A 1,111,629-nucleotide genomic window follows, 5' to 3' on the forward strand; every position below is an offset into this window, starting at 1 on the left:
GTGCTTATGACACGCTTTAACATTAGCTGTTTAAGGTCCATACACACTTACAAAACAACTTGTTTTCTATTTAGGTTTGTCGATTATAAACATGTAAATGTACAGAGCGGTTGCAGATGTAATAGATTGTTAATTATAGTGAACAACATGACCCGAGTGAATGACTATTATTGTTTCATTGTCGTACAATCACAACTGAGGCAATGAAAACTTTACTTTGAAGTGAAAGGCCATTAGAAACTCCATATGGGGCATTCAGTGTTGTGGGATTAATTTTTTTTTTGTTTGCAGTTTTTATTTTAATCACTGAGTGTCGATGCATTAATGTTCTCCTCACAACCCACTACCAGAGCATTCCAAACATCATTTGAAAGTCAGTAGTCCTTTCAGGTGGAGAGTTAGGAAGAAATTGCATTAATAAAGCATCTTTCCTGATCTAAAGATGTCCCATATTGTGTTACAGGCCACAAAATGCTGTTTAAAGTGTAGCCACTGTCGGCAATGTAGGAAACACTGCAGTCAATTTGAGCACAGCACAATCCCATATCTAATCATCGTATGGTCTAGGTGAGAAAATAGCTTAGGATCCTGGAATTGTAAGACTTACCTTCTGGTTCTTCCTCATAGTATCTGTGACAAAATCTTGTTTATAATGAGGTTATTCATCAGCCAAACAAAGAATCTCTACCCTGAATGCTAACCAAGCTTTTCTGCCTTTGGATGTTCACAAGAGTACTTTGCATTTCCAGCTTTTTCTGTTTTCTTTCCTGTGTTGTCTGATCACAGGGACACCCGTTTCTGCTCTGCTCTGTGTGGAACACAATCTCAACTGTCGCACACTTTGAAAAGAGGTTCGATGGTTTCATTAGGCTAACATCAGGAATTTGCTGCGAATATGCAACATGATGATCATTTATTTGGATTCCTCTGTTGCAATATTTCGAGGAAAATATATTGATTTATCCCATTCCCTACCCCATAAGCTTTTTGGAATATTGCACTCTTTCAAGAGATTCTCAGCATGTAGGTTGAGTTGCTCATTATTATGGTTTCACCCTATTGTTAAAGTCAATGGCAAAAGTGCAGCACTCCCTGAGTACTGGCATTGAGAACATCACCACAGCTAATGACTTGGACTATTACTGAAGTGTTCTAGAAGGCTCAGAATCAAGATTTAATCACTTAGCATTTTGCTAATTTGCTCCATGAACAGAATTGAAATCTTAAACTTCAATTGTTTAATGATGTTAATGTTTGACATCCAGGCAAATGCTGCTTTTCCCTTGGCCAACACTATTTTTATATCAATATTTACTGAATCCAAGCATAGAATAAAATCAAGGATGACTTGCAATTGGACAGAGTTTGGGAGATAACTATATGGGTCCCTTCTTAATCCCCAGTAATGTATTCATATTTATTCATACCAACTCATCAATCATGTCAACTGCTTATCCAGTCCTCCAACTTTGGAAACTTGAAGGAACCAGCATCTTTTAATTCTAAGCAATCATGAGAGCTCCAATTACTGGTCATGGATCAATAATTAATACACTATTGAAGACAAGGAATTTAAACAATGCATTTGCTTGCAAGAATGATTAGTAGAATGCATTCTGACATTTGGATAAAATGTTAATTCCTACAGGCACATTCCTTAAAGTGTGTTCTAGTGTTTCAAAGGATCGAGTAGCAAGTAACCATAACAACAAACTAAACTTGGTTCAGAGACATCAGTCTTAAAGAATATGTAGGTTTGATCTAGCTTTCTCTTCCATCATTACAGGCTTCCATGGCTTCAGGTGATGGTGCATTCTGAAATGGTTAACTCTGTGCCAAGCATTGTCTCATGGAGCTTGGAATGGCAGTCTCTGCTACATTTGCTCATTGGGATGGCAATGAGCTGTAAAGGTGCAACATTTGCCAGTCTCTATTTGATCAGCTGAGCATCCTATTTCTGTTCAGCCCTTCCAGTGTCAGTCTCCAGTGTTTTTGTATGTCGGTGTCAATGTCAATGCCCACCATCTTTATATCTTGTTTGCAGGTGTCCTTGTGGTCCATGTTTAACCACCCAGGGAATAGTAATCTAATGGCTAGTTCTGTGCACAAAAGGTCTTTGGGTATTCAAACATCAACCAGCCAACTCGATATCATTGGTTTAGCAATACAAGTACTTTAATGGAATTAATGGAATCTTAGATCTGTGTTCATGACCTTATTCTGCCAAAGACACCACCTACATGCCAAGGATAAATCTGAATAAATACATCTGTGTTATTCTCTTCAACCACTCCATTTGGTAGTGAATTTGACACTCTCTGAGTAAGGACATTCCTCCTGAATTCTCTACTGCACTCGTTTTGTTTTTAAATTTATAGCCCCTGGATCTGATCTTGCCCATTGTTGAAAACATTGCCACTAAATTTATCTCATCACAATCTTTTCATAATCCCAAAGATATCCCTCAAGCCACCCCTCCCTATTCTCTTCCCTGGAGAAAGGAGTCCCAGCCCGTCAATTATTCTAGTTGCTGAAAGTGTCAAACTTCGCAAAGAAGCAATTTTGCAACTCTAGGGAGACAAGCAAGAGATGTAAAGCTGAAAGCAAGATAGCAAGATCAGGTGGTCAATACACAACAATTGAGGCCAGCTAAGCCATTTCTGAAGAAGGGTCTAGGTCTGAAACACCAGCTTTGCTGCTCCTCTGATGCTGCTTGGCCTGCTGTGTTCATCCAGCTCTACACCTTGTTACCTCATAAACGTGAGTTTATGTGGAATGTTCAGGTATTAGAACTGCTCTGTGATTCTCCTCAAGGATTCACGAATATTTGCAAAATTAAACCAAGTTAGATAGAAATGAAGAGGGAGTTCCTCTCTTATGATGGTCAATCAATGGAAGTCTTTATCACAGAGGCTGTAGAGATTAGGTATTTATCTATATTCAAGGCTGAAATAGACTGTTTTTTTATCAGTCAGGGAATCAAGAGTTTTAGGGATATGGCAGGAAGGTGGAGTCGAGGATTATTAGATCAGCCATGATCTCATTGAATGGTGGCACAGCTTAAGTGGGCCAAATGACCTTCTTCTTTTCCTACGTCTTACTGTCTTATGGTCTCAGGTTCTGGAATTTGAGAATGTTTACCTAGAATTTTCCAGAACAAAAGCAAGCCAATTGCTCTAGTCTTTATACTTCCCAGGTGAGGTTGCATGGTTTAAGAGGAGAATCCCCGAGTTGATGGTCAGGCCGACCAAGAGTCAAAACTAATCACAACTCACAAATATTGTATTTGAATTTTTGGAATGTTCTTTAATTTGCTGTTTTAACGTATAACCCACTTAAAATCTACCAACTGTGATTATTTACAAGGGCGCACAACTTTTTCAACACAGTCAGTTGGCAACAATTAAAGAATGGGGCCTAATCACGGTTATGAATAAAGTCAATGTAGCAATATAAAAACAGTGCAGTGAGGCTAGCCAAGATTTTTGCAATACTTGGAGCAAGAACAATGAGGTATATTGTGAAGTGTTGACAGATGATATCAGATTGCACATTGAATCAACAGATAAGTACATAAAAACATTGGCTGCAAATATACTGAGATACCCTGGTTAGCTTGTGGTGGTAAGGGAGAAGGCTACTTATTCTATATTGTCATTAGCTCAACACTTTGGAATGTGTTTTGTTTGTGACTTCACACAGAGTAGGAAGAGTTACTTTTAAAACAGTGAAATCCCAAAAGAAAATGCTTGTGCTGTGGGATTTTTCATGTCCACTGAAGAAGATGATCAGGGCCTTGGTTTGGTGTTTTATCTGGAAGATGGCACCTCCAATCGTACCATGGTCTTTCAGTACTGGGATATCAGGCTGGATTTGGTGGTCATTGCATTGCTGGAATAAACAGTGATCCTTCTTAATTCCCCATTTCCACTCTGCAATGTTCAACATTACAATAATTCCTACCCGTCTATCAATATACTGAATCTTCACAATGAGAAGGTGTAGATATTACAATTAGAACCAGGCCTTTTGGGATTTCAGTTTTGATGAGGCCATGTTTCTTGAAAGTGTTAACTTTGGAGACTGAAATAAACTCCAACCAATTTGATGATGTCACACCGCCTTGGATGGGAAAATTGTAAAAATAGTTCTTGATTTTGAAAGGGACAGTTGTTATTTATATCTTCTAATAATCCTAGTAACAATGTCTAACTGGTTAATATATCAAGTGCCTCATTGCTATCATGCATTACATTACATCTTGTTAACACAAGAGCATCTGCTTTTTTAAAACTCACTACTTGCTTTGTTTTATGCTTCTGTGTGATTTAGGTGTCGCTGGCAATGTTGCTAGTTGTTGTCCAACCACAATTGTACTTGGCTGTAATCGGTTCAGAGGGCAGTTAGCCACATTGCTGTGGGTCTGAGGTCACATGTAAACCAGACCAGACAAAGGTGGCAGATTTCCTTTCCTAAAGGACATTAGTGAACCAGTTGGATTATACAACAGTTGGCAATTCTTACAGGGTCAGCATTAGGCTAAATTATTTTTGAATTCTAGATTTAATTAAATTCTAATGTCACCAGCTGTCATGGACATTTACCTGGGCCCCTGGCTTATCAGCTCCAAAAACTTCACTGCTTTGCCACTAAACTAAAAAGGCCCTTAGACCCAATCAAGAAGCATCCTTCAACCTACAAATGCAATTATCAGGAGACTGCTTCATACAAAGGAGAGTGAGTGAAAATATGGATCTCTCTGAAAAAAAAATTGAGGCGGTCAATTCAAACTAAAATTGTTAGCTTTTTGTCACACAATGGTATTTATGGTCATAAAGTCATGATGAAACTTTAAGATACCGTTACTCTACCTGAATGGGAGGGCAGTTTAAAAAGCTGATTATTTCTGTGTCCCTATCACATGACTGTCATAGACCTCCGAGTGTGCCAGTTCTAATGACTCCATACCTTAAGTATCTGTCTTTCTGGCCTACTTTATCAAATATAAACCCCACTGCAATTCCATTCTAAACCCATGGTCTCACATTTCAGAGGTATTCAAATTTCTAGGTTAAAAGGCATTCTAAACCATACTGATATTATCATGCATAGATGGCCAAGTTATTGCTGCCAGCACACACTAATGGGTGTAATCTGACATTGATAGGCATGCAGGTATCCGACACAGATCAAAAAGTTTCGTTCCAGTTACCCAATATAAGCAGATTTGTCTCTCATAAGTTGCTGATGACACAGGTGAGGCAATGGAACACTACTTTGGCCACAAGGACCACTTTTAGTGGAAAAACACGTCACATACTGTCCATGTAAAGTATTTCACAGAAACATATTTATTGACGTAACATTGATTCATATACAGTAATCAAATCAGGAGAGCATTCACAGTATCAAAAAGAACTCTGGTGGCAACAGATGAGGCAGTATTCAGGCTCCTCACCCTGGGGCTTGTCCATTCTTTCTTCTTTTTTCTTTTCTTGTTCGTCTATCCTTAAAGTTTTTTTTGTTTAAACAAACTTACTTTGGCGCGGCAGTGACATCATTGGAGCAGCTGAGGGCCAGAGCAGAGCAGGTTGGAGGCCCACGCGGTGTGGGGAAATCAATGTGTCCTGTGTGGAGCGAGACGGTGAGTGTGCTCCTTATGGACCAGGGACAGTCAGTGTGCCCCTTGTGGAGCAGGGACAGTCAGTGTGCCCCTTGTGGAGTGAGACGGTCAGTGTGACCCTTGTGGAGCAGGGATGGTAAGTGTGCCCCGTATGGACCGGTGACGGTGAGTGGCTGGAGGCCTGGATTGGGGCCAGTGTTGGACTGAGGAAGAGTGCGGGTGGTCAGCAATTTGCCAACCCAATCAAACCACATGTGGAAGCCCCCTGCATTAATCAACTGCAGATCCTTTATAGAAATACTGTAATGTTTATCTTTTCAACTTATTTCTTATTTTTCTAACTATAACTATGAATAACTATCAGGAAATGTAACGTTTTTTCTTTATCTCTCTATTTTGTATCTAAGATATGTACCTAGGTACTTTGTACCCAAGATGGTGCCAAATGGGGCAACATTGTGAACTTTTCACTGTGCTCCTGTACTTCTGTACTTGAGTACTTATGAAAATAAACCTAACTTCTAATCCTAAGAAACTCAACATAGCTTTTTAGCAACATTCTCTCAAAGATTAACATTTATTTGCACGCACTACCCAAGTATGAGAGTTGAGATCATATGCTGAATGATGATGACCATTAATCAGAAATGCAATTTTGTACATATGGATTCCAAATTCACCACATGTTAACATGGTTAACCCAATGGGCAATGCATGGTCAATCAACTGCTTACAGGGTTCCAATATTAACACAGGCATATTGAATATAATGAAACAATTGGATGTTACTGATGCTATCATGTATGTTGGACACTGTCAGAAGGCTAAACGGTGTGATGGTACTATGGCTCCTGGATTTTTTTTTAATGAAGAGAAGTTGTGACAGAAGTAAAGAGTGGTCTGTTCGCAGCCAATGAAGTAAACAGCTTGCGAGGCCTTGGGTTTCTTATTTTAAAAATTTGGAACAATAGAAGCCACCTGAATGGGTGAAGTTGGACTTCCACAGAACCAGGTTTTAGCTGACCTTTCAGTTGGGTTTTGAAGCTGCCATACAGCCAAAAATTTGAGATTGCTGCCTCTGCCAGAATTTTCTCTGGATGTCCTTTCATTCTGGACTGGAGAAACATTTCATATGAGACAATCTGTTTTACTGAATTTGCCTTTGCCAAGGGTTTTTTTTTATGGGATGTTGCTACGTCGAACCAGTTAATGCTTAAGAGTTAAATGATTTATTGAAAAATTTAACAGAATAGTAGATAACAAAGTGTGGAGCTGGATGAACACAGCAGGCCCAGCAGCATTTCAGGAGCACAACAGCTGCCGTTTCGGGCCTAGACCCTTCATCAGAGAGGGGGATGGGGAGAGGGAACTGGAGTAAATAGGGAGAGAGGGGGAGGCGGACCGAAGATGGAGAGAAAAGAAGATAGGTGGAGACGAGAGTATAGGTGGGGAGGTAGGGAGGGGATAGGTCAGTCCGGGGAGGACGGACAGGTCAAGGAGGCGGCATGAGGTTAGTAGGTGGGAAATGGATGTGCGGCTTGAGGTGGGAGGAGAGGATGGGTGAGAGGAAGAACAGGTTAGGGAGGTGGGGACGAGCTGGGCTGGTTTAGGGATGCAGTAGGGGAAGGGGAGATTTTGAAACTGGTGAAGTCCACATTGATACCATTAGGCTGCAGGGTTCCCAAGCGGAATATGAGTTGCTGTTCCTGCAACCTTCAGGTGGCATCATTGTGGCACTGCAGGAGGCCCATGATGGACATGTCGTCTGAGGAATGCAAGGGAGAGTTAAAATGGTTCACGACTGGGAGGTGCAGTTGTTTAATGCGAACTGAGCAGAGGTGTTCTGCAAAGCAGTCCACAAACCTGGTTACCCCAATGTAGAGGAAGCCACAATGGGTACAGTGGATACAGTATACCACATTGGCAGATGTGCAGGTGAACATCTGCTTAATATGGAAGTCATTTTGGGGCCTGGGATGGGGGTGAGGGAGGAGGTGTGGGGGCAAGTGTAGCACTTCCTGTGGTTGCAGGGGAAGGTGCCGGGTGTGCTGGGGTTGGAGGGGAGTGTGGAGCGGACAAGGGAGTCCCAGAGAGAGTGGTCTCTCCGGAAGGCAGACAAGAGTGGGGATGGAAAAATGTCTTGGGTGATAGGGTTGGATTGCAGATGGCAGAAGTGTCGGAGGATGATGTGTTGTATCCGGAGGTTGGTGGGGTGGCATGTGAGAACAAGGGGGATTCTCTTAGGGTGGTTATTCAGGGGGCGGGGTATGAGGGATGTGTTGCGGGAAATGCGGGAGACATGGTCAAGGGCGTTCTCAACCGCTGCGCGGGGAAAGTTGCGTTCCTTGAAGAACACGGCCATCTTGGATGTGTGGGAGTGGTATGCCTCATCCTGGGAGCAGATGTGGCGGAGGCGAAGGAATTGGGAATAGGGGATAGAATTTTTGCAGGAGGGTGGGTGGGAGGAGGTGTATTCTAGGTAGCTGTGGGAGTCGTTGGGTTTGAAATGGACATCAGTTTCTAGCTGGTTGCCTGAGATGGAGACAGAGAGGTCCAGGAAGGTGAGGGATGTGTTAGAGATGGCACAGGTGAACTTGAGGTTGGGGTGGAAAGTGTTGGTGAAGTGGATGAACTGTTCGAGCTCTTCTTGGGAGCAAAAGGCTGCGCTGATACAGTCATCAATGTGACGGAGGAAGAGGTAGGGTTTGGGGCCAGTGTAGTTGCGGAGGACGGACCTGCATGGGCCCAAGCTATGCCTGCCTCTTTGTAGGTCACGTGGAACAGTCCGTCTTCTGCTCCCAGGATGAGGCATTCCACTCCCGCACATCCCAGATGGCCGCGTTCTTCAAGAACCACAACATCCCCCGCGCAGTGGCCGAGAACACCCTTGACTGTGTCTCCCACATTTCCCGCAACACGTCCCTCATACTCTGCCCCTGCAATAACCGCCCAAAGAGAATATCCCTCGTCCTCACATACCACCCCACCAACCTCCGGATATAACGCATCATCCTCTGACACTTCCGCCATCTACAATCCAACCCCACCACCCAAAACATTTTTCCATCCCCACCCTTGTCTGCCTTCCGGAGAGGCCACTCTCTCCGGGACTCCCTTGTCCACTCCACACTCCCCTCCAACCCCACCACACCCGGCACCTTCCCCTGCAACCACAGGAAGTGCTACACTTGCCCCCACACCTCCTGCCTCACCCCCATCCCAGGCCCCAAGACGAATTTCCACATTAAGCAGATGTTCACCTGCACATCTGCCAATGTAGTATCCTGTATCCACTGTACCCGGTGTGGCTTCCTCTACTTTGGGGAAACCAAGCAGAGGCTTGGGGACCGCTTTGCAGAACACCTCCGCTCGGTTCGCCATAAACAACTGCACCTCCCAGTCGCATACCATTTCCACTCCCCCTCCCATTCTTTAGATGACATGTCCATCATGGGCCTCCTGCAGTGCCACAATGATGCCACCCGAAGGTTGCAGGAACAGCAACTCATATTCCGCTTGGGAACCCTGCAGCCCCATGGTATCAATGTGGACTTCACAAGCTTCAAAATCTCCCCCTCCCCCACTGCATCCCAAAACCAGCCCAGCTCGTCCCCACCTCCGTAATCTGTTCTTCCTCTAACCTATCCCCTCCTCCCACCTCAAGCCGCACCTCCATTTCTCACCTAGTAACCTCATCCCGCCTCCTTGACCTGTCCGTCCTCCCCAGACTGACCTATCCCCTCCCCACCTTCCCACCTATACTCTCCTCTCCACCTATCTTCTCCTCTATCCATCTTCGGTCCGCCTCCCCCTCTCTCCCTATTTATTTCAGAACCCTCTCCCCATCCCCCTCTCTGATGGCGGGTCTAGGCCCAAAACGTCAGCTTTTGTGCTCCTGAGATGCTGCTTGGCCTGCTGTGTTCATCCAGCTCCACACTTTGTTATCTTGAATTCTCCAGCATCTGCAGTTCCCATTATCTCTTAACAGAATAGTAGTTAAGTTTTTCCAATTCTTGTTTCGTGTTTTTTTAACTGCAGAGTAAGAATAAAGTATGTTATGCTTAAAGCCATGTAGTATAACTAAATGAATTAAATCTGGAACACAGCAACTTATATTTCCTTCTTTATAAGGTAAAATTTAGCGTCTAATCTATCTCCTAGATATATTTGCTGGGTGTTAACTCTGGCCCATTACACCTGATTCCATGTCTTAGGTTTGCTTCTCATATACATTCCTTCAAAGCAGTAAGGATTGATGGAGATTTATCCGTCAGCCTGACAAGTTATTCTAAAGGCTGTTTCCACAATAAGTCAATGCATCTCAAAGATTCATGAAATACATACTTTGTGCAAGTGTATGATAATGTAGCCTTCTAAATAATTACTGTTGTAAAGTAATTCATGACATCTGTCTGAAAGGAACCCAGGACCTTCTGATATATATCATATACGAGCTAAAATATAGATCGGCCCTCAAACCAAATCATTCTGGCACTGGTGTTTGACATAAAAGCCCATGTCACAGTGGCATGACATGCTGGCAGCAAATGGGCATTGCAGGCCTTCAAAAGCTCGCAGTGAAGCTTGTTAGTGATTGTTGCTACAAACAGATGATAGCACCATGTCCAGGGAATCGTCACAGTCTGATCATTGAATCAGAGAGTCGTACAGCATGGAAACAAATCCTTCGGTCCACCTAGTCCATGCCAACCACATTCCCAAACTAAAACAATTCCTGCGCTTGGCCCATATTCCTCCAAACCTTTGTGTTCATGAACTTATCCAAATATCTTCTAAATGTTGTAACTGTACCTGCATCCATCACTTCTTCTAACAGTTCATTCCACACACAGACCACTCGCTGTGTACAAAAAAATGCTTCTCATGCCCCTTTTAAAACCTTCTCTCATCTTAAAAATATGCCATCTAGTTTTGATGACCCCCACCCTAGGCAAGAGACCCTCGTCATTCACCTTATCTATGCCCTTCATGACCTTATAAACCTCTATAAGGTCACTCCTCAACTTCCTACACTCCAGTGGAAAAAGTCCTAGTCTTTCCAATTTATCTTTTTTTATCTCAAACCCTCCATTCTCGGCAAGATCCTGGTAAATATCTTTTCCTGAACCCTCTCCAGTTTCATAATATCCTTGATATAAAAAGGCATCCAGAACTGCTCACAACACTCTAAAAGAGGCCTCAGCAACATTCTGTACAATCTCAACATGACACCCCAACTCCTACACTCAATAGCCTTGTACTCACCCTGTCTACCTGTGGTGCAAATTTCAAAGAATTATCTACCTGAACCCCCTAGGTGTCTCTTTCCTACAACTCTACCCAGGGCCCTACCATTAATTGTACACATCCTGTCTTTGTTTGTATTACCAAAATGCAATATCTCACATTTATTCAAATTCCCTTCTCTGAGACAAGCCAAAGATACCATTAGTGCAGAAGTTTTCGACACTTTGTCTCCAATACTCAGCATGTTCAGTGTACATCAACAAATTATGTCTGACAATAATCAACAGAATATTAGTGTATCCTTCCTCGCCATATAGAGGCAACAGGGTGTTCATTGTATTACTTCCTCTCCTCACTGCCCTCAATCAAACCCTCAACTGAACTGACTGTACTATAAAATCCACGATAGTCAAATGTAAGGGCTGATAGCCAAAATTTTTAGGTAGTTGTGCCAAATTTACCCTCTTATGGAGTCATAGAGCCACTCTGCATGGAAACACACTCTTTGGTCCAACCAGTCGATGTTGACCAAAATCCCAAAATAAGCTCTGAGGAAGGGTCACCGGACCCGAAACATTAACTCTGTTTTCTCCTTCACAGATACTGCTAGACCTTCTGAGCTTTTCCAGCAATTTCTATTGTTGTAAACTAACCCACCTGCCTGCTCCTGGCCCATGTCCTTTCAAACCTTTCCTATTCATGGACTTATGCAAATATATTTTAAAGGTTGTAATTATACCCACATCCACCACTTCCTCTGTATAAACGAATTGCGCCTCGTGACTTTTTAAAATCTCTCTCCTCACCTTAAAATTTTAACCCCCCAGTCTTGAAATCACCCATCAGAGGGAAAAATATTCAATTATCATTAATGCTATCTATACCCCTTGTTATTTTATAAACTTCAATAAGGTCACATCTCAACCTCCTACACTCCAGTAAAAAAAGCTCCCGCCCATCCAGCCTTTCTTTATCCTCTGTGCAAAGATTTATCTCCAATGTCAGCTCTCACACTGGGAAAACAGAACCACACAATTCTTCCTTCCTTTTCATGTTTTCACTACAACCAAACGTGCACCTCACAGTGTTGGAAAGAAGGAATAAAACAAAAGCCATCATGAGTATCAATGAGCATGCAATTATCCCAACGTAAACCAGGTTAGAGTATAGAGAACACATGAATTTGTGGCAAAATATTACATAAGTGTGTCCAGCCTAAATCATATGTCATTGTAATGAGCAATTAAGTGCTGTGAAGAAATCGATAACATATTCAACGCGCACATAATCTATCACGTAGCCTGAAGACGCAAATACTGATGATATCATGCTGGACCGATCATATCTACTACAAATAATACACATCCATCCATGATGACAAACCGCACGCCACAGAGTGAAGCTACACAGCCAACTCATGATAACAGTATAAGGACTAGATCTGGTTGTGTCATATGTCTATCAATATGTTATCTAAATGTGTACAGATAATGGATATGTCATTATAAATGTTAATGGAATAGGGTTCCCATTGTTTACAGGGCAAAGGTGCAATTTTGTATTATTTTGAAGAAACCCAGGAAGGCGTGGTACCTTTTCAAGGCAGTTACATGACACTACAATGTGTAATGCAGTCATTCACTCTCAGTTTATTGAAGTCACTGCTTAGTCACTCAGATGCATATATATGATGATCAGTAAACATAGAACCCAAAACAGTGTGGAAGTCTGTGATATTGTAGCCTTGTAAACATTATGTGTTGTAAGTAAACTTCAAGACAAGTGTGTCACAAGAACCCAAGTCTGTGTGTAATAAATGTTACATGAGGTAGCACTATGTGCAGGACTCAGATCATATCATTCTGGCAGTAGTGTTAGACCCATGAGTTCATATCAGGATAACGCATTAATTCTCTATCTTGTTCTCAAATCTCTCTAAACTTGTGCCCCTTCTTACCACTGTAACCTCCTGCAGCTCCAAATCTAGTCTTTTATGTATCCCCAATATTAGCCACTGTAGCATTGTCAAAGTACCTTAAGTTTCCAGGGCTCTAAGTTCTGAAGTAGTAGGAGCTGCCGATGCTGGAGTCTGAGATAACAAGGCGTAGAGCTGGATGAACACAGTAGGCCAGGCAGCATCAGAGGAGCAAGAAAGCTGATGTTACAGAAATGGAGCAGGGGAAGGGGACCCTGAAATAAATAGAGAAAGGAGGAGGTGATGCTGGAAGGTGGATAGTGGAGCAGATAGGTGGAGAGAAGACAGACAGGTCAAGGAGGCGGGATGAAGCCAGTGAAGGTTTGTAGGTAGGGAGTTGGGACGGGGGGTAGTCAATGAGGAGGGAGAGGTGGGTAGGTGGGTCGGAACATGGACGGGTCAAGGAGGTGGGGATGAGGCTAGTAGAGGTGAGGTGAGTTAGGTAGGAAAACAGGGTGGGGGTTGGTCAGTGAGGTGGGAGGAGCGGATGTGTGGGAGAAAACATGGACAGGTCAAGGAGGTGGAGACAAGGGGGTGCTGGTCTTGGGATGAAGAGATTTTGAAGCTTGTAAAATCCACATGGAGACCATTGGGCTGCAGGGTTATCAAGTGGTAGCAAGATTGAAGGTGCTGTTCTTCCAGTCTTCGGGTGGCATCGTTGTGACACTGGAGGAGGCCCAGGATGGACATTTCATCCAAGGAGTGGGCGTGGGGAGTTGAAGTGGTTTGCAACTGGGAGGTGTTGTCATTTGTCACAAACCAAGTGTAGATGTTCCACAAAGCGGTCTCTAAGCCTCTGCTTAGTTTCCCCAATGTAGAGGAGGCCAAATCAGGAACAGTGGATACAATATATGTCATTAACAGATGTGCAGGTGAACATCTGTTTAATGCAGGTTTTTTTTGGGGCCTGGGATGGAGGTGGGGAGGGAGGTGTTGGGCAGGTGTAACAGGTGCGGTGACAGGGAAAGGTGCCAGAGCTGGTGGGGCTAGTGGGGAGTGTGTTGCGGATGAGGGAGTTGCAGAGGGAGTGTTCCCTCTGGAAGGCAAATAAGGGTGGGGAGGGATAAATATCCTTAGTAATGGGGTTGGATTGCAGGTGGCGGAAGTGGCGGGGAATGATGCGTTGAATCTGAAGGTTGATGGGGTGATATATGAGGACAAAGGGGATTCTGTCTTTGTTGTTATTGCAGGGAGGGGGTATGAGGGCTGCAGTGCGGGAAACACAGGAGATGCGGTCGACAGTGTTTTCAAACACTGCAGAGGGGAAATTGCGGTCCTTGAAAAACAAGGACATCTGGGATGTCTGGGAGTGGAACACGTCATCTTGGGAGCAGATGTGGCAGAGGTGAAGGAGTTGGGAATAGGGGATGGCATTCTTGCAGGAAGGTGGGCGAGAGGAGGTATATTCTAGGTAGCTGTGGGAGTTGTTGGGCTTGAAATAGATGTTAGTTTCCAGGTGGTTACCAGAGATGGAGACAGAGAGGTCCAGGAAGAAGAGAAAGGAATCAAAGATGGTCCAGATGAACTTAAGGTTGGGGTGGATGGTGTTAGTAAAGTGGATGAACTGTTCGAGCTTCTTGTGGGAGCATGAGGCGACATCGATGTAACAGAGGAAGATGTGGGAAATAGTACCTGTTTAGCAGCAGAAGAGGAACTGTTCCATGTTCCCTACCAAGAGGCATGCACAGCTTGGGCCCATGCGGGTACCAATGGCCACTCCTTTCGTCTGTAGGATGTGGGAGGAGTTGAAGGATAAGTTGTTAAGCGTAAGGATGAGTTCGGTTAGATGAGTAAGGGTGTCAGTGGAGGGGATTCTCGTCAGGCCTGCAGGACAGGAAGAAGCAGAGGGCCTTTAGGCCATCTGTATGGGGAATGCAAGTGTATATAGACTGGACATCAATGGTAAAGATGAGGTGTTGGGGGCCAGGGAATTGGAAGATTTGGAGGATGTGGGGGACATGGGTGGTGTCTCGGATGTAGGTAGGCAGTTCCTGGATCGGGGGGAGAAAATGGAGCCAAGATAAGTGGAGATAAGTTCAGTGGGCCAGGAGCAGGCAAAGACAATGTGTCAACCAGGGCAATCGGGTTTATGGATTTTGGGAAGGAGATAGAAGCGGGCGGTGCGGGTTTGGGGAACAATGAGGTTGGAGGCTGTGGGTGGGAGGTCACGTGAGGCTATGGATGGTCTCGGAGATGATGTTTTGGTGGTCAGGGGTGGGGTCATGATCAAGGGAGCGGTAGGAGGTGGTGTCATCCCTGCCTCCTTGACCTGTCTGTCTTCTCTCCACTTATCCGCTCCACTATCCACCTTCTATCTTTGCCTTCCCCTCTCTCTATTTATTTCAGAGGCCCCTTCCCCTCCCCCATTTCTGTAGAAGGGCCCAGACCCAAATCGTCAGCGTTCCTGCTCCTCTGATGCTGCCCAGCCTACTGTGTTCATCCAGCTCCACACTGTGTCATCTAAGTTCTGAAGTTCCTTTCCTACACTCTATTGGCTCTCTATCTCATTACCTTCCTTTATGATGCTCCTAAAAGCCTATCACCTGTGACCAAGGTTTTGGTTATCCAGCTTAAATCTCACTAAATGGCAAGTTTTACTTCATAATTCTTATTATCAAGTATCTTAGGAATCTATGTTGTGTTAAAGATGCTATATAAATGTAAGTTGTTGCTTCTGGTCAAAATCTAAGAAGGGTAAGAGAAAAATTCAAGGACACAGTTTAACAGTAATCTCTTTACTAGCTGAACGGAAGTTTAGGCTCCAGCCCTTGGTATTCAAAGTGTTACAGTAAAAACACAAATGTAAAATTAAAATGAGCACAGTTACTCCAGTTTTCCAGTGTTTTCCAGTTAAAAGTTTGTTGCAAGGATGAAATAACCAATTATTTCAAACTGACAACAGCTTTCCAATGTTTGTGCAATACAGTCAAAATGGCAATTTGCTTGATAAATAATTAGCATCTGGAGTGAAACAGGCTTTGAGCAAATATCCAGTTCTTTCTTACAGTGTGATCTAATTCTGAAATCTAAGCCATGTGCATTGGCTTCCCTTTACATTCTAGACTAGGATGTTGGTTTAATAAGAGAGTAATCCATTGCTTTAGTCAAACATTCACGAGCCATATTGATAGCGTCTTGGTGCTTTACATTATTTTCCAATTTGCTAATGACTGTCAAGATTTCCAGCATTTCACTCTCAATGAGCTTTTTGGCAATTTCCTTGTCTGCCTCCATCAAGTTGAAAACAATTACCAGGCCTCGGTGCTGAATTTCCACGTTGTCATGCATGCAGATTCGTTGCAGGATTTCAAGCCACTGAACAGTCTGTGCACAAAGACAAAACAAAATCCAATCAAGTTTCCTTCAAAAGTCCCACTCCAATCTTTTAATTGCAAACCCTTGAGAGCACTGCAGCTAAAGAAATAAAACAGGTGCATGGACAAACAAGGCCAATAGAGTTACCAGTGACTGACTTTGGAATGGATTGTCATTAGTGATTTGAGCATGAGAGATAGGGAGGGATGTCACAATGACAGTATTTGAAAACACGGATGGGAATTTTAAGTCTGAGGCAATGCTCATAACTGGGAGCAAGTGTAGAACACCACAATGGTGTTGGGAAAATGGAGTGTGGTACAAATAAGTGTTTGGGCGGCTGAGTTTTAAACTGGCTCAAGATCACAGGGGGGTGGAAGTTGGAAGGCCATTGAAATGGTCCGCTCCAGTTCATCATGAATATTCATCAGACTGTTTCCAGGGACAAGAGGCTGAACAAATTGGATCAATGCTTTCTCAGTTAAGAACAATGAGAGGTGAGGTCATTGTAACATATAAGATTCTGAAAGGGCTTCACAGTTTAGGCAATGAAACATTAATGCCCCTAACTGGAGAGTCTAAAGCTTTGGGGGGAATAGAGCTTTTAGGACAAAGATGTCAATCATTTAGGACCGAGATGAAGAGAACTTTCAGTTCTCTATATCAGAGGATCATGGAGGCTCTTTTTGTTAAGTATCTCTAGGGAAGAAATTCATAGATTAAGGGATAATAGTGGCTGGGCAGAAAAGTAGAGTTGAAATAGAAGATCCTGCCTGAATCATATTGAATAATGGAACAGGCTTGAAGTTAAGTGATATACACGTTTTCCTATTTCTTTTGACTGCATGCACAAGTAGAAGTTACGATGTTGCCAAGCAGACCATAAATAGGAGGAGAACAAAAATGGATTATGTGGCACCCTAGTGGTGATGTTTCTGGAGTGGGAAGGAAGCCTTTTCAGGTGATTCTCTGTTTGGATAAGAGGATCCAGGTGAGGAGAAGGCCCAGCCGGCAGTGTAATGGTGACAATGCGATGGAAGGGATGATGCAATCAAAGATTTCAGAAAGGTCAAGAAGGATGAATAGCAATGGTTTACCAAGAGTACACTGGTTTAGTGCTTTTTACTGATGGCACACCCAACGGCATTATCATGTGAAGAATGAATGACTTGCATTTCAATAGAACTTTTCACAAATCCAGGACATTCTAAGCTAATATAATACACATGAAATGCTGCCCCCGTTGTAATTTACAAAACGAAACAGCCAATTTATTTACAGCAAGATCCAGGATAATTTATCTTATAGATGTAGTGAGGCATGGGGTGGCTCAGTGGTTAGCAATGCTGCCTCCCAGTGCCAGGGACCCGGGTTTGATTCCAGCCTCAGGAGACTCTGAGTGGAGTTTGCATATTTTTCCTGTGTCTGTGCGGGTTTCCTTCCACAGTCCAAAGATGTGCAGGTTAGATGGATTGTCTAGGGTGGGAAATGCAGGAGGTGTGGTTGGTGGTGGGTTTGGGTGGTATGTTCTTCAGAGGGTCAGTTGATGGGTCAAATGGCCTGCTTCCACACTGTAAGGATTCTATGTTCATCAGGGAATAAATATCAGCCAGGTCACTTCACCCATTCTTTGTTGATACTTTATGACCATTTGAGAGGGTTGATTAGGCCTACTCAGTGTAATGCTGCATTTCCCTGTATTCAAACAATGCTGACGATGCTTAAGAAGTACTTCATTGGTTGTAAGGCATTAGGGGTCTGATGCATTTGTTGATTGCTGTATAAATGCAAGCCCTTTCGTTCTTGGGGATTACAGGATCGTACTAGTCCTGCGGTTGTCAGCTGGTGACACTCACCACTCTTGTCAACTTGTGGCATAGTTCCTTCCGGCTAGCAGTAAGCATGGCAACAGCTCCTGCAGCTGCCAGCTGAACCTTTTCATCATCTTCACCGCAGAGTAGCACCAGTAGTTTCATTCGGTCATTTCCTTCAGCCACAAAACGTTCTTGAACCTTAATAATGACAGAAGGAATTCAGGCTCTAACTGCTGCTATGGATGTACTTGCCTCAATCGCAACAGAGTCCATTTGTTTTATGCTATTAACATTCATTGACTCAATAAAACTTCGGGTCAGATATTGTTGGGACACTATTGGCACTTTAGACACAGGCTGTTATTAATGAACAAATCACCAAGTGAGTTCAGGGGACAAAGAAAAGATACAACATAATTTGTGAATCTTCAGAACATGCCAGTTGATTTGCTCAACTTCTCCGGTTTGTTTCATGCAAACAGCATCTCATCCCGAGCCTCCTTGCTATTTCCAATAATTAATAGATTTGTACAATAAATTGTCCATAAACTCATTGCAGGAAATTACATCTGGTAATTAGCAATGCAAGTCTTTTAGACTTATGATAATTTAAGCAACGGCAACCAACTTCTCCAACAATTTGCACTGCTAAGTTTCATTCATGCATGTAGTGCATTATTGTTGGAAGTTTTGTTAATCTCTTTCAAATTATTTTCCCTTTCTGTGCCTTTATTTTTCCCTCTGTTACCTTCAGTCTTTCTTTCTCTTTCTTTATTTAGTTTTCAGGACATCTCTCAAAAATAATTCACATTGTGTCCTTCTCCATTGCTCTTCTGTTTCATTTGTAATCCATGAATCTCATTCATTAAAGAGACAGACTGTTCTGTTGTTCACTGAGGTTCTATTTGTCCCTGCTGCACCATTGGCAATTCACACCCACCAACTTATTATGTTGCAAAACATTTGAAGAGAAAAGATGCAGGAAAGTATATAAGTAACATGACAAGCAGTGCCAGGCCTCACTGGAGGAAGATCTGGGCCAACACCAGAACAGATTGAGTTGTGGCTGAGAGATAATTGGACAACGTTCATTTTAACTTGTATATTGGATTAGTTTCTATAGGATAGAGGAGGTTTTAAGTACATCCCTTTCCCATACTACTACTTCTAAAAATGTTTACAATCGACATACAATATCCACTTACTACCCTTAACTTCTGAATAATAGCTGCATTAATTCTTAGCGTTGATCTTCACTTACATCCTTGCAGACAACCATATTGCACATACATTCAGTGGCTGCTTGTCGAATTTGATCATGTTCTTCAAACATGTAACATTCAATCTCAGGCAATGCCTTCTCCTTGATTATTTTTTGCCTAAAAAGAAAAAAGGAAGGCTTACATTTATAGAGCATGTTTCACAACTATTGGACACTCCAAAGTGCTTCTGAAGTGCAGACACTGTTGTATTGAGGGAGATACAACAGCCAATTTGAATACAAGAGGTTCCCATAAACCACAATGCCATAAGTGCCCAGATAATCTGTTCTTTTTTGGTGGGGTAAGTGACTTTTGTTTTGGCTGAGAGATAAGTGTTGACCAGACCACTGTAGAGACTGCTCTTCAAAATAATGTTGCGGGATTGATTACACTTACTTAATTGGGCAGACAGACCTTCAGCTTAACAGGTCATGCAAAAGATGGCTCCTCTGATAATGCAGCAGTTGTTCAATACCACACTGAATGCGTCAGGCCGGATTTAGATCAAGGTTCTGCAGTGGGACCCAAACTCTCACTTTGCTGATTCAAAGAGGGTAGAATATTACCCTCTGAACCACGGCTGATGTAAAAATGCTAGAAAGTGGGACAAGGTAATTAATTAAGAGTACAGAAAGCTACAATGTGGTATTATGGGTGGGGGATCCTCTATCTAGATATGGGCACTGGGACAGTTCGCATCAGGTTCTCCATTATTGGAATCTTCTCTGCCTTGTCAGGTTTGGTATGCTTTATTCCTCCTCTATGGGTGGGCTAAATGAACTCCTAGTGGGAATTCCATGCCTCATTGGGAAGATGGCCCACCCTCAAGTGTCCCACAGGTGCATGCTAGAGGGCAAACAAGAATCATAGCCAGGCCCACATTGGATTGCCCTTGGACCGCAATCCAAGCATGTCCAAGGGCTTTAGGCTGGGGTTTGTTTTCTCAATTCAGTGGTAAGAGGGTAATGAAAGGTCAGGTGGTGGGATTTAAAGAGGCTGAGGATTGGAAGGAAGGGAGGGTGCTATCTTCTTGAGGGTATTCCCCGGGTAGGCAAGGGGCACTCTCCAATGTTAGCACCCTGCTTCCTTCCTGCCATTATAAGCACTTAAAAAAAACGCTGAAGAAGGGTCTAGGCCCGAAACATCAGCCTTCCTGCTCCTCTGACGCTGCTTGGCCTGCTGTGTTCATCCAGCTCTACACCTTGAATCCTACACCTGCCTGACTTCTGACACTGGCCAGATTGTAGTATAGGTGGTGCAATATAAATGTCAATTTAACAAGCTCAGCCATCCCTTTTTATTTATATATGGTGGGTGGGCACCAGGTTTGTTTGGGCTTCCAGCCAAGCATCTATGTTGGCTACTAAATTTCTCCTATGCACCCCACCATCTGTGATTTCCCTCCCAGTGTTACTTTCTCCATAGATGCTGTCAGACCTGCCCAGTATTTTCAGCATTCGGCTTTAATTGTCTTGTGATATAATCAGGCGGTAAATCTGACAAAAGGCAGCCTGCTGTCCCTGAAGTTCGACCTTTGCTAGAACAGAACTTTCTGCAGCTGTGTACATTATTTCTTCATTTTTGTCTCTATCGACCCATTGATGCAAAATATCAACTTAATCAATGCCTAGAAAAATGCCCTTAGTATGCTGAAGCACTAATGCTCACCCATTTATCATGCTTTATTTTGCCAATTTCAGTGTGCGCAAATACACTTGATATTTGCAAGCCACTTTACTCCATCGCATTAAAAAAACACCCTTACTTATTAAAAATGTCTTTATGAATCACTCCATTAGCTATCATTTATTAGAATAAAATCCTCTCAAGATTTGAAACAGTGAGTAATTCTGGTCCTGAGATTATGAAAGAATTTGGAGTCACTGAGTAAGATGCAACTGTTATTTAACAAATAGGAGTTTGGAGTAGGTCACTCAACCCTTTAAGCATTCCTCATTTAATGAGAACAAGGCTGATACAATATTTTCCTGCACTATTCCCATTTCCCTCAATGTTTTTAATCCATAGAAATCTAGCAATCTCTGTCTTGAATACATCTACCAACTGAACCTCCACAGCCCTCTGGAGAAGAGAACTGCAAAAATTCATCATCCTCTGAGTGAAGAAACTCCCCCTCATCTCAGTCCTAAATGTCCTGCCACTCATTTTGAGACTGTGCCACCTAGTTCCTAGAATAACAGGGGAAAAACTCTCCTTGCATCTACACTGCTGTTCCCCGAACTGACCCTACTGGAACTAACAACCTTCTACCCAATTTCACTGGACACGACACCCAACACCTGATCCTGGCCTGGCACACACACACATACACCCAACCCAACAACTCCTCCCTATACCTGATCCCATTTGGAACTGACACCCCTCCCTGGACCACATGGATTGGGGCATGAGTTTTGAAGGGTAGAGGACATTTAGGGAAACTAGGAAAAGGTGAATGGTGGGTTTGTAATTTAACTATTTTATTAGCAAAATGTAGAGGATGATCTAAATTAAGAAAACAAGGATTGGGAAACAGTTTGTTACAAATAGAAATTGGTAAATGCATGAATTCACCTGTGGGAATTTTCTACAGGTTCTCTAACAGCAGCCACATCACACAGTGGAGCAGAAGGGAAAAAATCATGGGATCTTGTGAGAAATCATGGTAACATTCATGGGAGATTGTAATTTACATATTGACTAAAAAAGTTGAATGGATAAAGGCAATGAAGATGAGAAGCTTACAGAATACTTTTGGGATAATTTCTTAGAACAGCCAACCAGAGTGCAGGGTATACAAGACCTGCAATTGTATAAGATAGGATCTCAGTGTGATGGTGTCCCTAGGTAACAGTGACCATAACATGATTGTATTTTACATTCATTTTGAGGTAGAGAGGAGTGGGTCCAAGGTTATTTTAAAATTTGAACAAGGGAAATTATGAAGGCATGAAAGCATTGCTGGCTAAAGTGACTTGACTTTCGAATTAGGTTAAAGGATGTCAATAAAGATGCAATGACGTACATTTAAGACGTTTCAAAATAGACAGAATCTGTACTTTCCAAAGAGTAAGAGAAAAGTCTGGGGAATTGTCGCATACCATCCATGGCTAACAAGAAATGTTAAAGGTAGTCTCAAATATAAAGAGAAAATATATAATTATGCAAAGGTATGTGGAAGGTCAGAAGATTGGGCAGAATGTAAAAATAAAAAGCAAAGAATAATCGGAAAATTAATATAAATGGAAAAATTAGACCATGGGGGAATACTAACCTGAAATATAAAAACAAATAGGAAGATTTTCTATCGATATTTAAAGAGGAAAAGAGTTAACAAAGTGAGCTTTAGTCCTACAGAATGTGAGGCTGGAGAATTAATAATAGAAACTAAGGAAATGGCAGGTGAACTGAACAGGTACTTTTCATCAATTTTCTCGACAGAGGATACGAGTAACATCCCAGGAGCAGAGTTAAATCGGGAAGTAGAAGGAGGGAGGATTGCTGGAAAATTGCAATCACCAAGTAAGTGGTACTGAGTAAATTGCTAGAGCTGTGGGCCAACACATGCTCTGATCCTAATGGAAAGTGAACTAGAGAGGCAATTGAGCCAATGATTTTTTTAAGGTAGCAAGTAATTGTGACGTGGAATGCACTGCCTAAAACAGTGATGGAAGCAGATGCAACAATAACTTTTAAAAATTAATTAGATAAACACTTTAAAATATAACTAAGGTAAAATGAAATGGGGCTATGGAGAAAAAGCAGAGGAATGGGACTAACTGGAAAGTACTTTCGAAGATACAGCACAGGAATGATGGGCCCAACAGTATCCACTTGTGTTGTCAGACTCTGCAATATGCAAAGCCCTTAAAATCTTTCGAAACCGCAATTTGCAATACACTTGTTTGTATAACTTAATAAAATCAGTAGTGAACTTACCTGAGTTTCTCACTTTTTGCAGAAATGTTTGTAAGACCCATTAGGGCTTCATAGTTTTGTATACCATCTCGCTCTGTGTTCAACAAACTGACAAGAGGCCTCACAACTTCATAGATCTGAAAGTTCCAAAAAAAAACTTTCTAGGATTAATTTTTTTATGCAGTGGGATGGATTTATTATATATGATGAAGTACATGTTTTCTTTTAAAACACTTATTCATGCTTCTGGAGATGAAACAAGTTTATGGAATTCTGCTGTCACATCAAAATAACTTACTGAGAATGACTCCTATTCGAAACATTCTACTTTCTGGGATTATCAAGTTGAATTCTACTCTCAGTGGCAATAAATAATGCGATCATAATCATTACACTTGTACTTACCTGTGGACTGCCCGTGGGCCTTTGCACTGGGTATTACTGCCATTCTCTAACCCTCTATAGGGTCTCACAAGCCAACATTAACAGTACAGGCAACATTGTTATGGGGGAGACAATCCGATTCAAAAATCATTCATAAGCAGCATAGAAACTAAACAGGAATGGCAATTACTTGCTGACTTACTCAATTACTTAGTTCAATTGAATCAGGTACAGAAAGAAAAATAAAGAGAGAGAGAAATGAAGATGGCATTTAAGGGAATGGTCAGAACAAAAAGTAAAAAAAGAAACACACTTGTTTCTTTTAACGTGCAATAATAATTTTAAAAATGAGATCCTACATTTATTAACTTTAATTTTCAGGGAGAGACCCACGAGGCTGCCTCTGTGTGGAACCACAGGAGATGGGAGAGATACTAAATGAATATATCGCATCACTATTGATGCATAAAGACATGGAAACTAGGGAACTCGGGGAAATAAACAGTGATGTCTTGAAAACAGTCCATGATACAGAAGATGAATTGCTAGAGGTCTTAAAAACATAAAGGAAGATAAGTTTGTGGGATTTAATCAAGTGTATCCTAGGAAATCATGGGAAGCTAGGGAAGAAATTACAGGGTCCCAGGCAGAGATATTGTATCATCAACAGCCATGGGTGAGGTGCTGGAAGAATGGATGGTAGCTAACGTTGTGCCTTCAAGAAAAGCTGCAAAGATAAGCTTGGAAACTATAAAGCGAGGAGTCTGACATCACTTCTGGGTAAGATGTTGGTGGGGATTCTGAGAGACAGAATTTATATGCATTTGGAGATGTAAGGTCTGATTAGGGATCGTCAGTCTGCCTTTGTGCGTGGGAAATCCCGTCTTACAAAATTTATTTAATATTTTTTGAGGACATGCTCGAGAAGAAAGATGAGGACAGAATGGTAGAAATTATCTACATGGTTTTTTGCAAGGCCTTTGATCAGGCTTGCATGGTAGATCAGTTAGTAAAATTGGGTCCCATTGTGTCAAGGGAGAGCTAGCCAAATGGATAAAAAAATTGGCTTGATGGTGGGAGACAGAGGTTGGTGGTAGAAGGATTTTTTCAGCAGTGTTCTGCAGGCCCACTGTTTGCCATTTATGTAAACAATTTGGATGACAGTATTGAAGAATGATTAGTCAGCTTGTAGATAGCACAAAATTTGATGGTACAGTGGACAGTGAAGAAGATTATTTCAGGGTACAATGGGATCTTGATCAACTGGGCCAATGGGCCAAGAAGTAGCAGATGGAGTTTGATTAAGGTAAATGCGAGGTATTGGTAAAACAATCAAGGGCAAGTTTAAGGTGAGAGGGGAATAATTTAAAAGGGACTTTCATGCAAAGGGTGATGTAAATGGAATGAACTGCCAGAGGAAATGGCAGATGCAAGTACAGTTACAACATTTAAAAGACATTTGGACGGCTACATGAACAGGAAAAGTTGAGAAAGATATAAGACAAATGCAACCAAGTGGGACTAATTTAGTTTGGGGAACTTGGTTGGCATGGATGAGTTGTACCAAAGGGTCTGTTTCCATACTGTATGAGTCTACAACTCTATGTAATATGGAAGCTAATATATCATTAACTAAAAAAAGTTCTTTTCCATTAGTGGAGAACTTTGACATTCCAAAGATAGAAAACTAGTTCTTCCAGGTCAGTGAGGTTGTTCAGAACCAATTATGAACCTAATATGTCAGGAAAAATTTTGTTACACCTCGTTCATTGGCGTGTAACCTTTTTCGAAGGTTTGCGCAACAAAGTTAATAGCAATACAAGTGGAGTTTCTCATCAGTGTAGTGATTACTAGATGATTTCTAGATACTTTGTGAATCCCAATAATAAGTGACATGCAGAAACTCAGAATCACTAAGAGCTACTTCTGAATTTCCACATTGAACTGTGCATCTGAGGACTCCTAGCAGTTTCAGAGGAGTCATATCAGAATAACAACACAAGCAAAAACAATCTAGACGACTCTGCTCATCTCAATACCATACAATCACCCCATTAATCAATGGTGTTTATGCAGAAATGAAAAAAATATAATCAAGGTATTATAACATTTCCTGGTATAAAGTATCTGAGCTGTAATGTGCCACTTGTCAAGTCATTTTGAAATAATTCCCCTATGTATTATTGTCTTCACTTTCAAATCAGACAGGTTACCTGACAGACTAATAACAAAAATGTATATTTACTCAGTGATAATGGGAACTGCAGATGCTGGAGAATCCAAGATAATGAAATGAGAGGCTGGATGAACACAGCAGGCCCAGCAGCATCTCAGGTGCTCCTGAGATGCTGCTGGGCCTGCTGTGTTCATCCAGCCTCACATTTCATTATCCTGTATATTTACTCAGTGCCTTAAATGCAGTCAAATATCCCATGGTACTGTAAAACAATAAGCACAAAATTATGAAATAATTGAAACTACAGATTGAAAATTAAATCTGCAGGGCCTCATCATATTTGACTGGGCCATAAATTATTCTGTGCTCCTTTGAAGTGGGCCCTGATTCTGTTTCTCAAGAAATCAGAATCAAATCATTGATCCCTGCCCATCACCCACGTTCGCTTTGCTTAGTTACATAAAGTAGATTTCCACTCACCCTTTCACCAGGGAAGGCTATTTCTGGGTCAGAGATGGCAGCAATCTTAGCAAGAGCATGGGATGCCTTGATCTTACCAACGTCTGTGCCATGTAGGGCAAGAGGCAGTAAGGTCTGAAAAAGAATGAACCAGCAAGACAATGAAGAGAGAGAATATGCCGTGTGGAGAGAGATGATAGAATCCTACATTTTAACTGTACGGTTGGAAGGCACTGAACTCTATATGCCAATACTCTCTCTTTGAAAGAACCATTTACCTAAGCCTATTTTCCAACAGCTTTTATAAATCTTTTGAATATTTTTAAAATTAATTTCAAAGTGATAAAGTGGCTTCTTTTAGTTTGATTGTTACCCTTAGTTTTCTAATACAACCTTCATAACCAAAGGCATGTATTTATGCAATTGCAGAACAGATCAATGGATATTGAGTAAGTTCACATGTTTTTCTTCACATTTTTTGAAAAAGATTCTTCTTTATGAGCTTTTCATTGTATTTTAAGTCAACAATGCTTACACCTTCTGCTATCTCATTTTGTCAGGTAGCTAATAGACTGGGAAAGTCTATTCCATAATTTTCACAAGATAATGGAATAGCTTTGAAAGAAAAATACTTTCCCTTCCCACTTGCATCAGATTAAAGAACAATCTGATTCAATAAAGTAGTGATGGGAAATAGCCCCTCTCCCAAACATAGATCACCTGATAATTAATGAATACCACATTGTGGATCAAAAGTGTTAACACAATTCTTGCATTAATTGTGAACTGAAATATTAAGGAGGAGATGGACAGAAATGGGTTGAAGGGCTGTAATAAACTGGCAGAAAAATGGAGTTGAGGCCAAGATAAGATCAGCCATGATTGTATCAAATGGCACAGCAGACTCAAAGAGCTGAATGGCCTTCTGCTGCTCCTGGTTATTATTAGGCTGTTATGTGCATTGATTATTAAAGCTAGGTTGAAAATGTATGATTAGTTGTGCTTAGCTTTGGAGCGCTAGGCCAAGACTTTAACCACATGAAATGTAATCATCAATTAATTATTGATAATTAATTATTCACCATTTCTCTAACTAATTATTCATTACCATCCCTATGCACATATGACTCAATCTGGTTACACCCAACCCCCGGTCATCACTGTGAACACATACAGCTCCCATTGTTATACCTACTCTCAATCCTCATTCTACGCAGTTTTAATCATGTTCAAAGATTTACACCACATTTAACAATGGATTCAGAAATGAGTGTTTATACTTCACAGGAAAGGTTAAAAAAGCTGGGATTACTTTTACCTCAGAAAGTAATAGTCTAATGTGTTATCAGATAAAAGTCTGTAAGATAACACACAGATTCAACGGAATGGTCATGGAGAATAGGCTTCTACTGATGGAGGAGACCAAAACTAGAATAATATCAGATAGTAACTAACAACTTCAGTAGAAATTTCTTAACCCAGAAAGTGATGGCACTATGGAAGCCATCACTACACTGAATGGTTGAGCTGAAATATTTAAGGAGAAACTGAAAAGTCATACGATGGGGAAAGGAATTGAGAACTTGCTGATAGGATGAAATAAAGGCAAGTGAGGGCCCAGGATAGAACAGTGGGTCAAACGGCCTGTTTCTCTGCTGGAAGTTTGATGCCAACTCATGTAATTACCTTTCCACCACCTTGTGCCACAACTTTGCCACGATCTCTAACATCTTCAACCAATGCAAGGAACACCCTAAAGAACCAAACTTGAATTAGATTCAGTTTAGAGAAAGGTACATTGCTGAGGTAATCTTTTAAAGTTTTTTTTTGTAAAGTGAAAATAGAATTCAGTTATATAACAATGGTAGTGCATTACACAGGATACAGTGTGGCTGGTTGCATACCTTTGAAACGCCATCAATAGTTCTGTATGCAGCGCCGTCACCTGAGTCAGGAAGTCCCAATGCAGAGATTTGAGCTAAAATCCAGTGGGCAGTACTGAGGGAGTGCTGCATTGTCAGTGGTACTGGTTCGCAGATAAGCCAAACTAAAATTCTGTCTGCACTGTCAAGTGGACGTGAATAATCCCAGGACCACTATTTTGAAGAAAAGCCTTGGATTTATCTATAGTCTCCTGGTTAATATGCATCCCTCAAAAAAATCACAAAGGAGCTTTGACATGTCCTGAGATTGTAACAGGCGCTACAAAAGTACAAGATAACAAAGTGTGGGGCTGGATGAACACAGCAGGCCAAGCAGCATCACAGGAGCACAAAAGCTGATGTTTCGGGCCTAGACCCTTCATCAGAGAGGGGGATGGGGAGAGGGAACTGGAATAAATAGGGAGAGAGGGGGAGGCGGGCCGAAGATGGAGAGAAAAGAAGATAGGTAGAGAGGAGAGTATAGGTGAGGAGGTAGGGAGGGGTAGGTCAGTCCGGGGAAGACGGACAGGTCAAGGAGGCGGGATGAGGTGGTAGGTCGGAAATGGAGGTGCGGCTTGAGGTGGGAGGAGAGGATGGGTGAGAGGAAGAACAGGTTAGGGAAGCGGAGTCAGGCTGGGCTGGTTTTGGGATCACTGCTACATAAATACAACCCTTTCTTTAATAGAATGTCCATGGGAGCTGGCAATGGAAACAGGTAACTGTAACTGGTTGTACGCTATATTGCTTCATAGTACTGATGTGCCGGCCTGGTTCAGTGATGGCACACCTAGACTCTGAGTTAAAATGCCAAGTGTTCACACCTCACTGCAGTGTGAAGGTAAATAAACCAGCCTGACGCTTCGGTGCAATACAGAGGGAGTGCTATGCAATCGGAGATTTTATCATTCAGGACATGCTTTAAATTGAGGCTCAATCCGCCTATTCAGGTTTAACTGTGTTTCCTCCCTTTAAATCTTTGGCCAAACTGAAACATACACCTTACCTAGCCATAAGCTCCTTGGTCTGGTCTGTTAGAATGGCACTGTCTGCCTTCAGCATGACAGCAAGGGCAGACACAATGCCAACTTTGATCAAACGCTTGACACGCATCATCACAAAGTCTTTTTTATCCTGTAACAACATCAGCGGTCATCAATACACATGTAAAAATTTTTTACAACTTTTTTTCTCTCCTTCAACCCATTATGAATTAGGCCCTGGTTTTCGCTATGACAGAGAGGTCTTTGTGTGGTGAAAATGCCAGAAGATATAGGGAATGCCAAACTTACAAACACAGCTTTTCTCATATTCATGGGGGGTGGGGTTGGGAAGTCCAGGCTAACGATCAAGCCTTCACAGTTCCTGGGGGAAATGATTAACCTACTTCCATCAAGATCGCCGATTACCTCAGTGGCAGGGTTGGGGGGGTTTGTTGGTGGTGGTTCAAATCTAGCAGGCATATTTTTAAGGTGAGATGAGAAAGTTTTAAAAAGAACATGAGGGACAATGTTTTGTACACAGAGAGTGGTTTGTCTGCGGAATGACCTGCTGGACGAAGTGGTAGATGCAGGCACAGTTACAACATTTAAAAGACATTTGGATAAGCACATGAACAGGAAGGTTTAGAAGGGTATGGGCCAAATGCCAGCAAATGGGTCTAGTTTAATTTGAGGATGTGATCAACATGGATTAGTTGGACTGAAGGGTCTGTTTCCATAGCATATGATTAGGCCAGGTAAAAAGAAATCTATTGCTTTTGGATTGCCAGGGTCCTGGAGATCTGGGGTTCCTCTCTAAAAATGGTCCCACAATACTGGTTCAGGATTTTTTTTGTGAGAGGGTCAGGGATATTTGGGGTGTAGGAGGTTCATGTGTTCTTTGGGATTGTTATATGTGGAGAGGATTGAGTGTAAAAGGCCCATAAACCCTTCGGAAATGTGCAACATGACAAAATCTGTCAAGAAGTATGTAGAAGTGTCATCGATTCAATAAGTGTCAAATGTGTTTTCATGAATGAGATTGCTTTACTCCACAGAATATTAATTGCAATATGGAATTTGATATAAAATAACTATTCTCTTGTGCTTGAAAAAATACATTAATCAAAACTTTTTATCTTGCACTCAATAAGACACGTCACAGGGCTATTAATGCGAGGGAAAGAGCAATATTTAAACAGCAGATTACTGATTGGTTGTCAATGGGACTCTGATCGGTACAGCTGTTGCCATGGTGAATGTACCCATTAATGCTGACTGACAGCAGCCAGGCTTTGTTTAAATTTTAAAGACAGCTTGACTGTAAGCAGGGCATTGACGTCAGAGTAGTACATGGTTGTCACCTACTTTGTTGAGTGGATATAGGCACAGCATGATCTTTCTGTCTGTGTATTAATAAATGTACTTGCGGGCATACATCAGTGACTGATTAACCATCCTAAATTTGCTGTCAGTGTAAGCTGTCACACATGCAGAATTATTCACTAAAACTTGCCCAATTATGGAATTCCATCTAATGTTAAGCACTGTGTTATGAGTTATGGAAGTGTGAGCTGGTAAGGTATAGTACCTTGGGTGGCAAACAAATGAAGGGATATGCTAATCTGTATGATCCACAGTCTTTTGATGTGTCGTCTACTAACATGAAAACACACTGACACTGAAATTCATATACCACATTATTCATCTGTGTGATAGACAGAAATCTTTTTGGCTTGATGGCAAGATCCTGTTAGTGGCAAACACCATCTGTGTGGTTATTGCCTAGATACAACGTGAAATGGGTTAGCTTCAACATTTGTTCAAACTTTTGAGCTACCTTTCCCTTCCAGGGTAATCTGAGGTATACTGGTCACTTTTCAGTCCAAACGTTGCCTTAGGGCCCTTCTTGAGCATGTGTGATGTAAAGCTTGAAATGATCTGCTAAAGATAGCCATTATCTTGCAAGATGGTTTCGATGTGGCGTATTTTAACATCGGGTTAGCACAGTGAACTAGTATGGGTCCTATCTATGAGTTTGCTAATAAGGCCAATCTTTTAAGCACATGGAACTATAGGAATCCAAAGGTATATGCTGACCAGTGAAGATGGGATTGAGGTAGGCAAACGCAAATCCCTTGGTTGAAATTTAAACCAAGTCATTGAGGAAAGGGGATCTGATTTAACTGATTCATTTCCACATTTTGTTTCCTATAAGCAATAATACTCGTGGACATTCAATAGTAGTGTTGGTGAAGGACAGTGTACCACCAAATTAATTTTCCAACTGTGTGGTCCTCTGAAGTTTGGGAGCAGCAGCGGCTTTTAGAACTAGAAGTCAATGCTGCATACCAATCGCTAAGCACAGAACTTAGGAGTGTGCACAGCCACAAAGCTTGGAGACAATGTGGGTGAAGGGGGTATGCATGGCAGGTGGATGTAGGGAGTAAGGAGCCATTGGGATGGATAGAGGGGCGGATTGTGACAGGGGGAGAGTATGGTGTGGGGATGTGAACAGTGAGGGCTGAAGGAACGTTTCATAATTCTCACAGTTTGAAGAGAAAGGGCGCCACTTTTGAACCTGGTCCCAGGATGCCTCGAGTGGAGGTAAAGGGATTGTGAAAAAGGCATGCTTGTGTGAAAAGAATGCATGAACTCACTGGGGCTGGCGAAGTTGACAAGGAGCTGGCTCCAGCAAAACTGGTTGAGAATTACAAAACTTGGTACTAGGTATCTAAGCCAGTCTATCACATAAAACCATTACAGTATTTGTGCTGCTGTCTAATATCCCAAATTGGCATTTCATAAAGGATGCCTAATGATGTATAGCTCCAAGTGGGTTATTTATTGATATAAATGATTAAGAACAAGAGTAAAGTAATTGTTTACATACATCATTGCGAGCTTAAAATAAAATGCCTCTTTTCATAAGGCATCAATTAAAGATGTAATAGACTGATACCTTAAGAAGCATTCTGACAGAAGTTAGTTATCTCTGTGCTGGATAATTGGTGAGTTGACATGGAGAGGGAAAAGGAAAGGATGTTGAGTGGGAAATAGCAGTTTGCACTGAATTGGCGTACAGACCTTAAAGGGTCTTGGAAGTGTTTGGACACAAGTCGGATATGAGGGAACATGGGAGATACATAGATTGGCATGGAGACATAAGGGGGTGGATACAGGGGGATAGATTGGCATGGATTGGACATGAAAATTGAGGGATGTGTGTGGGAGGTAAGATTGGAAAGGATGTTTTATAATTTAATGTTTTGACTGTGTGCTCCCAAACAGTGAATGATAATCAGTGTCAAATTGTACCTGACTATAAGATCATGCAATCAAAGACAGATACGTACTAGGATTCAGAAGGTTATACTTACACCTCCAGATCAAAGCTCTCAAGTCCCAGTCTAGAGACTGGAGCAGAAAATCAAGGCTACGCTCCTAGTCCAGTACTCCAGGAGTGCTGCACTGTCAGAGATGCCATCTTTCAAATGAAATGATTAACTGAAGGCTCACTTGCCACCTCAGGTGAACTCAAAAGATCCCATGGGTCTAATATTTATCTCAAACAATATCAGTAAAAGAAAGTTTGTCCAATGCTGCTTTTGGGAATTTGCTGGGTACAAATTGGTTGTAAAGTGCTTTGTGATAGTTAAGGTCAAGAAAGGTACTATACAAGTGTAAATCTTGCTTTGTTTTACCTTTGGATGGTCTTCAGGTACATGCTGTTTTGACAACTTTGCCAACTCGACCAGCTCTGGGATTTTCTCCTTGACATCATAACTGTTTGTGCAGTTCACCAGGATCGAAGATACAGCATAAAGGATTGTCTTGTCAGCTGACTGTTGGGATGGAGGAAGAGATGAGATTAAGAAGAGATTTGATTGCGGTATTGAAAATCACAAGGGATCTGGACTCAGTAAATAGGGAGAAGCTGTTCCTCACTTGCAGAAGGTCGAGAATCAAAGATCACTGATCCAAAGTAATAAGCAAAAAAAGCAATTGCGATATGAGAGGGAAAATAATGTCTACGCAGCAAGTGATTAGAATCCAACATTCACTGCCTGAGTGTGTGGTGGGAGTTGATTCAGTTACAGTTTTAAAAGAGAATTGGATAATTACCTGAAGAGAAAATAATTGCAGAACCACAGTGAAAAAACAAGGATGTTGGACGAGAGGAATTATTTGTGTAGACAGCAGGCACAGACAAGAGGACTGAATGATCTCCTTCAGTCTTGTTGTATGATACCATGATAAAAAATAAAATGCTCTGTAAACAATTACCCCACTTAAAATTCAACAATTCATACTTTTAAGAAAATCATTACCAAAATAAGTAAGATAACACAGTGTGAAGCTGGATGAACACAGCAGGCCAAGCAGCATCAGAGGAGCAAGAAGTTGACGTCTCGGGTCGAGACCCTTCTTCAGAAAGAATCCTCTGATGCTGCTTGGCCTGCTGTGTTCATCCAGCTTCACATCTTGTTATCTCAGATTTTCCAACATCGGCAGTTCCTACTATCTCTGCACCAAAATAAGTAACTTGCTTGTGCAGGAAATCCTGTAAAAATATGAACAAACTCCATCTCATGATTTGTTCACTGGGGTCACTGATGGTTTGTTTGAATTCCATTTGAAAATTACTAACGGATAAGGTGGTAATGAAGGCGTATGGCATATTTGCCTTTGTTAGTCAAGACATTGAATAAAAAAACATTGGTAAGTCAGGCTGCAGCTGAATAAAACTTGTAGTTCGGCCACATTTGGAATACTGCATGTAGTTCTGGTCCCTACACCATAGGAAGCATGTGGAGACTTTGGTGTGCCTGTAAAAGAGATTTACCAGGATGTTGCCTGGATCAGTGTGTACTAGTGATAAGGAGATGGTGAACAAACTTGGATTGTTTTTGCTAGGGCATTAAATCAGAGCTGAGAAGGCAACCCAATTAAAATATTTTGAGTTGAGATGCATGGATAAGGTGGATAGTCGGAGTCTTTTTCCCAGCATGGAAATGTCAAATACAAAATGGCTTTTGGTTTAAGGTGAGAGGAATAAAGTTTAATGGATATGTGTGAAAAAAGTCTTTTTTTTAAAACAGTGTGGTAGTTGCCTGCAACATGCTAGTAGCAGACGTGGCAAAAGCAGGTATGATAGCAAGGTTTAAGAGGTATTTAGGCAGATGCATGAATACGCAGGGATTAGAGGCATACAGACCATGTGCAGGCAGATGATGTTCATTTAGAATGGCATCACAGTTGGCACAGATATGGTGGGCCAAAGGACGTGTGCCATACTGTTCTGTGTTCTATCACGTATTGATCTAGCCTGGACAGACCAAATTGGCAATTCAGTTGGCTTTACTCTCTTTATAATCATCTTTCAACAATGAATGTGTAAAATCCAGTTTGAGATGATAGTTTCACCAAGGATTCCTTTTCCATGCACCAGAGGGAAAACCAGGTCTGCCAACTGAATAAAAATCACAATAATTGGAGCCCGAGAATTCATCAGAAGGAAATAAAATGATAACAAGAGGACACAGATTTAAATATGCAAAAGAAGCAAATATTACATGAGAACATTTTCACATAGTGACTAGTTACGATATGGAATACACAGTGTCTGGATACGTTTTGGAGGGAGGTTGAATTGATGCTTTCAAGAGGGCACTGGCTGGAAATTCGAATAAAAACATTATGCAGACTTCAGAGAAAAAGCAGGAGAATGGCATTAAGTCATAATCTCATTTAGAGAGTTGATGCAGGCATAATGGGTCAAATATTCTTCTTTCTGTGATTCCATGCAAAAGAGAGATTTGTGACAGAAGTGAATATTTTAAACTCCATTTATTCAGTTCAATTTCATGAAGTTTTATCCAGTGACTATGATTTGCCTGCACAATTTAATAGAATCAAATCTTAACAGGGTCTCTTCTCCTTGCAACATTGAAATTGTTCCAACTGACCATTCAGGTCAATCTTTCTCTAACATTCATTTAATGCAATCTCGTAATGGCATTTGGTTGTTGCAGGGTACGTACTGTAATCAGAACTTCAAATATATACAAAACTAAAATATGCATTTAAATAGCACCTCTAGTATCATAAAACATCTCAAGTTTCTTCATAGAAGTATTATGAAGGAAAATTTTACACCAAATCACATCAGGAGATATTAGTAATTGTAGCTAAAACCTTGGACAGAGGTCACTTTTAAATAGGTTCTTAAATGAGGAAACAGCCATTTGAGGAAATTCCGGAGATGAGGGCCCACACAGCTAATACATAGCCACTAACAGTGGAATGGTTAAAATTGGGAAGCTCGAAAGTTTAAGAATAGAGGAGAACAAACATCTCCAGGTTTATGTGGTTAGAGAAAATTGGGAAGAAAATGAAAGGTGGGACTTGAGGGATTTAAAAAGAAGGATGAGAATTTTCAGATCAAAGTGTTGCTTAATTGGAAGCCTATGTAGGGTTAGTGAGCACAGGTTTGATGGGTCAACAGTATTTGATATGAGCTAGGACACAGATGGCAGAGACTAGGGAGACCTCAATTTTGGAGATGGGGAAGAAAGGAGATCAGCCAGCAGTACATTGGAATAGCCATGTCTAGAGTTAACAAAGGCATGGATGAAGGTCACAGCAGCCTACACAAGGATGGAGATTGACAAAGTTACGGAAGTGGAAATCAACAGACATTGTGATGGCAGAAATATGCATTTGGAACCTCATCTTGAAGTCACTTAAGACACAAAGGTTGTGAAAAGTGTTTAGAGATAGTAGGAACTGCAGAATTGGAGATAACAAGATGTAAAGCTGGATGAACATAGCAGGCCAAGCAGCATCAGAGCTTCCTGCTCCTCTGATAAAAAGCCTTCCTGCTCCTCTGATGCTGCTTGGCCTGCTGTATTCATCCAGCTCTACACCTTGTTATCTATGGTTGTGAAAAGTTTGTTTCAGCCCCATACAGTTGCTGGGAGAGGAATGGACTCAGCTGAGGAATACAGTTTGTGACGTGGAATGAAGCCAATAGCTTCTGTAATCACAAAAGCTGAAAAGATGATATCCTCATAATAATGTAATAGAATAAAAAGCCATAAAATATTAATTTCTGCTCTTCTCATGCAAAAAGTTAAAGTAGTAATAATACCATATTCCTCATTCATTGGTCTTTACGGCAAAGGTGGGAGTGATACAATACAATACACTGAAATGAAACTAATAGAGAGCATCTACCTTTGACAACTCAAACATTGCCTGCATTGCCGGCTCGTCCTCTACAAAATCATCTTTCACATCTGCATCCAGTGTCAGGTAAGCCATGCCTTCAATCGCCCACTTCCTCGTACGAATGTCAATATTTTGATTGCATAGCCACCTATAAATGGAATTTAATTCATTTAGAGATAAAAATATTCATTCAAAACATATCCTGACATTCAAATCAGGAACTATAAAGTCATGTGCTGATGTTAGTTGAATGATCTGCTCATGAAGTTATCCAGTTTACAGGCAGACATGAGAAACGTCAGGATGTTTTAACTTCTTAAATCAGGTTTTTTTTCCTGTGTCTCCCCAATTTAACTTGTCACTCAAGACCACGATGTTATTAGCAGTCAATTAGCACACAGCAAATTCACACAAAAGCTGATGTGATAGTAACAGAGAAATCAAGCGTGTTTTTATGGTTTTTATTGAGGGATAAATATCAGCCAGGACACTGGGGAGAACTATTTTTCAAGAAGAGTGATATGGGATCTTTTAACATCCACTTGAGAGTGCAGCTACAGACTTAGTTTTCATTTCCACAAGTAGTCTGTATCTCTCACATTACAGCATTCCCTCTATTTCACTGGGAGCATCGGCCATGATTGTCCACTCAAGTAATTTTTTTCCTTTATTCATTCATGGGATATAGCATCACTACTCAGGCCAGCATTTATTACTCATTCTATCTGCCCAGAGGACAGTTAAGAGTTAACCATACTACTGTGGGTCTGGAGTCACATGTGGGCCATTCCAGTTGAGAATGGCTGTTTCCTTTCCCAAAGGCTATAAGTGAACCAGATGAGTTCTTCCAATAATCAACAATGCTTCATGTTTGGCATCAAACTCTTTTCTGAATCTATTCAGATTCAACCATCTGCCATGGTCTCCGGAACAATACTGGGGTACGTAGATTAACAGTCTTGCCATACTGACATGAGGCCATCACCTCCTCAGTATGTCTCCCAACCTTTCAATTTAGAGGCATATATGCTACCCACAATACCATGGCTGACACACACATTGCAGATTGGATATACCAGTTTGTACATATAAAATGCAGCAAACATTTTATTAACCAGCACCTATGGGACATGGAGTGTTGATCAAGAGATCCCCATAGTCAATGCAAAAACACACACAAAGTAATAGAACTATACTCCAAATAGTATACAGATCACTGATTTCCGACATAATACTTTGCCTTAATTAAAAATTACAGCAGTGAGCGTTCTCACTTGCACCCTCAACTGACTAATCAGTCATTGCAGACCTCAGTACTTGAGGAGAAATTGATTTGAAATTGAATCATCAGTTGATATTTCAAATGGGCATTCGATTGAACAAGTATATTTACATTGAGGTAAATAAATTAAGTAACCATCATAATTGGATGGAATAGCACAGTAAATGTTACATATTTGAGGTATATAATTTTTGCCAGTTTAACAAGAGTGTTCATACATAAGGTGCCCGTCAAAACAGAGTTTGAAATACCTTTATTTATCTCACCCTCCACAGTGAAGCCAAACAATTCTTTCTGTCAAAAAATCATACAGCATAGAAACAGGCCCTTTGACCCGCCATGTCTATGCCAACCTACAAACACGAAACTATACTAATTCCATTTACCTGCACTTGGTCCATAGTGTACTGTGCCCCAGCATTTCAAGTACTCAGCCAGATGATTCTGAAATGTTGCAACAGTACCTGCCTCCAACACCCTTTCAGGCAGCATGCTCTATATATCCACCACCTTCTGTATGAAAAAAATGTTCAGGGATTTCCTCTAAACCACTTGTTGCTCACCTTAAAATTATGCCCTCTGGCCTTAGACACAGAATCCCTACAGTGTGGGAGTGGGCTGTTCAGCCCATTGAGTCCATACTGCCCCTCTGAAGAGCATCCCACTAGATTTACCTCCCTTCCCTATCCCCGTAACCCTGCATTTCCCATGGCGAATCCAGTTAGCCTGCACATTGCTGGCCACAATGTCCAATTTAGCATGGCTAGTCCTCCTAATCTTCGCATTTTTGGACAATGGGAGGAAACCAGAGCAGCTGAAGGAAACCCACAAAGACACAGGGAGAACGTGCAAACCCCACACAGAAAGTCGCCCAAGGCTGGAATTAAGCCCAGGTCCCTGGTGCTATGAGGCAGCAGTGCTAACCTCTGAGCCGCCATGTCACATCTACCAAGGAGAAGTAATTTTTATGATCTACTCTGTATATCCCTCATAATTTTGTCATACCTTAATCAGGCACAAAGTAAACAAACCCAGCTTATCCAATCTCTCCTCAGTACTGAGACTTTTCATCCTTGACAATATCCAGGTGAATCTCTTCTGTACCCTCTCCAGTACAATCATGTCCTTCCGATAGGAGTGGCAACCAGACCTGCACACAGTATTCCATCTGTGACCTAACTAACTTATTGTAAAGTTGTCACAAAACGTCCTTGCTTCCACATTCCATGTCCCAGGTAATGACGGTACGGATCCCGCATACCTTCTTCACTACCGTATCTACTTGTACTGACTCCTTCATGGATCTATGGACTTGTACACCAAGGTTCCACCAAGATTAGTTGTGGAATGTAATTTAAAAATAACCTGCATCTCCACACAAACTCATTTTACAATATCACACAAATTACATAAAATCTTCAATTTCTTATATCACCACACAAAGTTTTGTTAAAGGTTCGGTTAGTGCAATCAATAAAACCTTGATAAAATTAGTTTAAAAATGAGCAAGAGAGATACACTTTCATCAAAATATCATAGACCCATTTACAACAAAGTTCTTTCAGATCATCATCACCATGTAATCTGCAAAAGTTGGAGTTAACATAAAACAAATTTCTGATGTTCCACTGGAGAAAGGTGGAATATGCAAGACTTCTCACCAACCTATACTGACTCTTGGCCTGGCAGTACCTCAATTTTAACATTCTCTTCCTTCAGTCCAAATCCTTCCATCATCATTCCCATGCCAATCTCTCTAATTGCCTGTGGAACTACAGGTCTGCAAGATATTTACATTTCTCAAATTCTGGATTCTTGAACACATAATTTTTATCGCACTAACATTGTGCATTCAGCTGCCCAGAGCCTAATCTGTGGAATTCCCTGCCTAAACCTTCTCAATCTCTCTTCCCCAATGTCTAACACTCCCTAAAACCAACTTGTTTGACCAAGCTCATCTGTCCTAATATATCATTATGTGGCTTGTTGTTAAATTCAGTCTAATTGAGCTCCTGTGAAGCACTCTGAGCTTGTTTCCAACATCAAAGGTGCCATATGAATGCAAGTTGCTGTTGTCATACCGTACTTGTGATACTTACTTTCTGCATTGTTTTGCAAGTTTTTCAGTGGATCCCTCAGAAAACTGCCTCAGACTGTAGTCGGTACCCCCTGCTGATCCAAGCTTGCACAGACCCTATCAGGAATACACGCAAATCAGTAAATGTATTTAAATAACAACTCTTCAAACAAGTAACCTGCCAAGTCCTAAAAATTATGACCAACACTTTCATTGACAGAAAGGTGATTTTAAGAGATGAAATATATTGAGAAAATCTGCTCACTTTGCTTAGTTACCACAAGTGAATGATGTTTAAAGAGAGCTTTACATGGAAAATAAGCCAGTTAAAATATTCCTTCATTTGTGAAAATATGGGAATAAAAACCAGTAATAGTATGTGCAAATTGACATTGCTAACATTAGATTGTTAATCAGCATTGTCCATGGTGATGGTAGAATATGACCCACAAGAAGTCAGGAGAGTTAACCACCACAGTGGCTGAAGTAATCTGAAGCTGAATAAGCTGAAGGCCACAAAAAGGCAGTTACAAAGTCTTAAATAAAGCAAAGAGTTGTGGATGCTGGGGGTTTGAATTGCTGGAGAAACTTAGCAGGTCTGGCAGTATCTGTGGGAAGAAAGCAGAGATAACGCTTTGAGCCAGTTCTGATGAAGACTCACTGGACTCAAAACGTCAACTCTCCTTTCTTCCCACATATGCTGCCAAACCTGCTGAGTTTTGCTAGCAATTTCTGTTTCAGTTACCTGTTACCCAGTGCTTAAGTCAATGTTCATTACAAAATTGTCCATTTATGAATGTAGAATGCTACAACTGCCTGGCTGTCAACTTGAGAATTTTGGAAAAGGTACCTGGAGAGTATACCGTTGGACAGAAATGGTAGTTAACACAAATTATTGTGGAACTGCAGCAAGCCAGTTGAGATCCATACAATTCAGAAGCACAAGGATGTCCAAAGAAAATTCAGAGGGCATCGTTGTCCAAGGAGCCCCAGCAGATGTGAAGGTTGACTCAGAGGCACCAGTCAGACAATTGAGTTGCTGCACCGCCAAAAGTCGAGGCAGCATCAGTTGGAGAAATCACGCATAGAATTAAGAAGTTATGGAGGAGAGAAAATCCCCATAATGGGAAGGGTGACTGTTCCAGTCAGCAACAAGGAACAATGGCAAAATTACCCATTATCACCAAAAGCTCAACCTTGGTCAGAAGGAATTAGTTAATAATACGGAAATAAAACAACTACAAGAATTTTCACACAGAAACTAAATTCATGAAACAGGACCACATATTCTTCAGTGTTTAGTGAAACTGGCCACCCAATTCAAGGATATTAGGTCCGCATACATGCCAAGAAGAATGCCAGACCAGTTTACAGTAACTTTGTCCAGTACCATAAGCTATAAGAGAGAAGATACAACAAGGGCTGGAAGACTAGAGTTGGAAGACATTATTGCAGAAGTTGAACAGAGTAGGTGGACTACTCCCAAAATGATCACAACAAAGATAAATGAAATTGTAAGATTAAATGGGGATTATAAATCAGGGACCAGAATCTATTCCATTTGATAATTGGTCAAAAGTTGAGAGTTTGCTCATGTTTTGTACAAAGATTGGACTTCTTTTCAAAACTAGGTTTGACATACACAAATTTGAATGAGGTAATGAGTCAAAGTCTCATTTGACTATTAGTAACTAGGTGGATGGATTTTAAAGTGGTGGTTTGTTAGCCTGTGGAATTTTTCAGGGAATAATGAAGCAAATTTTGTAAGAAATTCAGTGAGTGGTATGTTAGTTGGACGATATTCTCATTTCAGCTCCAAATAGGCAGATCCACGATGACAACCTGAAGAAGGTGCTCCAGTGTTTGGAATTGAATGTCAGCAAAAGCAGTCAAATGTGAAATGGTTAAATTCTGGAGAGTATTTGGGTCATAGTGCAGTCAAATATAACTTACTTTTGACCCAAAGCAAAGTTCAATCAATAAGAAATGTGCTACACCTTCAGAATATTTCTGTGCTCAGACTTTTTTTTGGGTCCAGTGAATGGCTATGATTAGATTAGATTCCCTACGGTGTGGGAACAGGCCCTTTGGCCCAGCAAGTCCACACCGCCCCTTGAAGCATCCCACCCAGACCCACCCCCCTATAACCCACACACCCCTGAACACTACGGGCAATTTAGCATGGCCGATTCACCTTGCCTGCACATCTTTGAACTGTGGGAGGAAACCGGAGCACCCGGAGGAAACCCACACTGACACAGGGAGAATGTGCAAGCTCCACACAGACAGTTGCCCCAGGTTGGAATGGAACCCGGGTCCCTGGTGCTGTGAGGCTGCAGTGCTAACCACTGAGCCACCATGCCGCCCTAAATTATGGTAAATTCATATCAAACTTGGTGACCTAATCACATCGGTGAACTGAACTCTTGGTTTTGGCAAAGGAGTGTGACAAAACATTAAAGTTGTATGAGAGTAAATTGAAAGATGATACAATTCCTGCCAATTACAGAATATCAAGAAGGATTAAGCTTTGATGCCTCTCTGAACTGAATCAATGCTGTGATATCCCACACATTGAATAATGGCGAAGAGGAACCAATTCCATTTGCCTCAGGTACATGCAGTGTCAGTGAGTAAATTTACGCTCAAATAGAATGAAACATTGTCTTTGATTTTCAGAATGCAAAGCGTTCTGATTACTTCTATAATTATTGATCCACCATCAAAATCAATCATAGCAATTAATAGTTATTTGGATCAAAAAGCTCTAATACCCAGTTTGGCTATAGCCTGAAGACAGAGATGGGTTTTCTTCTGTTTATTACTATAACAATAAGTAAAAACGAAAATTGCGTGGTCCTAATAGACCATGGGGCTGATCTCTCATCAGAGAGAGAGAGACAACTGGTTGTGGTTTAACTTGTGAGTCACAGATAGGTAGATAAACAGATATACAGGCAGAGACCACAAAATCTTTCCAGGCAGAGAGAGACATGGGCATTGGTGACAAAGTTGGGAGAATCACGCAAGATTGGCAGTAAGGAGCTTCCCAACCTCGAAAGCAAAACAGCCCATTTTGCAGCCAAGTGTTGAACAGTGAGAGAAGATACTCACCGGTGAGCAGCACAATGCCTATTTTTATCCATTGTCGTTCTTATCAGTACATTATCACACCTCATTAATATGCAGTTTCCAATTCTCCCAGCCACCAGATAGAAACTAGGCGGCGACAAGTTCCAAAATTAAATTCAATGCAATAACCTTGTTTCTCCAGCTCACCTTTAGACCTCCAACAGTCACTAGCATCTCAGGGCATGCTCCATGAACAATGACTGTATAAACACTCTACCCATTGCCCCACTCCACTCCTGCCTCCCCCATATGGGTGAGGGGCACATATCATGTGGTGAGTTTGGGGAGACTGTGACAACTTGCTTATGAAGTGCAATCTTCATTGAAACTTCCATAAATATCCCCATCCTCAATGATGGAAGAGCCCAGCACATCAGTGCATGAGATGAGACTGAAGCAACCACAGAAATCTTCTGTTAGAAGTGCCGAGTGAATGCTCCATCTTGGCTTCCTACAGTGGCCCCCAGCATCACAGATGGAAGTCTCCAGGCAATTCATTCACTTCATATTATATTAAGAAAGTGAAGCATTGGATACTACAAAGGCTATTGGCCCTGACAACATGAAGGCATGGCTCAAGAACTTGCGCTCCCCTAGGCAAGCTGTTCCAGCTCAGCAACAACACTTATCTACCCAACAATGGAAAATTGCCCAGGTATGTCCTGTACACAAAAAGCAGAAAAATCCAACTTGGCCAATTACTGCCCCATCAGCCCACTCTCGATCGAGAGTAAAGTGATGAAAGGTGTCATCAACAGTGCTATCAAGCAGCGCCTGCTCAGCAATAACCTGGTCAGTGACGCCCAGTTTGGGTTCTGCTGGGGCCACTCAGCTCCTGACCTCTTTACAGTCTTGGGTCAAACCTAGACAAAAGTATTGATTTCCAAAGCTGAGGTGCAAATAGATAGCCCTTGACATTAAGGCTGCTTTGTACCATGTGTGGCATTAAGAAGCCCAGCAAAACTGGAATCAATGTGAATTTGGGGCAAAATCTCTACTGATTGGAGTCATACCTGGCACAATTGAAGATGGTTGTAGTTGTTGGGCATCAGTTATTTTAGCACCAGCATATAATACGGGAGTTCTGCAGGGTAGAGTCCTTGGCAAAAACATTTGTAGATACTTCATCAATGATCTTCCTTCCATCATAAGCTCAGAAATGGGGATGTTTGCTAATGATAACCCAATATTGAGCACCATTTGTGAGACTTCAGACACTGAAGCAGCCCACGTTCAAAGACAAGGTCTGGTCAATATCCAGACTTAGCCGAACAGTAGCAAGCAACATTCACCAGTAACAAGTGCCAGGCACTGACCATTTACAATTAGAGACAATCTAGCCACCGGCCCTTGACATTCAGTGTTAGCACCACTGAACCCCCTGCTATCAACATTATAGGACTTATCATTGACTAAAAATCCAACTGGACTCGTAAATTAACAGAGTGGCTATGGAAGCAGAGGTTCGGAATACTGTGGTGAGTAACTTACCTCCTGACTCTCCAGAGCCTAACCACCATCTACAAGGCACAAGTCGGGAGTGTGATGGAATACTCCCCACTCAAAAAACTTGATGCTTGCCAGGATAAAGCAACCTGCTTGATTTGCACCACTTGCACAAGCTTCCATTCCATTCACTACAGATACTCATTAGCTGTAGTGTGTACCTCCCACAAGATGCTCTGCAGAAATTCACCAAAGCTCCTAGACAGCACCTTCCAAACCAACAAACAAAGCACCTCCCAAACTCACGTCCATCTAGAAGGACAAGGTCATATGGGAATACAACCATATGCAAGTTCTCCTCCAAGCAAGTCACCATCCTGCCATGTAAAGCATTAGAAGTTTTTGCATGGTTTGATTGCTGCCCAGAAGAATTTTGTCTGACAATTGATATCAGTTTTCTTCAAATGAGTTTTCAAATTTTAGTGAGAATGACAGGGTAAAATGCATTAGTGTTCTACCTTATCATCCTGCTTCAAATGGAGCAGCAGCACACACAGTACATGTTGTCAACATCCTCTTGTTCAACAACTGTGAGTTAGAAACTAGAAGAATTGACAGATTTCATTGAATCACAAACTGGTGATATTTTTGTTTATTTATTGTACCACAATCTCCAACAGGTAGAAAGCCAGCTGAATTGTTTCTTAGAAAACAGCCTTGAACAAGGATTTCATTGCTGAAGTTCAGACAGTGGAATAAAAACAATTGAAGGAGAAAGAGAGTCATGAACGGAGTTGAGTGAAGAGAAAGAGCATCTGAAGTTGAAGCAGAAGGTAAAAGAATGTCTTCGTAGGTGGATCCCACAGAGAGTTGTACAAATGTCTGGTTTTTGCAAAGACTTGGCCAAAATGTTTGATAGTGGAAAGGTTAGCCTTAACTTGCAGGTCATGTTTTATCTTCAGAAGTTCATGGAAAGGAAGGGAGTTGGGAAGAATAAAATGGAACTGATGAATTGGATAATTAGAATATAAGGAGGGTACAAATTGTTACTCCAACAAAAGTTAGAAACCAGTTTAGATCTGAGTCAGTGCCAGACACACATGTTTGATTAAGGGGAAATTCAATTGAAGGTTGACAGAGAAAACTTCCCCTCAATATCAGGCTAAGACAGGTCAAGGTCCTTCCTCATGTTCTACAGGTTTGAGTCAGGAAAGACGGCAACCTCTTAGGAATTGAAAACCTGTGGTTGGGTTAGACTCGTAAATAAATGGAAAACAAGAGATGTGATAATTGAATGGAATTTTGGACATAATGTAATATATTTAATAAGGAGCAAAGAGTGTAATAGCATCTTGTGGCCATTTGTTTATGTGTACCTACTCAAATAAACAAGTTTAGTTTGGGGTCATTTTCCATGTGTTGCACATTGTTGTGGTCTGCCCTATAATATCTCATAAGGTTGGGCATTCTTACTTAAAAGAGAAAAATCAATAATGGCCTGATAGAGATCACTAAAATTATAAAGTGGTTTTCTAGGTTACATATAGAGATGTTTCCATTTAAGAGAAAGACCAGAAATGGGGTCTATGAATATAGGACAGTTACTAATAAAACAAATAGGAAATTCAGGAGAAACTTCTTTCCCCAGAAATTGACATGATTGTTGAAGTCACGTCTGCAGGGAGCCGAATTGTTTCAGAGATAGTAGGAACTGCAGCTGCTGGAGAATCTGAGATAACAAGGTATAGAGCTGGATGAACACAGCAGGCCAAGCAGCATCAGAGGAGCAGGAAGACTGACATCACGGGCCTAGACTCTTCTTCAGAAACCTTTCTGAAGAAGTGTCTAGGCCCGAAACATCAGCCTTCCTGCTCCTCAGATGCTGCTTGGCCTGCTGCGTTCATCCAGCTCTATACTTTGTTATCTCAGATTCTCCAGCATCTGCAGTTCCTACCATATCAGATAAATATGTTGATGGGTTAAGATGAAGAAGGGTGGGAGGACACCCATGTCAAATCAAGTACCTGCATAGAATAGGTGAGCAAGATGATCTGTTTCTGTGTTGCAAGTTCCAGTCAATTTGAAAATTAAAGTTTAGTAAAATAGAGTGTTTCAAAACACATATAATGTCATACAGAGCTTCAAACATGATTTTGAAACAATTTCTCTCTCTGAACCACACAATGCAACCATCATCTCCATGACTCCTTGCATGATTTGAAGATATTGCAGTAATGTTGGCAGATATTTAAGGGACCAATTTGCAAAAAAAAAATCAAAATACAGATTAATTACATCTTCAATTTTCATGACTTTGTGTGAACATTTCCCACCTTGGTGGTACCAGAAAGAATCATAGAATGTGAACAGCACATTGTTATATATTTCATTTTAAAAGGCATGATCAGAATATAAAGTAATCACCTTCTACAGACTTAATGTCAAGGGACAAACCAGTTGGCCATTTCTACTTGCAATGTGGCTCAGGGCCAACTTGAGAAGTATTTTACAACCATTTTTCCATGTAATATCTGAAATGTACAAAAAGTAAAAGAAAGGCAATAAAACAAAGGAGGGTCTCTACCTTACATTTCACCAACTTGAGGCTGACATAGGCTGAAAATCACTGCAACTGAGTAACAAGAAAATGACACAATATCCAGCAGTATTGTTCAATGAGACTTACCACCAATGCTCTAATTTTGATTTTATCATTAGTTGATTTCTTATACATGTCCTTCAGTAAGGCAATTCCATTAGAAATGATGAAATTCGCTCTGCTGGCTTTGCTTGCTGCATGGTTGATGGCCTCTATTGCCACCATCTGGTCAATTTCTCTCTCTGAACCACACAATGCAACCATCATCTCCATGACTCCTTGCATGACCAGAATGCTGTTTCCAACGTCAAAGGGTCCCTGAAGGAGTGCAGACACACACTGGATTGCGTGCAAATTTTTTTCCATGTTCTGAGGGTCAAACTTGCTCCTGCAATGTCATCAACAGATATTAAAAAATTAACATTTCTTATCTTCTGATCATTCCTTCCAGCCCTACGTTGAAATCAGTAAAAAAAACTCTTGCTGTTCCTGTCCTAACTTGTATCAATTTCTGTTAACCCATCACCCCCTGTACCTCTGGCTGTTTTTGCTTTTCTTTCCAGAAGAAAACTCAATCTTAAAATTCTCATGGCCTTACTATTCACTTTCTCTGTAGCCTCATCTAACCCTACAACCCTCCAAGATACCTTCGGTCACCAACTCTTGAGCAACCTCAACTCCCTTCATTTCAACATTGGTGGTCATGCCTTCAGTGGCCTTGCCCCCACCCTCCATAAACTGCCTCACTTCTCAACCTCTCATCCATTCTTGAAGGCCTTCCTTGACCAAACGTTTGGTCATCAGCTTCAATGATTTTATGCGACTCATTGTTAAATTCTCTCTGATGCTTGGCACATTTTACCACGTTAAGGAGATGTTATATTAATGCAAGTTATTGTTTCAATGTGTGTCTTAATATCTAACGTGGATCTTTCATAGCTGTCAGCTTCTGTCACGCAAAGTAATTTTAAAAGGGTTAATTCCTGTGTTCAGTATTTGTTCTTTGAAGGAGTTGTGCCCAGCTCTTCCTTCTCTACAAGTAGCCCATCAATAACATATGACTCAGCAAGGTAGATACAACAAGATATGGTTGAAATAGATTAGGCCCACATATATTTCCATAAATTATGATGTTCTGAACACTGTTAAAGCAGAATTTTATCTTTTAATTAAAATCTTACTTAAACTTTGCTCAGTAAAATGTTAATTGCAGATTTTTCAGAGGTATGATCAAATCACTGATTTTATTATCAGTAAACAAGCTGTTTCTCAATCAACCAGTACCTACCACGCAGTCATTTGCCAATAAGGAATTTCTGATGTAAAATTGATGTAATTTGGACATGGCAATTATACTTCCTGAAATAAATCACATGGAAAAAAAGTCGATCTGAATATGATAAAGTTTCACGGTAGAGGTAGTTAAATAGGTCACTGTTTGTTCAATTTGGCTGTTGCTCCTAATTGTTTAAGCTCAAAGTATGCTGTTGGCTGAAAGAACAATTCTGCATTTTTCTCCACTGAAATATGAGCAATACAACTTAACATTGCTGCTAGTGCGATGACACCTACATTTTGGGAAAAAGCCTGTATTTTCTTTTTATGATGGTTAAATCCAACGTGAAATAGGATGCTGAAAGTGGTATGTCGCACACATCTCAGTTCCGAGAATACATTTGTGATCAGGTTGCTATGGACCTGAAAGTCAACTAAAGCAAAGATATTTTCAGGCCCACTGATGTGTTGAATTATAGTTTTTAGCATCTTTCACAGAAACTCAGGGCTAAATCTCAGTGAAATCTGGTAGGGAAAATTGTTTCTGTTACAGGAAAGGAAGAGGAGTCTAATCTCTTTGGAGCAGATAGAACAAACTCTCCACAGAGGGCAATTTTACTGAAATGAACTCAACTGTTTAGTGCATTTATTCAAAGGTTCAAACAAAGGAATCTCTGGAAACTGAAGCTGCTGAAACTGAGCACCTGACCAGACAGAGAAATGGTTCTTTCTCCGCCTTGGTCGTGATAATTATCTTTAGAAAGCTTCGATGAATTGTATAAATTATTAAAGACTTTTGGAAGATTTGACCTGTGAGAAACTGTGGGTCTCATTACATTTACAACACTATTGTGGCATGAGCTTAAAGTGAAATTGTTTGAAATCATTGCTTGTTAATTTTATGCCAACTTTGGTTTGCTGTTACTATTTTGTTTGTGATTTCCTTTCATTGGTGAGAGGGGTGGGAGGATTAATTTCTTTCAAAAGGTTATCAGTTTCTACAGTCATCAGCGAAAAACAGCTTCCACAGCCATGAAAATTCCAATCTTTGAATCTGTCAGATTGTAAAATTCTGCCTCTCATTATCTTTTCTTCAATTAGTATATATTTCCCTCTATATCCCACATTAGACAAACAATAAAAAATAATCTGTGCAATTTGGTGCAGCGTTTCTTCCGTTACAACAGTGATAACAGTGCAAACATATTCCATTGAACGTAACTTGCCTCGGAATATCCTGATCTTCTGAAAGGCTCTGTATAAATAAACGCCTATTGTTCATTCTCTCCACAAAAGAGAAATATTTAGGAGAGTGAAGTTATTTCAGATCAGCACTCTGAAATAGATTCACCACGATAGCCTGACCCTGATTGTTCCATAGATGTTTGCAGAATAATCACTTAAGGGGGGTTTCAGTGAGTGGAGGCTGTCCCTTGTTTCACTGCGCACTCAACAGGGCCCTACCTCAACCCGAGATCTGCAGGAGGTTTTTGTTGATGGACTTGCAAAGTGCCTTCAAGAGGCATCTTATCAGGAATGGATATGTTGAGGTCTCAAGGATCTTAACTGCCGAAGGACAGGTCAGGTGCCAAACTGACAGCAGTGATGGGAAGGTAATGGGCACCATACTCCTTTCCTTTCACTCATTTTAAACCCTGTGCAGCCTGTCACAAGAGGAAACATCTTCTCAATATCATCCCTGCTAAATCCCTTCACAATTTTGAATACTTCTGTCCGGCCAAAAAGAAAAGGAAGACTTGCATTTATATAGCATTTGTTCACAACCTAAAGGCATCCCAAAGCCCTTCACTGGAAATGAGTACTTTTTGAAATGCAATTGCTGTTGAAATGCAGGGAATACAGTTAACTACCATATACATAACAAGATTCTACAAACGCAATGAAAAAACTTCCAGAAAAATCTGATCGATAGAGGGATAAATATTGTCCAGCAAGAGAGAACACCATTGCTGTTCTTCAATGTGGTGCCATGGTCTCTCTGATATCCATCTGAGAGTGCAATCAGGCTTCGCCTTAATATCTTACATGAAAGTTGATACCTCTTGAGAATAAGGAATGTCAACCTAGATTATATGTTATAAAATAACAAGGTGTAGAGCTGGGTGAACACAGCAGGTCAAGCAGCAACAGAGGACTAAGAAAGTTGACGTTTCGGGTCTGGGCCCTTCTTCCGGCTGTGTTCATCCAGCTCCACACCTTGTTATCTCAGGTTCTCCAGCATTGGCAGTTCCGACTATCTCTGACCAGATGAAATGTTCACATTTCTGAAGTGGGTCAAGAAATCAGAAAGGCAACAAGGGCCAGAGCCACAGCCCTCATTATCCAGTCTGCAGTAAGAGCATATAAATCAGGAAGACCCAGGACTAATCTCTGGTGTCTGTCAATCTTCAGGTATTATTAATTGTTGCTGCTTCTTGCCATGGTCCTGCTGGCCCCAGGAAGATGTAAGCCAGCCAAGATCCTGAGATTTAAAGAATGTTCTCAGAGAGTAAGATCCAATGAGGGCCCCCTCATGTAGCCTGCTGATGCTCACGACCTTGCAAAATCTTCCTTGGGTAAGTAGTTAGTAGGTTCCTGTTTACATTCCTTCACAGTATAAGAGTCATTAGCAATTAGCTGCCCAATCCTAATTGTCCTCAGTGTTCTTGAACACAACTGAACAGTTTTCCAGGTCATTAGAGGGGGTAGTTAAGAGTCAAACTATATTGGCTATAAATCTGGAGTCACCTGTGCTGGGTAAGGCTGGAGATCTTGTCCACATTAGTGAACCAAATGGTTTTATTGATGATTTGGTGCCTTCAGGATCACTATCCTTGAGTCTAACCTACTAACATAGAACATAGAACATTACAGCACAGTATAGCCCCTTCGGCCCACTATGTTGTGCTGAACTTTTACCCTAACCTAAGTTCTATCTAACCTCCACCACTACCTTATACTATCATCCATACGCCTATCTCATAGCCGCTTAAATGCCCCTAAAGAGGCCGACTCCACTACCCTTTCCAGCAATGCTTTCTACACCCCAAACACTGAGTAAAGAACATACCTCTGACGTCTACCCCGATATCTACCTCCTTTCACTTTAAAACTATGTCTCCTCGTAAAAACTACCTCCACCCTAGGAAAAAGTCTCTGGCTGTCTACTCTATCCTCACTCACTCAACCACATCTTCCCTGCTGTTAGGGAGAAACATATCGAGCACCTGCAGTATGCATTCCTTAAACAATCCCCACATTTCTGTGGTGATCTTCCATGGCAGCATCTGTTCCCAATTGATGTTACCTAGTTCTTGCCTAACTGAATTGTAATTACTCTTCCCCCAATTATAAACTTTACCCTGCCATATGTACCTCTCCTTATCCATGACTATCATGAAAGATACAGAGTTATGATCGCTATTGCCAAAATGCTCTCCTAACAACAGGTCCAGCACTTGGCCTGGTTCGTTGCCAAGCACCAAATCCAAAGTGGCCTCTCCTCGTGTTGGTCTATCCATATGGTGTCAGGAATCCTTCCTGAATGCACTGGACAAAATCTGCTCCATATAAACCACTACACTAAAACATTTCCAATCAATATTTGGAAAGTTGAAGTCACCCGTGATTACAACCCTGTGACTTCTGCACCTTTCCAGTATCTGCTTCCCCACACACTCCTCTATTTCTCTGCAGCTATTAGGGGGTCTGTAAAAAAAACCCAACAAAGTGACTGCTCCTTTCTCATTCCTGACCTCAGCCTAAACTGACTTTTAGTCATATCATTATTGAACTGCCTTTCAGTAGCTGCTATACTCTCTCTGACTAGCAATGCCACTCCCCCACCTTTTTTGCCACCCTCCCTATTTCTTTTAAAGCATCTAAATCCTGGAACATCCAACAACCATTTCTCTCCTTGAATTACCCAAGTTTGTGTAATGGCTACAACATCATAGTTCCAAGTACCGACCCATGCTCTACGTTCATCCGCCTTATTTCTGATAATTCTAGCATTGAAGTATACACACCTCAAACTATCTTGGCGTCCGCAATTATGCTCTATCGACCGCATTTCTTTATAAACCACCTCAGTCCCTGTTGTGTCTGTTGGAAGGCCGAATACCTCATCCTCTGAATTATAAATCCAGTTCCCCACCCCCTGCCAATTTAGTTTAAACCATCCCATATAGCTCAAGTAAACCTCTCTCTCAGGATATTTGTACCCTTCTGGATCAGGTGCAACCTGTCCTTACTGTACAGGTCCCACCTCCCCTGGAATGTGCTCCAATTATCCACATAATGGAAGCTCTCCCTCCTACACCAGCCCTGTAGCCACGTGTTTAGCTGCGCACTCTCCCTATTTTTTACCTCGTTATCACGTGGCAGTGATCCAGAGATAACTACACTGTTTGTCCTGGACTTCAGCTTCCAACCTAACTTCCTGAGCTTGTTTTTCACATTCTGAGCCCTTTTTCTACCTATGTCGTTGGTACCGATATGTACCATGACTGCTGGTTGCTCACCCTCCCCCGTAAGGATCTCGAAGACACAGTCCGAGTCATCATGCACCCTGATACCCAGGAGGCAACGTACCATCCGTTTATCTCGTTTGCATCCACAGAACCACTGTCTGTGTGTCTTACTATTGAATCTCTCACTACAATTACTCTCCTTTTCTCCCCCCTTCCCTTCTGTGCCACAGGGCCAGGCTCAGTGCCAAACACCTGTCTGCTATGGCCTTCCCCTGATAGGTCTCCCCCATCCCCCCAACAGTATCCAAAACAGTATACTTATTATTGAGGGGAACAGCCACAGGGGATTCCTGTTCTGTCTGCCTATTCCCTTTCCCCTACCTGACAGTCACACAGCTACCTTTTTCCTGTACCTTGGGTGTGACCACCTCCTTTTAACTCCTCTCTATCACCCCCTCAGCCTCCCGAATGATCTGGATTTCATCCAGCTCCAGCTCCAGTTCCCTAACGTAGTTTGCGAGCAGCTGGAGTTGGGCGCACGCCTCGCAGATGAAGTCAGAGGGGATACCAGCAGTGACCCTTATCTCGCACATCCTGCAAGACGAGCATGCAACCTCCCTAGCTTCCATTCCCTCTACTCTGGATTTCCAGAAGAATAAGAAAAATTAAAAAATAAGGCCTTACTTTACCGACCCTCCACACAGTTTTTTTTGGTTAGAGGATGGGTGGGAGACACTATACATGTAGTGCTTTGGGTTTAGCCAATGCCTGAATTTATCTGTTTCTTCCTGGCTCGCGTTCCCTCGACATACCCACCACTGAAAACAAGAGGGCCGCTTGTTGCACAAGGTAAGTTTATATACAGGGAGAAACAAAACCGCCTTACCTTCCGATCGGCACTCTGGCTCACGCTGCTGCCGCTGAAAACGGAAGTTATTAATTCCACAAATATTCAATTAACTGAATATAAGTCCACACCAGCTGCGGTCTGGTTTGAATTCATGCTTCCATATCAATAATCCAGGCCTCTCGGTTACTAGTCCCAATGATGGAGGGCTTGCTTCTCACTGTGCCATTGTCAATCCATCACCCAGGTAATTTCCAGGTCCTGAAACCACACCACAACTGGGGCGCTCACATGTTGTTGCCATCAAATGGAAACATAACGTGGGGTTCAATTTGTGGAGCTAGTTGTCACCAGGTGGCAGGAGCTGTCTGTGGAGAAGGAGTGGCAAAAGCAGGCAGCAGCCATGATGGGGCCTGCCACTAAGTAGGGAGCAGGCAACACCTGAGAAGACCAGCAGCGTCAACAAAGTAGCCAAATGGCTAACTGATGATTTACAAATCAAAAATTGTCTTCTTGAACCCCCCTCCCCAATCTGTTAATAAGCTCAACAAGGACGCCCTTCCTCTACCCTCACTTTAAAAATTGCAGCACATTCCAGAAATGCTGGGATATTGATATTGCCTGTTATCTTGGAGGGCAGGGTGGGGGTAGGCACTACATTTGACATTGCCTCTGCTTCTACTCCAGCTCCCTCAGGCAATTCATGTTCCTGTCCATAACCACCATGTTTTTGGGTACCACACCCTACCTAAGACTGACCTAGCCACTCAAATGGTGATGATGCAATGTAGAGTCAGAGAGATGTACAGCAAGGAAACAGACCCTTCTGTCCAAGTCATCCATGGGATCAGATATCCTGAATTAATCTGGTCCCATTTGCCAGCATTCAGCCCATATCCCTCGAAACCCTTCCTATTCATGTACCCATCCAGATGCCTCTTAAATGTTGTAATTGTACCTGCCTCTACCACTTTGTTTGGCAGCTCATTCCATACAGCCCCAGCCTATTGAACCTCTCCCTACAGCTAAAGTCCTCCAACAGTGGCAACATCCTTATTGTTAATACTTTTTCTGAATCCTTTCAGGTTTTACTACATCTTTCCTACACCAGGGAGACTAGAATTGAATGCAGTGTTCTAAAAGTGGCCTAACCAATGTTCAGTACCACCACAACATGACCTTCCAACTCCTATACTCAATGCACTGGCCAATAAAGGCGAATTATCTTAAATAAACATGTCAAACTGAATAGCTAATCTGATTCCTCACACAACCTACGTTATATACTCTTCACAGATTTTTCGAAAAGTCGCTCTCTCCTCATCACAGCGAAGATCATCATAGAGCTTGTTGAGTAAGATAGAAGCAGTGAGGCAGGTATTCTCAGTCAGGGGGAGACAGTCAGGCAGTTCGGGGAATTGCCCTCCAACTTTCAAGATCTTCTTCAAGCCTGAAATGGAAAATTACATTCATGAATTGGATATGGATAGATTTTGGAAGCTCTGGATTCACAAAACTGCCTTTATGATGTGCCAATAAATCCAGTTGAAATGATAATTTAAGTGATATAAGGACACATCATTTTGACAACCCATCACACATGCTAAAGTCCGCAGATGCCAAAAACGTGAAATAAGGAACAGAAAATGTTAAAAGTACTCAGCAGGTCTGTTAGCACAATGGGCAAGACATAGAGTTAATGTGACAGTGAGACCTGACCTGGGGCAGTAGAAGCAGGGCACATAATCTCAAAATGCAGATGTGATATCAAGGAGCACACGTTCACTCTAAGGGAGGTAGAAATGTGGAGCCCTCCCCCCTACAAAGGTTAATTCAAAGAATAGCCGGATGTCTGTTTTAGATTAACATAGCTCCTGTGGAAGCTATTGTGCTAAACCCTTAGTATTGGCCCAAGGAGAAAAATGCTCTTCCACAGTACCTTGGGATACTGAAACTCCGCAAGGTAAAGTTGTCCAAGTTATTTGGGCAGGGAAAATCAGAAATTCAAAAGAATGAAGAGTACACATACCAAAATCGATTGCATCCAAGCTTTTGGTGTTGTCTCTAATTCCCAGGTCCTTTCGAGGCACATTTCTGATCAGCAGATTAAGTGCTTGATCCCGTCCATGTCCTGAGACATTTTTGTGAGTCAGCATTTCCAGAAGGTGTCTAATGATTATCTTGATATCCTTAGAGGTGTCTGTGAGGAAGAAAACAAAAACAGATTTGCAATACCTTTGGTATCATCAACAACCTCGCATCATCACATGTAGAGTCAAAAATGTACACCTTTAGAGATGAAATAAAAAAGACTTAGTAAAATTGTACCAGGGACAAAGAACTTGAAATAGGTATTTGAGAAATTGACACTGTTCATCTTGGAGCTGAAAAGGTGAGGGGACGGTTTAATGAAGATGTTCAAAACCATGAAGAATATTAATGAGAAAATGTTCTCAGTGGCCGAAGGGTCAGAAATCAGTGCAACTAATGTAACATTATTGTTTAGAAACAATGGAATGGAGATGAGAATTTTTACGAAATTGCTGAGTTGTTATGTCTTTGAATACATGGTTTGAAAGGCGGGTGGAAACAGACTCAAGGGCTGAATCTTACTTGCATTGAGGCTTTGGGAGCGCTTCTTGCCATGAGACCTGATGGATTTTCTCACCATACCTTACCAAACTCTCTTCATTAACTATTTACCCTGTCCCTGTAGGGGCTGTCACATTCAATTCCAGCACCCACTACACCTCCCACCACATACCACCACTGTCCCACCGCACCGCCCCCCCCCCCCCCAACGCCCCCACCACGCCATAAGACACACCATTCCTGGCATGCCTTTGTGCCCACACAGTCTTTGAAAACCTGATGTGTACCTGATCAAGCTCTGACAATGCGGAGCTGTCTTGTATGGCTCCTGATGTTTCCCTGGAGTTGGCAGACAAGGGGAAACCAGTGCCCTACATCGTGGGCAGGTTCTGGAAGTCTGGTTGGACAGGGTGGTGCAGACCAGGAATTTCCACTCCCCTAGGACCAGCTGTGGTGGCTTTGATACCAGACCATGCCAGCCTGGTTAGAGGTTGCCACCCAGGTCAGTGCAGTCTCAACTGTCGAGGAATGCCTACAGCAAGAAGGCCAATGACATTCTACACTCTGCCAGCATAAGGATCCCTATCTTCTTCCTATTCTTACGTTGCCAGGACTCCCAGGGAGGCCCAACCTCCTTGGCTTGACTGCTAACAATCGGAATGAGATTCCTTCCTTTGTGTTAGCACCAAACACCAAAGCAAGTTAGCTGTGATATATGCCAATATTTTCAGTTGAGGGGGCAAAGTGCAAAGAGGCAAGGCAAGGCATTACAAGGCAGAGATGTTGTGAGCATCCTGGTAGGTTCAGATGATTGTGTACTAGGGCGGTGAGTGGGTCCCTGAGTGCACAACGTCCTTGCTGCAGCATCGAAATGCAGGAGCATCCTCTAAGGGTTTCGGAGATGTGCCATGAGAGTCTTATAGACTGACACACATCAGGTCCCAGTGGCTGTGAACTTGGTTTCTCATGGCCGGCGTCTATTGAGCATGTCCTGAAATATTGGTGTCCAACATAAAGGTTTATTTAGACCAAGCTAAATAAAGCTCAATCCACCAGCTGCTTGCACTGGTTTCCATGTCGAGTTTTTTCAACATCTGGTTTATTGGGCGAGTTTAGTAAGATCAGAAACCGAATACTAATGAAGTTAGTTGGGCTGTCAACAAGGCAGTCAATCACCCTGAACCAACAACACATTGCTGCCAGCAAGACTCTCACCACTACTCTTGACTCTGAGATGGGGCTAAATGGACTTCTTCACCAACTGCACTACGCATCCTGCTATTCCCCGCATGGCTCAGAACACTAAAAGATTCTGTTGAATATATATAATAACCTTCAAGAGCAAAATTGGATAAAAAAGAGAGAAACATCCTGATTTATGAGGACAGACCAAAAAAATAGAAGCAATTAGGTAGATCTTCCAAAGAGCTAGCATGAACACATGGACTGAATGGCCTCCTTCTTGTTGTATTGTCTCATGATTCTATGGTATTTCACTCCCTCACTCAAGAGTTCAGAAAACCCAAATTTTAAAGGAAGTAACTGAATATTATTTAGCATGTTAGAAAGATACAGGAAGACAAGAGTGCGGCAGAGATTTTTTTACTCATTCATGATGTTATGGCTAAGTTAGGAGGGGTGAACTATTTTCATTCCCTGTTCCCCTACCATCACTCACAACAATATAGTGTCACAAAAATACAGCCTTTTATCTTGTAGCTACAGCTACAATGACACTTACCCATCCAGCTGATGATGAACTTTGTTGCACCTTCAACAAAGTATCACTTGTGCCACCTGCTGAGTGCGCCTTCCCAGAGGCTGAGGGTGGCAGACAGGATGGAGGTGGAATGTCCTGGCACCATGGTTGCTGCTGACACTGCTTTGTGAGGAAGGGGGACCTGTAGTAAGGTCAAGGTAACTCGACCCCCTGTCAGTTTGGCATTGGTACTGAACACAAATGGTTAGATGATAGAGTGCAGATCTGTGCTGTATCCAGCAGACACTAAACACTGGATCTGTCAGGACCAACCTGTCCAAGGTAGGTACATGCCAGAAGCAGCCTGGTGCAAACAGTGTTGCTGGTGTCCTCCAACCCTTGAGTCAGTTTGCCAAGTGCCTCCAACAAACTTGACTATTGCTCCAATGTCTGTGCATTTTGGTGAAGTCATGAATGGCCAACATCATGGTGCTCTCTCCTGCCTGGTGCTGAGCAGGTATCTTATCTCTGGCAGTGCCAGCAACCCAGAGCATTTCTCCATGATGCCTGTGGAGATGTGGCAGTGATGTGCTCACCAGCATGTGATCCTAACTCTAATCCAGTCAACGTATCCACTGAGGAATCAATCTCTGAGCTACTAGAGGCAGCCCTGGTGATGTAACTTCTAAGAGATGTGTGACTGTTCCTCGGAGGTGAAAGAGGTGATTTGGGGGCTGCTTTCATGATGAGGGAGACTGTGCAGATTCCATTGGTGCATGCAGAAGACAAGAGAAAGTGTGTCAATAAAAAGGGGTAGACATTCTTAGCATATTCCCATTGATGGTGAAGAGAGAACGCCACAGCAAGGACTGTGATTCACATGTGGTTGCTGAAACATGGGGCTTTCGGCATTGCCATATATCAGCTGCAGTCTTCAGTGGCAAGAACATGGCCCCATTGCCACTCATCCTCGGGTTCAAATCCCGCCAATGTAGTTGAATTCAAATAAGAAGTCTCGAATTAAGAATTCGTTGATGACCATGAAATCATTGCCGATTATCAGAAAAACCTTTCTGGCTCAGTAATGTCCTTCAGGGAAGAAATCTGCCATCTTTACCTGATCTGATCTACATATGACTCAAGACTCACAGCAATGTGGTTGACTCTCGACTGCCCTCTGAAATGGCCCAGCAAGCCACTCAGTTGTGTCAACTGTGACAGTCTCAACTAAGAAATGGAACTGAATGGACCATTTAGCATCAACACAGGGACCAGAAACGACAGCATCAGAAACTGTCGCATCTCTCCTACAAATTCCTCCTTATTAATATATGGGGGCTAGTGCCAAAATTGGAAGAACTGTGTCAAAGTCTAGTCAAGCAACAGCCTGACATAGTCATACTCACAGAATCGTACCCTCACTGACAATGTACCCCAGATACCACCGTCACCCAATGTCCTGTTCCCCCCAACAGGACAGACCCAGCTGAGGTGGAGGCTCAGTGGGATACAGTCAGGGGGGAGTTGCCCTGGGAGTCCTTAACATTGACTCCGGACCTCATGAAGTCTCATAGCTTCAGGTTAAACAGGGACAAGGAAGCTTCTTGCTGGTGACCACATACTGCGTCCCATGGCTGAGGTACTCCTCCATATTGAACAATACTTGGTGAAAGCCCCAAAGGTGGAAACGGTGCTAAATGTACTCTGGGTGGGGAATTTCAATGCCTACCACCAAGAGTGGCTCAGCAGCAGCTGAGGTTGGATCCTAAAGCCTTAGCTGCTAGACTGGGTCTGCAGCAGGTGGTGAAGGAACCAACAAGACAGGAAAAACATACTTGACCTCATCCTTACCAATCTGCCACCTGCAGTTGCATCTGCCCATGACAGCATCAATAAGAGTGACCACTGTACAGTCCTTGTGAAAATGAAGTCCTGCCTTCTCATTCAGAATACCCTCCACCTGTGGCACTATCACCATGCTAATTGGGAAAGGCTTAAAAAAGATCTAGCAACTCAAGACTGGGTATCCACATGGCATTGTAGGCCATCAACAGCAGCAAAATTATACTTCTGCAACCTCATGGCCCAGCATATCCCCCACTCAACCAATACCATCAAGCCAGGGAATCAACCCTGGTTCAATGGAGAGTGCAGGAGGGTATGCCGGGAGCAGCACCAGAAATACTAAAAATGAAGTGTCAACCTGGTGAAGCCACCAAACAGGACTACTCACATGCCAAACAGCATAAACAGCAAGTAATAGATCGGTCAACAGAACGGATCAGATCTGAGCTCTGCAGTCCTGCCACATCTAGTCATGAATAGTGGTGAACAATTAAACAGCTCGCACGAGGAGGACGCTTCACAAATATCCCCATCCTCAATTATGGAGGAGCCCAACACATCATTGCAAAAGATAAGCCTGAAGGATTCACAGCAATCTTCAGCCAGAAGTGCGAAGTGGCTGATCTCATCTCAGCCTCCTGAAGTGATCTCCAGCATCACAGATACCAGTCTCCGGTGAGAAAGTTCAAACAAAGTTTGCCAGATAAGTCAAGGGTATCATTAGACCAAAATATGTGACTTTGTAGAGTTACAAAGAAATGTAGCAAGCCTGAGATCTGAGAGCTTAAGGAACAAGCAAAGGACTACCAAACTCTTCATTAAAAGGGAAAATGAAGAATGAGACTAAACTAGTCAAGAATATGAAAACAAATTGTAGGAACTTTTAGAAGTATATAGAAAGGAGAATAGTTAAAATAAATGTTGGTTGTTTAGAAGCAGAGAAAGGGGATGTTATCATGGGGAAAGGAGAAATAGTAGAATCATTGTACAAATATTTTACATTTATCTTCATTGTAGGAGACAACAATTATATAATAGAACATAAGAGTAACCAAGAGTGAGGGATTTAATGCAATTAAAATCATGATAGATATAGTAAGGGAGTAATTTAAGGCACTAAAAACTAATAATTCTCCGCATCTGATAGCATAAGTCCTGGGTTTCTGAAAAAGTAGCTGCAGAAACATCTTGAAAAATGTCCATATTACAGAAGAGGAGGTGCTAGACAGCTTAAAATGCATATAGGCGATAAATCCCTGGGGCCTTATCTGTTTACCCTAGAACTCGGTGGGGAGCAAGGGAAGTGGCTGCTGGGCCTCTTACTTGTATCATCGTTAGCCACAAGTGAGCTACTGGAAGACTGGAAATTGTCTTACGTGGTGCCACTATTGAAGAAATAGGGTAAGGAAAAGCCAGGCAACTATAGACCGGTGAGTCTGACATTGCTGGTGAGCACATTTTGGAAAGAATCCTGACAGATAGCATTTACATGTATTTGGAAAGGCAAAGGGATCGTCAACATAACTTTGTGTGTGGGAGGTTGTGTCTCACTAACTTAATTGAGTTTTTTGAAGGAGTAACAAAGAGGATTGATAAACTTCAGTAAGACGATCAACCAGGTTCCTCATGGTAGACTGATTAGTGATGTTAAATCACATGGAATTCAGGGAGACCTAGCCATTTGGGTACAGAACTGGCTCAAACATGGAAGACAGATTGTGGTCATGGAGGGCTGTTTTTCAGACTGGAGGCCTGTGACCAATGGTGCGCCTCAAGGATCAGTGCTGGGTCCACTGTTTTTTGTCATTTATATAAATGGTTTGGATGTGAACATAGGAGGAATGGTCACTAAGTTTGCAGACGACACTGAAATTGGAGGTGTAGAGGAGAGCCAAGAAGGTTACCTCAGAGTACTGAGGGATCTTGCTTGGCTGGGCCGATGGGCCAAGGAGTGGCAGATGGAGTTTAATTTAGATAACTGTGAGGTGCTGCAGTTTGGAAAGGAATGTCAGGGCAGGGGAGCTGATGAACAGAGACCTTGGAATGCAGGTTCATAGCTCCTTGAAAGTGGAGTCCTGGGTAGATAGGATAGTGAAGGCGGTATTTGGTACGGTTGCCTTTGTTGGTCAGTGCATTAAGTATAGGAGTTGGGAGGTCGTGTTGCGGCTGTACAGGACATTGGTTAGACTACTTTTGGAATACTGCACGCATTTCTGGTCTCCCTACTAAAGGAAAAAAGATGTTGTTAAACTTGGAAGGGCTCAGAGAAGATTTACAAGGATCCTGCCAGGGTTGGAGGGTTTAAGCCGTAAGGAGAGGTTAAATAGGCTGGGGCTATTTTCCCTTGAGAGTCAGAGGCTGAGGGGTCACCTTGCAGAGGTTTATAAAATCAGGAGAGGCATGGATATGGTAAACAGACAAAGCCTTTTTCCCAGGGTGAGGGTGTCCAAAACTAGAGGGCATAGGTTTAAATGGAGAAGGGAAAGATTTAAAAGGGACTTAAGAGGCAACTTTTTCATGCAGAGGGTGGTGCATGTATGGAATGAGCTGCCAGAAGAAGTGGTGGAGGTGGGTACAATTACAACATTTAAAAGGCATTTGGAAGGGTGCATGAATAGGAGAAAAGAAGGAAATGGACCAAATGCTGTCAAATAGGATTAGAGTTATTTAGGATATTTGGCCAGCATGGACAAGTTAGACCAAAGGATCTGTTTCCATGCTGTACTTCTCTATGACTCTAAATAGTGGATGTGGTTACAATTTTCCAAAATTTCATGCATTCTGCAATGTTCTTAGCAGACTGGAAGTCAGGAAATGTTATACAGTATTCAAGAAAGAAGGAAATGTGAAAATAGGGGACTACAGGCCAGTTAACATGACAGTCATTGAGAAACTGTCAGATACCAACATTAAAAAAAACTCTTCACAAAATACCTTGAAATCATAGTATGACCAGGTAAAGTCAATATTTTATGGGAAGGAAATTGTGTTTTAAAATTTTTAGAATATTTGATGATAGAATTATATGGGAGATAAAGTGTAACTAGTCCATATTGTACGCATGGATTTCCAAAAAGCATTAAAGGTTTAAGATACTATACTTAAGTTAAGAGTAATGTATGAGACAAGGGTTAATGGAGTTGGAGTGATATTGTAGCAAAGCTAGGGAATAGCTTAATGACCAGGAAGCAAAGCGTAGGGACATACAGGGCAGATTCAATTTGGCAGGCTGTAATTGTTAGATTCAGTCAGCTATTTTGAAATTATATTAATTACTTTGACAAACACCTACAGTAATGTACTCATGTTCACCAAAGGCATAATTTTCTATGGGAAAAAAAGCTGAAGGGGGACACAAAGTTGTTAAAAAGAAATATAAACAGGTTAAGTGAGTGGGAACAAGATGATCAATATAGTACAATGTGGGGAAGGTCAGTAATTTTGGTAAGAAGAATCAGGAAGCAGAATATTGTTTAAAAGGCAGGAAAGAATTGGATGTATTCATAAGAAAATTTTCTTGCATGTATAGTAAGCATTTAGGAAGGCAAAAAGAACAAGGAAGTCTTGCAACAATTGTACAGGGCTATGATGTCATGAAATGCTGTGCTCCATTTTGTTACAGTATACATATTTAAGGAAGGATTAACTTGCTGAGGAGGCATGACATTGATTCCTGGAATGTGTGGGTTGTCCTTGGATGGGAGGCTGTGTAAGTTAGGTTAATATTTTTACAGAACCATGGAATCACCTACAGTGTGGAAACAGGCCCTTCGGCCGAAAAAGTCCATGCCGACCCTCAGAGCTTCCCGCCCTGACCCATACCCCTCTAACCCACTTAATCTACACATTCCTGAAGGCTAGGGCTAATTTAGCCTAGCCAATCCACCCAGCCTGCACATCTTTGGACTGTGGGAGGAAACCAAAACATCTGGAAGAAACCCTCACAGACATGGGGAGAATGTGCAAACACCGCACAGACATTCAGCCAAGGATCGCCTGATTTTCTGGAAGTGACAAGAGTGAAAACTGCTCAGATTGAAATAAACTAAGATTCTGAAGGGGTTTGACAAGGTAGGCATCAAGAGGTTACCTAGAACTGGTTGTGGCATCCAGAACATGGGGTTATGTCTCAGACCATTTAGGAGCAGGAACAGAAGTCCCGTCTTCATGCATAAGATTGTGAATCTTTGTAATTCTCTACCCTATGGGGATCACTAATCTTGCAGCATTTAGTGAATTCAAGGCTGCAGTAGACAATTTTTTGGTTTCTAAGAGGATCAAAGGAAATGAGGAATGGATAGCTAAACGGATCTCAAGCAAGTGATTAGCTTTAATTGTAACGAATGGAGGAACAGATCCATGGGGGCTGTACGGCCTTTCCCCACACCTATTTCATATATTCTTGTGAAATTCTCTATGGACACCCTCACCGACCCTGAAACCCCATTCTGAGAACTGCTGGATATCAGATATACAACCAGAAAATAAATGACAGTGTAGATCATAGCCGCATAATGCATGTAATAATAAAATTGTAACAGAGTTATGTGTGATATGATAGCCTTTAAGCCGATTATCTAACATACTATGATGTGTGAAATCTTTGGTTGTGTCTATAAGCAGATCTGTGACCATGATTTTACATACCCAGCACCAGAGCTTCATCCTTCCCACGATGTTCTTTACTATCTACTCCTTCAAAGTTATCTAGGATTGTTTGGAAGAGACTTGAGATCGCCAATGCAATCTCTTCATTGTCCAGGGCCATAAGACTGCAAAGCTTGTCCAAGCCCACAAAATGCAACACGGCAATTGCCTGCAAATATAAAATTACGATCGCGTTAGTATCCAACTTTCTCAATAACACCACAGACCATATACAGACCCTGATTGAACTTAGGAACAAGACAAGGTTTTCAGGTCCCTCCAACCGTTCTGCTGATCAATGACTTCTGGCTAAAAACATAAGATCTTAAGACACAGGAGCAGAGTTGGCCATTCAGCCCATCAAATCTGCTCTGCTATTCAACGAGATCGTGGCTGACCTGTAACCCTCAATCCAACTTTCCCGTCATCTGCCCATCACTCTTGATTCACTTACTGATGTTTGAATCACATACTGATTAAAAATCTGTCTATCTCAACTTTAACAAGCTTACTGTCTCAGCGTCAACTGCCATCATCGGCAAAGAATTCCACAGATTCACTATATTTTGAAAGAAGTTCTTCCTCAGTTCTGTCTTATATGAGCAATCTCTTCCTCTGAAATAATACTCTCTGGTCCTCAACTCCGCTACAAAGGGAAACAACCTCTCCATATTTACCCAATCAAGCCCCCTAATAATCTTGCATGTTTCTGTAAGGTCGCCGCTCATTCATCTAAACTTCAAGGAGTGCTCCTAATGACTCAACATCACCTCATTATATAATGCCACCATAATCAGAATAAACTTAGTGACCTTCTCTGGACTGCCTCCAATACAATATACCTCTCCATACGAAAGGGGACTAAAGCTTCTTACTATCTAAGAATGAGTTATAACCTCATGGTACTCCAGGTGTGATCTGGTGCATCGCAAAGTTTTAGCAAGACCTCCCTAGTTTTATGCTCCATTCCCTTTGGAATAAAGGCCAACAATCCATTTGCCTCCCCTATTACCTGATGAACTTGCATGCTAATTTTTTATGACTCAGCGATAAGGACTTCCAAATTCCTCTGTGCTGCAGCTCTTTGCTTTTTTCTCTGTTTACATAATATTCAGCTCCTCTATACTTCCTGCCAAAGTGCATAATTGCATGTTTTCCCACATTATACACCATCTAAGCCATCTGCCAAGTTTTTGCCCACTTGCTTATCCTCTGTGGACTGTTTGTCTGTGTCAATCTCATTAATTATCTTCCCACCTACTTTTGTGTCATTCAAAATCTGGCTATGGTATAAGATCTTTCCTCATCCAAGTCATTAGTACATATTGCAATCTGATCACCATGGTATTCCATTACTTACAAGCTGCCATCCTGAAAATAACCTCCTTATTGGAACTCCCTGTCTTCTATTAGTTTGCTAATTTTCTATCCACGCGAATAAACTACCCATGATACCATAAGCTTTTATAAAGTAGCCGAATATGTAATACTTTCTCAAACATCTTCTGAAAATCTAAATATATTATGTCTGCTGCATTCCCTTCGACTATTCTGTTTATCTCCTCTCAGAATTCTAATAATTTGTTCGACATGATTACCCCTTTGCAAAGTCATGCAGGCTCTGTCTGGTTGTATTATATAATTCTAACTGCTGCTAGTACATCTTTTATAGTAGAATATAACATTTAGCCAGTAACAGATATTAAAAAACCAGGAATATTGTTACATTTTTGATTCCTTACATTTTTGAGTAAAAGTGTTACATTGGCAGTTTTTCACTCCTTCAGCACTTTTTCTTTGGGAGTTTACACCTAGTGCATCCATTAGCTCTGTAGTCACTTCCCTTAATATCCTTCGAAGCATTCCATCAACCGAGGGCACTTATTGGTCTTTAGCCACATTAATCTTTTCTAGTACTTTTTTTCTGTGTAATGATAATTGTTGTATGTATTTCCACTCCTCCTTTTGCCCCTTGATTATTTAGTAATTTTATAACACTACTAACATCTTCTACTGTGAAGCAGAGTATTTATTCAACTCCTTTTCCATTTGCTGGTTCACCATCGTTATTTTTCCAGGCTTGTTCTCTAAGGGGTCTATGTTCACTTTAGCCTCTGTCTTCCTTTTTCTATAGATAAAGAAGTTTTTACTGTCTATCCTAAAGTTACTATGCTAGCAAGATTATGCTCATAGCTTATTTTCTCTTTTTTTAAAAACTTTCACAATCCTTTGGTTTGTTACTTATCTTTGCACATCAGGCTTTTTTTAAAAATTTCAATTTGATGCTTTCCTTCAATTCACTGGTTAACAGTGGTTGACTTATTTACTTCCTAGAATTTTTCTTCCTCTCTGGACTATCTTTGCTGTAAACCATGAACTAGTTTCTTTTGAATGTCTTCCATTATTCCTCAACTATTTTTGCTGCTAAACTCCTTTCCCAGTTCACTACAGCCAGCTCTGGTCTCATTGCTTTTGTAATTACCTTTATTTAAATTTACCATAGCTGTTTCCAAGCCAAGTTTCTTCCTCTCAAAAGGAATGCTAAGTTCTTCCATGATATGTTCATTGTTCTCTAGGAGAATTTTTACTTACAGACCATATTATTAACCTTACCTCATTTCACATAACCAGGTTCAATATAGCCTGATCCCTGCTTGGATCCACAATTTATTAAGCTGTCCTGAATACACTCTATGAACTGTTCTTCATGACTATCCCTGCCAATTTGACTTCAACAATCTACATGAAGATTAAGTCAGACATGATTAATGCACTGGCTTTTTCACTTGTCCACTTTATCTCCTGTTTTATTCTTTGACCATGTGTCAGGAGGCTTCATCAATATTGTCTTCCCCTTATTATTTCTCACCTGTATCCATATTAATTCTTATATCTTCTGATCCAATATCATTTCTTGCTATCATATTTATCCCATCCCATACAAACAAAACTAAACCACTACTCTTTCCTTCCTGCCTGTCTTTTAAAAAGTCACATACTCCTGAATATTTAGTTCCCAGCTTTGATCCCCTTTTATCCATGTCTCTGTAATGGCTATACCATCATATCCATTGACTTCTCTTTGAGATGTTAGTTTATTTATTTTGTTCTGAAATAGTATATGCATTCAACAACAGAGCATTACTTTTGCCTTATTACTATTTCCCTCGTTTGGCCTTGTGTTTTTTCATGTTTATACAGTCTGTCCCTTCCTGTCCCACTCTGAATGTTGTAATGCAAATAACTGCCCTATAATGCTGCAATGTCCTTTTGCTTTGTAAGTCTACATTTCCCCTCTCCCAAACCCTCCTCCCCTTAACTAGTTTAAATCTCTCTGCTCGCTGGCTGATCTTCTCCACTATTCCAATTTCATTCCTTGCCTTTCATTGCTCACACCATTGAGTATAGGAATTGGGACATCATGCTAAGGTTGTACAGGACGTCAGTGAGGCCACTTTTGGAATACTGTGTATAGTTCTGGTCATCCTGATGTAGGAAGGACATTATTAAATTGGAGTGACTTTAGGAAATATTTAGAAGGATGTTGCTGGGACTGGAGGATTTGAGTTATAGGGCAAGGCAAGATGGCCGAGGTGGTCGAGAGGTGACTCAATAAAGATTTATAAAATCATGAGAGGCATAGATAAGGAGAATAGCAAAGGTCTTATCCCTAGGTTGGGGGAATTGAAAACTAGACAGCATATTTTTAAAGTGAGAGGAGAAAGATCTAAAAGGGACTCGAGGGCAACTTTTTTTACACAGAGAATTGTTTGCATGTGGAATGAAGTGCTGGGGGAAGGAATAGATATAGGCTACAACATTAAAAGAAATATGAATAGGAAATGTTTAGAGGGATATGGACCAAACGTAGGCAAGGGGAACTGGTTTGGATAGAGAAACTTCTTAGAATCTTAAGAGTCCCTACAGTGTGGAAACGGGCCATTTGTCCCCACCAACGCTCTGAACAGCATCCTATCATGACCCATCCCCTACGTTTCCCATGGTTAACACACCTAACCTACACATCCCTGAACACTATGGGTAATTTAGCATGGTCAATCCACCCAACTTGCACAATCTTGGACTGAGGGAGAAAACCAGAGCACCAGCAGAAAACCATGCTGAGAATGCACAAATTCCACACAGACAGTTGCCCAAGGGTGGAACTGAACCAGGTGCCTGGTGTTATGAGGCAGCAGTTCTAACCACTGAGCCACTGTGTTGCCCCATATCAGCGTGGATGAGTTGGAAGAAGGGACTTTTTCCATGCTGTTTGATGCTTAATATTCTTGCCGAGTGGAAAAAAAACACTTATAATCTCATCTTGAAAACTGTTAATTGAGCTAGAATCTACAGCTTTTAGTAAGAGAGCTCCACACTTAACTCACACTTTGAGTGAATGAGTGTTTCCTAGTCTCTTGCTCTAATGTTCTAGACCTGAATTTAATGTTATGCTTCCACATACTATCTATCCCAGGGGTTGCCAAAGCGGGGGTCGGGACCCCAAATGGGATCACAATTTTAAAACTTGGAGTCATAAGATCTAAGGCACTAATGGCTACTGAGGATTTCAGAACAAGTTACAGCAGTCTCGTTTCTGCTCTAACAGGCTCTCGCTCTCAGTCTTCACTCAGGGCTTGCAACAATTTTCAAGCCACCAAATGATACTGGAACACTGTGGGAAAAATATTTGGGAAAAAGTGGTCGAACTAATTAATTCTTTCCAAAATACTGAATCCCTCAAACAAATCACCCACTAGCCGTCTATTTGCCAGATAATACCACCCTAGTTTAAGCAATTTCTCCTCATAATGTAACCCTGGTAACATGCTTTTGGTACTGCAATGCGTTCCTTTCGAAATTTATCTCTCCTCTCCAAGTTGCAATGCCCAGAACGATATACAGTCCACCAGATGTGTTCTGCTCAGAACTTCTCTTAGCTGTACAAAACCTTTCACCTTTATTTCTAATTGTCTGAATATGGTTTAATATTCCATTAATCTTTATGATTAGTTTTTAGTCCCTGACCACAGCATTTCCACAATTTATGTATATGAACCTCTAATTCTCTTTGATCCTCCACACCTCCCAGCTTTTCACCAAATAAATAACACTCAGATCTTATACAAAAGTAAATGACCTCACACCGACTTGGATTGAAATTCACCTGCCTCACCTTTGCCAATTCACTCAATCAATCAATGTCAGTTTGTAATTTTATGCTCCAGTCTACTCTTTGTACTTTCAATCTTTACTATTAGCAGCAAAAATTAATATTTGGCTCTCCATTGTATTATCAAGTCATTTATAAATATTGTGATAGTTAAGCACCAGCACTGCCATGTTTTTAAGTTTGATAACATTCTAAATATTCTAAGATTTTGGTGTAGATCTGTAGCTTGGGTGGTGGGCGTTGAGGTTGGCTGATTCATCAAGTTGGTTTGTTGTTCCACAGACATTTCATTACCGTGCTTGGTAACATCATCAGTGCAGCCTCTGATGAAGAATCAGTGTGTTTTCCCACCTGGTTTCTAAACTCTGGGGTCTGTTACGATGGATTGCCTCACTTCCGGGTTTCCTCCGTAGTGGAATGTATATGGGGTCGAGTTCAAAGCGTTTATTAATAGCCTGCTTCGTGGAGTGCCATGCTTCCAGGAATTCTTGTACTTGTCTCTGCCTTAGCCTGTCCCAGGATCTAGGTGTTGTCCCAGTCGAGGTTGTGGCTCTCCTTGTCCATACGTATTGAGATGAGTGAGTGTCGGTCATGAACACCAACTGGCTACAAAAAGACACGATACCACTAAAGGATGTTATCAAGCACAGTATCAAAACGTCTGCAGATCAACAAACCAGCTCAGCGAGCCAACCGACCTCAATTCTATATATTCCTACTCTGGTTTTCTGCCCGCTAATCAATTTTCTAAACAGATCAATAATCAAATTCCAAGCACTTTAATGGTCAGTTTTGTGAATCATAATGAATTTGAAGCTTGGAGTGATGATGGTTGTCTTCTGAAAAGTGATGATTAAGCAGAGATATAATAAAAACATTCAAAACTATGAAGTGTTTTAACAGAGCTGATAGAGTGCAGCTGTTTCCAGGGGCAGGAAGGTTGGTAAGTAAAGCATACAAATTGTAGATAAAGAAGCAGGGGTAGTATGAGGAAACATGTTTTACTTGGAATGTGCTACCTGAAAAGGCAGTGGAGCAGATTCATTGGTAATGTTCAAAAAAGTGGATAAATGCTTGAAGCAAAAGTTTTAAAGAGCTATAGGTAACGACAGGAGTCTTGAAGATGTTTGAAAGGCAACATGCACAGATGTCTCCACTTGTGAGGCTGTCACAAAAAAATTCCAACGGTGAAATTCAAGACAAGCATCCTTACCCAGAGTGGTGAAAATAAGGAACTGGCTACCACAGGGAATAGGTTATATGGACAATGTAAATGTAGTTAAGGGAAGGCTGGATAAACATGAGGGAAAAAAGAACTGGGGAGCACGCCAATATGGAGCATTAACACCAGCAAGGAGCAGATGGGTTGAGTGGTCTGTTTGTATACTGTACATTCAATCTAATCCAATGTAAACTGATATCTCACCCGTGACTTGTGGCGACTGCACATTCCTGAAAGTGTCCTTATTGCAGCAAGCATTAGCTCTGTTTTTTTGGTACCAATAAGCTGCATCAACAGATTAAGGCCATTGTTTCTGAAAATCCGTTCAGCTCCTGCATCTTCTCTCGCCAGTACTATCAAGTTATTGGCAGCCTGGAAAAATCAATAAGATTGAAGGGAGATAGTTTTGCAAAACTTTTCAAACTAGTTATCTCAACACACTGATGCTTTAAGGTTGACAACAGGCATAACATGGTTTGATGATTGTTTAAAAATTCCCTTTGCTGAACAATCAAAAAATAGTAAACACCATTGTGCCTTAGAGTCCCGTGCTTCATTTTAAGCTGGAAAGTACTGGAAGGATTAAAAGTAGAAAAGACAAAGCGAGAGAAACAAAGAAAAAAAAAGGAAAACAATAAAGATGCCTTGCATTTATACAGCACAATTTATGACGATGACACTTTACAAATAATGAAGTACACTTGAAATGTAGACACTGTTGAGCTGGCAATGTGACTGGGAGGAGTGTGCAGTAGGTTAGCATCACAGAGAAGCAGACTGGGAGGAATTTGCAGCGCCTAAGCATCACAGTGATGCAGACTGGGAGCAAGAACCTGTGAAAGAAGGGCAGCAACATCAGGACATTAAAAAAACATCAGCAGAGAGTCCCTTCAACCTATTGTATCTCTCAGAACTTAAATGTGATAGCACAGGTAGGTGATTGGTGAGAGCTGCTTCTGTCTTTTTTGATTTGACAAATGGTTTAAATCGGCAGATATGGGCTGATGCTGCACAATGCTAATCGGTGCAATAGATAGTGATGTGGACTCAGTCGGGGTGCAATTGAGGAATCAAGGTATAAATCACCTATAGGCTTCCATAGAGTTGGCTCGCTGTAGGACAAGGTATAAATTGGCAGTAACAGAGGTGGGAACAAAGGGGACTAACAATTGCCATAGGTGAGTTTAATCTGCATATTGACTGGGCAAATCAGATTGGCAATGTTAGCATGGAAGATGAATTTAAGTGCATCATATTTTGTTTCTCAGACAGTATCTTGCCTACCTACTCAGGAGGAGGCTATTTTGTAATTAAGTGCTCTGTTAACTTTTTCCTTATACTTAAGCAAGGATAAATTGGCATTAGTTAAAGGTAAATTTGCCACAATCCAGGTGTAACACAGGACTGCTCTGTCATTAGAGAAGACTGGGGATGAGTCTAATCTGTGGGTCACCATGCACACACAAGGGGTGACATTGAGAAAGTAGGACTTTTACAGCAACCTCAGCAAGTATGGAAACTGAACCTACACTAATGGCATCTATCTGCATCACAAACCAGACATCCAGCCCACTGAGCCAACTGATCCCATATGAATGCTCATTGGACGCAGTTCTGAATAGATTCATTGAGCTCACTTCTGTGGTGAAGGAGCTGATTTATCAAGAGCAACTTAACAGGTTCGATCTTTATTTAGAGTTTAGAAGAATTGGGGCGATCTTTATGAAACAAATAAAAATGATCAGAAAATGTTTTCACAAGTGGTAAAGTCTCGAACTAGAGGACGCTGTCACAGAGCAAGTGGACACTCATTCAGAAAGGAGCTGTAAAGTAATGTCATCTCCCAGAGAGGGATGAATATCTGGAAGTCTCCACCTCAGGGAGTTTTGGAGGCTAGATCACTAAAAGTATTTAAAAAGAGGAGATAGATTTTTGAAATATCAAAGTGTTGTAGGATATGAGGGGCTGAAGTGAGAAATGAATCTGGGGTAGATCCGTCGTGGTCTTACCAAACGGCAGAGCAGGTTTGAGGGGCCTGTTTCTGCTTCTCTTTATTATGTTCTTGATTTGTGCACAGTAGGAGACATCGATACTAGAAGATCATATAGAGTCATACAGCAAGGAAACAGACCACTTGTTCCTGTTTTAGTGAGGCTGATTTGGAGGTTTAAATATTGGCCAAATATTGGGGTGAACTCTCTCGCCTTCTTCCAAACATCAGGCATGATATAACCAACATCCTTCTGAGTGGCCAGAAGGCAACAATTCAGAAGCCATGTCTTCAGCAGTGCAGAGCTCCCTCAGAACGACACTGAGTCCTACACCTACACTTTGTTCTCAAGTATCTGGAATGGGATTTGAAAAAAAACAAAAGTCTGAGTTGTGAGTCCTGTCGGCTGAGACATGTCAGACAGCCTTGGAGATAAGCCGAACTGACTGTGACACCAAAGCAGATGTCCGGAGTCATTTAGAAAAAGGAAATCAGGCTATTTGGCAGTAATTCAGTGACAATTTTTAACCAAGTGAGCATTGATTTTCTTGAATGAAAACAGATTATTCTGGAAAAGCTTAGTGGGTCAGACAGTATCTGTGAAAAGAGATGCAGATTAAACATTTCTTGCACTCAGAAAATTAACTCTTGCTTTGTCCAACTCTTATTTTGCCGAGGACTTTGAGTTTCTCCTGTGCTTTCTGCTTATATTTCAGACGTCAACAGTTGCACTATTTTACTCTTTTTGATTTTCGTTCTTTTACATTTTAGCATTAGTAAAGTTGTGGGCTGCATTTTGTTTGTGTATTTTGTAACTTAATTCGCATTAGCACATTAACATTTGAATTCAGATGATTGTATGAAATCTGTCACAACGAGCAGAATCTTATGGGCTGTAAAAAATGTGGGACATGGTGAGAATCTGGAAGATTCACATGAGAAATCTAATGAGGCCTTTCTCAACATCAGGAGCAACTTGTTGCATTTTCCAAAAGTGTTCCAGACATTGAGAAGTGATTCCCATTCGGGAGCCTAATAAGGAGATTATTGCTTGTTAGCAACCTCATTAACTGCAGATCTTACCTCATTACCATTGGGTCGGATGTTGCCGCAATGGTTAGCACTCCTGCCTTGCAGTGTCAGGGATTTGGATTTGATTCCAGCCTTTGGATGACTGCCGATATGGAGTTTGCATATTCTCCCCATGTCTGCTTAGGTTCTCTCTGGGTGCTCTGGTTTCCTCCCACAGTCCAAAGATGTGGAGGTTAGGTGAATTAACCACGATAAAGCGTCTGTGGCGACGAGGGACATGCAGACCTGGTGGATTAGCCATGGTAAATGCAGGATTACATGGACAGTAACCCATGTAATTTGGAGGGTTACTATAGACTTTATGGGCCAAATGGCCTCTTTCTGCACTGTAGGGGATTCTATGATTGCTCATGTGCAGCCTATTATCTTACTACCAGCTGCGTCAAAACTGGACATTGAGGAATTCTTGACATAGAAGACTAGGCAGGGACCAGTCTCTTGCTCACACCTGAGGACCTTCATCTTGGATAGCCGGCACACTCCATATGCAGTGGCCACCCTCACACATGTCGCAGAGGCTGGCATTCAACGTTTGCCGGACTCTCTGCATCGCCATGGCACATCTCAAATCTGTTTGAAAGATAGTATATCTTAGGATGCACCAGCCACCATCATTGTAATGCTGCTGCAAGGTCGCGCTACATGTAGAGGCAGAAACACTGCTCTTGGACTGGACAAGACTGCATCTCTGCACTCACCACCTTGAACCTACTTGGATGCCCGCAGCATCCCCATCTTGCCTCACCTTTTTCCATTTCACCCACACCCCCGCACCCAGAGCTACCAGTCTCTCATTACAACATTCTTGTCATGCCATTGTAGTGCAGACACAGACAAGTAGCTTGTTAGGGTTGTCAACAGTCCTCAATCAAGTTAAAGGAGAAACCTTTGAATCAGGGTATTCTGGCACAGTAAGTCAAGGGGAGCCTCCATTACTAGTGCAGGAGCTTGGTCAGGATCATCTCTGCATGAGGAGGTGAGGAGCTTAATGTTAGGCACCTCATCACCCATCTCAGCTCTTTCTGCTGGCTTTTGGGCTGATTTTTCCTGGAATTGGATAAAGGGAGGTAATAGGAGAGATTAAAGTGTATCACACAACTCTTAGTGCTGGTGCAGGTGGGATAAAAGGTGGATAGGTGGCTCGAGTGAGTCTGTGAGGGCATGCAGGTTCAGTAATATGAAGGTTGAGTGAGTGATGATGATTCGTGTGAAAGTGAGTGTGCTGGAATTTAAGTCTAGGTGCAACATGGGTGCAGAAGCAAACATAGAGTGAATGTGAGGCATTAGAGACAAGGCAGTGGCACTTGGTGAAATAGACAAAGTGCTGGACATTGCACTAGATAGCGGAGACTGCACTGAGCTGTCTGGCAGGGTTGAGTATCATGGTAGCCACTGCTAGTCATGGGGGAGCAGGGTGTCTCTCCTCTGCACAAGCCCCAGGACCTTCAGGTGCCTGTCTGCAAAGTGGGGTACCAAACTCCCCTTATCTGCCACACCCAGGACAATGAACCATGCAGTGCAGCTCTGGGCTTATCTGGGTGCACAACCATCTTTTAAAGATGGCAATGGTGCTAGTCATGCCGTGGCATTTCAGGATATCAGGCGGAAGCAAGTTCTTTTGGCTGTGGCAAGTGGGAGAATTGAGCTAATGTCAGATGAGAGGGATACCATAGGAATACGGTAGATAATGAAGCGGGTTTGGGTTGACAGAGAGAAAAGAACTTGCCAGAGGCATGGCAAGAAGCTCTCCACAAAACCTGATACATTTGACTCTTTCCAAACAGCAAGGAATCACCACAATACCCTGTAATGCCAGGTAATTTGTGCTCAATCTTTGGTGTTTTTGAAATGGATTCTGCAGATTCCTGGCTACTTCATGTTATGTTTCCTTATTGTTTAGAAGCCAATTGCATTGAAAATATGAGGTGTTCTAAGTTTACAAGTAAACATTTAATTAATGGAAAAGTTAGTGGCCATGTTGTGCATTGCAGTGAGACTGGCTTGATAGAGCAGTGAAGTCCCTGTAACCTCCACCAAACCTGCCACGATCAACCCTCCCAGACAAAATGACAAAGCTAAGCAGACCCACTATTCCACGTCTCATCTATAAGCGACATAATGGAATAAGTTGCTTTAAGGCAAGTCTTCCACCCTACTCTCAGTAGAAAGTCCTGCCTTAGATGGAGAGTAGCAGCTTTTGCTGTAACTACAGAGGGTTCTACTATGTTGCAGAGCACCACTAAACCCTGAATCAGGGTCTTGCAAGGACCTGACAGTTTGGACCCAGGAATTTGGTGCTGAGCGAGTTGGTGGCTAGATTCAAGAGGATGGGAGAAGGAGGGCTGTGGCAGGAGCTGGCCTAGGGCAGATGGCTCATATGGACCCAAATGGCCACCAAGAAGATTTCCCTCCTTTCCTGGCAGTAGCAAACACAGCTAAAGCTTTTGGGCTTCCCAAATGTTCTCTCCACTTGTTACCACTTAAAGGTCACAATCGGGCAGGCTGCGTCCCTCACTTCCTTAAAATTTCAGACAGGTTGTGAACAGGGGAGCTGATGGTGGGAAAGCCAGGCGCTGATTTCATTTTGTCCTCCTAGCCCCCTCACCATCAAGCCTGCTGGTAGGAGAATATAAAATGCAGCCCCTACATTCCAACATCCTTCTATCATAGATCATCCATGCATTATAAAATTGCACCTTTGATTTGCAAGTCGACATCAATCAAGGATGTTATGGAGAAATCTATTTGGAGTAGATTTTTACTCAAATTGTACCAGAGAAAAGGACATCAGTTCTAAGGAAAGTGTGAGGCTTTCTTTCTTAGAACAAAAAAGGAGTGGGGGAGATTGGACAGAGGTGTTCAAAATCTTACAGGGTTTTGATAATAAGAAGGAATTGTTTGTTATAACAATCCCAATTGTCCAGTTTTTTGCACAAAGCTAAATTCCTTTATTCCTGATGTGGAGGTGCTGTTGTAGGACTGGGGTGGACAAGGTCAGAAGTCACACGACACCAGGTTCTAGGCTGACATGTTTATTTGAAATCACAAGCTTTTGAAGCCTCAGCCCTTTTTCAGGTGTTAGTGAGTGAGATAGTATGAGACATAGACTTTATAAGTAAAAGATCAAAGATTCACATCACTGATGAGGGTGTATTAAACAAACCTAAGATGCTGTTAAATCTTTAATCAATTAGAAGGTTTCATTTGATTACTACGTATATGTAAATCCCTAAATTCCTTTCAAGCCATGGTCCTGAGGGAACTAAAGGTTTTATTAGTGTAAAGAAAAGGTGACATTTTCACATATACATATTAATCAATTAAAACCTTCTAATTGATTAAAGATTTAACTGCATCTTAAGTTTGTTTAATACCTCTCTTACTAACACCCAAAGAAGGACTGAGGCTCCAAAAGCTTGAGCTTTCAAATAAGTAAACTTATTGGACTATAACCTGGTGTGGTGTGATTTCTGATCTTGTCTTTTATCCAGGTAGCATTTCAGCAAATGATCTTTGCATCTGCTCCAAAGGCTTTGGCAGCTGTGTAGTGCACAGAATACACCAGCTGAAACTGTACAATCAATAATTTATAAATATTTAGCATATCTTTTTATATATTAGGCCTCTGCTTTATTAACATCCTTTCAACATTCTCTACTGGTGTCAAAGATATTCCATGTGCTTTAATCTCGAGGTCTCTCTGTTCTTGCATCCTTTTTAAAATTGAACCATTCAGTTTCTGCGCAGGGATGCAGAAAGACCAAGAAAAAAAGAGGAGGTGAACACCTTGAAAAGAGCAAATCCCACTCTCTGCCAGTACAAAAAATGTTTGAGAACTGGACAAACCTTTTCCTTCCTGTCTTTGTCAATGTTCTCATCTAGCAAGATCTCAAACATCCGCTCTACCCTGGAATCTGTGGAGAACTGAATCTTTAGCTGTTCGAGGGAAAACATTGTAATGTTATTATTTCAAACATAGTGAGTTAAATGTAAAAAATGTAAATGTAAGAAGTAAAACGTTTTATTTGATAAATTAGATTTTAAAAATGTATAGACATCAGACCATATGAATGACCCATCTCCCAAGATCCAAAAACTTGTAACAGGATCTGTTTAAGTATTGGAGCCTCCCTCATTCAATGGGTTGTCTCAGATTTTACGCACAGCTATGAACTGTTGCATCAATGTATGACAAATTACATAATCCTTTTCAGCACAGAAACAAGCTTTTCTGTCCACTGTCCATTCTGGTGTTTATGCTCCACTCGAGCTCTCCACTATATCTCCTCATCTCATCCTATCAACACCATACTTTTTCTGAAGAAGGGTCTAGACCTGAAACGTCAGCCTTCCTGCTCCTCTGATGCTGCTTGGCCTGCTGTGTTCATCCAGCTCTACACCTTGTTATCTCAACACCATGCTCTATTCTTTTCTCCCTCATGGGTTTGCTGAGTCTCCGTTTAATACGCCATCACATTCAGCTCAGTTACTCTGCATTGTAGACGGTCCAACACTCTTCACATAACAATGTTCTTTTGAATTCTTTATTGAATTTATTGGTGATTATCCTGTATTCAAAGATTCATTTTGATTTATCCCCCAAAAATCAAAACATCATCTCTCTATCCATCTACTATATCAAGCTCTTTGATAATTTTAAAAGCTTCTAACAGATCAGCATTTAAGCTTTGCCTTTGTAGAGCAAAGAGATCCAAGCCATTGAATCTTTCTGAATAGAACTAATCCCTCAGTTCTGGTTTTAGACTGTTGTATCTTCTCCAGTATCACCATATCCTTCATATAGAGTTACAGAGATGTAGAGCATGGAAAGAGACCCTTTGGTACAACTCATCCATGCTGTCCAGATATTCTAAATTAATCTCGTCCCATCTGCCAGCATTTGGCCTGTATCCCTCTAAATTCTTCCTATTCACATACCCATTCAGATGCCTTTTAAATGTTGTAATTGTACCAGCCCTCAACATTTCTTCTGGCAGTTCATTCCATACATGTACCACCCACTGCATGAAAAAGCTGCCCCTTGGGTCCATTTTAAATCTTTTCCCCTCTCACCTTCACCCTATATCTTCTAGTTTTGGACTCTTCTATCCTGGGGAAAAGATCTTGACTCTTCACCCTAACTATGTACCTCATGATTTTATAAACTTTTAATAAGGTTACCCCTCAGCCTCCAACAATCCAGGGATAATAGCCCCAGCCTATTCAGCTTCTCCCTAGAGCTCAAACCCTCCAACCCTAGCAACATCCTTGTAAATCTTTTCTGAACCCTTTCAAGATTAACAACATCTTTCCTTTAATAAGAAGACCAACAATGAATTTGTAACATAGAAATCAGAACTGTACACATTACTTCAAGAGTGGTTCCAGTTTCGGATAATTCCTGTTTTCTGAATTTAAATGATTATCATTTGAATGTAGGAAAAGGAGTTGGACAAATAAAAATGGCATGGGAGGGCATAGCTCCACTCACATTATTTAGTAACAAATGTTCAAAGTTGCAAAACATTTTGCATTGTAATGACGCAGAATTTTCAAAACTTTCAAGGATATTTTGAGAGGCTTGTTTACATTTTACTTTAAAAAGAAGAATCTATTAGAATCTGAAAGCTCTAAAATGGTCAGATAACCTTACGAAAAGAATTTCAATATGTTTTGTAGAGGTTATGGGTGGACACCAAACCAATAAAAAAAATTGCCCTTGAATTATTATTTCAAGTTCATTTCTCTGGATGTAGCAATAAAGCTACACTGTTTAAAACACAACTAATTTTTCAAATCTCACCTTCTCTTGAATGTCATGATTCAGACGTCGCAAGGTTTCTTGAAATGTTTTGTTATTGGGCTCCATCGTGGCACACCTCTGAACGTCTTTGAAAGCTTGATCCAGCTTCCCTAACTTCTCCAGTGCCTGGCTACGCCTGTAAAGTGCTTTGATGTCTGATGCGTCCACATCAATAGCTGACAAGTGAAGCAACATGTTATTTTTTACGATAAATGCAAGTAGGCCGCCCTTCGTTGCAGCCAGCTACAATTTGTTTATTTTATTTACATAGTGCCTTTCATATAGTGTAACATCCCACAATTTTACTGGAGTATTTGACATAGTGGGGTGGAAAGTGATATTGAGATAGGTGACCAAAGGTTTGTTCAAAGAGTTAGGTTTTTAAGGACCAAATTAAAGAGGGAGAGTAACAGCAACGGGGATATTGATACAATTCCAAAGCTTAGGGCCCAGGCAGCAGAAAATATGCCTGGCACTATTGGAATGATGGAAATTAGGAATCCATCAGACGCCAACATTGACAGAGTGCAGATAACTAGAAGGGCTGTGAGACTAGAAGCAATTATGGGTTATGGGGGCACGAGCCGTACAGGAATTTAAAATCAAGAATGACAATTTTAAATTGAAGGCTTGTCAGTTTGAAAAATAAGAAGTTGCTCTACCTTTTGAGGCATCCGAGGCAGCAGGAACATAACTTTCCTTTAAGGAAGAAGGAAGAACGAGTTTTTAATATGACTAGTGGATTTTATGATATTTCTGAGCCATTTTTCACACAGTTCACTGCAATACATTAAAAACATTGGCCAAATCAATTGCGTACAGTTGATGACCCTCCTGCCAGTGCAAACAGCTCCTCCTTACTTGCTATATCCGAGCTCTTCATAATTTTGAACCCTTTGTCAAATATTCTCTAATCATTCTCTGCTGTAAGGACAACAATGCCAACTTCTCTAGCCTCCTGACACAATAGAAAGTCTTTTGTTTTGTTTGTACTCCAGGAGAGTAACAGTGTTGTGGGTCAGTTCAATGGATGCATGACATTGATGAAAGAAAAGATTAATATTTTTGAGATTATTCCTGCAAGTTTATTGAATGACAATCTCATACTTATCGCTGGCAAGTATAATGGAGGTGCACCATGAGCAGCTACTTTATACAGGTGTAAATATATTATCCTCGCTTGTTGTATGAAATTGTTAATGGGTATACAAGGACGATAACAGTGATTTCACTACAAATTCTCCACAAAGTTCCACCTGCCCATCCTGCAATACTTATACTCCAGGAAACTAAGGTTCAGCTGCAAGATTGATATATATGACCTTCAATTTCAGACTAAATGCCACCATTTTACTTGTAAGTAAATTAGACCACCCACATTATGTTATTTACACTCACTCAGGGATATCAATATGTATGTATCGCTTTAATTGCACCAAAATACCAGAACACAGAATGAATAAGCATTTGCCAATAATAACGCTAGTTGTTTCAGGGGGAGAAAAAAGTTGAGACCAGACCTTTTTCAAATGACAAGCTGCTCTGTTTCTATAAAGTACAGCCAGGACTTTCTTGTCCTTTGTCAGTTGAATAGCTTTTGTGTAGCATTCAATTGCTTTGTCATAGTCTTTGTTCTGAAAGCATTCATTGCCATTCTCCTTTAATTGAAGTGGATCTTCCATCTGAAAGCAATGTAAAGCAGAAAGGTTACAGGAAAAAGATAACCAACTGTTATAAGAGAAAGAAGTTCTGAAATGTAGTCCAAGGGCAGCCATTCAATTCTTCTGTCTGTTTTGCTGCTTGCTGCGTACTGAATGTAAAAGTGTCACTGTAAGGAGGGAACTACATGGGCCTGTATAGGATTAAAACATTCACACTCCATACAAGTTCAGTTTTGCAGCTCCCTGAATAAAGAACGGGAATTTCTCTTTTAACCCTTAATCCAAGCATTGAATTCCCACACTAGTGTGGGCGTTAACTGCATTATTCATAAATTCACAGAATGATGCAGCACAGGAGGAGGCCATTTGGCCCATTTTGTCAGTGTCAGCTCTTCGAAAGAACTCTCCAATTAGTGTTGTCTTCTTTCTCCAACACTCTGTGAACTTCTCCGCATTCAAACATGTACAAAAATTTCCCTTTTGGAAGTTCCTATTGAACTTGTTTCCATCACCTTTTCATGCAGTGCATTCTAGGTCATATCAACTTGCTGCACAAAAGAGAAATTCCTCCTGTTTATTCCTCTCTTTGTTCTGTATTAAAACATGGAGAATCAGAGGATGTAGGTTTGTAGTAAATCTGCATCCTCTAATTCCCCATATTTACTTTATTAAAAAATTCATAATTAAGAATACCTCTATCTTATACACCCTGTTCTAAGGAGAAAACATCGGCTTCAACTCAACTCCTGAGAAAACGTTTTTCCCTGTCCTATTCCAGTCAGTCAATCTCTTCCACACATTTTCTTAAGCTTTGCCATCCTTCCTAATGACAATAAAACAGATGGGAAGGCAAGTGCATTGCACCTGCAGAGAGTTGTATACAAGTTAAATAAGTGAGCAAAAACTGAGTAGATGGAATATAATGTGGGGAAATGTGAAGTTATGCACTTTCCAAAAGAATAGAGGAGTTAAACATTACTTAAGTGGACAAAGTATGCAGTACGCTACAGAACAGAGGGATTTGGGAGTTCTTCTCCATGAAACACCTAGTTTGATGTGTAACCAGGAAGGCAAATGGAATGTCCATTTCAAATGGAATGAAATATAAGACTAAAGAGGTCTTGCTAAAACTATACAAGTCACTAGTCAGACCACAGCTGGAGTACTGTAAAGAATTTTTGGTCTCTTATCTCAGGAAAGTTATTGGAGGCAGTCCAAAAAAGTTTGATTAGGTTTATACCAGGTATGGAGGGACTGTCTTTTGACTGATCCTCATAAGATTGGGCATGCACACATCGCAATTTAGGAAAATAGAGGTGACCTTATTGAAACATACGAGATTCTTAGAGGTTTTGACAAGGTGGATGAGGAAAGGTTTTTTTAACCCCTTATGGGAGAATCTAGGACCTCATAATAATCTCAGAATAAGAGGTCATACATTTAAATTAGAGATGAGGAGGATTTTTTTTTCTTTCATAGGGTAGTGAATCTGTGGACTTCTTTACGTAGAGGGATGTAGAGGTTGTGCTGTTAAGTACATTTAAGGCTGAGGGAGACAAATGTTCAACCTGTAAGAGAATTAAGGGCTATAGGGTAAAGGCAGGCAAGTGAAGTTGAGGATTATCAAATCAGCCGTGATCTCATTGAATGGTGGCGCAGACCGAATGAGCTGAACTGCCTACTTCTGCATCCACGTCTTATGATAAAGCATTTTGCCGGAATTAGTCACAGACTGTGTCTATGAATTGAGGAACTGAAGCAGCTATTTTCAGATGCTGCATAGCTACAACTTTAATGCCTCATTCCATCAGTTAGTGGGATGCTGCCGTGCAACACTGGGGTGTTGGGATTTCTCTAAACATCTGCTGTTGGACTGCATGCTTACGACATGCAATGAACTACCTCCCACAATCTGGTGCTGTACCAAACCTTGGGTGTAAAGGATGGCTAAGGTGTATATCCTCATACAATTGAGAAGGAACTTGCTGTGTGCTACGCCTCCAACTGTTACCTCTGTGATGCATGTCATTTTTCAGCAAATCATCTTCCTGCAAATGACTATCTACTTGAGGCCTTGTGTAGCTCTGTCTTTGTCTGATGGTATGTTGACTTAGCAAGCTTTTCTCTACCCTCCACTTCCCCCACCCAATTCTCCAATAATTAAGAAGTATTTTCATTGAATGTGTAATTTGTTAACCTGTAGCTTACATGTTATTTCTAAATGACTACTTGCAATAAATCACAGCTAATGCAGTAAAATCTCCCAAGGCAATCAGGCAGAAATTTCACAACATGCTATATTGAGAGACATTAGAACAGGGGATCAAAAGCTTGGCAATTAGATTTTGTATAAGCTTAAAGTGCAGGGAAATGCCATCATAACTTACTCTAACCGAATTGTGGCAAACCATTTGGCAAATCATATCGAAGGCGGGGTGAGGGTGCTTAAAAAAAAATCTATGGGACACATTTGTAAAGTAATTGCTTGATTCCAAAGACAATCAAATACACTTCATGAAGCCATGGTGCAGAGCCTATCATGTTTAATATCCTCAGTCATCAGTTCCAATAAGTTCCAGAAACAGAGAAAAGAAAGATTTGCTCCTTCAGACAGCGATGTGATAGTAGTCGTATAGATAATTTTAGTGAGCCAGTTGAGGGCTAAATATTGATCAGGACCTGAAGGAGAAATTCCCTGATAGTCTTCAAAATATGCCACAGGATCATTCATACCTACCTGAAGGGCAGCTTAACAATTTAACAGATTTCCTCAGTTAAACTTCAGTTCAACAATTTCATTTTAAAAAGTCAGCGTCTCCCATTACTGCACTGCAAACACTAGCCTAGACACTACACTGAAGTGAGACTTGAACACACAACCTTCTGAAAACACAGCCCAATAAGCAATAGCTCTGACATATCATAGGCTGGCATTCTTCTTAACAAAATCACATTTTCAAGACCCTTGTCATTTAAAATTACAGAGCAAAACAAATTGGAAACTCCCCTATTTATTTTTCAGTTGTGGAAACAATGAAGCCCTAAGAGGAAAACCATGAAGCAGTGCTTTTCAAATTTATTTATAACATTATTTGGATATTCACATTGAAGTTTGCCCCTGACAACTATTATGTATTGTATTTCACTTTGTTTTGTAACGTTCTGCTCCTTAAAAGGGAAGATGATTTATCCATTCATTGCTGTCTCATGAATTCTGTGATATTCAAATAGCCACGTTCACTCCTTTCCAAGCCCAAAGTCTCTTTGTCAATTAACCTTTCTCTCCAAAACATATTTAGGAATGATTTTATCCAAGGGCTTATCAAATGAGTCACAGCTTCAGGCTCATGTATATCACCAAAACTAAAGAATCACATTTGTAACAATGTCGCTCCTACTATTCATTTAATTCCATTTAATTCAAGGGAAACTTCACTTGAATTAACCAAAGTTGATCAGAAAAAGACATCTGCCTACTAACTTTATACCCATGTATGTGAATCATTATTTTACTTCCAGGAAAACTAAATTTAACATACACGTGTTCACTGTTTATTTAGTTTTGTTGGAGTTGTTTTGGTAGGTTAGTTACATGATTATATTCCCATTAGATTGCCTTACAAACATCAAATGTTCTCCGCAGTTTGGATCCTTTTGAAGTTATTATTTGTGTCACAGCAGACTTTCATCGGAAAATGAAACAAAAACATTTCTCAAACTCTTGTCACCGAAGGTCAGAGAGCTGAGCGTTTAGTCTGCAGGCAGGAATGCTGCTATCACAAGTCCTTTTAAATTCTAATCACAGTCTGTATCAAACAAAACATTTCAAGAAAACCAGAGGAGCTAACATTTCATCATTGCCAATATAAATACAACAAAAGCAACCAAAATAAAATGGTTTCAACCATCTTTATCCAGATTACCAGTTTGAAACTGTGAACAGCAGAAGAGCACCAAAGAAAGGCCTCACTTATAGAATTCACAAAACCACATGGTTAATGCTTATCTTGCTAGCTTCAGTGCCTCATAATCTACCATATTTGGGCAATAATTGCTGAGAGTGTGCCTTCCCTAACAATTGTCTAAAAACTATTTTATTGTTAGTTCAGTTGCCTACATTAAAGCCTCAATGTATTTTTGTTATTTTGTGCGATTCAAAGTCAAAAGAGCTTGAAGCCAAGGACATCAGATTGTATTTAAGGACATTAATGATAGAGGTGGAGATCCTGCACTAGAACTGAGAGACAATCCATTTACATTTAGTAAGAACCTTGCTGTCCACCTGATCGCCCTGTTTTTAATGTTTTTTAACTTCAGGATTTTATTCTTTTTACATATTTTTTTCAAACATTTGTCAATTAACTGATTGAAAGAAGTAAAAAACATTGCATACAAAGTTCCAAAAAAGTTTCTTACGCCTGCAGGAGACTTGCTGAAGATGTAGCACCAATTTGATCCGGATATTGTGTGCAGTGTCGCACTTCTTTTAACCTGACCTGTTCAGTTCATATATATCTCACTGAAATGGACCAAGGCCATAGTAACGATAAAGGCACTAGCGGGGGCATTTTTCGCTCCCAGAAAACCTATACATTACCAACTACTTTGCAGTCATCAGTGGATGATATTAATAGATACAATCTGAAAACAATAACACCAGATGAAACTAATCACAAGGCCATTTGGGTTTAATTGTCTCAGAATAGTTTATATGTAATATTTACCAGACCCCTTTGAAATGAAGTTAGCACTGTCCATTTCTATTTTGAGAACAGCAAGACAGCTGAGGATTAGGAACAAATGGTGTGACTGATAGACAGACAACTGTTAGCAGCTGCCCTTCCAGTGAATTCTGGTAATTTCCAGAAAGGTAATTTTTTTTTTCAATACATTCACTGATGTACTTCACAAAGATTGATACACATCTTCATGACTTCTCTTCAATTTTCTGAAGGAAGTGAAACTCAATACGCACACAGCTAGTGGTACTGAACTAAGTTGTCGCTGTTGGAGGGTGAGACAGGTTTAAACAGCAGGCAATGGCCTTGTGGTATTATCACAGGCCTATTAATCCAGAAATTCAGCTAATGTTCTGGGATTCAGGTTCAAATTCCATGACGGCAGTTGGTGGAATTTGAATTCAATTTACAGAATCTGAAATCTTAGATTCATCAACCAATGATAACCATGAAACCATTGTTGATTGTTGGGAAAACTCATCTGGTTCACTAATGACATTTAGGGAAGGAATTCTGCCAGTGTTACCTGGCCTGGCCTATATATGAATACAAACCCACGGCTATGTGGTTGACTCTCAACCACTGTCTGGGAAATTCTGAATGGGCAATCAATGCTGGCCTAGGCAGAGAAGCCCACATCCCACAAGTGAATTAAAAAAACAAAATACGGTTAAATCTCACCTGACAATGAATCATATGGGTAGACTTTCTGACTGGTAACCACTGATTATTGGGCATAGCGAGGGCATGATTGGAAACTTGAGCACAGATATGTCATTAAACATTGCCAAACCTCTAGGAGTTCCCTGGGATCTCCAGGGACTAAACATTAATTTCTTCGAAATGACTACAAGCAACTCAGGGTGAAGATGGATCTTTAATTATTTGAACACTTCCATTAGCTACGAAACTGCTTCACATGAGTGGTGGGATTGGGGATGAGATAAATGCAACTAGTCCCCAGGTCTCTAAGTAATACAGAGCCTAAAGTTCCCTGCTGCTTTCTTCATGGTAACATCTCAGTCAACTGTGGTAAAAACTGAAAGAACTGCAGATGATGTAAATCAGGAACAAAAACAAAGTTGCTGGAATAGTTCAGCAAGCCTGGTAGCATCGGTCACCCGACCCAAAATGTTAACTCTGTTTTCTCCTTCACAAATGCTACCAGACCTGCTGAGCTTTTCCAACAACTTTGTTTTTGTTCATGAATTGTTGTGATCCTGTCAAATTTGGCGTTCTTGCATTTGTCCTGCTAAGTACAAACCAAGAAGCTGAAAGAACATGTCTTTTTCTTCAGCCGTAAAATGATGTTCTTTTGATACGTACACAACTTCTTGATACTGTTGTGCTCACTACGCTAAGTGAGGCAACTTTTCATGCACCAAGGTTTATCAGGGCTCCAATGTCATTCCAATGTTTCTTTATTGAGCAAAGCAAGTTTTTTATTTGTAACATTTTATGCCGCTCCTTTAGTTGTCTCCTTAGTAGATTTTTTTGCAATATTGAAGTTTTTGGTAATTTATGGTAATTTTACTGCACATTCTCCTGCAGCAACTCCAAAGGTAGTCACAATGATTTCTCCAGTGGAATGCTTCTATATATCTGCTTTCTATGCAAAATAAATAGAAAAAAGAAAGAGCTTCTATTTCTATAGCACCTTTCAGAACAGCAGAAAGATAACTAAATGCTTTACAGCCAGTGATTGCCCTTGCCATCAAGACTGCAGTTGTGGCATCAAGGAGACCTGGCAAAACCAATGGGAATCCGGGGAAACCCTCTGTTGCTTGGAGTCAGAGCTGGCACAAAGGAAGATGGCTGCGGTTTTTGGAGGTCAATCATCTCAGTTCCAGGACATTCTCTGCAGGAGTGTGTCAGAGTACTGTAGGCCCAAACATTTTAAGTTACTTCATCAATGATCTGCACTCCATCACAAGATCAGATGTGGGGATGTTAGCTGCTGATTGCATAGTGTTCAGAATATTCACATTTCGTCAGACCCGGCCTTAGGTTGAAAGGTGGCAAGGTACATTCACAGCACACAAGTCTGGGTGGCACAGTGACTCAGCGCTTTACATTGCTGCCTCACAGCACCAGGTACCTGAGTTCAATTCCAGCCTCTGGCGACTGTCTGTGTGGAGTTTGCACATTCTCCCTGTGTCTGCATGGGGTTCCTCTGGGTGCTCTGGTTTCCTCCCACACTGTAGGAATTCTATGATTCAATGCAGTGCCAGGCAATGACCAACACCAACACGATAGAATTTAACCATTGCCTCGATATTCAATTGTGTTAATATCACTGAATTCTCCAGTCCCAACATTTTGGGGGTCACCATCGACTGGAAACTTAACTGAATTACCATATAAATACAGCGGCTACAAGAGCGCATCAGAGAATGGGAATGCTCCTCATGACTCCCCAAAACCTATCTATTGTCTAAAAGGCCCATGCCAGGAGGGTGGTGGAACATTACTCACTTGCCTGGATGAGTGCAGTTTCAACAACACTCAAGAAGTTCGACTCCATCCAGAACAAAGCAGCTTGTTTGATTCACAAAGCCACAAGCACCCACTCCCTCCACCATTGATGCTCTATAACTGTATGTGTACCGCCTACAATATACACTGCAGAAATTTACCAAGGCTCCTTCGGTAGCACCTTCTAAACCCACCGCCACTCACAACCATTAGAACAACTGCAACTGATACACAGGAACACCACTGCTGGCAAATTCCCTTCCAAACCACTCACCATCCTGACTTGGAAGGATCTGTCAATCCTTTAGTGTTGTGAGTCAAAATCTTGGAAATCACTCGCTAACTGTATTGTGGGTCTGCTTACAGCACATGGACTACAGTAGTTCGAGAAAGCAGCTCACTGCCACGTTCCCAAGAGCAGCTAAGAACAGGCAATAAGTTCTGGCCCAGCCAATAACACCCATGTTCCATGAGTGAATTTAAAAAAAACTCTTGAAATGTAACCACTTGTTGCATGTAGGAAACAGAGCAGCCAACTTGCACACAGCGAGTCCCACAAACAGTAAAATATATCAGTAACAATGACCAGATATTCTAGTTGTGAGATAAATATTGGCCAGGTTGCTGGGGAGAGCCCCCAGGCTCTTCTTTGAAACTGTGATAATGGGTTCACTTATGTCCACCTAATTGGGCAGAGCTCAATGTCTCAACTGAGGCACTTCTTCAGTGAAGCCCTCCCTCAGTCCTGCAATGGGAGTGTAGCAATGCTTCAAAATAACTCAGAGGCATACTGTCCATAGTGAGAAAGCATAATATGTGGTGAGTTGAGGGGATTGATTAAGTCAAAAGGGTAGAGAAAGAGACTTGAATTAAGAAGTTCACTTTAGAGTAGAAGCAACCAAATTCATTGCACTTTTTATATAATTATCATAATTGACTATCATAGAGAAGAGTCATACCAGACTCAAAACTTTAATTTTGTTTCTCGCTCGATAGAAACTGCTGGACCTGAGTTTCTCCACTATTCTATGTTTTTATTGAAATTTTCAGCATCCAAAGCATTTTGGTTTTATTTAGTATAGAGTGCTGTTTTCAGTATCAATTTTCCTTGTTTGTCTTATACAGGATAACCCTTTGTTTTTAAACAATGAATCCTGAAGCTTCACACTATCAGCAAATACATGGGTTTTCAGATTTCACCCCTCACCACCACCAAAAAAATACTCTTGATCTCAAGATAATAACACAATACAGCCAGAGAGGAGTCGATAGGGCTAAAGAATAGCTACCTCCATTAATTTGGGTGGCTAACACAGGTTGGACGTTTTCTGGATAATGTTGTACGTTCTCCTACCTTCAACTGTACCTCCCACACATTCTTGCTGTTGTGATCCCAGCCAAGTTGAGAGCAGGAAAGAGTGAGGTGGCTCCAGTCCCCAAAGCTCAGGTGTTCACTATATTTCAGGCTGAACCCCACCCAGGAACTGCACGGCACACCAACTTGGTGAGAATTTTTACTGCTCTCACCCTCCCCCCAGCTCACCAAGAGAGCAAGTTAGTCAGAAAGCTGGGAGCTGGGAGTCTGATGTATTTTGCATCTCTGACTTCTATGGAGGGATAACAGTGTTTTCATGGCCAAGATTCCACTTTGATGCTAAATAATGGCATGTTAGAAGTCATTGCTTCTGCCATAGCCTGGGGATAGATGAATTGTCTCACACAGTCACACACTTCACAGCTTAGTATACAGTGAAGCGAGTTGCTATGAGAGCTAATCATATGAGCAGCAGGCAGGAGTTTCTTGCCTTTGGCAGGACCTTCAGGAGTCAAAGGTTCAGATTCTATATATAAAAGCCACCCAGACAGCACTTTCCCATTCACTGCATGCCAGGAGCTTGCATATTCTACAGGGAGCAAAAGCTCACCAAACAATTCAGTCTTATTTCTGTGATCGATTCTATGTCAGGCTGATCAGGAAAGACAAAAGAAGACTCCAACCCTACTGAATGGCGCTAGAGCATCCTCCTATTCACAGTTGGATGATTGCTGCAAGGGCATTGCCAGGGGCCCACAGGTGAGCAACATGGAGAAAACAGAATGAAAGATCTCCTGCATTCATTGTGTAATAGAGTCATACAACACAGAAACAGATCCTTCAGTCCAACCAGTCCATGGAGACTATGTTTCCAAACTAAACTGGCTCCACCTGCCTGCGCTTGGCCCATATCCCTCCAAACATTTCTTATGCACGTACTTATCCATATGCCTTAAATGTAACTGTATCCGCATCCATCGCTTTCTCATTCCACACACGAACCACTCTGTGTAGAAAGGTTGCCTCTCATCATTTTTAAATTTTTTGCCTCTCACCATAAAAATGTTCACCTTATCTATGCCCTTCATGATTTTTTAAAGCTCTGTAGGGTCACTCCTCAACTTCCTACACTCCAGTGAAAAGTCACAGCCTATCCAGCTTATTTTTAGAACTCAAACCCTCCATTCCAGGCAACATCCTGGTAAATCTTTTCTGAACTGTCTCCAGTTTAACAGCATCCTTTCTATAACAGGACAACCGGAACTACACACTGTACTCCAGTGGAGGCCTCACCAATGCCCCGTACAACCTCCACATGACGTCCCAATTCCTATACTCAAGGATCTGAGCAATGAAGGTAAGTGTGCCAAATGCCATTTTAACCACCCTGCCTACCTGTGATGCAAATGACAAAGAATTGTGTACCTGAACCCCTTGGTCTTGCTTCTCTATAACACTGGACATCTCCAGCTTAAAAACATCCTTCCAATACACTACATGGGAAAGTGCACCATCTTCTCACTGCCAGCTCACACTCACAGCGGGGTACAACCCATTGTAATTGTGACACTGCACAGACATGGTGAAGATGGGAATTGACAGCGAACCTCAACATCGCAAGAATGAAATGCCCCTTGCCTTTAAATGTTCTGATCCCTCTTTGACACAATGATTCCTTCTCACTTACCAGGAAGGATTCACCCTCTAGTATCAGAGATAATGGGAACTGCAGATGCTGGAGAATCCAAGATAATAAAATGTGAGGCTGGATGAACACAGCAGGCCAAGCAGCATCTCAGGAGCACAAAAGCTGACATTTCGGGCTTAGACCCTTCATCAGAGAGGGGAATGGGGTGAGGGTTCTGGAATAAATAGGGAGAGAGGGGGAGGCGGATCGAAGATGGAGAGAGAAGATAGGTGGAGAGAGTATAGGTGGGGAGGTAGGGAGGGGATAGGTCAGTCCAGGGAAGACGGACAGGTCAAGGAGGTGGGATGAGGTTAGTAGGTAGATGGGGGTGCGGCTTGGGGTGGGAGGAAGGGATGGGTGAGAGGAAGAACAGGTTAGGGAGGCAGAGACAGGCTGGACTGGTTTTGGGATGCAGTGGGTGGAGGGGAAGAGCTGGGCTGGTTGTGTGGTGCAGTGGGGGGAGGGGATGAACTGGGCTGGTTTAGGGATGCAGTTGGGGAAGGGGAGATTTTGAAACTGGTGAAGTCCACATTGATACCATTAGGCTGCAGGGTTCCCAGGCGGAATATGAGTTGCTGTTCCTGCTACCTACGGGTGGCATCATTGTGGCACTGCAGGAGGCCCATGATGGACATGTCATCTAAAGAATGGGAGGGGGAGTGGAAATGGTTTGCGACTGGGAGGTGCAGTTGTTTGTTGCGAACCGAGCGGAGGTGTTCTGCAAAGCGGTCTCCAAGCCTCCGCTTGGTTTCCCCAATGTAGAGGAAGCCACACCGGGTACAGTGGATGCAGTATACCACATTGGCAGATGTGCAGGTGAACCTCTGCTTAATGTGGAATGTTATCTTGGGGCCTGGGATTTGGGTGAGGGAGGAGGTGTGGGGGCAAGTGTAGCATTTCCTGCGGTTGCAGGGGAAAGTGCCGGGTGTGGTGGGGTTGGAGGGCAGTGTGGAGCGAACAAGGGAGTCACGGAGAGAGTGGTCTCTCCGAAAAGCAGACTGGGGTGGGGATGGAAAAATGTCTTGGGTGGTGGGGTCGGATTGTAGATGGCGGAAGTGTCGGAGGATGATGCGTTATATCCGGAGGTTGGTGGGGTGGTGTGTGAGAACGAGGGGGATCCTCTTTGGGTGGTTGTGGCGGGGGCGGGGTGTGAGGGATGTGTTGCGGGAAATGCGGGAGACGCGGTCAAGGGCATTCTCGATCACTGTGGGGGGAAAGTTGCGGTCCTTGAAGAACTTGGACATCTGGGATGTGCGGGAGTGGAATGTCTTATCATGGGAGCAGATGCAAACAACTGCACCTCCCAGTCACAAACCATTTCCACTCCCCCTCCCATTCTTTAGATGACATGTCCATCATGGGCCTCCTGCAGTGCCACAATGATGCCACCCGTAGGTTGCAGGAACAGCAACTCATATTCCGCCTGGGAACCCTGCAGCCTAATGGTATCAATGTGGACTTCACCAGTTTCAAAATCTCCCCTTCCCCAACTGCATCCCTAAACCAGCCCAGTTCGTCCCCTCCCCCCACTGCACCACACAACCAGCCCAGCTCTTCCCCTCCACCCACTGCATCCCAAAACCAGTCCAACCTGTCTCTGCCTCCCTAACCTGTTCTTCCTCTCACCATCCCTTCCTCCCACCCCAAGCCGCACCCCCATCTACCTACTAACCTCATCCCACCTCCTTGACCTGTCCGTCTTCCCTGGACTGACCTATCCCCTCCCTACCTCCCCACCTATACTCTCTCCACCTATCTTCTTTTCTCTCCATCTTCGGTCCGCCTCCCCCTCTCTCCCTATTTATTCCAGAACCCTCACCCCATCCCCCTCTCTGATGAAGGGTCTAGGCCCGAAACGTCAGCTTTTGTGCTCCTGAGATGCTGCTTGGCCTGCTGTGTTCATCCAGCCTCACATTTTATTATCTAGGATTCACCCTCTGCCTGGTTCATTTATATTCATAAAGTGCTTCTGTACAAATTGCTAGCAGACTTGGTCCTTTCTCTTTCTTCCACTGCAGGACAATTTTGCCCACAACTACAGTACAAAAGTGGCAGGAGAATTGCTGGATACAAGACTCCATATGTACTTTAAGGAACAGGTAGGAGGAAGACTGGGATCTCTCCTTTGGAAATGGGAAAACAGGAACATGTCAGGAGCTGGTTAGGAGCACTGTAGTCCTGCTGTACTCAAAGTCTCACACATTCATCGATGTCAGGGACTGTGCATCTTTACCGACCAATTATTTCCGTTCCCTTCTGCAGCTACTAGCAGATAGACCTGCAAAAGAGATCACAGCCTCTCCCCGGCAGCGCTAGTGCCACTGAGGATGATGGCTCGGACATCTCAGGGAAGAAAATGTTCATCTGTGCCCTCCACCATCGCACAGGCAGTCACTTTGGTGGCTATATTATCTCAATTAATCTCAGGGGCCCCGTATGGAGAGCACATCGCTGGCACCTAACTGTGGAGCAGCGGGCAATGACTGAGGTCTCTGACATTTGGAAGATGATAAGAGACTGGGCCCCATGCAGTGGATGCCCTTCTGTACTCAGCAATAATGTGATCTGCTCAACCTGCAGAGAGAGAGAGAGAGAGAGAGAGAGAGAGAGAGAGAGATGGCAGCACACATCTATAAGGGACCCGAACTCGGCTGGGCCGAAAGCTCAAGGAGTCTGCAAACCCCTGACGCCCGCTCCTTCTGAGTCATGCAGTGTCTCCAGCGTGCAAGAGCTTGGCTGTCTCCATGGAAACAAGCTGGAAGGCCACTTTGTCCAGAAGAACACACCATCACTGTCACTATGGATATACAGCCTCAATGGCAAGGTGAGAGGGAAATGAGGTATCTTAACCTCATTCCTGGTGCCACTTTCATCTTAAAGAGTCATCAGGCATCCACAAGCAGATGGAATAACTCACAAATACCCTGGCAGTTTTGATTTTTTGATTTTGATTGTCATGTGTATTTTACATAGAACATAGAGCAGTACAGCACAGGAATGGACACTTCAGCCCACAATGTTGCACCAAACATGATGCCAAATTAAACTAATCCCTTCTGCCTGCCCTTTTTCCATTTCCTTCCATTCCTTACTTGTCTATAGGTCTCTTATACTCCAGAATTGTATCTGCTTCCACCACCAACCCTGGCAGTATGTTCCACCCGCCTGCCCCACTCTTGCATAAAAAACTTGCCCCTCACATCTCCTTTGAACTTCTCCCCACCCCCTCACTTTAAATGCATGCCCCCTAGTTTTAGACATTTCAACTTTGGGAAAGAGATTCTGACCATCAATACTATCTATACGTCTCATAGTTTTATAGACTTCCATCAAGTCTCCCATCAGCCTCTGCCACTCCAGACAAAACACCCCAAGATTTTCTAGCCTCTGTTTTCCAGTAAGAATACAATAAAATGTGGTGAAAAGCTTTCATTTGTCACCTAGAAATGGCACAATTTTGAATAATTTAAAAATAAGGAAAAAAAGAAGAAAAGGATATAGTTTGAAGTCTTGATATCAGTCCTGATCAACCTCATCAACATTTCATCAACATCAACAATACTTGCACCATGATCCCTCCACCACCACTTTGCCACCGTCTAAGCCAGACCCAGCCAACATCAAAGTCGCTGATCCTCAGACACAATCTTTGCTGCTGGGTTGATACACCTCCGCTGTCGCCTCATTGCCACCTGAGCCAGATCTACCAGCAGCCAAGTCATTTCTCTCTCCACTGGGCCTACCTCATTGATGTTGCTGTGATGCCCTTTCGCGTTTACTTAGGACACTCCAGAGGTGTCCTCCTGCTCCTCCAACCTCCTTCTGCTAGTGACCCGTCAGACTGAAGAGAACATACTCACAGTTGTGCAGGAAAGCCAAGACCTTGAGGTCCCTCAGCCCCAAAGGATGCCAGCCAAAGCCTTACAAGTCATTGAGATATACAGCTCGGTAACAGGCTCTTCGGCCTATGCTGACCAGCTATCCTGAGTAAATCTAGTCCCATTTACCAGCATTTGGCAGATATCCCTCTAAACCCTTCCTACTGATATACTAGTCACCAGGGCATACCCAGCAGCAAGCTCCTGCCCCTTCAGCTGTGGGTGTTGTAGGAGGCAGAAGGGAAAAATAAACTTGGCACATTGGTGGCATCATTGTTTAAGGAATGTAGATGTTCTGCAATAAAATAAAGAATTGTGGTGCTGGAAATCTGAAACAAAAACAGAAATTGCTGAAGAAACTCAGCAGGTCTGGCAGCATCACTGCAGAGAAAGCTGAGTTAACATTTCAGGTCCAGTGACTCTTCTTCAGAACTGATGGTAGCTAGGAAGAGGTTGATACATATGCTGAAGACTGTGGCTGGGGTTGGGGTAAAGGGGTTAATGATAGGTGGAGGTTGAGCCCTGAGGGAGAGAAAGGCAGTTACGCAGGCAATGGGATGGATATTGTAAGCCATAGTGGAAAAGAAGAGATTGGAGACCATAAGTCGGTGAAAAAGTACACGGGAGAAGGCGCTCAGGTTCTAAAATTGTTGAACTCGCTATTGAGTCTAAAGGCTGCAAGATCCCCAAGTGGACAATGAGATTCTATTCTTCCAGCTTGCACTGAGGCTCACTGGAACACTGCAGCAATCCTGAGACATAGTTGTTTACCAGGGAACATGGTGGAGTGCTGAAGTGTCAGGCAATCAGAAGCTCAGAGCTATTTTTGTGGAGAGAATATAGGTGCTCGACAAAATGGTCAGCCAGTCTGTGTTTTATTTTCCTAAAGTAGAGGAGAGCACATTGCGAGCAAAGAATGCAATGAACTACATTGAGAGACATGCAGGTATATCGCTGCTTCATCTGGAAGGTGTGTTTGCGGCTGGGGCCTTGGATAGTGAGGAGGGAGGAGGTAAATGGACAGGCTTTACATCTTCTGTGATTGCATGGGAAAGTGCCTTGAGAGTGTGGAGAGGTGTTGGGAGTGGAGGGGGAGTGGACCAGGGTGTGCCAGAGGGGGTAGACCCTGCATAATGCTGACAAGGGAGAGAAGGGAAATATGTGCCTGATGGTGACATTGGGCTGGAGGTTTTGTTTTAATTTATTCACAGAATGAGAGTGTCACTGACTAGGCCATCATTTATTTATTGCCCATCGGGCAGCTAAGAGTCAACCACATTGCTGTGGGTCTGGAGTCACATGTAGATCAGACCAGGTAAGAATAGCAGTTTCCTTCCCTAATGGATATTAGTGAACAAGTTGAGTTTTTCCTGACATTCAACAATGGATTCACGATCATTGTTAGACTCTTATTTCCAGATTTTTTTTATTGAATTCAAATTCCACCGTCTGCCATGTCCCCAGAACATTATGGCTTAGTCATAGGGGACAGCAGGTAGCGCTGTAAGGATGCTTTTCAGAATGGAGGGCTGTGATAGTTATGTTCCACAGAGATCAGCACTGGAAGCTCTACTGTTTGTGATTTACAAAAGTGATTTGGAGGAAAACCTCTGCAATTTGAGAGGAAGAAGATAGAATCAGAAGTAACAGTATTACAGCTGAATAAATGCGACTACAGAGGTATGAGGGTGGAGCTGGGCAGAATTGACTGAAAGAAGAGCCTAGCAGAAGACAGTGGAATAGCAATAGCAGGAATTTCTAGGAGTAATTCAGGAGACACAGCAAAAATTCATCCCTAGGAAAAAGAAGCATGGTACAAGGAGGATGAGGCAACCATGGCTGACTGAGGAAGTAAGGGTAGCATAAAAGCAAAAGAGAAAGTATGCAATGTGGTGAAGGGCAGTGGGAAACCAGAGAGTTAGGAAGCTTACAAAAACCAACAGAGGGCTAAACAAAAAAAGAAACAAGGAGTGAGAGGAATAAAAATGAGGGTAAGCTAGCCAGTAACATAAATGAAGATTAAAAGAGTTTCTTTGATATATAAAGGGAAAAATTGAGGAAAAAGTGGACATTGGATCACTGGAAACGGTACAGAGATAGCAGTGGGGAACAAGGAAATGGCTGAGGAACTGATTAATTACTTCACGTCAGTCTTCACAGTGGAAGACATGAGTAATCCCCCAAAACTTCAAGAAAGTCAGGAGGCAGAGCTGAGTATGGTGACCATCACCAAGGGAAAGGTGCCAGTGAACCTGAAGGTGAATAAGTAACCTGAACCAGATGGACTACTCCCCAGTTTTCGAAAGGAGATAACTGAAGAGTTAGTGGAAGTGTTAGTGGTGATCTTTCAGGAATCACTAGAGTCAGGGAGTTTCCCAGAGAACTGGAAAATCGCTAACATGGCACCCCTGTTTAAAAAGAGAGTAAGGCAAAAGATGGAAAATTACGGGCCAATTAGGCTAACCTTGGGCGTGGGTAAGATTTTGGAGTCCATTGTAAAGGATGAGATTTCTGAATATTTGGAAGTGTATGGTAAAGTAGGGCTAAGTCAGCACGGTTTCATCAAGGTGAGGTCAGTTCTGACAAATCTGCTAGAATTCTTTGAGGAAGTAATGAACAAGGTAGACCAAGGTTAGCTAATGGAAATTATTTACCTGGTATTCAAGAAGGCCTTTGATAAGGTGCCACACAGGAGGCTGCTGAGTAAGATAAGGGCCCACAGTGTTAGAGGCAAGGTGCTAACATGGAAAGAAGATTGGCTATCTGACAGAAAGCAGAGAGTGGGAATAAAGGGATCTTTCTCAGGATGGCAACCAGTGACAAATGGTGTTCCCCAAGGGTCAGTGTTGGGACCACAACTTTTCACTTTGTACGTTAATGATTTAGATGAAGGAACTGTGGGCATTCTGGCTAGGTTTACAGATGATACAAAGATAGGTAGAGGGACAGGTAACAATGAGGAGATGGGGAGGCTACAGGAGGATTTGGACAGGTTAGGAGAGTGGGCAAAGAAGTGGCAGATGGAGTACAACGTGGGTAAGTGTGAAGTCATGTACTTTGTTAAGAAGAACAAAAGCATGGGCTATGTTCTAAATGGGGAGAAAATTCAGAAGTCTGAAGTGCAAAGAGACTTGGGAGTTCTAGTCCAAGATTCTCTCAAGGTAAATTTGCAAGTTGAGTCAGTGGTCAGGGAGGCAAATGCAATGTTGGCATTTATTTTGAGAGGGCATGAATATAAAAGCAGGGATGTACTACTGAGGCTTTATAAGGCTCTGGTCAGGCCACATTTGGAATATTACATGCAGCTTTGGGCCCCATATCTCAGTCAGGATGTAATGGCCCTGGAATGGGTTCAGAGGAGGCTACAAGAATGGTCCCAGGAATGAAAAGCTTAACATGTGAGGAACGTTTGAGGACTCTGGGACTATACTCATTGGAGTTTAGAAAGTTGAGGATCTAATTGAGGGTGTAAATCAGAAGGATTTACTTGAAACTTATAGAATACTGAATGGCCTGGATAGAATGGATGTTGGGAAGATGTTTTCATTTGTAGGAGAGACTAGGAAACTTCTTCTGCCAGAGAGTGGTGAATCTATGGAGTTCACTGCCACAGAAGGTAGTCGAGGCCAGGTTATTGAGTACATTTAAGACTGATATAGATAGGTTCTTGATTATCGAGGGGATCAAGGGTTACAGGGTGAAAGTGGAGGATGCCGTTAAAGGAGTTTATCAGCCATGATTGAATTGCAGAAAAGACTTGATGGGCTGAATGGCCTAATTTCTGCTCCCCTGTCTTATGGTCTTGTGGTAGCCGATCTAATTAGTAAGTTTGCGGATGATACAAAGATTGGTGGAGTCGTGGAAATTGAAGAGGATTATCAGAAGATACAGCAACATATAGTTCAGTTGGAGGCATGGGCAGGAAAAACGGCAGATGGAGTTTAAACTGGACAAATGTCAGGTGATGTATTTTGGAAGGTCAAGTACAGGTGGGAGTCATACAGCAAATGGCAGAACCCTTTTGCTGTATTGATATGCAGAGGGATCTGGGTGTGCAGCTCCACAGATCACTGAAGGTAGCAGCACAGGTAGATAATTTAGTAAGAAAGGCCTATAGCACATTTGCCTTCATTGGAAAGGGCATTGAGTGTAAGGATAATAGACAAATTTAGCTGCAGCTTTATAGAACTTTAGTTAGGCCATACGTGGAATATTGGGTACAGTTCTGGCCACCACACAACCAGAAGTATGAGGATACTTCGGAGAGGGTACATAAAAGGTTCACCAGGAAGTCGCCTGCTACGGGAGGATTTTAACTGTGAGGGAAGGTTGGATAGACTGGATTTGTTTTCACTAGGACACAGGAGGTTAAGGGGTGATCCGATAGACATATATGAGATTGTGAATAGAGTGGAAAGCCTGAGGCTTTTTCCCAGGGTGGAGGGGTCAATTACTAGGGGGCACAGATTCAAGTAGCAAGGGTGGAGTTTAAAAGAGATGTGCAAGGCAAGTTTTTCCACACAAAAGGTGGTGAGTGCCTGGAACGTGTGCCAGAGGAGAATGTGGAAGTGACACAATAGCAGCTTTCAAGAAGCACCTGTACGAGTACATGAATAGGAAGGGAGTAGTGGGATACGTATCCTGTAAGAGAAGACAGCTTTAACGTGGCAGGGTAAAAATTGTTGGCGTATGCTTGGAGGGCCAAAAGGCCAGTCCTGTGCTGTATTGTTCTTTGTTCTAGTAGCTGGATCTCTGGATTAACAGTCCAGTGATAATCCCATTTTAATATAATTTGATTTATTTTTGTCACACGCACCGAGATACAATGAAAAGTAGTATTTTGCATGTTATCCAGACAAAGCATATCTTACATAAGTACATCAGGGCAATAGAACAGAATGCAGAATGTAGTGTTACAGCTCCGACGAAGGTGCAGAGAAAGGTCAAATCTAATGTATGAGAGGTCCATTCAAAAATCTGATAACAGTGGGGAAGAAGCTGTTCTTAGATCTATTGGTATGTGTTTTCAAACTGTTTTATCTTCTGCCTCATGGGAGGGGGTGGAAGAGATTATGTTGTCTGCTTTCCTGAAGCTGTGGGAAGTACAGTTGGAGTCAATAGATGGGATGCTAGTTTGTGTGGTGGGCTGGGCTACATTCACAACCCCCTGTAATTTCTTACGATCTAAGTGGCGGAAAGTACAGTTTCAGATGTGGATACTTATGCGGTAGAAGTTGAGGACAGGGGGACCATATCTGTGTCGTGGGAGGAAAGAGAAGGGGTGAGGACAGAAATTTAGAAAATGGATCAAACAGTTCTGAGGGCCCTGTCAAGTAATAGCAAGGATACCTTGGTGAAGGAAAATGGTGGACATTTCTGAGGACCCCCTGTGTAAGGTGGCATCATCATGACAGTCAGAGTCAGAGAAGCTGTGAGAACGGAAGCAGGGTGCGAGGATGCACCATCAAGGTAACTGTAGAAATCAGTGAATTTGCAATGGGTAACAGTGGCCATACCATCTTCAGAAATAGAAACAGAGATGTTGAGGAAGAGACGGGAGGAGTCAGAGATCGACCAGGTGAAGATGAGAGTGGGATGGAAATTAGAAGCAAAATTGACAAATCTTTCAAATTCTGGATGAGAGGAAAGCAGCACCGATGATGCCATTGATACACCGGAGAAAGAGTTTGGCTAGGCGGAGCGGGACGGTTGTAGATGGGGACAGCTCAGGCCTTTACTCCAGCAAGTAGCAGAGAGCCTGAGACCATTGTCATGGGGGACAGACATGTAAAGTGATTGTACATCCATGATAAAGTGGAGTTGCCTGGAGCCTGAAAACTGGAAATTTTAAAAGCTGTTGTAAATCATCAGAGAAATCACAGATGTAAGTGAGAAGGGACTGGACAAGGGGAGGAAAAACTGAGTCAAATTAGAAAGAGATGAACTCTATTGGGCAGGAGCAGACAGAAACAATAAGCCTGCCCAGCCCTGTTTATGGATTTTGGGAAGAAGATAGAAGAGGGCTGCAGGGAGTTGTGGGACTATGAGCAGGGAGACTGTGAGCAGGGAGATTCACAGATGAGATGAAATTAGCGATGGTCATGAATACAAGAATCTGCTATTCGATGGTGGGATTGTGTTCCGGGGGAAATAGGAGGAGGTGTCCGAGAGCTGGCTCTCTGTACCTGCAATGGGGAGGTCGGTACGCCAGATGACAGCAGCACCTCCTTGTCGGCAGACTTGATGACAAAGTCAGTGTTCAATCTGGGAGTTGGGAGTGCAGTCAGTTCAGAGGGAAATAGTTTGGAATAGGTTAGGGGTGTGGGGGTGTTGGTGGTAGTACACAGAGAAACGGAGGCGACCAATATCACATTGACAGTTTTCAATGAACAGGTTGAGTGGAGGTAAAAAGGTGAGAGGGTGGGGTCCAGGTGGAGGGAGAGTGTTGGTAGATGAAGTCGTTTGTGGAATGGGGAAAGGACTGTCGTCCAAAGAAATGGACACAGAGAAAAAGGCAATGTAAAAACAATTTATGCCTTGCCTGAGATTCATTGAAGTGAGGGGTAAAACTAAGACCTTTACTGAGTACAGAATGTTCAGCATCAGAAAGTCGAAGTCAGAAGGAATAACAAATTACAGCAAGCAGTAGGCTAATGAGAAGGGATGGAGACAGGGCGAAGGATAGAGGAGAAAGACTCCAGAGGAGTGTGGGTGCATCTGAGGTGTTGTAGCTTGCATTCTTGAAAGGAAGAGAAATAAAGTTTCTTGTTTGAATATTCTGCATTTTTGTAAATACGTAATAACCGTTCTAACATTTGCTCAAGATTTATTTCCCAAGAGACACTTGTCTGAAGTGAAAACTGTGGAGAATCTTGCCCCATCACAAAGAGATGCTGTCTTCCATTGGTAAACATTTGTTAGCATTACATCATCAGCATTGACTAGGGGCAACTAAAAATCTCCTCATCCTTCAGCGAATCGAAGACCTGTCAGAGATTTGCAGGCAAGATTCCTGAGATTTCAGTCGGGGACACCATTGGATTCTGTTAAGGGAAGGACTAAGCCTGGCATAGCCAGAAATGCTCAGATGCACCTTATCAAAGAGATGCAGGAAAGTGTCTGGTATTTATAAGGCCTGCCGGTGGAACCTATAGCATTGGAAAATACTTTAGGGAATGACTTTGTCAGTGTCATCCCAAGTATAGATCCCTGCATTTTTAGGGTGAATTGAACGAGAAAGATTGAATGTTTTAGTCCATAGTAATGGAATTATTGTCTGTGATGGTCAGGTTTTGCAAGGGTACTGTGAGGACTGGTTATTTTTTAAACAGCACTGCAGGGATAGTAAGTACCCAAAGTGAACAGCCATAAGAGGTGTGCAAACTGGGTACCATCTCCAGGGTTCTGACTTTCTCATCTGCCTTATCTTTCTTTGATGTATGACCCATGATTGTAGAACCCTGAAGCCTGTGTTTACAAGAAAGACAATACATTTCAGCTGCAGTTTTATGCACTTAGTGCCAAGGCAAGGTTTGCACACAGCCCACAGAATCACATGACTTTAATGAAAAAAAGGAGGCCATTTGACCCATCCACTCTGTATACATCCACTCTCCAAATGGGCAACATGACTTAATGCCATTCTCCTGCCCTTTTCCCACACCCTTGCACATTTTTTAAAAATGCCCACCTGCTACACATAATTTCTTCCAATGATTGTAAACTTTCCCTCAGCTACTGAAACATCTAGACCAATCCCCAGACTTGAGCTACCCACAATCTGAGTGATGTCCTGGACAGACACCACCCCCAAACCACAGGATTTCAATGGCCCCACAGTACCAGGATTGATTGTGGACCATCACTCAGAATGAATTGGCTCGAGTTTTAGGACTGCTTGTTGATCAGTGCCTGAACTGGAAGAGGACCAAACACAAAATTTGAAAGGATCTGACCACCTGCCTGATTGTGGATAACCTTTCAGACTAGAAATGGCCGAGCCTGTGGACTGATGGTGTCAGTACCCGCTGACTGACTGAAGTCCATCCTTACTCCACTAACTATTCCTCCCCTTTCCCAATCCACCATTTGGGATTTCCTCCTATACTCCATGAAGCTTTACTTTCAGAGCATGTTTGTGACCTCAGTGTGCAGTTTGTCATCTAGAGTCCCAACACATGGAACAGCTGGTCTTTCAGTCAAGCAAGAAACCTGTCAATGGTAACTTCATACAGGAAATGGCGAGCATTAAATTTAAAAAGGGGAGCAATCAGAGTGAGGAGGTTGCATCTTTTGGTTGGGTGTTGGGCAGCAGTGCAGGGGATCAGAAGCCTCGGGAAAGGAATGGAAGATTGAGGCTTGGCTTCAGGCAGGGCTATATGTCAGAGACCTTATCCTCAGTGAGACTGTTAGACCAGAACATAGATGTGAGGACTCAGCTGCTGAATCCAGTAAATTGTCACTTTCGGGAAACTGATTTCTCCAACACTGAAGAATTCCAGCCAAGAGGTGTCTAAAGTTCAAAACCTGACACTTGGGGCCTCATTGCCACATTCAGAGCCACAACTCATCTCCTTGAGTCACATTGGCCATTCAACTTAAATAGGTGCCTTGAAAATGGGTTCAGATCAGGAAACAGGCCTGCCCGTTGCTGAACTTAAATGCACTCTTTATTTTCCAATCTAAATTCAGCCTCTGGTTATCCAATTGACTGTCACACACACAGGATGTCCATTTTTTACACGGAATCCAGTATGTTTAAAAACAGTGATGATAGAGAATTGACTTTCAAAATAGTACTCCATCAACGTATTGCCTGGGTAGTTCCAAGCGGTGTCTTTGAGATTAACCTTTAGCTCCTTGAATGTCCTGGGTAATCCTGGAAAGTTGGCAACCTCTCATTGCCATTAGGGAACTAGACAACTGCTTATTGAAAAACCTGAAGATTGGCTACGTATAATACACAGTGTGGATCTGGAGGAGGATAGGGGCCAGGCAAAGTCACAGGAACAGGAAAGTCAACTTTTCAGGTCAGGACCCAAAACATCAACTTCCCTGTTCCTCTGATGCTGCCTGGCCCCTGTCCTCCTCCAGCTCCACACTGTGTTAGACTGACTCCAATGTCTGCTGTTCTTGCTATCTCTGAAGATTGACTAGACTGTGATTGGATGTTGTGCTGCCTGAATCCACCTGCCATAAATATAAGAAATTGGAGCATCCTTGAGGCTGCTCTGCCCAACTATTACAACTGAGATGGCAAGAGTGCACTGTTTTTCCCTAGTCCCACTAATCCGTGGAGCACAACATAAATTTGGTTATTTTACCTGTTTCCCGATGTAGCCAATTGTCTACTTTCTCTAATAACACACACACACACACACAAACTGACACAAGTTTTTAATGGGTAAACAAAGCAGACTTTGTTACAGAAATTTACTTTGGAATAAAGAACATCTTTGGCCAATAAGTTCTAGTTCTTGAAGGGTAAAAAGGATAAGATTTGAGATGCTCTAATGCCTGTCAATCTGACATTCTGGCATCCACAGATAAGTCTCACCAAACATAGGCAGTGGTCTCTGAAATCTTGGCAGATCCAGCTTGTTCAGGAAACACAGGATCGAAAAGTTTTCCAGTTGGTCTTTAAGGGAACAATGGGGATTCACAATAAGGGACATTTTCTGGAGCAGGAGAGCTGAGCTGGGATCTTTCACTTTGATGCCAACTGGTCAAACAATATCTATGACACACACTTCAACCCGACAATAGTGTGCCTGGGTGGAGGTACATTAGTAACCATATCATAAGACAACTGACTGCCAACAAATGCCTTGTTAAACAACAAGTTCACCTATCCTTTCCTTGAATTCTTTGAATAAAGAGGCAGGTGTTCACAATCCCTCAGATTTATGTTCATTAAAAAAAAATGAAGCCATCATAACACCTCCACCCTTAAAAAAACATGTTTTCGATGGATTTCATTATAAATTGTAGACAAGATTGTAAATATAAAAATATTAAGACATGTTCTCACTCAGTCTCAATTATGTTTTTTTCTTATAATGTATGCAGTTACTTCAGATACCTCTTGTTACTCAGATAATTCAAGCAAGGTTACATTCTTGATTAAGCATCAGAAGTTACACTGTTTTCTCCCTTCAATGTGAGCCATCCTTAAATGATGAGGCTGTAAATGCAATCACTAGCAAAACAACTTTACATTTTGGTTTTTCAATTTTGCCAGAAAGTTCAAGGAATTATGATTTCTGTAAACTCATGTTGCAGATGGACATAAACCTCAAAATGTTTCAAAGCAGAGGCTTTTTCTTCACTGCAGTGTCTCTTTTGATGTTGATTTAGCTTTTCGGAAAATGTCACACTGTCTTCCATAAGCCTGGTACAGCTTCTAACAACAGGGTTACATCTACTCGCAAGTCATAGCATTGATAGCTACTTAAAAGGGTAGGGTGGAAAGAACAGATTTCTCTCTGCAGAGCTTAACCTGTGGGAAAAATAAAACACTTTTGGCCAGTAGGTCTTAGTTCTTGAAGGCAAAAGTAAAAGATTTGAAACGCTGAATTACCTGTCAGTCTGATGTTCTGGCACAGCACGCAGATGTCACCATAGGCAGTTGTCTCGAGGATTGCGGCAGATTCAGCTTCAGGAAACATAGTAGCTAAAAATTTAGGATTCTCACGAGATTTCTCTCAGAAACAAGAGTGTTGAACTGGGCAATTCCTTAACTCTAGCAGGCTACTCACCAACTATTAGGAACAATATCCATTGGAAAAAACTGTAGCCTGATAATTGAAAAACCAGACAGTGGGTGACCAACAAACAAAGTTATCATAAGACCTATGACTACCATGAGATGCCTTGTTAATAAACTTTCTCTATCCTTTCTTCTGACCTCTTAAAAGCAATAGAGATATCCACAACCCTTCAACTCAAGTCCATTAAAAATAATATAATGTCTTGAAAGACTCAATGCCAGAGAAACTCCGGAAGGGAGAATTTCAAAACTTAATATCCTTCTGACAGAAGAAACATTTCCTTATCTCAGTTGTAAATAGGTGACCCCTTATGTTGAGATGGTGATACCCAGTTCTAATCTCTCCAGTTGGAGGAAACATCCTCCCAGTATTTGCCCTGTCATACCCTCTGCAATTATAAAAGGTACCAGACAAATTCAAATTGTCCTCTTTGTTTTGGAAGTACCATTGAATTTTTCAAGATAATAAAATGTGAGGCTGGAACACAGCAGGCCAAGCAGCATCTCAGGAGCACAAAAGCTGACATTTCGGGCCTAGACCCTTCATCAGAGACTCCAGGCTCCTGAGATGCTGCTTGGCCTGCTGTGTTCATCCAGCCTCACATTTTATTATCTTGGAATTCTCCAGCATCTGCAGTTCCCATTATCATTGGATTTTTCAAGTTGTTCATTTAAATATCTGTGGAAGTCAAGATGTGACTGCAAGATGCACTCAGTTTTGTTCTTAATTTTCAAGTGTCTCAATGCACAATGGCACAATGGATGATGATGATTAGCACCCAATTTACAAATCAGCATGAGAATAATAGGTCAGAAAACCAGATCAATCCTTCTCTGTGATGGCATTTTTAATTGCTTGGCATTGATGTTAGCTCCTTAATTCCACCCTTCAATAGGAAGGAAATAAGTGTTCAGGTCCTTCTTTGAAAATGCAAATATGAAAAGCTATCTGTTGAATATGCAGGGAGAACACCAATCATTCTTTACTCTTGCCAGAAAGCATTGTGTCATCAAACACATTTTGTTTTGGCGTGGTGAGAGGATTAAAAAGATTAAATACATTAAGATCAACCTCTAATGACGGTGTCATTTTTCACAAAACAAACCTCTCGCTTCATTTTTAATCATCATGAAATATTTGTAAACTATCAACAGATCTTTTAGACTATTCCTCACATTGGGGCAAACTGGTGCATTTTAACCTGATGCACCAGCTTGTGACCCCAAGGGATTGATGAGTGCAGGATGGGGAATTTACACCTACCCACGTCAGTGCTGAGTGCGATCGAAAGTTAAACCAACATTGTTCCCAATCTCTCACCTTCCTTGACCTCTCGGTCTCCATCTCAGGTAACCAGCTACAAACTGATGTCCATTTCAAGCCCACTGACTCCCACAGCTACTGAGAATACTCCTCCTCCCACCCACCCTCCTGCAAAAATTCCATCCCCTATTCCCAAATCCTCCGCCTCTGCTGCATCTGCTCCCAGGATGAGGCAGCCCACTCCCGCACATCCCAGATGTCCACGTTCTTCAAGGACCGCAACTTTTCCCCCGCAGTGGTCGAGAACGCCCTTGACCGCGTCTCCCGCATTTCCCACAACACATCCCTCACACCCCCCCACCACAACCGCCCCAAGAGGATCCCCCTCGTTCTCACACACCAACCCACCAACGTCCGGGTACAACACATCATCCTCTGACACTTCCACCATCTACAATCCAACCCCACCAGCCAAGACAATTTTCCATCCCCACCCCTGTCTGCTTTCCGGAGAGACCACTCTCTCCATGACTCCCTTGTCCACTCCACACTCCCCTCCAACCCCACCACACCCGGCACCTTCCCCTGCAACCGCAGGAAGTGCTACACTTGCCCCCACACCTCCTCCCTCACCCCCATCCCAGGCCCCAAAATGACCTTCCATATTATGCAGATGTTCACCTGCACATCTGCCAACGTGGTATACTGTATCCATTGTACCCGGTGTGGCTTCCTCTATTGGGGAAACCAAGCGGAGGCCTGGGGACCACTTTGCAGAACACCTCTGCTCGGTTCGCAATAAACAACTGCACCTCCCAGTCGCAAACCATTTCCACTCCCCCTCCCATTCCTCAGACGACATGTCCATCATGGGCCTCCTGCAGTGCAACAATGATGCCACCTGAAGATTGCAAGAACAGCAACTCATATTCCGCTTGGGAACCCTGCAGCCCAATGGTATCAATGTGGACTTCACAAGCTTCAAAATCTCCCCTTCCCCCACTGCATCCCAAAACCAGCCCAGCCTGTCTCCGCTTCCCTAACCTGTTCTTCCTCTCACCCATCCCTTCCTCCCACCTCAAGCTGCACCTCCATCTCCTACCTACTACCTCATCCCGCCTCCTTGTCCTGTCCGTCTTCCATAGACTGACCTATCCCCTCCCTACCTCCCACCTATACTCTCCTCTCCACCTATCTTTTTTCTCCATCTTCGGTCCGCCTCCCCCTCTCTCCCTATTTATTCCAGAACCCTCTCCCCATCCCCCTCTCTGATGAAGGGTCTAGGCCCGAAACATCAGCTTTTGTGCTCCTGAGATGCTGCTTGGCCTGCTGTGTTCATCCAGCTTCACACTTTGTTATCACTGTTCCCAATTTCTTCGGTTTCCCCACTGGCAGAGAGGAGCACAGTGCAAAGATTATTGGAAAATGACGTAAGACTGTGAAAGGGTTAATGCTGTGGAGCATATTAAACACTTCCCACTATAATAATGTCTCATGTACATGACCTGGGGAACAACAAATAGCTCTGTATTTCAAAGGTTTAATAGCTGACATTGAGATTTGCCTTATAGCCTCAGTAACAATATATGTCATGCAAAAAGCTACAGTTTTCAGACAAATGGTTCTTCATGTTAGATTGCCAAAAGACTTTCCTCTACATTACTACATAACCAGTCTCTATAAATTCCTACCAGCAAAAAGGACGGTGGCTACAGATCTTTGGGCAAACAGGATACTGAGATTGCAAATAATCTCATTCAGCCTCGGACAATGTCCATGACAAAGCAAGTAGCAAAGCAAATACCAAGCACAGCCAACAGCTCAGTGAGCTGAAACAACAGAGAACCATGACCATGAAGTGAGGCTGTCTGTCAGAACAAACAGAAGCAGCAATCTGTGCAATGACTCCCAAAGCAATAAACCTCAATGAAGAGAGTAGTCCTCAAGTGGTCCTAAAATGACTGGCAATGAGATCTGGTGATCAATTGTATTAACTTAGGGCTTGAATCTGGGATTTTCTCAGCCTCCAGTTGAGAACCACATGAACAATTAATGGAGTTTAGTAAATGTTTTAAAACCCAGTGTTGAGAGTCAGCTATAAACAGCTGAAACAGATTTTTAAAAAATATTCACTCATAGGGTGAGGGCTGGCCAGCATTTACTGCCAGTCCAAAGTTGTCCTTGAGAAGGCAGTGGAGAGCTACCTCTTGGATTGTCGCAGTCCGTGTGCTGTCGGCAGACCCACAGTGCCCATAGGAAGGGAATTCCAAGTTTTTGACCCAGCGACAGTGAAGGAACAGCAATATATATTCAGGTCAGAATGGTCAGTCACTTGCAGGAGAATTTGCAGGTGATGGAGTTCCCATGTAGCTGCTGCCCTTGTTCTCCAAATGGAGGTGATTGTGGGTGTGGAAGATGCTGTCTAAGGATCTTTGGTGAATATCTGCAGGACATCATGTAGCTAGAATAGACTGTTGCTACTGAGAACCAGCTGTGGGGGTAGTACATACTTGTGGATGTGGTGCCAATCAAGGAGACATCAATGGTGCTGAATATTGTGCAATCATCAGCAAATATCCCCACTTCTGACCTTACAATGGACGGAAGGTCATTGATGAAGCAGTTGAAAATGGTTGGGCCTGAGGAATTCTGGCAGTGATGTCCTGCGGCTGAGGTGACTGACTCCAACAACCACAATCATCTTCCTATGTGCCAAGTATGACTTCAGTCAGCAGAGAGTTTGTCCCGTGGTTCCTTTTGAATACAATTTTGCTAGGACTCCTGATGCCACATTCAGTCAAATGTGACCTTGATATCAAGGGCTGTCACTCTCACCACACTCAGCTCTTTTGTCCTGGTTTGAACCAAGGTTGTAATGAGGTCAGGAGCTGAGTGGCCCTGTCAGAACCCAAACTGGGTGTCACTGAGCAGGTTATTTCAGAGCAGGTGCTGCTTGACAGCCCTGTTGGATGACACCGTCCATCACTTTATTCATGATGTTGAGAAAACTGATGGGACAGTAATTGGCTGGGTTGGGTTTATCCTGCTTTTTTATATACTGGATATACCTGGGCAATTTTCCACATTGTTGAGTAGATGCCAGCATTACAACTGTACTGGAACAGCTTGATCTGAATGACAAGTTCCGGAGTACAGGTCTTCAGCACTATTGCAAAAATGTTGTTAGGGCACATTTGCAGTATCCAGCACCTCCAAACAATTCTTGAAATCATGGTGGAGTGAATCAAATTGGTGGAAGACTGCTATCTGTGATGCTGGGGGCAAGTGGACAACTGGAGCCAAGATGGATCATCCACTTGGCACTTCTGGCTGAAGCTTGCTGCAAATGCTTTGGCATTATCTTTTGCACGAATGTATTGGGACCTTCCAGTACTGACGACATGAATACTTGTGGAGCCTCTTCCTTGAGTCAGTTGTTTAATTGTCCACCATCATTCACGACTAGGTATGACAGGATTGCAGAGTTTAGATCTGACCGATTGGCTGTGGGATCACTTAGCTCTAGAACATAGAACATAGAACAGTACAGCACAGAACAGGCCCTTCAGCCCACAATGTTGTGCCGACCATTGATCCTCATGGATGCACCCTCAAATTTCTGTGACCATATGCATGTCCAGCAGTCTCTTAAATGACCCCAATGACCTTGCTTCCACAACTGCTGCTGGCAACGCATTCCATGCTCTCACAACTCTCTGCGTAAAGAACCTGCCTCTGACATCCCCTCTATACTTTCCACCAACCAGCTTAAAACTATGACCCCTCGTGCTAGCCATTTCTGCCCTGGGAAATAGTCTCTGGCTATCGACTCTATCTATGCCTCTCATTATCTTGTATACCTCAATTAGGTCCCCTCTCCTCCTCCTTTTCTCCAATGAAAAGAGACCGAGCTCAGTCAACCTCTCTTCATAAGATAAGCCCTCCAGTCCAGGCAGCATCCTGGTAAACCTCCTCTGAACCCTCTCCAAAGCATCCACATCTTTCCTATAATATGGCGCCCAGAACTGGACGCAGTATTCCAAGTGCGGTCTAACCAAAGTTTTATAGAGCTGCAACAAGATCTCACGACTCTTAAACTCAATCCCCCTGTTAATGAAAGCCAAAACACCATATGCTTTCTTAACAACCCTGTCCACTTGGGTGGCCATTTTAAGGGATCTATGTATCTGCACACCAAGATCCCTCTGTTCCTCCACGCTGCCAAGAATCCTATCCTTAATCCTGTACTCAGCTTTCAAATTCGACCTTCCAAAATGCATCACCTCGCATTTATCCAGGTTGAACTCCATCTGCCACCTCTCAGCCCATCTCTGCATCCTGTCAATGTCCCGCTGCAGCCTACAACAGCCCTCTACACTGTCAACGACACCTCCGACCTTTGTGTCGTCTGCAAACTTGCTGACCCATCCTTCAATTCCCTCGTCCAAGTCATTAATAAAAATTACAAACAGTAGAGGCCCAAGGACAGAGCCCTGTGGAACCCCACTCACCACTGACTTCCAGGCAGAATATTTTCCTTCTACTACCACTCGCTGTCTTCTGTTGGCCAGCTCTGTTTTATCATTCGCTGTTTATGCCCTTTGGTGTGCAAGTAGTCCTGTTTGATAGCTTTACTAGGTTAACATGGTATAACTCTTATCCTCATCACTAATTTAAAACAATCGTGACATGCAAGTGTAATGGAAAAGGTGATAGGACCACTTACAAGTATTTTATGAAAACTATTAAGGGATAAGGGACAAAGAGAGATATCTGGTGTTAGCTCACAGTTCAGCCATGATCTCCTGGCATGATGACACAGCTTTGACACGCTAACTAGTCTGCTCATATTCCTCTGTTAGTATACCAAGAACTTTGAGTTTAAAACAACAGGAAAGACTGAATAGGCTGGTGTTCTTACATCTAGGACAGAAGGCTGAGATAGAGAAATGATTGAAGTATTTGACGTTATTTTTTAGAAAAGGATTCAATAGAGTCGATGTAGAGCAGATATTTCCACTATGGGAGAGACCAGAATTTGTGGGTCATAAGTATAAGCTGGCCGATAATGAATCCAATAAGGAAATTCAGGACAAACTCATCAGTAAGAGAGCAGTGAGGATGCAGAAATTGCTAGTTCAGAAATTTGTTAAGGTAAGCAGCATTGCTGCAGTTCAGGGAAAGTTAGATAAACAACATGAAGGAGAAAGGAATAGAAGAATCTGGTAATAGGTTGAAATGTAAACCACAGAGAGAATTAAGGCTGGTGTGGGGTGCAAATACTAGCAGAACCCAGCTGGGATAAATGGCCTGTATCTATTCCACAAACTTTATTTCATAAATCTGTATAATTTATCATGAGTCTTCCTTATTATAGGGCAATAATTCATTATAGCTGCCTGAGCGTAATCTTTGAATTATTATCTTATGTGAAATGTAATACTACTAATGGAAAATTTCATCTCCAAAACATTGATCACCAGATTATAACACTATCAAGTTTGTTGCTTTAATTGAAAAATCACTTTACTAGTCAGCTTCACTTGATTAAAATCATGGGTCATTGATGTATCCTAAGAATTTCTGCAAAAAATGCAAATAAAAATAATATGTTTGTGCATAGGGCTTGGGCTTTATTTCTTTTCAGACTCATTGACTTTAATATTTAATGCCTAAAGCTGTAGTAAAAATGGCTATTTATCATTTTATGTCATTCTCAGTAATATGTCATTTCAGCTTAAACAGCTTTTTAACAGCAGAAACATTGACATAAAACAATCCTTTGATTTCACTGCTTTTCCAAAACCACTCTCAGCATCTTGAGAAGAGGAAAGCAATACAAAGATTGACCTTAATGTAAGTAACAAAGAGCATGTTTTTACTCCATGATTCTATTTTATCAGGGAACCACCATAGAATCACATAAATATGCAGCATGAAAATTGGTAATATGCTGATGCTTATGCTCTGCACAAGCCTTCTCTCATCCTGCTTCACCTCACGTGATCAATAGTGTTTTCTATTCTTTTCTCCTTCTGTAGTTCTCCAATTTTTCCTTAAATGCATCTATGTTATTTGCCTCAACCACTCTGTGATAGTGAGTTGCACATTCTCTCCACTCTCGGGATAAGGAGATTTCTCCTGAACGCTCCATTGCATTTGGTAACCACTGTCATATATTTTTGGCTTTAGTCCTTGTCTCCCTAACAACAGGGAACAGCTCAGCTACATCTATCCTACTGAAACCCCTTCATCATTTTAAGGACCCGTATCAGCTCAACATCCTCTTTACATTTGTTGTAATCACTCAGTTCTGGCATCACCCTTATAAAGGTTTTCTGCACATTCTGCAGACCTCCTATTCCTTTTGAAATATTTAGATGTATAAAGAGCATCAATGCAAGTTAATCTTAGTTTTGGGAATGTCTTGGCTATTTTGGAAAATTAAAAAGTACAGTTTTAAAACTAATCTTTTTCCTACATGGAGCATTTCTATAGTCAATCTCAGTATTGGTGCAGAATGCAGACCCCACCACTTCAAACCACAACACATCCTGGAAGATGTTAAAGTCCCAGTAACAGTAACTTATGACGGACCATGCTAGTTCTTGTTTTTCCTTTTCCATCATGGCATGATGTACCTTGAGGAAGCAAGCTAAGAAGTAGCCATGGCAACATCTAATAACACTTCTTGCAACTGGGTTTGTGAAAAGGAGCTTTCACACTTTGTTCATATCATTATTGGGTTGGTATGCCAATATTATGCAGCCTCAGGCCTCCTCTTATCTCTAAACCTTGGCTATAATAATCTGAAGTTTAGAACTGAGAAATTCATTCAAAAATGTTTGAATTTTTCAATTGTTTATCCACACAATTATCAGCTAAATGTGTGGGGGAGGGAGTTGTGAAAACACTGAAGGGGACTAAGTTTCTGCTTGTTCCCAGTCATTATATCACCATAATTAGGTGACCAGGAACAAATAAGATCACAAAATTTTAAAATGTATATGAGTTTCAAAACCACTCTGCACACTCTTCTGAAAGACACAGGAACGAGGAACTTACTAGGTCATTTGGCTCTGGAAATCTATTTTACCATTCAATAAGATCAGGGTTTATTTACTACCTACATTTTTACTTTCTTGCACTATTATTTCCTTGACCTCCCAAATGTTCTGAACTCCAGAGAATAGAATTTCACAAATTCACAACCTACTGAGCGAAGACATTTTCCTTCATTTCAGTCCTGACCCTTTATTCACAGTTTGTGACCTACATTCCCCAATCAATTTACATCACAAGACTGTGACAATTACATCGGTTCAAGAAAGATCATTAAATTGTGCTTTAGATCAGACACCAGGTTGTTTCTAGCAAACGTCTATTTGGAGCAAAAAAAAATTCAATCTACCATGAAGCTGACTAATGGATGCTAGATTAGTTGTTAATTTTAAATCTGAAATAGATTTTTTTTTAAGTAATGTTAATAAGAGATATGGGCCAAAGGCAAGTCTATGGAACTAGGCCATAGATCAGCCAAGATCTAATTGAATGGTGGAACAGGTTCCAGGGGCTGAATGGCCTACACCTATTCCTATGTTCCCAGTATACCCACTAATCTACTAAATAATTCAGTATAGTCTGTTAAATCACTTTAGAGATTTTAAGTCACTCACATTTGGAAAGCTATACACCCTTGTTATAACAGATGATTTTTGGTGATGAACTTATTTTCTTTCTCTTTCCGTCTACAAGCTTTAGTGAAAGTTGACTTGTTGCATTGATCAACTTTGCATGTAACTTCAATAATTTTAGTTTAAAATAGAGCATTAATGCCTTAGGACTGTTATTTTTTCTGATAGATCCTTATTGAACCCAGTATATTTGGACCACACTGTCTAATTAATCAAAATTGTTTTTGAATAATTCTCCTTTGCATATCATTATCATCTTTATTTATTTACACAGCCAGATACCTAACAAATACATTATAATAAATTATACTTTTTACAATAAATGTCCCAAGTACTACGGCAATAGCTGATACATAAAATTCTTGGAATTCAATGTCAAAGTCTATCCATTCATTTATCTCCAGAGTTCAAATACAGAATATGAGGGCACATCTGGAGTGCAGTACCGAGGGTTTGCCACACTGTCAGCGAAAGCATTAAACCTAGGTGTTGGCTGCTCTTTCAGGTGGACATAAGTGAGCTCACAGCCACTATTTGGATAATCGACGAGGAAATTCCCCATGGTGCCCTGGCCAGCATCACTGCATCAGGTTATCTGAACATTAATATGCTGCTGTTTGTGGAAGCTCAAGTTGTGTGAATAGGCTCGAGTATTTTCCACATGATAACAATGACTACTTTTCAGAAGTACTTCATTGGCTATGAAGTGCTTTGGAATGGCTTGTTAAAAAGTTCTCCATTACTGCAGGTTTATCTGTCTATCCATCTGTCGCCTCTACGTGCAAGTTGAAAGCTTGTTCAGAGAAAATGGTGAGATACAATCCAATCTCACATGTGACCCCCATTATCAGCCTGGAACGTAATAATGCTCAATAGTGCAACAGAAATGTGAGCTCGAGTTTCCATAATTGAATACATTATAATTGCTTCTGAGCAAATGATGGCTTACATTGCGCTGAAAAATCTCCTGCGCTGTACTGCAGCAATGTAATGTTTTCTTTAGTTCATTGATCATATTTACATAAACTGTTCAGCTGCAGAAATTAAGACTATTTCCTTTTATACTTCCATCTCCAAATGCTGCAGTCATCACTCATACAAATAGTTGACACTTCAGATTCAGCAAGGTTTTTACGTATTATTGATGGCTGCTGGTTCACCATTTTAATTAGCAATACAGTGGTTGTTTTTTTTTGTAAGCATAATAACAGTTAACTGACCAATGCACTGTTGTTTTAATCAACAATGCAGTAGCTGTTCTTTCTTAAGACTGTAATAAAAGAAAAATTACAAATATATTGTTTAAAACATTTGGTCAAAAGCAATCGCTTAACACTGACTATACCAGTGAACCAAATGTCCAGACATTTATACAATGGGATGAAAATTCTGTTATGATTATAACACCTCCTAATAGGCTCAGCAGCACTATCTAATATGGAGAAGGAACGAGTTACATTTTGAGATAATAAAGTGTGAAGCTGGATGAACACAGCAGGCCAAGCAGCATCTCAGGAGCACAAAAGCTGACGTTTCGGGCATAGACCCTCTCTGATGAAGGGTCTAGGCCCAAAACGTCAGCTTTTGTGCTCCTGAGATGCTGCTTGGCCTGCTGTGTTCATCCAGCTTCACACTTTATTATCTTGGATTCTCCAGCATCTGCAGTTCCCATTATCACAGAGTTACATTTTGAGTTGGCTTTTCATAACTTCAGAATACCCCAAAAGACTTTGCAGCCTATTAAGCACTTTATGAACTGTTGCAATTGAATTGTTGTAATGTAGGAAACTCAGCAGCCAATTTGTGCACAGCATGCTCCCTGCTGTCAGCAGCATAATATATTTGATAAAGCAAAATGGGGGGGGGGGAGATGCAGTGTTAAGGGTTAACACTTAAATGTGTCAACAGTAAACTATGCCAATAGTGATGTAAGAGCTCACATGATGGCAAGACTCTGAAGGGAAATTTCATAGTGCAGTCCTGAAACTAAGTGTAAAAGTGCAAATAGTTCATGTTTACTAAAGAGTAATCTTAAAAAGACCTTTGACTTCAACGTTGAGCATCTTACCTATTTCAAAACTCATGACCCTAATAGAATAATGATTATAAAATCTATTTATTAATGGACTATAAATCTATTCAATTAACCTATATTGTTGAAGGGATAAATATTGACCATGGTGAAACTCCTTTGGTCTTACCTAGAGAATGATGGGAGACTGGGCGTCACTGCCTGAAATGTTCTTAGGTGCTGAAACTCTCATTGCATTTATAAAGTACACTTGGATATGCACCTACAAGGCTAGAAACAGAGCCTAGAATATGGAATTGGACTGGAAGTTTTTTTTGTCAGCATAATGAGCTGAAAGATTTCCTTCTGTGCCATTTTTTAAAAATCTTTCTGATGCCATGGGTATATTCTTTTAAAACAAATCAACATTAAACAACATTCCTGATTTTACATTAATAGTTTGAGATCAATGTGTTGAAGAAGTAGGTGGGAGTAGGGTGACTTTCTGGTTCTGCTAGGTCGCCATTTCTTTAAAAAAAGTCTGTTTCACTGCCAGGAGTTTTGAAACTTGATAAAGGGATAAAGGAAAGTAACATGATCTGAAGGAGAGAACAGAGTCTTCTTTAGAGAAGGCATATTAGAGGAGTCGTCATCTTAGGAGTATGGGAGCAAGACAGCAGAAAAATGTTGGCATGAGAGAACTGATAAGCAAATACAGCAGTGACAGCAAGTGAGATACAAACTTAAGTTGAAAGGTTCGCAAAACTCCATAATCTCTACAGCACTTCTGTAAGTACAATTGTTGGTTTTGGTAAGCAAGTTTTCTGCCTGATTCATAGAATCACATTAGCATTCACACATTTGCAACAGCATTGATACTGAAAAGTTTTTACAACCTTAATCTAGGCGTTGAGATTGTCATGCTAGTTGTTGCTCCAAGATTTGTTTTCTTCTGCAGTTTGATTGGCTAGGAACACCTTTTTTTGCATAACCAGAGAAAATTACAAAGGGGAACAGTATTAAGCCCTAACTAATGAGGAAGAAAATTGATAGCTGAGCCAGAAGCAAAATGCATCACACATTGGTAGTATTCAGGAGCTAACATTTTTAAAAAGTGTATTGCTCCCAACTTTAGCCCCTCCTTTGTTTTTGGTCTGCTTCAATGCAGCAAAAGGAAGAAATTGTTTCTAGTGGAAGGAGGTTCAGTCACCAAAGGACATAATTTACAATAATTGGCAAAAAAAAACAGAAGCAGAAGTAACGTTTTTACACAGTGAGGTCCAATGATTTGAAGTGCCAGTGGGGGAAGATTTGAAAATAACTTTCCAAAGGAACTTAGGTATGTAATAAAGGGCAAACAGACATTTGTATAGCATCTTTCAAAATCTCCAGGGCATCCCAAAGTGCTCTACAACCAGTAAAGTACTTTTTGAAGTAAAAGAGAGAAATCATAGAACATTACAGGCCCCTTCGGCCCATAAGGTAGTGCCAATCTATTATCCTACTCCAAGATAAAAACAACCTGCATATCCTTCGATTTACTATCATCCATGTGCCTATCCAACAGTCACTTAAATGTCCCTAATGTATCTGACTCAATTACCACCACTGGCAATGCAGCGCGCACACACACACACACACACACACACACTTTGTATAAAGAGTGCGCCGTGTCTGTATATCCATTTTTACTACCCCACCCCCAACAAATGCTAGCCATTTCCAACCTAGGAGAAAGTCTCTGGCAATCCGCTCCATCGCTGCCTCGCAGAGGCATGAAATCACTTTAAATGCTCAGCTGAACTCCATTCTGATTAAACTGAAACGTTAAAGAGGCTGTCTAAACTGTTGAGTATTTCCAGCATTTTCTGCCTTTTTACTTCACATTTCCAGTGTTTTGTCCAGATCCTTCAGAAGTGCAGCCAAGGATATCCTACAGAAGGAATAAAATGCAAAGCTATGGGGAAACAGGGGAGGAAATGATTGGGCAGCTCTTTCAACATTGGGTTGAATGATGTCCTTTGGAGCCGTTTGATTCTCCGATTCGCCGACAGAAGCGAATTGCAGCTGGGGCTTTGACACTATGGATCCAGCCAGTAGGGGGTGCACGTTTCACTGCTGCGTTGCAGCCAGGATCTACATAAGCATTGTGTAGCAACTGAATGGAAAACGGGAACTTAGTTGTGAGGGGAATCGCTGCAAAGTGAGTTTTCGACCTGGGAAGGAAAACAACATTCCGGAGCTGTAAACACATCTCTCAGCAAGGAGCATGCTGACACTCTCCCTGGTTTCAAAATGTGACCTATTTTAAGGCAAGGTATTTTAAAAGCAAAATAGGTACAGCTCAAATGGCATTGCAAAATTTTGTGTCGTGCTTACTGATCATAAATCTCGGCATCCTCTCTCCCCGGGTCTATATCTAGACAAGGGGCTGTGGGAAGGGAGCATCATGCCTGTGAAAATCTAAATACAATCAGGAATGTAACTTGTTAGAAATCAGGATTTATTGCATGGATGAAGAAATGAGAATGAAATTATTATATTGCATTGCTGAATCTGAAAAGATTCTGGCGGATATTAACCTCCCATTAATGAAGGGCTGTTGCTGCAGTTCTTTGGGGGTTGGACGGAGAGAGGTAGAAACCTCCACTACCATTTCAGTGGTCTTAGATTCCCTGGGGTAAGCGAATGAGGAGGTGCAAATAAATAAACAAACAAGATCAACTCCCTTCCTGGTGAAGATCTCCAGCAGCAACTATCCCGATTTATGCTTAGGCTTTTTAGTTGTTGTTCATTTGTTCATAGCACTGCAGCCTTTCTGGGCTCTTTCTGTGTACCGGAGTGGGGACATTGGACCAAACAATAGCTGAGCGTGTGCAGGGGGAAGGAGCGGGGGCGTGCAAACGCTGCAAGGCGCGTCTCCGCGTTCCGGTAGCTTGAGCTAAACAGGCAGAAAGAGAGAAAGGAGTGAGTGAGCTGCTCCAGCTCCGGGCCCTGGGAGAAGCCACGCACATTCACACCTGTAACACAGAGAGGCAGCTTTGCAGGTAAATAAACAGCCGGAGACTGGGGGGAGTAAGGGGGCAAGGAAATAGAGAACAGCAGCAGGGCGAGAAAAAAAAATGCACTGTTCGTGAAAAGAAAAGATGCTCAGTATATTTGCACCTTTTTGTCACGAGAGTGGAGATGTGATATGCTATTTAAATACCTTGTTGGTCCGTGACTAAGGTTCTAATTTGTCTTGCAGGTGCATTGAACAAAGATGTGCTTCTTTTTAAAAAAAAAACTTATGTTAGAAAAGGTCCAGTTCTTGTGGTTACAGCCAGACATGGATTCTTGTGAATACTAATGTCTGGATAAGAGGCAGTGTTCAAAGCTAGATGCGTCAGGTTTTTTTAAAAGTGAAGTTGTTTTTGGAGTGAATTAATTAGAGTCTCATTTTATATTCGGTTATCAGGGACGTTGAAGGAGGTTTTGGGGAAAATAAACCTAACTATCCAATTTTGCCAGTGACTAACGTGTGTCCTTTTAGAAAAGAGACTGTTGGCGTTGTTTATACTTCTTAATATTAGCCAAATGTTTCTTTCTGGCATTAAAAATTTTATTACATTACAAAATAAAATTGCCTTGTCAGAGTTTTGCTGTAAATGCCACTATTGAAAAAGACCCTGTCTGATTTGTTTTGGCCATAAGTGTATTAAACAAAATGCTACTGTAAACAATGTCAATTTTGCTCAAGTCTGTTGGTATTAAAGTGTAACTGAAGGAGAATCATTCTATTCAAGGGAAATTTTTAAAATGTTTCAATGCAGATTTGTTTTTAAACATTCCTTCCCAACTACTGAAGCTTCCACCATTCCTTCGAAATGGCTGTACGGTTTGTTTATGTGTTAGACGTGGTGATTTTCTTCCCTGTTTCTGGTGAGGTTAGCCACCCCCGTAACTACTTCTAATCACCCTGTTCAGGGTTGTTATTACACACATCTAGAGCAGATGGAATTTGAACCATGGTCTCCTGCCTCAAAGTTAGGGACACTACCACAGCACCACAAGAGCCCTCAGGTTAGCTGTAGTTAGAGAATGGGTTCAATTATTTTATCTTTTAAGGAAATTGTTTAATTGGTGTCTTTAAATGGAGTTGGGTTTGACTTAAAGAGCGCTTAACTGTTTTGTTGTATTATAGTTCTAGGAGGCACATTTGATCCTAAATTGATCTTTTGTTTCCTTTAAATGTCATTTTAAAATGAAATGTCACTGGATGATTGAGTTTTTTTAAGCTTTTTTTAATATACTTTGACAAGGCAGGAATATTTATCTTATCAATAGAGGTGTGTAAATGTTATGAAACAGTCCTGGAGGTGACTTCCAAATTCTCATTCCGTACTCCTTATAGAGTTTGCCGCGTTAGTAAAGATACATTGTGAGCTTTTGCCTTGCAAATTGCACAGGTAATTGAACTCCTGTGTTTCAGGCAGGAGTGGATGTGCAAATCTGTTTCTAAATGTGCATAGCTGTTTCTAAACTAGCCAATCTTTTTAAGACTTTCAGAAGTGCTGATGTCTTTTTTAAGCTTACACTTTGCATGTTTGAATGCAGTCAGCTTCTGTTGGCATACAGGATTAGTTCAGGCAGCTCTTTTTATGCTGGCTCCATAGCTGAATTAGCTTATGTTAATGAATTCTGTTTCATAATTAATGGGTTTTATTTAAAGTGTTGGGTAACCAGAATGATTTGATCTATCTCTTGTAATTGAAAAATCATCAGAGGGTTAATGTAGTGTAGAGAACTGGTCTCCAAAAGTAGCAATGTCATTTAATGCCCTCAACAAAACAATAACTTGGACTTAGGATTTTTAATCATATTAAAACTGCTAAGATGCTTCACAGAAATATCAGACAAAATTTGACTCTGAAGTGCAAGATGGAATATTAGGAAAGGTGGCAAAAACCAAAGAGTTAACTTTGAAGAGCCTCTTTATAGAAATAGAGAGAGAGCTGAAGAGGCTTCAGATCTAGGTGACTGACAGCACAGCACCGAATGGTGGATGATTTAAAATCAGGGATGCCCAAGAGGACGGAGTTGGACGATTGCAGAGATTTAAGGTTTGCAGGGCTGGAAGGCAGTTATGGCAATAGGGATGGATGAGGATGGAGAAATTTGAAGATGTGCCAGTGCAGATTAGGAGTGAATCTTGCTAACATTTGACTGGATAATTGATTAGAAAGAAAAACTACCAGAAGTACAAAATGCTGCCCTGTAGTGATACATTCGCGGGTGGTTTGTGGAGTAGTACTGTGAAACAAGCAGGTGATGGTGAGGGAGGGAAATTGTTGAAGGTGATCTTCACAGATGTGGAATAGGTATTATCTAACAAAGTACATAATTTGCGCTGATGGCAAATATAGGTTAATGTTCACATGCTTTGCCTGTTCTATTGTGCTTTCTAACCCTGTCACCTTGAGGTAGACTTATAGCGAGTTAAAGTCAGAGACAGCCTGTGGACAAATTGTAAAATTGCTTACATTGGGGTAAGCATCACTCCATGTGTATAGTGCAGCCAAATCATTTAGAGATTTCTAATATATACATTTTTGATACCTACACTTGAATTTGTAAGGTATTTGCTGCAATTTGCTGATTGACTGAACTTATAACCTAAAATGCATCATCTGGTGTAGATGTCATACCTGATACCTTTTTGTAGGTCTAGCTGAACAACAAATTTAAACAAATAACCACAAGGCTGTGTGTGTGTAATAGTCAGATTTGAATATATATTTAAATAACACTTAATAGTTTGGGAACATCACATGACCTTTTAACTCCTGTGGTGCTGGAGAGAGATTGCATTTGATTATTTGAACCTCTCCCCTCAATTTGGTTTATATTGTAGAAGTGTAAATTCATAGCACTGCAATAATGTGCCTTCATGTATGTAGCTAAACTCTTATAAGAAAGGGAGACACTTCAGTAGGAAGTGCAGGGGGTTGAGGGAGAAGTCCGGCTTCCTACATGATTTTTAAATGTTTATGACTGTTAGCATTTTATTCGAGCTTGTCAGATGTGCATTCCGGTTTATGCATTTTATTTTGTGCTGGTATCTATTTTTCTCCTGGATTCAGATCAGCAGTTAGAAAGAAGTATGCAGGTCACTCAAACCCACATGTCTCAAGTCTAATTTTATTACTAGATAACATTCACATGAGCATTAGTTTACTCCATGCAGGAAATATAACTTGCAAACTAATAGTCCCAGTTGTACTATTAAAGGCTAATATAGTTGGTACTACATTTTCCTTGAGTTCCAATTTAATATTCTAAATTACTTTTAAATTGAGTTAATAGAAACACAAGTAATTGTCTGTTGCTTAAATCACTCCCACTGAAGTTCTTGGACTGAGTATAATGAGTAAGCTGCTGTGATAGTGTAGTGGAAAGTTAAAACTAAGATATTGCTAACCGCTTACTTCAAATTGTTTGACAGCTAAAGAAAACAGATGAGAGTCTCTGGCCTTTCAGAACCAGCTCACCCTCTGTGTGGAATATGATTGGATCATGTCCTACATGACTTGAAAGCAGAAGTAAGATTAATGTTTTCTCCCCTTGCACCCCCCTCCCAATTTGAGCACAGTTTTAAAATAAAATCCTTTATTCATTCACAGAATGAGGGCATTGCTGGCCAGGCAGCCTATCCCTAATTGCCCAGAGGGCAGTTAAGAGTCAACAATCATTGTTGTGGATAATAAAGTGTGAAGCTGGATGAACACATCAGATGAAGAGTCTAGGCGTGAAACGTCAGCTTTTGTGCTCCTGAGATGCTGCTTGGCCTGCTGTGTTCATCCAGCTCCACACTTTATTCTCTTGGATTCTCCAGCATCTGCAGTTCCCATTATCTCTGATACAATCATTGTTGTGAGTCTGGAGTCACATCTAGGCCAGACAGGGTAAGGCAGCAGATTTCTTTCCCTAAAAGACATTAATGAACCAGATGTGTTTTTCTGACAACCCACAATGGATTTGTAGTCATCGTTAGACTCTTAGGTACAGATATTTATTGAATTCAAATTCCACCATCTGCCGGGGTGGGATTCAAACCTGGGTTCCCAGAACATTACCCAGTCTCTGGGTTGAAAGTCTAGTGACAATACCACTCGGCCATTACCTCCCTTGATACGGGGAATAATCAGTACCTGGCATTTCAGGTTACTCTTCTGAAACAGTGTATGTTATTCTACTGGCTTATGAGATTTTAAATCATGTTTTTGGGTATCCTAGAATTAGTTTGTGAAGTTGCTAAAATTTCACAGGCGTATTTATTTGTGTTCTGCCTGTGTGCACCTTGGGATTTTGCATGTGTCCCCTGAAGAGGAGATTTTAGGAGAAATAAAATAAGTTAATCATGAAAATAAGTGACGAGGCCTTGAACAGCAGCTTGCATTTATATGGCACCTCCAAGGTTATGAAAGTGCCCAAGGCTCTGGTGACCTCATTTTAATCAGAAAAATTGGTGAGTGAAAAGGAATGTGGGGAAACCCTGAATGTTGTAGCTGACCTTTTTCTGTATTGTGCAGTACAGATTGTGTATGTTACTCTTTGCCATTGCTGTAGCATATTTGAAGTGTTGGGTCTCAGCACACTCTCAAGGTTGCCAGGCAACAGTATGTGTGCAATGTTTTGTTTCATTCTCAATGGGGACATCAGCTGACTTTAATCGGTTGGGATGAGGAGTATGGGGTCCCTGACCCTCATGCCGGTTAACTGGGATTCCAAACACAAAGGACATCATGCAGAATGTTAGTCCCTTAATTCTTTCTGCAAGAAATAAACTGCAAAGTCGTTAGCAAGTGCAACACTATTCAAAATTACTTGTGGTGCTTGAAAGTCCAAACCATAATAATGCACTGATTTGACATGTATAATGTGGTTGTTAATAGTATATTTCATGACCTCAGGATGTCCCAAAGCACTTGCAGCCAATTTTGGAGTGCATCTCTGTTATAATGTACAAATGTGCTGCAAATTCCCACCAACCACAACTAGATAATGATCAAATAATCTGTGCTGCAAATGTTGTTTGGGAATTAAATACTGACCAGAAAACAGCCTCTAGTGCCATGACATCCTTTTATATTAATCTGGGGGGGTTTTGGCTTAAGATTTCTTCTGAAAGGAAGATTTGCTCTTACGATCAGCGACTTCATAAGCAGTGGGATGCTGCCTGGTGTTTGATGGCACTCTTATGATACGCCTTGGGATGCTATAATCCTGTTCAGTATGCTAGGTTGTTGCATTTCTAATGCAGAGCTCCAGTGTCCGAATAAGGTAGGGTATGCCCAGTTTATCATTTGCTGGAGCAAATGAAGTCTGGCTTACATGCCTGTAAGCCATTCGTGTGAACTGTAAAATCTTCTGTTCCAGATTGTTAACTACTTGCGAGTTAGCAACAAAATGAGAGATTCTTTTCATGTCCCCATGAAGTAGCCCAAGAATATGGCTAAACAATGATAATGAACACAGCTTGCTGTATATGCCTAGTTCAGAGTATCAGTTGCTGCTTTAAAAAGCCTGAGCTCCTTACATTGTGGGAGTTGCATGCAGACATGATCAGCCATGCAAAAGGCTGACGTGATGGAGACAGATCTTGTTCATGTGATTCGGAAAAATTCAAATGATATTAGAGTTTGCATGTGGCAATTTGCATAACAGTAGCACACCCTTTTTTTGGCATTTAATTTGCTCAATTTATCTTCCGCAATGCAGAAGGACATAATTTGATTCTGGCCTATAAATTAATTTGAGAATAAAACTAATTCTTGTGCTTGGATAAAGTAGGGAAAGTAGGTGGCACGGTGGCTCAGTGGTTAGCACTGCTGCCTCAGCGCCAGGGACCCGGGTTCGATTGCACTCTCTCGGGCGACCACCTGCGTGGAGTTTGCACATTCTCCTCCTGTCTGTTTTGGTTTCCTCCGGGTACTCCGTTTCCTCCCATAGCTCAAAGATGTGCAAGCCAGGTGGATTGGCCATGCTAAATTGCCCGTAGTGTTCAGAGATGTGTAGATTAGGAGGCTTGTGGGGTAGACGGGTCTGGGTGTGATGTTGAGGGTTGGTGTGGACTTGTTGGGCCGAACGGCCTGTTTTCACAGTGTAAGGATTCTATGATTCTAAGGGGTTCTAGAATAATGAAATACGAAAATGTACACATCTACATATTTCCATAGTACAGCATGTAGCCTCGGAGTCTTAAAATTAAACCTGTTTCTCCTCAAACTACTTTGGATTGAATATTGCAGGAGCTTAAATGACTAATTAGGGAAAATATTTGGAGATTGCTTTGTTTGACACCTTGCTACATGATATCATTTTGGTTTCAACAAGACACCTGAAACTCCTCAAACCTGGTGTGGTTGACAGATGTCAAGTGTTTTTCTGTTATGATGGTAGTATCCCTACTTCCAAACTCAGGCCAGGGTTCACCCTGCTCCAGAAGTGTGCAGTAACATTTCTGAGAAGGTTGATTGATTGGAGAGAAAAGAAAGATTATAGGTGAGTGTTCACAGGTTGCCGGATTTTTGTAAAGAGGGGAAGAACTTAGTGAAGGAAGAACGTGCGTATAAATCTTTTGCAATCTTGGGTCATTCTATGTTGCTGGACAGCTAATGGAGCTTTTGTTTAAAGATGTCGTTGTTGACATGGAAGAAATGTGGTTGCTAACTTGTGCAGGGCAAGCTCACGCAAACAATGTGCCAATCAGTTCTAGTGATTTGAATAATAAATACTGGATAGGATGCTAAAGAGAGTTCCCTTTCTCATGGGACCATTTAACTCCAAGAGATGAAAGCTTTGGTTTAATGTCTCATCAGAAAGTGACACCTCTGACAGTGCAGTTTCCCTTCGGTACTGTGTATCACTGCAGACATTGATCGTGAATTCTTCTGGGACTTGAACACTCAACCTTATGAACGTTGGCTTCACGACAAGGAAGATTTTGCATTGATTCAAGTAACTAAGTGATGAGGGAAGTTAGATTATGGGGAAAGGTTTCCTCTATCATTGAAACTTACAACAAGTGGCTATTTGGTCTACACTCAAACAGACAAGTCACTCATAGCCCATCCATACCTGGTCGGTTTAGCTTAGTTGGCTGGATGGTTGGTTTTACGAAGCAGCATAATGCCAACAGCATGGGTTTAGTCCATATCACTAGCAGAGGTTACTGTGTAGACTGTCCTTCTTAACCCGTCTCCTCGCCTGAGGCACAATGTGACTCAGGGTGAATCACCACCGGTTGACTTTCTGATGAGAGAGCAGCCATGTGTTCTGCTAAGACGAAGGTAATTCTCACATCACAAATGTGCTTTTTACCCAACTCAAGAAAAGTCTGTATGTCCTAGGAAAGGCAAAAAACCCTCCTTAAAAAATGAAAGATAACGAGGTGTGGAGCTGGACGAACGTAGCAGGCCAAGCAGCATGTTAGGAGCAGGAAAGCTGACATTTCGGGCCTAGACCATCCTATCATCTCTTTTAAAAATAAAATGAATTCAGTTATGATTTCTGGATGGAGAATTTTAATTTTTGTTGGGGGAAAATGGTTAAACCAATTTTTAATAAATGGTGCATGCCCCAATGGTTTACATTAGGGTTAAGTTAAATGCAAACTATTTCTCAGTTTTTCAATTTTATTCATTTGTAACCAACTATAATTTTTCCTTCACTGTATGCTGTTGTGTTTTCACAACATTTAAGAAATGAAATAGCAAATTTGCCATTTAAATCTCACATTTTAATAGATGTGGAGTAAGTTTATGATTTTCCTTGTTTTGATGAAACTAATGTTTTTGTAAAATCATTAAATGAATCATAGAATGGTTACAACATCGAAGACCATCATCTGGCCTATTAAGCCCATGTTAGCTTTCTGCAAGAGCAGCTGAGCAAATCCCACTCCCCTGTCTCTTGCAATCATGATGCTAACATTCTCTTCAAGTGTTTCTTACTGAGTGCTACAATTGAATTGGCCTCTGTTGCCTTCTGAGGCAGAGCATTCCAGATAAGAATTGCTTGTTAAGTTGAACAGATTTTTCCTCATGTCACCATTTCTTCTGTTGTTTTAACTTCAAGTGACATTGTCAAGTTCCCAAGGTGAGTGAAGAGCGATTTTTTTTTTTTAAAAAAGACATGGAGGGCAGGGGGGGCAAAGATTTTATGCAGGGTGGTTTGAGTATGCAATGAACTTCCTGAAGAGTTGGTGGATATGGCACAATTTACATCATTTAAAAGATACTGGGGTAAGTACATGAGTAGTAAAGGTTTGGAGGGAAATGGGCCAAGAGCAGGCAGGTGGGACTAGTTTAGTTTGGGATTATGTTCAGCATGGACTGGTTAGACCAAAGACCGTCTCAGACCCTATGACTCAATCCTTCGGCAAATGGGAACAATTTCCCCCTTTCTGTTCCAATCAGAATGTGACTTGTTTAGGACACCGTAATTAAATTTTCTTTGAAGCTTCCGAAAGCTTCTCCGTCCATCCACATATCAGAACTCCCTCGTCACTGTAACCATTGTTGTAAATCTTTTCTGCCCTGCCCCTAAAACCTCCATATCCTTTTTAAAATACGGTCCCCAGAATTGGGGACACAACTTTAGTTGTAATTCGGAAAATCTCGATGACATTCTTTTTCTCTTCTGTGAAGCCAGCCGGTTCTGACTCTTACCAGTTCTCTTAACTGTCCCTTTCAGTATTGTAGAAATTGTCATTGCACAGTATTATACAATCCCCCACAATGCAGATACAGGCCATTCAGCCCATCGAGTCTGCACCGACCCTCCAAGGAACTTCCCTCCCACCCACCCCCACATATACTACGGTTGGTCCAACTAGCCTACACGTCCCTGGATACTATGGGACAATTTGCCATGGCCAGTTGACCTAACCTGCACATTTTTGGACTCTGCCAGAGCAGGTGGTGGAAACCCATTAGACATAGGAAAAACGCGGAAACCTCGCACTGAGGTTATAATCGAACCTGGGTCCCTAGCACTGGGAGGCACCAGTAGTAACTACTGTGTAGCTTTTCATATTCTTCAGCTGAAGAATCTACTTTTTCTTCCCTCCTTTCCTGTGCCTGAGATAAGGTGACTTTACTGTTTGTTCCTTTATCATTTATAAAAAAAGTTATCTCCTAGGATAATTTTTCATCGCACAGACTTTTTTTAATTGGAAGCTCACCAGTCCAGAAAGCATTACTAAAGCTCCAGTGGCTGGTATCTGTTTATTGTGCCATTGTGCTTTCTACTGACCAACGATTTTAGCAAGTCGGGTGTGTAGCGGTGAATTTAATTGTTCAGTTCTGATCACCGTTTTTGTTACATGATGTAATGAACTTCCTGCTAAGGATGTAAGAGACCTTTGGCTCTAGTCTGGAGAACACCTGGGAACTCTCTTGTGTCTTGATTAGATATTTATCCTTCAACCTGTGTCAGAGAAACAAACTATTTGGTTGTTATCACACTGCTATTTGTGGAAGTTTGCTGTTTGCAAATTAGCTGTTTTATTTCCTACATTGCAACTATGTTTTAAAGTTACTTCACTGGCTGCTAGTCTTTGCATTTCACTAACTAAGAAAATACGGCAACAGTCCAGTGCAAGTCTTTCAAATCCACAAGGAGCTCAGAAAAATCCAAGTTCAAAAAAAACTTGTAATTTCAACCTCAACTCCAAGTGTTTAGTTGGTCTTTGTTTCTCTTCCACTGTTCCTCCTGCAGAAACAATGCTGGACTCAACTCTTTTAGCCATTAAGTTTGATGTTAGTTCATGTTGATAATGGTACTAGATAAGTAATGCTGAATATGAAATATGCCCAGTTTACTTCGATCAACTTGCAGCAAGCACACACATTACAAATTCTGACAAAGGCTATGAAATGCTGCTCCATTACCAGATGATGTTGGTTAAATAGCTTAAAAATGTATATTGTATTTTAATTTTTAAAAATATTTTGTGCATTTTCTTTTAAGAAAAGATTAAACCAAACTGACTTGTTTATCAGAAATGGGAGCTTTCTGTTACCCAGGAAACCTGGTATTAATTTCCATAGAGAGTCATTTTTAAAAAAAATTTTCTTGGCCATGATACAAAACTGCAATCGTCATCTAATTAGGATGAAAATGCAGCTTAGTAAATGGCCATTATAAGGTAAATCTAGTATCATGTTGAAGAGGAATTTAGAGCAAGCTGGGGATTACTTCTAGCTATCTTAATGCATGTAAGTTTGGCACACAGAGTGCCTCATGTTTGAACGTTCATCTGTATTCCTTGTTGTGATTACGGCCCATGTTAAATACTATAGCGGCATGAAAGAAAATGTTCCCTTCATTTTCATTGACCCCCTTCTGGTTATTAATTCTTTAAAAGGGAATTTGAAGGGGGTGAGTGATGGGTGGAAGATTAACAGATAATTCTCAACTGTCAGTCAAAAAGCCCTACTGGCTGTAGGAAAATGAGAATGGACATGCAAATTGACCAGTAGCAGGATTGTGAAGGCAGAATAGTTAGACAGAACGTACCAGGTAGTGGAAACTCCAGAAGTATGTTCACTTGGAGTTGATAACCGTAAATATGCATTTTTGAGATGTTGTATAATCTGGTAATGTTTTTATTGAGTTGGCTGAAAATGTCTGTGGCAATTAATCATCTTTTGTACATGTAATCTTGCACAGAAAATGTCTTGCTTGAAAACTTTTTTTTAGTTTTACAGTTTAGTAAGTGATTATTGGTTTTTTGCACTTCCTTCAGTTCTTCATGACGAAGGGACTTTTCTACACGTTTTCCTATGTCTAATAAGTCCCTTCATCATGAAGAACTGAAGGAAGTGCAAAAAACCAATAATCACTTACTAAACTGTAAAAGTGCAGCAGTAGTGTCCCCTACCCCTGGATGAGGAGGCCTGGGTTCAAGTCCCACCTGCTCCAGAGCTGTGTAATAACATCTCTCAACAGGTTGATTAATAAAAGACAAGTTTTTTTTGTTTAAAATTGGTGACAGGAGGGTGGGGAGGGATTTTGTCACCAGAAGGGTTGGGCTTAAGATAGTTGGGGAATAATGTCAGAAGGCATGAAATGTTTTTAATGGAGTGAGTTGTTAACATTGTAGAATACGCTGGGTGTTAAGCAGATTTAGTAGTAACTTAATGTATACTTAAATGATAAATTGATGCGCACTTCAAAAAGGATTGAATGAATGAAGCAAGGTAGTGGAGTTAATTGGAAAGCCCATTCAAAGAGGGACATTCAATGAGTTTGTCTTTTTAGATTACCTACACTGTGGCCCAACAAGTCCACACTGCTTGTTGGAACATCCCACCCAGACCCGTTTTCCTCCTCCTCCTCCTCTCCTCTCCTCTTCCCCCCCCCATAACACTATGGGTAATTTAGCATAGCTGATCCACCTAGCCTGCACATCTTTGGACTGTGGGAGGAAACCGTAGCACCCAGAGGAAACCCATGCAGACACGGAGAGAATGTGCAAACTCCACACAGACGGTTATCTGAGGCTGGAATCGAACCCAGGTCCCTGGCGCTGTGAGGCTGCAGTGCTAACCACTGAGCCACCGTGCCGCCTAGTGAAGGGTTACTAGTGAAGTCATTGGTCAAGAATCCAGCATCCCATGGGGATATGCGTTTGAATCATGCCATAGCAAATGGTGAAATTTGAATTGAATACAAATCTAGAATATAAAGCTATTGGTGAACATGCAATGATTGATCAGTTTTAATAAGGGTAGATGTTTATGACTATGTCCTTCATGGAAGGAAATCATTCTTGCATGTGACTCCAGACCTCAATTATGTTTTTGACTTATCTGCCCTCTGGGCAATAAATGCTGGTTAGGCAGCAATACCTACATCCCGTGAATAAAATATTTTAAAAAAGCACAGCGTGCGGCATGATTCTGTTTTTTTCCCTGATGCTCTGTACAATAAATCTTCTGCTTTGCGTGGGAGAGTTGATGCAGTGACACCTTGCCATTTTTTTAAAATAACCTCTTTAACATAGCAAAACGCCCTGTGAACTGCCTCAGGTTATTATCAGACAAAGTATGAAACTGAAACAAAAACAAAAGTTGCTGGAAAAGCTCAGAAGGTCTAGCAGCATCTGTGAAGAAAAAAATATCAGTTTTCGTTTCAGATCAAGTGACCCTTCCTCAGAACTGGACCCAAAATGTTCCTTCACTCATGCTGCCAGATCTGCTGAGTTTTTCCAGCAACTGCTGTTTTTGTTCCTGATTTACATCATCAGCAGCTCTTTTGGTTTTTATGAAGTATGAAACTGGGCCGCATGAGAGATTGGGGCAGATGACTAACAGCCTGGTCAAAGGAGGAGGATTTAGAGTATTTTAAAACAGGAAAGAGGAGTTGAGACATGGAGGAATTTAGGATCTAGCCGGTGGAAGGAAGTACCACCAGTGGTGGAACAACTAAATTCAGATCAGCACAGAACAAAAAGTGTTGGCGGTATGCGAATATCTAAGGTTTCTATTGCTGGAGGAGATTGAGGGGAACAGAAACTATGGAGGGCTTTGAAAACAGTTGATATCAAATGCTAGGTGCTGCTTAACTGTTTTAAAAAAAGTTAATACAAAATCAAAAGAGTTGTGTTGAATCTTTATAAAACACTGGTTAGGTCTCAACGGAATATTATGTCCAATTCTGTCCACATTTCAGACAACATGTGACGATATTAAGAAAGGAGACAGATTTGTGAACATGGCATGGTGGCTCAGTGATTAGCACTTCTGCCTTACAGCTCCAGGGACCCAGGTTTGATTCCACCCTTGGGTGATTGTCTAAGTGGAGTTTGCACGTTATCCCTGTGTCTGCATGAGTTTCCTCCCACCGTTCAAAGATGTGTAAGTTAGGTGGATTGGCCAAGCTAAATTGCTCAGTATCCAGGAATGGGTAGTTTAGGTGGACTAGCCACGGGAAATGCACGGTTATGGGGATAGGGTAGGATGCTCTTCAGAGCATCGGTGTGGACTTGTTGGGCCGAATGGCCTGTTTCCACACTGTGGGTTTTGTATGATTCAATGGCTCCAAGAATGAGGAACCTCTCTTTTATGGTAGTTTGGGGGGGTGGGGGGGGTGTGGGGGTTGGTGGTTTGCAGCTGCGGCACTTAGAGGTTAGGGAAGTGATTCAGAGGGAATGCCTGTAATCACAAGCACTATGGCCAGAGTAGATTGACTGTTTCCATTGCTGGAACAGTGAAGGAGACACTGGCAAAAGAAGCAATGACAACATGTGGGAAAACCTTCCTTGCATCAGTAGTGGTTAGGATCTGGAACAAACTGTGGTGGAGGCAGAATCAATTGTGGTTTTCAAAGCATAGTCTGATAATTATCAGGTTGGGGGGAGCAGTTGGAAACTGCTGGAAAATGTGGGGAAATAGAAAGAGATGCTTTTCAAAAGAGCAGATATCAGTACCATGGGCTGAATGGCCTCCAGCAAAGCTGTGAATATTCTGTGATTTTGTAATCCATACCCATGGAATTGGGTTCCAAACTAATATTACTAACACAAACATCCTACAGGCCATCTATTTACCTCCTGTGACTCCATTTGTCTGGTACTCGTCATGTATAGATGCAGATTGGGTCTAATTTGCATCTTTTGCTCATGTGTTTTTCTTTTGAACTGAGCATCTATCCTCTAATTTGGGGGAGAAAAAGTAGTTCCTGCTTTGAGTTTGTGGAAACTATGGGTCCTGTTTGCAGCGATCATAATCGATTACATAAATGGGCATAATGATTACAAATTAGGATGTTAAATAAAAGCCCTACGCTGCACCCACCTACACTTGGTTCAAGACAAACTACGACGTGTCCCAGTCGCAAACCACTTCATCTCCCCCCCCCCCGCCCCCCCCCCGACTCCCCGGGCGACATGTCCATCCTGGGCCTCCTCCAGTGTCACAACGATGCCACCCGGAAACTGGAGGAACAGCACCTCATATTCTGCCTTGGAAGCCTACAACCCAATGGTCTCAATGTGGACTTTTCCAGCTTCAAAATCTCCCCACCTCCGACCTCTTCCTAAGATCAGCCCCCTTGACCTGTCCGTCTGCTCTCCCACCTATCCGCTCCTCCCACCTAACTGACCAATCATCACCACTACCTATCTACACTCTCGCCTTTTACGAGCTCCATTCCCACCTCCTTGACCTGTCTGTCTTGTCTCCCACCCCATCTGCTCCACTATCCACCAGCTATCAATGTTCCGCCCCCATTTATTTCAGAGCCCCCTTCCCCTCCCCCAGTTCTGAAGAAGGGTCCCGACCCAAAACGTCAGCTTTCCTGCTGCCTGGCCGACTGTTCCTCCAGCTCCACGCTGTGTGTTATAACCTCTCATTGCTGTCTAATGATATTGAGTGGTGTCTTGCACTGTCATTGTATGAAAGCTGTAGTACTAAAGTCACTGTTGAACAGGTATTACCCTTGGGTCCTGCTGTTGCAGCTGTACAGGACATTGGTTAGACTACTTTTGTAATACTGTGCAATTCTGATCTCCCTGCTATAAAGAAGGATGTTATGAAACTTGAAAGGTTCAGAAAAAAGATTTACAAGGATTTTGGATGGTTTGAGCTATAGGGAGAGGCTGAATAGGCTCTGGCTGTTTTCTCTGGAACGTCAGAGGCTGAGGGGTGACCTTATATAAGTTTATAAAATTGCAAGGGGCGTGGATAGGGTGAATAGACAAGGTCTTTCCCTGGGGTGGGGGAGTCGAAATTTAGAGGGAAAAGGTTTAAGGTGAGAGGGCCAAGATTTAAAAGGGACTTAAGAGGCAACTTTTTCACGCAGAAGTGTGTGGAATGACCTGCCTGAGGAAATAGCGGAGGCTGGTACATAAAGCAGCCCAAATACTTGGGCAATTGGAAGAAGTATTGCATTGGGCAGCCTACTAGCAGAACTCCTGGGTTGAGCTGCTTGAGCCCATGCAAAGCCCAATTTCAAGCCTGAGTTTGGCTGATCATAACCAACACCTGGATAAAGACACCCATGTGCACCTTGCTCTTCTGTCAATGGAGGATTAGAAAATCAGAAGTTACGTTTGTTAAAATTGATTGGAGTAGGAGTTCTTTCCTGTAGGAAAGGGGAAGATTTACTTACAATCTCCATTCACCACTGGTTACACTATTGGCATGTCTGCGACTATATCTGTACATGGAAAATTGACGATAGTACCTTTTTTCTCGATGGACTTTGTAAATGTCAAAAGTAAAATGCGCAACTAGTTTGTGTGGTCATGAACTGTTGGACTAATCTTGCTTAAAAATTATTTTCTGTTCATTGCCTTGGCACCACTTTTTCCACTCTTGAACTAAGATAAATTGATGTAAAATTTGTATGCTTGTGTTTATTTTGCTCCGCAGTCTCCCTTTCTCTATCTCTGACCTTTTCCAATGTAGGAGGCCTCTCCTCTGTATGCTGTTAGCCTGGCCCCTTGTCTGTCCTCAATCCTGTGTGTGTACTCCCAGCCTCACTGTTTGGAATTCCTTTCTCCATCACTGCTACACATCCATCTTCTCCTTTTAAGAACAAACTTCAGTTACTCCTCCAAATATCTGCTTTGGCTCAAAAGAATCCAGTTTTTGTCTCCATTTAAGGTCTATTGATACACTGTGCTGCATCAAAGGCACCACGTAAATGGCAGTTACTCTAATGATTCACCTTATCAGTTTGCAAATGCATTGCAGCTGGTGACTATTTCAGGACGTTAAATTATTTTTGAGGTTAATGAGCACTACTCAATCCATTTGACTGGATAAGTTTTATTATAGGATGTCACAATTGGTGAATAAAAACCCATGATAGAAATTGGGTGAAAAAAGGCAATACGTTTTGATGGAAGGGAAGAGCAAAAAGGTGGGGGAATGCAGAGAGATGGGGAGAATCTTCTAAAAGCAGGAAGGAAGAGGAACTGCGAAATAATCAAGGACAATTTTATTAAATGCTAAATTCACAGATATGTCAATTATGTTTGATTGGGAACAGGATCAATAAAGGATAAAATCATAGGTAGTGTGGCAGAAGTAGGAAATAATTATTTTGCTTCACTATTTAACAGAGCAAATCAGTGGATATGGGGGGTGTGCACGATTGAAAATGAGAATACCATTTAAAATAAAGAAGTATTATAAAATAAACTGACAAATCTCAAACAGGATGAAACTTCTGATTTGAATAGATTGCATCTATGTTTTAAAAATTCTCTGGGAAAGAGAAAGGTACACACTTAATAGTTTGTTCAAAAGATTTATTTTGGAATTAGATAGTGCCAATCAAAAGTGCACTAACTGAATGGGCTGAAGGGCCTTTTCCAGTGCTGTAAGCTTCAATGACTCGGAACAGTGGTGAATATCTGGTATTTCTAGAACATGCATATAATTCTTGACAAGTCAATTTAATACAACATCCAAAACCAAATTGGAACCCTACTAATGGAGAAAATAAACTGAAAACAATCCAAATTGTAATAGTCAAAATGGATTTCAGAGGATCACAAAATTAATCGACTTATTCCGTTAAAAATAGGAGTAAGACATTCAGCCCCTTGAACCTGATTGAATATTCAAATGGCTGATTCAGTATTCCTCATGTCCCATTCCTGCATTTTCCCCATAACCTTGACTCCCTTACTGATCATGAATCTATCTCGGCTTTAAATATATACAAGCACTCTGCCTCCACAGCTCTGTGTGGCAGATAGTTCCAGAGACCCTCAACTGCCTGAGACAAGATGTTCCTCCTCCTCTCTGTCTTAAATTGGTGCTCCTTAATTCTGATATTGTCCTTTGATCCTAGACCTTCCGATGAAGGGAGCATCCTCTCCGCATTTATCCTGTCAAACTTTTTGAGAATGCTGTATGTTTCAATGAGTTCACTTTTTAATTCTTCTAAACTCCAGTAAGTAGAGTCCCAGCCTGTTAAGCCTTTACTCGTATGACAAACCCTCCATAACTGGGATCGTCCTAATGAACCTTTCCTTAACTGCCTCCAATAAAATAATATTTTTCCTTAAATAAGAGGACCAAAACTGCTCACAGCACTCCCGATGTGGTCTGACCAGCACCTTGTCCAGTTGCTTTAATCCTTCCCTACTCTTACACTTCAATCCCTTTGAAATAAGAGCGAACATTCTATTAGCCTTCCTGATTACCTGCTGCCCCTGTGTGTTAGCTTTGTTTGTGCTCAAGTTCCCTTCAGCCCCTTTGTTGTAGCTTTCTGCAGTTTTTCTCCGTTTAAATAATATTCTTTTGTTCTTCATTCCAAAATGAGTGACTTTGCATTTCCTCACATCATATCCCATTTGACAACTTTTTTTTCCCACTTAACCCAGCAAAATATCTCCTGTAATAACAAAGTTTAGAGCTGGATGAATACAGCAGGCCAAGCAGCATCAGAGGAGCAGGAAGGCTAACATTTCGGGCCTAGACCCTTCTTCAGAGGAAAAAAAAATCTCTCCTATAAGTTACTTCTATCCCACTCACCACCTGCCTTTCCAAATTTCTTTTTGTCTACAAATTTAGCTACAGTACATTAACTTCCTTCCTTCCAAGGCATTAATACATATCGTAAGCAGTTGTGTTCCCAACACTAATCCCTATGGAACCTCACAGGTCACAGGTCACCAACCTCAAAAAAAGCCCCTTTTCCCCACTCAATTTCCTGCCCGTTAGCCAGTTCTGTGTCCATGCTGCTGTACTGCCTCCAATACTGAATGCTGTTGTTTTAAGACTTAGGTTTTTATGCAGTACCTTGTCAAACGTCATCTGGAAGGCCAAATACAACACATGCACTGGTTGCCCTCTATCCACTTTGGTTGAGACTTCCTCAAAACTATTAGCCAGTCACAGTTTCTGTTTCACAAAGTCATCCTGCCTCTTTTTTTTTGATTTTTTCCAAATATTCTGCTGTTACTCCCTTAATTGATTCAAATGTTTTTCCAACAATAAACTTGAGTTAAGCAGCATTTAGTTACCTTTTCTTTTGGCTTCCCTCCCTGTTTGAATAGGGGTTTCTCGTGGGAATTTTCCAGAATCCAACAAATTTTAGAAAATTACAACCAATGCATCCGGTATCTCTCTAGCTGAGATAACAAGGTTAGAGCTGGATGAACACAGCAGGCCAAGCAGCATCAGAGGAGCAGGAAGCTGATGTTTCGGGCCTAGACCCTTCTTCAGAAAATTTGATCTAGGCCTGAAACATCAGCTTTCCTGCTCCTCTGATGCTGCTTGTCCTGCGGTGTTCATCCAGCTCTACACCTTATTATCTCAGATTCTCCAGCATCTGCAGTTCCTGCTATCTCTACACCTGCTTCTTTTATGATCCGAGGATGCAAGCCATCGGGGCCAGGAGACTTGACTACCTTTAGCCCCATTAGTTTGCCTAAGACTACTTTTCTAGTGATCGTGATAGTACTTAACCAGATCCCATATTCTTCACTATTAATGGCAACGTCCAAGTATCTTTGACTGTAAATACTAATGTGAAATATTTAATGTTGCAATTACCTTGTTCCCCACAACCATTTCTCCAGCTGTGCTTTGTAAGGGCCTATGTTCCCTTTTATTTCTCTTCCTTCTTTATGTTTAAATAAGTTCTTGTCAGCTTTTATATTCGTTACTAGTTTGCACTTGTAGGTCATTTTCTATGTCTTTAATGTTCTTAGTGTTCCTTTGCCAGACTCTGCAATTATCCCAGTCTTCAGGGCTGTCACTGCTTTTGGTCTTCTTGTATGCTTTTTCTTTAAACTTAATACTCTTAACTCCCTTGATGAGTCATGGTAGATTTATCCCTCCAAGATAATCTTCCATCCTTACTGGGAAGTTTTTATTTTGCTGAAAGTCATGAATTCTACCTTTAATTGTCTTTCACTGCTTGGATACTGTCAATCCTGCTAATCTATCCATCCACTTCACTTTAGCTGACTCTATCCTCATTTCATTGTAATTTTCTTTCTTTAAGTTAAATGCGGTTGTTTCCAACCCAGGTTTCTCACTCATGAACTGAATGTTAAATTCTGTCACGTTCTTCCTATGGGATCTTTTTACTTGGAGGTCATTTATTAGACTTCCCTCATTACCCACTACCAGACCCAAGATAGCCTGTGAGAGAGATAGTAGGAACTGCTGATGCTGGAGAATCTGAGATAACAAGGTGTAGAGCTGGATGCACATAGCAAGCCAGCAGCATCAGAGGAGCAGGAAACGTTTCGGGTCTACGCCCTTCTTCTGAAATGGAAGAGGATTCTGAAGTAAATAGGGAGAAAGGACGAAGGCGGATAGAACATGGACAAAGGAGAAGATAGGTGGAGAGGAGACAGACAGGTCAATGAGGCAGGGTTGGAGCAAGTAAAGGTGAGTGTAGGTGGGGATATGTTGGTCCAAGGAGGACGGACAGGTCAAGGAGGTGCGATGACGCTAGTAGGTAGAAGAAGGGGGTGTGGCTTGAGGTGGAAGGACAAGTTAGGGAGGCGGGTACGTTTTGGGATGTGGTCGGGTGAGGGGAGATGTTGAACTTTGTGAAGTCCACATTGATACCACTGGGCTTCAGGGTTCCCAAGCGGAATATGAAGTACTGTTCCTGCAACCTTCGGGTAGCATCGTTGTGGCACTGCAGGAGGCCCAGGATGGACATGTTGTCCAAGAAATGGGAGGGGTAGTTGAAATGGTTTGTGACCAGGAGAGGCAGCTGTTTGTTGTGAACTGAGCGTAGGTGTTCCACAAAGCGGTCCCCAAGCCTCCGCTTGGTTTCCACATATAAAGGAGGCCACAATGGGAACAGCGGATGCAGTATACCACGTTAGTAGATTTGCAGGTGAACAGCTGTTTTTGTGCAAGGTCTTCTTAGGGCCTGAGGTGAGGGGAGAGATGTAGGGGCAGGTGTAGCACCCCCTGCGGTTTCAGGGAAAAGTGGTGGGGCTGATGGGAGTGTGGAGCCAACAAGGGAGAAGGTGGTCTTTCCAGAAAGTGGATGAGGGTGGGGATGGAAAAATTGCAGATGGCGGAAGTGTCGGAGGATGATGCGTTGGATCTGGAGGTTGGTGGGGTGATATGTGAGGGCAAGGGGGATTCTGTTTTGATTTTTATTGTGGGGAGGGAGTGTGAGGGATGAGTTGGGCGAAATGCGAGAGACACGGTCGAGGGCAATTTCAACCACTGGAGGGGAAGTTGCGTTCCTTGAAAACCGAGAACATCTGGGATGACTGGGAGTGGAATGCTTCATTTCGGGAGCCAATGCAGCAGAGGCGAAGGAATTGGGAATAGTGGGTGGCCTTTTTGCAGGAAGGTGGGTGAGAGGATCTGTATTCTAGGTAGCTGTGGGAGTCGGTAGAAATGGATATCGGTTGCCAGAGATGGAAACAGAGGTCCAGGAAGGAGAGAGAGGTAGTGGAGATGGTCCAGGTGAACTTAAGGTTGGGGTGGAAGGTGTTAATAAAATGAACGAATTGTTCGATACTGAAGCAATCCATGTCCAAGTGCAGTAAAATTTGGGCAATATCCAGGCTTGAGCTGCCAGTTGGCAATTAACAAGCACACCACAAGGGCCAGGCAATGACCATTGCTCCTTGACATTCATTGCCTTTGCTATTACAATCACCATCATTAAATTCCCCCACTATCAACACCTACCACTGGAAGGACGAGGGTAGCAGATATATGGGAACATCACTCCCTGCAAGTTCCCCTCCAAGCTAGTCACTGTCCTAATTCTGGTATATATAACTGCTGTTCCTTTAATGTTGTTGCGACAAAATCCTGGTGTTATCTCCCTAATGGCATTTTGGGTCCACATCAAGTGGTTTGCATTTAGTTTAGGAAGGTGACACGTGACCACTTCCTAAGGACAGCTAGGAATTGGCAATAAACACCGGTCTAGCAAGTAACACACGTACTGTGTGATTTTTGTCAAGGAGCAATGATCGTTGCCTAACCCTTGTGGTGTGCTTGTTAATAAAAACAAATCACATCAGACAGTAGAATGGATTATCTTGCAGCGAGCCAGCAATGCATAGTTTCCTCCTAAAGGGTAGCTATTCCAATGATGGGGACGTGGGGTTCATCAGTTGGAGCCACGGGGAATATAATTAAATCCATAACAAGTGGTGACTTTGGTTAATGAGATCATATGGGAGTCAACCATGTTGCTGTGGGTCTGGAGTCACGTCCAGACCAGGTCCCTTCCCTGAATGAACCAGATTTTCTTTTAAACAACATTTGCCATTTGTTACAAGATTGCTGATAATATTGCTAATTCCAAACTGTTGAGTTCAAAATATCATTATCTGCCATGGTGGGACTCGCACCCATGTTCTGATTTACTAACCCAGTGAGATTACTGGTCCACCACTGTGTACCAGTTCTGGTTGCCAACTTAAAGAAAGGGTATAACTTCGTAGTGCTGGTATCATCCTCGTGCCCTCTCAGTGCCACTATATCTCATCAGTAGAGGGATGAACGGGCTTTGTCTTGCTTTTCTTGAAAACTAATGTCGTGATAGAGGTATTGAAAGTTTCTCCAATTTTAAATAAAGTAGATATGGATACAAGTTAGTCATCAATAAAATCAAATAGGGCACTCATGAGGAGCTTTTTTGTCCAGAGAGTTGTGAGAATGTGGAACTTATTACTTCAGGAATTAGTGAAATGAATAGCATGGATTCATTTAAGAGGGACGTAGATATTGAAGGAGGGGAGAAAAAAAAGGGTCATAATGATGGGGTTTGAGGAAGGATGGTAGGAAGCTTGAATAGTGCATAAATGCTGACACAGATTGGTTGATTTGAATAGCTTGTTTCTTTGCTCTAAATTCTGATACAAGTTCAATATTTTAAGCAAGTCTGAAATGCAATCTTGATAAAAATAAAAGTTCTCCTGAGATAATTGAGACTATTAATTTATTTTGAAAGGTATTAGATGGTAACCTTAACCATGCCAGATGAATCACAAAGGTTTTATAATGTGGCTGTATCTTGATCTCAATCGTTCATAATGAGATACACGCTACATAATTTATTTCCCATTATGTGGAGCATTGTGCAGTTGTAATTATAGCAGTCACGTTATTAAACTTGCACATTATTATATCTGGCTTGAATAAGTGGCATTTGGAATGAAGAATTGTCAAATGTAACGTCCGTCTCTCTTGAATGAAATCGTGCCTAGGTTTTTGTTTTAAGTTTTTTTTTACTTGGCATTTATAGTTCTGGCACTTAAACCCACTTATAAATTATGGTCAAAGATTAAATGGATAACTTGATGTTCTGTTCATTCTGAAGAACTGTCATCCTTGATTTCAGATCCCTTCATAACCTTGCTGACTCCCTATTTTGCCTCTTTCACTGCTCTCCACGCTCCCCCACCACCCTCCAAAAAAAACCTTTTGAAATTTTTACCCTCCGTTCATTTTGGCACCTCTCGCTTCCCTGATTTTTGTTACTCCACTATTAGTCACTTGCTGTGCTGACTAGGTTCTCAGCTCCGCAATTCTTCCTCTAAACCCATCGTCCTGACGGTCTCATTTGCAAGATACTCCTTAAAAGCTGCCTGTTTGATCAAATGTAATTAGCTGTCGCAGTATCATCATATGTAGCCTAATGTCAAATGTTGCTTGATTGTCATTGCTCAGAGGTACCTTGGAATGTTTTACTGCAGAGAAAACAGCTGTATAAATGCGGGTAATTCTCAGTGATTCCCTTGAATTTATTAACTGTCAAAATTGTAAAATATATTTTTTTTCTGATTTAGAGAGAGGAAACCGCATTACATTTACCTTTTTAGATGTATATTTATGATCATTCTTGAAATCAGTCTCACTTCTTTTGTTCTTTGAGCAAAGCTCTCCAGTTCTTTCCTTTTATCCAGTCGTAGTCATAGAGCCACATTGTGCAGAAACAGACACTTCGGTTGAACTCGTCCATGCTGACCAAGTTTTGCCAAACTAAATTAGTCTTATTTACCTGTGTTTGGCCCATCTCCCTCTAAGCCTTTCCTATTCACGTACCTGTTCAAATGTCTTTTAAATGTTGTAACTGTGCCTTCGTCAACCACTTCTTCTGCCAGCTTGTTCTATATATGCAGCACCCTCTGTGTGGAAAAGTTGCCCCTCAGCTCCCTTTTAAATATTTCCCCTCTCACCTGAAACCTGTGCCCTTTTGTTTTATCATCTTTTGAAAGTTAATAGTAGATCTGTTTCCCCTGCTCTTTCAGGCAGTGCATTCCAGATCTTAACTTAGTGTGATTTTTAAAAATCAATTCTCCTGATTGAACCCCTCATTCCAACACCCACCCCCCCCACCCAAAATGACCCTAAATCTGGGTACTCTGCCTGTTACTAGAAACAGAAACATGATAAACGTTCTCGGAAATTTATCACTGTTTAGGTAGTTGAGTCCAAAACACCAGCTGAACTTTCACCTCTTTAGCTTTCTTTCCTTCACAACTTGACTTTAGTTCAGTTGTATTGCTATGTAGTGAACGTTTGTCAAAGGAGCCATTACTCACTCTGAGTATTGTGGAGTATGTATTATACAGATGAACTAGTGCTTAATTATTATAAAAGCATGCAGCTTTTGGTTGGAATAACCTTAGCAACAAATGGCTTTATTATTTTGAAGTACTTGGACCTGTAGCCATGACGCTTGCTTGTTGCAGAACCTGATGGCAGCCTGCTGTGCGCTGACAAATATTATTTGATCTTGGTATTAGTTCAGTCTGTTGACATGAACAGATACTAGAAGCAAGAGAGTGGAATGACCACATTTCTTCTTAGGGTGTGGAGTAAGCTTGCTTTCTGTGGTGACAAGTCAGTTGCTCAATCTCTAAGTTGTACTTGTTCTCCACACAACGTACAACTGTTTGTATTTTACTGTTCTACTATTTGGATATTGGGAGGGGTTGTAGTTATAGTTTAACTTCTGTAATTTGATTTTGCACCTGACTGATTCTGGAGTTGGAAATTTTGTTTTAAAGAGTTTCCTGCTCAGTGACCCAAAACTAAGTTGGCAAGAATGGGAGTTTACACAATTAATATAAAATGAAAACCTTAACATGTACATGAGTATTTGAAGCAATTTGAGAGAATTTAGACTGTAAAACCTGTTTTACCATTCAGTCAATTCATGGCTCAAGGTCTTCCTCCATCATGTGTTTCTAGCTTCCCCTTTGATGTATCTACTTTACTTTTTATAGATGATAATAGTTCTGATAATAGCTGAAGTTGCATTAGCTACACCAACTTGATGATATAGTTAGTGTTTGGATGGAGAAAGTTTTCCATGAGGTCCCGATGGATACACATGAAATACTAAGCTCCTTCGTAGATTCGTAAGAAACCGACAGTGTGGAAGCAGGGCCCTTCAGCCCAACAAGTCCACACCCACCCTCAGAGCATCCCTCCCAAGATCCATCCCCTTATAAACCACCTAATCTATACACCCCCGAACACCAGGGGTAATTTAGCATGGCCAGTCCACCTAACCTGCACATCTCTGGACTGTGGGAGGAAACCCAAGCAGACACGGGGAGAATGTGCAAACTGTAGTCACCTGAGGCTGTAATTGAACCTGGGTCCGTGGCGCAGTGAGGCAGCAGTGTTAACTAATGAGCCTGTATCACAGGTGATTTGGTGATGGGAGAAAATATTCAGTTATATGTGAAAGGATGTAAAATTGAACCAGAAAATGCAATAAACTACACTTTCTAAAGCGAGACAAGTGCTTCTTCCTGCTAAGACTCTCCAGAGGTCGGTGCTCTACCACTCATAATTAGACAGCACAAAAAAGTCTTTAAGGGACTATTGCACTGCACAGTGATGCACTGCACTTAACAATGGCACCTAACGTTTTGTGAGTTTACTTTTGCCCTTTTGAATTTCTATTACAGGGACTATAAAAACGTATTCAATATTTACTTAAAAGAGAAGGGATTGTTGGCAGCAAACACACAATGGTCAGCACCCAGAGCTCAATGTGACGTTACTACTACTTCTTTCTATGGCACTGTTCTATATTCTCTCAGCTTTCTGGGCAAATAAACTTCTTCTGAATTCTGAAATAAGAGCTAGAGTCATAAATGGTCTGTATATTCTGAAACCGTAGCGTCTTGTTCGAGACTGTCCCCTCCCCCCTGCATTGGGGAAAATCCCGTCCACATCCAGTCCTTCCAGCCCTGCCAGAATTGTATGCCTATCACTAACAGTCAGCACCATCAAACTACATCATAAGTTTAAGTATATCAAAAACAGGTGAGTCTTGTATTTTGGTAGAAACAAAAGATGCTTCATTTGCTCAATGCCCAGATCCGTACATTCTGTCAGTTCTGGTGATGTGGTCATGGTAAAGTGTGCACCATCTTAATTTTTCGAGTTTGGAATGTTGCTGCCACTGTCTAGATCCACATTTATTTCTCAACCCTGATTTGTCCTTGAGAAAGTTGTAGGAGCACTTGCCTTGGGCTGCTGCAGTCCATATTGTATAGGCACACTCACAGTTAGGAAGGATGTGTCAGAATTCTAACCCAACAAAAATGAAAGAATGGCACTAAAGTTCCAAGTTGGTTGGTAGGAAGTTGGAAGGTAACTTGTAGGTGGTAGTGCTCCCGTGCATCTCCTAGCCTCTGGGTGGCAGAGGTTGCAGATTTGAAAGATTTTTTTTTTGACGGACACTTGGTGAGATGCTACTGTGCATTTTGTAGATGATGCACACTGCTGCCATTGTGTATTGGTGGTGAATGGAATGAATGTGAAGGTGGTGAATGGGTTCCAATCAAAAGGGCTGCTTTGTCCTTGATGGTGTCCAGCTTCTTGAGCTGCAGTACCCAGGCAAGTATGCTATCATGCTCCTGCCTTGTAGATGGATTGGCTCTAGGAAATCAAATGGTGAGTTACTCACTGCAGAATTCTTAACCTCTGACATACTCTTGTAACCAAAGTATTTTTATGCTAATCTAGTTCGGTTTCTGGTTACTGATAAACCTAGGGATGTTGATTGTAGTTCTCTTGAAATACTGTATGTAATTCCACCCTTTCTAAGTAAATTGATGTTGCTTTTTTTTTGAATACTAAAATTTGCTATCTGAAGGTGCAAGATATTTTCACATTAAAAACTGATGGCCAACTGCAATATTTGAGAATTTTGGAGCATGGAGAAATTAAACTAGGCATTTCTAACTTTTGTTTAAATGTGAAGGTGCCAAAAAGTAGAGCGCTGATACAAAACAGTATGAACATAACCAATGTAGATTGCAAAGTTACTTTATGTAGTGGCTATAATTGTAGACTTTGGCAAACTGATCTGAATTCTGCTCAGCTGATTTGATAAAGTGTTTTATACAATATTATAAGCATTTTGTTTTGTAGATGAAACATTTAAACAGCTTTTGAAGGTTAAACAATTATCTAGATTATAAACTGCATCCTCTGCTTGGCTGCAAGTATTCAGTAATCATGGTTGAATCAGTCGTGTTGTCAGTATTTTCTAATCGACCTGTTCAGAGATGTTGTTACACACCTCTGAAGGAGATGGCACTTTAACCTCGGCCTTCTAGCTCAGAGATATGGACACTATCACTACACCACACGAGGCCCAATGGCACATTGTAGAATTACTTATTTACTAATAAAACAAAGTACAAAAGAGAAGTACGGCACAGGAACAGCTCGGCCCTCCAGGCCTGTGTTGATCATCATGCCCTAACTAATCTAAAAAAAAACTTTCTGCCCTTATTCGGTCCATTTCCCTCTATTCCCTCTATTCATGTAACCATCCAGATACCTGTTAAATGTCAACAACGTATCCACTTCCATCACCTCTTCTGGTAGTGCATTCCAGGCTCCTACCACTTCTTGTGAAAAATGTCCTTCACCTCCCCCACCCCCACCCCCACCCCTCACCTCGAACCTGTGACCCCTTGTAATTGAAACTTCAGCCCTGGGGAAAAAGCCTCTGATTATCCACCCTATCTGTGCATTTCCCCAATTTTGTAGATCTCTATCAGGTCACCTCTCAGCTGCTGTCTTTCCAATGAAAACAATTCTAGTCTTTTTAACTTTTCCTCGTAGCCAGTGCGCTTGAGACCAGGCAACATCCCAGTGAACTTCACTGCACTCTTTCCAAAGCTTCCATGTTCTTCTGGTAGTGCAGTGACCAAAAGTGCACACATTACTCCAAATATGGCCTAACAGGTACTTTTAGACCAAATGATAATTCCACAATGGGATCACCCTGGATTATTTCCTGTAGAAAGTGGTGTTTTGGATACATGTTAGTCATAGTCATAGAGTCATACAGCATGGAAACAGGCCCTTCCGTCCAACTAGTCCATGTCAAACATAATCCCAAACTAAACTAGTCCCAATTGCCCGCTCCTTGCCTATATCACTCCAAACCATTCCTCCTAATCATGTACTTATCCAAATGTTTCTTCAACATTATAATTATTGAAAGGACTGTTTCATCCAGCTAAGGCATTAAAGTTTACATCACTCTTGTGATTTTCTTTGTAGTCTAATGTGGAAAGATATGTTCAGTTGGTGTTATTCCCCTCTGTCAAAATGTTATGGTTTCAAATCCCACTGCAGGACATGAGCAGTGATCAAGTCTGATATTCCAGTGCAGTGCAAAAGGAGTGCTGTACAACTCATTGAGATCCATTTCTGCCCTCCACTCTGTCAGATAAAAGTTCCCATTGCAGTACATCCAGGAAAAGCAAGGAGAGTTCTGTACTAAAAGCACTGACCTCTAACACTGCAACACCCCTACCCCCAGCCTAATGTCCCTATCCCTGTATCAACATCACAGCCTTATTGGGCTCTGAATACACCATGATAGGGTCCTTACCTCTCAGCCAGAAGATCCAGCTTCAAGGCCCCCCCCAAACCACATGTCCAAACAAAGATAATAGGAACTGCAGGTGCTGGAGAACCTGAGATAACCAGGTGAAGAACTCGACGAAAATAGCAGGCCGAGCAGGAAAGCTGACATTCTGAGGAAGGATCTAGGCCTAGGCCTGAAACGTCAGCTTTCCTGCTCCTCTGATGCTACTTGGCCTGCTGTGTTCATCCAGCTCTATACCTCGTTACCTCACATGTCCAAACAGGTTGATTTGAATAATTATCAGATTTTTCAGGTCATTACCATATTGCTTTGTGTATAAATCGGATGCCATGGTTGTCAAAGCTGTAATACAGTTACTGACCAGAAATGCTTCATTGGCTGGAGGAAAGTGCATAGCGGAAAGTCTAGACTATTAAGCTCCTTGCGACTGCTCTGCCATTCAGTAAGAACACTGATCTAGGGGATGTTTTCATCATTAACTATCTCTGCAACTTTACATTTAGGCTCATCACTGTTCAGCTGGTTTAGAATAAGGCTGACAATTTCCTAACTGCAATTTTAACAGCAGAGATTCAGCCACTTCCTATCACTGTGAAATTTAAAGTACAGACAACAAAGATGCAAATAAACTTAGTTTTCTATTTGTTCTTATTAAAGATTTTGTTTTTCTTCTCTCCAATATTCTGTATCAGTATATACATTTTTTATCTCTAATGTCTCAATTATTCTTCCTTTGAATCTGGGACATGAAGTCTAGTCCTCTGAAAGGTAATTCTTCAAATGACTTTGGTTTGACGCAAGTTGACTTTCAACCATGTTCTTCTCTTTTCCCCCCGCACCACGATTTCCCCCCCCCATCCTGATCAAACTCTTCCCACTGAGTAACACAAAAAAATACTGTATTCCATGAAGAGTTAATCAAGGGAAAATAATAATTAATCTCTCCAGGGAACCTGACTCTCTCTAAATATGTGAGGCTGGATGAACACAGCAGGCCAAGCAGCATCTCAGGAGCACAAAAGCTGACGTTTCGGGCCTAGACCCTTCATCAGAGAGGGCCTCTCTGATGAAGGGTCTAGGCCCGAAACGTCAGCTTTTGTGCTCCTGAGATGCTGCTTGGCCTGCTGTGTTCATCCAGCCTCACATTTTATTATCTTGGAATTCTCCAGCATCTGCAGTTCCCATTTCTCTCTCTGAATATGTGCTATTTTTCACCTAGTCTAAGGCTCATGCAAGAGAAGATTTTTTTTCCACCCTTGTAACTGTGTAGGCTCAAATTTGTATCACTGTTATCACTCTCCAAAATATCCATGTTTTATTTGCGTCAAAATGCCTAAGGTGATTTTTCTGCAAGATAACAGAAGAAATGTGTCAACTTTTAAACTTGGGCTCCACATGCATCACATTGTTCGTTTCTAACACTCCCTTTCCTTGATCTCTCTGTCTCCATTTCTGGGAATAAACTGTCCGTTTCTAACCCGTACAAAGTCACTGGCTCCCATAGCTACCTTCACTACAGCTTGTCACACCCCACATCCTTCAAGAACTCCATCCCATTCTCCCAGTTCCTTCACCTACATTGCATCTGTTTGGATGATGCCACCTTTATAACAGCCAGACTTTATAAAAGACCTTAAAGTAGGGGAACACTTAGGAGGCAGCAATCATAATATGGTAGAGTTCAATCTGCAGCTTGAAAGAGAGAAGGCAAAATCGGATGTAATGGTGTTACAGTTAAATAAAGGCAATTACAGGGGCATAAGAGAGGAATTGACGAAAATTGACTGGAAGCAGAGACTAGCGGGGAAGACAGTAGAGCAACAATGGCAGGAGTTTCTGGGTGTAATTGAGGACACAGTGCAGAGGTTCATCCCAAAGAAAAGAAAGATTATCCGGGGTGGGATGAGACAGCCATGGCTGACAATGGAAGTCAGGAAATGTATCAAAGAAAAAGAGACAGCCTGTAAAGTGGCCAAGAGCACTGGGAAATCAGAAGATTGGGATGGCTACAAAAACAAACAGAGCTAAACAAAGAGAGCAATAAGGAAGGAGAGGATCAAATATGAAGGTAGGCTCGTTAGTAATATTAGAAATGATAGTAAAAGCTTCTTTCAATACATAAGAAACAAACGAGAGGTAAAAGTAGATATTGGGCCGCTCCAAGTTGATGCTGGAAGGCTAGTGATGGGAGATAAGGAAAGAGCTGAAGAACTTAATAAGTACTTTGTGTTAGTCTTCACAGTGGAAGACATAAGTAGTATGCCAACAGTTAGGGAGAGCCAGGGGGCAGAGTTGAGTCCGGTAGGCATTACAAAAGAGAAAGTGCTAGAAAAGCTAAAGGGTCTAAAAATTGATAAATCTCTTGGCCCCGATGGACTACATCCTAGAGTTCTGAGGGAGACGGCTGAGGAAATAGCGGAGGCTTTGGTCGTGATCTTTCAAAAGTCACTGGAGTCAGGGGATGTCCCAGATGATTGGAAAATTGCTGTTGTAACACCCGTCTTTAAGAAAGGATCAAGGCAAAAGATGGAAAATTATAGGCCGATTAGCCTAACCTCGGTAGTTGGTAAAATTCTAGAATCCATTGTCAAGGATGAGATTTCTAAATTCCTGGAAGTGCAGGGTCAGATTAAAACAAGTCAGCATGGATTTAGTAAGGGGAGGTCGTGCCTGACAAACCTGTTAGAATTCTTTGAAGAGGTAACAAATATGTTAGACCATGGAAACCCAGTAGATGTTATCTATCTAGACTTCCAAAAGGCCTGAAAATACAGTGCCTCACGGGAGGCTGCTGAGCAAGGTGAGGGCCCATGGTGTTCGAGGTGAGCTACTGGCTTTGATTGAGGATTGGCTGTCTGACCGAAGGCAAAGAGTTGGGATAAAAGGCTCTTTCTCGGAATGGCAACCGGTGACAAGTGGTGTCCCACAGGGTTCAGTGTTGGGGCCACAGCTGTTCACCTTATATATTAATGATCTGGATGAAGGGACTGGGGGCATTCTGGCGAGGTTTGCCAATGATACGAAGATAGGTGGACAGGCAGGTAGTACTGAGGAGGTGGGGAAGCTGCAGAAAGATTTAGACAGTTTAGGAGAGTGGTCCAGGAAATGGCTGATGAAATTCAATGTGAGTAAGTGTGAGGTTTTGCACTTTGGAAAAAAGAATACAGGCATGGACTATTTTCTAAACAGCGAGAAAATTCGCAAATCAGAAGTGCAAAAGGATCTGGGAGTGTTGGTCCAGGATTCTCTGAAGGTTAACTTGCAGGTAGAGTCTGTAAATAAGAAAGCGAATGTAATGTTGTTTATCTCGAGGGTTGGAATATAAAAGCAGCGATGTGCTTCTGAGGCTTTATAAGGCTCTAGTTAGGCCCCATTTAGAATACTGTGTCCAATTTTGGGCCCCTCACCTCAGGAAGGACATACTAGCCCTGGAGCACGGCCAGCGGAGATTCACACGGATGATCCCTGGAATGGAGGTTTAGCGTAGGATGAACGGCTAAGGATCCTGGGATTGTACTCATTAGAGTTTCGAAGGTTGAGGGGAGATCTAATAGAAACTTACAAGATAATGTATGGTTTAGAAGGGGTGGATGCTAGGAAGTTGTTTCCGTTAGGCGGGGAGACTAGGACCCGTGGGCACAGCCATAAAATTAGAGGGGGTAAATTTAAAACTGAAATGAGACGACATTTCTTCAGCCAGAGAGTGGTGGGCTTGTGGAATTCATTGCCGCAGACTGCAGTGGAGGCCGGGACGTTGGATGCCTTCAAGGCAGAGATCGACAAATTCTTGATCTCAAAAGGAATCAAGGGCTATGGGGAGAGTGCAGGGAAGTGGAGTTGAAATGCCCACCAGCCATGATTTAAATGGTGGAGTGGACTTGATGGGCCAAATGGCCTTACTTCCACTCCTATGTCTTATGGCCTTATGGTCTTCCAAAGCAGCGTTGCTGACATGGCTTCCTTCCTCCCTTACTGTGGTTTCCCGTCCACTGGGGTTGACAGGGTCCTTAACTGCAATCGACCTATCACCCATGCTTCTGCCCTTTGCCCCTTCCCAACACTCACAATGTGATCAGGACCCCATTGTCCTCAGTTTTCATCCCATCACCCTCCACATTCAAAGGTTCTTTCTCTGCCATTTCTCACAACTCCGGCAGAACGCCACCATCAAACACCTCTTCCCTTCACTTCCCCCATCTGTATTTTGCTGGGATCATTTCCTCCGGGACACCCTGGTCCATTCCACAACCACCAATACCAACCCTCCCTTCCCACGGCACCATCCCATCTGACTGCAGAAGGTGCAACACCTCCCTCCCCCTTCACCACCTCCCTGCTCAGCATCCAAGGACCTAACCAGTCTTTCCAGGTGAAACTGTGTTTCATCCGTACCACCTCCAGTCCTGTGTATTTTATTCACTGCATCCAATGTGACCCACTCTGCATTGGAGAAACCAAATGCAGACTGGGTTACTGCTTTGTGAAACACATCTGGTGTGTGCATAAGCAGGACCCCCACCTTCCTGTAGCCGGTCATTTTAACAGCATCCTACCCACGTAGGCATGCATCTACTCTGTATGTTGCCATGTTCCAGTGAATCACGATGCAAACTGGAGAAACAATATTCCCTTTTCAGACTAGCACTTTACGGTCTTCTGAACTTAATTTGAAGATGTTGAACTCACTAAAAGGGAAGAAGTGGTTCCCAATATTTTGTTGCATTCTGTTATTCCTTCCCCCATCCCAGTGGGACTGTCTGTACTTTCAAGTCTGGCAGGAGACACGCCATTGTTCTGCTATTCTCACATTCTGATTGCTTAGTCCCAGCTATCAACATCTTTCCTTCCCCAGCACCCTACGCCCACCTACCCCCTCCCCCAAACTATAGCATAAATGCTGTCCGCTCCACACTTCACTTCAGCTCTGATGAAGTCATCTGGAACCAAAACACTGGCTTGCGCTCTCTCCGTGGATGCTGCCTGACCCACTGTGATCACCAACATTTATTCTTTTCAGTTGTTTTTCTCCTGTCATTCTAGAGAAATATCAATTTGAAGGAGTAGGCAGTTAACATTTTTCTAAATGGCAGGGATCAGTAAGCAATTATTATGTACATAAAATGCATTCAGAATACAAACACAGCTTGTTGCATTGGGTGGTGCTACTGTTATTGCATTTTTTTTGGATGTGCAGAAGTTGGTCACTGCAACATGTTTGACGTTTAACTCAGTATACATTTTGTGTTAAGACAATACAGTATTGAAGTTCTGAGCACATTTTATTTCTAGTCTTGTGTTATGAGTGATTCTTAGGAGTGAAAACTTCTTTGCCTGAGGCACCCAGCTGCTCTTGTCTTTTGAAAACTAATCTGTGACTCATCTCACATGATGAACTCGGCATCACAGAATTGTTGCAGCGCAGCGGGGAGACCAGTTGACACCTTGTGTCTGTGTCAGCTCTGAGTGAACAAGGTACCTCATGCCACTCACATCCCCATTAACCCGCCTTCACCCTGTAATCTTGCACTTTCATTCCTTTTCAGCTATGCGTCCAATTCCCTCTGGAATGCCACAAGTGTGATCCTATGACTCTTTAAAAATATTGCACGTGCTTCCACTCATGCATTCCAGATCTTAAACACTCGTTGTGTGAAAAAGTTGATCCTTCTTTCCCAATCACCTTAAATATGCCTTCTCATTCTTGATCTTGACATCAGTGCACCAAATTGTCCCTTTCAATCCCATTCAGACCCCTCATGGTTATGAATACTTCAATCAAATAACCTGCTGTCCTCCAAGGAGAACTTCCTAATCTGTTGGCATAAATGAAGTTCCTGACCCTTGGAATCATTCTTGTGAATCCAGTCATGCCTACAACTGGAATGAAAAATAGATTCGGGATTATTTTGTTGACTTGACAAATTGTATTTAAGTTCCACTATTCCCACAAAGATTCAGTCAGGGTTCGTTCTTTATTTGGATCAGCAACAGTGTTGTGGTCTCTTGCTGTCAGGCTCTGCTTAAGCAATTAAGTCTGAAACTTGTGCAGAATTAACTTGCATGGAATTAATATTCCATGGGCATAATTAATTTTGAAAAGGATCATAATATTTTATTGTGGCTCTTGCATGAAACACACTGTTCCTGTTTTTTAAAATTAAAACTGCTGTCATAAGAGCTCATACCTGCCTTGTCATGCCATGTTTTAGCAATATACCTAATTTGTAAGGTTCTGGCACTGTTGAGCTGAACCTCTCAGTATAATGCAGATTCAAATTGACACAAAAACTAAAATGCCCAAATTCACATTAAATTAAAATACGAACATTAGAAGCAGCCAGCCCTAACTTTTTTTTAAAAAGGCAGTTTGCAATTGGCCAAGCCTTCTTATGCCGTTAGATACAGATGGACTTTGAGAAACTGTAGGAGAATACTGGAGAGGATTGACGCATGGAATTGCCATAGTGACTGTTGCACTTTCTCAGATCATCTGTGAATTAACAAGTAATCACAACAATACTACAAACAAGTCAGTTTAAAACAAAATACAGTACTAAAAATCTTGTTTTAAGCTACATTTATAATTAGCAATTGAACATGTGGGGACTGGGGCTGCTTAGAAGGGTCCTGAGTAAGGATGGTGGGTTGTACAGATTCCTGGCTCCACAGACCTATCTTGAAAGACAGTGCTCAGGACGGTTAGATTTTTGGTCCAGGTAGTGGATATGGATATTCATAGTTTGTCAGTTGCTTTCCCCTTCCATGAGAATGTGTTTGGAGGCAGTCATGGAAGTTGCTTGAGGCTGTAATACTTAGCTTTTTGAAGTAACTGGAACTGTAACACAAACAAATAGCCTTGCCCCTCAAAGCCCAGATCTTTAACACCAGCTCCCTCCACCAGAGTATATATCCATGCCTTGCCAAGGCAACGAGGCCACATCACACCCCTCCACATCCCCGCACTCATCTCCACGGCCTTTCATTCCTGCCATGCCAGCCTATGCCCCTCTATCCAGCCCCATTGACCTTCATAGCTTCTGTGCAATCTTAGTGCCACATCTTGTTACTTGGCCATTACCTTTTGCCCTTACACCCTGCTTACAGGCTCACCTAGGGCATATTTCAAGTTGTATGCTGAGCTGGTATGATTCAGATGTCTATTAATCAATGATGAACTGTTTTGTTTAAAAAAAGGTCTTTGATTAAAGCTCATTCTCTAAATTTAACTGCCTTCAACTGATCAACCCTTACAAGAAAACTATTTGTATTTGTGGTCTCAGTCAAAGACATTATAAGCATTTGGAGCTGACAATCAAACTGTGAACTGATAGTCACCCCACTGTGATAATAGGCTGTAAAATTAGTCATGCAGCACAAATTTAATAACTATCCAGCTTATATGAACAGACAGTAAAATAGCGAGCACATTTTTTGTTTACTTCTTTCTCAAACTGTAAATAGGACATTGAAAGCTCCCTTGACAGTCCTCTTCACAATTCCAAATGAGTTGAACAGTTGTAAAGCATGTATTGAATTTTTTTAATGCATGTTTGCATTTTTTTTAACAATGCCAAAGGCTAACTTATCTCTCCCAAAGATGTTCCTGCACCTATCCAAGAGGGTACCTGACTACTCCAGAGAGTCCTGTAACCTTTGGGCCTTCTCCTGATTAGGTTTAAAATGCATAAGTTGTGTATTGGACATCGCACTAGAGAAAACTGCATCTAATTGAAGGCAGCTGTAGCCTTCAGTAGCCCCTCTGAACCATGGAGCATAATCTGGCTCTGTTTTGTCCCCTGGCAAAAGTGAACACACCTCCGCTCGGTTCGCAACAAACAACCGCACCGCCCAGCCGCGAACCATTTTAACTCCGCCTCCCATTCCTCAGATGACATGTCCATCATGGGCCTCCTGCAGTGACACATTGATGCCACCCAAAGGTTGCAAGAACAGCAACTCATTTTCCGCTTGGGAACCCTGCAGCCCAATGGTATCAATGTGGACTTCACAAGCTACAAAATCTCCCCTTTCCCCACTGCATCCCAAAACCAGCCCAGTTCTTCCCCTCCCCCCACTGCATCACAAAACCAGTCCAGCCTGTCTCTGCCTCCCTAACCTGTTCTTCCTCTCACCCATCCCTTCCTCCCACCTCAAGCCGCACCTCCATTTCCTACCTACCATCTCATCCCGCCTCCTTGACCTGTCCGTCTTCCCTGGACTGGCCTGTCCCCTCCCTACCTCCCCACCTATACTGTCCTGTCTACCTATCTTCTTTTCTCTCCGTCTTCGGTCTGCCTCCCCCTCTCTCCCTATTTATTCCAGAACCCTCTCCCCATCCCCCTCTCTGATGAAGGGTCTAGGCCCGAAACGTCAGCTTTTGTGCTCCTGAGATGCTGCTTGGCCTGCTGTGTTCATCCAGGTCCACACTTTATCTTACACTGGCTTTGTTGGGACTTCTGGATTCAGCCCTCTAGTGCCACTTTAGTTATGCTGGATCACCTCTATTGCAACAGGAATTCAGGCTTTGGATGACTTAACATTTCTTTTTTCTTTTTCATGGGATGTGTAAAGCCAGTATTCATTACCTGTCTCCAGTTGCCCTTGAGCTGAGTGGTCTCCTCGGCAGATAACAGTGAACCATGTTGGTGGGATCTGAAGTTGCATAAATGGCAGACCAGGTAAAGTTGACAGATTTATTTCCCAAATTGAGCTAGATGAATTTCTCCAGCAGTTGGTTAGCCTTTATATTCTGAAAGTATTAATTTATATTTTACAGCTTCTGCGGTGAGATTTGAGCTCTTGCCCTGGAGCGTTAGCATGGCCTCCAGATTTCTAGTCCAGTGACATTGCCACAATGTCACCATCCTCCCCCCTCAGTCAGATCAGGCGATTAAATTAAATAACTTGTTCACTTTTTGATGTATTGTGGGAAGGCTGGACGTTTTCAGTGCCCAGTAATGTGGGGGTTGGGACAGTCAGAGTTGAAACCTCCAGAAGTATGTTCTGATTTGATAGTATTGTGGATTATAACAAGGCTGTTTGTTGGAAAGCCCATCAGAGGAGCAAGCAGTGCAGTCACTACTGGTAGTCTTTTTATCGTATTTAGATATCTGTAATGATGACCCACAGTATTGTGCCAGGGCTATTCCTCACTGTATAGCTAACCCTTCTGCGCATCAAGCGATTAAGATTTGGAATGCACTGCTTGAAAGAATAGTGGAGGAAGATTCAGTTGCAGTTTTCACAAGGGAAATGGATAAACACTTCAAGGGAAAGCATTTGCAGGGTTTGAGGGAAAGGCCTACAGAATGAAACTAACTGGGTCTTTTTGGTGAAAATAATTACTCATTGGGACTGTACTGTACTGTAACATTTCGTGATTTTAATGATTCACACCTATAGTGGTATCAAACACCGGGGCACGACTGAAAATAGACTGCACTGTGAATAAGTTGAAGCTGAAGTTGGGATTTATTGATACAAATGCCGGCTTGGACCACTAATGTAGCAGGTTGAATTCCATTTCGGTGGGTCTTTATTTTTAAAGTGATGGCCATAGTTTAAATGAGCAACTGCTGGCCAAGGTGGGGAGTCGGAAATATGTGTTCCTCACCACCCAACACATAGGACTGGCGAGCTACCTTCTTTAAACAATGTATATTTGTACCAAATGGACTGTATGTTAGTGAGTTCCAGTCTTTTGACCTTTTTTTTTGCCAAGTCACCATGTTATATGGTTTAAAGGAGAACTTGCAGGTGGTATTCTGCCCTTGTTCTAAGTAGTTGAGTTTCTGGGTCTGGAAGATGCATTAAAGCAGTCATGGTGGTTTCTGTAGAGCAACGCATGTGTGGTACACGCTGTGCATTAGTGGGGACCGTTTAAGGTGATTGATTAATTTAAGAGAAGAGTAGGAGGCCGTATATGTACTGCTTTCCCAGAATGGTCATATCCACTTGGTAATCTCAGCCCCCACAAGATAAAGGAGGGGCAATTTTGCTCAAAGTATAACATGCAAACAGAACACGTGGAGAGTATACCCCAACATAAGTAGCAATCCCACATATATACTCTGCTCCCTCTTCTTTCAGCCATTCTGGGGTTTTCTGTTATGAAGTGCTGAAATGGGGCCAAATTGCCATGTGTACTGCACAGTCTAATGATCCTCTCTTTCTTCTACTTTTCTACTTGCCCAGATCCAATTTTAAATCCATTTTAAACTACTCAATCACTGGAAATAGTCAGTTTTAACCTACTCCATTTCTATTCGGTCATGCTTAATAGTTTTCAGATTGTTGGGAGAAACACTTCTTGGATGGCTGTGTGAAGGAGAAATTTATCCTCTTACCAATAGTAGACGTTTATCATAGAACCCTTATAGTGTAGAAACAGGCCCTTTGGCCCAACAAGTCCACACCAACCATCAGAACATCACACCCAGACCCATCCCCTAGGAGCCTCCTAATCTACACATCCTGAACCACTACAGGTAATTTAGCATGGCCAATCCACCTACCCTGCACATTTGGCCCTGATTTTCTTGGACACGTTTAATGTTAGCTTGGAACTTCCTTGCTTTTGCATTTAGAAGCTTCAAACCTATTTTTCCTCAAAAGACTTAAATCCCGTTTCATGACCACCAGATACCTCCAAAGCACTCTTTCAACTGCTATAAAGTGCATTTTGAGGTGTAGTCATTTCGTTTTGTAATGTTGGAGGCAATTTTTGCACGGCAAGCTCCCACAAGGACGTTTTTTGTTTTGTGATGAAAATCGGAAGAAACACACAGTAAGAAATTCTGGCTAACTCGGACTTGATTATATTCAGAGTCCCAACCTCCACTGCTTAATGTGGGATGGAATTTCAAAGATTAGTGACACTTGTCACTGTCCTAAATGGGAGGCCTCCTGTTTTGAAACAAAGCCACCAGGTTCTAGATTCCCATGTGAAAGGAAACATCTGCTGTCGGATCAAGCCTGTCAAGCTATTTCAGAATGTTCGATGACACAGAATTTGTTTTCACAACGTTAGGGAAGAACTCACTTGTTCTTCTTTAAAGCACTGCTAAAGAAAAACAAATGAGAGGTCTTTCTTTTCTGCATGTCAGTGCAGAGACTCTAGCATCCTGAAGGGCATTACGGAATGTCATGTTCTGTAATGCAGTGGATTAATTCAGCGTTGCAGTGGCCTCAGTTGCAGTAAATAGAGTGTTATGTTCAGCCATCCTGCCTTTTGTTTGCTGATGTTAATTGGGGTCTGTTCCACAGCTCAGTGAGCATTTCCTTGGTTCTTCCTGTGCAGAACCGCAAGGTCTTCGATAAGGTTCCCCACACTAGGCTATTGTACAAAGTGCGGAGGAATGGGATTGTGGGAGATATAGCAGTTTCGATCGAAAATTGCTTGCTGAAAGAAGACAGAGGGTGGTAGTTGATGGGAAATGTTCATCCTGGAGACCAGTTACTAGTGGTGTACCGCAAGAGTCGGTGTTGGGTCCACTGCTGTTTGTCATTTTTATAAATGATCTGGATGAGGGCGTCGAAGGATGGGTTAGTAAATTTGCAGATGACACCAAGGTCGGTGGAGTTGTGGATAGTGACGAAGGATGCTGTAGGTTACAGAGAGACATAGATAAGCTGCAGAGCTGGGCTGAGAGGTGGCAAATGGAGGTTAATGCGGACAAGTGTGAGGTGATGCACTTTGGTAGGAGTAACTGGAAGGCAAAGTACTGGGCCAATGGTAAGATTCTTAGTAGTGTAGATGAGCAGAGAGATCTCGGTATCCATGTACACAGATCCCTGAAAGTTGCCACCCAAGTTGGCAGGGCTGTTAAGAAGGCATACAGTGTTTTAGCTTTTATTAATAGAGGGATTGAGTTCCAAAACCAAGAGGTTATGCTGCAGCTGTACAAAACTCTGGTGCGGCCGTACTTGGAGTATTGCATACAGTTCTGGTCACCGCAATATAAGAAGGATGTGGAAGCTTTGGAAAGGGTGCGGGGAGATTTGCTAGGATGTTGCCTGGTATGGAGGGAAGGTCTTACGAGGAAAGGCTGAGGGACTTGAGGCTGTTTTCATTAGAGAGAAGAAGGTTGAGAGGTGACTTAATTGAGGCATATAAAATAATCAGAGGGTTAGATAGGGTGGCTAGGGAGAGCCTTTTTCCTAGGATGGTGACGGCGAGCACGACGGGGCATAGCTTTAAATTTGAGGGGTGAAAGATATAGGACAGTTGTCAGAGGTAGTTTCTTCACTCGGAGAGTAGTAATGGAATGGAACGCTTTGCCTGCAACGGTAGTAGATTTGCCAACTTAGGTACATTTAAGTCGTCATTGGACAAGCATATGGACGTACATGGAATAGTGTAGGTTGGATGGGCTTCAGATTGGTATGACAGGTCGGCACAACATCGAAGGCTGAAGGGCGTGTACTGTGCTGTATTGTTCTATGTAGAACCGTTTGATGGCAAACTCCACAGGATATGCAGAGTTTAAAACTATTTGGCTTGCAGTTGACATCCTACTTGGGATTTGAACTTGAACACTAAGCTTCAAGTCTGGTTGCTTCTTTGAGGATAAATTCCATTGATTTAAGGCTGGCGCTCTGCTCATGTTTAAACACACAGGTGTTATGAGCTTTTACATGTCGCATGGTCTTGTGATTTGTTTGACTTTACTTCAGTTTGTTTTGTAATTCTTTTGCTTGAGTTGTAACTGTCATACTTTCTGTCAACTCTTTCTTGGCATGAGTAAAGGAAAGCAGAGGCTTGTAGCTGTCCCAACAGCTTTATAGACTATTACATTTACCAGCTTGGGTCTGATATTACAGCAACTCGTCAAAGGTTTGGCTCTAATCATTAGACTATGTCCCTAGTCCCAAATGTGGCTCCAATCAGAAAAATAGCCTCTCCCCTTTACATCTTGAAAGTTTGATCAAGTCACTGTAAACCCTTTTAAATTCTAGGGAATACAACACTGGTTTGTATAATCTCCCATATTAAGCTCTCTCGGAGTCCAGATCTCATTGCGGTATATCTGTGCTCTGCTCCCTCTAGGAACCAAGGTCTTAATTCCCAAAAAAAGTCCCCAGGACCTCAGTCGGTCATTCCAGTGTATCATAGACAGAGCTTTGTATAGCTGAAGCTGGACCTTTCCCGTTTATATTCCATTTCCCTGGATGGAATGCAGTTGGCTGTATCTACTCCAGCACTCGGAGCACCTAACAAATTTGGTCAATAATTCATAACTATCAAACCGCCTTCTCCATCCCTTTCAACTAAACTCAACTAACAAATATAACTGTTTAAACAATAAGTTACATATTCATGAATTTTACTCCTTGGGTGTTGTGGGGGAGGACATGAAGTTTTAATATTTCAAAAGTGCCAGACAATCCTGAAGCAATGGCAACCTAACGAGAGTGCTTTGGTGAAAAGTATATTTTAGTTCAATTGCACAGTATAGCGACCCATTTAAAAGGGGCTATAAATAGGTAAAGCTAACCACCTCACTGCTCACCAGAAAGAAATCTTTAAGAATAAAAATGACACGTTCAAATTAACCACAAAAGGCAATTCAATAATTTCCATCACATCACAGAGCTATTCAGTGCAGAATGGGGCTGGCAGGGGGGCATGTCTCATCTGGTTTGTGGCAGCTCTTTCAAAGAGCGGTGTTGAGCTGAAGGAACACAGCAGGTCAGGGGAGCAGGAAAGTCGACGTTTTGGTTGGGACCCTTCAGGAATTCTGACCCTGCTGTGTTACTCCAGCTCTACACCATGTTGACTCTGACTCCAGCATTTGCAGTTCTTGTTACCTCCCACATCTGCATAATTCAATCCCCGTAGACCTGCAGAGGTGTCCCCTCACATGTATCCAATTTCCAAAAAAAGCTAATGTTGAACCAGTTAAAATTGTGATCAGAGATAATGGGAACTGCAGATGCTGGAGAATCCGAGATAACAAAGTGTGGAGCTGGATGAACACAGCAGGCCAAGCAGCATCTTAGGAGCCTAGACAGCCTAGGCCCGAAATGTCAGCTTTTGTACTCCTAAGATGCTGCTTGGCCTGCTGTGTTCATCCAGCTCCACACTTTGCTATCTATGTTGAACGGGTGTCTATCACTATATTTGGCAGGGCATTCCCAACTCTTGTGTATATAAAAAGAAACGTTTTCCTTTATCTGTGCCTCCGGTTCTTTTGCCTATTATATTGTATGTTCTCTGGCCTTCTAGTAGCAAAAGATCACTGGCCAGAGCCAGTCCTCTTTTTTTTTAAACAAAACGGGATTAGTTCGTTTAATTTAGTTGAAAGGGATGGGGAAGGCTGTTTGATAGTTGAGTTATTGAACAGGGTAACAAATTTGTTAGGTGCTCATTCAGAGAGCTGGTGTAGGCCAACTGCATTCCATCTGGGAGAATGGAAAACAAGAGGGAAAGTCCAGCTTCGGCTATACAAAGATCCAGCTAGGATACACTGGAGTGACTGAGAGGTTCTGAGGACTATATTTTGGGAATGAAAACGTTGATTCCCAGAGGGAGCAGAGCACAGATATATCGGAATGAGATCTGGACTCCGAGAGAGCTTACTATGGGAGATTATACAAATCAGAGTGGTATTCTGTGGAATTTAAAGTTTTTACACTGACTTGATCACCCTTTCAGGATGTAAAGGGGAGAGATGTTTTTCTGATTGGAGACGCATTTAGAACTAGAGGACATTGTGTAATGATTAGAGCCAGACCTTTTGGGAGTAAAATTTAAGAAATTTGTCTTCACAATACAGCAAGAAGTTTAGAACTCTCCTTTTCGAATAACAATTGGTGTTTCTAATTTTTAAACTGAGGTTGTCTATCAAAATTCTGTCCAGGAGGCAAAGTGGGTCACAGATCAGCCACAATGTTAATAGACAATAGGTGCTGGAGTAGGCCATTCGGCCCTTCGAGCCAGCACCACCATTCATTATGATCATGGCTGATCATCCACAATCAGTATCCTGTTCCTGCCTTATCCCCATAACCCTTGATTCCACTATCTTTAAGAGCTCTATCCATCTCTTTCTTGAAAGTATCCAGAGAGTTGGCCTCCACTGCCTTCTGGGGCAGAGCATTACATATATCCACCACTACAAATCTTCTCAAAACTCGCTATATCCACCACTCTCTGGGTGAACAAGTTTTTCCTCAACTCTGTTCTAAATGGCCTACCCCTTATTTTTAAACTGTGTCCTCTGGTTCTAGACTCACCCATCAGCGGAAACCTGCTTCCTGCCTCCAGTGTGCCCAATCCCTTAATAATCTTATACGCCTCAATCAGAACCCCTCTCATCCTCCTAAACTCAAGTGTATACAAGCCCATTCGCTCCAATCTTTCAACATATGATAGTCCCGCCATTCTGGGAATTGACCTCGTGAACCTACGCTGCACTCCCTCAATAGCAAGAATGCCCTTCCTCAAATTTGGAGACCAAAACTGCACACAATACTCCAGGTGCGGTCTCACCAAGGCCCTGCACAGCTGCAGAAGGACCTCTTTGCTCCTATACTCAATTCCTCTTGTTATGAAGGCCAGCATGCTATTAGCTTACATCATGCTGTACCTGCATGCTTGCTTTCATTGACTGACGTACAAGAACACCTAGATCTCGTTGTACTTCCCCTTTACCTAACTTGACTCCATTGAGATAGTAATCTGCCTTCCTGTTCTTGCCACCAAAGTGTATAACCACACATTTATCCACATTAAACTGCATGTGCCATGCATCCGTCCACTCACCTATCCTGTCCAAGTCACTCTGTATTCTCATAACATCCTCCTCACATTTCACACTCCGCCCAACTTTGTGTCATCAGCAAATTTGTTAATATTACTTTTAATGCCTTAGTCTGTGTCATTAATATATATCGTAAACAGCTGCAGTCCCAGCACCGAACCTTGTGGTACCCCACTGGTCACCGCCTGCCATTCCGAAAGGGACCCGTTTATCACTACTCTTTGCTTCCTGTCAGCCAGCCAATTTTCAATCCAAGTCAGTATTTTGCCCCCAGTACCATGTGCCCTAAGTTTGCTCACCAATCTCCTATGCGGGACTTTATCAAAGGCTTTCTGAAAGTCCAGGTACACTACATCCACTGGTTTTCCCCTATCCATCTTCATAGATACATCCTCAAAAAATTCCAGAAGATTAGTCAAGCACGATTTCCCCTTCGTAAATCCATGCTGACTCTGACCTATCCTGTTACTGCTATCCAAATGAGTCGTAATTTCATCTTTTATAATTGACTCCAGCATCTTTCCCAACACTGACGTCAGGCTAGCCGGTCTATAATTTCCTGTTTTCTCTCTCCCTCCTTTCTTGAAAAGTGGGACAACATTAGCCACCCTCCAGTCTGCAGGAACTGATCCTGAATCTATAGAACCTTGGAAAATCATTACCAACGCGTCCACAATTTCTAGATCCACCTCCTTAAGTACCCTGGGATGCAGACCATCAGGTCTGGGGATTTATCGGCCTTCAGACCTAACAGCCTATCCAACACCGTTTCCTGCCTAATATAAATCCCCTTCAGTTCGTCCATTACCCTAGGTCCTTCAGCCACTATTGCATCTGGGAGATTGCTTGTGTCTTCCCTAGTGAAGACAGATCCAAAGTACCTATTCAGCTCTTCTGCCATTTCCTTGTTCCCCATAATCAATTCACCCGTTTCTGACTTCAAGGGTCCAATTTTAGTCTTAACCATTTTTTTTCTTTTCACATGCCTAAAAAAGCTTTTACTATCCTCCTTTATATTTTTGGCCAGTTTTCCTTCATAGCTCGTTTTTTCTGTGTATTGCCTTTTTAGTTATCCGCTGTCGCTCTTCAAAAGCTTCCCAGTCCTCCGGCTTCCCACTCATCTTTGCCATGTTATACTTCTCTTTTATCTTTATACAGTCCTTAACTTACCTCGTCAGCCACAGCCGCCCCTGCCTCCCCTTAAGATCTTTCTTCCTCTTTGGAATGAACTGATCCTGCACCTTCTGCATTATATCCAGAAATACCTGCTATTGTCGTTTGACTGCCATCATTGTTAGGGTATCGTACCATTGAACTTTGGCCGGCTGCCCCCTCATAGCTCTATAATTCCCTTTATTCAACTGCAATACTGACACTTCCGATTCTCCCTTCTCCCTCTCAAATTGCAGATTAAAACTGATCATATTATGGTCACTACCTCCTAATAGCTCCTTTACTTTGAGGTCCCTGATCAAATCCGGTTCGTTGCACAACACCAGATCCAGAATTGCCTTCACCCTGGTAGGCTCCAGTACAAGCTGTTCTATGAATCCATCTCGGAGGCACTCCACAAACTCCCTTTCTCAGGGTTCAGTTCCATCCTGACTCTCCCAGTCTACCCGCATGTTGAAATCTCCCATAACAGCTGTAGTGATACCTTTGTGACAGGCCAATTTCAATTCTTGATTCAATTTGCACCCTACCTCCTGACTACTGTTTGGGGGCCTGTAGATAACTCCCATTTGGGTCTTTCTACCCTTAGAATTTCTCAGCTCTATCCATGCTGACTCTACATCTCCTGATTCTATGTCCCCCCCCCCTCGCAAGGGACTGAATATCATTCCTCACCAACAGGGCCACCCCACCCCCTCTGCCCATCAGTCTGTCCTTTCGATAGCACGTATAGCCTTGAATATTCATTTCCCAGGCCCTGTCCACTTGAAGCCACATCTCAGTTATCCCCACAACATCATACTTGCCAACTTCAACTGAGTCTCAAGTTCATCCACCTTATTTCTTATGCTTCGTGCATTCATATATAATATTTTTAATTTGTTTCTCCCCTCACCCTTCCTATCAATCCCTATTTCATTTGGCCATACACATCGATCCCTCCTTGAGTTTTCAGCTCTGTTGATTCTGTTGTCTTTCTTAACTTCTCTTATTCTCACTTTCCCTTTAACTTGATTCTTAAATTTCCATTTTGGGGCCCCCCCCCCACACAATTACTTAGTTTAAACACACCTGTGTTGCAGTGGCAAACCTGCCTGTCAGAATGCTGGTCCCCCACCAATTAAGATGCAAACCATCCCTCTTGTACAATTTATCCTTACCCCAAAACATACCCCAGTGATCCAAGAATTTAAATCCTTGCTTCAGGCACCAGTCCCTCAGCCACACGTTCAAGTCCATTATCTCTGTTCCTGCCCTCTGCAGCCTGAGGAACCGGAGATAACCACCCTAGAAGTCCTGCTTTTCAGCCTTCTTCTGAGTTCTCTGAAGTCCCGCTGTAGAATGCCCCTCCTTTTCTTCCCGACGTCATTCGTGCCGACATGCACCACCACCTCTGGCTCTTCACCTTCGCCCTTGAGCATTCCCTGCACTCTCTTAGTGATGTCCTGGATCCTGGCACCAGGAAGGCAACACACCATCCTCAAATCTCGCCTGTTGCCGCAGAAACCCATCAGTCCCTCTCACTATGGAGTCCCCTATTACCACAGCTCTCCGTGACGTTTGACTCCTCGGCTCCACCTCTGCACCAATTTTTGACTCGCCACCCTGTCCCCCTCTTGGACTGGCAGTGTCGTCTGTCTCGACAGTTTCCAAGACAGTCACCCTGTTTACAATAGGTGCTTCCCCTGGGGTCTCTTGTACTTCATTCATGTCTTCCTTCGTCATCGACATTCCCCTTCTCTTTTCAGGTATCCTTGGTGTAATGACTTCGCTGAAGGTCCTGTCCAGAAAATTCTCGTTCTCTCGAATGAGCCTGAGGTCATCTAGTTCTTTCTTCAGGGCTGCAACAACCTCCTTCAGAAGCTGAATGTGTACACACTTTCCACAGCTGTCGGAGCCAGAAACATCATCAGTATTCCTGACCTCCCACATCATGCACGCAGCACACTGAATCAGCTTGGCAGTCATGTCTTCACCCTCTTTAACAGTGGCGTAATCTCCTCAATGAGCCTCTTCATTGTCATTGAATGACAGAAAAAGTTCCAAGGAACAAATGACTCTCTCCCTGCTCTTATAACTTGGAGAGTTTTTCATGACAGTTGACTGTGGTTTCGTTACTATTTACTGACAAGGTCAGAAGCCACACCAGTCATAACCTAGTGTCATGTGACCTCTGGTTTTATTACCCAAAGGATGATGGACATTTGTAACTTGTGTGAAATGGCTGAGGTGAATAGTACAGGTGTGTTTAAGGAGCAAGTTAGTTAAAGGACATGAGGGAGAAAAGGAGTAGAGAGAGTATGCTGACAGAATTGAATGAAGATAAGTGGAAGGAGGCTCTTCTGGAGCATCAACACCTCTGTTGGCCAGTTGTCTCAAGTTGCCTTTTGCTTTTGTTCCAATGGAGATGGGAGAAGTGCCCTGTTCCCCTGTAATCCCACTGCTTCATGATTCGCAGCATACTATTAGTTGTTTTACTTTGATTCCTGATTTGGATAGTCACATGCTTTCTCTGTATTTTACTTATTATAAAATGAGCCATTAACTAAATATCTTCTAATAATTTTTTCAATATTAAATTAATAATTTTATTTCGAGAATACAGAATTGGTTAGCTTACAGTTTGTAATATAAATATACATTACAATATAATGGTTACATGTAAACAAATGAAGTTTTCATAACACAATTTTATAAATGAAATTATAGATTTAGAAGTTGTATTGTTGGATAGCACTTTCAAAGGGGTAAGTGATTTGTCATAGAAGTTTATTGAGAAGATTTGGAGTTGTTTACTGGGAGTAAGTTTGTGCCTCAAGAATGAGTGAAGGTGCAAAATGAAGGCAGCAAGACTCGGGCAGGTACAAAACTGTAGGGATTATGGGGAGTTGGAGATAATGAGGTCTATTAATCTATTGTCATGTCATGGCAACCAAAGTACACTACTCAGTATAGTTAGGCCTCAGGAAAATAAGCTGCTGTCCATTGCTTAATTGCACTTGCAAAAGCAACGTTGCCCTTTGTTTTCTGATCACCTCGATGTAAACTGTTGGTTTTGTTCTTGGCTACCATGTACTTTGCAGAAACCTTGTATTAAGTTGTATTATATTGACTGCCAGTAAGGTACAGAGCTGATACTATGTCAGCTCAAATGTCCTTTCTTCTTTGTCTGGTTTTACTAGGTATGAAAAACAGATCTTCAAATACTTTGTCGTCAATGGATCCAATTATATCAAGTGTAAAATATGCCGTTTTGTAATAGAATGGACAGGAGCCTCTGAGAACATAGTTATAACTGTATTGAATTCCAGTTTCCCTCACAGCCAAACCCCATCCCAATCTCTGAATAGGGTTTCATTGTTAATATCATGTAAAATTTTTGGGTTTGAACTCTGTGCTAGAAGGCTGTTCAAATCTATGCAGTCTTTTACATGTGACTCTGAACAGCTGATTAAGTAAACTTGTATTCTTGGCTTGGCTTTGAGTCAAGTTTCCTAGGGGAGAATTGAATAACTTAGAATCTGCAGTAAATGAACAGACAATTCAACCTGACTCATCCATGACCAGTGTTTATGCTCCACACGCATTTACTACCATTCTCATCCTCAAATTGTCAAATTCTCATCCTACTAACATATCCTTTTATCCTTTCTAGCTAGCGTGATTACCTAGTTTTTTCCTAAATGTCGCTGAACTATTCACTTCTGGCTATGGTTTTTCTCCCAAGTGGAAATAACTACTCTACCTTTACCCTGTTAATGTTGTCACAATTTTAAGGCTCTGTGACAGGTCATTCCCTAGACTGTTTGCTAGAGAATAATGCCCCAGCTTCTGAGAGATTACCAGAACCTTCTGTAAAGTTTTCAAGAGACAATACTAGTTAGTGCCTGTAGGGCAAGAGGTCACAGTTTCTTGGTTTTGTGCTTTTTGAATTTGCTTCAAGTTTGGTAGGTAAATGGACCCATGTTAATGAGTGTAACGATGCTGGAGGTTGTATTAAGGGCAAATCTGCTGAAATCTCTCAATGCATATGGTAGAAACTAATAGAGTGAAAATCTATCACAAGATATCCAATTTAAGTTTCAAATGGTGTTGTTAATTAATGTATTAAAATGTAGCACAGTGAAACAGCACAACCAGTGCACGTTCAGAATCTTTCATTTGGACTAGATCATGAATTATTTACATTTGTTTGAGGCATGCATGACCAGAGTCTATTCCTCCCTGGTTCAATATAGATAATGCATGGGAATTGCTAATTGGAAGGAGAAAAGAAAGCGTTGCATTTATGTAGTATCTTTATGATGACTGGATGGCCAAAAGATTTTACAGTTGAAGTACTTTGAAACCTAGTAACTGTTATAATGTTGGATCTTGCATTAGTCAGGACTCCACACACAGCAATGTAATACTGACCAGGCAAGTTTCTGCAAGTTTTTGAGGGATCGGTGTTAGCCTGACTCTGGGGAAAACTTCCAACTCCTTTTCAGACAATGCCAGGTGTTATCATGTCTGAGGCATCCTTGCCCAGCACCAAATGGAAATGAGAGCAAGGTGGTGATTTGAAAGAAAAAAATACATGGAAAACAAATTGAAACACAACATCCGTCACTCTTCAACACAAAACATTTGTCCCGCTGACTGAGCTAACCAGCCCCCAGTCATGTGTATACACAGTGACTGCAGTAGCAAGTCAGAGGTCAAATCTGGCACTGAGTAGCTCCCATCCTGACATTCTAAAGCCTGTCAGCCATCTGAGGCACAAGTCGGGAGGTCAGTCGAATAATGCACACTTCCACGGAAGAGTACACTCCTCAACACTCAAAAAGCTTGACACCAATGAGGCCGAAACTAACCCACTTAATTTGGCAGCACAAGTGCAAACCTTCCCTCCCTCCACCACTGACGCTCGGTAGAATCAACGTTGTAGTACAGTATTCATGGGCTGCACTGCAAAAAATTACCGAGGATCCACAGACAGCACTTTCTAAACCCATGACCAGTTGTGTTAGGCAATAAATGCTAGTTCAGTCACCGATATCCGCATCCCAGGAATGAGTGAAAAGCTTAAACAGCAAGTAAATCCAGGCCAAACTTTAAGCAAAAGCAGCAAGCTGACTTGTACAGTGGCCTGAGGATGAAGCCATAGCCATGGATGTGGCAAAAATAGGCTCTCAACCATGTGGAAGTCATTTTTTATGAGGCAGCAGGAGTGGTCCCACAGATTTTCACAAAATCTAGATCACATCTAGCTTCACAATCTCAGAATCTGACCTTTAGTTGTTACTATTCTGCTGTGAGCCACGACACTTCTACGTGCACCCATTTCTGGTAAAATCACTGCATGTGAGAAAGTTGGTCACAACTAAGTAACATGCAGAAGTAGAAATAAGGGCAGGTTCTAGATTACAGTTTGCACTTCAAATGCACATATGATTGACATGGGAACAGAGGATGATGTAATTGAGGTTTGAGTAAAAGGGCTGGTGATATAATTATGTTACTTAAATTTGAAAATGGACGTCAGAAATTCAGCTGCAGCTGTCTGTTATCTAGTAAGGAGAGTGCAATAAATCCTGTATCTCATAACCTTGTCAGTTTCACAATACTTTTGTACACGTTACTGGAGTAACAGTATCCCAGTACTCTAGGTCAAGTTAATATTTGAGTGAAATATGATGTGTTCCTTGAAGGAAAAAAAACAGTTAACATTTCAGGTCCAGTGATCTATCCTCAGAAGTCACTGGACCCAAAATGTTAACTGTTTTTTTTCTTCACAGATGCTGCCAGACCTGCTGAGCTTTTGCAGCAACTTCTGTTTATGTTCCTGATTTACAGCATTCGCAGTTCTATTGGTTTTTGTGATTGTGTTCCTTATTACTTACTGTGGGTGATAGCGAAAGGTACAAAGTCTGTCTGAAGGGAAGGAAACTGGATTCAGAAAATATTGTTAAACTGAGCAGAGCTATGATCAGCAATCGAATATCTGACATTGAGAACTTGCTAAAAGACCCCAAAGTGAACTTCAAGCAAGGAGGGCCAATTGATAAAATAAACATTGTAAAGGACAATGTGCAGACAAAACCTTACAAGGCTTGACCATTACCAGAGGTGCAATTAGAAGCATTAAGTAAAGAACTTGGGAAAAATAGTGGTGTCTCATAGAGTGAGAAATGGTAGAACTAAGATTAATTTCCCTTTGTGGTCAATTCCAAGAAAATCACGGGAGCAAGTGCATGTTGAAACAGTTTTGGCCGATGGTTACAACAAGAGAATAAAATGCCTCTGTGTCTAATGTGGTTGAGTATTTTTGAAGGTAGTTCATAATTCATGGGTTACCAGAGGTATTAGTGTCAGATAATGTTCCATGCTCTGTATCAGGAGAGTTTGAAAGATTTGAAATGGAGCCAGTCACTCAGATTTAAAAGGAAGTAAACAGTATGGAAAGAGATCTGTGCCCAGGTATTTGCTGGTAACAATTTTGGCTATAAGTCCCATATTTCTCTTCAATATAAGCAAGACAATTTTCTGTTCCCTTGCAGAATGCGGGAGTATTCTGCAGAAGTTGGTTCCCTTGTGAGTTGGCATTTAAATTTTCACTTTGGACAACATTTAGCTGTTTAAATTTTGTCAGCAGTAAAGGAAGAGAAAATAGCACAGATTAAAAGTGAGTCATGATATACTGAAGCATGATGCATAAAACTGTTGTAAAGATACTAGGTGTATTCACACGTTTAATGAAGGTTGGAGAGAGACTGCTTCAGTGTCATGCAGATTATTGAGCGAAAGTGGAAATCTGACGATGCAGTTGAGAAACCTCCAATAGTCCGAATCTTCCAACAGGAAGAAGGTGCAAATCGTGAAGATTGAACATTGGCAGTCTCACTGATAGAGTGAGTGTTTGATTAAGACGAATTGATCACTATCACAGTCACAATCGTTAAATGGACTTGGTAGTTAAAGTCAAATTTCAGATTTGACACAGTTGAGGGAGCAAAGTCAAGCTAGTATAAATAAAAGGAGATGCCATAGTAGAAAGGGAAGGAAGCCAAATAGGATAATTGAACATATGTACGAAGGTAGAAGAAAATGTGAATCATTTTGTTTTTTTTTGTCAGTTATGTTTTTGACAAATACACAAGCGTTAAGGAAAAGTATTTATTTACATGTGAATTAGTGATGATTTAAGTCGTATATTTTATGCGGTTATAGTATAAACAAATATGTAAGCCACCCCATTAAATTTCAAGAATTTGCTTTATGTTTAGTCGTATGTATTCTGGGAAATTATATACGTGTGTCATTTACATCTTTGCACAGTTTTTAAATAGGGAAGGAAGGTGTAGAGGTGCGTCAAGCTGACCTGTGGTGTAGCTAAAGTTAATTCATTCATTGCTGCTTGCTGTGTGTCTACGTGTTAACCTTTTCAATACAGCACACAATGGAGCTGATGACTAAATGCCCGGTCAGGTGGGTAGGTTTCAGGTGATATCCTGAAAAGCAAAAGTAGAGGCATTTGAGGAAGGAATTCCTGAGTTTCAGGCCCAGGTTACTAAAGCACAACTGCCATTAATGAAGCAATTAAAATCAGGAATGCTCCACATGTCAGAATGCAGGGACGTTAGGCTGAAGTGGTTGGAGATGGGGATGAGTGAGGACATAAGCAATTTTAACATTGAGGCATTTTCTCCTGCGTGGGAAAATGTGGACCAGTGAGTACAGGGTTGTTGGATAAACGGGTCTAGTCACGTGATTGCCTCAGGTCTGTAGGGGCTGAGATACAAGCCGACAGTGTTAGAATAATCAAGTCTTGAGATAACATTGGCACGCTGCTACAATCTACTGTTGCTGTCGCTGTCCTCTCTAGCTGTATGCAACTAGATCTGTTTGGTTCTAAAGTGGTGGAGGAAAATCGCTTCACACGCCATGTAGATAAGTTTTTCTTGTAGGTGGCAAGGTATAGTTTATTGCATATTCCATAATTATTTATGGATGATGTTGTTGTTAAAAGAGACTTTGACCAGATGTTGGGGTGTCAAAAGAGTCAGACCTACGCTGCTGTGCCTACCAGTCCACATGACCTCTACCTAGTCAGTATGCTTTATAGCATCCCTCAGTACTAACCTTTTCAAACCCTTGTGCAACAGATGAAGGTTTTCACAGCAGATGAGCTGAGGCAGGACGGAGTCAGGCAGTATTGTGGAGATGGAAGGGTCTTAGTGATGGTATGGATATGCGTTTGCAAGCTCACATTGGAACCTAATACAGTACTAATATTTCAAACAGCCTGATAAAAATAAATAGGTTAGTTTAGATGACCATCATGAAATGCTTCACAATAAATGATTGGAATTTGGGATAAGCTTCCAGATAAGGCTAAATGAAGGCAGAAATCCCAGAAAAGTTACAGCAAGGGTTTTTTGTACATCTCTCTGGATGTATACATTTTAAATGACCTGGATGACCACATTGTGTCATTATCTTGTGAAGTGCCCCATCGAGTTTTCCTGACTCACCTTTTAAAAGTTTGTGTTTGTTTCTCAATGACATCACCTTACTCAGCACTGCCCATTTAAAACTGTCAAAAAGTCTCAGCAGTCAGGGCAAAATAATAATCTTTTGTGCTTTGAACTTCCTTGGTGTTTGTGAATAAAAATGGCAACCTGAGAGATTTTTTTTTCCTCCTCAGGATGTTGTTCCTGAAGAATGATGTTCATATTAATTCCTCAAACTTGGCAGCTGCTTAATGCCCATGCTGCATTCCTTGGTTGTAATTTGATTCCTATCTGTGGCCTGTTCAGACTGGCAGGAACTGTTTCTCTAGTATTCTGTGTTGTTCCAGAGTTTGTTTGCATTTTCAAAAGCCGGGCAGGGTTGGGGGAGAAATAGCAAGGCCAATTTCTTTCTGCTTTGAATTCACAAGTATGATGTGAGGCAAAAGGTAATTTGTTCATGCACAAGCATCACCTTAAATTTGATCCGTGTAAAGTGCCTTCAGGTTCTCTGATTTTAGTTTTGTAACCAAACTGGTTGCTCAATTTATAGCAGCAGTTGGCTCAATTTGATAGTACTCCCGTGGCTGAACAAAAGTTCTGTACAGCTCCGACATAACCTTCCTGCTCTTCTAATCCATGCCTCACTGATAAAGGCAAGTGTCCTCTATGCCACCTTTAACCAGCCTGTTAACCTGTCCTGTCACCTTCAAGGACCTGTGGACAAGCACCAAAAGATCTCTCTTCCTCTGAGCTTTGTAGTGTTCTGCTGTTAATTTTGTGCTCCCTTGTCTAGTTACTGCTTCCAAAGTGCATCACTTCATATGGTTGAGTGCAATATCAAGCCTGAGGCATGTTTAACTTTGGAGTTCTAATTAGACAAGAACATTACACTTGTGCTTAGCAAATTTTTTACTGGAAACATATCAGCGCATTTTGGGTTTAAACAATCTGCATAGCTTGCAATTTTTTAAAATTGATTTCAAGGCCAGTGTTTATTGTCCACCTCTGAAGAAGGTATTTGCAATTCAACGGCCGTCATCCATGTGCCAAAGGTAAACTCACTGCTCTTAGAAATGGAGTTCCAGGATTTTGACAGAGCAATAAAAAATCTTGCTGCGCCTTTACGTTAGGATGGCATGTGACTTGAAGGTCACCTTGCAGCACGACTGGCAAAACTGAAGTTGAAAGTGAGGCCTCTAGGGATGAGTCATCCACAAGATGGGGGAAGAACAGCTTTGACCCAGACAACGGGTTATGACAGCCCCAGCTCAGCACCTCTGTAATACTGGGACCTCTCTTTCCACAGACTTGGAGCTCCAGCTTCAGATCACATCCCGTTCTTGAACAGAAATGCAAGGGAGGGAAGTAGCGAGCGTGGGCCAGACATTGGGAGATGCTGCAAGTCAGAGGGTCGGACAGCAGGAAGCGTGGGTCTGAAATGGAGCCCAATTATGTCACAAAAGAAATAGTGTTAATAGAGCAAAGTTAAATGGGACAGTATTGAACAGGAGCATGATGGATTGCACGGAGGGGTATTGGGGTGGTAGGTGTCAGTCAGCACCAGGTTGCTTCGCTCATGTTTGACCTGATGCTAATAGACTGCATTGTATCCAGGATCCATGTTAGGGACTTCCAAGGCAACTCTTTTTCCAACAGTGTGCCACTGTGCTGCCATCTCGGGGACCGTCCTGCTGGAACAGAGCAAGCTCTGGGAATGTGGTGGAAGTGTCTGGGACCTTGACAGTAAATTGGAGAGCATAACTACATTAAACTTTTGCAGTTCCTACTATCTGTTAAGCTGTTGTTTGATGAGAATGTAGAAGTGTTCTCCCAATTTGGTACAAGTCCCAAATATTAGAAGGGAAAGCTTTTTTGTAAAGGTGTTTTAGGCGGTACAGACGTTTGCTATATGCAGTGGCTTGGTCATGCCAGCTGGCTTTATTTTTGATCAACTTTATTGTAGTGGTTTGATACAACTGAGTCCATTGCTGGGCCATTTCAGAGGCCAGTTAAGGGTCAGCAATATGGTTGTTATTTTTAGAGCTAGATCGAGCCAGATTGGGTAAAGACAATAGATTACCCTCTCTAAAGGAAATTTATGAACCACGTGTTTATAGCAATCTACTAGTTTCCTGGTCATCATTACTGCTATTTGCCCTTTATTCTAGAAATTCTGATGTATCTAAGATAAAACACATGACTGGGATGCCAGAGCTATAGATCAAAACAGAATATCCTTGAAAGTTTCCACCCAGGGTGACAGGGCTGTTAAGAAGGCATACAGTGTTTTAGCTTTTATTAATAGAGGGATCGAGTTCCAGAACCAAGAGGTTATGCTGCAGCTGTACAAACCTCTGGTGTGGCCGCACTTGGAGTATTGCGTACAGTTTTGGTCACCGCATTATAAGAAGGATGAGGAAGCTTTGGAAAGGGTGCAGAGGAGATTTACTAGGATGTTGCCTGGTATGAAGGGAAGGTCTTACGAGGAAAGGCTGAGGGACTTGAGGCTGTTTCATTAGAGAGAAGAAGGTTCAGAAGTGACTTAATTGAGACGTATAAAATAATCAGAGGGTTAGATGGGGTGGATAGGCAGAGCCTTTTTCCTAGGATGGTGACGGCGAGCAGGAGGGGGCATAGCTTTAAATTGAGGGGTGAAAGATATAGGACAGATGTCAGAGGTACGTTCTTTACTCAGAGTAGTAAGGGAATGGAGATAACACAGTGTGGAGCTGGATGAACACAGCAGGCCAAGCAGCATCTTAGGAGCACAAAAGCTATTTTTTTGGAAGCCATGAGACCCAGCAGTGCGTACAGATTTGTACTATGTTGATCCACCTTTATATTGGACTTGCACAGTATTTACCCAATTTTCATTTTGAAGTGTACATTGAATCTGTTTGAATGGCCCTGTTAAGGCAATATATCTCAGATCACCACAAGTCACTTTTTAAAACTTTTGACAGACATTTGTTATAAAAATATCTAAAAATCAGTAAACCTCAATATTTCTGTTGTAGACACAAAAATAGTCTACAATTAGATTTATAGGTCAGGTAAGGATACAGTTTACACTGAGAAACCTCCAATGGTTTCACATACTTTGAGGCTGCCTGGCAGTCTGTTACTTGGCACACTCTTGAAACTACTTGTTTGCCAATCTCGGTGAGCATTGAACTTTGTACTTTGATGTATTAGCCCTGAACCAAAATACAAAACGGTGAACTGCTGTGTATGCTTGTTAAGGCTGTTTTAACTTGAAGAATTAAACACTCCAGTATAAAATTGGCATTTTGGATACCAATCCTGTCTAGTTTTCTGCTAATGTCAACTGTTACAGTTTTGCCTACTTTCAGAATAATTCTAAATAATTAGCCATTCTTATAATAGACCATTTGACATGTTTCAGAATCACATGACGACTTATTCAGCCTAGCCCAATGAGATTTGATACATTGACAGTGCTAGTCTCTTTACATACTATATATACTGTAATACTATAATTACAAGGAGCAGTCTGTGGATTTCAGTTTTGTAATGAAGTCAACATTTCTGATGTGTAAAGTGGGTACTTGAGTAGCTGGAATGTAATTTCGGTCCAATGTTTTATTTCTCAGTCTCAGCTATGGCTAGGTGGGAAAGACAGTGTCAATGCAAGACTAGTTTGTGGGCACATAATCTCAGTTGACACTTCAGTACAGTGCTTTGGGAATGATGCACTGTTGCAGGTATCATCTTTCAGATGAGACGTTAAACCGGGAGGACACCTACTCTCTCAAGTAGTTGTAAAAATTCTACTGTTACTATTTCGGCGATTGGGAGGGGATCTCTGGTTTGATGCTCATCTCTGGATCCACTTCATTGAGAAAGAGAGATCGTCTGGTCGTTATTTCATTGTTTTTGGGATCTTGCTTTGTTTAATTCGCTGCTGCATTTCCCACATTTCAACAGCAACTGTACTTGAAGAAATTCTCCTTTTTGAATGTAAAGCACTCAAGGACACTCCAGGATTATGAAAGTCTCGTTTTCTTTGTTCCTTCGGATCTTTCTATGAAGGAAATTAGTAAACGTTTGAAACAGTTGAACTCTGTTTGAGATTCTGGCATGCAATGGGCCACACCTGCAACAGGCTTCACCAATAAACACAAACTATTTGCTACATTATGTCCCTGTCTAATATTGCAAGTAATTTAGGTTTATTGGAGAAGCCAATTGTGGGTGTGGCCCATGGCATGACAGAATCTCAAACAGAGTTCAACTGTGCTGAGTTCAAATGTTTGAGTATTTGGTTATCAAATGCTCATTGTATAGCAGGAAGCTGTTCCATTTTGGTAGATTCCAAATTGGAACAAAAGTGAGAAAACATGTCACTTAATCTTTTACTGGATTATCAACTGAGATTATATGCCCGCAAAGTACTGATGCACGGAGAGTGTGTTTCCCACTTAGCCATAGCTGAGACAGAGAAATAAAACATTAGACTAAATTAAGTTTAATTTAATTTCTTGAAGCACTGAATGGTTGTAGTCGGATGAATTGTAGGGTAACTGAAGAACAATACAGCACAGGAATGGGCCCTTTGGTCCTCCAACCCTGTGTCGCTACATTTTTCCCGTCCATACTAAAACTGTCTTCACCTTAAAGAATCCGTATCCCTCTAATCTCTTCCTAACCACGTATTCGTCCAGATGCTGCATCAATGCTGCCGTTGTTCCTGCTTCCATCACCACCATCTCTGGCAGCAAGTTCCAGGCCCTTGCTGCCCTTTTTGTGTGACAAACCTGCCTCTCCCATCTCGCTTAACTAACCCCCTCCTCCCCAGACCCCTTCGTACCTTGAATCTGTGTCTCCTAGTAATTGACCCTTGCACCCTGGGGGAGAAACAGCCTCATACTTTCCGCTCTATCTATGCCATTCACAATGTATCAGGTCGCCCCCTCAACCTCTTGCATTTCAGCGAAAACAAACCCAATGTATCCAACCTTTCCTCAAAACTGAAATCCCCCCCCATACTAGGCCACATCCTGGTAAACCTTTTCTGTACTCTCTCCAAAGCATCCACATCCTCCTTGTGGTGAGGTGACCTGAACTCTGCAGTGTTAGTTAGTGGCCTAACTAAAGTTCTATAAAGCTGCAGCATTATTTGTCTATCCCTATACTCCGTGCCCCTGCCAATGAAGGCAAGCATGCTATATAGGCCCTTTATTACTACCTTATCTACCTGTGTTGCCACCTTCAATGATCTGTGGACCTGTACACCCAGATCCCTCTGCATATCAATATCTGAAAGGTTCTGGTATTCACTGTATAATTCCCACCTGTACTTGACCTTCCAAAATGCATCACATTCCTTTTGTCCAGTTTAAACTCCATCTGCCATTTTTTCTGTCCATGTTTCCAACTGATCTATACCCTGTTGTATCCTCTGACAGTCCTCCTCACTATCTACAACTCCACCAATCTTTGTATCATGTACAAACATGCTAATTAGACCAGCCAGGTTTTCCTCCAAAACATTAATGCAGACCACGAACAGCAGAGGTCCCAGCACGGATCCCTGTGGATCACCAGTAGTCACAACCTTCCATTCCAAAAAGCATGCTTCCACTGCCACCCCCTGTCTCCTGTGACTAACCCAGTTCTGTATCCATCTTGCCAGCTTACCTCAATACCATGTGACTTCACCTTTTTGTACCAGTCTGTCATTGAGGACCTTGTCAAAGGCTTTACTAAAGTCCATGTAAACAATATCAGCTGCTTTTCCCTCATCAATCACCGTATTCACCACCTCAAAAAAGCTCAATCAAGTTAGTGAGGCATGGTCTCTCCTGCACAAAACCATGCTGTCTATTGCTAATAAGACCATTTTCTACTAAATACATATAGATCTTGACTCTGAGAATCTTACAATAATTTCCCTACCATCAACGTGAGACTCTCAGGCCTGTGATTTCCAGGATTATCCCTGCTACCGTTATTAAAGAATGAAACAACATTGGCCATTCTCCAAACCTCCAGAACCTCATCTGTGGTCAAAGAGAATACAAAGATGTTTCTGTCAGTGCTCCAATAATTATTTTCTTGCTTCTGGGATAGATCCCTTCAGGACCCAGGAACTTATCTAACTAAATTTTTTTTTAAGATGGACAAGACCTCTTCCTTTTCTGTAGCAACTTGTCTTAGAAATGTGACACAGCCTTCCCAGAGATCATCCTCCACCAATTCTTTCCTTTCAGTGAATACCGACACAGTATTCGTCTTGACTTCACTTACCTCTTCTGGGTCCACAAACAGATTCCCACCTTTGCCGTTGAGTGGGCCAACCTCTTCCTTGGCTACAGGTCTTTCCCACTTCAGGTTTAACTTGCTGTACGTTTTGAAACCAGTGTTTTGTGCGTGTGTATGTGTACGGTGTCAGGAATCAACCTGTATAGTGAAAACATCAGTCTTTGAATGTTATTTTGCCCTCTCCTCAGAGCATTTTTGGGTCTTTGAAGCAGTGTTGACTCCCCTTGTAGCAAGGTGCAGCCTTCCTATTCTCAGTAATAAATATTTTGAAGGGGTGAAGTGTTCAGGGCTATGGAGAAAAGGCAATGGAATTAATCTGAAAGTTCTTTCTATCTAAGATCCAGAATAGATATTATGGACCAAAAGGCATCCTCCTGGGCAGTGCCATTCTGTAAACAACAGGAGATATCCTGGGATAATGGGAACTGCAGATGCTGGAGAATTCCAAGATAATAAAATGTGAGGCTGGATGAACACAGCAGGCCAAGCAGCATCTCAGGAGCACAAAAGCTGACGTTTCGGGCCTAGACCCTTCATCAGAGAGGGGGATGGGGAGAGGGAACTGGAATAAATAGGGAGAGAGGGGGAGGCAGACCGAAGGAGATATCCTGGGACTGATTAGTCCCACACTGTTTGCTTTTGACAGTGGTAGAACACAAATGTCAAAGTATTTTTCTTTTCAAAGAACCAAGGGATAGATTAGATCAAAAGTGTGAAAAAATTTTAAGCAAATTTATTATTTGACTTGGTAACCACTGCTGTGAAAGAGTGTCAAATGCTTCTGAAATAATTAATGAGCAGGCTTTTAGTTTGTTTTAACCACTTCAAATTTATTAAGAACAGGCTTTAGTAGGTGGATTGAATAGACTTCAACTGGGACAAACAGCATAAAGTATACTAGCTCATTTAAGTGTTTTTGATGTGGACTGAAAATATGCAGGGTTTTAAAGATTAGCATTCTGATCAACCTAAACCGCACACTTTGTATTAAAGTTTTGAAGGAAAGCTTAACACATCGAATTACTTGAGAAGTTGTTAGAAATTGTAATAATCCCCTGCTTTCCTGCTTTTGTGTTTATAAGTTACAGTTCTCATTACCACTTAAGTGTTGTTTGAAAATAGCACAGAGGGCAGTCCAAGTCTTGGCTTCTGTTTATTTGTGGACATTCCAAAAACCTCAGGGTTCTGAGGGCTAGAGGATTAGCGTGTCTGTATGGATGTATCTTTATGACTCCACAAATTGATCTGGAAACAATTATGCAAATATTAAATGTTTGTCTCTATGATGTTCTCCCTGTTCTGCAGGCATTAGGTCCTGAAGCTTGATAACCCTCTAAAATTTTAAGAAATCCCATCTGCCTTATGGAAAAAGTAACTTGACAAGCATTTCTTAACCTTTAACACTGAATTGCCCAAAATACTTGAGAGGAGGAATGGGTAGCAAACAGTGGCAGCTATCGGCAAACAATGTGCTTGGAGAGAGGATTTGAGACATGTTATTTCAACAGCTGCAGTCTCTATTTTTGAAATTAATTTCTCAGCTGTGATGTTTCCAACAACAGCACTGTATAGACCTGGAACATATTGAAGTCTCTAAACACAGAAAACTGCCTCTAACTGCAGTACGAGGTGATAGAACTGCAACAATGTAGGTGGTGATTTGACCCATTGCAGCCAGATCTTTGCAAGAGCAAGTACCACGGTCCCTGCTTTTCCCCAGTAGCCCTATATCCTTTTCTTAGATAATTATCTCATTTTCTTTTGAATGGAGCTGTTCTGTCACAAAATCTGATCTTAACCACTCGCTGCCAAAAATAGAGGTTTTCCCTCATGTTACTGTTGGTTTATTTAACTATTCAAGTCCTTGATTCATTTCACCATTGGGAAATGTTTGTCACCATCTATTTTGACCAGACCCCCTCATGGTTTTAACGTTCCTATCAAATCTCTTCTCGACCTTCTTTTGGGAGAGCAGTTCCAGCTACTGCTGTCACTCCATGTTTCTCTGCTTTGTGAATTTTTGGAAGTGGCATAGTTGGTGTGAAGTAGATCAGCTGGATGCAAGAACAAGAGCAATCCCACAGAGGAACAAGCTTCCAATAGATGTAATCACACCCCCATCACGTGAAATGTTCAAGAGCTCCTTCAGATTATTTCCATTGAAGCTTTCATCATCGGGGCTTCTACCTAAGCAGATAATACCTGGTTTAACTAGCACAGCCCATGTCAATGTTGTAAGATGTGGTGCTGATGCCACTAAAGCAGAATTTCTTAACTCGAGGGCAGTCCTGGAGAGTTGACAACTCGTAAGTGGAGCTGACACAGAGTGAATATAACATTAGTCTTGAAAATTAATGAACAGAATGACAGAACTATAACTGGACAAGAAACAATTTTTTTTTTCAATTCTGCTTGTTTTCTACAGATCAGTTAAGGAATTTTTTAAAAATACTTGAGTGGTTCAATTCTACTTCATTGTCTTACTGCCTGATCTGCTCTCTGTTTTTTTTTAATCTTTAGTAAACACATTCCTATGAAGCTGAAAATCAAAAACCTTGGGGCCTCTTTAATTAATATAACTAGTTTGCAGGTTGAGCACCTGAATACACAATTAATGGTCATGATGAAGCTTTTGAGTTTTCAGCTCTCCTAAGGTCGGCCTGGAGTCTGTGTAGGAATTGACGTTTAATCTTCAGGGCACTGTTGAGAATAGCGGGGGAGTGGGGGGGGAACCTGAAGAGCAATTTGTGGGGAGTCGGGGGGTGGGGACAGGAGGCAGTGTTTGATTTATTTATTTGCTTTTCTTTCACACTTTTTCACGTATTAGTTATAATAAAGGAAAGATTCCTATTTCGGCTAACAGTCAAGATGAATCCGATCAGGTACAATAAAAAGATCAACTCCCTTTCTGGTTAACGGTGGGAAAGCAGAGTACCCAGTTAATTGATCGCTGGTGGGAGCATAGGCATGGAATAGTTGTGATAATCTCCATTTAGACACCTAGAAAGAGTTGGCAACCTCGAGCTTCTCGTCAGTCATTGGAAGAAACGCTCTCCAACAATTATCTCCTACTTCTACCTAATAATGAAGTAAAATGGCCCAACGCAGGAATATTATGGTGCGCAAGTCAAACGGAGTTAAATAGTGACGTGGCAGCACAGGTGTCAGTAGGGAAGCTTTCAAGGAAAACATTGAAAAGGTGAAAACAGCCAGTGAGGCTGGGGCGAGACTTTGAGAAATGCAGCCTTGGCAGCTGAAGGCAGGGCTACCAGTAAACAGTTGTTGCCTGCATTGATGAGTACACTGCTCCGTGTCTAGTTTCCATATTAGGTTCCATGCTCTCACCCGTATCCCTGTCAACTGAGAAACATCATGTTGGGTCAAAGGCCATAGGGCATTGTTGGAAAAGGTGAGACCCAAGTAAAGTCAAGTCACAATTAATCTTTCTGAAAATTCACTCTTGAGATGCAGTTGTCACTGACAGGACTAGCATTTATTGCCTGTCCCTAGTTGCCCTTAAGAAGGTGGTAGTGAGCTATCTCCTTGAATTGCTGCAATCCATGTGCTGTAGGTAGACCCACAATGCTATCAGGGTGCAAATTCCAGCACCTTGACCCACTGACACTGAAGGAATGGCAATACGTTTTTGCAGTCTGGATGGTGAGTGCCATGGAGGGAAACTTTCAGGATTGGCCTGTCTTCTGTCTGCTGCCCTTGTTCTTCTGGAAGGAAATGGTTGCGGATTTGGAAGATGCTATATATGGATATTTAAAGAATTTCTGCAGCACGTTTTTGTAGGTGATGCATGTTGCTGCTGGGTCAGTGGTGAAGGGAGTGAATGTTTGTGGAGATGGTGCCCATCACAAGAAGCTTGACACCATCCAGGATGAAGTAGCCCTGAGTGTTGGAGCTGCATTCATTCAGGCATTTGGGGAGTATTCTGTCATAGAACATTACAGCACAGTACAGGCCCTTCGGCCCTCGATGTTGTGCTGACCTGTGGTACCGATCTCAAGCCCATCTAACCTACACTATTCCATGTACGTCCATATGCTTGTCCAATGACGACTTAAATGTACCTAAAGTTGGTGAATCTACTACCGTTGCAGGCAAAGCGTTCCATTCCCTTACTACTCTCTGAGTAAAGAAACTACCTCTGACATCTGTCCTATATCTTTCACCCCTCAATTTAAAGCTATGCCCCCTCCTGCTCGCTGTCACCATCCTAGGAAAAAGGCTCTCCCTATCCACCCTATCTAACCCTCTGATTATTTTATATGTTTCAATTAAGTCACCTCTCGACCTTCTTCTCTCTAATGAAAACAGCCTCAAGTCCCACAACCTTTCCTCGTAAGACCTTCCCTCCATACCAGGCAACATCCTAGTAAATCTCCCCTGCACCCTTTCCAAAGCTTCCACATCCTTCTTATAATGCGGTGATCAGAACTGTACACAATACTCCAAGTGCGGCCGCACCAGAGGTTTGTACAGCTGCAGCATAACCTCTTGGTTCCGGAACTCGATCCCTCTATTAATAAAAGCTAAAACACTGTATGCCTTCTTAACAGCCCTGTCAACCTGGGTGGCAACTTTCAGGGATCTGTGAACACGGACACTGAGATCTCTCTGCTCATCTACACTGCTAAGAATCTTACCATTAGCCCAGTACTTTGCCTTCCGGTTACTCCTACCAAAGTGCATCACCTTACACTTGTCCGCATTAAACTCCATTTGCCACCTCTCAGCCCAGCTCTGCAGCTTATCTATGTCTCTCTGCAACCTACAGCATCCTTCGTCACTATCCACAACTCCACCGACCTTCGTGTCGTCTGGAAATTTACTAACCCATCCTTCTACGCTCTCATCCAGGTCATTTATAAAAATGACAAACAGCAGTGGACCCAACACCGACCCTTGCGGTACACCACTAGTAGCTGGTCTCCAGGATGAACATTTCCCATCAACTACCACCCTCTGTCTTCTTTCAGCAAGCCTGTCCTGGCTTATGTCATTCGCTTATCCAGTTTAGTTTCTGGTCAATGGTAACCTTCCCCAGGATGTTTATAGTGGAGGATTTAGTGATGGATGGATTCAAGAAGAGGTGATTAGATTGTCTCTTCTTAGAGACAGCCATTGCCTGCCATTTGAATTGTATGATGATTATTTACCACTTTTCAACCCAATCAACAACTGTCTTTTGAGTTTCAAATTTTGATTTGAAAATTTAAAAATACATTCCCCATTCCTTAACAAAAACTACACTCTTGCAGATGGGTTGAGATCAGTGAACACTCATCCCAGTATTTTACTGAAGTCACATTAATTCTCCCTTCTTATAGATTTGAACATCTTGTTTGAGATGACAGCAACACTAGGACTGTTTCTGTTTGCAAAAACCCAGGATATTAGAACATTTCTTGCAAGGTGACAGCAGGGTTGTTATTTTTACATCATTGTGACAATATTCTATTTTAATTATACCTTTTCCACCAATCAATAAGTTGCTTTCATCTCTGAGGGCTGCACTGGTTTCCCACAGGGGCCTCTCTTAATCCCCATTCTTCCCTCACCATCGGGAATAATCCTGGAAGCTTCCTACCATTTTCTGAAAACATTTTATTTATATTGGTTGTGTTCCACTAATGTGTACTTTCTTGTACCCAAGGTGGTAAGGTTTAAATTTCCATAATTTTTCCAGGAACCTGATGTGGCCAGAGGTTAACACCAAATCAATAAAATGTATGGGATTCCTAGCTTTATAAGTGAAGGCATCAAGTACAAAAACAACAAAGAATTTATAGACCAGTAAATGCATCATAAATCAGTAATTAGACCATAGTACTCACCATTTCCAGGCGATGGGAATGTTAATCTTCTGACTCTCTAGTTTCGCTGTCTCTGCATTCCGAACCCCCCCACACTCCTCTTACCCTACCCCCACTCCACCACCCCCGCACCTTCCCAATCACATCTCCCATTCACTTGCTGCCTCTTTCACTAACCTCTATTGTAAGGCATTATTATAGATTCTCTAGATGTTTCTATAGCCTATTGTGTCCATGCTGGTCAACGGTGTTCTGACTACACTCATCCCATTTTCCAGCACTTGGACTGTAGCCCTGGAGGCTACTCAAGGCAAGTGAATATCTAAATACGGGTTAAAAGCTTCAAAAGCCTCCGAATCCACTACTGTTTTGTGCTGAGTTCCAGACTCCCGCCACATTCTTGGTGAAAATATTTCTCTTCAACTCTCCCCTTTGCCTTCTACCTCTATACCAAGCAACCAAAGAAAACAACCCTAGCCTATCCAATCATTCCTCATAGATCACACCATTCAACCCATGCAGCACCCTGGTCTGCATCCTATCTATTGCAATCACATCCTTCCTTTAACGTAACCAGAACTGCACTCAGTACTCCAGTTATGGGCTCACCAGCATTTCCTATAGTTCCAGAGTAACCTCTCTGCTTTTGTTCTGTGCCTCAGCTCATTGAAGCAAGTGTCCCATGTTCTTTCCTACCCACCTTATCTACCTGTCGTCTGACCTTCAGGTATTTGTGGCTATGCGCACAAGTTCCCTCTCATGCTCAGTACTTTCCAAGGTGCTTCTATTTATGGTGTAATATGAACTCTTATTTTCTGCAGCAGCTTCAGTGATTTACACAAATTAAGTCTACTGCAACAGACTGATGTCTACATACCTTATCCCCAGATGTTTTGTACATGAGAACACATCTCACTTGGTAGGATGTTTTTGCAGGATGAGGAATTTTTTTCAGGTGAGGTGAGGAGAATTGTAACAAGGCATCAAGGATTTGAGGTTTTTGGAAAAAGAGCAAGTGAGGAGTTGAGAATTTATTGTGTATGATGAGTTTTACAATCTAGAATATGCTGCTTGAGACATTTACTTCAAATCTGTTTGAATCCACTTTTAATTAGCAATGGATATATAGTTTGAGTGGTAACATTTGTGGGATATGAGATAAGAACAGAGAAGTGAGACTAATTGCGTGGCTGTTTCAAAGAGACAACAGTGACACGATGACTGGCCTCTTACTGTTCATTATCATTCCAGTAACTGCCTTTACCATTCTGTGATGTTGCTATGATGATCAGTAAAATCTGGATAAATTCTTACAGCGTACGTCAGATTGTTCACCTTTGTTACAACTGCAAGTGTGTGGTTGATGACCAAAGTCGATTTCTGTAGTAAATCATTAATAATCATTAATAATGCTTAATGATCTGAAAATTATACGATGGATTTTTAAAATAAATTCTAATGTACATAGTTGATCCCCAGCCTGGCACAATTGTTGGCACTCTTGCCTCTGAGTCAGAAGGTTGTTGGTCCAAGTTCAATTCCAGCACTTCACCATAACAATCAAGGCTGATCCTCTGTAATATTGACTGAGTGCTGCACAGTCAGAGGTGCGTCTTTCGGTAGTATATTAAACCAAGGCCCTGCCTTCTCTTCCAGTGGACGTAAAGGATCTCATGGCTGTGTTTTTAAAAAATAGTGGCATTTACCTTGGTTTCCTGTCTGAATACTTAACCCTTAATTAGCATCACAAAGACAGATCAACAGGTTGTTCATCACAGTAGTCTTTTTGCGAGCGAGCTACGTTCAGTTTCTTTCACCACAATAGTGACCACATCTTAAAAGACCATTGGTTGTAAGAAATAACAAGATGTAGAGCTGGATGAACACAGCAGGCCAAGCAGCATCAGAGGAGCAGGAAGGCAGTTCCCAATATCTCTGAAACAGTCATTGGTTGCAAGGTACTTTGAGATGTCATTGAATCTTGAAATGCACTAGAACTGGACTGTCAAATTTTCTCTTTCAAGTGTGGGTGGCACAGTGGCTCAGTGGTTAGCACTGCTGCCTCACAGCACCAGGGACCTGGGTTCGATTCCACCGTCGGGTGACTGTCTATGTGGAGTTTGCACATTCTCCCCATGTCTGCGTGGATTTCTTCCGGGTGCTCTGGTTTCCTCCCACAGTCCAAAGATGTGCAGTGGTTTGGTCATGCTAAATTGCCCGTAGAGTTTAGGGATGTGTCGCTTAGGTGGGTTATAGGAGAATGGATCTGGGTGGGATAGCCAAGGATCGGTGTGGATTTGTTGGGCTGAAGAGCCTGTTTCCACACTCTGGAGATGCTATGATTGTATGAAGTGTGTTTTACCTTGTCAGAGTTGCAATGCATCTCTTTCCCCACTTTCTTTGTCTTAGATGAGTTTGGCTATGTTAAGACTCTACATTGAGAGTGTGGTATTTGAAACAGTTCCTAGATCCATTTTACAAATAAAACAATTCATTTCATTACAAAAAGTGCAATCTGACAGTACATTTTGTTTTCTGCGAGAAAAGCTTAAATAGTGTATCATTCTTAAACAAAAAATTTAGATCTGATTTGGAGTTATAACTCCATGACCCAAAGACACGTGTGTCATTGCACTTAAATTTGTTACTATAGCATCTGAATCCATAAAATGCCATTAAATCATTTGCAGTAAGAGGAGAAAGTGAGAATTTTAACAAATTGTAATGATCTGAAATGTGCTGCCTGAAAGGGAATTTGAATACTTCCAAAAAGGATTTATATATGTAAATTGTTGAATGAATTCCACAAGGTTTAAGACATTTGGATAAGTACTTAAAGGTTTGGAGGATATGGCCCAGGCGCAGGCAGGTGGGATTATTGTTGCCATGGACTGGTTGGATGGAAGGGTCTGTTTCTGTGCTGTATGACTCTATGAAGTGGAGGGAGGAGCAGATGAGTGGGCTATTGGGAACGCTGTTTCAGAGCCCCCATACAATGGGCTGAAAGGCAACTCCTGTACCTTGGGATTCTGCAATAAACTGAAAGAGTTTTATTCCTTTACAGAAGCCCAAGCCCCCATCCAGTGAAATTTGAAACCTGTGAGGTGCCTGTAAGTGTCATCCTGCCTATTAATATTCCACATGCCTGGTTCAACACAAGTCCCACATAACCAAAGGAGTTGACTAGAGACATTCAAGGTTACAATGACAGTCACATGACCCATATATGATACGACGCAGAATATTCAGTAAAGGTTCACAGTTACTCTTTGAAGCACTGTCATAGTTGTATTGTAGAACTTATGAAGAGCAATTAAACACCCACAAACAACAATGAGTGATAAAGAGCAAATCATGCATTTTATTATCTGTTTGAGTGACGTTGATGGGTACATTGGAGAACACCACTGGTTGTGTATGTTTGTGCCCACAGGATCTTTGTCCACTTAAGCTAGATGACCCTTGATTTAATTTTTCATCTGAAGGATGGCACCTCTAATACTGCAGCGCTTCCTCAAGACTGACAGTGGAGTGTTAGTCCAGATACTGTATGCAAGTTCCTGGAGTGGGAAGTGGTTAATTTTCTGATTCAGAGACAGATTACTTACCAAGTTGAACCACAATGACATCTCCCAGGTTTTTTTTGCAATCCTGCATTTATACAAATTGTTTCAAATAATTTTATGATAACAGGCACCACTGGACAGTTATTACGTGGCAGCAGCTTTCCCTTTGACAGGTTTCTTGCATTTTGGTCACTAAAACCATCCTGTGGAATACTTCACTGGGTTTAAGGCACTATACAACTGCAACTGTTGTAAACAGGAGAGATGAGACAGTGGGCAAAAGCTGTATTGTGTTGCTTTAATGTCAGCCATCTTGCTCAGAGGAAGGAAAGAAGTGTAAATATTTGATTTACACTCGAACACTAACAAAAGCTTGTTAGTATCAATGATGACAATTAATTTGTGTATTTGCATGGTATTCAGTCAAATGTCATTTCTTTTTGCTTCAAAATGATTTGTTTTCCTTATTAAAAAGAAAGGTAATTTGTTACAGGAAGGAACACTGCAGACCCCAGTATCCCATCCCAAACTCGCTGTTTATTTACATATGCATCGTACTTGATGCTGGTCCGGCTTCATCAGAGTCAGTTCTGAGTGAATGGAATCTCTGATTCTCCTGTTTACATCTGTCAGCCAGGGGTCCTTGCTTGGACCAGATTAACAGCCCCAATTGGGGAACTTATTCTATGAGATCCACCTGGCTAAACTTGTTTCAGTCACTGAACTACATTTCCTGACTATGGTTTAAAAGCTCTTAATGTTTCTCAAGAATTTCAGATTTGCCATGACACAAAACCAAACAAGCTAGTGCTCTTCTCTCTAGAAGGTGTAAAAGTTGATCAAGGTCTTAATTTTAAAAAAGATAGACATAGACAATAGGTTAGTGAATTCCGGAGATATGTCTTCTAGGGAGAATTGAGAATGTGGAACTCACTATCACAGGGAGTGCTGGGGGTGAAAACTGTAGTGTGTGGTATATGGTATACATTTATGGGCAATCTGGCTAAGGACACAAAGAAGGAAATAATAGAAGGTAAAGCCAGTATCACGAGGTAAAGTTGGATGAGAAAATATTTCCATGAATATAAACACCAGCATAGACTGGTTGGCTGATCGGCCTATTTTTACACCCTAGCTTCTGTGTCAGCTTTCATTTCACATGCAAACACAACATGCACGAATTTTCACCTGAAAGCAATTTGCACAAATGTTTGATGAATGTTTTTATTGTTATAAGATCTATAAATTGCCTTTTGAATTTCAAAGATTGTTTTCTGTTTAATCTGTTTTTGTGAAGTTTTTAAACCAGTCCTAAATTGTTACCCATCATAGAGGAGGATTTCAAAGAGGAGAGTTTTTGAGAACTTGAAAGATAACCACCAATTCAAATGTCAGTTAAACAGTTTGAATGTGCTGAGAGAGCTCTGGGACTCCAATGTTCTGTTTGTGTTCATGCTCCCATAGTTCTGCTACCCAAGTAGAATTTGCTCGCCCATCTTGGTTCTTACAATGGTTCCCTGTATGACAAACCTCTCTATTAAAAGTCAAATTCTTTTCTACAAGTCCCTCCATGACTCACCTCTTGTTATTTCTGTAACCTTGTACAAACCTCTGAAATTGTACACACTCGTACAATTGTTCATCCCAACTCATCTCATCAGTGGTGTCTTATCTCCTAGCTACCTGGGTCCTAAGATCAGGAGCTCCCTTCCTAAACCACTCTTCTTATCTCTCTCTGTTTGTGCCTTTCCAAATGACACTTGCTCATGCAGATTAATACAAGGCTGAGTTTTATAGTTTATTCAAGCAAATGGATATTACAAGCACTTGCACTTAGATTGTGTTCTGTACCAATTCTGTTAAGATGCAAGTTGATCGGTTTTTCCTTCGGGGTTTCTGATTTGTCATGGATCTGTGACTCAGCTCATTTTCAGAGAGCTAGGTTCTCATCATCAACTTCTTGTTTTTTGGTCAGGGGTGAAATCCTATTTCCAAGATCCTCTCCTGATACTTGCTCATCGTCAGCTGGTTTGTTCCAACTCTGTTCATTCTGCAGTTTCCTCATGCTGCAGTTTCAGTACATTCCATTCTTAGGCCAGTTTCTGCATCTTCCAGGCTCAGCATGGGTTGACCATTTTACTTGTAGTTCTTTATATTTGGTCAAGTTGTTCGAGTCCATGAGTCTACATTCTATCTCTGCCTCACCACATTTAAGTACGCTACTGATAAATCCTACCTCTGGGCCACACTTTCAGACATTTACTCTAATACCGACTTGTGTGATGTGGCGCAACATTGTGACTGATGCTCCTATAGAATGCCTTGGGGAATGATTACAGTAGATAAAGGCGAACTGTTATTTTTAAACACTTGTAGTAATAGAAAATGTTGGAGGTCCTCTGACCTGCCTGCATCCGTGGAGAGGCAGAAGCAAACTTTCGGTGATCGTGTATCAAACCTCAGCCTGAAACATTTACTCTGCTTCTCTCTCCACACATGCTGCTGGACCTGCTACTTATTTCCAACATTCTCAGTTTATGCCTAGAAATTCCAGCATCCACTGTATTTTTCTTTTTGTTTTGCAATATTAACTTCTGCTAAACCTTTTCTGTGGGGTACTCCTATTTGCCAGTTTCACGTACAAATTTTCACTCCTTACCAAAAGTACAACATAGCAGATGATCAACAGTAATCAAATGGTACTTGTACAGCATATCCCACCAAAGCAATATGTAGTATTAAGCTTTCTAATTCACTTTGGTAAATATTCATACATTTTTAACATTAATAATCTAGTAAAATAACTTACAGTTGCAGCTGATGGGTTGAAAACATCAGTGTTTTTTTCCCTTACACATTGTCACATGGATCTGTTTCCTTGAGTGGGCTGCACTGTAAGAGCAAGGAACTAGTCATATTGGCGCAGTTGCTGTGTAATTCCAGGGGCTGGATTGAAAGACGTGGGACTATTTGCCTTAACACTTTCTACATAAATACGTGCCTTCAAAACAAACCAATCATGGTTTCCTCTGAGGGGTGGAGGAAAGAGAGATTGTCAGTAGCAAATCTTTTTGGTATTAGTTGAAATACTTCCTCCAGTAATGATCATGAAATATCAGTGGTGCTGGATATCATGATTTATAATGAAATCGTAAATACTGGAAACAAGAGACTGATGTTTGTGAGCCAGTTACATTGGGATTTGAATGGTAAGTGTTTGGCTTAAGGATTTTTGTTTAAGGAACTGAGACAACGTATGATATGTTGGTTAGCATGCAAAAAAGCAGCTGAGCAGAAAACAGTGGCATCTATCATTACCTAGTATGAGTCATGGATACAGCTGTAGGTGTATTTGGTGGTGCACTTCACAAAATCATCATGTGATTGATCTTCCTCTTCAGATGCGATGTGCTGAAATGGCTTCACCTTTTGGTCTATTTTCTCAAAGACTTGAGAAATCTGCATGATAGCACAAGGCATTTCTCTACTGATATTCATCTGGGTTGTGGTGTGTATCATTTAGATTACAGTCCACACATGCATATTGTAAGAGTTGTTCAGATCTGAATAACCAGAACGCCGTAAATTCAGCCCAGTCGATGTTGTAACAGTGACGACACTCCTAACAGTATTGTTTACTGTGAATCATTTTGCAATACTGTGAGTTCAAACAATTCCATTTTTTTCCTAGTAACTATTCCAACAACTCTCCCATTTGTTTATTTCTGTATAATTCACATCAGACTATTGCACTGAGAAATACAAAGGAGAGTTTGTAATATATTTCTGTGGAAATTAATATTTTCTCGCACGTGCGGAATCCCTACAGTGTGGAAAGAGGTCCTTTGGCCCAACAAGTCCACACCGACCCTTGGAGTATCCCACACAGACCCATCCCCCTATAATCCACCTAATCTATGCGTCCCTGAACACTACAGGCAATTCAGCATGGCCAATCCACCTGCCCATATTTGTTAACTTGACTTTGATAAAAGGCCATTTCCATTCCAAAACAATTATCTATAACCACCTGATGAATGATTAAGTGACTGTGTTTTGAATGCAGCTTGGCTCTCCTGGTCTTGAGATTGATTTAGAAATATCATTTCTGAGTGAGGCTCTACATTTTCATGGAGGCTCTGACGCACAATCACAGTCTAGAAATGAATGTTTGGTCTTTTAGGACAGAGATAAAAGAAACGTCTTCCCTTGAAAGGTTGTGAATTGTCAGAATTGTCTGCACCAGAAGCCTGCAGATGCTGAATTGAAGATGTTCAAGACACATTGGTAGATTTGAAGGGATTTGAAGGACATGGGATATATGGGAAGATGAAATTCAGGTAGGAGATCATGATTTTTGTGGATGGTAGGACAGGATCAAAGAGCTGAATAGTCAACTCAGTCCTGTGTTGTTTTTTGTATTCTAACAACATCACCTCCCATTCCTTGTTCATAATTTTTCTTTTGAAAATTTGAATGCACTTGATGCAGAGACTCAGAAGATATATGCAAGCCTTCGGCAGGACCTGTAAATGTTAAGATTGGGTTGACAAGTGGCAGAGAACAGCAATTCTCATCAGGGTGATTCTCAACCTTCTGGAGTGTACCATTCACCCGAAACTTAATTGGACCAGCTGTACCAACAATGTGGCTGCAAGAGCAGTTCAGGAGTTGGATATTTAAATGAATGCCTAACATTCCTAACCCCTAAATTCCTCTTTTGCATTCACAAGTCGAGATGTTGCTGGAAAACACAACTGGTCACAGCAATGAAGAAGCTTGCCACTCTCCAAGGCAAAACAGCTTATTTGACCAGCACTCTGCATTGAGCCCTACATCCACCACTAATAAACCATGTCCACAGTGTGGTCTGCTGGCTGCAGTGCAGTAACTTTACCATCTCCCAGCCTCATGAACACTACTGCTGAGGAGGACAAGAGCATCATTGTCCAAGGGGTAAAGTCACCTCCCAAAGGCACACCCCGTGTCACATTATCATCCTAACTTGGACACAAGCTTCCATTTCCTTCATTGCCACTGGATCAAAATTCCTGAAAGCAGTTGTCTCTTGCCACTGATGGAGAATGGTAAGGTCAAGAAATTTAATAGGAAATTACAGCCCTTTCTAAAGCCAATTCAGTTCAACTGGGCTGGATGGAAGGAAAAATATATTGTGTAGCCCAAGTGTTGTGGGTTCCTATTGCAGAAAGCATCACTTTATGGTTATCCTGGACAGAGAATTTACTGAAGTAATTATTTATGTTATTCATCAAGCACGGAAAGAGCCAATCCAGCAAGAAAACCTTGTCATTACTTTGTCCTTATCTGAAATCAACAGACAAAATATTTGCAGTTGGAGTGTAAAAAGACAGTTTTAAGAACTAAGAAGGACTGAAGAACTTGTTCAAGTGATTTTGTTTTTCTTCAGCGCACACCAAATTTAAACTGTTCCTTATGCAGTTGCCTTTCAGTTCGTGTTGCTTATTTGGAAACTTGTTAATGATTTCTGAGAGTATTTCAAGGCACCTTTGTACTTCTTTTTGCCACATATTGTTTGAAGAACTTTGGCATCTTAATCAAAAAGTACCTCTTATATTGCCTGAGAACTGTAAATCGTACAATTTGTTACCCATAGTTCAATGTGATGAGTATTTGAGAAAAGGTGTTTAGAGTGGTTGGGAAGTTGTTTTAATGCTCGATGAAACTTTGTAGAATGCAACAATGTACAGTACAACTGAATGCTCAAAAAAAAATTTGTGTTGAACTCTTGAAACTGGATTGCAACTTCGTTTTGGTGAACAGTGCGGGTAATTTAACTATTTAAAGTGGTGTCATAATCTGATTTTGAAGTCAGGTTTTCTTCAGATACTCTACTAAACAGGACAATCAGTTCTTAAATTTCAGGCACTTCTTTCTTTCAGATACTTTGTTGTCAAGTGTGTAACTTTTTTCTGTGCCATAATTAGGATGTTCCCGATGACCGACTGGGGAGTCCAGACCAGGGGTCATGGTCTAAAGATACGGGGCTGGCTATTTAGGACCCGGTTATGAGGAATTCCTTCACCTAGACTGTGGAGAGCCTGCAAAATTCTGTCACAGAACATAGTTGAGTCCAAAAGATTGAAAGCTTTCTAGTAGGAATTAGGTATTTTTTTTAAAAGGTTGTAGGGGCTGTCCAAAGGGTATGGGGAGAAAGCAGGGTCAAGGTACTGGATGATCACCTTGATCATTTGAATGACAGAGCAGGCTCTGAGGCCCATATGGCCTCCTACTCCTCTTCCTGTAATTCAAAGAATGCAAGTTTTATCAAAATGATGCACACTTGAAGTGGATTGTATAAGAAATCTGTAGCGCAACATTATAACAAATCTGTAGTCCTGCGTTTGTTCACGTTCTCCTTTTTGTTGGAGAACGGTGATGTCACATTTTAATCCCTGAAGATCGTGATTTTAATCCCTGTTAGAGCTTGGTAACTTGTCTTCATTTGCTGAAGAATCTAAGATTTATTGAATTAGCACTTTACAATCCAATGGCCTTTCATTTCATTTTAAAGGTAAGGCATGCATTTCCTCTCAATGAAAGCATAACTTATTCACGCTCCCTTTGTTCTGCCTGATGTCCTGATACAGTTTAATTGCTTCAACAAATATGATTTGTGTTCTCCTGAAAATTTAATCTTTACTCCCAGAGAATTAATAATGAGATAAAATGTATAATAATGTATATGGGGGTGATATGTTAACCAAGAAACCCTGGTTGCTGTAATTAAACAACAGAGTTTAAATGAACCTCTTGTGTTCCAGATTCTAGTCTTTAGATAGCAAAGGAGTGAAGACAGTTTCACTCTCGGGGTCTCAAAGGGACAAGTAAACTGTTGTTAGTAAGCAGTAACAAAATTGGCAATACGCGTTTCATTTAGCAGTTTGTTACAGTCATTTTAGAAATGACTTTTTAAAAACATGCTTTCATAATCTGTAATATTATTTGGAATGATTTTGAATATCGGTCATGATGTTTTAAGCTATCCGTATGCATTGCGCTGGAAACATGCTGCCTTATTTTTGCAGTTAAGGTTTTTCTGTGTGGAAGACATATATCTATTGCTGGTCAGAATGCAATGATAGCTTCTTGAATCCTCACCAAGGACGTTGATTTCACTGGAGAGCAACCCTTCTGGGTAGGGTGAATTTATAGGTCTGTCAGTACACAGGAGGAGTCCATTGGCTTAATGTACCTGAACTAGCTCTGTGAAAGAGCCATCCAATTAGTCTGACATCCCTCCCCCCTCCAACTCTGTCCCTATGTGGAACTTTACAATTGTCCCTGAGCATTTACTCAAGCCTTCATTTCTCTCTCTCTCTCTCTCTCTCTCTCTCTCTCTCTCTCTCTCTCTCTCCACCCCACCACTCCCTTTTCAGGCAGTACATTTTACAGGCAAGTTGGCAGAACCATTGCGTAATAAAAACATTCTCCTCAAAGGTCATTGACGTAATGTGACAACACATTTTTCAGAGAACCAAGCTTTTACAGTAATGTACATGACCAGGCAAAATCTCAAATAAAAATAGAGATAATTTAATATTTCCAATGAAAAATTACTGACAATTCTAGCTTTAGACATTATATACCTTACAAGTATTAAGCAATTTTTGCTTTGTCATTTACTGATAGCTACTTATTGTATTTTGATGCAATTATTTTTAAATGTTGCCTTTTAAAAAAAAATTCATTGCTTTAACAATAATATGAGACTTGGAACCAAATAAAAATTATCTTTATATAGATGATTATTCATTTGTCTTCCTACTTGGACTGTAGGAAATGTCGTGCAATATCATATCATGTTGAAATATTGGAAACCCTTCAGAGGAGCAGCATGCTGTGACCCAACTTTTGATATTGACTGTTGACATTTCATTGCCTTTCAACCACCTGCTTTTCAACCATTTCCCTTTCAAATTTATTTCAAAGTTCACTTCTTAACATTTTCAGATGTGACCCAAGTTCCCTCGCAATTCTGTCACTTTTTAGCAAAAATGCTGAGGAGGAGGCAGTCATAAATGTTAGAGATAATGGGAACTGCAGATGCTGGAGAATTCCAAGATAATAAAATGTGAGGCTGGATGAACACAGCAGGCCAAGCAGCATCTCAGGAGCACAAAAGCTGACGTTTCGGGCCTAGACCCTTCCAAATGCTAGTGAAAATAAATTTCTTCCTGCAGGAGCGTTCTATTGAGTGATAACTACTTGCTGTGTAGAAACAATGCCTTTGTTACCTCCAGATTCATCTTTTCCAATTCCACTGTTGTTCTGACTGACCACCCATCATCTTCTGACCTTCACAAAGTTGAACTTATTCAAAACACTTACCTGCGTCCCAACACTCACCAAGTTCTGCTCATCTTCCATTGGTTCTGTTCTATAGTTGATATTAATGGCTTCATCCCTCTTGATTGCTGTAACATCCTTCCCATAATTCTGTAATACCCTGAGATTTCTGCATTCTTCCAGTTCTGGCCTTCTGTGCGGTCCCCCTCACAATTGTCACTTGTGCCTTCAGCTGTCTGGACTGTGAAATTTCCTTTCTAATTCTCTCCATCTCTTTCTTTTCTGTTAAATCCTACATCTTTGACCAACCTTTCAGTCACCTATCCTAATATTTCCTTGTTTAAGTCAATACCAAATCTATGATTTGTTCCTGTGATGTGCCTTAGAATATTTTACTGCATTGAAAATACTGTAGAAATGTACATAACTGTTGTACAGATCTTGTAACAATTCTCACACATGCCTCATTTTCATCAGCATGTGCCGGAACTACATACCCTGTCAGTGAAGGAGCCCATCATGAACAGCTTCAGATGACTTGTAACCCCTTTGTCAACAAAGGTAACAAAAGAATGGCATTTCTCTTCTGGGGTCTGGAGCTAAGCAAATATGTATTTGGAAAGAAATTAAAAAGTTTAATATCTGCATGCATTTCCTACGAACTTTTCTTTCCCATGAGAAATATCAATTTAAACATTTCTGTTAGATGAGACTCTTGGAAAGTTGCCACATCAATAGTGACAGAAAGGTCAGTGCTTTCCAGGGGACTGTTTGGCAAAAACTTGCCCAATCAAAAACACAACATGAAGATCTAGAATCTCTTTACAATAAGAATTAGATTTTATTGCCCCATGTACTGAAGTACAGGGATACAATAAAATTGTACAAAGTCCTCATTCCTGGTACCATCTTGGATACAAAATAGAAAAAAAATTAGAAGTTCAGCATTACCGTCCTTCTTTAGCCTTGGGCCAACAGACACTCCAAATTGGGCTCTCCCCATGAGGGCCTGCTGTCCCCACTGCGGATTGATCTCTTTTCCCTGCCTCAGTACTTCAGTGTGTTACTGAGAGAATGCTGTATTGTTGGTGCTATTAGTAGGATGTTAAACATCAGGTCTCCACTAACCCCAGCACCACCTTGAATAGCTATAAAAGGTCCCAAAATGCACTCTTTGAAGAAGGGCATTAGTGGTTCTTCCTGATGGTCCGGACTATATTTATCCTTCAATTAATAGATAATCTGGATGTTATCTCATGAGGATCAAAGTGCCTGGTAAAAATTGATCTCCTCATCAGGACTCTGGAGCAACGTCCAAGCCCGAACTCTACATTTGTTAATGTTTTGATCACTTGGGTTGTTTGGTCCCTGCTACAAGTGATTCATGGAGTTCCCGAGAAGTTGTGACTATAGAATGTGTTCAATGATGACCAGTTTCTCTTCTCATCTTTTCAAGTGGAATAATGTTTTAAATATGTCCCTTCCTTTGGTCTGCCTGGCTGTTTGAAGCTGTAAGTTCAATCAGTCAGTCAGTCAGTCTTGAAATGGATGACTGACTGACTGTTTTCCAAGTTTTTTTTTCTGGCTTGGGTGAGAAGATTAGATCACAAATATTGCCCTCTTCCTAAAGAGGTTCAAACCGACCACTGCCAGCACACTATTTAATTCTGCCCCCTTTTAGTGATTTTTTTGTCAGATAGGGCCCCTGTTGTGTTTCTAACTCTCTGGAAGGAAAGCAGGGGAGGGCCTGGTAAGAACTGCCTTCCTGCCAACCTCCTCACCCCCACCAACACCACTGCTGCTTGCCCCTTCACCATCCACCCCAGCCCAATTGTGGTGCTGCTGGTGAGCAATGAAGAGCTGCTGCTGGCCTCTGCCAGCTGTTGGTGGCAGGACCTGCATCCCTGGGGGCCTTGATCTCTGAGATGGACCGCTACTACTCAGTTTTAACACAGCGGGCCTTTCTGAAAAGAGACAAAGTTGGGCCCCTGTCAACTCTTCGGGCATCAGTTCAGATCCCCATCACCTTAATTAAATATAGTCCTAAGTCTCTACTCTTCAGGAATCTAGTTTTGGGAATAATAGCTTGGAATCTCTGCCCTCAAAGCCTATGGCTTTCCAAGGGAAACAGTATGCCAACTGTGTACTTTTTATATACCAATGAATAAAACTTTACAGTGACTGCTGGTACATTATTTATTTTTCAGAAAATATAATTTAAAGTAAATTAAATGTTAAGTGTTTTTTAGATGACTTCCACGACTGAAACCAGAAACACTGCAGTTCGGCAAAACGGGCACAGTGGTGAAGGCAACTCTCGGGAAAAGATTTACAAAAAGGTAAAACTGTCATTGCCGACCCTATGTACATAATCACTCTCTCCTTGCACTTGTGTCAAGTATGGAAATTTAATTTCAGCCATTCAGACTTATGACTTGTCATGTCCCCTCCAAAGGACAAGACTAATTATTTGTTATCACATAAAGATGGATGGTATTCTTCCATTGAGTTGGAAGCAGGCTTCTTCACTGTATTAAATAGAATATTTTCAAGGAGGTGGCTAAGTCTCTTTCAATGAGGTTTGTGGATATAATGCATTTAATGTTGTGGCTAGCTCTATCAAGTGGAGATGCATTTGCATCCTTTATAAATTAACACCACCCTGAACCTCTTGTATAAGAGGTTTTTCTTCTAATTTATAACCCCTGTCAAAAAAAAAACCATAGTATGAAAATATTGAGGTCCTTGTCTGCTTTCCGGAGAGACCACTCTCTCCGTGACTCCCTTGTTCGCTCCACACTGCCCTCCAACCCCACCACACCCGGCACCTTCCCCTGCAACTGCAGGAAATGCCACACTTGCCCCCACACCACCTCCCTCAGCCCCATCCCAGGCCCCAAGATGACTTTCCATATTAAGCAGAGGTTCACCTGCACATCTGCCAATGTGGTATACTGTATCCATTGTACCCGGTGTGGCAGCCTCTACATTGGGGAAACCGAGCGGAGGCTTGGGGACCGCTTTGCAGAACACCTCCGCTCGGTTCGCAATAAACAACTGCACCTCCCAGTCGCAAACCATTTCCACTCCCCCTCCCATTCTCTAGATGACATGTCCATCATGGGCCTCCTGCAGTGCCACAATGATGCCACCTGAAGGTTGCAGGAACAGCAACTCATATTCCCCTTGGGAACCCTGCAGCCCAATGGTATCAATGTGGACTTCACCAGCTTCAAAATCTTCCCTTCCCCCACCGCATCCCAAAACCAGTCCAGTTCGTCCCCTCCCCCTACTGCACCACACAACCAGCCCAGCTCTTCCCCTCCCCCCACTGCATCCCAAAACCAGTCCAACATGTCTCTGCCTCCCTAACCTGTTCTTCTCACCCATCCCTTCCTCCCACCCCAAGCCGCACCTCCATCTCCTACCTACTAACCTCATCCCACCTCCTTGACCTGTCTGTCTTCCCTGGACTGACCTATCCCTTCCCTACCTCCCCACCTATACTCTCCTCTCCACCTATCATCTTTTCTCTCCATCTTCGGTCCGCCTCCCCCTCTCTCCCTATTTATTCCAGAACCCTCTCCCCATCCCCCTCTCTGATGAAGGGTCTAGGCCCAAAACGTCAGCTTTTGTGCTCCTGAGATGCTGCTCGGCCTGCTGTGTTCATCCAGCTTCACATTTTATTATCTATGAAAATATTGACTTCAGCTCTGTTCTTCACCATTTGACTTACAGGGGTGGAGCATTTAGTTGTTTTGTATGTTCTTTTGTTCTTCAAGGTTGGAATTTGAAGGGGTCTGGTCAGGTAGTTTAAACTTCTTAATTCATGAGTAGAATGTTCAAGATCAATGCATCATTGCTATGGCAATGGTGCACACTCTGTCACAGTTATATGACTAGAATGTTCTGCATTTTCTGTTCTTTCAGTGATTTTGTCACGATTACAAATTATTTAGCTTTTCGACCGCCTTGTTTGATGCACAGGGAAGGTTACACAGAAACCATGAGTTGTTGTATTGTTATTTTTGATGCAGACACCATCATCTGCACTTCAAGGCTCCATTCAACTTGGAATAGGATATGCTGTTGGGAACCTCACATCAAAACCAGGCAGGGATGTGCTTATGCAGGATTTCTACGTTGTGGAGAGTGTCTTTCTACCAAGGTTGGCCTTTAGATTCTTGAAATCTTTCTATCTTGAAACATTTCTACATTTATCTCTGAAATTTGATAATATGTTACATTGGAGATATCTTGTATGTATGATGGCTGTACAACAAGAAACTTTGAGATTATTAATGACACATGTTCTTTGTTTGATTTTGCAAGTGGAGTTACTAATTTTGTTGTACAGGGAATACATCCTGCCTATAACCTGGAGGTCGTTTGTATATTTGGAAAATGTCATTCACAAATTGTTGTGTTAAATTTGCTTATCAAAAGACAGACTTGGGAACAGTTGGTTCATTTTGCATCACATGAAAATTCCAACTGGAAGTAAGCCATTTAGTTCAGTCAGTCCATGTTAATGAGTATCTTCCATGTGGTCCGTGGTCCATGGCCCAATCCTAGTACTTTTTGCCACTCTAACCTAACCCTAATACGGTAAACACAATGATAAAGTATTTTGATTAAACTGAAAAAAAAAAATTCTGCAGAAGATTTACAAGTAACATCCCATCAGCTTACTGTCAAACACACACTGTCCTTTTCAATTATGCAAAGCTTTAAACATTTTCCAGTAGTAGGAATTGGAAATACCACTCTAATCACAACACACGTCAATACCAGATCTGCTTTCACAACTGGAGGTAATGTCCTTGTTTAAAGGTGAAGAGCGGCAGCAGAAAGCTCCACAAATTGACATGGAACCAGCCAGATTCCCTGAATATTGCCTTTTGAGCATAGGGGCCCTGTTGAAATGAAAGGAAGGTTGTGTTGCAAAAATGTCATGAGGCACCCATCTTGTAAAGCTTTTTTGTTTCATTAAGATTGCATTTATCTCGCACTTTTTGTGACATCAGGCATGCTTCCAGGGTGTTTGAGAGCCAATGTGTTGCGTTTGAAGTATAGTCATTGGCTGCAACAATTATTGCAGAGCAAGATCCCACAAACAATATAACATTCATTACAGAAAATGTGACATTCGCTGAGAGAGAAATGTTGACCAAGACATTGAAGAAGACTCTCGACTTTGAATTAGTGACCACTGGAGCTGTTGTGCTGACTAGAAAGGACAGGGGATCCTCTGAATGTTCCATCTAAACAGCAGCAGCAGCTTCGACAACTTGGCAGTCCTTCGATATTGCAGTGGATTGTGACGCTTTAATATAATGCAGTTTGACTGACAGGAGTTTCTAAAACATCTGGAATGAATAAATTTACCATTTCTTTCAGGGAAAATGAACTTCAATCAATCACTACTGTCACCCTGGAATGGGTGTGCTTTTGTTTCTACAAAATACCTTCCAGTTCTGGTGCACTGCTTGTTTGGGAGGATGTTGATTAATGTTTTATATTGAGAGGACTGGCCACTTATTCCAAGCAGGCAGAGACTGAAGAACATGGAGAAGGATAAGCTTCAGGGGAACTGGAAGCAGAGGAGGAAAGGATATTTCTGGCTCATTTAAAATTAGAGAGGGGAATTAATGGGAAGAGGGAATATGCAAATTGGTAATTGTTTAGGTATCCTACTTTGTCTCAAAATTCACTTGAGGGTCAAATGAGGCTGTATGGATTGAACTCAAATAAGCAGCCACACTACTAGATGTAAAAAAAAAAGAAGGAACTGCAGATGCTGCAAATCAGGAACAAAAACAAAATTTCTGGAAAAGCTCAACAGGTCTGGCAGCAGCTGTGAAGGTAAAAAACAGAGTTAATGTTTCGGGTCCGGTGACCCTTTCTCAGAACACTACTAGATGTGTATGATAGACCTTTAAATACGGGAAGAGTGTTCGAGAAACAAATATGTCTCCACATTTCTGATTGCAAAAACAATTGGGTAATAGTAGTTGGAGACTTCAACTATGAAAATTTCAACTGAGATACAAACTGTGAAAGGCAGAGAGGACACAAAATTCATGAGCTGCATTCAAGAGAACCTTTTTTAGGCAATTTGTAACAAGCCAAATGAGACAGCGCAGGTCTAGATGTAAACTTAGGAAATCAGGCTGGGTCAGAGGATGAAATAGAAATGGGTGACTGTTTGCAGCTAGAAAAATAGTGTTAGAGTTAATGTCATTATGGAAAGGGGCAAAGATGGAACAGAAATAAAAGTTCCAAATTGGGACAAGGCAAAATTGGTGAAGCTGAGAGACAATGTAGCAAAAATGGACTGGTCACAGCCTGTTAAAGGAAAATCAGTAGCAGGCAATGAAAAATGAGATTCCATCAGCTCAGTGGATAGTTGTCCACAAAGAAAGCAGGTGATGCTGTCAAATTTAGAATCACACAGTTATCCGGTGCCACAAAGCAGAACAATAGTGAGGGATGATTACAAAAGTGAAGTAATACTTGGGTAGCTCAGAGTGTAGAAAGACCAGGGAGAAGCTTAAAAAAAAAGCAAAAGTAGGACCTGAAAGTAACGTTGGCTGGTAAAATTAAGGAACGTCTAAAGATGGCTTATCAGTACATTTAAGAGCAAGAGGATAATGAAGGAAAGGATGGGGGGCTGTCAGATTTGCATGGCTGCTGATGGTGTCTGCAGGATTTGTGATGAGTAGTTTTGAGTCCCTTCCTTTAAAAAGGAGAGGGATTATACACTCTTCCTAGTTTATGAGGAAGAGAATGGAACATCAGATAAAAAGAAGCATAATGAGATGGAAAGTACCTGGGGACTGACCACCTTAAAGGTAGATAAATCCTTAACTCCAGGTGAATTGTTCCTTAGGCTTTTAAAGGAATCCAGGAAGGAAATGACATACTCTGAGAATCATTTTCAAATCCTCTCTTTATACAGGCAAGGTATTAGAGGATTAAAGATCTCTGAACATCATACACTTAATCAAAAATGGTGCAAGAGGTAGACCAAATAAGTGTAGGCCAGTCAGTCTGATCTTAGTGGTTGAACAAATTACTAGAATCTATATTGAGAGGCAGAATTACTCTTTTCTAAGAAAAGCACAGATTAATCAAGTATGGTCAGCATGGTTTTATTAAGGGGAGGTCATATTTTACTAAATTGAATTTGTCAAGGAAGTAACAAGTTGGGTAATTGACATTGTGTCTGCATGAAATTCTGTAAGGCATTTGAGAAGTTGACACGTGGCAAATTGATCAGAGAAACTAAAGCTCTTAAGATGCAGACAGGGAAACAAGGTGATATGGGTCAAAAATTAGTTTAGTGACAGGGGGAAAGAAAGGGGTGATAATGGGAACTGCAGATGCTGGAGAATTCAAGGTAATAAAATGTGAGGTTGGATGAACACAGCAGGCCCAGCAGCATCTCAGGAGCACAAAAGCTGATGTTTCGGGCCTAGACCCTTCATCAGAGGAAAGAAAGGGGAATGTTTTTAACAATAGAACGAGTTGATGATATGAAGGGAATAGCTCGTTGTATTAATTTGGTTGAGTAGATGGAAAAGTGCCAAATGGTATTCAATGTAGAGAAGTGAAGTTATGTATTGGGGACAGCAAACAAACCAAGGGAATATACAGTAAACAGGAGGGCAGTGAGAGGGGTCGAGGAAGCGTGGCTTTAGAGTTTAGGGGGTCTTTAATTATGCACTTTTAGCAAGGGATAATGATAGTGTGAGGAGTAGTGAAGGACAAGTCTTCCAAAATAATGTTGAGGAGAATTTCACATAGCATTATGTGTCCAGCCCAACAAAAAAGGCGCTGCTAGACCTAGTTCTGAAAAAGGGTCACTGGACTTGAAACAGTAACTCTGTTTTCTCTCCACCAATGGTGCAAGACCTGCTGTTATTCTGCAGAAATTTCCGCTTTTGTTCCTGTTTCTTGGGAATGTAGTGGGCCAAGTAGAGCAAGGGTCAATGGGGGAACATTTTAGGGTTCAGTGACCATTGTACATTCAGGTTTAGAATGATGGAGGAAAATGACATTTGTCAATACAGGGTAAAAAATCATCAACTGGCAGAGACCTGATTTCAATGGGGCAAGAACAGAGCCATGCTGGACAGACTGGAACCAATAGTTGGCAGGCAAAACAATAACTGAACAATGGGCTACCTTTCAAAGTGAAGATACTTCATGTATAGTGAAGGTATATAACTGAACAAGGTAGGACAAACAAATCCAGAGTTTCCTGGATGATTTAGGAGATGGAAAGTAAGTTAGAGAAGAAAACGTGTGCTTATGACAGTGGTGTTTTGTATTCAGCTTGGTTTTTCTAAAAGGTTTAGAACAGATGAAATAGAAAATAGGGGAAGCAACATGTGATTATGAAAAGGGATTGGCAGCTAACTTGTAAAGGAAAATCCCAAAGCCATCACTACTAAAAGAATAGTAGGAGGAGGAGTAGGGTTAATGAGGAGAAGAAAGGGAATTTACACAGGCAAGAGACATGGCTGAGGCGTTATATTACTTTGCATCCATCTTTAGCTATGAAGCAGATGTGCTTCGGCCACAGTGACAGAGGGAAACTCATCACAAGCGGGGTTCATAACTGATAAAGAGGAATTGGATAAGTTGCTGCTAATTAAAGTTGGTAACGCAACAGATGCATCCAAGTGCATTGAGGAAGTGACAGTGGAAATTACAGAGGCGCTGGCAATGCACCTTCAATCTTCCCTGAATTCAGGGGTACCACCTGAGGACTGGAGAATTGTAAATTTTACACTCCTTTCAAAAAGAATGTAGAGTGGTACCCACAATTGCAGGCCATTCAGCTTAGTTTTGGTGATGGGGAAACTTCTGAAAATAATTACTTGTGAGAGAATTAATAGTCCCGTGGTAAAATATGGGTGGATTTGGGTGAGACAACATAGGTTTGTTAAGGGAAAGTTGCATCTAACTTGCTGGAATTTGTTGAAGGGATAGTGAAAAGGCTGATGAGGGCAAGGCTGTTGATCTGGTGTATGTGTTCTTGCAAAAGGCATTTAATATTTTGAATGCTCTAATTTTAAAAATAAATTCTGATAGCAATTTATTAGGTTACTAGCAATCATTAAGTTATCTCTTCATGATGATTTTCAGTGAAGGAAGTAATCTCACGCCCGCACATCGCTACCCAGACTTCAGATTCAAGACGTATGCTCCGTTAGCATTCCGCTATTTCCGAGAACTCTTTCATATAAAGCCAGATGATTATTTGGTGAGTTTCCTTTTGTAATGCTGCAATTCTGCCTTCTTTTAAAAAAGAGAAATGTTAGTTTGTTGCTTGCTGTACAAGGCATTGTTCCAATGCACTCGGTGTTACTGTATGCTGGATTACTGCAACCTGGCCAATTAATCATAGGATATTATTGCCAAGGAAGGCTAGAAAGTTGAGCCTACAGTAACTTGCGTAGAAACTATTTTTGTAGTGAAACATTTGAAGGTGTCTTAAAGAACAATTTATCAAATAGGATTTGACCCTGGGCCACGTGAGATGATAGGCGATCAAACGTTTAGTTGGACATAGATTTTAAAGAGGAAAGAGTTAAATAGGTGGAGGGGTTTTAACAAGAGACTTCTAGAGCTTGCATCCAAGGTTGAAGGTACAAACATCAAGGATAGAATGATTAAAATTGACAGCACAGAAGAAATCAGAATTAAGGGAGCACAGATATCACGATGAGTTGAAGGGCAGAAGGAGGTAACGGAGAAGGGGTGCAGGTCATGGAGAGATTTTGGAAACAAGGTTAAGAATTTCAATATTATGGTACATATTAAATTATTTTTAAAAATAGGATTAATGCTGGATTAAAATACTAGCTTATTTAAGGAAAAAAAACTCTTATGAATGGAATTGATCATTCTGATTTGGCTAAATTGTTCAGACATGCATCCAAATTTCACCAAAAAGTATCATAGAGACATGAATGTATTTCCAGGGTAGACTAATGAAAGAGTACATAGATTCACAAGATTGTTGGATTCCTTTCAGGTAAAAGGAGGAAATAAGTTATGGTGAAAAGCTGAGTAGGTGAGTTACTACACATAAGAGATTAACCTTTTGGGACTTGTTAATGTTATACTGGTCCCAAGAATGAAAGTTTTGGATATCTCAGATTGGAATGAATACGCATACAGGTTTTTTCACATTTGCCCCTGAAAGTGGAACTTGTCATAATACAAAAGGTAAGTGGCATGCAATGTCCAGTGTTATTAAACAACTGCTTCCTCTTGTATGCAGTTATTCCATCCTCACCAAGGGTTGAGCAAAAAACAGAAAGAACTGCAGATGTTGGAAATTGAATAAAAACAAACTGCTGTGAAAACTCTGCAGATCTAGCAGAAATAAGTGTGTGGAGCTGGATGAACACAACAGGCCAAGCAGCATCTTAAGAGCACAAAAGCTGATGTTTTGGGCCCGGACCCTTCATCAGAAAAGGATGGAAGATCAGAAAAGATCTAGCAGAATCTGTGGAGAGAAAACAGAACTTTTGAAGGGTCACTAGACTCAACACTTAACTCTGCTTTCTCTGCACAGATCCTGTCAGACCTGCTGAATTTTCCCAGCAATTTGTTTTTCAATTTATATTTTCACAAGTGGGAACGAAAGGAATATAATTGCTTCTTGCAGACAAGCCCAGACAAAATAATGATGTTTAATGCAGAAATCATCAAACAGCTTATGGTAAGGAAGCGTGATCTTTTGAATGGTGCCAAACCACAAGCTCTGGATGATGAGTGTCTCTCCTTTCCTCTCCCCTCCCCACCAACACCACCATTCCACCCCACATCCCCCATTATTAACCTCCCACTAGCGCCACCTCCCTCTGTGTCAGAGTTACTTTTAAGAGCTGAATACTAAATAAAGACCGATGCTGTAAATCAGGAACAAAAACAAAGTTGCTGGAAGAGCTGAGCTCTAAGAGCTCTTTGGATTTCTGCATTTAACGTAGCTCTCAATGAGAAAATTAATGCTCCTGCTTTGTGCTTGATTTGACTCTGGTTCACTCGATTTTCTTCTCTGTCCTTTTAGTCCTTAAATCTTAGTAATTCGTAAGATTTGATGGTGGATCAGTATCATTTTCTAAAGTCCCAGAAAAAAACTTTTATTCTCACCACACTGTTATTGGCTGTTAATCCCAACAAGTCGTAGTGAAACATGCTCTGGTCAAAAGTTGAGAGGAAAATGTCTAACTGTGCACTCCAGGGGATGCCCCACTCAGAGGTCAGGGCTCTGCTGAATACCTTGAAATTACTACGACAGAACAGGGAGCAGTCACTGTCCAAGTCTGAATGCGGTTTTATCTTTCTGTCCCACCAGCTTGCATGGAATAAAAAGATCTCCTTTCAAAAACTACGTATCATAGGAAATTGATCACTATTAGCTTAGCTATTTTAAAAGCTCTCTTTTTCTAATACTCAAGTGTGGAATTGTTTATCAACTCTCTTGTTTTGAGCTTGCGCGCACATTGCGGATTAATCTCTTCTGAAATGGGTTAGGATCGCATATAATTTAAATTTTTTTTGAAGAAAAGTTAATGTATACCATAAATGTCTGTGTAAACAGACTTGTTACTTTTTGCTCAATTATGAGGGAAACAGCTGAGTACTGAGATGAAGTGTACTACCCTTAGACCTAGCACAGGCTTTATGGGCCAAATGGCCTCCCTCTGTTGCAATCTGTGTAGACAACAACTTTTAATTTTGGATTTTTTTTAAAATCCTCCATACTTCCTGAAAAAAGCCTGTGATTTTTAACAAGCCTTATGGCATTATTGTACATTAATTCTAATTAGGTTGTCTCAGATCACTTTAAATTAAAAATAATTATACTAGTTTTCTTTTTAAATTCTGTGCTTTTGTTAAGTCATAGCTGTGTGTTTTATCTGTCAATAGCATCACAGCCTTGTGAAGAAAAATTTAATTTCCGTTAGCAAAATGACATTGTAAGTACTTTAGGAAAATAAGCACATTAATTATTCTTTCAAAATCTTCCTTTCCCACCAGTATTCTTTATGCAATGAGCCGCTGATCGAACTTTCTAATCCTGGTGCTAGCGGGTCTTTATTTTATGTCACGAGTGATGATGAATTCATCATAAAGACTGTGCAGCATAAAGAAGCAGAATTCTTACAGAAGCTGTTACCAGGTTATTACATGGTAAGACTTTAAATATTTCAGGAATCCTAAATTTTGAACCATGAATGTGTTGGAGGCTACATTAACAGGCCATTTAAAATTGTTCAATTGCATTAAAAATAGTGGATTGAAAGCTAAAGAAGTTCAGTCAAGCAAAGAGTCTTCTAACACAAAAATATCACCCTATCAATGTTATGAACTTGACATTTGCAATGTCTGAAGAGACAGTGGAAAGAGATTTGATACTAGCTTTCAAAAAGGAATTGGGCAAGTACTTGAAGGAGAAATGATTGCAGGGTTAAGGAAACAAAGGTTGGCGAATGGGATCAAGCAGGTAAACTTTCAAAAGAGATAGCCTGGACCTGAGCGGTTGAAGGGCCTCCCTATGTGCTGCACTATCCAATGAATAGACAGATTAATGTCATGAAACAGTCACGAGGTGGTTCGCGTTAATGGGACAACTTTTGGACATAAGGTTATGTAACAAATAGTTGAGTCAATAGGGAGGTTTTAAGGTCAACCTTAAAGGAGAGAGAAGTAATCTGACACAAGGTGGAATTTTTGGCTTGTGTTAGAAATGAGGCAGAATCACGAGGGAAGTTCAGCAAGGTTGATCTTGATGTCAGGAACAACTTGCCACCTCTGTGACTGTCACGTCTTTTCTTTTAACTGCTGCCTATCGAGGTAAGTTCTCTATTAGAGAGAATTATTGCTTATAATGAACTTACCTGTAGATCTGGCTGCTTCGTATACAGCTTTCTATTGAACTATTTACTGGAAGCAAACTAGGTGGTAAGAATTCTTGCTCTAGAAGTCAGAACAGTGCTTGGCAGCTTCAGATCACTGTACCAAAGGACGTTCATGTTGGTACACTGCATGGTCACCAGCCACCGCAGCCCTCATGCAAGGACATGGGTATCTGGTATGTACCAGCCTCTAAGAACCCCTGTGGCACATCTATGCTTCACTTACAGAGTGCTTTCACACTTCAGTGTTGCATCTTCAGGAGCAATGACTATCATTATAATGCTGCAGCAAAGACACTTTGTGATCAGGGACATGCACACAGCTAAGGATGGACAAAGCTGCATCTCAAAGACATTCACCTGCTCTCTTTGTACTCACTCACTTTGAGCCTGCCTGGATGTTCACTGCATCCTTGTCCTCACTTTCCTTTTTGCACCTTGTCCCTTAGCCGGAGGTTTCAGGGTAAGAATACTGTTGCATTGCTCTGCTGTTTCATTTAGATGCAAAGCCAGAAAGCTTACCTTGGTTCTCAGCACTCCTTGGTCAAGTCAAGTGCAGCCTCCAGTACCAGTCCAGAGGCATGGACAGAGTCAGTCAGCCACTTGGTGAGATCAGAGTCAATATCCCCTCTTTGTAAGAGGTGAGGAGCTGAACGTCAGGCAGCCCGCCACCTGTATTAACTCCTGCCTTGTGGGTTATTTTTCTCTTGCCTCCCTCTCTCTCTCACTCCAGATGTTAAGAGAAAGGAGTGTGGTTGCAGGTGCTGGTGCAGGTGGGTAAGTGTCTCAAGCGAGTGAGTTGGCAGCACAGAGGGCATGCAGGATTGGGATTGGTAAAAGCGAGTGGGAGAAGATGTTACAGGTATTAGTAAGAATGGTAGAGTAGTGGCCTTGTAGGCACAGTAGCAGTGATACTGAGCGCAGCAGAGATAGAACATAGAACATAGAACATAGAACAGTACAGCACAGAACAGGCCCTTCAGCCCACAATGTTGTGCCGACCATTGATCCTCATGGATGCACCCTCAAATTTCTGTGACCATATGCATGTCCAGCAGTCTCTTAAATGACCCCAATGACCTTGCTTCCACAACTGCTGCTGGCAACGCATTCCATGCTCTCTCAACTCTCTGCGTAAAGAACCTGCCTCTGACATCCCCTCTATACTTTCCACCAACCAGCTTAAAACTATGACCCCTCGTGCTAGCCATTTCTGCCCTGGGAAATAGTCTCTGGCTATCAACTCTATCTATGCCTCTCATTATCTTGTATACCTCAATTAGGTCCCCTCTCCTCCTCCTTTTCTCCAATGAAAAGAGACCGAGCTCAGTCAACCTCTCTTCATAAGATAAGCCCTCCAGTCCAGGCAGCATCCTGGTAAACCTCCTCTGAACCCTCTCCAAAGCATCCACATCTTTCCTATAATAGGGCGCCCAGAACTGGACGCAGTATTCCAAGTGCGGTCTAACCAAAGTTTTATAGAGCTGCAACAAGATCTCACGACTCTTAAACTCAATCCCCCTGTTAATGAAAGCCAAAACACCATATGCTTTCTTAACAACCCTGTCCACTTGGGTGGCCATTTTAAGGGATCTATGTATCTGCACACCAAGATCCCTCTGTTCCTCCACGCTGCCAAGAATCCTATCCTTAATCCTGTACTCAGCTTTCAAATTCGACCTTCCAAAATGCATCACCTCGCATTTATCCAGGTTGAACTCCATCTGCCACCTCTCAGCCCATCTCTGCATCCTGTCAATGTCCCGCTGCAGCCTACAACAGCCCTCTACACTGTCAACGACACCTCCGACCTTTGTGTCGTCTGCAAACTTGCTGACCCATCCTTCAATTCCCTCGTCCAAGTCATTAATAAAAATTACAAACAGTAGAGGCCCAAGGACAGAGCCCTGTGGAACCCCACTCACCACTGACTTCCAGGCAGAATATTTTCCTTCTACTACCACTCGCTGTCTTCTGTTGGCCAGCCAATTCTGTATCCAAGCAGCTAAGTTCCCCTGTATCCCATTCCTCCTGACCTTCTGAATGAGCCTTCCATGGGGAACCTTATCAAATGCCTTACTGAAGTCCATATACACCACATCCACAGCTTGACCCTCATCAACCTTACTAGTCACATCCTCAAAAAACTCTATAAGGTTTGTAAGGCATGACCTACCCCTCACAAAGCCGTGTTGACTGTATTTGATCAAGCCATGCTCTTCCAGATGGTCATAAATCTTATCCCTCAGAATCCTTTCTAACACCTTGCAGACGACAGACGTGAGACTTACCGGTCTATAATTGCCGGGGATTTCCCTATTTCCTTTCTTGAAGAGAGGAATTACATTTGCCTCTCTCCAGTCCTCAGGTACGACTCCAGTGGAGAGCGAGGATGCAAAGATCTTCGCAAGTGGCGAAGCAATTGCATTTCTCGCTTCCCAAAGCAGCCGAGGACAAATCTGATCCGGGCCTGGCGACTTGTCAATCTTAATGTTTGACAAAATTTTCAGTACATCAGCTTCCTCTATCTCTATCCATTCCAGCATGCACACCTGCTCTTCAAAGGTTTCATTCACTACACAGGTCGTTTCTTTCGTAAAGACAGAAGCAAAAAAACTCATTTAGGGCTTCCCCTACCTCCTCAGGCTCCACACACAAGTTCCCTATGCTATCCCTGATCGGCCCTACTCTTTCTTTGACCATTCTCTTATTCCTCACGTAAGTGTAAAATGCCTTTGTGTTTTCCCGGATTCCTTCTGCCAAGCCTTTCTCGTGCCCCCTCCTGGCTCTCCTCAGACCATTTTTGAGCTCCTTCCTTGCCTGCATGTAATCCTCTCTAGCTGAACTTGACCCTAGCTTCCTCCACCTTATGTAAGCTACCTTCTTCCTTTTCACTAGAAGCTCCACCGCTCTCGTCATCCAAGGTTCCTTTATCTTACCCCGTCTTGCCTGTCTCAGAGGGACATATTTACTCATCACTCCCAACAACTGTTCCTTAAACAATCTCCACATGTCTATAGTTCCCTTACCATGGAACAACTGCTCCCAGTCCATGCTTCCTAACTCGTGTCTAATCGCATCATAGTTTCCTCTTCCCCAATTAAATATCCTCCCATTCTGCCTAATCCTCTCCTTCTCCATAGCTATGTAGAATGAGAGAGTGTTATGGTCACTATCACCAAAATGCTCTCCCACCACAAGATCTGATACCTGCCCCGGCTCGTTTCCGAGCACCAAGTCTAGAATGGCCTCTCCCCTCGTCGGCCTGTCAACGTACTGCGTTAGGAAACCCTCCTGAACACACCTTACAAAAACAGCTCCATTCAAATCTTCTGCTCGAAGGAGGTTCCAATCAATATTAGGAAAGTTAAAGTCACCCATTACAACAACCCTACTGCGTCCACACTTTTCCAAAATCTGTCGACCTATGCTTTCTACAATCTCCCTGCTGCTATTGGGGGGCCTGTAGTAAACCCCTAACGAGGTGACTACTCCCTTGCTGCTCCTAATTTCCACCCATACTGACTCAGTAGGCAGATCTTCCTCGACAATGGAAGCTTCTGTAGCTGTGATACCCTCTCTGATTAGTAGTGCTACACCCCCTCCTCTTTTTCCCCCCTCCCTATTCTTTTTAAATGTTCTAAACCCTGGAATATCCAGCAACCATTCCAGCCCATGAGAAACCCATGTCTCTGTTATGGCCACAACATCATAGATGATGGTGCCATGTACACTGGCGCAGTGGAGGATGTTGCTGACCCTCTTCCTATGTTGCTGTGCATTCCTTCATACAGCTGAGATTGACCCAGGTAACAACTTCCAACCAGCTGGCACAGTCTGGTGTTGTGGCCTCCGCTGACAGCTCTGGGAGGAGGAAGTCCCTCCTCTGCATCACGCCATCCCATCCTCCAGAACCTCCAGGCCCCTGCACAGAAAGCGAGACACAATATTTCTTATCTGTACCATGTTCCGGACAAGCGTCGAGCACCATGCAGGGCACCTACGAGCGACTGTGCCTGTCTAGGTGCACAGTGGGCTTTTTAAAATGGCCAGAGAGATCTCGGCAGTGAATTGTAGTAGAAGGGGCTAGAATCAGACAGGACAGGTGTCATAATGCAGGGAGAAACCTTCTGAAACGCTATGAAACTGACAGCTAAAAAATACATAAGATTTAAGGAGCTGACATTTTGTATAGGATATTGCACCAAAAGATGCTTGTTTGCAAAACTGTTTTGCAAACAGAACATTGTGTTGAATGGTACCTTTTACAAAAATTCTAAAACTTGTTATTATACATGTACTGTATTCTGAATAGTGCCTGTTGACTGTCACGTGGTGTTTCTTTTGCTTGGAGAAGGGACAGATGCAAAAATAAGTAAAAGTTTTTTACAAAGATAAATTGTGGTTATTGTCTATATTATATTGTGGAGTATATTGAGCTACTGACTTTAAGTACAGTACTACAACTCAGTTCGAGCACAGTTCACACATGGCTGTGAGCCTTGCTAGCAAGCGTTATGAAAACACATGGCATTACATCCATAATGACTCTTGCATTTCATTTTATGGATTGTGTTTATGTGCATTATCAGCACAAGAACTGGTCATTCATCTCCTCATACCTGTCCTGTCAATTTAAAAGAGCTGTCCATTTGGTTCTCTCCTCTTCACAATCCTTTCCTCATTGGCCTCCGAACTTTCCATTTCAAGAATCTATCCAATCCTCTGTTGAAAGTTAGTTGAATCTGATTCTAACAGCTCTTTGTCTAGTGCAATCCAGATGATCATAGTTCAATTAGAATAAAAATTGTCTCCTCATCTCTGGTTTTTCTGCCAATTATCTTCATTGTATCCTGTAGTTACTGAGCCTCCTGATTATGGAAAGTTTCTCTTCATTTATTCTGTTGTAATCCCTCATTGAGCATCTTGATCAAATCTCCTCGTAACATTCTCCTGCTCTAAGGTGACAATTCCTGGTTTCAGTAGTCTCTCCACATAAGGTCAGTTTCACCTCACACCTGAGGGTAGTAGCTATCCACAGTTCTAGAACATTCAGGACCACTTCCTTTTTCCTATCCTTTGAGAAACGAAATGGACAGGACAATATTGAATGGATTAAATTTCATGCCTAATATTAAACTCAAACAAAAACTTCATTAAACCTAATTTTCCTTCTCAATAAGGACCTCTGTCCTGTTGAGGTGACTCCACAGCTGTGGATAATTAAGAAACATGCTGTGTATTTCCTTTTACAATACGCATTTTTCACCTGGGATTATCTGTGCATTCACATTTTAAGATTACGTAATTGGGACATTCGTTTTGATATCGTAAATCTAACATTCTTTCTTTTCCCTACAAGTTTTCTGCTTTGCCCTTGCTCTTGTGGGAAATATCCATAAAGTGTCATGATCCAGTCCTTTGCCAAAAGTCCAAAGCTACATTTTTAGTGGTTCAGATTATCACTGGTACCACAAGGCTTTGGTCACTTTCCCACTCCTAATGTAAGTGCCATCCATCAGTTCAGAATGAGGATTCAGCCTGAAATGTTTAGATCTTTGTGTCTGAGTTTGCTGTTTGTTTTAAATCCATTGGCATTTTCCTCTCAGAAGAATTGTATTTCTGTGTCCCTGATTAACTGGTCATTCATGCTTAACTCTGCACACACTGGTTGACAGGTTTATCCCATAGAAATGTTACAACACTTCAACGAAGCATGTCATTGCATTTGACTCGTTTGAGGATTTTTGCGAGCCACGTGTTACGTTACAAGTCTGTCTTTCTGGCTGAGACGGGGAATAGGTTTCAATCCTTGTTACTCAATTAATAATTTACAGATAAAGAGACAAAAGATCTTTGAATCTGGCCATGTTGAGTGAAATGTTAGAGGAAATGCATTCAACAGTAGTGTGCAATTACTAAAGCTAAATTCAATTCCAGACAAAATCCAGAGAAAAGCTTGAAAGGGATTTGGAGAAGACTGATGTGATACTTAACAATATGGTTAACATGTAATCCGTACAACTGTACATTTGCTAAGAGGCTCAATCTGAATTATTTTCCTGCAGGTCAGGAATCCAGTTTTAATGAGTAAACAAGACAGCTTCAAAGCTAATGTACCTTCCTTGTTCTTGGGATTATATTTAGGCCTAATCTGTAATAAACTTTGTCAAGTTCCATGTCTGTACTTAATTAAAATCAACTGTATCCGTTTCATTGCCTGCTATATTGCCATTGATCACTGTGCATAATTAGGATTGTGATATACGAAAACAAGTGCAGGAGCATAGTTCTTATAAAAGAAAATCTTTAAGCAATGTGCTTTTTCTTTGCAGAATTTAAACCAGAATCCTCGGACACTTCTGCCCAAATTTTATGGCTTGTACTGCATGCAGTCAGGAGGTACTAACATAAGAATTGTGGTTATGAACAATGTGTTGCCACGCTCTGTCCGGATGCATCACAAGTACGATTTGAAGGGCTCAACTTATAAACGGAGAGCATCCAGAAAAGAGAGAGAAAAAGATATACCCACATTTAAAGACTTGGACTTTATACAGGATACACCAGATGGCCTATTTTTTGATGCTGAGACTTATAATGCATTGATTAAAACACTTCAGAGGGATTGTCGGGTATGTATGGCGCAAAAATTAGTGTTTTTCTTTTATTGTTGAAGTTTTGTGCTTGGGACAAGCATGAATTGGATAGAAATATGAAGAGATTTTATCATTCACATTCTGAACAATGCTTGAGCTTAATTAGATATGTTGGCCCTGTATTTGGGATCAGCCATTGCGGGGGTGGGGTGGGCAAAAAATGTTGTTCACAAGTATCTAGTGATCTGGGGTGCATTTAACTTTTTCCCAACATAGGTTGAATACAGCAGCAAGTAAAGGGGATCTGTAAGTGTTTGGTTGCAATGACGCCATAGAGGAAAGTAAAGTCATCAAGTACAGTAAGCTGCCAATCACAGTGACTGCCTCTGAAAATACTTCAAATCAGGAAGTAAAAGCTACTGGCATTTGCTCTTAGAGCAAAATTAATGATTGGGACATACGTATCGATGGAAACTGAAATATCGAACTTTTGCAAGCAAACTTCTTAAGATTTCAAATTTTTTCCATTGTAAGAAATTTTGCTTTAACAAACAAAATTCTCAGAATCGATGAGAATGTTTAGTAGCAGTATATGTGTGGCTAAAAACAGGCTACTCCTCATCATGGGAGGCACTCATTTCTCAAGGAGTTTTACAGTGAAACTTAAGAGTGGAAGTATTTCAGTCTATTCAGTGACTTTTTTAAACTTGAAATTTTGGCAACCTCGACTGATAAACAAACAGCTTGATTTCCATTTTTCTGCGGAGTTCTGAGGCAGGGTCACCGGACCCGAAATGTTAACTCTGCTTTTTGCCTTCATAGATGCTGCCAGACCTGCAGAGCTTTTCCAGCAACTTTGTTTTTGTTCCTGATTTACAGCATCCGCAATTCTTTTGGTTTTTATTTAGCTTGATTTCCTGTTTTATGCATATGAGCACACCAGAAATTCTTGACACTTCCATTGGATTAATGACGGCAAATGCTGACTGTGTCGCCATTTGATTTTGCTGTGAAAGAACTTGCACTTCCACTAGGCACCATCCACTTTGATGCTGTGAATATCTGGACAATATGAGGTAGAAGTCGCTGGTGGACAGATGCCATGCCAATATATTGGTAACATCCCCTACAATAACGTATATCATATTCTGTGATCTGTAGTTCGTTGGAGTAATGCAATAAACTTCTTATTACTTCATAAGAATAGAGCAGCAGGAGCTGGCCATTCAAACTCTTGCACTTGCTTCCCCGTTCCAAATTGTGATTGATCGCCTATGTCAACGTCGTAGTCCTGTGCAATCCCCATATCATCTTGCCATTACTAACAAGAAATATTTTAATCTGTTTTGAACGTGCTCGATGCTTTTCCACAGCCCCCGACAAAGTAATCCAAAGATTCACCATTTTCTGAGTGCAGAAGTTTCTCCACAGCTCAGTCATAAATAGCTTGCCTTCTATTTTAAAACTGTTTATTTATGGTTCTACAATGTACAGCCGGGGCAAGTATCTTTTCTTGCATTTACTTTGACTACCCCTTTAAGAATTTTAGAAGTTTCTGAAAGATCACCTCTCATTCTTTCAAACTGTCATGAATATGCAAACAGTCTCCTCAATTCCCCGCCCCACCCAGGAAAGTCTCACTATCCCAAGAATCAATCTGGTGAACCTCCTGTGCACTCCCTCTGTCACCATTTATCCTTACTTAAGCAAGGATTACCAGATCTGCGCGCACAACAATCCAGGTGTCATCTCACCAGTGCTCTACACAATTGGAGCGAGACTTCTTTGCTCCTCTACTTGAATCCTTTTGCAATGAAAGCCAAAATACTGCTTGCCTTCTGAATTACTGCAAGATTCTTCTAATTAGACTAAGAATGTATCCATTCCTCTCCAGATTTCCAAATTAAAAGGAACCACCCTCACTCAATCTAAAAATAATGTTTTTAAAATATAGACAAGAGAGGAAGAAAGGATAGCATTATCTAACTTTGAGAGTAGTTGATTGCAAATGGTATGTTTGTGCTATACAATCTTAAAAAACATCTCCAGAGAGGATATCTCAGTTTTTCAGTGTCTCCTATGTACTCAAGGGGCTGGTTTTAACTCTGTCCCATTGGCAAGGAAGGGAAACTAAGCATGGTATAATAACATAGTAGGAATTGCACATGCTGGAGACTACCTCAAGTCCCACCCCCATCTCCTACTACTAACTTCATCCTGCCCCCTTGACCTGTCCGTCCTCCCTGGACTGACCTATCCCCTCTCTTACTTCCCACCAACACTCACCTTTACTGGTTCCACTGGCTCCTCTCCACCTATCTTCTCCTTTTATCCATCTTCTATCTGCCTCCCCCTCTCTCCCTGTTTATCTCAGAATCCCCTTCCCCTCCCCCGTTTCTGAAGAAGGGTCTAGGCCCGAAACGTAAGCTTTCCTGCTCCTCTGCTGCTTGGCCTGTTGTGTTTATCCAGCTTGACACCTTGTTATCTCATGGTATAATAACAGCCAGCTTGAGACTCATTGACACCCAAACGAGTGTGGTAAAAGTCATTACAATCAACTCCCATCTCCTTAACCCTTCAGTTGAAATTGCAATCTGCATTTGTAGACGCTGCATTCCAATTGGATATAGTCCCAGAGGTTTGTCACATGAGCTTCCTTCACACTCCTCCCATTGCCCAGTCAAGGAGCCTATTCTCTCTCATAAGGAAAGGGAACATGTTTATGATTCAGCAGGGTGATCCTTGATGTTGAACAGTCTTCTTCTACCCAGCGCGTGTGTTTTCTGAACTAAGAGATAAAAGTATGGAAAGAAATATAATCAATATTTTAAAAAGAACACATTCAGGAGATTTTGGGAGATTAAGCTTGAATTTTTGGCTCCGGCAAGCCTGGAAGGTTGGCAAACTCTCTTTAAGGAGCTCAACACAAATGTGTTTTAGAGAAACCCTGCACGCAATAGAGATTTTATTTGACTGTAAAGCCCTTTAACCATCTGGGTGTTGTGAAGTGTGCTATACAATGCAAGTGGTTGTTTCTCTCATGCCAAATGGGAGGAGAATGCAAAACTTCTCTATGCCATTCATCGCACTTAAGCACCCTGAATGCCTGATGTATTTAAAAATTTGTACATTTGAATAGAAATCGTGTAAGTGTTGGTACATAAGTTTGTGCATAGTATATTCTTAGTGATCTTTCTGAATGATGGATTTTGTTACAGAATTTGCCTGCAAAATGAACTGAAATTAAAAGGAGTGGGGCGCGATGGGAGTAGAAGAGTATTTTAAGTTCATGTTTTTCCGAAAATCATTGCTTGCTTGTTCAAATGTGACTTGCAAGAATGTTCAAAGAACAATCAATCAAGTTTCGGCCGCACTTGGAGTTTTGTGTATAGTTCTGGCCACCGCATTATAAGAAGGATGTGGAAGCTTTGGAAAGGGTGCAGAGGAGATTTACTAGGATGTTGCCTGGTATGGAGGGAAGGTCTTATGAGGAAAGGCTGAGGGACTTGAGGCTGTTTTCATTAGAGAGAAGAAGGTTGAGAGGTGACTTAACTGAAACATATAAAATAATCAGAGAGTTAGATAGGGTGGATAGGGGGAGCCTTTTTCCTAGGATGGTGATGGCGAGCATGAGGGGGCATAGCTTTAAATTGAGGGGTGAAAGATGTAGGACAGATGTCAGAGGTAGTTTTTTTACTCAGAGAGTAGTAAGGGAATGGAACGCTTTGCCTGCAACGGTAGTAGATTTGCCAACTTTAGGTACATTTAAGTCATCATTGGACACGCATATGGACATACATGGAAGAGTGTAGGTTAGATGGGCTTGAGTTTGGTATGACAGGTCGGCACAACATTGAGGGCCGAAGGGCCTGTACTGTGCTGTAATGTTCTATGTTCTATGTTCTAAGAACACTCCAAACTTGAAAAGTTGTATAACATGACAGCAAACCCACTCATTGTCCTTCCATCGTAGCTGCTTTTCATTTTTCCATCTTTCTGCTCCTTTTACCCTGGCCCTACACTCGCTCCTTAACCCCATTCCTGTTATAAAATAAAAAAAGTTATATAATATCTTTGACATCCTCAGTGTCACAGTGCTTTATAACCAGTGAAATACTTTTGAGAATTTATGTTCACAGTTGTAATGTATCATTGCTTTTACTGTCAGTAATTTCTGATTGCTTCTGTTTAGCTTCTTGTTGCCTTCTGATTTCTCTACTACCTATCCATGTCTGGGAGACAGCAAAAGAGCCCAGGCTTTGGGAGGTCACCAAACCTCTCAAGGCCATTTAGCCCATCAAGTGGGTTCGGCCATTCCGTCAGATCATGGATGATCTATGACACAAGTCTACCTGCTCACCTTTGCCCTGCCAATCTATTTTGACATTTTAAACACCTTGGTCAGATCACCCCTTAAACTTGTATATTCAAGGGAATATAAATTAATTAACTTGGGCTGTGTTTATACTGCATCTGTGGCCTGCACTCCATTCTGAGTAATGCATGTCAGAGACAACGCGTGAATATTGGCGATTGTGACCCCAATTCTGCTGATCAATACCAGGGCTTAGAGCATTCACCTAGGATAGACTGAGAAGTCTGGCATGTTATTGCCAGCATCCGTGAGAGGAAGTGCATCCCAACAGTAAACACTATATTGGGATGAAAAACTAAGTTTAACAATCTCAACTCTGGGAATGGAGAAGATGCTATTCCGTTGGGGAGAATGTGCTCCAAACAAAACAGTTGGACAAAGCTGAAAAGTGAAATGGGTTACGGAATATGAGAGATACCAAGATGTAGAGCTGGATGAACACAGCAGGCCAAGCAGCATCATAGGAGCAGGAAGGCTGATGTTTGGGGCCTAGACCCTTCTTCAGAATATGTGACTTTTGTGGCTGTTTTTGAAAAAGAAATTGAGGTTTAATGGTGCAGGTGACTTACAGTGCTACTTACAGTGATGAAACAATACTGGCAATATTTTCACAGCAGAAATTGGATTTTTCTTTGTAAAGGGATTTTTAAAAAGATTTTTGTTTATTTGCAAAATGACAATATTTAACAAAGAAGCGTTAAGGACACTTTGTCCATGGTAGTCATTTTTATCCTGAGAACATATAATTGTCGGCTGCCCTTCCATAGGTGAGGTCCAGAACCCATTATGGATGAATAAAATTAATTAGATATTCCCTTCATCTGACTGTGAAGGATTGTCGATTTGCCAGCTGCCAACATTTAAGTTGAATTTATTGAAATATTTCAAAAGGGCCATAGCCCATATTGAAAATAAGTAACAATAAAATTCCAGCAAAATTTAACACATTTGGGAGAGGTGACCAGAAAGTTAGCTTGAGGAGAGAGGATTTAATAAATATCCTAAAGGTGATACGTTGTGTTCCTATGTTGTCACTTTCGCTTTTGGATCCAAATATATATGATTCAATTCCGATCTAAATGCCACTAACCCAGTGATCGCAAACTGTGTGACTCAAATAATTTTCCTAAATGTGAAATTGCTATTGATTCTTTCTACAGCTTAATCATAACTGGGCATTTTTATGCTGTCAGGTATTGGAAAGTTTCAAAATCATGGACTATAGTCTGCTGTTGGGAATTCATAATTTGGACCTGGCCATTAAGGAGAGAGAAAAAGAAGCAGAAAACCTCCAGACTGCCTCAGATGGGAAACGCCTGGGTGGGCAGAAGGTCTTGTATTCCACAGCCTTAGAATCTATACAAGGTGCAACCAAATCGGGAGAATCTGTTGGAACAGATGACATGTAAGTGCCCTCAATATCCTCTTCTATACTTGGCTAAAGTTCTCCTTGGTGAAACTGTTTACTGTGTTAGCAATGGAGTCCCAGGCTTCTACTTTAACCATGTTGCTTTGTGTTGGAATACAGGCATTGGGGGTTTAATGGCTATGCTACTGAGCTCGTCATTACCTACTAGTTCTCTATTCAAATCCCACCTTGACGATTTCAGAATTTGATATTTTGTAATCAGGAAATAGTTTTTAATTTATAATAGTAACCATGAAGCTGTCGAATTATTAATGGAACACCCAGGACATTGATAATGAGGGATTAGTATTGGTAATGCATTGAATGTCAAGCGGTGGTGGTGAGATTGCCTCTGTCTCTTGTTGAACATGTCATTGCTTGGCGTTTATGTGGCATGTGTGTTACTTGCCAAGTTTCCAGATCTGCCTGGTTGCTTTTGAAATCACAGTTTGCCAATAGGAGCTCTGTTTCGGTGATTGGAATGTTTTGTGAAACCATCTTTTGTAGGTTTACCTTCTGCTTTATGGTAACAAAAGTCTTTAACCCAGGCCTGTAGGTCTCTTCGAGCACCTTATGTACTTAGATTACATTAAAATCTCCAAATTGGAATATTCAAGTGACATCATCCTATCACTGCAATTAGTTGGTATGATGATTTCAGATCAGTCCTCTACAGGAGCAACATAGAATTGTGAAATTTGTTTTTTGTGAGTAAGTAACTGCGTCATATTTACAGCTCAGAAACTGCACTCGTTCTGTACAAGCTGCTTCCAACTTTTTTTTTGGGTCTCACTCTCTATCAGGCATATCATTCTGTCTTTCTCCCTCATGTAATTTATCTACTTCCTTTTCAGTGCATCAATGTAGTTAACCACTGCATGTGTTCCACTTACCACCGCTTGGCATAATTTCTCCAGAATTCTTGGATTTATTCACGACTATCTTCTAATTCTGGCCCTCACTTTTGGACTCCCGCATAAGTGGGAACATTTTCTTCTAGTTTTTCTGTCAAATCTGCTATTTTTTTTCAGAGGGAAAAGAAAATCCCAGCTTGTTTCGTCCTTCATGATCATTGTAACTCTCAGTTCTGGTATCACTCTTGCAAATTGTGCTTTAGTACGTTTTTTCAGTTCCTGTATTTCCGTTCTATTACTTGAAGGTTGGAGTCACGCACAGTGCTTAATCTGTAAGAACTTGTGCCTTTGCCTCAGTATCTTCATCTTTAATATTTTGTTCTATGAACAGAGTTAACATGTTCCATGCTCTGCTGATAGCACTCTGCAGTTTTTGTTACTGTGATAGGGCAGTCATAGAACAACATTTTTTAAGAAAGATATCGCAAAATTCATAGCAGGGGAAAGCACGATACTGAATTATTACCAGCTCCATGAATTTTCCTTATCACTTTATTTGTGGAACAGTGTCTTTCTAACAGATAAAGCCAAGGACAGCTCCCAATCAAAGCAGTTGTTTGTTTTTGTACCTAAACTGCCTGCCCGTTTCTCTATAAATTGTATCATCATACTCATTATTGTTCAGTTGATGAAGGGCCCAACTGTTTCCAAATCAATCAGCACAATAAGTAGCTGCTTGTGTTGAATTTTTTCTGGAAGGCAAACATAAATAATTCCTATCTCAAAATGATGAACTGTCAGAACAATGAGAGAGCCAAGGATATACAGTCTGAAAAGAAGCAAGTTCAAATGGAGACCTGACCAGGTGCAGCAAGGATTAAATGGTACAGATGAATTGAATCTAAGATTTTTTTTAAAATGATAAATCAAACAAGAGTTATAAGCAAATAAAATATAAAAGTTCAGACACTGGTGATAAACAGTTGATTTTATTTTATTTTTTATTTCTAAACACGTTGGAGACATTAAGAAAGGAGTTAAATGGTAGGTCCATTGTTGATTTGGAAGAATAGATGGGATGCATTAACTTTTATTCATTAACTTCTGCATGGATGCTTGTTGGTGCTACCAGCTATTATTCAAAGATTTCCTCCTAATTTCTTGTCAAAACAGTTCCATAGAAGAGTTGACTTGGTTTTCACAAATGTCTTGATTAAAATAATGCTAGATGTAAGAGTTTTCAGTTAGAGTTCACAGCAATCTGAATTGTGCGTTATGTTTGATTGAATTGTATCTAGAAATTAAGTGAATAGATTAAAATGCAGCTATTTTATTCGGTATATTCTTTCTCCTTTCTCTGTTTAATTTCACTGACATAATGAATCAGTCCCCAAAAAATGCTGCAATGAGAAAGTGCAGAGGAATCCTCCAAGACCAGGGACGTTAAACATCTATTGGGCTTAATGGCATGATCACATGTTGTTTTTCCCCATTTCCACTAGGCAGAGTGACAGGCTGGCTGGAATGCCAGTAGTAGAGGCCAGGAGGGCTTCAGCCTGGGAACTCTTGGTGTCAATCCCTGAGAGGAGGTCGGGAATAAGAGATCAGGGCTAGTGGATATGCAGGTCATCATGACAGGGGAGGGTACTGTCTGTGTTCAGGAGGCTAGAGATCCCTCTGGGGAGAAGGATTCCCTGGTGTGGGAGCCTCGTGGATTTGGAGAGATGAGAGGAGAGGTGGTTTAAATGGCCACGGGAGGGGAGAGAAATGGATTGGAACTCTGTCATTCCCTGTGAGTCACAAATAGTCCTCTAAAAGGCACTTGCCTCTGGAACAGTAACCAACTATTCCAGAGCCCCTACATGTTTTCTTTTCCAGTGATAGCTATATATCCAATCCTTTTTGAAAGTATGAATCTGTGTTTGGGAGGCGAGTTTGTATATTTGTACATTTTGATTTAAGTGTTTTTAAAGAATTAAGAACAAAGCACTGATAATGGGCAAGTTAAATTTGTGTGGAGCTCGTGGTTATAGCATCATGAAGTGGGGACTTCTTCCTGATATGGTAAATGGGGAGCCCTACTCATAATCCACTGTCATCAGACAGGTGCTTCCTGTGACATGTCTCCAACTGATAGAGAAAAACTACCAAGATTGAAGTAATGTCGGTATAGGCAATAGATAAACTGATTAAGAATATAGTTATTTCTGTTTTTTGATAATGTTTCAAATGATCTTGAGTGCAGCAGAATATACCACCTCAAAGTTGCCTTATAAGGGAGGGTATGGCCCATGTTACTTTGATAGATACAGGTGTGATAAAAATCTCCTCTTTGTTTAAAGGGATTTTACAGTTTCACTGTATCAGCCTTATCAGTAATGGATCTAGTGATAATATAAAGTTGTCCTTTATCAGTTTCTCAAGTTCCATCCATACGCAGGTTTTAACTTTGTCAGATTGCTAGCCCGATAATTCTCCATGTCATCAGTTACATTCTCTGGTTTCTACCTCATGTTGTTTAATTCAAAGTCCTTACCTTTTTAACTCTGCAATATTCTTCACTCCTGCTGTCTTCTAACACTCATACCTGTGTATTTCCGTTGCCTGTCTCATGTACCTCCCTCGCTGTAACAACAATGAGCAAACTTTAGTCCCTTAGCCGTTCTCTAAAACTTCATTCTTAAACCCTTCCACCTTGCTGCTACTCTGCCAATTAAAACCTTCTTCAAAATCTGGGTATGCCACTGTCTTCTATTACTATTGGGTATCTATTTCCTCCTAAGCATGTTTGCTTTGGGCATTTATTACTTTAAAAGCGCTGTATAACAGAATCCATTTGGGAATGTTGCATGCTGACACTGGGCTCACAAAAAAAAGAGGAAGCCATTCAGCCCCTCATGCCTGTTCTGTCCATTCAGATCATGGCTGATTTTTAAAAGGTGTTCCATCCGAGACTGGCCTTTCATACCAGTGGAAGTGAAGTTTGTGTATGTTATAATCACAAGTTGGCTATTTCTGCCTTGAAGTCTTCACTTGGCAAATGGATGGATATTGGATTAAAACATGCTTCTGACCTCAAACGTTGCCACCACATGGGGTCATTAGTGGGACATTGAATGCTGACCCAGGCAGCAATGCCATCGCCAGCCCCTAGTTGCCCCTGAGAAGGTGTTGGTGAGCTGCTGCCTTTGAACGACCGCAGTCCATGCGCTGCGGGTTGACTCTCCAATGCTGTTCGAGAGGAAATTCCAGGATTTCGATCCAGCAACACTGAAGGGAAGCCGTTAATTTTTGTACTGTTTATATGGACAAGCTCTGAAAATGTGGCGCATCGCTCCACAAGCGGTGATGAATGGTAGAATCTGGTAGCTTACTCTGGCCTGACACACAACTGTTCAAGAAACGTTCAGTAGGCTTTGCATTTAGCTTCTGGCAGTAATGAAGAAAACCACAACAGGTGTCAGCTGTAACCCAACAGGCTCCAAGAATCTGCTTGTGTGAATATAGGAGACACAACTTGACTGGCCTTTACAGCCCATGCACTAAAATATCAGTGATTGCTAGAGCTGTGTTGTGTAATTTTGTGTTAAATCCAGAGTTCAGCGCTTCCCAATATATTAATTATACATTTGATGATTCCTAGAGAGTAATTCTAACTATGAATGGTCATGACCTGAGGTTGAGTCAGACACCCATTGCCTGTTATTTTTGGCTGTTATTTGTTTTATATTACTAATTGTTCTTGTCTATTCCAGAATGGGAGGTATACCAGCCAAAAATAGTAAAGGCGAGAGACTGCTACTTTACATGGCCATTATTGACATTCTACAGTCTTACAGGTATTGACTGCATGTTTCAAATCAGTTTCCTTCTGAGAGAATTGATGTCTTCACTGTTGCAGACAGGCCTTTTATACCATTGTAAGTGAGGATTATGAATAGTCATAAATTAGCTACTTCTGTCTTGAAGGCTTCATTTGGAAAATGGCCAGATACTAGATTTGAGTTGACTTCAAACGTTTGATTCAAATTCCTCATATAAAATACTTCTCTTCCCAAAGCACTACTATCCCCTAATCTGGGTCAATGTTTTAGATCGCTCCCCACTCAGTTCAGTTCTGGCTTAACTGGTTATTTCCACCTCAGAAACCCATGCGTGCCCAATAGAAAATGACTTCAAAGGGCTACATTAGGGCAGGGAGGTGTTCCTCAGAATTAGAAGTATGTTGCTGGAGCCAGGGAAATTAAGTTTCTCATATGTAGCTGTTGTTTAATCATAAACTGGAAGTTTGAAACAGACCATAGTTTGAAATTGGTTGTTCCATTCGTTAGTGTTCTTCATTTCTCACCTGGTGCATAAAAAAAATCAGTTTTGCAAATGTCATTTAGCAGAGATGTAACACACTGTCAATTTACAGATTCAAAACAAACTGTAATCGCAATTAATTTCTGCTTTCAAATACGTAACTAATTTATTTCTCCCCATAAGGTTCATTAAGAAGCTGGAACACTCCTGGAAAGCACTCGTCTATGATGGAGTATGTTTACATTTAATTTACTTCTATGACTAAAATAACATTAAATGAAAAGATGTAATTATTTAACAGCAGCAGCCAAAGGAATGTGGCCCTCAAGGGAATGGAAATGTTGAAGAAAATACTCATCATATTTTCTTTCTGTAATTTAGTACAATAAAGTGAGAAGATGAAAACAAGAATTTGATAAACATCTGTAAATGTGCTACATTTCTTCTTGCATTACCTAGAATGTAAAGCACATTTCGGCTCATTTGATCTATACTGCATACGATGCTCCTCTCACCTATTTCATGTCTCCCTAAGAACATATCCTCCTACTTCCTTCCTCATGTTTATCCAACTTCCTCTTTAAAATATCTACAGCAGTCACCTCAACCACTCCCTGTTGTAATGAGTTCCACACTGTTGTTACTTGCTGGGTTTAAAAAAAAGTTTTTGAATTTACAATTGCATTTATTAGTAACTCAATACATTTATAATCTTTTAGCACTACCCTGCCTTCTTTGGGAGGGACATGTTGTGAGGTGAAATATAATAATGCACTCTCTCTGCTTTTACTTCATGTAAGCTTAATGTACTCAAAACACATTCTGACCTGCATTGTTTGTTTTCCAATTTAAAATAAACTTATTGTCTATCAATGTTAAAAGTAGCCAATTTTCAGAAGTTGTACAAATGTTGAACATTGCATTCTGGTGTCCCAAGTAGATACCTACGACTTTAGTGAAGGTTGTGCATCTTTTTAAAAATTGAATATGGATTGCTTACTTTTTTTGGTATCACTAAGATTGTAACCTATTAAATTGTATCTAAAATTTTGAACTATCTCCATGATTCAACTAATGCAAATCGAGATTCAGAAACAGAAGATGGACTAGTTCTAAATGGTACCCATGATAATGCTGTAAGGAGAAATTATTTTCCTGAGTTTGACAGATTGAGATTGGTAGACAACTGGCGCTGTAATATCTGATAGCCAGTGCATAAAATTGACTAATTAAAGTAATCTGTTTCAGAATATTATCAAAGCAATTCATAATGCCACGTCATTCAGCTATGCATTACTTGGTACTGTTCTGGCATTAAAGTTGAACAATTTAGATGTGAAGATTCATTGCCATGATCTACTGAAACACACAATACCATAGAGGATGAGGGCAAGGATTCAGTTTATCCCATCCTGTTCTGGGTTTCTAGCATGGTGGCATCTTGTGAAATGTGAGAGAAAGTGGACAGGACAGTTCTGCCTTAGCCGTACAACTTGCATTTTTAGCCATCAACTGACAATTTCACTTGGCTTTATCAGAAGGCTGATACATTCCCGGAAGTATGGCACCATGCAGACTGTGTAATAAATTAGAAACCAAAAGAACTGTGGATGCTCTAAGTCAGAAATCACGTAGTAAATTACTCATTCTGAGGAAAAGAAAGGAAAATTGCTCATTGAGGCAAGATGTCCCTTCATGGGACTGAGTGTTTGCAAACATCGTTGCCGAGAAAAATGGTGCTGACCTAAAATCTACTGGCGCACAGTGCAGTCAGGTTCTTTGAAAGCTTTGGCAGGGGCAGTTCTACAATATTTTGGAGAAATGGGTCATATAGAATTCCCTTTTATGTTTCCATAGGACTCAGTTTCAGTCCACAGACCAGGATTCTACGCTGACCGCTTTTTAAAGTTCATGAGTAGTCGAGTAGTTAAGAAGACCCTGTGTGAGTACCAATGAATATTTGATGGCTCATTGAAATCTGTCTTGTTTAAATATGTTGATAGCTACTGACTTTATTTGCGTGCGTTTTAAGAGTATCTTGCAAGACATAGGCCATTCGGCCCATCATGCCTGTACTGGCTGTTCAAATGAGCATCATTACCTAGTACCAATCGCCTGCTTTTAACCCCAACTCTAACGTATCATTTTAATCCAAATAATCATCCAGTGGCCTCTTGAATGTCTCAGTTGAAACTTCCATCACCAGACTTGCAGGCCGTGTGTTCTATATACTAACTACCTGCTGAATTTTGTTCCCCCCCCCCCGCTATAATCAACCTTGCTTCTTCTTTTATTTTTGCAAATCACTTACTCAGTGCCCACTCATTTCTTTTTTTCTTTTTCATTTTTACAAGCAGGAGCAGTTTCTCCCTCACTACTCTAACCTCCTAATAGATCTTCACTTGGCCTTTACCTGTGCAAGGAAATCAGTTCCAGCTTCTTCAATCTGTCCTATCTATTAATCTAACGAGAACAGTGAGAGATCACTTGTGGATATAGGTTTCAGAATAGGTGTATACTAGAATAAATAAATGGGATGTGAGAGAAAAGTTTATAAATCTAGGTGAAATTTGTGGAATTCTGATTTGATTTTCCGGGTTAACTTTGTCAATTCGTAGGGTGTATTCAAGATAACTTTTTAGAGTGATGTTTTCTTGAGCCGCCTAGGGAGCAGACTATTTTAGACTAGGTGTTGCTCTGTAAGGCAGGATTAATCAGTAACCTCCATAATAAGGGGCCAGTAGGCAACCTCAACAGTAATTTGCTCGAATTACACATTCATTTTGAACATGATTGTCTAAGATTAGTGCTTTAAACAAAAATAATGGTAATTATAAGGGTATGAATGTTGAGTTGACTAAAGTGAACTGACAATCTAGGTTAAAAGGTAAGATAGTTGGCGTTCAGCAGCAGACTTGTAAGGAGATGTTAAATAACACTTGGAAAGATTTGTCCCAGAAAGGTGCTAAGCAGGTTGCATCACCCATGGTTAAATAGGAAAGTTAAGGATAGCATCAAATTGAAAGAAGTACTGTGCTACTCTCTGAAGGGAATGGTAAGTCCAAAAAATTAGACAGATTGTGAAAAGGTTAAAAACAGATTCAAAAATATTGGGAGAGGAATTAGAATATGAAAGAGAGCTATCTAGAAATATAATTTTCTGAATAGCAACTTCTTCCTGAGACACGCTGCTTTGATTTGACCCTACCATTTTTCTCGATATGCCATTCTGCTATTGGTGAGGTACTCTTCATGCCAATGCTATCTTTCCTCGCCATTGTATATAACACTGGTTGTGGTGACCACTGGGCCCTACCATGATTCTCCTACTTCTGTGAATTGCACAGAGTCAGTCACTTTTTGCCAAGAAGTCTCCAGGTCACATTCAGTTGCTTTATGGTTCTACTTTATAAACTGTCCTTGCCTTGTCAACTGAACAATTCCTGTCATACAAATGTGGAGAGTTCCTACAAATCATTAAACTGAAAAGGCAAACTAAGGTTAGCTTAGTTGGCTGGATGGCTGGTTTGCAATGCAGTGTGATGCCAACAGTGTGTGTTCAATTCCTGCAATTGCAGAGGTTACCATGAAGGACAGTCATTTTTGACCTTGCTCCTCACCTCATAGCTGTGATAACCCTCAATTTAAATCATCAATCCATTGTCACTCTGTAGTGAGACAGCAGCCCTATAGTCCAATACGAGCAAGCCAACTTTACCTTTGCCATTCTCAACCAGTGACAGCAGTGAAAACTGCTGTCTGTCCTTCAAGAATGTAATGTATTCAATGCTGTCTTACTAAGTGGAATTAATTATGTATTTCAGGTTGCCTTTTAAACGAGATGTTGATTTTTATTTTTGTTCGCTGATGCAGCGTTGCGGCCATCTCCTTCAAAGAAGGCTCGTAATTCCATTCCAGCTATAAAATACATAGGACAGGAAATTTCATCCTCTGGAACAATGCAGGATACAACCGAGGGAAAGAACGAGCTGCTGTCCGGAACCAGGAGCTATTTTAGTCTTGATGGAGAAGGTAGTGCATCAAACTTTGCTTGTCTTTAGATAGACATTAATTGTTACAGAGAGCTTAATTGATCTAGAGTTAACGCAGCTTCTCTTGCTCCCCATCTTACTCCCCACCATCCCCATACGACATGCAAGCGTTAATTGTTTAATCATCCTTGAAGTAAGAATTTAGAACCTGAAAATGTTCTTGTGGGCCTGTTGAAAGCTTAGTCTTAAAAATATTCTGTTATTTGATCAAAGTTTTCTTTGTTAGTTTAGTCATTGTATATCATTGGATTTGTCCCACTTCCTACAGTCCTGTATGAAATAGTTGCACATGAGTGATTTTAATACCCATTTTGGATTTTCAGGCAACTGTTTTCTTTCATTGAAAGAGAGGCATTCAAGCACATGTCACGTTTTAAACTCTGTAAACGTTTTCTGTTTGAACATCAGCTTGTAATTGAACTGCTTATCAAAGATTTCCATGTGTGGGTGAGATTAAATGCTGTACACGTGTATGGGTGTGCATCTATTGACTTTGGACTTGAATTGGTTGGGATGTTGGTTTGCAAAAATGAATCCAGTTTTCCAAGAAGCTTGATTGAACAGTAGATTTAAAAACAAGTCTGTCCTGTGTTGTTTCATATTGAACCTGTACAATTAGAGAGAAAATGTAACCCTTTAATTCTGATTAGTCCCACTCTTCCCCAAAAACGCTCAATTTTTCCTTCATGTTTTTACCTAATTCGCTTTAGAAAGTTATTTAAAAATACATTCCCCTCCCTTTCAGTCATCACATTCCACATCTCAACTGCCTGCAGAATTCCTGCCTAATGATGCCCCTTAAACTCTTGCTTATTTGCTTTCGATCCATGTACGTTGGTTACTCACCTTGATACAACAGGAAACAATTTTTCTGTCTGTTTAGCTAAAATAAGGGCGGCTCAGTGATTAGCACTGTTACTTCACTGTTGCCTGTGACCCTGATTCCATCTTTGGGCGACTGTCTAGAGTTTGCACGTTCTCCCTGTGTTGTCTCAATCTGCATTGTAGGGGTTCTAAGCTTTTATAGAATCAATCATGATTTTGAACTAGTTCCCTTCTCCCAGAAACTGTTCTCTCAGATCTTTCTCTCGGTTGTCCTTCCTGAAGAGTGACTCCCAGAATTAGAGGCAGTACTCCAGTTGAGACTTATCCAGTGTTAGTTTGACCATTTTTCACATAATCAACACACAATCCCAACAGTATAGAAGCAGGCCATTGGCCCATCAAGTCCACACCAACTGTCTGAAGAGCGTCTCCACCTAGACTCACCCCCTACCCTATCCTTGAATTCCTGCATTTCCCATGGCTAATCCACCTAGTCCACATATCCCTGGTTACTATATGGGCAATTTAGTGTAGCCAATCCACCTAACCTGCACATCTTTGGACCCACACAGACTCCACGGGGAGAATGTACAGACAGCCACACAGTCATCTCAGAGTGGAATCAATCCCGAATCCCTGGCACAGTGAGGCAGCAGTGCTAACTACTGAGCCACTATGCTCCTATTCACTTGACTATGTATGAAGTGACACCTTTTTAAAGGGGTGCAGGAACTGCAAGACTTTGGGTATACAAACCTTTGGTGTCAGGTTGAGAAGATTGTTAAAAAGCACGTGGGATCTTGGGCTTTTAAGATAAAGGCATTGATTCCAAAAGTGAAGTGGTTGTTCGTAAGCTTGATTAAACACTTATTAGGTTCCATGTGGAGCATTGTGTTTAGTTCTGGACTATGCACTTTAAAGATGACGTCAAGTCATTAGAGCGGTGGCTGGGAAGATTTATTATATTATTGAACCCAGGCCTACATAGTGACATCAGTTTTTAACGGAGTCACTAAAGAGTTGGAGATTTTTTACATTACAGCAGAGAAGGATGAAAGGAAATTTGATTTGAGATTTTCAGAATCAAAAGAAGTTTGGAGAGAGTGAATGTAGTGAAACTGTGCCCATTAATGCAAAGGTTGAGAGCCAAAGGACAGGATTTGAAAATAATGCTGCAAAAGAACCAATGGTAACATGAGAAAAAAATGATTTAATTGGTTAGTATGTGAATACACTACTGAGATTGTTACAGAGGTGAATCTGATCATCATTTTCAAAAAAGGATTGAATAAGCATTTGCAGGGCAACAGGGATATCAAAGGAAGTGGAATTAGTTGAGTTGTAGAGTGCCATTGTGCTCTTCTAGAGAAGACTTGAAGTGAATTTAATAGAGGTGCTCAAAATCATGAGGGCTTTGGGCAGTGTACATAGAGAGAATGTGGTTGCAGTGTTGGAAAGTGCAAGAAGAAAGCAAATAACCAGAGGCGACATGGAGAAAAACCTTTTTACATAGCCTGTGGTTAGGATAGGAAATGCACTGCCTGCATGTGCTAAAGGCACATTCAGTCATAGTTTTAGTTTTCAAAAGAAAATTGATCTATAAAGAGAAACACTCAGGCTATGGAGAAAAGGCAGGAGAGTGTGACTAGTTGACGTACCCTTGCCAGCAGAGACACTAATATCTTCTGCCTGTGTGGTAGCCACTTTAATTGTATGTCTCTTCACATTCTTCCTACCAAGATAGATCACTTCACACCTCAGTGCTATATTTCATCGACCATACATCTGCCTATTTCCCTGGTCTCAGTCCTCCTGATCTCTTACAATCCTGTATCTTTATGACTTTTCCAAAATTAATGGCATAGTCCAACTTTGAAGTTATTTGAGCTCAGATAGTTAACAAATATTAAATATGCCAACTCAGTGGGCCAAATGGCCCCTTTCTGCACTGCAGTGATTCTGTGAAGAGCCGTGGTGCTAATGTTCACATTTGGAGTTGTTCGCCAACTCTGTTCATTTCCCTCCAGTCTGAAAAGGGACTGTTTGCCATTATTCTATGCTTTCTATCATGCAGTGACTTGTTCCCCTTCGTTCGCGTAGGCTTCAAATTTGCTCACACAGTATTATAATAGTTGTACAATGGCCCAGATCTTGCATAAAGCAGCAATGACGAGCAGATTGCTGGAAAATTTTCCACCAATTGTGCTGCTGTTTCATATTTCTTCCAGAATCTTCCAATACCACATCCTTAGGAGTTTCTAGGAGTGCAGTAGAGTTCAGTAGGAAAGGAAAGAGATTTAGCCCCTTTTTAGATACTTCTATATATTAGGTACTTAATATGATATTCTGAAGGTAGACTTTAACTGTTGTAATTGGTTTTGGGGAAGGTGCAGCTTAGGTAGGAAGGTGGATGGGTGTTATGGTTGGGTCAGGGGTTGTAGTCAGGTGGACAGGGGATGCTGGGTTGGGAGGTACAGTGGTCAGTCAGGTAGTGGTCATTTTGGGTGGGCAGCTTGAGTGATTTGGGCTGTGGTAGGTCAGGGGAAACTAGTTGAATGGTGAGTTGGTGGTGAAATGTGGTTGGTGAGTTTGTAAATACAGGGGGATGATAGGTCAGGATGTGGTCACTTTGTGGGCAGTCAGTGGTCAGGTACGGATTAGGTCAGGCTGGGGTAATGGGTTGAGACGTGGTCATGCCAGGGCTATCATAAAGAAGGAGAGGGTGAGGCCCAGAGCTTGAGATCTTAATGACTAAATGTGGAGTTAAGGAAATTGGATGTGCACAAGCACTCACACTCAGGATCACGGAGATATTGAAGGATTGTATAAGTTGGAAAAGGCTGAAGAGGTAGGGGCCACTCAGAGGAAACTTAGGATGTCTGGGTGGGTCAGAAGGATCCTTAATATGGACTTCTATTTTCCTCTTTGTAGCAATAGGATATCGGAGACGACCGGACCTGCTTCCCAGCACCACATCTTTATGTGAAGCGGCCTCCTTAGCAACAACCCTTTCCTCGACATCATTATTTCTGAATGAACAGACACCGTCTGAAGGAACTGCAAACTCTTCACACAAGTATGAGTCCTGTTACTTTGTAGAGTATGCTTGCTGTTGAATATTGCATTCTGATTTGGTATATTACAATCTGTTGAATTTCCTGATATTGCAATGATATCAACCCTTGAATGTCAGGTTTAAAAAAGTTTCCAACAGCATCCCTGTGCAAATCTTAGACAATTTTATGTAAGCTGTGATACTGCAGCAGACATTCAATATTTGATACGGTTTGAAGCACCAAATTGATCTGAAATGTTATACAGATAGCAAGAACTGCAGATGCTGGAGAATCAGAGATAACAAGATGTAGAGCTGGATGAACACAGCAGGCCGAGCAGGAAGGCTGGCGTTTCGAGCCTAGACAGAATTTTTCTGAAGTAGGGTCTAGGCCGGAAACGCCAGCCTTCCTGCTGCTCTGATGCTGCTTGGCCTGCTGTGTTCATCCAGCTCTACACCTTTTGTTATCTGAAATGTTATAGTATTTGTAACTGATATTTTGATATTCTTGCCCCTTGCTGATTAGGGAATAGAAACAGATCATTACATTTTGGTGCATAATTGGTTTCCAATGCTATTCCTCATCACTCTTGAGACTGAGTCTGATGGTAGCAGTGAAATTTAAACACTGTTTCGCTGTTGTGGAAATTTGACTTATTGGTGTTGTGCGATATTGTTGCACTTCAGTAAGAAATTGAAAATAATTTCAGACATTAACTAGGACTCTGCAAGATTTACTTTCTGGATTAACAATGCTGTTTTTCTCCTCCTCTCACTAAAATAGCAGGTTCACTTTGGCAACAATCTGTGTTATGTGCCTTGTAGCTTTTTTTCTTTATAACTTAATTTGGTACATTGGCAAATATTAACAGAATGACGCACAAAATGCCGCACGATGTTGTGAACAATACTGGAACTGCTGGGGTATTTATGATTTTTGTCAGGTCACTTGTCGATGGAGTGCACAATTATAATTTCACAATCTCATGTTTTGGGTTAGCTTGTCAAAGTTTCCCTTTTTTCAAGAAAGGGTATAACTAGCGCCCCTACTATCCACTAACCAGCTCCTGCATGTTTATTACAGGGAGCATGATACATAAGTTAAAATAGATCTCTTTGATATCAACTTTGATATCAAGCACTAAAGAACTCTGGGTGATCTAACTCCCTATTCCTCATTTCTGAAATTTAGTTTTGAATATTAGCAACAGAATTGCAGCACCATCAATCATGGTTATCTGAAGCGTAACCACTGCAAAAGAGTGTCCTTAATTCAGAATGTAATTACACTCACTTTGAGAGATGTTACAGTAACCTTTGGTTTGGGGTAATAAAATCACAGAGGTATAATCAGTATTGTTCATCTCAGTCAATCGGATAACACAAAGGAGGTCCCTGGTGATTTATGTGAGGTTGTGAGTATTTAAATTGGCATGGAGTTGACAGAGGCCTGGGCACTAATCAGAGTAATAAACAAACATGCTTACAACTCAAAGAATTGAGCACACGTTGTCATAAGTAACAGTGATGGAGAAAGACAAGGAGAAAGCAAAGGCTAGCCTACTCTCAAATACTTACACCCTACAATCTGAAATCAACTCCAATCCTGGTATAAGTGGGTTCTCCAAGTCTTAAACATGAATACGGAGAAGACTTGGATAAGCTGAGAACTCACTGGTGTAAAAAATGATCAAGGCAAAAAGCTGGGATGAAGAAAGTCATCAGCGAAAATCCATACAGCAGATGGAACAAGATATCCTCCAAATGTTTCTTTACTTCCCTTTTAAAGGACCTGGAGTTGTCTGAACTCAATGTGAACCTACCCTGTTGAGCATCGTTGTCCTGGATCTGTAATTAGTGGTTTCTGTGGGAAAACCTATAGCACTAAACGTACAATTAGAGACATTGTTTAACAAATGTAATCAATGTGCAGAGGCATAGTTGCTGCTTTGGTGACTGTAAATGTTGTCTATTTTCAATTCACTTTACTCTCACCAAGACCCAGGTACTTGAATTTGTTAAACGGTATGAAGAAGAAAATCCGCAGATCACCAAAGGATTAATTTTTGACAAAAGGTTGAAGAGAAAACTATAAAGACCTAAATATGATGGAAGATTAAAAATTTTGCTGACTGACAATTAACACATATTTACCAACAATAAAGCTTTCTGTTCTGACTCCATCAGGGTTTTATGTCCACTTGGTTTCGAAGGTTTGATTCCCTATGGTATCATATGAACAGACTGAGGAAAATGATATCAAGGCAGCTGGAGGGTTCTAGTCCCAGTACTACACTTATACATCAATGTCTGGTCAGCATCAAAGTTAAAAGAAAATCATGTCCAAGCAACTTGCTTTTCCAAAGGGGAAATCCATTACACGTCTCATTATGTTAAAGCTTTCTGATTCTCCCCTTCACTCCAGAACTAATCCAGATGATTAAACAGTCCAGTAATAAGTATAAGAGTGCAGTTTATATTTTGGGGTGATAAACTAATGGCTTTTCTTTCTGAAGGTTGTGCTCAAAACTGGCTTTCAGCAATACTGGTAAATTTCAAACACTTGAATATTCAATTTAAGAAGTGACCAAAATACATTAAGTTCACCAAAGCAGTTGGAGGCAGCTTATGAACAAACTGATAAGTACTGTAGTGTTTTTAAAGAGAATCTTGAGTGCTAGTAAACCTCAAATATATTATCTATGTTCGTGACTGTTTTGCAGACGTTATGTTTGAAAACTAAAGTTCTGTTCTGTTCTGAATTCTTAGTAACTATTTGTTTTATGATAAAGTATTCTTTTAAAATTTTTTATGTTGTTCTCCAGGACTATTTTTAATACCCATTTTCACCATTGGCCCTAAACTTGGGGTGGGGGGAGGGTCATTCCTGTTCTCAATTAAAGTCACAATTAGAAATTTGCAATTACAGTCACAATGGGCAGAAAACCGTCCTCATTACTCTAATTGTCTGATCAGCAATACACCTTTTTATGCTCATAGTTTGGTTGTTCTTGAAAGTACCAGTGTTGCATTAAAAGACACATAAATTTGATCCAAGGCTTTTGTACAACTGGTGTATGTTGTAGTTTAAGAAAGTTTAATACAAAATTGTTTTGCTTATCTTGGCGGGGAGGAGGAAGAAGCTCAGTGTCTAGATTCTGTCAATAAGACTGACTCCTGAACTACTATTTCAGTTCGTGCTGATCAGGAGAATTTTGCAAATGCAGTTAATGGATAGATTTTTGGGTTTAAGGTCAGCAGTGAAGCTGTTGATGCTCAACATTAGCTAGGGGTAAATGGAAAGCAAATTCTAACATCCATTATGCGCAGTTAAATGCAGAATAAAGGAAATTGTAATCTGAGCCCTGCTAACTCTCCAATAGACTCAGTATTTATATGGATGTGACAGGGTGAAGTTCAGGTACTTGCTGGTTACCAGGTAAATAAATTGGGGCAAGTTAGAGTAGGAGCAGGAAGAGACTACTATACCCCTTGAGCCTGTTTCACCAGTCACTGAGATTATTGTTGATTTGTAGCCTAACTCAAGATGTCCACTTCTGGCCTGTATCTTTGATAATGTTAATTAACAAAAATCCACAGGTTTTGATATTAAAGTTAATAATTGATCTCATCAGTTGTAATTTGGAAAAGTGATTCCCAAAACTCTAACTTTGTGTGCAGTGGTTTAGCATCAGTTTCCTCTTGATGGATTCAGCTGCCACTTTCAGATATCCATCTTAAATTCCTCCCTAAAAATAGAGATAGTAAGATCTGCTGATGCTGGACCCCGAGATAGTAGTGTGGAGCTGGAGGAACACGGCAGGTCAGGCAGCATCAGAGGAGCAGGAAAGTTGACATTTCAGGTTGGCATCCTTCTTCGGAATTGAGAAGGGTCCAGCCCGAAATGTCAACGTTCCTGCACCTCTGATGCTGCCTGACCTGCTGTGCTTCTCCAGCTCCACACTGTGTTATCCCCAAAAGATCGAAATAGTTTCTCTTTATTTACGTTATGTGTTGCTCCTGGTATCTTGAAACAAAGCATGGTGGCTCAGCAGTTAGGACTGTTGTCTCAGTGCCAGGGACCCAATTTGATTCCAGCCTTGGGTGACTGTATGGAGTTTGCATGTTCTTTCATGTTTGCGTACAGAGATGTGCATGATGGGTGAATTAGCTGTGCTGAATTGGCCTTCAGTGTCCAAGGATGTACAGACTAAGTGGTTTAGCTATGGTAAATGTGGAGTTAAGGGATGGGGTGGTTCTGGGTGGGATACTCTTCAAAGAGTCGGTGTAGACTCGATGGGCCAAATGGCCTCTCTCTACACTGTAGGGATTCTATGATTCCAACAAACAGTACACTTTTTAATGACTGGTCTTTAATTACTTATTTTGTTACAGTCTATAAATAATCAAATGGGTGAATACTTCAACTTAGGTCTCAAAGAAGTGATTTTCTTTGCTCAGTATGGTGCAAAATGCATTTACAACTCAAACAAAGGAGTATTTATTTCTTGTAATCTTTCAGTGGATTTTAAAGCATTTTGTTCATATTGCAACACTGGTACTTTCAAGATCAACCAAACTATGAGCATAAAATTGTGCATTGCGGATCAGACAATCAGAGTCATGAGGACGGTTCTCTGCCCATTGTGACTGTAATTGCAAATTTCTAATTGTGACTTTAATTGGGGACAGGAATGAACCCCCCCCCCCCCCCCCGCCCCCAACCAAGTTTAGAGCCAATGGTGAAAATGGATATTTAATTGATTCAAGATGCCAGTGATCCAGCTCTATAATACTATTTTAACATTGCACTGTTTGCTTTGTATAGATGGATACAGGAAGCTTTCAGAATTGCTAGGTAGTGATAATATTCCCAATGAAGAAATGTCCATGACAAAATGCCACACTTAATACAGTTCCTGAATCTTTTTCCTGTTGTCAGTAAGGCTTTTCTAGCCAAATCTGTGGTATCTTGTCTGCTTTATCCTCTCCTGTTGTGCTTGTGTCAAGGTGGCTTTTTAACTGTAAATTCCTCCTACAGCTCGTGTGATTTTTTTTTTAAGGTGAAAAAGACTTGCATTATATAGCACCTTTTACTGAGCAGGACTTTTGTTTATTATTGACCAAGATAGTTTCCTCATTCCCTGCTTAGCAACTCTTCAGACTTGCCAATATCTGGGTAGCACTTCTTATACAGGCTGAGCGTTCTCAGTTCTGCAATGGAGCAATAGTATTTGTCAGAATACTTAGTCAGAATACTCAAGTCAGATCATTTAAGTAAAAACGTGAGTGTCCCAGTGCCACAATGGTGGTATCGGCCAGCTGGTAAGCTTGGGTGATGAGCAACTAAAGCATGAATGTGGATATTGCTGGCAAGGCCAGTATCTATTACCATTGCTAATAAAAATAGAGGTGCTTGCAAGCCATTACAAGAATGCAGTTAGGAGTCAACCTCACTGCCTCAGCTCTGGAGTCACATAGGCCAAACAGGACCTTGATCAGAGTTAACCTGCCTGGTTTAAAATTCAAACAGATCTTGGCAGTTAAATGTCAGTTATCGTGTAACTGGTATACTCTTCGTGACAGTCCCTCGACAAATCATTGTCCACTTTCCAACCAACCAGTATGCTCATACAGTACAATTGATTTTTTTCACTTTGGTATCTCTCATGACTCACCTTGATGAGTAAGATGAAAAGCTTTGACAAAAAATCTTTTCAAAATAATTTTTATTTGTTGATAAAGTGCTTTCATACCTAAATCTTCTAAATAGGTGGTCGTTCCTCAAAGTACAAATGTTGCAATATGTGCTTAAACTAGTTCTGTCAACCTATAGATTTTGCTTGCTGTGGCTTATTTGAGGGAATATTGGACATTATTTTCAGGAGGTTCATGCCCTTGTGAATTCAAGCATGTTCTCAAACTCTGAGCTGTGTTTGTTTAAAAGATCAGCTCGGAAATATGGTATCTGAGTAAATTGACAACCTGTTACAAATTCATGCACTGGCGTGTTGCTGTAGAATATGTAGCCTTTCTTTCAAAAAAAGCTCAATTTATCTTTTACATATGAGTACACAAACTTCTTTACGTGATTTAATCCTCAAACAGCTTCAATCATTCCCCCGCCAGCGATTTTCCACTCACTGTTATATTTACTAGCTCACAGTAATTCCTTTTCCAATTTGCAGTGTAATTCCTTATTGTTTCCATTTGCTCATGACTTTCAATTACGCATTCAAGTTGGCATTAGTTTGGTATTGACACCAAAGAGAAATTCCCAATGTTTGTTTCGAAGGCAGCTGCTGCAGTGATACAAAGGATCAACTGTTGGGTTTCAGCATTCTCTACTTGGAGAGAGTAATTAAGAATAGCGTTTAGAACTCCTCCATTCAGTTTTGAGATAAAGAAGACTAGGTTAGAACAAAATCTTGTGTTCCCAAGCTATTCATGGCTTTTCAAAAACGGCCAGAGGCTTCCCAAAATGATTAAGTGACGTAATTTTGGTTTTGTGATCGTTTTGAATTGAAAGGGTGTGCAATCCTTGTGTTGGTCATACAGAAGTCGAAGGGAATGTTCATTGATATGAAAGTCCCTAGTGAGATGACGTTGGTGGGGAGAGTGTGGTGAAGAAAGCCATCCTCATTGAATTAATTTCTACAGTCACTCATGATACAACTTCTGGAACACCAGCTTCCATCGCAACACATCCAATGTTTTTTTAAAAAGCAGGCAACTACACAGTTTACAACAAATACCTCCATCTAGTGTTAACAAATCTATGTGAAATTAGCAGGACGTACAATGGTTGGGCAAAAAATTGGACTTTCTTTTCAGTGCAATTGTTAGGGATCAGTCATGATGTAGATACTGTAAAAGGTTAATGTGAATATGGGTGATTTATATCATTGAGAAGTCTTGTAAGTTCATCTGATTATTTGGAATAGCTTTTTCAACTAAAAAGTGTGGACACCATTGTCCTACTGCAGCACATGGGGGTGCTGTCATGAGAGTGGGACAATGGTTGGCAGTTTAACCTGAAGGTCACCATGCCAAATGCAGTGGGAGACATTGAGGAGGAGGGTCCTTCATGGTAACCTCAGCCAGTAAAGGAATTGAACTTGTGCTGTTGGTGTCACACTGTATCGCAAGCCAGCCAGCCATTCAACCAATTAAGATAGAGACAAAGTCTTGACTAAGATAGAGTTGGCATTGACTGTATTCCAATATAAGTTAATGTCATAGACATCAAAATGCTCCAGTATTGAGGAAGCCTTCTTCTGGACCCAATTATGACAGAATAGAGGAGTAGGCTTTTTAAATAATACCCTTACACCTTGATACAGTTTTGGTGAAAGTCCTGTTTATTCATCTAAATTATTGGATTTCAGCCTGTGTGCAACAACAGCATGGGAGGGATTATGAGAGACAGCTACAAGGAGGTAATATCATTGGATGAGTAATCCAGAAGGCCAGGTTACTGCAGTGGAGTAAAGGTCCACTGCGGAAGCTGACAGAATTTGAACTCCATTAAGTGGAGAAATGAAAAATAATTGCCGTGATGGTAACCATGAAATTACTACTGACTGTCATTCAAACCCATTAGTTTCATTATTGCCCTTCAAGGCAAGAAATCTGCCATCTTTCTCCATTCTGGCCTACATATAGCTCCAGACCCACAGTTACGGTTGATTCTTAACTACCCTCTAAAATAGCCCAGCAAGCCATTGAGTTTTAGTGACAATTAGGGATGGGCAATAAATGTGGCCTCACTCTTGATACCAAAGAATAAAAGTATTAAATGCATTTCCTCCCTGTTGCAAACTAACATAGATAATCTTTCAATGTCAAGGTTGGCTACCTTTATTGATTATGGAAAAAATTCTTTGTGCGATATTGAGTTCCAAACTGCACTTCATCATTTTATCTGTTATGAGCAAACTACCTTTCAATTGTTTGTTAAAATTGTAATTTCAGGGAGGGAAACCCAACTAGTTCCACTGTTACTTTGGAAGACAGTGCAATCTGTTTAACATTGGAGCAGAGTACACTAGAAATAGAAAATGATGATGATTCCGAGTTTGACATTCACTTGGTAAGTACATATTCACAGGTATGTCCTGTACACTAGGAATAGGGGCTTCTTTACTGTTGCAAATGCTCTATTACAATCACTTAAATCTCAATGCCAGCAATTATTAAAGAATTACTTTATCATTTATAACTCATTTTGATAAATGGCATGTTTACAAATCCAGTCTTTATGGAATTCATCACTTATGTGATATTTATTGACAAAATAGTGATGTAAATGGCATGTGTAATTTTTATTTCCCTCCATACTGAACGTGAATAACTTGACTATAAAAAATATCTGGATTAGTTTGAGAAGTTTTCTTTGTTCATAAATTTGTTTTAATTCACTGCTGAGTTGACCATTTTGGATTTATGCCAATGTTGGCACTCAACACTCTTATTCTGCCCCAGTGCATCCTGACCCACTTTGCCAGGCAGGTGGTAAATTAGAATAAACCACTTAGAAAACATTGGAACATAAATGAATTGCTTTAGCTTAATTTGACTCCCGTGAGCAAATAGATTAAAGGCATAGTATGCTCAGTGATGGAGAAGTGATTTTTCACGGTAATGGGGGAATAAAGAAAGTCACTTCTAGTTAGATACAATGTCAAAAGATTTTTTTTTAAAAATGCACAATTATGAAAAATGAGGATGAATTTGTTATATGTAAGGGAGAATTTTATAGCAGATCTGGATTTCTGTTTTCATTTAATTTTGTTTTGGAAGTTTTGTACCATTTAACGGGAGTGACTGTTTGAAGGCTCAGCAGTTTTCAATGATCTTTGCTTTACAATGTGTTACTTTACTTTGCAAACATTACTTTTTATTCAGAATATTGCAGAATGCAGCATCAAATACCAAGTTAACACTAGGAGGAAAACAACTGCTTGTCATTGTCCTGTGAAGAAACCGAGCAGTCATATTAATTACCAATCCAATGAAAAGAAAACTACATATGACTACAAACAGAAGGAACTTGAGTTTTTACATAGCCTCTTTCACAAACTCTGAATATTCCAAAGAGCTCTGAAATATAATGGTTGTTCCAGAAAGAACTCCAAAGGAATCAGATAATGACCATATAGTCTGTTTCAGTGATGTTTGTTGGAGAACTGGAAAATTGTCAGAATTCCGGGGAGAATTCCCACGTGTCAGCTGTAAATAATGCCACAGAACCTTTTCACATCCACCTGGAGGGAAAACTCAGTTTAACATCGCATCTAAAATCAGCACCTCCCCATAATGTTATCCATTATTAGACTACATGGAAGTCAGTATTATCTAATTTAACAAACTGGAGTTGGTCTTTTTAGCATAATTCTGACAATGCTAAAAGTATATGTGGAATGTTGATGCAAAAGTATTTCAAATATTTTAGGGTATGGCTTTTATTAAAAAAAAGTTCATTGAGAATAAAAATGTTCTTCATTTCATTGTCTGATGTAGGAGTGTGCACAATTGATATACACAATTCTGTACCCACTATACATGTCTTTAAATGGCACTCTCCAATCAGAATGGAAGGGACAGGCTATGCTATTGACACTCCAACATGAACTCCAACACCAGTAACACACCATGTTTCATAAATGAATAAGAACTTTCTACTTTCTGGTGATTTGGATAACCAAAGATAACTCAGAACCAAATCCAAGTTTTAACCCAACCTGGAACTTGAACAGATGAGAGTTTTTTAAATGATTGAGAGGTCTTGTGCAGATGGATAAAATTCTTTTCCACACCACAGTTACCATTTAGTCAAAGTTTCAAGATCTTAAGGTGAATGGCTGGAAGTAATAAACTTGCACTGTTTGGGACTGAAAATTAGTCAGACTTTCAGAACTGAAATTACAAATTAGTCCTATATACAAAGGTCAGTGAGAATCAGAACTCCCATTCACAAATAGCCATGAATCTGGATTAATCGCAAACTAAGGATCGTTCGTGTCTTTGGCTTGCAAAAATCTTGAGGGTAGAGAGTTTATGTGGTTAGATCTCATGTCAGCATTTATCTCACAGTGGCCAAATAGGCTTCTCTTGTTGAGGTCGCCTGTATGCTAACGTCAATCAAATTGGCTTATGCCTTTAAATTCTGTGGTGTATCTGTCGCTCTCATTTCTGGCTGTAACATATGATGTGTCACGCTATCTCCTTGGGGAGGTGTGACCATGACACGCTATCAGATGTGTCAATGTGAGTTGACATTTTGTGCAGTTGTTGTCTTTCTCTTTTCACTTGGGATCTCACATGGTGTCTGCATTAAACGTGGTGAGTGGCCACAATTAGAAGTACTTTTCATTCAAGATATGCATTTTGTTGAAAGGTAATAGAAGTGAGGATGACATGAAAAAATATTCAAATCTTTTCTCCTTTTCTGCATGAAAAAAATCTATGCAATTGAAAGAAATCTGATCTAAAATTGCATGAATATAAGCCCTGCGCAACCTCTTGATTTCTTTTAAATCTAGGAGAAAATAGTCACATTGAATTAGATTTTTGTGTTGAATTCTAAATTAATTGCAAGCATGTAAATTTTGATGATTAAATGCTGCATAAAAGCATGCATCAATATCTTGTCTATAAGTAGTGACTTCATGCAGTTTTTTATGCCCTGTAAATATAGGGGGACAATTCAAACATGCATATGACTCCCTTGGAATCTTTTACTGAAATTTCGGCCCTAAAGTAAGGGACTGACTTGTAAATTGGTGAGAGTTAGAATTTCGATTTTATGATTTACCCATACTGTTTTATATTTGCTATTTCAGCTTGTGTCACAGAATTGAATTATTAATTTTGTACCTTCCATAACACGGGGAGAATAATGAGCTGTCATTTTGCAACTAGAAAGAAAGGGTTGAGTTGCCTCTATATAGTTTTTAGGAAATGCGCAAGTCAGTTTGCACAAAGCAAATGCCTACAAACAGCAGTGCGATAATGACAGTTCATATCCTTTAGCAACATCAGTTGAAGAGGTAAAAATTTGCAGGGGCTTCCTTACTCTTAATAAAGGCAGTGATTCTAATCCTACCCATGGGAGTTTTACATCCAGCCAAGAGGACAGATTGGGCTTCTGGTTAATGCCACCAACCAAAAGACAGCTCTCGCAACAGTACCACTTAATGTGGGGGACTTAAACCAGCTGCTAAAGCAGGAATGCTACCAACTGAGCCACAGTTTTTGGTTTTCAACCTTAATTTATGCAAGAGATCCCCTTCAAATATTGGTACAGTCCTAGCAACCATTTATCCTAATTTTATGAAAGACCATTTCAACAACCCAAAGAAAAACCACGCAGTTAAAGAATTTTTTTTATTATTACTAGAATACATGCTAGCATAATAGTAAAACAAAATCAGCAAAATGATGAAAAGCTGTTGCTGGTGAAGATCCAGGGACATGGCTTTGAACACCTACAATGGAGAAAAGTGACAAAAATTGTAAAATTCAGACTGTTCATATGCCAGAGATTGTTTTAGCAGGTGTGGCAGTTTAAACATGCCATCTCTTTATTATGATACCAGGATATGCCACAGCTGTTGACAAATTGAAACTTGGTATTGTAAACAGTCATCCTGAAGTTTGCAGAATATTAAAGTTAGAAAGCGTGGCATATTCATGCAAAATTCTACTCTCCCTGTTGTTTTAAATGGAGTAGAAAATCTCAGTCTCTTATCTATAACGTCACTTGTTATAGAATCATGAGATGTAGAGCACAGAAACAAACCCTGTGGTCCAACTCGTCCAGGCCAAGCAGGTATCCTAAATTAATCTAGTCTCATTTGCCAGCATTTGGCCCATATCCCTTTTAAACCGTCCCTATTCATGTATCTATCCAGATGCCTTTTTTAAATGTTGTAATTGTACCAGCCTCCTCCATTTCCTGTGGCAGCTCATTCCATACATGCACCCTCTGCATGAAAGAGTTGCCAGTTAGGTCCTTTTTTCAAATCTTTCCCCTCTGGCCTTAACCCTATGCCCTCTAGTTATAGACTCCCTACCCTTGGTAAGAGGCCTTGGCTATTTGCCCTATACGTGCCTGTCATGATTTTATAAAGCTTTATAAGGTCACACCTGGGCCTCCTACGCTCCAGCCTATTCATCCTTTCTCTATAGTTCAAACCCTACTAATCTGGTAACATCTTTAAATCTTTTCTGCATCCTTTCAAGTTTAACAACATCTTTCCTATAGTAGGGAGAATGGAATTGAACATAGAATGGTTAGGCCACTTTTGGCACTGTCCTGTACAGCTGTACAACTTCTATACTGAATGCACTGGCCGATAAAGGCAAGTGTACCAAAGGCTGCCTTTACTACCCTGTCTACCTCTGACTCTACCTTCACGGAACTATGAACCTGCATCCCAAAGTCTCTTTGTTCAGCAACACTCCCCAGGACCTTACTGATAAGTTTATAAGTGGCTCAGTGGTTAGCACTGCTGCCTCTCAGTGCCATGGACCTGGGTTCAAGCCCACCCTTGGGCAACTATCTGTGGGGAGTTTTCACATTTTCCGTGCATGAGTGGCTGTGCTCTGGTTTCCTCCCACAGTCCACAGGTATACAGGCTTGTTTGATTAGCCACGGGAAATGTAGGGTTACAGGGAAAGGGTGGTGTCTGTGTGGAATGCTGTTCAGAGGGTTAGTGTGCACTCTATAGGCCAAATGGTCTGCTTTCACACTGTAGGGATTCCATGAACTTCACTTCTAGAAGGCAGCACAATGGCTCAGTGGTTAGCACTGCTGCCTCACAGCGCCAGGAACCCGGGTTCAATTCCACTGTCAGGTGACTGTGTGGATTTTGCACATTCTCCCTGGGTTGCCTCCAGGTGCTCTGGTTTCCATTCATTGTCCAAAGATGTGCAAGTTAGGTGGATTGGCCATTCTAAATTGCTCAACGTACTCGGGGATGTGTAGCTTAGGTGGGTTATAAGGGGATGAGTCAGTGTGGACTTGATGGGCTGGAGGGCCTGTTTCCACACTGTAGGGATTCTATGATTTCCCTTGCCAAAATGCAATACCTCTCATTTATCTAAATTAAGCTCCATCTGCCACTTCAAGATCTGTTATATTCTGAGATTACCGTTACTGTTCACTATATCATCAATTTTGATGTCATCTGCAAACGTACAAACCGTTTCTCCTTTTCACATCCAAATCGTTTGTATAAATAACTAACAAAATTGGACCCAGCACCAATCCTCACGACACACTGCTGGTCACAGGCCTCCCATACAAAAAAAACCATCCATCTCCTACCTGCATGCCAATTTTGTATCCAAATGGCTAGCCCTCCCTGGATTCCAATTGAGTTAACCTGGTTAGCCTTGTCAAATGCCTAGCTGAGGTCCATTTAGACAACATCCACTACTCTGCCTTTGTCAATCATCTTCATCACCTCTTCAAAAAAACTCAGTCAAGTTAGTAAGACCCGATTTCCTACGCACAGCCATGTTGAGTATCCCTGATTAGTCCTTGCCTTTCCAAATAGACGTCCTGTCCCTCAGAATCCCCTGAGGTGTCAGGCTTGCCAATCTGTAGTTCCCTTTGCTTTTCTTTACCACCTTTTTAAAATAATGGTACCACATTAAGCACCCTCCAGTCTTCTGGCATCTTACCTGTGGCTATTGATGATGCAAATATCTCAACAAGGAGCCAGCAATCGCTTCCCTAGCTTCCCACAAAGTTCTGGGATACACCAGATCAGGTCCTAGGGATTTATCCGCCTTTTAAGTTTTAAGACGCCCACTGCGACCTCCCTTTTTATATGGACACTTTTCAAGATACAACTGGTTTTCTCTCAAGTTCTTATCTTCCATATCCATCTGCGCAGTAAATACTGATGCGAAATACTCATTTGGTGTCTCACCCATTTCCTGCCGTTCCATACATTGGACTTGTTGATCTTTAAGAGGCCCCTATTCTCTCCCTAGTTACTCATTTGCCCTTAATGTATTTGTAGAATTTCATGGATTCTCCTTAACCCTATTGGCCAAAGCTATCTGTCTCATTTTTGCCCTCCTGATTTCCCTCTTAAGTGTACTCTTACTCCCCTTAGACACCATGAGATTCACTTGATCCCAGTTGTCTATACCTGCCTTGTGCCTCCTTTCTCTTGATCAGAGCTTCAATTTCTCCAGTCATCCAGCATTCCCTACACCCACCAGTCTTGCCCTTCACACTGATAGAACATACTGCCTCTGGACTTACGTTATCTCATTTTTTGAAGGCCTCCCACTTCCCAATTGCCCCTTTACCTGCAAACAGACTCTTCCAGTCAACTTCTGAAAATTCTTGCCTAAACCGAAATTTAACTGAACTGTTCAAAATGCTGATCACTTTTCAGAGGGCTGATAGGGACAAGCTATCTCAACTAGTTGGTGGTTCCATAACTAGAAAACAAGCCAAGGGGGAAAGTCAAACTTTTCTGCAAGTTGAAACATTACAATCTCAAATAAGAGGTTTTTTTTTTCAAAAAAAATGTATTCATAGGATGTGGGCGTTGTTGGCTGCCCAGCATTTATTACCTGATCCTAGTTGCCCCTGAAGGTGACGGTGTGCTGCCTTCTTGAGCCACTGCCATGTTGTGCTGAAGGTAGAACCACAATGCCCTTAGGGAGGGCATTCCAGGATTTTGGCCCAGTGAAAGTGAAGGAATAGCGATCTATATTTCCAAGTCAGTATGGTGAGTGGTTTGGAGGGGAACTTGCAGGTAACTGTGTGCCCATGTCATAGGGTCATACAGCATGGAAACAGACCCTTCGGTCCAAGCCAAACTAAACTAGTCCCACCTGCCTGCACTTAGCCCCAAATCCCTCCAAACCTTTCCTACTCATGAACTTATCCAAATGTCTTTTAAATGTTGTGACTGTGCCTGCATTCTCTGGAAGTTTATTCCACACAGACACAACTTTAAAAAAAAATGTTTCTAGTTGGAAGTGGTCATGGGTTAGGGAGGTGCTATCCAAAGATCTTTGGTGATTTTCTGTAGTGTATCTTGTAAATGGTACACACCGATACTACTCAGCATCGGTGTTGGAGGGATATTTGAATGTGGTGCCATTCAAGTAAACTGCTTTGTCAAACATCTTGAATGTGGTTGGAGCTGCACACATTCAAGCAAATGGGTGCTATTCCATCCCAGTCCTGCCTTGTGCCTTATAGATGATGGACAGGCTTTGGGGAGTTGGGAGGCCGGTATTCCTAGCCTCTGACATGCTGTTGTAGCCGCTGTATTTATGTAGTGAGTCCAGTTGAGTTTCTGGGGTCAATTGTAACCCATTGATGGCCATTGATAATGGGGGAATTAAGTGATGGTAACACCATTGAATGTCAAGGGGCAGTGGTTAGATTTGTCTGTCTCTTATTGGAGATGGTCATTGTCTGACATTTGTGTGGCATGAATGTTATTTGTCACTTCTCAGCCCAGGCCTGATATTGTCCAGATCTTGTTGCATTTAAGCTGCTTCAGTATCTGAGAAGTTGCAAATGGTGCGGAGCATTGTGCAAACATGAGAGAATATCTCCACTTCTGACCTTATGGCAGGAAGATTATTAATGTAGTATGTGAATATGGTTGGGGCTAGAACACTACCCTGACAAACTCCTGCAGAGATGTCATCTCAGCTCCAGGACTAATCTTCTACAACCACAACCATCTTCCTTTGTGTCAGGTATGTCTCCAACCAGTGGAAGAGTTTTCCCCCTTGGTTCTCATTGACACCAATTTTGCTAGGGCTCCTTGATGCCACACTCAAGTCAAATACAGCCTTAATGTCAGGGGCTGTCACTCTCGCCTCACCTATGGAATTGAGCTCTTCTGTCCATGTTTGAACCAGGCTGCAATGAGATCAGGAGCTGAGTGGCCATGGAGAAAGCCATGGCACCACTAAGCAGGGTACTATTGATATCACCTTCCATCACTTCACTGATGATGGAGAGTAGCCTGGGACAGTATTTATTTGGGTTGGGTTTGTCCTGCTTTTTGTTTATGGGATGTACCTGGGTAATTTTCTATATTGTTGGATTGATGCCAGCTTTGTAACTGTACTCCAAACAGCTTGACTAGTATGGCACGCTCTGGAGCACAAGTCTTCAGTGTTATTGCCAGAATGTTGTCAGGATCTGTAAGCTTTGCAGTGTCCAGTGCCTCCAACTGTTTCTTGATATCATGCGGAATGAATAGTTGGCTAAAGACTAGAATATACAATGCTGGGAACCATTGGAGGAGGCTTAGATGGATTGTCTTTTGCATTGATGATTTGGTCTCTTGCATCATTGAGGACGGGGATATTTGTGGAGTTGCCTCCTCCTCCAATGAGATGTTGAATTGTCCACCACCATTCACAACTGGATGTGGCTGGACTGCAGAGTTTAGATCTGATCCATTTGTTGTGGGATCACTTAGCTGTGTCTACCACTTGCTGCTTATGTAAACATTCTTGTTTTGTAGCTTCACCAGGTTGACACCACATTTCTAGGTATGCCTGGTACTGCTCCTGCCATGTTATCTATTGCACTTTCCTTTGAACCAGGAATGATCTCCTGGCTTGATGATGATGAGTGGGTGGGGGATATGCCAGGCCATGAGATTATAGATTGTGCTGGAGTACAATGCTGCTGTTGATGGCCCACAACACCACCTGATGCCCAACCTTGAGATGCTAGATCTATTCAAAGTCTCGCCTATTTTTAGCACGATGCAAAATGTGTGTTAATTACCACAACTACCTTTAAATTGGCTGCTTATTAAGATATCTCACAGACCATCAAATACTGAAACAATTACTTAAACTTTATCTCAAGTAGCAACCGAAATAAGTCCCGTCAAGTAAGCCTCATGACTCAACTTAGCTAAATTCCTCCATTAATTGGGTGGTATGTACAATTCTCACCAACAGCATCTGCCTCTGGATATATCCAGTTTTTGATCATTGTGCCATATTGTTCTCCAAAGTTCCACGACTGAAGAATCCTGATGTTGAATTCTTATAGGATTTTCTTTCTTGTAAAGTTTCTGGTGTGACATTTATTCATGGTTCTTCAGATCTGTTCATGCCTAACATTCATTATGCTCCTGGAGTCAGTGTCTGTCGCTCATCATCTTTATCAGGAGTAGCTTCCTTGTTCCTTGTTAAATTAGGCATTAACCATCCATTCAAAGCACAGCATTCCGACAAATAACCCTTTTACCTCCAGACATTCCTTCTGCAGGCAATCTTAATTGCCCATTTGTCACGGGGCACCAGGTTATCAAGCAGGGTAACTTCCTCTCTCCCCCCAGGAAATAGATTATGTTGCTTTGACTTCTTCCCAGGGATGAGTCATAAGCAAATTTCTTTTATAAGATAATAAAATGTGAGGCTGGATGAACACAGCAGGCCCAGCAGCATCTCAGGAGCACAAAAGCTGACGTTTCAGGCCTAGACCCTTCATCAGAGAGGGGGATGGGGTGAGGATTCTGGAATAAATAGGGAGAGAGGGGGAGGCGGACTGAAGATGGAGAGGAGAGTATAGGTAGGGAGGGGATAGGTCAGTCCAGGGAAGACGGACAGGCCAAGGAGGTGGGATGAGGTTAGTAGGTAGGAGATGGAGGTGCAGCTTGGGTGGGAGGAAGGGATGGGTGAAAGGAAGAACAGGTTAGGGAGGCAGAGACAGGTTGGACTGGTTTTGGGATGCTGGGTGGAGGGGAAGAGCTGGGCTGGTTGTGTGGTGCAGTGGGGGGAGAGAATGAACTGGGCTGGTTTTGGGATGCGGTGGGGGAAGGGGAGATTTTGAAGCTGGTGAAGTCCACATTGATACCATTTGGGCTGCAGGGTTCCCAAGCGGAATATGAGTTGCTGTTCCTGCAACCTTCGGGTGGCATCATTGTGGCACTGCAGGAGGCCCATGATGGACATGTCATCTGAAGAATGGGAGGGGGAGTGGAAATGGTTTGCGACTGGGAGGTGCAGTTGTTTATTGCGAACCGAGCGGAGGTGTTCTGCAAAGCGGTCCCCAAGCCTCCGCTTGGTTTCCCCAGTGTAGAGGTAGCCACACCGGGTACAGTGGATGCAGTATACCGCATTGGCAGATGTGCAGGTGAACCTCTGCTTAATATGGAAAGTGATCTTGGGGCCTGGGATATGGGTGAGGGAGGAGGTGTGCGGGCAAGTGTAGCATTTCCTGCGGCTGCAGGGGAAGGTGCCGGGTGTGGTGGGGTTGGAGGGCAGTGTGGAGCGAACAAGGGAGTCACAGAGAGAGTGGTTTCTCCGGAAAGCAGACAGGGGTGGGGATGGAAAAATGTCTTGGGTGGTGGGGTCGGATTGTAGATGGCGGAAGTGTCGAAGGATGATGCGTTGTATCCGGAGGTTGGTGGGATAGTGTGTGAGAACGAGAGGGATCCTCTTTGGGCGGTTGTGGCGAGGGCGGGGTGTGAGGGATGTGTTGCAGGAAATGCGGGCGACGCGGTCAAGGGCATTTTCGACCACTGTGGGGGGAAAGTTGCGGTCCTTGAAGAACTTGGACATCTGGGATGTGCGGGAGTGGAATGCCTCATCGTGGGGGCGGAGGCGGAGGCGGAGGAATTGGGAATAGGGGATGGAATTTTTGCAGGAGGTGGGTGGAGGTGTACTCTAGGTAGCTGTGGGAGTCAGTGGGCTTGAAATGGACATCAGTTACAAGCTGGTTGCCTAAGATGGAGACTGAGAGGTCCAGGAAGGTGAGTGATGTGCTGGAGATGGCCCAGGTGAACTGAAGGTTGGGGTGGAAAGTGTTGGTGAAGTGGATGAACTGTTCGAGCTCCTCTGTGGGGCAAGAGGCGGCGCCGATACAGTCATCAATGTAACAGAGGAAGAGGTGGGGTTTGGGGCCTGTGTAGGTGCGGAAGAGGGACTGTTCCACGTAACCTACAAAGAAGCAGGCATAGCTGGGGCCCATGCGGGTGCCCACGGCCACCCCCTTAGTCTGTAGGAAGTGGGAGGAATCGAAAGAGAAGTTGTTGAGGGTGAGGACGAGTTCGGCTAGGCGGATGAGGGTGTCGGTGGAGGGGGACTGGTCGGGCCTGCGGGACAGGAAGAAGCGGAGGGCCTTGAGGCTGTCTGCATGCGGAATACAGGTGTAAATTACAGCAAATTTCTTTTAATTCCTTTGTAACTACTTCTCTTCTGATTTCATCTCATGAAATGGTTTATTCTAGAAAGAGTTATTGCTGATTCTTTCACTACCGGAACAGTTGTTACAATTTTGAAGTTTACAGCACCTCACAGGTTTACAGTAGATGGTGCAAAAACAGGCATCTCTTGCAAATATTGGAAAACCGTCACATCAGTAACGGCCAGATGGCACTCACTGCATAATGTGCTGGCTCCCAACCCATACCATAGAATAAATTAGCACTGAGCGCACACGGGTAGATCCTACACCTGCTTCTGGTTGCCAAATTGACAAAAAATTTGAGATGGTGTCAAGTGGTTTTGGGAAAGAACAAGTAGAATAAATTCTCTCAGAAACCAGGAAACACATGTTCAAAATGTTCGAATTAGCTTTACCAAGAGGCTGTCAATAAAAGAACATAAAAGTTTATTTCAGAAGAAAAACATGAAATGTATTATATTAAGGGAAAATTTATTTAGAATGATCTCATTACAAAAAAAGTAAAGTTGATTAATTTCTTTTCATCTCAGTAATGTCCTTACAGTACTCAAACATCATTGACAAGTCACTTCTGTCTCCATGTCAAAGCTACTTGCTCAGCCAACGGTAATTGGTTTCCTACTTCCCTCTCTCCCCTTCTCTTTCTTCCTACCTCCTCTCATCTGTCTGTTCCTGCCTCCTCCCAATTTCTATTAGGTTTCCATTTTAGGGGATTGTGATTGTCTAGTGGTATTATCACAAGACTGTTAATCCAGAGATTTGAGGTAGTGTTCTGGGAGCCAGAATTTGAATCCTGCCATGGTAGGCAGTGGAATTTGAATTCAATAAAAATTTGGAAATAATAGTTTAATGGTCATGAAATCATTTCCAAATTCTCCTCCTTCATTAATGTCCTTTTAGGGAAGGAAATCTACTATATTTACCTAGCATGGCCTACATGTGACTCCAGATTCACAGCAATATGGTTGCCTCTTATCTGCCCTCTGGGAAATCCGAGACCAGCAATAAATGCTGGCCCAGCCAGAGATGCCCACATCCCGTGAATGAATTTAGGAAAAAACTATATTTGTTTTGTTGCCCTGGTTACTTAGTATGGTATGACTTTAACCCCCTCCTCCTGTCTGTTCAGATCTCACATGCATGTCATTATTACCGGATCCCTCCCCACCTTACCAGATTAAACTTGTTGCAAAGGAATGGCAATTCCATTTGTATAAGAACTGATGTGCAGGAACTTAATTACCTAGATAATTTATGGAGTGAATGTACATTGTGTGGATCCATACCTCTGGCTAGATGCAATACAACCTGGCTTTGAGTCCACCTCTTTAGGTACTTTTGTTGATGCCCATTTGTGGTGTGAGCTGCCAGAGATCTGACTGTCTAAATCTGTTGTATGACATTTAAATTTTGCTGCAGTAAAGTGAATTCTGCTAACACACTGACAGTCAGGAGCCCAGTAGAGCTATTAATATGAAACAGAGCAGTGCTCACAGGTGGCTCTTCTCTGGATTTTTTTTTGAGAAAACTAAATTATTTTAAAATGCTGTGGTACACCATTTGGGCAATTGGATTTATGAGGCAAAGTTGTAGGCTTGCACGAAGCCACTTCCTTATTGAGATTTGGAATAGTATTCCAGTGTTTTGCTGCAGGGATTGGCTGATGAAAATTAATATTGCTCAAAATATTGAAATCTGTGGTATTTCAGCTTCTACTGTTGCAAAATATTGGCAAGAAAATGTTGATACTTTATTTCCTAATGTATCTTGCATGCCTCTTGCACCTTGCATGATTTCAGGGTATCCCATGCACCCCTCCACCACTCTGCTCTCTTGTGATGTAAGCAAAATGGCAGCAAAACAAGATCCTGCAAACAGTGATTAGATCATTCTTGCCTCAATCATCTTAAGTGATTTTAGGAATAAATATTGGCCAGGTCACTGGGAAGGTGGCCCCTGCTGCTCTTTGAAATACAGCTCAGTTCCACATGAAAGGGCCGACTGCCTTGGTTTAGCATCTCATCTGAAAGATGGCATTTGCAACAGTGCAGCATTCCTTCAGTACTGCACTCTTTTAGCATACTACGTTCAATTCTATTCTCCCTACTATAGGAAAGATGATGTTAAACTTGAAAGGGAGCAGAAAAGATTTAAAGGTGTAATCAGATTTGTAGGGTTTGAACTACGGAGAGAGGCCGAATAGGCTGGGGCTATTTTCACTGGAGCATAGGAGGCTGAGGGGTGACCTTATAAAGCTTTATAAAATCATGAGGGGCGTGTATAGAGTGAATAGTCATGGCCTCTTACCAAGGGTAGGGGAGTCCAAAACTAGATGATATACGGTTAAGGTGAGAGGGGAAAGGTATAAAAGGGACGTAAGGGGCAACTTTTCCATGCAGAAAGTGGTGCGTGTATGGGATAAGCCACCAGAGAAGGATAGTGGATGCTAATACTTTTACAACATGGAAATGGCATGTGGATGGACAGAGGAATAGGGAGAGGTTAGAGGGATATGGGCCAAATGCTGGCAAATGGGACTAGATTAATTTAGGGTACCTGCTCGGCATGGACGAGTTGGACTGAAATGTCGGTATCCATGCTGTACAGCTCTATGACTCCATATGTTGATCTCGATTCTGTCTTCAAGTCTCCCTCAAGTGAGACTGAAATACATGGCCTGGTATAGATGTTCCAAAAGTACTGACTCCGACACTTCCGCCATCTACAATCCGACCCCACCACCCAAGACATTTTTCCACCCCCACCCTTGTCTGCTTTCCGGAGAGACCACTCTCTCCGTGATTCCCTTGTTCGCTCCACACTGCCCTCCAACCCCACCACACCCGGCACCTTCCCCTACAACCGCAGGAAATGCTACACTTGCCCCCACACCTCCTCCCTCACCCCTATCCCAGGCCCCAAGATCACTTTCCATATTAAGCAGAGGTTCACCTGCACATCTGCCAATGTGGTATACTGCATCCACTGTACCCGGTGTGGCTTCCTCTACATTGGGGAAACCAAGCGGAGGCTTGGGGACCGCTTTGCAGAACACCTCCGCTCGGTTCGCAATAAACAACTGCACCTTCCAGTCGCAAACCATTTCCACTCCCCCTCCCATTCTTCAGATGACATGTCCATCATGGGCCTCCTGCAGTGCCACAATGATGCCACCCGACGGTTGCAGGAACAGCAACTCATATTCCGCTTGGGAACCCTGCAGCCCAATGGTATCAATGTGGACTTCACCAGTTTCCAAATCTTCCCTTCCCCCACCGCATCCCTAAACCAGCCCAGTTCGTCCCCTCCCCCCACTGCACCACACAACCAGCCCAGCTCTTCCCCCCCCTCCACCCAGCATCCCAAAACCAGTCCAACCTGTCTCTGCCTCCCTAACCTGTTCTTCCTCTCACCCATCCCTTCCTCCCACCCCAAGCCGCACCTTCACCTCCTACCTACTAACCTCATCCCACCTCCTTGACCTGTCCGTCTTCCCTGGACTGACCTATCCCCTCCCTACCTCCCCGACCTATACTCTCCTCTCCACCTATCTTCTTTTCTCTCCATCTTCAGTATGCCTCCCCCTCTCTCCCTATTTATTCCAGAACCCTCACCCCATCCCCCTCTCTGATGAAGGGTCTAGGCCCGAAATGTCAGCTTTTGTGCTCCTGAGATGCTACTAGGCCTGCTGTGTTCATCCAGCCTCACATTTTATTATCTTGGATTCTCCAGCATCTGCAGTTCCCATTATTACTGATTTTATTTTCCTTTTTCATTACTAATCTTTAGTGCTCACCCTTTGGAGAAATGATAAAGGAAGAAAATAGAATTACATTTGCCATTGTGCAACTGCTAGTTCAAGAGAGGAAAGTAAATTAAAACCCCAACCTACGACTGTCACAAAATACTGAAAATAGCCCTTGTCCAGTGTACATGTTGCAACAACATGAAATGCTTTAAAGTTTTGGTTTAGACATTGCAAGTGTCTGAATATGTTCACAAATTGAACACAGTGAAAAGTTAAAACTTAGGACTGTACCAGGAATCTGAGAAGAGGAGTCCAGAGTGTGATGGGCAAATCATGTTGACGTTTATTGAATCAGGATGATTTTGTGAATTATTGCATCATTTTTTTCAATGATATAATGAGTCACCATCAACTTATTTTGTACTTTTACTCAAACCAAAAAGGCAGCTGCTTTTGGAGATGAGATAATGGGAACTGCAGATGCTGGAGAATCCGAGATAACAAAGTGTGGAGCTGGATGAACACAGCAGGCCTAGCAGCATCTTAAAAGCACAAAAGCTGACGTTTCGGGCCTAGACCCTTCATCAGAAAAATGGCCCGAAATGTCAGCTTTTGTGCTTCTAAGATGCTGCTAGGCCTGCTGTGTTTATCCAGCTCCACACTTTGTTATCTCTTGCCTTTGGAGATGGCTGGTTGTACTAATTTCATAACACAAGGGAGTTCATACATCTTGTGTGTGCTTAATATTTCCCAAACAATGAAGATGGACAGCTTCTGAAGAGTCATATTGGACTCAAAACACTAACTCTTTCTATCTCCACAGGATGTTGCCAGGCCCGCTGGGTTTCTCCAGCATTCTGTGTTTGTTTAAGATGTAGAGCATGCTTAGTCAGAATGGCTGACAACATAGTTCTCCTAACACAACAGGTGAAAGTATAGACTGCTGTTAACTGTCTAAGAGTTACCTTCTGATACTGGTGCATTTGACTAAAGTCCCTGTGGAAAGGCAAATGACATTTAGGGGCGTGTTTTGTTTTGATAGTCACCACAATATTATTTTTGTTATGTAGTGAAAAATGTCTGACATACTGTCATAAGTTTTTCCCTCCTTTTAAACCTGTTAGGGTCATAAAACATTTTAAGTAAGCATTAACTGTGTACTTTTTAAAACTACATTTGTATCCCAATTTAATACCTTCATATCTCAGTGGTCAGGAGTTGTGTAAATTGGGAAAGTGATAAAGCAAGAGTTTTGACAAAAACAACAAACACCAACCTTTTGAAAGTTAGGTAATGCAATGTGTGATGAAGCATGAAGTGATTTGCCACAGTTATTTCCAAGAATAATCTGGTTAGATTACAAATATCAGACTTGTACAAGAGGATGAGATGTGAGGAGGATGCAGAAATGTTTTAGTGCCATTAGGACAAGCTGAGTGAGTGGGCTAATGCAATATATAATTTGAATAACCAGGAGGTCATCCACTTTGGCAGCAAGAAAAGGAAAGCAAATTATTATCTGAATGCACATTCCTCTCTCACAGCCAATGAGACTTGGTTGTCCTGTTCACCAGTCACCAAAGTTAAGCATGCAGGTACAGCCAAGGGTACGTTGGCCTACAAAGCAAGAGGATTTGAATACAGGAGCAGGGGAGGTCTTGCTACAATTGTACAGAGCTTTGGTGAGACTACCCCAGAATATTATGTGCAATTTTGGTCTCCTTAACTGAGGAAGAATCTCTTGTTGTAGAGAGAGTGCAATGAAGGTTTACCAGACTGATTGATTGGCTTGACGAGCTTCGCATGTGAGGTACAGGTTGAATCATATTCGCTGAAGTTCAGAAGAATGAGAGGATTCTTACAGAAACCGATAAAAATCTAAAAAGACGAGATAGGATAGATGCAAGAAAGATGTTCATGATGGTGGGAGAGTCTAGAACAAGGGGTCACAGTCCAAGATTATGGGGTAAACCATTTAGGACTGTGATGAGGAGAAGTTTCTTCAGCTAGAATGTGGTGAGACTGGAATTCACTACCACACAAGCAGTCCAGGCCAAAATATTGTATGATTTCAAGGAAGAGGTAGATATAGCATTTGGGGCTAAAGGAATCTTGAGGGGAAAGTGGGAACAGATAAGATGGTCATAATGGCAAAGCAGGTTTGAAGGGCTGAGTGGCCTACTCCTCTTTTATTTTCTGGGTATTTAGGACAGTGACTCTTGCAATATCTTACAGCACCATCATGAAACTCCATAGAACAGCACTATAGCCTTCAATCCAGATTCTCTGATCTCTGTTGTGTTCTTCCAAAAAGAAATATACCAAAAGCCAAGCAGCTTTGGAAGGAAGGAAGCAACGATTGTGTTACTTTCACTTATCAACCTAGCAAGTATATCTCAATGGAAGTGGCAGAACCCAGAATGGTTCCAGAATTGAGGGATTTTCAAAAGGTTAGATTGGAGAGATAGGTTTGTTCTCCTTGAAACAAAGAATTAGACAAGATTTGATAGCGGTTATGACAAGGTTAGATTTAGGTGATAGTCCAAAGATTAGCTGACAGAGACCAAAGGCTTTTGGCAAAAGTTATAGGGAGTATAGTAGGAAGAATATTTTTGCACAGCAAATGGCAATGTTGTAGAATTTTGTTTCATAAGAATGATGAAAGCAAAAGTGAATTCTTCAAAACAAAACCTTACAGGCATTTGAAGGAAATAAATGCGTAGAGCTACAGGTATAAAGCAGGAGTACATGATTGACTGGTTTGCTTGAAAGAGATCCAGCAGTGACTCAGTGGAGAGAATGGCATTCTTCTGTACTGTAATTATTTTACGACCCAACCAGCAAAGCTCCCTCTCTGTCCACGACACTGCACACTGTTCAGAGATGGAGGAGATTTTTTCAGGATAGCAACAACTATCCTCCCATGCCAAACAACATTTAGAAGTGACTGCAAAAGTTCTTGATATTCGTCACTGTTGTTGTACAGTGTTCATCATCTTCCAGAATGCATTGAATGCCAACACAATGATATTTTAAGCTGACAGTTTGAAATGGATAAGTGAAATTGTTATATTAGAGTTGGATCCTTCCAGAATTGCTGCATTTCAACAATATTGTATCAGGAAGCTCATTTATTGAATTGAAGAACAAGACATCTCATCTATTCAGCTTGTGATCTTTACCATGAAACCAGTGCCTCTTCAGAAAAATTGTAAAGAAAATGGATCACTATGCAGACTGTGATTCAAACCTGGAAGCTTAAACAAAAGCTAACTACACTGTCATTATGTAGTATTTGTATTCAATTACGTTAAGTAATTTATCGTAAATGAATATTTTTATATTAATATTGAATGGTCCTTCTAATAACGGAACCATAAGCAGCTTCTGACCTGTACAAACTGCATATTAGTTAGAGAGTCATTAAAATTCCTCCATTGGTGGTTTTCTGCCAAGTAGATTTTTTAAAAAGTGTGTTTTACATTGATAGTAGGAAGAGAAGCATATTTGTGCTGGACTTTTCCAGCTAGCTGTAGGTTCACTTCAGACACCACTCACTGTATTTGAGATAAGAGTGTTCCAAAAATGGGATCCAAAATGATTTATTACAATCTTTAATGCAGCTACTTTGCCTTACAAAATTTCTTCTTTTTAATCTAGTAAACCACATGAAGAATGAATTGAACATCTGGCAGGAGAGGAATAATGTAAATCCAAGCTGACCATTCTTTTACTTAGAAAAGAAGGATACTTCATAAACTCCGACTCATGAAGAATTCAGATGGAAATCTTGTTTGGTGAACAAGATTGCATGACCTCCGGCACATGCCATAGACTTTCGTGAACAGACATTTAATGGCACAGGATTCACAAGGAACATTTCATACCTAAGCATTAAGTCTGTATTGCTGCTATATGAATGCAGTTTTATTCCCCGTTTTTGTGATCTCACCTGGCCAACTGAAGAGAGTTTGTCATTTCTACTGGTTCTGAAATTCTACCAGATTTATATTTTGTTACTTCAATAGTTTGCATACATTTCAGTGTCTGGCGGTACAAAAAATGTTTTTTTTCTCAGATGCCAAAAACATTTATGCCTAAAGCGTAACTGTTAACTCTTCTATTTTGCTGAATTTCCAAGAAGCAGTCTTTTAATCAGCCTCTGGATAAAATTGCCTACTTTGTACTTACATTGAATTGCAATGTTTGCACATTGACTACATTAACAGTTACGCTAGAATCCCTAGTTTTGCTTACCTGTCAGTTGAAACAGAAAAATGTTTACAGAAATGTGTGTACTTCATCTCAATATCTATTTTAAAAGAAAATGACAAAAGGTCTATTTTAATGAAGTCTTTTGGGGTGGTCTTAAAAGTCGCTGTAAATATCTTTAAAATTGTGAAGGAGTTTGCTTGAGAAATGCTTCCTATAACTTAATGTCCACTTAATGAAGTATTGTACAGAATTATTTGACAAAACTATCTTCCAAATTGTATAGTATAAACACATGAATGGCCTGCTAAAATTTATGCTGCATATTATGTATGTAGGTGGTATAGGACTTGTGTTTTGCTGCCATTCTGAAGTAGAATCACGTTTTTAAAAAATCATTCAGATTATTTAAATGTTACACATTATTGAGCCTTTACGTTTATTTAAATTATGTCTTGCTGTAACTTCTCTATAATGAGACAATATATGAAAAGGGGAAATGTTTGGCATCCCCCAGTGGACATTGTTCAGCACTACAGCATCCTGAATTTTGGTTTTGTTGATCAGTTCTGAATCAAATAGAAAGCACTTGGAAAGAAATGACCAGCAAAGAATTAATAAAAGCAAGTTGAACATAATTCTAGAAAATTATTGGCTGACTTTCAACCTGTGGCGTACACCTTATTGATATGTCAATTTGGCACTTACCTTTCGCCCACTTTTTAAAAATTGATTTTCAGGGGATGCTGGCTTCACTGGCAGGGTCAGCATTTTTTGCCCACCTCTATCACCTTCTCAAGGATAACTGAAGAGCTGCTATCCTAAACTGCTGCAGAACATTTTGATGTAGGTAGACCCACAACGTTTTTAGGGAGGGAATTCTGGAATTGTGACCCAGCAACACTTCAGAAGTGGCAATTTGTATCAGAATAGTATGCAGATTGGAAAGAGAACTCTCAGGTGGTGGTGTTTCCATGTATCTGGGGTGACCTTTCTTTTGGAAGGTGCTGTTTAAGGAACCTCACTGCTACTGAGCATTGGTGATGGAGAGAATGAGTGCTTGTTTTATTCTGGGTGATACTGAGCTTCTTTGGTGTTGATATTGGAACTGCACTCATCCAGGTAAGTGAAGAGTATTCCATCAGACTTCTGACATGTGCCTGCAGATGTCAGTAAGAAGTGAGTAACTTGCTGCAGATTCCTAGCCTCTGAGTGTTCATGTAACTTATTTATTTGGCTAGTCCAGTTCACTGTGGAGTCATGATGTCTGAGAGCCGATACCGTACTCAGTGCCAAGAAGAATCCAGTACACTGGAGTTTAGAGGCTTGTTAGATGACTGCCCTCTGACCTTTGCTCATGTAAAATAAGGCTTGACAAAATAAGGTCAAAAAAGATCCTATTCGGTCATTACTGCCCAATTGCTTTTTTCTTATTGTTGCTCAATTAGTTTGATTCTCACTTTTTATAATCACGGCTGTTTTTGAGCCAGTTGAATAGGTTACTGTAGCAGCTCTACACTGCTACAGATTCTTTGACTGAGGAAGGGTCATCGGACCCGAAATGTTAACTCTGATTATTTTCTTCACAGATGTTGCCAGACCTGAGCTTTTCTAGTAACTTCCACTTCTGTTCATAATTTCCAATGCCTCCATTTCCTTGTTTTAACCAGCAGTCTGGAGGCGTCTATAGTTCTGTAAATGGGGTCTAATTCAGTTTGTACAATAGTCAAACAAAGCTTCTCTGGTTTTTGATTATATTTCTCCAGAAATGAAATCAAATGCCTTGTTTTTGTATTATAAGTGTATTATTTATCCTTGTTATCCTGTTACTACAATGTCCTGTAGAGTGCTTCAGAAGCCCATTATGTATCAACCACAGTGATATAGAACTGAAGTCACCTATAGACCAGGCAGATTTCCATCCCAGTAAACAGGTTGCCCTTATGCCAATGAGTTTCACCTTCACTGCTACTGGTATTGGCCTACTGTTTTCAAATTTCTTTAAATTGTATTTCAGACTTTTGAGTGTGATGATGGGGTCTGAATCCATGTTCTTTGGGTTACAGAGCTGGGCTTCTGGATTACTAGTTCAGCAACAGTTCTGGGCATCCCTGCAGAATTTCCTTTCAATGTGTGCTTTTGTTAAAACAAGATATTGCATAATATCTCAGAAATAAGGGGAACAGCATGTGTGCTGAATTCCTGGTACTGAACTGTACTCAACAGAACATCCCCACCCTATAACAACCTGGGTGGACTGCAGATCTTCAGGACTTGAATTTAATATTTGTTATCACACTCCTCCAGATGCAGGGTTAACCACCCTAAACTTAATTATCCTGGTCACAAGCTTGATTGCTTACTTGTTTCATCACTTGATAGGCCATCTCAAAGAAGCAGATTGATCATGTCTTTGTTTTAAACACAATCTCTATATCCTTCTTTAGGAAATATGACAAGTGCAGTACTCGCTCAACTGACTTTCAGGGATACTTAGTGTCATAATTTATAAGAGTGACTGAGGAAAACTCTGAATTGGTTTGCAATTCATGCAAATTTATACGACACTCAACCAGTATCACTGAAATGTTCATGATAAGTAATAGACAACAAATTCAAATGTTTAATTTAAAGAGTTCAGATTACTTTCTGAAAGCATCCATTGTCTACATTTTAAATCAAAATTTCACTAATTCATTATAAACCTTATATCTGTCGCCTATCTTCAACTAAATCATCCTCCTTTAATCCTTCCTAAAGTGTAATGAGTGATCTGGTACTGACGTTCAATTATTTACATGCTTCAAATAACAACGTGGTAACTGGGTTCTGAGGTTATAGGTCAGTTCTAACGTCAAGCGAGCTATCTAGAGGATACAAAAATGCTTGCTCTGTTTAGGATCTGCCTTATATTATTTTCTGTTTTTAAAAAAAAATCTTGAGGGCACGATTTGAAGAAAAGTCTTCTTTGTGTCCTCAGACAGCATTACAAGAAGTCGATCTAGTCACTGTCTTTTGCCGACGCTTCTTGTGTTTGTTACGTTCCCATCACAGCCAACTAAGTAGGAATGGGTCATTCATCCTTTCAAGACTGATCTAGCTGTGATCTTAACCTCCTTATCCTGTCAATCAAGAATCTATTCAACACTCTCTTGAAATAGTCAGTAATCCACCCTCTACTGGAATTTCCTTTTCGAGGAGAACAAAGACTTACAACCTTCTAAAAGTAGAAAAGAAATCATTGTAAAAACAAAACTTTATTCTGGAAAGGACAGACGTTATTTCTCGTTTCCCACAGAATGGGTGGGAGAGAGACAGCATAATCCTCCCAGTATCCACCCTTCCGATCTGCTCAAGATTAATGACCTTGGACATCGCGAGAGATTTTGGGATGTCCAGATGTTGTGGAAGGTGCCACATAAATGCAATCTGTCGGTACGAAATAAAAACCCGAAAGAATTGCGGATGGCGTTTGTCAGACCCAAAAATAAAAGCTTTTTCCAGCAGCTTCTGTTTTTGTCGGTACATAATCATGAATTAGTTTCTTAAAAGCAGAATTCTGGGGGAACGAGAAACACTCGGATTTTCTCTACCTTCCTAGCCTGGTAAAATTTCTGAAATCAGTCCACCTACCCAACCTGACCGGCTCCACACTTCCAGGTTTGGACCTCGAATTTCTTTGGGGGCGGACCATGTCCACCCAAGCCCCGCCCCCTGTGTTGGTGATGCAACCACGTCCCTATTCAATTCCCGCCCATTCAGTTTACGGTGGCGTAGGCCCGCCTCCATTGTGTCATATCGCCCTGCGTGCACGCACAATCCTTGCTACTGGCTCCTCACAAAAGGGACTGTGAGTCGAGGGCCGATGTGATCGTTGGTCTTCACACGCCACCCCCGGTGGCAAATGGCGGGTTTTCTAAACCGGGGCTTACGCCCCTCAATCCTCAGGTTTACAAGGCACCTTACAGCAACGACAGTCCCCGAAATTCATCACGTAACCATCCCCTCACTCAACACTTTATCCGCGGTGAGTAACAGCAGTGAAGGTCCTTAATTGGATGTATGCGTGTAGCACATTACTGACATTTATTTAAAGTCAGTTTGAGGCCGGGACCTCCGCGCGCCCCCACCCCCCCGCAAGTTCTCGCGCTGTGTTGCTATTGGTCTTTCCGGAGATCATGTGGTCTCCATCCTCGGAGGCTAGTCCATGCGACCTCAATTAAGGTTCCGCCCCTCTCCTCCCTGAGCGAAGCCGATTGGTTACTGCTCACATAGCGGCTCTCGCGGTGGAACGGCTTGACGACCTGAGGCCCGGCGTCATGGGCTGGAATCTGTGGCGATGAGTTCGTGTCAAATTCTGTTGTGTAACATAATACGGCGAGAGGCTGTTCGGCCCGTTGTGCTTGGACCAGCTGTTTACTAAGGCAACATTCAAATCACATTTTCTGAAGAAGGGTCTAGGCCTGAAACGTCAGTTTTCCTGCGCCTCTGACGCTGCTTGGCCTGCTGGGTTCATCCAGCTCTACACCTTGTTGTCTCACATAGCCCTCCCTGTACCTTCCATTGTACCTGCAGATAGAGATTCTGAAAACGTATGCTGGTGCATTCCAGATCCGAAACACTCGCCGCATGAAAAACGTCCTGCGGTACTTTTTGTCGATTAGCTTTAATCTCTATCTTCTGATTCTGGATCCTTACACCAACAGGAGCCTTTTTGCCCCTATCCACTTTCATCAAGCTCTTCGAGGTTTTGAGACTCCTCTGGCAGGTCTCCTCGTGGCCGCCTCTTGATTGATGAAAATTGTTCTCGTGGCTACACATTGTCCTGCATCATAAGTCCACCGAAACAAGTACAGTCATAATGCACGGAAACAGACCCTTCGAACCAACTCGTCCGTGCCCACCAGATAGCTGGTATAAATCCAGTCTCGTTTATCAGCATTTAGCCAATATCCCTGTAAATCCTTCCTATTCATGTACTCATCCAGATGGCTTTTAAATGTTGTAGTTGTACTAGCCTTCACCATTTCCTCCAGCACCTCATTCCGTGCAGGCATCACCCTCTGTGTGAATAAGTTGCCCCTTAGGTCCCTTTTAAATCTTTCCACTCTAACCTTAAACCTATGCCCAATGGTTTTGGCTATCCCATCCCGGGAAAATGACATTGTTTATTTTCCCTATCCATCCCCCTCATGATTTCATAAATCTCTGTGAGGTCACCCCTCAATAGTGAAAGCAAAAAAAGAACCCATTACATGGGCCAAATGGCTAATCCATGTGCTGTATGACTCTTTTAAAAATAAGTTAGGATTCCGTATCATTTGTTTTTAAGCAGCCTATGTAGGTGTTAATGAAAAATTCTGTAATGCCAATGTGGTGTATAAATGTTTTACAGCCAATGCAGCACTTTGCTGAGGGTCGTGGAAACAGATGCACAGAGCAAATTCTCATGAGCAGCCATGAGATAGATGATCAAATAATTGTTTTAGTGATGTTTATTGAAGGATGAATATTGACCATAATGCTGATGATAACTTTCATGTCCTTCAATAGACTGACCATGATCTTTCACCTAAGATGCAGACAAGTCACAGTTTAATATAATAAAATGTGAGGCTGGATGAACACAGCAGGCCAAGCAGCATCTCAGGAGCACAAAAGCTGATGTTTCGGGCCAAGACCCTTCATCAGAGAGGTGGATGGGGTGAGGGTTCTGGAATAAATAGGGAGGGAGGGGGAGGCGGACCAAAGCTGGAGAGAAAAGAAGATAGGTGGAGAGCGTATAGGTAGGGAGGGGATAGGTCAGTCCGGGGAAGACGGACAGGTCAAGGAGGTGGGATGAGGTTAGTACGTAGATGGGGGTGTGGCTTGGGGTGGGAGGAAGGGATGGGTGAGAGGAAGAACAGGTTAGGGAGGCAGAGACAGGTTGGGCTGGTTTTGGGATGCAGTGGGTGGGGGGAAAGAGCTGGGCTGGTTGTGTGGTGCAGTGGGGGGAGGGGACGAACTGGGCTGGTTTAGGGATGCGGTGGGGGAAGTGGAGATTTTGAAACTGGTGAAGTCCACATTGATACCATTAGGCTGCAGGGTTCCCAGGCGGAATATGAGTTGCTGTTCCTGCAACCTTCGGGTGGCATCATTGTGGCACTGCAGGAGGCCCATGATGGACATGTCATCTAAAGAATGGGAGGGGGAGTGGAAATGGTTTGTGACTGGGAGGTGCAGTTGTTTGCTGCGAACTGAGCGGAGGTGTTCTGCAAAGCGGTCCCCAAGCCTCCGCTTGGTTTCCCAAATGTAGAGGAAGCCACACCGGGTACAGTGGATGCAGTATACCACATTGGCAGATGTGCAGGTGAACCTCTGCTTAATGTGGAATGTCATCTTGGGGCCTGGGATAGGGGTGAGGGAGGAGGTGTGGGGGCAAGTGTAGCATTTCCTGCGGTTGTAGGGGAAGGTGCCGGGTGTGGTGGGGTTGGAGGGCAGTGTGGGCGAACAAGGGAGTCACGGAAAGAGTGGTCTCTCCGGAAAACAGACAGGGGTGGGGATGGAAAAATGTCTTGGGTGGTGGGGTCGGATTGTAGATGGCGGAAGTGTCGGAGGATGATGCATTGTATCCGGAGGTTGATGGGGTGGTGTGTGAGAACGAGGGGGATCCTCTTTGGGCGGTTGTGGCGGGGGTGGGGTGTGAGGGATGTGTTGCGGGAAATACGGGAGACACGGTCAAGGGCGTTCTCGATCACTGTGGGGGGAAAGTTGCGGTCCTTGAAGAACTTGGACATCTGGGATGTGCGGGAGTGGAATGTCTTATCGTGGGAGCAGATGCGGTGGAGGCGGAGGAATTGGGAATAGGGGATGGAATTTTTGCAGGAGGGTGGGTGGGAGGAGGTGTATTCTAGGTAGCTGTGGGAGTCGGTGGGCTTGAAATGGACATCAGTCACAAGCTGGTTGCCTGAGATGGAGACTGAGAGGTCCAGGAAGGTGAGGGATGTGCTGGAGATGGCCCAGGTGAACTGAAGGTTGGGGTGGAAGGTGTTGGTGAAGTGGATGAACTGTTGGAGCTCCTCTGGGGAGCAAGAGGCGGCGCCGATACAGTCATCAATGTACCGGAGGAAGAGGTGGGGTTTGGGGCCTGTGTAGGTGCGGAAGAGGGACTGTTCCACGTAATCTACAAAGAGGCAGGCATAGCTGGGGCCCATGCGGGTGCCCATGGCCACCCCCTTAGTCTGTAGGAAGTGGGAGGAGTCAAAAGAGAAGTTGTTGAGGGTGAGGACGAGTTCAGTACACCACCCATGCCCTCCACCTCCTCCAGGACTTCCAATTCCCTGGACCCCAACACCTCATCTTCACCATGGACGTCCAGTCCCTATACACCTGCATTCCGCATGCAGATGGCCTCAAGGCCCTCCGCTTCTTCCTGTCCCGCTGGCCCGACCAGTTCCCCTCCACCGACACCCTCATCCCGCCTAGCCGAACCCGTCCTCACCCTCAACAACTCTTTTGACTCCTCCCACTTCCTACAGACTAAGGGGGTGGCCATGGGCACCCGCATGGGCCCCAGCTATGCCTGCCTCTTTGTAGGTTACTTGGAACAGTCAGTCTTCCGCACCTACACAGGCCCCAAACCCCACCTCTTCCTCCGGTACATTGATGACTGTATCGGCGCCGCCTCTTGCTCCCCACAGGAGCTCCAACGGTTCATCCACTTCACCAACAATTTCCATCCAAACCTTCAGTTCACCTGGGCCATCTCCAGCACATCCCTCACCTTCCTGGACCTCTCAGTCTCCATCTCAGGCAACCAGCTTGTAACTGATGTCCATTTCAAGCCCACCGACTCCCACAGCTACCTAGAATACACCTCCTCCCACCCACCCTCCTGCAAAAATTTCATCCCCTATTCCCAATTCCTCCGCCTCCGCCACATCTGCTCCCAAGATAAGACATTCCACTCCCGCACATCCCAGATGTCCAAGTTCTTCAAGGACCGCAACTTTCCCCCCACAGTGATCGAGAACGCCCTTGACCGCGTCTCCCATATTTCCCGCAACGCATCCCTCACACCCCGCCCCCGCCACAGCCGCCCAAAGAGGATCCCCCTCGTTCTCACACACCACCCCACCAACCTCCGGATACAATGCATCATCCTCCGACACTTCCGCCATCTACAATCCGACCCCACCACCCAAGACATTTTTCCATCCCCACCCCTGTCTGCTTTCCGGAGAGACCACTCACTCCGTGACTCCCTTGTTCGCTCCACACTGCCCTCCAACCCCACCACACCCGGCACCTTCCCCTACAACCGCAGGAAATGCTACACTTGCCCCCACACCTCCTCCCTCACCCCTATCCCAGGCCCCAAGATGACATTCCACATTAAGCAGAGGTTCACCTGCACATCTGCCAATGTGGTATACTGCATCCACTGTACCCAGCGTGGCTTCCTCTACATTTGGGAAACCAAGCGGAGGCTTGGGGACCGCTTTGCAGAACACCTCCGCTCAGTTCTCAACAAACAACTGCACCTCCCAGTCGCAAACCATTTCCACTCCCCCTCCCATTCTTTAGATGACATGTCCATCATGGGCCTCCTGCAGTGCCACAATGATGCCACCCGAAGGTTGCAGGAACAGCAACTCATATTCCGCCTGGGAGCTCTGCAGCCTAGTGGTATCAATGTGGACTTCACCAGTTTCAAAATCTCCCCTTCCCCCGCCGCATCCCTAAACCAGCCCAGTTCGTCCCCTCCCCCCACTGCACCACACAACCAGCCCAGCTCTTCCCCCCCCCCACCCACTGCATCCCAAAACCAGTCCAACCTGTCTCTGCCTCCCTAACCGGTTCTTCCTCTCACCCATCCCTTCCTCCCACCCCAAGCCGCACCTTCATCTCCTACCTACTAACCTCATCCCACCTCCTTGACCTGTCCGTCTTCCCTGGACTGACCAATCCCCTCCCTACCTCTCCACCTATACTCTCTCCACCTATCTTCTTTTCTCTCCATCTTAGGTCAGCCTTACCTTCTCTCTCTATTTATTCCAGAACCCTCACCCCATCCCCCTCTCTGATGAAGGGTCTAGGCCCGAAACATCAGCTTTTGTGCTCCTGAGATGCTGCTTGGCCTGCTGTGTTCATCCAGCCTCAAATTTTATTATCTTGGATTCTCCAGCATCTGCAGTTCCCATTATCTCTGACACTGTTTAATATCTTGGTCGAAGGATAGCACCTTTTTTATTCACTTTTGGTTTGTGGCTGCAGCTGGCAATACAGCATTTGTCAACCACCTTAATTTCTCTTGCGATCAACCACTTGAAATACCCTGATCCATTTAATGTTGAAACATCCAGAATGTTGTTAAGCAGTGAGTTCCAGGATTTTGACCCAGAGATGGAGAACGTATGGCAATATTGTTCCAAGTGAAGATGGTGTATGACTTTGAGAGGAACTTGCAGGCAATGGCATTCTATGCATCTATTACACTTATGTTTCAAGATGATACATGTTACAGGATTGAAAGGTCCTGTGAAAAGGAAGCTTGGAAAGTTACTGAAGTGTATTTTGTGTATTTTCTGCAGCCATTGTAAGCTGGCAATGGAGAGAGTTAAATGTTGGAGTTGATGGATACCGTATCACTCAAGCTGCTTTGTCCTGGTTGATGAGATAATGGGAACTGCAGATGCTGGAGAATTCCAAGATAATAAAATGTGAGGCTGGATGAACACAGCAGGCCAAGCAGCATCTCAGGAGCACAAAAGCTGACGTTTCGGGCCTAGACCCTCTCTGATGAAGGGTCTAGGCCCGAAACGTCAGCTTTTGTGCTCCTGAGATGCTGCTTGGCCTGCTGTGTTCATCCAGCCTCACATTTTATTATCTTGTCCTGGTTGATGCCAGGTTTCCGTGTATCATTGGAGCTGCATGGATGGAGTTACCTTAGAATTCTCAGCCTCTGACCCGCTCTTGTCACCACAGTACCTATATGGCTAGCTCACTGTAGCTTCTGGCCAATAGTAACACCCAGATGTTGCTAATGGAAGGCTCAGCGATTATGAGGTTATTTAATGTCTATGGAAGATGATGAGATTCTCTCCTGTTGGAGACAGCCATTGTCTGACATTTGTGTTGTGTGAATATTACATCCCACTTATCAGCCAAAACCCCACTGTTGTCCAGGTCTTGCTGGACTCTTCCAGGATTTGAAAAATTGCTAGTGGCTACGGACACTTTGCAGCAATCATCAGCAACCTTGCCATCTCTGAATGAAGGCATTTGATGAAGCAGCTTAAGACAGTTGGGCCGAGGCATTATACTAAAGAATCCTTGCACAGATGTTCTGGTGTAAGTATGATTGAACTCTAAGAACCACATGATCTTCTATTGTGCTAAAATGTTTCCACCAGTGCATGGTTTCCAATGATTCCTTTCAACTCTGTTTTTAATCAGGCTTCTTTATTCCACACTCAGTCGCACTTGACATTGAGGGTAGTCACTATCACCACATCTTCACTGCAGCATGAGAAATGTAATTCTGAATTATCTGTTCAAATTCCTGGAATGCATCTTGATTCAGTAACCTTCTGATTTCAAAGAGGGACTGCAATGGCTGAATCAGAGCTAATACCTCTACTCTGCACAAACCTCACACTGCCAGTGCAGTACTGGTCAAGTACTGCATTGCCAGAAATGTAACCTTCCAGATGAGATGTTAAACCTTGAGGCCATGAGTTCCTGCTCGCTTTTTTAAATGCCTTTATTGACTGCAAAATGACTAAAGCTTAACTGCCAGTAAAGTGCTTTTGAAGTAGTGTAGAAGTGCTGACATAATGAAGGAATCACAGCAATCAATTTAGTCACAATTTTTTTTTAAACAAATGTAGAAATTTCTGAAGAAACTCAGCAAATCTTGCAGCATCTTTGGGAAGAAAGTAGAATTAATGTTTTGAGTCATTTGACTCTTCATCAGAACTGTTAGCAGCTAAGAAACATAGATATTTATGCTGAAGCCAAATTTGTGGTTGGGGCATGGTGGTGGAAGGGGAGAGGTAAGCAAATAGGTGGAGATGGAGCCCATATAGAGATATGAAAGGGGAGGCAAACAAAGAGTTTTCAGACAACAGGCCAGAATAGAAAAAGAAAACTGAATAAGTGATAATAAGAACTAAGGGTAGGAGTAAATGGGTAAGCTGTTCTGAATGCTGCCCATATGATGTAATAATGGGCCTGCGAGTACAGGAGATTGTTGACTATGCTAAAAGCAACCCATGTCAGAACAGGACCAGGTATGGGGTGGGTCAAAAACATTGAATGATGGTATCGTGCTGTAAAGTAATTGAACGTGATGTTAAACCCTAGAGGCTACAGGGTTCCCAAGTGAAAATGTTGTTCAAGCTTGTGTTGAGGCTTGCTGGAACACTGTAGCAGGCCTACAAAGAGATGTAAGGAATCACGCTGGTGTGTTGAAATGGAAACTGGAAGCTTGGGGTCATTTTTGCAGGTGTCTTGCTAAGCACTCCCCAGGGCTGGGTTTCTTCTCAGTGTGAACAATGTGACCTTGTGGACAGCAATATAGTAGACTAGATTGAATGAAGTATTGGTAAATCACTGCTACACCTGGATGATATGTCTGGGGCTTCGGATGATAACGAGAGAGGAGGTAAACTGGTAGGTATTGCACCTTCTGCGATTGCACAAAAAGGTGGCATGGGGCTTTAGGAAAATGTTGGGAATGGAGGAGGAATGGACCAGAGTAAATAAATAAAGTTAAAGAGATTGAGAACAAGTCTTCAGCTCTTCATTGAAATAGTAACTGTGAGATCTTTTCATTCAGCTAAGAGGGTAGCTGGAATCTCTCCTTAAACTGTTGTATGAAAAATGATATCTCCAACAGTGCAGCACTCCCTACGTATTGCACTGGAGTATCAACCTTGAATTTTGGGCTAAAGTCCAAGAGTGAGTGGTGTTCAGCAGAAATCATTACCCAATAATTCAACATGGTCATTATCTATAAGTTACATTGTTTGCTGTGATTCTGTGGATTGATGTTCATAATTGCTGAATTGTTTGAAAGCTGTGGTTACATTTTGTATCAGGTTTTAAAGAATTAATGGCGTGAGGGGAAAAAACAATTTTGCCCATCTCAATTTTCTGTTGAAAAGCCAACGTTAGTAATTTGACCCCTCTGTGTCTCAGTAATCCTCCCATGTCACACACAGCCTTCCCAGCCTTGCAATCCTCAAAAATCTCTGTCATCCATATTTGGACACTTGAGCATTTGTTTTCTGTTGCTTCACCCCCACTGAGAATTGTGCCACCAGCTGCCTTGGCCCTGAGCTAAGGAAATTCTTCCCTAAATCTTATTGTTTCTGTATTTTTCTGTCTTTTGAAGATTTTCCTTAAAACATTATGTTTTGGTCCAATAGTTGGCCATCTGTCCTGGAAATCTTGGGGATAATGGGAGCTGCAGATTCTGGAGAATCCAAGATAACATAGTGTGGAGCTGGATGAACACTGCAGGCCAAGCAGCACCTTTCAAGGTCTAGGCCCGAAACGTCAGCTTTTGTGGTCCTAAGATGCTGCTTGGCCTGCTGTGTTCATCCAGCTTCACACTTTTGTTATCTTGTCCTGGAAATCTTTATGGCTTTATGCAGAATTTTGTTTGATAATTCTTTTTGTGCCTGTGTTGAAAATGCCACATAAACACAAATAACTGATGTAACTCTGAACATTTCAGAGCTGCAATTGAAATCATTTCAATAATTGTGACATTATTTACAGAGATATGGTCCGCTTCCGCAGTTACATGAGTGGTACTTAGTCTTATCTATTTTAGTGCTGTCAGGACCAGCTGTCACCCTCCACCCACTGTAAATTTCAATTCACCTGGAACACTGCTGCTAGCATTCTGTCACACACCAGGCTCTGCGTACTCATCATCCCTAGCCTTGCTAACTTGCATTAGCTCCCAGTCTTTAATGCCTCCAATTTAAAATTCTTATCTTTTGGTTAAATCCCAGTTTATTCTACTTTTACAACCTCCTTCAGTTCCATAACACAAAGTGGTAAGAATATGGAACTTGTTGCCATAAGAAGCAGTTGAAACAAATAGTATAGATACATGCAAAAGGAAGCTAGACAAATATATGATGGAGAAAAGAATCATGGATTATAATGTTAGATATAGTTGAGAAAAGATGGGAGGAAGCTTTAGTGTGGCATAAATACCAGTAGGAACTAATTGGACAAAATGCCAGTTTCTGTGCCATTGATATCCTATATAATCACATGTAACCATCCAATATCTCAGCATTCCTCCAATTCTGGTCATTAAGCATTCAGTAGAATTGAAAGCTTTGTCATTTAGCTTCCACATTCTGAATCCTAACATGATCTCCATCTTCTATTTTAAAGAAAGATTTACATTTTCACAACAACTTCCACCACCTCGACATCCCAAAGTACTTTACAGCCAATGAAGTTTGTTCATTTTTATGATAAGAAAATGCATCACCAATTTGTAGACCGCATCTCCTGCAAATACCAATATGACAATGACCAAATAATCTATTTGTGAGGTTGGTTGATGAATATGTATTGAAAAGGACATTGAAGAGTACTCACCTGCTCTTCTTTAAAATAATGACATCCATCTGAGACGTCATTACAATTGAAAGATGGCACTTCCTGATAATGAAGTCTTCTCTCAGCACTGGAAGCATTTGTGTCGCTTTTGTGGTCAGATCTCTGGAGAAGTACTCAAACCCATAATTGTCTAACTAAAAGGCAAAAAAAAGTGCTATTGACTGAGCCACATTGCACAGTTTTATCATCTTACTTTGACCATCTCTTTGACAATGCTTTTGGATTCCCTCCTAAATCTCTTGCTTTGGGTTGTCATCCATTTTGGGCAGATTATGCTTCTATTAAAAACCCAATCAAGATTTTTATTTTGTGTTAAAGGGATGTATTGGTACAGTTGAACTGTGCTTCATTAGTCTTTTGATTGTAACATCAATGAAGCGCAAAATAAAATGTGATTCTGTACTGATTTGTCTGAATTTACTGTGCTTATATGTACTCTGATCCTACCCTGAATCAGATCTTAAGTACAACAGCACACAAAACTATCTCGTATTTTTAAAATGGTGACTTCCAAAGGCCCTTGAAATAACACCTCAGAGGCCAGTATCCTGTCACTGCTCATCTTTACTTACAGGTGGAGAGTCCTTCACATTGGTCCTTCTCCCTTAGAGCCAGCTCTCAGACTGAACAGAACTTCTGACACTCCTGTTTATATCTGTCAGCCAGGGCTCCCTGTTTGGACCAGATTAGCAGCCCCAAGCAGAGAGCTCATATGCTGTGAGGTCCATCTGGCTGACCTCATTACAACCACTACAGTCCTCTTCTCAGGAAAACCATGACATTCCACTCGAGGGAGTCACGCAAATGACAGCAATCAAGTTGTTATCCTCAGCATAAATAGAAGAAATAGGAGCAGAAGTAAACCATTCAGCCTCCTCAAGCCTACCCCACCAATCTGTAAGATCACAGTTGATCTGCACCAGGCCTCAACTCTTCTTCCGTGTTGTTCATCATAACTGCCTATTTCTCAATATTTTCAAAGACCTGCCTATTTCTTTAAATATTTTCAGTGATCTAGACTCCATGACTGTCTGGGGTAGAGAATTCCAGGCATTTACTACTCTGAGAAAAGAAATTCCCGCACATATAAATTTTAAATTAGTGTCCTTTTATTCTGTAATTTTATGTCCCAGTTCAAGATTCCACACCCAGTGGAAGCATCTTCTCAACATTACTCTGTCATGCACCGTCACAATATTGCATGTTTCAATATGATTACCCTCATTCTCCTCTAACAAATAAATACCAATCCTGTTTTGCTGTTCTCGTAAATCAGCCCATTCATCCCAGAATCAGCCTTGTGAATCTCTTTTAAATTGCCTCCAATGCCAGTATATTCCTATTGAGTGCAGGACACAGAACTGTACATTGTACTTCAGGTGCAGCCTTGCCCTGTCGTAACAAGCTTTCCTCCTAACAATAATGGCCAAAATTTCATTTGCCTTCTTAATTACTTGCTATATCTATATGCCAATGTTTTGTGTTTCATGGACAAGAACACCAGGTTTCCTCAGTGCTGCACCTTTTGTCATCTCTTTCAATGTAAATAATAGCCTGCCTTTGATTCTTCTTACCAAAGTACACAACTTCACACTTTTCTGCACTAAACTTTATCTGCCAATTTTTTTTTGTCCACTCAGTAAATCTGACTATTCTTTTACAGATTTATATATTCTTCACAAAATGCCCAACCATTTATTTTTGTATCATAAGCAAATTTGAATAAATTACATTCTGCCCCCTCATCCATCTCAGTATTAATTAATTGAGGGACTACAGTTAATTCTTGTGACACTGCACTAGTTACATCTTTCCAAACTGAAAATGACTCATTAATTTTGACTGTCCAGTTTCTGTGGGTTACCCAATATATTACCTGTAACATTGCAAACTCCAATCTTGTGCAATGATCTTTTATATGACACCTTATCAAATGCCTCTGGAAATCATAAACCTCCTTCCATCATAAAACAATAGAAAGACACTTATTGCTGTCAAATATTTTCAGTTTCACTGAGAAAGACTTGTTGTCAGCCAACAATTGGTCAACAAGTAAGGAAAGTCAAGTCTTATGTTTTTGAGCCTCCAATAGGAATTAATAAATCTATAGATAATGGCAAGTACTTGACACTGGTTCTGTGGAACGAAGGAGGCCATTTGGCCCATTGTGCAAATGCTGGCTTTTTAAGAGGGCACTGCAATTACTTTCAGTTCCTGCTTGCTCTTTTGCCTATTTCCTTGTGAATTTTTCTCATTCAATTAATTATTTAATGTCATTTTTGAAAGTTACTGCTTTTCAGGTGGTGCATTCCAGATCATTATAACTTGTTAATTTTATTCATATTGCCTCTCGTTCTTTCATTGATTACCCCAAATCTATGTGACTGTTACTAGCTTCCTGGAAGTGCTTCTCATCACTTATTTCCTATTCCACCAGGTGGAGCTTCACACATAATTTTACTATACCCTGCCAGAGACAGCAGCGCAACAGCTATGAATTCTACCATTCTTCCTTTATGGAACTACTGCAATCAAAATGAGTGTAGTGCAGTATTAATCTACGCCCATCACAAAACAATGTAAAGCCAAAAGATACTTTTAGCTATTAAGTATCATGCTTGCATAGGACTGAACATGCCATATTTTGCCCCATGCTGCATCTATACATGTTTTCTTTAAACTGAATACATTAAGCACAAAGGATTGAAATGCTTCATATTGTTTTTGGATTGCATGCACTGTGCTTACAAACAAAAAATTTAATTTGTGGTAATATTTATAACTTCAATACAATAGGGCCTATTTAAGTAAAATTGCCTGGATTGCTTCAAAGGACCAGAAATTTGATTGCAATACTGTCTTATCATTATTTTGCTACAACTATGCAGCCACACACCAAACTCTGCTATATTCTAAATACCTGTAATACAGAACTCTGATAACTGCCCAGGCAGCACACATTTCTGCACTTACCCTGACGTGCAACAACAAAATAGTAAAACAAAATCAAAATACGGCAGAAGCCATGTATCTAAAGTATAGGCAGAAGATGCTGGAAAATTTTCAGCAGGTCACAAGTCTCCAAAGTGTTTATGCTAATGAGAGGAAACCGTTGCAAGAAATTAAAGTCATTCATTTCTTACATCAGCACACTCAGTTGTATAGAATTGAAAGCAGACATTAGGATACTGAACAGTGGTGAAAGAGATGAGAATATAGATGCCTTTGGGAGATAAAAGGGAAGTTGAAATTAAGGGCATTCATCAAAGAGGATAACGGTGGCTATTTTAAGAAGGGGTAAAAACATTGCTTTTGAAGGCAGAGTCATTTAAACATCAGGGAACAATTATCTAAGGTGAGGTAGCTAAGTGATTCACTCCTTTATACCTAACTGCAGAAGGGTGTCAAATGGTATTCGGTAAATAATTAAAATGTGTTGTCTAGTGACTATAGCTGCTTTATTCAGCTGTTTCATGCTGCAATTCACAAAACAGCCTTTGGTTGGCAAGCTTTGAATGTTTAACTTTTAATCTAAGCTTTTGATTCTCTGTTGTTTCCTGGAAGTATCATAGTACAGTTTTGTCAGCACCTTAATAACCATCCTTAACAGGCCTAAAAATTGTGATTGTTACCATACAACAGTATTTAGCCAAGAGGGAATCACAAATACCTTGCAATGAGGGCTCCTAAACAGCAGTTGTAAACAGGGATCTTAAGTTTATTTGCTTTTTCTCCACCTCCTTGGGTCATAGATGTTCCTGCTAATATTCCAACTGAGATTAGTACACTCAGCATTACTGTCCCAACTGAGATCCACGAATGCAATTCAAATCAGATATCACTTCTCCGTACAACATTTACCTATTAGCCCCTCAAGGGTTTATTTTATTATTGTTGATCTGTAATAATGAATCTATTTAGCTTTACAAATTGCAATTCACAAAGGATGGGGGATTTAACCTGAATTATCTTTATATTTAATGTTAAAAAGACCAATTAGTATGCAAGGAAGGGAATTCCTCTCATGCTGGCATCTTTAAAAAAAATTGACATTAAATCTTTTTTTACACCTGCCTGGAATATATTTTTATTCATCACACTTACAATTCAATTTTTTTTAAAAATCTTTTGTAGGGTTTTCAGCATTCACGTTGGTTACGATGCTTACAGTTGCAGAGGAAGGAAATCCATTCAACAACTTTGAGAAGAATGGAAAATGCGAGGTATCCTGAAGTGGCAAAAGGCTTTACATGCAAGTGTGTGCGCGTGCACACAATTTTTGGGTGCATAATTAACCTGGCTCTGTTTCAGTGACAAAGCTACAATGTTGGCGTTTGCTGATCCTGTTTGTAAAACTAACTGAACATTTCATTTGTGTTTAAGTCTTGAAAGCTGGACATTTGGTGCAGCCTCAATAAATCTAGTGATCTGAGTGCCTTGAAATCTTCTTGATTTACCTATCAGGACACACATTATCTGTGATGACATAACACTGTTTTGAGTCAATGTGTATGTCGAAGAAGTTAACATTTCAAATCTCTATTCATTTTTGTTTGTACATCCCATCCCTAGTTGACTGTTGATCCATCCGACAACTTTTGCCACCTTTCATATTAAATGATATTACAAATGGTTTCCAGTGTTCTATTAGTGTCTATTGCCGAATCACAAGTGTGGTCGTGAAATTCACCATTGACCCTTCTCCTTCCAAGCTACTGCTTTATTTCCAGTCTCTAGATCTTCTTCCAAGCCCTTGAACATGTCCATGCTCATCTTACCCACAGTTTTCTATTGGAATCTCTCTAATCAGATTAGTACCCCTACCACAACAACTAAATGGACCAAATCATCACATTTCTGGACCTTTACCCTTGGCATGTACAGCCTTTGATCTGTTTGGCCAGACCAGCCTCTCTCAGCATCTGTCTTCTGCGGTCCAGCTGACTAGGACTCATGTTGCTTCATATGTCTTTACAGCCAGAGAATACATTTGAAATGTGGTCACTGTTGTAATGTAAGAAACAGAGCCAGTTTACAAACAGCAACCTCTCTCATGCATAATTTGATAATGATCAGAAACACTTCTTTATTTTGGTGTTGTTGATTATGGGATATATATTAACCAGGATATTGGAGAGAATTCCCCTCCACTTAGAGAGTCATAAAGTAATACAGCACGGAAACAGAGCCTTCGTCCAACCAGCCCATGCCAACCATAATCCCAAACTAACCTAGTCCCACCTGCCTGCTCCTAGCCCAGATCCCTCCAAATCTTTCCTATGCATGTACTTTTCCATATGTCTTTTAATTACATTGTAATTGTACCCACATCGACCATTTTCTCTAGAAGTTCATTCCCCACATGAATGACACTCTATATTAAAATGAATTGTCCCCTTGTGTTTTTTTTTAATCTGTCTTCTCACCTTAAAAACTCCAGTCGCGAACCATTTTAACTCCCCTCCCATCCCCAGGGAGACATGTCCATTTTGGGCCCCCTCCAGTTTCACAATGATGCCACTAGCAAACTGGAGGAGCAGCACCTTGTATTCCGCCCTGGGATCCTACAGCCCGATGGCCTAAATGTGGATTTTACCAGTTGCAAAATCTCCCCACCCGCAGCCTCATCCCTGCCTCTTTGATCTAACACAACTTGTCCATCTTCTGTCCCACCTATCTGCACCTCTCACCTCACAGACCAATCTTCACCACTTCCTACCTGTACTCACCTACCACTGTCCCATCTATCTTCGGCAGCCCCACCCCTCCTTTTCTCTATTTATTTCTGACTTCCCTTCTCCATTTCTGATTAAGCGTCCCAACCCGAAACGTTTCCTGCTCCTCTGATGCTGCCTGACCTGCTGTGTTCCTCCAGCTCTACACTGTGTTATCTCAGACTCCAGCATCTGCGGTTCTTACTATCTCTATCTATACCCTCATTATTTTACAAACTTCCATACGATCACCTGTCAACCTCCTAAGCTCCAGTGAAAGAAGTCCCAGCCTATTGAGCCTTTCTTAATAACTGAAACTTACCATACCCAGCAACATCCTGGTAAATCTATTCTGAACCTCTCCGGCTAAGTAATAACCTTTCTACAACTTCTTCAAAATAGTGTGCTGGGATCCAGCTGAGAGGATACTTAGGCTTTAACACCTTTGCAGAATGGCATCTCCTACAGCGCAGCACCCCTCAATGCTCCAAAGAGAGTAGTCAGTCTTAAATTGAATTTGAACTTGCAACATCCTGATTCAGAGGCAATCATATTGCCCACTGTGTCAGAATTGCCACCTCAACTATTGAAATCTAGTGGTGGACACCATCTCTGTTCATGATGCCCATCACACAAAAAGATTTTGTACAAAAAAAGTGTCCAGTTTACTGAAAGGTCTATAGAACTAACAAGTAACCAACAGAGATGTAAGATACATTTCCAAATAAGCAGACTACTTGGTCTCTAGCATGTGGAATTTTTGAAGAAAGCCTTTCATATAAAATAAAAGCATCTAATTCTCAAGGAGGGGAGTGTCCTTTTGATTTTGAACTTGGCTTGTGGTTACGTGAATCTATAAAAGGGCTGAGAAAGTTTCTGATCAAATTCTGCAGGTTCCTCTAAATTGTCTACTTAGCAGATTTAATTAGTTTGAAGAAGGTGGTTTCATCTACTCAAATGCGTAACAGCATTTATGACAAGTACTAATGGTAATCTTTTCCTTCTTTCAATGAGATGGTGGTAATAAGCTGCCTGCAGGAGAGAAAGGAAAGGAAAAGAAATATTTTTTGGTATACCGTGACATTCTGTTTACAAGAAAGGTGCTTTATTCAGGTATTTGGAAGATGTTGAATTTAAATCATTACTCTTCTTCGTTGCAGTTTACTGGATGAAGCCACATATGAGAGACTTGCAGAAGAAACATTGGATCTTTTAGCTGATTTCTTTGAAGACCTCGGAGATCGACCATTTGTTCCAAAAGACTATGATGTATCATTTACGGTAAAACTCAACTGACTGCATTTGGTTGGCATGTAAATAGAGCAGGCTGTTGCAATTGATTTTCTGTCAATGCAGCCAGCTATGAGGAAGCAAATGATAATATCTTAAAAGAAATTGCTCAGTGAAGGCCAAATGTTTGTCTATCACACCAAAGACCACTATTGTTCCCAATTTATACTTAATATATTGACTGCTCAATACTTGTAATCATATTGAAACACAGACAGTAGGATAATGTCACTAATTAACATAATATACCCTAGTAATAAATATAGCGGCAGTTTGGATTTATATAGTTCCTTTAACGTAACAAAACAGCTCAGGGTATGTCACATGAACAGTTAACAAAACAAAATGACATCTAAGCCAAATAAGAGTTGTAATCAAATGCTTCATAAAGAACATATGTTTTAAGTCAAGCTTTAAAGATTGAAAAGCTGACAGGCTTAAGCATGATTTTCAAGTGTTTATGGTCAAAGAAGCTCTGGCATGACTACCAGTGGAGCAGTTAAAATTAAGAGTGCTCAAGTGAGCAGAATTTGAAGTAGTAACAAGAAAGAACTGTGGATGCTGGAAATCTGAAACAAGCAAAGTACAAGAGAAACTGAGCAGGTTTAGCGGCAACTGTAGACAGAAAAACAGAGTTAATATTTTGAGTTCAATGACCTTTTGTGAGAACTGAAAATAGTATAAAGGCATTTATACTGATGATGGTGTGGAGAGAGGTTTGAAAACAAATGCAATAATTTAATGTGCGCACTTTCTTTAGACATAACTACCAATGTTAACCAAATGTTATTTAAAGAAAATAAATCATAATCACGAACAAAAATAGGTTGAAATAAATGAAAAAGTTATTTAAACATCTTTCAGAGAGAAAGGATTTATGTGGGATAAACTGATGTAGAAAAACAAATGGAAGTAAACCGAGTACTGCTTTATGTTCCACATCAATTACATAATTCAGACCAATCAGAAAGAACTCGTGGAAACTTATTTTCTTGATATTATTTTACAAAATATTGAATTCAATGTAAAGTATTTGCACTTGGGTTTAGCTCATCATAGCAAAGAAACTTTTTTTTATATAATGTATTATTTGTGTTTAAGTAACTGTAATTACTCCCTGCCCTTGAATCCACCTTCTCCTGAAGCCTCCGCTTGGTCCACTGGAGGGCAACTAGCACTTGAAAAATATTCTTCTGACTAACAATTTCTTTATTTTCTTTCAGAATGGCGTGTTAACAATAAATATGGGAGAAGCCTTGGGGACGTACGTAATTAATAAACAGACTCCAAACAGACAAATCTGGTTATCATCTCCCATCAGGTATTTGCAGAATGCAGATCAAAAATTTTTGTTTAAATTTGCAGAGTGGCAAGTTGCATGCTAAAAAATATTATATAGCTCATAGGAAAGTTGATCGATTTTATATTTCTTTCTCTTATGCTAAACTCCCTGTGACAGCTTCTCCTTTCAGCGCCAGCTTCTGTCTCTCTGAAGTCACATTAAGTATTTGAAAATAATGTTTTTGTTCAAACTGGCCACAGGTGGAGATTGCAGCATTCACATATTCTAGAAATCAGTTAGAAAAAATATTTCTCTAGCCTGGTTATTTCTACCATATACCTGCTCCAGTCACTACAAATTTTGAGTGGGATGATTCATAATTGCAAGTTATCATCGTAGTTTTGTTCGTTACCTTACTCTGGGGGCAATGTACCCATGAACACCGCTCACTAGCTATGACGTGAGTAGAGTCATAAAGTCAGATGTTGCACTCTCTCATCTGAGAGTGTGTATGTGTGCATGCTCAGGAAGGCACTGTCTGGTGGAGCCCCAGGGTGAGCGGGTATTAGTGTGATCACACAAAGACAGGCTCACTGTAAAGCAGTTTGGGGCCTGAAGTTGGAGAGAGAGAGATTTGGAACATTAAATAAGAAGATGGGATGGACTACCATGATTGTCATGTCAGGAGAGCAGATTGAAGCTAAACAAACTGGCGCTCGAAGAGAACATAGAACAGGACAGCACAGAACAGGCCCTTCAGCCCACGATGTTGTGCCGACCATTGATCCTCATGTATGCACCCTCAAATTTCTGTGACCATATGCATGTCCAGCGTCTCTTAAATGTCCCCAATGACCTTGCATCCACAACTGCTGCTGGCAACGCATTCCATGCTCTCACAACTCTCTGTGTAAAGAACCCGCCTCTGACATCCCCTCTATACTTTCCTCCAACCAGCTTAAAACTATAACCCCTCGTGTTAGCCATTTCTGCCCTGGGAAATAGCCTCTGGCTATCAACTCTATCTATGCCTCTCATTATCTTGTGTACCTCAATTAGGTCCCCTCTCCTCCTCCTTTTCTCCAGTGAAAAAAGTCCGAGCTCAGTCAACCTCTCTTCATAAGATAAGCCCTCCAGTCCAGGCAGCAGCCTGGTAAACCTCCTCTGAACCCTCTCCAAAGCATCCACATCTTTCCTATAATAGAGCGACCAGAACTGGACGCAGTATTCCAAGTGTGGTCTAACCAAAGTTTTATAGAGCTGCAACAAGGTCTCACAACTCTTAAACTCAATCCCCCTGCTAATGAAAGCCAAAACACCATATGCTTTCTTAACAACCCTGTCCACTTGGGTGGCCATTTTAAGGGATCTATGTATCTGCACACCAAGATCCCTCTGTTCCTCCACGCTGCCAAGAATCCTATCCTTAATCCTGTACTCAGCTTTCAAATTCGACCTTCCAAAATGCATCACCTCGCATTTATCCAGGTTGAACTCCATCTGCCACCTCTCAGCCCATCTCTGCATCCTGTCAATGTCCCGCTGCAGCCTACAACAGCCCTCTATACTGTCAACAACACCTCCAACCTTTGTGTCGTCTGCAAACTTGCTGACCCATCCTTCAATCCCCTCATCCAAGTCATTACTAAAAATTATAAACAGTAGAGGCCCAAGGACAGAGCCCTGTGGAACACCACTCACCACTGACTTCCAGGCAGAATATTTTCCTTCTACTACCACTTGCTGTCTTCTGTTGGCCAGCCAATTCTGTATCCAGACAGCTAAGTTCCCCTGTATCCCATTCCTCCTGATCTTCTGAATGAGCCTACCATGGGGAACCTTATCAAATGCCTTGCTGAAGTCCATATACACCACATCCACAGCTCGACCCTCATCAACTTTTCTAGTCACATCCTCAAAGAACTCGATAAGGTTTGTGAGGCATGACGTGCCCCTCACAAAGCCGTGTTGACTGCATTTAATCAGGCCATGCTCTTCCAGATAGTCATAAATCCTATCCCTCAGAATCCTTTCTAACACCTTGCAGACGACAGACGTGAGACTTACTGGTCTGTAATTGCCGGGGATTTCCCTATTTCCTTTCTTGAAGAGAGGAATTACATTTGCCTCTCTCCAGTCCTCAGGTACGACTCCAGTGGAGAGCAAGGATGCAAAGATCTTCGCAAGTGGCGAAGCAATTGCATTTCTCTCTTCCCAAAGCAGCCGAGGACAAATCTGGTCCGGGCCTGGCGACTTGTCAATCTTAACGTTTGACAAAATTTTCAGCACATCAGCTTCCTCTATCTCTATCCATTCCAGCATGCACACCTGCTCTTCAAAGGTTTCATTCACTACAAAGTTCATTTCTTTCGTAAAGACAGAAGCAAAAAACTCATTTAGGGCTTCCCCTACCTCCTCAGACTCCACACAGAAGTTCCCTATGCTATCCCTGATTGGCCCTACTCTTTCTTTGACCATTCTCTTATTCCACACATAAGTGTAAAATACCTTTGTGTTCTCCCTAATCCGTTCTGCCAAGCCTTTCTCGTGCCCCCTCCTGGCTCTCCTCAGTACATTTTTGAGCTCCTTCCTCGCCTGCCTGTAATCCTCTAGAGATGAGCTTCACCCTAGCTTCCTCCACCTTATGTAAGCTGCCTTCTTCCTTTTGACGAGAAGCTCCACCGCTCTCGTCATCCAAGGTTCCTTTATCTTACCCCTTCTTGCCTGTCTCAGAGGGACATATTTATTCATCACTCGCAACAACTGTTCCTTAAACAGTTTCCACATGTCTGTAGTGCCTTTACCATGGAACAATTGCTCCCAGTCCATGCTTCTTAACTCATGTCTAATTGCATCATAGTTTCCTCTTCCCCAATTAAATATCCTCCCATTTTGCCTAATCCTCTCCTTCTCCATAGCTATGTAGAATGTGAGGCAGTTATGGTCACTATCACCAAAATTCTCTCCCACCACAAGATCTGATACCTGCCCCGGCTCGTTTCCGAGCACCAAGTCTAGAATGGCCTCTCCCCTCGTCGGCCTGTCAACGTACTGAGTTAGGAAACCCTCCTGAACACACCTTACAAAAACAGTTCCATTCAAATCTTCTGCTCGAAGGAGGTTCCAATCAATATTAGGAAAGTTAAAGTCACCCATTACAACAACCTGACTACGTCCACACTTTTCCAAAATCTGCCGACCTATGTTTTCTTCAATCTCCCTGCTGCTATTGGGGAGGCTTGTAGTAAACCCCTAACGAGGTGACTGCTCCCTTGCTGTTCCTAATTTCCACCCACACTGACTCGGTAGGCAGATCTTCCTCGACAATGGAAGCTTCTGTAGCTGTGATACGCTCTCTGATTAGTAGTGCTACACCCCCTCCTCTTTTTCCTCCCTCCCTATTCTTTTTAAATGCTCTAAACCCTGGCAAATCCAGCAACCGTTCCTGCCCCTGAGAAACCCATGTCTCTGTTATGGCCACAACATCGTAGCACCAGGTACTGATCCATGCTCTAAGTTCATCACTTTTATTCCTGATCCTCCTTGCATTAAAGCAAACACACTTTAACCGATCCCTTGGTTCCTTCCCACTAGCTGGTCTACCTCTTGCTACTGCCTCACCTGCATCAACTCTCACCTCCGGTATACAGCTCAGGTTCCCACCCCCCTGCCATACTAGTTTAAACCCTCTCAAACTACTCAAGCAAACCTGCCACCCAGAACAATGGTCCCCTTCCAGTTCAGATGCAACCCGTCCTTCTTGTACAGCTCCCTGTTCCTCGCCTCACTATCTCGTGGCACCAGTAGTAAACTAGAGAACACTACTCTGTTCGTCCTGCTTTGCAGCTTCCATCCTAACTCCCTGAAATCACTTTTTATATCCTCAATCCTTTTTCTGGCTATATCATTAGTGCCAATATGTAACACGTTTTCTGGCAGTTCGCCCTCCCCTTTTAGAACCTTATACACCCGATTGGAGACGTCCCGGACCCTGGCATCAGGGAAGGCAACATACCTTCCGGGAATCCCGATCCTGACCACAAAATCTCCTGTCGATTTCCCCTAACTATCGAGTCGCCTACCACGAGTACTTTTTTATTCTGCCCCCTTCCCTTCTTTGCCACAATGTCAGGCTCAGTGCCAGAGAACTGACTACTGTGGCTTTCCTCTGGTAGGTCATCCCCCCCAGCAGTATCCAAAACGGTATACTTATTGCTGAGGGGAATGCCCACAGGGGATTCTGCACTGTCTGCCTGTCCCCTTTCCTCCCCCTAACTGTAACCCATCTATCCTTGTCCTGAGCCTTAGGAGTGACCAACTCCCGGTAACTCCTCTCAATTACCCCCTCTGCCTCCCGAATGATCCGTAGTTCATCCAGCTCCAGCTCCATTTCCCTAACACAGTTTTCAAGGAGCTGTAGTTGGGTGCACTTCCCGCAGATGTAGCCAGCGGAGACGTTCGCCATGTCTCCCAACTGCCACATTCTGCAGGAGGAGCAAGCAACTGCCCTAGCATCCATACCCCACTTATCTGAACACCCACTCAGTACTAAAGTAGAAAGCTTACGTCAAGTAATAATAACAAATTAATAACAAACTTATATTCAATAGAGAAAGTTTAGAATGTACCTTGCCTTATTAACTAGGTTAGAGGAGGAGGGCGGTTGGGAGACACCACAGTGTCCTGGGAAGGAACCGAGGGATCAGTTAAAATAGTTTTTGAGGCGGATTAAAAATAAGAAAACTTCAATCTGTTGCATTCCTACAGTCAAAGTAATGAGGAAGGCAGAGTCCAAATTAACAATCAAAAGTAGCATCATTTTGACACTATCACCTTCATGATGTGATCCTTACCACACCCCAGTCTTGCAGAGCCTGCAGCCTGACTGCAGAACCACAGCAGAAGAAGCCCAGTAAGCCAAAAGAAATCAGGGAGTATATGAAGGCTTTTCCTTTGTTATAACTCCCTATGGGCACGAGGAAGAATCTAGTTGCCTTCCTACAATCTAATCAGAATGCCACTAAATTTCCATTCCTGCTCTCCAGGCAGCTAGTGAATTCATTTTGCTGAGACAGCCCTCCGCCCTCTGAAGCAACCACTGTAACATAAGGATTAAAATGTACCTGGATTTTCATCAGACTGTTCTCTGTACATTTTTCCTTAGTGGGCCTAAACGATACGATTGGACCGGGAAGAAATGGATCTATTCTCACGATGGAATTTGTTTACATGGTTTGCTCACGAAGGAGTTCTCTACAACATTCAAGACTCAAGTAGATGTACTTTCAGTAGCAGATGTCAGTAATATGTGACCTAGCAAAAAATCTAAGAACTGTTTCCAAAAGCTGTTTTGTAAATGATAAACCCTTTTGGAATTATTATGTGCGAATCTCTTGTTCTTGTGACAGTTTCTGGCATGCTGTAAAGACCGCAATCAATTTATATTGTCCCAAAGTAAACTTCCCTGTTGGAGCTCTCCTTTTTAGTGGAGTCTTTTATTGCCAAAGGACTTGCGATTTTTTGATTGCAGGAACTTTGTAAAAGGATGTATTTTGTTTTGTACATTGAAGTTAATAAGGTTTTTTCTTGTGCCTGAAGTAATTGTGAATACTATTAAGTGCCTACTGATGTTCCTCGATAATGTGTTAGTTTTTGTCTAAAATTATATATATCAAGCAATAATAATGCTGGTTATTTGGCTCACCTACTTTCTGTCAGTTTTGACAGTCTCTTCAAAACTTGTAGTTTTGCAGGCATACAATTCAAATTTCCTTTCCAGTCTTTTTTAAATTGAGGTTTGATTATATTTTATGATATTATTGAAAAGGACCAACTACATAAATTCAGCACATCCATATCTACAGTGAAGATTGAGTAGAGAAATAGCGCTACAGCTGTAACTCTAGGTTTCTGGTATAAGTCCACAATGGTCAATTTACCCAAATGAAAAAAAAAGCATATGATGTCCATGGGAACAACTTTAACATTTTCTTTTATTTTCTTGTATTCATTGTTCATACTTATTCATTAAGTCAGACATCTGTACTCCACAGTGGGATTCAGCAGGAAAGTGTGCTAGTCTTGTTTCCACAATAAGTGAAATTGCCCTTTTCATCCAAAATGACAGGGCACTTTGTCATCTATCACTCCTGGGAAATCTATCTGCCATTTGAAAGTAGGGTAAGCTCTAGTTCATTTTCATTCACCAAAAGTAATTTCTTCACCAGAAGCCACAGTGCAGGATCTGGTTCGGCAGGTAAACAATCCAAAATAAACAAGTGCAGTATTACAAAATAATTAGAGATGAGACAAAGGAGTAAACTTTGTAGGTGTGATTAGACATTTAGCCTTCCTAATCTAAACTCAAACTGAATCTTCACTTGGTGATGTTGGCCTGAAATATTAATTCTTGTTTCCTTCATCACAGATGTTCACAGGCTTACTGGACATTTCCAGATTTTTTCATTTTACCTTAGTTGTGCAATTTCTGAGCCCCATCTCTGTACTCTTCATGATTTGCTATCTGTGATTGGCCTTTGTTGCCAAGAAATCACAGAAAGCCAAACTGAGTTAGCTTTGTTTGCCACCCACTACTAACAAAAACAAAGTACTCTCATTCCTGCTGAGTTCTGGTGAATGTTTACCAATGACTTTTAATAGATATTTCTAACCAACCTGTTCAGAGATTTAATTGCACACCTCTGGGACAGGTTGGACTTGAAGCTGGGCTTCATGGCTCATTACCACTGCACCACAGGAGACCTTATGAGTTTCAATAACCTATTTTTTTAATCAACCAGTTCAGAGATGTTATGTACACACCTCTGGAGCAGGTGGGACTTGTACCAGACTTCTCAGGCTAGGAGTCGGGACATTATGATAGCACTATAGGAGACCTCATGAGTTCCAGTAATAGTTAACTTGCAACTATCTCCACCTGCAGCAACTGGCTGCAAATCAGGTATTCCTACCACCCAGTACCATTCTGAATAGTAACACTTGGTGAGCCACTGGTTGATTAGATTTTGGAGTCTGGCTGTGAGAAGGTGCATGACCTGATCAATGTACATTTAGAGCTGCAATTATGTAAATTTCAGGAAGTAATTTGCAATAAAATGGAAATCGGGCCATGGACCCAAAAAGAAAATATTTATTCATAAGAATCTGTTCTTCAATAAAAACCCAGAAATGAATGAGAATTAGAAAAACATGAATTGTTTCATTATATTTGAGACGTAGTGTTATTGTTTATAACCTGTACATGTAACCATAATGTGAACTTCCTTTTGCTTTTAATATAACATCCACCGGGCTGAATTGATTTGGTGACTGTTGAGAAAGATGAAGATACCATCAAGATTCATCTAAAAATTTCCTAATGTGCTCCCTCTGATTCCACAAGGAAAGATGCTACAATGGCCAGGATTCTATGCTTGTGTGAGCTGAGGAGTCTAATTTTGGTCACACTCCATCCATTCAGGTTCTTTCCACCCGATTATGGGCTTTCTTCTCCTGAAATGAAATAAAAAGAAGCATTGAGCGTTAAAAGTGGTTGGTACTGCTGTGACTGCAGGTGATTGAAAGGTAGTGAGGTGTTCCAAATGAGTGAGAAGGCCTCACAGAGGTTATACAGGATTAATGCTTGGGGAGTTGGGTGTTGCTGAGCACATGAAGGGAGAAATTACAGGCAACAGTGATGAAAGTGGCAGGGCATGAGCCTTGGTTGGGAGGTGGGTGCAGTAGCAGAGATGGAGTGAGTGTACGGTAACAGAAGTGTAGCACTTACACTGGTAGAGCAGAAAAAGGTTGGTTTTCTTATGGCAATGCTGGCCATTCCACAACGCGGTTGAGACATAACTAAACTGCGATAACTACAGAGATAGTAGGAACTGCAGATGTTGTTGAATCTGAGATAACAAGGTGTAGAGCTGGAGGAACACAGCCGGCCAAGCAGCATCAGAGGAGCAGATAATTACAGACTAGAATGCCAGACTCTGGTGTCATAGCCTCCACTGCCAATCCTCCAGGAAGAGGACACCCCTGTTTTGTACCACATCTACCACCAACGACTTTGGGTCCCTAAAAGAATCGTAGTGTCATCTTCCCCTTTTTTGACATTTTCAGAATCTGTCTATCAATGAGCAGGGCAGCTTTGGAATGCCAACGCAAGTCTGGGTGTATAGTAGCTTTTCAAATATGGCAGATGTGCCGGGTCTTCCAAGAAATATCCAGAATGGCAGGTTGTTCCAGGAACAACATTGGGTAAGATGGAGCTAAAGTTAGACAAGGGACACCATCGCATCGGGTTAGGTAAATAAGGAGGTGAATTTGATAAGATACAGCAAGAAATTTTCCTCGGCCTTATCACAGGAAACTTTTTTTAAAAAGAAAAATCTGAAGCAATTTGAAATTAGCCAAAATAGTTTATACTTGAGAAGGAAGGATGACTTCCATTGATCTCCTGAGTTTATTGGTTCAGACTGGTTCACATCTTTCATCTCAACTGAAATGCAGTTACTGACTTGAGGAAGACAACTGTAGACAATAACTTGGTGCCAACTTCTATCTATTTTTTTTAAAATCACTGAAGGGCAAATTGCTGGAGCAGGGCACCTTCTGGTGAGTGCCATGAAGTGTGACATTATCCCTCATCCTCCAGGTCACACCATTTTTGTGCACAAATTCCTCCAAATATAAATCAGTAACAATCAACAGGAAATTTGGGACCCCTTAAATGCCAAATTGAATGATCAATTTCCTTAACTGATGAAATTTAACATACAAAAAGAAACAATGGAAGGATAGAGAAGTAAGTAGGGTCAAATCAAGTCCAGAAACAAAGTAAAAAGAAATAAAGTAATATTTTGTTTTGAAAAAAAATATTTACCATCTGAAGAAAAGAGACTCCACAATCATAATGATTCACTTTTTGGGGCTTCAATGTCGAGTTTTTAGTCAGGGCTGTCAATTGCATTGTTAGCAACATTTTGATAGTTTCACAAGACCAGGAATGGAGCACCGTAAACATTCAGTCTTTACCTCCATTAGCCAGAAAAAGGCCGGCAGATTTATAGGAACACTGCCACCTGCAGTTGTTATGACACAAGGACAGTTAGCCAAACCAAATGAGCCCCGCGTTACTTGTACCAGATTCCCAACAGTGAGATTAGAACATTCAATTGTTCCCAACCAGACTTTACAAATAACAGATGTTTGAAACCAAGTTTATAAGTAAACAAAATGTAACAATTTTTTATTAAGGGTAACTTTAGTGAAACACATGAATAATGAGGTGACCTAATTAATATCTACAACCTAAGCCTAGTTTTCTTTGATCACAAGCCCTTATACATAACTACTGATGGACAGACCAAGAGACACAGGTAAGGGATACATTTTTAAAAGAAAAATAATAAAAGCCTGATATTCATCTTTGAAATAGTTATCAAACTTGCAATTTATGAAATCTGATGGGTTGTATTGCAAGCATGTAGGACTGTGTCTTGATTGAATTCTGAAGTCACCAATCAATGTAAGCAGCTTCCCCAGACCTCTGGGGAGATTTCCTTGCTCTTACACAAAAACAGAAATTACAGGAAAAGCTCAGCAGGTCTGGCAGCATCTGTGGAAAGAAATCAGAGTGACCCCTCCTCAGAACTGGGGTCAGTTCTGAGGAAGGGTCGCCAGACCTGAAAGGTTAACTCTGATTTCTCTTCACAGATGTTGTCAGATCTGCTAAGCATTTCTAGCAATTCCTGTTTTTGTTTCTGATTAACAGACTGGCATTCTTCTCTCTGGATTTTTGACAATTCTGTATCTGGAGAATAACTAGCAGGAGTAAAACCAAAAGAAACACAGTCTGGCAGCTATTAGTCAAAAGCAGTACTGCCTCCCGTCCAAAAACCTAGTCAGAGCCAGTTAGGTCTTTGCTTTTTTCTTTCTTTTTCAACATTCTCTGCGGTTGGCTGGCTAGCACAGCCCTCCCTTGATCAACCAATTCAACATCACATTGTTTGCCAGTCCCTGAGTATCACAACATCTCATTGCTGAGTTTTCTTAGGAAAGTAATTAACCTGTATTATCTCTCCAGACCAGTTCCCAATGGCAAATATCAACATTTGTTTTCTTAAATAAGAAGCTGCTGTTCAAAGTGCAATTCTCATAAGATACACACAAGAAGAAATGAGAAAAATAAAAGAAAGATAACGATTGTCTCAACATAGGCCAAACAGCATTCTGATTTGGATCTATATTATCGCTTCTTCATTGTTGCCAGATCAGAATCCTGGAACTCACTTCATGACAAGTTCTAAGCCACATAGACTACAGTGATTGAAGAAGGTTCAATATCACCATCTCGAGGGCAAGTAGACATGAGCAGCAAATGCTGACTTGGCCAGGAATGCTTATATCCTTTGAAAGAATTTTAAAAAGCAATTCACAGTATAACCATTCCATACCATGACCTTCAGAGTTTATTACGCACTAAAAATGAGTGCAAATAAATTTGGCATTATTTTAGGAATGTCTGAGTCACTGTTTAGATTAACACTATTTTTACAATGTACACTACACCACAGAAATATAACTGGAAATAACATAATGATGACATAGCAAAAAAATCATTCATGTGTAATCTTAGTGATTTTTTTTCTGTAACAAAGAGTTTACAGGCATCTTGATGGATGTAATTCAATAGTTACTGCAGGAATGTGTCATGTGCCCATTGGAAAATCCACAGTTGCAGCTACCCTATCAGCAACAGTTGATCATCAATGGCCTCAACCTGCAAAATGTTTCTGAAAATTGGGGCAATCTACCTGGTGACTGCATGATCTAATGAACACCTTGTGGTGATTGATAGAGGAAGTTGTTGTGAGTCATATCATTCCAGTTTCGGTGCCGAACAGGAAGAGGACTATTTCTGATCACGGGTAGGCACACAACCACAAAAAATTATCCTGGAGTTAAATCAGAAACTGAGAGAGACCAGCTCCTGGTATTACTTCCTCGACTTACAGCAGTTAAGTAAGTGCAGCATTAATTTCTTTATTATCACAAACATTACGTGTCAGATTGAGAATGTGATTTCGAGGTAGATGGGTGTGTTCAGTAAGTAAATCAAGTGTATGAATGAAGAAATATTATTCAATTTGTCTTATAAAGGCAAACTGTTTTATTTGTGGTGAAAAATAATAAGTAACATTGGACAATTGGGAAAAAGTAGTCAAATTTGTCATCTAGAGAAATGCTGACTGTGTTGGTGTAAAGGCCTTTCTAAGCAGCACCTTGTGCTTGCTTTGGTTGATCAAAAATAAGATTTTAATGTTTTCATTTATTATTGTGCACTGAATACCTGTACAAATTACCACACTATTGTCAGGGTCAATTTTTGAAAAGCAGAATTTCAGCAAGATATTTGTTGAGTTCTTTATACTGCGCCATGTAATTTGATACCACTAATTATAAAGCAGAAATGGCAGGAGCCATGAACCATGAAAGCTCTCCTTACAATTTTACCTGGTTCTGCATTTTACAATCTGTTCCTTCTGCTTATAACCAGTAAACTGGTTTTGCTCAATATTCAGGTTGTATAATGGGCGGGAAAATTGCTAAAGGCGGGTGAAACATTTAGACTTGAATCTGTCATATTCATTTAACAGAAATATTCATACATCCAGTCACAAGGGGGACCTTTGTCAATATTATGTTTGTTCTGTCAAGAAAGTTCCTTTTTAATTCTGACATTTTACAGTGAAATATATATTCTTGAAGCGATTACGTATTGTGATTACCGAGCGCACTGACACATCAAACTTCATTAGCATTGTTTGCACTGGGATTAACACAGGTTCAAAGGTTGGACTAGTTCTGTCTGCTCATTAAGCCGGTGGTTCAGTTACATCCTGTTTAAAGATATTTGTTCTCCTTTTCTTGCTTCCTAATTTCACCATAATGGAGCAGAGACAGGTAATTTTCACATAGGCATTTACCAATATTGCCTTGAGCCAGTTGCAAATGTGAGGTTTTGCACTTTGGAAAAAAGAATACATGCATGGACTATTTTCTAAACGGTGAGAAAATTCGTAAAGCAAATGTACAAAGGGATCTGGGAGTGTTGGTCCAGGATTCTCTAAAGGTTAACTTGCAGGTAGAGTCCACGATTAAGAAAGCAAATGTAATGTTGTCGTTTATCTCAAGGGGGTTGGAATATAAAAGCAGTGATGTGTTTCTGACACTTTATAAAGCTCTAGTTAGGCCCCATTTAGAATGCTGTGTCCAATTTTGAGCCCCACACCTCAGGAAGGACATACTATCCCTGGAGCGTGTCCAGGGAGATTCTCACAGATGATCCCTGGAATGGTAGGTTTAACGTACAATGAACGGCTGAGGATCCTGGGACTGTTTTCGTTAGAGTTTACAAGGTTGAGGGGAGATCTAATAGAAATTTATAAGATAATGTATGGCTTAGAAAGGGAGGATGCTAGGAAGTTGTTTCCGTTAGGCGGGGAGACTAGGGCCCATGGGCACAGCCTTAGAATTAGAGGGGGTAAATTTTAAAACTGAAATGAGGAGACATTTCTTCAGCCAGAGAGTGGTGGGCCTGTGGAATTTATTGCCACGGAGTGCAGTGGCGGCCGGGACGTTAGATGCCTTCAAGGCAGAGACTGATAAATTCTTGATCTTGCAAGGAATCAAGGGCTACAGGGAGAGTGCAGGGAAGTGGAGTTGAAATGCCCATCAGCCATGATTAAATGGCAGAGTGGACTCAATGGGCCGAATGGCCTTACTTCCACTCCTATGTCTTATGGTCTTCTAACAGTACTTGTATTTATATTATTCCTTCGATGAAGTAGAAATTATTCAAAGTATTTCACAATTGCTTTAACAGGCCATATATGAAAACATACACCTCCCTGACACAGTAACCTCCTCTAGTCCCACAACCCTCTGAGATGTTTGCCCTTCTCCAATTCTGACCTCTTATCTGTTTCTAATTTTCACCCCACCACCATTGGCAGCCCTAGCCTTTAGAATTTGCTCCCTAAAATCTCTCCATGTCCCACTAAGACACTGCTTAAAACCAATCTCTTCAATAAAGCTTTTGGCTATTGTTCTGACATCTCCTTTTGAGGCTCAGTATCAAAGTTTGTTTGTTTTTTTTTCGTTTGTGCAATGCATTGGAGTATTTTTGCTACTTTAAAGAGCCTACATCAATGCATGTTGTTGTTGTTGTTTATACTATTAAGTATTAGTTCAGAATCAACATGACTGTTTTCTTTATCCCACATTGAGGACTTTCGAGATCTGTGCACTGTAATAGCTTCAAAAATTGGAAGTTAGTGCATGGTGCTCTGATTAGCATGTGAGGAACATTTGAGCAGCTTTGTGAGGTCATAGGTTAGAATTTTTTTAAAAATTGAACCATAATTATCACTTAATCTTCATGTCATTTGACCTGAATATGTAGAATGTGTTACTGTTATTGTTATGTCAGTGATGCCACCTGTAAACTGGAGGAGCAGCACCTCATATTCTGCCTTGGGAGCCTATGGCACCAATGGCCTAAATGTGGATTTTACTAGTTTCAAAATTTCTCCACCCCCAGCCTCATCCCATGACCAACCCTCCCCCTATCCCTACTTCCTTAACCTGACACAACCTGTCCATCTTCGCTTCCACCTATCCACTCCTCCCGTCTCACTGGCCACCTGCACTTACCTATCGCCATCCTACCTACCTTTCCCAGCCCCACCCTTTCTCTATCTATTCACTTCCAAGCTCCCTTCCCCCTCCCCATTTCTAAAGAAGGGTCCCGACCCAAAACGTCAACTTTCCTGCTCCTCTGATGCTGCCTGGACCACTGTGTTATCTCATAATATTTTCAAGATAGGTCAAATTGCAGAGCTCTTGCCCATTAATTCTCATTAAGTGTGTCTTTGAGATAGTCAAAGGAACCCCAATGTAACCTGATTTATCTACAAACACACTTACAATGGTTTGACCTTGTACATTAAAAGGCATTTGTAAAAAAAAAAATGGGAGTTAATCTGGAAGAGCCAAGAATCGTTTTCTGCTTAATATGCTGTCTTTAGGCAAGAGCACCTCATTGCCAATACAGCCAAACATGCTTTCCATGTTTTTGTGCTGCCGTGTCACATCGCAGAGCGTCCCTATGCAGCTTCAGCCAGAAAAACATAGACTGAGCAGGCATTCAGTTATCAGATTCTTCAGGCCAATCAGGGCGATAATTTTTTTTTTTCATTATTACACTTCATCCACTTTCCTAATGCATACCTCAAAAGTTTTGGAGGTCTTTCAGGCAGTTTTATTAGCCTCATGCTGTTTGGTTAGTGCCCTAGTATTCACAAAGCAATATTGCATCTTGGACTTTCACAAGAAGTGGCAGCTTTTCAGTGCCATCCATATTGACACAGACCATAGCAGTGACACATTCCTTGCTTCACTTCCCACTATTACCCCTTTCATCTTTAAATATTAAAGAACAATCTGGTAAAAGTAGGTTTTAAAAAAAGATCCGTGCATCCAGGTTAAACTGCTCCTGAGCACGTACTCGTTCCGGATGTGGGAAAGACCATTTCTCAGCCATTGCTGGATATTTGTTCATGATTCTATGCTCTAACATAACATCTTCATCACTATCAGAAATTAGGGTCATCCAAATTCCTCTAATTGCATTTTCAATGTACTGTGAATGCCTTAATGAAAATCTGAATGGGAAATCTGAAATAACAACAATCAAATAATGCTGGAAATACTTAACTAGTCTGGCCATCGCTATGAAAAAAAACAGAGTTAATGTTTCAGTTAAGATGGTTGGGTTCTGATGAAAGGGCATCTCAAACAGTAACTGTTCCTCTCTACAAACGCTGCCTAACCTGAGTATTTTGAACATAAACTGTTTTTACTCTTTATGTACATCTTGTGGTCCCTGCTTGCAGTGTACAAACCTTTGTTTGATTAACTTGCCTGATTTTGTTTTTTTTATTCATGAGTTGCACTCCACCTTCAACATTAACATGAAATGTGTTAAAAAGTTGGTTACAGATTAACAGCCAATGACGGCCACTTTATTAAGACCCATTGTATAACTAAACTCACAACTTTCTTTAAAGTTTGGAGGTTTTTTTTCCTTTTTAATAAAAAAGATGATAATTACCCTAGCTTGCCCTGTAACTTGGGCATTGATCATGGTGGGGAGACTTCAAGTTGCCCTCATCGTCTGTCCTGACTTAGCTGAACTCAGCTGGATGCCAATAGGAGGGCTAAAGTCCCTCAGTGCAGCTGGACTGGTGAAATGAACACACAAATTAGGAACAAGAGTAGGAGATAACAAAGTGTGGAACTGGATGAACACAGCAGGCCAAGCAGCATCTTAGGAGCACAAAAACTGACGTTTCAGGCCTAGACCCTTCATCAGAAAAAGAATAGGACACTTGGCCCTTTCAGCCAGCTCTGCTATTCAGCAAGATCATGGCTGATCCAATTTTAACTTCAACTCTACATTCCCCGCATATCCCCAGTAATCTTTCATCCTCTTGTTAATCAAGAATCTATCTAGCTCTCTTTAAAAATATTTAGAGACTCTGCACCCACTATTGTTGAAGTCAATTCCAAAGACACTCGACCCTCTGAGAGATAAAAATGTTTCCTCATCTTTGTTTTATATGGACAACTCTTTATTTTTAGTCTATGACCCATAGTTCTAGATTCTCCCACAAGGGGAAACATTCTTTCTACATCAACCTGGTCAAGTCCCATCAGGATCTTTTATGTTAAGATTAAGTCAACTCTAACTTATCTAGATGATACAGGCCTAGCCTGTCCAGCCTTTCCTCATGAAACAATCCACCCATTCCAGTTATTATTCTAGCAGATCTTCACTGAACTGCTTCCAATACACTAAATTCTTCCAAAAATACAGTGACTAGTATTCTACACAATACTGCTGATAAGTTCTCATCAATGCCCTGTATAACTAAAGCATAACCTCCCTGCTCTTGCATTCATTTCCCCTCACAACAAACCACAAAATTCTATTAGTTTGGTTGATTATCAAAATACCTGTGATACATACAGAAAGATCTGGGTGTCCTACTGTATCTGAGAGATCTGCAATCTCTCACTGTTTGTATAATATGCTTATTTTTTATTCTTTCTGTCAACATGGACAATTACATATTTTTTTCCCATTGTACTTCATTTACCAGATCTTTGCTATAACCTATCTATGCCCCTTTGTAGGCTGCTTATGTCCTCCTCACAACTCACTTTCTAATCTATCATCTGCAAATTTAGCTACCATACCTTTAGTTACTTCATCCAAATGATTTATACAAATTGTAAAGATTTGTGATCACAGCACTGACCTCGGTGGCACACCACTCATGAAATTCTGCCAGCCTGAAAAAGACCCACTTTTTCCTACTCTCTGGTTTCTGCTAGCAGAAACCAATCTCCTATCTGTGCTAATAGGTTACCCCCTATATCATGAGCTGTTACTTTCCACAAAAGCCTTTGCAATGACACCTTAACCAATGCCTCTGTAAATCTAAGTGTGTTCCATTCACTGTTTCCCCTTCATCTACAGCATAAGTTACTTCTTCAAAGAACTCCAATAAATTAGTTAAACATGATTTCCTCTTGACAAAATCATGTTGGTTTTTTTCTGATTACCTTGAACTTAGCCAAGTGTGCAACTATAACTTCTTTATAACAGACATTTAAACCTTCCAGTTTCTGCTCACTATGTACTAGAAAAGCCTGTCTGCAATTTACATGAAATTACGTACAAAATGCTAGTGCGGCCTCATTTGGAATATTGCGTGCAGTTCTGGTCGCCCCATTACAGGAAGGATGTGGAAGCATTGGAAAAGATGCAGAGGAGATTTACCAGGATGTGGCCTGGTCTGGAGCGCAGGCCCTATGAAGAAAGTCTGAGGGATTTGGGTCTGCTCTCATTGGAGAGAAGGAGGCTAAAAGGGGATTTAATAGAGACATACAAGATGATCAGAGGATTAGATAGGGTGGACAGTGAGAGTCTTTTTCCAAGGATGATGACTTCAGCTTGTACAAGAGGGCATAGCTACAAATTGAGGGGTGATAGATTTAAGACAGATGTGAGAGGCAGGTTCTTTACTCAGAGTGGTAAGGGCGTGGAATGCCCTGCCTGTCAATGTAGTTAACTCAGCCAAATTAGGGGCATTTAAACAGTCCTTGGATAAACTTATGGATAATGATGGGATAGTGTAGGGGGAGGGACATAGATTAGTTCACAGGTTGGTGCAACATAGAGGGCCGAAGGGCCTGTTCTGTGCTGTACTGTTCTATGTGAGTTGTTGTTGTTGAAGTTACTTTTCTTCCTTCTAAAAGTTTTATCAGTGCTGCTGGTTATGTTTCAGAGTGTGAGGGCTACAACATTCTAATCACCATCCTGACTCCTATCCAACTTCCTCACAAAGATCCCTGAGCAGTGACTGCCAGCAATAATCCTGGAAGTGTTTTCCTTCTCAAATCCAACAGTGTCAATCTAAGACTTAACAGCTGCCAAATACTTAACACCCCATTAAATGTCCATGTCTTCCCCAATTCATTGCTACCCATTTCCCATTCCCTAGCCCATCTTGCTTCCCTGAGGGTCTACCATTGTTCCTTCCTCAGCCCAATCATTAATGGCGGTGATTCAGGCTCCATGTACTGCAAGCAGGAAGTCCTATCTGAATGAGACCTCCTTAATGTTCCACCAGCAGCACCAAAAAAAGTTGCCATAATCCCAGAGCTATGTCATTAGGCCTGAGTCTAATTACACATCAGATGATGGTGAGAAGGTGGGACCTTTACAGTGATCTCAGGTGATACAGAAATTGAACTACACGACTAGTATCACTCTGCATCCAAATCTGCTAAGTGAGTTAACTGATCGCCCATCACCCAACCCCAACCCAGCAACCAGCATCCCTTCCATTCATAATCGGAAGGAACATTTGAGACCAAAGACTGAACAGTCTTGGTCAAGAGAAGACTGAAGAGTTGACCCTGATAAACATCTAAAAGCACAAAAGAGTCTTGAAGAATAGACGGAAAATGTGCGTATTTTGTGAGACCAAAACTAGAGTCCACAAATATAAGATAGTCATGAATAAATCCAATAGGGAATATAGGAAAAACGTTTTCATTCAGAAAGTGGTGAGTATGTGAAATAAAAACGCAAAGTGCAGGAAAACTCAAGTTCTGGCAGTTTGTGTCAAGAAGAAACATTTGATGTTGTGAATTGAATATGAACCTGTTTCAAAACTAAAGATGAGGAATTTGTTACCACAGGGAATGTTTAAAGGTGAATAGAAAGCTGAAGGGAAGCTTGAAATATATATAAAGGAAAAAACAAATGATGAGGCTCGATGATGCAAGCAGAGAGGGACAGGATTTGTATGAAGTATAAATGATGACACAGACCACACGGGCTGAATAGCATTTAAATCCTATTGTAAGCTGTAGCCAGTTACATGACACCAACTTTCACTACTTTTTTATCATCAACTAATTAAAGCATGGAGCTGAGATTTATTTTATACAGGACTATTGAAGGAAGTTTTCAATGCCAGTTTCAAAATATTGGTTTTTGACTGTAAAAAGCATTAGCATAAAATGACAATTGATTGTAATTCTTAGAAACAATAATTGAAAGTGATTCAAGAATCACTGTCAGAAATAATCTATCCCAAAGTTATTTCACCTGGGCTATCACTGGGGCCTGGACTTGGCTTGGGCAGTAATTTGGGAGTGGTTAGAGAAGACCCAACAGGTATGGGAATGCCCGTCCATACCAGGGCTCCAGCCTGAAGAGAGAACAAATGGAAATCAAACTGTGATAGGTGGTGGCCATGTTGCCAACTCTTCAGGATTCCCCTGGAATTTCCAGGAATTGGAACTTATATCTTGGACATCTCCATGAGGAAATCACTGGAGATAAATCATAGAACCATTTAATGAAAATAAGGAAATGGGGAAGCAATTGTACTGTTTTAAAAGGGATGAAAGAAATGAGAGACCAGGAAGGAGGGGTGTTTGTGCACAATCTTTGGAAGTAGCAGGATAGGTTAACAAAAGAATCATTGCCTTGTCTGTAATGTTAATGAAAATGATGTTTACTAATCAGTTGCTTGTCAGGATTGACTAATTCTGTAGATTAGTTCATTTAAAACAAAGTAACAAGTATGTTGTGAAGGAACCATTATAGTAAACCAACTTAATTCTGTGTGCAGCTTGCAAACCTGTGTGCAGGCTAACTAGCAGACACAGTCACAATATTGTATACAGGCCTTTAAAAAAATGCCTTTCTTTAAGGCAAGGTACACATACAATTATGCATAGCAACTGTACTTCAATATTACCGCATTTTCTGTAAAATGCTTTGTGACATCTTGATGACATGAAAAACATTATATAGATGCATTTCTTTCTTATTGCTGGGCCAAGATTTGTTTTGTAACCTGGAGTTAAACTGGGCTTGTATTTATGGAGATCTCCAAAGACTGATGGGTCTATTTATTGCAAGTGTACAAATCCTAATTCAGTCTGAAACTTGGTACATCAAGAAGGGTATTCAGGTTTACCTAAATGTGCAGAAGGAATCAAAAGGGGAAGTGGAAAACACTACTCTAAAGGAAAGGGTATCAGTGAAATTAGTTTGTGTGGAGCCTCAGCACAATCAAGGATTTTGATATTAATAGCATTTGCTCAGCATGCATTGTATAAACCCTGAACAGAATATTTTAGAGTTCATTTCTGAGGAGATCTGCACCAAAGAAATCCCAGATGTCCCTCTGGTATGTGTCTTCAAAGAAAAGTGGTGCAAATTGCTCAATCTGGACAGGAAAAGACACAAAACCATCCCCGTGGAGGAAAGGTTGAAAACCTTTAAGGTATTTCACATGTGAAATCAGAGATGCCTAGAGGGGAAAAAAAAATATTTTTAATGAATGAGTGGTTGCAATTTAGAATGCAGTGCATAACTATGTGGTGGAGGCAGTTTCAAAAATGGTCTTCAAATGGAAGTTGAGTAATTATTTGAATAGAAAAACTTGCAGGGCTATGGGGAAAAGGCAGGGCTGTGGAACTCGATTAGTTTTTTTTAATTCCTTCATTGGACCTAAGCATTGCTGCTGGGTCAGCATTTATTGCCCATCCTCAGTTGTCCTTAAGCAGATGGTGGTGAGTGGTTTTCTTGGAACACTGCAGCCCACATGCTGTAGGTAGACCCTTTGGAAGGGAGGTCCAGGATTTTGACCCAGTGACACTAAAGGAACAGCAATACATTTCCAAGTCAGGAAAGTGAGTGACTTGGAGAGAAAATTACAGTAGGTGGTGTTCCCATGTAACAGCTGCCATTGCCCTCCTAGATGGCAGTCATCATGGGTTTAGAAGGTTTTAGTACAACTGAAAATTTAGCTTGGGTTTCCAAATGAAACCAATTAGATAGTTTTCTGGCACTCATTGGTAACTTTCATGATGCGTTTAATCAAACCAAACTTTGTTCAGGAAAGTTCACTGCCCAAATATGAATAAAGTACACATTTGCAATGCTATGAAGTCATTTAAAGACCTCAGCATGTTTCCTCTTTCTATAGTCATTGTGACTGAACAGATGGGTTTTTTTTTGTCTTTCCAGTTCCCAAGAATAAAAGGCATCCATGCATTTTTATTACAAAGACAGATTTTTGTTTTTCAAATTGGACTGCAAAATGTACAAAATGAATTTGCAAACTGCTTTCAAGCCTGTTTAGACAGCACCTTCCAAAACCACAAATGTTATTACCTGATGAGGACAAAGGCAGCAGATGCACAGGACCACCACCATCTGCAGATTCAACTCAAAATCACATGCCATTCTGTCTTGGACCTATATTACTGTGCATTCATTTTCACTGAGTTATGCTGGTTGTAATCAGATGGATAAAGCCGAGTTTGCTGGCTGGCCTCCTGGGATTAGATTATATTCTCTACAGTGTGTAAACAGGCCCTTTGGCCCAACAAGTCCACACTGACCCTTGGACCATCCCACCCAGAACCATCCCCCTATAACCCACACACCCCTGAACACACTACGGACAATTTAGCATGGCTGATCCACCCTAATCTGCACATCTTTGGACTGTGGGAGGAAACCCACACAGACACAGGAGAATGTGCAAACTCCACACAGTCGCCTGAGGCTGGAATTGAACCCGGGTCCCTGGCGCTGTGAGGCTGCAGTGCTAACCACTGAGCCACCGTGCTGCTCCTAGCATGTATCCTGCCCTCTACTAGTATTAAATTGATAGCAGTGTGGTAAGACACTTAAATGGCTACTTAAGAATCTCAACTAGCCTCAGGTGGGAAGTCCACTCTAGAGTTTTCCTTCCCAAAACTTGATCAAAGTTATTTGCAAAGGTCCCAATTCCAACCTTCCAGTTGATCAAATAGTGCAATTGCCTTCAAATTTGCCTCAAAGGTGTATTATTTTCTGGCAAAAAGGAGAGGTTCTTGCGAGAGAACTCCACCCCAATCTGTTCTTGTAGTCTCCATATTTATATATCTGGTCCATATCAATAATAAGAACTCTGGGAAGAAACAATCTGTCCTTTCAATAAAGAAAGAGCATGAAGATGATGGGGACACAAAATTAAAAAGGAAAGTCAATAAAAATATATATGGATAAATGGACATTATAATATTCTGCAGAATGGGAGCATTACCATTACTTAAACTGATAACCTGGAGCAATGGACAAATGATCATGTCTGCTAGAAAAGTTGACTTCAGATGTTTAAATAACTCCAGAATATAAAACTATCATCAATCATTGTGATTATGAAGCTACTGGATTGTGATTTTAAAAAATAATCTGGTTCACAAATGACCTTCAGGGTAGGAAACTAGCCATTCTTACATGGTCTGAACTATATATGGCTTCAGACCCACAATTACGTGGTTGACTGTTAAATGTCCTCTGAAATGTCTTAGCAATTTGTACAGAATCACTACAACAAAGTAGCATTCATCACACAGACTGCAGTGGTTCAAGAAGATGGCTTACCATCACCTTTTCACAAGCACTTCAGGATGGACAATAAATGCTGGCTTTGTCATGTATGCTCCCAGCTCCTGAATGACTGAAGAAACTGCCAAAAAGACACTGTAGGTAAGCCGAGATAACAAAGTGTGGAGCTGAATGAACACAGCAGGCCAAGCAGCATCTCGGGAGCACAAAAGCTGACATTTTGGGCCTAGACCCTTCATCAGAAAAGGGGAATGAGGAGAGGATTCTGAAATAAATAGGGAGAGAGGGGGAGGCAGACCAAAGATGGATAGAGGAGAACATAGGTGGAGAGGAGAGTATAGGTAGGGAAGGAATAGGTCAGTCCGGGGAGGACGGACAGGTCAAGGGGGCGGGATGAAGTTAGTAGGTAGGAAATGGAGATGTGGCTTGAGGTGGGAGGAGGGGATAGGAGAGAGGAAGAACAGGGTAGGGAGGCGGGACGAGCTGGGCTGGTTTTGAGATGCGGTAGGGGAGGGGAGATTTTGAAGTTGGTGAAATCCACATTGATACCATTGGGCCGCAGGGTTCCCAAGCGGAATGTGGGTTGCTGTTCCTGCAACCTACGGGTGGCATCATTGTAGCACTGCAGGAGGCCCACGATGGACATGTCGTCTAAGGAACGGGAGGGGGAGTCAAAATGGTTCGCGACTGGGAGGTGCAGTCGTTTATTGCAAACCGAGCGTAGGTGTTTGGTAAGCCTATTCTCAAGAGAAAAACTGGCATCAGCAGAATTCATGTTCTATTTTACAATGTTATTGACTTGGCTTTTGCATGATGAATTATATTGAAAGTGGCTGTTTTACGTTTTTAGAATATTTGCCATTTTAAATTTCAGGTTATGGTAAAAACATCCAGTGCTTAGCAAGTGATTAAGTTGGATGACAGCCTGTCAGAAAATAACATTTCATTGTATACATATAGATGATTTAGTGACTAGTAATCTACTTTCACATCATTGATTGGCGCAACTGAATACATTACAGGATGGTTTCCTCCTATTGTTTCTCTTACATGGCTCCCACTTCAACAATGCCTCAACTTTAAAATTCTCATCATTGTGTTTAATGCAGTCTCTGTCCTCCATCACTGTAATATGCAGACCTCTGAGATCTCCAGTGTTTACCTTCAGCTCATTTTCATTGAGTCTGTGCTTTCAGTTGCCTGGACATGAAACTTTGAAATTCCCTCCCAGAAACACTCTACCTTTTTCTCTCCTTTTAAGACATTCCTTAGACCCTACCACTTTGATCAAGCTTATTGTCACCTGCCCTAACATCTGCCCATATGGGCTCGGTGTCAAATTTTGTTTATTAATGCTGCAGTGAAATATTTTGGAATATTTACTGGGCTAAAAGTACTGTGTGAAGATGAGTTGTTGTTCTTTATTTTGTTCCAAACGTATTAACTCAAAAGGCAAAATAACCATGTAATCCAATTTCTATATAATAAAAGAATCAAGTACTCAACCAAGTAGGCCTAGATAATCCACTTCACTAGCAAATTTTGCTATGAGTATATCATACACTTATTGAAGGGAGATAGTGAACTGCAATATATTTGTATTTTAAGAAGGCTCTTGACAAGATATCACATTTAAAGCTACTTAATAAGAACGCAGGGTGTTGAAGATACAATATTAGCAGGGATGGAGGATTGGCTAACTAATAGAAGACAGAGAGTTGGGATGAAGGAGAATTTTCAGGATGGCAACCTGTAACCTTTCGAGAGCTACAGATATTGGTACTGGTGCCACAATTATGTACAATATATATTAATGACTTGGATGAAGAAAGTAACTTGAGATGACCCAAAATAGGTGGGAAGGAAAATGGTTTGGATGGCACAAGGAGTCTGACAGGTTAGACAGGTTAAGTGAATAGGCCAAAGACCTTGCAAATAATTTGGGAAAATCGGAGGTTATGCACTTTGGCAGCAAGAATAAAGCAACTGAATATTATTTCAATGGAACAAGATAGCACAAAAGCTACAGAACAGAGTGATTGTTGAATCCTCGTCCATAAATCATAAAAAGCTTGCATACAGGTTCAGCAAATATTAGAGATGGCAAATGGATTGTTGGCCCTTATTTCAATTGGAATGGAGTATAAAAATAGGAATGGCTTACTAAAACTGTACGAGGCACTAGACAGACCACAGCTGGAATACTGTCAACAGTTTTGGGCCACTTATCTAAGGAAAGATATGCTGGCATTAGAGACATTCTGGAGAATGTACACTAGGCTGACACTGGGTATGGAGGGACTGTCGTACAAGCAGAAGTTGAGTCGGCTGGGACAGAACTCATTGGAGTTCAAAAAATTGACTGGTAACTTTATTGAAACGTACAAGATTCTGAGGACAGAATAGATGTGGAAATGATGTTTCTCCTTGTAAGACAGTCTAGAACTGGAGGGCATAATCTCAGAGAAAGGGTCACCAAATTAGGAAAGAAGTGAGGAGGAACTCCTTCTCTCAGAAGGCAGTGAATTTTGCAATTCTTTACCACAGAAGATTGGTGTGGCTGAGTTGTTAAGTAGTATTCAAGGCTGAGGCGGTCAGATTTCTAATCTGCAAGGGAATCAAATTTATGGCTAAAAGGCAGGAAAGTGGAGGTTGAAGATTATTAGATCAGCCATGATTGCACCGCATGGCACAACATATTTGATGGGCTGAGTGGCGTACTTCTTCTCCAATGTCTTATGGTCTTACTGTCCTTTTGACTAAACTCTGCATTTTATTTTTAAAGAGATACGCACATTACCTTCACAACCTCAGGATATCCCAAAGCATTTTACATTGAGATTCATAAAGTATAATTACTGTACTGTAAATGTAGCAGCCAGATTTCACACAGCAAGCTCTTACAAATAACTATTTGTCTTCAGTAATGCTGCTTCAGTGATAAATATTTCAGCAGGACACGAGGAAGAAAATACTTCCCTGCTGTTTCTCAAAATAGTGCCTCGAATGTCCTGTGAGGCTGCAGGCATGGTCTCAGTTTGACATTGCATTAAAAGACAGCACTTCCCACAGGGCAGCATTTTTTTCAATGCAGCAATAGAAATATCAGCTCAGGTTGTGCACTTAAGTCTCTGAAATGGGACTGAAAACCATACGTTTCTGAGTCAGAGGCAAGGTACGACCCTGTGAGCCACAGTTGCATCTGAGTGCTTCACAACCACACGTCGGACATTTCGATTGCTCCTAATTTTAAAAAAAGTAGAAGCTGTCATTCAACCGCAGGAGCCAATGCTTAAATTAAATGCATTGATTTGTCCAATGGTCTTGTCAGCTATTTTGCAGTGCAGTGTCTGGCTGTGACCTAGAACAATAACCTCTGGGCATTGCTGCATTTCAAATCTACAGTAACCTCAATCTCAATCAGCACAATTATATTCAATGTATCTGAGTTTCATTAACCTAGCTATCCTTAACATCAGTGTTTAAATGAATGGAGACACTCCCCTCCCTGCTGTTTATATTTTTTAAATAGTTATAGCTGAAAGCAAGCTCCTATCACCCTCTGCACTTTTTAATCTACATTGGCTTGTGGCCTTCCAGCACTTCAATATTAAAATTAACATCCTTGTTTTAAAACCCCTCCATGATCTATATCTCTGTCAGCTCTTCCAACTTTGCAATCTTCTTAAGTATATCCAAAACTGGCCTCTTGAGCATGTCCAGTTTTAATCTCTCCATTATGAGCCAAACTGCCTTCAGCTGCCCTAAATTCTGAAACTCTCTCTTTAAACTTCTCCACTTCCATGTCCTCATTTACCTCACTGTAAATCTACCTTTTTGACAAAGCTTTAGGTCATTTCTCTTAATACCTCCTCATGTGGCTTGGACTCATATTTTGGTAGAAGCAACACATGAGAAGGTTTTACTGCATTGAGGACAAACAACATCAAATTGTATTTGTATTATCAGGTACATGGCCGTCTCGAGGAAAGCTCCTATCTGATGCAACAAGATCAGGTAGCATGAACACATTTTTGCCAGATTGGAGCCAAGCCTTGGGGTCTCAAGGAACTGAAGATTTATTTCGGACACTGAAGGGAACAGCACTTGAGAGTAAAATGATGAAGACTTTTTATTTGTTGTAAAAATATTAGGGAGGGGTTTATTAAAAGCTGTTGTATTGTCACTCTAACATCATGTAAGTCACACAATAGGGAGCTTTTACATAGGAAACAATGGAAGACCGTCAGCCCCCTCAGGCTGTTCCACTATTCATAGAACATAGAACATTACAGCACAGTACAGGCCCTTTGGCCTTCGATGTTGTGCCGACCTGTCATACCAACCTGAAGCCCATCTAACCTACACTATTCCATGTACATCCATATGCTTGTCCAATGATGACTTCAATATACTTAAAGCCTGTGGGGAGAAAGCAGAGTTAATGATATCAGTCCAGTGACTGTGTTCTGAAGCATTCTGGATCAAAACACTGGCTCTGTTTCCCGCTCCACAGCTGCTACCAGACCTGCTGAGTTTCTCCATCACTTTCTGTTTCTGTTACACTTTAAAACATTGTCATTGAAATAGCTGCATCACCACAGGAAGCAGAATTGAAATGTGATCACAGCTGATTTTGATGAAATTCCGTATGACCACCTCCCCCATATCCTTTTAATATCTTTGGTTAACAAAACATTTGTCAATCCCAGTATTAAAATCAGCAATTGATCTAGTGCCAGTTATCATTTGTGAATTTATTATTATCATTTGACTGTATAAATGTTTCTTTGCTCCAGTCCCAGAAAGCCTGTCACTTATTTTTTTGACAAGCCCTCTGGCCCTAGGCATTCCAGCAAAAGTTTCTCTCTACCCACCCTTTCTGTTCCCCTTAACAACTGTAAAACTTCAATCAAATCACTCCGCAATCTTCTAAATTTAAGGCAATCAAGCCTTAGATTGTGTAATCTCTCCTCAATTAACACTTAGAGTTCAGGAGTTAATTCTAATAAGTCGATGCTGCATTGCCTCCATTGAAAATATATAATTCCTGAGGTGTGATGCTGAGTACTGTCCCAGATGTTTTATACATTGGGCTTTATATATCTCTCAATCATTACATCTATCTACTTGCATATAGTCCTCTGGATATATAACCCAGTATTGCATTAATCCTTTTCCTTATTTTATGTACCAGTTCATGCTATTTTAATGATATGTACTTAGATTTTCAAGTCTATTTAGATCTCCACTGTTCTAGCTTTTAACCATCTAAAAGTTAGCCTGTTTTGTCTCTCTTAAGTCCAAAATGGATGACATCATATCAACCTACATTGAAATCAACTTGCCATAGTTTTAGACTTGCACTTTGACTTCTACTATCACTTTGTCAAGAGTAAATTCGGAAGTGTAGGGCTACTATGTTATCAAGTAATTTGAAAGAAAGTTACAGATCCATACTTGACAGTCAGCTGAGTTATTAAAATTCATAAACAAATTGAGGTTTTTAACAGGGCAGGGAAGTTTAAATGTATGGGATTATAAAAGGGGTCCCATGACAAAACCTCTAGAAACAAATGTATCCAAAATTGGTGACACAGCAGGACCAGTTTTAGTGTAGATATAACTCAAAATCTTAGTGTTTTTGAAACATTTTCTTCTGTAGTTAATAATTCACATTTTTGAGCAGGCAGTCAGCATCAATTTATTCCACTTGAACAGAATCTGAACAACTTGTCAAAAAGTCAAGGCTAAAGACTCCATGATGACCAGGTGTAGAGTTGGATGAACACAGCAGGCCAAGTAGCATCTTAGGAGCAGGAAAGCCGATGTTTCAGGCTGAGACCCTTCATCAGGTCTGTCCGTCCTCCCCACCTACACTCACCTTTACTGGCTCTATCCCTGCCCCTTTTTAACATGTCTGTCTTCTCTCCACCTATCTTCTCCTCTGTCCATCTTTGATCCACCTCCCCTCTTTATTTCAGAACCCTCTTCCCTTCCCCCATTTCTGATGAAGGGTCTAGGCCCGAAACATCAGTTTTCCTGCTCCTAAGATGCTGCTTGGTCTGCTGTGTTCATCCAGCTCCACACCTTGTTATCTCAGATTCTCCAGCATCAGCAGGTCCTATTATCACTAAAGACCCCATGTTGTTTTCAGAGCAAGCAGGGTACAGCTAGTCTCAATAGTCAGGTGTTCTTACATATTTACACAACATTTCTACCAAAACTGCATATTGCAAGGTTTCACATGACTTATTTTCAAAAAGCAAAATATATTTTCAATTTTAGTTTTCTTTCACTTAGAAAATAATAATTATTAATTTTGTCAAATTAGTTTTCCCAACTGGATTCAGGCCTAACATTTTAGGGTGGGCTGAGCAGTCTGCTCCTGTGACATTTCTGAGGATGTTTTACTTCATATAAATGTATGTTCTTCTTATTTAGATTCCATGGATTTGTGAGCATTGCTGGCAAAACCAGCATTTATTTCTCATTTCCAATTGATCCTTACAGCAGTGGTGAGTTTCCTTCTTGAACCACTGCAGCCTTCATGATTTAGACATACAGATTGTGCTGTTAGGGAGAGATTTCCAGGGTTTTGACTCAGTAATAGTGAAAGAATGGCAATGTAGTAGGCATGCAGGCAACACAGTTCTGAGGAAGGGTCACCAGGCCCAAAACGTTAACTCTGTTTTTTCTTTCATAGATGTTGCCAGACCTGCTGGGCTTTTCCAACAATTTTGTTTTTGTTCCTAATTTACAGCATCCTCAGTTTTTTTATGTAGTTGGTGCATAAGACCATAAGACGATAAGACATGGGAGCAGAAATTAGGCCATTAATCCATTGAGTCCGGTCCACCATTCAATCGTGGTTGATAAGTTCCTCAATCCCATTCTCCTGCTTTCTTCCCTTGATAATCAAGAGCCTATCTATCTCAGTCTTAAATGTACTCAATGATCTGGCCTCCACAATCTTCTGTGGCAGTGAATTCCATAGATTCACCACTCTCTGGCTGAAGCCATTTCTCCTTAACTCCATTCTAAAAGGTCTTCCCTTTACTCTAAGGCTATGCACTCGGTCCTAGTCTCTCCTACCAATGGAAACATCTTCCCAACATCCACTCTGTGCAGGCCATGCCGTGTGACTTGGAGGGAAAGGCACAGGTGCATATACTGCCCTTGTCCTTCAAGCTGGCAGGGGTTATGGATTTGAAAGATGCTGTTGAAGAAAACTTGATGAGTTCTTGCTGTGCATCCTAAGATGGACCACACTGTTGCCATCATGAATCAGTGGTGAAGAGCGTGAATATTGAAGGTAGTGGTTGGGGTGTCAATCAAATAAATTGTATTGCCTTGGATGATGCTCAACCTCTTGAGTATTTGCAGAGTTGAATTTATCCTGGAAAATGGAAAGTATTCAACCACGCAACAAAAACAGAAGTTGCTGGAAAAGCTCAGCAGGTTGGGCAGCATTTGTGAAGAAAAAAATCAGTTAACATTTCAGGTCCGGTGACCCTTCTTCAGAGCTGATGGTAGCCTGGAACATGTTGGTTTATATGCAGAAAAACGGAGGGGGAAGGAGTAAATGATAGGATAGAGGCAGAAGAGAGAGAAGAGCGATTGTATAGACAAAGGAGTTGATAATGATCTGGTTAGGAGAGTGAACAGCTGTTAATGGGGACTGTTAGTATCTAACAATAGGTAGTGTGTAGTGGCAGGCTATGTCCTAACAGGGCCTGATGTCTGGGGTAGGGGGCTAGGACATGGGAGAGTTTAGGCTGGAAAATTATTGAGCCTAGATTTTAGAGCATCTGCAGTCCTCCCGGTTTTTATTTGGGATTCAGTCACATTCCTGCATTATGCTTTGTATATAGTAGCTGGTCTTTGAGGTATTAGGAGGTGAAAAACTTGCTGCCGAGATTTCAGCCTCTGACTTGCCACTTGCCCGTTGTATTTTACGTGGCTGGTTCTGTTAAATTTCTGGTCAATGTCATAAGGATGTTCACAGTGGAGAGTTCAGCTATGGACCATTATGGTGAGATGCTTCGATACTATCTTGTTCTTGTGGCATGAGATTTATTTGCCTCTGATCTGTTCCCAAGCCCGGATATTGTCCATAATGCCGTCATAAATTGGTTCAACAGTGCCTTTTGGTATATAACTTGCATCGTGTGCCTTTTTATATACATACACACATTAGGGGCCTTCCTTGGAGGCATGTGTAAGTTTGAAGTTTTTTCGCAGATAAGGGGAACTTTAACGTAATGTTTAGGGATTTGTGGGAACAGATAGGCTACCCCCTTTCCCTACGATCCCTATGCTCCCCTGTCTCATTTTCACCACCCCCCCCCCCCATTTGAACTTTCTGCACCGAGGTGACTACGAAGCCTACGATGCCTGTTGGCACACTCGAGGCTTTTGCTGTTTAGTGGGTACTACCAAGACTGTTACAGTAATATCATAATTTGGATTTATAAACTTCATTGTGGGCGTCGAAACAACTTGCACATCTGTAGCATCACGTAAAACCCCCGACACCCTAAAGGCCACGAAGTACTGTCAACACTGCAGTGTTGGAACACAACAGGCTCCCATAACTGCAGACTGCATCCACTGTACCCGGTGTGGCTTCCTCTACATTGGGGAAACCAAGCGGAGGCTTGGAGACCGCTTTGCAGAACACCTCCGCTCAGTTCGCAACAAACAACTGCACCTCCCAGTCGCAAACCATTTCCACTCCCCCTCCCAGTCTCGAGATGACATGTCCATCATGGGCCTCCTGCACTGCCACAATGATGCCACCCGAAGGTTGCAGGAACAGCAACTCATATTCCGCCTGGGAACCCTGCAGCCTAATGGTATCAATGTGGACTTAACCAGTTTCAAAATCTCCCCTTCCCCTACTGCATCCCTAAACCAGCCCAGTTCATCCCCTCCCCGCACTGCACCACACAACCAGCCCAGCTCTTCCCCCCCCCCCCCCCCACCCACTGCATCCCAAAACCAGTCCAACCTGTCTCTGCCTCCCTAACCGGTTCTTCCTCTCACCCATCCCTTCCTCCCACCCCAAGCCGCACCCCCATCTACCTACTAACCTCATCCCACCTCCTTGACCTGTCCGTCTTCCCTGGACTGACCTACCCCTCCCTACCTCCCCACCTATACTCTCTCCACCTATCTTCTTTACTCTCCATCTTCGGTCCGCCTCCCCCTCTCTCCCTATTTATTCCAGTTCCCTCTCCCTATCCCCCTCTCTGATGAAGGGTCTAGGCCCGAAACGTCAGCTTTTGTGCTCCTGAGATGCTGCTCGGCCCGCTGTGTTCATCCAGCCTCACATTTTATTATCTTGGAATTCTCCAGCATCTGCAGTTCCCATTATCTCTCCACATATCAGGACTTCATTTTCTCCCCCTTGGTCCAGGAACTCCCCACCTACATCCATGACACCATACACGCCCTCCACCTCCTCCAGAACTTCCAATTCCCTGATCCCCAACACCTCATTTTCACCACGGACATCCAGTCCCTATACACCTGCATTCCCCATGCAGATGGCCTCAAGGCCCTCCGCTTCTTCCTGTCCCACAGGCCTGACCAGTCCCCCTCCACCAACACCCTCATCCGCCTAGCCGAACTCGTCCTCACCCTCAATAACTTCTCTTTCGATTCCTCCCACTTCCTACAGACTATGGGGGTTGCCATGGGTAACCACATGGACCCAAGCTATGCCTGCCTCTTTGTAGGTTATGTGGAACAGTCCCTCTTTCGCACCTACACAGGCCCCAAACCCCACCTCTTCCTCCGTTACATTGACTGCATTGGTGCCGCCCCATGCTCCCAAGTGGAGCTTGAACAGTTTATCCATTTCACCAACACTTTCCAGCCCAACCTCAAGTTCACCTGGACCATCTCCAACACATCCCTTACCTTCCTGGACCTTTCTGTCTCCATCTCAGGCAACCAGCTAGAAACTGATGTCCATTTCAAGCCTACCGACTCCCACAGCTACCTGGAATACACCTCCTCACACCCACCTTCCTGCCAAAATGTCATGCCCTATTGCCGATTCCTTCGCCTCTGCTGCATCTGCTCCCAGGATGAGGCATTTGACTCCCGTTCATCCCAGATGTCCTCGTTCTTCAAGGGCCGCAACTTCAGACCCCCCTGCAGTGGTCAAGAACACCCTCGACCATATCTCCCGCATTTATGGCACCTAACCCCTCACACCCTATCCTCTCAATAACCGCCCAAAGAGAATCCCCCTAGTCCTCACATACCACCCCACCAACCTCCGGATACAACGCATCGTCCTCCGACACTTCTGCCATCTACAATCCGACTCCGCCACCAAAAACATTTTTCCATCTCAACCCTTGTCTGCCTTCTGGAGAGACCAGTCTGTCTGCGACTCCCTTGTCTGCTCCACAGTCCCCTCCAACCCCACCACACCCTGCACTTTACCCTGCAGCCGCAGGAAGTGTTACACCTGCCCCCACACCACCTCCCTCACCCCCATCCCAGGCCCCAAAGATGACTTTCCACATCAAGCAGATGTTCACCTGCACATCCGCCAATGTGGTATACTGCATCTGCTGTACATGGTGTGACTTCCTCTACATTGGGGAAACCAAGTGGAGGCTTAGGGACTGTTTTGCAGAACAACTCCGCTCGGTTCGCAGTAAACAACTGCGCCTCCCATTCGCGAGCCATTTCAACTCCCCCTCCCATTCCTCAGACAACATGTCCATCCTGCTCTCTGATGAAGGGTCTAGGCCCGAAACGTCAGCTTTTGTGCTCCTGAGATGCTGCTTGGCCTGCTGTGTTCATCCAGCCTCACATTTTATTATCTTGGAAGGCTCCCGTAGCTAGCATCTGTTTCCTTGATATTGGTTGAGGGATATGAACTAACTAAGACATCTTCACTGCTATTCATCTTTTTTTTCCCTCAGAAAGCCAATGATTATCTCATCCGAAACAGCACCTGTCCTTTATTATTATTACTAGGGCGTTAGTCTGGGTTTTGTGCGAGAAGGATTTAAAACTTCAATCCCGAAACTCAAAGGACACAAAGATTACTCATTGAACGTTTTGCTAGTATCCTGTATGAAATTTATTTTCCGGTTAAATCCTGCGCTACTTCCAAACGCGAGTTCTGTCGCTGAATCCTCGGAATGACGTGGTCCCAGATTTCCGAATTTATACTGGGCGTTCCCACCCTTTGCTACACATAGAGCAGCACACGGTTGTGGGGTAGGTACAACAGGGCGAAGGGGGTCGCACACCCACCGGTTTTGAAACGTTCCACGACACATTTATTCAGTGAATGAGAGAAAAGTGTACTTTCCAGCCAATGTAATGAAGAAGGTTCAGAACGCTTCGATCGAGGTTGAAGTGGTCCTGCATCAGCCTCCCCCCTCGGCTGCAGTGGAAGCTCCCGAATCTTGAATAAGAATGTGGAGAGCAGCTGATCTGGGAGTTTCACGGAAACCTCCGCAGTTTTAGGGGCGGGGAAAGGTAGAGCAACTTTATTTTAATCTGCAACTAAGTTCATTGTGAGGAAGGAGAGGTTATCTGAATACGGATTCAAACCAGTTCTGATGTGAAGGATAGCTGGGAACAAACCTAGCCCGTCGCTTCATCAGGAAATGCCCGTCAGGCGAAGCGAGGTGAATTAATTAGCATCTTTTTGACCAATTGCTGCCGTCCTTTGTGTTTCGCTTAAACAATGCAATTTAACCTGGTAAATCGTTCACTTCTTTTTTGGGAAGGAAAAACGCTTAATTAAATTTTAGTTTTAAACATAATGCATACATTCCTCCCTTTTCGAGGGAAAATTGTATTCCCACGTACGTGGCTTATACTTAATTCTAGAATTAAATAAAGTTGGCTAGTATTAAATTGTGCGTACGCTTGGTAATTGCAAGGTCTTGTGTGAAAAGAATGGGACCTATTCTTTCAAAGAGCTGGCAATGTTATGATGGATTAAATCGCCCTGTATTGTAAGCTTGTGATTAGTAGGAAGATTGAATTTGTTTTTTTTAAACGAGGTCAAGTATAATTTTCAATCTTTGCTACCGCAGCGCACAAAAAACGAACATCACACCTTGTTTGAATTACTTATCTGCTAGAGCAGTGCGCTGATTTAAGGTGGAAGTGAATGAAAGAATTTGGTGACTGGAGGCTTAGTCGTTTCGACTGATGAAGTGACATGCTTTCCCTCTTCATTTTAAATACACTTGATTGTTTGTTTGTTCTGAAGCAACGCCCCCTGTAGTGGGAGTGATCACTTCAACAAGCTCTAATTTTTGTGTTGAAATGTTGGGAATGAGTGACCAGCAGTTGGCTTAGAAAGGCAAGTTGCCCAGGGACTGAACTGATGAGATTATTTTCACCTTTTATCTGTAAACCTTTCTGTCGTCTCGTTTTAATGTTTGAAAAATAGAATGCCTTTTTTAACCATCTGTATTAATTTCACAATTAAGTGTGGGATTTTTTTTGGTTAAAAAAAATAAATGAGCTAGGTCCACAAACTTCTAGCCCTGCAGCAAATATGCATGTAGTTACATATGCAAAAGTAAAATGTTGAATGTAAGTACAAAGGAGGATGAAGCATTGTTATTGAATATCAGTGCAGTACATTTTTGGGCTCAATTTATGTTAAATATTAAGTCAAGATAGGAAGTGACATTGAATTAGCTAAGTTGCAGTCAAGTATGGTGTGCAGCATGGTCTTTCCATTTAGAATGTGTGGTAGTTGTGTTTAAAGGTACAGTGCAGATTCATTGAAATGATGCCTTGAGTGAAGGATCATAAGTTTTTATGATGCAAGTTTAAAGAGAGTAATCTTTACAGATGAGTGAAAGCTTTTCAAAATTCTTAATGGCTTGTGAGAAGGTAAACTAAGCAAAATTGTCACTCAGTTGTAATTGGAGCATAGATTTGGGATTAGTGTGAAGAAAGGAGTGTGGATTGCTTATATCAGAGATAGTAAGAACTGCTGATTCTGGAGTCAGAGATAACAAAACAGGTGTGGAGCTGGAGGAACGCAGCAGGCCAGGCGTTAGGAGCAGGAAAGCTGACGTTTTGGGTCCGGACCCTTCTTCAGAAAAATGAAAAAAGTTTTTCTGAAGAAGGGTCCTGATCCGGAACATCAGCTTTCCTGCTTCTGATGCTGTGTGGTCTGCTGTATTCCTCCAGCTCCACACTGTTATCTCTGGATTGTTTATATGAAATGGATATGAAATGTTTTTTGTCATAATGGAGGTTAACATTTGTCATTTTGAAAGTCCAAGGAAATAACAACACCTTGAACTTAAAAAAAATACATAAAGGTGAAGTGGAATGGATCCCAATGCTTTGGGATGACAGTGCAGCCAGAAGCTCTGTCTTTTGAGATGGACTCTGGCAAATGAAAGCATTATTGACATCACCAAAATAAATCCTTCTGTTATGTGTCGATTGTGGAGTGAGAGATATTCCTGGTTATACATGTGAGACTAACAACATTGAAACCTTGATCAGTGCTATTTGTAGACACAGAGGACATATGCATTTAAAAGTTCTTGTTGCCACTGCAACTCCGATCTCTCTAATGAACTAAAGCACACAACCACAATGTTCTGGGACAGATACAGTGTGCTTTAATTTCTGTGGTTCAATGCCTACTGGATCAATGTAATCCTTTTAAAATCATTGAGCTGTACAGCATGGAAACAGAACCTTTGGTCCAACTCGTCCATGCTGACCAGATGTCCTAATATATGAATAAAACAGTCACTAAACTTGTGAAACAATGCACAACCATTGCAAGGATCTACGTGGCTCTTAACTCTGGCATTCCCACTGTAAACCTTGCTATATCTCCTCCATAAAGCCTCGGTTTTCCTCTCCAATCTTTTTGATTTCACTCCGGTGACTCTCGATTCCTTGAGAGGAATTTTTTTTTTCCCTGCTGTAGCCTTGCTTGTAATCTGCTATGGAGCATATGCAGCCCTCTCTGGTATGAAGTGTTTAGAGGAATCGTAGCCCTTTGAGTCAGGGGACTTCTCCTTCTCCTTTTGGTCCTGATAATTGGCCCCTTGTCCTAAGACACAGCCACCTTTTAGCTTTCTTCTGTCAACTGTTTTTCCACTGCTCAGTCTTATGGAATATTATTGAGAAACCTCCTAAGATTCTAAGGTTTTGACAGGGCAATACCGAGAGATGTTTCTCCTCTTGGGGAATTTGGAGCTGGAGACCACAGATTAAAATTGTCAGGCTCGGGGGAAGAGTTGCACATTTGAGACAAAGGTAAGAGGGCAGTCTCTACTTTCTGTGAGAACACCAAAGCAACTCTTTGAGTGCAGTGACATCTGCATCATTTAATGTGTTTGAGGCAGGTTTATAGACTTTTGATCAATAGATTTTTGTTTAATTATGTTCATGTTTTTACAGTGCTTTAGAAGATGCTAAATACATAACAATTGTTGCAATACTGGATTCAATAAGAAAAAATGGTGACGATATATCTCACTAATAGGCATCTTGGTTTGGCATCTGTAGTAGGGGGAAAAAAAAACTATGATATGTATTATAAGGAAATTGTGAGAAATCTCTTGACATGCAGTCATTGAAAGCCAATTATAGTCTTGTACAAGCGTGGCATGAAGACTTCAGATCCTGCCTTGTGGCAAGGAAATTGCAGGAGATTTTCTAGAGGTTTAACGGTTATGATTGGCTTCAATAATGTAGACAAGGAAAATCTAGTCTTTTGTCATCTCTGGAAATAGTTGACCCATGTTTAAAGCTTTTGGCAAGAATTACTTGGGCATGTGAGGAATCAGTATTAGCTATATTGTCATGTGCACTTGCATGAATACAGTGAAAAGTTTACAAGCCAACAATTACAGTGCCATCTTGAGTATATTTGTCCCTATGTACAGACTCTAAAGTACAAATTCTTAGGGAAAAATAAAAGCAAATGTCCAGCGTTGCAGACCGTTGTTATCTTGGGTACAGAAGCACAATCTCATAGGAATAAATTAGAAAAGCATGGAAGTAAAAAGTTAAGAATAACACTCTCCTTCCAAACCAGGCCACGCCAACACCTTGCCTCCAGACTGCAAAGGGCTTCACCTGGAGGCCAGGAGTCAGCACCAACTTCACCTCAAAGCTCTTGAGGCTGAGGGAGAACTTATACACAGCAAATGGTAATAATTTGGAACTTGCTGTTCATGAGGGTGGTGGAAGCAAAATTAGTCAATGATTTTGAAAGGAATGATGGCACTTAAAGGAAATGATTAAGTGGGGCTTTGGGGACTTAATGTTGAAGCGGTGCTGGCTGGATTTCTCTGTGGGGACCTGCCATTATGGGCTTAATGACCATCTTCTGTGCCATAAATGACACTCTCTTTCTCCTCTTCCTCCGCTTACTCAGCATTTTTCAGGGGAAACTACAGGTATTATGTAGAAATTTACAGCACAGAAACTGGTACAGTATTTGTCTGCTCTCCTATTTTGCCCCAGTCTTCACCGTTCTGTTTTCTCCATCTTGCTTTCGCTGTGTCCTTCTGTTTACAGATTCTCAAGTGTTACTTCCTTGAAGGAGGCTCATTTGTATCTGCAGCGGCTGTTAGGATCATTGTGATTTGATGCTTTTCTGTTAGCTTTTCCCCAAAAACCTGCACATAATCATCTAATGCCCCCTCGAATGTCTCTTGCAACTGCTACTTTTTCTTTTTAAGTGCATCTATCATTAAATGGGGAGTTGCTTCATGGAGATTATAGAAACTGCCCACAACTTGTTGGTGGAACCTTCTATGCTCTACCTATCCCTAACCTGTCACCTCTCCATCTTTCCTATTTGAAGAGCACTAACCTAATCAGAATGTCTTGATTTTTAGTTGCCCTCGCCCTCGCCCTCGCCCTCGCCCTCGCCCTCGCCCTCGCCCTCGCCCTCGCCCTCGCCCTCGCCCTCGCCCTCGCCCTCGCCCTCGCCCTCGCCCTCGCCCTCGCCCTCGCCCTCGCCCTCGCCCTCGCCCCCCCCTCTTCTTTTCTCTCTCCCCCCCTCTTCTTTTCTCTCTCCCCCCCCTCTTCTTTTCTCTCTCTCCCCCCCCCTCTTCTTTTCTCTCTCTCCCCCCCCTCTTCTTTTCTCTCTCTCCCCCCCCTCTTCTTTTCTCTCTCTCCCCCCCCTCTTCTTTTCTCTCTCTCCCCCCCCTCTTCTTTTCTCTCTCTCCCCCCCCTCTTCTTTTCTCTCTCTCCCCCCCCTCTTCTTTTCTCTCTCTCCCCCCCCTCTTCTTTTCTCTCTCTCCCCCCCCTCTTCTTTTCTCTCTCTCCCCCCCTCTTCTTTTCTCTCTCTCCCCCCCCTCTTCTTTTCTCTCTCTCCCCCCCCTCTTCTTTTCTCTCTCTCCCCCCCCTCTTCTTTTCTCTCTCTCCCCCCCCTCTTCTTTTCTCTCTCTCCCCCCCCTCTTCTTTTCTCTCTCTCCCCCCCCTCTTCTTTTCTCTCTCTCCCCCCCCTCTTCTTTTCTCTCTCTCCCCCCCCTCTTCTTTTCTCTCTCTCCCCCCCCTCTTCTTTTCTCTCTCTCCCCCCCCCTCTTCTTTTCTCTCTCTCCCCCCCTCTTCTTTTCTCTCTCTCCCCCCCCTCTTCTTTTCTCTCTCTCCCCCCCCCTCTTCTTTTCTCTCTCTCCCCCCCCTCTTCTTTTTTTTCTCTCCCCCCCCCTCTTCTTTTCTCTCTCTTTCCCCCCCCCCCCCCCCGCCTTTACACTCTGAGCACCTTTCACCCTTGACAATACAACTGGGGCTACTAGCTTCTCAATCCATCTCTTAACCACACAGTGATACCCACTGATTTGAACTTGTATGTCAGCCATGTTTATGCAGAACTTTAGCAAGAGCTTTCTGGAAGTTTGCGTTCATTATGTCATAGAGCAGCCTATTGTGAAACTTATTGCAAAAGGTCAAGGGTGGCTGCTGGCAGAACTCTGACTGTAGATGATTAATCAACTTACACAGGTAATCTTCAATTCTTTATTGTTCCTATTATTTTTCCAGTTTTGTTGATGCAATGTTGGTAGATCTCTGGTCACCCAAATTTGCTATACTACTTGTGTATTCTTCAAACCAGTTTTCATTGGTCATTACCAGCTGAACGATGATGGCATCATTCTCATTTCAAGCCTACCCATGGCCTTGCCCCTCCCTATCTCCAGCCTCTGTGATCTTCTGCAGCCACACAACTCACCAACAAACAATATCTGGGCTCTTGTTCTTCCCTGGATTTTATCATTGCCCTGTCAGGGGTCATGTTGCCACTGTCTTAATGTCTGTCTGTGCGCGTCTCTCCATGTGCAGGCATGTCCTAAAAGCTACCTTGCCTTTTAGGTTTCCTGTGCTCGTGACTCTTTTATGTGGCAAAATGGCAAGTTTAATTTGATAAATAGTTCCGTGAAATGCTTTGTGCTTTACATTAAAGGGGTTTCAAATACAAATTACTGTTACTGATGGAAAGTCATATTTTCAGTTGAATACTTTTTGAGAAGTAACTATTTAATGCAAGCCCACCACTTTTCAACCTTCCCCTTTTGGCTCAGTGCTTGAATATTTAAGGGATATCCTTTTTTTCCACCTAATTAAGCTATTGTTTCTAATATTGGAATGTTTCTCCATTGCATTTGGTCCCTCATTTTGAGGGGATGGTGTGGTGGTAGTGGTAATGGATAAGACCCGGTCTAATATTCTTGGACCATTGGTTCAAGTGTGGCCAAGGCAGCTTGTGGGGCTTAAATCTGGAATTATTAATTTGATTTGAAAGCAAGCCCCAGTGACAGTGCCATGAAACCGGAATCAATTTTTGTAAAAATCCATCCTTCAAGGAAGGAAAATCTGCTCTCCTAATGTGGTCTGACCTGCATGTGAGTTCAAACCCAGTAATTTGGATGAATCTGAACCACATTCTGAAATGGGTTCAGAGATAGTAGGAACTGCAGATATTGGAGAATCTGCGATAACAAGGCGTGGAGCTGGATCAACTCAGCAGGAAGGCTGACATTTTGGCCGAAATGTCAGCTTTCCTGCTCCTCTGCTGCTTGGCCTGCTGTGTTGATCCAGCTCCACACCTTGTTATCCTATATTCTGAAATGGCCGAGCAGGTCACTCAGTTTAAGGAAAGTTGGGGATGGTCAAGGGATGCTCCTGTCAGTGGTGACCACATTCCCATTAAAGAATAACAGTTGGTTGGTGAGTTGGGGGGGGTTGGTGGTGAAGGAAACTGGCTGTCTTAACTGTGTTGAAAATTGTTGTATTTTGCATTGGTTTTCTGAAGATCTCTTCCAAGAGGTTTTATACAACTTTCTTTAGCTTGGCTTGATTCAAATTATAGTGTTTGTTTAGTCCCCCTTTTTATATTGTATCCATACAAATGCATTGGGTTAACTTCTGCTCATCCTCACTTTCATGAAGTTTGTTTTTTTTTTGGCTTTTAAAAAAAGCAAGTTGTATATTTGGGTGTTAATTTTGTTCTTGCTATAACCCAGGTTGTAACATGTTCAATCATGTGGTGATTGTTGTATGCTAGGTAATTCTGTCTGGGAGTAGCTAACTGATTCATCATGTGGTCCCTCTGATTCACTGGGATTAACAAGCTTCTGAATTCCCATCTGTTACATACGCCAAGAGAAAGAGGAGTTTTACAGTTTATTCTTAATGTTGGTGGCAAGGCCAGTTTTTATTTTTGTTTCATGGCTCTTGAGTCAGCTTGACTGCTGCAGTCTGTGGTGCAGAAACACCCAAATGTCTGTAAGGAAGGAAATTCCATGATTGCCATTCCTTCACTGTTATTGAATCAATATAGTTCCATTTCAACACTGCGGCTGAGAGGGAGAGTTGAAGGTGATGGTGTTCCCTTGTGTCTGCTGCCCTTGTCCCCCTCAGCTGTAGAGAAATTTGGCTCAGGCGGTGAAGTTGAAGGGGATTTGATGCATCTCGTAGATGGTCCACAGAGCTGCAGCTGTCTGCTGTTGGTGGTGGGATGAATGGTTAAGGTGGTAGATTAAATGCTGATCAAGTAGGCTGCTTGTATTGAATGGCATTGAGCTTCTCGAATGCTGTTGAAGGTGCCTTCATCCTGACGGGAGGAATGTTTTTCTTCGTACTCCTGACTTGTGCCTTGAAGGTGGCAGACAGGCATTGAAGAGTCAAGATGGTTGAATGAAAGTGAAGTGATTCAATAAGACCTCAATACTAGAATAAAATATGAATCAATTTTTGCATAACATGGAAGTCCATTGGCTTAAGTACCTGCTGTGGCACAGTTGGCAGTATTCTTTTCCAAGTCCAAGTTGTCGGATCATATACCTCTCCAGAATGTGAACACAAATCTAGAGTGGAACAAAATGACACTGTATTTCCCAAATTACAAAAGGGATTGCACATAGATATTTCTTAAGGTGTTTTATCCCTTGAGTGAGATACGAATGGTGCTCTATAAATGCAAGTTCATCTTTCTTATAATATACTATCTGTTGGGTTACAGATGGTCGATCTTTCTTTCCATAGTGTGTCTTAGATTGTCAAAATATCACATTTACTATTTAGTACATTTGCATTGATTGTGCAATCTTCAGAGTTTTTTTTGTCAGTTACAGTAAGCGTGTTCCAATGTACAAGTTCTATTGTCCTCAACTATTTGGACTTTGTGGTTGACTCCCTAAATTTGTTACCTTGCATGTGTTTAGACAAAAATGTTTCAACACCGACACTTAAAGTGCTATATCTGTGTGGTTCAACATTACTCTGGGATGTTGCAGTATTGGAGATTCTTTCAAATGAAATGTTAAACTTGGGCCCTGATTATTCTCTTGGGGTAAAACTCTCTGGAAATATCTTCAAAGAAGAACTAGGGAATATTTATCTTTCAGTCAGCACCACTGAAAGAGAGGCTCATTATCAGCCCAAGAGGCTGTTGGGTTTGGAAGTTTAATCCTTACTACAGCTTGCATTGTTTGAGCTGTCTGACAGAATCACTACCACTGTCCTCTTTCCAAGTGGGGCTTTCTTGGTCTAATGTGTTAAAGGAAAACCATTTGGTAGTCCAAAGAGAAGAGGCTCTTGTCTTAAACAGGATGTAGTTTCGTCCATGATGGCAACTAGGTACAGATTACATTAATATAATAAGCAATAGTTTTGTTGCAGAGATTGAAGAAGACCCCAATGGTAGGTCCTACACCCTCAAGATCCTAGGCTGTTCTTTCCAAGTCCATATGATGACATTATATTGGGTGGTGCTGAAGGCACCCCTCAACTGTAACTCTTTCAGATCCTCACTTATACAACATTGTCTGGTCCTTAATCACATTGCTGCATGTGGCAGTCTGCTGTGCAGCGATAGGCTGCCATGTTTGCTAAATAGCAAGAATTTCATTTCGAACAGAACCTAATTGGCTGTAAATACTTCAGAATGCTGTCCAATCATGTAAGGTACTAAAGAAATCCATGTGTTTTTTTAAAAATTGTGTGCTTTGAAGCTTCTTTTTGTAGGATTTTTGATCAGATGGCGGAATCACAGATAAAGTCAACATTTGCTGCTTGTTCCTAATTGGCCTTGAACTGAGTGGTTCATCAGGCCATTTCAGAGGGCACTTCAGAATCATCCACATTGTGGTCTGGAATCGCACGGAGGCTAGGCCAGTTTAAAACAGCAGATGTCCTTCTCTAAAGGACATCAATGAATCAGCTGAGTTTTTACTTTTGCAACAGTTGATGAAAATGGTCTTGTCGCTATTACTGAGACTTGCTTACAACTGAGGATTTTATTAATGAAGTTTTAAGTGCCATCAACAGCCATGGTGGGGGTTTTTAACCGATGTCCCAGAACATAGCCCAGGCATTTGGGTTACTAGTCCTGTGATATTACCGTTACTCTACTTCTGCCCTTTGAATTGTGAAGTACAATTCATTGTATTTTGGGTTCCATGAGTTTCTTTTTCTAGGAAACATGAGAAACAAAATAATTCAATTTTCCCAGGGATGTCCAGTAGAATTTTCTTGCAGCTCTCTCTGGGATTTGGATCTTGTAGTTTAATTGTTGCCACATGTCAAAGCATTATAAGACATTCATGGAGTGCCCAAACATTCAGACATTTGAATAGAGACTTTTTTTATTCTGCAAATGTGTAGTGAGTTTTTAAGGGACAACTGGAAATAACAGAATTGTTGATACAAAGGGAAATTTGAATCAAGTAGCAAGTTATCTCTGCTCAATACTGATTTTTTTTTTGAGGCTGTATTTTTCTGACTAGCTTTTACACTGGCTATCAAATCAATAGACCAGTCAGCTTCTGCAATATTCAATTTTTGCAAGTTCAAACAGTTTTTAAACAAGAAAAATGTAAGAATCACTCCTACAAAGTGCTTTGGGATATTTCGCTAGGTTGAAGTTTCTGCCTAAACCCTCGGCTGTCGCTGAACTCTGCTAAACCTGCATTTCTTTTTCTTGAATTTTCTTTCTTTTTGTCCTTCATGCCTGCTAATTCAGTTGTATGTTTTGTCAGATGTCGATGCTGATGAAAGAGGAAGAATGAGAGGGATCAGATTTGAGGAAATTGGCAAAAGAAAAGTGACATGAGAACTTTTTTTCCGTCAACCCGCAAGTGGTTGGTAACTATCACTGCCTGAAGTTATGGTGAAGTAGAATTTTTAGTTCAGGCTTTAAAGACGGAATTGGATTGTTATACAAGGAAGAGGACATGTAGGGTGACAGGCAAGGGTTGGGGAATGGCATGCGGTGAAGAGCCAGCATGTTATGACTAGCTTTATGCTTTTTTTTAAGAGGAGTGATTTTCTTTTCCTTTTTTTTTAAGATTAATGTCTATAATGCAGCTCAAGAAGGTATTTGGTTCATCAAGTCTATGCTGCTTGCTTTTGGAAGGGCAATTCGGTCACAATCATTGGCTCTTGTACCCCTTTATAAGCTTTTCTGATGAACGTCAGCTTTTGTGCTCATAAGATGCTGCTTGGCCTGCTGTGTTCATCCAGCCCCACACTTCGTTATCTTAGAATAGTTAGGTGCATGATTTTGACACAGACTCCATTTTTCTATAGCACTCGGTCCTATCCACTCGCCTGTTGGCTTTCTCCAATTAGAAGAACAATCCCAGCTTCTCCATGCAGTCCACATATCTGAAATGGAATAATTTTCACACATCTCTGTTTTCCTGTCCAAAGACCAACGTCCTCCATAGTGTCATATACAGGTTAAGTACAAAGAATTAGTTTTGTGTGGCTCAGGATTCAATGCACTGAGTTTTGAATGACTACGGAAGTAATGTCAATGTTTTCATGCTGGGTGATTCAAACCATGACCTCTGTAGCTGATAGTGATAACATTCTGCAAATTCCAGTTTGGGTTGCAGTGTACTTCTGTTAAGCGTACAGATAAATAAACCTTTTTAGATTATCTAGCAATCACATTTTTGACATTACCAGGAGTGCATTGTTTGAAAGGAATTTGTATTTTGGTAAAACACCCAAATCTAGAGAAATAGAATGGGTGTTTGCCATGATAAACCAATCTGTCCTTTTACCTATGGTGACAAACTATTTGTCTTTTCTTTTAGTTTGTTTGAAAAATCTATTTTCCAAAAAATTAGGTTTGAATTCTCCTCCCCAGATGTGATTGGTGTAAGATCCCTAATAATATTTAAATTTCCTTTTTTTTACCTTTTGGAGACTGAATTTATTTTCAAACGTGTTATGTTGTTACTTCTGTTCCTATGAGTAGAATACTTCAATTTTTATCTTATTGAAATGCAGAAAATGACACTACAATAATGACGACTCAATTATGACTTGTTTAAGCTCCAGGCTTGACTCTGAGTGACTTTATCCTTGCCCACTCTCTCCCACCAACACCACCCCCACCCCACACTTGTGTAATTGGGTTCAATTTTCAAGTCTAAATCTTGAGCTGGATTTTACATGGCCCTGAGGACTGTCAGAGAGGATAACACAGATGTGTGAAAATTATTCCATTTAAGATACGTGGACTGCATGGAGAAGCTGGGACTGTTCTTCTAATTGGAGAAAGCCAACAGGCGAGTGGATAGGACTGAGTGCTATAGAAAAATGGAGTCTGCGTAAAGGCTATTGTGTAAACTAGGTGGGTGCCTAGCTCATCCTGATTGGTTTTTCTGAAACCAATGTTTTGGAATAGGGGTGAGTGAAATCTGCAGCCCATCTGCTATATCTAAACTAAGGGTCAATGGAGCATTGTTTGAAAAACTTAATTGACTCCATATTACGTTGCCCATGCTGTAATATGGTTGGTTTCCCAAACCTGATATGATGTTTGCCTTTACCTGATGCAGTTATGTGTATGTTATCCTTTGTAACAGAAACTGGGTATGAATATCATGGTATCCAAGATAACAACAGCCCTTTATTGCAGCTGTAATGCACAAATGTTTGAGGTTACCTGACACTTGCAGTAGTGTCATGCTTCAAATGTTCCTGGGGTAGGCTGGAGCATGAAACTATTAAGCTCCCAAGTCACATGTTATGATACAGTGATGATAACATGAACATGTCTCTTAAAAGTGTTACTGACTGAGGCATAACACAAGAGCTGATTTTTTTAAAAAAAAGTTTTTAGAAAGAGTGAGAAGGAAGGGTATTATCTTTTTGAGAAGTGTCTTTCACAAAGTACCTCCTCAGGCCCCTCTTCATTCCTTCTCATCATTCTTGCAGCCTCTGCATTGCAGGAACTCCATCTCTCATTGCCTACAGCCCCCTTGCCCCCACACCCTACATTTGCCTCACTCTGCTGACCAATGGGGTGCTCTTCAGGAGCCTGCTTGCAATCCTGATTGTGTGCTTCCTACAGAGCAGCCCACTGAGTCTACAAGAGCAAGCACTCTAAAGAGTGGGACCTCTCCTCCTCCTATCTGCAATGGTAGTCCAGTTCTACCTTTTTTCAGTAATGCTGGCTGTAGAATTATCTTAGAAATTATATTGGTGGTGGATGTGTTTTTTTTTTCAGTAGGTTTATAACCAAATTTACAAGAGTTTGTCTTGGAGGGGAGGAGGACAGATGTATAGGCAAAAATAGCCCCTCGTCTAGTACTGTCAAAGTACACTCCTCTGGTTAAAATAAATCGCATAGAATATATTTGATGAACGTAAAGACTACTGCATTTGATTGCAGTTTTCAAATGGAAATATTTGTAATGTTTTTGATTGCACACTTTTAAGATAAAGTATTCTCGTCTCTTTTTAAAAGAAAAGACAATCAAGATGCCATCAGGTACGTCTGAAAGACATGACACTATTTCTAAGAAGAGGTGATGCTTTCTCCGTGCTGTCTTGAAGCCAATGTTACATCTTTACCAATATCACAAAAAAATTGCATTTAGTCCTTTTTGGGATCTTCAGTGGGGAAAAACTGGTTGCTATTTTCTACATGTTTAAAGTGGCTTTTCCACTTTTTTTTTTCTTCCTGTATCTTAGTAGCATTACCTTTTTGGATTATGCTGAGGTTGTGAAAGGTGCAAGTTGAAGATGATCCATAATTTTGCAGATGATGTAATGTTTAGTGCAAGTTTAGAACTTTAGAAGAAAGTAACTTCTGGGGGATATTTACTGACAGAAATGAAGATTAAAAAAGTAAAAGTTGAACCATCTACTTGTAATACAAATTCAATGTTTTTAAAACAGTAAAAGTGTAGATGCAACACTTTTTAAAAAAAAATTCCTTTTAACTTTATTTAAAAAAAGCTTCTGTTTAGTAACCAAAACACATCGACTAAGACCAGTCACACACTCTAGCATCTCGGTAAGTCTAAGTCACTTGTAACTTCGTCTTTTGGGTTGGAACTGCAGATAGTTCTTCCTGGAGTTATCTCACACCTGCTTAAATGCACTCTGCTTTAAGTAACTTTTTTTTTCAGGGTTTTAGTCCCAAACCAGAATTGTTGGGATATCAAGTTTTTACTGTAAGGTAACCTGCTTAACGATACATCCTTCCATTGTCAGGAGCACAGCTCTGTATCTCGCTATCCAATTCTGAGGACTTCACAGAACTGACCTAAATTTGAGGTCAAAACAAAACTGTGACTGACTTGTTTATCTTGTTCTGTCGTAAAACTCTGCTAATATATACATTCACTCCCTTTTTATTTTCCAACCCCCACCCTCTGCCGAGCCCTACCTCCGGTCCACAGCCTTTTAAGAGACCTAAGCAATCTTCCAATTCTGCCCTCTGGAGCATTCCCAGTGTTTAATTCTGTACCATTAGTGAGTGTGTCTTCACCTGTCGAGGTTGGTTGGCTTGCCAAGCTGCTTTGTTGTTCCACAGATATTTCATTACCATGCTTGGTAACACCCTCAGTGCCGCCTCTGTTGGTGTGCTTTCTCACCTGGTTTTTAAATTTTTGGGTCCGTTGTGATGGATTGCCTCACTTCCAGGTTTCCTCTGTAGTGGAATGTATATGGGGTAGAGTCCAATGTGTTTGTTAATGCCATGCTTCGTGGAGTGCCATGCTTCCAGGAATTCTCATGCTTGTCCCAGGACCTTGGTGTTGTCCCAGTCAAAGTTGTGGCTCTCCTTGTCCACGTGGATTGAGATGAGTGAGTACTGGTCATGAACATCAACTGGCTACAAAAAGACACAACCAGTACTCACTCGTTTCAATCCACATGGACAAGGAGAACCACCACTTCAACTGGGACAGGCTAAGGCAGAGACAAGCACAAGAATTCCTGGAAGTCCGGCACTCCGCGAAGCAGGCTTTTAATAAACACGTTTAACTCGAACTCATATACGTTCCACTATGGAGGAAACCCAGAAGTGAGGCAATCCATCGCAACGTACCCCAGAGTTTTAAAAACCAGGTGGGAAAACACAAGGACGCTTCATCAGAGGCTGCACTGAGGATGTTACCAAGCACGGTAATGAAATGTCTGTGAAACAACAAACTAGCTCGGCGAGCTAACCAACCTCCACACCTACAGCCTGAGCTACAGATCTACTCCAAAACCTGTTTTCACCCTCTTTAGCTTTAATTTCCTCATCCAAAATTACTGCCTCCCTTTTCTCTTCTTTTTCTTTTAAAAGATGCCATTTTAAAACCTTTCCCTTTTTAAGCAAGCTTTTAATCACCTAATATTTCAAGATGTGATTTGGTGTAATAGAAGCGTTTTGGGATGTTTTTATGTGGGGGGGAAACTGCCTGACTGTGTCAGTGATAACTTTTTTTTTCGCAGGAAGTTGTTGCACATTAGAAGTCATGGCCAACATGGGCTCTTGAACTACAGTACTTGATTGCCAGGCATGTGGTGGGTGAGCCAGTAAAGAATAACTTAAGGTTTTGTGGATCCTGGTGGACAGTCCCTGAATTATGATGCATTAGACCTTACCAATGGCTAGGAAAGGCTAGATAAACTGAGCTGCTTGGGATCTTAATATACTTCTGGTGTTAATGATTTCTCTGCATCTGCATAGCTAGTCAAGAAAAGTACCTGAAATGTTAACGGAGATTCCCTCAGTCCTGCACTGGGTGTGTCGTCCTCCTGGATATTTGTGTTTGTAATGTCTAGATTGGTCTTGAGAGCTCAGTCTTCATGACCTGGGTGAGCATGTTATCCACTGAGCCGCAACTCTCTCCTCAATATATGCCATTCTACTTTCCAGTGAGCAGCTTTGGATAACAGCAAAATTCTATTTGATTCAAGCACGATGCTTAATGCAAATCAGTCTATCTCTTTGTTACAAAACAGCCAGAATATGACAGTTTGTATATCATTAGAAGCTGATGGAGCTAGATGTGATAATTCATCTGTCTGTTATTGTGTGCAAACATGTGATTTTCTTTTGAACTTGATTTCCTGACTTAAGTTTACTTTTCTGTGCAATATGACCCTGCAGTGAAACCTGAGGAAAGACTTGATGTTTATGTAACCAAAACGTGTACAAATTGATCTTTAAAACAAGTTGGCACGCTTGCCTAACACTGTGTTTCAGTACTTGCTGTACATTCAGGACAGAGAAACAGCATTGTGCTAGGAATAAAAGACTTACTTTTCAAAAAAAAAGTTGATTTTCTTCAGTGTTTTGGTTTCCTTGAAAACCTGGCAACGCTTTTACTGAAGAATTTTTATAACCAGCCTCTGCCGTGCTTTTGATGGGAATAAAACTGAAAAAAAAAACAATGACAAAGGGGAGAGGCGAGTTCTTTGTGGACTATGTCTTTTCTCAGCCTGTACTTCTCACAGAATTCTGTACAAAATAATTTGTGTTGAAATGTGTTCAGAGATGGAAAATGTGTTTGTGTGTAGCTTGGAAAAGGAGAAGTAGCATTTTTGAGTATATTTCCACTTCTTTTGAAGAAAAAAAAATTAAAGTAGCATAATTAAGTAGCAATATATCAAACTGCTTTATTTTTAACTGATAATATTTAACTGTACTTGGGTGGATAGGATAGTTGCCTAAATCGGTGAAGAATAGATACAAGGCTTATATTAATTCTGCTAAATCTTTTTTTCACTGCAATAATGCTCAAATAGGGCATTGAGCCAAAAGAGACCATCAGTTTGCAATAGTTACAAACGAATCCAATAGAAAACTCGGGAGAAAATTCTTCTTCATCCAGACCTCAGTGAAATTGTGGAGCTCGCTACTACATGGAGTGAATTGAGGTGAATAGTTTGGGTATTTAAGGGGAAGCTAGATAAACATATGACTGAGGAATAGAAGGATATGCTGCAGGATAAAGAAAATTGGGAATATTCTTTGAATCCCGACAGTGTGGAAGCAGGGCCATTCAACCCAAGAGTCCATGCGGACCCTCCAAACAGCATTCCACCCCTTATCTTATCCCTGCAATCCTGCATATCCCACGGCTAATCCACTTAGCCTGCACGTCTTTACATAACCTGGGTAAGTTAACATGGCCTATCCACTGTAACCCGCACATCTTTGGCCCGTGGGCGGAAACTGGAGCACCTGGAAGAAGCCCATGCAGACATGTGGAGAATGTGCAGACTCTACACAGTCACCAAAGGGTGGCATTGAACCTGAGTCCCTCATGTTGAGACAGCAGTGCTAGGCACTGTACCACTGTTCTTGTGGTGCATAAAATGCCAACCTGGGCAAGATGAACTGAATTGTCTCATTCTTTTTGTTCTACATTTAGATATTATTATTTTTGTACACTTGACTAAAATCTCAAGAAATTGACTTTTTGTAAGCTTCCAAATAGCTGCCATCACCCAACATTTTAAGACACTTGAAATAATCATTTGAGACAACCTTTAAAGCAAGCTACCTGAGTTGTTGTCATATCAAAATGTAACACTTTTCATGCACTGTGACTGGAACAGGCCAATGCTTCCACCTCTGCTGTAGATGGAGCAATAATGGGGTGGTTCTATCCCTTTTGTCATTCATATTACAGTGTGCTGTGTTGACCAGTGCCCAGAATTGATCACAATGCTATAATTGACACATGGTCTGTGCATTCTACCTTTTTTAATGAAACCAAGGAACCTGCATCCATTTTTGACAGCCTTCTCAAATGATCCTGTCTGCTTTCTGTAGATTGATGCGTGTGAACTCTCGGGATTCTGTTTCTATACACTGAGCTTTTACAACAGCACTGTTTTAGTGCATTCCAATGCTGTCTCCTGGCTGGCGTCTCATTTTGCACCCTCTGTAAACTTGAGCTTTTCCAAAACTCTGCTGTCTTTAGCGTAATGCACCCATGTCTTTCACTGAACTGCACTGGACCCCAGTAGGAATGTGTCTTTTAATACTTTTTTTAAAAAATCTATTTTTTTTTTCCCCCTTGCATCACCCTTTCTCCATCACTCTAGTCATTTCCAGCCCAACACCCTCTGAAGCCTCTTTCTCTGTAGTTCTGGCCTCTTGCACATCCCTCATTTTCATTTTTATTCTTCACTGCTAACCATTTCCTCAGCTGCCTTTTGACTTAAAGGGTTAAATTCTCCACAGCAATCTACCCTTTCTCCTTGAGGGGAACAGATTTTGACCTCATGGTAATGTCACTGGTCTAGAACTGTAGAAGTTCAGGCTATGTACTGGGCACGCAGGTTTAAATAATACAAATGCAGCTATTGCAACTTAAATTCATTTAAATCTGAAATATAAAGTCAGTCTCCATTTCGGGGTCACCATTACAATCAATGATAGATTGTGATATTAAAATAGAAATCTGCTTTCACTGAATGTCCATTTAATGGAGAAAATCTACCATTTTTACCTGGTCTTGCCTGGCTGGCATGTGACTCCAGACCCACATTAGTGTGGCTCATAACTGCCCACTGAAATGTCCCAGCAATGTTCGCATCCCATGAATTTTTCTTAAGAAAAATTCTCCTTTTAAAGACTGCTTATTTGACAATTTTTGGTTAGCTGTTGTAATACCTGTTTGTTTGGATTGGTGTTGAATAATGTTAATGGTCCTGTGAGAGGCTTTGGAATGTGAAAGGTACTGTAGAAATAAAAGCTTTATATTACTTTTTTATCATTTGTCCTCCCAAAGGAAAATATCACTTGAAATCCTTATTTTGGCCAGTTACTAACTTAAAGCTTGTGATGTGACCAGGATCTGTATCTTCTAAATGTACTGGTGAGTTCTCTTCCCTGTCCACAATTTTTTGTTTGAAAATTTATATTTGAGCAATGTTTTGTAGGGTTTGGTACAGAAAACACCAAATTAGTTGGCATTATTAGGTTTGTGCAGAATTCTATTGTCATGGGCACCAGTTGCAATCCATTTCTTTAATTTCATTAGTTGAATGTCAGTGAATTAATCCAGTCTTAACAATTAGATGATTGGATGTATTTGAAAAATCATTCAATTGGATTAGTGATTTTAGTATTGAACAATGGCTGTAATGAATCTGACTTGTTTGGTTTGTTAAAGTGGTCTCAAATACTTGTTTTCAATAGGTGCTTTGTAAAAACCTTTTTAGGATGGGACTGTTAATTATGTTGGTGCTTTCCACTGTAGCATTCAAGTTTACACTCGTGTAGTAAATGCCACAAAAAAGTTAGGATTTTACGTAGGCCCACAAATCTGTGTTTTTGCTGAAAGTCCATTCCTATTTATTAAAAGAAATGATAGGTATGTCAGAACTTTTTTTTTGAGGGGGTTTTGCCAGGTGAATAAATTTATTTCTGCAAGTGGAAGGTTTGATAAGCAGGAGATAGTTTTAAGATAACTAGTTGTAGTGACCTAGAAGTGAAATCAACAGTTTCCTTCCAAAGGAAGGCGGTGTATATTTAAGAAGCAAGAGAATTGCAAGGCTGCAAGAGAGAATCTTGCTACTTTTGCTGGAGTAGGATAGTTCTTTCAAAGAGCTGGCACAGGCAAGACTGTCTGTATCTCGGCCCTGCAATGGCCTGAATGGCTTTCTTTACTTTGACAGCTTGCTTTAACATGCAAGCCTTGTCAAGGTTATTAACACCAAGAACAAGACTCAACTGTTGGAAGATTAATGGTCTTTTCAGATGGAACAATTTTGGAAGGAAACGTCACACTTGTCTAAACTATACCCATTGTACTTCCCCTTTACTGACCTGCATTGTAAGTATACGTGCTACAAAGATTTAGCACGTTCCTGGAGCATCTAATTGTCAGGTTATCAACTCTGGATGCAGTCCTGGAAGTAAATCGCCTAATCTTCCACCTGTCTGTCTCATCCAGTCTAATAGTCTGTTTTCCCATCTACTATACTCTTTACATTAATGAGTTCATAATTTACATGAGCATTTTTTGCAATGTTTTTATTTGGGGGAGGGGTACTTGTGGAAGGTTAAAAATATATTTTGCTGTTTGGCTGTAGCTTCCAGCAGCGTCCAGGACTCCAGAGTAATTCTGTTGGGTTGGCAACTCCTCTCTTTCTCTCCGGTTTGAACGAGATCAATAATGTAAAGCAAAATTGAACTGAAACCGGATCCAAGTCAACAAGGATTGACATTCTCTCTCTTTCTCTCTCTCTGTCTCTCTCATAATTGAAGCAAATTTTCAAGTGAATTCGCCCCAAATAAGTGAGTTTAAAACAAACTTTTTTTCAGAAAACTCTATTGGTTCCTATCGATTGCAAGTTCGGAAATATAGGGTCGGGCGGGCGCATGTTTTTTTCAGCTAATCTAGTCGTTCCGGGCAGATGAAAGCGGTGTTAACTTTTTTTAAAAAAAGAGTTGAATCTTCAGATGTTGGGTTGAGGAGATATGCTTTTTTTTGTTCAGTTTGTCCCGTGTGCGTTTGGAACTGAGCTAAGTCAAGGTGTGGATTCATTGCTTCTGTAATGTGGAGGGGGGAAGCCAAGGTATTGCTGAGTACCAGTAACTAACAAAAAGGTAACATGGAAAAGGCAAACGCCATGAAATGTTTGTCGTCTTTCTGTTGTTTTTTTTTCTAGTTACCAGAGGTGAAGCCTATTTCAAACTTAAGGGAAAGCTTTTTTCAAATATTTTAAACTTCAATATTTGTGTTTTTTTTTGGAAGAGTTGAGCCTCCAGGTGTTGGGGGGGGGCGGAACCCAGGTGTCTCCTTCATAGTTCCTGTAGTTTTTTTTTAAAAACCTGTCTGTTGATCTCTTTTTAAAATGGCTGTCAGGTTCCAGGACCAGGCAAGTGTTGTGTGGAAATAATGCATGATTTTTAAAAATCTTTTTTTTTCAAACTTTTTTTTGTCCAAAGTTTATACCTCCAGCTTCAATTTGTCAGACACTCCCAGTTTAGATGAGTGTTTGTCTTCTGTGTTAGGGCTGTACTGGTTGTACATTGCTAAATCTGAAAAGGTGTGTTCAGCTGGCTAGGGTTTTAACGTTTGTGTCTCTTCCTATTTGTGCTGTGTACAAATGAAGGCAGAAGCTGGAATCTATCATAGTTTTGTGCCTGTTTCTTTCTATTTAATCCATCAATGTCTCTCTAAATCAATAGTGTAACGCGTGATACTACTAATTTTACTCAAATAACATGACTAATCTGCTGCCAAGAACAGTTATTGAACAGGTACTTATTCCTTTTACTTTGCTGCAATATTTTGAACAAAGGATACCTTGGGCAGTTTTTTAACCACAGTAACTATATTTTTCATAAATAATTAAAACCTCAAATGTGGCTGACCTGAGTAACATGCTGTCTCCTTGGGTGGTTGTGGGTCAAAGGCTTTGCTCAGAGGCTGTATAAAATTGGAGAGCACAGAAGAAAGCTACTTAGCCTATTGTACTTGTGCAGACTCTTCCTTCTGAATGAATGAACAGCTCAATTAATCCCCATCCTCTTACCCCAACATGCTGCTTTGACCCTCTAAACTCTTCTACTGGAGCAGAACAGTACTGAAGGAGTGCTGAACTGTGGCAGGTGCTGTCTCTTGGATGAGGCACTAAACTGGGGGGTAAAAAACCAAAAGAACTGCAGGCGCTGTAAATTGGGAACAAAAACAAAGTTGTTGGAAAAGCTCAGCAGGTCTGGCAGCATCTGTGGAGGAAAAAACACTTAACGTTTCAGGTCTGGTGACCCTTCCTCAGAACCGACTAAACTGGGGACCTGTCTGTCCTATTTTTTATTTTGGTTTGTGGTAAAATGATCCAAGAATTACTTCAAAGAGGAACTTTGGGAGTGTTATCCTCAGTGACTTGGCCAATATTCATCCCTCTAAAATGGATGAACTGGATATTTAGTTAGTTATGGATTGTGGGATCTTGCTGAACTCAATTGATTGTAAGTTTCCCTAAATTACAACAGTGGCTACCCTTCAAAAAGTACTCCGCTTAGCTGTAAAGAGCTGTAGGTCATTCTGAGACTGTGAAAGATGCTATAAATATGGTGCATGCCTGTTTCTTTAGATTGCACTTGAACAGGAATGGTAATGAAAGCAAACATAACTCGCTGCTGGTTTTACTGAAAGGCGAAAAACTAATAATGAAGCAGCAATCTGTGCTGATTCTTTTACTTTCCACATGTTAAAAATTCTCAACTTTGCAATGTGTTTACCTGAGTACTACAATATATCCTTTTCATTAATGTGCCCTTTAAAATTTAAAAAAAAAATTGCTGAGATTAGAGAAACAGGAGTTAGGAAGATGGAGTGTTGTTTTATAGGAGGGAAATCTGTATATTTTATGTAGTTTAAAAGTTTTAGTGGAGCTGTGATCCAATAATGCCACAGTAAGGCAATAGGTATCTGGAATGAACAGAACCAAACAGCCATCTCCCTACCCAATGAAAAACAAGGGTTGCAAAAGAAACAGGGACAACCAAGAATGAAACTGCTAAATTGCAGTCAACCCAGGAACAGAAGGCATAGTGACTAGAGAGAGATGGCATATAACAACAATATTTAAGCCTTTTTTTTGGTTTTAAAGTTTTAAGAACAATTTGCTACTTGTAGAAATGAGAGCCCACCCTCATTTTCTGGCAAGAAGGGCTAAGCAGCCTGGCGGGAAAAATAAATTTCTTCATTTTCACAACCTTTATACTGCTAAGTAACAGCTCTGAAAGCATGAGAGCTGGTAGTCTAGTAGTTTATGGCATAGTAATACAAATCGCCAAGGAACTTTTGGCAATTTCTTAACTTTGTTTTTAAATCCATTCATGGGATGTGGGCATTGCCGGCTGGGCCAGCATTTAATACCCATCGCTAATTGTCCATGAGGATACTGGTGAGTTACCTTCTCGAACTACTACAGTTCATATGCTAGAGGAAGACCCACAATGCAATCAGCAAGGAAATTAGTGTTTTTACTGAAACAGTGAAGGAACAGCAATGTATTTCCAAATCAGGATGGTGAATGGCTTGGATAGGAAATTGCAGGTGATGGTTTTCCCAGGTACCTGCTGCCCCTGGCCTTCTCAATTGTGCTGTGTAAGGAGCCTTGATGAATTTCTGCGGTGCATCCTGTAGATGGTACACACTGCTGTTGAATGGTGTCAGTCAGACTGGCTGCATTGTCCTGGATGGTGTTAATCTTCTTGAGTACTGTTGGAGCTACGCCCATCAGGCAAGTAGGGAGTATTCCATCACACACCTGACATGTGCCTTGTAGATTGTGAACATGTAGCTCTTGAAGAATCCTCTAGATTCGAACTATTAGCTTGTGCTGTCTGCATGGATCCTGCCTGACCTGCTGTGATCTCCAGCATTTTGATTTCAAATGGTGGACAGGCTTTGGGGAGTCAGGAGAAGAGTTATTCCATGATAGGTTCTTGTACCATAGTATCTAGATGGCTGGTCTACTTCATTTCCTGATCAGGTGGTAACCCGCAGGGCATTGTGAATGGAGGAATTCAATGCTAGTAATTCTGTTGAATGTCAAGGGGTGACTGTTAATCTTCTCTTGAAGATGGTCACTCCCTGGCATTTGTTTGGCACAGTTATTACTGGCCACTCCTCAACCCAAACCTCTACATTGTCCAGGTCTTGCAGCATTTCAATATGGACTGCGTCAGTATCTGAGGAGTCATGACGGTGCTGAACATTTTGTGCAATCATCAGCACACATCCCCAATTATGAATTTTTTTTTTTGTAATGGAGGGAAGGTTATTTGATGAAGCAACAGATGATGATTGGGTCTAGGACACTACTGAGAGGAATTCTTGGAGAATCTCATCTCCTAGCAAGTTGTTGGATAGCATGCGTTAATAACAGTGAAAATGCTATTTTAGCAACAAAACTGGGTTTTAAATTTTTAAAGTAATTGTTTTAATATTGACATTTCAATATGTAAATATGTCACTCTTCCTGTTTTGGATCTCCTATATCCTAGTGCACCCTAATGAAACCACAGAAGAACATAATTGTGAAAACTTCCACTGGCAGGCAGAGTTCATATTTTGTGATGTGCCAGTAAAGAAATGCACAGAAAGACATTGGCAGATGTTGACATGTTTAACATGTCTGTTGCATTGCTGTTGTCTCATGTCAGGACTTGTGTTGAATTGCCATATCAGCAACAGTATAATGAAGTGGTTTAATAGGATAGACATAGAGAAGATGTTTACACTATTGGCCAACCAAAGCTTGACATTAGTCACTGATAAATCTCATCTGGAATTCGGGCGAGACTGGTTACCTTGAAAGTGGGAGGAATGTGAAATTACTACCACGTGGAATGGTCAAAACAAATAGCAGAGAAGCATTTAGGGGGAACACTAAATACATGAGGGAGAAGGACATACTGAGGGTGGGAGAAAGCTTATCTGGATCATTTAAAAACCAGTATGGGACAATTGGGCAAAATGCCCTGTTTTAGTACTATACATTCTAGGTAACTAACTAACGTGTCAAGGTGTTTTAATGGAAATTTAAACAATAAATTTGTGTTATACATTAATGATTTGGACAAAGGAGCTAAGGGTATTGTTGCTAAGTTTGCAGATGACACAAAGGTGGGTGCAGAGACTGATAGTGTTGAGGAAGTGGGAGGCTGCAGAAGGACTTTGCCCACTCTGCTGGCCTGTCTAAGAAGTGGCAGATGGAATTCAACATGGGGAAAGTGTGAGGTTCTGCACTTTGCTAGGAAGAACAGAGGAGCCGACTATTCTCTAAATGGAAAAAGGTTTTGGAAATCCTGAAGCGCACAGGAACTTCAGAGTCCTAGTTCGCGATTTTCTTAATGTTAACATGCAGGTTCATTTGACAGTTAGGAGGGCAAGTGGAATATTTAACATTCATTCGAGAGGTCTAGAATGGAAAAAGCAGAGATATACAGTCTGAGCAATACAAGGCTGTAGTCAGACCACGCTTGGAATATTATAAATGGTTTTGTATTCCTTTTTTTATTTGAGGAAGGTTATGCTGGCCTCTGAGGGAGCCTGGAGGACGTTTGCAAGAATGATCTTGTGGAGAAGGGTTTGTCATATGAAGAGTGGTTGAGGACTCTGAATCTGTATTCTGAGTTTAGTAGGATGGGTGGGGGAGATGTGGGGGAAATCTTATGGAAAATTGCAGACCACTAGTAGGCCTGCATAGGAATTTCTACAGCCAGAAGATGACGAATCTGTGGAACGGAGTGCCGTAGAATGCTGAGCATGTAGTTAAGACAGAGATAAGTCCTTGATTAGTAAGGGGATCAAAGATTACATGGAGAAGGCAGGAAAGTGGGGTTGAGAAACTGATCCAACTGCCTAATTCTGCTCCTATTTTATGGCACTCCACAGTGGAGATTGGGAGAGGTAATTGAAAACTTACTAAGATGAAAGACTCCTTAAATTCTAAGAGGATTCCTTGAGTAACTAGGGAGTTCCACAGAGGATGAAGGTCATCAAAGGCAAAGGGTAAGTGTTAGAAATCCAGAGTCTGAAAATTTGAAGGATGTGACGAAGAAGCAGATTGGAAAGTTAGGGAGGTAGTGCAAAGCAGATGGTGGGGGCGGGGCGGGGGGGTAGGTGTGGAAAATGAGGTTTGAAGTTTTTTTGTGCTGGCTGATTGAGAGTACATGTGAGCGAGTGGCCCTTAGTGCATGACAGGATAATGGGTGACAGAATGTTTTGAATGGAATGGGATTTGGGGAGGTCTCAGAATGTATGCACAATCTTTGTGATGACTGTAGAAGGAGAAACAAAGTAAAAGCCAGTAATGTTTAGGGGTGAATATGATGTGGCATTTGAAAATCCCAGGCCAAGGATATTAGATCTGGGTTTTTTTTTGTCTGATTTTTAAGAACAAAGAACAATACAGCATAGGAATAAGCCCTTTGGCCCTCCAAGCCTGCATCACCACATTTTTGCCCTTCTATACTAAAACTGTCTTTGCTTATATGATCCATATCCCTCTGTTCTGTTACTTTTCACCAATTCATCAAGGTGCTTCTTGAATGCTGCTGTTGTCTGCTTCCACCACCACCTCTGGCAGTGCTTTCCACGTACTCACTACCCTTTTTGTGGGAAAACCGTGCCTCTCACATGTCTCTTAAACTTTTCCACCTTGCAGCTTGAACCTGTAGCACCCAATAATTGACCCCTCCACCTCCAGGCGGTTGGGGGGGAGGGGGTGGGAAGCCTCATTCTTTCTAATCTATGCCATTCACAATCTTTTAAACTTCTATTATGTTGTCTTTCAACCTCTTGTATTCCAATGAAAACAAACCCAGTCTGTCCAACCTTTCTTCATTCCTGAAATCTCCCATAACACGCAATATCCTGGTGAATATTTTTCTGTACAATCTCCAAAGCATCCATATCTTTCTGGTAGTGTGGTGACCAGAACTGAACGCAATATTCCATGTGTGGCCTGACTACAGTTGTGTAATGCTGCAGCATAATTAGTCTATCTCTATACTCAATGCCCCTGCCTATGAAAGCATGCATGCCCTAACCCTTTTTTTTTGTAAACCACCTTGTCTATTTCTGCTGCCACCTTCAGTGTTCTGTGAACCTGCATATCAATACTGTACGGTTCTGCCATTCACTGTATAATTTCCGCCTGGTACTTGACCTTCCCAAGTGCATCCCCTCACATGGAGTCCCTAGTGGTGGTAGCATGTTATCATTCACCTTGTAATTTAAGTAGCTGGGGCGATATGCACTTCCTAGAATCATGGAATCCCTAGTCTGGAAGGAGGCTTTTTGACCCATTGAGTCCACACTGATCCTCTGAGCATCCCACCCAAAGCACCTCCCCTCCTCCGATTTTATAACACTGCAATTTCCATGGCTAATCCACCTTGCCTCTGCTTCCCTGGACATTTTATTGGCAATTTTAGCATGGCCAATCACATGCATATCCTTGAGAGGAAACCAGAGCCCCCACGCAGACACTGAGAACATGCAAACTCTACACAGACCACCCACGCATAGAATCTACCTGGTTCCCTATTGCTGTGAGACAGCACTGATCACCATGCTGCTGTTGTTGCAGTTTTATTTGCAGCTGTGGATTGTGATATGGGATCCATCACATGACTGATAAATCTCTTGCTTTTGCCTCCTGCTGGGGGGGTGTGTGTGTTGTTTTTCTGGAAAATTTTGGTTGATACTTTGGTTGTGTTCTGAATGCACTATCCAAGTCCTGGAGTAGGAGGCTGGAGCTACAGGCTCAGCATTGGAGATGTTGCCCAACTGCACTACAACTAATGTCCTTTAGGGAAGGAAGCTGCTGTCTGTCTGGCCTATCTGTGACTCCAGACCCACAACAATGTGGTTGACTCATAACTGCCCTCTAGGCAATAAATGCTGCCTGGCCAATGACGCCTTCATCTTGTGAATGCGTAAAGAAAGGCGGGGTAGGGGGGGCAATCCCCTCAAAACTCAATTGTAGAGAAGAAAGGAGTTGTTTATTTCAAGGAAGCTTTACTTGTACATGAAGTCAATCTGATGACTTGTATGCTGCCAAACACAATTAATATGCCTGCTATCTTTCATGTATTGATAAGGGTTTGCAAGGGGTGATGAAATTATTGGTTTAAAAGGATCTGCCTGTCTGGCAACATTTACTTTTCATGTGTTTGTGCTCATGGGTTTTTATTTTTTTGTCACTTTTTTGTTGCCGTAGTATTTCCAGTTGAATGTGGCAATCTGGAGAACAGGGAAAATTAGTTCTAATGCTACAGTTAAATACCAAGCCTCCAGGAGGTCCAAGTTCAAGTTCCACTTGTTCCAGAGGTGTGTAATAACACCTTTTTGATCAGTGCTACAAATACTTTCTTTTTCCAGATCTCCTCCACTTTTCTCCCTTCCCCAACCCCTCCATTCCAGTTTTATCAGATTCACCGCTCCTCTCCATTTGTGACACAGCTCTTAATGCCAAGTTTCTGACTCATGTTTACCCCGCAACCGACGTTACTTTTTAAAATTATCTGGTAATTACCACATTGTTCCACGAAAAGCAATGGTATACCCAAATTGGTGGCTACGTTTCCTGCCCTGCAATAGCTACTGCTCACACTTTTTTTAGAAGTGCTTCTATTGGCTCCAGTTAAACAACTGAAGGTGGCAAAAAAATGCTGTCTAAATTTAAAATCCTTTCAAATTATCAATGTGAACTGAATAGCATTGCTGATTACATCTGGTGCGAGCATCTTGAAATCCTGTTAACTAGGTTACTCTACATGTGGAATAATGCACTAAAGCTTCCCTGGATGTGATCCATTTTTGGGTAATGTACAGTACTAGAGATTTTTAAATTCTGACAACAAATTTCTTTCCCCTACAATCGGGGAGGGGGGACTTCAAGACTAGGTGGCTTATTTTTAAAGGTGAGAGAAGGATTTGAAATGAGGAGCGTTTTTTTTACACACTTGTTTTGTGTGTGGAATGAGCTTCGAGGAAATGTTGGATGTGGGTATGGTTGCAATGTTTTAAAAGACATTTTGAATAAGTAGGTGAACAAGAACAGTATGGAGAGCCAAGCACAAGCAGGTGGGATTGGTTTAGTTTAGGATTATGGTTGGTCTGAAGGGTCTGTTTCTGTGCTGTGTGACTATCACACTACAACAGTAAGGTTTGCATATTCTTTCTTTCCTCTAGAATTCTAATTGCTGACTCTGCTCTAAGTACAATAGGTCCACGTTGTATCAAATATAAAATTAACTAACTTTTCAAAATATGGTACTACAAATGAGCATTGAATTGAATGGTAATCTGGGCCACTTTGGCTAGCTGCCTCAGATTCTCTAACAAACATTGGCCTTCAGAAACTGAGGTGCTTTGTCCAACTGATGACTCATTTTGTGCAGCCTCACTTTTATGTTTGAGAACGAGAGTCACTTTCTTGTCTTTGTACACTGCATAATAACAGGACCTCTTTGCATTTAGTTTTAATGGACATGCGTAGCTTTTTCTAAGACTGAGGGTGAAGTAATGTGGGCAGGGACTGTGAGTGTGTTTTTTTTCAGAAAGATAGCAGCAAGATTGCATCAACTTTATAAGCTTAACTCCTCTCTTCAAATTATCATTGTTTGTTTGCTTTAAAACTCCTGGGTGGAGTAAATGACAGGAATGTTTCAACATGTTTCCAGTGGATTGTTTGTTGCAGCAGTTTTGTTTTGCATTAGTGAATGCTTCTAAGGCCACAAAAAATGGCAGGTGGTCTGCAAAAAATCCTAGCTATTGGCGAGAACTGTAGTCTTTATCTGATTACTGTGTGGAAAATGAATAATTTTGTTTTAAATTTCTCTTTGATGGAATTGATGACGAAACAGAAGGAAAGCCACTCAATCCATTTTGAGCCTGTGCTGGCTCTTTCATAGAACTATCAAATTTGATTACTAACTCTGATCTCTTTGTTTGGAAGTTTAATTTTGATTCAAAATATCCTCAGTCAGTGCATTCCTAATCACTGTTTGCCACACTAACTAAATATTTACTCCTCTTAAAGTTAACCTTTCAAATCTCTGCTCTCTGGTTACTGATCATCTTGCCATTGAAAGGAGTTTCTTTTTTAGTTACACTATAAGCACGTCTATCACATCTCCCCATAGCCTCCTGTTTGCAAGATAATAAAATGTGAGGCTGGACGAACACAGCAGGCCAAGCAGCATCTCAGGAGCACAAAAGCTGACGTTTCGGGCCTAGACCCTTCATCAGAGAGCTCTAGGGTCTAGGCCCGAAACGTCAGCTTTTGTGCTCCTGAGATGCTGCTTGGCCTGCTGTGTTTGTCCAGCCTCACATTTTATTATCTTGGAATCTCCAGCATCTGCAGTTCCCATTATCTCTGATACTATTTTAGCCTCCTGTTTGCAATCTGCTTTACTGAGGTCGTTTGCCTTTGGATGAGTTAGGCTGAATGGCCTGTTTATATGTTGTAAAGTTGACACCAGGTTCCTCTCCATTCTCCTTCTCCCTGAAGTCTTCACATCCTTCCTAATAGTTTTATGTGCAGAATTGGATGCAGTTCCCTAGCTGAAACCTAATGATTGTTTTCAAACCGTGTTCTTGCTAACCTCCCTGACAGTCAATTTCCAAGACTCCACAGCATAAAGCTGAAAACAAAATTTATTTGAATAAAACCAAACTCCACGCTGTGCGGTTCACCACCAACTGTGCTTGCTATTGCTTCTTTATTTTTGGCTATCAATTCATCAGACAGTTGGAAGATTATTCCTGTTTTCTTTGGAAATGGTGACATTTTCAGTTCACATTTGAGTTCAACAGTTGAGGTGAAACTTTGTGCTTTTGTTATCAACAGATATGTTTATTCATAGCTGGAAAAATAGTTTCATCTTTGGTCCAGAAATACACCCAACTGCAGTGAGTTTTTTTTAAAAAATGGGTTCCAAATGTGTTTTGGATTAGAAGATTAGTGTCATTACAAGTTCATCCAAGTTTTGGATGATCTCGTTCAAAAAAAGGTCCTTTTTTGGTTGTGCCTTTTTAAATATGGATTATGCTACAAAGTATTAGTATGACGTGTGTTCCCTACCAAAATGCTTGATTTTTGGCTTGTATTCTATTTCTGTAGTGAGAACCGCTTGTTATGATGTTAGTGGATTTGGGAGATGGAGCTTTTGATACTGTCACTAAAGAAATAGCATTTACTAGCAGACTGCCTGATCTTTGTATGCCCACTCCTTTTTTTTTTACAAAAACCTGTTTGAGCGTAGGGTTCAATTTTGTGTTCATAGAACATAGAACAATATAGCGCAGAACAGGCCCTTCAATCCTCTGTTGCGCCGACCTGTGAAGTAATCTAAGCCCATTCCCCTACACTATCCCATCATCCATCTGCTTATCCAAGGACTGTTTAAATGCCCCTAATGTGGCTGAGTTTAGCTATATTGGCAGGCAGGGTGTTCCACATCCTTGGCACTGAGTAAAGAACCTGCCTCTGATATCTGTCTTAAATCTATCACCCCTCAATTTGTAGCTATGCCCTCTTGTACAAGCTGAAGTCGTCATCCTCGGAAAAAGACTGTCACGGTCCACCCTATCTAATCCTCTGATCATCTTGTATGTCTCTATTAAATCCCCTCTTAGCCTCCTTCTCTCAAATGAGAACAGACCCAAGTCCCTCAGCCTTTCTTCATGGGGCCTGTGCTCCAGACCAGGCAACATCCTGGTAAATCTCCTCTGCACTTTTTCCAGTGCTTTCACATCCTCCCTGTAATGGGGCGACCAGAACTGCATGCAGTATTCCAAATGAGGCCGCACCAGCGTTTTGTACAGTTGCAGCATGACACCACAGCTCCGGAACTCAATCCCTCTACCAATAAAACCGAACACTCCATAAGCGTTCTTAACAGCACTATCAACCTGGGTGGCAACTTTCAGGGATCTATGTACATGGACACCAAGATCCCTCTACACACTCACTCACTACCAAGCATCTCTAGGTATTTTAATTGTGTCTGCATGCCATGGTTCCGAGTTGAAATGCAGATCAACCATGATCTTAGTTAAATAGTGGAACCGGCTTGAGAGGACAGAATAGCCACCCCCTGTTCCTCGTGCATAAATGAAATAGGCTGGGCAAGGCTCTACTTCCAAATCCATTGGAAACTCACAAATTTCTGCAAGCTTTCTATCAGCCACACATATAATAAAGATCATTTTAATGAAATATTGTCCTAAAACAGCTCCAACCTGTTTTTTTTTCCCTCCTTTTTGTGGTACAATTTTAAAAGTACAACTAAGGAAAGCCATGCATTATTCTGTTGTCAGTTCTCCCAGTTTAACAAAATCACTGAGCTACCTGTTTTGTTTAAATTTTGGTAGCCTTCTGCTTTCCAGAGTGTTTAATGAAGTCTGGCCAACTTGGGACCAAGGCAGCATATTAATGTGTAAATTGTGCAGAAATACAATTGTTTGTAGCAGTAGCTTATAAAGTAAGGTGCTGAAAGATGTGGAAGCTGGTGAGGAACCTAATCAAACATGGCCTAGCAGTAGCACTTCCTTCTGAGGAAGGGTCACCAAGCCTGAAACATTTAACTCTTTGGTTTTTCCTTCACAGATGCTGCCAGACCTGCTGGGCTTTACCAGCAACTTTTTGTTTTTGTTCCTGATTTACAGCATCCACGGTTATTTTGGTTTTAATGGCTTAGCAGTTGCTATATAAGTAGGAAAAGGAGGGGGCTAATCAGACCTCTTTGGGCCTAACATTCAGCAAGATCACGGTTTATCTGTATCGTAACACCATCCACTTGCCCTGTTCTGCACCTCCTTGATAACCTTCTCTTGAAATCTCTGCTTTTGAAATTTTTGATTGATCCACTTTTTGGCCCACTTTGGGGTGGGGGCACGCAGTGGGGGGGAAAGAGGGATTCCACCTTTTTGTATACACCACATCGGGTGACCACAAACCAAACCAAACCAAACCACTACCGCCGCAAGAGTTGAGGTTGATACTCCTTAACCTGTAACCAGCTTTCTTCTGATTTGTCAAGGTATCTTGTTTTTGAACTGAGCCTGAAGTGAAATTTTACAGGCTAAGTTTCAGGTGTCTAATAGAAAGTTTGTTTATTTTTGTTTCTGGAAATTCTTTCTGAGCTGAAAGCAAACTGGATTTGTTTGCAAGCCTGAATCAACCAAGTGGACAATGAATGGTTAATGTGGAGCCCTGTCTCATTCCTCCAGTTCGCAGGCTTAATCCCACTTGTTGTAACACTGAGTGTTTGTTTCTTTTTCATAACAGTGGATGTAAGAAAAAAACAACTTCCTTTTTGAAGTTAATGGCTAGTAGAAAACACATACATACTTTTCAAAATTGGATGAGATTAGCATTACTCTTCCATTCTTGTGCAGTATCGCCCTACTTAGTATGTACAATGTAAAATGTGCTAAATTCAGTGTGGCGGCCAAGGTTCTGATTGTGACTGACTTGTGTCCTGAATGGGCTGTTTTGCCTTCCCAGCACAATTGTAACAGGCAGGATTTGCGCTACATGTAGGGCAGCGATGTATTAAGCTTGCATAATCTAGCTTGATGGTTTCTGGAAATGGATGATTCTCGGTGCGAGGACTGACTAGTTGTAGGCGATTGCAACCGTGTAGTGTTGCATCTCAGTATGAAGTCTATCCAAACGCTGCAGCGAAAATGGGCCAATTTAGTGCATTCGTTCAAGCTCTACAGTGGTCTTGTGAGTCTTTCTAAGCTACTGTCACTGTTTTTCATTAATGCTTGATGGTCAGTCCCCGTAGTTTGTTTCTTTTCAATCTTGTAATTGTTCACAGTTCGCTTCTCCTGGTAGTTGGAAAATTCAGACTAACAATTGCATGCTGTTGTAGTTTAGTTTAAATTAATGTAATGATCTCGAAGAGATTAATTGTTGGGATGGCAACTAATTTTTTTCAACACCAGCTGTATGTATCATGTAAAGCTTTTAGTCAAATAATTCTTAATCTGTGTTAATATTTTCAGCTATTTTCTGGAAACTGTCCAGTGTGCATGTTTGAATTGTGAACCCCTTGTACCTGTTGAGCTGTGGTATTGTTTTGGGAATGACAAAACACGAGGCAACCATTTGGTTTGTTGTGCCTACGTTTACCCAGGGCCATGAAGAACTCTTCCCTTTTTTTTTCTGAAAGTTACTATTGAATCTGAACAATGCTTTGGAGACCCAAAGCAAAACCAATCTCCTCTTGCTATTTTTCCGTTTTATCTTAAAACAAATCTGCTTAATGAACCTCCTACTGGAAACAGAGTTGAGGCTTTCTAATATCATCTTGGCACATAAGATTCATCTAAAAGCAAACTAAATCTTAAAGTAATTATTTTATTTCTCATCCCTTATCCCTTATTTTGTCCATTCTACTCGGCTGCAGTGCTTCTCAAAACTATGCACGGTAAAAGAGTGGTATTTTATGAAAATGCTTTGTTGCTGCATAATTGTTCATCAGGGAGGCCACATTTCTGGGCCTTTCAGCTCCTTTTTCGTTCGAAAATTGTCCTTCCTTAAAAAGGAAAGGCACATAACCAAGAACTAAGGACTATAAAATGTGAAAATTACAAGTAGGTCAGCGAACATCTGAAAGTGGAATTCTAACCTCCAGTAAGTGGTTGACATAACTACCGTGAATGCATTTAAAGGGAAACTAAATATACAAGTGAACTGAGAAAGAAATAGAAGGATATATTGATGAGTTGGGAGAAGCATGATCACTAGCATACAATCAGTTCAGCTAAATGGCCTAAATTTGTGCTACACCATTCTCTATAACAGAAGGACTGTGATATCAGTGACTTCTGTTCACCTTTTCCCTCTCTCTTCCCTTCTTTCTTTAAATTGAAGCACAGTTTCTGTGTTTTGGTGATTTTCTTGAAATGTTTGAAAGTACACTTTGCAGTTGTATGGCTCTCATCTGAGGTAGAAAATGTTATACCTTCCACCTGTAGTCTCCTCTTTGGAACTCTGGTACTAAATATTAATTAAGTAATAGATCTATTAGGGAATTTGAGGAAAAGCTTTGTTACCCTAAGAATGTGTGTTCGGGTATAGTGAGGTGTATACTACAAGCTACTGAAACAACACCAGAGGAGGAAGGGAATAGATGAGTATGCTGATAGTGAGCTGAGACTCGTATGGAGCATAAAGCATTTATTTGGAACACTTTAGATTGAATGGCCTGTTTCAGTACTGGAAAACTTTTGAAGTAATTCTGAAGAGCACTTGCCCAAAAGGTTCCCCCATTTTTTCCTTCTCAACTGATTGAAATGCTCGTCCTATAAAAATGCTACACTTGCGAACAGTGGATTTTAACTAAGCAGGTGAGATTTATGTGACTTGAGGGAGCATGGTCATGAGAACTGAGTTTAGTGAGCAAGTCTTTGTTTATTTTTATATTTTTCTTGTATTTTCTCCCCCATCCTTTTTTTGTTTTGTTTTTAAACAATGATATAAATGCAAGCTGTGAAACACCATTATTTCCCCCCTCCCCCACCATGGGAATCCTAGAACTCTTACTACAGGAGCTATTTATTGACCATCTTCATAGACTCCCTAGAGTCTGGAAGAGACCGTTCAGCCCATCAAGTTCACAGCAAACCTCCAAAGAGTGTCTGTCTGACACCACCCTCAAATCTATCCTTGGAACTTTATTTGCCATGACTAATCCACCTAGCCCGCACATCCCTGGACACTATATGGGCCAATTTTTTGCATGGCTAATCCACGTAACCTACACATCTTTAGACTGAGAGGAAAACGGATCATGGGTGGTGGTGGGGGTGGGGGGGTGGGGGGTGGGGGGGGATGTGGGGAGCGGTGGGAAGAGGTGGGCAGCAAGCGTGCAGACATGGGGAGAATGTGTGTGGAGTTTGCACAGTTGCTCAGGGCTAGAATCCTAGTTCCTTGACACTGAGGCAGTGGTGCTTACTACTGAACCACCATGCTGCTGGTGTTTTGATTCTATTTACTGTCCTATGTACTGAAACACAGTGAAAAGTTTTGTTTCAGTGGTACAGGCAGATCATAGTAAGCAAACAATGTACAGATCAAAAATACTTAGACAGATACCTTCAGGTTATATTGCACAGGGTGTGTACTAGGTGAGATCAACATTTAGAGTTGATCACTCTTGTTTAGTAAGATCAGTGTTATTTGAGGTTAGAGTGTCCATTCATCTAGTAATAGCCAGGCAGAAACTGTTCCTAAACCTGCTGGTGTGTGTGTTCAGGCTTCTGTATCTTCCTGACAGAAGAGGTTGTAGGAGATCATTGCTAGGGTGCCGTGGGTCTTTGTTGGCAGCCTTTGTGCAGCAGTGAGCCATGTAAATGAAGTCTGTAGATGCAAGCTTGGTTTCTGTGATGGTCTGGGCTGTGCACACCACCTTCTGTGGTTTCTTATTGTCCTGGGCAGAGCAGTTCCAATACCAGACCATTATGCACTTGGACAGTATGCTTTCAATGGTGCATTGGTAGAAGTTGGTGAGGGACCTTTTATGGACATGCTAAATTTCCTCATGCAACTCAGGGGGGGAAAAAAAAAGAGGCATTGTTGTGCCTCCTTGACCATCTATATGGGAAGTCCAGGACAGGTTGTCAGTTATGGCCACTCCAAGGAACATGATGTCTCGCTCTCGCTCTCGCTCGCCGACATTGAGAGAGATTGTTTTCATTTGCACCGTGTCACCAAGCCCTCTTTCTGCCTTCTGTAGTTTGACCCATCATTGTTAGATATCCGTCCCACTATGATGGCGTCATCAACGAATTTGTATGGTGTTCTGTTACTTCAGGTTTAAAGGGTATGAGATCTGATACAGCTCAGGTGTGATCAAGTTGAATGGTGGCTTAGATGTGATATGCTGTATGGCCATTTCGTGTTCCTATGAGTAACCTCGTGCAGGAGACGGAACAGTCAGTTTGCACACAGCAAGATCCCAGAAAACAGCATTGTGATGATGACTAGATGAGCTTGCTTTTTTTTTGTGGTGTGTGTTTGAAGTATAAATACTGGTCCGGAGGTCTGGAAGATATTTGCTGAATAAATTGCTGTGCACTCGAGGGAAAATTAGCACTTCAACTTAGCAGCACTTTAAGTAGTATTGAAGGAATATTGCATTCCTCTGCGAGTATCAGCCTGGAATTTGTGCCTGGGTTTGTGGAGTGGAATTCTTTTCAAAAAAAGTAGTACTTTTTTTTGGGATTTGACCAGTCTGTTGGGTTGGTGTTTTCACTGATTTTTTTTTTTGTAAAAGCAGTTTTGAGGCAGCAGCTGTACCTTGCATTAGGTGGAAACTTTTTTTTTCCTCTGTTATAGATATCTCCTTTTTTGTTTTGGCCGATATTCACTTACAATGTGTTGCTGCCCTCAAAGGTGCAGGCAAGTTTTATCCCTTTAAATTTCTATGCCAGCCGCTGTCACCAAGCATCAAACTGGTCCAATCAAAAAGAAATCCACCCACTTACCATCTGAGATGGCTATGCCCTTGCAACACAGTTTGTTTTCTAAAATCAGCTAACATACAGAAAGTGACTGAATCACTGTCCATTGATGTTCTGTCAAGCTGGTTACATTTGGACAGTTATCAATTGTTACACAAAGCTTTTGCATAGATATCATGTGAAGCAATAAGTTTTGGTATATCACACTTAATTGGAAAATAAATATCAAAATGAGTAGAGGGCACCCTAGGGATACGCCCCTTCCTAGTGGTGATGCCAGCAAATAAAGTTCTTTTGCTTGAACAAATCACTAGGGCTTATTTCTGTAGCAGTTGAAGTTTTTAAAAAAAAAAAACGAAAGTCATAATAAACTTGTACAGACGTTTTTTTCTTTTAGACCACACTTGGGAAAACAGCACATAGTTTGGTCCCATAAGCGCATAAATGCACCAGGGAAAGGTGCAAATAAGAACAGAAGGGTTATATTTACTGAAAGGCTGAACAAGTTGGGCTATTTTTTGTTTGAAAAATAAAAGGCTGAACAGTGATACAATGGTACACCATAAGATTATGGAGAGTTTTGATGAAACTAAATGTAGAGCAACTCGTTCCATTTCCTGCTAAGACCAGAATTGGGCATCTTCAAAATGAGATTGTCCAAATAAATTCTGTAGAGAATACAGGAGGAACTCTTCTTGCAGAGAATGGTGAGAGAGTGGTTGAGTTGAACAGTACAGTTGCATTTAAAGGGAATTTGGAGAAACACGTGACGAACAGAGGAACACGCTCATGGGGTGTGATGAAATAATGTAGGAGAACACTTGCATGGACTGTAACTATTGACGTGGACCAGTTGGGTTGAATGGCTTGTTTAATATTTTGTGAATACTTGCATAATATTCAAAGTGTTTTTGTTTTTTTCCCTAGGCCACAGCCATGGAGGAGGTGATATGGGAGCAGTTTACTGTGACGTTACAAAAGGTAAGTATTTCTCTGGTTCCTTCAGGTTTATAAGGTAGATTAATAAGGTACGAGATCTTATACCTGATCTGTATCTTCATATTCAATGGTGGCTTTGATTCAAAGTGCTGAATGGGTACCTCCCTATTCTTGAGCACTCCTTTTATTTTTAAATGTTTACTGTGACTAGACCAATGATGGGGTATTATAAACTATTTTAAGCAATATTTAAAACCAGTTTGTAATTTATTCTGTAGCTTGCTTGGAATTTAATACACATAGAATCATTACTGTCATTTCTTTGCTGTGCTTCTTGTTGGGTGGATTTCTTTTTTGTGCCATGGAGTTTGAGTCTCATTTTCCAGCAAAGAGCTTTTTCTTCTTGCAAGTTCTGTTTTATCTAAGCGTTATCTAACATCTCGTTCACTTAACCACATTGCCATTAACAGGTTAACTCTTTGTCCCTAGCCTACATAATGGCCTCAAGTCACTCAGTGGTATTTAGGAAGGCAGCTTCCCAAAGGCAGTTAAGAATCATTGTAAACACTAACTGTCCAGTCGTGCCCATGTCCTGCAAATGAATTTTTAAAAACCGTTGATACTACAATCCTGTGTGTCTCCTATTTTGAAATCAAAAGGAATAAAAGCTCTTCTTTGTCAAAGCTCTTCTTTCTTATTTTTGCCTTTCAAAACTTCTTTGTATTTGTATTAATTATAGGTTTGGTTTTTCCACATAAATCACCTGTTTTGCAAAATTTCATAGTTTTTGTTTTCTCTCCCCTTACCTTCCCAATTGTTTAGGACTCTAAGAGGGGATTTGGTATAGCGGTGTCTGGAGGAAGAGACAACCCCAACTTTGAGAATGGTGAAACTTCTATTATTATCTCTGATGTTTTGGAAGGCGGCCCCGCAGACGGACTACTGCAGTAAGTAAAGCTTGGAGAAGTTTAGTGGTTAGCGATTAATCTGCATTTTAAGTGCAGAGTCAGTGATCGTAACAGAGTTCAAATAAATATTTAGTGAGAGATTTATAAAAGATTACTGATGATTCAGTGAGACTCCTCGTAAAGCCCTCTAAGCTCTTTCATCTTGGAGTAAGAAAGTTTAAAGATTCAAGTCTCAGTCCATGGATTGAAGCAGAATCTGCATGAGTGCAGCACTGTTGGAGATGCTAGCTGTCAGCTGTGATGTTAAATCAAAGCTTGGACTACCTTTGAGTGTGCATAAAACAGTTTTACAGGAGAAATCTCCAGTGTCTTTATTGAAATATATCCTTCAAATAACACTTAACAATGATCTGTCTTCCTTCTTCCCATCTTTGTAGACTACGATGGGCTGTTGGTGCAGACTGCAGTTACTTTTAGGCTTAATCTTTTGTGATAAGGATTCAGTTTTTCTTTTTTGTCGTAGCTTGTACATCTTTCAAAGGTTTACTAATGCTAGTAGCTAAAACTGTGAAAAGAACTTTTCTTGGTGATGCAATGTAATTAAATCTGTAACATGAAATTATAAACTATAATATTAAACTCACTACAAGCCAACAAGAAGTATTTAACTAAAGTTTCAATCAAATTCTAAACCTCCCATTTGTGATAATCCACAAATTGCTGAAGCAATAGTGTCATGCTGGATAGTCAGCACAAACAAAAAACTGGCATATTCAGCAGGTCTGGCAGTATCTGTGGAAGGAGAAAGAGGTAATGATTCAGGTTGGTCATGTTCTGACAAAAGATGTTAATTCTGTTTCTTTTCCCCCACAGATGTTGCCAGACCTGTTGAGTACTTCCAATATCTGCAGTTTTTGGCTGTGGATTAGATGAATCTGGTGTATCAACCTGCTACTGAATTGTATGTTGCATTTTCCCCATTTTAAGGCCAAATCTTTTCAAAATACATTGCTAAATGAGTTCAATGAATTATACACTCTCCAGTTCTGCCAACACAATATCCAGAGGTGGGGATGGAAAAGTTTGCTTTTTGCACCATTTGTATGATTTTACCTATGCTGCTAGAAAGGGTGATGGAAGAAGATTCAGTAGTAACTATTAAGAGTAAGAGCTGGAAATTGGGATAAGTTGGATAGCTCCTTCAAAGACCTAAGAGACATAATGGGCCGAATGGTCTCTTTCAAATGGTGCTAATATCTCCTATATTCTAAACATCATCTTTTGTCCATTGTTTTAAAGTTGTAGGCTGGAAAGTTTTCACCTCTGAACAATATGGACAGCAGTGAAGAAGATGGGAATTTGAGAATGAGAAAAATTTAGGTCCTCTCCATTGAGGAGGGGAAGAAAAGTAGGTGTTTTGTTTTTTTTTTTGCTTAAGGTTTTAAAGGCTAGCTTAGAATCTTGCTTATGAGCAGTGAGGAGCTCTTGGCTTCATTCAGGACTTTTGGCTTACCTTCCATGTCTGAAAGTCAAGGGGGAGGCTATGGTTAGTCAGGAGGCAGCACCCTTCTCAGTCCAGAAAGGTGCTGCAGTATCTCGAGCGAGTGAGCAGGATTTACAGAGACCAAGAAGGCTTAGCAGTTTGGAGGAAATAGGGTGGATTAGAGTGACGAAGGAAGATGCTGCGTGCAATTGAGTGATGAATCATGGGCCTTTTAAAGGCGAAGAGGTACAGTGGGAGAGTTGGCATGCTTGGGGTACCACAGAAGATAGTGACTTGCCTACGTGGAGCAGGGAAGGCCATTGATACATTGGACTTGGTTAAATGTGTTCTATCAAGCATATGTTATGAGTGCAGAACTTCCCGTCAGTATCATCCTGGAACAATTCACCAACATTCCTCCAATAGCAGATTCCAAACATGTAAACCCTCTACCTAAAAGCACAAGACCACCACCTGCAAGTTATCCTCTCTATTCCAGATCATACTGACTGGGAACTATAATTACCATTCCTTCACTGTTGCTAGGTCAATATCCTGAAACTGACTCCCTAAAAACTCGTGACCATCTTCTGTAGGGCAGTTAAGGATGGGCAATAAATGCTGACCCAGCCAGCAGCGCTGCAGAATGGAAACATTTGTGACCGTAAATTTTGTCGTATTGTTTAGTAAGGTGTGTATTAAAATGGGGAGGGAAAGGAAGAAGTCAAAAGTCACGTGGCACCAGGTCATAGTTCAACAGGTTTGTTTGGAATCCCACAAGCTTTTGGAGTGCAGCCTCTTTGTCAGGCGCAGTGAGAGAACACATGGCCACAGAATTTATAGGTAGGGAGATAGAGGGCAGGTCGATCAAAAGATCATACAACTGGTGTGAATGGAGTATCAGATGATAAGTCTCTTCAGTCAGTCAGTGTGGCATCTTTATAAATTCCAGATTTCAGAATAAAACCAGGCTGATTCCAGGTTAAAATCTTGAGACTGATTCTGAACAAACCCTCATATCTATAATTCAGTTTCTGACCTGAGATGTCTCCTTTTGTATATTCCTATGGCTCTGCATGACTGTGCTGTGCTGACATAGATTAGATTCGATTCCCTACAGTGTGGAAACAGGCCCTTCGGTCCAGCAAGTCGACACCGCCCCTTGAAGCATCCCACCCAGACCCATCCCCCTATAACCCACACACCCCTGAACACTATGGGCAATTTAGCACGGCCAATCCACCTAGCCTGCACTTCTTTGGACTGTGGGAGGAAACAGGAGCACCTGGAGGAAACCCACACAGACATGGAGAATGTGCAAACTCCGCACAGACAGTCGCCCGAGGCTGGAATCGAACCCGGGTCCCTGGTGCTTTGAGGCTGCAGTGCTAACCACTGAGCCACCGTGCCCCTGGATCAACTCTAATAGTGGAAGTCTGTTCATAAATCTGGTACGTTTTCAAACTGCTGTATCTTCTGCCTGATGGAAGAGGATTCCCCACTCTCGGCATCCAGAAGTTTTGAAGCAGACTAATCACAACACAAACTGGTTACATTAGTAGAAGTCTATTTTGTAGTCTTATCTTCAAATGTTAATTGGCTATGTAGACACATCTGACCTGTACGACTGAAGCTGTATCCTGTCTGTAGTTATGGGGCACTAATCGCATCTGATATAGTGGGTAGTGACTGTCAGCAACGTATGTATGTCACACATCACAGGCTCAGCTTATTTCATTCCTGCATTTTGGCAGGGGTTTGAGAATTACAAATTGTTTAGCAATCGATCTGTAACAGATCTAACCAGAAGGGGAATTGCCTGTAGATTGGAGAACTTTGCACGCTGTGAGCCCAAAATCACCCGAGATCTATTAAAAGGTCATATCTGAATTTTGACAAAGGAGAATAACCTGGAGTTACAAGAGCATTGGAAAACTTTTAACTCATTAACAGCTGGAAACGGAAATGAATAGATGGGAGGCTGAAAGAATGAAGAAAAATGTGTTACACATTTTAATTATAATGTGATGGTTCAGCATTGTTGTAAGGCTCCCTAGAGCTTCTGCATGAAGTTGGGTTGTAAAGCAGGCTGCACAGGGAATTTGCTGCTTGCTCTTGCCAAAGGTATATTGTCATTTTAATCACAACTTGCCCCCGCAGTGGACGAGAACGCCCTTGACCGCATTTGCCGCAACACATCCCTCACCCTGCCCCTGCAACAACCGCCCCCAGAGGATACCCCTCGTTCTCACATTACCACCCCACCAACCTCCCGGATACAACGTATCATCCTCCGACACTTCTGCAATCTACAATCTGACCCCACCACCCAAGCTATTTTTCCATCCCCATCCTTCTCTGCCTTCCGGAGAGACCACTCTCTCTCCGCGACTCCTCCCTTGTCCACTCCACACTGCCCTCCAACCCCACCACACCTGGCACCTTCCCCTGCAACCGCAGGAAGTGCTACACTTGCCCCCACACCACCTCCCTCACCCCTATCCCAGGCCCCAAGAAGACCTTCCATTTCAAGCAGATGTTCACCTGCACATCTGCCAATGTGGTATATTGTATCCATTGCACCCGGTGTGGCTCCATCTACGTTGGGGAAACCAAGCGGAGGTTTGGGGACCGCTTTGCAGAACACCTCCGCTCAGTTTGCAACAAACAACTGCACTTCCCAGTTGCGAACCATTTCAACTCCCCCCTCCCAATCCTCAGATGACATGCCCATCATGGGCCTCCTGCAGTGCCACAATGATGCCACCCGAAGGTTGCAGAAACAGCAACTCACATTCCGCTTGGGAACTCTGCAGCCCAATGCTATCAATGTGGACTTCACCAGCTTCAAAAATCTCCCCTCCCCCCACTGCATCATTAAAACCAGCCCAGCTCGTCTCTCCCCCCCCCACCCCCCCCCCCCCCACCACTGCATCCCAAAACCAGCCCAGCCTGTCTCTGCTTTCCTAACCTGTTCTTCCTCTCACCCATCCCTTCCTCCCACCTCAAGCCACACCTCCATTTCCTACCTACCACCTCATCCCGCCTCCTTGACCTGTCCGTCTTCCCTGGACTGACGTATCCCCTCCCTACCTCCTCACCTATACTCACCTCTCTACCTCTCTTCTTTTCTCTCCATCTTCGGTCTGCCTCCCCCTCTCTCCCTATTTATTCCAGTTCCCTCTCCCCATCCCCCTCTCTGATGAAGGGTCTAGGCCCGAAACGTCAGCTTTTGTGCTCCTAAGATGCTGCTTGGCCTGCTGTGTTCATCCAGCTCCACACTTTGTTATCTTGGATTCTTCAGCATCTGCCGTTCCCATTATCTCTTGTCATTTTAATCTGCTCAGCATGCTCTGAGGCTGCTGTAACTAATGAGAAACCAATGGAGGACCACATTTAATTGTTATTCACGTGGGTATAGTAGTTAACAGTTAACCCAACACATTATAATAAAACAAATGTAAATTTGACTTTTTATCTTTGAATTCTGTTGGGGCACTTGTATGTAAGAATTTGTTTTCCCATTGTCCTTTTTTTTGGCAGAAAGTTTGTATTTCAAGGGGAATATTATAAATAGAGCTTGTTCAACACATTAGTGAATTATTTCCCACTGGTAATATTTCAGTCTTAATTCCAGTCAGAAGATTCTGCCTGCCAGCCAACTAGCCATTTATTTACTTTTTACAGATATATCTGCCGTGCTGATTTCCTTACACAGGCTGTCGCCACCACTGGCCCCATCCCGACATAAACACGCACCCACATTCTTTTCTGTGCGTCTCTCTGTGCCTGCTTCTCATTTTGTTTTGTGTTCATGGGACAAATGTCAGTGTGTAAAGGGCCCAATATGTATTATAGGAGATAAGCGTTGGGTTTTTTCGCGTAATTAAAATTGGCCAAAGACTTCTCTTCTTTTGAACAGTCTTATCTGTATATGCTTGAGTAAACTTCAACATTCTACACATCTCCACCTCCTGGAGTAGTGCTTCAAATCCCCACAACAATTTTAAGTAAACTTGTGAAGATGCTCCTACTTGTAGTCATGTCTGGTGCTTTCCCCATTTTAAACTCTAGTTAAAATTCAACAACGTTGCTCAAATAAGAAATTTGTTTTTCTTAAGGCTGGCTTTTGCAAATACTCTCCTCCAGTGAATGCTTCTCCCTTTCTTACGAATGCTCATTTATGCTGTTTGATCAGTTCCTTTATCTGTTCCCTGGCCCTGACTTGCATTATTTTTGTCACTGTCTCGCTCATGAATTCTCACCCTGGAACACTCCACTGTTCCCACCACCAATCCCCAAGAAAACAGCACTGTGGGTGGTATGTACATAACATGGATTGCAGTGATTTTAAGAAGGCAGCTCATTGCCAAAAGGGGATGCCAAGATCAGCCATTTACTGTGCAATGATGCTCCCATCCCTTGAAAGCAGTTTAAAAAAGCAAGATGAACAGTTGACACTGTGTGTAGGCAAAAATCAAATCCAAAATTTGGTGCTTTTTAAAAAAATCAAAAAGCATTTTACTCTACCATTTTTTGTTGTTCCTTTTTTTTGGAAAGAGTAAAGTTAATGGTAATTGATGAAGCTTTAATTGGTCTTTAGATTGACATGTAACTGAAGAGGTGGATAACTTCTGATTTGGGGACTTAACACAAAACCCCGTTGGCAGTCAGATGGTTATTGGGTGATTTTTAAGGCTTTTGTCCTAATATTTGCTCCCTGACGTTTTTGTGTCCTTCGTATCAGTCATACAAATGAAAATGTCAGATAACCTGAGATATTTTGATGTTTCAGTTCAATAATATCTAAGAGATTGTCATTTCTGTGGCATCTTTCTTGACCTCAAGACATCCCAAAGTACTTCACGCATCGTGGTGTGTAGCCATGTAGGAAATGGAACAGATAAGTTGTTCACAACAAGCTCCCATAGTCAGCAATGTGACAATGAACTTTTTTTTATTAGTGTTGGTTGAAAGATAAATATTGGCCAGGACAGCAGGAGGCAGTTTCCCTGGTTTCTTGGTGCTGCACTGTAAGTCCTGCACAGTTTCAGAGATCTGCTCACACCACTCTGTCTGCGACTTGACTAAACATAACTATGTCCCATCACTCATCCCATCTCCAGAATGGGGTGATTTTCAATTCATCTGTTTCAGCTGCATTTTAACCCAACTCTAATGACCATACAGCCCAGCAGGTCTGTGCTGGGTCTTTGAAAAGCTGATGCTCTGTAGTGGCAGTATGTACCATCTATAAGATACACATTCACCAAAAATTTTGGAACAGCATCTTCCAAAATCTCAACCATTTTAAAATCTAGAAGGACAAGGGCAGCGGGTACATGGGAACACCACTCCCTGCAATTTTATCTCCAAGCCACTCACCATCCTGATTTCGGAAATCAATCTCCATTCCTTCAGTGTCATTGGGTCAAAATCCTTGAATTCCCTCCCTGATGGCATTGTGGGTCTACAGCACATAACTGCAGTAGTTTAAGGAAGCTCAGCTCCACCTTTTTTATCAAGGGGCAACTAGGGATGGGTGATAAACATAGGCACAGTCAATAACTCCCTCATCCCGTGAATATAAGAAGTGCATTTGATCCCATTCCCCTCTTCCTTTTTTTTAAGATCCTTGAGACAGTTTTTTCTTTTCATGGATTTATTTCATTGGCTCTTGAAAGTATTGCCATGAGATCATGGATGCCCACTTGAATTGGCAAACAGGGACTCTACCTAGCAGATGATCCAAAAGGTGGTATCTCTGACTGGGCAGTATTTCCTTAAGACTGTGCTCAATGTCAGTCTGATTTCTGCATGCCTTTATAGAGGGACTTGAGCATTTTGACTAAGGTGCAAATCATATCCTATGCCTCACAGCTGACAAGTATGATTCAAGAATCAAGTATGAGAGGTAGTTGGAATTGTATAACTAAAGCACCTGGTATTTCAAATGAAGAGAATTCTTTCTTGCATTTCACATGAGTAATGTTTATAATGAATGTTTCTAACCATATTTCCAGATTTTTCAACTCAAAGAATTTAGAACATTTGATGGTTATTTATGAATGTTGTGCTTACCAGAAATGCAAGTTTCTTAATTGTTGATGTTGTCTTTCTCTTAATAGAGAAAATGACCGGGTCATAAATGTTAATGGATTTCCGATGGAAAATGTTCCTCATTCCGTTGCAGTACAACAGTTGAGAAAATGTGGGAAGGTAGCTCAAATAGTAAGTGATGCTGACTCAATTTTAAAATCTCTCAACCCAGTAAATTATGTTTATTGTGGAAACTCCATGATTCCATGTTTGCCACTAAAATTTGGCAGTAAAGCCAAGAATGGTGAAACTGACTCTGATTTAATCCCATTGCAACCAGAAAGTGTTTGTTTTTTTGGCAGAAAGTTGTTGTAATCTGGAGTGTGTTGCCTGAAAGCAGGTTTGATAGTAACTTGTGAATAGGAATTTAATTAAAGGGGGAAATTATAGGGGAAAAGGAGGCACAAGTTGCCGAATCAACTAAATGGATACTCTGCCTTTGGAAGTACGAGCATCTGTACTGTGGGCTGAATGGCTGCCTGTGTTTAGTCATAAATTGATCTTAAAGTAGATCTTGCCGCAGAGTAGCAGTAGTGACAGTGACAGTCTATGCAATGCACTGCAGCAACTCTCCAAGGTTTTTAAATAACACCTATTAGAATGATAGGACAAAAGGCCGGCAGTTGCATAGAAACACCATTGCTTGAAGTTTTCTGTCTTTGCTGTCCTGACTTGGAAATATGTTGTTCCTTTTTATTGTCACTGGATCAAAATCTTGGAACTTCCTTTCTCATTCCACCAAATGGGCTACATTTCAAGAAGGCAGCTCGCCACTATCTTCAAGGGCAAACTATCCACATCCCTTAATGACCTAGCCAATGAATTTCACCAGTCTTTCTTCCCCAAGAGTTCTTGTTTTCCTTTTGAACATTTCCCTTTGTTTTCAAAAGTTACTACTGAATCTGATTTCACTGTCTTGTATCATAACTTTTGCTAAAGAAGAAAAGATTTCCTTATAAGAAGGGTCCCGACCCGAATTGCTAAGCTTTCCTGCTCCTCTGATGCTGCTTGGCCCACTGTGTTCATCCAGCTTCACGCCATGTTATCTCAGATTCTCCAGCATCGGCAGTTCCTACTATCTCTGTTTCCTTATGTCTCCTTTGTTTTCAACAATTAGCTACCTCGCAGTGGAAACAGTTACTAATTATTTACTGTAGCTGAACACCACCTCCATGATTTTGACCTCTCTAATAAACCACCACTTCTTGTTTTTGCTCTAAAGAGAAAATTCCCAGTTTCTCCAATGTGTGTCTCTCAATATTAATAGGACTGTGGAAACTAGCGATCCATAAGTGATGCTCTTCCTGAATATCAATGCTAATATTGAAAGAACAAAAACAAAAGTTGCTGGAAAAGCTCTGCGTCTGTGGAGGAAAAAACGGTTAACGTTTTGGGTCTGGTGACCCTTTTGATTTTTACCTAATGGTGAAAGACATTGATATCCTTTGTAGCAATTTTAAGATGCTATTATCCATGATCTTTAAACTGCACTGGCTTTGTGACCGTGTCACAATAACTTGTATATGATTCATTTTATTTAAATCACCCATTGCTGTTTGAACATTGGCTGAAATGTATAATCTCAAGTAAGATCTCCTTATGACTATGACGAGGCTTGGATAAAAATACGCATTTGAAAACCAAAAATTGATTTTTTTTTTCCCCAGAGACTCTGGTGCAATTATCAGAATCCATTCATTGCACAGATTAAATTTTCAGCAGTAGATTTTAAATTGAATGATGCCTAGCCTGAAATAACTGAGGAAGAAAACGTTTTCATTTCCTCTTGGCACCAGCTTATGCTTTACTTTTTATTTTGGTCACTAATTTTCCTCACCCCTCCCATTTTTCTTATACTTTGAAGAGGTAGATAAATTGAATCTGTGTAAATAGTTAGTAAATATTCATCAGAAAAATGGTAGAGTAGGACTTCATAGAACCTTGTTCAGTAGGGTCCCAGGTGCATATGATCTGACATCAGCAGTATAATCCGATTTATTAGTAGCAACTATTACTCCCGCATACTAGAGCTGCTAATGGTGGAATGAAGGAAAATGGGGATGCTGATGAGGACCGAGATATATGTTCTGATTTAATGACTTGAGATAACCACTTTCTCCTTTTACCCTCTGAGTTAATATTTATTGTATGAAATTCTCCCATTCACTCCCCCCCACCCTTGTCTATTTCAAAGTTGTTTGCAGACCACTTTGATTTTTCTTTACAAACTGTAAAAAAATTTTTTTTTATATTTAAACAGTCAAAACCCACAAATATACTGGCTGGCAATCATTTAATATGTTGCATGTTTCTTTACTGGGATTGCTGTGACTTTTGCCTGATAATTCATTAGAAGTATGGGTTCAGAGATGATTCAGCTCTTGAATTGATTCTACCAATGTGACTGATTTGAATCTTAATTCAATCGACCTGCCTCCATTCTGTAATGCTTTTGTGACCTAATCTAATGTATACCTCTCTGGATTGGTTTCGGGTTGGTCCTGTAAGCTGTTCCCTCTGGGCCAGTTGTGGATATGCATAAAGTAAATGATTGCATGCCTCTTCCCCTTTTTTTCCTTAATTGAGAGAACTTTGGCACATACTTGTTTCTACTTAAATCTAAAGCACCTCCTATATACCTTCATTTTCTAACCTGGCAGATGTTATGTGAAGTGTAGGATACCAGTCTTTGGGGAAGCGAATTTACACAGCTTTCATTTTTGAAATAGTGCTACCTTGCATGACAAGGTCAGTGTTGAACCAAGTGTAGTATTTGCTCGAGATACTTGTAAAACACTACTTTTTTGCTTTCCCTACCTTTTTCAGAAAAGTTATTTGTAGCAATTTTTTTAAACCATCTGATAATTATGTTGAATTATAAAATTCTTGTCTGGGCTGATTGGGCAGATGCTGGAAAAAATATTTCCTACAACATGGTGACCATCTCCAAATTAATGGATTGACCATTTTGAACAGAAAAGAAAAGCTTCTTTTGGAATTCGCTTCCTCTGAGCTGTTGATGCTCTGGTGTTCAGGCCATTTGAGGCTGAAGACAACACATTTTGGGGAATTGAGCGTTACAGTCATGGTCCAGCAAGTCAGTAATAAAGTAGAAGATGAGTCTTACTGAGAATCAAAACAGTCCAATTTCTCACCTATTTATAATACAGATCAGATTTCCAGAGGGTAGTCCGGTCTTTCTGTATGTTTGTTTGGCTAATTCCGATTAAACTTAGCAATTGTCATTCCCTCTCCCAACAGGTAGTGAAACGGGGTCGGAAAGTTCCAGCTCGGCAGCCTCTCAGTGAGCCCGAAAGTAACTTATTCGATATAGCAGATGATTATGACCGCAGAAGTGAGCACAGCGTTCAGAGTGAGAGGAGTGATGGGGGGCCCAGAAGCCGCAGCTACAGCCGCAATTGGAGTCCGGACAGAGGCTACGACCGGGATGCAGAGCGTGGCAGGAGCTACGAACGAGCCCACAGCAGGGATCGTAGCTACAGCAGGGATCACAGCCGGGGGAGAATAATTGATGAGGACCGTGGCTACGAGCATGCTGATCGAGCCCGGGGACGGGCATATGATGATCGGGGATACGAGAGAAGTTACGAGCACGGAGATCGAGGCCGGGGGAGAGTATACGACGATAGAGGTTATGAGAGAGGTTACGAGCATGGCAACCGCGGACGTAGCCGGACATACGACGATGATCGAGGTTATGATCGAGCCTACGAGCATTACCGAGAGCCAGCGAGAGCTCCAAGCCGAGATCGACTTAAATCCAGGAGCCCGTCGCCTGAATCTTCATCCTATTCTTATGACCGTGGGTTGCCCAAACCATACAAAGTCATGCTTGTAAAAAGCAAACCTAATGAAGGTGAGGATGAGCGTGTTTTTGTTTTGTCTATGTTCTCTACATATCTTGGTCTCTCAAATGGTCAGCTCAACAAAACATTTGGGGAAGAATTTTGAAGCAACGTTTGTTCTCCTGGACTTGATTGCAAGGTGGTCCCATAGAATTGGCATTAGTTTGCAGTGGACCAGTAGCATGGAATTTTTAAAAAAAAAACCTCTAAATTGCGAGTAATTTGGAGATTTGCAAGCTTTGCTAAAGGTGTTTAAACAGTACCTTCCAAACCCACAACCATTTCCATCACAAGGACCAAGGCAGCAGACAAGTTGGAACACTACCACATACAAGTTTCCCTCCAAGCCACTTACCAGCCTCACATGGAAATTTTTATATTTTCATTTACTGGGTCAAAAATCATGGGACTGTCGCCTGACAGCATTTCAGGTCTGCCTACAGCACGTGGACTGTGGCAGTTCATGAAGAGAGCTCGCTGCCAACTTCAAGTTGAGATGGGCAATAAATGAGAACTTGGAAAAAAAAACCACAATGCTTGAGATTGCTCTTGGGCAATCAATATTGAGGATTTTCAAACCACTCTGGCTGGCTGAAGTGAAGGTGGAGATCAGCAGTGACCTTATTGAGGCAGACTGGCCTCTTGCTGTGTTTCGTATTCAGGGAACTCCAGGGATTTTGACCAGTACCCATGCAGGAATGGCAATACCATTCCAAGTCAGGATAGTGTGTGATTTGGAGGGGAACTTGAAGTCAAGTGTTTTCTTGTGCATCAGCTGTGCTCTTCCTTCTGGATAGTAGACGTCACCAGTTTAGAAGTTGCTGTACATCTTGTTGAAGTTGCACTCTGCTAATATGCTCATTGGTGAAGGGAGTGAATGTTGAAGGTGGTGGCTGGGGTGCCAGTCAAGAGTGTTGTTTTGTCCTGGATAGTGTCAGGTTTTTCGTTTTATTGGAGCTGCATCATCCAAACAAGAGGGATGTATTTCATCAGACTCCTGACCTGCAAGTTGTAGATGGTAGGCAGCCTTTGGGGTGATGGGAGGTGAGTTACTTCCCACAGGCATCCCAGCTTCTGACCAGCTTGTGCTCCGGCTGTGTTTATAATGTCTGTGTTTATAATGTCCAGTCAAGTTCAGTTTCTGATCAATGGCAAACAGTGATGAATAGGATCCAACTTTTAAAAATCAGAGCAGTTAATTACTGATTCTTCAACCAACAGATCAGATCAAAGCTTAGCACAGCTGCTACACCAAATTGTGAATGGCTGCTTTAGTAGTGTTGGAAACCCCTTTGGTTAATTTGCTAACGGTTGAAAGCATATTCTTTTGGGGAGATCATTGACTGCATTGGAATTGTCCTGCTTTTTGTGGACTAAACGTGCCTGGATAATTCTTCATATTGCCCTGTAGAGCCTGTATTGTAGCTTGGCGATGGGAACGATTAGCTTTGGAGCACAATTCTTCAGTATAATGGCGAGAATCTTTTCAGACCCCATAGCCTTCACTGTCAAATGCCTCCAGCCCTTTCTCTATCAATGAACTGAAGTGCCTGAAGTCTGGAAAATGAGATGCTGAGGACCTCCAGAGGAGGCTGAAATTGACCTGGGACTGCTTGGTTAAAGCTGGTTATAAATGCTTGAGCCTTATCTTTTGCACTAATGTGCTGGGCTCTTCCATCATTGAGTTGGGAAGTATATGTAGTGTGTCTCATCCTGATTGTCTACCACCTTTCATGAATTGAAGTAGCAGGACTTTGAGCATAGATCTGAACCTTTTTTGCTGTGGAATGATTTAATTCTGTCCAATGGCATGTTAAACAGCAACAACTTGCAAGTAGCTTCTGTGCTGTGTAGCTTCATGTGATTGAACCTCCTCATCTTTTGGTGTGTCTCCCATGCTGTCTGAACCAGGATTGATTCATCAAGTTAACTAAAAGCAAATTACAACAGAAATCTTAACTAAAGGCAGAAAATGGTGAAAAATCTCAGCAGGTCTGGAAACATGTGAGAAGTTAACATTTCAAATGGAGTTAAAAATGTCAATTTCAATGTCTCTCTTTTAGAAGGTACTGCTTCGCAGATGCTGCCAGATCTGTTGGGTTTTTCAACACTTTTTTTTTGTCTTCATCCTCTGGCTTGATAGTAATGGAAGATATGCAGACCATGAAGTTAGTGATTGTGTTTGTGTTTGAATATAATTTGCTGATGGCCTACAGCACCTCCCATGGATGCACAGTTTTGAGTGGCTAGATCTGTACCAATTAGCGCAACATGGATAGGAAGTATCCTCAATGAGAAGATGGGACGTTTCCACAATAGCTGTCCTTTCCAATCAGTACTGTTGTGGACAGATGCATTTGCTGCACACAGATTTCAGAGAATGTAACGTCGTTTATCTCAAAAGGGTTGGAATATAAAAGCAGTGATGTGCTTCTGAGACTTTATAAAGCTCTAGGTAGGCCCCATCTAGAATACTGTCCAATTTTGGGCCCCACGCCTCAAGAAGGACATGCTGGAGCGTGTCCAGCGGAGATTCACACGGATGATCCCTGGAATGGTAGGTTTAACGTACGATGAATGGCTAAAGGATTGTGGGATTGTACTCATTTAGAGTTTAGAAGGTTGAGGGGAGATCTAATAGAAACTTGCAAGATAATGTATGGCTTAGAAAGGGTGAACGCTAGGAAGTTGTTTCCCTTGGGAGGGGGGGACTAGGACCTGTGGGCACAGCCTTAGAATTAGAGGGGGTGAATTTAAAATGGAAATGAGACATTTCTTCAGCCAGAGAGTGGTGGGCCTGTGGAATTCATTGCCACGGAGCGCAGTGGAGGCCGGAACGTTAAATGTCTTCAAGGCGGAGATTGATAAATTCTTGATCTCACAAGGAATCAAGGGCTACAGGGAGAGTGCAGGGAAGTGGAGTTGAAATGCCTAGCCATGATTAAATGGCGGAATGGACTTGATGGGCCGAACGGCCTTACTTCCGCTCCTATGTCTTATGGCCTTTATGGTCTAACAAATTCAAGTATGTCATGTCATCTTGGTTCCCTCCCCTCCACTTGCTGTAGGCCCAGTCTACCAACATTTAGGGACTCGAACAACTGAGTCAGTACTGGTGTTAGTGACTGGCACTGCAGGTTTTTTCCGACCAGACCCCATACTGTGTCCTTGCTATCTTCTAAGTGGCGCTCAAGATGGCGTACTGATCCATCATGGAGCCAAAACACACAGAAACAGACTCTTCGGTCCAACTTCTCTGTGCTGACTAAATAGCCTAAACTGATCTGGTTCCATTTGACAGCATTTGGCTCCGATTCCTTTTAAGTCCTTCCTATTCATATACCCATCTAGATGCCTTCTAAACGTTGTAATTGTACCAGCCTCCACTGCTTCTTCTGGAAACTCATTCACTATGCGCACCACTCTGTATGAAAATTTGCCCCTCCAATCCCTTAAATCTTTCCCCTCTCACCTTTAAAACCTATGCCTTCTAGTTCTGGACTCCCCTATTGTGGGGGTAAAAAGACCTTGGCTTTGCACCCTCACCATGCACCTCCATGATTTTATAAACTTCAGTAAAGCCACCCCTCAGCCTCTGAAGCTCCGGGGAGGAGGGGGGAAAAAGAAAGCCCTAGGCTAGAGATAATGGGAACTGCAGATGCTAGAGAATCCAAGATAACAAAGTGTGGAGCTGGATGAACACAGGCCAAGCAGCATCTCAGGAGCACAAAAGCTGATGTTTCGGGCCTAGACCCTTCATCAGAGAACGCCTAGGCTATTTGACCACTCCCTGGAGCTCAAGACCTCCAATCCTGGCAATAGCTTTGTAAATCTCAGTTGAGAGGTCATGGCTGGGTGATTAGAATCAGGTGCAAGGTTGAGGCCTGAAACATCAGCTTTTGTGCTCCTGACATGCTGCTTGGCCTGCTGTGTTCATCCAGCTTCGCACTTTGTTATCTTGGTTTCATTATCCATATTGACCTGACACTCTGTTGGGTTCCAGAGTGTGTGTGTGCAAACCACTATTGTTTTTCCTATTGGGCCAGTCTTGCTGATGTGGCAGGATGTAGCCAGCAGTACTATCTGAGATACAGTCATATAGAATCACACCACATAGACCGTGACTGAGTCTGTGGGATAGCTGTGCTGGTTTTTGTTTTGCACCAATCCCCAGGGAAGATGTTGTGATGGAAACAGTGGTCTGCCTTGTCTTTAATCCTCTTAGGTTCCATAGCTAGCCCATTTCAAAGGGTGGTGTTGAGGATTGTGTAGGCCAGAATAGGTAAGGACTACAGGTCTGTACCTGAAAAGATATTAGCAAACTGAACAGGTTTGTTTATGATCTGAAATGGTTTCATGGATGCCATTAAGCCAGTTTTAAGTTCAAGATTTTATTGATTTGAATTTAAATTCCAGCTGGCTGTGGGATATGTACCTGTGTCCCCAGACTCTTAGACATTACTACTATACCACAGCCACCCTTAAATATATCTGAGAATATACAATGTTTCCTTGTGCCCAGCAACTAGGAGATGTGTGACAATTATATAGGGTTGTGCTGAGTCTCAGACATAACACTTGCACTGAGTTTGTGTTTAAATCCTTCACGGCAGGTGTATGTAGCTAGCAGTCTCCTATTGGCCCTTGGAAGATGGTGCCTTCTTGTACCAACAGACTCTAGCAGTTTAGTGCAATTGAATTTTTCAGTGAGAATGAAAGTACATACAGGCTAGACTGAGTAAAAACAGTTGATGCTCTTTCCTGTGAGGACACTTTGTAAAACTCCTAACAGGTTTACTATTCAGTAGCTTCTGTTGGCTGTTATTAGTAACCATTGTTTTTATTGACTTAAAGAATTTAACTTCCCTAGTTGCCTCGATGGGATGGTAGCCTGTAACTCTAAATCATTAATGCAAAACGCTAGCATGATTTATCATTTAAAACCAAAAGAACTGTGGCTGCTGTATATCAGGAACAAAAACAGTTGCTTCTGTTCTGAGGAAGGGTCACCAGACCCAAAATGTTAACTCTGTTTTTTCCTTCACGGATGCTGTCAGGCCTGCTGAGCTTTTCCAGCATCTTTGTTTTTGTTCATTATTTATCTTTTCGTTTTGAAATGCTACTTTACCCTATTTTACCTTTTTTGAGTGCAATCCAAACATGTTAATATTGGACAATTTTTGGACAAGTTTTACATTTGTTGCCCCCACTCTCATTTGGGCAGTTGTGCTATCTTTTAAATAATCCCTTAATTGTTTTGTTACACTGATATAAAAGTCTGGAGGCTTTTAGAAAAAATCTGCATCAATCTTGATTTTCTGCTTTTTATCTCCCCCTTTTAAAAGCCTTCACAATGGAATAAAACCTAGAGGTTGGCTTAGCTCAGCTGGTTGGATGGTTGATTTGCAAAGCAGCATGACTTCAATCCCCATACTGGCTGAGGTTACCATAAAGGACACTCCTTCTCAACCTCCTTCCCCTTGCCTGAGGTACGATGGCCCAGCGGGCTAAACGACTACCAGTTGCCTCTCTCTAATGAGAGGAGCAGCCTTATGGTCTGGTGATGTAATAATAGAATGAACAATCTAAACTTAGCTTGGCAGAGCCTAGAGTTTAATTCTTCCTCTTCCCATGGTTATCAAAAGCAGCTTATCATACTTGAGGAAGGGTGTTGCATAGCAAGTGAATGCACTGGCTGAAAGAGAGCAGTGTGTGCAAATTCAATAGTAAATCTCCCCAAAGAAAATTTGAATAACTACTTGAAGGGCTGTGGCAATAACACAGGGGAGGGGGAATAAGTTTGTAGCTCTAAGAGCTGGCAAACGCATGATGGGCCAAAATAACCTTGTTCTGTATCATTCCAAGATCCTGGTTCCCTTGCGTCCACTTGCTACATGCCCAGTCTAGCAGCTATTTCATTTCAGACTCCAACCAGCTGAATCAGTAGTGGTATTTACTGATTAGTCACTCCTGGTGATGGGTATTGCTCCCCAGCAGCCCATATGGGGCTTAATTTGTGAAGCGTTTCAAGGATAATAATAGTGAGAAAACAGTTACTACTGAATGTGAGTTTGCTCGCTGAGGTGGAAGGTTCATTTTCAGACGTCTCGGTCCCTTTTCATTGGAGAAAAGGAGGAGGAGAGGGGACCTCATTGAGGTATACAAGATAATGAGAGGCATAGATAGAGTTGATAGCCAGAGACTATTTCCCAGGGCAGAAATGGCTAGCATGAGGGGTCATAGTTTTAAGCTGGTTGGTGGAAAGTATAGAGAGGATGTCAGAGGCCGGTTCTTTACACAGTTGTGAGAGCATGGAATGCGTTGCCAGCAGCAGTTGTGGATGCAAGGTCATTGGGGTCATTTAAGAGACTGCTGGACATGCATATGGTCACAGAAATTTGAGGGTGCATACATGAGGATTAATGGTCGGCACAACATTGTGGGCTGAAGGGCCTGTTCTGTGCTGTACTGTTCTATGTTCTATGTTTCATCACCATTCTAGGTAACATCGTCAGTGACCCTCCGATGAAGTGCTGGTGTTATGTCCCGCTTTCTATTTATCTGTTTAGGTTTCCTTGGGTTGGTGATGTCATTTCCTGCTCTTTTTCTCAGAGCGTGGTAGATGGGCTCCAAATCAATGTGTTTGTTGATGGAGTTCCGGTTGGATTGCCATGCTTTTAGGAATTCTCGTGCGTGTCTCTGTTTGGCTTGTCCTAGGACGGATGTGTTGTCCCAACCAAAGTGGTGTCCTTCCTCATCTGTATGTAAGGATACGAGTGATAGTGGGTCATGTCGTTTTTTTCCCCCACTATCACTAGTATGTCTGATCATGGTGATGTGCCTGCTTGATCCAGTGAAGAAGTGAGGAGTGAATGTGTTCTTGTCATTGCAGTCAGAAATGGTGCAGGCAAATTATGAATATCCTCTTTTTGTTTTTGCAATTCTAGTGTGTGTTCATGTTTGAACAGGCGAGGATGCTGGCAGTGTGTCTTCCAATGACGTCCTTCCATGTGTTAACCTTTGGGTGGCTCAGTGGATTGTTCAACAGTGCAAAGTGAAAATGGCTCAACTGGTCCATTGCACTCCCTGTTATCAGCAAATTCTGACACTTTTTTCAGAGGTTACGCTCTAAAGAGGGAAGATTGTTACAAATTTAACCGCTTGCCCAATTGAGATTTGCTTAATCTATCACTTTCCTGCAGATTTTCCCTGCAGATTTTCTAACTGTTATCATTTGTAAATTGCTATTTGATCAATAACATACTGTTTAGGCTTAGTTCTTTCAGTTACTTTAACTAACACTACTTGTAACGCGGAGATGTAAGGTTTTTTTGGTCACTTTTTGGTAGTACAGAATTTTTAAATATAACTGAAAGTGACTTTACTGCAAGACAAATGCTTTGACAAAAAGTAATCAACAATTTGCAATAAGTATCAAAAGTAAAGGGTGAACAATATTTATATTGTTTGAAAGGAAATGTGGATTGCTTTGGAAGTAGACTCTGATCCAGGCATTGCCATGGTGAATGCAGTGGTCAATGATGACTGACAGTTAATTTGTTTAACTGTAAACCAAGGAAGATAGACTGAGACGAGGCATTGGCTTGAGAAATGAGCCAGCGAACAACTGCCACTTCTTTTATTTTGAGTTATGCAGACAACTTTGTGCAGGTTCCCCTGCAAAAAAACAGGGGCCATGTATTTGAATATGTAGTTTCAAGTACATAGGCTTGTAGCATGGTGTGACAATCCAACATTGGTCATCAGCATAGTTTTTTGCATACTCTAGACAATATTTGCTAAATAATCCAATCATCCCAATTACTTCTAATGTTGAACCATGTTTTGTTTTTAAAAGCAGACATTTGGATTTAATTGGTACCTTGCTTGTTGTAAACAGCTGAAGAGGTGCACTATTTGATGTGATCCAGAAGTTTGGCCTACGTGCCTAACTTCTCACTAACACTGAAATTTCATATCACACGTCGGTGACTTGTTTGATAGGCAGGACTCCTCCATGAGATTTGAGCAACAAGTTCAGCTAGCTGTTTCACGCTGCTGTTGTCAATAGTAGTAACATGCAGTGTTTACCACTGACGGGGTGCTGCCATCAATCCAAAGAGTCATGAGGGGATATTTGGATAGTTACAAGAACCTTGGCCAAAGAGATTATTAACTAGTGTCTTAAAGTAGGAAGGAAAGTTTCAGGAAGAATTCCAGAGCTTGGAAGGCCCAGCTGCTCATGGTGGAGAAATATTAAACCTGGGTGAGGGAAGCAAATACTTTTTTTTTCTAAAAAAGTTATTTTGTAGTCCAGTTAAGTGTGATCAGGCTCTTATCTAAAGTGGGTGACTTCTTCGTCTTCGTCTTCCAAAATGTTTTCATCCTTCTGTTTTGGTTTGTGATCTTATGTGCCCTAACTTCACAATGAAATAGGGCAGGTTCTTTTTGACTGAAAAAGGAAATTGCACAGCTGAATTTCAAAGCTAAGGCGAGAGTGACCAGCTGTTGATCAAGACCACGTTTGACCAACTATGGCATCATGAAACTCTAGTAAAACTGGCATCAGTGGGAATCGGGATAGGGGGCAAACTCTGAGCTAGTTGGAGTCAGACCTGGCACGAAGGAAGATGGTTGTGATTTGATGGCCATCAGTCATCTCGGGTCCAGGACATCTCTGCAAGAACCTTCAGGGTAGTGTCCTATCTGTTTCATTAATGACCTTCCCTTCATGAGAAGGCCAGAACTGTGCCACCATCAGCGAACATCCACAATGTTCTTTGACAACTGCTCAGATACTGATGGAATCCCTGTTCAAACACAACCAGATCTGGACAATAACTAGGTTTGGGCTGACAAGGGACAAGTAACATTTGCACCACAGAAATGCCAGGTAATGACGATTTCCAGTAAGAGAATCTAACTACTGTCCTTTTGACATTCCATGGTGTTTCCGTCACCTGAATATTCCCCCTAAAAACGTCATGGGAGTTACTGTTGACCAGAAACTCAGTTCATGGTCACTGTATTTATATGGCCAGTCAAGAGCAGGCCAAAGGCCCGGAATACTTCGGTGAGTAACTTTGACAGCAACTTCCAAGCCCAGGACTACTATTAACTAGAAGAAAGAGGTCAACAGATGCAAATGCCACCCGCAAGTTCTCCCTCCGAGCCACACTCCATCTTGACTTGGGAATATATTTGATTTGATATATTGTAATCGCATGTCCTAAGTACAGTGAGAAGCTTTGTTTTATGAACAGTACAGGCAGATCATAGGGCACTTTGACAGAGCAAGGCATGCAAGGTGACCACTGCACCAGAGGTGTGCACAGCAAGATCAGCATTGTTTGAAGTTAGTCTATTCAGCAGTCTGATAACGGCAGTAAAGAAGCAGTTCTTGAATCTGTTGGTGCGTGTGTTCAAGCTTCTGCATCTTTAACGCAAGAGGTTGGAAGATAGCATTACCGGGGTAGGAAGGGTCTTTAGCAGCCTTTCTGCAGCAACAAGCTGTGTAAATGGAGCCCATTGGATGGCAGGTTGGCTTTCGTGGTCTGGACTGTGCACACAACTTTTCTGTGGTTGCTCTATGGTCCTGAACAGCGCAGTTGCCATACCAGGCCTCCTTCCTCCCTTCACAGTCACTGAGTCAAAATCCTAAAATTCCCTCCCTAAGTGGATTGTGTCTCCCTAGAACACGTGGACTGCAGAGGTTCAAGAAGGCAGCTCACCAGCGCCTTCTTGAGGGCCTCTAGGGATGGGCAATAAATGTGGGCCAGCATGTGACCCTGACTTCTATTAGTGAATAACAACAGGAAAAATTGAAAGGAAGGTGTTTATATGCAGGTGTGTTCTAAAGTTTCTAATAGAAAAGATAGAGTGGGTTTGAGTACAAAGACTTCGGAAGGATGTAGCAATCTGGAACAAGTTGATAGGTGGTTGAAGCAGGTTAGAATGATTTTATAATGAATGTTCTCCATAAATGGATCTCTTGATCTCTGTCTGCTTTATTGTTTGTTTTGAACCAAAAGTGCACTTGGATACCATAACATCGATGTAACGGTCAATTGCAATGTATTCCAATGGAAATTGCTGGCAAAATTCTGGCTTTCTTCCAGCAGATCTTGCCAGACCTGCTGGATTTTGGCAGCAATTTCTGTTTTTGTTTCAGATCTCCAGTATCTACAGACTCTGTTTTTCTATAATGCCATATAGTCTGAACCTTCCACACATTTATCCAATAGAATATGGTCTTCGATTGGGCAGCCAAATCTTCATTAAAGAGATGGCTGGAAGTGGCTTGGCAGCAAAGGATGGAAACTTAGAAGAGGGTGACATTGTTCTCAAGGTAAGCTTTAAGCTTTTTTCAAATTTGTTTTCTAATTCAGTAGTGTTGCAGAAAATGGGATTTGCTTTTGAATTGTATGGAACTTTACAATACATACAGGCCATTCGGCTCAGCTGATCTGTACAGGGTTTTTTCTGAGAATATTTATTCTACGCTGACCCTCTGCTTCTTGATCCTATCCTATCTACTTGTCTTTTACCTAACTTCGATGCACTTATCACAATGCTAGTTGCCTTGATTTATGTTCTGTGGGGAAATTCTCACCACATGTTTTGGGTGACAGGTTTCTATTTTCTCATGTGTGACCAATTGGATTTATGGGTAACTGTTGTATACTTATTGCTGCTCTCGCATGCGTGCACTTTCCTTCCGCTGCCCTCCACAAAACACAACAAAAACAACATCTTCTGAGATAACGGTGTAGAGCTGGATGAGCACAGCAGGCCAAGCAGCATCTCAGGAGTAGGAAAGCCTGACGTTTCGGGCCTAGACCCTTCATCGGAAATGGGGGAGGGGGTAGGGGGTTCTGAAACAAATAGGGAGAGGAGGAGCTGGATCGAAAGTGGAGAGAAGACAAACATGTTAAAGAGGCGGGGATGGAGTCAGTAGAGGTGAGTGTAAGTGGGGAGGTAGGGAGGAGATAGGTCAGTCTGGGGAGGATGGACCAGGTCAAGGGGGTGGGATGAGGTTAGTAGGAAGGAAATGGGGGTGTGACTGGAGGTAGGAGGAGGGAATAGGTGAGAGGATGAACAGGTTAGTGAGGTGGGGAGGAGCTGGGCTGGTTTTGGGTTGTGGTAGGGGGAGGGGACACTTTGAAGCTTGTGAAGTCCACATTGATACCATTGGGCTGCAGGGTTCCCAAGCAGAATATGAATTGCAGTTCCTGCAACCTTTGGGTGGCATCATTGTGGCACTGCAGGAGGCCCATGATGGACATGTCGTCTAAAGAATGGGAGGGGGAGTTGAAATGGTTCGAGACTGGGCAACGCAGTTGTTCATTGCCAACCGAGCGTAGGTGTTCTGCAAAGCGGTCCCCAAGCCTCTGCTTGGTTTCCCCAAGTGCAGTTGAGCAATTTTTAAAATATTTGTCTTTCTGGTCTGGAGAAATTTGATTTTTTGCACTGAGGTAAAATTTTATTATATCACCTTAAGTAGGCGTTTAGTGATCTCCTCACATTCTATTGTGAGTTTAATGGATAATTATTGTGCAAATCCAGGAATCCTAACTTGTGAAATGAATGAGTTATTCCATCAATATCTAATATCGGGAGATGTTGTAAAGGTCAGCTTCATTTTGTTTTGTTTCTTACAGATCAATGGAACAGTGACTGAAAACATGTCACTGGCAGATGCCCGAAAATTGATTGAAAGATCACGGGGGAAGCTGCAGCTTGTTGTCCAAAGAGACAGTAAACAGACATTGATCAGTATCCCGGCCATGGATGATAGTGATTCTGATCCTGAAGGTGAGACTGTTATTTCAATACGACTCATTCACTTGCGACCATCCTGTGCACTGACTCCTCCTGCTTCAGCAATGTTTTAAGGTTCTCTTCCTTGTGTTCAGATCCCTCCTTTCTTCTCTCCGTGCCCCTACAATCCTCTGATTTATCTCTCCTTCAAGTTTCTGTATCTCAGACATTTGATTGGCTGCCTGGTGCTTCAGAGGTCCCTAGATGCTCCTGTAATTCTACCTCTTTGGCTGCCTGTCCCGCCCTCTTCTCATGGCTCAGTGTGAGGTTTTTGTGGAATACATTGCTCCTGTGAAGTACCTTTTTTAGAAATGTTCTAACAATGTTAAAGGTGCCTTAGATACAACTCATGAGGGTAGCCCGCTGGAAATTAACCCCTTTCAATCTTGGTGTTGTACCAAATGTAAAAAGTTGCTTTTTTTTTAAAAAGGTATGCATGATGCACTACTTTACCTGACTTTCTGCCAAGGTTGAGAGAAAGCATGGACCGGGTTACTGGGTATTACCAATAACCAGAGTATAGGTACAGTAAAAGAGTGTAAACCACTGTCATGGGTTTTTATTTGTGTGAGTAGAGAAATCAGGAAGTTCAGTGGCTTCTGCTTCCCATTTTCCAATGTTGAGATGATCTCCCCTCGGCTAGCCCGACCCCTTGTTCAGATATGGCTTTCTTGAAACTTCCACTTGTTTGTAAGAACTACAGAGTGAGTAATTCATTTGGAAAATGTCTCTTACTCATCAGTTCAAAACTCACCACTCCCTGCAATTGCTGCCGGGAAAGGTAACAGGATCTCTTCAGGTTTACACTGAAGTTTTGGTTGCAGAAAACAGGCAGCCTCTGGGCTGGGAGGACATCTGCCCACTTGATTTTGTTTTGGCTCGCTTGCGCTCTCTGCCTCTGTAACATTGTATCCAGCTCCAGGTTGCTCAGCTGCTGAGGAAATGGTCACTGTGATTGGCTAGCAAAAAGTCTCTGCCATTGGTTGTTGGATGAGTGACAATTACCAATCAGCTTCTGGTAACCAATAAGTAGACATTCTTGGCTCCAGATCACGTGCAATCTGAATTTCAGTTCTTGCTAGTTTAGTCAGATGCTTATAATGCCAGCCATTGGTATCTACTTGCTTTTATACCTATAGACACGTTTCCCTCAAATACTAGTTTATCATAAAGCTCTTTCTCACTTCAGTCCACAGTTTGTGTATTTTTTTAAACGGAAGTAAAAGATCCAGTCCTTGCATGTATAAATGCAATTTGCTGAAGATCTGAAGAATAGACTGGATGCTTTTAAAATACTGTATTAAAAATGAAACTTGTTTTTTCCATTTCTTGTTTCAGATTTCAATAAGGATGATACTAATATTTGTTTTAAGCAGCATCTTTTAAAAGTCAACCCTCTCAACACGACTGTACTTGCATAAGCATGAGTTATTTGTTCCCATTCCCTTTCATTTTGATTGTTCAGCTTTTTGAAGAGCTCTTGTGGAACCTGTTTGTGCTAATTTACCATGTATCTTTTTCTTTATATAAGGAATACACATTTCTGCAAACTCTCTTGTTTCTTCTTCATAGTCAATTTATCTTTTAATTGTAAGTTAATGAGAGGAATTGATTTACTCTGAAAACCAGTTATAATATTAACATCATCTTGGATCACCAAATTGTGTACTAATGAAGAAACTCCTGTATACCTCTAGCCCAGGCAATACCTTCAAGTGCTTTGCATGTTTCTTCTAAACAAAAACCTGCTTTTTCAACTTGTACTGGTCATCGGCTCATGTTGTGAAGAGATGATACCAAGATTTGTCAGTGCTTTGAAAATGTCTATTCTTATTCCTCGCTGCCTGCTTTAAGTTTGTTACTTTCTAGCTTGACAAGTAACATACAGGACATAGATGAGTTAACAGACGCACCCAATGAAACCTCGAACAGTTGAATACTGCAGTGTCCGTTGCAATGTCTCTGGTTTTTTTGCACAATTTTGTACCACTCCTGAAAAATACATTTGGAATGTTCAATTTTGTTAAAAATACTGAAATGGGTATGAGGTGATGGTGTAGGTTGAGATGTAATGGTCATTCTTTGTTCGTGTTAATCCTTAGCTTCATCTTTTTTAATCTTGCAGGCATTCTTCTTTAAAGTAGTCTAACTGTGGTTAAAGTGCAATTGCATCTTACTTATCTATCTTAAAAAAAAACTATTTTGTGTTGTATTTGTCTATATTTTGAAACCCTTCCCTTTCAGTTCTTTCCTTAGTTCTGAGAATTATGGTTATCATTTTCCCCCTCCTGCCATATCTACTTCCTCACTATTTCATGCAGATCTGAACCTCAGAAATAAAATTCTAACTCTCAAACTAAAAATGTACTGATCTGGAAAACAGCCTTGAAGGCATAGCCAATATCTTTCTCCTTTGTCATCTAGTTACCTTTTTAATTATCTGTAGCTAGGGGCAGGCAAGAGACCACTATTCTTATAGCTCTAGGAAATTTTATCCTGTTAAATCATTTTCCAACTCTCAAAAGTAAAGCAAGTGTTTTTCCTTCCCAATTCTCTGTAGACTAATAGCAAAGATTCCTTTCCATTATTAGCTAAACAATTGTTTTAGCTTCACACTGCAGGAAATAATGTTCCAGAAATTGATTTTAGTTGTTTTGAAACATTTTGGTTCCTGCATAATATTATTTTCCTTAAGTGTACCATTATGTTGGTTACTGATTTGTGGACCTGGAAAGGCCATTTTCTCAAATGTATTTTTGATTAACATTGTTGATGTCATGCCTTCTTGCAAGTTTGGCATTTTTGGTAATGTAGGGAAGAAAGAATTGTTTACAGTTGCTTTTTAGTAATTCTTTTTTTGTTTCACAATTGTGTTTAAAATATAGGCATTTATGAAATGTAGTATTGATGAAATAACCAGTTTAAATGCTTTCCACACCCAATAAGAATAGAGGGCTGAGAAACATTTTTTAATATTTGTATCTGATGTATTTGACCATTACCTTGTTCTGGTCAAACCCAGCTGTTGAATTTACTTTAAATGATGCAATTATTTTCTTACCTAATTGGGTTGAAATTTCTATTGCCGCAGAGAATGTACAACACAAAATGGTTCATGCTGGTATTGTACGTCACACTAGCTTCTGTCTCACCATAGCATATCCTCCCTATTGTTTATTCAGGATATACTATTTGCCTCAGTCACCCCATTCTCAACACACTTTGGGTAAAGAGGTTTCTCCTACATTCTCTATTGGATTTAATAATGATGGTTTGGTTTGGTTTGGTTTTTCATGGTCTGTAGTTCTGGTCTCCCCAAGAAGTGTATCAATCCCATCAAACCATTGATAATTTCTAAAAAACCTCCATCAGATCCTCCCTCTACACCCCGCGCCCCCCCCTCCACCACTCCATCCCCCAGCTTCCTCTTCCAGTTTAGTATTGCCATTTTTCCTAACTGACAAGAATGGGTGCGTTTCAAACTGACTCTCTGCCAAACGTGTTTCAGCTTTCAGAGGTTAGGATATGTGGAGTCTGAACACAATTTAGTTTGACTTTTGCCTTTTTTTTTTGCATTTTCACTGTTCTCATGTGAATAGGAAAGGTTTAGAGGGTTATGGACCAAATGATGGCAAATGGGACTAGATTAATTTAGGACATCTGGTTGGCATGGACGAGTTGAACCGAAGCACTGTGACTCTCCAACCTCCGCTAAATGCAAGCACTACAGTTGGAGAGATAGTAGGAACTGCAGATGCTGGAGAATCTGAGATAACAAGGTTAGAGCTGGATGAACACAGCAGGCCGAGCAGGAAGAAGGGTCTAGGCCGGAAACATCAGCCTTCCTGCTTCTGACGCTGCTTGGCCTGCTGTGCTCATCCAGCTCCACACCTTGTTATCTCACTACAGTTGGAATTGTTTTCATTACCAGGCTCTACTCCTATTGTTTTTATCACACAATGGAGTGCTTTTCAAGTTAAACTTTGTGTTGGTGCAGTATTGGTGACCATAGTGTCACTTGTGATTTATTGTGTTGACCTCACAGTATCTGTATAATTGGGATACGCTGATCAAAAATTTAAAAGGTCAGTTACTGGAGATAATCAATTCCTCATCTATATCTCCCTCTCTCCCACCCTGCCAAGCTCACTTATTGTTCAAATGGGGAAATGATGGTGTAGCGGTATGCTTAATGAGCTAGCATTCTGGGCGCCCTTTTTGAAATGTAAATTTTTTTACTGTTACTCAGCGTGTTGCAGAGGCTTTTCATCTTGCTCTCATCATGGCAAATACAAGAATGGCAAATCCCCTTGATCGCAACAGTGTCTAGTGGTAGAAATTGTTACGATCATTTGAAATTTGGTATTCCTGCATTTCTCCTGATGTATGCAAGATGACACACTAATCATTTCAGGGCAGCATGATACCTCGATGTTTAGCACTGTGGCCTGGCAGCACCAGGGACCCAGGTTCAGTGCCACCTTCCAGGGGGCTCGGTTTGGAGTCTGTGTTCCTTCCACAGTCCAAAGATGTGCAGCTGAGGTGGCTTGGCTGTGCTAAATTGCGTAGTGTCCAGGGATATGCAGGCTGGGTGAGTTAGCCATGGGAAATGTGGGGCTACGAGCATGGGGTGGGTCTAGTTATAATGCTCTTCTGAGGCTTGGTGTGGACTCGGGTGGGTCAAATGGTCTGCTTCCACACTGCAGGGAGCCACTGATTCTAAGATAATTGTGTAAACACGATCCAACTAGCCACCTATTGAGTTTATCATTGTGCATGTTGTGTTCCAGGAAGTGCACTGTACAGTTCCCTAAAAAAATTCTATCTGTTTTGGTTTAGATATTTCTGAAATTGAATCGAATCCGTCCTATTCACCACCCCCAGAGGAAAGAAGATCACCACCGTCTGATGTTTCTTCACATTCTTCAGGAAGAATTGTTGACAAGAAAAGGTACCTGGGGTTTTTCTTTATTTGACCTTTATTCCTTTCCCTTCCATAAAAATAAAAATCTATTTTTGGCTATTACAACAGAGACATGTTGTTGAAGCTTTTTGTCTTGCACATCAAGGTAATTGCAAGACTACAAAACCTCAAATGATAACGACAATCTCACATGGTCTTGATTTGTGTTCAAGATGAAAAGCTTCAGCAATATGTTTTTGAATATTGCTGAAAAGCAAGATATATGTTTTAGCATGTCTAGACTGGGCCCTAAATAAACAGGTGATTGTTGTCGTTTTTAATTGAGAGCAGTCCCAATTGCTATGAAACTGCTACAGAGGAAAAACGTGACTGGGGATCATAGATGACAAGAAGCAAGACCTGAAAATGCATGATTGTTTTTGGAATTGATTTTATTCTTTACTTGCATCATTAGTCTGTCTTAATGTTAGTTTTACTTGTGACAAGTTGCTTTCTGTGTTGTAAATGCTATTTGCTGGTCTTTGTACTCCACACAAGCTTCCTCCCACCATAACTTCCTCCTGGTTCTATCGCGATTCCCTTGAATTGGTTTACTCCTGTGCTTAAAATAGTATCAGAGATAATGGGAACTGCAGATGCTGGAGAATTCCAAGATAATAAAATGTGAGGCTGGATGAACACAGCAGGCCAAACAGCATCTCAGGAGCACAAAAGCTGACGTTTAGGGCCTAGACCCTTCATCAGCCTTTCCCAACCAACTTGTGCCTACCTCTGATGAAGGGTCTAGGCCCGAAACGTCAGCTTTTGTGCTCCTGAGATGCTGCTTGGCCTGCTGTGTTCATCCAGCCTCCCATTTTATTATCTTGGAATACTCCTGTGCTTATTTGGTTTGCTCCTGATTATTACTAGCTGTATTCACCTTGCAACAAGGCAGATGGAATTTTTGTAACTCCAGTTCACCGTTTACGGTCTTCTGTATCCTCCCTCATGTCTAAGCATGTCATCAACAAATGCCACCTGATTTACTGAGTCTTTTCTGTTTGTAGCAGTGCTTTTCTTTTATTTCTCTCCCCTCTCCTTATTTGTTGTGTCAATTGAGTTCCTCTGACTTTGGAATTTTTTTTGTGATTGGTTATTTTTAAATGTTTTTGTTTGCAAAGTTCTAGAGAGGAGCCTTCCCATAGATTGGCACGAATGGGAGCTATGCCCACACCTTTTGCAACAAAGAGTGATTTGCCTGCTGCAGTTGACTCTGAGAAGGAGGAACTGGATGACCCTGATTACAGAGGTAGGCACAAGTTGGTTGGGAAAGGCTGAAGAAGGGTCTAGGCCCGAAACGTCAGCCTTCCTGCTCCTCTGATGCTGCTTGGCCAGGTGTGTTCATCCAGCTCTACACCATGTTATCTGGGAAGGGCTGTGTGTGTCTGTATTGTTTAAATGCAGATCAGTTAGCTCAATCAGCTGGTTCTTGATACTGATGTTAACAGTCTAGATTCCGTGAGCTTGCTGTATAGTTTGTCCCTTCTCAACCTTGCTTGAAACATGTGATGTGCTGGGTAGACACTCCACTGTTCACTTTTTGCGTGCTCTCTTTCGCTCCTCAGAGCAGCTTATGAACATTTGGGATTATAGCAACTTTTGCTTCCTCATTGTTGAAATGAGGACTCGCCACTACATAAAGCCAGATCGACCCAAACACCTGGTTCCAATTGATTAAGTCAATTAATAGGTAATAAGGGCAAATTCTCTGGAGACATACCTAACGTATAAGATGATGGTCATGGTTGTAGAAGGTGAGTCATCTCCGCTCCAGGACATCTCTGCAGTAGTTTCTTCACCTAACCATCTTCAGCTACTTCATGAATGACCTTCCTTCTAAGAAGGTCAGAAGTGGGAATGTTCATACATGTTTGCACAATGTTCAGTGCCATTCACGGCGACTCTGATACTGAAGTAGTCCATGTTCAAATGCAACAAGCTCTGGACAATATCCAGGCTTGGACTGACAAGTGGCAAGTGATGTTAGCGCCACACAAATGCCAGGCTATGACCATCACCAATAAGAGACAATCTGACCATTGCCCCTTGACATTCAATGGTGTAACTATCATTGAATTCCCCACTAAAAACATTTGGGAGTTATCATTGACCAGAAACCCAACTGGACCCCCCACATAAACACAGTGGCTCCAAGAAAAGGGCAGAAGCTAGAAATACTGTGGTGAGTAATTCGCCTCCTCAAAGCTGGTCTACCGTCTACAAGGTGCAAGTCATGAGTGTGATGGAATACTCCCCACTTGCCTGGATGAATGCAGCGCCAACAGCACTCAAGAAGCTTGACACCATCTGCAATAAAGCAGCCCGCTTGATTGGCCCTATATCGACAAACGTTCACTTCCTCCACCACCAAACCTCAGTAGCAGCAACAGGATGCATTGCAGAAATTCACCAAAGATCCTCAGACAGCACCTTTCAAACCCACGACCACTTCCATCCAGAAGGACAAGGGCAGCAGATGTATGGGAATGCCACTATCTCCAAGCCACTCACCATCCTGATTTGGAAATTCCTTCACTGTCGTTGGGTCAGAAACCTGGAATTCACTCCTGAATAGAATTGTGGGTCAACCCACAGCAGGTTCAAGAAGGCAGCTCATCATCACCTTCCCAAGGGCAGCTAGGGATGGGCAAGAAATGCCTGGCCAGCCAGCGATGCCCTCATCCCACAAATGAATAGGGGAGAAAAAATCTTCAGTTATATTTCTGATGTATGAGGAGGCCGGTCAGCTCATTGCATGGGTCACATTTACCACCAGCAGTATTTGACTCCCGTTCAAAGTGAGACCGAAGACCTGCCTCCTTGAGTTGAAGGTAAAGGCAAGATACCAGTGTTCTTAAAATGACAAAGATGATGACTCGGGGTGAAGTATCATCAGACAATGAGCCAAGGACCTGCCTTTGGGCATAGTGTTTTTGAATGGTCTATGAAACATTGCCTTTTTTTGTTTTTTTGCTCACAGATGAAAAATCTCTTTAGAGCAGTTTAAGCCTTCAAATTGTCTCCTTACTACAGCTGTTTTTATGGCCAAACTCTTGCCTTGAGCAAGACAGTCAAACTGTTTTTGGCTCAGTTAAGATGTTATGATCTGCAATGTGAAAGTTTGGAGGCAAATTTCAATATTAACCTTCCAAAGGAAATTTGTTAAGTAGTTGAGAGAAAATGTGGTTGCAGAGCTATAAGGAAGAGCATGCAGGTCATACCATTTGCACTGTTTCCTAAGAATTGATGCACATATGATAGCTGACTGTCAGCCTCCAGTGCTGTATCATTGTACCACCTCCTGCTTTTCAGTTATTCAAATTGGGAACATTGAACCAAATTGCTAAATGAGGTGCTTTTAGGTTCCTGTGCATGTGTCATCATCTAATCTCAACTTGGCACTTTACACTCAACCTTTCAGAAGAAGCTGTGAGAGCCTTTTTATTTTATAATGCAATATATTTTTTTTGTATTTTTAAACAGTCCCTAAAGTAGAAGAACCAGTGGTGAGGGCTCCTAAGAAATTTCTACACCCTAGTCCAGAGGATGAAGAAATATATGGGTAAGTAAAGAGAAGGTCTCAATGTTATTTAGTAAATCTAGGACCAGGGTCACAGGCTAAAAATTAGAGCCAGACCTTTCAGTGACATTAGCAAACACATCCACACACAGAATGGTTGAAGTTTCCACAAATAATAATTGGTTTGTCAGTTTTAAATCTGGGATTGATAAGAGTATTGTTAGCTAAAGGTATCTTGTGATATCGAGCATGTCAGGATAGTGAAGTTATGTTTCCTCCTGGTCCTTTGCAACCTGTCTGCAGTATTTGGCAGAGTCAATCCTGTTCCAACACCACTCCACTGTTCAGAGATGTTATTATGCACCTCCTGGAGCCGATGGGACTTGAACCTGGCTCTCTCGGTCCAGAGAGAGGCTCACTACCACTGCACCACAAAAATCCCAAAAAAGAAGCCATTCCACTGTTATCCAGCAGAATGGGACTGCTCTAACCTGCCTGCTGTCATTCTTTAGCCAGTTAATCACAACCGGGGAATCTCCTACGAATGGCTTTGTTTCCTACCCCAACTTCATTAGCTCTGGTGAGCACCAAGTATCTATTCTTGGCCTTCTGCTATTTCCCATGCACACGCTGACTCTTGGAGACATCATCTGAAAATGCAACATTAGTTTTCACATCTAGTCTGATAACAACGAGCTGTTCAGCAATAGCTAAGAATCTGACTGCTTATGAAATATCCACCAGAGGGTAGGTAGTCATTCCATTTTAATTTAAGTATTAGGCAGGATGAAGCTATTGTTCTTTTTGGTCTCTCTTCCAGACTTCAGGTTGAAAACACAAATGCTGTCCTCTGTTTTGGCACAATCTGAGATTAAGCCAGTTTGCTTGCAGTCTTGGAGTTATTTCATTGGGATGAGCTCCTGATTTTGTACTTATTACATCACTAAGACAGTCCATTTCTACCCGTAACCTTGCCCACCTTAACACATCTGCTGAAACCCTCATTAATCCTTGTCACCTCTGAATACTGAAGTCAGCAGTACACTAGAAATAATTATCTCCCCTGAGACAATTCTATCCTCTGTTAAGTTGAGGTCATTTAAAACTACTGCAGCTAGTCCTGCTATAACTCATTAACGTGAATGGGCTGTAACGCGATTGAACAGTGAAATGCCATTTCTGAAGAAGCGTCTAGGCCCGAATCTTCAGCCTTCCTGCTCCTCTGCTGCTTGGCCTGCTGCTGTGTTCATCCAGCTCTACACCTTGTTATCTCAGATACTCCAGCATCTTCAGTTTCTACTACCTCCAAATATTCCCTAACTTGGTTTTTTCCATCACTATTTAGTTATGCTTGCTGCATGCACACTTTAATACTTGCTTATATGGCTGGCTATCAGACTTGTTTTATAGTACTCCTGGTTAACATCCTGAGGCACTTAGCTACCTCAGGCACTGTACAAATGTATGTTGTTGGTGTAGAGAACCTCATCAACTTTAAGGTGTAGGTCTCCATGCGAGGTGACAGAGTTGGCTGAGCAAGTTGAATATTGTTTGTTTCCACTTGTAGAATTCAGACCTAGTACGCATAAGTATGACAGTACTTAACAATTCCATTAGGGAATTGCTGAGAAATATGTGTAGGTATAGTTCTACATAAGGATGGTTAAGGTGAATGACCCAAACATTTAACCCTTTTAACTGGATAAATATCTGAGGAGAAATGAACAGAAAGATCTCCTGATCGGGTAGGCTAACTCTCATCTGGCATATGGAACTATCAGACTGTATAGATTTTGCAAAAAAAAAAGCTATCTTTTAACGTTTGACACTTTAGTAACATCCAACGTTGGTGGACTAGCCTTGTGTGCATCTGTTATTTAATTCTGTGACTGAATCTGTGTAGAGTTCATCACTTTACAATCGTTATTTGTCCTAATCACATTGCATTCGAAGGAGGAAGATAAACTTGAAGTAGCTGCCTGAGTAATAGTAATGTCAGGCCACCTTAACAGTGAAATGCTTAGCCCTGACGATTCTTTCTGCTGCCTCCATTATTTCTTCCATCTCCACCTCTCAAAACCCATTCTACTCCAGCCTGTGAATTAGAAGATACAATGCAACACATTGTTGCACAGTTATCAGCTAACGCTGCCTATTTCCGATTTGTTTTTCTAACATATCTAATCATTATCAAATGCACACTGGGTCTCTGCTTCTGACACAAAGTTATATGTTTTGTTGCTGGAACAGATAGGTTGTCTGGTGGGTCCTAAGCATTTTCCAGCATGTATACTTGTCTCCTTTTGGAATGACTATCATGGGCAGTTGTCACATGTTCAACATCAAACTTGCATTTGCATTGACACGAATGTGAGTCCCTCTTTAAGATGCAAACAAAATAGGCAGTTGCTGGTATTCGTACAATGTAACAGTGCAGGAGGAGACTGTGTTCAGCCTGTCAAGTCTGTTCTCTCCCTTTTTTGGATAAAGGGAGAACGAGTTCCTTCCTTTTAATCAACATCTTAATTCCAGTGGTTTAGCAATAATTGTATAAGGAAGTAACAAACTCAATATTTTAGTTTCTCCAGAAAGATCTGAAGTTGTGGCTGAGAACTGGATTGTGGAAGTCCTTGTTTTCGTTGAAAGGGATGCTTTTAATAGTAAATTGCTTTCTGAAGAAAAACAGGGAAGACAACAGCGTGTGTTTAAAAACTCATTTTAAATTGCTTCCCCTGTTTTCAGAGTGTAAACGCACTTTATACTGAGTGTAAACTGTGCACTCAAGCTGCTGGAATCCTAACATGTAGGTATTGAGAAATATGTAATGGTCTGAATCCAGTCTTTGTTTTTTATTGAAATGCTTTCCTACATCTTGATGTGCGCTGCCTCATGTTTTGCTGGGGTACATCTATTTTTACTCTGACTTTAACAAATGATGCTGCTGTCAAGGTCAGTTTATATCCTGGACAATTTGTGGCCAATCTGTTTATTTTCTGGAAGGGCTCAATTTACTAATTCTGGACCTATCCCTGGAGGTTCCATCATGTGGCTTCTTGACTCTAACTGCTTCATAGGTGACCACATGTGTCCTTTATCAAAATATAACCCTGCCTTCAAATGACAAAGTAGACTCTCAATTACTAGACTGGCTGTGCAGAATGCACCAGTCAGCATTTCAGTGTTCAATGTTTTTTATAACAAATAAAGAAACTGTGACAGTTGTTAGGAAAAGCCTATCTGGTTCACCAATGTCCTTCAGGAAAGGAAATCTGCCATCCTTACCCTGTCTGGTCTGTGACTGTAGACCTACAGTAATGTGATTGACTCTCAGCTGCCCTCAGGGCAATTAGGGATTGGCAATAAATGCTGCCTGGCGAGTGAATCCGCATCCTGTGAATGAATTAAATTGTGTGTGGGCGTGGGGGTGTGAAAACAAAGTGCTCAAAGGTTGGGAGTGTGGTGTCTAGCAACTTCCTGGTTTGTGCAAATCCAACTTAAGTGCAGATGGCCCAAAATGTTGGATTTTCACTCTGGCCTGATGGGGTTCCCTGTGAGTTGTGCCAGATTGACCCTGCAGAACGTGCATAGATGCTGATGCGTCATTTGGTTGAAAAGCCTGTATCAGTAACTTGACACTGAAGTTTCTTTTTTGTCTGTTTGTTGAAGAAAAATGATTGAAACACCCAACAGTCCTCAAGCCTTAAACGCCCCAAGCCTTCTCTCTCCAACTGTCTAAGTCTTGCTCACCCCTCAAAATGAATGTTGCTAGGTCCCAGGGTGGGCCTGGGAAGGTTAAGCCCCGTTAGCATTTTGACCCAAGCAGAGAGACTCTCAGTGCATGTTTTAGTGCTTTTCTAATTGTGTATTTTTGCTTTTTCTGCTGAATGCTGTTTAGTGACTTGGTGTTTTTTTTTGTCCTGAACTTTGAAAAAATTAAGAGAACTGTTGGAGGAGGGTGTATTTTTATATTCACTTATTCTTTCAGCTGCACAACTGTCACAAGATCTGTGCTGTGTGCTCCTCCAGCTCTGGCTTCTTGCACATCCCTAATTTCCATTGCTATTGCACAGATTACTGAGCCCTAAACTCTGGAATTCCTTCCTCCAACCTTTCTGCGCCTCAGTCCTTTCAATTTACAATATTCTTTTAAAAGCTGCTGCTTTTTGATCAACATTTGGGAACATGTCTCCATGTGTGACTCTGTACCATTTTGATTTTATCTGATATGCATATCAGACAGACAAATCAGCTCGGATCTTTGCAGTTGAGTTCTCAAGAAGGCCTTTATCTACCTTGTACTGAAAGACATAAGAGCAGAAATTAGGCCATCTGGCCCATCGAGTCTGCTCTGCCATTCAGTCATGGCTGATTAAATTTCTCGACCCCCCCCCCCCCCCCTCCATACTTCTGCTTTCTCCATGTAACCTTTGATCCCCTTACTAATCAAGAAGCTCTCGCTCCATGACCTGGCCTCCTCAGCCTTCTGTGGCAATGTGAATTCCACTGATTCACCACACTCTGACTGAAGTTTCTTCTTGTCTCCATCCTAAAGGGTCTTCCGTTTACCATAAGGCTGTGCCCTCAGGTCCTAGTCTCTCCTGCTAATGGAAACATTTTTCCAATGTCCACTCTGTCCAGGCTATTCCTAATCTCCCCCTCTCTGTATATCCTTCTATTCCTGTCTCCTTCATATGTGCTTCCCTTTATGCTATTCACTTCATCTATGCTATTCACTACAAATATTCTCTGTAATAACCAGTTCCAAATTGTAGCCACCAACTGAGCGAAGCGGTTTCTCCTGAGTTCCCCATCTGATCAGTGAGTGACACCTCTCTGCAATCCTTCATTTTGGTCCTTCCACAAGTGGGAATGCCTCTGCTTTTATGCACTGTCCTTCCATATCTTTGCACATGAAGCATGTCATGATATCAATGAACTACTTCTGAAATGCAGCCATTGTAACAGAGGTAAGTGTAGCAGTTAATTTAGACAGAGCATAGCCCCTCAATTTGTAAATGAGCCTTAATGACCTGTGGCTTCTGGTGACAGTGGTCATTACTGATTTCTCAGAAAGGTGCCCACAAAATTCTAACCAACTTTGGTGGTGTGGAATTCTGTTTTCTGGATGCCAGATTTGAATTTGGCACCAAATCTGAGGGATTGCCTGACATCCAGCGACAGTGGTGTTATCAATGAAGACGTCATCAATCACATCAGAATTTTTTTCTCTGACAGCAAAGGAGGAAATAAAATTCTTCAAATATTTTAAAATGTTAGTGAAATAAGTGACTTGGAATTTTTACGTTCTTCTGTGGGAAATGAGAATTGCTGGCTGTTTGCCTTGTGGAGAGCTGTAGTCCAAGAGGTGTGGCTATACCCACAGTGCTGCTGGGGTGGGAGTGCCAGGATTAAACATTACAAATGAGATGAAGCTAGACAGTCAAACCACGTGTGTATTTTTTTAAAAGAAGTTTTCATTTCTGTAACAGAGCAAGTTGATATTATGACAAATATAGGATATGGTTTTCCAGAGTCAGCAGCTGTTTAGAAATAGCTATTCTGGAATTCTCACCCTGTCCTGAATCACCTTAACATTCTCTCTCACGTGTGCAAACTCTTGATACCATGGTGTTTAAATTCACATACTATTCCCTGACAGTTTGGACAGTTGAACTCCAGCTCACTGATGTCTTTGTGATGAGCGTTTTATTAACTTTATCTTCTTTCTCTCTTTTCCACCCCCCCCCCCCCCAACACACACCAAGCCCTGGTACAAAAATGGTGCAGTTCAGGAAAGGTGATAGTGTTGGGCTGCGGTTAGCTGGTGGTAATGATGTCGGCATCTTTGTGGCTGGTGTGCAAGACGGGAGTCCTGCTGAGAATGAAGGGCTCGAGGAAGGAGATCAACTACTTAAGGTAAAGGTAACAACTGGGGATGAGCAGTTTTTAAAAAAAAGTCCACATCATTGGGCTGGTAAAATCAGAAGTTAGAGCTGTGAAATGAACCAAGGTAGAATTGAGAATAATAAATGGCTCTTTAAATTTAAATGGGAAACCATGCAACATGTGGGAGCAATGAATGAGTGATTTGGGCAAACTGGTCCAAGATTAGAATATCTGTTTGTTTCCAGCTGGAAAGTTCGTGTGTTCCATTTGGTTCCTAAGTTGGTTGAGTGTGATAGATAGGGGTATTAATGTTAATACTATCAAAAATCGGAACAGCTTGTGTACAGATCTGTCATTTGATTTTTAAACTCTACTGGCTATGATAATCTTTAAACATGATTTAAAAAAAGAAGGTTATTTAGGCTCCAATGCATCACTGGTAGAAACCAAGCCATTAGAAGTTCCATAAAGCAAATTCACATCTATTCTGCCTGCACATTGCAAGAATCAATTGAGCCGTGAATTGCTTCGGACTTTTTGAAGAACTCTTGGACAGTCTGTTTCAACTGTAGATTTAGAATTGCGTTAAATAATAACCATCCTAGGTTGATTATATTTGTGAAAGCTTTTAAAGTCTCAGATTTGTATCAGTAGTGCAATCTAACTTCCCCCTTTTTGCTCTCTGTAAATCTTGTTGCAACTTAAATGTTAAACATTAATCTTAATTGAATTTTAATAGAAGAATGAATTGCGAGGGATTGACTAGTATTGGAGCAGTATGCCCCTGTTGCAGAGTGGTACAGGGAAGAGAGTCATGGGCTAAAGTAGCCGCTACGTGATACAAAGAGCGTTTGGGAATAAGAAAATACAAATAGTTTTTGGTAGTTGGTTGTTTTTTTTTTCAATAAAGCAAATGTTGCAGGTTTAATAACCAAAACTCCAGAAGGCACAAAAGAACTTACTTCGCCCAGTAAGTTTTTTTTTATGACCTGAAAGGGCAGTGGAAGCGGATCCATAGTAACTTCCAAAAACAAAATTTGGAAAATGCTTGAGAAAACAGTTTTGAAAGAGTGGGGAAGACAAAGTGGGATTAATTGATAACTTGCTTTTTAAAAAGGATGTACACTAAGCTAAACAACACTGTTCTGTGGTATGTGATTCTATGAATAATGGAGTAAAAGGAGAATTCAGCCCGGAGCATCGTTGATCATATTGGCCTTTGTTGCTTATTTTCTCTGCAGTGAGTAAGTCTATGAATTTTACAGATGGGTAATAATGTTATCATTTCTGTATTTAATCTGTGTATTTCAACTAGATCAATTCTATGGATTTCCGTAGTATTGTGCGTGAGGAAGCTGTCCTCTACCTTTTAGAAATCCCCAAGGGTGATGATGTGATCATTCTTGCTCAGAGCAAATACGATGGTAAGTAACTTGCCAAAAGCTGTTTCCTTCAGTAAAAGGAGACTGGACAGTAAAACTTTGTTTACACAGATGAATTCATTCAGGGCTTTTTGTTGCAGGCTCACACCGGTATTTTGCTTCGGCACTTCTTACTTTCAATAACCCTTTTATTACAAAAATGAAATTTTCATGCTGTTGACTACTTAGACACTGCTCAAAGTTCTGCAGGATTCCAGCTGCCTGACATCCATCTCTTTTACAATAAAACTTCTAAGTGCTGGTACTGAAACTGGCCATAATATATAATCGTAAAACGCCTCCAAACCTGGGACATTAATAATGTATCAAATATTTGTGGTTTTATATTAAAATGCGCTTTTGTATTTTCCAATGCCCTCAATCAGTCCCTGTATATTTTACTTCAGCTTCAAACATCCTATCTTAATTTTTATACTGCTTACGTTCATACTTTTTTTTAAGCTATCTACTGTGGAAGTTGACTTTCTGGCTGAGAAATTGCATCCAATTGAAAATTTGATTTGTGGGTTGATTTTTTATTTTAAAAAGAAAAAAATGTATTCCCAACACCAAGATAAGGTACTGCCTTTAAAGGTGGCTACTGTGATCTATCTGCACAGATTCACTACAATACAGTATCAATACCAGTTGCCAGGAACATTTTTGACAGGCATTTTGGTGAAGCAGTGATGTTGCAGGAATGCCACTGGAGTAGTAATCCAGAGCCCTAGGCTAATGTTGTGGAGATGTGGCAATGAATCCCATCGTGGGGGATGTGAAATCTGAATTTGATGACTTTTTTTTTTAAAATCTGGAATTTAAAGGTCACCATGCAGATGGCAGACTCCCTTTCCTTGCCTGGTCTGGCCTACAAGTGCCTGCAGATCCACAAGTTTGGTTGATTCTTAACTGACCTCTGATACTCCCCTAGCAAGCCACTCAGATCAAGGGCAATTAGTGTTGGGCAAAACATGCTGGCACAGAGGCATCCACAATCCTGTGATCAGATTTCCTTTTTGTTTTAAACTTTGCAAAACTGCACTTATAATCTTTGTTTGCTATGCCTTACAGAATTCATTTGTTTTTTATTTTTGAAATTCAATGGAGCTGTGTTTGGATGCCATAACCTTTTACACTTGGTGCCAGTTCTACCTATTGGTAAATAGCCAGTGTAGCTAATGCAGAATAGACTTCCATTTTCCTAGTGGATGGAGCAATCGTTCCTGTTGACTAGATTCCCTTTTCCTGCGGGAAGGCATTGTAGTTATTTGCAAGTTAAACCTGAAGCAACGTTCCAATTTTATGCCTCAGTACAGGTTGCTCCCCTTGGTGGTGCTGTTGCCAATTAAATGCAGCCTTTTTAAAAAAAAAATTCACTGTGGCCCCTGCTATGGACTGCAAAGAGTAATTACCAAAGTGACCAAGTGAAGGGGTGGAATTAGATCTTGGTGGAATATATTGGACAATTACTAGCCGTCATCAGTGATTTTTGTTTTTACTTGATTCAGCCTCCATTTTAAGGAAGCGATCATCTCAAAAGAAGAGACAGTAGAAAACACTTTTTAAAAAGTTAATTCATGGAATGTGTGTCATGTGAATCTAGTCAACAGGAATGCTAGCTCACTCCCAATAAAATCCATTAGGAAAAAAGTCTATTCTGCATTAGCTACACTGGCTATTTACCAATAGGTGGAACTGGCACCAAGTGCAAAAGGTTATGGCATCCAAACACAGCTCCATTGAATTTCAAAAATAAAAAACAAATGAATTCTGTAAGGCATAGCAAACAAAGATATAAGTGCAGCTTTGCAAAGTTTAAAACAAAAAGGAAATTTGATCACAGGATTGTGGATGCCTCTGTGCCAGCATGTTTTGCCCAACACTAATTGCCCTTGATCTGAGTGGCTTGCTAGGGGAGTATCAGAGGTCAGTTAAGAATGAACCACACTTGTGGATCTGCAGGCAGTTGTAGGCCAGACCAGGCAAGGAAAGGGGGTCTGCCATCTGCATGGTGACCTTTGAATTCCAGATTTTAAAAAAAAATCAAATTCAGATTTCACATCCCCCACGTTGGCATTTAATGCGCATTCCTAAGTTGAGGCATTAGGCATTGAAGAGGATATGGCTAATTATCTGGATAGAAATAATGTGCAGGAGTTCAGTAGGGGTGGGGAGAGGACATGTTGAACAGGAGGTTGACAGCAGGTTACTGTGCTTGTTTGAAGAGGTGGTGTGAACATGATGGGCTGAAATGGCACAAAGTGACCGAAAACATCTGCGATGTTCCCTGGGGAATATGTTACTGAAGTACCACCTCGAACCACTAGTTCACATGGTATAGGGATGCCTTTGAGAGGGAGGGGTAGTCACTAAGCTGGAGCAACGGATTAGTGGTATCTTTTCAAGTCAAGACGTGGCGTGGAAGGAACCTTTTGGATGGAGGATTTTCCATTTGTCTGCTGCCCCTGGTCCTTCCATGTGGTGGAGTTTATAGATTTAGCAGATGTTGCCAAAGCAGCCTTGGTGTTTTGCTGCTGTGCTTTGTGTAGATGGTTCTCACTACAATTGCAACAGTTGCCGACAGTGCACCAGATGGCAGAGGATTGGTTTTGAGTAGTGATCAAGTGAGGCGCTTTATCCTGGATGTTGTTGTTTGTTGAGTTTTGTAGTTGCATCCATGTTAACGCACTTCTGATTTGTCCCTTGTAAACAGTGGACAAAATTTTGGGTGAGTTGGCTACTGCAGAATTCCTGCCCTGTCCTGGTAGTGACTGTGCATTTATTTGACTGAACCAGTTAAAATGATCCTGACTTTCCAGATTCTTTTAAACTCCCTCATTTTAGACAATGGAAACTCTAAGATGAAGCCAAGCTGTGAATGAAGGGATTGTCCAGTATCTTCTAAATATGTTGACACCTGTAACTGGTCATTATTTTACTGGGCAATTATCTCTGCTTTTTTTATTGTGTTTCCAGCATACATAAAGTTGGCAACTGAGGATGATAAAAGCAAAATTGTTCACTTCAGTTGGTGACCTACACCTACTTCATTTTCCTCTTTTCTGCTAGTGTACAAAGAGATTATCAGCTCTGGCCGCGGTGACTCGTTCTACATTAGGACCCACTTCGAATATGAAAAGGAGAGTCCACAAAGTTTGAATTTCAGCCGCGGGGACGTGTTCAAGGTTTTAGATACTCTATACAACGGCAAGCTGGGGAATTGGTTAGCGGTAAGGATTGGTTCCGACAACATCAAACAACTGGAGAAAGGAATCATTCCAAACAAAAGCAGGTAAATTTTGAAGAATTACATGAGGAGTCGGTACCATTTTCATTCCTTTTCCAAAAAAGAATGAGCGATACCAAAAATTTTGGTCTTTTTAAGAAACAAAATCTGCTCAGGCATTCAATGGGATTCTGGCTGATCTTCTACCTCCCACTTTTCCTTCCCAATCTGACCTTTTTGGGGATAATTTGACTTTCCTCAACATCCAGAAACCTATTTCCAGCGGCTCTGAAATGTGGATTTGTTGGTGACGTTGTTGTCCCTGATTTGTGAATGCTTGGTTTAAAGATGTGACATTGAGGTCGGGGAGCTGACGACCAGGAGACATTATTTTAAAGGTGAGAGGAGAAAGATTTAAAGGGGAAATTTTAAAAAAGTGGTTCGTATGCGGAATGAGCTGCCAGAGAAAGTGGTGGATGCAGGTACACATGTCCAAAGGACTTGTACACATGTCCAAAGGACTTGTACACATGTCCAAAGGACTTGTACACATGTCCAAAGGACTTGTACACATGTCCAAAGGACTTGTACACATGTCCAAAGGACTTGTACACATGTCCAAAGGACTTGTACACATGTCCAAAGGACTTGTACACATGTCCAAAGGACTTGTACACATGTCCAAAGGACTTGTACACATGTCCAAAGGACTTGTACACATGTCCAAAGGACTTGTACACATGTCCAAAGGACTTGTACACATGTCCAAAGGACTTGTACACATGTCCAAAGGACTTGTACACATGTCCAAAGGACTTGTACACATGTCCAAAGGACTTGTACACATGTCCAAAGGACTTGTACACATGTCCAAAGGACTTGTACACATGTCCAAAGGACTTGTACACATGTCCAAAGGACTTGTACACATGTCCAAAGGACTTGTACACATGTCCAAAGGACTTGTACACATGTCCAAAGGACTTGTACACATGTCCAAAGGACTTGTACACATGTCCAAAGGACTTGTACACATGTCCAAAGGACTTGTACACATGTCCAAAGGACTTGTACACATGTCCAAAGGACTTGTACACATGTCCAAAGGACTTGTACACATGTCCAAAGGACTTGTACACATGTCCAAAGGACTTGTACACATGTCCAAAGGACTTGTACACATGTCCAAAGGACTTGTACACATGTCCAAAGGACTTGTACACATGTCCAAAGGACTTGTACACATGTCCAAAGGACTTGTACACATGTCCAAAGGACTTGTACACATGTCCAAAGGACTTGTACACATGTCCAAAGGACTTGTACACATGTCCAAAGGACTTGTACACATGTCCAAAGGACTTGTACACATGTCCAAAGGACTTGTACACATGTCCAAAGGACTTGTACACATGTCCAAAGGACTTGTACACATGCCCAAAGGACTTGTACACATGCCCAAAGGACTTGTACACATGCCCAAAGGACCTGTACACATGCCCAAAGGACCTGTACACATGCCCAAAGGACCTGTACACATGCCCAAAGGACCTGTACACATGCCCAAAGGACCTGTACACATGCCCAAAGGACCTGTACACATGCCCAAAGGACCTGTACACATGCCCAAAGGACCTGTACACATGCCCAAAGGACCTGTACACATGCCCAAAGGACCTGTACACATGCCCAAAGGACCTGTACACATGCCCAAAGGACCTGTACACATGCCCAAAGGACCTGTACACAAGTTCATGAACTTGAAAGGGTTGGAAGGATATGGACCAAAGGCAAGTGGGACAAGTTGAGTTTGGGAATATAAGTATGTACTAGTTGGACCAAAGGGTCTGTTTCCAGGAGAGACCGCATCTACGTTCACTGGAGTTCAGAAGAATGAGGGATCTCATGGAAACCTATAAAATTGTAACCAAACTAGACAGGATAAGCATAGGGAGGCTGTTCCTGATGACTAGGGACTCCAGAACCAGGGGTCCTCCTAAGGAAATTGGGTAGGCCTTTGAGGACTGTGATAAGGAGACATTTCTTTACATAGCGATTGGTAAGTTTGTGGAATTTTCTGCAGAATTCAGGGCAAATCATTGAATGTTTTCAAAAAGCAGTTAGATATCATTCTTAGCGTTCAGTCCCTTCAGTCCTATGGGGAGAAAGCAGGAATGGGTACAGATTTGGATGATCAGCCATTATGTTGGAGTAGGCTTGCTGGGGGTGCGGTAGTGGGGAGCAAATGGCCTATTCCTGCTCCAATTTCTATGTTAACAATGCTCTATTGTTTTAAGCAAAAAGGTGGGAATATTTTTGAGATAAATGATGGATTTTCTTTGTCTGAATGACTTCAGTTTTTCTGTGTTTAAACTGAGATGTGGTGACTATCACGGTTGATTTTCACAGCACTCGGTTCAGTTTGTGAACTGTACCTGCGTAATAACTGTACATCTCTCCTGCCAGAGCCGAGCAGATGGCCAATGTGCAGAATGTCCAGAAAGCGAGTACGAGTGACCGCGGAGATTTTTGGAGGTCGCGAGGCCAGAGAGCAGCAATGAAGAAAAATCTTCGGAAGAGTCGTGAGGACCTTACAGCCATACCAGTCGGCACTAAGTTCCCAGCTTACGAGAGAGTTGTTCTTCGTGAGGGTACGAGAAGTTGGTCTCTTAGTTGCGTGCATCTTGTGACAATTGTTTTGTCTTTTGTTTTTCCCTCAGAAGTAATTAGATTTTCCGGTTTTACTCCCCTAGGAAATGAGCTGTGAACCAATATGTACGTTGTAAATCCAAAAGAAGACCATTTTGATTTTAATTCGAAATAGATTGAAGGGTGAAAGTAGAGAAGCCTCAGTTTGTATAAATATTACAGCACTGACTATTTGTGTATACCATGATCTTCAACCTACTATAAAATGTAGCATAGAGTGATGCCAGCAGTAAGGGGTCAGTTCCTACACCAGCTGAGGTTACCGTGAAAGAATCTCCTTCGCAACTTCTCCCCTTAGCCCTGGTGTGATGACCCTTGGGTTAAATTACCACCGGCACGCGCACACGCACCCCCCCCCCCCCCCCCCCCCCCCGCCCAAAAATGAGAGGAGCCCTTGTCGATTTGTCTGAAAACCCCATCTGGTTCACTAATGCCCTTTTAGGGAAGGAAACTGCCATCCTTACCTGGTCTGGCCTACATGTGACTCCAGACGCACAGCAATATGGTTGACTCTCAACTGCCCTCTGGACAATTAGGGATGGGCTATAAACACTGCCTGGCCAGCGATGCCCTCATCCCATGAGGGCAGTTTTTTAAAATTCTATTTGGTCAATCCCACCCAGGAGACTTCAGCACATTGTTTAGACTGGTACTTCTGTGCCTCTGAGAGAAAATGCTGAATTTCTAGAGGTGCAGTCTTCCAGATGAGATGTTCATCCCATGTGTTCCCTATGGCAGATACAAAGTGGTCACAAGATCTTTTTATAAGTACAGGTGTTATTCTCAGTGACCTGGTAATTATTTATCCCCTCCAGTCGACATCTGCAAAATGTAATTCCACAGGACAAAGAAAAGATCTGTATTTTAAATCTGAACCCTTTTAACAATGTATGTTTCTGTTTATGTGCCCTTTGTAAATTTAGCTGGCTTTAGGAGGCCTGTGGTGCTCTTTGGGCCCATCGCTGACATTGCAACAGAGAAACTGGCTGCAGAATTACCTGATGACTACAAAACTGCCAGTAAGTAAACTGTTGACTCAAATGTAATTGACGCTAGTCAATGCATGTCCACACTGTGTGTCTACATAAGAGCATTAACTGGATGGTAAATTTTAATATCTTAGAAACTGAACCGAGGGACGCAGGCTCTGAGAAGTCAACAGGTGTAGTTCGATTAAACACAGTCAGACAGATCATTGAAGAGGTAAGAATAATTGGGCATTGACTTGAATTTTACTGTACCTTTTGGCAATAATAAAATCCAGACAGGAAAAGCATGGCAGCTAGTGAGTGATGTGACTAAAAAAAAATCTAGGATACTTGGGGCAGAATTGGAGGAATACATTTTTTCTTAGGAATAGAGGAATTGCAAAGTTGACTGTATATTACACAGAATCTGTTAATTTATAAAATTGTTAAATCTGGGTGGGTTTAAAAAACTGGACAAGTGCACAGACTTCTGAAATGTGAAATTTTTGTTTTCTTTGGCCTGGCCAAATTTTTTTTTATCGCCCATCCCGGTTTCCCATGAACATGGTAGCAAACTCCCTTGAATCACTAGTCCATGAGGCGTAAGTGCAATTATAGTGCTGTCAGGAAGGGACTTTCAGGAAACTGGCCCAGTACATTCAAGGAAAGATTAAATAATTCCAAGTCAGGCTGGCACATGACTGAGGGGAATTTGCAGGAAGCTGTGTTCTTGTATTTCAGCTGCCTCTGTCCTGCTAGGTGGTAGACCCTGACAATTTAGAAAGTCAGAGGAAGATTGGTAGCTGCTGCTCTGCATTTTCGTATTTGATATACAGCCTGCTATTTTGCACCGTGGACAAGATTTAGATCAAGTGGACTGTTTTGGACCTTGGTGTCAACAATCTTGTTACTTTCTGTGTGGGGTTGAAAAGAAAATTAAGATATTCCGTGATTGTATTCGTTGACCTCCAGTCATTGGATTGTATTGATATTGATGCAGAAGCTACTAAGCAAATTGCCTACCTAGCCTTCTGGTAGTGTTATTGATTTTTTTCTCTTTGTTCGATGCAAGGATCATGTTTCAATTGTTCAAGGAAGGAAATCCCTTTGCCTGTGAAAAGTGATCTTTGTAGTACGTGGGGAGGGAGTGGGAAGTATGGAGCAACGTGTTACTTGGCTTGAAGAAACTGGAAACTTGCAATTAGCAGCTTCTGATAACTTTGATTTCAATGCTAATTAGAATATGTAGGAAGGCCTGACATGCATGTTTTCAATATCCTTCATGGAGCTGAATAATCCCGCTTAACACTAATAAATATGATTCCATCCTGTAATCTACACTTGAAACCGGAGCAGAGCATTCAGCATTTAATCATTATTTTAAAAATGCAGTAGGATTCCTTTTTTCTACCAAACAGATGCATTTGTAAATCAGCGCAGCAGGAGAAAAGGCACATTTATATACACAGCCTACGGATACCCGAAAACACTTTACTACAAATGTTTTTATTGTTGTATTCACTGCTATAATGTAGACAGCACAGCAACTAATTCTCACACACTTCCTGCAAACAGCCATGTAACCGAATCATCCATTCCACGGTTTTTCCAGGATAAATATTGACTATCGAGATCAGGTGAGAATATCTGTGCTTCAAGAAATAATGCCACTTGAGAGGGTAGATGAGAGTTCAGATTAACCTCCCTGCTTGCTATTGTTTGGTACAATTGCAGCATTCTGTCAATGTAACAATGAAATCTCACCTGGATTGTATTGCTGTGAAGACTTGGGAGCAAGCCTTCAAGTAATGATTTCTGGGCTCTGAGCGAAAAGGACTGCCGTTTGAGTCACTGACCAGGTTTTTGGAAAGTGTTTACATTTGGCTTTAATTAGAAATTTGTGGAAAATCAATTTTATGTTCTTGTTCAGTTGGGGGTTCCCAACATCTCACTCAATTAGTGAGGCCCTTGCAGCTATCTGAAAGCTGGCTGTAAATAATAACATACAACTACCTTGATAGAAAGGAAATCCAAGGCTTCTGTGTTTGGAAGCCTTGGACTTGAACTGGCTTATGAAATAAATTGGAGGATTGAGAAAGAGCAGGAAACTGAGCATTGCCCTCTGATACACAATGCCTAACACTGAGAGCAGCTCAAAGGAGAATCTAAAGTGCCAGGAACCTTTTCCAAACCTGTATAGGTTGAGGAACAGCATGATAAATGATTGCTCTTGTTTATGACTATCCTGCACAATGGAAGTATCACGACCTGTGCCTTGTCTGAGTCTCCCAAAAATCCGGGAGAAGTTCTGTTTTTAAAACTGAGTGTATGGCGTAGGCTGGGTTGTACTTGCTGAGAGCCAGCCCAGATACGATGGGCTGAATGGCCCCTACTATGAGCAGTAACCATGCTCTTTGCACCCCACCTTGAATTGCAAGATTTTAGATTCTTAAGAACTTCAAAAAAAGTAAATCTCTTTTATTTTGGCATCTGTAGGAGAAAGGTAGTTGTATACACGGATGGTGGAAAGGTGGAACTCTGCCACAAAGCGGAGAGACGCTGTGCCAGTTAGAAATGCCAAAGCTGAGACCAGTGGAACTTTTCTGTTGGTGTAAAGAATACAAGGCAGATAGATGGATAGATCAGCTATAATCTATTCGAGTGGAAGAAAGTGCTTGGGATTGAATGGTTTGTCCCATTCTCCTTAACCCTTTTTCTCCCAAGAGACATGCATGCTTAATTTGTCCATCATGTATTTCATAGTGTTGACATTGCCCACCTTGTGTGAACAGGACAAGCATGCCTTGCTGGATGTAACACCCAAGGCCGTGGATCTGCTGAACTATACACAGTGGTACCCCATCGTCATCTTTTTCAATCCAGACAGCAAGCAAGGTGTTAAAACCATGAGACAGAGACTGAATCCAGGCTCTACCAAGAGTTCCAAGAAACTCTATGATCAGGCAGTCAAGCTAAGAAAGAGCTGTTCTTATCTTTTTACAGGTAAGGAATCTTATTCAATGCACTATTGTTTGGTACAATTGAATTAAACTAGCCATATAAATACTGGCTGAGAGATTGTCAGAGGCTAGGAATCCTACAGTAAGTAACTCTTCCTGATTTCCCCAAAGTCTGTCAACCAACTAGAAGGCACAAGTCAGGACTGTAATGGAAAACTCCCCGTTCTCCTGGATGGTGCACCTCCAATTTTTGCTCAAGCAGCTTGACGCCATCCATGACGAAGCAGCCCACTTGATTGGCACTACATCTGCACACGTTCACTCCTTCCATCACCACCGGTGTTCAGTAGCATACCATCTAAATGACTCTGCAGAAATTCAGGCCTCTGTACACAGCCCCTTCCAAACCCACATTCAGAAGGACAGGGCAGCAGATACATAGACATCATCACCTGCAAGTTCCCTCCAGACCATTCACCGTCCTATCTTGAAAATATGCTGTTGTTGCTGAGCCAAAATCCTGGAAGTCCCTCCCTTTCCTTTTATGGCATTCACTTAATTAGGGCGGTACTGCCGACTTGAGAGTAACTAAGGATGGGCAATAAATGCTGGACCCATAAATTGAATATTTAAATCAAAATAACCAAGTAAAGTACAAAGATGACATCTGGTCAATTCTGTCTGTATTGGCTCTTTGAAGCAATTTTCAATTCATCATGTGACAGCACCTTCCAAACTCTCGATCACTTCCACCTAGAAGGGCAGGGGGTAGCAGATACATGAAAATACCACCGTCTGCAAATTCCCCTCCAACCACTCACCATCCTGACTTGTTAATATGTTGCTGTTCCGTCAGTTTAATTCTAATAACTGTCTATTTTTGTGTGTACCTACATCCTATGGCAGCAACACAAGAAGGCAGTTCACCAGTGCCACCTTTTAAAGGAATTGGGTGCAGGTGATGAAATACTGACCTAGCCATTGATACCTATGTTCCCTGAACAAATTGGTGGGAGACATATTCAAAAGCCCATTGGCTGAAAAATTAAAGTGGGAGAAACTGTTTGAGTGGAGGCCCCGCTTTCCTCGCTTCTCATCCAGCCTGAATATCCAGGGGAGAGAAAAAAATGTTGAGACTCCGATTATGCAATAGATAGGTTTGAAACCGAGGATTTATTCAATCCTGATATTGATTTGCTGTTATATAGATGGGAGAAAGTCTGAGTGGAGTATAAATGTTCGTCCAAACCATTTGGGCAGAATGGCCTGTTTGTGGCATAAAGTCTGTGTAATTGCTCTTGTATTGGCTTGAAGATTGTCCTAAACTGCTAATCACAGATGTATCTCAGTTTGTTCTCTAGTGCATCGTAGTGTCATTCCAAATTTTCTTTTTCCTCTTAATGCACTTGCTTCCAAATTCTTGTGTGGCTGAAGGAGAATTTCTTGTTTGTTTTTAAAATATTAGAGACAATTGATTTGAATTCCTCACACGATGGTTGGTATGGATTACTAAAGGATCTGATAAGAGATCACCAGGCTTCAGCGGTTTGGGTTTCAGAAGGCAAGGTATGTGTTGAATGAGTCTCGCATTGCCTGGCTTGCTGAACCACTATTTCTTCCCTAGGTTAATGATAACTGTTTCAGGATAGCAATGGTTACACACAGTGTTTACTAGTCATAATATACATTAGAGTCAGTCATACATTCCCATACCAGCTGAGGTTACCACGAAGAACTGTCCTTCTAAACCTCTCGAGGCTTGGTGACCCTCTGGTTAAACCATCACCAGTCGTCTCTCCTGCTGTCATTCTTTTGTGAGAGATCACCCCTATTGTCGAGGAAGGCTATTGTAACACTACCTTCACTTTTTTTCTGTTACTCGTAGTGTAGCTCACAAGAAAATCATAATGTCAACTGCAGTTTCATCAAACAGGTTGTTTAATTAATGCAGTATTTCATTATCAATGGAGCCAAAACGTTTCTTGGTTCCTTCTATAAAATTTATTAACTAACTTGAGCTGTGCTAGTCAGTAATTAACACGTTTGTGTTGCAAAAGAATGACCGCATTTAAGAAGATGTACAGGCTGCTCCTCTTAAGAGAAAATTGGATAAGAGTAAGTGTTCTGTGTATGGTATGTGTTCTCGTTCCCCCACCATCTACCCGACCATTCATTTTAGATTAACTACATTTCAATTAAGTGCAAGTTTTGTTCAGTTTTCTTCTACCACCACTACCCTCCCACAACACACACCAGTGACCATAACTGAACTTGCACTTCTTCCCTGTAGACTCTGTCATTAATTAACCTTAGTCATAATTTAAATATGCCTCCTGCAAAGTAATAATAGTGCATAGTTTAAAAAGTGTGTCATTGTTTAGGATTTTCCCAATGGGCTATCCAAGTTGTCTTATTAACTGCACCGTATTTTATGGTATGTTCTAGGTAACTGCAATTAGGTACTTTCCAACCTGAAACTGGAAGAGTTGATAGGCCATTGAAGCATATTAACCCCAGTTAACTGTTATATAGTCTTGTATTGTTACTATTCCCAAATCATATGAATTCTTTGAACAATTAGCACAGCCATTTGCAATTGCAGGTAATACTGGAACACAACTTGTGTTCTGGAATAGAGACCAGGATTTTGAGCTCTAATACATGTGATTTAGCAACATACTTGAAAAACTTTTGGTGCTGTAACGTACTGATTTGACAAAAGTGACCAGATCAAATTTTGATCAACAGTTTAGTTTTGTTGGGAAAATCCTACTTGCTGTTAAGAGGAACTGAGCATATTTTAGTATTTCCCCATATAGAATATGATTCACGTGGTTGCTTTTCTCCTGTTGGAGAAAACCAAAGATATTCTGAAGCTGTAGGGGGAATAATTGGAGGAATCCAGCATCCTCTTAAGAGGAAGTATGATTGTGTAAATATTCCTTTCCTGTTCTCCCCACTGCTTTCCCCACAAAGAGAAGCCAACATTGTTGATCTGTATTCACCTTTTGGGGATGGGAAATAGAAGTGTCTCACATATGGATGGGAATGTAATTGTTCTTTCAAGATGACGCTCTACCTTGTCCTACCTTCTAAATTAGGCTGATGGATTAGGAGATGAAGACCTTGAGATGCATGATGACCGTATGTCCTATCTCTCCGCCATGGGAGCTGACTACCTCAGCTGCGACAGTCGACTCATGAGTGACTATGATGATACGGACACAGAGGGTGGAGCCTATACAGATAATGAGCTGGATGAACCAGTCAATGAGCCTCCTGTGTCTTCTGTGGCTAGATCATCAGAACCAATAAATATCGACGAGGTGAGAGCAACACAACCAAGATGTGTACCTGGGAGCAAACATTTAACTTCAAATGTGAAGGGCGTCTATACATTAAATAATTATACTGAGCTTTTACGGCACAGAAGCAGGCCATTTGACCCAACCAGTTTTCATGTTGCATGTGAGTCTCCTCCCACTTTATCCACTTTTATTCCTTTCTCCCTCCTGTCAATCCAACTTCCCCTTTTAAATATAGCAGTTCTCTTCATTTCGTTTTCGCCAACAATTGCACATTCTCTCCATCGTTCTGAGTGAAATCACAACTGGGTGTTTGAAGGACCATCTTGTACTTATGAGCCCAAGCTTTAGATTCTTCAAATCTACCCTACAAACATTTAAATGCAACTGGACCTGCCTGGTGCAACAAGGCTTCTTGGCACAAAAGCCAAAAGAACTGTGAATGCTGGAAATCAAACAGAAACAGAAATTGCTGGGAAAAACTCAGCAGTCTGGCAGCCTCTTTGGAGAGAAATCGGCGCTAATGTTTTGGGACAGTGACCCTCCTTCCGAACTGATTTCTTAGTACTTTATCCTTATCAGTAAATACCTTTATTATCTTCATTTTGCACTTGTACAAGATTGCATAGCTCTAAAGTGACAACATGGCTACAGTGACCAATTCTGTTGAGATTGGGCCCCTGGAAATTGTTGAGTTGAATTATAAATGTTGCATTTTTATAGTCTTTAGGGGAATTACTAATTTACATGCAGCTTGTGACCATTCTGTACCTTTTCACCATAACATTCTGACTTTCTTTTCAGCGGAAACAGAGTCCAGAACCAGCTGTAGCAAGAGGACAAATGAGGAGAGCTGGTAGCAGGGAAGTCTTGAGAGATCCAAGCCCCCCTCCAGATTTTAAACCTGAACCTCCAAAGGTAATGAGCATCGTTAATTACTTGATTTTTGCACAAAATCTGCTGTTGCTTTTGTTACACTGAAATAATTTTTAAGCGGAACACATCAGTCCTATTGCACTTGCTGACCTATTGGTTTGACAACACCCCAGATTTAAAATTATTACTCCTACCTCTTAAATCCCTCCCATGGCCTGTTTGCTCCCTATTCATTGAACCATGTACGGTATTGTCATCCTTCCAGATCTCTGCACTCTTCCATCTCTGGCCTCTTGCACATCTCAGATTTTAATCACTTGACCATTTGGTATCTTTATCAGCTACATGGGCCGTAATTCCGGCATTCCCTCCTAGAACCACTGCACTTTTCTCTTTCCTCCTGATGAAAGTGCCTCTTAAAACCTGCCTCTTTGACCAGGCTTTTGGTTACCTACTCCCATACATCCTTATGCAGTTTGTTATCACATTTCCTGGGATGCTTTATTACATTAACCGCAATGTATAAATGCAAGTTGAAATAAAATATCTAAAGATGTTTCACAGTAATATGTATAAAGTAAAGTTTGACTGCAAAAAGTAATATTAGGAGAAGTAACCAACGGCTTGAGTAACAGGTAGGAATTACGCAGCATTTTAGAATATAGAGGTGTTTACTATGACCTTTGGAGCTCAACTGTATGGCTGGTAGTGAAGTGCAGTGGAAGGCGGAAGAGATTAATTTTAATCCCATTTGCCTTCCACACTGTCCCTTTTTTTTTCAGAGCTCCTGAGGGAGGATTTGAACCCATGACTTCTGGCCCAGAAACACAACCACTGCACCTTTTTGTTTCTTTACCGTTTTCCCAACTCTGATAGAAGAGCATCAACGTGGTACACTTGAAGTTAGCATTGCTCTGCACGGAACTGCTGAGTATTTTCAGCATTTACTTATTCCCCCCCCTTAAAAACCAGATCTTGTCATGATCACTTTTTTGCTTTTTTTTGGGGGGGGTGGTGTTTAGGATCTTGCTATGCCCAAACTGTGATGTGATATTAAAGCTGGAGACTGTGTCAGTTGAAGATCATAGCAATTGTATCTGATTTTTAACACTCTCTCTTTCTTTTTTTTTCTTTTTCTCTCTCTCTCTCCCATTTTTAAGGCAAAAGTTGAAGTACACTCGTATCCAAAAGAGCCGCAAAGGCAGTATCCCGATTCCAATCGCGGACATGATTCTCGATATAGCAGCCCAAGTCCTGGGAGCAGCGAGCACCCCCGTGGTCAGGACACCCCACCCTCCAAGCCTCAGCCCCCTCCCGTGGCTTCAAAACCCTCTTTTGGGGTTCGGACGGCGCTGAAACCTGCTGTTCCAGTCGTGCAGCCCTCGGGTGAAGAGGAAGGCGACGAGAGCGAGGAGCTGGGTGAAGGCAATGAACAGCAGTCCGTGCTGGGCAAGGTGAAAATATTTGAGAAACTGGACCACAAAGCTCGAGTACAGAGGATGCAAGAACTTCAGGAAGCGCAGAATGCAAGAGTAAGGCATTCCGACCACCATTTAAAGGTTTCCTAAGAACATAACAATGAAGATAGCCCCTTGAACCTACAACAGCTTTCAATGAGATCGTTGGCTGTTGCCTTGATTCTATTTTCTCACCTATCCCCAGTAATCCTAGACCACCCTTGTAGAGCGACCATTTGTCTGACTTGTTTGAATATATTCAATGGCTTAAACGTCCCTGCACTCTGGACCAGAGAATTCAGAGACTAACCACTTTCTGGGAGAACTTTTTTTTTGTTTTAATGGAAAAGCCCTTATTTTTAAGAGTCACATAGTTGTAAATTCCCCTGTGGTGTTGGCAGCAGCAGGATGCATAGGTGGTGGTCCCTACAACATCAAAGACTTGGGATATATACTCTGATTCAACGTTACTGCACCTTACTGTGGGAATTCCAGCAGCAGTTGCTTTTTTGTTGTGCGTTTCCTTTTCTTTCTTTCTTTTTTCTTTCTCTCTTTTTCTCTTTCTCTCTCTCTCTCTCTCTCTCTCTCTCTCTCTCTTTCTCTCCCCCCTCATCTTCAGACCATCCCTAAAATCTATTCAATTATCCAATATCAGGTTCTGGCTGGGTAATTGTTCATAAGATGTCTTAATGCCTTCCTACATTCAAGATGCTATTTGAATGCGTTGTCGTGCTACCTGCCTGGCTTCCCTTTTTTTGATCTCGATGGAGTGAAAATCCAGTGGGTTCCCTCAGCATGGTGACTCATTCCACCCGGAGAGGAGCTGGTGAACACTTGGTATTGCTTACTTAATAGAATATTCATTCAGCCATTTGATTAGTGGTTTCCAAGAATGTGAGAAAGTGGTATTGTTGACTGTCAAAACCTTTAAAAACACATCTGTGAAAACTGGAACCCACCTTTATGTGCAAGAGAACTGACAATTATTCATGAAGCTCTTGCTATTAATGATGACTTGCCATTGAAGTGTATGATTTGACTTCACTTGATCTAACGTTGCCTTATCTGTTATAACACCATTCTAACTCACTGGTGCCAAAATAACCATGCTTTATGTTCAGGTTCTGCTCAACTTAATAGCATGTTGGGCAGTAATGCACGGACCCTTGCTTGTGATTTTACTCCTTCTGTGAAGATTCTGCCTTTGCAGTCATTCTTTAGCCAAGTTCAGAGAATTTATTACAACTAGTTTTGGAAGTTGCTCGGAGGCTTTAATTATTCCGCCTGAACCCCCCCCCCGAATGGATCTGAGCTTAAAGTGTGGTCATGGAATAAAAAACTGATAATCAGCCTGGTTGACCTCACTCAATGGATTTTTCATTCACTCAGCATCAGTAGTTTGAAAGCAGTCTAGGTGTGTTGACTTGCTCAGTGTGTTTTAGAGGTTCCTTATTTAACTGTTTTGATTATCTGCACTCTTCTTAAGTTTGGTTCAGTGAAGATCATTAGCAGGTGAAATGCAAATTAGGTGAGGCTTGTTTGCTGAAACACAAGTTGTTCTGATTTTGTGTGTCACCAATGGAAGCAGGTTTGACCGTAATCTTCAGAAGGAAATTGGATAAATTATTTGAGGGAGGGAAAGAACTGAAGGATCATTGTGGGAAAAAAGCAGATGAGTGAGAATAATGAAATAATTCTTTCAAAGAGCCAGGACTGGCACATTGGATCAAACAGCCTGTTTTACACCATGAGGTCCAATAGGATTGGGAACAAAATTTCAAGGTTTCACTTGGAAATATCCCATGGAAATTGGGAACGGCTTTAAGACAAATGCTTAAGAATTTAGACTTTTTTTTGTTGCACTTGAGTGGCTTGGATCTTCCATTCAGCAGCAAGGCTGTGTGTGCAATTTCAGCTACCTGTGCAATTCCTACATAGGTCCGCATGTCAGGGCTTCCATGGAATCCTTACACAGATCTTCCCTCTTACAGCTGGCTTTCAAATTAAGCCAGAAGTTAAGATTTTGTCCAAGTTTTTTTTTGGTGAAATATGTAAATATACAGCACATAACAAAATCTGTATACCAACTGAGCACTCCTTTTTACTGTGCCTGTTGCTGTGTCCTCCACCTTTTTCAAACAGATACATTTAGTCAGCATTGTGAATTGGACGCAGACGTCCTAGTATCTAAGTTGAAAATAATAAACTCTCTCTTTGTATTTACAGCTGGAGTTAGCACAGAGAAATGCAGATATTTATGCAGTTCCTATAAAACTACCTAAAGCTGAACAGCCCCATCTCCAAAGGTAAGACCAAATAATACTTCATCTCTGAGAAGGTGGAATGAGAGGAGGCCATTCAGCCCCTTTTGAATCTGTTACTCCACTTAAATCTAGGTTGATCAATACTTGCTCTGTAACATTTTCCTGTTTTTTATTTTGTTTTGCACACTCTCTTAACCCAACAAAAATATCTATTAATCTTAATTTTTATAATACTAATTGATCCCTGATCAAGGTTTTTTTGTTGGAGTGGTAGAGGAGGCAAAGATTCACAAGAAGGTGAAATATATAAATGTACAACAAGTAATAAAATCCATCTATCAACTGAGTGCTCCTTTTTACTGTGCCTCTCGCTCTGTCCTCCACCTTTTTCCAACAGTACATTTTAGTCAGCATTGTGAATTGGATGCAGACATCCACTTTTTATTGTGATTTAAAGAAGTTGATAGGCTATTTAGAGAGAAACACGTTTTTTCCCCTGCAGGAGCTGCGCAGGATAAGGGGGACAGAATCTTCAAAAATTAGATCTGTTCTTCAGAGTTTAGACAAAAAAAAAATCACAACTTCATGTAGTGGATGGTAAAGAAAGCCACTCTTTTTTTTTTCCTCCTTTCTGCCAAAAGCCGGAGAGTGTTTGGGGTCAGTTAAAGTTTTTGAAACTGCAGTTATAGTTCTGCAAGGGTATTCAGTAACCCAGTTAAAATGTGTGTAAATGAGGTTGAGGTACAGATCTGCCTTGATCTACCTCTTTTTGCTGTGTCCCTTGAGTTTTGATTTTTCATTCACTCAGCATCAGTAGTTTGAAAGCAGTCTAGGTGTGTTGACTTGCTCAGTGTGTTTTAGAGGTTCCTTATTTAACTGTTTTGATTATCTGCAGATTGGGTCACATTATACCATGGTTGTTTACTTTATGGTAGTTTGATTGCAAGTTCCTTTCGATTTGTATTCTTGTTGCTGTTCACTTTTTATATATTGGTAAGAATTATTTTTAAAAAAATCTCCAGTGCTTTGGGCTCTTCCTGTTCTGCTATTTTCCTGGATGGGAATGGGACGGGTTGTTGAGGTTAATGTTCTGTGTTGGCTGACACTGGTTTCTCCACGGCTGTGTTTCTCTCTCGGGTCCCTAAACTGGAGAGTCGAACCTTTTGAAAGGCACTCCATCTAGTGGTTTCAACTGAAAGTCAGTACACTGTGAAAATGGATAAACTTTCCTTCGTGAGCCAAGCTGCATCTCGGGAGCACAAAAGCTGACGTTTCGGGCCTAGACCCTTCATCAGAGACGTCTCTGAAGGGTCTAGGCCCGAAACGTCAGCTTTTGTGCTCCTGGGATGCCGCTTGGCCTGCTGTGTTCATCCAGCTTCACACTTTGTTATCTTGGATTCTCCAGCATCTGCAGATCCCATTATCACTCAAACATTCCCTAGTGGTTGCATTTGGATTCAAACCTGATGAACTTTTTTTAAGGGTTGAATTAGGTCTGTTTACTTCCTCCGTCCTCCCTATCCAAGGGCCCAAACATACCTTTCAGGTGAAGCAGCATTTCATACAGTCTAGTCTATTGCATTCGCTGCTAACAATGTGGTCACCTCTATATTGGGGAAATGAAGCGTAGACTGGCTGACCACTTTGCAGAATGTCTATGTTCTGCCCACAAAAAAACACCCTGAACTGCCTGCCACTTTAACAACCACACACCACCCTGCTCCCCGGCCAACATCTCTGTCCCTGACTTGCTGCAGTGTTCCAGCTAATGTCAGCGCAAGCTGGAAGAACAACACCTCCATTTTCCGCTTGGGGACCCTGCACTCTCTGGATTCCGCATTGGGTTCAATAATTTTAGGGCCTGAACTGTCCCATGGCCTAGCCCCCTACTCCGCACACCAGGGCCTTGTCACAAAGCCTGCCGTTATACGCCACCTACTGTTACCCATCAACAGTCTCCATTTTAACAGCTAATCACACTCCAAGCCAGATTGTTAGCAACTCATTTGTCTGTCCAACTGCTCTCTGTTTTTAGGCTCTGTCCCCACCTATTGTTTACTCCTTAGCCCCCCTGTCTTCTGTGGATAAACTGACATTTTCCTAGCTACCATCAGTTCTGGAGAAGTGTCACTGGACCCAAAACATTAACGGATGGGTTTTTTTTTGCCTTCACAGATGCTGCCAGACTCTCTCTCTCTGCTGAAGTGATTACGCTTATATTTTTCCTACATATCAATATTTTTCTTCACTCATCTTAGCCTAGCTACATCCCTTTTGTAAAGTCCTGTCACGTTCAACTTGCTTTCTTACCCATCTTAGTATCACCAGCAATTTAGCAACCGTACATTCAATTATTTCATCAAAATCATTGAAATAATTTGTATTTAGTTGAGGTGCCAGCAGTGATCCTTGTGGCACTTTACTCGTCACATCTCATTAGCTCAAAAATTACTCCTTTTATGCCTACTGCTTGCTGTTAACTAATTAATCATTCATCAGTACTAATGTATTACTCACACCACTGTGGGCTCTTATTTTGCTTATAGCACTTCCATCAAATATTTCTTTTGATATCTAATATATATATATACAATAGTATATCCTCTGGTTCCTCTTTTATCTATATTTTGTTACTTTCCTCATTCTAATGAATTAGCCAAATGTGATTTTTTTTTTTTTCCTTTCGTAAAACCAATGTTAACTTGTCTGATTTATATTGGAATTTTCTACGTGCCCTACTCTAACTTTCTTTTAATAATAGATTCCAGCGTTTTCTCCTTCAGTTTTAATCTGAATCCCAGCTGGTTAGAAAGATTACCTTGCATGGTGATGTGAATGTTTTATTGTTTAAATTCTCAATATCTTTATCTTGTCTTGGATAAATTTTTGGTGTTATTGTGTCGTCATGCTGGAGAAAATCTAAAGATAATTTGGAAGTTCTAAATTAAAGCGTTCCAAGTTTTCTTTCCCATGAGCTAGTCATAAACTTGCATCAGCCAAGGTATAGGGAATAAATGCATGAATGAACTTGCATTTTTATATCACACTTTCTTCACCATCTGCAGATATGCCACAGCTTTCAGTCAATGGAAGTATTTTTTTCTGTGGTATAATTCCTGAGTTAAGATAGTTGGCGGAGAAATTTTTTGAGTAGATGTAAGTTCACAAAAATGGAAGGGAAAGGGGGAAGCGTGAGAAGTGAAATCCATTCCCAAAGAGAAAGGAAGCTAAACACTTTTTAAATTTGGTAGTTGTTTATCTTGTGCCACATAAATGATGCTGTCCATTCGGAATTTTGAAGAAATAGCTTTGAGTTCAACTTTACCTTTTGTCTCCACAGATGCTGTCAGTTTCTGCAGCATTTTGCCTTTTTATTTCAGCATCTGTTTGTTGCTTTCCACTGTTACAAATCCTGAAAAGTAGAACGTTTGACCATTTAACTTTTAATGACTGGATATTTGTTCTTTCCTAAAAATCCAGGCCTCCTGAACCACAGAAGCCCCCATCACAATCCTATCGTGACCCCAGTGGAGCCATTTACAGTGATGAGGATGAGGAGGAGCAGTATCGAAGGCAATTAGCTGACCATTCAAAGCGTGGTTACTATGGACAACATGTAGTGCAACCAACCAAATACAGGGACACTGAATTGTAGAAAGCAATATTTTGTTACCCAAATTTTTTTGAAAACATAAATTTACATACGCAAAAAAAATGCCTGAAATGGACAGCAGGTCCGTTGGTGCCTGAAATTTCAGCTGCTGATTGACTCGCTATGTGTTTGTGGCAGTGTTTTTATTTTGATAGGTCTTTATGGAGTAACCTACTTTATACCTTTTACAAAATGCTATTCTAATTGCCTTTACTGTTTTTTGTTTTCCTTTTCACCATTTTGATTTGAAGTTTGTTACAATTCAAGACAAAGAGCAAATTACAATAAAATGTACGAACTGGCCAGAGACTCTTAAGCAGTTAAAGTTCTGAACAGTAACACAAGTGCCTTTCTCCATACCCCCTTTTCTCTTTTGAACAAAAAGATATAATTGGTGATGGTAATGACACTGGATATTGGTTTGATTTTGAGTGGTTTATTTTACTAACTGATCAACCATTGTGGTATAAAGCTGTTGTAGGGACCAGAGAGAGAATATCTAATTTTGTATTGCCATTTGTAATTGGTGTGTGTCTGTGTTTTGCACAGTTTTTTTTTGTCTTCTAACCTATTGAAAAGGATATTGTTTTTAAACTGATCAAATAAAATAAATTGTATTTTATGTGTCACTTGTTACCCTTTTTTGTTTAAACTACCAAGGCCCTGGGATACAGATGAAGTTTGAAAAACCCCAGTTTGGAAGATTCCATGCATTTCTTTACCTCCCCTATTTTAAAATTTTCTATCATACGTAATAGATTTTGTCTTTTTCGTCACACTTATTGTTAGGATAACAGTAGACGTCAGTCAGGCTTTTTTAGCTTGCAACTATGAAAACCCAGATATTTACTTCGAATGAAGCCACAAAGTTCATGTTTAAGTCACAAGAATTTTATTACACCAATACCTGAATATCAATAATAACACCAACTGGCTGTTTAGCATAAAATCTATTTAAAAGGTCATTGAACACTGACTTAATTTGGTTGTTTTTCACTTAGTTATCATTCTACACCCATCTGATTATGCCCTCAAAGTCAAAAAGTCTGAATTCTTCAGCATTGGATAATTTGATCCCAGTATACTCAAAATTTAATAGAAGCGTTGAAATTTCTTGAGATTTTGACTGATTTCCAGTAACCTTGTCCCTTCAGATTTCTTCTAAACATCCCATCGTTGTAAACTCTCCATTCAGAAGTACATTCAGATGCATTCTTAAATGTAACCATTCTGCATCAGAATTGTTCTGAAACAACTATTCCTCAACTCTGGAGCCTTATCTAAAACACACTTTCTTTCCTTCTGTTCTCAGTTTGACAAGCTTCGAGTTTGAACTCACTATTAGGTGTCCTTCAGGAGTTTATACTCTTAATCAGCATTCAGAATTTCAAATCCTACAATCCTTGCAATGCAGATTAGAGGCCATTTGGCCTCTACCAATTCTCCGCATCCTTCCAAAATCCGGTCTCCCACCCTAACCCATAGCCCTGCATTAACCATGGCTAATCCACCCAGCCCACACATCTCTGGATGTTATAGTGCAAATTATCATGGCCAATCCACCTAATCAGAACATCTTTTGCAGAAGGAAACCAAAGCGTCTGGAGGAAACTCATGCGTGTACGGGGAGAATATGCAAACTCCTCAGACAGTTGGCTGAGGCTAGGATCAAACTTGCATCCCTGGTGCTCCGAGGCAGCAGTGTTAACCATGAACTCTGTAAAGGAACTTTGCTGAAAACAGACGCTTCTTCTTGTCAGCTCAATCTAAAACTCTAAACTGAAAATGGGGATCTACTATCGTTTAGCTCCTAGCAGCTTGGTCATATGATCAATTAGTGGAAGTCAACTGCTTTTCACATGAATTCAAGGGCCAACAGCAACTAGTGGTGGTTTTTCTCCTCCCCTAAAGCACATTAAAATGGTGGACCATTGCATTCTCAGGATGTGCCAAAACACTTGTGGATGTAGGAAAAGTGGGAATGTAGGAAACCTGTCAGTCAGTATATACATGCACATATTTGTGATTTATTGGAACTATCACTTAATAAAATCTGAGATGGATCAGAATTGGGTGTTGGAGGGTTTTAAAACATGCTTACCATGTGGAGTCAGTTGGTTAAAACCATCCCCTGTTCAAATGCTCAAGTTAAATTCTTATGGCAAGTGAAAGTATTCTTCCCAACTTGTGCACAAGTTGTCAATTTTTTTTTTGAAATAAGTTTCTATTTGCAGAGTAGTTGAATATGTAAAACTTTGACATTCAAACTTGATACCCTTGAACGGACATTCTGAAATCTTTCCATCTCCTGCTAAACCTGCTTATGGACTAACTGCGTACCTGGTTGCATTAGTTTCCAAGACTATACATCCTCACAACCTGCTTCCCAAAGGACTCCATTCCATTCTCCCAGTTTCTCCATCTCTGTCGTGTGTTCTGATGATGTCACCATCTGCGAGTGCCTCAAACATCCACCTACTTCCTCAACGGAGGATTCTCAGTGCCTCTGGTTGACTATGTGGAGGTGTCAGACTGGCGTGGACAAAGTGACAAGTCACATGATATCAGTTATAGTCCAACAGGTTTATTTGAAATCACAAACTTTTGAAGTGCTGCTCCTCTGTCGCCCGATGAAGGAACAGTAATCTTGAAGGCTTGTGATTTGAAATAAACCTGTTGGACTATAACCTGATATCATGTGACTTCTGACTGTGGTTGACAGCTTTGTCCAACCTATTTTCTGCACTTATGCTCTCATCCCCTTTTCCCCTCCCACAACAGTCCCCTTGGTTCTCACTTTCTACCACCAGAAACTGCATCCCAAGGATCACAAGCTAACGTTTCTACCACCTCCAACAGGATACCACCACCAGGCACATTCCTGTCCCTTTCCTCGTTAACATTTCATAGGCACTTTACCTCCCAGGATGCCCTGGTCAACTCCTCTGCTCCCAGCACCTCCCCACCTTACCATGTAATCATAGAAGGTCCAAAACTTGCCCATTTGCCTCCTTACCCCATTCATTATCCAAGACCCCAGACACACCTTCCAGGGAAAGCAACTATTTATTGTTACTTCACTCTGTGAATTCCTCTACTTTTGGGGAGATGAAATGCAGACTGGGTAGCCACTTTGTAGAAAGCTCATTCTTTCTATAAGAATGACCCTGAGCTTCCAGTTGCCTGCTGCTTAAACCCACCACTGTGTTCCATGGCCAACATTTCTGTCTCAGGTTTGTTGCAGGACTCCAGCATGGCTCAGCACTAGCTAGAAGGACAGCAGCTAATTTTCTGCACGGGGAACCCTGGAGCCTTCAGGACTCCATATCAAATGATTTTAGAGTCTGAATGCCACTTTCATATCTCCTGACCCACACCCACACCCAGATCCTGTTATGACATGGGCTGCTTTCAGCATAGCCAACCCATTTTCACCTCTCTGATCAGCATTTCTTCCTCTTTGGCTTGGTATCATATGTCCCTTTGTCTCACTCTGTGCTCCATCTGCACCTAGCTGCTCACCGCCCTCTTGCAGCCCACCTGAAGCAGGACTTTGAGACAAGTAAATAACTCTGGTAAATCCAGTTAACAGGAGTATGGATGAGTAGGATGTTGGTGAATTGATTCTGTTTGATAGTATTATTGGCGTTCTTCATTTCACACAATGCTTAGGAGGATGCTGATGGAGGTTGGAGGACTGGGGTGTAAATTGTTCAATTCTTCTATTTATAGGGCTTATTTGAGTAATCTTCCATATCTGTCTGGATGACCTGTTAATACAGCAGCAGAGCTGCACTTTTGAAAAAACCTTACCTAGAGATACTCGTTCTGGTACACAATTCTTCAGCACTACAACTGGCAGGCAGTGAGTGCCCATACTCTGTCCTGTGTTGCCAGCATTAATGATCCGGAACAGAACAGCTTGCTAGGCTACTTCAGAAGGCAGTTGACAGTTGTCCATATTACTGTAGATCTGGATGGTAGATCTCTGAAGGATAAGTGAATCGTACCAGTTTTTACAAGAGTAATGATAAGTGTAAATTTCATGATTTAACTTGATGTTGGAGATTTATTAATTGAAATTTAATTTCCCTAGCTGCCATGGTGGGATTCGAACCCACGTCACCAGAGCACTTAGATTAGTCCAGTGGCATCATTGTCATTTTACCCCCTACTATCTGTGAATTAAAAATATTGGCTTCTTCTGTTTGAAAGGAAAGCTTTTCGCTTTCTCATACACCAGCAGGATGTAATAGCAACCATTGTTTTACAGCACATTTGTCTAATAGGATTAGCCAATGCCATTTTGGGCATTACACTATTAGTCATCATTAAATTAATCTTCTGATTATTTTTAAACTTCAGGAGCTCCATTTCTACCAAAAGTATAAGCTTACACTGGATTTTGTTTTCAGCCAGAGTTACAGTGCTCCTAGTTGAGTTTGAACTCCGCATTCTGAGAGTGTGCATTTACATTCAGCCAAGTGGTATATTCTCCTTTAGTCTCTGGCAGTTTTGAGCTGTTATTTGTCAAAATTTATGAGCTGAGTGGACAACTTTTGAAAGCTTTAATCAGTAAAGTTCCTTGCATGTTTAAAAACGAAGTTATGCAGGGTGCTATGGCGGGGGGGTGTGGGAGTGAATGTGATTACATTTCTGTTGTAGCTTCTGTTTTGTAAACCTCAAACTGCGTTAAGCTGAAAGAATTTTTTCTGCTGCTAAATTTTGTTTAAAATGTTGAATTTTGAACATTTCCCATCTCACCAGTGTTTGTTTTTACATTTAGCAACTGGAATAATTACATTTTCTAACATCTAAGAGACGGAAGGACAATACCTAATCAAAGTTCCCTGCAGTGTGGAAGTAGGCCGTTCAGCCCACTGAGTCAACAACTGCCCTCCAAGGAGCATCCCATGCAGACTTAACCCCCTACCCTATCCCTGTAACCCTGCATTTTCCATGGCTAATCTACCTATCTTACACATCCCTAGACACCACGGGCAATTTCCCAACACCATATCACGTAACCTGCACATCTTTTGGACTTTAGGAGGAAACCCGTGCAGATATGGGGAGAACATGCAAACCATTGAGCCACTGTGCCACCGCAAACTTCTACTTTGATTTTTTTTCAAAACGAAACATAGGCAAATGAATCCAATTTTGAAAACACACATTTTAGGAAAATGAATGTGATGGAAGATGAAGGAAATAAATTATGGTTAAGGGCACTTCTGGACCCACCACTCATACTTGCAGAGTGTCGGGGCTGGATGAAGCATTAAAGATGTGGTGAAGGGCTGGAGACAGGAGTTGATTAGATTCTGCACAGAAGCAGCAGTGGAAGGATAGAAAATACCAGAAAGAGTTAGGCCTGGATCAAGATGGAAGGGAAGTAGGAATACTCTAAGGAAAAGGATGTCATTGACAGTCAGATTCTCATGCTCATTGCCAGTGATCCCATTAACATTTCATAGGCACTTTACCTCCCAGGATGCCCTGGTCAACTCCTCTGCTCCCAGCACCTCCCCACCTTACCATGTAATCTTAATCCCTTCTCATACCAACCAATATCTCTCATCTCAATGTTCAGATTAAAATTAGTGTGGGACAGATAAAGAAACAAATAGAACTGCCTACTGAGAAAAATACCGTATTACTGAAGCTATGTCTTGGACTCAACAGGTCAAATGTAGGAACGACAATTTCAAACTGTCAAACAACTTACAGTATAAATAAAAGGAATTGGAATAAGGAGTGATTTAAAAAAAAGGAAGAAACGGCAATATGGAGTTAACTGGTAAGATCTGACGTCAAAGGAATCGTTAGGGACCCATCTTGGAACCTCAACACCAATTCAAATTTCAACTTAGTTCATAAAGGTGACTGCATACAAGTCAAAAGTTTTATTTATTTGGCTTTAAAAGACTGGAGATTGATGCAGATAATTTGAGCATACATTAAATTGTAAGTGTTTTCATTCTGCAATAGTCTTGATATTAAATTAACATACGTATCCTTGTTCCAATCTTGTACTCTCTTTCCCAATTCTTCAATTTATTTGTTTGGAACAGTTGCCTGTTCATTCAAAGTCCCAAAGTTTGACTTCCCCTGCTGCTCTATTCTCAGACTGTACCTTCAGCAAGTGGTCATGCTAAACATTTCATAAGATAAATGTGCAAGGTTCATGCCTAACAAATTGCAGCCATCATTAGGTGCTCTGCTACAGTAAAAACTGGGTGCTTATACCTTTACTTAAAGAGTAGAACCTGTTATCATGTGGAGTGGTTGTAATAAATAGCACAGATGCATTTAAGGGGAAACTAGAGAAACACAAAGAATAGAAGAACATGCTGATTGGGTGAGATTAAATAAGAAAGGAGCAGGCTCATGTGGAGCATAAATATTGGCCAGATGGGCAAAACAGATTGTTTCTGTGCTATAACATTCTCTGTAATTAATCTTCATTTTAGCACTTTATGCCTTCTGTACTTCTGTTATGTCTTGCTATCTAGAAAGATTCCATGATGTGTTTATCCATTGTTAAATGCAAGACAGCATGAAATTTTCCAACAATTGCTGAAATCACTCCCGAATCATACACTTTTACATTGTGAGTTTCCTCTTTTGCTGCTATTGAAAACTATGGTAACCACGCTGTAATAATTTCTAGCTTAGACTATTCCAACACTGTCCTGGCCAGTCTCACATCTCACACCCTCTACAAACTGTTGCTCATCCAGTAACACTAAGTCTTGTTCAATCAGTGGCTCCCAGGTCCAGTGACACCTTGATTGTAAAATTCACATTCTACATTGTTCAAATCTTTCCAATGCCTTAATCATGTGAATTGCTATGGCAGCCTCCAGCCCTACAAATCTCTGGGTTCTTCGCACTCTGTCAGTTCTGGCTTTTTGGAATTGCACCAAGTTTATTTTTGCCACCAGTGCCCGTTGTAGCTCCAGTTGGCCTGCAAACTCTGGAAAGCCCCCCCCCCGAGTCAGCTCTTTAAAGCCTACTTTGGCCAAGTTCTCCAGTTATCTGACGTATGAGACCACATGAAACAGGAACAGGAGTAGGCCATTCGATCTCTCAAGCCACCTCTGCCAGTCAATAAGATCGTCGCTGATCCAACATTCCTCATTTCCCTGCACTTCTTTCCCCCCAGCCCCCATTACTCTTGTTCCCCTACTGATTACGGATCTATCTTAGCCATAAATACACAACACGACTCTACCCCCACAGCTAACAAAGTGTGGAGCTGGATGAACACAGCAGGCCAAGCAGCATCTCAGGAGCACAAAAGCTGACGTTTCGGGAAGGGTCTAGGCCGGAAATGTCAGCTTTTGTGCTCCTGAGATGCTGCTTGGCCTGCTGTGTTCATCCAGCTCCACACTTTGTCATCTTGGATTCTCCAGCATCTGCAGTTCCCATTATCACTGTTACAATTCTACCCCCACAGCTCTCTGGCAAGGGGTTCCAAAAGACTCATAACCCACAGAAGAAATTCCTCCTCACCTCAGCCTGAAATTGGTGTCCCCTTAATTCTGAGACTATGCACTCCGGTCTTAGACACCCCCCACGAGGGGAAAACACACTCCCAGCTTTTACTAGCCCTTTTAGAGTCCGACGTGTTTCACTGAGATCACCTCTCATTCTTCTAAACTCCAATGAGTCCCCAGCATTGTTCTGTCTTCTGCGGCTGGGACTTTGACGGTACTCTCGTGAGGATCGTCGGATGTTTTATGTTAATCGTACTGTCGATTAAAAACGTTATTATTTTACAGCCAACAAACCTGTCTGTCCCTTTCAGGCTTCAATCAAGATCGTAGTCAAAACTAGACACCTTGCTAGGGCTGCATTTTTGAAATCGAACAAAAGAAATTTTATGTCAATAATACTGACATGCTCGGTATTTTCCACTGGTTGTAATTTTCCCCCCGATCGGTACGGCTGCAAGGCGACTGGGACTAGTAATTCACGATAAACGAGGTCGATAAACAGGTAAATACATAGTGGAACACATGGAGCCCGCAAAAGAATTAAATACAAGTTTTTTAAAAAAATGTTCAGTTAGGTCAAACTAAAAACCTCAAGATTGGTTTTGAAAATCTAAAAATTAGGTTTCCTAGTCTTGTTTTAAACCCACAGCTTGTGGCTGCCGCGGGGGGGGTCAAAGTCTCCCTTGTAAAGTGACTGGCTTCTGTGTGTGTGCCAGATCTAGTAATGCAATCCCAAACTCGCCTGGAGTTATTTTAAAACTAGTCAACTCAGCCACTTTGGAAAACAAGGGGAGGGTTAAAAAAAATGTTGGGAAAGTGGGACGTACCGCGACTTGGGAGAGCGATGCATTTCCTAAAAGGCATTTCCGAGCAAATGGCTTTTGAGTGAATTGAGGGATTGAAGGGGTTTACCAAAGTAAACGCAGTGATTTTCACTGTTGGGGTGTGACTGTGGGTTACCAAGTCCCGCAGTCAACCTTTTACTGTCTGTCTGTCTCTCTCTCTCTTTTCTTGCCGGATGTCACTGCCAGTGCTGTTGCCCACTTCTTGCTGCCCAGTGCAAGCCACCACACCGAGCGGGGAGGCACCGCTTCGGAACCGGGCTCGGTGTGTGTCATGGCCCGGAGCGCTACACTCCAGCAGCAGCAGCAGCAGCAATACGAGCCCGGCACGCCAGCCGCTGCACTGCCCGCTCTACGGCCGCTCCCTCTTCGCTCTGGGACTACTCCAGATCGCTCTGGGTTTCTCCATCGTGTCTCTCAGTTTCGGGGCTCTGTCCCTCACCGAGTCCCCCAACGTCAGGAACTCTTGTCCCTTCTGGGCCGGCTCCTCGGTGAGTTTAGCAACAAAACTTTCTCCATAAGTATGACACTGAATTAACTCGACTATGCCCAAGCAGTTCCCAGGTTGTTGTACTCAGACTATTGCATTTACCAAATCGGTTGATTTTTTTGGGGGGGGGGGGGGGGGTGGGGCGGAGTCCGGTTCGAAGAGCCGCAGGTTTGCATTTATATAGCGCTTTTCGTGGTCTCAGACCACTCCAAAGTTGCTTCTGAAGAGTCGTCAATGTGGCAATGTAAAACAGCCAATTGGAGCCCTATTCCCTCAAACACCAACGTGATAATGACCAGTTATTTTACTTTTTTTTGTGATGGTAACTTTTATAGAGTTTTTTTAAAATACAGATGGGCCGAACGACCTGTTTTGTGTTGTGAATTCCACGCAACTGTTGAGTTCTGACCTCACGTCCCTTTTGCTGTCCGGCCTTCTTTCTCAGTTTCTTTGACTCGTTCTCTTCTAAATTTGAATCTTACAACACAGAAGGAGGCTATTTGGCCCTTAGTGTCTGTGCTGGATCTTTAAAGGTGTTATCCAATTAGGCGCATTCTCATTATTCTCTCCCTGGAGCCCTGCAATTTATTATATCATTTGTTTTATTTTGCTTCTCATTCCTTTGGTTTTAAACAATATTCTATGCAGACATTATCCTCACCTAACAATTTACATTTACATGTGCAAATTAAAGTTATGCAGTTTTAATGCAATTGTGATGTATCTTTCTGAAGTTGCTGCTCCTGTAACATTTTAGCAGTTGCTACTTAGAGTGTTCATCTGTGAAATTCGTGATGGATCTTTTTAAAAACAGACATGGTGAACCAGCAGTTTTAACATTTCTAAATTTTAAAATCCCACTGAAGTTGTGAAGTATTGGATAGCATTGTGGGGATCTTGTACTCGTGACACCGTGTGTCTTATAGAAGAGGATGCATGTAATATTCACGCATTGTCAAAGAATAAAGAATAGCAGGAACTTGTGTGGGATGATAGCAGAATTTCTGGAAATGTATGGCATATTGCTCAGCATCTAAAAGAATGAGCTGTGCCTCACAAGGTAGCATTCCTGCCTCTGAGTCAGAAGGTTGTCCGTTTGAGGCCCACTATGTAAACAATTAAAAAATACAAGCTGACACTTGGAATACAATGCTAAGGGAGGGCTGCACTGTCAACTGTGCTGTTTTCCGTCCCAGGTGGATCTGAGATCCCCGGGACTAATTTTGAAGAACTAAAGAACTTTCCTTAGAATCATGACAAACATGATGTCCTTCAGTCACAGATTAATTGTCATGCTGTCTGTGGAAGTTAGGTAGAAGTGACTATGGAATGCTTTGAGTTGTCTCAAGGTTGTGAACGGTGCACGATAAATGCAAGATTTTTTTCTCTCTTTTTCTCTTCAACAACTTTCCACAATTCCACAAAGGAATATTTACAGCCAAGGCAATCCTGTTTGAAGTGTAGTCACTGTTGTAATGTCAGAAACACTACAGCCAATTTGAGCACAGTGAAAATGCATGAAGGGCAAAGTGATAACTACTAGATGAATTGCTTTGGTAATGTTGATTTGAAGGATAACTATTAGATACCAGGAAGAAATTCCCTGCCCTTTTGAAATAGTGCCATGCAGTCTTTTACACTGAATGAAGAGGATTCACAGGGTGACAGTTTAACATCTCATTCGGTGGAAGGTGTAATCATTTAGGTAGTGCACCCTTAGTAGTTTTTTTAAATTCACTTGTGGGACACGGGCATCACTGGCCAACCAGAATTTTATTGCCCATCCTTAGTTGCTCTTCAGAAAGTGGTGGTGCGCTGCCTTCTTGAACCTCTGCAGTCCACGTGATGTGGGTTGACCCACAATGCTATCAAGGAGGGAACTCCAGGATGTTGACCCAGCGACAGTGAAGGAACAGAGATGTATTTCCAAGTCAGGATGGTGAGTGGCTTAGAGGGGAACATGCATTTGGTGGTTTCCCGTGTATCTGTTGCCCTTGTGATTCTGGATGGAAATGGTTATGGATTTGGAAAGTTCTGTTTGAGGATCTTTGTGAATTTTTACAATGCGTCATGTGGATAGTACAGACTGCTGCTACTGAGCATTGGTGGTAGAGGAAAAAGATACTTGTGGATGTGATGCCGGTGAAGTGGGCAGCTTTGTCCTGGATGGTGTCAAGCTTTTTTTTAAATTGATGTTGGAGCTGCACGCATCCAGGCAAGTGAAGCAGTGTTTCATCGTACTCCTGTGCTTTGTGGATAGCAGCCAGGCTTTGGGGGGAGGTTGGGAATTGAGTTACTTGTTGTAGTGCTCCTAGCCTCAGACGTTCTCTTGTAGCCACTGTGTTTATGTAATGAGTTCAATTGAGTCCCTAGTCAATGGTAACTTCCAGGATGCTGATAGCGAGGGAGTGACACCATTAAATGTCAAGGGGAGTGATTAGATTGTTTGTTTCTTAGTGGAAATTGTCATTGCCTGGCATTTGTATGGCGCAAATTTTACTTGCCATTTGTCAGCCTAAGTCTGGACATTGTCGAAATCTTGCTGCACTTGAACGTGGACTGCTTCAGTATCCTAGGAGCAGCAAATGGTGTTGAGCATTATGTAATCATTGGCAAACTTCTCCACTTCTAACCTTATAATAGAGGGAAGGTCATTGATGAAGCAGCTGAAGATGGTTGGGCCTAAGACATTACCCTGAAGAACTCCTTCTGAGATGTTCTGGAGGTAACGTGACTGACCTTCAACAGCGACTGCACTGGGAACATCAGTCTAGATATTGTTCTCGGTTGACCAAAGTGGGACTTGAATCTACAACAGTTTGGCTGTGTTCAGAGCCACAGATAATGCACTGGGTAAAAAGACTCCTTAGCAGACCTGGAAAGGGAAAGAGAGTATCATCCCATCACAGGATATAAAAAAATGATAGTGGCAGGGGGCAATAAATGGCAGGTTTAAAACAAATGGGGAAGGGGTGACAAATCTGCAAAGGTTATCTCAGTCAGAAATTAAGAAGACATTAGAAAAGACAGATAAAGAAAACTGATTGAGGAATGTATTCAAGATCCTGAGCATATTTTCAGCGCACACTGGCAGTTCAAAAAGCCACTCACCATCACCACCTTAAGGGAAACCAGGGATGGGCACTACATGCTGGCGTGCGGACACCCACATTCCAAGTACTAATTTTGTTTAAAAATATAATGTGAAATGATTAACTGGAATCAGCTGGGGCAGTAGCTACAATCAGAAATTGCTAAAGTAATTAATGATACAAAATTGTACTTGACATTTGCATTGTTTGGAATATAGTGGAGGGCATCTGCAAACTGCTTGTACTGATGAATGGGGTTGGGGTTAGTTGGAATAGCATGACTGAGGAGACAATATCAAAGGAATACGTAGGACATGTGACACAGAAACAGGGAATTGACTCCAACCAGCCCAGGCTGGTGTATATGCTCCTGTTGAGCCTTCTCCCATCTTTTCTCATCTAAACAGTTTATTGTAACCCATCTCCTTCAAATATTAGCCTAATTTCCCTTAAACATATCTGTACCACAGATAGAGTACCTCAAATCTAACAATCTGGAAACTAAACAACAAAAAAAATGCAGAAGCTGGAAATCAGAAACAACAGCAGAAATTGCTGGGAAAATGCTGAAGAAGGGTCACTGGACCCAAAACGTTAACTAAGCTTTCTCTCCATGTATGCTGCCAGACCTGCTGAGTTTTTCCATTAATTTCTGTAGTTGTACCTGGAAACTAAGTGCCCAATAACCAAATGTAAAATAATGTGGGAAAATGTGAGGTTATGCATTTTGGCCAGGAAGAATAAAAGAGTACTATTTAAATAGAGAAAGACTGCTGAAAGCTGCAGACCAGAGGTATTTGAGTGTCCTCCTGCACAGATCAATAAAACCTATAATCCACAGTCATGAGTAATAGGGAAGTCAAGTGGAATGCTAGCCTGCATTTCAAAACAATAGAGTATAAAAGTAGAAAAGTTTTGCTAAAATTATAGAAAACAATAAATAGTCAGACCACAGCTGAAAAGCTGTGAACAGTTTTGGGCCCTTATCTAAGGATGGTTATACAGGCATTAGAAGCAGTCAAGAGAAAGCTCACTAGATTGATTCCAGGAATGGAGGGACTATCTTTTGAGGAGAGGTCGAGTAGACTGGGCCTGTGTTCTTTGGAGTATAGAAGCATATTAGAGGTTACCTAATTGAAATTTACAAGACTCTTCGAGGACTTGTCAGGGTAGATGTGGAATGTTTGTCTAACCTTTGGGGTGGCGCGGTGGCTCAGTGGTTAGCACTGCAGCCTCACAGCGCTGGGGACCCGGGTTCAATTCCAGCCTTGGGCGACTGTCTGTGCGGAGTTTGTGTATTCTCCCCATGTCTGCGTGGGTTTCCTCCAGGTGCTCCAGTTTCCTCCCACAGTCCAAAGATGTGCTGGGTAGGTGGATCGGCCATGCTAAATTGCTCGTAGTGTTCAGGGATGTGTCGGTTATAGGGGGATGGTCTGGGTGGGATGCTTCAAGGGGCGGTGTGGACTTGTTGGGCTGAAGGGCCTGTTTCCAAACTGTAGGGAATCGTATCTAGTCTAGGATGAGAGGGCATAAATTTCAGAATAAAGACACAGATGAGGAGGAATTTCTTCTGAGTGTTGTGAATCTGTGGAATTCTTTAATGGAGAGGGTTGTTGAGGCTGGGTCATTAAGTGCATTCAAGGCTGAGATGTACAGATTGTTAGAGATAGTAGGAACTGCAGATACTGGAGAATCTGAGATAACAAGGTGTGGAGCTGGATGAACAAAGCAGGCCAAGCAGCATCTTAGGAGCAGGAAAGCTGATATTTTGGGCCTAGACCCTTCTGAAGCTTGAGCTTTCCTGCTCCTAAGATTTTTAATTAGTAAGTGAATTGAGGAAACGGTAAGAAATTGGAGTTGAGAATTATCAGATCGTGACCATGATCTTACTGAATGGCAGATCAGACTCAATGGGTTAAATACTTCTGCTCTTATGTCTTATGAGTGCATAGTTTTTATAAGCTGCCATGTGTTAATTTTAATTAAGTACAATTTAAGAAAACTTACCTAGACAATTCAGCTAAGACCAGAGGGGCTCGGGACCAGTTACTAGCTTTACTGCTTTGCCCTGCATGCCAATCAAACCTCAAGCCCACCTGACACGGCTTGACCTGAAATATTGTAAATTCAGAATCCAGTGTAGCCTTGATCTCAAGGGTACGGTATTTGAGATATTGCACCTGTGTAACCATTTCTTGTGGTAACAATTTCCTCATTTGCACCACTCTTTGATTAAATAGATTTCTCGTGAATTCCCTATTGGATTACCTACCTTATATTAATACTTGCTTCATTACAAGAGGAAACTCTGTCTTTGCATCCACTTTATCAACATCTTAGAAACTTTTAAAGACTTCTAATAAGCCACTCTTCAGCTGCCTTTTTATCCCCTGAAGAACAGTGAGCCAACTTAGCTAGCCTTTCTTGATGTGTGTATCCATGGATTTCTGGTACTATTCTTTGTAAGTTTTATCTTCACCCTCTCTAGTTCCTCTGTATTTCTTCAAAAGACAAAGTTCATTTAAATAATACATGTAACATTAGAAAAAAACAAACTGGGACACTTCATACAAGTGAACACTGTGCCCATAATCATTGTGGTTAATGCACAGAAAGAGGTTCTTTGATCCATTGAGTACATGCCAGCTTTATATAAAACAAACCAGCCAATCCCATTTCTCCCACCCAGTCCCTGTGCCAGTGCAAATTTTTTTTCTCCCAAGTGCCTATCTAATTTCCTTTTGAAACCATTTATTGCCTCTGCTACCAGCCTCATGGGGAGAGAGCGCCAGGTCATTACAGCTTGTTGCATAAAAATGTTCTTCCTCATGTTTCACAATCCCTCCCCCATTTTCATGGTATTTGTTGCCCAAAACATTATCTCTCTGTCCCTGAGTGTTGGAAAGCAGGTTTTCTTTGATTACTTGTCAAAACCTGACATAGTCTTATACACCTCTGTCAAACCTCCCCTCTATCTCCTTGCATTCACAAACAGCCCTAATTTCTCCAACCTAACCTTGTAGCTAAAGCTCATCGCAAGAAGTATTCTGGTAAACCTCATCTGCGCCTTCTTGAGGGTTCACATCCTTCCTAATATGGAGGCAATCAGAACTGCATGCACTGCTCTGGTCATAGCCTAACCAGAGCTTTGTAAAGATTCAAATGAACTTCCCTGATGTTGTACCCACTATCCTTTTCTAATAAAATCTAAGATCCCATGTTCTTTATTAATTGTTCTCTCAACATATCTGCTACCTTTTCGAATCTATGCATGTGAGCCCTCCGGGTGCCTCTGCCCCTGACCACTCTTTAAAACTGTGCCATTCAGTTAATAGTACCTTCTCCTATTGCTGCTGCCAAAATGCATGACCTAACGCTTTCGTGTATTAAATTCCATCTGCCATTTGTCCGCCCATTTGTCAACCCTGTTGATGCATTTGATTGACGTTATCTTGCCACACTTGCCACCCGTCCAAGCTTGGGACAAGCAGCACTTTTTGAAATTTTACTCTGTTAACTCTGGATTTTGAAATACATTCTTAGGTCTCTATTCTGTGTACTTAAGAACAGTTATCGAGGCTAAATGTCGTGAATTGTTTGGTAATTGCATAACTTGTTTGCTTGTGTGCACACATTTGTGGTATAACTCCTTTGGCCTTGATGTCATGTTGCTTTGAAGTGGGATTGTTGAACTTTTGGGATGGTGTTTTCCCTCATCTGCCTATTCATAATAACATGGGTTTTCTGGGACAACTCTTCACTTAGCAGCTAGTGCTGTGTTTTCAGATTACAAATAGTTTAAAACATGTGCAATTGGGGAGCACACTTCTCTGCGACTTGCAGAATTGCTGAAATGTGTTACAAGATAAGGCATGAACAGCTTGTATTTAGGACTGTGATGTTAACTTTGAACTTAATTTCTTTATTTTTCTACCTATACTAAGAACTTAAACTAATGCTTTACCTTTAGCTTTGTTTCTCTAAAATGGCACCATGTGTAGTGACGTTCACTGCACTCTTGTACTTGTGTACTTGAGTATATGTGACAATAAAGCTTAAATCAAATCAAATGTATGAGTAAAATGTTACAAAGCAGTTCACATAAAACATGTCGGGCAAAATTTGACACACAGAGGTCCAGCAGCATCTGTGAAGGGGAAAAGCAGAATTAACGTTTCAGGTCCAGTGACCCTTCCCCAGAACTGGGGAACCATTCTGAGGAAAGGTCACCAGACCCGCGACATTAACTCTGATTTTTTTTTTCTTCACAGATGCTGCCAAACCTGCTGAGCTTTTCCAGAAACTACTGCTTTTTTCCCTACTTTACAGCACCCGCAGTTCTTTCAGTTTTTTAAAATTTGTTGCTCAGCTACATAAAGAGATATTAGGACAGGCAAGAGGAAGGATATGCTGGAAGTAAGAAAGTGGGAAGCTCCCCTGGAGCATAAACACTTGCTTGGACCAGTGAGGCTAGAAGGCCTGTGTTTTTTCTTGGTCTGTTAGCTTCAAATCAAATATATTCTAAATATAGGTAATATCATGTGGAGAAAGGCAGGCATTTGGTTGAAGTTTTAGCCCCAGCCAGGACCTGACATGCTGTAACTATCAGTTGGCCTGTGGGTTGTTTTGTGCCATTTGCAACAGTATTCAAAAATTGATCTTCCTTTTGCAGGTAACATTATATGTAATGAGAATTGTGGATAGGAGTTTTACAATTTGTCCTGTGGTAGGAACAGTACAAGATGTCACCAATAATTTGTTCCATTTTTGATTTGCTTTTGCTTTCTTCTTGCAATTGTGGGCACAAAAAAAAATACAAGGCAAGGCTGGAATAATTGGTAGCTGAAAGGTTAGGTTGTTGGATAATGTGTGGACATTATCAAGACTGTTGAGGAGGATGAGGAATTTTCCATGCAAAAATGTGGGTTGGTCATGGTGATCAGGGTAAGGTACCAGGGAGACCAAGCTTGGAATAGAGTATACATTCATTTAGTCATGTAGAGAATTCAGTGGAGAGATCAACCTTTGTGCCATTGAATGAATGTAATCGGTTTCTTGCGTGAGAATGTCTACCCCAGGCACTTTTGTTGTACAGACTGTACGGGAGTGCTGAGAAACAGTAATATGTCTGGTTGACTGACTGGTTCACATGATATAACTTGCCATTGCATGAGATTGGTATGTATTTCTATAGCTTAAGAGATCCGAAAGTTCTCAATGTACACCTGTGCTTTAGGCAAGGGCGGAACAGAAGATTCCTTTTCAGGTGTAGGAAGATTTGGCAGATCTGAGTTATTTATAGAAAGTTTAATTCGCTGCACACCATCGATCTCAAAACGAAGATATGGTCACTTGTTTCCTCTGTTCCATGAGTAATTGCTAGCTGAAACTTAGCATTTGCAGACCCTCCAAAGCAGTGGGACAACTATATACAGGTTGAAATATTTAACAGATTTTCCCAGAACAACATTTGAGCAAGTTATGCTTGGTTATATACATCTTTCAGATGCAACAATAGATCTTCCATTATTACACATAAAGAGCAACAATTTGCATTTATTATAATGCTTTTAATATCGTAAAGCATCCTAGAGCACTTTATTTCAATAGTTGTAGAACAATATTTGGGATTGAACCACGTAATCAGATATTAGGTGACCAAAAACGTAGGCTTTAAGGAGTATCTTACACTCCTTAAAAAGAAAGAAGGGGTCAATGCATTAGTATTTACAATTTGCTGTCCCGTCAATGCTATAGCACCCCTTGGGAAGCAAATGATCTTACCAGGTGACTGAATACCAAGAGAATATCCAAGACTCTGAAAAAGCTCCCAATCTTCCCCAAAATTGCCTCTCTTGGCATTGAGCAGCCCTCTGGTTTTGTGGTAATAGGGCTTGCTCTCTGAGTCTTAAAACTTAATGTTGCGGTGCAACTGGCCACCAAGTAAAAACTGTTTGAATGTCTTGCCACCCAACACTCCATTGACATCGGCTTCAAGAGAAATAGGTCACTATTGTATCAAAGAGTTGAGAAAGGCTAAACACGGTTGGGTCACCTATCTCTGACACAGCATTATCGAAGCAGCCACCTGTCTTGAATCACATTCTGTGACACAGTTTGGTTTGATGGTTTCCATATTGCAATTGTGTTCAGGTGCCAAATGCCAGCTGGGAGCAGCCAGTACCACAAATACTGCCTCACTCAACCACCTGTGTGGCACCAGTCACCCACACTGGCTCAGCTTATTCACCAAACAGTGATGGTAAGCAGCTCCTAGCGTGGGTCTGTCTCAGCCTGATACGTGAGCCATTTGGGGTTGGCACAGAACTGAAGAAAGTATTAAGGGGCCTGAAATGTGGGAAAGCAGCAGAATGTGCCACTACACCAGAATTCCTGAAATAATTTGGCTCCCATGTTTGTGCCTGGCTGACCCAGTTCTACAGAAGCATCAACTCAGACTCACTCCCAAAGATGTTGAGCACAACAAAAATCACTGCCATTCCCAAAATCCTGAAACTATTTTGCCCTTGGCAGCCAACTATTGACCAACTTCACTTTGTTCTGTGTGCTATAAGATCTTTGAGACACGTATCGTGAAACATATCCCCAGTAGTAGAGACTAACCTTAATGTCAAACAGGCAGTTTCTGTAAGGGGTACAGCACTTATAATCACATTCACCACCTATATCAAAGGTTGTTTCCTAAAGAACCTGAAGATAGCATAGTGCCACAGGATCGGCAGTCGTCTATGATACACTGCCCCGCTCCTGAAGCTGTCCAGTCTGCATTGGAACCATGGTAGGGAAACCTAGAACCTGCTCACAATATATCCCTGCTGCAAAAACAGGAAATGGCATATGCAGGACAAAACTTAAGGGTTCAGGCCTTTGCTGTTACTTTTGTAATGATGGTGATTTCCAACCTCTTGACAAAAATTTAGGCCAATGTGTACTTGTCTGAGCTGTGTTCTAATGGTGTAAAATAATATGTGGGATATTCCAAGATTTATCGTTCAAATCATCATTCTTCCTTCTTCACAAAAATGATGTGGATTCAGTACCGAACAATCAGATTTGGAAAATGTCACCAGACCGGGATGAGATTTTTCTTCATCTTAGCTCGAAATGCTTGATCTCTAATCCTGAGACTGTGATCCTTAGTTGTAGACTTTCCAGTCAGGGGAAGCAGACTCTCAACTGAGCGAAGTAGTGAGTTGTTCTTTCTCCTGTTAAATCCCCTAAGAATTTTGTGTTGTGACCAGTATCTCTCATTCTTCTAAGCTCCAAATACACTTTTTTCTTATTCATTCATAGGATATGGTGTCACTGGTTAGGCTGACATTTATTGCCCATCCCTAATTCCCCTTGAAAAGTTGGTAATAAGCTGTTTTCAGAACTACTTAATTCCACTTGATGTAAGTACACTTTCAGTGCTGTTAGGGAGGGGATTACTAGATTTTGACATAGCAAAATGGTTCCAAGTCAAGATAGATGTGCCTTGGAGAGGAAGCTTGCTGGTGGAAGTTTTCCCATTACATTTGTCACTGTTGGCCTTCTAGGTTGTAGAGATCATGGGTGTGCAAGGTTTTGTCTAAGGAACCATGGTGAACTGATGCGATGTATCTTGCAGATAGTTCTTATGATGCCACTATACGTTGGTGGTGAAGGGACCAGATGCTGAAGGTTTCAGATGTGATCTCAGTCAAACTGGCTGCTGTATTCTGGACAGTGTCAAGCATCTTCAGTGTTGGAGCTCTGTACATGCTGACAGTGAATAGTATTCGCATACTCTAGACTGAACTTGTGCATTGTAGATGGTGGACAGGTTTTGAGGAGGCAAGTGGTAAGTTACTCACTGAAGAATTTCCAGCCTTCAACCTGCCAGTTTTAGCCACAGTACTTATATGATTGGTCTGGTTCAGTTTCTGGTCAGTGATAGCCCCAGGATGTTGATATTGGGTGATTCTGTGACAGTGATGGAAATGCTGCTGAATGTCAAGGAGCAATTGCTGGGATTCTAACTTGTTAGAGATGGGGTCACTGCATGCCATTTGTATGTGAATGTGACTTGTGATAGATCAGCTGAAGCCTGAATGTTGTCTGTGCTGCATTCTGACATGGATTGATTCAGCATCTGAATAATTGTGAATGCTGCAGAATGTTGTGAAGTCTTTACCTTTGATCAGATGGTGGAGAAAAGATCATTGAAGCAGCTGATGATAGTTTGAGCAAGGACATTCTCCTGAGGAACCCCTGCAGAGATGTCCTGGGACTGAGATGATTGCCATCCAACAACCGCACCCATCTTTCTTTGAACTTGGTTTGATTTTCACCAGTGAAGATTTTTCTCCCTGATTCCCACTTTTGCAAGGGCATTTTGATGCTAAATTCAGTCAAATGCTGCCTTAATATCAAAGGCAGTTGACCTTACTTCCCTCTAATTTAGCTCTTATCTCCATGTTTTAATTAAGGCTGTTATTGGGTCAGGAACTCAATGGACCTGGCAGAACCCAAACTGAGCACCTTGAGCAGGTTATTGTTGAGTAGGTGTTGCTTGAAAGTGCTGTCAGAAGCCCCTTGCATTATTTTGCTGATGATTGATTGAGATGGATTCATCCTGATTTTGTGGACAGGACGTATCTCAGTAATTTTTCACATTATCAGGTAGATGCCTGTGTTGTAATAAGCCCAATCTCTAAACTTGTTAAATCTTGTGCATTTTCATTTCATCCCTTCAAATGCAAATATAGACTTCCTGAGGTAAGGAGACCAAAACTCATCGCAGTACTCTAGATGCTGTATAACTTATAGCAAGACTTCTTTCCATTTATATCCTGCCTCTTCTTGTGCAAACGAAAGATGGAAGAAGACTGGGGAGAGGCCGACAGAATTTACCATAGGACAACTGAAGGCATTTTTGCTGACTATGAACTAATGAAAACTGAGATCTGCAGTAAACTCTTTGCAAACAACTCTTGGGATTGCACCATGTCTTCAGGTTGTCTTTATTTAACAACAGTCTTTTCCTGACCTGATAACATTTGGCTGAATTCGTAGTTCAGAACAAAGCAAAACGATTTCCAGTATAATATAAAGTGTTGAATTTGAGAATTTTGCATTGAGAAAAAAGAATTCTGTGTCTAGTTAATGAAACTTGAAGATATCATTTACTAGATGTGGGATGTAATCTGAACGCATCCATACAGCCACTGCAGTCAGTTCCAGTGATCTTCTAGTCAGATGAGGCATATATGACGGACTCATGGCTATCTGTGCACACGCAAAATGTCTGTGGCTTAGGTTTTGTAGTCAGTGGTGAAGTCGTGGCAGTCACCACTGTGATTGAAAGAAACTGCTCACAATTATCTAGTTCTGTGGCTGTTTTATAAGGTATAGTTTTGAAGGATTTAATGCTCACATTATATTGAGCTCCATCCAAATGATGAAATGTCCCAGTCTGCGGGTGGAGTTAGATGATTACCTGAAAGGAGCAGGTGTATTTTTTTTATAGCTATGAAGAGTCCTTAGTCATTATGCCTAACAAGTTCCTGTAAAATCTGTTATTATCATGCAAAAAACGACCTTATTATCCAAGCCGAATACCTTGTCAGTTCAGGCTTACCACAGGTCTATCCTCCTACCATTGATAATTAGATGTACCGTAGAATCAGCATAGAGGATTGGTGAGAGTGAAACCAGAGTACCGTGCACTGTGGCAATGGTATCTGAAAACACATGGCTTAGGTAATCCCTATTAAGGATGTTAATTTCCACTTGGCGTCATCTGTATTGCATCTGTGGCACCCAGAAACATTGATGTCATCAAGCTGGCATGGTGGATAGTGAAGAAGGTTACCTCAAAGTACAAAGGGACCTTGATCAGATGGGCCACGGAGTGGCAGATAGAGTTCACTTTAGACAAATGTGAGGTGCTGCATTTTGGAAAAGCAAATTAGGGCAGGGATTACACACTTAATGGTGAGGTCCTGGGGAGTGTTGCTAAACAAAGAGACTTTGGCATGCAGGTTCATAGTTTTTTGAAAGTGGCGTCCCAGGTAGACAAGATAGTGAAGGTGGCATTTGGAATGCTTGCCTTTCTTAGTCAGTGCATTGAGTATAGGAGTTAGGTGATCATGTTGCGGCTATACAGGACAGTGATTAGGCCACTAATGGAATCCTGTGTGCAATTCTGGCCTCCCTGCTATAGGAAGGATGTTGTGAACTTGACAGGGTTCAGAAAAGATTTACATGGATGTCGCCAGGGTTGGAGTGTTTGAGCTATAGGGAGAGGCTGAATAGGCTGGGCAATTTTCCCTGGGGCAGGGTCGGAGGCTGAGGGGTGACTTTTGTAGAGGTTTATGAAATCATGAGGGGTAAGGATAGGGTGAATAGCCAAGGTTTTTTTCCCTGGCGTGGGGGTGTCCAAAACTAAAGGACATAGATTTAAGGTGAGGGGGCAGCGATTTAGAAGAGATCTAAGGGGAAACCTTTTCATGCAGAGGTTGGTGCATTTGTGGAATGAGCTGCCAAAGGAAGTGGTGCAGGCTGGTACACTTACAACATTTAAAATGCATCTGGATGAAAATAGAAAGGCTTTAGAGGAATATGGTCCAAATGCTGGCAAATGGACTAGATTTATTTGGGATATCTGGTTGGCGTGGACAAGTTAGACCGAAGGGTCTGTTTCCATGCCATGCTGCTCTATGACTCCAATTCTCATAGACAGCAACACAGGGTGTAAAAGATCATCATTTACTTTTTGACAATTCACGGGAAAACAAAATGAAGACTGTAGGAGCTGAAATTGCAGAAATTTTTAAAAGTGGCTGTATTTATTATTTTAAAAGTGATGAAATAGCCGAATGACAGTCCACACCTTTTACATATTTTTTTGAGTGTTAGTGTTAGGTTAACACACCATTTAGAGACTTAATTACCCTCCCTGCAGAAGGCATAATAAACTGTTTGGTGGTTTTCACCGTGATGGTGGTACATAAGAAATTCAACTTCGTACCAAATCATGGAGACTGTGTTGATCATGTCTGTGAATGCTGCAAAAATGTATCCTATTGAGCAGCAAAATATTCCTGACAGCACCCTCCACATTCCTGCGTTTAACTGCTTAGATGCAGACACAAGAATTTACTATCTGATTTACACAGTAACTATGTTGAACATTGTGGTTATAAAGTTGGCAGTTTTGTCAAATTGTGGGCCAATGTGTGAACATTGGGCATTCCCTCCGACCTCAGGACTAACAAAACCACGGAGTCATTTCTGCGCAGGATGTAGGCTGTGAGATATGGTTGGTGAGACATGATCAAAGTTTAATGCTACTAAGGCTAGCAAACCACGTAGGTAGAGCGAACTGTCTCCTGCATAGGAAGCCAGCAGTAAAAGTAGGTTAGAATTCTATGCAATGGGTACTGGAAAGGTGGAACTATTAACTGCAAGCAATAATAGATAGATCAATTGCTAATTTTAAATCTAAGATTGATTGATCTTTGTTAGGTAAGGGTATTAAGGGATTTGCAGCAAAGGCAGATGGATAGAGTAAAATCACAGATCATCCATGATCTCAATGAATGTACTAACCGACCTACCAAACTAAATGGCCTTCCTCGACTCCTATGATCTGGATTGGCTATTAAATGACTACCTAACTACATATAATTATGCCATTTGGGAGAATTCCACAGGCAAATGAGAATATGAGCTGAAAATTCCAAACCTGTAAGATTTGTGTTTCCTTGCCCATCCTTTCTACATTTGAAATTTCTAATAGTTTTCTATTCCCAATTGTCTGGCATAGTTTGGAGTGATTTCCTGATGGAGTGGGAGAATATGACAAACATATCAGCATCGGCATAGATCATTTGATTTGAACAGTAATTGCTATGCCATACCTCTTTGCTTTTACTGAGGCGATTAATGTATATGGAATCTATGTTTAGCCACAACATAAATATAGACTGTTCTAGAAACTGAACATGTTGATGCTGCAATGAGTGGTTGGCAACCAATTAATTTCACTGACATTGACCTGATGAGTATGCATTGTAGCCTATTGTACTGGCAGCTTCAGTCATGTCAGGGCAAGCGTGTAAACCTACTGAAAATTCTCATGGCAACGTCTTCCAAATGTTTTGTCAGCGCATATTCTAATAAAAAAAAGTCCTCATCTTTTAATTTGGAGAAAAATGTAAGTTGTAATGTCAGCAGTGGTTTTAGGACTTTTAGGACTCTATTTTCCACTGTCCAATTGCTATGTTATCTTACATATTTTGATCGACTTTGTTGAACTATATTTATTTTCTTTTGCCCTATGCTAATTCAACAGCCTCAACCTTCCAAAGGCATTTTCACCAATGCGGATCTCACATGGCTGTATTACAGCCCCTCAACAAGGTTTTGTCTCTATTAATTATCCTCACATAGACTCCATTGGCTATGTTCACTTGCATTCATAAGAATAGGGCAATTTTCCATTGATTGATTCCTGTTGTGTGCGTGAATAATCAGAAGCACAGAATGCCATTGGTTCCATCATGCCTGTACCAGCTGTTTGAAAGAACTCTCCATGTAGTCCCATTGCTCTGTTCACTTCCATATCATCCTATAATTTTCTCCTGTTTGAGCCTTTATCTAATTCTTTGTCGTAAGTTGCTAATGAATCCAGTTCTACTGCCCTTGTGAGTAGCACATTCTATGGCATACCAACCCATGTGTAAAAGGGTGTCTTTTCCATGCCCTCTCTGTTATTTTGGCTGATCTTTAATCTGTATTCCCTGGTTGCTGACCTTCCTGGTACTGGATACGTTTTCTCTTTATTTACTCTATCAAAACACTTCCTGATTTTGAGTATCTCTACTAAGTCTTTTCTGTTTTTACTGCAACTCATCATAAATAATAATTTTTCAAAATCCCCTTAATGAAGCTATATTAGTGTTCATCTATACTTTATTCATTGTCAGTGGGCAGGAAAATGGAGTTTTGCTGATGATTAGCCATGATCATATTAAATGGTGGGGTAGGTTCAAGAAACTGAATGAATGATCTATTCCTGTTCCTATTTCTTATGCTATTGTGAAATGAAGAGATGTTAGTGAAACTACTTGTCAGGGTAGACACAAGAATGCCCTATTTTTAAAGGGAACAACAGGAGCATCTTGAAGCATTTCATCTGGGTTGAGTTAAGCCGAGCTTTGACAGCAGTAGTTGCCTGCTACACTCTCCATTAACAACATTTTGACCAATCAGAGTTAAATTGTCACCTAATCAGCACTTTTTTTCCTCATTATTTATTACTCCTAGCTAGGAAGTTTGACATTCTTGCAATTATGTCCTGATGAAAAGGTTTGACAGCATGTCCTGTTATATTTTGTACAACACATTACCTGATTGATTTTTTTAAAAATGTGTTTGAACCAGAGAATAATCCCATGATTTAAGACTTCTTTTTATTTACAGGTAATCCTTTCAGGAATCCTAGGATTAACCACGTGGAAAAGGCCAATGCTATTATTGGTAAGAAATGTGATGTGCTCTCTTCTGTACATATTTTGAAGTTTTCTTTTTTGGTTTTTGTTCCACACCAGCCAATAGCTAAATGGTCAATGTATTCACAGTATAGCAACTTAGACTGATGCAGCACAGAGGAGCTATTTGGTCTGTCGTATCTTTGCCATATCTTTCGAAGAGTTGTCCACTTTCTCTCACTATTTCCCCACAGTTGTAGATTGTTCCTTTTCAAGCATCATGTTATTATTGAACCTGCTCTGACTACTTTTTCAACCAGCATTCAGCATATCACAACAATTCTCTGCATGGAAAGGTTTCTCCTCATCTCACCTCATCACCCTGTAAGTCCTCCTGATGTGACAAAGAACTATTCACTATTACTCCTTGTTTTCTATCCCCTGGACAACACTGTATCCATGGAGTCACTGTCCTTTTAGTTCCCTGGGACCAGTTTTGTGAACATATTAACATTACGTGTGAACTTATGAAATGTGTTTTGAAAGTCCATATACACAACACCAGCCACCATATCCTCACTGCCCTCTCTGTTACTCCGTCAAACAACTCATTTGAGTTCTTGCTCGCTGAAAGTTTTCATGCATCTCACTTGAAAATTTGTGTGCTTAATAGGATTGGAATCTGATCAACAAATAGTTAGTGACGGTGCATAAGGACTTTGCTGCAAATCAGCTGAGTGTGTTTTATGCTGATTCAGACCACTACATAGTTTTCGTGATCCATTGTTGCAACTAGTGCTGTATCATTGTTAAATTTCTGTCTGAGAATCACACCTTTGGGACACTTTGCAATTTCAAAGGTGTTTTTTTTAAAAATGCAAGTTAGTGATGTACGATACCCTTGTGTGGCGCGATTTCAAAGAAGAGCAGAGGATTTATCCTTTCCAACTTGACTAATATTTATCCCTCAGTAAACATCATTAAAAGCAGATTATGGGGGTATCATCACGTTGCTGTTTGTGAGATCTCACTGTGCCCCAATTGGCCGCTGCATTCAAAATGAACTGTACTTCTAGTAGCACTAACTTGACTGTTTAGTGCCTTGAGACTTCTGGTCATGGAAAGTACTATGTAAGAACAAAATTTTCCTTTAAGTAAAGAAGATGTCAGCATTTAAGAAGTAAAAATATTTTGCCAATATTCCTTCCTGGTAACTACATTGACTAACAGTAAGATCAACTCTGCACATCACCAGGACATATTCAGTACATTTCAGATGTGTCTATGCTCCATTATTCCTGTGACCAGTAAAGTTCTTGTGATTTCTTTTTTTCTCTTGGTCTAAGATGACTGACCAAAAAGATGACGGTGTCTAATTTTAGTGAAAGCCGAACATAGATGGTCTAATATCACCGGCTAAATTGGAGCAGGGTGGGGATAGTTCCTCAAATGTGTTATGTTCTAATGTTTCCATTCAGCCCTGTTCCAGCAGCGTCGGTCTCTGTCCCCTAATGGTTTCTCTGTTCCCACAGCCAACACGAGCAGACACACTATCTTGAACATTCATTCACCGTCTCAATTTTGGGTTGCTGATTTTAGCTGGAATGGTTCTGAAAGCTTAATTACACAAGTTCCTAATCAGTCCTTGCAGCTTCCTTTTTTTTCTGAATCTAAAAAAAAACTAGCTGACAGCGCAACTAAATGAAAACGAATACACCAGTAAATGTTCTTGTGATTGCTCGTGAGTGATTATTCACCAATTCCTGGAGATTCTAGGATCATACTGGAGTGTTGGCAGCCCCTAATCCCCATTTTCGGACTGTGTTTCTTTCAGTCATGTAACCGGTGAATGTGATGTTAGCTTCAATTCATTTGTTGATGATTGCTAACTGGATACCACTTGTTATTGCCAAGTTTGTCTGTCCCATGCATCTCCTTGATAAGCTGAACACTTCCTGCAGTTTGACATTCTGCCTGGACGCTGCCAGAAACTCTGTGCCTCAGGAGGTGCCTCAGTCCCCAGGCGAAGCTGCATGGCATGATTGTGGGGTTAAGCTGTACATTGTTTGCTACTTTAATCTCTTGTAAAGGATCATAATTAGCAATGATCCAACTTGCCAACATGATGACAGGAATTTCATAGGCCATGTACATTCTGAGCAGGTAAAAGAGTTTCAGTCACTGAAACTTGTCCCCTCATTCAATTGGATCTGTGTCTTAAGTCCATCGGTCCACCTTGGTTCCATACTCTTAAATATCTAACAATGAAATAAAGCAAAGAACTGCAGATGCTTGAAACCTGAAACAAGTTGCTGGGTAAAGTCAGCAGTTCTGAAGAAGGATCACTGCATCTAAATTGTTAACTCTGCTTTCTGTCCACAGATTCTGCCAAACGGGCTGAGTTTCTCCAGCAACGTCAGCTTTTCTAATGATCTATCAATTCCCAATTTCCACTATCATTTGTGTAAAAACTACCTACTGATTTTAACCCTGAATGGCCTGTCACTAATTTTAAGGTTTTGCCTCCTTGTTCTGGATTACCCCTGCCAGAAGAAACAGTTTTTGTCTACCCCCATCAAATCCTTTATGAAGCACCTCCACTAGAATACTACTTTATCTTCCATACTTGAGGGAATGCTCCTTTACTTTGTTTTGTACTTACTTTGATTTGTGTACTTGGACTCCTACATCACTCCGCTCTTCCACCTTTCCCAGCTGCTCGCTGTTGAGAAGTTGTTTTATCTTTTCATGGGACCTGATTGTCTCTGGGAAGGCCAACATTTGTTGCCCATCTCTGGTTGCCCTTGAAGTGAATGGCTTGTTACGCCATTTCAGAGGGCAGTTAAAAGTCAACCACAACGCTGTCCATCTGGAGGCCAGACTAGCTAAGGATGGCAGATTTCCTTCCCTAAAGGACATTAGTGAATCCAACAGGTTTTTGCAATAAATGACGATAGCTGCATGGGGTGCAATCCTCAAGGGTTCTGAACGATGGGGGCCATAGTGAGATTCAAGGTGGAATTAGTCAAGCAAGGCTCGACACTAGAACAACTTGCTGTATCTTTTATGTATCTGCCGGGTGTCAAAGTGTGCTTCTTGCGAGCAGTGACTATAGTTGCCTACTGGGGTGGGGTAGCTTTTGCTTGCGAACAACATTATTAATGGCATATCTTGTTTCATTGGTGTTCAGCTTTCTATCTTATCAAACATGCCAAACGAACCTAATGCTGAACATTATTGCCATGGAAGGCGGGGCAGATGCCTGCCGACTTCAGCTCATTGACTGTTTCAAAAGAAGCCAATGCTGCACCTCGGGCTACACCAGCCATTATCGTTCGCGATGCTGCAGCAAGGACACTGTGTGCTGAGCTCAGGGACTGCCCCAATCTGCATCTCTGGGCTGTTCACTTCTGTCGTAGCACTCCCTCATTCTGAGCCTGCTGTGCACTCCCTTGCCTTGCCTGTATGTTCTTTAACCCCTCAGCCAGAGATAGCAGATTCTCAGTACTGTGGCACTGCTTTGTCATTTAGCACAAACACAAAGCCAGGAAGCTGGTCATATTTATTATCAGTCAACCTTTGCTCAGGGGGTCCCAGTACAGTAAGTCTAGGGCAGCCAGTGATACGAGTTCAGGGGCTTGGAGGTGGTCAATCAGCTGCTCGAGGCAGAGTCACAGTCAGGATCCTCTCCACATCAGGAGTGAGGAGCTGAATGTTAGACAGCTGCCCACATGTCTTGACTCTTTCTGCCCTGTTGTGGGCTGTTTACCTCTCTGAATGAGAGACAAGTAAATACTAAGGAGATGGATGTGGGTGGCACAGCTGTTACATTCAGTGCAGGTGGGGAGGTGTACCGAGTGAGTGAGTTGGCAGCGGAGAAGGTGCCGGGGGTGTTGGTGTTAATAGTGCCGGGGTTGTTGGGGTGGATGAGAGTGAGCGTGGGAAGATGCTGCAAGCACTAGTGAGAGTGGTAAAGCATGAGCCTTGGTAAGAGGTGGGTACTGTAACAGAGATAGAGAGAGTGTGAAGTAGATAGTAGATAGTAGATCTTACACTGGCAGAATGGAGAAGGTCGTTGATAATCTTCCAACGTTACTGTTTGCCTCTTGAGACAGCTGAGACTAAGCTGTGATCTCTGAAGCAAAATTGGGCCAGGCTAGCACGGTCTGGTGTTCAAGACGCCTCTGTTGGTCCAGGGTTGATGGGAGGGGGATTGTGTGTGTGTGTGTGTGTGTGTGTGTGTGTGTGTGTGTGTGTGAAAGAGGACCATCCCATCCAGCAGGAGCTCCAGGTTCCTGTCTGCAAAGCTTGGCATGAAATTTCCCTCGTCTGGGGCAAATATCAGGAACTGTGCAGGACAGCTCAGACTCACTTGTACTTGCCTGGGTGTCCAGTGGTCTAATAGAGAGGGCACTAGCATTAGGAATGTCGGTCCATTCCAGATTATCCAACGAGTTCCGGGAATGATGTATGGTAAAATGTGGCTGCATTCGGGTTAGAGACATGCTGTTGAGGTGGAATGGGTAGTTGACTAAGCAAGTTTGATAATGTATGGCAAGAAATCTCACTAGGCTTTACAGCAAAAAAACGTTCTAAAATCCAGCTGAAACTTAACCCAAAAAAAATGTAAGGTTCAACATCCAGACAACATTACTGTTCAATTCCAGTTTTTAATGCAGTGAATTTAAATTCCACCAGCTGGCATTGTGGTATTTGAACTCAGGTTCCCCCCCCATTATTAACCAAGGTTTCAGCATTACAAATCCAATAACATTCCTGTTATTGTATTGTTTCCTCTAAATACTTTGACCAATGTAGTTCCATAATTGATGCCCTCATACCTCTGCACTGTGAACTCCATCTGCTGCTGTTTCTCCTCTTAAACTAACATTTCAACAATTCACTAGTCACAGAAGGCATTTAACATATGTGAATAGAATGGAAGAAACAATATTTCTGTTAATTTATGAAAAACATTAAATATTTTCTTTACAATCACTTTTTAAGAGTCCAACTGAGCATCACCAAAACGTTATAATTCCATTTGTTTGTCACATTCTTTTCAATATTGGTGGTATCTTGTTTTCTGAACCTTTGCTGTTCACCTGTGATTTGCAATTTTAATGAATGTGGAAGAGGTTTGTAATAAAAAGGGCTAATTCTAGGTTGAAGGAAACACCTTTAAGGCGAACTGGATAAATGCATGGTTAACATTTGGTATTAAGCATCTTAAGGGTAAGTATAGAGGGAGACAAGATCAAACACTCTTGTGCAATACATTGGCTGTTGTGTTGTTTTGAGCTCTGAAATGTTATCTGTAGAATTCTATTGATCAAGGTTGAGTCACATAGATTAGACATTACAAAATTTCATTTTCCTCAGTTATCTTGAATAATTTAAAAAGATTTATTTGATCACGTTTATTGAAAGCAGTATAAGCTACACCTCAAATCCCTAGCACTCTTGTTGTATAATTTGCTGAGAACTGTTAAAATGTATCCAATCTTTCCAAAATTAGTGGTATTACTGAACTCACAATACACCAAAAATGAAACGATTACTTGTAAAGGGCCTTCCCTTCACTCCCAGTGCTAATCTCAAGAAAAAAATAAATGTCCTTATCCTGGAGGAACATCTGAAGTCTGGATTTTCATCATGATCTGTACAAATTTAAAATGGCACACATTGGACACAATGGCACACTTTTACTTTCCAGCACTTGGACATCTGTAATACTGGCCCATTATACTATATTATTGCAGCAATACATCACTTTATTCATGATGGAGAGTAGACTGAGGAGTGGTAATTGGTTGGGTTGGATTTGTCCTGCTTTTACCTGGGTGACTTCCTGACATTGTTGGATAGATGCCAGTATTGTAACTGTACTGGAACAGCTGGGCTAGAGTGACAAGTTCTGGGGCACAAATTTTCACTACTATTGTCAAAATGCTGTCAGGGCTGATAGCTTTATCAGTGCCCAGTGCCTGTAGCCATTTCTTGATATCATGTGGAGTGAACTGAATTGACTGGAGCTTGGCATCTGTGATGCTGGGGACCTCTGGAGGAGGCTGACACATTTCTGGGTGAAAGTTGTTGCGGATGCTTCAGCCTTAGCTATTACACTGATGTGCTGGACCCTATCTCTTTGACAACAGGATATTTGCGGAGCTGCCTCCTCCTGTGAGTTATTTAATTGTCCACCTCCATTCATGACTGGAAGTGGCAGGACTGCAGAGCTCAGATCTGATCCATTGGTTGTGGGATTGCTTAGCTCTGTCTATCACTTGCTGCTTATAAGAACATGACAAACAGGAGCAGGAGTAGGCCATCTGGCCCAACAAGCCTTTTCCACCATTTAATAAGATCATAGCTGATCTTTTTGTTGACTCTGTTCCACTTGCCCGCCCGCTCCCCATAACCCTTGATTCCTTTACAAAATCAATGTTGTTTGACATGCAAGTACTCCGGTTTTGTAGCTTCAGACGGATGCCTTATCTTTAGGTATGAATGGCAATCAGGAAGTTTTTTTGCCCACCTTTGACTTGATGCTGTGAGACCACTTGAGAACTGGACTCAGTGTTAAAGACTTCCATGGCAACTTCCACTGACTGTATACTGCTGTGCTGCCACCTCTGCTGAGTTTGTCCAGCTGGCGGGACAGGGGATATCCAGGGATGGTGATGATGGTATACAGGACATTGTATGGTATGATTCTGAGAGTATGATCATGTTAAGCTGTTATTTGACCCAGTCGGGGCGACAGCTCTCCCAATTTTGGCACTAGCCTCCAGATGTTGGGAAGGAGGATTGGCAGGATCAGCAAGGTTGAGTTTGCTGTTCTTTGAGTTTGATTTATTACTGTCATAAGTACCGAGATAGAGTGGAAAAAGGGTTTTTTTCGGCTGTGTTCATGACTCCCTGTGGTTTCTTGTGGCCTTGGGAAGACCTTTTGCCGAGCCATGCTGTGATGCATCCGGATAGGATGCTTTCTATGGTGCATCTATTAAAAAATGGGTAAGTGTCTTTGTGGATGTGCTGACTTTCCTGGAGAAATGGAGACATTGATGTACTTTCATAACTGTCACATCAGCATGGATTGTGTTAATGCCTGATGGTCCGTCAAGTTTCGTTTTTTCAGTTTTCACTTTGTACAACTGAGAGGCTTGCTCAACCATTTCAGAGTACAGTTAAGAGTCAGCCGTATTGTTGTAGATATGGGGTTACATGTAGGCCAGACCAGCTAAGGATAGCAGAATGCCTTCTCAAAAGGCTATTGGTGAACCAGATGGGTTTCTATCAAAGCCGACAAATTATGAGGTCATCATTAGATTTCTAATTCCAGATTATTTGAGTTTTAATTCCACGATCTGCTGATTTAAATCCACGTCCCCAGACTATGACTTGGAAAACGGGATTACTAGTGACAATATCACTTTGCTATCTCCTCCCCATATTGGAGCTAATATTGCCTGAAAGAACCTATGCTTCTGCTTTCATCTACTAATACCATAGGAAGGAGCCACTTAGTCTAAACAAAGCCAAAAAAAATCAGTCAGAAAAACTCTAAGACAACATATGCAGGGCTGATCCATCACAGGGCATCTAGTTAATATTTAACGTTCCTAAGCCATCCTTAGAATCCGCTGTATCAAAGCTATAACTGAACACATTAGGATTGCTGAGTCATCAGAGCCAAGATTCTTAATGTGTAAACCGGTGAGTGAGATCAGATTGTCAAACTGCAATTACTCTACTACTCTAGATGGCTATCTAATAGAATCCACAGACCGTGAACGGAGCCGTTCACATCTGTTTACATCAGTCCTAACTTCTCACTGCATCAAATGCAGCGTTTCCTTGATTTCTAATTCCTCCTTCTCCCAGTGTCTTCATCGCCCACTTTAAGCAACTTAAATCTTGCTCCAAATGCTTCCACAAGTAGTCAGAACGAAAGGAAAGTTGGCTTTTTTGTTTTAATTAATATATAGGATCAATTGGTGGCCGGGGCAGTACTTAGTGTCTGGTTTTAATTTTCAGAAGCAGACTTGCTGAGGAGCTGCACTCTGTGTGGTGTAGGTACACCCACTGTGCTGTTTGGGAGGAGACACCTAGGTTTTGCAGGTGGTGAGATGCCCATGCATCTGTTGCTGTTGCTCCTGTAGATGGTGGAGGTTACACAGTTTGGAGTTTCTACAGCGAATCTTATACACTGCTGCCACTGTGTACTAGTGATGGGAACAGTGCATGCTTCTGGTGATGGTCGGGATGTGGGCTCAGGCCAGTGATCAATAAAAGTAGTGCTCATCAAGTTGGCCCAAAATGCAATTTTCAGACACAGTCGAATACCCTCTTCACCAGTCTTGGTGGTTGCTGTATCTTTACATTTCTCATTCTAACATATTCTCCCTAACGGCATTGTCAGTGGAAATCCAGCAAAAAAAACTCATTGCAGTAACTGATCATCTCATCCTTGAGAACTTGGTGCAACAAGCCTAATTATGTGGTGAAAATTTGGGATGCTTGATTTGGAGCAGAAAACTAGTGGAATCTGTTTTCACACTAACTTTCTGACCATCAACATTACTCACCCTGATGTCAGACTGAACACCAGTGGAAAATGCACTGAAACCTCAGGGTCTCTATTGTTATGTAGATGGTACCCAAGTTGGTTCCCTTAATAATTAACTTGATCTAGCTAGTAAAAATGCTGAGGTACTTGAGACGTGTCTGTGCCCATTGAAGGGTAGACAAGAAAGTGTTACCAAGTGATCTCTGCTTTCACTGTTGTGGATGGTGTCACTCGTATTCAAACCCTGTCAAACCTCCTCATACCAACCTACAGTGTGTGTGTGGCTGTGTGTTTGTGTTAGTGTTACAGCATTCTTGTATGATGTTAAGTCATTAAATAGATCTATCTTCAAATCAGGGGAAGTTCAGAGTTTCAGCTGTCACAAAGGGTCCGTTCCCTCACTGTTTCAGTTATGGTGCTCTCTGTTCAGCTGGGCTTAAAATGAACTTGAGAGGGATCAGTAGATCATAATCTGACCAAATGAAAACTTGAATTTATACAGCACTTTCCACAATCTCAGGATGCCCTTTGCAGCCAGATGAGTAATCCTGAAGTGTAGTTGCTATCTTAATGTAGGAAATGCAGCAGCAAATTTGTGTACAGCAAGACGCCACAATATCAAAGTGAAAATAACCAATTACTTTGTACGATGAGTAGTTGTCAAGGTAATCATCGCGGATCTTTTATGCTCAAAAATGGCAGATGGAACCTCAATTCAACCTGGAGTTTGAGTTCAAGTGTCTGGACTGGGATTTGAACCCACAACATTTAGAGTGTGAGGCATTTGTGTTGCCCAGTGAACCATAGCTGATGCCTGATCATTTTGACAAGGCAGTAGTGGGGTATTATTTGGTGACTTGGCAACAGGACTGGCAGCTGATTGTGTACGGGGTTTTTTTCTGCCCTGCTTCATAATCATTTTTAAACAGTTTCTGAAGAATGCCTGTCAGCACAGCTCATATTCCGACAGAATCTGGCAATTAACATGACCCTAGCACCTCAGGCAACAAGTGTGCCTTTTTGAGGTGATATGGCATGTATTTTAGAGGTACAGGATAATGTAATAAACTGTAACACAGCCCTGTACAGAAATAGAACTGTCAAATCTCCGGGTGGACTGAAGTGCATAGTGTTACTGATGGAGTTATAAAGAGAAACCATGATTAATATTTGTTGTGATTAGTTAATTACAGTGTTAATGTTCTTGTAACATGCAACTAACACATCCTATTTATATGATCAATAGGATGAAAAGTGGTTAGCTTTCTGATTTGTATGGTTTTGTTTTTGTCAACATGTTATACTGAGTGATATGGGTGAACATGTTCTTCCAGACATTCTGATCGTAGTTTCAGTGGATGACCTTGTGGTTGGAATTGTGGTTAAACAGTCTATAGTGTTGTCTAAGCTGCTTCCTTCACTGTCGGTCTCTTGATCATCTTTGGTTGTTAATCCTTCCAGTGCTGATTAAACACTGTGACCATTCTGCACAATAACATTTTGTCTTTGTCGATTTGTCTTCTTTTGGTATTATTCTAAAGGATTGTTCATTCTCCCGAACTCATTCAGTATACTTTCGTTAGTTCTTTTTCCTATTGGATTTGCTCTTAGCATCTTGCGTAAGCGTCACATTTTTAAGCTGTTGATTCACTTTCCTCCCTCTTTCCCAATGCTCCAAGCTTCTTAACCCTAGTTCATTACAGACCAGACATTGCATTTGACTTGAAAACAACAAATGCTGGAGCTCACAGTAGGTCAGACAGCATCCATGGAGACAGAGCAAGTGGACGCTTTGAATCTAGATAATTCTTCATCAGAGCTGGTGTGGAGGGGGCAGAATTTATACTACTGTTTGGGGTAGGTGCGGTGGTGGTAGTGGGTAGAGTGCTAGAGGAAAAATGTACCTATTAAATGATCGGAATGTGAAAATGGCAGAACAATGATGTGTCTCCTGCCAGACTGGAAAGGACAGGAACTGGGATGGAGGGAGGGGAGGACATGATAACGAGCAAAAAGAAAAGGAAGAAAAGGTTCACAATTTGAAGGTGTTGAACTCACAAAGTCCAGAAGGCTGTAAATTGTCCAGTCTGAACAAGAAATATTGTTCGGAGATAATGGGGACTGCAGATTCCTGCACTGCCACAATGATGCCACCCGAAGGTTGCAGGAACAGCAACTCATATTCCGCCTGGGAACCCTGCAGCCATATGGTATCAATGTGGACTTCACCAGTTTCAAAATCTCCCCTTCCCCCACTGCATCCCTCAACCAGCCCAGTTCATCCCCTCCCCCCACTGCACCACACAACCAGCCCAGCTCTTCCCCTCTACCCACTGCATCCCAAAACCAGTCCAACCTGTCTCTGCCTCCCTAACCGGTTCTTCCTCTCACCCATCCCTTCCTCCCACCCCAAGCCGCACCCCCAGCTACCTACTAACCTCATCCCACCTCCTTGACCTGTCCGTCTTCCCTGGACTGACCTATCCCCTCCCTACCTCCCCACCTACACCCTCTCCACCTATCTTCTTTACTCTCCATCTTCGGTCCGCCTCCCCCTCTCTCCCTATTTATTCCAGTTCCCTCCCCCCATCCCCCTCTCTGATGAAGGGTCTAGGCCCGAAACGTCAGCTTTTGTGCTCCTGAGATGCTGCTTGGCCTGCTGTGTTCATCCAGCCTCACATTTTATTATCAAGAAATATTGTTCCTCTGGTTTGCGTTGTGATTCACTGGAACACTGCAACATGCCAAGTAGACATGTGGGCGTGCGAGCAGGACGATGTGTTAAAATGACCTGTGATGGGAAGGATGGGGTCCTGCCTGTGCACAGACCAGATGTGTTCCACAAAGCAGTCACCCAGTCTGCATTTGGTTTCTCCAATGTAGAGTGGGTCACATTGGATGCAGTGAATAAAATACACAGGACTGGAGGTGATACGGGTGAAACACAGCTTCACCTGGAAAGACTGGTTAGGTCCTTGGATGGTGAGCAGGGAGGTGGTGAAGGGGGAGGGAGGTGTTGCACCTTCTGCAGTCAGATGGGATGGTGCCGTGGGAAGGGAGGGTTGGTATTGGTGGTTGTGGAATGGACCAGGGTGTCCTGGAGGAAATGATCCCTACAAAATACAGATGGGGGAGCGAGGGGAAGATGCGTTTGATGGTGGTGTTCTGGTGTTCTGCCGGAGTTGTCTGAAATGGTGGATAATGATCCTTTGAATGCAGAGGCTGGTGGGGGTGACAAGTGAGGACAAAGGTGACCTGATCAAGCTGGGAAGGGTGAGGGTGGAATCACAGGTGACAGGTCAGATGCGGTTGAGGGCCCTTTCAACCACAGTAAGGGAAGAAGGAAGCCATATCAGCAGCACTGTTTTGGAATGTTTGCAGCGGAGTTCCCCAGGGGTTATTATTGAGACACTTGCTTTTCCTGATATAGAGTCATAGAGCCATACAGCATGGAAACAGACTTGAGGAAACAGTTCTGAGGAAGGGTCACCGGACCCAAAACGTTAACTGTTTCATTTTCCTTCACAGCTGCCAGACCTGCTGAGCTTTTCCAGCAACTTTTGTTTATGTTCCTGACTTACAGTATCCGCACTTCTTTTGGTTTTTATGGAAACAGACCATTTGGTCTAACCAGAGAATACCACTTATGTTCCCAATCTAAACCAGTTCCACCTGACTGCGTTTGGCCCATATCCCTCCAGACCTTTCCTCTTCATGAACTTATCCAAATGTCTTTTAAATGTAGTAACTGTGCCTGCATCCATTACTTTCTCTGGCAGTTCATTCCTCACATGGGCTACTCTCTGTGTCAAAACAAAGTTGCCCCTCATGTCCTGTTTAAACCTCACCTTAAAAATATGCCCCCTAGTTTTGAATTCTCCCACCCTGGGGAAAAGACCATTGTCATTCACCTTATCTATGCCCCTCATGATTTTACAAACCTCAATAAGGTCACTCCTCACTCTCCTCTGCTTCAATGAAAAATCTTTTCCGCAGGGTGGAAATGACTGTTGCGAGGGGGCACAATTTTAAGGTGATTGGAGGAAGGTATAGGGTTGATGTCAGAGATAAGTTCTTTACACTGAGAGTGGTGGGTGTGTGGAATGCGCTGCCGGTAATGGTAGTGGGATCAGGTAGTTTAGAGATTTTTAAATGATTCTTGGATAGGCACATGGAGGATAGTAGAATGTAGGGTATACAGGGCAGATTGATCTTAGTAGGATAAAAGTTTGGCACAACATCATAGCCCAGAGGGCCTGTACTGTGCTGTTATGTTCTGTGTTCCAGAAGTCCCAGCCTTTTCAGTAAATTTTTATAACTCAAACCATTCATTGCCATTTCTCTGAAAATTTGGAAAAATTGTGAACAGTGCAAAACTGCAGAAGGACATTGACAAGTTGGTGGAGTGGACATGTTCAGAGCAGGGAACTATGAGGTGATGCATTTTGGTTGAAGAACATTGAAAGAATTGTACTCACTCTTCTATGTTGCCTAAGACAGTTTCAGAAGCACAGGACTTAGGTGTAAATGTGCACAGATCATTGAAAGTGGCAGGACAGGTAGAGAGAACAGGTAGGTAAAGTGAAGTAACTGCACAGAGGCCGTGATTCCATCAGCAAGTCACTCTTTATTTACATGGCCCAGGTTAACAACCCCAATCAACGACTGTGTAGTTAATGAGGTCAACCTGGTTCCAATCACTACATAGAGCTTACAGTATCCTTGGCTTTATTCAAGGCAGTGTAGTATATAAGAACAAGGAGATTACATTAGACTTGTATAAGTCTTTTTTAGACCTTAGCTGGAGTACTTTTTACTGTTCTGGATGCCATACTATAGGAAGGATGTGAACACACTAGAGAGAATGCAGAAGTGGTTTACGAGAGTGGTTCCAGGAATGAGGAACTTCAGTTATGAGGGTAGATTGAAGAAGTTGGGACTGCTTTACTTGGAGAATAGAAGGTGAAGAAAATATTTTAGAGGTTTTCAAAAGCTTGAGCGGGCTGGATATTGTAGGTGCGGAGAAAATGTTCTCGACAAAAGAACAAGAATAAGAGGGCGTAGATTTCAAGTAAAACAAAGCACTACGGATCCCAGAAATCTGAGACGACAATAGAAATTGCTGGAGAATCTCAGCAGGTTTGGCAGAATCTGTGGAGAGAAAGCAGAGTTAATGTTTCGGGTCCAGTGACCCTTCCTCCAAACTTCAGATTTAAAGTGATCTGCAAAAGAAGGAAGAGTGAAGTAGGAAAAACGTTTTTCCACTCTTAAGTGGTTAGGGTGTAGAATGCACTGCCTGGGTTTGTAGTGGAGGCAGGTTGAACTGAGGCGGTAAAGTGGGCATTGGATGATTGTTTGGATAAAAGTAATGTGCAAGGGCTAGGGGAAAAGACCAGGAGTTCGGCAGTAGGCAATGATACTGATCTAATGAGCGAGTGCCAGCATGACGGACCAAATGCCCTCCTTCTGTGCCGTAACATTCTGTCATTCTGTGATCCATTTACATATGTAACACTCTCAAAGAATTCCAGTAAATTGGTTAAATATGATTTCTATAACTGTCATTATTTTTCACAAAATCATGATGATGCTTAGTCTCGCTGGGTCAATCGTAAGTTTTATTTTTTTCTCTTGAGTTAAAGTGGTGGTCAATCACTGAACATGGTCACATGAGGCTACAATTGCATTTTAATGAAAGACATACATTTATTACACACAAAAAATTGTTTTATCTATGCATAAAATTTCGAACAATCTAAAAATGAACAGCAAAAAGAAAAGTTCAGTAATTTTCCCAGCAATAACCTTTTCAATCCAGGGAAGTATCTTTACTTTAAGATTTCTTACCAACTGACTTTTTTTCTGAACATTCAACGACCTGTATATTTCTCCCAGAGACATGTATACGCAGACTAACACACTAACTGTTTCTGATCATGCTCCTTGGACTACTGAACAAGCTCAAATCTTTTTCTCACCTCTCATGGTTTGGAGAATGCTTTCCAACCCTTGTATCCTGGAGGCTTCTTTAAATCTGAAACCTGCCCCTTTGCTGGCCTGTTTTCAATTCTTCTGAACTCCCAATTTTGAGTCAGCCTTTGGGTGAATGGGAGCTTCGGTGATACAGAGAGAGTTGGGGTGAGGCAGTGAGCAGCTAGTGCGTAGAAAGAATTCAGATTTTTTTAGCTAAAAGTTGTGATTAACTTTTACAAGAGATCAACGATTACTTGAGCATGTATGGTATGTGCAATAACACAGAGACCAAAACTGTACATACTACTCCAGGTGTGGTCTCAACAAAGCCCTGTAAAATTGTGGCAACACTTCAGTTTGTGCTCAATCCTGACATGCTTTTGTCTTCCTATGCTGTCCCTGTATTCCCTGTCTGTATAAAGCCATGTTCCTCTAAGCTTCAATATTTACACATTTCATGCCTTTTAAAACATGTTTTCCTTTTTTTATTCTTGTCAGATTGAATAGATTAACACTCTCCCACAATATACTGCAAATGCCGCATTGTTGTCCCCTCAATTAACCTGGTTGTACCTCTCTACAGCTTGTTTGTGTCCTCTACACAACTTGTATCCACTTTGTTTGCTTAGCAACCTTAGGTACGCCATCGCTGGCATTTCTTCTAAGTCATAGATGTACCTGTAGATGATAAATTGTTGAGGCTGCAGCATGGATCCTTGCTGCACACCACTGGTCGCAGAAAATGTCCCATTAATCCCTTAAACCGAGGCCTCATCTTTTCTCACAAGTGGCCACAGAGGACCCCATGTTCAGTACTTCAAAGAAGAATCTTCCTAGAACTGCCCGTATTTGAGCCAACCAGAGAGCATGTTGTACTAGGCCTGGCACTGTGAAGACACCTCTGGGTAGCAGAAACCATAATATGATTGAATTTTGAGATGAATGGATATGGCTAAAATTAATTAGTAAATTGAAATGTATAAAATAATTGGAGACTTAACAGGGTAGATGTGGAAAGGTTGTTTCCCCTCATTGGAGAGTCTAGGACCAGAGGCATTATCTCAGAGCGAGGTGTTTCAGACAGAGATGAGGAAGGTTTTTTTTTGCTCTGAGGGTATTAAATCTGTGGAATTCTTTACCACAGAAGGCATTAAATAACTTCAAGGCCAAGATAGACAGATCTTTAGTCAGAAAGGCAACCAGAGGTTATGGCGTAAATGCAGGAAAGTAGAGTGAAGAATATTCTGATCAACTCTGATCCCTCTTACTGACTCCCTGCTCACTCGCTTCCCTGGTGTGAACAAGGACTGAGGAGAAGGTCAGCGAGATGGAGGTAGTGATCAGAGAGAGCTGTGAGCCAAGGTACTTGTATGAGTCACAGTCCAATAAAGTTTACTAGATTTTGGCTTCAGTCACCTAGATGTATGTTTCTGTCCAAGATATCTGCCATCCTGACTGAGATTTAGAGCAGTCCTCTCCCTTTATCTTTGTAGAATCAAAATGTGAAATTCTGGACATACCGCTGCTGTCAGAGTACTAGAACTGCAGAGGTAAGAACAGTTCAGGGCGAAGGCTCAATTAAGCATAGACAGTAGATCCTGAGAACAGTTCAGTAAAATTCTGTATTGTCCATTGAAATGTTTTCATTTCATTGACATGAAGTGAGTGTTTTACATATTTTGATAACATTATTTTAGCTGCAATTGCCTGAGCTTTACTGTCACTGGGTCACATCCTGGACCTCCCTTCCTTATAGAACCCTGGGTGTTCTGACATCCCATGGACTACCACAGTACAAGATGACAACTGTCTAGAGGACAATTAAGAATATGCAATAAATACTGGCCCAGCCAGTGACTGTCGCATCCTACCAACAAACAAACAAAAAGGATGGTTTAGATTGTTATTTGTAAACCATCTGTTTCCACCTCCAAAACATTACCTGTTTCCACCCTGAGGTCAGCTCACCTGCCACTATTATGTCTACCAATTCCTGACTGCCTTTCACCATCTGTAAATCTAAACGCTTCCATAACTTTGACTGTCCTATGTTGCATGAGCCAGCATTCTCCCACGGCCCACTGTGCTCACTGACCTACATTGATTACCAGCCCAGAAACACCTCAGTGTAGGATTCTGATTCTTGCCTGTAGATCCATTGTAGACTTGTGCTTTCTCTGAAATCTTCTTCAGCCCTGCAACCACCTAGATTTCTGCACTCCTTCACTTCTGTCCTCTTGTCTTTGATAACATTCCAGTGACATGCCTTGGGATGTTTTAGTGTGTTAAAGGCACTGTACATGTGCATGTTGTTATTGGAGCAGAGCAGTGAATTCTCCGAATTTGAAGAGCAACTTGCTTTTCTGTTGAGTTCAAGAGGAAGACTGATGCCCCTGATAACCATCACAGCAGTGATTGCAAGTCGAGCCAAAATTACAATCCATTGGAACAAACTTCAGGCCCTTTATTGCCTTTCCATGCGTTTTTAAAATTTCTGCTTTTCATTCTGATGATCAGTTCTGTCTTCAGTGATGCAGTCTGAAACATTAATTCACTTGACTGTGTACAAGATCTGATTGTCTGAAGCTGTAGAAACCATCCATCTGCAGATCTCAAACCTAATTCTATCTCCCAGTGTTGAGGGCACCCCAGTGTTGCTGCCTGAGCTCCAAGCTCCCTGCAGGACTAGGATTCTACTTAAACCATTGGATCATGGAATTAAGGAAAAAGATATTAGTCAGGAAAGACCACCCCTACCCTTCTTTGAAATAGTGTTGTGAAATATTTTACCTCCATCTACAAATCAAACTAGTCTCTTATAACATAGAAGATAGAGCATAGAACAGTACAGCACAGGAACAAGCCCTGTGGCCCACTGTCTTTATGCTGACCATGATGCTACTGTAAACTAATCCTATCTGCCAGCACATGATTCATATCCTATTTTCTGGCTGTTAATGTACCTGACTAAATGCCTCTTTCTATCTGCGTCTACCACCTTCCCTTGCAGTATGTTCCAGGCACCTACCAGTCTCTGTGTAAACAAAAAACTCACCTAGCTCCTTTAAATGCTTCCCCCACCCCCCTCACCTTAAGCCTATGTCCCCTGGTATTGATATGTCCACCCTTGGGCAAAAGACTCCACTATCAACTGTATCCAAACCCCTCATTGTTTTATACACTTCTATCAGGTTGCCCCTCAGCCTCTAATGCTCTGCGAAAACAATCCCAAGTTTGTCCAACCTCTCCTTACAGCTCATGTACTCCAATCCAGGCAGGATCTTGGTAAACCTCTTTCGCATCTTCTCCGGAGCATCCTCATCCTTCTTAAAGTGTGGTAAACAGAACTGCACGCTGTACTCCAAATGTGGCCCAACTAAAGTCTAATACAGTTACAACATGACTTGCCAACTTCCATATTCCATGCCCTGACTGATGTAGATAAGCATACTGTATGTTTTCTTTACCACTTTATTCACTTATGTTCGTACTTTCAGGGAGCTATGGACTTGCACCCCAAAATCCGTCTGTACATCAATGTATCTAAGGGTCCTCCATTTACGGTATACTTTCCTGTTACATTTAACCTCCCAAAATGTGTCACCTCCCACTTGTCCCAATCCATGTGCCATTTTTCTGCCTAATTTTCAAGCTGATCTATATCCTGTTGCATCTTTTGATATCCTCCCTCACTATCCGAAACTCCACCAATTTTTATATGTTTGCAAATTTTATTAATAAGACTATGTACATTTGAGAATGTTCTGAGGAAGGGTCACCGGATCGGAATGCCAAACCTGCTGAGCTTTTCCAGCAACTTCTGTTTTTGTTCCTGCTTTAGCATCTGCAGTTCTTTTGGTTTCTGTCTAAATTTATGTTGAAATCTTTTATATGTATATATGTTACAACAACAAAGGTCCCAGCACTGATCTTTGCAGAACACCAATGACAACCGGCCTGTGTCAGAAAAACACCTGTCCACAACTATCCTCTGTCTTTTGTGACCAAGCCAGTTTTGTATCCTAGTTACCAATTTACTGTGGATGTCATGACCTTCTCACCTTCTCATTTTAATGTCTCAACTTAGGCTTCCATCTTCAACACTGCAGCACTCCCTTGGCATTGTCCTCCACACAGTGCTCAATGATTTAAAAAAAAATCAAGGGAAATGAGACAAGAAAGTAATAAGAAATAAAGGTGGATCATGACTCTATTAATTTTCTGCTATGCCCTCTCGGAGTTGTCGTTGAGATGGTGATTTAACTGCGGAGGTCGGACATTGAGTTGTCTCTAACCTGGTTAACCATGAGGTGGGGAGATGCACAAGCCCAATCTCATTTGCAACTGATAGCCTCGCTATCTCTGAATAGGTATCAACTGGGTTTGAATCGTGGGGAGGACAGTTGTCAGCACCAACACTGTACCCTGACCATAGTGAGGGAAATCAGCAGCTTTGTCTGGGGATCAGAATTGTTTTTGAGTTGATTAATGTTTAGATGGAGACCTGGTGTTAATGCTTTCCCCTTATTAGACTTGATATTCTCTCGAACAAGTTCTAACCTTCCCCCAGACACTCTTTTTGATCAAACTGCAAAGGTCTGGTCTCCAAATAGGATGTAGAAGCACAGGTGAGACTGTGAGCATATTGTTACAGAACGAAAATGCCAAAACTGAAATATTTATAAAGAAAGTTTGGATGGGCTGGAGGTGTCTTTTCTCCAATAAAAAGATGGCTGAGGAGTGAACTGATGGGGCCTTTGAGTATATGAGGGATAGGGATGTTTCCATTTGTGGGGAGGATGAAAACTGGGGTCACTAACTGTGAGATGGACACTGATGAATTCCAAAGGAATAAGTGGGTTTTTGGTCTTTGCCCAGACAGTGGTGAAAATGTATAACATATGTAGCAAATGCAGCAATTAAAGAGTATTTTAAGAGGAAGCATAGAAAAAAAACATGAGAGGGAAAGGGATATAACGATGTGTTAATAGGGTGGGAGGAAGCTTGTGTGGAACATGGTACAGGTTTTAAAGTTTTTCCAAAAGAGAGAAATTCAGAGGGGAAAAAAAAGTTTTTTACACCGTGAATGATCCAGGTCCGGAGTGCACTGTGTGGAAGTATGATGGAGGCAGATTCGCCTGAGGCCGTTCAAGAGGGCATTGGGTGATATTAGTTATTTATATAGAAACAATGTGCAGAGTTAAGGGGGAATAGAGGAGACTGGCATGCAGTCAAAATGCTCAGAGAGCCAGTGTGACATGATAGGCTGAATAGCCTCCTTCTGCTTTGTGACAATTCTCTGTAATATGAGGCCTGTCTCACTGTTTCACTGGGAAACAGTGCGAGTATCTGTTTCTAATTGTCTGTTTTGGGCCATTGGTAGAGAGATCCAGTTTTGTTTGCACAATGGTCACTTGTAATCTTCTCCTGGAGTTAGTTCTTCCTTCTGAAGCCAGCCCTGTGAGTACTTGCATTGAAATTAAAAGGTTTATGTGAAATGTTTTCTTGGGTGAGAATGCCACTGGCAAGGCCAGGATTTATTGTCCATCCTTAATTGCAGTTGGGAAAATTTTAATGATCTGATGCCTTGAACTGCTCCAGTTTATCTGTTGTAGCTACACACACTCAGGGCAGCTAAAGAGAGTGTTCCAGGTTTTTGCCTTAGCCACAGTGAAAACATATCAATGTATTTCCAAGTCAGAATGGTATGAGAGTTAGAAAACCTGCAACAGACTGTGTTCCCATACATCTGCTGCCCTTGACCTTCTAGGTGGTAAAGGTTGAGAGTTTGGACAATAATGTCAGAGGAGTCTTGTTGAGTTGTTACAGCGAATCTTGTAGATTCTAGCTGTGTGTCAGTGGCCAAGAGAGTCAATATTTGGTGGTTGAGGTGCCAATCCAGGGTATTGCTGTGCCCTGAATAGCATCAAGTTTCTTGTGTGGTTGGAGCTGCAGTAGAATTACATAGACAATTATCACTTACTTTTCTTAATCTTGAGAAGTGTTTGAATATAACACTTGATCGTTCAATAGGGCACTCTGTATAAAGGATAATTTATCCAGGAGTGTCCCATCTCTCTTTAGAAATCTGGAATTGTTAAAGGAAGAAACCTAAAAAGTGGATAAGGTGGATTGAGGGATATAATTTACTGGAAATACTTGATAATGTTGTGAGATTTTGAAGGAACATGCCCAGAGTTAGCTGTGCCTGAGTGAATTGAGCTCTTATCTGTGAGGTGGGAATGTAGTGTTATATAAAGTAGTAGTTCTGCATGTGTTAATGTTGGAGACTGAATTAAGCTCCACACAATCTGCTGTTAAGCAGTTTTGGGTAAGGAAAAAGGAGAGTAGCTTCGATCTCAATGGAGACAGGGTCTCCAGGATAGTCTTAGTTATTATGCCTAATTAGCTAATATCTCCAAGTTTGAGGATTAATCTCCAGGACACTACTGGGAGCAGCAATACTAAGGATATTAAAATCAATTGGGACTTTTCCCATTTACTTTGAAGGACAGTAACAACATATATTTATAGAGTGACCTTAATATAATGAACTGTCCCAAACTGCTGTGCAGCAGCATTGTAAAATAAAAGTTTGACACCGAACCACGTTACGGAAATACTTGATGTCTGGTCAAAGAGATCCATTTTCAGGAGTGTCTCAGTGGAGGAAAGTGAGGTGGAGTGATAATGAAATGTAGGATTAGCATTCCAGAGATTTGGGTTTAGGAGCAGAACCTGTTGGGGGGGAATGGTGGAGTGGTTACAATTAGGATGCTTAATAGAACAAAGAAATCTCGGGAGACACCATTAAGGGATTTGAAACAGTGAATATTAAAATCAAGACAGTAGTTGACTGGGAACTAACGTAATTCAGTGAGAACAGGGATGATAAGGGAAACAGGACTGTGATTTGAGATACAGCCAAGACAGTTTTGAATAACCTCAAACTTGCGGAGGGTAAAATTTGGAAGGGCGGCCTTGAGGGCTTTGTAATAGTCAAGTTTCAAAGTAATAAATAGACAGATGAGTGATTTATTGAAGACAGTTACCTTCAGGTTTTATAACTAGAATAAAAATGGAGAGGGAATAAAGACTAATAAACAAGGAATCATCCTAAGTCTGCTGGCGACTGTGTGTGGGGAGACAGGAACAGTGAAGTTGGACATTATAGATGATTGAGATGGGTGTTAGAGGGTGGAGGGCCAGCTGGAGGTAGAGGTATTGATACTCCTGAAAGCATGTAACCAGATTTGGCAACTGGATCTACCAAGAATGTATCTTGGCCGTAGTAGGGTGAGACAGTTGTGGCACAGCGTGCTATTACAGGCAATGGGGAGTAGTTTAACTAAGTGCCGAGATGCACCTTGAGGGCATGAGACAATAAGCCAGAACTCGGTTCTTTCAAATTCATTGTAGGAAAAAAAAACAAAATATGAAATTGTTACACCTTAGGCAAAGCTGGAACAGAATACTGGAGATTCCTATCAAAATCAGTTAATGCCAAATCAATTCTGCTCTTGGAAAGGGAACTATAGCGTAATCTGTTAAGATTGAGTTTGAATGTTACAAAGATAGACGATCAAATGACACTCGCTCAAGTTGGGCTGCAGTCATGGGAATGGCATTTCTGGAATGCCACTGGTCAGGGTTGAATAATGCCTGCGATAGTGTTACATTGATATCCTGAGCCTTTGTTTATTTATCTTAGTGATCATGGAGAAGTTTCAACATGCTGTCTTATTTGACATTATACCTGTAGTTAGCTACTTCCCTAACTCAGTTGATGAGTTCATAACAAGGCCTATAATTCTCTGAGATCTCTGTGGTCCTTTAACACCTCTGGAACAGTTCCAATTTCAATTGGATGATAGTTGTGCCTTCAGCTGCCCGGGCCTTAAACTCTTGATCTCATTTCAGCGAGGAGAGCAGCATGGGATCTATGCCTGTGGAGTGCAGGAAATCTCTGATCATCATGATTAAGTTTGGCTATTTTACAGAGTGGCCTACTTGTTCAAAGTTTTGTGGGAAAGGAAATAGTTTGCCATGGTGAAACCACATCTGGAACAGTGTATGCAGCTTTGATCTCCTTATTTAACAAAAGGATATTAATGCATGGGAAGCAGTGCAGAGAAGATTGATGCAACCCCTCCCCACACCCTCCCTTGGGATGAAGGGTTTACCTTGGGGTGGTTTAGAAGAACCTTAAGTGAACGTAGTGAAACATACAAGCTCCTGAGGGAACTTGACAGGATGGATACTGAGAAGGTGTTTGCCCTTATAGGAGAAAGTAGAACTAGTGACCAACTCTAAAACCAAGGGATCTCACTTTTAAGATGGAGGTGAGAAGAATTTATTTTCAGAGGGTGATTAGTTTGTGGAATCCTCTTCCCCAGAGAGTACTGGAAGTAGGGTCATTGAATAATTTTAGGGCTGTCGTCAGTAGATCCTTGATAGATAAGGGAGTTGTAGGATGAGGCAAGAAAGTGGGAAAGAAAACCACAATCAGATCAGCCTTGATCTTACTGAATGGTAGTTGAATGGCCCACTCCCACAGCTAATGTATATATACATACGTACATTTGTTCTGCGTCTTAGAGCAGATTGGTAAACATAAGTCATGATCTGCATTTCTAAAGCACTTCTCAGGAGTTCAGGACATCTCAAAGCACTTTGCAACCAATGGTGTATTTTTTGAAGTGTAGTCATTGTTGGACTGTACGAGACACAGCATCCAGTTCACACGTAGCAAGTTCCCACAAACAGCAATGAGCTAATGACCCCAGATCATGAGATTTTCAGTGATATTGATTGAGGATAAATATTGGCCGAAATTCCAGAGAGAACTCCCCCACTCTCCCTTTAATAGGCCATGTAATTGTTTATCTTCATTGCCTTTAATGTCTCATTCAAAAGACAGTAACTCTTGCAGTGCAGCGCCCCCTCAGTATTGCACTGGGAGTGTCAACTACAATTTGTGTGTTCAAGTCTTTGGAGTGGGGCTTGACCCAGGACCTGTTGACTTAAAGGCAAGAGAACTGCTCGTTGTCAGCTGCCCCTCAGTTTGAGGTAATATCTACGCAGGGTTGCAGGTTCCTGCCATGAGTCTTCATGAGACTGAAAAGACCAATTCAACCCACAGTTGGGTGCACAGGACAGGATTTCCCACAAGGTGCTAGGAACCACAGTACAGGATTTGCATCCTTTGCTTTCCTTGTCTGCTGCTGCTCTGCCTCATCAGCAAAGTGTTTGGAATTGGTGATGCAGTTTGATGTACAAATTGTTGTCGCTTTGAACTGTTAATAGAAATCTCCTCCCAGTCATTAATCTGAATGCTCCCAAGCTTCAGGAAGATCTTCAGAGGGACTTGATAGTGCCTTCCCTGTCTTCCCCAATCCAGGCCATCTGAAAGTTGAAAAGAAAGCTGGATCTGGTAGGGAAATAAAAACCAAAAGAACTGCGGATGCTGTAAATCAGGAACAAAAACAAAGTTGCTGGAAAAGCTCAGCAGGTCTGGCAGCATCTGTGGAGGAGAAAACAGAGTTAACGGTTTGGGTCCAGTGACCCTTCCCCTGGTGGGGAAATGTTTATGAGCAGCTGGATTCAGTGTCCAGTCTATCAAAACGTAATTTATAGTAATTTTGCCGTAAGGTTTGTGGAGCTGGCTTCACAAGAAAATTTGTTTGATGGATCACCCTGTTAAATTTGGAGGATGCAGTGGAGGTTTTGCCAGTAGAATTTCTTTAGCACTCTTGTGTGTTGCCGATACGCAGTCCAGGTCTCATTGCAATATTGTGCAGCAGAATGGCTCAGTGGTTAGAGATAATGGGAACTGCAGATGCTGGAGAATCCAAGATAACAAAGTGTGGGGCTGGATGAACACAGCAGGTCAAGCAGCATCTTAGGAGGACAAAGCTGACGTTTCCGGCCTAGACCCTTCATCAGAAAAGGGGGATGGGGAGAGGATTCTGAAATAAATAGGGAGAGAGGGGGAGTTGGACTGAAGATGGATAGAGGAGAAGATAGGTGCAGAGGAGAGTATAGGTGGGGAGGGGATAGGTCAGTCCGTGGAGGACGGACAGGTCAAGGGGGCGGGATGAGGTTAGTAGGTAGGAAATGGAGGTGGGGGAGGGGATAGCTGAGAGGAAGAACAAGTTAGGGAGGCAGGGATGAGCTGGGCTGGTTTTGGGATGCAGTGGGGGGAGGGGAGATTTTGAAACTGGTGAAATCCACATTGATACCATTGGGCTGCAGGGTTCCCAAGCGGAATATGAGTTGCTGTTCCTGCAACCTTCGGGTGGCATCATTATGGCACTGCAGGAGGCCCATGATGGACATGTTGTCTAAGGAATGGGAGGGGGAGTTGAAATGGTTCGCGACTGGGAGGTGCAGTTGTTTACTGCGAACCGAGCGTAGGTGTTCTGCAAAGCGGTCCCCAAGCCGCTGCTTGGTTCCCCAATGTAGAGGAAGCCACATCGTGTACAGCCGGAGCAGTACACCACATTGGTGGATGTGCAGGTGAACATCTGCTTGATGTGGAAAGCCATCTTGGGGCCTGGGATGGGGGAGAGGGAGGAGGTTTGGGGGCAGGTGTAGCACTTCCTGCAGTTGCAGGGGAAAGTGCCGGCTGTGGTGGGGTTGGATGGGAGTCTGGACCAGACAAGGGAATCGCGGAGAAAATTGTCTCTCTGGAAGGCAGACAAGGGTGGGGTTGGAAAAATGTCTTTAGTGGTGGGGTTGGATTGTAGATGACGGAAGTGTCGGAGGATGATACGTTGTATCCGAAGGTTGGTGGGGTGGTATGTGAGGACCAGGGGAATTCTCTTTGGGTGATTATTGCGAGGGCAGGGTGTGAGGGATGAGGTGCGGGAAATACGGGAGACATGGTCGAGGGCCTTCTTGACCACTGCGGTGGGGATGTTGCGGTCCTTGAAGAACGAGGATATGTGGGATGTGCAGGAGTGGAATGCCTCATCCTGGGAGCAGATGCGGCGGAGGCGAAGGAATTGGGAATAGGGGATGGAATTTTTGCAGGAAGGTGGGTGGGAGGAGGTGTATTCCAGGTAGCTGTGGAAGTCGGTGGGGCTTGAAATGGACATCGGTTTGTAGGTGGTTGCTTGAGATAGAACATAGAACAGTACAGCACAGGCCCTTCAGCCCACGATGTTGTGCCAACCATTGATCCTCATGTATGCACCCTCAAATTTCTGTGACCATATGTATGTCCACCAGTCTCTTAAATGTCCCCAATGACCTTGCTTCCACAACCGCTGCTGGCAACGCATCCCATGCTCTCTCAACCCGCCTCTGTCATCCCCTCTATACTTTCCTCCAACCAGCTTAAAACTATGACCCCTCCTGTTAGCCTTTTCTGCCCTGGGAAATAGTCTCTGGCTATCAACTCTATCTATGCCTCTCATTATCTTGTATACCTCAATTAGGTCCCCTCTCCTCCTCCTTTTCTTCAATGAAAAGAGTCCGAGCTCAGTCAACCTCCCTTCATAAGATAAGCCCTCCAGTCCAGGCAGCATCCTGGTAAACCTCCTCTGAACCCTCTCCAAAGCATCCACATCTTTCCTATAATAGAGCGACCAGAACTGGACGCAGTATTCCAAGTGTGGTCTAACCAAAGTTTTATAGAGCTGCAACAAGATCTCACAACTCTTAAACTCAATCCCCCTGTTAATGAAAGCCAAAACACCGTATGCTTTCTTAACAACCCTGTCTACTTGGGTGGCCATTTTAAGGGATCTATGTATCTGCATGCCAAGATCCCTCTGTTCCTCCACACTGCCAAGAATCCTATCCTTAATCCTGTACTCAGCTTTCAAATTCGACCTTCCAAAATGCATCACCTCGCATTTATCCAGGTTGAACTCCATCTGCCACCTCTCAGCCCATCTCTGCATCCTGTCAATGTCTCGCTGCAGCCTACAACAGCCCTCTATACTGTCAACGACACCTCCAACCTTCGTGTCATCTGCAAACTTGCTGACCCATCCTTCAATCCCCTCGTCCAAGTCATTAATAAAAATTACAAACAGTAAAGGCCCAAGGACAGAGCCCTGTGGAACACCACTCACCACTGACTTCCAGGCAGAATATTTTCCTTCTACTACCACCTGCTGTCTTCTGTTGGCCAGCCAATTCTGTATCCAGACAGCTAAGTTCCCCTGTATCCCATTCCTCCTGACCTTCTGAAGGAGCCTACCATGGAGAACCTTATCAAATGCCTTGCTGGAGACAGAAAGGTCCAGGAAGGTAAGGGATGTGTTGGAGATGGCCCAGGTGAACTTGAGGTTGGGGTGGAAGGTGTTAGTGAAATGGATGAACTGTTCGAGCTCCTCTTGGGAGCATGAGACGGCGCCGATACAGTCATCAATGTAATGGAGGAAGTGGTGGGGTTTTGGGCCAGTATAGGTGAGAAAGAGGGACTGTTCCACATAACCTACAAACAAGCAGGCATAGCTTGGGCCCATGCGGGTACCCATGGCCACCCCCTTAGTCTGTAGGAAGTGGGAGGAATCAAAAGAGAAGTCGTTGAGGGTGAGGATGAGTTTGGTTAGGCAGATGAGGTTGTCGGTGGAGGGGGACTTGTCGGGTCTGCAGGACAGGAAGAAGCGGAGGGCCTATAGGCCATCTACATGGGGAACACAGGTGTATAGGGACTGGACGTCCATGGTGAAAATGAGGTGTGGGGGACCGGGGAATTGGAAGTTCCCAAGGGGGTGGAGGGCGTGGGTGGTGTCACGGACGTACGTAGGGATTTTCTGGACCAAGGGGGAGAAAATGGAGCCCAGTTAGGTGGAGATGAGTTCGGTGGGGCAGGAGCAGGCAGAGACAATAGGTCGATCAGGGCAGGTGGTTTTGTGGATTTTGGGAAGGAGATAGAAGCAGGCGGTGTGGGGTTGGGGAACAATGAGGCTGGAGGCTAGTGCCAGGGATCTGAGTTTGATTCCAGTTTTGGGTGACTGTCTGTGTGGAGTTTACACATTCTCCCTGTGTCTGCATGGATTTCCATTCAGATGCTTCAGTTTTCTTCCACAGTCAAAATATGTGCCGGTTAGGCAGATTGGCCATGATAAAAACTACCCTGTAGTTTCCAGGGATGTGCAGGTTAAATGGTTTAGCTATGCTAAAAACCCCAATGGGGTGATGGAGTGGGTGGTTGCTCATTGGAGGGTCAGTGCAGAGTCATTGGGCAGAATGGCCTCTTTCTGCACTACAGAGATTCTGTGATTATATGAAGACAGCTGCTTTGTACACTAGAACTTTTGTTGACGTTTTTGCCAAAAATTTGTTGCCTCAATTTGTCGAAGGGTGAGTGATACAGCTGCTGTGGTGTTGGTTCTTCTCCTTGGTGATCTTTTTTGAAAAGATGGCTACCAAGGTATGGCAAGTGCTCAAAATATTCCAGCATCACTCTTTGGCATGTATGAGAGATGGAACATTTGGCTGGCCTGGCCTAGGTTGGAGTATGGGTTTTGTATTGGTAGTATTCACAGACAGACCTAGACTCTGGTAAGCAGGACTGATGAAATCTAGAGCGGCTTGCAATTCTGGTGCAAAGCAGACAATGATTCTCAATTTAATTTCGATGAGGAGTGACTGGGGTTAGAGTTTTCCACCTGGCAACATTCAGCATGCACACCAGAAGCCAGTTGATTTTTCATTGCTTGAGTAGCCACTATTGAATGCATTGTCAATGATAAGGGGGCTATCCCACCAGGGTCTGGAATTTGAAGGCTCTATTTTGCATCTCACGCTCAAAACAGTTGCAGGATTGTGACGAAGCTTCACAGACATTCAGTTCTCTGCAGAATAATCCACAAAGCCCACAGAGTTATTGAGTCAAATGTTTTGGCCACATTGATGTATGTAATGAAGTGTTCCTGGTGTTGTTCTTGACATTTTTCTTAGATTTGCCTAGTATTAAAGACTACTCCAAAGGTTTTCTGGATGCTGTAAAGTCACGACGTGTCTCCGACGAGGTCTCCAAAGCCACAGGAATTCAGGAGCATGTTAGGATTTCTGCTGCAATGGGCAGGAGGGAAGTACCTTGATAGGTTCCATAGCAACTGTGAAGATATAAAGATGTGTGAAAGTTTATAATAGATCCCTAACAATCAGCAATAGAGTAAGTTATAATGGGGAACAGAGCTATCACAGACCAATAAAATTCATATTTTGGTTCTGTCATCACAATGCAGGACACAAATAATATTCAAAAAATGTTGGGGACCACAAAGCCTAGTGAAGGGAGGAACTGAAGGAAATCGGTATTCCTAGGAAAATGGAATTGGGGAAATTGATGGGATTAAAAGTCAATATATCCCCAGCAGTCAATAGCATACATCGCAGAGTATTAAGGGAAGTGGCCCAAGAAATAGTCGATGCAGTGGTGGTCATTTTTCAAGATTCTGTACACCCTGGAAATTTCCAATGAATTGGAAGGTAACTAATGCAACCCCAGTAGTTTTACAAACATAGGGAATTATTAGACCGGTTATTCTGAGATTGGTAGTAGGGAGAATGCTAGAGTCCTTTATGAAATGCTTGATTGCAGAGCACTTGAGGAAACAGTGACAGAATGGGCCAGAGTCAGTATGAAAGGGCTGAAAGAATTACAGATGCTGGAAATCTAAAACAAAAACTGAACTTGCTGGAAAATTTCAGCAGGTCTAGCAGCATCTGTGTTACTGTTTTGGGTCCAGTGACCCTTCCTCAGTGTTTGCAGATGTCACAACATTGAGTGGGAGGGTAAACTTTGAAGAGGATGCAGAGATGCTTCAATTTGATTTGACAAGTTGTCAGTGGGCAACTGCTTGGTAGATGAGTATAATGTGCGTTACCCACTTTGATAACAAAAAAGCAGGAAGGTAGATTATTATCCCAGTGGTGATAGATTGGGAGAGGAGAGGTCCTAGGAGACCTGGGTGTCCTTGTATACCAGTTGCTGAAAGTAAGCATACAGGTGAAGAAAGCAAATGGTGTGTTGACCTTCATAATGACAGCATTTGAATACAGGAGGAGTCTTGCTGCAATTGTACAGGGCTTTGGTCTTAGGATGGCTTTTTGGAACAGCTTGTGATGGAGCCCACAAGGGAGCAGGCTATTCTGGACTTATTGCTATGTAACGAGCCAGAGTTTATAAAAGACCTTAAAGTAAGGGAACACTTAGGAGGCAGTGATCATAATATGGTAGAGTTCAGTCTGCAGCTTGAAAGAGAGAAGGCAAAATCAGATGTAATGGTGTTACAGTTAAATAAAGGCAATTACAGGGGCATGAGAGAGGAATTGACGAAAATCGACTGGAAGCAGAGCCTAGCAGGGAAGACAGTAGACCAACAATGGCAGGAGTTTCTGGGTGTAATTGAGGACACAGTACAGAGGTTCAATCCCAAAGAAAAGATAGATTATCCGGGGTGGGATTAGACAGCCATGGCTGACAATGGAAGTCAGGAAATGTATCAAAGTAAAAGAGACAGCCTATAAAGTGGCCAAGAGCACTGGGAAATCAGGAGATTAGGAAGGCTACAAAAACAGACAGAGAATAACAAAGAGAGCAATAAGGAAGGAGAAGATCAAATATGAAGGTAGGCTAACTAGTAATATTAGAAATGATAGTAAAAGCTTCTTTCAATACTTAAGAAAAAAATGTGAGGTAAAAGTAGATATTGGGCCGCTCCAAATTGATGCTGGAAGGCTAGTGATGGGAGATAAGGAAAGAGCTGAAGTACTTAATAAGTACTTTGCGTTAGTCTTCACAGTGGAAGACATGAGTAGTATGCCAACAGTTAGGGAGAGCCAGGGGGCAGAGTTGAGTATGGTAGGCATCACAAAAGAGAAAGTGCTAGAAAAGCTAAAGGGTCTAAAAATTGATAAATCTCCTGGGTCTGATGGCCTACATCCTAGAGTTCTGAGGGAGACGGCTGAGGAAATAGCGGAGGCTTTGGTTGTGATCTTTCAAAAGTCACTGGAGTCTGGGAAAGTCCCAGATGATTGGAAAATTGCTGTTGTAACCCCCTTCTTTAAGAAAGGATCAAGGCAAAAGATGGAAAATTATAGGCCGATTAGCCTAACCTTGGTAGTTGGTAAAATTCTAGAATCCATTGTCAAGGATGAGATTTCTAAATCCCTGGAAGTGCAGGGTCAGATTAAAACAAGTCAGCATGGATTTAGTAAGGGGAGGTCGTGCCTGACAAACCTGTTAGAATTTTTTGAAGAGGTAACAAGTATGTCAGACCAGGGAAACCCAGTAGATGTTATCTATCTTGACTTCCAAAAGGCCTTTGATACGGTGCCTCACGGGAGGATGCTGAGCAAGGTGAGGGCCCATGGTGTTCGAGGTGAGCTACTGGCTTGGATTGAGGATTGGCTGTCTGACAGAAGGCAGACAGTTGGGATAAAAGGCTCTTTCTTGGAATGGCAACCAGTGACGAGTGGTGTCCCACAGCGTTCAGTGTTGGGGCCGCAGCTGTTCACCTTATATATTAATCATCTGGATGAAAGGACTGGGGGCATTCTGGCTAAGTTTGCCAATGATACGAAGATAGGTGGACAGGCAGGTAGTACTGAGGAGGTGGGGAAGCTACAGAAAGATTTAGACAGTTTAGTAGAGTGGTCCATGAAATTCAATGTCAGTAAATGTGAAGTTTTGCACTTTGGCGAAAAGAATACAGGCATGGACTATTTTCTAAACGGTGAGAAAATCGCAAAGCAGAAGTACAAAGGGATCTGGGAGCGTTGGTCCAGGATTCTCTTAAGGTTAACTTGCAGGTAGAGTCCGTGATTAAGAAAGCGAATGTAATGTTGGCGTTTATCTCAAGAGGGTTGGAATATAAAAGCAGCGATGTGCTTCTGAGGCTTTATAAGGCTCTTGTTAGGCCCCATTTAGAATACTGTGTTCAATTTTGGACACCACACCTCAGGAAGGACATATTAGCCCTGAAGCGTGTCCAGCGGAGATTCACACGGATGATCTCTGGAATGGTAGGTTTAACATATGATGAATAGCTAAGGATCCTGGGATTGTACTCATTAGAATTTAGAAGGTTGAGGGGAGATCTAATAGAAACTTACAAGATAATGTATGGTTTAGAAGGGGTGGACGCCAGGAAGTTGTTTCCATTAGGCGGGGAGACTAGGACCCGTGGGCACAGCCTTAAAATTAGAGGGGGTAAATTTAAAACTGAAATGAGATGACATTTCTTCAGCCAGAGAGTGGTGGGCCTGTGGAATTCATTGCCACGGAGTGCAGTGGAGGCCGGGACGGTGGATGCCTTCAAGGCAGAGATCGACAAATTCTTGATCTCAGAAGGAATCAAGGGCTATGGGGAGAGTGCAGGGAAGTGGAGTTGAAATGTCCATCAGCCATGATTTAAATGGTGGAGTGGACTTGATGGGCGAAATGGCCTTACTTTCACTCCTATGTCTTTTGGTCTTATCGTCTCCTTATCTAAGGAAGGGTGTTCTAGTTTTAAAGGGAGGGTAATGAAGGTTCCTTGGATGGCAGCACCAGCCTCTAAAGTGGCATTGGTGGCATCAGGTCAAAATAGACCTTTTCCTCAAAATCTTAATTGAGGATGAGGATTGGTGTAATGGCATATTGTTTACAGCTGAGCTGCAGGAGAAAGTCATGAGCCTTTTGTTGAAGAATCGAGGGCTTTTGTGGCGCAGTGCTAATCCCTCTACCTCTGGGCCAGGAGTCTTGGGTTTGAGTCCCAACTGATTAGACGTGTGTCATAACATGTCTGAACAGGTTGTTTTAAAACACTTCAACAAGTGGCTTTCAAGATTGTATTCCAGATGACAAAACTGGTCCATGGATGTGACGGTTGCTTGTTCCCAGTGGAAGGTTATTTACACCCCCCCCCCCCCCCCCGCCACAAAATCCTTGTATGATCAGTGCCCCTCCCCAGAAGTGTAGAACTCACTGAGGGTACACTGTCAGTTTGGAACCTTGATGGTTCTTGTGATGAATATGTTTGCAGGTTTTCTTCCACTCTTGAGATTATTCATGAATGTTCTATCATTCCAAGTTGCATAACTTTGAGTTTTCATCCAGGGAAGATGGTGAGGCCAGTGGGCATGACTCCCCAGCCAGTTGGAAGTGAGACGGTCTATTTTTACAGAACCTTCTCTAGCCCCATTTGGACTGAGCAGAGCATGCCCTGAAGAATTCTGCACAGTCACAGATGATGCTGCCCAAAGACACCTCTGTGTCGACACCAGTTTGAAACCCTGACCCATCAAAAATTCTTCACTCCTAAGGCCTTGGCACATAGACCCCGAAAGAGGCCTGTACACAAATATATTTAATGAGGGGTTCTTTGGGCACTGTGATTGTCCACAGGTTAGTGGCCAGATTTGGATGGCATCACAGGAGATTGATAAACAAGATTTAGCAGTGCAGTGCCTTCTGTGAAAAGGGAATAAAAATCAAATTGAAGTTTGCTGGCCATGCAGGCATGTTCAACCATGAGAGAGAAGCTTTCCCAGTATTTTTTTTAGACACTGGAGAACCAGAGCTGGGATATTGCCATGGAGACAGTGTTGAATTATGGTCCAACTTTAGAGGTTAAAGAAACAAGCCCCACTCTCTCTAACTCTACAGAGATTCCCGATCTACCTCATCTTACCCCATCCACTTTATGAAAACACTCCCGTTCCTGACCAATTGCAATACCTTGTCTGTGCAATGAAAGGTATTTTAATAAAGTTTCATTTGTCTGAGATTGAAGTAATGGTTTAGTTTAAGGGAAGAGGCTAATTTAAGAGATCTGTTTGCTGATATGTACAATATTAAGACAATTATTGAATCTTAAAAGAAACATTCTATTTTGTTTTACACTTTATTTATGTGACCAGTGTAAGATAATATCACAATATTGTGGTTTAGTAACGTACTATTTAGCAAAGTCACTATTCTTAACAAATGCAGCACCAATTATTGTCAACTTCACGTGCACAATATTGAAAGGACACATTAATTTGGAGCCAATCTACCATCCTCTGAGAAAAAGGACAGGAAATGACATCACCAATGCAGGAAATGACATCACCAACCCAAGGAAACCTACACAGATAAATAGAAAGCGGGACATAACACCAGCGCTTCATCAGAGGCTCACAGTTGATGTTACCTAGAATGGTGACAAAACATCTGGGAACAAACCTTCAAGCTCAGTGAACCAGCTTACATCTGGAACAAAATAAAGTCCCACTCTCTTGTGGACCGAGAGGAGGAGAGCGTTGTGTGGAGGTGAAAGGAAGACGTCGGGTTGGCTGTGCACCCTTGCAATCAGTGGATCTTAATGCTGGCTTCGGCCTAACACTGGTTCAGGGGAGCAGCCAACCCGCAACGATGGCTGTGGCAAGTGCTCATGCCCCAGGTCAGGGGGTCCGGAACACCACCCGTGTTTCCGTAAAGAAGGTGGATGAAGGTGCACCTGTGGACCGCACCTTCTTCGTGAAGAGGGTCCTGTTGGACTGTTGCGGGTTCGCTGCTGTGGACGTTTACTGCCTGCAGGATTTCCCCGGAGGAGGTTTTTACAACGTGACCTTCAGGAGTGCCAAGCTTTGCGAGCGCTTCCTGGAGGTTTTCAAGGAGAAAGGAGGTGAGGGCCCCCTCTCTGTATTGACCGCTGTGCCGCTGTTCGTGATGCCAGCACAGAGGAGCCGTATGGTGACTGTACACATGTACAACCCGCATGTGCCAGCAGTTGATGTCCTGACCTTCCTTGGAAGGTATGTGAAGGTGGAAGGGGTCCTAACTGACATCGTGGACCCCTTTGGCATCTGGACCAGTAAGAGGCAGGTCAAGGTGACGCTGAGGATGGGCGCGGACGGAAATGTCGTACACCCACCGTCCAGCTTCGCAATCGGCGGGAGCAGGGGCTACCTGACCTATGCAGGGCAACCTAAAGTCTGCCATGCCTGTGGTAGGTCAGGTCACGTGGCGGCCGACTGCAAAGCCACCATCTTCAGGAACTGCAGGGATGAGGGACACCTTACAGAGTGTTGCCCATGAGAGAGAAGCTGCAACCTTTGCTGGGAAGCGGGCCACTTCTATAGGGCATGCCCGCGGCGGGGGACCACCTACGCCCAGGTCGCTGGCAGGGGCAATGCGGGGCCAGCGCCCCCGGAGGAGAGGAAGGCACCAGGGCCCAGCAAGGACCCCACTAATGAGCAGGAGGGCCAGGCCACGCAGGAGGGCCCAGCCCCGCAGGATGGGCCCGAGGCCAGCAAAGCACCCCTGCAGGCTCCGCTCCACCCCGACAACACGGAGTCAATGGAGGCGGCGACAGGCGACCCAGGGGAGTGGACGACGGTCCGGAAAGCGAGGAGGAAGGTGCGTCGACGAGCCCAGGAACCACAACCATCAGGCGGGAAGAGGCAGGTACAGGGGGGCTATAAGAGCTCCTCTGACAAGGGGGATTCGGAGAGGGCCCACCCGAAGCAGAAGTTAAAGATCTCGAGGGAGAAGGAAAGCAGCACCCCGCTTCCAGATGACGGGAGGCGTCCTGAGGCTCCCTCCGACACCCAGTCAAGTGCCACTGGGGCACTGGAGGGCCCCCTGGAACTTCCAGGCGGGAAGGAGGAAACAGCGCGTCCCCAGCCTGACCCGGAGCCGGACCCTCCTGCCTCCGCACCCCGACGGGGGGATGCCACCCGGAAGGCAGCACGGATGGTTTCCTGAGCCCGGAGAGTGTCCAGCAGTTAGCCTGGACAATGGGCATGAAGGGACAGATGGAGGGGCTGGACCTTGGACTTGGGGAGGGTACTGCGGTCACTGCCCACAATGGGGGTACGAGTTGCGAGCATTAATGTGCGCAGTGTCAGGTCCACCGCAAGATGTGTGTCCATGTTGGCCTACCTGACCACCATCGAGGCGGACCTCCTGTTTAAGCAGGAGTGCGGGATACCCCACCTCGGCAGGTACAGGAAATGGTCCGGCGCCTGGACCTGTGGGCCTTCGATCTGGTCTGGGGGTAACGACTGTCGCTCCTCGGGCCTGGCTATTCTGCTGCGGGGGCGCAACTTCACCATCTCTCAAGTTCAGGAGGTGGTTGGGGGGCGCCTCCTGGTGGCTGACGTCACCTACAGGAACGCTCCCCTGAGGCTGATCAACGTGTATGCCCCAGCGTACGGAGTGAGCAGTTGGCCGTCCTGCAGCGGCTTCCACCCCTGCTGGCTACGTCCAGGCCGGTCATCCTAGGCGGAGACTTCAACTGCATCATCGATGCAGATGGAAGATCCGGCGTGGGGACAGCGGGTGGGGGGAGTCAACTGGACGTCACGTCCAGATTCCTGATGGGCACGGTGAAGGACGCCAATGTCTTCAGCACCCCTGCAGACGGAGCGCAGCGGAGGTACACCTGGTCGCGGCCAGACGGCTCTATCCGCTCAAGGATAGACTTCCTGTTTGTGTCACGGGCATTCTCGGTCAGGTCCACCGGCGTCGAGCCGGTGTTCTTCTCTGACCACTGCCTCCTGCTGGCTGACTGTCACTTACAGGATGACCAGCCGGCCGGCAAGGGGACGTGGGAGCTTAACACGACTCTGTTGACCCCAGAGAACGTCGAGGAGCTTAAGAGGGAGTACGCCGGTTGGAGAACCGTGAAACCCCTCTTTGAGTCTCCAGGCGACTGGTGGCAGATGGTGAAGGAGAACATCAAGAGGTTCTTTGTCCTCAAGGGTGTTCAGAAGGCAAGAGAGAGGCGGGGAAAGCTGTCGCGACTCCAGAAAAGGGTGCCGAACCTGCTCCTTCTGCAGTTGATGGGGGTCGATGTCACGGAGGACCTCCGCGAGGTGAGGGGCCAGCAAGCCTTGCTCTTCGCCACGGAGGCCTCCCGGATAATCTTCCGGTCCACGGTCCGCTCCATGGAGCAGGACGAGACGTGCTCGCGTTTCTTCTTTCAGAAGGTGCACAAAGAGAGCTCTGTGCTTAGCCGGCTGAAGGAGGACGACGGCTCGGTGACGTCGTCTCGGCCCAACATTTTGAGGATCAGCAGATCCTTCTATGCCGGACTGTACGACATGAAGCCCACGGACAGCACGGCCTCCGAGTCGTTCCTGTCGTCTATCACGGAGGTCTTAGACGACGGCACGAGGGAGTGGCTGGACCGGCCGATATCCCTGGACGAGCTGACCAGAGCCCTCAAGTCCTTGGAGAGGAATAGGACTCCCGGAAGCGACGGCTTACCGGTCGAGCTGTATTCCGCTCTGTGGGGCCTGGTCGGCCAGGACCTGCTGGAGGTGTACGATAGTGCGCTTCAGGCAAGGGAAATGTGCAAGTCCATGAGGAAGGGCATCATCACCCTCATTTACAAGAGGAAGGGGGAGAGGGAAGAAATTAAGAATTGGCGTCCCATTTCACTTTTGAACGAGGACTACAAAATCCTGGCCAAGGTCATAGCCAACCGGGTCAGGTCTGTCCTGGAGTCGGTGATTCACCCTGACCAAACCTGTGGTGTGCCGGGCAGGAAGATCGCTGAGAGCCTCGCGCTCATCAGGGATACGATCGCCTACGTACAGGACAGGCGGGTGGACACCTGCCTCGTCAGCCTGGACCAGGAGAAGGCCTTCAACAGGGTCTCTCATGCTTACATGAGGGACGTCCTCTCCAAATTGGGGTTCGGGGAGGGCATCCGCAATTGGATCCGGCTGCTCTACGCCAACATTGTTAGCGCAGTCTCGATCAACGGGTGGGAATCAGACAGTTTTCCTGTCAGATCTGGAGTCAGGCAGGGCTGCCCGCTCTCTCCTGCCTTGTTCGTGTGCTGTGTGGAGCCCTTTGCCGCCTCCATCAGGAAGGACGTGGGCCTGAAGGGCGTGACTATCCCAGGCAGCGGAGGCCTTCAGGTCAAGACCTCCCTGTACATGGACGATGTGGCCGTCTTCTGCACCGATTGTCGGTCGGTGAGTAGACTATTGGACTATACCAGTTTGAACTGGCCTCGGGTGCCAAAGTCAATAGGGGTAAGAGCGAGGTCATGATCTTCGGGAACTGGGACGACCGCTCCTTCATCCCCTTCACCGTCAGGACAGACTACCTGAAGGTGCTGGGTGTTTGGTTTGCTGGAGCTGGGGCATGCACTAAGACTTGGGAGGAGCATATCACCAAACTGAAGCAGAAGCTGGGCAGGTGGACGCTCCGGTCCCTCTCCATCGCGGGTAAGAACCTGGTTGTCAGGTGCGAGGGGCTTTCGGCACTGTTGTATGTGGCGCAGACCTGGCCTATTCCCTGGACCTGCGCCGCTGCAGTCACCCGGGCCATCTTCCACTTCATTTGGGGGTCGAGGATGGACCGGGTCCGCAGGGACACCATGTACAAAGACCTGGAAAATGGGGGAAAGGGCGTACCGAACGCCACCCTCGCCCTGACGGCTACCTTTGTGTGCGGCTGCATCAAGCTGTACGTAGATCCTCAGTACGCAAACACCAAGTGTCACTACTTACTGAGGTTCTACCTGTCCCCGGTGTTGCGAAGGATGGGCCTGGCCTCCTTGCCGCGGAACGCTCCGAGTAGTTGGACCGTTCCGTACCACCTGTCCTTCGTGGAGAAATTTTTGAAAGGAAACACCTTTAACCACAAGGCCGTCAGGCAGTGGTCAGCACGTAGTATCCTCGGGACCCTTCGGGAAAAGGAGAGGGTGGATCCCGTCGTGTGGTTCCCCACGCAGACTGCCAAAGTTGTTTGGCAGAATGCCTCATCGCCAGAACTTTCAAACAAGCACAAGGACATTGCTTGGCTGGCGGTGAGAGGGGCTCTGCCAGTGAGATCCTTTATGCATGCCCGGAATCTCTGCGCTGCCCTCGAGGTGGCTGCGGGGGCGGGGGGGACGAGACTGTCGATCACCTCCTTCTGGAGTGTGCCTATGCGCAGGAGGTCTGGAGGGGGATGCAGTGGTATTTGTCAAGGTTTGTCCCGAGCAGCTCCGTGACGCGGGACTCCGTGCTCTACGGGCTGTTTCCGGGAACACACACCGAGACCAACATCAACTACGCCTGGAGGACCATCAATGCGGTGAAAGACGCTCTTTGGTCTGCCCGCAACTTGCTGGTCTGCCAGCTGAAAGAACTGACCCCGACCGAGTGTTGCAGACTGGCACACTCCAAGGTCCAGGACTATGTGCTGAGGGACGCGCTAAAGCTTGGGGCAGCCGCCGCCAAGGCGCGGTGGGGAAAGACCACGGTATGAACCCCCTCGTCCAGAATAGGAAAAAGAACCCTATCTGGTAACTGGGCGCAACTGGCGCCTTCCCCAACTGGTCAGGGGGCCAACGGGGTCTGTGCGGGGTGACGACTGCCGGGGTGTTTTCTTTGCTTTGTTTTTTTTTCCTTCTTTGTTTTTTGCCTTTAGCTGGTGTATGTACCCCCGGATAACCCGGACCGGCTTGCATGACTGGGTAGGTGTGTAAATATGTTTTTTTTTGTACATCTTACGAATAAAGTATATTTTTTCAAATAAATAAAAAGTGACGAAACATCTGAAAACTAACCTTCCAGCTCAGCGAGCAAACTCACATCCAGAAACTCAACCTGAGCTACAAATCTTCTCAAAACTCGATTGAAAGGATTCTTGAATTTCAAAATAAAATTTCTTGTTTGCTTTAAGATTTATTTCAGTTAGCCCTGTTAGCTTTGAAATTAAAATATTATCTCTAATTTTTTTCTGTTAATACGTATAAGAGATATTGTTGATAATATGCATGCTGCTTTGCATCAGCAAGCAATACCTAATTTAAATTAGCTATATCAATAAATGAAAGCTGCTTTCACCAGATGATGGATTTTTAAAAAGCTATTTGTTTTACTCGTGATGACCCAGAGGCTTTTCAGATTGTGAAGGGGTGCAATAGGCAGAGAAAATGCATACTGGAGTAACTCGAATGTGAAGCTAAAAAGCTAAGGTAATGACTAGTAATTTCAATAAGAAATTCTCCTATACTGGATAGAGATGAGCTGTAGAACTCACCAACACAGGGGGTGGTTGAGGTGAAACGTGCATTTGTTTAAGGGGAAGTTAGATAAACACATGAGGGAGAAAGTATTCAGAAGGATAAGTTGATGGGGTCGAATTAATTTGGGATGGGAGGAGATATGACTTGAAGTATAAACGTCAACACACACCAGTTGGGCCTATTTCTGTATTGTAAATCTGATGTGATTCTGTGAATTTCTCCAATTGTTTATCTGTTAGCCCAGCACTGAGTAATGATGCATCTGCAGTGAGACAAATGGCAATTTCATTTCTGATCTAATACATACCTTCGTCAATAAGGTTTGATGGGTAAAAAAAGGGATCATAGCTCCAAGTTCTTTTTATTGCCATTCTGAAAACTTATTGAAAGCACTTTCATCTCTCTCCTGGGTCTCTTGATTAAAGGGAAAAATTATCATGCAGCAAGCTGGAATGAACGGCCTAAGAGGGTGATGGAAACAAATTTAATGGCAAATTTCAAAGTAGAATTGAATAAATATATACAGTTAAAAAGGAAAATGTTGCAAGGCTATGGGAAAGAGCAAGAATTAATTCTATAAATTTTTTTGAAAGCATGAGCAGACTAGAGTTTTTCTGTACTCTGGCACTGTATATAATGGAGGGAATTGGTGTCTGCAGGAGGGGTTGAGAAAACAATGCTGGTGAATTTGAAGCTGACTTTACTGTAGTGTTGTAACAAGGTCAGCCAGGTAGACCTCATAGCCTAAGAGTTCACTGGTTGGGATTGTTAACCTGGTCCAGTCAGGGAGCCCTGGCTGACAGATGTAAACAGGGGTGACAGAGGTTCTGTTCACTGGGAGGAAGCTGGATCAGTGTCTTGGACTTTCGATGTGTAAATAAAGGGTGATTTGGTGACGGGATACCATCCTCTGTGGATCATTTCAATGGCGACGAGAGAAAAACATGCTCCTGAAAATTTTGCTCCCAACGGTCATCTTTGTATTGGAGTAAACATTTCTGGCATTGTTCTGTTATTTTCGAAGCTTGACTCATTCGATCCTGCTGTCAACGACTAGGTCCAGTATGTGGAAGGAATATGTTATTTTTTTCCAGGCAACTAACATTGGGACAGCTATAAAGCAATGAGTAATTCTCCTGACAGCTTGTGGACCCACAGTTTTTTTTAGTTATTAGGAGTGTAACATTTCCTGAGGCACAAGATACTAAAACCTTTAAAGGGTTTAGTTAAGGAATATTACAACCCCAAGCTAACTCTAACTCTGAGACGCTGGTGGTTTTAGTCAGCGGTTTGAGAAGCAGGGGAATCTGTATCGGGATTTTTGACAAGACTAAGATGACTGGCAGAGGCATGTGACTTTGGTTTAACCCTTAATAAGATGCTGAGAAACCGTTTGGTATGTGGGATTAAAAATGTAACCATGCAAATTCACATATTAACTAAAGCCCAACTGGACTTCAAACAGGCACTACAGCCAGCTTTATCATTGGAAAATGTGGCAAGTGGAGCATGAGAGTTGCAGGGCATTCCAATGGACACCGTTCTAGGCTGACTGAGCTTGGGAAACATCACTCGAACAAAGGCAATTGCAAGGTTTGACTCTGGACATGTCCAGAGCAAAGAGACTCTAGGTTTGCCCACAGCAAAACTGTAAAACCAAGTCAAGCTTTGGTAAAATGGTTAAAATTTTCTTTAGGGTCTGGGACAGCAAGCCATTGTAGCATGCTGGTATGCAGATCCCAGTCATCACAAGAGTCTCAGCAGACCAGTTGGCAGTTATCCAAGAGAGTGCACATCCTGGAAAATCCACTTACATCTGGTTTGGAACAGTTGGTAGCAACATCCAAATCAAAACCAATCAAAATAAATGTCTAGTTAAGTGGTCACCCGATTCTAATGGAAATTGATAATGGTGTCCTGTTTCAGTTATCTCAGAACTAATAGGCTTTCGCCCAAGCTTGATTGGGCGATATTAGTTGAGAAAGATTTCCTAGATTGGCTCAACATTTTTCGATTAGATAATGGCTGCCTGAGTGAACTCCTGGTTAATTACGTGGACATTTTTCGGGAAGGTCTAGGGACTATCAAAGGAGCCAAGGCCACCTTGCATGTTGACCAGGAAGTAATTCCATGATTCTGCAACGGCTGCTCACTGCCATTTGCCTCCTGCACAAAAGTAGACGGAGAAATCGGAAGGCTGGTAAGCAAAGGAATTGTAAAACCAATCCAGTTTGTGGACTAGTCAACACTGGTTGCGCCAAATTTGAAGCTGAATTGGTAAGTTCACCTTTGTAGGGATTTTAAAAAAGTGGTAAACCACTTTTCACAGCTGGATAAATAACCAATCTCTCCCAGAGAGGATGTGTATACTGATTTGACAAGGGGGCTGTCCTTGACGAAGCTGGACATGGGCCATGCAGTTTTGCAATTGCGGCTAGACAAGGATTCCCAGAAGTATGTTTGCACCGAGATACGAATCTGCCTTTTGGGGTATTGTCAGCCTGTGCAATCTTTCAGCAGACAAATGAAAATATTTTACAAGGTCCACCCCGGGTCACCATTTATCTGGATGATGTGCTAATAACAGGAAAGACTAATAAAGAACACTTAGAGAATTTGGACGTAGTTCTTAGATATTTCTGCTAGATGGGCATATGCCTTAGAAGGGCACCCCAGATAACCTCCTTGGGCTACAGAATCGATAAGACCAGGTTACACCTGGTGGAATATAAAGTGAGGATGACGAAAGGTGCCCTGGCTCCTACATCAGTCCCAGAATGTAGCTGTTTCCTTGGGCGGGTGCATTATTATGGAAAGGTCACACATAACTTGGCCTCCATCCTGGCACCTTTGTATCAACTCTTTTAACAAAAGAAGGATCAGCCTTGGAAGTGGTTGCCTAGCCAAGCTGTAACTTTCAGGGAACTGAAGAAACAGCTATTATCCTCTAAGGTGTTGGCACACTGTGGTCCCAAGCCATTAACATGTGATCCTCCCTGTATGGCATTGGGGTGGTATTAGCCCACAAGTGGCCCAATGGAGAAGAATGCCCAATAGCATATACATCCAGGACTTTAGCTAATGCAGAGTGTACATATACCCTGATAGAGAAGGACAGCTTCTATACAAACCAAACTGTCCTGGTTCCTGTTTGATTATAGGACCAGCCATTGTGCAATTACAGGGATAGCTCCAGGAGTGGAGCTGATGAGGAGAAGACCCTGCACCAGGTTAAATCTGATCTTCCCATAAGCCGGGGGGGGGGGGGAGGGTGAAACTGCATCAGGAGCACCAATGTCGGACACAAGGCTCTGCTAAGCGAGAGAGACACTTTACTACAGGAGGCAAAGTTTGGTGTAGGAACCACGGAAATGGCGCTGCCTGCGTCAGAGGCATGGTCGATGCTAGGCCAGGTCCAGTGATGTATTAAGTTCAGGTAGATGTGTTGGTCCTGAACAAACGTGTGCGGGAGCAAAACATGCCTGGCTCCTTACTGCCTTCCCCACTGCTCCGGATCCTGTGGGTTCTCCCTCTCTGTTATGAGAGAGTGGTGTTGTTAGTGATCTTGCAGATACCTTGGAACCCGAGATGGACACGGTGGATGTCGCCACCCAAGATGCCTTTGCCACCTGAAGAGGAGAATGAATTTCTTCTGAGATGCTGTGGGTGCAGGAGGCAAGCTACTATCACAGACCTCATTAGCAAATGCGTGGAGGCTGGTGTACCAAAGAACTCAATCTGATTGGTGCCTAACCGTAAACCTTGGATGTACCAGGGCTATAACCTGGTGTTGTGTGATTTCTGACTTTGACCACTTCAGATGTCAGATCAGTCTTCCTGCGACTTAATCCAAGGAAAGCGCCAGTCCCGGACAATATCCCCGGCCGAGCACTTGGATCCTGTGCGAACCAACTGGTGGAGATATTCACCAACATCTTCAACCTCTCCTTTCTACAAGCCGAAGCCCCCACCTACATCGAGAAGACCACCATCATCTCAATACCCAAGAAAGCATGTACAACGTGCCTTAATGACCACCACCCAGTGGCTCTGACTTCAATAATCATGAAATGCTTCAAGAGGCTCGTCATGATCCACATCAACTCTAGCCTTCCAACCTGCTTCGATCCTGTGCAGTTTGCTTACCGACATAGCAGATCCAAAGACGATGCCATATCCCTAGCCCTGCACTGGAACATCTGGACAACAAAGACACCTACGTCAGACTCCTGTATGTTGACTACTGCTCTGTCTTCAACACCATTATCCCCTCCAGACTGATCTCAAGCTGTGACACCTCAGCCTCGGCTCCATCCTCTGCTATTGGATCCTTAGCTTTCTGACCCACAGGCCATAATCAGCGAGGATAGGTAACTGCACCTCCACCACAATAAGACTCAACACTAGAGCACCCCAAGGATGTTCCTTCAGCCCCCTACTGTACCCCCTGTACATCCACAACTGTGTTGTCAAATTCGAAATAATAACACCACTGTAGTGGGATGGATATCTAACAACAACGAGTCAAAATACAGAAGGGAGACATAGGGCTTGGTGGCGTGGTGCAAAGAAAACAGTCTGTCTCTCAATGTCGGCAAACCTAAAGAACTGATCATTGGCTTCAGTAAGAAAGGAGATGAACGCGTCCCCATCTACATCAACAGAGCTGAGGTTGAGATGGTGAAGAGCATCAAGTTCCTTGGAGTGAAAATAACCGACGAACTGTCCTGCACTTTCCACATGGATGCAACAGTCAAGAAGGCACAACATCACCTCTTCTCCCTCAGGTGACTCTGGAAATTTGGCACATTGTTAAGGTCCCTCGCCAACTTCTACAGGCGCACCATTGAAAGTGTGCTGTCCGGGTGCGTATCGGCTTGGTAAGGCAACTGCTTTGCCCAGGACTGTGGGAAACTACAGAAAGTGGTGTGCCCAGCCGAGAACATTACAGAAGCCAACCTTCCATCCATGGACTCCATTTACATGGCTCGCTGCTGTGGAAAGGTGGCCAACATCGTCAAAGACCATTGCACCCTGGTAGTGACCTCCTACAGCCTCTTCCATCAGGCAGGAGATACAGAAGCCTGAACATATGCACAAACAGGTTCAGGAACAGCTTCTTCCCTGCCGTTATCAGATTGTTGAATGGACTCTAGCCTCAAATCGTGTAACCTGTGTGCCTCTGTCTTTTTGATGTGTACATCCTTTGCTTGCCGTAATCTGCTTGTATCACTCGTAAACAAAGCTTTTCACTGTGTTTCGGGACACCTGACAGTAAAATCAATCAATCAATCACTGTGCATTACACACAGCCCATATCAGAGGCAAAGTTGGAGGCACCTGACCCGGTGCTAAAATGTCCCAGAAGGAGCTACAAAATATTCTCGAACTCAGCAGGGGAGAGATGTAGTGATTGTAACAAGGTCAGCCAGGTGGACCTAATAGAATAGGAGATTCCTGATTGGGGCTGCTAATCTGCTCCAAACACTGAGCCCTGGCTGACAGATATAAACAGGAGTGTCAGAGATTCAACTCACTCTGAGAGCTGCATCAGTGTCAAGTCCTCTCCACGTGTAAATAAAGGGTGATTTGGTAACAGGATGCCGACCTCTGTGGAATTATTTCACTTACATATCACCCGATTTTTCCCTCGTCCCTTGGATATTACTTGCCAACTGCACCTCAGTTTGTTCTGTTTAGCATGGAGTCATTGAACCAAATTGTCGTTTTCTGGGCATCACATCAAATGTTGATAATACTGCGTGATGTAGGGCATCTGTAGCAATTGTGACTGTACAAAGTAGTCTGATGGTAATTTTAGGATTACTGTGCAGATTGGAACAATCCTTCATAACAAGGAGCATCCTTGGTTGAGACAAGTGCTTTGGCACATCCTTAGGGGGTGAAAGATGCAACATAAGTGTAGGTTTTTTCTATCTTTGGAAAGATAAATTGTCCACTACTATGTAAACATTAACTGGAGCACCCTGTAACTGATTGAGACGTATAAAATTATTAAGGGATTGGACACTCTGGAGGCAGGAAGCATGTTTCTGCTGATGGGTGAGTCCAGAGCCAGAGGACACAGTTTAAAAATAAGGGGTAGGCCATTTAGAACAGAGTTGAGGAAAAATTTCTTCACCCAGAGAGTGGTGGATATATGGAATGCCCTGCCCCAGAAGGCAGTGGAGGCCAACTCTCTGGATACGTTCAAGAAAGAGATGGATAGAGCTCTTAAAGATAGTGGAATCAAGGGTTATGGGGATAAGGCAGGAGCAGGACACTGAGGATGATTAGCCATGATCATAATGAATGGTGGTGCTGGCTCGAAGGGCTGAATGGCCTACTCCAGCGTCTATTGTCTATTGTCTATTTAGCAGGAACACATGCCGCTACCATCAATCAATGAATTTCTTGCTGCCAGTGGTATTGAAATACCTCTCTCGACCGCAAAAAGTTGGGGTTTGATTTGTTGGCTCATAAAGATTTTTCAGTCTGAAATCACCAAAGCACCTTTAAGGTAATGTGGCTAGTCCTGATTTTAGTTTTGCTTTCTGGGGCCAACATGTTCAAATGCATTCTATCACAACACAGACTCTTGTCTCCTATCTGTCTGCCCTCGATTATACTGTGCCACAGTGAAAGGAAGTATTGCATTCATATAGCACCTTTCACTACTTCACGTCACCTCAAAGTGCTTTGCAGCCCATGGTATAGTAATGGAAATGTGGTCAGTGGTGACATACAGGAAATGTGGCAATCCATTTGTGCAGCCAGCTCCCATAAATACCAATGTCCCATAGGATCGTACAGCAAATTAAACTGTTTGGCCCATCATGTTTGTACTATTAGGTAGATCCACCTCTGCCTCCTCCAGTGGTCTGCAACATCACAGAGACCAGTGTTCAGCCAATTCCATTCACTACAAGCAATATCAAAAAATTGTTGGAGGCACTGGATGCTGCTGAGAACGTGTGACCTGGCAACATTCTGTGATTTCAACTGAAAAATCTTCATGAGCCAACAAATCAAACTCCTACATTTTGGGGTCAAAGTACTGAAGACATTGTTCTCCGCAACTTGCTGTATCTCTAGCCAAGCTGTTCCAGTACAGCTGCAACACTGGCATCTACCCGACAGTGTTGAAAATTGCCCAGGTATGTGCTGTTTACAAAAAGCAGGACAAATCCAAGCCAGCAGTCTGCTCTCGATCATCAGTAAAGTGATGGAAAGTGTCATTAACAGTGCTATCAAGCAGCACCGGCTCAGCAATAACCTGCTCAGTGATGCCCAGTTTGTGTTCCGCCAGGGCCACTCAGCTCCTGACCTCATTACAGCCTTGGTTCAAACATGGAAAAAAGAGCTGAATTCCAGAGCGTGGTGAGAGTGACAGCCCTTTACATCAAGGCTACATTCGACTGAGTGTGGCATCAAGAAACCCTAGCAAAGCATAAGTTAATGGATATAAGAGGACATATGGTTGGAGTCATTCCTGGCACATAGGAAGATGGTTGTAGTTGTTTTTGGAAGTGTCATCTGTGCTGTAGGGCATCACTGCAGGCATTCCTCAGGGTAGCGCCCTAGGCTCAAACATCTTCAGCTGCTTCTATCATAAGGCTAGTATCCTGGGGATTACCATTGACCTGAAACTCAACTGGATTCACCATTTTAAGCAGAGGCAATAGCCCAGTGGTATTATTACTGGACTATTAATAGAGACAGAGGTAATGTTCTGGTGACCTGTGTTTGAATCCTGCCATGGCAGATGATGGGATTTGAATTCAATTAAAAAAAATCTGGGATTAAAAGTCTAACGATAACCATGAAATAGTTGCTGGTTGTGGGGAAAATCCATCTGGTTCCTTTTGGACCAGATATCTGCCATCCTTACTCAGTCTGACCTACATGTGATTCTAGACCCACAGCAATGTCATTGACTCTCAGTTATCCCCGGGCATTAAATACTGGCCTAGTCAGTGATGTCCACCTCCTCTTCAATGAAAAGTGAAGAAATGAATACAGTGGCTACGATAGCAGTTCAGAGGCTAGAATTATCGCTGGGATTACTCCAAGGCACAAGTCAGGAGTGCGATGGAATCCTCCCCTCTTGCCTGGATGGGTGCGCCTCAAACAGCACTCGAAGCTCGACGCCATCCAGGACGAAGCTGCCCACTTGATTGGCTCTTCCTCCAGAAACAGCCACTCCTTCCGTCCAACGCTCAGTTGCAGCTGTGTGTACTGTCTATAAGATGCATTGCAGAAATTCACCAACGATCCTTAGGCAGTGACTCAGAGAGCACAAATTTCCCTCAGTCCAGGAACTGTCACTCAGCTCCTTCTCACTCAGTGAATGGGGCTTTACATTGTGGCATAACTGTCATCCTGTTAGACTTACTGTCAGGTCAGCCTGAAGAGAAAATCTAAAAGGAGCTCAGTTTTCTTTTTATAAGTACATTTGTAAGAAGTAAATGAAATGCTTTAAACAGCAAACCTAAAACGAGGAAATTCCCTGTTGCATTGCTCATAGATTGGTCAGGTATACAGAATGGCTTCTAAAGCTTCCTGTTGCAGCTTAATGAGAGAGAAATGAGCCTCTTTAATGTTAATGAAGATTGCTTTGTGCATCCTCTTAGCAGCTGTAACATTTGTATCCTGCACTCTGTTCTGTTACCTTGACGCCTTGTTTAGTACGATCTGCCTGTAAAGCAGGTAAGACAACACTTTTCACTGTACCTCGATACATATCGCAGTGACAAATCAAATCAAAACTAGGGATGGGCAATAAATGCTGGCCCAGCCAATGACACCTGAGTCCCAGGAGAGAATTTTTTAAAAAAGCTATTCAGTTATCCCAGTGTTTTACTGCTTCCCCAAGACACCACAAATATTTTACCTCAAACTATATGTCCAAAATCCATGTATAATGAATGTTTGTTTGTTTGTAATGCACAAATTAAGGGACAAATATTGGTCAGGCAATTTAACTCTTCTGCAAACTGGTAGTCATCTCATTCAAAGGATGACATCTCAGACAGTGCAGCACGCCCCCAGCCAACAGACAGGCCAACTTCGGAAACTTTTGGCATCTTCACTGGGTCAAACAGAGTTATAAGAAGTAGAGAGCAGGTGTAGGCAACAGTCCCTCGAGCCTGCTCAATCTTCTAACACAACCATGGCTACCTCACCTCAACCTAAAATCCACGAGCCTGCCCACTTTGTCATGTGTTATGTTCTAGCACCAACACTTCTGGCATATCCTTGTCTTTGTTGCTGTCAAATGCCTTCAGTTTATTACAGAGGGTGTCCACTTCGTGACAGAACTGTTGGAAAGCTGCTGAGTGTTGCTCGCCCAGGACACAAAGCTCAGCAAGTCCTCAATAGAGAGTTGCTCTGTAGTGATAATATTGCTGTAGCATTCTAGATAGAGAAACAACTGCAGTGGCAAACGGACAGTGTCTCTCACACCTGTAAGGTGTTTGGTTTGACAAACACCATCAAAAATGCCATGGTGCAGGATATCATCATCTGCCATCAATACCAGCATTGATATGATGCAATGTAAAACCCTGTTCACTGATTGAGAAGGGTCTGAGTGAGACTTCCTGGACTGTGGGAGGGTTGCGCTCTCTGAGATATTGACCTTTAAGTAAGCAGCAGACATGCATCTAGTAAGAAGACAGTTTGCACTATAGTGGTCAACTCTGTGTTAAGTATTGCTTGGTGTGGCTCTGAATCACAGTCTCTTCAGCATCTGCTTCAGAGGAAGACAATGGTACATGATTCACTGGTCTCTGTTTTGTCTGGGTCCCCTTCTCAATCAGTCAAGTTTTGTTTCTGTTTTTTGCCTGTTCCAATGCCCTATCAAACAGTCAGCCTCCAGAGCTCAAGGCCATCAGTGACTGTGACTTAACTTGATATGTCTCAGTGATTGTTCAAGGTTTACAGAATGGCTTCTGATGCTTCTCACATTCCTGTTGCAAGTGAATGAATGAAAGAGAGAGAGAGAAAGGAATACAAGGATATGCTAACAGGATTAAATGAAATAGAAGTTGAAGGAGCTCACTGAGGGCATAAACCTTGCTTTGTACCATCCAAGACAAAGATTCCCACAAACTTTCACTCCCTCCCCTACCAACACTTGGGAGCAGCAGTGTGAACCATATTGAAGATGCAGTGCAAAAATTCACCAAGAGTCCTGAGTCAGCACCTTCCAAACCCCCAACCGTTTCCATCTGGAAGGACAAGGGCAACATCTACATGGGAAGATCCCCGCCAAGCCATTCACTGTTCTGATTTGGAAATATATTTGCTGTTTCCTCACTGTCACTGGGTCAAAATCCTGGAATTCTCTCCCTAAGGGTGTCTAACTACAGCATAGGCACTGCAGTGGTTAAAGAAGGAAGCTCACCACCACTTTCTCAAGGGGAACTAGGAATAAAAAATAAATCATGGCCCAGCCAGCAACACTTAGGTATCATGAATGAGTTTTTAAGAACACTGGCATAAAGCCATTGTCTAGAATTGCATTTTCTGTGCTGTACATTCTGTGAAATACAATGTTTTCCTGTGATTTTGATATGGATAAATTACTTTGTTTCCAATTGCAGCCTCTCTTCCTTTCACCTTTCTTGCAGCATTCTCTTGTGAGTTGTGGACATTTCATCTATGTCAGCATTTATTGCCAATCCCTAATTGCCCTTGAAAGGCGAGGATCAGCTGTCTTCTTGAACAGCTGCAGTCCTTGGGATACTCCCAAGGTTAGGACATGTTGACCCTGTGACACTGAAGGAGTGGTGATATGTTTCCAAATCAGGACAGTGTGCGACTCAGATGGGAACTCCTCTTTCTAGGTGATAGAGATTGTGGGTATATTATTCCACAACTCAAAATACATGGGGCAAATATAGCCCACCAAAACTGCTAAAATGCCTGGGAAAAATTCGATTACTGGGATAGCCCGATTGAGAACAGTTGCCCATGAGTAGGGAGGAAAAATTGCGTCTCCAATTGCAGGCCGGTTCTCTCCCATGTTTGCTGTTAATAGTTTCACAGCACTGACCCATTAGTGTCCTTGGACCAAGCTGGAAGGGTTGACCTCCTGTGGTGTCACCTCTGTTCTGTATCGACCTCTCAACCAGGGCCTACTGGTCCCTGTTGGAGGACAATGGCGCCATCTTTCCCTTCTCTGATATCTTCAGAAAACATCATTGACCAAGCAGGGAGGTTTCGGAATGCCAGTGTACACAGCAGCCTTCCAAAGGCAGCAGGGAGGCTGGTTTGTTGGCGGATATCTGGAGTCGTTATGGAAGCAGCATGTGGTAAGATGGGGATAGAATCGGACTGAGGGGTCCCACAGGTGCAGGGTAGGTCGTTAAGGAGCCATGTTTAGTAAGATATAGCTTTAATTCACTAAGTGCAAATCCCTCCAAAAATGTCATTGTAACTCGCTCTTAACAAAATTAATGTCTGATTTAGCCCACAGTTATTCCTTCCTAAAAACTTTAATTAGTCAATGAGGCAATAAAATTTCAAGAAGTGGGTACAGCAATGGAGGAGGTTGCCAAATGAGGGAACAACATGGATATGGAGGGACTCAGTGACATTGATTTGGTAGGTAATATCATTTTGTGAATGTATTTGCTAACCACACATTACCTAGCTACTGGTGTGATGAATCAATCTTTCATTGAGTTAGCAGCTTGCAGTCAGCAATATATCTCATTGCTGAGATGATGAATGACTCAATTTGGTGTAGAAGACTGAGGCTTTATCCCTAGCTGTGATTAATATAGCTTTTACTTATTATTACCTATTCTTTCTCCTATAATCTCTGTTATTTAAACTTAGTCTGTTCCTAAACCAGTTACTGTATGTCATAGATTCTCATTAAGGCAAGAAGTTAGATGCTTCCACAAATATTGAAATATTCTGTCTAGTCCAATAAGTCTGTGACCTATATGTGTCAGCTTTTATATGTTCATCTCTGTCTCTGTGTCTGTGTATGTGTACCTGGGTGTGAATGTGTGTGTGTGTTTATGTGTGCATGTCTGTAAACTTGTGTATGTGAATGAACATTTGAGAATGTGTACCTATGTTTGCATATCTATGCCTGCATTATCTGTTTTGGTGCATGTATGCAAGTGTTGTATATATGTGCTCATCTGTACATGCATTGTGCAAATGTATTTATATATACATGCACATATTTTGTGTGTGTGTGTGTGTGTGTGTGTGTGTCTGTCTGTCTGTCTGTCTGTCTGTCTGTCTCTGCCTGCCTGACTTTTGGATGTGTTTATGTCTGTGCTGGTATGCACGTGTGTGTTTTTGGAAGTATTCCTGTGTTGGACAGAAATTCTACAAATAATTCTGGAAGTTGAGAAGAGAGCACCCCCAGTCTGGAATGAACTCGATGATCAGGTGATTGTGGGTCAGTTGTCAGTGACCATTGACATGCTGACAGTCGGTGTGAAATTCTGATGGTTATCATTTGTGACTAGAGGATTTATGGGCATTTAACCAACACTTTGGACAGCTGCTTTTTAGAGAGATGGATGAGTGCTAGGAAAACTGTGGGTTGCAATCAATGTATGAAGCAATTAAGTATGTATGAATTGTTTATTGAGTTCTGATGTACTTGCTTCAAACTTTCTCCATAGATACATTATCAATTTTGACTGCTTGTAACGTCAAAAGTTCTGATTATAAAGGATGCAAAAGCAGAGCGTTCGGAAATGCTATTGTCCACCAGAGTTAGCACAACTTCATGAAGAGGAAATCATGCCTGACAAATTTAATAGAATTCTCTGAGGAATGAGATAACAAGGTATTTTCCCTGGGGTGGGGGAGTCTAAAACTAGAGGGCATAGGTTTAAGGTGAGAGGGGCAAGATTTAAAAGGGAGCCCAGGGGCAAATTTTTCACAGAGGGATTTGCATGTATGGAATGAGCTGCCATAGGAGGTGGTTGAGGCTGGTACAATTACACCATTTAAAAGGCACTGGATGGGTATATGAATAGGAAGCGTTTAGAGGGATATGGGCCAAATGCCGGGCAATGGGACAAGCTTAATTTAGGATATCTGGTAGGCATGGACATGCTGGACCAAAGGGTCTGTTTCAATGCTGTACACCTCCATAACTCTCTGACTCTCAGTAACAAGCAGTGTACATATAGGGAGCCGTTTGATGCGATACATTTGATTTTCAAAAAAGTGTCTGATTAGGTAGTGCACATAAAGCTACTTATTAAAATAAAAGCCCATGGTTTGGAGGAAATATATTGGCATAGACAGAGGATTGGCTAACTACTGGAAGACAGAGAGATGGAAGAAGGGGGACAGTTTTGGTATGGCAACCTGCAACTAGTGGAGTATCAAAGGAATCTGTGCTGAGGTTACAATTATTTACAGTATATATGAATGACTTAGATGAGGGAAGTGAATGTAATGTCACTTGGTTTGCGGATGACACAGAATTAGGTGGGTAGATAAGTGGTGAGGGTGCTGCTGAATGTCGACGAAGGGTAATAGATCAAGCAAGTGGGCAAGAACTTGGCTGTGGAATATAATGAAAACAATGTCAGGTTATTCACTATGTTGAGAGGATTATAGGAAAACTGTATATTATTTGATTGAGAAAAGACTTCAGAAAGCTGCAGCACAAGAGTGTTGGCGTTCCTAGCGCATGAATCATTAAAAAAAAAACTGGCATCCAAGTTCAGCAGGTAATAGTGAAGGCAAATTAAATATTTTTCAAAGGGAATGGAATATAAAATTTGTTGTGTGGAAACCAGCAAAATTGGCTAATCAGAGATCAAACCTATGACCTTGACACTATTAGCACAAAAGACAGGGTGGATAAACATAAACTATTTCTGCTGGTTGGGGTATCTAGAACTAAGGACACATGTTAAAAATTAATGCCAGACTGTTTAGGAGAGATGTTAGGAAGCACCTCTACACACAAAATATGGCAGATGGTTGGAACTGTCTTCCACAAATGACAGTTGATGGAGGATTAGTTGCTAGTTTTAAATCTGATAGGTGCATTTTCATTAAGCAGAGCTATTAAGGGAAAATGATCAAAGGCAGGTATATGAGGTTAGATCATAGATGAGCCATGATCTTATTGAATGGTGCAGAACAGGCTCAAGAGGCTGAATGGCCTACTCCTGCTCCTATATTCCTAAAATAGTCGTTAAAACGTTGCTGAATTATTTAAGGCACTAATTTAACCACACAAAGAATATTGTGAAAAGTTTTGGTCCCCTTTCCTGAGGAAGGATATACTGGCATTGGATCCAATACAAAGATTCAGTGAGTTGATAGCAAGTGTGGAGGCACTGCCTTATATGGAAATGTTGAGTGAGTTGGGGCTGTTCTCGGAGCTTAGAAAAATGACAAATGATCTTACTGGAACGTTAAGGATTCTTTGGACATTTAACAGGACAGAAATGGGGAGGTTGTTTCCCCTTGTGGGAGAGTCTAGAACCAAAGAACATAGCCTCAGAATAAAAGGTTGCCCATTTAAGTCAGGAATAAGAAGGAATATTTGCTCTCTGAAGCTTCTGAATCTGTGGAATTCTTTATCAAAGAGAGCTGTGGAGGTTTTGTCAATAAGTATGTTCAAGGCTGAGATAGACAGATTTTTAACCCCTATTTTCTTTACTGATTATGTGGAAAAGACAAGAAAATGGGGTTGAGGATTATCTGATTGGCTATGATATCATGAAATGTCAGAGCAGTTTCAAAGCGGACCTACCTCTGCTCATAAGTCTCATAGCCGGAGAGCTCTGGTCAATGCCTGGCTATGCTGTCTGACCCTACTGAGATTCTGATGAACAGCAACTTTGACTACAGTTTGTTGCAAACCATGTCCCCCCCCCCGCGCCACACACACACACACACACACACACACACACACACACACACACACACAGACACAAAATTTATGATTTCTAAAGCTATCATTTTACATGTTTCAAATCTTGGTGCTGAAGGTCTTGGGCTGCCTTTTCAACTCTAGCATTTTCTGTATTTGAATTCCTGCTGAGTAAGGGAGTTCAGAGGGCCTCCCATGCTCTCCCACCAGTACCTAGAACCTACTTCAATTGCCCTCCCCCACCATCAGCATATCTTTCAATTTATCACTCCCTTATGTCTATCCACGGCTTGTCTTAAAGGTTTCTATGCTATTCGCCTGAACTGTGCCTTGATGTAGCAAATTCTGCTTTCTCACCGTACACTAGGCAGAGAAAGTCTCCCAAATTCCTTGTTGGATTTGATAGTTATTCATTCTTGGCTGGCACCTCTGGCTGGGTTGGCATTTATTGCCATTCCTTGGTACTTGAGAGAGGGTGGTAGTGAGTTGCCTTCCTGATCCGCTGCAGTCCATGAGCTGTAGGTAGACCCACAATACTTTTAGGGAGAGTGTTCTGGGGTTTTGAGCCAGTGCCTTCTGAAGTAACAGAGATATATCTCCAAGCCAAGATGGTGGGTGGCTTGGAGAGGATCTTAAAGGTTCTTCTCCATGGAAGTGGTCATGGCTTTGGAAGGTGTGGTCTAAGGAGCTTTGATTACTTCTTAACCTTAACTTTATGATCTTACTTCTGATATTCCCCCACAATTGGAAACATGATCTATATTTCCAACCTATGAAACCATTTGAGCTGTAAAGATGTCTAGCAGCCTCCACTGTTGAAACATAGAGAAGGTCCAGCCTGCCCCTGTTTTGCCGGCAGCTCTCCCCTTTACTGGAGAATGTGAACTTCTGTGTGAGAATGATGATGGAGCAGCCCTTTGATCATTGATGTCTTCTCTTGCTCTAGGTAAACCTTTTCATCCTGCTGTCTGTTGTCTGTGTCCTGCTGAACTTGGCTGGATTCGTTCTCTCGTGCCAGAGTGCTCAGTTTGTGTCTGGCATCGTGGACTGTGAGCTGGTGAGTGTCATAGGGTTAGCAATGGAGTGGGGGTTGGACTCTGCTAATGGAGTTAGCTGTTGGAAATTACTAGAATGGTTAAAGTTTACCTTTGAAGAACTAGAAGTCATGTTCCTATTTAACAATTGTCTGGTTCCACTAGTAATGGTAGAATGACATTGCACAGAAGGAGATCATTCAGCCCATCTGCCTGTGCCGTTGTTTGTTATACACCAGCTTCTTCCCACCTACTTTAACATATCAACACATCATTCCATGCTTTCATCTCTCACATGTTTAACTTTGAAAGTGTTATTCAATCTGTCCCACTCCCCAGATTGTTTGCCGTGGCGCTGTATGTTCTTTGCTGTTTGAAAGTTCTTGTTGAATTTACTTCAGTAGCCCTCTCAGGCACTGCATTCCAGATCACCACAACACATTGTGTTCCTTTTCTTTACCAATTATCTTAAATCTGTCCTTTATTTCCAGGAGCGTTGGTAAACAGACACAGCTCCTCGATATTTAGTCTACAAAAATTCAACATCATTTCAAATACATCTATTAGAATAGAATCTAATACATCCAGCAGCATGGTGGCTCAGTGGCTAGCACTGCTGCCTCACAGCACCAGGGACCTGGGTTCGATTCCAGCCTTGGGTAACTGTCTGTGTGGAGTCTGCACATTCTCCCTGTGTCTGCGTGGGTTTCCTCCAGGTGCTCTGGTTTCCTCCCACAGTCCAAAGCTGTGCAGGTTAAGTGGTTTAACCATGCTAAATGGCTCGTAGTGTCCCTGTATGAGTCGGTTAGGTGGATTAGTCATGGAAAACGCGGGGTTATAGGGAGATGGGGCTAGGTAGGATACTCTTCAGAGAGTCGGTGTGGACTCGAAGGGCTGAGTGGCCTGCTTCCATACTGTAGGGATTATATGATTCTAGGAAGTCTCCCCTTAACCTTTTAAAGAACACAACAGGTATCAATCCATGTGGGGGCTAAACAAAAGGAGAAGGATTTAATCTTTTTTTTGAACAGCGTATTAAGCCTTTGTGCTCAAATCTTTCCACTTTTGGCATGTCGTGCATTGATTCAAATCGAGAGTGGGTGACATCTTTCATCTCAGGAAGTTCTATTATAGTTAACGCTGGCTTTCTGTGAAAGAGATGATTAATCTGTCTCCAGTTTTCCAGTTTGACTCCTGCCTTTAAAGAATGTGAGAAGCCTTGCATCATATAATACCTTTCTTAATCTACCGAAGTGCTTTACTGCCAGAGGAGGACTTTTTGAAGTGTAGTCACTTTACACACATCAAGATCTTACAAACAGCATCATAATAAAGATCAGATAATCTGTTTATTTGCGATGTTACTTGAAGAGATAACTATTGCCCAAATATTCATGGAGAACTCCATTGCTCTCCTTTGAAATAGTGCAATAGAATCTTTTACCACTGAGGGCAAAATGGGCCTTAGTTTAAACATCTTATGTTTGAAATATATAAATGAGAGATTCGATGCTTGGTTCCAAAGATAACATTTTATATTAGAATCAACCTTCTAGGGCCCAATTTAATCCTTTCTGTTTGTTATCATCAAACAGTCCTTGACTTCTCGCTTGGAATATACCATCACAGAATTACCTTTTCTTTTGAACAGAGTGTGAACTTGAAAGTGCCTTTTAATGACTCATCCATTCCATTAGTAAGGGCTCCAGACTGGAGTGAGCACTGCCTCTAGCCATGCACTTTTATTGTACAAGTCAACTTGACAGGCTTCATGACTTCTACAAAAACTAAAAATACACCAAGTGTTTTAGAACTCCTGTCCCTAGGGAGGAAGAGAATAGGATTTGAACCCTGCTACACTTCGTAAAATGTTTTGCAGGTTTTGTTTGACATGCCAACAACTTGCATTTATTGTATTTCCTTTGGCATCATAAAGCATTCCTACGTACTTCACAGCAGCAGCGTCAAAAAATGTTTGACATCTAAGCCAGAAAATGTCATATTGGGACATATAGGGGAGGCAGTGGCCTATTAGTGTTATCGCTGGACTATTAATCCACAGACTCAGGTCATGTTCTGGGGGACTGTGTTCAAATCCTGCCATGGCAGATGGTGCGGGGAGTTTAAATTCAGTTAAAAAATGTCTGGAATTAAGAATCGAATTCTGACCATTGTTGATTCATTAATATCCTCCGGACCCACAATAATGTAGGTGATGCTTAACTGCCGTCTAGGCATTTAGGGATGGTCAATAAATGCTGGATGAATGAATGAATCAATCAATCCATGAATGAATAAAGCAAACAGTGATTAAAAGCTATGTCAAGATGTTGGTTTTAAGAGGAGATAGTGAAGATATTTATGGGATATTCTAGAGTGGTCAGTGAAGCCACTCCAACCAATGGCAGAGTGATTAAAATCAGGGATGAACAAAAGACCAGAATTAGGGGAGTGCAGAGATCTGAGAGGATAGTGAGATGGGATGAGATATGGAGGGCGAGTCCATTGAGGAGCTTGCAAACAAGAAGTGAATTTTAAAATAGAAGTGTTAACAAACTGGGAACCAGTGTAGGTCAAAGGAAGTGGAATCACAATGGACATTGTTTTCTAGCTGGCATTTGTTTTTCAAGAATTGAATGCTATGGGGAAGAAGCAAACAAAACAGATAATGGATATGTGGATAAAATTGGTAAGATCTGGAAGAACTCAGCAGGTCTGGCAGCAATTGGAGAGAACATTACTTCTCTCTCCTGAGATGCTGCCAGACCTGACCAGTTTCTCCACCATTTTTAAAAAAACATATTTTCAATCTCCAGCACCTGCAGTATTTTTGCTTTTGTTGAAAGAGATTGGAGAATGGCATTGCTGCTTTGTGAATAGTCCCAGCTGAACCTTGAAGGAAATGTGCGACCTGGAGGGTTTTTCACTTTGGGACTTGAGTTGGAGTCTTTCATTGGTAAATGCCCATTCCTCCACACTACATAACGAGCAGTAAAAGTCACCATGAAATGCATGGGGTGACCAAAAAGTATTGTGCTTCATTGCACTCTGTCTTCATGGTAATCACATTGAAACCTAGGGGGCATTCAACAACACAATCTGCAACATAACTTCTCAGCCAGAGCCAACAAAGTCCGGATATTTGACCTCACGATCACCTCTGGTGAGCAACTGTTATCCCAAATCTCCGAGCGTGCCCACAGCTGTTTGATGGGCATGTGGGTGTGTGGCAACCAGCAGTTGCTGGTAGATGTGAGCACAGAATATAAATTTTCTCATCCTTGCTAAATTTAAGAACTACCTTCTGCATTGCAAACAAAGGATTTTTGAATGAAGTGTGGTACTTGAAACTTAAACCCAAAACATTTCTGTAGCACCTTTCACATCCTTATCACTTCCTAAAGCTTTCACAGATAATGACGTGATAGAGGGAAAGACAGTGAGCTCTTTACACACAGCAAGATCCCACCAAACGCACCTTCTGTTCTTCTTTGTAATATTGTTTGAGGGATAAATATTGTTAAGGAAATTGACATCCTTGACAACCATGGTTGCCTGATTCTCCCCTTGGTATGTTTCTTCTTCCTTGGGGTGAATTTCTCTAAAATGACTCCCATTGCTGCTCCACTGTCTTCCCCAATGGGTTCCCCTGCCAATTAACCGTGGCCAGCTCCACCCTTGTGTCTTTGTACTTATCTTTACTCAATTTTAATACTGCTTCATATGACTCCAGCTTCTTCCTGTAAAACTGCAGGGTGAGTTCTATCATATTATGGCCACTGCCCTCTCGGGGGTTCCTGCACCTCCAGCAACCTAATCGAGTCTGCCTCATTACCCATCACCAAAACCAAAATTGCCTGTTCCCTCGTGGTCCGTACGACAAGCTGCTCCAAAAAATGTAGACATTTCATAGACGTTCTGCGAATTTCTTTTCTTGGGATCCACTACCAACCTCATTTTCCCAGCCCACCTGCATGTTGAAGACCCATGATAATTGTCACAGTGCCTTTCTTATATGCCATTTCTATTTCCTATTTATTTTCTTCTCTATATCCTGACTACTGCTAGGAAGCCTGTATATAACTCCTATCAGGCTCATGTTTACTTTACAGTTCCTCGACTCTACCCAACTCTATATCACTTGTTGCAATCAATTTAATTTCATTTCTTACTAACAAGGTACCCACCCCAGGCCGTCTACCTGCACTTTCAATATTCCTCGGATATTTGGTTCCCAGCCCTGATCCCCTTGCACCCACATCTCTGTGATATCCTCAACATCATACCTGCTAATTTCAATCTGCGTTACAAGCTCTCTTTCCTTGTTTCATATACTGCATGTATTTAAGCACAATGCTCTCAGTCCTGCATTGACTGCCCCCTTCTCATAGTTGTTCCCGCATCTGCTGTGCCTGAAATTAGTTTCCTGATTCTTTCCATTTTATCTGTCCTGTTACTTGTTCTGGAAACCTTAAGACGTGCTGAGCTCTCCCCACCCCTTTAACCTTTGCCATAATTTTCCATGCAGCTGAAAGGTCTGGCTGTAATTTTTAGATCAGTTGAAATAGCTTCTGTCTATTATCCATTCTGCTAGTTTTGCAAAAGTCTTGATCAAATTATCACTCAACTTTCTAAATTCCAGTAAATATGACATATATGAATATTGTGTAAACATTTCTTGGAATGTAACACTTGAAGCCCAGGTATCGTTTTAATAAATCTACACAACACCCGCTCTGAAGCAAGAACAGCTTTCGTGGGAAAGAAACAAGGGGAAGTGGGGGAAAGGTGACAGTAGTCTAGTGGTAACGTTACCGGTTCAAATCTCACCACACCAGCCGATAGAATTACAATTCAACTCATAAATCTGAAATATTAAACTCATCTCATTAGTGATGACCGTGACACATATTATTGTAAAAACTCATCAGTTTCATCAATGCCCTTTAGGGAAGGAAATCTGCCACCCTTAGCTGGCCTGGCTTACATGTGACTTCCGATGCATTGTAATGTAGCTGTGACTCTTTAAATGCCCTCTTAAAGGGACATAACAAAGCCATTCAGTTCAAGGGGAATTAAGGATGATCATAAAGGGAGGTCTTCCTAGTGGTACCTGTGAACAGTGAAAGAATAAAAAATAATTGGTAACTCTTGCAGAGAACCTGTGCGGGCATGAAGGGCCGTACTTCTGCCCTCCATCATTCTGTGGTTCAAGTTGCCAGTTTTCTGGTTCTACTGGGATTTTACTCAAAATCTGATTAATCAGCTGGAAGAGTAATTTGAACTCTTAAGAAGGTGGGACTTGTCGTAAAAAATAATCTTGGGATAGAAAATTGTAAGAGCCAACAGTAAGAAGGTCAGAAAGCATCCAACAGTACAATGACTAATCTTTCGTGAGAGACGTTATGTGTCAAAACCTTTATCAAAATCGATGAAAGCAATATAATTGGATTTTCCTGGACTACGTAATATTTTGTATTGTCATTAAACACTAAACCTGCTTCAGAAGAAAATCAAGATAACAAAGTGTGAAGCTGGATGAACAGAGCAGGCCAAGCAGCATCTCAGGAGCACAAAAGCTGACGTTTCGGGCCTAGACCCTTAGGCCCGAAACGACAGCTTTTGTGCTCCTGAGATGCTGCTTGGCCTGCTCTGTTCATCCAGCTTCACACTTTGTTATCTTGGATTCTCCAGCATCTGCAGTTCCCATTATCTCAGAAGAAAATCAGACATACTTCTCTACGACTCATCCATTTCGCCAAAGCATAAGCAATAAATAATGTGTGTATGATTTGGCACTAACATTGCATAAAATGGTATAGTCTCACATGAGATATGCTGAGTAGATATAAAATGGAAAAAAATAAAAAGTGAGTTGAGAATGAGGACCAGAGTCCACTGTGAAAAATGACCTTGATACAGACAATGCGTGTGCATGCACGCACGTTCTTCTACACACACATTTTTCAAATTTCCCAGACTTTGTGACGGTAAGCCACCTTGTGATAAGCCCCATTACGAAAATAGAACTTGCTCATCTTTAGCTTGAAAATGCCCTGAAGTATACTTCACAACACACTGAGGACAACAGGATGTCTGGGACCTCTGTAAATGATTGAAAAACAAAGAGAGCAGTAACAGAGAAGGAAATAGAACACATTTGAATCAAGTTGGTCTCAGAAAGAAATGAAAAGAGGGATGGAAATATTGAAACAAGAACAAAAACAGAAAAAGCAAATTGAAAATGTAAAATAGTAAGAGTGTTTTTTTAACTCCTGAAGACCAACTCATTTTTTGCAGGGATATAATCACTTTCTGAGCATTACTTAACAATAACCATAGAGTAAGGAGGCCATTTGGCCAGTTGGGTCTTTGCTGACTGTCTGCAAGAGCAACTTACCGAATACCACTCTCCTGCCTTTCTTGAATAATTTTCCTTTGCAGAAAATGACTCAATTTCCTTTTCAACCCCCCAACTGAACCTGACTTCAGCACGTTCTCAAGCAGTACATGCTCGATCCTAACCATTCACTTCATAAATCCGTTCTTCCTTGTGTTGCCATTCCTTCATTTTTACAGTCACCTTACATTTATGTTCCTTGGTTTTCATTCCTTCCACCAATGGAAACAATTTTCCTCTATCCTCTTTGTCCAAACTCTCCAGGAGTTTGTACACTTCGATAAGCCTCCTCTCAGTTGCCTCCAATAAGAAAAGTCACATCTTGTCCAACTTTTCTGTTTAATAGAAGTTTCCTTTGCTTGGGACTATTCTCATGAATCTGTTCTGCATCCTCTCTAATGCCTTCACATCTTTCCTTAGTCTGGTGGCCAGAACAGCATATAGTACTCCAGCTGAGGGCAGAACAATGTTTTATACAGCTTTAACATAATCTCCTGTTCTTATTCTGTGCTTCTATTAGTAAAACCTTGCAACTAAATTTGTATTCTTTATTAACTACTCTCTTCTGGCGCTTTCAATTAATTATGCACATATACACCAGGGTGCCTTTTCTCATCCATCTTCTTTATTTTATCCGGTTTCTCTGCATTCACCCCCGCTTCATGTTTTTCTCCATTAAATTTCATCTGCCATTTGTCTACCCATTCCATCATATTGTCTGTGACCTTTTGATCCTTCTCCCAGTTCACAATATTCCCAAATTCCACATCATAAGCATATTTTAAAACTGCCCTGTAAAGCTAGTTCTGAATTATTAATTAGGAGCAGGAGAGATGCTGACACCAACCCAAAAAAAAATCTACTATATCCCTTCCTGTAATCTGGAAAGCAATCGATTTCTACTACTATTTGTTTCCTGTCACTTAGCCAGGTTTATGACAATGTTGCCACTATCCCCTTTGTTCCAAGAGCTGTAACTTTGCTCACAAATCTGTTGTGTGACATTCATCAAATACCTTTTGAGAATTTCATGTACACTGTTGAGGTAACACAGTGGCTCAGTGGTTAGCACTGCTATCTCATAGTGCCTGAGACCCTTGCTTAAGTCCAGCCTCGGCTGATTGTGTGGAGTTTGCAAATTCCCACCATGTGTGCATGGGTTTCCTCCGGGTGCTCCAGTTGCCTTCCACAGTTCAAAGATGTGCAGGTTAGATGGATTGGCCATGCCAAATTGCTGTTGTGTTCAGGGATGTGCAGGTTAGATGGATTAGCCATGGGAAATACAGGGTAACAGAATAGGGTAGGGGGCTGCGTCCGGGTGGGATTCTCTTTGGAGGGTCAGTATGGACTTGAAGGGCGAATGGCCTCTTCCTGCACTGTAGGGATTCGATGATTCTACTAAATCAACAGTTATTACCCTTGTTTACCTTCTGTGCTACCTCATCAAAAGATTTAAGCGCTAAACTAAAACAAAGAACTGTGGATGCTGGAAATCTGCAAGATCTGAGAGAAACCAAAGTTTAAAAAACACTCTCACAGGGTCACTGGACTTGGAACGTTAACTCTGCTTTCTCTCCACAGATGCTACCAGACCCACTGAGTTTCTCCAGCAATTTCTGTTTTCATAAAAGAGTTCATCAGATTAATTAAACTCAATTTACCGTTAATCACTGGCTGTAACTTGCTTCCTTGAGTTAGTGGACAATTATTACAAAAACCCAGGAAGTTTTCAAAATACTGGGGAGGCTGAGTGTGCAACGCTGTTTGTGTGCAGCATTTGGAAGATTGGATTAAATCAACCAGCAGGTTTTGGATGTCCATAACTCATGGCATAACTCAAAACGTCATCACAAAAGACCATTCAGCCTATCTTTACTTTGCTGTCTCTTGTAAAGTGCAATTATAGCGCATTAATGACATTTCATCAACAGTGACCTGCTCCAGCAAGATTTGTGTCTTAATGGGAATTTTATTTATGGACGTAGGAACAGGAGTAGGCTATTCAGCCCTTGAGTCTGTTCCAACATTCCTGGCTGATCTGTGGCCTAACTCCATATCCCAGCCTTTGGTCCATGTCCATTAATAGCTTCGCTTAACAAAAAATGATTCATCTCGGATTTAAAATCAACAATTTAATTTTGATGTTATCTTAATCTTGAAGGAACATGGTGCTCATATCCTTCAATCTCTTCAGTAGCAGATCATTAAAGGGGCAGCAGGCACTGTTACAGTTTTTATTTATGCATCTGTTTGTTTTTAACACACTTGTGAAAATAGAGGTGCAAAATGCTAGGAAACTGACTTTTTTTGTGTGTGTGCTGTGCACCTGCTTGGACCAATTACAGGTCAATTGAAGAATTATCCTGTCCCTAATCCTTTCTCATACTGCAGCTGTGGTCTCACACAGGAAGCATGTTTCAGAAGTCACCTCTCCTTCACCTCAGTTTGCTTTCTATTAAACTTAATGGGTAGCGATCTGTTAGCTGCATTTGAGCAGATTTGCAGCATACATGGTCCAACAACGTGCCGTGTGGGCACTTTCGACCCACCATCCTTTTGGACATAGACTGTAGTGCCCGTGTGAAATGTCTAAAGCTCAGATAACAAAGTGTGGGGCTAGATGAACACAGCAGGCCAAGCAGCATCTTAGGGGCACAAATTATGCTCCTAAGATGCTGCTTGGCCTGCTGTGTTCATCCAGCCCCACACTTTGTTATCTTGGATTCTCCAGCATCTGCAGTTCCCATTATCTCATGTCTAAAGCTCAAATCATTTACTCATGTTCCTGCTGTGTTAAATTGAAAGAAATGCCTTTACATATCTATTATCAAATACTGTGCCTCAGGATATCCCAAAACAATTTACAGCTTATGAAGCTGTCGTACAGTCACTATTGTAGGGAAATCAGGCAGATTTCCACGAATAACAATGTGACAGCTGACCAGGTAATCTACTTGTTCTCATGCTGTTGGTTGAAGCCTGAATGCAGGCAGACAGCGCCTCTGCCTTTCTTCAAAATAACACCATGAGATCTACCCCCCATAACAAAGTGAGAGTCCTGGCCAAGCCTCCAGTTAATATCACATCCAGAAAAACAGCACCTCTGACAGTGTGACACTACTTCAGCCTTGCATGCCAATGAGAATCAGCCTCGGATTTCAAAGTGTAGTATCTGGAGTGGAGCTTGAACCAACTAGTCTGAACCTGGCGCTGGTTCCCAATTTGTGCCATTAGACAGTTCTGGGTGGAGACTGCCTCAGCTCACTTGATAAAGGATTGTTCATTGTAGTTGGGAGAGCAAGTTTTTTTAAAAATATATTCAGCCACAGGAAGTTGGCATCACTAGCTGAGCTAGCATTTAGTGCCCTTTCCTAATTGCCCTGCAGAAAGTGGTACCTTCTTGAACTGCTATAGTCCATGTGGTGGAGGAACACCCACCATGCTGTTGGGGAGAGAGTCTCAAAATTTTGATTCAGTGACAGTGAAGGAATGGTATTATAGATTCAAGTCAGGATGGTCGGTGACCTGGAAGAAGACTTGCAGCTGGTGGTGTTCCCATGTATCCGATGCCCTCGTCCTTCCAGATGTTAGAGGTAACTGGTTTGGAGGATACTGTTGTGGGAGCCTTGGTGAGATGCTGCCATGCATCCTGTAGATGGCACAAACTGCTGCCAGAGTGTGATAGCAGTGGATGGAGTGATGGTGGAAGGTGGTGGGTGAGGTGCCAAGCAGGCAGGCTGTTTTGTCCTGGATGGTAAGGACTCTCTTGAGCAGTGGTTCCCAGACTTTTCACCATTTTGTGATCCACTTTGAGGTTTGAGCATTGCCGTGACCTGAGAGCCATGAGATTGGGCAATGTGGTGTAGCGGTTTAGATTATTTAAGTAAAAAATGCGCCTACTTTTTCAGGACAAGAATCAAAGGTGCACTAGTTAGGCTAGCATAAATTAAAAATGCCTCATACCACTAGTACTTGATGGAAGCCATTACTGCAACCCAACATTTCAGTGCCCACCATCTATTTGTAGCTGTTCTTGTAGCAAATATTCACAATCGGTTGCCTTATGTGATTGACCTTTAATGACCTCCAGAATACCATTTAGTAGTTGTAAGTTAATTGCTGCAGGTTTCTTTAGTAAAGTGAGAGCAGTTTGGTTTGCCAGAAAGTAATCAAGAGAATCGTACAAGGCTTATCATGTGTACGCCATCTTTTTCAAAAAGCTATTGAATTTAGTCCCATTCCCATGCTCTTTCCCCATTGCCTTGTAAATACTTTCCTCTTCACATCTTTATCCCCAGTACATGGTAGAGGGTGGTGTAGGGAGAAGAGTAGGGAATCAGGACTAATTAGCTGCCTGTACTAAAAAGGGGGCACTGACATGATTAACTCAGCTGCTTCTCCTGTGCTGTGTTTATCAAAGTGCATTAAACCCAATAAATAACATACGCAGTGTAACTAGACAATATCTCTCAAAGCTACACTCCTTTACACTGCAGCACTTTATGGAGTGTTAGAGTTGATGTGATGGCGTCTCCAGCAGCATGGAACGTCACCTTGTGAAACAGTTCTGCTTTGCATCCTGGGAATGACCAGCACAGTGTAAATAGCCATCACTTCTTGCTGTAGGCTCTTCCATCTAGTCTTGGCTGTGATGAACAAAGCTGCTTGGCCATCCACACTTCATGTGCCTGCTCAGTCTAGAAATGCCCTCAACATCAGGAAATCTCATGGCCAGAAAGAAAGTATGGAGTCATTTAGCAGGTACACATCCTAATGCCACTGTTTTGAACAAGAGACAGCGGTTAATTCTTGAATTATGCTCAGGTGATGAGCATTAACTGTGGATTCGCTGTGCTCCTGTAAATCGGAGCAGATTCAAACTGGGGTTGTGGGATTTGGAGGTGTATCTATAATGTCTCTGTCTGTAAATAAAAGGATCAAAGGCCTGTAAAGCTCTGGCTGTAGTTTTATCTGCTGCCACTATTTGTAATGAAAAAAGGAACATTCCTCCCAGTAGCATAGCCTATCTCTAAATCAATTTTACCAAATAAAAGACAAGTTATCTGGTTAATTTCTGTGGACACATTAGGGCCTACACCAGCAGCGACTACACTTTGAAAGTACTTGATTGGTTGAAAAGTGCATTGGAGCATCCTGAAGTTGATAAAGACATTATGGCAACGTAAATCTTTCTTTCATTATTTTGAGAGTTGTAAGATCTAATCTCCTGGAAATCCCCGCCCTTTTTGTTCTGTTTTTACACTATTTTCACCTTGGAGTGAAATACATCTCTATATCCTGCAAACCTGCTGCTCACCCCCAGGTGGCAGGAATGGTAGCTTCCACTGGGCGAGCACACTGACTGAGATCATGTCGAAATGGTCATCCATTAAAACACTAAAACAGAAATCTTTGCATTTATCTGTTGCTTAATTCATCAAGACATCTGAGCAAATTATAATTTTGATTTTTAAAACAAAGCCATTGTTGGAACATGAGCACCACTGGCAATATCAGCATTTATTTCTCATTGTCACTGTCCTTGAGAAGCTGATAATGTGCCATTTACAACTGATGGGCTTGTTGGCTAAGATTTAACTACATTGCCGCATCTGGATTTTCAACCAGATAAGAGTAGCAGATTTCTTCTGCTGACAGGCAGTAGAAAAGTAGGTAGGTTTTTAATAACAATCTAGTAGTTTTGTGATCATAACTAACAAAATTAGCATTTAATTCCTGTTTCATTGCATTGAAATTCCCACAGCTGCTGTGGTAGGATTTGATCTGTCATCTCTAGATCATTAATCCAGACCTCTTGATTAGTGGTCTAGTGACATTACGCCTTGACTACCCTCCGGAAGCTGGGAATGGTGTGATTTTTTTTGTAATCAATCAATCAATATGATTGAAGACATATGCACTAATATGGTAACCTTAAATGATGGGCTGAATGGCCTCTAACTGCACTGTAACGATAGGGTGATTTTTGGCAGCATGCTATCAGCACTGACTGAAAAGAATGGATCTGTGCGTAGCATTCTTGCCTTTCGAGTCAGAGGGTTTTGGGCTTATGGCTTCTCCTGGGAGTTGAATGCAGCACCCAGTTTGATATTCCAGGTACAGTACGGTCTGTGCGCTGCACTTTCGGGTTGAGAAGGTGGGAATACTCTTGGATGGAAACAAGTGATCCTGTGGCATGGTTTTGAACAAGAGCTGGGAGTTCACCTTGGTGTCCTCTCTGATGTCTACCCCATGCAAAACCACCTAAAGAAATTTCCTTCATTATGATAATAATTGCAGTGCCAAAGTACTTCAGTGGGCAGTGAGGCACTTTGGGATGCCCTGAAGCAGTGCGAGGTGCTGCAGAAATGCAATTTTTTTTTCTAAAAGCAAGTATCAAATTGTTTGGAAATAGCTCTAAGTCTGCGCTGTGGTGAGTTGCATCCGTGCAGATGTGACCATTAGAGTGCTAATAGTGTGGCCTGTCCTTTCAGCAATATTCCCAGAGTTCTGTGCTAGGGTAACAGTTTTGCTGACTCTCGTTCTCTCATTCTGTCTCCCTTTCTCCTTTTTCTATATCACGTGCACTCCCTCCTGATGACAGGGGTTTTCAATTCTGTCGGATCTGTCGACTCTGCATTTGTTCTGTGTCTGGCTAATCCCCGCACTTGGCTCAGAGCAGAGTATAAAAGAGGCAACCAACCAGCCGCTGGATCACCAGACGGCCTTGCAGGGGAATTGATAGCGAGCCACCATGTCAGAGAAGGCAAGCCGTACAACCCCCAAGTCTGAGCGCAAGGAGCTGCAGCCCAGGCCCCTTGATGGAGCCACGAGCAACTACAGGTTGTGCGTCTTCGAGCAGGAGAACTTCCAGGGCCGCTGTAAGGAATTCTCCGGCGAGTGTATGAATTTGTGCGACAGCGGCTTCGAGCGAGTAGGCTCGATTCGCATTGACTGCGGACCCTGGGTGTTCTACGAGCAAGCCCGATTCTGTGGGGAGATGTTTGTCCTGGAGAGGGGCGAGTACCCTCGCTGGGACTCCTGGTCCAACAGCCACAGCAGTGAGTACGTCATGTCCTTCAGGCCCATCCTCATGGATTCAGAGCAGCACAAGATCTGCCTGTACGAGATGGCAGAGTTCAAGGGCCGCAAGATGGAGATCGTCGATAACGACGTGCCCAGCCTGTACTCCTACGGTTTCACCGACAGAGTTGGCAGTGCCAGCGTGGCCTGTGGAACCTGGGTGGGCTACCAGTACCCGGGATACCGGGGCTGCCAGTATGTTTTCGAGAAGAACGACTACAGGCACTGGAACCAGTGGGGCGGCCGCAAGCCTGAGATTCAGTCCATCCGCCGAATCCGAGATGGGCAGTGGCACAAGGTCGGCTGTTTTGTCTAGATGCTAAAGGCAAGACCAGTCTCTTGATGGAGTGACGCTGGCTCAGTCAGTCAGTGAGTGAGTGCGGCTATTCAGACAATTCTTAAAGAACACCAATCACCAGGCTTTGCAGATGTTGCAGTGCAGTGGGCGGGGGGGGGGGCGGTTTGCGGGGTGAGGGGGCTGTAACTTCTGTCCATGAATCGGAACAGGCTCTGACAGGGACTGATGAGATGCTTGAGAAAAATAAACTTGCTTCAAACGAAAGAGAAATGTTTGTTTCTGTCCTGTTTTCGGGTGTTGCGTCGCAGTTCTTTCGGTGCGGTGCTGGACCTGGCTCGGCACAGTCACACGTACCCCACACATGGGGCAAATCGGGGCATCTGGGGCCGGCTGTCTCAGGAGTCTGCAAAATGACACAACTGGTTTAAGTCATAAATTAAAAGAAAGTTTTCACAGCCTCAGGATGTTCTGAAAGCACTTTGCAGCCACTGAAGTACTTTTGGAATAGGGTCAAAGTTGTAAGGGAGGGAAAGCAGCAACCAATCAGCGCACAGCAAGCTCCCACAAATAACATGACAGTGACTAGATGATGGGGTCATCACTGGCAAGGTCCACATTTGTTGCTTTTAATGATGTCAGTTGAGCGATAAATATTGACCAGGACAGCTGGAGTCACCAAGCTGGTCTTTGAAAACTGCCATGGGACGTTTGAGATCCACCAGCAGAGCAGACAGGGCCTTGGTTTAATGTCTTATGTAGGCTGTGACCTCTCTGAACATGCAAAATTTCTTTCAGAACTGACTGTTCAATGGCGCAATGCTATCCCAGCACTGCCCTTTCATCAGTGCAATGTTTCTCAGTACTGACTCACTGACAGTACAGTGTTCCCTCAGCATTGAGCCTCTGGCAGTGCAATGTTCCCTCACTGCCAATCCTCTGACAGTGCGGTGTTCCCTCAGCACTATCCTGTGAGGTCAGCACTTCCACAGTTTTGACTCTGACAATACAGTACTCCAACAGAATCAAACATCAGAAAGCCATGATGCTGCACCAGTGCAGTGCTCCCTCAGCAACAAATGTCCAATAGTACAACACTGCCTCGGTCACAGAGTGATAGAGTTATTCAGCACGGAAACAGACCCTTCAGTCTAACTTGTCCACACTGACCAGATGTCCTAGTCTGACCTAGTCTCATTTTCCAGTATTTGGCCCATATTCCTCTAAACTCATCTAGATTTCATTTAAATGTTGTAACTGTACTAGCCTCCACCTCTTCCTCCGGCACCACCATCTGCACGAAAAGGTTATCTCTCAGGTCACTTTTAAATCTTTCGCCTCCCACCTTAAAACCTATACCCACTAGTTGTGGTCTGCTGCACCCTAGGAAATAGACCTTGGCTACACAGCCTATCCATACCCCTCATGATTTTATAATCCTCTGTAAGGTCATCTCTCAGCCTCCAATGCTCCAGGGAGAAGTCACCCAGCCTCGACACCCTCTCCCTTTAATTCAAACCCTCCAGTCCTGACAACTTCTTTGGAAATTTTTTTCTGAACCTTTTCAAGTTTAACAATGTTCTTCTTATAGAAGGGAAACCAGAATTGTTTGTAACATTCCAAAAGTGGTCACACCAATGTGCCATACAGCTGCGAAAGGATGTCCCACTTCCTATGTTCAGTGTTCTGATCAATGAAGGCAAGCATGACAAATGCCTTCTTCACCACCCTCTCTACCTGCAACTCCACTTTCGAGCAGCTACACCCCTAGGTCTCTTTGTTTGACAACACTCCCCAGGGCCCCACCATTAACTGTATAATTTCTGCCCTGGTTTGTCTTACCAAAATGCAACACCTCATATGTTCTCTCAGATCATTGTCTGGGATTGTGTTCTCTCTGGGATCACTCCCTGACATGATATTCGCTCTAGGATCACTATCTGTGATCATTTACCCTCCTGGATCACTGCCTACATTCTTGTTCTCCCTGGGATCACTCTGTGGGATCATGATCTATCCCAAGATGACTGTCTTGGATCATGTTCTCATCGTTATCATATTCTGTCTGGAATCATTCTCTGGGATCATTCTCTTGTATCATGTGCTCCCTGGGATCACACTCTGCAATCATGTTCTCTCTGAGATTGTGTTCTCCATGCGACCACTCTGTGGGAATATTCTGATTCTGACAATGCGACACTCCATTAGTACCGACCCTCTGATGGTGCAGCACTCTCTTAGCATTGCCGTTCCAGCAATACTGATTCTCTGATAGTGAAGCTCTCCCTCAGTGCTGACCCTCCAACAGTGCAGAATCCCCTCAGTCCTCACCTTTTGATGGTGCAGTTCGTCCTCAGTATAGATCTTCCAACAGTGCAGTGCTCTGTGAATACTTAGCCCTCATTGTGCAGCACTCCTCAGTACTGACCCTCCAACAGTGCAACACACACTCGTCACTTTCGGCAGAAACTGTTTATCAAGGGTAAAATGGCCGTTAATATAGCTGAAGCACAGTCAGTGATTAGCAGCCATGATTAGCATGGCAGGAGTGTATAGTAATGTTGTAATGTCATCTTAAAACCTTGTATTGCATTCCTGTCAGATAGGATGAGGAAATGACTTGGTCCTGTATATTTGGCAGTTAGGGACTACTAACAAGTGAGGAATAGTTTCTCTTTATCCATGTTATAAACATCCTGAATATTTTGGGAAAACTGTAATCAATTCACCCCCCGATCATCTAAAATCTGAGCTTGTACAATTTTTCCTTGTAACGTAACCTTTGGAGTCCAGACATAAAACTGGCAAATCTCCGTGATATGGCTGCTAACACCCAACACCAACTTCCTACAATGTGGGCTCCAGATCTGAATAGCAGTGTGTTTTAACCAAACGTTTGTACAATCGAAACATGACGTCTAAGCTTCTGGATATCCATAGGCTGATAATCAATCATTGACTAAAAAAAGAAAAAGATTTCCATTTCAGTAGCACCTTGCACAACCATTGGACATCTCAAAGCACTTTTCAGCCAATCAAGTATGTTTGAAATGATGCTGCTGTTGTAATGTGGGAAATGAAGCAGACAATTTGGACAAAGAAAATTTCTACAAGCAGGATTTCATACTGACTGAACCCGTTCTTTAAAAAAACGAGATCTTGTGCATCCATGTGGGTAAATGGGATTTCAATTTAATGTTGGAGTCGAAAGATAGTATTGCCAACCATGCAGCATTTCCTCTCAAATGCACTGGTGAGTGTCAGCCTAAACTTATGTGCTCTCATGAATGGGATCCATACCATGGCCTTCTAACTGGGTGGCAAAGGTGCATCCCACCGGGGAGAGCTATCCTGCTCTTCCACAAAAGTTGGGCCAAAATAGCTTTCACATCCAAGAATGGGTCTCTTTTTAATGTCACTACCCATGAAGCAACCATCTGTGTATATATTCTAAGCTAATAATTGCCAGCAATGTGTGTATTTGGTTTGAGTTGCCAGTTAACAAATGAATGTATCAGACTATATGATTTTATGTGGCTGCCCAGTGCTACTCTTACCAACCCCTCTAATAACTTTTCCTGTTTCTTCTTAAAGGTCAAGGTTATTGAGGGCAACAGTTGTTTCTGCTGTGAAGACAGCCAGGCAGTGAAATGTGGTGAGAAGAAGGAGACACTGATATTGTACCCGGTTCTATCTGTCTCCTGCGACACTGTGAGACTTGTGCTTAAGGTACAGTTGAGCCATAACGAGGAACCTGCTGGGAAACTGCAAAATGTCTTTGGAAAGCTAGGCTAAGATTCTGGATAAATCCTGACCAGTCAAAGCAAATCAAACACAATGGGAACTGTGTTCATTCAACCAGCACAGGCACAAGAAGGAAGTGCTTCAAAACACAAAGCACATTTAAATTCTGTACAGGTTTGAGATCCTCAAGTCAGGGTTTCTTTGTGCAACTCTCACTGAATGTTAACTGGTTGTTGTGAAAGAAATTATACTATAGGTGACACCGAGCCATAGGCCAGAGCTTGTGGAAATAGCTCACTCGTGGTTTGACAGAGACTATTTAGTCTCATAGGGGAAGGAGTTCAGAACAAGAGAAAATAGCTTAAAATTAGAGTGATGTTGCTCAGGAGTGATGCCAGGAAGCACTTGTTCACACAGAGGGCAGTAGAAATCTAGAAGTCTGTTTCGCCTACAAAATCATTGAGCCTGGTGAAAACTGTCATTAACTCTGGGGGTCAAAATATTTTCATTCAAGGGTCCCCCCTGACATTTTCTCAAAGGTTACTTTTCTGGTTTTCAGAAGTTATTTTTCGATTGGCATGAATTCTTTTATTCGATGGTCCACTCAGTTAGTAGCATCGTCTTCTGTGTTTGTGTTAGTATGTGTGATATTTGGATTCAGACAAGAACAGAATCAACATTATTCATTGGCACCTTAAAGTATCAACACCACTCAGCTAAACTTCAAAAAAAAACACACACAACGCACAAGGTAAACACTAATTTGAGACGGCACAGCATTTAAATTGACACAAGCCAACAGGCAAAAGTTAACAATAATTTTTAAAAATCTGAACACACATTGCTGCTCAAAAAGACATTGCAGTAAACATGTTTTCCACAGTCTGGTGAAGCCAGTTCTAAGTTGCATGATTGTCTCTAACACAGCCTCTGCAGCATTGTGTGATCATTGTATGTAAGATGCACTGAGGTGTGACAATACATAAATACAAATCTTTACGGTGTAGAACTGTTCATTAATAAAAATATCCAGTTGGCAGTGTTTATAATAATAGCATCCAGTACATTTTCACCCCAAGAAATTCGTTACCTGTATGATTTCAGCTTTTCCTGGTTAGCTTATTATTCCTATTATTGAAAGATTGATAGCTGTCCTCCCACCTTCGCAGCCACCCCCTCTCTTTTTTAAGCTGTCTTCCATCTTTACCAACTTTTGTTTTCCCCCTGCCACTGCCACCTTTGTTGACCCTCTCCACTTTGCTGAGCCCCATTCCAATTTGTAACCGTCACACGCCAACACCCCCCCCCAACCCACCACCACCACCCCCCCCAAACCCACCACCACCCCCCCCCCCCCCCCCAACCCACCACCACATCGCCTTTTCCAGCCAAGCTTCCACCATTTTTTCTCTTTATTCATTCATGGGATGAGGGAGTCGCTGGCTAGGGCAGCATTCGTTGCCCAGGGGGCAGTTCAGAGTCAACCGCACTGCTGTGGGTCTGGAGTCACATGTAGGTCAGACAGTTGATGGCAGTTTCCTTCCCTAAAGGACATGAGTGAACCAGATGGGTTTTTCCAACAATCAAATGGATTTGTGTTCATCATTAGACTCTGAATTCCAAATATTTACTGAGTTCAAATTCCACCATCTGCCATGGCAGGATTCGAACCTGGGTCCCCAGAACATTATCTGGGTCTCTGGATTAATGAACTAGCGATAATGCCACTAGGCCATCACCTCAGCAAATCTCCTTCATGCCCTTCCAGCTATTGCTCCCCTCCTGCCCCAAGTACCCTCACTGCTCAGGCACCAGCCACATCTCCTGTCTCCCTCGCCAAAGAGTCTGGTCATCCTTCCTTTAGCCTGGGCAGAGATAATGGGGACTGCAGATGCTGGAGAATCCAAGATAACAAAGTGTGAAGTTGGATGAACACAGCAGGCCAAGCAGCATCTCAGGAGCATAAAAGCTGACGTTTCAGGCGTAGATGAAGGATCTGGGCCTGAAATGTCAGCTTTTAGCCTGGGCATCCTTGTTTACAGCCACCACTCATCTTTCTGCTGCCCGTCATCACACAGGCTGCTTTTGTCCTTGCAGCAAATGTGAGAGAGGGCCATCTTCTGATTGGAGGAAGATCTAATTCCGTCATCTCCACTTACAGAAGTGACTTTTCTTCCACTGTGTGTCCCCGTGAATGATTGTTCCTGGGAGGTTTTAGGACTTGCAGATGTAAATCTGTCTGCCATCCCCATGTGCTTTGAACGTTGACATTGAGAGGTACAGAATCAAGGCGATAGGTGGGTTTGAGGTACATATCAGCCAGGATCTAATTAGATAAAAGATCAGGCTTAAGGGCAGGAGAGGTGATATTAATTAAAATTCTCAAGTCTTTTCCCTCTCTATCCCTCACCAGCACATAACAATAATAGCACAGCAATGTGGAACAATGGCACAGACTTTTGCTACAGTTTCTGTGGCTTTGATGTTTTCTGCAGACTCCTGACGTCTTTTCTGAGCCTATAGGTGAATAAACGTTATTTCCAGCCAATTTTAGTGACACGACTTAATTCCCAACCAAAATAATTTGAAGGTCCAAAGTTATTGAAGCATTGAGGTGGATGTTTGTCTTTTACACTTAACTCATGGTCCCCTCAGCTCTCTTTAATTAAATTGCAAGCCTGCAAACCATTATCCAGAAGTCCACTGATATTGTGTTTTGAGGAAACTTCAAACAGTGGCAGGTGTGAATTCAACAAAAGGGGCACTATTGATAATTTCAAAACAAAATAATACAGGTTCTATCTACGAGTACTATCTAGCCATGTTCATTCAAATACATCCCCCCCTCCCCCCCCCCCCGTATGGGTCAGTTAGGAACTTTCCAGAAGCTTGTATTGTTCTGTTTTGAAATTATAAGTATTACCTGACATTTGGACAGCCATCTTAGCCACTTGTGCATATCCATTTTTAAAAAGTTGAAGCAGTTTCCATAGGAATTCCAGTGTGTATTTGGAGTTATGAATAGGACATGTCTTCACTGGGTATGGCATCTGTAGCAATTGGAAAAGACATCTTTTTACAGGCTCCTTTGCACATTCCAATTGGCTAGAAATTAGACACTCATCTGCTGCTTTTAACAACCCTGTTCATTTCACGGCACTCTGCTCTAACTTGGATAAAATTTAAATGATTCTGATTGTCATTTGGGGAAATGACACAGATGCTGTAAGGAGCATCACATTTCAGTCTGCTTTGGAGATTTGCTTGCAGTTCTGGAACACTGCACAACCAGCCTGTTTAACAGTTTGCACGGTTAATCAGATAATGCTTCATATTAAGTCAGTCTCAGTTAGAGGAATGAACCTTGGGTTCAAGTGCATCAAATTACCTAGAGTCTACAGTACAGAAACACACCAGTAGGCTCAAATGGTCTATACCAATGTTTTTGCTCAACTCCATCCACTTGCCACCCTATTTCATCTCACCCTAGCCACGTGACCATATGTTTATTTATCCTTCAAGCTTCCCCTTACTAACCCCGTATCAATCAGTTCAACCACTCACTGTGGTACCACATTCCATGTTCTCAGTAGTGTCTGGCTAAAGGAGTTTCTCCTGAATTCTCAGCTGGGTTTAGTTTAATTGTCGTATATTAATATTTAATTATTTATAGAATGTCAGCCGTGGCTCCTAGTTTAATGCTGCTTGGCAACATTTCCTTTTCCTTTCTTGATTTCAGGACTTGCTGTTTGCCATATGCGTGTTGAATGCTTTGACCACCACAGTGTGCGTTGTAGCTGCTGCTTTACAGTATCTCCAGATATTTGTTGGCCGACGACCACAAACGGTAAGATTACTGTCCCTCCATATTTCCAGTGCCATTCCGCAAAATGTCTGAGACTGAACCTAAAGACGAGCAATGTCCAGCATTTCAGTAATGCCTCAGTCAAATGGACATAATCTCAATGAAAACCTGTTATACTCTGATCTTGGAGTTAGAAGGTTAGAGGTTTGATTCCCACACCAGGAGATTGAACACAAAATCTAGGCAAAATAAAAACCAAAAGAACTGCGGATGCTGTAAATCAGGAATAAAAACAAAGTTGCTGGAAAATTCGGCAGCTCAGGCAGCAAATGCAGAGGAGAAAACAGAGTTAACGTTACGGGTCCGGTGACGCTTCCTTAGAACTTACTCAGTTCTGAAGAAGAGTCACCTGACTCGAAATGTTAACTCTGTTTTCTCCTCCACAGATGCTGCCAGAGCCGCTGAGCTTTTCCAGCAACTCTGTTTTTGTGCAAAATCTAGGTTGACAGTTCCATGCAGCAGTGAGGGAATGCTGCACTGTCATCAGTGCTGTCTTTTGCGTAACATGTTGGAGCTGTGGCCTTGTCAGCCCTGTTCCCTCTTTCTCGGTTGGATGTAAAAAGCCTCATGACGCCATTGAAAGAAGAGCAGCACAGTTGTTCCCAGTATCCTGGCCAATCCCTCATTCACCATCGGTAGAAACAGGTTATCTAGTTGTGCTCTCATTGGTGTTTGTGGGATCTTGCTGTGTGAAAATTGGCTGTCATTCTTACCTTACAAAAGTAACTATGTTTGAAAAGGTACTGTACTTCAGTGGGGCTTCAGTGAAAGGCTGCATTTTACCGAGTGTGGCATCATGGAGCCCTAGCAAATCTGGAATCAATGGGTATTAGGGGGAAAACTCTCCGGTGGTTGGAGTCCTACCTGACATAAGGGAAGATGGTTGTGGTTTTGGAGATAGCCATCCTCAGCTCCAGACCGTCTCTGCAGGAGGTCTTCAGGGTAGTGTCCTAGGCCTAGCCATCTTCAGCTGCTTCATCAATGACCTTCCCTCCATCATAACATCAGAAGTGGGGATGTTTGCCGATGATTGCACAATGTTCAGCGCAATTCACAAATCATATACTGAAGCAGTCCACGTTCAAGTGCAACAAGATCTGGACAATATCCAGGCTTGGGCTGACAAATGGCCAATGACATTCGCACCACACAAACGCCAGGCTGTGATCATCACCGATAAGAGACAATCTAACTACCGTCCCTTGACATTCAATGGTGTAACCATCGCGGAATCTCCCATTATCAACATCCTGGAGGTTACCATTGACCAGACACTCAACTGGACTCATCACATAAATGCAGTCGCTGCAACAGCAGGCCAGAAACTGGGAATACTGCAGCAAGTAACTCACCTCCTGATTCCCCAAAGCCTGTCCACCATCTACAAGGCACAAGTTAGGAGTGTGATGGAATATTTCCCACTTTCCTGGATGAGTGCAGCCCCAACAGCACATAAGAAGCTATGACACCATCCAGGACAAAGCAGCCGGCTTGATTAGCACTACATCCACAAAATTTACTCCCTCCACCATCGACTCTCAGCAACAGCAGTGTGTACTATCTGCAAGATGCACTGCAGAAATTCACTAAATATCCTCAGACAGTACCTTACAAACTTGCGACCACTTCCAGCTAGAAGGACAAGGGCAGCAGACAAATGAGAATACACACCTCCAAGTTCCCCTCCAAGTCACCTACCATTCTGACTTGGAAATATATCACTGTTCTTTCACTGTTGCTGGGCCAAAATCCTGGAGTTCCCTCCCGAATGGCACTGGGGGTGAACCCACAACAAGTGGACTGCACCAGTTCAAGAAGGCAGCTCCTCACCACCTCCTCAAGGGCAACTGTGGACGGGCAAGAAATGTTGGCCAGCCAGCGATGCTCACATCCCACAAATGAATAAAACAAGAACAATCTTGATACGTCGAGGCCCCTATGTCTAATGTCTTATGATGGAACATTGTCAAGTGGTGGTAGATTTGTACCAAACAATGGGTAGGTATGTAGATAAATCATTGGTGGCAGGAATTGAATTGTGATGATACAAATAAGAGAAGTAGTCATAATTCGTTATGTAGTTATATGAAATCATTAGCTTAAAAATAAGATATAAACCAAAAATATTATTACATCATAATGAGCATATCACTATTTTCACAGTTGCAAAGCGCAGGTCTCCTTAGTTTATAGAATAAAAATGAAATTTGTATTTTGTATCATAGTTCATTGATTATTTGTTGTCAGGTTGAGTTCATTAAATTCATAATCATTAACAGACTATTTATGAATTTTAAGTGGTGCGGGATTGCACTATCATGCAGTCACTCTGTATATCTTTGTGGAGTTAGGTCTTTTCATTTGATATAATTGGGCCCCATCTCTTAGCTAAGCTGTAAGTAGGGACCCAAAGATCCAGAGAGGGCTAGATCTAATTCAGGTCACTGACAAATGGAAGAAGGCCTCGTATAGCCCTTGAACTATTTTAAGGCACTAAGGTTCCCAGGCAAGAGGCTTCTAGTGTGGAACATGACTGTCTAGAACCTCTAGTACCCTTAGATTCTGGTCAAAGACAATCTCTAAAAACATTAACCAGTTTTCTCAGTGCATAGTTACTGGTGAAACCTTGTGATGGTTCCACTACTGGACAAATTTTAATTAAAGAGAAAGGACAAATGTTGATGTGAAAATGTTATTTTATCTATTCTGTAATGCTATATTTAATCTAGTGGAGCTAAAAGGGAAGTTGGTGACTTCTGGCAGAAATATGAATATGTTTAAAATGTAAACTTTCCAACTTAAGACATTGCTGACATTGAACTTGAAGTCATGCCAGTATCTTTAAAATACCTTTTTTTTTCCATCTAATATTCATCAGGGCAAAAGCAAGAATGTCTAATTTCTAACAATGATGACAATTTATACTACAGGAGAAAATTGTTAATTTGAAATTTGGCATTCTTGTGTTTGTCCTGATGAGTACAAGGCATAAAGTTTCAGGAATGTGGCAGTAGACAAGTTCTGTACAACCAAGGAACTGTTAAGCCCCGTATGTGATGGTCATGGAATTGCTTAGAAGAGGAGCACAGCAGGGAAGACAGTGGAGCAGCAATGGCAGGAGTTCCTGGGGGGATTTTGGGAGGCACAGCAGAAATATGTTTCAAGGAAGCAAAAACAGGAGAGGATGAGGCTGCCGCGGCTGACAAGGGAAATCAGGGACAGTATAAAAGCAAAAGAGAAAGCACATAATGTGGTAAAGGTTAGTGGGAAGCCAGTGAACTGGAAAGTCTTTAAAAACCAACAGCAGAGTGGGGAGTAGATGAAATATGAGGATAAGCCAGCTTGTAATATCAAAGAAAATTGTAAGAGCTGTTTCTTCGATATATTTAAGGTAAGAGAGAAGCAAGAGTGGACATTTGATTGCAAAACAATGAAACTGAAAAAGTAGTAATGGCGAACAAAGATATAATGAAGGAACTGAATAGGTTCTTTGCATCAATCTTCACAGTCAAATCCACCGGTAGCATTACAGAACTTAAAGAGAGTCATGGGAAGAGGTGAGTGTAGTGGCTGACTGAGCATATGGGACTGGGGAAGCTGAAAGATCTGAAGATGGATAAATCTACATCCTGGATTTTTGAAGGAAAAAGCTGAAGAGATTATGGAAGCATTATTGGTGATCTTTCAGGAATCACTGGAGTCAGCGAAGCACATGGTAAGGTAGGGCTGAGTCATTGCAGCTTCGTCGCGGGAAGTCATGCTTGACAAATCAATTAGCATTCTTTGAGGAGATAATGAGCATGTTAGGAAAAAGACAGCCAGTGGATGTGATCTGTATGGATTTCCAGAGGGTCTTTGACAAGGTGCCAATAGGTGGTTGCTAAGTAAGATAAAAGCCCATGATGCTGGGGGTAAAATATTGACATGGGTAGAGGGTTGGCTGACCGGCATAGAGTGGAGATAAAGGGGTCTTTTCCAGGATGGAAGCCAGTGACTGTTGAGTTCTGCAAAGGTCAGTGTTGGGACCACAATTATTCACGCTATATATTAACAATCTGGATGAAGGAACTGAGGGCGCTGTTGCTAAGTTTGCAGGCGACACAAAAATAGACGGAGGGAGGGGTAGTGTTGAGGAAGTGGGGAGGCTGCAGAAAGACTTGGTTAGGCCAGTAGAGTGGGATATAATGTGGGAACTTGACAGGTTATGCTCTTCAGTAGGAAGAATATAATGACAGAATATTTTCTAAATATGGAAAGGCTTCGGAAATCTGAAGCATAAAGGGGCTTGGCAATTCTAGTTCAGGATTCCCTTAATGTTAACATGCAGGTTCAGTTGGCAGTTAGGAAGGCAAATGCAATGGTAGCTTTCATTTTAAGAGGGCTAGAATACAAGAGCAGAAATATACTGCTAAGGCTGTATTAGCCTCTGTCATATTACATTTGGAATATTGTGAACAGTTCTTGTACCTAAGGAAGGGTGTGCTGGCTTTGGAAGGGGTCCAGAGGAGGTTTACTAAAATGATCCTGGGAATGAAGGGCTTGACATATGAGGAGTGGTTGGGAACTCTGAGCCTGAACTCAATGGAGTTAAAAGGATGAGGAGGAGCTAATTAAAACTTAGAATACTCAGAGGCCTCATAGAGTGGATATGGAGATGTTTCCACTAGTCTAGGATTCAAGGGCAGACCCTCAGAGTGAAGGAATGACTCTTTAGAGCTGAGACAAGGGTGAATTTCTTCAGCCAGAGGCTGGTTCTTCTCTGGAACTCATGGCTTCAGGATGCCGTGGAAGCCAAGTCATTGAATGTATCTAAGGCAGAGATAGATAAGGTCTTGATTAGTAAGGAGGTCAGGGTTACAGGGAAAAGGCAAGAAAATGGAATCAAGAAACACATAAACCATAATTGTATGGTGGAGTAGACTCGATGGGCCAAACGGGCTAATTCTGCTCCTATATCTTATGGCCTTGTGGAATTGTGATATTCCAACACTCTAGTGCTGTTTGCTCGTGAACCACAATCAGAGAAAAATATAGCAAACTTTGTTTTAACCGGCAAAAATCATATACCTCAAATACTGAAAGTTCACTGTATTATCATGATCTCTGCAAAGTCAGTTGAGAGTGTGAGTGAGCATGTTCTATCCTGATTAGTTTTATTTTAGACAAATTTATATTATTAATAAAGTGATTTAGGCTGTAAACAAACTGTAACTGCATTATATTTCTCATACTAAGTGTGTATTTTTCCATTGATTAGTAAAAGTTTGCAATACCCAGTTTTAGCATTTGTTGCTTTTTTAGCAGGAACACTATAAAATAGTGTTTTTGCCTTTTTCTGACTTTGTACTGCCAGTATTTAAGTAATGAAGATCTCTTCAGAGTTGTTTCCTGGTTTGTCCCATAGCAAGACATATATTTCATGTTTCTTCATTGCTTTATGTACTTTCAGGTCGAAGCCCAGATTCCCCAAGAAGAGTCTGAAGGAGCTCGCCAGTTACCTGACCCTGATGAATTTGTTCCACCCATTCCCCCTCCTCCATATTTCTCCACTTTCTGTTCCTATACTCCCAGGATTAATCCGCGGTAAGGAAAGTAACCATCTCAACCTTATAAGAGGACAGAATGGACACTTGCTATGCTAAATCAAACTTGTATGGTAACATGCATTGAATGGAGAGAGTCCAAAGTGAAGTAGAGATCCATGCATCAATGATAATGGGAACTGCAGATGCTGGAGAATCCAAGATAACAAAGTGTAGAGCTGGATGAACACAGCAGGCCAAGCAGCATCTCGGGAGCATTGGCCTGCAGTGTTCATCCAGCTCTACACTTTGTTATCTAGAGATCCATGCATATGGATCCATGCAAATGCATATAAGTCAGGTATAAATCAAAAGTCTAATACAGCTAGAATATAAAAGGAAAGAAGGTTTGTTAGAGCTAAACAAATCTCCGGTCAGACTGCAACAAAAACAAATTGATGGTGAAACTCAGCAGGTCTGGCAGCATCTGTAGGAAGAAAGCAGAGTTAATGTTCTGAGCCCAGTGACCCTTCTTCAGAACTGTTAGCTAGGAAACAGTGGGAAACAAAATGCAGACTGGGCGACTGCTTTGCAGAACTTTAACGTTCTGTCTGCTAAAATAACTCTGAGCCCCGAATTGTCTGTCGCTTCAACACACCGCCGTCTCCCCTGGCCAACATCTCTGTGCTGGGCTTGCTGTAGTGCTCCTGAAAAGCTCAGCACAAAGTCAAAGAACAGCATCTCATCTTCCTCTTGGGGATCCTGCAGTCTGTAGGACTCAACATAGCATGCAGTAGCTTTAGACCCTGATTCCGTCCTTCCACGTTATTTAACCCAGGCCCGTTATCACAATATATGGGTTGCTTTCAGTACAGCTCATCCTCTCTCCTCTGCTTGGTTTTTATTATCACTTATTCAGCGTTTCTTCCGTCCTACCCTGCTATCCCTGTTTGCCTGACCATTTCACTCTGTCTCTGGGCTCCATCTCCACCTATCTGCTCATCTCTCCTCTTCAACCTCCAGTCCTCCCCAGTCTTCAGCATAAATATCACTGTTTCCGGGCTGCAAACAGTTCTGATGAAGAGTCCCTGGAAAACATTAACTCTGCTTTCTTCCCACAGATGCTGCCAGACCTGCTGTGTTTTTGCCAGCAATTTCTGTTTTTGTTTCAGATTCCCAGTGTCTGCAGTTTTTGTTTTATTTCTAGTCGGTTTACGCCTGGACGACTGCATAAAGTTCTAGCTTCTGCACCTTAGATAGGATCCGTTAGCCTTAGATCAAATGCAACGCAAATTCACCAGAATGTCACTCAGGCTTCAAGAGTTAAAGTACATGAATTTGGTTTGCTTTAGCTGAAATATATAAGGTTGAAGGGTGATTTTATTGAAGCTTCTATGATGGTAAGGTTACCATTAAGATTACCTTCACTTAAATAGTTTCTTTTAACTGTGTGATATATATGTATATATGTTAAGATGTACTGCTCCCATCAGTTATCCTGTTGTTTAGCTTGTAACTAGTTGAGATTTAGTTGAAGGCTAATGTTGTTATTGCTGTCATTGTTGCAGGGTTCTTAGCAATGATGTAATTCCCCTGACACATATCTATGCAACCAGAATGAAAGGAATTGAAGTGTTTTGTCCTGTGGAACCTCCTCCCCCATACGAGGCTGTGATGAGCAATCCGAACGATGAGCAGGTGAGTAGTGTAAAGGCCCTCCTTGTCTAATGAGCACATCCCAAGAGAATGAAGAGCGTGCTTAGGAAAAAGAGTAAGGGGACAGAGATTCATTTCACAAAGGCACGTTTGGGGGTCATTGCACTGATTAAATGCCGTGCCTTGCATTCAGTCCCATTGACTTCAAACCTGTTGGGGAATGGTGAAGCCCTAGCTCCTTACACAACCCTTCTCTCCCTCCGTTTACAGAGGTGGCCCCAACAGGGATGAGGGAGGAAGTCCAGCAAAGCTAGGCCTCAGACCTTGCCCCAGGATCTGACCCAATTTCAGGCAGCAAGGAAGAGGAAATTCCCAGTTCACCCGCTGCCTCCCCTTAACAGCCAGCGGTGCCATTGTCAGGCCCAGCCAGCTTCAATGTTCATGGACCCTGACTGACAGGAACTTAACCAGAATTTACACATGCTGCAGTTCCAAAACGGGGAAGGTGATGTGGAGTAGTGGGCAAGTAATCCAGAGACACAGGTTAATGCACTGGAGCCAAGTGTTCAAGTTGGCAGATGGTGGAATTTGAATTCAATTAACAAATGTGTAATTACGGCTAGTCTAATGTTGACTGTGGAACGATGGTTATAATAACCCATCAGTTTCACAAATAGCCTTCGGGGAGGGAAACCTGCAGTCTTCGCCTGGTCAGCCCTATGTAGGTTCACAGTAATTTGGTTAGCTCTTAAAAAGCCCCCAGACTCAATTGTTTCAGGCCATTACAGAGCCTGATTAAAGGAATGAAATTGAATCAAGCGCTTGGCATCAACCAAGGCACCAGAAACAATAGTGGCACAACAGTGCCCTGGCGATCCTGCAGAGTCATCCTTAAAAACATCGGAGACCTCGTGCCTTCGGAGTTTGAGCTGTCTCGCGGACTAGTCGTGGGACAGTCAGTAGTCATTTTCACAGATTCATACCACACAATGTCCCTGACACGACCACCACCATCGGTCAGGGGCTATTGTGCTGGCATCCCTGAACATTGATTCTAGACCTCATGAACTCTGATAACATCAGGTCAAACAGGGGCAAGGAAATCTCCAGCCGATTACTACATTTCCCCACACCCCAGCCTCCCCACCACTGATAAGTCAGTGATCCTCCATGTTAAACGCCACTTGGAGGATGCAATAAGGGTGGCAAAAGTACAGTATGTACTCTGGATGGGCTCTTCACTGGTCAATCAGCAATAAAATCTTGACAGCACCATGACTGACTGAGCGGACCTGGTCCGAAGGGACAGCCTGGGCCTGCGGTAGGTGGTGATGGAATCAATAAGAGGGAAAACCATGCCAGGAACAGCACCAGGTATACCTGGTGAAACTATAAAGGACTACTTGTACAACAAACAGCATAAGCAACAAGCGATGGACTTGGCCCAACATTACCAGAACCAACAGATCAGATCTAAGCTCTTCAATTCTGTCACACTCTGTTGTGAATGGTGGTGGCAATTAAATAAACAACTCGTTGGAAGAGGAGGAGGTTCCACAAATATCTCCATCCTCAAAGACGGGAAATCCCAGCAGAGCACATGATAAGGATGAAGTATTTGTCACAACCTTCAGTCCAGTGCCATGTGGGTGATCCATCTCGGCCTCCTCCTGACGCTCTCTCTTCATAAATGTCACCTTTTCGCTGAGTGTAGAGTAAGATAGTTGTGGTTGTTTTTGGTCGGTTGTCTCAGCTCCAGGACATCTCTGCATGAGTTCTGTATGGTGGTGTCCTAGGCCCAAACATCTTCAATTGCTTCATCAATGCCGTTCCCTCCACCATAAGGTCAGAAGTAGGATATTTGCTGATGATGGCATGCGTGACTCCTCAGATACTGAAGCAGTCTATGTCCAAATGCAACACGAGCTGGAGATTTAGAGAATAAAATCATCTCCCTTTGACATCCAATGGTGTTACCATTGTTGAATCCCCCACTATCAAACTTGGGGATTACCATTGACCAGAAACAGAACTGGACTGTCCAGATAAACACAGTGGCCAAAACAAAAAGCTAGTCAGAGACTAGGAATTCTACCAACGTGAATTACCTCCATGATAAATGGATTGCAGTGGTTTGAAAAGATAGTTCACCACCACCTTCCGGAAGGTAATTGGGGATGGTCAATAAATAGCTTAACCAGTGATGTGCTCTCAATCCAGGTATGAAGAAGAAAGCCCCAAATATGCTCTTTTCACAGATTTACATAATTGATTCGGTCCTGTACTGTAGTCTGTTAACAATATTGTACTCTCCAATTAAGTCAGGAATCTCTCGCAAAAAGATTTCCTCAACTTGCTGATTAATTGGAAACTGAAAATTTTCTCCATTTGCTATTATTGGGCACTTGCTAACAAAAGGAGGACCCAGGATTATTCCAGGATAATTCCAGAGAAATGTCAAAGGAAATGCACACTGACTTACCGTGATGATACTAGGATAGTTTCTATTGGTGGAAGTATTTAGAGTTTAATATTTACATTGGCTGAATTCCACCAACTAGCTGAACAATATGTTATTTGCAGTGGAGACAGACAGAGATGGATTATGTAGTTACAAGAAGGCACTTTAATTGGAATGATAACACTTACCAGCACTCGCTTCCTTACAATGAATAGGGCCAAATCTTTTGATATATTTTGTTGTGCAGAACAAAACCCACTTAACAGCTGTAGGGTTTTAAAAAAGTGCAAGAAGGGAATAAAGAAAACTTCCACTCAACCTGCTCCCATTATTAACCACCCAATCTTTCAACAACAGATTTCATTTGCATTTACTGTGTCAAGCTTCTTAATAATCCTATACGTTTCACTGAGTGAGTAGAGTCCCAACCTGTGTAACCTTTGCTCATAAGACAGTCTGCCCATAATGGGCATCATCGTAGTGAACCTGCACTGAACTGCCTGCAATAAAATGATCTTTTCTTAAATAAGGGTACCAAAACTGCTCACAGTATACAAATGTGGTCTCACCAGAACCTTGTACAGTTGCAGGAAGACTTCCCTACTCTTATACTCAAACCCCTTTGAAATAAGGGTCAACATTCTATTAGTCTTCCTGATTGCCTGCTGCAAATGTGCGGTAACTTTGAGTTTCATGCACAAGTAGCCCCACGTGCCTCTGAGTGGTGCACCTTTCTGCAATTTGTCTCCATTTAAATAATGTTCTGTGCTTTTGTGTTCTCTGTTTCAAAATGATGACGATAAGGAAGACTGGAACCTTCTTTATGACAATGAGGCTGGGTTTGCAGCCCCTTTGCAGCTCCCGTTTCTTAGCTTTGTTTTTCTCTTTCTGGTTACTATTTCTAGCTGTTACGTGGCAGTGAGCTGGGCGATAGGCTTGTTTTTAAACTTCTTCCCCTGCTTTGGAAGCAGCGTCTACGTCATAATCTCTTCAGTACAACAGCAGGGGAGGATTGACTTATTCCTGAACACTTCCTTCCTTCAACAGCCAGGCATTGTCCATCCTGATGTGCTGTGTGCCTGTTGAAAGATTATAGATTTCTCCATTGAATGGTTGCTGGTGAAGTTTGATATGAGGAAGGAGGCTTGGCCTGTCTGCTATTTGTCACCCACTTTACTTTTCCACTTTCTACAATTGAAAGCCTTGCTATTGTGTGGAATATGTAGTTACCAAGGGTAACAAAGGGAAAGATTTATGAGCATAGGCAGAGCTGGAAGGAAGCAAACCAGTTACTCCCCATCAAATACTTCTTTTCTCTAAAGTTGCTGCCTTTTTGCTGTCTCATAAATTTAGATTTAGGTTTTGTTGTCACATGTACTCAAGTATGCGATATAAGAGTACAATGAAAAGTGTACAATGTCCCACATACAGCACCATCTTAGGTACAAAATCTTACTTACATAAATAAAATAAAGAAGTATGTTAAGATCAGCTCTACAGTCTTATTATTATAAAAATAAAGAAGTAAGGTTTAAAAAGTCCTTTCTTTAGCTATGGGCCTGCAGACACTCCATGCTGGCTTTTCCCCAACAGGGTTCGCTGTTGCCTGCGCTGGGCATGTTATATTAGCCTCCAGCACAGAAACATTAAAATACTCATTGCCCCCTCCCTAACTGCTGTGAATGGAGTGGTTTGCTAGGCCATTACTGTGGATGTGGAGTCACATGTAGACCAGACCAGTGAAGAAGGGCAGACTTCCTTCCCTTGAAGGGCATTGGCTCCCAGAGCATTCTGAGTCTCAGGATTAGTAATCCAGTAATATTACCACCATGTCGCCCTGTCCTTATCTCAGTTTGCATGGCACAGTCACGTTTTGTTGGATTATTTCTCCTCCATAGTACCTTGGGACCCTGTTAAAGGTGCTACGTAAATGCAAGCTGTTGTTTGGGTGTGCTATAATGTGCATTTTTTTATAATCCTGAAAGAACATTAGCCTTCTGTGATACTGCATCTCTCCATGTCAGCTGTTTCCGATTTGAAAAATTTATCTTTTGGTGGTATCTCAAAGTTCATTCCAACTTACTCTTCTACTTTAGCTGTGATTGACAACAGCTTATATAGGGTAACGGTCAGCAATGGGAATCCTGCACCCGTTTCTTCCTGCTGTTTCTCCAGAGCAAGAAGATACTGAGGCCTATGGTTGGACTGCTATAGATCTATCTCTGTTCAGCCCATTGTACTCATTCTGGTGTTAGCCTTTCAAGCTCTTCCATTGCCATTATCAACATAACTGTGAAATCTCAAAGCTCAGAATGCAGCAAGAATCAAAACTGATTAAACAGGTGAAACTTGGGTCAGTCGTAACACATTCAGCGGGTTGCACTCTCTAACCTCTGAGTCAGTCAAGTCTCCTGAGATGTGAAGACAATGATCTAGGCTGATGCATCCCTTTGCAGTACAGAGAGAGTGCTGCATTGTTGGGGACTGCAGGCTTTCAGGTCACGTGTTAAACAGGAACCTCACTGGTAATTTTGCTGATTGTAAAAACAGAATCCCCACTCTCATTATTTCAATGAGGAGCAGGGGAGCTCTAACCTTGATGTGTTGCCCAACATTTATCCCTCAACCAATATTCCCGAAAGCAAAATCTGGTATTGTCTCATTGCCTTCTGTGGGAGTTTGCTGTGTAAGTTGGCTGCTGTGTTTCTTACAATACAACTGTGTCTACACTTTGAAAATATTTCATTGGTAGCGAAGCTGTCTGTGACGTTCTTTCTTCCTTTGCACTGTTATTTTCCGCTGAGCCGGGGTTTTCTTTGTCACTTGAGTAAAGTCCCTCAGAAGGAAATGTGTGCTTTTGGCTGCAGAATCAATCAAGGCCACACACGATTTCTTGTAGTTGGAAATCACAACTCACGGTCCACATGGAGAACAAACTCGTCCTCCCTCTGTCTTCACTGATCCTAACAGGGATAGCAGATATGTCAGAGGCTGCCCTTACAGAAGTTAATCAAATCATGAGGGACATGGATAGGTTGAGTAGCCCACGAGCTGTTTCCCAGGGTGGGGGAGTCCAAAACTAGAGGGCATAGGTTTAATGTGAGAGGGGAAAGATTTAAAAGGACCTAAGGGGCAAGTTTTTCACGCAGAGGGCGGTGAGTGTAAAGAATGAGCTGCCAGAGAAACTGGTACAATTTAAAGGGTATCTGGATGGTTATATGAATAGGAAGTGTTCAGAGGGATTGTTGGCAAATGGGACTAGATTAATTTAGGATATCTACTCGGCATGGACGTGTTGGACCGAAGGGTCTGTTTCTATGTTGTACAACTGTATAATTCTATATTACTTTTAATCCTTTACTTACTTCACTGGTCAGTTTCTCATGGCATTGCGTGCATAGCCTGTAATGCTTAGTGATGTGAGGAAGAATAAATGGGGCAGTGGAAAGAGGGAGAAGTGAAGGAATAGGAAATGGAGAATGTAAAGTGAAGGAGGGAAAAGTGGATAAAGAAACTGGGGAGGCTGAAATGGAAGGTAGGAAATCGGTGAAGGTCGGGAGGCTGGTTGGGGAGAAAATGGAGGTAGAGGGGGCAATGAGAAATGAGGATGAAAATTTAGGGTGTGTGTGTGTGTGTGTGTGTGTGTGTGTGTGTGTGTGGACAGGCTTAGGGCAGTGGTGGAGGAAAAGCTTCGGGTGGGGACTGTGGCTGTTGGATGTGGAATCGCCAGTGTTCTGAGCTTTCCCTGGAATTGAAGAGCAATCTTCAGGACACTGCTGGGAGAAAAGAATCTTGCACCTCCTTTGCTGTGAAAATGTTATGGTTGAAAAGAGAAGGATTGAGGAACAGGAATCATCCAGTTGGATGCAGAAGTCCCTACTCGTTCCCTGTTTGGCCGCAGGGAAACAGTGCTGCGAGGATGGATGTATCTGCTAGCCACTGGCGGCAAATTGAGGTGGGGGGTCTGGTGAGGAAACCTCCAGGATCACATCCAGCTAGTGTTGTTAATTCTACCAGGAAGGCTTTTCCAATGCTAATAACAATGTATCACGTGTTGCTGTCCAGCTGTGTTGGATGTTTCAGGGGCCATATCACACCTGCTGAATGGGGCATGGTGATCGCTCCTTTCACGCCACAGTTTCCAAGAAATTAAGAGCAATTAGATGTGAGCAGCGGGAAACTCTGAGCATTCTTTAAAAGTAGTAACCTGGTGCCATTAAAACAATCACATGGATGTGACTGACAGTCCTTGAGTCAGAGAACTTTTAAAGGAAAAGCTTGTCAACAGCAAAAGGGTCAAAACTACACTTTTCAAAATGTGAGGCACATCAGTGTCCTATTTCTTCCACTATAAGGCTAAGACCAAAGACAGCTTGCACAGGGATGTATCATTTTAAAAACAGCCTGTTCAAATATCTCACAACAGCTCTGTAGCAGGTTGCACTTGAACCCAGACCTTCTGCACCAGAGGTAGGCACACTGCCACCTCCTTCTGCTCAGGGATTTATATTTTCCTGATTCCTTTCCTCACTTAAAGCACCTTTTTGAGAGCATGAGGGTCATTCTATCATTGTTTAGTATTTCCCATTCCCATCATTTGCCATGTCTTCAACTACTGAGCCCTCAATTTCACCCTCAACCCTCTCCTCCACTGTTTCACCCTCAATGACACTCTTTTTAACCTACCTGTTTGACCAAGCATTTGGTCAGCTGTCCGTGATATCTCCTTAAGTGGCTCATTCTAAGAGTCTTGCTCAATAACATTCCTGTATGAAAGGTGCCATCTAAATGCAAGTTGTTTCCACTAGAACCAACAGCATTAAAAACAGCAGTAATCTTGAAACTAATTAGATTTGTTCTACTGTTTACAATGCTGTAAGATTCAAATATCTTACAGAGCACACATATGCCATTCAGTCCATCATTGCCTGTGCTGGGCACTTTTAAAAACCTGTACAATTATTCCTCTCTGCTCTTTCCACAATAGCCCTGGAAATTGTTCTGTATGAACAAAAATAATTTGTACTAATCTTGATCCACATTAAATCACAATCAGTCCACTATCTACCTTTGTCTTAAAAACATTCAATACCACCACATTCGCTGTCTTCTGAGGCAGCGTTTTCAGAGAGGCACAGCCGTTGGACAGAGGGAGAAAATTTTCTGATCTCTGTACTAAAAGGGCCACCCCTAATTTTAAACCAGTGCCCACCCCCTCCCCACTTCCTCAGTTCTGGACCGACCCACAAGAGTAAACATCCTTTACGTGTTTATCTTGCCAAGACTTCAGGGTCTTACAAACTTCAGTCAAATCACCTCTCACTCTTAAGACAAGCGAAAAGCACAGACTATTCAACCTTTCCTCATAAGACAACCCATTTATTGCAGCTATTAGTCTAATAAAGCTCCTTTGTATTATTTAAAATAATTTACATTCTTCCTAAAATAAGGACACAGGATTGAAGATGTGGCCTCACCATTGCTGTGAAGCACAACAGCTGAATGTTTTATGTCCATTTCCTCTCGTAATAAAGGATTATTACTCCAATGTCCTTCTGAATCATTTGCTGTATCTGCACACTAACTTATTGCAACTCATGCATGAAAACACCTAGATCTCTCTGCAATTCAAAATTCTGCAGTAGTTTTCCATTTAAGTAATACTCAGTTTGTTTTTATTCTTCCTCCCAAAGTGAATAACTTCACATTTATCCACATTATATTCAATTTGTGAGCTATTTGCCTACTCACTCATACGTTAGGTCAATCTAACAGCATGCACTCCTATCCACGTTTGTATTATCTACAAATTTAGCCACCAAACCTTCAATACCCGCATCTAGGTTATTGATATGGATTGAAAAGAGATGAGGACCCAGTACAGTCTCCTATAGGAGTCCACACATTGCATCCTGCCAATTTGAAGAATACTAATTTATACAGACACTGTTTTCTGCCATATTGTTACTTTCCAGTATCATGGAACCTTTCAGAATCTAACAAATTTTGGAAAGTTATACACCAGTGTGCCTAACTGATTAGCCCCAGTCTCTAAGACCCTAAGATTAAGTCAATTAGGGCCTAGAGATCTGTTCTCTCGAGGCTCCATCAATTTGCTTGGTATCTCTTCTGTAGGGACTACCAGTTCACCAAAGATCCCTTTTTACTTCACCGTCCTGATTTACAGATATTACAAGCATGTTTTTGTATCTTCTATAGTGAAGAAGCAAAATATTTATTTGTTGTATCCATTTCTTTATTATCTATCTTTAACTCTCCAGACAACCAATACTCACTTAACTTGCTCTTTCCTTTTTTATTACCAATAGAAACTCTTGCTACCTCTTTACATTTCTGGCTAATTTCCTTGCAAGCTCTAATTTATTTTCCCTGATTGGTGTTATAGTCATTCACTGTTATTCTTTATATTCTGTCCAATCATCTCAATATCACTAAACTTTGTGCAATTATCAGCTTTTTCTTTAAGTTTGATGCTTTCCTTAACTTCTTCAGTTAACCAATATTGGCGGGTCCTCCTTTTGAATTTTTTCTTCACTCTGGGAATGCACTTATTCTGCCACTGCTTCTCTATTCGTCTCTCACCTAATCTAATATCCCAGTTCATCTAAGCTGGCCCAGTTTTCGTGCCCACATGGTTGGCCTTATTTACTCTCAAACCCACTTGTTTCCCTTTCAAGTTGAATGTATAATTCAAACACGTTATGATAGCTGCTACCCATAAGGCCTTTACTAAGAGTTCATTAATTAACCCTGTCACACTACATGATACCAAGTCTAATGTAGCATGCTCTCTGGTTGGTTCCAGAACATGCTGCTCTAAGAAACCATCTTGAAAACATTCTATCAATTTGTCATTAAAGATACTATTGGCAATATGATTTTTACATTTCACATGGAGATTAATGTCTCCCAATGATCAGTGCTGCCCATTTATTCCAAATATTTCTTCTTGCATATTTCTTGCATGGATATTGTTTGGGGACTTGTAGATCACTCAAACTAGTGACCCATATGCCCCACTCATCCTCATGTTCACCCAAACTGTTTCTACATCCCTTTCTCCTGAGCCAAGGTCATCTCTAACCAATACCATCTTTGAATAGGAGCACTACCCCTCTGCCTTTACCTCGCTTCCTATTCTTAAATTTCATATACTCCTAAACATTTAAAATCCAGTCCTTCCCATTCTGTAGCTGTCATTCCATGAGAAAGTCCAGATCATATTTATTCACTTCACTGTGCACGATTAATTCATTTACTGTTCATGAATAGCATGTAAATTCAGATACAGACTCTTTAGTTTTCTTATTATCTTTGTACTGTGCAGCCTTAACAGTTGATAAATGCTTAATTTTTTCTTCTCTCTTTGTCCTTTTGTGTCATTTTTCACAATATTATTTTGCTCTCCTACATCGACTCCACACTTTGATTTGTTACACTTGCCCAAGATCAATCCCTTACAACTCCCCATTGTTTAGTTCTAAACCCTCTATAGAACATAGAACATAGAACATAGAACAGTACAGCACAGAACAGGCCCTTCAGCCCACAATGTTGTGCCGACCATTGATCCTCATGGATGCACCCTCAAATTTCTGTGACCATATGCATGTCCAGCAGTCTCTTAAATGACCCCAATGACCTTGCTTCCACAACTGCTGCTGGCAACGCATTCCATGCTCTCACAACTCTCTGCGTAAAGAACCTGCCTCTGACATCCCCTCTATACTTTCCACCAACCAGCTTAAAACTATGACCCCTCGTGCTAGCCATTTCTGCCCTGGGAAATAGTCTCTGGCTATCGACTCTATCTATGCCTCTCATTATCTTGTATACCTCAATTAGGTCCCCTCTCCTCCTCCTTTTCTCCAATGAAAAGAGACCGAGCTCAGTCAACCTCTCTTCATAAGATAAGCCCTCCAGTCCAGGCAGCATCCTGGTAAACCTCCTCTGAACCCTCTCCAAAGCATCCACATCTTTCCTATAATAGGGCGCCCAGAACTGGACGCAGTATTCCAAGTGCGGTCTAACCAAAGTTTTATAGAGCTGCAACAAGATCTCACGACTCTTAAACTCAATCCCCCTGTTAATGAAAGCCAAAACACCATATGCTTTCTTAACAACCCTGTCCACTTGGGTGGCCATATACTTCCCTAATAATGCCAGCTTGTGAGAAAACCAGTCCAGGTGGAGACCATCCCAATTGTTACAGATCCCAATTTTCCCAGTTTTGGAGGCAGTGTGTCATGAGCCAGAACCCACTTCTCCCATGCCAGTCCTTGAGTCATGAACTCGCTTCTGTAATCTTATTTGTCCTGTGTCAATTTGCATGGGGTTCAGGTGTTAATTCAGAAGTAAGAACCAAAAGAACTGCGGATGCTGTAATTGAGGAACAAAAACAAAGTTGCTGCAAAAGCTCCAGAAGTTATTACCTTTGAGGTTCTGCTTTTGAATTTGACACCTAATTTCTTATACTTCCTCTGCAGCACCTTTTTGCTGGTTCTTCCCATGTTATTTAGTGCCAAGTGGACCACGACGGATGGGATCCTTCCCTTCCCACTGCAGGTTCTTCTACAGCAAAGGGGAGATATCCTGAACCCAGATATCAGGCAGGCAACACAGCCTGGATTTGTGCATTTTGCTGAAGACAATGCTGTCAATCTCCCTCACTATACTGTCCCCAACTATCACGACATTCCCTCTTGAGTGACTTCCCATACACCACAGTGCCATGTTCAATTAGCACCTCCACCCTGCAGCCCTCACTCTCATCCAAACAAGCTGAAAACAAAAATCCTCAAACCTGTTGGAATATTGCAAAGGATGAGTGAGGCTCCTGCATTCCTGCTCTTCAGATCATTTATTGCCTCATTTGTAGTCACACCCTTCCATTCCTGACCGCTAACTGGATTGGAAGACTCAACCCTAAGGGGTGTGACCTGGAGTGTCGTAACCCTCCCCAATGCGTGCAGCTCAGTACTGGGCTGAAGTTCCTACAACTGCAAACACGTACCACAAGGTGCTGTAAATTTTGGACCCTGGATAATTAGTTGTTTCAATATGGGGCAGCACGGTGGCTCAGTGGTTAGCACTGCTGCCTCACAGCATCAGGGACCCGGGCTTGATTCCACCCTCGGGTGACCGTCTGTGGAGTTTGCACATTCTCCCCATATCCATGTGGGTTTCCTCTCAGTCCAAAAGATGTGCAGGGTAGGTGGATTGGCCATGCTCAATTGCTCCAAATGTACAGGGATGTGTAGATTAGGTGGTTTATAGGGGGAGGGTCTGGATTGGATGCTCTGAGGTTCAGAAGGCCCTCCACACTGTAGGGATTCTATGATTCTATAAATATTGAATATTCTGAAAATGCTGACTAAATAATGGACAATATGCCAGTTGATGCACTTGATGTTTTCTTTGAGCCTTTCCAGAAGTATCGGCTAAAAGCTTCAGGTCTAGGTCTGTATCATAATACAATCCATCAAGATAATACTGCAATGCTCCCAAACAAATAGAAGCTTTCACTTTTATGGTGCCCATCAGGACCTCCCAATGCCTGAAAGTGCATTGTAGCTAATGAAATCTTCTGTAGGGATAGTCACTGTTGTAGGAAACATAGCAGCCAGTTTGAACAAAACAGATCCAACGAACATCAAGGTGATGATGATTAGGTTTTTATTTGCTTACAAGCATGTTGATTGGAATATGATATCAAATAGAATACCCTTTTATTGTCATGTGTACTCTGTTGTGGGAGTTCAGTGAAAAGCTTTTACAGTGTGTGTCGTCTTGTAGGCAACATCTTAGGTACAGTACCTAGGTACAATTCTTGGATACAGCAGAGGAATAAAAGTAGTTACATTACTTTACAGAGTTGACAATAAATTAAAAATAGGACATTGATTAAAATGTTGACATTCAAGTGAGGTAGGAAATTTCAAATAGACATTACTCTGTAGCAGCTCAGCACAGGGCCTCCCCATGTGATCTGTCCGCCCACGCCAGACCCCAGTCCAACAGCGGTCCCCGCTCTGCTCCCAGACCCAGTCCACTCCAAACCAGCTCCAGAGAAGTTCCAGGACTGCCTCGCCCACGCTGCTGTGGGGCTGCTTCCCCGTGCTGCCCCGAGATTCACGGCCCACGCACTATGTCAGGACGTGCTGGTCTGGGGCGCTCGGCCCACGTGCTGTGCAAGGGCTTGTTGCTCAGGCTGGTCTGGGGCACTCGGCCCACGTGCTGTGCAAGGGCTCGCTGCTCAGGCTGGGCTGGTGCTGCTTCCCCATGTGTTGCTGCACACTCTCAGCCCACACCCTGTGCCAGGGTTCGTTGCTCGTGCCGGTCCAGGGCTCTCAGCCCACACGCTGCTCCAGGGATTTTCTGCTGATCCCAGCCACTGCTCCAGGATTCACCTCCAGTGCTAGGGGGAGAGAAGAAGCAAAAATAGAGAGGAAAAGAAAAAATGAAAAACAGGTGGAGCATAGGAGTTCTGGCAGGAGCATTCTACTCTGCCCCTGCCGCCATGTCTATGGGCTTATTATTGACCAGAAAGTGAAATTGCCTGTAGTTCTTAGTTTGATTATGGTATCTTTATGTGAGCTGAGAGAGCAGATAGGGTTTCTATTTAAACTGTCATCTGAAAGAAAATGCCTTAGACTCAGATGCACTGGGAATATCAGCCTGGAATAGCTCTAGTCTCTGAAATTGGATTCAAATCCACAAGCTTCTGATTCAAGATTGTGTCCCGCTAAGTCAGAGCAGGCATTGTTTAGGTCTCTTTTTGAGGTGTGAAGTGGGCCTGAGGAAAACCTCCAGCGATTTATAATGATCTCTTTGAAATTGCAGTGGGCCGTGAACACATCCTGTTTTAACTTGGACAGTTTTGTGTTGTCAGGTTTCGAGCTTGCAAGCCGCTGCGGGGATGGACGGAGCATCTGAAAGAGCAACATGTGCGACGTCAGATGGTAAAGGCAGCGGTAACATCGCATCATTTTGCCCCCCTCACCAATCCAGGGTTGCTAACACTGCTGTAGCTTTTCCCAGCTGTTCCCCCATGTGGTCGCCTGCCACCAGACAATCCAGACCCTCGTGGGTCATCTGACAAGGCTATCTCCCTGACTCCCCCTAGCCCCTGCCTTGCCACGACCAACAGGAAAACAAGCAGCAACTTTGGGAGCCAATTAGATTGAACACAATCATCAATCAAACAGCCTCTTCTCCTATGTCCCATGAATAAACAGAAAGGGTTCCAAGGTTGTACTTCCAATGTCTATATGATTTTCCTCCTGGGTCTTTGCTTGCAGCAGCATTCAGCTTTCCTTCCCAGAGACTTCAGGACTGTCCTAGAGAATTGGCAACCCCTCCTTCTGTCTCCCCCACTGCTGGAACTAATCAGGGACTCAGTTAATGCTTCAGTCTTTGGTTTGGAGATGAATGCACAGAGGGATGCTCAGGGCAAAGTGTTGGCCATCCCCGTGGTTTTAGCAGTGATTCATTGAATTCTTACCTTGTTCTCACCCAGCACCCACCTCAAAAGAAGTATTAGAGATCAAGACATTCCTAAACAGTCTGAGGACATGAAGAAGGGTCTTGACTCTAAACGCCAGCTTTCCTGCTCCTATGATGCTGCTTGACCTGCTGTGTTCATCCAGCTCTACACCCTGTTATCTCAGATTCTCTAGCATCGGCAGTTCCTACTATCTCTGAGTATGTGTTTCACCCCTTTGTCTAAACAGCTTCGGTCCTGTTATCCTCAACCAACATGTAGCACGCCATGAGTATAGACCGAAATTTTTTTTCTCATGCAGTGAGCTGTGATCACTACTTGAAAAGATCTGAAGCAGATTCTATGGTAATCTTCAAAAAGTAGAATAGGATGAAAGTTTGGGGTTGGGGGTGGGGGGCTGTGGTGTAGGAGAGAAAAAGAAACAAAAACACAGCAAGGCAATGATCAAAGAGTGGAGAGGAATGGAAGTATTTGGATTGCTCTTGCAAAGAGTTAGCATTTGGCCAAATGGCCTCCCTCTCTGATGCATGATTTAATATAGCAAGTTCTGCTGTTACTTCTAGCTGTTTGCTTGCAAAGCTAACAATGGATCATGTGAATAAATACCATCATCAATCTAGAACTAAAGTCAAGTTGGATTTCATCAGTTTGACATACTTCCAGCAGTTTATTTTGTTGTTTTATTTTTGCCCTTTATCTTTTCTCTGTCTGTCCTCAAGACTGTTGCTGGGGCATAACCCAATGGAGCATCCTCCAAGCCAAAACCTGAAGTGTCCCCCTTTCTTCACCATGAGCTCCTACTGCGAGGGCTAAGGGCCCTTGCTGAGTGAGGCTATGGTCATCTGACTGAATAAATACCCAGGGTTGTCTTCTTCAATTCAAACATTCATGTCATCCCCAGCATTCACTGGTCTGTGCCGCTGGGGTAAACTCAACCCATGACCTCCCTGTTGCTGAGCTTGATGCTAGCTGTAGGCCCCGAAGATCTACTGTTAAAACTTCCATTAGGCTCCTAGGTTTTCCACCACAAGCACATATCCAAATGTTTTTGAGATGTGTTGGGAGTTTTCACTTTTACTGCCCAGCAAGTTCCAGATCACCACCCTCTGGATGAAAGAATTTCTCCTTGACTCCAGTCTGTTCCTTCTACCAGTCATTGTAATCTGTGGCCCCTGGTTATTGACCTGTCTGTTATGGGTAATAGGATCCTGACTAATCCAGTGTATGTCAACCCTGCTCAGTTCTACACACCTCAATTAAGTCTGTCATCAGTCTCCCCTCTTCCAAAGAAAGCAACCAGATGAATCAGTGTTTCCTCTTAACAAAACTTTTCCTTCCCTGGCAACCTGCTTGTAAATCTTCTTTTGTACCCTCTCTATTGCAATCATCTCTTCCTTCCTATGAAGTAATAATTCCATCAGCTTGGGTACTTCAGAGAAAAAAATGACCTACCCCATTTCAAATAATGTTCTCCCCTTTCATTCAGTGCTTATCTTAAGCCTTACATCACTGTCAGCCTGGCATGGGAGCCTTCATCAGTGCTGCTCCTTAGAAATGGGCTGAGGTCTACCAAGGTTGATTTACTGTCTCAAATCGCCCTCTCCAAAGCCATCCCAGTTCTTGATAAAACACTTTGCCCTGCCCTTCAATAGTAATAATCTCTTGGCACATCCCCATGTGCCTTTCAGCTCATAAAGAAGGTTTTGTAGCGTAGTTGCTATGCTAATGTAGGAAATATAGTAACCGATGTGCACAAGATTTTATAAACCTCTGTGTAATAAATTAATATCTACATTACTTTAATGGTACTGGCTGAGGGATAAATTCTGGCTCAGTGCCCAGTCAGTTTCTAATTCCACCAGAGAGGGTGGAGGAGTCTTGGCTTAAAATCTCATCCACCTTCATCAGGGTTAACATTGTACTCAAGACTCTGGAATGAGGCTTGAGTCTATGATCTCTGACTTGAGGTGAGACTAAGCTACATCTGAAAGGAGAAATGTATCTGGGGTTAGTTAGCACTTTATATGCAGAAGGTAATTATTTTTTGCGTTACTTTGCAGACAACAATCCTCCGGGGGGCTCTGTCAGTGATCCGCTGCAACTGTGCATTGTGCATCCACCCCGGAGCAGGACTTCTGAAACAGAATGCAGCAAGTCGAGCAGGTCGGGTCTGAGGGGGTCAAACAGCGATCCATTGCTTCAAGAATTAGTTATAGAAGGTAACGAATGGAGCACGAGAGAGAGGTGGCTGATGCTTTGAACATTGTCGTACTTTGGTAATATCGCACATGCAGTGCTGGTCTCCATATTATAAAATGGCACTCTGGAAGGAACCAGTAGAAGAATAGTACTGTAATAGAGGGCCTGAAATGATTGAAAAGATTGGGCTCTTTTCTCCAGAACAGCAAAGAAGAAAGGGTGACCCAATAGTGGTCTTTAAAATAGTTAGAAGTGTAAGGCACCAGCAGGTTGTTAACCAGCTTGGACTGGACCTGAACTGGGGCAATCAGTACTGAGGTCATTGCTAATAAGTCCAACAGGAAACTCAGGACAAATGTCTTTATACTGCTGGTGAGAAGGTGGAACCCCCTTCCATAGGAAATGGATGAGGTGAATAGTGTTATATTTAAAGAGAAGCTGGATAAAGACGTGAGGGAGAAAGGAACAGAAGGAGACGTTGAGAGGATGTGATGAAGGAGGATTGGGCATGGGAGGAGGCTTGAGCAGAGCTTAAAAATCAGCATGGGTTTGAGAGAATGGTGTCCTGTTTCCGTGCTAATCTGTGCAGATTAAGCCAGGGCCCGTGGTGCCAGATTCCAAATATCTTGGCTTGACTCACAAAGATTGATGAATATGATTTCATACAGTCATTCACACTGATCCCTCACTTGCACAATCACTCAAAGAAGCAAAGCTCCCAATTTGGTGAATGTACTCTTCCCTGGAGTGATTTGGGTAATAGTGGGAAAATATGGCAAGTGAAAAGTTACCATAATCTCACCATCAATTTCTTTCTATCATTTTCTTCTGAAGATATAAATGGCAAATTCAGAATCTCGTCATTGATGATGGCTGGTTGGTCAATCAGGCGTTTGGTCCCATCAGAGCTTAGGGATTTGGGTCCTTGCAGTCTAAAGATTGGAGGGGTATGGAGCCAGTTTTTCCAGCAATGAGACCCAAGGCAGGATTGCGTTTGGTGGAAGTGCATTTACTGATGATGAATGAGCAGGAGAGATGGCAAGATGGTAGAGAGTGAGCTGAAAGCAGAAAGGGGTCAATAGTGCAGAGCGTGAGGTGGATGAGAGCAGTGAGTGGACATGACGCTTACATTAGTAAGAGACATCGTCCTTAACATTGGCAGGACTTGTGCGTAGTAGCAGAGGCAGAGTAAGACCTGTGTGTAGTAGCAGAGATAGAGTGAATGAAAGATCTGTCAGTGAAAGGTAGACTAGAAAATATAGCTTCAGAGATAGTAGGAACTGCAGATGGTGGAGAATCTGAAATAACAAGGTGTAGAGCTGGATGAACACAGCAGGCCAAGCAGCATCATAGGAGCAGGAAAGCTGATGTTATGGGTCAGGACCCAAAATGCCAGCCTTCCTGCTCCTATGAAACTACTTAGCCTGCTATGTTCATCCAGCTCTACACCTTGTTATCTCTAGAAAATATAGTGGCATTTACCTGGACGGGGCACTGTCCCTTTTGTGTTAGGTGCATAAGTATGTTTGATCTCATGGACATTGTTAAAGAGACACAGTGCCGACATTTTAGCTGGGCTTTAATGCACAGAAAATCTTGTAGGGACAAAAACAGAAGTTGCTGGAAAAGTTCAGCAGGTCCGCAGTGTCTGTAAAGAAAAAAATCAGAGTTAACATTTCTGTTCCGGTGACCCTTCCTCAGAATGGGTCAGTTTTCAGCGACTAGACCCAAAATGTTAACTCTGACTTTTTTCTTCACAGCCACTGCCAGACCTGCTGAGCTTTTCCAGCAACTTCTGTTTTTCTTCCCTGATTTACAGCATCTGCAGGTCTTCCAGTTTTTAAATCTTGTGGTGGCCTCCTAACCACCATTCTCCAATTCCCAATCCAAATTGCCATGTTGTGATGTTGAGTAATGCTCAAAAATGTACTCCTTGAAAGGATGGAATCAATTTTAATAATGATTTTCAAAAAGACTTATAGAACAGAACTTTTTCAGACCCTGAACAATGTGAGCTACAGCGAGAACATGAAGAAAATCCCAGAAAATATCAAATCTTGATATCGAGACAGAAAGGTTGCATTGTTTAACAAAGTCCTGGATTTTGAGACAGGATTCTCACCACTGAGCTGTGAGAGGCCTATCAACAGGTATTACCCCACATTCTAACTCTCACTATTACTTGTTCTGGCCTCATTAATATGTAATGTCAAAGCATAACCACCAACATTGGACCGGTTCGATAAACTGCACGTTACAGAGGATGAGAGATAGGAGGATCGGAGATCCAGGTGAGGATTGGAAAAACCAATTGTAGAATTAACAAGGGCATGGATGAGGGTTTCAGCAGAAGATGAGCATAGGTAAACAGGTGACGTTATGAAGATGCAAGTAGTTTGAATAATGGAGCGAAGATATAGGATTGCAAGGTTAGCTCAAGTGTTGAAGAGGCTAGCAAGATTGCAAACAGCCTGGTTCAATTTCACCTGTTAATCTTCCCCTTTTGACCAAGTCACATGTCATTGCAAGCTGCTAATCTGACCCAAGAGGTTCAGATCTGGTTGGAACCAGGAAGCTAACACTTGACAGGTTTGTAGCTGCTACCTGAAACCTGAGATTAGGTTGTGACCTTGAAATTACTTTCTTGTGCCTCATTAATAAATTACACTTTCATTTCACCTGAGGGCTTTAGTTTCATGCTTTTTTTCTTTCCCTGGAGCAGTTACAAGGATTAGTATTTGCAATGTCAGCGTTGTCAGTTTTACCCCCAACCTGCTGAGGATTGAGAATGACTGGCATCCCTATCTGAACGTGTAGCCATTCTCTGTACCTGCTGATCTAAATTATAACCTCAACTGGTGAAGCCTCAAATTTGAAATTCTGAACCTGGTTTTGAAATTGGTTACCAACTCGTCATTAACCCCAGCTCAATAAGCTTTTCCACTTCTTTAAGATACTGCTTAAAATCTACCTCTTTGACCGAAACAGTCCTGATCTTTCCTTATGTGGCTAACGTACGCTCTTATGAATCATCTTGGGCTGTTGTACTACATAAATTATATAAATGCAAGTTGACTAATGCCCAATTTAATGTAAGTTCGCCTCGATAATTATGACCTCTGTCGCCTTTGAAGGTTGGTACAGACAAACAAACCCTGATGAGCAGCCCAACACTCTGATGGGCAGTTTGACGTGTTTGATTGCTTATATCTTGGTTTTAAACTTACCCCCAAAGAGAAACAAGTGGCCCCTATTGGAAAGTAATCTATCCTTTCCTGGATTGGTCACCTTTTACCCCTTCATAGGCCTGTCCTGGACCTGACACGGGGTCACACACAGCCTTTTTAAGCACATTTCCTTTGCCCACACATTGCTGCGAGTTCTCGGGTCAGCATGGAAATGACCTGAGATGTGTTTCCAAAGAAGTGTTGTAGGTTGTGGGAAGAGCGCAAAAGTGGATAGCAATGAATTATTTCCTCAAGATTGCAAACTCTACTTCAGGAGGTCTGATCTTCTGTTGCCAACTGCTCTCACCCATCTCCACCTCCTGCCCTCACCCTCATCAAATGTGATGTGGTCACAGTCATCATTATCAATTGGATTTCAATGCCCCCTAATGTTTGTTTCTGCATCCTAGAGGCAAATTTTCATTTTCTGCATACTCCAGATCAATTCTGGAGGATTGGGAGCCCTCACTGAGGCCATAAAACGTGGGAGCTGAAGCAGGCTATTTGGCCCATCGAGTCTGCTCTACCATTCAATGAGATCATGGCTGCTTCTCCCCACCTTCCAAGTCACATTTAGGATCCAGCTTGCATGGGATCAAAACTAACAAATCTGGGTTCTCCTCGATCCCTGGTTCCTTTTCTCCACCCGCATTGTCCCCAAAGTAATATATTCACTTTGATGCTCACTGCCCTCTTGTTCTCCATTGTATCTCATGCTGCTGAAATTCTTTCTGTTCCACTCAGAATTAGTGGTGAGCTGTGAAGCAGCGACGCAAACGGATGAGAGGCCAGATGTGCAGGTTGTGACTCTGCGCAGGGGTCACGGGTCGGGAACTCCCAGGTCAAGGCCCAGGTCACTGGTGGATTACAGCAGCTACAGAGACACCAAGTTACTGGTCGCCAGCTTCTTGGAGCACTCCTCATGCACTATGACCCCAGAGGTGCAGGAACTAGTGGAAAATATTCGATCCGTGTTGCAGTCTGATGAGGAACACATGGAGGAGGCAGTGGCAAGTGCCAACATACTCGATCAGGTAAGGGACAGTCATTGCAATTGCATTTTGTTTGTGTTTTGTTACTGTTTCTGGGCTGGCACATTTATATGTTAAAGAGGCTCCATTGCCGTTTATCTCAAAAGGGATGGAATAAAAAGCAGCGATGTGCTTCTGAAACTTTATAAAGCTCTAGTTAGGCCCCATTTAGAATACTGTGTCCAATTTTTGGCCCCACACCTCAGGAAGGACATACTGGCGCTGGAGCGTGTCCAGCAGAGATTCACACGGATGATCCCTGGAACGGTAGGTTTAATGTATGACGAACGGCTAAGGATCCTGGGATTGTACTCATTAGAGTTTAGAAGGTTGAGGGGAGATCTAATAGAAACTTACAAGGTAATGTATGGCTTAGAAGGGGTGGAATCTGGGAAGTTGTTTCTGTTAGGCAGGGAGACGAGGACCCGTGGGCACAGCCTTAAAATTAGAGGGGGTAAATTTTAAAATTTCTTCAGCCAGAGAGTGGTGGGCTTGTGGAATTCATTGCCACGGGGTGCACTGGAGGGTGGGACGTTGGATGCCTTCAAGGCAGAGATCGACAAATTTTTGATCTCACAAGGAATCAAGGGCTACGGGGAGAGTGCAGGAAAGTGGAGTTGAAATGTCCATCAGCCATGATTTAAATGGCGGAGTGGACTTGATGGGCCAAATGGCCTTACTTCCACTCCTATGTCTTATGGTCTTATGAGCTATAAAGGGTTCAGATGCTACCGTAAATTGATTAGATTGGCAGGTGGTATTGGCAAATTACTTATGAGGAAAGGTTGAGCGGATTGAACCCATGCACACTGGAGTTTAGAGGTGTGTGGAGTTTAGAATGAGAGGTGACATTCTTGAAACTTAAGAAATGTGAGGTGGCTTGACGGGAAGATGCTGAGAGAATGTTTCCTCTTGGGTATGAACCTAGAACTAGTTTCGCGTAGTTTCAGTGCATACATCACTCATTTAAGACCGAGATTAGGAGGATTTTTTTTATTCCCACAAGTGTCGTTAGTCTTTGGAACTCCTTTCCCAACAAAGCACTGGAGACTGGATCGTTGAATATGTTCAAGACTGAGGTGGACAGATTTTTGATTAATAAGGGGTTCAAGGTTTTGGGAGACAGGCAGGAAAAGTGGACTTCAGGCCAAATCAAATCTGCCCTGACTTTATTGAACAGTGGAGAAAGATCAAGGAGCCAGTGGCCACCTCCTGCTCCTATTTCTTATGTTTATTATGAGCAAAAGGAAAATAAAATTAGTTAGAAGGTTGAGAGTCAAAAAACCCAAACAATGGTGCCGAAATCCATGCTGACATTCCCAGTGTAATACTGAAGGAATACTATACTGCCAGAGGTGTGCCCTTTTGGTTGAGACATTACATCAAGACCTGGATGACCCTGAAGTAGGCATTAAGAGTTTCATAGTATCACTGAGAGTAAGATAAAGGCCTGTTCAATTCTGTAAAATTCTATGTACAACGTATTTTGCTTCTGTTGAATACTAATCAGGTAGCTGACAATGAATGAGATCATGGCTTTTCACTTATGTGGGCTATTAGTACTATCTGTTTATAATGCACAAGGGCATTAAAATGTATAAGAATTTTAAAATGATGAAATAATTATGAGAATCGGGAACAATGAAAAGAGGAATTTTTACACACCCTTTACAGTAACTTCAGTGAAACAGAATGTTTCAGGGCAATGACCTTTCATCTTGAATTAAACCCCACCTGGTATAATCTGTCCAGTTCTGGGTACCAAACTTTTGAAAAGTCTACAAAGGCCTTAAGTGTGAATGGAAAATGGTAAATGGAAAAGCCCTGGGGAAAATTGATGCACAGAGAGATCTGGGTGTTCAGGTCCATTGTACCCTGAAGGTGGCAACGCAGGTCGATAGAGTGGTCAAGAAGGCATACGGCATGCTTTCATTCATCGGACAGGGTATTGAGTACATGAGTTGGCAGGTCATGTTGGAGTTGTATAGGATTTTGGTTCAACCACATTTGGAATATTGCATACAGTTCTGGTCACCACATTATCAAAAGGATGTGGATGCTTTGGAGAGGGTGCAGAGGAGGTTCACCAGGATATTGCCTGGTATGGGGGGCGCTAGCTATGAAGAGAGGTAAAGTAGATTAGGATTATTTACATTAGAAAGACGGAGGTTGAGGAGGGAACCTGATTGAGGTCTACAAAATCATGAGGGGTATAGACAGGGTGGATGCAAGAATCTTTTTCCCCAGAGTGGGGGGACTCAATTATTAGGGGTCATGATTTCAAGGTGAGATGGGAGAAATTTAAGGGAGATATGCGTGGAAAGTTCTTTACACAGAGGGTGGTGGGTGCCTAGCACGCATTGCCAGCAGAGGTGGTAGAGGTGAGCATGATAGTGTCATTTAAGATGTATCTAGACAGATACTTGAATGAGCAGGGAGCAGAGGGTTACAGATCCTTGGAAAATGGGCAGCAGATTTAGATAGAGGATCTGAATTGGAGCAGGCTTGGAGGGCTGAATGGCCTGTTCCTGTGGTGTAATTTCCTTTGTTCTTTGTGTGCAGAGGAACTTTATTAGCTTTGTGGGAAACTTCAGAGTGTGGCACGACTGGAGAAGCTCAGGCTTTGTTTTCCTCAGAACATAGAAGGTTAAAGGGATGTTTAATCGACACATTCCAAATGTTGAAAGGTTTTGATAAGAGTAACAAGGAGAAATTTGTTTCCAGGGCAGGAGGCTGAGTAACCAGAGGGCACAGCTTTCAGGTAATTAACAAAAGAACCAAGTTATTTTACACAATTGCTAAAAATTTATTCACAGGATCTGGGCATTACTTGCCAGGACAGCATTTCTTGCTCATAACTAATTGCCCAGGGGCTGCTGAAGATCAACCACATTGCTGTGGATCTTGTTTCACACATAGGTTAGACCAGGTAAACAGAAACAGTTTCCTTCCCTAAAGGGCATTGGCGAGCCAGATGGGATTTTACGACAATGATGGTCACCATTAGATTAACGTTTTATTCAGGATTTTTATTGAATTCAAATTTCACCATCTACCACAATGAGGTTTCAACCAATGTACTCAGAACATTAGCCAGGGGTTATGGAGTTATAGTCCATTGGCATTACTGCCATCTCCACAGATTCAACACTAAACTTTAAAAAGGGATTCAGATAAATATGTAAGGGGGACAAAATTGCAGGGACATGACGATTGAGCAAGAGTGGGCCTAATTGGAAACTCTTTCAAAAGGGTCAGTTCAAGTACGGTGGGCTGGTTGGTCTCTTTTAGTACAATGTCATTCAACCATTCTAAGAAGTGTTCCACTTCTGCTTACTTCTGCTTCTCTCTGGGTAGGCGATCATTGGCAGCTCTGAACACAACATCATGAGCAGGGAGACACCTCAGACACAAGGCCATGCACGACTACTCCATCTGCAGAGTTGCGGAGATCTGAGCACGTTTACTGGCACTGAGTTGGAGTTGGGAGATGGAAGCAGTGAGCACAAAAGCCATCAGGAGAGACCTCACAGTCTGGTCGGCGTGATGCAAGAGACTGTGCTTTAAACATGCGGGATTTTTCAAAGTGTGATTCGAGCCAGGACACAGCTTCAAAATGCCAGTAACTAATATTACCTGGGAGGGAATTAGTTTAAGGATGGGAGTGCAATATGAGGAAACACTGACATAGCATCATACTTAACATATGGGAGAACCAAGTATTCAATGATAACTTATTCAGCGATAAACTGCTCAAAATGCACTTAGTTCAATGGGAAATAATGAGAGTGGCCCTTTATGTTATGAAATGTCATGGTGTTCAAAAGTGGAAGACTCCTCATCTCATGTTCCTGGTCAGTGAACAACCCCAATGACTCTCTAAACTGCCCAGGTTTATTAAAGCAAATTTTACTTCTGTTCCTGCTCCTTGGGTCATGTCAAAGGGCACTTTATTTGAAACAGAAAATGAGGAATTGCTAGATCAAGCAAGGTAGCATGATGACAGGTTTAACACTGATGGTTTTCCTCTTTAACTTTTATTGCTCTGAATAACTACATGTTCGTTGCATTTTGTAGTATTGTTTTGTTTAAAATTTAACAAATGATTTAACAGGTTTGTAATCTTTAATGTTATATATGTATAGAGAAAAATATAGATTATATATAATACCTGCAACTATTTCTAGTCTATTCAGACTGTCACACAGCACACCATTATATAAACATCTGCCACACTCAGTAATCTACTTTGGAGAAGGCTAAAAATTGTACTGAAATGAGTGTCCGATCTTGCCCAACAATGAACAAAAATTTCCAGTGGCACTGCTGAAACTTTGTTCTTTAGTTAGGTATATTGTTTCCAGATGTGACAGTTTTAGCTTGGTGGGAAGCAATCTTGTCCATGAGCTGTGTGTTGAACTCCTGTTACAAATACTTGAGCACTTCAGTGCAGTACTGAGGGAATACTGAACTGTGTGCTCAATATGTTTGTCTCTAGCAGGCAGGGAAGATGTGGTTGAGGGAGGGAGCCTTGGTTCTCAAGAGAGGTCAAACGACTGGTTAAGAGGAAGAAGGATGCTTATATAAGGTTTAGAAAACAAGGATTGGAAAAGGCTCTAGAGGGATACAAGTTATCCAGGAAGGAGCTGAAGAAAGGGCTTAGGAGAGCTATAAGGGGCATGAGAAAACCTTGGCAGAGAGGATCAAGGAAAACCCCAAGGCTTTTTACACATACGTGAGGAATAAGAGAATGACCAGAGAAAGGGTAGGGCTGAACTAGATGTAGGGGAGGACAGTGTGAAACAGGGGGTAGCCTAGAGGAGGTCGACGTTAGTAAGGAAGATGTACTAGGAATTTTGAGGAACTTGAAGATAGGTAAGTCCCCCGGGCCTGATAGGATTTATCCAAGGATTTTATGGGAAGCAAGGGAAGAGCTTGCAGGGTATTTGGCGATGATCTTTTCATCCTCACTGTCCAGGGGTATAGAGCTGAAAAACTGGAGAGTGGCAAACATCGTTCCCTTGTTCAAAAAAGGGAATAGGGATACCCTGGAAATTACAGGCCAATTAATCTTACATCAGTGGTGGGCAAATTATTGGAAAGGGCTCTGAGAGATAACATTTATGATCAGGTGGAAAGGCACAGCTTGATTTGTGATAATCAGCGTGGATTTGTGAGGAGTAGATCATTCCTCACAAACCTTATTGAATTCTTTGAAGAGGTGACCAAACATGTGGATGAAGGCAGAGCAGTGGATGTGGTATACATGGATATAAGTAAAGCGTTTGATAAGGTTTCCCATGATAGGGTCATGCAGAAAGTAAGGAGCCATGAGATGGGGGAAATGTGGCAGATTGGATTCAGAATTGGCTGACCCTAAGAAGACAAAGGGTGGTAGTGGTCAGAAAATATTCAACGTGCTCAGTTATGAGTGGTGTACCACAAGGATCTGTTCGAGGTCCTTTTCTATTTGTGATTTTTGCAAATGATTTGGATGAAGGAGTGGAAGGGTAGATTAGTAAGTTTGTGGATGATACAAAGGTAGGTCGAGTTGTGGATAGTGCAGAGGGCTGTTTTAGGTTACAAAGGGACATTGACAGGATGCAGAGCTTGGCTGAGAAGTGTATCAGAGATAATGGGAACTGCAGATGCTGGAGATTCCAAGATAATAAAATGTGAGGCTGGATGAACACAGCAGGCCAAGCAGCATCTCAGGAGCACAAAAGCTGACGTTTCGGGCCTAGACCCTTCATCAGAGAGGGGGATGGGGGGAGGGAACTGGAATAAATAGGGAGAGAGGGGGAGGCGGACCGAAGATGGAGAGTAAAGAAGATAGGTGGAGAGAGTGTAGGTGGGGAGGTAGGGAGGGGATAGGTCAGTCCAGGGAAGACGGACAGGTCAAGGAGGTGGGATGAGGTTAGTAGGTAGCTGGGGGTGCGGCTTGGGGTGGGAGGAAGGGATGGGTGAGAGGAAGAACCGGTTAGGGAGGCAGAGACAGGTTGGACTGGTTTTGGGATGCAGTGGGTGGGGGGGAAGAGCTGGGCTGGTTGTGTGGTGCAGTGGGGGGAGGGGATGAACTGGGCTGGTTTAGGGATGCAGTAGGGGAAGGGGAGAATTTGAAACTGGTGAAGTCCACATTGATACCATATGGCTGCAGGGTTCCCAGGCGGAATATGAGTTGCTGTTCCTGCAACCTTCGGGTGGCATCATTGTGGCAGTGCAGGAGGCCCATGATGGACATGTCATCAAGAGAATGGGAGGGGGAGTGGAAATGGTTTGCGACTGGGAGGTGCAGTTGTTTGTTGCGAACTGAGCGGAGGTGTTCTGCAAAGCGGTCCCCAAGCCTCCGCTTGGTTTCCCCAATGTAGAGGGAGCCGCACCGGGTACAGTGGATGCAGTATACCACATTGGCAGATGTGCAGGTGAACCTCTGCTTAATGTGGAATGTCATCTTGGGGCCTGGGATGGGGGTGAGGGAGGAGGTGTGGGGACAAGTGTAGCATTTCCTGCGGTTGCAGGGGAAGGTGCCGGGTGTGGTGGGGTTGGAGGGCAGTGTGGAGCGAACAAGGGAGTCACGGAGAGAGTGGTCTCTCCGGAAAGCAGACAGGGGAGGGGATGGAAAAATGTCTTGGGTGGTGGGGTCGGATTGTAAATGGCGGAAGTATCGGAGGATAATGCGTTGTATCCGGAGGTTGGTAGGGTGGTGTGTGAGAACGAGGGGGATCCTCTTGGGGCGGTTGTGGCGGGGGCGGGGTGTGAGGGATGTGTCGCGGGAAATGCGGGAGACGCGGTCAAGGGCGTTCTCGATCACCGTGGGGGGAAAGTTGCGGTCCTGAAAGAACTTGGACATCTGGGATGTGCGGGAGTGGAATGTCTTATCGTGGGAGCAGATGCGGCGGAGGCGGAGGAATTGGGAATAGGGGATGGAATTTTTGCAGGAGGGTGGGTGGGAGGAGGTGTATTCTAGGTAGCTGTGGGAGTCGGTGGGCTTGAAATGGACATCAGTTACAAGCTGGTTGCCTCAGATGGAGACTGAGAGGTCCAGGAAGGTGAGGGATGTGCTGGAGATGGCCCAGGTGAACTGAAGGTTGGGGTGGAAGGTGTTGGTGAAGTGGATGAACTGTTCGAGCTCCTCTGGGGAGCAAGAGGCGGCGCCGATACAGTCATCAATGTACCGGAGGAAGAGGTGGGGTTTGGGGCCTGTGTAGGTGCGGAAGAGGGACTGTTCCACGTAACCTACAAAGAGGCAGGCATAGCCCGTGCACCAAACCATCATCTCCAACACCATTCACGACCTCATCACCTCAGGGGACCTCCCACCCACAGCCTCCAACCTCATTGTTCCCCAACCCCGCACGGCCCGTTTCTATCTCCTTCCCAAAATCCACAAACCTGCCTGCCCTGGTCGACCCATCGTCTCAGCCTGCTCCTGCCCCACCGAACTCATCTCCACCTATCTGGACTCCATTTTCTCCCCTTTGGTCCAGGAACCTTCCCACCTACGTCCGTGACACCACCCACGCCCTCCACCTCCTCCAGGACTTCCAAATCCCTGGCCCCCAACACCTCATATTCACCATGGACGTCCAGTCCCTGTACACCTGCATTCCGCATGGAGATGGCCTCAAGGCCCTCCGCTTCTTCCTGTCCCGCAGGCCCGACCAGGCCCCCTCCACCGACACTCTCATCCGCCTAGCTGAACTCGTCCTCACACTCAACAACTTATCTTTTGACTCCTCCCACTTCCTACAGACTAAGGGGGTGGCCATGGGCACCCGCATGGGCCCCAGCTATGCCTGCCTCTTTGTAGGTTACGTGGAACAGTCCCTCTTCCGCACCTACACAGGCCCCAAACCCCACCTCTTCCTCCGGTACATTGATGACTGTATCGGCGCTGCCTCTTGCTCCCCAGAGGAGCTCGAACAGTTCATCCACTTCACCAACACCTTCCACCCCAACCTTCAGTTCACCTGGGCCATCTCCAGCACATCCCTCACCTTCCTGGACCTCTCAGTCTCCATCTCAGGCAACCAGCTTGTAACTGATGTCCATTTCAAGCCCACCGACTCCCACAGCTACCTAGAATACACCTCCTCCCACCCACCCTCCTGCAAAAATTCCATCCCCTATTCCCAATTCCTCCGCCTCCGCCGCATCTGCTCCCACGATAAGACATTCCACTCCCGCACATCCCAGATGTCCAAGTTCTTTAAGGACCGCAACTTTCCCCCCACGGTGATCGAGAACGCCCTTGACCGCGTCTCCCGCATTTCCCGCGACACATCCCTCACACCCCGCCCCCACCACAACTGCCCCAAGAGGATCCCCCTCGTTCTCACACACCACCCTACCAACCTCCGGATACAACGCATTATCCTCCGACACTTCCGCCATTTACAATCCGACCCCACCACCCAAGACATTTTTCCATCCCCTCCCCTGTCTGCTTTCCGGAGAGACCACTCTCTCCGTGACTCCCTTGTTCGCTCCACACTGCCCTCCAACCCCACCACACCCGGCACCTTCCCCTGCAACCGCAGGAAATGCTACACTTGTCCCCACACCTCCTCCCTCACCCCCATCCCAGGCCCCAAGATGACATTCCACATTAAGCAGAGGTTCACCTGCACATCTGCCAATGTGGTATACTGCATCCACTGTACCCGGTGCGGCTTCCTCTACATTGGGGAAACCAAGCGGAGGCTTGGGGACCGCTTTGCAGAACACCTCCGCTCAGTTCGCAACAAACAACTGCACCTCCCAGTCGCAAACCATTTCCACTCCCCCTCCCATTCTCTTGATGACATGTCCATCATGGGCCTCCTGCACTGCCACAATGATGCCACCCGAAGGTTGCAGGAACAGCAACTCATATTCCGCCTGGGAACCCTGCAGCCATATGGTATCAATGTGGACTTCACCAGTTTCAAATTCTCCCCTTCCCCTACTGCATCCCTAAACCAGCCCAGTTCATCCCCTCCCCCCACTGCACCACACAACCAGCCCAGCTCTTCCCCCCCACCCACTGCATCCCAAAACCAGTCCAACCTGTCTCTGCCTCCCTAACCGGTTCTTCCTCTCACCCATCCCTTCCTCCCACCCCAAGCCGCACCCCCAGCTACCTACTAACCTCATCCCACCTCCTTGACCTGTCCGTCTTCCCTGGACTGACCTATCCCCTCCCTACCTCCCCACCTACACTCTCTCCACCTATCTTCTTTACTCTCCATCTTCGGTCCGCCTCCCCCTCTCTCCCTATTTATTCCAGTTCCCTCCCCCCATCCCCCTCTCTGATGAAGGGTCTAGGCCCGAAACGTCAGCTTTTGTGCTCCTGAGATGCTGCTTGGCCTGCTGTGTTCATCCAGCCTCACATTTTATTATCTTGGCTGAGAAGTGGCAAGTTTAACCCTGAAAAGTGTGAGGTGATTCATTTTGGAAGGACAAACTTGAAAGTAGAATACAGGGTTAACGGAAAGATTCTTGGCAGCGTGGAGGAGCAGAGGGATCTTGGGTTTAATGCCCACAGTTCCCTGAAAGTTGCCACCCAGGTGGATAGAGTTGTTAAGAAGGCGGGTGGTGTGTTAACTTTCATTAATAGAGGGATTGAGTTCACGAGCCACGAAGTTATGCTCCAGCTATACAAAAGCCTGGTTTGGCCACATCCAGTTCTGTTCACCTCGTTACAGGAAAGATGCGGAAGCATTGGAAAAGGTGCAGCTGAGATTTACCAGGATGTTGACTGGAATAAAGGGAAGGTCTTATGAGGCAAGGTTGAGAGAGTTAGGGCTTTTCTCTTTAGAATGACGAAGGATGAGAGGTGACCTGATAGAGGTGTACAAAATGATCAGAGATATAGATAGAATGGACAGCCAGAGACTTTTTCCTAGAATGGAGGTAGCTATTACGAGGGGACATAGCTTTAAAGTGAGTGGAGGTAGATATAGGGGAGACATCAGAGGTAGGTTCTTTACGCAGAGAGTGGTAGGGGCGTGGAATGCATTGCCGGAGAGGATAGTGGAGTCGGCCTCATTAGGGGCATTTAAGCGGCTATTAGATAGGCATGTGGATGATTGTATAAGATAGGGGTGAAGGTTAGATAGATCTTAGGTTTAGGGTAAATGTTCGGCACAACATTGTGGGCCGAAGGGCCTATACTGGGCTGTACTGTTCTCTGTTCTATGCTGGAGGTGCTGTCTTTGGAATGATATGTTAAACTGAGGCCCCATGTCTCCTGTCAAAATAACCCATTATTTCAATTCTTGAACAAGAGCCACAGCATTCACCCTAACGTTCTGCCCAATATTTCTCTCTTGCCTACAGACCATCAGAAACGTGATGCCTGTAAACTACTAGCACCTTTCTGACAATAGTAACTACAATTCATTGGTTATTAATGGTGGAGGATATCCTGAGGTCAAGAAAGATGCCACACAAATGAAACTTTTTTTTTGAAAGTGCTGATAAGAGGAAGTATTGAACAGGTTGTGACTGCTCTAGCAAAGAGAAGGTTGAGAGAGGCTAAAAGGCTATGAAATCGTTTAGATGAGCTGCAGTTGTGAAAGGCATTATTAATGCATGTTCTTTCTTACCCTGGGGGAAAGAACTGATGCTTGTAATTGCATTGGAAGCAGAACCTGCTCTTCACAAAAAAAAATCACTCATGAAGCAATGCTTGACATTTATTCCCTACACATCAGTTTTTGATACATTGCCTGCATGTACAGCAAACAGGTTGAGTATCAACATGTAATCCTTCCTACACACAGTTAATGGCACTCAGAGAGGGGAGAGAGATTCCTAGGCAGCCTCGGAATTCCTGGCAGCCGGAAAGAACACTAGATCCTTGACCATCGTGATCAATAGCTGCAGAGCAACATATCTGTGGAAGTGTTTGCCACAGTAACCTGCACTCCTTGGCTTGGTGGGGCTGTGTGTGTCTGGTTTGCTCAGTTGATCGGGGGGGGGGGGGGGGGGGCGGGGGTTGGACTCGTTGGGGTTGTTTGCACGATCGGTGGAGGAATGCCCACTTGATTGGATGGCCATTTATATCAGATTAGTGCCAACAGCATGGACTTTGATCCCAACCCAGCCAGGGTGAATGTGGGACCTGTGTGCCTCACGCGTGGTGGAGGTGGTGGCATTATGAGTTGAAGCTGAAGGATAAAAAGATAATGTATGACATATTACGGGATTCAGCTTTAAACATGCCTTGCAAACATCATGCCTGTCTGTGTCAATGGAATTTTTCTTTCCAGCGCATGGGGAGAGATGATGATGTCCTGATAATGTCACTGGACTGGTGATCTAGAGAACCAGGCTAGTGCCGTTTTGGATGTGGGTGGAAATTCCATCAAGGCAGTTGGTCTGATTTAAAGTCAATGAATAATAAATCATCGACTATTACAAAAACCTATCTGGTTCACATCTATGTCCCTGAAGGGAAGGAAATCTTCCATTCTTACATAGTCTGGCCTATATGTCCAAATCTAAACCCACAGCAACCTGGTTGACTTTTAATTGGCCTCTGAAACAGCCTTGTAAACTATATAGTTCAAGGGCAATGGGGATGGTTGCCCTTAACAGTAATGCTGATATCCCATGAAGGAATTAAAAAAACCCTCCAACATTTGAATGTGAGACTACCATTTCTCATCAAAGGACAATTTCTGTCAATCTCTAACACTGAATCTGGCCCAGATTCACATCTAACTTGAAGAATAGTGTAGTAACTCATTATGCTAACAGTCCACAAATGCATAGTTTGCATGTTTATTTTCTGAAAGATAGTGACTAGATCCATCGAGGAGTGCCATTAAGCTCAGAATTTCCAATGATGGCAATAGATAAGCGAGGCTCACAGGAAAGTTAATGAACAGTGGTCTCAACATGATCCATTCATAAAAAGTGGTACTATTGGACAAGAAGCTGATGAGACTGTGAAGTAAGAGACTCAGAGAATCCCTACAGTACAGGAAGAGGCAATTCAGCCTGTCGACTCTCCAAGGAGCATCCCATCCAAACCATAACCCCCACCCTATGCCCGTAACCCTCCATTTACCAAGGCCAAGCCACTAACCTGCACATCTATGTACTGGAGCACCCAGACACAAGGACATTCTGCAAGCTCCATACAGTCAGCCAAGGCTAGAACTGAACCTGGGTCTCTGGCACTGTGAGGCAGCAGTGCTAACCACTGCACCACTGTGATGCCTAGAGTCTAGATACATGCAGGAGCAGCTAGGTGAACAAACTGGAGCAGAGAAAGGAAGAGGAAAAATATGCTGATAGATGAGCTGAAGAGGCTTGGAATGAAGCTCATTTCAAGCATAACCATACACATGGACCAATTAGCCACTGGTGTACCTATGAAATGGACGAAGCTGCACATTGAACTTGATCTTCCAATCGTGTTGATGTCTCAGACCCCATTGCCAAATTTGTTACTGAAGTGGGACAATAATTGTATTTATTGAAACATGCAATCAGTCTTCAATCGGTTTGGTGAGATCTGATTCTTCCCAATAAATTAGGTTAAACTATTTATAAGGATGTTTATAGAAAATTGTGTTTACATTTCCTTCAAAGTATACAGGCAGTGACCAGAAAAGGCTGAATCAAAGTTACTGGCATAGACTGTTAATATAATCAAACTGAGCAAACATTTGTTTACAATTGTGTGGCAGCTAGTCAATCTATGGCTTAAAAAAAATTGTTGTAAACAGATAAAAGGGGCCATATTTTCGTATATTTAACAGGATTAGGAAGAGTAGAAGAAATTTACTTCATCTAGTTTTTCTCTGTGTCAACCATTTGCTTCCGTTAGGCACATTGCAAAGAAAAATGTGACAAACTATTCTACGATTTTGTTCACACCTTCTCTGCAAGTGTGTGAAAATGTTTCCGAAGGAGACTGAAGAAGCACAAAATCACCTCACGTCTGAATGTGGCTAAATGTGCGAGAGAAAGTGACTGCAGCACCATTTCAAAATATTTCATCTGAAAGAAATGTTTCAAACTGCAGGAATGACCAACATATTCCCAAAAGTGATAAAGGTATTCATACCAGACTTATGTTTAAATCACTACAGCAGTTTTTAGGCAACGTCAAACTTGGTCTAATGTGCAGACAGTTGCTTAAAAATAACTCTCACATCACTGTTTTTATGTGGTTACCACAACTTGCATTTATTATGCAACTCTGGTGTAGTAAAATTCCCCAGGTTCTTTCACAAGAGTGTCTTCAGACAATAGTTTGATTGCTAGCTACTTGAGGAGATTTTAGCATAGGATCAATACCAGGTTTAAAGAATCATATTACGGGAGGGTGGCTTTAGGAATGGAATTACAGATCTTCAGGCCCTGCTACCAATGGTGGAGCAACTAAAACCAGGGGATGCACAAGAGAGTTGGCTGAGAGCTGAGAGCTCAGAAGGGCTGAAACACCGAAGGAGACTGGAAATAAGAGGCAACACCATGGAGGGGTTTAAAAGATGAAGATGAACACTTAGACCTAAACCAAGCAAAGCTCAGTGAACACAGGGGATGAGTGATGTGTTTACAGGTCTTCATGCGACTTAGGACATGGGCAGCAGAATTCTGGATAAGCTGAATCATACAGAGACTGGAAGATGAGAAACCAGGTGTGTCGGAAAAGCCTCGAGCGACCTTTCTCAGAAGCTGAGTAGATTCTGATTGTGTAATGATGTGCAGCAATGTGATGATGAATCAGTAGCCAGCTTGTCGGACAACTCACCCGATCCCGATTTCTTCTTAAAGTTAAACTGGGAAACACTGTAAAGTATGCTTGCCAACTCACTCCCTTTGTTTAAATTATCACATTGCCTCAAACATGCTTTATTCATGAGGACATGAGTGAAAGCAAGATCATGATCAATTGGAATGGCCCCACGTTCAAAAGCCTATCAATGTTCACACTGAGGTGCAACTCTGAGGAATGGTTACTTGGAGGAAGTACTGCAAGGCTTGCATAATCCTGGCACTATGCCTCAACAATGCTAGGACTGTACCCCAGCATCCACAGACATCAAGCCCAGTTGATTTTAATAGGAGAATTAGAAGTCGGAGTAAACCATGCAAGATTTACGTAAAAGTAAAAAACTGAGTCCACTGTTCTTACCAGTTGTAGGATCACCATCTGAAGAGCTTTCGCCTGAATTTCAACAGAATTACCAATGGCAGTTTGGATATCTTTAACAAACTGAAGCTGTGAATTCATTGGTTTCTGGTAGACTTTATTGGTCAGAGTTGCGAGACACGTGCCCTGTGCTTAAGGTGCCAGAACACAATCTGTTACAGAGGTAAATACATGCAACACACAGCACGGCAGCTACAGAGAGGCAACATGTGGAATTGTCAGTCACAGTAGAGACATGGGAGGCCATGAAGAACCAATACAGTGAAGGTCTGAAATTAACTCCTGGTGGGTGGTGGGGGTATGTGCCCCTTCCACCTCCTCTAAAGAAACACACTGAATTCACTGTGAAGAGATCAGTTCAGTGCTGTCGTGTGGTACCGCTTTGTCTCAAATACACTGCACTGCAATCTGTGGACTGAAACGAAACAATGCTTTATTTGGTCCTTCCTTGAAAGAACCTTGCCTGAAATCAAAGCCCCACACCCCACCCTGTAGTCTGCAGATTGCTGGAAACTTGACATAAAACCAGAACAAGCTGGACTCATTGCTTTCAGTTCAGAGGAAAGGGCCACCCAACCTGCAACATTAACTCTGCTCCCCTCGCTCTCTCTCCATACAGACACTGCCTGACCTGCTGGGCACTTTTCACTTAGACTTGAGAAAACACTTTTATTCAAACTGAATTGATAGAATGTCGTCAATTGCTGTGCGTTGCCTGCACACACAATGCAGTTTTTTTTTGTCATCACTCTAGTATATCTTATCCAATGCACATTCAAAGGAGGGAGAAGGGATGGAATACAGACTCATCTTTCAAAGTTTCATTCTCCCCTCTCCCGCTCCCATTCTCATTTGCTTTGTACTGTCAAAATACATATATTTCATATCTGTCATATATAATGAACAGTGTGTGTGTTTTCTCTCTGAGAATAAGTTAGGTTTCAATAGGATACAAAGAACACTGTCATTTTGCTCTGCTCAGTCACATCTAAACTCCTTGGGGTCGATGTTAACTCTCTGAAATCAGCCTCACTACTTGCTGGTTTGTGGACAGCCAACTGCAAAGTTCCCGGAGATCTTTAGCACTCATCACCACACTGTCAAACAAAGATTGTTCCAACTAGTAATTCAAACAAAATGTCAAGTAAAATTATTTATTCAATGGTCCTCCTCCCCCTCCACGCCCCCCCCCCCCACCCCCAACCAATGGTTTCTCAATTGTAGCAGTTACCTGGAGATCAATCCTTGAAGTCAGGGTCAGCAACCTCGGGAGTTTTTAAAAAAACACGTCTTTCAGAAGGCACTCTCACATTCTCTACCCTCCCCCCCCACAGCCTCAGTCAGCCAACTGACCTTATTGAGCCAACTGGCTCCTTTAAATATGACCACTGGTATACTGTAACATATATGGGACCCCAGTTGCTACTTTAGAGCAGAGATGGAGGATTCCTGGACTAGACACTGGTGACAAAGAAGGGCGGGGGGGGGGGGGTTAAGGGAAGGGCACCTCTAAAACTCATAGAAACCATCCTGACTTCCTCTTTTTACCAATGCCCCCCTTGGCCCCTTTCCTCCTGCACCTACCCGAATCAAAGGACCATTTTAAAGCAACACCTTGGCAGTCCACATTCCCCAAATTGACTTAAAGGACGCTGAGACTTCAAGTCAGCTTCAGTCTCTTTGACTCTGATCACCTGACTCAGTTGGTCACTCCCAAAGAGTTAATATTGACCCCACTCTGAAGACAATCTTCCCCCCTTCCCCAAAACCCAGTTAGAATGTATATATGTATACAGTGTATTTATATATTGTCTGATTAAGCTTACAAACCATTTACTTCTTTTAAAAACTGAATAACCATTATTTAACCCACTGCAACAAGTTTTTGGAATTTCTTTTGTTTTAAACATGGAAAAACAGGAACAGAAATGTAAATCATTCGACACGCCACTCTCTTCCCCGTTGCTCCCCTTCCCCAACCCCAAAATATATCCTTAACAGCAAAATAAATAAACAAATATTGTAGCTGTATCATAAACACAAAAAAACTGAACTTGTGACAAAACAAACACTGGAATAGGAATTACATTCATGAGAAGTGCATTATTCCAACAATCATAATTAACACCCGACACACATTAGTTGACATAACTTTACAAGGAACAGCTTTGTTACATTGTATCATTATAGCTTCCTGATGTTTAATGTTATTTGCTATTGCACCACTGGACAAAAAAGTTATGTTCTAGGGTTGTGTAAGGTATTTACATTAAGTTCACATCGGCAGCTGCAGGTACTTGATTATAAATATTAACACCCAAGTCACTGAATGAGTGAAACCCATTGGTTTGTGCCATGCCACTATAATTACTTCAAGTAATGATGCTACAGAGTCTGACAGGTTTGTAGGTGAGGTTAGCATTTTTGACTTGCATGTAAACAGGGAGATACTGATCTGAAGCAGGGGTGAACCTTGACTATTCCAGGATGCTCATTCATAAACTATTCTGGTCTCACTTAATTCCATAGATGAGGAACGAAACAAGATGTTCCATTACCATGATGTCAATGACTGTGAAACTAGCGATGATGGGATACGAAACAACACTCTTAAATAGACCTCATGCTCACCTTAATCAAATGGAAACGTACCCAGAGATAGTAGGAACTGCAGATGCTGGAGAATCTGAGATAGCAAGATGTGGAGCTGGATGAATACAGCAGGTCAAGCAGCATCAGAGGAGCAGGAAGACTGACATTTCGGGTCTAGACCCTCCTTCAGAAAATGAACCCTGTGGTTTTAAGTACCTAACACTTACTGCCCAGTTTTGGCTAAACTTATTCTCACATTGAATTGCTGCACAGATTAAGATTCGTATTTTCTGCTTCTGTGGTGTGTGAAGTCTTGCTGTGAAAAGACACCTTGTACAATTCAAAGTCACTTCTTCCACAGAAATATCAATGTGGCTAACTAAATGTGTCCTCATCAAATAGAAATTTTAGACTATAAAGTGCAGGCCGCCAAATAAGGGCGCAGCACTGCAAACCTGGCAACTATTGATCCTGCAGCACTGTACAGGCATTTAAACATATTTAAGTAATGAATTTAAGCGGAGTGCTGTCTTTTCTGTGTGAAATCGATGCTTTCAGAGTTAAAAGGATGAAAGAATGGCTAAATCCTAGCCTTTTCTCCACTTGAGCGGCAGGAGTTTGCAAGTAAAATTTGCTACACAGAATTATTTGCCCACATCTACCATGCTGGGAGTTAAGTAATGAGATTTTAGGCTGCAAACATTGTTGCAGAATGTGAAGGTAGGGTGCCTGATGTAAAAATATTATTCACAATTATCATATTTTTAAGTTAACCAGAAAAAACCTCTGTTCAAAACTATTCTTACCGCCCTCATTGCAAAACACAACATTAGCTTAACCACAATGTGCCAATGTAGTTTCAAATTAATGTTGACAAACAGTAGCTACAGATGAAGGAATTATGTAAACATAGTTGATGGGGGGGGGATATTTGCCTCTCTTTGCTGATTTTTATGCTTACAGAAAAAGAAAGTAGACCTGAGTATAAAATAGTGTTCCCCATTTTATAATCTCAGCTAAAGATTTGTTAAAATTAACAAAGATAATTATGTCCCAGAGCCTTTTATTTGACAACTTGGAGTCAATGGAATGATCTTAGCTTCACACAGTGTATGGCTTTAAAAGTATTGAAATAGAAGAAAACAAAACCAATTAATATTTTCAAAATAACAACTACTTTAAACAACAATGTATGGGGAATGTCTCAGGGAAGTAACCATAAATAAATGAGGAATGATAGTGGGAATGTTTGTTTCTTAAAAAAATGTTAGCAATGAAAATTTGCATGTTTGAGTCATTCTTATTAGAGCAAGTTTCATAACTTTCTAAATGCTCATGGTCAGTTCTTTTAGGTTAAATAATGTTTCCTAATGACATCTTCAATGGTGCTGAAATGATTACTGTGAAAGGTTCTCTCTTAAATAACATCAAACTTTATAGGTGCCCAGTTATTTTGTCTATTTGTGGATTACTGAGAATTAGTCTGTGGGAATATATTTATGTTCATTTCTATATAAACCACACAAAGCTGCATCTCTGAAAGGCATCAAAGATTTTTCAACAGATTTTTGTCAAACCAAGCATGTTTAAATAAAAAATATTGTAGTTTCTGACGCTGCAGGAGTGCAGCAATGAAGCAATGATTAACACAGTCAAACCACACAGACATATCCACTTTGCACACTGGGTCATTGTAACAGCCCTTTCAGATGTAAACTGGTTGTTCTTGCGCAGTCAGCAGCCTGTACATGGCAGCAGGCATTGTTTTCATGTGAATCTAGGGCAAAAGAAAGGGAGATTAGTACCACACTCTACATATCCACTATCCAGGACCACTCTTAGATGCATTTCTACAACAGCGGCATACAATGTAAAAACAAACTTTCTTTGCAGATCACAATCCAACGTGTACATGCGGGACATATTCAGCAGACCAGTCAGTAGCAACAGAAAAAATCAAGATGGAACCAAACAATGACATCCATTTATATTACATTGTGAAATTGAAATGTCCCATGCTGGGTCTCAAGAATGTTAACAGCCAAAACATCCAGAACTCGAGCTACAAATCTACTCCAAAACCTTAGAATGTTAACTGCCAAGTTTCGACACTGAACCACATAAGGAGATACAACTGAAGAGAGAGGTGTTATGGAGTGTTTTGATAGGAGCAGAGAGAGATGGAATAGCTGAGTGCAGAAATTTTAGGGTTTACAGTCTAATACCTGAGCCACAGCCATTAGTGATGGAATGGTCATAAAAGGGGAGACGCAAGAAGCCAGAATTTGTGCAGCATGGATATCTTTAGAGATTTACAGGGCTTGATTAAAAAAAAGGAAGTACAGTGTGATTGAAAGACTAAAAAGCTAAGAATTACAACCTATTCTCTACCTCAGACATTAATCTTCGTATTCCTTACATTTTTCTTTTTGAACTTTTTTTTAAAAATCAAGAAAGAGAAGGCCGAAGGGTGACCTCTTGGAGGTCTTCAAATTTATGACGTGCTCCGTAGACCAAAAACATACACTTGTGTGGGTGGCCAAACGTAGGGGCCAAAAACAGGAGACTAATTAATCCAGTAGGGAAATTCAGGAGAAAATTCTCAAACCAGAGTGTGATGAGAATATGGGATTTACTATCACGGGGAGTGGTTGAATGGAAAGGAAGCTGGAAAACACATAAGGAAGAAGGGAATAGAAGGAAATGTTGAGAGAGTGCGATAAATTAGGCAGGGAGGGAGCTCACAAGGACAAAAGGCTAACTGGTTTTTGCATCAATTAAATGAATTTCTGTGGATTTAGAATCATACAGCATGGAAACAGAGCCTTTAGTCCAACTTGTCCATGTAGACATCCCAATCTGACCTAGTCCCATTTGCCAGTATTTGGCCCATAACTCTCTAAACCCTTCCTAATCATATACCCATCCAGATGCCTTTTAAATGTTGTAATTGTATCAGCCTCCACCACTTCCTCTGGCAGCTCATTCCAAACATGCACCAACTTTTGCATGAAAAAGTTATCTCTAAAGATCCTTTCTAAATCTTTCTCCTCTCATCCTAAACCAATGCCCTCTACTTCTGGACTCCCCACCCCGGTGAAATAATCTTGTCTATTCACCCCATCCATGACCCTCATGATTTTATAAACCTCTACAAGGTCAGCCCTCCGCTTCCGATGCGCCAGAGAAAAACGCCCCAGCCTATTCAGCCTCTCTCCGGTCCCAGCGACATCCTTATAAATCTTTTCTGCACTCTCTTAAGTTTAACAACACTCTTCCTACAGAAGGGCAACTGGAATACTGTGTACAGTTCCGGAAGCGGCCTCATCAACGTCCTGTACAGACACAGGATGACATTCCAACTCCTGTACTCAACGTACTGACCAATGACAGCAAGCATACCAAATGCCTTCCTCACCACCCTGTCTACCTGCGATTCCACTTTCAAGGAACGATGCACCTCTTCATTCCTACAGTTGCTATTTGAATCTCAATTTATCATTTCTAAAAACAAACCACATTTATACATTGTATCCTATACTTCTGGTTGCTGGCAAACCAAACAAGACAGTTTTTTGATTGCAATTGTAATGATATTCTTAAAGAAGGTTTTTCCAAGAACCAAGGTCACAACAATAGGCATAACAGATCCTCTCGCAGATTTCCTTCGCTCTCTCCCTCTCTCACACACACACAGTGGAGGCAGTCATTTCAGAGACATCTGCTCACAGCCAATCTGCGCTTGTTTACATGTCTAGCTTGAACAGAAGGAAATTCAATCCACTGACATCAGCAGCCAATACAGTTCAGAGGTGCCAAAGTTATCCTCTGAGAGGGGAAAAGAAACCTATAGGTCCTGCAGAGACATGGCACAGAAACATAACTTAGCAAAGTGTGATGTGACGCACTTTGGAAGCAACAAAAAGAGGTAATTTATACGAGAGAGATTACAGGACTAGAAAGAACTGTTAGTTCATATAACCAAGTCCTGCAAAATGACAATAAAGTTGACAAGGCCGATGAAAAATGACATATATAATTTTAAAAATATATTCTTTCGCACTGTATGAGTGCTGCTGGCTAGGGCAATATTTCTTGCCAATCCCTAATTGCCCAAGAGAAGGTAAGGGTGAACTACTTACTTGAACCGCTGTAGCCCATAGGGTGTAGGTGGACCCACAATCCTTAGGGAAGAATTTCCAGGTTTTTGACGCACAACATTAAAGGAACAGACGATACAGTTCCAAGTCAGGATGGTGTGTAGTTTGGAGGGGAACTTGACAGTATGCTCATCATTTGCTGTCTTTGATCTTCTAGATAGAAGCAGTCATGTGTTTTTGGAAAGTGCTCTTAAAGGAGCCTTGATGAATTTCTGAAGTACATCTTGTGGATGGTACACGCTGCGGTCACTGTGCTTCAGTGATGGAGGAACTGAATGTTTAAACAAGCAGAATGCTTTGTTTTGGATGGGTTTGAAGTCAAGGTGTTGTGGGAACTGAGCTCAGTTTTGTAGATGATTGGCAGGCTTTGGAGAGTGAGGTGGTAACAGTGGGAGCTGGTGAGAAGTGACCAAGTGGGATTCTGGGAGAAATCGGCTCCGGCACCACATAAGCTTGACTGCTCAGGAACCAAATTCACACACCAAGTAGTACCCAGAGAGAGATGGAAGTACTTACTTTATGTAGTTGTAATCTGCTCAGAATAGAGAGCAGGAGTGACAGACCTGAGTTTGGTGACCAGTAAGGGTTAGAACATAGAACATAGAACATAGAACAGTACAGCACAGAACAGGCCCTTCAGCCCACAATGTTGTGCCGACCATTGATCCTCATGTATGCACCCTCAAATTTCTGTGACCATATACATGTCCAGCAGTCTCTTAAATGACCCCAATGACCTTGCTTCCACAACTGCTGCTGGCAACGCATTCCATGCTCTCACAACTCTCTGCGTAAAGAACCTGCCTCTGACATCCCCTCTATACTTTCCACCAACCAGCTTAAAACTATGACCCCTTGTGCTAGCCATTTCTGCCCTGGGAAATAGTCTCTGGCTATCAACTCTATCTATGCCTCTCATTATCTTGTATACCTCAATTAGGTCCCCTCTCCTCCTCCTTTTCTCCAATGAAAAGAGACCGAGCTCAGTCAGCCTCTCTTCATAAGATAAGCCCTCCAGTCCAGGCAGCATCCTGGTAAACCTCCTCTGAACCCTCTCCAAAGCATCCACATCTTTCCTATAATAGGGCGCCCAGAACTGGACGCAGTATTCCAAGTGCGGTCTAACCAAAGTTTTATAGAGCTGCAACAAGATCTCACGACTCTTAAACTCAATCCCCCTGTTAATGAAAGCCAAAACACCATATGCTTTCTTAACAACCCTGTCCACTTGGGTGGCCATTTTAAGGGATCTATGTATCTGCACACCAAGATCCCTCTGTTCCTCCACACTGCCAAGAATCCTATCCTTAATCCTGTACTCAGCTTTCAAATTCGACCTTCCAAAATGCATCACCTCGCATTTATCCAGGTTGAACTCCATCTGCCACCTCTCAGCCCATCTCTGCATCCTGTCAATGTCCCGCTGCAGCCTACAACAGCCCTCTACACTGTCAACGACACCTCCGACCTTTGTGTCGTCTGCAAACTTGCTGACCCACCCTTCAATCCCCTCATCCAAGTCATTAATAAAAATTACAAACAGTAGAGGCCCAAGGACAGAGCCCTGTGGAACTCCACTCACCACTGACTTCCAGGCAGAATATTTTCCTTCTACTACCACTCGCTGTCTTCTGTTGGCCAGCCAATTCTGTATCCAAGGTTGCGTAACCAGTCCCTGGATTTTTGTCTGTAGTCAATAAGGTTGATTTAGTTGTTGAGGTTCGAAATGGCTGGAGAACATAGCCCTGTGGAATGGTCCTCCTGCGTCAGTTGGGAAACCGGGGACACTTCAAGTGTCCATGATGACTACCTATGCAGGAAGTGTGCTCAGTTGCAGCTCCTGATTTGCTGCAAAGAGTGCCTAGAGCTACAGATGGACTCACTATGGAGCATCCATGAGGCTGGGAAGGTCCTGAATAGCAGGTTTACTGAGCTGATCACACCACCAGTAGGGGCACACGGACAGAGAGTTGGGAGACCGCCAAGGTGATGAACAATTAGAGGCAGGCAGCATAGTCGCCTACAGCCGCTCCCCTCTCGGAGAGGCCATTTTGGATACTGTTGGGGGTGGAATGGCCTCTCTGGAGAATGCAGAGCAGTGGCACCACAACTGGCACTGTTGCACAGCAGCGAGTGTTGAACTGTAACAAACAGGAGTGATACGGGGCACAGATAGTTATTTCTGTGGCTGTGAGTGAGATTCCTGGATGCTATGTTGCCTCTTTGGTGCTAGGGTGAAGGATATCAATGAGTGGGTACAGGATATTCTGAAAGGAGAGGGTACGCAGCCAGAGATTGTAGTCCATATTGGTACTAAGGACACAGAAGCAGAGGGGGGGGGGGGGGGGGGGTGCAGAGAGAGAGAGAGAGAGAGAAAGAGGAAGAAGAGAGAGAGAGAGAGAGACCGGGGGCAGGGGGGGGGAACGGGGGGCGGTGTTTGAGGTTCTGCTAAGGGAGTTCGGGGAGTTAGGTAGGAAGTTTAGAAGCAGGACCTTGAGGGCTCCAATCCCGGGATCACATCCTGTGCAACATACCAGTGAGCTACAAATAGGAAGAAAATACAGTTAAATACGTAACTAAAGAGCTGATTAGGAGGGATAGTTTTCAGCTATGTGGATCACTTGGATGTCTTCTGGGGCAAGTGAGACCTGTTCAGGAGGACAGGTTGAACCTGAACTAGAGGGCACAAATATCCTGACAGGGAGGAACACAGCATCACAGAAGCAGGAAATTTGATGTTGCGGGCCTAGACCCGTCATCGGGATGAGGTCCTCAGCAAAGGGCTTACCTTCATTTCCCCGTGCCCATACATCAATGAATTCTGTTCACATCTGGATGTTGAACTCTTTTTGCCACTGCCTGTGCCTCTGTTGCTTTGACCAAGAGTCTAACCCACCCTCAACAGACCTGTTCTCCCATCTCTGACAAACCCCTGACCTGCTGTGTTCCTCCAGCTCCACACTGTATTGACTCTGGCTCAAGCAGCTGCAGTTTTTGCTATCTCCTGGCAGGGAGGTACGCTGGTGCCACTTGAGAGGGTTCAAACAGGTGTGGCAGTGGGCAGGAACCACAGCAGTAGGTCAGGAGGAGTAGGAGACTAAGGCCAGTAAGGCTAAGAGGAAGAACAGACCCGGAAGATGTTACTGAACAAGGTAGGACTGGAGGTCTGAGGTGAATCTGTTTTAACGTGCAAAGTATGATGGTAAGGAAGATTAATTTAAAGCTCAGATTTATACATATAACTATGATGTTCCAGAGAACTGGTTGAGACAGGGACAAGACTGGCAGCTTAACATTCCAGGATTTAGATGTTACATATAAGACAGAGAGGGATGTAAAAGAGGTGGGGATTTGTGTAATTGATAAGGGAGAATATCACAACTGTATTGAGAGTAGACACCTTGGAAGGCTCATCCAGCAAGGCCATATGGATGTAGCTCAGGAATGGGAACAGTGCAATCACTTTGATGGGATTGTACGACAGGCCTACCAACAGCCAATGGGTGATACAGGCACAGAGAGGTGGACAGATTATGGAAAAATGTAAAAACAACAGGGTTGTTGTGGTGGGTGATTTTAACTTCCCCTAAAATGACTGGGACTTGCTTAGTGCCAGCGGCTTGGATTATGGGGAGGGAGGGATGGGGTATGTTTGGTCTGTCCAGGATGTTTATTTGAAACAAAATGTAAATAGTCCAATGACAGAAGGGATCATGTTAGACCTGGGAAGGAGCAGACCAGGTGATGGAAGTGGGGCAGCATTTCGGGAAGAATAAACATAACTCCATAACTTTTAAGCTACTTACAGATAAAGCTAAGAGTAGTACTCAGGTGAAAGAAATAAATTGGAGGAAGGATAACTACCATAATCTTATGCAGGAAGTAGGGAGGATAGATTGGGGGTGGCATGTTGGAATCTATTAAAGGCCATTTTATTAGAGTTCAGGACCAGCATGTTCCTCTAAACGTGATTTACTCACATTTGGAAGAATATTAGTGGTAGAAAACATGGCCTTACGTGGGAAAGGTCATGTCTCACAAACTTTATCGAGTATTTTGAGGAAGTGACAAACATTATTGAGGAGGACAGGGTGGTAGATGTTGTGCAAATGGATTTTAGCAAGGCCTCTGACAAAGTCTCTCACAGCAGGCTGATACAAAAGCTGATGTCATACAGGATCAGCAGTGAGCTGGTAAGATAGATACAGAACGGGCTCAGTCATAAGAGACAGAGAGTACTGCTGAAAGGGTGGTTTTCAAATGACACAACGACTGGGGGATCTGTGGATAGTCAGGAAGATTACCAGAGGACATCGAAGGATACAGATAGACTTGAAACTTGGGCAGAGAAATGGCAGATGGCGTTTAATCTGGACAAATGCATGCATTTGGGGAGAACTAATGTAGGAAGGAAGTATGCAGTAAATGGTAGAACCCTTAGGAACATCAACATAGAGGGACCCAGGCAAGCAGGCCTACCTGCTATCTTCCTCCAGCTCCAGACTGCATTGACTCTGGCTCAAACATTTGCAGTTCTTGCTATCTTCTGGCAGGGAGATTTGCTAGTGCTACTTGGGAGGGTTCAAACTGATGTGGCAGGGGGCAGGAACCACAGCAGTAGGTCAGGAGGAGTAAGAGACTAAGGCCAGTAAGGCTAAGAGGAAGAACAGACCAGGGGGATGTTACTGAACAAGGCAGGGCTGGAGGTCAGAGGTGAATCTGTTTTAATGTGTGAAGTATGAGGGTAAGGAAGATGAACTTCCCTGTAACTGGCAACACAAGTGGATTAGGTGATGAAGGAGGCCTATGGCATGCATGCCTTCATCGGTCAGCATACAACATACAGAAACTGGCAAGTCATGTTCCAGCTGTATACAACTTCAGTTAGGCCACATTTGGAATATCAAGTACAGTTCTGGTTGCTGCAATAGCAGAAGGATAGGGCACAGAAAAGGTTTACCAGGATGTCGCCTGGTTTGGACGGTATTAGCTATGAAGACAGATTGGACAAACTTGAGTGGCTTTCACTTGAACGTCAGGGGATAAGGAGTGACTAGACTAAAGTTTACAAATTTATGACAGGCACAGATAGAATGGACAGTTGGTGTCTTTTTCCCCAGGGTAGAAATGTCAGTCACTAGGGGACACAGGTTGAAGGTAAAAGGGTGAAGTTTAAAGGGGATGTGAGATGCAAGTTTCTTTTTACACAGAAGGTAATCTTTGATGGGAATGTGCTGACTGGAGAGGTGGTGGAGGCAGATACCACCGTAATGTTGAAGAGGCATCTTGACAGAGACTTGAATTGGCAAGGAATGGAGGGATAGGGACCAGGCAGAGATGAAGTGTTCTTAGTTTAGAAAGACCTCATGTGTTGACGCAGTCTTGGTAGGCCAAAGGGTCTTCTTCCTGTTCTGCACTGTTATTTGTTTTTGTAAGTAATCCAATACGAGGTCTGGTTTTACCAACAGGGACCGAGTATAAAAACCAGGTAGCTAGTTCAAATCCTTGCAACTCAACAGTTATGGCATGGGGTACAGTGTTAAATTCCAGGTCCTACCCCAATTGGAAAGAAGATCAGGGCATTTCGGAGGTTCATGAGAATAGTACCAGAATATGGGGTTGCAGTTGTGCGGAAACAGTAGAGAAGTTGGAATTATTCTCTCTAAAACAGGCAAAGGAAATTTAATGGAGGTATGTTTAACAGACCCCAAAAGTTCCACCCATAGTTGGAACATCAATAGCAGTGAACACTGCTAGGAGGGGAACACCATCAAGACATGAGACCTGTGTTAATTAGAACCCATATTATCATTAATCTCACGTAGCAAAATAAAGATGCATTGCTAAAAGAACAAAGATTTGACCAAATATACCTTTATTCGTTACTCGACCTGTCATCACAACAGCCAATTCATTTTACTCTAGGAGTAGGGTAAAGATTCAAGCTGGCAACAGCACTGCTGCACTGATGGAGTATAAATGACTATAGTAGTGTTGTTTAGTTGATGAAACATTAAATTGAGGCTCTCCTTGCCACGTTGGCAAGATGGCGGCAGGCTATGTTTCTCCATTTGGAGCTCCGTACTGCTCGCTAGTACACTTTCCTTTCTTCTTCAGCCTGCTCTCTGCAGTAATTCTATCCCACCCACCCCTTTAACTACCTATTTTGGACTTGAGACAGAGTTGAGTCGCAACCAGAAACCATGTGGCGCTGAGGAGCGGGGCTGGTGAGGCTGTGGTGGTGAGGAGCGGGGCCGGTGAGGAGTGGGGCCAGCGAGGCAGTGGTGGTTTGGAGCGGGGCTGGTGAGGCTGCGGTGGTGAGAAGTGGGGCCAGTGAGGCAGTGGCAGTGAGGAGTGGGGCCGGTGAGGAGTGGGGCCAGTGAAGAGTGGAGGCGGTGAGGAGCGGGGCTGGTGAGGCAGTAGAGGCAGTGAGGATAGGAAAGAGAGGGAGGTACACATGGGCATTTCTCACACTGGAGACAAGTTGAGAATTGTGTCCCCCAGGGATCGGGGTTGGGACCATTGCTTTCTCTGATTGATACAAACAATTTGGAGATGGTGTTGAGGGCATCATCTGTAAATTTGCAGATGATACTAAGCTGGGAAGAATACTGAATTGTAAGCATAACGCTGAGCGACTTCAGGGGGGTCACTAACAAGTTGGCCGAATGGACAACGTAGAGAAATGTGAGTTAATGCATTTTGGCAGAAGAAACAGAGAGAGACAGCATAGGCTCAATGGTACAAAATTGAGGGTAGCACATGAGCAGATAGAAATCACATGCAGTATTCTCTGAAGGTGGCCATGCAAGTTAAAACAGTTGTTAACAAGGTTTATATGATCCGTGGATTTACAAATTGAGGCACAGAGTACAAAATTAAGGAACTGATGCTAAACCTCTACAAAGGACTGGATGGACAACATTTGAAGTATTGTGTTCAGTTCTGGAAACCTTCTTTAAAGAAGGATGTTAAAGCCCTGGAGAGAGTCAAAGGAAATTTGCTAGAATGATATCAGGAATGAGGGATTTTAGATACAAGAAAAGATTAGAAAGATTGTCCTTGGAACAGAGAAGAGTAAGAAATGACCTTATTGAGGTGTTCAAAATAATGACCAAATTTGATAGGGTAAAAGAGGATATTCTGTCCCAGTAGCTAATATGTCATTAACTAGATTGTCAAGATTGTCATCAAGACAACTAGGAATGAGATGATGAGAAACTTATTTACTCATAGTTGTTAGAATTTAGAATGTGTTGTCTAGGAGAGTGGTAGGGGCATATTCCATAGGAGGTCTCAAAAGACAGCTAGATATATATATGTGAAAATTAATAATTTAAAAGGCTACAGAGCTAGGGTTGGAGAATGGGACTGTTTGGGTAGTTCTTTCAGGAACCAGTATAGTCACAATGGGCCGAATGGCTTCTGTATTGTAAAATTCTATGGTACTATGAGAGATGCTAATTAAATGAAGATTTTGTCTTTCTTTATTACTATTGTAATTTTTTTCGAACCTAAACCTTTTGTAGATGTTAATATTATGGGAATATTGGGTCAATTTCAATACGTGACTAATCCCTGACGTGAGAGGTGAATGATTCTCCTAATAACCTCAGAAGAAAGAATTTACCAAGGGAGAGAGGAACCACTGCGTAGTGACTGACATGCAGTTTTCATTTCCATTAATGAGAAAGTTATAAACTTGCATAAGATTCATCTCAGTCTGTGGAATTTCTGTTTTGAAGAAATTAAAGGTGACTTCAAGGGCAATTCTGCGTCACCAATTGGGGAGCTAATTATGTTTACTGACCACATTCTAGGGACCAGCTCCAATCACATTATAAGCACAGTCTGGTCTAAGGGTTATGTGTGATAACATCATGGATATTTCCAACACTGCTTACTCAGTTAAGCCCTGCCACGGATGATTTAGGTTACAACTGCTGATACAGCAATTATTTTGGACTTGCAACATCTTGAACAACCAGGAAGAGTTGCATTTTTATATGTAACAGATTGAGTTGGACATTTCATTTAATTCATTCACAGGATGTGGGTAGGGCCAGTATTTACAGTCCACCAGTAATTGCATTTGAGAGGAGTTACCTTCATGAATACAACTGAGTGACTTGCCAGGCATTTAAAAGTCAGCCACATGGCTGTGGATCTGGAATTACATGTGGACCAGACAGAGCAAAGGTGGTGGCTTTCATTTCCCCCAAAAAACATTAGTGGACTAAAGAGATTTTTCTGACAATCTGGAAATTTCAAGGGCACCGTTACTACATAGTCTTTTAATTTCAGGCTTGTTTATTTCCCAGTGGCTGTGGTGAGATTTGAACAATCATCTCCCGACTGTTAATGCAAACCTCTGGAATTCTAGTTAGTCGTACAACCACTGCACTGCTGATCACCATGACCTAACAACGCACCCTCACAACCTTAAGAGCCCCATAGACCATCAGCACATACACATTCAGCTCCCTCACCCACATACTCACTCAGTTTTCCTCATGCGCACAAGAAACCCACAAACCTCATGCACAGTTGCACCCATCCACATAACCACCCACACACTCACCCAAATCCCTTAAACCACACAAGCAACCCATACACAACACTCCCACCAGCACTCAAAACCTCATCCACCCATGTACACACCCACAGTCACAGGGATTTTTCTAATCTCTTCCTAATTCAATACCACACACTGTTGTATCAAGATTCAGCATGCTATGTTCTCTGTCTTTCTTAGCCAGGGGTAAGATATTGTCAACGTTTTAAGGAAACAGAATAGACTCATGCCAAACAACAGGATCACACAAGATGGAACAGACAGGAAGGTGGAATGAACAAGGCAACAAAAATGCTCCCCTTTCTCTCTGAGCTCCCACAGTCTTTGTGTTCGTTACGTTTGGTCATTTTTTTTAAGATAGTGTGTTCACTCCCACAAGTTCGGAAAACTGGTTTAGATTGGGCCTGGTTTTGAAGAAATGAAAAGAAGGAAATTGCAATTCTGAAACACAATACTTTGGAAGTACGATTCGTTATTGTTAATGATAAGCATGTTTCAGCTATGTAAAGATTCTAGTTCCTAGTGAGCATGAGTCTGCACTCAGTTCTGTAGATAACATCTGTTCACCTTTGAGCCTGAAGGTTGCATGTTCAAGTCTCACCCAGGCTCCTGAGTACATGAATCTATACTGACGCTGTCAATGCAGTGCTGAAGGTGCTCAGAGGTGCCACCTTGCAGATCCCATCTGCCCTTGCAGGGAGACAGAACTTCCTGTGTTCGAGGGCACCTTCCTGCTGTGCTCTGATCTTGTTGCCTTTCAAAAGGAGTTTGTTTCTAAATATTTTAGAAGGCTGAGACCGGTGAGAACGTGGGACCCACTATCACCTGGAGCAGTGGAGGCAAACAGCACAGATGTATTAAAAGGGAATCTAGAGAAGCACAAGGGAGAAAGGAATAGGAGATATGTCAACAGCACTGCTAATCAAGTATAATGTTTCCCTTTGCATCCTGAGTTTGAATCATTAGGTCCAGAAATTGTACAGAATGTTTCTTTTACAGAAACAGGCCAATTGCCTAACTCCAGTTAGATAATGACATGATCATTATGTCTTCTTGAACCTCATAGAACTGGTGTCTTGTCCTTTGCACAGGTTTGTAATCATTTACACACAGAAGTCTATGTTCCACTGGTCTCCTCACCTCAACTCACTTTTTGACATATAGTGACAAGGCCAGATGGGATCTGAAAGCCTCAGCGTTGCACTGATGGTTTCAATATGGATTCAGGTACTCAAGTATCTGGGGTGAGGTGGGCACTTAAACACACAACCCTTTGGCTACAAAGAGAGGGGGATGCTACCTACAGAGTTGCTGATGCAGATTCACACTCACTGGGAACTGGAGTCGTCGTAAGGTGGAAACGTGTAAGTAATGAGAAATGAAGGAAAAGTACTTCTGAAATATTGATTTGTGTTATGGAATACAGTTTCATCCTTTCCTACTAGATTACTACTAAACTAATGATACAAGGGACGATTTTTTAATGAAGCCTGGGAATGGAGGTCCAGGCCAGTTAAGAGAGCTGTGCAGTATATGGCAGCTGAGATGACCATGTTTTAAATCAATATTCACACACTACTTGTCTACGTTCTGCCAATCAGCAACCTAGAGCTAATTTACTTCACCCAGTTCTGAGGAAGGGTCACTGGAGCCAAAAGGTTAACTGTTTTCTCCTCCACAGATGCTGCCAGACCTGCTGAGCTTTTCCAGCAACTTTGTTTTTGTTCTTGATTTAGAGCATCCACTGTTCTTTTGGATTTTACTTTACTCACTCTCAGTCTAGCTCAGAAACTAACTCTACAATCAGGCTGCTGCTCCAACCTCCTTTATTTAATGAGGATCAAACTTTTGGATCTTGGTACCAAATGTATGAATTATGGAATAATATAAAGATCAGAAACAAGTCATTTGGTCCATTGACCTGAGCCAGCAAGGACACAAAATATTGAACAAGCTTCCTTTGAGTTCTTACCATTCTGTCCATGACTCTGCAGTGGTCCTTTGCTGCAGCCTCACTCCTACCACCCTGCCTTTTCCCCAAGTGCTTGCAATTCCTTTCTGGTTCAAAATTTTTATCTATTTCTTCATTGAAATTGAAGCTGCATTCATCACTTTCTGAGGCAAAGTGTGTTTTCTGATTGTAATTGCTCACTGTCTTAAAAATTTTCCTCACAATGCCTTGGTTACACTCAACAACTGTCTTCTGGTTAGCAACACTCCAACCAATGTAAAGTGTTTCTCTTTACTGTTTCCCTGTAAAGCAAGCTGCACGGTGAAATTTCAAGGCTTTTCCCACAGAACCAAAAAGCAAGAAAAGATTCTGACTAACTTTCATTTAGGAATACAAACTCTCAACAACTGATGCTTGCCAGTGCTGACAGAATCAGAGGATAGGCAAAACATAGCCTGAAGACTAAACATGGACAGAGCAACAGGTAGAGACTATTCAGCTCCTCCAATCTGTTCCACCATTCACTTAGATGGATCATGGCTGATCTGTATCATAGCTCGATCTACTATCAATCTCTGTTTAATTGACACCCCAGCCTCATGATCTTTCTTTGGGAGAGACAATTCTTCACAGCCTTTTGTGTGAAGAAGTTCAAGGTTGAAGGTGAGAGGGGGAAAAGATTGAAAAAGGTCCTAACGGGCAACTTATTCACCATAGGGTGGTGTATGTAAGAAATGAACTGCCAGAGGAAGTGGTGGAGACGAGTACATTTGCAATATTTCAAAGGGGTCTGGATGGGTACACGAAAAGGAAGGGTTTAGATGGATATGGGCCAAATGCTGGCAAACGGAACTAGATTAATTTAGGATATCTGGTTGGCATGGATGAGTTGGACCGAAAGGTCTGTTTCCGCGCTGTACGTCTCTATAATTCCAAATGCTTCCGGGCATCGTCCTGAATGGCGCAGCTCTAATGTTAAGGTTCCACCCCCATGTTCTGGGCACCTCACAGAAGGAGAAATAGTTTCTCTCTAGCTAACCTAATAAATCACTGAATAACTTATGAACCTCACTCCTTAATCACCTATATTGAAAGGAACACAAGCGATGTGAATGAAAGCTGTCCTCATGACACAGCACTGTGGCCAAAAAAATACTTCCTCAGGTACGATGACCAGATCCAATGCCACTCAAGAATTAGGTCTTTATAATGAGCAAAAACCTCTGCCTTCTGATTACTAAAAACAGAAATTAAGATGTAGTCTTGGTTATTTATCAAAACACTGATTAACAGGAAGAACACAAACCCTTACCTCACCAACTGCATTGGACAAAATATGGACTATCTTTTCATGAGGCGTTGCAACGACACTTTGCCCATTGATTTCAATGATCCGATGACCAACTCTCACACCACCACGCTCTGCAATTCCTCCTCGCATAAGGCTGCATATCTGAAATACGTTTGGAGAGCTGTCATGAATTTGTGCATGAAGATGCAGCCTCTGAACATGAAAGGCACCTTTAATTTAAGGGAAGCTAGGGTCTTTGCCAAACATCAATCATCTCAGCACGAGAGGGGTAAATGGACAAAATCAGGTTCCCTTTGCATGTTACTAACACTCAGGATTAGTCTGGAATCTCCAGGATTTCAGGATTTATCTCATGGATACCACTCTAAGCAAAGAACAACGTGGAGAAAGACTGTTTGGCTGTTCCAATTTGAGATGTGACTTCAATCTGGTGCTTCAAAGATGGGGTTAAAAGATTTCATTGCAATTAATTTCAACCAGGGAGGCAGGGGAGTTCTCTTCAGTGCCTTTACCAGCATTCAACTTTGATTGAATCATCAAAAACAAACATTCTGGTCATCACCACATTGCTAAATGTGGGATCTTGCTGTACGCAAATGGCCTCTAACCACACAACAGTGCTGCAGTTCCAAAATACTTCACTGACTCTGCTATGTTGCAAATGGTGAAATTTAATTGTGAGTCTTTTATTCAAAATATTAATTCACACCCAAATAATCGATACAGTAAGCGTCCTGCATCCACGAAATCACGAATCGCGAATTCACCTATCCGTGCGAAAAATTAAGTAACAATAAAAATCAATGCCTGCGGGCGTAAGCCGCATATCTGTGATTTTTTTTTAACCATTTTGACTTATTTTTAACAAGCTCCGTACTGGCGGGATTCTCAGGAACTGAACCTCACATATACCGAGGAATGGCTGCAGTATGCTACCTTCTAAACATCCTGTGTATATTTTAGTATCCTGCACACAAGATGACTAAACCATTTCTTTTCTTGCAGATACCCACTTAGGCAAGTATAAGACAAGCCCACTCTTTCAACCAAAATATCTCACATTCACATAAGTAGTCAGCCTCAAATTCTCACCCTGCCAGTGGAGGCTTTACCTATCTGTGGGCAGGAGGGGTTCAAGCCGACAATATGGACTGTGTTGCAAAGAACTGCAGGAATGTAAGACCCCACATGGTGAAGGGTAAGAATGGTGACCACCCATACACACAGCAGCAGCTCACTTTTTACGACTTTTTAAACCAACTCGCTCAGATGTGTCAGGACACACCTCTGGAGTGGGATGTGACTAGCACCCACATCTCCGGGCTCAGAGAACAGTTCACTTTTTTACTTGGCGTATAAGTCGATCTCGTCTTTGGAGGGATTTTTAAAAGCTTTCAAAGGTCAACCTAGGCACCAATATCTAGAATAAATCTTGGCTGTCCTCACAGTGTCCTATTTTGGAGTAAAGACAGTCAGTTATAGTAAGGCATTGGAAGAATTCCATTTGTCTGGCTTTGATATTGAATGACATGCAATTCGGTTCCAAACAAAATTCAAAAATAACTACTGCCTTTACAGCAACATGATAATTTGGTTCTTGAATCCTCGTCGCTGTTTTCATGAAAAAAAACAACTCTGGTAAACATTCACTGGCTTGGAATGTGAACATGTTGGAACATGATGCACACGAATACATCACTTTCTGCAAAACCTTGTTGACAAAAATGAAACACAAGCCTTCTCCCTTTGCCCTGTGCTGCCTGAACAGTTTGTCTTGCAAAGGAAAAGGAAGAGATAGAGAAGCCTAGCTTGTAACTGGAGTTAAGAAACGTTTCAATTTGTTTCGTGTCAGGGAGCTGTATTTAATAATTTATTGCACATTTTTTGAGGTACAGCAGTAGAATTCCACAGAGTATCTGGTCGGAATTTTTTACTGGACAGAAATCACTAAAATAGACTTCAGGGTCATTTTTCTCATTGCTGGGTCTAGAATGGCAGAGCACAGGTGGTGGTGCTGGTTCCTGCTGTTTGAAACAATGCAGTTAATCCCAATGCTCTTTCCCTAACTCGGCTTTTTACTTTTTCAAATCCCTGGTGGTCTCCTCATCTCCTCTCTGATTTTTTTTTCTGATTCCCTTAAATCTGTAGCCTCAGGCTACCAACTCCTCTGCCACTGGAACTAATCTCTCCCTACTTACTGAATCAAAACTCTTCAAGGTTTTGAACACTTCTATCAAATCTCCCTTTAACCTCGTTTGTTGTAAAGAGAACATCTCCAGCTTGAGAGGCCTTGCTGTGCACTAATCAGCTGCTGCCCTGCTTAAGTACAACAGTGGTTAGTGCTTTGGGATGTCCTTCTCACGTTAAATACTGTTCTGCAGAGGTCCTTCTTTCCTCACAGATTAAACCCAAGGGGTTGCATATTGCAAACATCACTTGGTCTAATTTGGGCAAGAGGCTCATCCACCTGATCTCCCATATCCCCAGCCCATCCTGAGCTCACCTCCATAATACAGCGACTGAGCATGGGCTGAAATCAAAAGTCCACCCACCATATGTAAATAAATGGAGTTAACAGACCCCAATATTATGCTGCCCACACCATAATACAATTGCCATGGGTAAGCAGGCAGGAATTTTTTTAAAAGTAGGTGCAGGAAGGAAGGGAATACCGTCTTCAGCACATTTGGGGCACTTTCCCCAGAAGGTAGTATCCCTATGTCCCTTCCCCCGGCATGGTCTTTAAAACCCAGTTCTAAGGTCGTCAAACCTTCCCTATCAATGCCCCTTACTCATCTGAGTCGCAGTACCATTAGCATCCACTGTGAAGCTCTGGAGCTGCAAGCCAATCTGATTTTCCAGCAGCTCCAGGGTGAGATGTCCTGCTGGTGTGGGGCAAGGAAATATACTTTGCTGTAATTGTGCCCCCCCACACACAGTGTTACACCCAGACAGCAGTCAAGATTTAACCACACTGGTGAGAGTCTGGAGTTACATGTAGGCCAGTCTAGGTAAGAACAGCAGCTAGATTCCCTGAAGGGTATTAGTGAACCAGATGTGTTTTTACCACAATTGACAGTAATTTAATTTCAGACTTTTATTGAATTCAAATTTCACCATCTGCTACGATGTGATTTATGCCCCCAGAACATTATCCTGAATCCCTGGATTGCTAGTCCAGTGATATTACAACCACACCATCCGCCCACTGTAAACTTTTGCCTGAGGACCTAACTACCTCATTAACTTCAGTTCATCTTCCACCATCTTCAACATTGTTGTATTTCTCCTTTACATCCCAGATGGTCCTTCACCAAACCCAAGCAGCATGATTCCACTTACAATGCCATTCTGGACACTGAAACCCAGCTGATAGCGAAGGTCCGGTCTTCTAATAAGTACTGTAGTGACGGGTGGGCATCGCACAATGTTCAGTTTCACACGAGCTTGGTTCTTCAAACCCTTAATTTGAAACAAAACACACAGCATTGGTTATTTCTTTGACAGACTGAATTCTGGATCAAAGAAGGAGCAGGTAAGACTGAGGCAGATGTAGGATTATATTTCAACTATCTGTTTAAGTGGCTTCCCTCCCAGCTCTCACATGTTTGCAGTGCTGTCCTTTTACCTCTCTGGTCATCAATATCATCCTGTAGACAGCCATAGTTCTAAGTAATGACTTCTCTGTGGGGTCCACAGTTTACAACTACATAATCACCTTTCCACACAGCAAAGTACCAAGTTTAGAAAAACAGTGAGCAGGGAGTGGAAAGACCAGGAGGGATGTGGCCTGAATACACAGATAAGGAAGGTGTGAAACAGGATTCTGAAGGACAGTGTGATATATTATGTACATATAAATATTTTGGAGTTTTTTTTGGGAAGTACAGTGGCATTTGAGATCAGTTAATTTTCTGAACAGTTTGGAAAAAAAAACTAGGTCAGACAGTCCTTCCAAAACAGTGACCTAATCCAGTATATATCAGAAGGCAGGGATCCCCAGAGTATTAATGGAAGCTTGTTTCTGCTGTGCTAAATTAGGACAGTCAGTGTAAATGATGAAGGCTATTAGCTGGTTTTTGGTTCATCATAATCAAGGATTGATTTTAGCCCTGGAAATCCAGAGATTAGAAGCTTTTTTTTGTCAGATTGGAGGAGACCTATTGGGGTCAGAAGAAAATATAATTCCTCTCCTTCAAAAAAAGCAAAGCACTGTTAAGGGAAAGCAGAGTTACCTCAGAAGAAACATTTAGTTCATGCGACTTCCAGACCGGGAGTATGAGATTACAAACTGGCAGGTTAATAAACTTGCTGAGAATTTTAATCTCTTTGCTTTGTAATTACACACGCAACACAACTTCAGTTCTCAGTGAAAAACTGAAAATCAGCTATGTCAAATTTAAAGATTTGATATGGGGGAATAATTTCCCTGGATTTAACTTGTTGTAAAGTGACAATTTTGAAGAATTGATTGAAACATGGCTTTGCTGAGTATTCTAAGATTTACTGTTGTGTTCTTTATTTAGATAATCTGTCTTTTTCTGTTTTCATCTTTTGTGTAATAAAATCTATAGAAACTGTTGCTAAAGCCACTTGTGACTATATTTCAAGGATTGGCTGCCACATTAACCAAAACAAAACTGATCTCTCAAGCCAGATTTCTTTCTGGAATCCGGCACGTCCAATAGCACCATCAGCTGGGATCACAGCCACAGGAAGGAAATGAACAGGAGGAGAATGAACTGGACAAATACATGTGAGTGTCACTGGAAGTGGCAGGACAGCAGTTACCACACCCAAGGCTTCATTAATAAGGGCGCAGGATACAAAAGCAAAGAGATTGTTATAACCCTGCATAAAACATTGGTTTAACCTCAACTGGAACATTGGTCCACATGCTACACACACCACAGGAAGGATGTGAAGACATGTGAGTGCAATAGAAATTCACTAAAATAGCTCCAGGAATGACGAACTTTAGTGATGTAGGTAGAGCAGAGAGATTTGTATGGAAACAAGGCAGTGGTATCTCTGATGGTGATTGGGTGGGATTTCCACATGATGATTAAATGGACTTTCAACATAAAGATATGAGATCATCTAGAATATCCAGCCTTTGTCAATGGCCAAATGAAGCTGTAATCGTCTATCTTCCTATGAATGACTGACAGAGGTCTCCCAGTATTACAGTATCAAAATGCACTCTTTCAATTGAAAAAGCATAATTTTGGATGCAAGCGATCCTCTCAACGTGGACCGATCTCAGCTCCAAGTCGACAACTTGGTTAGCTCAAGACAATGGAATCATCTTTCACTTTCAAACCCCTGTCTACATGAGGGAAAAGCACGTCCTGATATCTTATCTGATTTAAAGGCGAAGAACTGAGGGAAGACATTCGCTGTTAACAAACAAACAAGAAACTGTCACACCTCCAGCCATGGAGATCAGCTTCTCAAAGTCATACAGAATAGATACAGACCCTTTGGTCCAGCTTGTCTATACTGACCAGGTCTTCCAAACTAAACTAGTTCCATCTGCCTATGTTTGCCCCATATCCCTCTAAACTTTCCTATTCATGTACCTGTCCAAATGTCTTTTAAATGTTGCTATTGTAAACGCTTACCAATTCCTCTAGCGGCTCATTTCACATATGACCCACCCTCTGTGTGGAAAATGTTGCCGCTCAGGTCCCTTTTAAATCTTTCTCCCCTCAACTTAAAATTACGCCCTCTGGTTTTGAACTCCCCTACCTTAGGGAAAAGGCCTTCGCTATTCACCTCATGGCTTTACAAACCTTTATTAGATCACCCCTCAACCTCTGATGTTCCAAGGAAAAAAGTCACAGCTTATCCAGACGCTCCTTATAACTCAAGCCCTTCTATCAGTTTATATGATTGAGAATGACTGCACCATTCTGACGGAGATGCCAGCGACAGCTATGAGGTCAACAAGGCCCTATTACCACATCAAGGCCAATAAATTATTTTCACTTTTATGCCTGTTTAGATCATGTATCATCTTCTTCCTGTCTATTTAACTTAAGCAACATTTGTAAACCCAATGTTTCTGAATAAACTTCCCTTAAACTGTGCACGAGTTCTCAACGGCCTATCTTAGGCAATCTGTGACTTCCAAACCTTAAAAATCTTATATTCTGCGACCATTCTATGATTCGGCAGCGGGGAAGGGTTGTCTGAATGAACACCTAACTGAACAGTGGAACAAGGGGTGACACACAGGGAGTAGGTAACTAGGTTAGGGTCAGGGTTGCAGGGATATGTAGAAGAATCCAAAAATAAAGCCAAGGATTCACTACGCTGGGAGGCAGCAGCCAACATATTGGCAAGGATTCTCCATAGGTTTCAGCTTAAAAACAGCTCAAGAGACGAAGCTGGTCAAAGCAGGTTATTTGACAGCATTGAGGTAGAGGCTGAAACACAAGGCACAGTGTTCCACAAGTGATCTTCACGACTCAACAAATAAGTGAATAATGCTCGGCTCCAGACTGAGTAGGAGACCTGGACTGCAAATGTTTGAAGTGTACACGTGCAATGCTTCATGACTTTGCATGCCATCCTTGGATGGGGGCTTTGCTAATGCTCTCTATATCATCCCAGTTTTAGTATAAATGGGGCTGTGTGCACATGAATCACAGAAACCCTACAGTATAGCCCATCGAGGCTGCACTGACCCTCCAAAGAGCATCGAATCCAGACCCAACCTCCCACCCTATCCCCAAACACTGATACACCCTTTCCCCAACATTATCATTGCATTTTAAGAGTGGATAATGTACCTTTATGATGCTCTGACAGGTAGACAATGGGAGTCCCACCAGGCTGGTGCCATTGATAGACATGATTTGGTCCCCGATGTTCAACTTCCCAGACTTTTCTGCTGGGCCGGCGTGCATCATGTTTGCAATAATTACAGTAGGGAGTATGGAGCCCCAACCAGACTCAACAATGACCAGACCCAATATTTCACCTTTCTGCTTATCAACATGAACCTGCCAAAAGAAACACCAGAAAGGGGTTACATCAACACCTGCCTCTATTTAAAATACCAAAGACACTGGAACAGGAGGTCAATCAGTACCACAAGCTTGTGGTAACATTAGCATCATTTGTGACCTAACTCTATCTACCTGCCTTTGCCTCATATTTAACATCTTTAGTTACCAATCATCTAGCATAACTCAGATTCAAATTCAACAAATGATCCAGAACAACTGCTTTTTTTCCTCTTTGTGGAAGGATTCCGTATCTCTCCAACCATTTATCTATCCAAGTGCTTCCTAATTTCACTCCAATAGAGTCTTATTCTAATTTTGGCAACTGAGGCAGGTAGCTCAAGTTGGAACATTTCCTGTTTTGCAGCATCCACCTCAGTTAAAAGAAAACACCACGACAAAATGCATGGTTTATGCACTCCTCCCACCGCTGCCCCCGCAACACGCCATAGAAAGCCACAGGAGAAGTCGAGGGATGAGGGAGCTTGTTTCTCAGTGTCACCTCAGCACTTTGGAGCTCTGTGCCTGTTGTTTAAGAGGATGTCAGGCTCACTACCCCCTACACACCTCCATTCACCCACCCTCCCATGGTCCTTCATACCATTCATGACAACTTAGTGCTAACCCGGGTTTCATATCCTCCGTCACAGTCCCTCCTGTTTCCACTCCACTTCCTTCGCCACTCACCCAGTATCTTGGCACAGGCAGACCTCACAAGGCACGTGGAGATGGAAAGATGCCTAATAATCAAAAGCAGCTCTCATTCCTACATAGTTGATATTGAAAATATCTCCCATTCATAAAATCCAATCAAAGCTTTTAAACCTTCATGCCAATCCATATAAAAACTAAATATCAAAGATAGCTCATTCTTTTATAGCCTCATTAAGCTGTCAATTGAACTGTGAACTCAAAAGCTCTTTAATTGTAGATTTTGAAATGCAGCCAAGAATCCATTATGATATCTTAGGCAATTGTCCACAACGAGCTCTATTCAAACTGTCCAACAAAATGTCACTATTTTTCTAACATGTACCTGTCAGGGCTCCCTCCTGTTTGACCTCAAGTGCTTTCTGCAGTAGAGGATTCCACAGGGTCACCACTGTGAAGAATCTTCTTCTCATCTCAGACCTAAGTGCCCTATCCCCTATCCCTAGACTAACCTTTGGTTCTTAACTCCCTGGTCAGTGGGAGCATCCTTTCTGTGGTTATCCTGTCTAGGCCTGTCGGAATTTTACAACTTTTATGAGTGAATTTAGTGCAGATCGATCAAGTCTCTGTGACCTCCTTTGTGAAGACAGCACCAAAATATTACAATGTAGGCCACTACCATTCTCATGTGCCAAACAATTTTGAGTCCATGACGTGGAGGCGCTAAAACATAGTCAGGCAAAGTTTGAATGGGAGGATAACAGGCCTGACAGTGGGTTCACCAAACTATATCATTCTAGATTGTCTCCTTTGGGATATTTTTAATATTCTGAATGTGAAAAGGTTATAAAATTATAAAACGTTTCATCCAATCTTTTCACCAGGTCCAAGATGGCGGTGGATTAGGGCTCCAGAATTTTTATGTTCTCTCTTTTCATGTTTTTCTCCCATTCTACTTATTTCCCTCCCATCCTCAGGTGGCAGCAGGGGGACACTGTTGAGCCAGCAGTGACTCAATGTGAACCCCAAAACAACCTCGGGGGACTCCCGGCCCCGAGGTGAAGTCCAACGCAGACTCCCAACCCTGAAGTGAAGCCCAGTGCAGATTCCCAGCCCCAAGGTGAGGCCCAGTGCGGATTCCTGGCCCCGAGGTGAGGCCCAATGCGGATTCCCAGCCCCGAGGTGAAGCCCAGTGCAGATTCCCAGCCCCGAGGTGAGGCCCAGTGCGGACTCCTGGCCCTGAGGTGAAGCCCAGTGCGGACTCCTGGCCCTGAGGTGAAGCCCAGTGCGGACTCCCGGCCCCGAGGTGAGGCCCAATGTGGATTCCCAGGCCCGTGCTCCTCTGCTTTAGAAAGACTGTAACGCTGAACTCATGACTTTATTTCTTTATTTTTCTAATTTATACCTAAGATTATGTACCTCAGCAACTTTGTATCTAAGATGGCACTGGAAATGGCAACCTTGCACACTTCGTGTACATGTGACAGTAAAACGATATTCTAATTCTGATACTTGACCATCACATTATACAATAACGTGCAGATGTTGAAGCAATTTAAGTTCCATTCCCCTCTGACCTCATCTGGAATGTACTGTAAACTTTCCACACCGTACTTTACAATAACTTCAGTAACTACAATACAGTACTACAATCAATAACTTTACAAATCAGAATAAATGCTACAGCACTAAACCACACGCATGCAATGCCATTTACTCAAACAGAAGGTCATAAAGTCAGCTGTTTCAAAATCTCGTCCCTCCCCCACCACCTCTTCGTCAAAAGGAGAGCTCCTACTATTATGGGAAGACACACGTACTTCCTTGCAGTTTTCCGACTTGGAAAAGTGAATCAGGTCATCATTGTACATGTCCTGAGTGTTGAGGAGATCACTGTATTCTTTCTGGCTCAAATCTTCAGGATTAATGCCGTTCGCTCGCAAGAACTCCTGGTAAGCGACACTAAAGGCCTGGCCTATGGACTGAGCTATTAACTGGGCCTACAGAGGAGGGGGAAAAAAAGGAAAGGAGCATAATTACAAAGGATCTGTGCCAAACTTTGCATAATTAGGACTGCAACAGATTTAACAGCAAGATGATATCGGTTTTGTGCTTTTCAACAAAGAAAGCAAACATTTAAAAGTACCATGGTAGTCTCTTCCCTGTCTTTAAACAATGATTCTCAAGAAACCTTCAATCAAAACCTGCAATAAATAGCAAGGCTTCAGTGACAATTTCTGACATCTGTCTGTAACACTGTTTCACGTAGAGAGTGTGCTAAGTTTATTTATAATCTTGCCTGTAGTTTTCACGGGGTGGTGGAAGGGGAGAGAGAAACAAAATAGAAATTTGGCAAAGCGGGAGCTGCAAGTTATTTTGGAAAAGCACTGATGCCATGGAAACCATAAAATATCCACCACCTCACACAGAGTGCTCCGTGCCTAGTGGCACTAACAAGTGGACATCATGGTCAGGAGACCTGTCTCTGCAGAGTGGGTAATGAAGGAGCGAGCTGAGAAAGAGAGAATTGGAAGCAGACATTTACTTGGTGGGAAAACATCATACATGGGAGTCTCTCACAATCTACTGGTGGCTTGACTGACATGCCCCCACTCCATTCTATTCCCCCACCTCTCCACCAACTCAAATTAGTCAAGAGATTGCAACTATAAGCTGCATTTATGTAGCACTTTTAATGTAGTGAAAGGCACTTCATAGGAGTGTTCAGAACAAAACCCTGTTGAAATTACTGAAACAAGCAGAGTTCACCAGGCTTACACCTGAGGTGGTGGGACTGTATATTTTCTGAGGTGAGGTGACTGGGCCTGTATTCACTGGAGTTTAGCAGAATCAGAGGCGACCTTATAGAATCCTAAAAAAATTATTAAAGGAAGAGACAGAGTAGATGCAAAGAAGTCAGTTCCCTTGGCTGTGGGGTTTACAACAGGGAACCTAGCTTCAGAAAAAAAAGACTTGCCATTTAGTTCTGAGGGAAAATTTCTTCACTTAGACAGTGCTGTGAAAAGACAGTCTTTGAGGAGGTTCAAGACAGAAGTTGATAAATTTCTAGATACTAATGGCACCCAGGGATAGAGGGGTGTATTGGGAATGAAGGAGATGTGGTTGATGATGAGCCATAATCTAGAATGGCTGAGTATGCTTAAGGCCCTGAATGGCCCACTCCTGCTGCTCTGTTTCTAAAGCTTGGTCAAAGGGGTAAGTTGCCAGAATGAGGGCTGGAGAGGTGGTGAGGATCAGGGTGGGAATTCTAGAGTGTAGGTCTCAAGCACGGCCAAAGTCAGGACCATCAATGATGGAACTACAGAAGTCAGGGATGTGCCGGTCGTCTGAACTGGGGAAGATACAGTGATCGCACAGGGCTGTGGGGCTCGAGGAGATTACAGAACCAGGGCCATCACCTGGTTCATGTGGCCCAGTGTCTTCACTACCACACTAGGGAATTAGGAAGTTTCTTTATTTGTCTTGGCCCTTTACCTTGGCTCTTCCATGTCCTGTGCATTTTCAGGAGTATTAGCTTTTCTTTCACATATACCCATTCTTTGTTCTCTCCCCTCCCCCTGCCAACTTCTAATTACACAGATTTCCTTGACACAGAAGAACTTGCAATTATATGCCGCGTTTAACAAAATTAAGCATCTAAATGTGCTCCACAAGTCATTATAGAGCAATACTATGTGATATTAGTTAGTTTTCAAGAGCATTGAGAACTCTGCATACAAGTCCAGTAGTGGCTGTACCAGGGACAAGCAACATCCAAGAGAGAATCAATGCTCGTAGATGGCCAAGGGAAAGCAGCCCTGTGAGCTGGGTCTGTTCCAAGCCTATAATTGGTGTTTGCTACAGCCCCCTCACTCACAGGTCGAGTTAGCAGAGTTAGGTCACATGGGATTCAGGGTGAGCTTGCCAGATGGATACAAAATTGGCTTAACAGTAGGAGACAGAGGGTGGTGGTAGAGGATTGTTTTTCAGATTGGAGGCTTGTGACCAGACGTATTCCACAGGAATCGGTACAGGCTCCATTTCTGTTTGTCATTTATGTAAATGCTTTGAATGGGAATATAGGAGGCATGATTAGTAAGTTTGCGGATAACATTAAAATTAGTGGTACAGTGGATAGTGATGAAAGTTATCTCAGATTATAAAGAGATCTTGATCAATTGGGTCAATGGGATGAAGAGTTGCAAATGAAGGTTAATTTCTAGTTACTAATGTTTTGGAGTAGATCTGTAGCTTGGGTTGTCAGTGTTGAGGTTGGTTACCCTCAGTGCAGCCTCTGATGAAGCGTCCTTGTGTTTTCCCGCCTGGCTTTTAAACTCTAGGGTCCGTTGCAATGGATTGCCTCACTTCTGGGTTTCCTCCATAGTGGAATGTATATGGGGCCGAGTTCAATGTGTATATTAATAGCCTGCTTCATGGGGTGCCATGCTTCCAGGAATTCTCATACTTGTCTCTGCTTTAGCCCGTCCCAGGATCTTGGTGTTGTCACAGTCGAACTGGTGGCTCTCCTTGTCCATGTGGATTGAGATGAGTGAGTATTGGTTGTGTCTTTTTGTAGCCACTTGGTGTTCATGTACTCTTGTTGTTAGTTTCCTTCCTGTTTGTCCGGTATTTGTGGAGCCAGCTGTGTGCATTTTTTAGCTTTACCCTTACTATCTTGCGGCCGTTTTGTTCTGCTGTTTTTCAGGCCTGTGGGTTGTTGATGGGTGGTTTGTACTTCACACTGCATTTCTAGTTGATTCCTCTCTAGTAGACATTGCATTCCAAATTCTAATTACTTATTGCACAAAGAAGCTTTTTCTCTTGTCATTTCTGATTCTTCTGCCAATCACTTGAACTTTGCGCCTTTGAGCCATCAGAAATAGTTCCTTGCAGTGGAATCTTACAGGGGTCTGAGTGATATCAGCTACAGCGTCATTTGTGGTAGAATTGGGGAAGTAGTCCAATGTAGCTCATCCCAAGGTCAGGAGCATCTCATTCCATTTTTCATACCTTTCCTGAGCAGCTTGGTGAGTTTCTCACTACGCAGTGAGAAGTTGTCGATTAAGGGGGAACTACTGCCTGTTTGAGCACCCTGTTAATGGCCCAACTTAAATCATCAACACTTGGTGTCCTGTCTTAGCAAATGCACCAGACAAGATCGATGTCAACAAATTTGGAATGGAAGTCAGAGTCTGGCAAATACAGCTGTTTGTTTATTCAACTCTGCTCCATGTTGCAAAGGACAAAACAACATCTCAGGGTATGATCCACAGTCAGAGGACACGTGCCCTCTTCATCCATGGACACTGCCTTCCAGCATCTGACAACCTCTCATGGCCGGCGTGATGCAGGATGCTCAAGAAGCAAAGGTCTGCATTGCAGAGCTCACCAGCAACTAGCATTGAACAGATAGAGCAAGGACTTCTGGCACACACGGAGACACCAGGCTATATCTCAGGCATGCTCACTTTCTCTCAGTATTTGTACACTCAGTGCCAATGTGCATGATCATAGCACCCCTGCCTTGGCAAGTGCTGCCCTGTTAGTGCATTAGTGTTTCAGCCAGAGCCAGGGGCTGTCAGTACTGCCCACACACACACACACACACACACACACAGACACAGAGACGCAGAGACACACGCACGGAGCAGGGATCTGCCTGAAGGTAGGTGAAGGGTCACCTTGTTATATGGCACACACTGAGACATGAATCTAACACCAACAGCATGCACCAGCAACCTGCGCAGCAAACCCACTGCATATTTATTCAACCAAGTGGATTGGTCAGAAACTGAGTGGAGGCTGCTGCTTAGTCCAGTCAAAGGTGAGGGGCTGCTGTCTGTTAAGTGGGGCAGGGGAGGGGGGGGGCGGTGGGGAGTCCCAGGACCATTGGTCATGGTCACAGTCCTCAAACATTCCAGGGGCTTGGTCATCATCATCAGTTGTCCACTCGGGCTGCTCAAGGTCAGGCGGTCTGCCTGACTGTATCCCAGAGAGTGGATAATCTTTCTGCAGGAGCAGGGCCAACCATGAGGCCAACTGCATATTGTCCATCAGGGAGCTGAAACAGGGGTCTGATCGGCCATGCCTGGGGGTTGCTCCTCAACGTTAGACAGTGTGGTAAATACAGGCTGTTTATTATTCAGGTGGGTGCGAGGGTGGTCTGTAGGCTCAGCTGTGGGGGAATCATTGCCAAAGGTGGTGGAGAAAATGCACTGGTGGGGACAAGGACAGTGATGTGACAGTGGAGAGAGTAGGGAAACTCCAGGTTCATGCAGGGTAAGCGGTGAGTAGTAGAGGGCATGGTAGGGCTGCGGGAGAGGGTTAGTGGCAGTGACTACTACTCTGGCCTCCACAGGGATAGCGCAGAGCAGCAGGTGTACTGCTGGGGCCCAGGGCTACCAAGTTCTCTTGCAGGCCAGGTTCAATATGGTGGAAATGGGATCTCCATGCAGTTGTAGTCATCACACCAGAATTCAGATTGCACTGTGACAGGTAAACTGCAGCTTCTGCTCATTTTGATTGTATTGTTTTAAAATAAAAGTGTGTGTCTGCATTTGTCTGAATATTTGCCTGTACATGAGTTTTCTCTGCTGGACAATGACAGTGTACTGGTTTACAGTGGGCACTGGGGACAGGGTGGCACTGACTTAGAGAATGTCCAGATGGGGCATTGCTAGGGATGGGTGAAGAGTGTTTTTTTAAGGTTAAACAGTTATAAGGCTGGGAGAATGGGCTAACTTGGACTCAGCCAAAAGTAGTTAAGATTCAGCCCCTTTATTGAAACAATTAATGATTTTGAACATTTCTTTCAGACCTCATCTTCACCTTCTCTGCTTTAACAGTTCCAGCCTATCTGATCTATCCATGCTACTGACACCCCTCATTCCCTGGAATAATTCTAATAAATCCCTTTTGCAAAGATACAAGTGCTACATACATCTTCTGACTCAAAGACGTGGCAGATCATCTTGTACTGCCTCTTCCCATCATGGGAAGGGTGAGATGCTTCCACACTGTCCTGGGAATTGGATCGAGGCATACGTCGACGTGCCATCAGCACAACAATATTCCCAATGTCTGCGATGTACGAAATAGTCCGTAAGGGATGGTCCATCATAGTTTCCTAAGAAAAGGAACGGGAGAGTGACAAGGTAGAAATTGAGCAGAATGTTCAACAATACCAATAATGCCAAAACTAAATAAAATGTTCAAACAGTTTGTTGCAGCGTTCTTTTGTTTTTCCACTCTTTTCAAACTGCTCACAGTAAGCTCTGAGGTTAAGTCTGATTTGCAATTTGAGGCAATTTATGATAAAATCCTTTCATGCAGAAAACAATGTGTCTGTAGATCATCAGCAAGTCTATTGCATTTTTAGTGTCAAGTATGTAATGGACAATGGCAATATATTTCAATATATTCAATAACCATCAGTTTCATAAGTTGGGAATGAGTTAGGACGTTTTTATAGGATTTAGGTTGCTTGTGTTCAGGAGCATTCCACTGCACTCAACTTTCGCCTTATGTGCATCATTAGATAAGTAACCTGCCGACAGGCAACATGCCCGAGCCCAACACATAAAAAACAAGCACTATCTCTTACACTGTCAGACATATAAACATGCATGACCCCACACACTCACCTACAGCAAGACAGAAAGGTGCACAATTATACCCATCACACACACAAACGTACACTCCTCCAGCCACTACTTAAACACTCACCACAAGCATACATATACATACATCAATGTACAGACACTCACCCAGCCACCGACAAACATCCACATTCACAGCCACCACACACACACACCAACAGCCACCCAACACAAATGCCCACCCACTTACACATCCACCCACCAGCATACATACAAACATCCACATACACACCTAGACGTTGCCACAGACTCACCTACACTCAGTAACATAAGCACACATATCCAGATGCATAGTTACACACACACACACACACACACACACACACACACCATATCCCCATCATTCACACACTCTAACCCACACCAACAAACATATACACCACCCTGCACTCCCAAACTTTGCCACAAACGCTGACACCCACACCCAAATACAAACTGTCACCCACATTATAGGTACAGAACTACACCCACACATACCCACCTCTAGTTGCAGAGCATCACGCACTAACCAAAGCAGTGAACAGAAATTATCCCAGATTTCAGCACGATTTCACAGGCATGCGACCACTAGCTAAACGGAAAATGCCAAAGCCTGTAAATCAAAAAGCTGGGTCCGCTGTACAAACTAATCTATCACAGAGCAAAGAGGTGATTAGCTGTCACTGGCCATGGCCACAACTCTCTGTTTACAGCTCACTGCTGAACCGCCCGACTGATGTGTTGAGACTGCATTCCGTCAAATCCAGCCAGTGGAGCCTAACAGATAGTGGCATGGCTCTCAGCAAAAGTACAAATAGAGCATTAAAATTTCCATTTCCTCTAATAGCTTGGAGCAGGGTGGGAATGTCTGAGGCTCTGACCTCTTCCTGACCTTACAGTGTCAGTTTGGACTGTTTGAGTGAGATTGTTTTGCTGACTAATTTGGTAGTACGAGGCCATTTGATCCATCATGCTGATGCCAGCACTTTGAAAGAGCTAAAGTAGCCTAACCCCTCTCCTGCTTTCCCAATGCAAATGTTTCCCATTCAAGGATTTGTCCCCTTTCCTTTAAACAACTACAACTGAATCTGCTCCCACTAGCCTATCAGGTGGCAGGTTCACTCCTCTCTCCCTGCGCTCTAGAATGGAAACAGCTTCTTTCTTTACCCGACAAAACACTTCTGTATTTTGGACAACCTTATCAAATCTCCCCTGAACCTTTTCACTGTGTAACTGGACCCTTATCACTGGGCACTGGCTGCGGTTAGTCTGCGGATTTGCTGTTCCAAATCCGAGCCTGCAGAAACTTTGGACTGGATTTGGATTTTAAGCCCCCTCCTTTGAGATTGATCTCAATCTGGTCAGCCCACTGGCAAGATGGCAAACACTGCGAGGTGGGCATCTTTCAGGTTCACCAGTTGCTGCCCCACTCTTGCTAGAAGTGAGATGGGCCAAGCAATAGGCTCCCCCAGTCTTTGTTCCCTAATCCACAGAGCTCCCCCCGCAACCCTGCACATCAAAACAGGGTATCCCTCTTCTGCCAATGTCTTTCACTTTGGGTTATGCATTCATACAGTCTGAGGGGGAGGCCATTTAGCCCACTGAATCGACCTCTACTGTACAGCAATCCAATCAGTCCCAGTCCCCAACCCAGCTCCGTACTTCTCATTCAATTTCCAATTGAAACCATTCACCATCTCTCCTTTCACCTCTTGCTCATAAGCTTAAATCTCCAACACCACAGTCCTGTAATTTCAGCGAACAGGAGCAACTAGTGTCGAGGGATGTGCAAGGTTACAGCGATAGGGGTAGGAGAGTGGGTCTGTGTGGAATGGTCGGTGTGGAACTCGATGGGCTGAATGGCCTGCTTCCACACGGTAGGGATTCTATGAATGTCTACCTTATTTACACCTGCCCCAAATTGGGAGGTGGTAGGCCCATTTCCTTATCATGGTAAAATTAAACAAAGGAACTTTCAAACAGGGTGTTTTATTTTTGCAATCAATTTGAAGTTTTGTTTTCAATCACCAATCACTTTTGAGGATAAACACAGGGCTTCAGTCCTGTCACTTACCTGCGAGTCAGCATTCAGCACCTTAATCCTCTGAGTTGAGATGAAGAGATCAACTTCAGTCATGGGCTGGCCCTCTCCTTCAGATGCCTTTAATAGGAGAGTACATAATTCAAGAGATCATCACTGGGACACAACTGACATATGCAGTCACTTGTAAAACACTCCTGCCACTGCCAAAGCAAAATCACTGACCATCCTTCAATTTTACTTTGTGTGCAAATTTCCTATCAGTAATAATAACACAAAGGGAATATGCCTAATTCCAAATTTGGAAATTAGGATCTTGCAGGGAATAGGGAGGACCCTTCAGCTTCTCAAGTTTATTCTCCCATCTTATCGTGATGGGTCTTTCACCACCACCTTACAACCCTCAGCTCCTGAATATCCTTCTTCTAAACACAAATTGCAGAGTTTTCAATTGATTTCCTGCCCCAACAGTTTCTTTGGAGCACAGTGTTCTAGGTTTCCATTTCCCTTTGTGTGAACAAATGTTTCCTGGCTTCACTGCTGAAATCCTAGTTTTATTTGTTGGAATTATGCCTTTGCATTCTAGACTTGCCCTTACATTAAAGCAATAAATCTTACTGGACTGAGTCCATGACATTGAACTGACAGGCAGGCAATTACCTGGAGCTTTAGTTAATACGGACTGCTGTGTCAATTTAATGCCAATCGATATTAAATTTGCACATATAGTGAAGAACGAGACAGAGATCCACATCAGCCAAATGCTCATGTATTTAAAGCTCAGTTAATGCGATTCATTTGGATTCTATTTAAAAGGATAAAATGAAAGCGAGCTGGGTTTTAAATGTACTTTAAAAATTATACATATACAATCCAGATAAACAAAAAAAAATTTAGGCATCCAATATGAGTTTCAGTTAACATGTAGCATGACAAAATATAATGGACGTATCTTGTAGCTTATCAACAGGAAGCAGAAGTCAATATTAAATGCTACCCATCAGAGGGCAGAGCAAAATGCAGGCAAGTCACTCAGTGTTGGCTTTATGCATAAGAACAGGAAGCAGGCTATTCAGCCGCTGAAATTCATCCTGTCATTCAGCGTGATCATGGCTCTTGATTCTGTCCACCTGCCTTGGTTCCAGTGAAATTTCATGCCCTGTTCTAGGAAAAATCTTTCTAATTTAGATTTAAAGTGGTTATTTGAGCTATCATCGATTGCTTTTGTGGGAGAGAGTTCCACACTTTCACCACCCTCCGCACATAAAATTTTTTTCCTAACTTCTCTTCTGAACAGTCAACTCTGATTTCATTGTTCCCTTATCCTAGATTCTATCTTACCAGCAGACAATATGTCTCTCTAGTGCTAGATAAACTCTTCAGATCTGGCAGCATCTGTGAAGAGAGAAACTGTGTCCAAAAGGGCTCTTCTTTGGAACTCAATTAACTCTGATTCTTTCTCCTCAGATCCTGCTGAGGTTCTCCAGCGCTTTCTGCTTTTAGTTCAGATCACCTGCATCCCCGCCATGTTGCTTTTATTTGAATGTTTCACTCTACTTAGCCTTTCAAATTAAACCTCAAACAAATCATTCTTTAAGTGTCTCTAGTCCAGGGGACGCAAGTGTTTTTTTTGCCATTTCATCTTATCATCCGAGCCTGGGATTCCCAAAGAATTAAAAGAGCAGAAACAGTTTAAGTATATTGCTTAGTTTCTTATCCACACTGCAGGAATGATCATAGGCTGAAGAATGAGGGAGAAAACTTTTAAAAGATAATGACAAAAATGAAATGAAAACTTATTTGAGATAAATCTAATGTGATAAGTTCAGTATTTACACTCAATTTATAGCATAACCTCAAGCCATTCAGCCCAATTGGTCCATATTGGCCTTCCCGCAGTTACCTTATCTTATAACTCTATCCTTCTATTTCTTTTTCCCTCATTTTTATCTAACTGCTCCTTAAATGCCCCCAATTTATTCAGCTCATCCATTCTTCATTTCGAGGCATCAACTCAGGAATCGAAAGGAACCGATAAACAAAAATCTCTTCATAAAGTCTGTTTTGCATGAGCATGAAATGCACACAATATGCTACATTCAAGAAGAAATAAGGTGGCAATGTTTTTCTTTGCTAGTGTCACTGGAGGGGAATGTGGGAGGCTTTAGAAAATAAAGTGAAACAAAAATCTTTGGAAATCGTCCTTTTCCTGAGTTTATTTGGCAGTTGACAAAAATAAAGCTTTCAAAAAAAGGCTTATTTCAAAGAAATGAGAGATGCAAAAACATACAACCTCACATGAAAATATACTTACAATGAAAGCAGTGAAAAGTGTCAATATTTTGTATTTTAAAAACTAATATGCAAACTTTCTGCATCCAGCAATCTGCAGAGAGTCAAAGCTGGGGGCTAGTGGGGAGGATTGACTTCCTGTCATGTGAGGTACCTGGGAAGTGGGGCTGGGATGAGAAATAAAGGGAAATGAAAGACTGATCTGTAGGTATTGCTAAATGATAACAAAAAAACAGTAGACTGCTTGACAATATCAATTAAAATGTCACCATTTAAATATGGTGCAATTTCAGTTGGCACTTAGTTGACTCAAAAGGAAAAAGAAATAGCTTAAATGAAGGAAGCAAAGTGCTGATTACTCAGTGTGATTTGAAAAGCACAATTGCCCTTTCCAACTCCTTCAACTTCCTGAAACTGCGAGAGGCCATGAAATTTACATGAGAAGCAAAAGTTGTATCAACTAAAGGTTCAATGGTGCTTGATGTGGACTTCGGTAGTCACCTGTAAGCAAGAAGCAAACAAGGTGACACTTGGCTGAAGTGTGCAGGTCTCTCTGGATGCAGAAATGTAAGCAAAAACTTTCTTTTTAAAAAGAAACAGAAATTTTAATGAGTTAACAAAAAAAAATCACAGAACAAAGCAAAATGCAACTGGCACAACATCAAACTAATGAGGTACTACACCTTCTTCCTGTTTTTGGTCAATTTCTGGGCCATCTGTTTCGCATGGAATAGACAAGAGATAGGAGAATGGTTAGAGTCAAACTGGCAGACAAACTTGTTGAGAAGCAATTACAGGTTGGAGAAGTCTGACTGGCACACAGGACGGGACATGCAATAGTAACAAAAATAAATGGTAGCAAGTCTTTTGATTGTTGATTTTCACACGAGAATTAAAAATGTTCATGGGAACATATATCTTCCTTTGTTTTTCACACGAGAATTAAAAATGTTCATGGGAACATATATCTTCCTTTGTAAGCTTTCAGTTAAATGGGAGGCAGAAAATGTTGGATTTGAGAAAAAAAGTCACTTTCCAAATATAACTTCCACAACATCAAACAAGAGAAACAGAATCGAAGATTATATGACACTGCCCCACAAATACGATGGATTATGTGGTCGTAGCAGCCATTTGGCCCAACAGTCTATGTCAGTGTTTACGCATCTTAAAAGCCTCTTCCCAACCTACTTCATCCCAGTCTATTGACATATATCCTTTGATTGCTTCTATTCTTTCTCCATCATGTATTTATTTTCTCCCCCTTAAACCTACCTACATTATTCACCTCAACCACTCCTTGTGGTATACACTTCCACATTCTCAAAGCTCTCTTGATAATGGTGTATTTCTCCGCAGCGACGCCTTGACCAATCAAGTTAATTTGTCGGCTTAAGAATTTAAACAAAAGCTTGGATGCCAAATGCTTCTCCATGCATTCTCCATAGCAACATCTCCACCAATAGCATCAGCACCCTCTTTGCATGCAGCATAAATTGTTGCTCCCTTCGAGATCTGGTATTCTTATGATTCTGCCCTGATAAGTGCTGGTCAAAAAGCTTTGATAGCATGTCCATTTTTTTTAAAAGCATCACTAAAGCTCTGTACAAACGTGTAACTACTTCTCTTGAATTCCTTAACAGTGTTATTGGTGTCCATCCTATACTTATGGCCCCTAATTCCAGTCTTACCCATAAGTGGAGACATCCTTTCCAGGTGCAGCCTATCAAACCCCTCATAGTCTTAAGGACTTCTAGTAGGTCATCCCTAGCCTTTGCTTTTCTAGGAGAGAAAAGTCCCTGTTTAGACTTTTTCGAATGGTGTAATCACTTCATTGTAGTATTATCCTGTAAAATCATTTTTGCAACTCTCTGACATTACTAAACTCTTTTTAATAACATGGATATCAGAACTATACAAGGTATTCAAATGGAGTCTAAGCAAGGTTCGATACAAGTTTAATATAGCTGCTCGATTCTATCTCTCTAGTAAGAAACCCCATTACTTTGCTTGCCTTCTTTTAAATGGCCTTATTAACCTGTGATACTTTTTTTTGTGATCTGTGTACTCAAATCCCAGATCCCTTTGTTTCTCAACCCCACGGCGACTCTTGCTTTTCCAAAGACAACGTGGCCTCCTATCGTTTCCACCCAAATGCAGTACATCATAACAATCTGTAATCAAATCAATTTGAGAAAAAAAGAAACAGACAGCTTGAGCGGTTGGTAACTGCCCTAACAACCTGGCTGTGATTGTGATTTTCTATTTCTCAAAAGTAGGTCACTCTTTATTCGGAATGCTTGTGTGTGGAAGACAGGGGAAGAAAACAGTGTGAATTCTTGGGCAGTTTTATGGTAACTGATGCCAATACTGAATGGCTGGCACCTCACATGCACACTGAGCACTGAAAGGACATAGAGAATGGAGTGTTCAGATTATCATCAAAGAGGATAAAGGCTTCACGAAGCAAGAGCAGCTCCTGATGTGAAAGGCACATTTAATCAACAGCTCAGTTAATGAATTAAAAGCTGCAAAATGAAACATGGTGAAATTTCAACGTCATAGCTATATTTACCAAATGTCAGAATCGCTAGACAGCCTGAGCTGCCACCAAACAGAAGTTTCAGCTACGTATTCAAGCATAGCTGAAAATCAGCCAGTCAAGAACGCTTTTGAGGAGAGTAAAGGTGATATTGTTAATAGTTGCATGAGATCAGAAACAAAAAGGACACAGATTTCAGAGAATTAGCAAAAGAACAAGAGGGGAGATGAGAATTCTTTTCTCAAATACAAGTGTGAATTGCTGTGATCTGTAATGTACCGCTTGAAAGGGCAATGGGAACATACAGTAATAGTTTAGAAAAGGGAACTAGGTATAGATTTGCAAAGCAAGTATTTTGAAGGTTATAGGCAAACAGCAGGGGTGGTGGAACAAAGTGGATAATTTTATCAACTTGTATTCAAGAAACGGCTGGATATAGCACTTGTGGCAAACGGGATCAAAGGTTATGGGGAGAAAGCAGGATTAGGTAAGTGAGTTGGACAATCAACCATGATCATGAAGTATGGCACAGCAGGCTTGAAGGGCCAAATGGCCTCCTCCTGCTCCTTTCTTCTATGTTTAACAAACCGGCAGGGTGGACTGAGGCGCCTCGTTCCATGTGACATCATTCAATGATTAAAATAACAGAAGCTTATTTTATATTTTAACTCCATCCACTCAGACTGTTTGAAGCACTGTGTTTGCAAATCCCTTTGCAACTTCCAAAACATGTAGCAAATGGAACTAGATTTGGAAAAACTTTCTTTGGTTTGAATAATCACGATAATGCCATAATTTTGTTCTGTTCATCAATGAACTAAAAACAAATCGACGATTAAATATTCTTAAAATGCACAATGCATCATTTTCCAGCAATATATTCTTTTAAGAAGTGACAAAGGCAATTGTGTATGTAAGAGATATATTTAACTTCATTATAGAGAAAGCACATCAATTTTGGAACGCCTCAATATTTTAAATATGCAGGAAGCATTAACCATATGTGAGAAAATTGCGGTGGAGGATTACGATGTGGCAGCAATCTTAATTGTCAAGCAGGTGATTCAGACATGACTGTTTATACATAACACAGGGGTCCAAAACCCGCTAGGGTTTAAGGCAAACAGATACAGCCTGTCCATATCATATTACGTTTATTGCAGCCTTTGTTAAACAGTTCTTCAAAACAATTAAATCATGTAGAACTGCACTGAATGTACAGAACAAAACCAGGCCATTCAGCCCTACCATTTTCTGCTGTTTCTGTTTTATCAGAGTCCTCTCCTACTCTAATCAACACTCCCCATCAGCATATCCCGTTGCCTTTCTCCCTCATGTGGTTATCTAACATCCCCTAAAATGCATCAAAGCCATATGCCTCTTTCTGTGTGAAGCTGGATGAACACAGCAGGCCAAGCAGCGTCTCAGGAGCACAAAAGCTGACGTTTCGGGCCTAGACCCTTCATTAGAGAGGCCCGAAACGTCAGCTTTTGTGCTCCTGAGATGCTGCTTGGCCTGCTGTGTTCATCCAGCTTCACACTTTATTATCTTGGATTCTCCAGCATCTGCAGTTCCCATTATCTCCGCCTCTTTCTGTGCCAGGATTTCCACATTCCAATTCCTTTCTAGAAAAATAGCTTCTCCTGAATTCCTAATTGGATTTATTCAATATTATTTTGATAATATTTCATTTCGGACTCTCCCACAAATGGAGACATCTTCTTACCACCTACCCTACTGCACCCATTCATAATTTTAAAGATCTCTGTTGGAGAATCCCATTGCTTTCATTTTTTTTCGGGGGGAAAAAAAAACCTCAGTCTGTTTGGTCTTTCATATAAGTTCTATCCTCCCAGTTCTAGTCATGGTGTCTGTCTAGCATCACCATCAAACTGCATAAACTCCAGAAAAGTGAAAACTCCATGGAGGAGAACATGAAAAAAGGTTCAATTTTGTTTGATTTGATGAGTGGATCTGTGGAAAACAAATTGTGTCCATGATGATGGATGTTAAATGGAGCGGATGTTTACCATTAAAAAGAAAAACGCTGCCCACAAAAACTGTGAACATTCAAACCCAGTCCCCTATCTAAATCAGGACAATGTAGATTATCCGTTGATACTCTTTACTTATACATAAATTATTTCGGCCCAGAGATTCCTATTTCAAACCATAGAAAATTTAATAGCAATCACCTTACTGATGTCTAAATCTCCTAACAAATTATGCTAAGGCACAGATTCGCTGGGAATTGCAAACTGACACAAGCTGCTGAACGTATTGCCAGTAGCTTTGTGAAAATACCAGCCTGCCCTTCACCTCTCTGAGAATTCGATGAAATTGCTAAACTTTAGTAAAATACCCATTAAACAGACTGCAGGAAGTCAGGGGCTGTATTTAGCCCATTTAAGGAGGAGAATTTTTGTTCTCCAATACTACTCAACCTTTTGGGCACAGAAGAGAGCAGTTTAAATTGTGAATTCTCATTCCTGAAGCTAGTGAATTGTTAGAGATTTTTAAAAATACTTTTTTTTCCTCCTTCCTGTCCTTGATCCAATTCTTACTAGTTCTTCTGTCTCATTCTTAATTTTTAAATCTCATTGACAGATAAGGATGCTGATTCTGTCATTTTTGTAAAGCTCAGATATTCTGCTTCCTTTGTTGCATTGTTATCAGCTCATGCACCTAGTAATTATGGCAGAAAACATGTTGGAGTTAAAAGATTAAGGAGAAAAGACTAACTAATCGGCATTACGTTCCAGGAAAATTCAGACAGATACACGTTTCAGGTGGTGAGATGGGACACTGTCTGGATTAAAGACTGACTATTCTACATGTGAAGATTATCCATCAGATTCTGATCCGGTGATTTTTCCAATTGCAGTGTACAACACAATTGATCCACTACATTTTCAAAAATTGTGGTACTCTCAATTGTCACAAATAATTTATCAACACAAAACAACTGAAGGTAATTCAACTCCTCAAGCATATTCTGTCATTCAATATTAATCATTAGATTATACATATGTTGGGTCGACTGCCAACAGTTGGTAGACCTGCTCATTAAACCAAGAACATTTTAATCCCTCTGGGAAAAAATGATCAACTAATTCCACAAGAGGATTAAAACTAGATTTTTAAAAATCAACTGCACTGTAATTTACAATATTGACTATTTAATGGTTCACAGAATATCCTGAAAGATTCATTTCACAGTTAAAGTTGGAAAATGCTACTGTTTGCAATCATGGAGTGTCTAAAAGGAAAGCAGGTGCATTTCATAATATAATCTTTCAGGCAAAAAGCTAGCAGGGAAACAAACATGTAGTCCTCTGCATAGAAGATTCACCATTCAACCGGGATTACACAATAGAGACTAAATGACTGAAGAATTTTAAGAGTTCGTGTCTGAAGTTGTCTAGACACTTCCGTCAAGAACATTTCAACTCAAATTTATGAACAGTATTGCCCTTAATGTAGATGGATGTAATGATTGGAAGGCACCTCAATAACTCTGGTTAACCCTTGCCATAACCTGAGGGAACAGAGAAACTAAGAGCAGGCATAGGCCATTTGAGTCTATTCCACCATTTAATATGATCATGATTGATCCTCTATCTCAATTCCTAAATCTTGCTTTCTCCCCACACCCATTGATGCCTTTAAAATCTAAGACTACCAAATCCATCTTGAGTATATTCAGTGATTTGGTATGAGCTATATAGGGAAAGGCTGAATAGGCTGGGGTTATTGTCTCTGGAAAACCGGACACTGAAGGGTGACCTTATAGAAGTTAATAAAATCATGAAGAACATGTATAAGGTGAGTAGCAATGGTCTTTTTCCCAGTGCTGAGGAGTCCAAAACTAGAGGATGGTATGTGTATGGAAGGAGCTGCCAGAGGAGGTGGAGGCGGGTACAATTACAACAGTTAAAAGCCATCAGGATTGGTATATGAATTGGAAGGGTTTAGAGGGATATAGGCCAAATGCTGGCAAATCGAACTGGATCAGTTTAGAATCTGATCGGTACAGATGAGTTGGACCAAAAAGGGTCCATATCTGTGCTGTATAGCTCTATGACTCTACAGCCTTTTGTGGTAGAGAACTCCACTCTTTGAGTGAAGAAATATTGCCTCATCTTAGTCCGAAATGGTCTACATTCTACTCAATGAAAACAGCCTCCCTGCAGCTAGTCTACCCAGGAACAAAAACAAAGTTGCAAGAAAAGCTCAGCAGGTCCAGCAGCACCTGTAAAGAAAAAAATCAGAGTTAACGTTTCAGGTCCAGGGACCTTTCTTGAGAGCCAGACCCGAAATGTTAACTCTGATTGTTTTTTCTTCACAGATGCTGCCAGACCTGCTGAGCTTTTCCAGCAACTTTGTTTTTGTTCCTGCTTTACAGCATCCGCAGTTCTTTCGGTTTTTAGCTAGTCTATCCTGATCTGTTAGGAGTTTTATATCTTTCATTCTCACACATAAAACAACACTTTCTCTTCGTTACTTTGTTTTCTCATAAGGAAAACTGTGGCAAATGACACCGAATCATAACAGTGTGCGGACAAGAGGAAGATGACACGATGGAAAGGGCAAGAGGAAATGAGAGAGTGAAAGACAGATGGCAAGATGGCCAGATAGAGAAAAAGGGGGGAAAAGATGAGAAAGAGAGCATGTTGAATGAGTGGAAAAGAGATCCAGGAGAGTGAAGAAAGAAACAGAAATGGAGAAAGAGGGGCTAAAGAGAGAGGAGAATCAGGGGAAAGAGACAGATAGCCCTACATTTCTATGGCACAATTCCATGATTGTTTACAATTTACATCAATGATTTAGAGTCGGAGAACAAGAGTAGTGTGTCAAAGTTCACAGATAACACTAGGATCAATGGTAGAGTGTGCAGAGGACTCTGAAAGTTTGCAGAGGCATGTAAATAGTTTAAGTGAGTGGGCAAGGGTATGGCAGATGGATTATATAGGTAAATAGGAGGTCATACATTTTGGTAAGAATAATTGCAAAATGGACTATTATTTAAATAGTGAAAAATTGCGGCATGCTGCTGTGCAGAGGGACCTGGGTGTCTTTGTGCATGAATTACAAAAGGTTGATTTGCAGGTGCAGCAAGTAATTAAGAAGGCAAATGGAATATTGTCCTTCATTGCTAGGGGGATGGAATTTAAAACCAAGGAGGTTATGCTGCAGCAATACAGGGTGCTGATGAGGCCACACACGGAGTACGGTGAGAAGTTTTGGCCTCCTTACTTGAGAAAGGATGTACTAACACTGGAGAGGGTGCAGAGGAGGTTCACTAGGTTGATTCTGGAGCTGAGAGAGTTGGCTACTGAGGAGAGATTGAATGGATTGGGACTACATTCATTGGGATTTAGAAGAATGAGACAGTGGGTCTTATAGGAACATATATAATTGTGAAGGGAATAGATAAGATAGAAGTAGGGAATTTGTTTCAACTGGCAAATGAAACTACAACTAGGGGGCAGAGTCTCAAATTAAGGGAGAGCAGATTTAGAGCCGAGTTGATGAGGAACTTCTTCACTCAAAGGGTTGTGAATCAGTGGAATTCTCTGCCCAGTGAAGCAATTGAGGCTTCTTCGTGGAATGTTTTTTAAGGCAAACATTGATAGATTTTTAAACAGTCAAGGAATTAAGGGTTATGGTGAACGGGTGGGTAAGTGGAACTGAGTCTCAAAAAGATCAGCCATGATCTTATTGAATGGTGGGGCAGGCTCGAGGGGCCGGCTGGCCTACTCCTGCTCTTATTTCTTATGTTCTTATAACTGCAGGATCTTACAAAGCACTTTACTGACAATGAACTAACTTAGGGAGTCCAGTTACATCTGTACTGTAGGAAACCTGGCAACCAATGTGTACATAGCAAGATCCCGCAGAAAACAATGAGAGAATGAAATCACTTGTTCTCTGAGATAATGGTTCTGCTGATGGCTGCATTAAGCTCCACCCAAACTGGTAGTATCATAAAGATTCGGGTGAGGAAACGTAGACCAGTCTGGCTCTCAAAGGCAATAGACATACCGCCTTTGTCTCATTATAATCTTTGTAAAAATGTCAACTATACCTATTTACCTTTTAGCTAGTTGCTAACATGTAATAAACTACAAAAGCCTCTTCTTGTTAAGATTACCCAGTGGTTTTTCTCTACCACACTAGACAAAACAGTGTCTATATATCCCAATGTAAAAGGAGGATGGTGGCAGAAAATCTACATTATAGTGACCAGGAGTGCGGCTGCCTCCTACAACACAAAGCCAACAGCGGCCATTTGGAAATATAATTTACTCACACCATTATGGCATTGACAGCAGCGTGCATTTACACAGTAAAAATGTCCCAAGGCATTTCATATTCCTGGTCATCAAACAGAACGTTAACATCAAGGCACATAAAGAAATATGGGAACAGATGGTCAAAGCTTATTCAAAAAGGCCGAACCAGAAAATCTGCTTTGCTTTTTTAAAGTGACGGTGGCTGGGGGATAAATATTGGGCCAGCCTTCTGGGAAGAACTGCCCTGTTCTTCTCCAAAATAGTGGCTGCGGAAGGTTTTACATCAGCCCAAGAGGGCAGAAGGGTTCTCAATTTTAATGGCTCATCTTAGAGATGCCTGAGTTATCGTTAAGCAAAGCCGTATGTACGCCCAGTTGAATCTTGGTGAAAACGTCAAAAAATTGGTTAACAAATTTTCATTTTGGTGCTGGCTTCCACCCTGCTGTTTGCGTAAGTAAACTCCCGTGAATTCTGAAAGTTTAAAGTGCGGATAATAATCGCCAAAGGTGAGTTAAATGGCCACTGGCTTCCTACGCAGAAGGACGTCATCACCTTGATTCTGCTGACTGCTTCCTGGGCTTGCATCATCCGCACGTTCTTGGATGGGGTTTTGTCCGACAGCAGCTGGGTGGAGCCCAGGTAGTTGGCTGCAAAGATGATACCATCGATCAGGTCTTCTGGGTCACATGGTCCAGGTACTGCAAACAAGGTAACAAAAACAGTTAACCTCTCCAGTGAAAAACTGTAATGAGGAAGAATGTTGACGGTAACTTTTGTGCTAAGTGGCGTTAGGAAACAGAATTCATGACCTCTTTCTTGGTCAGACTTTAATCTTGCTGATAAGTTTTTTTTTTGAAAAGAATTACTGTAATAAAACACCAGCGTTCCCGGAAACTTAAATGCTTTCTTTATGATGTCCCTCAAGATTTTTTACCAAACTATTGTCTGTGGGAGTATTCAAAAGGTTAGTCTTTCATTTTTAGGCACATCAGGCTAATCCTACTGGATATCCACAACTGCTGCCCTCTGTTCTCCACTGAACAAATTAAACCAGAAATAGTTTACAACAGCCCCTTGTCATCAAAATGCCATACTCGATGGTTCTACCCTCCAGTCTATTTCTTATATAATCTTAAGAACAATCTCACTGAACATTTTGACAGCACTCATGTATCACAACTAAAATTATTCATCTACCACTTTAGTCTTTGCATATGAATCATTATTCAACTGCCTAAAATAATGCCATCTGATTGTCACCCAAGAGTCAGACAATAAAAAGTATGTCCCTGTATTCTTTATAATCCCAGGCAATTAGTTTTAAAATGGCTACAAGGAAGGAACAGCCCAAAAACAGACCATTCGGCCCAAGTTTGTCATGAGCCTCTTTTCACTCCCTCTGGGAACAGACCACATGGTCTGTCAAGCCTGCTCCACCATTCAAAATGATCATGACAGATCCTGGGCTTCCCCAACTCCATGCTTCTAACCGCTCCCCATATCGCCACCTGAGCAACAATCTTTTTACCTCAGCTTTAAAGTGGATAATGGGACAATCTGCTGACATGAGGAGCATTCCAACAATTCACCAACTTTCCAAATTTTCCACCCGTCAGTCCTAAATATTTATCTCCTTCCCGGAGACTGTTGCCTAGTGTTCTGGTAGCACACATGGGGAAATAACCTCTCCGCGTCTACTGTTCTATGAAAACATTCTGCACAGTTTTTTTTTTCACAAATTACAACAGTCGGGACACAGAAACAAGAGTGGAAGATTTAGACTTTGCAGCCTGCTCTGGTCCTTTTATTCCTTTCTTCCTAATGTATCTGTAGCTTCTCCTTAAAGAATTTTTTTTTAGTCACTGAGCTGTCATTCCCCATTCAGCTTTATATCTAAGAAAACTCTTCTAACCAAACTATTTACACAATTTACACGCACCAAATGCTTCCTTCCTGCATGTCTCTGTATGTTTCAGAACCACCACATCTGAAACAATAACATAATTGTTCAGGAGAATCATTGAACAAATATTACTTTCTTGACTTTAAAAAACTTCGTTTCTTAGGATGTGTACATTCTATTCTTTTTTTTGAACTTTCCCCTCACTGGGACTAAACAGTAACGAATTCTGGAAGGGTTTCTATAGCAGCTTTCAAGGTCTCAGGAAATTCCAAAAGGCATTACAACCGATGCAGCACTGTTGAAGTCCAGTCGCTGGGTGAGATGTAGAAAACAAGGCACTTTACACGCAGCAAGTTCCCACCAACAGTAACGCACTATGACAAGGCAAGGTATCTTTTTTTCCCTTGTAATTGACAGTCTTGGCATCTTTTCAATCCAACTGATAGGTTTAATCATTCATATCAAACATGGCACCTCAGACAACTCAGTGCTTCTACAGTATTGGCACTGGCTGTGGAAATCTCAATTCAGTGCTTGAGAATCTGAAGTGGAATGTGACACCGCGACCCTTGACAGTCTGGCCTTTTTTTTTAGAAACATCTATTAAATAGTCTTAAAGGAGAAAGCGTTAGGCCTGTGCTGGGATGGGTCAGCGGGGAGGGGTTTGGGCACAGATTTCAGATCTGACACCTACACCCCCATGTGCGCATGTGGTGGGCAGGCAGTGCATGTGAACATCGTCCGGGGCAGAGAGGGTGGGCATTGCCAGGGAGGGGGACAGGCTTTGCATCTTTAAAGTGAGACACACGGAGCGGTGTCACAGATAAGGGAAGGTGAGCATTGTTGAGTTGTGTAGGGGAAGGTTTGTTTTTAAGATTTTTTTTTCCCACACGGCCTGCCCTACACCTAAGATTAAGAGCAGGAGAAGGGTTAGGTAGTTGGCTGAGTATGTATCGAGTGCAAGCCTGTGAAACGAAGATATTCTCAAAGGGACCTGGACAGCACAGTAATTCCCATCAGAAGTTTAAGCTTTCTGGGTAAATATAGCACATTCACAGTAAGAGACTTCCTCGTGATCCCAATGCAAAACAGTAGCAAATGTCTCAATTTTCAACACTTCTGTCATTGGAAAATCTAGATCAATTTATCCAACACTGCACAAGAATACATACACAGTTTCATATAAACAAGCTTCAAAGTGATAAAGAGCAATTTCTACAATCAATAACATTCAAACTAAAAAGAAAACAAATGCAGGAAATAATTCCCCAAATTAAGGGCAAAAATCTTGCTCACATTAAAGTAACTGCAACACAGAGATTTCTCAATTTGCTCTAAAACAGTTGGAAAGCACCTTACCTTCAACATAAGTTGGAAAGGAAGCCAAACACTTTCTTGACTGAAATTAAGACAGGAAAACAGTTTCAGACACCATGCACTATGCTCCATATAAATAATTATCTTTTACCAAAAGCACTTTAATCCAACATGATGACACCACTTCACATGCAGTACTATAAATCCAATTAGTTTCACAGACTAGAAAGCTGCAGGGCAAGAGCCATTGTCGAAATTTGCAGCACGTTAATTGATCAATCACTTTTTTTGGAAACAGTTTCAATTGAGGTGCTTATAATGCTACAGGGTCAAAACTATTTCTGTTAGCAGAGAGGTCAATGACTAGAGGCACTGGTTTAAAGTAATTAGTAGGTAGTTTAGAGGGAGTTGACAAGATTATTTTGTCACCTAGAGGGGCGTGGTGCTTCTTGAATTCAGTGCCTGAAGGGGCAGTGGAATATGAGCCCTTTGGCACATTCATAAAACGTGGGTATGCGCTGCTCATGGCACAACATTCGGGGTGACGAACCAAAAGGTGCACAGTGGGACTAGACTGAATAGATCTTTGTGAACTGGCGTGGATAAAGTGAGCTGAATGGCTTCTTTCTCTGCTGTATGTTCCTCTGTGTCTACTTCCAACTTCTGATGAATTAACGTCGAGGAAAAGAAATCACCATAACCGTCAACTTGAAATATTAACTCCCTTCCTCTATCCACAGATTCCATCTGACAAGCTGAGTAATTTTTGGGTGACTGAATGTATTCCCAAAGAAGTTGCTCAAAGCTTCTTGTCTTTAAAAGCATATGTTCATTGGATAGCCAACAAACTTGAATTATAAGATAATCCAGAAGAATAAAAGAACTGGAGGAGGCCATTCAGCCCCTTACACCTGCTCCGTCATTCTGTAAGATCATGGCTGATCTATGGCCCAACATTGAATTTTTCAAAATGTAATCTGCTGTTGATAAGTAAAGGTAGGTTAACAATAATTAATTATTAAATACAGGGTAACTAGAGGATAAGGACTTTACTAACTGGCAATATAACCCAAGAGGATAATTGCTTTATGCAGTGACACCCTGTGATCTGGAATGTGTTGCCTTAAGCAGATTTAATAGTGCAATTTTCAAAAGTAAAGTGGATAAATAGTTGAATGGGAGAAAACAGCAGCGTCACAGGGCTAAGAGTAGGGAGATCTGTATTTGAGTATTTTATCTGGTACAAATTATGCAATTGTCTTTGTCAACAGTGGACAAATGTTTGTAAAGGTGCTCCCTTCCACTAGCAATCACTTTGACGAAATTCTAACTCAATGTTCCAAAAACGAGCATTCTGAAGAATTCCGTTCATTCATTAGAAAAACATAACAGTTTAGAATCAGGCATGCAATCTTTATAATGACAGATCAGCAAGGGACTACTTTAGAAACATGAAAGAAAATGATAATATATGAAAATACTCTGAAAAAGCTGAGGGCAGAAAGCTTGAGACTCCCAACAATAGATAATCAACAACTTAACAGGCAATGAAACTCAGAAGACAAAGCATGAGACCACCCAGTAAATTAAAACCTTTATGGTGCACTTCCGAAGCGTTAACCCAAGAGTAATAGCACTTTTAAAGATAAACTCAACGACCTCTGGGCACAGCCTATAACATGCTGAGATAATGGGAACTGCAGATGCTGGAGAATCCGAGATAACAAAGTGTGGAGCTGGATGAACACAGCAGGCCAAGCAGCATCTTAGGAGCACAAAAGCTGACGTTTCGGGACTAGACCCTTTATCAGAAAAGGGGGAGGGGGAGAGAGTTCTGAAATAAATAGGGAGAGAAAGGGAGGCGAATCAAAGATGGATAGAGGAGAAGGTAGATGGAGAGGAGGCAGACAAGTTAAAGGGGCGGGGATGGAGCCTGTAGAGGTGAGTGTAGGTGGGTAGGTAGGGAGGAAATCGGTCAGTCCGGGGAGGATGGACAGGTCAAGGGGGTGGGATGAGGTTAGTAGGTAGGAGATGGAGGTGTGGCTTGAGGTGGGAGGAGGGATAGGTGAGAGAAAAACAGGTTAGGGAGGGGGGTCCGAGCTGGGCTGGTTTTGGGATGCAGTGGAGGGAGGGGAGATTTTGAAGCTTGTGAAGTCCACATTGACACCATTGGGCTGCAGCGTTCCCAAACAGAATATGAGTTGCTGCTCCTGCAACCTTGGGGTAGCATCGTTGTGGCACTGCACAAGATTTCACAAGTTTCAAAATCTGCCCTCCCCCCACTGCATCCCATAACCAGCCCAGCTCAACCCCACCTCCCTAACCTGTTCTTCCTCTCACCTATCCCCTCCTCCCACCTCAAGCCCCACCCCCATCTCCTACCTACTAACCTCATCCCACCCACTTGACCGGTCAGTCCTCCCCAGCCTGACCTATCCCCTCCCTACCTCAGCACCTCCCCACTTATACTCTCCTCTCCACCTTCGATCCACCTACCCACTCTTCCTATTTATTTCAGAACCCTTTCTCCATCCGCCTTTTCTGATGAAGGGTCTAGGCCCGAAACGTCAGCTTTTGTGCTCCTGCGATGCTACTTGGCCTGCTGTGTTCATCCAGCTCCACACTTTGTTAATAACATGCTGACAGGATGTCTTTGTTATAATTAACAAACTAATATGTTCAACTCATGCTGCATGAATTCACTCTAAACAACACAAAACTGATTTTGTTCTAAAATCACTCTATGTGTCCTATTCATGAAACAGACAGGAACACTAAGACAAATGGTATGCTAATCACAAGGGGTTAGATAACAGGACTTTAAGAAACAGGAGCAGGATTAGGAGATTTGCACACACCCCTCCCACCATTCCCCAGTTTGCCCCACCTTCAGGAAGATCATGTTGAACAGATTATTGCATTAACTCCTTTTTGCTGTCTGTCCCCCATAACACTGGACTCCCTTAAGATTCTAATTCAGCCTTGAATATATTCAAGATTCCAGCCTCTACTCAATCCCCACGGGGGAGAATTCCAGACTCTAAATAGCCTCAGAGAAAATAATTTCCTTTCCATCTCAATCTTCTTTTTATTTAATGGCTTCCCCTCATGCTATTCAGAAGGGGAAATATAGGCTCAGGACTTAACCAGTCAGGGCCCTTTCAAAATCTTATATGTTTCAACAAGATCACCTCTCATTCTTCTAAATTCAAATGCATAGGCTTAACCTGTCCTTATAAGGCAGCCTGTATTTCCAGGAATCAGCCAAGGAATTTTTGTTGAAATGTTTCCAATTATATTGTGCTTTAAGTAGAAGACTAAACTGTACAGAGTAGCCCAGATGTGGTCTCTCTAAAGCTTTCTGCAACCGTAGTAACACTTCCCTACTTATATACCTATTTCCTCTTGGAGTTAAGGCGAACATTTCATGTGCATTCTTAATTTTCGGCTGTACCTGTGTATGTACATTTTGTGATTCATGTACCATTTGGGGGTTTAAAGGTAAAGAGTTTCAGGGGAAAGAAGTCAGTACTGCTGTTGGATAGGGCTTCTGAACTGTGTGCCAAAGGAATGATGTACTTTGTTTTAACCTTTATCCTTTCATGGGATCATGGTGATTTCCAGTGGATAGTGAGGAGTGGGTAGGAGGCACGTGAAAACCAGAACAGGTGGATTTGCTTTCTTAAAAGACACGAGTGAACCAGCTGGCCTTTTGCAACAATGGTTGCTGTTAGGCTGGCTTTTACTTTCAACATTCAAATTTCACCATCTGCCACGGTGGGATTCAAACCATGCCCCCAGAACATTTCCATTCCAGCGACATTACCACTGCCTCACCTAATACCTGCCCTGAGGAGGTGCAACAAAGATTCACTGAATCAGCTTCTGGGATGAGAAGGTTGTCCCCCAAGAATGAATTGAGCAGAGCAGGTCAATACTTTCTGCAGCTGCGAAGAGTAAGGTATGGCCCGGCTGAGACTTAAAATTCTGAGGGAGGCAGACACTGGGGATGTTTTCTCTGGCTGCATCAGGGGGCTGGATATTAAGTACTCCCACTGTGTATGCCTTGGGAGGGAGGAGGCTATGTACTGTGAAAGGGGGAGTGAGAATCCCACCAGCTTCCTACACACCCCTGAGCTTGCCCACAATATGGGGAGTGGCTGCCCACAAAAATCAGAAGCCCACCTATGGCATGTAAATAAACATTTGGGGTTTAAGGGCTAACGGGTTCAGGCAAGAAAGCACTGTAGCTCAGCCATGGTCGTGGTGAATGCTGGATCATTTTTGCTTCCCAACTCTTCACTGTTACGTTCTTTCCGACAGGAAAGGTTTCAGAATGAGTCAAACCACTAACAAGCAAAATCATTTGAGAGTAGATGGGTCATGTTGCCTGCAGAAAGCTACCCACATGGCCAGACTGACAACCCTCAAACAAACTGATCAGGCAGAGAATGGCCTCTTCAATACTTCAGGTCCAAACTTTCTTTCCTCAATTTGTCACCTTCCCAATGGCTGGTGGTCACTTTGAGATTGATGGTGTTTGAAGGGAAGTGTTCAGCCCACTCAGACAGCAGGCACATCTGCATGGCAAGGTCTCTGGGCGAAAGCTGAACAGGACTGGCAGAGATTCCACCAGAGGACACTGCCCTGGCATTAGTGGCAATAGTTGGGTTGGGGGAAGGGAAATGGTTAGAGTTTCAGTCCAGTTTAAATCCAGTTTCCATCAGAATCCTGCAACGGGAAGGTTTGGGGTCATGGAGGGCAATTCCTTCCCCTGCTCAGCAAACTCCTTTCTCAGGCAGAAAGCCTGAATTTTTGGGGCATTGGCTGTTTCGCTCGACATAGCCAAGAAACCAGTAGTAAGCTAATCGATGGAAGTCTCGTCCAGATCCAGGCATTAACAGACGCGGGATGTGTAAAAGAAACAGTGTGTTTGTGCAGTCTTGCAGAACTCTCCCACATAATCTGCTCAAATCCTAAGGAATACATACTTGTAACTGTGAAATTTCTCAAGAAGTTTGACTTTAACATAGCTGTTGAATCAATCCTTGAACACAATTTCACTTATCTTAATTTCTCCTTCCGTGCTTCGATGCCGTTAACTCCTATTATAACTATGTAATTATTACGTGGAAGCCATCATGTAAAAGCAATTTTTTCAGTAATGAAATATCCCAAAATCCTTACACAGAAGTATTAACAAGCAAAATATGATGCTGGTCCATATGATGAGATAATTGTGCAAATGACCAAAAGCTTGGCAAAAAATGTAGGTTTTAAAGAGTGTCCTAAAAGGAGAGAGACACAAGTAGGCAGTGAGGGAATAATGGGGGGAATTCCAAGAGCTCAAGGCCCAGACAGCCAATGGTGGAGTGACCAAGTCTAAGGATGTGCAGAAGATTAGAATTGGCAAACATCTCAGGAAGTCTATCAGCCCAATTGAGGTTGTGGAGATTGGGAGGTAGATATATAGACAGGAAATCTAGCAACCCATGAGATCATGTCCCAGAGTAGGGTATGCTGTTCAGACTCTCAGGCACAGAATGATGGAAGCCAAAGGAAGGAGGAAAGCAAAAGCACCATAGAAAGTGCTATCAAAACACGGGACCAATAAATAAACTATGCTATCCTGAGATGACATTACTTGGTCACACTTGTTCAACTGTACTTCAAGCTTGTCAATTGCTGAAACCTGACTGTGTTAAATTGGAAGGAAATGGGGCAGCTGGCTTGTCAGTGAACAACTCTGTTCTATTATTGCCTTTACAGCTCCAAATAGCAATGCTGCTAGTTTGACTCAGCACTACTGGATAGCACAATATCACACTGTACCTGCGAGTACCATTTCTGGCTGCACTGATATGGGAATAAGGAAAATGATGTATGCATATTAATATGCTAGTCTTAGTTAACCTTCATTAAATGATCTTAAAATGTGACTCATTCACAGAAAAAACATACACTGATTGGTTCCCCTAAAAAAATTATAACTAATTCCATTCTAATTTTTTTCAACTGAATTTGCTTTTTCATGTATGTTTATTTATCTAATGCATTATTGAAGCATTCAATTATATTTATTGGTATGATATCTTAAAACGTACAATCTGTTCAACTGGGGCTGCACAGCAGCTCAGTGGTTAGCACTACTGCCTCTCAGTGCCAGGGACACAGGTTCAATTCCAGCTTCGGGCAACTGTGTGTGTGGTGCGGGTTAATTGCCCAAAGTATCCAGAGATGTGCAGGCTAGATTAACCATGGAAATTGCAGGATTACAGGGACAGGGTAGGGGGGGTGTGGATCTGTGTGGACTCGTTAGGACAAATGGCCTGCTTCCAGATGATAGAGAACCCATGACAGAATCATACATTGATACTACTAAGAAGCCAATCAACATTGAGAGTTTGCTGGCTGCTTTGAAAAGGAATCCTCTCAGGCCCCACTTCCTTACTCTAGTCCTCATATTCCTGCATTGCTAATGTGGTACACTGCATCTGCTCTTCCCGTTGTGGCCTCCTGTACATTGGGGAAACCAAGTGGAGGCCGGGGACTGCTTTGCGGAACATCTACGTTCAGTTCGCAATAAACAACTGCACCTCCCAGTCACAAACCATTTCAACTCCCCCTCCCACTCTTTGGACAACATGTCTATCCTGGGCCTCCTGCATTACCACAATGATGCCACCCGAAAGCTGCAGGAACAGCATCTCATATTTTGCTTGGGAACCCTGCAGCCCAATGGTATCAATGTGGACTTCACAAGCATCAAAATCTACCCTCTCCCGACCGCATCCCAAAACCAGCCCAGCTAGTCCCGGCCTCCCTAGCCATTCCTCCCGTCTCCTACCCAACAACCTCATTCCGCCTCCTTGACCTGTCCGTCCTCCCTGGACCGACCTATCCCCTCCCTAACTCCCCACCTAAGTTCACCTTTACTGGCTCCATCCCCACTCCTTTCACCAGTATGTCTCCTCTCCAGCTATCTTCTCCTTCGTCCATCTTCTACCTGCCTCCCCCTCTCTCCCTATTTATTTCAGAATCCCCTTCCCCTGCCCCATTTCTGAAGAAGGGTCCAGACCCGAAACGTCAGCTTTCCTGCACCTCTGATGCTGCTTGGCCTGCTGTGTTCATCCAGCTCAATACCTTGTTATCTCAGATTCTCCAGCATCTGCAGTTCCTACTATCTCTCTCATATTCCTGCAATTCTGTTCCCTTCCCATCTTTTATCCAATTCCCCACAGAGGTTTATCATCGAACTGATATCCTCCACCTCCACCCACCAATCAACACAACATCCTACTCTTTGGTAAAGGAGATAATGGGAACTGCAGATGCTGGAGAATCCAAGATAACAAAGTGTGGAGCTGGATGAACACAACAAGCCAAGCAACATTTTAGGAGCACAAAAGCTGACATTTCTGGCCTAGACCCTTCATCAGAAAAAGGAATGGGGAGAGGGTTCTGAAATAAATAGGGAGAGACAGGGAGGCGGATCGAGGATGGATAGAGGAGAAGATAGGTGGACAGGGGAGTATAGGTGGGGACGCAGGGAGGGGATAGGTAAGTCCAGGGAGGATGGACAGGTCAAGGAGGCGGGATGAGGTTGGTAGGTGGGAAATGGAGGCGCCGCTTGAGGTGGGAGGGGGAATAGGTGAGAGGAAGAACAGGTTAGGGAGGTGGGGAAGAGCTGGGCTGGTTTTGGGATGCAATGGGGGGAAAGGGAGATTTTGAAGCTTGTGAAATCCACATTGATACCATTGGGCTGCAGGGTTCCCAAGCAAAATATGAGTTGCTGTTCCTGCAACCTTCAGGTGGCATCATCGTGGCACTATAGGAGGCCCAGGATGGGCATGTCATCTGAGGAATGGGAGGGGGAGTTGAAATGGTTCGCAACTGGGAGATGCAGTTGTTTATTGCGAACCGAGCGGAGGTGTTCTGCAAAGCGGTCCCCAAGCCTCCGCTTGGTTTCCCCAATGTAGAGGAAGCCACACCGGGTACAGTGGATGCAGTATACCGCATTGGCAGATGTGCAGGTGAACATCTGCTTGATGTGGAAAGTCATCTTGGGGCCTGGGATGGGGGTGAGGGAGGAGGTGTGGGGGCAAGTGTAGCACTTCCTGCGGTTGCAGGGGAAGGTGCCAGGTGTGGTGGGGTTGGAGGGGAGTGGGGAGTGGACAGGGGATTCCTGGACAGACTGGCCTCTCTGGAAGGCAGACAAGGGTGGGGATGTTACTGCTTTTCAGCCGTTGGAAATTGTACCAGTTTACTTCCTGTTTCTAAACATTTCATGATTTCAAACTCCTCAATCCAAACTCCTCCCAGCCATCTCTGCTCTAGACTTTAAACCAGCCACGATTTCACTGAGTAGCAGAACAGCTTCATCACTAAACGCCCTCCTCCTGTCCCTGTTTTCTCAAACTGTTTTTTAAGGCTATGAAGTTAAATGGGTAAAGATATTCTCAGTGTCATGTCTGTTTATTGAGTCTGCATCCTGTCGCCCATTTTAGCTGTCGGTTCCAACTTTCTTTGTGCATTGATGCCAAAGCAACAAGATGACAGTGTACTTTCACCCACAGGGGAACACAGAATCTTACAAACAAGGGGGCCACCATTTGGCCCACTGGCATCTGCTGGCCCTTTGAAAAGCCTGTTCCGTTCTGTTCTGTCCAGTGTCCCCACAAGTTGATCACCTTTCAGTGCGTGTGCGGGACCTAATTCCACCACCCTTCCAGGTCATAACCTTCTGGGTGAAGAAAAGTATTCCCACAGGTTTCTTTTCTGCCAACTGTTTTAAAGGTGCCACCTCTGGCTACCAATTAATTTGCCAGAGGAAGCAGGCTCTCCAAAAACTGTTCTATCAAAACACCTCTATTCTGAGCAGCTCGACAAAACGTCTCCTCAGCCTTCCTTGCTGTCAGGACAACAAAGCCAGCTTCTCCAGTCTTTCCAGTCTTTCCACTGAGCTGTCCATCCAACCGCTTTTCTTTCTTCCTTTCTCGCTTTTTCTTTCTATACGTTATTCATCCCCCACCTCTACCGCAGTTTTGTTTCTCTCTACTGATCTTCTGGAGGGAGCTCAGTCATGGAGGCAGGGCTGGCAACGGCGGTGGCTGGCAACCTGGGGGTAGGGGGGAGGACATTGCTGGTTGATCATGAGTCGGGTGGTGTGCCCAGGAAGACTCTGGCAGTCGCCGGCAGGGTGGAAGCAGCTGGGGACTGGGGCGGCACTGGGGCAAGACACTGGCAGCCTGTGGCAAGGCAGCTGGTGAGCCCAGATAGTAGTTGGCAGTTGCACAGAGGTGTAGGGATTGAGATCAAGCCCAGCGCAGGAGAGAGAGAGATTGAGTTCACCTGGGGCAAGCCCAGCGTGGACAGACTTGCAGGCCCATGGCTAAAGATGGACTGTAATTTGGAACTTTTAACTTGATTTCTCACTTGCTACTTTATACTGACAAGAACTATCATGTCGAACCTTTAACTTATTTCTTTATCATTTTACTCTTTACTTCAGATTTTGTACCTAAAATGGTGCTGGGAACGTCGACACGGTAAACTTCTCACTGTACCCCTGTATCCCTGTACTTGTACAAATCCTAACCCTAATTTTAATCACTGAAGTGCCTCATACCAGGTAGAATCCTGGTGAAACTTCTCTTCAAAGCCTTAACATGCTCTTCAAAATGTGATGCCCGGAATTATGCACATTTTGATAAATTTTAGAAAAGTCACACAACTGTTCTCGATGGGAAAGAAGGGTCCAAACCCGAAACGTCAGCTTTCCTGCCCTTCTGATGCCGCTTGGCCTGCTGTGTTCATCCAGCTCCACACTGTGTTATCTCATTGTACTCCAAAGTGGTATGTTTTCCAATATGACAGAGTAACTATAAGGTCTAAGATTTCAGCAAATACATCTTTTTATGCCACTTGTTAAGTTGTCAACAAGGGGCTCGGAATTTAGGATTCGCGCTTGAAATTTCAAGGAAGAGCTTAAAATATTTATTTTCCCCACAAAGGATCGTTAGAAAAAGAGACTTAGTGCATCAAATGTGGCCAACTCTGCCCCAATAACCAAACAAAAATCCAAAAATAAAAGGGATAGGAAAAAAAACAGGGAAAATGAGATTAAAATGATACTTCATTGAAACCAGAACTGTCCAAACACCATAAGCAAATGGTCTCCTAGTCAGTTTGAAATCTCTCATTCCACAATCTTTAACTGACAACCCTTAATGAGTCACTCTTTGTGCATTAGTAGATAGGGGATAGATTTCTTTAGAGAGATTGAAACCTGTTATCCGTCAAACCAAAGGTGATTTACTGCAGATATTTGAAATATTCTAGGCACATCTTTCGCCTCTCAGGAAGAATTGACGAGGATGCAGCTTCAAGGTTTGAGGAGCAGATTGAACTGAAGGTCTGAAAATAATTCTGACCCAAGGCTGAGCTGATTAAATTGATGGAGTTGATCAGACAAGACTTGATGTGGCATCCTTTGCAAAAAATAAAATCCTACTCGGCTGTCAGCGATCAGCAAGATGGATGTGAAAAATTGTGTTCATCAGATTCTACAACGTACAATTTTAGACATGGGACAGTGATTTAGTTTCAGAGGCCTGGGTCTCGTTAGAAAGGCTGGCATTTAGTACCCATCTCTAGTTGCCAGACTTTACTGCAATTGAGGGGCTACAGGGACTACTTCAGAGGGCAGAGAAGAGTCAATCAACCAGGCTGGAATCACATGCAGAGCAAATTGGGCAAAAGTAGCAGACTTCCTTTCCCAAAGAGACATCAATGAAACCAACTGAGTTTTCAATTGACAATCCAACAGAATATGCAGAAAAAGGTACCATTTCCATTATTATGTAGATCAATCAAACTAATGACAGTTTACATTTGCAGTATGTTTTGAGCTACGGCAGGACAATTATACCTGTGGCAACAGTCCAGACAGAACTCTATACAATATCCCTCAACCCACTGAGCAAATAATCAAACAAATTCATAAAATGAAGGAATATGTACAAAAGGCTTGAAGAAATCCAATACAAAACAAGTATTAAATAATTACCTGAGCCTTAATTAGAGAAGGCAATGATTTAAAAAAAGGAGAAAATAGTGTTAAATCAATGTTACACTTTTAACTCAATACGGTTCAGGTTGGCATACACTAAAGTTTAGATACACCACCCACACCACTTACAATTCCTCTACTTCCCCTTTTTTACGGTCAGTATAACATTTCCAGTGACTTGTATTTTGCATTTTAGAAGCAGGCATGCAAATTATCAGAAAGAAAACAAATGAGAAAATTACTCAAAAAAATTCCTAAAGCTCACAAGAAACATCGACTGCTCCCTTTGGAGGAGCGACTCGTTTCAAAGCGAACAGAAATTGCTTTAAAGGACAGGCAACAGTCCAAACCACAGAAAACAAGCAGGTTTTTAAATACATGCCCTCGACAGACGGGCTGGTCCTAGATTGGAATTGGAGCAGAGATTCTAGCGTGTGAGGGTCTTTCTCATTGACACTTGGGTCATGTTGCCTAGACAAGTCTTGTCAGTCTAAGGTAAATGCAGAGGAATAGTGGCTTGTGGGCCTTTGGATTGTAGCCTGAGGGTAATCCATGGCTTTGGGGTGATGGGGTCTAAGAATCCAATCATGATGCTCCATCCTTTATGGTGCTCGTGGACTGGCTTGATGCAATAGTTAGATTTTTTTCCCTGTCTTTTGTTTTCCTTTGTGTACGGACGATTCTACACATCTGTTTGTCAGGTTACTATTAATAAACTTTGTTTGCAAACTATTGACCCAAATGCACTGGCAAATATAGAAAGCAACAATGGGACCCTGCTGCATCAGAAGGGAATGTGGACTTCCTCAACAGCCTACAGCTGAATGGACCAGGAGTCTGACACTTGGCTCAACCTTAGCCAGCTGATCTTAGCCCAGCAAAAGTCAGGGATTGAGACTGCAGGCTGAGTTTAGAAAGGAGAACTAAAAAGAGGGAGAGATGAAGTCAAAGCTTTTCGTCTTGCACTCATCAGGACAGTCACAGTGCAACAACGTCTTCTGTATGATAAAAAGGGGTGCTGATGATCAGTTATGCTCGTACTTCACCTACGCTTCCAAAAAGCTACATCATATATAGGGGCCTGTTCTTTATAAGGAAATTAATTATGTGCTGACATTGTGCCTGTATTGAAATGAATTAAGCAAAGCATTCCTTGGTGCATTTTCCATGGCAACACCTCGACCAGAGTCAACTGAACCAACCAATCAGCAGCCATGATCTCATGCAGTATATATTGTTGTTTGCTTCAAAATTTGGCATTCTTGCATCTGTCCTGAGGAGGGCCAGTCGAAAAGCTTTGATACCATGTCTCTTTTTTCAAGCAAGTTTATGTTCTGTACTACGAAGCAAACTATTTGAAAATTGAAAAGTGCACAAGTGGTCTTGGTCTTGAGAGCTGCCCAGAAACCCACCGCTATCGTAAACTGTGAATGCGTGCGAGTATATGAATGTACACTCGTGTGTGCATGCACATTTTAGTGAGGAAAGGCGAGAGAAGAGGAATAGACCAGGCTTATTAGCATCCTCCACCACTGATTAGCTCGCTGGCACATCTTGAGGAGGTTCACTTACTGAATAAAATGGGCACTGTGTGTGATTACTTGCCATGAAAGAGGACTCCAATAAGGGAGACAATTCCTTCAGAAGAGGACCGGGCGAGGGGAAATTGTGGGGGAAAGAAAAATAGTTAGCAAAGTTATATAATGGCATACTAGCAGCAGTTACAATTCTGGTTGCTGTCCTCACATTGCTCCCCTGGCTTTTAAAATATAACTTGATTATCACACATAGTAACCAAACATTCCACACTGTCACAAAGTTTGGTCACAAATGCCAAAGACAATACCTTTGCACCTATACTGAAAAGAGAAACTTACTTCATTTTTTCAATTCCTAAGAGATTGCTTCAAGCGCAGTTAGAGTGTCAGACAGGCACCTTTTTGAAGATACTGCAACAACAGTAACTTATATCTTTATGGGGTCTTCACTTGTACAAAATGCCTCAAGCCACTTCAAAGGCGCAATCATCAGACAAAATCTGACAGTGCCCCCCGCTAAATGAGACATTAGTGCGGTGACAAAAGGAGGTAAATTTTACAGAGGGCCTTGAAACATGGAACAGAGGTACAGAATGAGAGGATGGGAGAGAATTCAAGACTTTGGGTCAAAGCAGCTGATGCTAATGCTGAAACAATTAAAATCAGAGTTGCTCAAAGGGCTAGCATGAAAGGATGGCATTTCTCGGGGAACTGTATGGCAGGAGAAGCTGTCAGATGTAGCTAGGGAAGGTCATGCCATGCAGCAATGACTTAGGATGTTGCTGGATTGGGAAACAGTACTGATCAGCGAACACAAGGGCAATGGCTGCACAGACTTGGTGCGAATAAGGACATAGGATGCAAAGTTCAGGTTATCCTTTAGTTGATGAAGGATGGAAAATGGGAGGTCAGCAGAGAGAACGTTGGAAAAGGCGAGTCTCAAAATAAAATAGGGTGGCACAGTGCTTAGCACTGCTGTCTCACAGTGCTAAGGACCCAGGTTCGATTCCGGCCTTGGCCACTGGTCTGTGTGCAGTTTATACGTTCTCCCTGTATCTCCATAGGTTTCCGCCAGGCGCTCCGGTACCCTTCCATAGTCCAAAGATCTGATGGTTGGGTAGATTAGCTAGGGGGCAATGGCCTATAGTGTCCAGGTATGTGCAAACTAGGTGCGTTAGTTATGGGAAATGCAGGGTAGGGGGATGGGTCTGGGTGGGATGCTCTCCAAAGGGTCAGTGTGAACTTGATAGGCCAAATAGCCTGTTTCCACACTACAGGGGTTCTAAAGATTCTATTCTTTTAACAAAGGCAAGGAGGGGGCTTCAGAAGGGAATGAGCTGGAGCTGGGTCCAGGACACAACCGGACAATGTTACAATCGTGGGTACACAAGGGCTGGTGATGAAGTAGATATGTGATCAGAATTTCAGCTCAGTTATGACACGAAGGTTGCAAATGAATATAACACAGTCTCAGGCAGTTGCTCGGGAGAAGGCTGTGGTCAGCAGCTAATGAATAGAGTTTGTGGGGGGAACTGAAGTCAACAGCTTCAGTTTTCCCAATATTTAGTTGAAGGAAATGTCTAGCTCTGGATGTCGGTCAAGCAACCAGGTACTTTAGCAACAGTGATGGTAACAAAGCAGTCGGTGATGAAGTAAAGCTGCATGTCACCAGGGATGATAGGAAATTGAGGCAGCATTTCTGAATAACAGGAATGAGAAATAGCTCCTTGGAGGACTGCATAAGTAACAGTGGGAAAAGAAGTGATTGTCAGTAATTCTCTGGCCATGAGGTGACAGATAAAAATAGAGCCAGTGAGAGTAGATGGATGAGAGTGGAAAGGCATTGATGCAGGGGGTGTGGCTGTAGACAGCTCAAGAGCAAGTCTGCTTTTGGCACAATTATATTTGTTCCCTCTTACGGCTGTGACAAGAACCATCTTGGTACTGTGACAAGGTGGGAAGCTGATTAGAGGGATTCAAACATGGAGTTCCAGGAATAAAGGGCATGGGTCAAGGAGATGACAGGATGATCACGGTCTATTGAGAGGAGGGGCAGTTGGAGACATATTCACTTGGAGGAGACGGATGACGACTGCAGGAGAGGGACATACCAGCAAAAGAGAACCGTGAACAACATTCTTGGCAAAATAAAATCTTCACAGGTGAACCATAGCTTGAGGTTTCAGGGGTTAGGGGAAGGTAACTACAAGGCACTGGTTGTAATGTAAAGTCAAGGCTGCTAAGTACAGTGTGTACCTCTTGGTTCGCTGATGTTTCTGCTGCATCATGTATATTGGATCGATGCTGCATCATTGATGATTCTGCGCCTCGGGGGGAAGAGGAGCCAGGTGAGGCTGACTGCTGAATATGGTTAAGGAAGAGGGAGGAGATAGAAAGAGAAAACACGTTTACAAAACTTCACTCATACCACAGCCACTCTAATAACTCCAGGCAGAGATTCCCTGTTGGCACCTAAAACACAGTGGGGAAAAAAATCATCAAAGTCCTCACATCACAGAAATGACTCCTGTTAGAATATACAATGGGGATAAACACAAAAGTCAGCTGAAAATTTGTACAACTTGAAAACAGAAACAACTTGGACAAATTTTAGCAATTGCTTGCTTCAGAATTTTCCTCAATTATGATCATGAAAAAGAGAGAACTTTGCAAACACATTTGATCTTCTAAGAGCAATGTGCTTGTTTCATCGATAATATTTGTGGACAGAAATATTATTAAAAATTGCTCAGTTACTGCTCGAGTCCTTAACTGTAATAAATCTCAAAACAGGGGAAAGAAACTAAAAATCCTCAGACTATAAGCATCTCAAGTCTGCTACAAACTGATGCTCGGGCTCCTCCAATTCTGACAAACCTCTTCATCCTGATAATCTACTGGAAAAACCCAGAAGTTTTCCATTCTGGTTACAGTCGAAGCCTCTTTGTGTCCGGTCTCCTGCTGCGGCTTTCAACCCCCTGTCAAACGTCAGTATCCCGTGCGGGGTTCGGCAGACGATGATCTGGTATCACAATACATTTAGAACCTTGAGCTAGCGTGACTGGTAATGGGATAACCCATTGTCTGTCAAGTTTTGCATCAAGGTTTAACCCTGCACAGACTACCCATCCCTGAGCAGTGTGTGAACTGATGAGCAATTTCCATCAGATGGAATTTCAGCATGGATTAGATGTAGTCACCTGATTGATAATGACAACGATATTTGAGTTGCTATTTTCAGGCTGAACACGCACTCTATTTTGTTTTAAGCATGGGCTCAATTTTAATATGAACTGGATGCATTAGATTTCATTTGATGAAAACCTACAAACAATTTACAGCACATAAGGTCATTCAGCCCATCCTGCCAATACAAGTGCTTTTTCTGGAGCAATCAGAAAGTAATCCCAGTGTTCCACACCTTCTGCCACCTATCCTTGCACTATCAACTTCAAATATGTATCCAATCCTCACTTACAAGGTGCAGTTGCCATCAAACTATCTTGTGCTTATGGACATGAGCAAAGCTTCAGCATCCTAGGCAATGCAACCACAGGAGTTAACAGCTGTGGTCTGCAAATGTTTGTGTTTCATCAATGCTCCGCAATATTCTTTCCCTCACAGATCTGTACTTTTAAATACAAAAGGAAGACTTACATTTATATAACATCTTTCATGAGCCCAGGGCACTGTAAAGCACTTTAAATGAATCAAATGCTTTTTAAGAGCATGGTTACTGCCATAATGGAGAAGTGCAGCAGTCAACATCAACACACTAAAGCCCTTACAAACAATGATGTGATAACAATCAAGTAATCTGTCTGAGATATGAATATTGCCCACAACACTAGGGGGAAGGCACTTCTTCTTCAAAATAGTGGCTGTGAGATTCTGTCACCTCCAATTGAGTTGCCCTGAGAGACCTTAGCTTAAAGCCTCACCTGAAAGGCAGCACACCTGACTGTGCAGCTCTCCCTCAGTACCCCACCAGCAGTGTCAATGCATTATGTGCTGGACTCTCTGGGGTGAAGCTTGAAACACAATTTTCAGAGCCCAGGGTGGGTGGAGAGGTACCCACAGAGTGACAGCTTGTAGCGGATTGAAAATGTAAAATAATTATTAAGCCAATTTATTTTTTCCAAAACTGGGTTCGGCTTTCCCCAGATAAATCAGAGTGGTCATCAAACCTGGCACTTGTAATCCCAACAATTCTCAACCACTCACCTCAAACCTAGCTCCATTTATTCTGGTCTAATAGAGTGTTGTGGCATCATTCTCCTCGCTCTGTCAGCCCTAAAACCTTCTGAGATCTCTGCATGCCTCTAATTCTGACCCTTTTTTTGCTCCTGTACCATTGATGATTTATCTTTGCCTATCTGGGTCCTAACCTTCTGTGGCTACCTCTTTTACCCGAATTTGGAGCTTAAAACCTTCCCCTTTGACCTAGCTTTTGGCCACCGGCCCAAATAACACCTTCGGTGGCTCAGCGACGTGTTTTGTCTGATGACGCACTTGTACAGTGCCTTGGAACATTTTGTTACATTAGCTGAGTGATGTGAGCAAGAGTTGCTAATGTTGCTCAGGGGTTTGAATCCTGAAGTCTTGTAACTTAAAACGTGCATTTCTAAAGATATTTCCTTCCAAATGGGTGAAGAGATAAAAAGTGAACATGAGGCAGACCTCAGCGGGTTAAACTTGGGTTCCATAATTGGATGAGTTAAGGTGCGCAGCAAACATTGTTGTACTTTATAAATAACTGATGAAAGCTTGAGCTCAAAACATAATTCTCAATTCTAGACCCAGCCACTCAGCATTTCTGAAAAGCCCCTTCCCTGTCAAACACAATCTAGTTAATACCAACAGCTACAACATACCCAGACTGAATTTTTGTTTAACAAAACACTGGAAGAGAAACCCTTTACTCTGCTGGCCCAAAGACTGGCTGCGTTTCATTCTATTGTTCTGGTGAGCAAACACCTACTCAATTATTTAAAGAACAGCTTAATTGGTAACAGGCATGAATAAAGCATAGGGTGGAAAATATGTGGGATACAGGTGAGGATGACTGAGATATTATTTTAATATAATGAAGCAGCTGACAAGCAGATTCTGACAGCCTCGATCATTTGTAAAAATAAACTCCTGAACCCAGTATTTACTCCTGAATAAAGCTCAGCCCCTCAATACCCTTCTCAATAATCGCAGCATGCAAATAAATTAACTCACCACACGGCCTGCACTCATCATCAAGAATTAATCTGCACCACACTGCAACCTATCAGGAATCCAGACCAAGCATTATATCGGCACTTTCACTGTCTGACCCTGGACCGTGTGTTCAGAAATAATGGTGAAAAAGATCTGTGAAAAGACTATAAATTTTAATAATTCATGTTCCTTAAAAGTGCATTTTGGAAGGTCAAGCACAGGTGGAAATTATACAATGAACAGCAAAACCCTTAGGAGTATTGATATGCAGAGGGATCTGGGTGCGCAGGTTCACAGATCACTGAAATGGCAGCGCAGGTAGATAACAGAGTGAAAAAGGCTTACGGCATGCTTGCCTTCATTGGAAAAGGCACTGAGTATTAGGATAGATAAGTTATGCTGCAGCTTTATAGAACTTTAGTTAGGCCACACTTGGAATATTGCATACAGTTCTGGTCACCCACTACCAGAGGGGCGTGGATGCTTCAGAGAGTGTACAGAAAAGGTTTACCAGGACGTTGCCTGGTATGGGGGTATTTTAGCTATGAAGCAAGGCTGGATAGACTGGGCTTGTTTTCACTGGAAGGCAGGAGGTTGAGGGCGACCTGACAGAAGTTTATGAGACTGGAAATAGCACAGAAAGAATGAGGATGGAGGGATCAATCACGAGGGGACACAGGTTCGAAGTGCGGGTGGGGGTTAGTTTAAAAGAGAGATGTGCAAAGTAGGTTTTTCATACAAAGGGTGGCGAGTGCCTGAAACGTACTGCCAGAGACGGTGCTGGAAGCAGATGCAACAGCAGCATTCAAGGAGCACCTGGACGAGTACACGAATAGGAGGGGAATAGAGGGATACAGACCCTATAACTGAAGACAGTTTTGGTTTGGAAGGGCAAAATATGTCAGCACAGGCTTGGAGGGCTGAAGGGCCTGTTTATGTGCTCTTTTGTTCTTTGTTTTAAGTCAAACAAATTAAACAGTTGCTTGGTAGTACAGAGCTTGACTTTTGCTGATGGCAAAAATGTCAAGTTGTCAAAGCTTCTCATCTCGCACTGAACAGGCTAAACTCAAAGATGTCAAAATTCAATTTATACTGCATGAGAAAAGGGCACAGATTGGTTGGCAAGTGCTCGATGATTGTGTGAAGTGCAGCCACGGAGAAAAACACCAAGGAACCACTGTACCCCACACTTTTAACTTTAAGAAAAGACACAATATTTGAACATGAACTTAGAGAGGACAGATTCTGACGTATGTATATATACATTTTTGGTCAAGGGTTAGTGAGCCAAACTGTGAGTCTGACTGAGAATCTTGAGCTGTTTTTAAATTGTAATTATTAACACACTTGTGATTGTTCACCAAGTGCTGATTTCTTTATTCATTTATGGGGTGAGGGCGTCACTGTTTACGCAGCCCATCCCTAATTGCCCAGACTGCTGTGGGTCTGGAGTTACAAGTAGGCCAGACCAGGTAAGGGTGGCAGTTTCGTCCCCTAAAGGACATTACTGAACCAGATGTGTTTTTCCAACAATTGACAATGGATTCACAGTCATCATTAGGTTTTTAATTTCAGATGTTTATTGAATTCAAATTCCATCATCTGCCATAGTGGGATTCGAACGTGAGTCCCCAGAACTGGGTCTCTGGATTAACAGTCAGACTAAACGTGGAATTACACCAAACGTGATTAAATTCTGCAGTTCACAAGCATGGGTTGGTTAGGTACAGTCAATTTACACAAAGGATGTGCTGTTGATGGAATTCATCAGTCATTGAAATGTACAACCCATGTAATTGGCAACACACTGGCAGAAATTCAGATACCATATTTCTCATTTGTTTGAGAACAGTATGTAATTTAGATTTTGATATTAGGAGACGGATTCCCCACAGCACGTAGTTAAGGGTTTGTAGGAATATTCTATAACTAGGAACCTTTAGACTAAGCTAATCAGCATCTGGGTTCTCAGTTATTGAATATAATTTCACCAATAGGGTTGGGCAATTTTTCAGCACCGAGGAAGTCAAGGAATAGGGCCCAGTGTAAGAATGTCTGTTTGAGGCAGAAGATCAGCCATGATCTCTTTAACTGATGGAGCAGACTCAAGGGACTGTATGGCCATCTCTTATTGTTTATATTTTTATAATAGCATTGATTACTGCATATCTTATAGAGCAGAAGAATAGTTCATTCAACCCGCTATACATTTAGTCATGGTATATATAGTCAGCCTGCGTTATATGGTTGGGTTTTCCAGCAATGTTACGCATTTCATCATGACCCAGATTGCTTACTGCTCTTGCATCACCTTGTCTAATGCTTCATCCTGTACCAACCCACAGGTCAGTTATTTATTTTCCTTCTTGACCTCTTAGTATCACTCTTCCACCTTCAAAACAAAAATAACTCCAACAGCAGTAATGCGGATGAAGAGAAAACAAAACTTACTCTGCCACATGACAACCATAAATTGCAGAGACAGGGCTGGGAGATATGGGATGGTTTATTGTCAGCAACAGTAATTGTGAAAGCTTTCTTTTCAGTTGACAAAAGGAGACCACTGTTTATTTAATTGTGTAAGCAAAGAAAGCTTTAATGCCTCTCAGGTATTAGCTCTACATAGATGGATTTCAGGGAATCTTAGATAAACACATGAGAAAGAAAGAAAAGGAAAAAATGATACGCTGTGAGGGCGAAATGAGGAAAGGTGATATGAAGCGTGTGCAGCATAAACAGCAGCATGAAAAGCAGGTCGGGCGAATGGTCTTTACATGTAGAACTCACAGCACAGATAATGCACAGGGCAACAATTTACATATAATCTGAGAGCAAATTGTCCCATGAATCCTACTGTCTTGCCAGTTGATCACAAAGAATCTAATGATGACCGTGAATCCACTGTTGACTGTCAGGAAACACCCATTTGGTTCGTTAATGCCCTTTAGGGAAGGAGAATGCCATTTGTTCCTGGCCCATGGCATGCCCTCTGGGCAATAAATGCTGCGCAGCTTCGCCCCTCATCCCATGCAGGGGCAAAAAAACCTCCGCGCTGCCCTCCTCCTCGTCCACCTCGCCACCCTCTCCCTCCTCCTCGTCCACCTCGCCGCCCTCTCCCTCCTCCTCCTTCCCGCCCTCTCCCTCCTCCTCCTCGCCTCCGTCTCCCTCCTCCTGCTCCTCCTCCTCGCCGCCCTCTCCCTCCTCCGTGCCGCCCTCTCCCTCCTCCTTGTCCACCTCGCCGCCCTCTCCCTCCTCCTCCTCCTTCTTGCCTCCCTCTCCCTCCTCCTCCTCCTTCTCGCCGCCCTCTCCCTCCTCCTCCTCCTTCTCGCCTCCCTCTCCCTCCTCTCCTCCTCCTATTCCTCGCCTCCTTCTCCCTCCTCCTACTCCTCGCCTCCTTCTCCCTCCTCCTGCTCCTCCTCCTCGCCGCCCTCCCTCTACCTCCTCCTCGCCGCCCTCTCCCTCCTCCTCCCCCTCCTCCTCGCTGCCTCTCCCTCCACCCCCTCCTCCTCACCGCCCTCTCCCTCCTCCTCCTCCTCGCCGCCTCTCCCTCCACCCCCTCCTCCTCGCCGCCCTCTCCCTCCACCTCTCCCTCCTTCTCGCCGCCCTCTCCCTCCTCCTCCTCTCCCTCCTCCTCACTGCCCTCTCCCTCCTCCTCCTCGCCGCCCTCTCCCTCCACCTCCTCCTCGCCGCTCTCCAACTCCTCCTCCTCCTCCGCGCCGCCTCTCCCTCCACCGCCTCCTCCTCCTCCTCCTCCTCCTCGCCGCCCTCTCCCGCCTCCTCCTCCTCCTCGCCGCCCTCTCCCGCCTCCTCCTCCTCCTCGCCGCCCTCTCCCTCCACCTCCTCCTCCTTGCCGCCCTCTCCCTCCCACTCCTCCTCCTCGCCGCCCTCTCACTCCCCCTCCACCTCCTCGCCGCCCTCTCACTCCCCCTCCACCTCCTCGCCGCCCTCTCCCTCCCCCTCCTCCTCCTCCTCGCCGCCCTCTCCCTCCCACTCCTCCTCCTCCTCGCCGCCCTCTCGCTCTCCCTCCACCTCCTCCTCGTCGCCCTCTCCCTCCACCTCCTCCTCCTCGCCGCCCTCTCCCTCCACCTCCTCCTCCTCGCCCTCTCCCTCCACCTCCTCCTCCTCGCCGCCCTCTCCCTCCACCTCCTCCTCGTCGCCCTCTCCCTCCTCCTCCTCCTCCTCGCCGCCCTCTCCCTCCACCTCCTCCTCGTCGCCCTCTCCCTCCACCTCCTCCTCCTCGCCGCCCTCTCCCTCCACCTCCTCCTCCTCGCCCTCTCCCTCCACCTCCTCCTCCTCGCCGCCCTCTCCCTCCACCTCCTCCTCGTCGCCCTCTCCCTCCTCCTCCTCCTCCTCGCCGCCCTCTCCCTCCACCTCCTCCTCGCCGCCATCTCCCTCCACCTCCTCCTCGTCGCCCTCTTCCTCCACCGCCACACTCTCCCTCCACCTCCTCCTCCTCCTCCTCCTCGCCGCCCTCTCCCTCCACCTCCTCCTCCTCCACGCCGCCCTCTCCCTCCACCTCCTCCTCGTCGCCCTCACCCTCCACCTCCTCCTCGCCGCCCTCTCCCTCCACCTCCTCCTCGTCGCCCTCTCCCTCCACCTCCTCCTCCTCGCCGCCCTCTCCCTCCACCTCCTCCACCTCCTCCTCCTCCTCGTCGCCATCTCCCTCCTCCACCTCCTCCTCCTCGCTGCCATCTCCCTCCCCCTCCTCCTCCTCCTCGCTGCCATCTCCCTCCCCCTCCTCCTCCTCCTCGCCGCCATCTCCCTCCCCCTCCTCCTCCTCCTCGCCGCCATCTCCCTCCCCCTCCACCTCCTCCTCGTCGCCCTCTCCCTCCACCTCCTCCTCCTCCACCTCCTCCTCCTCGCCGCCATCTCCCTCCACCTCCTCCTCCTCCACGCCGCCCTCTCCCTCCACCTCCTCCTCGTCGCCCTCTCCCTCCACCTCCTCCTCGTCGCCCTCTCCCTCCACCTCCTCCTCGTCGCCCTCTCCTTCCACCTCCTCCTCGCCGCCCTCTCCCTCCACCTCCTCCTCGTCGCCCTCTCCCTCCACCTCCTCCTCCTCGCCGCCCTCTCCCTCCACCTCCTCCACCTCCTCCTCCTCCTCGTCGCCATCTCCCTCCTCCACCTCCTCCTCCTCGCCGCCATCTCCCTCCTCCACCTCCTCCTCCTCGCTGCCATCTCCCTACCCCTCCTCCTCCTCCTCGCTGCCATCTCCCTCCCCCTCCTCCTCCTCCTCGCCGCCATCTCCCTCCCCCTCCTCCTCCTCCTCGCCGCCATCTCCCTCCCCCTCCACCTCCTCCTCGTCGCCCTCTCCCTCCACCTCCTCCTCCTCCACCTCCTCCTCCTCGCCGCCATCTCCCTCCACCTCCTCCTCCTCGCCGCCATCTCCCTCCACCTCCTCCTCCTCCTCGCCGCCATCTCCCTCCACCTCCTCCTCCTCCTCGCCGCCCTCTTCCTCCTCCTCCTCCTCGCCGCCCTCTTCCTCCACCTCCTCCTCGCCGCCCTCTTCCTCCACCTCCTCCTCGCCGCCCTCTTCCTCCACCTCCTCGCCACCCTCTCCCTCCACCTCGCCGCCCTCTCCCTCCACCTCCTCCTCCACCTCCTTGCCGCCCTCTCCCTCCACCTCCTCCTCCTCGCCGCCCTCTCCCTCCACCTCCTCCTCCTCGCTGCCCTCTCCCTCCACCTCCTCCTCCTCCTCCTCCTCCTCGCCGCCATCTCCCTCCTCACCACCTTCTCCCTCTCCCTCTTCCCCTTCTCCCTCTTCCTCCTCCTCCTCGCCGCCCTCTCCCTCCTCCTCCTTCTCGCCGCCCTCTCCCTCCACCTCCTCCTCCTCCACACTGCCCTCTCCCTCCACCTCCTCCTCCTCGCCACCCTCTCCCCTCCCTCCTCCTCCTCCTCACCGCCATCTCCCTCCTCCTCGCCGCCCTCTCCCTCTCCCTCCTTCTCCTCCTCGCCGCCCTCTCCCTCCACCTCCACCTCCTCCTCGCCACCCTCTCCCTCCACCTCCACCTCCTTCTCACCACCCTCTCCCTCCACCTCCTCCTCCTCCTCGCCACCCTCTCCCTCCACCTCCTCCATGCCCTCTCCCTCCTCCTCCATGCCCTCTCCCTCCTCCTCCTCCTCGCCGCCTTCTCCCTCCTCCTCCTCCTCGCCGCCCTCTCCCTCCTCCTCCTCCTCCTCGCCGCCCTCTCCCTCCAACTCATCCTCCTCCTCCTCGCAGCCCTCTCCCTCCACCTCCTCCTCCTCCTCCTCGCAGCCCTCTCCCTCCACCTCCTCCTCCTCCTCCTCGCAGCCCTCTCCCTCCACCTCCTCGCCGCCCTCTCCCTCCTCCTCCTCGCCACCCTCTCTCTCCACCTCTCCCTCCTCCTCGCTGCCCTCTCCCTCCTCCTCCTCGCCGTCCTCTCCCTCCACCTCTCCCTCCTCCTCCTCGCCGCCCTCTCTCTCCACCTCCTCCTCCTCGCCGCCCTCTCTCTCCACCTCCTCCTCCTCGCCGCCCTCTCCCTCCACCTCCTCCTCCTCGCCGCCCTCTCCCTCCACCTCGCCGCCCTCTCCCTCCACCTCGCCGCCCTCTCCCTCCACCTCGCCGCCCTCTCCCTCCACCTCTCCCCCCTCTCCCTCCACCTCTCCCTCCTCCTCGCCACCCTTTCCCTCCACCTCGCCGCCCTCTCCCTCCACCTCTCCCTCCTCTCCCTCCACCTCTCCCTCCTCCTCGCCACCCACTCCCTCCACCTCCTCCTCCTCGCTGCCCTCTCCCTCCACCACCTCCTCCTCGCCGCCCTCTCCCTCCACCTCCTCCTCGCCACCCTCTCTCCACCTCCTCCTCCTCCTCGCCGCCCTCTCCCTCCACCTCCTCCTCCTCCTCCTCACCGCCCTCTCCCTCCACCTCCTCCTCCTCCTCGCCGCCCTCTCCCTCCACCTCTCCCTCCTCCTCGCCGCCGCCCTCTCCCTCCACCTCTCCCTCCTCCTCGCCGCCTTCTCCCTCCACCTCTCCCTCCTCCTCGCCGCCTTCTCCCTCTTCCTCCACCTCCTCCTCGCTGCCCTCCACCACCTCCTCCTCCTCCTCGCCGTCCTCGCCCTCCACCTCCTCCTCGCCGCCCTCTCCCTCCTCCTCCTCCTTCTTGCTGCCCTCTCCCTCCACCTCCTCCTCCTCGCCGCCCTCTCCCTCCACCTCCTCCTCCTCGCCGCCCTCTCCTTCCTCCCTGCCGCCCTCTCCCTCCTCCTCCTCCTCGCCACCCTCTCTCCACCTCCTCCTCCTCCTCGCCGCCCTCTCCCTCCACCTCCTCCTCCTCCTCCTCGCCGCCCTCTCCCTCCACCTCCTCCTCGCTGCCCTCTCCCTCCACCTCCTCCTCCTCCTCCTCCTCCTCCTCGCTGCCCTCTCCCTCCTCCTCCTCCTCGCCGCCCTCTCCCTCCACCTCTCCCTCCTCCTCCTCGCCACCCTCTCCCTCCACCTCCTCCTCGCCGCCCTCTCCCTCCACCTCCTCCTCCTCCTCCTCCTCGCTGCCCTCTCCCTCTTCCTCCTCCTCGCCGCCCTCTCCCTCCACCTCTCCCTCCTCCTCCTCGCCACCCTCTCCCTCCACCTCCTCCTCCTCGCCCTCTCCCTCCACCTCTCCCTCCTCCTCCTCGCCACCCTCTCCCTCCACCTCCTCCTCGCCGCCCTCTCCCTCCACCTCCTCCTCCTCCTCCTCCTCGCCGCCCTCTCACTCCACCTCCTCCTCGCCGCCCTCTCCCTCCACCTCCTCCTCGCCACCCTCTCTCCACCTCCTCCTCCTCCTCGCCGCCCTCTCCCTCCACCTCCTCCTCCTCCTCCTCGCCGCCCTCTCCCTCCACCTCCTCCTCGCCGCCCTCTCCCTCCACCTCCTCCTCCTCCTCGCTGCCCTCTCCCTCCTCCTCCTCCTCGCCGCCCTCTCCCTCCACCTCTCCCTCCTCCTCCTCGCCACCCTCTCCCTCCACCTCCTCCTCGCCGCCCTCTCCCTCCACCTCCTCCTCCTCCTCCTCCTCGCTGCCCTCTCCCTCCTCCTCCTCCTCGCCGCCCTCTCCCTCCACCTCTCCCTCCTCCTCCTCGCCACCCTCTCCCTCCACCTCCTCCTCCTCGCCGCCCTCTCACTCCACCTCCTCCTCGCCGCCCTCTCCCTCCACCTCCTCCTCGCCACCCTCTCTCCACCTCCTCCTCCTCACCGCCCTCTCCCTCCTCCTCCTCCTCACCACCCTCTCCCTCCACCTTCTCAGTGTCCGGCCCTCAATCTACCACCTTTCCCTCTGTCCTGTGAATGCAAGTCGCCCTTCCCTGAGCTGGGTAACCAGGAGCTTTTCATGTTGGATCCGAGCTCCCTCTCATGCCTGTCAATCACCCTTCAGAGGGGATTTAGGCCCCTGGGTATTGAATCCAATTATTCACATTTCCAGTTCTGCCATTTCCTTTCGGCGACACTGGGTCATGTCTGAGTCGAAATGCACTCTGTGTGCCAACTGGATGAGGTGTTTACACCAGACACTGCTGTTTAACTTTCCATTTGAACGACAAATCCAATGACAGTGCAGCACTCCCCCAGCAGCTGTGCGTGAAGGGTCAGCGTCAACATGGCATGATTTAACTGCTGTATAACTTAAACCTGTAGCTCAGCTGTGAGAATATGGCCACTGAGCTAGGACGTGAGAATGAGTCAAAAACTCAACAAGCACAAAGATAAAATCAAAGCAGGGAAGCTAAATTCATCAATGATTTCCAGCTTACTGAATTTGTGATGTGATCAGAGATTTTGACAACTCCAGTTCGTTATAGCTGCTGATAAAACTGAAAAATAACCTTGTGCCAAGAAGCAATTAGAGGCAAGTCTTCAGAGATTTAATGTGTAGGCAACTCCAGTTTGTTCATATTTTTTATGACACTGCCTGCATGTGTTTCTGGTTCAACAATAATTTGAAAGATAATCTATCTTCCCTGCAGGATATTACAATTAATTATTCACAAAGAATCTTACTGCTTCAAACCCCTGTCCTAACTAAAGCTGCAGGCATTTTGTCCCACATACCAGCCTCATAAAAAACAGGAGCTGGAGTTGGCCATTCAGTCCCTCAAATCTGTTCTGTCATTGACAGTATCACGACTCACCTTCCACCTTAAATCTACATTTCTGCACTCTCCCTGTATCCATACAGTGCAACTGGGCTGCGAACGGAAGGATACATTGTCAGATTTCCCTCCACTCAATTCATGAACCTAAAGCAGCTTGTGCACCTTTTCAACAGACTCATGTGCTGAAATCAAAATCAAATGCACTGCTTCCTCTTCTTAAACCCTCTCTGAAACCTTTATTCTTTTCTATCTCCCTTCCACACTATAGTCTGCAGCCTTTTAAAACTTAAAAATTAGGACAAGTCACTACTTGGCTTCACATGCCAACTTTTTACACATGCTAACTTGCATTTGCGTTGCACCTTGAGCACAGTAAACATCGCAGTGGCACATCATACAAATGTTGCCCACCAAAATTTGGTCCTGAGCCATGTGAGGTGATATCAGGACGGGTGAACAAAAAGTCGGGTCAAATAGGCAGATGTAAGCAAGCATCTTAAAAGAGGAGATGGAGGTACTGAGACAGGGAGGTTTAGAGAAAAAAATCTAAGTTAGGGTCTGCCATTAGTATCTTCTGAGTGTATGGATTTCTTAGGGGCTTCAACGGTTTCGTGTGTTCGAGGGTGGTCACCACTGCGTCCAAGTGAAAGAGTCTTGGAGAACAAACAAGATGAAGTCTGTCATTATTTAATAGTCTAGAATCTATTTTGTTGAGTTGAAACAGTAGCAGTGCACACACACACGTTCTTATTCACGCAAGGAAGCCCTTGCATCTGCACTGCAGCACTACCTCACAGCAATCTGGGCCTGCCACCATTGGGTGGATCAGCAGTCACTGAACGTATCGACTTGAGCAGTTCCGCTCAGCTTAATTGGCTGCCCAAGTAGATGGTGTTGCCATGGGATCCCCACTACGCCCAGCTCTCACAAGCATCTTTGTTTCCTCCCACACTAAACTTGTCTTTGAAGAGTTGAGACATCTTGTCACAGCTGTACAGAACACTGGGAAGGAGTCCTGCGTACAATTCTAGTCATCCTGCTATAAGAAGGATGCAATTAAATTGGAAGGGCGCAAAAAAGTTTTACAAGGATGTTACCAAGACTGGGAGGTTACAGTTAGAAGGAGAATGTGAGGCATTGCATTTTGGTCTCATACAATTAATGTCAGGGCCTTGGGTAGTCTTGTAGATCAGAGGGATCTAGGAATTCAGGTACATAATTCTTTAAAGTTTACGTTGCATATAGACAGGGTGGTTAAGAAGGTGTTTAGCATGCTTGCCTTCATTGGTCAGACTTTTTGAGTATAGATTTGAGAAGTCATGCTCCATGTACCCCACAAAGAGACCGAAATAACTAGGGTCATGCGGGTACTATTTCCATCCTTCTGACCTGAGGGAAGTGAGAGGAATTAAAAGAAAGGTTGTTCAGGGTTTACAGGGATATAGACCTAATGCAGGCAAATGGGGCTCGTGCAGTTTTAGAAACCTAGCCTGCATGGATGAGTCAGGCTGAAGGGTCTGTTTCCAAGTTGTATATCTCTATGACAGAATGACACCGAACCCTCTCCCTCTTGTGCATATCTCTTACATTTAGATCCTGTTTGCTATATTTGAATCTGCAGCTAATGGGCCACTGGTCTGCATTCAAATTCAATTCTGAATGGAACAGTGGAATGAGATTCCTTTCCTCAACAACCTGATTGAGATAACAGCTAGGGTGCTCTCTACTATTGTCAATCACAAACCTACCTTCATTAATCAGTGTATACATTGGGATTCCTACAGTTCCGTGCACTGAAAGATTGTCCTTATCAGCAACCTCATAAATAGGGCTTGTGCCGTTTGTTCACTGACCAAACATCAAAGTCATCCTGTAAAAAAGCAGCCACTCTGATTAGATCATTTCTCACTGTATACTGAGCAAACTCAAGAAAGGCCTTAAAGCAGTCACTTTTGGTCCTATCTTTTACTCAGTCCACCTAATTACCCTGGAAGGGAAGGTATTTCACAGCCTTTTTGAACAGCAGGTGAAGCTGGTGGGTTTGGTTCATTGAGCATGTCTACAACCTCAACCACAACCCGAGCTACAAAATCTTCTCGAAAAGTGTGGTATGTGAAATTCACTGCTGGTGTGATGTCATGTAGTCTGTATGTCCCAGAAACTGGCAAATCATATCAAACAGCATATTCCTTTGATTGCTTGCAACAATGAAGGCGCTAACCAGACTCAACCAGCCCATGCTTGTAGAACTCGCAACACAGTAGCCAATATTATAAGTGATTCAGCAAAATGGGACAGCACTTGCTGTATAATCCTGAGTGTGCATGAAGAATTACACAGAGAGCCAATTTCACTTTATCAGCTTGGCTCAAAGCGAGGTATGCTTGCATATTCAGGAACCTACAAATATTAATACACAAGGCCTTGATTTTTCCAGACAGAAAGAACATGTCCTTGCACTGCATCCATTTCAATAAAAAAAATAGGTGATAGTCATGCTGTGATGAATGAGTCAATCTGCCTGGCTTGAAATCTAAATAAAGCCTGGCAGTTAACAGTCAATCATCATTAACTGCCACATTCTCTATGGCAACACCTCTACCAATCACTGTCAACTTGACTACCAATCAGCACTCTCCTGTCATAGGTTGGTTTTCATTTAATTGGCATGCTTGAGAGTTGCCCTGATGGGTGCAATACAAAGCATGTTTTTTTTCTCAGCAACAGTCAAGATACATCGTAGTTTAGTGCAATTACTTATTGGTTATAATAGGTTCCAGATTATGATGATGACTGTTGGAAGGGTCAACCCTTCCATTTGTCCCTTTTGAGGTCCTACTTTAAACTTCCCATCAAACCCTCATGACATCACCATCGTAAGATTGAGCACATTGCAGTTAATCAACAATTAACTCTTTCAGACCCATAAAAACCAGGGACTCGACAGCTGAAGGCATGGGCACCAACGAGGACGGGTTTAGGGCTACGGAGGTTACAGATACAGGAAGGGGCAAAGCCATGATGGGATCTGAACAATTCTGACATCAATGATATACCAGATTGGGAGTCAAGCTTTTTTTTAAAAATCAAAGTGCCCTAGAGAAAATAGGCACAAACCGATTTCTCCAAGCAGGGATACTCACTTGCTATTAGGGAGGGTATTCCAGGATTTTGATCCAATGACCATTAAGGAACAGTAATATGTCATTAAGACAGGGTGGTTTAGAGGGGAACTTGCAGGAGGTGGTGTTACCATGTAATTGCTGCCCTTGTCCTTTTAGGTGGTAGAAGCTGCAGGTTTCAAATGTGGACTGCTTCAGTATGAGTGGTGTTGAACACTGTGTAGTCATCAGCAAACATTTCTAACCTCATGATGTAGGGAAGACCACTAGTGAAGCAACTGAAAACATTACAGAGGAACTCCTGCAGAGGTGTCCTGAAGCTGAGATGACCGACCTCCAACAACCACAACCATCTCCTTTTGTACTTGGTATGACTCCAACCTGTGGCGAACTCATCCCATTTTGTTTTGTTATATTAGGATCAATTAGAATTCGGTTTTGTTAGGGTTCCTTGATGCCACAAATTTTGCCCTAACATCAAAGGCAGTCAGCCTATGAAGAAGGGTTATCTGAAACATTAATTTATTATAGCAACTACATGAAAATCTTGATATTTTGGAAGAGGACACTTTTCAAAGCAAAGAAATTGGCTACGGCAGCAACAATGTTGTATTTTCAAAGGCCGCAAGCTACCGGAACGGAGGCAATGAATCTGCAACATTTCCAGTGACAGACCATGTAAACCAGTTTGTGGATCTGAAAAAATTAGCAGTTTTGAGCATGCTCAGGGAAGCCCTTTTATAGGGCAATAGCCTCTGTCCTCCCTGTTTTTCTGAATCCCCTCTCATCAACATTTCTGAGGTGACAACTCACTGGAAGACCTCATTGCTGTAACTTAAAGGTAACAAAAGAAGCCAATCTACACCATTGTCTCCATTCAAAAACAGAATGTAACCAATTATAACTGATCCAAGGAGAAACTTCAGTGAGAGTAGCTTGTGGGGAAAGTGACTGTGGCTGCAGGCCAGCATTTTGGCAAACAACGAGAATGCTGGAGAAACTCAGCAGATCTGGCAGAATCTGTGGTGGCAGAAACAGTGTTATTGTTTTGAGTTGAGTCTGATTCCTTCTTCTTCAGACGAGAGGTATTTGCAGGACAGTGTGTGAATGAGAATTTCTTTTCTGAATGTAAAAATTCATTGGGCAAAGTGCTTCTAAATTAATATACTGCACTGTTTGATACTATTTAACAGGCTTAGAGCTGTGTATGTTTTTGCTATAAACTAGTTCTTTAATTGTTAATTTAAGGAACCTGGCGGACTTGTTTCTGATACTGAGCCAAATGCTGACAATATCACCTTCATGTTATAAAATTCAAACTTTGCCATCACCAGTGGGACAAAGATATGAGATTGTAGACATGCTCATAGTCAGTCAGTCTCTCTCTCTTTACTTGCTTTATAACACAATGTAGTTGATGCAGTAAGCACAGTTCACAACAAACAACTGCACCTCCCAGTCGCAAACCATTTCCACTCCCCCTCCCATTCTTTAGATGACATGTCCATCATGGGCCTCCTGCAGTGCCACAATGATGCCACCCGTAGGTTGCAGGAACAGCAACTCATATTCTGCCTGGGAACCCTGCAGCCTAATGGTATCAATGTGGACTTCACCAGTTTCAAAATCTCCCCTTCCCCTACTGCATCCCTAAACCAGCCCAGTTCGTCCCCTCCCCGCACTGCACCACACAACCAGCCCAGCTCTTCCCCCCCACCCACTGCATCCCAAAACCAGTCCAACCTGTCTCTGCCTCCCTAACCTGTTCTTCCTCTCACCCATCCCTTCCTCCCACCCCAAGCCGCACCCCCATCTACCTACTAACCTCATCCCACCTCCTTGACCTGTCCGTCTTCCCTGGACTGACCTATCCCCTCCCTACCTCCCCACCTATACTCTCTCCACCTATCTTCTTTTCTCTCCATCTTCGGTCCGCCTCCCCCTCTCTCCCTATTTATTCCAGAACCCTCACCCCATCCCCCTCTCTGAAGAAGGATCTAGGCCCGAAACGTCAGCTTTTGTGCTCCCGAGATGCTGCTTGGCCTGCTGTGTTCATCCAGCCTCACATTTTATTATCGTGGTGATTAGTTCAACAGGATTTGGTGCAGGTTGGGGCTTGAAGTAGCAGAGGTTTGGATTAATTTAGGGCTGACCATAAGACCGCTGGAATATTGTGAACGGTAATCCCTAATGTAATGTAACACAACAGCAGGCTTCCACAAAAAACAAGAAAATCTGTTCCAGTGGTGCTGGTTGAGGATAGATACTGACAAAGAACAAAGTGATCTTGAATTTTCTTCAATAGACTGATCTTTGGGTATCTTACACACATCTGAGAGAGCAGACTGGGCATCATCATAGTCATTCAGCACAGAAGCAGACCCTTCAGTCCAACTATGGTGACCATAATCCCAAACTAAAGTAGTCCCACTTGCCTGCACTTGGCCCATATCCCTCCAAACATTTCTTATTCATGTACTTATCCAAATGTCTTTTAAATGTTACTGTACCCATATCCACCACTTTCTCTGGCATTTCATTCCACACACTAACCACTCTGTGTAAAAAAAAAACTTTGCCCCTCTTGTCCTTTTTAAGTTTTTTTCTCACCCTAAAAACATGCCCCCTATTTTGAACACCCCCACCCTCAGGCAAATACCCTAGCCATTCACTTTATCTATGCCCCTCGTGATTTTATAAATCTTAATAAGGTTACCCTTCAACCTCCCAAGCCTGCAGTAGAAAGAATCCCAGGCTGTACCGATACCACATTCCAAAGCAGCAACTCTGTCAGGGCAGCGATAGTAAGAACTGCCGATGCTGGAGTCAGAGATAATTTTCTGATGAAGGGTCCAGATCTGAAACGTCAGCCTCCCTGCTCCTCTGATGCTGCTTGGCCTGCTGTGTTCATCCAGCTCTACACCTGGTTATCTCTGACAGGACAGCACTTCATCAGCGCTGTAATGGGTGTGTCAACTTGATCTTTGTGCTAAAGTGCAGCAGCGGAACTTGAACAGACAACATTATCCCCATGCCAAACAGATTCACTCTTCACTTGAACAGATGGTTTTGCAAAGCTGATTTATGAAGCATCAGCCAAATCAGATGCTTAATATGGATCCTGGAGTCTCGCTCACACCTACAATATCTAAATACTCAACAATAATCTTCAAAATTAGGGCAACTCTTTCTGCTTCCAAAGCTGAAAACACAACTGTTTTATTAACCGCCAACACAACACAAGAACTTCTCAGTGCTGGAGCCCCCACAGTTCGTGGCATCAGTAATTTAGACTTAACTGGTAGAGGTCTGATTGAGATGTTTGGTACAAACACTCTTCACATCACCGACAGTACAGAAGACCACAGAAAGACATCAGTGAGTGGTTCTGGTGGACCAAGAAGTGGCAAATGGAAGTCAATCTGGATAAGCAAGAGGCAATACATTTGAGGAGGGCACACAAAAACACAGAATACACAAGAAACAAGAGGACTTTCAGAATTGAGAGCAATGGAAGAACTTTGAAGTATACAACCAGAGATCCCTGGAGGTAACATAACAGGTACATACAATTCAACAAGGCATATAAGGCATTTTCTTCAAATGACCAAGACCTAGAGTATAAACGCAGGGAGAATGTGTTCAAACTGCATAACACATGGGTTAGACCACAGCTGGAGCACTGGGCACAGTGCTGTTCCCAGTAATATAGGAAGAATGTGATTACACTAGAGAGGTTACAGATAGAACATAGGACAATACAGCGCAGAACAGGCCCTTCGGTCCTCGATGTTGAGCCGACCTGTGAACTAATCTAAACCCATCCCCCTACACTATCCCATCATCATCCATATGCTTATCCAAGGACTGTTTAAATGCCCCTAATGTGGCTGAGTTAACTACATTAGCAGACAGGGCATTCCACGCCCTTACCACTCTCTGACATGCTGACCGGGCATCCTAATGAACTAGTCCCATTTGCTGCATTTGGTCAATATCCCTCCAAACCTTTCCTATCCATGCACAAATGTCTTAAAATGTTGTAATTGTACCGGCTTCTGCCACTTCCTCTGGCAGTTCATTCCATACACGCATCATCCTCTGCATGAAAAAGTTGCCGCTCAGGTGTCTTTTTAAAATCTTTCTCCTCACACCTTAAATCTATGCTCTCTAGTTTTGGACTCCCCTAACCCGGGGCAAAGATCTTGGCTATTCACCTAATCCATGCCCCTCATGATTTTATAAACCTCTTTAAAGGTCATCCCTTAGCCTCCTTCGCTCCAGGAGAAAAGTTCCATCCCATCCAGCCTCTCCCTGTAGCTGAAACCCTCCAGTCTCAGTGACATCCTGTAAAATCTTCTTTCCTCTTTTCCAATTGAATAACATCCTTCCTAGAATAAGACAACCAGAATTGTACACAGTACTCCAAATGTGGCCTCACCAATGTCTTAAACAGCTGTAACATGACATCCCAACTCCTGTACTCAATGCTTTGACCGATGAAGACAGTGTGCCAACTCCTTCTTCGCCACCCTATCCACCAGTAACATCAGTTTCAAGAGACTATGTACCTGCTCCCTTTAGGTCTCTCTGTATGACCATACTTCCCAGGCCCTAACATTAACTGTGCAAGTGCTACCTTGTTTGTCTTACCAAAATGCAACGCATCACATTTATCTGAATTAATCTCCATCTGCCATTCCTCAGCCCGCTGGCCCAGTTGATCAAGATCCCAGTGGATAGCCTTTTTTACTGTCCACCATACCACCGATCTTGGTGACATCCACAAACTTACAAACCATGTCTCTTATATTCTCATCCAAATCATTTATATAATGGCGAACACCAGTGGACCCAGCACCAATCATTGTGGCACACCACTAGCCATAGGTCTCCACCTGAACTGCAGCCCTCTCCTACCACCCTCTGCCTCCTACTGTCAAGCCAATTTGAATCCAGTTGGCTAAGTCTCCCTGGATTTCATGTGATCTAACCTTATTAACCACACTATTATGCAGAACATTGTCAAAGGCCTTGCTAAAGTCCATGTAGAATACTTCTACCGCTCTGCACTCATGCATCTTCTTGAAAAAACCCAATCAAATTTGAGAGACAAGATTTCCCACGCACAAATCTATGCTGACTATTCCTATCAAGTCTTGCCTTTCCAAATGAATGTCGATCCTGTCTGTCAGAATCTCCCCTAACAACATTCCCACCACTGATGTCAGGCTCTCTGGTTTATAGTTCTTTGGCTTTTCCTTGCAGCCTTCCTTAAATAATAGCACAACAACATTAGCCACCCTCCAGTCTTTGGACAGCTCAACCATACTGTCTGTGATACAAATATCTCTGCTAGGAGCCCAGCAATCTCTTCCTTAGCTTCTCACAATGTGCTGGGATACAGTTGATCAGGTCCAGGATATACATCTATGAGGATGTAACCAGGAAGTAACAATATTAGCTAGGAGGAAAAACTGGATTGCCTGTGACTGTTCTTAGTGGGGCAGTTGGTCTGACAGGGATTTTCTTGAGGTGGTAGCAAGTTATAAAGGGCGGAGATAGAGTGAATAGGAAGGACCCATTTCCATTAGCAGAGAAGTCAATATCTACAGTCACAGATTTAATCCCCTCCGTAAATTCTCTACAGCTATCAATTCCTTCCTGTAATATGGTTTTTGTCAGTATTTTTGTAGATCAGTGAGGTAAGCAGACCATTCTACATGGCGGGTTTTTGTACAAAATTTAGGACAAGAATTCTTATCCCTGTGGTTTAAAACATGACTGCTCTCAGCTGTGCTTCAAATTAATAAACACCCTAAATTTTAATCACCCGTGTCTAAATTTTAAGATTCATTCACTCGTCTTGTGGTGTATTATCCTGAGCCTAAACCTCATCTTGCATTCGTCTCTCACCAACTGCATTTATAGCAGTCCTTCCAAATACAATGTCTGCAGGACATGAGCAGGAATTAATCCATTAACGATAGTTATAGTTAAAGCCAGTCACTCACCTACAAGGCTTCGCTGGTACATACTGCACTATAGTGCCACCTCCAGGTTAGTCTCACCAACATCTGTCCAACCTTCAGCTGAACATTCATTGAAAGAGCTCTAGTTAAGTGGAACTGCCCTGTGGGCTTCTGCATTTGAGTCAAAAATGAAGGCTGCATCCATCACGAGTCCACTTTTGCCACACAACATCCAGAAGTGCTAGCCTGCCTTTCACCTACGTGGAATAAACTGCACTTGTGTAGCATCAACGATGGCTTTACAGCCGAGGAAATACTTTCGAACTGTCGCCACCACTGTTGTAATGTAGGAAACACAGCAGCCAAGTTTAACATAGCAAGAGCCCTCAAACAACAGAGTGATAATGATCTGATCTGTTTTACCAATGCTGATTGATGCATAAATATTGACTCGGACACAAGGGAGAAAGTTTTTCTTCAAAGTAGTGGTCACGGGATGTTTTACATCCACCTGAGGTGCCAGACGGGACTTCAGTGAAGTGCCTTACCTGCCTCAGCAGTACAGCTGTCCCTTATCCCCACGTCTCTGAAGGAGGACCAACCTTCTGGCTCTGAGCTGACACTGCTCACTAGTGACCTACCACAGGCTCAATGGATCACTGACATGTTGCTACTGATCTCAGCAGTACTTTTCATGCAACTTTTAATATTTTCAATCATTCCGCTTTAAACACAAATGAGTCCAGAAACCCCAAGCCAAATGTGAATTCTAAACTTGCTGTCATTGCAGACGGAAGTCCATTTCGCTGAAATGGCAGTCAGAAGCTACAACAATCACATTAGAGAATTAAAATGTTGGACTGATTTAAGTTCTGAAAATTAAACCTTGCAAATTAATATTGGATTGTACTGTGAGTTCAATAACGTACATCACTACATTACAGACCAAGGAATGCTGCCTTGGATATGGTTTGAAATCTAGGCCTTCTCTGGTAGATGGAAGAGATCCCACGTCCAACATTAGAAAACAGATCGGGGTGGGAGTACTTCCCCAGGTTTTGGACCACGATTTAACTCTCAAAGCACCGTGATTAAAAACCAAGATCACCTAATATCTGTTTGCATGTGGGTCTCTGTTGTGGGCAATTTGGTTGCCATTCATCCTAAACTGCATCACATCTGCTCCTCCATCTCCCTTGTACTTGCTGATCTCTGGTGATCTCATGCCTAGCAATGGTTCCATTTTAACGGCATCATTCAATTATTCAAACGCATTCCTGGTGTCACCACTCCCAATCTCTCTCCCCACCCCCATAATAGTCCAGATCCTCTGCACTCTCCAACTCCCATCTCTTGTACAGCCTCAGTGTTAATCGTCCCTCCGAGACATGCTCCAGCTGCCAGCCTTCTGCAGCATTGGAATTGCCTCCCTAGATCCCTCGGAAGTGTACCTTGCTCTCCGGTGTTTCCGACTGAAAAGAAGGAGATTGAGGGGCAAGACTTTGTGAGCAATTTTAAAAACGGCCAGTTGAGCCCAGTGACCCTTTTTTGTGATAGTTATAAATTCCTGTCCTTCTGGATTTGTCTCAATGTCAATCAGGAGAACTCCAATTAAGGTAAATGTGGCACAATTTATCAAAATCCATTGGTGCTACACCTTGACAACCAAACAAAAAACCCCAAAAGAATTGTAGATGCTGGAAATCTAAAACACAAGTAGTAATTCCTGGAAAATCTCAGCGGGTCTGGTGCTGCCTGCGGAGACAAATCAGAGTTAACGTTCTGGCCCAATGACATTAGGGTCCGAGGTTCTGAAGAAGGGTCACTGGGCTCCATACATTGACTCTGTTTCCTCTCCGCAGATGCTGCCAGACCCGCTGAGGTTTTCCAGGAATTCCTGTTTTTGTTTTAGGTACTACAACTTGTTGAAATGCTTCAAGGAGTGTTGACAAACTAAGACCTTGTTTGGAGATTTCAGGTACTTACATCTCCTTCCATCACCAGCTGGTTTTCACATTCTGCTGTCGGGCTAATATCTTGTCGCATAACCCAGATGGGTTCTGCTGGCTCGTCTGGGGTGTAAGGCGATCGGACGGTTCTGGTTTTTACTTCTTCTATTGCTTCCTTGATGTCCTTAATAGCTAAAGAAATGGCATCCCTTTGTTCTCTGGTGTGCCTCACAGACTCTCCCAGGCCTGTGGAAGACAGGGACCGGGAATTCAGCGCAGACATGACATCGTCAGCCTCCTGCCCGCTGCCCAGGGCGACGCCACGTTCTGAGTTCTGTTCGGCCTCTGGCATTTCCTCACAGCCCTGGTCAAGGCTTTGGGAGCTCATGCTCTGCTTCACTTCTGCGACGATCTGGTCAATGTCCTCCTCTTGCTCGTAGCTATCCATCCGGGGGTAGGGAGCAAACTCGGCCTCCTTCTCAGGGCTGTCCGACTCATTGTCCGACCGCTCGTCATAGTGGTGCAGCCTGGCCCCCAGAGCCTCCTTGCGGTAGTGCTCAGCCTGCTCCCTCTCTTGCTCGTACAGCCGGAGCGTTTCCCCACCGTCCAGCTCGGGCGTGTCACCAATCTCCTCATAAACGTGCTCCTGAGCTGCATAGTCGTCGTAGGGCTCAGCGTACTGTTCCTCCTCACCGCGGTGGAACGGGCGGTGGCTGTAAACGTACCCCGAGTAGGCCGAGCTCAGAACCCCTTCGCGGTCCACCATACTGAACTGCGAGACGTTTGGGAGAGTCCGGCTGTCAGCAGCTTCCACGTGCTCTGACTCTGCGTTCTCAGTGTACTCCTCCGCCTCTGGCCGGCAGTGCACGGCGTAGGAGCGCTCGTCCTCCTCTCCGTTGTCCTGCAGCCTCTCCCGGGACCCGTAGGGGTCACCGTGCGCACAGATCACGTCGCCCTCGGCCCCGTCCGTGTGGTTGTGGAAGCCGCTCTCGGTGCTGGCCGACCTGGCCAAGGTGCCCTCCTCGTCCAACGGGCGCACCCGCCCTCCTCGCTTGCGGTTGCCGCGGCGCCCAGCCTCCTCCTCCTCCTCCTCCTCCGAGTGCTGGAGGTCAGCTTCCACTGCCTCGTTCACGTCCTCACTCCCCGGTTCCTCGTCCGTCTCCTGCGCCACCTCTGGTCTGTTCATGTCGGAATGCCCAGAAACCTGGTCTGTCTACATGGGCAGCATCTCCGACGGGCACTGGGATACACATAAACAGACAAAACAAAAGCAAGGAAGTCAATGTCGCGCAGTTGAAGGGAAAGCAGACAGTACACATTACAGCTCTTTCTAAGAGACCTCACAAATGAGACCAATAGTTTCTTCACTTCAAACATCAAAGACGTTTTTGCAAGTCAGAACGGGGAGCTTAGGGTCAGGGCGGGGGTGTGTTTGCGCTGTTTCATTCTACCCCTGCGGAGGCCACTTCCCTGATCAGTCACCCACTCCTGCACACTCTGGTTGATCAAACTTTTTTATGCCTCCTCTATCAAACGGAAGGCTTGCATTTCTGCAGCACCTCAGGCCGTCTCAAAGGGCCTTACAGCCGAATAAACTACCAATTTTTTTTTTATTCATTCACAGGATGAGGGCATCACTGGCTGAGCAGCATTTATTGCCCATCCCTAGTTGCTCAGAGCGCAGTTAAAAGTCAACCACATTGCTGTGGGTCTAGAGTCACATGTAGTTCAGACCAGATAAGGATGGTAGTTTCCTTCCCTAAAGGGCATTAGTGAACCAGATGGGTTTTTCCTGACAATTGGCAATTCACGTTCATCATTAGATCGTTAATTCCAGATATATCACTGAATTCAAATTCCACCACCTGCCACGGCAGGATTCGAACCCATGTCCCCAGAACATTATCTGGGTCTCTGGATTACAGTCCAGCGATAATATCACTAGGCCATCGCCTCCCCACCTCTCCATGGAAAACCATGGCAGCCAATGGTCCACTGCAATGTTGCCAATGACCAGTCAATCCGGTTTCAGATGTTGGTTGTGGGATAAATATTGGCTGGGATTTGGGAAACTCCATCCAAGGCACCATCACTAAAACAACCTGTTTCCGATCTCCTTTGCATTTGCCCACGTCCACCAGTGCCCCTGTGCTCTGGCTGCTGAAACCCTCATCCACTGCTTTCTTACCTCCCGTCTTGACGACAGGGTATTAAAGCGTAGGGGATACGGTAATGGGTTAACCAATCCAAGGGCCTTGCTGATGATCTGGAAATGAGTTCAAATCCCACCATGGCAGCCGGGGAATTTACATCCTGCTAATTCAATGAATCTAGAAAAGTACCGTTCCAACACAGGGATAGCAAGCCAGACAAAGTGAGAATCACTAACACCGGACTCACAACCCAGCCAATGACCTCAAAATTGTCCACTTGCTCCTAACCAGGCTTTAAGAACAACTAATATCAGACACCAGTTTTATAACTTAAACAGAAATTAACAAATTATTAACAGTTTAACTTTAGTACAGCAAAGCTAAACAGCAAAGTAGTTAATGCTTATGATTTAGAGCTAATCTACTTTGATTGTAACCCACATACATACACACACACACACACACACACACACACACACACACACACACACAGACACACACAGACACACACAGACACACACAGACAAACAGACTAACACAGTTAAAGGATAAATTAAAAAGAAAAAGATGTTGTAACAGGCCACTTTGAAACTGTTTCAACAATGACAACAAAGCCTTTACGAAATTCCTTGACAGCTGGGTTGCATTACAGGCACAATGGATTATACCTTGTTTGGATTCCAAAGTCAATGGTCAGTGCAAACAGCTTCCTGCAGGCTCCGAGAAACCGTCACTTACTCCCTACAAACTGGGATTGTTTTCTCACAATGTTCACAAATTCTTTAACTGAACATAAAACTTGAGAGAGTTAAACTCGAAACACAGCTTTCCAAGCACATTGCCTTCTGCCCAAAAGCCCGGTTCAACCCCTGGCTTTTCAATTTTCCACATGCTCTGTGGTTCGCTGACCAGCTTTAGCATCCCCTTGATCGACAACTGCAACATCCAAACAGTGCCGGCCCTTGAGCGTAACACATTCTGGAGCTAAAATGTCCATAATCTTCCTTGAACTATAATTAACTTGCAATTATCTTTCCAGGCCAGTTCTCAGAAACAAAAAATTCATTTGTTTGCTCTCGCTTCCAAAATAAATGGCTGCTCAAAGTTCAAATCTCAACTCCAGCTCATCCTTCCAAATCAAAAATGAGAAAAGAAAAAGAACAGAGACGGTCTCAACAGTATCAGAAATCAGTTTGCTGCAAAACATATCTGGTTCACCAAAGTCCTCTGGAGAAGCACATGTGCCATCCTTACTTGGACTGGCCTGCATGCAACTCCAGACTCACAGCAAAGTGGTTGACTCTCGCCTGCCTTCTGACCAGGCCCAGCAAACCACTCAGTTATTTTCCAAGGGTAGTAAATACTGACTTTTTCAGTGACATTCCAGGCACTGAACTAACAAAAAAATTATTTCAATTCCAACTGGGGATGCAATGGCCTTATGGTATTATCACTAGGCTATTTACTGAGGGACCCAGGTAGTTCAATTTTAAAAATCCTGCAACTAAGAGTCTAATCATTGTGAAACCGATGTCAATTGTTGAAAAAACAGCTCTCGTTCATTAATGTCCTTTGGGGAAGGAAACTGTCATCCTAACCTTGTCTGGCCACATTGGCCTCAGACCTACAACAATGTGGTTGACTCTTAACTGCCCTCTGGGCAATTAGGGATGCACAATAAATGCTGGCCTGGCTAGTGATGCCCACATCCTGTGAATGAATAAGCAGAAATGAACTTTTGCCAGCCTCCCAACTTCTACCCTCTGTGAACTGAAGGTCTTCCATAGTTATACTGTCCCTGTCATTAATCTCAGTGACCTCCATTCAACCATCACCCTTTGACTCGACAGCTGACATTGTCTTCCAGTCAAAACAGTACATTAATTATCAAAATCTCTCATCCTCAATTTCAAATTCATTCACTGCATTGCTCCCTGTCTATCTCTGTAACCTCGTCCCACACCAAAACCATCCTAGATCTCTACCAACCTCTGGCTTTTTACACATCAACTTGAAGCACTCCACCATTGCAAGTCACTCCTTCAGCCCGCTGAACCTTCCCACCTCTCTGTCTTATTTTTCTTCATTAATTTGCCCTGTAAAACCTACCTCTGTGGCCAAGCTTTATCTCACCAGTTCTAATATCTCAAGTGGGTCAGCATCAAAATTTGATTTGCAACATTTCTTTGAAGAGTCTTGGGATGTTTTAATATCTAAGACTGCTGAATAAATTTTAGTTGTAGTACTCAAAGTCAAGAAATGGCCTACCACATCCTGCTGTGGGGGTCACCCTCGTAACCTTGAGAGGGATTAACAATGGCTGAGGGAACATGGACCTACACTGTAGCAATAAAACACATCAGTGGAAGATTCAACACTGTTCAATACTCAGGCTAGCCCACAGGAATTAGCATCCAGAAGGTTACTGCACTGAATTGACAGTAGGGGAAATAAAGTGGAGATGGATGTTCATGTGTAGACCTCTCAGCCCCTCCACCGTTCCACCCTTCAGTTAGAGCGCAGCCAATCTATTGCTGACATAACTTGGTTCCACGGCTGTGGGTCAGCAGATAGCACAATCGCCTCTGAATTACAAGTTTCAAAGGTTCAAGTCCCACTCTAGAGTTTCAGTGTAAGAATCAAAGCTAACAAGGCAATGGAGTACTGAAGGGGTGCTCTCTGTCAGAGGTGCATTCTTTCAGATCAGACGTTAAACCCCCATTGCCTTGACAGGCGGATTTAGCAGATCCATGGATTAGGTTGAGAACAGCAGGACTGTTCTCCTCCATTTCCTGGTTAATATTTCTCCTTCAACACATTGTCAAAAAGGCAGATTACCCAGTCGTTATCACATTGCTGTTGTTGGCCATTTGCTGTGTTTCCTACAACACAACAATGAATAAACTTCAGAAAGTAAGCTATATGAGTTTTGAGAAGATTTGTAGCTCAGGTTGAGGTTCTGGATGTAAGTTTGTTTGCTGAGCTGGAAGGTTCGTTTTTCAGACGTTTCGTCACCATTCTAGGTAATATCATCAGTGGGCTTCCGGTGAAGCGCTGGTGTTATGTCCCGCTTTCTATTTATCTGTTTAGGTTTCCTTGGGTTGGTGATGTCATTTCCTGTTCTTTTTCTCAGAGGAAGGTAGACTGGCTCCAAATCAGTGTGTTTGTTGATGGAGTTCCGGTTGGAATGCCATGCTTCTAGGAATTCTCGTGCGTGTCTCTGTTTGGCTTGCCCTAGGATGGATGTGTTGTCCCAGTCAAAGTGGTGTCCTTCCTCATCTGTATGTAAGGATACTAGTGATAGTGGGTCATGTCGTTTTGTGGCTAGTTGATGTTCATGTATCCTGGTGGCTAGCTTTCTGCCTGTTTGTCCAATGTAGTGTTTGTCACAGTTCTTGCAAGGTATTTTGTAAATAACGTTTGTTTTGCTTGTTGTCGGTATAGGGTCTTTTAAGTTCATTAGCTGCTGTTTTAGTGTGTTGGTGGGTTTGTGGGCGACCCTGATGCCAAGAGGTCCGAGTAGTCTGGCAGTCATTTCTGAAATGTCTTTGATGTAGGGGAGAGTGGTTATGGTTTCTGGGCCCGTTTTGTCTGTTTGTTTGGGTTTGTTGCTGAGAAATCGGCGGACTGTGTTCATAGGGTACCCATTCTTTTTGAATGCACTGTATAGGTGATTTTCATCTGCTCTTCATAGTTCCTCTGTGCTGCAGTGTGTGGTGGCTTGTTGGAATAATGTTCTAATGCAGCTTCGTTTGTGGGTGTTGGGATGGTTGCTCCTGTAGTTCAGTATTTGGTCCGTTTGTGTTGTTTTCCTGTAGACGCTGGTTTGAAGTTCCCCATTGGCTGTTCGCTCTACTGTGACATCTAGGAATGGCAGTTTGTTGTTGTTTTCCTCCTCTTTTGTGAATGTTATGCCAGTAAAGGGTATTATTGATGGTCTTGAAGGTTTCCTCTAATTTGTTTTGTTTAGTGATGACAAAGGTGTCATCCACGTAGCGGACCCAAAGTTTGGGTTGGATGATTGGCAGAGCTGTTTGTTCGAGTCTCTGCATTACTGCCTCTGCTAAGAACCCTGATATCGGAGATCCCATGGGTGTACCGTTGGTTTGTCTGTAGGTTTTGTTATTGAAAGTGAAGTGGGTGGTGAGGCATAGGTCCACTAGCTTGATGATGTTGTCCTTGCTGATGAGGTTGCTGGTGTCTGGTGTATGTGTCTTTGGTTCTTCTAATAGTGTAGTCAGTGTTTCTTTGGTCAGGTTGATGTTGATGGATGTGAACAGGGCTGTTACGTCAAAGGAGACCATTATTTCATCCTCTTCTATCTTGGTGTCTTTGATGGTGAATGGAGTGGCGTGGGCCTTCTACTAGGTGTTTTAGTCTTTGGTGCAGTTCCTTAGCTAATCTGTATGCTGTACCAAAGACTAAAACACCTAGTAGAAGGCCCACGCCACTCCATTCACCATCAAAGACACCAAGATAGAAGAGGATGAAATAATGGTCTCCTTTGACGTAACAGCCCTGTTCACATCCATCAACATCAACCTGACCAAAGAAACACTGACTACACTATTAGAAGAACCAAAGACACATACACCAGACACCACCAACCTCATCAGCAAGGACAACATCATCAAGCGAGTGGACCTATGCCTTACCACCCACTTCACTTTCAATAACAAAACCTACAGAGAAACCAACGGTACACCCATGGGATCTCCGATATCAGGGTTCTTAGCAGAGGCAGTAATGCAGAGACTCGAACAAACAGCTCTGCCAATCATCCAACCCAAACTTTGGGTCCGCTACGTGGATGACACCTTTGTCATCACTAAACAAAACAAATTAGAGGAAACCTTCAAGACCATCAATAATACCCTTTACTGGCATAACATTCACAAAAGAGGAGGAAAACAACAGCAAACTGCCATTCCTAGATGTCACAGTAGAGCGAACAGCCAATGGGGAACTTCAAACCAGCGTCTACAGGAAAACAACACATACGGACCAAATACTGAACTACAGGAGCAACCATCCCAACACCCACAAACGAAGCTGCATTAGAACATTATTCCAACAAGCCACCACACACTGCAGCACAGAGGAACTACGCAGAGCAGAAGAAAATCACCTATACAGTGCATTCAAAAAGAATGGGTACCCTATGAACACAGTCCGCCGATTCCTCAGCAATAAACCCAAACAAACAGACAAAACGGGCCCAGAAACCATAACCACTCTCCCCTACATCAAAGACATTTCAGAAATGACTGCCAGACTACTCGGACCTCTTGGCATCAGGGTAGCCCACAAACCCACCAACACACTAAAACAGCAGCTAATGAACTTAAAAGACCCTATACAGACAACAAGCAAAATGAACGTCATCTACAAAATACCTTGCAAGAACTGTGACAAACACTACATTGGACAAACAGGCAGAAAGCTAGCCACCAGGATACATGAACATCAACTAGCCACAAAAAGACATGACCCACTATCACTAGTATCCTTACATACAGATGAGGAAGGACACCACTTTGATTGGGACAACACATCTATCCTAGGACAAGCCAAACAGAGACACGCACGAGAATTCCTAGAAGCATGGCATTCCAACCGGAACTCCATCAACAAACACATTGATTTGGAGCCCATCTACCACCCTCTGAGAAAAAGAACAGGAAATGACATCACCAAAGGAAATGACATCACCAACCCAAGGAAACCTAAACAGATAAATAGAAAGCGGGACATAACATCAGCACTTCACCGGAGGCTCACTGTTGATGTTACCTAGAATGGTGATGAAACATCTGGGGACAAACCTTACAGCTCAGTGAACCAGCTTACATCTCGAACACAATAAAGACCCACTCTCTTGTGGACTGAGAGGACGAGAGTGCAGTCTTGGAGGTGAAAGGAGGACGTCGGGTTGGCTGTGCGCCCTTGCGACCAGTGGATCTTAATGCTGGCTTTGGCCTAACGCTGGTTCAGGGGAGCAGCCAACCTGCAACGATGGCTGCGGCAAGTGCTCGTGCCCCAGGTCAGGGGGTCCGGAACACCATCCGTGTTTCCGTAAAGAAGGTGGATGAAGGTGCACCTGTGGACCGCACCTTCTTCGTGAAGAGGGTCCTGTTGGACTGTTGTGGGTTCGCTGCTGCGGACATTTACTGCCTGCAGGATTTCCCCAGAGGGGGTTTTTACGATGTGACCTTCCGGAGTGCCAAGCTTTGCGAGCGCTTCCTGGAGGTTTTCAAGGAGAAAGGAGGTGAGGGCCCCCTCTCTGTATTGACCGCTGTCCCACTGTTTGTGATGCCAGCACAGAGGAGCCGTATGGTGACTGTACACATGTACAACCCGCATGTGCCAGCAGTTGATGTCCTGACCTTCCTCGGAAGGTATGTGAAGGTGGAAGGGGACCTAACTGACATGGTGGACCCCTTTGGCATCTGGACGAGTAAGAGGCAGGTCAAGGTGACGCTGAGGATGGGCGCAGACGGGAATGTCGCACACCCACCGTCCAGCTTCGCGATCGGCGGGAGCAGGGGCTACCTGACCTATGCAGGGCAACCTAAAGTCTGCCATGCCTGTGGTAGGTCAGGTCACATGGTGGCCGACTGCAAAGCCACCATCTGCAGGAACTGCAGGGATGAGGGACACCTTGCAAAGGATTGCCCACGAGAGAGAAGCTGCAACCTTTGCGGGGAAGCGGGCCACTTCTATAGGGCATGCCCACGGTGGGGGACCACCTACGCCCAGGTCGCCGGCAGGGGAAATGCGGGGCCAGCCCCCCCGGAGGAGAGGAAGGCACCAGGACCCAGCAAGGACCCCACTAATGTGCAGGAGGGCCAGGCCGTGCAGGAGGGCCCAGCCCTGCAGGATGGCCACGAGGCCAGCAAAGTACCCCTGCAGGCTCCAATCCCCCCCGACAACCCGGAGCCAATGGAGGCGGCGACAGGCGACCCAGGGGAGTGGACTACAGTCCGGAAAGCGAGGAGGAAGGTGCGTCGACGGGCCCAGGAACCGCAACAATCAGGAGGGAAGAGACAGCTACAGGGGGGCTATAAGAGCTCCTCTGACGAGGAGGATTCGGAGAGGGCCCACCCGAAGCAGAAGTTAAAGGTCTCGAGGGGGAAGGAAAGCAGCATCGCGCTTCCGGGTGACGGGAGGCGTCCTGAGGCTCACTCCGACACCCAGTCAAGTGCCGCTGGAGCACTGGAGGGCCCCCCGGAACTTCCAGGCGGGAAGGAGGAAACAGCACGTCCCCAGCCTGATCCGGAGCCGGACCCTCCTGCCTCCGCACCCCTGACGGGGGGATGCCACCCGGAAGGCAGCACAGACGGTTTCCTGAGCCCAGAGAGCGTCCAGCAGTTAGCCCGGGCAATGGGCATGAAGGGACAGATGGAGGGGCTGGACCTTGGACTTGGGGAGGGTACTGCGGTCACTGCCCACAATGGGGGTACGAATTGCGAGCATTAATGTGCGCAGCGTCAAGTCAACCGCGAGATGTGTGTCCACGTTGGCCTACCTGACCACCATCAAGGCGGACCTCCTGTTTCTGCAGGAGTGCGGGATACCGCACCTCGGCAGGTACGGGAAATGGTCCGGCGCCTGGACCTGTGGGCCTTCGATCTGGTCGGGGGGTAACGACTGTCGCTCCTCGGGCCTGGCTATTCTGCTGCGGGGGCACAACTTCACCATCTCTCAAGTTCAGGAGGTGGTGGGGGGGCGCCTCCTAGTGGCTGACATCACCTACAGGAATGCTCCCCTGAGGCTGATCAACGTGTACGCCCCAGTGGTACGGAGTGAGCGGTTGGCCGTCCTGCAGCGGCTTCCACCCCTGCTGGCTACGTCCAGGCCGGTCATCCTAGGCGGAGACTTCAACTGCATCATTGATGCAGATGGAAGATCCGGCGTGGGGACAGCGGGTGGGGGGATTCAACTGGACGTCACGTCCAGATTCCTGATGGGCACGGTGAAGGACGCCAAGCTGCTCGACGTCTTCAGCACCCCTGCAGACGGAGCGCAGCAGAGGTACACCTGGTCGCGGCCAGACGGGTCTATCCGCTCAAGGATAGACTTCCTGTTTGTGTCACGGACGTTCTCGGTCAGGTCCACTGGTGTCGAGCCGGTGTTCTTCTCTGACCACTGCCTCCTGTTGGCCGACTGTCACTTACAGGACGACCGGCCGGCCGGCAAGGGGACGTGGAAGCTCAACACGACTCTGTTGACCCCAGAGAACGTCGAGGAGCTTAAGAGGGAGTACACCGGTTGGAGAACCGTGAAACCCCTCTTTGAGTCTCCAGGCGACTGGTGGGAGACGGTGAAGGAGAACATCAAGAGGTTCTTTGTCCTCAAGGGTGTTCAGAAGGCAAGAGAGAGGCGGGGAAAGCTGTCGCGACTCCAGAAAAGGGTGCAGAACCTGCTCCTTCTGCAGTTGATGGGGGTCGATGTCACGGAGGACCTCCGCGAGGTGAGGGGCCAGCAAGCCTCGCTCTTCGCCGCGGAGGCCTCCAGGATAATCTTCCGGTCCAGGGTCCGCTCCGTGGAGCAGGACGAGACGTGCTCGCGTTTCTTCTTTCAGAAGGTGCACAAAGAGAGCTCTGTGCTTAGCCGGCTGAAGGAGGACAACGGCTCGGTGACGTCGTCTCGGCCCGACGTTTTGAGGATCAGCAGATCCTTCTATGCCGGACTGTACGACACGAAGCCCACGGACAACACGGCCTCCGAGTCGTTCCTGTCGTCTATCACGGAGGTCTTAGACGACGGCACGAGGGAGTGGCTGGACCGGCCGATATCCCTGGACGAGCTGGCCAGAGCCCTCAAGTCCTTGCAGAGGAATAGGACTCCCGGAAGTGATGGCTTACCGGTCGAGCTGTATTCTGCTCTGTGGGGCCTGGTCGGCCAGGACCTGCTGGAGGTGTACGATAGTGCGCTTCGGGCAGGGGAAATGTGCAAGTCCATGAGGAAGGGCATCATCACCCTCATTTACAAGAGGAAGGGGGAGAGGGAAGAAATTAAGAATTGGCGTCCCATTTCACTTTTGAACGTGGACTACAAAATCCTGGCCAAGGTCATTGCCAACCGGGTCAGGTCTGTCCTGGAGTCGGTGATTCACCCTGACCAAACCTGTGCTGTGCCGGGCAGGAAGATCGCTGAGAGCCTCGCGCTCATCAGGGATACGATCGCCTACGTACAGGACAGGCGGGTGGACACCTGCCTCGTCAGCCTGGACCAGGAGAAGGCCTTCGACAGGGTCTCTCATGCTTACATGAGGGACGTCCTCTCCAAATTGGGGTTTGGGGAGGGCATCCGCAATTGGATCCGGCTGCTCTACACCAACATCGTTAGCGCAGTCTCGATCAACGGGTGGGAATCAGACAGTTTTCCTGTTAGATCTGGAGTCAGGCAGGGCTGCCCGCTCTCTCCTGCCTTGTTCGTGTGCTGTGTGGAGCCCTTCGCCGCCTCCATCAGGAAGGACGTGAGCCTGAGGGGCGTGACTATCCCGGGCAGCGGAGGCCTTCAGGTCAAGACCTCCCTGTACATGGATGATGTCGCCGTCTTCTGCACCGATCGTCGGTCGGTGAGTAGGCTGTTGGACATCTGCGGCCAGTTTGAACTGGCCTCGGGTGCCAAAGTCAATAGGGGTAAGAGCGAGGTCATGTTCTTCGGGAACTGGGACGACCGTTCCTTCATCCCCTTCACCGTCAGGACAGACTACCTGAAGGTGCTGGGTGTTTGGTTTGGTGGAGCTGGGGCATGCACTAAGACTTGGGAGGAGCGTATCTCCAAATTTAAGCAGAAGCTGGGCAGGTGGACGCTCCGGTCCCTCTCCATCGCGGGTAAGAACCTGGTTGTCAGGTGCGAGGGGCTTTCGGTACTGTTGTATGTGGCGCAGGCCTGGCCTATTACCTGGATCTGCGCCGCTGCCGTCACCCGGGCCATCTTCCACTTCATTTGGGGGTCGAGGATGGACCGGGTCCGCAGAGATACCATGTACAAAGACCTGGGAAATGGGGGAAAGGGCGTACCGAACGCCACCCTCGCCCTGACGGCTACCTTTGTGTGTGGCTGCATCAAGCTGTGCGTAGATCCTCAGTACGCAAACACCAAGTGTCACTACTTACTGAGGTTCTACCTGTCCCCGGTGTTGCGAAGGATGGGCCTGGCCTCGTTGCCGCGGAACGCTCCGAGTAGTTGGACCGTTCCGTACCACCTGTCCTTCGTGGAGAAATTTTTGAAAGGAAACACCTTTGACCACAAGGCCGTCAGGCAGTGGTCAGCACGTAGTATCCTCAGGACCCTTCGGGAAAAGGAGAGGGTGGATCCCGTCGTGTGGTTCCCCATGCAGACTGCCAAAGTCGTTTGGCAGAATGCCTCATCGCCAGAACTTTCAAACAAGCACAAGGATATTGCTTGGCTGGCGGTGAGAGGGGCTCTGCCAGTGAGATCCTTTATGCATGCCCGGAATCTCTGCACCACCGCACGCTGCCCTCGAGGTGGCTGCGGGGGGGACGAGACTGTTGATCACCTCCTTCTGGAGTGTGCCTATGCGCAGGAGGTCTGGAGGGGGATGCAGTGGTATTTGTCGAGGTTCGTCCCGAGCAGCTCCGTGACGCGGGACTCCGTGCTCTACGGGCTGTTTCCGGGGACGCACACCGAGACCAACATCAACTGCGCCTGGAGGACCATCAATGCGGTGAAAGACGCTCTTTGGTCTGCCCGCAACTTGCTGGTCTGCCAGCTGAAAGAACTGACCCCGACCGAGTGTTGCAGACTGGCGCACTCCAAGGTCCAGGGCTACGTGCTGAGGGACGCGCTAAAGCTTGGGGCAGCCGCCGCCAAGGCGCGGTGGGGAAAGACCACCGTATGAGCCCCCTCGTCCAGAAAAGGGAAAAGAATCCTATCTGGTAACTGGGCCCAGCTGGCGCCTTCCCCAACTGGTCAGGGGGCCAACTGGGACTGTGCGGGGTGACGACTGCTGGGGAATTTTCTTTGCTTTGTTATTTTTTTTCTGTTTTGTTTTTTTTTTCCTTTAGTTGGTGTATGTACCCCCTGGGTAAAACGGAGCGGCTTGCATGACTGGGTAGGTGTGTAAATATGTTTTATTTTTTTTTTGTACATCTTACGAATAAAGTATATTTTTTCAAATAAAAAAAAAGGTGATGAAACGTCTGAAAACGAAGCTTCCAGCTCAGCGAACAAACTTACATCCAGAGTAAGCTATACATTATGCTTTGACATGTATAGTCTTTCAGAAAAGTGCTACATAAATGCATTTTAAAGAAAAAATATTCCTTGAATGCCTTTGCCTAACAAAAGCAATCAATCTCACTTCTGAAATTTTCAATTTGACCCGGAGTCTTTTCAGTTCTTAGATGAGACAGGGAAAGATTTCTACTCCCCTTTGTGTCAAAAAGTCAATCTGAATGGCCTAGTTCTAATGGTAAGTTTGTTCTGTGCTCTCCCCACCAGAACTAATAGCTTCTCCCTAACCATCCCAATTGGATCCTGCAGCACAATGATGAGATATTTTCAAATTTATTGGCAGCTTTTCAAATGAAAAGCAATTAACTTTCTCTCAGCAGCAGGTCAGTGACATTCAAGAGAAAATTGAGTCAATGATGTTTCTGTTCTCTGGGGTTTAGAAGAATGAGCGCTGATCCAACCGAAAGGCACGGAAGTTTTAAGACGTCTGATAGAACAGATGTTTCCCCTACCTGGAGAATCTACAATAAGAGAGCACAGCATCAGAATGCAAGTTTATCCATTTTGAAGTGAGATAAAGGGAATTTCCTTCATTCAAAGGGTACACAGATCTTTGTAATTCTCTGCCCCAGAGGACTGTAGACCCTCTGAAATCAGAAATTATGAAGAGTCTGGGGTACTAAAGGAATTAAAGGATATGGGGACAGTGCAAGGAGTTGATGTGAAATATCAGCCATGAAGTGGTCACAGAGCAGCATTGATGGAAGAATGACCTCTTCTAGCTCCTATTCCTGACATTACTTTTGAGATATTTACAGTATATATATTTTGAATTAGAGATGTAATCCTGTAATTTGCAAATACTTAATGAAGCTGAGTCACTGTTGTTATGTAAGAAACTCTGTAGATAATGGCACTCAATGAGCCCACACAAACAACAATGAAGTATATAATCAGGTAATAATTTTCCCCAAAGTTGGTTGTGAGGTAAACATTGGTCAGGCCACTGTGGAAAGCACTTCTGTTCTTCTTTAAAATAATGATAGTGAGACATTTAACTTCCACCTGAATGGGCAGACTCAGTCTTCACTAAAGTTCCCATCCAAAATATGGTATTTCTGACAGGGCAGCATTGCCCCAATTCACAATCAGGGTTGCAAATCTCTAAAGTGGGGCAGGGTCAGACAATGTGTTTTGTAGTTTTGTTGGTCGATTTATGGATGTCGGCCTGGACACAGGGGAGACTCTCCCACTCGCTGATGCAACACTACCAACAGGAAGGGTCTCCATTTCATCTTGCATCAAAACAAAATAGACAATGAGGTCATGGAGAGCTCAGTGAGGGTGGAAGAGACCGTAGGGATTGGGACGGGCAAAGCCGTTTGAAAACAAGGATGCAAATTTGAAAACTGAAGTATCACTGGATTAGGAGTCAATGTAAGTTAGTGGACACAGAGATAATCATTGAACGTGGCTTGACACAATTTGGGATAATGGCAGCAGAGTTTTGGATGAGCTCAAACTTATGGGGTTTCGAAGTGGGGAGGCCAATCAGGAGTGCACTAGTCGAGTCAAGTCTAGAGATGACAAAGACAGGGAGGAAGTTTTTGGCAGTAGTTGAATTGAGTAAGGGCCAGAGAGACGCATTGTTATGGAGGGATGAATAGGTGGTCTGAGTGCTGGCATGAATTTGGAAATCGGTGGCTGATTCTCAAGTCAAAGGTCGGAATTGGTCTGGTTCAGTCTCAGTGAGTTGCCAGAATGGAGTCAGTAGATGAGTAAACAGAGTTTAGATGCTTAATAATCTGTTCTAAACTACCCTTTCTGACTTTCAAATCAAACTTGGGCAGGCTTTGCTAAACATTTTGAGTTACAATCCTTCTTTCCCCTATTCCTGCTTTTATTTCAATATTAGCAAAGCTTGCACTCTTATCCGGAATTCATTTGATTTAACTTTAAGTCCACATATAGCCAAAGGAGTTCAAACGCAGGATGTTTAATTAAAAATATGGAAAGAAACCGCAAAATACAATGAATAGATGGCAATGATGATTATTATTAACTCTACTTAAAAAAATTCACCTTGGTCTTCCATAAAGAACGTCCTGATTCAGGATACTTTACCATGGCTCAAGTTATACCGAGTTTTCAGTTGATTAACTCGACTTTCAACTGCAAAAAGAGATTGGTGACTCATCGTAGTCAGGAGGTTACAAGTACAAGCCTCGCTGCAGAGGTTTGGGTACGAAATTCAGTCCAATACTCCCAGGTCAGTATTGAGGGAGTGCTGCACTGCTGGAAGTGCAGTCTTTTGGATGAGACATTAAACCGTTTTACAGCTTAGATTTCAACACAGCCTTTAAGAAGGTTAAAACAACCCAATTAAAGGAAGCAGCTGTCTGATTCTGGTCGTTAAAATCCAAGCTTCTGAGTTCCTTTGTCTCAATCATTTGGTGATTACTGCAACTAAAGAATGTCCCTGGCCAGATACATTTAAGAAAGGGAGTTGCCGTACACACAGTGAGTATGGAGTGCCCTCACTGTGTGCAGGCTTTAGCAGGCAGACAAGGGGGCTCAGTGAGTAAACTCTTGGAAATTTGGTTCAAAGTGGGAATTTGCTGCAAACGGGAACGGAGGTGCTTTAACTAAGGTTGATTGCAGAAAGTGTACTCTCCAGAGTAAGAAGTGTGTGGGAGGAGATAAAAGGAGAGGGTGACCTGTCAGGCCAGAGACACATCACAAACCACAGTGTGGTACAACTGCAGGAAAAGAGACTGATTGGCGAGTAGGATTAGTGAATATTTCTAGTTTGTGAACTAGAAGTAAGATCTTCAATTTGTTTTATATCCCCAGTACATTTTTTTGTTTTCCTTTCTTAAATAGCTACACAGTATCAACAGCAAGGAATCTGAAGTTATCATTTTAGAACCTGAATCAAATGGGTGATGCACAGCTGCTGCAACATGTGGGAGCTGCTGGACACCAACGCAACCCAGAATGAACACATCTGTTGTAAATGTCGGCAGCTTGAGGAAGTTCAGATCAGAGTTGAGCTGGAATCTGAGCAGCAGACACTGTGTCATATCACAGAAAGAGAAAGTTACCTGGACACTGCTCTGGAAGGCAGTCACACCCCTCAGATTATATCATTCAAAATTGGTCTATGATCAATGACAGGAGAGTGTGACAGCAGGTCAGGCAGGTATGACCATTTAGGAAATTAAAATTGAAGAGCCTTGATGCCTGCATTTTTTTTAATTCAGGGGATAAGGGTGCCACTGACCTGATCACCCATCACTAATTGCTCATTTAAGGGTCAACAAATTGCTCTGGGTCTGAAGTCATATGTAGGCCAGACCAGGTAAGGGCAAAGGACATTAGTGAACTAGATGGGTTTTTCCTAAGTCATTTCGTGATCATCACTAGGCTGTCAATTCCAGGTCGAATTTGAATTCAAATTCTATCTGCCGTGGCAGGATTTGAACCCAGGTCCCTGGAACACTACCAGCATCTCTGGATTAATAGTCTTGTGACAATACCACTAGGCCTCCACCTCTCTTTAGTCCAACAGTTATGAACTTCTTGTATGCAGCATGGACGCAAGTGGAAAGAAGGATTCTAAGCAAAAGATAAGCGAACCATGGTTAATTAGGGAAATTACAGCTAATATCAAATTGAAAGGAAAGGGGAAAAACAGTGTAGCAAAGATTAGTGGTGAGCCTGGGGATTGGGAATGTTTTAAAAACTAACCAAAGTCAACCAAAAAGATAATAAAGATGAAAAAGGTAAATTTTGACAGCAAACTTGCACGTATTATCAAGACAGACATCTTGAGTCTTCTTTAAGCAAATAAAAAGGAAGAAAGGCCAAAGTTAACACAGGCCCTTTAAAGCATTAGGCTGGGTAAACCATAATGGGGAATGAGGAAATGGCAGAGGAGTTGAATAAACACACTGCATCATTCTTCACAGCAGAAGACACTAATAGCATTCAAATTACTTAATAACAAGGGCAAAAGGAGGACAGGAAATCAATTACCAATCGACAAAAAGTGTCAGGGAAATGAATAGGACGAAAGAGCAGTAAGTATCCAGGACTTGATGAATATTAAAAGAAGAAACTACTCAAGTTAGCGGATGCACTATAAATAATCTTCCAGTAAAAGTCCCAAAGGATTAAAAAAACTGCAAAAATAATCCCTTCATTTAAAAAGTGAAGACAATAAAAATCAGGTATCCATTGGCCAATTAGGTAACTTCTGTCACTGGAGAAAATGAGTCTATTATAATGGATGTAATAGAAATTACATGCATAATTATGCATTTAAAAATACATATGACCAAGTAGAGTTGGCACCGCTTCAAGAAGGGGATGTCACACGTGACAAATTTATTAGGACGCTTTGAAGAGGTAGCAAGAAGGACAGATAAAGGGGAAGCTGTAGATGAAATATATTTGGATTTCCATAAGCATTTGGTAAGGTACCACACATTAGACTACTTAGCAAGGTAAGAGCTATAAGTGTTGGAGGTGGTATATTAGCATAGATGGAGGATTGGCTAACTAATAGAAAACAGAGTCAGATAAGAGGGGTCCTTTTCAGGATGGCAATCCTTAACTAGAGGAGTTCCAGAGAAATCAGTGTTGGACCCACAATTATTTACAACATATATTAGTGATTTTGATAGCCAAGTTTGTGGATGACACAAAAATAGGAGGGAAAGCAAATGGTGACAATGACAGAGTCTACAGGGAGATATAAACAAGTTAAGCAAGCCAGCAAAAACTTGACAAGGAATATAATGGGGGAAAACATGAGATTATACACTTTGGCAAGAACAATGAAGGAGCTTAATATTTTTTAAATGAAGAAAGACTGAAGCAAGATGTAGCATATAGGGATTTGGGGGTCCTCGTTGACAAATCTCAAAAATCTAGCACCCACATTCAGCAGGTAACAGGGAAGGCAAACAGAGCGTTGGCCTTCATTTCAAAAGGAATCAAGGATAAAAATAGGGAAATCTTGCTATAACTATATAAACACTAGTTAGACCACATCTGGAATAGTGACTTGTTTTGGTCCATTTTTTCCAAGGAAAGAAAGACCGACATTGGAGACAGTCTAGAGAAGTTTCCCTAGGCTGATCCTGGTGTGGAGGGACTGTCTTACAAGGGCAGGTTGAGTAGGTTGGGCCTATACTCATTGGAGTTGAGTAGAATGAGAGGTAATGTCACTAAAATATACAAGGTTCTTGGCAAACTTTACATGGTAAAGTAAAAAAGTTTGTTTCCCATTATGAGAGAGTCTAGGACCAGAGGGTGTAATCTCAGAATAAGGGATCACACATTTAAGATAGATGTGACAAATCCTTCTCAGACGGTACTGCATTTGTGGAATTATTTAACACAGAGGGCTGGTAAGACAGGTCATTCAGGGAATTCAAGGCTAAGGAAAGACAGATTTTTTAATCAGGGGGAATCAAGCTTTAGAGGGAAAAGGCAGCAAAGGAGTTGAGGATTATCAGATCAGCCATGATCACATTGAAAGGTAAAGCTGACCTGATGGGCTGAACGCCAACTTCCACTCCTTTGTCTTGTGGTCTTCAATTAATTTTTTAATTCAATCATGGGCATTGCTGGCTGGGCGAGCATTTATTGCCCGTCCCTAGATGCCTTTGAGAATGGGTGGTGAGCTGTCTTCATAAACCACTGAAAGCTCATGCATTGTAGGCTGACGCACAATCCCCTTAGAAAGGGAATTCCAGGATCTTGAGCCAGTGACAAACTGGAGATAGCTGTCCTCCCAAGAGGATGCAAGAGATCCTATCGTCACAACTTCAGGCACGATCAGTGGAATTTTCCCTCATGCCCTGCTCAATATTTATCCTTCACCTCATTGGCTATAAAATGCTTTGAAATAGTTGGATCACAAATAGGTGCTATGTAAATAAAAGTCTATTTTATTTTCAATTTTAACTGCCTCCAACGGCTTTTAAGCTTAACTGTAGCGTGATACTGGAGTCACATGTAGACCGGGCTAATGCTGAGAGAAAATTTTTCTATGTATGAAGGAATCTACAACAAAAAGCACAGTTTTAAAAATATGGGAACCCCCACTTCACAGCGAGAGAAGGAGGAATTTTTTCTGAGGCTCATCAACATTTGGAATTCTTTCCACATAGCAGTGGAGGTTCAGTCATTGGATACAGTCAAGACTGAGTTGCACTGGCAAGAGGATCTAGGATTGTGCGGGACAGGCATAAAAGAAGTTAAGGCCACATCAAATCAGCGATGACTTTAGTGACTACCCCAACAGGCTCAACCGAACAAAAGCCTATTCCTGTTTCCACTTCTTTATATTCTTATAACTGGAAAACAGCGACAAATTATTAGCATCCTGCTTGGGTCCAACTTTAACAGGCATTTATTTCCTGCCACCTTCCCTCAGCCATGTACAATTCTTTTTAAAAAGATTCCATTTCACAAACTGTGCCACGGGATCCGGACCCACAGTCACTTTGCAGTTATTCTCATACTGCCTCCACTCTGTGCTGCAGGCTTCGGCCTCAAGCAGAGGCATCAATACATTATTGAGGCCTCCTCAAAGGCATGACCAAAATTAAGAGATAATGGGAACTGCAGATGCTGGAGATTCCAAGATAATAAAATCTGAGGCTGGATGAACACAGCAGGCCCAGCAGCATCTCAGGAGCACAAAAGCTGACATTTCGGGCCTAGACCCTTCATCAGAGAGCTCTCTGATGAAGGGTCTAGGCCCGAAACGTCAGCTTTTGTGCTCCTGAGATGCTGCTTGGCCTGCTGTGTTCATCCAGCCTCACATTTTATGACCAAAATTAATTTCATTTATAATACCACCCCTCAAGAAACATCAGCCAGAGGTGACCTTCACTGCTTCGGTCTGCAACTCATTCAGTCCCAGTTTCCAAAGAAACGATGACATTGCTGTTATCAGGCCCTGTCATGGGGCTGTTCCTAATCTAAAATAAGTGAGTCACACACTCCTGCTGTTACCCTGATGAATGATCAGTGCTTAGCAGCACAGCTTATTCCCCAAACCAGCTCCGAGGTCACAGAAGCAGATTGTCTCCATCATGCAGTGATCTCAAATTCACCTCAGCAAAAAAAAACTACAACAATTTTGCACTCTTAACCAAAAACAGGCATGTCTTGATTCATTAGCTTTGTTAGTGGGAAAAAAAATCAGCTTTAGTTCGGTTGGGAATCCCAGGCTGACCCTGTCAGGGTGCTGTACTGTCAACTGTCTTGCAGACGAGGGGCTAAAATGAGGTCCCGTTGTCTTTTCAGACAGACACAAGGCCTTGTCTGAATACTATTTTGAAATCGAGCCAAGGGTGCTCCTTGATATTCTGAATAATATACAATCCTCCAACCAACATTTCGAAAATCGGATTATCTCATGGCCGCTTCTGGGAGCTTGCTGCGCACAAATGAGCTGACATGCCCCATACATCAAGAGTAACTTCTCCAGGCTCTTCCTCTCATTATTTGATGGCTGCCAGTTACACCTTTATTTTGTTGCGAGACACGGCAAGGAGATGTGTCTCAGGCCCAGCCAAAACAGGGGTTGTTCCCAGCCCTGTTGGCATTTTTGCGTAAGGAATACATTACTGCTGTAGCTAGGGAAGATATTTCTGAAAAATCATCTGAGAAAGGAAAAATCACTTTGATCGGACTGTACCCTCTATGGTAAGAGAGAAATTAAATTGAAAAACAAATATGCAGGGAGATCTCAGATATATCTGAGCATAATCAGGTTGTAATAATGGGAGATTTCAATTTTCCAACGCTGACTGGGGCTATCATAGTGTTAAAGGTTTGGATGCTGAACAATTTGTCAGATGTGCTCAAGAAAATTTTCTTTGTCAATACGTGAATGCTCCTACTAGAGAAAGTGGTGGATGTGGATACAATTACAACGTTTAAAAAACATTTCGGTAAGTACATGTATAGGGAAGGTTTGCAAGGAAATGGGCCAGGGCCGTGCAGGTGTGACAAGTTCAGCTTGGGATGATGGCTGGCACAGACTGGTTGGGCTGAAGGGTCTGTTTCTGTGCTGTACAACTCCATGGCTGGGCCATCACGTCTACTCAACAGGGCTAACTTCATACATCCCCCTCCCCCCGAAAAAAAACAAAAGCCGCTGCCATATAGAACAGTGACTAAACTTTTTAAAAATAGCTGTAATACACCTTGGAATTTATTGGTTGCCAGGGCTGTGTGCAATTTGTTTCGTTAGATTTAACTGAAGGCAAGGACAATGTAGGGCAGTCTGCCTGGAGGGTGTGGGACAATCATGCTGAGAGTCTGCATCACCCAACTACTAGTATTCATTCATCAGGTTTGCTGCATTGTAAAGATGAGTAATTGCAAAAGGAGAATTGTCATTGAGGAAAGATTATTTTGGGCAAAAAAGCAATCCATGTATACTTACTTTGTTCCTGGGCTAATAAGAGCCGTGAGTTCCAATTACACTAGGACAGTTTGTGAATTTAATTTCAGTTAATGAAGTAAATCACAAAATAATTGGCTACTGTCAATAATGGCAACCTGAAACCATCAGATTAATGTAAAAACCCATCTGGTTCACTGAAGTCCTTCAGCAAAGCTGGTGTGCTATCCTCACTTGCTCAAGCTACATGTGATTCCAGACCCACAGCAATTCTTAAATGCCTTCAGAAATGGTCTTCTAAGATGTAGTAGCTTCAAAATCTCCCCTTCCCCCACCGCATCCCAAAACCAGCCCAGTTTGTCCCCTCCCCGCACTGCATCCCAAAACCAGTCCAACCTGTCTCTGCCTCCCTAACCTGTTCTTCCTCTCACCCATCCCTTCCTCCCACCTCAAGCCGCACCTCCATTTCCTACCTACTAACCTCATCCCACCTCCTTGACCTGTCCGTCTTCCCTGGACTGACCTATCCCCTTCCTACCTCCCCACCTACACTCTCCTCTCCACCTATCTTCTTTTCTCTCCATCTTCGGTCTGCCTCCCCCTCTCTCCCTATTTATTCCAGAACCCCCTCCCCATCCCCCTCTCTGATGAAGGGTCTAGGCCCGAAACGTCAGCTTTTGTGCTCCTGAGATGCTGCTTGGCCTGCTGTGTTCATCCAGCTCCACACTTTGTGGTCTTGTAAGATAACAGGCTGAATCAAATCATTACAAAAACTCAACACCCAATTTGTAGCTGTGGCTTACTATCCCCTCCTCAAGAGGGTTTCAGGATGATGAAGGAATGATGACCAAGCCAACAAGACCCTCATCCTGCAAGCGAATTTAAAAGAATGTCAAGCAAGAAGGGTTTGTTTTGAAATTTCACCTCACTATAAATCTACCTCTTTTTTCATTTGACCTGTAGTTTTCATGAGAATTTCATTACCAGTTTCATTTTATGAAATAATACAAGGAAAGCTTTGCAAATCAGGGCCGCAGTTCAAAACTAAGGTAACTCTTGGTGAAGGTGGGGGGGCAAGGGCCAGTAAGTAAGATAACCTAGACATCCCAGTTTGGTTGGGAGGGGTTTGGCTTCTGCCCACTGGAGAGTTTGCTCCAAATTTGTTCTGCTCCACTAACAGCCCTCCATTTTACCCAGCCCTCAAACTCCATTTACTTTCACATGGGTCACCTTTCCGTGCCTCTGACTCGTTGACATATTAGAACACAGTGATTTGTCGATCAAGACCCAGATACCTATGTGCCCAAGGAATAGAATGTTTACATGATTTTGGTTAGTTACTATAAAGGTTTGTTGGATTCTTCAATACCATGACATCCACACTCATTTCCTTATGGTCCAGGAGAAACATAAACATTGCCACATCGGCTAAGACACCCTGTTGGAGGCAAGCTTTCACCAGAAATCATACCGAAGAATCCTTGTTATTTTGTAGCTGAATGAGCAGAAGTGAATGGTCTAACTCTGATTTATTTCAGATTTTCATCACCTAAAATCTCTTTACCTGGTTCAATGTCTATTTTGTTTTCCTGTATTTGGTCCTCTGAAGCACCATGGGGCATTTCACTGCAGTAAAAACCCTATATCAATGTAAGTTAATATTATCCGTTTTTGCCCTTATGTATATGAGGAGGGCAAAAAGGGGACATGAGATAGCTTTAGCAAATAGGGTTAAGGACAATCCAAAGGGATTCTATAAATACATTAAGGGCAAAAGGGTAACTAGGGAGATAATAAGACCCTTAAGATCAGCAAGGCTATGTGGGGAACGACAGGAGATGGGGGAGGTACTAAATGAATATTTTGCATCAGTGTTTATTGTAGAGAAGGATATTGAAAATAGAGAACGTGGGGAAATAAATAGCAACACCTTGAAAAGTGTCTGTATTACAGAGGCGGTGATGCTGGACATCTTAAAATAGACAACAGTAGATAAATCCCTAAGACCTGATCAGGTGTACTCCAGAACTCTATAGGAAGCTAGGTAAGTGATTGCTGGGCCCTCTGCTGAGATATTTGTATCATCGCTAGCCACAGGCGAGGTGCCGGGAGACTGGAGGTTAGCTAATGTGTTGTCCCTATTTAACAAAGATGGTAAGGAAAAGCCAGGGAACTATAGACCGGTGAGCTTGACATTGGTGGAGGGCAAGTTGTTGGAGGGAATCCTGAGAGACAGCATTTACCTGTATGTGGAAAGGCAAGGGCTGACTAGGGATAGTCAACATGGCTTTGTGCATGGGAATTTGTGTCTCACAAACTTGACTGAATTTTTTTGAAGTAGTAACAAAGAGGACTGATGAGGGTAGAGTGGTGGATGTGATCTATGTAGACTTCAAGAGACTTCAAAAAGGTTTCAACAAGGGTCCTCATGGTAGACTAGTTAACAAGGTTAAATCACATGGAATACAGGGAGAACTAGCCATTTGGATACAGAACTGGCTCAAAGGCAGAAGACAGAGGATGGGGTAGAGGGTTTCAGACTGGAGGCCTGTGGCCAGTGGAGTGCCACAAGAGTAGATGCTGGGTCTACTGCTTTTCATCATTTATATAATGATTTGGATGTGAACATAATTCCACCAAAATTGGAGGTATGGTGGACAGTGAAGAAGGTTACCTCAGAGTACAACAGGACCTTGATCAGATGGGCCAATGGACCAAGGAGTAGCAAACAGAGTTTACTTTAGATAAGTGTGAGGTGCTGTATTCTGGAAAGACAAATCAGGGCAGGACCTATACACTTTATTGTAAGGTCTGGGCAATGCTGCTGAACAAAGAGACCTTGGAGTACAGGTTCATAGGTCCTTGAATGTGGAGTCGCAGGCAGGTAGAATAATGAAGAAGGCATGGTATGTTTGCCTTTACTGGTCAGTGCATTGAGTATAGGACTTGGGAGGTCATGTTGCAGCCGTACAGGGCATTGGTTAGGCCACTATTAGAATACTCCGGGAGTTCTGGTCTCCCTGCTATAGGAAAGATGTTGTTAAACTGGAATGGACTCAGAAAAGATTTACAAGGCTGTTGCCCGGGTTGGAGGGTTTGAGCTATAGCAAGAGGCTGAATAGACTGAGGCTATTTGCCCTGGAGCATCGGAGGCTGAGGGGTGACCTTATCGAGGTTTATAAAATCATGAGTGACATGAATTGGGTGAAGAGTCAAGGTCTTTTTCCCAGGGTAGGGGAGCACAAATTGAGTGGGCATTAGTTGAAGGTGAGAGGAGAAAGATTTAAAAGGGACCTAAGGAGCAACTTTTTCCACGAAGGAGGTGCTGCAAATGTGGAATGAGCTGCCAGAGGAAGTGGTGGAGGCTGGTATAATTACAACATTTAAAAGGCATCTGGGTAGCTATATGTAAGGCAAGGGTTTAAGAGGGATATGGGCCAAATGCTGGCTAATGGGACTAGATTTATTTACGACATCTGGTTGGCTTGGACAGGTTGGACCAAAAGGTCTGTTTCCTTGCTGTGTATCCCTGTGACTTCATGACTCCTGAACTCTTTCAAATATGAAGAAGATTTATTCTAGTCAGATCTCACACTCTTAATCTCCAAGCGAGAGGCTACTCATATCTGAAGTCCATCCTGCCAACTGTTTATAGGTGAGACCTCAAAGCTCCAATCTCAGTTGCGACACCAATAATGCAGCCTGTGCAACTACATTTGTTGTGAATTGGAAAACTGCTTTTAAAAAGGCAATTTCTAATGATAGTAGTAACCTTGAGTTAAGTCTATGCAAGACAAACAGATCACAGCACAGTCCTGAATACTTTGCCTCAGATTTCAAACTGCACAAGGACTATACAGCAAAATAAAAGCTGATCTGACAACCTTTCATCCTTGTCAATGACAGCATGAACTTGCATTGATATGGTGTCTTAACCACTGTCAAATGCTCCATGGAGCTTCAGAAGGAGCAAAGTCAGACACAATCCAACATTGAAAAGCTAAGTCAAAGATGTATGTTTTAAGGAGTAAAGGAAAGAAAGATTCAAAGATGTAGGGATAATTTCACAACTTGACCCAGATAGCTGAACACATGGCCACAATGCTGAAGAGATTACAACTGGGCAAATCCAAGAGGCCAGAACTGGAAGAACTATTCCTGAACTCCTAGTTCTGGCCATTGCTTCTTGTCTGATACAGTTCTCTTTGCTATAGCTCTGATTAGGGAGCAAATTCTATACTGTGGGGCTGTGCAAAGTCACTGTAGGGCTGCACAAAGTCTATAGTTCTCTTCTCTCAACTTTTTTTTCTTTCTTCATTCATTGGATGAGGGTGTCGAGCATTTATTACCCATCCCTAATAGAGGTCAGTTATGAGTCAACCACATTGCTGTGGGTGTGGAGTCACATGTAGGTCAGGCCAGGCAAGGATGGCAGTTCCTTCCCTAAAGGATATTAGTGAACCAGGTGGGTTTTTCCTGACAATCGGTGATGATTCATGGTCATCACTGGACTCTTAATTGCAGATATTCTTTTAAGTGAATTCAAATTCCGCCATTTGCCATGGTGGGATTCAAACCCAGGTCCCAGGAACATTATCTGGGTCTCTAGAATAACAGTCCGGATGGCTGTGTTTACAGTCATTGATTCTACAATGAAACAGGCTACTAATACCAAAAGATAATATCACTGGCCATCGCCTCCCCGGCAGGCCTCAGTGGCCAATCTCTATGGTTGTCCTTCTGGATATCAACATTCACCTCTTTCCAACTGCTATGTTGGGAAGCAGCTTAACTTCTACATTAAGGGGAATGCAGGTTATTGTCATTGCACATGATCTCTTTGGACAAGCTACAGGTCCTAAGAATTCCTTGTGGCTCAGTCTTTACTGCTGACTGATTTCTGCTTCTGTGAAGTACCTTGGAGTATTGCAAATCAACAGTATGAAAATATTTCTGTGTGTGTGTGTGTGTGTGTGTGTGTGTGTGTGTGTGTCATGGAGAAAGGAAGAGGGAATGCTGCTGATAGGGTGAGGTAAGTAGCGTAAGAGGGGGTTTGCGCATTTCATAAAATTTAGAATATAACAGTTGGGCTGAATGGCCTGATCTGCTGCAGAACCAATGAGTGAAGACACAGCCAGCATCAGTGGAGCAAATGGGGGTTTAAGCCGAGTTTGAAATCAGTAAATCAGAAGTAAACCAAAGAAGCAGTACAGGACTTGGACATTTGGTATCTAATGTGCCTCCTGATTAGGTATCGCCTCATTCGGAAAAGTTCACTGGGAATGAGCTACTTTTACCCTCTCACCATAAATTTTCTTTCCATTTTTCTTTTTTTAGCCATAGGAAGACCTTTAAATCAACTCCAAATTACACTGAAATGATCCTTATTAAAATCTACGTTTGTTCAACACCTCTACAGTGTGAAGACATAAACATATTCAGCCAGTTAGAGCATACTATTTTTAAACTGTACTTCTGTTTGATATAGAGTTGTGAAATTATGCCGCTGTCTCTAATGGCACAGCAATAGTTTCTACTTGAGCTACATCACAGCCCTTCTAAGTGATGAAGCAGATTGCCAATCGTCCAGGATACTTTTAGCCTTGAGCATCTCCTGATTTTAAGCTACCCAATATTAACTGCTATGCTTTGAAAAATTTCACTCCTAAATCTCTCCACTTCACTCGTCGCCCTTTAAGCTGCTTGTTAAACTTGGAACAGAGGCCTGATTAATTGCCCTAATATTTCCTCACTTGGCCTGGTATCACATTATTTCTGGTGATTCCTCCATCAAGCAGCTTGAGACAATTTGCTATGTTAAAGGTACTACACAAATTGAAATTATTCTCATAAAGCTACACTGATTGGTATTAATAAGGTTTATCTCGCACAGATTAATAATCGAGGTTATTCCTGATAACTACTGTATCGTGTTTATAAGAAATTAACTTAGTGGGGAGGATTGATGCAAGATCAGTTCATAGCAACAGGTAAATGGTTATCCAGCTGTCAAAATCACCAAGAAATATCAAAAAGTAATCTCTTACAATTTGAAACTAGTTGGATTTGTAATTATACTGTTTTCCTCACCTAAACTTTATGCACCTAGTAACACAGAACTCCACAACATTCAGCTAATGTGGTATACCGTATCCACTGTTCCTGATGCGGCCTCCTCTACATCTGGGAGGCCAAAAGGAGGCTCGGAGACAGTTTGATCTTTCAAAGTACTATCCAATGATACCTCAATGCCCTTCTCTTTGTCTATAACCTTGCGCAATTTTCCCTAATATGTGGCCAATTCCCTTTCAAATTTGCTTCAAGTGCTCTTTCAGGCAGCACATTCCAGATCAAAGCAGCTCACTACATTAAAAAATATTCTTCTCATTTCCCCTCTGACTCTTTTGCCTAGCTGACGTGAATGTTCAGTTGAATATGCAGCCTTTTTTTCTGTGGTTGAATCTTCCATAACAGATTTCCACATCACATTCTATAAGGCAATGGGCCGCCAGAGCCCTTTCTGAATTTAAATCAACATTATTTTATATCGCTTTTCACATCAGGCTCAATGACGACTACTATCCCTCAAGGTAGGGAAATCTATGTGAAATACATAAGCTCCTTTATTACAGAACTTTGTCTTCAGTCACCTTCAGGCAGACATCTCCAAAAATAGGTTGAGTGCAGCTCCAACAACATTCAAGAAGCTTGACACCATCCAGGACGGAACAGCCTGCAAGGTCCACTGCCTTCAACATTAACTCCTATCATCACTGATCTGCAGTGGCAAACCTGTACTGCATCTACAAAGCACACAGCAGCAACTCACCAAGGGCCCTCCAACACCATCCCAAACCCGCACGCTCGTTCACACGGAAGGACAAAGGAATGGGAAACAGGCCACCTGCAAGCTTCCCTTCGATCCACATACTGTCCTGCCTGGAAATCTGTTATCACCACATTTAATGTCAATGGATCAAATCCTAGAACTGCCTGCAGTTAGAATGCAGAGGTTCAAGATGATGGTTCAACACCATCCGATCAATGGCAAATGGGCAAGACACGCAATCCATGAATAAGTAACTATAATGTGATAGCTGCTTAGGTGCAATGGAAGCTTCAGAGGGTTACTATGAAAAGGAGCTGGGCAACACCTGGAATGCAAACTGCCATCTCTCCTCAAATCAATGCCACCCAAGAACTGGGCATTTGAATTCCTGACTGTGAGTGCTAGCAAAAATGAAAAGACTTCACCCCCTCGATTTGTCTGTGGAACAGCAAAGGTGTGAAGTTATTTGAAGCTGTCAGGGCTTTAAATAACGAGCCCTAATGTTGAGGTCTGATCTTGTCCTGCACATATGGAAAGTTCTCAGAGTAAGAACACTTAAAAACAGACCAATATGAACCTCCAAGTATTCAATAAGTGACACCACCATGGAGCATATTCCATCACACTCCTGCTTTATGCCTTGTAGATAGTGGATAGGCTTTGGGGGAGTCAGGAGGAAACTTACTTGCAGAAGTTGTAGCCTCATTATGTATATACCAATTCAGTTCAGCTCCTGGTCAATGGTAACCCCCAGGGTGTTGGGCTTTCAGCAGTGGGAGCTCAGTGATTGTAATGTCATTGAATATCAAGAGGGAATGGTCTTGTTGAAGTTGGTCACTTGCAGCACATTTTTAATGGGTGGGGGACTTAAAAAAAAACTCAGATTATGACAATTAAGTTTATTCATCCTCCAAGAGTGTTTACACTTCCTTGTTTGAGACTCTTCTCTAACTCAGTACTGACCTTGCTGAGTTGGGGAATTCCCTCCTGGATGAATCACACCTGGCCCCCTTTCGTCTGCTGGTAAAAACCAGATATTCCCAATTCTGCACAAAGCTGGTCTATCTATCCTCAAAATAAGCGGAAAGTGACATCAAATTGAGATGCAGAGGAGTTGGTTCACACAGCAGGTTTTTCAATCATTACTTCTTTTCTTTGGGTTGACATGAGAGACCATTCATACTGATGATACTAGGGAAAGATCCCTAGTCTTATCTCCAACAGTGGCATGGGATTTTTTACACAGTCTAACAGATTGTTATGTAAAATGTCACGGTGAATGTCACTCTTTGGATTGTGAACTGCTGCTTCTAATTTTCCCTTGCTTTGTATTTATCTTCCTTTCTCAGCTTGGATAACTGCAGTTAATCTTCGACCAGTGCAAAGAATTTCTTTCATGCCAATATCACCAGGTTGTGCCTTTACTCCTTCGCCCTAGAAAATTACATTTAAATTGTGCCATAAAGCATCCCCGAAGCTGCTTCAAAGGATAGACTATCAAGTAAAACTTGCCATTGAACCGCAAATGGGGATGTTAGAACGGATGGTCAAAAGTTTGGTCTAAAAGCTCAAGTTTTAATGAGAATCTTTAAAAAGACAGCAAGGTTTAGAGAGGGAATTTCAGAGTGTAGGGACCAGGCAACTGAAGGGACAGCTGCCAATAGTGGAGCAATCAAAATGGGAGTGATTAAGAGGCCAAATTAGAGTGCACATCACTTGAATGATTAAAGGGCCTGAGGAGGTTACAGAGGTGGAGTGTAGTGAAGCCATGGAGGGATTTGAAAACAAGCATGCAAATATTGTAACCAACAGTGAAAGCACTTTATAATAAATACAAGGAATGATTCACTTCATAGTCAGGGAATAGTAGGTGGGTAAAACTTAGGATGCAAACTGTAAACAAGCATTGGACTGTTCCTGTGCTGCATGACGCTAAGTAAGTAAATAGTCCCACAAACAATGAAATGTGCTCTCTTTTTACAGGAGCACAAAAGCTGACGTTTCAGGCCTAGACCCTTCATCAGAGGGTCTAGGCCCGAAACGTCAGCTTTTGTGCTCCTGAGATGCTGCTTGGCCTGCTGTGTTCATCCAGCCTCACATTTTATTATCTTGGAATTCTCCAGCATCTGCAGTTCCCATTATCTCTCTCTCTTTTTTTACAGTATGATTTTCTTCATGTGTCTGTCTGATGATAAAAATTAATTGCGTTCAGAAGGTGTAAACAAATATCAAACCATTCTCCAGTTACCCTGAGCTCCTCGGAGGTCTGGTATTATTTTTAAGGTTCTTCGGAAGGTACGAGTGTACCGGAGTTGTCTCCAGTGTCACGGACCATCTGGATTGGCAGGTGTTTTGCTGTTAGCAACAGTGAGCCAGGCTCCCAACCAATGTCACACACAGGCCTAGGCTGCAGGGGACATCATAACTCCTGTGTGAGCACCAGCTGGTGGAAGTCGACCGATTGCACAAAGGTAAAAGTGACAGCAATGTTTGTTCGTAGATAAATGCCATTGAACCTATCAAGAGAGGTTTTCACTCTACAGGTTACTCCATCAGAGATGGTCACACTAGAACATGAGGCATTTGAAAGAAGGCACCTTCTTGATAAAGGAACTGAAGCCACTCCTTGAAGTAACCAACCAGGGTATTGTTGAGGAACTGATTATCACTCCAATTGTACACTAGCACTCACTAAGGGAGCCACAATCTCCATCGATAAGCAGTTGATTGGGAGTGAACAGGGCGCTACTGACAAGGTGTATCACCTTTTCCTGTTCACCTACTACTCGAGGTTTGAAGGAGTTGATCAAAAACACATCAGGTGACTCTCGGAGGCATTTCGCCAAGGCTTCATCAATGCACTGCTAACATTATCTCCAGGAATTCTCTGAAGACTTCAGAACAAAAAGAGTTTGACTGCACTAAAAGAAATGCCAAGAGACAAGGCCTCTGTTGGTGCAATAGCAGCGTATCTACCTCCGAGCCACAAGGTTAAAGCCTCCCAGCCTGGAGACACGTCATAAGACACTCATGCAGGTTGATTAAAACTGTTATTTCTGTGTCCAATCACCAAAATCTCTCTTCTAATAGGAGAGAAATACAACATCCATAAATAAAATCACAAAACTTGAAAATCGCACCATGGGAAAATTTCAATTATAGAATGCAGAGATGTAAACAGTTCCTTGTCAAACATTCTTCCATATGTTGCTTCAAATGAACTCCATGCAGTAAAAAACCTGCTGAGTAAGGCAGACACTAAATTGTTCATCTTGGGGATTTTAATGGCACTGGATGTACAAAGTTGATTCACCTCCTGCATTCTGAAGCAAGTCAAACATATTTCTTGCAAATGACAGCTTTACAGAACATGTTTCAGACAAGTTTGATAATGTCAGCTTGTAGGCATATGAGAACTGCTATAATAAATCGTTTGGAAATTAGTCTGTAGCATTCACATAAGTAACCTTAGAGTTGCTAAAGCAATGATCTACAAATCCTGATTATCTGCAAGTTTTTAATTCATTTTGAGCTGAGATATTAACATAGGACCCAGTTTATCTCAGTGGACGCAATAAGTCCCATGGCCACTAATTCAAAGAACATGGTGAACTAGTTAATATTTATCCCTCAAAGATCCCTAAAGGCAGGTTACCTGCTCCTTACCATTTATAGGAGCTTACTCTGAGTAAATTGGCTGCCGTGTTTCTAACTTTACAACACTTAACCAGATTTCAAAAAGTTAGTTCATTGGCTATAAAACACTTTGGGACATATTGAGGTTGTGAAAGATTTTCTATATAAATGCAGGGTTGCCTTTCTAATTTAGTTATAAATTGGCTGATTTGAGTCATTGAAGGGATCGATATTGACCAAGACTGTGGAGAGAATTCTCTTGCTCTTCACTGGAACGGTACCATGGAAACTAAACTTTTACACCCACCTCATGTAACTTTTAGGTGTAATGCCTTGGAGTGCACAATCTAGGTTTTCACTCTAGCACTGACAGAGGGGCTACTGCGATTTTGGAGGTATCACACCTTAGGGATGAGATGCTAAGCTGAGCCCTTTCTGAACTCTCAGATAGATAGAAAACATTCCATTGCCCCCAGCTCAAAGGAGAGGTCAGGCATCCTCCCCAGAATCCTAAACAACAATTATCCCTCAGCCGGCAATTACAAAAACTAATTATGACATTGCTGGATGTGGGATTTCTTTATGCACAGATAGGCTGCTGCATTTGCCAAAACTGGGACCACACTTCTAAAATACACTGTTGACCATAAAGTGCTTTGTGGCATCTTGAGGTTTCCTTCCAATTACAAAATTAGCCATTGAGTCTTTTAATCGTCTCCAGAGAAAGGATGGAAACCACAAACCCAGGATTTCCTATAAAACTTCCAGCATAACTGCAACACAAGGGCTCATTCATTTGAGATGTTAGCAAAGGAGCACATAAAAACCATATGCCACTCAGGGATAAGTCTCCAAAGCCATGCCTATCCCAGCCTTTGCGAAGACCAGCTTCAGTCTCTTGGATTGAAGAGAATAACGCACCAGTACAGATTTACCGCTACACATTCAGGAAGAGGCTGATATCAGTGGTGGGTAAATTGTTGGAGGGGACTCTGAGACAGGGTCTACGTGCATTTGGAAAGGCAACGACTGATGATGGATAATCAACATGGTTGTGTGTGTGGAAAATCATGTCTCACAATTTTGATTTCGTGTTTGAAGAGGTGACTAAAAGGATAGATGAAGGCAGAGCAGTAGATGTTGTATACATGGATTTTAGTAGGACCTTTGACAAGGGTCCGTTAGATTGCATAAAGATAGCCAAGTGAATACAAAATTGCCTCAACAGTAGGACACAGAGGGTGGTGGTAGAGAGTTGTTGTTCAGACTGCAGGCCTGTGGCCAGTGGTATGCCGCAAGGATCAGTGTAGGGTCCACTGTTGTTCATTATTTATATAAACTATTTGGAATGAGATCACAGGAGACATGGTTAGTAAGTTTGCAGGTGACACCAAACCTGATGGTATAGTGGACGGTGAAGGTGGTTATCTAAGAATAGAACAGGATCTTGATCAACAGAGCCAGTGGGCCAAGGAATGGCAGATGGAGTTTAATTTAGGTAGATATGGGGTATTGCATTTTGGTAAGGGAAACCATTGCAGGACTTCCAGTTAATGGTCAGGCACTGGGGAGTGTTGTCGAACAGAGAGATCTAGGGATGCAGGTACATAGTTCCTTGAAGGTTTTGTCACAGGTGTACAGGGTGGAGAAGGGAGATGTTTGGCACACTTGCCTTCATTGGTCAAAGCACTGAGTACAGGAGTTGGAAGATCATGTTACAGCTGTTCAAGACATTGGTACAGCCATATTTGGAGTACTGTGTACGATTCTGGTCACCCTGCGAAAGGATGTTATTAAACTGGAAAGGGTGCAAAAAAAGATTTATAAGGATGATACCATTGGGCTGCAGAGTTCCCAAGCGGAATATGAGTTGCTGTTCCTGCAACCTACGGGTGGCATCATTATGGCACTGCAGGAGGCCCAGGATGGACATGTCATCTAAGGAATGGGAGGTGGAGTTAAAGTGGTTCGTGACTGGGAGGTGCAGTTGTTTGTTGCGAACCGAGCAGAGGTGTTCTGCAAAGCGGTCCCCAAGCCTCCGCTTGGTTTCCCCAATGTAGAGGGAGCCACACCAGATACAGCGGATGCAGTATGCCACACTGGCAGATGTGCAAGTGAACATCTGCTTGATGTGGAAAGTCATCTTGGGGCCTGGGATGGGGGTGAGGGAGGAGGTGTGGGGACAAGTGTAGCACTTCCTGCATTTGCGGGGGCAAGTGTCGGGTGTGGTGGGGTTAGAGGGGAGTGTGGAGCAGACAAGGGAGTCGCGGAGAGAGTGGTCTCTCCGGAAGGCAGACAAGGGTGGGGTTGGAAAAATGTCTTGGGTGGTGGGGTCGGATTGTAGATGCGCAAGTATCGGAGGATGATGCATTGTATCCGGAGGTTGGTGGGGTAGTATGTGAGGACTAGGGAGGTTCTGTTTTGGTGGTTATTGTGGGGGCGGGGTGTGAGGGATGTGTTGCGGGAAATGCGGGAGACACGGTGAAGGGAGCTCTCGACCACCGCGGTGAGGGGGTTGCAGTCCATGAAGAACGAGGACATCTGGGGTGTACGCAAGTGGAATGCCTCATCCTGGGAACAGATGCGGTGGAGGCGAAGGAATTGGGAATAGGGGATGGAATTTCTGCAGGAAGGTGGGTGGGAGGAGGTGTATTCCAGGTAGCTGTGGGAGTCGGTGGGCTTGAAACGGACATCGGTTTGTAGGTAGTTGCCTGAGATGGAGACAGAAAGGTCCGGGAAGGTGAGAGATGTGTTGGAGATGGTCCAGGTGAATTTAAGGTTGGGGTGGAAGGTGTTGGTGAAGTCCCCTCCCTACCTCCCCACCTATACTCTCCTTTCCACCTATCTTCTCCTCTATCCATTTTCAGTCCGCATCCCCCGCTCTCCCTATTTATTTCAGAACCCTCTCCCCATCCCCCTTTTCTCAAGAAGGGTCTAGGCGCAAAACTTCAGCTTTTGTGCTCCTAAGATGCTGCTTGGCCTGCTGTGTTCATCCAGCTTCACACTTTGTTATCTCCGATTCTCCAGCATCTGCAGTTCCCATTATCTCTGATCACAATTTTATCCGTCTGAACCCTTCCTTTTCATGTACTTGTTCAAATGTCTTTTAAATGCTGTAACTGTACCTGCATCCAGTACTTCCTCTGGCAACAAATTCAGGAAACCTGGTCAGCACGGGCGAGATGGGCCAAAGAGTCCACTTCTGTACTATATGACTCAATGAGGGCTTTGCCCAAAGTCACCCGATGTTGGTGCGACTGTGACGATTGTAGTTGGTCTATGACCATTCTTTAAAGATTATCAAGGCCTGAACTACACCGAGCCAATACTATGGATCCTTTAAGCTTAGAAACATTGGGCAACTAGGCTGACCTTCCTAAAAAGCTTGAGGGTTGTATAGCATAATGCTACAACAGTGGTATCTGTCTCCAGTACAGCAGAGAAGGCTTGGGAAAATTTGAGAGAGATGCTCAAAGTTATGAATGACTTTGCCAGGATAAACGGTTTCCAACTGAACGAGAGCCAGTCCTCAGAAGACACAGATTCCTAGGGACTTTTGTTTTCTGCAGCGAGTTGTCACCTAGAATGTACTGCCAGAATGGACTGTGGAAGTAGATTCAATACTAACTTTTAAAGGGACTTTGATAAATGAAAAGAAAAGTCACAGACTTTGGGGAAAGAATGGGAACTAGATTCGGCACGAGAGGCCAAATGGTCTCCATCTGCATTCTCTCAGGAAACTGCCACAGAATGTATTGGCAGTATTCATTTGTGCTCTATTCAACGCAAAAATTCTTGGGGATAGGTTTGAACTGGTAAAGACAACAGAATCAACCACAGTGTCTGCACAGTGCATTCCAGGAAATTCCACCCACTGCTGGCCCATGTCTGCATCACTTGGAGTGTTTGAAAAAGTGAATTGCACACAGTTATTCAACAAAGTCACTAACAGTACCCAAAAGACACTGCTACCACTGCACTGCATCATTGACATAGGCGGCTATTCAGCTCCTTAATCCTGTTCACTCACTCAGTCATATTATGGCTCATCTGCACCTCAATTCCATCCAGCTTCCTCGGTCCTAAGTTATACAATTACATTTATATAGAAATTGAAAAACAACAGGCCATTCGGCCCTCATAGTCCATGGTGGGATTTACGATCCTCTCAAGCTTCCTTATATCCTTAAATAAGCGCAAAGTACTGCTGCGGGTTTTGGAGATCAGAAATAGAAGCAGAAAGGTGTGGAGAATCCCAGCAAGCCCGGCAGTAACATTCTCTCTAAGCTATACATCCACAAAATCTGCTGGAAAACTCTACACACCTCAATCGGTGCGCTGGTGCAAGGCTTCCGCTTCCAGAAGCAGTTGCTACATATGGGTGGTTTCTGAAGTCTGCACAGTAGCAAGAAACATTACAGGGCATGTTACCTGGAATTACAGCAATCTTGTTTTAACTGGCACCTTATGAACCAGCACTCTCAATAAACTGGCAACAATTACATACCTCAAATACCACTAAGTTTACTGCATTATTATATCCAATTATTATTCAAGTGATTTATGCTGTAAATTAAGTATAACCGTGATGTGTATACCCATGGTGTTACATTTCTATTACTTCATATGTTTTACATCAATTATATGGACCTCTCAATTATCTGGAATATTTGATCAACTAGTAGACTCCTGGCCATAGATGCTGGATAATAAAATGGTGCTGTATCTGGGGACAGAAACTGCACAGATGTAGCCAGGCCAACTGTATTTCTTCAACATTTTATTTTCATCCCTGATATCCTTCATTACTGAATCGTGTAAGTCTTCAACTTCCTTTTCTCTTGTGTTTATCCAGTTTCCCTTCATTTAACTCAACGACTCCCTTTGGTAGCATGTGCCACATTTGCTCCACTGTCTGCACAAAGAAGCTTCTTCCTAACTCCTGCTTGGATATACTATTGACCATCCTAAAATAACCTCCTCAAGCTTTGCTCTTCATTACATGTAAAACATATTCTCTACATCCACCAAAATCTCTTGCAACTTTAAAAGCTTTAATCAACCTGAATCAATCTGAAGGGAAAAAGAGATCTAGCCTGTTCACCCTCTCATGAACAAGATAGTCTCATTTTGGATATCATTCTTGCTTATGTGTTTTGTACCCTCCTGAGAGTCTTACTAAGGCGAGTAATAAGAGGGAGACCAGACGTGTTTCTTTGACAGTGATCTTGCTATAAGTTAAGCCTTCGTAGAAGAACCTCAGATTTAAAATGATTCACTGAGCTAGCATTGGCTACTTCTTGTGGCACAGGATTGTATACGCTGCATGAAAAAAATACTTCTCAACTCATCTTCTGATTGTTCTGCCCTGGCTTTAAGTCTGCGCCCTCTTGCCTTGGACTGCACACCAACAGAAAAAGTTTCTGCTCACCCTACTGATTCCTTTCAAACTCCTCAAAGCAAACCAGCTATCAAATCTTCATGTCCCAGTGAATCCAAGCAAAGGAGAATCCAATTCTGCTCATAACCTAACCCATTGGACCCTGATAATGTTATGATGATTTATATAATGTTCATTGATGAGGCTTGGGATGTCACTGGCTGGGCCAGCATTTATTGTCCACCCCTAACCATGCCGAAGGTGGTGGTGATGAGAATCCCCTGCAGACCACATGGTGAAGGTACCCATCCACTTAGGGAGGCAGCACCAAGATCGTGACCCAGTGACTTTGAAGGGACAACCATCTATTTTCAAGTTAGGATGGTCTGTGGCTTGAAGGGGAACTTGCATATCGATGTGACTCCTGCCCTTGCCCTTCTGGATGATTGAGATTACAGATTTGGTACTCAAGTTGCTGTGGTGCTTCCCTTGAATGGTACGCTCTACTGCCACTATGCATCAGTTGCAGCATTTGCAAAACAAATCATCTGATTTTATCAATCACCATCCTGTGTGATTGAGAGGTCAGTGCTATAAAGAGAATTATCAGCACATGTTGCAAATTCCTGAGGCTTTTCCTGCTTGTCTCTTCCTCTTTGTGTCATAAATGGCTAAGTTGGTCTTTTTCTGTTCCCACTTTAAAGACCGATTCTGCTGCAGCCCGGGAGTGACTGTGTTTGTCATCTGCTGTTGATCATCACATTGGCTTTGGAAGTACGGAGGGAGAGATCAGATAAGGTGATGAATGCAGCATGGATCAATTGGGGCAGGGGCTTCCAGAAAGCCAGGAGGTGAGCAACTGCGCTGCACTCCTTCCAAAGCCAATGCGGTGATCAACAGCAGCCAGAAAACACCGTTACTCCTTGACTGCAACTGAATCAGATTTTCAAGTGGGTACAGATAAAGGCCAACTTGGCAATTTCCCAAAGGGCGAACCAGAACCGTCTCCCGAAAATGCAGAGAAGGTGGCAAACAGGCAAGGCCTGAGGAATTTGCAGGAACACATGGAGATTACTCACTGTGCAGCACTGACCTCTAACCTTTGTAAGATAGCGGCAGCGAATAGGCAGTGTTCAGGTTCTTGAGCCTGGGTTTTGTCCATTCCACCTGCTTTTCGTTTTTACAATCTTTTCTCACTTTTTTTAGATATTTTGTGATTTTTTTTGAAAAATTTAGTCTTCTATACAGAGCTTGATAATGGAGGGGCAGGGGGGCAATGGAGCACGGCAGTGGCTGGGACTTAGCCTGTGCCCGGGTAGTGGTGAGTGGCAAACCGGCTAAGCATGCCCAGCACAAGGGAGAGCGAGCCCTCGTGGGGAAAGCCCAGCTTGCAGCCTCATGACTTCAGAAAGGTCTGTCCTGTTTAACATATAATTTTCTTTCTTTTGTTTTCTACTTTATACTAAAACGTATTAAACTTTTCAACTTATTTCTTTTTTTTTCTTCTGCCCCTAAGGTTTTGAACATAGATACAGGATTGGCGACATTATTAACTTTTCCTCGTACTCCTGTGCATGAATACACAGGACAATATAACCTCAATCTAAGTCACACAGAACAATGAATCAAGGAAATCATTTCTCATTACATCAACCAGCTGAATTGCTTGCTCCTGTCTGACCCTTTGTTGATTGGGTTAGGTGCTGCATCTTGTTTAAACCTCAAGAAATTGCAGAGAAAAATAAGTAAATAGCAAAGGATTATGATTAAGCGTTTCCCTTTCAGGAATCTAAACATTTTCTAAGCATACTTTAATAGCCCAACTCTACAGGTTAAGCTGCCCAATCCCCCTCAGATGCATGAAAGCAAAGCAGCATTACTTTACAACAGGCTTTAAAAAAATGTGATTGTACATTGATGCGCACACACACATCACAACGCATACTGCAGTGTACTAAACAGGGAACTGTCCAATTCTGTAGAATCACACTGCACTGAAGGAGGTCAAATATCTCACTGTAACAATGCCTACTTTCTGGAAGAGCTTTCCAATTAATCCTGCTGTCCTGTGCTCCTGTTTTCAAGTATTTATCCAATTTCCTTTTGAAAGTTACATCAAATGTACTTCTACCACATTTCTTCCAGCAGCCAATTCCAGAAGACAACCATAAAAAAGACCTCAGATCATGTCTCTGAATTTGTGAAAGCATTTCTTCCAAAAAATTCTCAAGCACTGCCTGTTTCAACTTCTGATTTCAAGCTGGTGAAAGTAAAATTGAACCAGAACCAAGCTTCATTCCATTTATATTTATTACCAGAGTGCAACATTACAAGTACCTTTCTCCCACCAGTATCAGTATAAGTCTCTTTGTATATGTTCAAGTAACGACCCCATCAGGACCCTCCTCTTGCATATATTCAGCCACTACTGATACGCAATTAACAGTTCAGCAGTTAAGAGAAAAGGATCTCTTGGCGTTTAGTGTCCCTGGCCCTGAGCAAAAAGCTCTGGTTTCAATTTTCAACACAGGTTCATATCACGGCCAAACAACCTGCAAAACTCTCCAACACACACCGATGTCAGGAGGGGAAGAGAGATTCCTGGTCAGCCACATGATGGCAAGACACTGGAGCCTTGACCATCAGTATCTCCAGATTACAACAGCCACAGAGTCTGGAATTACCTGTAACACACCACATGGTTAATTGAAACTAGTGATTGAACCTGTTCAGCAGAGTACACTCTCACCTGAATGGGGACAGTTAACCTAACACTGCCTGGACCACATGCCCAGGGCCTGACAGCTTGTGATGGCTTTATGGGCCTCATCAAAAACTGATCCCTTGACTTTATTACCTGACATGATCCTTTGGGTTGTTTATTTCCAGAGCCTTCCCACTGCCTCCAAGTTGCCACACTGCTCCTCCGAGGTACAGCATTCAACCAGCAAAAATTCCCTCCATTACACACACACACACACCTAAAAAACATCCATGGCCCAGACACAAATCAAGCATCAGTAACACAGGATGGCTACCACAGGCAAGACTAGGATGGCAAGCAGATACCTCTGAAAACAGAGAGGTCTATGACATGTGTTCAAGATGTGCAGGTGCCAAGTGTTGGACTAGAGTGGACAATGTCAGAAATTGCATGACGCCAGGTTACAGTCCAACAGATTTATTTGAAAATAAACCTGTTGGACTATAACCTGGAGTCGTGTGACATGCGCTCAACTAATAAAGAATGAACTTGAATTTCTTTTAAATCTTCCCCCACCTCAGGATTTCCCCATCACTTCACAGCCAACAACGTACTTGTGAAGTGTAGACACTATTGTAATACAAGAAACATGGCAGCCAAGTTGCACACAGCAAGCTCCAACAAGCAACAAGGTGATAATGAGGAGGATAATCTGTTCCTGCGATGTTGATTGAGAAATAAATATTTGCTGATGATATAGAGGTGTCACTCTGCTCTACTATAAATACTTTCCAATTTGAAAGAGCTCAGCATTCAAGGGGCTTCCTGAGAATTAAAAAAAAATCCAACTACTTGTACTTATATAGCAAAATACATCTGGTGTAGTAAAATGTGCCTAGGTGCTTCAAAGGAACACCAATCAGGCAAAATTTGGAACAGTACCATTTAAAGAGGCATTATAAGAGGCGACACAAGCTTGGTTAAACAAGTAGGTTTTAAGTATGGTCTTACAGGCTGGGAGGCAGAGAGTGACAGCGAGAGAGAGAGAGAGAGAGTGCACGAGAGAGTGCGGAAGTTTAAGGATAGAAATGTCACAAATACAGTGGGAGGGCCTGTTTTAAACAGCCAACCCTTTCTGTTATCACAGATGATGTGCAAGAGAAGCAAATTTAAAATGTTCACGATGCATAATTTGGTTACATGTTGCTGAATTGAATAAAAATTGTGGGTGTTAAGTACCAAAGTGCTATGAATCCATTAATATTTAAATTTTATGCTGCTTAATTCTGTGGTTTTTGTGCCAGTTAGTGAGGAGCTCAATCTGTGTCGCAGCACAAGATTTCACAAACCAGCTGGCACAGATGCACCGTAATGAAGAAACTCATCAATTTTCCTTTGCATTGAAAAATATAATTTATTAATTTTCTTATGTTCTTCCCCTCAAACCTCAATTTATTTTGTTTTCCCTTTGCTGTAAATGAAATCTTTTAATTTTTTGTTCTTGTTTCTGATTCCAACTATCTTTCCCCTCCCTAGCTCTATATTTATCTCCACCTCAAACTGTAATTTATAGAGCGCCACTGGGATCAGTTTGAGGCCCTCTGCTATTTACAATCTATATAAATGGCTTGGATGAAAGAACTGACTGTGTTGTAGCCAAATGTGTTGCAGAGTAGAACGCCCCACCCCATGGTAGACATATCTAAGACTAGAGGGCATAAGTTTAAGGTGAGGAAACCTGACAAAAAGATTTTTCACCCAGAGGGTGGTAGAAATATGGAATGTGCTACCTGAGCTGGTGATGGAGGTAGATGTTCTCGCAACATTTAGGAAACACCCACCTAAGATGCCAGGTCATCATAGGCAAGTGCAAGTAAATGGGATTGGTCCAGGTGTTTGTTAGTCAGCATAGACAGGCTGGGCCCAAGGGCCTGTTTCTATGCTGTCTGATTCGATTACATAGATTGATAGGAAAGCAAGTTTTGAGGAGAATATGGAGTCTGCAAAGGAATAAGGAGACGTTAAGTGGGTAAGCAAAATACAAACACAGATGGTGCATAATATGAAATTGTGATGCCATCCACTTTTTGCAGAAAGAGCACAAAAGCATAATCTCAATTCAATGCAGGGAGACTGCAGAATGCTGCAGTACAGAGGGATTTATGTGTCCTTGTATATGAATCACAACAAAAAAAAAGCATGCAAAGTAATTGGGAAAGCAAACAGAACAGTGCCTTGACTGTAACAGTGATGGAATATGGGAGTAGGAAAGTCTTGCTACAACTATACAACGCATCAGTGAGACAAGTGTACCATGTACTGCAAGGCCATCCAACATTTTCACACAAGGCTGGGGAGAAGGGGCACATTTCAGCAGTCAGAGTGAGAAACGGACTAGACCCAAGTCCAGATCAGCAGCAACGATATGAGTTTTGCTTCGAGCATAGTATTTTACCTGACACAACAAGGCTTTACATTATCCGCTAAAATGTTAAAAAAAAATTGGGCATAGATGTCATGTTATTGAAGAATCCAACAGACCATTATTCCAGCAACTTATTACATGCAAACCCTGCATTCACAGGCATATCATTGTTCTGATATTAAATTAACAGTCTATAACACAGCAGCACACTTTCATACACTCAAGGAAGCCTTGGGGAAGATGGAGTATGAGGTCTTTATATCCTCAGGTCAAAAGCCATGGGACAATGATAATGATAATGACATGAGCATGTTGCTGAAGGCAAACTGGCATACTGAACACGAGTCAGTCAGGTATAACTAACAGTGGCCACGGTTCACATCTGATGGGGCAGACTAGAATTCACATGAAAGTTGGGTGAGAAGTTTGCCCTAGTCTTCCTCATCACTCACCCTGAGCTGTTGGTGTTTTTGAGGACACAGGAAATGTTTGTCTGCACATCATACAAATTTACCTAGCAGACCATCCACTCACTCAGACTACTGCAGTACTCATGGTAACTTCAATATGCAAGTGGACTGGAAAAATCAGGACGGTTGCAGACCCCAAGCAAAAAAATGCATGAACAAAAGCAAAGTTGCTGGAAAAGCCCAGTAGGTTTGGCAGCATCTGTGGAGGAGAAAACAGAGTTAATGTTTCGGGTCCACTGACCCTTCCTCAGACCCTTCCAAAGAAACTTATGATTTGCCACAATGTCTTTTCTTTGGAACAGCTTCTAGTAGAATCCTTTAGGGAACAAGAGATTCTGTATTTGGTGATTTGTAATGAGGCAGACTTGATCAGGGAGCTTAAGGTGAAGGAACTCCTAGGGGCAGTGACCATAACATGATAAACATCACCCTGCAGTTTGAGAGGGACAAGCTGGAATCAGATGTAACAGTATTACAGATGAATAAAGGTGACCATAAAGACATGAGGGAGGAGCTAGCCAGAGTTGATTGGAAGGGGAGCCTTGCAGGAAAGACAGTGAAGCAGCACTGGCAGGATTTTCTGGGGGTAATTCAGGAGGCACAGCAGAAATTCATCCCAAGAAAAAAGAAACATACTAAGGGGAGAATGAGACAACCAGGGTGAACAACAGAATTGAGGGACAGCTTAAAGGCAAAAGAAAAAGCATACAATGTGATGACGATTAGTGGAAAGCCAAGGAATTGGAAAGACTTTAAAAACCAATGGAGGGGGAGGGGTAAAAATTATTAAATACGAAGGTAAGCTAGCTAGTTTCGTAAAATAAGATTGCAAGAGTTTTTTTACATACATAAAAGGAAAACGAACGGCAAGATTGACAAAACTGACATCAGACTACTGGAAAAGTACTCATGGAGAACAAAGAATAGGTGCTTTGCATCAGTCTTCACGGGGAAGACACCAGCAGCATTGCAGAACCACAAGACAGTCAGGGAGCAGAGGTGAATGCATTGGCCATCACTAAGGAGAAGGTACTGGGGAAACTGAAAAGCGTGAAGATGAATACATCACCTAGAAAGGATGGACTACACCCCAGGGTTCTGAATGAGATGGCTGGGGAGATTGTGGAGACATTAGGCAGTGATCTTTCAAGAATCACTGGAGTAAGGAAGGCTTCCAGAGGAGTGGAAAATGGCTCAAAGAAAGGGACGTAAAGGCATAAAATGGTAAATTTATAGGCTGGTTAGCGTGACCTCGATCATTGGCAAGATTTTAAGAATCTATTATTAAAGTTGAGCTTGTGGAGTACCTGGAAGTGCATGGCAAAATAGGGCTGAGTCAGCAGAGCTTCATCAAGGGGAGGTCATGCCTGAGAAATCTGCTGGAATTCTTTAAGGAGGTAACAAGGAAGTTAGATAAAGGCGAGTCAGCACATGTGAACTATTTGGATTTCCACAAGACCATTGACAAGGTGCCATACAGGAGGCTGCTAAATGAGGCAGTAGCCCATAGACTGGGGCATAGATAGAGTTTGGCCAACTGGCAGAAGGCACAGAGTGGGGATAAAGGGGTCTTGTGCAGGATGGCAACCAATGACTACTGGAGCTCTGCATGGACCAATGTGAAGAATGTCGAACAGTTTTTGCAAATGTTGCTTTGCTGGTACACAGGCTCAACTCATTTCACCCCTCCTAGAATGAGGGGTTATTCTTAAAGATAAAGTGTCTCTCTCTTTTGAGACAGAGATGAGGAGGAACTTCTTCTATCAGAGGGTCATTAGTGTTTGGAATTCTCTTCCGCAGAGCAGTGGAGGTTTGGTCATTGAATATATTCCAGTGACAAATAGAATTCTGATTGACAAGGAACCAAAGGTTTATGGTCTGACTGAATGCTGAAACAGGCTTGATGGGCTGAATGGCCTACTCCCACTCCAATTTCGTGTGCTTTTACATCTCCATCTCTTCATGTCTATGCCCCTCAGTTTTATACAGTTCAATCAAGTTCCCCTCGTTCTCACACTGAAATTAAAATAACCCCCATCTATCCAATCCCTATTCATAACAAATTCATCAATCCTACATCCTGGTAAATCTGCCCTACACCCTCTCCACCGTAATCATATCCCTCCTATAATGTGGATTCCAAAACTGCACATAATACTCTAGTTCTGGCTTAGCCGATATTTAATACAGTCCCAGCTCTAAAACGCTATGCCACAGCTAATAAAGACAGGTATCTCATATCCTTATTAAGCACTTCATCTACCAGTCCTATTACCTGAAGGGAGCATCGAACATGCACACCAAGGTCCCTCTGATCTTCGGTGCTTCCCACGGTCCTACTATTCATCATGTATTGCCTTAGGTTGTTTTGCCCTGCTCAAGTAAATCACCTTACACAAATCCAGGATGAATTGTATTTGCCACTGCTCAGCCCATCTGATGAGCCTTGCAGGCATAGATTTTAGATAAGTGGAAGAAGATTCAGAGAAGATATGAAGAAAGATTTTTTCACCCATATAGTTGTGGGAATCTGGAACTTGTTGCCTGTAAGAGTGGTAGGGGCAGAAATTCTCTATCATTTAAGAAGTATCTAGACATATACTTACGATGACAAGTTATACAAGGCTAAGGGCTAAGTGCTGAACAAACAGGGATTAGAATAGTCAGGTGATGGCTTTTGATCAGTGCTGACTTGATGGACTTTCTGTGCTGTAGACCACTCCTGACTCTGTGATAGCAACGTTTTTTTTCTAATTCTGGTCTCCTGAGCATTCAGACTTTAATTGCTTCACCACTAGTGACTGTGCCTTTAGCCAGCTGGGTGTCTAACCTCTGGAATTCACCTCCCTAAATCTCCCCCTCTCTCTACCTCTCTGTCTTTCAAGACATTCCTCAAAACCCAGTTGTCTGCCAGGATTCTAGTCACTTGCCCTAATATCTCCTGAAGTGAATTGTTGTCAAATTCTGTTTGACAATTGTCCCTCTGCCTTGGGACATTACATTGCACCAAAGGTGCTAGATAAATCCATGTGACAGCTGTTGATCATGCATACTCACGCTGGAATGCCGGCTAGTGGATGCCAGTAACTAATTTTCCAAACAGATGGACATGTGTTTACATTTGAAGGTTGGGGGATTGAGGGGAATTGGAAGAGTGAGAGGGGAGACAGACCCTTATCACCAGAAACATAACCAGTAGATGAGAAATGCTAACAACGAGTAACCCTGAGGGGGAAATACAGTTGAGATCACAACTTGATCAGTCATGATCTTAGCAAATGGCAGAATGGGCTCTAAGTCCTTTATCCCTATGTCCCAGAGTGCCATTAATGCAGTAAAGAAATCACATGGCACTAAATAAATGCAAGTTTTTGTAGCTATTATTACAAGGCTAACACCTATATTAATTATTGTTTGGTAGTACAGAACTTGAGAATTGCTGAAAAGAGACACATTCCCATTCAGCTTTTCATCAAACCCAGGACAATTCTCAAGATATTCAAATGTGAATGGAAATCAACCTTTTCACCCTGTATGAGAAGACAGCTGATTGGTTAGCCACTTGACTCTGATTGATGGATCCTTCGCCATGGCAAATGCACTAGGTAAATGATGACTAGCTGTTAACTGCCAGGCTCTTTTTAAATTTAGAACATGCAGGTTGACTGCCGTGGCAATTAGACCAGAGGATGGCTGTCACCTGCTTTGTTGAGTTAAAACAGGTGCAGTGGGCACACATATTCTTTCCATCTGCAAAGAACAGGGAATCCTATGTTAACGTGATGGCCACAGGTTTGTATGAGACGGCAGAACATGTGTACAGACCGCACCTGGTTCAGTTTGACAAAACTGGTGGCTCCCACTTACTCTGTCAATCATCAGAGCAAGGTGTGGCCCAATCAGGATCAAGCTGCCTGGTCCTTTGGAACAATTAATGTTAATGGTGGAAATTTCATCAAGCCCCATCCACAGTGATTTCATTAGGATACAGGAAAAAGCAGAATGTCTGAGCATTTAGATATAGTGAATATCTATAGCCATAGAGCTCCCGATGTACTCAGTTTGTGTCACTGATATAACATATAAGTGATTGCGATCGAGCAGCAAACAACACCTAGTTTACCACTATAGACCCCAGGCAGGTGGCATTCCAGCACGTACAACAGAGGGTATATACCAAGACAAGGCAGGTGGTGATTTAATGTTAATATCAATGGCAGATGGCAGCATTTGAATTCAATAAACTCTGATGATCATGTAACGATTGTCAATAATCAGAACAAAAAACATATTTGGTTCACTAATGTCCTCTGGATTACAAAATCTGCCGTCCTTTCCTGGATTGGCCGAGGAGTCAGGATGGGGGAGGTGGCAGCAAGAACGGCAAGGAAAGAGAGAAGGTGCGGAGTGGGAGGAGGGCAGAGGAGAAGAGCGAGTGAAGAAAGGAGAGGAGAGAGGAAAAAGTGGAAAGAAAAGAAAAAGGTGACAGAGGCAGGGAAGAACGAGAGAGATGGCGAATATAGAGAGGGGGAAGAATGGGGAAGAGAAAAATAAAAGGGAAAGAGAAAAGAAACAAAAGCAAGAGGAGAAATTCTGTAATGGCACCTAATTTGCACAAAATGGTTTTACTTTATAGACTTCAGAGCCTGAGATTTTTGCAACAAAAAAAAACACCAGTGGTTTAAAATTTTCAATGAACATTAATTGCATTGAATTGGTACAAATGTGGCCATTTAGACATGTAGTGGAGCAGATTCAAAGGACTGAACTCCTGCTCCTATTTTTAATGCTTTCTATATAAATGCTAACCTCTCCAAAGGTGCAAGGTTGTGGGAGGTTAGCCTGAAGCTGACTGCTGCAGATGGCCTGAATACAAAATTATGGGCATCTATTAGCTACACGCTGCACTTTAACAGCTAACAAAGGAACTGAAGTAGGGCTCACCAGTAGTGTCCCTACTTCTGAGTCACAAGGCCTGGGTTCAAGTCCCACCTGTTCCAGGGTTGTGTAATAACATCACTGAACAGGTTGATTAGAAAATATTATAAAAAAAAGGAACAAAAGCCAACAGGACAACGCCAAGATAAACGATTGAAAACTAAATTAAAACCTAAACACGTCAAGCGGTTGAACATAATTGCAGCTGTAACAGTGCAGTCAGTTTTCTGAAATATATATTTTAACATTGCAGCATTCAGTGCAAGAGGCAACTAGAACAAAAATAGCAACTGTATTTAAGGCCTTTGAAATAGAACTAATTTGAATTGTGATTTAGTCAGAGCCAGGGATCTAACAAGTACTGTTGACTGTTTCCCCCTCTACAAGGACAATTTAAATGCTATTTAATTATTATTTCTGGTATTGCATGGTTCTGCAGTGGAACAACTTATTAACCACCATCTCTGAAACAGTGTCTGGCAATGCTCAGATCCTCATTCTCAGTATCAGATGGTTGAAAGTCTGAATCCCACTCAAGGGATATGAGCAGAAAACCTCGTTGGAGGTTCCTAGTACAGTGCTGAAGAAATGCTGCAATGTCAGAAGGTGTCAGCTGTTCAAAGAGACCTCAGAGCAAGACCCCATCTGCCCTTTCAGGTAGATGTTAACAATTCCTCTGTTAAAAAGCGGTACACAGAGAAATTCCTGGAGTCCTGGCCAATGTTTATCCCTCCAGCAACATGTATAAAACAGATTATCTAGTCGTCATCATGTTGCTATTTGTGGAATCTTACAACGTAAAATGACTGCCATGCTTCCTACATTACAGCAGTAAACTGAAGTTCAAAAGCATATTATCGGATAGGCAAGAGTTTTGGGATATCCCGAAGTCACGACAGACATTACATAAATGCAAGGTTACCTTTCTGAACCAGCAATTACTTTGGGTGCAGTTGCATGTTCTAAGCTTCCTTACTCACACTGCATTCACTTGGGATGGAAGAAATCTGCAACCACACTAACCAGAAAAACAGACAACAGGGTTTTTTTTTTAAATCTAATAATCGCTGTGCTTTTTGTGCTCCCTTCCCTCGGGCTATATGTTTATGATTGGGTTCTGAAGTGTGCACACTGGGAGTGCAAATTCTATATGTCAACAACGTACATAGCAGCTGTGCTCTAATTACTTAATACTAACATGGCAACAACCTTCACTCATGAGGTGTATTTAATGTACTAAACGTCCAAGACTCTTCACAGGACATTATTAAACAAATATAAAACAGTGAACCATGTGAGGAGTTATCAGGACTTGGGCTATGACAAATGCTTCAAGGAGCAGCTGAAAGAAGTGAGGGGGGGGCAGAATGGGAATTCTAGTGTTTAGTGGGTATGGATTGAAATGTAATCATGCGCAAATGTCCTTCCTGGTTCACCAGTGTCATGTGACCTTTGCCATATGGCAACGTGGTGCTCAATGGTTAGAACTGCAGCCTCACATGCACCAGGGACCTGCATTTGATACCAAGCTCGGTGATGATCTATGGCGTTTGCACAGTTTCCCCACGTCTGATTGGGTTTCCTCTGGGTGCTCCGGTTTCCTCCCACAGCCCAAAGATGTGCAAGTTAAGTATATTGCCCATAGTGTCCAGAGATGTGCAGGCTAGGTGGGTTAGTTATGTGAAATACAGGGTTACAGGGATAGGGTGGGGCTGGATGGGATGCCCTTCGGAGGGTTGGTTGACTTGATGGGCTGAATGGCCTGCTTCCACACTATAGAGATTCTATTATTCTATGTAAGGCAGTCACTGTAGGTAGCCACCGTGCAGCAGTTAACTAAAAACACATGTAAGAATTTTGTCCTGTGAGCTTATAAGTTGGTCTCGAAGTGAAGCTGCCATTGAGAGTTAAAAAGCTGTACAGAAGTAGATCTACTAAAAGGGGAACACAGAAATATTCAGAACTGCTGAAAGCTGCTAAGAACCAAAGGAAACCACAGTAACTTAACAGAGAAGCAGGCCACAGCTGAAGGCACAGGATAGGGCAATGGCTGTAAATGGTCCTCTCCTAGTACCAGTCATAGAGACAGGGAAAGAGACCCTTTGGTCCAACTCAGCCATGCTGACCAGATATCCTAAATTATTCTAGTTCCATTTGCCAACTTTGGCCTACATCCATCTAAACCCTTTCTATTCATATACCCTTCCAGATGCCTTTCAAATAATTTGAATCGTACCAGCCTCCATTACTCCCTCTGGCAGATCATTCCATACATGCACCCCCTGTGTATGAAAACGTTGCCCCTTAGGTCCATTTTAAATCTTTAAATCTTCCCTGCTCACCCTCAGCCTATGCCCTCCAGTTTCAAAACGAAAAGAAGTGATATGAAGTAGAACTGGCTGCTTTCTGATCAAACAAAAAGATTATTGTGCCAGACACTGATAAGCAACTAAAGAGAGAGGTGTCTAACAGAATGGCATAATTCAGAACAGTCAGCTGAGTAGATTTTGAAAGTGCACATCATTCCAACCAGCAGCTGTGGGAAGAAAAGCCAACAACCTACATGTACGACATGCGTCTAAAAACACTGACAAATGAGGGAATCACTGGAAGAACAAATAGTTGTTAATGTGTGTGACCTGTTGTTTGTACGAGTAACTTGGGCCACTCAGGTGTCTTCTTATTGTCATGTGGATGTTCAGATTGTCAGGTAATTATTGACAGAAGTTCTTCCTAGTTCATCACAGCCATGCAACGTCTGCCAGGAGGCACTCACTCACTGCGCGCAGGCATCTTTTGGCTAATTCAAAAAAGAGAGCACATGCTAGACTATGATCCTCTGAACTCGTAATACTTAATGCCCAGGCAACTGAAAGCACAGCTACCAATGCTGGAACAATTAAAGTCAGACAGACGCATGAGGCCAGAACTGGAAAACACAGGCAAAGTGAATTGTTCTGGAGAAGATTGAAGAGATAATTATACACAAGTCCTCAGAATAACTTGTAAAACAAGGTCAAAAATTTAAAATCAAGGCATTGCCATACTGGGACCAATGAAGATTCACAAGGTTACTTTGCATATTATATATGCTGGTAAGGTTCACTTTTGAAAACATAGATATTTAGAAAAAGGGAGTGAGAACTAAAGGGTTGGACAATCCATAGTTTTAAGATTCTGGGGAAGATTTAACTGAAGAACAGAAATTGCACAGTAGGTCTACATCAAAACCAATGGTGAATAAGAAGCAGCATGTGCTCAGATTAGTGAATATCAAGCAACAGCACTGCAACATTATTCCTCAAAGGGTAAAAACAACTCTTTAGTCGTGAAAACATTTCCAGGATACTTTTCCAGCAAATTTACAAAAGGACAACTACAATATTCCTATTCTTTAGGCCTTCATTCCCAACTCAGAATCTTTCTCACACTCCCCTCTCTATTTCCAGAAATTCAGTTTCTGCCTCAGACTAAACAATGATTTCACAAACTAGCTGTTTTCCAGTTTGATACAACAGGTTTATACAATTACAGCCAGGATAAAGTCATAACATCAACTTGAATTCATAAAATTCATCTTAATTGGAGCAATAATTAAACAACAATAAAAACCAAGCCCAAATGTGTAGATATCAGGCCGGCTTAGCCACTGCCTAATAAAAGAGGTTGGTTATAATTGACATATTGAAGGAAAACAAAAAGATTGAGATGCAAGAAGTTCAGAGCAGGTATTCCAGATTTTAGGATATAACCTCAGCTATAGTGGAATGATTAAAATTGAGAACATTTAAGACATTAGATTTGAGAAAATTTAAATCCAAACTCAACAAATCTGGAATATTGATGATTACTATGATAACTATCACTGATTGTTGTGAAAAACCTTCTGGATCACTAACTCCTTTAGAGAAGGAAATCTGCAGTCCTTTCCCATTCTGACCTACGTGTGACTCTGGACCTAAATCAATATGGTTGATTTTTAAAATGGCCCTCTGAACAAATACAGAAGGGGGCAAGAGTTAAACTCATCACTGTGGGTCTAGAATCACATGTAGGTCAGACCACGTAAAGGCAGCAGATTTCTTCCCCAAAGGATACTAGAGGACTACATGGGGCTTTTAGTCAACCATTGTCCGTAGCTACATGTTTGTCATTAGGCCTGGCTGTGTTTGAAGGTGTACGTAGTTTGAGTTGACATAGTAGCAATTAATGTAGTGGGTAGCATTCTACCACTTAGAAAAGACCAAGTCTGCTCAAAATAAACAAGATTTTGCATTTATTGATGGAACCAGGTTGGAGTATCTTTTTAAAACCAAAAGAACTGCGGACACTGTAAATCAGAAGCAAAAACAGAAATTGCTGGAAAAGCTCACCAGGTCTGCTAGCATCTGTGGACGGAAATCAGAGTTAACATTTCAAGTCAAGTCTACTATCAAGTGCATATAAACCAACATTTTCCCAGCTACCATCAGTTCTAAGGAACGTTCACTCGACCTGAAACATTAACTCTGATTTGTCTTCACAGATGCTGCCAGACCTGCCGAGTTTTTCCAGCAATTTCTGTTTTTGTTTGGGAGTATATTTTGTTCTGTGCTAGATATAATAGGAAAAATAAAGCAAATTAACTACCTTGGTGATTTTTAGACATATATACTTTTGGGACATCTCGTGGAGTAGTAGGTCCATTTCATTCCTCCCATCAGGGTTGGAACACTTCCTTGGTCTATGTCTATATTACTAAAGTCCAGGATCCTGTACATCTTTTATAAACATTTCTTCAACCTGTCCGGTCATCTTCATTAACTTTTTTATTCACTGGTGGGACATGGACGTCATTGGCTTGGATAAGAATTTATTGCCTGTCCCTAGTTGTCCTTGAGAAGATGGTCTCCTTGAACCACTGCAATCCACATGCTGTAGGTAGACCCACAATGCCAATAGAAAGGGAATTCCAGGATTTTGACTCAGCAACTGTGAAGAAACAGCAATATATTTCCAAGTCAGGATGGTGAGTGTCTTGGAGGGGAATTTGCAGGTGATGGTGTTCCCATGTATCTGCTGCCCTTGTCCTTCCAGATGGAGGTAGTTGTGGATTTGGAAGGTGCTAAGGATCTTTGATGAATTTCCACAGTGCATGTTGGAGATAGTGCACACTAACCCTATACCTTCTGTTCCTTGTGTTTTTTGGAAGCCTTTTAGATGTAATTCTTCGAAAATGGCAGGGTGTGTTAATAAGGCAAGTAAAATTGCATAATTTGGGAAACTTGCTCTTGTAAATGTGCCACTGAATGCAATACACATGATGAAATCATGATGAACCGTTACAACTCACTGGTTTAGCTTCAGCTGGAGTATTATGGCCAAATCTGGAGACATTACACTTTAGGGGGAGTGTCTAGACCTTGAAGAAGGCAAAGAGCCAGCTTACAAGGATGATACCAGGGATGAGAAACTTCAGTTAATTTGGAGAGACTTGAGAAGTTGAAGCTTTGATCCTTACGGTAGAGAACATAGAAACCCTGCAGTGTAGAAGCAGGCCATTCGGCCCATCAAGATCACACTGACCCTCCAAAGAGCATCCTACCCAGATCCATGCCCCTACCCTAGCACTGTAACCCTGAATTTCCCATGGACATTGCCGGACACTATGGTCAATCCAACTACCCTGCATATCTTTGGACTGTGGGATGGAACCAGGGCACTTGGAGGAAACCCACGCTGCCGCAGGGAGAGCATGCAAACTTCTCACATACAATACCCCAAGGGTAAAACCAAACCCAGATCCCTGGCCGTATGAAGCAGCAGTGTTAACCTCTGAGCCACTGTGCCACCCTACAGTTCATAGTTTAAGGCAGATGTTAAAGAAGTGTTCAAATGGGTTTTGACAGACTGAATAGGGAGAATATTTCTCTCTCATAAGTGGGTTGTTAATGAGATATCACGGACGTAAAATAATTTATAAAAAGGACTAGAGAGAAAACAAAACAGACATTTACGTCATGCAGTGGGTTTGTTATCGTTTGCAATGCTCGACCTGAAAGAAGCAGGTTCCATAGCGACTTTCAAAATGCCCTTGGATCTACACGAGGAGAGGATCAATTTGCAGGATTAAGAGGAAAGGCCAGGGGAATAGGGCTATATTAGACAGCTTTTCTACGAGATGGCACAGGCACAATGAGCTGAATTACCTCCTCTTATGCTCAATGATTCTAATTATTCCTGAATTAGTGTGACTTCATTGGAGAATAGGCCTACTCGGCAACTGGAGCAGATTATAAAAACCTGAAGGGCTGAAAAAAAATAGTTCTGAACAATCCAATCAAACCTTTAAGCAGATTCTAGTCCTCAGGAGTATTTGTTTTAGCATGAAGGGCATATTTTGAAAGCAGACAATAAAGATGATTTACATTTCCAGTGAGGCCTGACATTTTGGATATGTTATTTAGCCATCAGTACAGATTCCGTTCACAGGCAAAAGTGCTTAAAATTTACCTTCATTCAAGCAGATAGCCTTATTGCTTCACTTTGCAGAGTCACTCAGTTTTCTTTTTGCTTTGACTTCTTTTCACTCTATTTGAGACCAAAACACATTGCCATCACTGTAAGACAGTCACCAGTGAATCCAATTGGGAATTCCAAAGAAATCCCTTCACCCAGAAAAAAGACAAGAATATGGAACTCATTGACACAGGGAATGGTTGATGCGAATAGGATCGACATTTAGGGGCTATTGTAGGGCGGTGGTTGTGCCTTGCTCTGGGTTAGAAGACCTTGGTTCAAATTCCACCTGCTCAAGGCATATTATAAGATGTCTGAACAGGTCAATTAAAAACATCTATAGATATATTTAAGGGGAGACTACATAAGCCCACAAGGGAGCAGGAAATAGGCCATTCAGGCTGAACGTTGTGTTCCTGTGTTGTAAATTTTGATGCCAGTGAGGCAATGCAGATAGAAGAAAGAATAAGACACTACATAGTTTAAGAGTGCTGTTAATCAGATAAAGAAAATTAACAGACCGTGCTTTGCTTTTTAACAATGGATTATGTTTGAAATTTGAATGCAATTTCAGAATTATTTAACAATTTCACAGATGTCGCTCTTAATCCCCCAATTTCAATTGTTAACACTCATTTCAATTAATACCAGTAATTTGACGTCTTGTTGCACCCACTATGACAATGTCGAATGTTTCCAAGCTCTATAGATAGCTTTGATTGCTCTTTGCTCCCTGTGAAATTGTCTCGCAGGCTTTCAATAGGGGTTCAACAGACAGTGCTGCGATGTGAATCTGTTTTCACCATCCATTCAACTCAGATACCTTTCATGGGTATTTCTACATAAAAGAGGGAAACTGGCATTGTACAGAAGCAACAAATTGCATTTGCAGAGCACCTTGAAAATAACAAAAATGTCGCAAGGCCCTTCATTGGAGTAACACTAGCAGGTACCAGGGACAATAACTCATGAAGGCTCCTTAGACAGCACTTTCCAAACCCATTACCTTTACTACCTCGAATAACAAGCGCAGCAGATACATGAAATCACCATCATCAACACGTATCTCTTCAACCCACAAACTGTCCTGACTTGGAATTATATTATCATTCCTTTATTGTCGTTGGGTCACAATCGTGGAGTGTGTGTGCACGTGTGTGCGTGCGTGTGTGTCTTGACGTCAGCTCTGTACACATGGGCCACAGGGGCTTCAATAACTTGCCATCATCTCCTCGAAAGCGACTAATGGGAGACAAAATGCCAGCCTAACCAGTAATACCGAGATCCCATGAATTAATTTTAAAAGTTTCAGAATCTTGGTCAAAAATATTCTTTAAAGCATATCTCAAAGGAGGAGTGCGATAGCTAGAGATGAGTGAGTATTGAGGAGCTAATGCTCCTAAGTAGTTCATGGTCAGCAATGACGGAGAGTGCGGTCAATTTTTAGGTTTATACCAGAATAAACTGGTTTCTATTTCAATGTTGACTACTGCAAAATGTTTCCGTTTGACTTGCAAAAATACCCACAGTGATTAAAATCACAGATGCAAAAATGGTTAACACAGGAGGAATAGAGAGGCGTCAGAAATTTTGAGAAGGTTGCAGAGGTAGGAGAAGTATATTACACTCCAGAACAAACAGCTGGTCAAGTATAGAACTGGAGCCAATCTCTGCACACTTATATATTTATTTACAGAGTTACACATGACAAGCATACTCCTCCAAACCAAACAACCTCTGTTTTAGTCTGTACTTATTCACAGGGATTCAAGTAAATGCTCACTGCCTAAATACAATTCAATTTTTGGGAGGTGGGAGTATAGTCTAATTCTATTCCCCAGGTGACCTCACTGAATCCAACAAGGTCAGTGGGCCACTGCAGCAGCACAAAATCCCAGCAGAACACATATAGTTTCGGCTGGGCTGTTTAATTATCCTGTAGGAGACGTACCTACGTGCAGGAGACATGCAGATTGTTATGAGACAAGTGTTAATAATGCATTAACAATTGTCTCCTCACAGCGCAGAATAGTAAAGCATAACTGAAGGCCATCCTGTTGGAGGTAAAGTGCCTTCCTTACAATTTCTTTGTTTGTTAATAAGTCTTTGACAAAAAGATACGTCAACCACCGAACACTGTGCCTCCACCCCTCATAGAAAAAAACAGAACCAAACCACAAGGAGACCCTTGAAAGTAGAGTACTGGGTCTAGATCAGAGAGCGTTCATTATTCTTCATGGTTTTGATCAAACTGGTTTCATTTTGCTGTGTGATTATGTTTGAAAATGGCTGGAGTTTAGGGTTAAAAGATAACCCAGCTGTGTTTAAAACAAGAGAACTGCAGGAGTACAAAGGCCTCATAGGGAGGGTGTGGGAGGATCTAAAGACGTATGAAAGTTCTTTTTGAAAAAAAAGCTAATTGCCATCATTTGAATAACGCAATAGCAATTTCCACAGATTCATTGCTAATATTTCCGGAGTACTTTGGTAGCAAATTTCTCTTTCCCACATTTTATCTGAAGTTTTCCCACCTGGCCATCAAAACTGGGAGTATGTCTCAGCCGCAGATTTTAACTACAGTGCACCTCCACACAGAATTAACCCTGGGTCAAATGCATAAAGAAGTAATTCTACCCATATCGTTAATATCAGCATTGATGCTTCACATGGTCTTCCTCCCACTTAACCTTCTTCCATCCCATAGCACTTACTTCTATTCCTACTCCTCTCATATATTGATCTAGCTCCAGGTATTTAGAGTTATAAAGGGTATCAATAGGTAGATGCAGAGAAGATGTTTCCACTTGTGAGGGGAAACCAAGAATAGGCGCTAAAATATAAGATTATCACAGATAAATCCAGTAGGGAATTCAGGCGAAACACTTTCTCCCAGAGAGTAGTGACAGTGTGCAATTCATTACCATGCAGAGTGGTCAAGTGAATAGCAAATACATTTAAGCAGAAACTAGATCAGTACATGAGCAAGAAAGGGACGGAATGATATATTCACAATATGAATATGTTGATGGTGATGATGTAAACGATTGTGCTACCCTGAGAGAAGCAAACAAGTGATCAAGACTCAAAGAGGAGAAGGGAAATACGGTACTTGAGAGCTGTACTCAGCATAATGGATGTCACTGTGAAAATAATGAGGTTTCAGCACCGAAGAGATTGCGAAAGACTTACTCCAAGGACAACCTAGGGATGTTAGGGATTCAGGACACTGGCCGGCCAGGACAGTCTCTGAGTGTGGTCACCAAATGGACACAAGAACAGAAACAATGTAGAATCCATGAAGAGCCAATCAGGAGGTCAGAGTCTTGGGGAGAAACAAAATCCACAGATGTAGCTGCAGCAGGACAAGGCCAGGTTAACACAGAATTCTCTCAAATCAAGATTGACAGGATTAAGGAAAAGGAGGTGGTGCTGTGGTTGGCCAGGTTGGAGGAGGGAGCTTGTGTCTGGCACAAACATTGGCATGGACCTTTTAGCAAAATAGCCTGTTTCTATGCTATTGATCTGAGGTAATTGTTAGTGACGGTCAATTTTGATATTACTCAGTCTGTCACTCAAGACCTGCACCAACATTAGGCTCCTGCCTTCTGGCTGACACACTTTTTAACCGTTCATGGGATTGCTGTTGGGCCTGCATTTATTGCCCAACGCTAACTGCTGTTGAACAAAGTGCTTGCTTGGCCATTTCAAAGAGCAGGTAAGAGTCAACTAAACTGCTGTGGTCTGGAATCACATTTAGGTCAGACCAGGTACGGGCAACCTATGGTCATTAAAGGGCATTAACAATCCAGATGTGTTTTTATGACAATCAACCATGGCTACATGGTTGTCACTAGATCAACTTGTATTTCCACATTTTTATTGAAGTCAAGTTTTGCCATCTACTATGCTGGGATTTGAACTCATGTACACATAACATTAAGGGCCCTGGATTACTCTCAGGTCTACTGACATCACTGCTGCACCACAGCCTCCACTTGCCATTATTTTTAGCTTTCTTTTATTAATCTGCTTTGTGGGTACGGTGCCATATGACTCACTTCCAAATTAATCATAGGCATTAATCTCATTCATAATGAATGGTGGTACAATATAATAAGAAATAACCAGGGTTCTGTTTAAATTATCTACCATGTTACTCTGCAATCAACAATTCATTGGCCAATTTTATTTTTCATGATTCGTGATGCCACAATTATTTGATTTATTTATCATTTTGATCCCTATTGTTGTACAGTCAATACACCCAAGGACACCACCTTAAAAATTTACTCCTTCCACCACTAACACACAGTGGTAACAGTGTGTGCCATCTACAAAATGCAACGCAACAACTCACCAAAACAGTCATTCAACAGCACCTGCCAAACCCATGATTTCTACCACCTAGAAGCACAGGGGCAGCAGATGCTTGGGAATGCCACCATTTCCAAGTCAAACACTATCCTGACTTGGAAATACATTTCAGTTCCTTCACTGTCACTGGGTCCAAATCCTAGAACTTCTTTCTTAATAGCACTGAGTGTATCATGCATCAAATGGACAGCTGCAGTTCATGATGGCGCTTGATCATCTTTAGAGATCAGCTAGCTCAGTTTGCCAGACAGTTGGTTTGTGATGCAGAGTGATGCCAATAGCACAGATTCAACTTCCACACCGGCTGAGGTTAGCACGAAGGTCACACCTTCCCAATGTCACCCCTCACCCGAGGAGTCGTGAGCCTCACCACCAGCTTTCTCCTCTCTTATGAGACAGTAGCCCAATGGCCCTCTGGGACAATGGCAACTTAACCTCTGTCATTTCGTACAAGGAGGAGGAGGAGTAGGCCATTTGGCCCCTTCACCCTACTCTGCCATTCGATAAGATCATGGCTGATCCAAGTGTGGCCTTAACCCATTTGTCGATCAAAAATCTAACTTAATCTTGAGCATGTTTGTTGAGCAGGTACCACTGCTCTTGGTGGTAGCAAATTTCAAAGGTTTAACACCCGTCTGAGAGAGGAAAATCCGCCTTCCCTCTGTACGTATAAACACGCAAGTTGGCATCAGGCGTAGGCTATTTAACCCTTTGAGACTGTTACACCTTTCAACAAGGCCATGCATGGCTGATACGAGTGTGGCATCAATCCACTGCCTTAAGTGGGTGTCCCCTTAGTTTGATACTTTCTCTCTTGCTAGTGATTACTCCGCAAGGGGAAACATTCTCACAGCATTTACCCTTTCAAGCTCCCTCAAAATATTTCATATTTCATAAGATGACCTTTCTTTCTTCTAAATTCCAATGGGTTCAGGCCTAGGCCTGCTCATCCTTTCCTCAGGTACAACCTTGTCATCCCAGTGAACCTTCTCTGAACTGCTGGCTATGCAATCATTGTTTTCTCTTTATTCATTCACAGGATGAGGGCTTTGTTGGCTAGGCAGCATTTATTGCCCATCCCTAACTGCCCAGAGGGCAGTTAAGAGTCAACCACATGGCTGTGGGTCTGGAGTCACATGTAGTTGAGACCAGGTAAGGATGGCAGTTTCCTTCCCTAAAAGGGCATTAGTGAACCAGATGGGTTTTTCCCAACAATTGACAATGGATTCACAGTCAACGTTAGACGCTTAATTCTGCGTTTTTAATTCAAATTCCACCAACTGCCATGGTGAGATTCGAACCCAGGTCCTTAAAACATTAGCTGGGTCTTTAGATTAACAGTCCAGTAATAATACCACTAGGTCATCGTCTCCCGGATGATATGATAATCATATCATAATAATTATTGAATTGTAAGGGCAATTAAGAATGGATAATAAATACTGATCTTGGGCCAGCAAAGCTCAAATCAAGAATGAATGGGGCAAAAATCTATACTCCTAGTGCTGAATATGTATACCAGAAGTTTGAAACCTTAGTGACTCTTAGGGTTCTTGTGGTGCAGTGGTAATGTTCCCACCTCTGACACAGGAGGTCCGGGTTCAAGTCCCATCTACTCCAGAGGGTGTGCAATAATATCTTTACACAGGTTGCTAAGAAAATATCTGGAAATGCCATTATTGAGGTAATTAAAGTCTCCAAATATCGCTACTCAATTGACTGTTTTCACACGTAGAAATGTTCATAACCAGAAAACACAGCGTTAAAATAATTATCTAAAAAAGCCCAAGGTGGATAAGCAGAAGTGCTTCTGGCGCAGTTAGTTATGTTCTGAATGGGATGGCTGAAAGGGCAGTCGAAGCACATTTAACAGTATCTTTCAAAAGGGAACTAGATAAATACTTGTACAGAAAAATCACGTAAGGCTATGGGGAAACAGCAAAGGCATTGGGCAACTCACTTGATGGGCCGAGTGGTCTCTTTGCTGGATCAATCTAAGATGCACATATTATCATTATGTTTAGACTATATCCCAGCAATAACACATATCAAAGTCCAGCATACTTTAACTAAGAGCTGCACTTTCTCGAAATATTCCACAGGAGTTCATGAGGGAACTGAAAACACTGATACAAAGTACAAATATAATATTACTGAATCTGTAAATATTTAACTGCTAAGGTGCGGCATCTTCTAAATATCAAAGAATCAAAAAACAGTCATGGCACAGAATGAGGCCATTCAGCCCATCGTGTCTACATTAGCTCTCCAAATGAGTGTCGTCACTTACAACCATTATCCTATCTTTCTCCAAGACCCTTGCACATCACTTAAGCACAGACAATCAACTGATGCCCCCTTGAATGCCTCAGTTTAAACTGCCTGTACTGTATTAAAAATGTCCTTTGTTAAAAAGGTTTTTGACACATCTCATTTGCTTTTTTTTGCAAATCATGTCATTTCTATGTCTTCTTGTTCTAGAATCTTTGACAAGTGGGTACAGCTTCTCACTATTTCATCTAACCTGCCCCTTCATGACGTTGAAAACTTTTGGCAGATCTCAACCTTCTTTTCTCCACAGAGAACAGTCCCAATCTCTCCCATCTAGCCTCAACAAATTGAGTCCATTTGGGTCCATCCCTGTAAATATCTACTGTACTCTCTGCATTGTGCTCACAATCTGCCTATACTGTGGTACAGAACTGTACGTAATCTGCAAGCTGAAGTCTTACTAGTGTCTTGTACAAGTGCAGCACAACCTCCTTGTATTCTGTGTCCCCAACAGTAAAGCCGAGAACAATGGAATGTTTTATTAACTGCTCTCTCACAAAATGTTTCTCTTCTCCTGCACCTACTTTCAAACTGTATGCCATATTTTATATTTGCTGTCCAGGCTCTTCCACCAAAATATACTTCTCTTCATTGGACTTTGCCTGACAGCAATCTGCTCACCCCATCAACTTGTCAATGTACCTTTGTAATGCTACATTGTTCTCCAATCGGGCAACGTGAGGACACAGTGACAGAGGGTCAGCATCACTGAGAGCAGACTGTAAGGTGAATGAGGGACTCTGTTGATTACATACTGTCCATTTGCTGAAAGGAGAGGTTAAGATTAACGCTGCTTGTCTGCAAACATAGCATTTTACTTCAAGTTACAGTTTTAAGCCAGTTAACTTCTAGGGGCTTTGGGAATCGGATCTGCATAGAAGCCCTGTCCTGAGCTGCTTGGCTAATTTCTACACGTGAGTGACATCACAGGAAAGTCATGAACTGTTTGTTTGTTCAGTAGCTACTTTTGGTTTCAACTCCAGTAATTTTGTGAAAAGTAAACTTTTAAACAAGCACAAGGGGAAAGAAAGAATTTATAGGTACAGCGGAGGGAGCTGATTTGTCAGTAGGAATAAATAATTTCTACTAATCTACAGTTTAGAGTTAACAGTACAAGAAAGTTAAATAATTTTCCTACTTAAGTTTTGGTTAAGAGTAATCTGACTTAAGGCATAGCAGTGGAGCCCAGTCCCATTTGATGCACTACCTGCAGTCCTGTAGTATGTGGGAAGTTTTAGATGTTCCTGGCAGTATGGATGACCGTATCCTCAAGGAGTGCCACCACTGGCCAGCTTGAGCACCAGGTTTTGGAACCTGAACATTGGCTACAGCCACTCTGGTGCATCTGCAAGGTTACGTCGATAGCACGTTTTTAGATGTGTCACCCACACCTTAAGAAGGTACAGTCAAAAAAGGAATGGGTGTCAGTCGCTAAGACGAGAGGCAAACAGGCAACCAGGAATGTCTCAGAGTGCATCTCACTCACTAACAGCTTTATTTTTTGTGTTGGAAAACAGTGAGTGTGACAGTTCCTCTGGGGAAGTGTACCTAGAGCCCAGCTGCACAAGAGGGTAAGATTGAAAGGTTAATAACGGTAAGAGATTCAATAGTGAAGGGTTCAGACAGGCCTTTCTGTATCCACAGAATGGTGTATCACATCAGGAAAGTCACTGCACGAACTGCAGGGCATTCTGAATGCAGACGGTGAGCAGTCAGCGGTTGTGGCCCACATTAGTGCCAATGACACAGGTAGGAAAAGGGGTGAAATCTGCAAACTTGAATTTACAGAGCTAGGTCACTGATTGAAAATCAAGAGCTCAAAGGTTGTAACATCTCGATCATTCCCAGTACCAAGCACTAGTGAGTACAGGAGTAGGTATAGGTGAAAGCACAGCTGAAGAATTGAACCAGGAGGGAGGGCATAGATTCCTGGATCATGGGGGAAAAAGGAGACCCTACAAGTCCAATGGGTTGAGGGTGTTTGCAGTGTGGTTAATTGGGGTTTTAAAATAAATTAGCAGGGGGTTGGATACACAGTGGAGGTACAATAATGGGTGATATACAGACAAATACAGAAGAAAAACCAAGTCAGTCTGCAAAGCAGTGCCTATATAGTCAATGATAACAACTACGAAAAACCAAAGAAACTGTGAAAGCTGGAAATCAGAACCAAAAACATAAATTCCTGGAAAATACTCAACTGGTCTGGCAACATATGTGGCGAGAAAGTAAACATTTCAGGTCCAGTGACACTTCTTCAGACCCCACGCAGTCAAGTAAAGGCACAAGTGAGCATGGCGAGGCTGGGTGGCACTTATTTCACCGAAAGGAGTCTTACATGTAAGAGCTCATATTAAATTCCAGACCATCACTTCTGTCCTACTCTACCAGCCCACCTGCCCCAAGGTCATGTTTTGTTAACTTTGCTGAGTAGACAGAGGATCCATTTGCTCCTTTCCACACTTGTACTTACACCCATTTCAGATTTCTAAGTCTCCTTCACCACTATTAGCAACTCTTCTATCATTTACTCTGGGCATCCACGGAATCTGTTCCACTTTTTCCTCGTCCATAATGCCCACCAACCCTCATCATGGATTAGCCAGGAACAAAAACAGAAGTTGCTGGAAAAGCTCAGCAGGTCTGGCAGCATCTGTGAAGGAGAAAATCAGAGTTAATGTTTTGGGTCCGGTGACCCTTCCTCAGATCTCACCGGACCGGAAACGTTAACTCTGATTTATTTTCCTTCACAGATGCTGCCAGACCTGTTGAGTTTTTCCAGCAACTTTTGTTTTTGTTCCTGACTTACAGCATCCGCAGTTCTTTCAGTTCTTATGAGTCAGCCGTGTTCCCATTGAGTGGCAGAGCAGGCTTGAGGCCTGTTACTGGCCTACTACTGTTCCTACTTCTTATGGTCTTTTGATCAACACCATAACACCCATTTCCCAACACCTTTAAGTTGTGAAAAAGAGTCACAACCGATTCGATACGTTATTCTGTTTCTCTTTCCACAGATGCTGCCAAACCTGCTGAGCTTTTCCAGCAATCTGTTTGTATTTCACCAAGATGTTAGCTGGGCTGGAGTGTTTCAGCAACGAAGTGGGGCTAAATAGGCTGGGATTATTTTCCTTACCGCAATGAAGGCTGAGGTGTCATGGTTGTGGTGTAAAAAATTATGATGCGCACAGAGAGGGTAGATAAGAAATTTTGCCCTTTAGAGAAGTCAATAACCATAAATTTAAGATAATGGACAGGAGATATTTAGGGGACTTAAGGATGGTAAAGCTGGGAACAATCAGAAACATTTAAATAGTATTTAAATGAATGCTTGAAACACCAGGTTACGGGCCAATTGCAGGAAAATGCTTTTAGATGGATTCTTCATGCGCAGTATGAAAAAGATGGGCCGAAGGTCCTCATTCTACGCTGTGAAACTCAATGAGTCTAATAAGAATGTAAGAAATAGGTGTAGGAATAAGGTATTCAGCCCCTCAAGCTTGCACTGTCATTCTATAAGATCATGGCTATCTACCGCAGACCACAATTCCTCTTTCTTGCTAATTCAGCAGAGTCGCCAACCCCCTGACATTTTTAAAACGCTATCTACCTCCTCTTGAAATATCTTCAGCAATCTGTCCTCCACAGCTCTCTGGGTTGAGAATTCCCAGCATTCACTACCCTGTGGGACAAGAAATTCCTTTGAATGTCTCAGTTTTAAATAAGTGTCCACTTATTCTGTAACTGTTCCCTAGTTCAAGACTCTCCACTAGTGTAAACATCTTCTTCCCTGTCAGGTTCCCTCATAATGCGGTCAGTTTCAATGAGATCACCCCTCTTTCTTCTAAAGTCTAATAAACAAAGGCCTACCCTGAGTAGCCATTCTTGATAACTCAACACCTTCAACCCAGGTCTCAACTTAATGAAACTATTTTGAATGGGCTCCAATGCCTGTATATCCCTTATTAAATGCAGGGACCAAAACCCAACAGAGTTTTATAGCTGTGACTTCATCAATATCAGCTGAAACAAGACCTCCTTATTTTTCAACTCCAAATCCCTAGCAATAAATGCCAAAATTTCATTTACCGTCTGAATTACTTGCTGCAACTGCATGCTAATATTTTGTGATTCATGCATAAGAACACTCAGATCCTCTGTGCTGCACCTCCATGGAGTCCCTCACTATTTAAATAATTGCCTTTTTGGTTCTTCCTACCAAGGTACATGCCCTCATACTTTCCTACATTAAACTCCATCTGCCCAGCTTTTAATCTTCTCAATCAGGCTAGCCTTCTCATCTTGCATATTTCTTTTATCCTCGTCACAACACGCATCCCATCCTTTTTTGTTGTTTTGCCGATTTGGACACATTACACTCTGCCCCCTGCTCCAAGTCATCAATTTGGATAACAAGTAATTGAGGCTTTTGGCACTCTGCAAGTCTTTCCAATGTGGAAAAGATCATTAATCTGGACTGTCCATCTTCTGTGCGTCAAACAGTCATCAATCCATTCTAAGACATTATCCCCAATACAATACGCTCCTTTCTTACGCAACACCCTTTTATGTGGCACCTTATTGAATGTCTTCTGGTCCTGCAGCCTTTTGGTGACATCCTTGACTTTAGCACCAGTGAAGGAGGAATCAATCCTGGAGTTACTGTAGCTGCCACTTGAGATCTGAAACCTGGAGCTCATGTACTTGCAGCTGATTGTACTTCCTACAAAAGTGGCTACCTGGAAGACTGGTAGGGTTGCCAACTTCCCTTTCATTACAAGGCACACATTCTACTTGAGTGAGCTGAGCTGCAATGTTTTCACTATGTGTCCCTTATATTAACTTTCTACTGGTTAGAATTATTTATATTGCTGTATGAGATTGGCCCTGACTCCCTTTTTCCTGGTGTTTCTCAGTTAAGTTCAAGTATAGTTACTTCTTTAAAAATAATAAGCTTTTAAAGACCGTTCCTAGTAACAGTTACTTACCGTCCAACAAACTTACTGAAAAAGAGAATAAAGAAAACCTCTTTTCCACTTTTCACCAAAGTCTCCAATCAGCTCACTTTATTTGTTGCAATAACATGTGCTTTAAACGCATGCGCCAAATTCCCACTTTGAACTGAACTCCCAGATATATTCCCACAGACTCAGTCTCTGTCTCACTCAGGTGAAGTCTCTCTCACACTGATTGTGCACTTTTACTGATCGTGCATTCTTAAAATCCCTTTCTTAAATGGCATTATGATGAGGCACCTTCTAGACTGTCTTCCTGCTACAGTAATCTATGCTTTATTCAGGCTATTTTCAATTAAGTATTGTTACTTTTTTGAATAAAGACATAAATCTGTTCAAGTAATGCATCAGGAAACAGATGTTTCAAGTCAATCTAAGACATCGGCTTTGTTATCTTTACTAATTTCTCATTCAGAAATGTTAAGCATCTGAAGATGAAAGAGGGTGTTAGATGTAGGGTGTAGATAGGATACAAATCAGTTCAGGTGCTTTGACCTGGATGTCACTGAGCTTCGTGATTGTTGCTGAAGCTGCATTTAACTAGACAAGTGAAAGGCATTCCAACACACTGCTGGTTTATTTCTGGTGGATGGTGGATGGGATTTGAGGAGTCAGAAGGTGATGTACTCACTCCCAGCCTCTGAGCTGCTCTTGTACTTTGACAATTGATATGGCTGTCCAGTTCAGGTCTTTATCAATGGTGATTCCCCAGCACATATATGACAATGGATTCAGCACAGTGCTGGGTGAACAAGCAGTAATGAGAGAGGGCTGCACTGGCAAAGGCACAATACTGCCTTCAGTATCAAGTCATTCTGATCTCGGGGGTTCAGGAAATTAGCCACTTGCTCTGAACACTTCTTCATTCACACCAATCTTTTCAGTTCCTTTGTCACAGCAAGTCCCATTCATCACCTCTGTGACCGTCATGAGGCACCCAGTACATCCCTCCATAGTCTCACCCCTTCCCCATTTCTATAATCTCTCCATCCTCTCTACAAGGTACCTGTCCTCCCCACCATCTCCTAAACTCTTCCACATCCCTCTAAAACATTAGCCTTCAGCTGACTAGGCCCCAAACTCTAAAATCTGGTCTCAAAGTTCTCACACTTTAAATATGGATAGGTATCATGCCTAAAATATCATTCTTAAACCAGTGAAAAATACAATATTTGCATTTGTGTCTGGAAAAATACAGACAATAGCCAGCGTACATTTTGATTCAGAGAGAGTTCAACGAAGTGTCTGAAAACACGTCTGTCTCCAAGGTCCACACGAACCTCTGTAACGAAGCTCTGTAACAATGCCTTATCTCACCCTTTCAGTGGGCCATAAAGTGATACAGCACACAAACAGGCCTTTGATCCAACCAGTCCATGCCAACCATAATCCCAAACTAAAACTAGTCCCATCTGCCAGTGCCTGGCCCATATCCCTCCAAACTTATTCATGCACTTGTCTAAGTGCCTTATAAATATTCTACCAATACCCTCATCCACCATTTCCTCTGGCAGTTCATTCCACATACAAACTACTCTTCACGAAAACAAACCACACGTGTCTTTTTCTAATCTTTCCCCTCTCACCTTCAAAATGTGTTTCCCGGTCTTGAAATCCCCCACCCTTGGGAAAAGACCCTTACTTTTCACCTTATCTATGCCCCTCATCATCGTATAAACTCTAAAAGATCCCCTCTCAAATTTTTACACTCCAGTGAGAATAGTTCCAGCCTGTCCAGCTTCTCCTTACAATTCAAACCCTTCATTCCCAGCAACACCCTGGTAAATCTTTTCTAAACCCTCTCCAGTTTAATAATGTCCTTCCTATAACAGGGCAACCAGAACTGGATGTGAACCTCCAGAACAGGCCTCACCAATGTCCTGTACAACCTCAACATGACTTCCCAACTCTTACACTCAAAGATCTGAGCTACAAAGGCGAGCATGTTAAGCACCCTCTTAGCCACTCTGTCTACATGTGAGCAAACCTCAAAGAATTATGCATTGAACCCTTAGTTATCCTACAATACTACCAGAGGCTCCTCTTAATTGTATAAATCCTGCCATTGGTTATAAAATGCAATCCTTCCTTTTCAATACTCCTTACGTGTCTACCCAGCTTCCCTTTAAATCTCTACTGTATGCACCTCCTTCCCTCTACCACTCTCTGCCGTGGCAAGCTCCACATTCTTGCAACTCTCTGGGTCAAGCAGCTTCTCCTGAATTCATGAGTGGGCATTCAATTCTGACAATTTCATTTAATGGCCCCGATTGTGGACAATTCTACAAGTGCAAACATTTTCTCCACGTTCTACATCTCGATCATTTGGAAGTCCTCTATCAGAGCACTCCCCTCAACCTCTTGGTTTCTGAGAGACAATTTCCTGTTGCACAATCAGATAAACATACAGCAAATTGACACCACATATCTCAAAGTGACTGCTGACCTAATGTAAACCACCCTCACTATGCCCCACTGCCAACAAACATTTTGTGCGACAAAAGTAAGGCGAACAAATCCTTTACTATTCATAAAAAAAAGTGACCAAGCTGTTTCAGTACTGTGTGCTTTGCAGTTTTATTGCACAGAAGCGTTTGTCAGCACAAGCGCTGAGTGAGTCATTTTGTACTTGCAGGGATGGTAGGACAATAAAATGTAGATTAAAATTCAGCTCACACACACACACACCACACTCACATCGATGCACCGCTATCCTGTGTGCACACTGCTTCAGATCGCCTCACCACACAAGGTCATGTCTACTCAACACTGCTCCCAGTTGCATGGTAAAGACGTCCATTTATACAGTGCCATTCACAACTTCAGGTCAGCCCAAAGCCCTGTCCACCAATATATTTCAGAAATGCAGTCGTGGTTAGAACACAGCAGTCAATTTATGCAGATCCAGCACCCACTAACCACAATCTGATAATAACCAGATAATCTGCTTTAAGTGATGGTGGCTGAGGAATAAATACTAAACAAGACAACAGGGAGAACTCCCTTGATCTGCTTTAAAATATAGTGCCACAAATCCCTTTCTGTCCACAAGGGGAGGTGACATCTTAGCAGTATTATTGCCAGATTGTTAATCCAGAGACTCGTGTATTGTTCAGGGGACCCGGGTTTAAATCCCGCCACAACAGACAGTAGAACCCGAATTCAATAAAAATCTGGAATTCAGAGCCTAATGATGAGCACAGATCCATGACTGATTGTTGGAAAAACTCACCTGGAACAGCCATCCTTACCTGGTCTGGCCTGCGATGTGGTTGACTCATAGCTGCCTTCTAAGCAATAAGGAATAGGCAATAAATGCTGACCCAGCCAGTGATGCTATCATCCATTGAATGGATGAACAAAAATGTGGACAGCAGACAGGGCTGTGGTCCAATCTGGACTTATGCTGCAGTCTTTGCATTAGGGTTTGGACCCACAGACTTATGACTCAGACATATGACAGTCCTACACACATTTGATGCCTTCTAAAAGTGGAATATATTGTAACGCAGGTTTTGGTCAAAATAATGTGGGGGAATATAACAGCAATGAATAATTTGTACGGCCAATCAGAAATCTGTCACTAGTCCAAGCAACTTTTATTGTGAGCTCGATGGGGATGGAGGCCTTAAAGGCTATTGGCCAACAGCTCAGCATCGGGAAATGTACAAAGAAAGCCTGTTGTGAGATGAATGAGTTGACAGCATACATTGAAATAAACATGGTAAGACAGCTATTACAAAGACATGGCTGCAAAATGACCATGAGGAAGAACTGAAAATTGAAGCTGAGATTTCAAAGGACAGGAAGAAAGGATAAGGAGGTGCAGTAGCTCTGATAATCAGGTGCTAAGTGAGCTTAGTTCGGAGGATCAAAATGTAGAATAGAATTTGAGTGAAGATAAGAAAAACACAGGACTAGGGGACAGCTGGTGTGTTTACAAGAGCTGGGTGCGTATTTGAGTAGAATCAGGGGACAGTTGATGTTCGTTTAAGCAGATTTGGGCAGTTGGTGATTTTTTTTAAGGAATTTAAAGGGAAGAGGTATTTGTTTGAGGGGCTTCTTGAGACAGTTGGTGCTTCTTTGAGGGGATACTGGACAAGTTGTTCTGGGGTCTGCTGGGTTCCTGAGCATGGTTGATGACTCAGGGCATGCCGAATGTTAATATAAGTTTGTCTCCACATTGTAACTATGAGACATAATGTTGAGAAATGGACAGATTACTAAAGATGGATAGTGAAAGGTGGAACTCACAAAGTATTAGTGATGAAGCAAAGTGGTAATGGAAATCACTCACTGAAATTGCAAAGGCAACATGCACTGATTCAACATAAGAATCTCAGCCTGTGAAGCAAAACCTTGGCACATAGTGAAAAATAGACTCTAAATCAGACAAACACAGAAGTGAGAAATCTATTCTGCAATGGGATTCATTTGGGCTGCAGCCATTGTGTTGTGTGGTTTAGTCCTGTCCAGCAACAGCCTGAAGCTATCTCTTCTGCGCAGACACCTGAGAATCAAGCTTGAACACAGATACTGGCCAACTGACCCAAATCATCCGTGCTAGTGTTTATGCACCACTTGAGTCTTCATTTTTCATCTAAGTCTATCAGTATAACCGTTCTCCCTTCTGTGTTTCTCTAGTCTTCTTATCAATGCATCGATATAGTATTCACCTCAACACTGCCTATGAGAGCGAGTTTAACAGTCAACACGAGGATAAGTTCTGCACTTCTCTGCTGCTGATAACTTAAGATCTTAGAAGCTCCATATTTTTCATGTCATGGAGCTGTAAAAATCGTATATCACAGAAGAGGAACTAAAACAACCCAAGGCTGCACAAATGGTAAGCACTTACATAGAAAGAGGGTCTAAGCATTAATTCAGTTGATGTCCTCATCAAATAGTATAGTGTCCCATAAAATTACTGACTTGGGAATGAATTTGATTTCCAATTTTTTTTGCTAGATTTTGCAGACCAGATCAACAGCTGAGTTGAGTTTCTAGTTGCCTGACAGCTTCATAAATCCAACACAATCTAATTTGGTTACAACTGGATTTTTTGCCAACTTGGTGTGACACACTGAGCTTTAAAGTGGAGACTGGGACTTGATTTCAGATGCCTGCACGCAAATTTGTGTCACTTTTGTGATAAGGGTGTTTGTTGGTATAGATCGCAAGCCGCAGCCTGCAGGCTCATTCTGGCTGGCTACCCAGGTATCCATTAGTTTATTGAGACAGCTATGCCCATGGGAAAACTTGGCTAACTTGATTCTTTATTTTCCTCTGTTAGAACTATTTTCCTGTTGTACAATGCTTACCTACCCAGGTCAAACAATGTGAATAAGCATGGAGTGTCAGAGGTTGCCATGAGGAAGAACAGTAATGTGTTGAGGGGTGTAGCTTGGCTTGGAGGCGCCATGGGGTGTAGGCAGAAGGGTAGAGCTTAGCTTTGGCGATCATAAACAAAGAATATAGCAACTAATTAGATGAACTCCTGGAATACTATGTTCCATTCTGGTCACCCTGTTAAAGGAAGGATATTATTAAACTAGAGAGAGTTCAGAACAGATTTACTGGGATGTTGCCAGGAATGTAGGGTTGAGTTATAAGGAGAGGCTGGAACTTTTTTTACTGGGGCACACAAGGTTGAGGGGTGACCTTATAGAGGTTTATAAGGTAATGAGGGGTACGGATTAGGTGAATGGTAGGTGTCTTTTCCCTAGGTTAGGGGATTTCAGGACGAGGGGACATATTTTTAAGGTGAAAGGAGAAAGATTTAAACTAAACAAGAGGGACTTTTTTTTTAAATACAGAATTGTTCGTTTGTGGAATGAACTGCCAAAGGAAGTAGTGAATCCGGGTACAGATACAGTGTTTAAAAGACATTTGGTTAAGTACATGAATAAGAAACGTCTGAAGGGATATGGCCAGGCATAGGCAAGTGGCACTAGTTTAGTTTGGGAACATGGTCAGCATGGACTGATTGGGCCGAAGGGTCAGCTTCCACGCGGTATAACTCTATGATTCTACGACTGAAGGTTCAGGCGGAAATGCAACAGTATAATATCATAATTATTCTACAAGTGTAGCTTAAGAAGGGGCATTAGTGGCACCAGTTCTTGTTTACAGAGCTTGCAGATGAGACAGAGAGGAGATAAATAAAAGGAGGGACCGCTGCAATTTTGATCAAATAAACAATTTTCACAGCAAGGAGAGAATATGTATTAGAATGATCAGCAAATGAGGCGAAATGGATTGAAATAAGGAATAAAAAGAAAGAGGGAATGTTGGAAGTGTACACAAATACCCAATCAGAGACAGCTGGCAGAGTTGGGCAAATCTCTGAGAAATACGAAAAGAAGGCAGAAATAGTAGGGGATTTTAACAAGCCCAACGTGAGCTGGAATAGCTTTGCAGAGATACAAGCTGAGGGAGCAGAATTCTTGAGGTGCATTCAGGACAATGTTTTTTGGCCAGTGTGCAGCAAGTCCAACAAAAGAGAACATTGTTCTGAACTTGGTTTAACGAAATGAAGCTAGGGAGGTAGAAGAAATAGCAATGGATGAGCATTTCGTTGATATTGATCAGTTAGCTCAGTTGGCAGGTTTTCTATGCAGAGTCAAAAACAGATGTTGCTGAAAAAGCTCAGCAGCTCTGGCAGCATCTGTGAAGAAAAAAAAAATCAGAGTTAATGTTTCGGGTCCGGTTCTGAGGAAGGGTCACCAGACCCAAAACGTTAACACTGTTTTCTCCTTCACAGAAGCTGCCAGACGTGCTGAACTTTTCCAGCAACTTCGATTTAGTTCCTGATTTATAGCATCCGCAGTTCTTTTGGTTTTTATTTACTATGCAGAGTGATGCCAACAGTATGGCTTCAGTTCCTGCTCAGGCTGAGGTTACAACGAAGGACCCACCTACGCAACTTCCCTCCCCTCACCTGAGGCATGGTGACCCTCAGGTTAAACACACACCCATCACCTTTCTCCAATGACAGATCAGGCTTAAGGTCTGGTTGGACTATGGCAACTTTACCTATACCTAGTGATCACAACTCAGTTGGTTGCCAGCACAAAATTAGATGCAGGGGTAGGTCAATCAGCCCCTTGAACCATTCATTAAGAATGGCTGATTCAATTATTCCACATCACCACCTTCCTCCAATAACACTCCACACCCTTGTTCATGAAGATCTATCAAACTCTGCCTTAAAAATTATTCAAAGAATCTTCTTGTGCCACTTTTGGAATGTTCAAAAACTCACAAGCCTCCCTGCAAAAAGAATGATCCTTATGTCTGTCTTAGATAGGTGACTCCTTATTATAAACAATTATCTCACCTAGTTCTAGATACTCCCACAAAAGGAAACATCCTTCTTCTGAAGTCTGGCAGACACAAGCTTAGCCTGTACAACCCCTCCACATTAGACATCCCACTCATTTCAGGTATTAGTCTGGCACGCCTTCTCTGAACTACTTCCAAACCATTTACATCCCTTCTTAAATAAAGCGGCAAATGCTGTACACATTAATTCAGATGTGATCTCACAAGTGCTCTGCAGAGGTGAAGTATAACCTCCCTACTTATTCAATTCCCCTCGCAACAAATAATAACATTCTATTAGCTCTCTCAATTGCTTGCTGTATTTGCTCATTAACCTTTTGTGATTTGGGCACTAGAACACCTCTTTGGCACTCAGAGCTCTACCATCGCTCACCATTTAGATGATTTTAAAAAATTCTTCCTCCCACATTAAACACCATGAAATGCGGAGTGATTACGCTAAATTTGAAACTGGACATTTATGAGGTGCCGTGGGCCATCAGCAGCAGAATTCTATTCAATCACAAGGTATAACCTCATGCCGGGAATATCTGACACATTCAATGACAAGTACACTCGGGCAAAGCCAAGAGCAGCATTAGGTAGACCTAAAAATGAGTTGTCAACGTGATGAAGCTACAACATAGGGCTACTTGCTGCCAAACAGCAGACATTAGACAGGGCTAGGTGATCCCATAACCCACATATCAGAAGTAAGCTCCATAGTCTTGCCACATCCAGCTCGTCAATCAGAAGTGATTTAGTGGAATCACTTCCCATTTCACAGTGTTTAATGTGGGAGGAAGAATTTTTTTAAATTACCTGCATGGTGAGAGAGAGCAGCACTCTGAGTGGTAAAGAGGTGCTCTAGTGCATGAATCACAAAAGGTTAATGGGGAAATACAGCAAGTCATCAGGAGAGCTAACAGGATGTTACTATTATTGTGAGTGGAATTTAATAAATAGGGAGGTTACACCACACTTCTCCAGTCACAGAACAGCAGTGAACAGTTAAATAGCTAACAAGAGGTGGAGGCTCCTCAAATTATTCTCATCCTCAGTGATGGGTGAACCCATAAGACCATAAGACATAGGAGTGAAAGTAAGGCCATTCGGCCCATTGAGTCCACTCCACTATTTAATCATGGCTGAAGGGCAATTCAACTCCACTTCCCTGCATTTTCCCCGTAGCCCTTAATTTCTTGCGAGATGAAGAATTTATCAATCTCTGCCTTGAAGACATTTAACGTCCCGGCCTCACTGCGCTCCATGGCAATGAATTCCACAGGCCCACCACTCTCTGGCTGAAGAAATGTCTCCTCATTTCCGTTCTAAATTTACCCCCTCTAATTCTAAGCCTGTGCCCATGGGCCCTAGTCTCCCCGCCTAACGGAAAAAACCTCCCAGTGTCCACCCTTTCTAAGCCATGCATTATCTTGTATATTTCTATTAGATCTCCCCTCAACCTTCTAAACTCTAATGAATACAATCCCAGGAACCTTAGCCGTTCATCATACGTTAAACCTACCATTCCAGGGATCATCAGTGTGAATCTCCGCTGGACACACTCCAGGGCCAGTATGTCCTTCCCGAAGTGTGGGGTCCAAAATTGGACACAGTATTCTAAATGGGGCCTAACTAGAGCCTTATAAAGTCTCAGAAGCACATCGCTGCTTTTATATTCCAACCCTCTTGAGATAAATGACAACATTACATTCGCTTTCTTAATCACGACTCAACCTGCAAGTTAGCCTTTAGAGAATCCTGGACTCGCACTCCCAGATCCCTTTGTAGTTCGGATTTATGAATCTTCTCACCGTTTAGAAAATAGTCTGTGCCTGTATTCTTTTTTTCAAAATGCAAAACCTCGCATTTGCTCACGGTAAACCCAGCATATCAGTGCAAAAGACAAGGGTGAAGATTTGGCATTTAACTTTGACCAAGTGCTGGGAGGAGTATTCATCTGACTTCCTCCTGAGATCACCAGAATCACACATGTCAATCTCCACCCGATTTAAATCACTCCACTTCTTATCAGGAGACGGATAGAGGTGGCACCGGACATCGCAAAGGCTATGGGCCCTGACAACATTCCAGCAATTCCATTGAAGACTTGTGCTCCAGAACTTGCCAGTCCCTAACCAAGCTGGTCCAGTACTGTTACAATCCTGGTATCTATCTTCAATGCATTGAGTTTAAGTAGTTTTTTTTTGCTTAGACGTACCAGCACAATTCAGTTAGCCGGTGTGGCTCCTTTCTAGTTATTGTCTTCATCACTTCATGCACCACCCTATTCTGCGCTCCACATGACCCTTGATCCCACCTGATTCAGCTGGTTTCGAACTGCCCACAGCCCACACTGCCTGGCTGGAAATCCAGAAATATCTGAATCTATCTCAATCTCAATGGTGGTGGATTTAAGGTATTGGTATAGAAAAACCATGAACATTCAGTGCAGATAACCACATTCCCACACCATTGTTAATATATGTGGCTAGCATGGTATCATCACTTTTTTCCCCAAATTGATTGGTATATAGTCTTGTTTCTCAGAGCAAGCTTAACGGATAACAATATTGTAAATATAACGTACATAAACAAAGATAAATGTGAGGTGTTGCATTTTAATAAGAAAAAACAGGGCAGGACTTATACAGTTAATGGTAGGGCACTGGGGTGTATTGTCAAACAGAGAGACCTAGGGGTGCATGTACACTGTTCCTTGAAAATGGCATCACAGGTAGACAGAGTGGTGAAGTATGCTTGCCTTCATCGTTCAGAGTACTGAATACAGGAGTGGCATGTTGTGTAATAGCTGTACAAGACATGGCTACCGCATACAATTCTGGTCAGCATCTACAGTAAGGATGTTACTAAACTGGAAAGGATGCAAAAACAATTTACAAGGTTGTTACCAAGACTGGAGGGTTTGAGCTATAAGGAGAGGTAGACTAGGCTGGGACTTTTTTTTCCCCGGACCGTAGAAGGCTGAGAGTTAACCTTATAGGGGTTTATAAAATCATGCGGGGTACAGATAAGATGAATAGCCGAGGTCTTTTGCCCCAGGGTTGGGGAGTTTAAAATTAGAGGGCATAGATTTAAGTGGAGAGTGGATAAGATTTAAAAGGGACCTGAGGGGTAACTTTTTCATACAGATGATGGTGCGAGGGTGGCGCATAGATGAAAAAAACCTCCAGAGGAAGTGGTAGAGGCGAGTACAGTTGCAACATTTAAAAGACATCTGGACAGGTACATTGTTAAAAAAGGCTTAGAAGGTCATGGGCCAAATGCAGGCAAATGGGACGAGTTAATTTAGGAAACTTGGTTGGCTGGGATGAAGGGTCTGTTTCCATAACGTATGATTCTATGACTAATTACTTAATTACAGACAAAGAGTTGAGTTCCAGGAGTGAGGTGGGAGTGACTGCTCTTGACATGAAGGCTGCATTCAACTGAACCCAAGCAAAACCAGAGTGATTGGAAATGAAGGAGTTGGGGGCGGGACCTCTTCATTAGTTGGTGTCATACCCAACAGAAGATAGCTGTTACTTTTGGAGGTCAATCGCCATGACAACAAGATGTCACCACAGGAGTACTCAGCATGGTGTCATAGGCCTAACCATCTTAAGCTGCTTCACCAATGACCTTCCCTCCATCAGAAGGTCAAAAGTGGAGATGTTCACTGACGATTGTACAATGTTCAACACCATTCACGACTCCTCAGGTACTGAAGCCGTTCACATCTAAATGCAGCAAGACACAGGCAATATTCACTTGTACACTGTTCCTTGAAAATGGCATCACAGGTAGACAGAGTGGTGAAGTATGCTTGCCTTCATCGCTCAGAGCACTGAATGCAGGAGTTGGCATGTTATGTAATAGCTGTAAAAGACACAGCTACTGTATACAATTCTGGTCAGCCTGCTACAGTAAGGATGTTACTAAACTGGAAAGGATGCAAAAACAATTTACAAGGCTGTTACCAAGACTGGAGGGTTTGAGCTATAACGCGAGGTTGACTAGGCTGGGGCTTTTTTTAAACTGACAAGTAGCAAGTAACAATCATGCCATTTAAGTGTCAAGACATGCTCCTTAGAGAGCACCTTCAAAATCCATAACTTCTACCATCAAGAAGGACAAGGACCAAAGCATCATGGGTAACACCATGATCCACAAGTTCCTTCCCAAGCCACTCACCATCCTGGGCCGAAATCCTGAAACTCCCTTCCTTAGAACATAGTGAGTGTACCCCGATGATTCCAGGGGTTCAAAAGTGCAGTTCACCACCCCTTCCCCAGGCTAATTAGAAACAGGCAATAAATGTTGGCCTAGCCAGTGAGGCCCACATCCCACATACAAATAAAAGCGAAAGAGATCATCGTATAATGTCACACACTGGTCAAAGGCAAGGTTGTGGTTCATTTCTTCATGCTTCACTCCAAAATAAATTCTTAGAAACCCCTACAGTGCAGAAAGAGGCCATTCAGCCCATCGAGTCTGCACTGAACCTCAGAATAGCATTCCACCCAGGCCCAGCCCCCACCCTATTTCCATAATCCCACATTTCTCATGGCTAATCCACCTAGCCTACACATCCTTGGACAACACAAGGCAATTTACCATGGCCTTTCCACCTAATCTGTCCATCTTTGGATAATCAAAAAAAGGTTCATCAGGAGAAAGAAACTAGAGTATAAGAGGAAGCTGGATAGCTACATAAAAATGGATAGCAACTATTTTGATAAGTATTTAAAATGAAAGACAGTAAGTATAATGAGTGCTGGTCTTCTGGAATGTGAGAAAGGCGAGTAAATTGTAGATAATACAGACAAAATGAACAAATATTTTACTTCGGTCTTCATCAGAGAAGCTAAAAGAACATTCCAGTGACATCAGTAAATCAGGGTGTAGAAGGGATAGAGGGAACTTGTTAAATTATGCCATTACAGAATCAGTACTAAGCAAACCAATGAAGCTACAGGAGGACATGTTTCTGGGTGGAGAAGGATTTTATCCTTGAGTTTTAAAAGACGTGGCTAATGAAGTAGCAAATGCCTGGTTGTCACATTTCCAAAATTCCCTGGATTCACAGAAGGTTCAATCAATCTGGAAACAAGAAAATAGAAATCTTCTATCCAAGATTCTTCAACTGCAGGCCAGTTAATTTGATGCCTGTCACAGAGAAGGTGGTAGAATCAATCACTAAAGAGATTATAGCTGTACACTTAGAAAAACTCTAAGGAATCAACAAGAGTCAGTATGGTTTCAGCTAAGGGAAATCATGTTTAATCAAATTATGAGGATTATTTGAAGGAACAACATGAGCTGCGGATAAAGGGAAATCTGGAGACATTCAACAGTCGGATGTCTAGACATACTTGATAAGGTGGCACATCAAAGGTTAGTACAGAAAATAAAAGCTTGTGACATACAGGGTTACATGTTAACAAGCATAGAAGACTGATGCGTGGCAGAAAACAGAGACTATTCATAGATAGTAGGAACCGCAGATGCTGGAAAATCTGAGATAACAAGGTGTAGAGCTGGATGAACACAGCAGGTCAAGCAGCATCAGAGGAGCAGGAAGGCTGACGTTTCAGGCCAAGCCCCTTCTTCAGAACAGCTCACAGTTGGGTCTTTGTCTAATTGGCAGGATATGCTGAGAGGAGTCCCACAGGAGTCAGAGCTGGGCCTCAACTTTTAACAATGTACATCATTGATTTCAATGGAATGAAGACATAGTAGCTAAATTCACAGATAATACCAAGGTAAATAGGAAAGTATGCTGTTAAGAATGTATACGTTTGCAGATAGAAGTGGCTAATTCAAATGAGTAGGCAGATGAGATGCAGCATAATGTTAAAAATAGTGACATTATTCCTGTCAAAATGAACATTGTAAAAAAACTGAGTAGACCTTAAATGGCAAACAACTGCGAAATTCTGAGGTGGAGAGGGAACTAGGTGTTCTAGTGCATGAGTCTCCACAAGTTAGTATACAAGTATAGGACACAATCAAGAAGGCTAATGAGATGCTATCCTTTATAACAAGGGAAATTGAACCTTCAGGAGTGCTATGTTTTATTTATACAAGGCAGTGATGAGGCATATCTCAAACACTCTATTTTTGATGTCCTTATTTCAGGAATAATGTAAATGAATTGGTGGCAGTTGAAAAGTAGCTAACTAGATTGACATCAGAAATAAAAACAGAAGTTGCAGGGAAAGCTCAGGAGGTCTGGCAGCATCGGTGAAGAGAAATCAGAATTAATGTTTTGCGTCTGGTGATCCTTTCTCAGTTCCACTGGAGTTTAAAAGAGAGAGGGAGAGAGATATCATTTGCCTTCTTCACCACCTACTGCACCTGTATGCTTAGTTTCAGTCACTGGTGCTTAAGGACATCAAGGAGATAGCAAGAACTGCAGATGATACTGAAAGTCTGAGTCAATATAGTGTGGAGCTGGAAGAACACAGCAGGCCAGGCAGCATCAGAGGAGCAGGATGGTCAACGCTGCTGATCAGGGTACTTCACACAGCACTGGGGAAGGGGAAGGGAGCTCAGAAATAGAGGGAGGTGGGGTGGGGCTGGGCCAAGGCAGGTGGACTGGTGATGGATGGATGCAGGTAGGGGTTGTGGAGATTGGTCAATGAGAAGGGTGGGGAGGATGGGTGAGAAAGAAGATGGCCAGGCTGTATCGTCAAGGAGATGGGTTTAAGAGGGAGAGCTGGACATGGGATGTGTCCGGGGGTGGGGGGATTTTGGAGCAAGTGAATTCTATGTTGAGGCCATTGGGCTGTAAGCTCCTGAGGTGGAATATATGGTGTTGTTCCTCCAATTTTCATGTGGCCTCATTGTGATATTGGAGGAGGCCCAGGGTGGACATGTTGCCAAGGGAGTGGGAAGAAGGAGATGAAATGGCTAACAGCTGGAAGCTGGCATTGATTGGAGTGTACAAGCACAGATCCTCCACGAATTGGTGGTGAGTATGGAGCTGACAAGGGAGTTACGGAGAAAGCAGTCCCTACAGAAAGCAGATGGGGTGGGAAGGGGAATATCTCTTTGGCAGTCTGATTGCTGGTGGTGAAAGTGGCGGAGGATGATGCACTGCACCCCTATCTACTTCCCGTAGGGACCATTCTCTTTGCAACTCCCTCGTCCGCTACAGCCTCCCCACCAACCCCACCACACCCAGCACCTTTCCCTGCAACCGCAGGAAGTGCTACACCTGCCCCTATACCTACCGCTCTCACCTCCATCCAAGACCCCAAACAATTTTTCTGTATCCGACAGGGATTCACCTGTACGTCTTCTAACCTGGTCTACTGCATGCATTGCTCCCGATGCGGTCTCCTCGACATTGGAGAGACCAAGCGCAGATTCGGTGACAGATTCACAGAGTATCCGTGCTCTGTACGCTCCAATCTGCATGCCGTATCTGGATAAGACTTTCGGCAAGTAGAGTCTTCACTAAAATTGCTGCCATCTGAGGATTCTGAGAGCTACCATTAAGACTAGCAACGAGATTACTTTTCATTCCATTTGGAAGATTTTGATTTGACAGCTTAGGCAGACAATTTTGTGCCACAATAACCATCTCCGACAAAAACAGGTCTAACTATCAGCCCTTGACATTTGGTAGCATTACCATCACTGAATCTCCCACTGTCGGCATCTCGGGATTACCACCCACCAGGAACAGAACTGGATTAGATAAAATAAATACAGTGGCTACAAGGGCAGGTCAGAAGCAAAGATACTGTTGTGTGAGTCTCTAAAACCCGTCAACATCTACACGAGACAAGTCGGGATTGTGGACAATATACTCCTCAATTACCTGGATGAGCGCAATTCCATCAACATTTGAGGATCTTGACACCATCCAAGACAGAGTGATTGACACCACAAGCATCCAGTCCCTCAAGATCAGAATCAAGTTCAACTGTCCTCAAGCTAAAGACATACCATTCATTCTTCTTTGTTCAAAGTAAATACCCTCTGGATGAACTCTGAGACTTCCCGACCTCCTGAATTTATGATGTCAGAGACTTGTGAATACATAAGATTGTAGTAAATGCAACCATAAACTTGATTGTACATATGCTAATCATGTGGAATAAATCCCAGGGGAGATGGAAAAGATAATGGCTCTGAAAGGGTTAATGTTGCAGACTGCACTAAATTCCACGCAATCAGATGATGTCTTAGAGGCTTGGTTCAGGATACAGCAGAACATCTTAAGATCTCATGCAATGCAGATCTAAGTCAACAAGTCTCCTCAGTCTTAGAGACAAAGTCTAACCAGCTACAGCAACTGCTACACATGTGCTATCATGTAGTAAACTACTACTTGTTAAGAGGGAAAAGTGGTTGATCCTCTACCACAATGAAATAATTTAATCCTCAGACAGAAGTGGATCCACAAATCCCACACCTGCCTCCTCCTTGGACAAAGAACTGATTAGTCCCACCTACTACCGTCTTCCTCTGCCTGGCTGAACTTGATGTGGAGGTGCCGGTGTTGGACTGGGGTGGACAAAGTCAGAACTCACACAACGCCAGGTTATGGTCCAACCGGTTTATTTGGAATCACACAAGCTTTCGGAGCACAGGCCCACCTGGTGTTGTGTGACTTCTGACTTTGGCTGAACTTATTCGCACATTGAACAACTTCCCCTTTCACCATACTCACTTTCCTGAAATATGGGAACGAGTCAGAGTCCAAACTAACCCCACAGAGAAAGGTTGAGCATAGAAGCAACAGGAGGCCATTTGACCACTCCACCAGCTCCACTCTTCGATATGATCATGGCTGATCATCGAACAGAGAACCATAATCCTAATCTCCCCCAACCACTCCATCCCTGTATCTCTTTCACCACGAGAGCTATATCTACCTTCTTTTTGAAAACAAAATGTTTTGGCCTCAACAACTTTTTGCGGGACTTAATTTTACAGAGTCACCACTCTCTGGATGAGGGGAGACAAACTGTCCTCATCGCAGTCCTAGAAAGGTTTATCCTTTATCCTTAAACCATGACCCCTGGTTCTGGACTCCCCACCATTGGGAACATCCTTCCTGCATCTAACCTGTCTTGTCCTCTTAGAATTGTATAGATTTCTATGAGGTCTCCCCCTTCATTCTTCTAAATCCCAATGGATACAATCCTAACTGACTCAATCGCTCATCAAACATGAGTCCTGCCATCCCAGAAATCAATTTGGTAAACCTTCGCTACAACGCCTCGATAGCGAGAACATCCTTCTTCAGAAAAAAAGTCCAAAACTGCATAAAATTTTCCAGGTATGGCCTCATCAATGCCCTGTCTAATTGCAGCAAAGCAACCTGGGCCTTATATGTGGATTATAGGGAACATTCTTTGTTCCAGTCCTACTTGGGCTACTCTCTCTCACCCCATTTTCTGGTACTTTGACGACTGCACCATTATTGTCTCCTGCTTTTGCTCCATGCTGAAAAAGTTAGACAACTTTACTTCCGATTCTCTCAGCTTCACACAGTCGATCTCATATGTTCCTTTCCCTCTGTCACCTTCTCAGTCTCTCTTTGTGGGGACACACTATCGATTGATATTGGCTACAAGCCAGGGAGTCCCACAGATACCTCAACCATACTTTTTCATATCCAGCTTCAATTAATTTCATTGTTCCAGTTCCTCTACTTCTGTTGTATGTGGTTTAATGAGCCAATCTTCCACAAGAGAGCTCCTGATATGTTTTCCTTTCTCCCATTGCGATGGGCAGAGCCCTTCATCCTTACAGTTCTATTTCACACACATTCACCTTATGTTCTTTAGCCCAGAATCTTCCAGTTCAACTGGCCTCCTCACTGAATGGATCTGACCTTCCACTTCTGCCACTTCAACCAAATATTGCCTCCACCTCTCCTCCCCTTCAGTATTCCAAAGGAATCATTCCCTCTCTGATACCCTGATCCACTCCAACACCCACTCCCGTATCCATGACACTGCGGAGAAAGTGCAAGGGAATTTGCACCTGTCCCTTTACCTTCTCTGCTGTCACTGTCCTTATTCCACAATGGGGTCTCCTCCATGGCGCAGACAGCTCCTTGCAGAACGCACCCGTAGAGTTATAAATCTGACAGCACCCCCCACCTTTCAGTCTCCTGCCATTTTAATTCCCCACGTCACTCTTACTCCGAGCCCAGCCCCTGCATTCGTTCCTATAAGGTTTAATGTACGCAGAAGGCACAACATCTGATCTCTCAATGAGGGAATTAACAACTTCCAGAGACAACATCAAGTTCAACAGCTTCAGGTCATAACCTTTGCCTCCTTTTAGTCGGAATGGAGTTGTTTGTGATAACTAAATCCCATTCACACCCTCGTTAGACCCTCACCTGCTTCTTGACTGGTTTCGTTATGGTCTTCTTTTTAACTTGGCCCGTCATGCATCTTGTTACTTAATCTCTCCTTTCACAGACCTCCCCTTCTGCTGTTACCCTGCCACCTCTTCTCCCCTTCAACAATCCAAAAGAATCAGCTGTTACAGCTCTAACTTTTCCCAGTTCTAAAGAAAGAACATCTACACGAAACATCAACTTTGTTTTTCTCCCTCCACAGATGCTGCCTAATCCTCCCGGCCATTTCCAGCATTTTCTGCTTCTCTTCTGGACTTTCAGCAGCTGCAGTATTTTCCTTGTGTATCAAAGTAAATACAGAGCGTGGTGGGACCATTCCAGACCAAGAGTGAAGTGAAATACAACAGAGTCCTACGACATATAATGAAACCTCTCAAAGGGAAGAAATAACATGTCCATCTTTGAATTCAAACCTCAAAGATAAAGTTCTAATCTGCTGTCCATGCCCTAAAGGACAATGAATGGAGAGGGAAATACAAATATCTATTGAAGAATATGTAAGTAAGTGTGCAAGTGCAGCATGCTAGGAAGAAGGCTTTCATTGTGAGAGGATTCGAGAGGACAGGAGCAGGGATATCTTGCTGCAATTGTACGGGGCCCTGATGAGACCTTACCCGGTGTATTATGTACAGTTTTGGCCTCCTTGGCTGAGGATGTTCTGACTATGACGGGAGTGCAACAAACGTTTACCAGGCTAACTCCTGGGATGGCAGAACTGATGCTCGAAGAGAGACTGGACGGGTTTGGAGTATATCCACTGGAGCTCAGAAGAATGAGGGGGATTTCCTAGAAACCTATAAAATTCAACAAGGACTAGACAGACTAAGCATAGGGTGGGTGTTCCTGATGAATGAGGTGTCCAGAAACAGGGTCACAGTTAAAGCATATGGGTAAGCCATTTAGGACTCAGATCGGGATACATTTCTTCAGCCAGAGAGTAGTGTGCCTGTGGAAATCTCTGCAAATCACTGAATGTTTTCAAGAAGGAGACACATATAATTCTTAGGGCTACAGGGATTAAAGGTATGGGGAGAAAGCAGGAACAGGGTACTGAGTTGGATAATCAGCCGCAGTCATACTGAATGGTGCAGCAGGCTCAAAGGGTTGAAGGCCTACTTCTGCTTTTATTTTCTGCTTCTGTGAAGCAAAATACCAAACAAAAGTTTTGTAGGGAAACTGTATTTCAGCAACAATCACATGACACGATATTAGCTGTGTGTACAGTGGCTCTGAAAATGCAAATTCGGAGCAGGAATAAGCCCCTCAGGCCCATAAGCCTGCTCTGCCATTCAAAAAGGTCATGGCTGATCACACCTTCTGCTCAAGGCACTGTTGCCACCTACTGCCATAGGAGCAGCCAGCAATGAAGAGAAAGCTAACGGTGTGGTAGCTGCTCGGTAAGTTAAAATCTTGTTTCACCATAAAAAACTGACATAGAAGCACAGGAGAAGGTACAAAACCTTTTCACTGGTTGGTACCCAAACCGAGAGGTAAACTCTATCAAGAAAACTTGAAAAAGACTGGGCTTCCCCAGAAATGAAACAACAAATAACTTTGTCTGAGAGGTCTGCAAAATCACAAAAGGGTTTGATAGAGTAGACATACAGAAGGAGTTTCCACTTGTGGGCAAGTCCAATATATTCACAAATCCAATCGGGAATTCAGCAGAAATGGTGAAAATGTGGAACTCACGACCACACTGAAGTTAACAATATAGACAAATTTAGGGGAAAGCCTGATAAACACAAGGTTGAAATGACTAGAAGAATATGTTGTCAGGGTGAGATTGAAGGAGGATGAAAAGAAACTCATGTGGAGCATAAACACTGGAAGGACCAATTGGGCTCAATTGCCAGTTTCAATGTTGTAATTCTGTGTAATTTCATTCAGCTGTCATAGCCTATCCCAATGAGCTACAGCACATTCGATCAGATACAAACAGCACACAATTACCTCTGCAGGGTTAACCTCAAGGGTTGTCAGGAAGCTGCCTGCGATATTCCACAGCAGATAGTGCAATCTCCTCACTGAAAGAATATGGATTTACAAATTGAATTTATAGACTGCATGTTCCAGCCAACAGCACAGTATGATTAATATCTTTACAGATTTGGCTGTCTAGATAAGTAACAGGGCGGTCAGGAGGCCACAAGGGTTTGTTATTTTCGTAGCATGTTTCCAATTGAGAAATGCACACTTTAGTGCCAGTAATGATTAGTCAATTGGGCAACAGGCATGAGGAAACGAGTCAGGAAAGCATTAAAATCTATCATTTTGTCAGGGATTCCTGCTGTAATCTATTTTCAACTTTGTTTGCCCTCTCGTTTGTAAACTTTGTGTTCGAGTTTGCCAAAAGGGACAATTTCCAAATTTCCCACCTTTAAATTTCCAATCACAGGGTGGTCTTCCAGTAAAACATAGACCAAGACTTTCCTGCAACAGTGAAAACAATCAATATACCGTGTGGTACAAACCTGGATCTCTAACTCTCCAATTGGTCAAATGTTCAAGAAGAGCTGATTTTTGGCTGAATCACGAGGACAGGCACACAAAACATGGAGTAAAAGTCATGAGGGAAAAGCATGCATCTGTTTTTCACCACGACTACCTGTATTTGTATAACGGCGTTAACATGGCAAAACATCCCGACTACATTTAGCAAAAATGTTCCCACAAAACTTAACGCCAAACCACATAAGGGGAGGTGACTAGAAATTTGGGCAAAAAGGTCATTTTAAAGGACAGTTTAAAAGGAGGGCTATGATAGAGAAGAGAAGGAGAGGAGAAGAGGAAGACAGAATGGTGGATACACGTATGGAAGGAATTCAAGAGAGCAAGGCCTCGGCAGCTGAAGGCACACCAATGGTGAAGCGATTAAAATCTGGGATATACAAGGTGTCAGACTGGGAGGAACGCATAAATCTCAGAGGGATGTCGAGCTGCAGGTGGTTCAGGGACAGAATTAAAAAGGTGTTTTTAAAAATGTGCTGCAGATGTCACAGGACACAGAATTTACTGTGTAGAGTTTAGGTTTCCTTACACAAGCTGGAATTTATTCACAATGTAGGAGGTTCAAAGATAAGGGCTGTCTTCTGAGGCACAGTTGAGCAAGCTTGGCTGATACTCACTGGAGTTTAGAAGAATGGGAGGTGACCTTGTTGAAAGTCAGGACACGTGGTGAGGAGGTATTTCCCATTGAGAGAAAATCTTGAACTAGGGGACACGGTTTAGAAATAAGGGATCTCAAATTTAAGACAGAGATGAGGACGCATTTCTTCTGTCAATGTAGCATTAAATTGCAGGAGTTCTCCAACACAGCGGCACTGGAGGCTGGGTCATAGAATATACTCAGGGTTGAGTTAGATGGATTTTTATGGGGGTCAAAAAGGAAAATGGAATTAAAACCAAATCAGCTATGGGCTTATTCAATTGTGGAGCAAGATCTTGAGATGGAACGACTTCTCCTGATCCTATTTCTTACGTCCTTATGAATTCCCCATGGCAGCCTGTTCAGAATAAATGCCTTTAGACTCTTTACGTAGATGTTGACAAAGTAATGCAAATTACAGAAGGCAGGCAGGACAGTGAAATCAGATTAGATGGTTCATGTGGAGAAAAAAATGTGCATCAACTTGACGGGCCAAATAGCCTCCTTCCGCGTTACAGCACCATACTACACAATAATACTGTCACATGGTGAAGGGATAATTTGACTTGGTGAACACCACACTGGTATTACTGATTTCCGACACAGCTGACAGAATATAGATGAGAGTGATTAATAGAATTCCACTCCAAGTACAAAAGCCAATTAGTTTTAAAGCTTTTCTGTTATCTTATTTGTACGTCTTAATTCGTACCATCAACAATTTCATTCAGGAACTTGCCCATGTTGGGACAGCACCTTTAAAGTAGCAAACATTCTAGGTCAAAGCATTATCAAAGCAAATGTGACACTGAACAAATAACAGATTTTTTTTGTTATCCTCCCATGGGATATGATATGTGCTTTGTAGCTGATGGACAGTCCTTTGGGAATCGGGATTTTTTTTTCATTAGATTAGATTCCCGACAGTGTGAAAACAGGCCCTTCGGCCCAACAAGTCCACATCGCCCCTTGCAGCATCCCACCCAGACCCATCTCCCTAAAACCCAAACACCCCTGAACACTACGGGCAATTTAGCATGGCCAATCCACCTAGCCTGCACATCTTTGGGCTGTGGGAGGAAACCGGAGCACCCGGAGGAAACGCACGCAGACACAGGGAGAACGTGCAAACTCCGCACAGACAGTCCCCCGAAGCTGGAATCGAACCCGGGTCCGTGGCGCTGTGAGGCTGCAGAGCTAACCACTGAGCCGTTGTTAGTTACTTATCACAGAATAACTAGCCCCTGGCCTACTATGGCCTTTCCAATTCAGTTTCTGGTCAACGGTAACCCTCAGCATGTTGACAGCAGGAGATTCAGCAATGATACTCTATTGAATTTGTAGGGCAAATAAAATTTGCAACTCATCATCCCAAGCCTCAATGATGTCCAGGTTTTGCTGCGTAGGGACACAGGGGCCACTTCAACATCCGAGGAATCATGAATCGTGCTGAAGATTGCGCGATCATCAGGAAACATCCTCACTGCTGGCCCCGTAATGGGCGGCAGGTTTTTGATGAAGCAACTGAAGATGGAGGGGCATAGAACCACACCCTAAGGAACTCCTGCTGAGATGACATGGAGCTGAGATGACTGACTTCCAAAAATCACACCATTTTTCTCTGTGTCAGTATGACTCCAACAAATGGAGTGTTTGCTCCCTGATTCCCACTGCTTCCAGTTTTACCAGGGCTCCTTGATGCCACACTCAGTCAAATGCAACCTTGATGTCAAGGACAGTAACTCTCACCTCACCTGAGGAATTCAGGTCTTTGTCCATGTTTGAATCAAGACTGTAATGAGGTCAGGAGTTGAGAGGCCCTGACAGAACCTGAACTGAGTGACAGTAAGGTCATTGTTGAAGCTGTACCGCTTTATAGCACAGTTAATGGCACTTTCCATTACTTTGCTGATGATTGAGGGAAGACTAATAGGGCGATTGGAAATGGCTGAATTAGACCTCTGCTGTTTTCCACATTGTTGGTTCGATGTTTGTATTGGACTGTATTGGCTAGAAATACAGCTATTTCTGGAACACAAGCATTTATTATCACAACTGAAATGGTGTCAGGTCCCACAGCCTTTGTAGTTTCCCATATGTACTTTGCCCTTGCTGGGTAACCAACTCAGTTTACATTGTGTTACAGTCTGGAGTCAGTAATGACGTAATTTCGGGAGCAAATCCAGATGGATCATTTACTCAGCACGTCTGGCTTCAGATGACTGTACACTGCTAGTTGTGGAGAATACCTTGAAGGAGGGGAGAGAGAGAGAGAGACAGAGAGAGAAGTAGAGATATTTATGGAGGGAATTCCAGAGCATTGGAATTCCCACCATATGCTGTGATGATTATTAAATAAAATTGGGGCTGTTCAAGAAGCCAGAATTGAAGGAGCACAGATATTGCAAAGAAGTGTACAAGTGAAGGACATTACAGAGACACAGAGGGGTAAGGTGATGGACGGATTAGAAAACAAGGATGAGAATTTTAAAATTACTGTGTTGTTTAAGCATAAACTGCTGAGTAGTAAGAGAATCAAGGGATAAAGAGTTAGAACATGAAGACGACTTTGAGGTATATGATCAGATATGATCTTAGCAAACGGTAGAGCTGGTTCAAAGGACTGAATGGCCTCTTCCCAGTTCCCAGTGCTTCCATGAGGACTGGAGTTATGGGTGAACAGGGTCTGGTGTGAATTATGCACATAGCAGGGGATTGGTAAGCTCGAGGAGATTGTAGGCACAGAATAGGCAAGTACGTGAGGTGATTTGAACACGAGGATGATAAGTTTAAACCTGAGGCTCTGGAGACCAGTGAGCCAATGTCAGTCAGCAAGCAGCAGGGCAAGAGACACTTAGTGAGAGTTAGGATGCGGCCAGCGTAGCTGACACTTACGTAAAGTGGAAAACCGGGAGCTTTCCAGGAGAGCAATAACATAGTTGAACATGAAGATGGAAAAGAAAAGAACATGGGGTTCCGCAGCAGATGGACCGAAGCAGGGCCAGGACAGCTGACCTCGTGCAAGCAAGCAACCTTTATGATGCACAGGACATGTGATCGGAAACTCAGCTCACAGTCAAAAATGACAGCAAAGCTGCCAACAGATTAGTTCAAACGGAGGCTTTTACTGGGGAAGGGGTGGTATTGATAATGAGGCAGCAGAATTTGTGGCGCTTTTCAGTCTTCTCGTATTTCACCAAAGTGTGGCTTATGCAAGTCTGGATAGTGAACAAACTGTTTAACATCACAGACAGCCAGGCAGAGCTGCGTATTGTAAGTATACATCTGGAAGCTGACCCATGTCTGCACACATCAACAAGAAGCAGCATGTTACTGAAGAAGTCCTTCCTTCAATCAAACATTCACTGAATGAATGGAATCTGTTATTAGCAAAAAAGTGGACACTAGTGACGGGGTTGAACATTTCAAATCCTTTATCTCCCACAGATCGGTCATCAGCTTTCAATCTGTATACTATCATGGACTATATCATTCACATATCGTACAGATATCTTTTACCTTCCTGACTCATTCAAGTTATTATTGGCTAATGAATAAAAAGTCCTTCAGACACTTGGTCTAAATTCAATAGGACGCATGGTGAACTACATACAGTATTAATTTTTTTAACCTGAGTGAAGTTATGTGAAATGGTAAAACTGGCATTCCATCAGCAACGATGGCTACTACAACTGGTAAAAATGTATAAGGAGATGTGTTTTTAGATCATCGCTTGAGTTATTGCTGCTAAACAGTTACAATTTGCAAGCCAAATAATGTAAGCATTTTAGCCTTTAAAAACAGAGGAATTGTTCCTGCTTGATCTTGGGAGAATTCATAGTGAGTTTACAGGTTGGCTTAAATGGTATCATGTATGATACCTTGTTGCTGTAAGATAGATTCACCACCCTCTGGCTTAAGAGAATGCAACGTAGGTTTGCTCTCCCCAACTCCCTGTTATCACATACTTGTAAACACACCAACGAATGAAACGCAAAAACAAGATCTTAGAGAGGTTTTCTGCTCGCAGTCTGCCATATGCCCGCTACTGTACATTCTCAGGAAAGATGCCATATCAACACAACAAAGCGTTACTGCAGCATGATCCTCAATAAACTGAAGGGCGAGAATAGCATCTTCACAATAAGATGGACCATCTCTTGGATGTCCCAGTCAATGAACAATTCAGAATAAGAAAAATAACTGGAGGAACATACGCATAATATCTAAGTTAAAAATACACTTAGATTGTTCTGCTTTAAGCGTGCTGTTATTTTGATGCGTTTATTTTCTTACATGAAAGTGTACAGGGGGTTTCTGCATCCTTTCTCCCACCTTTTTTACATTTGTCGCAAAATACTCTGCAAATGACTAAAAGCGTTTTGCAAAAAAAAATGAAACTGGGAACCAGAAGCCTGCTGCTACATACCTGTGATTCCTAAAGCCCCTCAAGATCTGGACGTGATTGCATTGCGCGCACTTTGCCCGTTTTCTTGCAATTGTTTAAAGCCCTCTAGCTGCCAGCTGATCCTCCCTGTGGTTCTTGCAGAGACACACTCAGATTTGCAGAGGCACTCAGGCAGGAAGTAGCCCCGGTGTGCGAAGGCGCTGCAGGGCGAAGTGCGCCTGCGCGCAGTCGCCGGCTGCTGGACCGAGGACCGTGCTCAACGCGCAGGCGCCGGAGCCGGGCCCGGTAAGGTCCATTACTGCGCAGGCTCGGAGACGGAAATGTTTCTGATGTTTGTTCTTAAGCCAGTGGTCACTCTCTCACTAAGAGGGCCATTCCACCACCACAATGGTCACTCTGCCACTTAAGAGGTTCACTCTCTCACTAAGAGGGTCACTGTCTCACTATGGGGGTCACTCTTCACCCCCACAATGGCCACTTTCTCCTTAAGGGGCTCCTCCCTCACTAAGGGGGTCACCCTCCACCCCCGCAATGGACACTCTTTCACCAAGGTGGTCACTGTCCACCCCACAATAGTCACTCTCTCACTATTGGGGTCACTGTCCACCTCATAATGGTCACTCTCTCACTAAGGGGGTCACTCTTCGTCACCACAATGGTCACTCTCTCACTAAGGAGTCACTCTGTCACTAAGGGGATCATACTCCACCACTGCCAGTAGTCATTCTCACAATCAGAGGTCACTTTCTCACGAAGGGGCTCATATTTCATCTGCCCCAGTGGTCACTCTCACACCGAGAGGTCATTCTCCACCACACCCCAGTAGTCACTCTCTCACTAAGGAGGTCATTCTCATACCCAGACATCACTTTCCACCCTCAAAATGGTCACTGTCCATTCCCCAATGATCACTCTGACACATTCAAGGGGTCCTTCCCACACTCAGGGCTCGCTCTGCACTCCCCAGGGGTCACTTCAACATTCAGATGTAATTCTCCATTTACCGCAAAGGTCATTCAGGAGTCAATCTCCATAGATAGCAGGAACTGCAGATGCTGGAGAATCTGAGATAACAAGGTGTAGAGCTGGATGAAGCAGCAGGCCAAGCAGCATCGGAGGAGCAGGAAGGCTGATGTTTCGGGCCCTGAAGAAGGGTCTAGGCCCGAAATGCCAGCCTTCCTGCTCCTCTGATGCTGCTTGGCCTGCTGTGTTCATCCAGCTCTACACCGTCAATGTCCATAGTTCATGTGTCATTGTCAGACCCAGGGGTTACTCCCACACTGAGGGTTAATCTCCATCATCTACCAATCACTGTTGTCTTCAGATTATACTCCGCTCTTGATACTGCAGTCACCTTTCAGTTCTTGCAAGTTTCCCAATGACGGGGGATTAACATGGTAACATTACAAGTTTAATGTCAGCATGAGGTTCAATTCTGCATTCTATGTCACACAGTAAAATTTAGATTCCTGGAACCCCGTAGAAATGTGCTCAGAAACAGGATGGAGAAATAATATTTGCACTTTGCAGCTCTCTCACACCCTCCCTGCCTGCAATTCCTAGGTCATTGTAAGGGTTTTATGGTCTCTGCCACTTTTCCTTGAGGACAAACTAAGATTATCATTAGATTCCAGAATGGCCATGGGGAGTTTGTTTAAATTGAAAACTAGTTTCTGCATATGGATTAAAGAGGAAAGAAAATCGAGACTTTCATTTCTACAGCACCGTTCACCACCTCAGGATGTTGCTGAGCTTTAAAGCCAATGAATTACATACATTTAAAGACAGAGCAGAGACAGAAAACTCATCAGTTGTATTAACTGGGCTGGTAAAGTGACTGATACTAAAGGGTAGCCACAGGGTCTGAATAGGAAATGGGATATGTTGTCAGTCCTTATGAGTCATTTGCAAATCTGATACAAAGGTAAAGCTGCCATAGTCCCACTGTCTCACCATAGAGAGACCACTGGTGGTGACTTAACCTCAGACAAGGGCAGTCCTTTATGGTAACCACAGATACTGTGGGAAATGAACCCACACTGTTGGTGTCACTCTGTATTGGGAAACCAGCCATCCAGCTAACTGAGCCCTAAGCTAGCCTGATGATTCTGCCTGGTTGTGAACAGGGAATGTTTTGCGTATTCAGTGAATGTGACGGCCATTGCACCATAGAAACCTTGAGAGAACCTTGAGGTTTAGACCTAAAATTTTTGTTTCACATAATATTTTGCACAAACAAACAAGCCACTCAGCCCAACAGGTCTATGCTGGTGTTTATGCTCCACATGGATCTTTATCTATTCCTTCTTCATCTCACTTTGTCAGCATAATCTCTCGAGTCCTTTCTCCTTGGTGATCATCCACCTCCTCCTTAAATGCAGAATAACCCAAAAGATGCTAGAAATCAGAAACAAAAACAGAAATTGCTGAAAAACTCAGCAGAAAAAACTCAGCAAGTTCTGAGGAAGGGTCATTGGACCCAAAACATTAACTCTGCTTTCTCTCCACAGATGCTGCCAGGCCTGTTGAATTTTTTTTAACCAGCAACTTTGTTTTTTGTCTTCTTAAATGCATCTACACTAATCATTTCACTTACTCCTTGTGCTAGCATTTTTTCTACATTCTGGAAAATTTCACACACTACAGAGTTATATACATTTACACCATTTAGTAAAATTGGAAGAAATCTAGGAAAAATGCTGTGATGAATTTATCATTTGTATGAAACGTGCAATACAAAATGTAAGGAACCTTGTCTTTTTTGCATGGTCTTGCTGAATCAAAGTAAGCATAGGATTGCAGCTGCTTCACTGTATTCCACCTCTCCGGGTTAATGTGGTTATAGTGAGTGATGTCTCTCAGCTCTGCAGTAGCAGCTGCAGTTTCTCCATCCTTCAGCACCATACTACACACCCCAGTGTCAGGGATCCTAAGGAGAAACTACCTCCTGTGTCGACAGTGAAATAACTGCTGCAGAACCGCCATCAAAAGGGCTGTAATTTGGTTAGTTTAGTGCATTATGTTAATTTTAACCTTTTTATGAAGAACTGCTTAGCAATCTGTGATATGTGCTTGTCTCTCTCTCTTGTTTAAATGTACAGAAATCATTTGTTTCTGATACCAAACATTCTAGAGCAGGGAATGAGCACATTTGTTTAGTTCAAAATATTTTGTGAAGAAAGTGAAAATGCATTGTTCTGTAATTGCTTTCTTTCAGTTTTGTTACTGCCTATCTCTCATTTGAAGCAGTTGTAATTTTAAAATTATGTTATAGTCCTTAAAAATGTTAACTGATACAAGTGGAATCTATGTTCAGAGGTTAAATGGAAAAGTAGCAATGGAGAAAAACTGATAAGCGACATTTTAAAAAATATAGTAATACCTTTTGTATTAAACAGGGCAATCTTGCCTTCAAATGCTGAGGCCTTAAGCTCTGGAATTCTGCCCTTGAGCCTCACCTCCATTTCTCATTCCCCTTTTGAAACTAACTCTTTGATCGTTTCAGTCTCCTGCCCTTCTGCAGCTCAGTGTCAAATTTTGAAAAACACCTGTGTGGACAGTCTATTGTGTTAAAGACACAAAATAAATTATTATCCAGCATTTGATAAAACTCTTGCCACCTAATTCTGTGGTCACGTAATAAATATCAACTTTTACTATTTCATGTTTGTGAATGATTGCACACATAAAATTACACAGAATAAAGGGTTCAGAAACAGGATTGTTTGGCTCTAATCTGTTCTGGTGTTTTTTTTGCTCTACTCCAGCTTTCTCCCATCTTACCTCATCTAAATCTATCCACATAACCCTCCAGTCATCTTCCTCATGTGATTGTCCAACTTCCTCCTAAATGCGTCTGTACCATTCTCTTCAACAATCCTTGTGGTCGAGTTCCACATTCTTTGAATGAAAAAGTTTCACCTGTATTCTCTGTTGGACGTCTTAATGATTGTCTTGCCTGGGTGACTTCTACTTATGCTGTTCCCCCACAAGAAGAAACTATGTTCCCACTCCATCAAAACCCTAAGTCTCTTTGCTTTTGTCAATACAGCATCTTCTAAATGCTAAATACCAACTGGGCTTGTGATACAGTGCACTGAAACAGTGGCAGCTTGCCACAGCACTAATTGAGATTGACATGGTTAAGAAGCCTGTTTCATGGTAAAATCCTACAACCATACTGAATTAGAGAATTTGCACAGTTAATCTATAAATCCAAACACATCTGGTCTTTCAGCTACTCTGCAGAGAGTAGAATTCTGAATATAGAAAATATAATTATATCAAAAACCTTGAGCATTTCCTACTACATTACAAATTCACTCGCCAATTTAAAAATTTTTAAGAGATGGCTGTTTCTCTGAAATGTTCCTGCTGTTGGAGCCCAAATATAGTGTCATAAATGTACGGTGGTAATTAACAGGGAATTCACACCTTTTTTACCCAGAGCATGGTGAGAATGTGGATAAGAACATAAGGAACAGAGGCAAGATTGGACCATAGGGTCCATCAATCAAGATGATTGTAGCTACACTTTCACCTCAAACCCATTTTCCTGCCTGGTTTCCATATATTTTGCCTTTCCTAGAATCCAATAATATTTAAATTTCAGTCTTGACTCCTGCCTGGAGTCACATAGAGAGGATGAAGTGGATAGTATGGATGTATTTAAGGGGAAATTAGATAAGCATGTGAAGGAAAAAGGAATAGAAGGAAATGCTGCTAGTGTGAGATAACGTCAAGGCGGAGGAGGGTTCTGTGGAGCTTAAGAACCAGCACGGACAAGTTGGGCTGAATAGCTTGTTTCAGTTCTGTGTATATTGTGTGATAGGGTCAGAGCATTAAGTTATTATGTGTTTGTAACATGGAACTCCTCTTTCACAAGGGCCAAAATTCACAATCAGAAATTCCCAAAATCTTTAATTCATGCTGCTTCCCTCAATCTCTCAACAATAGTTGCAATAAATATCTAGGGTAAATATCCCTCAAGCTCCACTGGAACATCTTCTGTTCGAATCAAGTTGTTTTCAACATCCATCTGTGTATTCATAGCAACCTCCCTCATCCCTCTTACAACCCAGGTAATGACCATGAGACACATAGTAGCAGAGAAGACAGGAGCAGCAATAGGCCATTTGACCCCTTGAGCCTGCTCCACCACTCCATATCATCAAAGTATCAATATCATCAAGCTCCATAATCTCATCCCACACTCCTCCTGTATCTCTTGATCCATTTATCCACAAGAGTTATACCTATCGCTTTCTTGAAAACATAATTGTTTTGTCCTGAGTCACTTGCAATGGTATAAAATTACACAGACACGGGAGGAGAAGTCGGTTATTCAGCCCATTGAGTCTGCTTCACCATTCGGTGAGATCATGGTTGATCTAATAATTCTCAATTTCACTTTCTTGTCCTTTCCCCAATAGCCCTTGATACCCTTACTCATTTAAAATCTGAGCCTTGAATATACTTGGTGATCCAGCCTCCACAGCCTGCTGCAATAAAGAATTCCACAGATCCACTACCTTAAGAGGAAAGAACCTCTTCATCTCAGTCTTTAAATAGGCAATCCCTTACTCTGGGATTATTCCCTATGGTCCCAGACTCTCTCACAATGGGAAACAACCTCTCTGCAAATCCGTTAAGAATTGCATATGATTAAAAAAATGTTGCCTTTCATACTTTTAACTCCGATGATTACAGGCCCAACCTACTCAACCTCTCATCATAAGAAGATCCCTCCATACCTAGAATCAATCTTGTGAATTTTCTCTGGACTGCCTCCAATGGCAACATTTATTTCCATAGACAAGCGGTCCAAAACTGTTCACAGTATTCTAGATGTGGTTTAACCAGCATCCTGTCTAAGTTTAGCAAGACTTCCTATTTTTATATTCCATTCCTTTTGAAATAAACACCAACATTCCATTTGCCTTCCCAATGACCTACTGAATTTGTATGTCAGCTTTTTGTGATTTATGCACAAGAACTCCCAAATCCCTCTGTCCTGCAGCTCCTGCTGTCTTTTTCTATTTAAATAATATTTATCTCATTAATCCTTCCTGTCAAAGCATATAATCTCATATTTTCCCACATTATATTCTATCTGCCAAGCTTTTTTGCCCAATCAATTAATCTGTTTCTATCCCTCTTTGTGTCATCCTCACGAGATGCCTTCCTACCTATTTTTAATGTCATTCTTAAACTGGACAATAGTACATTCACTTTCCTGAGCCAAGTCATTAATACATATTGCAATTTTGTCTCTGGCCCTGATCCTACCACATTCCACTAGTTGAAGGTTGCAATCCTGAAAATGCTAACATTACACCAAATTTCTGTTTTTGCTAAGCAAGTCCTCTATCCATGGTAATATGGTAACCTGGGCTACTATGTAGTTAATAGCCTTGTATGTGGAACTTTGACAAATGGCTTTTTGGACATCCAAATATATTGCATCAACTGGTTCTCCTTTATCTACACTGCTTCATAACTCCTCAAAGAATTCTCAAATTTGTTAGGCATGATTTTCCCTCCTTAAGCCAGACTAAATTCTGCTTGACTCTAATTATGTATTTTAAATGATCAGCTATTACATCCTGAATATAAACTGACAATTTCCCAATGGGAAGTATTAATCTAACTGGCCGATGGTTCTCTATTTTTTGTTTCCCTCCCTTTTTGGATAAGGGCACTGTCCTTGACTATATTCTTCTTGAGGGCAAGAATTTAAGAACTTTCTTGCCTGGAGTAAGTGTTGTCTGTACCACACTTTATTCAAGGCAATCTACAAATCTGCTCTATTAGCAACAACCTAATCACTCTGGATGGAAAGTTCCACATAAACCAAAACACAGAAATAGTCCACTCAGTCTATGCAATTACTTATGCACTTTATGAATTTCCTCCACCCATTGTTCATTTCACCCAGGCAGCTTCTTTTCTCTCTCATGTCCTTACCTGGCTTCCCTTTAAACACATCTCTGCCATTTTCCTTGTGGAAATGAGTTCCACATTGTCACATCTATGTCACTAAAGAATTTTCTCCTGAATTCCTGACTAACTTTGTTAAGATTTTATATATTTTATACATATATATCTACTAGATTTGGATTCCTCACTTTCAAAGTGAAATCAGTTCTATGTTTCCCCTTTTGCCAATCTTCAACATTTTTTAGTGCCTAAAATCAGGGTACCTGGAGTCTCGACCAACTTAGTTTCAACGGGTTCAACTGTAGAAAGTGCTCCTGTGCTACATAATAACTTACATAATTAAAGTATTTCATAAAATTCTGTTTGGATAAATGTATTCTTACTGTGAAAACTATATACTTTCTATTCACGTATTTTGCATAAACAAACTGGTTATTGATCGAAAGTCTTAGTCTAGTTTCAGTAAAACGTGCTGATTCTATCTGCTGTCTCTCAGCATAAGCAAATTCATTGGCAGTGCATATTGTAGAATCTAACGCATTCAATAGTGTCATATTTCTCATTGTCAGTCTTTCCCGAAAAGTTTAATGAAACTTGGGAGTGCAAAAGAACTGCCATTAACTGCATATTTTTCCTTAGCGTTTAAAATCTCCCAAAATGCAGCTCCTCACACTTACCCAAATTAAACTTCATCTGCCATTTCTCTGCAGATAGCTGCAATTGATCTATATCTCATTGAAGATTGACAATCCTTTGACAAAGGCAGAGAAATGGCAAGCGTTTAACTTGGGTAAGTGTGAGGCACTGCATTTTGGGAAACTAAATGTTAAAAAGTATACAGTTAATGGCAGGTCTCTGAACAGCAGTGAAGTACATAAGGATCTCAGGGTTTAAGTTCATAGCTCCTTGAAAGAGGCCAAGCAAGTAGATAGAGTGGTAACAAAAGGTGCATGGCATACTTATCTTTATTGTTCAGGGAATTGAGCACAAGCATTAGGATAACAAGGTGTAGAGCTGGATGAGCACAGCAGGTCAAGCAGCATCAGAGGAGCAGGAAGGCTGACGTTCAGGGTCTAGGCCCGAAACGTCAGCCTACTGCTCCTCTGATGCTGCTTGGCCTGCTGTGTTCGTCCAGCTCTACACCTTGTTATCTCAGATTCTCCAGCATCTGCAGTTCCTAGTATCTCTCACAAGCATTAGAATGTCACATTGTAGCTTTATCAGTCTTTTGTTAGTCCACATTTGGAGTATTGTGTTCAATTCTAGTTGCCACATTACAGGAAGGATGTGGAAGCTTTGAAGAGGTTTACCAGGACACTGCCTGGATTACAGGGTATGAGCTATAAGGAGAAGCTAAAAAAACTCTGGCTGTTTTCTCTAGAGCAACGGAGGCTGAGGGGAGATCTGATAGAAGTTTATAAAATTATGGAATGCATTGATAGGGTTGATGGTCAGAATCTTTTTCTCAGAGTTGAAATGTTTAAAACTAGGGGCCATGCATTTAAAGTTAGAGGGGGAAATGTTCAAAGTAGACATGAGGGGCAAGTTTTTTGTTTAAAATGTAGAGCGTGGTAGGAGTCTAGAACGCACTGACAAGGGGAGTGGTGGAGGCACTTATGATAAGCGCAATTAAGGGACTTTTAGATAAGCACGTGAATATGTAAGGAATGGAAGGATATGGACTTAGGGCAGGCAGAAGAGATTAGTTTCATTTCGGCACAACATTATGGGCCAAATGGCTTTTTCCTGTGCTGTACTGTTCTATGTTCCAACACTTCCATTGCTTTGGTCAGTTGCCAAAACAAAATTCTCAGGAAGGAGTACTGGAGTTATAAAATAAGGGTTTATCAATGAGGCTTTCAAATTCATCGACAAGACTGCCAAAATTGAGAAAAAAAAACCCAACAGCACACGCAACGTTTAAATTGAGCTCCATGACATCTTTTTCTCTTCTCCAAAATTGTCTTAAGGCACAACCTCCACCCCACCACAGTTTGATGATTTCAGCCAGATGAACAAAAAAGGACAACTGCTAATGCAGAATTATAAAGAAAGCAGCAATGCTTTAGGGTACAGCTCTGTAATACTCAAGTAATTTTCTAGGAGCAGACCAGTGCAAAAGCTTTTAACAGATTACATATTACCGCACTTATATAATTACAATAAGTCCATTAGTTACAAGTAAATAAATCATACAGAGAACATTTTATTAAAAGCATCTCCACTACAGAATAAATAGAAAGTTAATTTACAATCCAACGTAATAACTACATCACTTTCCAAATATGGAATTTAAAATCAGTGTACAGGTATAAAACACACCTAACAATAAATAACCAAATGTCATTGCCATGTAACAATACTAATTTTGACAGCAGCACTATAGCGTTCTGTGCTACTCAATGGCACAAACACAATGATAGCTAGAACAAAACCTCTTGCATAGGACTATTGTGTCTTGAGGCTCTTTCTACAGAATTTCCAGTCTTTTTGTACTGGAACACAGCTAGCATGCAGCATTACTAAAACATACAGAGAACCTAATTAGTTACCAGGGCTTCTTGTAGGAAGTTGGTACAACTAAAACAGTTCTGACTGGAAACCTTTGCTCCATTAGAAAATTTAAAATCAAGATCCAATTGTCTCTTTTTTGACTTGAATTGGTTCTTTAAAACAGTAAATCACCAAAACAATGTTCTAACACTATCTTCCTTCAACTCTTCCAAATTTTTTTTCATGAACCTTTCCCCTATGAACTGTATTTATTAGGTTCCAGGCACTAACAAGATCTACAGGCAGTTTGAGTGAAAGCTACACTTTGTTAGCTTTGTATCTTAGGGAAAATAAAATATCCTCTTTTCTATTGGTCCCCAGATGACACAAACGCCAATCTTCCAATCAAGCATTTAGCCTTGAGTCTTGCATTAAGTTCAATTTTAATCATAACCTCTGCTTTCATTTTATTGTAAGAAGCAGCTTCTCTGGATCTATCTTTTATTTTCTTGTACGATTACCATCCTTTTTAGCCTTACAGCATCATACGTTCATTCAATTAATATCTGCTGTCTTCCAAACTTACATTTTAGATGATATTTACCAAAGTTTTTTTAAACATCTGGTTCTTTACTCCAATACCCTTTTTTTGTCTTTATATTTCCTGAAAACCAATTACATCTGACCTCTAAGTTCTGACAGAAAATGATCAACTCAAAAGTATTAAAATTGCTTTTCTGTCTCTCCACAGATCCTGCCTTACCTGTAGGGTGTTTTCAGCAACTTTTTTTTAGTCCCCAGAACCAGGATACCTGTTCCAAACAACCTGAGTTAATTTAACTATTAACATCCCCCTTTTTCTTTAGGCAGAAGGATCCAAACTATACTTGGCCATCCTTCCTGTTTTGCCTACCTTCCTATCCATTGTAGGGGTTAGACATGTGGATAAGGGTGCTGTTATTTCATTTCAGGAAGGACTTGAAAGGAAAGCACAACTCTTTAAAAGTTAGCAGAAGTTGAAAGAGCAATTAAATTCACTAAAAAACGTTCAACAACCTTACAATGAACTTTTCAATACAATTAGCATTGTGGAAAACACTCCCAAATATAAATTCCAATAAAAGGCAAATCTGCCACCTTTCAACAGGCAAAATAATGTGCATCATCTTCCAGCAATAACTGTGCAAGTACATAATGCACAATTTAATACCATTAAAGCTGCCAAGATCAGTTACCAATTTCTTTACAGTACTAAAGTGAGATTTATTTCAATATTGCTTCTTTATTATCTTAAAGATCCATACAAACAAAACAATTTTAACATTTAGTATGACTTCAGAAATTGCACAGAGCGACCACACATTGTCGCTCACAATATCTTATAGAAATTAATGAAAGTCAAACGGTAGGGTAAGTTTAAAAAAAATCCATTTTGGTATTCCTTTAGATATTAAGAACAGATGATATTTGTAAGAAAACATTCCCTGAAAACATAAGTGGGGGAAGAATAATATGCTGTGGACTTGTGTTTCAAGTAGTAATCCTACAGAATGGTCACAAATGAAAACTACTACAAAAGCAAAATATTGCAGAAATGTTGCTGGAAACCTGACATATAAAAACAGTAAATGCTGGAAACACTTAACTGGCCTGGCATTAATGTATTTTCTGTTTTCAAGCACATACACACTATATTCAAGTTATATATCAAAGATAGTGTCTGCACTAAAAATATGCTCAATATATTGATGTTAAATTTGCAGTGGGTGCAATTCTTAAATACACGTTAGTGCTGTGAAATCTGTTATCCACGTCGCATTTCAATTATACTGAAGCAGTCGTGATTCTGTCATCGAACCAGCGCCTTCCACTCATGCACCATGCAGTGTTGCACAGCTTATTTTTGCCACTTTTGAGACACAAGAACATTCAGAGAGTCAACTTAAACATTGGCTTTTTATTTTCTCACAGAGAATTTAAAGGCCATCTTCAGATTAGGCATACTTTTCAGGCCTATAATCTCTGGAGTTAAGAAGAATAAGATCAAAAATCACACAACACCAGGCTGTAGTCCTACAAGTTTGTTTGTTGGACTATAACCTGGTGTTGTGTGATTTTTGACCTTGCCCAGCCCAGTCCAACACCGACACCTCGACAGCATAGAAGAATAAGCAGCACTCTCATGAAACATATACGATTCTGAACAGGACATAGCGTAGAGATAATTTCTCTGGTCGGGAATATAAAACATGGGGATACAATATTGAGGTTGGTTGGCTCGCCAAGCTGGTTTGTTGTTCCACAGACATTTCATTACCGAGCTTGGTAACATCCTCAGTGCAGCCTCTGATGAAGTGTCCTTGTGTTTTCCCGCCTGGCTTTTAAACTCTGGGGTCCGTTGCAATGGGTTGCCTCACTTCCGGGTTTCCTCCATGGTGGAATGTATATGGGGTCAAGTTCGATGTGTTTATTAATAGCCTGCTTCATGGAGTGCCATGCTTCCAGGAATTCTCGTACTTGTCTCTGCCTAGTCTGTCCCAGGATCTTGGTGTTGTCCCAGTTGAAGTTGTGGTTCTCCTTGTCCATGTGGATTGAGATGAGTGAGTATTGGCCGTGTCTTTTTGTAACCACTTGGTGTTCATGTACTCTTGTTGTTAGTTTCCTTCCTGTTTGTCCGATTTAGTGTTTCTCACAGTCTCTGCAGGGGATCTTGTAGATGACATTGGTCCTGTCCATGGCGGGGAGTGGGTCTTTAGTTCGGGTGAGCACTTGTCATAGGGTTGATGTGGGATTGTGCGCCACTCTGATACCCAGCGGTCGTAGGAGTCCTGTGGTGTGTTCCTGATGTAGGGTAGTGTGATGAGTGTGTCAGGGCATGTAGAGCCTTTCTGATGCTGTTCATGTAGGCATCACCTGACCCAGTTCTTTGGGTATCCATTATCCTTGAACACTTGAAAGAGGTATTCCTCCTCCTCTTGGCGTAGTTCCATGTTGCTGAAGTGTCAAAGGGCAAAAAAAGGCAACAACACACTGCAGCAACATGGAACTACGCCAAGAGGAGGAGGAATACCTCTTTCAAGTGTTCAAGGATAATGGATACCCAAAGAACTGGGTCAGGTGATGCCTACATGAACAGCATCAGAAAGGCTCTACATGCCCTGACACACTCATCACACTACCCTACATCAGGAACACACCACAGGACTCCTACGACCGCTGGGTATCAGAGTGGCACATAAACCCACATCAACCCTATGACAAGTGCTCACCCGAACTAAAGACCCACTCCCCGCCATGGACAGGACCAATGTCATCTACAAGATCCCCTGCAGAGACTGTGAAAAACACTAAATCGGACAAACAGGAAGGAAACTAACAACAAGAGTACATGAACACCAAGTGGCTACAAAAAGACACAACCAATACTCACTCATCTCAATCCACATGGACAAGGAGAGCCACCAGTTCGACTGGGACAACACCAAGATCCTGGGACAGACTGGGCAGAGACAAGTACGAGAATTCCTGGAAGCATGGCACTCCATGAAGCAGGCTATTAATAAACATATTGAACTCGACCTCATATACATTCCATTACGGAGGAAACCCAGAAGTGAGGCAATCCATTGCAACAGACCCCAGAGTTTTAAAAGCCAAGTGGAAAACACACTGACACTTCATCAGAGGCTGCACTGAGGATGCTACCCAGCATGGTAATGAAAATTCTGCGGAACAACAAACCAGCTCGGTGAGCCAAATGACCTCAACACCTACAACCCGAGCTACAAGTCTACTCCAAAACTTTAATGGGGATACAAACCCAGGGAAAGGTGCCAACCATTCAAGGCTGATAGAAAAGGGGAAATTCATTCTTTCAAAAGGAATAGGAACAATTGGAATTCTCTGTTCTAGCTTTTGGGAATACTTCAATGAATGAATGAGAGATTGGGGTTGAGGGATTTTTCTCTTCTGAGGCAATTATGGGGAGTTTGTGGCTGATTTGGGCTTTGGTTCACTTTCCCACTGTCATTCTAAATAACAAAGCATGCTTGACAAACTGCATGATGGATTCTTGTTCCCATTTTTGTGATGTGATGTGATGTGAAATAAACTGTACAATTATAATTTAAAACAAAGCAAATTTGCAAACTCGACTACCTTTAAAGTGGTCCACACTAATATAGCCTACACATTTTTTAAATGTTCAACCATCCTGTTGCTAACCCTAACACCTGGGTAGCTACAGTCCAAAAGGGCTGTGAACGTGAGTAGTGCTGGAAAAAAAAAGACATTTTCTTGAAGGTTTTCAACTTTACTCATTAGGACAGTTTGTAAGAAATATCAAGGTAATGGGAAACAATACTTATAATGTATGAGAGAAGAATGATCAGTTGGTAAGTGGAATCTGATTGGTAGGGATGGTGCTGAGGTGAACTCAAGTTTAATGATGACTGACAGTTAACTGCCAAGCTTTGATGAAGTTTTTATCCAGGCAGGCTATCTGATTTCTCAGGGCAACACATTGTCCAATGAACCACTGACAGCTGTCATATTTTTGTTGAGTTGCAACAGATGTACAAATGTACGTGTTCTTTCTGACCATAAATATAAAATCTTGTATTTTATGTACCTTCTAGTACACACAAGTGCATCACACTGCATGCCCAACTGACCATCCCATATTAGTCCTCCACAAAGTCTTCACATACTTAGAATTATTGAGCAATTCTTATCCAATCATGGAATCACATCTAATGTTGGACACAGTTTTGAGTTTAAACAATGAATGATTGCAATCTGACAGTCATCATTTAACTGATACATTCTCCAGGGCAATGTCTCCACTAGAGTTCACTTGTCAACCAATCAGTACTCTCCTCTCATACAGTATGCCATTTTCCCCTCTACATTAGCATTTCCTGTGAACAAGACAAAAAGCTTCAACAAATATGACTTTTTTCAGCAATACTCAAGGTGAGGACAATTCACTTTACAGCACAATAATTCAATGATTTAAACAACAAGGCTGGGTGTTACTGGAACTAGCCTATTGTATAATGTTTTCACTGGACACAGAAAGCAAAGACAGGACCAATCTATTAAGCAGTTACATAACCAGAGAACTTGTATTTGCTCATGTTCAAACTATAACTCATACTTCTTTACTCAAATAACCTGTTAATATTCATGAAGAAATTATTTGAAGATACATCCCTGGACTCATGCCAGTTGCGGTGGGTTTTTTTTCTATGGGGAGTGTGGGAAGGGGCTTCCTCCCTGATCTGCAAAGGGCATCACCCTAACACTAGCCCTTCCCACCTGCCACTCTATAAACTTTCCAGAACACAACTAAAGAGCTTCCCATCTCCACTTCTTGTATCAACCATATTATGGTATTGGTAAGATAATATTGGGATTGATTTGAGTACTTTTTAAAATCTCAATTATTTATTTTCATATGGCTTCAGGTGGTTTAGAGGAGGTTTTGTACAAGATACATGCTACAACCATGTTCCTATTATTATAAATGGTGCAAGAGAACATCTGCTATTGGAAGAACCTGTCTCCTTTGAAAGAATCTGAAATTTAGGTTTGTATCCAACACTGTTCTGGGAGCGAATTTTATCATTTATGTACAATTTGAAACAAAACTCCACAAACTTTAGACTTCTTAGGAGAACAAACTTATTTAATGTTAGGTGATGGGAAAATGTCAATGTACGAACTATGAATCTAATGTCAACAAAAAAGACAGGAAAATGAGGGAAGTTTTCTGTCTTCAAAGATTGACAGTTTTTTGATGTTCTAGACTGCATAGGCAGAAAGGGTAACAGAAGCAGATTCAAAAGAAAATTCACAGGGGAATTGCTTGAATTCTTTCCCCCTTCAAGTGTTTATCAGAGCATTGGGGAAAAATAGGACAGGATGAATCTGATTGCTCTTTCAAAAGGGCAGGAAAGTAATGATAGGTGAATGGCCTCCCTGCCTTTTCATTCAATAATTCTGCTGTTCTTAAGATTTTATGGAGGTGGGATTTTATGGGGGAAATAGCAGATAACACTGCTCTTTAAGCTTGTTAAATTGGATCAGTATACCACAAGTGATTGTTTAGTTTTTCATCTCATTGGTTGGGATTTGTATCACTTACAAGTATGATGGCAAAAAGACCATATTGGATATTACATATCCCTATGGGTATGTTTTTGGTGGTGGGGGAAGCACATTAAATGGATTTCAGAGTGCCCAGCTCACAACATTTTGCCACCAACTCCAGGTTCAACACAATCAAAGCAAGTTTGCACCTGAAGTCTGCCATATGAAAATAAGTAATGGACATTTTAAAAAGTACTCAAATCAAACCCAATATTATCTTAGCAACACCATAATATGGTCGATACAAGAAGTCGAGATGGGAAGCTCTTTAGTTGTGTTCTGGAAAGTTTATAGAGTGGCAAGTGGGAAGGGTGCTGCCCTTCGCAGATCAGGGAGGAACCCGCTCCCCACACTCCCCATAGAAAAAAAACACATAGCAACTGGCATGAGTCCGGGGATCCCCAAGGTCTCCTGCAGGGATCTAGCTGCAGTCCTGAAGTGCAGTTTTGCGTCTGTCAGTTTGTCGCTGAATTTTCTTCAGGTAAGGGGGGTAAGGCGGGGGTGCAGTGGAGATACTGGAAAAAAAGAGGGGAGAGGGCACACACTTTCCACCCCAGTCCCCTTGAAATTTCTGCTCCATAGCTAAAGCATTAGCAAACAGCAATCCTTTATACAATAATATCTCACTTTGAATACGATCAGTTATAACAGCCTTAAAAAGGAGTCGCAAAAATACATCACCTGAGGAGAAAAGTGAAATTGGAAACTTGGATGCCACATATAATGGAGCCGACACTAGCACCATACTGTTCTACAAAGAGATATGTGCTGCTGCAGCAACAGATTACCTGTAGAGATCAGTTTTCTTTTTAAAAATGCAGATCTCAACATGCAACATGCCAACACAACCTAGTGTTTAAAAAGTCATCTCTGTGTTAGATTATAAAGGCGAAGAAATTGAAAACAGAGAAGAAAGGGTAGACCATCTGGTCTCTCAAATGCTCTGCCATTCAATAAAATTGATGCTCTCCTCAGATACACTTTCTTGCCTATTCATCATAAAACCCACCCTCCCTGCTGTTTAAAAATCCAACCAAGCCAGCCTTGAATATCTTTAAGGACCCAGTCTCAGCATCTCTTGGGTTGAGAATTTTTACTGTTTTATTCTTCCTGTCTAAGTGCACAAGCTCCCAGATTCATCAATATTAACTTTCACCAAGTATTTGCTCATTCACTTGCTCTATCTAAACCACATCCCACACCCTTCTATCCTCCCCAGTTTGCTAACCTACCCACCTTTTGTAACAGAAGCCAGTTTGGCTCCAATATGCTCACTTCCTTCATATAGGTCACTGACACAGATTGTAAATCATCAAGGTTCGAGTACTGATCCTTGTAGGACCAGACTAGTTGCAGTTTCCCAACTGGAGAAAGACCCATTTATCCAAATGCTCTGTTTTTGGTTAGATGACCAATACTTTATCCAGATCACCCAATAATTTTCAGTTGAAACTGTTCACAATGCAAGTTAGGCATTCAGCCAGTGATGTGGACTTGCAGTTAGATCATATGCTGCTTACTTATTTAATTATTCAAAATAGACTCCTGAACAATAACCATTCTTTATTCTGAATGTAAATAGCATGGTGATGAGTGAAACTAAACCTTTGCATAACCAGTTGGGATTAAACCAAAACGAAATGAAAATTAAAACTTGTCAAGTCTGATTTCTTGCTTGGGGAGGTGTGGAAAACAACCAAACATTTTCACAGCTACATTTACAACAGAACTCCATTTGATTGATCATTTAAGTGTAGAGATAAAAATGGATAATTACAATGTTAGACAGATATTTTCATATTTACAGTGAGAAGTCCCTCTCTAACACTGAAATTTGAAAATATGTAACATTTCAATTTGCAAGTTTGCTTCTGTTGAACAAACCTCCACAAAATGTAGCTTTATTTTAGAAAAGGTTCCCGTGAATACACCCCTTAAATTGAACACAGGAATGAATGTTCCCTTCAAAAAAAAGGTGCCATGCAATGTAGCTACTGAAAACAATAGTGTGTCAGCAAATGGGATTTAAGACCAATTTAAAAACATCGGAATTAGACTTAACTACTGACCTATAGCCATGTCTAACCATTTTCTGTAAGCACTAGCAAATCTGGCTTGCTCTAAATTAGTGCAACGGGCTAGGATTGTATCAATGAATCGGTGTTCTTCCAGCAAGCTGTTCAAGTCTAGCGAAGGGCCACGTTTGAGGCGTTTGGTTTCCTGTGTGTAGCCTTGCTTGGCTGTGTCAGCCACACCATCAACATCCATGCCTTGAAAAGAGTAACTGTCCAAAGTGGCCACCTGAGCATTGTCCACCATTCCATCGCTCCTCTTGCTGGGGTCAGACAAGACCTGAAGACATTCTCTATTCCAGCAATGCCAAAGGTAAAAAACACACCTCCTGCAAAGAAAGGCAGAGAAACAGACACTTGCAACCTGTAGGGAGTTAGATCATTACTTATTATAAATAGGCAGCTCTCAACAGTAAATATAGCCAGATCATTTACATAGTGCTGTGCTATGGTTAAGGAACTTTGCAGGCTGTCCACGTCTGGTCACTCCAGAAGTTTAAAAATACCTTGACAGTCAAATGCTCAATGTTCAGTGAACAGATTTCTCAGATCTCATGTTCTGAAATTGGATGCATTGTTAGATAACTCAAGACTGTAGAGAGGAGGGAGTGATGGCATCACTGGATATATTTGCATATGCCTACTCTTGAACCTATTATTGCAAATGTGATTTATTAACAAAACGGCAAAACTTGCAACTTTTGGTGCGCACTGATAATCAGCTGGTGCTCAGACATCAAAAGACATTTGATAACCCATTGTGGTTTGTGGCAATAGTAGGAATCAAATGGCAACGTGCCTAAATGCAAATGGCAAGGTGCAGTGGCTGGCAGACGTTTTTCTTTGTAACTACACCTTCAGCCGATTCTTTGACAAACATTTCTGACTCAACGCTGGTATTTTATGTAGGAATGGTGATGACTGGGGATAGGGATCGGAGGGCTGGCAGCTCACGTGAAACTAATGGTTATCAAACAAATTTTAACAGCAAGATATTTGAAACAGGCAGAGAGGTGGGTTCAATTTGATTTGATTGATTGTTGTCATGCGTATCTTGTCACACAATACAGTGAAAAGTGTTGTATAGTGCTGCCACTCTCTGAAAGCACATGAAAAATAAATCAGAACACGGAGTATAAAGGTTGAAAAATGAATGAAGGAAATGTCCAATTTTATAGTCCATCTTCTTAAGTGCTCCGTCATGGGTCATGGGCCTGGGGGTATGAGTCCCCTTCGCCACACTGACGCTGGAATGAAAGCCGCCACTTTTCTGTGCCATCTCGACATAACTGGCACCGTCGTGGTCACACACCTGGTTACAAAACCAGACTGGAAAAGCAAACCCAGCAGAAATAAAGGAAACAAAGCTGAAAGGAATTAGAAACGCCCTGATATAAAATCTTATCTCCGGGCCAAACCACGGCCTGGAGTTTTGGGAGGAGCCGAGTGCTTGTGGCCACTGTCCGATCTCCTCCTGCTCCCACCGCTGCCTCCGATTCCAATAATTGCTGGTGCTGCACGAGTGTGTGTCCTGGAATGTGCTCGGCCAGGACATGCTCACAGCCTCTGACCACCTGATCTCTTGCCAGCTGCAGGGGCATGCTCGCCACGGCCTGTCACCAATGCCTCGCCAAAGCAGAAGACTTCAAAGCAACAAAAAACGGGGCAAAAGAAGAAAAAAAGTAAAAGCCCAAAAAAAAAATTAGATGGAAGCGAATGAGCTCAGGAGCTTAAATGCAGCGCTCCCACTCCCCCATTATAACCTCTTTCATTGGATGAAAAGTTCTCATGAAACCGCGTTAGAATACAGCCTAATGCATAATGACCAAAGTTGATGTCGAAGTAATGGAAAATAGGAACTGAGCAAGTGTAAAACCTATTGCCTTGCTGGCTTACTGATAAACAGGACCCCATGACCAGCCACAGTCAACCTGTGGGACCAGCTGAAGGACTGACAAAAGCTCCATGTTGTCTCTTTGTCACTTAACAAGTGAGCCAGTAGGTCTTCTCTCAGGGCTGAAGGACTGCCTGCCAGCTAATCAGAGCCCAGCAGCTCGACTGAAACGGTCCCCATCAGTGGGAAGGCAGTGTTGCACCCACTAAAGTCTCAGGACAATCACTGAATAACGAGCACAAGACGACTGGAGGGGGACTGAGGGACAGGAGATGGGCACAGTGAGATGTCTCATAGCTTTAATAGGCATGCTCATAATTTCATCAATGTACCAATGCATGGGGCCTATGGGTATAGGAAGGTCTCCAGCTTAACGTGAAGCACTTCAAGCACAACAGATCAACACATTAATGGAAATGGGCCGTGCCTCGGAACGGAATAGTCTAACACTAGTCTGCAAATGTTTGTACTTATATACAATAGCTAGCTGGAATAAATGTTTGTTGGATCTTTCAGTATCACATTATCTGTGTCTCGTTTCCTATGTTAAGAGGGATAACATGCATTTGACACATTAGGTTATATGACCTTGAGAGAAGATCCACACCAGTCAGGGCTGCCAGGGAGTAAAGCCCTCAGCTGGCTCCCCTCTTCTTCTCTTTTGGATGCTGGATGTCTCACTCAGGCACCATGTGACTTTGAACAAGGAATTCCTTCCCCATCACCTCTGCAAGCTCACATGCAACCACTCACAGGTTAATCAGTCATACTCTCTGTAAGGTGAGTATTTTCATCATTGTCCTATACCAAACGTTTTGCCTTGTACTGTCATCTTTCTATCATTTAATCGCTTCCTTTCATTCATTATAGATCTTCCCTTCTAATAGCATTGAATTTTCTTAAAAAACTCATTAACAGGATGAGGTCCAGGCAGCATTTATTACCCATCCCTGGTTGCTCAGAGGGCAGTTAAGGGTCAACTACATTGCTGTGGGTCTGGAGTCACATGTAGGCCAGACCAGGTTAGGATGGCAGTTTCCTTCCCTCAGGGTCATGAATGAACCAGATGGGGTTTTCCAACAATCAGCAATGGGTTCAAGGTCATCATTAGATTCTTAATTCCAGATACTTTATTGAATTCAAATTCTACCGTCTGCCATGGCAGGATTCGAACCCAGGTCTCCGGAATGTTATCTGGGTCACCAGTCCAGCGAAAATACCACTGGGCCATTGCTTCTGGCGTTTAATAAGATCCTGGCTGATTTAGTTGTGGTCTTAACACCCCTTTCCAGGCTCTGCCACCATCTTTCCATCTCCCTCCTCTTCTCTCCTCACTACCCTTATACTCCCTTGCCTACCTCTTATCCATCCAACTCAGCCCTGATTAAGTTCAAACAGACATGCCTCCACTGAAATTCTGTTATCCAAATTCTGTCAACAAATCTCAAAAAAAGTTATTCTCACCCAGTTTAAAAAGATATAACCTTTTGGTTCTTACAATTATGGACACTTGGTTTGGGATCCCCTACACAAGGAAGCATTTTCCTGGTAAGCACCCAGTCAACTCTTTCTCCCCCGCCAACCAAGATCTCATTTCAATTAGATCATTTCTCATTTTTCTAAAGTCCAAACTGTCCAACCTTTATTCAAGAAAAATTCCAGGAATGAGTTGTGAATCTTCCCCGAGCTGCTTCTTACACAACTGTATCTTTTTCTCCAGTATGGAGAACAAAATGGCGCTTCCAATTTGGTCTCAACAATATCCTTTGCAGCTCAAGTAGAACTTCCCCATGTCTATATTACATTTAGAGTCTTATAGGTCTACAGCAAGGAAAGAGGCCTTTCGGCCCAACTTGCCTCTCATAATAAACAACAACATGCCCTTCCTAAGATTTCGTACCAAGTACCTTATACCCAAGATGGTGCCATGAATGGCAGCATTGTAAGTTTTACTCCTGTATCTTTGTACTTGAATGCACATGACACTTGCTCCACCCACAAACTAACCTTATAATTCAGGCGCTAAAATACCCAGATCCTGCAAAGATAATTCTGCAATCACTGTCCAATTAAAAATAGCATGTTGCTTTGCCACTCTTCTTGTCAAAACAGACAAGTTCCCATTCTAGATTTCATGTAGCAAATGTTTGCCCATGCACTTTTCTACTCCTTTTGAGGCTCTTTACCTTCACTTGACAAAACTAGTTTCTTAATTTTCTTGGTGTCAACTACAAATTAGCTACAATTCTGGCCTTTCTATTCGAGACACTGACGTAGACGGTGAATAACTGAGACCCCAGAGGTGATGTCTTGTTGTTCTTGCCCCATCTCTGTTTTACAACTAACATTTCCAGTTCTGATAAGTGACATTATCCCGAAAGATGAACATTGTTTCTTTCTCCCTTTCTCTTTTTACAAGTTCTGAGAATTTCTAGCACCTATCCAATTACTTTTCCAATTGGGAAATGAACGCATGTCAAACAAATCAGTATTAAAATTACTTCATCTGAATCTAATGTCACCCAACTGAGTCTGCTTCATCCATTCAAATACTGACCATTCACTTTCAAATGACTTTCAGCAGCTACCTCATGAGTGATCTACTGTTGCAGCCACACAAAGGACTGGTTTAATTTATCAACGTTCATCAGTTTCACAATAGGGTTCCAGATGGGATGGGGTTCAGACTTTAGGGATTTCTTTTTCTTCTTTTCCTCTGGAGTGGAGGGAGCCTTTGCTATATGTTGCATGTTGACTCTTTGCCTTCAAGAGGAAGTTGAACAGTTCTCACCTGTGGGGCTCACACCACGTGGAAGGTCAGTGGTTTTAGGGTCAAAATACTCCTATGTTAATTTCAAACACCCATAGATGTATTAAAGCTAAAAGAATTTGAGAGCTTATTTTTCCTCCTCTTGGGTACTAGGCGTAATACTGGCAAAAACTAGGGGTGAGGGTGGGAAGAGAGATGGAGGATGGCAGTAAGGGAGACTATCACAGAGTGGTGTTTGGCCATGACTGGAGTAGAATCTTGCATCAGCACCGTCAGCTGTCAACCCCACCATACCTAACCCAAAGGACCCCAAACTTTCTAGACAATTGTACTGGATTGCATTTATCTTTACGTGGCCTGAAATCAGGACTAAAGTGCCAGAAGAGTTTAAATTCCTTTCTGGAGGATGTTTGAGCATCACAGGCAAACCCAACATTTATTACCCATCTTAAGTGCCCTTGAGAGGGCAGAAAAGAGCCACCTTTACAAACCAGTGCAGTCCACATAGTGTAGGCACACTGTCAATGGTGTTAGGGAGGGATTTCCAGGATTTGTCCCAGCCATGGTGTAGGCACACTGTCAATGGTGTTAGGGAGGGAGTTCCAGGATTTGATCCAGCCATGGTGAAGGAATGGTGGTATATTTCCAAGTCAGGACAGTGAGTGGCATGGGAAGGGAGCTTGCAGATAGTGTTGTTCCCCATGTATCTTCTGCCATCCTCTATCTAGATGGCAAAAGTTACCGGGCTTGCATGATGCTGTACACGAGATACCTGCTACGCCTGTACATTCACACTTAAGATGGTGTAAAATAGTGATAAGAAGGCTCTTCATTCAAAGAATTTGAAACTAAATTAAGCTTTTTGTTAACTTGACTCTGATTATTTTCTCCCTGAATTGAAGTGACAAATGCATCACTTTGCAGAAATTTACAGGGTGAACCAGGAGTGGTGATGCAAACAGTAGCACTGATGTACTGTAAATTTAAAGTAATTGGCAAAAGAACCAGGTATAGGAGGATAATTTTCCCGTATATAAGCATGGCAGCTTATGATTTAGAATGCACTGACTGAAAATGGTGGTGGAAGCAGATACAATACTGTCTTTCCAAAGTCAAATTTGATAAGTGCATAAGGGGAATACTTTTATGATTAGTGCTGCAGGTCATTGGGCTAATTAGACAGACCTTTCCAAGGGCTGGCACAATCATAATGAGCTGAATTGTCTCCTTCTGTGCTGTGAGAGGGGACCCACTTTTTTCTTTAATAAAGAAAGAATGTTGGATGGTTACAAAATTAAATGTAAAAAATACTGCGTGTTTAAGATTCCAAAGGGGATTAAAAAGATTGACACAGAAGGGATGATTCCTCATCTGGGGCAAATCAGAAAACGAGGCAATAGTTTTAGGATAAGTTTTTGCAGATTCAAAACAGACGAGACAAATTATTTCTCTCGAAAGGTCATGAATCTGCGGAATTCACCAATCCAGAGTGCAGTGGATGCTGGGACATTGAGTAAAGTTAAGGAAGGGACAGGCTGATTTTTAAATTAGTAACAGGTTGAAAGGTTAGAGAGAGCAGGTAGAAAAGGAGTTGAGGCGGACTAGAGATCAGCCACAATTGTATCAAATGGCAGAGCAGGCTCGAGGGGCTGAATGGCCTACTCCTAATTCTTTTGTCAAGCAACAGTGAGTTTGCTACTTCGGCACCATCTGGTGGCATCGCTTAAGAGCTACAATTATAGCCAGTTCTAAAGCACAGCTTCCCAGACACAAAACCGAGGTGACACGGATGATAAATGCCTCAGACTGCGACAGACTACAGAGTTAAGATTTGGGGTGACTGTTCAGCAGGTCGGTGGGAAAAAAAAAAGACAGTGACGCATTTGCTGCTGAGAGGTTGGTGGGGGGATAGGCTTCAAACACGGGGCAGAAAGGAAATCTTTGGCAGATAACAGTTGTTGTGCTGGGGACAGTGAAAATTACACCTACTTTTTCCACAGTTCTTTTTTGCGTGCAAGAGCAATCAAACTCTCAGGTTGTCCATTAGGTAACACCCTCCAATTTGAAAAAAGAACAAGTACTTAAAAAAGGAGCCTCATAGCTTCCAGACATGTCCGAGCTCCAACGCATCTGATCTTGCCTTGAAGCACACAGCTGTACTGGGAGTCATGACCCAAAGTCCAGAAGGCCTGATCTAAAGCAAACAAAGAAACTTGCATCACAGATATAAGGAACTGCAGATTCTGGAGAATTGGAGGTAACAAGGTGTAGAGCTGGCTGAACACAGAAGGCCAAGCAGCATCAGAGGAGCAGGAAGGCTGACGTTTTGGGCCTACACCCTTCTACTGGACCTTTCTTCAGACTCCTCTCATCATATCCTGCCAATCAGATAAAGGCCCATTTATGAGCATTTCTGAAGCAGGGTCTAGGCCCGAAGCGTCAGCTTTCCGGCTCCTCGGATGCTGCTTGGCCTGCTGTGTTCATCCAGCTCTACACCTTGTTATCAAAAGAAACTTGCATTGCTGTTGCACCTTTCACAGCACTCAGGACACTCAACAGCTCTTCATCACCACCTGAAGTTCTTTCAAGATGCGGTTACCATAAATACAGGAGGCAGCAGGCGATCGGTGTACGGCTCTCACAGACAGCACATGAACAGGCCATTCAGTCCCTCAAACCTACTCAGCCAAAACGTGATAATAACTCCAGCAACAATGGAGGCGTACATTTTGGCCACGAACATGGTGGAACGTCTTGGTTCTTCACAACAGGACCCCTCATGTCCAGCCAGGATAGAAGACAGCACCTTTATTTTAAATGGCTCACCTGGAAGACAGCAGATCCTACAGTGCAGCACTCCTGGGGAGTTTCACCGGGACAGTTTGCTCCGAGTTTGTGCCCTGTTGAACAGTGGGTCTCTTTAGTTGGGAAGTTGTCCCAGTTCCGAGACAGAGCCCTGATTGACGAGAGTCTTCTCTCTGGGTCATATGACCCAATGTGCCAAATGTTTATTAAGCCCCATAACATAGGAAGCTAGACATTGGTAACGTGATTCTGAAAGATCCAATAAAATTTATTCCAGCTAACTATTGCATACAAGCATTAACATTTGCAAGTTAGAATTAGGCTATTCAGTTTCAAGAGGCAGTTTCCATCAGTGCGTCATGCCTGAAGTGATTCACATTAAAAGTGGAGTCTCAGACCTTTTATACCTGCCCAGTGTACCCCCAAGTTTAAAGATGTATTGGGAGGGAGGCCTTCTTTTCCTCAGAGAAAGCAGTTCGCTGTGGAATATGTTACTTGACTTCAAGAGGGAGACAGACCAGTTCCTGACGGGGGCAGAGATCACTTGGAAAGGCAGTGTTTTTACAGAGAGGCACTTAGCCAGGGATCTCCTGCATTAAAAACCGAAAGAACTGCGGATGCTGTAAATCAGGAACAAAAACAAAGTTGCTGGTAAAGCTCAGCAAGTCTGGCAGCATCAGAGAAGGAGAAAACAGAGTTAAAATTTCTGAGGAAAGGTACCTGGACCCGAAACGTTAACTCTGTTTTCTCCTTCACAGATGCTGCCAGACCTGCTGAGCTTTTCCAGCAACTTTCTGTATTAAGCTGCAGGGACAGAATAGCCAGGAAGTTCTCCCAGGGGGTCCTGGGGAATATTTCAGTGTAAGCTTGGACAATTATTTGATCATTATCAATTTGCTGTTTTTTGGGAGGTGGTTATGTACAAATTGGTCTGAGCTTCCTCCATCGTAAAAGTGACCACACTTTGAAAGTACTTCAGTGACTGTAAAATGCTTCAAGATGCCCCAAGATAGTGATATTGTCATTTTGTCCTGAACCACGACGCTCACCTAAAAACACATAGTCAATGAAAAGACCAAATAAACTGGAAACAGGATTGGGCCCACTGTTCTCACTTATGTTCCCCTCTCTTCCTGCAGGAGGTCAAAGAATAACATAATCTCTGGAAGAGCAAAACTGTGAAACTACACAAAAAAGGCTTATTCACAGCAGTTAGTCAGTTTACCTGTGACTCCAGAGAGCTTCATGGCCTGGGTATGACTCAATAAGGTCACTGCAAAGCTCCATTTCCTCTTCAATCATGAGGGGCACGTCTACGGTGTGTGTCTCTGCCAGTGCGCCGTCCTCCTTCGCGTGCATGGAGAGACCAGCACAAAGCTCTTTACTGGAGGACTTCCTCACAAGAACCCCAGCGTTTGCAATGGCTGCATTTCTACAACTGCCCGCCACAGACTTCAGCAGGAACTGGCGATAATGGAAACCGCTATGGTCAGAGACGTGCGTGGACACCCAGTACTTGGTGTTCGACAGCTCGTCAAGGAGGATCTGAGGAGAAAACAAAAGGTGAAACGAGAGTCAAAGACCAACTCACTATTCTGCTGAAGAGAAATAACCTAATATTTAAAAATGGGTGTGACAGGGTAGATGTAGAAAAGACATTTCCCAGTCATGAATGCCCAAGAACAAGCAATTGAAACAAGATCCTAAAGTAAAATATAAAAACAAACAGACAATGCCGGAAGTAGTTAGGTGGCCTGGCAGTATCTGTGGGTTGGGGGGAGGGGTGGATGGAGAGGGAGGAAGGAAGGGGAGGGAAGGAAGGAAGGAAGGAAGGAAGGAACTTTCAAGTTGTGATTGTTAAGGTCTAATGAAATATAATTAATCTGTGAAAGTAATCTTGTTTCTGTCTCCACATTTGTTGAGTATTTCCAGCATGGTTTTAAGTTGAGATAAGATCATCACTCAAATCCAACACAGAATTCAGGAAAAATGTAATGTATTTAACAAGAAAATGGAGTGAATTTGGAAGTCCCTGCCACAGGTTGTGAGTGAAGCGATAAGAAAGCATCAATGGATTTAACCAGAAGCTGGGTAAGCACTAGGGACGAAAAAAAAATACTATTGAAGAACATGTCGATAGAGGTGAGATAGAAGAAGAGTGGGAGGAGGATCATGTGTAGCACAAAGCCCGTTACAGACCAGCTGAGCCAAAAAGACAAACACTATATATTTCTGTGCCGTAAACACTTTGCAGTTTGTAGCCAGAAGTGAGGGGCATACCTTAAGATTGCACTTAGCCACATGCTGAAGGATCCAGATGCGATGGGACCAGGCATTGTAATTGCTTGGATACCTTCCAGCAGCATCAGAGCAGACAGCCATCTCATCCTGGATTATTCGATGCATTTGTTCCATAGACAGGATTCCTACGTTGGTGTTATTCCTTGAATTCTGAAGGCAAGTTTCTTGAAGGACCTTCTGAAAGACCCAACGTCTTTTAGGACAAAAGATGGCACATACATCTATTAGGGACTAAAATAGGCATTTTGCAAGCCTACCTTTAGAAAACTAAATGCCATATGCAGCATCAGCAATTAGGAAAAAAATGAGGTAATTCATTCTTCCAAACACAATTTAAAAGACAAGCTAAATGGTATAATTTAAAAGTGGTGCAAGGAGAAGAGAGATCTGGGAGCATTTGCACACCAAGCACTGAATGAGGCCAGACAGATTACCTAAACAGTTACTAAACCCTATGCTCACCAAGTAAAGTCACAGAGTAGGAAAACAAGGCGTTTAAATTGGTTAAAAAGCCATTGTTCAGTCTCCAGCTGTAGGAGAATACTCAATCTCTGGAGATAATGCTGAAGAGATTTACCACAATGTTTTCAGGAATTGCAGTTATACACAGAGACTGGAAAAATTAGAGCTGTTCTACTCACAGCAGAGACTGTAAAGATGAGTTTTTATAGAAATATATAAACTCATGGAGGGTGCTGATGGAGTCAATAAAGAGCAACTGTTTCCAGAGGGTGATTTAAAGGTGACTGGCAGAGGAATTGGGAGCGGGATATGAGAAATAACCTATTTTGACAATGCAATGAATGGTTAGCATTGTGGATACAGATTCAGTAGATGCTTTCGAAAGGGAGTTGAACTAATACTTTGAGGAAAAATGGGGAAGTAGGGGAGTGGAACCAACTGGTTTGCTCATTAGTACAGAGAGAACAGTGTCAATGTACTGAATGGATGAATTATATCTGCGAACCCCAATACTGATTACCCCCTAGCCTTCAATTTTGCTTTATCTGAAGACTAGAGTTGCTCACAAAATCAATGCTTAAAGGCAATCACTGAATTATGGAGATAAGTCTCTTCAAAGTAATTGGGCATTTTAAATACGTGCTGAACAAAGAGGACAGCAGGACATCACAAAATTAGGCAGCACTTTCAGTTGTCAAACTAAGTAATTAGATTTTAGCACTACTTTAAATAAAAAAAACTATGTTCTTCAAATAACAATTTTAAAGGTTGCGATGTATGATTAGATGGATTGCAAAGCAGACACCATGCTCTTTTTAAAGATTTTGTCACAGACCTGGAGTTGCAAGAATTATTTTGACATGGAGCAAGTAGTGACATTCACTCAGGTGTCACAAGCACAGTGTCACCTGATTGTGCAGAGTGTCAGGTTGTAGAGGAGATAAGATTAAACATTAGCCTCCGTTTTCCCAATGTTTTCAATTTGCTTTCCAAACTAACTTCATTCCTCACCTTGGTAACAATCTAGGGTTAAGTCTGTCTGTTTGTAATCTGGCAACTAGCTTCCAAACTCAAACTATTGGAGATGGCTTACTTCCACCTTGATTTCATTACTCAACATCGTCCCCATCTTAACTCAGCTGCTGCTGAAACTCTCATGACAGGCTTCATGAGTTCACGTATTGTAATAGGTTTTTGGCTGGTCCCCAACATTCAACTCTGGATAAACCACAGATCTTCTCTTACTACTTCTATAACTCTATGCCTGTATTTCAACTTCTGCTTTAATCTGTGCTCGCTGATGGGCTACATTGACTGTGCAATGTTTTGTCTCCCCATCTTTCTAATTCCTTTCAGCTCCACCACTTCGATCTCTGCTCCTCTTAACCCTGGCTGTTCGCACGTCGCAGATTTGAATTGATGGTGAAGCAATGGCCATGTTTCAATTGCCTACGCAATTTCAAGTTTTAGAGTTCATGCTTGACACCTCTCAAAATGCCCCTTAAAACCGAACTCTTTCACCAATACTTTGTCATCTGATCCAATTATTATGTGGCTGAAAACTCCCTGTGAAAGACTTTGGAATATTTTAAAATAATAAATAAAAGGATGCTAAATAAGCACAAGTTGTTGTTAGAAAGCATTTAATACAAAGGAGAAGCAAACCAAATTTTTGTTCCCCCCCCCAAAATGAAACACCTTTGAAGTGTCCCAAAATGTTTATTACAGGGAGGGTCCCACCCAGAGTTACTTCATTTAGGAGCCTCTAATTTAAGATTGAGATGACGAGGAACTTCAGAGGGTTATTAGTGTCTGGAATTCTCGGCTCCAGACAGCACTGGGGACTGGGGTATTGAATACACTCAAGGCTCAGTTGGAAGGTTTTTGGACAAGGGAACATGGGAACAGGTTTGCAGAGGTGAGACTAGAGTCAAATTAGACAAGTTACTGCATGGTAGAGCAAGTTCAAGGGCCTGGATAGTCTTTTTTCTTATGACAGACTGCTAAAACTGAATTAAAGAGCTTTAGTTATCAAGGTCAGAGTGGTGATCTGGGTGTTTTGGTCACCAAGACAGCAGAAAGAGGAACTGGTCTGATTTCTCCTCTTGCTGGTTTGGCCCAAGGTTTTAAATCTCCTTCAGGGGAGGGTGGGGCGCTGGGGGTTTCATATATTGTGATACACAAGGTACCGCAGTTGTGGGGAATATGAAGGATTAACCAGGGGCAGGGGCAGGGGGTGGAGAACAGACAAAGAGGATATCATTCCAATCCATCACCACATTTCAATTGTATCATGTCCATCTTAACTCAGCAGATTAACATTTACAAAATGGGACCACCAAAATGTTACAGTTAGCGTGTAATATTATTGGGAAAGTAAATGTCATTTTGAAGTGAAGGTTTGACACAAATTTAACAGTCCAACATCAGCACAAGAACTGAACTCTCAAGTGTATGACACTGTGCACTGTGACTTACAAACAAGTACAGAGTTCAGGCAGGAACTCATTGACTGACAGAATAGGCTTGAGGGGGTAATTGGCCACCACCTGTTCCTAACTGAAGCAAATAAATATTCTTAAATTTAAAGAACAAGATGGTGTTTTCTAGTTGTATGTGGAAGAATATTGCTTTAACCAAGTTAGTTTTGTAACCATGTGCTGACCAACTGTGTTACTCAGGAGAAAGAAAGGTTAGTTAACATTTCAGCTCTTGTCCATGCTGGTTAGGAGCTTCAGTGAGCAACAAAACAAAGGACTCTTTTTTCACCCTCCAAAAGCAGCAAGAATTAAAATGCGAGATAGAAAGTGACCGCAAAACATTCCAGCAAACATATCTCATTCACATATTACAGAGTCATGGTGACATTGAAGATTGGAGCTTGAAGTTTAAGTGCAATAGACTGGGGAAATGTCACCCATTCAGTTCGCACTCAGCAGTTATAGATGTTTAAACGGCGCAAGTGGGGGACATTAAATCTCTCAGAACAGAAAGATCTACAGAAGAGTCACATGTGGGCAGCAACCAATCCCCGCTGAGTGGAAGATATTCTTCCCACTTAAAAAAAGGAGGAGGGTCTCTCTACCATCGCTCCCATAAGAATGAACATTGGAACAGTCGATTTAAAAATCAGAGATTTACAGATGCCAGCCAACAGTATCAAGGGATGTGTAAACATTGACAAGTGAAGCTAGAATATAGATCAGCAATGTGCGGTAACAGTGCGAATGATATCACTGGACTAGAGGACCAAGCTAACGCTCTGATGTAGGCTCAGATCCCAACACGGCAGTTGGTGGAATTTAAATTCAGATGATAAATGTCTGACATTAAAAGCTAGTCTTGGAAATGGTGACCATGGTTGCCACCAATGGCCATTAGTGACCTGGACAGGTTCACTAAGAACGTCCCTTAACAACAGAAATCTGCTGTCCTTACCTGGTCTGCTCCAGAAGGATAGATGGCACTTCACTGCCGTCTAATAGAACAAGCAATCTACTCAGGTCAAAGATAATATGGGATGGGTGACATTTGCTGGCCTTGCCACATCCCATGAAAGAAAAATCCAACTAGCTGGGAAAACAGGCAACATCATTTCCTCCTATGTTCCCAAAACGACAATAGTTAGTTACAGCAATCTTATAATCCGGGAAGCAGAGATGCACAAATCTGTCAGATGGAGATTGGGGAAGCTAAGAGATGAGAGTGGGACATGAAATTTACTCAAGTAAATTGTCTCCTGTGAAGCAAGTTTTAGAAAAAAAATCACCATCCTTAATCCCACTGGGAACGTTTGCTAACGAGAGTTTCTCAAGTAACACAAGTAACTAAAATAATCCAAGTGAGACATCAAAATGGACAGAAAAGAAAGTTCTATTACGTTTGACCCAAAAATAATTTAAACATCATTTAAATTATTATATGAGGCGTTCTTTTACAAACCTGTGAATCCAAGTTTCTGGACTTTTAGGGAACTTTGTTAAGGCCAATTTTCCGAGATACAAATCCTTAAATGGATCTAAAGCTCCCAACTGCACCAGTTCCTTTCTGGAAAATATTTCAGGATCATTCTCTCATGTTATCAAATGAAGTAGATTCCAGTTATTAAATTTAGGCAAAAAGCAGAAACGTACACAATTATCAAGTCTGTTTCAGATACATTAAACACATGAATATCAATGGCACTATCAGCAATATCATTTTTGTGAATATTAATGTCAGTATTTTAATTTGGTTTTCTATAATAACAATTAAATCAGTAATTTTAGTCTTAGCTGCTTATAATAGTATCCTGGAGATTTGGACTAATACTTCAGGTAGACTTCAATATCCCAACATTGCAGGTTTCATATTTGAATTTAGCATTTGTTAAATAAGAACAAACAGAACCTAGCATTTAAAGGTGGTAGCAATAAACAAAAAATGGGACCAAGCAGCAATTAGATGGTCGCAAACAAAAAGAAACAAACTATGCCCCTAAATATCCTCCTAGGAAGTGAGTCTAACATCTTTATCTAGTCTATCTGTGAGACTCCAGTCAAGACATCAACATGATTCATTCTTCCCTGCATGCCAAAATGGGTCCTCAAGTCCTTCAGAGGAAACTTTGGGGCAAGTGTGCATAGGACTTAACTCCTTCCAAAGGACAAATTTAAACAAAAACTCTACAGGTAACGGAGAAAGCTTTTCTGAAAATATAATCATAGCGACCTTGTAAAATTCTGAGCCAGGTCAGACAATGACTCAGTCCCGGTGTAAAATTTCCATTCTTAAGCAGAGTTCTTGACATGAAAATACAATTCGGTTATGCAGACTCCAGACTGTCTGTGGTTTCATGTTCTGCACTCCGGTAAAGAGTGACACCTCATTGTGCAACACAGGTCACCTTTCTCCTCTCAGAACTGTTGTGCCTATTTGTATGCAACAATCACCGACACAAGGGTGTGACCAATTAAGTGCCCATTTCATTAGCCACATTTTACTGGCCAAAATCAGACCAGGCTATAGGCTGGCTCAATCGTTATCACAATTGTTTTTCTTTAATTCTTTCATGGGAGGAGACAGTTGCTCTTGTCCATCCCTAATTGCCCTTGAGCTGATTGGGATTGTTAGGCTATCTCAAAGGACAGTCAAGAAATAAGCACGTTGCTGTGGGCTTCAGTCCTCTGTAGGCTAGACCAGGCAAAAGTGGCAGATTTTTTTCTTAAGGAAAAACACATCAGGGAACTGGAAAGATTTTGAATGATAAATCAGTACTTACTTCATGGTCATTATTACTGACGTTACCTTTCTATTCCAGGTTTTTATGAACCAGATATAAATTGCACTAGCTGCTGTGATAGAATTTGAACCAATGTCCCCAGAGCAATAGCATGGGCTGCTAGATTACCAGCTCAACAAAATTATCCTTATGCCAGCATTTTCCAGCCTTGAAACTCAAATGGACCCAAAAATGACCTGCACTGCCAGTAATCAATTCAACTGAAAAAGAGCAGGTAAATCAAAGTCTGTTCCAAGGCCTAGTTTATGACAGCATTAAAATAAAAATGGGGGCCGTTTAATCCATCGTACCCATGCCAGCTCTTTGAATGAGCAATTTAAATTCATCCCAAGTGCTCTGAAGTATGAAAATCTAGCACTGAAATTCCACTCAAAGGGCAGAAAAATGCAAACAATTTCTGGGTATTGACCCTGTATTAGAACTTTATCTATGCTTCCTAAATTTGAAAACAAAACTTAAAATCAAAGGCTCAACCACAACAAAAAGTCCTGAATTGAGGCAACAGGGTTCAAAGTTGCTTTTAAAGTAAATACGCTAATGCACATGAAACCCCTTCCCTCTTGGAGCTTGTTCAGCTGTTAAGAACCAGACAGTCAGAAGTCACACAACACCAGGTTGTAGTCTTAAGTGTTAATTTGGAATCACAAGCTTTCTGAGCACTGGTCCTTCACCTGATCAAAACGCAGCACTACAAAAGCTTCTTAACCTGGTGTCATGTGATTTCTAACTTTATCCACCACAGTACAACACCGGTATCTTCACATCACAGAATCAGAGAGACACACACACAGTACCTCACTGTTTGGGAACAGTAACTACAGTTCATGGATTAAACAGCTTCCAAACAATTACTGTCTAAATTCTGGGTACAAGAAAGAAAGAGGGGGTGCAGGAGAGTAGACTGACAAGAAATAGAGAGTCAACTACACACACGCAAAGACACCGTCCCTAAATCCGCATTATTATCCAGTATCTGGTGTCTATATCTATACACTCATTCACAAGTCATACGTCTATATCCATAAATTTAAATAAAGCATAACATTTAGAAAAGTAAGCAAGTTAGTTAATATCTGGGGAGAAAGCCAAACAGAATTAAGCACATCAGGAGCTACTGAATACACTCAAATTAAACCAAAGATTTACACTTTTCTGGGAGTACTTGGATTTGATTTCTCAGCTGCTAATCACAGTCAAAGGACTGAATTTGCATGGAATCAAGCTGACCGCAGCGACTTTTAAACATGGCAGGCAGGGACCTGGATATAGGAGCCTTTCCCACATTGCCAACATTTCATCTACTGGGGTAAGGGGAATGGAGACATGAAACACAAACTCAACCAGATCATTTGAAAATTAGCACAATGTTCTAATGAACCCATTTAACCTGCCCCAGAGGTCTTATACCTGCAATTTGGGAGTCACAAATTTATACAGTAGACATAGATGTCCTTGAATGTCAGGTTAGAAGAAAAGTTTGTTTCACTGTCACAATCTGAAGTGATTTAAATATTCGGCCTATTCAAGATGAAAAAAAAATGCTGAAGCCCTCCTTTAGCGCCATCCTGCTTGGACTAAAAGGCCACCTAATGCAGATTATATAAAATTATTGCCATTTATTTCTGCAGCTCAATAGAATTCACCGCTGACAACTCCCAAGAGCTGTTACCAAGATTATGGAAGCTAGGCCAAATTTCAGAACCAGTTCTCAGCAGGTGGTCTTAGCTCAATTTGACTGACAGTTGAATGAGAGTATTAAAGGATCAATTGTTTTTGATGCAGTTCCTGAATAGGTGTTTGACATTTTATGACAAATTGACCAGTTGAGGGGATTTAAAATCCTTGAATGCGTTCCACATTGACATTTGTTTTTTCCAGAAATGAGTATACATAAGTAAGAGCTCATTTGTATTGTTAGAAGTTTACAACGAAATCCTGTCATTTACAGGAAGTTACATTCTTTGAAAACTTTTGAAATTTGAAAACCATCAAACTTTAAAAATAGGAGTCCATTAGGTACGATACAACTATTCAAAATTTTATGTAGGGAAGAGAAATGTCAGTAAAAACACTTTTTTAAAAATAAGTAAAGATGTCCCACTGGAAAAATTGTTTGAAAAATACTAAGTACTCAAAAATTTGTCATCTGCAAATTACAAATCAAAGCATAACAATGCGGTCACACCATTAAACATCATGGAAGATGATGCACATGAAGTGCAGTTTCTAATTCAGGAAATGGATCATGGACAAGTTCTACATCTTAGTTTTTTTTAAAAAACATTGGAATCAATCAACTGCTTTCATTCTGGCATTTCCTCCGCTTTTTATTTTTTGCCAGTAAACTGTGGATAAGTAACTATTGGACCCCCAGTGGGCAAAATGTACAGAATATGAATAAGCATATTCGCAAAAAATGCAAATGACAGAGCTTCACTGCATTTGGCTTTTTGCTCCTACCAACTCCCCTCCATCTCTACATCCTTCCAAAAGTCTTCCTGCAGTGGGCACTGCATGAGTGGCTACAGAGGTGGGGTGTGGAGGCCACAACAGCTTCTAAAATAATCGGGATGGAGTGCCAGGGAACCAAAGTGGTCCGTCTAACTCCCGTGCATGCCAACAATTTGCTTCAGAGGTCAGCAGCTCTTACTTAAGTGCTAGCCACGCCTCCTAGAAGCAAATATTGGGTGTAATGAGGCTCTTTATACCAAAACAAGTCAAGAATTCCCCAACACTTGTGACTAGTTAAAACCCAGTCTAGAAAGCATTAAAACATTGCTCTCAAATCCTTACATGGTCTCAATTCTCCCCAAACACTTTTAGACAAAGCAGATTGATTTGCTTTTGCCAATTCTGATCACCAGTGCATCCTTGATGTTAATCATTGTCTCTTCAGTCACCTGAGACCCAAGTTCATACTCTCTTCCCAAAACTTCTCCTCTTCCTTTACTACACTGCTTAAAATCTACTTCTCTAACCAAGATTTTGCCTCCAATCTCTCGTCAGGCACAGTATCAAGTTTTGATGAGTAATCTCTCCCGCGAATTTAAAAAAACTTCCATGAGATGTGGACAGCATTGTACTGAATGCCTTGCAGGGCTATTTTAGAAGCCGGTGAACTGTATCTTGCTGTAGCAGAATGGCAAATTTCCTTCCCTAAAAAGGATATGAGTGAATCAGGTGGACTTTTACAACAAAAAAAGTTTATTTGTCTTTCAATTCTTGATTTATTTTTTTAAAAGTTAAATTTAAGCAGTACAGTTAATCACATGACTCCCAGTGTGAATCACAGTGTGTCAGATAACATCCATGGAGAGAGACAGCAGCTGATGTTGAGACAAGATGACTCTTGTCTAGATTTGAAAGGTTAGCTTACTCTCTCTGCATCGATGCCGCCTGACCTGCTGTGATTTCCAGTGCTTTTTTGTTTTTTGGACAGATTCCAGCACCTGCAGTATTTTCTCCTCCCTGGATTACTAGCCCAGTAACATCACCATTATCCCATCATCTCCCCATAAAAGTCCCTTGCAATTCTTGCTACATTTAAAAGAAGTGCTATACAATTTTTTCCTGTGCGTTGCAAAATTAGTTACCAGCAGTTTGCAGAAAGAGCACTTTGTGTTCCTATGTTAGCCAGAGATAGGCGTGTTCCCCATTCAAATCATTTTCTAACATCCCTCCATTTACTGTATCATCATCACAGTCTTCCATTTGGCCCAAGCACGTCAATGGAAATGGGTCATTTACATTCTTTTACCATCCTCAGATGTTTAGGGATTTTCAAGTGGAATCCTCAAAACATTAGTCGTTATCAACGTCTAATTCTGCAGCATCAATTCATTACCATTAGAAAAAAAAGTGTTACATGCCAATATTCTTGTTCGATACAGAAAGGCAATTTTAATTCCATTCTAGTTGGTAGGATGCCCTAACCTTCAAGACAGAACTCTCTGGGATCAAGAGAGAGGAGCAAGATTTAAAAAAAGACATGAGGGGCAATTTTTTATTGTAAAAAAGTGATTAATGTGTGGAACAGCTTCCAGAGGAAGTGGTGGATGCAGGTACAATTACAACATTTGAAAAGACATTTAGATGAGTACATGAATAAGAAGCGATTGCAGGGAAATGGGCCAGGTGTGAATAGTTTAGTTTGATATTACGGTTGGCATGGACAGTTTGGACCGAAGAGTCATACAGCATGGAAACAGACTCTAAGTCCCACTCCAGAAACTTCAGCACAATACCTAGAGTAACACACCTAGTGGAGCACCCAAGGAAGGGCTGGTTTGTTGGAGGTGTTGGCTTGCAGATGAAACACTAAGTCAGTGGTCTTCAATTTTTTCCTTCGTGAGGGAACTCAAATACATTGTCGACTTCTGAGGAACCCCAGCCCACTCTGCCTCGCCCTGTCACAAAGGAAACCACCACTGAAGAAAAACTTGGGACTTAAAGATAGCACAAAATCCATTAGGGATGCTGGAGAAGCCCAAATAACAAGTGCTCCAACAAGATAATGTCTTGCTTTTTCAGGTGCATTCAAATTTCTGCTACTCAAAAAGAAATATAGAAAAGGAGTCAGGGAGTTCTTCCGGGTATCTTGGATCAATATTTACCCCTTAACAGATTTTGTTTTGTTCATTTTCCAGTGTATTTTTGGCACATTACTTAACACAAAATTATCAGACTGCAACTTGCAACATTGCAACAGTAATCTTCAGTCATAACTGGTGTTGGGATTTTCTGAATGGTGCCACATGAATGCAAGGTATGTGTTTTCTCCAATTTCAGAAAGTTACTCCACCATGAGCAAACAACACAACAGCTTTTCAAAAGAACTTAAAAATTGTCAATAATGCCACGGTCGAGTCAGGTTTCGAATCCGAGCCAGCCGCATATATTGACACTTGCTGACTGTGACATACCTGACATTCCAGGCAGTTGTGAAGTCTGGATTTAGAAGCAGCAGAGTACAAGTGAGATCAGTCAGTGCTGAAGAGGAGGGAGAGATGTGGGGGCGAGAGGAAGGAACAGACAAAAAAACATTAAGCAACCTTATTTAACAAAGTCTGTTCGCATAAAATTAATCAAAAATCTGTACCACATATTGAACGGGTTTCCATTAAATGCAATGGATTTGCAGGCACTAGCAAAATCATCAAGTTTCAGATATTCCAAACATCAAAAACTCATTTTCTGCAATGTAGGAGCTATAAAATGCTATATTTGGAAAAGTTGTGGGTGGAACAGAATTCATTGCTGCCCACAAGACAAGAATAAATTTACGCTGCTGTACAGATTGTCAATTGAGAGAGGATGTCTATGATACAAGCTGTCTCTCTTTAAAGAACGAAACATTGGATTACTGGTCAAATCTCAGCAAAACAGCTAGCAGCTAATCAAACTAAACACTCAACAACAGATAAAGTGGCAGACTGGACGATTCCAGCCACCCACCCGTCATTCTGCTTGAACTTCAGCTCAACTGAAGCTCTGCACTCCATTGCTGAAGAAACAAAACCAAATCCTGCGCATTCATCACCACCTCGGGTCACTGGCCTCTCAATCCTATCATGCCTCAACTCAAAATCTGTTATCCTAGTGTTCAAATGCCTCTGTAGACTTGACCCTCAATATCTCCACAGTGTCCTTTACATTTCCGCAAGTGTTGCACTTCACCAATCCCGGTCTCTCACACATTTCCGACTTTTAATTGTTTCTCCACTGTTGGAAAGGCTTCAGCTACCTTGGAGCTAAACTGAAATTTCATTACCAAACTTCTACCCTTGTCCTCAAGACCTGTCATTCCAGCTAAAGTTTTTGGGCCAGGTGTCCCAAAAACTCCTTATATGGCTCAGTGTCAAATTTTACCTGTCAATTGTTCCTGCACAATGTCTTGGGATGTGTTACTACATTAGAGGTGCCACATAAATTAGAAACTGTTGTGATCCAGTCAGAAAAAGTAAATGCTTAAAACGAAATGGCTATATTTAAAATAAAAACATGCAGATGTCAGAAATGAGAAAACTTCAAAGAAATCTCAGGTTTGATCTAAACTGTTCACTGATCAGACCAGAGCTACTATCAGTTCAGTCGCTCGTGAAGACAGGTAAATCTAAACTGCTCAGAAAGGAGTGTAAAAACTAAAGCAGCAAAGATCGAGGACATTTGGTCTTTTATTGCCCAATGACGCAGTGGCTTTAAGATGGGTTAAAAGTGTTTTAAAAAAAGCCAAATGTACACTGCAACTTTAAATAAATTAGAATATGCTAAACCCAGTGAAAGTACACAGCAGAGACATCTCACAATTCCAGATTCTAAGGTATTAGATTAGATTTGTAGCTCGGGTTGTGCATGTTGTGGTTGGTTGGCTTGCCAGAGTTCCAGCTTAATAAACTGAGTGATTTTCCAAGAAGAGTCAAGGGTGGAAATGATAGAACATAGAACATAGAACATAGAACAGTACAGCACAGAACAGGCCCTTCAGCCCACAATGTTGTGCCGACCATTGATCCTCATGTATGCACCCTCAAATTTCTGTGACCATATACATGTCCAGCAGTCTCTTAAATGACCCCAATGACCTTGCTTCCACAACTGCTGCTGGCAACACATTCCATGCTCTCACAACTCTCTGCGTAAAGAACCTGCCTCTGACATCCCCTCGATACTTTCCACCAACCAGCTTAAAATTAATGACCCCTCGTGCTAGCCATTTCTGCCCTGGGAAATAGTCTCTGGCTATCAACTCTATCTATGCCTCTCATTATCTTGTATACCTCAATTAGGTCCCCTCTCCTCCTCCTTTTCTCCAATGAAAAGAGACCGAGCTCAGTAAACCTCTCTTCATAAGATAAGCCCTCCAGTCCAGGCAGCATCCTGGTAAACCTCCTCTGAACCCTCTCCAACGCATCCACATCTTTCCTAAAATAGGGCGCCCAGAACTGGACGCAGTATTCCAAGTGCGGTCTAACCAAAGTTTTATAGAGCTGCAACAAGATCTCACGACTCTTAAACTCAATCCCCCTGTTAATGAAAGCCAAAACACCATATGCTTTCTTAACAACCCTGTCCACTTGGGTGGCCATTTTAAGGGATCTATGTATCTGCACACCAAGATCCCTCTGTTCCTCCACGCTGCCAAGAATCCTATCCTTAATCCTGTACTCAGCTTTCAAATTCGACCTTCCAAAATGCATCACCTCGCATTTATCCAGGTTGAACTCCATCTGCCACCTCTCAGCCCATCTCTGCATCCTGTCAATGTCCTGCTGCAGCCTACAACAGCCCTCTACACTGTCAACGACACCTCCGACCTTTGTGTCGTCTGCAAACTTGCTGACCCATCCTTCAATTCCCTCGTCCAAGTCATTAATAAAAATTACAAACAGTAGAGGCCCAAGGACAGAGCCCTGTGGAACTCCACTCACCACTGACTTCCAGGCAGAATATTTTCCTTCTACTACCACTCGCTGTCTTCTGTTGGCCAGCCAATTCTGTATCCAAGCAGCTAAGTTCCCCTGTATCCCATTCCTCCTGACCTTCTGAATGAGCCTACCATGGGGAACCTTATCAAATGCCTTACTGAAGTCCATATACACCACACCTCTTGAAACTGTTTCAAGTAACTGTGTCAGTGGGGAAGTTCTAATTTCTTGGTTTTGTGAAAATGAACTTGGCTTTTGACAGTTTCACTGTTGATGAAAAATAGCGTTAGGAGTGAATATTTGATTCTAAATTATAGGTCATCAACATGAAACAGGTTTTCACAACACTTCAGATGCTTACTTTTAATAATTCACAGTACTTTGCCTTGATATTAATTCTGAATGGTACACAGTGTGCTGCAAATCAAAATACTAATTCAATCTATTGGATTTCATTCCAGATTTTCTCCATTGATATTCTTTCTATCAATTTTATTAAAGGATAGCACAAGTGTCTAGATGGTAAACAGGTAGAATTCACTTTTCTAAGTGCTACTGCTGAGTCCTTTCAGCTTAACTGTTGTCCTTTGACTGATGGTAACAGGAAGGAGGGAAAAAGACCAGGTTTCAAAACCAAAAGCACTGATCAGACAACCAGAGGAAGGGATGATTAAGAAAGAAAACAACTTTCATTTACATGGTGCATTTCATTAGCTTAATAGGGCCCAAACAGAAGGAGCAATTTTGACATGTCTCCACTTTAATGTAGAAAATATGGCAGACAATTTGTGCAGGGCATAAGATCCCAGAAACAGTAGTTAGGCAAAGATTAGAGATAATGGGAACTGCAGATGCTGGAGAATTCCAAGATAATAAAATGTGAGGCTGGATGAACACAGCAGGCCAAGCAGCATCTCAGGAGCTCTCTGATGAAGGGTTTAAGCCTGAAACGTCAGCTTTTGTGCTCCTGAGATGCTGCTTGGCCTGCTGTGTTCATCCAGCCTCACATTTTATTATCTTAGGCAAAGATTAAATAAGTTTTCTTTTTTCAAAAGCACAACGTTGGTTGAGGATTCAATGTAGGCCCAGGACTTCAAAGGACTTGCTGATCTATAAACGAATAACGCACCAAGATCTTTACATCCACCTGAGAGGGTAACTATCACCTCATCCAGAAGACAGCATCTCCAACAGTGCAGCAGTCCCTCTGCAAAGTGACAGTGTCAATGTGGATTGTGCTAGAGTCTCTGGAAAGGGAATTAAGCCAACTGATGGAGAAACAAGATTCCAAGCTCAGTGTCACAGCTGATAACTTACTGATGGGGAAAAAAAAACAGAAACCGCAATAGAAACAGGTTCACTACATGCAAGCCTGTACACGTATGCCCACAGTGTTGTGCACTTCACTTCACTATAATTCTCCATCACCTACAGTCTAGATAAGTTTTTGTCAGTCAAGAAACTACATGTACTAGAGCATATCATAAATAAGAAATTGGAAGTTTTACAGAAGATTTGGCATTTAGGTCATGGATGAGGTTGCACACTTGCTCACTGAGCCGGTGTATTTGATTGCAAACATTTCGTCACCATGTTTGGTAACACCTTTGGTGCGTCTACAGTGAAATGTTGGTGTTCTGTCCCGCTTGTTATTTATATGCCTGGTTCGGTGGGGAGCTGGCATTACTTCCGGTTCTGTTTCTCATTGGATTGTATATCAGGTCAAGATCAGTGTGTTTGTCGAGAGTTTCAGTTGGAATGTCAGGCCTCCAGGAACCCCCTGGCATGTCTCTGTTTGGCTTGTGCTATTATGGATGTGTTGTCCCAGTTGAATGTGTGTCCTTCTTTGTCCATGTGTATGGAGATCAGTGAGAATCGATCATGTCTCTTGGTGGCTAGTTGGTGTTCATGTATCCTGTATGGCTAATTGTCTTCCAGTCTGGCCTATGTCATGTTTCTCACAGTCGTTGCATAGTATTTTGCACATTACATTAGTTTTATTTGTTGCGGATATGTGGTCATTTATGTTCGTCAGTAGCTGTCGCAGGGCGGTTGTTGGTTTGTGGGTTACTCTGGTACCTAGGGGTCTGAGTAGTCTTGTAGTCACCTCCGATATGTTCCTAATGTACAGTAGGGTGACTAGCATGTCTGGCTGTGTTGCTCCCAGAACTACACAAAGAACAGGAACACTTATATGGAGTTTTTGAAAGGAATGGATACCTAAAAAGCACAATCCACTGTTACCTCCATGACAGGCCACAAGGAGAAGTCACAACGTGGCCAGACATGCTAGTCACTCTACTGCACATCAGAGACACAGAGGTGACCACAAGACTACTCAGACCCCTAGGTACCAGAGAAACCCACAAACCAACAACCGCCCTGCGACAGCTACTGACGAATGTAAACGACCCCTTACCCACAACAAATAAAACTAACATAACGTACAAAATACCATGCAAGGACTGTGAGAAACATGGCATAGGCCAGACTGGAAAAAAGGATACACGAACACCAACGAGCCACCAAGAAACATGACCAATTCTCGCTGGTCTCCATACACACAGACAAAAAAGGACACAAATTTGACTGGGACAACACATCCATAATAGCACAAGCCAAACAGAGACATTCCAGGGAATTCCTGGAGGGTTGGCATTCCAAGTGGAACTCTGTCAACAAACTCATTGAACTGGACCCGATGTACAAACCACTGAGAAACAGAACCAGAAATAATACCAGCCACCCCAGCAAACCAAGGCATATAAATAACAAGCGGGACAGAACACAACGCTTCACCGGAGACGCTCGGACGATGTTACCGAGCAGGGTGACGAAATGTCTGCAACCAGACACAATGCCTCTGCGAACACGCCTACAACCTCAAATAAAATTCACTTGTTTGGAATGTTTTTTTGATGTCAGATAAGATAAAGAAATTAAAACAAGGGTGGCTGTGGAATAAAAGTGAAACTCTGTTGATAATGGAGATTGTAAAATAGGTGTTCATCTTCTTTAGCAAACTGTAATCTTTCTGTCAAATTGCTACTCATTATAGACTAGGAAGAAAATCACATTGTGATTACAACAGCTGCTCCTCCACAACTTAACCACTTAATTAACCCTATCACTTTTTAAAAATGGGACAAGGTAAAGATATGTGCCAATTCTGCATGCATATAGATAGCAACTTGAAAGCTAAAGCATCGATTCACTGTCAGATTACTAGAGGAAGGGCTACCCAGAAAGAGACAAGATTTTTCAGTGGTTACACAATTTAGTTATTAATTTTCCAGGTCCCAACATTTTGCATTATCACTGAATGGGTACAAGTATTGACAGATCATTTATGTCATCACCAGCATTAAATAAAAAAAGTTAGCACGAAGTTTCAACCTAATACCAGGCATTTAAGAAAGAACAAAATTTCAACATTCCCAGTGGGTGAGCTTTATATTGTCATTCCAAAAAGCATGTGTTGCAATATCACAAGGAATTTAGTGCTGAAATATCAAGTGAAAGGGAATACCCCCACATGGGGAGAAAGGAAATGCAAGGTCGGAGAAATCTGATATTATACAGACTAGGAAAAACAGACATCCCTGCCACAGGAAAGAGACCTTATAAATATGAAAAAGAGGATTTTTATTAAGCACAATTCAAATATCAAAAACCAAATCACATTGGCCTACTTTAGGAAGGCATCTCAACATACACATGCTCACATCTGTTTATCAACTCGTTATTTCTGGAAGATCAGTTGCACATCTTTATACCTCCATTAATTTGATTACTGGACACAATCACACCAAAGGCCCACAATATTTCAACTTGGAAAACGCACAGGCCAAATTTCAAATCCCTCCTCATCTGCTCCAGCTGTCCAACCTAGCGAAGTCTCTATACTCCTCTGTTTCAGACTTCTTATAAATCCTGGATTTATAAACCATTGCAGGGCTGGCCATACCATCGAACTGCTAAGGCCACAAGCTCACAAACATCTTCCCTGAACATCTCCATCTCAGAGTCCTTTAACACTGTCCTTGAAACCTACTTCTAAGGCCAACCTTTGGTACAGCTCACCAAGTGGTTTGCTGTCAAATATTGTTTTGACAATATTCCTGTGAACCACTTTGGAACCTTTTTAACCTTGTTCTTTAACGTATTATATCAAACATAAACTATCATTAACCCGCTGGCCCTAAAAACTGGAAACTGTTGTGGAAATTTTTTTTTTTAAATTTGTTTATCAGAAGTCTTGTTGGAGAGCTAGTACAAGAACAGCCACTTACCATCCCGGTCTAACCACAGCTTTCTTTGCCTGTAGAGAACAAGTTTGCTGTGGACACAGGGCAGAAGAAGCTTAACACACCAGCTTTCTACACCAAGCTTATTTTCCACCAGAACTATAGGACTCCGATTGTACCGAGCTTCAAGACACGGAATCAATCCAATTTCATCACTGCATAAACAAGGGAGAAGAAAATAAAGTCATCCCAGGGCCAGACAGGAAATAAAACATAGGTAAAACGTCTACTTTTAAAGGTAAATATGATTGAATTTGCTCTTCAAAATGATCTTTGCATGTGCTGTCAGTGCCGCCGCTGGCAGAAAGGCTAAGAAGCAGCCAGCATTAAATTTAAATTGACTGGCCAAAAAAGAAGAAAGGTAACACGGGTAAACATGTCCTGACATGATATGGGAATGGCTGGGGTCAGGAACACCTTGCTTGAGAATGTGGCATTGGCAGACTCACTCGAGGCATTCAAGAATGAATATTAGGCCACAAAACCAGAAAAAAATAGCTGAGGGGGTGGAACGAGATGACTTGTACAGAGCCAGCAGGAGGTCAAAGGGACAAAAGTCCTCCCTCTGTGCTGGGTTTGTTAGCCCATTGCAAAACACAAAGAAAAATCAACATATGCCAACAAGATGTGCTGATTGAAAATGCACTGACAAATGCCCACTGACAAATGCCCACATCCTCTCCAAAGGGCAACAGAAGCAGTCACGCTTACAATGACACTTTGCAATGTGAATTTCAGAAAAGAAAATAAAATCTGTGGGTGTTTTCTATTAGAAAGAAAAGGACAGTAGGTCAATTTAAAACAGGAAACAGCCAAGCCTCCCCCCAACCTTCCTACTAGTGGATTCACAAGTGGTACGCTGAAAGACAAAACGGCACCGTGCCCTGATGTTTACATCAGCGATTGCCGCCAAGTCGGGTGTTATTGCATTTTGGAAGTAAATGGTTTCCGCAAAGGTCCTTTCTGAAGTTTGATGCTAATAACAGAAGAGAGGCTCCCGGAGACCGACCGCAGGTTCTCGCTCCCTTTATGTTCGGCATTTCCTAGTGTCGACCCCCCACCAAACCCTGTTTATAAACCCCTGTGACAGTGGGGATTGAGCTGGCTCCGCGATTGTCTGATGCTCAATGCCTTGGGCAATGGGCGGCGGCTGTACCCCGCGGGACACCCGCCACTTACATGTTGGGGTTCCTCCTGAACGCGTTGGCGATGTCTTTGACAACCCTCTGAACCAAAACGTCCACCTCTTCTTCCGACTCTGCCATCTTCCTCATTCAACTCGCCGGCAGCAGCAACACTTCCGGGGCAAGACAAATATTATGTATATTTTTTTTCTCTCTCTCGGTAGAAAGCGTAAAGGGAGAACTGAAAAGTTCTTGAGAGACCAACAAACAGACAATGAGCGGGGTGCAGAAAGGTCCAGACGTTTATTCTCTACGCCCAGTTGTCTTGGGGATTTCTGTAGTTTAGGGAATAAAACATGCAACTTCAAAAAAAAACTTCTCCCCGACTACATTCAGAAAACTTTTACTCACCCCTCCAAAAAAAATCCAGGCACTCAACTCAATGCTGGAATTCAAAAAATGTGTTAGTGTCTAGATTTTTTTCCCTTATCTCCTTTGCAAACAAGCAATTGGTAACGACTCCAGTTATATACATTCGTGTAGCGACCTGTATTCTCCTCAAGGTATCCTGTGGAACAGTTAATTACATCAATTTGGATTGTCAACTTTGGTGAGACCTATTCCCAGAGGTAGAATCTGGGTCAGTTGCCGAAAGCCCTTACTTTAAACCTTCTGTGATAGTATCTAGCAGGTATATATCCTTACCTAGGATATCTGTGTCACAGGTAGCACCACGCTTCTAAACTGGAAGCTCTAGGTCCAAACCCAAGCGTGTGCTGGCTGTTAGGAATATCAGAACGAGACAGGATGAGCTGAATGGCCACCCACTGTCTAATTTTTTGTGTTTGCTTTAAGGCTAACTGTAGGGGCAATAGGGAGTTGTCCTACGGTAACAAACAATAACTTGCATTTATGTAGCACCTTTAACGTGATCCAGCAGCTGTTTATGAGTATTGTAAGACAAAATTCGACAATGAGGCACATTAGGAACTATGGGAACAAGTTGCATAAAAATTGAAGACATAGAATTCAAGGAACATCCTTAAAGACGCAAAAGAGGTGGACAGACTCAGAGAGGGGATTCCTGGAATGGCCGATCGCATATCCCCATTTTCATTGTTCCATTGTTGACAGCTTTCAGGTGCCTAATTGCCAAGCTCTGGAATTTTCTCTACCTCTCTCATCCCTAAATAACATCTTTCAAAGTACCATTTAAAATCTAACTATTTGACTAGACTTTTATACAGAGGCATGGGATTGAAGGAGATTTAGCAGTTTGGATTAGAAACTGGCTTTCTATAAGAAGGCAATGAGTGGCGGTTGATGGAAAATATTCGGCTTGGTGTCCGGTTACTAGTGGTGTGCCTCAAGGATCTGTTTGAGACCACTGCTGTTTGTCATTTTTATAAATGACTTGGACGCAGGCATAGGTGGATGGGTTAGTAAGTTTGCAGATGACACTAAAGTCGGTGGAGTGGTGGACAGTGTGGAAGAATGTTGAAGGTTGCAGGGATAAACTGCAGAATTGGGCTGAAAGGTGGCAAATGGAGTTCATTGTGGATAAATGTGAGGTGATTCACTTTGGGAAGAATAATAGGAAGGCAGAAAACTGGGTCAATGGAAAGATTCTTGGTAGTGTGGATGTGCAGAGGGATCTTGGTGTCCATGTACATAGATCCCTGAAAGTTGCCACCCAGGTTGATAGTGCTGTTAAGAAGGTTTACAGTGTGTTAGATTTTATTGGTAGAGGGATTGAGTTCCAGAGCCGTGATGTCATGCTGTAACATACAAAATGCTAGTGCGGCCTCACCTGGAATGTTGCGTGCAGTTCTGGTCGCCCCGTTACAGGAAGGATGAGGAAGCATTGGTAAAGGTGCAGAGGAGATTTACCAGGATGTCGCCTGGTCTGGAACGAAGGCCTTATGAAGAAAGGCTGAGGGACTTGGGTCTGTTCTCATTGGAGAGAAGGCTAGGAGGGGATTTAATAGAGACATACAAGATGATCAGAGGATTAGATAGGGTGGACAGTGAGTCTTTTTCCGAGGATGATGACGTCAACTTGTACGAGGGGGCATAGCTACAAATTGAGGGGTGATGGACTTAAGACAAATGTCAGAGGCAGGTTCTTTACTCAGAGAGTGGTTAGGGCGTGGAACGCCCTGCCTGCCAATGTAGTTAACTCAACTACATTAGGGGCATTTAAACAGTCTTTGAATAAGCATATGGATGATGATGGGATAGTGTAGGGGGGTGGGCTTAGATTAGCTCACAGGTCGGAGCAACATCGAAGGCCGAAGGGCCTGTTCTGTACTGAATTGTTCTATGTTCTATATCCTATCATCTGTTTCCATGGCTCACATGAAAATTGTGAGTAGCTTTGGGAGGGTGGTAGTGGAGGGGGACAAATGTAGGGCCATCAATGTAAGACTGTCCCTAACAAGTGAAGAATTCTGAAGGAGCTTCTGCGGCCAGTGAACAGTGAAAATCTGGAATTTCTTACGATGGGGAGTGGTTGACAAAAAGAGCAGAGATACTGTTAAGGAAGAAATAATTAAAAAAAGAGAAGGCCATTCAGCTCCTCAAACCTGTTCCACAATTCAATGAGATCATGAACAGATTGAGACTTTGAATGTTTTTCAGTTTTTTTTGCTCACATGGGTGTCGCTGGCTGGCCAGCGTTTACTGCCCAACCCTAGTTGCCCTTTAGAAGGTAGTAGTGAGCTGCCTTCTTGAGACGTTGCAGTTTGCCTGCTGTGGGTTAATCCACAATGTCTTTAGGGAGGGAATTCCAGGATATTGACCCAGCAATGGTGAAGGGACAATGATATATTTCCAAATGAGGATGGTGAGTGTTTTGAAGGGAAGTTGAAGGTTGTGGTGTTCCCGTATATAGAGTCATAGAGCTGTATATAGCATGAAAACAGACTGTTAGGTCCAATTTGTCCATGCCAACCAGATATCTTATATAAATCTAATCCCATTTGCTAGCATTTAGCCTATATCCCTCAAACCCTTCCTATTCATATGCCTATCCAGATGCCTTTTAAATAGTATAACTCTACCAACCTCCACCACTTCCTCTAACAGCTCATTCCAGACATGCACCACTCTCAGCCTGAAAAAACTGCTGCTTAGATCCTTTTTCTACCTTTTCACTCTCACCTTAAACCTATGCCCTCTAGTTTTGGACTCCCCTGCCCTGGGGAAAAGACCTTGCCTATTTACCCTATCCATGCCCCTCATGATTTTATAAACCTCAGTAAGATCATTGCTCAGGCTCCAACACTCCAGGGAAAATAGCCTTAGCCTATTCAGCTTCTCTCTGTAGCACAAACCCACCAACCGTGACAACATTCTTGTAAATCTTGGGGAACCCTTATTAGTTTCACAACATCCTTTCTATAGCAGGCCACCAGAATTGAACGCAGTATTCTAAAAGTAGCCTAACCAATATCCTTTGGAGCTGCAAAATGAACTCCCAACTCCTATATTGAACGCACTGACCAGTAAAGGCAAGCATACCAAAAGCCTTCTTCAATCCTTGTTTACTTGCAACTCTGCTTTCAAAGAACTATGAACCTGCACCCTAAGGTCTCGTTGTTCAACAATACTCCCCAAGACCTTACGATCAAATTTACAAGTCCTGCCCTGATTTACCTTTCCAAAATGCAGCACCTCATATTGATCTAAATCAAACTCCATTTGGCCCTTCGGCCCATCTGATCAAGGTCCCATTGTTCTGAGTTAACCTACTTTGTTGTCCACCATATCACCAATTCTGATGTCATCTGAAAACTTACTGACCATACTTCCCTGTTCACATCCAAATCATTTACATAAATGATGAAAAACAATGGACCCAGCACTGATCCTCAGGCACACTGCTGGTCACAGACCTCAAGAATGAAAAGAAACCCTCCAACACTAACCGCGGCCTTCTACCTTTCAGCCAGTTCTGTATCCAAATGGCCAGTTCTCCCTGTATTCCATGTGATCTAACCTTGCTAACCAAACTACCTTGAGGAACCTTGTCAAATGCCTTACGGAAGTTTATGTAGATCACATCCACTACTCTGCTATCATCAATCTTCTTTGTTACTTCTTCAAAAAACTCAACCAAGTTCGTGAGACACAATTTCCCATGCACAAAGCCATGTTGACTCCTCCTAGCCTGTTGTTGTCTTTCCAAATACATGTAAATTCTGTCCTTCAGGATTCCCTCCAACACTTCGCTCACCACCAATGTCAGGCTCATTGGGCCATAGTTCACAGACTTTTCCTTATCACCTTTCTTAAATAGTGGCACAACGTTAGCCAATGTGCAGTCTTCTGGCACCTCACTGTGGCTATAGATGATACTTATATCTCAGCAAGTGCCCCAGCAATCTCTTTCCCTCACTTCCCTCAGAGTTATAGGGTACACCTCATTATGTCCCAGGGATTTATCCACCTGTGTGCAGTTTAACATGTCCTGCACCTCCACCTCTGTATTATGCACACTTTTCAAGATACCGCTTTTTATTCTCCTACATTCTATATCTTCCAAATCGTTCTCCACAGTAAATACTGATGCAAACTACTCATTTAGTATCTCACCCATCCCCTTCAGTTCCACACATAGGCAGCCTTGCTGATCTTTAAGGGGCCCTATTCTCTCCCAAGTTACCCTTTTGTCCTTAATGTCTTTATAGAATCCCCATATCTGCTGTCCCTGTCCTTCTAGATGGAAGTGGTCATGGGTTTGGAAGGTGCTGTCTGAAGATCTTTGGTGAATTTCTGCAGTGTATCATGTAGATAGTACACATTGCTGCTACTGATGTGATGCGTTGCTTTGTCCTGGATGGTATCAAGCTTCCTGAGCATTGTCTGGATGAGTGCTGCAGTTACAAGTGGGGACTATTCCACCGCACTCCTGACTTATACCTTGTAGATGGTGGGTAGGCTTTGGGCAGTCAGGAGGTAAGTTACTTACCACAGTATTTGTATTCTCTGACCTGCTCTTGTAACCGCTGTCTTTATGCAGTGAGTCCAGCTGAATTTGAATATATTGTTGATATTTGAATATATTAATAAGACGTACATTTTACTATGAGAAGTCTTTGTTCTTTTATTTACAACATTTTGCACATTTTGGAGAAAACCAATACTTCATAAAAGTAACTATATTGCATAAATAAAACACAGTACAGGTTGAAGATATGTGGCTATATTCCTGTTGCAAACCTTAACTATTATTTCGCTAATAACAAATGAAACAAAACTTTTATTTCTACATTAAACATTTTAATTTGTAAATTGCAGCCAACTTTGGAGAAGTAGTTCACCAGCGTAGGGATTCCGTTTATGGACAGTCAGTGTTCACCGCCCTAAGCAGCCATGGCAACGGCGTTAAGTAATTGCGATTTGCGCAGGGTGTTGCTACTTTAACGCCGGACAACGTTTGTTTCAGTCATATTTGTTGCTCGTGATAAACCTCACAGCCGCCGTCTTCGAAGCACAACGTGAAGTCGGTGCTACTTTCTAGGGCGAGCAGACACCTCACTTAGCCCTGGGCAAAGTGTCTCCTTAAAGGAGAAACTGAGCTAGAGAGGGGGAAAAAGAGAGACTAGAGGGAGAGGTATAACAATCAGTATAACGGGTTACTGAGGCAGACAGAAGATAATTGTGGAGGGGAGAGAACTGAGAGACAGACAGATGATTGAGGGACAGAGAAAGAGAAAGTAGACACAGTGGTAGGAAGAAACAGAGGGAGAGATAGAGGATAACTGGGGGGAAAATAAGAGACCGATTGTAGACAACTGAAGGGGAGACAGTAAGGTAATAAGACAGGGAAAGTAGAGGGAACTGGTGGGCAATAGGGTCTTGAAAAAAAGATCGAGAAGAGAGATAAGTGAAATCTGAAATACAACTGTGTGGTGGGGCGATGAAAGAGGGATAGGACGGAATTGAGACACAGGTACAATCAGGGAAAAAGACCAATCCAGTAGGAGGCAGTAAGATAGCTACAAGAATTATTGCTAGGCGAGAGATAGCGGCAACAGTGTAAAATGACAGAAAAGGGAATATAGATGACCATCATAGAAAACAGTAATTGTCACAGGATACATAAAGGAAGTAATGATAAGCCAATAGTTATAGCAAAGGTTAGTTAGATATACTTTTTAAAGAAGGAGATAGATGCCTTCATACAGACCTTCTATCAAAAGGGTAATTAGAAGTGATAGCATGTGATACAGTAATTGAGGGAGATATTTAATGTAAGGCAGCTAGCATAAAAATATTAAAAGAAATTAAAAGCAGGAAACTCAGAAAATGATGCTTAGAAAATGACAGGCACCAAGTGAAAGAAACCAAGAGACAGCGAAAAGGCAAAATAACAGAAGATAAGACCTTGTGGGCAACTAATTTTATTAACAGTTAAACTTGTAAATACATCTAACCGAGGAAGGAGAGAGGGAAAGATAGTTGTCAAATGAGGTAAAGTTATCAGAAATAAGTAACCACAGCAAGACAACTAAGTGAGACAGAAAGATAGACGACTGAGAGATTGGAGAGGCTGAGACAATTATTGAGAGAGAGAGAGCACCAAATGAGTCAAAAGGACAGGAGAGACAAAATTAACTAAGAGAGAATTGAGACGACATTTTTTTGATAAAGTGGCAAGGAATTATTGGGTGAGAGGAGCAAACCACAACAAGAGTGAGGGGAGACAGAGGGGTGCAGGGGAATAAAGAGGTTAAAACAGTGAATGAAATTTGAGTGTGAGCAAACAAGTCAATCAAGATTTGTGGGGCAGCACAATGTGGGCAAATTGGCACCTCCGTCGGAATTTTGAAGTGGATTACCCAGATCGAAAGGGTTCTCTTACTCTCCGCTCGAATCATAAGGAATATAGCAGGCCCGTGTTGGTCTGCAACTGGTGAGTGATCAAAATCAATCCTGGTTTTGTTAAATGTTGACTAATTTCTCCAACATAAAGACTTATAAAGGAACCTCTAAAGCACTTTTTCTTTGCTAGATTACCATTGATATTCTGGGATGTTGCAGCAGTTTTTCCTCTGCCACAGTGATCATAAGGGCAAAGAAGTAGTAAAGAGTAGTTGGAGAACAGGTGATGTGTGCTGTTAGTGTTGTTTGTACATAATGACAGTTTGTTTACTGGGCCATCATTTGCTGCTAAAGTTTCATTGGGGCTAATGGCATTGCCATCATTTATGTGGGAGTGTCACAGAATTGTAGAGGAGATATAATTATGCAGTTTGCTCCACTACCCTCTTAGCTTTACAAAGCAATATTCAGTTATCTTCGTTGCATAGATAAGACAGTAGGAAGTTACTGCATTTGCATGGTATGAGCAGGCTTGAAGGGCCAAATGGTCTATTCCTGTTTCTTATCTTAAGTAATAGCAAGGGTAATGAAAGCAATCTATTATGGAAGACTGACATAATAAAACAAAGAACTGCAAATACTGGAGAACTGAAACAAACAAAAACAGAAATTGCTGGCAAAACTTAGCAGGTTTGGCAACACCTTGCGAGTGAAAACAGAGTTAAGGTTTCAAGCCCAGTGACCTTTCTTCAGAACTGATTAAATTTGTTATTTCAGTGCTGCACAGCACTGATAGACTTGAAGTTTGCTAGACTCATAACAGATATGGACAGACCATCTAATGAGAATGTAAGTAGATTGAGCCTGAACTCATTGGACATAAAATAATGAGAAGTAACCTTATTGAAACATACGTGATTCTTTGGGAATCGACAGGATAGATGTGGAAAAGTTGTTTCCCCTTATGAAAGAATCTACGACTGGAGGGCATGATTTCAATATAAGCGATTGAACATGGATAGAATCGATAGCCAGAGACTTTTCCCCAGGGCAGGACTGACTGCCACAAGGGGTCATAGTTTTAAGGTGTTAGGAGCAAGGTATAGAGGAGACGTCAGAGGGAGGTTCTTCACCCAGACAGCTGTGAGTGCATGCAATAGTTTGTCAGTGGTAGTCGTGAAAGCGGAGTCAATAGTGACATTTAAGCGACTACTGGACGTGCACATGGACAGCAGTGAATTGAGGGGAATGTGGGTTAGGTTATTTTATTTTTGGATTAGGATTATTCCACGGCACAACATCATGGGCCAAAGGGCCTGTACTGTGCTGTACTTTTCTATGGTCTATATTCTAACATTTAAGACAAAGGTGAGGACGAATTTCTTTTCTTAGGCGGTAGTGAATTTGTGGAATTCTTTATTACAAAGGGCTGAGTCATTAAATATACCATTTAAGGCTGAGAGAGATGTTTTTAATCAGTAAAGGAACCGAGGGTTATGGGGAAAAGGCAGGAAAGTGAAGTTGAAGATTATCAGATCAACTGGATTTCATTGAATGACAGAGCAAACTCTATGGGCCAAATGGTCTACTTCTGCTCCTTTGCCTTATGTCTTTTGGTCTTGTGTCCTCATGACACAGGAGTCAAACTCATACTCCCAACTTGTTGACTTTGTGTGGTCCCCTACTACCTGTGAGAAACAGGACAGGTCTGACTCCTTGAGATTCTCTGTGCATTTCTTCTCTACAACACTAACAGTGCCGCTATAATCCCTGTGCCGGCAAACGTAGTTGTTGGGACCTGCTTTCTTGTCTTGTCCCTCGGTGGTGTCTTGGTTGAAGCGATGAGCACTGAGAAAACGACATGAAGAGTTCTTCAGTGTGGCTGTGATCTTTCTGACCCAGGTTAACCATTTCTGTAGTGCTGTCCCAGTGGTCCTTTGGATCAGTCGGTGTTTGTTGTCTAGTGCTGCATTTCAGCCTCTGCTTACTCCACTTACTGTCGCCCCTGTCTGCCGCTAATGTGCATACCTTTCACATGGTGTAAATCTAATCACTATGATTAGGTATCATGCAAATTAAGCTGTACTTTAAATATACATCATGAATCATGGGGAAGCATGGGGACAATGAAAGAGATCATTTGGTCCATTCTGTCAGTGCTAACTGTAAAACAGATCAGATTGCTCCTATTTTCTCAACAACAGTATTTTCCCCATAAAATACCTGACAATTTCCTTTTGAAAGATACTATTTAATCTGATTCCAACAACTTCTGGGCAACATGTTTGAGATTACAAAAAATTACTGATTTTCTTGTTAATCACCATAAATCTGAGTCTTCTCATTACTGACCCTCCAGTCCCCAAAACATTTCTCCTTACTTGGTCTACCAAAGTCCTTCAGGATTTTGCCCATCTCTATTAAATTTCCTCTTAGTTTTATCTGCCCTAAGAAGAATACTCCAGCCTCTCCGCATATCCCAGGAAACATTTGAGAAAATTTCCCTTGCACTGTCGTCAAGGCTGTGACATTGTTTTCAAATGAGGATAGGCTGGGATTGTCTTCCTTGGAGACCTGATAGAAATGTATAAGACACAGCAACACCGACAGAATGCATAGGAAGGCACTTTTTCCATGGTTAGAGGAATCACTGAACGGGGACATACAGTTAAGGTAAGAGGTAGAGTTGAGGAGACATTTTATTCATGCCCAGAGTGTGGGAGTCAGAAACGCTCATAACATTTAAGCTGTGTTTAGATGTTCACTTGTGTTGCTAGAGTCTCTAGGGTTTTGGGCCAAAAGCTGGAACCTGGGATCAATGTAGTCAGATCTTTGTTGACTGGCATAGACATAAAGGGCTGAATGGCCTCCTTTAGTGCTGTAAATGTCTGAGTTTTGGAGCCCAAGGTTACTTTGAGAACACCTTCTAAACCGCTGAACTCTACCACCTAGAAGGAATTGGGCCAACAGATATATGGGAACACCACCCTCTTTGCTTCTCATCCCATCCTGAGTTGGAAGTATCTTGCTGTTTCTTCACTGCTTGCCAGGTGAAAATGCTGGGACTCCCTTCTAGGCAGTATTGTGAATGTACCACATGGACTGCACTGGTTTATGTAGACAACATAGCTCCATCTTCTCCAGGGCAAATAGGGATGAGCAATAAAGCCAAAAATGCCCACATCTCTTGAATGAATAATTTTAAAAATGGATTCAATGCTCCAACTATGGCCTAACAAGAGTTTTAATGTCTTTACCTTTGCAGGTATCAGCACAGAGAAGCAGAACCTAAAGACTATGATATGGATGCTATCCCAGAGGGACACTGGAAAAACCTACACCGCTCAACGTACAAACGGTTGACAAGTTTTCCTTCAGGAGTAAGCAACTAATTTGGATTATTAAATGAATCCATTGTTCCTACTTTGTAATCTGTGTTCGATTTTATTTTTAGGCTGACAAGCCAAGAGCCATCATTTGACTCAGAACTATACAGTACAGAAACAGACTCTTCAGTCCAACAGTCCAAGCTAACCATGTTCCCCAACTAGGCTAGTCCCTACTGCCTGCACTTGGCCCATATCTGTCCAAACCCTTACTGCTTATGAACATATCCAAATGTCTTTTAAACGTTCTCTGGCAGTTCATTCCACACGTGAACCACTCTCTGAATAAAAAAAAAAGTTGGCCCTCATGTTGTTTTTATATCTTTCTTCTCTCACCTTGATAATATGCCCCCTAATTTGAACTTGCCCCATCCTAGAGAAAAGACCCTGTCATTCACCTTATCTATGCTCCTCATGATTTTATATATCTCAATAAGGTCAGTCCTTAACCCCCTAGGCTCCAGTGAAAACAGTCTTAGTCTTTCCAGTCTGTTTTTGTAACTCAAACCCTCCATTCCCAGCACCATCGTGGTAAATGTTTTCTGAACCCTCCCAAGTTTAAAAATATTCTTCCTATAACAGGGTGACCAGAACTGCACATAGTACTACAGAAGAAGCCTCACCAACGTCCTGTACAACCTCAACATCATGTCCCAATTCCTATACTGAAAGGTCTCAAAATAGATTTTGGCAAAGCTTGTTGTACTGATGGATTGCATAGACATCCAAGCAGATTGATGACAGGTAGCAGGATGCCTTTGGTACAAACTGGTCCATTCAACCTGATTAAACAAGGTTTCCCTATTTTTAGGAAGAACCTTGAAAGATGCAATGAAAACTCGAATTGATACAGCATGTGAAATATTAGAGACTAAACTGTGACCTTGGAGATAATCTGACCTCGAATTTTCTCTCCATGGCTCAGTGGGCAGAATTTCTCACCCTTGGGTCTTAGGATGAGGTTATAATTCATTCAAGACTTGTATGCCTTTGTAGAAGTAAACTTGCACCAAGAATATTTAGGGTTCAATTCCCAGTCTTAAAAACTTGAACGTATAAACCAGCTGGCATTCCCAGTGCAGTTTTGAGGAATACTGCACTGTTGGTGGTATTAACTTTTGCAGAAGATGTTAAACAAAGGTCATCCCTAGATATATGTCTGAAAGAAATATTAAAGAGAGCCATAAGCACCATCCACTGGGGTGATCTGGTTGTCCAAAAAATCTCTGTGACACTGACCAAGAAATTCCAGTGAAGAGGTGGCCTTTGCAGTACCATAGATTAAAGTTGAATATCAGAGCCATGCAGAAATCCCAACATAGCTAACACCGCAGAAATTGCCTGGGAATTTAAACTTTCCTTGGGGCAATTGCCTGACATCTGGAACAGTGCTCCTTCTATGTATTTTTACTCAGTGTGTCCCAACCACTGTGCTTGACAGCGACTTTCAAAACCAGAAATCAATGTGCCAGCGCACTGACCATTGTGTGCAAAACCTCAGAGTGGTTGCAGCCACACAGCTCATAAAGAATACTCATCTAGAATCCTCTGAACTCTGAGATACAATGGGAGTCTTCAGAGGCTTTTGACACACTTAAGCTGAATATTTACTGGGAAAACATAGAGGATTGAAAACCTACACCTTCTCCTGGAATAATAAGGAAACTGACCCCTCCAATGAACTGCATAATTGCTGACCCCATGATTATACTCCTTCCACCTTGACCCCCGACATCTTGCCCTCCCCCATTTCTATAACTTCATTCAGCACTATTCCAATCCAAGATCCCTCCAATCCTCTAACTCTGGCCACTCGAACATTTCTGGTTCCACTCACTGCTCCATTGGTATCTATGCATTCAGTTGCTGCAGCCCTAAATTCTGAAATTCCCTGAACCTTTCCAGACCTTCTCTTTCCCTCCTCCATTAAAAAGTGCTCCTTAAACCTACCTCTTTGACCAAGCTTTTGGCTAACTGCCCTATAATCACCATATTTGGCTCGGTGTCAGATTATATTCAATAACCACCCCTGTGAAATTACTTTGGAGATTCCGCTACATTGAAAATGCAGATAATTGTACGCCATTGTGTGTAGTCTAACATATTCGTAATTTCTCAAGATTAAGCTTCTTTTGCTGTGAGCATCAATTCAGAGTAATCCCATTAACATTTTTTTCAATTTCCCATTCTTTGTTGGGTTTAACTGGGTAGAACCTTCGGTACCAAATAGGAAGGCACTTCTTTGCACAAGGACTCATGGAAGTCTGCAGCTGTCTCACCCCAAAAAGCTTTTGAGGCTTTGGGCTGATTTAAAAAATAATTGTGGTTGACAAGATTTTCGCTGGTTAAAGATATTTACAGTTACAGTACCAAGGTAGATAGAAGGAGTTAAGATACAGATCAGCCATGTTTTAACAGAATGACAGGTTTACAGCACTGGAGGGCTTCCTGCTGCTCCTGCATTCCTTTTTGCTGGTCAGCATTAACACCAATGTTGGGATTTAGTGGCGATTTTGTAGGACTCCTAGTTTCTTCAGTGTTGGAAGAAGCGAATGAAATTAAAGTCTGACTGTTTTGTTGCAGGACTGGAGCACCACATCCGAAGCATTCATGTCTCAAATTAGTTTTAAGGAGGATTATCGACTAAGGGAAAAAATGCCATTAATGGATCAGAAAACAGCTGCAAAAGAACTTCGTAAGAGGTAAGATGTTGAGAGAATGCTACAGTTGACTAATTTAAAGTGTTTTCATGAAAACTTTAAGTGTTGACGAATTATAAACACGATGAGGCAATTTATTTTCTTTACAATACCTGTGCTAATGTTTTGACATGGCTGGGTGTCAACGTTTGTTTGATAGTCATTCTACTGAATGACTTGCCGTGTTTCACTGCAAGTTGTTGTTACATGTGCACATATATAACAATAGCTTTCATAGTAGTCATGTCAGTAGGTGGCGATGTGGTTATGGATTTCAATATCAATTCTATCTGTTTTAGCATCACAGATAAAATGGGGCTAAATGAACACGTTGAGTCAAGACTTCTGCTACGCCACCGTTTCAGACCATGACCAATGTAGTATTATGTGACTTGTCCGTACCATTTTGTATTAGCCGCCCACCTTTACACCGATCTGATGGTCTCCTTCTGCAGTCATTGTTCCGACTGTTACAAAATACATCTCACCCATTGACCTGACTGAACCAAATTTTCGTATGATGTACAGTGATTTCTCAGAAATATCTCTCCAACGATGTTTTCTTCCTAATTGCTTCTATCCATAGCTAGGCTCAGTTGGCTGCATGGCTTATTTGCAATGCAGGTTGACGCCAATAGTGACAGGACAGGGCTGGGGGTTGGTAGGGTTTTATTTCTCTGAGGTTACCATGAAAGTCCCATCTTCTCAACTTTGCCCCTAGCCTGAGTTGTGGTCACCTTCAGGTTGAATCTCTTTCTGAGACAGCAGCATTATGGTTCCCTGGCAACAATGGTGACTTTATTTTATACACAGGTGATAAAGATAATTCCGCTTTTTGCAGTGAGAATGCTGATTTCTACACATTGGAAATGCCTTCTTTCCCTTTGTTTGATGTTCCCTGCAGTATTTGCATCCTGCCCTTTGTCCATGATTAGTCTGCCCTTCAGACTCAGAATGTCAATCAATGTAATGAAAGGTCTGGTCTTTTCTGCCATGAATATGCTGGAGCTTCAGATTTACAAGCTTTACAGTTACTTTCCTGAGAGTACGCTTCTCCTCCCTCAGTGGATGTGCTCTCCCTGAAGGACCTCTTATGCCTAATATAATCCTGATTTGAATTAGATTATCTTGTATTTGCACAGGATTCTGAGATGAGCTAAAGTAGTCACGTATTCATAGAATCAGAGAAGCCTTACTGCACAAAAGGAAGCCATTCAGCTTATTGTGCTGTACCTGCATTGCGCTCTTCAACTGCTTTTAGTGACAACTTTCACAGCTCTGAACATTGCTTTGTCTCTTTGTTGGTAACTGCATTCCTGTACAGCACTTCAGCACTCAATCTCAGCTTGACTTTAACGCCATGTTATGACCTTAGAGAACAACTGTCTGGTCTGCACTGTCTTTATTGAAAACTGGCTGCAAAATGAACTCCCTCCCCCATTCAGTACTTTATGTTCAAGATCACATGGCAACAGCAAGCCAGGAATGACGTTGGTACAGTATTTCTTTTCTGTCCCAAACACAGTCGTAGCTTTTCTCATTTCCTTGCTTGTTTCCTCACTTTGGGGGTTCAGGAGAAGGAAGCAGCGAGTGAGACCATGGGCAGGAGAGGAAGCAAGTAAGAAGATTGACCAGCAAAATGGGGCGGCACGGTGGCTCAGTGGTTAGCACTGCAGCCTCACAGCACCAGGGACCCGGGTTCGATTCCAGCCTTGGGCGACTGTCTGTGTGGAGCTTGCATGTTCTCCCTGTGTCTGCGTGGGTTTCCTCCGGGTGCTCTGGTTTCCTCCCACAGTCCAAAGATGTGCAGGCTAGGGCATTGGCCATGCTAAATTGCCCGTAGTGTTCAGGGGTGTGTGGGTTATATGGGGATGGGGATAGATCTGGGTGGGATGCTTCAAAGAGCACTGTGGACTTGTTGGGCCGAAGGGCCTGTATCCATACTATAGGGAATCTAAGAAAAAGATGTCAGCCAGCAACAGTGTTGGCCAGTGACAGAATTATTCGATAGGAGAGAGTTGGAAGTGGAACAGGAGGGAGTTGGTGAGTGGGAGAAGCTGGCAAGTGAAGGTCAACAAGTGGGGGAGCATTGATGAAGGAGTGGGAGAGAATGAATGACTGTGAAAGGCTGGCAGATGGGAGGTTGTCAGCAGGGCTTTGAGCAGCAGAGAGCTGGGGAGGGAAAGAATCAATAGATGACAGAGAGTTGGATGCAGTTGAGAATTGCGGAAGGAGAACATGTTGAGTAAGAAGCAAGAGAGAGTCAGCCAGCAGGAAAGTTAGCTAGTAGTAGAAGAAGGAGGGATTGGAAAGTGAGCAGAAAAAGAAAATGGCTAGTAAGAGAGCAGGCCAGCGAGTGGAGAGCTGGTGAACAGGATGATCAGCGAACAGGAGAGAACCAGGATGGAGGGGGAGACAGTCAGCAAATGGGAGTGAGTTAATGGGCAGAAGAGCTCACTAGTGGGAGAATTAGTGAGCGAGAGGGTAGGCGAATGGAAAAGTGTTAGGGAGGGAATGGGGGAAGAGTTGGCTCAAAGGAGGAGCTGGCGTACGGGAATGGGGACAAGCATTAAGTAAGGAAAAAGAGTTGGTGTATTTCTTTTATATATTATTACATAATCCTAATTTTTAAAAGAAGTTCATTTACAAATCTATGAATTTCAGTATGCATAGTATTTCACCATAATAGTTTAATATTGCAGCGTTTTCTGACAAGAAAAGTGTAGTGGAAGCTAAATGCAGATTTTCTACTAATTAGAACTTTTTGTTTATATTCTCTCAAAGTTGCACTTCCCATGAACACATCTACAAAGTTAAATGAGAAATGGATACGAAGGAAATATGTGAAACAAGTGGGGATGTTTTGAACTGCATACACATTAGCAGAGAGGAGGTGTTTGCACCCTTAAAGCGCAATAAGATGGATAAATCCCTTGGGCCTGATCAAGTCCATCCTTGGATGTTGTAGGAAGCTGGCGAAGAAATTGCAGAAGCCCTTGCAGGGATTTTTGTTTCATTTTTAGCCACTGGTGAAGTTCTGGAAGACTGGAAGGTGGTTAATGTTGTTCCATTGTTTAAGAACAGTAGCAAAGATAAGCCATGAAACTGCAGGCCAGTGAGCCTGACATCAGTGGTAGGCAAGTTATTGGAGATGACACTGAGGGACAGGATCAACTAATATTTGGCTGGTCAAGATCTGATTAGGGATAGTCAGCATGAATTTGTGCATGGCAATGTCAACAAATCTTTTAGAATTTTTTGCACAGGTAACCAAGAGAATGGATGAGGGTAGGGCAGTGGATGTTGTCTACATGGGATTTAGTAAAGCCTTTGACAAGGGCCCGCATGGCAGGCTAGCTGTGAAGGTTAGAGCACGTGGGATCCAAGGAGAGCTAGCTAATTGGATTCAAAATTGGCTTGATGGTAGGAAACAGAAGGTGATGGTTGAAAATTATTTCTTGGAATGGAGGCCTGTGACTAGTGGTGTGCTACAGAGGTTGGCGCTAGGGCCTATGTTATTTCTTGTTTACTTAAATGATCCGGATATGAATGTATAAGGCATGATTAGTGAGTTTGCGGATGATACAAAACTAGGAAGTATCGTTGATAGCAAAGAAGGTTATCAAAAATTTCAAAGGGACCCTGATCAGATGGAGAATTGGCTGAGGACTGGCAAATGTAATTCAATACAGATAAGTGTGAGGTGAGTCAAATCAAGGTAGGACTGATACAGTAAATGGTAAGGGCCTGAGGAGTGTTGTAGAACAGAGGGACCTAGGAGTACAAGTATGTGGTTCATTGAAAGCAGTGGTCCCCTGGGGACGGGGTGTGTGTTTGTGTGTCTGTGTATGTATGCGAGAAGAAGGCTGGCCTTCATCGATCAAGGCATTGAGTATAGGAGGTGGGATGTTATGTTACAATTGTATAAGTCATTGGTGAAGCTGCGCTTGGAGTACTGTGTATGATTTTAGTTCTGTTGTAGGAAAGACACAGTTAAATTGGAAAGTATGCAAAGAAGATTTACAAGGATGTTTCCAGGACTAGTAGGTCTGAGTTTCAGGGAGAGGTTAGCCAGGATAGGACTTTATTCCGTGGAATGTAGGAGAATGAAGGATGACCTTATTGAAGTAGACGAAATCGTGATGGGCATATATAGGATGAATGCATATAGTCATTTTCCCAGAGAGGAGGACTTGAAAACTAGAGCCTAGGCTTAAGGTGTGAGGGGATGTATTTAAGAAGGACATGTCTGGCAAATTCTTCTTGCAGAGAGTAGTGCATTAAGAAGGACATGACTGGCAAATTCTTCTTGCAGAGAGTAGTGCATATATGGACAAGGCTGCAGGAGAATGTGTTTGAGGTACAATAGCAACATTTTTTAAAAAATTGGATAGGTACATAGATGAGAAGGGTTTAGAGGGATATGGACCAAGTACAGGCAATTGGAACTACCTGAGTGGGCAGCATGGACCAGTTTGGGCCAAAGGGCCTGTTTCCATGCTGTATTACTCAAAACTCTGACTCTAAATTACTGCACTCAATCAGTTTGAAATTATTCTGTCAGGTAAGTTTCCAAATCTTAATTTTCTACCACTTATCAAAGAAACTAAATTTGTAAAGTGAAACCATTTCAATGCAAATGCTCCTTGCCTTCAGGCATGGGCCACTTGAAAACCTTTCCCTTCTTTGGTTAATTCAGCAGGCTTTCTATACTCCAACTTATGTTGAGCTTGGCCCAGACATCTCCCCTCTGAGACATGCATTTATTGCAAGATGAAATTGTTCATAACCATTTTTAACCTTAAATTGAAAGTTATTTGATGACTGTTTTAGTAACAAATGTAGCCAGTGTTGATTCTGACTTGGCTACGACACATTTTGATGTCATCAATGAACCAACAACTATATTTTTGCAATGTAGAAGGATAAAGGCAGCAGATGCATGGCAGCAACACATTCTGCAGGTTATCCTGAAAGCCTCACATCGTCTTGAGTTGGAACAATATTGCCATACCTTCACTGTCACTGTGTCAAAATCTGGGAAATCCCTTTACTGATAGTGTACCTACACCATATCCACTGCTGTGATGGAAGAACGCAGCTCACCACCACCTTCTCGACTATGATGATCCCTGCTGATGGCATTACTGGGCAAGGAAAATGCCAGATAGAAATCTGGCTTAATAGGTCATATTTTGTTTTTTTTATTTTAGCTTTAATGTGGTCGTTTCCCACTGAAACATAAGCACACAATGATGCAGATTTGGTTTTTATCAATACCGAGAGGAGAAGATTAGTAATCAAAAGAAATGAACATAGGAAAAAAGCAAACATTTTATATATAACATATGTTTAAAGATTTGAAACACACAGTAAAAATGCAATCCCATCAATCCCACAGCATCTTATTATAGTGCTCAAACATCATAGAGAATGTCCTTTTCTATCCCAGATTGAATATAATTCAGCTGTGGCTTCAATTCCTTGTCAGGAGAAACTGATAGCTTCTTCTTTGATAAGTTATAGAACTGGGCATAAATTTTCCCTGCTTCTAATAACACCTTCAGTGTTTTAACTAAACACTTCTGGTCTGGAAAGGTAATTTTTTTTTTAAACTTCTTCCTTTCTTAGGACTTACTGCCTTACAAATCCAGCATCAGCTAAAACCCCCATCAGAACTGTACCTTCTGAATTTCTTTTAAAGAAAAGCAATGGGTGTTTCCCCTAATCAAAAGAAAGCAAAACCTGACAATCTAAACTTGAATTTGATGCCCAATTGTTTACATTAGGAAAAATGTACAGGTAAACAATGTAAACAAAACCCCTTTACTCTCCAGTATGTTATTAAAATAAGTCACTATGGCTACAGAAATACTGACAAGATATTCATTTAAGCCCTTTCATAAAATCCATATGCCACTGGTTCACATTCGTAACTCTGAACTCAACAGTAAATGATATTAAAATGTATATAAATTGTGCACCTCGTATAACAATGCCAATTAGGGTAAGGTAATAAATGCTACCCTAGACCACCATATCCATATCCCATGATCAAATGTGAATGCCTTCAGACTCCCTTCCATGCATGAGAGAGAATTTCTGTCTCGAGTGTACCTGAAGAGCTAGGCAAACACGGAATTTTAATTTCCAAAGTGAAGTTATAGTTTAAATATCAGCTCAAACTCATTTTCATTATCATGCAGGTAAAATTGTCCATGAACCAGTGAAATTGAGCTGCAGTGACAGTACAGAATTGTTACCTTTTTAACTTTGCTTTGAAGAATATTACTTGATGTATTAAAGATTGATAATCTAGTATATTTTGATAAATGGGTTTATCACTAAAATGAGCATTTTAAATCAATGTCTTGCCAGTATCCAAGTTTAAAATCACTGAAAATGACTTTCAGACAAAACATCTTGAACCATTTACTGGCTTAATTTGAAAGACAATTTCTTGGTAAAACAGCTTTTAAATATTAAAATAAAAATTTTCAAAATGGGCCAGCTTGTGTCTATGCATTGAAAATTACCAGCTCATGGTGAAAAATCATAGAATCCCTACAGTGTGGAAACAGGCCCTTCGGCCCAACAAGTCCACACCAAACCTCAGAGCATCCCACCCAGACCCATCCCCCTATAACCCACCTAATCTACACATCCCTGAACACTACGGGCAATTTACCATGGCTAATCCACCTAAGCTGCACATCTTTGGACTGTGGGAGGATACTGGAGCACCCAGAGGAAACCCACGCAGACACAGGGAGAATGTGCAAACTCCACACAGACAGTCGCTCGAGGCTAATCTTCTAAATGGTTTGCAATCTAGACATGTTTGTAGAGACCGATATTATCCTGTCCTAGTTTGTAAAACCTGGAGAACAGTTCACAAAAACTTGATTTTACACCGGTCATGATTTACACTTGAAATTCCTTGCTGTTTTGACTGCTGTTAGACAGATTGCACTCATAAAGCCTGTACAAAATAGCAGAAACTGCTGGTGGGAATGACTACTCCCACTATAATTTGTACTGTGCTCATAAGTGAGCAATGTTTTCTTGGATGCACTGGCTAGATTTGGGGTCTGGATTGCTGGTTACGATAGCGCTGTGTGATTGTGTCATTTGATTATTCTGCCAGAACAAAGCTGCTTGTAGAAATGTTTACACCAATGTGGTGGATAATTTGGCAGCAATTGCTGGAAGAATTCCGAATTTAAAAAAAATTTTAAAAACTCATCCTAATCATCCCATTTGGACAACTTCCTTCTTAACTCCTCCACCTTCCCCATGACCACCAAAAGTAGACATGGTTATAGATACTTTTTAGAACTTGAATAATAATATTCATGTGGAGGGGTGTCTGTGTATAATAAAACATGCATTTATATAGCATCTTGAATACAATCAAATGCTCTTCATATTATTAGGCATTATTTTGTTCCGAGCCATGTATGGAGTTATTAAGACATGCAGCAAATGCTTGGTCAAACAGGTCAGTTTTAAAGAGTGTTTTGAAGAGGGTTGTTGGACTGGAGGTGATTTCAAAGATAGTGGGAGATGGGGGCTTGCAGAAGGTTTTTGAGCATGAAAGTTGATGCATTTTCTCACAATTGAGTTTCAGTATCTGCTCTATATAAGTGTTGGTTCATAATTCTGGCCTTCTGGATTACAGAACAACCCCAGTGATGCTAAGTAGCTTGGTTTCAGTTTTCACCGTTTAATTATCAGAAAAGAATGCATTCTCAAGTGATTTGAGGCTCAAGAGGTGTGCCACGATACAGTGACACTGAAAGGGCTGTAAATATTTAACCAAGGGTTGTTGTTGCTGGCAATGGTGTGTCCAATACATTTTATTCTATAAGTGAGCATATATTCACTTGATAAAAGGTGGAAAAAAGCTCTCTATGAACTTTGTGAGAAAACTTTAACATTCCCCCTCTCATACTCACTATGTCTTGCTACAATCATACAAAAGTAAATGTGTGATTGAATTAGGGCAAAAAGACTATTCTGTAAATAAGACCTGGAACAAATAGGCTATGAAACAGTCCAATCTCTTATTTTACAAAACTCACAAATGCCGTATAAATGACTGAGAATTTAATGGACTCACTGACAATATAGGATCTATGGACTTTCAAGAAAATTGTAGAGAGCAGTAAATGTTTTATTTTTATTCTGCAAATTATGGAGATCTGCATTTTGCAACTTAATGTTATTTGCATACTGAAAGTTGCAAAAGGCAATTTTTAAATGTTATGCTTTATTTTTATTAGAATGACATCTACAACAATGTTACAAATTATAATGACTTCTACTTGTATTGTCATCACGACCATTTTTCAATAAACCATTATCTATCTAAGCAGAATAAGTTTCCTTTTCAAATTGCAGAACTGCCGGGGGCCTTGATACAAAAGCAAATGCAGCTCTACCAAGGCATCCTCCAGACTATTCAAAACTGTGAGTGTTTTTTTGAGTTTTACATAAAATTAAATTTAAGAAGGGCTATGTTGAAATAAAGTAAACTTTAATTTGAGTTAATCTATGCATTTCAATATCATTCTTAAGTTATACTTGTGCCATATTGGAAAAAAAAGTCCTTCTGTACACCATTGTGTAATAAAGCAGAAGTAAAGCAGAGAGCGAGATAGAACTGATAAAGTAAACTATGTTTATTTTAATGCAAGACGCCTAATGGCTAAGGCAAATGAACTAAGGGCAGGGTTGGGAATACAGGCCTGGGATTTCATAGCAATTACAGTGATATGGCTTAGGGATAGACAGGACTGGCAGCTTAATGTTCTAGAGTATAAATGCTGTGGGAAGAATAGGAAGTGGGGGAACAGCATTTTTGATTAGGGATAACATTACAGCTGTACTTAGGGAGGATATTCTGGAGAGTGCATCTAGGGAGGTTATTTGGGTGGAACTGAGAAGTCAGAAAGGGATGATCACCATGCTGGGATTACACTGTAGACCCTCAAATAATCAGTGGGAAATTGAGAAACAAATTTGTAAGGAGATCTCAGTAATCTGTAAGTATAATAGGTTGATGATCGTAGAGGATTTTAACTTTCCAAACATAGCCTGGGACTGCCCCAATGTTAAGGGCTTGGATGGAGTGGAATTTATTAAATGCGTACAAGAAAATTTTCTGATTCAGTATGTGGATGGATTAACGAGAGAAGGAACAAAACTTGACATATTGTTGGGAATAAGATAGGGAAAGTGACTGAGGTGTCAATGGGAGAACATCCAGAGAAACAGCATAGGAAATGAACACTGGTGCAACATTGTACCCTTAAGACAAGAATGAACTAACTACAACTGTTGAAGCAGTAATGCTAGTGATGACTGAGGCGGCCCCGAGAGATGGACACTGGATTATGTAGCAAGCTCTGCAGCCAGAGAACCCCTGCCAGGAGCTCTTCAGGTGACAGCCTTCTTGATTAAAAAGAACTGAATGACTTGCAAAGCCACTTCAAAGATAGTTAACAGTGAATCATATTCAGAGTAAGGTCTCTTTAACTTTTCAGTCTAGACAGAAAGAAAGTAGGCAGTAGGGACAGCAGTTAGGGCAGTGGCATGCTCCTCTTTCAGGATGTGAGAGATCAGGGAGACTTCCAGTGTCCCTGGTGGCTGCACTTGTGAGAAGTGTGCCTGGCTGTAGCTCCTGATGGACCATATTAGGGAACTGGAGCTGGATGCACTCAGGATCATCCAGAGTGCAGAGAGCATCATTAATAAGAGCTAGAGTGAAATAGTCACTCCTAAAGTGCAGGCTGCAGGTAGCTGTGTGACCACCAGAAGAGGTAAAGGAGGAAGGCAGATGGTGCAGCATTCCCCTGTGGCCATTCCGCTCAATAACAGCTAAGCCACTTCGGATACTGTTTGGGGAGGAATGACATTTCAGGAGCTAGCAGCAACATACAGGTCAGTGGCACTGTGACCAGCTGCAAGACTCAGTGGGAAAGGGTGCAGTCAGACAGAGGGATACTGATAGGAAACTAAATTGTAATGCCACAGAAGAGACTCCAGATTGGTGCATTGCCTCATGGGTGCCAGGATCAAGAATGTCTCTGAGCAGTTGAAGTGGGTGGGTGAATAGCCAGACGTCATTGTCAGTTATACCGATGTGCACAAAAGTAGACAAAGGGATGGAGTCCTGTGAATTGAGTATAGGGAGTTAGGTAAGAACTTAAAAGGGTAGTACTGATCTCTGGATTACTTCCAGTGCAATGCGCCCGTGAGGATAGAAATAGAAAGATAGGCCAGATGAATGATTGAGTGAGGAGCTGGTGTAGGGGGCAGAGTTTTCAGTTCTTGGATCAATGGGATCTCTTCTTGGCTAGAAGTGACCTGTACAAGAAGGACAGGTTACACTTGAATTGGAAGGGGTCCAATATCCTTGCAGGGAGATTTCTTTAGTGTTACCTGGGGGGAGGGGGGCTGGATTTAAACTAGATTGGCAGGGGGTGGGACTCTGAATAAAAGAGGAACCACCAAGAAGTCAGGGGAAAATACATTAGCCATTGAAAGCAAGTTTACTATTCAGGATATCTGATTCAGGAGCTAGCAACAACATACAGGCCAGTGGCACTGTGACCAGCTGCAAGGCTCAGTGGGAAAGGGTGCAGTCAGACAGAGGGATACTGATAGGAAACTCAATTGTAATGCCACAGAAGAGACTCCAGATTGGTGCGTTGCCTTATGGGTGCCAGGATCAAGAATGTCTCTGAGCAGTTGAAGGGGGTGGGTGAATAGCCAGACGTCATTGCCATTCATACCGATGTGCACAAAAGTGGACTCTGAATAAAAGAGGAACCATCAAGAAGCTGGGGAAAATACATTAGCCATTGAAAGCAAGTTTACTATTCAGGATATCTGAGGACACGGTAAAGGAAGGGAAAAGACTTCTGGTTTATAGTGCAATTATTTCAACACACAAAGCCTGACTGCTAAGGCAGATGAGCTCAGAGCAGGATTGGCTCTGGGGACTGGGATATCATAGCCATAACAGAAACATGGCTGAGAGAAAGGCCGGATTGGCAGCTGAATGTTCCAGGATGCAGAAGCTGCAGGCGTGACAGAAGTGTAAGTAAGCGAAGAGAGGCAGTTGCCCTTTTGATAAGGGAGGGCATAATAAGTGTTTAGAGAGGATATTCTTAAGGAGTCATAAAATGAGGTCATATGCTTAGAACTTAGAAACAAGAAGAGGATGGTCACTGTTTTGGTACTGTATTATAGACCCCCAAATTGCCAGCAGGTACTAGAAGAGCAGATTTGTAAAGAGATTGCAGATACCTGTAGGAATAATAGAGTAGTATTTGTTGGAGATTTTAATTTCCCCTGTATTGACTGAGCCACCCAGGTGGGATGGAATTTGTTAAATGTGTCCAAGAAAGTTTCCTAAATCAGCATGTAGAGGGCCCTACTAGGAGGGTGCAACGCTGGACCTCCCCTTAGGAAACAATGTCGGTAAGAGACCGAAGGGTCAGTTGGAAGCACTTTGGGTGCAGTGACAAGAACTGTCTTAGTTTTAACATAGTTATAGAAAAAGTAAGGACAGGTACAACATTAAGATGCTGAACTGAAGCAGGGTTAATTTTGGAACCATTAGACAGGATCTAGCAGGTCGATTGGGTTTGTCTGTTTGAAGGAAAAGGAATTACTGGCAAATAGAAGGCTTTTAAAAGTGTGATATCAAGTGTCCAGGGACAGTGTATCCCTGTTAAGGTGAAAAGAAAAGCTGGCAGGTTTAGGGACTCCTGACTGATGAGGTCAGGATAAAGAAGAAGGCATGCATTGGGTTTAAGCTGTTAGGCTCGAGCATTTGATCTCATTGAATGGTGAAATAGCCTCCTGCCCCCTACACCACCCCTACCCTATGCTTCTATGGTAGTTTTAGAGGTTTTAGCTACCGTGACAGAATGCGAATAGTTCAAGGTTTGTGGTATTGGATCTGAGAATTATTTTGTATCTAGCTTTAACATTCTTGAGTAAGAGATGGGAGCATCGCCTTGTGTTCCTTACTTTTGATCATTGTCCCATGACTCCCTACGAGAATGCAAGCATGAGACTGAATGAGAGCAGCATGACTTGCCTTATCTGGGCTGACATGAATGTCATTGCACAAAGTGAACATTGAGCTACCACTCTCTAAAATTGCAATAGGAGATGAAAAGATCAAAGGGGGGAAATTCAGATGATTTACAGTAAAATTACACATGTTCTTATGTCTGTGGTTAACTTAATCTAAGCCATTACTCATGTAAATTCAAATAAGGAACGGTTGCCTGTGGTTATATTTTACACCACATTGTGCTGAACTAATGGTTGAACTAGTTTACTTAAGATTTGATTTCTGAATATGAGCCGTGCATGACAGAAGCTCAATCTCAAGGAAGAAAGCATGTTGCTACTTTAAGTTCATTGTAATATAAATTCCTTATCAGTTAGCTAAGTTATTTATGTGTAATCATCCTGAATTAGAGTTGAGACGATTGTTTTGTCATTGTGAGCCATATCAGCTGCTGTTCAGCAACTGGTACAGGGGAGAATGGCAGCCAAATTCAAACCATCGTGGAGAAAGCTATTTTTCTCTCCAATTCATTCTACTCCTCTATCTTTTACCCATAGCCTTGCAAATTCTTTCCTCTCCAAGTGTTTATTTCAATTCCTTTTGAAAGTTAACACTGAATCTGTTTCGACCACCATCTCTAGCTGTGCATTCTAGATCTCAATAACTCACTGTGTAACATAAAGGTTCTTCCTTCCCCCAGCTCTGATTCTTTTGCTAATTTTGTTAAATTTGTGATCTCTGGCTACTGACATTTCTACCAGTGGAAACAGTTTCTCCCAGTTTTCTATATCAAAAACCCTCAGAATTTTGACAACACTTGCCCATTCTCACATTCCTCCTGACTGTCCAAGGTCCCAAACTAACGAAGCAGCGTTTTAGTTGCACTTCTTTCAAACTAGTCTGCTGCATTTGCTGCTCTCAGTGCAGCCTCCTTTATATTGGCCAGACCACATAGATACTGAGAGAAGACTGCTTTATAGAACATCTCTATTTCATTGCCATTTCAATAAACCACCTTGCTCCCCTGCTAACATTTCTGTCCTGCATTGCACTGGGCAGGAAGACCTTGCAGAGACTCAGGAATACAATTGCCTACGTGCAGGACAGCGGGGTGTATGCCTCATCAGCCTGGACCAGGAGAAGCTGGCCCACATGAGGGATGCGCTCTCCAAAATAGGCTTTGGGGACAGTGCCTGCAGTCGGAAGTGACTGCTCCACACCAACATCAATAGTGCAATCTCAATCAATGGGTGGGAATCAGAAAGCTTCCTGATCAGATCTGGACTGAGATAGGGCTGCCCACTCTCTGCTGCCTTGTTTGTATGAAGTCTTTCGCGCCCCAACAGAGCCGAATCCATCAGGAAGGATGTGAGGCTGAGACGGGTGACTGTTCCAGGCAGTGGATGCTCATGAGCATCTGTGACCTCTTCGAACTGGCCTCGGGAATCAAAATAAATTGCAGCAAGAGCAAGGCCATGTTCTTTGGGAACTGGGCCAACTGGTCCTTTATCCCCTTCACCCTGACAGATTACCGCTGGAAACATGGTTCTGAGGGGCCAGGGCATGTGCAAAAACTTGGGAGGAGTGTTTAGCCAAAGTGAGGTAGGAACTAGGTAGGTGGGAACATCAGGTGTAAGGTACTGTCGGTGTTCCTGTATGTGGTGCAGGTCTAACACATCCCCTGAACCTGCACTTTTGCACTCACCCAAAACATCTTCCACTTCAGCTGAAGAGGCACCATGTACAAAGCTCTGAATAAGGTGGGGAAAGACATACCCAACGCCACCCTCATGCTGATGACCATCTTTGCATGCGGCTGCATCAAGCTGTGTGTAAACCCCCAGTACACAAACACCAAGTGTCACAATGTACTGAGGCTCTTCCTGTCCCTAGTGTTGCAAGAATTGGACTGGCCTCAGTGCCCCAGAGTCCTCCAAGTAGTTGGACCATTCTGTATTAACCATCTTTCATGGAGAGAATTTGCAAAGAAAATCACCTTGGATCACAAGTTCATCAGCAAGTAGTCAGCACTTAGCATCTTCAAGACCCTGTGGGCAAAGAAGAGGATGAATCCTCTCATGTGGTTCCCTGAGCAGATTGCCAAAGTCATTTGGCAGAATGCCTCATCGCCAGACCTTTCCGATGAGTGCCAAGAAGTAGCTTGGCTGCTGGTGAGAAGGGCACTGCCAATCACATCCTTCATGTACGTTCAGTCTCTACGCACCACTGCGCGCTGCCCTCAAAACAGCTTCTTTAGTGAGAGACTATTGCACATCTTCTGGAATGTGCCTTTGCAAAGAGGGTCTGGAGAGTGATGCAGTGGTTTTTGCCAAGGTTCATCTTGAGAACTGTGAGATGCAGAATTCTGTTCTACAGGCTGTTCTCCAGGACACACACCGAGATAGACACCGACTGTGCCTGGAGGATTATCAACTCGGTGAAAGTTGCTCTTTGGTCTGCCTGAAACTTGTTGGTCTTCTAGTGTAAAGGGTTGACCTCAAGCGAGTGTTGCAGGCTGGCATATTTTCAAGGCCCAGGACTATGCGCTGAGAGACACATTAAAGCTAGGAGCAACTGCTGCCAAGGCACAGTGGGGAAAGACTGCTGTCTAAGGTCTTTTTGCCAAAGCATAACAAGGGTCCATGAAGATCTTAGACTCCCCTTGTTGCTTTAAAATGAATGTAAATAGTTTTGTATATGAGTAGAAAATGCCTTTGTTTTGCAACTGCAGGGAAGCTGTGAAGAATGTGAAATTTCAATGTGTTTGGTTTCTTTCTCCCTGCAAAGACTGTACAGAACTGTTTTAGGGCCTTTTATATGTAATTGCAGATAATTTTTTATGAATAAAATGTATTTTTACAAATTAAATATAATTCCGTCCTTGGCCTGCTACTGTGTTGCAACAAAGCTCAATAGAAGCTGGAGGAACAACACCTCATTTTATGCTTAGACACTTTACAGCCTTGAGGTCTTAATATTGAGTTCCACAGTTTCAGAGTATGATCTATATCCTCCATATCTCTCAGACCATCACCATCCACTGGCCTTACTAGAAAATACTATAATTAAGTTTGCAGACGACAAGACAGCAGGTGAGAAAGTAAGTTGCAATGAAGAAACGAGAAATTTACAAATAGATATGGATAGGCTAGGTGAATGAGCCAAAATCTGGCAGATGACCCTTTATGTAGATAAATGTGAGATTATCTATTTTGCTTGGAGAAATGGGGAGGCAACTTATTATTTAAATGGCGAGAAACCTCAGAGTCCTTTGGAGCAGAGGAATCTGCATTTCTTTATGCACGAATCTCAGAAAGCTAGCATGCAAAAACAACATAAATAGGAAGGTAAATGGAATTTTGGCATTAATTGCTGAAGGAATAGAGTATGAAAGAAGGAAAGCTTTGCTGTTATAGTACAAGGCATTAGTGAGACTGCACCTGGAGTATTGCATACAAATTTGGTCCCAATATTTGAGGAGGAATGCAGTTGTAATGGACGCAATTCAAAGGAAGTTCACGACGTTGATTCCAGAGATGAGTTTGTCTTATGAAGAGAGCTTGAGCAGTTTAGGTCTGCAGTGTCTGGAGTTTAGAAGAATGAGAGGTGATCTAATTGAGGTACATAAGATGCTATTGGAGATAGACAAAGTAGACAATGAAAGAATGTTCCCTCATGCAGGGCAATCTAGAATAAGAGGTCATAGTTTTAGGATAAAGGGTAGAAGATTTAAAACAGATGATGAGAAATTACTTCTCTCAAAGTGTTGTAAATCTGTGAAATCTACTTTTTCAGAGTGTAGTGGATGCAGGGCCAATGAGTAAATTAAAAGGGGAGATAGATTTTTAATTGGTAACCAATCAAAGGGTTTTGGAGGGTGGGTAGGAAAATGGAATTGAGGCCATAATGAGGTCAGCCACAATCCTATCAAATGGCAGAGTAGGCTTGAGTGGCTGAATGGCCTACTTCTCCTAGCTCTTATGTTCTTGTTGGCTTTGCTGTCAGCTCTCATTTTCTCCTTTCCTCAGCTAACATTTAGACCAATTTTGCATATCTTTCACTCCGTTACCCACCATTATCACTGCCTTTTGCTCCTTGCATGCTCACCATCTATTTCACTTGCTCCACCTCGTTTGTCACAAGTTCCTTTATTCTAGCTCCTTTCAGTTCTGCAGAAGAGTCATACTGGACTCGAAACATTAACTCTGTTTTTCTCTCTATAGACGTTGCCAAACTTTTCATTTCTCTGTTTTAATTCACATTTTCAGCATGTGCATTATTTTGCTTTTATTGAATTAAATATCCCTCTTGTTGAATAAGGTAATGATTCCAAAAGAGTTAATATTGTAGCCTGTTTTAAGACCCATCCAATCTGACAAAGACATACAGTCATGGATGGAGAATCATGGAGTAGAGCTCATTGGTGCCAGATGGTAACATGAAGCGTCTTCACCCTGGATAATATTATTTTGATTTGATTTTTTAAAATTTTTGTCTCGTTTTGTAAGTTTTGATTGACTGTTAGGTTTTGGTTTTGGTTTTGTTACAGAGTGCCACAAGGGGCTGTTTGACTTGATTAATGCTTTCTTTAAGTTCATTTTTTTTGTCATTTTATAGAAATGATTTGGATATGAATATAGGAGATATGGTTAGTAAGTTTGTAAATTACACCAAAATTAGAGTGTAGTTGGCAGTGAAGAACTTTACCTCAGACTACAGCAGGACTTGGATCAGATGGGCCGATGAGCAGAGATAAGTTTAATCTAGATAAATGTAAAGCGTTACATTTTGATAGGGGCAAATCAGGGAGTGACTTTTATATTTAATGGTAAGGTACTGGGGAGTGTTGCCAAACAAAGAGACCTTGGAATGCAGGTTCATAACTCCTTGAAAGTGGAGTCGCAGGTAGACAGGCTAGTGAAGAACGCATTCGGTATGCTTGCCTTTATTGGTCATTGCATTGAGTATTGGAGTTGGGATGTCATGTTGCTTCTGTGCAGGACGTTAGTTGGCCTCTTTTGGAATACTGCATGCAATTCTGGTCTCCCTGCTATAGGAATGATGAGGTTAAACTTGCAAGGGTTCAGAAAAGATTTACAAGGATGTTGCTAGGACTGCACAGTTTGAGCTATAGGGAGAGGCTGTATAGGCTGGGACTATTTTCCCTGGAGTGTCGGAGACTTAGAGGTGACCTTGTAGTGTTTCATAATAAAATTATGAATGGCATGGATAGGGTGAGTAGACAAGATCTTTTTCCTCGACTAGGGGAGTCCAACAACTAGAAGGCACAGGCTTAAGGTGAGAGGGGAAAGATTTAAAATGGACATATGGGACAATTTTTTTCACACAGAGGATAGTGCTTGTATGGAATGATCTGCAAAAGGAAGTGGTGGGGGCTGGCACAATTACAACATTTAAAAGACATCTGGATGGGAATATGAATAGGAAGGGTTTGAGGGATATAGGCCAAAAGCTGGCAAATGGGACTGGATTAATTTAGGATGTCTGGTTGACATGGACAAGTTGGACTGAAGGATCAGTTTCCAAGCCGTACATCTCTGTGACTCTGTAATTCTATGAATTTAGAAAGATGGATTGGTGAGACTGCATCCTACCCCAGTCCCATCTACCTGTGGTTGATTCCACAGGCACACAACAAACCTAACCTTCTCTGCCCTGACTAGAACATAGAACATAGAGCGTAGAACAGTACAGCACAGAACAGGCCCTTCAGCCCACAATGTTGTGCCGACCATTGATCCTCATGTGTGCACCCTCAAATTTCTGTGACCATATGCATGTCCAGCAGTCTCTTAAATGACCCCAATGACCTTGCTTCCACAACTGCTGCTGGCAACGCATTCCATGCTCTCACAACTCTCTGTGTAAAGAACCCACCTCTGACATCCCCTCTATACTTTCCACCAACCAGCTTAAAACTATGACCCCTCGTGCTAGCCATTTCTGCCCTGGGAAATAGTCTGTGGCTATCAACTCTATCTATGCCTCTCATTATCTTGTATACCTCAATTAGGTCCCCTCTCCTCCTCCTTTTCTCCAATGAAAAGAGACCAAGCTCAGTCAGCCTCTCTTCATAAGATAAGCCCTCCAGTCCAGGCAGCATCCTGGTAAACCTCCTCTGAACCCTCTCCAAAACATCCACATCTTTCCTATAATACGGCGACCAGAACTGGACGCAGTATTCCAAGTGCGGTCTAACCAAAGCTTTATAGAGCTGCAACAAGATCTCACGACTCCTAAACTCAATCCCCCTGTTAATGAAAGCCAAAACACCATATGCTTTCTTAACAACCGTGTCCACTTGGGTGGCCATTTTAAGGGATCTATGTATCTGCACAGCAAGATCCCTCTGTTCCTCCACACTGCCAAGAATCCTATCCTTAATCCTGTACTCAGCTTTCAAATTCGACCTTCCAAAATGCATCACCTCGCATTTATCCAGGTTGAACTCCATCTGCCACCTCTCAGCCCATCTCTGCATCCTGTCAATGTCCCGCTGCAGCTTACAACAGCCCTCTATACTGTCAGTGACACCTCCGACCTTTGTGTCGTCTGCAAACTTGCTGACCCATCCTTCAATCCCCTCATCCAAGTCATTAATAAAAATTACAAACCGTAGAGGCCCAAGGACAGAGCCCTGTGGAACCCCACTCACCACTGACTTCCAGGCAGAATATTTTCCTTCTACTACCACTCGCTGTCTTCTGTTGGCCAGCCAATTCTGTATCCAAGCAGCTAAGTTCCCCTGTATCCCATTCCTCCTGACCTTCTGAATGAGCCTACCATGGGGAACCTTATCAAATGCCTTACTGAAGTCCATATACACCACATCCACAGCTCGACCCTCATCAACTTTTCTAGTCACATCCTCAAAAAACTCGATAAGGGTTGTGAGGCATGATCTACCCCTCACAAAGCCGTGTTGACTGTATTTGATCAAGCCATGCTCCTCCAGATGGTCATAAATCCTATCCCTCAGAATCCTTTCTAACACCTTGCAGACGACAGACGTGAGACTTACTGGTCTGTAATTGCCGGGGATTTCCCTATTTCCTTTCTTGAAGAGAGGAATTACATTTGCCTCTCTCCAGTCCTCAGGTACGACTCCAGTAGAGAGCGACGATGCAAAGATCTTCACAAGTGGCGAAGCAATTTCATTTCTCGCTTCCCAAAGCAGCCGAGGACAAATCTGGTCCGGGCCTGGCGACTCGTCAATCTTAATGTTTGACAAAATTTTCAGCACATCAGATTCCTCTATCTCTATCCATTCCAGCATGCACACCTGCTCTTCAAAGGTTTCATTCACTACAAAGTTCGTTTCTTTCGTAAAGACAGAAGCAAAAAACTCATTAAGGGCTTCCCCTACCTCCTCAGACTCCACACACAAGTTCCCTGTGCTATCCCTGATCGGCCCTACTCTTTCTTTGATCATTCTCTTATTCCTCACATAAGTGTAAAATACCTTTGTATTTTCCCTGATTCCTTCTGCCAAGCCTTTCTCGTGCCCCCTCCTGGCTCTCCTCAGACCTTTTTTGAGCTCCTTCCTTGCCTGCGAGTAATCCTCTCTAGCTGAACTTGACCCTAGCTTCCTCCACCTTATGTAAGCTACCTTCTTCCTTTTCACAAGAAGCTCCACCGCTCTCGTCATCCAAGGTTCCTTTATCTTGCCTGTCTCAGAGGGACATATTTACTCATCACTCGCAACAACTGTTCCTTAAACAGTCTCCACATGTCAATAGTTCCCTTACTATGGAACAATTGCTCCCAGTCCATGCTTCCTAACTCGTGTCTAATCGCGTCATAGTTTCCTCTTCCCCAATTAAATATCCTCCCATTTTGCCTAATCCTCTCCTTCTCCATAGCTATGTAGAATGTGAGGCAGTTATGGTCACTATCACCAAAATGCTCTCCCACCACAAGATCTGATACCTGCCCCGGCTCGTTTCCGAGCCCCAAGTCTAGAATGGCCTCTCCCCTCGTCGGCCTATCAACGTACTGCGTTAGGAAACCCTCCTGAACACATCTTACAAATACAGCTCCATTCAAATCTTCTGCTCGAAGCAGGTTCCAATCAATATTAGGAAAGTTAAAGTCACCCATTACAACAACCCTACTGCAACCACGCTTTTCCAAAATCTGTCGACCTATGCTTTCTTCAATCTCCCTGCTGCTATTGGGGGGCCTGTAGTAAACCCCTAACGAGGTGACTGCTCCCTTGCTGTTCCTAATTTCCACCCACACTGACTCAGTAGGCAGATCTTCCTCGACAATGGAAGCTTCTGTAGCTGTGATACCCTCTCTGATTAGTAGTGCTACACCCCCTCCTCTTTTTCCCCCCTCCCTATTCTTTTTAAATGTTCTAAACCCTGGAACATCCAGCAACCATTCCTGCCCATGAGAAACCCATGTCTCTGTTATGGCCACAACATCATAGCACCAGGTACTGATCCATGCTCTAAGTTCATCACTTTTATTCCTGATACTCCTTGCATTAAAGCAAACACACTTTAACCGATCCCTTGGTTCCTTCCCACTAGCTGGTCTACCTCTTGCTACTGCCTCGCCTGTATCAACTCTCACCTCCGGTATACAGCTCACGTTCCCACCCCCCTGCCATACTAGTTTAAACCTTCTCGAACTACTCGAGCAAACCTTCCACCCAGGACATTGGTCCCCTTCCAGTTCAGATGCAACCCGTCCTTCTTGTACAGGTCCCACCTTCCCCAGAAGGCATCCCAATTCTCTACATATCTGAAGCCCTCCCTCCTACACCAGCTGCGTAGCCATGTGTTCAGCTGCGCCCGCTCCCTGTTCCTCACCTCGCTATCTCGTGGCACTGGTAGTAAACCAGAGAACACTACTCTGTTCGTCCTGCTCTGCAGCTTCCATCCTAACTCCCTGAAATCACTTTTTATATCCTCAATCCTATTTCTGGCTATATCATTTGTGCCAATATGTAACACGAATTCTGGCTGTTCGCCCTCCCCTTTTAGAACCTTATACACCCGATCGGAGACGTCCCGGACCCTGGCACCAGGGAGGCAACATACCTTCCGGGAATCCAAATCCTGACCACAAAATCTCCTGTCAATTCCCCTAACTATCGAGTCCCCTACACGAGTACTTTTCTATTCTGCCCCCTTCCCTTCTTTGCCACAGTGTCAGGCTCAGTGGCAGAGAACTGACTACTATGGCTTTCCTCTGGTAGGTCATCCCCCCCAGCGGTATCCAAAACGGTATACTTATTGCTGAACAATTGCATTTTCTAAAGTTTATCCTCCTGGAGTTAATTTGCTCACCTCTAGTACTGTACTTGTAACTGTCTTCAACACCCATTCCAAGATCTTGTGTGTAATAAATACTGCTTTGGTTTTGGAGCTTTTTGTTTGGAGTATCACTGTTTCCCTTTTTCTTTCATTGCCCCTATTAGGGCTGTCAATTCTTCATTTTCTGCAACAAACATATAGTAAACACAGAATAATGCTGATAATAGAAGGAACCTGCTGATAGAAATGCTGCTTTAAAACATGGCAGGTGGTGTGTAATCTCTCACTCAACATGAATACTCTGTTCTTAATATCCTTTCTTTTAGCTTGCATTCGTAATCTGGACATTTAATCTTAGCTAAAGATTAATGCATTAATATTACTACCATGAATGCACACTAAGAGGTCATTACAAAGCATTGAAACTCTTGATCAGGAGCTCATTCTCCATACAGACACTAAATTCTCTTTATTCAATAAACTTTACAAGTGCTGACTGGAACTTTATTAGAAGATGTGGTTCCAATAGCCTGCACAACATCTCTTCACATGAGCTTATTTTATATTGTTGCATACACTCTTTCATCTCTCATCATATCCTCAAATGGAAAACTTGAATATCAAATAGAAAACACTGGAAATATGGAGCAGGTCAGGAGACAATGATGGAAAGAGGAAGATTGGTGTAAGGTCAGAGAGCCAAAGTTTTGGCGTATGACTCCTTCTTCAGCTGGCACCCCCATCTCCCTGACAGTCTGAGGTACCTGGAGGGAAAACACAATCCCTCTTGTCTTGCTGTTTGATGCTGAGCACTTATGGCTGGGATTATGGAGTGCATGTTCATGCACGTTTCCAGCAGAGATGATTGGATCTGGATATTCATGGTAATCACTAATGTGTCCATGTAGAGAGACAGCCAAATGCATATATGCTAGAGCCAGCATAACATTGGTGAACTCCTCAACCTTTAATCCAGTTTATTGAGTGCCTCGGACAAACTTGCCTGCTTTGGCCATGCTTGTTTCTGCGTTTTGACATCTCTTGCAGTCCTCTGAGTGCCAGAGGTCACTGGGGAAGTCCTTCCTCAAAAATCTGTGAAATTGCGTCAGCGATGTACTCCCCAGACTGAGCGCCAGAGTCTAATCTAACGAGTACCCACTGAGGAAAAACCGTGAGTTGGAGGTGGGTCCAGCTGAACGCCTTGGCAGTACATTTCAGCGTGTTTAGTGTAGACCTCCTTAGAGGTGTAGGTGGAACTAATGATCTCTGGTGTTGATTCTCCCCAGTAGTACACTGGGTGTCCCTCATGACTGCATAAGGCAATCAGTTGAGAATTAGATGTCTAAGAGGGGTAAAAGCTTGTGTAGATTGATTGTGCATTTGCAGTGATCGTTCATGGGAAAGTAGTACTGGGTTGACTGGCCATTGAGGTCTCTCCATTCACACTTTTGAAAACAGTTCATTTGAGAAGCTTCTCCTTTTTTAAAGTATCAAGCCCAATGGTTACCACCTTGCCCTTCCTTGCCACTAGTCATTGTTGTCTTGGCCCAGTCTGTGTGGCAGTTAAGCAAAGTGATCGAGGTTGGTGGAAGTGGATAGAAGAGCAGTTAGTGGTAATTCATGCAAATGAGAAGTGGAGAGCTGTAGCTAATGAATGAGTGGAAGGTGCAGAAGGCAGGACGATTTAGCAGTGGGTGAGAGCCATTGATGGTATGATGCATGCAATAGTGAGAATTATATTCAATAAGCTTTAGTGAGAGTAAGATCATTGGCACAGTTAGTGTGTTGCAGCACAGCAGCATGAAGTAGCAGAGACAAGATGTTGACCTTTACTCGTGTAGAGTACAGTAGATCAATGACCGTTTTCCTTTATTGCTCGGCACCCCTTCTGACTCAGGACATTGCACTGATCTGGATTGCCATGTGGGTTCAAGGTGGCTTGGGCTGGTGTTGGTCCACAGATAAAAGGTGAGCCTTCCTTTCCACCAGCCAGACCAGCAGCACCTCTGGTTCCCTGCCTGCAGAGCGAGAAGTAAGCTTTCCTTTCCTTTGGGTCATAGTTCTTTAGTACCACAATAAGACAGCCAATTCTTGGCTTACAGCATCTTGTGTGGTGTGCAGCTGGGCTTCGCATATCGCGCCAATGACATGAATGTCACAAGATCCCCGCAGTGGAATGCATTTCCGCCTCTCCTGCCATGTGATTCCATAAGATGGGTGCCCAAGAGGCCAGGTACATAGGTAATGAATTGATTGCATGAGGAAAGAGCCGTGATGGACTGGGCACTGTGAATTTCACTTGATGAGACACCTTATCTGAAAATGGGAGAATTCCATTCCATGTTCCACTTTCATTTTTTGGTAAACTGAAAGAAAAATCAAGCTCACGTTTTCTCTCATTTGGTTGCGCTGCTGAAATGTGACATAGAAAAGTTATTTGTTGATTAAAAAGAAAGGGCATCTCACTACAGTTTGGAGGTCTTGTAGCTACGTGGCTACCATACCAGCCTCTGGGTCAATCAGATTCTGGTCACACCCTAAGAATTGATCAAGGAAGGTGCATTTATAAGAGAGCCAGGCAGGTTGAATATCAACCTGTAAATCCCTCCAACAGATGCCAATGGCAGGTAGTAAGAACGGGTGAGATTTCTCATCTGCTGTGCAATGGCAATAAAATCGGAGCCACCTCCACCATGACTAATCATCGTTCTGGACTACAACATGTAAAAGTGCATGTTGCTATTGTAATTTGGACATATCACAAACAACAACATTTTGATTTTATTTTTGAACATGCCACTTTTTTTAAAACTCGAAAAATTGACTCGACCAAAAACGTTAACTTTGATTTCTCTTCACGGATCCTGCCAGGCCTGCTGAGCTTTTCCAGCAATTTCTGTTATTGATGTCAATTGTTTTACTGTGCTAGTTCTCTTCTATCTTTATCCCTTTCAGGTTTGCAGAGACAACTTATAATTATGATTATATGCCTCCGCTCAATTTTATTCCAGCTCAAGTAAGTTTGAATTGACTTCTGCTAACTTTGTGTCCTAACTGTGAGCATAGTTCCATGCAATGTATTACTAAATGTAGACTTCCTGTTCCCCCTAACCCTACCTCCCTAACTGCTTCAGCGTTGGTTTATCTTGGCATCCATTAGAACTACTGTGCTTAATAGCTAGCAGAAACTGGCCCACCATCATCATCCAAACACTTTGACACCAGTAATTACGCACCTCTGTAATCTTTTCCATTACAGCACAGCCAAGTGGAAATTTTTATGCTTAAAAGCCAAAATATAAGGTACTACAGTTCAGTATATTTTTCTGATTATATTGGTATGCATATGCTTGATGTTGGTGAATAAATGCCACTTTAGGCAGACATGACTTCCCTGCCATTAATAAAATTGCAGTTAGCGGCTTCTTCCAGTTTTGTTGTAATTTATCTATTCCATGCAAAACGCACAGCCCACAAGCTGGAAATTACTGACACATTACCAACTTTGTCAGTGCAAAACATTAAACTATTGAAACATGAGAAGGCCTGAGCATGACCTGCATCAATTGTCAGCCACAGCTCAGTGGATAGCATTCTTGCCTCAGGGTCAAAGGTTGTGCGTTTAAGTCCCACTCAGCAGCATTGAATACAAGATTCAGGAGGTACTGCATGCTTGGAGATGCCATTTATCTTTTAATGAGATGTGTTAAACTCCGGTCCCATCTCTCCTGTCTGAGATGAACAAGAAATGTTCCATGTTACTACTGCTCCCTGTTTCCCAGGGTGTTGTTTATCTTTCAAATGATGTCACTAAAACAGATGATTGCATTGATTCGGGATCTTACTGTGTGTAAATTGGCTACCACACTTCCTACATCTCTTCAACAATATTTCCTTGCCCATAAAGCATTTGTGATGCACTGAGGCTGTGAATGGTAATAGACAAATAAAATACTTCCTTCACAGTATGGCTCCACAAACCCATAACCACCCATGACACTCTGCCTGTAATGATGGAGGTGGTTCCCAGGTTGAGGTTGAAAACATTATATGCTGCCAAACACACTGACACAGATAGCTGTTGATGCATTAGCAATGTGTCATCATTAATTTTAAGTGGAGCCCAAATTCCTTCCAACCCTCCCCTCCAATTTTCAGTTTTCCCTGAGCTCCACTCTTGCTTTCTCTTATTGGCCCCTTGGCATTTGCAACTTCCTGCACAACAGCTTTTGGTGTGGAGCCATGAACAAAACCACGTGACTATACTGGAGCCAAAAATCATGTGATCCCCGACAATTACATCCACTCTGAATTGATGCAGGAAGATGAGTAGGTTATTCAGCCCCTCAAATTTGGATTTACATTCTTTGAGATCATGATTAGACATCGACGTTCACAGCAGCTCAGTAATCCTGAATAGCTATAGCTAACCAAAATCTAACACAGCCATTTTAAAGCTTTAAATTCACCTTCCAAGTGAGTCTGTGCCACCTGGCCTCAAAATGTAACCCTTCTAGCTTCAGTACAATGTTAGTAAATTTCTAGGATCACAAGTGTGAGGTGATGCACTTTGGTAGGAGTAACCGGAAGGCAAAGTACTGGGCTAATGGTAAGATTCTTGGCAGTGTAGATGAGCATAGAGATCTCGGTGTCCATGTACACAGATCCTTGAAAGTTGCCACCCAGGTTGACAGGGCTGTTAAGAAGGCGTACAGTGTTTTAGCTTTTATTAATAGAGGGATCGACGTCCAGAACCAAGAGGTTATGGTGAAGCTATACAAAACTCTGGTGCGGCTGCACTTGGAGTATTGTGTACAGTTCTGGCCACTGCATTATAAGAAGGATGTGGAAGCTTTGGAAAGGGTGCAGAGGAGATTTACTAGGTTGTTGCCTGGTATGGAGGAAAGGTCTTATGAGGAAAAGCTGAGGGACTTGAGGCTGTTTTCATTAGAGAGAAGAAGGTTGAGAGGTGACTTAATTGAAACATATAAAATAATCAGAGTGTTAGATAGGGTGGATAGGGACAGCCTTTCTCCTAGGATGGTGACGGCGAGCACGAGGGGGCATAGCTTTAAATTGAAGGGTGAAAGATATAGGACAGATGTCAGAGGTAGTTTCTTTACTCAGAGAGTAGTAAGGGAATGGAACGCTTTGCCTGCAACGGTAGTAGATTCGCCAACTTTAGGTACATTTAAGTCGTCATTGGACAAGCATATGGACGTACATGGAATAGTGTAGGTTAGATGGGCTTGAGATCGGTATGACAGGTCGGCACAACATCGAGGGCCGAAGGGCCTGTACTGTGCTGTAATGTTCTATGTTCTAAGGGGAAGTGTCATGCTACAATCATCGTCATTGTTATGGAATCCCCACAGTGTGGAAACGAGCCATTTCGTTAAACAAAGTCCACGCCAAGACTCCAAATAGCATCCCACCCAGAACCATCATCCTGCCCTATCTCTGTTATCCTGCATTACTCATGGCTAACCAACCGAGCCTGCATATCCCTGGACACTGTGGATAATTCAGCATGGCCAATGCATCTAACTTGCATATCTTTAGACTGTGAGAGGAAACCGGTTTACCTGGCAGAAACCCACAAAGACACTGGGACAATGTGCAGACTTCACATAAACAGTTGCCCGAGGCTGGAATTAAGCCTGGGTCCCTGTAAGGCAGCACTAAACCACCATGCCACCCCAAGGATGTAATTTTACAGGCGTTACTGGGATTGATTGAAGCAGTTTACAAATTTTCTGTCCTTGTTGGCAATCATGCTGAGGATTCTGAGCATATAAAATCAACAGGCAGGAATGTCTTCTACAACTCTCAGACTACTCCACACTTTATAATGACTTCTCCTTTCAAACCACCACCCCCCCCTAACTTCCCTTTTCCTCTTCCCCCCCCACAGGAGGAGGCTCCTAAGGAATCTGGTGACTATAGAAGATGCCATTCACAATTTGTTGACACAGATGATTATCGTCGGCATGGCCGGAACACCTGGATTAATGAGAGTGGAATATATGCCAATTCTGAATTGAAGAAAGTCCTGTTCCCTCTGTCCAACCCAATAGCTACTCGTTTGAAGTAAATCTGCAACGTTCACCATGAACCTTTTTACTTGAAGAGGAGTTGATCCTTTCCTTTGCGTATCTGCGTGACCCTGCATATTCATTGCTTTTGGCAATTTTATAATACATTTGATTGTTGTACTGAGATTGCTATTTGCTTAACAAACCATGAAGGTATACACTACTGCTTCTTTAATTGTTACAGTTGGTCGAAGTCACATTAGATGTGATTTCTCCTTCCTCCACCATTCTTGCCTTAGGGCTTGGAGTGGACGAATTGTGTAACTACAGACAAGCCAGCATTTAGCCAGCTGAATTGTCAGAAATCAAGTCAAGTTCATTGTCAAAGATGTAGACAGTTTGGAACATTTCTTGCTTCATTTGCTGTGAACAATTGAACAAATATTTGTTTGTAGATTGGATCAGTGCATTATAAACAGAGAAAAGTTCCATACTGTTAATACATACTAAATGAATAATTTACAGTTAAAATTTCATAATCAATAGTATTGTGATGATTGACCAGCCTATGTGTAGTTTGCACACTTGACTGCATTCATCATTTTTAAAATATTTCACCCATTGATGCAAACTGTGTAGAGAAATAAGCATGAAAGTTATTTACATTCTATTGTATGGAAATAAGAACAAATTTGAATGTATGAGACTTCAGTTTATAGAATACAGAATTGTTGTGGAAACTGAGGTAGGTATGTTAGACAGTCAAGTAACCTCATTAATTCCAGCATTGTTATTGGGTGATTAACCAAGTGTGGGTTTATTTCTCTCCCAGTGTTAGGATATGGGCATTTTGCAACAACACAATTTTGCAATGTACTGCTGGACAACTTGACATCTTACACCCTTTCTAAACTTCAGCTTATCCAAAGATCTGTTACCTGCATCCTAAATTGCACATTCTAACATGCACGGTCACCATTCACCCATCACCCTTTGTTTCCAGAGAATTATTGAGCTCCTGGTTAATCAACACCTTAATTCCTACTCTCTATTTCTGTGATCATTCTTGGCTCCTTGACAATCAATGTTCTCTGCACTTATCCAATTGTGGCTTCTTAACCGTCCCGAATTTAAATTGCTCTACCATTGGCAGCCATGTCTTCAGTTGTGTGGGCCCTAAGCTTTGGTCTACCCTTAGTAAACATCCCCATCTTTCTCTCATTCTTAAAACACTCCTTAAAACTGTAACTGTGATAATGGGAACTGCAGATGCTGGAGAATCCAAGATAACAAAGTGTGAAGCTGGATTAACACAGCAGGCCAAGCAGCATCTCAGGAGCACAAAAGCTGATGTTTTGGGCCTAGACCCTTCATCAGACCCTCTGATGAAGGGTCTAGGCCCGAAACGTCAGCTTTTGTGCTCCTGAGATGCTGCTTGGCCTGCTGTGTTCAACCAGCTTCACTCTTTGTTATCTTAAAACTGGAACTGTTTGACAAGGAGACAAATTGTTTGACAAAGGGTGCTTTATATATACACACAGTTGTTTAATGCAGTATTCATGAATTCATTTTTTTTCTTTGTACATTTTTAATGTATTTGGCACATCAGTTTCTGTCAGGGAACTTTAAGATTCACAAATGTTGGCATGTTATCATCAACTCCATTGTGGTATCTTACACAGTCATCAGCAGGTAGCACCTCCCCCCATCCTCAAAAAATTATTTGGTAGCATTGGCACCGGATATGTCACCAACAAGTAGTGAGAGCATGTCAAGCAGTGGAAGTGAGGGGCATTGTTGTCCTACCACAGAAGGAATCTCAGGACATAGCCTATGTTCCGATGATCCTGACCCATGTATACAGCCGAGCTGCAAACTAGAGAGGACCAAGTGGGCCATGGTTCATTTCAAGGGGCTGTTCATCAACAAACAAAAATTGGCTGCGCACAACTAAATCTTGAAGGGAATATTAGATCTGTGCTTCGGGCTCAGTGTACAAAAGAGTGATGATTCAAAAACGTCGAAAGGTATAGAGGTAATTTCCACTAGATATGGGCATCTTTTCTCTGGAAAAGAGAAGATCAAGGAGTGACCTGGTTAGGGACTTTAAAAATTTTTCGGGGTTTGATAGGGTGGGTGTGTGTTTCCATTTGTTGGGGAGACGAGAATGAGAGAATATCAATATAAAATAGTTGCCAATAAACCCAACTGCAAATTGAGGAGAAACCTCTTTACCCAGAGAGTGTTGAGAATCTGGGATTCATTATCACAGGGAACAGTATATGTGAATAGTTTAGGTGAATTTAGCAGGAAACTGTACAAACACTTCAGGGAGAAAGGAGCAGAAGGATATGCTGATAGGCCGAGATGAAGAGAGGTGAGAGGAGATTCTTGTTCTGCATAAAACACTTGGGCTGAATGACCTGTTTCTGTGCTGTAGACTCTGTGTAACTATAATGTATTTATGATGAGAGTTAAAGTTCAAGTTCATTGCAGCCATAACACATTGTAAAAAGTCTCTTATGAATTGCACGACTTTTATTAAGACAGCTTGGGACATTGCTGCAGCATTAAGGCTAGTAAGTAGAGCTAAGGATATCGGTGACTTCAATGTTGGAATCAATCATTACTTAAGAGAATGTTTTGAACAATAACACCTTTGCAGGTATCCATCTCATGGGAAGCCTTAGGTATGACATCAGTTAGTATCAACAGACAGTGACAAAGGGTGAGCGCTCTGTCTATTTGGAGAAGAATAGCCTGCCTGTTTCCTATTGGGACCTCAAATTACTTCAAGTGAGGCAGTCTTATCTAATCCTGACTTACCTGCACCGTCCCTCCACCACCACCACCACTTTAAATGCTGAGCTACTGATGGGGCATCTCTCTGGGTTCGAAGCCATCCTGCAGTGATACCCTCCTCAGGGTCTTAGCCTGCAAAGGGGTAAACCATTCCAATGACCCATTCCTCAACTTCACGCACAGGGGAGTTCTGTTATGGTGGAGTTATAAATTGGGAGCTGGAATAAGCAGAATCCTAAAATGATCCAGCTCAGAAGGTGGCAGTTTGGCCACTCGTGCCTGAGCTGGCTCTTCAGAAGAGGATTCAAGTTCATCCCACTCCTATGCACTTTCCCCATAACTCTTTGTTTTCCTCTAAGTATTTATTCAATTCTGTTTCTACCACACATTTATGCATAGAATTCCTGATCACCATAATTCATCCATAAAAGAAGTGTTTTCTTATGTTGCCAATCGTTTTAAATCTGTGAAGTGTGGATACTAACTCTTCTGTGTCTGAAAGGAGTTTTGCCTATTAATTCTACCCTAACTCTTCATGATTTTGAACACCTGTTAATCTGTCCTTTAACCTATATTGCTCTAAGGAGAGCAATTCCAGCTTCTTCGGTCTCCCCTGTGGCCGAACTCAAGGGATTGGCTCATTTTATTGTGAAAGAAATTCAGTGGCAGTTCTTTTTGGGTTGGAGATTTCAGGTGGAATCCTTGAAGAACACACTGTCCCTGGCAGACCAGCCAAGTAATTGGTGACTCAGGGGATAATCTAGATAATTTTGTCTATTAATCCCCAGGTCTGTAAACTATGTGTCAGCTCCTGCTGTACGCCAATCTTGAGCTGTGCACAGCAAAGCAAAATATTCTCCCTTTCCTCAGTGGAAAATTTACTTCATTTTCTTTTTGTAACCACATCATGAGAAAAAATAGATTTTCAAGAAATGGATCTACATCTTTATTTTATTAAGGTTAACAGAAGTATTTTTGTACCACGTCCAGCTGAAATTTTCATTCGGAAAACATAAGTAATAGAAACTATTTTCTCGTTTGCCTTTCCATGGAAGTTCTCTATTTGATCTCCAATTCTGGCCTCTTGACCACTACTGATTTTCACCACTCCGCCACCAATAGCCAAGCCATTAATTGCTTGGGCTCTAAAGTCTAAAATACCCTACCAAAACATCTGTCTCCTTTTAAGCGTCTCTAAGGCCTACTCCTTTGACCTAACATTTGGTCCCCTAACCTTATGTCTCCTGATATACATGGGATGGGCAGTAAATGCTGGTCAGCTAATGACACCCATATCCTGCAAGTGAATATAAAAAGGTGTAATTTTGGTGACATTTGTGTTGGAGCATCTTGGGATGTTTAACTGTGATAAATATGCTAATAAAAATTCAAGTTCCTGTTCTCTGCTGTTACTTTGGCACAGAAACTACTGAAACTAGGTGTTAACAGCATATATTTATGGTGTTTTAATGACCCTTCCATAGGCATTGTGGTATGTGAATAAGAGAGTATGGAAACTTAGCCACAGCATTTACTTTAGCACAAAAATCCTGTATGAAATTGTCATACATAGACTTGGAATTCAGCATGAAATGACCTGGAAATTCCTGAAGCAGGGAATCATTACCTTTCCTCAACAGCACCAAATTGTCTTTATGTAGCATCATTTTTGTGAGGCTGATGGATGAGTGACAACAACATGTCACAAAGGAGAAATTCCTCGTGAGTTAACAGCTGGGACAACTTGCTGGATGATTCACACAATAATAACTATTAATTTAAGGGCTGCCATGGTTTGCAGATAACATGTCATAGGAAGTTTAACTACGGTCAATGCTTTGGGTCACGTCAGGAATAGAAAATGGTCATTGGCCTGAAATGCCAACTTTGTCTTTCTCTTTATATGCTGCCTGAATTCCTGAGCATCTCCAACAGTATTAGTTTCCATCTCAGATTTCCAGCATCTGAAATGCTTTGTTTTTGCAAAATTTAACAGCTGTCTATTCTAATGTTTTTCTGGAATTAGAGAAGCAGGGAAGAAAATTCTCAGGTCCTGACACCTTTTTTTTTGACTGTAAATGATACTGGATGCTGTCAATGGCTGCACAGTTGGAGATTATGTTGCCAATAATTTGAATATTACTGAAAAGAGAGACATGTTGAAATGTTTCACATTGCACTCATCAGGACAAACACAAGAATGCCTAATTTCAAACAATCACAACAATTTATAACACAGAATTAAAGGTGCTATTGATTGTTAATTGTCACTAGTTGGCCTTGAGGAATCAGTGTGGGGAACTAAAGGCTCCCTATGTTCAGGACAAGCGCAAGACAAGCTTATGCAACATAGCTCTCTCTTCAACAATATTCAAGTCCTTTAAACTCAACTGGCGTGATACACTTGGAATTGTTAGAACTGATAATTGTTAAAACAGATATTCAACATTACAAAAGAATTAAGAAAGGCAACAGGTAATTTCTAAAGCTCTTTTATGGCAACCTTTATGCACTGTGAATTTATTGCCTAATCACTTCAAGAGGTACTTTAGAGTTTTCTGCGTTTGCCCTCTCATCCAGAAACCATTTTGACATTGATTTTGGGGAACATTTTCATCCTTGTATTTGAATATCTTTTAAAAAGTATACAGAGAGAAATTACATGGAATATCAGACTCAAGAGGAGGTATTCAGTAATTTTCCTTCTATTTATGAATTTACGAACTGAGGTACCCATGGCTCCATCTGACACAAAAAGCAGTGAGGAATGTGCATGCTACATGTGACCATTAATTATAGTAACCGGTGCCAATTTCTGCAATCTAATTTTTAACAGCTTCTACTGTATCCCTTGTAATATCAGTAACTGATGAAGCCACAAGTCCTATCCATGTTTACACAACAGGGAAATTGGCTAGACATAGAGATGTTTCCACTTGTGGAGGAGACCAAAACCAGGGGTCATAAATACAAGATAGTCACTAATACATCCCAGAGAGAATGTTTTCACCAATACAGTGGTGAGAATGTGGAACTTGCTACCACAGGGAGTGGTTGAGGCAGAGGGGCTCTGTGCATTGAAGGGAAAACTAGATGAACACATGAGAGAGAGAGAGAGGAATACAGCAATAGATAGACAGGAAATGCAGAGGCACGAACAACCACATGGGCTAGTTGGGCTGAACGGCCTGTTTCTTTACTGTAAATTCCAGTCACGGAGCTTACTGCTCTGTGCACTGTGTTGGGATACAAAACATCAGGGTTGATTAACTCCTGGTCGCTACCAGTTAGAAAAATTGCAAGATCACGTACCAAATGCTGTTTGGTGAGTTTTTCATCCAAACATCAGTTTCACCACTGAAGTCTGGCCCAATATGAGTGTGCCAGCCAATCAGAGCCAGCAGTCTCTGGGAGACCCAAGCTGTGCAACAATGTACTGGAAAGCAGTTCAGTCTTTTTTTGAGGAGGCAATGTCAATTATTTTTCTCACCAGATGAAGGGGGATCAGCGGTATCAGAGACAATGACAGGGAATGCTCTGGTGTTTCAGTGAACAACCTTTTGCCCCAAGCCTTCCCCAGATTTAGGCAAAAGGAGGTTGTGTCACCAAATATTGAATATTGGTACAGTCCTCAGAAACTGCCAGGAACATTCCCAGCTGTATCTAACATGTTGAGTGATCAATGTAACTGATAATGCGAGGGTTTCATTATAGGCAGGCTAAGAGTTAGTTTGGAAAAAATGTACCGTTTATTGATGACATCATTGAGCCCAGCGTAATGATATCTCTTTTGCCTTCTCGGTGCTTAAATACAGAGATATTCCCCATTGCTTCCCATCAATGTCCCCAAGAAAAATTAGTTTTAAATATCTTGAAATGCCTTTGGTAAATATGTAGTCCCAAAGTATTGAGTTGTCAAATATTTTTATATCTTCAGTATTCTGCAGGTTACTGCTAAACATCATCAACTGATCCTGTGGCAATTCTGATATCCATTAGTGATGTGTAGGGGTAGGAGAGCAAGATCATCTTGAAAACTGGAGTAGGAGCTTCCTAATGATACATAGCGCCAGATATAGCAAGAGGGAAGATACAGATGAAAGAATGGGATTTTAGACAAGCAAATTGAGGAATGTGTATGACAGCAGTTGGCCCAATGCCAGTCCTTTTTTATTTCATTATTAAAACATAGCTATTACAGGCAAGGTAATTGTTTGTTACCCATTCCTAATAGTCCTTAAGAAAATAGCAGTGGGGCATCATCTTAAGCCATTGTAGTATGTTTGGTGAAGATGTTCCTGTTGGGTGAAGATTTACAGGAGTTTAATGTTGAAGGAATGGCCGATATTTTTCTAAATCAGGATAATATTTAACTCAGAGGTGAACTTCGATGTGTTCATGTTCCCATATCTCTGCTGCAGTTGTCCCTCTAGGCAGTAAAAGTGCCAAATTTTCAAAATATTGAATCAATGGGAGGGACAGAGAATCAGAAAGAGGCCCATGAACCTGTTCTTGTCATTCAATTAAATTAAATTGTGACTAATCTCTGTCTGAATTCCATTGACTCCTTTTGAATCCATAATCTTTAATGGCTTTGCCTACCAAAATTCCTAACAATCAAAACAATTAGCCCCCAATCTCGACATGGGGGATGAATTCCAGATTTCCACAATCCTTTGTGTGAAGATGTGACTCCTGACATGGAATGACCTCATTTTAAGGCATGCGTCTCCTAGATTCCTCCACCGTAATCAATAATTTTTCAGTTGCTAGTCTGTCAAATCCTTTTCAGTCACCGTAAACACCTCAATCAGATCACCCTATATTTTTCTCCACAAAAGAAAATACAAGTGTTGTCTGTGCAACTTGGCCTTATAATTCAACCCTTGCAACTCCAGTGAATTAGTTTTTCTTATTCCTGGTTTGATAATCAGAAGTTGTTGAATACTTTGTAACACGTTAGAGAGAAAAATAAGCAGGTCTTCTTTGCTTGGGAAAGAGCAAATAAGAAAGGCAGAACAGAAAAATAGCCTTAATGATGTCTGCTTTTTGGCCTGACAGAGGTAATCTGTTTTTGTCTGTAGGCGGCTGCAATTTCCAAGATAAAGTCGTTCTGTGGTAAACTAAATTATGTGGCAACCCTTAACATTTCTTATGGTGAGGTTTGTGCAGGATCCTTGCTGAAGAAAATTTTCTACAGGCATGAATAACTTTCCACTTGACCTAAACACACATTTGTAATTGATAATAGTTACTGCATAGCAACCATCAAATTACATTATTTTTCCACTGACTAAATTTTCTTCATTATATAATTTCTGATCTAATCTATTCCTATAAAACGTACAACAGAACACTGCTGAGCAAGTTCCATTTGAATAGATAGGATTTTATAATGGTGTTGTTTCATCAAAATTATACACTATGGAAAACGGCCATTCAGTACATTGTGTTGGTTTATTGTTACTTAAATAAACTCATTCCCCTGCTGTTCCTCCATGGTCCTGTAAATCCATGCAGACACACAAATGCACTTCAAAACCAATTTCCTTTGAAGGTTGCTATTGACTCATTTCCCATCATTCTCTCAGACAGCACATTTTAGATCACAGCGACTGGCTGGTCAAAATACATTCTCCTTGCATCATCCTTGAGTAAAAATGGTTTCTTATCTATTCTATCAAAATGGTTCAAAATTTCAACCATCTCTGCTCTGTGGAGAAAAACACCAAATTCTCTTTTCTCTCCTTTGCCTTAGTTGCCATTTTTTATTGTGGAAAATGGTAAGTTATGTCAGCTATCATCATTCATTCTGAATAGCTCCATGCTTTATTAACAGTGATGTAACGAGTCATAAAGTCATAGAATCACAGAGTTGTACAATATTAAACAGGCTCTTTGGTCCAACTCGCCAATCAGATATTGTAAATTAATCTAGTCCCCTTTTCCAGCATATTGCCCATATCCCTCTAGTGCATTATTGTCAAATAACATCAGGCCAACCTAGAATCATAGAATCCTAGAGTGTGGAAGCAAGCCATTTGGTCTATCGAGACCATACCAACCCTCCAAAGATAATGATAGGTTTGATGCAAATACTTCCCTCTTAACTCCTAAATTAGACTAGTTGAAAACTAATTTGTAAATTTGATAAATCTTTGGAGGGTTGGTATGGTCTCAATAGACCAAATGGCTTGCTTCCACACTGTAGGATTTTATGATTCTAGGTTGGCCTGATGTTATTTGATGATAATGCACTAGCTGCAAAAAGAAAGACTTTATGGGGTTTTGCCATGCACATTCTCCTGGGTTTCTCTGCTCCATTCCAAGTGTCTCTGCTCAGAAAAGCTTCCATTTTCTTTTCTGCACTCTGTTAGTCAAGGTTCAGTCTGTGGTCAAGATGGCCTGGACCAAATTACTTAACTCAAATTTTAAATCTAAATCATATTAAGTTAGATTCTTTTCCAATGTGTGTTTTGTTACCCAAATGTGGTAGCAGTTCCAGGTTTTTGGAGCAGAGAAAGGTAAATGGAGTTGAAGTACACTTTAGTCATGGATGGGCTTGAAAAGCAGAGCAGGTTTCAAGGTCTGTTCCAAAGGTACCAATTACATTGTGACAGAAATAAATCAGTTAAGCCAAAAATTGTACACAGAAGTTTTTTTTATAAACATTTGGCCAACTGGTGGCCTGGTGTCGTAGAATTGAATTTTAACTTGATGATGTGGGTGAGTTAAAATACTAGAAGCTACTGGTAGTCAGCAAAACCAGGAAGAACCAGCTAAGCCTGTATTTAACTGAAGCGTGTCTAATAGCCTATGGGAAGTCCTGTCGACCAGCTGATCAAACATGCATGAGCTGCATTTTCCGGTGGAAGTGGGGATGTAATGGTATTGGGCCATTGGCTGACTGGGGATTTCACAGTGGCAGCTTGTGGAATTTCATTCAATTAGTACATTCTGGTTACCATGCCGACCATCCTCAACTGTCATAATACTGAACTGGTTCAGGGAAGATCCTTCCCTGGTGTGACCTAACTACATGTGACTCCAAATTTATGGCAATGTGGTTGGATCTTAACTGCCCTCTGAAATGACCTACTCAGTTGTATCAAACTGCTACCAGGTCAAAGAAAAGGAGTGAAGTGGGACAGACTCACTGGAGGTGGAAGTCCTTTGTTTTGTAGTTGGGTCAGATTTGCCCTAGGAATCTTTAACATGGACTCCGAGCCACATGATATCTCACGGCATCAGGTCAAGCATTGGTACAGCCTCCTGTTAATTGCCACCTCTAGCTTCTCTCCCCTCCCCACACAACCCAATCCCACTTCGCCTGACGAATCAGTTCTCCCCAAAGTTGAACATCAGTTGAAAGAAACATTGAAGTTGTCAAAGAAACAGAATGTAGTCGAGGTATCTGACTTCACTGTCCACCACAAAGTGTGGTTCCGTAGCTTTGCTACTGACTGATTTGGCTATGTCCAAAAGAACTCTTTTCCTTTTTTCTACCTTTTGCTCTCTGTTTTCACATTCCTAGTTAGCTTCCTCTCATACTCTAATTCTCTCCTAATTTTCACAGTCTTGTTGGCACTCATCTTGGCACATTTTTTATTTGCTTCCCCACATGGTAGATTCTCTGTTTAGAAATTTTTAACAGTAGGAATATATTATTGAATAATCTGAAATGTTTTAATTCAGTGCCTGACACCTCTATTGTTGTATATGGTGTGTCAGTTCACTTCAGCTAGTTTAGTTTTCACACCCATATAGCTGCCCTTATTTAAATTTAAAATACTAGTCTGAGAATCAATACACTCTCTTTCAAACAGAATGTACATTTCAATGATATTTTGGCCAGTGAAATCTTCAGACGCCTTTGTTCTGAAATCATTAATTGATTATACCCCATTACACAGTGTCGGGCTTAGTTTAGCCTCTTCTCTGGCTGGTTCCAGAATGTGCTCCTCTTAGAAGCTATCTGAAAATTCTATGACTGATCTTCCGGCTATGTGTGCAGATTAAAGTCACCTATGATTATGCCATCTGTTTATCACAATCATACCGCATTTCTCCTAGTATGCTGTGGTAACTGTTATGAAGCCTGTAGACAACTCCCACTAGCTACTTGTTCCTCCTACATGTTCATGTCTCACTGGAGTAGCACACTGGAAATTAATCCCTGCTATTTGTGGGCAGCACGGTGGCTCAGTGGTTAGCACTGCTGCCTCACAGCGCCACGGACCCGAGTTTGGTTCCACCCTTGGGCAACTGTCTGCGTGGAGTTTGCACATTCTCCCCGTGTCTGTGTGGGTTTCCTCTGGGTGCTCTGGTTTCCTCCCATAGTCAAAGATGTGCAGGCTAGGTGGATTGGCCATGCTAAATTGCCCATGGCATTCAGGGATGTGTAGATTTATGGGATAGGTCTAGGTGGGATGCTGTTTGTGTCGGTGTGGACTTGTTGGGCTGAAGGCCCTGTTTCTACACTGTAGGGATTCTATCCCTGGTCTTATCACAAAAGTAAAAGAATTTGAAAAGTACACAAAGGATCCTGAATTCACCTATCACACCCAGGCTGACAAAACTCCCAATCCAGATTCTTGTACTCAACAAAACTTGCTATTCGTTACAAGTTATAACGCTGTATCTCATGTTGATCAGATGGTACTTCTTGCTTGTCCATCTCTAGATGCTTCCACTGGTTTGCAAGTCGTAGCTAGTTCACTTATGAAAAGTCTACAACATTAATTAAAAGCCACAGCTTACAGCAACTCCTAAAAGAAAGATAAATTGGTTTTCTTCAGGCTTAAAGCGGACTTTACTGTGGAGAGAACTCCTGAGCTGGCGGAAGTCTGATATCTTCCCTGTATCTTGTTCACAGTCCGAAACTGGCCTGTTCAGCTGCCCGAGAACTAATCGAATAGTCAGGAGTAGACAGATGATCTTTGTCATCACAGACCAATCAGCTACTTGTGCCAGTTAAAGTTCTATCTGTAGGCACCCCCTCGGCTGCAGTTCATCTGCAACAGTTAAGCACTGCTCAAGTAAGCAGCTGTGTAAACAGTGCTTACAATGTGTCAGGTTCCTTGTTTTCAAAACATTCAGTAATATCACCACAATTGTTAAGTTTAAAATAGTTCTATTTTCATTTAAGTCAACAATTAAAACTGCAGGAAAAATGATTTAAAAAATCAATCTTTACGAACACCTATTCCCAATTTCTTCGCCTCCGCCACATCTGCTCCCATGATGAGGCATTCCACTCCCGTACATCCCAGATGTCCTCGTTCTTCAAGGACCGCAATATCCACCCACCCACCCCCAGCAGTGGTCGAGAACGCCCTCGACTGTGTCTCCCGCATTTCCCACAACTCATCCCTCACACCCCATCTCTGCAATAACCACCAAAGGAGAATCCCCCTCCTCCTCACATACCACCCAACTAACCTCTGGATACAACGCATCATCCTCCGACACTTCAGCCATCTGCAATCCGACCCCACCATCAAAGAAATTTTTCCATCCCCACCCTTGTCTGCCTTCCAGAGAGACCAGTCTCTCCTGGACTCCCTTGTCCGCTCCAAACTCCCCTCCAACCCCACCAAACCCAGCACTTTCCCCTGCAACCGCAGGAAGTGCTACACTTGCCCCCACACCTCCTCCCTCATCCCCATCCCAGACCCCAAGATGACTTTCCACATCAAGCAGATGTTTACCCGCACATCTGCCAATTTGGTATACTGCATCCGCTGTACCAGTTGTGGCTTCCTCTACGTTGGGGAAACCAAGTAGAGGCTTGGGGACCGCTTTGCAGAACACCTACACTTGGTTTGCAATAAACAACTGCACCTCCCAGTCACAAACCATTTTAACTCCCCTTCCCATTCCTTAGACGACATGTCCATCCTGGGCCTCCTGCAGTGCCACAATGATGCCACCTGAAGGTTGCAGGAACAGCAACTCATTTTCCGCTTGGGAACCCTGCAGCCCAATGGTATCAATGTGGGCTTCACAAGCTTCAAAATCTCCCCTACCCCCACTGCATCCCAAAACCAGCCCAGCTCGTCCCTGCCTCCGTAACCTGTTCTTCCTCTCACCTATCCCCTCCTCCCACCTGCAGCTGCATCTCCATTTCCTACCTATTAACCCTCATCTCGCCCCCTTGACCTGGTCCTCCCTCTCCGGTCTGACCTATCCCGTCCCTACCTCCCCACCTATACTCTCCTCTCCACCTATCTTCTCCTCTATCCATCTTCGGTCCTCCTCCCCCCTCCTTATTTATTTCAGAGTGCTCTCCCCATCTCCCTTTTCTGATGAAGGGTCTAGGCCCAAAACATCAGCTTTTGTGCTCCTAAGATGCTGCTTGGCCTGCAGTGTTCATCCAGCCCCACACTTTGTTATCTTAGAATCTTTACACACCTTTCTCCTCATCTCCACCCTAACTTCTGAAGCAACGTTACCTCTATGCATTGTACAAATGCCAGTCTTAATTAACAGTGCTATATCTCCAACTTTACCTAGTTTCCTATTTTTCTTCAACACCGTAAACCTCTCAATATTCAGAATTCAATCCTTGTAAGCCTGCAGCCAAGTATATATGTATATTATATATATATATAATTCAATGTGCATAATAAATTTGTTTTCTTCATCTGAATCTACATGCATTTAGCACCTTTAGATGTTGCTTTGTTTTAATCTTTGTAATGCCTAGCCCTAATTTTGGCATATTGCTGGCTTTTTCTCTCTGTCCCTTCCTGCCATTCTCTCACCCTCATTTCTCATATTGCTAATTTCTTCTCTTCTCTGTCTCTACTGTTTGATATACCACACTATCTACATTTGATTCTTGCACCACTATGTTATTTAACCCCCTCTATATTTCCCTAGTTATGTGGTTTGCAAGAACACTGATCCCGGCATGCTTCAGGTGTAGACCACTCAAACAGCACAGAGCACAACTTCCCCAGCACTGCTGCCCAATTACAAATCCTTTTCCTTTTCATCCTCTTTAATGCAATTCTTGTGACTTCAGCAGACTTAGATGTTCTTTTTCCTGCTGTATGGGCTAAGATACCCTTTGCCAATGTTTTGGAGCCTGTGAAGGTCCCATGCGAGGTTGCACCAGCAGGACCTGTGCAGGGGCAGACATAGCCTTTGGGACAGGGGGTAGCATGTGATCTGCTGACCAAGGGAGGATCTGGGGGAATGGGGAGAGATTTTGGGTGGGGATGGGGGTACCTACTGACTTTGAGTTATGTTCCCAAGGCCTTACTCAAACTTTCCTCTAAAGGTCCACCCAGTCTTCCCTGATAATCAAGAATGAAGAACGCGTTGCCTTCCAGTGGGATGTTGAATCACCAAGGGGACACTTGTTTAAACTGACAGACTGTGTGCAGGTCCATTGGTAAAGGTGAGAATGCACTCCATTACCTATCTAATAGCTGTTCCATACTGGTGAACACTCTTCCCATCAAAGCCCGTGACCATCTGTACAAAGATTTGAGTTACCATGGCATTCATCCTTGAGACAAACTCCTCTAATCACTGATAATAGGAACTGCAGATGCTGGAGAATTCCAAGATAATAAAATGTGAGGCTGGATGAACACAGCAGGCCAAGCAGCATCTCAGGAGCACAAAAGCTGACGTTTCGGGCCTAGACCATTCATGCTCTCTGATGATCGGCTGAGTGAGCTCCTTCTGGACATTAAATTTTCTATGTTCCTATTTTCCACTGGTGGATGGTTAAAATACAAATAACATCATGTTTCCTATTCACTTTTTTTTTCTGAGGTGTTTCCAATTTCTGTAATTGTAATTCAAGCATATTTTTCCTCAGGGTACATGATTATATTTCTGTCGAAGAAACAGTCAGCTGAAACATAAATTATTTCCCCTGTGAAAATACAGTTTACAAACTCTCCCAAGTGTCCACACAGAATGATGTAGTATTATTGCTGTGCTAGCTGTTTATAATTTTGAACCATGGAATAAAGCTGTAAAATGTTACTTAATGTTGCTTAATGATAAGTTGTCACTTGGGATGCCACTTACTTTATGTTTCATTCTCTGTTGTAACTTTGAAAAGGAAACAAAACATTCTGACTTCAGCAATGGGACTTGGCATCTGACTTGGAGATGACAGGCTGCTTAAAATCCTATTACTATTCTGTTCACATTGGGAATGCAGGTTTCTGCATAACTCAGCAGTCTGATAAGATTGAAAATCTACATTCAAAACAAACAGATCAATGCAGGAATATGATTGCGAAATGCCATTTATACATCACAACAGAAATGTTCTGTCAAGCATCTCAATAACTATAAAATCATCCAGCACTGAAGGAAACCATTTGGCCCACTGGAAGAGCAATCCAATTAGTGTCATTCAATCGCTCTTCCACATGGGCCTGCATTTTTTTCCTCTTCAAGTACTTACTTAATTCCCTTTGAAAGACACTATTGATTCTGCCTCCGCTGCCCTTTCAGGTAGTGCATTCCAGATTATAGCAACTGGCTGCTTTAAAAATATTGTCTTCATCTCAGCTCTTGCCACTTCCTTAAACTTGTGTCACCTGGTTACTGACCGTCCTGCCAAATTCCTCATAAAGTTAAGCACCTTCTTAATTCTCTTGTTAACCTCCTCCACTCTGGAAGTGCAACTGCAGTTTCTTTTGTCTCTCCATATTGATTGAAATCTGTATCCCTAACATCATGTTCATAAACCTCCTCTGTAATCACTCCAGAGCCTTGACATTCATCTTAAAGCGTTGTGCCCAGAATTAAATACAATATTCCAGCCGAGACCTATCCATTACAATGGATAGGTGTACAAAATGATCAGAGGTATAGCTAGAGTAGACAGTCAGAGTCTTTTTTCTGGGGTGGAGGTAGCTTTTACGAGGGGACATAGTTTTAAAGCGAAAGGAGGTAGATATCGGGGAGATGTCAGAGGTAGGTTCTTTACTCAGAGAGTGGTCAGGGGATGGAGTGCATGGCTGGAGAGGGTAGTGGAGTTGGCCTCATTAGGGGCATTTAAGCCGCTTTTAGATAGGCATGTGATGACAGTATAAGGTAGCGGTGGAGGTAAGATTGACCTTAGGTTTAGGGTAAAACATCATGGGCTGAAGGGCCTGTACTGTGTTTACTGTTCTATGTTCTATGTTTAAAAGTTCGGCACAACATTGTGGACCGAAGGGCCTGTACTGTGCTGTACTGTTCTACGTTCTATGCATTAAATAATAAGGTTTTATCAAAGTTCATTGCCTTTGTGCTTTATGCCTCTATTCATAAATCCAATGATTCCATTTGCTTTTATTACTGATTCCAAAATAAAACACGTCAGTGTTTTGGCCATAAGACCATAAGACCACAAGACATAGGAGTGGAAGTAAGGCCATTCGGCCCATCAAGTCCACTCCACCATTTAAATCATGGCTGATGGGCATTTCAACACCACTTCCCTGCACTCTCCCCGTAGCCCTCGATTCCTTTTGAGATCAAGAATTTGTCGATCTCTGCCTTGAAGGCATCCAACGTCCCGGCCTCCACTGCACACTGTGGCAATGAATTCCACAAGCCCACCACTCTCTGGCTGAAGAAATGTCGTCTCATTTCAGTTTTAAATTTACCCCCTCTAATTTTAAGGCTGTCCCCACGGGTCCTAGTCTCCCCGCCTAACGGAAACAACTTCCTAGTGTCCACCCCTTCTAAACCATACATTATCTTGTAAGTTTCTATTAGATCTCCCCTCAACCTTCTAAACTCTAATGAGTACAATCCATGGAGGAAGTGAAAGAGACTGGATGAATAAAGTGACCTAAAAACTGAAACAGATTTTTAAAGAAATATTCACTCACAAGTTGCAAGAATCTCAGACTATTGTTTATTGTCCATTTATAAATATCCTGAGAAAGGTGCTCTTGAATGACAACAGACCTTGGGCTATAGGTCATGCTTTTAGGAAGGGGATCTCAGGGTTCTAATCCAACAATTGTGAAAGAACTTGTGCCTAGTCAGGATAATGTGTGGCTATGGAGAGGAGTCTGTAGCTGATGGTATTCCCATGTATCAGCTGCCCTTGTTCTTCTAGGTGGTAGAGGCCGCAGTTTTGAAAGGAGATTGTTGAAAGAGCCTTGGTGAGTATCTGCAATGTATCTTGTAGATGACACAGACTGCTATCACTATGTATTTGTGGTGGAAGATTGAATATTGAATATGATGGACAGGGTGCCAATCATGGGTTGATTCGTCGTGGATGATGTTAAACCTCTTCACTGTTGTTGGACCTATACTTATCCAGGCAAGTTGAGAGTCTTCAATCACACTCTGAACTTTTACCTGGTAGATGATGGAAGTGGTAACTCTGCACAGAATTCCCAACTTCTGAACTTCTCTTTTAATCACAGCATGTATATGACTGAGCTAGAATGCCCTGCAAGTATAAAAGCACATAATAAAACCAGCAAGGAGAGTAATCACGTATCAAATTTTATAATGTTCAGTTCTGCGTGCAAAAATAATGAGTGCAAAACTAAAACTATTGCGTGCAATAGTTAAGCTACATTGTTGCAAGAAGAAAATCGTTGAAAATAAAGACAAACTTACATTCATGTAGAATCCCTCACAACCTCCAGATGTCTCTGGATGCCAGGGAGGTACATTGGAATTTTAGTTGCCACTTTAAATTTGGAAATCCAGCAGCAAATTTATGCAAAGCACCCTCAATCAATCAGCAAAGAGATACATGACCAGATAATTGTTTTCTTTCTGATTATGTTAGTTAAGGTGTAACTATTGGCTCGCACATTAGGGAAAGGTCTTCTTTCCTCTGCTGTTTGGCCCTGAGATGGCAGGTGGGAACTTAAACAGTTCCTGTCTCTATCAGGCAGAAGCCAGTCGGTTAACTCAGTTGGGTGGACAGCCTGGTATATGTTGTGCAGTAACAGTATCAGCTAAGGTCACCACATAAACCCTGCCTTCTCAACCTTGTCCCTCACCTTAGTTGTGGTAACCCTCAGGTTAATCTCACCATTTTTCTCTCTCCTTAATGAGATAGCAGACTGTAATGATTTTTGGATTGGACAGAACTGCCACCAGAAAATGATCCAGGCGTGGCGATGTATATATGTACCAGCTTTACTTAATCATGTTGCAATCCTACATTGTTTGTTATTCAAGTCTTGGCTCTCTCTCAGCATGCCTGGTGGTTCTTGTATTTGTGGAGAAATTTCTTTCACGTGCTCATCTGTTGGGAAGGAAAATACAGAATTCCATTTCCCGCTCTCTGCCATCTGCCGTTGATTGCATCATGATATTTTATGATTTTATGCAATGTCTAACCAAAATGTGGGTTACTGGCTGCACATATGGACTTCTTTAAGCAATTTGGTGATTGCTAAACAAATAATGATGCGATCAATGCAGCTAAGGAGACACTTCCGCTGATCCTTTCATGTTCTGTCTGCTTCACTTTATTTTTCTAAGTTTAATACAATACAGTTATATCCGTACAAGTGGAAAGCAGTGTAGTATCTCTGATCTGTTATTGCTACAAGGAGAACTAAAAGCCAATCCAGAAGTATTTTATGTAATTGGGCTCAATTACAGATTCTTTAACAGAATGGCGAATTTGGATCAATTTGGACAATCTTGGATTCTGCACCACAATTTCGATCCAAGGTTTTCTTTCAATCTAGCATAAATCATGGGATTGTTACTGCACAGAAAGAGGTCATTCAACCCAATCTGTCTGTGCCAGCTCTCTGAATAAGCAATGCGTATGATACCATTCCCCTTGTTCTCCTCATAACCCTACACATTCTTCCTTTTCAAATAACAATCCAACTTCCTCTTGGGTGCAGCGATTGAACCTGCCCCTAACACATTCTCAGACAGGGCATTCTAATTTTCATCATGAAAATGTTTCTCCTCATGTTGTTCTTGTTTGTTTTGCCAAAACTCTAAATCTGTCCCTGTCATAAATTTGGAATTGTCAATTATTAGCAGTACTACATGCAATAGTTTTAATAACATTTAGGTAGCCAGGATGAAACTAAGCTGGGTTATCCTCATACTTTAGTGGTAGGGGCTTCTACATTTTGTGTAGAACTTTCCCCCTGGAGACAAGAAACAAGAGCTGGGGATGTTTAGAGGTCTTGATGCTGCCTCTGATTGTGAACTAGTTAAATTCAAGGCTTTCATTCAAGAGAAACCTTCATTGGCAAAGGGAAAGATTCCCAGTCAAATGGTGTGTGGATACTGTTGCAATTTAAGAAATGCAGCAGCTAATGTGTGTACAGGAGGATCCCACAATCAGCAGTGAGATAAATGACAGATAATCTGTATGTTTATAGTGATGTTATTAGTCTCAGGGCACTGGGGGGAAACTCCCCACTTTTCTTTAATATAGCAGCCGTGGGACCTTTTGTGTCCACCCCAGTATGCAGACGCAACCACGTTTCAATGTCTTGACTTAAACGTGAGGCCAACCGGACAGTGCTCCTTCAATACTGCACTGGGGGTGTCAAGTGTAGATATTGTGCTCAAGTTTCTATGGTGGGACTGAGCCTACAGCCTGTAACACAGAGGGAAGAGTAATGCATCGCTGAATCTGAGTTCAGTTTATCCACTAAAGACAAAGTTCTTTATCTAAACTGATGTCTGATGTTCTTGTGGGAAATGAAGGAAGCAGTTTGATGTTTGAGGTAGACTAGTAGCAACTTACAAATTCTGTCATGGTGTCATACCAAACTATTTCTGCTACATCTTTAGAACTGTGGCCCATATCTTTTCTCTTATAAAGAAATAGAAAATCAAGAAGAAACCTCTTTACCCAGAGAGAGTGCTGAGAATGTGAAACTCCATACCACAGGGAGTGGTTGAGGTGAAGAGTAAAGATGTATTCAAGGGAAGCCAGACAGGGATAAGGGGGAGAGAGAAAAAGAAGGCTATGTTGATATGGTGACATGAAGTAGCACGGAAAGATGATTGGGTACAGCATAAATAACATGGCCTGAGAGGACTAATTTATTTTGTAATAGTTCTATCCATTTCTCCACTGCTGATGGCAAAAGCTTCTGTTATTGTTGTCCTGTTTCCCATCATCAAAAGCTTCAATTAACATAATTCTCTGGACTTTCTTGACTGGTACCCCATCCAGTATTTTAAGCGTTCACTGTGTCCATAACTGACACACTTTGGCAGCAATGTGTACCATCTACAGGATGAACTGCAACAATTCACCAAATCACCTTTAACAGCACCTTCCAAACCTACAGCTTCCATCACCCAGAAGGATAATAGCAGTTGATATATTAAAACACCCCCATCTGTAAGTTCTCCACCAAGGCATACACCATCCTGACTTGAAATTATGTTGCTGTTCCTTCACTGTCACTGAGCAAAATCCTGCAGTACAGCATTCCCCACAGCATTGTGACTGTACCTATGATTCCATGGATTGCAGCAGTTGGAGAAGGCAGCTCACCACACCTTCACCCAGTCAGTTGGAGACAAGCCATAAATGTTGGGCGAGCTAGACAGACCCATAGCCCATGAACAAATAATACCAATTGTATTGATTGCTCATCCATTTCCCTTCACTCTGTTCTCATCCTCTGCTTTGTGTTGCAACATTGGGTGTTCCGCTGTATTAAGCCACGTTATAGGCATTAGAGGAAGGAAGCAGTTACAGTGACATCTGCAATATTGCTGATCTAAGCAGGAACTATTCATTGTCCTGCCTGCTCACTCTGTGGTCCTGTTTTCTCTTTAGTAATCCACCAATTGTGAATGTCTGGTTTTCTTGTGATGATACCCCACTGTTGTTATTTTTGGCTTGGCTCTGCAGCAGGTCTTGCAGTACTGACAAATGTTGGGGGTTATTAAGTACTTTGTGTTGTTGACAATAACACTAACAATGGCCTGACGTAGCAGAAAGAGCTCATTGTGTCATTACTGGATCTTTGTGGAAAGCCTATGGGTATATTGCATAAATCATCTGAACACAATCAGAGCCATGCTCTGATCCAATTTAAATAAAGGTTTTTAAAGTTAAGTGGGCTTTTCAAGGATTTTCGTCTCCTTCTGTTTCTGCTGCAGTGTGGAACTCTTAGTGTTCACTCAGCACTTGAAGATGTGTCTCTACAGATTGCTCATAGTCTGGATAGTCTCATGGTCTGGTTCCCATCACTCAAGGATGGGGGCAGGTCAGAGAGGAATATTCTGATATGTTTCTTGTCTTGTTAGTGCCTGTTTTCCAGGGATTATGTAGTTGATGGAGAGGGGAGACAGAGGGGGAAAGAATAGGGAGTGGTTAAGAAGCAAGTAGGGAGGAGAGGAGAAGGTCAGAATATGAAGGAGAGGGGGGGTTGGAGGGGAGAGGAGGGACAGAGAGGAGAGGGCAAGGAAAAATGAAGGTGAAAATATTAAGGAGAGGGAGAGGTGAATGGAGAGGAAAGAGTGAAAAAGGGGACGGGGTGGAGAGTAGGTGGATAAAGAGAGAAGAGAAGATGGGAGAGAATGAAGAAGGACAAGGAAGGAATAGGGGAATGGAGAGAAGGAGAGGCTGAGGGAGGGGAGAGAGTGAATGTAGAGGAGAAGTATAATGGTGAGGAGAGGTGGAGGGGTAGGGGTAGAGAACAGTGGGACATTGGGCAAAAAGGGTGAGGAGAGGAGACAGAGAGGATTTTCAAGTAAGACAACCAAGGATGGGCAAGAAGGAAGAGAAATGTGGAAAGGAGAGGTAGGGAAAAGGAGAGAGCAAGAGAAGAGGGACTGGGGAATTGAGTAGGTGAGAGGAGAACAATGGAAAGGCCAAGGAGAGTGGAGAAGGGAATGAGAAGGAGGGAGGAAAGAGGTGAGGAGAAGAGAACAAGACGGAGAGGAGGAGAGTAAAGGTGAGTATATTTGAAAAGTAGTGAGGGGAGGGCGAAGTGAAGAAGACAAATGGGGAAGGCAGAGAGAAGGCAGAAAGGAGATGAAGCTGAGAGCAAGGGTGAGGGTGGGTCAAGAGTTTGGACTTTGGATCAGTTTGATAGACCAGCTGATCCTTTCCTGATGTTTGGACATTCCAAGAAAACATTTGATCTCAACTTTGTTTTGAGATGAGAAGAAAGAATAGAGCCAGATGTCAGAAACCATGGAAACTAAGGAAACCACAATAGCTTTAGGGCCTCTTAAATGAAAAGACGATGAGTAATGATTTTGGTATAAGAAATTTTATCAGAGCAGAACAGAAATTGAAAGTGGTAAATTTAACCACTAGTTTTAAAAGCTTGATCAGGACCAAATATTTCTTCTCTTTTTAAATGTGTATCAATTTGTTGAGCTTCCATTAGTTTATCAACAATTCTTGCTTTTCTTCTGCGATATTTAATACCTGAAGATTTAGTAACACTGTAAGTCCAAACCTGAAAGAAGATTCCTCCAAATAATTGGACACCTTGGCCTAGTTTTGTTGCAATGCAGCATTGCGCAGCATTCATTAAATGTACTATTGCCCTGAAATCAGAGCCAGATTGCTCAGGGTTGGTGTCAGGAAACATTTCTTCACACAAAGGGGAGTGGAACTCTGCAGTTCTCTCTCCCAGAAGCTTGTGAATGTATAGGGAGCATATAGATAGATGGAACGTCAGTTGTAGATTACCACGATCTAATTGTTTGGCAATGCTGTCCCACATAGTTTCTCCTGGCTCTGATATAAGCCTGAGGCAGTCAGTTCCAGCAAGCCATTTGGATCTGGAAAGCCTCACAGCAGAGCTCAGTCCTGATGTCCACACATTCTGTGAGACATCTGGCTGATAACCATCTACAGGGACCCTGGTAGATTTCTTCTTATCTACATTAGAACAGTGACCACACTATAAGACATGCTTTGATAAAATGTGTTAATGGGATGTGGGTGTCACTGGCAAGGCCAGCATTTATTGCTTATCCCTAACTGCCCTGAGGGACAATTAAGAGTCAATCACATTGCTGTTGGTCTTCATCATCCATAGGCCAGACCAGGTTATGATGGTTGTTTCTTGTCCTGAAGAATATTAATGAATCAGTTGAGTTGCTGCAACAATCAATAATGGTTACGTGGTTAGACTAGCTTTTCATTTCAGACATTTTCTCTAACTGAGCTAAAAGATTTGGGTGGGATTTGAACCATGTCCTCAGACTATTAGCCTAGGGTCCTGGATTGCTAGCCCAGTGACTCAGTGAATCCGGGCTCTGATGAAGAGTCACTGGACTTGAACCGTTAACTCTACTTTACCCTCACAGATGCTGCCTGACCTGCTGATTTTGCCTGCAATTTCTGTTCTTGACGTAGGGTTTGTCTGTTGTCTTTGTCAGGCTGTGAAGCACCTCGGTGAGAGCAGAAAGAGACCCTTCACAGGCAGTTATTTTGCCTGGATAAGCCCATGGGCTGGCGGGCTGTTCAAAAGGAACTCATGTAGGCAGATGAGTAACATGGTGTCTTTCGTTTTTCTGCTCGATTTTGTGACTGTGCCCACCTACCTGCCCATTTGATCATGGTGGTCAGTGTGTGGAGGGTTTAAAATGCCAGATCACGAATTGGATCTCTGTCCTTCTGGCTTCTCTGACACTGTGTTAACTGGGACAGTGAAACACTAATCAACTAGCCATCTTTTTGGATTAAATAATTTTTAGTCCTTCCCTTGCATCAGAGAATACCTGTAAATACATTGAGATCTGTAAAATTTGATGTTCTCCCAAAACAAGAACATTTGCAAAAAAAGGAACAAACTACAAACAGCCTTAACAACTTAAATCAAGGGATGTAGCCTATGGCAAAGCTGCAGTTGAGCAAGGACCACCAGCAATTCATCCTGTGCTCCCAATTCACAAAATACCAATATAGGTTGGGCAACATAAGATGGCAATAGGTTCAATTTAAGGAACAGCTCTTCAGGAATGGCAAGCCTATTACCCAGCATGCACTGCAGCAGAGAAAGTGCTGTATCTCTGGGAATGACAGTTTGCTCAGCTCTGTCCCAGAGGGAGAGCTGTTTCTGTGCCACCAGCAAATGAACTCTTGATTCCATTGATAATGGGAACTGCAGATGCTGGAGGATCCAAGATAACAAAGTGTGGGGCTGGAAGAACACAGCAGGCCAAGCAGCATCTCAGGAGCACAAAAGCTGACGTTTCGGGCCTAGACCCTTCATCAGAAAAGGGGCATGGGGAGAGGATTCTGAAATAAATAGGGAGAGGGGGGAAGCGGACTGAAGATGAATAGAGGAGAAGATAGGTGGAGAGAGTATGGGTGGGGAGGTAGGGAGGGGATAGGTCAGTCCGGGGAGGACGGACAGGTCAAGGGGGTGGGATGAGGTTAGTAGGTAGGAAATGGAGGTGCAGCTTGAGGTGGGAGGAAGAGCATAAGTGAGAGGAAGAACAGGTTAGACAGGCATCCCCCCATTGCATCCCAAAACCAGCCCAGCTCGTCCCCACCTGCCTAACCTCTCTCCTTCCTCTCACCTATCCCCTCCCCCTACCTCAGGCTGCACCTCCATTTCCTACCTACTAACCTCATCCCGCCCCCTTGACCTGTCCGTCCTCCCTGGACTGACCTATCCCCTCCCTACCTCCCCACCCATAAGCTCCTCTCCACCTATCTTCTTTTCTCTCCATCTTCAGTATGCCTCCCCCTCTCTCCCTATTTATTTCAGAATCCTTTCCCCATGTCCCTTTTCTGATGAAGGGTCTAGGCCCGAAACGTCAGCTTTTGTGCTCCTAAGATGCTACTTGGCCTGCTGTGTTCTTCCAGCCCCACACTTTGTTATCTTGATTCCATTGAAATGTCTTTTACGACACGTTGAGGGATCACTTTGAAAATACGGGTGCCTGCAAAAATAACGGTAAACAAATAATTAACAAAAGTATCTTTGATTTGCATGTTTCACTATATTCATGTCAATAACTGTGACTCTACACCTTCCTGAACACCAGTAAATAAATTCCACCCTGAGCCAGGATAACAGTGGGTGATGAAACATTCCTCCATGGAAATCAGAGAACAGAGGTATTTCTATGCATTTGGAAAGCCTCCTTGTTACAGGAAAAATGAACTCAGATTTGCATGGATAACTCCTTAGTCTAGATATGTTACCTCAACTATTGAAGAATGCAAAAATATTTTTGAAATGAGAAGGAGATACACTGTTTATAGTGTCACACTGAAGATTGAGAAACAATCAATCCCTTAACTGTGGTACCATCTCCACACCACTGGATCAGCCAAAATCACAAAACTATCAGAACAGGTGACATTGCAGTCGTTTCAAGCACAAACTTGCATTTACAAAGCAACCTGAACATAGTCAATCATCTCAGGGCACTTGACAGAAGCATAATCAGATAAAATGTTGTGACTAAGCTACAAATTAGGACAGCTGACCCAAAGTTCAGTCAAACAGAATAGGTCTATGAGTGCCTCAAAGGGGTCAAGAAGGAAAAAGAGAGAAAAAGGAGTTCAGGAAGGGCATTGCAAATCTTGGAATGAGGTAGCTATTAATGGAGAGGCAATAAAAATTGGGATTGCACAGGAGGCCACACCTGAAGGAGTAGAGAGAACTTGTATGTTTGCAGGGCTGAGGGAGGTTGCAGAAACAGTTTAGGATAAGGTTATGGCCATTTTTGAAGACAAGAGTGATTTTCTTTAAAATCATGTCTCTTCTTGTTTGGGAGCTTATGTGAGTTATTGATCATGAGGACTGATGAATGAGTGGCACTTGTTGTGGTTGTGGATGAGAACAGCAGAGTTTGGAAGAGCTTAAATTAAGGAAGGCAAACAGTGGGATTCCAACCAGGAAAGCACAGAAATAGTTGAGCTTGGAGGTACCAATGGTGTGGATGAGAGTTTCAAACACAGTTAAACCGAACCACAGGAGGAGATAGGAAGGTGCAGACAACTGATCCACCCAACTAATTCAAAAACAAGAGGCAGAAGACCAAAAATAAGACAGACACACTGTCACCTTGGTGATTTTCTAATAACTCTGAATCCCCTCTGTTGTCTAGAACTTGATTTGGTCTTTTTGGGCACGCTTCATTGTTTCTTCCATGCTAAGGACAAAAAATATTTATACTGAATGCTATATTTTTTATGAACATCTGCAGTCACAAACTGATGCAAGGTTTATTGTCTGGCTCATTGCATGGTAGGATTGCTACAGTGTTTCCAATGTCACAACTGTGACTGCACTTCTTTGGCTGGAAAGCACTTTGAGGTACTCTGAGATTGTTGAAGGCTCTATAGAAATACAAGTCCTTTCTCTCTGTTTTAATGGACAAGCTATGTTACAGGAAATAAAATATCCCTTTAAAAGGAAGTGGATTTACTGTGGTGGTAGCAAAACGGAGATGAGAACTATTGAGAAAGTTTGAATAGAGGATTTGGAGGAGACCTGATACTGATCATAGAAAGATGTGAATAGAAACTTGTTGCAGAATCAAAAATCTGGAACGTGTTTGTATGACTACACCACATGATTCAAAAAGGTGGCTGATCTTCGCCCTGTCAATGACAATCAGGGATGGCAAATAAATATTGATGTAACCAATGGTGCTAACATTGCAGGAGAGAATAAAAATAACTTCTAGAAGAACCAGACTTGAATATGAGGCAAGTTGTTGGTGAGGCCATAATTGGAGTATTGTGTACAGTTTTGATCACCCTGTTATAGAAAAGACATAGTTAAACTGCGAAGAAGATTTGTGAAAATTTTGCCAGCTCTCGTAGGCCTGAGCTATAGGGAGAGGTTGGCCAGGATAGGACTTTATTCCTTGGAATATAGGAGATTGAGGGATGACCTTATTGAGGTGTATAAAATCATGAGGAGTATAGACAGGGTGATTGCATATGGACTTTTTCACAGGGATAAGGAATTGAAAACGAGAGGGCATATGTTTAAGGTGAGAGGGGAAAGATTTAAGAAGGAGCTGACGGGAAACTCCTTCCCACAGAGAGTGGTGTGTATATGGAACGGGCTGCCAGAGAAACTGGCTGAGGAAAGTACAATAGCAACATTCAAAAGACATTTGGATAGGTACATGGATAGAAAGGGTTTTGAGGGATATGGACCAAATGTGGGCAGTTGGAACTAGCTGTGTTGGCACCATGGTCAGCATGGACCAGTTTGGGACAAAGGGCCTGTTTCCATTTTGTTTCTCTATGACTCTAAGATAGTTAATAACTAACTGTTAAGAACAAAAATATCAGCAGAACTTTATTTACTCTGAATGTGGAATTGGTTGAAGTGAACAGATGCAAGAGGGATCTTGATGATTATGAGAAAGAAGGCTTGTTGAAGATTTGTTGAACAGCTGAGATGAAGTAGATGGAACAGGAGGCAAATCAGAGAGCAGTTGGTCCAAATGGTCTCATGGCATGGTTTATAGTCAATGCAATACTATGTTTTGTAAAAGGATGTGGGGCAAAGGCAGGGTTGTGGTATCAAAGCAAGATCTTCAGTTAACAAACTAACACTGAGATTGAATGGGTTCCTTCTGTGCTGTAAGTCTTACAATTCTATGATTTCATCCTGTTACATTTGATGCATCAGTTAGTTCAGGTCAATGTTTTGGAAACTAATATGGAAAGAAGAGGCAAAAGGCCAAAAATAAGAGAGAGACACAGAGAGAGAAAGAGAGAGAGAAGTTTTCACTGCAATATACACAGCTGTCACTGTGATCTACTGGTCTGTTTCACATCAGCATCTCTCTTGCCAGAATAATCATATCCAGTAGCATTATGATTTTGCACTAATGCATAAAACATTTACCAACCCAAACTCCCCTCTCTGTTCAGTCAGGAAACACTGTGTGAGATTCATGAACGCTCCTTCTTCTATTTGCCTTTCACTGTGCATTGAACTTCTGACAGTTTCCATACTGAATCTAATCCTTCATTTATTTTCTTTATAATAAATCCAGAGTCCACTTCCTAGCAGATTTACAACAGCATTGACCTAACCTGAAACTTTTACTTGCGTCTGCAATAAAAATAGCCTACAATATTGAAGGCATTCTCTATAATTTATTAGGGGGACATTGAGGATAAAGGAAGAGTGATCAATGCCAAAAATCGTGATTCAACAGTGGTCAGTTGTGACACTCTGATACTATTGCAACTGATTGGTTTAAAGCAGAACGCGAACAATGCCACAGAGATAAATGTGTATACTTTTGTTGCTCCTCTGAAAGGTCTTCCAATTTAATTCCTGAAACTCCTGCAGTTTCAGAGATTATTCTTTTCTTCGGCTTTACTATGACTGTTCTGCTGGCAAGTGAAAAGATTTAAATATTGCTTTCATTTTTCACAAATGGCACACACCTAACATAATAAGTGACACTTGAATTCACCACACATTTTGAATGAAATTTCACATGTGATTTGGCTGGTATGTACCTGATTTTGATCCATACTGCAATATGCTGGAGATTGTGATTCCCAAAGCCAATAAATGCCATGCAACAAAATCCATATGCACTAATTTAGAATTAGAATTAAGTCAGTATTAGGTTTAATGTCACATGCACTCAAGTACAGGGATACGGGAATACGGTGAAAAGTGTACAAAGTCAACATTCTTGATATCTTGGGTAAAGGTACCTCAGTACAAAATCTTACAAACAAAGTAGAAAAGTAAAGAAATAAATTAAAAGTTAAACATTACAGTCCATCTTAATATAAAGTAGAAAAAAATATAAAGAGTTACAGTCCTTCCTTTCTATATGGGTTAACAATGTGAGAAAGTTCTGCATGATCCTGGGGTCCCAAGAGCTGCAAATCCTGGATTAACACACGTTCAGAGGTTTTGTCATTACAACTTCCTCGCCCCACCCTTCCTCACCTGAATCCTCCGTCCTCATGGCACCAACCTTTCTACAGCCAGTTGGGAAACAGCCATCGTTTTGGCCACATCATTATTTTTATCATGAAAGAAAACTTTCTGATTAAATGTGAATTCTTCTCTCTGTGCCAGGCTCCATCACAAGGTTGGCTGCAATAAAATCCTGACTGAGGCCTGTGTTATAATGTCTGGATCAGGGGTAGCTCTGCCTATAGAAATGAAGGTTCCAATGGGACATGAAGATTTCATACCAATCTCTCTTAATGTAGCATCCTCATTGTCAGAGGGTTGTTTGCCATGGTTTCACTGTGGGGCAAAATGAGGAGACAGGCCATGACAGTTACCTTACCTTTAACTGCGCTGTTGAAGTTATTTTTACAACACAAGCTATTTAGCCAAGTGAGCTAACTGATTACACCAATGTTCCTTGTGAAGTGGTATGTAGCATGTGCAGGTATCAGTAAAATAACAAGCATCACTTCTTTCAAAGGGGAACATTTCCATCGCTTTTTTTATGGTTCCACATCCGTGTCTCTGTATCCTCCAGTCTTGACGCACTCCCAGCCAGCATTCCACCATGCACTTTTGGACTCATTATACGCTCTGTTGCCCATACTTTAATTTGTGTCAAGTCCTGTTCACTCATCACCCCATGCCTGCTTTCTCTATAATAGTAAGTTCCACATTTTCACCACCCTCTAGATAAAGAATTCTCCTGCATTTCCTATTGGAAAAGTTATTGACTATGTTATGCCTATGGTTACAGATTTTGAACTCCCAACAGTCATCTGCATCATCCCAGGATAAAGATGTCCTCTCCTAAATTCCTAGTGGTTTAATTGATGTCCATCTTTATGGATAGACCATTGTTTTGGACTCCTTTCCAAATATGAACAGGCTGACAATTGGCTGATCAAGGAAACTGGCATCTTTGAGCCCTGGGCACTTCTCTTTCTGCCACTGAATACTCTCTTGAATTTGCACAATAGTTTTCCTGCCGCAATTGTCTTCTGAGTAATCAATCAAAAGATCTCTTCACGGAACTATTGACATAGCTCATGAAGCATTCTAGAATGAGACATGTTACATTATCAAAAGAACAGTGAACTTGGCATGGTTAAAGGATGGTAACATTGGGGCATTAATGCATGACAATATTCCAGCATTCATCTTGTCATTTCATTTGGACCTGCACTGTCATTGGTGTCCAGCTCCACTGGAGCTAGGAGACTCTAATGACTTATTATGCTATCTTTTGTAATTCACTTTGAAGTTCTGCTTTCCTTTTATTGCTACATCGCACTCCAGAATCCTTCTGCATGAGTATTGCTAAGGAATTTTCCAGAAGGCTGAGATATTAGAAACCAGCTTTGCACAAATGCCTTCAGGCACCCATTTTCATTTCCACTTCCATCTATGTCTATACCCCACCTCAACATCTCCTTCTCCATTGCCTGTGCTAACTGTAACTTCATCTTAACATCTATCAATACCACCACATTTCAAACTTAACCCCATATCCTCCAACTGAGTCTCCAAAACCACCAGTTTCCAAGTCCACCATCTCTAACTGTGTCTCAATAGCCATCTTTGGCTGCAACATTCACTCCCTAAGCACCTCTTTAAGGGTAAGCTAACCCTAATCCCAACTCTAACCGTAACCCACCCTTTAGGAAAATCTGTGAATTAACAATAATAATCTTGCAGAACTATTTTCATGTATAAGTTTAACATGCACAAGGAAATTATTACACTCACTAGGAGGTCTGAGTGTGAATCAGTATCCAGGACAAGCCCCACATGTGGTTGTCTGAAACACACATAATTTGGTCAGAACGAGAAACTGTGAACTAAATGTGCTGTTTCATTATGAAGCTTATTTCTATTTCTAACCAGATATGAATCAAAGTCTCTTTAAATGAATTGTTGCCTTAGAAACACAGGACAATATGCTGGAGTCAAGATGAAAATTGAGGTCAAGAATGCTATAATGTGATGTCTGGGAACTATGATTAAATCCCAGTGAAGAAAAGAGATTTGATCACCATCTAGTAAATCCTACACAACACAAAAAAAGAGGCATTTATGGGAGGTAAGAAACACAAGGGTCCTTCAATAGAAAGTAATCCTCAAGAGTTATGAGGATAATAGAAGATTATCTGACACACTGGAGCTGTTTGTCTTACCCTTACATTGAAATGTCAGATTTTTCCTCGTGTATGTTCATTCTATCTTCCATAGACTTTAGGGATTTGCTGATGCTCCATGTTTGAACTATTTTTCCATCTTGCAATTTTTTAATGAAATTTTATGCAATGTTTGCAGTTTTGCTAGAACCCGAGGGTCAAACTCTTTTCTTTCTCTCTCTGAAACGTATGAACTATGACAAAGGCCACAGGGTTTGTGGCAATTTCACATTTTGCATAATATTAGCTAAAACTAATAGCACAGAAACAGGTCATTGGCTCAAAGGTCAAGTGAAGCTGCCATCACTGTCTCATACAGTGCAGTCCAGATCCTAACCGACTTTCATGTAAACAGGTTTTATCTCAAGTTACCATTGCTTCTTACAAACATACAAACCAACATTCATAATAGGAGCAGAAGTAGACAAATTAATTCTGCCAATCTCCTTAAACAAGTGAACTTTGGTTCTTGACCCTTCTGCCAACTGGTCAATTTCTCCGAGTGGAATTTAAAAGGAGTCTGAGTTACATAGACCATGGCAAAGTTTGTGGCAGAATTGGACGAGAAGTTCAACATTGAACACATCTTGATCCAACTTTTGTGCTTTTGACAAATGGTGTGGTGAGTTTGTCATGAGGGAGCAGCAAGTTGCCAATTAAATCTGATTACTGCTTTTTGTATAACATGTTAACAGCCTGACGTCCTCAGTAATATCCAGTTTCCTATCTTACCAAGCGTGCCAAACAAGCAAGACATTGAGAAATTGTCACATCATATCAGAGCGGGTACCCGCTGAATTTAACTCACTGTTTGCTCTGAAGGACTTCCATGCTGAACCATATTTACCAACATCTCAGAATATCATAGGCACCGGTCTCTCACTTTAACATGCACACGTACACACACACATGCATGTGCACACACATGCTCACACATTCATACACACATGCATGCACACACATGCATATGCACACTCGTGCATGCGCACATGCATGCACATGCACATGCATGGACACAAGCGCACGTGCACATGCGCACACAGGTTCACACACACGTGCACACACACGCACACACACACACTCAGACGCACGTGCGCACACACACAAGCACACAGGTTCACACACCCACACCCACACAAACACACACACATACACTCTCTGACTCACACACACCCACCCACACACACACACCCACACACACCCACACACACACACATACACACACACACACACACTCTGACACACACACACACACACACACACACTCTCTCTGACTCACACACACCCACACTCTCTCTCTCTCTCACACACACACACACACACACACACACACACACACACACACACAAACACGCACTCCATATTTACGGACATCGGCGTTGAACAAGTGCCAACCTCCAAGAACCCTCATGGCACACCTCCAGTCCGCTTAAAGGATGCTTCTGCATATTGATGCCGTACTTCAGGCTACATCTGTGATTAACATTGTAATACTGCAGCAGGGACACTGTGTGCTCAGGGACTCATACTTAGCTTGTAGACTGGTGCAGGCTGTGTCTCTGGGAACTTAACTCACTACCACAGTGCTCACTTGCTCTGAGTTTACCTGGATACTCACAGTATCCCTGCTTTGCATTGCTCTGTCTTTCGTATTTTCCTGTTCTGCCAGCGATGCCAGGCTCATAACTCTTTGCCTCCTTTGCCATTTCATATACTCACAAAGCTGGTTGTCAGCAAATCTCAGTCAAGTCAAGGGGAATAGCCTCCATTCAGGGGGCCCTGGCACCGTTAATCAAGGGAACCCTCCAATACTTAACCAGGGGCATGGACATAGTCAGCCACTCAGTGTGGTCAAATTTAGATCCTTTCCATATACGTGGTGAGGAACTGAATGTTGGACAGCCCAGCCACCCATCTTGGCTCTTTCTGCCTTACCTGGGGCTATGTTTATTCTGGAATGAGAGAAAGGCAGATATTAAGGCTTTTAAGATGTGTAACATGGTTGTTACTCTTGGTGCAGATGATCAGGCTCCTGAATGAGTGTGAAAGCAGTGCAGAAGGCAAGCAAGGTTTCTGCTGTCAGACAATGGGGTGTTGAGAGTGAAGCTAGGAAGATGTTGCAGACAACAGTGAGCGTGGTACAGCTTGAGCCTTGGTGGGAGGTGGTACAAAAGCAGAGATAGAGTCAGTATGAGATATCAAGGAGAAAACGATGTCTCATATGCTGGCAGAGTGACAAACAACATTGATCTTATTCCAATGGTGATGCAGTGGCACAGTGGCTATTTCTGTTGCATCAGAGTCCCAGGGACCCAGGTTCGATTCCAGCCTTGGGCAACTGACTGTGGGGAGTTTGTGTATTCTCCCTGTGTCTGTGTGGGTTTCCTTCAGGTGCTCTGGTTTCCTCCCACAGTCTAAAATGTGCAGGATACGTGGATTGGCCATGGGAAATGCAGGTTTACAGGGATGGGGTAAGGGGTGTGGGCCTGGGTTGGACGCTCTTTGGTGGGGCAGTGTGGACTCAATGGGCTGAATGGCCTGCTTCCACACTGTAGGGATTCTATGATTCTAGTACAGATGGTCATCATTAGAATCTTCCAGATTTTTATTGAATTCCTCCAAAAGCGTCAGACTGCCAAAAACTGGGTAGCAACCTCAGACCATTGCCATGGCTTCTACTCTTGGACCCAGGGAAAGAGGAAGTCCCGTGTCTGTACCATCCCATTCAGCAGGATCCCTAGTTTCCTGTGGCAAAGTGTGGTGCAAATTTTCCCATGCCTTCCATGTGCAGAGCAAATGTCAGGAACTGTGCAAACTGTGCCAGGTCCAAACTGACAGTGCTGTTCCGAATGTATCAGCAGTCTTCTCAAGGTTTCATGGGTACAAAGAATATCGATAAATTCCAGGATATCTATTGAGTGGCAAGTACTCTGAGAGTAGGACATAGTAATAGTAATCAGATTGCGATGAATGCTGTAGGGGCAGGGTAGGTAGTTAATAAGGTCCATTTAGAAAGATACAGCAAGAAAACTCACTGGGTTTTCCCTTCAAAAATCTCAATGAAATTCAGACTTATACAAAGAAAATGTAAGATCCAGCCCTCTCTATTTCCTCTATCTAGACCCCTCATGGTTTTGAGATTTTTTTAATCAATTCTCCTGTAAATCTTTTCTTCCCCAAGGAGAGAAAGCCCAGCTTCTTTAATCTATCCCTATTAATGAGATCTTGCATCTTTTCCAAGTCCTAAACACTTTATCAAATCTGCCATCTGAAGAATACAATCTTACTTCATGTAATCTCTCCTCATAATCTAAATCTTGGGCCCTCATAAACTGGGGATTGTTACATTCAGGGATGCATATGAATGCCAGACAGCATAAGCAGCAAGTGATAGGCAGATCTAAGCTGTTCCACAACTAATGGAGCAAATCTTTTTTTTCCTTCATTCGTTTGCAGGATGAGAACGTTGCTGGCTCGGTCAGCATTTATTGCCCATCCCTAATGGCCCAGACGGAACTTATGAGTCAACCACATTGCTGTGGGTCTGGAGTCACATGTAGGCCAGACCCAGGTAAGGATGGCAGTTTCCTTCCCTAAAGGACATCAGTGAACCAGATAGGGTTGACAACAGATCCGTGGTCATCATTAGAATCTTCCAGATTTTTATTGAATTCAAATTCCACCATCTGCTGTTGCAGGATTCGAACCCAGGTCCCCAGAATACTACCTGGGTCTCTGGATTAACTGTCCAGCAATAGTACCACTAGGCCATTGCCCCCGCTAAGCTCTAAGCTCTGCAGCCCTGCCTCATCTGGTCAAGAATGGTGGTGGACAATGAAACAACTTACTGGAGGAAGATGCTCCACAAATATCCCAATCCTCAGTGATGGAACAGCCCGGCACATCAGTGTGAAAGATAAGGCTGAAGGTTTCACAGCAACATTCAGCCAGAAGTGCCCTGTGGATGATTCATCTCGGCCTGTTCAGTGGGGCCCAGCATTACAGATACCAGTCTTTAGCCAATTCGATTCACTCCACGTGATACTGGAGACATCGGATACTGCAAAGGTTACAGGCCCTGACACCATTTCAGCAGTAGTACTGAAGACTTGTGCACCAGAACTTTCCACTCCCCTAGCCAAGCTGTTCCAGTAAAGTTACAACACTGGTATCTACCCGGTCACGTGGAAAATTGCCCAAATATGTCTTGCACAAAAAATAGGACAAGTCCAGTCTGGCCAATTACTGCCCATCAGTCTCCTCTCAATCATCTGCAAAGTGATTAAAGTGTCATCAACAGTGCTATCAAGCAGTACCTGCTCAGTAACGTGCAGTTTGGATTATGCCAGGGCCGTTCAGCTCCTGACCTCATTATAGCCCTGGTTCAAACATGGACGAAAGAGCTGAATTCCAGAGGTGAAATGGGAGTGACAGCCCTTGGCATCAAGGTAGCATTTGACTGAGTGTGGCATCGAGCAGCCCTAACAAAACTGGAATCAATGGGCATCGGGGCAAACTGTCTGCTGTTTAGATTCATACCTGGCACACGGGAAGATGAATCCAAGTGGCCAAGTCACAATTGATCCCATGCATCTTAATCTTCTGGCTGAACCTACTATGAGAGATCTTATCAAAAGCCTCACTGAAATCCACAGAGACAACACTACTGCTCTACCCATGGTCACCTCCTCAAAACATTCAATCAAATTAGTAAGACATGACCAGCTGAAACTTTGGATGCTTGAGTACACCAAAGGTGCTACATAATGTAATTAATTGTTTTTGTTGGTTGAATTAGGAGTTGGGATTTCACAAGGAACATCCTCATGGATTCAAAGAACAGGTAGTATTTGCTGCATGTCCTAAATTCACAATGAAATGCGAGGACATTGCTACTATATCTAGAGTGCAGAAATTTCACATGTACCTATCCAGCCATCATGTCATTCTGAATGACATAAGGTCACCAGGTCTTCAGCTGACATGAAGTCTCAGCATCTCATTTCATTTGATCGGAATCCAAAGTGAGAGATGCCATAGGGTGTGGTGGGTAGGTAAAATACTACAAAGAAAACATGCCAGAACTTGTGGCTGGAATCCCTCCAAAATACTCGAAGCAACTCGAACTTAGCCAAGAAAGGGTCACATTAAGCCCCATGTCAGTTGAAAGGTGAATTATTCAATGATCATTTTCTGAGTAAGGCATGAAAGCTACACCATCAAAATCAAGCGTAGCCACAACTTCTTTTTATTCCACCTCTTGTATTAGGCTTATGCGTTGCTGAAAGTTTCATCAGTATAAAGTTGTTTGCTGAACAGCTGAACTCAGTCTCCTTTATGATTTAGTACAGTACATAACCCTATCCCATGCAGGGTGGTTGGTGACTGGCCAATGGAGGATGTTTGCCAGCAAATCTATGAATATATAACAGAAATTGTGAACAGTTCTTGTTTGAAGATTGGGTTTGCTGTCCAGATTTTGAATTGTTATTCCAGCCAGATTCCACATTGTACAATCCAGGAATTACTTGCTGATATTCCTGTTTGACATTAAGAGTGAAGACTACAATAGTACAAGAGATGGCCTTCCCTAGTAACAGCATAAACAATGAGCCATAAACGAACTAGTCTGACATCTCTTGAGGACAGCTAGTGCTTTGCAATGTTCATGGTCGTCCATTCATGTTGTCTGTACTGAAATGAAATTGTGGAAATATCTGTTTATGTTAGAATTTCAAAGTTGACTATTCCAGTCTCTCCAATTTCATCAAACAACAATTGAAGTATTATTATATTTGTGGTCTGGCACTGACTTCCTGCAGAACTGGTTTCTGACAATGGACTTCCCTTCCAGTCACACAATTTTCTAATTTTTTTGAACGAACGGTGTGGTCTCCTGTCACTACCCCACCCATCTCCATCAGACAAATGAAAACTGAGAGGCTTGTACATTTACTCAAATTCACTCTCTTGAAAATAGGCTTTATCAATTATAACAAAAAACAGCAAAGTCCCCCTATGAACCCCCTATTTCCCTGCAATCTTCTAAAATATCTGTGTTCCTTCACATCTGGCATCTTGTGAATCTTCAACATTTTATTGCGCTGATACTGGTCAGCTGTGTAGGGTCTAAAACCTTGAATAACCCCTTTTAAAAAGGTCAATCTCTCTCTCTCTCTCTCTCTCTCTCTCTCCCCTTCCCTTCTTCTCTCTAAGTTGTTTCTTAGCCTACTTGCTTCCCCTTGCTGCCATCATCTTTTACTATGCTGAAGGCACAGAATAAATTCAGGTTGTTATATCTGGGAATGTGGAATGAATGATATGTGACGTAACAGCTGAGTTTATTTAATGTTTTAAAGCAGTTAAACATACTCATTTGTAAAGATTATTATTATCTTTAAGTTCTGAGGTAAGGAGAGGAATGCTGTAAAAGTATAAATTTGCATTTGCTAACTAAAAATTAGATGGTCCTGATGGAGTCAGGAGCAATTATACACATGGTTCTTCTTCATTGATGAGTGTTATACCGTGAAAACATGTGTGAGAGTGTCTAAACTAAAGGAAGCCATAGCATGGTTGCTCAGTGGTCAGCCCTGCTACCTCATAGTGCCAGGGACCCAGGTTTGATTCCACACTCGGGTGACTGTCTGTGTGGAGTTTACACATTCTCCCCCTGTCTGAGTGGGTACTTCCGGTGCTCCAGTTTTTTCCCCCAGTCGAATGGTGTGCACCTTAGGTGGATTGCCAATGCTAAATTGCCAATAGTGTCCGGGGTTGTGCAGGCTTGGTGGATTACTCACAGAAAATACAGGCGTAGGGATAGGGAGGGGGTGGGTCTTGGTGGGATGCTCTTCATATGTCAGTGTGTACCTGATGGGCTGAACGGCCTGCTCCCACACTGTAGGGTTTCTATAAATACACTACTACACCATTGGAGTAGTTCAACTAAAACATGAAGGAATCCGTGATGTGTTATGATGGGGCACAGCTTGGCGTAACTATGAAAATGGACACCATCTTCAGATGCTGCATCCAACAGTTGAGGAGGAAGCCAAGGATAAATCTTTGCGTCAATTTCAGAGGTAACAGTGTGGGAAGCAGGAAAAGAAGCTATTAAATTTTTTGATCACAAATGGCTAAGGAAGCTAAGTGCAGTTCTACCCAGCTAGATGACGATGAAGCATTCGCAGGAGTTTGATGTGACCAACCGTTGTCCAAGGCTGCAGAATGGCCAAGAAGGATGGGGTGGGTTAGTTTATCTTTCCATGTTATGGATAGGTCTAAACCTGATTGAAGGGATTCAAGTGTATAGGACTGTCAGAAAAATGGGCATCGATTTAGGAAGTGAAAACAGTTTTCATTGGTTTTGGAGAAGAATGGGGTTAGTCAAAGGTAGGCTTTTGAGGACTAGGTTGATGGTGGCTGTTTTGATGAAGCAGTGGCAGTTTAGCTGGGGTTGGGGTAGGCAATTGGAATTCAGCAGTTTTTTTTAGGAATTGGAAGAGGTGAAATGTCAAGAGAGTGTCAAGTAAATTAAATGAATAGAAAAAGCAAAGGAAAACAGAATATTCACCAAATTCCCTTGGCCAACACAAGCCTAATCTTGAAAACCTCTGGGAAATGTTTCGAAATAATTATTTGGAAAAATAAAATTTCTGAAGGATTTTAAACAAAGCTCTGCAGCCAGATTGCATAGTAGAAAACATAATGAGGTGAAAGGTTGATAGAAGCAAGATGGCTTTATGTTAGAGTCCTGGTTAAATCCACCCAGTCGCATCAAATTCAGAGAAAATGTTAACCTAAGAGTCTGATCTGATGAAAGCAGGTGTTAAAAACATCAGCCCAAACACAGCTTGGGGACCTGAAGTAAAGAACCCACAGAACAGCAAAAACTAACATGGTCTAGGTAAATAGCAGCTATAATTGATAGCTCATAGAATTCTACAACACAGAATGAGTCTTCTTGATCTATTGTGTCTATCTTGCCTCTTCCTTTCCGAATTGCTGACAATTTTTCTCTTTCAATTATTTATTGAAATCCCTTCAGAAAGCTGTAATTGACTATGCTCCTTTCACATCTTCAGGGAGTATACTCAAAATTATGGCAACTTACAACGAAAAAAGACTTCCTTCCCACTAGCCTCCTCATGTGTCAGTTCTTTTGACACTCACCTTAAACATCTGGAAACTAACTATTCCTATCACTGGAAACAATTTTCTCCTTATTATCAAAACCCTTCATGATTTTGAATACTTTTAATTTCCACTTAACCTTCCTCTGCTGTAAGGAGAACAATCCCAGATTCACCAAACTCTATATACCATTGAAGCCTCTTATTCCTGGTCCCATTGCTGGTGCATCTGTTCTATACCCTCTCCAAGATCTGGACATTCTTCCTGAAGTGCAGTGCTCAGAGAAAGCCACAATACTCCAGCCGAGACCTAACCAGTGATTTATAAATTTTTAGCTTAATTCAATGTGGTGCTCACATCAGCATGAATGACTTCTATTTTCAACTTTGGTATCCGGTTTATACTTTTTGGAAATTCACAGACACACAACTCAAAACAGCACTGGCCAATGCAAAACTAGATAGGAAGCAGCCTTTCACCACATGAAAAGGGAATTATGAAGTAGTGCTGAATGGAAAATGTCTACCCCAACATCTGGATTGCTTTCTGCATTTCTTTTGTCAGAGATGTGTCACTTCAAATCTCTGTATAATTGGAAGCCAGAATGAGGCATATTTCCAATATCACCATTGCACAACTGTGCCAGGAAGAGATGTATGGATAAAGTGAATATTAATTGGGTGGTGCCAAATGCAACTAACTGTCAGTTGTGCTGATCTGTAGTTGGCCAGTTTGCAGGCAGATGAAATTTCAAAGTTAAAAAGGACTTGACTTGTCTTTCTAAGTCCTGTCCTCACAATGAATCAGTTGGTCAATGTTTAGGGACTAATAAAACTGCTTTTTGAGTCTAAAACTAAACTCCACATCAGCAAAAAGCATGAAGCAGTTCTTGTAGATCTCCTCAGCACCTATTCAGAACCTTGAAATCCTTCCTCAAGTGCATGTCCAGGGTAGAGCATGTTAGGTAGAGAAATATGCAATTTGCGTTGATTAGCCTATTTCCTGGAAAATAAACATGAATGTGATTACATTCCATATGAATGATAATATAGGAAACTATCTGTTCTTATTGTTTGCAACAGCCTGACCTTCAATAATATACTGTATTTTGTAAAGCGTTTTCCTCTTTGTGTGTTGAAACAATGTGGCTTTTAGCAGAATCATATTTTGGTTTTGCTTTCTGCTGTGATTTAAACAAAAAATTCATTCACTGAATATGGGCATTGCTGGCAACAACAACATTTATTGCACATTCTTCATTGTCTTTGAAAAGGTAGTGGTGAGCCACTTTCTTGAACTGCTGAAGTTACTGTGGTGCAAGTACATGCACAGAGCTATTAAGGAAGGAATTGCCAAGATTTTGACTCAGCAAAGGTGAAGGAACGGCAAAGTAGATACAAGTCAGTATTGTATGTGGCTTGGAGGAAAACTAGAGAGACTGGTGTTACATATATATATTAGCTCCTCTTACACTTGTTGGTGGTCATAGTTATGGATTTGGGAAGTGCTGTTTAAAAAGCCTTGGCAAATTGCTATCGTATCCTGTGGCTGGCACACACTGCTGCTACTATCCACCAGTGGTGGAAAGAATCAATGTGAAAGGTAGTGCTGGGCTGATTTGTCCTGGATGGTGAACATCTTAATTGATGTTCAAGCTGTACTTATCCAGGTAAGTGTAGAGTATTCCAGCACACTTCTGACTTGTACCTTATAAGTGGTAGAGAGATTAGATTAGATTCCTTACAGTGTGGAAACAGGCCCTTCGTCCCAGCAAGTCCACACTGCTCCTTCGAGCATCCCACCCAGACCCATAACTCACACACCCCTGAACACTACGGGTAATTTAGCATGGCCGATCCACCTAGCCTGCACATCTTTGGACTGTGAGAGGAAACTGGAGTACCTGGAGGAAACCCACACAGACACAGGGAAAATGTGCAAACTCCGCACTGACAGTTACCCGAGGATGGAATCAAACCCAGGTCCCTGGTGCTGTAAGGCTGCAGTGCTAACCACTGAGCCACCGTGCCGCCCTAAGAGGCTTTAGGATGTTAGGTGCTGCAGAGTTCCCAGCCTATGAGCTGATCTTGTAACCACAGTATTTATGTGGCTGGTCCAGTTCAGATTCTCGTCAATGATAACCACAGGGTGTTGATGGCGAATGTTTTGATGATGGTGCTGCCACTGAACATCAAGGGCTGATGGTTGGAACCTCTCTTGTTTCAATGTCTGGCATTTATTAGGGATGAATGTTACTTGCCCCTTTTTAGCCCAAGCCTGAACGTTGTCCAAGTTTTGCTGCATGCAGTGGTATTTGAAGAGTTTACATTTAGGACTAAGCACTATGCAATCTCCAGTAATCATCCCCAATTTTGACGTTATAATTTCTGGTCTCAAACTTGAATTGTAATCTTGTATGGTTTGTGTCAGAGCTATTTTCTTTCTGAGTCTGTGATGGTCTCTTCAAAGTAAAAGAGTGTATTACTGGATCAGAGATAATGCGAACTGCAGATGCTGGAGAATCCAAGATAACAAAATGTGGAGCTGGATGAACACAGCAGGATCAGTTTTCTTGCTAAAGAGTTGCTCCTGCTCTCCATTCTCAAATGCTTGCTGTGTCAGCAAGAAGAACAGAGCAGTGTGGGCAGAGAGAAAAGAACTGAAGATCAATGATTAGGGTGCAAATCTTTTTACCCAGGAGGCATATGGTTTACGGTGGGGAGTAGGGGTAGGCAAAGCTTTAAACAATGTTAGTCAGTAGCAATCCATGATTGATTCAATCTAAATGTTTTGAGATATAACTTGAACTTTGCAGCAAGAAAGTTACAAAATGTAAAGTTTCCATTGGTTAAAACTGCCCTTAAGTAGAATGATGCTACCTTTATGTTACTGCACCTAATTGGGTTTCACCAACCCAGTCAAGACTGGAGATAGGACCAGAGAACTATTAAAGCACCAAAAAAGGCCATTTAGTCTGTCACATCTGTGCTGGCTGTATAAACTAGCCACCCTTTCTAATCTCACTTGCTGGAAGCTGGGGTTTACAAGACTTCAAGTGCTGTCCTAGGTTCCTTTTAAATGTGTTGAGGGATTCAACCTCAAATGCCAAACTGGGCAACAGATTCCAGATACCCACCACCCTCTGTTTGGGAACGTCTTTCCTCATGCCCCCTTTAATGCTTCTGTTAATCACTTTAAATCTGTCACCACTGACCACTGACCACTCCATGAGGTCTGTCTGATGTTAGTCCTGGCTCATGTCCATGGCCCCCAACCCTGACTTGACTGGGGCTGCCAGTAATGGTTCCCAATGATGGATCTTCACCATTCACTTTATCCAAACTCCTTATTATTTTGTACACCTCAATCAACTCACTCCTCAGCCTGGTCTGTGCTAAGAAAAATAAACCTAGTCTATTCAATGTCTCCCCAAAGCTGCAATTAACCCTGGCAACATTCGAATAAGTTGCCTTTGTCCTCTCTCAAGCAAGTAATGCTTTTCCTGAAATGTGTTACCAGAACTGTGCACAAAATTCAAGCAGTGGTCTAACCAGTATTTTATATAGTTCCAGAATTACATCCTGCTTTGTTTTCAATCCCTCGTCCATTGAAGGAAAAAAAACGACACACTTTCTTTACCGTCTTATCTTTATGATGGCCTCTTTACAGTAAAACATTTTGAAGCGTGTATTGCTGGATTACCTGTCCTACCATCTTCAGGGACCTGTGGACATGAACACCAGATCTTTCACTTCCTCTATCCTTCTCAATATCCTTCTATTTATTCTGCACACTTGTAGTTTATTTGCCTACGCCCCAAAATACTTAAACTTGCACTTCTCTGGATTGAATTCATTTGCCAATTTTCACCGACTCAACCAAACTACTACCGTAATAGAGTCATAGAGGTGTACAACATGGAAGCAGACCCTTTGGCTCAAATCACCCAATCTGGCCAGGTATCCTAAATTAATCTAGTCCCATTTGGCCCATATCCCTCTAAACCTTTCCTATTTATCTTACCATCCAGATGCCTTTTAAATGTTGTAATTGTAGCTGGCTTCACCACCTCCTCTAGCAGCTCATTCCATACACACATCACCCACTGCATTAAAAAATTGTGCCTTACGTCAATTTAATTTTTTTTCTCTCTCACCCTAAACCCATGCTGTCTAGATTTGGATTCCTCTACCCTGGGGAAAAGACCTTGGTTATTTGCCCTATCCATGCCCCTCATGATTTTATAAACCTCTATAGTGTCACCCCTCAGCCTTCAATGTTCCAGGGAAAATAGCCCCAGCCTACTCAGCCTCTCCTTATAGCTCAACGCTGGCGCCATCCTTGTAAATCTTTTCTGAAATCTTTCAAGTTTCACACCATTATTCCTATTGCAGGGAGACCAGAATTGACAGCAGTATTCTAAAAGTGGCCTAACCAATGTCCTGAACAGCTGCAATATGACCTCCTAATGCACTGACCAATAAAGACAAGCATACCAAATGTCAGCTGCCTACCCTGTCAACCTACGACTCCACTTTCAAGGAACAATGAATCTGCACTCCAATCTCTTTGTTCAACACATCTCCCCAAGACTCTACCATTAAGTGTGTAAGTCCTGCCTGATTTGCCTTTCCAAAATGCAACACCTCACATTTATCTAAATTAAACTCAATATGCCACTCCTTGGGCCCATTGGCCCATCTGATCAAGGTACTGTTGTACTCTGAAATAACCTACTTTGCTATCTGCTACTCCACCAATTTTGGTGTCATCTGCAAACATACTAACCATTCCTCCTGTATTAGCATCCAAATCATTTATATGAATGACAAAAAAAACAGTGGACCGAGTGCTGATCCTTGCAGCATACCAATGGTCACAGGCCTCCAGTCCAAAAAGCAACCCTCCACCTCCACCCTCTATCTCCTGCCTTCAAGCCAATTTTGTGTCCAAATGGCTAGCTCTTCCTGGATTCCATGTGATCTAATCTTGCTAACCAGTATAACATGCAGAAACTTGTCAAATATTGATATCATCCTGCAGTTGACAGCTTCACTATGAACTGAATGGCAATTTTTTGTGTTGTTTACAAATTCTCCAATCATGTCACACAAATTTAACTCTAATTCATATACATTAACCACAGAGCAAAGTACCTAATACTGAGCCATTCTCAAATACATTTATCAGCCATTATCCTATGTTTCCTGCCATTGTGCCAACTTTTGGTCCAACACACCACAGTGCGCAGTATCCCGTGGAATTTCATTTCTCTGACCCATCTCCAGTGTGGAAAGCACCAGTGAACTGGACATTTGCCATGGCGGTCATGAGGTATTGTCAAATGTCGGGTGCCAACATCTGTGGATAAGAATTGAATGCAGCTGCTGCCCTTTCTGTGTGCACTAGTATACACTATATTTAGAAGCTGTATGGGGAATGTCCACACTAAGTGGCAAGTTGAATACACCAGGTACCTGCTATGTGTTTCAGAGCCAGTCTTCCCACCATCCAGCTTGTTGAAGAGCTTGCTATGATGGGAGGAGGCTGCATGTTAATGAGGGGTGTTGGACCATCAACAAAGTATTTAACAAGCAATAATCCCTCCTTAATTGGCAACTCACCACCACCTAGTGAGAAACTCACCTCGCCACTTGCAAAGTGCTCCTGAGGTCAAGATGAACCTGTCATCCGATGCTGCTACAAATATGAACATAGCTGATGTTACTCAGCCTCCTAAAGATTCTGCCCCGAGTGTTTCCATTATATTAACCATAAAGAGAGAAAGTAATTCTCATTGTTGGCACCCTTCTGGCCATGTGACATGATGGACAGGCAGCGAGTGAAATCCCTTGGGAATGGGGCTGCTTCACAAGGTTGTAGCCCAAGACACCTGTCCGTTCTGCCACAAGATTCGCATATGAAGTGTTTACAAAATATAATTGTAGTTGGTTTGTTCTTCATGTTGTTTACTTTTGTTGGATGTAAAACATCTAGTCATGAACAGTGGTAGACAATTAAACAACTCATTGGAGGAGGAGAGGCTCCACAGACATCCAGATTCTGAATGATGGGGAGCTCGACATACTAATAAATAGATAAGGCTGAACTATTTGCATCTGTCTTCAACCAGAGTCTTTTTCAGAGATCCCTAGCATCACTGATGCTAAACTTCAATCAGTTTGGTTCACTTCATATGATTAGATGCTACAAAAGCAATGGGCTCTGACAATATCCTGCTGCTCCAATAATTAGCCAGAACTATGCACAAAAAGTATGACAAATCCAACCCAGCTAATTACCACATCAATTCACACCACTACCCCATTCCTCTACAGGCCCCAATAAGCCCATTATTGATCATTGGCGAAGTAATGGAAGGAGTTATTGATAGTGCTGTCAAATGGCACTTGCAAAAAATAATCTGCTCACAGATGCTCAGTTTTGGTTCTGCCAGAGCCACTCAGTTCCTGACCCTATTACAGACTTGGTCCTGACACGAACATAAAATCTTGATTCCTAAGGACAGGACATCAAGCTTGCATTTGATTGATTATGGCATCAAGGAGTCCTAGCAAAATGAAGTCTATGGAAATCAGGGGCAAAACTCTCCACAGATTGGTGTCATACCAAACACAATGTTTGTAATTGCTGGAGGTCAAAAATCTCAGTTCATGGACATCTCTGCAGGAGTCTTTTAAGGTACTGTCCTAGTTCTAAACAACTTCAGATGCTTCATTGACAACCTCCACTCAGTCATAAGATCAGCAGTATGGGTGTTCACTGATGTTTGCACAATGTTCAGCATCATTTTTATCTCATCTGATACTGAAGCAGCTTGGGCTACCGCCAGTGGCAAATACCATTCATGCTATACAATTGCCTGGCAATGACCATCTTCAGCAAGAAAGAATCTAGCCATTGTCTTTTGACATTCAATGACATTATCATTGCTGAATTCCTCACTGTCAAGATCCTGTGACTGATCATTGACCAGAAATTGAACTGGACTAGATATGTAAATACTGTGGTTGCAACTGCAGATTAGAAGCTAGGAATACTGCAGTAAATAATTTACCTTCTCTCTTTCCAAAGCCTGACAACCATTTACAAGGCTCCAGTCAGGAGTATGATGGAATATTCTCCACTTGGCTGGATGAACACATCTCCAACAACAGTCAGGAAGCTCTACACCTGATTGGCATGCTATCCTCAACCTTCAATATTTATTTGCTTCACACCAACATGCAGTAGCAGTAGTGTGTGAAACCTACAACAGGTACTGCATAACTCACTAAGGCCCTTTTGAAAGCAATGAGCAAACCCATTGCCTCTACAACCCCCAGGGACACGGTAGCAAATTTATGGGAACACCACTACCAACAGGTTCCCATCTACACACCACCCTCACTTGCCATTCTTTCAGTGTTGTCAGACATAACTAGTTGTTCTGTCATTTTCTTGAACAATGTGGTAAGCAGAAGATCCAAGGACAAATCATCTTGGAATTCAAACAAGTATCCAAATGGCCAGTCATATTCTTGATCTGCTCTGCTGTAAGGATGGCAACTTTGCGTCACAGCTTGAACACCAGAACTTCCCTCTCTTTACAAAACATGAAACCAGCAACAACAGTACACACTGCTGTAGTCTCAACAACTACGCACTATCGTGCCCCAGAATATTCACCCCTCCTTTTGGAAATTGGAAATTGCCTTTGGTTGCTCCCTAGCCCATTAACAAGTTTAACAGATGTCATATGAGCTAACGTTCCTGAAAATTGTATCGTTAAAGTTACATTCACTCGATCAAATTTGATGTTGCACGCAGTCTTTGGATGGAGGCGAGGGGTTATGTATTAGCCTTCGCAGGGAACAGATCTATTTTGCTTAGCTCCCACCAGTCCGTAATACTATGACTGACAAGTCATGTAAACTGGGCTTAGAGCGATCATGCAATAATCTTGTTAACTAAGACATGATCTTCTTTTGTTTCGGCTAAAAGGTGGCCAATCCTTTACCATAGATAAAATTAGATTAGAGTGCCTGTTGCAATGCAGGTGTTAGGATGTTGGTTTTACAAATGGCTGTTGCTATCTGTCCTTATATGCATAATTGTACCTTTTGTCAGGTCACACATTAGCAGGAGGTAGGTTTTGATCCATTTTCTATATCATTCATTTGTTGTAGCAAATTTCTAGTTGCTTTATCTCTAAACAGCCAAAGATGGAGGGATTGTATTAACAGCTGCTAAAGGTTTTCCTTTGTAGCCAGAAAGTGAAATGATAAAGTTTAGGCTGCACTGTAACTCACTTTGCAATGTTGAATGCTTCCTAATGTCCAGACATTAGAAATTTTAATTGAATCAGCTTCCCATCAACCTTAATTCACGGATTATGTGTTGATAAATCACTGTGTGTTGATTTCTCAATTAATGGAGCAGATGTATTGGAAGGGACATGTTAGAGATAGTTAGATAATATCAAGCACACAGCCAAACCTCAAAGGTATAATGGTCAAAGATCTCAAAAAAAATTGATAATCTCATAATTTATTGTGAAATCTGAGATTATAAAAGTCAGACAGGTGTGGAAAACATTCCTGTCAACACTGACAAAATATCTGAAGAAACAAATACTGAGAACAAGAATGAGCAGTACAACCCACTTGAGCTTCTTCACAAATCTTTAGCTGATGCTGGCCAGACTGCAGAACAGTTGGTGAATACATTGTCACTGGCAATGACAATTCTGCTGTATCAAAAATAATAGTGAGCAGCTCACAGTAATATGACTGAGTGTAAAAATGCCAACTTCACCAAAGGATGACTAAAGACATCCTACATGGTTGAACAAGTGAGGGAGATAAACTGCATATGATTCAATGTGAGCCAGACCAGTACCCACAGACACAGGCCATGGTAAAGATGAAGAAATTGGCCAGTCTTAAGCATCTAGGATAATTTTAAAAAAGAGAATACCTCTTACAATCAGAAAGTTATTGTCTGGTCCATAAATCCTAGATACTGCAGGGAAGACAGTACTTGTTGCAATACAGCAGCTGTCTTCTGTGATGGAAATTCAAGAGTTTAAAGGTAACTCGGATGGTATTGTGATGCAAACACCTGAGTTGGCAGCGAAGCATTCAGAAGATTATCTTCCCTCAGAAATGGAAATAGATGAACAACAAGGGTTTGCATGGAATGTCATTCTCCAGAAGGATATCCAAGAGATGAAAGACCCTCCAGCAGAGAAATGATTCATGGATCAGAACCAAGATTAACAGTCATCAACTGACAGATTGACCATTTTCCCGAGTCTGAAGAGTGTACATTCTGGATAATTGTGAAATGCCTACATTTGTGAAGGCAGTGACTTGGGAGATAGGGGTGAGTAAGATTTGTTGTAAAAGTATTACAGTTAAATACCTGTTTGTATAACAAATTACTATGGGAATAAAAGCTTAGGGGAGATTTTGTACTATGCAATGGCTCTCAACGAGTTAATGTTATAATGTTATGCTCTACACAATGGAAGATGTCATACACATTATATGTGTAGAAACAAGGAATTCTACATCAGCCTTCTTAGGGAACAGACATATTCTGCACAGCTCCTGATAGTCAGTAGTAATTATCTGTGGTAATGTGAACTGGACCTATTACTATCATACAATAAACTGTCTTGTTATCTAAGACAAGATCTCTCCTGATAAGATTCAGCAGTGTCCTACCGATTCCTATCATAATCATACAGTCCCTGGAGTTTTGATTGTGCAGTGGTAGTACTCCTACCTCTCAGCCTGGATACCTTGACTTGAGTCCTGCCTATTCCATAGGTTGTCTTAACATGTCTGAAAAGGTTAGTTTAATACGAAAGACTAATATCATTTTTTTTAAGGCAGATTGAAAATCTGGAATGGATTTGCACAATTCTGTAGTAGAATGATGGAAGCAAAATCGTTACAATCAGTTAAGACAAGCAAAATTAGACAGACCCCACACAAAGGGGAGACAAGGGGAGATTGTGGCAGTGAAACAATCCATACTTTGAAGCAGATAGCGGTAGAGGTATCAGATTTGAGGAGATGCCCATAGTGGCAAGCAGGCTAATACCACTAAAGGTAGTAAGTTGCAGTTGAACAGGTTGCTGGTCATCTCTCCACCTTTATCCCCATTTTGAAAGTTGCAGCACCTTCTACAATCAGTATCGTCAAGGCATGCCCACACAAATCTCATCACTAACGGTGACAGAAAGTCGAGCCATGGGAAAATCAGCATGGATTTTATGCTCAAATCTTGAAAACCAGGACTTGAACCCACAGTTTTTCAACTCAGATGCAACAGATTATCCACTGAGGCTCTGCAACACACCAGGCATAAATATTAAAGGTTAAAATTTTGTTGGAAGATGACATGGTTATGCGCTTTCCCACTCACAAATGTAACCTGCAATTTATGGAAAACCACAGTAGAAATCCCTCAAGCCATAAAACAAACAGAAACCATTGGGGTTTCATTGGGTTAGGAAATTTTACTTTTTTTTTAAACAGCCCCTCCATGGACACTGTAATTTTTTTATCAGCTATTCACATAGTTAGTGAGCATGTAACACAAATTACTGGTTATATTGATATCCAAACCAACTGCAAATATATCCCATGAGGAATCATTTGAATACGGAACAGATGAAGAGTGTAGAAGATTTCTTTGACTTATTGCCAACAAGACACCATTAGATGACTTCACTTTTCTTTACATCAAAGGTGAATTGGAAACTTTGCACTGCACATGTTCATGATAAACTGCCCATGGTTACCGTGCTTGACAATTGAATTGAAAAGTAGCAAGGGGATAGTGTTTGGGCAACTGTGCTGAGGCATAAAGAATGTATGATTTCTATCCCTGTGGCATTGTAAATTCAGTAAGTACAATGAGTCTAGGATGTGGAGTTCAGGGTTACATATGAAAAACATTCCTTAAGCAATATGTTTTCTGTTTGTGATGCATTCATTGTGTAGTAAAGTTATTTTAATAATCTACAATATGTTAGCTAAACAAATACTGTAAATGTTTGGGGACTGCAGTGTAATGCATAGTGAATGTTTTCTCTCAATATGGTGTGCTTTGGTGAAAGAAAGACTCAGATTTATGTTGTACCTTTCATGACCTCTTGACATCCCAAATTGCATTACGATCAAGAAAGTAGCTTTGGAGATATTTACTGATGTAACGCAGTAAAAGTGGCAGTCAATTTTCAAATTCCCACAAGCAGCAATGTGATGACGACTGCATCATCCAGTTCTTTTAGTAAAGTTGGTGAGGGATAAATGTTGCAATTCAGGGTTAGTTGGCTGGGCTGTAATGCAGAGTGAAACCAATTGAACAGATTCAATTTCTGTAAGGTCACTATGAAGGCGCTGCCTTTTCAAACCTGGCTCCTTGTTTGAAATATAGTGATCCAAAGCTTCAACTCTTATGAGACAGCTATCTATGGTGACCTCCACTTCAAAAATGTTGCAGAAACCAACCAGAATACCTTTTGCTTTTTTTTTGAAAATAGTGATGATAAGGTATTTTCCTTCCATTTGAGAGTGCAAACAAATGCTCTCTGCTAGTGCACTGGATCTTCTGGCCAACTCCCCATAGGGTGAGATTATGCACTAACTACATCACAGGAGACTTGTGATGGGTGGATCAAGACTCATATGGAGCATAAACGCCAGCATGTATCAGTTGACCTGTTTCAGTGTTGTACACATCATGGGGAAAGAAATAGCTACAGTCCCCACAAGTTCAATAATTATGCACTCAATTAAGCAAGTGGGCGTTCGATGTTCTGAGGTCACATGTGTGTTCTGATCCAGTGCTAACTTCAAAGGCAGTACAACTCCAACGCTGAAAGGAAACATCCTGTTCAGAATCCCAAGAATTATTGATTGGATACAATTCAATAAACGGGACATTGTCCTTACATTTCCAAGATTGAATGATGAAGATAAGAAATTCAATCATCTTTCAAAAGGGCAAAGGCTACTGAAGAAAGTAGGTGGCTTTACAATGCAAAGTCCTGCATAAAATTGGGTAGCATGCCAGCACATTAACATTCAATGCCCCAATATGTAATGATGTGGATAGTGACAAGTTGTTCTGTTCATTCAGTTCCTACAGTTTTGCCCTCTGGTTTAAGGCTACAGTTGTAGGCACAGCATGGAGACATTGACCATTGTGGAATATACATTGAATATTGTTCATTGGCGAATTTAAACTGGGAATAGTGCTCCTTGAAAAATGTGCTGGAGGAATAAATTGACTGATGTAGAATCCATATGGGCAGAGGTAAGGAATAACAAGGGAATGAGATATTGATGCAAGTAATCTATAGGCTCCCTAACAGTAGCTGTAGGACAGAGAATAGATCAAGAGATAACGAAAGCATATGAAAAGGTAATACATTAATCATGGGTGACTTTAAAGACAAAGACAGCCAAGAGGAACAATACATAGAGTGTACTGGGGACAGTTTCCTGGAATAATATGTTTTGGATCTAACTGGGCATCAGGCTATTTTGGATTTAGTAATATACGAGGCAGGATTAATAAATGATCTCAATAATATGTCCCCTAAGGAACAGTGGCCATAAAGTAGAAGTTAGCCTTCAACTTGAAAGCAAGAAAGTTGAGTTTGAAACCACTCTCCTAGCTTAAATGAAGGTAATGACATAGGGATGATGGCTGAGCTGGCTGCATTGGACTGGGAAAGGAGTTTAGCAGAAAAGGAAGTTGAGGAACAATGGCAGTTGTTTAAGAAGATAGTTCATGAATCACAGCAAATAAATATCTGAGTGAGGAGAAACTCTAGGAAGGGACAAACTAACCATAGCTTACTGAGAAGGTTAAGGACAGTATCAAATTAAAAGAAATAAACATGCAATGTGGAGATAGCAAGAAGTGCAGATGCTGGATGTCAGAGTCAATACAGTGTGGAGCTGGAGGAACACAGCAAGCCAGGCAGCATCAGAGGAGCAGGAAAGTCAACGTTTTGGGTCATCAGAACTGGGGAGGGGCAAGGGAGCTCTGAAATAAATAGAGGGAGATGGAGTGGGGCTGGGTGAAGGTAAGTGGGGTGGTGATAGGTAAATGCTGGTAGGGGTTTTGGAGATTAGTCAATGGGAATGATGGACAAATAGGTGAGAAGGAAGATGGACAGGTTGTGTCAGGTCAAGGAGGCAGGGATAAGAGGGAGAGCTGGACATGGGATGAGGCCGGGGGCGGGGAGATTTTAGAGCAGGTCAATTCTCTGTTGAGGCCATTGGCCTGTAAGCTCCTGAGGCAGAATACATGGTGTTGTTCCTCCAACTTTCATGTGGCCTCATTATGCCATTGGAGGAGGCCCAGGATGGACATGTCGCCAAGGGAGTGGGAGGCGGAGTTGAAATGGCCAGAAACCATAAGGTGGTGTTGATTGAAGCGTACAGAGCGCACATGCTCTGCAAATCGGTTCCCGAGTCTGCACTTGGTCTCTCTGCTATAGAGGAGACCACATCAGGAGCAATAGGTGCAACAGACTAGATTAGAAGGTGAATCCGTGTCAGATATGAAATATTTGTTTGGGGCCTTGGATAGAGGTGAGGGGGGAGGTGTAGCACTTGCTACTGTTGCAGGGAAAGGTGCCGGGAGTGGTGGGGTTGGTGGCGAATGTGGAGTCCTTTGCAGAGGACTCACCTTCATGGCCCTATGGCCACACATCAACAACTTCTGTGCATGCCTCAATGTTGAGCTCCTTTTCCACTGCCTCAGCCTCTGTGCCTGTTTCTTTGACCTCTGCAGACCCCTTCTCCCATCTCTAACAAACCTCATCCCCTTGGACTCCTACCCTCCCAGAATCTGTTCATCTCCAACTGCCATCATGACATCAATCTCCACCCCTTGCACCTACTCCAACCTCTCCCTAGCAGAACGCACAGCCCTCCGCTCCCTCCACTCCAGTGCCAACATCACCATTAAACCTGCTCATAAATGGGAGGGGAGAGGATGTGGTGGTAGTATGGCGTACTGACCTCTACATTGCTGAGGCCTGACACCAACACTCCGAGATCTCTTCCTCCATTATGACCCTACCCCGATCACCAAACTATCATCTCTCAGACCATCAAAAACCTCATCACCTCAGGAGACCTCTCATCCACAGCCTCCAACATGATCGTTTCTCAGCACTGCACCACCCATTTCTATCTCCTTCCCAAAATCCACAAACCTGACTGCCCCTGTCGACCCATTGGCTCTGCCTGCCCCTGTCACACTGACTTCATTTCTGCTCACCTCAATTCTGTTTTCTTCCCCTTCCCCCCCCCCCCCCCCCACCCCCAACTCCATCCCAGTCCCACCAACTTTCGGGACACATGCCCTCCACCTTCTCCGAGACATTCAATTCCCTGGTCCCCAACACCTCATCTTCACCATAGACATCCAAGCCTTATGCACCTGTATCCCCCATGAGGAGGGCCTGAAAGCCTTCCATTTCCTCCTCTCCCACAGGCCCAACCAATCCCCCTCCACTGGCACTCTCATCTGCTTGATGGAACTTGTCCTCACTCTCAACAACTTTTCCTTTAACTCTGCCCACTTCCTGTAAACTAAGGAGGTGGCAATGGGTCCACATATGGATCCGAGCTACACCTGCCTCTTTAATGGGATATGTGGAACAGTCCCTCTTCTGCAGTTACACTGGCACCATCCTCTACCTCTTCCTCCGCTACATCAATGAATGTACTGACACTGCCTCGTGCTCTCATGAGGAGCTCAAACAGTTCATCCACTTCACTAACATCTTTCAGCCTAACCTCAAATTCACCTGGAACCAGACCAACTCCAACACCTCTGTTCCCTCCCTGGACCTCTCCATCTCCAATTCCAGCAACCGACTTAGCACTGACATCTATTTCAAAACCACTGAATCCCAAATCTACCTTGACTACACTTCCTCTCATCCCACCAACCTCCAAATCCAATGCATCATCCTCTGCCATTTTTGCCACCTGCAATCAGACCCCAGTACCAAAGAGATACTCGCCTCCCCACCCCTCTTTGCTTCTCTCTGTGACTCCCTAATCAGCTCCACACTCCCCACTAACCCTACCACACCCGGCACCTTTCCCTGCAAAGCAGAAAGTGTTTCACCTGCCCCTACATCTTCTTCTCTCACCCTCATCCAAGGCCTCGCGGCATTCCCATTTCCAACAGGAATTCACCTGTGCGTCTTCTAACCTGGTCTGTTGCATCTGTTGCTTTGGATGTGGTCTCCTCCACATCAGACAGACCAAGCACAGACTTGGGGAGGAATTCACGGAGCATCTGCATTCTGTACGCTTCAATCAACACCACCTTATGGTTTCTGGCCACTTCAACTCCCCCTCCCACTCCCTTGGCAACATGTCCATCCTGGGCCTCCTCCAGTGGCATAATGAGGCCACATGAAAGTTGGAGGAACAACACCATATATTCCGCCTCAGGACCTTACAGCCCAAGGGCCTCAACATAGAATTCACTTGCTTCAAAATCTCCCCACCCCAGGACTCTTTCTATATCCAGCCCTACCTCTTATCCCCACCTCCTTGACCTGACATAACCTGTCCATCTTCCTTCTTACCTATTTGCTCTACTCAAATCTCCACAACCACTACCTACATCCACCTATCACCACCCCACCTACCTTCACCCAGTCCCACGCCTTCTGTCTAATTATTTCGGAGCTCCCTTCCCCCTCTCCAGTTCTGATGAAAGGTCCTGACCCGAAACGTTGACTTTCTAGCTCCCTGATGCTGCCTGACCTGCTGTGCTCCTCTAGCTCCACACTGTATTGATTCTGAATATGTCATGTGGACAAAATTAGGGACAAAATAAAGAATGGAAAAGTTTTAAAAGATAGCAAAAGACAACCAAAACAAAAATAAGCAGGCACAAAATAAACAGTGATCACAAACTAGCAAGTAATTTTAAAATAGGTAGGTAAATGGTTCTTTAAAGGTACGGTAAGGAAGAGAGACGACAAAGTGAACATTGGCTCCTTGAAGAATGAGACTGAGGAAATAATAATGAGGAACCAGGAAATGGCAGAGGAATTGAAAAAAAAACTTTGCGTCAGTCTTCAAAGTAGAGGACACTACTATCACCCCAAAAGTATTGCATTATCAAAGAGATAAAGGGGCAGGGTGGATAGCAAGTTAACATAGTCAGTATCACTAGAGAAAAAGTACTAGAGAAATTGATGGGACTAAATTCCTCTGGACCTGATTGATTGCGCACAAAGATTTTACAGCAGTAGAAGATGCACAGCTAATAATCTTCCAAGAATCCTTAGATTCTGGAAAATGCCCAAAGGGTTGAAAAACTGCAAAATATAACACCTATTCAACAAGGCAGGGAGACAAAAGAATCAAGTAGCTTTGGTGCAAGTTAGCTTAATTTGTCCTTGTGAATGTATAAAAGTCAACTCTGAAGGTCATAACAGCAAAACATGTATGAATTTAAATAAAGTCAAACAGAATCAGCATGGTTTCATGAAGGGGACATTGACAAGTTTGTTAGACTTCATTCAGGAGCGAACAAGCAGGATAAAGGGGAGCCAGTAGATGTAATATATTTGGATTTACAAAAGACATTTGTTAAGGCACCATGTGTACGTCTTCTTAATTTGACAAGGACTCATAGTGTTGGGGTAGTATATTACCAGCAATTGATCAATAGAAGACAGAATCACATGTCCAACTGCTTTTTAAAAGTTGCAATTGGAAGTGATTCCACCATGCTTTCATGTAGGGCATTTCCAATCTTAACAAACTCCCTAGATAAATAATAATGATAACATATTTTGATGGCACTTGATGCTAATGGGTGTAGGCCTTGAATATTTCAACAAGGTTCTTTTGGAATTTTCAAAAGACAGTTGGAAAATGTATTAAAGAGGGTTAGTTTTGCATTGTAATGGAGAGAATGCTGTGATGTGGATCTAATTTGGATACCTCTTGGAGAAACCAGCACACGCATGATGGACTGCACAGCATCAGTGCTGTAAAATTCAATGATTGCAGCAAGCAAACTGCACCTTTTTGTGCTATGACTTATATAAATCTTCAAAATAACATGGGTTTTCCGTCTCAGAAATAAAGAAAAAGATGAATTTTGGATGGAGTATGGTATGTTTTATGGGAATAAAATGACAGAGAAATCAGCAGTTGTCCCAGTTATAAAATAGGAATGCAGAACTGCTGGGTTTCAACAGGAGTTGACTGAATTTAAGGACACATAGTGCCATTGAACAATTCTAAACACTTTTCTGCCTGTATCAAACATGACAATTTTCAGTAAATTTTTTTTATTTGTTTGTTTTTCACATGCAACAGTCCATGAACCAGTTCTTCCTTACTCTGACACCAGCTCTCAACCTAGGACACAATGCCTGCTCCTCACATTTCAGTAAAGTAATTTTCATGACCTCTGGCCTCGATAAACATTCTGTCCATTCTCAATCTCAAGCCGCAAGAAATAATATATCATGCTCAGCAACAGGATATAAAAGAAAGAACTTGTATATACATAATACCTTTTACAACAACAGGACATCTCAAAGTGGTTTACGGTCATGCTGCTTAATGTATAGCTACTGTTGTAATGTAGGAAAGCCAGAATCTAATTTGTGCAAAGCAAGCTCCCACAAAGATCAATGCAGTAATGATCAGATAATCTGTTTTCTACATGATGGTGGCTGAGCAAAATGTTGGCCAGGTTACTGAGGAGAACTTCCCTGGTTTCCCTTTGAAGGAGTACTTTGGAACGTTTCCATCTAACTGCGAGGGCAGACAGGATCTTGCTTTAAATTTTACATAAAAGACTGCCCTCTGACTATTTCGCTTTAGCTAGGTGTTGACATTTAAGGTACAGTCAGAGTTCCTTAATAATTAGAAATGATGTCAACGCGATGGGATATGAATTTAGACACACATGATTAGCTGCTCTATCACCTTCTAGTCCTCTATCAACTGTTCGCTTGTGGGGACAGGTCAGGGAAAGGTAATTCAAGGCCCTTTTAATTAGGTCAAAGTTCAAGTGTGTGCTATTGCAAACCAGCAATCTATGTCTCACTGCAATTGGTCATAGGTTTGGGAGGTGCAGTTTAAGGAACCTTGGTTAATTCCTGCAGTGCATCTTGTAGACAGTACACACTGCTGCTACTGGGCATCAGTGGTGGAGAGAGTGGATGTTTGAGGATGCAGTAGCAATCAAGCTGCTGCTTCATCCTGGATGGTATCAAACCTTTTCTTGAGTGTTATTGGGGCAGCACCCACTCAGGCAAGTGGAGAATATTCCATCACATTCCTGACTTGATGAATAGGCTTTGGGGAGTCAGGATCTAAGTTACTCATTGCAGGATTCCTATGGGTGGACTGTTGGAATGAGAGTTATGCAAATGTTAAAGGAGATAAAAGTGGGTAGCACAGCTGTAACTCTAAGTGCAGGTTTGGGAGGTATTCCAAACGAGTGACTAGGCAGTGCAGAAGGTAAGCAGAGTTAGTGGTATTAGAAAATGAGTGGGGAAGATACTGGAGGCAACAGTGAAGCAGGTAGAATATGAGCCTTTGTGGGAGTAGCAGAGATACAGCAAATGTGAGGTTTTTGAGAGAAGGTGGTGACACTTATTCTAATATAGTAAAGATGGTCATTGACCTGTCGTGCAGTCCTGGGCATACCTTCAGATGGCTGAGATTGCACTGAGTTGTTTGGCAATTTTGGACCAGGATGGCATGGTTGAGTGTCATGACCCTTGGTGTTCATAGAGTCACAGAATCCCTACAGTGCAGAAAGAGGTCATTTGGCCCATCAAGTCTGACCCTCCAAAGACCATCCACCCAGACCCAGACCCCCATCTCTGTCACCCTAGATGGGGTTTTTAACCATAGGAAACCCACTTAACCTGTACAACAATGGACACTACAGGACAATTTTTAGTGTGGCCAAACCACCTATCTTGCCCATTTTGGACTGTGTGAGGAATAATATGGGAAGTACGCTGCAGGAATGGGGCACAGATGCTGCTTGTACAATGTTACTAGTGCAATGCTGAAAATTGCCCAACAGTAAAATTGCACCAATTCACACCATACAGTATATTGCTGTTTCACCACAGGAGGGTGGCTGATTGTAAGAACAGTGAGCATTATTCAGGTACTATTATTTCTCCCACAAATTCTGGCCTAATTGCAAAGCTTTTGAGACTTTGCATGTGAATAAAAATCAATCAATGTGACATCTAATTGCACAGTTAATGCTCAATCCAATGCACTGTATAATGTATTTTCTTTCCAATCTTCCCCACTTTTCCATATTTTTATAAGTAGATGTGTAATAAACAAGAGATAAGATCAGCAGGGCCTAAATAGCAGGTTGACAGTTTAATATAAATGCAGAAGTACCGTTTCCAGAAAATGCTTCCAAAGCTAATTCTTTCTGTTGCTTTAATAAAACAATTGCATTATGTCACTATGCCACTTTTGTATCTGATGCTGCTGCTTCACCAAAATAGGTTTGTTTCGATTAAAAATACTTTGGTTCCATGGGAGTTGCAACTGAGCACAGTGCATTAACTGGAAGTTTTCATGATTTTATTTTGGCTGGTTTTCAACACAATTAAGAAAATATCTCCGAGTATTTATTTTCAGGTTCTGAATGTTAACTGTTTGGGAACTGCAGCAGGGAATTTTAAAAATCATGAAGCATTGAGTGCAACTTTTCTCCTTGTTAACATTAAGGGAGTAACCTTTGCTGAATACACTGGGGTTGATTTAGCGCAACATGCCATCATCATGAACCCAGATGATGTAAATAGAACACAAGTTGGATCCCAGAGTGAAACCTGGCCTGATAGACCATCAGCTTTAATTTTGCTACTTGCTTATCTTGATGGTCAGCCTTTGAACATATTGATAGGAGGTTGCCAGTGTACTTTTAGCAAAAGAACATCAAAGTTCATTTAACACAAAAGATTAAAATCACAAACTATTTGTATAATACAAAAGCCAGTTGAAATGTTCTTACTGCAAACATCAAAAATAAAGACTCAAACGTTTTACCTTCAACAATGACCTTACAGATTCTCAAAGCTCAGTGAAGGGGGTCACCCTATTTTCACTCTCTTCAGTTGCCAAGCTGTACTTGGTTTCTTTCTGACCAGCTTCTGCATTCACTCGATGTCATTCTCTTTAGTTAATGTCTGTTCATGAGATCCTTAAGTAAACTATAAACACAGCATTTTAATTGTGAATATGGATTCCTTAAACTTCTTTTTCACAGCCTTCTGTTACAGCCTTTCAGTTATTAACAGTAAACCATGAAGGAGTTTGTTTATATTGCCATTTCTGTTCCCTCTCACATAAAGCTGCACACTCACTGACCTTCTGGATCATGCCTCCATCTCCCTGTGTCCTGAACCACCTTGTTGTGATGCAGCGGCAACATTTTATTTTCTTTCTACTTTCCTTGTTTTTCTTCAGCATTGGACTATTCACCTCAAGGATTCCATTTCTTAAAAGACTTCATTTAAATGCATATAAATAATTCTTCAGTCAACACAAAACATTTAAATACAACTTATAAATGAAAATAACTTGCACAATATCAAAACATAAATCAAACTTAAAGCTATACTTTGCTCTGTTCACTTTAGAACCTGAATTTCCAAATAATAAGAATACCATCATGAGCCTTCATAACATCAACTTGGTAAAGGTGTTGAAACTATTACTTGGAATGGCCCTCTGAAGACTTGCTAACCAACTTACTGCCATTTAAAATATTGATATCATTTGTTGATGAGGCTTTCTGGGATTTATTGATTAGCATTTCAACCATTTCCCTCTCGCTATTGTGATTAACTTTTTAGGAGTTTTTGCACTGAATTCAAGTGGCTTTTAAATGGGTACACATCAGTGAAAGGGATACATGCCATTGCATCCACATCACTATTGGAGCTGAAATGATGAAAGTCTCACACATTTTGACCTTCTCACACATTTTGGCAAAATTTCATCTCTAGAGAAACATTTTAACTGGTAATTCTCTGAGCAAATCATTGAAAAAAGAATTGTGATGTACAACTCCGCACTCTTAGACTCCTTAAGGAAGTCAGACAAGAAAGTGCTCAGTCCCAGACATCTTTCTAAGAGTCCCAAGATAGTAGGAACTGCAGATGCCGGAGAATCTGGGATAACAAGGTGTAGAGCTGGAGGAACACAGCAGGCCAAGCAGCATCAGAGGAGCAGGAAGGCTGACGTTTCGGGCCTGGACGCTTCTTCAGTAATGGGGAAGGGGAATGGGTTCTGAAATAAATAGGGAGAGAGGGGGAGGCGGATAGAAGATAGATAGAGGAGAAGATAGGTGGAGACGCTAAACAACTCCCCCTCCTATTCCGCACTTGACATGTCCATTCTGGGTCTCCTGCAGTGCCATAATGATGCTACCCAAAGGCTGCAGGAACAGGAACTCATATTCGCTTGGGAACCCTGCAGCCCATTGGTATCAATGTGGACAGCACAAGCTTCAAAATCTCCCCTTCCCCTACCACATCCCAAAACCAGCCCAGCTCGTGCCTGCCTCCCTAACCTGTCCTTCCTCCCACCGATCCCCTCCTTCCACCTCAAGCTCCACCCCCATCTCCTACCTACTAACCTCATCCTGCTCCCTTGTCTGTCCACCCCAGACTGACCGATCTCCTCCCTACCTCCCTACCTACACTCACCTTTACTGGCTCCATCCCCGCCTCTCTGACCTGTCTGTCTCCTCTCCAGCTATCTTCTCCTCTATCCATCTTTGATCTGCCTACCCCCCTCTCCCTATTTATTTCAGAACCCCCTTACCCTCCCCCATTTCTGAAGAAGGGTTTAGATCCGAAATGTCAGCCTTCCTGCTCCTCTGATGCTGCTTGGTCTGCTGTGTTCATCCAGCCCTTACACCTTGTTTTCTAAGAGTCCCTGTTGGTTTGGATGAGGATCGGAAGAGAACATGAGGTCCTAATACTAGTACTACACATGAATAGTCGTTGCTGATAGAGAGGAACATGAGAACAATGAGACATCTCTTCTTCCCTTACCCAACCTCACTGTATCTACTGACATCCCCCATCCTCTGGATCTCTGTCACTTGGTCTTCCACTGCCACATCCGAGGACTTGTGCAACTTTTCCCTCGCTCCATGAACCATTTTACAACGTGCTACTTCGTGACAGTCAGAGTATTCCACACCTTCAATGGAATTGGCTGCAAGGATCATATAAATACTGCCCCATCGAAGTTGTGTCTAATCAGCAATTGAGTGTAAACCTGCAGCTTATGGTTTAGCAGCTCCATGACAAAACAAATTATTGGAGTCAGCAATTACAACCAAAATTGAGAGGGAAGACCAGACTTCAAAACATGAATGTTTTAGTCTTTGGATCCCCATAAACTTTCTCCAAAATAATATCCAAAGGACATTTAAAGCAATCTCAAAATTGCCATTAAAAAAGGCTTGTATTTATTAACAACTTCAGGGCATCCCAAAGCTCTTTCCAACTTTTGAAATACTTCACAGATGTAGTCACCATTGTCGTGTAGCAAACACAGCAAAATTGTGCACAGCAAAATCCTATAAAAAGCAATGAGGAAATTATCAGAAAATCTCTTCTTGGTGATGTTGGTTGTAAGTGCTTTCAATAAAGATAACTTTGGAATACCATGTCATGTTAAAACTGAACGATAGAGGAAAAGGAGTGCAAGAAATAAATGCAAATTGGTTGGACATCAGAAATTCCTTGTTTGTGGAAAACATGGTCTCTTAGGTCTCTGTTAGGCACTGAGGTAGAAATGCCTGAATCATTTCAGAACCAGCTAAATATTGCAATGGATGCTAATAGAGTTTCATCTGCATTGATAAGATAAGGTTAGCCCAACAGCATCATCAGTACTCACCGCATCCTTCTAGTTAGACTCTCAACTTGCAGAAACTTAGGTTGATCCAAAAAAAGAACTCTGCCACTTGGATCCTAAGTTCTATGCTCAATGATCTTTATTGGTTCTCAATCCAAGACCTCGATGTTAAAATTCTGATCCTTATCTTCAAATCCTTTCAATGCCTCACCCTTCACTATCTCTATAACCTCTTCTATCTTTTCTGCCATTACTGCTGCTTCTACTTATTGCTGCCAGGAAATCTGCATCCACAGTACACCATGCTAATCTGTCTTGTACCATCCTCATACATCCATTGTAGCTTGTCTACAGCTGCACTGTAATATTTATCATCCGACTATGTCAAGGTTTATGCCTCTTTCTGCAGCCCTCTACCCGGTCATCTGGAGGAGATCTCTATAGCTTTCCAACTCTATCCTTACAACCATCCCAAATTGCACTATTTCAATCCTGTAGTCCTAAGCATCCTTGATGTCTATTACTCTACTATTGGCAGTCTAGCCTTCAGTTGCCGAGGTCCTTAGAGTACCTTCACAAAACCTCTCAGTTTCTCCACTACTCCTTCCAGATGTTCCCTAAAGCCTATCTGACTAACATTTGGTCTTAACATCTCCTTACATTGTTCAGTCTCAATTTATTTAAATACACCTCTGTGATGTGCCTTGGTATACTTATCTATATTAAAGGCTCTGGATACAAAATGTATTTGCTTTAGACCTACTCGGCAGCTGGAACCAGGGTAGAAGGGAAGACTGGGACAATTGGAGGTTCCACAAACTATCCAAATTGAAGAAATTGTTAGTTGTTTTGATTTGAAGTATTTATTTTACATGAGAAGTGTGTGCGCTGACCTGCCAAGAACATGCAGTGCTCCAAGTACTAGTGGGTCATACATGACATGCAGCTGAAACCCTTTCGATTCTCCTTATGCTGATGTAACGAGACATTTCCTTAATCAATCTAATAATTTATAATGAAAGCAATATGAAACAACTATTTTACAGATTCAACACAATTATTCATTTAAATATGTGATCTCATTCAGAATATATTGCAAGAAAACTTCCTTATGAGTTGACAGTTTATTTTAGGGGAATGAGTGGCATTAGTTCACATACGGTTCCCATTTTATGACATTTTTGGCTGTAAGAAAGGTCTATTTCTTGATTAATTGAAAAACTGTTCAGTAAATTCAAATAGTAGGTCCTAAACGTATATTCTCATTTAACAAGAAAAGACCTGCTTTTATACAGCACTTTTCACAACTGCAGGAATCTCAAAGATCTTTACTGGTAAGAAGGTACTTTTCAATTGCAGTTACTGCAGCCATCAAGGAAAAGAAGCAGCCAAGTTGTGCACAAGAGGCTCTAACAAACAGTAAACTGGTATTCAGAGATAATGGGAACTGCAGATGCTGGAGAATCCAAGATAACAAAGTGTGAGGCTGGATGAACACAGCAGGCCAAGCAGCATCTCAGGAGCACAAAAGCTGACGTTTCAGGCCTAGACCCTTCATCAGAGTTGAGCAGATGCTGTTTTTTTTCTTAACAATATTAATTGAGGGACAAATGTTGCCCAGGGCACCTAAGAGTCTTTTCCTGTTTATCTTCAAGATAGCACAGTGCAAGAGTCTGCCTAGATTTTGGCATGTAAGTCTTTTGAATGGGACTTGAATCTACACCTTCTGACTTAGATGGGATGGCACTACCTGCCAATCCACAGCTGGCCCCTAAAGACAGTGAACCCAAAAGACATGAATTTTCCCCAGAGGTAGTAAGAACTGCTGATGCTGGAGTCAGAGACAACACTGTGTGGAGCTGGAGGAGCACAACAGGCCAGGCAACGTCAGAGTTGCAGGGAAGTCAATGTTCCAGGTCGGGACCCTTCTTCAGGATCTCACCCGCTCTCTAAAGATGCCTTACAACAGATACAAAGAATGTTAGGCCATAATCATGTTGCTTGCTAACCTTGCTGAAAGAATGGAACAAGGTGCATTTTATGAGTAGACATGTCAGTGTGGGTGTTGAAGGGATGTTTCCCCTGATGGCAGAATCTAGAACTAGACAGCACAGTTTCAAAAACCTGAGGTCTCACAATTAAGACAGAGATGAGGATAAATTACTTCTCTGACAGTTGTTCATGTTTAAAAGTCTCTTCCCCAGACAGCAGTGAAGACTGGATTATTGGATATATTCAAGGCTGAGTTAGACAGATTTTTGATAGACAAGGGAGTCAGAAAGGTGGAGTTAAGCCCACAGTCAGATCAGTCCTGACCTTAATGATGGGCAGACCAGGCTCAAGGGGCTGAAAGACCTACTCCTATTCCAATTCTTATTTTATTATGTAGTAATGTTTCACAACCCAATTTATCCCGATTAGTTCACAGCCAATGAGGTACTCATTGAGGTACTCATCTCTTATGGTCTAAGAAATAGAAGCAAGAATAGGTCACCTGCCCCCTCAAGCTTGCTTTGCTACTCAATAAGGTCCTGACTGATCTTCCTTCTGAACTACACTTCTCCATCTGGTTGTTGTATCTGAGGGTTCTCATTAATGCACACATCCAAGTTGCATAAATAGTGCTGACCAGATTTCCTTTCTTTTCTATTCATCACTGGCTGGTCAGCATTTCTTGCCCATCCCTATCTCTTTCACAGTGACATTAGTTGACAGATAAACATTGGTTAGAACACTGGAGCGAACTCCCTTGCCTTTGCCGAAAATAGTGGTTATTGAATATTTAATAGAAGGGTAGATAGTGGTCTCAAATTATCATCTCAGCCAAGCATTGAGAATTGTAATTGTGCCACCAGATGAGGTATTGAGTTCTCAAAGTTCCAAAGGTAAGGGCTTCTCTGCATTATTTTTCCTATGCAGTGCCTGAATAACAGAGATAAGCGTTAGATCAATGCTTTATTTATACCACCCCTGAACTTCCTCTGTGAATTTCCTTGTGATTGCACCTGGATGCCAAGTGACATCTGTCGACAACTACAATCAGACTCCCCCTACTTCCTTTAGAATCAGCCCAGAAGCAATTGGCACCATCCCTCACCCAAAAACCACTGTCACATCTGTTTTCCGAGCTGCTGCTCAGGTTCTTGCATTCTTAAAAGATGGGGCACTAATCGAATAAAATATTTGCATTCATGGTTTGTATTACTTCATTGTTGGTGGCTCGTGTCGTAAGCTGGAAATCCTCCCCACATCCTAAACCTGGCTACTTCATACTCCTCTTGAGATATTCTTCAAAAGTTTTGTTTGATAATCTCTCCTATGAAGTGCCTTGGGATGTCTAGAAGCAATGAATGCCTACAAATGTAGGAAAAGGCCAGTTGGCCCATCAAATCTAACTGACCTCCAAAGAGCATTCCACCCCATAGTCCTGCATTTACCATGGCTAACCCACCTGGTCTGCACATCCCTGGAAACTATGGGTAACTTAGCACAGCCAAACCACCTAACCTGCCCCACTTTGGACTGTGGCAGGAAACTAGAGCATCCAATAGAAACCCATGCAGATACAGGGACAACATGCAATCTCTGCATAGAGAGTCACCCAAGGCTAGAATTAAACCCAAGTCCCTGGTGTTGGAAGACAGCAGAACCAATCACTGAGCCACCATGTCATCCTGTTTGTACCATGTTAAGTGTGCTGTATAAATATAATATGTTGTTCATTATGAGCTTTTAGCTCGTAATATAAAATCCCCAGCTACATTAATTTTTGACAGATTCAACACTTATGAAGGGAAACCATGTCCAATGCAGCACTTTAATGCCTCTTGTTTTATTCCTATATATTCATATCACTATTTAAAATAAGAAGTTTTATTGAAAGCTGCTAAATTCTTGATCTTTGCTCTGATAAACAACACCTGCCAGTTAAAAATAATTTATTTCTTCCATGGGCAACAAATGTATTACTCATTAAAAATAAATTGCTAACCTCACTTGACATAAGACGTAAAATATGCATTTATGTAGCAGCTTTCGTGACCTCAGAACTTCTTACAGCATTTCACCTTCTATTAAGTCCTTTTTGAAGAGTAGTGCCTGTTGTAATTTAGAAAGTGCAGCAGCCAACTGGTTTGCAGCAAGCAGAAAGTGATAGCGAGCAAAAAGTCTGTTTTGTTGTGACATTGGCTGAGAGATTGGCCCTGGGAACTGAGGATAAATTCCTCTTGCTCTTCAAATTAGCATCATGGAATCCTTTGCACCCACCTTAAGGGGCAGATATGGAGCCTCCCTTTAACATCGCATCCAGTAGACAGAAGATCTGAGAATGTAACATTTCCCGCGTACTGCACTCGGATTACCAGCTGGATTTTTGTGCTGAAGTTTCTGGAGTGGAATTCTAGGCCAAAACCATCTGCCTCAGAGATGAGAAAGTGCTACACGCTGAGTCACAGATGACACCAAAAATCTAAACAAGAACCCATCACCCGATGCCAGTTCCCGTGGTATCATTGTCTAACCAGTACACACTTCCCAAATTTCTCCAGTCAGAAATTTACAGAGAACGCAACATTACTTCCTGACAATGCTTTATTTAAAAATGAGCCCACTTTTTTGTCTATTTTCGCCGAACATAGAACAGCATGTTTACATTCATGAAGAAAAGCAAAGGTTCATGCAAACTGCAATGTCATTTAATGATTTTAAACAAGTTGCCACAGCTAAAATAACACTAAATAACAGCAAAATAGTGCCACAGTGTAGTGTCCTTACCCGCTGGACTGGGAAGCCTGGGTTCAGGTCCCACCTGATGCAGTGAGAGGTTGATTAGGAAAAATAACAGCAAAAAATAACTGATGCTAACAATTGAACAGAGAAATCTGGAAAATGCTCAACAACATGGTGGAAAGAGAAACAGAGTTAACACATCAGACTGATGATGTTTCATTAGAATTATTTACAATTTACATTAATGACTTGAATGACGAGGTGCATTGTTGCTAAATTTGTCGCTGACACAAAGGAAGGTTAAAAAGAAGTAAATTGCAAGGAGTGTTAAGAGTCTGAAGAGGGCTGTAGAAAGGTTCAGTGAGTGCTTACAATATTGACATATGGGGTACAATTGGGAAAATATGAACTTGTCCACTTTGTCAGGAAGAATAGAAAAGCAATATATTATTTAAATGGAAAGAGATTGCAGGAATCTGAGGTATAGCATGGTCTGGTGTCCTGATGCATGAATCACAAAAAATCAATATGCAGGTACAACAAAAGACAAGGAAGACAAATAAAATGTTACATAGAATCCCTACAGTGGGGAAGCAGGCCATTTGGCCCATTGAGTCGACACTGACCCTCCAAAGAGCAGACCCACCCCTCTACCCTATTCCTGTAACCCTGCATTTCCCATGGCTCATACACCTGGCCTGCACACCCCTGGAAACTACATGCAATTTAGCACAGCCAATCCATGTAACTTGCACATCTTTGGACTGTGGTAAGAAACTGGATTCCCTGGAGAAAACCTCTGCAGACACAGGGAGAATGTGCAAACTCCATATAGACAGTCACCTGAGGATGGAATCAAACCTGGGTGCCTGGTGCTGTGAGACAGTACCACTAACTACTGAGCCACCGTGCCACCCCAATGCTATTGCTTATTGCAAGAGGAATCTAAAAGTAGAGATGTTTGGTTCCAAGTTGTATAGCGTGTTGGTGAGATCACATTTCGAATCTTGTGTCCTCCCAGAAGAGGGTAAAGCAAGATGGCATGGGAACTTAATTAAGTAAGAGGCCATCAATTAAGTTCCTGTCTGCAGGATGAATATTTATAATTAAATTCTTGGAATTTGAAAGGTGAGATAATGTGTTTGCATCACATGCATACTCACCAGCATTAGGTTTCATCCTTCCAATTAGGATCTATGTGAGAGAGCAATATGTTCGTCAGATTTATGATTGCACTTTGAGGTGACATGCACAGGAGACATTGTCATCTTCCTTAAATTCCTGGAGTAGCCACTGCCTTGACCCCTTTGAAGAGTGCTTGTCTATGTCTCCCCGAGTGAGATTGTATGGTGAACGTCAAAGTTGTACTGAGCATGGAGGATGACTGAGTGGGGGAAGCTGGGGCACAATTGCTTTCAGTGAATATTGTTATCTGAATGCTTTAGGAGCACCTTTGTACTCTTTCTTATTCCTCATTGTGTTGGGTGTCTGCAGCTGCTCTGTATGAGGCTGCCTTGTTTATACTTGGTTTTTACTATTTCCTAGCATCCCTAGTTCTTCCTCATCCAGAGTAAGGATTTTTCATTCTCTTCAGTTCAGTAACACTCTTTATTTACATGGAGGCAGATACAGGTAACTGAATACAGCTTGTCATATAGTGTTTTCCTTCTGGTCAGTTTTTTATTCATTCACGGGATGAGGGCATCACTGGCTAGGCAGCATTTATTGCCCATCACTGATTGCCCAGAGGGCAGTTAAGAGTCAACCACATTGCTCTGGGTCTGGATTCACATGTAGGCCAGAGCAGGTAAAGATGGCAGTTTCCTTCCCTAAAGGACTTTAATGAACCAGATGTGTTTTTCTGACAATGGATTCATGGTCATCATAAGACTCCTAATTCCAGATATTTTATGGAATTCAAATTCCATAACTGCCGAGGCAGATTCGAACCCAGGTCCCCAGAACACTATCTGGGTCTCTGCATTAATAGTCGAGTGATAACACCACTAGGTCATCGCCTCTCCCAAACAAGGCTGAGGCATCTGCAACCATTTTCAGCCAGAAGTGCTATGTGGATGGTCCATCCCAATCTTTTTCCAAGTTCCCCTACATCACTGAAGCCAGCCTTCAGCAAACTCAGCCAAGGCCTTAGTATCTGACATTTCACCATAGTACTGAAGATGTGTGCTCCATAACTAGCCACACTCCCGGCCAAGCTTTTTCAGTACAACTACAACACTGGCATCTAGCTGACAATGCTGAAGGTTCCCCAGTTATGACTTGCCCACAAAAAGCAAGGCACATACAACCTGGCCAATTACTGCCCTTTCAGTCTTTTTTTTGTTGATTCACAGGATGAAGGCATCTCTAGCTAGGCCAGCATTTATTGCCCATATGACAATTAAGAGTGAACAACATTGATGTGGGTCTGGAGTCACATATAAGCCAGACCAGGTCAGGATGGCAGTTTCCTTTTCTAAAGGACATTTATGGATCAGGTGGGCTTTGCCAACAATCAGCAATAGTTTCATGAGACATTGGAACTCTTGATTCCCGATATTAATTGAATTCAAATTCTGCCATCTGCCATGACAGGATTCAAACCCAAGTTCCCAGAACATTACCTCAGCCTTTGGATTAACAGTCCATGAATAATACCACGAGGCCATTGCCTCCAAGTCTACTCTTGACCATCAGCAAATTTTCCAGAGATGGGGCAGAGGATAAAAGGTATCGATGAGAGTGCTATCAAGCAGCATTTACACAATAATAAGTTGCTCAGTGACATTCAGTTTGGGTTCTCCAGGCCCATATAGCTCCTGACCTCATCATAGCCCTGTGCAAACATAGACAAAGAAGCTGGACTCAACAGGGGAAAGTATGGATGACTGGCCTTGACATCAAGGAATGTGACATTAAGAGGACCCAGCAAAGCCAGTCAATGGGAATCAGGGGGAAAATCTCCCATGCCTGAAGTCACATCTAGCATGTTAATGGAGGTCTGTCATCTCATTCCAGGACACCTCTGCAGGAGTTCCTAAGCGGATTGTCCTAGGCTCCCTCCACCATCCTAGCAACTTCATTAATGGCCTTCTCTCCAACACAAGGTGAGAAGTGGGAATGTTAGCTGTAATTGCACAATGTTCAGCTCCATTCATTATACTTTAAACAGATCATGTCCAAATGCAGAAAGGCCTGGTCAAAAACCAATCATGAACTACAAATGACAAGTAACATTTGTGCCATACGAGTACGAGGGAATGTGCATCTTTAACAGGAGGGAATCTAATCATCGCCCCATGACATTCAGTGGCACTATCATTGTGTAACGCCCCACGATCAATATGCTGGGGGCGTTACAATTGATCAGAAACTGAACTGGACTAGCTATATATATGTACGGTGGTTACAACAGTTGGTCAGAAGCAGGGTATTCTGTGGTGGGTAACTCACCTCTTAACACATTTCTCAAAGCCTGTCCACCAACTACACAATACAAGCCAGGACTGTGATAGAATATGTCCCATTTGCCTGGATGAGGGCAGCTCCAACAATATTCACGAAGCTTAACAACATCCAGGACAAAGCAACCCACTTGATTGGCAGCACGTCTGCCACCTTCAACATTCCTTCCATTTACAATTGAAGAACTACACTGTGTATCATCTACAAGATGCACTGCAGTAATTCACCAAGAATCCTTTGACTGCACCTTCCTAACCTGCAACCTCTACCACCTAAGAGCAACAAAGGCATAAGATACATGAGAATACCACCACCTGGAAGTACCCTTCCAAACCGCACAGTATCTTGATTTGAAATATATAGCCATTTCTTAATTGTCAATGGTTCAAAATCCTACCAGTTCTTTCCGAACAACACGATAGGTGTAGCTATGCCACATGGACTGCAGCAGCTCAAGAAGCTAGCTGACCTCCACCTTCACAAGGGCAATTAGGGATAAGTAATAAATGTAGCCAACAAAGCTCACATCATTGCTGCTGTGCTCTTTTTTATCTAGCTCTTCTCATGTCAGAGTAGCTACAATATACCACAGTAATAGGCCCAAACCCAGGACCCTGGTCAAGGAAATTTGTCTGGCCAAGTCTGGGCAAGGAAGACAGTTTGACCACTGAAGGGTGAAGGGGTGGGAATGTTTACTGCACTCTCCTCCACACTTCCTGATGAATGGAGGATTCTGCCCCATCTCTGGACATTGTGCACATCTTCTTTATGAGAAAGGTTATAATGGCATTGGAAATAGCCCAGGAAAGATTCACTGAATTAATTCCTGTGGTGAGAAGGTCATGTTATGAGAAAAGGTGGGCAGGTTGGCTCTTTATCCATGGAAATTTCGAAGAATGAGAGATGATTCTGGCAGTGGACATGGACATTGAGAAAAAGCTTTCCCTTGTGGGAGAGAGTAGAACTAAGTTGAAAAAAAAACACAGGGAATTATTCATTTAAGATAGGGATAAATGTCTGTAGAATTCTCTTCCCCAGAGTGCAGTGGAAGCTGTGTCAGTGAATATTTTTATGGCTAAGTTAGACCGATTCCTAAATGACAGAGCATTGACAGGAAAATACACCTAGGCCACAAGCAAATGAGCCATTATCATGTCAAATGATGGAGCAGGCTTGTAAGGGTGAATGGCGTATTTTGCACTTTATCTAGAGATAGTAGGAACTGCAGATGGGAGAATCTGAGATAACAAGGTGTAGGGCTGGATGAACACAGCAGGCCAAGCAGCATCAGAGCAGCTGGAAGGCTGATGTTTCAGGCCTAGACCCTTTTTCAGAAAGAAGGGTCTAGGCCTGAAATGTCAGCCTTCCTGCTCCTCCTGGTTCAGGTCTGGACCCTTCTTCAGAAAAAAATACAAATTACTGAAGAAGGGTCCACACCTGAAACATCAGCTTTCCTGCTCCTCTGATGCTGCTGGGCCTGCTGTGTTCATCCAGCACTACATCTTCTCCAGCATCTGCAGTTCCTGCTATCTCTGTCACTTTAGTGTGACAGGGCCAGATTTTACTGGAGGCTTGGAGAAAAGGGGAAAGGATTTGGTCACCCCTTTAGAAGTAAATTTGGTTCCAACACCCTGACTTTTTAAAAGCCTGTGGTCCAGTAACGACACACAGGAGATCCATTCTTCAGCGAGCCGGAAGTCCTGTCCTTCCAGCGCTGCCAGTTGATCTAATTGGCTGCCAGGACTCAGTACTGGGCACGGCTAGAACAGCAAGTACTATCGCAAAGAACAGCAGGGACAATGGAGTTAGGTAGCTCAGAAGTTTTTTGCAGGAATGGTGGAGGAGGGAAGGGTTGACAGTAATGGTGAGGTGTGTTGTGGTGCTTCTTGCTTGACGCCCTTCCCATTTCTGCATGTTCAAAAATGTACTTTAAAATATGACCTTTGCAATCTAGCCCAGCTGCAACTGTCAAGCATTTAATAGATTTTAGGCATTTTGAGGTTCTTACCTGGGCAGTAAATGCTCTTAATAAGCTTAAAGAGAGGCAGCCTTGTGGACAACTTACTTACCCCCCATATTATGAGAAAGGGGTCAGGAAAAACCATCAGACACACCAACTCTGCCAAAAATATGGCTGCATATGGCTGTTAAATCCAATTCAATGTTTTAATTTGGCTATTAGGCCTGCTATATAGCACTTTATCAGGTGTCTCCTGAAAGCCAATATATATAACACCAATTCTCGCTCTGTTACCTTAACAAAATAAAAACTCAAATCAAGTCAGCAAATCACTTTTGACAAATCTACGCTGGCTTTCATTTATTAGCTCATCTTTTCCCAGGTGATGAATAATTCTATGTAGATTTAAATAGGTTAATTTGAACACACTCAAAATGTACTGGCCTGGACGGTTAAAATGAGACCCATTATCCAGAGAAGTCTCTGCACTGTTGGCATTATTCAAACTGACGTAAAATTGCTGTGTTTAACCCGCTCCCTCTTTTGGAAAAGGTTTGTAAACCGACAATCCTCCACTGCTCTGGTACCTGGTCCATGTCTAGCCAGAATGGGAAGATTGTGGTTATAGCTTCTGCAACTTCTACCTTTACATCTCAGCAATCTAGAATGCATCCTATTCAACTGGGTGACTTAATTATATTTTACACAATTCAGTTCTGGTGATGTTAGGGCACTTCTTAATTGCAGGTGGGACATAAACCATAAACTCAGAGTTTCTGGCAGAGAGGTAGTGACACGACTTCTGCACAAAAACAGCCTTGCTTGATTTTTTTTACTTCACCTTGCATCTATTATCAGTGAAATTTTTCTGTGGCTTTTCCCTTTGTCCTGATTTTGGCAGTGTTCTTCTCCTCAGTCATGACAATGCAAACATATTCCTTCAGTTCCATGTCGTGCTTTCTCTCCTCATACCCTATAGCATTATGCCGAGAATCAAACATGCATGTCTATTTTATCACAATGCAGTCGGGCACGACTGGTCCTCAGTTTCACTCCTGATTCAACGACCCGTCTCGATGTGGAATGTATCACTGGCTCTCAAATAATTTGGCAGCAAACAACAGCAACATGAAAGTGGGCCTGACAGATAGAATCTGATGTCTTTTAACAAGCAAAAATTGGCAGCACTCTGAAAGCACTGATAAAAGTTTTCTGAGTGTTTAATAAACGAGGCTTTGTCATCTTATGTCATTGAGAGCCGAAAGAAATTGCCTTCGAAATCAGCATTCCCAAGAAAACTCCAAACTTTGACTCCCACCTCCCTTTCCCAGCTCTCGCGCTCTCTTTCTCCCTTGACAATGACAAAACTGTTCTCGGCTCGGCTGTTCTCGCCTTTTATCCACCAACTATAATGGTCAGCTGCAAAAACTATGCCTCTATGCAAATAATCAGTGGAGTTTCTGAGGAGAGGGGCTCGTGACGACAGATCATCAAACAGGCAACCTTTGTCACTCTTTGAATGTGCAGTAACCACAGAAAGACAGTGGGGTGCTATCTATGCTTCACTCTGCTAACAGTGTTTTTATTTTAACAACCGCCGAGCTGCTTCTATTCGGGTAGGTGTATCCCGCCAATCTGGAAATCATTTACTATTTTTTCCTTGCACTCTCTCCGCCCCGTGGGATATCTCTGCTGCTAAAATCTGACAGAAGCAAAGCAGCTCGCCTCTCTCCCTTCTCTCGTCCCATCCCATCTCCTTGCAGGACACCAAGCTGCTGAACTGCTGAATGACACTGAGTTTAAGGGAAGTTTGAATTACAACACTGGATGACAACTTTGGATTTTAACCATACGCCATGACGCCTCTCATATTTTTAATTCTACACGGTAAATGCCCACTAAAGTATTTCTATATTAACATACAGTCCACTAAGAGATTGCATTCTGAACCTGTAAAAAGTAACAGTTTGGAATCTGCAAGGTGAGGCTAGTTTTTGAAAAAATAAGCATTTTGAATTTGTTGCATTTTTAACTTTGTTTATTCTTGTCCCTTGTATCTTGTACATGTGTATATTTGCGTGTGTGTTTGTGTGTGGTCCATAAAGTCGTACAGTTTGGCAGTGCCGATATTTTGGGAGGTAACGGTTCGTGCGATTTTGAGGACGGCACGTGTGGCTACGAGTCAGATCCCAATAATGATCCGTGGATCGTGAATTTACAAGGTAGGCAAATAATCCGCTGATATGATAGCGCCGGTCGATTATATTCGAGAGCAAACTCTGCAGCAGATGCTCAGCTAAGCAATACACAAGGAGTGAAACAACTATTGAGTGGAATGCTAGACAATCCAGCGTTCTCGCTCTCAACCCCCTTAAACAGCAGCAGTTCAGGCACGACATTTGAAGTGCTTGTAGTTTTGCAACGCATTAACGGTTCAGGTTCTTGTGCACTTTCCAAAGCGCCCTCTGGCAGATGCAAAGATGTTTTGTGCGTGAGTGTAGCTGGAGCAGGTCGTTTTTGGACACCGAATGACATCGATTGAACACTCCAAGAGCCACCCCTATGACCTGTGATGGAGATAGGGACGGGTCAGATTTTTTTAAAAGGCGTATTAGATCTTACAGGCTTATCATGCTCAGGTTGTCCTTTGCGTGCATTTTAAATTTAGATATTAACATGGAATCACACTTAGCTTTGAACTCGTTACTATGGGTTTCTGCATTTGTGGAGCACAGGTGGGCTGTGATATAAGGGAGCATTTTCCTATCGACAAGTTTACAGCAGTGAAGTGCTAGATGATGCATATATCTTACAGTTCAGGTTCTAGTTTGATACGCAAGTGCAATTCCAATCTCAAGATCTTCCAATCATTGTCACAAACCACTTTATTCCGCATTAGCTGCGTACTCCAGACATGTATGCTTCCCCAGATGAGGTCTGCAATACAGGCTTTTCTGCTCCTCTGATGCTGCTTGACTGCTGTGTTCATCCAGCTCTACACCTTGTTATCACAAATAAATCATGCTAACTCTCCCAACACAAATGTGGAATGTTGTGTTGGTTAGAACCATAGATGACTCAGCAGAAAAGGAAGCCATCAGTCCATAGAACCTGTACTTACTCCCTGAAAGAACTATCAATTAGACTCAATCCCTTGCTCTTTTCCCATATCCCTGCTTTATTTTCCTTTTTCAAGGATATATCCAATTAAATTTTGAAAAGTTAGTGTTGCATCTCCTTTGGCAGTGCATTCCAGATCGTAATTCGTTGCATTATACAAACTCTATTCTATTTAGTCCTTTACTAATGTCTTTGCCTTAAGTCCTTTGGTTAATTGTCTTTCTGGTGCTGTTTTTCTAGTTTATTGTATCAAAACTCAATAACTCTGCATACATCCATGAAATCTCCACTTAATCTTCTCTGCTGCAAGGAGCTAGTCTCTATTGAACCTTAAACATCTCAAGTGAAACATACGAATTCAATGAGTTAAAACTGCCTGATCACAGGGTGGGGTGACTTTTGTGAAATATTCCTGGAACATGCAGATAACATTTCTAATAATTCTTTTATTACATTTGGAAGTTCTGTGCTTTTGTAAGTTGTCATAAGTGATAAATGAGCACCACATGCTGGAATGCACAATGGTTTGAAACACTGATGGACTGAACCATCTGTCCACAGCTCTGGTGAATGGGATGACATTCAATTAGATATCATATTTGATATCTAATTGCAGTTTGTTGCTGAAGGAAAATGAAGGTGGAGCAGAATAGTGCATATTTAGGGAGAGAAAGTCCTGTGTTAAAATAGTACCTTCCATAAATCCAGGACATTCCAGGGTGCTTTCCAATCAAAAGTAATTTTTGTTGAAGGGTGGTCACTGTTACAATATAGGAAGTGCAGCAGCCACTTCAGGTGTGAAAACCTCACAATCAACTTTGAGGTAAATTAACTGTTTCTCTTTTTAAAAAAACTGAAGGAAAGATGCTGTACATCAGAAGCATAAAACAGAAATTGCGGGAAGAGCTCAGTAGGTCTGGCAGCAGCTGTGAAGAGAAATTAGAGTTAATGTTTTGGGACCCTGGTGACCATTCCTCAGAATTGTTTCTGTTTCTCCTGTTAGTTTGGGATAAATAATGATCTGGCCTGAAGAGTGGCCAGACTGACATATTTACTTTGTAGCAGACAGTTTAGCAATTATATAACAAACAAGGTCTCTCATAATTAATAACATTTGATGATTAACCTTTTTGAGAAGCTGATGTAAAACGAACCACCCAACTATACATACCACATACCCTAAGATGCTCCCATGAGTAAACCAGTCAGTTAAACAGATGTGAATCCCAACCTGGGAAAATGGGGAATTTAATAATTCTATTAATTCAATCGAATTTGGATTAAATAGTATCAGTACTGGTAATAAAACTGAACTGTTTCACTGATATCCATTAAGGGAAGAAACCTACTGTTCTTACTTGGTCTCACCTGTGTGATTCCAGATCACAGCAAAATGGGTGGCTCTTAACTGCCCACTGAAATAGCCTGGCATACCACTTGGTCGTTTTGAAGGAAGTGGCTCACGACCCATTTCTCAAGGACAAGTGGGATACGTATTAAATGCTATCAGAGATAATGGGAACTGCAGATGCTGGAGATTCCAAGATAATAAAATGTGAGGCTGGATGAACACAGCAGGCCAAGCAGCATCTCAGGAGCACAAAAGCTGACGTTTCGGGCCTAGACCCTTCATCAGAGAGGGGGATGGGGGGAGGGAACTGGAATAAATAGGGAGAGAGGGGGAGGCGGACCGAAGATGGAGAGCAAAGAAGATAGGTGGAGAGGGTGTAGGTGGGGAGGTAGGGAGGGGATAGGTCAGTCCAGGGAAGACGGACAGGTCAAGGAGGTGGGATGAGGTTAGTAGGTAGCTGGGGGTGCGGCTGGGGGTGGGAGGAAGGGATGGGTGAGAGGAAGAACCGGTTAGGGAGGCAGAGACAGGTTGGACTGGTTTTGGGATGCAGTGGGTGGGGGGGAAAGAGCTGGGCTGGTTGTGTGGTGCAGTGGGGGGAGGGGATGAACTGGGCTGGTTTAGGGATGCAGTGGGGGAAGGGGAGATTTTGAAACTGGTGAAGTCCACATTGATACCATATGGCTGCAGGGTTCCCAGGCGGAATATGAGTTGCTGTTCCTGCAACCTTCGGGTGGCATCGCCTCCTGCACTGCCACAATGACATCATGGGCCTCCTGCACTGCCACAATGATGCCACCCGAAGGTTGCAGGAACAGCAACTCATATTCCGCCTGGGAACCCTGCAGCCATATGGTATCAATGTGGACTTCACCAGTTTCAAAATCTCCCCTTCCCCCACTGCATCCCTAAACCAGCCCAGTTCATCCCCTCCCCCCACTGCACCACACAACCAGCCCAGCTCTTCCCCCCCACCCACTGCATCCCAAAACCAGTCCAACCTGTCTCTGCCTCCCTAACCGGTTCTTCCTCTCACCCATCCCTTCCTCCCACCCCCAGCCGCACCCCCAGCTACCTACTAACCTCATCCCACCTCCTTGACCTGTCCGTCTTCCCTGGACTGACCTATCCCCTCCCTACCTCCCCACCTACACCCTCTCCACCTATCTTCTTTGCTCTCCATCTTCGGTCCGCCTCCCCCTCTCTCCCTATTTATTCCAGTTCCCTCCCCCCATCCCCCTCTCTGATGAAGGGTCTAGGCCCGAAACGTCAGCTTTTGTGCTCCTGAGATGCTGCTTGGCCTGCTGTGTTCATCCAGCCTCACATTTTATTATCTACGTATTAAATGCTGTCTGGTCTTGCCAAAGATGTCCACATCCTATGAATTTTTGAAAACAGAGCAGGGACAAATGTGGTTATATATGTATATATATACAAATAGGATATATAAAACATTACATTGGATGGAAGCGCTTTGTAAATTCTTTTTGTTTATTCATTCATGGGATGTGGGTGTCTTTGGCTAGCCCCTCAGTGCTGTTGGGAAGGAAATTCCAGGATTGTGATCCAGAAGCGGTGAGGAACAGTGATGTATTTCCAAGTCAGGACAATGCATAATTTGGAGCAGTTGAAACTTGAACCCAGGCCTCCTGGGTCACAGTTAGTGACACTGTCAGTGCACTACAAGAGCCACTAGGCTGATAAGATAGATAGCATCATGTATTTTAATTACAGCCAGCTATTTTAATTCTGTAATCTTTAATATCCTTATTTAAGTGAAATTCCATCAATCTCTTTTTCAGTTGAACTACAGCCTCAGTAGGCTTAGGAGTGGGTGGAATTTCCACATTTCCATTACCTTTGTGTGAGGAAGTTATTACTGATATCACCTGTGAATGATGTGATAACGATGCCTTGCTTCGCTCTCTTCCCCCAGTCCCCTAACAACAACAACTGGAAATACTTACTGTCCTATTTAAATAACCACAAGTAATCTTTCATACTGACAGGAATACACCCTAGTAAGCCCCTTGTGATATCGTGACTCTGTTCCTATCTCACGTCGAGAGGCCTGGGTTCAAGTCCCATCTACTCTAGAGGATGTGTCATTATATCTCCAGACAGTTTGTTTAAGAAAAGCATCGATGCCAAGTTTATGCAGCTGTGTTCATATTTTAACTGCTGTAGCACTGATACTGTACTGGTGAATCTGTGCTTCACTTTCACCATGGACAATATATCTTCCCCTAGCCATGATTGCCAGGACTGAACACAATACTTGAAATATTCTGAGCTCTGTACTGTTGTAACATAATTCTTACCACTGTTGGATTGCAGCCCTGTTGAGATGATGATCATTAGCACCTTTTCATTGTCTTTGTACTTATCCATTAATTTTTGGTGATTTCTGTATTTAGATTCCCAATCTCTCTGAATTTTCACAATTTATAACTTCTCACCATTTAGAATGTACTCTTACTCATTCTTAGGAGTATTTTCATGAACTATAAATTGTTGTAAGCATTTGAAATTTTGCATTGTTTGTCTCGCCAATAGGTTCAGGAACATAATTCTCTTTGCAGTAATAATTAAGTTCTGTGCTACTAGGCAAGTGTTAGAGATTCTTCATTTCATCTGTCAAAAGTTTGAAGTGAGATTTACCAAAAAACATGTTGATAGAAATTTGGATTTTGATGATCAGTTTTGACATGAGATGATGATGAGTTATGCTAGTTTGTGGAAGGAAACCGCCTAGATTTCTCAGCCTCTAAGCCATGCTTTCATTACATCCAGAATTCTAATCCAATATTCTCTAACCAAACTTCCCATCTTTTATAAATTACAATTCATCCTAACCCGCACTAAATCCTGTTTGCCAATCAACATCAACTGTCGCCTTAGCTTCAAATACTTCAAATTTAAACTTCTCCCACTTGTTTTCAAATCTGTTAATGGACCCTCCCCCACGTTTCACTCCACCCTGACCCACTCAGTCATCTGCTATCTTTGCAAACTTGTATTCCCCTATAACTCTGACAATTCTGTACTCTTGCAGTTCTCCCCTCTTCCTCTTCCCTGGTTTTAATCATTCTGCCTATGTTCTCTGGGCTTTAAGCTCTAAAATTTTCTCCCTATACCTTTGCACACCTTTGGTGCCTCCATAAGACCCTCATTAAATGTTACTTCTTTACTCAAGTTTTTGGTTACCTGGCCTAATATTTCCTCAGTGTCAAATTATGTCTGTGAAGTACCTTGGGATGTTTTCCTACATTGATAAGTTATACAAATTTCAGAGCTGCCAGGATAGATTCGACTAAGAGTGTTAAGGAGATAAAATGGGGTTAGTGTGCCCTTTTCTTTCAAAATGACTCCAATTAAAACACATTCTGAATCACTTTGTTGGTTAATGTCTTCAGGCAATTAGGAAGAGAGTGGGCTGCATTTGTCACCTGCCAGTGAATCACATTGGTGGGAAGCCATTGGCTCATTCTCACACATCATCATTCAACCAGAAATGATTGCAACATCCAACTGTAAATGCTGCCAGGATTTTCATCTCCACCATTCCAATAGTTTGAGGCAATTTGATTGAGGTTTTTCAGAACTTCAGAAGGAATGACTAGGATTAAATGGAAAAATAACAACTTCCCCTTTTTGCAAAAGTTTAGAAGTGGACAAAATCTTCATATCAGGGCCAGCTCAATCAGGAGAGCAGATGGGAAACACTTCACATAAATAGAAGTTCAGTAGATGTTCATTCAATTAACAATTTTAAACCAGGATTGATAGATTGTTGCAAAACAAGGTTTTGAAGGGACATCTAACTAAGGCAGGTAGATGGAATAGAGTGTAGACAGAGATTAGATTAACCTTTTAACTTGATGGGTTATGAGGGGTTGGTAAATCCTGTGTGTGGTCTACATAGGCCACATCCAGGCCAACAGCTGCTAGAAGAGTTGAGTAGTTGAGATGCTTGGAGGTTTCTCTGCATTCCTTAGCATCTCGACTTTGTCTCAGCGTGCTTCTAATGAAGTATTTGTGTGTTTAGGGTCTTCTTGATAAACCTTGTCCATTTTGGTCAGTCTTGACCCTCAAGGACATTCAGCAGGAGGTGGTGATATTAAGTGTTCGCAGTGTACTCTTGGGAGTCTTCAACCATGACTGAGTTAGTGTAGTTACTTAGAAGTCTGTTATATGAACATGCACTTCTCTAGTTTTGACTGATAAATGACTCAATGCTGGGCATGTTGACTTGGGAGAGGCTGCTGCGGTTGGACCCTTTTATTGCCACTGGCTTTTCAGTCAGATCTTACTAAATTGAAAAGTAAGTTAGCTCAATTGTCTGGAAGGCTGTTTTTGTGATGCAGAGCGATATTGAATTCTTGTTCCAGGGGCTTTATGGACAGGGATCTTGAATGTGGTTGTACATGTATAAGGAGTAATTACCAAAGCAAATGGCCTATCAGGCTTCATAAATTGAGGAATTGAGTACAAACATAGGGAAATTATATAGAATCTTTGTAACGCTCTATTTGCCCCACACTTTAGGAAGGATATGATGGTCCTTAATAGTATGCAGAGGAAATTCAGCAGAACAGTTCACTTCCTTTTGAGGGATCTTAGCTACAAGGTTAGATTGGAGAAACTGGAATTCTTCTCCTTGGAGACAGAGGTTGAGGGGAGATTTGCTCGATGTGTACTCAATTATGAAAGGTTTAGATCAGGTAGACGAAAAAAAGCTGTTCTCATCAGCTGATGGCACAGTGACTAGGGGATATATATTTTAGGCAAGGGAGTAAGAGGGTGGTTGTAAGGAAGAACTGTTTTTACAAATGCAGGAAGTGGTAATGAAGTGAATTTTGCTACCCACAAGAATGCTCAAAGCAGAGATGATGGATCATTTCAGAAAAAAATGTGTGGGTTCTTAAGGGAAATAAACTCGCTGGCCTATGGAAAATGAACAGAGGAAGTGAGATTGACTGGACTGCATCCTAGGCAGCTGTCATGGATTGGATGGGCCACATGACTTCATTCTGTACAACTCTATAACAGCATCATTATTGTGGCTATACATTTAAAAATGCAAGACTCTCAAATTTCATTGATTGAGAAGGTGAAAGAAGGAAAATCAATTTTTCCATTTTAATCAAACAGTCCAGTATCTAGACACTTGGACTTATTATTCCAACAAATTATTCAGTCTGTCTTTAAAGTGCACTGGCTTGCAGATATACATTGGTCAGTTCAGCTGTGCTGATGAGGAATTCCCTAACTGTGTAACAGAAATACTCTCTGAAGCCTTTTTTAATGATATTGTTTGATCAGTTATTCTGGGGAAGTACCACTCATCAATTTTCAGCAAGGAAACTGATCCACCTGACTAAACTGGTGTTTATGTTACACAAGCTTTCTCAGTAGATCCTTCTCTTCTTTTCTCATAATGTGCATATCTAGCTTCTTCTCAAATACATCTATGATATTCTCCTCGACATTTAATTATGACAGCTAGTTCCACGTTCTCATGACTGTTTGGGTCAGGAAGGATTAATCACTATCCCATCCATTTGCTTTTTCAGTGGATATGGATGTTGTTGTAAAGGTTGGCTTTTATTGCCCAAACCTAGCTGCTGATCAGGAGGTAGTGGTGAGCTTTCTTCTAGGCAATTTTCAGAGGGCAGTTAGCAGCCATAAAATAGCCTCGCAAACAAGTCTCGCCTACAAGCAATCAAGATGGACAATAAATGCTGGTTTTGTCAGTGATGCCAACATCACTCAAATCAAAAATATATAAACAAGATTTTAGTTGAGTGGTAAAGAGAAATGTAATGTTGGCTCCTGAGTGTGATTTTTTTATTCAGGTGCGGGCATTGCTGGCTGGCCAGCATTTATTGCCCATTCCAATTTTCTCTTGAGAAGCTGTTGGTGAGTTGCCTTCTTGAACCGTTGCAATCCATATGCTGAGGGAATTCCAGGATTTTGACTCAGTGACAGTGAAGGAATGAAGATATATTTCCAAGTCAGAATGCTGAGTGGCTTGGAGGAGAACTTCAGGTGATGGTGTTCCTGTGTATCTGCTGCCTTTGTCCTTCGATATGCAAGTGATTATAGGTTTGAAAGGTACTGTTTAAGGATCTTTGTTGTATTTCTTGTATCTGGTAGATAGTACATCCTACTCCTACTGAGCATTGGGGGTGGAGAGAGTGAATGCTTGGTGCTGTGATGCCAGTCAAGTGGGTTGCTTTGTCCTGGATGGTGTCAAGCTTCTTGAGTGTTGTTGGAGCCAGACCCACCCAACCAACTGGAGAGCATTCCATCACATTCCTGACTTGTGTTTTGTAGATGGTGAACAGACTTTGGGAAGTCAGGAAATGATTTACTTATCGCAGTATTCCTAACCTCTGATCTGTTCTTGTAGCCACTGTGTTTATATGGGAATCCAGTAGAGTTTGTGGCCAGTGGTAACCCTCCAGGATGTTGGTAGTGGGGATTCAGAGATAATAACATTATTGAATGTCAAGGGGCAGTAGCTAGATTGTCCCTTATTGGACATTATTGTTGCATGGCATTTATATGGTGCGAATATCAGTTGTACCTTGTCAGCCCAAACCTGGATGTTGTCCAGATCTTGTAACATTTGAAAATGGACTGCTTGAGACCTGGGGAGTCACAAATGATGTTGAACATTGTGCAATCATTGATAAACATTCCCATTACGACATTATGGGGAGGGAAGATCATTAATGAAGCAGCTGAAGGTGGTTGTGACGAGGACATCATCCGGAGGAACTCCTGCAGAGATGTCCTGGAGCTGAAATGACTGATCCCCAACAACCACAACCATTTTCCTAGGTGCCAGGTATGACTCCTATCAATGGAGAGTTTGCCCCCGATATGCATTGATTTCCATTTTGCTAGGGCTGCATGGTGCCACATTCAGTTGAATGCAGCCTTGATGACAAGGGCTGTCAGTCTCGCCTCACCTCTGGAGTTGAGCTCTTTTGTCTATGTTTGAACCAAGGCTGTAATCAGGTCTAGAGCTGAGTTGTCCTGGTGGAACCCAAACTGGGTTTCAGTGAACAGGTTATTGTTGATCAAGTACTGTTGATGGCACCTTCCATCACTTTACTGATGACTGAAAGTAGACTGATGAGGTGGTAATTGGCTGGGTTGGATTTTTCCTGCTTTTTTGTGTAACAACAAATCTAGGCAATTTCCACTTAGTCAGGTAGATGCCAGTGTTATAATTATACTGGAACAGCTTGGCTAGGGGAGTGGCAACTTCTGAAGAACAACGTTTCAGTCCTATTGCTGGAACATTGTCAGGACCCAAAGCCTTTGCAGTATCCAGTATCTCTTAACTGTTTTTCTTGATATGTGTGGAGTGAATCAAGTTGGCTGAATATTATCATCATGGGGGCCACTGGACGAGGCCAAGATGGATCATACACTGGGCACTTCTGGCTGAAGATTGATGCGAATGCTTCGGCCTTATCTTTTGCATTGATAAACTCGGCTACTCCATCATTGAGGATGGGAATATTTGTGGAGCCTTCTCCTCCAGTCAGTTTGTTTAATTGTTCACCACCATTCACAACTAGATGTGGCAGGACTACAGAGCTTAGATCTGCTTTGTTGCCTGTGGGATACTTAGCTCTTGTATTGGACCAGACCAAACCCCCTTCAAATATATTAAAGCGATAGCCTAGACCCCAATTTTTATCTTATTAAAAGGTAAGTGTAAGGTGCTATGTTTCAGGTGTAATTCGATTGGTTAAGAAAAATGTACTTTATTCTTAAACGAAAACAGAAATTGCTTGAAAATCTCAGCAGGTCCGGAAGCATCCAATAGAGATGAATTAGAGTTTGTTTCAGATCCAGTGACCCTTCTTCAGAATGGAAGAACTGTTCAGAACTGTTCAGATGAAGGGTCACTGGACTTGAAACACTAGCTGATTCCTTCCCACAGGTGCTGCCAGACCTATTGAGATTTTCCAGTTATTTTTGCTTTTGTTTCAGTTTTCCAGTTCTTTCAGTTCCCACTTTATTTTTACCCTACTGTTAAAATACGAACAAAAGAAAGAAGAATTTGTACAACTCTAACTCCATTGAAAAAGTAACAGAATAATAGATTATTTAACTACTAACTGCACCGTTTTCCAAAATAGTAACAAGCCATAAACACACCCTTTGCAATGGCAAATTCAGTAAATCAGATTGTTTCACATTCTCGTAACAGAAAGAACCCAAGCTTTTAGCTGTAGCAAAGACAAAAAGAGAACGTAGCAGCTTCCACAATCAGCTTCAAAGCCCCAACAACTACTGAAAATTAAACTAAAACCCTTGTTCTGTGTGAGTCTGACTCCACCCATTCAGGCTGCTTCTATTGTTCCAACTTTAAAAAAAAACCTAAGGCCTCACAAGCTGTTTACTTCATTGGGTTCAAATAGACAGCTCAGTGCCTGCATTTTAAAACCTCTCTTCAGAAAAAAAAACAAAATTATGCCCCTTGAAGCCATAGCAGCATCACACTCTGTCAATCACTTGCTGCTTATGCTGTTTGTCATGCAAATAGTCCTGTTTGTTGGCTTCACCAGGTTGACACCTCATTTTCAGGTATGGCTGGTGCTGCTCCTGACATGCCCTTCTGCACTCTCCATTAAACTGGTAGTGGATGAGTGGTGGATATGCTGGGTCATGAGACTGCAGTTTGTGCTGGAGTACAATTCTGTTGCTGTTAATAGCCCACAGCGCCTCATAGATGCACAGACCGGTTGCTAGATCTGTACAAAGTCTGTCCCATTTAGCACGGTGATAATGCCACACAACATGATGAAAGTTATTCTCAATTGTGAAAGCAGGACTTTGTCTCCACAAGTACTGTGTGGTGGTCACTCTTATCAATACTGTCATGGACAGCTGAATCTTCAGTTGGAAGTTTAGTATAGATGAGGTCAAGTGTGTGTTTCCCTCTTGTTGGTTCCCTCATGACCTGCTGCAGACTTCGTATAATAGCTATGTCCTTTAGGACGTGACCAACTTGATCAATAGTGGTGCTGCCGAGTCGCTCCTGTTGGGATATATTGAAATCTCTTGCCACCCTTGTCACCTTCGGTGCTTCCTCCAACTGTTGTTCAACATGATGAGTACTGATTCATTAGCCAAGGGATGTGGTAATCAGCAGGAGGTTTCCTTGTCCATGTTTAACATGAAGCCATGAGACTTCATATGGTCTGGAGTCGATTTTGAGGACTCCCAGGGCAATTCCCTTCCGACTGTACACCACTGTGTTGCCACCTCTGTTGGGTGCATCCTGTCAGTGTGACAGGACATGATGGTGTCTGGGATGTTGTCTCAAAGGTATGATTTCATGGTGGGATTTGAACTTGGGCCCCCAGAACTAGCTGAGTGTCTGGATTAACAGTCTAGTGATAATACCACTTGACTCACACTCTAGTAATCCAGATAGAGATATAGAATTAAAAAGGTGAAAATGATTCCAATCAGCACTTCATTAACTGTAACTGTGGACTTAATTTATCTGAAAGAGCATATTGTTTTAATTGTAAACTTAGAAATGCACTTGTTTCAGTTAACAACTAAATATGATTGGAATGGGAGGGAACTCTGAGCCAAGAGGGGAGCTATAGTAGGGTGGTAGTGACAGTTATTTATAGAGCAGCAGCTGCTCCATTATATTGGCAATGGTTGTTGTCTCGTTTAACATTGCCCAGGATCCGCAAGTGTTTTTCTTTCAGTCTCTCCTGAGCAGCAACAAGCCAAAGCTAAAACACTCTCACACAACTGATCTCGTTCCAAGAATGTAGGAGTAACAGAGTGACTGCAGTGAGAAAATACACAGCTAGGCAGGCAGACTGAGCTAGTGTGCTGGGCAGAAACATACTTTTAACTTGCTCTGATCCGCAGGAAGGGGGTCAGGCTTGGATCGGTCATTTGTTTCATCCCCTCAGCCTATTTGACTGCTCTGTGGATTTCAGAGCTGACAACACTCTACATTTGACATACATGTGAGAAGCTTGACACCATCGAGGACAATGCAGAATTATTGATCAGCACCTCATCCCTTACCTTAACCATGCACTTCCTTAAGCCCTGACTGAGTGGCAGCAGTATGTGCCATCCACAAGATATACTGCAACAGCTCACCATTGTTCCTTTCACAGCACATTCCAAAGCCATGACTTCTACCATCTAGAAGGACAAGCATAGCAGATACATGTTATACACTTGAAGATAAATGTCTTTGAACGCAGTCTAGGCCCACGCTTTTAGTGAAAGCGTTCTTTCAGTTAAACATGCTCCTTAAAACTTAAACGCTGTTTAGCTGATTACCAGCTCCTAATATTCATACAAACAATTCGCCCTCAATTAACCTTTAACTATATCCATCACCTGTTCCATCATTCTCAGGCATCCTTTCAGACCATGTTAGATAATAACATATTCTCTTTTATTATTTTTAAATAACCCAATAATAGTTTAGTTATAATGTTATAATACACAATCAAAGCAAAATATGCAAACTAGCAACATGTTGAATTCTTCTTTCCCCTTGCATGTTAAAGTTCCAATGATCCTTTTTCTACGATGTCCAACAATTTCTTTGAGCTTGCTCTTTTTCATGTTAAAGAACTAGATAACTGACACCTATAGTTTATAGAATAGAAAATCCTTATAAGCAAACATACTCAAGTGCAGAAGAACGGGAAGACAGTGAGAGTTTACCATGTTGACCCACATGGTGCCATCTTAGGTACCAGGTACCTAGGCATAGAGTGTAGATACAAAGCAGGGAAATAAAGGGAAAATGAAAAGACAAATGTTACATTACTGACAGTTATTTATAGTATATGTTAGAAAAAATGAGAAAGATAAACATCACAGTCTTTCTATTATGGGCCTGCACTAGATCAGCACATGAGGCTTCCACGTGGTCTAACTGGATTCGCAAGCCGCTGCCCACCTGCACCGGTCCTCAGTCCAACAACCATTCTGCTCTTCTCAGTCCTCCAGCCCACTGACCATCCCCACTCTGGCCTCCAGCCCACTGACCGTCCCCGCTCTGCTCCGGCCTCCAGCCGACTGACCATCCCCACTCTGGCCTCCAGACCACTGACCGTCCCTGATCCGCTCAGGCCTCTAGTCCACTGACCATCCCTGTTTCGCTTTGGCCTCCAGCCCACTGACTGCCCCCGCTCCACTCAGGCTTCCAGCTCACTGACTGTCTTTGCTCCGCTCTGGCCTCCAGCCCACTGACCATCCCTGCTCAGGCCTCCAGCCCACTGACTGTCACTGACTGCCCCCGCTCAGGCCTCCTGCCCACTGACTGTCCCCGCTCCACTTAGGGCTCCAGCCCACTGTCTCTGCTCCGCTCGGAATTTGAATTTGGAGATTTTTGCATGTCTTTCAATGTCTTTGTAAATGTCTTTGCCGTTAAAGTTCTTTTTAACATCCTTCTGATATTCTTAGCTTCCCAAGCTAAAGCGCAGCATCTAATTCCTTTTTCCACAAGAAAACCTATAAACTCTCTTGCAGTTGGAAACTTATCACAGACATTTACATCTATTAACAACAAATTTCATTTCCTGGCATCTTCCAGTTATGGTCATTGCAGAAGACAGTGTTCTATTTTTAACCTTCTCATTGTTTTATTCACCTGAATAACATGTTCCATCTTTTTCATTGTTGTACTCAATTCTAATATTTCAGAACTGGGCGTCTGACGTTGTTAGGATGACCAGTCAATTCAACTGTCCAATTGGGCTTTGCAATTCTTCCACTTCTGTGATGAAAGGCTTTGCAACATTTTTTTGTGAGGCCCTACTTTAATTAATTACAATGGAACTAACAGTTTCCGAATAAGATTATTGATGCGAGGTAACTCCTGATCCATTTTGATAAAATGAGACGCTGATGATCTGAAGCAAAAACAAACAGCTGGAGAAACTCAGTGGATCTGGCAGCATCTGTGGAGAGAAATGAGGTTAGTGAATGTTGTGGACACAATGGTGGGGTCATGTTCTGGGGGAGATAGGAGGAGGTATCTGAAAGCTGGCGCTCAGCCTCTGCAGTGTAGAGGTAAGTCCATCAGACAACAACAGCACAACCTTTGTTAGCAGGCTTAATTACAAAGTTGGGATTGGATCTGAGAGCACAAAGTGCTGTCTGTTCAAAGGATGTCTCCCTGATTAAAACGTGCCTCCCTGGTCTTGACTGAGCACTTTGAGTTTGAGATGCGGCTATTTGATCAAAACACATGCTGTATTTTTGCTACGTGTGAAGGTGTGATAAGGATGTAGTAAGGTGCCGTACAGCAACATGTCCAGCCTGTGATTGTGCCTACACTGAACAGTGACGCAAGGCAGAAATTTGTACTTCTGTTAGCTTCTGGCTGAGAGGACAAACTAAAAGGCAACACCTGGTAAAGCAAGGCAGGGATGCTGTGGTCTTCCAGGTAGTGGGGAGCAGCCCCAAGATGCAGCCTGGCTCAGTTAGTGAGCTGGGTACCTGTGTGCATAACATCCTCACAGCAGCATTGCAATGAAAGGTGCCAGTGTGCTTCAAAGTGCAGCTTTAAAGTGTAAGTGCTTTGGAAATGTGCCACGAGAGTGCGGTGAGGCTGGCACGTGCTACCCTGGACCACGCTCTGAGATGTTGGTGATGGGTGTTCGGGATTGTCCAGAGAAACAAGTGGTGATCTGAAGTCACTCTGACTTCCACGTTGGGAATTTCCAGTAACCCGTTTCTACCCAATAAGTGATCAAATAGAAACCTGTAAATTAGTGGGATAACATTAAGTAGTAATGAGGGTGATATCGAATATAAATCCCTGTTAATGGGTCTCTCACTGCTAACAGGCAAGAACTCACATCTTGAACTAAGGTGGAAAAAGCAGTTTGTAGTTCCCAGCATTGAGAAAGGCCTCGCTTGATTTGCTTGTGATTCTTCTATATTTCTTGCCACAGCCCATGTTGTTCAGGGTTTGGGAAGATTCCACCCAGATAGTTTTTGGGAAGAATTTCAGAGCTTGACGGACAGCTACCAAAAGTGAGGCAATAGCAGTCTACTCCAATGTGTTAATGAGATGACAATGCAACTTTGACACAATATCAAGACTCTGAGTGTAGGTGGAAGAACTATTCTGGAGAGTTGTAACATCACGATCAATATTCTATATAATAATACAAATTTATTGGCACACCACAGAGCTGGATAATAATAGATACAGCACATTCCAAGTTGGGACAGTATAGGCTGAGAGCAGCTTCTGTAGCGTAGCTCTGAGCCCTGACATCCAAACTTCATGGTAGGCAGAATCAATGAGGACAGAGCAGTTTAGGGATGTACACATGGAGGCAGATCAATCCATAGTGTTAGCTCAAACTAGCAACAATCATTGGGAATGTGCAAGAGGCCAGAATTGGTGGACTGCAGAGATGTTGGTTTGGAGGGATGTTATGACACAGTTACAGAAAGATGACAGAGTTTGAGACTGGTGAGACCAAATTTGTAACAAAGCTGATAATTTTCCATTCAAAGCATTGCCAGACCAAATACTAGTTAAGTCCACCAAGGACAGAAGTGATACGTCAGTTGAATTTGTTGTGAGTTTGGGCACGGGCAGCTAAGTTTTAGGTGTGCAGTTTTACAGAGGGTGGAATATAGAAGGCCAGCCCAGAGAGTGTTGGAATGGTCAGATCTAGAGGTGACAGAATGTGTAGGAAAGTGTTTCAGGAGCAGATGAGCTGAGGCAGGGATGGAGGTGAGCATTGTCATAGATGGTCATTAAGTGGAAATACTAATTAAGTAATATGGAAGAGAAAGATATTACATATACATATTGCCTTAGATCAATATTTTAGCTAATTTGGTGGAATTCTTTGAGGACATTACTTGTATGGTGGACAATGGGGAACCTGTGGATGTGGTGTATCTGGATTTCCAGAAGGCATTTGACAAGGTGCCACACCAAAGGCTGCTACATAAGGTAAAGTTGCACTGTATTACAGGTAAGGTATTGGCATGGATAGAGGATTGGTTGACCAGTAGAAAGCAAAGGGTAGGGGTAAATGGGTGTTTTTCAGGTTGATGATCAGTGGCTTGTGATGTGCCTTAGGGATCAGTGTTGGGACTGCAATTATTTACAATTTACATCAATGATTTGGTGTTGGGGACCAAGTGTGGTGTGTCAAAATTTGCAGTTGACACTAAGGTGAGTGGTAGAGCAAAGTGTGCAGAAGACAGTGAAAGTCTGCAGAGGGATATAGATGGTCTAAGTGAGTGGGCAAAGATCTGGCACTTGGAGCACAATGTTGATAAGTGTGAGGTCATCCATTTTGGTAGGATTAACAGCAAAATGGACTATGTTTTAAATGGTAAGAAATTGTAGCACGCTGCTGTGCAGAGGGACTTGGGTGTCCTTGAGCATGAATCGCTAGAAGTAGGATTGCAGGTGCAACAGGTAATTAAAAAGGCAAATGGAATTTTGTCTGCCATTGCTCAAGGGATGGAGTTTAAAAACAGGGAGGCTATGCTGCAGCTGCATAGGGTCCTGGTGAGGCCGCACCTGGAGTACCCTGTGCAGTTTTGGTCTCCTTACTTGAGAAGAGATATACTGGAGGGAGTGCAGAGGACATTCACTCAGTTGATTCCAGAGTTGAGAGGATTGGATTAGGAGGAGAGACAGAGTAGACTGGGATTACACTCATTGGAATTCAGAAAAATGAGGGGACATCTATAGAAACAGTTAAGATTACAAAAGGAATAGATTAAGTGGAGGCAGGGAGGTTGTTTCTGCTAGCAGGTGAAACTAGGACTAGAGGGCATCACCTCAAAATAAAGGGAAGCAGATGTAGGACTGAGGTCAGGAGGAACTTCTTCACCCAAAGTGTTGTGAATCAGCTGAATTCCCTGCTCAATGAAGCAGTTGAAGCTACCTTGCTGAATGTTTTTAAGGCAAGGCTAGATAAATTTTTGCACAATAAAGGAATTAAGGGTTATGGTGGAGTTGAGTCTCAAAAAGATCAGCCATGATCTTATTGAATGGCGGGCCAGGCTGGAGGGACCGGATGGCCTACTCCTGCTCCTAGTTCTTATGTTTTTATGAATACATTAAAAACTGAGCTTTGTTGGTTACAATGCTGCGTTAATGTGAAGTGGTCCTCTTCTGGTGCCAGGAAAGGGATAAATTATTGGTTTTACTGTACTGTAGAAATTTGGCTTCCTAATGAAAAAAGCATCGAACGAAGAAGCAATGGGATGGTCAATGTTTGTCAGAAGGGAAGATCACATGTTATGATAATGCTAATTATTTCCTTTGGATTAGTGTAAAAGACACATCTGCAAATTTAGAACTTACCCCTTCAGCTCTGCAACAGTTTGAGCTCTTGGTATTCTTTCAATTTGCTGCTTTCCATCGCTCCAGCTGCTCTCTAAAGCTCTTCACCTTTCTCACTCTTGAGAAACTTCTTAAAACCTACCTCTTTGACCAGCTTACCTGCTGTGCCTTCTTTAATGCCTGATAATGCTCCACCAAGGCACTTTTGGGACATTTTACTACAGTCAGGATTATATCTTTATATCTTTATATAGACTATATCAAGTCTTTTTTGCATTTTCACTGAGTCTCTTTATTTAGTGCCGGTCTGTGAAAAATATTTGCATTGGCAAGACCTCTAATTTTGTAACTAAAACATCTTTTTGTGTGTGTGTGTGTGTGTGTGTGTGTGTGTCTTTCTGTCTCTCTGTCCACCCTGCTGCGTGCTCCTCACTCTCTTTCATCCTTCCTTTTCTCTCTGTAATCCTTTCCCACTTCCTCTATCTCTCTCTCTCTCTCTTTCTCTCCCCCCCACCCCCCACCCCGCGCTCTCTGTGATGTCCCCCCACAATCTCTCTGTCTCCGTCCCCCTGTCTCTTTCAGGCTTTCATGCCTTTGTGGCTTGATAAAAGAAACAGTAGGTGCGTCTAAACCAGAAACATCAGTTGTTCGACGCAGTTTACTCTTATTGCAGCTATTTAACCCCATCAGCTTTTATTGACAAAGGAAGCTGAAAGTTAATCTGCACATCACCGGTTTATGGACTGGCTGGCAATATTTATAAACTCCAGCCTTGATCCCACTCTAATAGTTTAGTGAAGGTTTAGTGGATTGGCATTGCTTATTCTCACTATGCTAAATCACAGCCAAGCTGTCAACACTCCCTCTTGTGTTTATGGTTCTCTCAATGCTTTCAGCGGTTGAGTCAACCAGTATATTTTAAGCAACTTTTTTGCCGAGTCTTCTTGCAGATCTCAGAGATGGGCAGTTTGATGGATTGCAGAAACAATGAGCGTAGAGATATTGTCTGACACACATTAATGGTCAGCTGAAATAAATTATCATGTTTGAAAAAATTCATTCTTGGGTTAGGGGAATCCCTGGCAAGGCCAGCGTTTATTGCCCATCCCCGATTGGTGATGTTGAGCTGCCTTCTTGCATACAGCTGCTCTCCAGGTCAATGCTTTACTTTATTCACTCACGAGGTGGAGGCCTTGATGGCAAGGCCACTATTTCTTGCCCGTCCCTAATTGCCCTTCGTGTGCAAGGCCGTTCAGAGGCCTGTTTGAAGTCAACCACATTGTCATGGCTCGGAGGTCACATGTAGGCCAGGCTGGGTAAAAACAACAGATTTCCATTCCTAAAGGACATTGGAGAAGCTGAGGAGGTTTTGTGTGAATCAGTATTCATTTGAGACTAACTTTGTATCCCAAATGTAGAGTGTGGTGTGATTTGAACCTACGTTCCCCAGCACATTAGCCAATGCCATTAGATTGCTAGTCATTGATACTACCACTTTCTATCTGAAGAAGGTAGTTAAAGAGTCAACCACATTCTTGGGGTCTGAAGTTACCTGTAGTCCAGACCAGGTACAAAGGACAGATTTCCGTCCATCGTGGCTATTACTGAAGCAAATGGGGTTCCCAGGTCACCATTAACTGAATTTTCAAAACCAGATTGATGCTTAATTTTATTTAACAGAATTTAAACTTTCTAGCTGCCACACTGGGATTTGAACTTGTGATCCTAGATGGTTAGCCTATGCCTCTGGGTTGTCCACCCAATAACATGTCTGGGCTGTCATAGCTCACAGGAATTATCAGCAAGTGCAGACTATTTGGCCTCAAATCTGCTTCACCATTTCATAAAAGCACATTTGGTCTGATTGTGACCTGAACTCCACTTTCCAGTCTCCTTTCCCACAGTCCTTGAGTCATTCATTTATAAAAATCTATCCAACTCACCCCTAATCACCCAATCTCAACTACTATTCAGGGAAGTGAATTCCACAGACCCACAACCCTCTGAGTGAAAAATAATCTTCTAATCTCAATCCCAAATGGGAACCCTCTCATTTTTAAACCTCGTAAACAGTAAGGTGTTTGGCTGGACCTAGAAATTACAATTCCTGAGCTATTTGATGTTAGTAATTGGTTACTTCAAGCAGAAGCGAGTTACAAAATGAAACAGTCATTAATATCGAATTATATTGATAGTGGATCACTTTTTTTATTGTTCATTGATGGAGTGTTGGCTTTTCCGACTAGGCCAGCATTTGTTGCCCATCCCTTACTGTCCAATGGGCAATTCAGAGTGAAAAAAAGATTACGGTGGATCTGGAGTCACGTGTAGGTCAGATCGGTAAGGTTGGCAAATTTAGTGAATGGATGAGTTTTTTTTAACAGCAATTGACAGTGGTAACACCATCAGCATTTTACTTCTGTAAGTTTATTGAATTCAAATCTCATTGTTTGTCCTGGTGGGATTTGAACCCATGTTATCAGAACATTCTATGTTGCTGTTTCTATTATTGGGTATTCAACTACTTCAAATCTCTCTCTCCCCCACTCTGGAGAGGGTGTTTGTGACCATTTCAAATGTCTAGGGTGACAAAGGTATCAAATGATTAAAAATATAAATCCTGGAATTTATTTTGTCTGATAACATTCCTCAGGCCATCTTACTACTGTACGTGAAACATGATAAGCTAACATAAACGTTGTAGCTATAACGTCACAGTAGGAATTGTAGATTATGTGAGATTTGTTTTCATCACGGTGAGGGATGTGAGTTTTTGGAGCTTATAGAATGATACAGCACAGAATAAAGCCATTCAGCCCATTGTATGTGTGCCACTTCTTTGAAAGTGCTATTCGAATAGTCACACTTGTCTGCTCTTTCCCTGTAGCCCTACTATTTTCATCCCTTTTAGTATTAATCTAATTCCCCCTTTGAAAGTTATTGCTAAAACTTCTTCTCCAAACATTTCAGGCAGTGTATTCCGGATCACAACATTTGCTTCATAAAAAAATGGTTTCTTCAGCTCCTTTCTTGTGCCAGTCAATCTGCTTCCTGACCCTCCTGCCTTAGAACGAAGTCCTTTTTTTAACCCTAGCACAACTGCTTATGATTGTGATCATAATAATAATAATAATGACTGTAATACTTTTCCACTGAATTTTCTCTGCTGTAAAGAGAAAATCTCAGCTTCTCTAATTTACTCTGCACAACAACATTTCCTCGAACCTGACATCATTCCAATAAATTTCCTGTGCACATTCTCCAAGGGCCTGAAGTCGTCCCTAGCGTGTGGTGCCCACAACATTGCAGCTTAGGTCTGACTGGTGATTTCCAAAGGTTTAACATAACATTCTTGGCTTATGCATAGCTGCATGTCTCTGTTTTATATATGTATAGAAACAGTAAAAACTGAAAACCATTTAGATCAGTTGCCATTCACCCGTTGAGTCCTATGGGCACAGTTTTGAGCTGATTTAAAAATGGACTAGAACACGCTGGTGCTATATAATTTAAATCTTCACAGACTGTTCAGGTGGCAGAGGCAGTGTGACCAACTTCCTGACAGAAGATTCCTGGAACACTTTGGTGTGGGGGTGGAAAGATGCTGCTAAGGTTTAACAAGCTGGCTGCCAGGAGGCACATACTGTGCATTTGCAAAATTCGGAAGATAAAGTTACAGGAGTAGCCCAGCCTAAACCACCTAACATGAGATAACTGTTGCAAACAGCATCAGTCCTGAAAGCGAGATGGTAAGATAAGAGTTTGAAAGGTGCCTTGGTGAGTAGCTGCAGTGCAACTTGTAGATGGTACACAGTGCTGCCATTGCTGAGAACTGGAGGATATAATGAGGATTTAAGGTAGCAAATGAGATGCTGAATAAGCAGGCTGCCATTAGCCAGAAGCACTTGGCATACAGCAGTCAGCAAGTTGGGTATCTGCATTGAGCACCATCAGCACTCGGGATATGAATTGCATCCAGAATTGTATCTGTTCTGTGAAAGCATCATTTCTCAAGTTTCTGCTCCAATTTACTTGAGTTTTATCAAACCTGTCATGGACCAGCTTAATCAGGCAGTGCCTTATAATGTAATTTCTTTTAAACAAGGATTGCTTTGAAACATAATGCTTGCCATATCTAAAAGTGATAACTTGAGGCAGTTTAATTAAACAGTTGGAAATGGGTTTATTACAAAAAAAACTCAGCAATTTTAATTAATGTGCCTAGGCCACCACTCATAGATAACAGAATTTTAAACCCCTTAGAAAACTTTGAAAAACATAGAGAAACATTTATTGGGGATATTGAAGTGTAGTCAGTTTTCTTTAAATTAACAAACCTCAAAATATTTTAAAAGATGCGTATCTGTGGCATTACTCACAAAAAAAACACTTAATTTGAAGAGCCCCTTCAGACAGCCCCTTCAGTGCAGTTAATCTTGGTGATTCATTTATCAAAAATTAAATACCTTGCTCCTTCTTGCTGTGTTCTGCAGTTTTGGACAAAGTGTGTTGAAAATATCAGCACCACTGAGGAGCAACTCCACAGATTTTTATACATTTCCCTAGACTGCCATAATTTTGTCTGCTTTTTGTCATTTCAGTGTTGTATTGACGCCCTGGAGGGAGGTTTGTGTGGGTGGGGCAGGGAGACGTGTTTTTCTTGTGAAGGCTGAAGTTAACATTTTGATAAAATGTGTAAGTCTGTTGCTGCTTCGAAGTTCAGTAACTGCCAGTGTTCTCCTTGTTTTTCAGGTCGCTATGTCTATATTGAAGGCTCACATCGTCATGATGGAAAATTGGGCCTCCTTGCCAGTTCTGAACTGCGAGCTCTGGGAGAAAGCTGTGTGAGGCTTGTATATCAGATAACTGGCACAGATCCTGGAAGACTGAATATGTACTTTCGACCAGCAGGAAACAGCTTTGATTTTCTGCTCTGGTCTGCAAATGAATCATCTGACAGCTGGAAAATTGCTAGTATAGGTGTAAGGAACATAACAGACAAATCCAAGGTACCTGCTGTGTGCAAGCAGATAGCTTACTCTTCTACTTAACCATTGTCAAGTAAAGAATCAAGGAAAACAGTGATTTAAGCTGTTAAATATTTGGGATTTCTGCCTTAGCTCACCTACTCCTGATTTCATTAACCATGTTTTGTTACATTTACACCTGACTCCTCCAATATTGCACTTCCCCAACCTTCCACCTTCTGCAGACATGAGCTCACACATAATTCTGTACTTTAATTTTGCCAAACTCCATTTTGCTGATTGTCTCTTGACTCACAGTCCAGCAATGCAGCAACTGGAACATAGCTTTTCTCATGTACACAAGCCCCTCCATGATATCAATCTTATCCTATCTCTGTAACATCCTACAGCCCTGAAACCTTTAAGATCTCCAATTTCCTCTCCTTCTGGCCTCTTGCACAACCTCAGTTCTCATTGCTTTATTATTGGATGCTGTAGCCTCAGCTTTTTGAGCCCTAATGTCTGGGAACTCCTCCTTGTGCCCTTGCAAATTTCTCTCCTCCTTAACATACTATTTAAACGTCAGTTCTCCTTCAAATATCTCTTCATGTGTGTCTTGGTGCTTAGCTTTGTTTGCTACTCTTTCCCTCTTTGCTATTGCTGTGCTGACAAAGGGGAAGTGCTGATGCTCAAACATACACTCATAGTGCGTAATACTGAACCTCCGGGAATAATGTTCAAAGGGCAGTAATTTCTATTGATTAGAATTTGATGGGATACTTCAGTTACTGAAAAGTAAGTAGTTTTCCTTTTCTCAATCCGACTGTGAGCGATGCTTTGAGACTTTATTCCATAGTGCGGTCCTTTAACATCCCTACCATGTTTTGCATTGGTTATGTAAGCAGCTATCCAGAATACATTATTCATCCCCGATGACCCCAGCCACCACCACCAGCATCACCATCACCTCATCTCCCAAGTTTTCAATTCCCATAACCTAACATGATTTAGGGAGATCATCTGGTAAAAAAGACTATAAATTTTGAGATTAGTGGGGTAATTACCAAGCTGGTTTGATGAGATTGTCTTTCTGCATTCAGGATTTCGTTGAATAGGGAAAGTAATGTAGCTACAGTGAGACAATTACGGAAAGCTACAAACATAAACCTTCTGCTAGGCTCAGCCAGGTGGGGATATAATGCCGAAATATTACTCAGGCAGTAGCTGTGGAGAAAAACACTGCTTCAGCCAATTAGTTACATCTGGAGCCTTATATCCAGCTTTAAATACATAATGGGTGTTTTTGGAATGAGTTAAATGGTCCCATTCATCCTCATCCTCTTGTCTTTGCCCTTTCATCTTTTCATGGATGCTACTAGACATGTTGAATGTTTCTGGAGTTTTCAGTTTATGAATCATAGAATAGAATCCCTATGGTGTGGAAACAGGGCCTTCAGCCCAACTAGTCCACACTGCCCATCAAAGCGTCCCTCATAACTCACCTAATCTACACATCCCTGAACACTGTGAGAAATTTAGAATGGCTAGTCCGCCTAACCGGCACATCTTTGGACTGTGGGAGGAAACCGGAGCACCCAGAGGAAAGCCACACAGACATGGGGAGAATGTGCAAACTCCACACAGAAAGTCACCCGAGGGTGGAATCAAACCTGGGTCGCTGGCGCTGTGAAGCAGCAGTGCTAATCACTAAGCCATCATGGCACCCTAATATTTCTATACACAGGATGAATAGTCTTTTGCCTTTGATGTCATATCGGTGCCTGTGGCATCTTGCTGTGTGCAGATATGTCTCCACATTCCCTCCGCTACAACAGTCAATGCACTTCAATCACACCTTATCAACTATAAACACTTTGAGATGTCCTGAGGTTCTGCAAGGCTCAATAAAAATAAGCATTTTGCCCTGTAATTCAGCAAACCCTACCTTACCACTGTTTTTAATGGATGGGGACAGCCTAGATAGTTAGGATTTGTGGTGTCTTGCCTTCAGAAGTTTAGGAGGCAGGATTAAACCGTGATAGCCACTGATGTGGGGAACTGCAGCATTTTCTCATTTTTTGTTATTACTCAAAGACAAACTGCACTGAGTAAATTAGGAGAGTCAGCTCAGATTTATTGCCCTGAATGTCCATTTGCTGTGAATTAGCCCAGTTCAACCATTCACATCTGGCCTCGGGATAGGAACAGGCAGAGGCCGTTCAGTGTCTCAAGCCTGTTCTATCATTCAGTGAAATATGGCAGCTTTTTATTTCCACCTGCCTAACTTGCATAACCTTTGGCAAGCAAGCAGCTTTCCATCTCAGACTTAAATAATTAATTGAGATAGCATCAAGTGTTCATTATTACCTGTGGGAGAGGGCTGCACATTTCTTAGCCTTTCCGAAAAGCAATGTGTCCTAACTTCTCCCCTGGTTCTGAGATTAAGTTCATACCTTTTTCCCAAAACTCCTCATCATCAGCAGAAGCAGTTTCTCTGTCAGTTCCTTTCAAGGTTCTAAAATCCACAATCAAATCACCCATTAAACTTTTGCATTCAGGGAAGAAGCCTAGTTTACATAATACTTCCTCTTAATTTAACCCTTAGAACATTGGTAACATTTTGGTGAATCTGCACTGCACTCTTTTGACCAATGTACCCTTTTCTAAGGTGCAGAGAGAAGCACTTTTCATGGAGTGTGCTGTAACCAAAGTTTTGTTTCACTTCAACAAAAATTCCCTCCCTTTTATATTTTAGGCTCTGGATATAAGGCCTAACATTCCATTTAAGACAATGATTATTTTTAGGTCTGATATTTTAGGGATCTGTGTACACGGACCTCTTTGGACCTACACTCTTTATAGCTTTTTAACTATATCATTAACACTCAGATGAATATTTCTTTGTTCTGCAATAAATGACCTCACACTGGCCTAAACTGAAACTCATCTGCCAGGTTTCCCCCTTCACTTAACCTACCAATGTCACTTTGTAATCTTATGCACCAGTCTCTGTTACTTACTGCAGCATGATGACTATGCCATTGCCAAACATAGATGTACAGCTTTCTCCCTCAGGAAAGCTTCAGTGCTAAGCCATATCGCCGACTGAACATGCTTGTTCTGGTCAATAAAATCATTGCTGGCCTTTTCCATCATCTCTATATTCCATATCCATATCCCTTAAGTATTTTGTAATTTGTTTGTCAGTTTTTTAATTTGTCAATTATTATTCTGACGATGCTTGAACAACTGAACAGGAATTCCAACTGCGTTGGAGGATTCCGAAGATTATAAAACTCTCTGAAGAAATTTCTGTTCCTTCAGTCCTAAAATGCTGACCCTTTAACCGGAGTCTGTGACCCTTGTGTTCTAGGCTTCTCAGCCATGGTAATAGCCTGTCAACATCTATCCTATGAAGCCGTTCCATGAGATCGCTTCTGATTCTCCCGAGCCCCGGGGAATTAAAGCCTTTCTATTCTCTCCCCCTCCCACGACACCCCCCTAATCTCAGGAATCAAAACAGTAAACTATTTTTGCACCATGTCCAAGGAAATTATATCCTCTGATGGGTAGTAGTAGTTCCCAAGCCCCAGAGGACCACAGGGCTGCTCTCTCATCAGAGAGAGAGAGAGATAACTGATAGTGAGTTGCCACCATACCTCAGGCAAGAGACGAGTTTGAGAAGATGGGATCTTCATGTTGACCTCATGGTTGGAAGCAAGGTGGCTTGCCTCAGGCATCCCATCCCTTGATGCCCCCACAATCAGGCAGTGAGTACAACATTTCCTATGTGGTATACTCCCTGTTTCATTTTGCTAATTCATTTTTGAGTTGTAGCCAATAATTTAATTGTCTGGACCCAGGGGAATATGAGGAAGAACTGTTTTTCGGAAGGAAATTGTAATGATCTGGAACAAAGTGGTGCAAGCAGAGACAGTGAATTATTTTAAGATGAAATTGAATGGTCACAAGAGGAAAATAAATTTGCAGGGCTACAGAGAATGGGACTGACTGGGTCATTCTATTAAAAGGCCAGCATTAACTGAATTGGCTGAGTAGTCTCCTTCTTTGCTATTATGACTGAGAGTCAGGTTGTGCAAGAAGGGAAAGGGTAAATAAAACAACTGCAGGATGTAAAAGTTGAGCACTGTGAAACATGGCATCAACATGGATTTTCCATCTCATGGTAGTTAAGAATATTTCTGACAGGGCCCTGCCTAATTCAGCAGCAACATGAAGACAATTTATGTGGCATGTAGATCTTGCAGTTAGAATCTGCAGAGTTTTGGTGACATCTCAATGTGAGAAATGTGTTTTTAATATTTTATGAATGTTTCTCAACTCCTTACTTTCCTTTAAGTTAAAAAAGAAACTCTTAATGCCTTAAATGAACTTTACCACAATCTGGTAACATCACGAAACTGATAGAAGATCCAAGGTTAGTCATTTCAGAACCCGATGCCAAACCCGTGGCAGGAACCACATGAGCAGCTCAGGAAATTAGTTAAGAAAGTGCAAATAGTGTGTTTGCAGCTTTCGATAATTTCCAACATCTGTAGGCCTTCTTTTTGTTGCTGGTGCTTTTTTTTCAAGGATGAGAAAGTTTGGAGTCAGGAAATACATTTCTCTTATTGACTGGATGCAGGCATCAATGTCAAAGCCTGCATTTAATGACCATTCCCATTTTGACACTGAGAAAGTGTTGAGCTGTGACCTTGAATATAACTCAGTTGATGCCACGCTGTTTCAGAGAAAGTTCAGAGTCACCCAAATTGCTGTGGGTCTGGAGTCACATATAGAATGGACCAGGTAAGGATGTCAGATTTTCTGCTCTAAAGGACATTCGTAAATCAGATGGTTTTTATGGCATTACTCACATACACTTGTTGTTTATGACATTACAGTAGTTTTATGCTCTTTGTTACTCTTCAGCTTGTTCCAATTAGTTGAAATCAGTGGGATATAAACTGCCATTTATGGATCATTAGTCTTAGCTTCTGGGGTTACAGTAATTAATCTCCAATCAAACCCATGACTTCGAGAACTAGATGCCATCTACCCTATCCAGATATTCTGCTAAAGAGTTCGTAGCTGTAACTGAGCATTTTTTGAGGGCTTTTTGAGTTTTCTTGTTTCAGTTTCCTGACCTCTTGCAAGCATAGTATCCTGGAGCTTAGAAGGAGCCTATTCAGCCCACTGTGCCAGTGCTGGCTCTTTGAAAGAACTCTCCAACTGTTCCACTCCCACCTGCTTTTACACTTCAGTTTTTATTCTCTTTTGTAAATTACTGTTGAATCTTCCTCAACTCCCCCACCTCTCCTTTCAAGTGGTGCTTCCCAGATCACAGCAAATTAGTGTGTAAAACAAATTAGCCTGAATTCCTCTTTTGGTTCTTTGGTCAGTTCTGGTAAATCTGTGTCCTCTGTTTACCCTCCCTCCCACAACTGGAAATAGCTTATTCGCACTTACTCTTTCAAAACACTTCTTAACTTGCAAAATCTCTATCACGTCTCCATTTTAGACATCACTGATGTAAGCGATTCTGCTGGGATGAATAAGGAGTTCCATAATGTTGCTGCAGATATTCTGAGTTGCGTGATTGAGAGATGCTGATTATTGTTATTAGGAATGCACACATTAGATTCCCTCAGATATTTATGCCAACATTGTAGACAAACTGTGACTGAAAGATCAACTATTATCTTTACCCTGATTCAAAACAACAGTTAACTTTACTTTGAAAAGTCTCTCTGTGGCACAGAGAGGGAAAACTACTCAAACTAATATACTGTGCTCTTCCTCCTCCTTTTTTCCGCCACCAACATACTGTAATTATTCAACATCTGCTGCCTCCAAAAATAAAACCAGTGGTTTTCTAACTCAGCAGGAGTTTGAAATGATTTCGCGTTCACAATTTAAAAATCTGTTCCAATAGACTAGGAGTGGGGCAGGGCTGTTCACCGACTCTGAGTTTGACCTTTAACTGTGCTAAATTGCCTTGCATAGGTGGTGACCTGTGTTCAGGGCTTTAATATCTCAAGGTCTGATGAGAAAGGATGTCTGATGGGTTAAAAGCATGTCAGTTGAGGAGAGAATTGAACTTCCTCGCCACACTTAAGCAGCTGGCTGGACTGGCTCGCACACAATGAATGATTGTTTGAAGGAAGTACCAGGCACCCTCTTTCTTCATTCAATGGATGCGTGCAACACTGGTAGGGCCAATATTTATTGCGAATTCCTTGAGGTAGTGTTGGTGAGCTTGTTAGACAACGTTAAAGTGCCTCAAGCATCCCAGTAGGCCAGACTGGGTAAAGATGACAGATTTGCTTTCCTGAGGAACTTCGGTGAACCATATTGTTTTATAAGCAAGCTAATTTATTGTCACCATTACTGGTAGTTTTTTCATTTCAGATTTACTGAATTAACTAGGTTAAGATCTCCACCAGGTGTAATGGAATAGGGACTTATATCTTGAGGTCATCAGGTCTGTAGGTTACCAGTCTAGTAAGATGACCGTCTGACATAGCAAGAAGCCTGCAAGGATACACCAACAAAGTTTAATCATGTAGCTTTTTCTTTGCGCCTAGATAACTTGCACCCTTCGACATGTCACACCTTCATCACCAAGCACAGCTGTCCTGGCATTTCCCCACAGTTCCCTTACAATGTAACTTGGCTTGTTCCTGAATAGGAATTGTTCCATGAAGGAGAAAAGAGAGTTAATGTTTTGGGACCGGTGGCCCTTCCTCAGAGGTTCTGAGGAAGGGTCACCGATCTCAAAACATTAATTCTCTTTTCTCCTTCACAGATGCTGCCAGACCTGCTGAGCTTTTCCAGCAACTTTGTTTTTATTCCCGATTTACAGCATCCGCAGTTCTCTTGGTTTTTATTTAGGAGCTGTTTCATGTTATGGTGACAAGGTCTGAAGAGACCAGTCATGGTCTCCTGTCTCACATTGCTGTGGTCCACTATCCCAGAATGCTTTGGTGCCAGGACTCCTTAGTGTAATCGGATACTCAGATCAGATAGCTGCTGGACATTTGGTGGCCAATTAAAGTCCTGAGGGCAGGATGGAAACATCTGGATTAGTGCTTTCTAAATATTGTGAATCCATTCATATTCCTGGTTGTCAACCACTGTTTGTGAAGAACTAGCTGATGGGGAGTAATCCCAGAGGTCCATTGTTCAGCTGCACGCTGTCACAGAGGACTGCAATATCTGTTCACAATACGAAATAATGCAGCGACACTGAGGCTATTTGTCTCATCTTGCCTATACTGGTTCTTTGATAGAGCTACCCAGTTAAACCCATTACCCGTGCCTCCCCTCTTGCACTTTTTTTTTATTCCTTTCAAATATAAATCCAATTTTCTTTTGAGGGTTAGTTTTGAATCTGTTTCTACTAACCTTTCAGGCAGTGCATTCCAGACCATCATAACTTGCTGTGTAAAATAAATGTTTCCTCATGCCTCCACTGGTTCTTTTGCCAATTACCCTGAATCTGTGTCCCCTAGTTACTGACCCTGCTGCCAGTGGAAACAGTTTCTCCTTGTTCACTTCTCGCAAAATCGTATTGAATCTCCCAGTCGTCTTTTGTTTTACTCAAAGGCAAACTGAATCATAGAATCGTTGCATTACAGAAGGAGCCCGTCAGCCTATTGTACCAGCTCTCTGAATGAGCAACTCACCTGCAGTGTTATTCTCCTGCCTTCTCCCCATAAGCCTGCGCCTTGTTCCTTTTCAGGTAACAATCCAATTCCATTGCAAAATTGTCAGTTGAACCTGCGTCCACATGTTGTCAGGCTGTGCATTCCAGATGCTGACTGCCTGCTACATGTAAGAAGTTTCTCCTTGTGTTGCCTTTGCTACTTTTGCCAGTTAGTTTAAATCTGTGCCTTCTAGTTTGCACATTGATGTGAACAGGGAAAAACTGTTTTTCTCTATTTGTTCAATCCAGGTGCCTCATGATTTTAAATACCTCTCCAGGAAACACTCATTCCAGCCTTCTCTTCTCTAGTCCCAATTTCTTCAATCTGTCTTCCTAACAGAAGTTCCTCATGCTTGGAACCATCCTCCTGAATCTTTTCTGCACCCTCTCTGGTGCGTTCACACCTTTACAAAATGTGGTGCCCAGAATTGGATACAATCCAACAGCTGAGGCTGAACTAATGTCTTGTCTGTGTGAAACACATAAGCTCCTTCCAGTTGCTCCTTAAGCCCCTATTAATAAAGCCGAGAATACTGAATGCATTAATCACATTCTCAACCTGTCCTGCCATGTTTAGAGTTTTGCCCTTTGTGGTCTCTTTCCACATTCTTCCTATCAAAGTGAATCACTTCATGTTTGTCAGCATTGAACTTCATCTGCCCCTTATCCACCAGTTGCATTAACTATGTCCTTTTGAAATTCTCTTGAGCTTTCACAATACTTCCATGTTTTATAACATTTGCAAATTTTGAAATTTTGCCCTGTACACCATAATTGAGCTCATTAATATATATCAGGAAAACAAAGGCTCCCAACAGTGATGCCTGGAAACTCCACTGTAAAGGTTCCTCCAGTCTGCAGAGCATTCATTAACCAATGCTCTGGTTCCTGACACTCATGTCCCTTTTATTCAGTGGGCTACAACTTTGCTGACAGGTCTGTTATGTGGTATTGTATCAAGTAGCTTTTGGAAGTCCACATGCACCACATCAACGCTTTTGTCGTCTCTCTGTGTTAACTCCTCAAAACACTCCAGGTTAGTTAAACATGATTCTTTTCCTTATGAAATCAATGCGGCTTTCCTTAATTAACTTCTCCAAATTCTCCACCAGTGTGCCACTTAGGATACATACCTGTGTATTAATCTAAAAGGGATTGTACAATGGAACAAAGTAGCTTTGCGCAAAAATGAAAAATGAAAGGAAGTTTGATCTTTACAAATCCAAAGTTGCTCGTCATTGTTTTAGCTCTTTGCTGTCTCCATGATCTTAAAACAGCAGCTGTAAGGCTAGAAGGGAATTTTAAGAATTACTTGTGAAACATGGACATTGCCAGCTGGCCAGAATTTTTATTGTCTGTCCCAATTTGCCCCTGAGGAGGTGGTGGGGAGCTGCCTTCTTGAACTGCTGCAACCCACCTGCTGTGGGTTAACCCACAGTGTCCTGTGGGAGGGAATTCCAGGATTTTGACCCAGTGACAGTGAGGGAACACTGGTATCTTTCCAAGTTAGTATGGTAAATGGCTTGGAGGGGAACTTGCACTTGTTGGTGTTGCTATGTATCTGTCCTTCTAGGTGGAAGTGGTCATGGGTTTGGGTGGTGCTGTCTGGGGACCTTTGATGAATATGTGCAGTACATCGTGTAGATAGTACACATGCTGCCATTGGTGATGAAGGGAGTGGATGCTTATAAATGTGGTAGCAATCAAGTGGGCAGATGATGTCGGGCTTCCTGAATGTTGTTGGAGCTGCACCATTCAGCCAGGTGGGGAGTATTCCATCACATTCCTGACTTGTGCTGTGTCAATGGTGGACAGGCTTTGGAGAGTCAGCAGGTGAGTTATGTGCTGCAGTATTCCTAAACTCTGACCTGCTTTTCTAGCCACTGTGTTATGTGATGACACTTTCAGGTTCTGGTCAGTGGTAACCCCAGAGACGTTGATAGTAGGAGATTCAGTGATGGTAAGACCATTGAGTGTCAAAGGGCGGTGACTAGATTATCTCTTATAGGAGAGGATCATTATTTGGATTTTTATGGCGCAAATGTTACTTGCCACTTGTCAGCCCAAACTTAGGTATTGTCCAGAACTTGTTCCATTTGAACACGGGCTGCTTCAGTATCTGAGGAGTTGTGAATGGTGCTGAACATTGTGCAATCATCGGCGAATACTCCCACTTTGACCTTATGATGGAGGGAAGGTCATTGATGAAGCAGCTGAAGATGGTTGGGCCTAGGACACTACCCTGAGAAACTCCTGCAGAAATGTTCTGGACCTGAGGTGACTGACCTCCAACAACCACAACCATCTTCCTACCCGTCAGGTACGACTCTAACGAGTGGAGAGTGTTCCTCAGATACCCATTGATTCCAGTTTTGCCAGGGCTCCTTGATGCCACGCTCAGCTGAATGCAGCCTTGATGTCAAGGTCTGTCACTCTCACTTCATATCTGGAATTCAGCTCTTTTGTCCATGTTTGAACCAAGGCTGTAATGAGGTCAGGAGCTGAGTGGCCCTGCAGAATCCAAACTGGGTGTCACTGAGCAGGTGTTGCTTGTTAGCACTTGATGACACCTTCCATCACTTTACTGATGATTGAGAGAGATTCAATTTTCCACATTGTCAATTAGATGCCAGTGTTGTAACTATGCTGGAATAGCTTGGCCAGGGGAGCACAATGCTTCACTACTATAGCTAGAATCACGTCAGGGCCATAGCATTTGTAGTATCCTGTGTAACCAACCATTTCTTGATATCACGTGGAGTGAATTGAATTGGCTGAAGACTGGTATCTGTAATGTGGGGGACCACTGGAGGAGTTTGAAATGGATCATCCACTTCAGCCTTATCTTTTGCACTGATGTGTTGGGTTCTTCCATCATTGAGGACGAGATATTTGTGGAGCCTCTCCCTCCAGTGAGTTGTTTATTTGTCCACCACCAGTCGCAATTGGATGTGGCAGGACTGCAGAGCTTAGATCTGATCTGTTGGTTTTAGGATAGCTTAAATTTGGCTGCTGTTTGCTGTTTGTGCTGTTTGGCATGCAAGCGGTCCAGTTTGGTAGCTTCACCAGGTTGATATTTTTAGGTATGCCCGGTGCTGCTCCTGGCACATCTTGCTGCACTCTCCATTGAACCAGAGTTGATTCCCTGGCTTGATGGTACTGGTAGAGTGGGGGATATGCCGGGCCACGAGCTTACAGATTGTGCTGGAGTACAATTCTGCAGCTGTTGATGGCCCACAACACTTAATGGATGCCTAGTCTTGAGTTACTAGATCTGTTTGAAGTCTGTCCCATTTAGCACGGCGATAGTGCCACACAACCGAGGTTATTTGCAGTGTGAAGATGAGACTGACTGTCCACAAGGACTGTGTGCTGGTTGCTGTTACTGATGCTGTCATGGACATGTGCATCTGCAGCTGGCAGAGTTCTAAGGATGAGATCAAATATGTTTTTCCCTGTTATTGGTTCCCTCACCACCTGCTGCAAACTCAGTCTAGCAGCTATGGCCTGTAGAACATGACCAGCTTGATCAGTAGTACTGCTGCTGAGTCACTCTTGGTAGTGGACATTGAAATCCCCCACCCAGAGTTCATTTTGTGCCTTTGCCATCGCCTCCCCTGACCCTCCATCTGGAGCTGTCCTGGGAGAAAGAAAGAAAATGTTCATTATATAGTGTATTCCACAACAAAACATTTTTGAAGTGTAGAAAACAGTCAATGTTCACACTGCAGGCTCCCACAAACGGCAAAGCAATGATGATCAAACAACTTACTTTGAGTAATGATGGTTGAAGGATAAGTATTGCCTGGGACATTATTGGAAGGCCTCTGCTCCTCTTTGAAATAATGTCAGAGTATCTTTACATCCATGTGAGAAAGCAGACAAAGTCCCTTTGGAAAGGAACCACAACTAGCCATCTAATAGTTCCTCAGTACTAGAGGAGAGTACTAACTGGGATCTTACCCTTAAGATCATAGAATGGGATTTGGCCCACAATCATCTGAGTTAGAGGAAAGAGTACTACCCAATAAGCCAGAACTGACATATGTAAAGAATGAAAGATTTATGCTGCTATCTTTTGTGTGGGTGTGTGGACTGTATTGAATTCTCCACAAAATACTCAAGGAACAATACAATGAAGGGCTAGATTTTATGAGGGACATGTTGTTTGCCTGTCTCTAAGAGAAAGCCTAGTCACAAACTGAGCGACTTTAACAAACAGACTGCCCACAGTGATAATGTGCTGGTGACAGCCTTTTAAGCTCAGCATGGGATTTCTGGCCTTCATTGATCATGTTTTCAGTCTGATCAACCAAAATTGGCAATGTTTTCCAAACTGAAAAAAATGCATGGTTGTGAAAAGCTTGACATAAATGAAAGTTTTCTTCAATTCTCCCAGGAGAGCTCCCAGATTGTGAGCAGTCCCATAATGAAAACAGCATGGTACCATGGGTGGGGGTGGGGGGTGGGGCGCGGGCGGAGGAGGGAATGGGGATAGACACCCTCAGTGGGAAGGGTTTGGGAAGGACCATCAAGCTTTGGAGGCTGGAGGGTGATGGAGAGGGAGGCATTAGGGCTTGGGGTTACCATCTTGGGATGGGTATGTCCAAAATGTGAATTGGTCACAAGCAAAGAAGGCACTCCCCCTTTCCTTTCCACTTTTTCACCAGAGTTGCCCATTCTCACCTGCTTTCCCCTGCTAGCTGCATTATGGCATGGGCATCATTATTTTCAGGTCAATTGACTTGATAACAAGCTTGTTGACGGTAATGAGTTTTTTTTTCGTGAATGGTGGGCAGGCACTGTCATTGACTTTGACATTCACCCAAATAATCTGTGGTGGGAAGTTGGCATGTTGACGTGTGGTTCATGATAATTCACTGGAGTTTAGTAAAGATACCATAGTCTTAGTCTCGTTAGAGGTAGATGACTTGTGGTGAGTTTAACCTGTGGGTCACCACACCTCAGACAAAGCTGAGAAGGTGGGACCTATGTGGAACAAGTATGGAACCCGTGCTGTTGGCTTCACAGTGCATCACAAACCATATGTCCCACCAACTGAGTATCCAAACCCCTCCTGTGTGGAATGGTAGCCATCTTAACGAACACATGTAAAATTTGGCTGGGATGTTATTTAGAGATGGGGGAAATAATCCTGTAATAATTACGCCAACTTCAGTATATTGTGACATCAGCTAAGAATCACTTGGCAAAACTGAAGAAATACTCTGTTTGTTACAATTCATAAAATGTTCCACAGGAAACGTAAACCATTATTTACAAATGTTTTACAATAATGCACCTTACTGCTTCTGCACAGATTCTTCTAGAAGCTGTAGTCAGTCCAGACCCAAAGGCTAGTATTGCAGTTTTTGAAATCAAAATCTCTCCTGGTTACTGTATTGGTAAGTTTATTTAATTACTACAGTAAAATGAGTACCAGGTTGCTGAGACTGATCTTTTATTTGTTAAGTAACTGAAGCCAATGTTGAATACAATGGTTCAAGTAGGGAACAATTGTGTGTCTCAGCAGTTGAGCAAAATTGCCAATGCTTCAGTGGCAATTTTAATTTTAATTTTAATAAGTTCGATAACATATGAAATAGGAGAAGCTCATTTGGCTTATTGAGCCTGCTCTGTCTTTCAATAAGATGCTGGCTGATATTCTGTCTCAACTCCCTCAATGTCCTAAACAATATCGAGCTAATCTTGAATATTTGAAATGACTTTTTTTTAGAAATTTACAAAAGTAATTTAATTTCTGTAGTCTCCATTGCCAAAATAATAAACTATGTATGGCTGTATTAGAACATAGAACATAGAACAATACAGCGCAGAACAGGCCCTTCGGCCCTCGATGTTGTGCCGACCTGTGAACTAATCTAAGCCCTTCTCCCTACACTATCCCATCATTATCCATATGCTTATCCAGGGACTGTTTAAATGCCCCTAATGTGGCTGAGTTAACTACATTGGCAGGCAGAGTGTTCCACGCCCTTACCACTCTCTGAGTAAAGAACCCGCCTTTGACATGTGCCTTAAATCTACCACCCCTCAATTTGTAGCTATACCCCCTTGTACAAGCTGAAGTCATCATCCTCGGAAAAAGACTCTCACTGCCCACCCTATCTAATCCTCTGATCATCTTGTGTGTCTCTATTAAATCCCCTCTTAGCCTCCTTCTCTCCAATGAGAACAGACCCAACCAAGTCTCTCAGCCTTTCTTCATAGGGCCTGCGCTCCAGACCAGGCAACATCCTGGTAAATCTCCTCTGCACCTTTTCCAATGCTTCCACATCTTTCCTGTAATGGGGCGACCATATTCTTGAAGGTTTCCCCAAATAGCCCTTCCTCTCCAACCACCTTGCCTAGTTAAATTGCCAGCTTCCGCCAATCACTAAAGTGTTTGAAGAAATGTAAAAACAAATTACTTTTAGTGCTCTTATAATTTTTTTTCTGATCTTAGTTCCTTGCAGCAGTGTGCAGGAGACTGCAGTGTAATCCTGGAGGGTTGGCAATGCCTGTTGCTGACCCAACTTGGATATACTTCAGGTGCCCACAAGGCATGGATTGCAGAATTTTGGGATGTTTTACACCTATCCTGTGTTTCAGTTGCAAGAGGCAAATGGATCCACTTTCTATATCAGAGTTTAGGCTTGATTCTAAACTTGATTTTACTCTGCATGCAGCACTGATATTTGATTTCATGAAGTGTTATCACAATTACAGTGTGTACCTTTGAAGAGAATCACCTTTGCGGCTATAACAACAGGTGGAACCCAAATCTCAACTGGCTTGTTGGTGGAGGTTCAGTTCGAGATTCACCCACAAACCTACCAACTGATCATACATTGGACAATGAGCAAGGTATGTTTTCTATCACTTAAATATTTCTGATGGACTAAAACAAAATCTGTTTTCACTTCTGAAAGGCTGCTAAAATATTTTCATGAAATTTATCATACAGAGCAGGAACAGGCCGTTCAACTCATCATGCTGGTTCTTTGAAGGAACTGTTCAATTAGTAGTACATGCTGTTCTATTACAGAAATCTCACTGATCTGCTTCTTTTATCGTCTCGAAGCCTGAATTGGTCAGAGTGCAATCTTCCAGATTATCTTTTTCTCCTTATTGACCAGTGTTTCTCCAACATTTTTCCTTGCTTCCTCCTGAAGGTTGCATGAATCTGTATGAGATCAGGGTGTGTGGTATTGATGATAGGAATGAGAGTCTCTTCATGATGCCCCAGCCAACATCAATGTAGACTTGACTGTATCGATTAGTTAATCTTCTCCTGGTACCCTTATTTTCCGTGGGCGTGTAAGTAACAACATTATTTGAACAAATAAAATGATCTCTGTCTTTGTACTACAACATGAGTAATATGATTGTAAGAAATATGTGCAGGAGTAAGTCAATTGAAACTTGAACCCGTTCTGCGGAATTGACTAATGCAGCGATAACAGCTGTTCTAATGTATGTTAACTTCACTTTACAGTCATTCTGCATAATCCTGGGCTGTCATGTCCATTCATTTTTGTCTAACTCAGCATTGAATATATTTTTATATGGGGGTTGGGTGAGGTAAAAGCAGTTGGTGTTGTCTGTATGGACTTCAGTAAAGCCTTTGACAAGGTCCCTCATGGCAGACTGGTGCAAAAGTTTAAGTCACAGGGTATCAAGGGTGACCCGGCAAGATGGATACAGAACTGGCTTAGTCATAGGAGATAGAGGATAGCAGTGTAAAGATGTTTTTAGGAATAGAGGGCTTTGACTAATGGTATTCCACATGGATCAGTGCTGGGACCTCTGCTGTTCGTGATCTGCATTAATGATTTGGAGGGAAATGTGGCTGGTCTAATTGGATGATATAAAGATTGGTGGAGTTGCTGATAATGAGGAGGATTATGAGAGGATACAGCCTGATAAAGTTGGAGGCATTTGCAGAAAAACAGTGGCTGGAGTTTAATCTGGACCAATGTGAGGTGATACATTTTGGAAGGTTGAGTACAGGTGGAAATTATACAATGAATGGAGGAATCCTTATGAGTATTGATATGCAGAGGGGGCTGGGTGTGCAGGGTCCAAGATCACTGAAGGTAGCAGCGCAGGTAGATAAGGTGGTTAAAAAAGGCCTATAGCATGCTTGCCTGCATTGCAACAGGTATTTTTGAGTATAATTATAGGCAAATTATGCTGCAGCTTTATAGAACTTTAGTTAGGCCATACTGGGAATATTGTGTACAGTTCTGGCCACCTCACTACCAGAAGCATGTGGATGCTTTGGAGAGAGTACAGAAAAGGTTTACCAGAATGTTGCCTGGTATGTGGGATTTTAGCTATGGAGAAAGGTTGGATAGACTGGGTTTGTTTTCACTGGAACACAGGAAGATGAGGCGTGACCTGATAGAAGTTTATAAGATTGTGAATGGCATGGGTAGAGTGGAAAGTATGAGGCTTTTCCCCCCAGGTGGCGAGGCAAAGCACTATGGGAAACAGGTTCAAGGTACAAGGTGGAGGGGAGTTTAAAAGACAGATGTGTGAGGCAGGTTTTTCACACAAAGGGTGGTGAGTGCCTGGCATGCGTTGCCAGAGGACTTGGTGGAAGCAACACAATGGCAGCATTCAAGAATCACCTGGACAAATCTATGAGTGGCAAGGGAATAGAGGGATACGGATCCTGTAAGTGAAGATAATTTCAATATGGAAGAACAAACTGCGGTGACGTGAGCTTGGAGAGCTGAAGAGCCTGTTCTTGTGCTGTATTTTTTTTTGTTCTTTATAAAGACTCAGCTTCCATGGCTGTCTGCGCGACAAAAATACAAACAGTAACGATCCAAATTTTTGCCCACTCACCTCATCTAATATTGCTGAAGAGTCTTTGTGTGCTCCTCACGTCTTACTTTTGTATCTATCTGTGCATCATCATCAAATTTGATGACAATTCAGTTGATTCGGTCATCTAAATCACTGATATAGATTGTAAATAGTTTAGTTCACTGATCCCTATGCATCTCACTGGCTACAGTTTGCCAAATGGAAAATAACTAGTTCACTGGTATTTCCTGTTAGTTAGCCAGTCCTCTATTAATGCTAATCTATCACCCACACACCATATTTTCTCATCTTGTGCAGTGACTTTTTTAAACTGTGTTATGGAATCTGCTTAGACCATTTCTACCAATTCCCCTTTATCCTCCGTATAGTCTGTATCCTCAAGAGAACTTTAACATGTTTGTCAGACTCAATTTCCTTTTCACAAAATTGTGTTAACTTTGCCTGCTTAGGATTTTCTGAATGTGCTGCAATGACTTCTTTGGAAAAATGCTAGAATGCATTATCAATGACAAATGCTTGGATAACTTCCAGCTTTCCGTCTCCCTCTGTTATTATATTTATGATTTCTAAGTCACTTTGAGGTGCCATGTTATTCAGCCACTATAAGGAAAGGAAAGTTGTCCTAGATTAATTCCAATGTGAATTGGAATGTCAAGGGAAAATGTACCCTAGATCAACTTTGTTTTAGCATGAAATAAAAATAAATTACCTCAGCTCTCAATAAACTTGTGGTGGATGAAGTGTACAACAACTTTCAGGATGCAGAAGTCTGTCATGCATTATATCATTGACAGCTGGCAGGAGCACAGAACTGCCGCAGTGGGGGACCATCCAGAAAAACATTCTGACCACATATGAATAAAGTATTGTATGTTAAAGAACAAACATCAGTTAGGCGCACAGACCATCACAGATCTGCAGGAAAGTAATACCGTTGACATCTGTAACTAAACAATGGCATAAATACTTCTCAAGAAGTATTTTCTCCTAGCAAAACACATGATGACTCCCAAAACCAAGAGAAAATGCCAAAGGATGATTGTCATATGGCTTTAGGTAAACCGTTGAATTCGTGATGAAGGACTGCAATTATGTGGAGGATGTTGTGTTGTTTCTCTTTTAGCAGGAAAGGATAAAGGGAGATGAGGTGTTGGAAATTACAATGAGTTCTAATAGTTTAAGTAATAGAAACTGTGTTGAATGGCAGAAGGATCAGTAACGGGAGGACACAGATTTAAGGCAATTGGCAAAAGTACCAATGGGAGATGAGGAGAAATTTTCCTTTGCTGCAAATTGGTATAATCTGGAATGCAGAAAAGGGCATTGGAAACAGATTATTAGTAATATTCCAAAAATACTTGGATTAATACTGGAAGAGAAAAACATGCAAGACTGTGGGAAGGAGTAGTGGGGTGCAACTAATTGGCTGACTCTTTCACTGAGCTCGCATGGACACTTTGGGCTGAATGTCCTCCTTCTGTGCTGCCTGATTCTATAATTCAGTGGTCAGTAGAGTCCAATATTCAATAAGCCACTGTATTCTGTTATATTTTGATATTAATAAAGATTAATAAATATTAAAGAGCTATAGAAAATGGACTAAAGTAAAATTTATTAAAACATTAGAAGGGTCAACTTTTATTCTGATTATGAATGGGGGGAGTAGGGTGCATCCAGGTAGGCACTGATCTCTCAACCAAATGTCTTATTGCCACAAACAAGGGTGGAAACTCACCGACAGAAAAAAATTAGATGTCTATTTAAAAGACAATGCAATGTCAGTAAGGAAGAAACTCAGAAGTATTTGACAGATGGGATTAGTTTAGAATGGCATAATGGTCGCCCCAGACGTGGTGGGCCGAAGGGCCTGTTCCTGTGCTGTACTGTTCTGTGTTCTACGTAAAACTCAAACCAGTGAGTTTGTTCTTAATCAGTCCAGTCAAAACACCTCCCCCTCCAAACCTTCAGTGAATCATCATTTAATTTGTTTTGCTTGAGATTGAATGAGTATTTCTGGTGCCAGTTGGGTAAGCATTGGTGCATGATTATTGGGTTTTATTGAATTGTAATGCCACTCATGACATATGACTTTGTTCCGAAAATTATCCCAGAGAGCTTTGGTTTCTCTCTCTCCCCTCGACTGTGTCAGTGTGATATTCAAGGGTGTTTTTAATATGATTTCTGACAGTGGCCATGCTGGAGCTGTAGCATGTATTCACCTAGAATAAAATGGAATCTAGCTTTGTGAATGAGGCAAGCAACATTACAGCAACAAGCAACTGTAATGCGTCAGTTTAGACTTTCAAACCAGATTAACAGGGCGTGGTATTAGCCACAGTGCAGTAGAGCGCAGCATTGTTATTCAGAATGGTAAAGGTTGGTGAATTGGTTAAGAAATGTTTGTGTACTTGTCATTACTTTATGGAGAAATTATTTTTGTTTAACAACTATTATTGAACAGCAGGGAGATTGCTGTTTGTGTTTAAATCAATGACTTATTTTCTAGGAATTTCCAAAGTGGGTTCGTGGTTAAACAACTCCATCTGTGTTTGTGTGTTAGTCAGCAGCAAGAGAGTAAATTGCATGTCGTGCCAGAGGAAAGAATGATGTTTCCATTCATGAATTAAGATGCGAGTGTTCTATTCTGTGTGTTGCGTGATGATTTTGTGATGTGCAGCCATTGCAAAAGAAATAAAACTAAGGAACCCTCGAATGAGAATGTGACAACATGAATTATGAAGAACATAGCAATTAAAGAATATACAGTACAGAAATAGACCAGTCATTCCAACTTGTCTATGATGGTATTTATGCTTCTGAAGAGCCTACTGTCACTCCTCTTCATTCTCTATCAACATATTCTTATGTTCCTTGTTTTTTAGCTTCCCCTTCAATGCATCTGTTCTTTCCACTTACTCATGAGTTTCATTCTCTCTGGCTGAAGTAGATTCTCCAGAATTTCCCATTGGATTTATTAGTGACTGTCTTAGCTTAATGTCCCCTAATTCTGGATGTCCTCATAAGTGGAAACTATAAACAATTCTAAGCAGGTTAGAGGGATTTAAGTCAAGATGTACTTCTATTCTTTTATGATGAGAGTTTATTGACTTCTGCAGTTTTACCCCTCTCATTCCACCCTCGGTGTTATACATGCTCCTCATGTACAAATGCTCAGACACCAGATAGCCAACACCTGTTTTCTTCTTAACCTGAAATAAAGACATTAACAAATTTAACAATGTACTTAACCAGATATAAACAAAATCACTTCTTATAAAAATCAAAATGTTAAATGTATTCTTTCCAAAAGTAATGTGTTTTTCACTTATGTTGCACATAATAATATGACCACCTCTAACAGATCCCACATTCCATGTTCTTTTAAATAATTTATTTTTCACATATTGAAATAATTATGAAGCAATTAAAGAAAAAAATCAATGTCCTTATGAAATTTTGCACGTTCTCATTTCAGTCTTCCATGTTCTCATCATAACACAATAAGTATGTCTTTGAGAATACGAGTCAGTTCTGATATAACTCATGTTTCTTCAATGCAAATTGGTTTTAACGTGATTGAAGGATTATGGAACGCTATTTGTAGCACACAAACTTTCCCCACTTTTAATGTCTATAACGCAATTCTGTCTCCATCACTTTAAAAGTCGCACTTATTGCGCAATTTTCTTATATTGTGAAGTCGCACGAGAATGGAACTATCGCGTTATATCAGAATTGACTGTGTTTCTTAGGGCAAACGTTTCTCTTTGTAAAATAGTCTGACAGTTGGTGACTACCCTATTTTAGTTTAAAGATCTTTTCAACATTCCTTCATGTTAAGTAAGGTCAATTCACAAAGTTTTGTCTGCATCACTCTTTGGCAAATGAACATTATTCCAGAAATAATGATTATCCATGTAACATTCCAGAGGCAAATTGTTCTCAGATTGCTCCTTGTCTAATTTTTTGAAGGAAACCTTCAAAACCTATACCTGATCGAGGTGTACAAGGTAATGAGAGACATGGATAGAGTCAATAGCCAGAGACTTTTCCCCAGGGCAGGATTGACTGCCACGAGGGGTCATAGTTTCAAGGTGTTAGGAGGAAGGTATACAGGAGATGTCAGAGGGAGGTTCTTCACCCAGAGAGTTGTGAGCACATGGAATAGTTTGCCAGTGGTAGTCGTGGAAGTGGAGTCATTAGTGACATTTAAGCGACTTCTGGACATGCACATGGACAGCAGTGAATTCTGGGGAATGTAAATTAGGTTATTTTACTTTTGGATTAGGATTATTCCACGGCACAACATCATGGGCCGAAGGGCCTGTACTCTGCTGTACTTTTCTATAAGGACACCTCTGCACCAATTGCTTTTACCAGTACCAGTATTTCAGCAAATAAAGGTACTTTTAACTACCCTTCCATTTTCTCGACTTCCCAGAAGAAATATCTATGTTTATTGTTCTTTACAGCCAAGAATATAATAACCCCTCCATCCTGGCATATCCATCTGGAAGACCAGGATGTGAAGCATCTATAAAAATGTCTAGCTTTATAAATTCTGGATCACCCAAAGCCGGAAACTTGAGTGTGGCATTTCTTGGATTTAATTTCTTTCATAAAAACATAAGAAATAAGAGCAGGGGTAGGCCATTCACCATTCAGGCCTGCCCTGGCATTGTATAAGATCATGGCTGATCTACCCCAGGGCTCAACTCTTCTTTCATGCCAGTTCTTTTTAGCTCTCAACTCTTCAATATTTCAAAAATCGGTTGACCTCCTCTTTAAATACTTCCAGTTGATCTTGCCTCCACGGCTCTGAGGTAGCAAATTCCAGATATTCACCACCATCTGGAAGAAGAAATTCCTTCACATCTCAGTTTTAAATGCATAACCCCCTAATTCTATATGTCCCTAGTTTGAGGTTCCCGAACAATGGAAACATCTTCTCAACATCTACCATGTCAGGTCCCCTTTTAAATCTTATATGATCCCATCTCATTCTTCTAAACTTTCATGAATAAAGGCCAAACTTGCTCAGCCATTCTTGATAACTCAGCCATTTCATCCCAGGAACCAGCCTGGTGAATCTCTTTTGAACTGTCTCCATTGCCGGTATATCCTTTCTTAAATACAGGAGCCAAAGCTTAACACAACACTCCAGGTGTAGCCACAGTACAGTTGGAACAAAACTTCCCTGTTTTTAAATTACAGGCCCCAAACAATAAAGGCTAAACTGTACTTGTTGTCGTCATTACTTGCTGCACCTGCATGCTAATATTTTGTGTATCATGCACAAGAATGCACTTGTTTGGAATCCCACTCCATTTAAAACGTAATCTGCCTTTTGATTCTTCCCACTAAAGTGCATGACTTTACACTTGCATACATTAGCCTCTGGTTGCCACATTTTTGCCCACTTGCTCAACTGTTGATATCCCCTTGCAGATTTTATGTCCTTATCACAAAATGCGCCCCCATCTAATTTTGTATTGTCAGCAAATCTGGAGATGTCACACACTGCCCCCTCCTGTGGGTAATTAAAAAGATGGTAAATAATTGACACCCTATGTCTGATCCTCGAGGCACTTCACTAGTTGCACCTTTCCGACCTAAAAAAGAGCCATTAATCTCACCTCTGTATCTTCTGTGTATTAACAAATCCTCAATCCATGCTAATATATTACCCGCAACACTGTGAGCTCTCATTATATGCACTAATCTTTTATGCAATACCTTATCAAATGCTTTTTGAAAATGCAAATATAATACGCCACTGGTTCACCCTCTGCCTATTATATCCTCAAAGAACTCTAGCAAATTTGACAATGTGGTTTCCTCTTCACAAAATGATATTGGCTCTGTTTGTCTTGTTAAACCTTCCTAAATGCCTTGGGGGGGCTGTTTCTTCCGAGGTAATGAATTTTGACATTTTCCCAATGACAGATGTTAGGCTAACTGGCTTATGGTTTCCTACTTTTTCTCAGCCTCCCTGATGCAAGAGCTTCCCAATGAAACACTTGATTTATTTTTATTTCTTGCCAATCTACTTACATAAATTTTCTTCCCTTTTTATTAGTTTTTTAGTCATTTGCAGCTGGTTCCTAAAAACAAAACCCAATTCATCACTACACTGATAGGGTAGTACTGTTAACAAAGGAAGCTATGTCCCTGTCCTTCTTGCTTATTTTTCTGGAACATTGAATACCCTTGAATATTGATTTTTGGATCCTGGTCACACTGCAACCATGTCTCTATAATTGCTATCAAATTACATTGAGTTATTTCTATTTGTGCTACAAACTCTTCTAGTTTTATGAATACTTCATACAAATGGATAAGGAACCTTAAGCCCTGTTTTTTTTTAGTGATTACTTCATCTCTGGTTCAAATATCTGCTGTACTTTGCTGCTTTTATTTTCTGCCCCTCCCTGTCACACTTTAACGATCATTTGCCTCTTTGCTATCTCTGCACTTCTCCTCTCTGGTTTCTTTTTGATTTTTTTTAGTCTTCCCTTCAATTGACTTCTTCCTACCCCAGTAATTAATTATCTACAACCTAGTTATATGTTTCATCAGCACACCAGCCCCAGTGTGGTTTAAATGAAACCCAGTCAAAAGATCAGCTCTCTGTTTCTCCATTATTGGTAGCAGTGCCCCACCAATTGGAGCCTATTTCTCCACACCTATCTTTGAGCCACTTATTTACCTCTCTCATCTGACTTACTCTAAGCCAATTTACACACGGCTTAGGTCGTAATCTAGAGGTTCCTACCTTTGTGATTCTGCTTTTTAATTTAGCCCTGAGCTGCTCATAATCCATCAGCAGAACCTGTTTCGCAATGCTACCTACACCATTGGTACTGCGGTGGATCATGACACCTGGATCCTCCCCCTCCCATTCCAAGTTTCTCTCCATCCAGAACAGATGTCTCATACTCAAAGGCAACAAAAGTCTTTGGAATGCTCTGTCTTTGCTGCAGAGGGCAGCAGCTTTTGCCCAAATTATGCCACACCCATTTAATGATTCATTTCCCTTTCCCTGGCGCTCTATTTTGGTGCTGTTGTTAAATTTTTCACCCTCCTTGCAGCCTGCGCCTTCATCCAAACTAAAAGCAAGAACTGGCTGGGCAAAGGCTGCTAAACTCTACATCTCAATATCTGCCTTACTGCAGTCACACCGTCCTGTCTCTGACCACAGACAGCCCTGATGTAATTAATCTAAGGGCAGTGACTGTTTCCTGAGATGCCACTGTTCAGGCCACCTTTCCCCTTCCTGGTGTCTCAGTGTCCACAGCTCAGACACTTGCTTAGCAACTCGGAACCAAAATTCTTTATGTAGGCACAAATTTGGCTGCCAATTTTGATGTTTAATATTTGAAAAGTGAATTTTCTAACTGTACTGTGCAGCTGTAATCACACCTGGACTGACCTATCCCCTCCCTACCTCCCCACCTATACTCTCTCCACCTATCTTCTTTACTCTCCATCTTCGGTCCGCCTCCCCCTCTCTCCCTATTTATCCCAGTTCCCTCTCCCCATCCCTCTCTCTGATGAAGGGTCTAGGCCCGAAACGTCAGCTTTTGTGCTCCTGAGATGCTGCTTGGCCTGCTGTGTTCATCCAGCCTCACATTTTATTATCTTGTAATCATACCTATTGATTTAAACCACTTGATCAGTTGAAAAGATGCAACATCAATACTTACAATCACCTGGGTTAGTAGGAACTGCCGATGCTGGAGAATCTGAGATAACACATGTTATCTCACTTATAATCACCTATTTTCCTGTGATGTTATACTGCAGGCATGACAGTTGAAATAAGTTGAAGGGGCTCTCTGGTGCTGTTTCTTTTAATCTCCTGCTGTTGCTGCCCTTCTCTTACAGGCCTTGTCACCCAGTCTGCTTCACTGTGGTGTTGGTCTGCTGCACACCCCTCAAGTAAACTTGTTTCAGCAGTTCCAATATGTCATAACTGGTATCTGATCTTGTCTGACTACACAATCCGTTCAACTGACTATTCGAACGTTTTAATTAAGTTTCTACCATGGCTGAAGGATCCAGTTTTTATAAGAACCTGCCTCTATTATTAAGGTGCACTTGATTTGTTCTAAGTTAAACTCTTGATTGCTGGTCACTCCTAACTTGTTCAGCTTGCTAACTAATCCTGCTAAAGGCCCCTGAAGTTTTAGTCCCAAGCCTAATTTCCTTTTTATTGTATATACCACAAATTGTTCAAATTTTGCATAACCTCACTATTAAAAAATCATCAGTGTGGCATAACAGTGCCTGCTACTTTCTGTGCATGACACTAACCAAAGATTACTTTTAACTGTACACAGTCCGATTCCAACAGGATGGATCTAACTGGGGAAGCACGGTGGCTCAGTGGTTAGCACTGCAGCCTCACAGCACCAGGGACCCGGGTTCGATTCCAGCCTTGGGCGACTGTCTGTGCAGAGTTTGCACATTCTCCCTGTGTCTGCGTGGGTTTCCTCCAGGTGCTCTGGTTTCCTCCCACGGTCCAAAGATGTGCAGGCTAGGTGGATTGGCCGTGCTAAATTGCCCATAATGTTCAGGGGTGTGTGGGTTATGGGGGGCGATGGGCTTGGGTGGGATGCTCCAAGGGGCAGTGTGGACTTGTTGGGCCGAAGGGCCTGTTTCCACACTGTAAGATATCTAATCTAATCTAACTGTGAAGTATCACGTTCTTAATGGATCATTCACCCCATAGAACACAGTTGTTTATTTTAATCATTTCCCTTCTGTAGTGATTGGAACCAAGTGGATCTTATTGACTGTGAGTTCCTTGATTGGGGTTGTTAATCTGGGCCAACTGGGGAGCCCTGGCTGACAGATATGAACAGGGGATTTAGGATCTCCTCAGTTCAGGGAGTGATTCAGAGGTAGCTGGCTACAGCCAGTGTACTGTGCACGTGTTACTAAAGGGTGACTTGGCGATAGGATATTGGCCTCTGTGCGGTTACTTCAACTTTTGTCTCCAACTTCTTTAAGTGGCTTCAAAAAGATCCCCCTTCGGAAAAATTTGCCCCTTGCGATAATGGTGCTTTTATATCATTCACAGGAATATTTTGTAAAGACTGAAAAAATGTTTAGGCTTGCTTTTCTTGGTGTATGGGAATCGACAATAATAATTTGGACACTCAGTTTCTCTTAGAAACTCCAACCATTAGTTTGGCTTTAGCCTTGTATACTGTCAGGAAGCACTTTTTTGGTGCATATCTACCTGGGTGATAACCCTGCCTGTCCTGCGCTTCAGTGTATATATGCCAAGTTCTTTCCCACTTTCCAACACTTTGTTTGACCATTCTTTGTCAACTTAGTTTCTAAATTGTTAGTAACAACTAAACCTTGCTAATAAAGTTTTCTATTTCGTCTGGTATTCCTGACCTGTTCCATAGCCTTCGATCTGCTGAAACTGTATGCTCTACTTGCCTGCCTATCTTGTTCCAGACTACTTCAAGATCTCCCCATCCTATGATCTGAGTTCCTTTTGCCAGTCTGACATTCCCTTGGACCACTTCACATTCAGAACTTGCCCTGTCTTTCCTGGCCTTCCACATTTTTACACCATTTTACCAATCTATAGTTCTTGCCCTCTATCTGTTACCTTTTACATTTAGCCAATCCTTGTACTTGCCAATGCCTTTCCCTGCCCTCTCTGAAATGGTGACATTCCCCATTCACTGGCTCCTTCTGGAAGTAATGTGCCACATGCTAGCAGTTGTCCAGTGAAACAAATATCCTTCATTTGTTCTTCAGTGTCACTGTATCCGTTTTGAGACAGCCTTTAATCATCAGAATCTACTCCTTGTCATTGTCGAACAAACATCTGCGCAGTTTCCAGGATGTCTCATCACTAATACTTGCTGGACTCTGCAAGTGTGTAATCAGTGCCAATTAGTTTTGAGGAATGTTCTCAACAATCAGTTTGATTGCTATCGTATCGAATGACTGTTCTTCCAACACTATCTCAAAGCTGACCCAAACTTTTCTGCTCTCACTAGCCTTCTGTTTTCTAACGTACCCTGATCCCTGGATTAATTGTTTTTGAAAAAGCATTCTATTTCTGATGATTTTGCATGATGATGGAAAGCGTTCCAAATTTTCTGAAATCTCAGCCTTTGTGAAAACCCTTCTCTGTGCATGAAAAACATTCAGGTGCTTGTAAAAAGTGGAGCTAATTGTAATCCCTTCCCATGTGAGGGGATGATCATTTATTGCTGAAGGAATTTTTGGATTTTTCACAAAAACAAATTGATATTGATTGTAGCCCTCAACCATCTGCGGTGAGTTATTTGCATTGACTACCCATGCCAGGGCAGATGTTAGTTGAGAACTTGATTGCTAAAGTTTTATGAATCATCTATTATTGCATGTTTTTTTTATAAACTCCATTACTAGAGGGGCTTTCTGCTGCTGTATTCATTATGACGTTGTTCATATTTTCACATATCATTGGCAAATTCCACGACTGCCAGTTAGGAATTTAGCTGGTTCCCTGTGCAATTCTTCACTATCATGCCCACAATCATCTTTCTCTTTTCTAGTTATTATTATAGACTGACTAAATGTCATTACCAAAATCGCATTGTCATGCAGACAAATTGCTAGATGAAAATATTTGTTACCCTTATCCCATATCTTAAAGTTCATTGCTAAAACATCAATAAAATCTCTTGCTAATGGTAGATTCACTACAAAGTGTGATGGTGTCTTTCTACATTCTTTTTACATATATCTTATGTATTGCTAATCTATCTGTAAGTTTGGTGTATACTTCTTGGCCCTTACTCCTGCATCATTTAGTCAGAATTTTTGACCTGTGAAAATCTGGATGGGCAAACTGCCGATGTAGTATTGAAGCAATTGGCTTTTTTTTCTATATTCCTTGATGTAATGCTTCTTTAAGATGTTTATTATACAAGTTAGGTTTCATTAAAGGGAAACAATAATGAAATGAAATCTACAGTTCTTCCAAAAACAATTGCCTTGCCATGTTCCATACCTAGTTTTGTTTGAGCATTTTCTAAACAGAATGTTCACAAATAAGGTAATTCAGTTGATACCACATCTATGCTATAATGAAGTGATTTTACATGGAATTGCTACCTTGTTCATTGACTTAGATGTATTATCATCCCTGAACCTGAAGCGTATATCATTCTCTAATTCCTTACCTTACTTTGGTCCTCATTATTTTCATAATCAGGGGAATGCATCAACTAATCAACTCCACACACTGGATACACATTCACTGTCCAACAAAGCACAGTTGAATGTATTTGCAACTATTTGTTACTGGACTGAAGCTATTTGTGACCATTGCAATTCCTCCTGCCTGATCAGTATCACCCTAAACTCCTTTTGAAACTGTTGTGTTGAATGTCACTTGGCCAAACTTGTTGTTCCATTCAGGATGACGTTTAGAGTCAATGAATGAAACACCTGTTGACCGTTCCTGCCCATTCCTGAGGTTCATTCATGTCTCATCGTTCCACAATTCCTGGCGTCTGTCATAAATACCAGAGATGTGTCTCAAGAACTAAGAGCAGGAGTAGGCCATCCGGCCCCTCGAGCCTGCCCCGCCATTCAATAAGATCATGGCTGATCTTTTTGAGACTCAGCTCCACTTACCCGCCCACTCACCATAACCCTTAATTCCTTTACTGTTCAAAAATCTATCTAGCCGTGCCTTAAAAACATTCAGCGAGGTAGCTTCAACCTCTTCAATGGGCAGGAATTCCACAGATTCACAACCCTTTGGGTGAAGAAGTTTCTCCTGACCTCAGTCCTACATCTGCTTCCCTTTATTTTGAGGTAATGCCCTCTAGTCCTAGTTTCACCTGCTAGCACAAACAACCTCCCTGCCTCCACCTTATCTATTCCCTTCATGAACTTATCTATTTCTATAAGATCTCCCCTCATTCTTCTGTATTCTAATGAGTATAATCACAGTCTACTGAGTCTCTCCTCATAATCCAACCCTGTCAACTCTGATTTTATGATTTAATGATTTTATGTTTCTTCTTTCTTATTGACTCTTGTGCCCTATATCTGGATGGTCTTGATGGCCACTGCAATTGAAAATCCTCCATTCTTTGTGTTATTTCTAATGATGCCATGGTGACATAAAAGCTGCTGGCAGTTATTGTTTCAAAGGCTTCTGACATCTTTTTCAACAGCCTGTTCTTTCTGAAAAACTAGTTCCAGATTATACCAGGACTGTCTCCACTTTTGACCCTTCATAATCCAACAGTTTAAAGGCAAACACTGAGTTAGCAATCTTCAAGTATAACTTTTGCAATCCTGAAAATAATCTGTTCAGTTCCATTCTGTAGTCTTCTGTGGAATATCTAGCCTGTTTCTGACCATGTCTCATTTCATTTAGTGCATTATCTTCTAAATTTTGTCTATAATTTTGACAGAATTTCAAAACTGACGTGTGTCCAATTGGTGTGCCTCCAACTCTGGGAATACTTTAAATCTGATCTTACTCCTAGTAGGAAGCGAAAGTGCCAAGTTCACCTTGTTTTTTTGCGGGTGAAGATGTAATCTAATTTCACATATCCGCTTATTTTTCTATTGATCATGAGTTTCAACTTCGCAAAACATATCCTAACATTTTATAAATGTTTTCAGCCATTTTTCTCCAAAATAACTTTGATAACAAACTAAAAACCAGAAGAACTGCGGATGCTGTAAATCAGGAACAAAAACAAAGTTGCTGGAAAAGCTCAGCAGGTCTGCCAGCATCTGTGGAGGAGAAAACAGAGTTAACGTTTCGGGTCCGGTGACCCTTCCTCAGATGACAAACTTCTGTTTGAAACAAACCTTTGTTTCCGATGACCACCTTTAGGCTTACTATTGGTGGACTCTAAGCCAATTGGAGAGATTGAAATCCAGGCACAGATATTTTCCTTTGTGAACATTTTATTGACTTCCTCAGCCGTACCTGTCTCAATCCACCCTCCATGTTACTGGACCCCTTTATACACATGTACTGGACAACTAATAGCCAGCACTTATTATTTCTTCACCTGAAACAAAAATGTTTACAAACTTAACAATGTGATCAACCAGACATTGACAGAAATATCTCTTCAATGCCTATCATATCAAACCCTTTAGTAATTTTAAACATTGGTTATCTTTAGCCCTCTCTTCAACCTATATGGGTCAAATGCTTCTTTGATATTTAATCAAACGATAGATCTCTTGATTCCAAGTAATTTATTGCATTGACTGAAAGCTTCCAAAACATTCTGTTGCTGTAGAAATATTATCTCAAATTGCCAGGAGTTTAACTGTATATAAATAAAGCCATAAATATTAATTTCCGCAAAAGATCAATTGTGAATTTTAAAGTAAAATAAAGTACTCCTATAGGCAATGTAGTGCACTTATTTTCTTTTGATATGTCCCTGCTCCTGGTAAAACTTCCCTAATTAGAGTGAACAGTATTTTAATTGCCCAGATCTCAAGAGACAGTCCAAATGAAAGAACAATTGTGAAATGCTGGAAAATCTTCTAATGACTGTCCAAAGTCCAGCCCCACGAAAAGGTGAGCAGAAATCTGGAGCTGTGTCCTGTAAAAGATTGAGGCTGGAAATCAGTTGAAAATTTCAGAACTGAGATTAATAGATTGCTGTTAAGCAAGAAGATTAAGATGGTGGTAGACCCAGTAATGAAGCAGGTGATGACGACAAAATGACAGAAATATTAATAATCGCTTTGCCACAACATTCTCAAGGGAAACTAATGTGCTGGAAGAGATAAAAAAGAATTCAGTGGAAAAAGAGATGATGTGAAAATTTTTTGCCTTCACGTGTGAGGTGTGAGCATTTGAAACTTGACATTCTTGCATTTGTTCTGATGAGTGCAAGATGATAAGCTTTGGCAACATGATCCTCTGTTCAGCAGAATTAAGATCATAAAAAATATAAATATTTATAAAATAGAAAGGAAAGCGATCATTGCTGGATGAATCAAACTTGGAGGATAAAAGTTAACAAAGTGTGAAGCTGGATGAACTCAGCAGGCCAAGCAGCATCTCAGGAGCACAAAAGCTGACATTTCGGGAGAAAAGTGCCTGATCCAGAAAGATTGCATCATGTCTAATGATGCGCGAATAGCATGAAAAGAAGTGATTTTTCACAGAGTTTGCTGCAGAACCGTTATGCTCACCAGTTACGTTGTTGATTTAGACTCAGAAGTCAGAGATACAATTTCAAAATTTGAGAGAAGAAAGAAGGATATGAGAGGGTGAGTTAAGGTGGGGTGGAAGGCAGCTAGCCTTGATATGATAGCACTCTTTCTGTGCTGTAAATGCTTTGTAGCTGACATGAGTAGACATTTAAGATACTGACCAGCCAGAATCTCAATGGATGGTTAAATGGTCTCAAGGGAATGAATGACTGCCTCCTGTTCCAATGTTTCGGACGCGTCACTGTAGTGAAAACAATAATTCTGTCCCTTTCTCCTCAGATGCTGTTTCTCTGATATTTTATGTTTTGGTTTTGGATTTCCAACACTATTTATGCCTGTCGTATTGGTTTCATCAGAATTTAAGGCTATAGCAGGACAGATTTTCACTTTATCGCCCAATTTTAAAACTTGCATCACATACATTACAGAAAGTACAATTTTCAGTTCTGTTTGCTCAGGGAAGCTGGGCTGGCTCTTCTTAGAGCAAGCAGGTCAGGGGAGGTTGAATTGAGGTGTTCAAAATTCTGAATTGAAAGGCATTGTTTCCACTGACAGAAGGACTGTTGTTGGTAAAGGAATTAAAGCGGAGTTCTAAATGCCAGTACAATTAATGAAGGGATTATAAAAGGAGATTCAATAGAAACTTTCAAAAAGTGGAGAGGATAAATAAGCGAAGATCAGAAAATTGCACGCTGGTTGAGATAAATTGGATAACTTTCAAAGAGCCATCTCAGGCACAGTGAGTTGAATGCCCACCTTCTGTGCTGAGTCATTCTTATTAGAACCCATGGAAAACCTTTTCCATTTTAATCTGACTTCCCCTCCTTGTTCTTGTATGTTAAATTACCGAGTAATGGTGCTCTGTTAATCATCATTCATGGAGTCCAGGTTACTGTGGAAATATGTATTTTTACATGCATGTTGGAGCCTGGAGTAATGAGTACTGATGCTAGAGACTCCACATTGCTTCCCATAACATCACTGACCAGGAATCTCTCCTTTGGTTACTACCTGCCAGTTGTGAGTTACAAGTTGACACTCAATCTGTTTCCATGTGTAATGAAGGCATCTTCCTTGGCCATCAAGTCTGGGATAGGAATTTACCCTGAGCTTCTGGATCAGAGGCAGGGTCACTACCCATTACATCACAGAACCATCAAACTACTGATTGGAAAATCTACATTTTTTACAGCAAAGTAAATATATCTTATTATCAGATTGTTATGACTATTAAATGATCCACTTTATTGTTTTTTCAGGTCACTATATGTATGTTGATGCTATCTACACCACAAGTTTACATGAAGTTGCTCAGTTAATGTCACCGGTGACAACTTCTGCCCTGCTGGGATGCCTGTCCTTCTTTTACCAACTGGAACAGACTCAATCCAACTTATTTGTCGTTTATACAAAGGACAGAATGGGACATTATGAGGAGGTGTGGAGGGCAAATAAATCTACACACAGTTGGACCTTGGTAAAAGTGAATATTAAAGCAGCGCATCCATTTCAGGTAAACATTTCTGTTGTACAATAATAATTTGTATGGCATCGCAAATCAAACCATGAAACAGTGGTCGTCAAAAGACATTTAGGAGTACAGGTTGATTAATCATTAGAATGAAATAAAATAGGTAAATCAACAGGTATTGAAAATAATCCAGGAAAAACTAATGGAATGCTGGCCATTATGCTAGGGAAATTGGATACAAGGGGATAGAAGTTATACTTCTGCTATAGCAAGTCCTGGTTGGGCCACACCTTCTGTATGTAGGCTGTTCTGGATATCACATAAGTTGAAGAACATGTTGGACTTGAGGGAAGTACCATGTTGATTTACCAAAATGATATCTGGCCTCCAAACAACATTGAGATATTAAACAACAGCAGCATCAACAGCTCCTTGTATTTTGATACAGAGATACTGCCTTCAGCACCATGGAGCATTCCAAACTATTTCACATGTGCTTCCATGAGCATTGTGAAACAGAGAATGATACTGAGCTACATGGGATATTGGGCTGGATTTTCACAGAGCTTGGGAAGTTCCATGGGATACAAACCAGAGATATATTGGAATGATCAAGCCTAGGATTAGCGAAGTCATGGATAAGGGTTTCAATAGCATATGAACAGAGATGGGTGAAATTGGGTGATGTTACAGTGGCAATAGTAGGCAGTCTTGGATGTGACATGAATAGGAGATGAAAAACTCATCTTGCGATCAACCAGATCATTGCCAAAGAAAGAGATAGAGTCTGTAGAATTCTACTCCCAGATTTCATAATAATTACAAGGATACCTAAATTGCCAGAAATTAGAGGTTCTGTGTTTAATGGAAAGATTGAAAAGGCTGTAGTGTCCTGATAAGATGCCTTTTAGTATCTTACAGGTAAAGTTTTAATTGAGAAAGATTTACATAGGATCAAAGTTAATTTGGGTTGATTTGGTTGCAGCAAGGTGAGATTGATGATGAGAATGTAGTTCAGGATAACAGCAGGGAATGGTAAAATCCCCATTCCCTCTGAGATAGAATTAGGTCCTTCTTCACAGAAAATAATCACAGCACAAGCTGTGGTTCAGCAACGTTCAAATAATCAAGGATTCTACTGGAGGTGAAGAAGGGGTAATTGGATCAAAGTTTAAGGTATTAAGGGCAACGTCTTGTTAGAGAGAAAGTATTTCTGTTAGTTGGGGAATCTAGTACTAGAGGGCAGAGTCTAAAAATTAGAGCTGAATTTTTCAGGAGTGAAATTAGGAAACTCCTTGACACAAGGGTTGGTAGAAAGTTGAAACTCTCAATCACAAATAAAAGCTGAAATGAGCTCATTTGTTAATTTTAAATCTGAGGTTGATAGATATTTGTCAGCCCAAGGTATTAATGGATTGGAGCAAAAGAGTTAGGTTTCATTAAATGATGAATGATCTTGAGGGGTAAAACTGTTTTGTCTTGTTCCTTGTTCACGCAGCCGATTCCAGCTTTCCATTAAGCATAGAACCTCTCAGTTCAGACAACATCCGTGTAATCCTTATTTTTTGCACCTTAATTAATGTTTGTATATCTTTTTAGGCTAATGCAGAACAGATCTGTGCAGAGAACTCCAAGTGCTGCCTCACTAAGTTTCTATACATGATAACTTCTTCAAAATTGGCATAAATAAGATATGAAGCGATCATAAGATATTACAAAGGGTTCCATAACAAGTATGACCTATTTGTTCCATAAAAAGTATTAATTTATTGTTCTCTTTCTGATGTACTATTTTGGGATTTTGCTTTTTTCTTTCAAATTTATAGTCATTAGGATTCTTTTTATATGTTTACTTTCCTATCATTTTTTAACATCCAAAAAGGTATTTTGAGCTCCTTCATTTTCTGCCTTGAAATGCTTAACTGGCAAAACGTGATTTTTTTTTTCTCTTTCACTCTCTGGAATGTGTTGGGATGTCTGCACAGTTAATGCGTGAGAGAAACCATCTGGTGTCTCAGGCAGTTACTAGTACAGTCATATATAGATATGTTCACATGTCAAGCTTTTCAGCAAAAGAAAATAAAGCACTGAGGGAGATTTTTAGATCATGAACTCAGTGTTTCCATAATGAGGGATAGATTTGGATGGACTGCTTGGGATGACTAAAATGGAACAATTCAGAAAGGAGCTCTTTCCAGAAATGTTGGTTGCTTCTAAAGACTTTCCCATTCAAGCGGAGCTGTTTGTAATGGATATTCTGAAGCGACAGTTTGTTTACGTGGGAATGGAAAGAGCTTCAATTTGATTTCATTCGGGAAAATACAATAATATCAAGTGGCTGCGCTGATTGAAATCTATCAATTTTGTCCGCAGGAGTGAGCTTTCACCCATACGTTCATGTTTCATTGTGATAACTACTGTTAGTGACTGCACTAATTTAATGCCAATGGCAAAGATGGGGCCTCCAGTCACATGAAATTGTGGAGTTTTACTGAATAGGAGGAGCCCGTTTGTATGTGTCTGGCTCTCTGATGGAGTTACACACTTAATCCTCTTCCCTTATGCATTGCATGTGCATTTTGTTGTACAAATATTTGTTCTCTTCCCTTTTAAAAGCGATTATATAGAGCACTCGATAGCCTCACAACACTCTCCAAGCATAAATTTACACATTTATCTTATAATAACCCCTCATTAGTTTTAAACATTGTTTTTTGCTTCTCTAGTGTCATTTTAAAAAACTTCAATTTATTTAGGATTCTCATCTGATAACAAAAATCTCTTTTCTCTTGTGTTACCTTTCTGAATGTCTTCTGCACCCTCTCCATGTAGCTCAATATCTTGATAACTTTCCTAATTTAAGCTACTCTCAACTGGATATGACAGCTCCTGGAGCAAATTGGGAATGGTAGACACAGAGGTGTTGTGGTAGCTATATGTTTGAGCATTTGAAAGATGGGATGGTTTGGGACAGGAAATGGAGAGGACAAATGTAATGAGAGGTAGAAGCAATGTTCATTGTGTCAAAACGATACATGAACTGGTGTGCCAAAACTGAGGGAGCCATTTTGGCTAATGTCAGGGTGGGGGAGGATGGATGAAAAACCTTTGTGAAGGGAGCTGGAGATAACACAGATGGAACGTTTAGAACATAGAACATAGAACAATACAGCGCAGAACAGGCCCTTCGGCCCTCAGTGATGCACCGACCTGTGAACTAATCTGAGCCCATCCCCCTACACTATCCCATCATCATCCATATGCTTATCCAAGGACTGTTTAAATGCCCCTAATGTGGCTGAGTTAATTACATTGGCAGGCAGGGCGTTCCACGCCCTCACCACTCTGAGTAAAGAACCCGCCTCTGACATCTGTCTTAAATCTATCACCCCTCAGTTTGTAGCTATGTCCCCTTGTACAAGCTGACGTCATCATCCTCAGAAAAAGACTCTCACTGTCCTCCCTATCTAATCCTCTGATCATCTTGTATGTCTCTATTAAATCCCCTCTTAGCCTTCTTCTCTCCAATGAGAACAGACCCAAGTCCCTCAGCCTTTCTTCATAAGGCCTTTGCTCCAGACCAGGCAACATCCTGGTAAATCTCCTCTGCACCTTTTCCAATGCTTCCACATCCTTCCTGTAATGGGGCGACCAGAACAGCATGCGTTTCAGGAGAGACTCAAAGTAGAGGTACAGAGCAAGATCGTGCAGCTGAATAGATAGACTTACATATTTGGTTTGAAGAACCCCATTGATTCCCCACATTTTAGTGAAGGTAAGAACAAAATAGGCAAAGAAAGAAGCTCCAGAAGAGTGTTACACAGAAAAGAGGTCTTGGGTAGTCCTGGTTTCTCATACACGTGGAACATTTGGGAAGTTTTAGCAGAGTATGATGCACAGTAATACTTGTCATGTATGTGAAAATTGAGATAGAAATATAATAAATTAATGGACATATTGTCAGATGCAGACATAAAACTTTATAGCATTCTAACTTAGTTATAGAATGATAGAAAGACCGCTCAGCCCATCTTGCCAAGACTTGCTGTTTGAAGGAGCTATCCAGTTGGAATCATTCCCTTGTTCTTTCCCCAGAGTCCAATTTTATCCAACTTATTTATTTATCCAATTTCCTCTTGAATGTTATCATTGAATCTGCTTCCACTTCTTCTTAAGGCAACATGTTCCAGATCATAACAAACTTATTGTGAGAAAGAGAAAACATTCCTTCGGGTTCTATTGCCAATTTCCTGAAATCTGTGTCCTTTATCAACCCTTCTATTAAAGGAAACAGTTTCTCTTATTTTCCATCTCAATCAGACAATTTGAACACATCTATCAAATCACCTCTTTACTTTCTCTTCTCCAACAAGAACAATCCCATCTCCACATTCTCCAAGGAACTGATATCCCTCATTCCTGGTAGTAAAAGTTTAAGGGAGGGAGGGTGGTAACTTTTCCTTGAAAGAATGGCGAGAGTGGGTGACTTTGATTTGGGGGAAAGAACATAGGAATGTAGGAAAAGGAGTAGGCCACTCAGCCCATTGACCCTTATCTGCTATTCAATAGAATCATGGCTGATTTGTGGCCTAATTTCACATGCCTTGATATTCTCGCTTAACAAAAATTTGCCAATCTCAGATTTAAATTTAACAATTTAATTAGCATTGACCACTGTTTGAGAGGGAGAGTTCCGATCATTCACTACTGTTTGCATGCAGTAGTACTTTCAAGCATGTCTCTTGAATGGCCAGGCCCTAATTCTTAGACGGTGTCCCCAGGTTCTAGAATCTACAGCTAGTGGAAATAATTTATCTTTATCTATCCTGTCTTGTCAATATCCTGAAGACTTTAATTACATCACCCCTTAACCTTCTAAATTCAAGAGAATAAAGGCTTAAATTTATATAATCTCTCCTCATTACTTAATCCCAGAAGTTTAGGTACCATACTTGTAAATCTGCATTGAACCTCCAAGGTTAAAACATCCTTCCTAAGATGTGGTAACTAGATCTGTTCAAAGTCCTCCCAATGAGGTCTAACAAGGGTTCTGTATAACTGCAGCATATCGTCTTCATCCTTATACTCCAGACTTTTAGATGTAAAGGCCAGCATTCCATTAGCCTTTTTGACTATTTTCTGAACCTGTTCATGGCATCACCCAAATCTCATTGGATATCCACTGTATGTAATTTTTTGTCTTCTAGAACAAGTAGTCTGATTTATTTATTTTTGGTCTGAAATGGATAATCTCACACTTGCTTATATTAAAATCCATCGGCCACAGCTTTGCTCATTTACCTAATCCATTGTTGTAATTTTATGCCTTCATCAAAACTGCCTATAATGCTGCTCAATTTTGTGTCATCAGCAAATTTGGATATTTGACTTTTTACGCCATTATCCAAGTCACTAATGAATATTGTGAATAATTGAGGCCCCAGCACATATCCCTGTGGAACACTACTAGTCACATCCTGCTAATTTGTTTATTTACCCATTATTCCAACTCTGTTTCTTGCCACTGAATGAAGTTCCAATTCATGGTAGTAATTTGCCCTTAATTCTGTGGTCTTTCACCTGAGCTAACAGTATGATGTGTGGGACTTTATCAGAATTCTTCTGGAAGCCCATATAAATAACATTCACTGACAGCTTTTATCCACCAGTTTTGTCACCTCTTCAAAAAACTCTGAGATTTGTGAACTATTAAGTACTAATTATTAATTTTTTGCCGGTATTTTCCTATTTTTGAGCTTTTTAAAAAAGATTTTGTGAAATTTCCCTGCTGCCTTGGATTTATTTGATTGTTTCTTCTCCCTTTCCATTTTTCAGTCAGCCTCTTCACTCTACGGTCACTGCTTCCTGGATATTTACCTGCTCTTGCATTTAACCTCTTCGTTCCACTTTGCAGATTACAGAATTGTTACAGTGCAGAGAGAGGTCATTAGCCCATCATGTCTGCACCGGTTCTTGGAGTACTCAACTTTAATCTCCTGACCTCCTCCCACAACCCTGCACATTGTTTCTCTCTAAATAATCACATAGTGCTCTCTTGAATAGCTCAATTGAACCAATGTCTACCACTTTTCCAGGCAGTGCATTTTATACTCAAACTACTTGCTGTGTGAAAAAAATATTTTCTTATCTTGCATTTATGTTTTTTTTGAAAACCATTTTTTAATTAAACCCTCTGTCCTCAACCTATTTACAAGTGGAAACCATTTCTCCCTGTCTGTACAAACCCTTATGATTTCAAAGCATTGCAACAACAATTTACATTTAGATAGCACCACAGCTAACTGTCTTCAAGTGCTCTTCAGGAGCAACTATCAAATGACATCCAAACGAGGCCAAAGAAATGCAATTTGGGTGAATTGGCCTCGTCAAATTGTCCCATGGTGTCCAGGGATGTGTAAATTAAGTGGATTAGCCTTGGGATATGCAGGGTTACGGGGTTGGGGTGGGTCTGGATGGGATGCTGTCAGGGAGTTGGTGTGGTCTTGATGGACTGAATGGCCTGCTTCCACACTGTAAGGACTCTACGATTCTACCTTTAGAGATTATAGGGCAGATGAACACATGCTTGGTCAAAGATTCACGTATGAAACATGCCTAAGGAGGAGAGAGGGGTGGAGAGGTTAAGGGTGGGAGTTCCAGAGCTGTGAGTCTCGGAAACGCTAAGGGGATGTGTGAGAGTGCAGAAGCAGAGGAACTCGCAGATCGACAATACTAAAACTAAGTGTCAAAAAATACAAGATAGTCACTAACAAATTTAATAGGGATTTCAGGAGAAATCTCTACCCAGAGATGTAGAATTCATTATCACAAGAAATAATTACAAGGATGCACTTCAGGAAAAGATAGGTATACGCATGAGGGAGATTGAATTGTAGGATATTTGATGCAGCATAATGAAGAGTTGGAAGGACGCCGACGTGGAACATCAGCATTTGCATAGACACATTTGCTAGAATGGTCTATTTATGTGTTGTTGGTTCTAGGTGATTATAACCTGTGTCAAAATATGCCTCCAGCACACCAGTTTTCTAGCAATAATTCATGAAAGTCTCAGGAAGAAAAGCTAATAAAGCTGGCAAATGAAACATACTGATCTGCATTTCATGTATTTTAAATTGGAGGATCAGTCCAGTTTGTTTATTTACAAATTTTTTGTCACAGCTATCTAGAATTTGTAATAGTATTAATCATTTTCATTTCTCCTTCCTCAGTGTTGTTTCTTCTCTTTATACCCTCCCCTGTTTGCGATTTGCCAGTGGTGGTCAGAATGCAATAATTTGAACTTCTATGGCCTGACAAACTCCCAAAACGTTTTACAGACAATGAAGTGCTTTTTAAGTGTTGTCACTTTTGGAATGTGCTTCAGAACCCAACATGTGGAATGTAGTGTTCCTTACAATGTAAAACAGTGACACAGTCATAGAGTCATACAGCACAGAAGAGTCCCTTCAGCCTCCCCTTTGTCTCCCCCTTCATTCTAGTTATCGAGCCATAGAGATAAACAGAATGTAACAGACCCTTTGGTCCAATTAGTCCTGCTGACCAGGTTCCCAAACAAAACTCGTCCCAGCTGTCTGCATTTGGCCCATATCCCTCCAACCCTTTGCTATTCATGTAATTATCCAAAGGTCTTAAACGTAGTAACTGTACTAGCAGCCATCACTTCTTCTGACAGTTCATTCTACACACTAACCACTCTCTGTGTAAAAAAGCTGTCCCTCATGTATTTTGTAAATCTTTCCCCTCTCACCTTAAAAATTTGCCCCCTAGTTTTGAACTCCCCTTCCTTAGGGAAAAGACCTTTGCAATTCACATTATCTGTATCTCTCATGATTGTATAAACCTCTACAAGGTCATCCCTCAATCTCCTATGGACCAGTGGAAAAAAGTCCCAGCTTATCCAGCCTATTTTTTCATATCTCAAACTCCCCCCCCCAATTCCCAGCAACATCCTGATAAACCTTTTCTGACTTTCTCAAGATTAATAATATCCTTCCTATAACAGGACAACCAGAACTGCATGCAGTACTCCAGAAGGGGCCTTACTAATGTCCTGTGCAACTTCAATAATATTTAGATAATGTTTGGAACATCAGCCTATTCCCATTCCTGTCAATGTCAGTTTGTTATTGGGTTTGTCATTTCTGGCTGGATGTAATGATGGAGATTTTATCACATGACTCACACAACCTCTTGTGGTGTACCTTTAAAGGGATGTATCTTAAGCTGCTGCCCTCCACTATCCACCATGTGACAAGATGAAATGTGTAATTCCATGTGGTCTGTTTATATCCATTTCTGTCATCTGCCCACACCATTTGGAAAATAAGGATAGCGGTGTGTAAACGACACCTGGGCAAAATCCCTACATGGTGTCCCTCATTTCCAGGCTTCGCTATTTGTGTGAAATCAAAGACTGTAATCATGTCTGAGATGTTCTAGCCTCCCCGCAACTCATTATTCTGGATGATGTGATTGGTTTTCCAGATTGTGTTCGAAGTTGCATTCAGCAGCACAAAAGGAGGTTACGCAGCATTGGATGATATTTATTTTTCCTCACAGTTCTGTGACAATAAAACAGGTGAGCATTTTCATTTTCTGCCTTAATTGAGTAACTTGTACATAGGTTACCTGAATGAAAGCCAAAAGAACTGCAAATGCTGGAGTCAGAAACAAAAACAGAAATTGTTGGAATAGCTCAACAGGTCTGGTATCTGTGAGGAGAAATCGGAGTTAATGTTTCAGGTCCGGTGACCCTTCCTCAGAATTGATGGTGGCTAGGAAGGAAATTGGTTTTAGTGCAGAATATGGGGTGGAAGGAGGGTGTGAGTAGTAAATGATAGGTGGAGGCAGGGGTGTTACACATTATCCATTGTTAGCCACTAAAAGTCCCCATTAACAGCTATTAATTTGCCTAGGCTGACAATTAGCCACTCCTTTGTCTACCCAATGGTTCTTTTCTCTATTTGGGCTCTATCGTTTACTCCTTACCCCCTCCCCCCACCCTATCTTCCGCAAAAATAAACTCTTGCCTGGCTATCATCAGTTCTGATGAAAGGTCACTATTCCCAAAACATTAACTTAGATTTCTCTCCACAGATGCTGCAATTCCTGCTGAGATTTTCTAGATGTACCATAGCCATCTCTCCTCACAAAGGCATTTTTATGGCTGTTGATCTTAGGTAATATGATCAGTATGAAGAGATAGTAGCAAATGCAGATGCTGGAGAATCTAAGATAACAAAGTATAGAGCTGGATGAACACAGCAGGCCAAGCAGCATCAGAGGAGCAGGAATGCTGACGTTTTGGGCCTAGACCTTTCTTCAGAAAGGGGGGAGGGGAAAGGCGTTCTGAAATAAATAGGGAGAAGGGGGAGACAGGTAGAAAATGGATAGAGGAGAAGATAGGCTGAGAGGAGACAAACAGGTCAGGGAGATGGGGATTGAGCCAGTAAAGGTGAGTGTAGGTGGGGAATTAGGGAGGGGATAGGTCAGTCCAGGGAGGACAGACACATCTAGGGCGTGGGATGAGGCCAGTAGGTAGGAGATGGAGGTGTGGCTTGATGTGGGAGGAGGGGATAGGTGGGAAGAAGGACAGGTTAGGGAGGCGGGGACAAGCTGGGCTGGCTTTGGGATGCGGGAGGGGGTATGGAGATTTTGAAGCTTGTGAAGTCCACATTGATACCATTGGGCTGCAGGGTTCCCAAGCGGAATATGAGGTGTTGTTCCTGCAACCTTTGGGTGGCATATTTGTGGCACTGCAGTGGTTGCAAGAACAGCACCTCATATTCCGCTTGGGAACCCTGCATCCCGATGGTATCAATGTGGACTTCACAAGCTTCAACATCTCCCCTCCCCCTACCACATCCCAAAACCAGCCCAGGGTATGTCATAACATCTCTGAATAGGTTGATTAGAAGATATTCAAAATTCCACATGCCTCTTGCTCATTGTTGAATTGATTCATTGTAGTCAGGAAATGCGATGGACGAGCTTCGGGTGGGCTGTTCTGATGAAGAGCCATTGAACTCGAAACTTTAATTCTGCTTTCTCTTCAGAGATACTGCCAGACCTGCTGAGTTTCGTCTGCAGTTTCTAGTTTTGTTTGATTTCCAGCATACACGGTCCTTTGTTTTATTTCAGCTTCAGATGGAATTGGTCAGTTTTCCAAGCCATTCTGTACCTCAAGAAGAATGGTCCAAATGAATATTGGCTAAAGGTGCTTATCTTCCAGCTAACAACAGCTTCCAACTCAATAAATCACTGTTATGATCTCAGCTGATGGTAATACTGGACTGGTCAGATGGCATGGAAATCTGCATTGATAGATTATATGCATTATTTTTGCAGTTTGACTTCAGTGATGAGTCACTGGACATACTCACACAAAGCTGTCAATGTTCTTTTCACAGAAGAACACAAGTTTATCACATAAAAGAAAGTTAATTGAACTAGATATATATAAGACAATTTTGAAAGGTTTCAACATCAACAGCAGTAACAAAGATTAATCACTTTTCCCAACAGTGCCCATTTACATATTTTCAATCCCAGTCAGCATTATTTCTGCTGCACTGCAGTATTACATTGCAGTATTACAACTTTATGATTTTTCACTCATCTGATTTTTTACAGTTTTGATGGCTTAGACATATTTCTAGCTGTTGAGGGCCTGGATTTCTTTTCAGGGCTCACAACCACCAGAATTCTACAAACTAAACCCTTTCATCCAAACACTTCTTAAAAGCTCAATTTCTTCTCTACCTAAATGAAATTGTTCTTCAAGCAATGCTCACTGTTGGAACTATATTGTTTCGTGGGATGTGAAACTCACTGGCAAATCCAACATTTGTTGCCTGTCCCTAATTGACCTGGAACTGAACAGCTTGCTAAGCTATTTGAATCTTTTTTAGATTCACCTGCATTTATATAGTCATAGAGTTATACAGAAACAGACCCTTTGGTCCAACTCCTCCATGCCAACCTGATACCATAAATAACTCTAGTCCCATTTGCTAACATTTGGCCCATATCCCTCTTAACTGTTAGTATTCATGTACCCATCCAGATGCCTTTTAAACGTTGTAAATGTACCCACCTTCACCATTTGCTCTGGCAGCTCATTCCATATAGGCACAACCCTCTGCATGAAAAAGTTGCCCCTCAGGTCCCTTTTAAATCTTTCCCCTCTCACTTTAAACTTATGCGCTCTAGTTTTGGACTCCCTACCCTGTGGAAAAGAGTAAACCAGCAATATTAATACTATGTCCCCATCCGTAGATCAGGATACCTTAAGAATGTCCATTAAGTTTAATAGAAGTTACAAAATAGAAATAGTCTATCTTGCCCAACTACTTAAGCCAGCATTTGTCTTCCACTTATTGTTAGATCTTATCTTGTTCACTAATATGTTTGGCCTCCTTATTTTGTTTTGTTACTCATTATTGCTGTCCTTCTTTTGCCATCACCAAGGTTGGCTTATGCCCTCAAATGGACACCACCATTAAAAAGCACTTGATTATTCTCCTGAGTACAGCACGGAGTGTATTATAGAAGTTCAAACTTGAATTGCCAATCCTCTGGCTCCAGAAAGTGAAGACTAATCTGTCAGAGACAGGGGAGAAACCTCCTGAGTGCATTAAATAATTTTCTGAATGTTTTTGATTATTATATAATTATCGGACTTTGAGGCAAGGATAAAAGTTGTTTGAGTGATGGGATGGGTGATGGGCAAACACAGGTCGCTGATGGCAGCACGGTGCTAGGAATTTGGGATGCGAGGTGAAACTTTGCAATGTGCATTATGACCAGACTTGGCAATCATTGAGACTATCTTCTGACATTCAAAATCCATTTTAAGTACACTGCTACAAACAAGCACAAACTTGCAATTAACTGGACTAGTTAATGTCTTGGGAAGAAAGAAGTTTGTGTTTTGTACAGTGTTCGCTTCTTGTGCAGGATCAACTTGTAGTTGTTTTAAAGCTGAGTTGCTAATTATACTTTTACTGTCTGAGTTAACAGTTTCTTCTTGAACTTAGCAATGTTCTCCATTATAACATTGGTCTATATTCATTCATTAACCATTCCAACTGTTTTGGATCTGGCAGAAGTTCAGATGCCACGGCTTATTTGGCAGTGAGAACATGGAACCATTTGTTTTGCTGAGTTCTTCCTATCTAAAGCCTGTATTGTTTGCTCAATTTGTAATCAAAATAAAACAAAAATATCTGTTCTGACATGGAGCAATTATTTCATACAGTTGAACTAAGCGTGAGAATCAGCTGTTTTAAGAATTTTGCTTTCTGTCAAGGGGTATTTATAACTTTTTGTAACTTTGCTCCATGTCACTGTGAGACAAGCTAACAGAATTATTCAGTCACTATTTTAGCCCCTTTATCCTCTTTGTATTGAGGTGGGGGTAGAGGTTAAAATTGACCCAGTTAGCAACCTGGAAGGAGATTGTCATATTGATCAACTCGCTGCTGTCGATTCTCAATAAAATCCAAGCGAGTTCAGCTTTCTCAAAGGTTATTTCCAGCTCTAACTGTCGTGGGCTGTACTTGGTGCAGTAATAGATTTTAGCGAGTCTCCTTAAAGGGGTTAGCTGTATCAGAGTAGCATTTGAAATGATGTGCTTCCCAGTCATGTGATACTGCAATGCTCTTGTAATCTTTTGCACACAATACAATTTATCAGTCACAGCATTTTCTATCTTTGTTGAAATGAAGAACTAATATTCGACCCATCTGTGGCAAACTGCAACTTCGATCAAGATTTGTGCAATTATTCCCAAAACCACAAAGATGGCACCAAGTGGACGAGACTGATTCGAAAACCCAATGCATTTCATTTTGGAGACCACACAAGTGGAGTAGGTAAGTATTAAGCTGTGTCTGTGTGTTAAATCATGCAGTGTCCTTCCTATTGTTTATATTCTGTGCTAAGGAGAGGGATATGGCCATTATGATTGAACAGGTATGATATGTTGCACTCCTATGTCTTATGGTCTCATGTTCAATATGACAGAGACTGGAAAAATGCATGATCTTTATTTAAAAAATTGGCAAACCATTCTTTGTGCATACGCACAGTAAACAAGGTGAGTAAACTTTTGCTGGTATACAGTATTCTATCTCTTTTGAGCAAGATGCTGTTAGGAGAAAAATTATATTCTTTCTATCTCTTCATTCTCACAATTTCTGTATATTTTATATCTCTGAAATAAGCAAAAAGAATGGTACACAAGTTTTTATTTTCAAGAACTACATTTACAAGACATTTGCTTTTGAAATGACTGTTCTGTTTGGATTGGAATACAGTCATGTATAAATGTCTATCCTAGTCTGCCGTAGCCATGAGTTCTCTACCAAACGGTACACCCCTAAGGCAATCATCGTAATATTCATTTCAATGTGAGCTGCCATTGCTAAAGACAAACTGAAGATCACAAAGGAAATGCTGCTTAAGAGAAAATAGCTGAAGCTTTTCCTTTGCCAACTCTTGTTCACGTTACTGGGGGACATGAGGAAAAGCTGGAAATTGTTCCACAACACTGGAAGAAGTATGCAATAGCAATAGATTTATTGAGCAAACCAGAACAAATGTAAGTACCACAATTACATCACTGTTAGGAAAAGACTGTTTCAAAATATATACCACCCTAAATCTCTGAGTTAAAAATAGGAAAAATTTTAAAAGCTCTGAAGGCATGCTTTGAGCCCCTTGTAAACATTACATATGGACAACAGGTATTTGATATTAGGGACAAAGTGAAAAAGAGTCCATTGATCAATATGTAACATTATTAACTTAACCTGCGGAAACCTGTGAATTTGCACAATTAAAGAATGAACTAATTAGAGATGGGATTGTATTAGGAATAAAGAATCTAAAAGTGAAATCATACCTGTTGAGACAGGACAAATTTACACTTAGGATAGCAATTTCCCATGCTGAATCCGAAATGACAGCATTTTCATGACAGAACACATCTGGTTTGCATTATACTGATAGATACTCTAGGCACACAGGGCAGAACAATCACAAATAACAGGATGCAAATACTGTGGAAGATTTCTTGCAGTAGAGAAGTAGATATGTATAGCATGTGGGAAAGCAGTGTTCTCACTGCAAAAAGCTGCATCACACACAAATCTATGGTTAAAGAGAAATGTAACAAACAGGAACAGATGGCAGATGCAGAGGTTGGCTGAATATTTTGATAAACGTTGTACAATAGGTTGGCTCTGTTAGGTTTACAGGTGAGACATGGTTTATGACTGTTGGAATGAGGATTGCAGAAAGAGAACATTAGATCAGTATAAAATGTTATCTGGACACTGGTGCATCATGCAACATCATGACCTTCACAGACCTGTACAACGTGGTTTTGACGTAGCAATCCAAACTGAAGCCCATCAAAATAACATTAAAACTATAGAATCATAGAATCATACGACATAGAAACAGGCCCATCAGTCCATCATGTCTGTGCTGACCAACAAACACCAAACTACACTACTCCCATTTACTTGCATTTGGTCCACAGCCTGCTATGCCCTGGCATTTAAGTGCTCATCCAGATGTTTCTGAAATGTTGCAAGAGTACCTGCCTGCACCATCCTCTTAGGCCAAATGTTCCATATTTCTACCATCCTCTGAGCGAAAAGAGTTTTCCTCAGATCCCCTCTAAATCACCTACCTTCACTTTAAACTTATGATTTCGGGTTTTAGATACGTCTGCCGTGGGGAAAAAATCTCAAGATCTACTCAATCTGTGCTTCTCATAATTTTGTACACCTCAATCAGATTTTCCCTCAGCCTGCTCTGCTCCAGGGAAAACAAACCCAGCCTATCCAATCTTTTCTCATGGCTGAGATATTCTATTTTCAGGCAACATCCTTGTAAATCTCCACTACATCCTCTCCAGTGCAATCATATCCTTCCCATAGTGTAACCACTAGAACTGCACACAGTATTCCATCTGTAGCCTATCCAATACTCTATAAAGTTTCAACAAGACTTCCCTGCTTCTATATTCTATATCCTGGCTAATGAAGGCAAGCATCCCTTATGTATACTTCACCACTGTATCTACCTTTGCTGACACTTTCAGGGCTCTGTGGGCTTATGCACCAAGGTCCCTTTGTTCCCCAGTACTCCCTAGAGACCACCCATTCATTGTGTAAATCCTTCCCTTATTAGACCTCCCAAAAATGTATCACTCATCCTTATCGAGATTAAATTGCATCTGCCATTGCTCTGTATCAGACTGTAACCTGACACCATCCTTCTCACTGTTAGCAACACTGCCAATGTTCATGCCACATGCAAACTTACTAATAATGCCTTCTACATTCATATCCGAGTTACTAATGTGCATAAAAAACAGCGAAGGCCCCAGCAGTGACCCCTGTGGTACGCCGCTGGTCACAGGCTTCCAATCACAAAAACCATCCCTCTATCTTTGCCTCTGATTTGTGAGCTAATTTTGGATCCGGTTTTCCAACTTGCCTTGGATTCCATGGGCTCTTGCCTTTTGGAGCAGCCTTCCTTTTAGGACCTTGGCAGAAGCCTTGCTGAAGTCTGTGAAACTCACGTCAACTACACTACCCTCATCGATATATTCAGTCAACTTTGCCAAAAAAAGTGAATTAAATTGGTCAGACATGATCTTCTTCCAATAGTGCCTAATCTTGCCCCACCTTTCCAAGTGTTGATTAATATATGATGGTACCATTCTTCTGCTGATAGGACACATTACTGTGTGAGCCCATTGCAGTAGTGTAAACAAGAATGTGGAGATCCCGATCATAGTCAACAAGCAAATGACACTTATTTCAGCTGCAGCAAGTCCAAAGTTTCGGCTGGTTACCTTCGACATGCCCAAAGAGATTTGCAGCATGTTGTGGTGCACATTGAAGATGGGGCACATTCTCCACAAATACAAAGGTGTATTCACAGGATTAGGGTATCCTCCAGAGAATATCAACTCAAAGCAGATGGGAATGCAAGACCAAATCAGCAGCTGCATTGGAAAGCCTAAAAGACAAGATAAAATAACCGGAAAGGAAGAGAGTAATGAGAAAAGTGATAATGCCTGCATTACAAACAAAATGGCAGCTGAAAACCAACCTGAAAAATTGAGAGTTTGCATTGTTCCAAAGAATCTAAATCAAGTTCTGAAGCAATCTCACTACCTCATGCCAACCATTGAAGGGATTTTGCCACAACTTGCAAAGGCAAAAATCTTCACCACCCTCAGATACAAAAGATGGTTCCTGCGAAGTGAAGTTAGATAAAAGCAACAGTTGTGTAAATACATTCTCGACATACTTTGGGAGGTACAAATGATTGTGTTTGTAGTTTGGCATTTCCACTGCTCCAGAAGAGCATCAGTGCAGACAGCATGAGGTAGTTTGCAATCTTCCTGGAAAGGAAGTTTAGTGGATGATCTGCTAGTTTATGGATGAGGAGACAATGTAAAAGCTATTGCTGATTACAATCAAACTTTAGTGTGACTGCTTAATAGAGCTAGGGAGGTGAAGCTGAATGTAAACACGAAAAATGTACAATTAAGTTAAGTATCATGTCCCAACTCATGGCCAAGACATACAGTAGTATTGGGCACAGAACAAGGAGCAACGTCTATTAACATCAAGCAACTAGTGACAATGCTGAGATACTATGGTGTAATTAATGAAGTCGTTTTGCAGCATGGTTCCAGTGAACCAGGACTTAGAGACTGCCAGACAGAGGAGTTATTATTGAAACATAAGATTCTTGGGAGAGTTAGGCTTGTTACAGAGATGGTGTTTCTGTTCTTGGGAGAGTCTAGAACCAGGGAGCATAATCTCATAATAAGGGGTCACACATTTGAGATAGATATGAGGAAGATTTCTTTTCTGAGTCGATCTATGGAATTCTGAATTGAATTAGCTTTATTGTCACATGTACTCAAATGAGTACAGTGAAAAGTTGATAAGTTGTCACTTACAGTGCCATCTTAGATACAAAAGTACTTATGTACAGCTTCTTCAGTTACAAGATTAGTTATATTGTAACAATATTACCAACACAGAGTGCCATCTCAGTTACAGAATTTTTAGGTACATTGCTTAGTTACAGAACAGAGAAATGATGATAAAAGTTACTTTACAGCCATGCACGGTATAACCACAGGTCAGAAAAACAAAAAGTTGAAAAGACAAAACATTGCTTCTTTACTGCAGATGGTTGTCGAGGTTAGATCATTAAGTATATTCAACGCTAAGACACTCAGACAGATTTGTGCATCAGTGAGGGAATTGAGAGAGATGGGCAAAAGGCAAGAAAATGGAGTTGAGGATTATCAGATCAACCATGATCTTATTGAGTGGTGGAACAGATTCAGTGTGCTCAGTGGCCTACTTATAAGGTAGGGGTGGAAGTTAGATAGACCTTAGGATTAGGGTAAAAGTTCAGCACAACATCGTGGGCTGAAGGACCTGTACTGTACTGTACTATTGTCTTGGATCTTAGGGCCTAAGAACTTGGAGCGATCCTAATGCAGCAAGAGCAACTGGACCTATTTGCATTCAGGGCACTAACACAAACAGAAGATCATAACAATATAACAAAGAACTACAGATACTGAAAATCTGAAATTAAAAACGGAAATTGCTGGAGAACCTCAGCAGGTCTGCCAGTATCTGAGGAGAAAAAGCAGGATTAACATTCTGAGCCTGAAGAAAGGTCACTGGACCCGAAATGTTGACACTGCTTTCTCTCCATAGATGATGAATTTCTGCAGCAATTTCTGTTTTCATTTGTGAAAAACATTGTGCCCATATCGAGAAAGAGTGCCCAGCCATTGTCTTCGCTTATAAGCATTTTCAACATATATATATGCGGAACAGGCAAAGTGACAGTCAAGTCTGATCACATACCACTAAAAATGCCCCTCAAGCTGCTACTATCTGGTCCAAAGGGACAGCAAAAGCTGTTACTCCAGTTCCAGTGATATCATCTAAATGTGACGTACTAGCAAAGGAAGTAGATACATGTTGCAAACATGCTGTCAAGAACAGCCATCCGAGTGAGTAACATGGTTGATGCTACTATAAAATGTGAAACTCCTCTAAGGTTCAATGTGAAGCTGCAGCTGAAGTCATCAATTAGCACAGACACTGAAAGTAACAGACGATGCCTTGCTCAAATCAAACTATCCACCAAGATACAAATCTCCAAGTGCCGCAAGAAGCAGTGATAAAAGGATAGCCAAACAGCATCAAGGACTTTTCTGTTACTATGAGAGCATATTGGGCAGATAGAACTGAATTGAACTGCCCAAGCTGGCAGCTTGAACAAAGGAAATCGAGTAATTATCCGGAAAGAGTTGAGAGGAGAGATGTTAAATCATATCCTCACGAGACAGTGAATTGAATCAAGCTTGAGGAAGACAAGAAGATGTGCTTCATTGGCCAAAATTAGGAAGGAAATCACTGACTAGATCAGCCATTGTGTTACTTGTAGGGAGCACCAAGCTAAGTATGCTAGACAGCCACTGATGACACATGATATCCCAAACAGCCAATGGGTGCAGCTGAGAGTAGCTTTCTCCACACTCGCAGGAAGTGACCTTCTTGTTACAGTAGAATACTGACGGGTGGACCAGCTGACTTCAATGACTACCACTGCGATGGCCCAGTGCCTAAAAGAACCCATCAGCCATTTTGGCATTCCCAACACTGTTATTCGTGACAGTGGCTTCCATTTCATGACAGAAATCTTCAGTCACTTCATGAAAGATTGGGAAATTCAGCACCATATGTCATCTCTGTGTTATCTCCAGTCAAATGGAAAGGCTGAGGCATCAGTGAAAATCACCAAATGAGTCATAAAGAAGTGGAGCAACTCCAATGCAGATGTATGTAAGGCAGACCTTGTGTGGAAAAACACAGCCATGAAGGCATGGGAAAAAATTAATATTGCAACCCCACACAAACTACTCTTCCAATTGCAAGAACAGTTCCTGAAGCTGGAAGTAGAAATCAGTACAAGTGCAAACATGAAGGCGAAATGGCAGAAAACCAAATTTCATTTCAACAAGACTGTGAAAGATTTTTGTCAGAGTTGAATACGGGAGAGCCAGGTTAGATATAATTATTTAACAATCTCAACAAAAACCATCTTAAGTGGCAACTTGGCAATTTTGCAGAGCAGTTGCCACCTCAATGGTATTTGGAGGAAGTGATCCACCAGATACATCCTGTCAATAGCAAGCACATGACCTGAGCTGCAGAAACTGTTCCTCAACTGCATTAAGAGACCAGTATGATTTGTGGACTATGTATGCAATGTACATAGAGAATTGTGGGAACAACAAACTGCAAAGATAATATAAATTTATAGTTGAGAACATGGGTAATTTAAAGGCATATGAATATACATGCCATTTTTTGTATTAAAAGTGGGATGTTTGGATTAAAGTGTAAACATGTACAAATTCCTGTCCTAGTCAGTTATAGTTATGAGACTTCTATGATAAGGCAAATACCCTGTAGGCAGATATCTTTAGCTTCACTTCAGTAAAGTCCTCCTGTTTAACATACTGCTGTGTTTTACACTATCTGCTCCATGCTTATAGCCTTTTGCTTCCAGCGACTTACACATTTTATTTTATCTAACCAACAAGCACAGTGAGCATGAATAATAAAGTAATCAAACACAGAGCATTTGAAAAATTGCACAAACTGTCAGTGATCCACAACATTGGATATGGGGGAAGTTGGAGTACTGGTTGGGGAGGTGTTTGAAGTAAAGAGAGAACCTGAGGGAGTGGGTTACAATGCAGTTTCACCGTCATGCTGCTTTTTCTGTTGCTGTTGGAACTATTTGCTGAAGTACTGGGTAGTTTTCTCACCTCTGAGTCAGAAGGTTATGAATTTAAATTGCACTTGAGATTTGAACATAAATATCCTTGATACACTTCCACTGCCTTGGTTTTCATCATTGGCAGATTTTTAATCTTTACTAAAACCTCTCTGAATTCGACATGTATCCACAACTATTCCAATAACCAAAGCTGGCCTTCCCCTTTCAACCCTCAGCAAGCTTAAGCTCACCCTGAACACTAATTATCCTTATGCTTGCCAACTTATATAGGCTGCAGCAATGCCTTGGATTTAAAGTTCACATCCTTGTTGTCAAATACATTGTCTTGACTCCGCCTAGCTCGGAAATGATCTGAAACACTATCATCACATTACTCTGATTCTGATCTCCTGTGTATTTCTAGATTTCCTGACTCCAGCCATGCTTTTGGCTGTAAGCTCTGAATTTCCCATCCTCACCCTTTCTGTCTCTCTCCTGCTTTCCTTCTTGAAGATGTTCCTTAAAACTATCTGATCAAGCTTTTGGTCGTTCTCCCAAAGCTCCATGCAATTTTTAGTGTCAAACTTTTTTTGATAACACTCCCGTGAAGGGCCTTATGATAGCATTAAAGCCACTACACAAATCCCACTTATTGTTGAGAGGAAATAGTCAGCAAGCTATTTAGTGACTGATTGGAATGATGCCTATGGCCAGGGACCAGCCAGACGTTCCCATTAAGGATTAGCACGAGACTTTCGAACAAAGGACATAATTAGCCCATTTGCTTCAATAGCTAGTCTATGAAACTTGGTAACCCCTACCATCTCACCCTAGCAACATACCATTCTATTGCTTTCACCTTCACATGTTCCCCTAGCTTCCCCTAAAGTGACAGAGCAGAATTTTCCTGGCCTATTAGTATTTGGGCATTCCTCCTCCCAGTCGCCTGGCAATACGGTAGGGAAGACATCAGGACAGGAGTTTGATGTCTTGCCTGCCCCTGTTAACATTTTCCCAAGATCAGTCAGGCTCACCATCCTGTGGCAAGATCACTAGGTGAATCCTCGCAACTTCCCAGCATTGCGGGGGGAGGGTGATGGTACTCCGTAACTAACAGAGTGGTCCTTGTTGGGGGACAGAGCCTGACCCTGCATTGAAGGCATGTCCGTACTCCATGTACAGCTTTTACCAATCACTGGGAGCCTGCCTGGCATCCGGTATCCTGTCTAAAATCCCACCTGTTGTTCAAGGGCAGCTCCCCATTGATGAGCCCTTGCCTGGAAGCTACAACCTGAGCTGTTGGCACTATTTCGATTGGTTGGTTATGGTGGGCTACCAGCAAATCGCCAATTGGGCTGTGAGCTCTGGGCATGTAGGCTGCCTTCTTCAGAACCACCACCTGCGTTTTAGCCCCGACAGCACATCATCTGCAAAATATAGACTCGAGGGGCTGGACAGCAGTCCGGGCCAACCACGTGGGACATTTTGAGCCTTCAAGTGAGTGTTAATTGCCCAGTAAAGGACCACATCCTGCCCCTGTTGCAATTTAGCGGGCAGTGAGAGTCATAGAGCTTGGCCATTTTGATCCTGCAGGCTCTGGCTAGTAAATAACAGGGGCAGTGCCTCCTTTACTGATATTAATTGGAGGCTACCCCCACAGCTCATGGTTTTCTTTCCCTACATACATCATTGAGCCCCTCCTCCACTACTATCCTGCAGAAAATACCTTCCACTGCCTTGCCAGACCCTCTGAGCCAGCCTGGCCCCCGTTAGATCCCAGACCTCCAGGACTGCCATAGTAGCTCCTTCTGCCGGGCCTCCTGCAATACCAGCTATAGCCACCAACCCCTGTGGCGCTGCCAGTGCTTCAGAGTTGCCAGCCCCAGGTTCTCTAGCAACCCTATGAGATGGGACTTACTCCTGGAATGGGGCAGATAAAAGTCCCCTCGGCCGAAAACGTAAACTGGAAAGAGCTGGATGAGTGAATGTGGGCTGACCCCCCACACTCGGACTGAGAATGGTCTCCCCACACTGCAGTGTACAATCTGCTCCATTGAGTCATTATGGTATGAGGAAGATACTCAGCCCATTGAGTCCATGCCAACTCTCTTTAGAATCATCCAGCCATTGCCTTATCCCAAAAGCTGTGCAAATCTATTTCTCTTAAGCACCTGTTTGACTGTCTCTGGTTCCACCACACTCTTGGACAGCTGATTTGAGGTGTTGATTAAAGATACTTATGCTGTTCACCTCCATGTTGCACTTGGTGGTTTGCCAAAGATTTGTTATTATATTGTTTAAAGCAGAGAGGCTGATGTGCCTGTGAGATCTGAAATTCATCTGGTAACAGGCCTGTGTGAGTTATCGAACATGAGGCAGTCAGTTTTAAAACCCAGACTATCAATCTCTACTGAATGTAGCTTGCCGAGACAGCTGGGATCAAGTGAGGATTTGGGGATTAATAAAGTGGAAGCTGAGCCAGGCAACTGGGATTCTCGTGCACATACATGATAAGGGTCAGTGGACTTGTGAAAAAACCAATTGTGATTCCGAGGCCAGCTCTTAGAATGTACCAAAACTATCTTTATATCGATAATCAACCATTAAATAGTCTATTTACACAGACAGTGGTGAGAATGTGGAGACATTTAAGACAAAGCTGGATAAACGTGAAGAATGTTAAAAATGAATTTTTGTAAAAAAAATCATTCGCCATCTGTACACAAAACATTTGGAAAAATGATAAATTGACTGGAGGATAAGATAAAGCAACCAGGACTTTTAAGTTTAACCTGTTCTTTGGAGAAACTGGAGGAATTGTTGCAACACTGCTTCCATGCTTTGTCTGCCTTGACACTGTTGAAGTTAGCACTGAGGTGTGTCAGACTGGTCTCTGTATCTAAAGAGGAACATACTTACAGTGGAGATAGTTCAGACCAGGTTCACTTGATTGATTTCTGGGATTTCTGTCTTGTGATGAAACGTTGGACATATTTGGCCAATACTCAGATAGAACGCAGAAGAATGAGAGATGATTTGAATGAAACTTATAATATTCTGAGAGCGCATGATAGAGTCATTGCTAAGAGGATAATTCCTCATATGGGGAGTCTAGAACGGGGGACACATTTTAAAATTTAAACAGAGAGGAGGCAGTATTTGTTCTCTGAAAGCCATCAGTCTTTGCAGTTCTCTTCATTGAGAATGATGGAGGCTGAAATATTGAATATATTCCAGACTGGAATTGGCAGATTTTTGATCTACAAAGGAGTTAAAATTTTACTGGGGGATAGGTAAGAAAGTGGATTTAAGACCAAAAATCTGATCAGCCACAATCTTATTGAATGGTGGAACAGATTCACTGGGCAAAATGGCCCTCCTGCCCATATTTCTTATGTACGCAATTCAATGAGATTTCTGCCTGGTCAGTTAAATTAAAATTGCTCTCATTGATTGATTGATTGATTCATTCATTCATTCACTAATGTCACCCATGCAATTAACCCACTTGGTTAAACTTGGACGCAAATTCAATCCTGATGGCATTTGCAAAGCTGAATGGAGTTTATAAAATGTCACAAATTCTTGGTGAAAGACCTGACACTGAAGATTTGTGGCTTTGACAGTCTGCAAGACTCAGAGGGTCCCTCAAACAGCAACCATTCAAACCAGAGCAGATACAGGCAACTGATACACAAATGGAAAATTAAAAACTGCCCAGTGTGTGGTCACCCAATACACACTGTGAAACAGGTAACAACTTAGTGTCCCATTCACAAATACAAAAGAGGTTTTACACTCCATTCTGCTATTCCCAACACGGTTATCTGACTTAACTATCTGAATGTATAATTGTTGCTCAATATCTACATTGGCCAAGTTAATGTTTCTGCTTTTACAACACATTTTCTATAATCTCCAGACTTGCCTTTGTTGATGGGAGCAATTTTATCAAATAACTTGCTTAGTATGATGTTACGAAGTTCATATCTCCAAATCAATGTCATTCTCCTTTGAACAAGTTTGAACAATTATTTTAACTCATGAAAAAACTCCAGTAGGAATTCAATTTCTTTACTCAGGAACTGGTGAGAATGTGGAATTCTCTGTTACCAGAAGTTGTAGAGGTGGAGAGAAGAGGTGCATTTCAGAGGAAGCTATATAAACGCAGGAGGGAGAAAAGAAGTACGAGGGGTCAAAATGTTTCAGGTAGTGGGTTTTCAGGTGTGTCTATCATTCAAAGAGTAGGTGGAGAGTACATCCCAGCAATGCGAGCAACCCAGCATCCATTGAACTGAAGTGTTAATTGCCTGGAGGCTATATCTCTGTCCATCATTTGCAAGAAAATCACACCTTATTGAGCAGGCAGCTAATCTGAGTGTGCGACAGCTCTCTGTAGACACAGCAGTACTGGTGGGAGCAGCAAGCAGTCAAGGTCCGCAAGTGCAGAGTGGAGGTACACGTGAGGGTTCTGCAGTGGAGATAGGAAGAGAAAACTAAGTTGTAGCAAGAGAGGGGTTTGGTGATTGCGACAACTAGGTGGGAGAGGAAGGGGGAGGCATCAGTAATGAGGGCTCTGATGCTGCACTCCACCATACCCACTTCCACCCTCACGTTAGGCTATCATCCTACTCATCCCTCAAACCCCTCCTGATAGCTGAAAACTTAACAACCAGGCGAAAATGGCCTGTAAGTGACTACTGACTTGCCTAAGAACTTTCATTGGGTGAGGTGAGTCACCCTATGGTAAAAATGTGCACAAGGCCCCTGGGTGGTTTTCATTCCCTATCTAACTTGCTGGTGGACATCTGTAAAATTCTGTGAATTTCTGTGAATAGGATGGAGGGAGTTGGGAGGAAGCTCATGACAAGTTGGGCCAAACACTGAATTCTGTGTGATTCTACACAGTGTGTGTTGTATTCACATTTCTGGCAATCTCCAGGCCCTGAGTTCCAATTGTTTTTGGGATAGATATTTATTTGCACTTCCTGTCATATTTCAGTAACAGGTACTCTCTTATTTTTGCAGGTGGCTTTCTGATGTCCAATGCAAGGTTCGGTTACCATCAGGAGTATGTAGCTCACCTGGCTGGCCCACTTTTGCATGCTAATCTCCAGTATTGCTTGCGCTTCTTTTACGCCCTGAATCACTTTGTCACAGAGGATGCCTTCGCAGTCTACATCTATGATGAAGAAGACCATGTAGTAGAAAAGATTTGGTCAATTCCTAAATCGCCCACTGGAATATGGATTCAAGCAGAAGTTAACTATCGAAGGCAGGAGGCCAGCAAGGTAGTTATTATTCAGCAGGGTAATGGAGAAAGATTAATCAGGGCTCATACTCCTGTAATCACTGTCCAGTGCTTTCTGCTGGAAAATGTATCCATGTGAGAGAGGGTGTGAATTTTGCATGAATACTACCCACTTCGACACTCCATTGTCTGTAATACACAAGTCAGGAATATGATGAAATACTCTGTACTTGCCTGAATGAGTTTGGTTCCAAGAAGCTTGACACTATGAAAAACCAAATACCCGTCTTGACTGGCATACTGTCCAGCTCCTTAAACATTCAATGCCTTCACCACCAGTGCACAGTGGCAGCAGTTTGTACCATATGCAAGATGTACTGCAGCAACTCTTCAAAGCCCATTAGATAGTACCTTTCAAGCTCGCAACCTGTAGTGCATAGGACAAGGGTAGCAGATGCATGAAAACATTACTGCCTGCATTTTCCTCATCAAGCCACATGTCACCCTTAGTTGGAACCAAACTCCCGTTCCTTTAAGGGCTCGATCTGTGTCTGCCTATCAGGTGGTCTGTTGTCGGTGTGGCTTGCTATAATGTTGTTTCATAACTTATAATGTGCTTTACTGTTTCAATTAACTAACCCATACAGTTGATTAATCTCAGATGAGCAACTTATTTACTTTGAAAGGATTAGCAATGGGTAGGAAATTTCTTCATTGGATGCAATGAAAAAAATCAAATCCGAAGTGGTTAAGAATCATGAGACTCTTGAGCCTTTTCTGGACTGAGGATCTTTCAGAGGGTCCTTGTGAGGACCACTGCTTGGGCTGAGCATTGCCTGCAACAAATGGGCAATTCAAAAACTTCAGTGACTTGACACCCTCTTTTAGAAGGTGAGCTCATTGGTAATATACAGAACCATCTAAATGTGACATTGTGCTAGTCTTGAGGCAGGAATGAGACAGCTGAGCTATTTTTATTAATCCTCACTCACCCTGGCACCAATTTTTGATTTGTCAATTGACTGCCGCCTATTTTTACACAAGAAACAGGCATCCCTGGGTTGAAAATGGAAACGGGGTAACAAAAAATGTAATCAAAATTCCAAGTAAACAAAAATATACTTGCAGTCATGCGCTCCTTTAGTGATCTTAACACTTTTCAACATCCACATGCAATTAAATACTTCTTGATATAAAAACAGCAACTGCTGGAAATTCTCAGCAGGTCGGGAACATTGGTGGATAGAGAAAGAGAAGATCAGCAAGCTAAAGTAACGTATCAAATTTAAGCAGATCAATCAGCTGGCTGATGAGATGGCAGATTCTTCAAAATTCCACCCTTCTTAAATGATTCTTCCACTTCCCAGTCAAGGTTTATTGAAAATACTTTTCAGGAACTAATATTTTTGTTTTTGTTTTTAATTTTTTTCTGACATGACCAGATTTGCTCTCACTTAGATCCTTTGTAGTTATTCACTGCTAGGTCAGCAGTGAGCAATAGTGTGTCATGTGCTAGAAATCGTAAAATACTGTGCCAGCATTTTACTCTCAAGTGGAATCTCTAGACTGTTGTGAACAACTTCCAACACTCCAGCATATCTGTAGCATGCAATTTAGATAGAGCCATGAAGTGTGTTGAGTAGTTGACAACCTAACTGTACAACCAATTCTTTTTGACATTAAACAGGCTTTTCTTGGATTCAGATTTAACAAAAGATCGCTCCATTATTTGAGCAATGTGTGCATCACCACTGTAACCTCATGAAAGCTTAGTGAAGCAGGGCCAAAATTGGAAGCAGTATTTTGACATCCTACTGCTTGGTTGTGATGTTAACCTATCTTATCAGTTGGTAAAGCGACAATATTTTATTATCTTGGATTCTCCAGCACCTGCAGTTCCCATTATCTCTGATACAATTTTAACCTCACTGCAAAGCCTCTTCCAGGGATGCCTAACCTGAAGAAGTTACCCTCCTCCCTCCAGACCATCCTCAGGGACTCTCCATCTTCGGTCCGCCTCCCCCTCTCTCCCTATTTATTCCAGAACCCTCACCCCATACCCCTCTCTGATGAAGGGTCTAGGCCTGAAGGGTCTGTGCTCCTGAGATGCTGCTTGGCCTGCTGTGTTCATCCAGCTTCACACTTTATTATCTTATATTAGGCACACTGTTGGTTTTGCACCTTAACCCACATTACTGTAAATTGAAGTCACTGAGAAATATTGGGTTAATAACAATTTAGAATTGCATAGATTCTATGAGTTCCTAAATTGTTCAGCATAGTATTCCATGGTTTTAAATGTGTGTTCACTTCTGCTAGTCTGGTAACTGATCAATGCTGGCTGTGTTTGATTAGGTAAACATAAGTGTGGACTCAGAACCAGACACACAAAGAGCTCGAAGCTGATTTGAGATAAGCACGAGTGCAGACATTTTTTGATTTCATAGATGTTTGAAATAACCTATTGCACGTTTAAAAACTAGGTTCATCCTAGCATTGTTCTAAGGTAAATCAGATATACAAAATATACAAGGAACCAGATGCACATCGGTGAGTTAGATTAATATTGGCCCCTGAGTATATTGTGACTGATGAGACTATCACAATCAGTTCTGCTCTTGTCTCCAGTTGACACAGATGCACTTTTTCAGTAGGGGTCATGGGCCAGTGGAGACACAAAAAAAGCACTGATAATTCAGAGATAGTAAGAACTGCAGATACTGGAGACAGAGATAACACAGTGTGGAGCTGGAGGAACACAACAGGCCAGGCAGCATCAGAGGAGCAGGGAAAGCGGATGTTTCAGATTGGGACCATTCTTAAGAAATGGGGAATTTCTGAAGAAGGGTCCCAACCCGAAACGTCAACTTCCCTGCTCCTCTAATGCTGCCTGGCCTGGTGTGTTTATCCAGCTCTACACTGTGTTAGCACCGATAATTCCCATCCTTTTCTCAGAATCAATGTAATCGCACAACAATCATCCTTGCTTATTCTGGCCAACAGTGCAGACTAAACTTTCTTGTTTGGAGGTTCAGCATTACACTACATGGCATTGCATGTGAACGTTGGCCAAATGATAATTCGCAAGTTGGAGAAATGCTGGCTTCAATCCCACTCAATTCTCGCGTGTACATGATCCAGTCAGATACTCCAATGCAGCTTAATTTTTAAAAAATTGCTTTCATGTCCCACTTATCAGAATAATCCAGAGCATTTTACAGCCAGTAAAGCACAATTAGCAAATTGATAATAACCAGATAATTTGTTTTGTGATCTGGATAAGGGATAAATGTTTGCTAGAACATCAGAGAAAACTCTCATCTTCTTCTTTAAAAGAGCAGCCATGAAATCTTTTACAGCCTGTGTGTGAATCAATGAGGTTTGGGGGTTTAACCTCTCACGCAAAAGGCAATACCTTTGAACTGTGCACTGGAACTGTCAGCCAGGGTGTTATGTGCAGTTCTGCAGACTGGGTCTTGAATTGTAACTCCCTGACTCCAAGGTGAAAATACTACTGTATGAGTTTAGGATTAGTACAGCAATATTGGAGCTTTTGTCTTTCAGATGAGATGCTAAATTAAGGTCTTGTCTGCCCTTATAAGCGGATGTAAGCCATTTTTTAAATTCATGTGCGCATAACTGGCTAGCCAGTATTTATTGCCTGTCCTTAGTTGCCTTTGAACTAAGTGGCTTGCTAGGCCATTTCAAAGGGCAGTTGAGAGTCAACCACATTGCTGTGGGAATGGAGTCATGTGTAGGTCAGACCAGGTGAGGATGGAGTAAATTAGGAAACCAGATCGGTTTTTCCAAACATCGACAGTGATTTCACGGTCATTGGTAGATTCTTAATTCCAAATTATTATTGAATTCAAACTTCACCATCTCCATGGTGGGATTCGAACCCAGATCTCCAGAACATTACCTGAGTTTCTGGATTAATAATCCAGCAATAATACCACTGGGTCAATACCTTCCCTTAAACTATGAACTATTTGAAGATGAGCAGGGTGTGATTCTATTCAATATTTAGTCCGCATAAGAAATAAGGTGGATGAGCTTGAGGCTCAGTTGGAAATTGGCAAGTATGATGTTGTGGGGATAACTGAGATGTGGCTACAAGTGGACATGGCCTGGGAAATGAATATTCAAGGCTATACGTGCTATCGAAAGGACGGACTGGTGGGCAGAGGGGGTGGGGTGGCCCTGTTGGTGAGGAATGATATTCAGTCCCTTGCGAGGGGGGGACATAGAATCAGGAGATGTAGAGTCAGCATGGATAGAGCTGAGAAATTCTAAGGGTAGAAAGACCCAAATGGGAGTTATCTAGAGGCCCCCAAACAGTAGTCAGGAGGTAGGGTGCAAATTGAAACAAGAATTGAAATTGGCCTGTCACAAAGGTATCACTACAGTTGTTATGGGAGATTTCAACATGTGGGTAGACTGGGAGAATCAGGATGGTACTGGACCCTAAGAAAGGGAGTTTGTGGTATGCCTCCGAGATGGATTCTTTGAACAGCTTGTACTGGAGCCTACCAGGGAGGACGCAATCCTGGATCTGGTGTTGTGCAACGAAGCGGATTTGATCAGGGACCTCAAAGTAAAGGAGCTATTAGGAGGTGGTGACCATAATATGATAAGTTTTAATCTGCAGTTTGAGAGGGAGAAGGGAGAATCGGAAGTGTCAGTATTGCAGTTGAATAAAAGGAACTATGGAGCTATGAGGGAGGAGCTGGCCAAAGTTCAGTGGTACAATACCCTAGCAGGGATGGCAGTCAAACAACAATGGCAGGTATTTCTGGATATAATGCAGAAGGTGCAGGATCAGTTCATTCCAAAGAGGAAGAAAGTTCTTAAGGGGAGGCAGGGGCGGCCGTGGCTGACGAGGGAAGTTAAGGACTGTATAAAGATAAAACAGAAGTATAACATAGCAAAGATGAGTGGGAAGCCGGAGGACTGGGAAGCTTTTGAAGAGCAACAGCGGATAACTAAAAAGGCAATACACAGAGAAAAAATGAGGTATGAAGGAAAACTGGCCAAAAATATAATGGAGGATAGTAAAAGCTTTTTTAGGTATGTAAAAAGAAAAAAATGGTTAAGACTAAAATTGGGCCCTTGAAGTCAGAAACGGGTTAATTTATTATGGGGAACAAGGAAATGGCAGAAGAGTTGAATAGGTACTTTGGATCTGTCTTCACTAGGGAAGACGCAAGCAATCTCCCAGATGCAATAGTGGCTGAAGGACCTAGGGTAATGGACGAACTGAAGGGGATTTATATTAGGCAGGAAATGGTGTTGGATAGACTGTTAGGTCTGAAGGCAGATAAGACACCGGGACCCGATGGTCTGCATCCCAGGGTACTTAAGGAGGTGGCTCTAGAAATCGTGGACGTATTGGTAATCATTTTCCAAGGTTCTATAGATTCAGGATCAGTTCCTGCGGATTGAAGGGTGGCTAATGTTGTCCCACTTTTCAAGAAAGGAGGGAGAGAGAAAACAGGGAATTATAGACCGGTTAGCCTGACGTCAGTGTTGGGAAAGATGCTGGAGTCAATTATAAAAGATGAAATTACGACTCATTTGGATAGCAGTAACAGGATAGGTCAGAGTTAGCGTGGATTTGCGAAGGGGAAATCGTGCTTGACTAATCTTATGTAATTTTTTGAGGATGTATCTATGAAGATGGACAAGGGAGAGCCAGTAGATGTAGTGTACCTGGACTTTCAGAAAGCCTGTGATAAAGTCCTACATAGGAGATTGGTGAGCAAACTTAGGGCACATGGTATTGGGGGCAAAATACTGAGTTGGATTGAAAATTGGCTGGCTGACAGGAAGCAAAGAGTAGTGATAAACGGGTCCCTTTTGGAATGGCAGATGGTGACCAGTGGGGTACCTCAAGGTTCGGTGCTGAGACCGCAGCTGTTTGCGATATACATTATATAGATATACTTATATAGATTAAGGCATTAAAAGTAATATTAGCAAATTTGCTGATGACACAAGGCTGGGTGGCAGTGTGAAATGTGTGGAGGATGTTATGAGAATACATGGTGACTTGGACAGGCTAGGTGAGTGGACAGATGCATGGCAGATGCAGTTTAATGTGGATAAATGTGTGGTTACCCACTTTGGTGGCAAGAACAGGAAGGCAGATTACTATCTCAATGGAGTCAAGTTAGGTAAAGGGGAAGTACAACGAGATCTAGGTGTTCTTGTACGTCAGTAAATGAAAGCAAGTGTGCAGGTACAGCAGGCAGTGAAGAAAGCTAATAGCATGCCGGCCTTCATTACAAGAGGAATTGAGTATAGGAGCAAAGAGGTCCTTCTTTAGCTGTACAGAGCCTTGGTGAGACCGCACCTGGAGTATTGTGTGCAGTTTTGGTCTCCAAATTTGAGGAAGGACATTCTTGCTATTAAGGGAGTGCAGCGTAGGCTCACAAGGTCAATTCCCGGAATGGCGGGCCTATCATATGTTGAAAGATTGGAGAGACCGGGCTTATACACATTTGCGTTTAGAAGGATGAGAGGGGATCTGATTGACACGTATAAGATTATTAAGGGATTGGACACTCTGGAGGCAGGAAGCATGTTTCTGCTGATGGGTGAGTCCAGAACCAGAGGACACAGTTTAAGAATAAGGGGTAGGCCATTTAGAACAGAGTTGAGGAAAAACTTCTTCATCCAGAAAGTGGTGAATGTATGAAATGCTCTGCCCCAGAAGGCAATGGAGGCCAACTCTCTGGATACTTTCAAGAAAGAGATGGATAGAGCTCTTAAAGATAGTGGAATCAAGGGTTATGGGGATAAGGCAGGAACAGGATACTGATTGTGGATGATCTCCATGATCATAATGAATGGTGGTGCTGGCTCGAAGGGCCGAATGGCCTACTCCAGCACCTATTGTCTATTAATCAGCATTACTTAAAATTATCTAGTCTGTTGATTATTTGGTACTTCTGAGAGTTTGCTCTGTGAAATTGACTACACTTCAAAAGTGGTTGATTGCTGTGAGGGACATTGGAACATCTTGGGGTTGTGAAAAGTTCTGTACAAATGCAAGACTTTCCTTGCCACTGTCCCTTTGGGTGAATCTCACATGATGATCTGCTGAATTTAGAAGATTATGGAGTATGAGGTCTAATTTTCAGTGATATTTAAGAAGTTTAAATGTTCTGATGGTGGAGCTAAAGATAAACTACTTCCTTTGGTGAGGGGAGTCTGGAATATGGGTGCAGAACCTTAAAATTAGAGTTAGGATCTTTAAGGCTGATGTCAGAAATACTAATTCACATTCTGACACTCAGGATTGATTGAAATTTTCAAAATTAAAATGGATAGATTTTTGTTCTGCAAAGTTTATGGAACCAAACTGGGTAACTATAGTTTGGGTACAGATCACATGATCTAACTGAAAGCACGGAGTGGCTACTTTCTGTTTCTGTGATCTAATACAATTTGTAATAATTTGGTACACAGTCCGTCCTGGACTCTGATTATGATTAAAATAGGATTCTGTTACAATCATGTTCTCCCTTGCCTGCAGTCAACCAATTTTATATCTCACTTACAGACCTGAATTGCAAAGATTTGTGGAGTCATTAGTTGCAAAGATGGATTGTTTATAAATGGAGAAATCTTTTTCCAACAGAACAAAGTTTGTAAATGCTACTGAAATAATTGAACATATAATTTTCTTCTATTCATTTCCCAGATAGTTTTTGTAAGTGTCTGTAAGAATTTCTGGAACTGTGGAAAAGTAGCACTGGATGATGTCACAGTGAGCCAAGGAGACTGTCGAATTCCTGGAGGTACAAATGGGGATTCATGACAAAAAAAACCATAAATGTTTATTTGTGCCATTTGTTACAATGGTGAACGTTAAAATGCCAACTCTCTTACCATGGTTAAGACAACAAAATACAATCCTCTGATGATATGATACCCAGAATATCACATTTAGATAACAATGAAGGATCCATTAATCACCTGGACATTCTAAGCTAAATGCTTAACCGTGCAGAGCTGTTTGCATCTGACTGAGTGAAGAACTTAGGAGTAGGGGCTGAGCCTAGTATTTCAGGAGTAAAATGAGGAGTCATTTTTCCACATAACAGCAATGGCAGAAATTCGGAACTTGCCTCTGTTCAGTAGGTGCTCTTTTGAGCAAATGGTTCATTTTAAATTTGAGAGACTGATAGATATTTTGTTAACCTAGGCTTTTGGGGGATATGGGGAAAGGCAAATATGAGGCTGAATTATGTGGAGGTGAGGGGAAGTCACTGTGAGTGAGCTAGTGAGAGCCGTCCCTCACCTCCTTTTGGGAAGGCCTTTGGTATCTTGTCCCAATTCAGCACTTGATAGGCCAGTGACAGACTTCAGGGACCCAGGGTTAGATGTCTTGCTGCTCTATACTCAATCTAACCTTATCTGAAATCTTGACAGTTCAATGAGCTTTTTTTGCCCCCACTCTGTACAGGTTCCTGGCTACCTGCTCCAGGGCGGTGCAATTTTGATACGGATTATTGTGGATTTGTTCAGGATCATAAGGACAAAGGCAACTGGTATAGAAGAGCTGGTACAACACCAACATCCTTCACGGGTCCAAAGGGGGATCACACAACAGGGGTAGGTGAGTTGTATTTCAGTAACCATTCTTAGCTGCAATATCTTGCTCTGTCTTCTCTTTAGCATAGGCCAGTGCAGAATGATAAAGCTATGAGTCTTCCCTTGTTTAATAAGTGGCCAAAATTCTGGTAGAGAAAGTAAGGCTGACATCCAGTTATTCTCTTGGATATTGTTGCAATCCTTAACTTTTCTAAGTAGTGAACTCTTGTTGTTTGCAATGTTTTGCTTCTGCTGCTCATTTCCTAACTCGCATCAGAACATGCTCACACCTGGCCTAGCCCACATTGGTTTTCAGTCCAGCACTGCCTCAATTTTGAAAATCTTTGTCATTATTCAAGACTATCCTCCAAGACTATCCCCCAACTCCCTACCTCTGTAGTCCCCTCCAGCGCCATCAACCCTTTGAGATCATCGTACATCTCTGGATTATGTCCCTTTTACGTTCTAGACTTTAATCACTACCCCATTGATGGCCGTGTCTTCGCCTGCCGAGATCCTGACATCTGGAATTCCCGCCCTCAGACTTGATGCATCTCTCACTTGTTTTGGGAAAATGATAAAAACTACCTCTTTGAACAATGGCTTGGTTATTTGTTCCAAAAATTTCCATTTGTGCCTCAAGTTCAGGTTTTGCTTGATAATCACTAAGGTGAAACATTCTGGGATGTTTTACAATGTTAATAAGGCTACTCAAGTACAAGTTTGTTTGTTGCTTGCTTTTAATTTCGAATATATACGTTATTCATAAAAATAATCAATTAGTACGTACAAATGTTCTAAATCAGTTCAGTACATCTTTGCAGAGGAAAAAAAAGACAAAGCACTGGAGTTTTTGGAGGTTCTCTGCAGTTGCAAAAAAAAGGCATTTTCTCATTGCAGGAAACTATTTATGTTCATTTTGAGGCACTGGAAGCTAATGTATCGATACATTGACTAGAGTGCACAGCCATTCAGAACAGCCGCATGGATTAGAGGGAATGTTGGTCGAGACCTCTGCCCAACTGATAAAATTCAGACCTAAGAATCAAGCAAAAGCAATTTGTTCTTCTGTGTGATTTGGGCATGGTTGTCAATGTCAACATTTGTTAGCTATCCAGAATTGCCCTTGAACTGAGTGGCTTGATTGGTCATTGCAGAGGGCAATTAAGAGTCTTCCACATTGACAACATGTTGGTCATATGTAGATCAGACCAGGTAAAGATGATGGATTTCTTTCTGTTTCCACATTAGTGAAACAGATAGGTTTAATGATAATAGTTGTCCTGGTCACCATTATTGAGATTTGTTTTCAATTCCACATTTTATTAACTCACTTTGAATTCCATCAGTTTTCATGGGATTTTAACCGGTATTTTCAAGAGTATTAGTTCTGTTTTACTGGTTTACTAACATTACCAATATTGTACCATATTAACTGTAAGGAGTCGCTGGAAAGTTTTTCTCACAGGGTATCACTGTCGGTTAATGGTTAATAATAATTTCCTTATTTTGACTGCTAATTGTTGGACCTATTGTTTTTAAATTTCAAAAACTGCCATCATAAGATTTGAACTCATGTCTTTTGGATTTTCAAGTCCCAAACAAGTAACACTAAGGTGCAGCATTCCATGTGACACAACCATTGTGAAATGCAGCTTTGCCTTATAAGCCTATTTTAGGGAGGGTTTGGACTTCCAGCTTTGAGGTGGTTTCCATATTGCATTACAGTTATACAGATTTTGCTTGTATTCACCGCAAATATTTTGATATGAAGCTGGCATTTATGAGCTGCATTTTGAAGTAAAGCACTGCTGATCTGATTTGTTGAAAGTCTAACCAGAGAGAGAGTTTTGCAACAGTGTATGTAGGGCAATTTGTGCTCCTGTATCAAGTGCCATATTTGTTCTTGTTGCTTCCTTTCAGGGAGGGAAAGAGGAACGTCACTTACTCAAGAGGCAAAATAGTTTGGGTGCTGGAAATCTGAAGTATAAGACAGATGGCTCATAAAGCTATCTTGATAATTTTCCTCAGCTGGTCTGGCAGCATATGTGGAGAGACAAAAGAAGTTGACTCTCAAGTTTAAAATCATTTTTCTTCAGAATTTGAGAGTACTATCCAACTGGAAACATTAGCAGTTTCTCTCAATAGTTGCTGCCAGACCTGCTGAGTATAAACAGCACTTAGTGTTTTTATTTCAGATTTCTGGCATCTGTAGTATTTTACTTTTGATTTTCCTCTTGTGTCTGTTTCTGTGTCTCCTCCCCTTTTCTTTGCTCCGATTCTCACTATGTCATCAATTTTCTGCTGTTATTTTGGGTAAAACAAGTTGCCTACCAGTCAGGAGACACCCCTTGAAATCTCTATCTCCAGCCTGGCATGTGGTCACTTGTTCTAGTATTTCCATACATGGCTCAATGTCAAATTCTGTTTATTAACCACAGCTGAGAATGATATTACATTTAAAAAGTTAAATAGAAACTTGTTGTTACTAAAAAGTTTACTTGTTTTCCCATTTCCCATGTCTTTTGCCTTTTCTCTCTGGCCTTTGGAATTGACTCTTTAAGTCAGGTGGTTTGAGGATTTTAAAGTCCCACTGCAGAGTCCAGAATACAAACTGTAGCCTAGCACTCCCTGTGCAGTCTTGAGGGAGCTGTGCGCCAAGGTGTCATATGTCAGATGAGATATTAAACCTCTGGTCTCTTAGGTGGATGAGAAAGATCCTAATTTCAAACAAGAGTGGGGAAGTTTCCCGTGGCTCCTGGCCAGTAGTTATCCTATCATTAAAATAGATGATCATGTACTGATATTTGTGGGAGCTTGCTGTGTGCTGCTGTGTTTCACACATAGAGACTTTCATTTTGAGACATGCCAAGGCTGCCCAGAGGAGCATAGTTCATATTCCAGTTGCAGTGTTATCATAAATGTGCTAGTGTGTTTATCCACCTTCAAGCAAGAGCAGCATAAAGTTGGAATTACACACTTGATCAAACTCTGTTCCAGGATCTTAATCTTATAAATCACTGAGTAGATGAAAGTTACCTTACCAAAAGGGATGATGGTTATTTTTTGTAGATACTTTAATAGGAAGGCAAAGCTAGCATTTGTTGCTCATCCCTAATTAGCCTTGAACTGAGTGGCTTATTGAGTCATTTTAGAGGGCAGTCAAGAGTTAACCAAAGTGCTGAGGGTCTGGAGTCACATTCTGCAGCAAAGAGCACAAGCTCAGGTGGCTACATTACCTGCTGGGTGCTAGGGTTTGGGAAATCTACTCAGGGCTAGAGAGGAACTCACAGGGCAAGAGGTCAGATTCAGCTTTTGTGGCTCTTACATGTACCAATGAAATAGGTAGGTCAAGAAAAGAGGTTCTGCATAGATGTTATGAAAAGATAGGCATCAAATTAAGGAGAATTTCAAAGGTCACAATCTCTACATTATTACCAGACCCATGTGCAATTTGACGTAGGGCAAACCAGATTAGTGAGATGATTCACTGGCTGAAAGACTGGAATTACAGAAGTGGGTTATAGTTCTGGGGATACTGGTACCCAGTATTGTTGAAAGTGGGGTAGTGCCGTTGGGATGGTCTGCACCTGCATACAGCTAGGACCATTGCTCTTGACAGGCACATAACTGGATACCTTGCAAGGGTTTTAAAATAAATAGCGAGGCAAGGGATCAAGTTCAGGATGCTATGGTAATTCAGAGTAGAGAAAAGGCAAGACAGTAAGATATTAATGTGGAGACAATGGCCTAGTGGTATTATCACTGGACAGTTAATCTAGTGACCAACGTAACCTGGAGACTTGGGTTCGAATCCCGCCATGGCAGATGGTGGAATTTGAATTCAATAAATATTTGGAATTAAAAGTCTAATGATGACCTTGAATCCATTGTCGATTGTTGGATAAACCCATCTGATTCACTAATGTCCTGGAGGGAAGGAAACTGCCATCCTTACCTGGTCTGGCCTATGTGTGACTCCAGACCCACAGCAATGATGTTGACTTATTAGTGCCTTCTGGGCAATTAAGGATGGGCAATAAATGCTGCCTAGCCAGCGACGCCCTCATTCCATGAATGAATAAAAATAATTAATGAGAGAAACGATAAACAGACCAGGACAGGAAGGATGGAAAGTACAGATCTAAGAGCAAGTCATCAGTCAAGATCAGAGATTATAAAAATAATAGGGCAAAACGTAACGCTCCATATCTGAATACAAGTAGCATTTTAAACAAAACAGATGAACTGCAAAAATAAATAAGTATGATCCAATTGCCATTACAGTGACAGGGTTACAGGATGACAGCAACTGGAATTTGAATATTGAAGACTGTGTGGTACTTGGGGAGCTAGAAAAAGGTGGAAAGATGGCTTTGTTGACTAAAAGTTACAGTAATACAATAGAGAGATTCGGCCTAACTTCAAGAAACCATGATGTAGAAATATATCATGAAAAGCAAAACACTGCAGATGCTGGAAATCTGAAAGCGAAACAAAGTGCAGGTCTGGCAGCTTAATGTGGAGAGAAAAACAACTAGCTTTTTGAGTGAAAGGTTATTGGGGATTGGCAGAACAATGAGTTGAGTTCACAACCAGATCAGCCATGATCTTATTGAATGTTGGAGAAGGCTTAAAGAGCCAAGTGGCCTGCTCCTGCACCTAATTTCTATGTTTGTATTGGCCAGACCAAATAAGGAGAGCAGATTTCCTTCTTTAAAAGCAATTATTGAACATTTTGTTTTTATGACAGTTGATAATAGCTTCATGATCTGAAACTAGTTTCCAATTCCAGAATTTATTAATTGAATATAAATTTCACCCGTACCCATGGCATTAGTGTGGCCTCAAGATACTTGTGTAATGACATTGTACTATTACCACCATCTCCTTAATTGAAGGTTTTTTTCTTTATTCATTTCTGGGACATGAGCGTCGCTGGCTGGCCAGCATTTATTGCCCATCCCTAGTTGCCCTTGAGAAGGTGGTGGTGAGCTGCTCTCTTGAACCGCATCAGTCCACTTGCTGTAGGTTGACCCATAATGCCATTAGGGAGAGAATTCCAGGATTTCGATCCAGCGACAGTCAAGGCAGGTTAGCATATTTCCCAGTCAGTATAGTGAGTGGCATGGAGGCGAACTTGGAGGTGATTGGGGGTGTTCCCATATATGAGCTGGTCTTGTCCTTCTAGACGAAAGTGGTCGTGGGTTTGGAAGGTGCTGTCTGAGGACCTTTGGTGAATTTTTGGCAGAGCAATGCATCTTATAGATAGTACACATTGCTGCTACTGAGCGTCGGTGGTGGAGGGACTGGATGCAGTGCCGGTCAAGCGGACTGCTTTGTCCTGGATGGTGTCAAGCTCCTTGAGTGTTGTTGGGGCTGCACCCAATCAGGCAAGTGGGGACTATTCCATCACACTCCTGATTTGTGCCTTGTAGATGGTGGACAGACTTTGAGAAGTCAGGATGTGTATTACTCACTGCAGTACTCCTAGCCTTGGACATGGTCTTTTAGCCACTGTGTTTATGTGCTGAGTCCAGTTGAGTTTCAATGATACTACCCAGGATATTGATTGTGGGAGATTCAGTGAAGGTAACGCCGTTGAATGTCAAGGGGCAGTGGTTGGATTGTCTCTTATTGGTGATGGTCATAGCCTAGTATTTGTGAAGCACGAATGTCACTGTCCACTTGTTAGCCCGAGCCTGGATATTGTCCAGATCTTGTCACATTTGGACATGGCCTGCTTCAGTATCTGAGGAGTCATGAATGGTGTTGAACATTGTGCAATCATCAATGATCCTCCTCACTTCTGAGTGCGAGTCATCTCTCACAAACCTTGTTTACAAAGACAAATTGACAGAAAATTAAATCTCTGAATTTGATCTTTTGAGTATCCCTGATTTTAATCACTTTGTTATTGGCAGCCATGCCTTCAACTTCTAAGGACCCAAGCTCTACAGTTCCCTCCCTAAACAACTTCACTTCTCCCATTTCCTTAAATTCACTGCCTTTATGTCCAAACTTTTGGTCACCTGCGGTTTTCTGTCAAATTATTTTTGTCCCTGGTAGTTCCTGTAGCCACTTTGGGATAAATAACTACTTTAAAAGTGCTCTATAAAGATACATTGTTAGTGTGTTGGGGCAGAGAAACTCTAATTAGCAGAAATGACTAATGTTGAAGGAAAGCTGGTCACTGCTCAGTGGGAATAGTTGCAAACATGAAGCCAAACCAAAGTTTGATGAAATCAATCAAGTATGTACTTCTCCAGCTGTCAGGATTTAAATTACAGTGTTCTGCAAGGGTGTCATTTGGAAAAAGACAAGTTGAACTATCTAACCTCAGGCAGACACACCACAATGCTCCAATAAGTACTGAGAGATGATTCCACCCTCCCTCTTGTACATAATACATCATCCAAATGATCCAAATCCATCACGTATGAGTAATACTTTTAGGCTGTTCTACTGTGTGGGCTTTCACAACTTAGGCCTGATCATTATGCTCGTCCTCATTCCTCTTGTGTATATTCCTTTAGAGAATAACCAGATTACCTATCCTGCACCCCACCTACAACTCCTCAATTCTCCGCAGCCACTAGTCTGATGAAATCCATCATTAAATCTGTAACAGTCATGCACAGATCTTAAAATAAGTAGAATATGTGTTTGTCTACAACTGAAAATTCATTGTACAATGGCTGGTAAAATAGAAAACAAAATCAAATGTTGCTGAAGCTTTTCGTTTTACTGTCACCCCAAGATGAATAGCTTTGGCAACATGCCTTGCTCTTCAGTAGTGCAATATGTATGCATATTATTTATATCACACTTTTAAGTGAAGCTTCCCAATGTCCGGAGAGTTATTAAATGAGAAATTAAGACCCAGCCACAGAAGGAGATATTCAGTCACTGAAAGCTTAGTCCTCAATCAAGAAGCGTCTCAAATGAGTTTAGGAGCAAGGAGTACAGAGGAGATGAGGTTTAGGGAAATATAGGTAATTCAACAGCTTAGAACTCAAGCCGCTGGAGACGCAGCCAGCTGTAGCAGAGTGATTAAAATCAGGGATGCATGACCGACTGGAATTGGAGGAGTGCAGAAATATCCAAGGAGTGTAGAACTGGAAAAGGTTACAGAGATAGGGAGAGGCAGGGCTGTATTAGCGTTGTATCATCTCTTCTACCATCTTGATCTTTAAAATTAACTAAAGGACAGTAGGTGTCATGTATTTTTCTCTGAGAGAGTTTTATTTTGGTGTGTGATGCCTGCTTTCTAAATGAATATAATTCTTTTCCTTCAGGGCGCTACTTGTATGTAGAGGCCTCTCATATAAGGCATGGATACAATGCACGCTTGTTGTCATGGCCACTGCGAGGATTCACAGGCGACCAGTGCCTGATATTCTTCTACCATATGTATGGACTTGGAACTGGATCGTTAAATGTTTACTTGAGGAAGGAGAATGCTGAAGAAACTCTCTTATGGAAAAGAACAGGGGAGCAGAGTGTATCTTGGCTCAAGGCCTCCGTAGAATACAATTGTGAAGAAAACCATCAGGTTAGTTTGCCTTAAAAGTCTGTTCGGTTAGCAATAGCCAATGGGAAAAAAAATAGAGCGTAAAACTTTTCACCCTTGAATCTGGCTTTGTGTCCCATCCAAACTGAATGAGAATTTCTTCTGTGAAACTAGTTTGACCAGAACCTGAGGGTAAAAAGAAAAGTACTAGATATACTCAGCCAAATTTGTGGAGAGAGAAAAAGCATTAAGAAGATAAGAAATAGGATTGAAAGAGGTCATTCGGCCCTTCAAAACCTACTCCAATATTCAACAAGACCATTGCTGACCTTTTGCCTCAGTTGCACCATCTCGTCTTATTTGTGTGTCCCTTAATTTCCTTAGCATTCAGTAATCTATTGGCCATTGTCTTGCATATATTCAATGACTAAGCTTCCTTAGAATTGCAAAGATTCACTACACACTGAGTGAATCAATTCCTCATCTCAGTCCGAAATAACTGAACCTCTTATTCTGAGAATATGTGGCCCAGGATCTAGATTCCTCAATCAAGGGGAAACATTTTATTAGTATTTTAAGGATCTTGTGAACCCCCATGAGAATTCTGTCTGTTCAATTAGATCGTTGCTCATTCTTCTCAACTCCAGGAAACGTGGATTGCATTTACATTGTTTTTCCTTGTGGAATTGATAGTTATCTTGAAATGTTAAATCAGTCAGCCTCTGCACAAATGCTGCTGATACAAAATATTATTCCTAGTTTTACATTTTAAAAAAAGTCGACGATGTGAGAGTGAGGGCACAGGATGGTGAATTTTGGAAATGAGGAAATGTCACACTGCTGATGTAGGCGATAGCCTGATGGTTTTGTCACATTAATCCAGAGATCCAGGTATTGTTCTGGGGACAAAGTTCAAATTGCATGATGGCACCTGATTGAATTTAAATTCCATTTTAAAAACCTGTCATTGAAAGCTAGTCCCAGTCATGATCACCATGAAATAATCAACAACAGTCATAAAAGCCTACTTGATAAAGGGAAGGAAGTCCTACTTGTTCCAGCATACATATGACTCCAGACCCACAGAAATGTGATTTACTCTTAACTGGCCTCTGAAATGGCCAAGCAAATAAGGTATGGGCAACAAATGCTGGCTTTGCCAATAATGTAGACAGTGAATGAAGTACATCACTAACATTACCATTGACCATAAGCTAAATTGGACTCACAGTATAAATACAGTGGCTACAAGAGTAGGTCAAGAGGCTGGGAATTCTATGGCAAGTAATTCATCTCCTGGATTCGGCCCACTTTCGATAGGGTACAAATCAATGTGTAATGGAATACCAACTATCAAGAAGCTGACACCATCTAGAACAAAGCAGCCCTCTTTATTGACACCACATCACCACCTTCAACATTCAGTGTCTCCACCATCAATGCACCATTGGCAGCAGTGCGAGCCATCTACAAGATCTATAGTAGTAACTCACCAAGGATCCTTAGACAGCACCTTCCAAACACCCAACCATTACCATCTAGAAGGACAAAGGCAGCTAATACATGGGAACAACACCACTGGCAGTTTCCCTTCCTCGCCACTCACTGTGCTGATTTGGAAGTTTGTCATCATTATTTCACAATCACTGAGTCAAAATTCTGGAATTTCATCCCTAACAAAATTGTGGTTCTACCTCTGTTAGTTGGACTGGTTCAAGAAGACAGCTCACCAGCACCTTTTAAAGGGCAGTTAGGGATGGGCAGAAATGCTGGTCCAGTCAACCACTCCCACATCCCATGAACAAATAAAACAAATTAAATTGAAAATCACCACAATTTACTCTGCAGCTTCCAATTCTGAACAAAAGGCCTGTTTCATTTTCTGCAATATAGGAATTGATTATTACATTACAATAAACCACATTCCTAGACACAGTTGTGCTCCTTAGTAGCACAGAAAGTGCTACCTTAGTCTAATCATATCCATCTACACTCTAGGCAAAGGAGACAGACTTGATCCCTTTTAATTTGTTTTCACTGTGTATTTCTTTTTGTTTTCTTGTAACACGATGAATAAATAACGTTCTGTTGAATTTTAGCAAGTTGCCAAATTGTTTTTATTAAACCAAACTAAGTTATCATAATTTTTGATTTAAAGCAGAATTAAAGCACTGTTGTGCTGTACAGCCACAAGTTGTAGGGAGCCTGAAATTCACTTTAGAGTCACAGAACAGGAGGCCATTCAGCCCATTGATTCTGTACTGGCTCATCAAATGAGCAAATGAAATGAGTAGAACCATTCTCCTGCCTTCTCCCTGTAATCCTGTACATTCTTCCCTCACAAATAACAATCTAAATCCATTCTGAAAACCTCAAGTAAACCTGCCTCGAGGAACAGCAACTCATATTCTGCTTGGGAACCCTGTAGCCCAATGGTATCAATGTGGATTTCACCAGCTTCAAAATCTCCCCTTCCCCCACTGCATCCCAAAACCAGCCCAGCTCATCCCTGCCTCCTGAACCCGTTCTTCCTCTGACCTATCCCCTCCTCCCATCTGAAGCCGCACCTCCATTTCCTACCTTCTAACCTCATTCTGCCCCCTTGACCTGTCCGTCCTCCCCGGACTGACCTAACCCCTCCCTACCTCCCCACCTATACTCTCCTCTCCACCTATCTTCTCCTCCATCCATCTTCAGTTCGCCTCCCCCTCTCTCCCTATTTATTTCAGAATCCTCTCCCCATCCCCCTCTCTGATGAAGGGTCTAGGCCCGAAACATCAGCTTTTGTGCTCCTAAGATGCTGCTTGGCCTGCTGTGTCATCCAGCCCCATACTTTGTTATCTCATCTATCACACTGTAAGTGCATTCCCGAATTAACCATTAATTGCATGAAGAAGATTTTTCTCATGTCACTTTTGATTCTTTTGGTATCTGTTTTAATCTTTGGCTTCTCGTTCTTGATCAAACAGGAATGGTTTCCCTCCATTTACTTTGACCAGAATCCTTATGATGTTGACTTCTTAAAAAAATTTATTCAAGGGACATGGGCGTCACTAGGTGGGTAGCATTTATTGCCAGTCCCTAGTTGCCCTTGAGAAGGTGGTGGTGAGCGACCTTCTTGAACTGCTGCAGTCCATGTGCTGTAGACAGACCCACAGTGCACTCGGGGAGGGAACTCCTCTGCGGCTGTCTATCTTAGCCTTCTCTTTGCCAAGTAAAATAGTCCTAATTTCTCCAGTCCAAATACATGAAGTTCTTCATCCTGGAACCATTCTATTCCTGAGAAATAAGAAAAGGATATTTCATCTTGTTAGTTGGCCTGCACCCTAGGGTATTAAAGGAGGTGACAGCAGAGGTAGTTGGTGCATTAGTTATGATATTCCAAAATTCTCTGGATTCTGGAAAGGTACAATAGATTGGAAACATGCTAATTTGATATGCTTATTCAAAAAATGGAGATAGGCAAAAAGTGGGACACCGTAGACCAGGTAGCTTAATCTCTGAATTGAGGACGTTTCTGGAGTAAATCATAAAGTAGGAGATAACTGGAGCTTTGGAAAAACAAAGCTTGATTGGCCAGTGTCAGCACAGTTTCAGGAAGGGCAGGTCACGCTTGACAAACTTGCTGCAGTTCTTTGAGGACGTAACCAGCTAGGTGGATAATGCAGATCAGTGGACGTGGTATATCCAGAAGGTATGTGACAAGATGCCACATAGAAAACTGATCCAGAAGGGTAGATCCAGGGGGTTAAGGGTAGAGTATTGGCTTGGATAGAAGATTGGCGAACTAACAGAAAGCAGAGGATCCAGATAAATGGACCCTTCTCTGGGTGGTGAATTGTAGCTAGTGGAATGATGCAGGATTCAGTTCTCAAAACGTAACTATCGACAATCTATACGAATGAACTGCAAGAGGGGACAGAACGTGACAGAACAAAATGCACAAATTTAGCTAAAATAGGTGGGAAAGCAGGCTGTGATGAGGAGTTAGAGTTTACAAATGTATATTGATAGGCTAGAAGAATGGACCAGAATCTGATGGAGTTTAATGTGGACACGTGCTAGGTTAATTTGGCCAGAAAAACCAGAAGGCAAATTATTATTCAAGTATGAAGCAGATTCAAAACCTATCAGTGCAGAGAGAGCTGTGTGTCTTTGTGCATGAAACACAAAGTGGGTATGTAGATGCAATCAAAAAGGCGAATGGAATCCAGGCATTTACTGCAAAAGGGCTGGGTTATAAAAGTAGTTGTTACAATTATATAAGGCATTGGTGAGACCACATCTGGAGTATCGTGTCCAGTTTTGGTCACCTTACTTGAAGGACATGGAAGCACAGGAGGTTGTTCAGAGGTGGTTCAGAAGGTTGATTGCAGGGATGAAAGGTCTGTTGTACGAGGAGCAGTTGAATAACGTGGGCTTATACTCGCTAGAGTTCTGAAGAACGAGGAGGATCTGATTGAGGTAAGTGAATAGCTAGAGGAGATTCATCAGGTGACCATTGAATAGGTATTCCCCTGTGTGGGGCAGACTGTAACAAAAGGCCATAGATACAGAGTAAGATGGAGAGAAACAACATCTCTCAGAGGGTTGTGAATGTGTGGAACTCCTTGCCCCAGAGCGCAGTGGAGGCAGAATTAATCAACAGATTCAAGCAAGAAATAGATGTGTTTCTGATGAAAAGTGGGATAAAGGGCTATGTGGAGCAGGCAGGAGAATGGAACTGAGACTAGGATAAGATCGGCCACAATTATGTTAAATGGTAGAGTGAGCTTGACGGGCTGAATTGCCTACTCTGCTCCTAATTCTCATTTCCTAATGTTAACATATGTCTGGTTGGTCCACTTTCAGTTCCTTCTTGGTGAATCTGGTTCTACCATCCTTTTAGGTAGTGCATTCCGGGTCATAAAAGCATGCTGTTGCATTTACCAATATTTTTCATTTTTCAGATTGTCTTTGAAGCGATTCGTGGCCTGTCAAGACACAGTGACATTGCAATAGACGATATTTTATTTCAAAACGGACCCTGTGAAGGTACGTGTGGAAAGTGTATTGAGTAACATAATCTGTGCAACTCTCTGATATGAGGGTTAAACCCCAATACTTCCTGTGAGCGAGTCGAAAGTCACGAATGAGACTAAGCAATAAAAAAATCAGTTCTTGAATGGATAACCCTTTACAGAGTGATGGGGTAAAGAGCAGCAAGGAAAGGAGTTATGTAGGAATGAGAATAGGCCATTCAGCCCACATTCAATACAAACACTTCAATGTCTTTTACTTACCTCATCCTCATAACCCTGTATACCACAGGTAATCAGAAATCTTATCAATCAGCCTCTACCTTAAACGTACTCAAAGAGTGAGCCTCCATTCCCCTCTGTGGCAGAAAATTCCAAATGTTCACAATTCTGAGTGAAGGAATTTCTCCTCATCCCCTTTATTTATCCTCATTCCCTTTATTTTCAGATTGCGTCCCCTGGTTTTAAAAGTGGGTACAGATACATGGATGGCCTCTTTTTGTGCTGCATCGTTCTATGATGCACACTTGAGGAGAATTTATTATTCACTTTAACCCAACAAGCAGCATCAACTAAACGTGACCTTTAATTTTCTGTCTTGTGCACCTTTACGACTGAATGAAAATGCCTAATGGAAGAGGTGCTGAAATTGCACTAATGATGTGCATTGATTTGTTGTACGGTATCCTTTCGTCAAGATTGCTGTAGTTACTGTTCACCTCCTCCCTACCTCTGTCAATTCCACCAGCCCTACAACTTTCAAAGACTTCTGCACTTCTGCAATTCCAGCTTCCATCATATCAACAATGGTGGTCATGCTTTCGATTGCCTGGGCCCTAAGTCCTGGAATTTCCCCCACCCACCCCACAATCCCTCTGCTTCACACTCTTTCTTTTAAGGGCCTCCCTAACACCCACCTCTTTTATCAAGCTTTTAGTCATCAGTTGATGTCTCTCATGTTACACACTTTCTTGTACTAGAGAAATGCCATAAAATTAAGCCCAACAACTAAAAGTCAGTCTGTTTTTAGACATAATGACCTGTCACTTGGGTAAATATGGACTAATTAAAAAAGGACGGCACAGATTTGTTAAAGGCGAAACACAGTGATTAAACTTGCCTGATTTTTTTGAAGAGTTAATGAAGACAGTTAATGAGGGTAATGCGGCTGATGTGGTGTACATGAATTTCCTAAAGGCATTGGATCCAATGCCACATAACAGGCTTTACTGGAAAATTACAGATCACTTTAGCAGCATGGATGCAAAATTGACTGTTTGACAAAATGTTTCTCACACTGCAGGAAGATTTATAGTCACTTTGTAGAACTTGAGTGCTGCAGAAAAATAATGTGTGTCTTTTTTCAGTGGGTTGGTATTAAGCCCCCTGCTGTTTTTGATAAATAATCTGGATCTTGCTGTACATGGTTAAATTTTAAAAACTTGAAGATGGTACAACATTTTCAAAGGATTAGGAGCTACAGAAAGTTTGGTGGAATGGGCAATAAAACTGACAGGTGAAATTTAATGCACAAAAAACATGAAGTGATTTATTTAGGAAAATGAGGAGAGGCAATATAAAGTAAAAGTTTATACTGTCAAGAGAGCGAATGGGCAGAAGTATTCATTCACAAACCACTGAAGGTACCAGGGCAGATTCAGAAATTGTCACTAGAGGCAGAGATTACAAAAGCAAGGATGCTAAGTTAAACCAGTATAAAATTAGGTCAGCCTCATCTGTAGTATCATGTCCAATTCTGGGTATCATAACTTTAGGAAAGATGTGAAAGTATTAGGGTGTAGAAAAGATGCATAAGAATGGTTCCAGATGAGAAATTTCATAACGTGGATAAGATTTGAGAAGTCGGGGCTATCTACTCAGAGAAGAGAAAGTGGAGAGGAGATTTTATACAGGTGTTCAGATCACAAAGGGTCTGGACATGAGTAGATAAAGAGAAACTGTTCCCATTTGTTGGAGGATTGGGAATCAGAGAACACAGATTTAGTTGGAAAAAGAAGCAATGATGACATGAGAAAAAGCCATTTCATCCTGCCAGTGATTAGGATCTGAAATATGCTGCCTGGGAGTACAGTGGAGGCAGTTTAACTCATTCCAAAAGAGAATTAGATCATTACCCAAGATGATGAGATTTGCAAGGCTCCAGGGAAAGGGTGAGGGAGGGTGACTAACTGAATTGCTCTTCTAGAGAGCCAGCACAGACATGATAGACCAAATGGCCTCCTGTTTGACTGTAACCATTCTATGCTGCTAATTGGCTTTGTGTAAAATTTGATGTGGTAACGCTCTAAGGACTTAAAGACACTATGTAAATGTAAGTTGTTGATGCTTAGAGGCCTGCCTTGTTCCTGCAACAAATTGTTCTACTGTTTAGTTTCCAACATGATGGAACAAGGCCTTTATTGGTCATCAGTTTTAGTTGGGGAGAAGAGTTCAGTTAAAAGAATTAAAGCTTAGAAATCAGAAAAGCAGAATTAAATCAGCAAACAATAATTGAATTAAAATGTTTGAGCACCATTTACACGTTATGTTTCTCTAATTCTAAGCAGTGCTGTCCTTATTTTAAGACAATGGGGTGTTATGCTTTTTCATTGGGAATTGCTCAATTGAGCTACTGCAGGAAATGAGAGCATTTTATCCCACGTTGCTTGGAATGGAAAGTTGAGGAAGAACAAAAGATAAAGGTTCACTTAGTGGTACCAAACTTGAATCTTGCTGAAAAGAGAGAGTGATTGTGTTGTTGATACTTTCTGTCCTGTACTTGTCAGGACAAAACATTTGTGATAGTCCGAAACTTGATACTCTTGCATCTGTCCTAATTTATCCAAGACATAAAGCTATGACAATCTTCTTAAGCAGTGTAACCACAGAAAGGCTGGAAATAATGAGCATGTGAGGCAGCAACTATGTGAAAGTAGACACAGGAGAAGACTGAGAGATTAATTTTACCAGAAATTGACGAAGATTCAACTTTAGCGAATGTTGTGAAGAGTTTCTCTCTGTAGGTCCTGGTGAGTTTTCTGATGCTTTCTTTCTTTGGGGCGGCACAGTGGCTCAGTGTTTAGCACTGCAGCCTCGCAGCACCAGGGACCCGGGTTCAATTCCAGACTCGGGCGACTGTCCGTGCAGAGTTTGCACATTCTCCCCGTGTCTGCGTGGGTTTCCTCCAGGTGCTCCGCTTTCCTCCCACACTCTAAAGATGCGCAGGCTAGGTGGATTGGCCATGCTAAAATTGCCCATAGTGTTCAGGGATGCGTGGGTTATAGGGGGATGGGTCTGGATGGGATGCTTCAAGGGGTGGTGTGGACTTGTTGGGCTGAAGGGCCTGTTTCCACACTGTAGGGAATCTAATCTAATCAGACTCAAATCATTTTCTATTCAGCACGTTCCATAGAATCCAGTTCACTCTCCTCCTGCTTGCTACAGGGAGATGTACTGGCCACTGCTGGAACCACCTGGGATTTCTGGTATGGGAAGGATCTTTGAAGCCTGGCTAAGAACCCAGTCCAGTATTGAAAGTCTGCAGCTATCCGGCATGGTTCCTGTGTGGAAGCAGGCCATTCAGCCCATACTGACTGTCCAAACAGCATCCCACCCAGGACCAACCCTATCCCTGCATAACAGTACAGGGCAATTTAGCATGCCCAATCCACCTAACTTGTACATCTTTGGACTGTGGGAGGAAACGAGAGGACCCGGAGGAAACACATGCAGACACAGGGAATGCACAAACTTCACACAGACATGTCGGGGGTAGAGGGAAACTGGCAGTCCGTTGTGCCAATAGGATTCTGGTGCATGGGGCATGCTGGTGGGTACTGCCCTTTGTGCATGTCCTGAGAGTTGGTGCCAGGTGTTTCAGATGAAGGTCCAGCAGAGCAAGCGACAAATTGGAGCTGCCAGGTTACCCTCTGACTTTGTCACCAACTCACGTCTATGCAGTTGGAGGTGCATCTCAATAAAGAGCGTTGACGTAATAATGAGGATGTTGATGCAAGCTCATGCTTGCAAACAGGCCTCGCACTGTTCACTCACGGAAATCTTATCTCATTGTTCAATAATTGGTCGGAGAGTTTCGCTCTCGACATCTTGAATCACCTCATTGGCCACCTCACATGATTCTCCCAACTTTTGTGCCAAAATGTCACTGCGCTCAGTGGCTGGGAAGATTCAGCCCAATGTTCAATGTTGGTGAAGATTCATCAGAAGAGAGCACAGATGATGTCCTTTTGCGTTACCAGCAGGTCTTCCTTGTGGGAGTTCTGGCTTCAATGTCCTTAATTCCTGGGAAGGCCCCCACCACTGCTGCCTATTTGAGTGCCTGATGGGTTACTTCATTTAGCTGAAGAGAGACAGCTTGGGGATCTTGCTGGCTAATCCACCAACATGTCATTTGGTAAAATACCACCTGCAGTGGCAGAGAGAGAGATCTATTGAAAGGAATTTGGAAACTGGAGGAGGCCATTCAGTCTCTCGAGCCTGCTACACCATTCAGTTCAATATTGGCTGTACCTTAAATCTGTCTTTCTTGGGCTTCATTCATAACCCAAAATTCCCTGACCCAACAAAAGTCCATTTGTTGTGGTCTTAGTATTTTCAACTGACCCTCAGCCGTAACAGCTTTTTTTGCACAGGAGAGAATTCCCTTTCTGTGAAAGAGTGCTTCTTGGCATCACTGCATGCGACCTGGCTCTAAAGACTGTCTAAAGTCATCTAGGAATTTGGGAATTGGCCATGCTTGCGGAAAAAAAACACTTCAGGCATTAATTTGAAAACAATTTCGTATTGTTCAATGCACAGATGGTGGCCAAATTGGGAAGAAGTGGGGAATTCTTGACTCATATGCAGACTTGGAACCTTTGATTCATTCATGGTGAATTTGCTGGCTCTGCACTGAAATGGAAACTGTAAGACACACTTAGTTAGTCAGCTGTTACTTTTGTGAATGAAAAAGATAGGCAGTATCACTTTGTCAAAGTAGGACAGGCAGAGAAACTATTGCCACTGTTTGGGGAATTTAGAAATAAGAGCCCAGTCCAAAAGGTACAGTCAGACTGTCAGGAATGAATTAAAGCCAGAAACTGTTGGAAATGTTCAGCAGGTCTGGCAACCATCAGGGGAGAGAGGAATAGTTAACTTTTCAGGCTGTTGACCTTTCATCAGGACGGGATAAAATTGGCAAACATTTCTGCACCAAGAGTCGTGGAGATTTGTAACACGCTTCCACAAATGGCAATGGATGCACCATCAGTTGTTCATTTGAAAACTGAAATTGATAGACTCTTGGTCACTGAAGACAGTGAGAGATATGGGAAGGGTGGGCGTATGCAGAGCAACCATGATCTCATTGTATTGTGGAATAGGCTTGGGGGGGCTGAATAGCCTCCCCTGCTTCTATATTCCTGGGACTAGGAATTCTGTCATGGTCTGTTATTTTTGTGCTGGAGAGGGCCCATAAGGAAGTTCTGACTACAAAATTCTACTGTGTGAAGGAACAACAATTGTTCACAGGATGTGTGTTTGAAATTCAGACTTGGCTTGTGTTTATAAATACAGTTAGCTGTTTAACTGTCCTCTCTGCTGAGAAAACAAGATATAGTATACAATAACTTACATTTACATAACACGTTTAATTTAACATCATTGGCCTGGGTTTCATGCTGAAGGCCCTGGAAGGGGTCTTGAACCCATAACCTTTTGACTCAGAATGGAGAGTGCTACTCATCGAAAGTATTAGCTGACACATGCATGATGTTCGCTTCGACAACATAATCCAAGTGTATTAAATGCCAGCTTTAAATGGAAGGCTGCAAATTAGAGGAGAATGGCTTTTTACAGATTAGTTTTTCAGATTTGAACCTGCTAATTTGGTCACAATGTTAACAGTACCTTTATCACACCACAGCCCAGTGATAATCATAGATAAACAGATCTTCTGGCATGCTCCCTTACGTGGATGGTGTAAACACTGTCTTCTGTACAACATGTGCAATATAAACAATGGATTGTTATATCGTTCATGCATTGACAGATATCCATCAGATAAGCTATGTACTTCTACAAAAAGCTGCCTAATAACAACTACAATTTGCATTTATGTAGCTCTTTCAACATACAAAAGGGTCCCAAGTTGGGTTAGTATCAAGCAAAAATTTGACATTCAGCCACATAATGAGATATCAAGAGAGGGGGTCTTAAAAGCCTGGTCAAAGGTTTTAAAGATTACCTGAGGGTGGGAAGAAAGTTGGAGAGGTTTTGAGAGGGAAATTCCGAAGGTAAACACATGGCTGCCAGTGGTGAATTGATTACTATCAGGGCGTACAGTGGTCAGAACTGGAGGAGTGTCAAGATCATCTAATCCCTACAGTGTGGAAAAAGGCCATTCAGCCCATACTGACTGTCCAAGCAGCATCCCACCCAGGCCCAACCACCTTCCCCACCCTCCACCGAATCCTATCCCTGCATAACACTACAGGGCAATTTAGCATGGCCAATCCACCTAACCTGTACATCATTGGACTGTGGGAGGTAACTAGAGCACCCGGAGGAAACACATGCAGACACAGGGAATGCACAAACTTCACACAGACACAGTCGCCTGATGCTGGAATTGACCCAGGACCGTGGTGTTATGAGGTAGCAGTGCTAACCTATGAGCCACTGTGCTGCCAAAAGATCTCAGTAATCTCAGAGGGTTTAAGCATGGAGGGGGTTGCAGGGTTAGGGAGTAAGGGAATCCAAAGAGTGATATGAAAATGGGAACAAGAATTCTAAAATCAAGTTTAAATCTTGATCTTTTTAACTTTGTGTAACATTAACCAGCATGGAAAGTAGATGCAAACTACAGTGCTATCTCACAATGGCCTTTGTCTTGCAAAACCTCTGATTAATAACAAAATGATAGCCAGTAGCAAAACAGAGATAGAAATCCTGTTTGCACACATCTTATAGACCCTGCATTATTTTACTCAGTGAAAGAAAGAAACACTTGTATTTATGTAGTTACTTTCATTGCCACAGAATGCACCAAAGCCACTGAAGTACGTTATGAACTTTCATCTTTGTTCTGAAGTAGGGAAACAAGGGTTTGCACACAGAAAGATCTCACAAATAGCAATGTGATAATGGTCTTTTTTTGTGAAACAGAAGGGAGAATGCTAGGGACACTCTGAAGGTCTGGCATGTTTGGAGAGAGAAGCAAAGTTAACATTTTGAGTTGTGTATGACTCTGCTTTGGAAGTTTCTCCAACATTCTCTGTTTGTTTCAGATTTCCAGCATCCCATGATATTTTGTGCTAATTCTGTACATTTTTGTCTTGTGGGTTTAGGAATAAACATTGCACACAAAACACCTAGAAAACTCCCCTGGATCTTCTTTGAAACATAGGATATTTCAGGTTCCCTCTGAGAAAGCAGTTAGAGCAATGGTTGAATGCCTTATCCAGCAGATAGCATCTCCAACAATGTAACAATGCGTCCAAACTCCCTGGGAATGTAGCAATCCATCAGAACTCCCCAGCAGTTTCATCTTTTAGTTTGCATAGAAGTCCTGGATCAAGACCAAACCCACATTTACTGACTGAACGGCAAGAGTATTATCTACTGAGTTAAAGCTAACTAAATGTGTGTTAAAGGTCTGTGGTGTACTGAAAACTCTATGTTCTGACCTTTAGGACATTCCTCATTATAGTTGCTTCGTTGCTGGCAGCTGTGCTTTTGCCCTGAGTACCTCAATTCCCTAATGGCTTCTTTTTTCAATTTCATTCATGTGATGAGGACATCACTGACTAAGTCAACAATTTATTGCTCAGAGGGTAGTTAGGAGTCAACAACATTACTGTGGTTCTGGAGTCACATGTAGGCCAGACCCGGCCAGATAAGGATGGCAGTTTCCTTCCCTGAAGGACATTATTGAACCAGTTGGGATTTTTCCTGATGGTCAGCAATGGATTCAGTTATCATTAGATTCTTAATTCCAGATATTTATTGAATTTAAATTGTACCATCTGCCATGGCAGGATTCGAACCCAGGCCCCCAGAACATTGCCTAAGTTCCTGGAATAACAGTCCAGCAATACTACCAGTAGGCCATTGGCTCCCTTTGGATCAGTCACAGTTAAACCTACATCTTTGTTCAAGCTTTTCGGTTACCTATTCCGATAGCACCTCCTGGCTTAGCGTCACATTTTGGCTGATAATCTCTCCAGTGAAGCCTTGGGATGTTTTACTTTCAAAAGTGTGCTACATAAATGCAAGCTATTGTTGTTGTGGTTGGAGCCCTCTTGTGAATACAGTTATTGGCAAGCAGTGATGTCTAGAAAATAAAAACAGGGAGCTTTGAAATTGGGAGTTTTTTTCTTTATACATAAACGGGATGAGGGCATTGTTGGCTAGGCAGCATTTATTGCCCATCCCTAATTGCCCAGAGGAAAGTTGAGAGTCAACTACATTGCTCTGGGTCTGGAATCACATGTAGGCCAGACCAGGTAAGGGTGGCAGTTTCCTTCCTTAAAGGACATTAGTGAACCAGATGGTTTTTTTCCAACATTTGACAGTGACTCATGGTCATCATTAGATTCTTAATTCCAGATATTTATTGAATTCAAATTCCACCATCTGCCATGTGGGACTCAAACCCAGGATCCCCAGAGTGTTATCTGGGTCTCTAGATTAGCAGTCCCGTGATAGTACCATTAGGCCATTGCCTAATGGAAAGGGGATTGGGAAAAAAAAACTGGTATCCTGTTTTAGTGGTTCTCCCACCTAATGACATCTGAATGATTTATTTGAGATGCTCCATGCAATTTGACGATCAGCTTTGCCAAGCCACCACTGGCATGAGACGTTGCTATCATATGGGCCAGGAAAGATAAGTTTGCACTGGCAAAAGAGATGTATTTTCTGCATCTTTCAACATTCGTATCAGTTAAAAAGGAGAAAGCTTCTGCAATTGATTTTCTTAAGCATGCGTAAATGATGGCCAGGTGGCATCGAAATGTTATTCTTGTGACACGAGTAACACAAGTACTTAAAGATTCATTGATACTCCTCAAGTTAGGCTGGTTTGTCTGCTGTCAGTGAGAGACTCAGGAAATTTGGGGATGCAGTCCCCTTGGCAAGCCTGGTATAGAAACAAGCAGATATTTCAGCATATATCGTATTATTTCTAGCATGGAAACAGGCCATTCAGCCCATCTAATCTGTCAGCAATGTTTTTGCGCCACACATGCCTACTCCCACCATATTTCATCTCACCCTATCAGCATACCCATCTACTCCTTTCTCCCTTGTGTTTATTTAGCTTCCCTTTGAATGTATCCATACTATTGACCTCAATCTGATAAATACATTCTGACCACTCTGTGGGTATAAATAATCTTCCTGAATTTATTAGCCACTGTCTGATATTATTGACTCTGATTCTGATCTCAACTTCAATACGTTTTTCCTTTACCTTCCCTTGTTTTATATTAATCTATTTTTCCCTAGTAAACCTGTTCAGGGATTTTTGAAGCAGATGGCACCTGAACCCAGGCCTCCCAGTCCACAGGCAGGGACTCTATCTCCATGTTACAAGAGCCTTCCACCTTCCCTTTTGAACCCTATTGTCATCTTAAAGACTTCTACCCTGTCACTCCTCCAAAGCAGAGAATCACAGTCTGTTTGGCCTTCCCTGACTGTTACAACCCATCAGCTCTGTTATCATTCTAATAATTTCTGTTGCACTGCCTTTGCTCCCGCTGCTAAGTACAAATTTTAAACCATCGGTTTCCATTGAATATCAAAACTGCATGGCTTTGGCCTGCAGTTTCCTACTTTCGACAGCAGGGGCTGCTAAAGCTATCCCTACTGAATCTTGCAGTCTGGATCAACACAAACCAATTCCATTTGAAATCCCCATATGTAACAGTGGAAATCTCTCAGTCATGAGCTGTAATTATTTCTCCACAATATCTTTCCACCATGGTACTTAATTCTTGTATTCAGACTAGCTAATAGAGTCATAGAAGTGTTGTGGCACAGGAGGCCATTTCGCCCATGCTTGCACCTGTTCATTACATTAGCATCATTATCCAATAACAATCTACTGTTTATACAGCATACCCTTACCACTAATTTTATCCAGAATAGCCCTCTAATGCCCTCTTGAATGCCTCAATTCAACCTGCCTCTACCAGATTTTCCAGCATCCAGACCCAAACTACTCAGAGAGTTGTACAGTCATAGAACTGTACAGCACAGAACCAGACTCTTCAGTCCAACTCATCCATGTTGACCAGTCATTCGGGATGAATCTATTCCCATTTGCCAGCATTTGGCCCATTTCCCTCTAAAGCCTTCCTATTCATATAACCATCCAGATGCCTTTTAAATGCTGTAATTTTACCAGCCTCCACCACTTCCTCTGGCACTCATTCCAGACATGCACCACCCTGTATGTGAAAATATTGCCCCTTAGGTCCCTTTTAAATCTTTCTCCCCTCACCTTAAATCTACGGTCTCTAGTTTTGGATTCCCCCGCCCCAGGGAAAAGACCTTGGCTATTTACACTCTCCATTCCCCTTATGATTTTATAAACCTCTCTAAGGTCACCCCTCAGCCTCCGACGCTTGCGGGAAAATAGCCTCAGCCTATTCAGCCTCTCTCTATACCTCAAACACTCCAATCCTGGCAACAGCCTTGTAAATATTTTCTGAACCCTTTCTAGTTTTCACATCTTTGTATGAGAAGCGTTTTCTTCTCTTCACCCTTGCTTCTTGTGAAAATCACTTTAAATCTGATCTTGTTCCTTTTACAAGTGGAAAAAGGTTCTCCCTATCTACTCTATTCTGTCCCTTGATGATTTTGAAAAATCTCAATCAGATCTCCACCCAGCCTTCTTCTTTCGAAAGAAAACAATCCCAGTTTCCTCAATCTGTCCTTATAACTGAAGCTGCTCATCCCTGAAAACATTCTTGCAAACTGATTCTGGGCTTTCTCCAAAGCCCTCACATCGCTCCCCAGGATCAGCCCCCAGAACTATTCCTGACCCCATCACCTCCTGGTGAACTGGACATCAGTGACATGAAGACTCCATTTCCAGGACTGTGGGCTTCCACTTCTGTAACATCATCTGCCTTCTCTCTTCTGTGCCACCTGGGGACTTGAAATATTGCTGACACTGGCCTCCTACATTCGACCTGCTGTGAGCATTAGTTCATCCCAAGCTCTGCTGCTCATTGCACTAAAACATTCCAACACACTTCACAACCATATTTATTGGAGGCAAGGTTTTGCCCCGAATTATCGAGGGTGGTATCAGGACTGATGACCAAAAGCTTGATGAAAGTAGTATTAGGTTTTGAGAAGCGTCAGAAAGACAGAGCGAGAGACAGAGAGGCGGAGTGGGTATATTCCAGGACGGAAAGGCCCAGGCAGGTGAAGTCGTACCCAAAGGTGGTTTAATTACCAACAATGATGACCAAGATCAGAACTGGAGGAGCACCAAAATTTCGGAGGATTGTGGGGCTGGAGGAGACTACAGAAGCAGGGACAGATGCATCCCCGGAGGGACTTGAATACACGCTTGAGAATTTTGAACTTGAGGTGTTGGGAGCCAATGTAGCTGTGCACAGGAAGGTGATGACAGAACTGTTATTGTTCAAAAGGAGGCCCCTTGGCCCACTGGGTGAGTGGGGTTCAATCTGGGTCAGAACAAGGGCAAGTGGAGTTTGGGATGAGCTCAGGTTTACAGGGTGTAGAAGTTGGGAAGCCAACCAGGAATTTGGGGCAAATTCAGAATGCCAGAAACCATAAGGCATCGTGAAAACCTGTTGGCAGAAATAATCCGTTAACCGGTCATCTTTACCAACATATCAACACCCTTGTGAATGTAAACTGTTAGGTGTGCTGCCTAAATGTGTGTGCACGATAACTGTTTGCAATATGTAAAGTGACTAACCAGTGACACTTCTGGCAGGGAGTGTCTATGAAGGCAGTGGATACCTCGATGCTCAAACATTTTTACCGTCTGTGAGGTGAGAACAAATTGTCACACTACTGGTGCTGATGTGCATTTTTCAGCACTGTTTCCACATGTTACTTCATTGTGTTAATTCACCACATCTCAATGCAATCCGACACTTATTCCTTTCTAACCATAAAAAACAGGGATAAAGCTGGCACAATCTGAGCAATGGCAATAATGTTCCACCACTTATGTTCATTATGTCCTTGTGCTGTTCTCTGCATCTGTGCGTTACCTTTAACTAACCTCACCTTTAATTAATCTCACTTCCCCACTTGGGGCTGGGTGGGGAGGGGAACAGGGAACAGGCACTTCACTAACACTGCAAACTTTGACTTGTATTGCACACTGTTAACTCCGAGATTGTTATGTACAGTAAGTAAGTAAAGTCGGCATAGTCCCTCTGGATCGAAGGGCTGCTCTCTCAATAGACAGGGGGTACTGGAAGTGGTTTAACTTGAAGGCCCCCACACCACAGGCAAGGATGAGGTTGAGAATGAGAGATTTTACAACTCCATAAACAGACAAGGGAAATAGGATGTCACAGAGATAGTAGGAACTGCTGATGCTGGAGAATCTTCACGGTGTGAAGCTGGATGAACACAGCGAGCCAAGCCACATCAGAGCTCTAACCCCACCTCTTTGACCTGACTGTCTCCTCTCACCCCATCTTCTCCTTTATCTATCTTCTATCCACCTCCCCCCGTCTCCCTATTTATTTCAGAATAGGCTTCCCTTCCCCCATTTCTGAAGAATGGTCTAGGCCTGAAACATCAAGCTTTCCTGCTCCTCTGATGCTGCTTGGCCCGCTGTGGTTCATCCAGCTTCACGCCGTGTTATCTCAAGAGAAATAGGATATTGGTCGGTGTAGGTCAGAAACCAAAAGTGGGAGGTAAACAGGGATTGAACATTTGGGGGAAGGGGCTTCATGGGGTACAGGTAGGACAAACATCAATGGCCTATTCCTCACAATACTGACCTCGAGCCCTCCCTACACAAGAGGCACAGGTCCGCCCTCAACCTTCCAGCTTTGTGCACCAGTGCTAGATGCCAGGCTCCCCAGTCTCATAGAAATAGCATGAGGCCATTCAGCCCCTCAGACCTATTCTGCCAGTTAAGTAGATGATGTGCTTCATTTACGCTCTAGCAGAGGCACGATGGGCTGAGTGGCCTCCTCCACTGTGTCATTCTATCATTCCAGTTTCCTACAACACATACAAGCGCCTCCCCTGCCATTGGGGATAACCACAAATCCAAGTTCCCACAGTAACACCCACCCCTCCCCTCCCCTCCCCAAAATCTTGCATCAGTAAGCTAACAGCATTCTGCACTCTCTCTACTGGCTGACCTAACTGAAAAGAAAGATTTAAAATTCCATCTTGGAAAACTCCCAACTTTGCAGTTAGTAACAGACAGGACTGTGACCACCTTCTTAAGGGCAACAGACAGCAAATGCTGACCAAGCCAACAAGAACCACATGCTATGAAAGAATAAAATAAAATTAACTTAGAAACACTTTTGACAGGACTGTGCTGTATGGGCCATAAAGAAAAATTATCCAATCTGATCCAACATTCCACCTCTTAGTTCATCACTCTGTATGTTGGGGCAGGTCAGTTGCATGTTTGACATGATGAGGGTTTCTGCCCCTTAGCGACAGAGAGTTCCAGACTCTCCACTGCCCATTGCCTGTAAATATTTCCCAACTCCCAATCTAATCCCTCCACCAGTTACTTTAAATCTGTGATCCTGGTTATTTACCTCTAGTTAATGTCTGTCTTGCTCCTTGGTATGTTATAAACTTCAATGAAATGTTGCTTCAGCATCTGCGTTCCAGACAAGACAACTCCAGCCTAACCAGTCTTGAAAACAAAGAAAATTAGAACAGGAATAAGCCATTCAGCCCGTTGAGCATATTCCATCTTTCAATGGAATCAAAACTCAGTATCCTGGTCCCACTTTCTCCCTGTACCATTTGATCCCAAAAGTCCTAATACTGATTTTTATCTTCTTCTTCAAAACGTTCGTTTTAGCCTAAATTGCTTTCTGTGGCTGAGAATGCAACAGGCTCACTCCTCTCTAAGTGAAGGATTTTTTCATCTCAGTCTTAAATGGCATACCCTGCTTCCTTAAACTGTGAACCTTGGTTCTAGACTTCCCAGTCATTGAGAACAGACTTCCTTTATTTATCTTGTCTTGAATTTTATAGGTTTCCGTTAGATCCTCCCTCATTCCTCTAAATGACACTGAATATAGTCGTACCCCACCCAGTCTCTTTTACATAGGTCAGTCCTGCGATCCCAGGAATCAGTCTGGTAAACCTTTGCTGCACTCCTTCTGTAGTCAGAACATCCTTCCTCAGAAAAGGAGACCAAAACCAGCACACAAGTAACTACTATAGGTGTGGTCTCATGAAGGATCTGTACAACTGCAGCAATCACACATCATGAATGAACTTGTCCATTCCTGGCACTAGCCTTATAAATCTCTTTTGTGGCCTTTCTCTCACAGGAACTCCCTTATGCTCTTTGCTCCTAATTGACTATTATTTATTGCATGTTGTGTGGACACTACACAATGATTGAGATCTCCTAAGTACTGGGCGACATAGGAGCAATCTGCCTTGAAGACAACACGGATGAAATCTGGTTATTGACCCATTTCCAACAGCATCACAACAATTTGCATTTATATAGTGCCTGTAACGAATTAGACTGGCCTAAATGTTTCACAGCAGGGCTACCAAAATAGAAAACTCACACTAAATTACGTGATAATGTTACCACAAGAGACCAAATATTTAGCATATGGCCATTATTATTTGACTTCATTTAATGTTTTTATGTATATAAATGAGGAGAAATTTTTTTTGCCCTATGTGTTTCTCTTTACTTGTTTATTTACAGATACAAGAAAACCTTTGCTACATGACCCTGAATCTCCAAATCAACCAGATTGGTACAGCATTTACATCTGAATAGGGGTTCCATCAGGATGGGCTGTGGAACAACTACAGGGAACATTTGTGTTAATGAGGAGTTTGAGTTGAATCGTGTAGAAGTTGTAAATGATTTTTGGTCTTCATCAAAAAGAATTCAATTGATTTGAATGACTCTTTGCTAAATATTAAAACAGATATGTATGTTAATTTGTTAGTGAAGACGTAGTAGCCATGGGCTTCTTAATGTTTGCTTTAGTACCTGGAAATATCCAGTATTCGTTGATTACTGAAGAAGTGTAAATATTCAGCATTTCAAAATGACAGAAGATGGGATCACCAGCACGATTTGAGATTTTTTTAAAAAACGTTATTAAGTATGTGATTAGCAGTTCCTTCCTGGCCATGTACTGTCCAATCACATGCCAGATTTGTTCTATATTTAACCAATTCAAATAAAGATGTCAGAAAAACATACATGTGCTTGTTGGATTTGCAGTGGTCCAGTGAATCACGTGATAACAACAAATTGCATTTATGGAGCATCTTCACAGTAATAATACATATCAAAGCACTTCATATCATTATCCAACAGATTTAGCCATAGCACCCCATAAGGAGATCCGAAGATAGGAGACGAAAATCAAAGAGGCAGGTTTTGAGAACCTCTTGATGGAAGATAGAAAGCAAAAGGTTTTAGGGACAGAAGAGCTCAAGACACAACTGCTGGTAGCAGAGTGATTAAAATTGGAATGTATTTACACGTGTTTCTGCCCCTGTCTTGACAATGCAGGTGTCAAACTCATAATCGGTTGTTAAATCTGCATGTTTAAACCAAAGGGCAGACATACCTGGAAATGCAAGTGACTTGAAGGAATTTTTGGAACAAATGGGAAATTGGCACTACAGTTAATGTAACTGATGTCTGTGTGTGCTATTTAGCTTCATAAGGAACAAACAGCTCTTCCCATTTCTCTGCTGGAGATAACACATCTTTAAATGTGGAAGACTCTAGATCTTGTCCTTGTCTCTGGCTATATGTTGAAAATTTGTTCCAGATATGTTGAAAATTTGTTCCAGATATGTTGCTGCTTGGTGGGAAAACTGATTGAACTTTTGGACAGAATATTCCACTGTTTTTCCAGTATAGTTCCTGGAGGCAGGGAGGAAGGAGGTGTAGAGACGCTGACCAGGTGAGGATATTGAAGGATATTAGAACAAGTTGGTTTTAAACAGCCTTTCAGTAGGGGAAGAGAGCTTTGAAGAGGGTTTAAGAGAGTGAATTACAGAACTGAACACCAAGACAGCTAAAAGCACAGTCACTGTACCAGAAATTAGCAATGCACATTATTCATTTGACACAATATATCTACTTTATTAGAAAATAATATAGCATAACAGGAGGACTTTTAGCCCATTGTGACTGTGCCAGTTCTTTTAAAGATCCATCCAACAATCCCTCTTCTTTCCCCATACCTTGTAAACATTTCCTTCATAATGCAGATTATGAGTCAAATACCAGGAAAGAAACAACAGTTGCCAACAGGTTTTCCATTTTCTACTTTAATTGTATTGGCCTTGCAAGTAACACAAAACATAGATATCACTTTTCTGATACTTTTCAGTCATGATTTTTCTTATATTTTCTTAATTTGTTCATAGAATGTGGCTTCACAGCAAGTTGATATTTATTATCCACCCCTAATTGTCCTAGAGAAGGTGGTTTGAGTTGCTTTCTTCAACTAGTGCAGTCCATGCAGCATAGGAACATCCATTGTGCTATTAGAAAGAGAGTTCCAGGATTTTGACCTAGTGACACTGAGGTAACGGCACTACCCTCAACCCTTTGCACGTTTATTTTACATGTTAATCTCTGACATAAGAGGATATCAATAGCTTTCTGAAATTCCAAGTAAACCACATCCACCAGTACCACTTATCAAATCTACCAGTTGCATCTGTGGAAAATTTCAGTAGTTTTGTCAAGAATGATTTCCCTTCAGTAAATCTACAGTGACTCTGTCAAATCCTGTCATTATTTTTTTCCCCAAGTACTCTTCCATAAATTTCTCATAATGCCTTCTAGCATTTTCCCAGAAACAGGAAACAGCAGCCTTGTTGCGGTGGGCAATTTTAGCTTCCTGTATATGGACTGGGACTCACTTGGTGCTAATGGCTTGGACAGACAGAATTTGTAAAGACCCTTCAGGAGGGTTTCTTGACATAGTATGTAAACTGTCCAACCAGGGAAGGAGTTGTCTGAAGAAGGATCCTGACCTGAAACATCAGCTTTCCTGCTCCTCTGATACTGCCTGGCCTGCTGCGTTCCTCCAGGTCCACACTGTGTTATCTCTGACTCCAGCACTGGCAGTTCTTACTATCTCTGAAGGAGTTTTCTGGACCTGGTTTTGGGAAACGAGCCTGGTCAGGTGACTGAACATTTAGTGGGGGAGTACAGCAGTTGTTGGTGAAGTTCTAAACTGAGGTAAGACTATACAACAATATTAGGTAGGAACTGGAAACTTTCTCTTGGAGGTGGCTGTTAGAGGGTAAATCCACATCGGACATGTGGGACTCTTTCAAATGGCTCATTCTTGCGAGAATGAAAGGTAAGTATGGCAAGTAATGTGAACTTTGGATGATGAGAGAAGTTATGACCTTGGTTGAAAAGAAAAAGGAAGCATATGTAAGGTCTAGGAGGATAGGAACTCATGAAGCCCTTTAAGTATGCAAGGAAAATAGGAAAGAACTTAAAAAACGATTAGAAGGGCTTAAAGGGGTCATGAGAAGTCATTAACAAACAGGATTAAGGAGAATCCCAAGGCTTTTATATACACACACACACACACACACACACACACACACACACAAAGTGAGAGGGTAGCCAGGGAAAGGGTTAGCTCACTCAAGGACAAAGGAAGAAATCTACATCTACAGCCAGAGAAGGAATTGGTGGAGAATGATGTCAGGGAAGGGAGTGTGGAATTGCTAAGCCAAGTTGCTAATAAAAAGGAACAGGTGTTGTGCATCTTAAAAAGTATTAAAGTAGATAGGTCTTTGAATCCTGATGGTATCTTTCCCAGAATATTAAGGGAGGTAAGAGAACAAATTGCTGGAGCTTTGACAGACACCTTTGTATCCTCTTTGGCCACAGGTACGGCCCCAGAGGATACTGGGGAATATTGTCCCATTGTTTAAGAAGGGTAGCAGGGTTGATCCAGGAAATTACAGGCCTGTGAACCTCACATTGATAGTAAGGAAACTCAGGTACAAAATCTATTCGCATTTAGACGAAAATGGACTTAATAGTGATAGACAGCATGGTTTTGTCCAGGGGAGGTCATGGAGTTTTATGAAGAAATGATGAAGACTTTGATGAGGGAAAAGCAATTGATGTTGTCCATGTGGACTTCAGTGAAGCCTTTGTCAAGATCCCTCATGGTAGACTGGTACAAAAGGTGAAGTCATATGGAATCAAAGGTGAGCTGGCAAGTTGGATACAGAACTGCCTTAGTTACAGGAGACAGAAGGTAGTGGTGGAAGGATGCTTTTCGGAATGGAGGGCTGAGAGATGTGGGGTTCCATAGGGATCAGTGCTGGGACCTCTGCTGTTCATGGTCTACGTAAATGATTTTGAAGAAAATGTAGCTGGTCTAATTAGTAAGCTGTGGAAATACAAAGATTGGTAGAGTTGCGAATAATGAGAATTGTCAGAGGATACAAGGCATGGGCACAAAAATGGCAAATGGAGTTTAACGTGGACACATGAGGTGATGCATTTTGGAAGGTCAAGTACAGGTGGAAATTATGCACTGAATGGCAGAACCCTTAGGAATATTGATATGCAGAGGGATCTAGATGTGCAGGTCTACCGATCACTGAAGGTGGCAGCGCAGTTCGATGAGGTAGTAAAAAAGGCCTACAGCATATGAACCTTCATTGAAAGGGGTATTACCCGTGAGGATAGATGCTGCAGCTCTACAGAAGTTTAGTTAGGCGACACTTGGAATACTGCATATAGTTCTGGTCAGCATACTACCAGAAGGATGGGTGGCTAGACTGGGTCTGTTTTCACTAGAACGTAGGAGGTTGAGGGGTGGCCTAATAGATGTTTAGTAGATTGTGAATGGCCTGGATAGACTGGAAAGCACAAGGGTGGAGAGATCAATTACTTGGGGCCACCGGTTCAGGGTGCTGGGGTGGGGGTGGAGAGAGGATGAAGTTTAAAACAGATGTATGATGCATGTTTTTCACACAGGGGGCGGTGAGTGTCCGGAATACATTGCCAGAGGTGGTGGAAGCAGACACAATAGCAGCGTTCAAGAAGCACCTGGACAAATAGATGAATATGAAGGGAATAGAGGGATACAGATCTTGTAATTGAAGACAGTTTTAGTATGGAAGGACAAGATGTGTCAGCACAGGCTTCGAGGGCTGAAGGGCCTCTCCATGTGCTGTATTGTTCTTTGTTTGTTCCCAGTACCAATGTGAGACTAACCAGTCTCTAATTTCCACTTTTCTCTGCATCATTTTTTAAAAAATAGTGACATTACATTAGTTACCTCCCAATCTATAGAAACTGTTCCAGAGCTTTTGGATTTAAAAAAATGGCCATCAGTGTATCCACTATTTCTAGGACCACTTCTTCAATACTCTGGGACATAGATTATCAGTACTTGGGACTGATTGGTCTTGAATCACATCAATTGCTGCAAAACTATTTCCCTACAACTACTTGAGTTCCTCCCTCTCACTAAACTCTGTATTCCCCAGCATTTTTGGATCATTATTTGTATCTTCTTTTGTGAAGATAATACAAAAAATATACACTTAATTCATCTGCCATCTTCGTTCCCCATTATAACATCCCCCACTGTTCCTGACTCTAAGGAATTCACATATATAATCACTAATCTCTTTCACTTCATAATGCTATAAAGGTTTTTCTGATCAATTTGTATATTCTCCACAAACTTACTGCATTTTCCCCTTGTTAATAAATCACTATGTCCTGCTTTGTTGAAATCTAAACTGTTCCTCAGATCTGCCACTTTTTTTGGGCTAATTTGTATGCCCCTTTCTTGGATCTAATACTATCCCTCATTTGTTAGCCACGATCAGGCCACCTTTCCTGTTTTGTTTTTGTGCCCCTCACAGATGAACAATTGTTGCAGTTCTTCCTGTCTTGGCACTCTTTAAAAGTTTGCCATTTACTGTCATCCTTTGAGTAACTTTCCCCAGTTTATCACAGACAGCTCTTACCTCACACTACCACAATTTCCTTTCTTTAGATTCAGAATCCTAGTCTCAGGGTCAACTATGTCATTTCCATCTAAACAAATAATTCTATCATATCGTGGTCACCCCTTTTTAAGGGGACCTTGTACAGCTCGACTTCAAATTATTTCTCTCATTACGAAGCAGACAGTCTAGGATAGCCTGTTCTTTAAGTAGTTCCTCAAAGCATTGATCCAGAAATCTCACACTCCCAAGAATTCCTCTTCTACAGCATTATTACCCACTTGATTTACTGTATCAATATGCAGATTAAAGTCACCCATAATTATGTCTGTTCCTTTACTGCCTGGGTCACTAATTTCTTGTAAAGTGCCTTCCCCAATGTTAGCATTCCAGTTAGGGAAGTGAGTCTATTTACAACACTATCTTGCTTACCCTTGGTGTTTCTAAGTTGTAACCACACAGATTCTACTTGACAGGTGTAAGTAAAAACCAAAAGAATTGCAGATGCTGTAAATCAGGAACAAAGTCGCTGGAAAAGCTCAGCAGGTCTGGCAGCATCTGTAAAAGAAAAAAAAGTTAACAGAAGGAAAAAAAATTGACAACTGAGAATGGGTCACCGGACTCGAAACACTATTTTTTTTCCCTGCACAGATGCTGCCAGATCTACTGAGCTTCTCCAGCAACTTTGTTTTTGTGACAGGTGTAAGTATCCTCCTTCACTATTGCGTTAACGTCCTGTTTAACCCTACTCCTTTTCCTCTTTGTCTGTCCTTCCTAAATACTGAATACCCCTGTACATTCAGTTCTCATCCCTGGCCACCCCACAACTATATTATGTGTATTGCCAACTACTTGACACCTGTTTCCGTCTATTGGCGCCATCAGTAGCCAAAACTACGATTGCAGGGAGGGGGCTTGTGGCAATATCCCTACCCTTGAACCAGGTAGCCTACGTTCAAATTCCATCTATATAACATCTCAGAACAGGTTGATTTGACAAAGCTCCAAAAACTGCGACTTTGCTACAGCTGAGCGACTGTCCTGTAGCGTCCGCACCGCCTGCTTTGTGACGTTTGCACGATCCCGCCAAAGAGGGACGGGCGGGCCTCGAACTCCGCAGTCACGCGCCCTCTCTCCCCGACCGCAACCCACCAAACCAACGCGCGTCACGAGTCGGGGTGAAGCGACGTCGGCGTGATGACGTGAGCCCGGAGGTTTGCGCGGGAAAAGAGCCCGGCGACCGTCAAGATGGCGGCGCTGAAGCGTAAACTGGCCGGGCAGGGGGAGACGAGCGGAAAAAGAGGGCTGAGCGGCCGGCACGTCCCACCGGAGGCAACTGGGGAAGATAGGGCCGGCAACCAGTTCGTGGAAGGATCGATCGTCAGGATCAAGATGGACAATTTCCTGTGAGTCAAGCGGCGGTAGCGGTGAGGGACAGACCGAGGCTTCTGGGCCTTCGGCCTGGGGGCCGGGTCGATGGAGTCCCCGTTTTATATCCGACCCCAAAAGCAGAGTCTTCCTCAGCGATCAGGCCAGGCCACAGTCGCCGATTTCTGTTCTTTTCAGAATCAGGGCTCTGGTGGGTGAGGATCAGGTCCCTTTAACTGAGTGATGTCTCTCGGGTTGGTCGCGAATGTCCCGTCTGAGAAGTTCAGTCGTTTCCTAACCCCTGACTGCCTCCGGGCCCTGCCCGCATAGGGACTCACCCTGGAAGTAGAATTTTACAAATAAACTTCGGCTGATTCTGTTTCCTGGGCTGAGTGGGAGGGATCTCAGCCGTATAAGGTGTGCTATTAATGATATTTGGTTGAGATATGAGAGTGGCATCGCCCAAGGAATTTGCAGCACTGAAGCAGACCGTTAGCCCAGACTAGTCCGTATTAGCGTTTATGGTTTTACAAGAGCCTTCTGAAAGCTTTCTTCATCCCTCTATTTCGCTTCCCCTGAAATGTGTCTCCGAGCGTTTGAATTGTCATGAAAAGGCACTCCCTCGCTGCATCGCAGTCTGAAGAAGTGCCTCCGAGTCTTTTAATTTCAAAAGCTTGCTGTTGCGTTCACGTTCACTGCATTGGACCCTATTCGCAACCTGGTTCCGCGATCAGATTACAAAACCACAAAAGTGGCCAGATGGTTCCTTTCAGAGTCACATTAATCCCGGAGAGATTGATCGTGTCTCCTGTTTTCTGTACCCATCCCACTCATTCAAAGGAAAACTTAGATATTGACAGGCTCAGGCTTCACCTTCGATTAGGCAAACTGGAGAGCACTTTTTGTGTTGATATCAAGGGCTGTGAATACTGTGACTTTGTGATAAATGTCGATGCGCATAAGTCAGTCATCATCTGAGGGGAACCATAAATATGCTTTTGGCTGAATTTTATTTCATAATTGGAATAAGTTTTAAGTGGGTGGACAAGTAAAGAAAGGGGACAGGCAGAGAGAATGAAAGGGAAGGTCTGATATGCTGGAGTGATTAAATGACAAAGGTGAGATGATAATAAGCAAGAAAAGAAATAAAAGATAGGTCTGGAGGAGGTGCAAATGACAGAACCAGAACTATTACCAAGGGATGCTATCCAACAAAATCAATTGAAAGCAGTGCCATCAGTTAAAATTGTCGAATTTGGTTGTGGAACCTGGAATGCTATAAAGTGCTTAATTAAAAGATAAATAACTTTCCTAGCATTTCTTTTGCATTTCAGTAGAATAGTGTAAGAGTTTGTTTTAGAGTTGGGCAGAGAATTGAAATGAATGGTGACTGGTCATAGTTGTGGACTAAACTACTGTGTTCCACAAACGATCACCAATCTATGCTCCCCAGTCTCGAGGAATGGATACAATAATCAATAGTGTTTAAAGGCCAATGAGGTAAATGAGTAGTAGCAGTAGATGAAACACCCTTGCAGAGAGAAAGCACGGACATGACTGGCTGGTCTTCTGCAGTCAATGTAGGATCTTAACAACACCAAATTGAAAGAAGTACAAGAAAATTACTATATTCCAAAGGTACTATGATAAAGGGAAGAGAATTTGGATGATAAAGAAGGGACACAGATCTTGAGGAATGCTCCTTTATTCTAATTTTGAACTCTTTCCGAGTTCTGAGTATCTTTCTGTCAGACTTTGTACAAAGGTGATGGGCAATGTAGAAAAAATGAATACTGGAAATCTAGAATATAAATTAAAACGTGTAGGAAACAAAGAAACTGACATTCGTGTTGAGACCCTTCTTCTTTACCTGAAACGTCAACTTTCCTACTCCTCTGATGCTGCTTGGCCTGCTGTGTTCATCCAGCTCTACACCGTGTTATGTCAGATTTTCCAGCATCGGCAGTTCCTACTATCTCTGTAGGAAACAAATATGATTTAACAGCAGCTTTTAAGAAAAAACATTGATATTTCATTTAAATATATGAATATTTTTGATGTAGAAATTTAGCACAGCTGAAAGTGCCAAGAAAGTGAAATAAATTAATAAAATGTGAGGCTGGATGAACACAGCAGGCCAAGCAGCATCTCAGGAGCACAAAAGCTGACGTTTCGGGCCTAGACCCTTCATCAGAGAGGGGGATGGGGAGCGGGAACTGGAATAAATAGGGAGAGAGGGGGAGGCGGACCGCAGACGGAGAGAAAAGAAGATAGGTGGAGAGAGTATACGTGGGGAGGGGATAGGTCAGTCCAGGGAAGACGGACAGGTCAAGGAGGTGGGATGAGGTTAGTAGGTAGATGGGGGTGCGGCTTGGGGTGGGAGGAAGGGATGGGTGAGAGGAAGAACCGGTTAGGGAGGCAGAGACAGGTTGGACTGGTTTTGGGATGCAGTGGGTGGGGGGGGAAGAGCTGGGCTGGTTGTGTGGTGCAGTGGGGGGATGCAGTTGGGGAAGGGGAGATTTTGAAACTGGTGAAGTCCACATTGATACCATATGGCTGCAGGGTTCCCAGGCAGAATATGAGTTGCTGTTCCTGCAACCTTCGGGTGGCATCATTGTGGCACTGCAGGAGGCCCATGATGGACATGTCATCTAGAGAATGGGAGGGGGAGTGGAAATGGTTTACGACTGGGAGGTGCAATTAATGTTTTGAGTTTGATACGCTGATTGTGTTTCCTAGACTGAGTGGGAGGGATCCCAGCTGTATAGAGTATGTTTTAATGATGTTCAGGTTGTGATAAGAGAGTGGCATCGACCAAAGAATTGCATAGAATTTGCAACATAGAAGCAGACGGTTAGGCCAAACTGGTCTGTGTTACCCGTTATTGTTTTACACGAGCCTTCTGCAAGCTCCTTTCATCCCTCTGTTTCACTTCCTGTGAAATCTGTCTGCGAGTGTTTTGAAGTGTCATGAAAAGAGCACTCCTCGCATGCTTCAGAATTCTTTTGGATATTTAATGTTGAATTTCCTTGTTACAATTGTTTGATGGAACAGTATTACTCAAATATTGCGATGCCTGCTCCCAGTGACTGCTGTCTTTCCAATTAATTCATTTGCAGCTGATGTTAATTTCTGTTTATAATTAGGTTTAGTTTTACAAATTTGTTGACAGTTTAGTTTGTCGGCATAATCCAGATATGTATAAAATAAGCTACTAATTTGTCTTTTGTCATTGCCTTGATTGTGTTTCTGTGAGTGAAAGTAAAGCAGTAAGCGGCCCAGCAATGAGAATGGAGGAGAAATACAGTTAAGAATATTATGGGTACATTATACATGGTATTACCTAGCATATATAGTAGAAACTAGTCATTTGATCTCGCTGGTGTTTCATGACCCACATTAGAGTCTTGTTCGTGTGACTGAGCAGGTATCCTTGAATTTCTCCTATAATGATTCTCTAGCTTTGCTGTATGCATATCTATGGAGTTCATCTTATTTATTCTTTGTAATTCCACATTTTACTATCTTACATAATCGTATTAAGAAATTATTTTAAAATGAATTTTGGGCAAAAATAAAATTCAAAATAAAACAGATTATGTTCAATTTAATAGTCAATTAACTATGCCACTCAAACAAGCAAGAAAATCCTAATATTTCCTCCAAATTATGTTGGTTCTCTGAAGAGATGAAGTTAGAGGGTCTACGTGTATGTTTTCTGTAGTGAAACCTGACATTACTTTGGGATAGGAACAGGCAGAGGACACTCTTGATCACCTTTTCCCATCCTAGGTGATGCTTGATATTTTGAATTATAATAGTAAATCCCTATTAATTATTTTCCAACAGACAGGTCAGGGAAAATCACAGCAGTAGAAAACTTTGAGGATTGTAGGTCTACAGTTACCTGAGCATATTGCAATTAACACTAGCTCATGTCTCACATTACACACACCATATAAGGAACAAAAGATAAGGAACATAAGAACTAGGAACAGAAGTAGGCCATCTGGCCCCTCGAGCCTGCCCCGCCATTTAATAAGATCATGGCTGATTTTTTTTTGAGACTCAGCTCCACTTAACTGCCCACTCACCATAACCGTAAATTCCTTTACTGTTCAAAAAATTATCTAGCCTTGGCTTAAAAACATTCAGCGAGGTGGTTTCAACCACTTCACTGGGCAAGGAATTCCACAGATTCACAACCCTTTGGGTGAAGACGTTCCTCCTGACCTCAGTCCTACATCTACTTCCCTTTATTTTAAGGCGATGCTTTCTAGTCCTAATTTCACCGGCCAACAGAAACAACCTCCCTGCCTCCACCTTATGTATTCCCTTCATAATCTTATATGTTTCTATAAGATCTCCCCTCATTCTTCTGAATTCCAATGAGTATAATCCCAGTCTACTCAGTTTCTCCTCATAATCCAGCCCCCTCAACTCTGGAATCAACCCAGTGAATCTCCTCTCACCCCCTCCAGTGCTAGTATATCTCTTCTCAAGTAAGGAGACCAAAACTGTACGATGTATGCCAGGTGTGGCCTCACCAGGACCCTATACAGCTGCAGCATAGCCTCCTTGTTTTTAAACTCCATCCCTCTAGCAAGGGCAGACAAAATTTCATTTGCCTTTTTCATTACGTGCTGTACCTGCAATTCTCCTTTTAGCGATTTATGCTCAAGGACACCCAAGTCCCTCTGCACAGCAGTGTGCTGAAGTTTTTAACCATTTAAGACAGTCCATTTTCCTGTTGTTCCTACCAGAATGGATGACCTCACACTTAGCAACTTTCCATCTGCCAGGCATTTGCCCACTCACTTAGACTGTCTGTATCCCTCTGCAGAATTTCACTGTCTTCTGCACACTTTGCTCTACCACTCAACTTAGTGTCGTCTGCAAATTTTGACACACCACACTTAGTCTCCAACTCCAAATCATTGATGTAAATTGTAAACAATTGCGGTCCCAATACTGATCCCTGAGGCACACCACGAGCCACTGACCGCCAACCTGAAAACACCCATTTACCCCTACTCTTTGCTTTCTACTGGTCAACCAATCCTCTATCCATGCCAATACATTACCTGTAATACCGTGCAACTTTACCTTACATAGCAGCCTTTGGTGAAAAACATTTTTCTGAAAGGCAGCTATCTAGTTTGCATTTGAATTTGTATTTTTTATTTCAAAGTGAAAGGAGCAGCCACCATGTTGTATGTATTTATTCCCTCCTGAACTTATTTTCAATTTGCTCTGGAATAAATCAAAGCTTGCTTTGACTGAGCTCTTGTTCACCATTCCCATTATATCTTAGTTCGGCTAAGTGCCCCTTTTTATCTGATTATCTCCTTGTGATGAACCTTGCGATATTTTTCTACGTTAAAATTGCTATATAAATGCAGTTATCGGAAATTATTTATTTAGTTACATTTATCATTTACATTTATTGGAAGTTACAGAAAGTTGACTATTTTTTTTCCCCATCCTTCCACATAAAACCTTCCACTTATATCTGCTTGCAAAATTGAGCCATACTGGGGAATATTTAATTTTTAGGATTTAATGGCCCAGAGTTGGCAATTGTTAAAATGCAATACTTCTAGCATTCATCGCTATGGCTGTGTAAAACTGACAGCAACCTCTGGTACCTGCAGTATATTTCCCTTTCTTGCGAAGGGCCAGTTCTCCCCTCCTCCAGACCTTAAAGAGTTAAGCATCTTTGTATTGACTCAGTAGAAGCTCTATTATCTCTGAAATAGCAGGTGTGGGTTCAAAGCCTATTCCAGAGACTTTGCTGGTGCCTTGATGTTGGGAGTACCATCATTCAGACAAGATGTTAAAATTGCCCAGATAGGTAATTAAGCTCATGTTAGTCATATCTACAAGTGCCAAAGAATGTTAACAATTCATACAAGTTTATTTTGGACATTGTGCAATATTTGTGGACAGGTTAGTAGTCCAGCCCTGAAGCTTTCAGGCCAATATAGAGCTGAATTGAAGGCACATGGGGTGATCAGACAGAATCATTCGATGTTTAAAAATGTTTGACATCACGATTTGGAGAAGATATCTCCACGTAGAAAGCAGAAAAATGAGCAGGAGTAGGCCATTTAGCCCTCTGAGCCTACAGTGCCATTCAGCGTGATCAACGCTGATCATCCAGTCATGTTCCTGCTTTGTGCCCATACTCTTTGATCCCTTAACCCTAAGAGCCATTTCTAACTCCTCTTGAAAATATTGTGTTTAGGCCTCAACCAACTTCTGTACAGAGAATTCCAAAGCCTCACTACTCTCTGGTTGTAGAAATTTCTCCTCATCTTAGCCATAAATGATATACCCTGTATTCTTAGACTATGACTCCAGGCTCCAAGCTCCTCAGTCATCAGAAACATTCTTCTCTGTGTTATCCTGTCCAGTCCTTTTAGAATTTTCTAGGTTTCTGTGAGATCACTCTCTTCATTCTTTTAAATTCCAGTGAACATAGTCCTAAGATAACTTATGGTGGGGTTGAAAACTAGGAAGCTTGAGTATGAGGATCACTAATAAATTTGATAGCGAATTCGTAACAGACTCAGTTACCCAAATACGAATGGGAATGTAGAATTGACTAACACAATGGTATAGTTGAGGTGAGCAGCATGTATGCATTTAAAGGAATGCTAGATAAGCACAAATGAGAGAGAGCAGTATCCTAGATATGTTGACTAGATTAACCGAACTAAGAGGAAGGACACCTTTGTCGAGACATTAGAGTGGAAGAGGAGTATTTTGAGATAGAGATTATGAGCTTGTTCCTGCACATCTTTTTTAAACTGTTAGAATTTTCTCACCTTCACAATTTTTCAGTTAGCCTCATTGGATCCTTTACTACTTGCAAAAGCAAATGAAGAGCACTGCATTCTCATTTGGTGTAGTAACTAGAAATGAATGCTGTCAGAATTACTAAAGTCATTATAATAAATTTCACCTAATTAAATGTAAAATACTGCAGATTGTGGAAATCTGAAATAAACACAGCAAATGTTGATATGTTAATTTTCAGAACCTATGATTCCTGTGAAATTCATCCTGGGGCCAATTTGAACATGATAGTCGGTGCCAATGGCACTGGAAAGTCCAGCATTGTCTGTGCAATTTGTCTGGGATTGGCGGGCAAAACCTCCTTTATTGGCAGAGGAGACAAGGTAATGATGTTTTATGTAATAAGTCTGGCTTGATTTTACAGCAAATTTTGTAAATTGGGGAACTAAGTTATGAGAGGACTCCTTGTGGCATATTTCTTCTGAAGTATTTGCTTTTTCAGCAATTGCTGGGTTGTCAGTAAGGACATGGTGGATGATGAGTTCAAAATTCATTCCTGAGATAGAAGTACATACTCCAAATGGACACTCCAGTATAGCACTGAGTGACGTGCCTTCTTTTGGATGAGACATTAATCCAAGCCCCTATCTGCTGTCCCATGTGGGCACTATCTTGAAGAGCATGTTAGAGTTGTCTCTCATGATTTGCATAGGGGATTCCTGGTTGTGCAGATTTGCAATATTACAGAATTTTAAAGTAAATGTAGTGGTGACACCAACCGCACTCAACCATTGCAATTTGGTCAGCAATGTCCACTGTTTACGCATAGATACCTAAATGCTTTAGTCAGTATTTTGTTATCCTAGATGCTGTACTCTTCCAAAACCATAACTAGTGGTATCTTGTGTTCCAGTCAATCCTTGGGCAAAGTTTCCCAATTTCTTGCCGGTATAAAAGAGATACCCCAAACTGTCAAGGTCCCATGTGAGAAGGGATATAATGGTTACATTTTTGGTCACGTGCCGAATTGATGCCTTTCCTTCTGGATGCCTTACTGTCAGGCCAAATGAATTTACGTTTCAAGAGAAGCTAACTTAACCAGCCTTTCTTGAGTTAATGAAAAAATGAATTTAGTAGTTCTTAAGCATGATAAGCAATAATATTTCAGTATCTATTAGAAATGAGAGTAAGTCAAAGAAAATGAAAGTTTTAAGAAATGTATATGCGTTGGTCTGAGTTCCATGAAAAGGAAACAGTGAATCGTTGTGTCAGTGTATTGTGTGATGACAGTAGACAAGCAATTGATTGTTTAGTTTTGCAGATCAGCTGAAAGGTTAGTGACGTGTTTCTTTTTGAAGGCAGTTTCATTTGTATTCTGGCTTCCAGTATGGAGAGAGAGAGAGAGAGAGAGAGATACTTTATGTTTACCTGCAGCATAGGGATGACTAGGGGTTTACTTGGCTGTGACTCTCATAGCACAATCTGCTAGCGCACACACACCATTCACTATTCTTGCCAGGGGGGAAAAAAACGAACATGTCTCTCTTGCTTTTTATACTTCATTCGTGTTCACAGTTTTGCAGTTCAGTTTGGATTGCATTTATTCCTTTGAAGCCCTTCTGATTGAAGCTTCCTGGACATTTGTCAGATATAAAATTACACGGTTTCCCTTGAGGATGGGTTATGCTACACTGGCATTCCAGACAGTCCAGACAATGCATTGTGTTGCTCAGAATTTTTAATTTCAATAATTTTTTCACTGTGTTCCTTTTATTAAGTGTTGCATGTTGTAATTAAGTTTAATCCAGATATTTTCATATTGACCTATTGCAGAGATGTTATCACATACTCTGGGCAGATGGGACTTGAACCCAGGTCTTCTGGCTCAGAGAATTGGGCACTACCATTATCCCTTACATCCATAGATAATCTGAGTTCATGATCTATCATTGTGATGTTTGTCAAGAGACTTGTCATTTCAGATGCATTAAATAGTATGAATTTTCTGTAGTTGCTTCATATGTAACCACTAAATGTACCATTGTCCATTTTTGTGTACATACCTATTAATGATGTGATAAGTGTTTCACAATAATTAAAAATCACTTTGGCACGGTAAATTCCAAGAAGCATAGAGGTGCATTCCATCAAATTTTAGCCACTGAAGATATAGAAAGGGAATAATTTATTTTTCACTTTTTCCTTCTAGTTTATTTATTTTTTAATTCGTTATTTCTTTCCCTCCTTATTTTCCTGTTACAATATCGTATTTACTATTCCAAATTTCACTATCTTAAGTGATGATTAGTTCCAGGTGTAGTTTATGCAAGTGTCATATTTTGACTTCTGCTTTGCTTGGCAACCTAAAAAGTGCTGGATTGTGAAGAGACAAGTAAAATGTGTTCCTGTGACTGCAGACTAATCATGATGTTTATTCCTGTATTACCTTACAAAAGTAATGATGATCAATATGAAGCATTAAAGGGTTAGTCTTTAGTCTGTGACTAATTTTTGAGAAAATGGAAATTATTTTGTGCATTGCAAATCTAACATAATTAGGATGATTAGATCTTTGACCCACAATCTCCTTGTTTGGAAGATATAACTTGAGCTGTTTCACACTTTGATATTGCCAATCTGAATGAAAAGAACACAGTGAGTAAACTTGAATCCAATAAATTATTCCTTAATTTTTTCAGTCCATTTTGGCATTTCTCTAATGGCTGTACTAAAATTATACATCTGTTTGTTGAGCAGGTTGGTCTTTATGTGAAACGAGGATATAGCAAAGGATATATTGAACTCGAAATGTAAGTATATTCTACTGGAAACTAGACATGTAAATTTGTCTGTAAAGCGGCTGTACAATTTTAGCCATATTCATGTTAGCCATGGGAAATGCAGAGTTGTAGGGAAAGCGTAGGGAGCTGCGTCAGGTGGGATGCTGTTCAGAGGGTTGGTTTGGACTTGTTGGGCTGAATGGCCTGTTTCCACACTGTAGGGATTCTGTGATTCTAAAAACTTCTTGGTTTGGTCTTTCCTGATTCCTTATTTAGTACTGCATGAAACTCCAATGCTCAGACCATACCTACTTAAGTTCTCATCAATTTTGTATTTCATCAGCCCTTGCCACTAAGCCAGTAAATAAGCATGTTTTTCAATGGACTTTTAAAATGTTAAGTAGAAGCTGTGACCAAATTTTATCTCTCTGCAGTGCTGAAATAAGTTGTAGCAATTCAGTCTCTGCGAGAAACAAAATTTTGTGAAGACACTTACAATCAAAGTATTTGTGTCTCCAGAAGAGCTCATTTAGCCCACCAATTTATTCACATTGTTGCTTGCTCGTACTTAGAGTCAAAAACAGTAGAAATTGCTTAATGTGATGGCCGTGTTTAACGTGTTAATTTTCTGATACTGGTCAAACACTAGAGTGCTGTCAGTCAGTTGTAGATGTGAAAACATAGTTATTTGATTTACATGTCAGATAGGAAATGTTAATGAAATCTCGAATACTCGCAATACCAGCTATTTGAAGGACGTTTCCTGTTATAAGAGATAACAAGGGAATTTCTTTGGCTGCAAATGATAGTGCTATTATTGTCCAGAATGGAGACAATTATGCAGTTTCCTTGACAATTGCACCTGGAGATTGCACTTCTTTGTAAAAATACTCCATTCATGGCATTTGTCTGGAGAAATTCTGTAGTTTTGGTAGGATAGACTCTTTCAAAAAGATGTCTTTAAATAGAATGTTTGCTGGAAAATAAATTATATGATACAGTCAAGTTGCCCACCTTGCCTCTAAATCTTGGCTAATGCATTGGCTGACACAGATGTCAGGAAACACTGTTGCTTTGTGCTGATGTTTCAGCATATCTTTGAATGCTTTTCCTTTTTCCTCAGTTTTGTTCATCTGTCTAATTCCACATATTGGCAGTGTGAGTAGCAAATATGCAACTACATTGTATTACTGAAACAGTTGAATATTTTGAAAAGCACAAGGATTCAGAATGCTATTATTTTGTGCAGGCAAGCCTAAATATTGTACAATTGGTTATTTGTTATATTGTTATCCCTGTGACCTGACTAATGTGATCTTGCTATATTGTATTCCACGATCTGGAGTGGACAGGAGTGTGTTGAGGGAGGAGGGTGGATCTCTTGATCCTGACAATTGTGATTTAAATTTGATAAAAACCCCTTACCTCCATGGTGTGGAAAGTTGAAAATTTCACTTGTAGATTTAAGTCTGTTTGTAGAAACTGCTTTCTGCAGTGAATGCAAAGAAGAATTGAAGAATTCTTCAAAGAAAAAATTCCAAAATATTGCATGGAACTTAGGCAGATCAGTGTACATTGCACTGACCGGGGATTGATCTTGAAGTTGTTATTGGGAAGTCTTAAATAGCAACTTCCGATTTGAAGTTGTTGCACCATATAATTTATAAAAAGAAGTGGATTAGGTTGCATGGACTAAACTTGGATTCCTTTGCATATAGAGGATTTGACGGTGATATAAATAAGAGATTTACTATGACGAAAGACGTTTATAGGGTAAATGGAGAGAAAACAATTTCCTCTGGTGGTAAACGTTCAGAATCGGAGGGAGCAACCATGACATCAGAGCTAAATCATTTAGCAAATGTTCCTCTTCTCTCAGGTAGTGGAAAATCTCAAACCCATCACTGTGCCTGCCGCCACTGTCACCACCAACACTCCCACCCACCTCAACAATTTAAAAAAAAAATGTTGTGACCGTGGAGAGTTGCTTGTAAATTTCAAAGCCCGAGACTGACTGATTTTTATTAGGTGAGATTACAGAACCAAGAGGAGAAAAAAAGTTAAAATACACATCAACCATGATCTTAATGAATAGCCAAAAGCATTCAAAGGGCTAGATGACTATATGCTGTTTGTGTGTAATTTTTGTTGTATGAGGCTGTTGAGGCAATGTTGCATTCTGATTATTTTCTAAACTTTAAAGTTCCTGCATGATTACATTTTTATGATTTTAAAAAATTGGCCTTTTACAGTTACAGACGTCCACGCAACCTTATTGTGAGACGAGAGATTTCTGTTGTGAACAATCAATCTGTCTGGCAAATAAATGGAGAACATGCAACCCAGAAAATGGTGGAAGAACAGACTTCTGCATTGAATATCCAAGTGGGGAATCTCTGCCAGTTTTTACCTCAGGTGTGTTTATGCCAGAAATAAATGGAAAATGTAAGAATTACTGTAGTATGCATTTGGGTGTGTATTGTTCATGTTTTTTATTTAACCCTCACTCTCACCAGTTGATTGCATTTAGTATAAACCTACTGTAAGCACTATAATTCTTAATGACTGGTGATTTGTTTTCCAGAATTATGCAACACAATAGCACGAACAGGCACTTTAGATAATTCTTCTGAACAAATGCAAGAAACATTTGGCATAACCCCAGGATTCAAGTGTGCATTTGATCTAAAAGTTTATATTCCATGCCACCATTAACTAATGTTTTCTCTGAAAATGTCAGATGCCCCATTGCTAGTTGATTCCTTATTTGATTTGGGGAAATGGTATGATCTTTTTGATTCCTTCATGCATCGTTTGGTTTCTTACAAGATTTGAAAATGAGCTTGAATTCTGAGTATACTTAGAATAGGATTAATGCTGCCTTTGGTTGCTCTTAGTGCACCTTTTTTCGATCGACTGCAGTTTTTGCATGTAGTTGGGAGATCTCTTTTAAAATGTCTTCTGATTGTTTCAGATATCTTTTTCCCACACTGTCTCCAAGCTCACTCCTGTTCCTTTCTGTCGGTCTGCCGGTCTCTCTGGTCTCTCGGTCTGGTCGGTCCGCCTGTTTGTCTGTCTGGTCGGTCGGTCTATCGGTCTCTCGGGTCGGCCGGCCTGGCCCCTCTCGTCTCTCGGGTCGGCCGGCCTGGCCCCTCTCGTCTCTCGGGTCGGGTCGGCCGGCCTGGCCCGTCGGTCCAGTCTGCCTGGTCGGGTCGGCGGCCTGGCCCGTCGGTCCAGTCTGCCTGGTCTCTCGGCCGGCATGGCCTGTCGGGTCGGCCTGGTCGGTCTGTCTCTTTTTCTTTCTTTCTTCCAGTGTTTATTTATTTCTTCATTAATTTTTAAATTGTCCAGAGGCATAACAAGTGGTTAAACAGTTCCAAAGAGGGTACTGGAGGAGGGTGGATGGAAAGTAGCTGAAGGTTTAACTGTGATGATTTGTAAGGAAGGGACTTAACTTGTGTTTGGCTGTGCACTGCTTTGCATGATGCACATATCTGTTTTTTATTAGATGTTTTGGGCTTGGTTTTGAGCTGGGTCGGATTGATCAGGTATGGTGCTTAGTATTAGTTTGTAGCAGGGCTCATCTTGATTGTGGATATACTGTGTCAGATTTCAAACAGAGATGACGAGACATTATTTCTCTCAGGGTCGTGAATTTGCAGAATTCGCTACTCCAGAGGGCGGTCAATGCTGGACATTGAGTAAATTTAGGGAGGAGATAGAGTTTTAACTAGTAATGGATTGAAGGCTTATGGAGAGTGGGCAGGAAAATGGAGTTGAGGCCATGCTGAGATCAACTGTGCTTGTATTAGGTAATGGAGTAATCTCGAGGAGCTAATTTTTCCGTGCTGCTCCTAGTTCTTAAGTACTTTATTAATACATTACTCAAACGCTTTAAAAATATATTCTGGTGTGGAGTTAGATGGAGGTGCAACTCCCAAATGTGACAGTGCTGGAGTAAGAAAATGGTGGGACAAACTGTTATGGAACTTTGTCTCCAGTAGGATAAGACCAAAGTCTGGAGAAACTGGTAAACTGTAATGAAACTTAGAATTCAACAAAGATATGAATGAACAGGGTTCGTAAGGTTGCTCTTTTCCATTGTGACCTTCCTCGTGATCTGATTTGCAATATTGGGTGAAAGACCAAAAGTATGAATTACGAGTAAAGGCATGCATGGTGACAGAAGGTGGAAATGTGCTCCCTCAAGGATCAATGCTTGAACAGTTTTCAACAAAGATATGTTAATTTAAGAATTTTGATATTGACTAAATCTTGGGATAAGCTTTCTCAGGGCTGCTGTACCTGACTCAACCACAATCTCAGAAGCAAGCTCTTATCAGAGGGAGAGAAGAAACACAAGGGAAATAAATTGCGAGCTGTAACCCATGCAAAGTCATTTGCAGTCCCATGTCCTAATTTTAGCAAAATCGTCTGGGTGTCGATTTGGTCTTAGTGGTTATCTTGCAGCAGCACTTTCTGGATGGGCATGCTCAGGCTTTGAAGGACGTTAACAAGTTAATCAAAACAAAATTTCAAAATTTTTGAATGCGTCAAATTGCAGGGTTTTGAGAAAAATAGCCATACTGAGGACTGTAATAAATTACCAGACATTAATAAAGTTGTTTACCTGTATAATTTTCTATAACCCAACCTTTTCACATTTCCGTGCTGGCATGATACACACTCTGCTTTCTTGTCATTGTAACTTACCGATGGTAAAGTTTTCAGCTGACTTGGACTTACATTTTGGAGCCCCTCTTCTAAACCTGTTTGCCTTGTTACTTTGCAACATGCCTCAAAGCTATGTCAAAGCACATTTTCTGAAATGTATTCAGACAAAATTTTCATTGTTTTTTTCGTCTTTGCTGGCCTTGTGCTCCATTTCTACTCCTTTTATATACAGAGCTCTTTGGTGAAGTTAGTGGAAGGTAAAAATCGGGCTGTTTGACATCAGGCTTCAGTACTGGGAATTTTTCTGGGATCTCATGTATTGAACGGTCATTGATTCTGCGATTTTGACTTGGAGAACATTGCTATCCTGTGTTTACGGATATGTAAGTTTGTTGATGTAGATAATACATACGGAACAGAAATATTTTTCACAAGTGCCAGACCATAGGTTGATCTTATTTGCTCCCTGCTCGTCACCACCTCCCCTCCCCCTGAAAAAAAAATTGTGAACTAATTTTTTAATTCTGGAAAGTCCAGATCTAAGCTTGAATTCAAAAGGAAGAGCAAATTGAGCACTCAAAAATATTTGCCAAATTTTACACTTATTACTCCTAGTTGAGAGGAGATATTTCAGAGTTGCTCCTTGCTATATAGAAAGGATTACAACTTGTTGAAGCTTCCAAAGCTTGATTTAAAAAAAAAACTCCCTTTAGGCACCACTTTTCAAGAGATAAAAATGTTCCGATTGCAGACTTCATACTTAATATGCTTTCGTTCGTGGTGTTCCTACCTTTGCAGAAATGTTAGTGACATCACTGAGCAACAGTACCTTCTGTATAAAATTATTGAATGGTGCAGCCTAGTCTTCATGTAACTATCAATTCTCTTTTGTATTTTATTGGCGCAGCTTACCATTGTTTTGCTTTATGTTTAAAGGAGAAAGTTGGGGAGTTTGCAAAGATGTCAAAAATCGAGCTACTCGAAGCAACTGAAAAATCAGTTGGCCCACCAGAAATGTACAAGTTTCACAGTGACTTAAAGAATTACCGCGAAAAAGAGAAGGAGCTTGAGGTATGGGGCAATAATACCTTTGTTGTTGTAAACATTGGCTCCTATTTTTCTGTTAATGTGAGATAAGATTTGTTCCATGCATTTGTAGAATACATGTAAAGAAAAGTCAGCTGCTTTGGAGAAAATGAAGCAAAGGAATGAACGGCACGAGCAAGATGTTCAGCGGTATTACGAGCGACAGAGACATTTAGACAAAATAAAGATGCTGGAAAGAAAGAGGCCCTGGGTGGTAAGTTATGACTTTATAGTTATGTGAGATTGCACTTCAGAGACTCAACAATGTTAGAACTGTTGATTTACAGTGAATGTAAACTCGTTCAGAGTGTAATAATGTTGGCCATTTTCCTGCTCATGGGATGGTAGCAACTGCCGATGCTGGAGAATCTGAGATAACATGGTGTGAAGCTGGATGAACACAATGGGCCAAGCAGCATAAGAGCAGCCGGAAAGCTTGACGTTTCAGGTTGGGACACTTCTTCAGAAATGGGGGAGGGAAAGGCGATTCTGAAGTAAATAGGGAGACAGGGGTGGGTGAATAGAAGATGGATAAAGGAGAAGATAGGGTGAGAGGAGACAGACGGGTTAGAGCCACTGAAGGTGAATGGAGTTGGGGGGGATAAGTCAGCCCAGGGAGGATGGACAGGCCAGGAGGCGGGATGAGGGTAGTGGGTAGGGGATGGGGTTGGGGCTTGAGGTGGGAGAAATGGTTAGGGTGGCGGGGACTAGCTGGGCTGGTTTTGGCATGAGGTTGAGAGAGGGGAGATTTGAAGCTTGTGAAATCCACATTGATACCCTTGGGCTGCAGCCTAAATGCAAACGAAATATGAGATGCTGTTCCCGCATCTTTTGGGTGGCATCATCGTGGCAATGCAGGAGGCCCAGGATGGACGTGTCGTCCGAGGAGTGGGTTTCTCCCCCTTGGTCCAGGAACTCCCTACCTACGTCCGTGACACCACCCACGCTCTCCATCTCCTCCAGAACCTCCAATTCCCTGGTCCCCAACACTTCGTTTTCACTCAGTTCCTATACACCTGCATTCCCCATGCCGATGGCCTAAACGCTCTCCGCTTCTTCCTGTCCCGCAGACCTGACCAGTCCCCCTCCACTGACACCCTCGTCCGCTTATCCAAACTTGTTGTCACCCTCAACAACTTCTCCTTTAATTCCTCCCACTCCCTACAGACAAAGGGGGTGGCCATGGGTGCCCGCATGGGCCCAAGCTATGCCTGCCTCTTTGTAGGGTATGTGGAACAACCCCTCTTCCAAAACTACACTGGCCCTATCCCCCATCTCTTCCTCCGTTACATTGATGACTTTTTTAGGCGCCGCTTCGTGCTCCCACAAGGAGCTTGAACAGTTCATCCACTTCACTAACACTTTGCACCTCAACCTTTAAGTTTACCTGAACCATCTCTGACACCTCTCTCTCCTTCCTGGACCCCTCTGTCTCCATCTCTGGCATCCAGCTGGAAACTGATATCCATTTTAAACCTACCGACTCCCACAACTACCTGGAATATTCCTCTCTGATGAAGGGTCTAGGCCCGAAACATCAGCTTTTGTGCTCCTGAGATGCTGCTTGGCCTGCTGTGTTCATCCAGCTTCGCACTTTGTTATCTTGGATTCTCCAGCATCTGCAGTTCACATTATACCTGGAATATTCCTCCTGTCACCCACCTTCCAGTAAAAATGCCATCCCGTATTCCCAATTCCTTCGCCTCCACCACATCTGCTCCCGAGATGAGGCATTCCACTCCCGAACATCCCAGATGCCCTCTTTTTTCAAAAACCGCAACTTCCCCTCCACAATGATCAAAAGTGCCCTCGACCGTGTCTCCCGCATTTCCCGCAACTCATCCCTCACACCCGTTATTTGCAATAATAACTAAAACTGAATCCCCCTCGTCCTCACGTACCACCTGACCAACCTCCAAATCCAATGTATCATCCTTTGACATTTCCGCCATCTGCAATCCGACCCTACCACCAAGGACATTTTTCCCTCCCCACCCAAATGTGCTTTCTGAAGGGACCACTCTCTCCATGACTCCCTTGTTCGCTCCACACTCCCCTCCAGCCCCACCACCCCTGGCACTTTTCCCTGCAACTGAAGCCAGTGCTACTCTGCCCCTATACCTCCCCACTCACCCCGATCCCAGGCCCGAGGAAGACGTTTCACATCAAACAAATGTTCACCTGCACATCTGTCCATTACATACTGTATCTGCTGTTCCCGAAGCAGCCTCCTCTACATTGGGGAAACCAAACGGAGGCTTGGGGACCGCTTTGCAGAACACCTACGCTTTGCTCTCAACAAACAACTGCACCTCCCAGTCGCGAACCATTTCAATTCACCCCCCCAACTCCTCGGACAACATGTCCATCCTGGGCCTCCTGCATTGCCACAATGATGCCACCCGAAAGATACAGGAACAGCATCCCAAGGGTATCAATGTGGATTTCACAAGCTTCAAAATCTCCCCTCTCTCAACCTCATGCCAAAACCAGCCCAGCTAGTCCCCACCTTCCTAACCATTCCTCCCACCTCAAGCCACAACCCCATACCCTACCCGCTAACCTCATCCCGCCCCTCTGACCTGTCCGTCCTCCCTGGACTGACCTATCCAACCCCTAAATCCCCAACTACATTCACCTTCAATGGCTCTAACTCCGCCTCTTTGACCTGTCTGTCTCCTCTCACCCTATCTTCTCCTTTATCCATCTACTACCCGCCTCCCCCGTCTCCCTATTTATTTCAGAATCGCCTTCCCCTCCCCCATTTCAGAAGAAGTGTCCCGACCTGAAACGTCAAGCTTTCTGGCTCCTCTGATGCTGCTTGGCCCACTGTGTTCATCCAGCTTCACACCGTGTTATTCCTGCTCATGAAACCAGTTTTGTGTTCCAGTTTATTGATGTGTCAGACACTATTTGGAACAAGTTCATCTCTTGGGATTCATTCTGATGGCCTAGGTGGTTAGGAAGAAAGTTTTCAACCTTTCTTTACCTTTCAGGTTTTATTGTGGTCTCTGTTATGATAGAGAAGCTAATTGTAATTGTGTGACAGGCTGCCTGAAGCACCTAGGCTTAATGGACAGGAAAAGACTAAGTTGTTAGCTGCAAGGATGGAAGCTGATTCTGTATCTGTCTGGCGACATCTTGAAACCACTTGCCCACTGAGTAGAGGGCTTTTGATTTAATTAAGCTGCTTGCGTCTTTCCATGTTTTTGCGGTACTCTGAACAACTGCTTGCAAATGCGCATCAACTTAGATATTTAACTTGGATGTCTTTGATATGAATAGGCTCCTAAATCTATTTTAGGATTCATCAAAGGTCAAACGCGTAGATTCCCTTAGTATAAGCTGCTGGTTCAACTGAAAAGGCACCAGTAGATCTTTAGTTTTAATGGGGTCAAGAGAACTGAGGGGCTCAATCTACACTGAAGTAACCCAAAATGCTGCTTAAATTTATGTTGGTCTGTACCCTGGACTAAAGACCAGGAATGTGTTTCAGAATTCAGCAATGATCACTTCAATGGAAAATCCGTCAATAACACAGTTTGCACGTATTTATTCTAATTCATATTTGATCATTGATGTTTCAAATGAAGAAGAAAGCTACATTGATTCAAGACACTCTGTCACTCCTTGGAAACTTAAAATAAAACACATTTATTTCCTTCAATAAATGTTTGACACCGTGCCCTTTTTTTTTACAAAGGAATATGAAGTTGCTCGACAGGAGCATGAAGAAGTGAAGCGTGCCCGTGACCAGCTTAAACAAGAACTGAAAGCACTCAGAGAAGCCCAAGCTCCAATGACCAGAAAAATTCAAACTGTTGAAAGGCAATGTCGGGAGCAGGAAGCAAAAATAAAAGAAAAGGTTAGAGGATTGGTTGGTGCAAGAAAGAAATCCTGATTTTAGTCATGGTAGCATTTCATAGACTTCAACACTCCTCAGTTACGTGTTGCACACATCTGGGCTTTAAAAGATGATATTTATAATTTACAAGATTTTATTATGGTGAAACTAAACACCTTTGTTAAACTGATCTGATGAGAAACTTTTTTTCAAAGGGTGGTGATTATTTGGCTCATGACACCATAAAATGGCCCAAATAGGATTTTACATCAGTCCAATTCCCTGACAGGGGGATGCTGTCAGCTTCCCACTTTAAGAGGGCTCCCCATGTTTTTACCATCACTGTGCTCCTCACTTCCCAGCGACTGATAAATTTCAGGCTCTGAATGTTGCTTGAGATAAGTTATATTGACAGGGGAATGACATGCATGATTGTGAGGAATTCGCAGGGGAGTGGAATTAATTGGATAACAGTGCCAAAAAGCCATCGCAAGGAAAGAGAGTCAGTTCACATTATGATATACTGCATCGTTCTGTGATTCTTTGAATGTCTGAATGTGCTGCAGATTCTACTTAATAACAATAATTTTGACAGGGTGACACCACATTATTGACAGTTTGGATTGCCCTATTGCATTTAGTGTTTTTGATGAGCCATTTGCATAAACAAAGTGAAAGGATTCATGTGGGGAGGGTTTCAATAATGAGAGACAAAGTGTGTAGCTAGTTGTTGGAAAGAGCACCCTGTGATTTCCTTACTTATGCATGCAAGAGTAAATCTTTAATAGTCTTAATCTAATCAGTAATTTTGACTGTGATATCTGTCTACCCTAATTTGAATAATACATCTGTTGTATATATGGTGTTTAAAGCATGTGTTTTCTGTATTAATATAACTCAGTGGAATGATTGAAGTTGTGTTTTATTTTGTAGGGGTCTGAAATTAAGAATTTCACTCAAGAATGCAAACAGAAACAAGATTCTTTAGAAAGGAAGGACAAAGAGGTTGGTAGAATTTCATTGCAAGCATGCTCACAATCTGAGAAATGGACTTGTGGGGAAACAGCATTTTTTTTGATGAAAATCAACAGTATCATGGACTAAGCCCAACTAGATACAATGATGCGATGCTCTTTGGTTTGTAATTATCATTTGAGAAAAATGATTTGCGTGCAGAATTTAGCATTGGCAACTTCTAATACCAACCACCCTCATGGCTGGTCTGAAAATTCTACTTGTTGAATACCTTCGTGTGTAGTGCGCTATATTAGAATTAAAAGACAAGCTTCATAGCCTAGCATTATATTCCTTTAAGTACGGAAGATTAAGGAATGATCTAACAAAGCTGTTTAAAATGGTTAAAGAAGTTGTTAGTGGAGAAAGAGAAATTATTCCAATCTGGGTTTGGGAAAATGGCCAAACGCCTAATGTCCTGCTGTTACTACTCAGTCTCCTCGTATGAACCGTCTCAAATTTGTCATCTACTCCATGCCACTATTACATGCCTATTGCACCCTCGCTTAAAAAAAGATATTCAAACATGATGAATATCTAACATATGCTCACTACTCTGATGCCAAACAATAATCATCAGCAGTGATCTTAGACACTTGCATGATATGGTGCTTTTAAATGTTTCTCTTTCCATTCTGAGCCTAGTATTCTTTATGAAATGAAAGTGCTGTACAATGACATATTTTCTCCTGGAAGCTGACTTTAATGTACTCATAAAATGTGCTGTTGCCCTTTTCTTTGTGACTACAACTGTTACTTTTCTATAGCCTCTAAACTGTTAAAATGTCGATATCGTGAAGTAAGCTTTACGATAAAGAGAATCTACTGCAGTTCTTTCATTTCCTTTGTACTTTGATTTACTTAACTGAAGGACTTCTATCTTCAAGGTTGAAGAAGTTCAGCAACGTTTAAGAATGAAAAAAGATGAAGAAATTGACCGCCAGAAAAGAATAAGTAACACCAAAAAAATGATAGAAGATTTGCAGAAAGAACTGAACACTACCAGGAATTATGACCATGTACAACCAGAAATAGATCAAATCAGTAGTGCTCTCCGCAGAGTTCAACAGGATAAAGGAGCTGTTGACAGTGAGAAAGTAGAACTACGAAGAGAAAAGGAAAATTTGGAGAAAGAAAAAAAGAGTAAGTGTGTTCTAGTAAGATTGTAAATTCCAGTGTTTAAAGGCATATGGTTTGGATATTGAGCAAGCCAGTTAAATAAAGTACTGACACAGAAACTGAAAGTGCTGGAGAAACTTAGCAGGTATGGCAGCGTCTGTAGAGAGAAAAGCAGAATTCATGTTTCGAGTCCAGTGACCCTTTGTCAGAACTTTGTCATTTTATCAGTGCCTGCAGTTCTTTGTTATTATTTACGGAAGTATTGAAATCTGTCAGTCTTGGATCAAATAAGTAAGACAAGTAAATAGTGTCATAGTAGCTATGTTCCAGCACAATAGAAAAGTTTCACCAGAAGTTCTTTAAATAGACCTAGAAAACTAGATGGTTTTTCTAATAGTCACTAGCCAGAATTTGATTCAAGAAGTTAAAGATGAAAAGTATCTTCTACAAAATGACAAATAAAATGGATCCAATACTCTAATTTTTTTACAGTTCTTAACACCAAAAATTGGCAATATGCATATTATATGAATTAGTACAGTGAAAATGATGCATTGTAGTATTTTATTTCCAAAGCCTTTTTGTCAATAAGTTATTGCACAGTACTTAAATTAATTCCTACTAATAGATAATAGAGGATGAAATATTTTGATCAAAGAGGTAAATTTGAGCATTAGTATAAAATTGCATGGGACATAGAAGCTTTTACAGTCAGTTTCTATGAATATGTGATAAAAACACAATAGTAGTACAGCCGTAGATCCTCTACAGCCAAAAGCTGGGGAAACTATAATGGAGAACAAAATAATGAGCATGTACTTTGGTTCTGCTGGACAAGAGAGCACAGATAACCTTCCGGAAATATTATGGAACCAAGAGTCTGCTGTGAGAGTGAATTGAAGGAAATCACTATTAGTAAGAAAATGGTGCATGAATTAATGGGGTGAAAGACTGACAGATCCTGAAGACCTGCATCCAAGAGTTGTAAAGGCAAGTGACACTGGAAATATTGAATTTTCTCTATTTTGATGTAGTTCCAACAGATTGGAGGTGGTAAATGTGACCCCCTACGAATTAAAAAAGCATAGGGAGGCATAAAACAGAATTGCGGACCAGTTAGCTACAGCCAAAACGTTGAATGTTTTCAAGAAGGAGTTAGATGTGTCGGCCTTGAGGCTAAAGGAATCATGGGTATGGGGAGAAAGTAGGAACAAGGTACTGATTTGGATGATCATTCAAAATCACATTGAATAGCAGAGCGAGATCAAAAGATCAAATTTCCATGTATCTGTGTTTGCATTTGTGTTGTTATTCTTGGCCAGTGGCATTATGTGGCAGTGTTTTTGGCACCTACTGTCAGTGAAAAAATTGGTGACCCATTGACTAATATACTATTACTTGAAACACAGAGGTAATGGTTAATATCAAAAGACTCGAAGACATGATGCACATTAAAGAAGAAAATCTTAGAAATCGTTTCAGAGATACGTACAATGCTGTCTTGTGGTTAAGACAGAACAGAAATCGATTCCGTGGGCACATCTATGAACCAATTATGCTTGAGGTAAAAGTTCTCTTTTTAATTATCTGTATGTAAGTTAGTGGTAAGGTTATTTCTCGTTAAAGTGGCGTGTGCTTGATTTGTACTTGTAATGCTGGTTTGATTTTGGACTGTTTTGTGCTGAGTGCAGAGTTTCCAGTGAGACAGCAGGACATGAAATAACAGTCAGATGTAGAGCACGCTGTCCATTTTACGGCAAACGGAATCTATTTAGTAGCAACGGCAGCAGCCGATGTGCTGAGACCTGTTCCAGAATACCGTTGAAGCTGCCATTCTGGAGGCATTACGTTCCAAATCCTCGCCAGTCGCTGCCAAAAAAATTGCTCAAGTTGCCTATGGTTTTTTTTTGCAAATCACCTTCAGCCTGAGCCCTTTGGTTATTGACTATTCAGTGGGAATGTAAGGAGACTCAATAGCACATAAAGATTAGCATAGCTTGTATCTTGCACTATAGTTCTAAGTAATTTTGTGATTATGATTGCAGCTTTCACTTATTCTACTAACCTTCTTGACCCTCTCTACATTATTTTTTCTTCTTGCACCCTGTCTGCATTGTAATGTATCTATTACCCAGTACCCTACTATACTTTGGTGCTACTACCACCAAATTCTCAAGGACAGTTAGAGTTGGCAGTAAATGCTAGCCTAGTAAGCAACATGTGCACCTCATGAATGTTTAAAAAGTACGTTATGAAAATCATAAATTCTACTTCAAAGTGTCCTTCCCACAATCTTCAAGATTTTTTGGAACTAAAATTTTCTAACGTCCAAATTATCATCTTTCACTCTTTCCAACCTTGCTTGTGTTGTGCATTTTACTAGTCTTGAACTCTTGATTTTTAGCCAATCTGAATGAAAGATAATGATCTACTGTTTTGGAAGTATAATGCCGTTGAATGCAAATTTCAATGCTGTTAGTTTCAAATCAAGAAATTGATTGAATTTTCAGGTTATGGTTTTGCCCTCTTTTAGCAACCTATTTCTCAATAACATTTTATCAGTTTTTACCTTGCTTTTAATCTTCTTACAGCTTAATATGAAGGATTCGAGAAATGCCAAATACATTGAAAATCATATTCCAATGAACGATTTGAGGGCCTTTGTTTGTGTGAACATGGATGATATGGGTGCATTCCTTTCAGAGGTCAGTACAAGCACAGACTTCCACAAGACTTAGGTTTTCTTGCAAAAAATCAAATGAAGTGCAGAGAAAGGGATTGTTAGAATGTCTCTACAGCTGAAGTTAGTTAAATCTATGTTTGTCACTATTCTTCTGCTGTGTTCCCTGTCTGCTGCCTCCATCTAGCTTCTCCTCCTATCATCCTTTCTGTCCTCGGTTATTAAGAAACCTATACCACACATCAGGTCATTCCACACCCCCTTACTGATTTTCTACTCAATTCATGGCCAGTGCTGTCCTGATCTCTCCCCTGAATTCAACAGAATTGAACGTTCGGGATTATGTAATCTGGGCTGCCGTTTAAACACAATCATACAAGGGCAAATTTCACTCAAAATATGTACAGTCATCCAACTGTGAATTGACATGAGTGAAATTGAGAGACTTCCTTTCAACAATGTAGCAATTACACTGTATATAATGTTTTAATTGTTGCACTAGTCAGAGGGAAATAGCGGTGTAGTGGTAATGTCATTGGACTAGTAACCCCGACAGTACGAGTTTAAGTCCAGCAGTTGGTGGAATTTAAATCAACTAATAAATCTGAAATTAAGTCCTAAAAACAACCTTAAAACTATTATCAGTTGTTTTAAAAATCCACCTGGCTTACTGCTGTTCTGTAGGAAAGGCAAGCAGCGCAGTGCTGTTAAGTAGGAGGTTCCAGGACTTCAGTTAAGCCGCTGTAAAGGAAAAACATCTTTGTTACAAGTCAGAAAAGTTGTCGGTGTGCCTATTTCTGACTTTCAAGGGCACTTAGGAATGAGCAATAAAGGATGGGGTACCCAGTGACAGCTGCATCCCCATGAGTGATTTTTGTTTTTTAAAAGTCCGCTCCAGGTACTTACTTCACAGACTGTAATGTGCAATTTTGTGTTACTACTGTTATTACTAAAGCTTGCTGATCTTCAGTGCGAGGATTTGCTGACCTCAGCACTAGCTAAGTTAGGGTTGGATTTGGAACAGACGTCCAGGATCCACCTGTTAAGTGCTGTGTGCGTGTGTTTATGGTAAAAAGAGGATTAACAAACATGAAGATTGTGAAAGAGGCAGGAGTTGAGAAAATGTGAGGGTTCATAATCTTGTACGGTATTGCCTAATAGGTTGGCTGATAGAAATCTTGCACTTTCAGGTTCGTGATAAACAGAGGCTAAAAGTAAATGCAGTGTGTGCACCTTCCATCTCAGCTGCAGGGAGGCCACCCACGAGGCCCATTCAAGAACTTCAGTAAGTAGTTTAAATTTTAATGATTAAATTTTGAATAAAATTTGACATGATTTAAGTTATGAAATAATAACTAAGCTAAATATAAGGTTAAAACTGTATAACTGATTTTGTAAGTTAACAATGTTGTCCTCAACATGTGATGGAAATAAGGCCTCAATTAAATAGAGCTGTCAGCATATAAATAACATCTGCATTCTGTTTTTAGCTTGTCATACTTGACTAACTTTAGAACAGGCTTGTGCTTATTGCTTATGTCTCAAGCCCTGAATAATTGACTCCTCATCTGCCAATATATATATTTCTGTTTAATTGATTTGCCGATCTCCAGCCCTAATAACAATTGCATAAATGTCTTGCTATTATAATCAAAACAACTATGTCCCTATATTTATCCCATTTAATATCTTAACAGATCTAATTAGTCTTTACATGTGATATTGCAATTTAACAATTGGATGAATATTATTTATATTTCTGAATTTACATGTGTCTTGGAGCATTTCCTTCTAAGATTTACAATAAAATTTTATATTTAACTGGATTTAATTTTACTTTGTTTTGTTTTGGTTTCATTCATTTGTTCTATAATGCTTGCTCTAATGGTAGCAAGTACTGCTTGGTATAAAAGTATCATATTTACAGTTGTATTCATCTGGACAGTTAACAGGCTATCAATTGCAACTACTTGTTGGTTAAATCTTTTTAGCCTTTTGTAACCTCGTCATCTGTGCACTTTTGAACAATCAAATTTGCTTACTCTTTCAGAAACCTTTTGAACTTATTACCTTATTGCATTCTACTTAACTGTAACTGTCATTTTTTTAAAAATAGAATGTATGGATTTGTATCCTACTTGAGAGAGCTGATAGATGCACCAGAACCTGTAATGAGTTATCTATGTGAGCAGTACAAGGTTTATGACGTTCCAATAGGGACCGCCAGAACCAAAATGATGATTGAAAAGGTATGTGTTCTGAAGAAGAGCCCTGATTGACTCAGTGTTAACTGTACTTCACACTTTTTTTTTCTCTCCATACAAATATTACCACAGCTGCTGAGTTTCTCCCAGCACATCCTGTGTTTATTTCAGATTTACAGCATCAGAAGTATTTTTCTTCTATTATGAGGTGTTTTAAATTGAGAGACCTGAAGATCAAGGTCCTAAGGAAGAGTTGAGGCTTGATGAGCAAGGTCTGCGTGGCAGTGATCGAGGGCAGAATAGTGAGGCTCTTGAGCAGGGGCATGGTTTCTATGAGACAGTGAGGGCAGGGACAGAGGATGGGGGACAAATGACTGGTGAGCTTGGGAACCCTGTCAAGAAGTTATTTGAGCATGCAAGCCACAGAACAGGAAGTCTGGAAAGTGACATTAAACTGAAATTGATTACTGTAAACTATTAGACCAACACTACTTTATTAACTGAGTTAAAAGTTAGCGTTGGGGTTAAAATGAAACTTTTTAAACTAAATTAATAAGGTAGTATGATCTTAATTGCTTATCGTCAGTCTTAGTCTGATGTCGGATTTCCATTTGTCCTGTTCGGTGGCTTGCATGCCCAGATAACTCCTTGCCCAGGGCTCTCAACCTCACCAGTCACCTGCAAGGATTTTAGTCCTCGCCGTCTGTCCCTGACCTCACCATTGCATAGAATCCTTGCCCCTGCCCTGCTTCTACTGAGCTTGTGTGGTTTAATTGGCCTATAATTGCCCAGTTCAGAATTGCTCCCTTTCTTGAATATCAACACACGTACAGTTACCTCTAAACACAGGGAGCAGACTGCAAATGAGCTATTAAATATTTAGAGGGCCTTAATTACCTTGGCTCCCATTTCTTTAAGTATTGTGACATGAATTCAAAAGCTAAATCTACAAATGCTAGAAATATGAAATAAAAATAACATGCTGGAAATACTCAGGACGTCTGGCAGTCTCTGTGGAGTTAGTGCTCCAACTCCATTATGTTTTATTAAAACTGAGCCAAGTTAGAGACCTAACAGCTTCTTAAAACAAGAACAGACAATGAAAGACAGGAAGACCTATTGGGTTGGAAGGTAGTAGAGAATAAATGACAATGGGATGATAATGCAAATCAAGGAAATGGCAATGCTATAAGTAAAGCAACAACTGATGTGTCTAGAGAAAGTGTGAACGATTATAGTGGAGTCCTCACAGACAACCTGAGTGTATGTTCATAGTGATAAATGTCTGGGTTAAGAGTTTGATCTGATACAAGACCTTTTAATCTCTCCATCTGCATCTATTTTAGCATTTACTGTTAAAATGTAAGCCAAATGTTTTCACAGATCCTCCTATGAGATGTAAAACTGCTGTCTCAGATGTTTAACTGGCTCTATAATGGAGAGAAGCAGAGAAGTTCTCCATAGTGTCCTGACTGATATTTATCCCTCAAATCAACATCACTAAAAGTAAATTATTTGCATAATATCATGTTGCTGTCAATGGCTGCTTGCTCTGTTTAAATTGACTGCTTTGTTTACAATGTTGACTTCACTTCAAAAGCTGATTGTAAAGTGTTTTGAGACATCCAGTCATTGCAGAACACGCTACATACATGCATGTGTTTTTTTCAGTTGTGTTTATCTGCTTTCCCCTTTAAATGTGTCAGTACAATTTAACTCAACAAATCCTTGCAACAGTGAGTTCCATATCCTCTCAATTCTCTAGGTAAACATGTTGCTTCCTAAAATCCTGTTGGACTTATTGTGTATTTATGACCCTCCAGTTTTGGTCTTTTCCACATGTAGAAACAACTTCTGCTGTAGTCCATTGCAGATTAGAATTCCAGTGATCTGATATATTGTGTGATCTCATTGTGATAGATTATCTATATTCACAAGAAGTAAATTGGACATGAGGAAGTGGCTTTTAGTTTTGGCAGCAGATTGATTTTGAGAAATGTCTACTTAGTTTTTGACCCTAACAAATTACAGTAATTTAGTAGGTTACAGTAGTTATATTGTAAGATGTTTTGGAATATTGATTATATTCCCTTGATTTGCGTCAATTCTTATTGCACAGTTTCAGTAAGCCTTTCATGGGTTTTATGCCTGCTTTGTTAAAATATACTTCAAAGTTTAACAAGTGGATACTGATGAAAATTTACTTTGGCAAAATTTGTGTAACTTTGTTTAAAACAAAACACTTCTGTAATAGAGTGTAAATCTTCAAGGTGAAAATGGATCAGTCTACTACAGCAACATGTTAATTTTCCGTAGGTGATAAGTGAAACACAACTGCGTCAGATCTATACAGGAGAAGAACGATACAGCGTAAAGAAATCCATTTACTCAAATAAAGTTATTTCAAGCAACACACAGCTAAAGGATGCTAAGTTTCTCACTGTACAGGTGGATGTGGATGAAAGAAGACGCTTGGAGGATCTATCAAAGGTAAAGTTTTATACAGTATATTAGCTTTTGGTACACATGTAAAAGGAAAAAAAAATCTCTTGACCACAAAGCAATGATATTGCAGGTCGCTGACATTGAATAGTCCGTTCACTTAACTTTCATTTGTTAAGTCTTTTGAAAGCTTATCAGGATGTTAAACTTGAAAGACTGTGTTTTCCCTTGTCTAGAAATTATGGAACTGGATCATAGTCTCAGGAGTCAACCATTTAGGACTGAACAATATATTTCTTCACTCAGAGGATTGTGAATCTTGAAGGAATTCTCAGTTCCAGTGGGATTTGCAAGCTCGAGTATCAAGTATTTTCATGACCGAAATCAGTAGATTTTGAGGAAGGGGTATAGTAGTGGAGTTAGTATAAAAGTCTGTCCATGACCTTATTGAATGGTTGAGCAGGCTTGATGAGTTGTATTGGCTACTGTTGTTTTAATGGACAAGCCCTGATGTTTTCTGAGCTAGTTGATATCTCCTGTAAGTATGTCTACTTCTCACCATGCCATTTGCCAAGTTTCTTAGTGTAACTTCTGGAGGAACAGAGCACCTTCAGGCAGCACAATTTGGATTTATGCATTCAAAACTCTGTTCCTTAATCAATACTAACTGATCCTTTATTTTGGCCAATGATGCAAGACTTTTATATCTGAATGTTCTCAGTAGGGTGTTGTGGCTTAATGGGATCCGTGAGTGGGCATCAGAAATAGCTAATTGTGTACAGTGCATTGTACATGTCTTGTAATTTTCTATAATACTGTAAATCTTGTGTTTTCTGATTTTTTAAACTTCATCGGTAATTTAAAGAATAAATCAGAATTAAAAAGGCATTTCCTTTCAGATGAATATTTGTTGGATAAAAATACATTTTGCCTGTCTCCCAGGGTCATGGAAGACTCTTTGTTTTAAACAGTTGGCCATCTGTGCAGAGCAGTACTTCTCAGAGCCAGTGAGGCTGGGTCCACCAAATCTGAATACATGAAGCAGATCTTAGGATGAGATGTTTGCATTCTCAGGAGGTTAGAGTGAGCAAGGTGGATCCCTGAACCCTCCACTGTCTTTTGGTTACTTGTTTCAGCATTGTAGCTCAAAGTTTTCAAGCCCTTGATGTCTGTGTTAATTTGTGTTCCTTCATTTTTCTTTTTTCATTAAGTGAGCCTTAGTTGTGTCGTCTCTCTGCACGTCTCATTTTCACCCTGTGCTCTGATTTGGTGACTCATTTTACCCTGCACTGTTTGCTTTACTGCAAACAAGAAGGGCCCATTTAGCTTTGTCAAAAAATATAGTATGAAAATATTGTCAAAACAATAAAGGTTAATGCTGGGGATGAGATGTGGAATTGGAAACCAGCTGACAAATTTCACAATTATTCTTATAAAACAATTATGTTCAAACTGTACTCCAGTTCATCCAAAACTCTACCACCTGTACTTGAACGCACACTGTGTCCTCCTTATCCATTATCCCTGCCTCCATTGATTTACTCATGCTTCTAGTCTCCAGCTGTTTAGTGGTGATTCTAGTCTTCATGCTTAAATCATTTTGTGCTCTGTATCCACTCCCCATCCACATATCTGTTCTTCCCCAACGTCTAGATTGGGGGTGAAAGAAACCAGAGGTGGAGAAACACAAGCTACTTGGTGAGCGTAGAGATAGAAAATCTTGAAGAGATAGTGATGCAAATTTTAAATTTGAAATTTGGGTGACTGATAGCAAACTTAGGACAAGGATTGCGTGGTATTGGGCAAGTAGGATATGATGGAGATAGAACACGTTGCCAACTTGCAGCCTAAGGAGTGTCTCAAAAATATGCAAGAATGCGAGCCTCAACAAATCTATCCAAGCCCCTGATATGAGATTTTACACACATGTCTGAGTAACATATCCATTCAGTTCAGCCAATGTCCCATAACTGGGTTTTGCTACCTATGCAGGAACAAAGTCGCTCATAACTGCAATAAATTGAGAACCCCTGGTTAAAACATTTAGACAATTCAAGAGCATTAAATGACTAGTTCAATGAAATAATCCAGCTGTTGTTTTTGTCTTCACTGCCTTACTTAAGGGACTATCCAAACAACTTGCTACTTCTTGAGTAAAATGTTGGGTGCTAAGAGATAAGTTTTGATTTTATCTATGTTATCTAAACGAGATTTTTTTATTACATGGTTGCCCTCCAGACATTTGTACATTTTCTGTTAACATTAGTTCTGAGTGGGTTACAGTGGTAAATTCAGTTGGTTGTTGTGTATATTCATACTCTGAGACCATCAGTACAACAAATCAATCTTGAAACATCTTGGGTGACAGAGTGAAGGTGACATTGTGTCATACTCAAAGGCTCAGATTTCAATCCATTTTACTTGCCAAACAAAAGCAAGATACAACAGTTGCCTAGAAGTCTGAAACAAACAGAAAATGCTAGAGAAACTTGGCAAGTCTCTCAGCATCTGTACAGAGAGAAACTGTTAACATGTTGAAATTGATGTGACTTCAGAACTGAAAAAGTGTCATATCGTACTTGAAACATTAACTCTGTTTCTCACTCCACAGATACTGCCAGACCCGCTGAGTTTCTCCAGTACTGTTTTATTTATTTATTGACTTGGCACATGTGATCACTTAAAACTTTCCCTCATCCTTCATCTTGAATATAATTTTGCTGAAGACCTTGTATTTTGTGAACCAATTGTGTGCTGAGAGTAACTGCGAATAAGCTGCACTCTAATGGTACAGTCATTGTTTTTCCTCCAGTTGGATATTTGAATGGGAAGGTTGAATACGGTCAATGAATGAGGAATCAAAGGTCGTTACTTAGATAAAGTGTAATGAATCACCCTTCTGTTTCATTCACAGGAAGTAACCTCCAACTTGAATGCAGTAGAATCACGCATTGCTGAGTTTTCTGAGAAACAGAGACTTCTTGAGCGCAAAGATAATGAACTGAGAACAAAGAAGAAAGAACTTTTGGAGATGAAGAGCAGGCGAAGACAAATAGAACAAAAGATCAGCACAAAAAATGATAGGTGTGGACGCTGTTATACCTTTTGCAGAATATTTGCATCACCTATATCCACCCACTAATCCCCTGTGTAATCAAGATATTAACGATGTTGATTCACATCTTATACAAAGAAGGAGGGGTTTGTACACTGTTTGAAATATTTAAAGAAACGCGTTCACTGCATCTTAAATGTTGTTTGACCTCCATATTTAAGGAACCAGTAAATGTGTTGTGATGTGGCTCAAAGGAGGTTCAGTAAATTAATACCTGAAGAACTGGATTGTTTTACAAGTTTGGGTTAGATGGCCAGGCTTGTTTCCACTGGTGTTTTGGATGGTCTGGTTACACCTTCAGATGATAGATACAACTGAGGCAGTGATGATGTATGAATTGAAAGATATTCTTAACTGTGTTTAATACTTCTGCATAGATTTTTAATTTTTCAATAACTTGTTGAATATGAACCTGAAGGAGATTAACCATGAAACCCAATGGGATAGGACACAATTGGTTGAAAACTTGAATCGCAGTGGCTTATAGTTGTTATTTTAGTCATTTCTGCATAGTGCATGACTATTCTATAATTATGCAATAACAGTGAAAGGAAAACATTTTGCTTAGATGAGGGTGCTCTTCATTTGAAGATAGGTGTTGGAAAGACTGTTAACAAGAGTTACTGTACTCCCCTCATTTAACAAAGTGTAGAGCTGGATGAACACAGCAGGCCAAGCAGTATCTTAGGAGCACAAAAGCTGATGTTTTGGGCCTAGACCCTTCATCAGAAAAGGGAGGATGGGGAGAGGGTTCTGAAATAAATAGGGAGAAAGGGGGAGGCGGACCGAAGATGGATAGAGAAGAAGATAGGGGAGAGGAGAGTATAGGTAGGGAGGAGATAGGTCAGTCCGGGGAGGACGGACAGGTCAAGGGGTTGGGATGAGATTAGGAGGGAGGAAATGGAGATACGGCTTGAGGTGGGAGGAGGGAATAGGCGAAAGGAAGGACAGGTTAGGGTGGCAGAGACGAGCTGAGCTGGTTTTGGGATGCAGTGGGGGGAGGGGAGATTTTGAAGCTTGTGAAATCCACATTGATGCCATTGGGCTGCAGGATTCCCAAGCGGAATATGTGTTGCTGTTCCTACATCCTTTGGGTGGCATCATTGTGGCACTGCAGGAGTCCCAGGATGGACATGTCGTCTAAAGAATGCGAGGGAGAGTTGAAATGGTTCGCGACTGGAAGGTGCAGCTGTTTATTGCGAACTGAGCGGAGGTGTTCTGCAAAGCGGTCCTCAAGCCTCCGTTTGGTTTCTCCAATGTAAAGGAAACCACAACGGGTACAGTGGATGCAGTATACCACATTGGCAGATGTGCAGGTGAACATCTGTTTAATGTAGAAAGTCATCTTGGGGCTTCGGATGAGGGTGAGGGAGGAGGTGTGGGGGCAAGTGTAGCACTTCCTGCGATTGCAGAGGAAAGTGTCGGGTGTGGTGGGGTTGGAGGGGAGTGTGGAGCAGACAAGGGAGTCGCGGAGAGAGTGGTCTCTCCAGAAGGTAGACAAGGGTGGGGATGAAAAAATGTCTTTGGTGGTGAGGTCAGATTGCAGATGGCGGAAGTGTCGGAGGATGACGCGTTGTATCTGGAGGTTGGTGGGGTGGTATGTGAGGGCGAGGGGGATTCTCTTTTGCTGGTTATTGCGGGGATAGGGTGTGAGGGATGAGTTGCAGGAAATGAGGGAGAAACGGTCGAGGGTGTTCTAGACCACTGTGGGGGATTTAACAATTTGTTCTCAGTCTGAAGCAGATGGAGATGGATACTATCAACATTGAAGAGGAAGAACGAAAAGCAAATGCAAAAATGAAGGCGATCCATAATCAAAAGGCCAAACTAGTCTCTGAATTAACACAGCGTATTAGGGTGAGTCTTAGAAAAATTTCTGTCTTTCAGTATTTCCATAAAATTCTGTTGACTTCAGAGCTCCTAAATTCATTTGAATAAGTTCCCTTTTGCAAAATAAGCTGGAAATGTCTTTTAGTGAAATTCTCTTCTTTCTGGAAGTAATAAAATATCCATCTTGTAAAAATATTCAGCTTCATAAGCAAGGTGCATATCTGTTTTGCTTAAATGAAAAATTATTCAAGTTTCAAAAGGAACTCTGAGTGTGCAAAAGCATGTTTTTGTGCACATTAGCTTGGGGTACACATGTATAAGTGTTCTGCCTCGATGTTAAAGTCCTCATAATTGTTTTCTAATCACTCTATTCCCTCCACATTTCTATAATCTCCTGTAGGCCAAAAATCTGAGATCCCTGTCCTCCTTCAGTTTTAGCCTCTTGTACATTTGTCATTTTCAGCGCTCCAATTTTTTTTTCTTTATTCATTCACGAGATGAGGGCATTGCTGGATAGGCAGCTGGGCAGTTAAGAGTCAGCCACATTGCTGTGGGTCTAGAGTCACACGTAGGCTCGACCGGGTAAGGATGGCAGTTTCCTTCCCTAAAAGACATTAATGAACCAGATGGGGTTTTTCTTACAATTGGCAATAGATTCACAGTCTTCATTAGACTCTTAATTCCAGATTTCTCTTTTTTTTTCAATTCAATTTCCTCCACCTGCCATGGTGGGATTTGAACCTGGGTCCACAGAACATTATTAGGATCTCTGGATTAACAGTCCAGTAATAATACCACTAGGCCATTGCCTCCCCAGTAATATTTTAGTTGCCTAAAATCCTAACTTACCCCCTAAACCTCTTTAACAACTTCTACTTTAAGGTGTTCTTGATAAGTTGAATGGTTCTTTGCAGCTCCTTCAAATCTGAGAGTTCAAGGATAAGTAGGAATGATAAGAGCATGCATTCACGTGTTGAGATAATGTGTGTCAATTCAAGTTGGTTATTCAGTTGAAATAATTGAAAAGTAAATTTATAAGGCTAACCAACTGTATAGCTTGGAAAGAGACAAATGCAGAATATAGGAATAGTACTAGGCCATTCAGCCTGTTGAACCTGACTTACTACTACTCTTGATCATGGCTGATTGAACACTTCAATGCCTTTGACCCACCCCATTCCCATAACTCGATACATCATTGGTAGTCAAAAAATCTATCTATTTCTACTTTAAACGTACTCAAAAGACTAGGTTTATACATCTGTCTGTGGCAGAGAATTCCAGATGTTCACAACCGCCTGAGCAAATAAATTTCTCTTCCTTTTCTTGGACAGAAGGTCAGTAAAGACTAATATTACATTAGCCTTCCTAGTAGTTTGCTGCACCTGCATATAGGTTTTCATTGGCTTATTGACAAGGATACTCAAGTTGTTATACATCTGCATTTTCCAATTCACTCAGCCTTTTGAGGCTGTGCTGGCACTTTCAAAGTATAATCTACTACATCCCTACAGTTGTTTTCTTAAATATTTATCCAGTTTTCTGTTATAAGTTGACATTGAACCTGTTTCCACCATCCTCCTTGGGTAGGGCATTCCAAATTACAATGCTCAATTCTTTTAAATGGAAGTTTTCTTCCTTGGCTTCTTTTGATTGTTTGTCAGTCTCCTTAAATTTGTATCCCTCTGAATTTTGACCCTTCAGCCATTAGAATTAGGACCTCTGCATGTGCTTTGTCTAAAGTGTTAATGTTTGTAAATACCACTGTCAAATGTCCTTTTATTTCCTCTGTTCTGAGGAAGACAGCCCCAGTTTCTCCAGTCTATCCTCATAACTGTTGGTCCTCATCTCTGCAGTCATTCAGGTAAATCTTATCTGAACCCCCTCCAAGGTCTTCTCATCCTTTCTACAAAGTGGTGCTCATAATTACGCATACACAGTATAAAATTTTAGAAAGCGTGTAATCAGCTGTGCTTGATATTCAAAGGAATTGCCTTTATTGAATCCACCATTATTCACATCCTGGAGGATACCATTGACCAGAACTTCCATATATTACTGTGGCAACAAGAAAGGGCCATGACTCTCCAAAGCCTGCCTGCAATCTATAAGATGCAGGAGTGGAGCTTTGTGGAATATTTATCATTTGCCTATTATAGCTGCAAGAGAACTTGAGAACCTCAGCACCATCCAGGAGTGTAGTGTTTCAAAATGGCACATGTCACTCCTATATAACTAGTTAAGAAAACACAATAAATGCTAGCCTTCCCACCAATGTCCACATCCCATGAATAAATAAAAAGCATTTTATAGAGGTTTAATGTAATTTTCTGTCCCTTGTAATCTGTGCCTGTCTTTTTAAAGCCCTGTTTTCCTATGTTCTTATTTTAAACTTTACTCCCTCTCCTCCAGTCTAAGTCACTTTTACTAGCTGAATAACCATTGCACAGGTTGTCCATGCACCGTAATTATCCAAGAGCAAGGGTTACACCTTCACAGCTAACGTATCTCATTAGTACTGAAAAATTATGCCCCCCCTTCGCAATTTATTGTGTGCTGTGGAATTTCAAAACATCAGTTGAGAATTTGTTTGTTTTGTCAAGTTGTTCTCACTTGCGCAAGATTGGGAATTTTAAATAGGGCAAGAATAGAGAAGTTAGTGTTTCTGATTTTAAAGTTGCAGCATTTTCTTTCCAGACCTGCCTCACGCTGAACATGGAGAAAGTTGGCTTAGTTCTTGAAAACACGTCATTGACATATCAGAAGAATCGGCTGGAAACAGAATATAAAGAATCAGCTGTAGAACAAAAAATGAAAGAGGTGCTATTTTGAACCCTGTTGTATAAAATTACGGCATGAAAGCAGGCCATTTGGCACAACTCATCAGTATGTGCCTCTTGTGTCCTCTCAGTTTTTCCCTAAATAAAAATAAGTTCAATATTTCAAGTGTCTTAACCAATAATTTATTCACTTGCTGTTTGACCCCATTCCTATTCATGAATCTTAAGCAGTTAGTATTTCAGATGTGGCTTCGAGGATAGTGGAAGGAAGCTAAATTAATTTATTAGGGTTTAACTTGTTCACACTGCCTGAGCTGTGCGTGCTACTTATATAGATCATTGTTAATTTAAGAATAGCTTTATTTGATTGCAAAAATACAGTTGGTAAAATTAGTGTGTACAAAAACTTTTATGCCAATCATTTAAGCTTAATTAGAGATTCATATGCCTCTCATTATATATAACTGTACTTTCAAGATTTTTAAACTTTATATTCCCTTATAGTAACATTAAGTAGCAAAGCCAGTTGCATTTTTAGGTAAAAATATAGTGCTGGGAATTAATGGCAGAAAAAGGCTGAAATCATGAATGTCTATTTAAAAAAGCATGATTTGTATGTGTCAAGGTATTTGATTTAAAGGACTCACTAGTGAATGAATCATGCAAATTCTTGTGTCATCTTTGGCATTTATTGGCAAATGTGATCTAAAACTGAGAGAACCACGAAGAATTCTTTGACTGGATAATTGCTGCACATTAACTTTATAAATGGCAGTTTTAATCTCTGATAAAATCTTTATGAATTGCAGCAACAATATACAGAGTTGGATGAGAAAAAGCGACGACTTCTAAATATGTGTAAAGAGCGCATGAAAGCAGCCAGAGAGGCCTGTGACTTGGATCCTAATGAAAGTGACATCCCTTCAGAGCTGAAGACAGTAAGGAAAATTGAAATACTAAACTATAGAAAAGATGTTACGCAAGAAAATTGTGGCTGTGGCATTTATTTGCGTGAAGTATTTGTAGGCCTGTCATAATATGTTATGTGATATATGTTTGTCAATGGGAGTTCAAGAATTAGGGGCGGCACGGTGGCTCAGTGGTTAACACTGCTGCTTCACAGTGTCAGGGAATTGGGTTCAATTCCAGCCTTACTCGACTGTCTGGGGAGTTTGCACATTCTCTCTGTGTCTGCATGCATTTCCTCCAGGTGCTCCGGTTTACTCCCACAGTCCAAAGACGTGCAGGCTGGGTGGATTGCCCAAGTTAAATTGCCCGTAGTGTTCTGGGATGTGTCAGTTATGTGGGTGTAGGGCATTGGGTCTGGGTGGGATGCTTTGGGGGCTGCTGTGGACTTGTTAGGCCGAAGGGCCTGTTTCAACACAGTACGGATTCTATGATCTTTTATGAATTGCCAGCTGAAATATAGATGAACATAAAGTACAGATGATTGCTCCCACGGAATGGGAGAATGGCTTAACCCCAAACCAAACTACATGAGTTGCAAATCTGCTGGCTTCCAGGGTATTCAGTTCATCAAGTGTGAATAATTAAAGCTGTAATTATCTTTAATTATTCTGTTGATTAAGATGTAGTAATTCCCATGATTGCAAAAGTGCAACTGCAGGCAAAAAACAATTGAAAATATCATTTCTTTCAAAAATTCGTACATTTGTTGCCTTAATATTGAAACTGGGGGTGGAGACTATAAATTTTAATGTGGAGATGCCAGTGTTGAAATGGGGTGGACAAGGTCAGAAGTCACATGAAACCAGGTTAAAGTCCAACAAGTTTATTTCAAATTACAAGCTTTCAGTGACTTCACCTGACGAAGGAGCAGCGCTCCTAAAGCTTGTGGTTTCAGATAAACCTGTTGGACTATAACCTGGTTTTTGTGTGACTTTTGACATTTTAAATTGCAGTTGTGCACGTACTAATGTTTTAGAAAAATATTACTCTGGGATATTGGAATTGTGTATCAGGATGAATCACCATCAATGCAAGTAAAGGTACTGGAATGCAACTATGAATTTTCGACATAAATTTTTCTTGAAAGTAATTGTTGTACAAATGCAATGAAAATTGTCAGATCTTGTTATGCATAGTCGTATTTACTATTGAATACACAGCAGCGACAATGCTGTCTGAAGGAGTAGGATTGGGATAGGATAGAGCACTGGAAGGCCTTTGTAACTCTTTTGGTGGTTGCCACATTATGCAATAAACTAAATTATTGGTCATTTCACTGTTGCTTTCCACTATAACACAGGGTGGCTGCAATTAATATCTAACGCCATTGCTTTTCATTTATGTAGTTGAGGATAATGGCTGTTATCAAAGAATGCTGTCTTGCAAATAAACTGATCAAAGCATCATTGTAACTGATTGCTTAATCTCTTATTGAACATCGGTGTTTATGTTTAACTTGCTTTGAAGTTAGTGATCCATTTCAGTTTTCTATGATCTGTAAGTGTGACTACCTTCTGTCTGTTGTAGGCATTTCAAAGTCTTCCCAATTCACTGGATGAAATAGATGCTTCGCTTAATGAGGAAAGATCAAGAGCGTCCTGTTTCACAGGCTTGAGTTCTTCAGTAAGGGTGCCAATTTATTTTTTTAGCAGAATCTGTTCAGATGCTTTGAGAACTGACTTCATTCATTTATGTTGAAAGCATTAATCCCTCATCCCTTTGTCATTTTCCTAAATTTCAGATGTGTCTTAATGAGTGGGTAAAAAGATTTCTGTTGTAAGTTAAGATAAAAATATTTAAACAAAAATGAGCTACATTAATATAGCACCTTTGTAGGCCTTGGAATATCATGAAGTGTTTTACAGACGACTAAGTACTTTGCAAGTGTAGTCACTGTTGAAATGTAGAACAACACAGCAAGTAACTTGTACATAAAAAGAACAAAGAACTGCAGATGCTGGAGATTTGAAATAACAACAGAAATTGCAGGTAAAACCTAGTGGGTCTGGAAACATTTGTGAAGAGAAATCAGAGTTAATGTTTCGAGTCCAGTGACTCTTCAGAATTGATAGCAGTGAGGAAGAAGTGGTATTTGTACTGAAGACGAGGTTCAGTGTGAGGCTAGAGGTGAGCAGATAGATGGCGATGGAGCTCAGAGGGAGGGAGAGAGAGAGAGATATATGAAAGGGGTAGGCAGACGAGATTATTATTGATAGTAGGCCAAGATAGAAGAGAAGCTGAATAAGTAATACTGAGAGCTGAGAGTAGGAGAGAAGGGTAGGCTGTGCTAAAAGCAATCAATGTAATGTGATAATACGCCTGAGTGGATGAGAATGGATTTACTCTGTTAAAAGCAATCCATGTGATGGCAGAGCAGGGTGTCAGAATGTGATTTTTTTTTTTAAAATGGAAAGACCGATCTAGGCTTTTATGTTATTGAACTCTGTGTTGAGTCCTAAAAGCTGCAGGGTTGCTAAATGGGACATATGTTGTTTTTGAGCTTGCGCCGAGGCTCGCTGGAACACTGCAGCAAACCTGTGACACATTTTGCTGATTAATATATCATTGTAAATGATTGCTTAATCTATTATTGAACATTGGTATTAATGTTTAACTTGTCACAGACTTCCATCACATAATCAATAAGATCATCTGTTTCAGGTATTGGTCAAAAATTTTATTTAGAAACTTGAGTCCAGTCAGAAATATTTAATTCAGTTGAGTGCACCATTATTACATTTATAATATCCAAAGTAAACTATTATTACTAACTGTACAAATTTCCTCACACTGGCTGTGAATGTGCTATGTAGTAACTTAATTAGAAACATTTTCTGAAGTTGTCTGCAGATAGTGCTTAACAGATTTGAGAGAGAAACAGAGATGTCCTCAGAAACTGTGCCGTGATAGTAACGTGTTTTACTATTTGTTTCAAATGATATTTTCAATGTAATAACTTCTAGGTTGTAGATGAATACAAGAGGAGAAAACAAGAAATAGAAAGTTTATCTGAAGAGCTGAATAGAAAAAAGTGTGAACTGGAAAACTATAAACTGAACATCTCGCAGGTAGTTGAAAGAATTTATTTGCAAAACTGTAAAAATTCCTTCAGAATTTTCATTTCATTTTTCATTTTCATTTCAGAGTTTTCATTTTTATGTTTGTTCGTGATATATGAGTCATATATTTCTTCGAATTTACTTTTTCACTTCCCGTAGGTGAAAGAAAAGTGGCTAAATCCTTTGAAACAACTTGTAGAACAAATTAATGAGAAGTTTAGTGAATATTTCCGCTCGATGCAGTGCGCAGGAGAAATTGATTTGCACACAGATAATGAGGTAGGATAACATCCATCTAATTTGACATTGACCTGCCCCCAATAATATCCCCAATACTGCTTGCCAAATAGTTTAACTCCCAACTAAATCATTAAGTTGTTGCCCCCCTGCCAGATGTTGATCTGATATTATAGAACTCCCTAGCCATCTGGTACCCTGAAACTTGTATCAAACCTTTTATATCCTGAGGAGTTGACTATCATATGTGGCCCCAGTCATTTGCTCACTGCTATAGGATGATTTAAAACTGGCAAACTAAATATGATTTCAGTATATCAGCCTGTTGTTTTTGACTAAGTCCTTGAAATGCATTGTGCAGTAGTCATTTAGCCCCATCATTTAACCCCATGTTTTATTGATAGAAGCATAAACTTCATGGGTCGTTTCAATTCTGATGCCCTGCAGATTTTTATGGAAGATTTAATTTTTTTTTAACGTACACATGTATTTTTAGATTTATACATGGGACGTAGGCATCATTTGCTGGTCCAGCATTTATTGCTCATCAGTAGTTGAGCTTGAAAACATGGTAGTGGTTTATCTTGAATCACTGCAGTCTATTTGGTGTAGTGACTCTCTCAATGCTGTTCAGCATGGCGTTAAAGGATTCTGACCCAGTGATGTTGAGGGTATGAAAACATGACACTGAAGGAACGAAACATATATTTCCGAGTCAAAATAGTTAGTGACTTGGAAAGGATCTGTAGGTGGCGGGTGTTCCAATGTATCTGTTGACCTTGACCTTTCAGATCGTAGTGGCTGTGGGTTTAGAAGGTGCTGTCCAGGGACCTTTGAATTTCCGCAGTGCACCTTGTAGATGGTGTGTACCGTTGCGATTTGAGTGTACGTGATGGAATTAGTGAATAGTTGTAAATCTGCCATTAAGTGGTCGGCTTTGACTTGCATGGGGTCAAGCTTCTTGAGTGTTGTCAAAACTACAGTTATCCAAGAAAGTGTAAAATGGTATATTACACCCCTGACTAGGCCTTTATAGAAGGAAGGCAGGCTTTGGGGAGTCAGGAGATGTTATTCACTGTTCTTGTAGCCACAGTCTTGATATGGCTTTTTCATTTCAGTTTCTGTTTAATGGTAATTTCCAGGATGTTTGTAGTGGAGTATTCATCTGTGGTAATGCCATTGAATATGAAGGAGTGATTGTTAAATTATCTCTGATCCTCTTATGAAGGTGGTCATTGCTTGGCACTTGAATGGCACAAATGTTACTTGCCATTTTTCAGATCAAGCCAGATCTTGCTGCAGTTTACGTGAGCTACTTCAGAATCAGAGGAGTTGTGAATGATGCTGAACATCGTGTAAATATTAGCCAATTTACCCATTTCTAACTTTACGATGGAGGGAAGGCCTTTGATGAAGCAGCTGAAGGTGATTGGACCTACAGCACTATTCTGAGTAACTCCTGTAAAAATGTCCTGTAGCTGAACTTACTGACCTACCGTAATGACAACCTTCTTCCTTGTTATTCTGGGTATGACTCCAATCAACAAAGAGATCTCCAACTGACTCCCATTGAATCTAGCTTTCCAGTAAAATACATAAAGCTTAATGAAAATCAGTTTGTTTTCCTTCACCAGTTGCTGTAAGCTGTGGCTCTTGACCCCAGGAACTAGCAATGATTGCTTCTTCATACTCAATGGCATTTCCAGTGATGAATGCTCCACTATCAGCACCTGTGTATTACCATTAATTCGCTGTCAGTGCATCAATTGGTCCTATCTCCTAAGAACGGGAAAAGAACCCGGAGAAGGATTTCTCCTGCGCATAGAAATTCCTGGCAAGCAAAAGGATCATCTCAGCAAATCTGTTGGGCTGGGGCAATTGCACCTTTTCCCTAGCTTTTACCTCTCCATCTGTAATGCCATTGTTCTTTTGTCCGTCACTGTGTGTAGGGTTTCTTTAGAGGGAATTCCGTGCTATCAAAGAACTGTCAAGAATGGAAGTAGAACTCCACATTTCTGAATGAGCCCTGATCGCAATCTTCACTCAGAAATGCAGCCCACCCTCTTTTGTTTAAAAAAATGCCAGTCAGTGCGAGATTGCCACTCTTTGGAAACTCCAGTCTATTGTCTAAAGTATAACAATAGTTGTTGTTTAGTGTGACACAGCTGTTCCAGTTTTGGCACTAGCCCCCATATGTTGATAAGGACACTTTGCAATGTTAACATCACCGAGTTTGTCATTTGTTTCTGATACCTAGATCGATGCCTGGTAGTCCATCTTTTGTGACATATTAGCTTTTGAATAGATTGCTGGTTCATTTTAAAGGGCATGTAAGGGTTATATCTGTGGGTATGGATTCACATGTGAGCCAGACCAGGTAAGAAAAGCAGCTTTTCTTTAGTGAACCAGATTATATTTTCAACAACATCTGGTTTCATTGTCATTATTAAATATTTGATTCCAGATTTTCTTGTGTTCAGATTCTGCCATTTGCTGTGGTTATGAGAATGTTACTTTGGTCTTTGGTTATGGGCCATTGACAATTACTGCTATGCCATCACCTCCCTCATCTGATGTTCTTGCTGATCTATCATGACATGACAATTGTGTTACGATCTCGGTTGTGACCAATAAACCCCTTTTTCAAAAAAAGACAAAATCTGAAATCCTGGTTATTTATTGAAAGAATGAAACCGGAAAATTCCATTGTTTTAAATAGAAGACATTTTATTGTGTAGGAGTCAAAATAAACACAAAATACTGAAGTCACTACCTGTACCCTAAAGCTAGAATCAACATGAATTAACAGGCAAATTTCAGTCAATTATAAAGTATGATTTAAATGTTAAATAGCAGATACCACTCAAAGGTCTTTTGATTTTAATCGGTGGTCCACCCATCAAATATGTTATCAATCTCAGTTACAAAGTCCTTCAGGAGTCTATCTTTGTCTAAAAGAATTTCAGATTTTCCTTCTAGATCTTCCCCTGTTCTCCAGCTGCCAATTATGTATCAGCAACTTGGATACGCTTGTCAGCAAAACTGGCATATCTACAGAACCACCTCAATTCTGTTTGCAACAATCTGGATGGCCTGTGTCATAAGTTTTTAACTTTGGAGCAACAGATCCAGGAGGAGATAATATATTTTTGACTATTCTCAGTTTGTGGATCCAGTTTCCATCATTTTTAACCTGTATGCACTGTAACACTGCAATCAATATCTGAGCACTGACAGATGTGTGCATTTTTTAATGGTTTCGACTATTTCAGTCTGCCCTAAAGTCTTGTTTTCTAATCTGTTTCAGTGTTCGTTTCCTTTAAAAAATAGCATTTCAGTTAGGGTCTGACTTAATGAATACAAGTCTTGAAATCAGATTTCGTCATAACGGTTGTGAACATGATCCCCAGAATACACTTAATGCCATTTTTGTCCTGCCGTACTCTCCTCCTTCAGAACTGACTTGGATATCTTGTTTCGCAATATGCCCACAAAAATAAGTGAAGAGGCACAAATTAGTCATTCTGAAACTCTATAGAAGCTAAACAACATCATCTGTGAAACTGTACATAGGCTAAACTGTGAAGTACCCTGGGAATAAACAAGCATAACTACACATCCACAAGCCATTTATAAACAAAAAAATGACCTTTTCCTTGTAAATCAGCATACATCTGTCATGTAAAATTAACCAATCCCCTTGAATGAATTGAAATAATCTCTGAATCATCTCTTGCATTTTGTTTAAATGGTGTCTGTGTATCTTGTTAATATTGACCATCACCATAATGGAAACAATGGCTATTTATTCTGCAATTAGTTCTATACTCCATTTCTTTCATTGTAGCTACTGACAGTGACGGTGACCGTGTATTTTTCTTGTACTGTGCCAAATCCTTGCCCTGCTATCATGTTGTATCGTACCTGGGTGAAGAACAGTTTATTTGTATCAGTGGATCCTGCTATAGAGCGTTCCGTTATTTTCATTTAAACTATGTCACTCTTGTGGGTTTTGCAAACTTGTTTCTCCAGTTATTGGAGGCAAATGGCCATATTCCTTCTAATTTATCAATGAGAATTAAGCTGTGACCTTCATTGTGGTTCAAGATGATAGATGAGGAGGACTCCTGAGCCAGTGCTCTTCCACTTGAACCACTTTTCTTTCTTTCTTTTCTCACGTTTCTTCTTGCACGTTTTAGCTTTTCAGTTTTTCTTTATTTACCTTCTAGAGCGAGCTCGGTCTTGAAGGCAGCAGTGGTGATGGTAGTGGCTAGGGCTTTGGCAGTTGTGCCCTCCCAGAACTCAGGCACTTGGCATCACAAGAGTAGACGGCCCAGGGTGGCTGGCAGCCTGGACCAGGATCAAGATTGAACCCTTATGAGGACTGCGAGTCTAACATGACGAGACACTTGTTGTGTTGAACTGTTACTGTTTGAGCAAATGCGAGGTTTTGCACTTTGGAAAAAAGAATACAGGCATGGACTATTTTCTAAACAGTGAGAAAATTCATAAAGCAGAAGTACAAAGGGATCTGGGAGTGTTGGCCCAGGATTATCTAAAGGTTAACTTGCAGGTAAAGCCCGTGATTAAGAAAGCGAATGTAATGGTGGTGTTCATCTCGAGGGTTGGAATATAAAAACAGTGATGTGCTTCTGAGACTTTATAAAGCTCTAGTTAGGCCCCGTTTAGAATACTGTGTCCAATTTTTGGCCCCACACCTCAGAAAGGACATACTGGCGCTGGAGCGTGTCCAGCGGAGATTCACACGGATGATCCCTGGAATGGTAGGTTTAACGTACGATGAACAGCTGAGGATCCTGGGATTGTATTCATTAGAGTTTAGAAGGTTAAGGGGAGATCTAATAGAAACTTAGAAGATAATGTATGGCTTAGAAAGGGTGAACACTGGGAAGTTGTTTCCCTTAGGTGGGGAGACTAGGACCTGTGGGCACAGCCTTAGAATTAGAGGGGCTAAATTTAAATGGAAATGAGGAGACATTTCTTCAGCCAGAGAGTGGTGGGCTTGTGGAATTCATTGCCACAGAGCGCAGTGGAGGCCGGGACGTTAAATGTCTTCAAGGTGGAGATTGATAAATTCTTGATCTCACAAGGAATCAAGGGCTACAGGGAGAGTGCAGGGAAGTGGAGTGTAAATGCCCATCAGCCATGATTAAATGGCGGAGTGGACTCGATGGGCCAATTGGCCTTACTTCCGCTCCTATGTCTTATGGCCTTATGTTTCTTTGTTTTTTTTCCCATTTTTTAGTATGAAGGAGTGCTCATGAGTACATGTGACAATAAACCTAATTCAAATCAATCTGTTTGGTACAGCAGCAAGAAGACAGTCAATTTTGAATATTGTGTATGAGCTACTTCTTTTGAGTTATCTAATATCTGTTGAAGTGTGACACACTTTTGGAGTGCTTCTGTGAGGAATCTTGAGACATTTTCCTACAATACAGGTACGAGTTGTTGTTAAACCGTGGGTCAAGTCATGCAGGTTTTGGTGTAAGAAAAGATTAACTTTGAGGTAATCAATGCAATTATGCAAAAATACAAATATACAGCAGAGGAATCAAAATTAGATCGCCTATTTGATCACCTCAGTTCTGTGCATTCTTGTTTCCTACAGGAAGAATATGATAAGTATGGTATCCGAATCCGAGTGAAGTTTCGCAGCAGTACTCAGCTCCATGAGCTCACCCCACATCACCAGAGTGGCGGAGAGCGAAGTGTTTCTACAATGTTGTATTTAATGGCTCTACAGGAATTAAATAGATGCCCCTTTCGAGTTGTAGATGAAATCAATCAGGTATTTTTATCATCAAAGCATTCAGGGAATATATTTACTGATAATGCTGCATTGTTCAAGTGGCAATACAAAAGAAACAAAAGCAAACCGTAAGAATTGTCTTCTGGCAAATTTCATCGCTTAATTTCGCCTAACTGATTGTATAAAGTAAAAGTTTTGATGTAATAAAGAATGTTGGAGTTTCTATGAAAAATGTGTGGCAGAGATGTGTGACTCATTACTTTTTATCATTGCAGGGTATGGACCCAACCAATGAGAGGAGGGTTTTTGAAATGGTGGTACGCACAGCTTGCAAGGAGAACACATCTCAGTATTTCTTTATCACACCCAAGGTACATGCTTAAGCTTGTGAATCCTGTCATCGAAATGATGTTTAGCTAGCACCAGAAGTATATGCCTATACAGACAACCAGCATTGTAAACTCAAAATGGCTTATGCTGAATAATTGGGTAACAAGTAGCTAAATGTTACTACTTATGATTTTGTGAAAACATGAGCAACAGTCTACTTTGCAAAATGAAGGAATGGAGCCCTTTTTCCTCCTCATCCCTTGCTATGCCCATTTTATACAAGGCTTTATGGACACTGCTTTGCTCTTCAGCTTCTGTTATCGGGCTTCCCTCATTTAAATTAAATTTTATTCGTTAATGAACCTTAAACTCCTTTCCCTAAAATGTCTTCAAGGAATTGCTGGAACGATCATGAGCTAATGGGCACAGATTTAATGTCATTGATAAAATGTCAACACAAGGAAACGTTTTTATGTAACACATATTTTGGATCAAGAAAGCACTAAAAGACAGTTTGGTGGAGGCAGTTTCACTCATGCCCTTTAAAGGGGAAGTTGATCGTTATCTGAAAAATGTAAACTTGCAAGGGCTATGGGATAAAGGTAGGAGTGGTGAGACTGGGTGAGTCGCGTTTGCAGAGTGCCAGTATGAACAGAATGATTCAAATGGCCGCCTCCTGTGCTGCCACTGTTTTATCAGTCTATTCAATGACTCAATGCAAGACTGACCATATTTGATAATTGCTGATTTTCTTTTTCCTACAGCTTTTGCAGAATTTGACTTACTCTGACAACATGACAGTGCTGTGCGTTTACAACGGACCACACATGCTGCCGCCAGGCAGGTGGAATCTCAAAGCTTTTCTCAGGAGACGACGAAGAGTACAAGTCCATAACTGAGAACTAAGGATAGTTCTGTCTCAGGGAACAGTCAATTATGTTTACATATAAAGGACTAACTCTTGGGATCTTAGGATCATTTCTCTTACCCTTTATGCTTCTACTTGGAGTTTGAAGTCTTTTTAAAACATAACTACCTGTGTTTATGGAGGCTTAGGGGTTGCCATTAAAAGGAATCTAAGTGCCTGGCAGTGTAGTCTCATGAAACGGACGATCACTCAACAGAGTTATCAGGATTTTGTAATCCATTGGCACCATAGAGTTAGGTGTTCAGGTGTTATGAGTTTTTGTGTGTTTGACTCTCAGATGCTTATTTATATGAATAGAGAAATGCTAGCTGATTCTTTCTTGAGTGATATCAACAAAAGTAAGCTTATTGTTTTGCCGGATACCACTTTCATTTGCTCCATGTGTGCACACCCCCACCATTTAGATGGCAGTATGTTTTGGTAGCTAATCTATTGTACAGAGCTGTAAAATAGTGGGAGTCAAAGTTTCTGGAACTGAAAAGGTAGCTTGTTTGCTGGACAAACTCTCCTCCTCTTAAGAAATGTGTTGCCAATATAATGTGCGGTGTGTTCTATTTCTGTAATATGTTGTATGTCATGACAGGTTGTGAAATTAGCCCATCCATTGCCTCCCCACCCCCACCCACTCATCTTTGATCTCCTACTTCTTAACTGTTTTTTACAAGCTGTAATATATCATTCAAACAGTTGGATGGAAAAACAAATTAATGAATTGTTAAGAACGATTAAGATGTGTCTTTAAGGCCTTTGTACGTCTGAGCAGACATCTATATTGCAGAAATGCTTTTTTCAAAAAAAGAACTAGATTACAGCCAGACCTTGCATCCTCGAAGAGGAATAAAAAGTGCCCTCTTTCCAAAATCAGAATTATGCTATGGAAATCAACTACTCACGAATGCAGAAAGTATCCTTGTGTTCAAATGAGAGAGATGTCTACTCAGTCAGCCGTAAGTGGACAGTAATGTGCTACTGAGTCTTTTATTCCTATTGTGCAGCACAAAATTTGAATGAATCACTAAGTGTCCTTTGCACTGATGTAACCCTATGTGGGAGAGTTGCTCGTTGACCAGTTCTTTGTGGAAGTCACCCAACTTAACAACTAGGATAGTCCAATATTAACCAAGCTAAGCTTCTGCACTTGCCCCAGCTGTGTGGTTCTGATTACTGCTGTGGGCTATTGTACAACAAAAACTAATTCTAATCCATTTGGTGTTGTTCATATGTGGGCCTATAGGGGGTAGTGTTGGATTGAAGGATTGACTATTTAAAATGCTGTGCTGTTCTGCAGTACTGCTTTATTTTTGTAAAATAACGTACAAATTGCATCAGTTGTGTTTCAAGTTTTTAAATATTAAAACATGGTTCAAAGATGGCCTGAGAGACTTGCTGCCTTCACAGTAAAACTTTGGAGGATGTCTTTAGAAGAAATTCAACATAGTCATCAGAGGTGACCAGAGCTTTGTTTTTCCATAACCACTGCTCAGCCTGTTAATACTTGAGAGAGGGACATATACACCGCCATACTCGTGTCAATAACTAATTCCTTTTAAAGGCAGACAATTGGAATTTTTGGATCTGTGCAGTGTAATTGCACCAGTTTAATTTATTACATTCCCCTTGCATTGGTTTTTAATAAAATCCCTGTGAGAAATTGACTCACTTTTCTTGTTTTCATAAAACTTTTGTTTCAGAATTTTGTGTGTTTTGAATTGGTTGAAAACATTGCCTTTTTTAAAATAGTGCCCGTTAGGAAATAATTGCTAACAGTTTTTTTAAATCACTTTGAGATGCTTTGTATTGTATTTGGGGTACAATTATTGCTGTTACTTTTTGAATTGAAATAAATAATCTTTATTTAGAAGCTTCCTTTTTTAAGTACTGTCAAATATTGCACTCTATTGCATTATTTTCATGAGGTTCAAAGTCAAAATTTGGAAGTTGTTTAAAAGAAATAAATTGGCTTGGATTTTATGGTCAGCAGCTAACTTATGGCACTCACCATTCATTAAACTTGCTGTGTGTTTGTATAATGAAATATGCAATGATTGAAGGTTGAAGCTACACTTCATGTTCTACAAGGGATCTGTGTCCCATGAACATGGCAAACCATGGTGTTACTCTTCAACTAATTACACGGAAAAGGTGGCACTCTAGCGCACAGCCTGAACCAGGAAGTTTAATTAATACAATACCAATTCATGCACAGAAAGGGAAATGGTGAAAGATGGAATTGAGACATCTTAAAAATTAAAAAAAACTTTCAATTTTTTTCAAACATATGAAACAGAAATTCAAATCTGAAGGAATGAGATGCCATGCTTAATAAAGTTAATTTTCAGTTACAAAGAGATCATTTATCATGCCAGTTAACACATTAACCTACACTGGATTAGGCAAACCACCAAGCTATTGTGGCATGTTTTGGGGGTATCTTTCTGACAAGCAATATTCCTTTTAAGGTTGTGCGGCAACCTGAAAGTTCTCAAGCAGGCATGAAATTAGTTTCAGTTTCTACAAATTATATTAGAATTTCCAAATTTGTATTGCATGTTATCCTGCATCAATCATCTGACATTGGGACCCAGTCACAGCCGTGCGATGTCCCTCTCACTTCCCACACTTCTCAATTGCTGCACTTTCAAGGCAAACAAAACTGAAACCAAAAGTAACCCTTGAGAAAATTTCAAGAAGCATCCTAGAGAAAATGAATACTTCTATCCCTGACTGTAACAAAGCTTGTGGAGGAGCAAACCAACTTGGATAACACTTTTCTTGTTATGACATTTAAATATTTGAGAGTTCGGTGGAAGTTGCTTTCAGTTTACTCTGTAATAGCAGTCGGTGTTCATAACCTCATGATGACTTCTACTACAAAACTCAAGACTATTAGGTTTAACCAATAGGAATCTTACAGTTGCAATTTCATTGTTACAGCAGCTTGTACTAGACTAATGTAGGAACAGGGGAAGGCTATTCAATGTCTCAAGCCCTCTATACCACTGTTGAATCATTCTTTATCTTAAACTCCATTTATCCTTCCTGGTTATGTAAGCTTTAAGAACCTTTCCTAACAATTAATTTTCAGTTTTAAAATTTTCACAGCACCACCCTTAGCTGATGATAGAGTTGCAGATTTCTTCTGTCCTTTGTGTTAAGTGCCCCTGTCAAATAGACAGGTTTTTAATTTTTAAGTGGGTTGAAGGTTTACACGGTGCGGGCAGGAAAGTAACTCCAATGTTACTATTCAAAACGGAGGGACACAGAAACTGTAAATATAGACCAGTTAGGAGAACTGAATGGCCTGAAGGTGGATAAGTTGCCTGGACCAGATGGACTATACTTCAGAGTTCTTAAGGAGATAGGAAGGCATTGGTGGCGATCTTTCAGGAATGGCTAGTCAGGGAGGGTCACAGGACTGGAAAATCACTAACGTCACACCTCTGCTTAAAAAGGGAGAAAGGTAAAAGATGAAAAATTACAGGCCAATTAGCCTAACCTTGGTCTTGGGTAAGATTGAGTCCGTTGTGAATGATGAGATTTCTGAATAGTAAAATAGGGGAAAGTCAGCATGGCTTCATCAAAAGGAGGTCACGCCTGACAAATGTTATAATTCTTTGAGGGAAAAAATAATGAGCAAGTTAGACCAAGGTGAGCCAATAGATGTTATCTATGTGGACTTCAAGGCCTTTGACAAGATGCCGCACAGGAGGCTGTTGAGTAAGTTAACGGTCCATGATGTTAGAGGCAAGGTGCTATCTGCTCTCGTGGATAGAAGATTGCTTGTCTGGCAGACAAGCAAAGAGTGGAGTTAAAAGGGTCGTTCTCAGAATGGCAGCCAGTGACAAGTGGTGTTCTGCAAAGGTCAATGTTGGGAACTACAACTTTTTCCACTTTGATCTAGATGAAGGAAATGAGGGCATTCTGGCTAAGTTTTCAGATGATACAAAGGTAGGTAGAGGGACAGGTAGTATCGAAAAGGCAGCAAGGTTGCAGAAGGGTTTGGACAGGTTAAGAAGGGGCAAAGAACTGGCAGATGGAGTAGAGTGTGCGTAAGTATGAGGTCATGCACTTTGGTAAGAAGAATAGAAGCACAGACTATTCTCTAAATGGAGAGAAAATTCATAAATCCTGAAGTGCAAAGAGACCTGGAAGTTCTAGTCCATTATTCTCTCAAGGTAAAATTGCAGGTTGAGTCAGTAGTTAGGAAGGCAAATGCAACTTGTCATTTAATTTTGAGAGGACTTGAATATTAAAGCAGGGATGTACTTCTGTTGCTCTACAAGGCTCTGGTCAGGTCACATTTGGAGTACTGTGTACGGTGTTGGGCCCCATATCTCAGTAAGGATGTACCGAGCCTGGAGCAGGTTCAGAAAGGTTCACAAGAATGGTCCCAGGAATGAAAAGCTTAACATGTAAGGAATGTTTGAGGACTCATTTTTGCACAATCAGAAAAAGTTGAACTTTTTAGGTATTTATTCAGTTTTCACAAATATAAATTGCAAGATCTCAGATGAATAAAAGGAAATATAATTGCATTACATGCAGTAAAAGGGCTAAACCAGACAATGGTACAATGTGATCTGTAGACATTCACACAGAAGAACCACATCTCTTCTCCCCCCCCCCCCCCCCCCCCCCCCCCCCACCCTCACCTGAAGCTTGGTCACCCTCAAGTTAAACTACCACCAGTTCCCCTGTCTTGCAGAGCAGTCCTATGATCTGGTAGAGCTGTGGCAAATTTGTCTTTGCACGGTCAATCATTGTAATATGTAAAGGTATACTTTTGCTAGCTCTAGTTTAGAGTGGTATTTTCCAGTATTTGTTCTTCAAAAAAAGTTAGCACTGTAAAACATAAAACATTATCTTGCCAAAGCTGAGGAAAGCTCTCTCTTCTACCCCTTTCCCCATCTCCTGGATAAACATATAAAATACAGCACCAGTCACAATTAGGACAAAGCATTTAGATGGTCACATCTGCCACTGCAGTATTCAGTTTGTAAATCTTGCTGTTAGCCTGTTGCTGGTGTAAATTCAAAGTCACATTATTTCAAGCACCAGTGGAATGAATTCTGCCTTGTTTTTACTACACTAAACATACAAACCAAGTCCCTGTCCGGCTAAGGGGAAAAAAAAGTATTGTGTAAACCTTTACACCAGCAGAGAGGATAGCAGTGTAGGAGTCGTTATTGCATAGTTTAGGAGACTGCGTTCCAAATTGCACCCAGAATTACTGGATATGTCAAGAACCTGTTGTAGTGCAAGGCTGTGACAACAAAACTTGCTGGCCAAACATGGATCCATTAGCAAACAAACAGAGACCCACTACCAGAAAGTGCCCTGGCGTTTGAGACCACAGCACCAAAGTGCAGAATACAAACCGCACACTTTAACAGCAGCAAAGACAAATTGTCATAGCAATGATGCAGTGACTTCAGCAGCCTGCTGTCTCTTCCCTCCCAAAAACTAGGCTTTTATCTTGCTGTTTCAGAGGCTGCTGATCGAAGTGGCCCAATTCTCCTAGACTGCTTTTGAAGCATGCTGGAATGAAAGCCAGGATGCCGCCTGGCATGCTTGGTCAAATGATCACTCCTCATGAAGCATTTGTCACACATGGGGCATTTGAACCTTTTCTCCCCGGTATGGGTTCTGTAATGGCGTGAGAGTTCGTCAGAACGGGAAAACCTTTTGCTGCAGTCAGGCCACATGCAAGGAAAGGGCCTTTCCCCTGTAAAAAAGGCAAAGAGCATGTTTTTTAAAACAGATCCATCACTGCACATGATTTCTTTTTCTACTAAGATATGATTTTGGGCCTCCTCTGGATATTTTCGCTGGTTAAATTACACCAGTTCATAGAAGAAGTTATCCCACACAGCTCTAACTTACTTGCAATCTTGGACAGTTATGAGTATGAAACTAAGACCAATCTTAACAGCAGGCTTTGTTCCAATTGTTAAGCTACTTCATTTCACACAGATGAAAAACTTACAATGTGAATTTATATAGCATCTCGTATGTTGCAAAATGTCTGAAAGCACTTCACAGGAACATTATTTTGCACAACTTCATATTAAGCCGCAAGTGACCAAAAGCTTTGACAAAAAAATGTGTTTTTAAGTGAGTCTAAAAGCTGGAGTGAGGCACTGAAGATATTTCACAACTTAGGACACAGACAGCTGAAGGCACAGTTGTCAATAATGGGGCAGTTAAAAGTAGGGATTTAAGGAAAATTGGACTCGTGCAATATTCTTGTTAAGGCGTAAATCTAGAGGAAAAATAAGTAGAGAGGAGTAATAAGGCTGCGGATGGGATTTGAAAACAAGTTTAGAACTACAAATAGGGCAGTTCCATCTGGAGAATCAATGCAATTCCATGAGTGCAGAGAGGAATCGGTGAGGGATCTGGTAAGAGTTAGGATGCAAGCAGCACCTTCTTATAATTCCTCTGGAGCTGCTCCAGCTTTCTGTTCTGAGCTTCGTACATAAATACAGCATTGAAAACCCTTCAAAGGCATCATCAAAGCCTCCCTCAAAAATTGTTGTATCTGCACTGACACCTGGGTGCATCTTCCCTAGGACCACCCAGAATTGGAGAAACGTCCACAAAGTTGTCAAATCTGTAACCACTTCAAAGTCAACAGTGGACGGGTTCTTTTAGGCCCTGGCCTGACTTTTCCTATTTCTAAGCAGAAACAGTGAGGCAGCAGAGAAAAGATAATGCAGATAATAAAGACCCAAAAAAGTCATATGGTATACTATAAATAGTGCTGAGGGCTTATTTGGCAGAGGATAAGTGAGATAAGTTAGACATGGAACAGGCGATGTAAAGGCTCAAAAAGATAATTTTCAGAATATCATGTACTTGTAAAATGCAATGAAAGAAAATGAATCCAATTATAAAGCTTTTGTCACTGTTTAAAATCCCACAATAACCCCATCCCTCGATCAACAACCTGGTATAGCTCAACAATCCTCATGTTTCCATGTCTCCAGTCCTAGAACACTGTTTAATTACATGTGATAAACTCTAGAATTCCCTTGCTCATTCTCTCTGCCAACACTATAAAATGTCAGAAAAGGATGGGTGCACCTCCTGGAATTCTTTTCAACCTCTGAGTTACAGTATTGTTTTTTCTTACTCAGTCCCTCAGGACTGAGGATGACTTTCTTTTGCTTCAGTGTGGAGTGTCCGGGAGTGACAATTAGTCCAATGCTGAATCTGCACACAGGATTACAGTATTTGAAGAAGTGGGCAGGTGGGATGTTTATGTTTTCATACATTTCTGTTTGAGCTTGGCATCCACCTGAAGATGCTGGTGTGCATAGTCTGATGGTAGGTCTATGTAGAAGACAAGACATAACAATGTACTTTACAGGGAGGCTTTCATCAGAGCAATTCCACTGCCTGGGATTGTCCCCTCTTATGCAATCTTCCTTTTTAATGGACTTAGCAAAAGGGTTGATCCAAACATACAAACAGGATGGAAGGGAGAGGGCAAATTGATTGGAATCTATTTCTATCCATTCATTAAAACTGTACTGCTGATGTTTGTAAACTTGGATCTAAATTGGATCCAGACCCTATTCTGGAGAACTCAGCTTCTTTGTAGCTGAGCACTGGTCTATCAAATGCCTTCTCCTGGTCCAAATTTAAGGTAACTCCATACTGTGTCCTGTATGTAGCAGTGCCAAGCTCACTGTGATCTTCCTGTTGGATCCAAAGCAGGTCTGGTCATAACAGATCACCAGACTTGACCTCAAATGGAACTTTGTAGTCCATGTTAGGCAGTGAAATGGTTCACCCATTTCCGATTTGCTCCCTCTCTCCGATTATAACATTCATTGTAAGTTAGCCAGTAACAGGACACTACTCAAAAATCATAGATTTAATTATTTCTTTGCTACACATCTCTGTATCTGCTGGTAAGTGCTACAAGAGAGTTAGAGGACAACTCTTCTGATCTGACTCTCAGCATCATAATCTCCACAGATGGGACAGAGAGAAGTCCCAAATCCTGCCCGATCCGGAACAGGAATAAAAAAAATCTGCTGCTCAAATCTGATCCAACATGGCTAACCACACCTCCCCCTCTGGCTTCCCCAACTAGGAGTTGGAGTTGCTGTAGTAACATACACTCTTCAATATCTACAGCTTCAGACAAGTTGCAAAGATGGTTGAGGCTCCAGTGATCTCTGTCTCAGCACTGATCAGGAATCTTGCCAGCTGTTGATGCCTGACATGAGAAGATGCTGGAAGGATTTTCAGGTTGGATTGATACTTGACCTATTCGGTCACATTTAGTACAGATCTTTGGTAGTGAACTCCTAGAGGTCAACTTCAACCTGGAGCTTCTGGTTCTGAGGGAAGAATAAAGAACAATACAGCACCAGAAAGGGCATTTGGCCCACCAAAACACGTCAGCACAGGCTTGGAGGGCCGAAGGGCCTGTTCCTGCGGTATTTTGTACTTTATCCTTCCATCTGAACCTGAAGCTCCAGGTTGAAGTCCCCCTCTAGAAATTTACCCATTTCACCACAAGACTTGAGGGTAACAGGGTAAGCCTATTTTGAGGTGTCTTTTTATGGAGGAACAAGATATTTTAAATGTCTAAACTGTAGACAATCCCATGGAGCTATTGGTACAGACATGAGTAACTGATAGGCTGAGTGTGAAGAAAAGTCAACACCCACATCCTCAATTGAGAGATTACACCCAGACACGATCTCCCACAGTAACATATGGCGTCTGCGAGTTCAATTTTAAAACTTAACTCTTGCAATGCCTACGTTATCTGTAATAATAATCACATGTGGCAGAATATAAATAAGCAGAAGCTTTCCATACCGACAAAGGATTAAGGCTGTTGTGGTGCTGTGGCAATGTCCCTGCCTCTGAGCTAGGAGGCCTGGTTCAAGTCCAAGTCCCACCTGTTCCAGAGCCTTTCTTAAAAGGCTGATTTGAAAATATTTGAGTATTTCGCAAAAGAACAGAATCAAGGAGAATTCACTGCTTCCGTGTGTTTTTTAGGGGTGGGGGGGGGGGGGATAGGGCGAAATGTGGCAGCAAATTGTAACTTTCCGAAGGGAATTGGCGTTTGGGATGCGGGTGGACACTTCAGGACCACGGGGAGATTGAGAATTAGACTCATAGTTTCAGCGAACCGGCATTAACACCATGGGTTGTAATGTTTTTGACTTTTTAAAAAGAGACTAAGTAAATTACAACACTAATTTAAGTGAGACCAGGAACACTTACCCGTGTGCGTTCTAAAATGTGCCTTCAGGTGCGAAGACTTACTGTACACTTTTCCACATCCAGTAAAGGGACACTCGTGTCTCTTGCCCGAAAAGGACTTTACCTCACCCGTTACGCCGCATTGTAGGAGTCCAAACTCCGGCGCAATTCCATTGTCAAGGTGCGGGTCCCAGTGCTGGGCTCCGCCATCGAGCACGCTGCACGCATCTCCCTCCGAATTAACGCAGCCCTCAATGTGACTGCATCCGAATTGGGAGAGCGGTTGGCGCTTGCTGAGATCGGCCAGGATCCTGGCCATGGTGGTGAGGGACCCTCCGTCCTTGCAGTCCTCCATGGGGTCTCTCCTATCCTCTTCAGTCAACTGCTGTCCGGGAGAGTGATGCACGATAGGGCGATTGGAGATGGAAACCAAACATTCGGCGGCCAAATATTCGACATAAGCAACTGCTGACATAGTTCCACAAGCAAATTTATCAGTAAACTTCCCGCAGGTTGCTCAAATCTTGCTTTGGCTTTCAACTTAACAGCAGACTTTTAGGAGGGACGATCTGTTTCCAGCATTAAAGACCGAAGTATTTTCCTTATACAAATATGACAAACACGTGGCGTGTATTAAAATATCAAACCACGTTTCCCTGTTCCAGAGATCACACGCGGCAAAGGTTTCAATCCTCTTTTTCTAAAAAAGTATCAGATGACCGAAACTGTAAAATTTAAAAATTAATCGCTTGCATTGGCAAAAAAAGATGCAAAACGGTTGAATTTTGACAAACCTATCTCTTTTGGCATCCCTAAAATGAGAGACAGTAGGAAGATTTAAGTTTACCCCATTAAAAGAAAGTCTGTTTTATTTTGGTCGGTGCGCGAAACTGCTGAATTTTGAAGACGAGATTAATCACAGACCAGGTTTAAAGTTGATACTGGTACAGTCACACTACGCCAATCTCTGCTGCCTCTCCCCAATCTTCTTACAACTGTAACCAATTCTTGGATACATACCCCACACCCCGCCCCCTTCCGGTCACATCACAATATGGGGCGCGGCTCCTGATTGAACCAGCAGCCGTTCTGTTCACTGGGTTCCAAACATGTGGAGCCCGCTGCCCCGCCCCCATTCAGAAGGGCTGAGTGACCTGGCCATGGGCGCTCAACCAGCTGACCTTCAACTTCCAAGTTCATGTTGACATGTCCAAGGCAATTCCCTGCAAAAGCTACTTATCGCTTTCACACAATGTCTTTTTCCGTGCTTGGCTCCGGCTGCCTGGGCGTAATCTTAAAGGAGAAATGGCCGTGCGTGTTCAAAGTACTGGAGAATTCCCGCAGGTCTGGCTTCTGCGGAGAAGGAAAGAGTTAACGTCGCAGTATGACTTCTTCGGAACTTCGTTTTTGTTGAAAACATCGTTGGTTTCCAAGAAATGTTTGAAATGTAGAAATCAAACCCTCAGGCATTGCATTCAACTTACTTCTACTGACTTCCAGCACTGAAATCCTCATGCGATCTCTGCGCGTATTTCCAACATTGTCTTTTACGAATCCTCCGCTTTCATCACTCGATCATGGATGACTACGCCTTCACTTGTGTGGGGGCTCTGAGTTCCCTTCCTCTGTAACTTTCTCTACCTCGCTACCTCTATCTATTCCCTGAAAGCTTTCTATTTCTAAAAAGAAACGCTTCTGACCAGGCTTTTCGTTCCCTGTCTAATTTCATCTCCTGCTACATTATGAAATTGTGTCTAATATCACTCCTTTGAAAGTTTTACTACATCAAACTCATTATGTAAACACAAGTTGTTGTTGTTTCATAACGTAAGTCTACTTTTATATTCTCTGAAATCCACCTAATTTAATTTTCACTCGAGATACAATAGTTTGAAATATATTATTACAGGTAATGATGATCCCTATTTATCACAGTTGGAAAAATAGTTGTAATATTGAAACAAAATATATTCTCTGAAGGATGTCGGCAACCAAAATTTTGAAATGAAAATATAGGAAAATACAGAGAATTAAACATTACAAGTGACTTTATTCCCAACAACCGTTACTGTGGTGATATATTACAGTTCGCTCAGCGAATGAGTTTTTGTGCCAGTATGAAGTTTCACATGCAGGTTGTTGCCTGCAGTTATAGACAATGACCGTAGAGGCACCAACATTCTTCCCATCACATGACTGACCAGGAATCTCTCCTGCTCTTATTCCCTGCCATTAGTCTATGTTGGATGAATTAAAAATTGTTAATCAATTACACTGTGTTTTGAACATACCTTCCTTGACCATCAAGTCCTGGGTGGGTCTTTAACTCAGCTTCTGACATTCCTGCCACTGAACTTTTCTGCGCTTCTTCAACAAGTCAATCAGTAGAGCAACCACACTGCTGAAATTCAGTACGAACTTCTGATAAAAACCATTCAGTCCCAGAAATCATAGTACTTCCCTCTTAGTCAATGGTATAGAAAACTCCCCAATAACCTTTGTTTGCATGTCCCATTGGGCCATCCGCTCATGCCCAGTGACAAGGCCCAAGAAGGTGACTTGAGCTTCTGCGAACTCATTCTTAGCTAGGTTTATCACCAAGCCCATCTCCTGAAGTCAACTTGAACAATTCTGATAGATGCTCCAAATGTTCCTTCCATGTGTGACTAAAAATCACTAGATCGTCAATGTATGCCACACAATTGGACAATCCCTGAAATTACTTTATTGGCTTGTCTTTGAAATTTGTCTGGCGCATTTTTCATTACAAACAGTGTGACTTTAAATTAACACAGCCCATTTGATGTCACAGAAATGTTGTCAGTTCTTTCGGATAAAGCCACCTGCCAATATCTTCTTCGTAAGTTCAGCTTAGAAACATGAGTTGCTTGTCCTACCTTCTCCATACAGTATTCAAATGGAATAGCCTTTGTAACTGCATTGACTTTGTGATAGTCTACACATAATTGTTGGGTACCATTTGGTTTTGGTACCATTACTATGTGTGAGTTCCATTTGCTGCAACTCACTTTGCATATATTGTCTTTGAGTATGTGTTCAATCTCTTTTTGAACCAAAGGGTTAAGTCCATAAGGATATTGCTTAATTGGAACAGCATTTCCTATACCTACATTGTGCATAATTAAATTGCTACTTCCCATCTCATTCCCACACATCTCCCCATGTGATTGTAATAACTCTTTTACAGCATTTCAATTTTCCTCTGGAAGGTAATTCAATAATTTATGCCAATCTTTTAGAATTTCCTCAGAGCCCAATTTAATTTGAGGAATGTCCAATTCAGAATCATCTGAACTTGGTTCTTCTTGTGTTGTAACCAGAAACACATTCTCTTTTTGCTTTCCTTCCTAATCAAAATATCTTTTCAGTATATTCATGTGACACACTTTTACAAGATTTATATCTGGTGTTCTTATTAAATAATTCACCTCACTCAGTTTCCTTTTGATATGATGAGTACGACTAAATATTGCCTTTAAATGTACACCTACCACTGGAAGTAACACTAACACTTTAACTCCACTAGCAAAAGTGCATTTTTTAAAATTTCTTATCTGTTCCCTGTTTCATCACATGCTGTGCTACTTTCAAATGGTGTCTAGCCAACTCAGCTGCTCTATTTAGTATTTCCCTAAAATTTGACACATAGTCCAAATGCGTGGTCTCTGAACTCTGACTCACTAATTTCTCCTAAATAAATTTCAGTGATCCTCTCACCTCATGCCCAAAATTTAATTCAAATGGACTGAATTTTGTTGATTTATTAGGTACATCGCTAATTCCAAAATGTACAAATGGAACTCCTTTTCTCCAAACCTCTGGATAGTCTTGACCATAAGCCTTCAACATGGTCTTGAAAGTTTGATGGCATCAGTGGATTTGAATTGTTTTATTCCCAAGCTACCCATAACTTCCTTGAATAATTTTGATGTAAAATTTGACCCTTGATCCAATTGTATCTCTGTGAGTAGTCCATATCGAGTAAAAGATTTGAGTAACTCTGCTACAACCCTTTTAGCCATGATACAGCTTAATGGAATAGCCCCTGGAAATCTCATAGACAAATCCATTATGGTGAACAAATACTGATTCCCACTTTTTGTTTTAGGTAGGGGTCCTACGCAATCAATTAAGGCATTTGTGAAACGTTTCTCAATGCAGGAATGAGTACTAAAAGGTGCTGGTTTTATCACTGGCTAAGGTTTTTCAGTTACCTGACATATATGACATGTCCAGCAAAACCACATCCTAATACAGACCAGACCAGTAAAAATATTTTTGTATTTTGACTTGAGTTTTCCTTAGTTCCAAATGACCTCCTACTGGTACCTTATGTGCTACCTGTAACACTTCCTGTCTCTAACCAGCTACTGTTACAACTTGAACTTCTGCCCACTTCTCATCCGCTTACCCAGATGTTGGTCTTCATTTCCTCATCAAGATCTCATTTTTAGGACAGTAATATTCTGGGATACACTCACATTCTTCTTCTGTGTAGTTTTTCATCTTTCCATTGTAATTCGGCCAATTTCTCTGAACTAAAAATATCACTGTCCTCCATCTGTTCTTGTATTATTTCTCAAGCATTTGATCAAACATAGTTTCTGATAATTGAACTTTAACTTCCCTATCTTTATTCTTTGATTTTTGTTTCCACCTTTGGCTTTGTGACCTTGTTACCACACAGTCAGGAAAAAACCCCAGGATATTCTTCCCATAACAGCCCGGTCGCTTAATTTTCCACTGACCTTTCAACCACCATAGGCATTACTCCCACCTGTGATCCAACTTTATGATCACAATGAGAAGGAGAAACTGTATATCTGGAACCGAAAATTTCTCTATTACTCCTACTACCAATTTACCACTTTTTACTGGACACTCCAATTGTTACAAAGTGAAGGTTGACCTCCCTCCTGAGAACTAAAACCAAAATGTTCAAAGAAGAGCACCTTGCCCTATAATCTGTAAAAGGAGTGTGAAAAGTTGTGTAACCTGCCATTCAGCAACTTCTGGTGGTTAAATAAAATAAATCCCTGACACTCACTTGAAAAACAACAAGTAGCAATTTATTTATCTAACTCTAACAGTGAACAAATTAACTAAACTATTAACAAACCAAATAAATCTCTTCTAACTGCTAACTATTCCCAAATAAAGCAAGATTCTAATGGTATACTGTTCCAATAAATACAAATACCACCTTGCAATGGTATGTGCCATAATATTGTCACAACATGAGAGAGAAAGGAATATGAGGTTACATTGATAGGGTGAGATATGTTAGCCTGGGAGGAGGTTGATGTGGACGACAGACAGCATAGATCAGTTTCAATTTCTGTGCAATGTGATATATTGTATTCAAGATTTGTAAAAAATTAAAATCCAAATATGTTTTTGGAAAGTGTAAAAGTACAATGAGCTGCAGCTTTCAATGAGCAACTGTTGACCCATTCATAAATCCTTCGTTATTTGAATTTGTTAGTCGGCAGGCCGTGATTATAACATCATGGGTGGGAAGCACTCTCCTGATTAAGCTGATTTGAATTCTTGCCGTTCAAGCAAGGCTACCTGGGACCCGAATGAGTTTGAAGAATTGCTAACAGAGAAATTTTTCTCATCCCCATCGGGGGCACAATTTACTTCAGGTAATTGTCTGTCATAGATCAGTTGTCCTTGGAGCCATCAGAATGTCCACTGTGGATCCCACTCTTGTTGTCAGTAAACAGCTCCCCAATGCATTTATCTGCAATGGGGAAGGGACTTGGGATTTTGCTATTTGGCACCTTCAATTACACTGTGGTAAAATGTCATAATGTGCTTCACCAGAGGGCTATCAAATGTTACTTGATGCAGGGTCACATAAACAGACACTGGGACAAGTGACGAAAAGCTTGCTGAAAGAATTAGTTTTTAAAAATACGTTAAAGGTGAGGAGACAGGTTCAGGGAGTGTACTCCAAGGTTTATGGTCTGGGACGTATATCCACACCATCAATAAAACTGCTGATTTCAGTCTCCCTAATCTTGCCTGTCCCTATCTCTGTTCATCTACTATTGATATCTTCATTCAAGCTTTGTTACCTCTAGGTTTGACTATTCCAATACACCCCCTGGCCAGCCTCCAACATTCTCCTTTCCATAACCTAGACATTATCCAATGACCTGGTGCTAGTGTTGTACTTCACTTGAAGCCCCATTCAGCCATTAATGCTATGTGTGATGTTACATAAGAACAAAAGAAATAGGAGCAGAAGTAGACCGTTTAACCCTGCAAGCTTTCTCTCTCACTCTGCTTCTTCTTTGGCTCCTGGTTAAGCAATGCCTCACATTTAAAATTCTAATCCTTGCTTCCAAATTCCTCCAAATTTCATCATCCTCTATCCTTGTAACATTCTGTGGACAGACAATCCCCTAAGATCTCCGTCTTCCCGAAATGAGGTACATTTAGTCAAAACTTTTCATCTTACATTCATTCATCAGGAAAATTGACAACAGTTCCACTTCCAAGAGGAAAACCAACATTTATACTGCAAGAGAGGGGAAGTGTTGATAGATTGGCAAATGGACTTTAATTGGTATAGATATTTCATGGAGAACACATTCATTAAATGCTGATTGATAATTAGTTGCCAGGATTTGTTTAAATTTTAAACCAGGCATGTTGATTCTCATCGGTGAATATGCTGCCCTGAGAAATGAACTGGTGAATTGCTCTCACCTATTTTATTGATTTAAAACAGGGGGAAACTATTTGCTGGTTGGAGGTATACCTCAGACATAGAAAGATAGTTTTGCTGTTGAGGGTCATAGAGTCATACAACACAGAAGCAGACCCTTTGGTCCAACCAGTCCATGCCAAACATAATCCCAAACTACCCAAAACGTCAGCTTTTGTGTTCCTGAGATGCTGCTTAGCCTGCTGTGTTCATCCAGCTCCACACTTTGTTATCTCATAATCCCAAACTAAACTACTTCCACCTATCTGCACTTGACCCATATCCCTCCAAACATTTCTTATTTATGTACTTATCTCAGCATCTTTTAAACATTGTAACTCAATCTGCATCCACCAGTTCCTCTGGCAGTTCATTCCACATGTAATCGCTCTTCGTGATAAAAATTGCCCAGTGTCTTTTTAAAATCTTTCACCTCTTCTCTTAAAAATGTCTCCTAGTCTTGAAATCTCACTCTGAATCACATGGGGTCAGTCAACTCAGTCCCAGGATGGAGCAGTTCCCCACGATGGTGTCCTAAGTTCAACCATCTTCAGCTGCTTCATTACTGACCTTCCCTCCATTGTAAGGTCAGAAGTGGGAATGTTCACCAGTGGTTACACAATGTTCAGTATCATTTGCAATTCCTCAGATATTGAAGCAGTCCATATCTGCACTGTTCAGCATAAAGTACCTAACCAATTCTTTTAGGTCTGATCAAAATGATTACAAGAAGGCATCTGTGCTTTGATATAAAGCAAATTTACTAGCTTAATGTACTTTATATGTATGAGCAAACTAACAAGTGAATCTATTAGCTTAAGCTACTTTAGACATGTTTAATGAGTTTCACTGCCTCCTCCCCATTGGCTATCCTGCTTTGTGACAGCTGGTCTGGAGAACTGATGGTTCCTGGCACCACTGCAATCCCAGTCCAAGGTGAAGGCACCTGAACAGGGTAAATTCTCCGATATTAATACTATTCTGAATGAATTATTGTCATGTGTATTTTACAGTAAGCATACAACAAAATACATTGAAAAGCTTTCATTCATCACACAATTAGGCGACATTTTCAATAATTTAAGAGTAGGGGCATAAAAACAAAGGTATAGCTTAATAGGGTCCATCAGTCCTGAGCCAGCGTATCACCATCAACGACACCTGTGCCACCATCCCTCCTCCACTGCTTTGCTGCCATCTACACCAGACCCCAGCAATATCAAAGTTGCCGATCCTCAGGTGCCATGTTTTGCCAGTGGGCAGATACTCGTCTGCCAGCACCTTGCCACTGCCTTTTTCCTGACCAACCTACGTCAGAGTTACATCTCTCACCGCTGGGTCCACCCCCTCAAAATCGCTGAGATGCCCTTCCACCACCACTTAGCCACTGCTAGTGCTGGACCCGACCAATGATAAAACCACCGATCCTCAGGCATCTCTTCACCTTTGGGCCCACCTTGTTGACATCATCTCTACCAACGTAGCAGCTGCCAATTCCGAGGTCAGGTGTTGTGTTCACCATAGAAATAGAATCATAGAATCCCTATTGAGTGGAAGCAGGCCATTCGGCCCATCGAGTCCACACCAATCTTCTGAGGAGCATCCCATCCAGACCCACCCCCATACCATCCCTATTTTTATCACCATAGACTCTATGGACAATTTAGCACAGCCAATCCATCTAACCTGCACATCTTTGGACTGTGGGAGGAAACTGGAGCACCCGGAGGAAACCCACGCAGACACAGGGAGAACATGCAAACTCCACTCAGACTGTCACCCGAGGCTGGAATTTAACCCGGCACTGTGAGGCTGCAGTGCTAACAACTGACCCACTGTGCCGCTCCAAAATAAGTAGAGCTCACTTGAGGTCCACGCTGGGCCCACTCTCATCCATCCTGGGCTCAATTCAGATCCATGCTGGCTCACTTCCTTTCATGCTGGCTTCACTTAAGGTCCATAGGATTTTAAGTACTTTCCTGCACATTCCATTATATTAAAAAAAATCTCCGGGTGTCTCCATGTGACAGCCAAGCAGCACCTATCTCACAACAGTGTAGTATCAGCCAAAAGAAGTTGCTTTTGCATTCAGTCTGTTCCCCATTACTTTTCTACTATATTTAGATTGCTCATTGTCTTGTCCAATAATTAATCCTTAATGATCTGGTTTGAAGATATCATTTTTAATCCTGCCACTGCAATGTCCAAATGAAGCAAGACACAGACAATATCCAGGTTTGTGCTGACAAGTGGTAAATAACATTCTTGCCACACAAATACCAGGCAATGACCATCTCCAATAAAAGACAATCTAATCATCAGCCTTTGAACATTCAATGGCCTTGCCATGACTGATTTCCACACTGTCAACATCCTGGGGTTTACCATTGACCAAAAACTGAGCTGGACTAGCCATATAAATACAATGTCTACAACAGCAGGTCAGAGACTAGGAATCAAGTAACTCATCTCCAAAGTGTTTCCACTATCTCCAATGCACAAGTTGGCAGTGTGACAGAATACTCCCCACTGACATGGATGAGTGAGTCTCCAGCAACATTCAAGAAGCTTGAGAACATCTAGGCCCAAGCAGCCCATTTGATTGGCACCAGATACACAAAACATTTCTCCCTCCTTCACTGACACTCAGTAGCAGCTGTGTGTAGCATATGCAAGATGCACTGCAGAATTTCACCAAAGATCCTTGGACAGGACTTTCTAAACCTATGATCACTACCATTTAAAAGACAAGGGCAGCAGTTCCTGCAAGTTCCCCTCCAAGCCACTCACCATCCTGACTTGGAAAATGTTGCCGTTCCTTCAGTGTCATTGGAAGAAAATCCTGGAATTCCCTCCCTATGGGTATTGTGGGTCTCCCTATAGCACGTGGGCTGCAACGGCTCAAGAAGGGAGCTCATTATCATATTCTCAAGGATAATGAGGTATGGACAACAAATACTGGCCCAATCAATGATGCCCATAACCCATGAAATGTGGGGCAGTGTCCGTATGTGTTCCTTTTGGCTACAAAGCACAGGATCCTGTATATTAGTTCTGAGCAAGGGTCACCGGACCCGAAACATTAACTCTGAGTTTTTCTTCACAGATGCTGCCAGACCAGATGCTTCTCCAGCAACTTCTGTTTTTGTTCCTGTACATTAAACCACGTAGCTTCAGTACGAGGAAATGCACCACATTGCGAGCCCAGCTGACAAGTTGTGGTACACATATTGGAGCAAAGACAATCAGGCAGACATTGGAGGAGTGCAGAAAATTCTGAGGATCATAGGGTTAGATGAGGTTTCAGAGGATCGGAGGGATAAGGCCGTGAAGGAATTTGAAATCAGGGCTGTGATATTTAATGCCAGGTCAGTGTAGACAGGGCTGGGGTAAATAGCACTTAAGTTAAAACATAGGCAGCTTATGTTTCAGATGAGATATGTTTACAGGAGGGAGGTGGGAGGTTAGCCATGAGACAGAATGGAATACAATAGTCGTGTCAGGAGGGTTTCAGCAGTAAATAGGCTGAGGCAGCGTGGCAATGGGCTATGGTACAAAGCTGGAAATTGCAGCAATCTTATCAGTACAAAGGAGTAAGAATTGGCCTCCATTCCGTGAGGGATACCATAGCAAACAAAGGGAGGGAATGCAATAGAAACCAGGATTGGAATGCAGAGGTCTTGGAAGACCAAAGGTGTTGCAGAGAAAGGGAGGGAAGATGCAGAAAGCTGAGCATATCAATTGTGCAGAACTGTGTTATTAATTAACCATGCAATGAAAACACATTCATTAGTAATTGAAAGCAAGCCAAAAAATTAAGGAGATAAGATCTGCAGCAACCTACATTACCTGGGAGATTTGGTAATCCTCAGCAAATCAAGTCAGTAATATGGGTTCCAACCATTAAAAGTTCACCACCCAGTCACATTAAGTCTTTAGATAATATATAAGATCAAAACCTACATTAGGCAGACCTCAACAATTCACTGCCACATCTCTTGCATCAGTGCCAACTTAGGTGCAGCATTAGGGGATCAGAATTGAATATGATTTTTACAACGTGAATGAGTTACTTCATCTCATCCAGTTGACCGAACATAATTTCCATCTCACTGCCTGTTCTGTACTTCTGATTTGGTAGCAATGATCTCAAATTCTTCAAAGACAATGCAGATCAGTCCCAGTGTTGAACCTGTTGTATCATGAGTGTTCAAAGATCAGTTCAGTAAGATGTTTTTCATTGTATAAAACCAATCCAGCCATTACAGCAGCCACCAGGAAATACATTCACTGTGTATCATGCCTTAGATCAGGGGTTCAAACTTGTTCCCATATAGCAGGTGGTCTGACTAATATAGAGTTTTGATAGTTTTAGCAAAAACTCCCTATTTTTATATTCCATTCCCTTTGATATAAAGGCCCAATCACATTTGCCTTCTGCATTATTCATTGAACATGTTTGCTAACTTGTTGCGATACATGCACAAGGACCCCAAATCCCTATCTTTCAAGTCTTTCTACAGTTTTTTTCCCCCTAATTTAGGCTTGATTTTATATATTATCTAAGGATTTAATATGACCAAGTGGTGAGATTATTTACTTGATTTTCTGAGGGTTACCAAATCTCCCAGGCTACAGATCTTATCCTCTTAATTTGTGGGCTTGCTTTCAATTGCTAATGAATGTGTTGTCCATGTTTTCATTGTATGGTTGTCTAATGACATTAATATTTGAGTTATTGAGCTTTCAGCCTTTTAGTTTCCCTAGCACTTTTCTGGAATGTTATGGAATTCATTTCCTTTCCTGCATTTGCCCCTTCACAATTTATAGGTTTGAATTGCCATTAATATCTTCTACCATGATGACGGATGCAAAAAAATGTATTCGACTGCCCTGTCATTTCCTGGTTTCCCATTATTGTATCTCCAACCTAATTGTCTATGGGGCATATGGTAACTTCAGCTCCTTTCTTCATTTTAATGTATTTAAAGAAGCTATTGTTATCTGTTTTGATGTCACCAGCAAGATTACTCTCAAAATTTATCTTATCCCGCTTTATTATTTCTTGATATCTTTTGTAGGTATTTAAAGCTTTTGCTGTTCTCTGGCTTACCACTAATCCATGCCATATTGTCTGATTTAGCTTTCAATTTGATGTTTGCCTTAACTTCTCTGGTTAACCACGGTTGGAATTTCCTCTTTTTAGAATCCTGCTTTCTCATTGGGATGTATCTTTGTTGTGAGTCATGAACTATTTTCTTAAACGTCTGCTATTTTTCCTCATCTTTGCTGCTAAACTCCTTTCCCAGTCGACTGAAGCTGGATCTGCTCTGACACCTTTATAATTATCTTTACTTAGGCCTTACACAGTTGTTTGACCAACAAATTTATTAGAGTTCTTTGAGATGGTAATAAGCAACATAGACATGGGGGCTCCAGTAGATGTAGTACGTTTGAACTTACAAAAAGGCATTTGGTAAGTTACATGTAAGGCTACTTAATAAAGTAACAGCCCATGGGCACTATATTAGCATGGATGATAGAGGAATGGCTAACTTATAGAAGACAGAGAGTTGGGATAAGGGAAGCATTTTCAGGAAGACCACCCATAACTGATGGAATGCCACAGGCATCAGCGATGGAGCTATAATTATTTATACTATGTTTTTATGACTTGAATGGAGAAAGTGAATGTACAATTAGCCACATTTGTGGATGACACAAAAAGCCAAGTGGTGAGGATGACAGAAAGAGTCTACAGAGGGAGACAGAGAGGCTAAGTGAGTGTTTAAAAATTCACTTGGAAATGGAATATATTGTGGGAAAATATGAGATTATGCACTTTGGCTTTAGCTGACTATTATTTAAATGGAGAAAGACTGCAGAAAACTGCAGCACAGAGAGAATTGGAAGCCCTTGTGCATAAATCATAATAATCTTGCATACAAGTTCAGCAGATCATGCAAAGGCAAATGGAATGTTGACCTCTATTTCAAAGGGAATGCAGCATAAAAATAGGGAGGTCTTGGTAAAAAAATACACAAAATATTCATCAGAGCACAGCCAGAATACTATGAACAATCTTGAGCATTATTAAGATAAAGGTATAACAGTTAGGAGGCGGTCCAGAGAAGGTTCCTTAGGCTGATACCAGGAATGGAGGAACTGCCTTAGAGGAGAGGTTGAGTAGGTTGGGCCTGTGCTCATCGGAGTTTAAAGAATGACAGGTGACCTAACTGAAACAAATGAATTCTTAGGGATTTGACAGGGTAAATGTCGGAAGGTTGTTCACCTTTGTGGGAGGCCATAGAGTCCTAGAGTCCCGACAGTGTGGAAACAGGCCATTCAGCCAAACAAGTCCACACTGCCCCTCTGAACAGCATCCTACCCAGACCCGTTCCCCTACCCCTGCATTTCCCAAGTCTAACCCACCTAACCTAAATATCCCTGGACACTATGGGCAATTTAACATGGCCAATTCACCTACGCTACACATCTTTGTTGAGGAAACCCATGCAAACACGGGGACAATGTGCAAACACCACACAGACGGTCACCTGAGAATGGAATCAAATCCAGGTCTATGGCACTGTGAAGCCACTGTGCCACCATAGGAGACTAGGGCAAGCGATCATAATCTCAGATTAATGAGATGAGGAGGAATTTCTTCTCTCAGAGGCTAGTGGATTTATGGAATTCTTTTCCAGAGAAGGCTATAGGGTTGTTAAGTATATTCAAGACTCATATAGCCAGCTTTTTAATTAGTAAGGGAATCAAGGACAATTGGGGAAAAGGCAGGAAAGTGGAGCGTGACACCATTCAGGACGAAGCAGGCCACTTGATTGGCAACACATTCACAAACATCCACTTCCTTCACACTGACACTCACTAGTGGCACTGTGTACCATCTACAAGATGCATTGCAGAAATTTATGAAAGATCCTTAGAAAGCACCTTCCAAACCCATGACCACTTTCACCTAGGAGGACAAGGGCAGCAGATGCAGCAGAACGCCGTCGCTTGCTAGTTCTCCTCAAAGCCATTCACCACCTTGATTTGGAAATATATTGCTGTTCCTTCAGCGTCACTGGGACAAAATCCTGGAATTTCCTCCTAAATTGCATTGTGGGTCTACCCACAGCACATGACTGCAGCATGTCAAGAAGGTAGCTCACCACCTGCTTCCCAATGACAGCCAGGGTTGGGCAACAAATGCTGGCCCAGACAATGATATCCAGAACTCATGAAGTGATAAAATGGTGAGGATTATCAGGCCAGCCACTATTTCATTGAATGGCAGAGCAGGCTCAATGGGTTACTCCTAGGTTTTATATATTACTGTTTTTCCCAATGACAATGTTAGCTATCTAGCTCATAGTAGCCTGTATTATTTGTCTCTCTCTTTTTGAACAAATGTGAAAATTGACAGTTTTCCAATCCTCTGGACATTTCCAGAATCTCAGGATGCTTGGGAGATTACTATAAGTGCACCTACAGCTACTTCCTTTAAAATCCTAGGATACGTCCCATCAGGTCCAGCTTTTAGCCTCATTAGTTTCTCTACTACATTTTCTACATTACATTATAATAACTAATTATAGTTATTGTGTTTATTTCATTTCCCCCTTTTGCACCTGATTACTTTGAATATTTGGTATTTTCGGAATTAGCGTGTTCTGTGTACACTGATGCGAAGTATTTATTTAACTCCTCTGCCATTGTCTGGTTCCCCGGGGGTTTAGATTCGACTATATTTTGTTCACTCTTCCCTAGGGGATTTTTCACTCTGAAATCATTTATTAAATGTGTCTAATTACACTTTACCAGATCCAAAATAGGCTAATGACTGACTGATTGCATCCAAAACATATTGTTCTGGGAAACTATCTTGAATACGCTTTCAATTCTTCCTCATAGCTGCACCTGCTGATTTGATTTTCCCAATCTACACAAAGAATGGAATCACCCTTAACTAATGTACTGCATTTTTACATGCTTGATTTTTTTTGCTGTCTCATATAGCTATTTTGGAACACTCTGGGGAGTGCCTTTTCCGAGTCTTTACATCGCTCGTCGATGTTTGTGTACTCTCTAGCATCACCACAGACCAAGGACCAGGCGATACTGGTGTTATATGAGGCTGGTTGTTGTCGTCATTATCAGCCGGGCCCTACTGATGTTACTGGGAAATTTTTAGGGATTATGTCTCGGTGGAGGATCTTACTCACCGTTTGCGGTTTTTGCTCACTTGTCACTGAAGAGTTGTAAGAGTTCGAGTGTCAGTGACAAAGTGAGCCTTGATGTCTTTTGGGCGAATGTGTCGTATCTCTCGATGCCGAAGAATTTCATGAGGCGGTTATTCATTTCCAGCCATTTTCATTGCCTCGTGGCCCATCACGAAGCCAAAGTATCTGGGCACCACGCCTCCCGTCAATTCCGTGATCTCGGCATTTAGGTGTTTATACTTTTCCTCTTTCTCACACCATGCTGTTTCCAGTGCTTTACTGTCATTCTCGTACCGCACTGTGACATCTACGACCGCGATCTTCTGGTCTTTTCTAAATATGAGATCGGGTTTCCATAGGGAGCCGTGTTTGTCAAACAGTCTGGGCTCCACGTACGATGTCCAGCCGTACTTACTGACGTGTTTCTGCAACTGGTCAGTGATCTTGTTATGGCGTTTGATCCATGCGTTTTTAACGAATGGGCAGCATCCTGAGATGTGTGATATGGTCTCATTTGCCATATCACACCTACGGCATAATTTATTTCTGTTCGGCCTACCTCTAGATAATGTGGTTCTTGTCGGGTATAGATCACACCGCAAGAGCATGCTGTTAATGAATCTAGAGGATTTTTGTTGTATTCCGGCCTTGGTCCAAGAGTTAGAGATCTTGTCGTCTCTAAAGTACTGGATGCCTGCCCCTTGACATTCCAGCTTTTGCCATTTGTCGAATTCCCACTCCCTCCAGCCTGCATACCTTTTGGGTGGTTTCGGTCGCCCCGCGTTTGCCTTCTGGAGTGCCGGCATCATGTCCTGGATGTCAGTCATCAGGTCTATTTCCCCATCGCCGCTACTGCGGCTACTGAGTTGAAAATTTTCAATTTCCTTTAGGACCTTGAGCTCGCGCAGTCCCCCAACGGTCTCTGTGTTACTCTCTCCTTTATATTGAAAGGAGGCCCGAATGACCACATCACTGGACATGTCTAGTGCCTCGCGTTTGAGGACAATCGTGGATGGTATTTGCACTTCGAGTTTTGGGATGCCTAGACCACCATTCCTGTTGCTGGCGTACAGCATTCTGTCTGCGGTATGAGGTGGTAGGTGTAGGAATTCTTTGGTGGCGTTACGGATTATTTGGTCCAGCTTTATAAGAGTAGTCTGTGATGCTTCTGTCAGGATCAGATGGAAGTACAATCTGGGGATGACATGTACCTTTAGGATCTCCAACCGTTGTCGTGGTCGGAGAGGTGCTGCCTGTATTCCTTTACTGTTAGGGGTCTAAAGAATACTCCCATCTGTGTCTTCCTCCGTTATTGTATTTTTTAAATCGCCACTCATATGGAATCTACAACATCCAATCCAAGATCATTTCTTGCTATTGTACTTATTCCAGTTTGTATGAACAATATATGCCCACTGCCCTTCCTTTCCTGCCTGTGCATTTGAAAAATGATACACCCCTGAATGTTTAGTTCCCAGCTTTGATCTCCTCGTATCCATGTCGCCATGTAAGATCCTACCCACTAACCTCTATTTTTTTGCTGTTACTTCATTTATTTTGCTCCAGTCACTTCTTGTGTTTAAGTAAACAGCCATTGATTTTGTGTTTTTATCATTTTCCTTCTTTGGCATCATTTGCAGATTTTTTTAATGCTAGTACACTCTGTCCTTCCAGTCCTACTCTAGGTATCTTTATCAAAACAGTTGCCCCTCAATGCCACCATTTCAAAAGAAAAAAGAAAATCACACCACAGGAACAGGCCCATCGGCCCTCCAAGCCTGCACCAATCCAGATCCTCTATCTAAACGTGTCACCTATTTTCCAAGGATCTGTAAGTCTCTGCTCCCTGCCCATTCATGTATCTGTCTACGTACATCTTAAATGATGCTACTGTGCCTGCCTCTATCACCTCCGCTGGCAACATGTTCCAAGCACCCACCACCTTCTGCATAAAGAACTTTCCACGCATGTCTCCTTTAAACTTTTCCCCTCTCACCTTGAAATCGTGACCCCCTAGTAATTGAGACCCCCACTCTGGGAAAAAGCTTCTTGCTATCCACTCTGTCTGTACCTCTCATGATTTTGTAGACCTCTAATCAATCTCTCTTTAAAAGCCTCCCACATATCAAATGTGGATTTACCCTCAAACAGCTGCTCCCAATCCATATTCCCCAGTTCCTGCCGAATTTTGCTATAGCAGGCCTTCCCCGAGTTCAGCACTCTTCCTTTAGGCTCACTCTCAACTTTGTCCACGAATATTGTAAAACTTACAGAATTGTGATCACTATTCCCAAAATAGTCCCCTAATGAAACTTCAACCACCTGGCCGGGCTCATTCCCCCAACACCAGGTCCAGTATGGCTCCCTCCTGAGTTGGACTATTTACATCCTGCTCTAGAAAACCCTCCTGGATGCTCCTTACAAATTCTGCTCCATCTAAACTCCTAACACTAAGTGAATCCTAGTCAATGTTGGGAAAATTAAAATCTCCCATCACCACCACCCTGTTGCTCCTACATCTTTCCATAATCTGTCTACATATTTGCACCTCTGTCTCACGCTTGCTGTTGGGAGGCCTGCAGTACAGCCCCAATGTTGTTACTGCACCCTTCCTATTTCTGTGCTCTGCCCACATTGCCTCACTGCTCGTGTCCTCCATAGTGCCCTCCTTCAGCACAGCTGTGATATCCTCTTTGACCAGTAATGCAACTCCTCCACCCCTTTTACCTCTGTCTCTATCCTACCTGAAGCATCTATATCCTGGGATATTTAGTTGCCAATCTTGCCCTTTCGTCAACCAAGTCTCAGTAATAGCAATAACATCATACTCCCAGGCACTAAGCACTAAGTTCATCTGCCTTACCTACTACACTTCTCACATTAAAACAAATGCACCTCAATCCTGTCCCTTTGCGTTCATCATCTGCTCTCTGCCTACTCTTCCCGTTTGTCATACTGACTTCATTATCTAGTCCCTTACAGGATTTAATTACTACCTCCTGACTCTCCACTAACCTCCTCATTTGGTTCCCATTCCCCCGCCACATTAATTGAAACCGTCCCCGACAGCATTAGCAAAAACACCTCTTAGGACATTGGTTCCAGTCCTGCCCAGGTGTAGACCATCCAATTTGTAATAGTCCCATGTCACCCAGAACTGATCCCAAAGTCCCAAAAATCTGAGCCCCTCCCTCCTGCACCATGTCTGAATCCACTCATTTGTCCTGCCTATTCTTTCATTTATACTCTGACTAGACATGGCACTGGTAGCTACCCTGAGATTACTACCTCTGAGGTCCTACTTTTTAACTTGGCTCCTAACTTCCAAAATTCTGCTTGTAGAACCTCATCCCATTTATTACTGATATCGTTGGTGCCTAATTATACCAGGACAGCTGATTGCTCACCCTCCCCCTTCAAAATGTCCTGCACTTGATCTGAGACATCCCTGACCCATGTACCTGGGAGGCAACATACCATTTGGGAGTCTCATTTTCAACCACAGAACTGCCTATCTACTCCCCTTACAATGGAATTCCCTATGACTATCACCCTTCCACTCTTTTTCCCGCCCTTCTGTACAGCAGAGCCAGCCACGGTGCCATGAGCCTGGCTACTGCTGCCTTCCCCTGGTGAGCCATCTCCCCCAACAGTATCCAAAACGGTACACCTGTTTTGGAGGGAGATGACCGCGGGGGACACCTGCATTGCCTTCCTGCTTTTTCTCTGCCTTTTGGCCACCCATTCCACAGCCCAAATATATCAGTTCGTTCACCTTCCCAGAGCACAATTTGACTGCTCCCACTCAGCTCCGCTGCTGAAATGAAGAACTCACCTTCCTGGCAGCCCAGTGGTCCTCGCTCTCACTGCTCCCGCTGCTGCTCAAAAATGGAGGCCGCTGATTCCACGAGGTAATTATTTAAATGGGAAACTTACTTTCTGATCCTTGCTCTCACCACGCTCGTTCCACTTTGTAAGCCTATGTATCTCCTTCCAAATCACACCTCCATCAATTAGTTGAAATTCCTTGCTACAGCCCTAGTTATGTGATTTAGCCAGCACAGTTGTTCTCAGCACTGTTCAGTTTGAGCCCATTTGACTGGTACAGCTTCCTTCTACTCCAGTAGTGGTGCCATTGTGCCACAAATTGAAATCCATTTCTCCCAGATCAATCTTTGCGCCATACATGTAATTCCTTGATTTTATTCACTCATTTCATGTTTTACTACGGTTCAAGGGATAATTCTGGGATTAATAGCTTGCAGTTACTCTCCAGCCCTGAGGAATTGACCCTAATCCTGGTACCAGGTAGGCAACACAGCCTTCAGGCCTCATGCTCACAGCTGCAGCGAAGTTTTTATCTCCCTAATTTTACTGCCTCCTAGGTTCCCATTTCCTCTCTCCACTTGAATGTACTAAGGTGTTGTGGTCAATTTGCTCATCCTGCATGCAGACCCCATTCTTTTTCACACAGCTTGCAAGGAACTTGTAACTGCTGGTCAACTGAAGGCTGGAAGCTCCTCTTCGGTCCCCATATCTTCCTCACCTGCGAACACGCTTCTGTTCCTGATCACAGGACTAGTTTTAATGACCTACTCTGAGGACAGTGGCTGCTTCCTGGAGGAAAGTGCCCAGGTAAGTTTCCCGTTCCTTGATGTTGCATTATGTGTTGCACAGTCTCCAGCTCAACTTCCATTCAAAGTTGCTTGAGCTGGAAACAGTTACTCCGGGTGTGTTCATTGTGCATCATCTTGGTGTCCAGCAGCTCCCAATGCTGCAGCTTCAGTTTTAGTCATGCTTAAGCTCGGGGAATGTGACTGTCATCCTAACACTCTTACACCATTTGGCCAATTATGTCTATGCTGGATCTTTTAAACAGTTTTTAATTAGTCTCACTGACCCATAGTCTGGTAAATTTTCTCGCCTTATTTATTTATTGAATTTGAGACATTTTCTAATCAATATGTTCAGAGATGTTACTGAACACTCTGGAGTAGGTGAGACTTGAACCTCGGCCTGGACACTACTACGGCGCTAAAAGAACCCTCCACCCATATCGAATTTGACCTATTTTCTAATCAACCCGGTCAAAACTGTTACTGCACACAGTCGGAGCAGGTGGACCTGAGCCCAGGCCTCCCAGTCCATGGGGTAGGGATGCTACACTGTTATCAGACTAATGAATAGACCTGTCATATATTAGAGTTGATCTTTCTCTGCACTTTCTCTGTATCTGTAACGCTATATTCTGCATTCTGGGGAAGGGTCACTCAACCCGAACTGTTAAGTTTGATTTCTCTCCGCAGATGCTGACAGGCTTACTTAGCTTTTTCAGCAATTTCTAGTTTTGTCTCTGATCAACAGTATCTGCAGTTCTTTCGGTTTTTATATTCTGCATTCTGTTCTCCTCCTCTGATGTACTTATGTAAGGTATGATTTGTCTGGTTGGCATGCAAGACAATACTTCTACTGTATCCTGGCACATGCGACAACAATGAATCAAATCAAGACAGTGCACCACTGAACCCTTCCTCATCGAACTTTAATATCAAGGTTAAAACTGCCCTTTCAGGTAATGCACTCCAGATCACACAACTCGTTAGCTTGAATGCAGACTCAAACTCTGTTACTTTACTAATTAGTTTAAATCTATAACTGATTTCTGAATCTTGCCATTGAAAACAATTCCTCCACACTTACTCTGTAAAAACCCTTCATTGAATGAACACCTCCATCGAATCTCCCTTTCACGAGGAGAATTTGACATTGCCCTTTTAAGATAGTGTCATTTCTGACTGAAAAATCACAAGCAGCAGCTGTGGCCGGTTCACACACGGGCTCTTTATATAATAGAGACCTTGCAAAACTTGAGGAACATTACCCTCTTGTTTACAGTTCTAACGCAAAACGCCTCACTTTGAGATAACTGGTGTTATGTCACATTTTACCACTGACATGAGTTGCGAAACAGAGCAAACAGCTGCAAACTCTTGTTTGCTTGAACAGAATCAACCAACGTGCTGGGAGTGTACAAACATCAAATGTAAACACACAAAACCGAATCACAACCAATGCAGCAATAATCTAATCTATTCAGTATTTACATGGACAAAGCGCCTTATAGGGGTGCACAAAAAAGTCGGTAGAAATGCGACACCAATGCGTGTTTTTATAAATCATAACCCTGTTTTGAAGGGACAGTGAAAGGAGCAATCACAGCACTAACTTTATTATCAACATGTAATCCCAGAGTCAGGAGCCTGGATTTTGTGTGTGGATCCCACACTCTGTCCGTTATCTCTCCTAGTGCTAATTGGAGAGAATTTATGTAATAAGTCTGTCGGTGCAGCGAACGCTTTTTAAAGCGACCAGGAGCTGAAGATAAACAGACTCCACAACGCGTATTTTACACTTTTTATTTTGAAAGAAAGCTTAGTTAGCTTGCAATGGGAAGTCCCAGAAATAAGCACAATTTTTAAAAATGTTGGGTTGGGCGATTTGGCCACTTATTTAACTCGGCTTCAAGTCTTATCCCGTTTAAATAGAAGTGGGTGTGAAACGTGGTCAGTATGTAATAGTTCAATGAGGGCATGTTGTTATTGAGCAGTCTCAGGGAACAAGACGTCCTCTTCCATGAACTGCAATTGAACCTCAGGCTCTAAAATTTGGGGAACAAAGCTTTTGGAAAACAAGTCAATTTCTTCATTAAAAGCATGGAAAAACAAGGATTTATTAATTGTCTGGTTGCACATGACACAAGACTAAACCTCTTGCGTGACAGTCACAGATTTTTTTGTGGATATGTAGTATCTGTGGACAGGAACAGTGGAAGATTAACATTTAATAAGCAATTGTTTATGTCAGAATTTAAACCAGCTGAATGGATTGGGTACAGAGTGAGCCGACTAATTGTTCTCGGCTGTAGCTAACAGAAGAACAAAACCGCTTTCAAGGGAAACGCTATATTTGTAGTATCTACAACACAGTAGGCATGCTGAGAAGGAAGGCAAATTCACAACTGGCTGGTAAACAACTAAGGAACATGCTAGCACAGGTTAGGGGAAGATTAACCCTGTCCCACTCTGATCAACATGCACAACAAAGATACACAATTTTCTTTTCATGTATTGACCCCGATTGACAATCCTAGCACAGTGTTGGGGGAGCGCCGCACTATTGGATTCTTTTGAATAAAATACTAACCTTGTTATCAGGTCTCTCCTTCAACGTCAGAAAAACGAAAGAGCTGATCATTGACTTCCGGAAGCAAGGTGGTGGATATACCCCTGTCAACATCAATGGAGCTGAGTTGGAGATAGTCCAGAGTGTCAACCTCTTAGGAGTGAGGATCACCAAATCTGTCCTGGTCCACCCATGTTGATACCAAGGTCAAGAAAGCACAACAACGCCTCTACTTCCTTAGGAGGCTAAAGAAATTTGGCATATCTGTAAATAATCTATTTTTATAAATGCACTATAGAAAGCATTCTATCTGCTTGCATCACAGCTTGCTATGGCAACTGCTCTGCCCAAGACCATAAGAAACTAGAAAGAGATGTGAACACAGACCAGTTCATCACGCAAGCCAACCTCCCAACTGTTGACTCTATTTATACTGCTCGCTGCCTCGGAAAGGCAGCCAACAACATCAAACCTCACCACCTCCCCTCCCACCTCGGTTATAATCTCTTCCAATGACTTCTTCCGTCAGGCAAAGATATAAAAGCTTAAGCACACAAACCAACAGATTCAAGAACAGCTTCTTCCCCACTGTTATTAGATTTCTGAATGGGCCTCTCAAATTTTAAATTTAATGTCGATCTCACTCTGTGCATCTTCTCTACAGCCGTAACATTGCATTCCTTGCTCTGTTTGTGCTGTTTGTATGGTATGATCTGCCGGTACTGTACACAAAACTAAACTTTTCACTCTACCAAGGTACGTGCGGCAATAATAAATCAAAGCAAAATGGAAGGTCCAGTACTGCCATGTTAAAGAGAGGCCTGCAGCCCAAAGCAACACAACTAAAACACAGGACACATGATAAGTATCATATGGCTGGTTGTGGGTTCTTGCTGTGTGAAAATTGTCCCATGTTTCCTACAATGATTATACTTCAATAGCACTTCAATGACTGCAAAGGACCCTGGGATGGCCTGAGGTCATGGAAGGTGTTACAGAAATGCAAGGGATGTATCTTTATGTCAAGTACTTATGTTGTGAACTGTGAGGGGATAGTGTTAAAACTCCAAAAGAAAATAGAAAAGTTAGTGACATGGGAAGACAAGTGACAGATGGAACTTACCATAGAGAAAATTTTGGTGGGAAGTATGTGGAGAGACAATGTAAAGGCTACAAGTATAAAGTGCATGCAGGAGCAGAATGACCTGACTATATAAATAATACACACAAATAATTGAAAATGGCAGCACAGTTTGAAAGTATTAACTAAAATGATTAAAAAATTTCTTGTCTCCAGGCTTTATAAATAGGGCATGGAGTTCAAAGTAAGGAAGTTATGATAAATCTGTGTAAAACACATTAGGCCTCAGCTGGAGTATTGTGTCTAGTTCTAGGAACCACAGTTTATGAAGGGTGTGAAGGGAGGAGAGGCAGTGCTGACAGGTTTCATGGGAATAGATCTACAAACGAGGAATTTTGATTACATAGATTGGAAAAGATCAGACAGTTGTCCTTGGAGAATAGAGGGTTAAAAGGAAATTTACAGACATGTTCAAAATCATGAAGGGTCTGGGTAGGGATATAGGGAGAAAGTGTTCCCTGTGTTGGAAGGTTAGAGAACCAGAGGACACTGATTAGAATGAGGGAAGTTGTTTTTATGTAGTCAGTGGTTAGGATCTGGAATGTGCTGCCTGAGAATGTGGTGCAAGTAGATTCAGTTCTGGCTTGCGAAAGGGTGCTGGATCCAGTGCTGTTTGTTATCTAAGGAGCAAATCTTTACAGGGATATGGGAAAATGGTGAAAACTTGGGATTAGCTAAACTGGGTTTGCAAAGAGTGAGAGCTAGCACAAGCACAATTGGCAGAATCGCCTCATATGTTGTACCCATTCTATGATTTGATCGTACAGTATTTTGTTCATTTTGTGTAAAGTTACTCCAGTAACATTGCTGTTGATTCAATCTGAAGTGAATTTTGGCTGACAATGACGTTCATACATTGTCAAATTAAGGTGAAGAATGTCGTCAATAACATAGATGTGACATCGGTGGCTGTTACTTTGCAAGAGGTGCCCATGACTCTTAATCCAAAGTTTCTTTACCTTAATGGTTTGTGCTCCTATTCAATTTATGTGGTTTAAACATAGTCCCTCAAGTTTGACCACGATTCAACAAGTTGACAGCTGAGTTGCCCCAGGCCTTAACTGCTCCTTCGTGTCAGCTCATCATATCCTTTAACTCACCAATATTTCAAAACTTTATCCACCACTTCTTTAAATACTGCCAGTGAACTAACCTCCACATTAGATTAACAGATGGCTGATTGAGATGAAAATCTATTCCTTTTATTTTAGCTAGTGGGTGGAGGAGGCTATTGACATGCCTCATATTATAACTACATTTAATCATGGTGCTTTCCATTGTAGATCATCACTTCAGTTTCTCTACATAAGATACAAATGTGATAGAATAGCGTCCACTTGCCTGAATGACAGCAGGCCCAACAACACACAAAATGCTCAAACCTCTTCAAGATACAGCAGCCCATTTGATCAGCACTGGATCCACCACTTTCAATTTTCACTCAAGCATCAGTGTACCGTGGCAGAAGCATTTACCATCTGCAAGATGCACTGCAGTAACTGATCAAGGCTCCTTCGTCAGCACCCTCCAAATATGCAACGTCTATTGACCCACCCTTTTTCCCCTTCACCAACAGGACAGATTACCTAAAGATGCTGGGAATATGGTTTGGAGGGGCTGCAGCATGTGCAAAATCTTGGGAGGAATGCATTGCCAAGATGAAGCAGAAACTGGTCTTTTGGGAGCACCACTCCCTCTCCATTGTGGATAAAAACCCAGGTCATCAGGTGTCAGGTATTATCTTTTGTTGTACATGGCCTGAGTCTGGCCCATTCCCAGAAACTGTGTCATTGCAGTCACTCGAGCTAGCTTCCATTTCATCTGGAGGTCTAAAATAGACCATGTCTGGACGGACACCAGGTATAAAGCTCGAGATAAGATGGGAAAGAACATGCCCAATGCTGCCCTCATCCTGATGGCCGCCTCTGTGTGCGGCTGCATCAAGCTGTGCATAGACCCTAAGTGCGCAAACACCAAGTGTCGCTATGTACTGAGGTTCTACCTGTCCCTCGGGTTGTGAAGGATGGGACTGGCCTCATTGCCACAGAACACTCCCAGTAGTTGGACCATTCCCTATCACCTGTCCTTCGTAGAGAAATTTGCAAAGAAAATCACCTTTGACTACAAGTCCATCAGGAAGTGGTCAGCACTTAGCATCCTCACCACGCTGTGGTTAAGGGGAGGGTGGATCTGGTTGTGTGGTTTCCTGAGGAGACTGTCAAAGTCATTGGGGAGAATGTCCTATCACCAGAACTTTCCAGCAAGTACCAAATACATTGCATAGAATTATGGAATCTTACAAAATGATGACCAAAATGATCCATCACCCTTTCTAAGAGATATCCAATTAGTGACATATAGATAACATTAACATGGAAGTAAAATTTTTATATCAGGGCAATTGTAGTTTTTTTCAAGTTATACTTTAAGTTTTTTCTTTAAAAATAGTTGACATATTTATTCCAATAAATTACCCAGGATAGAACGTTGAAATGAATTGGATCATTATTTTATTGTTCTTTATTATGTCCTACTCTTATTAACCAAATACTTAGGATTGAAAACGTATTAGTGACTGTTAATTGGTAATCAAACTTATTGATAATGATGCATTGATAAAAGATGGGATTGATCCTGAGTGAAATTGTTTTTGGTAGCAGGAAGCTTCCTATCTGGACCACACAAATTTAAGGTCATAGGCCTTAAGAACACAAAGGCGATGACATGAATGATTTTTCTACAAGTGTTGCTTGAAAGGATGGCAGAAGCAGATTCAAAATAGTAGTAACTTTCAAATGTGGAATTGTGACTTGAAGGGGGATAATAATCAGTGCTGTGGGAAAAGAAGAAGTGAAGTGGGACTATTTGGAAAGCTGTTTCAAAAAGCCAATACAGGAACATTGGGCTGAATGTTCTCTGTACATTCCTTTTTGCTTAATGATTCTGTAATATCAGCATCTACTATATTTACACACTCAGATAATCAATCTACTGAGGATTCAGTTATGTGTGAATTTAGATTGGCCTTTGAGGTTAACTAAGTTTAAATGAAATAACTAAGATTTGAACTGAATATTTCCAGGAAGTATTCAAAAACGGCTTTAATAAGTAATGGGGGCAACTGTTTATTTGTTTACAGAGTTCAAAGAATTTTGAAAGTTATGTATAACATTCATGGCAATGATTACAACAAGTTTTCTGTCTCCTGTTTGAAACATAGAAGGTGCTTCACAGGAGTACTGTTATATTTGACACCCAGCCACATATAGAACATAGAACATAGAACATTACAGCACAGTACAGGCCCTTCAGCCCTCGATGTAGTGCCAACCTGTCATAACGATCTGAAGCCCATCTTACCTACACTATTCCATGTACGTCCATATGCTTATCCAATGACGACTTAAATGTACCTAAAGTTGGCAAATCTACTACCGTTGCAGGCAAAGCGTTCCATTCCCTTACTTTTAATTGCCTTTTAATTATTTGTTTTAATAAAAATATAAATGGCCTGAGATCTTCCAATGGCCAAGGAGTCATTTCTGTAACGTAGATGGAGGTTGCCCATCAGAAACCTGTGGAATCCACGATGGTGATGAGGCAATTGGCTGTGAAATTGTACACCCTTATGGGCAACTTCCCTCATGTAGGACCCTCAAAAGTATCCATTTAAATTAGACAATTTGGAAGGTAAATAGCTACCCGGAAAATGTTATAAGGTGAAAGACCTAGTATAACTCTCCACTAACTATTAAACTGAACCTCCAACTCAACATTCAGTATCTCCAAACATATCTCACCAAGATCCCTTAAACCAGCTCAACCAACACCTCCTCTCCTGATCAGGACCTTCTCAAACCCAACCCACCACTGGACTCAACACCTTTCCACCCCTTCTGGACCCAAAAATCCATTCTCCCTGGCAACCATGCCTAACTCCCTTCTTACACTGCCAGAAACAACAATTCACCTCCAACTTGCTGGACACAGCATACCAAAATTCTCTCCATTGATCCAAAACCTGCCACTACCCCCTACCCTGCCCCACCCCAAAATGCTTCACAGTGTATCTGGCAATGGACCCACCTTGCCCTCCTGGCATTCGGGTTTTGGGCAGCATGGTCCTCAGTGGTTAGCATGGCTGCCTCACAGCACCAGGGAACCAGGCTTGATTCCACCCTTGGGCAACTGTCTGTACAGAGCTTGCACATTCTCCCCTTGTCTGTGTGGGTTTCCTCCAGGTATTCTGATTTCCTCTCACAGTCCAAAGACATGCAGGCTAGGTGGATTGGCCATGCTAAATTTCCCATAGTGTCCAGGGATGTGTAGGTTAGAAGGATTAGCCACGGGAAATGCCAGGTGATAGGATAGGAGGATGGGTCTGGGTGGAATGCTCTTCAGATGGTGGGTATGGATTTGATGGGCCAAATGGCCAGCTTTCACTGTAGGGATTCTGTGATTCCACCCCAGCTGGCACTGAACTCAATTGGCACCCTAACCCCATACTTACCTTATAATCAAAGATTGATTCAATATGTTCAGGGATTTTACGATACATGTCTGGGAAAGGTCAGATTTGCATCTGGGTCCCCTGGCTAGAGATACGGACACTACTTTGCACCCCAAGATCTCACACTTTGCTTACATACTTACCTTTCACAGGAGCTATGAAAGTGGCTGTCTGTGCTGTGGGACATTTAAATCACATAATGGGATAACTTCCATTGTGAAAAATGTATACTGTCCTGCCCAGTTATTCTGAAGAACACTGTTGGATTTAAGGTGAGGTCTGCATTTTTGAAGTAGCTGTGATTGGGATCTCCTGCCTGAATTGTATGTCTTATGTCTTAATGGGAAAAAAAAAGTAGATGCAATATGACTGTGATTACACTCCTACGAAAATCTGGCCTAATGTTTTCATTCTGAACTAAACAATAATACATCTTAAAATTTGCATGAACACTGTAACTTGAAAGAGTCTTGTGAGGATGTAAACATCCACAGCAACTGACGTGTTTTTTTTTCCAAATTGCTTGCTTCCACAGACTCGTGAGAAAAGTTCTTGTTACCAATGCTTTTTAAATTCAAATTCTGCATTGAAATTCCTCTGCCCCTCTGTGGACTGAAAATCCTCCTTCCTTAATGTTCATTTAAATAATTCTATCTCTGTAACTTTCTCCAGTCCCACAGCACTCCAAAAATTCTCTGGTTCTCAAATTCTGGCTTCTCGTGCATCCTCAATTTTAATCAGTCTGTGATTGTTGGACCTGGATTTTGTTTCCTTGGTCCAAAACTCTGGAATTTCCTCCATAAACTTCTCCATTATTCACATGTGCATATGCATATGGGTCTGTACATACATACATAAACTTCTACTGCACACAACCACCCGCTGATTAGAGACATAGATTTATCCAGCATGGAAATAGACCCTTTAGCCCAACTAATTCAGTCCCATTTACCTGTATTTGGCCCATATGCCTTCAAACCTTTCCTATCCATTACCTGAGATAACAAGGTGTAGAGCTGGATGAACACAACAGGCCAAGCAGCATCAGAGGAGCAGGAAGACTGATGTTTCGGGCCTAGCCAAGTTCTGAAGAAGGGTCTAGGCCCAAAACATCAGTCTTTCTGCTCCTCTGATGCTGCTGTGTTCATCCAGCTCTACACCTTGTTATCTCAGATTCTCCAGCATCCGCAGTTCCCACTATCTCTATCCGTTATCTGTCCAAATGTCTGGTAAATATTGTAATTGTACTCACTTCTACCACTTCCTCTAGTAGTTTGTTCCTTATAAACACCACCCACTGTATGAAAAAAGTTGCCCCTCAGATCCCTTTTAAATCTTTCCCATCTCACCGTAAACCTATGCCCTCTAGTGTTGGACTCCCCTAACCTAGGAAAAAGACCTTGAATATTTACCTTAACTATGCTCCTCAAGATTTTATAAATCTCTATAAAGTCACCCTCAGCCTATTCAGCTTCTGCCTATTCAGCCTTTCCCGATAGCTCAAACCTTCCAATCCCAGCAACGTCCTTGTAAATCTTTTCTGAACCCTTTCTACATTAATAACATCCTTTGTCTAACAGGGTGACCATAATTTAAATAAGTGAGACTGTGCAAAATGTTGCTGTAAGGTTAAGTCCTCTTAGCTTTCATAGTCAATAGATTCATGTTGTGCTGTCCTGCTCACAATGCTATGGTATCTGAATCACAATCACCATGCATAACTGAATATAATGAGGATCTACTCCCAAGCAGCACTGCGTCTGGTGGGTCCTATGTTTAGACTGAAATAATTAATCTGTAGCAGAGAATTGTAGCAATCCCATAAGAAAGGGAGGAATTTACTGCAAAAAAGAATTTTCATTACTCCAGTTTAACTTGTAAATTTCTACTAGTCTTGACCTTGGATTCCACCGCACTTGGCCAAATCAGTACAAACGAGGAAGGAATTTGAATTGTAGAGCAGCAGTGGCAACACTACGTTTGCTCATAATTTCCACAATCTTTTACACAGATTAAAGATTCTATTCACCCTGATTGTTTCCCACCCCAAAAATAGTCAGCAACTCCCCTTCCCCATGTCCTCAGTTCAATGTTGCAAATTTCACTGGTTCAAGAAGGCTCTTCAAATTGCATTCAGTTTCTTACTGCCAGGAAGCACAATTTAGAATGTTTTCATATCAAAAGTATTCATTCAGAAGAGGCGATAGTAGTGCAGTGGTAATGTCATTGGATAAATAATCCCGAGGCTAAAGCTAATGCTCTGGGCACACAGATTTGAATCCTGTCATGGCAACTGGTGGAATTTAAATTTGAATTAATTTAACCTCAATTCATAATTCTGCTATTATTACCATGAAATTATCATCGATTGCTGTAAAAACCCACTAATGTTCTTGAGGGAAGGAAGACTGCTGCTCATACCAAATCTGGCCTGATTTCAGACTCACAGCAATATTGTTGCCTCTTAACTATCTCTGAAATGATATAGTAGTCACTCAGTTCAAGGGAAACTAATACAGGATGGACATCAATGCTGGACTTGCCAGTGGTGCCCTCTTTCCATGAAGAAATACCTAAAGGAAAGGAAACTGACCAATATGGTATGTATAATAAGGACTAAAAATGAAAGTATTATGTATAAACATTTCAGTAGGGAACATCTTCAGTTCTCAAAATCCATATTGGACCTGAAGCGTTAACTCTGTTCTTCTCTCCACAGATGCTACCAGATCTGCTGAGTTTCTCCACCACTTCATTTTTTACACTGCTGCACCTTGATAAGCGAGTGCTATGTAACACAACCAGTAGGAAC

At 42.1% G+C, this 1,111,629-nt stretch overlaps 12 protein-coding genes, 1 long non-coding RNA gene and 1 other non-coding gene across 57 annotated transcripts; 9 read left to right on the forward strand and 5 right to left on the reverse strand.

Annotated features, from left to right (window-relative positions):
• Positions 1–15,564: 15,564 nt before the first annotated feature.
• unc45b (unc-45 myosin chaperone B) lies at positions 15,565–85,708 on the reverse strand. 2 transcript variants are annotated; one of them, XM_059643948.1, is made up of 20 exons: positions 85,576–85,708; positions 81,019–81,180; positions 80,161–80,197; positions 79,499–79,674; positions 77,542–77,631; positions 70,818–70,985; positions 64,219–64,387; positions 55,465–55,635; positions 54,714–54,885; positions 46,929–47,229; positions 39,687–39,781; positions 36,312–36,453; positions 32,777–32,917; positions 29,099–29,226; positions 27,860–27,926; positions 26,195–26,308; positions 23,176–23,291; positions 19,236–19,353; positions 18,017–18,172; positions 15,565–16,169 (listed from the first exon to the last, which is right to left on the reverse strand). In XM_059643948.1, the coding sequence occupies exons 2-20, from the start codon at positions 81,178–81,180 to the stop codon at positions 15,909–15,911; spliced, it is 2,784 nt and encodes a 927-aa protein (XP_059499931.1). In that variant the 5' UTR covers positions 85,576–85,708; the 3' UTR covers positions 15,565–15,908. The 2 variants fall into 2 exon arrangements, with proteins under 2 accessions (XP_059499931.1, XP_059499935.1); XM_059643952.1 differs by having other exon boundaries at positions 85,553–85,650.
• Positions 85,709–119,112: 33,404 nt separating this feature from the next.
• On the forward strand, positions 119,113–263,535 carry LOC125450665 (phosphatidylinositol 4-phosphate 5-kinase type-1 beta-like). Of its 18 annotated transcripts, none has more exons than XM_059643975.1 (17): positions 119,113–119,307; positions 123,475–123,571; positions 166,561–166,944; positions 197,789–197,872; positions 199,561–199,650; positions 201,349–201,479; positions 206,468–206,585; positions 209,375–209,527; positions 216,588–216,887; positions 222,420–222,631; positions 227,244–227,327; positions 227,977–228,025; positions 229,651–229,735; positions 231,667–231,825; positions 235,602–235,746; positions 243,700–243,817; positions 244,633–245,194. In XM_059643975.1, exons 5-17 carry the CDS (start codon positions 199,561–199,563, stop codon positions 244,810–244,812), a joined length of 1,824 nt encoding a protein of 607 aa, XP_059499958.1. In that variant the 5' UTR covers positions 119,113–119,307; positions 123,475–123,571; positions 166,561–166,944; positions 197,789–197,872; the 3' UTR covers positions 244,813–245,194. The 18 variants fall into 18 exon arrangements, with proteins under 18 accessions (XP_059499958.1, XP_048382643.1, XP_048382656.1 ...); XM_059643976.1 differs by lacking the exon at positions 119,113–119,307 and adding an exon at positions 119,913–120,037; XM_048526686.2 differs by lacking the exon at positions 166,561–166,944.
• Positions 263,536–266,682: 3,147 nt separating this feature from the next.
• Positions 266,683–290,287, forward strand: fxn (frataxin). 3 transcript variants are annotated; one of them, XM_048526704.1, is made up of 6 exons: positions 266,808–266,919; positions 273,060–273,224; positions 280,659–280,747; positions 283,399–283,519; positions 284,752–284,849; positions 289,975–290,287. In XM_048526704.1, the coding sequence occupies exons 2-6, from the start codon at positions 273,159–273,161 to the stop codon at positions 290,120–290,122; spliced, it is 522 nt and encodes a 173-aa protein (XP_048382661.1). In that variant the 5' UTR covers positions 266,808–266,919; positions 273,060–273,158; the 3' UTR covers positions 290,123–290,287. The 3 variants fall into 3 exon arrangements, with proteins under 3 accessions (XP_048382660.1, XP_048382661.1, XP_059499982.1); XM_048526703.2 differs by lacking the exon at positions 273,060–273,224 and having other exon boundaries at positions 266,683–266,919; XM_059643999.1 differs by lacking the exon at positions 266,808–266,919 and having other exon boundaries at positions 273,053–273,224.
• A 5,351-nt stretch (positions 290,288–295,638) lies between these two features.
• On the forward strand, positions 295,639–417,567 carry LOC125450835 (tight junction protein ZO-2-like). 10 transcript variants are annotated; one of them, XM_048527148.2, is made up of 23 exons: positions 295,639–295,838; positions 355,551–355,604; positions 356,385–356,509; positions 364,082–364,184; positions 367,314–367,929; positions 378,163–378,266; positions 379,579–379,732; positions 384,578–384,689; positions 385,823–385,950; positions 388,185–388,263; positions 393,987–394,137; positions 395,423–395,531; positions 398,598–398,820; positions 401,221–401,405; positions 402,387–402,482; positions 402,587–402,666; positions 405,224–405,434; positions 406,857–406,957; positions 408,493–408,717; positions 409,501–409,614; positions 410,733–411,104; positions 413,256–413,335; positions 416,774–417,567. In XM_048527148.2, the coding sequence occupies exons 2-23, from the start codon at positions 355,560–355,562 to the stop codon at positions 416,946–416,948; spliced, it is 3,588 nt and encodes a 1,195-aa protein (XP_048383105.2). In that variant the 5' UTR covers positions 295,639–295,838; positions 355,551–355,559; the 3' UTR covers positions 416,949–417,567. The 10 variants fall into 10 exon arrangements, with proteins under 10 accessions (XP_048383105.2, XP_048383110.2, XP_048383103.2 ...); XM_048527153.2 differs by lacking the exon at positions 295,639–295,838 and adding an exon at positions 318,328–318,384; XM_048527146.2 differs by lacking the exon at positions 295,639–295,838 and adding an exon at positions 318,391–318,536.
• Positions 417,568–425,162: 7,595 nt separating this feature from the next.
• fam189a2 (family with sequence similarity 189 member A2) lies at positions 425,163–565,351 on the forward strand. Of its 3 annotated transcripts, none has more exons than XM_048526847.2 (11): positions 425,163–425,780; positions 442,342–442,398; positions 497,687–497,797; positions 515,147–515,281; positions 519,036–519,143; positions 524,611–524,744; positions 526,252–526,381; positions 539,713–539,782; positions 542,385–542,543; positions 546,495–546,784; positions 563,466–565,351. In XM_048526847.2, the coding sequence occupies exons 1-11, from the start codon at positions 425,466–425,468 to the stop codon at positions 563,649–563,651; spliced, it is 1,695 nt and encodes a 564-aa protein (XP_048382804.1). In that variant the 5' UTR covers positions 425,163–425,465; the 3' UTR covers positions 563,652–565,351. The 3 variants fall into 3 exon arrangements, with proteins under 3 accessions (XP_048382804.1, XP_048382803.1, XP_048382805.1); XM_048526846.2 differs by lacking the exon at positions 563,466–565,351 and adding an exon at positions 550,139–550,923; XM_048526848.2 differs by lacking the exons at positions 497,687–497,797; positions 563,466–565,351 and adding an exon at positions 550,139–550,923.
• On the forward strand, positions 510,892–511,691 carry LOC125450746 (beta-crystallin B1-like). The gene has a single exon (XM_048526849.1). The coding sequence runs from the start codon at positions 510,929–510,931 to the stop codon at positions 511,571–511,573; it is 645 nt and encodes a 214-aa protein (XP_048382806.1). The 5' UTR covers positions 510,892–510,928; the 3' UTR covers positions 511,574–511,691.
• On the reverse strand, positions 561,017–741,006 carry LOC125450744 (amyloid-beta A4 precursor protein-binding family A member 1-like). 5 transcript variants are annotated; one of them, XM_059644029.1, is made up of 15 exons: positions 740,834–741,006; positions 735,210–735,283; positions 649,186–650,388; positions 626,084–626,188; positions 623,893–623,927; positions 611,261–611,304; positions 608,551–608,696; positions 599,844–599,876; positions 596,902–596,988; positions 594,131–594,316; positions 589,011–589,190; positions 586,324–586,536; positions 582,869–582,988; positions 579,527–579,667; positions 561,017–565,305 (listed from the first exon to the last, which is right to left on the reverse strand). In XM_059644029.1, exons 3-15 carry the CDS (start codon positions 650,332–650,334, stop codon positions 565,234–565,236), a joined length of 2,511 nt encoding a protein of 836 aa, XP_059500012.1. In that variant the 5' UTR covers positions 650,335–650,388; positions 735,210–735,283; positions 740,834–741,006; the 3' UTR covers positions 561,017–565,233. The 5 variants fall into 5 exon arrangements, with proteins under 5 accessions (XP_059500012.1, XP_059500006.1, XP_048382799.2 ...); XM_059644023.1 differs by lacking the exon at positions 735,210–735,283; XM_048526842.2 differs by lacking the exons at positions 623,893–623,927; positions 735,210–735,283 and having other exon boundaries at positions 611,261–611,300.
• On the reverse strand, positions 586,068–586,173 carry LOC125451369 (U6 spliceosomal RNA). Its single transcript, XR_007247283.1, has one exon. It is a non-coding gene; the product is annotated as a U6 spliceosomal RNA (small nuclear RNA).
• LOC125450747 (uncharacterized) lies at positions 588,960–594,379 on the forward strand. The gene is made up of 3 exons (XR_007247141.2): positions 588,960–589,142; positions 591,671–591,739; positions 594,006–594,379. It is a non-coding gene; the product is annotated as an uncharacterized LOC125450747 (long non-coding RNA).
• A 15,647-nt stretch (positions 741,007–756,653) lies between the features above and the next one.
• ptar1 (protein prenyltransferase alpha subunit repeat containing 1) lies at positions 756,654–787,010 on the reverse strand. 2 transcript variants are annotated; one of them, XM_048528127.2, is made up of 7 exons: positions 786,893–787,010; positions 785,699–785,868; positions 778,905–778,971; positions 772,644–772,748; positions 768,219–768,432; positions 767,164–767,483; positions 756,654–758,798 (listed from the first exon to the last, which is right to left on the reverse strand). In XM_048528127.2, exons 1-7 carry the CDS (start codon positions 786,985–786,987, stop codon positions 758,459–758,461), a joined length of 1,311 nt encoding a protein of 436 aa, XP_048384084.1. In that variant the 5' UTR covers positions 786,988–787,010; the 3' UTR covers positions 756,654–758,458. The 2 variants fall into 2 exon arrangements, with proteins under 2 accessions (XP_048384084.1, XP_048384085.1); XM_048528128.2 differs by lacking the exon at positions 772,644–772,748.
• A 5,264-nt stretch (positions 787,011–792,274) lies between these two features.
• Positions 792,275–828,468, forward strand: LOC125451038 (cilia- and flagella-associated protein 95-like). 2 transcript variants are annotated; one of them, XM_048527714.2, is made up of 6 exons: positions 792,275–793,756; positions 796,931–797,045; positions 799,635–799,753; positions 808,154–808,222; positions 824,061–824,147; positions 827,046–828,468. In XM_048527714.2, the coding sequence occupies exons 1-6, from the start codon at positions 793,638–793,640 to the stop codon at positions 827,173–827,175; spliced, it is 639 nt and encodes a 212-aa protein (XP_048383671.1). In that variant the 5' UTR covers positions 792,275–793,637; the 3' UTR covers positions 827,176–828,468. The 2 variants fall into 2 exon arrangements, with proteins under 2 accessions (XP_048383671.1, XP_048383669.1); XM_048527712.2 differs by having other exon boundaries at positions 824,087–824,147.
• A 72,133-nt stretch (positions 828,469–900,601) lies between these two features.
• Positions 900,602–1,017,977, forward strand: mamdc2a (MAM domain containing 2a). 4 transcript variants are annotated; one of them, XM_048528312.2, is made up of 16 exons: positions 900,604–900,870; positions 901,018–901,141; positions 901,360–901,476; positions 923,830–924,086; positions 937,073–937,157; positions 938,482–938,619; positions 956,079–956,332; positions 964,799–964,892; positions 969,043–969,189; positions 981,197–981,459; positions 989,128–989,224; positions 989,893–990,045; positions 997,319–997,575; positions 1,002,483–1,002,567; positions 1,014,529–1,014,586; positions 1,017,484–1,017,977. In XM_048528312.2, exons 2-16 carry the CDS (start codon positions 901,111–901,113, stop codon positions 1,017,506–1,017,508), a joined length of 2,061 nt encoding a protein of 686 aa, XP_048384269.1. In that variant the 5' UTR covers positions 900,604–900,870; positions 901,018–901,110; the 3' UTR covers positions 1,017,509–1,017,977. The 4 variants fall into 4 exon arrangements, with proteins under 4 accessions (XP_048384271.1, XP_048384269.1, XP_059500043.1 ...); XM_059644060.1 differs by having other exon boundaries at positions 900,604–901,141; XM_048528313.2 differs by lacking the exon at positions 1,014,529–1,014,586 and having other exon boundaries at positions 900,610–901,141.
• Positions 1,017,978–1,023,942: 5,965 nt separating this feature from the next.
• smc5 (structural maintenance of chromosomes 5) lies at positions 1,023,943–1,073,444 on the forward strand. Of its 4 annotated transcripts, none has more exons than XM_048527315.1 (24): positions 1,023,944–1,024,162; positions 1,031,167–1,031,308; positions 1,033,683–1,033,735; positions 1,035,958–1,036,120; positions 1,039,316–1,039,450; positions 1,039,539–1,039,679; positions 1,043,169–1,043,330; positions 1,044,243–1,044,314; positions 1,045,211–1,045,466; positions 1,046,852–1,047,006; positions 1,048,034–1,048,147; positions 1,049,313–1,049,407; positions 1,050,239–1,050,371; positions 1,052,643–1,052,816; positions 1,055,683–1,055,852; positions 1,057,617–1,057,740; positions 1,060,411–1,060,533; positions 1,061,303–1,061,431; positions 1,062,990–1,063,085; positions 1,064,426–1,064,530; positions 1,064,681–1,064,800; positions 1,070,391–1,070,570; positions 1,070,807–1,070,902; positions 1,071,626–1,073,444. In XM_048527315.1, exons 1-24 carry the CDS (start codon positions 1,024,005–1,024,007, stop codon positions 1,071,758–1,071,760), a joined length of 3,231 nt encoding a protein of 1,076 aa, XP_048383272.1. In that variant the 5' UTR covers positions 1,023,944–1,024,004; the 3' UTR covers positions 1,071,761–1,073,444. The 4 variants fall into 4 exon arrangements, with proteins under 4 accessions (XP_048383273.1, XP_048383272.1, XP_048383275.1 ...); XM_048527317.2 differs by lacking the exon at positions 1,023,944–1,024,162 and adding an exon at positions 1,024,497–1,024,541; XM_048527316.2 differs by lacking the exon at positions 1,064,681–1,064,800 and having other exon boundaries at positions 1,023,943–1,024,162.
• Positions 1,073,445–1,076,435: 2,991 nt separating this feature from the next.
• Positions 1,076,436–1,082,677, reverse strand: klf9 (Kruppel like factor 9). Its single transcript, XM_048525461.2, has 2 exons — positions 1,081,042–1,082,677; positions 1,076,436–1,077,514 (listed from the first exon to the last, which is right to left on the reverse strand). The coding sequence occupies exons 1-2, from the start codon at positions 1,081,493–1,081,495 to the stop codon at positions 1,077,261–1,077,263; spliced, it is 708 nt and encodes a 235-aa protein (XP_048381418.1). The 5' UTR covers positions 1,081,496–1,082,677; the 3' UTR covers positions 1,076,436–1,077,260.
• Between the last annotated feature and the right edge of the window lie 28,952 nt (positions 1,082,678–1,111,629).

Source organism: Stegostoma tigrinum, chromosome 3 (assembly GCF_030684315.1).
Source record: "Stegostoma tigrinum isolate sSteTig4 chromosome 3, sSteTig4.hap1, whole genome shotgun sequence".
NCBI classification, from domain to species: domain Eukaryota; kingdom Metazoa; phylum Chordata; class Chondrichthyes; order Orectolobiformes; family Stegostomatidae; genus Stegostoma; species Stegostoma tigrinum.

What these genes read in the sequence shown, in the direction of transcription:
- LOC125450746 (XM_048526849.1), top strand. Translation starts at nt 510,929, where the DNA reads ATGTCAGAGAAGGCAAGCCGTACAACCCCCAAGTCTGAGCGCAAGGAG.
- unc45b (XM_059643948.1), bottom strand. Translation starts at nt 81,180, where the DNA reads ATGGAAGATCCACTTCAATTAAAGGAGAATGGCAATGAATGCTTTCAG. An exon ending in CAATGTTTGAGTTGTCAAAG is followed by an intron (nt 32,918 to 36,311) that starts GTAGATGCTCTC and finishes CCATCCCAACAG; the next exon opens with TCAGCTGACAAGACAATCCT. An exon ending in ATATGGTTGTCTGCAAGGAT is followed by an intron (nt 18,173 to 19,235) that starts GTAAGTGAAGAT and finishes GTCATTATTAAG; the next exon opens with GTTCAAGAACGTTTTGTGGC.
- fam189a2 (XM_048526846.2), top strand. Translation starts at nt 425,466, where the DNA reads ATGTCACTGCCAGTGCTGTTGCCCACTTCTTGCTGCCCAGTGCAAGCC. An exon ending in GCATCGTGGACTGTGAGCTG is followed by an intron (nt 497,798 to 515,146) that starts GTGAGTGTCATA and finishes TTCTTCTTAAAG; the next exon opens with GTCAAGGTTATTGAGGGCAA. An exon ending in GCAATCCGAACGATGAGCAG is followed by an intron (nt 526,382 to 539,712) that starts GTGAGTAGTGTA and finishes TTGTGTTGTCAG; the next exon opens with GTTTCGAGCTTGCAAGCCGC.
- LOC125451038 (XM_048527712.2), top strand. Translation starts at nt 793,638, where the DNA reads ATGTGGGCAAATTGGCACCTCCGTCGGAATTTTGAAGTGGATTACCCA. An exon ending in CCTCCAGACTATTCAAAACT is followed by an intron (nt 808,223 to 824,086) that starts GTGAGTGTTTTT and finishes TATCCCTTTCAG; the next exon opens with GTTTGCAGAGACAACTTATA. An exon ending in TCAATTTTATTCCAGCTCAA is followed by an intron (nt 824,148 to 827,045) that starts GTAAGTTTGAAT and finishes CCCCCCCCACAG; the next exon opens with GAGGAGGCTCCTAAGGAATC.
- klf9 (XM_048525461.2), bottom strand. Translation starts at nt 1,081,495, where the DNA reads ATGTCAGCAGTTGCTTATGTCGAATATTTGGCCGCCGAATGTTTGGTT. An exon ending in ACATTTTAGAACGCACACGG is followed by an intron (nt 1,077,515 to 1,081,041) that starts GTAAGTGTTCCT and finishes CCTTTTTTACAG; the next exon opens with GGGAAAGGCCCTTTCCTTGC.
- smc5 (XM_048527315.1), top strand. Translation starts at nt 1,024,005, where the DNA reads ATGGCGGCGCTGAAGCGTAAACTGGCCGGGCAGGGGGAGACGAGCGGA. An exon ending in GGATATATTGAACTCGAAAT is followed by an intron (nt 1,033,736 to 1,035,957) that starts GTAAGTATATTC and finishes GGCCTTTTACAG; the next exon opens with TTACAGACGTCCACGCAACC. An exon ending in TAGAAAGGAAGGACAAAGAG is followed by an intron (nt 1,044,315 to 1,045,210) that starts GTTGGTAGAATT and finishes TCTATCTTCAAG; the next exon opens with GTTGAAGAAGTTCAGCAACG.
- LOC125450835 (XM_048527143.2), top strand. Translation starts at nt 350,809, where the DNA reads ATGAAGTCTATCCAAACGCTGCAGCGAAAATGGGCCAATTTAGTGCAT. An exon ending in CCCGCAGACGGACTACTGCA is followed by an intron (nt 356,510 to 364,081) that starts GTAAGTAAAGCT and finishes TTCTCTTAATAG; the next exon opens with AGAAAATGACCGGGTCATAA. An exon ending in AAAAAGCAAACCTAATGAAG is followed by an intron (nt 367,930 to 378,162) that starts GTGAGGATGAGC and finishes TTTATCCAATAG; the next exon opens with AATATGGTCTTCGATTGGGC.
- LOC125450744 (XM_059644023.1), bottom strand. Translation starts at nt 650,334, where the DNA reads ATGAACAGACCAGAGGTGGCGCAGGAGACGGACGAGGAACCGGGGAGT. An exon ending in TTGGAGTCCTCTTTCATGGC is followed by an intron (nt 611,305 to 623,892) that starts AAGTAATCACAC and finishes CCTGTCTTAATT; the next exon opens with TCAGTCAAGAAAGTGTTTGG. An exon ending in TGACCAAAAACAGGAAGAAG is followed by an intron (nt 596,989 to 599,843) that starts GTGTAGTACCTC and finishes CTCCTATTAAAG; the next exon opens with GCATCTGAAGGAGAGGGCCA.
- fxn (XM_048526703.2), top strand. Translation starts at nt 266,797, where the DNA reads ATGGCGGGTTTTCTAAACCGGGGCTTACGCCCCTCAATCCTCAGGTTT. An exon ending in CACTCAACACTTTATCCGCG is followed by an intron (nt 266,920 to 280,658) that starts GTGAGTAACAGC and finishes AATCTTTTGTAG; the next exon opens with GGTTTTCAGCATTCACGTTG. An exon ending in TGGTTATCATCTCCCATCAG is followed by an intron (nt 284,850 to 289,974) that starts GTATTTGCAGAA and finishes ATTTTTCCTTAG; the next exon opens with TGGGCCTAAACGATACGATT.
- LOC125450665 (XM_048526699.2), top strand. Translation starts at nt 199,561, where the DNA reads ATGACTTCCACGACTGAAACCAGAAACACTGCAGTTCGGCAAAACGGG. An exon ending in CACTTCAGAGGGATTGTCGG is followed by an intron (nt 216,888 to 222,419) that starts GTATGTATGGCG and finishes TTATGCTGTCAG; the next exon opens with GTATTGGAAAGTTTCAAAAT. An exon ending in TCTGTTGGAACAGATGACAT is followed by an intron (nt 222,632 to 227,243) that starts GTAAGTGCCCTC and finishes TGTCTATTCCAG; the next exon opens with AATGGGAGGTATACCAGCCA.
- mamdc2a (XM_059644060.1), top strand. Translation starts at nt 901,111, where the DNA reads ATGACGCCTCTCATATTTTTAATTCTACACG. An exon ending in ATTGTGAAGAAAACCATCAG is followed by an intron (nt 997,576 to 1,002,482) that starts GTTAGTTTGCCT and finishes TTCATTTTTCAG; the next exon opens with ATTGTCTTTGAAGCGATTCG. An exon ending in ACATTTTTACCGTCTGTGAG is followed by an intron (nt 1,014,587 to 1,017,483) that starts GTGAGAACAAAT and finishes GTTTATTTACAG; the next exon opens with ATACAAGAAAACCTTTGCTA.
- ptar1 (XM_048528127.2), bottom strand. Translation starts at nt 786,987, where the DNA reads ATGAGGAAGATGGCAGAGTCGGAAGAAGAGGTGGACGTTTTGGTTCAG. An exon ending in GCTGTGGTTAGACCGGGATG is followed by an intron (nt 778,972 to 785,698) that starts GTAAGTGGCTGT and finishes CCTCCTCTTCAG; the next exon opens with CACTGACTGATCTCACTTGT. An exon ending in ACAACTGCCTGGAATGTCAG is followed by an intron (nt 772,749 to 778,904) that starts GTATGTCACAGT and finishes AATATTTTCCAG; the next exon opens with AAAGGAACTGGTGCAGTTGG.